Source organism: Pristis pectinata, chromosome 30 (genome assembly GCF_009764475.1).
Source record: "Pristis pectinata isolate sPriPec2 chromosome 30, sPriPec2.1.pri, whole genome shotgun sequence".
In the NCBI taxonomy this organism is placed as follows: Eukaryota; Metazoa; Chordata; class Chondrichthyes; order Rhinopristiformes; family Pristidae; genus Pristis; species Pristis pectinata.
In genome coordinates, this window is record NC_067434.1 from 11,525,021 (window position 1) to 12,479,380 (window position 954,360).

Below are 954,360 nucleotides of genomic sequence, written 5' to 3' on the forward strand. Positions count from 1 at the left end.
CCAATTTTGAGCCAACTCACTCAATCGGCTCCTGTGAAGCTGTTGAGGGTTTACACTGTTGAGGCGTAAAGAGGCCACCATTGTGCCTGGCCTTTTACTGGTCTAAATGCCCTGGTCTCCTTACAGACCTCTACCTTCCTCTGTGTTTAGACAAACAGCTGGTTTAAGACCTTGGTACGTGAACAGTAGGCAGCAGAAGCTCGTCATAAGCGTCACGACTTTGTATCTGCAGTGATCACAGATGGGAGGAAGATATATGATACCTCAATGAACGGTGAGGCTGTCACTTAGAGACACAGTTAGCCTGCAGCAGCTGTTTGTTTCAGCAAGCTAATCAGAGTAGGCTTGAGACCTGGATGTATGAGCATATCTTCTCATGCCCAACCTCCTGCTGCTGCCATCCGAAATCTCATGAGCTGTGTGTGTGATGGACATTTGACTTCAGTTCCATGAGGAGACTTATAAAATGCCTCTTCCATTCCGTCAAGTGTCTTGATATTTTAATACCCAAATTCAGAACTGCATACCAGGTTAGTGATATAGATTGTCTTTAGTTGAGGCTCCAGTGAGGATTACTGTGGCACCCCCATTAGATTCAGCATGCCAACCTGAAAATGATCCATTTATCCTGACTGTCTTCTTTTAGTTAGCCAATCCTCTATCCATGCAGACATTACTCCAATGAGTTCTTGCCTAATGCAATATCCAGTCATGTGGCACATTGTCAAATTCACTCTGTAAATCCAAATACATCACCTCTACTGATTCCCCTTTGTCTACCCTGACCATTTACACCTTCAAAGCACTCTAATAGATTTGTGAAACATGATATCCTTTTCATAAAACTATGACTTCCCTTGATTGATTTTCTAATTGTCCTGGTAATATTTCCTGAATAATAAATTTTCCCAATGCCAGATGTTAAGCTAACTGGCCTATAGTTTGCTGCTTTCTGTCTCCCCCCTCCCTTGAACAGTGGCATTACATTAACAGCTTTCCAATTTGCTGGGACTTTTTCCAAATCTAGGGAATCTCAGAAGATCTCAATCAATGCCTCCATTATCTCTGCAGACCGTCAGGCCCAGATGACTTGTTGGACTTTTATTCTCATGTTTGTCTAAAACTTCCTTCTAATGGTGATGATAATTCAAATTATTCAAGGTTCCTCACTCCCTTTACCACCCCCCCCCCCCCCCACCAACTTATTTTCTAACATTATGGGAATATTTTTGGTGTCTTCTACCATGAAGATGGATAGAAAATATTTGTTCATTGTCCCTGCTGTTCCCTTGTATCCCATTTACTAATTCATTATTTTCATCCTTTAAGGGACCAACATTCACTTTGTCTGCTCTCTTCCTTTGTAGAAGCACTTACTGTCTATTTTTATTTTGAGTGCTCGTTCACTCCCACAATCAATCTTCTCACTCAATGTTTATAGTCATCCTTTGCTGTCCTCAAAAGTTTTTCCAATTATCTGGCCCACTACTAATCTTCACAACAATAATAATTTGCTTTTTTCCTCCCTGCTATTTCAGTATGTTCTCAAGCAAAGGCCTTTACAAAAGAACTGAGATCAGAACAAAGGTTTTCCTAATGTTAGGTCTACAACTTGCATTTATGGGACTCTGTACTCTACAGCCAGTTTTCAGGGATGTATAATCAACAGCTGCTGGAAGATAATCAACTCTTGTCAAGTGTGATGAAGGCTTTTGGCACGCTGGCCTTCATTACTCAGGGTGTTGAGCATGGAAGTTGGGATGTAATATTGCAGTTGTGCAAGATGCCAGTGAGGCTGCACTTGGAGTATTGTGTTCAGTTTTGGTCACCCTGCTATAGGAAAGATGCCATTAAGCTGAAAAGAGTACAGAAAAGAGGATGTTGCCAGAACACAAGGGACTAAGTGATAAAGAGAGGTTGGGCAGGTTACGACTTTATTCCTTGGAGCATAGAAGATTGAGGGGTGATCTTATAGAAGTGTATAAACTCAAGAAGGGCATAGATAGGGTGAATGCACACAGTCTTTTTCCCAAGGTTGGGGAATCAAGAACTAGAGGGCATAGGTTTAAGGCGAGAGGGGAGAGATTTAACAGGAACTTTTTCACACAGAGGGTGGCATGTATATGGAACAAGCTGCCAGAGGAAATCATTGAAGCAGGTACAATAACATTTAAAAGACATTTGGACAGGTACCTGGCTAGGAATTTGTACAAGATGCTGGCAAGGTCACACTTGGAGCAGATTTAGAGGAACATGGGTCAAACATGGGCAGATGGGACTAGCTTAGATGGGCATCTTGGTTGGCATGGACGAGTTGGGCCAAAGGGCCTGTTTCTGTGCTATATGATTCTATGACTCAGGCAGACCAAAGTGTTCTTTCTTTGAAATTCCAGTGCAAGGAGACATACATAATGGAATGCTGCCAATTGGCCTACTCCAAGGTACCGGAGTACGTGTTGAAGGACAGGCTTGGTGCTTGGTGCAGCCATTGAAAAGGCTCTGTGGAGAAAGGTCACAGTATAAAGTATCGGTTTATTATTGTCACTTGCACCGAGGTACAGTGAAAAATTTGTCTTGCATACCGATCGTACAGGTCCCAGTGCAGTTACATTGAGTCAATACAGAATGCATTGATGTAGTACAGGTAAAAACAATAACAGTACAGAGTAAAGTATCACAGCTGCATAGAAAAATTCTACTGCAATTGGATATTGGGAGGCAGGACGTTGTGTAATACCTCTCAGATGTTTCCCTCATGGAATGTTTAGGAATGAATATTGAAGTCATATTGACATATTGTTGAATATTGTCAGTGAATGTTATATTATATTTTGTACTGTGAATTAAGACAATGCAATTTTATGTATTGTATAACTGTATATTTAAATAAAACTCAATATCTTTAATATAGCAAGATCCTCCAAGGCTTTTCATGGGAATTAAATTTGACAGTAAACCACGCAAGGAGATTTGAGGAGGTTGGTTTTTAAAAGATTAATGGGAGAGAGACGTTGTGAGGTAGAGAAATCGAGGAGTGGGACTCTCGACCAGAGGGCCAAGGCAGCAAAAGACATAGCCACAGTGGAGCAGACAGGATTGCACTGCAGGGATACTTTTGGAGATGTACAATAGATCATAACTGGAAGAGTGTGGCATTCTTAAAGAGATGCAGGGCCAGAGGAAGTTGTGGAGATGAGATGGGTGAAATCACAGAGGGAGTTCGAAAACAAGGCTGAGAATGTGAAAATTAAATCAATTTGACAACACTCTGGCAAGTGATACAGATATAGAGTGTTACTACATGGGGAAGGAAGAGATGTACATTTATCTCTCCAAGTTTCTAGGCTGAGCTGTGATCTTGGTCCTGCCACAAGATGACACAGTGTGCACCAATCTGAAATAAAAATAACAAATGCAATGCTGGTCAAGGAGGAGTCTATGGAGAAAGGAAAACAGGGTTAACAATTCAAGTCCACAACCTTGCATCAGGATGGAGTTATGTATGCCCCTAGAGTAAATATGAAGCTGTGACACTACCCTGGCATTGAGGAGCTGCTGTGATCTGACTCATGCCACTAGAGGAGCTGTTGAGCTGTGAACAGGGTCCTGCCAATGGGTGAGCAGCTGCACTGTGACCTCAGCTTGTGAGTTGTGATCTGATCTTGTCACAGGTAGAGTGATGTACTTACTGAATCAAACCTGGGGACATGAAAGTTAGGAGATCACCAAAGTATTATGGACAGAAAAATTGCTTGCAGAATTCAGAGCAATTTTTTGACAACCTATACTTTAACTGTTGCATTTCTACATTACAAATGCAAAACTAATGAATATAATTAGTGCCTAGTTGGATTATTATTGAAGCAGATTCAGATACCATTTAGAAACAATGCAATAATGTTCATGTATCATGATCGTGGGGCACTGCATACTGATAAGTGGTGCAGTGTTCATGCATGTGATCCATACAGCATGTATGTATGTGATGGATGACATATGCATGCTTTGCAGTGTCTAAAGAGATGCCTTGGCTGCATGTTTCCCCCCACTTTCTCTGAACTCTTCTCCCTACTCCAATGTCTTGGCCTCTCCCGTTTCCCAAAAGAAAAGTCATCCAGTTCAGATTCTGGTCATGATCAAGGCCAGGGGTTATTACTTATCCCTGATTACCTTTGAGAAGTTGGCAGCATCACCTTCTTGAACTGCTGCAGTCCTTTTGGTGAAGGTGCTCCCACAATTACACTGGGGAGAGGATTCCAGGATTGGATCCAGTGGGGAAGAAAGGATTGGCAATATATTTCCAAGTCAGGATGGTGGTGCTGGCTGTCCCTGTATTTTTTGATGGTAAAGGTTACTCACTTGGGAAGTGAGATCATAGTGGTATGGATGAGTATTTGTAGGTGGTACACACTACAGCTGCAGGGTGCCTGTGGGGGAGAGAACAAATGTTTCTGGTGGTGGATGTGAACCCAGTCAAGTGATCTGCTTTGTCAAGACTCTTGAATATTGTTGGATCTGTACTTCTCCAGGTAAGTAGAAAATATCCTATCTCATCCCTGGTGTGGCTTGTAGATGGTGGAAAGGCCTTGGAGTGTCAGGAGGTGAACCATTCACCTCAGGGGACTCAGTTCTTTTTTGTAGCCACTGTTTTTATGAGTCTGGTCCAGCTGTGTTCTGGGCCACTGGTGATCTCCCATCAACGATGAGTACCCAGCAATGGTAACTGCATTGAATCTTAAGGGCAAGTGGATGTGGACATTACCTGGCGCTTTTGTGACATGACTGTCACCTGCCACTTATCACCTTGTGCCCAAATGTTGTCTTGGTCTTGCAGCATGACGCTATGGACTGCTTCAATTGCTGAGGAATTGGGAATGGAATTGAACATTCTACAATAATCAGTGAACCTTTGGACCACTTCAGACCTTATGGTGGAAGAAGGTCATTGATGAAGCAGCTGAAAATGAATGGTTTTGCCTGCTGCACGGAGGATCTCCTGCAGTGATGTCCTGGAACTGAGATGAGAGGCTTCCACCAACCATAATCTTCTTTCTTTGTCCTGGGTTCTTTCCCCTTGATCTCCATTGACTCCAGTTTTGCTAGGGCCCTTGATACCACACTTGGCTACATTCTGCCTTGATGTCAAGGGCAGTCACTCTCACCTCACCTCTGAAACTCAGCTCTTTGGTCCACGTGAGTACCAAGACTGTGATGAGGTCTGGAGATGAAGTGCTCTTGGCAAAACCCAAACTGATCATCAGTGAGCACTTCAGTGGTGAGTAATTACCACCTGTTAGCACTGTCAATGACACATTCCATCACTTCTCTGATGATTGAGAGAAAACTGTTTAGGCAGTATTTAGCTAGATTGGATTTGTTCTGCTTTTTGTGAATGGGACCCATCTGGGCAATAGTCCACATTAAAGCAACCTGCACAACCCTAATCCTACCTCAGCAACAGAACACTACAGAACACCTCTTGGTCTTCCATGGATTGTGGGGTTTTTGCACCAATGTCTTGCTTTGCAGTCTTTCTTCTTCACTATCTGGTATAATTTATGTTCTGTGTGTTGTCTGAACCTCAGTGCCTGTGATGTTGCTGCAAGCAAGTTTTTCATTGTACCTGTTCCTCACTGTACTTGTACACATGACAATAAACTCGACTTGACTTGTTGGGTAGATGCCAGAGTTGTAATCGTACTGGAGCAGCCTGGCTGGAGGAGTGGTTAGCACTGGATCACAAATCTTCAGCACTGCAGCTGGGATCTTGTCTGATCGTTAAGCCTTTGCTGTATCTGGGGCTCTCAGCTGTTTCTTGAATCAAACTGGCTGAAAATGTGAGAATTTCAGCAGGAACTCTGAACATGGTTGAGAATGCCTTGCCTTTAGCCCTGCCATACTTTGTATGTTCTCTGTGTGACCATGTTGGCTTTCTCTGGATGCTCTGATTTCCTTCCACATCCCAAAGATGTGCAGGTTGTCAGGTTAATTGGCTGCTACAGCTTACCCCTAGTGTGTAGGTGAGTGTAGAATTGGGCAGTTTGATGGGAAAGTGGGGAGAATAAAATGGGATTAGTGCCAATGGGTGGTTGATGGTCAGTACAGAGTCAATGGGCTGAAGGTCCTGGGTCACTGCTGTATGATACCATGACTCTCTGCCCTCCTGCACTCACTGAACCAGGGTTGACACCCCCCCGCCCTGATGATAATGGCAGAGTGAAGGATAGTCCAGGCCATGAGGTTACAGGTTATGGACATGTACATTTCCTCAGTTGCTAATGGTCGACTTCTGAGCTGCCAGATATTCCACTCCCTTTAGCACAGTTGCAGAGATCTCTGATTCCTGATGTCTTCCAACTTACTGCTTCCTCCCACTGATCCTGAAAACCTCCCTTCTGATTTTCCTTTCCACCCTCCCCTGTACAGGCACAATATCACATGGGTGGGTCTGGAATGGGGGTGTTGAGAAGATGCTTGGACTCATTGACAGAAGGACATATGACGTTCACTCCGGATGCCAACATTTTGTCCACAGAGATGCTCAGCTTTCAATGATGTGTTTCCCAGACCAGGGAAACCGTAGTGATGTTGTTTGCCCAGGAACATAGTAACTTATCCATGAGCTGTCCATGGGAAACAGAGACACAGGATGCTGACCTGCATGAGTTCTTCAGCATTGCTAAGACCATTTGTGACGCAAACAGCTAAGGACATGCGCTGCTGAAAGCCACAAATGGAGGAGATCAAAACTCATTGGATGGAACAGCTAGAATAAGTGAGTGTCTGACTTGACATGAGTGGCCTTGACTCCATCCCACAGGACATTATCCAGACCAGTCATGCTGCTACTTCAGCCCAACAAGAGGCCAAGAAGGCAACCCAGCTGAACTACTAAAACCTGGCAGAGCAGATGTTCTGGCACGAATGTACAGCTTCATCACCTTCTCAGGATGGGGAGGGTACGGCAGACGAACTCAGATGCCGTAATTGTGTTCAAGAACCAGTTGCAATAATTGCCGAGGGGCTTGCTGGTGTTTGCCACAGGGAACACCATCTCCAGGGTCCTCCTCCATCGCCTCCTCCCAGTGGCAGAGTGGTTCCAACCATCAAGAGACACTATGATCTTCAGCACAGCTCAACCCAAAGCAAAAGTACAAGGAGCGTAGCATGCATCGTATGTGAAGTTTTCTGATTTTATTAAAAACCTTTGAGTCTGTCAATGAAGGAGGACTTTGGAGAGCTCTTCCCAAATTTGTCTGCCTCCAGAAATTTGTCTCCATGGTGCATCATGACTTGGGGTGCAAGTCCATAGATCCCTTGAAAGTGGCAATACAAGTAGACAGAGTGATGGTGAAGGTGTATGGCATGCTTGCCTTCATCGGTCAGGGCATTGAGTATAAAACACAGAAAGTTATGTTGCTGTTGTATAAAGCTTTGAACAGGCCTCAACGATTCAGAAACAGCTTCTTCCCCTCTTCCATCTGATCTCTGAATGATCCATGAACCCTTGAACATTGTCTCATTATTCCTTTTTGTTTTGGACGATTTGTTCTTGTAATTTATAGGTTTTTGTGTCTTGCACTGTACTGCTGCCACAAAACAACAAATTTCATATCACTTGTCAGTGATAATAAATCTGATTCTGATTTGGAGTATTGTGTGCAGTTCTGGTCACCCCATTACAGAAAGAATGTGGAGGCTTTGGAGAGTGCAAGAGGGGTTTACCAGGACGCTGCTTGCACTGCAGGGTATGAGCCAAGAAGAGAGGTTGGAAAAACTTGGATTTTTTTCTCTGGAACATCAGAGGCAGAGGGGTGACCTGATAAAAGTGCATAAAATTATGAGGGGGGTAGATAGGATCTTTTTCCTAGGGTCAACTACTAGAGGGCATAGCCTTAAGATGAGAGGGGAAAGTTTAAAGGAGATTTATAAGGCAAGATTTTTTACATGGAGCGTGGGAGCCAGGGGACGTGGCAGAAGCAGATACAATAGTAGCGTTTAAGACGCATTGAGGCAGCCACATGAAAAGGCACAGAATGGAGGGATAGTGACCACATGCAGGCAAGATGTGTCGTTTAAAGTGGTATCATGGTTGGCACAGACATGGTGGGCTGAAGGGCCTGTTCCTGTGTTCTATTGTTCCATGTTTTAATGACATGCAGGCTATGATTCTAACCAATGGGTCCAACGATGGCCCAATCCCAATTCAGACGCAGGTTAAGAAAAGTTGTGTCTCCATTCTTTTGAACATAGAACATAACAGCACAGTAAAGGCCCTTCGGCCCACAATGTTGTGCTGACATTTTATCCTGCTCTAAGATCTATCTAACCCTTCCCTCCCACATAGCCCTCCATTTTTCAATCATTCATGTGCCTATCTAAGTCTCTTAAATGCCCCCAATGTATCTGCCTCCACCACCTCTGCCAGCAGTGCGTTCCACACACCCACCACTCTCTGTGTAAAAAAATTTACCTCTGACATCCCCCTTATTTCTTCCTCCAATCACCTTAAAATTATGTCCCCTCGTGTTAGCCATTGTCACCCTGGGAAAAAGTCTCTGACTGCCCACTCGATCTATGCCTCTTATTATCTTGTACACCTCTATCAAGTCACCTCTCATTGTTCTTTGCTCAAAAGAGCAATGCCCTTGCTCACTCAACCTATCCTCATAAGATGTGCTCTCCAATCCAGGCAGAATCCTGGTAAATCTCCTCTGCACCTTCTCTAAAGCTTCCACATCCTTCCTATAATGAGGCAACCAGAACTGAACACAATACTCCAAGTGTGGTCCAACTAGAGTTCTATAGAGCTGCAACATCACCTCGCGGCTCTTGAACTTAATACCCCGACTAATGAAGGCCAACACACCATACGCCTTCTTAATAACCCTATCAACCTGCGTGGCAACCTTGAGGGATCTATGGACGTGGACACCAATATTCCTCTGTTCCTCCACACTGCTAAGAGTCCCGCCACTAACCTTGTATTCTGCCTTCAAATTCGATCTTCCAAAGTGAATCACTTCACACTTTTCCGGGTTGAACTCCATCTGCCACTTCTCAGCCCAGCTCTGCGTCCTATCAATGTCCTGTTGTAACCTACAGCAACCTTCTAAACTATCCACAACACACCAGCCTTCATGTCATCAGCAAACTTACTCACCCACCCTTCCACATCCTCATCCAAGTCATTTATAAAAATTACAAAGAGCAGGGTCCTAGAACAGATCCCTGCAGAACACCACTGGTCACCGACCTCCAGGCAGAATACAATCCATCTACAACCATTCTGTCTTCCATAGGCGAGCCAATTCTGAATCCACACAGCCAAGTTTCCCTGGATCCCATGCCTCCTGACTTTCTGAATGTGCCTTCCACGAGGAACCTTATCAAACACCTCACTAAAATCCATGTACACCACATCCACTGCTCTACCTTCATCAACGTGCTTTGTCATGTCCTCAAAGAATTCAATCAGACTTGTGAAGCACAACCTGCTCATCACAAAGCCATGCTGACTGTCCCTAATCAGCCTGTGCTTCTCCAAATGCTCATAAATCCTGTCTCTAAGAATATTCTCTGGTAATTTGCCCACCACCGAAGTAAGACTCACTGGCCTGTAATTCCCAGGGTTATCCCTACTCCCTTTCTTGAACAAAGGAACAATATTTGCCACCCTCCAATCATCTGGCACTACTCCTGTGGCCAGTGAGGACGCAAAGATCACTGTCAAAGGCACAACAATCTCTTCCTTCGCTTCCTGTAATAACCTTGGATATATCCCGTCTGGCCCCGGTGACTTATCTATCCTAATGTTTTTCAAAAGTTCCAGCATATCCTCTTCCCTCACTTTGACATGCCTTAGCGTATCAATTTGTTGTATGCCAACCTCACAGACGTAAAGGTCTCTCTCGCCGGTGAATACTGAAGCAAAGTACCTTTTCTGACTCTAGGCACATGTTTCCTCTTATCCCTGATTGGTCCTACCCTCACTCTAGTCACCCTCCTATTCCTCACATATGTGTAGAATGCCTTGGGGTTTTCCTTATTCCTACTCGCCAAGGCCTTCTCATGTCCCCTTCTAGCTTTCCTAAGTCCATTCTTAAGCTCCCTCCTGGCTACCTTGTAACTCTCCAGAGCCCTGTCTGATCCTTGCTTTCTAAACCTTAGGTAAGCTTCTTTCTTCCTCTTGACAAGATATTCTATGTCTCTATGCAACCATGGTTCATTCACTCTACCATCCTTACCTTGCCTCAATGGACAAACCTATCCAGAACCCCATGCAAGTACTCCCTAAACAACCTCCGCATTTCCGTTGTGCACTTCCCCAAGAACATCTGTTCCCATTTTAAGCTCCCAAGTTCCTGCCTAATAACATCATAATTCCTTCTCCCCCAATTAAATACTTTCCCAAATCATCTGCTCCTTTTCCTCTCCAAGGCTATGGTAAATGTCAAGGAGTTATGGTCACTATCTCCAAAATTCTCTCCCATCAAGAAATCTGAAACCTGATCAGGATCATTGCCTGGTACCAGGTCCAGTATGGCCTCTCCTCTAGTTGGCCTGTCTACATACTCTGTCAGGAATCCTTCCTGGACACTCCTAACAAACTCTGCCCCATCTATTCCATTTACACTAAGGAGGTGCCAATCAATAATAGGGAAGTTGAAATCACCCATGACAACAACCTTGCTATTTTTGCACCTTTCCAAAATCTGCCTCCTGATCTGCTCCTCAGTGTCTCTGCTGCTATTAGGGGGTCTGTAGGATACTCCCAGTAGAGTGATTGCTCCCTTCCTGCTTCCGACTTCCACCCACACTGACTCAGTAGACGATCCCTCCAGGACATCGTCCCTTTCTACAGCTGTGATACTGTCCCTGATCAGCAAAGCCACTCCCCCACCTCTTTTACCTCCCTCCCTGTCCCTTTTGAAACATCTAAGCCCCAGAATATCCAGCAGTCATTCCTGCCCTTGTGATAGCTAAGTCTCTGTAATGGCCACGTCGTAGTTCCATGTACTTAACCATGCTCTAATTTCATCAGCCTTGTTCCTGATACTTCTCACATTAAACTAGACACACTTCAGCCCATTCAACTAACTGCAACTTTGCCCTTTCAACTGCCTATCCCTCCTCACAGTCATTCTACACGCTGCATCTACTTGTACACTAAATGCACCAACCTCTGACCTATCACTCGGGTTCTCATCCCCCTCCCAAACTAGTTTAAACCCTCCCAAACAGCTCTAGCAAACCCGCCCGCAAGAATATTGGTCCCCTTCAGGTTCAGGTGTAACCTGTCCCTTTTGTACAGGTTGTACCTTCCCCAGAAGATATCCCAATGATCAACAAATCTGAAACCTTGCCCCCAGCACCAACTCCTCAGCCACACATTCATCTGCCAATCAACCTATTCTTACCCTCACTGGCGTGTGACACAGGCAGCAATCCAGAGATTACTACCCTTGAGGTCCTGCTTTTCAGCTTGCTACCTAGCTCCCTATATTCCCTCTTCAGGACCTCATCTCTTTTCCTACTTGTGTCATTGGTACCAATATGTACCACGACTTATGGCTGTTCACCCTCCCCCTTCAAAATACTGTGGACCTGATCGGAGACGTCCCTGACCCTGGTACTGGGGAGGCAACATACCATCCAAGAGTCTCTTTCACGTCCACAGAATCTCCTGTCTGCCCCCCTTACCATTGAATCCCCTATCACTACCGCTCTCCTCTTTTCCCCACTTCCCTTCTGCACCACACGACCAGTCTCAGTGCCAGAGACCTGGTCACTGTGGCTTTATCCTGGTAGGTCCCCCCACAACAGTATCCAAAGCGGTATACCTGTTATTGAGGGGAATGGCCACAGGGGTACTCTGCACTACCTGCTTATTCTCCATCTTTCTCCTGACAGTCACCCAGCTACCTGCCTCCTGCAGCTTAGGAGTGACTGCCTCCCTGTAGTTCTTGTCTAGGTACTCCTCGGTATCCCGTCGGAGCCAAAGGTCATCCAGCTGCATCTCCAGTTTTGGTCAATCTTCTTCATCACAATAATGCACCTCACGTCCAATATCCTTCCTGTTGGAGTGGATCTAACCTACAGGATGAATGGAAAAATGTTCAACCATTGCCCCTAATCCAGAGCCAAGATCACTACAACTTCATCCCGAGGGACTGCCTCATAAGGCTCGAGGAGCTCTGGTGAGCTGTGGTCTGATTCTGCCAGAGGAAGCAGCTGGGTGCTGATCTCAGTCCTGCCACTAGAGGAACTACTGAGCTATGATCTCGCTCTTGCCATTGGGGGAGCTGCTGAGTTGTGATTTGAGTCTTACCACTAGGGGAGGTGTTGAGCCCTGATCTCCGTCCCGTCATTGGGTTGGAGGTGTTTCGCAGGAGACCCAGCTCTTGCCCACAGGAGTGACAATTTAAGAGAGGAAAATAGTTAAGGCCATCATTCTGTCAGGAAGCTGAAAGAGGTGCTTTGAAAAGATGAAACAAGTTTCAAGAAAACAATACCGCCAAAGTGAAAGCTTCATTTAAAACGTTTTGGAGCCAAAATCAAACTGCTGGAGAAACTCAGCGGGTCGAGCAGCATCTGTGGAGGGAAAGGACTAGATGCAGTGTCCTGATGCAGGTTTCGACCCGAAGTGTTAACAGTCCTTTCCCTCCACAGATGCTGCTCGACCTGCTGAATTCCTTCAGTTTGTTTTTTGCTCCAGATTGCAGCATCTGCAGTCTCTTGTGTCTCTATTTAAAATGTTTTGTTGGTGTTTTAGGAAAATATTAAAAGTGTTAATGGTAGGGAAAGATTTTTAATTCTACCACCTTAGTTGGGCCTCAAGTCAAGACATTTCAGGGTTGGAGTCAGTGGTTACATACCTCTTCATGGTGCTGTTAGTCTCCCATCCATGATGGGATCATACAGAAAATGATCCCAAGAAGACTACAATCCAGAACAGACTGGACACTTGACACGAACAGTCTCATCGTGCTGTTGGTCATTGCAATGCCAAGGTAGAACCAGTTTTAATCAGTATCAGAAAGGGAACAATAATGATTCATCTCTTATCAGTTAAACACGTTTGGGTAACAGTTTTCAAACCAAGCTGAAACTGCTACTACATACACAGGTGACATAGAACCTTCTGTAAAGTGCTGTGATCCTGCCAACTCCCCCGCCCTGGTTTGCGAGGATTTGATGCTATCTGTGGAATTAGTTGAAAAGAATTGGTTCTTTCCTTGGCTGAATGTGACTGTTAGAATGGTTCTTGTGGGTCATCATCTTCCACTGATCAAGCCTGTTGTAGTAACCCCAAAGCAGCAAACCTCTTCTCTAATGTGTACACCATTCACAGGTGATGGGATCTATGCAGTGCCTTTTGTGAACTAGACTGTTAGTCTCTGTCATTTGGACAACAGGATCTGCCTCCTTTCTCCTTGCCTTCAAACTCATGTTAAGTAGGAGTCCCTGAGTTACCTGTTTATGGACTCAAAAAGAATTCCTGAATCGATAAATTCAATTTCCTCCACTAATGGATATTAGCAAACCTGATTGGCTTTTACTAGAATCTAGTTTCTTCACCACTGTTACTGATACTTATTCCAGATTAATTTATGCAATTGATTTAAAACTCCCCATATGCCACCTATGTTTATAGCTTATCTTATGAGATACATACATGAAATAAACTGAATGTATTGGTCAGTGATTCTCAGACCAAGGCTCCTGAGCTACACATGGCTCCTTGATGCACAGCTTGTGGCTCCAGCTCTATTAGTGTTCTATATTCAATGTGGTTTCCATGAAGGGTGTGGAAAAGTAGACATAAACTTTGCAGCAAGACAACTCCAAGTGAAATGCTAAGAACAAAACTACGGCTTGTTCACCACCTCTGTCGATCTCACTAAAGATCTTGACACTGTCGTGAGAGCCTATGGAAGATCATGGCAGAGTATGGTTTCCCCAAAAAGTTCATCACAATTGTCGACAATTCCATGAAGGTATGAAGGCCAGAGTGATGGGTGACAGAGAATTTTCAGACCAATGGCTGTGTGCATGCCCCCACACTGTTCAGTATGATGCTCTTTGTGATGTTGTCTGATGCCTACCCTGATAACGAAGATGGAATCAACCTCAGATACAGAACTGATAGGGATCTTTTTAACCCAAGGAGATTCTCAGCTAAAACCAAAGTACAGGAATCCAGCTTAAGGGATTTCCTCTTTGCTGATGGCTGTGCACTCAATGCAAGCTCAGATGCTGATATGCAGAAGAGCTTGGACAAAGTTGCCTGTGCCTGTGGCAACTTTGGCCTCACAATTAGCACAAAGAAAACAGAAGTTATGCCCCAACCTGCACCAAACACCCCATACATGAAACCAAATATTCTTGTGAGTGGCCAGAGGCTTTCAGTAGTGGACAAGTTCACATACTTTGGCAGCTCTCTCTCGTGATCAGTCAACATTGATGACAAAGACAACAATAGCATAGCAAACGGCAGCTCTGCTTTTGGAAGACTGAGAAGTAAAGTTTGGGAATGAAGAGGAATCAGCCTGCAGACCAAAGGTGTATCGTGCTGTTGTCATACCCACATTACTCTGTGCTTGTGAGACGTGGACAGTGTACATTAGGCATGCCAGACAGCTCAGCCACTTCCACATGATTTGCAGAATGCTCCACATCAAGTGGCAAGACAAGATTCCAGATGCACAGATACTGTCCCAAACAAACCTCCCCAGCATTTACACATTGTTGACAGTATCACAGATCAGGTGGGCAGGACGTGTCAGAAGAATGTCTGATGACTGAGTAACAAAGCAGCTACTTTATAGAGAGCTGACTGAGGGCAAATGATCGCATGGTGGACAGAAAAAGAGATTCAAAGACTCTCTTGGAACATCACTGAAGAGCTTCAACATTGACACATCCCACTGGGAACAACAAGCCTTGAATCATCCTATTTGGCCTGCCTGCATAAAAAGCAGTCTCGTTCATTGAGGAAACTAGAATGGAGGGAGCAGAGAGGAACAAAAGTCCACAACATCCCCACACCTCTGTCACCGGTGTGAGAGGAAATTTTGAGCCCACTTAGTCTAATCAGCCATCTCTGTACACATCGCAACACAATGGACTAGATGTCATGGTGTTACTCAAGAACAAGTGAGGAACAACAGAATTAGAAAGGTATTTTTAGAGTACAGTATTGGAACTATGATTCCTATTACACACTACTAACAGCAGGATACCAGAAAAAACACAAATAGAATTCTTTGAATAATTACGTGTATTGGTTTTGTGGATGTCTGTACCCTCTGCGGTGAGCACTAAACCAAATTTAGCAAAAGCAATTGTCTCTTCTCTCCACTCCCGTCAGGCAGAAGATACAAAAGCCCGAGAGCACCTACCACAAACTCAAGGACAGCTTCTATCCCGCTGTTATTAGGCTCTTTAATGGACCTTTCATATGCTAAAAGGTGAACTCTTGACCTCCCAATCTACCTCATCGTGGCCCTTGCACTTTATTTGTCTACCTGCACTGCACTTTCTCTGTAACTGCAACACTATATTCTGCATTCTGTTTTTCTCTTTACTATCTTCATGTACTTATGTATGGCACAATCTGTCTGGATGGTACACAAACAAAAGCTTCTCACTCTATCTCCATATACATGACAATAATAAACTAATAAAAATAGTAGTACAAAGACAAAGACCAATCTTTTATAGAGGGGCGGGAACATGATTTCTTTCTGCCCAGACATGGAGGTAAATGTACCTGTTTAATATCCAATAACTCAATTACCCAATCCAAAACAAAATCAAAGATTAAAAGCAATAGGTGAAATCAGTTTTCTCTCCAATACACAAAAGAATCCTTTGAATTGCCTTCTCAAGCACAAAAGCAAACTTCACAGAGTTTGTGTCTCAGAAGGATAACCATACATCAAACTGACAAGCAGCTAATTAAATACATGCAATAAATAAGTTAGCTAAATTTAGTTTTTATTGATGGAAAATTTTAGGTCGTTTAGTTATATCCATAGTTCCATATTTAAATATGTGTGTGTTTGGAGGTATGGTGTGCAGGGCATACAGTGGTCATGCAGTTCCTTTGGATAATAGTGAATGTGAATGTGGCTCCATAGTCACATGTATAACTGGTATACAGTCGGCCAATGTGTTTCATAAGAGATATCCGCATCTCACCCAGCAACAGATGGAATGGAGAAAGCGGGAGAATCTTCAACTTTCAGACGCCACGATGTTTCCTGAATTACATCCCGTTGGCTTTTGTAGTTCCTTTGAAAGATTGACAGGTAGCCCATTCATTTGGTTTATCTGCAGTCTCTGCTGATCTTTGACTGAAGATACAGTGTCTGATCAGTCAAGGCAGCTTCCTGCTTCCATGCATTCTGTGTGTAAGTTCAAATTTTGAAGTTCTTACTTAAAGATTAATGGATAACAAGATTTTCAATTTTTATTTATTTTTGAATATTTTTAATTCCAATTAAAAATCTACATAAATTGAGGTGTAAAACTTAGTTTTGATTGTGTGATTTACAACTGCCTCAAACCTGAGAGTCACCTCTGTGAAAAGTTTATTGAGAATCTGAAGGATTTGCAGAAGGTTTATCAGGACAGTCAGCCTTGGAAGTTGTAGGACATTTGTGAATGGAATTGGAATTGAACTAGGGTCATTTTGTGCACATCTTTTGTTAGCAGGGAATGGAGTTGTTTCCATTCATTTTCCGCTCTATAAAATACTTTGTATACTTCCCCATACTCTTCAAATAACCTTTACAAAGTGTTGGAAACAGAAATAGTAAGTTAAGGGTGTTGAACTGCTGCTTCACAGCTCCACCACTCTGGGTTGAATCCTGATCTCCTGTGCTCTCTGTGTGGAATTTTCATGTTCTCCCTGTGACTCCATGGGCTTCCCCCAGATGTTTGGGTTTCCTCCCACATCCCAAAGACTTGTGGGTTTACAGGCTAACTGACTGCTGTAAATTGCCCCTAATGTGTTGGTGAGTGATAGAATCTGTGGAAGCTGATGGGAATGTGGGGAGAATAAAATGGGATTAGTGTAAATGGATAATTAGTAGTCCGTGCGGACTTGGTGGGCCAAAGGGCCTGTTTTTATCCCATATGTCTCTCAGATCATCATTAAGAATGTGGCATCACTTAGTATCTTCACAATGCCCACTCAACCATTCAAACTGTAGTAGATCTTTATCAAGGTTTCAATTGGTTCAGTAAAGTTTAAGTTTGAGATGCAGAAGTCATTAGGTTACATGATGTAGAACCTATTATAAATAAATTCCAAGACATTACATGTTTGATGTTCAATAGAAACCTGATGTCCATTTGAAATCCCAGTTAACGTGTATTCTGACAGTCTGTAAAAGTTGTTTTAAAAGAAAATTGCCGTATTTGTATGTACTGTATATTGTAAAGAAAAATATTCTCCACAGAGTGTTAATAGTGATGGATCTTTTGAGTTAATAGGTAGGTTACTGGTGAGTCTCTCTCTAATAGACTGTCACTGCAGATAATAACTAGGATTGGCAACCTGGCAGATTTCTCTCCTTCCAATCTAGACATGTTACTCGATTACAGGAACATTTGCTAACTCAGCATTGGACAAGGCTCTAACTGTGGTGTTACAGAGCTCCCTCTCAATTCTGGGAAGCACCAGTGGCTACAAGCAGAAGATTTGGTTGCTAGTTTCTGTGTGCAACAATGCAGTGCTGTGATCTGCACCTTGGACATTTCTTTCTGCAAGCCCTCTGTCTCATTGGACTGCGGCTGCTTACCACCGCAGTGCAGACCTTGGCCTTGGCACAGTCAGATTTATATTGCTGTAATCACTAAAACTGGCAGCAGTAAAAGCCAGGTCCTCCTGGTAGCTAACTCCAGTAAGTCTGGTAAATTTACTGTTGCTTCTGGCTGGTCAAGATGTATCTGTCAAGAGTCAGTGGGACAATACTTTCAATATTGAACATTCAATTTGTGTTATTAAATAACTTAAAATAATTATGCTAACTTGATTGGTAGTTATGCATCACAGCAAACTGTGCTGCATACTCAGTCCACTGCAAAACAAGACTTGTTTTTATAAAGCACCTCATCAGAGCTCAGAACCTTCCAAAGGGCCTGCGTGCTCAGGTGCATTTCTGTCTGGGTGACTTCACACTGAGTTTGTGCCCCAGAGTTTGGCCGCAGGTTTATTATTTTGATTTACATCAATGCCTTTTATGCAGAAATGCAACACAAATAGGCAAAATTTGCAGCTGATCCCAAGCTAGAGGACTCAGAGAAAGATGATAAAAAGTGGCGTTCGGGCAAGTTAAAAAAATAGCAAATGCAATTTAATATTGGCATTGGACTTACAAGTAGAGGGATATGAACCAAATGCTGGAAATCTTGTATGGCTGAAGGACCTGTTTCTGTGCTGTATAACTCTATGACTAAGTAAACACAAGAACTTCATGAAATGGCTGTTAGGGAGCTGGGGTCTTAATAGACTCAATACTCAACAACAATTGACAGATAATAAAATGCTGAACATGAGGCCACAAGTGTAGAGTATAACTCAGAGGATAAGCTTCATCTCATCAATCACATCCTGAATGCTTGACTAGAAAGAACTGTGCTATGGTGAAGGTCTGTCAGAGGTGGCTATGGAGGTGTACAAGACGGTGAATGAGATGGTAAAGGTCAACTGGAAAATTACTTTAAACTAAATATTTAAAGTAGTGGAAGTGACAATAGGTTTGAATTTGTAAAAGGCAAATTTAAGATTTATATCACACGAATACTGATGAATGTATGGAATGATCTCTCATTGACAGAGTAGTAACTGAAACTCAGGAACGTATGAGAAGAAATGAGTCACTGCATTGGGAGGAGTCTGCACTTCCTGACGGGATGAACCAAGAGAGTTCCTCACCTGCAGTTGTCTTGAGGTTAGATATAAGAAAGGATCAATGTAAAAAAAATTCAAAAAAGCTACTTTCACAGTGCCTTTCATGAGCTAAGGATGTTCTAAAACCCTTTACAATGAAGTATATTATGAAGTACAGTCACTGTTGTAGTGCAGGCAATTTCTATGCAGCGAGCTCTCATATAACACAGCAATGGTATTAATGACCAGGTAATCTGTTTTAGAGTAATTGATAGGTAGTGGCCAAGACACTGGGGAGGGTAGTGGTTAAATTAATGGACTGGGAATTAACTTGAGATCAAAGTCTTGATAGGAACTGGAGATTTAAATTCAAGTAATTAAATAAATCTGAAATTAAAAGAAATACCTAACCCCAGTAACAATAACTATGAAACTACTGGATGTATTAAAAACTCAACTGGTGCACTAATGCCCTTCAGGTAAGGAAATCTGGTCTGGTCTACATGTGACTCCAGACCAACTTTACCATCGGCTAATTGCTATATTCACAGGTGGGGTAAAATGGGAATGGACAATAAAAATGCTGGCCTCTCCTTTGAAAGCTGATACTCCTAACAATGCAAACTCTCTCACTCACGTGAACAACTTTACACCCTCTTTACTGGGATTTGAACCCACAACCTACCAATTCAACGGCAAGAGGCTCCATGGGCATTCAATACAACAAGGAGTTACACAAGCAACAAATGTAGCAGGTATGCTATACTAGCTCGGAGTGATAAATATTTACACAGTGAAGAACACTGGATAATTAATAACAATTCATTTCAGTCAATCTCAGAAGCAGAGATATTAATCATATTGTACTGATGGCCTGCAGCTATTTATAATACTTGAAGTATTTTTCCAACTGGAAAAAAATCATTACTTGTGTAGTTTTTAATAATTACATGGTTTGTTTTTCTTATAGCATTCATCAGAAAAATCCACTATTATTGCCTAATAATGTACATCATCAAGTTATGTTTTCAGTGGTGATTCAGTGTTAGAATGTACAGCCCAGACTAGGCTTCATCAAGCATTACCTGTTATACACAACACATCATGTGCTTCGAATTAGTGACAACCCTTTGTTTAGATGATTGCACGGAACTATATTGAGCATATTATATAGAAACAGGCTGTTCAACCAGCTGGCATGCTCCACATGTGTTTTCTCCACCCGAAATGTGTCATGTGGAGGGATTAGTCAGACTGAGCCAAAACTCTCATGGGAGTTGAAATGTACAGAATTATTACAGGTTTTGATGAGATGTATGTAGAGCTCCTGCTTCCCCTGGCTGGGCTGCTCTGCTCAAAGTCTCAGAGGTGTGTTTGGCCATTCAGGACAGAGATGAGAAGAAGAAGAAATAACATTGGAAACACTCCACAGGTCAGACAGCATCTATGGAACTTGAGACAAAATTAACGTTTCACGTTGACGGACATACGATGCATATGCAAGAGAGGTTCATAACGTCTAACGACTGATCTTCAACCCGAAAGGTTAACTCTTTTTCTCTTTCCACAGATGCTGCCTGACCTGCTGAGTGTTTCCAGCATTTTATGTTTTTTTCCAGACTTCCAACATCTACAGTTTTCTGATTTTCAGAGATAGGAATAAATCTCTTCACCCAAGGGGAGAGAGCCTTTGGAATTTTCTACACAGAGGACGTCAGTCACTGAGTTTATTCAAGACAGAGATCAACAGAAATTTAGATGTTAAGGGAATGAAGGGATATGGGGTTAGTGGAGAAATGTGCCACTGAGGTAAAAGATCAACCATGATCTTACTGAGTGCTGGAGCAGGCATGAGAGTCTGACTGGTCTAGTCCCGCTTATACTTCATGTGTTCTGATCTTACAAACTATAATGTCAAAGATCGAGATGAAGTCAAAAGTCAAAACAGTTTATTGTCATTGTCAAGCTTCATTCCAGGAATTGAACCCTTAATCTAAGCTGACACACAATGCAGGACTGATGTTGATATATTGTCAGCATTCCTCTCCTTCCGATGAGTTAATAAATTGAAGTTCCATCTGCCTGTTCCTGTGGGTATCGATAATCCCACACACTATCAGGAAAATACCTAACCCCAGTAACAATAACTACGAAACTACTGGATGTATTAAAAATTCAACTGGTGCACTAACGCCCTTCAGGTAAGGAAATCTGGTCTGGTCTACATGCGACTCCAGACCAACTTTACCATTGGAATCAATCAGAAAACAACTTAACACACCAAGAAATTGAACACTATTTCCTTACGACATAGAATGAGGCAATTTGGCCCATTGAGTTTACGCCAGCTCTTAGATCATTCCCATCAACCCTATTCCCCACTTACTCCCCATAACCTATTCTATCCATGTGCCCATTAACCACTGTCCCCACTGATTCTCCTTGCACCTACTTACACAAGAGGTAATATACAATGGTCAATTAACCTACAACTTTGGGATGTGCAAGAAACTGCTATCAGTTGGATTTGACTATGGGCTACTTGTTCTATATGTCCCTTTGTTTGTTTTCTGTCTCACTAACCTCCCTCACTAATCTATTAACCTGATGTCTTCATCTACAGTTTATCACCATGGCAATCCTGGACCCACCCCAGCAGAGACACTGCCCAGAGAGTGGTAAACACAGTCCAGTCCATCACAGACTCGTCACTTCCTTCCATTCAGTCCACCTTCCGGTGCATTGGTTCAGGAAGGCTAACGGTCTCATTAAGGGTGCCTGCCACCCTGGCCATTCCCTTTTCTCTCTTCTACCTTCTGGGAAAAGATACAGGAGCTTGTAAGCTCGGATGACCAGACTCAAGAACAGCTTCTTACCTGCTGCTATCGGACTTCTGAACCGATCACCTCTTTTGCATCCCCTTCCTGGTGGTTCTGCTACTTCCTTGGGCTCCTAACTCGACCTCCCTTGGTTATTCCCCTATTGTCACTTTAGCATTTCTTTTTGCACTACTTCAGATTGCACTACAATCTTTGCACCGTTCTCTTGTTTTGCACTCATCATGTATTTATTATTACCATGTATACCTTTTACTCTGTGAGCTTCACGTGAGCAAGGAATTTCATTGCACCCTGGTGTATATAACTATAAACTAATCTGATCGGATGTGGCTGTTTACATTCCTTTTTTAGCACCACTCTGCCATTTCACAGTTTATGTTCATTTTCTCTCTTTCTCACTGCCCCCAATAACCCAATGATTTTGACAACTTATCCTCAAAGCAACCCTGGCCTCACCCTATCAGGACCACTCCCTTTGTGCTATCCATCCCGCACTACAACTTAAAAACTGCTATGCTTTCTTTCCAAAAACTGAATTAATGTCTCCAACCTGAAATATCAGCTGTTTCTCTCTCTACAGATGCTGCATGACTTGATAAGCATTTACGGCATTTTCTGTTTCCATTTCATGTTCTAACACAGTTGTTAAGGTGACTGCGCTAAGGCCAGTGATTTAAACAGCTGGCCCTTGTGTTGATTTTCCAGGTCTGCCACTTTGCAAATTATAGTTTCATGATAAGTAAGCAATTAAATCATTCAGGCATTGCATTTTGCTTTTGTTAATTAGAAGCATCCTTGCCACTGTAAATCTGTACTTTTATTGGTGACTTTCGGTTGCTGGAAAATGAACATAAACATCTCCAAGTGTCCAAGTTCAACATGCTTAGAATTCAATACAAAACAAATAATGAGCAGTTCTTCTTAGGATCTATCGGGAATGGGATTGGGTGATGTTGATCAGGACCACTCTGGTTACACTTTTGGATGTTTCGATGGGTTCAAGAACTTACTGTCATTCAAAGAAAGAGTCTTTACTGAACTGCCCCTAAGCTTGAAGCAATCCTTTGAGAAAATGTGTGATACTTCTCCACAAGGAAAAAAAACGTGCATCAATCAGTAATAAAATCAGAAGATGCTGTGGTTACTCAGCAGGTCAGGCAGCATCTGTGGATAGAGAAAGAAGAGTTAATGTTTCAGGCTGATAATTAAAGGTTAAATCTGCTCCTCTCTCACAGATTCTGCCCGACTTCATGAGTATCCAGAGCCCTTTCTGTTTTCAGATTGCCAGCATCCAAATTTTTTGCTTTCCAGACGATCAGTGGGCTGACAGAGTTTTGTGAGGGTTATGCTTGTTCAATCTATAGAGTTCAGCAATAAATACAGATTTGGTTTGTAAAAATTATAGTGTTAATAAGGAGAAACTGTTTGAGTCAGAAGACCAGTAACCAGAGGACCTGGATGTAAAGTAGTGGGTTATTGTGATTCAGAATCTACAGGCTGTAAGGGAGTGGAAGCACTTTCAAAGGGAATTGGGTAAAAATTTGAAAAGGATAAATCTGCATTGCTGTGGGGAATGAACCAGGGAATAAAAATAATTGGATAGTCTTTCTAGGAGCTGGCACAGGCCTTATTGGTTGAAAGACCACCTTCTGTGTTGTATAATTCAGTGGTCATACTGAATGTTGTGTTATATAATGCTGGCTGCATACTACAGCTGGCACACTGTGCATGGATGGACTTCAGATGGCATCGAGGGAACATCACAAAATCAGAGTTCTATATTTATTCTACCTTTCTCACAACATGCTCCAATGACATAAATAGGACCAGGATTAAGCCATCTGGCCCCTCAACCTTGTTACACCTTTCATCAAGATCCTGGCTGATCTTCTACCCAAGTGCCACTTCTTTACCGCTTTCCGCATATCCCTTGATCCCCTCAGTGGTCAGAATTCTATTGATCTCTGGCAGACCCCAAACACTTTCCTCCCCTTAACCAACCTCAGAACCCCTCCTCCACTACTCCCAACATTCAACTAATTACCAAGGCATAGTTCTGGTATTTTTATATCTTTCCTGTGAATGCCCAAAAATGGAGTTAGTATTTCAACTTCAACATTTATATTCTAGATTTGTTGGTTAGAAACCAAGGATTCTGTTTTCTTAATAATCTTCTTGACATGTTGCATGTTAACAACCTCTTTATTCACACTGTAAGGTTCACCTCCTCTGTTAATCATTTAACCTGCATTTCCTTTCACTATTCATTCAAGATTTTGTATGTTTCTACACCAAACTGCATCTGCTAATACTCTGCTTATTTTTAGATCTTATGGTTCTTGTCACAGTTTGGCACATCCTAAAATATCATGGTTGTTCCTTTAATTCCTTAACCAATTTGGTTGAATGTATAGTAAATAATGTCTCAACACAAACCCATTTTGATTCTCATTGACCACATTCAACCAGCTCTCCATGTATGTGGCTTCCTCCCGAGGTATATCATCTGTCCTTTATATCCCTTCAGTGTTTTATAAAATAACTTCTGAAAATCCAACCTTGATGCATCTCTTTAAATTGGCCAAGAGGCAACAGTCTGCACTGTGATCCTGATTAATCCAGATAAACCCACTTCAAGGGAAACTAACATAATATTCCATGTAACTTGTCATTTGCCATTCAGTTTATTTTTCTAATTTGTGGCTCATTAAAAAAATCACTCTTTATCTTTTTCCAATATTTTGTTAATGAAGGGTGTTTCCAAAATTGCATTTTATTCATGTGGACAATTTCCAAAATCCTTCTTCTTGTTCTCACTTTCAAATTCCTCCATGGGCTTGCCCCTCTGTACTGAAAGGTGATCTCCTATTGGATGTCCCTTCATGTCCATCAATCTGGTTTATTATTTGCACCTCCTGTATCATTTGTTTCTGGCCCATCTGGACATAACACTGCTTTCTCTTAAAATCTTTTTTTTAAACCACTGCAATTTTCCTTTTTCATCATTTCTCCAAAAGCCTGCTTAAAATATTTACAAACATTCTCGAGAGTTATCTTCTCCTTTATTATGAGGATTATAGCCAGGGAGCAAACAATACCAGCCCAACTCAATTTTGGTGACTTATGCATTCTGTAGTTGTTACCTGCAATGGATTTGGCTTCACCTGGCTTTACTGAACCAAAAAACCAAGAAGTGTTGGGAGAAAGAGGGGAGAATAAACCTACTGTGAGCTGTGGCTCATTGACATTTATGCAGGAATTTTAGAAGCTCTTTTTTGCTTTATTTTCAAACTTTTATCGAACGAATCTCACTCAAGATCGATCCATGAAAACAGCTTTGATGAGCCTTACTTTGCTACCTCTCAGCAGCTTCCGAATGTAAATCGTCAAGAGGTGGGAAACTGCTGCTGGTATCCTTGCAAGCAAGTTGTTACCATGGAGATGTGGACCATAGCTAAACTTATTTCTCTTCTTTAATGATTATACATTGACAGTTTTATTAGTTATTATAATAAACAGTAATAATGGCTAGATTTATACATTGCGTCAATGTTTTTCAAAGTGAATGGATTACATTCTGTACCGGCAATTTTCCCAGAATAGCAACGTGATGAATGACTAGATAATGTGGGATAAATGAATTGCAATGGGAAACATGTAGTGGAATTGTGATGTGCAATTAACCTGTGTTAGTTTGGTTTGGGGCAGGTCACCTACAAAATTTGTGCTTCTCGTTATTGTGATCGTAGAGTTAGTACCGACTGTACTACCAGATTAACGCATATTCGTGAGTGCAATCTTATGAGTGAACAGGAACGTTTCTAGCTGACTAACTCAGACTGAAGCAATGCCTGTTCCTCTGTTGGATCCAACCAATCCTGGAAAGCAATCTGAGGCTTGCAGAGAACCATGGCAGGACAGGGCACCCTGAATGACTGACACCTTTGTTGGGTGAGAAGGAGAAGATGAGAAAGACCATCAATGTCCAGAACTTCAGGAATTACTCAGGTCCATGTTGAATTGACAGTAGGACATTTAAAGTCAGGAGTGCTACAGTAACAATCTGACATAAGTGGTCAAGGTAGGGAAGACTGACAAACTCCACTTCTCAACAATTCTATCAATAGTTCCACATGTGCCTCCATGCTATTCAGCCTGCTCACTTACACAACAGTCTTGATGAATCATTCCTAACATTCACATGACCTTTCATACCTTCATTTGCTTGTCACCACTGTAAAATCACCCATACCTCAATGCTCCCACACACTGCCAGCTAATGTATCATGACAAGCACATTACCAGGATACAATTATCAAAATACCAACTACCCATCCAATGGACATACCCTGAATGTCTGTCTTACACATACTTTGCCTGCCCCACTTTCTCTACACAGTGGTTCACCCATTGACTGAGAAAGCTGGAGGAAGCTGGAGATGGCCACGGATAAAGACTTCAGACCATTCAGGACTGATAGCCCAGTTTCAGACTGCAGCTTCTCATTTAAAAAACCTGTAGTCCATGTCTCCATCTCATGAGACAGACTATCCACCGACATTTACTGCAAAAACCCATTAACTCCCACCTTGTCTTTTGTAAGGACACCATTCCTTTCTCTCAGTTTCTCTGTCTCCATCACATCTGTTCTTGAGATGAGGCCCACTCCAGGACATCTGAGATGTCCTCCTTTTTCAGAAAGCAGGGCTTCACCCCCCCCCCCCCCCCCGCACTGTGGTTGATGGAACCCTCACCCACATCTCTTCCATCTCCCGCATCCTCTCTCTGCACTGAAGTAGCTAGCTGGCAGACAATATTCAGGACAATGACACAGTGATGGATTACAATTGGGGTCCTCCTTAAAGAAAGCTGAGAGACAAAGATACTGTCCTTTGATAGAGCCTCAGTAATCCTTGTAACGTGGAATGGGTTGCTGGAATGCTGCGATACCCTGCACCACTAGTATCCAAGACAGCCTCAGCTAACATGTCTGCAAGCAGAGCTCATGCCCATTTCTGGTCATTCAAGCATTGGGTGGTTTCTGCTTTTTCTGTAAGTGAAGCTGACCAGATTTGTACCAAGATGTAACACAATCTGTAACACACTTCTCCCTCTATTGGAGAAAGTGGTGGAACATAATCATCACCAGCAGAGCAGCTTGGCAGGGTTAATTCTGTCAATTCCAGCCACCAACACATACTTGCAGACTGCAGCAAATATCTTGTCCAGGATCTGCACGTGATTGGCCACACAGCCTCGGAGGCCTACATCCGGGGTAGAGGGTAACATATCTTTCTCCAGAGGTCTCCAGAGAGGACTTTGATGAAGTAGCTTACTTATAAAAGCTGAACAACATGCGTAATGAGATACATGGGGCATTGGCAGGTATGACAGATAGCTTGTGTGAAACGTCAAGGAGAATGGAGGCATCCAGTTCCTAATTTAACACAGAGGACTGCATGGTGTCTGAGCTCATCCATTCCAGTATGGAAGAGTGGCCAACTGCATATTAACCTTCCTGGGCCTTACCTTTGTTCAGCGTCTGTTACAGCAAAAACAGAACCTCCCAATGTCTGAATGAGTGGAAGCAGAGCTGCTAATGAACTATGCTTGCTACCATGTGAGCTCAGACTATTGCTGTCATGGATACCAGAGTTGCAGGTTTCCGCAAGTTACGATGATTGCTGAGGCTCCATCAAAACAGAGCAGCTTTGCCTCTCAGTTCTCTCTCAAGATGACCCCATTCATAATCCCATCACTCTGTTAGTGTCCTGAATGCTGCCTGTGAGCCAGCTACCCACTGTGGTGCTTCTGGTGGAAAGCTGTGCACTGAAGCTGGGCTGTCAGTCTGGAACGGTTCCAGGTCTTTGTCCCTGGTCATCTCCAGCCTCTTCACCAGAAGTGAGCAGCCTTCAACCAGCTTGTCCTCAGCCACTGGGGAAACAGTAAGAGAGACAAAAGTAAATGTAAAACAAGTACTAAAAGGAAGGGTGAAGAGTGATTAGTTGATATTTTGGTTTTGAGTGGATATATGAGTTTGGAATGTTGATTCAGTTGACGCTTATATTCATGATTTTCCATCAGGATAGTGACAAAGGGAAGGTGCATGGGGCAATGATTCAGTGGGGAATTTTGTTTTACTTTCTGAATTTTTTGTCCACTCTTACAATATGTTTCTTCCACCTGAGGATTCAATAACAGTCCCCAATTTCCTGACAGGTTGGTGGTGAGCTGCCTTCTTGATCTTGGCTGTGTTGTGGTGTGCACTCCCATAGAGCTGTTGGTTTGGGAATTCCAGATTAAGATCCAAGGCCTTTGCGTGGCACCAGTAAGGTGTGATGTACCCCTGCAATTTTTGCCTTCTCCCTCTAGGTGGTGGAGGCTGTGGACCTTCCATGTGCTGTTGAAGTTTCTGCAGTGCATTTTGTAGCTAGGACACACTAAAGCCATAATGTAGTCGTGGCAATGGGACAGAACGTTCATGATGCTGGAAGATGGTGTCAATTAATAGTCTGTCCTGAATGATGTTGAACTCCTTTAGTTTTGTTCCTGGTGTTTTATTCTTTCAGGCACAAAGTGTTTGTGAGTGCTATTGGAGGTACACTTATCCAGGCAAGTGGAGAGAATTCCATTCCTTTCCAGACTTGTGCCTTGTAGACAGTGGAAAGGCTTTGGCACTCAGGAGTGAGCTCCCCAGCACAGAATACTCAGCCTCTGTTACACTGTAGCAGCCAGAGTAATTGTACGTCCAGTTCAGGCAATGTGACCCTCAGGACATTGACGGTGATGGTTTTGACATTGGTTGTGCCATGCAATGTTGAGAGGATGTGGCTGGAATTTTACTAAAGCTGGTAATTGTCTGGCATGTGGGTGGTGCTAGTGTTACTGACATCTTGTCAACCTATAGCTAACTGTTTTATCGTGGTCTTTCCAGATTGATTAATTCTTTAAGCTTTGTTGAAACTGATCAGGCTTCTTTCTAAAGTGAAGAGCGATTAACCAGCCTGTTATAACATGTACAGAAGGTGCCTCTTGATGTCTCCTCAGCTGAACCTCCTCCTCCTTCTCCTCATACTACTCCACCTCCCCTTGTTGAAATGAGAGGACCTTTCTACAATGTATTGGAGTGTATCTCCAGAACAGTCTATACATCAAAGCCTTTCCTCAGAGTGTTGCCTCCGCTGTAAATCGTCTGGCTTCATATTATCGTAAAACACTTCTTGTTCTGGAGCTCTCACTGGGGTCGGGAGCCAGAGGTTCAGAGGTGAGCCTTTGTTCTCCAGGCCAGTCTGTCAGCTTGGTGCTGTTGGGCAAAGCTGATGGCTTGTGTTTGAATGAGCAGTGCAAGATAATCACATGTAGAGCACTGACTGTCAATACTTTCTGTATATGGTCACAGAGTGCTTGAATATAAAGGGAGTGAAACAGTTGTGTAGGTCAGGGTCAGTCTTCTTATGTAGGTCAGGGTTCTGGCATGGAGTCTTTAATGGTGTGTGCATACAGTCTAACACTCCCTGCAACATGAAGGAGCATGCAAGGTTGACAAAGCTGCAAGTCTCAACTATCTGCTGTTGCCTGTTGAGTAAACAATGCCCGCCACTTCCCTTTTCCAGAGATGCACTGCCGATATATAAATATTCCTGAAGCCCATGCTTTTTTGCCTCAAAGGTGGAAAGAATTTATGAGCAGAATGCTGGACAGGGTGTCCAAGGATTTTCTCACAGTATAACGATCTCATGACCACCTTCTCTGAGGAACTGTTTCTGCACTTATTGCTCCTTGGTGATGTGTGGATGGGTTCAGTGCTCTTTGAACACAAACCCTGCTGGCTCAAGTTCTTCTCTCCTCCCCCTCCCCTCACATCTTGGCCTGGAGTTCAGGCCCTCTCCTCCTTCCAGTGGTGTTGGAAGCCCAGTGCTACTTCCACCAAAGTACTTTTAGAGCCATACAGCATGGAAACTGGCCCTTCGGCCCAACTGGTCCATGCCGACCAAGATGCCCATCTAACCTATTTGCCTGTGTTTGGACCATTTCCCTCTAAACATTTCCTATCCATGTATCTGTCACAATGCCTTTTCAATAGAAAAGAAGCCCTCTCACCCAAGAACGACATGTCAGAAACCTCAGGGTGCCTTCCACTGTCAGAAAATCTCAGCTGTCTACTCTAACTCAATCCCTGAGAAACTTGCACATCATTGAAGATTACTTTGACAGGTGCAGGGAGTAGAGCTTGTGGGTTCTCCTGCCATTAAATGGCAGGCTTATCCACTGTTGTTGACTTATGTTGTTCACTACATTTGTGTAGCCTAGTTTGGTAGAGCAGGCTCCAGAACAGCAGTGCGTGTGGTTTGACATCACCATTCCACACAGTTCCACCATGTGGAAGTGACACACACAGCCTCCTATTGTGGCCAATGTGCTTTTTATTGGCGTTGAATCCTGGGATGAAGCGGTTGTCTTATGAGGAAAGGTTTAGTAGATTGGGCCTATACTGCACTCAGTGGATTTTAGAGGAATGAGAGATGATGTTGAAACATGCAAGTTTCTGAGGGGGCTTAACAGGGTGGATGCTGAGAGGAAGTTTTCCCTCATGGGGTAATCTAGAATAGGGAATAAAGTTTCAGAATTAGGGGGTTGTCCATTTGAAATGATGAGGAGGAATCTCTTCTCTCAGTGTCTCTTCTGAATCTTTAGAATACTCTAGATAACAGAGCCACGGAGACTAAATCGTTGGATATCCCGGAGGCAGTGATAAACAGATTTTTGATCTCCCGCAGAGTCTCTCCTCATAAGAACCATTCCCCATAAACCAATCTCCAGGGTTATGGAAAACAGACAGGAAAGTGGAACTAAGATCCAAATAGCTATGATCTCTTTGAATGGTGGTGAAGGATTGAGAAGTCATATCCCTATTCCTGATCCTGTGTATTAGTTGAGGCAAAAATGTTGACAAGGATGCTGATAGAATTCCATGCTTGTTTTCAATCTTTAACTTTCAATATAGCAGTCAGAAGGAGTCCAACAATGCTTCACTCCTTGGTAAGGGAGTTAAGGGCTAGTGTCGGTCTTGAATTCATCATCTTCAGAATTGTGGGTGCTTCCGTCTGAGCTACTCTTATACTGAGCATGACATATCAAGAGGGGGCAGAGACCCGTCAAATTAGGTGCTTTAATGAAGGGGAGAGTGAATGGTTGCATGGATAATATGTGATCCAATTCCCTCCACAAGTGTGTCATGGGGACTCAGATTAAACTAAACACTCTGATAAGTGATTAACTTCGAGCAATCCTTTCAAAAATGGGAAAGTGTTTCCTGAATAAATAATAGTCACAAAATATCTTACTTAGCGGTGGTAAAATTGGTTCAGTTTTCCAACTGAGGAAACCCTTCAGCCAAACATTGTGCTTTTTGTTTGGAGATGGTCATTGACAAAAGTTCCCTCTTGTAGTCATAACAGCACATAAACCAGGCCTTTCAGCCCACCATTTACATGCTGACCATTTAATATCCAGCTATCTTAATCCCACTTACTAGCACTTGGTCCTTAGCCTTTTATGCCTTAGTGATTCAAGTGCTCTCCCCGATACTTCTTAAATGTGACAGTACTTGCCTCTGACACTTTCTCGGACAGTGCTGTAAGATCACAATAAAATCACCAACTGTGTGAAAAAAAACATTTCTCCGATCCCCTCTAATGCTCTTCCTCACCGTTGAATTATGCCCTCTGGTTTTAGACATAGCAGTCATGAGGAAGGTTTCTCACTCTTCACCTTATCTGTGCCCTTTCTACCTCATATCCCTCTGTCTTTTTCTCTCCTCAGCCTCCTCCGGTCCAAGGAAAACAAACGCATTCTCTCCAGACCTTCCTCATAGCTGAAATGTTCCATCCTTTGCAACATCCTGGTGAATCTCCTCTGCAGCTTCACCAGTGCATTCACACCCTTCCTCTTGGATGGTGACAGGGCTGCACACAATATTCCAGCTGTGGCTTAACCAAAATTTTATAAAGTTGTACCATGAGCAGTATGCCCTTGTCTTCTGTGCTCCAGCTAATGAAGGCCAGCCTCCCAAATGTCATCTTCGCCACCTGATCTGCCTATGCTGCTATCTTTAGTATATGTGTTATTGGTTGTAAAAGGGTAGTTGTTGCTTTAAGGCTGCTACCTCTGTACATACTGTGTCAGGTGGTTGACTGCTCCTTTGGATTGCGGCATTGCTTGTAGGAGGCTCCTGAACCAGCCTGAAGGAGCAATTTGAATAAGCAGTCTTATTTGTTGGACCCCTGAGTCTTGGTGAATTTGAGCACTTCACACTATGGTCAGCAGAAGCCAGATGCTCCAGCCCCTTAATAAAACTGAACAGTCTGTCCAAACCATTAATTTATGCTAACAGGTTTAACAGAGTATTTAATAATTTGGACCAGTAAACGGCACTCGATTTTGCAGAAGGCACAAGGTGAAGTGGTGGTAACATAGCCTGTACCAGCTGAGAGATGAGAAATTGTTTGTTGCAGATTGTAAGGTCTACACAGTAGATCCCAAATAAAATGCTGTTGATTCCATACTGTGAAATATGTTGGCTGTTGGGAAAGTCATGCACATAGTGTGTGTAGTCAGGGCTGAGTAATGGGTGTAATGTGTTAGGTTCATGTAGGTGGAGAATTCACTTGGATGCATGCAGGTCAAGGGGAAAATTCAGTTATTTCTGTTTTGAAGGGTTTGTATCTGTGATTATTTTTCACTGTTAAGAGATGATATTTGATAGGGAGAAGGTAGAATTAAATGGTCCATGGATTAACAGAAGGCAGAAAGTCAGTAAACATTTCTCATGGTTTGTTCAAGTGCAAATGGATTGAGTGGTTTCTAATTTGTACCATTTACAAAATAAAATTTCCATTTTCATTTGGATCAGTAAAACACTTTCAGAGGCACTGAATTTATCTCACTTCAGACTGACAGGAATAATGAAAGCGTGATCCCGATACCATGGAGATTTCAGCTAAACATAAAGGACGTGGCCCTTTGTTGCCTCCACCCATCACCTCCATGCCTCTGTCTCCATCTCCACCCTTCCCTCCCCCACCTGGATCCATCTGCCGATCTACCCCTCCTCACCCGGAGCCACCTATTGCTTGTCACCTCTTGCTCCATGCCTCCCCCTCACCTCTTTATACTGTTTATCCCTCCTCTACTCTTTCAGTCCAGATGAAGGGTCTTGACCCAAAACGTCGACTGTCCATTTCCCTCCGCAGATGCTGCCTGACCTGCTGAGTTCCTCCAGCAGTTTGTTTTTTACTTCAGATTCTGGCATCTGCAGTCTCTTGTGTCTCCATAAAGGAAGCAGGGAATGAACATCCTGTCCCTTCCGCCCCCTTCTCCGTTTATTGTCTGATTCCTAATCCTACTCTCACACTATTACTTTTATAAACACTGCTACTAAGTGGATCACAAAATCTTTCAGCACGGAAGATCATTTGGCCTCTAGTTCTGAATTTATCTCACTTCAGACTGACTGGAATAATGAAAGTGTGATCCCAATACCATGGAGATTTCAGCTAAACATAAAGGACGTGGCCCTTTGTTGCCTCCACCCATCACCTCCCATTTTTTGGGATCTGGACATGCCTGGCAAGAACAACTTTTATTATCCATCTCTAATCGTCCTTGAGAAAGTCGTGTTAAGCCACCTGCTTGAATTTCTGGTGAAACTACTTCCACACTGCTCTTGGGAAGGGAATTCCAGAACTTAGTCCCAGTGATGATGAAGAGCCAGCAATACATTTCCAAGTTCAACCTAGATAGGAACCTGGAGGAGCAGGTCCTCCTGTGTGCCTGTTGTCCTTGTTTATCTTGGAGACAGAGGTGCTGTTGGAAGAGCCTGTGCAAGGAACTACAAGTTAGTGGCTCTCACTGCAGCCTCTGTGCACTGGTGATGGCGGGAATGAATGTTTAGGGTGTAGAAGGGATACCAATCAAGCAGAATGGTTTGTCCTGGATAGTGTTGAGTTTCTTGAGAGTTGCTGGACTGTCAGGAGGTGAGTCCACTTGAGTTTATAGTCAATGGTAAGCCCAAAGATTTTCCTGTGTAGGATCTTGAAAAAGTTCCCCAATTAAGATATCTTTATTAGTCACATGTACATCGAAACACACAATGAAATGCATCTTTTGCGTAGAGTGTTCTGGGGGCAGCCTGCAAGTGTTGCCACGTTTCTGGTACCAACATAGCACGCCCACAACTTCCTAACCTGTACGTCTTTGGAATGTGGGAGGAAACTGGACCACCCAGAGGAAACCCACACAGACATGGGGAGAACGTACAAACTCCTTACAGACAGCGGGTGGAATTGAACTCGAGTTGCTTGCGCTGTAATAGCGTTACGCTAATCCCACTTCTCTCCTCTTTCTCAACAACCTTTATTTATTTTTTGAGTTTTGTATTCAATTCTCTTTTGGAAGCTGCTGTTGAATTTGTCCAATATCTTTTCAGGAAATACTTTGCAGATCAACATATTGTAAAAACAATGTCTACTCCTCTTATGATATAAAACCAAAGATTCATGTAATCACAAACAGAGGCCATTCAGCCTATCAATTTCCTGCAGGCTCTTTGAACAGCAATCAAAGTTCAGTTCAATTTCTCTGCTCTTCTGCTTTTGCTCTGTAAGTTATATTCCTTCAATTGCCAACTCAATTCCCCATTTGAAAGTACTTTTTATGATGTTTCCCCCAATCTTATAGGTAATAATTTTTATCACCAGTCCCTGTAAATGTTCCTCTTACTTCTACTACTACTTATCCTTTGCTTTAAGTCTGTGGCCCGGGTATAGGAAACCATCTCTCTTTATTAATCTCTTCTAAATCCATTCTGATCTTGTACACCTTTATCAAACACCATCCAATCTTTTAGTTCTTTTATCAATTATCTTTAATCTGCACTCAATTGATGCTTGACCCTTCAGTCAGAGAAAATGGTTTGTCCCTATGTTACTGAGGCCATTAATAAGCTTGAACAAATTGATTAGATTTTCCTTTACTCATTTCTGCTTTAATTAGAACAAACTCAATTTCTTAACTCACTCCATCTTACTGATGTCCATCACTCCTCATACGATTCTGGTAAACCTTTCGAAGACCTAGGCATCCTTCCAAAACCAAGGAGTCCATTTATTTTTGAAGGAGCTTTCCCAACTTGTCCTGTCACCTTCACAGACTGTGCATTAACCTCTAGAACTCTTTGTTCCTGCACTGTCTCAAAATTGTATGATTTATTATTTATTTTGCTCATATTCCCTTCCAAAATATATAACTTCATACTTCTCTACATTAAGTTTCATTTACCATGATTCTTTCTGTTACACTTTTTCATTTCACATACGTCTTGCGTCTTCCTTGTACCGTCCCCGGCGAACACCACGATATGTTTCTCTCCAGTCTGAAAAATATTCATTTTCCCACCAATGTCTGCTCTCTATTCCTAAGTTAATTTCAAATACTTGCTGCCTCTGCCCTTTAACCCCAAGTGCTTCAATTTTGCTAAGAAATCCATTACGTTGTGCTTTATCAAATAACATTTCAATATCTAGCTGTACATCAACTTACATTATTGCTTCATCAAAAACTTAATCAAATTCATTAGATTTTATTTTCCTTTAACAAATCCACACTGCTTCTCCTTTATTAACCCTGGTCTTGCCAAGTGACATTTCACTTTGTCCAAGAGTGTTGTCTTGAAAGGTCCTCCATGACCATTATAATGTTGGATGGTTTGCAATTGACAGGCTAACCCCTCTCACCCTTAATGTTCAGGTACACAATGCTTGCAGCCTGCAGGACACATCCCATCCAAGCCTAGCAGCTTTTCTATTGAGAGGATTACTACTCTTTTAAATGCTGCACTTATATTTAGTTTAAACCTGTACAATTTTTCTACAACCTCATTTACTATGACATTTGTAGCATGGTATTATTTAGAACCATAGAACAATACAGCACAATACAGGCCCTTCGGCCCACCATGTTGTGCCAACCTTCAAACCACACCTAAGACTATCTAACCCCTTCCTCCCACATATCCCTCTAACTTAAATTCCTCCATATGCTTATCTAACAATCTCTTGAACTTGTCCAATGTATCAGCCTCCACCACCACCCCAGGCAGCGCATTCCGTGCACCAACCACTCTCTGGGTGAAAAACCTCCCTCTGACATCTCCCTTGAACTTCCCACCCATTACCTTAAAGCCATGTCCTCTTGCTTTGAGCATTGGTGTCCTGGGAAAGAGGCGCTGGCTGTCCACTCTAACTATTCCTCTCAATATCTTGTATACCTCTATCATGTCTCCCCTCATCATCCTCCTCTCCAATGAGAACAGCCTGAGCTCCTTTAGTCTTTCCTCATAATCCATACTCTCTAATCCAGGCAGCATCCTGGTAAATCTCCTCTGCACCCTTTCCAATGCCTCCACATCCTTCCTATAATGAGGCAGCCAGAACTGGACACAGTACTCTAAGTGTGGCCTAACCAGAGTTTTGTAAAGCTGCATCATCACTTCGCGGCTCTTAAACTCGATCCCCCGACTTATGAAAGTTAACATCCCATAAGCTTTCTTAACTACCCTATCCACCTGCGAGGCAACTTTCAGTGATCTGTGGATATGAACCCCCAGATCCCTCTGCTCCTCCACACTGCCCAGAATCCTGCCATTTACCTTGTACTCCACCTTGGAGTTTGTCCTTCCGAAGTGTACCATCTCACACTTCTCCGGATTGAACTCCATCTGCCACTTGTCAGCCAAGCTCTGCATCCTATCAATATCCCTCTGCAAGCTTCGACAGTCCTCCAGACTATCCACAACACCACCGATCTTTGTGTCATCTGCAAACTTGCTAACCCAGCCTTCCACCCCCTCATCTAAGTCTTTAATAAATATCACAAAAAGTAGAGGTCCCAGAAGCGATCCCTGTGGGACACCACTAATCACAGCCCTCCAATCCATTTTCAAAATACTCCTTCAGCATTATCTACTGTTTGCAATTGGAAACCTCTCTCTTGATGCCTGATTAGTTGTACACTCCTCTGATTATTGTTCTGCTATTTATGTGTTTGTAAAGTGTCTTTGTGTTTCTTTTTACCTGTGGTAACCTTTCACCCACTTGCTCAGCAAGAATCTATTTACCCGACATTAAAAATATTCACCACTCTTCGAGGAAGAGAGTTCCAAAGGCTCCTAAGCCTCTGAGAGAACATTTTCACGTCACCCTGTGTCTTAAATGGGTGACCTCTTATTTTTAAATGGTAACCCCAAGTTTCCCATAGGAGGAAATGTCCTCTCCACATCAACTTGTCAAGGCCTTTCAGGATTTTAAACTATTTTTATGTTGTTCACTAACCTTTTAAGCCAGGATTTCCCAAACTATTTCTAAATACGATAACTTAATACTTGAAACTTCACATGATATCAGAGTCATCCAAAGCAAAGTAGCAAACAAGTAGTGTGATAACCAATAATGAACAATAGTTACATCTTTTTAAAGCTTGGGTTTTGTAGCAGTACATGTGGAACAGGGTATAAATATGTAAAACTATTTTAAAAGTAATTTGTAAAGGTATTAGGTTATACACTCCCTCGGCCCTCCAAACCTCTCTCACTTTCTCCTCACCTCATTCTTACTTTCTCTTTTCTTTCTCCTTTCTCTCTCTCCTCTCTTCCCCCTCCCCTCTCTCTGCCCCCTCTTTCCTGTCCTCTATTCCTCCCAGTCCCATCCACCTCCCTCCTACCCTCTCAAAGGCTCTTGGTACCCAGGACTGAATGCTGGCAGTCCAAGTCAAGCCAGTCCCATGCCTGGACATTAACAGGGACTGCTGAGGCACTGGTAGAGGGCAGTGTGTATCGGACAGTTGTCTGACAGCACTGCCATCCATTGACTTTTCGATCCGAACTGAGGTTGTAACCCACAATTCCAGGAAGGCTGTCTTAAGAACCCACTGATATTTTCTATTCCAATTCTCCTCTGTACTTTCTGTCTTATGCTTAAGTTTTCCACTTGAGTATAAACCTTACATTCGTCTTAGCTACTTTTTCTACTCAAATTAACCTCTACGGAGCAGAAGTTTGTCTTTGGTTATTCGTGCTAAATGAGAGGTTTGCTGCTGTCGTCTCCTCCCAGTGTTCCGTTTATGGAAGCCATGAATCTACGAATGCCTAAGGAGCAGGAAGCCAAATTTTGACTGGGCACATTACAAACTTCTGGAGAAAAGCTGGGGTGCAAATCGTTCAGATAGTGATTGTAGTATCCCTGTTTACACTTTCTCTGACCTACCTTTTCTCTGTTTACTTAACCCATTGCCACCTGCTTTAGATTTCACCATTATCCCTTTGGTTAGTTAATTTTTCCTGTGTTATAGTCTTCCACAGATCTCCCCTGTCCTCCTCCTTCCCTCCTCCACCTCCTTTTTACATATGAAAACATGAACTAGGAGCAGGAGTAGGTCACTCAACCCCTGAGCCTGCTCTGCCATTCAATAAGATTATGGCTGATCTGGTTTTAATCTTACCAGTAACCCAGAGGAACCTTTCAACCCTTGCTTATCAAGCATTTATGTAGCTCTGTCTTAAAAATATTCAAAGATTCTGTTTCCATTGCCCTTTGAAGGAGAGAAGTTCAAAGACCCACAACCATCTGGGGGAAAATATTTTGCCTCATCTCTTATTTTTAAGCAGTGACTTCTTGTTCTAGATTCTTCCACAAGAAGAAACATTATCTCCTTTTCTACCTTGTCAAGACATCTAATGATAGTAGAATTGGTTTATCTATAACATTTTCCAGTTCTGACGAAGTCAATAAAATTAAACATTAATTCTGAATACCTCTCTACTGATGCTCCCCTGACTTGCAAAGTATTTACAGTTTTTTTTTCCTTTCCTTGGTCCTGTGCACAAAGATAAGAGGAAACCGGGGACCTAAAAGAAGAGTTTAAAAGTCCAGAATTCATTTTATGTTTTCCTTTGTGCTGAAGTGTGGTATGTTGATAACTTGAGGGAACTAAACCCCAACTGCTTTCTTTCAGTTGGTGAATGAGCATGTATGCAACACTTTGTCGTAGTTAATGAAATACTGTGAGGTGCAATGACTTTTGTTTCATACTAGCTGGGTATTTGCAACATTCTCTTAGTGTAGCGGTTAGCGTAACGCTATTACAGCGCCAGTGACCCGGGTTCAATTCTGGCTGCTATCTGTAAGGAGTTTGTACGTTCTCCCCATGTCTGCGTGGGTTTCTTCCGGGTGCTCCGGTTTCCTCCCACATTCCAAAGATGTGCGGGTTAGGGGGCATGCTATGTTGGCACTGGAAGCGTGGCAACACTTGCGGGCTGCCTCCCAGAACACTCTACGCAAAAAATGCATTTCACTGTGTGTTTCGATGTACAAGTGACTAATAAAGAAATCTTATCTTATTTCAGGTTTCCATCCACTGCTGTGTTCTGCCTCTCACACTTCGAGTATATGCCTTTGTTTTCTATGCTCTCTCTAGCTGCCTCATTCGCCCACAGGTCCTCCCCCGGTTCCTGTGAACTGTTCGTAACCCCAAGAGTTTACAGGTCAGAAATGTGGCCACAAACCGAGGTCCTGAATGCCAGAAGATGCCTGAAGCCCCACAGCAGCTGGCAAATCCATCCTGCCAGTCTCCCAAATGCTTGTTTGTATGTATGGGCTGTACATACGTTAGGCATTTGTAAGTTGGGGAGGACCTGTACTAACTAGATGGCTTGGTGAAACCTGGAATAACTTGGTCTTAACCCTAACACAGACCCTCCACTCGTCTTCTCCCCCCATCTCCTCTGCAACTTAGACACACTTAGCAATTCACTTCCCCAGTTCTGATGAAACACATTTTATTCAGACCTCAACGTCTTTGGTCAAAAGCTCAGATTATTTTAGTCCTTTTTTTACAAGAGGTTTTACCTTTAATTAAACAATGATTGTAAAACTAAAGAATCCTGTGTGTGTAATTAGGTACTAACCATGTCACCACTGGGCAATATTGGTGTCTAACTCTTAGAATGATATACCAGATATGTTGAGAAGACAGGCTGAGATTTCACTGATAAATATTCTTATAAATACACTGCTGAATGGTTTCTCAGTGTACTTGAATTGTTTGAGATTGTAGTGTATCTGCGTAAACTCTCTGATCTCTCTCCAAAACTCCACTGAAACTGTTAATGAATGGGAGCCAGAACGTATGATTAAATAATAAATTAATAAACTTGTTATAGTATATATTACACTGCAACACTACATTAAATATGGGAGCTTGCTTCTTGAGAGAAATATTGCATACTAAAATTTATGTTCAACCTCCAATCTGTTGGTTTGGAACAAATGTGATTATTAGTCAAAAACTTTGTATGCGTTGACCTCTGTGCAATTAGTTATCATATCATTAATTGGTTTGTCACAGAGCAAGGGTCATAACTGTAATGGCATTCAGGTCCTTGAGCATGGCTAGGGTTTGTACTGCCGATCTCCACCTCTTACAGACTCTAATGATTCTTATGTCATCTGTCTCACACCATCAGAACCTTTGACAGAATCAGTTTTACACACTCATGTCTCACTGTGGTATGTCCATTAAAGGGTCCTTTCAAGTTATCAATTTCCTCTTGGATGCTTTTTGCTGTGCTCGAGTGGATGGCTCATCTTCCGACTCATTCTGTTCACTCAAGAGTTTCCCATTCTGTCTTTGCACGTTCTACTCCTCCTCCATATCAACGGCTTCCACTCACCATTGCTTCCAACATGTTACTGATGACTTCACTGCATGAATGCTTACAAAATCCAGCCTCCCCATTCTGTAACCGCTGAGGCACTTCATATGAATTCTATCACCTCACTGGCTCTGAGCTTCCCACATCACAACGTTCATTTCCATGGTCACAAACAGCAAATGGAGACAATGGACTCCGGCAAAATTCAGCGACTCACTAACTTTTGTAAGCAGGCATGAAAATTCACATCTCAACTTCTTGCAACAACTTGAAGACACAAAACATTTCGAGCTGAAAGCGAGGATCAATAAACGAGAGTAATTAGTGACACTTGATGGATTGGAACCTCAACTAGTCTTGATGTGTAAACGTATCCTTAATGATGCAAGGTACTCATCTAAACATTAGTGCTGCTTCCTCAGTGAAAGGTGTCAACATGAGTTTGAATATTCTGCTGAGGGTAATATTAAAGGATGTGGAGTAACAGGAAGCAGAACTTTGTAGATGTAACTTTATATGTTAAGGTCTCTCTCATTCTATATTTAATGCAAGTCATGCATATTGTTCCCTTCTCACTCCTTCCAGTTGGAATTATTTCTTAATTTGGGCATTAAACGATGTGACAATTCCCAAAGCCAGAGCCACATGTCTCTATCTATCTGCAAACTGCCACTGTGTCATGGGGAATAAAATATTTTGATAACTTGGCTGATTGTCATCTGTGGGATTAAAAATATCACAATTAGAATGTTTGAATAATACATACGTTCATAAACACACACACATTGCAATCTAATTGAGGCCTCTTAACATGGCCTATTTTTCCCTCTGCCAATGTTTAATTATTTCACAGTTTGCCAATTGTGGTTTGCTTCTGTTGTTAATTGCCAAAGAGAAGGGGCAGTTTTCAAACAATGGGGAGATGGTTTGGAAATTACAGACAGCTGATACCTTTTTCAATATCCTTTTTGATATTACAAGCTTTGAATAGCTGAATATTACTGAGAGGGAGGGAAAATCTTGAGCAAAATAGGAGTTCAACAGAAAAATCAACTAAGAGGAGATGAACGTCACAATTCATTCTGCAAGATAATGTTAATGCATAGCCATGATGGAAAGAATAACACAATAGCATCATTATAATGGTGTACTCATGATACAATAAAATAGTAATTATGCAAACAAAAGCATTACAAAACTCAAACAAATAATATACTAATGTAGGCATTGATTATCCCTGAGAAAGGAGCCTAATCATCTCCCCATGGCAAACAACATGTCACCATTGCTGAGTCCCAGAATATCAACTTCCAAGGGTTCACCATTAGTGAGAAACTTAACTGGACAAGCCACATAATTACTGTGGTGCAACAGCGCGTCAGAGAACAATATTTTCTGGTAGGTGACCCACTACAAAGTTCACCAGCCATTCCCCCATTTGTAAGATACAGGCCAGTAATGTGGCGGAATACTCTAAACTTGAAAATCAAAACAAAAACTGCAGATGCTGGAAATCTAAAATAAAAAACAGAAAATGCTGGAAATGCTCAGCTGGCCAGGCCGCATCTGTGGAAAGAGAAACAGAGCTAATGTTTTGGGCCGAAGACCCTTTATCTGACTCCTTTCCAGTTCTGACGAAGGGTCTTCGACCTGAAACGTTGACTCTGTTTCTCTTGCCACAGATGCAGCCTGATCTGCTGAGTATTTCCAGAATTCTTTGAATAGTCTCTACTTGCCTGGATGAGTGCTGTTTCAACAGTGGTCAAGATGCTCAGCACTTGATTGGTACCTGATCCATCACCCTAAACGTTCACTCCCCCCGCTGGCTGTAACGTGCCCTTTAGAAAATGCACTGCCAAAACTTGCCAAGATGTCTTCAATAGCATCTCCCAAACATTTAGCCTCTACCACCTAGAGGGAAATGGGTAGGAGGTTAATAGAAGCAGCTGCACCTCCAACTTCCCTTCTAGTTTATGGACCATCCTGACTTGGAAGAATGTATCTGTGTCCCCATAATTGCTGGTTCAAATCTTTAAATTGTCCACCCATCAGCACTGTTGGAAGACCAGTACAATGGAAGGGTTCAAGATGGCTCATCACCACTTGTCATGGGCAATGAGATGCAGGCAGTAAATGTTGGCATTGTCAGCAATGTCCTCATGAAATAATAGAAGCACAAATACAGCAAGAAAGCTGAAATAAATCATTGGATAGGTTAGTAACAGCCAAAGGTAAATACAAACAGTTAGTAATAATTTCGCAACAACATTGGAGTTAGATTGGTCGTAGAGCCATACAGCACAGAAACAAGGCCCACCATATCTGCACCGTGCATTAACTTTAATCCCAGTTACCACCATTTGGTCCATGGCCTTCTCAGTCTTGGTGATTCAAGTCTTGTCCAGACACTTTGTCTGGATTCTTAGGAAGGAATGAGGGAGGGCCATAGAAAGTCCAAGTAAATCTAATCTGGTCTCACACTGGCATCAGTGATTGGGACAGGTATACCAAATCATGGTGTAACACCAGGAAAAGTCACTGGCAGGAGCTGCGATTTACAATGCAGGCCAGAAATTGACTTCATACCTTGAGACAAAGTTAGTTTACACACCATGGACAACAGTCCTCAAGATCTCATCCCAGTGAAAGTGATGAAAAGCCAACACGTTCAGGTTTGTGAACCAGATGCAGTGGTTGAGGAGGAAGGTGGATGAGGACAGGGCATGAAATTCATTGAAGAAACAGCTGGGTGCTTCAATTGGAGTTATGCCAAGGTTAGTTTACTGAAAGAGTTCAAGTAGACTGAAAAGGCTTCCAGATCTGGCCTGGAGTACTATATACACCTTCCAGTCCTAATGAGAATGAATAACCTTAGGTAAATGTATTCAGAAAAACAATTAATGTCTTTAATATGATTCTCTGTCACAAAGTGAGTATGTCATCAGATGTGATTTATGCACCACTTTGAGCTGGATAATAATTCACTCACAATGAGAGGCACATGTGAACTATGCAGTCAGCACCATGAGCAGAATGTAAATCAGATTGTATAGCTGCCCTTAACATATCCTTTATTTATTTTTCCTGATTTCAGCAGATTTGATTACTTTCACCTAGTACTGCATGGAGATCAATTGTAAATCTTACTAACAGCTGATGTTTTTTAGTTTAATGGTGATTTTTTTGCTTTAAGATTTTTTTTAGATGCTGTACAATCGTGACATGTACCCTAATTAATCGTGAGCAGCAAAGTGAATGTACTGCATAACTTGGAAGGTCTTGAGTTATTCATGGCTGGGCTAAATATCACTGCTTTTCACATTCTTGTTATGGGCAGACATTAGCTGTGTCCCTTAGTGTGGAAGTATTCTCTCTCCAACCACTCAGTGCACTGAATTTAATTCCATGGCAGCAACTCTTCTGTCATTTTCACCATTGTTCTGCAGGGTGACATTAATCAAATACAGAAATGGATTTTCCCTTCGTACCAAATCTCAAGTTGATGGTCTGGTATTTGTGCATGGATTATGTTTGCTCTCTGTTAATACAATTAAATAAGGCCTGAAAATAAGAAAAAAAAACTGCAGAATGTGTGCAATTTTAGTTGCCCCTTGACAGGAAGGACATGGAGGCTTTGGAAAGGGTATAGAAGAGGTTTACCAGGATGCTGCCTGGATTAGAGGGTACGAGCTATAAGGAGAGGTTAGACAAACTTATATTGTTTTCTCTGGAGCATCGGAGGCTGAGGGGAGACCTGATAGAAGTTTATAAAATTACATGAGACATAGATAGGGTAGACAGGGTAGAAATGTTAAATATTAGAAGACATGTATTTAAGGTGAGAGGGGGAATGTTTAATGGAGATGTGCTGGGCAAGTTTTTTCCACAGAGAGTGGTAGGTGCCCGGAATGGGCTGTCAGGTGTATTGGTGGAAGCGGAAACGATAGTGGTGTTTAAGAGGCTTTTAGTTAGACACATAAATATGCAGGGAATGGAGGGATATGGATTATGTAGAAGAGCTTTAGTTTAATTTGGCATCGTGTTCAGCACAGACATCGTGGGCTGAAGGGCCTGTCCCTGTGCCGTACTGTCATATGTTCTATGTAGATGCTGGAAATCTGAAACAAAACAGAAATGCTGGCAACACTCAGCACTTTATGTAGCAGCTGTGAAAAAGAGAAATGTTCAATGTTTTGGGTCAGCCCCCCCTTTGTTGGAACTAGAGATTCTGTTTTAGTTAAATAAGGCCTGATATAGTTTTCAGTTACAACCACGCAGTTAATTTCTAGGAATGTGCAATCTGCTCCTTTTCTCTTGTGACAATGATTTAAAATGGAATAAAGCTCTCCCCTTTGATGATGTCTCAGATGGTTTGAATACAACAAAGGAAATAAAGCAACTAGGGACACAGCTCATTGCTGAAACATTCTATCTAATTCCCTCAATATTTTGCTGTGTTTTCTCGCCAAACTATCTTGTGTAAGCTCTAATGGCTGAAATAATTACCAAGCACAACCTGCATCTTCTGCAGGAATGCTGCAGCTCCATGTGGAACTGAGAACAGAATTCTGATACTCCCGCATGAATGTAGAAATCCCGAGCTTCTGCAGAATTGATCCCTGGGGCGTTGCTGATTCCAGTGAAGTGCTGCTCCAGCAGAAGGATACAAACTTTCACTGATTCCCATGTAATCTGTCCGCAGGGACAATGAACACTTCATTTGGCTATGCCAAAAATGGATAAATCTAAGGCAAGTTACTTTTTGTTGAGTTAAATTTACTTAATTATTCTCTTATTCATTTCAATTTCATTTTAAGTTTCTTACCCTACAGGTTTTAGTGGCATGTTTAATGCAGAGTGTTCTTGAATGTGAATATCAGAGACATTCACAAACATTCAAGCTCTTTGAGGGCTAAACATGTGACAAAATATTTCTGAGTGGAACTTGTTTAGAGGCTGCCTCCTGATGCTCGGAGAGGTAGCTCAGGGAGTAGCTCCCATTGGGTGTTTGGTACAGGCAACATCAAGTTTAGCAATGGGTGAAATGTCATGCAGTAATGGTTGAGACAGGTGGCTCATTGGACAAGGGAAAATAATGGGGAAGAATCAAAATTGGATCCAGTTATTAAGGATTAAAATCAAAGCATACTTTTTGCATACAAAGGCTAAATGAAACATTGAACTCTTCTTCCAGAAGGTAGTGGATGTTTGGGCACAAATGAATCGGATCTAGGTAGATTTTGGTTCAATAAAAGGATGTGAAGCAAGCACTGTAAATGGGACTGAGATACACATCAGCCTTGATCTAACTGAATAGCAGGACAGCCATGAGCAACTAAATGTCAATCTTTTTCCTGTCAACCTATTCACTCAGAATAGATTTTCTTTTCTATTTTTAGCCAAAATGCATCACAAAATAGCACCCACGTAGATCAAGATATCTTGGTTCTCAAGGAGTTGTAAAAACTGGGAAACTGTGATAAATGAAACAAACGAGTGACAGATTTCTCTTAATATATCATCGTTGTGAGCTGTCGATATTCCAAAGCATTTCTTTTTGAGAAGTCTAACTATGTACGGAAACACTGGTGCAGCATCTTAGAAGCAATAAGATGACTGGCCAGTTCGTTTACTTTGGTGAATGTAACCTGTGGGGCTTCGAAGGACAGAGACAATTGAAGCAAGAGTGAGCCAGCTGGCTCCCATGTACCTGCTCTACCATTCAATAAGGTCATGGTCAATTTTTTTTACCTCATCACCATTTTCCCATATGAATTCCATATCCCTTGATATCTCAAGATCTATTGATTTCTGTCCTGAATATACTCACTGACGGAACCCCAATAATTCTGATTCAGATTAGTTCATTGTCATGTACTCCAGAGAGAAATGAAATTCCTTGCTTGCATGAAGCTCACAGAGTAAACCCTCTTGGGTAGGAAAGTCCAAAGATTCACAACAGTCTTGGTGAAAAATTTTTTCCTCATCTCTCTCCTGAATGGCCAACCAATTATATGGAGTCTGTGACCCCTGGTTCTAGATACTCCAGCTAGGGAAAACACTATCCCTGCACCTACCTTGCTAAGACCTGCAAGATCATTATAAATCTTACACCTTGTATGTTGTTGATGCATCGAGGCCTCTGCTAAATCTGGTATACTTAACCAATTCTTGACATAATGTAGGGTGAACTGAATTGACCAGATGGCTTCTGTGATAGTGGGGCTCTCAGGGGGAGGTTGAGGTAACACGCACTCTGGCTGAAGATGGTCACAAATGCTTCAGCTTTGACTTTGGCAATGACATGCTGGGTTCTGTGATCATTTAGGATGAGGAAGTGCTTGGAGCCTATTCTTCTTATTAGTTGTTTAATTGTCCATGACTATTCATGACTGGATATTGCAGGGACAGCTGTGCTTTGACCTGATGCACTGCTTGTGGATTGACGTCGTTCTGTCTTTTTCTGTGGTGCACAACCCTACAGCCCATGGTGCAAATCCAACCTGGGGATGAGTGTCTTACCTACACACATCACCTTCTGGGCCTTCCTGACACTGGGCACCGGGTCTTCGTGCCTACCTTTGACTAAGGCCTGACTGGTACTGACGTCAGAGACCTGAACTCCATGACGCCCCCAGTCTGACCTTCCGGACCTGAGCTAACATCCACATACACACACAACTTTAAGACAGGTGTACAGTATCAGCGGGCTTGGTTCTGGCACTATCTTTCACTGTGGGATAGTACTGGTGAGGAAAGGTCTGTCACCGTAAAACACTGGGGTACAGTACTGGTGGGGACAGGTCTGTCACTGTAAAACACTGGGGTACAGTACTGGTGGGAACAAGTTTGTCACTGCATAACACAGGGGTACAGTACTGGTGGGGACAACAGGTCTGTCACTGTAAAACACTGGGGTACAGTACAGGTGGGGATGGGTCTGTCACAGTAAAGCACTGGGGTACAGTACTGCTGGGGATAGGTCTGTCACTGTAAGACACTTATGACCAGTACTGGTGGGGACAAGTCTGTCACTGTATAACACCGGGGTACAGTACTGGTGGGGAAGGGTCTGTCACTGTAAAACACTGCTGTACAGTACTGGTGGGGACAGGTCTGTCACTGTAAAGCACTGGGGTACAGTACTGGTGGGGACAGATCTGTCACTGTAAAACACTGGGGTACAGCACTGGTGGGGATGGGTCTGTCACTGTAAAACACTCGTGACCAGTACTGGTGGGGACAAGTCTGTCACTGTATAACACTGGGGTACAGTACTGGTGGGGACAAGTCTGTCACAGTAAAACACTGGGTACAGTACTGGTGGGGACAGGTCTGTCACTGTAAAACACTTGTGACCAGTACTGGTGGGGACAGGTCTGTCACTGTAAAACAATTGTGACCAGTACTGGTGGGGATAAGTCTGTCACTGTATAACACCGGGGTACAGTACTAGTGGGGACAGATCTGTCACTGTAAAACACTGGGGTACAGCACTGGTGGGGATGGGTCTGTCACTGTAAAACACTTGTGACCAGTACTGGTGGGGACAAGTCTGTCACTGTATAACACCGGGGTACAGTACAGGTGGGGACAGGTCTGTCACTGTAAAACACTGGGGTACAGTACAGGTGGGGACGGGTCTGTCACTGTATAACACTGGAGTACAGCATTGGTGGGGACAGGTCTGTCACTGTAAAACAATTGTGACCAGTACTGGTGGGGATAAGTCTGTCACTGTATAACACCGGGGTACAGTACTGGTGGGGACAGGTCTATCACTGTAAAGCACTGGGGTACAATACTGGTTGGTACATCTGTCACTGGGAGCAAATACTGGTGGGCACCAGTCTGTCATCTATAGCACTGAGATCGAGTACATGTTGGTACAGATCAGTCACTAAATAACACTGGGACATAATACTGGTAGGCACGGGTTTGGCGCAGGTGGAATGGAGCAGTGGAGGTGTGGCAAGTGGAGCAGTGAGGGGCATTAGCAGAGCAGTGACTGAGCAGTTATTGGTAGTGAGGGTGAGGCGAGGAATCATCATGGAGGGCAGCAGACTGGCATCAGACTGATTGGAACAATGAGGTGTCCATGAGGGAGCAGCGATCAGGGAGGAGAATGGAGCTTGTGTTTTTAAACATGACCAACGGTCTCTGTCTCTGTCTCTGTCTCTGTGATGTACAGTTAAATTTTTTTGGTGAGAGACTCTCAGAAATGGTTTGGATTGAAACCTGGATTTCTGTAAGATGGCTCTCACCCCTGGTCTTCTTCATGTAGATGCCAATGTTTTCCTGTAGCTTCACCAGGTTGGCACCTCATTTTTAGTTTTGCCTGATATGCTCTTCTACACATAGTTCTGCCACATGATGCTTCACGGATGCCCAAATTTTGGGCTGTTAGAGCTGTTCTGAATCTATCTCAACCAGAACAATGGTTATGCCACACAACATAATGGATAGGTTCTTGGTATGAAAACAGAACACTGTCTCTACAAGGCTTGCGCGGTGGTTACTCTTACAAATATCTTATTATTTGGTCACAAAAATAGATGAATAGTGTTACAAAAATAGATGAAAGGGCATGTTGTGATGAGGACATTGTGATCCTGCAAAGGGATTACAGATAGATTGAGTGATTGGGCAAAATCCCGGCAAATGGAGTTTAATATGGGGAAGTGTGAGGTCATGCACTTTGGTAAGAGGAATCAAAAGGCAAATTATATCTAAATGGAGAGAGACTGCAAATGAGTGAAATTCGGACGGATCTAGGTGTTCTAGTGCATGAATCAAAAAAGTTAGCAGGCAGGTCCAATAAGTATTTAAGAAGGCAAACCTTTATTATTAAGGGGCTGGAGTTTAAGAATAAGGAGGTTTTATTACAGTTGTGCAGGATGTTGCTGAGGTCAGACCTGGAGTACTGCACACGGTTTTGGTCCCCTTACTCAAAAAAGAATATAATAGCATTGGAGGTGGTCCAAATGAGATTCACTATGTTGATTCCTCAGATAAAAGGGTTGTTCTATCAAGAGAGGCAAGACAGCTGGGATCTGTATTTCTTAGAGTTTAGAAGAATGAGCGGTTACCTTATTCAAACATGTAAAATCCGAGGGGGACGACGGGGAAGATGTTGAGATAGTTTTCACTGGTAGGAGAGTCATGAACAAGGTGCTGTTCCTTTAAAACTGAAGTAAAATTTCTTCTCTGAGAGGGCAATGAATCTCTAGAATGCTCTGCCCCCCAAGAGCAGGGGAGGCCAAATCATTAGAGGTATTGAAAGTGGAGCTGGGTAAATATTTGAAAGATCAAGGAAGTGTGGGTTATGGGGAACTTGCACAGAAAAGGTGTTGAGACCAGTGTAGATCAGCCATGATCATAATGAGCAGTGGGCTAGGTTTGAGGTGTCTGGTGCCGACTCCTGCTCCTGGTGTTCTGGCGTTAGTTCTTACATCACCTTCTGCAGACCCAACATGGTGGCTCTGTCTTTCAGAACTTGTGTGGCTCAGGCTGTTAGTGTTGGGGCTAATTGAAGTAGCCCATTCAGGGTACATTCTGTGTCTTTCCTAGTACTTCTTTTGTGCTATTAAACACAGAGGAGCTCTGGTTCCTCGGATGAGGGTGGGTGATAGGTCGTAATCAGCAGAAGGTTTCCTCGTCTAAACTTGACATGGTGCCATGGGACCTCATGGGGCCTGCAGTCGATGCTGAGGACTCCCAGAGTCACTCCCTCCTGTTTCTATGCCATACCATCCTTGGTGGGTCTGTTCTATCGATGATTCAAGAAATACCCAGAGATTGTGATGGAGGTGAATGGGGCTGTGGCTGGAAGAGAATTGTTAATTAGTTTATTATTGTCACATGCACTGAGATCCAGACAGATCATTCCAAACATAAGTACATTGAGGTAGTACAGAAAGGAAAGCGATAACAGAAGGCAGAACATCGTGTTACAATTACAGAGAAAATGCAGTACATGTAGACAATATGGTGCAAGGGCCATGACAAGGTAGACTGAGAGACCAAGAGTTCATAAGAGGTCCATTCAGAAGTCTTATAACAGTGAATAGAAGCTGTGCTTGAGCCCGGTGGTACGTGTTTTTAAGCTTTTGTATCTTCTGCAGGATAAAAGGAGGAGAGGAGAGAGAGTGTCCAGGGCTGGAGGGGTCTTTGATTATGTTGGCTGGTTCCCCAAGGCAGTGGGAAGTGTAGACAAAGTCAATGGAGGGGAGGCTGGTTTTCGTGATAGACTGGGCTATGTTCACAACTCTCTGCTATTTCCTGTTGTCCTGGGCAGAGCAGTTGCCATACCAAGCTGTGATGCATCCAGATAGGATGCTTTCTATGGTGCATCTGTAAAAATTGGTGAGGGTCAATGGGAACATGCCAAATTTCCTTAGGCTCCTGAGGAAGTAGAGGCACTGGTGAGCTTTCTTGGCCATGGTTTCTACGTGGTTGGACCAGGACAACCACATAATTGAATATCATGTGCTCCAAGAAAGCAGCCAGTTAGTTTCTGTTTCTCATGTGGCTCCTTTGATCTTTGTACAAAGAAGATTATTGGCCACTTGGCCAGTGGGAACGTGACATAGGTAATTCATTAATGGGTTGTCTTTTGAAGAAGCTTCCCTTGAAGTTGGCTGGCTGGGTGGCAGAGCGCTGTGCTGAGGAATCACCTTAATTAATTAGCACGGGCATGAAGTGTCACTTAGGTAGACTGGACTTCCCAGAGGGAGTATCCTTACAGAGACTCAGTGATGAATGGATGATAAATGACTCTCAAAATAATGAAAGGAAGAAAGTTCATAATGTCCAGTCCTGATAATGTTGCACCAGTATTCAGCTCATTGGCAGTAATACAGATCATTCATTGACTTTAATTACATTAATATAGTATCTTCAGACTATAACTGAACTTCCTCAAAGTCAGAAAATGACTTCATTGTCATTAAATGTATAAACCCTGCCAAGCATTCATTATAGAATAATAAATGATTAAAGATCAGGTGAGGACATGGTACCAGTTTGGTTTTGATTCCCCCACACTTAATCTCAGGCACCGTCTGCAGTGAACAGCCTGGCTATTGAATCAGTCTGTGAAATAGATACCAACTGAGTTTATTGAGAGATTGTATATTGTACAGTGTTATGTGAATGCTGCTTCTTCCAGCAATCCCAGTTAATATGGAATTTAAGAAGAAATAACCAGGGGTGCACTGGTTTCACAATGTAGATCACACCAAATGCAGAAATCAAAATACAGTTATCCTCACTAAAAAATAGGTATTTTATCTTTAATGATCTGTGTAAATGGTTGTGAAATAAGGATCTTATATAAATGTTCAGTGAAAATAACCTGGCATGTAATCAGCTTTCAGTGACAGTGCAACCTTGACAGTAAATGAACCCAAATTAATTGAACTATTTCTTGCCTCTAAAGCATACGTTTAACACCTATTGCGTCTTCCCTTTACAGCTGGACCCCAGTTCCAAAAATGGGCAGGCACAATTCCATACTTACTATAGAAAATTAAGCATTCAGTAAACAAATTAATCGTTGGAAAGAGACAATAAGGGAGTCTGTTAATTATTCCAGTCAGTGGGCTATAGATGAAATGGTTTTATTTTCTCTCCTCATAGCGTTTAAAGTGAAGACTTGTGTCAAAAAGAACACCAGCCAGCTGGTCTATTGAAGTCAACAGTTAAATGAATATTCCCATTAACTTTCTGATACGAATGTGTTTTAATTAAACACTTATCCACCAATAATGCAACAACATTGAGAAGTGATCTTTGCAAAAATCTAGGTACATAAAAACCAGACGGGACCAACAGGTGATTGAGGACTGTAAAGATGACTGTAAAACAACCATACTTCAGGGAGAATTGAGCAGACAGCCTGCCATTTTACACCCTTTAATTTTTCTTTGGCTTGATCGAAGAATTATCATTTATAACACAAATAGGGTTCTTGTCTGGGCCACACTGAAGTGTTTGCCAGGATTTGTGAATAACAGACCATAGTTTAGAAGATATTCCTGGTTTACAGCCATTACTTCTTTCCTGGAATGACATTGCTGCTAATGGCAACTCACACACATTTTTTCTGTGCCCTTCTTGGCATTTTTATTTCACTCCCCAGGGCATCAATTTTAAATTCAAATTGAAATCTTTGCAGGGTCAAAGAAAGATGAGAAAGAGAAGGAAAGAAACGACTATGATGATGGTCATTCTGTGAACCGTTGATGCCAGTGCTTGGATTCAGAAACAGTTTTGTTTCCTCTTGCTGTTAATCCTCTGAGATGAGGATTCAGCCACCATTGCATTTTATAACTTTTCTCATCCAGTAATACTGTTATGCAGAGCAGCTGGGTCTGCTGACTGACTTAACAAGACCCATGGAAAGCCAACATCATTCCGGGACAGGAGTTTTTTTAATTTTTAATTTTATTTACAGCGTGGTAACAGGCCCTTCTGGCCCAACGAGTCTGCGCCGCCCATTTTAAACCCAATTAACCTACCCGTACGTCTTTGGAATGTGGGAGGAAACCGGAGCACCCGGAGGAAACCCACGCAGACACGGGGAGAACGTACAAACTCCTTACAGACAGCGACGGGAATCGAACCCAGATCGCTGGCGCTGTAATAGCGTCGAACTAACTGCTACGCTACCGTGCCGCTTGTTCTGCACAGCTAGGCTCGTACACTCAATTCTCTACCAATGCCAGTGGTGAATGGACAGTCATATCACAGATGTAGTATTCAGCTTTGGTGTAGACACACAAGACTGCAGATGCTGGAATCTGGAGCAACACACACGTGCTGGAGGAACTCAGCAGATCAGGCAGCATTGATGGAGGGAAATGGACACTCAAAGTTTCAGGTCGAGACCCTTCATTTGGACCTGATGCGTCGACTATCCATTTCCCTCCATAGATGCTACCTGACCCGCTGAGTTCCTCCAGTGTGTGTGTGTTGCTCACTTTAAGTGTGTATACTTCAGTATCAAGTGAAATAAAACTGTCCAAGACCTTTGACGCTAAGTGTTTAGATTAGTGCTTTGGTCTTTTATCTTGAGGGAACATCCTTATGTTGCATTAGCAAAGTTTTGCCATTTTTGTGGGAGCATCTTCAGAATGAGTGGGCTGGCTGTGATAATAGGGAGATCTGTCTGAGACAAGACTGTATTTAGAATGTGTTTTAAATAACCTACTGACTAATGTAATGCCTTAGTCTGGGAGTTCATCGCTTATTATCAGCTTTGCTGTGGTAAAATGTGATGTGGGTTGAATAGATCAGTCAGTGTTATGCCACAACAAAGTGAATCTGAATGCAATTTCCCATTAACTGTTTAACATGTGGATTCAATGCAGATAGGTGCAGTGTAAATTTGTGAAGAATACAAAAAGATTGTGGGGTTCAATGATCCCTTGGACAGTGCAATCTTCTCACCTCCTTCAAAGCCCAGTAACTCTAAGGAGTCAACAATACAGAGGGAAGCAAACCGAGAGCTAACTTCCTCTATCACTCTTTAAGGCACACTGGCACAGCTAGCAGAGCCATTTATTCGCAGCCCCAGAGACCTGGGTTCAATCCTGACCTCGGGTGCTGTCTGTGTGGAGTTTGCATGTTCTGCCTGTGTACGTGGATTCCTTCCGGGTGCTCCTGTTTCCTCCCACATCCCAAAGACGTGCAGTTTGGTAAGTTAATTGTCCACTGTAACTTGCCCTCAGTGTGTATTCGAGTGGTAGAATGGGTGTGTGTGTGTGTGTGTGTGTGTGTGTGTGTGCGTGCGTGTGTGCGTGCGTGCGTGTGTGCGTGCGTGCGTGCGTGCATGCGTGCGTGCGTGCGTGTGTGCGTGTGTGTGTGTGTGTGTGTGGAGGGGGGGGATTGAATAAAATGTGGGGAGAAAGAAAAATGAGAGTAAAGTAGGATTAGTGTAAAATGGTGGTTGATGGTCGGCGCAGACTCAGTGGGCCGAAGAGCCTGTTTTCCATTCTGTATCTCTCTCTGACTCTGAAGCCATACAAAAAGGTGTATAAAATCATGAGGGGCATAGATAGGGAGAATGCACACAGTCTTTCTTTCCCAGGGAAAGGGAATGAAATACTAGAGGACATAGGTTTAAGGTGAGGAAGGAAAGATTTAAAAGGAACCTGAGGGGCAAGTTTTTCACACAGAGGATGGTGGGTATATAGAACGAGCTGCCATAGGAAGTGGTTGAGGCAGGTACAATAACAACATTTAACACGCACTTGGACAGGTACGTGGATAGGAAAGGTTTAGAGGGATATGGGCCAAATGCAGGCCAATGGGACTAACTTAGATGGACATCTTGGTCAGCATGGATGAGTCAGGCCGAAGGGCCTGTTTCCGTGCTGTATTACTGTACTGTATGAAGATCTCAAAGAACTTCACCTTCCCAGAACAGTTGTCCAGAACCAACTTTCTTCAGAGTTCGGATCTCCAGGTTACCCTTTTTTCCACTTTTGCATTCCCTCCTGGTGCCCCACACCCCACCTAAAAAAATAGAATGCTGAGGGCTTCCCAATCTTCTGCACAACTGCATCATTTTGAACGAGTATGCTGGTTATTTGAGTGCCAGCAATGTGGGGGTAGCAGGCTCTATCATTAGGCACTTCCTTGTTGCAGTTACTGACGTGTATGGCACTACCCTTCGACTAGAGCGATTCAGATGATAGTGCTGCAAAGTTAAATGCCAAATGTGTTTCCTGTAATTGTTACGGCAACTTTATTCATGAATTAGATGAATCACTTGAAAGCTGTATTAATTACCGACTGTGTACAAGCGATTATTCATGGGCACTCCTATCTTTTTGACATGAAGGAACAGATAAGTGGGGGAATGTGGAAGCTCTCTGTGGAGAAGATGTTAGAACTACGGTACAGATATTCCAGCATCATTGGGATTCAGGCATAAGAAGAGTATGAAATTAAACAGCCGTATTCCACTGAAAGCCAACCCATTCAAATTGTGTGTTCAGACTGCGAGTCTGGGTGGCTTAATGCTTGTTATTGGAATGAAAGGCTCATTTAACATGTATACGGCATATTGCCAATCAAAGGCTTTACATATTTGACCTGCCAACCATTAATTCTGCTCATTTCGATCACATGTTATTTAGCTACATGGATAATTCAAAAGGAAAGGCTTTTTATATTATTTAACATTTACTCTTCCTGAATCAGACCATGAATGAAATGTTTATGTTAAGTAATAAGCAGCCTAATCATTATTCACAGAGCAACTGACAACATAGAATATCTTCACCGGAGTTCATTAAAATAGGAAGACCCTTAAAGAAGATGCTATCTCTCAAGTGGCTCCCACAACCACCAACTTTCATTCCAGCTCAAACTGCAATAGAATATTTCATTAGGAGCCCTGGGATTATAGATGGTGTTTGATATGATAAAGTCATCATTCAATTATTTAAAAATTAGAATCACAGTGTTATTAAAATTTTCAGCACAGAAAGAATGCATTTAGCCCATCAAGCTCACACTAGCCAATAATAGCAGCTTTTTAGGTTGCTCTTTTCCTAAGTTCTTACTTCATATCTTTGTAGGCTGTGGCTCTGCAAGTAATAGATGTTGCAGAGATATGTGCTGTATTTGTGCTTAACCTTGCAACTGTGTCTTTCAACCATCACGACTACCTGATCATTAGGACATAAAGCTGTGGAGAGTTATCATAAGCTTGAAGTCAATGTTCCCCAAAGTATTAACTCTAAACTGATCGAGTTCACTAATTGTACCATTATCTTTATTCGGATAATGATCACCTCCCACAGATTTTTTTTTATTTAGCTCCCCACTAGTCTGCAAATCACGAATTCATTTCTCTGAGAACTGATCCTTAATTTGATGAGACTTTTAGTCATTGTTCAAAATCACTAATAGAATGATTTTCTTCCTCAAGGTTTTGCCTGACAAAATTCTGCAGATGCTGGAATCTGGAGCAATACACCAAAAGTGCTGCAGGAACTCAGCAGGTCAGGCAGCATCCCTGGAGGGAAATAAACAGTCGATGTTTCGGGCCGAGACCCTTCATCAGGACTGGAAAGGAAGAGGGCAGCCAGAATAAGAAGGTGGGGGAGGAGGAGCACACGGAGGCAGGTGATAGATGAGTTCAGGTGATAGGCGAGTCCAGGTGAGAGGGGGAAGGTGGGGGAGGGGGAAAGATGTAATAAGCTGAGAGGCGAGAGGTAGAAGAGGTAAAAGGGTGAAGAAGAAGGAATCCAGTTGGAGAGGGAGTGGACCAAGGAATAAAGGATGGGAGAGGGGAGGAGAGGAGATGGGCGGATCGTCAAGGCGGGGGAAGGGAGCCATAGGAATAAGGGAAGACAAAAGACTGAGGGGGGGGGTTGGAGAAAAAGAAGGGGTGGGGTTATCAGAAGTTAGAGAAATTAATGTGGAGGCCATCAGGTTGGAGACACCCACGGCGGAATATGAAGTGGTATTCCTCCAACCTGTGCCTCAGGATAGCCTCAGGAGCCTGTTCAAATGGGTAACATTCATGTATGAGTCTAAGCAGTGAGTATTGGTATTCAGCTTTAGCTAGACCTTGGCCTAGTATTTTGTTCACACAGCTCCCAAAAAAAGTATGCCATTGCTAAATGTGGCTTTAACCAATCTTGTGGACATTTCTGGGTGCTCTAGCACAGAAATAGATCCTATGGACCTACCACTGAGTACCGGTAAATACTCATCCTATGTTCCAGTACTTCTGTAGATTTCTATGCTTTGGCAACTCTAGTGCGCATTTGAACAGGGCGGGGCGGCACAGTAGTGTAGTGGTTAGCACGACGCTATTACAGTGCCAGCGATCGGGATTCAATTCCCGTCGCTGTCTGTAAGGAGTTTGTACGTTCTCCCGTGTCTGCGTGGGTTTCCTCCGGGTGCTCTGGTTTCCTCCCACATTCCAAAGACGTACGGGTAGGTTAATATGGGTTTAAAATGGGCGGCGCGGACTCGTTGGGCTGGAAGGGCCTGTTACCACCCTGTAAGTAAAATAAAATTTAAAAAATAAAAATAAACATAGAACATAGAACATTACAGCACAGTACAGGCCCTTCAGCCCATGATGTTGTGGCACATTTTATCTAATATCTATCTAAGCCTTCCCTCCCACATAGCCGTCCATTTTCCTTTTTTGTGGATGCATCTTAGATCTTGTGAGAGTATGGAACTCCACCACCCCATTAGGCAGAGCATTTCAGATTCCACCCACCATCTGGTGAAAAGGAGTCTTCCTCGGATCTCCTTTAATTCTCTTACTCCTTACTTTAAACCTGTCCCTTCTGGTTTCTTATTATCTATCCTACTTATGCTTCTCATAATTTAGTTTACTTCAGTCAGGTTTCTCCTCAGCTTCCAGCCTACTCAGTCTCTCCTCGTAACTGAAACATTACATCCCAGGCAATGTCCTGGTGAATCTCTTCTGCACCCTCTCCAGCACAATCATGTCCTTCCTACAGTGTGGCAACCAGAACTTCCTGCTCTTATATTCCATGCCATGGATAATGAAGACAATTATCCTGCATGATGTCTTCGCCACATTATACACCTGTGCTGCTGTCGTCAGGGATGTTTGGGCTTGTATAGCAAGGTACCTCGGTTCCTCAATACTCTGTAGGGCCTTACCAGTCATTGTGTATGTCCTTCCCCATTAACTTGCATGTATCAGGATTAAATTCTATTTGTCCTTCATCTGCCAATTCAGTCCTGATGCAGGGTTTCAACCCAAAATGTCGACAATTCCTTTCCTCCCACAGATGCTGCTCAACCCATTGAGTTCCTCCAACAGATTGGTTATTCCTCCAGATTCCAGCATCTTCCAGCATTGATCCCTGTGCTGAGCATCGGCTTCCAATCACAAAAGCAACCTTCCACCAAATACCTTCTTCCATCTTACTTACCAAACCCATTTTTGATCCAATTTGCTAACTTGCCCTGGTTCCCACAGGCTCCAATTTTTGGGACCAGTTTTCCATGTGGGACCTTGTCATAGGCCCTACTGAAGTTCATGTAGACTTCATCAACTGCACTGCCCTCATCAATACACTTTGTTACCTCTTCAAAAAATACAATTAAGTTGGTCAGACAGGACGTCCCTTTAACAAACCGTGCAGACTATCTTTGATTAATTCTTGCCTTTCCAACTGTAGATTAATTCTGTCCCTCAGAACTTTTTCCAGCAACTTCCCTACCACTGACGTTTGACTCTCTGGATTATAATTACTCGGCTTAACCTCGCTGCATTTATTGAATAAAAGAACCACACTTGCTGTCCTCCATTCATCTGGCATCTCACCTCTAGCCAACAAAGAATTAAAATTATCTTACTGAGCGCTAGCAATCTCCTCCATTGCCTCCTATAGCAGCCTGGGATACATCTCACCAAGTCTGGGCATTTATCCACCTTTAAGCCCACTAATTCCTCTTCCTCTTTAATGGCAAGAGTTCGAGAATTTCAACATCCCCTCCCTGCATTCTCCGAATTTATGTTCCCATTTTTGGTGGGATTTTAGTTCTCCCTCCAGAACTTTTGTCAGTGTCAAGCTCCCCCAGAATATATATCAACTGTAGTGTAACATGCAAGATTCATCTGATCTGAAACATCAATAGCTTACTTCCATAACAACTGGATTTTAATGACCTATTTCCCCAAAACTACTAGTTAAAGTGCCAACACTCAAACTTCATCCTCACTGAGATCTGCGAATCTCAAGTACAACCTCACATCTCTTCCTGCATCATTTGCCACTGGAGGTCAAGATCAAGATGACACTCAGCTTTCAGTGTCTACATCATTCGGGGTTGCTGCCCCAATTCCTTCCACATCCCACTCCTGCATTAAAGAAGTCACCCAAACTCCATGCTCAAAGAGTACAGACTTTGGACAGACAGGACCTCCCCTTCATAAAACCTTGCAGGCAGGCTTTGATGAACCCCTGCCTTTCCAGGTGCAGATTAATTCTCTCAGAATTTTTTCCAACAACAAGCAGACAGAATGGACATGTGGCTGTATTGCAGGCTTCTCAAAGTGCAGGCACTGAGACACCATATATTTGTCCTCAAGGAGACATTCACCCAGCCCCCCATGTCCAGCAAGCTCCTACCAGAACAGCGTAGCTGTAGCCACACTTCTTGCAAAAAGAACACATCCCCCATAAGCACTGTCGAGGTCCTTCTCATCCACTGGGAGCACTCTCCCATTCCCCTTCTCAATCTTGCAACATCAAAAGATTCAGTAGCAGCACTCCCCAGCAGCTGGAAGAGTCTTGATTGTCTTGAAAATTATAAGAACTGATTGCATCTGTTGTATTACATGCTGAGAGAAGCAACAGCTAGCAACACATAGGTAGGGAACACTGAGCTGAAAGGGACGGTGCAATTTCAGCTCAACATTACACAGAGAGCAACAAACAATCTGCTGGAAGAACTCAGTGGGTCGAGCAGCATCTGTGGAAGGTATTGGTATTGGTTTATTATTGCCACTTGTACCAAGGTACAGTGAAAAGCTTGTCTTACAAACCAATCGTACACAGTGCAGTTACATTGAGTCAGTACAGAGTGCATTGATGTGGTACAGGTAAACAGTAACAGTACAGAGTAAAGTGTCACAGCTACAGAGAAAGTGCCGTGCAATAAGGTGTGAGGTCACAACAAGGTAGATCGTGAGGTTATAGTCCATCTCATTGTATAAGGAAACTGTTCAATAGTCTTATCACAGTGGGGTAGAAACTGTCCTTAAGTCTGGTGGTATGTGCCTTCAGGTTCCTGTATCTTCTACCTGATGGAAGAGGAGAGAAGAGAGAATGTCCCGGGTGGGTGGGGTCTTTGATTATGCTGGCTGCTACACCAAGACAATGAGAGGTAAAGACAGAGTCCAAGGAGGGGAGGCTGGTGTCTGTAATGCGCTGGGCTGTGTCCACAACTCTCTGCAGTTTCTTGCGGTCCTGGGCAGAGCAGTTTCCATACCAAGTCGTGATGCATCCGGATAGGATGCTTTCTATGGTGCATCTGTAAAAGTTGGTGAGAGTCAAAGGGAACAAACCAAATTTCTTTAGCGTCCTGAGGAAGTAGAGGCGCTGGTGAGCTTTCTTGGCCGTGGCTTCTACGTGATTTGACCAGGACAGGCTGTTGGTGATGTTCACTCCCAGGAACTTGAAGCTCTCAACCCTTTCGACCTCAGCACCATTGATGTAGACAGGTGCATGTACACCGCCCCCTTTCCTGAAGTCAATGACCAGCTCTTTTGTTTTGTTGACATTGAGGGAAAGGTTGTTGTCTGAAAGGAATTGTCGATGTTTTGGATAGAAATCCTGAATCAGGACCTCTCAATGTTGTTTCGTGACCCTCACAGTTGAAGCTCTTGCTCGTTATGTTACTTTCACAAATAACAGTAGGCTGACCAACCACACTAAAAGAAATACCCAGCATGGTGCAATTTCTCGACCCTTGCTCTACGTGCACCCTTGAGAAATTGGTGATGCACAATAGTCCAAAGCTTGCTGCTAGTTTCCATCCAATAATGTACATTCTCCCCAAATAATGACTGATCCTTCAGAAACTTCTTCCTTTCTATTTGAAGCTGAAATTCTTTGGAATAGCCCAGGAAGCAAAACAATATTCTTCCTCATTAAAGCCCAGTTTTTAAATCCGTTACACTTGGTTGTCATTTGACTGCTAGCTGTTCTTCATAAATTGGCTCCGCTGTTCAAGAATGGAAGTTAAATCTGGCAAGAATTCTGTCAGGACTTCCACAGATGGTTCAGTTCCTTGGATGGACAGATAGATTGTTCCGTGAGGGTTTTTTTTCTTCAGGACTATACTTGTACATCCAAAAATCTTAAAATTTAAAGACATGTAGAAACAGATTGAATTTAGTTAAATGGTGCCCAGACAAGCATTTTACAGAAACAAGATGTGGTATTCTAACAGAGTAGCATTATTTTTTAATATGTGTTAACTTAGAGAATTAAACAATTTACTTTGTGATTATTGTTGGTATTGTTGCCTTTTTTAATTATCTTCAAACAACAAATTTCACGACAACTGTCAGTGATAATAAACCTGATTTTGATTCTGATTCTGGCAACTACAATATATTTTATACATAGGTACAAAAGTGAAAGAAATGGGAGTAAGAGTAGCCATTTTGCCTCTCAAGTCTGCTTCACTTTCAATATCATGACTGATCATCTCCCTCAACACCATTTTCCAGCCTTATCCCCACATCCCTTGATTCCCCTAATATCCAGAAATTTACCCTTCTCAGTTTTGAATGAAGCCAATTCAATCTTAAATGGCTATCTCTTATTTTGAAACTGTGACTTTCAGCTCTGGATTCCTCCATCAGAAGAAACATCCTTCCTTATCTACCTTTGGAGACCTTAGCGAATTTTGTATTCTTCAAAGAGATCTTCTCTTATTCTTCTAAGCTCGAAAGAATGGACGTCAGGCCTAGTCAGTCACTTCTCATGTGGCAGAGTGCCCATCTTAGAAACCAGTCTGGTAAATTTTCCCTCTATAGCAAGTATATCCTTTATTAGGTAAGCAGGCTAAAATTGCACACTATAGTCTAGATGGGATCTCATCAAAGCCCCATATAATTATAGGAAGGCATCCTTACCCTTGTACTCAAATCCTCTGTCAACATACCATTCACCTTCCTAACTGTCTGCTCCATCAGTATGTTATCTTTCATTTCACAATACTCTGGTCTCTTTGAATCAACATTTCCCGATCTCTCACCACTTTACTCAAGTACTCACTATTTCTACATTTTTTACTGAAGTGGATAACCCCACATTTTTCCATGTTACATTCCATCTGCTCTCACTCAGCTTCTCTATATCCTCTTGAAGCCTCTGCATCCTCATCACCTCGCACTTCCACTTAGTAGGATTAGTACTTGAAGGTGAAACAAATATTTTATTTGATTTTCAGAAACAGCGTTGGGTGATCACAATGTCATTTTACCACCAAACTATGCTTATAACTTTTATTATCTCACATATATCTCACGTCTTACACCAATGACACATCAACGATCTTAGATATTGCAATGAGCCATTGTGCTTGATACGTCAGTGTGGTTCACTTGGTTCTTCTGTTGGCTCTGATTTACAATTAGTTGGCTTGAAATTTTGTCCCACTTCTGGAAACTACATGATCTAAGCCATAAGTACTGTGTGCTGTATTGAGATGAAGGAGGTGGCATCCTTCAAATGGGAAACCAAACTAAGTTCTTTCCAAGTGAATGGAATGATTCAATCACACAGTTTGAAAAAGAGCAAAGAGTTCTGAGGGAAGCCAACAACACCCCTTTAACCAAAGCTAAAACTGATTAATTGGTCCTATATCTCACTGTCATTTGTGGGATTTTGATGTGCACATTATATCTTAATGTTAGCCTTAAAATGAACTGAATTTCTATCTAGCTAACCAATCTACAAGACACTAAAAGGTAATATTACAAATGCAAATGTTATATTTGGCTGTTTTTAAACTGCTTTGGCCTGAATTCCTTGTGGCATTTCCTTCTTTGATTGAAAATAGATTTCACTCCTCAGACATACTGTACCAATTAGTTAAAAGATTTCTATACATGTGGGCAATTCTTTGTTTAATACAGTGGGAGAAATTCAGGCAGTGGCAGCACTTAGCGCAGTGCTGCCAGATTGATTGTGGAGTATATTTATTCTGAACAGGCAGGTCAACAACTACTTGGTAACTTCAGCTCTTGGCCCAGTATCAAATTAGGAAATCCTCATGTCATGTTCAGAAATATCCTATTGTTTTCTTTGCTTCTAGACTTGTTACAACACAGAAGAAGAACATTCAGCCCATTGGTCTATACTGGGTCCTTGTAGAACAATCCAGTCAGTTCCATATTCCCAGTTCTTTTGGGCTTAAATGTTTGTTTTACCTTCAAATATTTATCCTGTTCTAAGGTCCTATCTAATATGCACTAATGTAGGAAGTATAGATCCACAACATCAGACCCCCACTTCAATGGGCCAGATGGTCTGGGTGTCTCCTGATTCCAGGGGTGTCTAACTCCCCTGCTTCTGGGGTTTCTGACCCCCACCTTGGCCACTTTTGTTGCCCTTTCACCCAACCTCAGATCCCAGTCTCACCTGATTTTCCACCGGACCCTGTGAGCCAAACCAATTATACTATTGGTACTGGAGCAACAAAACGAGATTCCCCAAGGGATGTGCATTGGAAGAACAAATAGTTGCTCAGGCACACCACAGACATGATTTAATAACACAATTCAAATGTATTTGGGAAGTTATAAAAATTGCTGAGGTAGGTGAAACTGTTTTTTCCCCAGAAACCAATATGCCCACTGACTTCCGAAAATTACCGTAAATTAATAGAAGTAAATATTAGCTTTTTGGCAATTTTGTCTGTTTCATCTGCAGCAGCTCTATTTTTTTATGAAATTCATTCCATGATATAGCCAGTCGAATCCGTCCCCACCACACATTTAGGTAATACTTTCTAGATATAATGCTTCACTGTGTAGTTTATCCTCACTTCAGCCCTGGATCTTTTGCCAATCATTTTAAATCCATGAACTCTGGCCCTGGACCCCTCCATTAATGGGAACTGATTCCCACCATTTACCCTATCTAAACCATTCATGAGCTTTCATACCTCTATCAAATCTCCTTTCAACCTTGTCTGCTCCAAAAAAAACAACCCCATCTTTTCCAATCTATCCTTGAACTGAAATCATTCATTCCTGGAATCATTCCAGTCAACCTCTTTTGCACCCTCTCTAAAGCTTTCATATCTTCTATGAAGTACAGTGATCAGAATTGAACATGGTATTCTAGTTACCGAAGAATTCAGAGCAGAAGTAGGCTGTCCATTTTCCTGCACTATCTCCATATCCCTTAATTCCTTTAATGTCCAGAATGAAGACTTTAAATTAATTCAAAGACAACACTTTCCCTTCTGCTGCAGAGAATTCCAACAATTCACAAACATCTGAGTAAAGGAAGTTCTTCCCTTCTCAGCACTAAATGACCAACTAGGTTCCTCAGACAGGAGAAACATCCTTCCTGTATCCAGCCAATCAAGACCTTTAATAATTTCGTAAGTTTCAATGCAATCTCCTTTCATTCTTCTAAACTTTGAGTCAACCAATGATTTGTCAAGAAATATAAATATTTCATGCTGGAAATACTTACCAGGTCAGGCAGCACCTGTGGAGACAGAAGCCAGCTTAGTGCTTCAGGTCAATGATGTTTCATCAGAACAAGGAAAAGCTAGAAAGTGAACGTGTTTAACCTTGCAGAAAAGGGAGAGGGGCAGAGAAAAAAGGTAGTGATTTGGCAAGGTGGTTCCCAAGAAAGGATGAATGACACAAAAGGTGACACAAAAGTACAGGCTGAGAGAGTGTAGAGAAGGCTTGTTTAACTGCAGCTGATCAGTCTGAAGGAGATGTATGTAGAGGACATACATGGGAACAGAAAGGAGAGGATGGGAAAACCTGCTGGAATTGTGACATGTGAAGCACTGCAATAGCTGGAAATCTGGAACAAAAGAGAATGTTGGAAATACTCATCAGACCAGGCAGCATCTGTGGAGAGAGAAGAACTAGGATAACATTAAACCTTGATCAACTTCCATAGAACTGAAAATAAAAAAAACTGCAGATGCAGGAAATTGGAAGTAAAAGTAGAAAATGCTGGAAACACTCAGCAGGTCAGGCAGTATCTATGAAGGAAGAGTTAAGATTTTAGGTTGGATGAGGGTTTTATCTCTTTCCACAGATGTTGTCTAACCTGCTGAGTGTGGACTCTGGTGGGTGGAAGGTGAGGACAGGGATTCACAGAACTTAGAACATAGAACAGTACAGCACAGAAACAGGCCCTTCAGCCCACAAGGTTGTGCCAAACTTTTTAAATGCCTCACTAAACTAATCCCTGCTGCCTACACAATGTCCAGATCTCTCCATTCTCTGCACATTCATGTGCCTATCTAAGAGCCTCTTAAACGCCTGTATTGTATCTGCCTCCACCATCACCCCCGGCAGCACATTCCAGGTACCCACCACTCTCTGCGTAAAAAACTTGCCCTACACATCTCCTCTGAACTTTCCCCCTCACCTTAAATGTATGCCTTCTAGTATTTCGATCCTGGGAAAAAGATATTGGCTGTCTACTCTATCTATGCTTTGCATAATTTTATAAACTTTCTATCCTTGGTCTGGGTGGCGAGAGGGATGTGAGAGCAGAAGTGCGGGAAATGAAAGCAGATGCAGTTGAGAGCCTTGTCAACTGCGATGGAGGGAAAGCCACATTTAAGGAAAGAGGAAGATATCTTAGAAATATTGGTGTGGTAGGTGTCACCATCAGAACAGATAGGGTGGAGCCAGAGAAACTAGGAGAATGAATGTTTGATAAGGGTTCAACATAACCTCTACTTTTGTACTTTATTTATGGAAGCCAAGGTTCCATATACTTTATTAACTGCCTTCTCAAACTGCTACCTTCAACATATGTGAGTTGAAATGGCAACTGGACTTCAAATTCAGTTAATAATCAGTAATATTAAAAAAAAGCTAATCTCAATAATCAGTGACGCTAATAGGTAGTTATTAAAAAGTCCGGGACACAAGAGACTGCAGATGCTGGAGGAACTCAGCGGGTCAGGCAACATCTGTGGGAGGAAATGGACAGTTGATGTTTCGGGTCTCAATTAAAAAAAACTCATCTAGTCTAGTGCCCTTCAGGAGGGGAAAACTGCCATCCTGAACTGGTCTGTCCTATGTGACTCCAGATCCCCTGCAATGCAATTAACAAGCCACTCTGTTCAGAAGGATGGGGAATAAATGCTGGCCTTGCCACATCCTGAATCTAAATCTAAATTTCGTCTGCTGCCTACACACACACACACACACACACACACACACACACACACACACACACACACACACACACACACACACACACACACACACACACACACACACACACACACACACACACAGAGACCACTAGCCTAACTGAAGTTATTCTCTTCACAAGCTTTGAGCAGAATTTGAAGTTTTAGTCTGCATCCCTTGCCCATGTCACTAATATAATATCTATATACATATAAATAATAGTCCAATCACTTAGACCTGAAGAACACCATCATTTTCCCCCTTTTATTTTGAAACTGTTTAACATTGTTCTGCTTTTGCACCTGATCCAGTTTCTTATCCACACTCCACTGGTCCTCTTAGTCCATGGATTTCAATTTTGCTTAACCAGCCTTTTAAATAGGACTTTATCGAATGCCTTCTGAAAGATATACATCCATTTTATCACCATTATCAATCTTCTTTGTTACCTCATCAAAAAACCAATCAATTTATTCAAACAAGATTTGCCTATAATAGGTCTATGTTCCTTTAATAATTCAGCATTCTCTCATGGTGACGATTCATTTTCCTGCTGATTGTTTTTAAAAGCTGCCCCTCCCTGCCCTCGAATCCCATGCATTGATTGCCCTTTTGATCTCTTAGCCCCACTTCCTTCTCATTATTGTCTCATTATTTAAATGCTGATAGATGACTTTTATATTCCCTGATATCTTAACAGTCTTTTCCCATATTCTCTCTTTACCCTTGGAAGCTTTATTTTTCTCTCCACCCTCCCACCTTCCCCGAGCTTTCTCCCTGGTTCTCAACCTCCTTTCTCCACTCCACCCTATTCCCTATAATATTTCATCACTGGACTTTGTTGCACTACCTTCCCCCCTTTGAGAATGGTTGGATGATGTGAAGTGATCGCCCATTTTCAAAAGCTGCTCATTGTTCTGTTACAATTTGGCCAATTTTTCATGCAGCTTATCAGGGCCTTTCTCCATTTAAGAAGCTCTCCTCCAGGGGTTGCTCCTTGCCTGAAGAAGGCCTTGACTGATATCAGTCCAATCGATCCACAAGATTTACAGAGGGTAAGTGAATGATAAGGGAAAAAGAGCCGGTCTTGAGTGGATAATGCCTGATGTCATCATGTTACTCTCCTTGATGAGATCACCTGAGAGTTGGGGTGTACACTCTATGTAGCTCTTTGTATATGTTTTTTTTTGGCCGGGTGGAGTGGGGGGGCTTATCAGAATGAGATTATTATGGTGCTGGTTAATGTTAGACAAGGGAGTTAGATGGAGGGTAAAACTTTAATTACTTTGCTTCAACCTCAGGAGTACACCCATTGCACCAGTGTGCCAGCCCTTCCAATTTTCTCATACCTACCATCCTCGGGGCTGTCTGGGTGACTAATGTTGGCAATTAGTGGGAAACAGCTTGTGCTGTAGAAATACACTGACTAAAACCAGATGGAAACTCTCTAAACGTATTTCACATAGAACCCTTACATACAGGAGACTGGGGACCGTTTCAGGCCTTTTGGATGTAGAAATGCTACCACCTCAATATCTCCACCCCACCACCACTTCCTAAGCACTCAGTTACCTTTTGCCTATTTTGAAGTTATGTTATGATGTAATTATTAAGTTGCACATGTTTTAAACCACATTTTAGCTCCATCTTGTAGGTAGTAAGAACTGGAACTGGGATTCAGGACCAATCAGTTTTGATACTTTGAGGGTTTGTCTGAAATCCAAAGGAAGTATCTCTCTCAATAGTCTGGCTGGTATAATGATTTTAATTTTTCAGTGTATCGTTGAATGGAGCTCTGCTCAATGTTGGGGAATACTGTCCCTCTTCTGTGAACCTATGCACTGTGTGAGATAACTCTAAACGAGCTAGCTTGTGGCAGAAATCAAAGGCAGAGGGATTGGGGGAACAGGGATGGACAACACGGGGAGAGTGGCAGGGCGAGGGTGAATGTGGACTGAGGACGAGGGAAGCAATGTTTTTCTTTGCAAATGGATGTTCAGCTCTGGATGTTGACTGCTGAATTGCCACCAGATTACTGGAATGGAGGAGTTGGTTTTCCATAGAGATGTGAATGTTGGAATCCTCGTCACAAAACACAAGCTGTTTGGAAATATTTTTTGTAGAGAGCCTCACCCTTTTTGGATTCTGCTTTTTCCTCATTATTGGAATATTATTTTGACCCTTTTAGATGTTTTAATACATGGGTTCTCCTGCTAATAATCCTGAATCTGAATGTTTGAAGATCTGAGCATTGTTTAAATGGATGGCAGCAATGCAATCCTTGCTGTCGTCTCAAACTCTGAGCTACTTGTAACATTTGTAAGCCACTTAATTAACCAGAACTTGCAACACTGCTGGTTTTAATGAATCTATCATCCTGGTTATAATAAGACCAGTTAATGTCTTTGGAGAAGGTTCTGATGATCAATTATTCTGTCTCCACAGAGTGTAAATTAGATTGTTGAAAACATATCAACACTTAGAAATTCACCTTCAGTTTTGCTCTGAGTAAAAGCTTTGCTATCCGTTTTGATCCTGGCAAGTGCAATTTGAGAATGTTTGATGCAAAATATTAGCTGTAGGGCATGGTGAAATGAAGACTTCCTCAATCACAGTGAGTTTAACCAGACCGCAGATGTGCATATCCCAGGTTTATTCTCAAGTCTGCATTGAAGAACTAATCTCAACTAAGATAATATGGAGAGTATAGATAATATTTTATTATTCATTTTTAACTGATGTGCCAAGGCCAGCATTTATTGACCATCCCTAATGGCTTTTTGAGAAGAGGTTTGTTTTGGTTTATTATTATTATTGTCACATGTACTGAGGTACATGAAAAGCTTTTGTTCGTGTGCCATCCAGACAGATCATGCCATACATAAATACTTCGAGGTAGTAAAAAGGAAAAACAGAATGCAGAGTATAGCGTTACAATTACAGAAAAAGTGCAGTGCAGGCAGACAAATAATGAGCAAGGGCCAAGATGAGGTAGATTGGGAAATCAAGAGTTCATCTTTTAGCATTCCAGAGGTCCGTTCAAAAGTCGGATAACAGCTGTCCTTGATCCTGGTGGTACGTGCCCTCAGCCATCTTCTTGAGCTGCCAGACTCCTGGGTACAGTGCTGTTGATTAGTTCATTCCAAAACTAAGACTAAGGAAAATGAATGAAGATAGTGGGTGACTTCAAAGGGAACTTGGGGATCCCCAATACAGCTACTGTCCTTGGTGGTAGAGTTTATGGGTTTGGGAGGGTGCTGTGGTAGTAGTCTGGGCAGACAGTATGCTCTGCAACCAGTGTGCTGGTGGTGGGGAAATGGTTGGCATGGTGGATAATGCATTGCTTTATACTGGATGTGTCGAATTTCTGGAGAACTATTGGAGTCACACCATTACTACGTATTCCAATACACATATTCAGTCATAATTTTGATGTGTTTTGCAGAGTTGGAATGGCTTTGAGATAGCAAAAGGTAAACCATTCACCACAGGATACACAGCTTTGACCCAGGTATTTAGCCGTAATATTTGTGTGGCATTTAAATCCATTTAAGTCTCCAGTTAATAGTGGCCCCCAGGACGTTGATTGTGAGATACTCAGTGATGGTCGAGGTATGTGGTTAGACTTTTGGAGAAAGCCATTGCCTGGCAATTTTTGTGGTGTGAATGTCACTTGCTCATTATCAGCCCATGTCTGAATGTTGTCAACGATTTCATTTTCTGAGGAGTTGTTGATAATGTTGAACATTGGGAGGCTCAATGACACAGCTGGTAAAGCTGCTGCCTCAGAGTGCCAGAGCCCCAGGTTCAATCCTGTCCTCAGGTGCTGCCTGTTTGGAATTTGCATGTTCTCCAACCTGAGTGCTTGAGGTTCCTCTGGGCAGTCCGGTTTCCTCCCGTATCCCAATGACATGTGACTTGGTAGGTTAATTAGTCACTGTAAATTGCCCCTGGTGTGTAGGTGAGTGGTGGACTCTGGGGCCAGCTGATGGGAATGTGGGAAGCATCAAACAACAGATTAATGTAGGATTGGTGTAAGAAAGTGGTTGATGCTCAGCACAGATTTGGTGGGCTGAAGGGCCTATTTCCTTGCTGTATCTCTCTATGATTGACGTTATCAGCAGTGAACATCCCTATTCTGGACCTATGATGGAAGGAAGGTAATTGATGAAACACCTAAGATGGTTGGGTTTAAGTACACGTTTATGTCCTGGCACTGGGATGTTTGACCTCCAGCAACCCACCCATCTTGTGTGGTGTGACTCCAGAGAGTAAGATTATCAAGGAATTATTCCAGTGACCGCAGTTTTATTCGGACTTTGTGATTCCACACTCAGTTAAATTCTGCCAGTGCCGAGGGCAGTAGCTCTCACCTCTCCTCACACTTCAACCCTCTTGAGCATGTCTGAACCAAAGTTCTGATGAGATCTGGAGCTGAGCAGTCCTGGTAAAACCTAAACGGAGCATTGATGTACATTATTGGCCAGTAAGTTTCCCTGATGACACTCTCAATAACATCTTCCATCACTTTGCTGATGATTGAGGAAAGACTGATGGGGGCAGCAATTAGCAGGATTGGATTTGTCTGTGGACAGGACATGCCTGGGAAGTATCCTACATTGACAAGTACATACCAGTGTTGTAACTATACTGGAACAGCTTGGTTAGAGGCACACTGGTTCTGCCGAAAGATGTTGGTGCATGGTGTAGATGTTGCCTGCTCTCATATCAGAATCAGAATCAGGTTTATTATCACTGACATATGATGTGAAATTTGTTGTTTTGCGGCAGCAGTACAGTGCAAAGATATAAAAATCTATAAATTACAAGAATAAATAAATAGTGCAAATAAAAAGGAATAATGAGGTAGTGTTCATGGGTTCATGGATCGTTCAGAAATCTGATGGCGGATGGGAAGAAGCTGTTCCTGAATTGTTGAGTGTGGGTCTTCAGGCTCCTGTACTTCCTCCCCAATGGTAGTACCGAGAAGAGGGCAGGTCCTGGGTGGTGAGGGTCCTTAATGATGGATGCTGCCTTCTTGAGGCACCGCCTCTTGAAGATGTCCTCGATGGTGGGGAGGGTTGTGCCCGTGATGGACCTGGCTGAGTCGACAACCCTCTGCAGCCTCTTTCAATCCTGTGCATTGGAGGCTCCATACCAGGCTGTGATGCAACCAGTCAGGATGCTCTCCACTGTACATTGATAGATATTTGTAAGAATCTTTGGTGACATACCAAATCTCCTCAAACTCCTAATGAAGTATCATTCATTTACCAAAAGGTGAATTAATTGGCCTAAGATTGCCACTGTGATGGTGGGTTCTTCAGGAGGAGGAAGACTTGATGGATCAGCCACTCTGTATCTCCTCCTAAAGTGAGTTACCAATGTCTTTTGGCTTTTGTCTTCAGTACTCACACTCTGGGCTCTGTCACCAGCAAAGATGGGGATGTTCTTGGAGACCCCTTCCAACATTGGCTGTTGGGTATAGGACTGCAGTGAGAAAGTAGGATTATTTACTGTGAGATTATTTCATTCAGTCTATTGTGTGCTGCTTTTGCTGTTGGTCAAGCATGTGGTCCTGTGTTACATACAGCTTTGGAAATTAGCATCTCAGCTTCAGGCATTCCAGTCACTGCCCTGAGTATGTTATATCAGAGTTTATTGTCTGCCTTGGTAGACAGAGTGAGCATTACACCAGGTTGTAGTGGAATACAATTCTGCAGATGTTGTGACTCATCCAGTCTTCCTGGAATACCCATTCTTGAGATACCAAATCCGTCCATTTAGAACAAGGGTAGATCTGTACAAGTGTAACTCTTTTATTCAAAAAGCTAGAACTGCAGCAAATAGGAAACTACAGGCCAATTAGCTTAACGTCTGATATATGAAAATGTTAGAAGCTTTTACTAAAGAAGTTATATCAGAGCAATTAGAAAAGTTCAAAGTAATCAGGCAAAATCAACATGGTTTTGTGAAAGGAAAATTGTGTTTGATTTAAAAACAGGTATTAAAAATTATGAAGGGCATAAACATTAGATAGCTAGAAACTTTTCTCTGGAACAGAGGTGTCAAAAACTAGATGGCATAGGTTTAGGGAATGGGAAGACATTTAAAGGGGATCTGAGGAAGAATTTTTTTTCCACTTGGAGGGTGGTTGGAATCTAAGTGGATGGTAGAGGCAGTTACTCTCACAACATTTAAGAGGTATCTAGACGAGCACTTGAGTTACGAAGGTGCAGAGGGTGATGGACTGTGTGCTGGTTAATGGGATCGGTGTAGATGGATGATGGTTGACATGGACATAGTGGGACAAAAGGCCTGTTTCTGTGACACAAGAGATTCTGCAGATGCTGGAATCTGGAGCAATGCACACAAAATGCTGGAGGAACTCAGCAGGTCAGGCAGCATCTATGGAGGGAAATGAACAGTCGACGTTTTGAAACGTCACCTATTTATTTCTCTCCAATGATGCTGCCTGACTTGTTGAGTTCCTCCAGCATTTTGTGTGTGTTGAGGCCTGTTTCTGTGCTGTGTGACTTTTATTGGAGTTATTTGAAGAAGTAACATGTGCTATGGAACGGGTAGATGCAGTGTACTTAAATTTCCAGAAGGTATTTGATAAAATGCCAAATCAAAGGTTATTGCAGAAAATAAAAGCTCATGGTGTAGGAGGCAAACATATGGGTGTGGATGGAAGGACGTTAACAGGAGAGTGTAGGTATAGATGAGTCTTTTTCTGGTTGGCAATATGCATGAATTTATGTGCACAGAGATGGGTCCTGGGCCCTCAACTTTTTGCAATTGATATAAATGATTTGGGTAAAGGCTCTGAAGACACACTTGCTAAATTTGCTGATGACACAAAGGAGAGTGAGTTGTAAAGAGGATGTTACGAGGTTACAAAAGATATAAATGGTTTACAGGGGAATGCAAAGACTTGGCAAATGGAAAATAAGGTGAGAAAATATAAACATCCATTTTGGCAGGAAAAATAAAAAAGGTAAATTATGTAAATAGTGAGTTGCAGAGGGATCTGGATGTCCTAGTGCATGGGTTAGGGTTCAGGTACATCATGTAATGAGGAAAGCGAACAGTTTGTTAATGCAAAGGGAACTGAATACAGTTATACAGGTCACTGGGGAGACCCACCTGGAGAACTGTGTATAGTAGTGGTTTATTTAAAGAAGGATGTTAATTCACTGGAAGCAGCTCAGATAAATCTGGAATGGGCAGGTTGTTTTATGAGGAAAGGTTAGGCAGGCTTAGCTTGTATCAGCTGGAGTTAGAGCAAGAGGTGACCTGATTGGAACGTATAAGATCCTGAAGGGTGAATGCAGAGAGGCTGTTTCCTCGTGGCAGAATCCAGAACTATGAGTCAGGTTAAAAACAAAGGGTCACCCAATTAAGACAAAGTTGAGGCAATTGTTTTTCCTTCAGAGGACCGTTAGTCTTTGAATCTCTCTTCCCCACAGCCCAGTGGAAGCTGAGTCTTTGCATGTTTTATGGCAGAGGTAGTTACATATTTGATAAGCAAGGGGATGAAAGATTAACATGGGCAGATGGGAATGCGAAGTGGGTGTTGCAATTAGATCAGCTGTGAACTTACTGAATGGCAGAGCAGGCCAGAAGGACTGATTGCCTCCTCCTGCTCCTACTCTGTATGTTTGCATGTTTGTAACCCGATGGAAAGTTTATCAGTGTGAGGGAATCATGGGCTGATGCATCTGCAACAGATAGATCGCGATCTTACCAGTTCCCTCTATAGTTGGAAGAAGGTATCTCTATTCGTGTACTTAAATCCTCTTGTAACAAAGTCCAACCTTCCAAATTGCTCTCTCTACCGACACGTCCAGCTTCAGGGATTCAGTCCTTAGAACGGAACCCAGTGCCCTCCACTGGTCTGATATTCAGGAACCCAAAAAGGTCATGTGTAATCTACAGCTGCCAAAGTAAGTGGTCGACGTGGGTACAATTGCAATGTTTACAAGACATTTAGACAGTACATGGACGAGAAAGGTTTGGAGGGACATGGGCCAAACGTAGGCATATAGGACAAGCTCAGGTAGGCAACTTGGATAGCATAGATGAGTGGGGCCAAAGAGCCTGTTTCCATGCTGCATAACTCTGTGACCCTCTTGACGAGGATGTGCACAAGTATGTTTATTGCTTTCGGTGATTCACTCTTCAGCTTTCATTCTGGCAACTTTGTCCTTCAATGCTGAACCAAGTTAGTCAGTGGTATGCTGAGCCACTCATGGTGATGGATATTGAAGCTCCCCCTCCCCATCCAGAGTACATTCTGACCTTTGCTTCTCTCAATACTTCCTCCAAGTTGTTTTAGAGGATATTATACAATGGGAATTTACTGGGCATTCATATGAAAAGTCTAAGACACCCAACCAATGGATAGGCTACAAATTACTATTGAGCACAATTCTGCTGCATTTTTATGCTTAAATATACTGAAGCTTAAATCCTTTCTTCACCAACCTCTTCAACCAGCCAACCCCGCCTCTCACTCCTCCAACATTCACACACAACCCAAGGCCCAGTCTGTGTCAGTTGTGATGATGAGATAACCTACCAGAGATATGCAGGAGTTGATGGTGGTCATGAAGTGGGAATATTACCCGGAAACAGAGGGAAATGATATTTTGGCTCAAGAACAACTTTGTGACCCAAAAGGCCAAACACTTAGATTCTAAACACAAAAGACAATTAATATTTAATCTCAGATAGTGCAGTCCCAATGCCAATTGGAAAGTAAGTTTCACTTTCTAATGTGCGGGTAACTAAGATAAACCTAAATAAAATTCTGCAAGGATTCAAGTCTGCAGGTGAATTCTTCCAGAATTTGTAACAAAGACTTGATGCCGGGAGGAGAGGACTCTTTCTCTGTCCCGACAAACCTCAGGGCTGACTGGCCTGGTGGGAAATACCTCCCCCATTAAACTCAATGGGTGTGGTGAGGGACCTGATTTACTGGTGAACAGGTGGCTGGAAGGTCACCCACTTGAGGTTTGTCAAACAGCTTTGCCCACCCTGACATCTGTCAACCTGTAAAGAAAGTAAATGAGTCAAAGCTATAACATGGATGGTCTTTGGATTGGTAGTCCAGTAATTAATCACTGTCCATTATCCCTGAAGTAGTGCAGAACTTGTTGTTTGTTCTCTCAGTGTGGTGAATCTTACCCCCCCGCTTCCACTTCTGCCACCTTACCCCCACTTCCCCCGGCTCTTCCCTGGCTCCTCTCTGCCAAAGGAGATGAAAACAGACATTCAGCATCCATTATCTTCAGTTGTTACCTGGATGTTTAGTATAAAAAGGCAGATCTCTTTCTATTGAAGTGCTGTTTCTCACAAAGTTGTGAGAAAGTGCAAGCAGAAAAGGGGTAATACTTTACTTTAATTGAAGAAAAATCCTGAAAATCTGCTATGATGCTTATTTTATAAATACAACATGTCGCTGGCTGTCTAACAGCATCAGAAGAAACTCCAGCTTGAGCAGATAAATGTTTCTCACAGGGAAAGGCAAAAACACAAAACAGATCCTATTTCAAGATGAAATAATCTCATATCAAGCAGCTGGAGAGTGGATGGTATGGAAATTATTTTTACTTTTTATCTGACTCATCCTAAACCTGCCCTGAGCGTGTTTAACACAATAATACTGAGGAAGGTTTATTCATTAATAATAAAAAATAGAAAATGCTGGATATACTCAGTAGGTCAGGCTGTATCTGTGGGGAGAGAAACAAGGCTAGCATTTTGGTCGAAGGCCCTTCGTCAGAACTGGGAAGAAGACAAAAGAAGCTTGTTAACCCACAGGCAGAGTAGGAGAGGCGGATGTCTCTGATAGGGTAAAACCGGGGGTGATCATGGGGCTAAGCTGGAAACAAAGTTATTTGGTCAATCCGTGAATGGGAGCAGTTAGAGAATGAGAACATAGACAAAAGAATGCAGTTGTTGTGGAATTCAGAGCAGGGAGACATGCCTGGCAGGTCAAGGTTTATTCATTACCTGATACATCCTGTATCTGCCCTGAGACTGTTTGATGGAGCAGTGCAGACGGAAGTGTTCTCTTTTCGGGCTGTGTTTATCCCGAAATTGTTTGATGGAGCAATGCAGAGGGAGCCTTGCTGATCATTTTATCCATGCTGTACCTGACCTGGGAGTAATTGATTGGACTATGGAGAAAGAGTATTCTCTTTATGTAATCCTCATTTTACAAGCATACTAAATGATGGCATTGATTTCCCCCAGCGCTGATGCCCCTCGTTCTGGCTGGAAGAAAATTCACATTGAAGTTAAGGTAAATATTTCAAAAAGGGACAAAAGGGTTAAGTATGTAGATGGAATTAAATGAAATAATTAGGAATTTATCTCTATACCTTGCTTAGATAAGTGAATAATAAAAATCATGGGACAAAATCTGATTCAATGACAAAATGGCTCTGATACAGGTTTAATTGGTTTTCCAGAGCTGAGCTAAAGTACAGTAAAAAATTTGAATATGAATCCTCCCACATGTCCCTGGAATCCCACAATAAGCTTGGTACCTCTATGAATAAATATTGTTTCTGATAGCTGGCCCTGATGGATTCTGTATCTAACAGTTGAATTAAGTTTTTTAACTCACCAAAGAAATTCATTGTGTAATTGAAGAAAATTAATTGCTCCCTGTTGCCATGCCTCAAGAGAAGTGAAGGGTTTGTACTTACAGTATGTAGCCCTCTGCATCACATCTCAAAGCACTTCACACAAATGATTGTTGCAACCATTTTAAAAATGACATGATCAGGTACTTACTGTATATAGTGGGACCAAAGCTGGTGAATTCTGCTGAATTTGTTTAAAGAGGACAAAAATGGAACTTATACCTCTTTATTCAATGAGAGTCATAGGATCTATATCATACAAATGGATCATGGAAGAGGCATTTAGAGCCCTTAGTGTGAGGTCTTCTTCACTGCTGGAGTATTTACTGAAGTGCTCATCATTTGCTTGTCTACTGGAGTTGGGCTTGAACCTCAATGTTCAGTGAGGTGTTAACAAGTGACCATTTTAATTTTTACATGCTGGTGTTAGCTAACTGAAGTAACGGCTGCCTCTGTTGTCTCACTAGATCTCAATTGTTTATCCCACAAGAAGGAAGCTTGATGATATGGTCCATTAAAGAATGTTCGAGGATTTCCCTGCATGGGTAATGCAGTTGTAGCACTGTATATCCCCACTGAAACACCATTAATTACATCACTTGAAATTCCAGTGGAAATACACTCATAGCCCATAATCACAATACGATGTATCACACAAACATCTTCAACTAGTTTTATTTGGCAAATGCCTAAAAAGAATATTCATTGCAGTTAATTTAGTTTTCTAGTTGAACACGCTCTGCAAAAGAATCTCACTGCCTCACCATGCAATGAAAACAAAGGCATGATGCCTGAGGCAAGATACTGTTCTTCTTAAGCTCTCTAGGTTTGCCTGTGTCAGAAATGTATCTTTAGAGAGGTCAGGCTGGATCTGTGGGTATAAATGTCCTTAGGGATCAGTGCTTGAATCAACAGATTTATCTTTTTATTGTATTTTCTTTACAAATCTTTGAAAATATCTATCCAAAATCCAAGGAAGTCCATGAATATGTTCACATACATTTACACTGCAGCTGGAGGGTTTAAGACCAATGTATGTAGTTGATTTCCTGTTTACACTGTTTAACTGCTGACTGGGCTGTCTGTAACTGCCTTGTTTTCTGCAGAGACTTCCTATACAAGCATCAGCAGAGCTGTCACTGAGAGATCAGATATCTCAGAGAATGTGAACAGTAGGACCTATCCATCTGAGCATTGTCATTTATATTAAAAGTCCTAATCTGAAAAGTTAACAGCTTTTCTCTCCACAGATGCTACCTGAGCCGCTGAGTGTTTCTAGTATTTTCTGCTTTTATTTCACACTTCCAACACATGCAGTATTTTGAGTAACAAGCAATCTGCTGGAGGAACTCGGCAGGTCAAGCAGCATCTGTGGAAGGAAGGGAACTGTCAACATTTCAGATCGAAACCCTGCATCAGGATTTTCATCCTGATGCTCCCAGTTTTGACCTCAAATGTTGACAATTCCTTTCCCTCCCACAGATGCTGCTCAACCCGCTGAGTTCCTCCAGCAGATTGTTTGTTGCTCCAGGTTTCAGCGTCTGCAGTCTCTTGTGTCTCCATATGCAGTATTTCACTTTGTGGACTCACAAAGATATTAGAATCTGGAGGACTTCACTAAACAGCTTGTAAACCAGGTGCGGCATTACACTAGCTTAACATTCCATTCAGCATCAGATCTACATGAAGTCTCACTGGATTTCCCAGGAATTATATTCAACTCTTGATCACTGCTGTTTTAGTATAAAATGGAAGTTATTTTTCTCTTCACTAAACTGATTTAAATGAGGTGTGATACAGGGATACCAGAACAAAGGGTCCAAAGGTAGGAAAAAACTAAGAAGTGATTCAGAAATTAGAGAAATATATACATTCCCATGACTTCCCCTGTCCCTAGACCAATTGGTGAAGTGGTTGAAAGTCTGTGGGTGTTCTTTGATACTCTTCCAACAGTTGTCCCAATGATGTGATGATGATTTGAGGAAGTAGATAAGATAATCACAGTAGGGTCCAATTTTCTCCCCTTCCAGCAGAGATTGTTGGATACATTCAGGAGCTGATAGTCTGATTGATTTCCATTTGTCTGAAAAGGCCCAAGCAGCCTCCACAAGGACCCACACTGATCCAACCTCAGCGGGACAAGTGTCTGTGGTACAGCTTCACAAAGTCAGTCAAGTTTATTGCCATATGCACAAATACATGCGTGCACAGGTGCAATGAAAAGCTTACTTGCAGCAGCATCACAGGCACATAGCATCAGGAAAGCAGGAAGAAAAACAGAAATTAAACATAAAAATTTTTCACAAGAAAAACATAAATTAAACAAAATATACACCATTTTTTTTACAGGAAAGAACTCAATTAGAACAAAAGAAAACTCGTAGTGCGAAGTGATCAAAGTGGTCACACTGAGGTAGTGATGAGGGTTGTGCCCGTTTGGTTCAAGAACCGAATGGTTGAAGGGAAGTAGCTGTTCTCGAACCTGGTGGTGTGGGACTTCAGGCTTCTGTACCTCCTGCCCCATGGTAGCTGTGAGAAGAGGGCATGACCCAGATGGTGGGGATCTTTGGCTGAATTGGCCAAGTCCCTGGCACAGCCAAACCATTGCTTATGCATCTGTCCAGCAGCCAGTGTGAGAGACTGCAGATGATTGAATCTGGAACAAAAATCAAACTGCTGGAGGAACTCAGTGGGTCAGGTAGCATCTGAAGAGGCAGAGGGATGGCCAGTACTAGATCTCTCCTACCCTCTGACCCTTTAGCCCGACCATGAGTTGCTGCACCGTGCCATGAGTCCCTTTTAGAGGTATCTGCTTCACTCTGGTACAGAAGCAGGTTCCTGCAGCCAGTGAGGAACTGAGTGCCAACTCCGGATTCGGCCTTGCTCGGGTGTATTTCTTTCTGGATTGTTTGATTCCTAACTCCATTGACAGCTGAGTGGTTATGAACGAGCCACTCCGACGGTTCATAGCCTCAGTACTGTGCTCTTTCATTGTATAATATCCACCGACAGACAGCGATCTTCTGCCCTTGACCGCACTGAAACCTTTCCAATGTCCACCTGCCCTGCGCAACGCCTGGCTCCCAGTAGTTTGCGGGGATAACCTCTTCCCAGCTCGGATTGTCCACCGCATATATTTCCAGATTCCTGAATCCATCTCAGTTTACCTCCCTCTCTCTCTCCATTCTCACTTCTTTCTCACAGCACGTTCTTGACTTATTTCCAGCGTACTCCTCTGACCACGGTCCCACAGACCGTCTCACCCCCTACACACAGTGGCAGTCACTCTCCGGAGCCTCGGGACGCCGCTGTGACTCCCTGTCCCCGTTATTTTCCTGTGTTCACTCACTTCTCTTAATTTTGTCATTTGAAGTTTCTCCTTTATTTGAGCTTAAAAACAATCAGCCTTTGAGAGCGCCAGACTCATCTCCGGGGTAGGCTCTCCATTAACCCAGGAGCACCTTACCCTCTCGGTCCTCCCCTCAACACTACGAATTTGACATTATTAATGCTGAAGTTTTCATGACATTTCCCAATGCCCCAACGGCAGTGAATCTTTGGGTAGACAATGTCTGATTCACAACAGACTTTCAAACCCGCCATCAATCAGCTGCCGGGCGTCTGAACCTTTTATTTACAAACATTTACCAGCACCAAACAAATCCGACTGCAGGGCTTTTTGTACCAAGCCTGTGGCTCACACCTCGAGTTCCACCGGAGACCCTGATACCCGTGCGCGGTGAGACTCGGGTACCACACATCTTCCAGTGTTAGAAACAGATTTTAAAAATCTGCGATCTTGTTGATCTGTGGTATTGGCACCAATCTCTCTCTCTCTCGCTTTCTCTCTCTCTCTTTCTCTCTCTCTCACACACACACACACACCAGGGAATACACACTGTCTCCACCGACGCTCTATCTCTCTCCCTCCCCCCCTTCTCTCTCTCTCTCACACACACACACACCGACAACCACATAAGGACACACACATACACACACATTCTTTCACACATAGCCACACAACACACACACACACCTCAAGCTGTCTCGGCGCTTTATGGAGACAGAGGATTCGGTGTGAAACTAATCAATTTCAGCAGCGGACCGGTGGCGGCGGTTACACGGTCCCATCCGCCCTAGACATTTCCCCCCCTGTAAATCAAACTTACAGGGCCCGCCAGCAGCCGTTTCACGCTCCCTCGGGCCCGCCACAGGTTAAGCGGGGGGCCACGGGGCACAAGACAACCCCCTTCCCAGAGTTCCAGCTCCCGTTTGCCCCTGTCACCTTTAACACTTCAAGCCCCAAACATTCTCCTGCAAAGCCTTGGGGTTTTCTCCCGGAGAAACCTTGAATGGTCCTCGACTGGAAACCCCCTCCCCCATGGATAACGGGTGAACCCTCCCCAGCCTCTCCCTTCGCCCCCCCCCCGTCTCCTGATTGTCTCTCTCTCTCTCTGCTACACGGCGCGCTCCTCTTTAATCTGTCTCCATCTCTCCGCGCAGTTCCATGTAGACACACACACACACACACACACACACTGCAATCACGTGGCGCAGAGACACCTCCGCAATTTGGATGTTATGTCCGGGAGCTGGTGGCGAGAAGCGCTGGCTCCGCGCACTTTGCCTTTTCTCCTTGTCCGTCTCTCGTCCAGTTTGCGTTCCCCCCCCCGGTTATTAATGACCGCGGCCGTATATTGTGTGTATGTGTGTGTGCGCGCTTTCCAAGGGTGGGGGTTGTATTAGGATCTGCCCCAAGCCGACTGATGCGCAAAGGAAAAAATGGAAGTTCTACCCCTGTGCCTCTTAGCCGCCTTCTCTTGGATTTTTGGCAGCGATTTAGTGCGGGCAGATTCTATCATCCACATCGGTAAGCACTCGGCGACGGACAAGCAGAGCCTGTATTGTGAATGTGTTGGAGGCTGTCGAGGGTCAGGGGAGGTGGTGGTTGGTTAGGGGGAAGGGTGTTTGGGGAGGGGGTTGGGGAAGCAGTCGAGGTTGGGGAAGGCTGCCCTCTCCCCTTCCCTCTCCTGCCGGGCTCGGAGAGAGCGGGGGAAGACGTGGGACGCCGCCTGGACCGACCGGCATGCGACCGGGACCGGGGTGAGCAGCGAGCCGGCGCTCAGTGCTGGAATGTAGAACCGTGCTCTCCTGATCTCTCTTCCCCCCCCCCCCACAAACACCTCCAAATCCCACCGCCTCAATGCCCTCGCAACCCAAGATTCAAGACCCAACAAACTTTCTGCACCCCCATCCTCCTGAGCCCCGTCTCTGTGCCTTGAGATTCGTGTGTAACTGAACCGCCGGCTTGGCCAGCCACCACTTCTCCCTACAAACACCACATAAAAGTTTAAGGAGATCCACCCCCCCACCGCCCTCATTTTCACCCCGACCCGCTTCCTCTATTTTTCCTCCCTCCCAGCTTTCCTGTCCCAATCTTCTCTCCCCCATCCCAATCGCTCGAACTCCTCCAACTGCCCACCCCCTTCCCTCGCCCGTAATACCTCTGGTCCCCACCCACCCACCCATCCACGCACAGGACTAGCCCCGTCTCCCTGCCGCCCTGCGAGGGACTGCGGCCTCTCGCCTGGGCCCACAGCTGTTGAGCAATGAACCAAAGACGGGCCAGACCCGGAGCTCGGCTCAACGACCTGTAGCCCGCCACTTCGCAATTTCTTTTTTTTTTCTTTTGCTGATTTAAGGAACGCCCGATGTAATGGCAAGAGTGACGGGCCGGATAAACCAACGGCCAGCTATCCAGCAAAGAATGGGGGTGGTGTGGGGGGTTCAGGGTGCGCTCCCCTGAGACGGGCAGGGCTGAGGTTGCTTCCCAGGCTCTGCTGTGCATCAGGGTAGTCGGACACCTGTAAGGCAGCCTGGGCTTCGGACGCCAAGATCTGCCCAGAGTATCCGATTTTATGCAGCTGTAGATGGCCATCAATCGGCCTGAGCGGTTCACCCCCGAACAAAATAGCAATAAACCATCATTTTACATCGCAAGAGAGTTTCTTAACTATCTACAGCGACAACTCGCGCGCACACACACAGAGCCAGAGACAGGGAGGGTGTACAGTGCTGGCAACATAATTCACTTGTAAGGAAGTGTAGATTTGCCCAAACACACACTGCGGACTCAGGGACTTCCCGTATCGGGATCCAGACCGCCTTTCATTTACAGTCCACGGATGAAAATTGAAGAGAAACAAATAATATGCAAACACATAACCCCATCCTTAGCTTCCAACTAACTTCTGCTGTCGTATTGATTGCATCTTTCCAGTCAACAGTTACAAATAAGGCGTCTTTTTTTTAACATTTATTGTACAGACTTGGTCTGTACGGGACCCTGGTGTACTGGAGAGGTCTGCGCAGGAATTTGATATGCAGGCCTGGTGTTACAGAATTCCATTACACATGCCTGGACTATACTGGATTCCAATGCACAAGCCTAGACTTTACAGGGTATATGGTGGTGCATTTCGGCTTGTACTGTAACCGGCCACTGTGGACTGTAATTATTTTTATTTTTAATGGGAAGTTAAATCAGCCGGGCAACACGTTTATTCGTTTATTAATGACTTTATCACGCATTAGTGATTTATTTTTTCTAGATGACAATTATTCCTTGGATTAAACTGCTGCAAGAACCTCCTGGGAGCGGGCCTTTAATGTAACCTCATAGACCAGTGAATGATACTTTCTCAACAATAGTGTACCTCGGGGACCTGTGCATTCAGAGAGACTTGTTTGCGTGTTTGCCAAGCGACATCAGTCCTCACATTAACCAGTTGTTGCGTTATTGTTGGTCTTTAATTATTTTAATGCCTTTTGTTCAAATTTCCGAAGGAGTGAATGAGTGGGGACCGGCTGTTGGACTTCCATTGTCAGACCCGGGCGGACAGTTCCCTGGTGCTGAAATGATTCTTAGGCACTCTTTAAGGCCCGGGATTCCCAATGTCCCGCCCGCTCCTGCAAATTTCCCCCACTGAACTTGCTTCAGTTCCCCAGAACAATGACCTGTAGTCAGACACCCTCTTTAGCATTTCCCTTTCCTCTGACAGGTGCAATTTTTGAAGAGAGTGCGGCGAAGGACGACGAGGTTTTCCAGCTGGCCGTCTCCGACCTCAGTCTCAACGACGACATTTTACAAAGCGAGAAAATAACCTATTCCATCAAATTCGTCGAGGCGAACAATCCCTTTCAGACAGTGCAGGAAGGTAAGTGCATGAGAAAATAATACAATCAAACCCCTCCCAATAACTCGCTCTGCCCTCTGTACCGGAACCAAAACCGAACTCCAAGCTTTTTTAATGTTTACTCTTCTCTCGTTGTCATCATCCACGGAAACCAATCTGATAATATCCCCAAACAAACGGCTGTGGTGCGTGAGGGGATCTCTCCTCGGCGGCCCCAGCCGGTGGTGGGCGCTGTTTGATAAGGAATGAAGGAATATTGTTACTGGGCAGTGGTGGGACACATTTATCTCCTCAGCTATTTCCAGGAACGAAACAGTTTCCCGGTTTGACTCCAGAAGCTTCCTGCGGGAAAAGTCCCCAGCAGACAGCTCCTGACCAGCAAGCGCCGTGTGTGAGGGTTCACTCAGTAATCACGGGCTTCAAATGGATCTGACGCTTTCGGTTCTAAATCCGTTCACGGGCAGTTGGATTATTGCGCACTTCAGACCCTGGTCGTTTCCGCTGGTTTTGTCGGACAGAGATTGCTGCGTTGCATTCAAACTAATAATCCTGAAGAAAGGATTAAAAGCAAAACACATCTGCACGGGTTTAGTGTAACTGTGCAGTATCCAGTTTAACAGCCACCTACGCTGTGGCGGCTGAGAGCGCCTTCTGGGGCGAGCCGCTGGAAAACCCGAGAGAGTAGCAGAGGATTCACCATTTGGAATTCCCCCCACCCCCTTTCCTCTTGTTTGTGGGGAACAGAGTACAGCACAGGCTCAGTATTCCCGGGGGGTACTGAGCCACGAGCACTAAGAGGTTCTGCGTCCCAAACGTGGTAGATTTTAAGCAATGGATTATTGTTATGTAACTCAATACGGGTATTATTCACCGTGCAGTTGTGTGCTGCGAGGGCAGTTACCTTTGGCACGGGTAAGTATTGCAGTGTGAGGCAACACTGCAACGTCATTATGCCAAGCACATTTATTCATTGTGTTTTGCTCAACTACACCACAGGAGTTCAGGAAAACTAATCGTTTCAGAACCTGAGTTGGCAGAACCAACCGTGTGGACTACTGCTACACAATAAAAAAAATTGTGAAAATATATTAGGGGCGTTGGTGAGCTCACATTAGACGGGGACAAGTATTTTTCATGTGTTTTATGGTGACTACTCTTGGGGGTAGAGAGAGTTAACAGGCAAGAGTGGCCATATTGGAATTCCTCTGCACTTTGTGTTGGCAGAAGTAATCCATCCAAGTTTAAATTATATGGGATAGCCAATCTCTGAAAAGTTGTTCCACTTAATATTTTCTAGAAGGGGGCCATTCGGCCCATCTGCCTCTTCTTTCCAAAGAGCCTACAATTGCAGCATCTAAATGCATCTCTGGACTTTTTGCCTCCAAATAGTTTCCTAGAATCCACTGCAGCATCAAGCCTGTTCTGTTGGGAAGTGATCCTTGACATCAGTCCTGGACTTTGATCTTATTCTGCTACAGTCATGCTTTAACATTATATTCCAATTGCATCCTTCTCTTAACACTGCCGAGAATCAATTTTGAATGATTCAGCATGCATGTTGGATTGTCAGAAATGGCAATAGATCTCTGTGACAAGAAACTCTATCTCTGCAGTAGTCATTGGGAAGCCTGCGTTTCCTTATAGCACTTCCGTCTAAACATTTTTATTAAGCATTCTCCTACTGGTGAGCTGGAAAAAAATGCTTATTTACCTCTGCTGTGTACTTTGTTTCCAGGAATAAATTTGCTCTGATCTTTACCTTACGATTTTTACTCATGCAGAGTTTCAGTTGCACGTCTTAATGTTTACAAGATATTTTAATTCTTGAAAAAATTAGGATATCTTTTTGTGATAGATTTATAATGTCTCCCAAGTGTCAGATCAATAAATTGGAACAATGAAGAATGTTGATGGTGTTGATTTCAAGATAACTTTTATTTTACTTCTTAACTTAAACTATGATAATGCACCATTAGTGTTTGGTAGTCAAGTTCAGATCTAGAATCACTTAATTTAAGACTTAGAAACAAACTTACTCTCTTCACCTAGATCATTCTTTGCAAAGGTTTTGACTGCCTTCTTTTGCAGATATGAGAGAATAATATCTTGAAACTTTGCTTGGTTAGGGATAATCCACTTGCAGAAACGTAGAATTGTGCCTACAGACTGGAGAAATCTAAACAAATCAACACTAGTGCTAGGATTTCTCCAGAAGTTCTGAATTTCACTTGCACTCACCTAGTATTTATTAATGGTAAAGTTCAATAATGTGTTATTTGATACATCACCATTATAATTGTTATAAAAAATACTACTTATATTTTAATTTAAGAACTGGAATGAGTAAACTCTTCACCAGAATGAGTAAAGCACAGTGACAGAGAGGAAGGGAGGTGGAAGTTTTGCATGAAGGGGTGGGATTCTTGGGCAACTATTGATTGACAATCTCCCATGTTTGCAGTGTTTTGATATGACATCTGAAGGGTAATTGTTCTCAATTTTGATGGCCATTTCCTTGTAGCACATTTATCTAAATAAACTCATTCCATTCGTAAATAATTATTTTCCCACCAGTGAGCTGAACTCATTTGTCACTTGCTCCTGTTCTGTGCTTTGTTTCCAAGAACAAATTTGAACTGATCTTTATTTGGAATTTTGCTTGTATTAAAAAATATAGGTTGCATGTGATCATTCATGTTTCCAAGAAATTATAGTGCTTAGAAAATTTATTTTTTTTGTAGTAGATTTGTAGTGCCTTTCATGTGTAGTGCATCATTTGACTCTTGGTTTCTATGTGCTATATTAAGGAATGATTGGAGCCAATTTTTGCATCCAATTTGACAGCAGATCAGCTGAAGTGAAGATACTAATGAGCTTGAACAGTGTTTGTTCCTGTATCATGCGATGAGTGTGAAATGCAAATAGAGCACAGTGCTGCTTTTGTCTGCTGCATTTTAACATGGCAGCCCTGGTTAGTTGGAGGTTTATGCCTTTGATTCTCTGAGCTCTGAATGTTCATTTTATCACAAGTGGTGGATTGGGCTCATTTGCTCCTCCACAGGGAAGGATGGAAAATCAGTTAAGTCCTTCCAGATCTACTGCCAAACATGTACAGTGGCTGGTTTCATAGAAGGGTTGCTGTAGATTCTGTCCACATGCTTTGTTAGCCCCTGGGGCATGTGGACACATTTTTATAAGTGGAAATTTTTTAGCTAGTGGTGATCACAGAAAGTCTGGTATATCTCCAGATATCATTCATTCAGGCAGTTTGAGAAGGCTTAGGTCATTTAGGCAATGAGCTGGAGAGAATTCAAATGCAGGAAGTGCTGTGATAGTGTCCAGTTAGGATGGAAATAGATGAAAGCACTTACATAAAATATCTACTTGGAGTTATTTGGTAGGGGCACAAGCCAGGACATTTTACTATAAGTAGTTCAGCTGTGTGCTCAGAGACCACACAAGAGAAAGCAAATGGATCCTCGATGGGGGTCAATGTTGCAATGTCGTTGAAGCTCACAGCAATGTGCAAGTTCAGTCCAAGCTAAAAGGGCAAAAATCCTTGACCTGAGTTTAGAGCAATTTGCAGTTTTAATCTATATGTTCACAGCAAAAAAAACTGTCCAAAGTTGAATCAAAATTTACAATCTTCCTCAGAGCTTTCATTGTGATACACAGTGTGAGAGATGAAATGTTACATGGGTAAAGTTGATGTGTGAGTTTCCCATTCTTTCTCTGACACAGGAGGGACATTGTGCTGACAGTGGATGATGTTATTAGGAGAGCACCATGTTCTCCACATCGACACTGTTCAGATAAATGAAGAGTATCATTCAACCAAAGAAATAATTACCAGCTGAACAAAGCCAATCATGTTTATAAGTTTGCATGTTAAACTTGGAACCTTGGTGTGCTGTTCAAACCACGTAACTGATCCATTGCCAATATTGTTTGTTTCCATCCTAAGAGTATAATCTGTTTATACCCTTGTCTCACCCACACCACCAACAAAGTCTTTGTTCACCTCAAGGCCTCCCCATTAGCTTCACCACTTTATAGCACAATATGGTACACTACTCTGCTGCTGTACCTGACGGATACATGTCCCCTTCTATACTCCTTCACTGGCTCTTGATCTATTGTCAGAAATTATCCAGGACATTATTTTATCCTCATCTTCAGAATTTCATGAATTCCGGAGCAGTCCCAATGTTTTGGATGGTAGCAAATGCATTATCGCTATTGAAAAAAAGAGCGAGGAAGAAGATTGGAACTAGATCTTCTGGCATCAGCTCTTGTGTACATGTGTTATTCAGAATGTGGTGAAAGGGCATTTAGAAAATTATAATACTCTGCAACCTCAATATAGTGCAGCCCATAAAATTATGATTTTGGGTATTCTGTGGGCATTATTTTATCCCAGGATGAAATTAGGTGAACATTAGTTTCACTTATAAAGTGGGTAGCTAGTGTTACACAGGTGTCAAAATTGTGCCCTGATATTTGAGTTATATCGAGTTTGCACTGTATCATTAGGCAGAGCCATCATTGTTTAAAGAGGACGCAGACCTGATGCAGACAAATGGGACTAGTGTTAATGGGCAGAAAGGTCAGCGTGGATGTGGTGGGCCTGCTTCTGTGCTGTACAACTCTATGACTCCATAAAAAGAAATTATGTTTGTCAAATCTAGGGTTGTTTAAAATTGAAAACACTTGGGTAGATCAGGGGAAATCAGTAGATATCGTCACTCTTGCTTTTTAACAAGGTATCACCTGGAATTTGTTACCTTATAAGTATTTTGAAAATCTGTGTATGTTAAATCTACTCGTTCTCCTAACCTGCCCTGCTGGTTTCATCTTCAAAGGACCTCTTGTACCATAAGATGGACTCCTGAGCTCACAATCTACTTACACGTTATTGTCTGCCTGCACTGCACTTTCTTTGTAACTGTAGCACTTTATTCTGCATTCTGTTATTGCTTTTCCCTTGTACTACCTCAATGTACTGATGTGATGAAATGATCTGTATGGACGGCATACAAAACAAAGTTCTTCACTGTACCTCAGTACATGTGACAATAATAAACCAATTTACTTATTAAATTTGACAAACATAATTTCTATTTGAAGGTTTTTACATAAAATTGGATTGAGAATAATGAATTAGTGTTTGGGAGGATTCATTAAAGGACAGGGAACAGAGAGTAGTAATAATGGGTATTAGTAGTGGGTTACTACAGTTATCTGTACTGCTCCCTGAGTTACTCACAATTAACATAAAAGGCTCAGCAGAAAAGGTAGACCATAACCTATCCAAGTTTGCTGATAGTACAACTGCATATGAACATAAGATCAGAGGGAAAATAGGAGCATGAGTAGGACACCCGGTCCCTCAAGCCTTCCCAGTTCCCGCTTCAATTTCTCTTCCATGTTTGTCCCCCAACAGCCTTCAGTTCCCTGACCTTTCAAAGATTTATGAGGATGTGAGAAGAACGCCGTGATTCAGAAAAGGGATGTAGATAGGTCAGGCAAGAGGGCAAAGGTGCAGCAGATGGACTTCAAAGTGGAAACATGATGTTGCTTGTTAGGAAGAACAAGAATAAAGTATATTATTTGAAATGGTGAAATACAAATACATGTTGGTATGCAGAAGAATCTTGGTGTGCTTGCTTCTGAGACACTGCAAGCCAACAAACAGATGCAGCAAGCAATTCAAATGGCAAATGCTACGTTGGCCTTTATTACTGATGAGGTATAAGGAAGTTTTTCTATAACTGTGCAGGGTTTTATTCTGGTCTCTGTACTTAAAGGATGGATTACTTGCATTGGGTTGCTGCAGCATGGTTTCACCAGACTGGTTCATGGAATGACGTTGTCTTATGTGGAGAGAGTGAGTAAAGTTGCCCAATAATCTCTGGGATTTTGAAGACTGAGAAATAGTCTTAATATAATACATAAAATTCTGAACAGGATGCCGAGAGCTTATCTCCACTGGCTGAAGAATTTGGAAGCGGGAGGTATGGTCTCAGGAAGATCAGATGGATATGTAGGATCAAGATGAGCAGAAATTTCTTAAGAAGTCATTAATCTGTGGAATTCATTTTCCCAAAGAGCCTTGGATTTTCAGTGGTTGATTCTGTTCAACACTTGAGATCAATGGATTTTTAGACAGAAAGGCTCATGGGGATTGGGCAGAAAAGTGAACAAGGTAGAACATTGGACATGATCTGTTGAATGTTGGAGCAGGCTCATAAGTTCTACCTGTTACGTTCTTTTAAATATTTTTCTGCCCTGTCCCAATTCAGATTTTTGTTTTTTTATATATTCTGAAGTTCTGTCACTATTTCACTCACTCCTTCCTCCAGCATTGGTTACAAGGAGCGTAGTTGTCATATCTCCACTTTTCCAAATTCTTTCACTAGTCAGTCCCTTCCTGCTTTTTTTTATTCCGTTATCTTTAAATCTTATTATGTTTGTAGTCTTTTCTCTCGAAACATGAAACTGCCCACAGCCCCTCTACTGTCAACAAAGCCTTTCTGAGTAATGTCCAGAACTAAACTTAGCACCCAATTAGTTGTACAACTGCAGTTCTGATACTTTTCCCCATTCTGGTTAACCATTGGTGGTTAGACAGAGAGTTTCGTCTATAAACCTGGCTAAGATTATGTAGCTTCATATAGCCTGGGATAGAGCATAGAAATGTCAGATAGCAAATCTAACTTATCTACTAACTTTCCTCTACTTCCTGCTCAGTGCCTTCTACTCTTCCTGTAAACCACTGCAGGATGTTTTGTTTTGTGAAGTGAGGTGTATAAATGTAACGTGTTATTGTCAACTATGTTCCAACAATAGCTTCTTATTAAGTGCCTTGGATTTCACTGTACTTCTCATTGTTTGTTGAGTTGTGATGATTACAATATTATTTTCATTGCATAATATTGGTTTGTCATAATGGATTCTGTTGAAGTCAGACAATATTTCTGCAGGATTCTTATTGCATTGTGGATGCTGCATTATTTAATGTCACATAAAAGAAGCCATTAAGCAGCTGTTGAAAATCACTTGCGTTGGCTGCTTGGACATGCCTATACCAGGCAGGCAATCATTAAGCTTTTACATTCAGTGATATTTGTCTTTTGCAAGGAAAACTGTAGGCGATAACCTTAATATATCCAGCACAACACAAAGAGAGTGACATTGTCTTCCTACAGAGATAATAGAACTCTGAATAAATCTTTTTTTTAAATTCAAATGTAGTGTGTTTCTGGTATTGTGGAGATTGTTGCTGTCACATTAATGTGTAAAGTGAATAATCAGATAGTAAATTGATGTGTCAGAAAGGAATATTTCGCCCACATCATTAAGACTGCTTCTTTCCCCAATATACAAAGTTAAATGTACCTCACCCTGTCTTTGCTACATATCCCATGACACCTAAAACATCTGTCAGTCTCTATCCTGATATCCCTAATTGTGCCTGAACCATAGCCCTTTGGAGGTAAGGGCTCAAGTTTTCCACTACCCTTCATGCAGAAACTGCTTCCTCATGTCCCTGCAACGTGGCCTGCTTCTAGTTTTGATATTATATTCGATTGCTCTTGATTCCTAAATCTGAAGCAATAGTTTCCCTCTCTAAAACCCTTGTGTCAACTTAAATGCCTCAACTAGATAATTCCTCAATGTCTACACAAGCCAAGTTTGTCTAATGATTTATCCTCCTCAGCGTTGGTATCTTTCAGGTGAATCTGTCCTGCAACCCTTCCATATCCTTTCCGGTGAGCAAAGTTGTCAGAACCAAATATAGTTTCCCATTAAGATCTATGCTTGTATTCTGATATTTTCCCTTGTTCTAGCTAATGATTATTAGTCAGACATGGAGCTACAACCATGCCTGAGATCATTTAGTGATAGGTGGCCAGGATGGAGCATAGAGTCATCTTGACTGGCTTGGAGCTACATCAGATACTGCATTACCTTTAAGAAATAACCCACCAAGCCAATCAGACTTCCAAAGTAAACTAAATGAAAGAAAAAGATAGGGTTAAAAACCAACACAAACTCTGTAGTTTCTGGAAATCTGAAATTAAAGCAGAAGGTGCAAGAAATGTTCAGCAGGTCAGGTAGCATCTGTGGAGAAACAAATAGAAGAATCAACATTTTGGGTCCATGACCCTACGTCGGAACTGGAAAGTCAGGAATGTTAGTGATTTGTCGGGCAGTACCTCAGGAACTTTAATGCTGAAGAATTTCATGGTCAGCAGCTTTTTTTTATTTCAGAAATATACTTTATTCATAATATACACACAATAAATACAACCACGCTGAATGAAACTAGTTGACATATGATTTTATATAAAATTTCCTTTTCCACTGCCTTATGGCAGCACTAATGCATTGTGTAGTGCTGTGGCTTTGCTGCAACACAGGTAATCATAGAAGTGGTGTGGTTTTCTGTTTAGCATGAAAAGCAGATGTCTGACACACTCTGTATGTGGCTCAAGCCTTGGATCCCGTATCTTCCCTGTGATTCTAGATAACTAAACACTTCCCTTTGTAGTTCAGCAGTGCTCCCTCTCTTCAAGCTTCCTATTCACTACACTGTATCCTCTTCGATTCCCCAGCTGCCGGAGTTTGACAAATCAACAAGGAAGGAGTGAATGTACAAGATAGTGAGGGATCAGAGCCACAGCTGGTTCTCCATCTCCCACCATTTAAAAGGGCTCAGAGTGATCTTCCATTCCAGAGAGCAGAACTGCTTCATTTTAAGAGACAGTTCTGATCCAACATTTAACGCTAACAAAACTACAATATTAAAACTGTTAAAAATTTACAGTTCAATAACACTGTAATGGCACTTAAATAAATAATTGACTTTCTTAATAACCCTGAAAAGCTGGTGTAACCAATTATGATAATGAATTAATAATATTACAGCATTGCTGTAAATATAGAACTTTGACAAACATTTATATTCTGATTCTGAATGTTAAATACTGAATAGATCCAATCAAGGAATGTTTTATAATTGTATCATTCATGTTTTAAATATCTCCAATCCTTATTATGTCACCTTTTTCATAATAGTGCGAGCACTCAATGAGCTTGAAAATGCCCTAAGTAGGAGCCACTGGCACCCAGTTGGTGTGAGGGTCATTGGTGCTCAGTTGGTGTGAGTTACTGACTCTCAGTGGACTACCATGAAAATCACTAGCACCCAATGGGCATTAGAATCACAGGTATTCATGTTGACCAGAATATTGACTACTCACATTAATATTATGGCTACAAGAGCAGGTCATAGGTTGGGTATCTTGTGGTGTGTGTCTCAACTCCCAGCTTCCCAAATCCTGCTCTCCATTTGGCAAGTCAGGAATGTGACAATATATTCTCAAGTGCCTGCATAAGTGTAGGCTCAGCAGTACCCAAGAAACTCAGCACACTCAGAACAAAGCAGCCCACCTGTTGCCACCTCATCCACCATCACGTTCCTCACACTGAAACAGCGTGGCTGTTCTGTGTACCATCTACAAACTGCACTGCTGTATCTCACCAGGGCTTCTTCAACAGCATCCCCACCTCCAAGAAGGGCAGGGGTAGCAGACACGAGATGCCACACCCTCTGTGAGTTCTTCTCCAAGTCTTGGGAATACATCATCATTCCTTCGTTGTTGCTGGAACTCGCTACTCAACAACACGGTCCGAGTTTATGAAGGAGATTCAAGTGGGCTCGAAGGATATTGGCATCTCATGGATGTAGGGGTCCCTTCTTGTAAACAGTAGCAGAGTGTGCTAACCAGAGAGTCTGTCTGTTGCTTGCAGTCAGGAAACATCAGGAGCAGCTAAGACTTTATCTGTGGGCATGTCTATCTCTGCTGGTACCTATTACTGAGGCAAAGTAGCACATTACACTTTGGTTGTGTAGCTATTCAGGCATTACATAACCCCCCTACCCAACTTCCATAGTCACTCCAGTGAGGGCAGTGGTAGCACAAGCTACAGGCATAAAAAGAACTCACTTTACCAAAAGGTGTTTTCTTCAATTCTCTTGGAGGCCATGAAGGTGACACTTCAATCATCCATGGCATTGATTCATTTCAAATAGGGGTGGGAAATCTTCCTAAATCAGCTTGGCTGGAAGTTGACAGGCTTTTCTATATTAGTGATATCCACCACAGGAAATGCTGCCTATTCATCACCTCCCATTTCATGACATGGCAGCCAGTGGCAATGTCAATAGAAGAACCACATGGCAGATAAGAAATTGAAACAAATGTGTTAAAATGCCATCTTAATATCGTGCTTTAAATTGATGTGATCAAGATCTTTTTCAGGCTTCTTTTCTCGTAGACATTTCCCCTGTGGTAAACTTGTTTCTGTCAAGAGATCAGATAGGTTGGGTGCAGTTACACTGTGCATACAGACAGAATCAGGCTTCATCCCAAAAGTTATTTCCTCTTACCATTCGGAAGATCTTTCACATCCTTTCTCTCATGTTCTTATTTCCTTTTCAAAGCTGCTATGCTATTTGTTTCAACCACTTCCCATAATAGTGATTATTATCATGTGGTGAGTGGATCTCACACACAGCAGTTTATCTGTGACCTGACCTATGCAGGTTGACACAACTTCACTACTTTGGGACACTAACCGGTAGAAATAAATCACATTTGCATTTTTATTGCTTTGATAACCTTTGATGCTGCTTATAATAATTTGTGTACATGTATCCCTGCATCCCTGTACTCTTCTGTAAAATACACTTTCTTAATTCCTCAGTTGTTTCTATTTTCTTGTTTTTGTAACATCCCAGTGTACAAATTTTCTAATGACTCCTTGAAGTGCCTGGAGTGCAAACTTCACATATACAGGACTGGAAGATATCATTGTAGTTCATTTCTTGGCCACCTCAATCATTTAACTTTGGTCAAATGTGCTCAGCTTCCCACTGAATTTATTAATAGTTTTTACCCTTGCTGTCTCTTACACTCCCCCCTCTATCCCTAGTAATTATTTATGAAGGAAGCAGTTAAACTGTTGCAGTAGAGTTCTCTTGATGCTGCCTGTAACAATATTGTAAACCAATTCTTTCTAAATAGGTCTGTAAATTTCTTTTCTGCAACAAACAGTGGATTTTTTCATGTTTTATACATCATTATTTTGTTCTCTCTGTCTGATCTGGCAGTACTTACCGTGAAATCTTCAAACATCAGTCGTTGGCACCATGGATTGTTCAAATCGCTCATTAACAGAGAACCCATTGAAATTGTATTTCTACAGCACACCACCCCATAATAATAAGCTTTTTCATGGATAAACATTTATAGAGAGAGTCTGTTTCCCTTTGGTATGTCCTTGCGCTACAGTAGCCAGAGCTAGGAGAAAGTTTCCCCCAATACCTTCTTGCTCACAATGAGTTATTCAGACTTGGTATCTTGGTATTCCAGTCATTGCTTCTTTTCCCTTATGGGTGGGATGGGATATCTCAGAGGTTGGAAGTTGAGTGCTTTTGACATTGCTTCAGGTAATCGATGGTTTGAGGTCAATAGTTCTGCTGGTGCCAGAATTAGCCTCAGGCTGTGATGTACTCTTCTCAGTTATTCTGGGAGGGTTAAATTACAAACTAAAAATCATCAATGTGTGTATGTATAGAGTGTTCTTCACAGAAAATTCTGTTTGATCATAAGAAATTCTTCTAAATTCAGAAATATCTGTGGAACAAAGGAATACTGATATGGTTTGGCCAACTATGTCTTCTCTCAGAGGTAACAAACAACCCAAAATTTACATGGTATAAATAAATCTGTTTGAATCTGTGAGGACAGTGGCGTAGGTTTGCAAGGCTGCTGTCTATATTTTGAATTTTGCATTTGGAAAAGCACCAACTTAGACTCACTCCCCTTCAGAGGATCCACTGAGAAGTTTTTTTGAGAATTGAATGAACCACAGGCATCTGTTTTATTTTCTTTTTACTGTTGATCAATAGGAGGCTTTGTGTTCCATATTTCTCCCCTTCACTCCAGTAAACACTGACTGATCTGGCTCGTGAAGCTGTAGGGGTCAATGCTTTGATCATGAGAGGGCAGAGATGAGGTGCACTATTAAATTATTCAGCTCTAGACGGTAGGAAATGTCATCCTTGGGTTTATTTCTATTTTTGTATTTTTCAATACAATACATCGAGAGTTACAGGTAACCTCAATTCTGGTTGCATCATAGTGTCAGGGTAGGTTTTATTGTTTTAGATCAATTTCCTATGCAGTAGAAATTGTGCAGGTTAGTTTGTCCAGCAGAAGGTGAGAGATAGCCTTGTGCCCCTATCAACAACCCTCACCATCACCACCACCGATCACCAACCACCAAATATCACCTCCACCACCAGCACCCACCATCATCAGATATATCCAATGGACCTAGGTAAGTTTAAATGATTTGCAATTCAAGCTACAATGGCTTTTAAAGACTGACAGACTGGTTGAGTTTGGTGAACAGATGTACCTGTGATTTGGACCCTCAATTCTCTGACTGGATGAAGAGTAGAAAGACAAAAGATGCTTAATGGGTGAAATCATAATTTTTGCAGCACATGTTAATAAAAGTGGAAAAAAGCACTGAGATGACCAGAGCCTTATAATAAACCTGGACCTTCCACCATTATCAAAAAACTTAGCTTGGATAGATGTGGCTTTTCATTTCTCAAATCAGAATCTTCCAACATGTGTCAGTTATTTCTTGTCTCCTTGCGAAAGTTTGAAGACTTTTTTTTATAATACTGGAGTGAAAACTTCAGGCAGCATTTGTACCCCTGTGTACTCTGAAAGCATCATTATCCATGATATGGGCAGAGCAGGATTGGTCTGATCTCGGTGATGTCCATGTGAAATCAAAGTATGGCACATGACCTCAACCTGATGTGGCCTAGTGGGAGCTACACAGGGGAGATAAAACCTAAAGCCCACAACAAGAAGAAAGTCTTTGCTACATCAGTCTGGCCATCCAGATAACGTGTAAAATTCCATCATGTACTTTTCTTCTCCCACTTCACTATAGGTTGGAGCGGTACCTGAGTACTAACCTTGCACCAATACCTCTGCCCATAATCATGGGTACCATGGTATCTGTTAGCATCTTCCCTTTTCCTCAACAGACCTAATATCATGTGGGTCTCTGTTATTGGCAAATAATTTTCCTTGTGAATATGTTATACAAATAAATAGATCCCCCATTGGTGTCGCTTAATCTGTGATAGAGCAATGAGAAAATTATTGATAAATTGTGATGGAAAATGTGTTGGAATGGGGCGAAACAAGTATGTGTTATGGATAAGATTTTAATATTATCTTGAAACAACAGGAGATCATTTTATTGACCATGGTGGGCATAAGTCATGGTTGAGGACAGTCTCCTCCATGGACTTGGGTAGCAGGTAAGAGCTTCAGGTGGCTGAAAAGTTTATCCTCAAGCTACATATTCTTTGGTAGTCAGTGTGAATGGATGTGGATAGGAAGGTGAGTTAACAAGTGTCTGGGTCTTGTTTCCCTTCCTTCCTTTCCCACTGTTTTTCCACCTCCAGGATGAGATGGTTCTCTATAATGTGGGGTATGCTTTCTCTCCCAATATGAATCCATGTAGCTTTTTCTGTCTAAGCCACACTTCTTAATTTTTGATTGGGATGTTGTTGAAGTTTTTCTTCTGGGTTCTAGAGATCTTGCTCTCTCACGAAGTTGGGAGTATTGCAATTGTTTGGATAGGCACACAGCGTCTTCAGATTTGCATTAGATGAGCAATGTATCGATGTTGGTGGCGTTATCATCAGAAGGGACGCTGGCACATGCGTAGCAAGCCTACATTGTATGAGGATCTTCTGCAGGTAGCACTGGTGGAGATGTTCTGGCAGATTGGCTGGTTCTTGTGGGTGATTCAGGTTTTATAACCATCGAAAAGGGTAAGGACTAAGAACAAAATTTGAGTCTGGTATTGTGGACATTGAACACTTGACTGTGGGACTTCCAAAAGCAAAGCTAGCACATCCAGGGTCACCTGTGGGCTATGTTTATTAATGCATCGTTTTATGACAGGATCGTTCTTCACAGGAGAAGTTTTTCCGCACAGAGGATGGTGGTTATCAGGAAGCTGCCAGAGGAGGTGGTAGAAGCAGATACAATTACAATGTTTAAAAGGCATTTGGACAGGTACTTAGATAGGAAAGGCTTTGAGAGATAATGGCCTAATGCAGGCAAATGGGATTAGCATAGATATGCATCACAGTTGACATGAACAAGGTGGGCTGAAAGGGCCTATTTCTATGCTGTATAATTCTATGTTTCTTATGCCATTGAACTTCCCAAACAAGCAGAAAGCTGAATTAAACACTGGGCAAAGCTGAACAAAGTTCAATTGCAACTTGTTATGGGTTACAACCACAGCTTTTTTCATTTACATGATATATTTTAAGATGTGAATAGGTAATCTCCTTTAACTTTGAATAAAAAGTCATGAACAAATCTTCAAGCAAAGTAGGGCCAGAAAGTGAGGATAATTCAGACATTATTACCAAGTTATAAAGTATTTAAATTTAGCATCAAAACATAGCAATTTGTGAAACAAAAGGTAAGCTTTTTGAGGTGGTTTTCTCTGCAGTACAGACTTGGAGGATAGGAAACCAACATGTTACAGTAACATAGTGGATGCCATCATTACAAGATGGTTCTTAGATAGGCAATTCCCAGTATAAATGTGCTTGTCAGACTTAACATTGGGAAATTCTGGCACAACAGTGAACAAATCACAACAATTAGATGAAAGAATTTATGGATGGTGTTTGTGCATGAATACAATATTTATCCTCAAGTAGGTAAGCGAAAGAACATGGAATTTTGTCATGGGAAGAATATTATGTGGAATGTATTATTTTGATGTTAAAAAACAGCTGTGTTTAATATGTCCCTTCCCAAGGAAGAGACAAGCACTAAAACACAAGCCAGAATTCAAGGTGCAAGAAGATCACGTGTGTTTAATTGCTGTTTGGTGAGGGAAATTAGTAGTTGATGTAAATTCTCAGGTGTGGGTCAGAGTAGCCTGGAATAAGAGGCCATTTTCAATCTTACTTTGCTACTTCTGATGCTTTTTGGTTCGATTTCTCAAATGCAAATGAGGCTTTGACATTTTATGATGAAGAGACAGATATACATGGAATCAGAGAAAGAGATTGACATAGTGAGGGAGTCATACATTCAAATAAAAAAAAGGGAATCTGAAAGAAAGGCAGAAGCTGCTGTTAATAAATGAAAATGAAAAAACACACAGATGCTGGAAATCTGAAATAAAAGCACAAAATGCTTGAAGTGCTCAGCAGCATCAAGTTCTGAAGAAACGTCCAGACTTGAAATATTAATTGTTTCTCTTCCCACAGATGCTGCCTGACATGCTGTGTGTTCCCAGCGTTTTCTGTTTTCATTTTAAATGATGTTAACACATTTTGAAAAAGTCATGCTAATATTTGGGTGAAAAACACCTTTGTTAAATCAATACAGAAAATGTTAACATGACATGAAACAGGCAGGTTAATGTACAACCATTCACAATTAAAACTTACCCGTTGCCCGGGGTGCCTGTTTTTGATTTTGTCAATTAAAAGGTAATGGTTCTGTAGATAAAAAATTAAACACTTGTTGAAATACAAGGAATGTGATTGGATTTAACGTGTATCAAAACAATGTTAAGGTCACTCTGCCTGAGTCATTCACAGCTGAGGCCATGTGGAGGAGAAGAACATTAACAGCAATTTAATTGTAAAGCAGGAAAACCAGCCTATTCTGTAATTGTGTGTTACATTGCATTTCCCAACTAAATTAACTTGTGCTTTGATGAACTGAGTTTCTAAATGTAGCAATTTGTGAAGCAATCAATAGTCTTTTTATTGGAACAATGGAGACAAAAAGAAGAGACCGTGCATTTGTAAATGAGGGACATTACATGGAATGGTAATTATTTCGTGCCTAAATTGAAACCCAAAGCTTTCTCTGTCAAGTATGGAGTGCTGGTCAATAAAATGCTCCCATGCTTAAGCTGAATATCAATATAATTAATTGTACTGCTGTGCTGGGGGATATTGCTGTCATTGATATAATGGGGAATGGTCAATTTTGGCTTGGTGCTGGCATTCTCACCCCTCAATCAGGAGGCTGTGGGTCCAAGACTTCAAGCAGGGACCTGACAGTAGGCTAGGTGAGTTACTGAGGTGGATTGAGGTTTGCTCATTTGGTGAATGGTCTTTCTGATGGACCACTGTGGATGAGCAGGGTGGGGCGTGGGTGGGGTTGCTCACCCCATGATTTAGGCTGGCATTGCCTTTCAGATGGGGTGTTTAATGGAGACCCTGTCTACCCTCTTGGGTGGATGTAGAAGATCCCACGACAGAGCTTGAAGAAGTCCAGGGTAAGTCTGGTTGATATCTATCCCTCAAAAGAGTTCGAGGAAGTTCCTCCTGCTCATAGATAACCTACGTCATGATGTTTGTGTTGATACAAGAGACTGCAGATGCTTGAATCTGGAGCAAAAATAGAGCTGCTGTAGGAACTCAGTGGGTCAGGTAGTATCTGAGGAGGGAAATGGACAGTCAATGTTCTCGACCCGAAACGTTGACTGTCTGTTTCTCTCCACAGATGCTGATTGACCCGCTGAGTTTCTCCAACAGCTCGTATATTGCTCATGAACTTCATGTTGTGTGCACAGCTCAGGCCCAACATATACTTATCCCAGCAAGATTCAGATTGCTTCACATAAGCTCCCCTTTAGCCAGTGTCCCCTCGCACTTCCCTGTATCGCCACATATCCTCACTGTGCTACTCTTTGGGATGCTTTTCTACTGTAATTATAATTTAATTTCTATTACATAAGTGCAATTGTTGTGTGTACGTGACTAGTATCCTCAATATCCTCCACCACAACTATTATTTTGTGGGATCACATTTGTAACTGAATGAGTGCAAAGAATTTTATCCTGGAAAGGATTTCTTTTCTAGGGTTGAATCGAACAGAATTAGTAATGAAACCTTTGATGACATCATATGCTTAATTCAGGAAAATGGGACAAGCTCTTAATAATTTATTCTGCTTCAATCAACTGAATATTCCTACTATATTTAAAACAATTTGCCCAACTGACATTCACCCTCTTTCAATCATTCATCTTTGCACATTCTCTTTGATATGAAAATTTCTGGACAAAATCTAAATCTTAGAAAATATTTAGGGAGGAATGAGTGATGTGTTATTTCCACTGGTCTATGAAGCAGAATCAAGGGCTCATCAACTCAAGATTATTACTGAAAGCAGATAGCCAGGGTTAGATAAATTTGTTTTCACACAAAACATTATTAGAAAATGAAATCTATTTCCCTGAACATTTATTGAAGTCAAGTCAATCCCACCATTTAAAAGGGACTTAAATGCATGAAAACTATTGGAAGAACATTGCATAAGCCTTTAAGACAATAGGTCCACAGTAGACTCAATCTCAATGCAGAATCTGTACACCATTGGATTTATTTACCACTGTGTTATAACTCAATCAAACTGCTGGCTGCATTTCTCTTAATATCCTTAGTTATCAAAAACTATCAATCTCACAGTTATAAACTGAGTTTGCACCTCCTGCTTGCTGTGAGAGTTCATTCTTCTATCACTTTTTGCTTGATGAATAGTTTTCTACCCGCTTCTGTGAATGGCCTGATTTAAGGTTGTGTATTCTTACTCTAGATCAGTAGTTTTCAACCTTTTTCATGCTGCAGCCCCCCCAAGAACATGTCCTTGTTAGATGGCAGATCCCCCAAAGCCCAAAAAATCAAACAATCGATAATTCATGCATACAACACTTAAATTACTGCACATAGGCCCTATTGAAATAGTAACACTGAAAGACACCGCTGGTAATTATCGGTGATTGAAATAGTGACTATTTCAATCACCGATAATTACCAGCGGTGTCTTTCAGTGTTCAGCTCAATGTGAAGGTTGTGCCTGTTTTGCACTGCAGAGTTTGTCCAAACGTGGTGGTATGTGCCACAAACATACACCTATGTCATCCTCAATATTCACTCTTGATCTGTACTTGGTTTTCATGGCAGTGACTGCAGAAAATGCTATGTCGCACAAGTAAGTGGTTGCAAATGGTAAGAGAACATTGACGGCTTTGCCGGACAGCAGTGGATGCTCCTGGGAACATGCTATCCAGAATGACAACAGTGACATTCGGTTGAACTGCAAGTGCAAAGTCCTGTCAGATGACAGTTCAGCCAATTCTTCTTGTTCACATCCAGTTAAATCAGTAAGCATGCATTCAAACTGATTTCAAATCCAATCAAACATGCTTGTGTCATCGTTGTCAAAATACTCATGGAAATAATGTGACAGCTGTTGAATATGGTTCAAAACGGGGCTCGCAATGGCCTCTTAGTCTCGTTCACTGTCGGAAAGTCACCCAACAACGGAAACATATCATAGACGCCTTGCTCGCATCTTCCCTTCCAGCTACGGAGTTTTTTCTGGAAGGCATTGATTTTGTCATGCGTCTTCAGAACATTTGAGCCAGATCCTTGCAGTGATAGACTTAAGCTGTTCAAAATGATGAAAATATCTGCAAGATAAGCTAATCTGGCAACCCACATCTCATCTGTCAAGAACTGTGCCAATGATCCGTTATGCGTATTTAGGAAAATGAGCAGTTCATCTTGCAATTCATATACACGCTGCACAACGTGGCCTCGTGACAGCCATCTGACTTCTGTATGTAGAAGTAAATGCTTATGCTTGGCTTCCATTTCACGGCATATGTTTTCAAACAAACGATGATTGAGCGGCCTGGCTTTGATAAATTTAACGATTTTAATGCATGTAGAAAACACATCCGCAAGATTTTCATCCATATCCTTTGCAGCCAAAGCCTCACGGTGAATCATGCAGTGGGTTGCTGCTACATGTGGAGCTACTTCTTTCACTCATGCGACTGGACCAGACTTCCATCCCGTCACTGCGGCAGCATCATCCGTGCATACTCCAATACACTGTGTCCACTCCAATGCTGATTGTACAAAAAAGGTGTCAAGCACACGGAAAAGTTCTTCACCGGTTGTATGCCCTGGGAGCGCCTTGCAAAATAAAAAGTCTTCCAAAGCCTCTCCTTCCCAGCAATATCGAACATAAACCAACAACTGCGCAGCGCTGGCAACATCAGTACTTTCATCGAGCTGAATCGCAAATCTGACTTGCTGAAGACGTGCTATCAGCTGGCTCTGTATATCTTCCGCCATATCGCCTATTCTTCTGCTTACTGTGTTATCAGACAGTGGAATGGCTTTCAGTTTTTGACTGGATTCCTTTCCCAGTACAACTTCGCACTTATCTACTGCTGCAGGCAGTATAAGCTCTTCTCCAATTGTGTGAGGCTTTCTGGAACGTGCTATTTGTAATGCTACCAAATATGATGCGCGAAGAGCCTTCTAATTTACAGTGGCACAGGCTGTCATTTTGTCTTTCTGCTTGAGGTACAGCTCCTTTTGCCTCTCAAAATATTCCTTCGGCTTACTGGCAATATCTGGATGCACTGTTGTTAAATGACGCTTCAATTTCGCTGGTTTCATTGCATCATTGGACAGTGTTTGCAAACACACAACACAGAGAGGTTGGTCCGCATTTGTCCCCACTGCGATGAAGCCATATGAAATGTATTCTGGATCGTACTTGCGTCGTTTTCTCTTTCGGTCACCCTTATCCCCTTCGTCATCAGAATCTTCCGGTTTCTGGCCAGCTTTCCTCTTCAGATATTTCTCCATACTCAGCAATACACACTGAACAGTTCAATTACTACTACTGGTAAACAAAATTATCAAAACTAATCTAAAATTTACACGCTTGCGCACTTTTCGTTTAACAGTGACGTCACTGTGACGTAAATGCACAGTAAGTAAGCAATATTATTAAGGCACACCAACAACGTCACTCAGTCTCGCTAACACTACAGTGCACAACAGAATTGTAGTGAGTAGTGAACACTACTGACTACTCTGACTACACAGATCGAATATTAAGCGACAGCTTACCAGAAGGGAACACTGTCTAAGTCTCTAAGATTGTCGCCTATAACAGATAGAATAGATATGGCTGATTTTCTGAATAGTGGAAAACTGGAGCAAGCAAGCTAGCTACGTCTTTGTAACAGGTCGCTTTTCCATTTTTTTCTTGGCTTGCTTGTGGACCCCTTGGCAACCCGCCGCAGACCACAGGTTGAAAACCTCTGCTCTAGATGATTCATCCACTGATAAAGCTTCTCTCAAACTTGCCTATCAATTCCTTAGGTAAATCTTAAACCTTTCATCAAATCAGCCCTTAATTTTTTCAGTATTCCATGGAATACCTGTTTTGGGTAGCCTGTCCTCAATTTCTTCCTCTTAAGCTGTCTCCTAGGGATGAGGGTGACCTGCTTCCTCTTCAGCTGCGTAGGCTCATGAGGCCAGTGTGGGGCCCACAAACTCTGCCACAGCTGTAACAGGAGGTGATGGACAGGATGGGTGGATGGGTAGTTTGGGAGGTTGTACAGTGCTTCCACGATTTACCCTGAGCTTCTCTGTGCTCCCCATGAATGAATGAAGATGTTCTCAATATTATTCTGAATGCTTATCCATTTTGGAGGATCATTGGCTAGGGATTCCCACGAGTCCTTGGGGATGTTACACTTTGTCAGAGGCTTTGAGAACATCTTTCCATGGTCTGCCTGGTAATCCCTTCCCTTGACGGAGCTCGGAGTAGAGTTTCTGCTTCTGGAGTCTGGTGGTATAGAGTTGTAGAGTTATAGATTATTGCTGATAGCATATAGCCAGGGTTAGTTGAATTTGCCCTTCAGCCCAACTCATCCATGCCGACCAAGGTGCCTTCCTGAGCTAGTTCCATTTGCCCGCAGTTGGTCCATATCCCTCTAAACCTTTCCTCTCCATGAACCTGTCTAAAGGTCTTTGAAACATTGTACACTCCTCCTCCACTTCCTCTGGCAGCTCATTCCATGTACCCATTACCATCTGTGTGAAGAACCTGCCCCTCAGGCCCCCTTTAAATTTTTCCCCTCTCACCTTAAACCTATGCCCTCAGGTTTCAGGCTCCCCTATGCTGAGAAAAAAACTGTGACCATCCAACTTGCCTATGCCCCTCATGATTTTATAAACTTCCAGAAGGTCACCCCTCAGCTGCCTTCTCTGCATGGAAAACAGTCCCAGCCTATCCAGCCTCTCCTTATAACTCAAGCCCTCCAGTTCTGGCAACATCCTTGTAAACCATTTCTTCATCATCTCTAGCTTAATCACATCCTTCCTATGGTGTGGTGACCAGAACTACACACAATATTCCAGGCATGGTCTCACCAATATCTTGTACAGCTGTAACCTGACATCCCAACTCATGTACTCAATGATGAAGGCAAGCATGCCATACACCTTCTTCACCACCTTGTATACCTGTGTTGCCACTTTCAGGGAACTGTGTACTTGTACCCCATTGTTCCCTGAGGTCTCTCTGCTCAGCAACACTTCCCAGGGCCCTGTCACTTACTGTGTATGTCTGTTTTGCTTTAACTTCCCAAAATGCATCACCTGACACCTGCCATCCCTTTCCCATTTTCCCAGTTGACCTCAATCTTGTTGTAACCATAGACAACTTTCTATCCACCGCACCACCAATATTGATGTCGTCTTCAGACTTACTTATCAGACCAGCTAGGTGCTCATCCAGATCATTAATATATATAACAAAGAACAGAGGACACAGCATCAATCCCTACAGCATACCACTAGTCAAAGCTCCCAATCTGAAAAACAACCCTCTGCTACCACTCTCTGGCTCCTTACACCAAGCTAATTTTGTATCTAATTGTCTAGCTCTCCCTGGATCCCATCTGATCTCACCTTCTGGACCAGTCTACCATGTTTGACCTTGTCGAAAGCCTTCAGCAAGGACTTCAGCCATATATATAACGTCTACCACCCTGCCCTCATCAATCCTCTTTGCCACCTCTTCAAAAGACTCAAATTGAATTCATAAAACACAATTTCCCACTCACAAAGCCATGCTGACTATCCCTAGTCAGTCCTTCCCTTTCCAAATACTGGTAGATTGTGTCTCTCAGAATTCCCTCCAGTAACTTTCCCACCACTGATGTTTCTCACCAGTCTGCAGTTCATTGGCTTGTCCTTGCAGCCTTTCTTAAATAAAGGCACAACATTAGCCACCCTCAAGTCTTTTGGTACCTTACTCGTGGCTAAGGAAGTTACAAAAATCACTGCTGGGACTCCAGCAATTTCTTCCCTGGCTTCCCACAACATCCAAGGATACACTTGGTCAGGCCCTGGAGATTTATCCACCTTTATGCATCTCAAGACCATCAATACATCCTCCTTTGTAATATCACTATGTTTCACAACATCACTGTTTCTCTGTAGCAAACAATGTGGCCTTCCCTCGAAGCCAACTGAGTATAATTAGGGCATCAGTGTTGTGGATGTTTCCCTGGAAGAGGCTGCTGACATTGTTCCTGTTAGTGGATCTGGAGGATTTAGCAGAGACACTGTGGTACCTGTCCAGTGTTTTGATGTGCCTGCTATAGGTGGTCCATGACTTCAAAGTGTACCAGAGTGCAGGGATTCTTGCGGCCCAGTATACCATGGGCTTTGTGCTGGGTTTGAGGTGTTGATCTTCAAATGTTTTTTCCCTTTGATGGTCAAAGGTTATGCTGGCATCCTGAAGGGGCTACTTGCCTTTGTGGATATGTGACCCTGGAATTATGGGAAATGGCGCACTTCATCCAGGGTGTTGTTGTGAACCCTTACTGTCAGGAGGCAATGTTGTACAGTGGGGGCAGGTTGGTGGAGGACCTGTGGATTGTTAATGTGAAATGTAAGGCCCATTCTCTCGATGAATGAGTCAACAGTAACAATGAATTGGAGCTCAATCTCCATATGTGCATATCCACAAGCTTCATCTGCATCACACAACTCAGTGACTGAAGTTGGGGTGGCCATGGTTCTGGGGTATAATCACCATAAGTTGAACAGCTTCCCATTAGCTCTGAAATCTAGCTGCACTCTCACATGGAGGTGCGTTACAGCATGGCAGTGAGAAGGATTGGGAAAAGTACTGGGGCAATGGTACAGCCTTGCTTGATACCAGTCTACCTGAGAATGGGTCTTTTGGGAACCTATCGGTTAAGATCATGTCTTGCACGCCACCATGAAACAAGTATAAGATGGAAACAAATTTCTGACCACATCCAAATTTCAGACATCGATGCTACAATTTCTCTCCACTGACATAGTGAAAGACTAATGAGTTGAAAAGATGGCCATGTATAGTGATTGATACTGTTCTTTTTATTTCTTTTAAAGTTGATAGGAAGCATTGAGGAGGACACTGGTAATGACTTCCCTTGTCAGACAACTTTGTAGTTGGATTTGTCCCTCACTTGAGGACAGTCATGATTATGCCATCTCTGAGGTCCCCTGGTATATCCTTCTCTTTGCAGATCTGGGAGATGAAGTTGTAGCTTTGTGACTGAAATTCTCCTTTGCCACATTTTAGAACTTCAGCAGAGATAACGTCTCAGCCCAACACCTTGGTGTTTATCAGTTAGCACATAGCCTTTTGATTTCATGTCCGTCAACAGTGGCAGTGAGACTGGGCCGGATTGTTTTCTGTGGGGAGGTTAGGCCATATGTAGCCTTGACAGCATTTGTGTATTATTCTGGTGAATCTGTGGTGCAGTCTGTACTTTACTAGAATTTTCTATTAACTTTAGAATTGATTACTATTTATATTTGTGATCTGTGTACATGGGCCCTTAATTTTTTTGGGCCTCCACTGTTCTTAGTTTTTTTATTATTTAAATAATACGGCCCTATGTTGGTTCAGAGTAGAAGTCCTGACAGTCACCTAATGTGAAATCCATTTGCCACAGTTTTTCACATTCAGTCGATCTATTAATGTCTCTGTAATCTTATGTTCCTATCTGTACCGCATGTTATTCCACTAATCTTTGTGTCATTGGCAAGACATGAAATTCTGGATTTCTGTTGTGTTATGTAAATTATTAATATAGTAATTATTGACACTCCTTGTGGGACATCACTCTATTGAAATTCAAGGACATACACCTTGTAGCTGCTATATTTATTTGAGCTAACAGTATCTTATAGGGAACTTTATCAAATGACTTTTTTTTTAATTTTTTAAAAATTTTATTTACAGCGTGTTAACAGTCCCTTCCGGCCCGACGAGTCCGCGCTGCCCATTTTAAACCCAAATTAACCTACCCATATATCTTTGGAATGTGGGAGGAAACCGGATCACTCAGAGGAAACCCACGCAGACACGGGAGAATGACAGACATCGAAGGGAATCGAACCCCAATCGCTGGCGCTGTAATAGCGTCGCACTAACCGCTATGCTACCGTGCCGCCCAGTCCAAATTGGGTAGTAGAGAGGGAAATGTTTGTGAATCAATTAGGTTTGTCATATGTGACCTGCCCTTTATAAATGCTGGTCAGGTTCCCTAACCAGCATAAATGTCCCTCAGTCAGTCTATGTATCTCTAGTTACAGATTCAAATAACTTCCCCACAACTGATGCTCATGTCTAATTTCATTTTCTCACCTTCCCTACATAATGGAGTTACACATAATATAATGAAGGAACAATTCTTGGAAGATTATGACTGAAGCATCTGCAATTCCTCACCAAATTTTGTTAACACCCTAGTACAGAAGTCAAAACCTGAGGATCTTTCTGTGTTTGGTACTATTACTCATTATAATACTGTTTACATCCTTAGTTTAAATTTATTGAGTTCCAGTCCTTGATTCATTAATAATCACCCTGAAAATAAGATCCATTATTCTCTTTCTTCCCTGTGAAGAATGACAATAGGTATAGAGAAATTCAGTTCGAGAGTACAGAGTTACAAATGCCCAGAAACTGGCTGATGGCCATAAAAGCTTGTTAGTCAGTTGGTTTGCAGCAGGTCAATGAACGATTTATTTGTGGCCCTGCCGTTGGGGTTTCTAGGCCTAAGGCACTGTAAGTCATTGATTTGGTTTAGTGTGAGAAAAGCAACTCCTTTGCAGTTTGGGGCGTTGGCTAACTCCAGGGAGTTATGGGGGAGAGAGGCACAGGGGTGGGCAGTAAGGAAGGGGAGTTGGTGTTGGTCGGTGTTGATGGGTCAGGGTGAGAGCTGGACAAGGGTTAGCTGTGGGGTTGTGCAAGTGGAGTGGTGTGATTGATAATGTATGGGTGCAGGGGACCGCGTGAACCTGCTTCAGGAGGTTGGTGGCTGGGGAGGGTCATGGGTTTGAAGGATATGGCGACCAGTACAGGAGGTGCAGAGGAAGAGCCCGATAAATAAGCCACTCAGAGAGGATCTGCCTGAGTCAGATTCAGATTCCCAGCACCTGCTTAAGCAGGATCCATTGAGTATTAATGAAGCAAGCTCTGCAAGGGAAGCTTCTGCCTGAGTGCCCTGTGTATGGCATCAGTACAATGACAGCTGCATCTCTTGGCACCAGTGAGTGTATTCTAGATGCTCCATGTGTTCAAGTGTCAAATGCAGGGAGGATCGGGAAGGAAAATCCTGGATCTACACAGTGAGAACTTGATTTCCAAATATGATTGAATTACACAATGCCCAAATCATGGTATACCTGACCATAGTCTAATCATAGTCTAATATTTATAGTCTAGAAACCAGGCCCATGCTACTATGATGCACCATTACAGTCTCTTCCCACCTTATTTGGTCTATTCTGACCAACGATTATCTTTCTCCCTGTGATTCTCTCCTTCTTTGGCTCCTTGTGGTACTGAGTTCCACATAGTCATCACTCAATTGGTGAAGAAGTTTCTCCTGAATTCCGTATCAGATTTAACAGGGGCTGCCTTATACTTAGAGCCACCATTTCTGGTTTCACTTGCAAATGGATACACACCTCTCCACCTACCCCATGTAAGACTTCCTTCACGTTAGAGGCCTCCATTAGTTCATCTCTTACCTTCAATTCTCCAGAAAAAAAAAGTTTGTTCAATCATTTCTTATAATCTCTCAGTTCTGTTGCAATCCTTGTAATTCTTATTGCACTTTCTCCTACACATTTAATTCCTTTTATAATGTGATCAGAACCATTTGCAGAACCAAGATTTGATACCAGTTTAATATGACATCTATTTTTCAATTCTGTCCTTCTAGAAATAAACTCCAGTGGTCATTGATTATCATGATGGTTTTCTTTAATGTGTACCTACTTTTAGTTTATTATGAATCCATGTCTCCAAATATTGTTGGTCTCTTTATTCTTCCTCACAAAATATGCCATCTTGCATTTACCTACATGAAAGTTTACTTGCCAATTCCACACCCATCCCAAAAGACTATTAATATCAATCGATATTGTATCGCATTCTTCTCCAGCATTAACTACAATCCCCCATTTTGGTGTCAAAGGCAAAATTTGAATTTGTGTTTCAATTCATGAATCCAAAATGATTTGTGCCAATGGTGAACAGCAACGCTTCAGCAAAGATCCCCGTGGGATATCACTTCTCAAACTCTTTCCATCTTAGTAACTACATTTAACACCGACTCTTTTTTTTCTGTCTTGTAGGCAGCTTACAACCAATATTGCACCTTGCTGAATCCACAATTTCTGGTCATGAGTGGTAGATATCTGAGCTGAGCAGTGGGGGAGCTTGGGGTGAGGGTGGTGGGGGTAGAGGTTTGGGATGGTGAGGGTGGTGGGGTGCAGGGTTTGGTGTGGGTGAGAGTGGAGGTCATGGTAGGCACTGGGGTTGGTGGGGTTGGTGAGGGTGGTGGGGAATATGGGAGGTTGTGGTGGGGGCAGGGATATGTTCAGTGCAATTTGACTTGGCTTAATTATGTGCTTTACTGAGATGGTGTTCAATTGCTTGTCCCCTCGACAACTAGTGCATTCAATGCTTGGCACAATTCTGTGCCTCCGTGTTCCAATGATGTCTCTACCAAGAGTTGTATATCATTAAGCTGTTTGATTTTGGGGGCATGTCAGCTTCGTAATCCCACGGACACACTTGTGAGCAGATATAGCTGGCTGTTGAACAGAGCAGAACCCCAGCTGATGATTTTGGGACTTTGATAGCAGCAATGGAGCTACTCTTCTGACCCAGCCTAAAGAGGCAATCCTGTTTGGGACTTTCAGCTACTGACTGATACATAAAAACACAAGAACCCAAGAAAATCAGAGCAGGAGTGGACCACCAGGCCCTTCAATCCTGCCCTGACATTCAGTATGATCATGGCTGATTTATGCTGGATTCAACTCCACTTCTCTGCCAGTTCCTGTATCCCTCAATTCCCCAAAATCTATCTACCTCTGCCTTAAATACTTCTGATGATTTAGTCTCCAACACACTTGTGGGCAGAGAATTGCAGAGATTCACTCCCCTCTTTTGAAAAACCCATCGAGCCATTGGAGAACCAAATGAATACAGTCTCTACTCTTTCAGTTTTGACCCGATACATTGACTGCCCATTTCCCTCTGCAGATGATCCCTGGCCCGCTGAGTTCCTCCAGCAGCTTGTTTCTTTCTTTGATCCCAGCAACCCCAGTCTCTTGTGTCTTCAAAGATATTACACTAGTTGGTATAATCTGTTTCCCAGTGAGATCAGTGTTATTTCATGAAAAAGTATTCAATATGAATACAAATACAGAAATAAACATGTTGGTTTTGAAATGTTTTGAAATTTTGTGGAGTAGCTGCTCCTTATTTTTTTGGACTCACTGAGGAATTATCCTTGCAATTGGACTAATATCTACTGCCACACAGTCCCACATATTCTGTTTATATTCTGAGATATATTTAATTTCATTCTTTGTTGTCTTTGATTTGGCACTTGTTTTCCCAGTGTCAAAGACACCTTACAGTATCTTGCTTTTAATGTTTTCAATTGTGTGGTAAAGCACAGAATGATCACAACATCTTTTATTGGCCTGATTAATCTTTCTACCGGTTGCTAGGCTATGCATTCTGCCTGTTGCTGAGTTACTCATGTTGCTGGGTTGCTCTTGTTACCAGTTGCTTAGTTACTATTGTGCTGGGTTACTCCTGCTTCCTAAGGTGATGCTCTGAGTATTTTGAGAGTATTGAGTTTACAAAGTAGTGTTGATAGACTGCTAGAAAGACATCAATTAACAAAGATTTTTCTTTATATATTTTACCACATTGCATCAATTAGTTTGCCATTAAAATGTTCACTGAAGAATCGCATGAACAGATCTTCCAAGTATATTGACAGGGAGCTAGCCAGTTAGAATGTGAATGGTTCACTCCCGAGGATAATCTGTTATCCTGTTCCTTTAACTATCACCTATTTTTATTCATATCTGTTACATGGGTGCTGCTGACAAGACCGCTATATAGTTCAGCCCTGAATGCCCTTGAGAAGGTGTTGGTGAACAATCTTCTTCTAGTGAAGGTACTCTCTGTTTCCTGAATTTGCAGTAAGAAGATACAGTTTGGACACTACACATTTGACCCAGAACATGGAGACCAATTCAGTAAATTTGATTGACTCCAACTCCATGTTCCGACTTCACCATTCCTCTGGCCATGTGGTGAAAGCTGCAAGAAGGTTAGCAAGTTATCAATGGACTGATTAGCAAGCAGAAAAGTGGCAAAGATTTCAAAACAGAGAATGGAGTGCTCACGTAGTTGGGATGGACTAGTAAGGAAGGGAAGACACAATAAATGTCAGGGTATTGAGAAGTCCAGAGATACTGAGGGATTTTGGAGTACATGTCAAGACGTCCTGAAGGACAATCAAGGAGGGCAATTGAGTGGCTAAGAAGAACACAGGGTACTCACCATTAGTGGCCAAGGCATAGAATTCATGGGCAAAGAGACTGGCCATTTTGAAACTGTATAAAACATTAGCTAGGTCACAGTGAGGACTATTCTGGTTAACACATTAAGGGAAAGATGTTTTAGTATGAGGGGCTCAGGGGAGATTTACTAGAATGGAAGCTTAGCTATGAGGAAAGATTTACAGGGCTGACATTGTTTTCTTTGTAACAGAGGGGAGATTTAGTTCTGCATTACATTATGGGACTGCCAGATAAGGTGAACAGGAAGGACTCATTTCCCTTAGCAGAGAGGCCAATCCGTAGGAAGTGGATTTAAGGTACACACTGCATGATCGTGTGGTAAGGCAGAAAACCTCATTCCATTTAAAGAAATATATGGCTGAGCACTTGATGTGCTGCAAGCTACAGGGTCTGGGATAAAGATGTAAGGTGGGAATAGTCTCAGTAGCTGTCTTTCAGCTAAATGGCCTCCTCTGGGCTCGATAAACAGGCAAGCAGGAGACTTGCTGAATGCCTTATCCATAGGTTAGAATCCCAGACATTGCTGTGTCCTTACAGTGGAGCAACTGTGTATATTATGCTCTCAGGCTCTGTGATGGGGCTCCTTCACACAGACTTTACACCAACACTGATCCAAGCTGACTCAAAGTTAACTATTGCTCTGGAATAGCACAGGGTTCTGCCTGGACTCACCAACATGCCACTTTTGCAGAGGATGGGCTGTAGATCAGGATCGGTCTGTGGTGACCTGTGTTTCGATGTAAAATTCCAGATTGCTTTATGTTGTGTTCATGTATCATCCTATTTTTTTGAAAGTTTTCTATTTATTCATCTTAACTACTTATTTTTACTGGCAGTTTATTAATTATTGCCAATGACAAGCACTTGCTTTTGCATCTTGCGTGCGTGTGTGTGTGTGTGTGTGTGTGTGTGTGTGTGTGTGTGTGTGTGTGTGTGCGTGCGTGCGTGTGGGGGTGTGTGTGTGTGTTGGTGTGTGTGTGTGTGTGTGCGCGTGTGGGTGTGTGTGTGTGTGGGTGTGTGTGTGTGTGTGGGGGTGTGTGTGTGTGTGCACGCGCGCGTCCATGCAACTTTGTGTGCCTGTGTGTGTGTGTGTGTGTGTGAGAGAGACTGGAGGGAATGTGTGAAAATCTTTAAATGCATGAGAGAATCAGTGCAACTGTATGTCAGTCATAAAGTATGTGCAAGTGGACAGCAGTGTGTGTGAGCATGTACAACAGTTTCATTCTGTCCTCTGTACTTTTGGTTACAAGAAGTGTGTTTTGGAACCTTTGAAAATGCTGGTGATCTGGTAAAGTGCATCTACTATGCTGACTCTGAAGGAGACAATATGTGTGATAATTGGTTGCAAGTGGTGAACACATACAATATGCAGACTCTAAAAGGACACTTAAAATAAAATGGACATGATGCATTGGTGTTCTGGTGTGTACAGTGAGGGAAGTCTGCCAGAGGACCAAGAGAAAGAGGGTAAGAGCTGTTGATTGGAGACATCAGCTCAGATCATGCTAACAGTGATGTTATTGTATAAATGCTTAATGGGTACTAAAAACATTCCTCTCTCCATTCTTTTCAAAGAGATATTAACCTCAGTGGGCTGAAATCGGGTGCAAAGCCACCAACTTCTGGATTTAATCAAAGTGCATTTAGTAAACATGATTCAACATCCATTGTGTACACCCCTTGTGGAATGTGGCTGGAGATTGTCCTTAAAGCCCCTCCCTTAACCCTACCCCTCCATTAACCTTACCCCCTTCACCTGCCCACCCACCCACATTTGCTCCCAGCAGATGGATATGTAACTGGACCTGGGCTGTGGAAATGGGGGGACTCTCCAAGGTGAGGGTGATGTGAGAATTCATAAACAAAAGAACTCGGAGCAGGAGTACACCATGTGGCCATTGGTACCTGCTCTATCATTGAAGAAGATCGTGGCTACCCTACCTCAGCACCATTCTCCTGCTCCATCCCCACATCCCTTGATTCCCTCAATATCCAAAAACCTATCAAGCTCTGTTTTAAATGAACTCCGTGACTGAGCTTCAACAGCCCATCCCAACAACATCATCATTTCCATTAGCTTTAATTCCATTAGCTTCAAAATGGATTGTGAATGTGATTTAAGGGATAATTTACTGCAGTGAGTGACTGCTGTTCTAGGCACTGAGATTCTATAAACAGCCCCAGACTAAAGTAAGAATAATACTGTTACTATATTGATTGCTTACAGAGAGGGATCATTTTGGGTTTAATGGTTTTGCCTTTGGAAAACAAACTGGAGAAAAATACATTTAGTATGATTGTTTAATTGTTCAAAATTTTTTTGATTTGTAGATACAGAGAGGATTGTATCCAGTTCAGTGAGTGTCTTTTTTGGGGGGGGGGGAAATGGTGTAGGGAGGGGATGGATGGGGTGGCTTGTTGTGGCAACATTTTAGAAAGCAGACGGACTGGAAAAAATGTATTGATGAGAGCAACGGGAACATCAGACTTTGAAGGTACTTTTTAGTAATTTGTCTGTCAGTGGCCATTGGATTTCAGGTGATACCTGAGCCAGTAGAAAGTGTTACTGGCACTCAGATCCAAGTGTGTTTACACACTGATCTGAGTGTGTAAGCATCATCTGAATGATGTAGGAACCAGGCTGATTATGGACGCTACTTTCTGGCATGTCATTCACAGGCTATGCTAAAAGGTTCCCTGTCCATTTCCCTGTCCATCATACTGGTTGACCACTCTGCTATAAATGGCTGGGATTGATTCTTATGGTCCGGGATTTGTGCGTAATGTATCATCCACTCACTGCATTTGTCTAAAGAAGTTACCCCACTTTTATTGGAATGACTTGCATTGGATTCTACCATTTTCTGTACATTAAACAGACAGTTTTCTGAGTAAATTGACTTTGCTTTACAACAATTCTGTAAATTACACATTGCCTATTGGCTGATTAAAAACTCTGACATTAAAATGGGATGTCGCAGACTATGTACAATTTTATTCCAAATGAGAAGTATCTGTGTTTAACCAAAAGACACTTAAAATGTTATTCTTGCTACATCACAGCCATTGTCTAGCTATTTATAATAAGCACTGAAATTTTTAGTGAAGATACCTACTTGGAATTAGCAGTGATGTAAAATCTTTCCTCTTACAGCCGAGATGATGAGAGGTGTGTAGTAGGTATTTACTGCAGACCTGATATATAGCAGATCCAAGCGGGAGGTTTTCCTCAATACAAAGTGCAGAATAAATATCAGTGAAAGCAACTGCAAATTTCCATAAAATATCATTTAAAACAGTCCTAAATGATTGTTGTACATGGTCCCAGCATCTATAAGTTGATGCATGCGCATGGTGAATGCTAATAAGGAACGTGCTTGAATTAAAAATGACAGCCAATCACTGGATCCTCTGATGAGTGCCCCAGGGTCAGTTTTGATGAAGCAGATTAGAAATATATTAGCTCTTCTCTGAAACGCTGGCATTTTACTGATTCGTTCAGGCCCAAAAGAAGCTGTCTCAGGAATAAAATGTCATTCATCACTGAAATGTATATCCAGACAGGCCTGAAATGCAGTTTCTGGAAGATGTATGAGGATTTGCATCGACAGTGTGTCTCTAATGGGCTGTGTGTGTGTGTGTGTGTGTGTGTGTGTGTGTGTGTGTGTGTGTGTGTGTGTGTGTGTGTGTGTGTGTGTGTGTGTGTGTGTGTGTGTGTGACTCCTTTCCTCCTTGGATAGGTGTCTTGTCAACTGTCCCTCTTACAGTAGTTTTTTTATCTCTGCTGTGAGGAGGGTGTAGGCAGCTTTGATCATGTTGGTTATGTCACTTGATGAGTAAATCAAAGGCTTGGATTAACAGTGATATAGTTGCTGCAAAATTTAAATTCAATAAAAGATGTTTATTTCAAATGTATTTAATTAATTGAATTTAAATTGGCAACATTAAACATGAAATTATTGGATTGTTGCAAAAATCCAATTGTTTCTCCACTATGCTTTGGGAAGGAACTCTGCTGGCCAATGTATAACTCCAGAAATCTTATTGACCCTTAACTGCTCAGTGAAATGGCCGAGCAATCTATTATTCATAATCCACTTCAGTTTTTTATTTGTGAGTTTGACCCCAGGCTCCACTTCAGTTTTTTTGCTGGAGGTGCCAAAGGAATGCATACCGGTGCCTGTGAGGTCAATCTGGAGAATGGGACAGATGTATGGTCAGAGACGGGGTCTGGAGAACTTGTATTAAGCATTAAGTGTATGAAATCCTTTTGGCAAAACTCGCTAAGAACAAAACCTCATACACACTGTATTGTGGTTCAGCAAGATGCCCCTGCTTTTACAGATAGCACCTATTAATGATTCTGAGAAACAAAAGATTGCAGATGCTGGAATCTAGATGAAACACAACGATGCTGGAGGAACTCAGCAGGCCAGGCAGCATCCATACAGAAAAGCAGGCAGTCAACTTTTCGGGTCAGGACCCTGTTTCAGGACTGGAGAAGGGTCCTGACCCAAAAAGTTGACTGCCTGCTTTTCTCTATGGATGCTGCCTGGCCTGCTGAGTTCCTCCAGCATCGTCGTGTTTCATCTTCAACAATTATTCTGATTCTTGTTTTTATTTATTTGCCTTTTGGGATGTGGATACCACTGTTAAGTCTAGCATTATTGCCATCCTGAATTGTTTTAGAGAAGCGAGGCACCTTCTTGAACTACTGCAGTACTTCTGGTGAAGATGCTTCTCCAGTGCTTTTGGGTAGGGAGTTCTGTACGCCAGGCACTGGTCCTGGCCACACACCTGTCCCGTTCAGATACCTCCTAGAACCAGTTTTATTTCTTAACTTCCCCGCTTTGCACCCATCAGTCCTCTTATCAATTTATCTCACCTGTCTCCCAGTTTATCAGAGACGTTCCTTTTTGTTCCCTCCTTCAAACCACTGGCACCATTATTTGTTTATGTACTTCCTTAAAAACGTTCATCACCCTAGAACGTTAACTTTGTTTCTCTTATTACGGACTCCGCCAGGCCTCCAGAACATTTTGAGCATAGTTTAGTTCGAAGATTGACTGAGTTAGTTGGCGCACCATATTTGTGCTGGTTCTTGTCAATTAGCTGCACTCCATTTGCTCATTGCCCATAGCAATGTCAAATCTTCCTATTGAAGTATGATTAGTTCCCTTTTGTACACATCACCAGTGAAGCTGTCTCAACAAATAGCTTAGGCTGTGCAGTCCATAACCTTGCATCTGGCTGCATTAAAAAATAAATGGAATATCTGGCCAGTGGATTATCCTATCCATAGAGCAGTGAATTGTAGAAGCTAATGAAAAAGGTGAAACATTATACAAGAATATGGAGCAATCAAATAGAGGTGTTTAAAATTATGAAGGGATGAGATAGAAGGGAAACAGATCAATCCCGTGGGAAGTCTTGGAAAATGTCACATCAATGACGTATAAGAGGTTAGGTTTAACAGCAGGAGAAACCATTTTATACTGAGTTGTGAGATGGAGAAATTCATTACAATTAGTCTCCAAGGGAGAGATTGTATCAACTTCAGGATTAAGTGAAGCAAAAAAATAACCTGTTGAAAGGACTCAGCAGATCAAGCGTCATCTGTGGAGGACATGGGATGGTTGACATTTCAGGATTATCCCTTTGGCCCCACAGATGCTGCTTGACTCATTGAGTCCTTCCAGCAGTTTGTTTGTCGCTCCAGATTCCAGCATCTCCAGTCTCTTGTGTCTCAGGAATGAGTGAGACAGGTGATTGAAGGAAAAAGAAGCAGAGGAACATAGGAACAGGAAGGGAACATGGGATTCCCACCATCGTCTCATGGGTCCCCACCGTCTTCAAGAAGCGGTGCCTCAAGAAGGCGGCATCCATCACTAAGGACCCTCACCATCCAGGACGTGCCCTCTTCTAGTTACTACCATCAGGGAGGAGGTACAGGGGCCTGAAGACCCACACGCAATGTTTCAGGAACAGCTTCTCACTCTCCATAATCAGATTTCTGAACGGTCCAGGAACCCATGAACACTTATTCCTTTTTTATTGCACTATTTATTTATTTTTAAAAATTTATTGTAATTTTATGTCTTTGCACTATACTGCTGCCGCAAAACAACAAATCTCACATCATATAAGACAATGATAATAAACCTGACTCTGATTAAGATGACTGTGGATAAGTACAGATTGGGCTAGATGGAATGAGTATTCTGTTTGCTTTGTTATAATTTAGTGTAGATAAAATGTGATAAATGCTGGCTATCATTTTCCGCTCTCGGGAGTGGTTTGAGTACAATGGTAGTAGTTACATCACAATCATTAGCTGATATGCTTGGGTGTGGATAGAAGGCATGAACTCACCGTCACAATAACCAGACTCTAAACTCGAGTGGAGAAGCCTCCTGCTTGTAGTCACTCTCAAACATCCATTATTCTCTAGATAATTTAATGTTAATGTAATTGAGAGTTGAAGCTTATTTAAGATAATATTATATCACTGTCTGAAATGATTAGGTTGTAACTCTCTTATGATGCATCATACCTTCTGTAATGCAATGAAATAGGTTTTGAAGTCACTTGGAGACACAAGAGACTGCAGATGCTGGAATCTGTAGCAACACACAAGGTGTTGGAGGAACTCAGTGGGTCGAGCAGCATCCATGGAGGGAAATAGACAGGCGATGTTTCAGGTTGAGACCGTCCATTTAGACTGATGAATGACCAGTTCAGATGAAGGGTCTCCACCCAAAACGTTGACTGTCCATTTCCCTCCACAGATGCTGCCTGACCCATTGAGTTCCTCCAGCATCTTGTTTGAGGTCACATGCAAGAGTGTGACTGAACTGAACAGACATTATAAATTTAGCTGGTGTTTTAATATATGCCGTACTGATGGACAAAACCTTGCAGATACATTGAGACATGATGTGTGACATCTGTAGGTTGAGACTGCCTACCGTGCACAAGCCAGAGCATTATGGCTGTGCTTGGAGCGTTGTCGAGTTGAAGTTAGGGCCATGAAGTTTAAAAAGTGCAGAATCCTAATAACTGGGTTAAACTGCAGCTGAAATGGATCAAATAATAATGATGGAGTCTTCCTGCAGTGTGTCAGGGAATTGCAACAGCAGGCTCGTAGAAGACTGACCTGGGTCCTCATCCCTCAGCTCCACCTGCCTGTTCTTAATATCTGCGGATGTGCAGGCAATCTATTCTTGCTTCTACAAGAGTCTGTGCTGCACAGAGTCCCAGCCTCTAGTCTGAAGTGACTCAGAGCAATTAGAAGTGAGCCCCAACATCACTAAGGGAGAACTATTTAACTGCAGCAGACAGTGACGGGCAAATCCTCGAGCTTCGCCAGACTCATTAAAGCTGAAGCAACTGGGAATGAATGTGCACTGGCTAAAGCTGAATTTTCTCAAAAATTCAGGCAACTGGTTTGAACCATTTTACCAAATCTCTGTGGCAGATAGTCCTGGAGGAGCAGTTGAACTCATGATACCTGATACAGGCACCTGGTGTTATCAGTCCATTAAACTGATGCAGTCTGATGTTCAGACTTTTTCCCATCCTCCCCTCAGACCTTGGAGGTCTGATTGGTGTCAGGTTTTGCTTGTATGAGCCCTGTCAGTCTTCTTACACTTCACGGCAGACACTTGTCTACCATTTTCAGTTGAATTCCTTTCTGTTTTCGTCTAATATTCCCACTCATGCAGTTTCCATTGCTGCTTTCTCAGCAATCATCATGATGGCAGGCTGACACTCCTCCCAAAGTGAGCAGAGGACTTTTCTGGAACTGATTCATTTCCAAGCTCCTCCTAATCCTGTTGTGTTGTGGGACTTTCTCAGCCATTCCCATGCCGTCACCCATGACCTCCACTCCTAATAGGTTGGCGTCAGTGGTGAAGGGCATTTTGGGCATCCAATGTGACCATTCACTGATGAGGGGTAATGTGGGAATCAAATAAGATATTTATTTATTAGTCACATGTACATCGAAACACATGGTGAAATGCATTTTTTTGTGAAACTAAGAATGTGCTGGGGCAGCCCGCAAGTGTTGCCACTCTTCCGGCGCCAACATAGCATGCCCTCAACTCCTAACCTGTACGTCTTTGGAATGTGGGAGGAAACTGGAGCACCCGGAGGAAACCCATGCAGACACACAGGGAGAACGTACAAACTCCTTATGGACAGTGGTGGGAATTGAACCCTGGTCGCTGGCACTGTAATAGCGTTATGCTAACCACTACGCTACCGTGCCGCACTTAACAGACATGGAAAACCTCACGGTCTGGTACGGCAATTCAAATGTGCAGGATTGTAAGAAGTTGCAGAGAGTAGTGGACTCAGACCAATACATCACAGGCACATCCATCCCCACCATCAGTTGTATCTACAGGAGGTGCTGCCTCAAGAACATAACATCCATCATCAAAGATCCCCACCATCTGGGCCGTGCCATCTTCTTGCAGCTCCCATCAGGCAGGTGATACAGGAGGGCTGAAGTCCCACACTGCCAGGTTCAAGAACAGCTACTTCCCTTCAATCGTTTTGTTCTTGAACCAGTCGGCACAACCCTAATCACTAGAATTTAGCAACATGATGACCACATTGATCACTTTGCACTAAAATCGACTTTGTTTTTTTTGTTCTAATTGTGTTCTTTCTTGTAAAAATTGTGTATAATTTCTGTTTTTCTTGTGAATGCTGCTTATCTGATGCTGTGTGCCTGTGATGCTGCTGCAAGTAAGCTTTTCATTGCACCTGCGCATATTTGTACATGTACATATGACAATAAACTTGACTTTGACTTTGATCAAATATTAGGAAGTGATTTAATCTTTTCAACGTTCTCCATTTTCAGATGTTCTGAAACTCATAAATCACCACTTACACATCTCTTATTTACTACAACTGCCAGCCCTAATGCCACTTGTCACTACACCCTATAACAGAAAATTCTTTCCTTCTAACTGTTGACTGTTATGATGCCAACACCTCTCAAACTGAAAGGGCACCATCGCACTTCTAACCTCTCTTCTCCACTGTGAGCTTTCCTGACTGACCTAATAGGTCAGATCTTCTGCCTAAATGGCAGTAGGTCCACTTTGGTTGGTTAGCTTTTCAGCATCTAACTGGGAGGAAGCTTGAGACTCGTGCGCTAGCTGACCTGCAGCTTTCAGCTCTGGACGAGTGCCAGCCCCGGACTACCATCTCTGCCTATCACACTCCTCATGGGAAAACATAGACTTCCTCAGATTCTCCAGCTCTGAGGCTGCTGAATCTGCACCAGGTGAACCTGTGCAAATAGAGCAGCTCGCTCAAAACGAGTGGGAAGAAATGCATACTGGCAAAACGATGTTTTCCTTTTATTGCATTTAATTCAGTTAGTGTAAATTCTTTTAAACATGCGAGTGATTTTTTTAGCATTATAATTTGTTGTTAAAGTAATCATAGAGTCATTGAATCATACAGCATGGAAACAGACTCTGTGTCCACTGCATCTGCGCTGACTAACAAACACCCATCTAACCCTAACCCCACCACTAACCACTATGACTAACCACTAACCTACTTTCCCTCTCATATCCCCAGTTCCCCAGGGGCAATTTACAGCAGCCAATTAACCGATCAACCTGCATGTCTTTGGGACCTGGGAGGAAACAGGAGCACCCAGAGGAAATCCACCCGGCCACAGGGAGAACGTGTAAACTCCACACAGATAGTACTGGAGGTCAGGGTTGAACCTGGGTCACTGGAGCTATGAGGCAGAACTCTACCAGCCACCCTAATGATTTTGATTTTATAATATTTTTATTTTTAATAGTTTTTGAATTTTTGTGAATGTCAAGCACATTCAGCAATATTCAGTCTTTGACAGAAAGTGGCTGGAATCTCACTGGGTGTCGAAGCCATCTTGGAGGCACTGTAGATCACCTGTACTTGCCTCTGCTGGGCCTCTCTGCTCTGGGGAGAGCCAGCCTCCAATGGAAGACTGGCCTGGGACCACAGTGGTCTCAGGGCAGGAAATGGACAAAGTCGGGCAGTTCAACGATGGATGGACTGGCTGAATATTGTATGAACATCATCATCTTCTAGATTCATCTCCCCCTTCTGAAATAAAAAGCAGAATCTGCCTGCGATAAGCAAGAAGCTTATCAATGCCTGAGGGAGAATGTTAATATTTCAGATGTGGAGGCATAGTCAGCTCTGTTGCAGGGGCATTACGTATATAGCACAACAGCCTGACTTTCATTTCTTCAGCTACCGATGGCCAGAGCTGGTGGACTGATTCCAATCACTGACTTGTTTAAGAATTATTTGTTAATTCAAGTCTTTGGGATTAAATGCATCTTGCAATATGAATACAGGATTGGCTAAAAGATGGAAAGTTGAAATTGCTGATGAATGAAGTTTTTTCAGGCTGGAGGGAAGGATTGGTATTACAACCATTGCTATACTTATGGGATATCATTTTAAAATTTTCTACTGATGCAAAACTCAGAAATGTAATGAACAGTGAGCAGATATTAACAGACTGCAGGGGGGTAAGGGCAGACTGGTGAAGTGAAGAGGGAGTTGCTGGCTAAGATCTGCTTGGCTGTGAGATTAAAACCAGACCTGAACCCAACCTTACTGACTCCACTCTGATTCTGACCCTGTCCCATAATCTTTTTCACATCCAATCTGACTTAATCATTGCCATAAATAGAACGATCTCGAGCGTGCCAATGATTTGTTAGGGGATGAAATGACACATATTGATCAAAAACAGAAGATAATACTAACCAAGTCATCCTGACCCTGGATAAAGTACTGAGCTGGGCTGGCACATCATGACCCAAACCCAAAAGTATACCTGACCCGATCTGAAGCTGAGACATATAGTTGGGTCCTGTTGGAGCAGGTCAGCCTGCCAGGTTCTTCTTGACAGATGACAATTAATGTTGAGAATTATAAAATGATGCATTTTGATCAGAAGAATGAGTGGAGGACAATGGGGTTGAAATCCATCTTTGGTCCTTACCATTAAAGACTGCTGTAGTGTCAGCCACTTGTTGTAGGACACGGCTGCTAATTGGTTCTTTTGAAGTCAATTGTAAGGAGAGTAACATGAATGGAAAAAGCTATGGCTCTATTTTGTACTTGGATATATTTATTTATTACAGCATAGAAGAAGGCCATTCAGCCCATCGGTGGCCCAGAGGAGCAATCCCATCAGTCCTATTCCCCCCCAACCTCCCTTTGACTTTTTTGCCCATGTGCCTTCATTAGAAGATAACTTACAACGGGCAGTTAACCTACCAATGTATCTTTGAGATGTGGGAGGAAAGTAGAGCACTTGGAACGTGCAAATTGCACACAGACAGCATCCAAGGTCAGGATCAAACCTAGGTCTCTGGAGCATTGAGACAGCAGTTAATTTCTCCACCATTATGCTGTCCTAAATGTCAAGGAGCATGTTTAAAAACACCTGGGATCCTTGTTATAGAATACAGAAATATGGACATTATGCTAAATCTTTGTGCATCACTGGTTCGATCTCAGCTGGCATCCAGCTATGGAAGGTTGTCATCACCTTAAGAGGGGATGCAGGAGACACTTACTAGCATGGTGCCAAAGATGGAGAATTCATTTACATGCACAGATTGGAGAAACTGTTCTCCTTACAGTGGGGAAGGTGAAATGGAATGTTCAATAACATTAGCTTATTAATATAATTTAGAAAAATATTTCCAGTGGCAGGAACATTGATAACCAGAGTTCATTCAAACTAATTAGGAAAAGAAGGAAGATAAGCAGACTCTCTTCATCTGCTGAGTTGTTATGATCTGGAACGTACTGCCTTACAGGACATTGGAAGCAAATTACTTCAAAAGAAAATTAGATAAATACTGGAAGGGGTAAGGTTTTGTGGTCTGTAGGGACGGTGCAGCAGGGTACATGAGCATCAGAGATTTGTTAATAAACCAGCAATATACAGGTCCGGAGAAGTAAATTCAAGTCCTGCTACAGTAGCTGTGGAATTTAAATTCAGATAAATAAATCAAATAAAAAACTTGTGATAGTAATGGTGGCCATTTAGCAACTGGATTGTGGTTAAAATCCTTTCTGGTTTTCCTTAGGGAAGGAAATGTGCTGCCTTTTCCTGATCTGGTCCATAGGTTGACTACCTTGACTATTCTTTTGGATATTTTAAATCTCTCTCTCTTGGAAGTAAAGAACATAGAACAGTACAGCATAGGAACAGGCCTTCGGCCCACCGTGTCTGTGCCAACCATGATACCGATCTAAACTAATCCCATCTTCCTGTCCTTATTCCTTTATTCCCTGCCTGTTTATGTGTCTGTCTGAATGCCTCTTTAATGTTGCTATTGTATTTGCTTCTACCCCCTCCCTGCCAGTGTGATCCAGGCACCTACCACTTGCTGCTTGCCTTACGCATCTCCTTTAAACTCTCCCCCTCACCTTAAATGTAAGCCCTCTAGTATTTGACATTTCCACCCCGAGTAAAAGACTCTCACTATCTACTCCAGCTATGCCTCTCCTGATTTTCTGTACTCCTATCAGGTTGTTCTTCAGCCTCCGACACGCCAGTGAAAACGATCCAAGTTTGTCCAAACTCTCTTTATATCTAATACCGTCCAATCCAGACAATATCCTGGTAAACCTCTTCTGCACCCTCTCCAAAGCCTCCACACCCTTCCTATATTGTGGCAACCAGAACGCCACAAAGTATTCCAAATGTGGCCGAACCAGTATTTCATACAGCTGCAATATGACTTGCCGACTTTTATACTTAATGCCCCGACCGATGAAGGTGCCTTACATCTTCTTTATCGCCCATCCATTTGTGTTGTCACTCTCAGGGAACTATGGACTTGCACCTCAACATCCCTCTGTACATCAATGCTCCTGAGGACCTTTCCTCATGCATTTGACCTCCCAAAATGATACACATCACACTTGTCCAGATTAAACTCCATCTGCCATTTCTGTACCCAAATTTCTAACTTATCTATATCCTGCTGTATCCTTTGACAACCTTCCTCACTATACATAACTCCAATTTCCATGTTGTGTGCAAACTTATTCATTAGAGCACTTATACTTTCATCCAAATCATTAATATATATTACAAACACTGCTCCTTGTGGAACACCACTGATCACAGACCTCCAGTCAGAAAAACACCCCTCCACCACTATCCTCTCTTCTACGTCCACACCAATTTTGTATCCAACTTACCAACTCACTGTGGATCCCATGTGACTTAATCTTCTGGACCAGCCTACCATGAGGGACCTTGTCAAATGCTTTGCAAAAGTCCTCGTAGACAACAGGCATTGCCCTTCTTAAACAAGGGAACAACATTATCTATACTCCAGTTTTCTGGGACCTCGCCTGTGGCTAAAGGGGATTCAAAGATCTCTGTCAAGGCCCTGGCAATCTACTCCCTTGCCTCCCTCAGTATCCTGGGATAGATTCCATCAGGTCCTGGGGACTCATATACCTTAATGTATTTCAATAAACCCAAAACTTCCTCTTTAATATCGACCTGCCCTAGAATATCAACGTACACTTCGCTAATCTCAGCATTATACATGTCCTCCTCCTTGGCGAATACTAACGTGAAGTACTCACTTAGGACCTCACCCACTTCCCCTGGCTCCATGCATAAATTTCCTCCGTTGTCCTTGGAGTGGACCTCCCCTTTCCCCAGCTGCTCTCTTGCTCCTAATATACGTATAAAATGCCATGGGATTCTCGTTAATCCTAATTGCCAAGGTTATTTTGTGGCCCCTTTTAGCCCTCCTAATTCTTTGTTTAGGTTCCTTCCTGCTTCCTTTATATTCCTCAAGGGCCTTGTCAGATTTCAGCTTCCTAAACTTTACATATGCTTCCTTTTTCCTCCTAACCAAACTTACAATATCTCTTGTCATCCAAGATTCCCAAATCTTTTTTATCCTTATCTTTACTCCTCACAGGAACATACAGATCCTGAACTGGCCTTTAAAGGACTCCCACGTGTCATATGTAGATTCACCCTCAAAGAGCCTCTCCCAATCTACTTTCCTCAGTTCTTGCCTAATACTGTTGGGATTAGCCTTCCCACAATTTAGCATTTTCACCCAAGATCCAGTCTTATCCTTAACTATAAGTATCTTAAAACCTGTGGAATTGTGATAACTGTTTCCAAAATGTTCCCCCACTGAAACTTTGATCACCTAGCCAGGCTCATTCCCCTGTACAAGGTCTGGTACTACCCCTTCCTTGGATGGACTATCTACATATTGTTTCAAGAAACCCTCCTGGATGCACCTCACAAATTCTGTCCCATCTTAGCCCCTGGCACTAAGGGAGTCCCAGTTAATACTGGGATAATTAAAATAAGCCACTACAATAGCCCTGTTGTTTTTACATATTTCCATGATCTAACTACTTATCTGCTCCTCTATCTCCCGCTGGCTATTAGGAGGTCTAAAGTATAACCCCATCATAGTGATTGTACCTTCCGTGAGGGGCTGGGTAACCTAGTGCATGTATTTGTATGTCCTTTTGTCCAGTTCACACAGGAACATCATATCTTATTGTCCTAACTGCAATAACTTTGGGCACTTTGTCAGTGGTATCTAATCCATAGCATATATCACACAGAAAAACCTAAAGGAGATGAAAATGGAAGAGCTCACTTGGTTCATGGGAGAATGCTTTGATATTGAGATGAAGGCACAGTGTGCAACAATGTAGGAGTTCTAATCTATTAATTCATGTGGTGTAAGCGCAGAAGGCCTGAAGCACTTGGTGTTGATGTTGTATGGAAACATATTTAATTCTTTGTCTCTCATTTTGATGAACACACAGTGCTCTTTTGTTAGGGGGAGTTACAAGGAAATTAAGCAGCTGAAGACTTTGGGTCAATCTCTATCCTTGATTATATTTGTTCTTCTCACCCTCCTACAGATAAGTCATGCACTGTATTTTCATAGCTATAATTTTTCTGCTGATTAATGTTAATTAAAGTGTAATATTTATGGAAGCAGTAATTTGCTGTGGTATTTTGTAAACAGAGGTTGATGGCTGAATGCAGTTTGAGCTGTGCAGGAATTAGTTGAAGATGATTACTGGACAGAGTTGCTTGATCTGATATTTCTGGTTTACATTTTCACAATCTACAACCCAGCCACTGATTAACTGCTGGTTAGAAGCTATTTTGAATGTTGCTCAATTAGAAATTAATGTCCAGTTTTGGGATGTCCTGCACAAATCAGTCTAACCAATACATTCAAATCTCTTGGCTTTATAAGGTTGAAGATCAAATCAATCCTTTCTTTAAGGGTAAAGCATGTATAGCAAGAAATGATGAATGAATTTGCCTGCTTTTCAATATAGTTATTGTATCCTGGACTGATGTGAACAAAAGGATTGAGTGACCAAAGCTCACTGGGTCTATTCAGACCATATATTTGGTGACATGTGCTCCAGCCTTACATCTCTTGTTCTATTCAGGTATCAGCTGTGGTTCTGTGCTACCAGTTTCACCTTGAAAGTTAAAAGTTCGTTGAGAACAAAAGTTCATTTGAGAACAAAATCCAAACTGGCACTGAAAGTGTCCTGAGGTATCTTTTAGATGTTAAACCATGACACTGTTTGCCTTCTCAGAAAAACATAAAGGATCCCAAGACACTCCAAGAAGGAACAAGGGGATTCTCCAGCATGTTGTAGTCAGTGTTTAAGCCTTAATGAAACTGATTATCTGGTTATTATTTCCTTCCAGTTTCAGGAAGCTTGCTCTGCATGTTTTCTACAGTACAACATTAACTGCTCTTCAGAAGTACTTCATCTGTTGTGAAATGCTTTGGTGTCTCCTGAGGTTGTGAAATGTGCCACCAGTACTTGTTTTCCCGTGGCGTTGCATGTCCTGTACAGATTCAGCACCGACGGTAAATATTTTAACCTTTAGGCTCTCCTTCCTTACACTGCCACTCTTTCATTTTAAAAGTCTTCTCAAAAACACCGTCTTCTTCCATATTTTTGATACCTTCTCTTCTCCAGGTTTCCAAAATAGCATTACATTGCTTTTTTGAAGGGAAGTATCTGGTAAACATAAAGCATTTCATAATGCTGTTACTTTCTACCAGACAAACTCTAGATGTGTGTGAATATTTCAATGTGCCAGGTCAAGAACCGTTCATCAGAACTGGGCAAATGAGAGGGAAGTGTGTTTTAAGTTGCAGGAAGCAGGGGAGGTAGAGAGAGGAGAGGGAATGGAAGTGATTGGGTGTAGATCAAAGTTATTAATAAAACATCAAGTAAAATCAAACAAATTGAAGCAGAAATGTGCAGCCACATATACAGAGAAGGAGGAAAATCAACAGGGGTTCTTGAATTGTTGAATTCAGCATTGATTCCCAAGGGCTGCTGCAGATGGAAGATGAAGTGCTCTTCCTGGAACTTACGTTGAGGATTGTTGGAGTAATTCCAGCAGCCAAAAGCAGAGAGGTCAGAGTGGGGGTGGAACGTAGAATTAAATTGGCAGGAAGCCAGAATCAGGTTTACCCTGGTGAAGGGTAAGGGGGGGGGGTAGGAGTTCGTTCTCTCAGAGGGTGGTGAACCTTTGGAATTCTCTATGCTAGAGGGTTGTGGAGCCTAAATGACCAGAGGTATTTAAAGAGGAGGTGGATAAATTCTTGAAAAATTGGGGAGTTAAGGACAATGTGGAACTAATGAAGAGGAGGAGCTGACACCTGGGGCAGATCAGCCAAGATCATATTGAATGAGAAAGCAAGCTTCAGGGGCAAGGTGGCTGCTCCATCCTGCGCCTACTTACTTGTGTTCTTGTAGTTGAACGGAGGTTTACTGCAAAATGGTCAACTAATCTGTGTTTGTTTTCTCCATTTTGGAGCAGACCACCATTCTCCCTGTTCTGCAACTTAGAACATACTCATTTTCTCACTTTTCCAATGATGAAGGGTCATTGTGCTGAAACATTGACTCTGTTTCTCTCTGTCTGACCTGCTGAGTGTTTCCAACATTATCTGTTTATGTTTTGTATTTCCAGCATCAGCAGTTTTTTGCTTCAGTGAGAAAAATAATTGTTTGGTAAATATATATAATTAATGCAGTTTACTTGTGTGGAGTTAAATAGTCAACATAGATTAGGCAATGAGTCTGTAGTCATGTTATAATTTACATGTGTTTGAAATGCCAGTTTAGATCAGTAGTAATACTGTCATTACTGGGTCAGGACACCATAAGTTCAGTCCTGCCCCAGAATATATTCAGACTTATACACCTGAACTTCTCTCAGGACACATTTGCACTGTCCTTTTCATGGAACGTAAATCAGGACTTAGTTTGCCTGTTTCTATGACTCAGCTGGATGTTAAAGGTTCCCTGGAACTATTAAACAACGAGCAGCAGGTCGTCCCAGGATTCAGACAATCTTCCTTAAAGGATCAAAAGATCTCATAGCAGACAAGGAAGCGAGTCAGCCCATGATATCCGGGCCGGCACTTTGAAAGAGCCGTCTGGCTATTTTTATTAAGTCTCTTTAGATCAGCAATTTTTGTCCATTTCAAGTGCACAACTAATTTCCTTCTGAAAGTTAATATTGAATCTGCCTTCATGGGTCTGATCACTGCATATGCTGTTTGTGGGACCTTCAGTGCATAATTGGTTGCTGTGATGACTACATAGCAATAGCCACTGCACTTGTAAGTAATTCATCATTTGTCATGCATTTTGATATGTGGTGTAAAAATCTGGGCTTTAATGAATTGACAGTCATGACACCAGTATGTTTACCTGAGCTCCAGTATTTCCCTACTGTTAGCAACTTTCTGCTCATCTTGTAAATATCTCCTAATTAGTTCCTGATTTTCTTCTCTATCAGTAGAGTTCGTTTTTAATGATGAGTAAAACATTTTTATTAAACTGTATTTAATGACATTTTAATTCTTACGTCTACACTTGCAATTGGGTTATCCTTTTTGAATACACTATCCCACCCTGGGCATTAATTATCACTCCTTCATCATCTCTGCAACTCCTTCCAAACAGCACCATAGGAATACCCTCACCACATGCACTGCAGCAGCACAAGCAGGTAAGAAAATAGGAGCAGGAGTAGGCCACTCGGCCCCTCAAACCTGCCTCACCACTCAATATGATCATGGTTGATCTGCCCCAGGCCTCATCTCCTCTTCTCTGCCAGTTCTCCATCATCCTCAGTTTCTTGATCTTTCAAAAGGTGTTTCTACTTCCTCTTTAAATAACCCCAATGATCCAGCCTCCACAACCCTCTGGGGCAGAGGACTCCAGACATTCACCACCCTCTTTGAGAAGTTTCTATATAACTCCATTTTAAATGACCACCCCCTCCCCCCAATCTTGTAATTATGTTCCCGCGTTTGAAATTCTCTCACCAGTGGAACCATCTTGACATCTACCCTGTTATGCACTCCAAGGATCTTATATATCTTAATAAGCTTCCACACCCCCCCCCCCCCCATTCATCTAAACTCAAAAGATAGCTCCTCATTACCTTCTCAAGGGAGAATTAGTGCTGACAATAAATGCTGTTCTTGTTAACATCATGGGAGCTTGTGACTACCTATGGATCAGTTGGAGTCTAGAATACCTGGGCTTTGGGCTCGGTGTAGTGTTAAATGGGTTGAGTCATGTAAGCAGAATGGGATGAGGCATGGACTCAATGGACCTGTGACTTTCTCTACAAACTGTTTATGGTTCTCCCCTTTGACAAATTGTAATCTGTTTGCTGCTTCTGTTTAGCTCCACTCCCCCTTTATGACACTGCCCTCAGTCAGACTGACCAAGTTGGCATCATTACCAGCTTCTAAACCTCTCAAGGGGGAGCCCAGATTGCCAAAGCAGAAGCACAGGCAGCTGGTGCTGCGAGCCAGATCCTTGCACTGCCACATCTGTTTCACCCACTGTTGCGTTGTGGTGGTGATGAGACTGCACTCTCTCTAAGTGGGCCTTTCAGGGTAGAAGGTAATCAGAGCAGTGTTTGGGGACATTTGCCATGTTGTACCAACTGGGCTGTGAAACAGCAGTTGCCCAGTGAAACTTGATTGCGATAGAATGAGTGATATCAGGGTTAATCCTGTCTGAGTATGGGTTGTAGGTCAGCATCTGAAAATGGTTATGTTGAAAATAGAGTTTATTGGGGGTACAAGAGAAAGCTTAGAGAGTATATCATTTGTCAATCCAAAATCATTTTCACAGTAAACTGTGTTTCACACTGAAAAATGTTCCTCTTTCACACTGCCAGATCTCACCCATTCATTCACAGGATGTGGGGCACTGAGATCTTCAGCATTTAATGCCATTCCTAACTGCCCTTTTAACTGGGTAGCTTGCCATTTTAGAGTGCAGTTACACACACTGCTGGGTGTATCTCTGTAAAATCCTTCAAATTACTGATAAGTGAACAACATCATTGTCCTCTCCCAGCACCGAACTCCTAATTAGTGGGCAGGCCACGGCGTTTACAGCCCCAAGCCCAGCAACAGATTCTCAGGGCAGACTCTCTGTTCCAAGCTCTTTCGTGGGATGACGTTCCCGGGAAGACTGGGAAAAAGATTCAGGGATGTGTTTAAAGCCTCCTTGAAGAAATGTGGCATCCCCACTGACTCCTGGGAATTCATGGCCCATGACTGCTCAAGGTGGAGATGGAGCATTCGGGTTGGTATTGACAACTCGAGGCCATCCATTGGGAGCACACAAAAGCCCTGTAGAAGTAGTGTTGGAGAGGACCACCTCACCAACTATCCACCACTACCCTGTCAGCCACTACCCGTCCCACCTGTGGAAGAGTGTGTATTTTCCACATTGAGCCTCATTAGTCACATTAGAGGAAAGTAAGACAGCCTTGATCGCAAGGGACTGCATAATAAGGTGAAGATGGGTCTGGAGTCACATGGGCTAGACCTGACAGGGGCAGCAGACTTCTTTCCCAAGAGTGAAATTATTTCACAAGATCACAAGACAAAGGAGCAGAAGTAGGCCATTCGGCCCATTGAGTCTGCTCCATGAGCTACACTAAAACTATTCCTATCTAGCCCCAATTTCCGGCCTTGTCCCCATATCCCTTGATACCTTGACTAATTAGATACCTATCTATCTCCTCCTGAAATGCCCCCAGTGATTGGGCCTCCACAGCTCTATGTGGCAAAGAATTCCATAATTTCACTACTCTCTGGCTAAAGAAATTTCTCCTCATTTCTGTTTTAAACTGGTACCCTCTAATTCTAAGATTGTGCCCTCTAGTCCTGGACTCATCCACCAAGGGAAACAGCTTAGCCACATCTACTCTGTCCAGTCCTTTCAACTTTCTAAATGTTTCTATGTTTCGTGTCTATCTTACTGACATAAATACTTTATTACAGATGATATATAACTACAGAATTTAAATTCAGGTGGGATTTGGTTCTGGATAGCAGCTCAATCTTCCTATTTTGCACCTAGTGATGTAATCACAATTCTACCATAATTCTGGGGAAAATGGATGGAAAAGTATCAAAGATCTGAGGACAATTTCAGACTAATTCATATTTTTCCAGGAAGATGCTGAATTAAATTCATGAGTCACTGTTGTGTTGCTAAAACATGTAACAAGGCACACAAGAACTCTTGGTAAATAGACAGATGTAAATTTACAGCACAGATAAAGGCAAGTTCAATAATTGGGTCTGTTACAACTCTTCGTTAGAGGAATTTCAAACTAATCCTACTTTTCCCCAAAGCATTGTACCAGTCCCAGACTAATCCCACCGTCCCACTCTGTATCAGTTTCAAACTATTCCAGTGGCCCATTCTCTCCTCGAAACCCTTTGCCTTACTCTGTTTTCACTCTGCAGTACATCCCAGCTGAAGAAATAAGGAATTTGAATGAAAAATGAGGAAATTGGTGAACAGAAAACTAAGGAAGCAGTTTTGTTTCAGTGTTTTTCAAAATAATTTGATTACCTACTGAGAGCCTCAGTGATTTTCCCTGAACATGGAAGTAGAAGCAATTAATTTAGTAACAGCACTAGTCCCAATACTGTCACTTTCTATCCTCAGTACTGCTAAATATTAAATATCTACCTGCAATCAGCCAAGACATGCAAGTCATTTGCAATGAAATCTTGTCTTTGAAGCAGGCAAATGATACAAAATTAAGGTCTGGGGAACTTGTATTTTTAAAAATGTGTTCAGGCCATTTCAGAGACCATCCATTTCCACCTCCATGAATTCGCCCTGTTTCACCCCTTCATCTGCTACTGAAACTCTCAGTTGTACGTCTTGTCCAATTTCTCATTTTCAATCCTTCATAAACTTAAGCAAAAACAGAAAATACTGGGAAAACTCAGCCAGTCCGGCAGCATCTGTGGAGAGAGAAAATGTTACCCTTTTGAACAGCCCTTCATCATCTTCATAAACTGGAGGTCATTTAAGACTCTGTTCCGTTATTGTAACCAAGTTCTGTTCTTCCATTCATCCCAACTTTGAAGAGCTCACTGTGGTCATGATCCACCTATCTCCACAGTCTCCAGCTCTGTAACACTCGTACATCAATTCCTCTCCAATGTTGTCCCTTTGCTAGTTGATCCATTATCGAAAGCCCCATCCTCACCTGCCGACACCCTAGACACTATCGTCCAGCCATAGTGCATTCATTTGCTGTGCATGCAAAACACACAGGCATTTCCCATGTAAGAGGATGGTCAGGGCAGTATCTGTGTTGCAGTAATTACCCTGGAGCAATGAAACACTTGTACATACCACTGAGAACACACCTGTAACCTCAGCCTCATTTGAGCAGGTATCTGTTGTAAGTAAGAGATCCATCCTGTTGGTTTTTAATAAGACACAGCTGAAACATCGCAGGAGTGCTCATTAGTGTAATAGGCAATCTTTAAGAAAACTATTTACTGCTACACATGGTCAAACATTTCCAGACATCCATTGATCAGTGCCTCAAAATCCTCCCAGGGGTGCTCTCTCCTGTGGTAAGGCTCGAAGGAACCTGGTTTAAGTGATTAAAGGTGGAACTGGTTGTAGGAGCTTGTACAGATTCTGTTTAACCTTCTGAGGAGGGGATCTGCATCCCTGCACCCAAATGAAAGAAAACATCATAGGACAGCAATTAAAATAACAGTGCAAGTACTGAAACACAGAGAGAATACTGAGTAGATGAATTGCGATCACTAAGCGCAGGGTTAAAATTATGGTTGAAGCAAAAATGAGTATGTGGTCTAACTAAGCTGAGGCTTACAAAAATATTGGCCTTCGGGTGTGGTGACACAGGCAGGACTAGAATCAAGATCAGAGAAAGGTTGTAGCACAGAATGAGGCCGCTTGGCTCATTAAGTTCATGCCAGATCTATGTATGAGCATCCACCTGACCCCATCCCTCACTCTCTCCCCACAACCCTGTAAATGAATAACATACAGTTTTGTTTCTCCCTTCTTTTGAGCAATATTCCACCTTATGCTTCAGTTCTACTGGATCCTTCCCAACACCTTGATCATGAGGACAAACATGTGAGCTGAAATTTGGAGGACTCCTTTCTTCTTTATATGTAACATACTGAGCTCTAGTTCTTGTGACATTGTGGACCACGAATGGGTGGGAGATGCAAAATGATAACTGTTATGCTTGCTGCATGATTTTAATGGCTCAGGAAGGCAGTGCAAGGAAGTTCCCATTGGAAAATAGCAGATAGTTCACAAGAGGTCAATTTGGGCATGTGTAAAATGTATGTAATTTGAATTATGCTGGATTGATGATAGACCAAGAAACTGGTATTCCAAATCTTTAGTGACCATAGCACTCATTACAAGTAAGCACACTTCTGTTGTCAAACATCATATCACCTCCACTGACCTCTCTATGGTTGCCTTGAAATGGCAGGGTTTCTGCTTGAACTGCAGCAGGTTATGAGGTGTTTGGGCACCCATGGTGTACGAAAACGAATTTGAGAACATTGCCCAATGGTGCTGAAGGAACAGTGAGATATGTCTGACTCATAATAGCATGTAACTTGAAGAGGATCTTGGAGGTAATGGGCTAATCTTCAATAAACGTTCTGACTTGATTATTTGTGGATAAATGTAGAAGAACGAGGGAGAGTTAACAAGATATTCGATTGATGAATGGCATTCTGGGACAACTAATAGAGACATTGCCTCACAGTGTTAGAGACGCAGGTTCAGTCCTGATCCCGGATGCCGTCTGTGTTCACAAGTTCTCTCTGTGAATATGTGTGTTTCCCTCGGGTGCTCTGGTTTCCTCCCACATCCCAAAAGACGTGTGCGTTGGTAGGTTAATTGGCCACTGTAGATTGCCCCTAGTGTGTGAGTGACTGATAGATTCCAAGGGGAGTTGACGAGGATGTGAGGAGAATTTAAAAAATGGGATTAATGTAGGATTAGTGTACATGGGTGATCGATGGTCAGTGTGGACTCAATGGGCTGAAGGGCCTGTTTCCATATCTGTATCTCTCTATGACCGTATAATTCCAGTTGCTGATGCAAATTCTGTTCTCCCTATAACCATGTGCCTGTCTGAAATGAATCATCTGTTATTGACCCAATGTATCCCAGATATTTGGTTGTGTCCAACTAATAATATATTTCTACTAGTTACATGGCCCAAGTCACTAATTTAGATCTTTAAAGATGGACAAAATAGGGGAATGCTTTGAGTGAGTCACAACGCACTTAGAAATTATCAGTGTTTTGTGAGAGAGAGCTCTGCTTTTGTTCTATCGCAGATAAGATTTTTCTGATACGCATCTCCTGCTTTCATGGAGTAGAGGTGATGCAGAATGTGTTGAGATTTAGAAAGCATCAACTGATTTCACTGTGGATAATACAATAGATGAAGCAATCCTATTTCAGTAGATGGCACAAGCTGAGAATGATCCCTGAGAGACTGCTTGCAAATGTTATATCAACCAATAGCAAAATGTAATTCCGCTGATGCATATGGTAAAATCAAAACCTAGATTATGAAGGATGGTGGTCTAAAATGAGGCCTGGGGAAAGATCACACTACATATGAGCTATTTAGGCTGGGAGAGAACATAATCACATTAAATGGTATGTGGTAGATGTGAAACTAAACGAGCGATTTCTACCAAATGTGTAAAATACAAACTCCAACTCTAATGTCCAAAAATGCAACCAGATTTTGTCCAAGACTGCCGTATTCGTGTGTATCGTATTGCTATGGGGTGGAAAGTCCCTTAACTGGGGCTTGATTGATACAGCATTGATTCATTGCAGAGGGGTAATTTTAATTGGAGAGTGAGTGGCCTTATCCTGCACACAGGGTGTGGATGGAGCAACGCACACAAAATGCTGGAGGAACTCAGCAGGTCAGGCAGCATCTATGGAGGGAAATAAACAGTTGATGTTTCAGGTCAAGACCCTTCATTAAGGCTCAATGAAGGGTCCTGATGAAGGGTCACAACAGAAATGTCAATGGTTTATTTCCCTCCATAGATGCTGCCTGACCTGCTGAGTTCCTCCAGCATTTTGTGTGTGTTGCTCCAGATTCCAGCATCTGGAGAATCTCCGGGTGTGGATAGAGGCACAGTTTCCACTGTCTTGTCAGGACCCAGTGCGGCACAGTAGAGGTGCTGACCTTGGGTGCCATCTGTATGGAGCTTGTGCATTCCCCTCCTGATCATGTGTTTTTTCTTCCCACATCCTGAAGACGTGTGGGTCGGTAGGTTAATCGGTCACTGTAAGTTGGCCCTAGAGTGCAGGTAAGTGGTAGAATCTGAGGGGGAGTTGATTAGACTGTGGATGGAATAAAATGGGATAAGTGTAAATGGGTGCTTGATGGATGGCATGAACTCAGTGGGTCAGAGGTCCTGTTTCCAGGCTGCAGGACTCTATGACTCTGTGACAGCAATGCATCGGGAGGCTCAGGCAATCACGCCAGATGTCTCGGGTCTCCTTGACCTCCTGTTCGTTGGACTCTGTTGATGTTTGTCCAATAGACCACAACCCTCATCCTCTCCTTTTTAAGATCATGCCATAGAGGCTGTATGAGACCTTGTGTGTGAGTTATGTTGTACCCTTCTCTGTGGATGTGACCAGCCAGAATGAGGCGATGGTTGGGTTTGCTGCTCTGACTGGATTCCTGGGGGTATGGGGTATAATACAATGCATTTGTGACATTCAACAAGCCCCCAGGAAGAGTATTTGTAGTCAGATAGGATCATACTTTATTAATACACAGAGGGAGGCGTTTCTCTGCGTATGCAAAAGGTACCAAAACAGCCACCATGGTTGCTTTGTCCTATGGCAGTTCACCCTCATTAAAGTTGATTCAATTTTCTATGTCAACTTAGTGAACAAAGGTTACCTGCTGAAAATCTGCCTCAGCAGCTCACTTAGGATGCTTGTACTCCACCCGGGATGTCATGGAGCAAACAGTTTTAGTGCATTTTAGGTGTTCACATGCCAGGTTGTCAAGGACGGTAGTGTTCTGTGCCTGTTCCACAGCATGGTGCACTGACAAAGATTTGATGTAAAGGTGAGAATGAACACAGGGTTTTTGAATGAGGAGGAGCAGTGTGCATTACTGCATCAGGTGTTCTGATAGCTGTGAGGTTCAGGAAGCCTCCATCAGTAGCCACAATCCACATCCATGCCTCTTTTCTTTGCCCCCTTGCACCTGAACAAAGCCATTCCACAACAATTTATACATGGCTTGTTGATCTCTGTTGCCCAGAATGAGTCCATGATATCCCCCATGCCACAGAAGTTATGAAATCACACCAATCAAAAAAAAAGTGACGTACCGAAAGGTGGCCTCAAACAATTCAATTCATGTGAGTGCATACAAGTCAACACACTAACATTGTATAAAAGATCTAGGTGCATACCTGCATGCCACTACAATCCTTTACCTTCATTTTTCCTTTCTGCATGGTGCCACCTTTGTGGAAGAAGGTGGTTCTGTCCCCTTAGCTACTTCCTTCAGATTTAAGAGTCATAGAGTTGTACAGCACAGAAATGGGCCCTTTGCCTGCCACCTCCATGCCCATCTTTTGCCCATCTATACTCATTCCATTTGGCCAACAGGACCATATCGTCCCAGTGCCCAACTCCATATTCTATGGCCTGACCTATGGAGGCAAGCGTGTCGTATCTCTTCTTCACCATCCTATCAATCTGTGGTGCCACTTTCGGGGAACTTTTGACTTGGACCCCTGAGTCTCTCTGCTCAGCGACATTCCTTAGTGCTCTAACATTTACTGTTTATGTTATACCCATAAATGACTTTGCAAAGTGCATCTCCTTGCACCTGTTGGGATTAAATTCTATTTGACAATGATCTGCCTAACTTTCCATCTGATCTATATCCTGCTGTGACCTTAGACAACCTTCCTTACTATACACAACACCACCAATTTTTGTGTCATCCACAAGCTTACTAATCATACCTCCTACGTTCACATCCAAGTTGTTAATATATATCACAAACAACAAAGGTCCCAGCACTGATCACTATGGAACACCACTAATGACAGGCTTCCAGTCAGAAAAACATCCTTCTATCACTACTCTCTGCTTCCTATCACCAAGCCAATTTTGGATCCCATTAGCCAACTCACCTTGGATTCCATGTGCCTTAATGCTACGGATCAGCCCACCATGTGGGACCTTGTCAAATGCCTGACTAAAGTCCAAACAGACAAAATCTACTGCCCTGCTTTCATCAATCTCCTTTGCTACTTCCTCAAAAAACTCGAATTAGTGAAACAGAATTTCCCCTGCACAAAGCCATGCTGACTATCCCTAATCAGTCCCTGCCTTTCCAAATGTACATGAAATCCTATCCCTTGAATTATGCTTTGATGAGTTCTGGACAGTTGGGCAGTTACTTTTGCTTCTTACCGTGTGAGATCGAACATAATTGCCTGATTTAAAACACTCTGCTGTACAGTCGAGATAGCATTTGCTTCTCTGTAGTCAACGGTAGTAGGTGTGCATGTAAGGATGTACATTAGCAATGACCATTTGTAAGTGATAACATAGGAAGTATATGCTTCAGTTATATAGGATATTGGTAAGACCACAATGGGAGTACTGTGTACAGTATATGTCTCCAAACTTAGCAAGAATGTAAATGCACTGGTAGCAGTTTGGAGAAGGTTTACTAAACTGATACTTGGAATGGGTGGGTTGTCTTATGATTAAGGTTGGACAGACTCGGTGGTCTTTAGAAGAGTGAGAGGGGACGATTGAAATTTGATGGTGGATGTGAAGAGCATGTTTCGTCTTTTGGGAGAATCAAGAACCAGGGGTCACTGGTTCCAAATAAGGGTTTGACCATTCAAGGGAAACACTTTCTTTTTCTTTCTGAAGGTCATAAGTTTCCACAAGGGCTGAGAAAACTAAGTTTTAATATCATTAAGGCAGAGGTAAATGGACACTTATTAGACAAGGAGGTGAAACATTACCAAGGGGTGAGGAGAATGCCGAGTTGAGGTTACAATCAAATCAGCCATGATCTTATGTGGCAGAGCTGGCGAGAGGGGCCGAGTGGCCAACTCCTGCTCCCAATTCAGAAGTTCATATGTGCATAACCAAAGCAGGTTTTTTTTCTCTTCTGTTATTTGTGATTATAATTCCTGACTTTGCCTCTTCAAACCTACAAAGCAACTTCTCCCAGCAGGACAGCAGCAAGGATGGCTCAGGATGCATGTTAAATAGCGTGAGGTTTTCTGTGGCAGTCACCAGTTTAGCAGCATGTGAATGGAACAAAGGTGCACTTGATGTGCTGAACAATATTGTTGATTTAAATGAATATTTTCAACATTAGTTGACTTGCAGAGATTTGGTTTAATTAGATTAAGTATGATAATTTCCTGCCTTCCCAGCTGCTGTGGGAGTGGGTGAGGGGTTTGGAGGGGGTGGGTTGCAGATTAAATAGTACTTCGATTCAGTTACTGAATCAGCTGCAAGAAATCCTGCAGACCAAATCAAAAACCAACATCAGAAGCTCATTTTGGGTTTCATGTCCATACATGAAATGGTCAGACAGACAGAGACTGCGTTCCCAGGACTGCCCGTATAAACCGTGGCTAATGTCCCTTGTATCTGCCATTAATTATACAGCTTCACTATTGAATGCGATAAGCAATGACTTTATTGTCACATTCATTATATTGGGCATGCTCAAAAGTTTACATAGTCTTTTAAGGAAATACATACAACATTCTTGCTACTAATATGGCATTACAATAACATACAAAACTATTGCAAAAATCAAGTTGGAATTATTTGTTTACTTGGACTGTAAATGCTGAACTAGACTGGTCTGGTTAAAGGTTTTGTTTTCACATTATGACTACCATTAGCTAGAAATTAATTGTTGGTCAATAGTGCTAATCACACCAGCCTAAGTTATTTTCACACCTAAGCAACAGCCTCAGCACAGGTCCTACCCTGCTCACCAATGCACGGTAGTGTAGCGGTTAGTATAATGCTATTACAGCACCAGCGACCCGGGTTCAATTCCACCCACTGTCTGTAAGGAGTTTGTACATTCTCTCCGTGTCTGCGTGGGTTTTCTCCAGGCGCTCCGTTTTCCTCCCACGTTCCAAAGATGTACAGGTTAGGAGCTGTGGGCATGCTATGTTGGTGCCAGAAGAGTGGTGACACTTGTGGGCTGCCCCCAGAACATTCTCAGTAAAAGATGCATTTCACTGTGTGTTTCGATGTACATGTGATGAATAAAGAAATCTTATCTTATGTACAGCCTGTACGTATGAACAAGTGTTTGGGAGACGGATGGGATAGATTTGCCAGCTGCTGCAGGGCTGCAGGCAACTTCTGCCAGGTGTGAACTCAGTTCGCGGCCACATTCTGACTTGCAAACTGTCGAGGTTGCAAACAGTTCACAGGAATGGAACCCTGCTGTAACCTCGGGTGGACCTGTAGTGCTGGCTCCTGCCTTCAGAATTTATTACTCTTGAAATCAATCGAAATTCTTATTCACTTGTTTGAATCCATTAGTTTTAATTGTACTCAAATGGTATGTATCAACTGGAGAATCTCTTTGACAGCAGGCTTGGGAGGGAGGGGTGTGAGCTTTCCAAGAGGTATCCGGTATGGAAGCTGTGTTTCTGTAAATAAAGGTTGTATACCCACCTTATGTGAGTTACTACGGTGTCAGTTGCTGACAGGTGGAAGTTGGAAGTGATGCTTTTTATTAGGATGTGGAAACACATCCATTGTGGAAAATAGAAGAAACTATCTTCAAATCTTCAAGGCAGGGTGTTCATCTGAAGTTCAGAGTTTGAACCAGCGGAAGATTGAGGTTAATATGTCGTTGGAATTTGATAGATTTTGTAACTGGACAGTCCTTCAATAGAAGATAATATCATGAATTCTGTGCTTGATTCTAGTGTTTGAAAGACAAGACTGTGCTGAAGTGTCTCATTTGGACAGGAGACTGGCTATAACAGTTCATGAAAAAGAAACTCTTAACTTATGTAGTCATTGTTTGACAAAAACGGTCTTGGGTGAAGGTTACCTCCTTCAGCCTCCATGCAACAACTGAGTAGTCTGGTTGTGACAGAAAGGATGAAAGATTCGATGATTCACACTCTTCCAGAGATCAAATGCAGTTGTCAATGTAATGGAAGGATTAAAGACTGACAGAATGGGAATGGAAACCAGAAAGAGCAAAACTGCTTAAATAACAGAAAATAACTTGTGTCATTACTAACCAATAAACCTGCAGAAGGCAAAGAGTGGTTGTTGACGGGTCATATTCTGCATGGAGGTTGGTGACCAATGGTGTACCTCAGGGATCTGTTCTGAGACCCTTACTCTTTGTGATTTTTATAAATGACCTGGATGAGGAAGTGGAAGGATGGGTTAGTAAGTTTGCAGATGACACAAAGATCGGAGGTGTTGTGGATAGTATGGAGGGCTGTCAGAGGTTACAGCGGGACATAGATAGGATGCAAAACTGGGCTGAGAAGTGGCAGATGGAGTTCAACCCAGAAAAATGTGAAGTGGTTCATTTTGGTCGGTCAAATATGCTGGCAGAGTATAGTATTAATGGTAGGACTCTTGGCAGCATGGAGGATCACAGGGATCTTGGGGTCTGAGTCCATAGGATGCTCAAAGCAGCTGCACAGGTTGACTCTGTGGTTAAGAAGGCATATGGTGTATTGTCCTTCATCAGTCATGGAATTGAATTTAGGAGCCGATGGCAAGACCAGCACTTATTGTCTGTCTCTGTTTGCCCTTGAAGTGATATTGAGCTGCCTTCTTACACTGTTGCAGGTTCTGCGCACTCCCAGAGATGTATAGGGACAAAAGTTCCAGAATTCTGCCCAGAGATGAAGAAGGAACAGTGAAATATTTTCAAGGGAAATTAGTGTGTGACTTGGAGGCTAACCTTTAGATGGTGTCTCCCCATGCTCCAGCTGCCCCTGACCTACCTTGTCCTCGAAGTTGCGAGTTTGGAAGAAGTTGACAATGTGGCTTGAAGGATTATCTGCTGTGTATGTTGTAGGTGGTCCACGCTATAGCTGCAGAGTGCTGGTGATGGAGGAAGCGAATGCTTAGCTTTGTAGATGGTGGGGGAGGTGCAATCAAGCAGGCCACTTTGCCCTGGAGTTGCCAGAGTGTTGTTGGAATTGCTTTCATAGACTAAATAGAGACTATTCCATCATACGCCACAGAAAGTGGAAAGGATTGGGGAGTCACAATTGAGTCAGTTACCATGGGATACTCAGTCTTCAGCCTGCTGTCTAGCCACTGTTACTGTGATCCCACAGCCCTAGTAATGGTGATCCAACAATCCCAGTAATTGTGGCTGGTCCAGTTGAATACCTGGTAAGTGTTGATCGCCAAGGTGTTGCTGTTGGGGGACTCAGGGGTGGTGATACCATTGACTGCTAAGAGTGGATAGTTAGTCTCCCTTCTTGAAGATGATCATTGCCTGACACTTGTATAGCGTGAATGTCACTTACCACTTTTCCATCCATTACAGATTGTTTTTCTTGCCTTGCTGTGAGCAGGCATGGACAGTTTCATTATCTAAGGATTTGGAAATGGAACTGAAGACTGCAATCATCATTGAACATCCACAGTTTTGACCTTATGATGTGAGATCCAGTGATGATGCAGCTTAGATGGATGGGCCAAGAACACTGCCCTGAGGAATTCATCCCGTGATGTCCTGGTGTTGAAATGATTGATTTCCAACAACTACAACCACCTTCCTTTGTATGAGATGTGTCCCCAGCCATTGGAGGATTTCCCCTTTGGTTCTCATTGACTTCAATTTTCCCAAGCCTCTTGATGCTATACTTGGTCAAATGCTGCCTAGATATTGAGAGCAGTCATTCTCATCTGGAATTCTACTCTTTGGACCATGTTTGAATCAAGGCTCTGACGAGGTCTGGAGCTACATGGTCCTGGCAGAACTCAAACTATGGGTCAGTGAGGAGGTTAACAGGTGCCACTTGGCAGCATTGTTGATGACACCTTCCATCTGATGCTGATGTCTGAGAGTGGACTGGGCAGTAATTCACTGGATTGGACTTGTCTTGCATTTAATGGAAAGGACAAATGTGGGCAATTTTCCACATTATTAGGTGGATGCCAATGTTGTAACTGTACACTAGCATTTTTTTTGCTCAATTCCAGATTATTTAAATAATTGAATGTAAATTCTCGGCTGCCATGGTAGGATTTAAATTTGTGTCTCTTTGCATTAGTCAAGGCCTCTGGATTTCCAGTCCAGTGACCATCCCGTTGTGCCCTGAACCACTTCATCACTATTTCCTGGTAATGTAACCAATATGTAACTTGACCGCTGTACCACTGCTTCCTATGAGGAGTGGCTAAATTTTTATTTTAATTGATAAAATAATGATGACTTGCACAAGGCTGAGGAATAAGGCTAAGCTCTACAATAGCATTCACAACTGCTCAGTAAATGCAGAAAGACCAGAATAACATTGGGGTATGGGCTGATAAATGGCAAATGACATATGTTCCACAGAAGTTCCAGACAATAACCACCTCCAACCAAGAGTCTACCTACCCTTGACTTTCAATGGCAGTACCATCATAGAGTTCTCCACCATCAACATCCTGGGAGTCACCATGAACCAGAACATCCTGGACCAGCCACATAAGTGCCACTGCTGCAAAAACAGATCAGAGAGTTGGTATCCTGTGGTAAGGGATACCCCTCCTGACACACCAAAGCCTTCCCACCATCTACAAGTCAGAAGTGGGGTGGAGTACTCTGCACTTACCTGGATGAGTGTAGCTCCAACAAGTCTCAAGAAGCTTGACGAAATCTGGCCAAAGCAGCCTTTTGATAAGTACTCCATCTGCCACCCTCAGCATTCATTCTCTCCACGACTGGTGTACTGTGGCTGCAGTGTGTACCATCGACACAATTCACCAGTTACTCACACAGAGTACTCCAACAGCATCTCCTAAACCCACAACCTCTACCAGCAACTTGGACAAGGGCAGCAGGAACATGACTACCTTCTGGTTCCCTTCCATGGTGCACACTATCCTGTCTTGGAAATATTTCCTCTTTCCTTTATCATTGTTGGGAATAAATCCTGGAACTCTCTCCCAACAGCACAGTTTGCCCAACAAGACTTCAGGGAGGTAATTGTCTTGTTATAGAACTAAGAAAAGGAGATTTTTAGCTTACATTTTATCAACCCGGTCATGAGATCTAGTAGCTCTATACTAATATATAGTAAGGGTAAGGAGATTACTGTAGACACAGTTATGGAAAACTGGATGGAGGTTGGGCATGGTGTAACAGTAATGTGACCAATAATGGAAGTGAATTTGCTGATGAGAGGTTCAGAGTTATGTGTGAGGATATCAGTATCACTGCCATGAATTCAGCGGCTGAGAGCCCATTTTGTAATTGGCTTTGTGATAGGCATCATGCTGTGATTGATGACATGTTGTGTAAATTTTTGGCTGAATGTCTGAGTATATATTGCCAACTTCCGAAAAACGTTCTCCAGAAATAGTTGGAGGCAAAAGTCTTTACCATGTGATCTGTGGATGCAATCCCAGATTACTTTCTGTTCTTTATTATAGTCCTCCTGCTTTAAAATTAACGTTGATTCCAAATATCTAATACTTTCCATGCAAGTAGACAAAGCTGAAGTACCAGAAAACATGGAGAGTGTTGAAGCATCATAATAGACCATCTGAAACAGGGTCCAGTCCAGGAGATTCAGAATATTGAAAAAGAGAGCATTATAGGAAAGGGAAAGACCTGGGTAACAGATTGAGATGGTGAGGTAGTACTTGTTAACATTCAATATCAATGATTAATTGTAATTAATTGATGACTCTGAGAAGTTGGTAGAAGAAAACAAGTCCACTTGTGACTCAAATGTTCACAGTTTACCTGAGGAACAGAATGAGGTATTTCAAGGATTGGATATTGCTAAAATGAGAGATCAAGGAAAGCATATGAAAGGGTCATATCCAATAATTTATCTAGAGCAGGCATATGGTTGGCACATTATGAGGAAGGAGCAATGGATGGAGAGGTGTGACTATCTTGGGGTGTGCAGGAAACACAGCAGTAGGTTGAAATTATGGTTAAATGTTCCAGATGTTGGCCAAGGACAAGATCCATGGATAGGTAGAGGGGATAAAAGAGTAGAAAGTAAGAAAGCAAAGACACCCCATCATGGACCCCAACCCATTGCACCTTCTTCCTCATGGTGATTAGAAATCCATGAGTGGAGTATAGAGCTACTTGATCTGGTCAGGGTTAACTAGGTTGGTCACATGGATGCATTGGTAAGGACGAGTCCTTGTCATTATGACGTATAAGGCTGAAATGGGGTTGGTAGCTCGGGGTTTGGGAAGGGAAACTGGGTGATGAGGGTATGTGTGCAGTCTCTCTCACTGTTGGAAAATCAAAAATCTGTTTGACTCTTTTAGCAACATGATCATGGAAGTGTGAGTCAACTGATATCAAGGTTGTGTTTCATTAGGGCAATAGTTTTCAGAGGGAAGTGTTTCCAAAACACTTACAAAAGCAGCAGATGGGAGCATCTAGGACATTGAAATGTATTGTTCAGCAAAGTGAGTCTGATATAACATTAATTAGACCATCCTATTTGCAGTATCACTCCTAAATTGGTTAACTGTATTAAACCATCATGGGAAGGTGATGTGAAATGTGAAGAAATAGAGCAACTGCAGAGGTTGGTTAGTCAGTCGAATAGGATGTGCATTCAGACTAAACCAGATTTAAATTTCAACATTCTGGAATTAAGTACTTCAATGGAACAACCAAAAGTAGATAGTGTTTTAAGGGCAAGTAAAACATTTGCACAAATTAAATATAGATGAATTTGCACTTTAGTTCCCATCCTTTGCTCACCCGTAGAAAATGAAGCTCATTCTCTTTAGTGAAGCTTCACATTGCGATTCCTTCTGACGGGTATTCCAGTGCATTAAAACAGGGAAACCCATGAAAACACTCAGCAGGTCAGGCAGCATCTGAGGAAAAAGGAACAGAGCTAACATTTCAGGTTAATGACTTTGCTTCAGAACTGGGAACAATTAGAAAACAAGCTTGGTTTAAATTGGGCAGGGGGTTAGCAGTGTAGAGAACAAAGGAAATATCTGTGATGGATTGAGATCGAAATTGAATGAGATAGATGGCTTCGGTATTGGTTGAGAGAGGGTAGTAATTGGTAATTGGTTTATTGTTGTCACATGTACTGAGGTACAGTGGAAAAACTTTGTTTTCCATGCTATCCATACAGATCATCTCAAAACATCACTACAGAATCAGAATCAGATTTATTATCATTGACTTAGATGATGTGAAATTTGTTGTTTTGTGGCAGCAGTACAAAGACATAAAATGACCATGTTACAAAAATAAGTAAATAGTACAAAAAAAAGAACAATGAGGTAGTGTTCATGGGCTCATGGACCGTTAATAAATCTGATGGTGGAAGGGAAGAAGCTGTTTCTGAATCATTGAATGTGGGTCTTCAGGCTCCTGTACCTCTTCCCCGATGGTAGTAACAAGAAGAGGTAGTACATTGACGTAGTACAAGGGAAAAGCAGTAACAGAATGCAGAATATAGTGTTACAGTTACAGAGAAAGTGCAGTGCAGGTAGACAATAAGGTGTAAGGCCATGATGAGGTAGATTGTGAAGTCGAGAGTTCATCTTATCCTACAAGAAGTCCATTCAATAATCTGTCCTTGTGCCTGGTGGTACATGCCTTGAGGCTTTTGTATCTTCAGCCTGATAGGAGGGGGGAGAAGAGAGAATGCCCTCCTGACCTAGTATATCTCGTTTCAAAAATCTAGAAACTCTATCATATGCACAATGTTTAGGTGCATCATGTGATATGAATCCAGTTAAAGGAAAACTAGCAAACATGGAAACCATCAACTTACTGCTACTTCCACTAATGCATCTGATGTGCTAATGCACAGAAGAACCTGCACATGCTGGATGGGGTGGACTACTCGTGCAGAAGCCGGCCTGCACAACACTTGTGAGACCTACTTCATTGTTACTTCAGGGGGCTCAGTTGTCCAGCATTGGGAACCACTTTTTTTCAGTGAACACTTACTCTTCAGAACGGCAGTTCCTCAGGCACCCCTGCTCTACCTGAAATGAAAATCAAAGATCTGCACATGCTGGAGATCTGAAACAAAAACAGAAAATACCAAAAACACTCAGCAGGTCAGGCAGCACCTGCAGAAGGAGAAACAGTTAATGCTTCAGGTCAGGGACCTTTCATCAGAACTCTTTTGCCATCAATTCCCCCAGATACTAGCACTCACCTACATACTAAGGGCAATTTGCAGTGGTGAGTTAACTTACTAACTCACAGGTCTTTTTGAGATGCCGGACGAAACTGGAGCTCTTCAAGTGCACATCCAAGTATGGTGAGGGACTTCTGCCTCTTTCATCCTTTCAGGCAGTGGTTTCCAGACGCTCCCCCACCCCCCACAAGTCCCCTGAGTCAACTTTCTTTCTTCAACTTTACTCTGTCTACAATTTAAATCTACGTCCCATGGTTTTTGATCCCTCTGCCAAGGGAATATTTTTCATTTCTATTTAATCAAAGCTCTTGTAACTTTTGGATTAAGTTTCCTCACTGCCTCCCCTGTTCCAAAGAGGGCAAAGTTAGCTTATAGGCAAAATTTTTCACTTTCTGGCCACATTTTTTGTAAATCTCCTCAGTACAGTTACATCATTCCTATAACATGGTAACTGGAAGTTCACGTAGTCCTCGGACTGCGGCCTAACTAGTCTTACATATGGTTTGAGCACAACCTCTCTGCCCTTGTATTCTATGTCTCGGTTTATAAAGGAAGCCCTGTATGTCCTTTTAACTACATTATTAGCCTGCTCTGCTGTCATTAAGGATCTGTGGATGTAGCGCCTGAGACACAGGATGGAGACAGTGGAACAAGTATGGGCAGGGTAAATTGAACTGAAATGGGAGACAAAGGAGGTTTCTTCGTTTGTCCAAACTTAAGTTGAAGAAGACTGACACAGAACTGAAGAATCCCGTCTCCACTAAAGAAACTATTGAGCATGAGAGAGCGGAGGCAGCTGGTTTCTGCAATCACACTCTGTCCATGGTGGATTGAATCTTTCAGGATCTATTTTTAAAAAGAATTAAATCCCCGATGAACTGAATCACTGAAGAGGCAGAGTATTGGTTATGCAGCTGTTGGTTCTGAGACCTTTTGGATCAAGGCTGTGAGTTCTTCAGTAATGTAAAGGAAATTAATAAAAATTCAATTTGTGCACAAAAAAAAGGTCAACCTGTTCCTCCCCATCACCTTCCCTTAACAAATCCATTGTTAATCTCTGCTTTTATAAATGAAGGTTTATACTATCCAGTGGAATAGATTCCAATAGATTTCCCCAAATGCCCAGCCTTTACTTAAATCATCCTTCCCTTTTAAACCATGGTGCTGTGTTAACAGTCCTCCATTCCTCTGTTACCCCTGCAGCTTGAGAAGATTGAAAGTTTGCAGTCAGACCCTCTGCTTTTTTCTGTCTTCTTCCTTTTAACAGCCAAGAATTAATATTATTCAATCCTGGCCACGTCCTCGCAAATTTCCTCCATCACGTATGTCATATTGGTTAAAGGTTTAAGGTTTGTGTCATGTTCTCTCTAGGTTGTCACTGAGTTTATGGAGCATTCCAGGGAAGGAATCTGTGAGGAGGCCTTGAATAAAGAGGGCAAACCTTGTACTGTGCACTCTACAGATAGACTTTGTTGGCTATTTGGAATCCACAGGGAACACATTCTCCACATGTTATGCTGGCCGTTGTAGTGTTGAGTCTAGTAAAAAGTCACTGGGACAGGATCTGAGTGTAATTTTGTTTCGTTAGCCTGTTAGCCCTTTCATTTACTGTTTCCTCAATCACAATGAACCACTGGATGTTCTATTCCCAAAGGAACTGATCCTCTGTTTTTCTCTCGAATGTTACAGCTCAGTTCTTCCTAGAATCCCACTGATATTCTACAAGGCTTCATTTCACCTCAATCCAGAATTATGTTTGCCATCAGATAATTTTTCTTTTATTGTTGCCCTGTTCCCGTCAGATGCACTGTGAAGACAGCAAGAATTTTGAAATCAGAATGACAGCTTAGACAAATATCCAACTCATTGTATTTCTCCATCAATGAGTTGATAGTAAATGATACCTGGGAGGGTAATTTTATGCCCTAGTTGCATTTCAATGGTTCCACAAATGACCACAGCACAGTTTGTTGGCAAAGCTCATTATAAATTACTTTAGGGACTCTTTCAGAAATATTAAATGTCTATTCATTTGATGAAGCCATTTATTATCAGTAATCCTATACCTACTCCACTTTTTTTCTGCCAATCTATGTCATCATTTTATCCACCTCTCTGGAATATACCAAGCTGACCTGGTTTGAGTACATTGAGTCCCAGTACATTAGAGGGGTATAGGCCAAACACAGGCAAATGGGACTACCTCAGATAGACATCTTGGTCAGCATGAATGAGTTGGGCTGAAGAGCCTGATTCTGTGTTGTACAGCTCTATGACTCTATTTCAGTCGATGTTTGTCTTCATTAATGGGGAGATGGGGAGTAGACACAGGCCCTTACCATCTCTGTCCTTTCGAATGGAATTACAGATTCTAATATGATGGCAATTAATTGAGGTTGGTCATAAATATTGTAGAATTTCACAGTTCATTATCATGAACCACAATGTATCATTTTGTTTACCTGTTTTACAACGATCTAGTGCATCAAAGGAGAGGATTTGTCAGCACTGACGTCTGCACTAATGCTGCTGTCTCCAGAAGTAGAGTGGCTCTGGTCCATGCAAAGGCAGAAACCTACTGATAACTAAAACTACACCCATCACACAGGAGGAACCATGATCTGAACACAGGGTTTGCAAAGTGCTTACTCTAGGTTTGATTGTTGTGTGTGACTATTACTGATTTTTGCTGTGTGATTCTCATCAAGGTAAATGCCTTATGACTTTTTTTGAAAGGTGCGTCCACTAACAATACAGCACTCCCGCCATGCTGCATGCGATCAGCCACAGTGTCAAAGTCAATGTCAAGTTTATTGTCATATGCACAAGTACATGCATGCAATGAAAAACGTACTTGCAGCAGATCATAGGGACATAGCGTCAGATACAAAACATTCACAAGAAAAAACATAAATTAAACATAAATTATACAAAAATTATAGAAAAAAGAACACAATTAGAACAAACAAAGTCCATTAGAGCGCAAAGTGGTCATAGTATGAGGTAGTGATTAGGGTTGTGCAGGTTGGTTCAAGAACCGAATGGTTGAAGGGAAGTAGCTGTTCTTGAACCTGGTGGTGTGGGACTTCAGGCTTCTGTATCTCCTGCCCGGTGGTGGCTGTGAGAAGATGGCATGGCCTGGATGGTGGGGATCTTTGATAATAGATGTTGTCTTCTTAAGGCAGCGCCTCATGTAGATACCACCGATGGTGGGGAGGGATGTGCCCGTGATGTATTGGGCTGAGTGAAAGTATCTTTCTGATAGATATAAGGGTCTTGTGTGACTGAATTCCTTTAATATGAGTATGATGTGTGGCATGTCTTCACAGACACCAGCGTGCTAGCACTGAGCATTTGTCCATGATGAGATTGAAATGGGTAGATGGATCTGGTTGAAGAACAGGAATTGGACATAGCAATGTGAGACATGGTTTGCAATACCAGTGCGACAAGAAGCTATGACCACTCAGCAGATGCATCCCATTCTCTGAATGTGTTTCATCTATTTCTGTGTCGCTGGTGTAATTATATTGCAATGTGAAATGGAATTGCTCTACCAAATATTTGTACAGTTAACTAAAAGATTAAGTGAAAGCAAATAGCAAAAAGGAAACATATATGCAAATTTAGCCATCCCGATTACCTCAAGGACATGGAGATTGAATTTGAATCACTCTGCAGGGTGCTCCTACACCAGCGAGTCAATCAGAAAGCAAATGAAACTGAGGCAATAAGTATTAGATTATTAAATATGACAGGAACCGTGGCAGATGTTGTTTCCTTTAAGACTTGATTACTTTTGAAGAACAGTTTTGTTTGTGTCAGTCTGTGTACCTCCACCTCTCACACACACTGTTAGAATGCAAAACAACATGTTGGAAAACATCTGTTGCAGAGTAAATTGATCAAATTGATTTCAAAGTGTAAGTGTTGTACCATCTCCTTGTATTTCAATCCATGCAGTCATTTTATTGTTCCATTGACTTATAAATGTCAATAAAATTAACAACTGGTTAATTGCTGGATGTTTGTCAAGCTTTGAAAGGGGTGTTTTACTGGAATATGGATTTCAAGTTTGGGTCACACTCTTGCAATCTGTGTTTAAGAAGGGTGTGGTGATACCAGTTTTGACCATCAGTTTCGCTGTAGAGTCCTGTACCTTCCTCCGTCAGTCTCATCCGCAGGAGACTTTCTCTTCTTCTTCTTCCTCTACTGCTGTCCTCTCCCTCCCATCGTTCTCTCTTTTCCTTTCCCCCTCTTCTCCATTTCTCAGTCCCATTACCCTTTTCTTAATCCCTCTCCATCCTCCCTTCCTCCTCTCTCCTTCTCCTTTCTGTACTCCTGTCAGTGCTCATTGGGTGTGGAAGCTCAGCAAGTATATTATTGGACACCCAGAGATTTTGATCATTGATTCAGGGGCATGAGTTCAAATCCCACCATAGTAGCTGGGGAATTTATATTCAAGTAATCAATTAAATCTGGAATTTAAATAAAGCCAGTCTTGGTTTCAGCAGATATGAAAATACTAAATTGTCATTAAAGCCCATTGGTTTTGCAAATGTCCTTCAGGCAAGCATATCTGCCATCCTTACCCAGTCTGACACACATGTGACCCCAGACTCACCAATATGGTTAACTGACGGTACAGAGGCAATTAGGGATGGGGAATAAATGCTGGCATTGCCAGTGGTATCCTGTGAATGAATATAAACAAAATGTTCCTTGTTCCTTTGTATTGAAGATAAATGATATTTACTCAGAGAAAATTGATGCATTTATATGGGATTAATCAAAGATTCTTACGAATTACTGTTCTTGGGCTGGGGACTCTGCTGCTCATAAAAAAACAAATTAACAAATTGGAGGTGGATCTTTCCCAAACTTTTGAACCGGAATGCTGAACTCATAAACTGTAGAGTATTAGGGATTTTCTAAGAGAAATTATCTGAATGTTGAGAGAAGGGTTGATTAATTTTTACAACCTTTAGCCTATTTGAAAATACATTTGGGAAAGTTCCTGAAACCTTGTGTTTTAATCAAATCCCATTGTGTTTGAGGGGACCTCTTGCACCTTATTGGCTTTACAGTGACCTCAAGGGTGAAATGGAAAACAAAATGGGTGATGAACCAGGTTAGACAGAGACAAATTATCCAAGTTCAAACAAAAGAAGTTATTAAAAGTAATTCCTCACCCCTGATGAAAATGCCCAAGAAGGGATTAAGGGATTGTAAATTAACTACTGATCAGTCACCTAATACTAAAAGTGATAAATGTTCAGAAGCTATAACATGGGATAAAATAAACACATGGGTTAATGAGTGATTACTGGCATAATTTTGTAAGAGACAGTTCAACTCTACCAAATTTAACAGAACTGAAATGTTGGAAAAATTTCTGAAGAATGTGCAGTGAATGTGTATACAAATTTTCAAAGGTCTTGATTGGATGCACTATCGATAAAGTTAAGCTTATTAAGTAAAGGAATGTGACAGCATGTATAGGAAGAAGGCTAAAGACCAAGCAAAGTTCATGGTTGGAGGCATCTAAACATCAATGACCCCAGCAGTTATTGTTTGCACCAATGCTGAACTCAGTAACAATACCAACTACACTTCACTGAACTTTGTATTTGCCTCGGACAAAAAAACATAAAACATTAATTATGATAAGTTAGTGATGAATTAATGATGAGGTAGACAATGTAAATCCAAAATAACTTACCATAGTGGTTGGAAACTTGAAATAAAAACATACATTATTGGAAATGTTCAGTTTGTCAGGCAGTATCTACAGAGTTAACATTAAAACAGTCAATAGGATTAAAGTCAATGAAAATCAAAAAACTGCAGGTGCAGGAAATCCAAAATAAAAACATTTCAGGTCAAAGTTCATTAAATCTGAAGCATTGACTCTGCTTGTCTGTCCACAGATGCCGCTTGCTCTGTCGATTGTTTCCAGCATTTCATGTTTTTATAATTCCAGACAATGAGCCGAAAGAGCTGATGGCAACCATCAACCTCAAACACTTACACTGATTCTCTCCCCACAGACACTGCTTGACCTGCGAGTATTCCCAGCGTTTTCTGTTTTCATTTCATGCAACTTAAAGTGGGCGAATAAATTTACAGTGATCCTTAATGCAGGGAAATGCAAGATGACATTTTTTTTCTCAGTTATAACTCACGGTGATGAATTGCTGATTCATTTTAATTAGTAATGATGCCATGAGAGGTGAGAGGGTTTGGAGATGAGGCTGGGGATTCCATGAACACCTCCCTTCTGATTGCATGACACTGTGCTAGCACCTCTGGTGGATCTGACTTGACTACGCAGAGATCACATTCAGAGATTGTGATGGAGTCTGAGATATTTGGTCCTATGTTGTTTTGAAGCAGGGTACAGAAGATCACAGTGCACGATTCTGACATAAGCTTTGTTTATTGAAGAGTGGGGCATCTTGCACACAACTCCAAATTTCTCATGTATGCCAGAGAGCAAAGCCACTTTCTTGTCAGTGCCTAACCAGGGACATCTGGTTCAATTCACAGTCTCTGCTTGCAATCTGATCTCATTCAAGAGTGATTGGGCCTCGTTGCTCATGAGAGGAAAAGATAATCAGCCAGAGGCCTTGATCTTGATCACTGCCCAATAATTGCTTCTGTAAAATTGTGCATTTGTTAGAATCATGGCTTTGGAGATGATAGCAAAATCTTCTGGAAAGCTGTGATCAAATAACTGACTGTAGAGGCTCATAGAGGACAGTAGCTACTCAAGTGAGAGATCAGAAGGCAAGTGATACATGGAAGTGTTGTCAGCAAGGATCACCCCTCAGAGAAGAGGACAGAGGAATCCAAACCAAAATGCTCCTCATTGGGCATTCTATAATTACATTAAATCTCTCATACTTGAAATTAGAGGTGAAAGTACTCATAAAGTAGATAACCCATTATACATGAAAATTTAAAAAACACCTGCAGATGGTGGAAATCTGAAATAAAAACAGAAAATGCTGGAAATTCTCAGCAGGTCAGGCAGCATCTGTGCAAAGAGAAGCAGTCAATGTATTGGTACTGGTTTATTACTGTCACTTGTACTGAGGTATAGTGAAAAACTCATCTTGCATACCGTTCATACAGATCAATTCGATACACAGTTCATTGAGGTAGTACGGGGTAAAAACAATAACAGAATACAGAGTAAAGTGTCACAGCTACAGAGGAAGTGCAGTGCAGGTAGACAATAAGGTGCAAGTTCATAACAAGGTAGATTGTGAGGTCAAGACTCCATCTCATCGTATAAGGGAACCATTCAATAGTCTTATCACCGTGGGATAGAAGCTGTCCTTGAGCCTGGTGGTATGTGCCCTCAGGCTCCTGTATCTTCTGCCTGATGGGAAAGGGGGGAAGAGAGAACGTCTGGGGTGGCTGGGGTCTCTGCTTCACCAAGGCAGAGAGAGGTATAGACATAGTCCATGGAGGGGAGGCTGGTTTCCGTGATGTACTGGCTTGTGTCCACAACTCTCTGCAGTTTCTTGCAGTCCTGGGCAGAGCAGTTGTCATACCAAGCCGAGATGCATCCAGATAGGATGCTTTCTATGGTGCATCGATAAAAGTTGGTGAGTGTCAAAGGGACATGCCAAATTTCTTTAGCCTCCTGAGGAAGTAGAGGTGCTGGTGAGCTTTCTTGGCTGTTGCATCTTCCCGGTTGGACCAGTATAGGCTATTGGTGATGTTCACTCCTAGGAATTTGAAGCTCTCAACCCCCTCAACCTCAGCACCATTGATGTAGACAGGTGCATGTGCACTGCCCCTTTTCCTGAAGTTAATGACCAGCTCTTTTGTTTTGCTGACATTGATGGAAAGGTTGTTGTCATGACACCATGTCACTAAGCTCTCTATCTCCTTCCTGTACTCCGACTCATCATTATTTGTGATACTGCCCACTATGGTGGTATCATCTGGAAACTTGTACATGGAGTTAAAACAGAATCTGGCCACGCAGTCATGAGTATATAGGGAGTAGAGTAGAGGGCTGAGGATGCAGCCTTGTGGGGCACCAGTGTTGAGGATAATTGTGCTGGAGGTGTTGCTGCCTATCCTCACTGATGGTGGTCTGTTGGTCAGGAAGTCAAGGATCCAGTTGCAGAGGGAGCTGTTGAGTCCCAGGTTTCAGAGTTTGGTGATGAGTTTGCTTGGAATTATAATATTGGCGGCAGAGTTGCAGCAATAAACAATAGTCTAATGTAGGTGTCTTTACTGTCCAGATGCTCCCAAGATGAGTGTAGGGCCAGGGAGATGGTGTCAACTGTAGACCTGTTTCGGCGGTAGGCGAATTACAATGGGTTGAGGTTTTCCGGGAGGCTGGAGTTAATGTGTGCCGTGACCATCCTCTTGAAGCACTTCATGATGGTGGATGTCAGAGCCATCATTGAGGCACGTTACCTTGTTTTTCTTAGGTACCGGGATGATAGTGGTCTTCTTAAAACAGGTGGGAACCTCATATTGAAGCAGGGAGAGGTTAAATATGTCTGCAAATACCCCCGCCATCTGATCTGCACAATATCTGAAGACACAGCCAGGGACACCACCTGGGCCAGATGCTTTCTGCGGGTTCACTCTCTGGAAGACTGATCTTACGTCTTCAATGGTGACCATGGGTTCAGGTGCATTGGAGGCTGTCAGAGTCGGTGGTGGCAGACCAATCCCCTTCTGTTCAAAGTGTGCATAGAATGCGTTAAGCTCATCGGGAAGGGATGCGCTGTTGTTGACGATGCTGCTCAACTTTGATTTGTAGCCTGTTATAGCATGTAAACCCTGCCACAACTGACGACAGGTCTGGGACTCGATTTTGGATTGATATTGTCTCTTGACATCTCTGATAGCTTTACGGAGGTCATATCTTGATTTATTGTAACGGTCAGGGTCACCTGATTGGAATGCAGCAGTCCTCGACTTCAGTAGGGAGTGGATCTCCTTGTTCATCCATGGTCTCCGGTTTGGGAACACCCGTATTGTCTTCTTTGGTACATAGTCCTCAACACACTCTGCGTTGGTGGTGATATATTCATCTAGGCCGGCAGCTGTCTTTGAACATGGGTGGGTCTGTGACCATTCATTAGAACTGGCAAAGAGAGAGACACGAGTTAATTTTCAGTAGGAGAGAAAGTGGGGGAGGGATATGAAGAACAGAAGAAATGTTTGTGATAGGGAGTGTCAAAATGGCTTAATGACAACAGTTCTCTGCACATTAAGCTTCCTGGTTTGTGCAATGAGCTGTTAATGGTGAGGCCAGACTTAGGTTAAGAAAAACTGAGCCAAGTACGAGACAAGTTGAGTTTATTGTCATATGCCCAAGTACGGTGAGGTACAGGTGCAATGAAAAACTCACTTGCAGCAGCTTCACAAGAACGTAGATTCAGACAGAACGTAAATTATACATAAGTTATACAAAACAGTGAAGAAAAAACTGTGCAAAACAAGACATTCGTGCAAAAAATACAATCAGAGACAAGTCCACGGTAGTACAAGAGTAGTGTTCTGTTGCTGGGGTTGGATTAGGGTTGTGCAGATCAGTTCAAGAACCTGAAGGTAGTAGGAAAGTAGCTGTTCTTGAACCTGGTGGTGTGGGGACTTCAGGCTTCTGTACCTCTTGCCTGATGGTAGCAGTGAGAAGAGGGCATAGCCTGGGTGGTGGGGATCTTTGATGATAGATGCCGCCTTCTTGGGGCAGTGCCTCATGTAGATGCTTTCAATGGTGGGGAAGACTGTATCCCTGATGGACCGGGCTGTGTCCACTACTCTCTGCAGCCTTATGCATTCCAGTTCATTGGAATTCCCATACCAGGCCATGATGCAGTCAGGATACTTTCAACAGTACATCTGTAAAAGCTTATCAGAGGATTTGGTGATATGCTGAATCTCCATATACATGTTGCACTGGATGAGAGAATAAACCCGAGAATAACACCTTGCTTTAATGTTCAACACTCTTGGTGTCAAAGGGCAGAGCTGACCGACAAGAGGAGGTTCTGTATCAAGCCCAAATATTAAGGAAGCGAACTCTATCTGAGACAGTAAGACCAATGTTTTTAGTGCAACGTAAAAGCACAGTGATTATCTAATTTACAGAATGAATCTGTGATGGATGATCAGCTGGACCTGAAACATTCAGCTTTTTTAAAACTGACAGCTGTTTTAATTCTGATTATAGCAGCCAGTGCCCTTGAGGCTGGCTCACACCATCTGTGCAATTATGTACACTCCTTCACTCTGCCTGCAGAATTATAGATAAATGTATCGACAACAATAAACACTTGTATTTATACGGCATCTTTAATGCAGTGATATTTTCCAAGGCACCTCCCAAGAGCATTATCAGGTTCAATCTGTCACCAACCCACTTCAAGAGATCTTAGAAATGGTGACCAAAAGCTGGGTGAATGGTTTTGAAGGAAACCCTCAAGGAAGAGAGATCTCTGGTGAAGTTAGGAGAGAAGTCCAACTTTTGGGATCTGGAAAGCTGAATTTGAGGTAGTGCATGTCCACACAAGTACTCCTCTACGAATTCTGCAAACATTTTTGTTATTATTCATGACTACAATGTGTCCAGTACTGGTAATATGGGGCTGACTTTTCTGTCAGCACTTACTCTCATAAACTTCTAGCCTCTACAGGCTTTCCTTATCGGAAGATGCCCATTTCCAGGAAAAGTGCGATTATCCTGGAGACGGGGCAGAAGAAGTTTACGAGCATGTTGCTAGGACTAGAAAATTGTAACTATGAGGAAAAATTGAATAAGCTGGGGTTGCTTTCTTGCAAGCAGAGGAGGCTTTGGGGAGAATTGATTGAGGTGTATAAAATTATCCTGGGGCTAGAGAGAGTAAGCAGGAAAGAACTGTTTCCCTTACACAGAGGGGTCAAGAAGGGAGATAGATCTGAAGCGTTTAGAGAGGAATTGAGGAAAATCTTTTTGAACCAGAGGGTGGTGGGAGTCTGGATCTAACTGGAAGGGTGGTAGAGGCTGATTGCTCATCACATTACACAGTTCCTGGATGTGACTGGAGAAGCCATCAGCAGTGCAGTACAGACTAAGTGCCGAATGGTGGATTAGACTGGGTAGCTCTAATTTTAAGTAATAATTTTATCTCAAGCTTTATAAGAAGGGCCTAGATTAGGTTGGTTGTTCATTTAAGCAAGGCAAAGGCCATGGAATGGTCATTGAAACTTTTTAAAATAAAACAAAAGTGATAAGAGACCATTTAGGATTAATCACGGAATGTTTTCATGATACCTCACTTACTAAAAAATAAGGGGAATGTCTTTCAAGACCTAGTGAAAATAAGTTACAAGAACTTTAAGAACTTAGTTTGACATATATTGTAAAATCGATATACTGTAGTTAAAATATGTTCACAGTGTTCCATACTGCTGCTGGTCATTTGATGTACTGACATTCATGGGGGCAGGGTCTGACCAGCGTCAAGGACATTTGATGGAGGCAATGAATTCTGGTTGGAAAGGACCCCCACACTGCTTATCCAAGGGTCAGACACCTGCTGGCACACCTGGGAAATCATTGGAAGGAACAGCATGTTCCAAATGGTGTGTGACTGCTGAGCTCAGGTAGCTCACTGGTCATTGGAAGGTCCAGATATTGTACTTGGTGCCTGTCTCTATGGTAGCAGTGTTGGTGGGCTGGCTTCTTGAACTGCTGCAGGTGTTAGTGCAAACCAGAAGGGTTATTGCTAGTACAGACATTGATTAAGAATAGGAGTGGCAGTTCACCCCCTTGAGCCTGCACTGCCATTCCGTAAGATCGTGTGGCCCTTAACCTCAGTTTCAACTGTCCTCCTGACCATCACAGCCCGTGGTTCCCTTACTGCCCAACAACCTATCTGTCTTGGCCTTGAACACACTCGGCAATGCAGTATCCACACTCTTCCGGAGTAGAACATTTCAAAAAAGTACAAAATTCTCCTCGCCTTGAATCTCGCTGGCTAACCTCTTATCCCCAAACTATTTCTCCACGTTTAGACTCTCCAGCCTGAGTAAACAGCCTTTCAGCATCTACTCTATTAATCCCTGTCAGAACTTTAGACCTCATTTAACTCCCAACTTTCACTACATTACTTGTGCGCTATGTATTTTCTTCAACAATGCTTGAGTCATTTTGATTCTTAATTACTTTTCAAAGGACAAAAAGAATGAAAGTTACTCTGCAGGTGCATGCTGTGAATTTACAATTTCTTTTTGTTGTAGTTTCTGTTATGATTTCCTTAATGGCCAGGAAGGATTGTAGTCTGCTCATCCTTAATGTTGGAGGATCAGAAAGTTCAAGTATTATTTCGGATATCGAACTAGTTAAAATGAAGTTGCTGTTCCTTACTCTTAACAGATCTGGTTCTAAGAGTATAAAATATAAGAACGTAAGAAACTGGATTAGGAGTAGGCCGTACTTCCATTACACCTTGCCATTCAATAAGATCATGAATAAACCTCTTTTTCTACTTTCCCATCTAATCCCCATGCCCCTTGATTCACCTCATGTCAAAAATCTATTGGTCATAGTCTTGTAAACACTCAACACAAGAGGATTCCCAACTCTCCAGGTAGAAAATCCAAAAACATAAAAGAGCTTTAATCTAGGTTTATTTCATCTTTACTAGGAGGAAAGAGATCTATTCTGACCAGCCCTCTCAGAATCTTGTTTCAACATCAACTCTGGAATCACGAAGGTCCATCCTATCCTCTTTCCTTGTGGGAGAAATGTTTCATTCAGGAAATGATTAATCCAGTGAATCTATGTTGTCCCACCTCCAGGGCAAGGATATTCTTTCTCCTTTCTGTGTCCTGTTGTTGCAAACTTCAGGAATGTCCAAGGCCTTTGCTGAACCAGTTTACACTTCTTCCTGAAGGGTAGAAGCTGGGAGTGGAGTGAAAGTCAGGACATCAGAGGATAGGAGCCATTGTGCAATTGAGAGCTGGGCAACTGAAGCTGTTGGCACATAAGTGGGTTAAGGGGCATCAGAGCACTGGGGCTATTGTGTAATTCATGCTGTTCAGGGTTGAAAAGATGGAACATCGGGAATAAATCTACTTGGATCACCAAGCCTCAGGATGTTGGTGGGTAAAGTAGTTGGAGACTTTGAGCTCCTGAATGGATGACTGTTGGATATTCAGATAGTTGGTTTGGGGGTTGGAACCATTTAGGGGTCCGGTCAGATTTGGATCAGGTCCATCTGGAAGCTGAGGGTGAGATTGAATGGGGCATTGTGAGAAGGGGACTGGAAAGATAGGGGGTGAATGCAATGCACTCTCCTGGGATCCTACTTGGTGTCAAAGCGTGGTTGTCCTGGGAGTGAAAATTGCTCCCAGGACAAATTAGACTCATTTTCTAAGCAATGTTTCGAAAAAGACATTGCACGGGGAAATGCTAATTCTGAAATTACTTCAAACAAGCAAGGACGTCAGATGTACAGAGTGACACAAAATGTTGTAGAAGTGGTCATTTTTGTGTTTCACTCTGTCAATTAATTTTCAGTCATAAGGTGCCGAAATAAACAATGCTACATGATGGAATTTCTAAGCCTCTGTCTTTCTGTTCTTTCTACTTGATCCATTCATCAAGTTATTACTGTAGATCATTATTAGCTGCACCCGCAGTCCTGGTCCTTGTGGCATCTTACGATGGCATCCTGCCAGACTGTTAATGATCCATTCATTCATTCATACTCTCCATTTTCTGTACTTTATTTAATCGTCTACCCATGCCAATGCGTTACCACTCTGAGCTTTTATTGTAACAACATTTTTGCACTATATTATTGAATGCTTTTTGAAAATACAGATTTACTACATTCACTAATGCCCCATTGCTAACTTCAAGTTGTGATTTTCTAAATGTCTTGTAATCTCTTCCATAATAATAGATGCCATCAACTTCCTGACAACTGATATCAAACTGACTGGTCTGAAGTTCTTTGTGTGCTGACCCTTCAGTATTCAATAATGGTGTTAAACTTGCTGCCTTCCAATTTGTTGGAAGCAATCCTGATTCCAGGCAATTTTGGAAGATTGTGATGAATGAATTCACCATTTCTGCAGCCAACCTCTTTCAGAACCCCAGAGTGTTGGTCACAATATCCAGGGGATGTGCCAGAGTTTTCAGTCCAATAATTTTTCTGGTAATTAATTCCATTGAGCCTTTGAGTGCCGCTAATTCTGGTACGGTTGTTGTTCCTTCAACTGTGAGAACAGATAAAAAGTGTTTAGTTCCTGTTTCCATATTTTAAATCCTTCCATCTCTGCCTCTTTAAGCAAACATGTTTGTTTTTTTCTACACCTTTAACACACTTGTGGAGGCTCTTGAAATCTTTACTTACTTCTTGAAAGTTTCTGGAATTTATTTTCTTCCTGCTTAGCAGTTTTTCATAATTCTTTGCCAGTTGCTAAAACTGTCTCAATCCTCATTGGGTTACTGCTCCTCTTAGCAGGACTATAAACTTATTTTAATCTTGTACTATCTTAAAATTTTAAATAGTATGGCTGCACAACTTTTTACATTGAGATGTTATGTAATTTACATATGTTGAAAGTTATTCAATATTCGTAAAATGTTTGTCATTGATTATCTACTGCCTTCACTCAATCTAATTTTCCAATCTACCTCATACAAGATGTCCTTAATATCTAAGGTATTGATTTTATCTTTAATTGTGTGTCATTCTTGAATTCAATTTAAAATTCATCATAATAGATTAGCCTTTCCTAGAGGATTCTGAGGTATGACATTAATAGTCAATCCCATCTCATTATACAAGGAAAGATTTAAAATATTCTCTTCCTTCCATGATGTAGAACTTTAGGATTCCAAATGCATTCTACAAACTAGTCCCCCAAACAACATTTGCCATTATGAGTTGCCATGATCATTACATTTCTTTGTTATGAGAATTTCTTATTGTTGGATTAATACTCTGTTCCTATTATTGCCGCTGTTAGGGATCCTATAAACTAATCCCACTCGTGTTTTTTTTTGCCCCTTGTTACCTTTTATCTTCACTCGTTCTATTTCCTGGTGTTCTAAATCAAGATCACTCCCCGTAAAAGCCTTTGTGACATCCTCTATTATAAGGGCTACACCTTGCCACCATCAAGCACCATGCACCTCCAATTCTCCACTGTGTTTGCCCTAGAATAATTAGTTCCCAACCTTGGTCACCACTGAACCACAGATCTGTACTGCTAGTGGGTAGATCAAACAAAACGTTCAGACCACACACCTTTAATTTTAACTTTTTACCAGCTTTCCTTGACTTGACAATGTTCATGATACATAATTATTGTTTGTGTGACTGGTCTAAAAATTCATCAGAACCATTGTTAATCTATGGTTGCATGGTGCACTAAGGAAGATTTTGGTTGAACGTTGGCACCAGTAGTCCAAGGTAACCAATGCAGCCACATTGTCCTTGAACTTCTCTCAGGTGCAGAGCCAGTACTGTGTCTGTGCAGGATAAAGGGAAAGGGATGATCTGCCATCTTGATAGAGAGAGGCCTGGCCTTTGGTTAGAGGGAGGGAGATATGGTGGGAAGGGTAGGGAGAGGTGCGGAGGAGGTTGGTTTGAAACTCAGAAGGGGATGTTTGGTGAAGGTCAGCCGCTAGCGGTGGGGAAATTGTGGCCTATAATTGCTGATCAGGGATTCTGAGTTGGGGGTAAAAGTGGGTCCGCAGGGGTTGTTGTTGAGTTGGGGAGTGAGTGACATTTTGGGGAGAGTAGGATTTCACCTCACTTAGACATCAGTGCTATAGAAATGCGAGCAGTCTTTTCTTATTAATACCATATTCTCACCACATATGCCTAGTACTAACCACATCAAAGCACAGGAGAAGCTCTGTCTCCTAATCTCCTGGTAGTTATATTATCCAACAGTAAGAGAATTATTGGCTAATCATACCGACCAATCTCAATCTATAACAGGCCCAGAATGAGCTGAGGGAAACTTTATGATGGAGGGTTTCGGAAAACATGCTTAAAGTTCCCATTTCTTCTGAACACGCTGCAGTGAACACGTGTCATGTCTCAAGTGACTCCTACAGACTCCCAAGATACTAGTTTCTGAGAAAAATCTATATAATTTATATTTAAATGAATTAATACTTTCTCCTTCCACTCTCTCTCCAGGTAGCCTGCTGTATTGATTGATCGCACACTGAGATATTGTTTCTCTAGATTATTTTGAATTTTTTCCCCTTTCAAGCACGAACCTAGTCCTCTGGTTCGACTGTTCTCGACAAGATGAAATAGTTTCTCATGATTGATGTTGCCTAGTCTCCTGAGAATCATAAAAACAGCAGCCATTTCTTTTCTCAGCCTTCTGTTTGGTTTTGGTAAGTAACTGTCCACCGTAAATTGTACCTAATGTCTAGGTACGTGGTAGAATCTTGGGGGTGTTGATGGGAATGTTGGGAGAATAGGTGACAGGGAGAATTAGTGGGAATGGGATTGGTCTGTGAGCCAACATAGACTTGAGGGCCAAATGGCCTCCTTCTTTGTTGTAAGAAATTATGAAATAGGGAGATAAGAGCATTAGTTGCTTGCCAGAATCCAATTCCCCCAGCTCTCAATCACTCCAGTTGATTTCTTCCACATCCTTACAAAAACTCCAAAATCCCTCTGGTGCTGTGGAGACTCAGAATTGTGTAAGGCTGATCTATTTGTGACAATGATTTATAAAGCAAGTTGATTACCTCACTATTTTGGCTCAATGCTGACCTTCAACTGAATTCTAGCATCTGATTTACTTTGCTCAGTGCCATAGAGCATTGCTGTATGGCTTCAATTTACTGTCAATCAGGAGTCCTAGACCTCTCATTTTCCACTCACAATGGATCAAACCTGCTGGGAGATGTTGACAATTCCACACAGGACTCCGCATGGAAATCACTGGTAGACCCTGAACTTGCTGAAGTCCTCAGCATCAGAACAACAACAGGTTGGACTTGGAATTGTCTCCACACGCCCATTCATTTGATGGCTGCAGGGGAGAAGGGTGACAATAAGATGAATTTTATTAACAATCAATCTTTCATTTAATTGTGTCTGATAAAATGTGTTCACTTTTTTAAGGGGTTTTTAAAGCAATTTGATTATTTAAATAATTTTTTAAAGTATTTTAATCATTTAATTGATTTTTTACATAGTTTTGATTGCTGGAAAAGTCAGAAACATTCAGTGTTTGACAGCATTAACGGCTAACAAAGCTGAGCATGGCTTTGTGGGCAGTTGTTTTTCTCCATTTGTTAGCTGGGCTTGTTCTGCCTACTCACACAATAGCTTTAGATTTGGACTTAAACTTCAACAAGTTCAACCTGCTAATTCAATGAGCATGTGACTGCTAGTCATCTCAGCATGAAGGTGGGTAGCTGGTTGCACTCAGCAGTTTTGGGCATTATATCTTTCTGTTCTATAAATAGTCTTTCCCTCAGGTGAAACACTTTGCATTTCTCTACACTGAATTTCATCTGCTTCACTTTAGGTATATTGAAATCCTTCCGTAGTTTATCCTGTTCAACTTTGCAATGGAGCACTTTAATTAGATTTGCATCGTCGTTATATTTAACGACGGTTAACTTCAGTGAGGAGCCTGGTTCTTCACTTAAGAATCCGGTACATCAGCTGGCTGCTCAGTACTTGCCACTGTAGGTTTCACCTATAGAGGTTTACTGGATGTCCTGCTAATCAACATCATAGATCTCATATCATTTTCTCATATACTCTTACAACATGGAAGGAGGCCATTCAGCCCTGCTTCTCAGAGCATTCTCATCAATCTGATTCCCCCACTTATTTCCCTGTAACATTCTCTATCTCATGCCCAGCAACTTGCATCTGATTCTCCTACTTAGCCAGCTACATCAAGGATAATTTTCAGTGGACGACCAGCACATCTTTGGGATGTGGACGGAAATAGGAGCACCTGGGGGAAGCATGCAGTCACGAGGAGGATGTACAAACTCCACACAGACAGCACCTAAGGTCAGGATCGAACCCAGGTCCTTGGAGCTGTGAAGCAGCAGCTGTACCAGCCGTGCCACTGAACCACAAAATCTCGATAAAGTTGACAAAAATAACCAACAATTATGTTACAAATAGGCCAGATCTTCATTCTTTCTTTTTCTTTACTATAGTTAGAACATAGAACAGTACAGCACAGGAACAGGCCTTTTAGCCCATGATGTTGCGCCAGACTAATTAAACTAGTAATTAAACTAATCTTTTCTGCCTGCACAAGGTCCATATCCCTCCATTCGCTGCACATTCATGTGCCTATCTAAGAGCCTCTTAAGCACCTTGATCATAATTGACTCTACTACCAGTTACTTTTTTATCAATGCAATAGAATAAAAGAGTTAAAGTTACAGAACAATGCTCAAGATACAACCTTTGGGTTTGGTGTGGTATTGTCAATAGATCCTAAAACTGCAAATATTTTCAGTGACTTGCAAGTGTTAAATGGTCAGGTTTTTGGGACAACATGTCTGTGGAATGGTAATGCAGGTAATTCTCCTGCACTGTGCACATAACGAACTGTTTATAATCTATTTGTCATAGATGGTCTGCCTCAGTATTGAGGTATATAATAAGAAACAATCACAATGGGCATTGGTTGCCAATAAAGATCTGATTAGGATTATAACTGCCTTGTAAACTGGTGATTGTCTGCTGTCAGGATTGTTTGCAAATGTGTCACTCATTCGCCTGGCTCAAACTGCGGCTGATTTGACGACACCCAGTTAAATCATTACTGGCTGCCAACTAATGACCTGAGCAGCAATGTTCTCTCATTTCAGAGCAACTTCCCCTCCCGTGCTTCACCTGTAATTAAACATTAAATCAAACTTGGAAAAGTGTTTTTCATTGCTTATAACTGCAAGGATTCGGGACCATGTCAGTACTGAATGTTAATGTCCTACTGCAGGTAGAGGGCCTGGCCGTTTATTCTGCAGGCAGCCAGAATAAATGTTTTTCTGTTTAATTGCCAATCACTTATTGGCAAATCACTGGTCCAACCCCTTAAACCCCCGATCATGATCCTCACACAGAGTTGTGGAGCCAGTCATACAGTATGGAAACAGGCCCTTTGGCCCACTGAGTCATCACTGACCATCAACCATCTTTTTCCACTACTCCTACATTGCTTCAGTATTTTATTCTCCCCATATTCTCATCAACTCCACTCACCTACACACTAGGGAACCAATTAACCTACCAATCTGTCCATCTTTGGAATATGGGAGAAAACTGGAGCACCTGGGGGAATCTCACATGGTCACAGGGAGAATGTGCAAACTCCACACAGGTAGTGTCTGAGGTCAGTATTGAACCCAGGTCTCTGGCACTATGAGGGCAGCAGTTCTACTAAAGTATCTTTTTGTGCAGTATAATTCTAATCCCTGCCTAATCTGACATTTGGTCTTAGTTGTAGTATAAAGACATCAGCTTTTTTAAAAAAATTATTTGATCATGGGTTGTGGCTATGCTGAGACTTAGTTTAATCCACATCTGTAGGAATTGTTTGCAGGATCTGAGTGTGACCTTTCAAAGATTTCATGTTGAGTTGAAAGGACTAGCTTTGCAAATAAATGCCTAGGAAAATCAGGGATAGGATGCTTCCTAGCTGAGAGATTTTAGGTATGGCACACTAATTAGTGTTTATGAGAGCACAGTGATGCTTCATTTAACTGATAGATTCTCTTCGGATTGGATGGAATAGATCAGAAACAGAATAACTTGAACCTCTAATTGTAAACCTCCCAAAGTGTTGCCTCAATTTAAATCAGCAGTCTTAAAAATATTTGCTTTGACAAAATATGATGAATAGGTTTCCAAGTCAAGAGTGGCGTGATGGTATAATAGAATGCTTCAATATTATGGGTTCATGGCAGCAAAGCTCTGTGTGTGCTGAGGCACTAATGTAATACCTGCTATTTTAATAAAATTGCAAAGCTAAATCATTTATGCTGCCCTTATTACATAGAGCATTGAACATAGAACAGTACAGCACAGGAAGAGGCTCTTCGGCCCATGATGTCTATGCCAAAGATGATGCCGAATTAAACTAAATCTCTTCTGCCTGCACATGATCCATATCCTTCCATTCCCTGGATATCCGTGTGTCTTTTTAACAGCCTCTTAAACACCACTATCGTATCTGCTTCCACCACTCTCCCCGGCATTAGGGTGGAGTTCCAGGAACCCACCACTCTGTGTAAAAAACTTACCCCACACATCTCCTTGAAACTTTCCCCCTCTCACCTTAAATTCATGTCCTCCAGTACTTGACATCTCTACCCTGGGAAAAAGATTCTGACTGTCCACCCTATCTATGCCTCTCATAATCTTACAAACTTCTGTCAGGTCTTCCACTTAGCCTCCAACGGACGCTTCAGAGAAAACAACCCAAGCTCATACCCTCTAATCCGGGCAGCGTCCTGGTAAACCTCTCCTGCACCCTTTCCAAAGCCTCCACATCCTTCCTGTAATGGAGCGACCAGAATTGCATGCAAGTGTGGCCTACCCAAGGTTTGATTTGGCTGCAACATTATTCTCCAGAGCCATGCAGTTCCCCCCTTTTCTGGAATATATCTGATTCCTTTCTGAAAAGTTACTGTTGGCCCAGAATTTTCAGGCGGTGATGAGTCATCCACACTTGCCACTCACTGGAAAGAACAGGAACCATTCGATCCTCATAGTCAAGGTCCTGTTTAGTGCAGAGTCTTCTGCACATAAGGACTATCACATGGCTGATAGAAACTTACACCACCCACAGAAATGCTGAAAAACCTGATGTCTGGCTGAGCTACCGCACATTGGCTGCCTGTCAACCTGTCAAAAATTTAGGATGCTTCAAGTGGTTTGATTTAATGTTGAAAAAGATTAAAACATTAAAAAGGAAATTAAAATACTTAATTTTATGATTTCTGATGTTACGATTTCACGCAACACAATTGGGAGAAATCATAAGCATATAAGTACATTCAATTCTGGTGTGTAGGTGAGTGTTGGAACCTGGGGGAGTTGAGCGAAATGTGTAAAATTAAATATCTAATACTTACCTAGTTTGCTCATGCTGTTCCTCTCCATTGAAATGATTGGAGTCACTTTTACAGCACCAGATTAGAATCAGTGAAGGTGAAGCGTTCAGATGCCTCAGTGTAAGAGCTAGGGAATTGTCAAGTTTATTGTTGTCATAGACACCCGGGGTATAAATGCCATGAAAGTTCGCTTTTTGAGCAGCAGCGCAGCACATTACAAGACGAGGACAAACATAAGTTAACATAAACTTAAATTATACATAACCTACGTGTGTGCAGAATAAACAACAAAATAAACATAATGCCACTAGTGCAAGATTGAGGAAGAGAAATAAAGTGTGACCTCTTTCCATTGAAGAATCCAGAGGTGCAGTGTAATCAGGAAGTCCTGGAACCTATGTTTGTTTGGGAGTCCCAAACCTCCTAAAGACATTGGGGTGAAATGGCCATGTTTCCTTGTTCCCAACATCCCTCTGGAAAATCTGTGCACTTAATCTTCTTCCAACATAGAGTCATAAGGTTATTAGCATAGAAACAGGCCCTTCAGCCCATCAAGTCCATACCATCCATCAAACACCCATTTACAATAACCTATACTAACACATTTTATTCTCCCCACCTTCCCATTAATTCCCCCAGATTCTATCACTCACCTACACACTAAGAGCAATTTATAGTGGCCAGTTAACCTACTACCTTTGCAATGTGGGGAGAAACTGGAAACTCTTGAGGTCACAGAGAGGACACGCAAACTCCACACAGACAGCACCAGAGGTCAGGATCGAACCTATGTTGCTGTACCTGTGAGGTAGCAGCTTTACCTTCTGTGCAACTGTGCTGCCCTTTGTGGCAGGGGAATTTCTGTAGCGTTTTCCTCTGACCATTGAATCCCAGATCACAACTGCCCCTCACCTCCTGATCCTCTTGTCAGTAATCTTCAATATATGGCCCCTGATTGCTGGCCTTCCTTCCAGTACAAGAGGTTTCCCTTTCTCTCTCTTGCAAAACCCCTCATGACATTGTACGTTTCTGAGAATTCTCCCTTTTTCCATTTCTTCTCGAAGGAAAGCAATCCACTTTCTCGATGCAACAGAAGCTGTCATCCCAGTAATCCTTCCAAGGCCTCGACAGTTACCTCAATGTGTGCGGTGCAGAACCAGATTCAGCAGAGGCCTAAGCCCTGCTTCATAAAAGCTTTGCTTGCTTTTCTTTTCTGCTTCTGCTTTTACACTTTCCTGTGTTCCTTCTCAATGACTTTTCTGACTGTTCTAACTTCCTCCAGCTGCAGCTCCTTTACATTGCAGCATTTAGTTTATTCTCTGTGTTTCTACTTCCGAAATACAACAATCGTACTTCTCAGAAGTAATTTCCAGATAATGGACATTTTCTCATTTTATTTCTATATCTCACTGTTGATATAAAGAAGACATTTATGAATGCATCACAAAAAACAAAGGAAAATTTCCTTCTTATAGGCTGTAGAGAAATACTTGATGTTTCTCAATTCAATTTTGTTCTGATATTTTAGTTTATTGAGAGCTCTGAAGAAGATTGGTGGCACAGTGATTAGCACTGATGTCTCACCGAGCCAGGCATCTGGTGCTCTCTGTGTGGAGTTTGCATGCTCTTCCTGTGGCTCCATGGGTTTCCTTCGGTTTCCCCCCACACCCCAAAGATATGCTGGTTGGTAGGTTAATTGTCTACAGTAAACTGTCCCTGTTGTAGATGGGTGGCAGGAGACTGAGGGAGGAACTGAGGGGCATGTGAGAGAAAACAGGTTACTGGGAAGTAATTTGGTGGAATGGGATTGCTCTGAGAACCAGGGGTGAATAGCTTTCTTCTATGTTGCAAAAAGAATGAGCTTGTGGATTCTAACAATGGGGAATTAATACCCAATCACTGATTCATTATGAACTGTGCAAATTCCCCTTGGACTCATGGGGACAGATCAGAATACATTTTTCCATTTGGAACTTACAGTTAAATCAAAAGTTCAGAAGTACATAGAAAACGTGAACGGATGTGAAATTATATATCAATGAATTTGTTTAGCTATGGGAACTGAGTCATAAGAGGTCATTGATTGTTACCGAGGCTTAGGAGACAGGTCAGAACACTTTTTACACAAAGAGATGTTACGGAAGGAAAGCTTTTTCACGTCACTATTGTCCCCGTGATTTATTACATTCCAATTTTTATCTCACCTCAGACCACATCCAAGTCCAGATTAATGTACATTAGAAACACAGAGATCCAGTCCTGAATTCTGAGGACATATAGCCCCACATCCCTCCATTTTGATAAGCAACTGTTCCCTGCTTTTTGACCACCAGGTTATATTATACCACCCTGTTATTGAAGTTGTCTCGTCAAAAGAACATAATCAAGTTTGTCAGATCTGTTTGATTTGCCTTTAATACATCCCTGTTGTAATAGCTCCTTGTACATCTTTAATGTATTCTTTTGTAACCGAGGTGCTGTGTGTAAGAGGTGCCATTCTCTGGATGAGGTTTAGTCAAGAAAGTAAAAGGAGATATGAGAGGGAATGAATTACCACTGCTTTATATTTGATCTGGGAGATTGCAGTATGTTAAGCCTTGGCTAAATTTGGCTCCTTCATCCTAGTGGCAGAATGGTGAATTTATGGATCCATAGTTCCAATAACATTGGATTTAGCAGCATAAACCATCTCTCACACTTCTTTTAAAATTGGTGCTCGTAGCTCAAAGATAACCTCTTTGATTCTAAGTTGTATATCACTGTGGTAAAGGCAGCTGTGGGGAGTTCAGCTTCTCCTTATTTTTCAGCACTATTCTGTGGTGATCCAAACAAGCGCATCACGTGTCCATGAATCTCAATTGGACAAAGGAGCATAATTGAAAGAGAAAAAACTGAAAATATTGCAGTTTGTCAAGGAGGCTTTAAAAACATCCATGAATCTTTTCATCTGTCCCCTGCACCTGGTCCACTCATCCTTCCCTACCCACCCAATCCTCTCCCTTGGTACTATCCCCTGCAACCATAGGAGGTCTTCAAGCCTCTGTGGAGGCTCAAGCTAACCCAATCAGAGCTCTGCTGCCTGTTCTCTGAGAGGATGTGCCTGTCGTCTAAGAGCAGAGAGATGCCACCTCTGAACAGACGTAGACACAAGAGACTGCAGGTGCTGGAACCTGCAGCAACAAACAAACAATCTGCTGGAGGAACTCAGCGGGTCGAACAGCGTCTGTGGGGGGAGAGGAAAGAAGGTAATTCTTCCCCCCCCCCCCCCCCCCACGGATAGTGCTTGACCTGCTGAGTTATTGCTGTGAACAGATGTTCTCCAAGAATAGAGACATACCACCCAGAATCTAATTAGACTCCATCGGGTGCAGTTTGGCATCAAGCCAGAGCAGAAAGTTGATTTGTGGGAGAATATTGAAGAACTCAGGCACGTGTGACATGAGATGTTGTCGTTGTATCTGGCACAGGTCATGATGCTGGAAGTGCACTCTGGTTCTTGGCAGATCTGACCTTTGTCTCCCTGGCCCCTTGAGGGTTTCAGTAGCAATGGGAAGTATGAAAGAAAGTCACTATTTCTCCTCTCAAAGTGAACACTTGCTTTTCCTCTATAGTCTGTTAACCCAGACAGTGATAAAGGGGGATACACGGCAATCTGCCTCCACAAGGAAAGAGCTCTTGATGGATGTCCATCTTGGACATCAATGGCTCTCAAGTGAAAGGGAGCAGCTTATCCATAGCTTGGGTACAACCATGGAAGAGGGCACTTCATTGGAGCAGAAGGCCGATCATTTCATCAGAAAGAATAGTCCAACGTGACAGTGCTGAGACAATCATTTTAATTTACTATTTCAAGTTTCTGTTGGGGGTAGGAAACACTTTTGGTGGTGATCCTCCCATTATGTCCAGGTTTAAGGACAGCATGGGTTGTGTAGCTGGTACTCCCTCCCAAGTGTTGATGCAGTATGCAGATCTGCGGAGAAGTCTAATCATTGCTCATGATTAGATGGATCACGATGGATGGAGATGTCACTCAGTTTATGTATTCAGTATAGCCAATGCCATCTAATATGTCACTGTCGACAATTGCTCCCTCTCTGAATTGTGTCACTATTAGTTGTCTCCACAGTGAAAATCTCACCCAGTCAAAACCTTGGTAGGTTAAAATACCTTCGATCCAAAGGTGCAATGGAGCTCTGGTTATGGTTGAACTTAACTGCAGTCCCACTCACCAGATAGGCTCCTGCAAAAACTGCAGCCATCCTTAAAGCACAAGAAGAGCTATTTATTAGTGTCTCTTTAGCAGGGAGGCTGCTTACAGTAAATATGTCTTGATCAGCATTGTTTTGCCCTTTGTTCCACCTTGCTTCATCCAGTAGCTCTGAAGGGTGCCCCAAAGTCAGGCCAGTAATGAGAATGGCACACTTGAGGGGTGATCACATTCCCAGAGATCTTTGCATAACCTTGCACTGCATTTGATTGGTTTGAAAGATGTATTCTCTGATGAGATTTTCCTTTGCCCTGGATTATAATGCTTTCTACTGCTATAAAGTGGATCTGTTACTTCAAGATGAATCTCAGAACCAATCTTACAATGAAAAATCTGTGATGGTTGTTTGCTGCAAGATGGCATCTTTCTGTGGGTATACTTGCAGAGCTGAAGACCCATGGAATAGCCTTCAAATAATTAGCATAAGAATGCTTAGTGTGTGACTGAAGGTCAGAAGTGTATGACATACTGGTCCTTACAACAACGTAGCAAGGTTTCATTTACCTCCCACTACAGATCAGATGTATTTGAAGGGGATATTAGCCTTGTCATTTTTACGTTGACCCTTGCTGCGCTGTGTTACTGGACAAATAATTTCACAGCAGTGTATACTTCATGAAGTCTTGTGTGCTGGTGTGTTCAGATGATCCTGAGAGTTTTCAGGCTATTAAATTGTCCCTGAAAACATGTCCAAAGGTGGCTTCCCTCCTAATGGTCATTGCATTATCTTTAAAAAAAAACTTGAATTGTCTGATGTCATTCATGTCTCCCCCCTCCTCCTACTCTGACATTGCCTCTTATTGTGGTCTCTGAGGCAAAGGGGTGAGCTCAAGTTTTGCATGATGCAACAGTGACAAGGTATGTGGTGCTGCAGTGGGAATCTTTATTTGTTCATGTTTTTGGGTTGTAGATGTAAGGTTCCTGAAGGTGGCAGCACAAGTAGATAGGGAGGTGGAGAAGATCACCAAATTACCCTTCGGATACTTGCCTCCATTAGCTGGGGCACAGAATATAAGTGCAGGGAGATTATGGTGTAATGTTATAAAACTTTAGTTAGGCCACAGCTGGAGTACTGTGGGCAGTTCTGTTCACCACACTACAGGAAGAATATGATTGCACTGGAGAGGCCGCAGGGGAGATTCACCAGGATGTTGCCTGGACGGAGCTGGGTTTGTTTTCCTTGGAATGGGGACCTGATATACAAAATTGAGCGGCATGTATATAGGAAGAAACTTTTTCCCACAGTACAGGGAGCTAAAACTAGAGGGCATATGCTTAGGGTAAGAGCGAAGAGGTTTAGATGGGATCCGAGGAGAAACTTTTCAATGGGTGGTGGAATCGGGTATTCTCATAACATGTAAGAAGTAAAGCTTTTGATAAGGTGCCTCATGGAAGGCTCATTCAGAAAGTCAGGAGGCATGGGATCCAGGGTAACTTGGCTGTGTGGATTCAGAATTGGTTTGCCCATGGAAGACAGAGGGTGGTGGTAGGTGGAATGTATTCTGCCTGGAGGTCGGTGACCAGTGGTGTTCCCCAGGGATCTGTTCTGGGACCCCTGCTCTTTGTGATTTTTATAAATGACTTGGATGAGGATATGGAGGGTGGGTTAGTAAGTTTGCTGATGACACAAAGTGTTGCTGTAGATTACAGCAGGACATTGATAGGACGCAGAGCTGGATGAGAAGTGGCAGATGCAGTTCAACCCGGAAAAATGTGAAGTGATACATTTTAGAAGAAGAAATTTGAAGTCAGAATACAAGATTAATGGCAGGGGTCTTAGCAGTGTGGAGGGATCTTGGGGTCCACGTCCATAGATCCCTCAAGGTTGCCACGCAGGTCAATAGGGTTGTTAAGAAGGCGTATGGTGTGTTGGTCTACATTATTCAGCGTATTGAGTTCAAGACCCACAAGGTAATGTTGCATCTTTATAGAACTCTGCTTAGACCACACGTGGAGTATTGTGTTCAGTTCTGGTCGCCTCATTATAGGAAGGATGTGGAAGCTTTAGAGAGGAGATTTATCAGGATGCTGCCTGGATTGGAGAGCATGTCTTATGAGGATAGGTTGAGTGAACTAGGGCTTTTCTCTTTGGAGGGAAGGAGGATGAGTGGTGACTTGATAGAGGTGTACAAGATGATAAGAGGCATAGATCGAGTGGATAGTCAGAGACTTGTTCCCAGGATGAAAATGTCTAACACGAGGGGGCATAATTTTAAGGTGATTGGAGGAAGGTATAGGGGGGATGTCAGAGGTATGTTTTTACACAGAGTGGTGGGTGCACGGAACGCACTGCCGACAGAGGTTGTGGGGGCAGGTACGTTAGGGACATTTAAGAGACTCTTAGATAGGCATATGAATGATAGAGAAATGGAGGGCTATGTGGGAGGGAAGGGTTAGATAGATATTAGAGCAGGATAAAACGTTGGCACAACATTGTGGGCCGAAGGGCCTGTACAGTGCTGTAATTTGAGCACTTGAATCACCAACTCGTTTATGGCTATTGTTATCGCTGATTAACTGACAACTTGCACTCGTTTCTCAATCACACTTTATTTAACTTGTGTGCAAGAACAGTCCAGCCTCTGTCACCGAACTTTCTGAGGTTTCAACAAAGAACTGTCATTTTTATACAGATATCGACCAACTGAAATCTTGCATACCCTAGAATCCCTCATTTGCATACATAAAACATCAATCATGATACATTAATATAGGTGTTAATAACCATTAGGAACTGCAAGTTAATGGCTAATTATAAATTAGTGTTAGTAAAGTAATTGTGCCTTGCAATCCTTCATTTGCATCCTTATCTTTTCTTGGTGTGCCTGGTGACCTCCGCTCCCCTGCTGTACAAGGAGGAGCTCTGCTCTCAAGGACTTGCTCAGCAAGGGTGACTGCACACTGCAAACCATCTCTGCCTAAACACTATCTTAGCCCTCACCTTGCCGCAACTTCCACACTATGTACCAAGTGCTCGTAAATGGGGTTAGTGTAGATAGGCACTTGATGGTCAGCAGAGACATGGTGGGCTGAAGGGCTTGTTCCTCTGCTGTGTAATTGTATGACCCTAGGTATCAATGGCAATGCCTGCATTTAGTTCCCATCCATGACTGACCTTGAGATAGCTGTTGGCTATGCCCCAGTACTTGATTGTCATACTGCTCACATTGCCTGCAAGTTTAATGAGCTGAAGGAGAAGATTGATCGTTGATCTGGCAAGAAATTGGAAGATTGTCCCAAATATCTGAAGTCCGGAGATGCAGCTATTGTTGACGTGATTCCATCTAAGTCCTTGTGTGTCGAGAGCTTTTCTGAATATCCACCTCTTGGTTGTTCTGCTGTCCGTGATATGAGACAGACGGTGGCTGTTGGTGTGATCAAGTCAGTTGTTAAGAAAGAAACTTCTGGCAAAGCCATCAAGGCTGCCAGTAAACACTTAAACAAGAAGTGAATATCACCACTGGCTACCACGATTCAGCAAACCCTGAGACTGACGCCAAAATGTCTTTCTTAAATGGCTGGTGAAGGCACTCCACAACGTTCCAGGATTTAGACCCAGTGATGACGGAGGACCGGTGACGTGTTTCCAAATCCAGATGGTGTGCAATGTCAAGGGGAACCTGCAGGTGGTGCTGTTCAGTGCTGCCCTTGTCCTTCCTGGTGGCAGAGGTCGTGGCTTGGGCAGGTGCTGCTGCAGTAGCAGAGGTGAGTATCTGCAGTGTAGTTTGGACATGGGGCACACTGCAGCCACTGTGTGCTGGAAGTGGAGGGATTCAATGTTGAGGTAATGGATTGGTTTGTTCTGGATGGGCATGGGGCTTCTTGAGTTTTGTTGCAGCTGTATTCTTTCAAACAAGTGGAGGGCCATTCCATCCTTTGTGGCTTATAGATGGGAGATAGATTTTGGGGGTGACATGAGGCGATATGTTTCCAAACTGAGGTGAAGCGCAATCCTGGAGGGAACCTGCAGGTGGTGGCCTTGTCCTTCCTGGTGGCAGAGGTCACGGCTTTGGGCAGTGCTGTTGGAGTTGCCTGCGTGAGTGACTGCAAAGTGTTCTGTAGAGGGTACTCACTGCAGCCACTGTGGAGGTACCCAGCCTCTCAGCAGCTCTTGGAGTCACCGTAATTATGTGGCTGGTTCAGATGAATTTCAGAATAGTGATGACCCTCAGGATGTTGATGGTGGAGAACTTGGTTTTGGTAATGTTATTGAATGTCAAGGATAGATGGCTAGACTCTCCCTTGTTGGAAATTGTCTGGAACTTTTATGGCACAAAAATTACTTCCTATTTATCTCTGGAGTCTGGTATAATACCCAGTGATTATCTTAAACCTACAATGCAACTTTAAAGGAATTTCCGATAGCTGCATAAGTTATGCAGTGTGAAGTCCAAGGAGAAGAGGTCATTCATTGGTTTTCTGACCTTTTAACATCATGAGTGCTCAGAGGTTCAAACTCTGGAAGATCACAAGTAACATAATGAAGTCAATTGCCATCGTAAATCACTGCTCGATAAAAGTAGACCATAAGATGCTTAATCCTGGACGATTCACTCCTTGGTTCCTGCTTTTTGTTTCAGTGTATGTGTTTAGGAAACAGATATAGACAGAGAAACTGCAATATAGAGCCAATGACAGGATTTTACCAACAGTCCTGATCTCTAGTTCAGTCAATGTGGTTATGCTGACTGAGCTTGATAACTGCTTTGATGGTTTATTAATGCAGGGATATTTTTCTGGCCCTACGTGTTCTTATGGTTTTACTTTAATATTTATAGGTAACAGCAAGTTCTTACTTTTTTGATCTAGTTGAATTAATTCTATGAATATATAGAATATATAGACCAAAGTGATGTTAAATTGCAGGAGGATCTAATAGTGGGAACCAATAAGAGTTTCACAATTTCATGTGAGGCACTTTGCAGGAGATCCTATGGGGAGTTTCACCCAGGATTTATTTCCAGGGAACTGCAAACTAAAGGATATTCATTTGAAGGAAGCTTGGTTATTGGTAAGGTTCATACTGTGATCATTTTAGATTTTGTTCCATCAAAAGCCATTATAGAGTGTATCCTGAGAGAAACATGGGACTAGCATTTCTTATGTGCTAAAGACTGATATATAATACCAAAACATTCTCTGAAGACAAAAAACACCTACCTAACCCACAAGAGGAAACTGATTTGCCAGTTGCCATGCATGTGATACACTGGGGCATGCAGAGGTGGCGTCAGTTAGTGTACCAATGTTATTACAAATAGAAATACAAAAAAATGCATATCAAAAAACAAACAAATGAACCAACCATCTTGGACATAAGAGCAATCCTCTGAATTCAGAGAATTGGACACCCATGAGTTGTAGAGTATGGATTGCTCCACTGAGCATGTACATCGGTTCGACTCTCAGATCAGATACAGCTATGGCTTAGCACCAGTAAGAGGTGTATATCAGTGTAGACTGACTTGTTGTGATCATCAAATCTTTTTTGTTAATCTCCTTGTATAGTCAAGTTTAATCCACTGCAAAAATCATCAGCAGGCTTGAATATTTCTTTTTTTTAAAATTAGAGTTATTGTTTAGATTTAATGCTCATCAAAATTAAGTGGTACTCTTATGAACAACAGTTTACGTTCCCAATAAATTGGTTTATTCATGCTGGATGTCGGTTGCAATTCCCTCATGTTTGCCTCAGGAAGAAATCCAACGTGGAAATCTGTCTTCCTTGCCATCATTCAGAACCATCTATTAGCTAATTCCACCATCGCTTTTCAGACTTTTCATTTAACACCAACAGGAGTTGAATTATGAGTCACCTTGTGCTTTAAACAGGATTAACTATTCTAATATGGTTGGGTTATAAACACATTTTGCACCTGTCTAGGCGTGTGTATGATCATGGTTCACTACACAACAACCTGTGCCAATTAGTAGCTGCCAGGGTATTGGGATAGGATTGTAAGAAGCATAGCGGCTTACATGGGGAGCCTGCTGGAGCTCAAAGGGGCACAGGAAGAGACTTTAATTCACATTGCTTCCTTGGAAAATAAAATTCTCAAAAGTGAGTTGCTCCAGCCAGAATATGATTAACAGCCCATTCATCTAAAATGCTGCAAGACATGGCTCCATGAGGAAGCTGCAATCATTTGACCCGGGGAAGGGATGGTAGCCATAGCAACGTAATAAAGGTAGTTACTCTTCTTCCTTCATTTGTTTTCATGTGTCATGAAAGGAATTGCACATCATTCTATTTGTGCTTCAGCAGAAATAAATTCTCATCTTGTAGAAGTGCTTTCTGTCATCTGGATAATGGTCGTGACTTGCTGTGTCAGTCAATTACTGGAACAGTGTGGAACAAGCTGGTGAGGTGCTATTCTGCATTACATCTTTAATAGCACTGTCTGTAGAGCACACCCATTATTGTTCCCTCCATATTGATTGGCTGATATTCCACTTCAGACTATAATTCTCAGAACTGTGCAGGACAGAAAGGGCTTGCATTGTTCCTCCACATTGGGACATGTTTTGCTTTTCTGTTTATTGAAGACTGACTCAAATTTCCCAGTACTCCCCAGTCCTCTTCAAAATTAATGGACCATCTGTCAAACATTGAGAGGCTTTCAGAACAGCACAGATTTTGAAAACCTTTTATCCTTCTTAGGAAATTGATTGGTGTGAGATTTTGATAGAATTCTTTGCTATATCCAGCTTTAAAGACCTCTTTCCATGGTTAGAGAGTTGAGAGGAAGATCAGAAAAAGATCATGTCTGTCAGCTTTTCAGAGGGATTCTTGGCTAATTTGGGGCCAAGTTCTTGCTGTATTGAATCACAGCATCAGGACCAATGTTTCTCATTTAAAAAGAAAGCTAGAGGCAATAATACCGATTATGAATCTACCAGATTGTCCTGAAAGCTCACTTTGTTCACTAATGGTGTTCAGTGAAGGAGCTATCTGAGTAACCCCCATTCTGCCCTTACTTGGTCTGGTTAATATGTGACTTGGATCCAAAGTCTTAACTCTCCATTGAAGTGGCTTCGCAAGCCATTCAGTTATATCAAAATTTCGGAAAGTGGCTCACCCCCTTCTCAACAGCACTTGGGGATGGTCAACAAAATGTTCGCTTTGCAGCTGCCGCCCACATCTTGTAAAGTGAGTAACCCTAATGCATCTCATAAAAATTATTTTTCAAGTCAAGAATTTGTGAAAACCCTAGATCTGTGAATTCAGAAACACTGAGGAGGTTAGAATGGATGTAAAACCCCCTAATGGAACATCCACTCTGTGGTGAGAGGTAACTTGTCCTCTTAGCTCAGCAACTCCTGAAAAGCAGTAACTAGAGATTAAAAAAGGGAAGTGGAGGCTTATTATTGGTGTTTTAATTTGCTGAATCAATGGTGAAAGATTGGAGCAACCTCTCCTCTGCATATAGAAAGTAGTAGAAATCCAACATTTATTCAAAAGTAGTTAAAATTTAACTAAACACTGTGCTAAATGTTATGCAGACCAAAGTAAATGTTACAAGTTAATAGCATAAAATGTCAAAGCACACATGATTGGAGGGCTGTGATTAATTCGGAAAATTCTTTCTCAGATCAGTTAGAAGTGATGGGGAGAAAATTGTCCCTTTTATCTGTTGTGAATACAGCCATAAAAAATGTGTATTGATCCTTACTGATTGGATTCCCATAAATGATTACTCTTTGGCTGTTTATACACGATGATCCAACTGCTGCAACTGGAAACTCCTCAGAATCTAGACCAACACAACAGGATTGTAATTGATGATTTTGGCTTTGCACTTTTCCACTGTCACAATCTGAGGGGATGACTATGCTTGATTAGTTACTTGCTGGTGAAACAGAGGCTCTTGCTTCCATTGACTGAATTAACCGATTAGCTAATGCATTAATCAACTGCAGTTCTAACATAGCCCCAGCCCCAGGAAGGTCTGTTTCCCATTCCTGTGCATACATTTTTCCATGAATCAGTTTGCAACTCTGAGGAACTGTGTTGTGCAATATAAGCTCAGTGCTTCCTGGATAAGCTATGAGGTTAGTCTTTTAGAATTGTGGAATTTGGGGACTTCATTCAGACATTCCCAATCAGGTTGCAGTGCCACATGTCAGATAGTCATGGAGTGGCAGCGTTCCTCTTTAATTGAGCATTATCAGGAGAAATTTGGGTCACATTTTTCCATTTCCCACTGACTGATGGTCATTTACCAGGATCATGTTTTTTCTTGAATTCATTTCTCTTGGTCATTGCGATTTAAGGAGCCACTCAGACAATTGTCACTAACCTTCAGTTTGCTGTAGGACTCCCTGGGAGCTGACTGCCAATGTAGAGGGCTCCGGTTATTGACTACATTGTCTTTGCCCTGCCATTTCTCCACATAACTTTGTTACCACGGATACCCCTGTGTTGGTCCTGTTGGATGACCTGCTGGAGCTGAGGGTTCAGGACAGATGACACAGGCAGGGTGGACGTGTCTGGGAAGAGGGGGTTGCTGCTGGGGACAGTATGCTCAATGATGTTCAGGGAGTCATGTTCTTTTCTGAAAGGAATAGAAATGTCTTTCTTCCTGAACCGTGGCTTCCCTTCTACCAAAGTGGACAGAGCCCTTGACCGCATCTCATCTATTTCTTATCCCTCAGATCTTACCCCTTCTCCTCCTGGACAGAACAAGAACAGAATTTCCCTTGTCCTCACCTTCCATCCCACCAGCCTCTGCATTCAGTGGAGTCATGGAGTCATACCATGGAAACAGGCTCTTTGGCTAAGCTCATCCATGCCGACCAAGATGCCTGTACGACCTAGTACCATTTGCTTGCATTTGCCCCCCATCCCTCTAAACTTTTCATATCCATGTACCTGTCTAAAAGTCTTTTAAGCATTGTACTTGTACTCACGTCTACCAGTTGCTCTGCCAGCTCGTTCCATACACCCAACACCCTCTGTGTTTCCCCTCGGGATCATTTTAAATCTTACCCCTCTCACCTTAAATCTATGTCATCTAGTTTTAGACTCCCCCAGCATGGGAAAAAGACTGTGGCCATCCACCTTATCTACGCCTCTCATGATTTTATATACCTCTGTAAGGTCACCCCTCGGCCTCCTTCGCTCAATGGAAAACAGTCGCAGCCTGTCCAGTCCCTCCCTGTACCTCAAGCCCTCCGGTCCCAGTCACCCTTGTGAATCTTTTCTGCCCCATTTCTAGCTGAATGACGTCCTTCCTGTAGCTAGGTTCAAGTTTAAGTTTACTGTTGTCATAGGCAAAGGATATAAATGCCATGAAAGTGAGCTTTTTGCAGCAGCAGCACAGTGCATTACATGAAGATAAACATAATTTATGTTTTTCTTGTGAATGCTGCTTATCTGTTGCTATGTGCCTGTGATGCTGCTGTGATTTCATTGTGCCTGTGCACACATGTACTTGTGCATATGATAATAAACTCAACTTTAACATAAATTTAAATTAACATAAATTGTACATAACTTGCATTATACCTACTTGTTGACTGGAACTGCACACAGTACTTCTTGTGAGGTCTCACCAATGGATCATCTTTCACAATTTTGGCCAGCTCCAACAAAATTCCATCAAACACATATTCCCCTCCCTTTTCGCATTTTGAAGGGATCACTCCCTTAGTGACTCCCTGGTCCGCTCTTCCGTCCCCACCCACTACTTACTCCCCATCGTGTGGCACTTTCCCATGCAACCACAGGAGGTGCAATACCCATCCTTTCTCCTCTTCCCTTGCCATCATCCTACAACTTAGTCTTTCCTGGTGAAGGAACGATTCCCTTGCACCTCTTCCAATCCAGTGCACTGCATTTGTGTTCACAAAATGGCCTCGTCTACATCGGAGAAACCAAACGCAAATTGGGTGACACAAAAAATTCTGCAGACGCTGGAATCTGGAGCAATACACAAAAAAGTGCTGGAGGAACTCAGCAGGTCAGGCAACATCCATGGAGGGGAATAAACAGTCGATGTTTTGGGCCAAGACCCTCCATCAGTACTGGAAAGGAAGAGGGCAGAAGCCCGAAGGAAGGGAGGGAGGGAGAGGAGCACATGCAGGCAAGGGATAGGTGAGTTCATGTGTTAGGCGAGTCCAGGTGAGAGGGGGAAGGTAGGTGGGGGTGTAGGGGGTGAGATGTAATAAGTTGAGAGGCGATAGGTAGAAGAGGCAAAGGGCTGAAGAAGAAGGAATCCAGTAGGAGGGGACAGCGGACCATGGAATAGGGAGGAGAATTACTGATCCCTTTGCGGAGCAGCTGTGCTTCATCTGCAGGAGCGAGCCTGAGCTTCTTGTTGCTCGCCATTTTAACTCTGCATCCTATGCCCAATCTGGCCAGTGTCTGTGGCCTCTTGCGCTATCATAAGACCTGACATAAGCTCGAGAAACAACACCTAATTTCTCGTCTGGGCACGTGGCAGCTAGCAGAACTCAACACTGAATTCTCCAACTTTAGGCAACCTGCTCTTTCTTTCTGTTTGTATCAGGACTGACCTGGGGATTTTTCTTTCATTTGTATGTACAGGCCTGCTCAGCACATGCCAGTTGGTCAGACGATACAACGTCGCAGGCTAAAGAGCTCCACTGTCCATTGAATGGCTACATCATTTCACCCTGTTATGGACGTTCCCTTTCTTCTACCCGTTGCCCTCCCCCTCGTTTCCTGACACTTGACTAACTTGCTTCCTCTCTTAGTTCTGATAAAGGATCTTCAACCTGAAACATTAACTGTTTCTCTCTCCACAGATGGTGTCCAACCTGCTGAATTTTTCCATTGTTTTCTGTTTTTATTTCTTTTCTCGTGTTCTTTTCGAGGAGCAATGGTTCTGGTGGCTTATCTTTAAAAGTTATTGGGGACAGAAAGCTGCAGCTTTCCTTGGGCAGAGCTGTGGTCATACACCAGCCCCTGGACCACTTTGTGGTTTAGGAGCAGTCCAATTCCTCGGCTCACAGTTCAGACTCCAGCAGGACGTTACACTGTGGTAACACAACGGTGTTACACTGTGGTAACATAGCAGTGTTACCAGGCTGGAGAATTGCCCTGGAGATCAATCTGCTGCCATCAAACCTTGGAGACAGGTCCCAGGAGCATTTTGGAAGTGGTCCAAAATGGATCACTGTTACCCTGAACTTTCTAGTCTCTGGGAAGCCTCATTCCAGGTAGCAGGACTTGCTCTGTGCCTAATTTTATTAACAAAATTGATGCTTTTTACTTGAGGAAGAAGGACTTCAATTATTCTGCAGCAGAAGCCATCAGAAGCAGGTACTGTATATGCACTTCTAAGCTCTATAACTTCCTGTTTACACGTGTGGCAGTGCAGGCTCTCTTTCAGAACATGAAGCTCTTCACAAATTGCTCTCTGAACATGCATCTCATGGTCAGCCATGAGACGATAAGATAATATAGCTTTATTAGTCATATGTACATCGAAACACACAGTAAAATACATCTTTTGCTTAGAGTGTTCTGGGGGCAGCCCATAAGTGTCGCCACACTTCCAGCGCCAACATAGCATGCGCACAACTTCCCATATGTTTTTGGAATGTGGGAGGAAACTGGAGCACTCGGAGGAAACCCACGCAGACATGGGGAGAACGTGCAAACTCCTTACAGACAGTGGCCGGAATTGAACCCGGGTCGCTGGCGCTGTACAGCGTTATGCTAACCGCTACACTACCGTGCCTGCCATGGACACGAAATATCCATGGTCAATACCATGCCTCTGGGAAGCTGCCCATCATAATTCAACAGCTGCATAACCTGACGGCTGGATATATTGAACCATGAAGGGTGGTTCTGAAAGCAGCATTGGTGGATACAAGCCCTCACCTTGATATATCTTGTGAGGTTGTGGAACCTTCCTTTGTTTGAGAGACACAAGAGACTGCAGATACTGGAATGAGGAGCATCTAACAATCTGCTGAACAAGCAGCATCTGTGGGAGGAAGGGACTCAGGTCTTGATGCAGGGTTTCAACCTGAAACGTCAGCGATTCCTTTCCCACCACAGATGCTGCTCGACCTGCTGAGTTCCTCCAACAGTTCGTTTGTTCTTCCTTTATTACTCCTGGTGAATCGTTGTGGAAGAATTATTTATGCAACACCTCCTCATTTCTGCCCACCACGATCCAGTGACACATGGGACCTACCTCCTCCACTTCCCTGATCCACAAGGTTAGTAAGGTTGTGGTCTGTGAAATTGGGACATGCTCTGTCCCTACCACAACCTCTCAGTCTGCTGTTTCTGTAAATAAACACAGGCAAAGAGTGCCTTAGAGGCATGAATTGTCATCGTCATTGTCCGTCTCCTGTGCAGATTACTGCTGAAGGGAGCTTTGGGCAGTCCAACACATGTGTATGTTTTCACCGAGATCACAATCCCAAACTGTCATTGAGCTACACGAGTAAGAACCGACACGAGTTAACCACACTGTGCTGGATTAGTGTTTGTATTTAGGAGCAGTCCAATTCCTCGGCTCACAGTTCAGACTCCAGCAGGGTGTTACACTGTGGTAACACAGCGGTGTTACACTGTGGTAACACAGTAGTGTTACCAGGCTGGAGAATTGCCCTGGAGATCAATCTGCTGCCATCAAACCTTGGAGACAGGTCCCAGGAGCATTTTGGAAAAGTACATTATTTCTCATTTCCTGTGAATCTTTTGGTTTATTTAAAAAAACATTGGAAATAGGAAAACTGAATGCAGCATTTGTTTTAATGTAGTGATTCTGAAGTTTAAACGGGCCACATAGCAAGAAATCGTTGAGTCTGCAAATATTACTTTTCAATCTCATTCATTTCATAATCTGAAGCAATGATTTTATTTTTCCATATCACCTAAAAAATTAAAAAAAGAGTTTACAAAGGCTTGGAGCCAGAGGATGTGGGCGAGGTACTAAACGAGTACTTCGCATTAGTATTCACCAAGGATGTGGAGGACAGTGAGATCAATGAGGGGTATGCTAATTATCTAGGGCATGTTGAGATCAAAAGGGAGGTGGTGATGGGTCTATTGAAGAATATTAAAGTAGATAAGTCCCCAGGGCCTGATGGGATCTATCTCAGGCTATTGAGAGAGGCAAGAGAGGAGATTGATGGGCCTTAACAAAGATCATTCTATACTCTCTAACCACAGATGAGGTCCCAGAGGACTGGAGAATAGCCAATGTTGTCCCTTTCTTTAAGTAGGGCAACAGGGAGGATCCAGGAAATTATAGGCCAGTGAGCCTCCTATCAGCGGTAGGGAAGCTATTGGAGAGGATTCTTAAGGATAGGATTTACTCACATTTGGAAAAGCGTGGGCTTTTTAGGGACAGTCAGCCTGGTTTTGTGCAGGGCCGGTCATCTTACAAACTTAATTGAGTTTTTGAGGAAGTGACGAAGGTGATTGATGAGCGTAGAGCTGCGGATGTTGTCTACATAGTAAAGTATTTGACAAGGTCCCTATTGGTAGGCTGATCCAAAAGATTAAGATACATGGGATCCATGGTTCACTTGGTATTCTGGATTCAAAATGGGCTTGCCCAAAGAAGACAGAGGGTAGTGGTGGAGGGGTGTTATTCTGACTGGAGGTCTGTGACCAGTGGTGTGCAGGGATCATTGCTGGGACCTCTGTTGTTTGTGATATGTAGAAATGACTTGGACAAAAATGTAGATAAGCTGATTAGTAAGTTTGCAGATAAAGCAAAAATTGGTGGAGCTGTGGAGAGCGATGAACATTGTCAAAGGATAGAGCAGCATATAGGTCAACTGCAGATACAGGCAGAGAAATGACAGATGGAGTTTAATCCAGGTAAGTGCGAGGTGTTGCACTTTGATAGGTCAAATGTAAGGGGAAGTACATGGGAAATGGCAGACTCTTGGGAGCATTGATATGCAGAGGGATCTTGGGGTCTAAGTCCATAGCTCCCTGAAAGTGGTAACACAATTACTTAGGGTGGTAACGAAGGCGTATGGCACGTTTGCCTTCATCAGTCAGGGCACTGAGTACAAGAATCAGGAAGTCATGTGGCAGCTGTATATAACTTTGGTTCGGCTGCACTTGGGGTACTATGTGCAGTTCTGGTTGCCCCATTACAGGAAGAATGTGGAGGCTTTGGAGAAGGTGCAGAAGAGGTTCACCAGGATGTTGCCTGGATTAGAGGGTATTAGCTATAGGGAGAGGGTGGACAAACTTGAATTGTTTTCTCTGGAATGTCAGCGGCTGAGAGAAGACCTGATAGACGTGTATAAGATTATGAGAGGCATAGATAGGGTAGATAGAGTAGAAATGTCAAATACTAGGGGGCATAGTTTAAGGTGAGAAGGGGAACGTTTAAAGGAGATGTGCGGGATAGGTTTATACACGGAGAGTGGTGGGTGCCTGGAACGGGCTGCCAGGGATATTGGTGGAAGCAGACACAATAGTACCATTAAAGAGGCATTTAGACTGGCACAGTGAGCATGCAGGGAATGGAAGGATGTGGATCATGTGATGGCAGGTTTAGTTTTAATTTGACATCATGGTCAGAACAGACATTGGGGGCCGAATGGCCTGTCCCTGTGCTGTTCTATGTTTTATGTTTGATTTCTTCCCTATCTCTTCCAGTCCAGGGGTAATGTGCAGAGAGAAATGGCTTCATACCTGTAAACAGAGCCTGCATAACCATCATCTTCTTACTGTGCATTGATAGTTTTCGCGTTATCAATTCCTGTCACTTATTTATTTTTTCAGTGATTCATTCAGCTGACTGTTGGTTGTTAGCTGATGGTAACACTCTCCCTCTGTGTTTGAAAGAAAAACAATTCCAAAGACTGAAACACATAATCTTGCCTGAAATTTTAGTCCAGAATAATGGGAATTGTTCTAAGTGTTGTCTTTACAATAAAATGATAAGCCAAGACCTTATCTATTTTGTCAGGGCATCTTAAAGGAGTCTGAGTGTCCTCCTTCTTGAAACATGGAAATTAGCGCAAAAGTACAGCAAGTCATTCGGAAGGCAAATGAATGTTGGTCTTTATTCCAAGGAGGATGGAATCTAAAAGAAGGGACAGTCTTGCTAAAACTGCATAGTGTGTTGGTGAGACCATAACTAGAATAGTACATACAGTTTTGGTCTCCTTTTTAAGGAGGGACGTACTTGTCTGGAGGCTGTTCTGAGAAGGTTCACCAGGTTAATTCTTGGCGTGAAGGTGGTGTTGTATGAGGAATGATCGAGCAGATTAGACCTATACTCATTGGAACTAAGAACGAAAGGTGATCTTGTTGAAACACACAATTCTGAGGGGATTTGATAGGGTGGATGCTGTCAGAGTTCCCTTGTTGGGGGAATCTCGGGCCATAATAAAAGGGTCACTTATTTGAGATGGAGATGAAGAAGAAATTGTCTCTTACAAGGTTGTGAATTTTGGGTCTGCCCTACCCCAGGGATCTGTGGAGTCAGAGTTGTTAAATATGTTGAAGGTAGAGATAAAAAGACTTTTGTCCAAGAGGGGAACCCATGGTTATGAGCGTCAAGCAAGAAAGTGGAACTGAAGCCAAGATCAAAACAGCTGAGGTCTTATTGACCAATGGTATGGCCTGCCCTGGCTCTTATCTTTTACGTTCTTAGAGGGAGATGTAAAATAACTCGTGATGCTATTAGACAAAGAAGGGAAAGGGTTGCAGTGTCCGCTCAATCTAAAATAGATTATCTGGACAGTATCACATCGCTATGTGACAATTGGATCTTACGTTTCGTACATCACATCAGTGACTGCACTTCAAAAACGTTTCATTGGCTGCAGAAAGTTTTATGATATCCTAAGATTATGAAGGTTGGTTAGGCTGCACTTAGGGTACTATGTGCAGTTCTGGTTGCCCCATTGCAGGAAGGATGTGGACGCTTTGGTGTAGAAGAGGTTCACTATGTTGTTTGGATTAGAGAGTATTCGACGCCCCTTCATTTTATGATGTCCTCCAATTATGAAGGATTCTGTATATATGCAAGTTATTTCTGTTTAAAAAAAGATCCAGTTACAGATAAAATTCTCCCTTGATAATATGTGATCCTTTAAGCTATGTGAAACTGATTCTTCATTCAGGATGAAGAAGCAAGCAGGGACTTTTCCCTTAATCTGTCAGACAGCATGAATGTTGACTTTAGCTAGTTTCTATTCATGAGATTGCATTAGACGGTTAAAATGGCTGTTAGGACTGTGAATGTTGAAGCACAACAGCCTCATTGTAACTGCGTCATAGAATAAAACACTTGGCTCTCTGTTCATCGCTACTTCATTGAAACTGGTCAGCACTGGATAAAATTTGTCAATTATTGCCAAATTAAATGGTGGAGTGGATAAATTACTGCCACTATACATTGATCATTGCCTCCTTGATCTATCGTCCAATTGATCCCCTTGATCTCTCTGTTGCTAGAAACCTCACAGAAGAATTAGTGGGTGTGGCTCCACAAGCAAAGTTTCAAGGGAATATGGGGCAGATCAACAGTCCCTCTGTCTCCCTCCTTCTGTCCCTCTAGACTCTGTCAGCAGTTATGGACATTGGGCAGCTGGAGAACCCTTGGGCAATAACGTAACTATCACTTTCAACTGGTAGTGTAGTGGTTAGTGTAATGCTATTATAGCGCCAGCGACCCAGGTTCAATTCCGGCCACTGTCTGTACGGAGTTTGTACATTCTCCCCATGTCTGCATGGGTTTCCTCCGGGTGCTCTGGTTTCCTCCCACATTCCAAAGACGTACGGGTTAGGATGTTATGGGCATGCTAAGTTGGCACTGGAAGCGTGGTGACAATTGCGGGCTGCCTCCAGAACACTCTACGCAAAAGGTATATTTCACTGTATGTTTCGATATACATGTGACTAATAAAGATATCTTATAAAAAAAAATTCCAGCCCTCCTCAAACCTATAGGGGTCCTGGTACTTAACTATACACCTGCATCAACATCTGCTTAGACAGTCCCTCGAGATTGAGGGTGGCTTGATTCCACTCTGCGTCAGTGGGTTCTGAGGTGACTGATGAGGGCCAACGTGGAGACCCCACAGAGAGAGCTGACGGTCTGGGCAGATGGGATATTGTAGTGGTGCATTCCTTCTGCCATTAAGAGTGGGTTTCCACCATATGGACTCAAGGTTCCCAATACCATCCCGAGTGCTTTTCAGTTTTGAGCAGTCATAGGCCAGGGATTATCAAGGGTCAGTGTGAATGTTGCATTTTTTCAAGGAAGCCTTAAGCACGCACATGAATATTTTCCCTCATCCACCTGGTAATGTCATCCCGGCATAATGTGTCTGTTTCAGGAGTCTGGTGTTAGGTATATGGATGTGTCAGCACCACTGACCCCACAGAGATGTCCTTGGTGAGACCAGGTACACTAGGGCCAATGCAACACCAGGTTCCAAGTTAAGTTGCACAAGCTCCCAACATTGGGCTGTCACCTTAGGTTAATGGAGTGTCACCCCATAAGTCCTTCCAGAAATTTTGCCCAATGGCTGGGACTCAAGAACTTTGACTGCTGCACTCAAGCATTTCCAAGGCCTATTTGCCTTGTATATATTCTCAAGAATTGGATGTGAATTGTCTTTCACTCACTGGACACACCTCCTGCAAGTCCATTGGTTGAAAGTGTACCATGGGTAACTTGCAGTTGATTCTGTGGGGGCCTCTGCTCATTTGTACATGTGCTCTTCATAAGGTGATATGTTGGTAGGTCAACAAGAAGCTGAGTTGATTTGCAATGGGAAGGGATATTCAGTTACTTACCATCTTAAAGAGGATGAGGACTCACCTAAATCTCTTTATATTTTCTCCCAGAAATCCTCTTCCACTGGAAACATTCTCCAGGGAGGAGCAGTTTGCATCCATACATCCAGATGAGCTGAAAATCAAAAAAATCACAAAGCTGTAAATCTGCTAAAAGAACAGAAAATGCTGGGAATACTCAGCAGGTCAGCCAGCATCTGTGGAGAGAGAAGCAAAGTTAAGGTTTCAGGTCCTAGTTTACTCTGCTTCTCTGTCCTCAGATGCTGACTAACCTGATGAGTGTTTACAGAATTTTTATTTCATCCTTTGAATTATTCAGCCTGTTGTAATTTACCCAGAGTGAGGACCACTTTCCCTCTCGAAGGTGATTGCTATTCAGCAGAAAATAGATTAAAACTATAATAACATTAATTCCACATCTCTTACTTGGGTTCACAAAATAAAATTTCACTAGGATTTTCATGCCATAGCTTCTGGTAAAATGCATGAAAGAACCTCACATTCTTGTATTAGGGTTACTGGTGTTCTTGTGTGGGTTATGGTTGAAGGGTGCAAGCTAGTGGTGGATTTAACCCAGTGCCTCGTTGATAGATCTGTATCAAGATGATGTAGATTGAGATTAAAAGTAGAAGAATGAAGGGCAAAGAGAGAAGGCATTCTTCTTAGAGCATTATTGGAGCATAGGTGGACATGCTACAAGGATTTTAAAGCAGATTACAGCTGGCAATTATTACGCTAATTATAAGGGAAATAGCAAAGTATTTGAAAAGGAAGAATATAGGATACAGGGAATGGGAAGACGATTAAATGTGCCAAATTTAGGTTGCTGTAGGACTACAGTATACTTTAGTGTAGATCCTTAATTTTCTGGTTAAATTACAGTACAGCTCCTGGAGGCGATACCATGAACTGTTCCATCATATGTAATTTACAGAAAATTGAGGCTTTCTTCACACTACAGTTTTATTGTTTGATTTAAATGTTTTTCATCTCCTCCCCCTGTAAAGACCTTTCATGTCATAAGGTTATTAAGAAAAGCATAGAGAAAGAATTCAAGTGAGACCGAATGAGCACAGACTGAGTTGTCAGATGTCATTTTATCAATTGATTCACTTTAATCACCCAAAGTGCATTCCTTTCATTGCATACTGGAAGGAAATGAAATTACTATCGAGTTTATAGAAACTATCTTGTTCCACCTGTCTGATGGCTAGAGATGTGCATAATTAAAGGAGGAAGTTACACAACTGATTTGTGCTGAATAATAACAGCAAGGACTGACATTGACCTTGTGAACGAGTAACTTCTGAAGGAATTCAAGCTGCTGTAGAAAGGGTTGCAGGCCAGATACTGCCCGGTGCCATATTGGGAAGTTCTTCTAGTGGACATCTTTCTCCCAAAGCCAAGGACTATCCTTTTGAAAAGAGTGCCCTATCGATGTGCTCCCATCTCATTCCATTAAGCCACGTTGGTTTGCATCCTTACTTTCCAGGAAGGACCCAATACAACTTGGGCAAGGGTGCACTTTGCTCACAGTTTTCTGCCTGGGTCAATGATTATTGATACACCAGAGCTTGGAAAAACCTGACCTGGTAATGAACATTGTACCCAGCTGATAACTTCCTCATCCATAGTTACATATATATTTAGAGACTGTTGATATGGCCTCCATCAACAGGAGCTGTCTGAAGGCTATCAGGGTAATCTGGGTTGGGGGCTCAGGATCCGTCATTTGAGACCTACTTTCCCCTCAAAGACTGCTCCACCTTGCAAGATAGCTGGGGAAATGGGGCCTCGAGGACGTTGGGAGTGAACTAATCAGAAGAGGCAAGTGTGGCTGTAGGACCAGAGCCTTCAAAACTCTGTTCCCAGTTTATAATGGGGAACAAACTCCAAATTTGGACTTCTCCATGGAAACCAGTTTCCTGACATTTCCCCTAAACAGCTGAGCTCTACTGTTTGATGATATTTATACCTTTGTTCTTAATTACTCTTCCTGAGGAAATAGCTTCTTTTCATCTATCCAATTTATTACTCAAAACAGTTCAATTTGATTATTTCTTCACCATACAAAGAAACCAGGTTTCTTCAAATGGAGGCATGGGCATTCTTGAGCAGGTTTTGGGCCCTTTTACTAGAATGATGGTACAAGTCCAAGGTGGTGAATAGAACATAGGACAGTACAACACAGGCACAGGTCCTTTGGCACATGATGTCGGTGCCGAACATGGTGCCGAATTAAACAAAATCTCTCCTGCTTGTACGTGATCCATATCCCTCCATTCCCTGCATATACGTGTGCCTGTCTAACATCCTCTTTATCTGCTACTATTGTATCTGCTTTCACTACTACCCCGGCAGCCTGTTCCAGGCAACTACTACTCTTAAAGTCAAAGTCGAGTTTATGTCTGTCATACGCACAAGCACATGTATGCACAGGTGCAATGAAAAACTTATTTGCAGCAGCGTCACAGGAACATCGCATCAGATAAACAGCATTCACAAGAAAAACATAAATTAAACATAAGTTATACGCAATTTTTACAAGAAAGAACACAATTAGAACAAAAAAAAGTCCATTGTAGTGCAAAGTAATCAAAGTGGTCATAGTGTTCCTATACTGAGGTAGTGATTAGGGTTGTGCAGGTTGGTTCAAGAACCGAATGGTTGAAGGGAAGTAGCTATTCTTGAACCTGGTGGTGTACCTCCTGCCCGATGGTAGCTGTGAGAAGATGGTATGACCCTGATGGCGGGCATCTTTGATGATGGATGTAAAGAAAACCTACTCTCCTTTAAACATTCCCCATCTCACCTTAAATGCATGTCCTCTAGTACTTGACATTTCTACCCTGCGATTCTGACTGTTCATAATTTTATAAACTTCTGTCAGGTCTCCTCTCAGCCTCCGAAGCTCCAAAGAAAACAATCCAAGTTTGTTCAACCTCTCCTTATAGCTCATACCCATTAGTCCAGGCAGCATCGTGATGAACCTCTTCTGCACCCTTTCCAAAGCCTCCACATCCTTCCTGTAATGGGGAAGAATTGCACACAATAATGGTTTCACCTTATACCTGTGTCTCTAGGACGCTAATTGCAGATGTGACTCTTGTCCTGGAGTTGTTTTATTTATGGAACTCTGCCCGGGTCCAGAGTTATACCATTCTTTATTTCTGCATGTTAAATCACTTCAATAAAAGAGATTCACGAGGAGCTTACCATCGTTATTCCATTTTCTTTACCAAGCACAGATGAGAGAATCCAATTCCATTATTTTTATCACATCACTTAGCTGGGTTGATGGTAAATTAACCAGGCATTCACACTGAGCTTTACCACTGCTGTGGATTCTGATTAACAAATGCATGAAAAGTTTCTGTTTTAAATAATGTGATTTTCCATTAAAGCCCAGTGCAGTAAATATAGAACCTTGCCTTTCATGTTCATGGTTGGATGTTTCAACTCTTCTCTCCTTCCACCTTGAGGGAACTCCAGTATGTTTAGTAACACGACAATGAATTCTCAAAGCCCTGGAAATGTGCACCTTAGTCGATGAATCACTATACTCTAATTGACCTCCATGCTATGCACAGGTGGGCAGGCTTTGGTCTGCTTATTTGAATTTCTGGGAAAAAAAACATCAGGGTAAAGAAGGCGTCTGGCATGCTTGCCTTTATTAGTCGAGGCATTTAGTCCAAGAGTCAGGAAGTGATCTTGCAGCTTTATAAAGCTCTGCTTGGGCTGCATTTGGAGTATTGCATTCAATTCTGATTACCCCACTATAGGAAGGATGTGGAGGCTTTGGAGAGGGTGCAGAAGAGGTTTACCAGGATGCTGACTGGATTAGAGGGTATGTGCTATGAGAAGAGGCTGGACAAACTTGGGTTGTTTTCTCTGTAGCGGCAGAGGCTGAGGGGAGATCTGATAGAAGTTTGTAAAATTATGAAAGGCATAGATAGAGTAGGCAGCCAGTATCTTTTTTCTCAGGGTCAAAATGTCTAATACTAGAGGGCATGCATTTAAGGTGAGAGGGAAAAGTTCAAAGGAGATGTGTGGGGCAAGTTCTTTACACGGAGGGTGGTGGGTGCCCGGAATGCACTGCCAGGGATGCTGGTGGAGGCAGATATGATAGAGACATTTAAGAGGCTCTTAGATTGGCACATGAATGTGCAGGGAATGGATGGATCTGGACCATGTGCAGGCGGAAGGGATTAGGTGTCATTAGGTTAAGTGATTCAGCACAACCCCAAGGGCCAAAGGGCCTTTTCCTGTGCGGTATTGTTCTATGTTCTAATTACGGTTTTCCACATGCTAATTACTAAAACAAGACCTGACAAAAGGGCTAATCAACATCCATAATAGATAGTGACATCCTAGAGTACTTTTCAGCACTTTACTTTTTTCCCAGTGCTTCTTGTTGACATGAAGAGGAGGGTTGTAGACAACACTTGATTTGTAGTTAGATTGTAATAGGAGCTGTTTTATTTGTTGGTTTTATTAGAAAGGTCCTAAAGTTTCATCTAATGCATCCGCCACTCATTGGAAGCAATGAACAAGGCAAAGAGGAGTGAGCGATTAAATGCAATCTGGTGCCATGTTATTTAGTGTTACACATACAAATTGGATTAGTGTCATTGACAAAATAATTTATTTGGCACTCTGGTTTCATTATTATATTCACCTCTGCAAGGCCCCTTCTCCCACTGTGAATTTAGCCTCGATCTAGAGGACCTTTGTTCCTTCTATCAATGGCAAAAAAATGTCTTCAGCATACATAGCCAGCAGAAATTTTGTTAATATATTTTTCCTGCGTTTTTACTGTGCATAATAATGTTTCATAAATCCCTTTTTTGGAGGCAACTCCTGAAAATATAACAGAATCATGAAAGAGTTACACCATGGAAGGAAGCTATTTGGTTCACTGAGGCTATACCAGCTCTGTGCAAGTTTAATCTAGTTAGTCCTTCTCTCTGTAGCCTAGAAAATTCATTCCTTTTTATCCACACTCTTTTGAACAGTACAATTGAATCCACCTTCAATGTTATTCCTGGCAGTGTATTCCAGACACTAATGACTGTGCGTGTGTGTGTGTGTGTGTGTGTGTGTGTGTGTGTGTGCGCGCGCGCGTGTGCAAACAAAAGATTTTCCTCAAGTCCCTTTAGGTTTTTTTGCCAGTCACCTTTTGTGCTTTGTGTTCTGGTTCTTGATCCCTCCACCAAGGGAACCATCTCTCTCCATCCACTCTGTCTATTTCCTTCACAGTTTTAAATACCTTTTGACTGATGCCCTCACACCCTCCGGTACATGGAGAACAACGCTAGGTTGTTCTAACTCTACGTAACTAAAGTGAACCTAATAATCAAGCCATGGTAATACAGAAATACTTTTGCCAATAACACTAATCATTTTGTTGCATCTCTTCTGCACCCTCCTTAAAAGCCTTCCTTCCTTCCTGAAGGGTCCATCCAGAACTGGACACAAAAGTCCAACAGTGGCCAGAATTGTATTTTGTAAAGGTGCATCATAATTTATTTTCCCTAGTGTTGTCTTTACCTATAAAACACAAATTCCTGTATGGTTTTTAACCACTTCTTCCCTGCCTTGCCACTTTTAACGAATGGTGCACATATACCCCCAGATCTCTTTGTTCTTGATCACGATCAATTAAACCCTTTCCTCCTACACAGCCCATAACCCTCCATTTTTCTTACATCCATGTGCCTATCTAAGTGTCCTTTAAACATCCCAATTGTATCAGCCTCTACCACCATCCCTGGCAGTGCATTCCAAGCACCTACCACTCTCTGTGTTAAAAAAAACTACCTCTGACACCTCCCCTAAACTTTCCTCCACTCAGCTTAAATGGACGTCCTCTGGTATTGGCCATTGCCGCCCTGGGAAAAAGGTGCTGGCTGTCCATTCTATCTGTGCCTCTCATAATCTTATACACCTCTTATACATCTCTATTGTGCCAAGCCTATTATATGACATTTTATCAAACACCTTTTGGAAGCCCATATATGCTACATCAACTGCACCTCCCTTATTGGCCCTCTCTGTTACTCCAGGCATTTCCATCAAGGCATTATTTGCCTTTAACAAAGCCATACTGGCTTTCTCTAATAATCCACATTTGTACAAGTAACTGGTAATTCTGTCACTGATTATTGCTTCTAAAGCTTTCCCCACCAGGCCTCTCTTCCATTTGGAAGGCCATGTGACTTATTCTTGCTCCTTTATCTTATGTGTGGCCCTTGGTTTTAAAGCTTGCAGTGAAACTAGGGTATCTTGCAATTCAAGTCTCTCAGTTCATCCAGTAGTAATCTTGTAAAAGTTTTAAGATGAAGGGCTGAACTGTGCTGGCTATGATTTGCAATTCCGAAGGGAAATGGTGATATTTGACCACTCCCAATCAAATACACAATTCCTGGATCTATGTAGATTCTCCCGAAGTGTTGGACGTGCTGAGTGACAGAGTGATTCCTGTTCTCTTGGGATTTTCCAGTGCAATGCTGCAGAATCAGCCCATCTAACCCCATCCCAGTAAGACCTGGGGTCAGAGACTGTTCATTTGCATGGGGAGTTCCTGATCTGGAGATTAGGATGACAAAAATTAAGGTTCATCTTTTGGCTTTTTTTGCTTATTTTAATACTTCAATGTTTTTTAAATGAATTAATTTGTTTAAATTGACTTTTTTAAAATTAACTATTTTCAATTCTTTAATTATTTATAGCCATGCTTTTGAATATCAGAAGCATTTAAAATCTGTGAAAAGCATCAGAGGGTTTGAGAGAAGATGAAGCTCTGCTTCTAGCTTTGTCTGTCAAAGACTCTCAGGATATTCTGAGGGTGGGGTTTCAGCAGTACTCCATAAGAGGCCTATTTGCTGCTTAGACCTTGCTACATCCTGTTAGATCTCTCAGTGCGGGCAACGTGATTACTGATCAGACATGAATGGTGGGCAGCATCGGGAATCCAGAATGATTTGGCTCCACTTTTTGTACTGTTTTCACAGTGTGTTATTGGCAAACTGCTTTTTGCATTAACTTGCCTTCAGGTCACCAACTTTTCCTTCCCTGTTCCTCACGCACACAATATCTGCATGTACTTTGCACTGTCACACAATATATGACAAGGTCCCGCATGGCAGGCTAGTCTAATCAGTTAGATCACACAGGATCCAGGGAGAGATAGCTAATTGGCTCAATGGTAGGAAGCAAAGAGGTTGGAGGTTGTTTCTTGGATTGGAGGCCTGTGACTAGTCGTGTGCCTCAGGGTTTGGTGCTGGGACCTGTGTTGTTCATTATTTATGTAGACAATTTGAATGTGAATGCACAAAGCACGGTTAGTAAGTTTGTGAATGATACTAAAATAGGTGGTGTCGTAGACAGTGAAGAAGACTATCAAAAATTACAGGGGGATCTTGATCAGCTAGATAAATGGGCTGAGAATTGGCAAGTGGCTTTCAATTCAGATAAATGTGAAGTGTTGCATTTTGGGAAGTCAAACTAGGGTAGGACCTATACAGTGAATGATTGGGTCCTGGGAGTGATGTGGAACAGAGGGACTTAGGAGTACAAGTACATACTGTAGTTTGCTGAAAGCGGCATCACAGGTAGACAGGGTGCTGAAGAAGGCACTTGGCATGCTGGCCTTCATCGGTCAGGGCATTGAATCTCGGAGTTGGGACATTATGTTGCAGCTGTACAAGATGTTGGTGAGTCCACACTTGGAGTATTGTGGACAGTTTTTGTCACCCTATTGTAGGAAAGACATCATTAAACTGGAAGGAGTGTAGAGAAGATTTATGAGATATTGCCATGACTCAAGAGCGAGTTATAGGGAGAGATTGGGCAGACTGTGACTTTATTTCTTGGAATGTAGGAGATTGAGGGGTGACCTTATAAAGGTGTATAAATTCATGAGGGATATAGATAGGGTGAATGCACAGAACCTTTTTCCCAGGAAAGGGGAACTAAAAACTAGAGGGCATAGGTTTAAGGTGAGAGGTTTAAGATTTAAAAGGAACGTGAGGGGCAACTTCTTCATGCAGAGGATGGTGCGTATATGGAATGAGCTCTTAGAGAAAGTGGTACAATAACAGCATTTGAAAGACTTTTGAATAAGTACATGAGTAGGAAAGGTTTATGGGCCAAACATGGGCAAATTGGACTAATTTGGTGGGCACCATGGTCCACATGGATGAGTTGGGCTGAAGGGCCTTTTCCATTGCTATATTACTCTATAAACATGAAGGAACATGGAATCTGCTCCACACTCGAGCAAGGCAAGTTGAGATTGGTTTATTCAACAAGGAATTTCATTATTTCCAAAAAACACCTGTCAATTATTTCATTTGGAAGGTTTGAGCTTATAGATCTTTGAAGCACATATCTTAATTCAAAATAACTGAGTCCTCTCAAATGTTCAAATCATACATAAAGCCTGAGCCATGTGCCATGACAATTTCTGTGACTGAAATAAAATATTGATTTTTAGGGTCGGTAAAGAAAGAAATTTTTAAACAACATTTTATTCCATTCTCAAATATACAATGACGTATTTCTTGAAGAACAACCATTATTGTGATAGAGGCAAATGAGAGGGCTGGTTTATGTATAACAAGGTCCCACGATAACAAATGAATGTCCAGATAATCCATGTTTTCCAGCATTTGTTGGGATAGGGTAGAGAAACAAGGGACTGCAGACGCTGGAATCTAGATGAAAAACACTGTGATGCTGGAGGAACTCAGCAGGCCAGGCAGCATCCATGGAGAAAAGCAGGCAGTCAATGTTTTGGGTCAGGACCCTTCTTCAGGCCTGAAGATAGGAAAAGGGGAAGCCCAATATATAGAGGGGAAAAGCAGAGCAGTGATAGGTGGACAAAAGAGGGGAGGCGGGGCGGGCACAAGGTGGTGATAGGTAGATGCAGGTAAGAGATAGTGATAGGTAGGTGTGGAGGAGGAGAGGAGAGCAGATCCACTGGGGGATGGGTCAAGGGTAAGGAGAGAAAATAAAGGGGGATAGGAAAAAGAAAGAGAGGGTAGGAAAGGGAAGGAAAGAAGAAGCATGGTTGTAGGGGGGTGTGGGGAAAAGCTGTGGGGATTACTTACAGTGGGAGAATTCAGTGTTCATGCCGTTAGGCTGCAAGGTTCCAAGATGGAAAATGAGGTGCTGGGATAGGGTGCTGACAGGAGATCAGGACACCACTTTGAGATCTAACAATGGAGACGTAAGATCTTTTATCTGTACAGCAGGCTGTCTCTTGGTTTTAATGGGGATTTCTTGAATCCCTGAATGTTGGGGGTTGCAGAGTGAGGCTGGGAGCGGGCTGTGAATAAAGTTGGGTGGGTGTTAGATTTGCAACAAATAGTTGATGCCAACCTGACATGAACCCACAGAGTTGGATGGAACCAAGATTGGAACAACACTGTGGGGAAAGTGGATTGGATCTATTAATTTGTTAATCATTTAACAAATCCAACCTTATCTCCAGTTATGGGATTAAACACGTGGTATGTGGGTGTCCCAAACTCACCGAAACTGGCTGGTGAAACTCTGAGGACAGCAGAGTCTCGTTTCACAGGTGCTGATTAGCTGAGTCCACAGGGAAATCCTCTCCCTCCTAATGCATAGGGAAGTTAATAATTCCCCTCAGCATGGGCACATCCGATGGTTCCTCACTTCCTCGGCACTGTGAGTTGTCTAAAAGCTGACAAGCTCAAGGCTTAGTATAGGACCTAAACCCACATTCCTATGGTTCAGGCAAACCTCTCAGCAGTGAGCCACATTAGACACTCAGTGAGTTTATAGCACTACTCAATTTTAGTGCTTGCAGCTATTTTACTGTTGTTCAGTGTTACCTGTCTGTCTTACATCTTTGAATGGTGAATGTGTCACAATTCCTGCACAGTCCTTGGCATTTCTTAATACATCTAGATTGACATAAGATAATCATTGTACTTGATAATTAAATCAAGCAAAATCTATTTTGGATGTCAGACTGACAAATGCTGCAATAAGACTGTGGAATCTTGCCTAAGAAATATTTGAAAATGTTCTTTCCATACAATATTTCCAATACAGTGAATCCTTTGCAGTGGTTCTAACGGTGGATGACCAAAATAGCACCAGCTTATATTATTGGAACAGTACAGCACAGGAACAGGCCCTTCGGCCCATGATGTTGTGCTGAACTAATTAAAAGAGTAATTAAACATTTAACTAAACTTAGCCCTTATGACTATACAAAGTTCATATCCCTCAATTCTCTGCACATTCATGTGCCTAAGAGCCTCTTAAATGCTACCCCTGGCAGCACGTTCCAGGCACCCACCACTCTCTGTGTAAAACAAAACTTGCCCCACACAGTTCCTTTGAACTTGCCCTCCTGTCACTTCAATGCATGCACTGTAGTATTAGACATTTCGACCCTGGTATTCTGAGGGACCATTTGCTTTCCACATCTTCCATTTCCGCATCTACTTTGTTAGATATGTTCTCTTTCAGTATGAAGTGTTTGCTTTGCATTGGCATCATATTTGATTCCCATCCTTTGTAATCATAATTTGGGTGTTAATTTCAGGATCTGCATAAGTGAAATTACATTTGCTTCTAGATGATATAAAATTTAGAAGCATCCTCTCAAGGATCATTTACCTTTCTGTGGCCTGTTAAAATGGGACATGTTCATCTATTTATCAGAAGGGAAGTGACAAGTTTGAAAAGTGAGCACAGTCTGCATTACCTCAGTCTGTGCAAGCCCTCTCTGCAATTAAGCAGAAACAAATCTCTCTCGTGGTTCACACAAACCATCTTGTGCGGTCTGGACCCTGATCTTTTGTATTGGTGCTCTGGGGGGAACGTGAAATAACCCTAGGCTCTGTAACAATGTAGAACTATGTCGATGTATATCAAGTGGCACAGTTTGTGATGATTTAATGGGTGGGGTGAGTTTGAAATGGGCAGCACAGTTTTGGATGAGCTGGCATTTACAGAAGGTGGGGTGTGTGTGATAAACCACGAGAGTGTTCGCACAATCAGATCTGAATGCTGCAAAGACACGGCTATGGTTCTGAGCAACAGGCTGTCTACTTTGCACCTCCAACACCCCTACCAGCTCTGCAGATTGGCCCACATCTTCCACTGGGCAGAGCAATGACAGAGAGAATTAAATCCCGATAAAGGTTGGACATATACAATGAATGTTAGGACCCAAAGGACTACTGTGGAACAGAGGGACCTTGGTGTATGTCCAAGGATCTTTAAAGGTGCCAGCACAGGTAGATAGGGTCTTAAAGAAGGCATAAGGGATGTTTGCCTTCATTAACTGGGGCATGGAATAAAAGAGTAGGGAAGTTATGGTACAGCTTTATAAAACATAGGTGAGGCCACATCTGGAATATTGTGTGCAGTTTTGATTACCATAGTATAGAGAGGACATGATTACTCTGGAGAGGGTGCAGAGGAGATTCAGCAGGATGTTGCCTGGGATGGAGCATCTCAGTTACGAGGAGAGGCTGGGTTTGTTGTCCTTGCTGTGCAGAATGCTTAGGGGGGACCTGATAGAGCTGTACAAAATTATGAAGGACAGAGACAGTGTACACAGTAGTAAACCTTTTCCCCATAGCAGACGTATCTATAACCAGATGGCATTGGTTAAGGGTAAGGAGTAGAGGTTTAGAGGAGATGTAACCGATCAATTTTTCACCCAGAGGGTGGTTAGAGTTTGGAACACACTGCCTGAGAGGGAGGTGGAGGCAGAGACTCTCACAACATTTAAGAAGTATCTAAATGAACACTTCAATCACCAAGGCAGAGAAGTCTATGGACCAAGTGCTAGTCCATGGAATTAGTATAATGGGTACTTGATGGTCAACATGGACAGGGTGGGCTGAAGGGCCTGTTTCTGTGCTGGATGAATCTATGACTCTAGGATGTGATCTGCGAGTCTGAAAGTAGGATAAACAAACATAATCAGTTGCATAAATTGCAGGATCAAACTCATATCCGGGTGTGTACTGTTCTCTGGAATCATAATCGTGATGGGGTCAGTACAAAGAGACACTTGAGTCAGCAGCTGTACAAGGTTCCCTCACACAGATGTATGGCCACAAGTGACATCCATGTTAGACACGTCATCACCCTCTGAAATGTATTCCAGAGAGCACAATTCAATTAGATTGAAGTGTTTTTTTTATAATTAATTAGAAGATAATAGAAGGCTTGCTCCCATCGTGTGCAGCAGCATTTTAATTATGAGAATTGCAGTGAGAACTGTAACAACATTATGCACATTATTACATTCTTCCTCTTTATATTCGATCATGTCCTACCTTTAATTCTTCCAAGCTTTAGAAAATGGGAATGGAAACATTCTTCAGGCAGTGGGCTGGGATATCATGAAAATATGATTGTGTCTTCAAGCTGTATTTGATTCAGTCAAGGTCACAGTGTTCTGCCTTCTTTAGCCACAGATTACTCCAGGCTCCAGCTGCTGACGTCTCTCAGTTTTCCTTGCACTGCTCAGCTGGGGAGGTCACCCAAGATTTCTGCTGACGAGAAGCCGAGTTCAAATGCTTGCCCCTTTGAGGAGAGCCACAGGTTGTACATTCATTGGGCTTTGTTAGGATGGCAAGCATTCCAATTGTCTTCAGAATGCATTGGGACACAGCGTGCACATTTATACTAGAGGTGGAAGTTTACTTGCAAGACCTCATAGGCCAAGGGCAACTGGATGGGTCGTAAACACTGGCTTTGCCAGGCCGTGAAGTTGCGATGTTGGGAAGCAGACATATCACATGATTCTGCTGTGCAGTAGAATCATGATGCAAGACAACTCCCTTAATGCTGTATCAACAAATTACAGTCTAAAAACACAAGCTTGGTATTCAATGGTATTACTGTTGCTGAGCACCCCACCATTAATATCTAGGGGGTTACCATTGACCAGAAAACCAATGGACCAGCTACATTAACACTGTGGCTACAAGAGCAGGTCAGAGGCTGGGTGTCCTGCAGCAAGTGAATTATATCCTGGCTCCCTAAAGCCACAACAATCTGCAAGGCACAAGTCTGAACCACATTAAACAAGTTCACGTCACCCAGGACAAAGCAGCTGCTTGACTGACAGTTCTTCCACCATTTTAAACATTCCTTCCCTGCAGCACAATTACACCACATTGTGTGCAGTGCTTCTTTGCTTTGGATGGTGTGAACTTGTTAAATGTTGTTCAAACTTCAGTCATTCAGATGAGTGGAGAGTGTTCCCTCACACTCCTGACTCCAACAACACCTCCTAAATCTGTGCCACCATCAGATCACCATCTGTGATCTCACCGCTCAGGAAGCTGGCATCTGGGTAATCACTTCCACTCGCCAGGCTGCCAGTAATTGCAGGGTGTCCCTAGGAGTGTGTCAGTAATTGCAGAGGGTCCCTGGGAGTGTGTCAGTAATTGCAGAGGGTCCCTGGGAGTGTGTCAGTAGTTGCAGATGGTCCCTGAATGTGTCAGTAATTGTAGAGGGTCCCTGGGAGTGTGTCAGTAGTTGCCGAGGGTCCCTGAATGTGTCAGTAATTGTAGAAGGTCCCTGGGTTTATGTCAGTAATTACCAGGAGGCCATGTGTGTGTGTGTCAATAATTATAGGGGTCCCTGGAAGTGTGTCAATAGTTTCAGGGGGTCTCTGGGAGTGTGTCAGTAATAGGCAGAGGGTCCCTAGGAGTGTGTCAGTAGTTGCGAGGGGTCCCTGGGTGTGTCAGTAATTGTAGAGAATCCTTAGAGTGTATCAATAATTATAAAGGGTCCCTGGGTGCGTCGGTAATTGTGGAGGGTCCCTGGCCAACAGCCAGTGATGAGTAATCAAGTACCCTTACCCCAAGCCTGTTCTGTGCCTCTCTGATAATTATTGTACTTTGTGAGTCTGTCACAAAGTTTACAAATACTTTAATACCTGTAATCACAGCATTCACTGCAGAGCAATTTTCACATTCCCCGATCCGTTCTCACAGCTTTCCCACCTACACACATCGATTACATAATTGTTCCAGACATTGTTTAGTTATTTCAAAGTTGTGGCTTGAAGTAATTCATTGTGTTTTTATTTTGATGAAGAGTTAAAACTTTGTACAATTATAATAATGTAAAAATAAAATTATAACTGGCGATTGGACAAACAGTTTCCAATTCTGATTAGATTGGTTATTCAGAACACCCAGTTCACAGTGCTGGAACCAATGCTTCTTGCACTGAATGGTGCAATGGGAGTGAAGTTTTGATGGAGACCTGGTCGTCTGCCTGATATGATCACAGCTGACTCACACTGTCACTCGTTGCTGTAAATGCAGTTATGATGAAGGACTCCTATGAGGAGGTTGAACTATTCAATTTAATTGTAGAAATCAGCTGAAGCTCCAAGTTATTTATTTAGCAATTTTACTGAATAAGTTAATATTTTACAACATGGTGGAGGAGAGCAGAGAAGGAACAAGTTGACTGTATCTTGTTCATTGGGCTGGAATGTCAGCCCTCTGAGTTATGCACAGCCAGAAACAGTGGAACAAAGAGAAAACATGGCCTGTATTTCATCCTGTCACTGAACCCAAATAGTTTACTCATAATCCCATGCTTCAAAAAATAATCAATGCACATCATTCAAGAGAAAGTTTAGCAGCTTGTAAAGCTGAAGACAGAATCACAGAGCACAGCAACAGGCCCTTCAGCCCAACTGGTCTATTCTGACTAGGATGCCCATCTAAGCTAGTCCCTCTTGGGTCATATCCGTCCAAACCTTTCCCCTCCATGTACCTGTCCAAGTACCTTTTAAATGTTGTTAATGTACTGGCCTCAATCACTTCCTCTGGCGACTCGTTCCATATACAGACCACCCTCTGGGTGAAAAAGTTGCCCCTCGGGTTCCTATTAACTCTCTCCCCTCTCACCTTAAACCTGAAGTTCTTGTCCTCTAGTCCTTGATTCCCCAGCCCTGGGAAAAAGGCCATGCACATTGATCCTATCTATGCCCCTCCATGCTTTTCTACGCCTCTATAAGATCACCCCTCATTCTCCTACGCTTCAATGAATAAAGTCCCAGCCTGCTCAGCTTCTCCCTATAACTCAGTCCCTCAAGTCCTGGCAACATCCTTGTAACTCTCCTCTGCACTCTTTCCAGCTTATTTCCAGGTATTTCCATCTATCAGGTATCCTGCACATGACCCTGGAACACTGGATTCCATTATTCATTGTGGAGGAAGCTGGAGTAAGAGGCCAAGAGAATGTGTAACAATATAAACATAGGAGCCGGGTAGACCGTGGTTGATCTACTTCAACATTACTTTCCTGTCCCAGCTCCAAATCCATTAATTACTTTAATATCGGTAAAGCTATCAGGCTCTATTTTTGAATGCAATTAATAACAGTGCCCCCACAACCCTTTGGGCCAGAGAATTCCACAGATTCACCACTCTTGGAATGAAAAAACAATCTCTCTATTCAATCCTAAATGGCCTATCCTTTATTCTGATATAGTGATCCCTCATTTTAGATTTCTTAGCCTGGAGAAATATCCACTCTGTATCTACCCTCTAAGAATGTTATATGTTTCAGTGAAGTCACCTCTCATTCTTCTTAACTTTAAAGAATAGAAGCCTAGGCTACTCAATCTCCCCTTGGCTCAAGGGCAGCTTCTATCCCACTGTTATAAGACTATTGAACGGTTCCCTTGTACGATGAGATGGACTCTTGGCCTCACAATCTACCTTGTTATGAACTTGCACCTTATTGTCTACCTGCACTGCACTTCCTCTTCTAGCTGTGACACTTTACTCTGTATTCTGTTATTGTTTTTACCCTATACTACCTCAATTCACTGTGTAATGAATTGATCTGTATGAACGGTATGCAAGACAAGTTTTTCACTGTACCTCGGGACAAGTGACAATAATATACCAATACCAATCTACCGTCCCAGTTTGGTGACCTTTGCTGCGCTTCCTCTATTGCAACCATAATCTTTTTTAAATAGGGGCAAAAATTGTACACCGATTTCTTGGTGTGGTCTCACTGAGACCCTAACTAATTGTAGGAAGACATGTTTACTCTTGTACTCAATTATAGGGGGTCCCTGTCTTGTGTCAGTAAATGCAGGGGGGTCCCAGGAAGACACCTTTACTAAAGTAGAGACACAAGTGACTGCAGATGCTGGAATCTGGAGCAACACAAAAAGTGCTGGAGTCAGGCAGCATCTCTCGAGGGAAATGGACAGTCGACATTTTGGATCAAGACCCTTCATCTGGATGGAAAAAATAGAGGGGAGACAGCCAGTATAAAAAGTTGAAGAGAAGGGCGGAGCAAGAGCTAGAAAGTAATAGGTGGATCCATGTGAGGAGGGGCCATAGGTGGGTGAAGGAGGGGAGAGTGGATATAGTGACAGAGGCTGGGAGGTGACGAGTTGTGGTGACAAAGGGCTGAAGATAATGGAATCTGCAACAAATGCTCTTGCAATGAAAGCCAACATATCATTTGCCTTCTTAATTGCCTAAATCATTTTTGTGTTAGCTTTCAGTGACTTGTGTGTGATGACACCCAGGACGTCCCTTTGAATTTCACCCAATTTCGTTCAGTATTTCCATTTTTTCTACCTGCATGGATAACTTCACATTCATCCACGTTGTATGTGCACTTGTATTTGTGTAGCTCCTTCTTTTTGAGGTTGTCCCAAAGTGCTTCACAGCCAATGATGCACTTGTGGTGTTATCGTTGTAGTAAATCCTGTAGGAAATTTGCACACAGCAAGATCCCACAAACAGCAATATGCCAATGGGCAAGTAATCTCTTTTAATGTTGATTGAGGGATAAGTGTTAGCCAGGACACCAGGAGGTAGTGTTTTTCTGCTGTTCAGAATAATGTCTTCAGATCTTTTATCACAAAGACAGGGCTAAAATCAGAAGCTGTTGGAAACACCCACCAGGTCGGGCAGCATCTGTGGAGAGAGAAACAAGTCAATGTTTCAGGTTCTGACATAGGTCCCAGACTTGAAACATTGTTTCTCTTTCCACAGATGCTGCCTGGCCTGCTGAATGCACTTATTGTTTTATTTCAGATTTCCAGCATCTACAGATTTTTTGATTTCCATTCAGGGCAGAAGGACCTCGGGTCAGTGTCTCATCTAAGGCATCACTTCCAATAGCACCACACTCCTTGGTACAGCATTGGAGGGTTCAAGTCCATGCAGCAGAGCTTAGATCCACAACTGTGTAACTCAAGGGTACAAAGTGCTATCCACTGAGCTGTGTATTTTAATATTTTCCAAAAAGATTTGCAATATAGACCTAAATATAATAAAGGACATTTGGGATTTCTTCAGTTCCTTTTAAAGGAGAGTCCAAAATTACTGCCTTTCTCATTCCTGAACCCACTCGTCTACTTACCAGAAGATTTGTCATTAATCTCTTTTACAAAGTAGTCAGCCATACCCTGATCTTACAAAGCTGCCACCTTAGTCTCCCTGTGTAAGACATTTGTGGAGGGATGGGGTTTTCTTCCTTGTGTTTTACAAAATGCAGCAATAGTGCCGAGCAGGCATTTATTAATTGTAACCTAGTGGTGATGTGTTGCCTCTCCAGGACATAGTAGCCCAGCCTCAGTGTAACAGGGAAAGCTGAACCACAGCTGCCAGCAGTTTGCTTCAGATTGTTGCCAGTTTAGGATAGTCATTCCGTGAGCTCTTTAGAGCTGCACACTGCCAGCAAACCTTGCTGCACTTTTTGGGCCAAGTTGCAGCATCGTAATGTTCCTGTATGTATGGATACAAACCAAAATCTATCTTGTGCTCTGTTTTTAGTAACTGGTTACATCAGTCACACCGTTTCCACCATCATTAGAACTGGTTATAGAGATAGAGCTTTTAAATTAATTTTGGTTCCACAGATTTGGTCTGATAACAGTCCTGTACAGCACATTGGGAGTGATTTAATAGGGAAAAAGAGGGTCAACAATGCAGAAAATTATCTGACAATTCTTGAGCAACAAAATAAGCAACTTGCTTCCATAGTAAACCCAGGGAATAACACAAGAGTTATTCTCAAGCAGTCAGTTAAAGAGTGTATGCCATGTTCTGTTCAGTTCGTGTCCCTGGTCTTTCACATTTTGGGTAGAGTTTGGTTCTGTTAAAACACTTTATTGATATACTATCTGAATATATTGAATAAATGTTCAATATATATCTCTTTAATTCTATTGAATTCTATTGAATTTAAGAGAATAAAAAATCTAATCCTGCACCTGTGATTGATGTCTTCCTGAAGTTTATTTCCACAACTACATCATGTTGGATTTGGATTAACTACAATTAGGGGAGGACTGGCAGTAATGTTTGTCTGCATCTTCTGAAGCTGAAACAGTAGTTGCTGGTCTATATTCCCACAGTTGCTTCTGCCTGGCGGTTTGTTTGGCCCAGAACTGGAGAGAATTGTGTCAGATGTGATTCAGGAAGCAAGACATCCTGAATGTCTGCAACAGAAATGAAAATACAGCTCTTGTGGAGAAAAGGGACCTCGATATGTTAGGAGGGAACCTTCCCCTGAATTGACACAGATCATATATGGCAGTACAGTAGTGCAGCAGCTCATGCTGCTGCCTCACAGCTTGAGGGACTTGGGTCTCCTGACTGTGCATTTCCTCTGGGTGCTCCAGCTTCCTCCCACATCTCAAAGCCATGTTGGTTGGTTAATTAGCTGCTGCAACTTACCCCTTAGTGTAGGTTAATGGCAATAAGAATGAAAGAGGAGTTGATGGGGATGTGCGAGACTGAATACATTCTGGAGGTATAAGGAAGAAGAGTGGGATTGCTATCCTGGTAGCCGGCATGGACTCAATGAGTTGAATTGCCTCTTTTTACATTCTTGAAGTACAAGACATGAGCAGGATTTTCAACGGCTGGGAATGAGAAGTGGAAGAAATAGAATGACTTCTGTTAAAATTGAAAGCGGGTATAGGAACATATAAACAGGAGGAAGGTACTTCAGACTTCAAGCCCATTCAATGAGCCCATGATTGATCTGTGACCTAATTCCACATCTCCATATTCAAGGATTAACAAAAATCAACGAATCTTAGAGTTAGAAATAACAATTCAGTTGGCATTGGGAATGGAGTTTTTAAAATTCCATCACTTTCTGTGTTGTGAAGTAGCAGACGTGATATTAACAGGAGATAAATGAGGGAAATAGAAGGCATATATTTGCGACATAATTTTGTGGACAGTTGAAGCAGTGGGTTGGGACAAGGAGAAAAGAAATCTGTGGAACTAAAGGAAAGAGTGAAGCTGATCTGTCCAATTGGGCATAACACCACCAGCATCTTTTTCCATTGTGGGGTGCATGCTTGTGTGTGTGCATTCCCCACCCACACCAACCCATACTATAGGTGACCCCAGAACCAGCTGAATGTCATTGAATTGGAATGTTGATTTACATGGTGCAAGAAAGTATTGGCCTGGATTTCACTGGCTTGGCCCCGACACAGGGCTTGGCCACTCTACTTGATCAGAGGAGATCAATTTAACCCAAAGCTGAGTGACCAAGCCCTGTGCAGCAGCAAGGCTTAGAGCAATGCTGTGAAATGAAAGACCTCTGTGCAATTTCAGCAGCAAAGCCCGTCCCCCAGCTTTGCCAGCTGTCGGGGTTTTAAATGACGTTGAATGTCTCTGACCCCTTGGGGAACCCAAGGGTGGAGTACAACTGGGAAATTGTTGCTGGAGCTTGGCCAGTAAATTTGAAACTTCAATATCCTTCCAACATTTTTGTTATGAGATGCCGGCAGCTCTCTTCCCTCGGCAAAATCGGAGCCACGATATTTTAAACACAATGAAGTGGGGGATGAGTTTGCTAAGCATGAACAAAGCCCTAAACACAATTGCTACTTCTGATATCTTTGAGCTGTATACAATGCAAGCTCGCCTTGTCGAGAAGGCTCTTGATTCTGTAATTACAATTTCAATTCTTTAGCATCTGCTGTGCAAGAAATTTTAGACAAAGCAGTATCTACGGTCAGTGCCATTATGTTAGCTGTAGATTTCACTATGGTTACCTCTCTTTTTATGATCTATATATATTCTGACACTCGTTTGCGTTATTTTTTGGTCACTACTTAGCCTTTGCCCATAGGCATTCCTGCCTCGTATAAGTTTGTTGTTACTGACTATCAGATCTCCCATTGGTCTGTGAGATGGATGAAACGAGGGTAATGTAGACTCTGTATGATGGATGAAACAGGTCAGTAAGTCAGCAGACACTTTACTTCTGTCCCAATCTTTCCTTCCCATTGGCTGAACCCATGAACAAACTTGCTATGATCCATTTTATAAGATGGAACAAGGTTAACATCCACTCCAGTTTGTATAATGGCATCAAAGTCTGCTGCTAAGATGGAGTTTGGTGATCAGCTTTGTGCTTTATAGAGCAGCAAATACAGGATTCCCCCAGTTAGCAGGTCAGGCAACATCTGTGGAGGAAAATGAGCAGTTGACGAAACATCGACGGTTCATTTCCCTCCATAGATGCTGCCTGACCCACTGAGTTCCTCCAGCGCCTTTTGTGTTGCTTCAGATTCCAGCATCCTCAATCTCTCGTGTCTCCGTTTTACTTAATCAGGTTTTTTGCTTCACAAGGTTTTGCTCCCTGCACCAATGGGTGGGGAATGCATTTGACTCCTTGCAACATGACTGCACCTAAATAAACTCTGTGCACTGTACCAGCACCAGGCAACAAGAATGAGAATGGTGGACACAAGGGCAATGACATCAGGCAGTGAGCAGCCCAATGGGGAATTGGTGTTTGCGCAATAATGTCACGGCATAGAGCCATACAGCACGAAACAGGCCCTTTGGCCCAACCCGTCCATGCCGACCAACTTGCCTACATGAGCACGGGAAGCAACTCCAGCCAGCAGAGCAGCGAGTTCCCTCTCTGACGAATGCAGCAGAATGGGTGGGCGATCAGAGATCAGCGAAGTGGATCTGATCCGAAACTTCCCAGTCAGTGGGTCACTCGGTCTCCTTCCCGTCCTCCACCACCACCTTCTTTGTGTCAGGTACCAAACCAGATAATTTCTTTGGGAAATAATTGAAAGAAACCTCCCATTTAACAGATTTTCACATAACAAAGTGTTCTTTGAGTACATAAACCCTTTGTTAACTGGGGGAGACCTGTTGCTTGAGCCCATGTAAGGATTAGTTGCTGTTGATGATTTGCAAATCCATAGGTGCTTGAAGCTGGGTGAAACTAATATTCAGTGATTGGCTTTGCCTTTTTAAATCTTTCTGACATCTGGAGGTGTAACGAGCATGATGTAAAACATTTATATATTAGATCAATATGTAATATACATTGTCCTAAATCTTTCACAGTGGCTGGTGCTCCCCCACCCCCATTACTACCTTCCACCACCATCCCATTTAGAGTCAGAGAGTTATACAGCACAGAAGCAGGCCCTTCGGTCCAACCTGTCCATGCAGACCAAGTTGCCTAACTAAGCTAGTCACATTTGCCTGTGTTTGGCCCATATCCCTCTCAACCTTTCCTATCCGTGTAACTGTCCAAATGCCTTTTAAATGCCGTAATGGTATCTGCCTCTACCACTGCCTCTGGCAGATCATTCCATATACTCACCACCCTCTGTGTTGGAAAAGGTTGCCCCTCAGGTCCCTTTTAAATCTTTCCCCTCTTAGTTTGTCAGACTCACATTTAGCTCCATCTTACACCTCTCTCCTCCAGCTGCGGGTGCCTCATTGCAACACCTTTGGATTCACAGAGATTTTGCCCTCTCTGTTATTAGATTAGATTTCACCTGCCTTTAACTTTTCTATCCTAGATCCCACATTGCTGTTAACATGATCAAAGCTCATTTGATGTCAGGCTACATCCTTGATAAAAGTGGGCCCAGGTTATTATCACCATTGGGCTATGACAACTCCTACTCACTGGTGGTTTGCACCAAGCTCCACCCAACGCTGCTCGGTTTGATGAACCTTTTAAAGTGTCAGCCCTCTCTCAGATTCTCTTTTGCTTTTCAAGACACCAGCCTGAATCTAAAAGAAGAAAAGATCTTACATTCATTAGTGCTTTTCATGACCTCAGCTTCTCCCAGAATGCTCTACAGCCAAGTAAGAGCATTTTAAGTCTGGCCATCACTGTGAGGTAGGAAGTTACACACAGCAAGATCCCACATAGAGTCATAGAGGGATGCAGCAGGAAAACAGACCATTCAGCCCACAAGTCCATGCTGACCATCAACTGCCCACACTTAAAGCAATGGCATAAGAATAGAATCATCTGTGTGTTGGTTGGGAGACACATGTTTAAAATTTTAAAATGGAATCTTAAATCCATTTGAGAGGCCAATGATGCTCTTACTTTGATGTCTCAGAAGTCAACAAGTCTTGATTTTAAGGCTTGCTCGATCCTTTGTGAATTGGGAAAAAAACATAGCCAAGATGGTGACGATTGGGAATTTGCAACGAAGGAGCACAGGGATGAGAGAAAGGACTTGGAACCTGTAGGAGGGAATAGCCTGAGGAAGGTGGTAAGGTGTCTGGGAATGTAAGGAGGGAGTGAAGGATCAGTCGCCAAATAATTGGGGATAGATCGGAAGATTTGTAGTTTGAGAAAGGGAATCAGGAGGTAGGAGACTGATAGCAGGCAGAATGGTTATAGGATGCCACAGTGGCACAGCTAATGTAGATGCTGCCTCACAGCTGCGGCAGCCTGGGCTCCATCCTGACCTTGGATGCTGTCTGTGTGGAGTTTGCACCTTCTCCCCGTGATCATGTGACCTCCGGTTTCTTCCCACATTCCAAAGACAAGCGAGTTAGTTGGTTGAGTGGCTGCTGTAAAATGCCCCTTGTGTAGGTGAGTGGTCGAATTTGGGGGCAGTCAATAGGAATGTGGCGAGAAAAACAAAAGTAGGATTAGTGCAAATGGGTGCTTGATAGTCAGCACGGACTCAGTGGGCCAAAGAGCCTATCTCCATGTTTTTATATTGGTAAAATGTGAGAAATTAAGGAGCTTGAAAGAGCAAATTGGTTTATTATTGTCACTTGTACTGAGGTACAGTGAAAAACTTTGTTTCGCATGCCATCCATACAGATCATTTCACCACATCAGTACATCGAGGTAGTCCAAGGGATAAACAAAAACAGAATGCAGAATAAAGTGTTACAGTTGCAGAGAAAGTGCAGTGCAGGCAGACGATAAGGTGCAAGGTCATGATGAGGTAGATTGTAGGGTCAAGAGTGCATCTTATCGTACAAAGGATCGTTCAATAGTCTTATAACAGTGGAATAGAAGCTGTCCTTGAGCCTTTTCAGGCTTTTGTACCTTCTTCCCGATGGGAGGGGGGAGAAGAGAGAATGTCCAGGGTGGGTGGGGTCTTTGATTATGCTGGCTGCTTTACTGAGGCAGCGAGAAGTGTGGGCAGAATCCATGGAAGGGAGGTTGGTTTTTGTGATGTGCTGAGCTGTATCCACAACCCTCTGCAGTTTCTTGTGGTTCCGGGCAGAGCAGTTGCCATACCAAGCCGTGATGCATCCAGAGAGGGTACTTTCTATGGTGCACAGAAAGTGGAGGAGGGGAATGGAAAAGCCTTGCAAATGAGAGTGCAGCAAGAGAGTAGGAATTTGCATGAGGGCATCTGCCTGAAGTTGAATAATTGGAATTAATTTGAAACCTTCATTTGGTTGTTTGCAAGGAGCCAACTCCCCGATGACTGTATGAACAACCTGACATTATACAGAAAGAGCAACCTTGACAGACTGCCCACAGCACATGGAGCAAATCAAAAAAAGATAACAATGTTGTGTGTACTTAAGTCGCAGCTTCGGGCAAGAAAACAGCAAATATTCAAAGTTTGCGCCTATCCTCTGTTACCAAAGGGGATTTGTGATCTACTGAGGTTCTAATTAGGGTGCAGGAAATGAGTACCTCTTTCTGGCTGCTGTATAGCAAGACTTGCATTATGACAAATACCCCATTCACTGGAGATTTTAAAGAAACCAACACCCTGGGGATACCTTTCCATACCATTAGCCACCAACATTAACTGAGAACGCACATCTTGATAATATTTCTGGAGGAATAGCTCACATTTGAAACCAGGAGTGGGCAATAATAAGAGTAGAATTTAATAGAATTGCAGATTTTCCAATTACTTTGACACGTTTCAATAAGATGTAAGACTCTGCTTTCAGTCCCAGTGCAGGATCCGATTGTGATGTTGAGAGTTCTTCGTCAGAAATGACAGATTAAAAAGAAAATAGCCTGAGGCATTATTACTCCGAGCATCAGATTAATGAAGATTTGGTGGTTCTGTTTTAGGCCCTGAGCAATAATCAGTGAAGTCTTACATTGTACCCGTGGTCCATAATATTCTAGCTTTTAAGCTTTAGCCATGTTGGCTACTTACTATTCCTCACTTCATAAAGGTTCCTAAATCCAACTCTGATAAGCCAAAGAGAAATCCACATAACTGAGAAGCACTCTGTTTAAAAGAATCAGCAACTTCAATGACTTTGTAAGATGTACGGGTGGGCGGCACATAAGTGCTGTCAGCACAGAATCTGCCTCACAGCGGGGATCTGGGTTCAATTCTGACATGCGGTGCTGTCTGTGTGGAGTTTCCTTGTTCTGCCTGTGATTGCATGGCTTGTCCTCCAGGTGTTCTGGTTTCCCATAGACGTGTGGGTTAGTAGGCTAATTGACCGCTGTAAATCGACCCTTGTGTACATGAGTGGAAGGTTCTGGGGGAGTTGATGAGAATGAGAGGGAGAACAAAGCGAGTTAGGGTAGAATTAGTGTAAAAATGGATGCTTGATGTTTGGCATGGACTCAGTGGGTGGAAGGGCCTGTTTCTGCACTGTATATCTCCACGGCTCTGTATCACTGATTGCGTTCTACATAGTTCTTTGTTACTTGATCCCAATACAGATCAAAGTGAGGACCATCCTGCCTAAAACCTCCAATAGCTCGATGTCCATTTTTAGACTGTACCTTTGAGGACTTCTGCTGCCTTGAAGGTGCACCTATTGTTAATTAGAGTTAATTTGAACAAAGCAGTCCTGCCAATGATGAGCTAACACCTTTTACCTCAGGTGTAGTCCTGAGAGTCTGCTCCTGTTGTTTAACTTGTCCTTGTATCCTGTGTACATGGGAAATGGAACCAAAGTCCTTCAGTGTGCTTTTGATGTCATATTAATCATCGAGTGTAAATTTGAAATAAATTGGCAGTCACAACTATTTAAGTAATTATCCTCAAGGTATTTTGCATTAAGAACTGACTTAAAATCTTGGGTGTTATTAGGACCTAACCATAGTCCCTGAGAACACTATTTTACAAAGTGTAACACCTCACATGTGTTTACCAATTGCAACATAATGCTGTGTTGGTGCCCCTCCAGGACGTTGTATATCAGCCTCAATATAGCAGGAAAAACCCAGCAGTTGGCTTCTGGTACCCAGATCGTTGCCAGTGTAGGATGGTCATTCTGTGAGCTCTTTAGAGCTACGCACTGCCAGCAAACCTTGCTGCAGTCACTGGGCCAAGTTGTTTGGAAGGGAATCACAATTTACAAACAGCATACAGGGTTAAAGGCTAATAGCTAGCTGCTTGTCTGGGTCTGAATGTGTTTGCTGGAAAGAAGAGCCTTTACTGAGATGATGTTGGGATGTTGGGATGTTGGGATGTTGGGATGTTGTGTGTGTGTGTGTGTGTGTGTGTGTGTGTGTGTGTGTGTGTGTGTGTGTGTGTGTGTGTGTGTGTGTGTGTGTGTGTGAGTGAGAGAGAGTGAGATCTGTATAAATACTAAAGGGTAAATTTCTTTCTATTAAATCCTCATATTACAAGGGAGATTGCATTTCTTAGAACTTTGGGGTATCCTGAAGCAATGAAGGGCATTATGAGAATCTAAGTGTGGCTTTCTTTCATGTGTGGTCAGTTCTGAATCTCAATCCAATTCAAATTAATTTGGACAACGGAATTTAGCTGGGAATCCTCTTGATTTCCATCCCTATAATCTATCGTGGTTCCTTGGCTTCGCTCTTTACAACAGTTTTGGATCAGGACCGGAAGGTGTGGCTCCAATGTTGAGCTGTGATATTTGTAAATCCAGGAGAACAGTAGTTGCTACCAGTAATCCAGAGCCTTAGCTAATGATTCAAAGACGGGAGCTTTAATCCCACATCTCAGTTTGGGAATTTAAACCCTGTTGATCAAATAAACTGGGATAAGCTCACATCATTAAAGGTGACCACAAAAATATCAACCTGTTTCACTAATTTCCTTTGGGGGTTGGGGGGGGGTTGTGCTGCCTTTATCGCTGACTACCTAGGCGGGATTGAAGTACTCAGCTGTTATGATACAAGTTAGTGTCCAGGTTACCCTGGACCAGGTAAGGATAGCATGTGACTCCCTAGAGGTAATTAATGAAACAGATGGACCATTTGTGTAAGCAACAAAAGGTAATAGAGATTCTGTTCTCCACATAATAATATCTGAGTACTTCAATCCCACCCAAATAGTCAGTGATAAAGGCAGCACATCACCCCTTGCCTTAAAGGAAATTAGTGAAACAGATTGATATTTTTGTGGTCACCTTTCATGATGTGAGCTTATCCCAGTTTATTTAATCAACAGAGTTTAAATTCCCAAGCTGCCATGTGGGATTGAAGCTTCTGTCTTTGAATCATTAGCCAAGGCTCTGAATTACTAGTACAGTAGCAACTACTGTTCTCCTGTACTTTCAAATGCCGTAGCTCAGCATTGGAGCCACAAAGGTGAGACTGGTCTCTGATTTCCTATGTCCACAACTACTTTTACTTTGGCTACGTTGAAAATCTCAGTGGTTTAATTAAGTAACAAATATGAAAGTGAAAATGGAAAGTGAGCTCTTTTTGACTGTTTAACTAAGAACCAACATGGATATACCAGAGCTTCAAAAAGTAAAAGAGATTCCGTTTTTCACATCATAACATTTCACCCCATCCTCGACTACGCATACAAGAGCCCAAATAGTCAGTAATATAGGCTAGACCTTTGATCACTGCTCACCTGTCTGTTACTCAACACCACTTCCACATCATGTTTATCTCTCCCTATCCTCATCCCCTGTTCGACATCTTCATTGCTGTCAACTGTTGGGTTTAATTGCCAATACTTTTCCCTAAGAGTTCCTTCAAACATAATTGAGAGAGGTTGGTCTTGCAGTCAATGCCTGAATCTCAAAGATGAAGATAAAGGAATCGCAAATATTTCCTTCCTGGACCAGGGGGACCAGATGTGGTCTTTTTTCTTGTACCTAAATGCTCTTGTATTAAAAGCCACATCCCTTTTAGCTTTCATTTAACTTGTACATATTCTCTTCAAGCTTCTCTGCATCTTCATTGCAACCCACACAGTTGCATTATTCTAGGAGGTGGAAACGTGCTTGGAAATAGATCAATATGCTGGGAAGTGAACAAGAACAATGATTGCCCCTCTGGATTGGCTACTACTGTGAAAAAGTCTTGATATTTCATTAATAGTATCTTCTTCTTTATAGGCAATCCCTCAGGGTTGAGGATGACTTGCTTTCACTCTGGTTTTGTGGGTTCTGATGAGGTCAATGTGGGAACTATAGACTTTCATGTACTGGCAGGGTGGATGGGAGAGTGTCTGTGAGCTGATGCTCTCCTTCTGCCAACTACTTTGGGTCTTCAAGTAATCCCATTGCGTGACCTTGAGGTTCTAAAGACCATCCCGAATGCTTTGTCTTCATTTTGAGTAATCATAGGCTATAGATTCCTCGGAGACACTGGGGATGTTGCATTGTTTCGAGGCAGATTTGAGAAGATCCTTGAATCACTTCCTTTGTTCATCTGGTCATTTCTTCCATTCAGTGTAGCGTGTCTATCTCAGGAGTCTGGTATAATAGTGAGCCCTGTGATTAACAACTAACAAGCAAGGGTCATGGGTTCGCTTTGCTGCTTCTTAAGTGGACAATATCAACCTTTGAAGAAACTAGAAAATGGCTTTACCTCCAGGTTTAGAGAGAAGTAACGATGGTTGAGAGGCTCATGGTTGCCTTCCCTTGAAGTGACCATTGAAAACATAGCAGAGTGGAGACTCAAGATTTGACTGCAGATGCTAGGATCTGGAAAACATGAACTGCTGGTGGTCCGAGTTGAATTAATCCAGTGCACCTTCCAATATGAGTCATTTATTTACCGAAAGGCTTGGATAGAGTGGACGTGGAGAGGATGTTTCCATTAGTAGGAGAGCCTAGGATCCAAGGGCACAGCGTTGGAATAAAGAGACGTCCCTTTCAAACTGAGATGAGGAGGAATTTCTTCAGCCGGAAGGTGGTGAATCTGTGGAATTCGTTGCCATGGAGGTCTGTAGCAGTCAAGTCATTGGGTGTATTTAAGGCAGAGATTGATAGGTTCTTGATTGGTACGGGGGTTAAGGGTTATGGGGAGAAGGCAGGAGAATGGGGTTGAGAAAATATTCAGCCATGATTGAATGACAGAGCAGACTCGATGGGCCGAGTGGCCTAATTCTTCTATATATTTTGGTCTTATTGTGGGTTAGGACGGCCTTAGGATGCTGCTAGAGTAAAGATATCCCATTCCAAGAGGTTTGGAAGCTAATGGCCTTTGCTGCCTGACATCTCCTGTCAAATTTACCCCCGGAGGATGTCTGTTCTCCCACATCTCCCAATCGCCTGACATCCATTGGCAGTATATACATTCAGCAAATCTCATTGAATAACTCTCCATTCAATGGCCAGGAAAGGCTGTCTTCATTTATCAAACCTTCTCTCTCCCTTGGGAAGTTTTTCACAGGCAAACATTGCTTTAGGAATTCAATCACTGTGTCACTATGTAGGAAGGCCCTGTGCTGTGCTGCACAACCCTCCTCCAGTTGCCCACCTCTGGTGAATCCAAAACTCCACTGTCTGTGAGAGCAGTGAGGCATGGTAGGGTTTGTGCTGGAACCCTGGTATGAGTGGCAAAGCAGCGATTTACTGGGATTAACATTCTCCGTACAATAGATTAGCAGATATGGACAAGAACATGATTGAATCAGTCCACACATAGCTGGAAAAGCTGTATTTATGTATGAAGCCTTCTCTTTCCCTTCTCTTTTGGGACACCTCTCAAGTCCTCACAGTTAAGAAACATTGTAGAAATACAGTCACTATGTAGACAGCTCAGGAACCATTTTTTACAACAAATCACCAAAGCAGCAAATGTGAATAGTGATCAATTCACCTGTTTTTATTAAGAAGTATTATTCTGTTGATTAATGCTATTGATGCCTCAAACTGCTTCATAGTCTGAAGAGACTAAAGACGCAAGAAACAGTCCATATGGAGTGACAAGGAGGTTTCGCTGGGGTATTCTTTAATGCAGAGCAGTGTGAGCCTCCTCCAATGGATGGGAAGGATGACTGGATCAGCTCAGAACCTGAGAAATTACCCACTCCAAATCTGAATTTGTAAAACAAGCACAAATCGATTTGTTTCAAAGCATTCATTAAAATAGCAGTAGTGAAATTTTTGCATGAGCACCGTCAACATCCCCTCACTCTTACAGGCAGCATTAATTCCAGGCTCATGTCTCAAGGTGAGTAGTTATAGATTAGTATGGAGTACCAAGATTAGTTCTTTGCTACATCACTTTAACACAAGCATTTGCCTCCCAGGCCAGTTTAATTCAGTTAAAGGTAAGATGTACTTGAATCATTTATCAGAGGACAAGCTTGAGAGGGAAGAATTTAAGGACACAAAACATTCATAATTGTACATCTAATAGCTACTTAGGGATTTTATAATAAGATACGTCAGAGAAAGATATGGCAGAGGAGGCAGTCATTGAACCCAGTGTACCTATTGTGGCTCTTTTTAGCGCCAATTAGTCACAATCTATGTCCTTTCTCATAGCTTTCCAATTTTTTTTTCCTTTATAGATATATCTTCTTCCTTAAGGAAGTTATTAAATCTGTGTCTATTGTCCTTACAGGCAGTGTGTTCGAGATCATAGCAACACTCAGGTACAACAAATCCTTCTCTGGCATTTTTCCCAGTTATTTGAAATCTGCACCCCCTAGTTTCTGGTCTTTCTACCCTGAGGTGAAGACAGTTCCTCCTGATTCACACTCTCATAATTTTGAAGTGTTCTATCAAGTCTCCCCTTAGCTTTTTAGCTGTAAGGTGACAATAGCCCACACTCTCCAAATGACTGTAGTTCTTCAAACCTGGTAGTATTCTACTCAGTGTGCCAAAGAACTTAGCATCCTTTCTAAAGTGTATGAAGAGGAAAACCTACTCAAGAAAATAAAACTATATTGTCATAATTGTACATCTGACAGGTTAAAATTAGTATGTACTGTTATCAGTAGTGTATTGATAAGGGCATAGCATCACAATATCTTGGTACTGGGGGTGTGTGTCGGTTATGGGGGTGTGTGTCGGTTATGGGGGTCTGTGTCTGTAATGGGGGTGTGTGTCGGTTATGGGGGTGAATGTCGATAGTGGGGCATGTGTTGCTTGCTATTCATGGACTGTGTGTTCTCTCTGCTCTTCCAATAGTCTGATATCTGAATCACGAGATCCTCATGGCTGCCCAAGTTACCACAGAGTTTCCAGCAGCTCAAAGTTTGGGAAATGTCTTTTGACCCCTGGCAGTGAGATGATGATGGTCTTTAAATAGATGGTGGTCTTTAAATAACTCCCACTTTACAATATCCCTCTCCATGCTGCTTTTGGTGTGAATTCAAAAGCCACACTTCATTTTTACCAGTTACAGGGAGACCGTGTTTACCAACCAAATAAACAGGTGCCAATTGCAATAGTCAATTCAGCACCAAACAGGCAGGAGACAGCTCCATCAAGGGTTAAATGTCATTGTGTTGGTTCAACAGCACCTTGTGTGTCCTTCACGGCATCTTGTGTCGTGTACGGCACAGGTGATTAATGATGGAGGGAGAGCCAGAGTAATGTCACAAACACACCGTGTGCCGTCAATTTGAAACAAGATCTTTGTGGTCATTCTTTAACAATTCCCTGTGTTAAATGTTCAATGAAATACATCTAAAGAAATCCTGAGATTAAGATTGAAGAAACTGCCATTTAATTTTAACAATAAGGCAGCTTGGAAAGCTACGATGAGGCTTTTACATCTCTGCAGTAGGTTAATAAGTCAAAGACAGTGCAACGGTGTAATCGACAGTACAGGAGGTTTATCAACTTGCAGTCCAACTCAATAACTAGTATTCATTACTTAGTCCAGATGAAGGATCTCAACCCGAAATGTCAACTGTCCATTTCCCTCCACAGATGCCGCCTGACCCTTCGAGTTCCTCCAGCATTTCATGCGTTGCAATTAGTAATTTCACCATTTCCCAGGCCCTTCCTTCCCTTATTCTGACCCGTTGCTGTCTGATGCTCAAAGGATTGCCACGTATTGTTGCTTTGCCAAGTCGATTGCTCTTCCTCACTGAATTATTAACAACTTCCGGTGGTGCCGTGTAACAGCACCTACTTGGAAGCAGCATCCCAGTAATCTGCATCCTTGTGATTTTCTATGAAATAATCAGCTGGATGTCTTCTCCAAGGCTCAACACTTATGCCCTGGCCTATCTATCCTTCATTTTAAAATAGAAATGCAAATTTGGTGGGCAAAGGCTTAAAACTAAAATGAAAACATTACATGTGTGTAAAAACTGATTTAGTTAATGTTGAAATATGCAGCAGCCACTGGGTGAGAGTATAACACAGTCAAGCTTTCCTGTCATGTTCATTAAGTTCCTTGTCTTGTTTCTGCTTTAGGATTTATTAACAGAGAAGGAAAAAAATCTGGGAGGGCAAATTTAAATCATTTAAAACACTGCCTGCTGAAGGAATGGGGAAGAAATTTGTCTTTCATCACTTGTGCTATTGAGTGTTAGCCTCCAGTTGACATCAGCAGAATGGATTGGGTAAGGATGAGAACAAGTCGGCAACCAATTCTCCCACTTTCGTTCAACACTAACCACCACAGATGAATCTCTCCCGCTGGGTTTGTGCTGGCTGACTCTGCTGTTTCCAGGGAGAGGAGCTATTGCAAAGCTTGTGACCGTTACTACAAAGATTTTTGGAGACAATAAACATGCAATTCCATTTACTGTCACCTTATCTGATCTCATTTCTGGATATCTTTACTCCCAATCATGCTTTGGAGTTTTCTGCCAACTGAACTCATATTTATATTTCATATTTCTGTGCAAAAGAAATGGTCTAGAGCATGAACTGAAGGTTTATACTCATGCAGGGTGACTGCCTGAACCACATAATCTCATCAACAGCCACCTACATTTAAATAGCACCTTCAGCAGTCGAAGGCTTTTTGGCTGTATTATCAGGTAAAGGTTGACTGACCCACATACAGAGGTTTTAAAGTAGATAGCTAGAAGTTTGGTGAAAACAGAAAGCGCTGGAAATGCTCAAAGGTCAGGCAGCACCTGTGGAGAGAAAGAGACAGAGTTAACATTTCAGATCAAAGACCTTTCATCAGAAGTTCGGTAAGAGATGTAAGGTTTACGGAGTATTTTGGAAATAAAGAAGGAGGTGGAGCAGGAGTGGAAGTTTAGGTCTCAGGCAGCAGACGATGTGAGGCTGCCAATGTTGGAGCAAATTGCAGAAGATCAAGAGGCTATAACTGGAGAAGAGCAGATACCTCTGTGGGAGGGCAGCAACAGATTACAGGGATTGGGAGGGCCATGAAGGGGTTTAGACACAAGGTTAATAAGTTCAAGCTCAAGGTCCAATGGTGATTCAGTGTGCTCTGGGGTGAAGGGTGAACCGGACAGTGGGGCTTGCAATTAGGCAGCAGAGCATTAGACGTTATTGGAGGATTTGTGATTAGAAACTAGGCAGGACTGCAGTAGAGTGGTCACCAAAAAGGGACAAAGGTGTGAGTGAAAGTCTTAACAGTAGATGACCTGGCCAAGAATAAGTTACTGTCTCATTAGAGGATAAAACCCCAAAAGTCGAGTTTATTGTCACATGCACATGTATGCACAGGTGTAATGAAAATTGTACTTGCAGCAGCATCACAGGCACATTGCATCATATAAGCAGCATTCACAAGAAAAACATAAACATAAATTATACCCATTTTTACCAGAAAGAATGTAATTAGAACAAAAAAAATTAGTGCAAAGTGGTTATAGTGATTAGGGTTGTGTCGGTTGGTTCAAGAATTGAATGATTGACAGGAAGTAGCTGTTCTTGAACTCAGTCGGATGGGATATCAGGCTTCTGTACTTCCTGCCCGATGATAGCTCGAGAAGATGGCATGGCCCGGATGATAGATGTTGCCTTCTTGAGGCAGCGCTTCCTGCAGATACTACCAATGGTGGGGACGGATATACCCGTGATGCTATGGGCTGAGTCCACTACTCTCTGCAGCTTCTACATTCCTGCACACTTGAATTGCAGTACCAGACCATGATGCAATCAATCAGGATACTTTCAACAGTATAACATACATTACTGATTCTGCTTTCCATTTGTGATTTTCTGTACAAATATTTTAAAAAGTTCAAATAAGCATGCTCTGCAATTATAAATTCTCTTTCTTTCAGCTTGTTACTGAATGTGGAGTAGCACATGAAATCAGGAGGAGGTCACCCAGCTCTTTGGGTGGTGTCTATTACTGAGACTGACATACATGATGCGTATTGCTGATTAGAAGCCGTAAAAAAACCAGAGGGAGAAAGAAATGAGGGAGAAAAAAATCCTGTCATCTATTATTTAGCTGTTTAGGAACTGGTTGGATGGAGAGAACTTTATGGATTGAGAAAAAATGTGGCAATTAAGATGATGTTTGTGTTGGTTAATTAGCCTAGAAAGAAAATATGTATGTCTCTGGGTTGCTTGGCCCACATGAGGAAATATTACAGGGATCCCATGCAGTTATCAAACATTAGAGATTAGCATCCATACTTGCTGGCTTTTAAAGAAATCAGCAAGGTTTTATGTACATCTGCTTATGATGCTGGGGACATCTCCCTAACCCATTGCAGGAAAAGGCTGGACTTGTGAGTTGGATAGACAGGGCAGAGAAAATGGTGGTGTTATGAACATAAGAAAGAGGAGCCAAAGATCAAAGAGTCTCTGGCATTTGTTCTGCCATTCGATAAGATTATGGCTGATCTTCTCCTCCTCAATCGAAGATCATCTGATTATGAGGCTTGAGCAAGAGATTACTCAATCATCTCAGCCTATTGAAATGGCTATATCCTATTTATAAAATACCATAGGAAGATTGGTGCTGAGTTGTCCAAACTACTCATAGGACACACAGTTGGTTAAATACAGCTGGCAGGCAGCTAGGCAAGCCACTTAGTTACTAACTTTGGTCCTATTGGATTCCTGTACCAATCCAGGTGAACCGTGTGTCAGAGTAAATTGTGCATTGCTTCCATGCAGAATGTTTCTATTTTACAGGAATTCAGTTTCTATAACTTACACCATTGCTCCCTGGCTGTTGCTTTTGACATACAGATCAGCTTCTTCAGTCCCCGGTGACTAGTTTGGTGGTCAAGCATGAAATTGCATTCTGGGGCTGTTTATAATGCCATATAGATCCACAATCTGCCGCTTATAGTTGGGTCAGTTATACAGGTCACTTTGAGATTTTTTTTTCTGAATGATATCATCTTCTCTGTTGAACACATTGAATGCAACGGTTCCATAGCTAATTCCTCATCCAAGAAGCACCATACCCTGTTTGAGTCTATGTGATGAACATTCGCAGTTGTGACATCTTTATCTCACCTTGTGTCCAAATGCATCCACCTTGTAGAAGGAGTCATTGAATGGGAACGTCTTAACAGAATTTCTTGGATCCCAGATGTAGACTGTTGCTGAAAGACATCAGGAACCACTTGGGATGGAGATCCTGAGATGGACATAAAAGGATTGACACTTTGTCTTTTGCCTCTTAATGCTTTGTGTTGTAGTGTTAAAGGTACCCTCAGGTACTTGATGGAGTGCTCTATTACCCTAATGAAACATTTCTGTACTGATACCAGTAAGAGAATTCTAGTTAATGAAAGGAACTACTTAATTGCATTAATTGACCAATTAACTTACAAACTTGCATATTTTTGGGATGTTGAAGGAAACTGGAGCAACTGGAGGAAACCCACACAGAGAATAGGCAAAATCCACATGGACAGCACCAGAGGTCAGGATCGAACCCAGGTCACTGGAGCTGCGAGGCAGCAGCTGTATTAGCTGTGCCTCTGTAGAGCTCCCAGATGCAGAAAGAAAGTGAGAATATAGTTCTTAAAGTGGTAGCAACCAATATTACATGGAGCTTCCATCTCAGTTACCATACCAGCCTTCACTGCTGAACTCCATGACCGTTCTGAAGAGCACAACCTACAAATATTACATCTTTATCTACTAATTCTCTGGATAAGGAGTACTCTCATTGTTTTCAATTTACTATTTCAGTCTAGAAGTAATCACTTAAAGCAGCAAAACCTAGTTACTGGAAGTTTTAAGTTGAATAACCCCAAAGGAATTTGCAAGAATTAGACACTCTTATTAGAATTAAAGATCTGTATAATACGGATTTCGAAGAAAGAGATTAGCCCTATTGCCATTTTATGAATTTTATTATGAACCATATTTCCCAAGCCATTGAAGCATCCATTTAACTTCTGTATTTTATGATGATTTATTCATATTTAAACTGCAATAATTACCTTTTCTGCAGGTTGTTTTTCAGTGGGTTTAGTGATAAACAGTCTATGTGTGTGATGAAAATATTTTTTATTGGTTATAATTTACCTTTATACTTCGACAGATGTAACATTGATTTGTAAGCATGGATCAGTGCAGCCACTGTGTCCAAAATCTGCTTAAGGACTCCCTGGGAATATCACTGGTCGCCTGCCATAACTCCGGTGAGCAACTGATGGAAACCATAGTGGGAAATAACTACAAGCTGGTCTTGCTGAATTTCTGCTGATTCTGGTATCTCCTGTCTTCCCTGTAAGACTTTTGACTCTGTCCACCACCAAGCTCAAAGTGAGTGTTCCTGACACCATTAATTAGTGCTCCTCTGGAGCACCTATAGCTCAGCACAGCAGTGGAGACCAGTACAGTAATTGAGGTAGAACTGACAGGGGTTTGGTGGGGACAGGGATGTGGCCCCAGAGAGATTATCAATTAATGGACTTTGAAGAAAATTTCAAAGAATTGAAACTGATTCACACATTCAAATTGAAGAACCTTCTTAAAATCTTGGGGAAAAAATGCAACATCCCCACTGACTCCCTGGAATCCCTGTCCCATGATCACTCAAAGTGGAGAAGGAGGATTTGTGATGGCACTGGCAACCTTGTGTCCATGTGTCGGGAGCACACAGAAGCCCTGGCAGATAAGCGCACCCCCTCACAAACTACTTACCCACCCCTTCTGTCGGGGTGTGGAAGAGACTGTGATTCCCATTTTGGTCTCAGAACCAATAGAATCAAGTCATCCTCAATGCTGAGGAACAGTCGAAGAAAGAACGAGAAGGAAGATTATACATGAGTACAGAATGTTCGGTACATTCATTATAAATGATTGACTAGATAAACAATTTTGGGCTTTCTTGGTATAGATATTGATTCCTCATTTCCTTCATGTAAATGTAATGCTAGAAGTGTCTGTTGGAGATTTTATAAGTCCTGTGCGGTTCACTCAGCCTATTAGAGTGTCAGATTGCTGGGAATCTTTCTCCTATAGTGAATGCAGATTGGATAAAACATACTGTCATTATGGGTTTGTTTACCTGCACGCACCACTGGGCAACTGAGGCAACATTGAATTCTGTGACAAGTTCAGAATATCAACGCTGTGGCAGTATTTCGAACTACAGGAAAGAAACTTAAATGATAAATGTATTTAAATCAGATAAAATATAGCCTCCTACTGTGTTGTTCAGTCCATCTTGCCCAAGCCAACCAAAAGTAGAACTATTTTATTATTTTTCACTTCTGACGCATTGTGGATTCTGGCTCTTCAGGAGCATGAATGTGTTGAGGGATTTTGTCTCCTCCACCATCTCAAACCCCAAACAACCTTTGAGTGAAATTATTTTCCTCAGTTTCCCTCAAAACCTTCCACCAATTAACAAATCTCTATCCTCCTGGCATAGGTACTTCCTGTTCATGTAGGCATCACCCTCAACACGTCTCCCCTTAGTCTCCTTTGTTGCCTAGGTAACAAGGCCTGCCTAGTCAGTCTCACCTCCTAGCTGTAATTGTCCAGTCTTGGCAGCATTCTTCACAGCCTCTCTGGTGCCATCATCCACCTTCCTGTGGCGTGGTGAGCAGAGGGTACACTAAACTCTAGCTGCAGTTTAACTTGGATTTTATGACTGCCCTGATGCTATACTCTTTGCATTGGCTGATTCAAGCAAATCTCACTTATCTGTCTGTCCTGCCACCTTTAGGAGCTTTAGAGCTGCAGTTCAAGGTCCCTCCTATCTACACTTCTTCATGCTCTACCAATAATTGTGTAGTCCCTCACCTTGCCCTCGCCTGTACGATACCTCATTGTTCTCTGCACTTGCTTCCATTTGCCATTCTTTGCCCAGTTAATATTTGTACACACCTGGGGAACTCCTGTTAATATTTATATACACCCGAGCAAACTCTTGTTAATAGGTATACACAAATAAGGAATCCTGGGTAATAGTTATACACACCTGGGGAGCTGTATGTTAATATTTATACATAGTTGAGGAACCCCAGTTAATACTTAAACACATTTGAAGAGCTCCTAGTTAATATTTATACACATCTGGGGAATTCTTAGTTAATATTTATACCCATCTGGGGAACTGTGTGTTCATATTTATATACAACTGTCGAACCCTGGGTAGTATTTATATACTTTTGGGGAACCGGATTAAATATACACAGCTGAGGAACCCCAGTTGATGCACAATTGAAGAGCCCCTAGTTAATAATTATTCACATCTGGGGAATCCTCAGTTAATATTTACACACACTTGGGGGATCATTCCTGGGGAACCACAGGTTATATATACACATACCTCGGGAATCCTTGATTAAAACTTATGCAATTACTTACTGTGTGCAGTTTTGGTCACCCAGCTATAGGGAGGATGTCATGAAGCAGAAAAGATTCACGAGGATGTTACTGGAACTGGAGGACTTGAGTTACAAGGAGAGGCTGGATAGGCTGGGGCTTTTTTCTTTGGAGCGTAAGAGGCTGAAGGGTGGCCTTATAGAAGTACATAAAATCATGAGGGGAGTAGATAAGGTGGGTGGTCACAGTTTTTTCCCCAGGGTAGGGGAGTCTGAAACTGGAGGATATTGAGTTAGGGTGAGAGGGGAAAAATTTAAAAGGAACTTGAGGGGCAACTTTTTCACACAGAGGGTGGTGGGTATATGGAACGAGTTGCCAGAGGAAGCAGTTGAGGCGGGTACAATTACAATGTTTAAAAGACATTTGGACAGGTACAAAGATAGAAAAGGTTTAGAGGGATTTGGGCCAAACACAGGCAAATGGGACTAGCTCAGATAGACATCTTGGTCAGCATGGACCAGTTGGGCCAAAGGGCCCATTTCCATGTTATATAGCCCTATGACTCTTAAGCTGAGGTACCCCAATTAATACTGATTAATAGTTGGACTCATCTGTCAAGCCTCGGCCAACATTTATACATATCTGGAGAACCCCAATTATTATTTTGTACATCTGGGAAAGTTCTGTAGTTTGCATACCTGAGAAACCACGTAAACATTGCTTCATCCTTGAGGAATTCTTGTTTCCCAACATACCTGGGGACTCCCTCGTGTAAATGATTCCTGGCGCCTGGTGAATCCTGCAAATCCTTGTGGAACCTCTGCAGATGTGGACACACTCCTGGAGTAACTCCTGCAAATATGGACGGACTCCTGAAACACCCAGACAAATCCAAATACTTGCAGTTCCCAGTCAGGTCAGGGGCAACAGACCGACAGTTGCTGGGTTGCAGTGGTTCCCATGGAGATGCGAGCTACATCTGGAAATAAATGAATTAGTGTTTCTGGAAATACTTGGCAAAGAATGAATGAAGGCAGACAGCTCGTGATTTACACTGAGCCTGACAAGAGGATTATTTAAACAACAAACTAATTGAAAAACATAATAAAAAACTAATCAGCGAGTATTTATCTGGGAATAGATGGTTTAGGTTCCCAGTTCTTAGACAATAGTTCTCATTTAATGAAGCATATTTCATTATATGATAAATAAACTCAAATGAGTTCAGGGAGCAGTAATGTGGATTGACAGTTGCCCTCAGGAAAGTGTCTGATCTCTGGGATTTGCTGGAATTTTGGTTTCAGCTGCAGCATTACCGATGTCTGGTTAACAATCCCTGGCACAGAATCCAATTCCTGTCCTTTGCTTTCAGCTTCTTTGTCATCTTTGGCTGAATCTTTTGAGTTGCTTGGCAAGCGGAAGGCTTTTGGCTCAGATTTTAGTCACATGGCATTGCCCTTTCAGTGCTACGCGAATGAAAATCCTTGTTTTCTGGAGCAGGGGGTGATTGTGTTGTCTTCCAGGTCGAATGGCAAAAATTCCACCAGGCACCGCCAGTCACATATGATACGTGTGCACACGGCTGTCTTCTCCACCCAACGTGCACGCAGTGATGTCGTTCCTTGTGCAGTGCTTGTTTGGAGCAGGGGTCTTTAGTACACTACCAGATCTTAGCAGGTGGTTGTTCTTTTTGTGTTCCTCAGTTTAACCCATACTGGACTCATGTGTTCATCTTTCTGGAATTTGTCCATCCTTATCCAATATCACTACACCCTTCCTTTTTCACTCCTCCCTCCTGGAAACCCTTTAACCAAGGATGCTGAGTTCCCCTACTTTTCCAGCTTATTGCCATGGTCACCCAACCAACTTTTAAGACTTGTTCAGTTATGGCCATGATATCCACTCCCACATGTCTATCTGTACTCTCAGTTCCTTACCCTTATTTCCCAGACCCCTTTCTTGCCTAGAAATGTATCCCCATGGTATTGTTATGTATAATTCTTGGAAGCAGATAATAGTGCACTGACACAACTAACTAGCACACTTAGCAAGGGATCAGTTCCTACACGTTACAATTAGGCACTGCCAAAACTGGGTAAAAAAACAGTGAAGAACTTGAACTAATTCAGAGTTGCAGTAACCAATGGAACTAAGAATTTGATGGAGAGTCAGGGGGTTGTAGTGTCAGGAGGCACAGAAAGATGCCCTTTGGCCCACTGATTCTACCCCGACCATCAAGCATCCATTTACACAAAGCCTGCTATATTCTGTCCACATTCCCACCAACTCTCCCCTGATTCTGCCACTCAGGAAAATTAACAGTTACAGTAACTTACCAACCTGCATGACTTCAGAATGTGGGAGGAAACTGGAACACCCAGAAGAAACACACAGGATCACAGGGAGACCTTGCAAACTCCACACAGATGGCACTGGAGGTCTGGATTGAACCCGAGTCACTGGAGTGATGAAGCAATGTCTCCACCAGCTGCACTCCTGTGTCACCCAATCTCTTGGGAATAATAAACACAACTGTCTGCTGTTTGCAGACTAGTACCTGAACACTTAAGGGGACACGATAGTCCAAGGTAAACCAAGAAAGAAACGTGTAACCCTGGACCCTGACCCAGTCAGAGAGGACCTCCAGGGAGCTGGATACCTACCTGGAACCTTCCAACATAAACTTGGTCTGTGGTGGAGAGTGGCAAGTAAAGCTGGACAAAAGGTGATAATGAGTGTCAAGCAAATCAATGTGGCAATTACCAGTGAGTGTAAGAATCTCAGAAGATGAGAATAACAAGCATAAACCTTAACCCAAACGAGTGTAATCCCTCCCCAACAGGAGTAGTGAACTAACCCACTGTGAAGTAACAAGCAGATTCTCTGGAAGGTGATATATTGGCCTTTATTGCAAGAGGTTTGGAGTACAAGAGTGAGGGAGTCTTTCTACAATTGTAGAGAGGTGGGTTGGACCACAGTAGAAGTTTTCACCTCTGCCTTGGAATCAATGAGAGGAGGTGGTTGTGCTCAAGGGAAAGATTGGTTTAGATTGACCTGTACTGCAGTTCTTTGACTTATGGAAGGAATGTGTTGATGGAAAATGTTTAATTCATTGTAATGGCTGAGCAAAATGCATTGTTGGGTATTTTGGTACCGTGTATTCTGATGAGTGGAGAGTGGCATGCCATTTGTTATAGTGATAAATAAGTTTGCATCTTGAAGACAAGTACCCCAAAAAATGAATGGTGCTATAGTGAAAATTTGTGAATTGAGCATTCATAAATGGAGGATTACCTCTATTCAATGGAATTTGATTGAAAGGTAATCTCATTGAAACACCTAAAATTCTGAAAGATGCCGACAACTTGGATGCTGTGAGTTTACTTCCTGAGGCTAGAGAACAGAGAGGAAGGTGGCAGTCTCAGCCATTCCAGATCAATGAAGAGGAGCCGCTTCCCACAAAGTAATGTAAATCTTTGGAGTTCTCTGCTCCCGAGACTTTGGAAGTTCAGTCATTGTGTATTCAAGGCTGGGATCAATAGGCTGAAAATCAAAAAGACTGCTGATGCTGGAAATCTAAACTAAAGGCAGAAAATGCTGGAAATACTCAACAATCAGGCCACATCTGTGGGAAGAGAAACAGACCTTATGTTTCAGGCTGAAGACTCTTCACCAGAACTGGGAAAGAGACAAAAGAAGCTGGTTAAGCTGCAGGCTCCCTCAGTGCTACCCCTCGCTCCTCCCTGTCTCTGAAGTACCGCAGTACTCAAATCTCCTGTGTGTTTGCACTTTTATTCCCCGCTCATTACATTAATTGCAGTTGCACACTGCCTCACTTACTTTAATTCGACTTTACATGTCGACTGGACTGCTCTCGGGCTGAACTCGAGCAAAAGCAGCTGCCTCCCCCGAGCTCCCCCTGGCTCCCTCACTTCTGACCCTCGGCACCTTTGCAGCATGGATCGACACAGCCTGCAGTTAGGAAATCGAACTTTCACGGTCTATTTTCTGTTGTTTCTTACTGTAATCCTCACAGCCCCGAGCTTGTACTGTGCCTACAAGGTGAGAACTCTGTCCTTGAAAACACAATGGCAATGTTTTCTTTCTGATTTTTTTTATCCCAGTTGCCAATTGTAATTTATCCTAAACTGGAGCTTGCATACTGTTGGAGGAATAACTGCAGAACACAGGAGCTTTGTTTTTATTCCAAGGGCAAGAGGTTTTCTTTGCACATGGTACTTGCCTCATGTATACATGCAGTGATGTCACAGCCTCCTATGATTGCATGACTTATCCTCATAACTACATATGAATACACCATACCCTTCCAGCCCCCGATCCCTCACTTCCTCGTGACCTCTAATCCCCTGGACCTCCACTGATGCCCAGCCACCCCCACAACACAACACACAATATGCTGATCATCACTAATCCTTACCATCAGGTTTTTGAATCTACCTGCACGACCCTAACCCTACTTCAGCAATAGAACACTATGGACCACCTCTGATACTACCATGGACTTGTCTTCGATTGTATCGATTTTTTTGCAGTCTTGCTTTTGCAGTCTTTTTTTCACTGTATGGTATAATTTATGTATATTTTATATTCTGTGTGTTGTCTGTACCTAAGTACCTGTGACGCTGCTGCAAGCAAGATTTTCATTGTACTGTACCTCACCGTACTTGTGCACATGACAATAAATTCGACAGATTTAAACTCACCACTTCTCCTACCAATGGGAAAGGCTGATCTCTGCACCCAATCCCCCAATCCCTCCCACTGCATGCATGCACACGCGTGTGCACACACACACACACACGGTTTGAAAGGAACTGAAAGGTAATCGTGTCGGGTATTGCCTTGCAAACCTGGCACACTTTGGTGAGGTTTGCAAATGGTAAGTGGCAACAATAACCTCAATACATTGGCCATTTTCAGTAAAATTCATTCAAACAGTAACTGTGCCCATCCATAAAGGTTAATAATAGATATTAAACCTTGATTTTTGAAAAGAAATTGATAAGGCCCTCATGAGACTACACTGCTGTAAAGGTTGGTAGGATACATGTTGAGGTAATTAATTGTACTATTAATTAACAACATATTTGTAAACAAACACCATTGGGTGTTGTAATCTATTGAATCTCATGTTCATTTTCTCCACTGACTGTTCATGGAATACAAAACCCACTCACCTTCGACAGCTCCCTGTCATCTGTTACATACTTCAGGGAACCAACAGATGATGGCCAGTCAGATTCCATAACTTGTGAACATGACCATCTCCATAAAACAACAGCTGACGCGGCGTTGAAATGCACTGTCTATGAGAGAATTAGCTGCATACGTAACGTTGCATACATAAGGGCATCACTGTCATCCTCACAAGGAAATTGGCACAATAAGAAATTCCGGAATGCTCGTGTGGAATATATCTCAGGAGGCCAAGGACTTTTGGATAATTTATCACGGGTGCTAAGAACTTTGTCATGAACTGATGAATACCAAACGACAGAAAAAAAATTATATTATTATATTTATGATGATCAAATTCTGATCGTAATTTTTTATAACTCTCCTGCTTCATTATATTAAATCTATAAATCTTTGATGGCTTTATTACCAGGTTCTGGGCTCTGCTTGTGTACCTGTCAATCATGTTGAGGTGGAAACACAGAAACCCTGATGCAATGTGATGCAAGTCACAGTCAATCTCTTTTCCTTTCTCCTGCCCGTACACTTGTTGTCAGCATTCCCCCTCAATGGAAACCATCTCTGGGTTGTGGGTCCCATAAGGCTGGTTGACTCTGTGCCCACTCCACTGCCTGTTCTGCAAGCCTAGAGAGTGTTCAGCAGAGAAACTTTAGATGCACACATATCAATATGACGCCACCACCTAACATTCTCCCCCACAATCCACACTCATACCCAACACACTCCACATGCCTCGCACAAATTCACATTACACACAACATACTCGTGTACATTTGCAAAACATCACACAGCCAAACTGAATTTACATTAGCTGATTTAATTTCTATAGGTAAAACTTACCACTTGCCAAATTTTTAATCTTCTTTGTGACCCTATCCTGGACTCCCATCCATCTCAAGTTTCTCTCCTTAATCTCCTCATGACCTTGCAAACTTGTCCATCTCCAGTCCTCTGGGCCTATGTCCACTAAATGGCTGAGTATCCAACTTTCCTTCCTGGTGGATATCATTAATGGTTCCATAACCTCAGTACCCTCTCCCGCGCCCTTAACTCTGCTGCTGTTATTCCACATCTGAAAAAAAACAATCCTTGACTTGATCCTTGCAAACAACTGCCCCATCTCCAGCTTCCCCTTCCTCTCCTAATTCCTTGAAGGCACCGCAGCCTCCCAGTCCATGCAAGTCTTTGCTGGAAGTTCTTGTTTGAAAACTTCCAGTGGCTCACACCCATTGTGATTGTGGCAAAGATATTTTATCCTCCCTTGTCTTTCTCAACATGCCTGCAGTGGACACAGCTGGCCCACACCAAGGTCCTCAGCACCTTTCCAGCATTCATTTTCTGGGACTTCATTTGCCTGGTTCCTGTTTTAACTATACAGCCAAAGACAAAGAATTTCCAAAAGGTTTCCTTTCACACACCCACACTATTACCCCTGGTGTCCTTTCCTGAGTTATCCTTGATTCCCTGTTATACTGCACCTCCTCATGCCCTTCCTCCCCCCTGTATCTAAATTGTCTGACTGCTTCTCCAACATGGAGTACCAGATAGACATAAATTTCTTGCCACTTTCAAATTTCGACTGCTTTGTTGGACCTCGCCGTAAATATTCAGTTCTTTCACCGTTGGCACACAGTGGCTGCAGTACATATGCTGGGTGTTATTCACCCATGTTACTCTTATGACTGGGTCTGAATCTTGGAAGTCCCTGCCCAACTGTGTTGTGGGAGCACCTTCTTCAGAAGGGCTAAGTGCTTCACGAAGGCAGCTCATCACCATGTTCTCAAGAACCTCTGCCAAACTGGTGTCCTTCACCAGAAAGAAGTACAAGGACAGAAGACACATGGGAACACCACCACCCAAGCCATACAACATCCTGGCTTTGAAATATCTCACCATCCAGAAGGTACAACCTGAACCCTGGGCTGCTTCAAGACTCAAAACCGTTGGATAAACCTCAGTGTTGTAACTCGAAACCTGCAAGTTCTTTTCAATCTGATGAACTCCTTGAGGGAATAAAGATCAAATTCACACCTGAGTCCATGTTTTTCAAGAAGGCATTCTGCTTTGGAAGGGCATAGATAGGAACGGTTTAGAGGGATATGGGCCAAATGCAGGCAAATGGGACTAGCTCAGTAAAACACCTTGGTCGTCATGGACGAGTTGGGCCAAAGGGCCTGTTTCCATGCTGTATAACTCCATGACTCTGTAGGACTAGTTAGTGGCAGAATAATACAGTACATCATACAATAATACTTCCTTTTTAACAAAGCAATGCATCCTAGTTTGAGAAAGAGTAAAATTTCCAAGAGGTATCTGTGGCCTAGAAATTTGTAGGTGTGGTACTATTTTTTTTCAGAGCTATGCAACACAAAATCAGTTCATTCCAAAGTGGGACCAGTTGCCCTCCACTATTTACAGGAGGATTTTTTTGTGTCTTCTTGAATAATTCTATCTCCTTAATCATCTCTGAATATTATTGTTCCACTATTGATGCCATGTTTGCCCAGGACCTGATGGCTTTCATCCTGAAAGGCGTGGTTATGGAGATGGTGGATGCACTGGTTGTCATTTTCCAGAATTCAAAAGATTCTAGATAAGTTTGCACAGAGTGGAAAGTCACAAATGTAACCATAAAGTTTTAAAAGAGGGGAGGCAGGGAACTATAGACCAGTTAGCCTGGTATCAATAGATGGAAAATGCTGGAATCTATTATGAAGAAAATGGTATAAAGGCACTTCAAAAATAATAATGAGGTTATGCAGAATCTGCACGGATTTATAAAAGAAAAGTTATATTGACAAATCTGCTGAAATGTTTAACTATCAGAATAGATAAAGCTAAACCAGTTGATGTGACATATTTAGATTTTCAGAAGGGCTTTGATAAAATGCTGCATTAATTATTGAACAAAGTGTAAGCATCGAGTATTGTGGAGTAGTATACTGGCATGAATTGAGGATTGATTAACAGACAGGAGGAATAAATGAGTCATTTTCAGGTTGGGAGGCTGTAGCCAGTGGGGCATAGCAGGGACCAGTGCTGGGATCCCAGCTGTTCACAATCTACATCAGTGGGTTGGATGAGGGGATCAAGTACAATATATCTAATATACCTGCTGATGATACAAAACTGAGTGGTATTGTTTGCTGTGAGGAGGATGCAGAGAAACTTCAGGGGGAAATTGCCAGGTAAAGAGCATGAGCATTGATACAGCAGAAGGAACATAATGTGGAACAATGGAAGGTCATCCACTTTGATAGAAAATAATATAAAGACAGTATTGTTTATCTGATGAGGGATTGAAAGTGTTGGTGTTCAGAGGGACATGGGTGTCATTTTGGAGGAAAATAATCATACTGGCTTTAGTGGCAAGAGGAGAGATGTCTTGCTCCAATTATATAGATTCCTGGTGTGATCATGTCTGGAAAACTCAGAACAGGTCTGGTCTTCCTACGAAGAAAAGATGTACATGTGATAGAGAGGGTGAAGCAAAGATTCACCGGATTGATTGCTGGGACACCAGGTTTGTCGTAGGAGGAGAGATTAGGTTGACGAGGTCCGTGCTCTCTTGTGTTTTGAAGAACGAGAGGCGAACTCATTGAAGCAGACAGAATTATGAAGGAACTTGACGGGTGCATCTATAGTCGATCTTCCCCCTGCCTGTGTTGTCCAGTAGCAGAGATCAAAAACTCAAAATAACGGGTCAGCCATTCAGGACAGAGCAGAGGAAAAATTTATTCACCCAGACAATGATGAATCTTTGGAATTCTTTACTTCAGAGGGTTGTGCTCAATCACTGAGTATATTTGGATATTAAGAATAGCAAGGTGTATAGGGTTGGTGCAGGTAAGTGGTGCTGAGGTAAAAGGTAAGCCAAGATCTTACTGAAAGGTGGAACAGGCATGAGGGGCTGAAATAATTCTGACTCTTATGTTTTGGGTCGAGCTGTGCCACTCCAGGAGTTTGACCTGGTCGTGAGTCATGCTGTGTTGTTGAGGTGATGTCCAACTTAGGTAAATATGCAAGGAAATGCTGGTCACATTGTTCTCAGGTGTGCTTTCCATTGAGCACTCTCAGAAAAATCATACTTCAATTGCACAGCTCCCCGAGTGCGGACCAGTCTGGAGATTTTGCAGATGGGTTCCCTTACGTAACTCAGTGGTGTAGCGGTTAGCGTACTACTTTTACAGCGCCAGCGACCCGGGTTTGATTCCAGCCACTGTCTGTAAGGAGTTTGTATGTTCTCCCCGTGTCTGCGTGGGTTTCCTCTGGGTTCTCCGGTTTCCTCCCACATTCCAAAGACGTACGGGTTAGGAAGTTGTGGGCGTGCTATGTTGGCGCCGGAAGCGTGGCGACACTTGCGGGCTGCCCCCAGAACACTGCGCAAAAAGATGTGTTTCGATGTACATGTGACTAATAAAGATATCTTATCTTATCTTCCCAACCCCTCCCCAAATCCGTCCACCTGCTACTGTGCTGACCTGTCCACTGATGTCATCCCAACTCCCCTCATTGCCCCTGACTCTGGTTGTGAGACTCTGAGTGAGCCCTCCCACCAAAGACCAATGTCCTCCGATTGACCACTGACAATCCCAGCCTCATGACTCCTTAAAGTGAGGCCCTGAAATGACTCCTATTCCCAATGACTCAACCCACAATATCCAACCACCAGCTCCCTGAGCCCATGATTCCCCCCGATCCCCAACTTGGAACCGGTCCTGGACTGACCTGATATTTTCCTTGGTGTGATCTGCAGTAGCACCGTCCATGATGGGAAGTGTGTAAATGCTGTTCAATAGTATCAGGTATCTTGGTATCTGGGAACTGCTGACTTTTGTTGAATGGCTTGAAAAGTCATTGTTTTTTCTTTCGCAATGGCCATCTAACTCTCTGCTGAGACGCCAAAGGATTTCCAGGCCCATTCAAATTGGAATTCATTATCTGATGTGGCAAAGAAAATAGATTCACTTAAACCTTTAAAGAGGAACTTATAACAGGGAGGTTTGCAGAGATATGTAAACACCGCAGCAGTTGGAGGGGTTTTGTGTGGACTAACTGAATGGTACAACTCCTTTGGGCAGAATATCCTCCTCTGCTGTTCTGTATTATATTCCTGTGATGTGTTCAAAGCAAAGAAAACTTCCTGGCTGTGATTATACCACTAAAGCAGATCTGAAAGAGGTCAGCACTGTGCCTTGGCTGAGACATCAGACTTGTGCATTTTTTGAAGCAGTTATTTGATGTGTGCACAGCCATGGCACCTGATTTCCTCTCTGCTTATGTAAGACATCAAAGATTGTGTCTGGGAAGTAAAAGGGAAGAAATTGGGGCACGAGAGGTTAATTAGCTTCCAGTTTGATATGGTGAATTCTGGTCTAATTATTTTCCTTGGTGTTGTAGAGAGAAGCTATAATTAATCTTTTTTTTATTCACTCTACTGTCTCCATGTACTCCTGTTGGTCACCTTTTGCCCTGTAGTTGCAGACAGACAACATCCTCAAAGCAAGAAAGTACACACAAAGGAGCAGAATCCTGTTTCTGCTGTGAGTACACAGAAGCAACACACACAGATGATGTTTCGCTTTTGCTAATAGGTCTTTGATGTCCCTACTCTTGAATAAATTGTCACATTCTAATTAGGATCAATCATTAATATGAATGAGTCCTCTTGGCCAATTGGCAGCTTCTTTTGTTAAGCAACACGTTGCCTCTTGTCAAGTGAAATTTAAGTATGAATGCTTGACAATGCCTCTTAGACGAGGCTGATAAATCATTATGACAGGTAGTACATTCTCCCTAAACCATGTATCATCTGGAAAGAGTGCATGTTGAAAACCACACTGCAATGTAGTCTGACTTCGCAGTTCCAACAGCTACTAAGTTGTCCAAAGTTCTGAACCAGTTTTAGAGGGTTGGTTTAGTTGGCATTGCTCCCATCAATGGTTAAGACAGATGTGAGTTTACACTCCCTCTTGGATTTCAGTTGTGCTTAGTTGCATTGCATCAGTTTTGTCCATTCCCCTTAATATCAAATCATCCCTTAAAATTTCAAAATTCTGGCATCATTCTAGTACATCTGGGCTTCCAAGTCAATATATCCTTCCTGAAATGTGGTACCTAGACTGATCATGGTACTCCATACTCCTGACGTAATCTAACCAGGACTTCCTATACCTGCAGCATACCATTCACCACCACCCCCTCCCTGCCCCTAATACAGTCCTTTAGACGTATATACTTGTCTGTGATGCTTTAATGACAATAAAAACGAGGATCCCCAAGTCTCCCTGTGCATTTGAAATCAGAAGATGTATTAAACCACCTCAATTTGTATCCAACTTGAGACAGTTAACATTTTTTATCTGAATCACATAATTAAATGCACTTTTTTTCTTTTGATTTCAGGAACAGTTTCAATGGTTTGCACCCTTCCTAATTTCCCTGTGATGACTTGAATCTTGTTTTCCAGTTGATCACCAAGTTGGGTCTCCAAGTTAACACAGAAGAATATCTCAGAAGGTTAGGTTAGGGACAATAAGCAGGAGACAACAGAGATCTGGGACACCAAAGAGACAAGAAAAGAAATGGATTAAAAAAAACTGATTTTGAAGGCAGGGAGTGGTGATCAGTAGTTTCATAAAGTAGAGGCTGAAAAATTAGCATGGCACCATATTAACATTTTAACCCTGGCAGGTTTAACAGCCTGGTCAGATGTGCCAAATAAACGATTTGGACATTGTCTTTACCTGTCGCTGCCTTGGTGAAGCAGCCAGCATAATCAAAGACCCCACCCACCCAGGTCATTCTATTTTCTCTCCTCTCCCATCAGGTAGAAGATACAGAAGCCTGAGGGCACGTACCACCAGGCTCAAGGACAGCTTCTACCCCACTGTCTTAACACTATTGAACGGATCCCTTATATGATGAGACGGACTCTGACCTCACGATCTACCTTGTTGTGACCTTGCGCCTTATTGCACTGCACTTTTTCTGTAGCTGTGACACTTTACTCTGTACTGTTATTGTTTTTACTTTACTACCTCAATGCACTCTGTACCAACTCAGGGTAACTGCACTGTGTAATGATGAATTGACCTGTACGAATGGTGTGCAAGGCAAGTTTTTCACTGTACCTCGGCACAAGTGACAATAATAAACCAATACCAATACCTGTATACAAGACATTGGGTGGTATCCAAGGCCCTTCCATAGCTTCCACATGACTCTAGCATGTGCACCTTAAGCAACGTACTGCAACTCTTGCTAAAATAAACTGAGTATCTTTAAATTAAATAGGTGTAATGTGTAGGTGTCAGTGACATCATGAAACTTCCATGGAATCAATTGTTGATAATAAGTTTTAACTTCTTTTGACATATATTGTGCTTTACAATTCCTAAAACATATGCTTTACATATTTACTTGGATACTCCATGTTATTCTGATAGTATTGTGTATTATTCAGCAGGATACTCCTACTCTCACTATCAATGAGCCCGCATTAATTTTTAGGGTGAGGGTTGAAGGACTGTGCATGTATCCAATTACCTGAGGACCTGGTGGATTGGCAGTGAGGCATTTATTGATTAGCTGGTTTGGTGTGTGAATCTTATGCAGTTCATGTCTATCAGGGTAAGGACTTACAGGTGAAAACCAGTTGTGTGCAGTGTATTTAAAATGCCAAAACAGAAGAGACTGTGTTTCGAAGAGGAATTTACTAAGTCCAAATGAGTTTGCAGGTCATTCCTTGTCAAGTAGGATAAAATGTTTATTTGGAGAATGACGTTGGGCATTTAGTCCTTGTTTCCAGGCTGTACTGTTCCTCAGGACAGACATGATGGGTCGCTGGTATCACCTTGTGAATCAGGTTGTGCATGTGCTATAGTAGTTTTTGCCTAGAAATTGACTGTTGATTCAATGTGCACGTTAGATGGTCCACAGTAGTGGTGCCCCTGCCACTGGAAAATGGAATAGCTCCCAAGAGAATGGCTGGCATTCTCAAGGTCTTTCCTTCACTCACTTCTCCAAGACAGAGCACACAAAGGAAACTTGGAAAGTTTGGACTGTGGCCAAGGTTATGGTAGATACAAGTATGAGAGGCCCAGGGTAGAGGGCAGATTGTTGGATCAAGGACAATCATTTGGGAGAAGGGTTGGGGCCAGAAACAGCAGCTGGGGAACAGTGGAGGCAGGATTGATAGTCGGAGAGGGTAGATACCTTAAACTTTGGAGGTTTAGCTAGTAGACAATAATCGGTGAGGTTGTGGCAAGGCTGGTGGTGGGCAGTGGAGGTAGCCATGGTATTTAGGAGGTGCAGCATTGGAGTCAAGATAGGATTGTTAACAAGGTGGTACAGTAACAGTGTGGGGTGGGGGAAGTGGTTGGTTGGATTGGGGAGAGGTGTCAATAAGCAAAGACGCGGGTGTGGGGTAGGGTTTACAGATAGCGAGGGAAGGGTCATTTGTGCTGGAGGAGAGTTTAGGAGATTGGTGGGAGATCATATGGGCTGGAGGAGTAGTGCAGGGTAAAAGCCCCAAAGGAGAGCTGGTGAGGACTCCTTAAATGGGTATAAACAGTGCTGGCCTGGAAGTGCACACTACAAGCTGTCCACTGCTTCCTGTAGATCGTGCACGGAAAATTATAATTTCTGTGTGTCCAGTTCTCTGTGTGAACCACACTATGACTCACATCAAGTCCCTAATGTTCAATTTTTTTTCATTGTTGGTACTCAAAAACATGATGTTATATTATCCAAATTCTATCTGTTTGAGTTTACTTACTAGCATGTCAATTTGGATTTACTGCAACGTTCTGCCTGACATTTCAGCATGAATCAGATGGGAATGTCTAGATTTCTATATTGCATATATTTCCATTTTTCCTTATAACATAGGAGGCTATTTGGCCCCTCAGGCCTATGCCATCCCTCAGAGCAATCCAACTCCCCACTACTGTGGTAATGTCACATGGTAAATGCACCCACTGTAATGGAACCAATATAAAATATCTACAACTATTTGCTGGGTAAAGATGCTTTCTAAAAAAACAGAAAATTCTGGAAACACTCAGCAGATCCAACTGCATTAGTGGACAAAGAAAAAGATATCACTTTGAAAAGTCGGATTGGGTATATGTTGCTCTCTATTTGAATTAATGGCAGTGGTAGTGAACGGGTTAAGTCAGGATACAGTGCTAGATAAGTGTAATACGAATAGCTACCTTGTCTGTTACCTCTGCTGTCTGGACTTGAATCTAAAAAAAGCTAGTGGATGAAAGGTTTTGCTTAGTCAATGTATTCAAGTATTTTATGTCTGCATGTTTGGTCAATTTTTGCTCAGTTTATGACTGACATGTAGTTTGGAATCAAACAGGAGAATGGTGACAGGTTGGAAATTAGATCATCTATGTGGCCTGTTGATCTAAGACTGAAGTTGGTAAATTTTATTGGAGCAGTGTAGAGTGTTTTACCTGACATTTACATCAAACCTGTCAATGGTCTGTCTCAGTTAGCTGTCTGATTTCCCTCACATTATCTCTACTGAAGTTAAGTTTCCGTCAAACACCTCTTGAAGTAGGTGTATGTTTGCAAGTTACAACTGTAAGGTATACTGTGACATTCAGTAGGGTTTTGGGCTGCAGGCAAATTCTCTTCCAAAACATTAAAAAAAGGTGTAATAAGTGTGAAGAGAATTTTGACAAGGGCACAACAGTAGTGTATGGGACATATACAGAGTGGAATATTCACGTGTCATAGTTTAATGCACATGGCTTTGAATCTGCCTCAAAAATATAAAACACTTAGTACCCTTGAGGGAAAGTTGTTAGGAGTCTGTGAAAGGGACATGGGTCGTTCTGAACAAACAGTTTTAAACTGGACACACAACAGACAAAGAAATTTAAAGCTATGTCAGAAATGTGCTTCATTTATGATGCATTATCTGCTAATCAATGTCAAATTTGTGGAACAGCCACAAGCTCATTGTTCCATGCCCTGTAGATGCTGCACACTCTTTCTGTTTCCCCTGATTTACGCCACTCACTTTCTTCACAGTTTACTTCTTTTGAGGATTTTCCTGGAAGACATGAATCAGACTATGCCCCTTGTATTTACCCAACCTGAGGTATTACGATGCGACACCTACTGTTTGCCGTTCTCCAGAAAACCCACCTCTGCCCTTGACTTGCACTCAGTGAAGAACAGTTGCCTGAATGAAGGTCTGTTTTTCTTGCATTGCTGCCACGCTATTGCTTGCTGATGTCACGCACAGCCACAGCGTTCTCACTGTTAATTGTTTGACTTACTTTGTCCTGTTAGTATGTTTTCATGGCTCTGCAATTCCTTTTAGGATTAGTCCTTCTATTACAAGCATAAATTAGGAGCAGGTGTAGACCAATTGATCGCTCAGGCCCGCTCATTTGATTATAACCTCAAACCTGTATTCCCACCTACCATCACAGAACACAGAACAGTACAGCACAGGAACAGGCCCTCCGGCCAAGATGTTGCGCCAAACTAATTAATCTAATGACATCTAATCCCTTCTGCCTGCACATGGTCCATAACCCTCCATTCTCTGCATATTCATGTGCCTAAGAGCCTCTTAAACACCTCTATCATATCTGCCTCCACCACCACCCTGGCAGCGCATTCTTGGCACCCACCACTCTCTGTGTAAAAAAAACCTGCCCCACACATCTTTGAATTTTTCCCTCTCACCTTAGTTGCATGCCCTCTCATATTAAACATTTTGACCCTGGGAAAAAGATACCGCCTGTCTATTTATGTCTCTCATAATTTTATAAATTTCTCTCAAGTCTCCCCTCAGCCTCTGCTGCTCCAGAGAAAACAACCCTAGTGTGTCCAACCTCTCCTTATAGCACATGTCCTCTAATCCAGTCAGCATGCTGGTAAACCTCTTCTGCACCCTCTCCAAAGCCTCTACATCCTTCCTATAATGGGGCGACCAGAATTGAATGCAGTAATTCAGATGAAGCCGAATCAGAGTTTCGTAAAGCTGCAACATAACTTTCTGACTCTTGAACTCAATACCTTGACTAATAAAGGCGAGCATGCCAGATGTCTTCTTTACCACCCTATCAACTTGTGTGGCCTCAGCAACCTTTCATCCCTTGCTTATCAAGAACCTATCTATTTCTGCTTTAATAATATTCAAGGACCCAGCTTCCACCGGCCTCTGAGGAAGACAGTTCCAAAGGGAGAAAACATGTTGCCTCATCTCCAAAATGGTTAACCCTTTACCTTTAAACTTAATTCTATGGATTCTGCTCTTAATTCTAGATTCTCCTATAAGAGGAAGCATTTTCTCCACATTGGTAAATTGGTTTATTATTGTCACATGTACCGAGGTACATTGAAACATTTTGTTTTGCATGCCATCCATACAGATCATTTCACCACATCATTACATTGAGGTCGTACAAGGGAAAAGCAATAACAGAATGTAGAATATAGGGTTACAGTTATAGAGAAAGTTCAGTGCAGGCAGACATTAACGTGCAAGGCCATGACAAGATTGTGATGAGGTCAGGAGTCCACCTTATTGTACAAGAGGTCCGTTCGATAATCTTATAGCAGTGGGATAGAAGCTATTCTTGAGCCTGGTGGTACGTGCTTTCAGGATTTTGTATCTTCTGCCCGATAGGAGTGGGGAGAAGAGAGACTGTGCAGGATGGGAGGGGTCTTTGATTATGTTGGCTGCTTTACCGAGGCAGCAGAAAGTATAGACAGAGTCCATGGAGGGGAGGCTAGCTTTCGTGATGTGCTGAACTGTGTCGACAACTCTCTGCAGTTTCTTGCGGTCTTGCGCAGAGCAGTTGCCATACCAAGCTGTGATGTATCCGGATAGGATCCACATCAATTCTCTCAAGACCTCTTGGGACCTTATGTTTTAATCATGTCCCCTTTCCCTTTCCTAAACTCCACTTGTATAAGACAATGGGCTGACTTTGCCTGTGATTTTAGGGCGACGTGATTTTAGAGTACTTTTTTACTATTTAACATTTGGCAGCAAACCAGAAAAGAATGCAGGACATTGTCAGGCTTTTCAAAGACACAACCTGTTATTGTCAATGCACAAACACTTGCAAGTCAGAGGGATAGTTGGATATCCTACAGTTGAATACAGCATCCTTCTCAAAAGAAATTGAAATTTGAAATGAATGTTTCTTCACCTATAGTTATGAAAAGACAGTTTTAAATTGGAGCCTTTCCAGGCAGGGGAATTTAAAAGCTTCACTCAGCTCTTTGCCAGAACCTGCTTCATTTACGATGCAGACTCTGTTAATCAATTTTAAATTTGGGGAGCAGCCACAATCTCATTGTGCTGTCGACTAAAGATGCCGCACTGCTGCCTTTTCTGTTTCTCCTGATTACGCCTCTCATTCTCTTCACAGTTTACCTCCAGGATTTTCCTAGAGGACACGAATCAATCTGTGTCCCTCGGATTTAGCCAACACTGCCTCAGAATAATTCCAACATTAACCTTTTGATTGAAATGATGGATGGATACACCGTTAACACAGTGGTTGCACTACATTACCTCAGTGCCAAAGTTGAACGCTCACTGTTGTCAGGTGCCGTTTGTGTCAGTGGCTTTAGTTACAAGGTTGGCCATTATTAAGATTCAGGGTTTATTGCATCATGTGGGGTTTGTTACGAAGTTGAACAGAGAGTCTGGTAGAGCTTCAGAAGGCGTGAGGGTGAATTTCAGCTGAGAATATCCTGCTCTTCTGACATTACTTTGTTGGCAGACCCACAGTTTACGTTGCTTTCCAGCGGATCCACGATTGCACCATTGAGGTTACTGTAGAAGGGCAGAAGGATGGCAGAAAAGTGCTCCCATGATTTATGTTTGTCAGCCATTTCACTAAATGGCCCGCACTTGCCAAACATGGAAAGGTGTCCAGAGCAGAGGACGTGTGGGTTAGTAGGTTAAATATCCACTGTAAATTGTCCCTTGTGTGTAGGCGAGTGGTAGAAACTGGCGAGAATTGATGGGAATGTGCGGAGAATAAAATGGAATAAATGTAGGATTAGTGTAAAAGAATGCTTGATGGTTGGAGTGGATTTGGTGTGCTGGAGGGCCTGTTCCATTCTGTAAGAAGTTTTCTGCAAAATAATGCACAAAACATAAAGTAAAAGCCACATTACTATTGCATAATTACAGAGTCCAAATGTGACAATTTAGAACCAATAATTTTAAGCAGATAAGGCTGCCAGTTTTGGTCATCTCCATGACTCTGTGAAGAAACGCTGATGGAATTTCTTGTGTTCAGTGCAAACTTACACCAGTATTACTGTAACCCTCCTAGAATTCACACTATGTCAAGCTACATTTAAAAGCTAGTAACTTTGCAATGTCAGTGGTGATGCATCGGTCGAGCTCCTGGATCAGAGGGTTCTGCCTTTAGGTCCCACAGACTTAAACATAGAAATCCATGCTGATACCTGTGCAGAACTCACTGTTGGAGGGACCTGGTTTCGGGGGCACCATCTGGTGGCTAATAAAGATCCCATGGCATCACTGTGTTCTGCCCTATATCCTTGCTCAACGTTAGTAAAAGACCAATTGTCAGGTTATTATTATATTACCATAGGTGGGATCTTGCTGTGTAAGTTACAAATGAGACTACACTTTGGAAGTACTTCATTGGCTGTGAAGCATTTTGCACTAGCTAAAAAAAATGTGAAAATGCCACTTTAAACTATCTTTAAAAAACTTCCATGCTTCTGGTTAATTTACAAGAAGTCATATTCCATGCACTTCTGTTGTAACTCCTTACTTCCAGGGTGACCCAGGGTTGTTACTGAACTGTCTGCTTTTTCATTGTTTTCAGTTTTCACTCATTTCTTGGGCTGACTCTAATTGACCTCTTGCTCACTACCGAACACTTCAATGCCTCTGGCATGTTATGGCTCTTACTTGCCATTTCCGTTGTGTCTGCTTGCACCTTGTTAACTTCAGTTTACTTTTAGATGCTGTCGCATTTGTTCAGGAGAATTATTAGTAGCTATACCACCTAGTGCTGTCTTTTCATTTCCTTTTGCAATTGTGCCAATTTCCCAGGTCTTATTCTCCCCAGGAGGAGCCCCAAATGAAGACCTTGATAAAGTCATTTGAAAATTTTGAGTACGTTGCAATGTTCTAGCATCGAGTGTTACTTGCCTTGGTGTTTTGTGCAAGTTACACTTTGAATGTTGCATTTGCTGCAGCCAATGCACTTAATAATTAGTTTTTATTAAGAGGATGTCATGTTTAGATAAAGCTTATTGATTTCTTCCAGACACTTGAAATAACTCCAATAACATTTCATTAATGTTTGATCACCTGGCTTCTTTCCTGGGATAAGCAGCCTTTGTTTTAATGACCACTTTTCCTCTTTATCATAAACATAGAAGAGTACAGCATGGGAACAGGCCCTTTGGCCCACGATGTTGTGCTAAACTAATTGAATTAGTAATTAAATGCAAACTAAACTAATCCCTTCTGCCCATACAATGTCCATATCCCTCCATTCTCTGCCCATTCATGTGCCTATTTAAGAGCCTCTGAAACGCCTCTATCGTATATGCCTCCACTACCACCCCTGGCAATAACTTCCAGGCATCCACCACTCTCTGTATGAAAAAACTTTCCCTCTACATCTTCCTTGAACTTACCCCCCTCCCACCTTAAATGCATGCCCTCTAGTTTTAGACGTTTCGATCCTGGGAAAAAGAAACCGGCTGCCTTCTCTATCCATGCCCCTCATAATGTTATAAACCTCTATCAGGTCTCCCCTCAGTTTCTGCCGCTCCAGAGAAAACAACCCAAGTTTGTCCAACACATAAACGTGTATAAGTTTGAAAGTTACGGATGTAAGAAAATATCAGATACTTCAGTTAAAGAGTCTTTATTTCAGCAAATATCACGGGCAGACATTGTGGGTTTGCAGAATATTGGGTGGTGCCAGTAGTTTGAATTGTTGGCTCGTGTTTCCTGGTATCTTGGCACTGAAGGAAGTTTGGGTGTTTGAGCAGAACCCATTGTATGTCTACCAGGAGTCTATCAGAAAGGTCCAGAGTTGGATGAGGTCTTCTTGCATTGTACCAAGACCTTGGCTGTTTACCAAATGGACAGGAGCCACACAACTTCCCCTCCACCCCCTCCCTCCTACCATGCTAAGGGGTATAAAGTGGATCTGATACTCACTCAACTGGAATTTCATGTTGCTTGCCCACCAATAATCACTGGGTGTTACTTAGCTGGGTGGATCTACCTCAGGCTCAAGGTTAGTTTTCAGTCTGGACTCCAAAGATCAGAAAATTCGGGAGGTGGGTGCTTTCCTTGTGAAGTTCACAACTCACTCCAGAGGAGCCAGCAGTAAAACCCAAGCGTTCACTGCGATGCACTGCTGAGGGAGTGCTGCACTCTGGAAGAAACCATCTTGTTGGATGAGAAGTAAAGCTGAGGTCCTGCTTCAATGGGTGAAAGTTAAAGATTCCATGGCACTGTTTCAATCAGACGGGACAGTTTTCCCTGCTACCATCATCAAAATTTATCCCTCCGTCAACATTCCAAAAGCAGATCCTCGTTGCTATCACGTTTGTTGTTTGTGGGAGTTTGCTGTATGCAATTGGCTGCTGCATTTCCCACATCTCAACAGTGACTGCACTTCAACAGCAGTGGCAATAAAACTCTTGGGATGGACTCAGGATGTGAAAAGTGCTATGGAAATACAAATCTTCCTTTGTTCTTCCTTCCTTGATTAAAAAGCCAAGTCCAATTTGTTTGGTTTTTGGCCATCCGGTTCACGTCACCATTTCTTAGGTTCTTGGAGTCGAGTTCCTCAGATTCACCCCAAGGAGTGTGTGTGTGTGTGTGTGTGTGTGTGTGTATATGTCTGTGTGTGCGTATGTATGCATGTGCGTAGATATGCATGTGAGTAGATATTCATTACATTGTAGCGGCTGCTACTGCGATGTGAAAACAAGACACTAATCGAAGGGTTTCAGAACAAGAACTGGTTTATTTTCCCACCTTGCGTGGGCCTTTTAAGAGAGACTATTCCCGCCCACTTCAAACGGCAATGATGTATACGCTACATCATCAAACCTTCCCCGTGCGCGGGTTCTCCCTATTGCTTGGGGAAGACGAAGGCCCAACGCCATCTTGGGCCTCGCCGCTCCGATGACGCGCGACCCGACCACCGAGCCGGTTCGCTTGCTCGGACGGTGAGTCGCTACAACATGTGTTTTTACGCGCAAGCACACACATATGCAGAGACACAGACACACACTATACAGACTAATACAAAGAAACACTGGTAGCTGCTAGAACCTGTCTAACAACTTAGTTGGATTCTAGTTGCACTGTGCACTTGTGGAAGTGCCATCTTTGTACATCACGTATTTACATACATCATAGCCGAACTCCCTGAGCTTTACCACTGTCAGCATTGGAATCTCGGGGGGGGGGGGGGGGGCAGAATTCCATTCTGTGGAATGGCAAACCTGGAAGAAGTTCCCAGTTCTCCCCCAACTGCTCTGAATCTTAAAACTAACTTGTTTTCATACTTTTCCACTTCTGACTGAGGGTTGCTCTGTCTGTTTGTCTTACCATAGATTCTGCCTGACCTGCTGCGTGTTTTCAGCATTTTCTGTTTTTATTTTAAACTTCAGACCCTTATTTCTAACCTAGACTGAGCAGTTTTGAACTCATGACTTCCCAACGACATCAATAAAATGGCAGCTGACATCACACAACTTACACTGATTCCTGAAAGAGGATTAACTTACACTTTGTGTGGCTCCCTGTGGCGGCTTTGTGTGATCTCCCTCCTCTACTGATCTTGAATTCTACTGTGGGAATTATAATTTCAGGAGATGGGGGAGTGAAGAAGTGAAAGCAGTGGGCGGTTTGATATTGGGGCAGAGCTTGTATCCTGAGTGGCAAAGTTTCTGTATTTGTTGCATAATCCTATGAAAGAAATGACAGCACATTCCATAGAGTCATAGAGCCATCGAGCACAGAGACAGATCCTTCGGCCCACCGTTCATGATCTCCATTTTACACTAATCCTACACTAATACTAGTTTGCGCTCCCCTCAGCTCCCTCCAGATTTTACCACTCACCCACACACCAGAGGCAATTTACAGTGGCCAATTAACCTGCCAACCTGCACATCTTTGTTTTGTGGGAGCACCCAGGAACACCCATGCAGTCATAGGGAGAATGTGCAAACGCCACACAGACAGCACCAGAGGTCAGGATTGAACTCGGGTCTCTGAAGCTGTGAGGCAGAGGCTCTACCAGCTGTGCCACTGTGTCCCCCCAATTTATTCTGTTCCAGGTCTCATATTCCTGGTGCGTTGTTCTGGGAGTTTGAAGCAGCCAGGGAGCTTTCGTTTCTTGTGCAACTTTCCAGAATCTGATGGAATATAATCAGAACTGAAAGGTTGAAGAAGTGGGAAAGAACAACCTCATTGGCGCTTGTAAGAGACGGCTTGAAATGAGATTAAGTTGAATGGAACAGTAATACAGTAGAAAAAGTGGAATAATTACGGATATTCATTTTGTGCAGATGCAAGAGTTGAAGAGGCTACAGAAGCCAAGATCATGAAGCAAGAATAAGCAGTTAGGTTTTGTCAAAGGAGTCAATTGGATAGGATAGAGAAATGATTGATCATGGAGCTGAGGACAACTGAAATACTAGAGAGCCGAGAATTATTTGTCTATTAAAATAGTGTGAAGCTGGACTTGAGAGATAAGGAACCAGTTACTGCATGTGTCCCTTTACCAGTGAAGAGTGAGCAGGGGAGGCCATTACTGCAACCAGCCCCGAATAGGATTTCCTGGAAAAGTGAAATGGAAGACGGATGATCTGATGTAAATAAAATGGGGTTCTTAATATGCTTTGGGTGTGCTCAAAACAAACAGGAAGTTCGGTTCATTCAGCTTATATCCTTGAGACTTCAGGGTGTTGAAGTTCTTTGAAAGTATTATGTGCAAATTAACATAGACGGCCCACTCCTCAAGACAAAGTTAATTTATCTGTTAATTTATATTGAATTATTCAACAAAATCCCCCCAGGCTCTGTTCAATTCACTAGATAATTTGATTTTTTTTAAGGAAAATTGCCTTTTAATTTACAGGAGGAGAGTGTATTATCCGAACATGAGTATGAAGCTTGCATAGAAGCAGTAAGTTTAACATCACTTGGAGCAACTATCTTTGAAATGATCTTGAGTGATCCAGGGAATAAGCACTTGGAGAGGAATAATTTGTTAAGGGAGACAGAGATGTTTATTGGAAAAGTTAATGAGCTGGATTTCAGAAAGATTTTGATCTGAAGTAATGATGTGCAATAACAATGTTATAGGAACTTGTTGGATAATGGTAAAGTGATGCTAGACGTGAATAGGATCTTTTGTAGGCTCAGGGTGATGGATTTTGGTACTGCAATAGCTTTTCCAATATATTATTATCTAGGGCGAAGTTATCAGAAGCCGTATCTAATTTTGAGATGATTCCAAGTAGTCAGAGCAAATATTAAGGATCCAAGAAACAAGACTGAGGAAGATTAAGATCCTTCAGGTCATTGAACCAACAGGGGGCAGTTGTGGTTCAGTATGGTTAGTTGTGAGATTTGCAACAGAGCAGCAAAGAAGCAAAAGTGGAATATGTTTTCTGGTGAAATGTTGGCACTGCCATCAATAGCTTTTAATGGAGTAAACTTACCAAGGTTCATCACAGAGCTATGAAGGAAATAGTCATAGCCTTTGGACCAACTTGTCCATGCTGGACAAGATGCTCATCCAAGCTAGTCCCATTTGCCCACATTTGGCCCATAACCTTCTAAACTTTTCCTAACCATGTATCTGTCCAACTGTCTTTTAAAAGTTGTTATTGTACCTACCTTAAACACTTTCTCTGTTAGTTCATTCCATATATAAGAAAGGTTGCCACTCAGCTTCCTATTAAATCCTTCCCCTCTCACCCTAAACCTATGCCCTCTAGTTCTTGATTCCCCAACCCTGGGAAGAAGACTGAATGCATTCATCCTATCTATGTCCCTCATGATTTTATACACCTCTATAAGATCACCCCTCAGTCTCCTACACGCCAAGGAAAAAAGTCCTAGGCTGTCCAAGCTCTCCTATAACTCAGTCCCTCGAGTCCTGGCAGCATCCTTGCAAATATTTTGTGCAGTCTTTCCAGTTTAATAACATCTGAAGACACTGTTCCAAGTGTGGCCTCACCAAGATCTTGTACAACTTTAACATAACCTCCCAACTTCCATACTCAGTGCCTTGACAGATGAAGGCCAGCATGCCAAAATCCTTCTTCACTGTCCTGTGTACCTGTGACTCCACTTTCAGGGAACCATGCACCTGAATTCCAAGGTGCCTTTGTTCTGCAACACTCCTCAGGGCCCTACCATTCACTGTGTAAGTCCTACCTTGATTTGACTTTCCACACTTCTCACTTATCTGAATTAAACTCCATTTGCCATTCCTTGGACCACTTACCCAGTTGATCAAAATCTGGCTGTCATTCTCGATAACCTTCTTCACTATCTAGAATACTATGTATTTTAGTGTCATCTGCAAAAGAATGCCTTTTCTTTTCATGGAAATGTTAGTAAGTTTGAAGGGTGAAATAGTTTGCTGACTGATTCTGGGACATGATGCCTACATAACTGAAGACACAACAGCTGCCATGCACAGTGACTAGCCTGGATGAGCATCTTGTCCAGCATGGACAAGTTGGGCCAAGGGCCTGTTTCTATGCTGCTTTACCAGGAAGCCACAGTCAGAGGAGCAGAGAGTAATCTGGTTGGAAGAGGTCACAGAGAATGGAGATATGAGGCGATGAAAGGATTTAAATGCAAGGATCAGTACTTTAAGTTTGAGGTAACGGTAGTCTCAGACCCAATATGCATGAATATCGTCAACATCTCGGAGGATCTATCCTAGGCCCAACACGTTAAAGGCATGCCAACGGTTCTACTTCGTTAGGAGCTTGAAGAGATTTGGTACGTCAACAAAGTCTCCTGCAAATTTCTGTAGACATACGGAGGAGAGCATTCTGACTGGTTGCATCACAGCCTGGTATGGAGGCTCCAATGCACAGGTGCCTCATGAAGGTGGAATCCATCACAAAGGACCATCACCATCCAGGCCATGCTCTCTTCTCATTACTACAATCAGGGAGGAGGTACAGGAGCCTGACGACCCACACTCAATGATTCAGAATCAGTTTCTTTCCCTTTGCTGTCAAGTTTCTGAACGGTCCATGAATCCATAAACACTACCTCATTATTCCTTTTTTTTGCACTATTTATTTATTTTGTAATTTATAGTGATTTTATGGCTTTGCACCGTACTGCTGCTGCAAAACAATATATTTCGCAGTGATAATAAATCTGATTCTGATTCTGAAGTGTGATGGCAAAACTGAAAATTTCACGACGTACAAGTCAGTGATGATAGTTCTGATTCTGAACCTTGATACAAGGTGGATAGATATCGAATGTTTTACATAAGCAGAACTTTGCAGTAAGTGGAAGGTAAGAGGTTATAGAGTAGAATATTGGAATAGATGAGCCACTACTAACCGATAATCTTGAGGATTAGTCATGGTGGTTAGCACAGGTGTGTTACAGAGGTGGTTGTAGGCTGTGTTTGTGCTGGAGAGGGATTGGGATTCAGAATTTAGACCCTTAGAAGTTGAGATGGCTGGATTGTTCATGAGATAATTAAGTAAATGTGTGTGATTGCCTTCAAACTGCTAAGCAGCATACTGCTATTGACTACGAAAATGGCTGCACAGTTTGTTGAGGAGGTTATTATATCATTTAGCCTTTCTGTTTTGGTATCTGCCCATTCCCAGTTTTGGTTCTTTGTTCTTCTACTAATTATTTCACATTTAATCTCATTGATTCTGATATTTACTTGCCATGCAGTGTTAACACGGTGAAAGTGGAATATACAAGAAACTGTTGGGTTTGTGGCACCTGTCTTGAAGCAGCCATCTAACTTTGCCCTGTCGTCATTCAGGGAACCTTTTTACCACTGAAAGGTCACAGCCACTACAGGACTAAGTTCATGGTATGGCATTGCTCTAAGCAAATCTGGGGACGCAAGAGACTGCATATGCTGGAATGTAGAGTAACCAACAATCTGCTGGAGGAACTCAGCGATTCGAGCAGCATCTGTGGGCTGAAAGGAATTGTTGATGTTCCGGGTTAAAATCCTGCGTAAGCAAATCTGGGACTGGAACAGATCAGGTATCAATAATATTGAACAGGGTAGGGATAGTAGGGAAAGAAGCTGTATAAGTAAGTGTAAATGTAGAAGTTGCTTTTGTTATAAAATTATTTCTGGTAACAAAAATGAGAAAGCAGAGGCCCACCTGCCATATGGAATTAAACAAAAGTGAGTTATCATTTGTGACTTGGGGTGAGACATGTCTGTCAAAAGTCCGGGTTTAATCATGAGAAAGGATTGGATAGTTTGGGGTTGCTTTCTTGAGAGGAGATTTAATGTCTAGATTATGAAGCCCAGGTGGAGTGCATCGGAGAAACCTCTTTCCCTTAGCCGAGATCTCAATCACAAGATTAGATCCGAGGAAATGAGATTGTTTTTCATCTCAGGATTGGGATGAGCCAATAATGGTGTGGACCTCACTGCCAGAAACCTCCAAGCCATTGACCAAGTTCCTGAATAAGTATAATATACCACAGATTTCAACCAAGGGTCAGAAAATGAGATTAATCTATTTTGGTCTGGGATGGACATGGTGGGGCACAGATTCTGTGCCAGAAATGTGTATGATTCTTTTCATTTCTATGAGGTTTAGCTTCTAACCAATGAATGAGGAGCTTTGAGCCTGTTCACATAAAGCACATTGCTCAGTTATTCCATCTACTTCAGTTGCTGAAGGAACTGTGTCCCTTTCCTCTAACACAGATCGACTTCCTGAGCAGCCTGTAACAGATGATTGTAACTTCTCCCATGGCCGAAACCGGCACCCAGTGTTTATGAATTACCTGGATAGCTCTGGGCTTCAATGGGACTGTTGTTAATGAATGCATTTGCCTTTTGTAATCTGAGCAGCAATGGGCTGACCAGCAGTAATGTGTAAACCAAATACTTAATTCATTACACCAACCTGCAAAGATGTAGTACTGTTTCATGTCTGGTATCAGTGGCTGAGAAACTCTCAGCAAGTAGGATAAGTGGATGAAAAGTGAAAGGTATGTTAAGCAGAAGTAATGAGCCAGCGTGTTTGGGGCATGCCAGCAGATCCTTTATACTGACGCAACGGTCTCCCCTTGTTTTCTATTCAGTCTCTGAAGGCCTGCTTTGTTTACTAATGTGGACTGAGCATGATAGAACAGAGCCTTTTTTAAAAATTTATGGCAGAGTACAGTCGACTTCACTGATGTGTATCCCTAAAAGGACAAAGATACTAAGTGATGTTGTTGGACTGAGGAGTTCTGTTTCGTGAAATTAAAAATCTAAAGACTCCAGTGGATTTCCCATGTGTGCAAGATTGTACTCAGTTAGTGTGTGTCAGTGGGTAGTACCCTCACCTCTGGGTCAGAGCTTTAGTTTGAGCACCATGCCATGAGTTTGATAAATTAGACTGACAGTGCTGTGACTCAGTCCTCTGCTTTAGACGGCATCCAGCTTTGATTCATGCCAATTTTAACAACCTGCAAGAAGTCTCCTGAATCTTCCTGGTGTAATTTTATTATTTATGAAAATTCCAGTTAATTTTAGAGAGGTGATATAACAATGTAAAATGTGTGCTAGGGAGGAGGGATATTAATAATTCACACTGGCTATTAATATATGATTGGGGAGACTGTTGGATACTGAAGAAGTCCAAGCAGTGACCTCTGAGGGTCAGGAGATAAGTGGAGGAACAGATACAGTCATGGTGTTACAAAGCAAGGGAGAGGACTCTTTAGCCCACTGAGTCCACACCGACCGTAAAGCACCCATTTGCACTAATTCTGCACTAATCCCATTTTATTCTCCCCACATTCTCTTTAACTCCTCCCACATTCTACCACTCAACTACACACTGGGGGCAATTTACAGCGGCCAATTAACCAACCAACCTGCATGTCTTTGGGATGTGGGGGGAAGCCATAGGGCATGGTCACAGGGGATGCATCCAAACTCCACACAGACAGCATTGAGGGTCAGGATTGAACCAGGTTGCTGGATCAGTGAGGCAGCATCTCCACTAGCTGCACCCCTGTGCCACCCAGTAATGTTTTAGCTGGATGGCAAATATGGAAGCATTTGTACTTATCAAATTGTAAAGATTATTTTTGAAAGGGTTTGTCCTACATTATAACTCCTAACATCTTCATCCTTTTTTTTGCTAGAAAAAAAAGTCCTGTTGCATATTATGCCTTTGTTATCTATCCAATCCTTTCTCACATTTGTGGCAAACACTTGCTCCAAGCAACTAAAGTGATATATAACTTCAGAGTTGAAATCTGTCTGGCTCTGCAAAAATCTAAATTCATCCTTATTGTTCCTGAGGCAACAGTGCTCTCTGTGAATCTTCTGATAGCCATGGTTTGTCCCGTGGGGATAGGAGATGTGGAAGAGGAAAAGGCTGATCTGCTTCTGTTCTAGTTTGGGGTGTGATATGACACACAGTGAGGTTAGAGGTGGATAACACGAGATCCTGGCACCATAAGGCTCAAATGACCCATTTCACTGTCACTGGAAGAAACTAATGACTAGCAAACTGTAAAAGGTAAGTTTCCTCAAAATTATTGATCTACAAACAAAATACCAACACATTAACTGATCTCCCACAATGAAAAGTTAATCAAATACTCTGATCTTTATCCATTGTCTCAGCGCCACATAATCGATCATATTGTATAATCATCTTGGTCCACTGTGTCCATCTTCTGCCTTGTTCTGTTTGACTCCCTGAAAGGCATGATTCAGTGGGGATAAGCAGCCTTCTGTTATACTTGCAAGGACCTTCCACCATGTGTCACTTGCACGATGATTGTCAAGATTATCCTTACTCATAATAAGCCCATTGTCATTCTCCAGTAACATGCTGAAGTGATTTTCCATTGCTTCCCATGGTGTGCAGTGCACTGCAGATGTTTCTCATGGTTTGCAAAGGACTGCAGATGTTTCTCATGGTTTACAATGGGCAGCAAATGTTTTTCATGGTTTGCAAAGGATTGCAGATGTTTCTTCTGGTTAGTAGTGGGCAGCAGATGTTTCTCATGGTTTGCAAAGGATTGCAGATGTTTCTTCTGGTTAGTAGTGGGCAGCAAATGTTTCTCAGGGTTTGCAAAGGACTGCAGATGTTTCTCATAATTTACAGTGGGCAGCAGATGTTTCTCATGGTTTGCAAGATTGCAGAAGTTTCTCATGGTTTGCAGTGAGCAGATGTTTCTTGTTGTTTGTAGTGAGCAGCAAATGTTTGTCATGGTTTGCAGTGGGCAGCGGATGTTTCTTATCATTTACAATGAGCAGCAGATTTGGTTTCTAGTGAGCAGCAGATTTCTCTCAGGTCTTGCAGTGAGCAGCAGATGTTTCTCAGGGTTTGCAGTGAGCACCAGATGTTTCTCAGGGTTTGCAGTGATCACTAGATATTTCTCAGGGTTTGCAGTGAGCACCAGATGTTCTTCATGCCTTTTCAGTGATCCGCAGAAGAAAACCACTGTGAAAATTCTCCTCTAATAATATTGTCCATCATCATGTAGGTAACTTTTCCTGCATCATTTACTCTACTGGTTGAGTTTGTTTTGATAGCTCCTAGCTCCTGTATATAGCTACATTTCAAACCTCTCACTCAAGGAATCAACACCTGACTCTTGAAAACCAACCGTAACCTTTTTGTGATTCAGGAGAAAAATTGGAATTCTGAAATTGTTTTCCTTGTCTCAAACAGCAGTTATTGACTGCATCTCAGCTCTATAATGCTTTTCAATCTGTTCTCCCAGTTTTTTGCCTTTTGTGCTTCCCTCACTGTTGCTCCCCAATAGACAACCCTTTTAATTCCTAACCCATATACTGTATTTTACTGGCCTGCATGCACATTGGAAAGAGTGAAGTGCAATTTTATTGAAGTACTTTTGGAGTTGAAGAATATCGTCTTAATTTGGGAAAAATTGAAGCTGAGGAATATTCAAAAAAAGGAAGAGGAAGGGAGCCCTCGGTGACAGGAATATACTGCTCCACAATCAAACATAATCCTGTTCCCTTGACATGGAGAAACATTGAGCAGTTATTAAGGGAGTGCCGAGAAGTTATAATATAAAGGACGCGATCAGTAGAGGGCTTCTGTTCACCACCTGATGTCCCTGGTTGCTTGTGAACATATTTAGTTTCATTTCTTACTTGCCTTGGGCAGAGGAGATGGGAAACAAGAGGAATAGACATGGTGCTTTACTTGGGGGAACATATCTGAGTGCACTGGGGACTATGTGGCACTATCATTCCTCGACTGTCAGCCAGTGCTCCTCGTAATTTAAAATAATGTCAGCCCTTTCTTTAAGACTTCATTGGCTCTTTACCCACTGTCATTTCCTTCTTGGGCATCTATTATGACAAGGCCTAGGGCGAGATTTGTGCGTTAACACTGCACTACTTCCTCGTCTGATGTTTCCTGCACGGCCCACAAATTTTCCAAGTTTGTGCTGGAGTACCAAGCTGTGGTTGATAAGTAGTTACTGCAATTCATTAAGTCACCTCACTTTACAGGAACTAAGCTGGGTTTTTCCTTGAGTTCTGCCATTTTATTCCTTTATTTTGGGAAGGTGACAATCCATCTGTTATGTCCCACAGGACATGTCCTACCTGTTGCTTGTTTCTAATATGTTCTGAACCAGCTGGCAAGAAGCACCTAACATTGGCTTGTAACCAGGTTTCCCCACCATCTGCCCTCCAAACCCCTTCCCTGCAAGATCCCTGACCTCCAGTTAGCATCACAAGGCTGTCTGGGATTTAGTAGCGCTGGGGACGTAACTGCTATTCTCCATTGCTTTGCTGCAGCATGCTGCTAAAATCTACTGTAATCACAAGGACTGAGTCCAGAATATTTCTTCCATATCAATTCATCAGCACAGTCCCAAAGGAACAAAGTGAAGGGCTGTAGAATACTGATTTTGCAACTCAGTAGTTGTCAAAATCTGCAGCTTGAATGGAATGTTCAGTTCAGTAGTTTCTCATGGAATTTTATATGCAATTTTTTATATGCAGGCAAACCAGAGAATGCAGTGTGTGTTTGAGTGTAGTTCATCTCCTCCCTATACTAATGGGTGATGGCTGCCTCCTCTGATAGGTGTGCACATGAAATACATCTGAAGCCAACTCCCACCGTGAAATGCAGCGCATTCTGGCACTGAAGAAAGAGCGAGAAAAAAGTGGCTGGCCCCTTCCCCAATCGGTATTCAAGTCACAAAGAACATAACAAGCAACAGAATTACATCATTCCTCAGTTCTAGGCTCCATTTTTTTAGTCTGTCTGGAGAATTCCTTTGGTGGAATGTTACAAGTCCCTGCAGTCACAGGACCCTGGCGGTTTTAACGTCCATCCAATACAACGTGTGAGGGGCCTGGAGGATGGGAGAATCAGATCAATGGGATTGTTCATTTCCAAAAATTACAGAGCTCTGCAGTTGAACATAGGCTTAACATGGGGTGGAGCAAAATTGAAGTCATTTCCCAGCCTCAACCCCACCCCGTCCCCAGCAGGAAACTCAAACTGAGTTTTTACTAGTCTAGGAACTTTATCGTGACCTCCTACACCACACCTTCCTCAAATGACATTAACAATAGTACAATGTCCAAAATTTGTCTTCAGCATGCTTTTCATCTTCACTGGTCTAAAAGTCGGCATTTTCTCACAGAAGAGCCATCTTTCACTCCCCGTGTTTCCCCTGAAACAACTCTGCTTAATGAGCTGACATTAGCCTCACTGGCATTGGCCTCACTGAGATCTGAGACCTCCTATGACTTCAGATACATGCTCACATACACGCTTTGCCTGTGGAACTCAAGGTTAGTCACTCTTAACTCGGTAGTCTCAGGATCAGTCCAGATGGCTGCGGCAGTCTCTGCCGCATCTCATAGTTTGCTGCTCACCGCCACCTCCGTGCGTTCAGGCTTTATACTCAAACTTCATCCACTGAAGAACGGACAGGGAGGCACTGGGATTTGTCTGCATTGCGTGTTTCCCCAGGGTGCACCCACTCATACACTGCACTCAGTACAGGCACCCCCCACATTACAGGGGCAAGGAGGTGCTTTCCGAGAAAACGGTTCATGTCGCAATTTTCTGTAATGCAAAGCTGCATCATCTGGACACAAGATGCGAGTCAAAAAAAAGTTGTGTTTATTTATTTTCTTGTTTTCACATTAATTCTGTGAGAGTGAATTTTATTCCATATCTAAAATTTTTAGATAACAGTTTGTGAATTCTGGAAGGGTGAATTTCCATTTCTCGAGTGGCAGTAATACAGGGGTCGCCTGGAGTATTATCCTTTACAGAGATCCTTGCAGCCTACCTCCTGCCAAGAGTGACTGACAGTGCTCCTGGTCTCCATGGCCCCCTTTCACAAAGAAGATCCCTCCTGACGGTAGTCTTCTCTATCCTGTCCGGGTCCTGCTGATTCCCCTGGGAGCACCCTCTTACCTCTCTGATCATTGCAATGTGTTTTCTTGAAGCAGCAACACTCTCCAGTAGCTGGAAGAGTGCTGTTTTAATGCGCTTATGTCTCTTTAAGGGCTGCTGCTCAGGTTGTAGTGGTGAGACCAAGTGCCAGCAGCTGTGAGAGCTTGTGGAGGTGGGCAAGACAGTGACCTTGCAGATAACGCTGCCACCTCACAGTTCCAGCAACCCAGTTTCAATCCTACAGAAATCTCACTTCAACTTCCAAGTCACTTCAACTCCCCCTTCCACACTATCACTGATATGTCAGTTCTCGGCCTCCTCCACTGCCAGGAGAATTCCAAGCGCAAACTGGAGGAACAGCGCCTCATTTTCCGTCTTGGAACCTTGCAGCCTAACAGCATGAACATTGAATTCTCCCACTTTAAGTAATCCCCTCCACCCCCCCCCCCCCCGCTTCCCACAACCTCCCCCCCAACCATGCATCCTCTCTTCTTCCCTTTCCTAGCCTCTTTTTTTCCCTACCTTTTTTTTCCTTTCTCTCCTTACCTTTGACCCATCCCCCGGTGGATCTGCTCTCCCCTCCTCCCCAGCACCTGCCCATCACTATCTCTTACCTGCATCTACCTATCACCACCCTGTGCCCACCCCACCTCCCGTCTTTTGTCCACCTATCACTGCTCTGCTTTTCCCTCCTGTATACTGGGCTTCCCCTTTTCCTATCATCAGTCCTGAAGAAGGGTCCTGACCCGAAACGTTGATTGCCTGCTTTTCTCCACGGATGCTGCTGAGTTCCTCCAGCATCATCGTGTCTTTCATCCTGTTTCAATCCTGATCTCCAGAATTGTCTGTGTGGAATTTGCATGTTTTCCTCTGACTGTGTAGGTTCGCCTCCTGGGGGATCCAGTTTCCTCTCATACCCCAAAGATGTGCAGGTTGGCAGATTGTGTGGCCACTGTGAATTACCCACTGTGTAGGTGGGTGGGAAGAGCATCAGCCTGGAACTAATGGACATGTGAGAGAGAATAGATTTCAGAGAAATGTGTGGGAGAATGGGATTGGTGGGGTGACTCTGAGAGCAAGTATAAGTTCGATGGGCTGAATGGCCTATGACGTAAAAAAATGAGCAGAGTAGCAATGTGCTGAATGGCACAGTGCAGCATAATGCGGGGAAACTCGGCAATCTTGCTCTGTGAACCCCACCATGGAAGATCATAACCTTTATGGGACTGAACCTTAGCGTACCCTACAATGCTGTTAAAAGTAGTCAAGCAGTTTCTTCATCAAGAAGCCTTAACAACAGAACTATGATTATAAGCAAACACCATGAAACAGGGCCAAATCACCTTAGAACAAAATATTATTTTACAAATCATTTGTCAAGATTAACTATGTTTTGCCTCTTTTTGTTCAACTGTTATTCAATTATGCTGTTATAGGGGTAGTTGCTAATCTCAAGAATGGATATAATGACAGTGATCTAATTCAAAAGTAATTTATTGCTTCCAAGAGTGCTTTAGGGTCCTTCTCTTTGCCTCACCCTCTCTCCCCTACTGGCACCTTTGCTCCCATTCCCCCCTCCCATCCTTCCTTGTGGAGAACAAGCTGAGAAACTGAAGGTAATTAGTAATGGTATGGAGGCTCCAATGTACAGGATTGATAGAGGCTGCAGAGGGTTGTAGACTCAGCCAGCTCCATCATGGGCACAACCCTCTCCACCATCAAGGACATCTTCAAGAGGTGGTACCTCAAGAAGTTGGCATCTATCACTAAGGACCCTCACCACCCGGAACATGCCCTCTTCATGTTACCACCATTGGGGAAGAGGTACAGGAGCCTGAAGACCCACACTCAACATTTCAATCTGCCATTAGATTTCTGAATGGTCCATGAACCCATGAACACTACCTCGTTATTCCTCTTTTGCACTATTTATTTATTTTTGTAACTTATGGTAAGTGTTATGTCTTGCAATGTACTGTTGCCACAAAACAAAAAATTTCACAACATATGTCAGTGATAATAAGCCTGATTCTGATTCTAATACTTGTCGTCCCACATTGTTCTTTGGGATTAGGATTTCTGATGAAGACCCTGCCCAATGTGTTCTGGTGCTCTCAATGTGTAGCGCCTTTCTCAGCTTCTGCTCTCTATGTATTCCCTGGTTGTGATCAAACCACCACTGTGTTGCGACGGTGACTTGTTGTATTGACGTACCTGAAGTACCTAACTCAATGCATCTTCTCATGTAAAGGATTCCATCAAGTCATGTCAATTCCTATTGCATAGTCCCCAACTAGTAGTGTAATGTTTCTGAATGTGACGTAGAGCACATAGGGCAGATTTCGGGCAATGTCAACCATGAAGCCAAAGGCCCAAATGGCTGCAGACTGGTGGAAGAGCTGGGCAGCCAGACATCTGCACACTCATCTTTCTATTTTGTTTCAAAACCAAGGTGGTCAATAATGTTAATAATTGATGCAGAGACTTCACTGCTGAGAGTGAACCTTTCTGTGCAGACAAGCTTGGAAAACATCTCAAAGGATCTGTAACCATGACAACGGCACCTCCGTAATGGAGCTGCGTGTACTCTGTTGTAGATGGGAGCTACACAATAAGGTGTATACCCTGAAGATAAGGGGTGGATGTTTTTATCTTCACTGTCCAGGTAATGGACTGATGGGGTGGATTAACTGCATGTTAGGGAACACACCCAATATAAGAAGTTATAAAACCAAGAATATAGGCTTTGCTGGATAGTGACCCCTCCACAACATTATAAAACCTTCTCCATGAGGAACCTACCAATTTTAGAACCACTTTATATAGACACTGCCTGATAGGATGAGGACTTTATTCCTTGGAAACTCAGCGACTGAAGGGTGTCTTTATAGAGGTGTATAAAATGAGGGGCATAGATAAGGTGAATATACACAGTCTTTTTCCCAGGGAAAGTGAAGCAAAAACTAGAGGCCATCAGTTTATTGGAATTGGTTTATTATTGTCACTTGTACCGAGGTACAGTGAAAAACTTGTCTGGCATACCGATCGTACAGGTCAATTCATTACACAGTGCAGTTACATTGAGTTAGTACAGAGTGCATTGATGTAGTATAGGTAAAAACAATAACAGTACAGAGTAAAGTATCACAGCTACAGAGAAAGTGCAGTGCAATAAGGTGCAAGGTCGCAACAAGGTAGATCGTGAGGTCAGAGTCCATCTCATCATATAAGGGAACCATTCAATAGTCTTATCACAGTGGGGTAGAAGCTGTCCTTAAGTATGTTGGTACATGCCCTCAGGCTCCTGTATCTTCTACCCGATGGAAGAGGAGAGAAGAGAGAATGACCCGGGTGGGTGGGGTCTTTGATTATGCTGGCTGCTTCACCAAGACAGCAAGAGGTAAAGACAGAGTCTAAGGAGGGGAAGCTGGTGTCCGTGATGTGCTGGGCTGTGTCCACACTCTCTGCAGTTTCTTGCGGTCCTGGGCAGAGCCCAGTTTAAGATGAGAGGGTTAACGTTTAAAAGGGACCTGAGGGGCAACTTCTACATGCAGAGAATGGTGTGTATATGGAACGGGCTGCCAGAGAATGTAGTTGAGGTAGGTACAATAACAACATTTAAAGGACATTTGGAGAAGTATGTGGATGGGAAAGCTTTAGAGGGATATGGATCAAATGCAGGCAAATGGACTAGCTTTGCAGGGCACCTTGGTTAGCATGGATGAGTTGGGCTGAAGGGCCTGTTTCCATGCTGTATTACTCTATGGCTCCATATAGATTTTTAAAAAATGGTCAATGGTTGCCATGGATCGACCCTCCCAGAACTCAGGCCTATATATACCCTGCTCATTGTAAAGTGTGCCTGCATTAGACATTATTGACCCTACCCATTGACCCTACCCCTGTCAGTTTAGTCCTTGCCTGAAAGTGAACTTGCCCAATGTGACATGTACCTGATGTAAAACTTGCATGTTTTAGAACTCACCTGAAACAGATTATGCCCAACATTGACCCTATTTTTTATGGTATTGGGTTGATAGAGCCTTGCCTAATACAGATTTTAGACCCAGCCCCCTCTCTTCTCTCCACATATAGAACCACCTCACCCCCACATTATAAAATTTCTTTGATCTTCACTCCATTGATTTGAGGGAAGAATATAGCAGGTAGCTTCTGAAAAGACAGCTAATCTGCTCCACTGGATTACTGCATGCATTGTCTGAGAACTGGAAAGTAGAAAATAATCCTGGCATTTAAACAAAAGGAGTGTGGTGGAAACTGGGATGGCGCAGCTAAATCAGTCACGAGATTAGTAAACAGAATACTGTAATGTTCAGATAAAGAACACCGAGTCTATAAGCAGCTCTTGGATTTTAGAGAAGGAGAATGAGTCTCACATCTGATTGAATTCCATCAGGAACAAGATCAGCTGGTGGCTAAGGATTACCATGCATATAAATTACTTGGAAGTTCTATGGGTTTTCAAATGTGAGACCTTTTTAAGGAAGGTGAGGAATAACGATAAAAGGAAAAAACTGGGTGCAGTGGCTCAGGGGCAGGCTGAGGGGGAGGAGGGAAGGCAGTCTCTAGCTGAGTCCTCCAGAGTCCTGTTTTCCCTCTCTTACTGTGGGTGCCATTGATTATATATATTTGCTGATGTTGCCAAGGTGTGCTATTAGGTAATAGTGGAATGTAATTCCTGATTGTCTGAATGAATTGATATAAACAATGGCAAATGAATTCAAATATAAATAAAATGGTAAATATGCAGAATGTACCGACAACCAAAAAAACAAATAATAAACACATCGTCAGTAAAAATATTTAGAAAAGGTGGGGTGGAATAGAGTAGTTACCCTGATGATATTTCACCTGGAAGCTTGCTGGTTAGAGTGCCATGGATCCCAACATTTCAAAGAAATAGAGAGAGGCATCCTTTGTACATCCCACCAGTCACTTTGCCCAATTTCTTTTGGAATGGATCAAAGAAATAGTAATGAATATAAATGATTATCCTATTCTTCTGCTAAAATGTGTTGCCGTTATATAAATAATCTGCTGGAGGAACTCAGTGGGCCACAATTAGCACAGATGCTGCTCGACCCACTGAGTTTCTCCAGCAGATTGTTTGTTGCTCCAGATTCCAGCATCTGCAGTCTTTTGTGCTTCTGTTGTATAAGCTAAATAGAAGGAAATTCTTGTTTTAATATAAATCAAAAGAACCGTGCTGGAAATTGGAAACAAGAACAGAAAATATAATATTTCCAGTTCTGATGAAGGGTCTCAGACCCTAAATGTTGGTTCTGTTTCTCTTTCTGTAGGTGCTGCCTTGTCTGCTGAGTATTTCCAGTATTTTCTGTTTTGGTTTGTGCTAATATAACACGTTTCACACCTTCTGTGTCCTGAAGGGTTTCACACAGATAATGAATTATTGCAAACTATAGAGTGTTGTAACATTAGCCAATACAGTAGCCAGTTTGCATATAGCTAGATCCCAGACAGCTATGTGATAAATGATAAGCTCATTGTTTGGGGTGATGTTGGATTTTTGAATACATTGTCCTTAAAGTGCTTAAGGAGTCAGCCTGAACACTGTGGGCAGCACAGTGATGCAGCTGGTTGAGTCACTGTCTCACAGCTCCAAGGACCTAGGTTCAATCCTGACTTTGGCTACTCTCTGTGTGGAGCTTGCACATTCTCTCTGTGAAGTTTGCACATTCTCTCTGTGACTGCGTGGGTTTCCAGTTTCCTCCCACATCCCAAGATGTGCAGGTTGATAGGGTAATTGGCCACTGTATATTGCCCCTGGTGTGCAGGTGAGTGGTAGAATCTGGGGGAGTTGAGGGGAATGTGAGGGGAATAAAATGTTATCAGTATAAATGTGTGCTTGATGATTGGCATGGGTACATGGGCCAGGATCAGAAACAGGTTTATTATCATTGATACATGTCGTGAAATTTGTTGTTTTGCGGCAGCAGTACGGTGCAAGACATAAAAATTACTATAAGTTACAAAATAAATAAATGGCGCAAAAGAGGAATAATGAGGAAATATTCATGAGTTCATGGATCGTTCAGAAATCTGATGGCGGAGGGGAAGAAGCTGTTCCTGAAATGTTGAGTGTGGTTCTTCAGGCTCCTGTACCTCCTCCCCAATGGTAATAATGTGAAGAGGGCATGTCCCAGGTGGTGAGGGTCCTTAGTGATAGATGCCACCTTCTTGAGGCACAGCCTCTTGAAGATGTCCTTGATGGCGGGGAGGGTTGTGACGTGATGGAGCTGGCTGAGTCTACAACCCTCTGCAGCATCTTTCAATCCTGCGTATTGGAGCATCCATACCAGGCGGTGATGCGACCAGTCAGAAAGCTCTCCACTGTACATTGCAAGAGTCTTTGGTGACACACAAATCTCTTCAAGCTCCTCATGAAGTAGAGCCGCTGGCATGCCTTCTTCATGATTGTGAAGACAACAAGCCCAAAGGGCCTATTTCTGTGCTCCATGACTCACTTTGACCCTTTCTCTTTCTATCAAAACTGTGCTGTTTATTTCAGAGCAGCCCAGGCAGTTCCAATCTTGGGATCTTTCTCTTCACCCTGTAAAATGTCTGTCAAGACATGATCCAATTCCTTCTTGAAAGCCATGACTTAATCTGATTTTGCCACTCTTCAGCTGTGAATCCCAGCTCACGTAAAAAGATTCCTCCTTATTTCTTCTTTGGTTCTTTACCCTTCGGTTTATGACCTTTTCACCAATTCTTTATTTACTTTAAATGCTTTGTTTTGAACATCTATCAAATTATTATTAGCTGGAACCTGTGAGCCATGGAACCTTTGCTGTCCACCTGAACAGTGATGCAGAATGAGAGGTAATTGCCTTATCTGAAAAACTGCAGCTCCAAGAGTGGAGTTTTCACTCTGCATTGGTATTTAAGTCCCAGTCCCATGTAATGGACTTGTGTTCCATGCTGGGGCTCAAACCAATGAACATTCCAACTCAAAGGTAGGAGCATTGTCATCTGAACAAAGCTAAATCATATGGATCTAACTTGGATTAATTGAGCCAAGCTGGGTCAACTCAGCCAAGAGAATGGAATACTAACAGGGAAAAAAAATAACACAGCAAATATTAAAAATAAAAAAGTATATTTTCCCTAGAGAAGTTCGAGTTGGTATTGGTTTATTATTGTCACTTGTACCAAGGTACAGTGAAAAACTTGTCTTGCATACCGTTCGTACAGATCAATTCATTACATAGTGCATTGAGGTAGTACAGGGTAAGAGCAAAGTATCACAGCTACAGGGAAGTGCATTGCAGGTAGACAATATGGTGCAAGGTCAAACAAGGTAGATTGTGAGGTCAAGAGTCCATCTCATCGTATAAGGGAACCGTTCAATAGTCTTATCACCGTGGGATAGAAGCTGTCCTTGAGCCTGGTGGTATGTGCCCTCAGTCTCCTGTATCTTCTGCCTGATAGGAGAGGGGAGAAGAGAGAATGACTTGGGTGGGTGGGGTCTTTGATTGTGCTGACTTCTTCATCAAGGCAGCAAGAGGTATAGACAGAGTCCATGGAGGGGAGGCTGGTTTCCGTGATGCGCTGGGCCGTGTTCACAACTCTGTGCAGTTTCTTATGGTTAAAATATAACCTGAGGGCCCAACAATGTATATATTGGCAGTGGATCTGGATTACAGCAGTATATTTGGAATACAGGGTACCACATCCTCTGCTCAACTCACAGTTCTGAAACAGACACGTTGCTAAAGTGGGTGAAGGGTAGCAGAGTTATGACTTTGTATGTGGTTCTGAGGATAAGCAGTGATCTTATTCAAGCATATAAGATCCTCGGGAGGCTTGACGGTAGATGTTGAGATATTTCTATTTGTGGGAGAGTCAAAGACAAAGGGACAGAGCTACAAAATAAGTCATTTAAAACTTGGGTGCAGAGAAATTTCTTCTCTCAAGAGGGTAGAGAATCTCTGGAATTCTCTGCCCTCGAGAGTAGTGGAGGCCAAGTCATTAGGTATACTTGATGTAGAGACAGATAAATGTTTAAAAGATTGAGGAATTGAGAACTATGGGTTCTGGCACAGAAGAGGAGTTGAGTCCAGCGTAGATTAGCTGTGATCATGTTGAATGATGGGGCAGGCTTGAGGGGCCACTTTACCTACTCCTGCTCCCATTTTCTTGTGTTGTGGAATTCACAAAAAATCCAAGAATATTTAAACCTGCAATAATTTGTATTTCTGTGTGTAAATAGAATATTTCTACCTCTAAAGCTGGCTTGGGTTTTCTAAAGTGCCATATTTGCACTGTAGAGGCTAACAAAACATACAACATTTAAACAAAAATTCCGTAGGTATTTGAGGCATAATTTTGCAGACTTATTATACTAATGAGCATCAAGACCTTTAAATCAGTGAGCTTAATGTCAACTGTTCCTCTGTGGCGTGAACAGAATTAATCATAGGTCAGGGCTAACATTCTTCGTCAGTCTCTGCCACTCGAGAGGATTAACTCATTCACTGATATTCACCCAGTCCCTACAGTGTGGGCATTAAAGGACCATCTGTACAGAGAGGGACCAGTAGTGGACTGTGCAGTATGGATATCAAAACAGCACCTGTGCAGAGAATCAGGGAAGGAGTGAGCCAGCCTGTGGTAATTCAGCAGTGATGTCCGAGAGATGGAATGATTGACCTCCAACAACCACTGCATCTTTCTTTGTGCGAGATATGACCCCAATCATTGTTGTGTTTTCCCCTTCATGGCCGTTGACTTTTCGTTGATACCATTCTCAGTCAAGTGAGGGCACTCATTCTCACTCCATCTGACAAATGGAGCCCTTTGTTCCATTTGTGGACTGAGGTTGTGATGAGGTCTGGAGTCAAGTGGTCCTGACCAAACTCAAACTGAGTATCTGTGGGCAGATTATTGTCGAGCAATTGCTGCTTGATAGTGCTGTGGGTGACATAATCCACACTGAGGCAAATTAAAATTTAGCAGCTGGTTTCCCTTGTGGCCTCGGCCACTTTGGGAGCCCCTACTTGGGCTGCAGTTGATCTTGAAAATTTGGTTAGAACTGTGTCTAGTCTGGTCGGCTTTCTGGGACATGAGTATAGGGCAACTCAGTTCAACATTGAGTGAGGACTCTGGTAATTGGTTTATTATTGTCACATGTACTGAGATACAGTGAAAATTGTTTCGTATGCTATCAATACAGATCATTTCACACATCAGTACATTGAGGTAGTACAAGGGAAAAGCAATAACAGAATGCAGAATATAGTGTTACAGTTACAGAGAAAGTACAATGCCAAAGATACCTTAATAAAAGGTTCAAAACAGCTCTACAAATAGCGCATGGATGTGATGCTGCTGCAAGCAAGTTTTTCATTGCACCTGTACCTCACCGTACTTGTGCACATGACAATAAGCTCGACTTGACTTGAGTTACTCTGTTAAATATAACAGAGTAACTCAAGTCATGTCGAGCACAAATTTCACATTGGTGATATTTATGTAATGATCTTGAATTTGCATATTTACCATCCACTGGAATATCATAAGAAGGCTTAAATAGTCAACTGGACACCGATCTGTTTGAACACCTTACAATATGAGGGTTGGCATGAGAGATAGTCACAGTAACAAATGAACAATGTTGGCACAATCTGGCCCATGGCTGTTGTAACTCCTGAAATGTCCTCCTCTGCCACCTTCACTCCAGGATTGATAGCTTTTTCTATGAAGGAAATCAAGAGATGTGGAGTTCATGCAGGAGACTGATGTTGAGGTAGATGGTCTCATTGAATGGTAGAGCAGGCATGAGGGGCTGAAAGATCTCTATGTATATTAAGTAACATTAATAACCTCTTTTATGTTTTAAAATGTGTTTCTCTGGGCACTGTGTTAATTATTTAATGCTAATCTCAAAGCCAGTGGCTGCATTTGTGATGGAGAAATGAATGGAAGAACCAAGTATGCTTCAAGTACCAGGCAATATCCCACTGTGAAACTTAGTGATGCAGCTGATTTCCAGTTTGCACCTCTTTTTCTTATCTGCCTAGAAACAGAAGATGTGAAGTCATGGCCCAAGGTTCTTGCTGTTAATTTGCATCACTGTTCCACCAACATGAAGTTAACTCATGCGATTGACAGCAGTGGCTCTTATCACTGACGGTCAGGTTGCTGTGAGAAACAGTTGGTAAAGTGTGGCCATGGTTGTGTCAGATGGACACTGAGTGGGTTACCTCACTGGGCAGATGTAACTACATGTGCTATCCCAGTGATCGTAACCAGAGTAACATTATTCACAGTTTAAAAGAAACATTGCTGATCGCAGGTTTAGGTGCCAGAAAGAGAATCCACTAAAATTTTCACAAAAATTTAAAATTGAGTCAATGTAGACTATATTAGCAGAGTTTTTTTTACTTTCTGCTTGTTATGTATTTTGTGTGTGTGTTTGCGTGTGTGTGATCTATGCATTTAGAACGTGTGTTTTTGTCCCCGAATATATGTGAACATTCGCCTTTAGAAGTTACTTTATCCAGAGTGCAACACAGTTACAATGGTTTCTGGATCTGGTTGCACCGGTAAGAAAACTGGACAGTGTTCCCTGTCTTGAATCCCGCTTGTGCTAGTGATGCGTTTTCTGTGACCAATATACTCACAGTGACGCTGGGCAGTTCACAAAGGCTCATTTTGAATATTGACCAAACCAGCAAATTGCCGGAGGAACTCAGCGGGTCAGGCGGCATCTGTGGAGGGGAATGGACAGTCACCGTTTTGGGTCAAGACCCCTGTCTTCATTTTGAGTGTTCATGGGAGAAATTAGTCCATTTGATTCTGAGGTATGCCCGTTGCTGGGCACTCTCAGTCCGACACTGCTGCTTTCATTCCCTGCAAGAGAAGGGGGCCTCTCTGAGCAGGTCCCAGCCCTGTGCTGGGAACCCAAGACAGGTGGGCTTCTTCTAATGTACCTACTTACCTGTTCTCCCATTATTTCCCAGCTTCCTTCTCCACCTTGCTCACCAACCTCACCTAATCCTCCCTCTGATCCCACAACTTGACTGCCTATCATGGGTCCCAAACTCACAGGTATCCAACTGGTTCAACCCCCACACCCAATAGTACACCAATCACCATCAGGCTCAGTGCTCCCACTGACCAGCGCTGACTCAACGCCTTCCATCTGAATCAGCGACTTGCCCTCCCAACACACTAGGTGATCCCCAACTTTGCCCCCTTCCCCAAGCACAACAAACTCTGCTACCCCCCCACCAACAATTGCCTGACCCAACCACAGATGGCCCTTCCTTGTGACCTGACCCCTTGCCCCCCTCCCCACCCCCCCTGGCTCTGGCCTCTGCCCTCCGTTTCCTCCAGTGGCAGGGCAGGACAAAGATGGGCCCTTACCCCTTGTAAGGCTGATGCAGGAGCACCCTGGGGGAGCTGCTGAACTTCCAGTCAGCGAGCCCATGTCTGAAGTGGTCGCTGGCTCTCCGAGCAATGACAGACTCCTGCACCTCTGCCACCGTGGTTTGTTTCGAGTGCCGTGTAGGTTGCTGTTGTGTATTTACAGTGTGTTGCTGTGTCTGTTTACTACTTCATCAGCCATTGTTGGTATTCAGAGGGTGTGCGAGGCTGGGTGCAGCTGCCTAAATATTTATGGAAGACCGCGGTGGACAGACTGGAGAGGGCGGTAAATGAAATCAGTGATTTACGCAGCAAGGCTCCAGTTCTCAGCATGCAACCCACGCAGAGCTCAGCATTCAACTGGGAGACAGTCTTGCCTGGGCTTTGCTTCTTTCCCTTTGAATGTTCTCTGAAGGCTGCAGCCTTGTTATTTTAACCCTTCTTCCCCTTCCTTCTATTCCCTGATTCCCACCCAAAACCAACAGATACACCTTGGAGCTGAATTGTCTCCTTCATGTTGCTGAGTTCCTGTTGATGCTGACAGAGTTGATTCCTGTGGCTGGAATAACAGGCTTTGTCTTTCACTGCCTCTGGCTGTGTACTTGAAATACCTGTGTGTTATTCATGATGTTGGATAATTAGCCAGAACCACATTATCTAAACAAAATGTCAGTCCTCACTATCCCCCCCTGCTTATTCCTCAACCTCCCCCCACCCCCATTGCCTCACTCTTTAGTTACTGATGAGACCCATTCATAGCATGAATATTGTAGAGAATATTTAAACATGTGATGTTGCCATGGTAGTGTGTCTTACAAGGATGCGTGTTTACACTCAGGTGAGAGACAGACTGCAACATCAGTCCGGGTAATGGTTTTGTTTTGAATTCTTAAATATATATCGCCTTCACTTTTTCTCTTCTGCAAACTGCTTCATGCAGTGCAGTTGGGTCAGTGCAGAATATGCCTTATTGCATATCTCCTACTAGAGAAGATAAAGATACACACCATATTGTCTGGTAGAAATATCACATACAGGGTAAAAGTACCCACCAGACCGATCACCCTATTGTTGAGACAGCCTTTGATCATCATTCGCGTGATTGCAGTTGAGTGGCATTAGAGAAACGGCAAATATAAAAGCAATGATAATGTAAGGAGACTTGTTGCATACCTCCCATGACCCTCCTACACATGTTGTAACACAGCGAGGAGATAGGCTGCAGATCACAAGAAAGTTGCTCCTTTCTAAGGGTGTGCTTTGCTCTGATGATCGAGCAACAATAAAATGTCCAGATGAAGGGTCTTGACCCGAAATCCCAAAATGTCAACTGTCCAGTACCCTCCACAGATGCTGCCTGACTCATTGGGTTCCTCCAGCACCTTGTTTGTTGCTCCAGATTCCAGTATCTGCAGTCCCTTGTGTCTCAACAATAAGACTTGTAGGTTGGTAGGTTAATTGGCCACTGTAAATCACTCCTTGTGTGTAGGTGAATGTGGGGGGGAGGTTGTTGATGAAAATGTGGGGAAGACAAAAAAAAATAAGATTAACATAAGATTAGGGTAACTGGGCGGTTGATATTCAGCATGGACTTGTGCACCGTAAGGCCTGTTACTGTGCTGTATCACTCTGAGATTCTAACATCAAAGTTGAGTTTATTGTCACATGCACAAGTACACATATGCATAAGTGCAAGGAAAAGCTTACTTGCAGCAGCATCACAGGCACATAGCATCACATAAACAGTATTCACAACAAAAAAACATAAATTAATCATAAATTATACACATTTTTTTACAAGAAAGAACACAGAACAAAAAGAAACAAAGTCCATTTTTGTGCAAAGTGGTCATAGTGTTGCTAAACTCCAGTGATTAGGGTTGTGCCGGTTGGCTCAAGAACCGAATGGTTGAAGGGAAGTGGCTGTTCTTGAACCTGGTGGTGTGGGGACTTCAGGCTTCTGTACCTCCTGCCTGATGGTAGGTGTGAAAAGATGACATGGCCCGGATGGTGGATCTAATCCTTATGGCAGACCAGAGCTCAATATTTTGGGTTGGGATTTAATATTGTGATCCACAGTGGGATATGGACTTTGCTTTGTGTGACGTAGGTTGCCAAATTTAAAGAAACATTGGGGAAATTCCATTGTGTCAAAATCTCCAGTTATCTGACTTTGAGATGTGGCTATAAATGTATACAGTCTTTTCATATTCTTGAGTAATACAAGGCAAACTTCATCTAAAAGTAATGGAAGGAGCCTTTTCTTGTAGTCATGGTTCAGCTACCACTTGGCAGACACATGATTTCCCAGTGGTTCATGGGATCCCAGTGGAGTAGAGTTACAGGGATCTAATTGTGGCTATTTGTGGTGACCCTGGGGTCTTCCCTGCTCATAGCAGGCTGCTTCACTGCGCCACTGCATAAAAGAGGTATGCCCATTTTGTTAAAAGATGTTGTTCGGAAATCCATAGCACTGTGTCTTTGCTCTTCTGTCACCAAGAGCCAGCCCAGATTGACTGGATGAGATGTTCTCTTTGTTAGGATGCATTGTTAAATAACTTCATGCAGCCTCAATACAGCCAATATACATTTCCACATTCCTCTCAACACAGCATCAATCTAAAAGTGACTGAGTGATGGGATTCATTCAATAAAGCCATTCATGGCAGCTCCAATTTAAACGAGGGGTCTTAAGCAAAAGATTCACCGTGTAGGCTTAATCAGAGGATGATATTCCCACATTGGTTTGCAAGCACTGAAAAGCTTCTCGATACTTCAGCTGTCAGGTTTTTTTTTCCCTTTGCCAGTGATAGCAGGCCATTAATAAATGATGACTTACATCGTCTGTTGCTGTGAATGCTGATTCACAAATCAGCAGCAAAGGCAGGCACAGTGTTAGGATTGCAGGTGAAGTCTACTGTAATTGGCTAGATGTGACCCACTAGTCTTCAGCCCTAATCAATGGGCTTCATCTGCAGCAACTAAATAATCTATAATTATCTTTCACTAATTTGGTTTTCTTGATTCATGCTTTACATGCTAAGTAATCCATGAACAATATTGATGTAAATTCTAAACTGTTCTTTCAATCTCCTGAGCAGTCAGGTTATGAAAACCTACACAGTCTCAAATTGCCAACTTTTTTACAGCTCCTCTTTCTCCTTCATCTTTCACTTCTATACTGCTTGATCTGATCCATAATGTTTCTCCTGGACCCTCCAGTCTGATTCCCTATGGAACTGTGATCCAAATGCTACTCTTGCCTTCATCCTTAGCATTTGACTCTTTTAATTCAGAATCTTTAAAATAGATTCAACTTGCTTTCTTGTGACTTTGTCCACCTGAACACAAGATGACAATCCCAGCCTCAAGTGTTGCTCAATTGCTCTAAAGCTTTGAACTTGGTTCCAGCTATCAAATTATCATTACCTTGAAGATTCTGCACTGCTCGAGGGTGGCCTGTATGGCACTTCCACCGGTGATCTTGTGGTGCACCTCAGTTATGTCATTTCTAAAGCTTCTGACGGAGACTAGCAACTGGATTAGTTTCAGTCATCATTAATCCTTTCTTTTCAACAAACAAGATGCTGGAGGAACTCAGCAGGTCAGGCAGCACCTGTAGAGGGAAATGGACAGTCGACATTTTGGATTGAGACCCTTCATCTGGACTTTCTTTCAACTCCTTTCCATGTTTGACTTATTAAATTGTTCCAAGAAGTGGAAGTGGTGGCCATTCTGACCTGGTTCACCCCCTCTCACAGTTCTCTTTACACTATTCCAGGTTGTGTCCTCCCCTGACATAAAAACCCATTGATGGAGCTTCAAACTGACATTGATGATCGGGGTGAGGGAATGTGGTTAAACCAGAACAACAAACAATGCTGCAAAATATTTAATATCTGAATGGCTTATATTTCTCTGGTGTGTTGGCCTACTTCAGATTCAAAAGCTAGCGGAATAGATTCTTAATGAAGTGTGTGAACAACAGTAGTGGAGTCACAAACAATGAGGTGACGAGGTATGATTGAGGAGATTATAGAAGGGGACAGCAAACCATTCTAAGCCCTTGCATTTCTATAATATCTCAGGACATCTCAAAACACTTCACTGTTAATGCAGTGCCATTGCAGTCTAGACACTGTTGTATTGGTATTGGTTTATTATTGTCACCTGTACTGAGGTACAGTGAAAAACTTGTCTTGCATACTGATCATACAGGTCAATTCATTACACAGTGCAGTTACATTGAGTTAGTACAGAGTTCATTGAGGTAGTACAGGTAAAAACAATAACAGTACAGAGTAAAGTGTCACAGCTACAGAGGAAGTGTAGTGCAGGTAGACAGTAAGGTGCAAAGTCACAAGAAGGTAGATTGTGAGGTCAGAGTCCATCTCATCGTATAAGGGAACCGTTCAATATTCTTATCACAGTTCAATAGTCTTATCACAGCTGTCCTTGAGCCTGGTGGTACGTGCCCTCAACCTTCTGTATCTTCTGCCTGATGGGAGAGGAGAGGAGAGAGAATGACCACACAGCAGCCAGTTTGCACACAGGAATCTCCCACAATCAAGATGTTGCAAATAATGTTGAGAAAGGATAAGTATTGTCCAGGACAGCATTGCGAACTCCTTCACTTGAATCAATGTCACAGAATTCCTGACATCCACCTGAACAAAACCACATCTCATCATTTACAACATTGCTGTATTGCTGGGTCTGAAACCAGGTGTATGTCATTTGATACACTTTGCCAAGTTGGTCCACAATTAATCCCATTCCAATATGTGTTCCCAGACCAGTAGTTACAGCTCCGTCAGCCTGATCTTAAAAACTGCGATAGATTGCAGCTTACATCAAAAAGTTAAAGCAATGTAGTTGTATCCTTTTGACCATTGCTTGAAGTATTCCCTTGTGAAGCATTTACTAGATTGTTAATAATGAGCGTGTGTTTGTACCATGTTCTCATTAATTTCTGCCTTTGAACTCAGCTTGTTCTTGTGTTTCAAGACAGCCTTTGATTAATTCTGCTTATTCTCTTTTGCGCTTGCTACTTCTTGATAATTCTTAATCATCAGTATATTTCTCACGTCTTCACCACTGAGAGGTCAACTACGTTCTTAGGGAGGCAAAGAAGTAAAGTGCAAGACCTATTGAGTAAGGAAGCATTGAATTCTCAGAACAAAATTACTCAGGGGAAGAAATGAAGAATAAGCAAAATGAAAACCCCACTCTGATAACAAAATTACATTAGTGATATCTAGTCATTTTTATTGGGCTGCTCTGAAAATTTTGCAAAAAGCATCGTTTATTTTTTGTTCTTAAATTTGCTCTTTGGACACGGTGAATCGGTACTTATTTTTGGAAAAGCCAGTATTTACTATCCATCCTTCAGAAGATAGTGGTGGTGAACCAACTTCTTGAACCAATGCAGTCCATGTGGTGAACATACTCCTAACAGTGCTGTTGGGATGGACTTCTGGGATTTTGACCCAGTGATAATGAAGGGATGGTGATTAATTTCCCAATCAGGATGGTGGGTAGCTCAGAGGGAAAGTTGCAGGCGATGGTGCCCTCGGGTACCTGCTGCCCTCATGGGGTGCTCAGGGATGGGGGGTAGGAAGGTGCTGTTGGAAAAGGTTTGGAATTTGCTACGGATGAGACATGCTGCAGTCATAGTGTGCTGCTTGTGTTATCTGCTGCTTTCTTCTGCTTTGTGCCATATTCATAACCATTCTCATTTCAACTTGGGTGTTAAGGGTGCTCTGCAAGGGCAGATATGCAAAGGTCAGAGTTTCTAACGTTGTCAGGAAAGTATTCTGTTACACTCCTGACACACCACAGGACACCCCACTTCTGACCTTTACTTATAGCCATTATATTTACACGTCCACATACAGTTCTGGTCCATGATGACCCCCTAGGATGCTAAAGGTAGGGGGCTTTGATTGTTGTATTTCTACTAAATGTCAAAGGGAAGTGGTCTTGGATGGCACATGTGGCAAATAAAATTTGGCACCAAGCTTTCCAAGTCTTGCTGAATGGAAGCGTAGGTTGAAGCTGTCAATAGAAATTATTATTGTGTGATTATCAGTGAAGCTCCACACTTCTGACCTTATGACGGGGGAAATGCAATCAGGAAGCAGCTCAAAATGTTGGGGCCTGGAACATTGCTGTCCTGAGGAACTCCAAGCAGAGATATCCCAGAGTGATTACCTGTATCTAACCCATTCTGTAATTGCACTGAGTATACTTACTGGGACAGTGTAGAGGCTGCTTTACCCTGTATCTAAGCCACGCTGTGTACACTGAAGTGAACTCTGTTCATCAACAGTGACATGTTCTCATGCTGAAGAGCACAGTCTACCACATCAAATCAAAAGCAAAGCAGAAAATGCTGGAAATATTCAACGTCGGTGGAGAAAGAAACAGAGCTAACATTTTAGGTTGATAACCCTTCATGAGAAGTGGAAAAACTGTAGTTAACACTAATTTCAGCAGCACAGTGGCATGGCAGGTAGTGCTGCTGCCTCACTGCTCCAGGGACCTGGATCACTCCTGACCTTGGGTACTGTCTGTGTTGAGTTTGCATGTTCTCTCCAAGAGCACATGAGCTTTTAATGGGTGCTCTGGTTCCCTCCTGCATCCCAAAAATGTGATGGTGGGTGAATTATTTACTGCAAATTATCCCCTAGTGTGGGTGGGTGACAAAAGAATCAATGGATGTTTGAGAGGAAATAAGTTGCACAGGTAAAAGGAAATAAGAGGTGGCATGAGACTGATGGGATTGTTCTTCTGGAGCTGGCATGGATCCAATGGGTGGAATGCCTCCTTCTGCATCATAGTAAGCCTTGAGATGCAGAGACGATGATGAGGGGTGGAGAGATCAAAAGGAGATGTCTGCATTAGGGTGGAGCACAGGCAGGGTTGAGTGACCAAGCCGGAACAAAGTTGGTAAAGTCATTCCTGTCTTGTCTCTTTGTTTTCTCCTCTTGTGGAGTCTCTTCCCACCTACATCTGCAACCATTTCCACACCCTCCAACACTTTGACACTTTCTATTTACTTGGTCCCAGCTGCTTCATTTTTATGAGGGACATCCAATCCTTTACAGCCTCCCCGCTCCCCCTATCAGGGCAACCTGAGGGCCATTTCTTGAACAGAAACCTAACCATTTCTGCCTCAGCACCACTCTCTTTCTCCTGGCTGAACAAGTTCTCATGTTGAACAATTTCATCCAATTCCTCCAACTAAAACCTGCAACAACAGAAGCCCAGATGTGCCTGATCTATGTCCATTTCTTTGTGGGATGTGTGGAACATTCCTTGTTTTCACATTTCATGTTCCCCATGATATAGGAGGAAACCATTCAGACCATCATCTTTGCCAGTTCTCAGGATAATCCCATTGCCCTACTTATTTTCCTCTAACTGACTCTTACACTTGCCCATTCCCCCAATTACTCTTTGGAGTTATAACAGTGGTTATCACTCTAGCAGCCAGCATGACTTTAGGATGGGTTAGATAACTTCACACTCGTATTAACCTCATCCTGGTTATACCTCCCCTTTGGTGCAATTCACCAGACTTCACCTCCTTCTTTCAATCTTCTCCACCATCCCATTTTTCCCACTAAAGCTCTCCTGCTTTCCGCCCTATCACAGGTCTCCTTGCCCCCTTTCTCTGCATTGCAAAACACATTTTACCTGCGAGTTCTTCCAGTTCTGATGAAAGTTCATCAACCTGAAACACTCGCCCTGTTTCTCAGTCCGCAGATGCCACCTGACCACTGAGGGCTTCATTTGAGATATCCAGCATTTGCACTATTTGCTTTTGGATCATCACATTACAGCACTAATGGGTGGTTCCTAGTGAGTGAATGACAAGTAGTTTCAGAATGGATCTCAGTTGAGACTTGGAAGCTATAATATTAACTTTTTTTTCTTGAGCTGATGAGTGGAAATCCATCATACAGAGAAATATACAGAACCAGAGCAGTTTGTATGATAGGAAATGTGCATTTTTCCCTCTAGGGGCACCTCTCCCATTACAGTTGAAATGAAGGTTTCCAAAGGAACAAAATAAAACAATCTGTTCCATTTGCAGTGCTTGAGATTCTAATACCCCTCTAGGGTAGCAACTAAAGGAGAGAAGAGTGCAGAATCATTATTGCTTTTAAAAATCCAGACCCCAATTTACATTGCAGCTTTTTTCCAAATTGGGGCAAGCAGAGCAAAAGGCTTCTTGTTTAATGTTACAGAGGCCATTTGACCCCTTTTACCTGCTATATATATTCGGATCACGTCTGTTTTTGTGATGTTGATTGAAGGATGAATATATGCCTGAGATCAGGATAATTTTCTTGCTCTTTTTCAAAATACTTCTAACAAAAAACAGATGCAGCTGAAGATCATTTGGTCCCTCCTGCCTGGTTTGTCATTCAATAAGATCAAGGCTGATCTTTTGCCTCAGCACCTCGTTCCTGCACTAACCCTATGTCCTTCAATTTCCCTTAATATCTCAAAATCAGGACATGATGAAGGGTCTCGACCCAAAACATCAACTGTTTATTTCCCTCCATAGACGCTGCCCGACCTGCTGAGTTCCTCCAGCATTTTGTGTGTGTTGCTCCAGATTCCAACATCTGCAGAATCTCCTGTGTCTCCATCAAACTTTCCCTGTTATTTTCCATCCACCATCCAGGGCAGGGCTGAGTGGGTTGTATACAGAATAAAAATCTCTCAATACCACCTTGCAAATATGCAGGGCAAACAAAGCATGGGTTAGATAGCGAGTAAAGCTCTCTTTACATTGTCCTGTCAAACTCTCCCAGAGCAGGCAAAGCATCAGTTAAAGATGGTATCCAGCTTCCTCCCTCTGCATGGTTCTCTGCAAAGACTCACAGGGCTCTATCAGCATGGGTAGGACACAACACTTTCTGGGTTATGTCCCTTCACATACCCAGGCAGTCATGGAATGAGTAAAGATTCCTTTACACTGTCCTTTTGACCACCCAGGGGCAGGTACATCACAGTTAGGTGCCGTTAAAGCTTCCTCTATGATGCCCCATCGCACCCCAGGGCAGGCATAATGTATGTTTGATACAGAATACAGGTACGGATATAGCTCTTTCCCACTACATGGTTCCTCTCGAACATTCCCGGGAGGATTAGCATGGGGTGGATGCAGAATGTAGCTTCCTCTTCATTGAACCTTCAGATTCTCTTCCCGGGGTACTCTTCTGCAAATGGCTCACCTTTCCTTTCAACTGAGGCGTATAATGGAATTTGTCACACTTCTCCATTACTACACAAAGCTCAGCACTAGTTAGGGCACAGCAGCACATTTGATCAGTATTCCATCATTGCCTTAAGAATTTACTCCATTCGACTGGCGCACTGTGACTGTTGTGAAGGCTTCCTAGCTGAGGAAGTGCATCAACCACCAACTCTTCTTCAACTTCACATTCTGCATTCTGGAGGATCAGGTATATGAAAACGTCACCATGCTCACTGCCAATCCACATATCCTCTTGATTTGGAACTTAGCCATCATTCCTTCATCAGCACTGGGTCCAAATACCAGTAGCACTGTGGTACCTCCACCAAGTGAATTGCAGTCGTTCAAGACGGTTTTTCACCACCATCTTTTCAAGGGAAGTTAGGGAAGAGTGTTTAGGTTTATCCTTGCAGCCACATACGTAACCTGGAAATTAATTTTAAAATAAGGTGCCTCAATCCCAATCACTAAATCCTCCACACCCCGAATTCGGCGAACAGAATCAGACATTTTTCTGTTTTCTACATCAGCCATCGTATGATTTTCTTTTTTAGAATGAGGCTGCCAGTGTAGTTCCAATTATTGTGCAGCTTAAAGAAATTTAACCTTGTGCAAGAGATTTAAAAGCATTCCAATTCACATTCAAAGGACACTTTATGTCTGCATTTGAAGAATAGCACAGTGATAAAAGGAGAGCAATCACATCTGTCTGGGCTGAGTTTGAATCATATCCTTTGGGTGTCTAATGCATTAAGTCATCCAATCCCCATTCCCCTGAAATTAAAATTAAATTAATGAGCCATTTAAATATTATTGTGTGTTCTTTAATTGTAACTGTGATAATATTATGGAAACAGGTTGGAGCACAAAGGTCCAGATGTCACAAATGTTTTTTCCCCTTAAGTGCTAGCTATTTAAGTGTATAAATGGAAGGAAGTCTTATATTTGCCTGATCCCAATAGACTGTCATTGTTCAGTGACAAGGATTAAGGTAATAACGCCACTAGAATTCTCTCCTTTCCTTGTCCTCCACTATTCTGCTAGAGTTCAGCAATTCACATTCATGACTTCTTTTCATTCCATCTTGCATTTTCTGTGTGAATCTGGGCCTGCCCAGCTCAGCTGTGTATTCATTCATGGCATGTAGCCATTGATGGCGAGACAAATTTCTACCATCCATCCACAATGGCCTTTAACTGTGTAGGTTACTCAATGACTGCAGAGGATAGTTGAGAGTTAACCACATTGACAAAAGGTACAGGAAAGCTACGGGTGGTAGGAGTTTCTTCCCTTAAAGACATTGTCATAACAATCCAGTAGTTTCAAGGTCACCACCACTATTTTTTTATTCCAGATGTATTTAATTACTTAATTTAAGTTCCCCAGTTCCCAGGGTGGGATTTAAACATGTGTCTCAGGTCAGCAGTGCTGGCCTTCGGATTCTAGTCCAGTAATGAAACCACAATGCTGCCAATCTGTTGCTTGAGGAGTAAAATTTAATTAGTGAGCCAAGTAAACATTGTGTGTGTTCATTAATAGCAGCTATGATAACAATCTCTCTTTCATGCACAGATATGTGCCACGTGCACACACGCACATAAATGCACAGACAAACACATGACTTTCTCTCTCTCACACACACACGCACACATACACAATGTCTCTCTCATACGCACACACGCACATATAATGTCTCTCTCTTGCTCTCCTTTCTCTCTCTCTTCTCTCTCTCTCTTTCTTTCACACACACACACATGCACAGAATCTGAAATCTCTTTCACATCATTGGTCAATGTTAAGGAACACAGTTTGCCTCAGTTAATCTGTTTGCAGATTGCAAATTAGAGATTTGAATGTGGTGCAGGCATGTACTTTAAGGCAGCTGGAACGTGATATAAGCGTCTTTGTTTAATTGTGAAAATATATATTCTCCATATAAATAAAAGCTTCAAAGGGACATGCATAGAGCAATGGTAGGTACAAGGATTAGGGTGGCCGAGGCACAGAGTGAGGTGGCCGATGCACGGAGTGTGGTAGCCGATGCACGGAGTGAGGTGGCCGATGGACGGAGTGTGGTAGCCGATGCACAGAGTGAGGTGGCCGATGCACGGAGTGTGGTAGCCGATGCACGGAGTGAGGTGGCCGATGCACAGAGTGAGGTGGTTGATGCACAGGGTGAGGTGGCTCATACATGGAGTTGGGGGGGGGGAGGGTCAGTGTTGATGGGTGGTTTGGTGGCTGTTAGTCTCCCAGACTTGTCAACTGGAGGCCAGACTAACAATCCAGAGACCTGACACCTGTCACCATGGAAGCTGTGGGATTTAAACTCAGTTAATGACCTGAAATTTAAAAGAAGCAACCTAGTCATTACTAATGATGCCCATAAGACTACTACATTGTCAAAAGAAACATTTAGCCACTAATTCCCCTCAGGAAAAGAAATGTCCCATTCTTGCCTGGTCCCCCTATATGTGACTGCAGCTACAAATGTCATTGACTCTTACTGGCCTAACAAGCCACTCAGTTCTATAAATGCCAATTATAAAGAAATTAAAAAACATGGAGAGTTTTATTGATGCACATATTTAGCACCCGCTGCTATTTCTTGCCTTGATTCTTTTAAAATGTGTAAGTGAGATCAGCCTAAACCAAGGGTTTCATCCATGTTGCATTTGATTAGCTTATTCAATTCATCCCCTTTTCCTTTTTGAAATGCACTCCTTTCATTACTCATCTTACTAACTGTATCTCCCTGGTAAATATCACCAATCTCTATGTTGTAATAACATCATGGATGGACTCAGAGATTGGAAACAGGACCTTTGGCCCATTGTGTCTATGGCAGCCACTGAGTCTTTGTATATCTGTGGTATCGTCCTGTCCTCTTCCCATCCAATATTGATGTATATTTTACAGATGAAGAGTAAAAGTTTATTACTATTTTCATTTTGTGTTCTTAGTAATTAATTTTATAGTTTCTCTTTACTTTCCTAATTGTTTTTAGCGACTCTCCCAATTCTTCTGTATTCTCATGAATTGCGCAGTCCTCTGCTGTTTATGTGCTTATGGAATGCTTCCTTCTTTATCCTCAGTTGGTACTTTAAGTTAGGATAGGATACGATATCTTTATTAGTCATATGTACCTCAAAACACACAGTGAAATGCCTCTTTTGTGCGGAGTATTCTGGGGCAGCCCGCAAGTGTCGCCACACTTCTGGCGCAAATATAGCATGCCCACAACTTTTCTTAATCTGTACGTCTTTGGAATGTGGGGAGGAAACCAGAGCACCCGGAGGAAACCCACGCAGACACGGGGAGAAACGTACAAACTCCTTACAGACAGTGGCCGGAATTGAACCCGGGTCGCTGGTGCTATAATAGCGTTACGCTAAATGCTACACTACCATGAAGGCGTACTCTCTGATTTATTTGCCATCTTTTACCTCAGGAGTATGGGGAAGGGTGAGCTTGGCATCCCCACAACCCTGGGTACAGGGATGGGGATTAAACTCGCCATGCAGTGTGTATGTCCATCACAGACTCAATGCGCACAGTAATCTCCCACCACATTGTAACTTCAGTGTTTCCCTGAAGTTGACTCTAACTATGATTTAAGACATTAAAAGGCTTCCTTTCAACTTGTAGTCATCCTTATTCCTCTATGTCCTCTCAGGAATGTTTAAATTACTTTCTTCTTTTAGAATAATTATTTTTCTTGCATTCTCTTGGACAGAGTGGAACATAGAGTAAGGTGGCATTGAGGTTGAAGTAGTACGTTCATTACTGAGGTACATTGATTAAGGTGGTACATTCATTAAGTAAGACAATCAAGTACTTGAAGTGAGGTGGTAGACACATGGAGTGAAATGAGGTGGTTGGTCCATAGAGTGATGTCTTCGCTGCACTGAGCAGGATGGTCAGTAATTGGAGTGAGGTTGTTGATCTGTTGAGTGAGGTTGTTGATATATAAAGTGAGATGGTTAGCACAACCCGAGAGACGAAGTACACTCAGTGACATGGTTGGTGAATGGGGTGAGGTGGTTGTTACATCCAATGGGATGGTTGGTAATTTGAGTGAGGTGATTGATATATGGCATAAGATGGTTGGTACTTCCATTGAGATAGTAAGTACTTTGAATGAGGTGGTCACTACAGCAGTGAGATTGGAGGTAAAGCAAGTGAAGTGGGGGGGTACATGGATGTGGCGGGAGTACATCACATGAGGTGGTAGCTATATGGAATGTGGTGGTAGGTACATGGAGTAGATGCTTGGTACTTGGAATGATGTGATTGGTTTGTGGAATGAGGTGATAGGTAAATTGATGCAATCTACGAGATAGTAAATGCATCCAGTGAAATGGTAGGTACGTGGAGGAGCTGGTAGGTACATGATACCAAGAGGTTGATACATCCAGAGAGATGGTAGATACTTTGAGAAAGGTGGCTAGTACACTGAGTAATTTGGTGGGTATATCCGATAAGAAGGTAGGAGTGAGGAGATTAGTATATTGAGTGTGGTGGTTGGTACATGGAAAGATGTGGCTGGTATATGAAGTGGCAAGTATTATGGAGTGAGATGATTAGTATATCCAATGAAATAGCAGCGACATTGAAATAGTATGGATGAGGAATAAGATATACCTCATGAGATAGTGGTGGCAGTGTATATGAGGAGTCAGGTATATCCAGTACGATCATTGATAGCTGGAGTGAGGAGGCTGGTATGTGATGTGTGTTGAGGTGGTTGGTATTCCCAGTGAGTTGGTAGGTATATGGAGTGCGGTGGTAGTGTAGAGAATGTGGTGGTATGAATGTGGAGAAAGGTACATCCATTGAGAGTGGTGGGATTTGGGAGCATGGTGAGGCGATAAGTACATGGCATGAGGTGGTTGTTACATCCAGTGAGATGTTAGGTACATGGAGTGAAGAGGCTGATATGCAGAGTGGGTTGTCGGTGCATTCTTTGACTTAATTAGTAAATGCAGTGGGATGTAGTTACTGTGAGGTATTAGGTACATGAAATGAGATTTCCAGTACATGGATCAAGACGCCAGGCATATAGATTGAGTGGATAGTTACATGGAGAAGTGTGTTGTGGATTTCACTGGTGGGTACATGAAATGAGTTGACAGCTACTCAAAACAATTGTGTCAACTAAAAGTATGCATTGTGGCTGTGTGTTTAAGCTGTGGAAGAGAATACTAGTAACTGTATTGTTTTAGGGAAAATCTTTCATTGCTAATGTGATGGGGTAGGATGCATTGCCTGTTTAGCCTCTGTCCTATTCAGCATAGTCAATGTTATTGGTTATAGATTACCTCCCCTACCCCACCCTTATCTAACCTATCCTGAACTTGTTTTACATCTAATTGTCTCCAGTTCTGATACAAGGCCATTGACCTGAAATATTAACTCTGCTTCTCTCTCCACTGCTGCTGCCTGGCTTGCTGAGGATTTCTCTTTTATCTCAGAGTTTCACCATCGATGATATTTTGTACTGTGTATACCCAGAAGGAAGAGATTTTTTTGTCTGGTCACTCTATCACAGTTGCTTTGTTCATGAGTTTATGCTTCTGTTTGACGCAGATTAAGATTTTTTCGACGGAAAGTGTCCTAAATCATAACAATTGGAGTAGTGTCAGTGCAGCCACACAGTGCTGAGCCACTAATCCTGGCATCATAGACCTAAAGCACAATGCCAATACTCTTTGGATCTGTCCTCTCTGCTGTGTGGCATCACTTTATCTTCCAACAATTCTGTCAAAGTATTTGCACTTCCAGCAAATGTTTGAGATTGATGCAGACAGAACAAAATAAAAAGGAAGCAAATTGATTCCAATTAAAAGCTGGGTGTATTTCTCTAGTTGCACTACTTTTCCCCCAAGTAAATGCCAGAATATGATTAATTAGTTAGCCAACTGGAGAAACGTTACAATTTTAGCATCATAACTCAAGCAATTGTCAATCAAAGGATAATTTTTAAGTCATCATGTTAACCTTTCCAAGTGATTACTGTCATAATCCTATTATTATAAAGGCTATGGAGGAATGCAGTAGCACAGTAAAACTTCAAACCTAACATCCATCTGAAACCTTTTATAAGTGTATTAGAAGCAAGTGGGTAGCTAAGGAAGCAATGTGTCACCTCAGGGACCAAAGGGGTAGTCTATATGTAGAGTCAGGAGAGATGAGCGAGATCCTAAATGAATACTGCTCATTGGTATTGACTTGGGAGAAGGATGTGGAGGCTGGAGAGCTAAGGGAGGGATACACTGATATTCTGAAGCATGCCTGTATCAGGAAGGCGGAAATGCTTAAAGTACTGGAGCACATTAGGGTGGATAATCCCCAGGGCCTGATGGGTTCAACCCAGGATGCTACAGGAAGCAAGGGAAGTGATTGCTGGGGCTCTGATGGAGATTTGTGTATCTCTGTTAGCCTTGGGTGAGGTACCAGAAGACTGGAGAAGAGCTAATGTTGTCCCCTCATTCAAAAAAGGCAACAGGAATAAGCCTGAAAACTATGGGCCAGTGAGCTTTACATTGGTGGTGGGGAAATTAGTGGCGGTGGGAAGATTCTGAAGGACAGGATTTATGTTCACTTTGCAAAGGCTGGGACTGATTAGGAGAAATCAGCATGGTTTTATGCAGGGAAGATGAGGTTTCACAAATCTAATTGGATTTTTTAAGGAGGTAACAGAATAAATTGATGAAGGCAGGGTGATAGACATGGCTTAAATAGACTTTAGTAAGACTTTTGACAAGGTCCCACATGGTAGGCTGATCCAGAAGGTCAAGGCACAAGGGATCAGAGGTGTGTTGGCAAACTGGTTCCAAAACTGGCTTGGTGATAGGAGACAGAGGGTGGTGGTGGATGGGTGTTGTTCTGACTGGAAGTCTGTAACACGTGGTGTACCACCAGGATCAGTACTGGGACCTTTATTGTTTGTAATATGTATGAATGACTTGGATTTTGTACGTTCTCCCCGTGTCTGCGTGGGTTTCCTCTGGGTGCTCCGGTTTCCTCCCACATTCCAAAGATGTACGGGTTAGGAAGTTGTGGGCATGCTATGCTGGCGCCGGAAGCGTGGCAACACTTGCGGGCTGCCCCCAGAACACTCTACACAAAAAAGCTGCATTTCACTGTGTGTTTCGATATACATGTGACTAATAAAGTTATCTTATCTCTTATCTCTGGATGAAGGTGGTATGATTATAAAGTTATAGAAAAGTGATAGAGCAGTGGAGTTATGCAGCATGGAAACAGCCCAACTCGTCCATGCCAACTGAGTTATCTACCTGAGTTAATCCAATTTGCCTGTATTTGGCCCATATCCCGCTCAACCTTTCCTATCCATGTACCTGTCTAAATGTCATTAATCACATTATAACTGTAGCCATCTCTACAGCTTCTTTTCATTCTGTATACCCACCACCCTCTGCGTAAAGAAGTTGCCCGTCAGGTCCCTTTTAAATCTTTCCCCTCTCACCTTAATTCTACGACCTCTAGTTTTATACTCCCCGACCCTGGGGAAAAGACTGTGACCATTCACCTTATCCATGCCCCTCATGATTTTATAAACCTCCATAAGGTCACCCTTCAGCCCCCTATACTCTAGGGTAAAAAGTCCAAGCCTACCCAGTCTCTGCTTATAGCTCAAACCCTCCAGTCCCAGTAACACCCTTGTGAATCTCTTCTGCACCCTTTCTAGCTTAAATGACACCTATGCCCAGGCAACCAGAACTGTACACATTATTCCAAGTGTGGTCTCACCAACGTTTTGTACAGCTGTAACAATGTGCCCTGACTATTGTACTCGGTGCCCTGACTGATGAAGGCAAGCATGCCAAACATCTTCCTTGCCACTCTGTCTACCTCTGCCTCCACTTTCAGGGAACTATGCACCTGTATCCCTAGGTCTCCCTGTTCCACAACACTCTCCAGAGCCCATCCATTTACTGTGTAAATCCTGCCCTGGTTTAACTTACCAAAGTGCAACACCTTGCACTTATCTGAGCTAAATTCCACCTGCTATTCTCAGAGGGTTATCTCTGATTACAATGGGATGTAAATCTTCATCCCATTGTAACCTTTGATAGCCCTCTTCATTATCACTTTATCACCAATTTTGGTTTCATGTTTGCAGACGATATGAAAATTGGAGGAGTCATAGAGAGTGAAGAAGGTTGTCTAAGGGTACAACGGGACGTAGCTCAGCTGGAAAGTTAAGTGGAGCAGTGGCAGATGGAAGTTAATCCAGACAAGTGCGAGGTAATGCACTTTGGGAAGTTAAATTCTGCTGGGACATATAGATTAAATGGCATGGACCTAAGGAGCATTGATATCAGTCCATTAGCTCCCTGAAAGTTGCAACACAGGTGGATAGGATAGTGAAAAACACATTTGCTATGCAAGCCTTCATAGGATGAGGCATTGAGTGTAAGAGTTGGTACATCATGTTGCAGTTGAACAAAACATTGGTTACACAGCACTTAGAGTATTGTGTGTACAGTTCTGGTTGTCTTTCCGAGGAGAGGAGAGTCAAAACTAGGGGGCAAAGGTTTAAGGTAAGAGGGGAGAAATTTAAAGGAGATCTGAGGGGTAAGTGTTTCACACAGAGGATGGTGAATATCTGGAACGATCTGCCAGAGGAGATGGTGGAGGCAGATACAATGACAACATGTAAAAGGCATTTGGACAGGTACTTGGATAGGAAGGGCATGGAGAGATATGGGCTGAATGCAGCAAATGGGATTAGCACAGGTAGACATCATGGTCGGCATGGATGAGGTGGGATGAAAGGGCTCGTTTCTGTGCTGTATGATTCTCTGATTCTGACTGGACATAAATTTTCTCGTATATGATGTTAATTAGCCTATCCTATTCCTCGTATTTGTCATCCAACTCGAGCTAATTGTTACTTCACCCCTAGATTTCTACATCCTTTTGGCATCATGGATGATCAGTCTAATTATCGACCTCAAAATTAAGAGAAAATGCCATAGTTATAGAGTCATACAGCATGGAAACAGGCCCTTTGCCCCAACTGGTCCATGCCAACCAAGATTCCCAACTAACCTAGTCCCAATCATCATGTTTGGCCCATATCCCTCTAAACCTTTCCTATCCAAATATCTTTTAAATGTTAATATACCTGCTTCAACCACTTCCTCTGGCACCTCATTCCATACACTGACTACTCTTTGGGTGAAAGAATTGCCCCTCAGGTTCCTATTAAATAACGCCCCTCTCACCTTAAACCTATATCCTCTAGTTTTAGATTCCCCAACCCTGGGTAAAAGACTGCACGTTTTCACCCTATCTATGCCCCCAATTTTATACAGCTGTATAAGATCAGTCCTCATTCTCCTACGCTCCAATGGAAAAAGTCCCAATTTGCTCAACCTCTCTCAGTCCTTCGAGTCTCAGCAACATTCTTGTAAATCTCTTCTGCACTCTTTCCAGCTTAATGGCATCTTTCTTATAGCAGGGTTACCTGAACTGAAAACAATATTCCAAATGCATCTTCACCAATGTCTTGTACAACTGCAACATAACATCCCAACTTCTGTGTTTATTGCCCTGACTGATGAAGGCCAGCATGCCAAAAGCTTTCTTCACCACTTTGTCTACTTGCGGTGCCACTTTCAGGGAACCATGTACTTGTACTCCTGGGTCTCTCTGTTCTACAACAATCCCTAGGGCCCTACCATTCATTGCAAAAGTCCTACACTGATTTATCTTCCCAAATTGCAACACCTCGCACTTATCTGAATTAAACTCCATTTGCCATTCCTCGGCCCACTTACTCAGCTGATCAAGATCCCTCTGTAAATCCTGATAACCATCTTCACTGTCAAGGACACTGTCTATTTTAGTATCACCTGCAAACTTACTAACCATGCCTTGTACATTCTCATCCAAATCACTAAAATAACAATGAGCCGCGCACCGAGCCCTGGGGAATACCTCTCGTCATAGGCCTCCAGTCTATGGGTGACGATAAACAACCTTCCACCATCACCCCCTGCTTCCTACCACTAAGCCAATTCTATATCTAGATTCTGTATGTGCTGAAAATCAAAAAAACTGCTGATGTTGGAAATGTTAAGTAAGACCAGAAAATGCCGGAGGCACTCAGCAGGTTAGGAAAGAGAAACAGAATTAATGTTTATGGTGAAAATCCTTCGTCAGAACTGTGGAAAAGATAAAACAAGTTAGTTCCAAGCTGCAGAGAACATAGGGAGAAGGATGGATGGGACAAAGGGTGTATCAGTGACAGGGTGAGGTCAGGGTTGCCAAGGGGATGAGTTACACAGGACATCTGGTCAATTATTTAATGGAGGTAGTTATAAAAAGAGAAAATTTGAAAAGAAGTTATGGAATGAGAGAAGTTGAAGGGTGAGAATTCAAACAAATAATGTAAAAGTTGAGAAACGTAGGGCTGCAGGACATGTCCAGCAGGTCAGCCTGTGCCGTGGAGGGAGAAAACTGATTCGATATCAGTGGGATGGCTTCCGGCAGGAACGGCCAGTTCTGGTACAGGGAAAGTGAGTTAACCCAAAGTTTTGAAGTTCGTAGTGTGTTTGGAAGGCTGCAACTTCCCAGACAGAAGATGTGGTTTTGTTCCTCAAGCTTATGTTGGATCTCATTGCAACACTGCTGGAGGCCACAGATGGATAGATCCGAGTGAGAGAAGGATGGAGGATTAAAGTGGCAGGCAACAGGCTGCTCTGTGTCACCCTGCGGACTGACCATAGATGTTCTGTAAAGCAATCACCTAATCAAGGTTTGCTTTCTACAGCACAGAGATGCACACTGTGAACATTGAATGCAGCACATGAAATTGGAAGAGAAAAGTGCTGTTCTCTTTATTCAGTAATCATCTGGTGTTGATGCCAAACTGAACAAAGTAGACACATGAGATGATAAATGTTTGTGCTCCTAATCTATGAGGGTAGCTGGAAAAGAAATTGGCCCTTTTGAAGAGCACACTCAATACAAAAAATGCTTTCCAGGGTGACATTGTTCAACTGGGTATCAGAGGATGACAGGCTATTGAAAGGAGAACAGATGGGTTCTCTGCTGAGGAAGTAACTAAAATTCTTGTTCATTTGAGTTGAGTGGAAGGATTGTCAGAAGCAAAATAATTGTATGCTGTGTGGGAAATTAGAAATTCCTCTGCCACAGGATCAGTTGGGAATAATCAATACTGTGTGAATCAGATTTAGATCAACAAAAGCAGACAGAATCCACTTAATATTCCAGTTGGTTTGAGGAGAAGCTACTTATAAGGGCCAAGTAAGGAAAAAAGTCAACCATCTACTAATTGTGGGGCTGCAAAGGGCCATAACCTTAATGTTAAATCTAGATCTAGGAGGCATGATGTCAGGAAGTACTGCATCACTCAAAGGACTTCGGAAATCTGTAACACTCTGCCCCAAGAGCTGCTGAGGTTGGGAGGGATGGGGAGCTCGCTGCCAATTGAACATCTCAATACTGAGACAAGGGGGCACGTGGGCACTGCCATGGTGGTGAGAGAACAAATAGGAAATAGAGAAGCACCTAGGAGAGTTTTATGGCTGGAATGGAGGGACAGGAGGGGACTTGAAACCTCTTAGTTAGTGTAACACTTTACAGCGCCAGTGACTCGGGTTCAATTCCCGCACCTGTCTGTAAGGAGCTTGTGCATTCTCCCCATGACTGCGTGGGTTTCCTCCAGGTGCTCCGGCTTCCTCCCACATTCCAAAGACCTACATGTTAGGAAGTTGTGGGCATGCCATGTTGGTGCCGGAAGTGTGGTGACACTTGCGGGCTGCCACCAGGACATTCTACGCAAAGGTGCATTTCACTGTGTGTTTAGATGTACATGTGACTAATAAAGATCTTATCTTAATGTGAATTATCTTATAATGACAGGGAGGAGGCCATTTGGCCCTTTGGATCCATGCCAGCTCCCAGGGAAGGTATCCCATTAGTCCCATTCCCCCTCAGCTTATTTCGCTGTACTCCTGCAAGTTACCCATTATGTACCCATTAACCACCCCCCCCCTCCTGTTTTGATTATTCTGCCATTAAATAACTACCAGTAGGCCTTTGTGATCTGGGAGGAAACTAGAATACCTGAAGGAAACGTCACAGTCATGGGAAGAACACACAAACTCCACACAGACTGCACTAACTTCTGCACCAACATGCCATCCACAATTATCTGATAAAAGTAACGAAGGGGCAGAATTTATTAATTCAAATTAGAGAGGGTAGCAGCACAACAAATTAGTTTCAACAGACAATAATAATTTTTATTAATATTTCTGAAAAGAAGTGGCAAGTTGAATGCATTTGAGGCATTTTTCTGGAGCAATATGTTCTAGAAGTAACAAGAGGGCAGCTGAAACTGGATTTAGCAGTGATTAATGAACCAGTCAGTCAGTGGTAAAGATGCATTGATCTAATAATGAAGATAATATCAAATTCAATATTAATTTTGGAAGGGAGAAACATAACAAAGTTACCAAGGTTCTAGATTTAATTATGGGATCAGGCAGAGAACGACAAAAGCAAACTGGTCAGATTTTTATCACTTAAACCTACAGATGAATAGTGAGAGATATTCAAAAAGAATTTAGCTTAATACAGTTCAAGATACCCCCTAGGGTAGAGAGGTTTACTGATAAATAAAACAGCTATTTTCAATCCGAGAACTAAGATAATGTGAAACGGAAGAAAAAAGTATTAAGAAGTGCAAAGAATGTTATTATCTAGGGGGCTGTGACTAATAAACAATGGCAAAGGAAGACAAAATTGATCATTAAAGCTACAAAAAGGAAGATGAAAAGGATTTGCAAAGGATAGCAAGACTTTAAAACAAAAACTTCTAATTTTGTTCGAAGCGATATAGTAGGCTATTAATGGGCAAAACCTCCAAAACCAGGCTTCTATCACAAATGGAATAGGCAGGCTTGCATTAATAGATTGCCAGTTTTTATGGAAGTGCTAGAGGTGAATATTGCAGACATTGGGCAATTTAGTAAACAGAAAAAAATCCCCACCAAAGACTAATGTCTCTATGAGCTGATGGATGTTACTCTGATGATTGATTTTAAAGGAAGTGAGGAAATTGCAGATACTTTCATCATAATCTTCCAAAGCTCTCTCGATTCAATAATTTTCCCTGTAGGTTGGAAAGTTGCAAATGTAACTATTATTTAAGGTGAGGAAGAGATAAAGAAGAAAAGGAAATTATAGACCTGTTAGTTCAGCATCTGTTGTGGGGAAGGTTACTGGAATCTATAATTAAAAATTGAACACTGAGGGAAACTAAAACTGATTGGAGTGTGGATTTGTAAAGAGTAGCTCGTTTCTTTGAAGTCTAATTGAATTATTTTAGAAAGTAAGTAAAATTGTGGTCACAAGAATATATGTGGAAGTAATTTATATGGATTTCTAGAAGACATTCAGTCAGATAACACCTAAGAAGCTGTTAGCTAAAATTAAAACTCATGGAAATGAACTAGTCAGGAAATTGGTTAGGCAATAAAAGTCAGAATACAGATATACTGCGTTCATACTTGAACTGGAAGGAACTGTCTGATGGTGTCTTGAAAGAATCTGTGTTGGGGTCTGAGCTATTCACTTTATTTTGTAATCATATATAACACAATAGAGAGAGAGACACACAGATTCAAGATTACTAGTGCAGCATAGAATGATGGTATTGTAAATACTGTAGATAGGAGCATAACATTACTAAGAGACAATGATAAATTAAGTCAGAAGGCAAAATTATGATAGGTGCATTTTAATGTAGGTAAATGAGACTTTCCACATTGGAACAGAAGAAGATTGATCAGATTGTAATTTAGATGGTGAAGAACTCAGCATAGTGGAGGTCCAAAGAGATTTAGGGTCAATGAACACAGATCACTAAAATATTTATTTAGTCATAAAAATAATCAAAAGGGCTAGTAGAAAATTAGTTTTCAAAACTAGAAGGCTAGAACAAAAGGGGAAAGGAGATTTGCTTTACAAAGGAGACACAAGAGACTGCAGATACTGGAATCTGAACAAACACTCTGCTTGAGGAACTCCGCAGGTCGTGCACAATCTGTGTGAGGAAAAGAAGTGTCAACGTTTTGGGTCAAAACCCTGCATCAGGACTGTTATACAATTCCCTGGTTAAACCATAACTGGAATGCTGTGTATGTTTCTGGGCACCCTCTCTTGGAAAGGATAGATTCACTTCTCACCACGATATTTGCAGGATGTCAAGGTTTAGATTATGAAGAGGTATTACACCACCCAAGCTTGTAAACCCAAGAACGTGGAAGGCTGAGGGACAATGTTATCGTTTAGGGGTATTTTTAAAAAAAAACAAAAATTAAGGCAATTGGAGAGAAGTATTTTCGACTGGCTGGGAGTTTTGGACATGAAGAGATAAGAGAGATAGATATCTTTATTAATACATGTACATCGAAACACACAGTGAAAGGCATCTTCTGCGTAGTGTTCTGGGGGCAGCCCGCAAGTGTCGCCACACTTCCGGCGCCAACATAGCATGCCCACAACTTCCTAACCTGTACGTCTTTGGAATGTGGGAGGAAACCAGAGCACCCAGAGGAAACCCATGCAGATACGGGGAGAACGTACAAATTCCTTATAGACAGCGGCCGGAATTGAACCCAGGTCACTGGCGCTGTAAAGTGTTGTGCTAACCGCTACATAAAAACAGAACCAATCCATTCAGGAGAAAAGTTTGAAAATGCTTTCTTATACAGACCTGTAGATGAAAGCTTAGTTAATCATTTACAATCTGAAATTGGTGGATTTTTGCTAGTCCAGCATTTAAATCAACAGGGTGGCAAGGCATCCGTACAAAGAGATGGGTCATCGCTGATATTATTGAATGGTGAGATAGTCTTGTGGGACAGATTGGCATCTTTCTGTTAAGGTGTTCCTATGAGGGAAGGTGGAGTATAAGTAATTTAGAAGCAGATTTATAAGTAATCTGATGGGTTAGCAAGAAACTAATAAACAACCTACTGGGTTTACAGAGGAAATTTATAATCTGACCTCTGCTGTGCCCTCAACTCAGCACTGAGTCCAGAGGTAGTTCCATAACGTGGTGCACTGAGGGTCCTGAAGTATTTCTGATCTGATCCGAGGGCTGATCTGACCCTGGGGCTTTATACCTGCCATGGCTGGCACACTTAGCATGGCCCATTCAGTTGAATGGGGCCAGCAAACTGCATTGAAAAGGTAAATGATGATGTCTGGCTTAAGAACTTAAAAAGCAGGCTGAACTCACTCTCTCGAGCCTGCACCACCATTCAATAAGATCACGTTGATCCAATCTTGCCCTCGACTCCACTTTCCCACGCTCTCCCTGAACCCCGATTCCCTCCCCTTATATTTTAAATGCTTGTCAATCCACAAATTATTTTTAGTTATTTTTACTTTATTTAAAGTCACATTAATGTTTTCAAGTTAATTTCACAATTTTATTTTTTAAATTCTTTTACATTATTGAAATGTTCTTCAATTGTTCTCAGAGACATTTGGAAGCGATGGTAAAGGACATATGGTCATAGGTGCTTCGATGGTAAAGGACATATGGTCATAGGTGCTTCGAGGCAGTTTTGGGATGGGGCTTCAGGTTCTGCTGCCTGTGTCTGTCACCTTTTGTGACCTGCCCCTGATCCCAGGACAGAGGTGGCAAGTTCAGTGCAGAGACAGGCATCCTGCAGGAGGGAAATGTAACCAGCTCAGGTGCGATCCAGAAAGCAATCAGTGCATCTAATGCCAGCGTTATTGTTTAATGATGACAGGAGTCTCCACAAATCCCCAACCGCTGATGTTATATTTCAATACTTACCCAAAAAGTAAAATGAACTAGGGTATAAAAAAAACATTTGAATTGACGCAATGCTTATCCCATCTTGGAAATATATTTCCAAATACTCCATATAGCATGAATTACTTTGAAGTGCAGTCAAAGAGTCATACAGCAAAGAAACAGGCCCTTTGACCCAACTCATCCATGCTAACCAAGTTGCCTGAGTTGGATTGTGCTAGTCCATTTGCCCGTGTTTGGCCCATATCTCTCTAAACCTTTCCATCCATGTACCTCTCCAAGTACCTTTTAAACATTGTTATCGTACCCACCTCTACCATTTCCTCTGGCAGCTCGATCCATATACCCACCACCCTCTGTGTGAAAGCATTGCCCCTCAGATCCCCTTTAAATCTTTCCCCTCTCACCTTAAACCTATGCCTGCTAGCTTTAGGCTCCCCTACCCTGGGGAAAAAAAACCTATGATCATTCACCTTATCTATGCCCCTCATGATTTTATAAACCTCTATAAGGTCACCCTCAGCCTCCTTCACACCAGGGGGAAAAGTCCCAGCCTATCCAGCCTCTCCTAATAATTCAAACCCTCCAGTCCTGATAACAGTCCTATAAATCTTTTTTGCACCTTTTCCAGTTTAATGATATCCTTTCTATAGCAGGGCATCCAGAACTACATGCTGTACTCCAAGTGTGGCCTTACAAAGCACTTGCAATGCAGCAACGGAATATCTTCCCACCTGTCTTCCTCTTACCCCATCAACGCCTCTTCTGTTCTAAATGCAGATTTAACTTCCTCTAATACACATCAATGCACTTCACCTCAATTATTCCTTATGATAGTGACTTCCACAGTCTATTGATTTTCTTGGTTAAGCAGTGTCTCCTGAATTCCCTCTTGGATCCATCAGTGACTATTATATTTATTGCTCCTTGTTCTGACCTTCCACATTACCAATCTCTGTCATATTCTTAAAAGCCTCTATTGGATCACCCAACAATCTGCACTATTCTATAGAAGAGTGCTCCAGCCTCTTTATCTGAGTAACCTCTCACTTCTGTCATCATTCTAGTATATTTTTTATTATTTGAACCTTTCCTTGAACCTTTATATATTTCTTGTACCTTTTTAAAAAAATGTATGCATACTTCAGGATCTGCCATCACAGTTAAGGCCAGCACTTATTGCCCTTCTCCAATGCCCTTGAACTGAGGGTTAAACATGTTGGTGAGTCTGGAATCACTTCTAACAAGACCGGACATGGATGGAAGACTTCCTCTCCTTAAGGAAATAGTGAACCAAATGGGTTCTTACAACAGTCCAGTGGCTTTGTATTTGTCAGAATCAATAGCTGGGTTTGTTTTTTTTAAATTTCTATTTTAGATTCTAACTAACTGTTTAAGTTCCACAGTCGCTGTGGCGGGATTTGGACTTGAATTATTAGTCCCGTAATTTAACTGCTGTGTAACCATTGTAACATAATATGGGGATTACAGCTGTTCCCTCTTCTTCAAATGTAGGCTGAGCTGAGTTGCATGTACATTTACCATAACTTTTTTTGCTCTTATATTCTTTCCCCCTAGAAGTTGCTTGCATTTTTCAGTAGATTCATTAACCTGGGCCATTAGTTTAAGTGCTTTGTGTGTTTATATCACTAAATCCCTTTGCTCCTTTATGTCTTTTAATTATTATTTTCCAAGGACTATTTGGCCTCCTTATTCTTCCCTAGTTATAAAAACTAATTATACCACTAGATATAACAACTAACAAGAGAGTCTCTCATACTCAACAAGAATTGAGGAACAATAATGAGATAATTACCCAGTTAAGCTGTATTTGAGCTGTCGTTTAGGGGTGGAATGTGGTCCAGGAGCCCAGCAGAATTCACTTCACTTCTATAGTAGTGCCATGCATGCATTTATATAGGACGTTTATGGTCCCAGCCTCATATTTCACCTGGAGCATGGTACTTCTGATAATACAGCACTCCTCTCTGCTGGAGCACAGTTTCAACCGTGACTATAGACCCAAGATGAGGTCTAGAGCTGGAACTGGAACCAGGGCGAATACCAATTACTTTGTGCATATTCAATAATAATGCAAATAGACCAGAGCAGAAGATGAGAATTTTGGGTTCCTGGTTGCAATTGAAAACTTTACAGATTTGGACAACTGGCATTGCAGTTTCTTCCAGGGAGCAGGGTAGTGGAGTAATAAGCTAAATGCAGTGGAATACAGTGCAATTTTAGTCAATATCTCTATTGAGCAGAACTTTTTGTCGTATATATCCATTCAATCAGTAGAATGTCAAATGGTAAAGCAGTTACATAGAAGCAGTTCCCTAATCGACATCAGAAGGAAACTTCTCTTCGCTGAGGAGGAGGAGGATTGGGTCCAAAGTAGGGTACAGTTTGGTTGCCAAACACATTACAAAGATGCATCGGGTTAGGTTGGATTCCTACCCAAGTGAATGTAGTTGAATCTCTGGTGTGTAAAGTAGAATTGGGTGACATTTATAAGCATGATTCCATCTTTCGAGACAGCAGGAGGGTGCCAGGTGAGGAAGAGAAAGCCTTAAATAGATATACAACTCTAGCTGTATGCCCTTGCATCTTCCTGTCTTAGAGTTGCTGCTTCATTGGTACACACTTGCTCCAATAACTCATTACTGAGGCTATTCTTTGTGTTGCCAGCACTGTGAGGATAAGTGAGCTTCGCTGATCATGAGGGGCCCTCCCCGGCTGTGGAAACTGGAGCTATTTTATACCACAAAAGGCTTACATTTTTCAGCCAACTGTCAAACTTTGCCGAGATGTTGTGGGAGAACTGTATTGTCACCAGAGCTTCAGGTGAAATGTCTGCTCCCTGCGGCAGCCACTGCTTTGATTAAGCTGGGAATTTCTCCCCAGTGTACTGGCAAATATTTATCACTCAACAGTTTCAACATGAACACTCCTTAAAGAAAGAGCGGAGTTTAAATTCCCTGGGACCAGGGCCTGAAGGCAATTGTATAAATTGAAGTGACTGTAATTAATCTGTTTCTAATTGAGTTTCTGATCTTGTGTCTCATTAGAATGAGGGCTGGGCTGGTATTGATCAAGACTGATGAGATTGTAGGATCCTGTTTGGAATAAAAGGAGAAATACACAGTGTCAGTGTCCAACAGGTTATTGGCATGACATGGTATCTTGTTGATTAGTTTTCAGGGACTGAGACTTGAGTTAGTGAGGTTACCACTGAATGCTCAGACAGTGAATGTATTCACAAAATAGGTGTGACAGAGATTTTTGGACACTGAAAGAATCGAGCAACATGAGGATTGTAGGGGACAGGATCAACCAAGTAAGGGAACCTACCTGAGTGAGATGTTCAGGAAGCAGCACTCTTTAAGCACAGTTGTCCTGAAAGAGTGCAGTGATGCGTGGCCATGAGAAGTATGGAACCTAATTTCTCAGGCTGCTCTATGAAGGAGTGTAGCATAGGAAATGGTAAAATTCCATGCACGCTTGGTGCGGAAATTGCATCATTGGCGTGATCATCATTGGCAACTGAAGTGCCAGGTCGAATGTTTGGGAAATGATCACAATCACATTCTGCTCTTGAAGTAATGATTTCATACATGTAGCCCTACTGAAAACACCATGCATACGAATTTTTTGTAACATACCGAAATGGAATCAGAATTGGTTATCAGACAAGAAGCAAAGAATGGGAGTAAAGGATTGTTTTCAGATTGGCAGGCTGGAACAAGTTAGGTACTGCAGAGATGGGATTGGTGCTTGAACCCCAACTATTCATGATCTTTATCAACGAATTGATTGAGGGGACCAAATGTCACATTTCCAAGTTTACTGAAGATAGTAAAGCTGCTGGGATTGTGAGTACAGAGAAGGATGTAAAGAGGCTTAAAGGGGAAATAAGCAACCTGAGTGAGTGGATGAGAACTTGGGAGATGGAATCTAATGAGGAAAAATGTACGGTTATCCATTTTGGTGCAAATAACAGAAAATCAGCGTATCATTAAATAGTGAAAGGTTGGGTAATTTTGACGTTCAAATGGACCTAGGTGCACCTGTACAAAAGTCACTGAAGGACAATATTCAGGTGCAGCAAGCAATTAGGAGGGCAAATAGTATGCTAGTCATTATTGTGAGAGGATTTGAAAACAGGAGTTAAGAAGTAATTGCAAATTATGGTGCATTGGCGAGACTACACCTGGAGTACTACGTACAGCTTTAATCTTCATACCTAAAAGAAGGATTTATTTGTCATTGAGGGAGTACATTTAAGGTTCATTAGACTGGTTCCAGGGGTGTTGGGTTTGCTGCATGAGTAGTGATTGAGTAAAGTGGGATTGTATTCCCCTGAGTTTAGAAGAATAAAAGAATTAATGAGCTTCACAGGCCAGATGCAGGGATCACATTTTCTCTGGTTGAGGAGCCTAGAGCCAGTGGGTACAGTTTCAGAAATAAGGATTAGGCCATTTAGGACTGGGATGAGGAGAAATTTCTTCACTCAGAGAGTAAGGAGCCTCTGGAAATCTGGCAGGCTGTGGAGGTTCAAGTCATTCCAAATAGAAGTCAATAGATTCCTGGACATTAGGGGAAATCAAGGGTCTGGTGTTGGAAAATGATGCTGAGGTATATCAGTTGATATATGATGGAGCTAGCCAGGAGGGATGAATGGCTTCCTCCCGCTCCTGTTTCTTATGCTCTAATGTCCTCAGATCTGTGAGCTTGAATGTGACATATTTCAGAGAGCTTTGTGAAATGAACATATAGAATTTTTTTAGAAGAACTCAGATGATAAATGCATTTCAGTGCTGTTGTGACAAACCTAAGGTGATTTCATTTTGCTGCTTTAAAGTTATTTATACAACAGCTTTCTTGACCAACCATGCCATATTCCCTCAGCACGATGCCAGACGTACCTCCAAAAATATAGCAGTTCCCCAGTACTGCATTGTAGGTTCCTCTGACTATGCAACATCCCCTCATTACGGCACTGGAACTATCTCTGACAAAGCTGCGCTCAATCCACTCTGTGAGTACTGGATATAGAAAAGACAATGGGACCAGATAGCATCAAGTTGAAACTCTGAACCTGTGCTCCACAGCTAGCTGTGTCTCCAGCCAAGCCTTTAGTCAGGCTGTTTGATACAGTTACAATACTAGCATCTACCCGATGATGTGGAAAATTGCCAAGGTGTGTTCTGTTCACAAAAAGCAGAACAAATACAATTAGGCTAATCGCTTCCCAAATAGACCACTCTCAATCATCAGTAAAATGATTGAAGCTGTCGTGAATAGTGCTGCAATTAAACAGACCAAGAAGAGCTACTTCCCTTCAACCATTAGGTTCTTGAACCAACCTGCACAACCCTTATCACTACCTCAGTATTGCAACACCGTGACCACTTTGACAACTTTGCACTACAATGGACTTTTTTTTATGCTGCAATTGTGATCTTTCTTGTACAATTTTGTATAATTTATGTTTAAGGTATGATTTTCCTGTGAATGTTGTGTATCTGATGCTATGTGCTGTGATATTGCCGCAAGTAAGTTTTTCGTTGCACCTATGCACACATGTACTTGTGTGTATGGCAATAAACTCGACTTTGACTTTATCAAGTGACACTTTCTCACCAAATGACTAATCATTGATCCCCAGTTTGGGTTTTGCCAGGGCTGCTCATCTCTAGACCTTATTGCAGCCTTGGTTCAAACATGGACCAGAGAGCTGAATTTCAGAGGTGAGGTAGGTGTGGCTGCCCTTGACATCAAGACAGCAGTTGGCCAAGTAGCATCAAGGTACCTTAGTAGAGTGCAAATGGGCATCAAATGGAAAGATTCCAGTGGTTGAACTCATAACTCCCACAAAGGAAGCTCGTTGTGGTTGTCAAAGATTGAATATCCCAGCCCCAGGACATCACTGCAGTAGTTCTTCAGGGCAGTGTCCTAAGACTAACCATCATCAGCTATTTCAGGAATGATCTTCATTCCATCTTAAGGTCAGAAGTGGGAATGTTTGCTGATAATTGCACAGTGTTCAATTCCATTCACAACTCCTCAGCAAATCAAGCAGCCCGTGCCTGCATGCAGGAAGACTTAGATGGCACTCAGGCATAAACTGATAAATAGTAAGTCACATTTGCAGCACAGAGTGCCAAGCAATGACCATCTCCAAGAGGAGGGTCTAACGACCTATCCTTGATATCAATAACATTACCATCGTCAAGCTCCTTCAGTATCCTGGGCATCCCCATTGTCTAGAAACTCAACTGCACCAGCCACACAAATCCCATGGCTATAAGGTTAGGTTAGAGACGAGATGTTCCTGTGGTCACTGACTCGCCTCTTGACAAGTAGAACTTTCCACCATCTACAAGTCAGGTACAGGCAGCTGGGGTCAAGCGAACCCCTGCAGGAGTATAGGGGTTGCAGGAGTATGGTCAAGAAGGAAATCAAGAGGGCAAACAGGGGCCACGAGATTGTGTTGGCAAAGAAGATTAAGAAAAATCCAAAGAGATTTTATATATATTAAGGGGAAAAAGAGTAACTAGAGAGAGAATAGGGCCCCTCAAAGACCAAAGGGGCCATCTTTGTGTGGAGCTGCAGGGGATGGGCAAGGTCCTTAATGAATATTTCTCCTCTGTTTTTACCGTGGAGAAGGACATGAAGACTTCGGAACTAGGAAAAGTAAATGGGGAGGTCTTGGGGATTTTGTTATCTTGGGGATTCGTTCACATTACAGTGTCTTAAAAGGTATGAAGGTGAACGAATTTCCAGGACCTGACCAGGTATATCCAAGAACACTGTGGGAGGCTAGAGAAGAAATTACAGGGGGATCTTGATGGGAGCCCTGGCTGTGATATTTGCATCATTGTTAGCCATGGGTGAGGTGCCTGTGGGGTAGTGAATGTTGTGCCTTTATTTAAGAAAAGTGGCAAAGAAAAACCTGGGAACTATAGACCAGTAAGTCTAACAACTGTGGTAGGTAAGTTACTGGAGGGGATTTTGAGGGATTAGATAGATATATGTTTGGAAAGAGAGGGGTTGATTAGGGGTAGTCAGTATGACTTTGTGCACGGGAGATCATGTCTTATGAACTTGATTGAGTGTTTTGATGATGTAACCAAGCAGGTTGATGAGGGCAGGGCAGTAGACGTGGTTTATATGGACTTCAATGAGGCATTTGATAAGGTTCCACATGGTAGGCTGCTCTGCAAGGTTAGATTGCATGGAATCCAGGGAGAACTGGCTAATTGGATACACAATTGGCTTGATGAAGAAAGCAGAAGGGTGACGGTGGAGGGTTGTTTTTCAGACTGGAGGCCCATGACTAGTGGTGTGCCTCAGGGGTTGGAGCTGGACCCATTGTTGTATGTCATCTATATCAACAATCTGGATAAGAATGTCCAAGGCATGGTTATTAAGTTTGCAGATTACACTAAAATAGGTGGTATAGTGGACAATGAAGAAGGTTATCAAAAATTACAGGGGGATCGTGATCAGCTGAGTAAGTGGGCCAAGGAATGACAAATGGAGTTTAATACTGATAAGTGCGAGGTGTTGCATTTTGGAAAGTCAAATCCAGGTAGGACTTTCAGAGTGAACAGCAGGGCCCTGGGGAGTGTTGCAGAACAGAGGGACCTTGGAGTACAAGTACATAGTTCACTGAAGATGGAGTCATGGGTAGACAGGGTGGTGAAGAAGGCTTTTGGCACTCTGGCCTTCATTAATCAAGGCATTGAGTATAAAAGTTGGGAGGTCATGGTGCAGTTGTACAAGATGCTGGTGTGTCCGCATTTGGAGTATTGTATTCAGTTTTGGTTGCCCTGCTATAGGAAAGGTGTTATTAAACTGGAAGGAGTGCAGAAAAGATTTACAAGGATGCTGCCAGGACTTGAGGGACTGAGTTATAGGGAGAGGTTGGACAGGCTAGGATTTTATTCCTTGGAGTGTAGGAGACTGAGGGGTGATCTTATAGAGGTGTATGAAATCAGGAGGGACATAGATAGGATGAATGCACTCAGTCTTTTTTCCAGGGTTGGGGAATCAAGAAATAAATGACATCAGTTTAAGGTGAGAGGGGAAAGACTTAATAGCAACTTGAGGGGCAACCTTTTTACACAAAGTGTAATATGTATGTGGAATGAGTTGCCAGAGGAAGTGGTTGAGACAGGTAAAATAACAACTTTTAAAAGACGGTTGGACTGGAGTGGTTTAGAAGGTTATGGGCCAAATGCTGGCAAATGGGACTAGCTTGAATGGGACACATTGGTCGGCATGGGCCAGGTGGGCTGAAGGGCCTGTTTCCGTGCTGTATAACTCTATGACTCTATGAGTGTGATGGAATTCTCCCCGTTTGTCTGGATGAGTGTTGTGCCAGCAAGTCTCAAGAAGCTCAAAATAATCCAAGACAAAGCAACTCGCTTGTATGGCACCTCACTGTAAGCATTCGTACCCACCAGCATGCAGTGACCATCTGCAAAATGCATCATGCTGACTCACCCAGTCTACTCTGACACCGATGTGATGAAATGATCTGTTATGGACGGCATGCAAAACAAGGTTTTTCACTGTACCTCGGTGCATGTGACAATAATAAACCAATTTACCAATTCTACCTTCTCACAAACTCATAACATCCAATAGCAAGAGACACAAGGGCGACAGGTTTAAGATTCAGCTATGTAGGACAAGGGTCACAGAGTCTGATCAGCAGATGTACTAGACTCCAGATCAACCTTGAATGCTGGGATCTTTTACACAGTGGAAATCTGTAGTCAGAAGATGATCACCTGTAATGTAATCCAGCTCAGTAATGTAATCCAGTTCATCCATGAGATGCTCCTTCAGAGCATGTGAATCACCATCTTTCAGGAACCAAAATTGTCAATATCATACCCGCAAGTTCTTCTGTACCAATTGTGCATCCTGGCTTGGAAATATGCAGCCAGTCCTTCATCATCACTGGATCTAAATCCTAGAACTCCCTGCCCTACTGTGGGAGTACTTTCAACAGAAGTACTGCATAGGTTCCTGAAGGCAGCTCACCAGCATCTTCTTGAGGCAATAAATGCTGGCTTTGCCAACATTGCCTGGATCTTGAAAATTAATTTAAAGTATCTCCTACAAAGGTGCATTCACTCCAATCATTGCTTCGCTAGAATGCAGCTCTACCTCATTGTTATGTGTTGCTATCTCTAACAACAGAGTATGCCCTCAGTATCACAGTGGAGATGCCTCCAATAATGGGGTATTCCCATTATTGTAAGATTCAGTTATGTAGGACAAGGGTCACAGAGTCTGATCAGCAGATGTATTAGACTCCAGATGAACCTTGAATGCTGGGATCTTCTACATAGTGGAAATCTGTAGTCAGAGATGATTATAAAGTGGTTATAGGAGGACTCTGATTAGGTACCCCTTCCTGCATTGCACTTTATAGTAATGGCAAAATACAGGGATCTGTTAGGACTTCACTGGTTGTACAGGGCAGAGACACGTAAAACAAATGGAAATATCCTCAAAGGGGAGAGTGGGTCCTTCTCCGTCTCAGCAGAGTTGAAGGTGGTGACCTTCAATAATATTTTGGGGATGATTGGTGTGTAGATCTTTAGTGAAGTGCTTTTGAGAATTAATGGAGCAGGTGGCACAGATATCTCTGTGCTTTAGGCTTAATCTCAGAAGCAGATTTCTGATGTGTGATAAAAGCAGCCACTGTCAGGTTTGGATAAATAGCCAGAGGCCCTTGCATTGAAACTACTATGAAAGATGGGAATTTCCGAGTCTCTTTGTTGTGTGATGGGAACTCAATCCCTTCATACTGAGTGCCTTGGTGTTGAATACTGTACAGGCAGGATGAAAGTGTTGTTGCAAGTTGGGTGGAGGTAAAATTATGATACTTCTCCTTCTCAGAATAACCAGCCATGCCGACATTGCAGCCTCCAACTGAGACAGATGTCCAGTACTTACCCACCCTGTTAGAATGCTCTGCAGTAGTTCTTCAATCTGTATAAAGAAATGATTGTGAATTTGCCTCTCACAGCTTTTATACTGCAAGCATTGTCTGAACTGCAATATGTGGACACAAGAAGCACACCATGTTTGTTTCTGATGAAGGTCCAGAGACTTGAGACAGCAGTAGAAATATGTACAAAGGTGCACCTACAGAGACACACACACACACACAACACAACAAACATTGCTTGAAAATAGGAAGCAGCTCAGGAGCACTAGAAGTAACGCACATTGTGCAGAGACAGGAAGAATCAGCCTTAAATGCTAAAAAGATCAAGTCTGACTCAGGTTACGTTCATTGTATGGCCAGTGTTAAGGCAGACTGTTTCTTTCGATGGGGATTTAAACTTTGGCCAAGCCCTTGGTAACCATTTCCCTTGTGTGATTAAACAAAATCTTGTACAAAATATGTAACCCCTGACACCCATCTCACCCAAGATCAAATCACCACCAAGAGCAGAGGAGGATATCTGTAATTAAAACAGAAAACACTGGTAACAGCCAGATCAGGGAGTAACTATGGAAAGTGAAACAGAGTTAACAGGTTGGAGACCCTTCATCAGAACCAGCATCTGCAGCTTTTAAATTTTCATTTATTGAGGAAATCGTTAATCTGCCTGTACTTGGTTCAGGTAGCTTCCCAGGTTGTAAGATGTGCTTACTTGTATAAGATATGATTTTGGTGCTGGGCTGGAGTATATTGGTGCATGTGGTGGATGTGTATGTATTCTGTGTATAGGATATTTGAATGTATTATAACTGTATGCATGCATCTTTACATAGCCATGCTTTGTGTGTGTGTGTGTGTGTGTCTGTCTGTCTGCTCATTGTTTGTGATCTCACGTTCACCTGTCTGTATGTGAGTGGGTGTGCACCTGCTGTTAAGAGTTCATCTCACATGTTGGTGACAGCAGATCCTATGTTTTGCATTGAATTCAAATTCAGTTTGGTTAATAAGCTGGTCTCACTAAAAGTTACCATGAAGCTGAGATTGGTGTAACTAATGTCCTTGCGGGACATTCCTACTGTCTTTAGTCCATATGCGACTCCAGCCCAGCACCAATGTGCTTTGGCCTCTGTGAGCTCAGTTGGATATTGAGCAAAATGGTCATGACACTTCAAAGCTTTTACTCTGCTCATCGGGCAGACGTGAGAGAATATCTGAGGCTGGACCCTCAGTCTGTGATGATGGCCTGAGGTGCAGACCCCCTATCGATCAGAGTTTTGATCACCCTCCAAACTGACTTGCTCAAGCTTCCGATGTTGCCACTAAACCATCCTGAATGATCTGACATTTTCTTGAGATGGATACTGACGGACCATAAGACCATCTGACGTAGGAGCAGAATTAGGACAGCTGGTCCATCGGGTCTGCTCTGCCATTCAATCGTGGCTGAATTTTTTTCAACCCTATTCTTTCTCCTCCCCATAACCCTTAACCTCCTTACTAATCAAGAACCTATCAATCTCTGCCTTAAATACACCCAATGTCTTGCGCTACACAGCCCTCTGTGGCAACAGATTCCACAGATTCACCACTGAAGAAAATCTCAGTTCTAAAGGGACGTCCCTTTATTCTGAGGCTGTGCCCTCGGATTCTTGACTCTCCTACTAACGAAAGTACTCTCTCCACATCCACTCTATCCAGGCCTTTCAGTAGGTTTCAATGAGATTCCTCCCTTATCCTTCTGAGCTCCATCAAGTACAGGCCTGGTTGTATTCCTGGCATTGGTGCAACTCTGTCATGTTCTGCTCTGGGAGAGTTGGGCACGACTGGTCACCAACTTACCAGACGTTATTATCAGGAGAAGAGGAACTAGGCACTCGGTAACAGTTAAATATCCTACTATACCCAAAGTATGAGCTCTGAAAACTCATATCCCCACCCTCACCCACCCAAACCCCCTTCCTCTGCTCCCATTGGAGTTTCAGACTCTGGATATTAATTAAACATCTTCAATTTAATTATTTTCAAAAATTCAATATCACCAGCATCAGAATGAGATTTACCACAGCAAAGTCGAGGAAATGATGTACCATATGATTTAAGGGCATGTCAAGGTCTGAAATTACAGGGAGAAAGAAAATAGCATTTCATAAAATTGTTTTGAACTAACTTTTCTGCTGAATTCAAACGAAATTAAGAGCTGGTGAAAATGATGGAATCTTGCAGTGTTTGTTAACTGATACTGAAGAGAAAGCGAGAGGCCATAATTCACTCTGTCTTGGAGATAATTTCAATTTATACTCTGTCTGTGCACAGAATAACAGAAAGAATGAAAGACTTTACAGACAGTGAAGTGTTGGCATTGTGAAAAAATAAGAAATAGAGCAGGATCCCAAGAACAGCAATGGTGTAGTTATTAGATAATATGTTTTAATGTTGTTTGTTGAAGGTTAAGTATTTTGAGGTGTATAAGATTAATCTGTCGCTTAGGTAGAATGAAGATATAGGAGCTCATTCCCTTAGCATCACAAACCAGGGGGAGCATAATTGATGAAGGGTTATAGGGGAGATAGGGAAAAATTATTTCATTCAGAGAATGGGAGCCAGAAATTCAGCTCCTGAAAGGATGATAGAGGCAGAAACCCTTACCACATTTAAATTGTGCTTTAATAAGTACTTGTGAGTTGCAGAGCTACTGTATGGACCAGCCACTGGAAGGTGGCATTTGATTGGGTAGTGTTTTCTTCAACTGACATAGACATGATGGGCTGAATGGCCTCTCCTGCGCTGACCCCTACTTCCCTGCTCTTCCTTAAAACAGGGCCTGTGATTCTTTGCACCTGCTTGAAAGACCAGCTGGGGCATTCAAAAAATAGCACCTCTCACAGTCCAGCACTCCCTCTGTAGATATCAGTCCAGTAAATGGGATAAACCCAAAATTTCTTCTCAGAGGTGAGATGTTACCCACTGAGTTACGTTACATGTGTTGCTATGTTAAAAAGGCAGGATGAATGGAAGTTACAATTGTTGAAAATATTGGAATGGACTTCCTGAGTGACAAGTGCCCATCATAATTTTAGGACTCTTGTCTCTATTTTGCAGTAACATATTAGAGTTTATGTCGGAAACATGGCATCACTTTTCATCAAAATCATAAAATAGTCAGATCTTTGCCTCAGAGTCCACATATTGTAAAGCCGTTTATTCAATCCTGTTCTCCAGCTCTTTCTCTGCAGGCACACAAATAATTTTCCATTATGCATCCATCTAATTCCTTTTTAAAGTCAAAGGCAAGTTTATTGTCATGGGCACAAGTACATGTGTGCACAGGTGCAATGAAAAACTTGTAGCAGCATCACAGGCACATAGCATCATATAAGCAACATTCACAAGAAAAACATAAATTAAACATAAATTAGACACAATTTTTACAAGAAAGAACATAAATGGAACAAAAAAAAACAAAGTTCATTTTAGTGCAAAGTGATCAAAGTGGTCATGGTGTTGTTATACTGAGGTAGTAATTAAGGTTGTGCCGGGTGGTTCAAGAACCGAATGGTTGAAGGGAAGTAGCTGTTCTTGAACCTGTTGGTGTGGGACTTCAGGCTTCTGTATCTCCTGCCCTATGGTAGCTGCAAGAAAATGGCATGGCCTGGATGGTGAGGATCTTTGATGATGAATGTTGTCTTCCTGAGGCAGCGCCTCCTGTAGATACTGCCGATGGTGGGCAGTGATGTGCCTTTTATTGGGCTGAGTCCACTACTCCTTGCAGCTTCTTACGTTCCTGAGCATTCGAATTGCCATACCAGACCATGATACCCTCTTTGGCTCTGTGTTCCAGATCCTAACTGTACTTCTGCACAAAAATCCCTCCTATATCTTTTGATTATCCCTTTTGATCTGTGTCCCCTGATTCCCACATCTTTCTGTAATGGGAGCAGCTTCTCTCTTTACACCCTTTCTAACTGTACCATTATTTGTAAACCTCTAAAATTTGTCCTGATCCTCTTTACTCCAGACAACACAACCTCAACTTTTCCCATCTGCCGTAGTCGAAATCCTCCTCTGGAACCATTCTAGTGAACATCTTCTGCATCCTCTCTGTGACCATAGTCTCTTTCCCAAAAGGGTGGAGACCAGAATTAGATGCGAACTTCACTTGTGGCTCGACTGGTATTTTATGCAGGTTCAATATAACCGCTTGCTTTTGTAGTCTGTGACGCTATATATGAAGCCCAGGATCCCATCTTTTACGAACCTCTCCCTCAATATGCCCTACGACTTTCAAATACTTATGCACCCAGGTCACCCAATAGAATTTTGCTATTTAGCTTATTGAGTCTGCTTGTTCTTTCTGCTAGAGTGCTGTATTGTTTTATCTGATGCTTTCTGCCCAATCTTTCTAAGCCTTCTTGCAATCTGTGTTTACCTCATCAAGTTTGGTGTCATCTGTGCAGTCTGAAGTTTTACCCTGCCCACTGATGTCTTGCTCAGGAATCAACAGAAACAGCAGTGGTGCCAGCACTGATTCCTGGGCACCTTGCCACTCTCCGAGTGAAGGCATTTCTCCTCATCTCTGTCCTAAATGACTTACCCCCATATCCTGAGGCACTAACCCCGGGTTTCAGATATGCCTCCAACCAGGGGAATCATCCTCCCTGCATCCACTTTGTCAAGCCTGGAAAGAATTCCATATGTTTCAATGAAATTGCCTCTCATTCTACTTGCCAATCATTGGTTCCACTTTACCTTGGTCAGATTCCCTTTCATCCTATTGAAGTTATCCCTCCTCTAGTTAAAAAGTTCTACTTCAGAATCCTCCTTGTTTGTTCCCAAAAACTATCTAAATCTCATGAAATGATGATTGCAGTTCTCCTCCTTACCCTTGGACCTCTTCCTTCCCAAGAATAAGATCTAGCAATGTTCTCGTCCTCACTGAACCAAAGCCATCATGACCAAAGAAATTCTGGTGAACACATTTCAGATGTCTGACCCTTCTTGTAGATCAATGGGGAGGAGGGGTGGGGGTGGTACTTGAAAGGAAGGAGTTACGTTTTGGAAAGTTCAAGGAATTGATGACTATGGGGACAGTACAGAAGAGGAGTTGAGGCTTGGGACAGATCAGCCATCATCATATTGAGTGGTGGGGCAGGCTTGAGGGGCCGAGTGACCTACTCTTGCTCCTATTTTCGTGTGTTCTTACTTTGATGTGAGCTCAATAACAACTGGGGTAATTTAACTTAAAATCAATAAAGTAAATATTGTACAAATTAAAAAGATACTTGCTTCCTAATGATTCTGAAGCATTAGTACCAGTTGGTGCACTGTGCAGTGCAGGACAGTATTGTTAAGCATACAGCACAGCAGAGTCCATTACAGTTTGTGCTGCTGTATGAACATTTTATTTCAGAGGCAGAAAACTTCCATTGATCTCCCTCCTGCCTTCTCTGTGATGCTCTGCAGTAGAGAGTCTACTGGCTTCTAAAGACAAAAAAAAAATTCCTTTGAGGATGAGGATCGAACATTATCAAAGCAAGAATATTATTTTGATGTGAGGCAAAAGTGCAGGCTCTCTTAATATTACAGGCTGAAGTGGGCCTTTCTAAATATAATAGTGCTTTACACCTCTAAAACAGCATGGAGCTGTAGGTTGGAATCGAGTTAGTGGGTACTTGGCCAGACTTACAATCTTCATTTCTAGTTAAAGCGTATTGGAATAGATTAGTTTTTGACTAAAGGACTCCTGTTGGGGTCACAAGTGGGCCATTTCTGGAGTGATACCCTGGTCCTGTCAACATACACAGGCTTTCCACAACCTGGACCACGCCACCTCTTCCCTCCTGAATCCCAACTTACTCTGGTAGAAGCACATAGCTCTCACTGAACCATGGCAGAGAAAGGGTGATCTGATGTTCCAGGCAATGCTTAACTATCCTAGAGTTAAAATCAGAGTCATGTGCTCTTACTCATCTTAGTAACCTAGTCACTGTATTGATGATTCAAGCTTAGTCCCAGTATCTGTCTTGTAAACATAGCTGGCATAATAGCATTGGAAACACAAAGCATACCAATGAGTAGCCATGCCAACATGGTAAACCAGTTAATCCAACGTGGCCATTCCAAGTGAGGCTGTGGAGAGCTTGTGTACCTTGAAGGGATTGGGGTATCATTCCCACAATGGCCTGCTCTTGTGAGCCCATCGGAGTACTTTTCTCAAGAATTAATCCAGTCCAATGTGCTTCAACTAGAAATGAAGATTGTAAGGCTAGCCAAGTGTCCACTAACATCACTCCAAATGACAGGGAGGTGAAACTGCCTTAGCCAAGCCCACATCCACGGTGGTGAACCCAGCATCAATAGTACCATATGGTTGGTAACATGTCTGGGGGTGGATTTACTATCAGAGACCACACCAACCAAGTTTGTCATCAAAAACCTTTTGTGTTAGGGTATCTTTTATGAATGCTCATTTGTTGCTACATCTCTAATCACTACAGTTTAGCAATACTATGACCACTTTGATCACTTTGCACTGCAATGGACTTTTTTTTGTTCTAATTGTGTTCTTTCTTGTAAAAATTGTGTTTAATTTATGTTTTTCTTGTAAACGCTGCTTATATGATGCAATGTGCCTGTGATGCTGCTGTAAGTAAGATTTTCATTGCACCTGTGTAGGCATGTACTTGTGCATGTGACAATAAACTTGACTGTGACTTTGACTTACACTGCCAGTCCATGTTCTGCATAGGTCTTCTATTATTGGCAATTTATCTGAAATTTGCCCCCAAAACTGTATCAGAGCTGGGCTCCAATGTTACCTGAGCTAAAGGCACTCACTTTTTGTTAAGCAAATATATTCAAGTCAGTAATTTTGCAGGACAGGCCTCACTCTAAGTATCTTCCTAACCTCCTGTGCTGGCAATTGTGCCTAGAAATTGGTTTGCTTCTTTTTTTGAAGTACTAGAAATATTATATAGCAGACCTATTTCCATTCATGTGTCTCTTGTGCTCTAAGCTCCTAGTGACTGTGTAGCAGCGCACTTATGATCTTAGTGGCAATTATTTCCTTACAGTGTGGATCCCAACAGATGCACTTCAAATTTCATTCAGCTGCTGCTTTTGCCATTCATTGCTCACGGTGGAACTTCAGCTCCTAAAGGCACATTCCCCACGACAGCAACATACACAATGGCTGCTGTGCAGCACAGAGAAAGCACAGGGGAAATGGAGGTGGTCCATGTTTTTAGAGAGATCTTGGTGGAGGATATACATGCCAGGACAGATATCCACTGTGCCAGAGAAGCCAGGAGAAGAAGACAAGAGGTGGTTGATGGACTGTCCTCCAGGACTGACACACAAGCAAGCTGTTAATAACTGTGAAGAAGAGCTCTGGTCTCTGCTACTCAGCAGCAGGTTGATGTTCTTCAGGAGCAGTGTGATGCCAGTCTGCAGCTGACTGTTCAAGTTTACTTTTATTGTCATGGGCATACATTCCCAGGGTATAAATGCCATGAAAATTAGTTTTTTGCAGCAGTAGCACAGTGCATTACAAACATGACAATAAATTACATAAACTTAAATTAACATCAATAAATTAATGAGGACTGTGGTGAAATGCCACACTGAAGCGGATTCCTGTTCTAGCTGAACAGCTAGGTGAATACTACTCTGGGTGAACTGATGCCAACTGAGTTTCTCCAGGCGCAGCGAGACAGGACCCACGGAAACAGAGGTGTACTGCCCGTGATCTCACTCTTCCCATAGTACAAATCTGTTACGTGCACTTTCCCATTGTGGGCAGAGTCCAGACCAGATCAACCAGAGATCTGGTGCAGGAGAAGACTGAAGAAAGCAGGGACCAGTGAGTATGAGTTTATCAGCTGCCACTCCGATGGCTACTGGAAGTTGAACTGCCTGGGTCATGGCGGATTCTAACACCACGGCTTACCCAGATCACTGAGAGGTCCATTGAGATAGAAGAGCCTAACATTGTAGCCCCCTCCCGATGTCAGCATTCCCCTCCCACCACTGCTCCTGAGGTAACATGCCCATCTGTGCCCCACAGCTGCTCTGCAGCTTCCGTTGGCAGAGGCACCAGCCTAAAGCTGACCCAACCAAGGCAAGGGTTCCTCATGGACCTCTTTTGAGCTGGAGGTGATTTTTGGTAACTGATTTGATAACATTAGTCATGGTACTCCAATTAAGGAGCATTCCACCCAACAGAGTAAACCATAAGGACACTGTCCCTGGGATATTGGCACGAATTATTTACGAGCAGGTTTAGTCTTAAATGATTAGCTGCTTTAAAGTTATGAAGGACACGATGCCTTGCTGAGTCCATGCCAACATGTGTAATCATGACATGATTTGACGATATGCTCCCAGACTACAGAAAATGGATTCCCATACCAATATTGCCCTACCTCTGATGACAAATGAAGCCATTGACTTTCAAGACTGTCAATCACGTAAAGTGGTGGCATTGCTCAATACATTTTCATCCTTCAGTGACTAAGGCAGAGACTCGAATACATTTACATCCATATGCTGGCAGTTCAGGAAAGATTTAGGGTGACTGTTGAGAGGCCTTTTTAAAGATTAAGTGATCATCGCTCGACTACAGATAAACATGCTCGAGTTAACGCACTTTACACAGCTGATGTGCTGATGTACGAGTGAGTCCTCTGCTCTCCAGTTGCCTCCTCTCATAGAGTCATGGAGAGATATGGTTCAAGAACAAGCCCTTCAGTGCACTAGATCTGTGCCGACCATTAAGCATCCACTTACACTAATCCGACAGTCATTCCATTTTATTCTCCATATATTCCCATCAACTCCTCCCAGATTTTACCAATAAGGGCAATTTACTATGACCAATTAACCTACCAATCAGCATGTCTTTGGGATGTGGGACGAAATCAGAGGACCCCGAGGAAACCATGAGGTCACAGGGAGAATGTGCAAATTCTACACAGCGCCAGAGATTAGGATTGAATGCAGGTCACTTGCGCCAGGATGCAGCAATTCCCTAGCTGTGAATGAGTAGATTATTTGTCCAACTAGGTGTCAGTTTATCAATCTCTGAACACTTTGAGCTGACTCCAGTGAGGTTTGGAGCTGCCTTCTGAAATCTTCTGTTGTTTAGGTGAATGTCCCTTTAAATGATCTTGGAAAGATGACTTTGAACCCACCTTTCTCACAACTGCCACAAGGCAGACATTTCACGGACCTTGGAGCCTCAATTTATGTTGTTGGAAAATGGCAATATACACTAATTGATGTTATTAGATGCACAAGTGATGTCGGGAGACATCAGGCATGAGTTTGGGTTCCAACTGGAAGTGGCTGGTCAGATTTCACAGTTTAACCCAGAAATGGTTGCAACTTAATACAAATGACAGATTAAAGCAATTTTCAATCATAAAATACCGAAAAAAAATCAGAGCAATGCGATCCAACCTTGGCATCAATGTTTCCTGTCTGTTCATTCAGCAAAGGCCATCCCATCTTTACACATCCCCTTCCCAGACTCTGCAACACTGAACAAAGTCACATATCCTGGCAGTTTTAGAAATGATCAGATGGCATCCCAACTGTCACAATGTTGGTAAGGATTCAAGCCATCAGAATTCAGTAGAACAAGGGAGTACGGCCAGCAGAGTCCCTAGTTATAATGGTTCGCAGAAGCATTATGAATGTAATTGTACTCTAGGTTGGAAGAAGTACAAGTGACATGCTGTGTCATGTGAATGGACTGTTTTGTAATTTCCCTCACCTTCAGTAAGATCCCATCACCAGAGACCTCACCCCCTCCCCATCAGCACTCTAAAGGGACCCTTCTCTTCACGACTCTCTGGGTCCACTCCATCTCCACCAACCACTCCCCTTTTCATGACACATTCCCAAGCAACCACGGGAGGTGCAAAACCTATCCTTTTACCTTTCCTTTCCCACCGTCCAGGAACTTTAACTGTCCTTCCAGGTGAAGCATCGATTCACTCGCACTTCTTCCAGTCTAATGTACTGCATTTGATACAATGCCTCCCCAACAATGAAGAAACCAAACACACGTTGGGTGATTACTGTGTAGGGCCCCTGTGTTCAGTCCATAGGGGTGACCTTGAGCTTCCAGTTCCCCACCATGTTAATTCTCCATCCCGCACCTACTTACACCTATCTACCTGTGGCCTCCCACACTGTTATAACAAAGCCCAATGTAAGCTTGAGGAACACAATCACATCTTCCAGCTGGGGAAATTGCATCCTTCCATACTCAATATGATCTTGAACAACTTCAGATAATTCAGTTTCTCTGTTTGTATCAGGACTGGCCGATTCTACTGCAGATCATTGAACATAGAATATTACAGCATAGTACAGGCCCTTCGGCCCACAAAGTTGTGCCGACATTTTATCCTGGTCTAAGATCTATCTAACCCTTCCCTCCCACATAGCCCCCCATTTCTCTATCATTTATGTGTCATCTGTAATGTTGGTTCAGCTTTATTTTTCTCTCAGCATGGCCTGAGGTGCTGGATATCTCTTACAGCTCTGCACTTCACAGCTTTTACATTCCTTTGTTTGTGTCCTGTATCTCTAACTGTCGCCTACAAACCAGGTAACTTTAACAGCTTATCACCATCGCAACCCTGGCCTCACCCTATCGGATATATCCTCCTTTGCCCTATTTATCTTTCACTTTTCCTCTCTGCAGCTTTGAACTAACTCGTTTTCTCACATTCCCAGTTCTGATGCAGGATCTTCAAAACATTAATTCTGTTTCTCTTTTCACAGATGCTGCCTGATCTACTGTGTGTTTACAGCATTTTCTGTTTTAATTTCAGATTTCCAGCATTTGCACTTTTTTGATTTTCATTTTGGCTTGCATTCTATCCCTGAAGTTCATTCCATTGACTTTGTCGCATATTCTATGCCCTGGATAGGAAGTAAGCAGTAATTCTTTAGTTGTGATATGTAATCACTGGGAGTCCCTTTGGGATCACATTCATTTAATGAAGTCAAAAACACTTTAAATGCATCAAAATTGGGAGAACTAGAATGTGGATATGCTGTGAGATTCAGGCACATGTCAAATCCATTTATCTAGAAATTATCCCTGAACTCTCATCCTTTTTTTCCTGTCCGATCTAACTACACAGCCAGATGGAGAGCTTATCCTTTCTGGCAGTTCTGCAGGGCACAGCAGGAAGTCAAATCTACCTTCCAGTGGAGAACACTTAACCTCCATCTGCTTCCAGATCCTTGGGGCGGGAATGGTTATTAAATGGCTCCATTAGCAACCTGTCATTTTTCTTAAGTGCCACATTGACCTGTAACTTTAGCTTGCCTTGGGATACCATCACTATCCAAATGGAAGTAACGTGCTCCACATTTTCCCATGTACTCATCAGAGAGGTGAGTTAGCAACACGGGTTATATTTTACAGCCAAAAATATTTCACCTAAATGTGTCCTTCGATGTATTTGCCTTGGGTGTCCCTTGCAACCTGAGCACCTGAGCACAGTGGATTTGAACTCAACATCTTTGAATAATTCAATCAAAAAAAAAATTGAAGTACAGTGAGCATTTGTTTCTTTTATCCATACATTGTGCATAAAATTATTTTGGTGCATACTTTGAAACATCCATGCTTATTCCCTGTAGGAGTCTTGCCCAGAGGGAGATGGATTGGATGTGATTTACCCAGTTGCAACAACCTTCCTTCTTTCTTCACTGGTCTAAATCCCAACACTCTGCACCCATCTTGCTGCATTTATAATACTTCAGACATGCTGGGGTTATAGCAGATTTCAGACCATTTAGACCATGCATTGTTTTAGCAACAAAAAGGACACCAAACATACTAAAAGTCTCCTATGTAGATGGAAGATCATGAACCATTTGTAGCTGTAATTCCAGTAGGTGATTCTGGCATCCCATATCCAACAGCAATTGCAGGGATATAGAAATATGCCCTGTAACTATTTAGGTGCTGTTTCGTTGAAGAATTCATGCCTGAAGGGTTTTTTACAATGTCAGAGAATCAAAGACTCATATAGCCCAAAAGTAGGCCCTTGGCCCATCATGTCCATGCTGACTATCAAATTAGTGATCTTATTTTCCTACACTGTGGATGCCAGGGCCTTCTGTTCCTTGGTAATTCAAGTGCTCGTCTGGTACGACTTAAATGTTGTGAGGATCCCTGCCTCCACCGCCCACTCAGATGGTGCATTCCAGCTTCCAATCTTTGGGTGAAGAAGTTTTCCTCAGGTCCTCTCTGAACCCTCTACCCCTTACCTTAAACTTAAGCCTTCTGGTTACCACTGTGAGACCACTGCTGTGGGGAAAAATTTCTTGCTTTTTCCTCAATCTAATGCCCTCATAATCTCAGTCAGGACACCCTCAGTCTCTCCTGCTCCAAGGAAAACAAACCAAGTCTTTCCTCATAAATGAAATGTTCCATCCTAGCCAATATCCTGGTGAATTTCCAATGTACCCTCTCCAGTGCAATTATGTCCTTCTTTTCGTGTGGCAACCAGAACTGCACACACTACTCCAGCAATGGCCTAACTAATGATTAATATGGTTGTACCATTCTTCCTGTTCTCTTCTGTTCCCTGGCTAAAGGCTGGTATCCTGGATGTGTTCCTTACCACTTTATCTCACTGTGCTGCCACCTTTAGGGAACCTTGGACTTGTATACCAAAGTCCTTTAGTTTCTCAGTACTCCCTAGGGTCCTACCATTCATTTACTTCGAGCCTTATTAGTCCTCCCAAAATGCATCACCACATACTTATCAAGATTAAATTCCATCTGCTGTTGCCCTGTGCACCGTACTAACTCATCAAAAAGTGTTCTCTGCTCTAAGACCACACTCGTCACTATTAACAACACTACAAATTTCAAGTCATCTGTGAACTTAGTAATCAGATCTCCTGTATTTATATAGAAATCACCAATATACATAACAAATAATAAAGTTCCCAATACCCATCCCTGTGGTACACCATTGGTCACAGTCTCCCAATCACAAAAACAACCTTCTGTCATCACCCTATACCTTCCATTACCAATCCAATTTTGGATCTAGTTTGCCAATTTGCCCTGGATTGCAAAGTCTCTAATCTTATTGTCTAGTCTCCCAGGTGGAACCTTATCAAAACTCTTACAGAAGTCTATGTAGACTACATTAACCACTCAACAGTACACTGTCACCTCTGAAAAACACAGCCAATTTGGTCAGACAGGATCTCCCCCAACAAATCCATGCTGACTTTCTTTGATTAATCCCTACCTTTCCAAATGTAGATTAATCCTGTCTCTCAGACTTCTTCCAGTAACTGCCCTACCACTGGCATTACGCTCACCTGGCATATCCCTGCTGCTCTTCTTGAATAAAGGTACCATGTTTTCTGTCCTCCAGTCATCAGCCACCTCACCCATGGACAGAAAAGACTTAGAAATCTCTGTCAGGCTCTCAGCAATCTTCTCCCTCGCCTCCCATAAACGTAGGATGCATCTCATCAGGCCCTGGAGATATAGCCACCTTTCAGCCCACTGAAACATACAGTATCTTCTCCTTTTGGAATCATAGTGAACGTGTGGGAATGAAAATGGTTCTCGTGTATTATTGGAATCATTATCTTGGTGGGACCTTCACAGAATCCTGAAAATAAGACAAAGCGCCTTAAACATGCTATTGTATTTAGCTGAAATATTCTGTGTGCTCTATCGCTCTCACTTTAAATTGCACTGAGATGTTTTAACAGCCTTGAGTTGATAATGTATACTACTCCAAGCCTTCTGTTGAGTGGTAATAAAAAAAATAGCAAATATATAAAGAAACACTTCAAAACTAGTGGAGAAATAAAAATGGGAATAGAAAGTGTATTTTTTTATTTTATCGTGATTCAAGAGGCTGTGTTTGAGATGGGTTTCTTGCTTCAGGGGGTAATGTATGAAGCTAATAACAGCTGTTTAGTCTAGTCTCTGTAGGTCTTATTTGAAAGATCCAATCCAATCTACTTCAAACACCCACAAAATTTCATTAAGGATACTTTGCCCATGCTTCCATATATATTCTGTTCTACTTGTCAAATTCTAAATGAATTTGTTTTTAATTCCTGCAACGCATAAGGTGTTTGTCAATGAGAATTGGATTTTCTTTTGTTTCTGGTTTTCTTATTGTAATTTGATTGTTGTAATTACTACTTTCACTCAGTTTCTGTCCTTGTTCAAGGGACTTTTGTACCAATGCCATGAATTAAAGCAATTTCACTGCAATCTTCCTATAATTGCAAAAGGTTGTGGGTTCAATTCCTGGCAGGGTGCAATCATTTGTCTAAGATGGATTGCAGGAGATGAAAGAAGAACAAATTGTATTTATGTGGCACATTTTAAAGTCTTTCATGACACATCACATTCAATATATTACTTATTAGTTTGGTTTTGTGGGCAAATGAAACACATTAGATCCCTAAAATAGCAAGGAGACCAATTTTCAAAAAAGTATCTATTTTTAGTTAGAGAACACTGTGTATCAGCCTATCAGGAGAGCTCAATGTTCTTTGTTGGGGGGTGTTAAGGAAATTCCTTATGTCCACCTGAAAATGCACTCCATCCAAAGGATGATGCCTCTGACTGCACCATCCTCTCCGTAACGCGCTGATGTGTTGCTTACTTAAGGAGTTTAAGTTGGGGTATGATACCATAGGCAAGTTACTGAACTAGCAACAGGCTTCTGGACGTTTGATCTGAGGACATGACTTCATATCCCACAATGGGAGCTGGGGAAGTTAAATTGAAATAATTAGATAAAATTCGAATCAATTTTATAAGAGGTAATGGAGACACAAGAAACTGCAAATGCTAGAATCTGGAGCAGCAAACAAACTGCTGGAGGAACTCAGCGGACTGAGCAGCATCTGTGGGGGAAAAGGAATTGTCAATGTTTAAATCTGCATGGTGATGATAATCTACTTTGTGATAAGGTAAGAAACATAGGCCCAGAATTGTCTTGATGCAGGGTTTGGACCCAAAACGTTGACAATTCCTTTCCTCTCACAGATGCTGCTCAACCCACTGTGTTCCTCCAGCAGATTACTTGTTGTTATAAGAGCTAACCACTGAGATGGTGAGCATGAAACCACTGGATTGTTGTAAAAATCTATCTTCACTAATGTCCTTCAAGGAATGGAATCTGCTGTTCTTATCCAGTTTAGTCTCATGTAACTCTTGACCAATGTGGTTGACTCTCAGTTTAGGTGCAATTAGGAATGGAAAGTTGCCAATGTCATTCACATCCTGTGAACATGTCAATTTATACAAAGTTGTTGAGTGTGGCTTATCTGTACACATGCACAAATTGTGATCTTGCAGGTGGTAGCAGGTCAACTGACAGGTGACTGAAAAGAAGGGCAGGTGTGTAATTGTGGGGAATTATTCATATTCAATGCCTGTCATGTCAAAATGTAAGGCATGCTTGGATGGCTGATTGATGATAAGAACATAACAGTGGGTGCATGGGATAAGGATCATATGGAGAGAACCCCCTAACAGGGCTGGATGGCTTAAAACTGCATGGTATTGAAAGTCTATTTTGTGATAAGGTAACATAGTCCCAGAAATTCTCGTGCACCTAAGTGGATATGCTCAGTATGTGTTGCAGCAGGTTTGAACCATTGGCCCCAGACGCAACGTACTTTAGTAGCACCTGAGCTTCTAGTCACAAAATAAGGTAAGTTGTTGGGAAGGTCTTCACAAAGGAAAGGGCCCTGGGGTCAAAGGGAAGGAGATGGTCTTCACTGATTTTCATGGTAATCTACACGGATTTTAGCACGCTAGTATAGAGGGCAGGCACAGTAGCATAGCGGTTAGCGTAATGCTATTACAGCGCTAGCAACCCGGGTTCAGTTCTGGCCACTGTCTGTAAGGAGTTCGTACGTTCTCCCCATGTCTGCGTGGGTTCCTCCGGTTTCCTCTCACATTCCAAAGATATACAGGTTAGGAGTTGCGGGCATGCTATGTTGGTGCTGGAAGCGTGGCGACACTTGCGGGCTGCCCCCAGAACACTCTATGCAAATGATGCATTTCACTGTGTGTTTCGATATACCTGTGACTAATAAAGATATCTTATATTAACAAGATGTTTGACGAGACTCCCTATGGAAAGCAAGTAAAAAAAAAATAAAAACCAAGTGAGCAGAAAGCTAAGTGTTATGGTTGGCAGGTGTTTTTGTGACTGGGAGGCTGTTTCACAGGACTCAGTAGTCAATCCAAAGCTTCTTGCAGTATATATTAATGATTGAGTGGATGGGGTCTGAGAAAGAGATTTGCAGAAGGCATAAAAGTGACCCTGTGGCTGAGAGGGAGGAGAAAAGCTTTGGGCTGCAGGAGGATATAAATGTTCTGGTCAGTTGAGCAGGAGAATAGCAAATGTAGTTTAATCCAGAGAAATGTAAGATAATCCATTTGGGGAAGTGGAACAGGGCAAGGGGAGGATGCAATAAATAGGAAGATATCGACTGGTGGAGGATCAGAGGTATCTTGGAATGAAACAGTGTAAGGTGCAGAATCCCTCCTGACATTTATAAAGTCCTTGGATGTTTACTCAAAGGAGCAAGACCCAAGAAGCTTCAGACTTAATACTGGAAGGTGGCAATCAGCCAGGTAGAAACAATGGGCCAAATGTATTATAAATCTTCTTTGATTTGCTCTTGTGAGGAATGTTCCCAGTCTGTACCTGAAACCTCCCCTGCTTAAAGATCATCCACTGTCCTTTTGCAGCTTGCTTGTCAATCTTTGGTTTGTTTGCCCTGGGTGGATCCCTCTCATCCCATTGAACTTACCCCTCCTCCAGTTTAGGAGTTATATTTTGCATTGTTCCTTGCCCTTCTATTCTAAAACTTACAATGTGATTCTCACTCTTACCCACTCTAATATCTCCACTGATATTAGTCCACTTATCCCACCTCACTCCCCACCACCAGATCCAGCAATGCCTCCTTCCTAGTAGGTCTGAGAACATCTTACTCCCCACCCCCTTCCCCTTATGCTAACATTATCCCAATAGATATTTGGTTAGTTAAGGTTCCCCTGATTTCACCACTCTGTAATCTTTACACATCTCCATAATTTTCCTGCAGATTTGCTTGTCTAACTCGCTCTCACTGTTTGGAGGCCTACAGAATACACCCAGAAATGTGATTCTATCCTTTTTGCTTCTTATCTCTGAACAGACGTATTCCCTCCTTGCTCCCTCCAGGACATTGGCTCTTTCCAACACCCCAACATCTTCACTGATCAATACTGCCCCTAAATCTCCCTCTTTTACTTTCCAAATAATTTCTGAACACTTTATATCCAAGAACATTGAGTGTCCCATCTTCATTATTTTTATGCTCCACTTTCATTATTGCCACTACATTGTGTTTCCATGTGGCTATTTGTGTTTGCCACTCATCAACCGGATTCATCACATTTTGTGTGTTTACATCCTTACATTGTAAACCTGTCTTTGAATTCCTCCTTTCTCTTTTTAATCTACTGATGTCTAGTCTGTACTACTACCTTCTCATGCTCCACCCAACACTTTCACTTCCTCATACACTTCCTTTTATGTCCATATGCTGGTGTCCATCTCCCTGCCATTTTAATTTGGACTGTCCCCAACCACACAAGTAAACCTTCACGCAAGGACGTTAGTCCCAGTCTGGTTGAGATGTGCACTGTATCCTTTGTATCCTGAGGTGTAGACTATATCCTCTGCATGCTGTTGTGCAGAGGGACTTGCGAGTGCTTGTGCATGAATCACAAAAGGTTGGTTTGCAGGTGCAACAGGTTATCAAGAAGGCAAATGGAATGTTGGCCTCCATTGCTAGAGGGATTGAATTTAAGAGCAGGGAGGTTATGCTGCAACTGTACAGGGTACTGGTGAGGCCACACCTGGAGTACTGCGTGCAGTTCTGGTCTCCTTACTTGATGAAGGATATACTGGCTTTGGAGGTGGTGAAGAGGAGATTCATAGGGTTGATTCTGGAGATGAGGGGGTTAGCCTATGAGGAGAGATTGAGTCACCTGGGACAGTACTCGCTGGAATTCAGAAGAATGAGAGGGGATCTTGCAGAAACATATAAAATTATGAAAGGGATAGATGAGATTGAGGCAGGAAGGTTGTTTCCACTGGTACGTGAGACTAGAACTAAGGGACATAGCCTCAAGATTTGGGGGAATAGACTTAGGACGGAGATGAGGAGAAATTGCTTTTACCAGAGAATAGTGAATCTGTGGAATTCTCTGCCCAGGGAAGCAGTGGAGACCTCATTAAATTTATTTAAGACACAGTTAGATAGATTTTTGTATAGTAAGGGAAGTAAGGGTTATGAGGAAAAGGCAGTAGGTGGATCTGAGTCCACGGCCAGATCAGCCATGATCTTATTGAATGGCAAAGCAGGCTCAACAGGCCAGATGCCTACTCCTGCTCCTACTTCTTAAGTTCTTATGTCCTTTGAATAGATCCCTCCTGACCCAGATCTAGTCTTAATACTCCTAGAAGATGAATTCCTCCCTCTTGCACCATACCTCTCCACACATCAGTCCTCCTGTTAGCACTCTCACTGGCACATGACATTGGTTGTACTCCAGAGAGAACTTCCTTCAACTTCCCACTTTTACATTTCTTCCCCAGCTCATGAAACTTTGGCGATAGCACCTAAATACCCGCCACATTCGCATGTCAGTGCTGCAATGTTTGGTTCACTCCCCTCCCTGTGCAGGATTTCCTGGACTCTCTCCAACATGTCTTTTAGCCTGATAGTCCAATGAGGCAGGGAACTATCGAACAGATAGTGAGAAGTGTTGGGGAACAAAGGGGCCAGAGAATATGTTGAGACATCCTTAAAAGATCTGGTCAACAAGGTGGTTAAAAAGACGTATGGGATGTCCTCCTTTATCAGCTGAGGTACAGAATACAAGGGTTGGTGAATTTTGCTGGAACAGTGTACGACATATCGGCCACAGCTTGCATATCACAAACAGTTCTGGTCACCACATTACAGGAAAGGTCTGATTGCACTGGGGAAATTGTGGAGGAGATTTACAAGAACTAGAAACTGATAGCTAGGAAGAATTTTAGCAGAGGGGTCAAAGACCAGGATTTAAAGTAATTGGTTGAGGGATTAAGGGGGAAATGAGGCTTTTTTCAGCCAAAGTTTGGTAGGGGTCTGGAGATGGAGAAACCCTCATGATATATCTGGATGTGCACTTGCAGAGCTGTGACCTACAGGGTGATGGATCTAGAGCTGGAAAGAGGGATTAGGTTGAATAACAGTTTGGCAACTAGCAGGGACTCAATGGGCCAAATGGCCCAATTGTGTTTTGCAAATTTTCTGTACTTCTTTCGTTTGAAGAAGATCCAGGCCTGGGGTCATAGAGATGACAAGGGAGTCTTTAGGATGAGATAAAGCATGTAGTCAGGGGTGGCGATGAAGCAACTGGAGATCACACCATCCATGGTGTGTTGGGGACATCAGTCATTTGGATGGTTGGTGGAGGGAATGGTTGATGGAGAGGGACTGTGATCTTGCTGGAATCAGAGAGTTAGAGGTTCATGATCTTGGGGGACAAGCACTGAGGCACTGGAGGATTTAAGATTGTATGTTGGGAGGTTGTAGGATGAATGAGTCAAGTCCTGAGCTTTGTGGGATCTGGAGTAAGATTGGTGGGTCAGACAGGTGAGTTTGGTACCATGTGGAGGTTGATGAGTGATCGAAGGTATGGGACATACCAGGTGCCAATCCAGCACTGCATTTGTAAACATGGTTGTCCAAGGAGTAACCAATGAAGAAGACTCCCAGGACAACATGGTCCTAGTTCTCCCGCAATGTGGCAAGGTGAGCGACCCATGGAAATGACCAACGTGAAAATCACCACGTGCAAGGGTGACTCATGCCGGCAAGTGCTTGAACAGATTTCGGGAGCGATGTCATTGCATTTTACTTGTGGTAAAGTCAATCCTGAATCCCACAACACTGAAAATACGGTGTTATGCAATTGAATTTCAGTCCACTATGTTGCTTTGTAGACTGTAGTTTATCTCTGTGTTTGGATGATGTTCATTAACTGTCTGACCTTCCTTCTCCCAGGTTTGATATTATCTGAGTTCTTGATGTGTTCTGGCCATGAAGTGCCCTCCTAAATACTTGCTATCTTGTGAAATGTCTGGCTGTATCTTGAGGCAGTGTGCTGTTTACTTAAGTACATCAGTTGCATACCAATGCTCAGTGGGCTTTTTGATCTGATAGTGGCAAAGTCCTGCATTATTTACTGGCTACTGAGTGAGTGCATGCAGTGAAGGTAGTCCAGGCAGTCTGGTTGGCACAGTGGTGCAGCTAGCAGAGCTGCAGCCTCACAGTTCCACTGACCCACTTTCAATCCTGACCTCGGGTGCTATCTATGCAATTTATTTGCACGTTCTCCCTATAACTGCACAGGCTCCCCCGGGTGCTCCGCTTTCCTCCCACATCCCAAAGATATGCAGGTTGCTAGGTTAATTGGCCACTGTAAGTTGCCCCTACGTGAGGGTGAATGGTAGAATCTGGGGGGAGTTGATGGGAACATGGGGAGAATAAAAGGGGATTACTGAAAATGGCTGCTTGATGGTCGGCACAAACCCAATGGGCTGAAGGGCCTGTTTTAATGCTGAAGAATTCTTTGAACAGCAAGCTCTGTCCTTTGACAACACAACCTGCAGAGGCCAGAGTGAGATCACTTGCTGTTTACAGTGTAGATTGGTGAGTCCTGGTCTTTTGCCCTGAATTTGAAGATGCCAAACATCTACAAGGGATCAACATGATGCTGGCCTTCATAAATTAGGGGATTGAGTATAGGAGTTGGGCAGTTATGTTGCAGTTATATAAGACATTGGTATTGGTTTATTATTGTCACTTGTACCGAGGTACAGTGAAAAACTTGCATTACATACCGATCGTACAGGTCAATTCATTACAAAGTGCAGATACATTGAGTTAGTACAGAGTGCATTGAGGTAGTACAGGTAAAAACAATAACAGTACAGAGTAAAGTGTCATAGCAACAGAGGAAGTGCAGTGCAGGTAGTCAATAAGGTGCAAGTTCACAACAGGCTGCTCTTGGAGTATTGTGTACAATTTTGGTCGCCCTGTTATAGGAAAGATGTTATTAAACTAGAAAGAGTGCAGAAAAGATTTTCCAGGATGTTGCCTGGACTTGGGGGCCTGAGTTACAAGGAGAGGTTGTGTAGACTAGGACTTTATTCTCTGCAATGTAGGAGATTGAGGGGTGACCTGAAGGAGGTGTATAAGATCATGAGGGGCATAGACAGGGTGAAAGCACATAGTCTTTTTCCCAGGGAGGAGGTGCTAAAAACAAGAGGGCATAGGTTTAAGATCAGGGGCAAGAGATTTAAAAGGGACATCAGGGGCAGCTTCTTCATGCAAAGGGTGGTGCGTATTCAGAATGAGCTGCCAGAAATTGTGGTTGAGGTGGGCACATTCACAACATTTAAGAGCCATCTGGATAAGTACATGGATAGGAGTGGTTTAGAGGGCTGTGGGCCAAATGGGACTAGCTCACTGGGCACACAGTCAGCATGGACGAGTTGAGCTGAAGGACCTGTTCCCATGCTCTATGAGTTTATGAGAAACTCTTGTGGATTGTGGTCAAATCTATTAATTCCAATTTTATTAAGTTATTCACATACCCCAATAAGATGGACAAAAATACGAAATGGGCAACCAATTCACTCTGTTAGATTAATAAGAGTTTTGTTCCAATTTTACAGGATATTAAAAGATTACTGCACAACAATATTAATCAGCACTCTCAGGACTTAAACCCTCTTTGGCTCTTTTAAATTAATCTGGCTCCTCACTTTGGTGTTCAGGCTAGTACAAGTAAAACTGAGAGGATGAGAGGTCACATTTGCTATTGGAATAGGAGTATGCATATAACAGCCAAATAAATCAGATTGCCCACTTCTCTGTGCACTGGAGACCTGTGGATGAAATGTCTGACACTGGCTCTTGTGGTTACGGTATAAAATTCTGTTCTGTTTTTATTTGGATGAACAGAGGAGGGGCTGATAGACTTTCCATGGTTTTCTCAGTATCCAGGGGTCCACAAAAATCCTGCTACGACAATGTGGTCATTGGCCAGATGTGAGCATTGAACTGCCGGTGCTCCCTTCCCTTAGCACAGTCAATTCCCAGCTGATTGGCGAGTTCCAGCATAGTATGGAGCCTTTCCATGCATAATTGGCAGGCTTCACTTCCAATGCTTTCACCTGGCAGCTATGAGTTGGGAACACACAGGATTACATAAACTAAATAGCACAGAAACAGGCCATCTGGCCCAACCAGTCGATGCTGGCATTAATTCGGCACTCAAGCCTCCTTCTATCCAAATCTAACAGTACAGTTCTCTACTTCCTTCTCCCTCTTACACTTGCTTGGCTTCCCTTAAATTGCAAATGCCATTTTCTAACCATTCTTTCTGTAAAGAGCAACACACACAGAATGCTGGAGGAACTCAGCAGGTCAGGCAGCATTTATGGAGGGAAATAAACAATCGATGTTTCGGGTCGAGACCCTTCATCAGGTCTGGAAAGGAAGAGGGCAGAAACCAGAATAAGGAGGTCAGGGGAATGGGAGAAGCACAGGCTGGCAGGTGATAGGTGAGTCCAGGTGAGAGGGGGAAGGTAGGTGGGTGGGCGAGGGAGGATGAGAGGGAGTGATGTAAGAAGTTGAGAGGTGATAGGTAGAAGAGGGAAAGGGCTGAAGAAGGAGTCAAGTAGGAGAGAGCAGTCGACCATAGAGAAAAGGGATGGAGGTGTAGAATTGATGGGAAGGTCATGAGGGCGGTGGAGGGGAAAGAGAAGGGGTGAGGGGGGGGTCACAGGAATGAGGGAAGACAAGGGGGGGGGGGTAAAGAGTGGGAGGGAAGAGGGGAGGGGTTACCGGAATTAAGATAAAGAAATCGATGTTGAGGCCGTCAGGTTGGAGACTACCAAGGCTGGATATGAGGTGTTGTTCCTCTAATCTGCATCTGGCTTCAACATGGCAGTAGAGGAGGCCATGGATAGACATGTCAGTATGGGAGTGGGATGTGGAATTGAAGTAGCTGGCCACCAGGAGATCCTTGCTTTTGCGGTGGACAGAGCGAAGGTGATCAACGAAGGATTTCCCTCCATAGATGCTGCCTGACCTGCTGAGCTCCTCCCGATTCCAGCATCTACAGAATCTCTTGTGTCTCCGTTCCTGTAAAGAGATTTCTTTTGAGTTCCTCACAGGATTCCTAGCACCTCCGGTATAGAAGAATGTTGCAAACAATCACATCAGTTAGGCCCAAGTGTTCCACAACCTCACCACTTACTACACATTACACAAAGAAACTTAATGTGCTAGTAGCTGCTCCCATCAACCCATTTAGTCTTACCCCATCAGAGCTATTTCATTTGTTCTAGCCACCATCCCCCACCTTCTCTCCTGCTGGAAATTAACTTGCTTTTCTCTCTTTCCCAGTCCTGTAATGTTAACTGTTCCTCCTTTCACAGATACTGTCTGACCTGCTGAGTGTTTGCAACTTTTTCTGTTTTTATTTTGCATCAGCTAATGCCTTAGCTAATCCATAGCCAAAACAGAGAGCAAGCAATGGAATTTATGTGTGTGGAGGTGGAGGCAACAATGCTATGTGATTGATGTTTAATTTGATCATGCGGTCATACTTCAATGTCCTATGAGTGGGAGCAAACACAACTTATATTAATCTAACAGAATACATTGGTTACCCATCTGTTATCTACACTAATGACTTGAGGCTAAATGCAATATTTCCATATAAATATACAACTCCACAATGAGCTTCACCTTTAATTTGACACATTGCTAATGCCTTTCTGAAAGATGCTACAATTTTATGATTGTCTAGTGAAAAGGCTCTGATGAGTTTGAAGTATCCACATTTGTAAAGGTCCTTATCTGATTGATTGAACCAGGAAGATTAAAGTCACATGATCCTTGATTCAGGTCTGATTTCCAGTTCTTCATTCTCTCTAAATTCCTGCTGCAAAGATCTTGTATCCAGGGACATGTGGAGCCAAAGTACAGTCTTTTTCTCTATATACTGGTCCATATCGTGCCTTTCCACCAAACCCACTTCTCTCTCCCCATCCTGAAGACACTGCCCAGTTTATCCATTGGCAATTCCAAGTGACCCTGTGGTTTAGAGACCATGGTGTGAAGACCATCTTGGTCGTCTAATTGTATTCTCACCCAAACTTCTCACATGGACATGGATATGTCTCAGAACAGGGAGCTCTGGTCAATCTCCTTCCCTCCTCATGAGGCCAGGATGCTGACACCCATTGTAGACCCCATGTTGTAGCTGCAGACAGAATTGGTGAACTCAGCACCAACAGCACCCTGTGGCTGGTAACATGTCTGAGGATTTAGCCTACTATCAGAGAACTCGCTGATGCAGCTTATCATAAAAAATTCTTTTGGTTAGGACATCTGAGGTTCAGTTGATATTATCCATTCGGTTTATCGCTAGTGGCCCAGAAGTGTTGTTCTTGTGTCTGGGTACCCATTTAAAATAAGCCACCATAAGATCACTTCAGAGTAACTTTCCCTCTATTTCCTTCCTCCTCCTCATATACAATTCCTGTGGTTGGCTCTTGTTCTCCACAGCGAAGGAGAGAAATCAGAGTTTTGCAACCACACAGCCTTGTCTGCCCTCATGATCTCTGTTTCTCTTTTTGGAAAAAAAAAGTAACCTATCAATCCAGAGGAGACTGTGAAGTGCTCTTCCAATAGATTGTTTTGAATTCATTTTCAGTATGTGGTATCACTTGCCCATCCTTAACTGCCCTTGAGAAAGTGGTAGTGAACAGATTTCTTGAACTTTCTTCTGAAGGTGCTTCCACAGTGCTGTTGGGTCAGGAGTTCTAAAATTTAAATCCAGTGAAAAATGAAAGATTGGCAATATATTTCCAAGTCAGAAAAGAGGGTGACTTGGAGGGAAACTTGTACACAGTGACGTTCCTAGTCATCTACTGCCTTTGTGCTTCCATGGTGGCAGAGATTGAGAGATTGCAGGTTTAAGAGGTGCTATCACTGTCATCTGGATGAATAACTGCAGTGCACTTTGTCGATGGCGCATACTGTATGCCAGTGGAGTGTATGAATGATCCGCCAATCAAGCAGGAAGCTCAGTTTTGAATGATGTTGACCTTATTAACTTCTATTAAAAGAGTATACCCACAGGTTGAGGGTGTTTCGTTATAATTTTCATGAGCTTTGTAGATGGTTGAAGGGCTTTGGGGTGTAAGGAGGTAAATCACGTGTCACAGGATATTCTTGCAATATTTATGTGGTTGGTCCAGTTATGTTCTAGTCAGTGGTGAACCCCTGGAGATTATTGTGGGTGATTTTGTGGGATGATGCTATTGAGTGCCAAGGAAATGAGGTCAGGCTCTCCCTCTCCTGTTGAAGATTGTCACTGCCAAGCACGTGTGATGTGAATATTACTGGCATCTTGGCCCATGCCTGAATATTGTCTTGGTTTTGCATGGGTTGCTTTACCATCTGAGGAGTTACCACTTCTTGCCATATGAGGGATGGCCACTGACAAAACAGCTGATGGTGGTTGTAGCTAAGCTATCATCCTGAGGAACTCCTGCACCATTATATTGGGCTAAGATGGTTGATCACTATACCCATTTTCCTTCATGCTTGGTATGTCTCCCGCCATTGGAGAGTTTTCCTCTCGGTTCCCATTGACTTAGGTTTTACCAGGATTCCTTGATGCCAGTCAAGTGCTGTTGTGATGTCAAGCACACTCCAAGGCTGCAGCGAGGAGTGGAGCCCAGTGGTCCTGACCAAACCCAACATGAGCAATGGTAAGCAGCTTAATATGTGGCACTTAATGGTGCTATTGATGATTGAGGGCAGTAATTAGCTCAATTTGATTTGTGCAACTTTAATGGGATTTTAGCAGTGTAGGAAAGCGTTGTTACAGAAGTGACTACTTCTGGTCCACAAGTCTTCAGATGGCATGTTGTTTATTGCCACAGCTTTTTAAATCAACTGTATACTGATGTGACGACATTTTGGAGTGAAATCTAATTTGTTGAAGATCAGCTTTTATGTCAGTACAAGCCCTCAGAAGGAGACAACAATGGATCGTGCAGTTGGCACTTCTGATTGAAGTCAGTTACAATTACTTCAGCCTTGTCCTTGGCATACGTGCTTGGCTCCACTATTGCCGAGGATAGGGATGTGCTTGGAGCCTCCCTCCTCCTCCAAGTTTAATTATCCACCATCATTCATGATGAAATGTGTCAAGACTGCAGTTTTTATCTAATCCATTGGGAGAGGGATTGCTCAACTTTGCCTGTTGCATTTTGCTTTGTTCATTTAGGACCATGTAGTCATAGTTTCACCAGCTTGCACCTCATTTCGATGACTGGCACTGCTCGTGGCAAGCTCCTCTGTACTCCTCTTGAACCTGACTTGTCTCCTCACTTGTTGGTAATAGTAGAGAGAAGGCTATTCTGGTCTATGAGGTTACAGATTGTGGTGGAATACAATTCTTCTCACAGTTCTTCACATATACACTGCTTTGAGCTGGAGTATTGCAGAATTATTCAGGAATAACTCCTGGATGGAGACACAAATGGAACAATTTGCTATTACATTCACCCATGCAACAAGGGATTTGCGTATCATTCCCTCTCCATTGAATACCACCTCCAATGAAACAGGCTCTGCAGATGGACAGTGAGAGAGCATTCTGGTAGCTCACTCTGCCACACACTACATCACTTGGAGATCTCCTGCAATGATCAAGGCTGAACCTCCTCTCACTTCAGGACATTCCACTATTAAACCCAATCAGCCAATGGACACTCATAATTAACATTCTCTCTTCATTATTGCTTCTGAATTAAGAACATGTGCATCTCATAAGAGGGTAAGTAGATAATTGTCCCTACCAATGGGCATTCTGGGTTTTGCCACCTGTTTCCCATGATTTCTCTGCTCATTCTCTCTCTGATACTTAAAGTGACAATGAGGGACAGCATTGTGGATGCTTTAATCTAAGTAACGTGGACTGATTTACTCAAGATATGAAGAATTGTCAGCAGATTTGTGGCATTTACGTTTTTAAACAATGGCTTCAGTCCACACACAAATGATAATATTTGTTTAATTGAAGTGATTAAGTTTTCATATTTCAATTGATACACACCCTTAGTATTTCCTTACTGAGCTTGCTTTCCATGTGAGCTCATTAATTCTGCCACCATGTCACTGCGCATTTCCAAAGGCTGTTGCCGGGCTAGTGAAAGGCTGCCTCTTTTCCTAGTGTGGGCATCAGATGTCCATAATGGATGCTGAGATGGGCCTGTGCCCTGTTCTATTCCACTCTGAGTGACTGCAGTCTGCTCTGGGACACATATGAAGGTATTGCCAGAGAGCCAGTGATGTGTGCTGAATTGTGCTGAATACTGAAGGAAGACAATGGTTTTAAGCTCTACCATGCCAATGAGACTCTCGTGGCACTGCACAGATGAGGGGAAAGCAGTTCCACTCTGACCCACATTGTGTTACTGCTTTTGACATCTCCAAACCCATGCCAACTCTTGCAACCAGATCACACAAAAGAGCTGTCTGCTTCCTGAGGGTGATGGTGAACTCTTGGCAGTCACCTCTCTGTTTGTGGAGAAGCACAATCTGCTTCTGGTAGAGACAGACCTGTTTCTGGTGACACTTCCGTTCCTGAAGAAGGATTTCTCTGTTGTCTGTCAATCTTTTCCTGACCATTGGCTGAACTCTGATGGTACCTCCATATAGACACAAGACATTGAATGTCCTCTACCTGTGCTTCCATGGAAGCTAAAATCTAATCCATCAGTCACTGCAGTGCTGAAACAGTGTGGAAGTTGGTAACACTATTGGAGTAGAAGTGATGCTGCACTGACTCTGCACTGCATCTACCAGCAAGGTTGGAGATGGACTCCAGCATTTTCCAAGCCTTGTTCATTTTGCCTGAGTTTTTGGATAATGCACCATATATTTCACTGTGCGTCTGCCAGCCTTCCTCTGGAAGAACGTGAACCGTCCATCCAGCATAAGTTCTGCATGTGGTACCATCAATGCGGGCCTCGCTGCCTGAATAACCCATGAGGGGGGGAGGATCTCTACTTCAGCTGGCCCCTACCTGATCCTCTCTATGGCGCTGCACGGTTATTATGTGCTACCTCTTGTTGAATGATAAAGAGGAGTCCACTATACCAAGGATATTAGTGCCTCACTTGAGCTGTCTGGCTTGTTTATGGGTATGAGTGCTGCCTCTGTCTGGACTGCAGGCTCGTCAGTCTGGGTGTGAATAAACCCACGTCTTGGTGGGGTGATTGTCGTGTGAGGCATTTCCCTGTGTATGAATGTGTGCATGAATGAATGAATGCAGGCACGGTAGTGTGGCAGTTAGCATAAAGCTATTACAGCGCCAGCGACCCGGGTTCAATTCCTGACACTGTTCGTAACGAGCTTGTACGTTCTCCCCGTGCCTGTGTGTGTTTCCTCTGGGTGCTCTGGTTTCTTCCCACATTCCAAAGACGTAGGGGTTAGGAAGTTATGGGCATGCTATGTTGGCACCGGAAGCGTGGCGACATTTGCGGGCTGCCCCCAGAACACTCTAAGCAAAAGATGCATTTCACTGTGTGTTTCGATGTACATGTGACCAATAAAGATATCTTATCGTATCATATATTGCACGGGAGACTTTTTGTCGAGGTGTGGTGCAGGGAGGATGGGGGTGTCTAGTGATCTGAGTCGATTTAAGAGAGTGGAACAGTGAGTGAATGTATTAGCACTTTTTCCTTCACATATCTTGAGAGATAATGATACTTCCATTGTTGCTTCTCAGTTTGGCACACTTGGCAGAGGCCTTATCTACCTGATAAGGATCAGGTGACATCTACATGGTACTTCTGCTGTTGCCCTCAAAGGTTTCCTGCCCCACTTTGACATAAAGAACCTCTCTTTGAGAGAAAATTTCATCCACTGTATATTTAGATCCCAGCCAGCAATCCTGGGGCAATGATTCCAATCTTCTCCCAACGTTCTCTTTGCTATCTCCTCAGCCGTTGCTGTGCAATGTGGGGAGTGTCCCTTTAAGACCTGGAACCCAGTGTGGTTGGTTGCAGATGTAAATGGATTTGGATGGCAATGACGATGAGCATTGCTTCCCTTATTAGGAGGTGCTGCCTCATGAAAACACACATTTGGATTGTAATTGAAAGCCACAATCCTTTTGCATCATCATGAATCAGTACAGGTGAACCACAAAACAAGGTTTTGTTATTTCCATTAGCAAGGCAGACCAATTGAGGCTAATCTTATGGCAAACTCTTTCAGTCTACCCCACAACACGGTGAATTTTCCACCGATAGGACCATTGTTTCCTTCCTACATACAATACCAATCATCTCTCTGTGTATTTGATAACATCTTTTTGCCATTTAATCAAAGTTTCTGGTTGAAAGCCCTAACGTTGTGCCTTATTTTGAGGTAATATTTATGATTTACTTCATCAAAGCCTTTCTGGGTTTTATAAGCCAGTGAGGATCAAGCAATGGAGCCTTTGGAACCCTTCCTCATTCTTGCAATCATTCAATATTGAAACTCTTTGAAGATTGTGGAATGTACTATTGCATTGAAAATGGATGCCATCAATAAAGATTGATTTTTACATTCCTCTTTAGTGCATGTAGGTCAGGCAGCCATTCTGAAGGCAAAGTCAATTTATTTCATTGATGCTTCAAAGATCTAGTTTCAAATTGTACTGTCTTGTTGCAAATTGAATTAGTGGGATAGAGGATCAATTTCTCTATTTTTAATTGGGAAAAATGCCTGTGATCAGGTCAATTTAACAGAAGTTATTAAAGGAGTTTATTTAGGTGATGTGGGGAGAAGCCACCTCTGTGTTGACTCCGCTCACATCACCATGTGCAGAGCGACAATGCAATTTGCTTCCTCGAGCATTGTGATCAGATTCAAGTCATGCATTGCAGCCCTGTGTGTTCTTTGCTATTATGCAAACTGCCTTCATTACAAACATTCACCAACTGTTCAATGGAAAATTTTAAGCCATTTCTGCTTGATGGTACACCTTCAATTAATCTACCCCTGAGCGAGACAGGAATGAGAATCCAAGACAAGTTTCTGCAGGTATGTAAACCCCCAAGGTGCCAAACAATGAAATAAAAAGCCATAGGCTCCATAGACGATCAGAGTGCCGGGGTAATAACACGGTTCTGTGTGAGCATATCATTCCAGCCTGACACTGAGCCCACAAGACTTTAGTTGTCTAATGTGACTGGGAACCTGGAGCAAGGTTGGGTAAATGCAGCTAATGTTTAGAACTGCCTTGATCTACTCAAAAGATGGAATGGGCTGGGAGAGGCTGATGGGCTCCTCTTTTCCAATGTCCCATCCACCTTGGGCAAAACTGGTGATATACTGGGACTACCAAATAGGATTACTTCATTCAAAGGAAATGGGAGGAAGGGAAGCAATGCTGGAGCTTTAGTGTTTTTGTTCACAGTCTCACGGATGTTTAACTGTTTATTACTTCATGTGATATGTGCAAAGGCTCCATAGCCGACAGATTGTACGTCTGCCAACTGTATAAGCAGAATTGTGCGGACACCAAAGGAGAAGCATAAATCGATACACACTTGGTGCATGGCTTCACAGATTTGAAGATGGGTAGATGGGTTTGTTCTGTGCTGAATGGAGTTTACAAGTCAGGCACTCTTAGGGCCAGCAATCGATTATGTGTTTCATTTGGTCTTCTGTCCATGCCTGTTGTCTCTACCCTATACTCATTATCTGTTCATACTCTTTCTCATCTTACTTTGCTACATTTTTATTGGTTTTCCTGCACTGTTTTTATTTTTACCTGTTCAACTTTCTTCACAGCAAAGTCTTTTAAAATCACCTTTCAATATTAACTGTCTTAATAAGCATTTGGAATGAAGCCAGGCTCCTGAAATTAGGTTATACAAACGTACAACTCTGCACACTTCAAATTCTGATATTTGAAGTGTTAGACGAGTTTCCTTATATGAGCTGAAATGTTTAACATCATGAGCAGAGCATGGCTCGACAAATATTATTCGGAGTGTAGGCACTGCCAACGTGGCTGCACTTACTGCTCATGCATTGTTGCCCAAACAATGTGATGTTGGACCTCTGAATAGCAGTCTGATAAATTTCTTGTGATTAATAATGAAAAAAACTGCAGGTGCTAGAAATCTGAGATAAAAAACAGATCAGGTTTTGACCTTGAAACATTGGCTCTATTTCTCTTTCCACAAATGTCCTGCTAAATGTTTCCAGCATTTTCTGTTTTTATTTAATATTTCTTGTGAGCCCTCTTCAGAGATTCTTAAGATGTAACTGAACGGCACTAATTCCTACAGACTGTAATTTCATTTATTGTATCCCCATTTATTATATTTTCAGCTGAAAATTTAATCTGTGCTATTTAAGGATGGTATGAGAAGCTACTAGTTGAAAGAAAGCCTTCTGAGACTCTAATGCGTCTGTAAGAAATGGAAGTATTCAGTAAGATTAAGACTGATTGATCTTAGCCTGAACTTCACTTGTCTTCCTGTTCCCCATTATCCTTGACTCTCTTAGACTAATTTAGGATACAGTTTTGTGAGATGCTTTTGATTGATTCCAGTACGTTTGAGGAAGCATGGGTTTTCCTCAGTTGGGTGGAGATGTGATACTTGGGATGGTTTCATTTCTGCCAAGGTAGTTTACAGGTCTTCCATGACGGTATGTGGGTGGTGAAGGGAGATCACCTTCAGTGGATCAGCATAGCCTTTCTTCAATTGAGGGAAAGGGTGCTTGAAGATCAAGATCTCAGACCCGGCACAAAACTCACGATCAATTTTTGCAGCAGTGATCCCTGACCTTGTATAGACTTCTATGACCAGGCCAACCTACAGCAGGTATCTCAAAAGGCACTGAAAATACATCATCAACACTGTTGGCTCTGTTGGGAAGCCAGGCCATTTGCTTGCCTGACTCAAACTTCTGTAACAGATACTCTATTCCAAGTTCTGTCATAGGGAGAGATGACCAGGTCAACAGAGGAAAGAGTTCAAAGCTTTCTTGAAACAATGCAGTAACCCCACCAATTCTTGAGAGTCCCTAGCCAAGAACTGTTGAGAAGGAGCATTTGAGATGGAACTAGGAGCCCTGAGTCCACGTATGGGAAGCACACAAAGGCCCTTCATGAACAGCAGAAGGAGCAAGCCATCCTGCCAGGTGCCTCTTGCCTTTGGAAGAGTCTGCTGTCCCTATATTAGTTTCATCAGTCACCTCAGAACTTGACCAAACCGGAGTGGAAGCAAGTCACCCTCACTCTTGAGGGACTCCCTAAGAAGAAGATTATAAGCAAGTTCAAAATGTTGTTCTACTGATCCCCAACCACAGAGGGTAAAATGGAGTGGTTGTCTTTATTGTTCTCCTTTTGTGTTCTCTCCTTTCTCACCATTGTCTTGCTAATGTCTACAAAACCGAGATAAAGTGAGCAGAGATTGATGGAGGCTCTGATCCTGACGAAGGGTCTTGACCCGAAACGTCGACTGTTTCTTTCCCTCCATGGATGCTGCCTGAACCTGCTGAGTTCCTCCAGCATTTTGTGTGGGTTGCATTAGATCTTCTTCCTCATTTCTCAGAGAAACAAACAAATGCTAGCTAATAAGATATTGGCAGCTTCCTATCTAGTTATCCACAGAGCATTTTATGTAAACATGAGGAAAGAATATATTGAATTCCTCTATCTTCAGATTTGTTCAGGAGAATGTTAATCTGCTTTGATTTTTTACAGGATGAGACTTCACTAATCACTTCAATATTCGCGGTTATGTCTTCAGCTCTGGAAGTCCTTCCTTGAGGTTCTGTACTTCTCTTTCCTCCTTTTAGACCCTCCTTGCAACTTGCATCTTTAACTGAACTACTACCTCTGTAGATGGGCTTTGAGTTATGTTCTGTTAGCCAACACTTTTATCTGTGGCTTCCTGCACTGTTACATTGAGGTCCCATGCAAGCTTGAGGAACAATGTCTGGTCACGTTGCAGCCTTCTGAACTCAATATTGAACATTACAATTTTAGGGAACTTGCTCTGTATTGGAACTGGCCATTTCTGCCAGTCATCCATCTGTGATTTTGACTCAGTTTCTCCTCTCTCTATTAGTATAGTCTGGTCCGGTGGGCACGTCCCACAGCCCTTTTAGTAGCAGCACATAGCACAGGCAAAGAAGCAAAATACGCTTCCAACTGCAACATTAACCCATTCAGTCTCACCTTCCAACCGAAAACTAACTTGATTTCTCTCTTTCCCAATTCTGGCAAAGAGTTTGGGACTGAAACATTGATTGTTTTTCCCTCCATAGATGCTGCCTGACCTGCTGACTGTTTCGAGTGTCTTCTCTTTTCATTTTTGGATTTCCAGCATCTGCAATATTTTTGATTTTTGCCAATGCAGGGCTGGGCTGGAGTGGGTCCCTTATAAAGTAAATTCCATCCCTTTGATTGCTGACAGTTCTTTCCTACACAGCGCTGACTAGTCTCACTCCCATCCTCATAAGGCCTAGGTCTTGACACCCTGACTCTCCAACTCCTCAATCCTTTAAGGCCATGACACCACTCTACCAGTTGAGTTCAGCCCAGTTGATTAACCCACGGTCTCAGCCCAGCAATTCCCTCAAGGTCTCTTGATGGAGGTTCCATTCTTCATTCCACAACCCCAGCTCAGCCCTCCTGGATCACCCTTCTGCCCTCTAAACTCAAGCCAGAATCCTTTCTGCAGGTCACCCTATCCTCGCCCGCTAAACCACCTTCATTGAGGACCTGGGCCCGAGTTCCCAGCCCTCACCCTGAACCTGGATTCAGACACCCACTATGCACTTTCCATTATTGAAAAATGCAACACTCTTTCAATATTGCTCTAGAATTTCTGGACCAGTCTACTTTGCAAGGCTGAGGTACACTGTTGAAAATAGAACAATATTACAGATGAATCCTTGATGCATTTGTATAATCCCCTTCCTTTTAATTACCTCTGCTAATTTAGTCATGGGGCGAAACTTGTTTTGTTTGTAAAGTTTGGTGCAGAGGTCAGTAAAAGCTGCTCATTGATTGGTGGAGAATAATGCCATTGGTAGGCTTGGGAAGAGCAAAGGTAAAAGGTGGTCACAGGGTTTGGATTGTACCAAAGGTATTACCAGTAAATTATGACAATTCCAGTGGTTATGGTTAATGGGAATGAATTAAGAGTGAACTGTTAAAATGGCTAAACAGAGGCTGTAAGATTTTTCTGTATCTGATTGGTTCAGTTGACCAGGCAAACAATCATTCAAAATGGCTAAATTTGAATCTACTACAACAACAAACTAATCAGAAAGAACCAGTCTGTAGTCAGTAACTATTTAACTTTTTCAAACAGCAGATGCATTCCCAATGATTTATTTGCTTTCTGCTCAGTACTTTCAAGGACTCAGCTACTAGCTGTTGAAAGCTAAGAATTCTATTGGTTTAGATGTTTATTGATGCACAGATTTCTGCTACTGGAGTCACAGAGCACGGAAACAGGCCCTTTGGTCCAATGAGTCTGTGTCGACCATCAACCACCCATTTACACTAATCCTACATTAATCCCATATTTTCTTCTACCCCCCCCCCTTCCCATCAGCTCCCCCCAGATTTTACCATTCACCTACACAAGTAACCTACCAACTCACACATCTTTGGGATGTAGGAGGGAACTGGAGCACCCGGAGGAAACCCACACAATATTTTGACTTCAGCAAAATTTCTTGTGCTTCAGAAATTAGCTAGTCATAGAGCAATAACAGCATGGATACAGGACCTTCGGACCAATGAGTCCATGCTGACCACTGTGTCCACCCAGCTAGTCCCAATTTCCTGTGTTTGGCTTGTATCCCTCCAAGCCCCACCCCTCCACGTACCAATCCAAATGTTTCTTAAATGATACTATTACATCTACCTCAACAGTGTTTTGGAAAAGTGATGCATTAGTCTCTGGAATTCTCTGCCAAGGTCACTTCCCTTCCTCTGTTCAATCTGAAGATTTTTCAGCAGCCAATCCTTTTATCTTAACGGAAGTAGAAAATGTTGGAAACACTGAAAAGATCAGGCAGCATCAGTGGGGAGAGAAACAGAGATGATGTTTTGGGGTAAGGACCCTTCATCAGAAATGGAAAAGTGAGAAGACAGTGATGTTTTAAGTTGCAGAGAGGAGGGTGGAGAGAACAGAGGGACTGTCAGTGATAGGATATAGCCCTCATCTTTCATTGTCAGGTTTCCGTGCTTCACACACAGCCTGATTGCTCTTGGCATCAACAAAGCAAGGGCTCTGCCTAATATACCGACAAAACTAATCAGGGAAGAGACGGGTAAAATTAATGAGTGCCTAAGATACCAGTAAATCCATTCCATTCCTTCACCCATATGCTATGCTTCTGCTCAATCCTTCTTATAAAATGCTCTCAGATGCACCATTCTGTTAAATCAGCAGAAGCATTGTTTGGTGTATGTTGGGCCTCGGCTCCCACGAGAGTGAGCTGAAAGTGAAGGAGGATTTGTCTTGACTCCTCCGAGGACACTTGTGTATGTTGGAAAGGTAGCGGGGTTAATGTTCTTCAATGTAATATGTGGTTAACAGTCTTGAAACTTAACATCCCTGAGTTTTCTTTATTCATGGGCAGACGAGATGGGAGATTTAATATTACTAAAGCGTACAAATGTGTGACTGTGTGTATGTGTCTTTGCGAGTGTGTGTGTGTATGCAAGCAGGCTTAGCAATGTACACTTATGCCTGAAAAAATGAGTAAAAGACAAGAGTGCTCCCAGAGGAATGGTATTGCTAAATTTGAAACTGACAAGGTAACTCAGGAATCAAAGACAATACTTCGCTGAAAAGTTGAAAAGACACCAAAGCTAGTATGGTGAGCAGGGATTCTCCTTACTGCTTTGGGAATGGTTCTGGTTTCATGCAGTAATGAACATTGAACCCATGGATGTAAGATTAGAAACGGAAGCAGGAGTGAGCAATGTGCCCCTCGAGTCAGCTCCACCATTCATGGCCGATCTGATTGTTGGCCTTCATTTCATGCTATGTGATCCCCATGACCCATGATTTCATTACAGTCCAAAAATCCATATATCTTGGCCTTGAATAAACTGGGTAGGGAGTACCAACAATTCACAACCTGCCAAGAGGGGAAAAAAAGAGTGCTCAGTCCAGTCTCAAATGATATTTCTTTATTGTAAGACTGTGCTCCCTGCTTCCAGATTCTCCCACCAGGGGAATCATTTTCACATCATCTACCCTGTCAATCTTTTACATTTCAGTAAGATTACTTCTCATTCTTTCAAACCCCTGAGAAAGGAGGCTCATTTTACTTACTATTTCCAAATAAGACAGCACTTTCTTCCCAATTGAATCAATCTTTTCTGCACTGCCTCCAAGGGAAGTATATCCTTCCTGAACTGAGAAGAGAAAGCATGTACTCGGTACTCCAGCTGTGGTCTCTGCAAAGCCATGTGAAGTTGCAGTAAGAATTCCCTACCATCTGCCTTACGATAAAAAGCCAACATTCTGTTTGCCTTCCCAATCACTTCCTGCATCTGTCTGCTAACTTTTGGACTTTCTTGTACTAAGACAACTAGGTCTTTCTCGCTACCAGCATTCATTAGTTGAGCAATATTTTGCTTTTCTAGTCTTCCTACCAATGTGGGTGACCTCTAGTGGGTGATTAAGCTTTGCAATTTTTTGCCATTTTTAAGGAGACTCTTTTCAAGATGGCAGCACCAAAGAAGAAATATTTACATTTAAAGTTACTGTGGCAGGTTAAGAATAATGGGGATATGTGCAAACATATAAATTAGGAGCAGGTGTAGGCTGAGGAGCAGCTCCTCACAGCTGTTGGATTCGACTGTGTTAAGTAGTTTTTTAACATGTATAGTGTTTAATACACCTCAAGTGGCTGGACAAGGAATGGCCGCTTCCTAGCTTATTGGTTCGTCCATCAGGTGAATATGTGTTTTCTCATTGGTTGGTTTTGCCACAGGTATCTAATAGGTTTTCTGATTGGACTATTGTTAGCTAAGGAGTATCTCTTATCTCAGGTATAAAAGGTGTCGTTTTTTTGTTAATCTCTTTCTTGCTCTCTTCCCCGCTCCCCGGCCCGAGCTCATTTTTAGTTCCTTTTGTCTTGGCTCATCTCCTAGTAGTAAAGCTAGTGTCGTGTGCTCTGTGACTGTTTCTTTGTTTTAAACTTTTCCAATAAAACTTTGTGAAGCACCAAGTTGTTTTCAACTCATTCTTGGACTCCTGAAAGAACCTGCAGATTTGAAAATAACCAGATCTGACAGCTAATCTAATTGCAACATCCACTCTACATTCCCAACTACCTATGGTGATCTTCCACCCCGCCCCCTTTTCTTATCAACAATCAATCTACTTCTGCCTGAAAAATATTCAAAGGCTCTGCTTCCATTACCTTCCAGGAAGAGAGTTCCAAAGATTAACACGAAAAACACGATGATGCTGGAGGAACTCAGCAGGCCAGGCAGCATCCGTGGAGAAAAGCAGGCGGTCAATGTTTCAGGTCAGGGCCCTTCTTCAGGACAAAGATTAACAAAGCTCCAAAGATTAACAACCCTCTGAGAGAAAAAGCAATTGTCTCATCTCTGCCTTAAGTGTGTGACCCCCTAGTTCCAGAATATCCCACCAAAGGAAACATTCTCTCCACATCCACCCTGTCAAGACTCCCGACAATCTTGCATCTTTCAATCAAATCTTCTGTCACTCTTCAGCCAGTTCTAGGCTGACTCCTAGCATATTGGTGGCATCTCTCCTGATGTGTTGCCTGCTACCACATCTCCAGGCTCATTGGCTGTTCAAGCTTTCAATGAATTTAATGCTCATGAATGCCTTTGACTCCAGTTTGACAGCAAGCTGAGCTTTTGACCACATCTCTGTGCCATTACTAAGACTGTTTCTAACAGCATAACATCACCCATGTCAACTCATTTGCTGCTGGAACATGCATCCGTGCCTTTGCTACTTTTAGACTCAATGTGTTCCAGTGAACTCCCAGCTGGTCTCCTTCATTCTACCCACAACTAAAACAAGCATTCATCTCCCTTTCTTCGCCAGCCACCGTAAGCAACTACATCACCTGGACAATCTTTGGTCTCCACCCAATCAGACGTTCCTTCAGTTCCCTTTACCCCTCCCCCCACATTACTTAAAACAGACCAATTTTCTAGTTGATTGACTGAAACATTGTCTTTCTTCTCTCTCTACATTTGCTGCTTAATCTGCTGTTTATCTCCTGCATTTTCAGTTTTTACTTCAGATTTCCAGCATCTGCAGATTCTTTTGCTTTACAACCCTACAGCTCTGTTGCTTATCTCCAAACTTGAAGTTAAATAAAGGCTAATACATTGGTTTGAGGGCTAAAGTAGCTTAAAAGTGAACAAACAGTAGGGGACATAATAAATGCATATTCCACTGAAAGTTAAATCCCTACAGGAAAATTGATTGATCCACTTGTGGTTAGCTAAATAAGTTAGGATGGTATTTTGAACGAAAAAGCTTATAAAGGAGTTCCATATTTACATATGATATAGAAGGAGCCATTTGGCCCATCGGGTCTATGCTGTCTCACAGTACAATCCCATTCCCCACTTCTTTTTCCTGTGATTTATCCTCCCCACATTCTCTTCAATTCTACCGCTCACCTACACAAGAGGGGCAACTTACAGCGCCCAATTAACCTGCCAACCCACACGTCTTTTGGTTGTAGGAGGAAATTGGAGCACCTGGGGAGAGAGACACATGGTCACAGGGAGAACATGCACCGGAGGTCAGGATCAAACCCGTGTCACTGGAGCTGAAGCAGCAGCACTCCTTACAATGCCACTGTGTAAAGTTACCAAGAGTAGTGATGGACGTGATCAATTGGGAGGAGCGTGGGGGGAGAAAACTGACAAAGAAAAGGAAAGGAAAATAATGAGTGTTAATTATCAAGAAACCTAAAAACAGATTGTGAAGCTTCTGCAAGGACATTAAGAGGAAGAGAAGACCAGCTGGTGTCTTAGAGGCTGAGACAGGGTAATTAATAATAGGAAATAAGGAAAAGGCAGGGAAGTTAAACAAATATTTTGAAACTGTCTTTGCAGGATAAGACACTAAAAAGTCCACAAAAAGTACTGGTAACTGTGGAGCAAAAGAGAGGGAGGAAGTTAAGGCAATTCATATAACTAGGGAGAGAGAAAGTAAACTAATGGGCTGGATAGGTGACAAATCCCCTGGACCTGATTGGCTGCATCTTAGGAATCTAAAAGAAATGACTCCACTGAGGCAATGCATCAATTGTCATCATTTATCATTGCCTAGAGTTTGGAAACAGCAAATGTAACACCACTGAAATGAGGGAGTGAGCAAACAGAGAACTACAGCCTAATTAGCTGACATCAGTTGGCATGAAAAAGCTGGAATCCATTATTAAGGAAGTGATAACAGAGCACTTAGGCACACATAACACAATTAGGGAGAATCAACATGATTTTATGAAAGGAAAATCATGCTTAAAAATTGATGAGAGTTCTTTGAGTTGTAATTAGCATGAGAGATAAGGGATTGCCGGTTAACGTAGTGTATTTGGATTTCCCAAAGGTACTTGTAAAGGTAATACATACAAATTTACTGTACATAGTGAGGGCTCACTGAGTTAAAGGTAATACAGACTGTCCCCAGGTTATGAACACCTCTCTTATGGGAACTGATAGATATGAATGAGCCCCCATAATATTGTTAAATTCAAAAGTCTGGTGCCGTACGTATATTCATTTCTATGAATAGCAGAACTAGTTTCCTCTCTCTCTCCACTTTTCATAATTGTTCTTTCTTTTCAGTCTTATGTGCTTTTGATGCCATTCAATACTGCGGAGGTATGGTTGCTAAAACGAGTAATTTTTGTGTATTTTCCAACGTATGGACATAATCGACATTTGGACGTCTGTAAAAATGGAACCTGTTCGTTAACTGAGGATGGTCTGTATGTTGCCTTGGAAAGAATAATGGTGAACAGACAGAAAGGGAAGTGTAGGGGAAGATGGGTTGTTTCAAGCTGGCAATTCTCAGGGATTAATGCTGGGCTTCATCTATTCGTAATCTACGTTAGTGATTTAGATGAAGCAATCGTGTAATATATCCAAGTTTGCTGATGATATAAAGACATCTGGGAATGTAAATAGTGAGGGATTTAATTGATTTAGGTGAGTAAGCAGAAACAGCTGATGTGATGTAATGAGAGAAAATGTGAGGTCATTGACTTTGGTAGAAGAATTGAAGAAGAGAGCACCATTCAAAAGGTGTTAGACTATTAAGTGTTATGTTCAGAGAGGTCTGAGCACTTTTGTACAAGAACTATTGCAGGTCAGCATCCAGATACAGCAAGAAATTTAAGAAGGCAAAAGGGCTGGAGTACAAGTGTAGGGGTTTCAGACACGAGAGGGTACAGTTTTGTGAGAAATGGGAGATTTAAAGAGGATTTTAGGGGTAAGATTTTTACACAGACAGTGGTTGATATCTGGGACACACTGCCAGAGGAGGTGTGGAATCAGATACAATCACTATGTTTAAGATGTTGTTAAGCGGATACTTAAATAGGCAAGGCATCAAAGGAAATGATCCTAATGCCAGAGGACCAATGGGATTAGTGTAGATGGGCAAAAAGGTTGGCATGGACATGGTGGGCCATATGACCCATTTCTATGATGTATAACTCTATGTTTTGGTGTTGCAGTAACGACTTGGGTGAGACTACCAGGAGTATTGGTGTGATCTCCCCAAAGTACAGTGGTGGTCTCCATAGTTAAAGTAAGCGTGACTTTGCCTTAAAAATAGTGAAGTGAAGGTTCAACGGACCAACTCTTGATCATTTTATGATGGAAGGTTGAGCAGAATGGACCTGTACACTCCATAGTTTATAAGAAGTGATCTCCTCAAAACACACATACCCAGAAATTCATTGGCTCCATTTTGTTTGGTATTAAATAACCTTCGCACACCTCGTCTGCAACGTGTTGACCCCTTTGATCATCATTTTGATCTGAGGTTAAGATCAAGATTGTTGATCACAAGCATGTTTATTTTCAGATAATTTTCTATGCGTTTGAGAAGCATTGTGAGCCGGGGTACCCTCATTGTCAACGCAGGACAGGATGGCAGGAGTTCACAGAAGTGCTGATCTCTAGGAATGAAAGGGGAAGAGGGACATGAAGCAAGGTGTGTCAAACACTTAAATCTACCGCTCAAGGACACCACCTCGAGTTGCAGGTGGTTGGAGATGGTGTCCCTGAAGGGGATATTATTCAAGGCACGCTCTACCACACAGCCACTCATCCCCTCCCCTCCCATCCCACGAGCACACATAGCCATCCACATACACTCACTGTTACACATCATCACAGACCCACACATGGAAACAGTGATTCAGGACTGCCATTGATTGTGTGAGGCAGCGCTTTTGGAGGCTTGTTACTGACAGAATGCTACGCTGTCAAGAGGCATCATTGAAGTAGCTGTGCACTGCTGGTGGGGCCGAACAGGGGCTGTAATTTTGGAAGGTCAGTACTGAGGCACCACTACAGGACATCCCACCTTTGAATAAGATGTTAAACCAAAGTGCTGCCTGTCCTCGGCATCTGATGGGAAAGATCCTCTGGCACTAATCAAAGAAGGGTGGGGAAAGTCACCAGTGTCCCGGGATCCTGATTTGAAACTTCTTTTATCTGATGAAAGACGGACATTAACCCTCTTCACAGATACTACCCAAACTTCTGAGTATTTCCATCGTTTTCTGTTTTTAGTTCGGTGTCTTTAGCCATCAGTCAACCTCAGTGAAAATAGATTATCTGGTCATTTATCCTCCTCTGTTTGTGGGACATTTGCCACATCTGTCTGGCCATGGTGAATAATCGGAGATATTCTCAGGTTATAAAAGACATTGTTTAACTGTAACTTTTTTTTAACACCAGTTGACACTCTGCTGTGGTGCTGTGTAGGCAGCAGCCTGGTTGGGTTAAGTGGGTGAAAACTTGTGTGTGCTTTGACTCTTCTACCCAGAATGGCTACTGAGACATGTTTCATTTGTTTTCTACATTTGCCCATCCATAGACGGTCCTGGTGAGCCTTCCCCTTGAGCCTTTGTAGCATTGTGGTGATGGTGCTCTCATATGGACATTGGGTCAGAGTTCCAGCTTTGGTGAAGAACTACTGCTGAGGAAGTCTTGATGTATGCCCTTCATATGTAAACTTAATGTGACTGACCCTGCTGTTGTCTATCTCTGTGGCCAGCGGGTGGGGAGGTTTTGCTGCCAGAGCGATCTTGATGATTTCCTGTGGAGTGTTTGGTGGATCGTCCACTCAGCACTTAATGGGTTGCTGCCTCTGGAATTTTGAATTCTGTCATGGGAGATGTTTTCTTCAATCTGTCCTTTGTACTCCATTGGAAGTTATAAATAGAAATGGAGCAATCCAATTATGGGAATTTCATCAGTGAATGGAATATAGACACTGCCCGGATTACATAAGGGTTCTGTTCCTGAGAACAGTCTGTATGCCAATTTCTTGTAAGTCAGAAATGTTCATTTCTATAGCCACCCATATCACTTTGTGTCAAATCCCTGCATTAGTCCTAATGCAGGGTTTCAACTTGAAACATCGACAATTCCTTCCCCCCCCACAGATGCTTCTCGACCCGCTGAGTTCCTCCAGCAGATTGTTTATTGCTCCAGATTCCAGCATCTGCAGTCTCTTGTGTATCCATACCATATCGTTCTACATACACTCGCTATAATCCTTTCATTTCATTGAATAGTCACCCCAATGCAACCCAAAATTAAACTAATGGAATACATACTGTATCCAGTCATTAATGAATACCATGAAACATTTTATTATTAGTACAAGCTTGAAAAATGCTTTAAAAATGTATGGGAGAATTTGCATAAAGTTGGATTTTCATAGGTCAGGTGACTTGTAACCCGGGGAGTCCCTGTAATTCTGAAGGTATTACCTGTTGCAGCCTGATTCTAAACTGCACAGTTGGTTGTAAATACGACAACACCCAGCTCATAGTGGGTTGTTCCCATCTTTCTCCACGTTTCATTGAGAAGGGTTTATTGCAATTCAAGGACGTGCTCCTACAATTTTATGATTTCCCCCTGAAAAGGCTAAGACTCACTATAATTTATTATTGTAATTTAATGTGTAGCGTTATTTCGTTTTAAGCCTCAGTGGTGCTTTTCACTGCCTTGGTCACCTCATACATATCCAGCTCTGATAATGCAGAAGAAGTTAATTGTGTCAGTTGAGTCTGTCACTGTTAGATGATGTCAGGGGAGCACTGTTCCCAGTTTAAGTCAAAGACTGAAATTCTTCCATCTCGCAATGCACTTGAAAGCCAAGCACCCAAACGTTGATATTTTAATCTGTTAGTCTCTGCTGCACAGTGAACACCATTATTATGTACATAGTTATACCAAAGGTCAGGAAGAAAAAAATAGAGAATTGCAATATAAAATGTTTGTTCTTTATATTATCAATGATTAAAAAATGAATTAGTCATTCTGCATGAGTAGCATGGCAACCCAGAAAGCTTTATCACTAGAGAAAAGAACCCTGGTTGATTTGCCTTCTGTCCCACACAGAAGAGCTCAAATCGGCTATACTTCCATAGGTTAGCCTGGACAATGAGTGGAAAGGCCTGTTTCTGTGCTGTGTGACTCCGCGACTATGACTTGTGCAAATGGAGCAGTTGCTCCTATGGTAGAAGTGCAAGTAGCTGCGTGAGTGGAGATGTGAGACTGTGCGACTTGCTGTCTGATTCGGTGCTTGGTAACTCTGAGTACATGCCATGTTAACACAGTAAAAGAAGTCATGTCGCACAAAGTCCTTCATTTATCATTGGAGCTAGTTAAGCATTATTCTAATGTCAAACAGTTACTTGTTTCTCATTAATGCCTTAGTCAGAACAAGGCACCATAAAAGGGTCAAGGCATTTGATATTTAGCCCCTCAAATTTGCTCCAAGGTTCAGTGAGATCAAAGTTGATCGGTGAGCTCAGTCCACATGCTTGCCTTTACTCCATACCTTTTGGTTTACAAAACAAATACCAATGTCATTATTAAAATTTACATTGTACTGGCATCTATTACCATTTGGGTTGTAGTTTCTGCACACTTATCTCAATTTATATTTGGTGTGACTGTACCTTGGATTGTAGTTGTATAATTTCCACACATATGTTATTCACACTTGGAGTGACTGCACATTGGATTGTAGTTGGTGATCACTACACACTTGTCTCTGGTTCTGATTGTGATGAAATAACAGAGAGATTTCTGGTTGTGTAGGTGGTCGATGATGTAGTGCTCCTGAAATGGACTCTGTTGCTGTATTAGAGAATGATCTGATAGGCAGAGCACTCTCACCTCCCAGAGCCAGGCGGTGGACAACGTAGAGCTCAATTTTCTTTATTGTGATTTTCCCATGAGTTTTGAATGGATGCTCCAAGTGTGTCTCTGTTGTCACTTGATTGGATCCTTTGAAGCAACATCATGTGGCAAATATGGCAGCCAATAAGATGACTGACATTAAGCTATTTTTGAGGGGGCTAATTTCTGCCTTCAGATGGTGGAGTAGGGGAGGAGGTGACCTGGTGAAAACTAATAAACCAATCTGGTTTTTATATCACTGATTTCATTCAGTCAGTGGACCTGACTCATCACTGTCCAGGCAATCAGGATGAACAATTATCCCATCGTCTTTATTAAAGGAATAATGTTGACTCAGTTCTCCTTTGGATAGTCTTGGGACCCTAAGCATCAACCCAGGCTAGCAGAACAGGCAGGCATGGCTAGGTTTATCTAAGAGTCCAGATGAAGGGTCTCGACCCCAAACATCAACTGTCCACTTCCCTCCACAGATGCTGCCTGACCCAGTGAGTTCTTCCAGCATCTTGTTTGTTGCTCCAGATTTCAGCATGTGCAATCTCTTGTGTCTCCAGGTTTAATTGTCTCCTCTGACCAAACCAGTGCACTCTCTCCCACAGTAAGCCCTGGACCTGGCCCTAGTTCTAGACTCATGTTAAGGAAAGTATGCAGTGGTCAATCAGTAGGGCCCAAGGCTGAGGAAATTTATAGTAGCAGGACCACAAATAGAACACTGGCCTGCTGCCCTTTGATCTAAGGTCACATCACTTAGAACACACACCAACTTCTGGCTACTTTTGTTTCTGTTCCATCTTGATAACCATTGATGTAACAGAATTATTGGACTAAATACATGAATAATCAGTTGAAAATACTTAAACTCTCCATCTGAATGATCTTTCGTTGATGTTTCTGCTGGAATTTTACCCTAAAACATGTAGTAGCAATGAAAGACTAGAGATGATTAAAAAAAAATCAGCCCTCAGGAAATGGGAAATTGAACAAATGAAAACTGTTCTATAAGATGCTCTCACAAATAAATCTTGAAAGGATTCCCATTTAGATTAATAAAGTGAAGTGTTCTTGCCTCATCTATAATTAAAAAAAGAACAAATTCCCATCTTGTGGTTTGGACAGTGTCATTTCTAGGCTGCTTATACACAAACAGAGCTGACGTGAAATACCCTCCTTATGCTCAATTCAATTATAGGACCAATTTAAAAACTATTTGGGACTTCCTTATCCAGATCCCTGCTGAGAACAGATACTCGATGCCAAGTTAACATAACCCAAGAGTTTCTGACAATAAATTAGCAACATTACTCAAATAGGCTTGTGGATGATGGAGGAGACCAGACTGAGATTGAGGAACACCAGTCCTTCCAACTGAATTTCCCCTCTTATTTCCCTTCATCCTCATTTCTTCCCTTACACATTACGTCTTCAATCTGCCTCAGACACTTACTCTGGAAAGGGAATTCTACAGCCCTGCGGTTCTCTGTAAAACAAGCCTTTCCCACTCTGTTCTAAACCTCCTCCATTTCATCATGTATCTTTGACCTCATTCTTGTCCCCTCATCCACTGTAAGCAGTCTGCTCCAACATCCCCCATACTTTCACGGTTTAAGTTTTTTTTATATTTCATTATAAGATGGTCTTCATAACATCTTTGGCTAATTGTAATTTTTCATAAGAGGTCATTTGCCCCCAAATCCCACCCATTACCAAACCAGCTAATGCCATACTCCATTCCTGGAGTCTAGACTTATGGTCTTCAAGTGAACCAGGGTTAGAGGGTGGCAGATGTCTTGATGTAAACTCAGACCCCATTAAAGTCTTCCATTATATTCACATCATATTATTATTTATATTAAAGTAACCAAATGTAAAGGGATGTTGGAAGGAGCTGTTTGTGTTCTGAGTACCATCGCCCCATCACTGGTGGAAAGACACAATCTCTCTATGACATTCACAAAGGTAATTTCCAATATGGGCCTGGAATTTATAGTGGAGGTGAGCACAGAGGTAGGATCTGTGTCCACATACATACGTGTGTTATTATTAAGAAGAGGAATCATATAAATGCCTTTATTGTGGGGGCACGGAGAGTTTGTGGGATTGAGCTATAGGAGCGGGCCAGACATGGGCTTATTGCTGTGATTTCTTTTGTGTGGAAGGTGAGTGATCAGGTGATCCTGCAATGGAAGGGACAAACCAATTCAATTTAGTCTTGCTCACTTTATGGTACTGAGAGATATAACCAGATAAAAGCCATAGAAAATACACTATATGAATGTTTAAATTCTTATGATATTCACATGCAGGTCTTGTGCTTGCTGTTTTAACACACATTAATCTGTTAATTTAAAACCAGCTCCAACATTATAATAAAAGCAAGCAAGAAATTATGCCTGATGTAGTAAATATTACTAACTGCATAGCATAATTTCATGGCCTTGGTTTTTGATATAAAATGCCCATCTTTCACTCACAGCTTCCCCCCGAGGAGTAAGATCTTCTGAATCATCTTCTTTAACATACTGCTTGTTTTTATTTAATTACCAGGTCGCCAAAGAGTTTGAGAGTTTCAGAAATTATCTGCCAGATAATTTATTCCATATCCTTTCTGTCAATGAGACACTTTTGTTTCAGACTGTAGGTAGGTAGATTGAAGGCAGAGAGCACAAGAGATTAATTACTCTTTTAACAACAGTTAAATGTATTACTCCTATGGTAGAAAGAGCAGCTTGTGGACAACTTGACTCAAAACAAAATAGAGGGCCTTGTAAGATCAAGCAGACATAAAATATTTCCTCTGGCTAGTCAGTCAGTTAGAGTCATATAGTACCACAGCACAGAAACAGGCCCTTCAGCCCATCTTGTCCATGCTGACCTGTTCTTCTGCCTCATCCCATCTACCTGCACCCGGACCATATCCCTCCAAATCCCTCCCATCCATGTACCTATCCAAACTTCTCTTAAGTGTTACAGTTGAACCTGCGTCTATCACTTCCGCTGGCAGCTCATTCCACACTCACACCACCCTCTGAATAAAGAAGATTCCCCTCAGATTCCCCTTAAATATTTCACCTTTCACCCTAAACCTATTTCCTCTAGTTCCAGTCTCACTCAACCTGAGGGGAAAGAGCCTGAATGCATTCACCCTATCTATACCTCTCATAATTTTGTATACCTCTATAAGATCTCCCCTCATTCTCCCGTGCTTCAGGGAATAAAGTCCTAACCTATTCAACCTTTCCCTGTAACTCAGATCCTCAAGTCCCAGCAACATCCTTGTAAAGTTTCTCTGCATGCTTTCAAGCTTATTGATATCTTTCCTGTAGGTAGGTGACCAGAACACAATACTCTAAATTCAGCCTCACCAACATCTTGTACAACTTCAACATAACATCCCAACTCCTGTCTCAGTGCCCTGATTTACAAAGGCCAATGTACCAGAAGCTCTCTTTATGACCCTATCTACCTATGATGCCACTTTCAAGGAACAATGGATCTGTATTCCCTGTGTTCTTCTGCATACCCCAGTGCCCTACCATTCACTGTGTAAATCTTACCCTGGTTTGACCTCCCAAAGTGCAGCACCTCACACTTGTCTGCATTAAATCCCATCTGCCATTTTTCAGCCCATTTTCCTAGCTGGTCAAGATCACGTTGCAAGCTTTGATAACCTTCCTCGCTGTCCACTACACCCCCAATCTTGGTGTCATCGCAAACTTGCTGATCCAGTTTACTACATTATCATCGAAATCATTAATATAGATGATAAACAACAACAGACCCAGCACGATCCCTGCGGCACACCACTAGTCACAGGCCTCCAGTCAGAGAGACAACCGTCTACTACCACTCTCTGGCTTCTCCTGCTAAGCCAACATTGAATCTAGTTGGCTACTTCATCCTGAATGCCAAGTGACTTAACCTTCTGGACCAGCCTCCCATGTGGGACTCTGTCAAAGGCCTTGCTAAAGTCCATGTGGACAACGTCGACCACCTTTCCCTCATCGACCTTCCTGGTAACCTCCTCAAAAAACTCCATAAGATTGATTAGACATAACCTACCATGCACAAAGCCATGTTGACTATCCCTAATCAGGCCCTGTCTATCCAAATACTTATATATCCTGTCCCTTAGAATAGCTTCCTATAATTTACCCACGACTGATGTCAAGGTCACCTGCCTATAAATTTCCCAGCTTATTCTTAGAGCCTTTCTTGAACAATTGAACAACATTAGCTATCCTCCAGTCCTCTGGCAGCTCACCCATGGCAAAGGACGTTTTAAGTATCTCTGCCAGGGCCCCTTCAATTTCTGCACTAGCCTCCCACAAGGTCTGAGGGGACACCTTGTCAGGCCCTGGGGATTTATCCACCTTCATTTGCCTCAAAATAGCCAGCACCTACTCTTCCATAATCCAGATATGGTCCATGACCTCACTACACTTTTGTCTCAGTTCTATAGTATCTGTGTCTGTCTCTAGAGTAAAGATGAATGCAAAAAATTCATTTAAGATCTCCCCCATCTCTTTCGGCTCCATGCATAGATAACCACGCTGATCTTCAAGAGGACCAAATTTGTCCCTTGCTACCCTTTTGCTCTTAATATACCTATAGAAACCCTTGGGATTCTCTTTCACCTTGTCTGCCACAGCAACCTCATGTCCTCTTTTTGCCCTCCTGATTTCTCTTTTAAGTGTTCTCTTGCATTTCTTATACTCCTCAAGTGCCTCATTTGATCCTAACTGCCTATACCTGATATGCTCCTCCTTTTTCTTTACTAGGGCCTCAATATCCCTCGATAACCAAGGTTCCCTGAGCTTGTTAGCCTTGCCTTTTATTCCGACAGGAACATACAGATTCTGTACTCTCAATATTTCACTTTTAGCAGAGACCAGAGATTTAAAATAGTTACTAATGAACTGGGAGGAAAGAGAGGAGAGACTTCTTTACGAATTGGTGACTGTCTGGAAAGCTGATTATCTGAAGGGTGTTGAAATCAATCCCAGAGAATATTTGAAAGGCAATTGAACCTGTACTTGCAAATGAAAACAGATTTGAGACAAAAAAGATGAGTTCTAGTCCTAAATTAGAAAGTTCTTTCAAAAAATTAGTATAAACACCGCAGGTAAAAAATGGACTGTGATATTTTATGATTCAACTTATAATGATTAAGATGGGACATTGTTGAGATCAGAATAAAACAGTAGACAGTGTAGCAAAGGTAAATGTTGAACTCTTCTTCAAAACAATCTGTGATGAGACAATGAAATATAGTTTAAAATAGTGGAGAGGTTTGATGCTGATGCTAGCAAGTCCTCCCAGGCTGTGTTAATTCAGGGCAGGCATCAATTGTCCATGCCTAGTTGCTCCTGAACTGTGGCAATTAAGAATCGATGACATTGGTTGGTCTGGAGTCACATATGGACCAGACTGGGTAAAATTGGCAGATTAAAGTGAACTAGATGGGTTTTGTACGCCAATCAATAGTTTCACAGCCACCATTACTGATACTTACTTCTTTGTAAATTCCAGATTTACTTAATCAGTTGAACTTAAATTCCCTTAGTGTCCTGGTGGGATTTGAAATCAATGGTCCAGGCCTCCAGAAGTCATTCAGTAACTGAACTGTTGTGCAAGCAAAGCAGAAGAGCTGTTTCACATTGTCTTGGCCGATATTTATCCCTCGATCATCATCATACAACTTTGTTCAAGTTGCTGTATTGTACTTCCCTGCACTTCAAAACTACCTCAATGTCTCTAAAGAACTTTGAGCTCTTCTCATAATGTGAGCAGCTTCTTTCTACTTCCCTGCTACTACCCCTTTTTCCCCAACACTGTATTTTTTTTTTGCAAGTACATTTTCAATTTCCATCAAACACTGCTTGGTCAGGTTCAGTGCAGATTTGATATGAAGTAATGCACATGTCTCTTTTCCCCAGGGAAAGGGAACCGAAAAGTAGAGGCACAGGTTTAAGGTGAGAGGGGAAAGATTTAAAAGGCACCTGAAGAGCAACTTCTTCATGCAGAGGGTGGTGCGTACATGGAATGAGCTGGCAGAGATAGTTGAGGCGGGTACAATATTTAAAAGACTTTTGGATAAGTATATGGATAGGAAAGGTTTAGAAGGATACGGGCCAAACCAGGGTAAATAGAACTAGCTTGAGTTGGCCACCTTGGTTGGCATGGACAAGTTGGGCCGAAGGGCCTGTTTCTATGCTGTATGACTCTATGATTCTATGAACTTCCTTTTACATTGTCTCATAAAATGATCCCAGAGGAGGTACAGTTGTAGGAGAGAAAAGCTCTTTCTCTGTGTCCCATCAGATACTCCAAGGGAAGCTACTATACAGGTTACTTGCAGAGGAAATCTCCTTCTACACTATCTTTATCAAACATTCTCTTAACAGGTTCAGCATGGTAAGATACAAGATGAAACTTCCTCTGCAATGTCCTATCAAACTCATTTAAGGCAGGTACACCTTCGGGTTGGTTATGGAATAAAACTCCCTGTAGGTTAGATATGGAGCAATTTTCACTCTGCAGTAATGGTTTTAGCCCAGTCTTAAACTAGTCTACATCAGTGTGACATTTTTATTTCCCATTGCAGTCATCTCATGAGCTCCCTGAGTTTTGTGGAGTCATGTATTCTTCAGTCTACTTTTCACCAGGAACTTTTGCAGGCAGCAGAGTTCAGGGACTTTTAATTTGGGCTGGAATAAATTTCTGGTGAAGAGGAAGAGGGGAAATGCAATGAAGGAGTCTCCCTGCACCAATGCTGGTCACCTGATGCTGGAGAGCTGATGGTCATGTTTTTGATACTCCTCTGATGTTAATCCTTTTGCTTTCTTTCTGTCGACAGCATGCGACCTGATGACCCAAGGGATCCTTGCTCTGGTATCCTCCACTGGTTGTGCTTCAGCCAGTGCTCTCCAGTCACTCACGGATACCATGCATATTCCGCACCTCTTCGTGCAGCGTAGCAATGGGGGCTCCCCCCGCACTGCCTGCCAGCTCACTCGCAACCCCAACCTTGAGGAGTACACGCTGCCCGCCAGGCCTCTGATCCGAATCGGTGATGTCATGCTCAGACTGGTCAACGAGCTGCGATGGCAGAAATTCATAATTTTCTACGACAACAACTATGGTGAGTAACTCACAACATGACACGCACAGGACTTCCACACCTAGTGCAAGTAACTAATCTTTGCACCATTCTGCTGTTTTGCACTTGTTGTATTTATTGTTGCGTTCTTATTACCATGTATAATGTTTACTTTGTGAGCTTCATGCAAACAAGGAACTTCATTAGACCCTGGTATACATGCCAATAAACTAATTTGGATTACTTTCTCACCACTCCCCTCCTCTTTATCCCGGCCATCTCGCCTCTCTTCTCTCGATCCTGATGCAGGGTTTCGACCCAAAATGTCGATAATTCCTTTCCTTCAACAGATGATGCTCCCGCTGAGTACCTCCAGCAGATTGTTTGTTGCTCCAGATTCCAGCCTCTGCAGTCTATTGTATCTCTCGAAAGTATGAGTGGTCAGGCAGTTAGATAAGATATCTTTATTAGTCATATGTTCATTGAAACACACAGTGAAATGCATCTTTTGCGTCCAGTGTTCTGGGGGCAGCCCGCAAGTGTCGCCACACTTCCGGCGCCAACATAACATGCCCACAACTTCGTAACCCGTACGTCTTTGGAATGTGGGAGGAAACCGGAGCACCCGGAGGAAACCCACGCAGACACGGGGAGAATGTACAAACTCCTTACAGACAGCAGCTGGAATTGAACCCAGGTCGCTGGCGCTGTAATAGCATTACGCTAACTGCTACACTACCATGGAAGAGCACACCTTCAATGAAAAACCCTAATCCATTCATCAAATTCTATTCCAACAGTTCAATTTCAAAAGCTCGGTTTGCAGCTCTGGTCAGATGAATTCAGTATTAAAAGAATAATTTGTAAGGTTAGGGACTCTGATGCAAGATTGTTAATGTAAAAATTCTCAGCATGAAGTGTGAGCCAGTAATGGTAGCTTGCTCAGAACCCGAGTCTTAATGAGTGCCACTTTTTGGGTAGGTTGGGTATCAAAGTGGCATCTATGGCACATGCATATTTGGGTCTTGTGTTGCACAGGGTGGCACAGGTGAGGGTACTGGCATGTCTGTACTGAAATTTGGTGGAAGTAGGTGGTGGAACCAATCACCATGCAATGCCGAATTGATTCCAGCATTGTCTTATGGAGGTCAAAGCTCCAGTTAGAGCCTCTGGCTGCTGAGCATGCATTCAATCATCCTACCAGCACTACTTGAGGACCATCCACTGCTTATAGATTAGTTACTGTTTGCCTTCTTGTTGCAGCTGTGATTTTACAACACTTATGGGAATCTTTTGAGTTTGTTCAAGTTGCATAAACTGCAGCATGCCAAGTGTTTAAGCTTTAGCTGACTTCAAGGCTTTTGCACAGATTAGTTCCTTCCAGACATAGGCACATTGTTAGATATTTTCCTTGAAATATTGGGTAACCGGGACTATGAACAGAAGCTAAGCAGATCAGCATGAGCTACTGGAAGAGAAGGAGGAAGCTCCCAGCAGGAAGACCATATTTTCAAGAGATATTCAGGGAGCAACTGACCTATCATACAGTCTAAAAATGTGTGACACTTTTGTGCACATCTAAAGATATTCGATCTGAAGGATGCCCTTACAGTAGCCACAAATGTAACCCCTGAGCAGGGCAAGGATTGCATTGCCAGTACATTTAAAGGAAACGTAGCAAATAATTTTTCAGCATCTGGCTCCTTCAGATAGGAGCAGAGATACCTGCAACATCTTGCAGTTTGGATCTGGTGTTCTAGACCAGATTAAAAGCAAGGGTTATTGATGTACATTATTCAAGGAGAACTGATTATCTTTTAGTCGTTCTGAGCAGAGATCAACAGAGAAAAATCAGACAGCTTTGGTAGATTGCAGGCTTCTTTATGGCATGGGGTGTCATAGTCTGTACGTACATCACTCTCCCTATCCTGGATTAAAAATGGATTGCAATCCATATCTTTAAACTGGTGTGTAATCACAGGTAGTGAGTCATGCAGTTTAGGACTAGGTATCCTGGCTCCTGTCAAGACGTACTCATTCTGCAGCAGCTGCTGTACCAGCTGCATTGGAGCCACCACAGTAAACCAAAAGGAGCTTAGTCAGAAGATATTTGCTGACAACATAGGTGACAACTCTGGTGCACTACTTGTGGGGACCACATATGGATACAATGAAATCTATCCTGCCACTTGAAATCTGATAGAGCAAAGTAATGGTGTGCTGACACCAGGTTGACAACCAGGCTATCTCTGGCAGAATGGGTTGTCAACCTTACCATCTCGAAGGCGGGGTAAATTCCCCCTCGCCCCTTCATGTGGGGGGGAGGAGGAGGAGCAGGAGAAAGTGGGCAGAGAAAGCAATCTAGACAGGCCCACTTCCTGCTGGGCTATCCATGGAAAACTTGTCTGGCCTCATTCTCCAATGGTCTCTTATCTTCCCTTCCTTCTGACGTTGACCATCACATTATCCACTGGGCCATGCACAGAGACAAAATCCACCACAAAATAATGATTTAATCCAACATCAATTAAATTGTGCCATATTTCATTCAAGACACCCACAGTGCATTCTGTTGGTACCTGCTTTCCACGTGTGTTCTCCAGTCCCAGAGTTACTATGAGGCCTGTTCCAGCAGTCTGGGGAGGTTGGCTGGCAGCACAACAAGAGGGTAGATGAGTGGCAGTGGTGGAGGGTGAATGGTGTTGGCCAGGGAGGATTGCAGGCTCCAGCTCCATGGAGTTTCTATGAGATCTGTGTCATAATCCTTGAGGTTGACAAATGACATATTGCCCAGAATGTTTTGTGAAACAATATTGATTTTATCAAGACATCAATCAAAGTCCTGAATGCAAACATACCAATTAGGAGCAGGAGTAAACCTCGCTGCCCCTCAAACCTGCTCCATAATTTAATTAGATCGTGGCTAACCCAACTGTAAATTCTCCTGTGCATTCCCCCCACCCCCTTGGTCACCCACTTGGTAGCTACTAAACTAATGAGAAAACTAAAAGAGAAAGTGGCAGTCGGATCCAGAGTTGGGTTGGTGGCAAGAAGTAGCTGACAGGGTCTTAGTGGCTCTTAAGTCATACAATTTTTATCATCCCCTCCCCTTCTTTATACTGGCTATTTCCTGTCTCCTCCATCAGTCCTAATGTAGGGTTTCGAATTGAAGTGTCATCAGTTTGTCCCTCCCCTCCCCACAGATGCTGCTTGACCCACAGACCTCCTCCAGCAGATTGTTTGTTGCTCCAGATCCCAGCATCTGCTGTCTCTTGTGTCTCCATGTACATTTTTTTTTAGTTTCTTTCAATGAATTTGGCTTCAATACAAGGAAATTGGGAGGAAAAAGTGGAATTTTACAAAAATAAACTACATGGTTCAGAGTGAGGAAGAAAGCAGCAGATTACAAGAAGACAGCAGTGGACTGATTAGATGGGAAGGAAGGTGACAAAGGATTTGAGGACACACTTGGTGAAGGCAAACAAGGGAAAGGAATATACAACAGAAACAGAGAAAGCTAGGGAGGATGTCCTCTGATCCCTTCAGTAGCAGGGAACTAAAGTAGTTTAGAAGGCACACAGGTAACCTTCATTAATTGGCCAAGGTATTAGTGTATAAGAGCAGGATGGTCTGATGGAATAATTTGGGCAGATCTTGTTACTACGTTGCTGAAAGATATGGTGTCAGTGAATATAGGAGGATGTCAGCAGAATTGGGGAAGGTTCGGCTGAGGGAAAGCGGGCTAGGCTTAGACTGTTTTATTTAAATCAAAGGAGCTTGAGAGGAGGTTTAATAATGATTATAAAATGATGTTTAAACCAGTTAGTCTGGTGGAGATTCTTGATAAGCCGGCGGTGAATAGGAAGGCACCATTTTCCTCTACAGAGGCATGCAGTGATGTGGCAGGATGAGTGGAGAGCTGGCAACAACCTTTCTCGTTCACAGCATATTGGGGCTCAGGAACACACTGTCTGAAAGCTGGGGGAAGCCACAGGCTCTCTTACCAGGAAGTGGAGGTAGGCCATTCAGCCCCTTCATACTAGCTCTGCCATTTAATAAGATCAGGGATGATCTTTTACCTCAGTTTCTGTACTAGCCCTCGATTCCCTGAAAATCTATTAATTCCTCTGGATTCTACTGAGGGACTTTCCATGGTTTTAGTTTCATGAATTTCTACGAATGTTTCAGGAATCTTTAATCACTGAGGTGAGAGATCTGAAGGATTGTTTATGAAATAAAACCAACACTTGTATTCAAATTTCCCAAAGTCATTTGAACAAGGGATATGCAAGTGGATCGGGAGAGAGGTTCAGGACGCATTCGGTGATTGAGGACAACCAGCTGTGTCTGCACAAGGGTAAGAATGCAGAGGTCAGTCCTCCCAGTAAAGACCCCAATCATGATGCACCCACTGGAGTTCGCTTCTGATCTGTAATCTCGCTCTGTGCTCAGATTGTTAAATCCTAACATCAGGGTGAAGGGATTGGGGAGTTCATGAACCCTGTGTTGCATCAAGCAGCTTTTCCTCATCCCAGAATTTTATTCTTAGCCACGTTTCTTTTCACCAAATGTGGCATGGACTTTGATCCCCTCATAAAATACACCCTGCTGTTCAGAGTAAAATTAGCATGTGCTGCACACTTCCTGTTCCTGCATTTTAATATCTATAATCCTGTGCATGCAATTCCATCCAATTAAGCCACTGTTCATGAAGCGTCGAATAGGTTCTTGGTGAGTCTTGCCAGGCCCAGACCGCTGCTGCTGTGTTTGAAGCCTCACAAAGCAGAGAATTATCAGCGGCTAAGGATTGTGACAGCTGCACATTTGATTAAAGAGCTCCAGATCACTTGGCTGTGTACTTGAAGGGCTCTCTCTTGCCAACTAGTGTAGGAGGGCAGGATCAGGCTGGCTTGCTCTCTTAAGACTGGCATGGAAACAATGGGCCGAATGGCCTTGGCTTCCATCATAAATTTTCTATAAGGGATTGCCCTTGCAAGGCAGGCAATAAAATTCTGGGGATCGAACAGTACACAGCTGGTAGAGCTGCCACCTCACAACTCCGGAGCTTGGCTTCGATCCTGACCTCCTGTGCTATCTGTGTGGAGTTTGCACGTTCTCCTTGTGACCACGTGAGTTTCCTCTGGATGATCTGCTTTCCTCCCAGATTTCAAAAATGTGTTGGTTGCTAATCGGCTGCTGTAGATTCCTCCTGGTGTGTAGAATGTGGGGAGTGTTGATAGGAACGTGAAGGGAATTTTAAAAAGAAAGTGGGATTGGTGTAGGATTAGTTTAAATGGATGCTTGCTGGTCAGGGCGGACGCAGTTGGCCTAATGTCTGTGCTGCATGTCTCGACAACTCTTTGTCTGTGATTAAGAGTAAGAGGTCCCTGCTTAAATAACTTACAGATTGTAAAATTTGTGGATCATTCAAGTTTAACATTCAGTATGATGTCCAGAGAGAGTGACAACGGAAGGGCACAAGTTCAGTATGTCCGTTTTATACTTGTATATGTGTTTTATACAGCGAATACTCAGAGGCCTTTATTTCTATACAAAATATGACAGAAATTCTTGAACTGAGAACCATACATTCTTTTGAGTTCTGTTGACTAATATTTCTCCCTCGACCAAACTGGTTACAAAGAGAGCCTAGAGGGTCTGAATCTGAAAAGGTGTTTTTACCTCCATACGCAACTTCACTGGAATTATTAATGCACAGCATTAGCTAGTTATCCCTGATTTGGTTATTTACAGAAAGTTGCCGAAGTAACCCTTCTACCTAAAACTATTGTCTTGAGATTAGTGTTAATTGGCGAATTAAACCACTGGATTTCTGAAAATTCTTCAATTTAAGTAATTCAAGGAGATGCACATTTATAGATCTGGAAATAGAAAAGCAGGAAGAAAAGTAGCAAAATCTAAAGCAAAGAATCCAATGTTTAATGTGGCTGGTACTTGTAAAGGCATGTATAAATTTGATTTGTAATTATCTGCTTGTTTTTGATAGCATTACTTTTAACATTCAGAAAATTATTGCACCTTCATTGCAGGATTTGATCTTGAATGCTGTTATGTTCCATACTGGGGGAGGGCTGGATTTTTGAAGGCACTATCTTTTGGAAAAGATATTAAAATGTCCGCAACATCACCCCGAACAATCTCTATGGATTAAAATTGATATCTAACATTCGCATTTCATTGCATCTGCACACACTTACTGCTGTGTCACATCTCACAGATGGCACACACGACTAGCTGTTCAACCATAACGGGCTTAATACCTAGATATATTGCATGGCTTTCACTGGCATGCTTTCCTGCCTCTTGGACGACAAGTGGTGCACAAGCAGAGACAAGCAGGAGCTGACTGGAGTCACAGAGACATACCACACGCAAACATCTTCTGCCCACCATCAAGCACCCATTTTTACACTAATCCTACCCTAACACATTTTATTCTCTCCATATTCCCATCAACTCCCCCCTAATATTCTATGACTCACCCACATACCAGGGGCAATCTACAGAGGCCAAATAACCTACCGACCTGTCACCTTTGGGACGTGAGAGGAAAATGGAGCAGGTGGGGGAGGTTCACTCCGTCATAAGGAGGACGTGCAAACTCCATACACATAACCCGGGGTCAGGATTGAACCTGGGTCACTGGAGCTGTAAGGCAGCAGTTCCATCTGCACCTGAGGCAGGGATAGAGGGAAGCAATCATGGGCATGAGGCTGTGACTGGCAGAGGGACTATAAGCAATGAAGGCACTAGCTTGTTCACACATAGACCTCCTTCATCACACTGCCCCTTCATTGTTTCAGGATTTACAAGCTATACGCAGTGTTAGCATGTAGCACTCCCTTCCCCTCCACACCACAACTATAGGGCAGCATGGTCGCGTAACGATATTACAGCGCCAGCGATTGGGGTTCAATTCCCGCCACTGTCTGCACGGAGTTTGCACGTTCTCCCCGTGACTGCATGGGTTCCCTCTGGGTGCTCCAGTTTCCTCCCACATTCCAAAGGTGTATGGTTTAGTAGGTTAACATGGGTGTAACTGGGCGGTGTGGGCTCATTGGGCCGGAAGGGTCTGTCACTGTGCTGTATAAATGAAGTTTTATATTCTTGTGACTTTTTCAGTTCTGATACCAAGAACTGCAACCAAGCTGGGCAGTACAGGAGCAGCAACAAGCAGTGATGATGAAAACATCGTCACTTGGATTCCCACTCCCAGCCACCAGCTCAGATACTGAGGTACTCTTGTAATCTAGGGTAGAGCATAGAGGTGCGACCTGTTTGTTTTTCACCAGACATGCGGCCTGTAGCTAGGACAAGGAGACAGGAGAGTGTAGGTGTTAGTACCCAGAGAGCGAGGATGTGCATGACTCCTGTTGCTAAGGACTCAGAGGAATATTTTGATAGAACAGACTGCAGAGAAAGGCTGATGGATTTGCATGTGAAGAGCTTGGTGCATTGGGAAGGCTGCCAGAAAGTCCGTTCAATGTCAAGGAGCACAGAGGGATCCAGCTCCACCCCAGCATGGGGTTTTCACGGATGTGGAGCCCATTGTGTCCAGTTGCAGCTGATTACCGGGTTGATGTGACCCTTCCCGTGGTGTGTGCCTGGGGCTTCATGGAGTATCAACCTCCTGCCCTGTGTCAGAAGGACTGTGTTGACCAATTTCCTTCCATCTCAGTCCTACGTGGTCAACCTTGTACTGGCCAATTCTAGGCCATGGAGTAAACAGCCTCTCAACATCTATCCTGTCAATCTCTCACACAATCTTACATGTACAAATGTACAGTTTCTCATTCTTCTAACCCTCCTTGAGTAAAGATCTATCATGGTCTGAGCTAAACACCTCCAATCCAGTAGTCCACTGTACGACTGCCGTCTAGGTACACAGTACTTCAGCTATGGTGTAAACCCTGTACAACTGCAGCTAGCCCTGTAGTCCAGCTTTAGATCTGGACACCTGCCTTGTTGAGTACCGCAGGGCTTCACCAGAGCAGACCTGACAATGGAGTCATTACTTCCTTGTATTCTGCTCTATCAAAATCTGCGTGACATTGTTCCTTTCATTGTGGACTGATAACTGCCCTCTGGTGACTAATGTGCAGCTGACGCAGTGGACCCCTGCAGAATGAGGGCATTGTGGCTCAAGAGGAGATACCAGTTATTAACCTGTGGTTACAGGACAGCTGGGAGTTGAGGGAATGGAATCCCTGTCAGTTCAGGAGAGGGCAGAGCTGATGTGTGATGCCCACAGAGTGATGGGACCCTACACTACAAACCTGGCACAGCTCTGTCTTCTCTCCGCCGGCTGAGTGAATGACATCTGATCATGAGGTGACCTTCCTTCCACAGCAGTGGATGGCAAACTGCAGGAGGTTGCAGGTTTCTCCAGCACGATACTGCAGAGGGGAAAGGCAGCCACGTGGAATTTAGCTGCCGTGGTCATCTCCACAGCCATTGGAAATGCAATGCAGACAGTGAGGCTGCATTTGCAGCTATAGGTAAGGGCATATTTTCATGAGGGCATCCTAAATGAAGCAGCAATTTCTCACATAGTAGGGCAGATCTGCCTAGGCACTAGCGTTTCTGCCTGATGTTTCTTCGCTGAAGTCCCCAAAGTCCAGCGTGGGCCGAAGCTGGCAGTGACATCTTCCAGCAGGCCTCTGGTGTTCCCATTTCTTCCTGCTGGTAGATTCTCTAGTAGGGCAGTGTTGACGTCAACGGATGTCCCAGCTCCCAGGATGGTTAATCTACCCACTGAGCTTTGCCCGGTCCAGCACTCATTTAAAATCAACGCCAAGAAACAACAGCTAGGGTCTTAAAAGTGGAAGTATTATAAAAGTGGTGATCACAAAACAGTAAAACCTTATTGATTTAAATTCTTTTGGTTTAAAAACAGTTAATTTTTTTTAAAGTGTATGAACGCTGTTTAACTTTTAAAAATTTCTTTTAATGATTTTTAAGATTTTTTTTCTTTTTTGATGAAAGATATTTACAAATATTAAATTTCAGTGACAGCTTTGATAGCCGGTAAACCGGGAGTGGGCTTCACTGGCTGTCGAAGCCATTATGTGAGTGCAGCTGGCCCCATGTTTAGAGACATGTTATGTTACATCTCACCACATGGTTTGCCATGCCGGTTTGCCTCAGGTGGCCTCCCCAGCAGACTGGACCTGGGATCACGCTACAAGAAACAATGTGGTCCAAATTCACAGGTGGCCAGCGATCAGCAGATGATCTTCCCAAATGGTCTTCCTCGCTAAAGTTGGAATAGCAGTTTTCCCTGTATACTTTGTCCTCCTCCTTTTACCATCCACATCACCCCCAACCACCCACACCCTCTCCTCCTGTCCTCCCCACTCTGTGTGAACATTGTCAAGGTCATGGTTTCTCAAAGCTCTTCCACAGGTCGTTTGGGTCATGTTTGCCCTCTCCTAACTCTATCCACCTTGTTATCTTCTGTCACTCTTAATGCAGTACTGAAATAATGTACCCATACAAGTAAATGAATTAGGAGCAGGAGTAGACCTTGCCATCTCTCAAAACTGCTTCACCATTCCTGGGTGATCTAACTGAAACCTCAGCTCTGCATTCCTGCCCACCCACTTGCTTATTGAGAATCTATCAATTTTTGCCATAAAGACTGAAGAGAGTTCCAAAGAAGCATGACCCTCTGAGAGAAAATGATTCACCTCATCTCTGTATTAAGTGGGCAGTCATTTATTTTTGAACAATGGCCCCCAAGTTTCGATTCTCCCATAAAAGGAAACATCTTCTCCAGGTCTGTAGTGTCAAAGCCCCTCAGGATCTAGTCCCCTTTCACCCTTCTGAACTCCAACAGTACAAGCTGAGTCTGTCCAACTTTTCCTCATGAGACAACCCGCCCATTCCAGGTATTAGTCTGGGAAACTTTCTCTAAGCAGCTTCTAAAACATTATCATCTTCCCATGGGAGTAATTGGTTTGTGTAGAAGCCTGAAGCCCCTCAACTGTTGTTCAATCATTCTCCAAAAAATGTTACAACTTGAAACAAGTATAGAAAGCCTAAACTCTACTGGAGTCATCAACAAGAGCAAACAGCAAATGATCCCTTTAAAAAACATTGGCAGGGGTGTCTTCCCTGTTGATACATCCATGATCAACCATGCAGTGTTGAAGAGAGAGCATTAGCTACAGCACTTGAATTTTGACGTGGTACTACTTCTGTCAAAAAAAATGCCCGGAGCACTATTGGATATTATGAGCTGCTTGCTCGGCAGTGTCCCAGTGGGCGTTACACACCAGTGCCCTAACCGTATGATGTCTGACAGGACTCACGTTGCAAGAGTGTGCACACACCATAGACCATAGTATGGTACTCAAATGGCACCCGTCACATCCATCATTGCAATGACTGTTGCTGAAGTTTATAGCTGGTAGTGGTGCACATTTTGCATTGACATTACCTATGTTTCCTGAATGGACATACCTTCTCTGTCCTTGATACGAAGCCGGAATTCTGGCAACTGTTCAGCTAACTGCAGTTAATTCCCTGTTGAGGTCATTGATATTCACAGCATGCCAACTGAACCTCTTCAGCGCTGGAAACAGTCCAGAAAGATGTCCATGAAACCTGAGGTAGACTCAAGAGAGCTGAGATATTGTTCAGGGACATTTCAGTGTGTGGAGGTGCACAACGAGGAAATTAACCAGAGTAGGCCATTCACTCCTTTGTGCCTGTTACAACATTCAGTTAGATCATGGTAGCTTTTTATCTTCATTGTAACTACTTGCTTTAGTTCAGGAATACTTAATACCCTTTCCAATCAAATGTCAGTACTAAAATTCTAAATACTGCTTTCAGACATCAGCAGAGTGATGGAAGGTGTCATCGACAGTGTGATCCAGCAGAACTTTCTCACCTACAACCTGCTCGCAAATGCTTAATTTGGGTTTCATCAGGATATCTTGGGTCCAGACCTCATCATGCTTTTGGTTCATATATGGACCAAAGAGCTAAATTTCAGAGGTGGGGTGAGAGTGGTTGTCCTTGACATCAAGGCAGCATTAGGCAGAGTGATGTCAATAGGCATCAAGGGAAAACATTGTTAGCACCATACCTCGCACAAAGTAAGATGGTTGTGGTTGTTGGAGGTTATCCCAGCATAGCATGTCACAGTAGGAGCTCCTTAAGGCAGTGTCCTAGGCCAAGCCACCTTTAGCCCTTCTTCAATTTACATCCTTCTATTAATATTTCAGACGTGGATGTTCACTGATGACTTCTGCAATGTTTGTTATGAGAAAGGTTCTTTTGGTATCTTAAAGATAAAAGGTATCTAGACACACAGTCTTTGTGCTTTAAAAGGAGGATTTTATTCACAAAGACCGACGTGGGAACAGAATGTGAAGGATCAAATGCACCCTCGCACACTCGCACTAGGGTGATCGCGAAACGTGGGGAAGTCGCAACGGGTGAAGTGCACACACGCTCACACACACACAATGAACTAGTACAAACTATCAGGGAACAAACAAATACGTTGTCTGGACCCCCTGAATCGGGACAAACGATGGCTCTACGCTACTGGGAATTTACTCAGGATGGTCCTAGACCCCTGTGGAAGTGCACCCTCTCACCTGTGGTCTCGACTCCAGCAGCAATCGGAAAAGAGGACGAGAGCCCATGTGTGCCATCTTTTATAGGGCTGTAGCCGGGTGGAGCCGCTCAGGTGAAACAAGCCAATGATTCAGGGTCAAGAACAAAGGTGGGTTATGAGCCAATCCTCAGGTGTGCTCTTTAATGGGTGGGGTGGAGCCGGACCCTTGATTGACAGTGGTGTAGCTTCCGACCTGATAGGCAATGCTATCATCCGACCATGGGGGTCAGTAGTTTTGTCACTGTCATCTGACCCCTGGCCTTTCATACTACAATGTTTTAAGTCTATCTGCAGTTCTTCAGAGAAGAAAGCAGTCCATGTCTGCATTCAACAAGACCCAGACACATTCAGGGCTGATATGTGGAAATTAACACATACACCACAAGTTGGCCATCAATGAACATCTCCAAAAAGAGAGAGTCCAGTCACCATCCTCTGATATTTGATGACATTGCCATTGCTAGGTGTCCCACCACTAACCTCCTGGAGGTCACCATTGACCAGAGACTCAACTGTCAAGGTATTGAGTACAGAAGTTACGATGTTATTAAGCAGTTGGCCAAGATGTTGGTGAAGCCACATTTGGAATATCATGTTCAGTTTAGGTCACACTGCTATAGGAAATATGTCATTGAGCTGGAAAGAGTGCAGGAAAAATTTACTAGGATGTTACTGGGACTTGAGGGACTGAGTTAAAGAGAGAGGTTGAGCAGGCTAGGACTTTATTCATTGGAGAATGAGGGGTGATCTTACAGAGGTGTATAAAATATTAAGGGGTATAAAAAGGGTGAATGCGCACAGTCTTTTTTCCCAGAATTGGGGAATCAAGAACGAGAAGGCACAGGTTTCTGAGAGGGTAGAGATTTAATAGGAACCTGAAGGACAACTTTTTCACCCAGAGGGTGGGCCATATATGGAATGAGCTGTCAGAGGAAGTGGTTGAGGTAGGTACATTAATAACCCTTAAAGGACACTTAGACAGTTACATAGATAGGAAAGGTTTAGAGGGATATGGACCAAACATGGGCAAGTAGGACTAGCTTAGATAGGCATCTTGGTCAGCATTGACCAATTGGGCTGGAAGGCCTGTTTACATGCTGTATGACTTTGGGCCAAGCATATAAATAACTAACTACAGGAGCAGATGAGGTGCTGGGTATCCTGCAGTGAGTGACTCACCTACTGAAATTCAGGAGTGAGATGGCATATTCTCTGCTGCCTAGATGAGTGCAAATCTCAAGAAAGTTGACACCTTCCAGGAAAATGTGGGTGCATTTGATCGATATCACATTTACACCGTTAACATTCACTCCTTCCACTACCAGCTCACCATGGCTAAAGATACAAAGCATCACTTCAAACTGTATTGGGCACATTGAACCATCTTCTAAGTCTTGCATTGCCTACATGGAGGGTGTAATGTAATCTAGAACTTCTGATGGTTCAAAACGTCAATTAAGCATTCAAGGAAACAAAAAGAAAATTACCTCAGCATCTCCAGGAGCTCTGGACAATAGAGTTCAGGAGATCCAGACTGTTTCCATTCCTGGAAGGACTTATGTTGACAATGTACCTCAGAGAAGAGGCTGCAACAGCCTAAAGATCCAGTCTCTCGTTATTCTTTTATGTTTAGTATCCATTTTTAAGAAAGATTTTTAAGATTCTGTATTAATGGTACCACATTGTTTTACATTATTGTCTATGGGGCATAACCATGCCATTATGTGATGTTACCATGGCAATACCATCTCACTGGAGTTCCTTTTATTTAGCTGATTACTTACACAAACAACAAAGCAGTCTGTGTAATTTGTTCTGCATGTCTTGAACGTGAGATTTTATTGAACTCTTTCCTTATTCTAAACAGCTCCGTCACTGTTAACCTACACCACTGACACCTTCTCATTAGCAAGAGCCCTCACTCAATGCCACACCTTCAATTCCCAGAGAGCAGTTTCTAGGATGGATCCTGTAATTCTTGTACTGAATTCTTGTCAGTCGGTTCTGGAGGATTCTTCAATCAGTGGACATAAACTCAGTCTTCCAATGGCACACCATTTCTTTGCTTAAAGTTGCAAGTATTGGAGTATTGTGTACAGTTTTGTTTGCCTTGTTATAGGAAAGATGTTATTAAACTAGAAAGAGTGCAGAAGAGATTTACCAGAATGTTGCCGAGACTTGGGGGCCTGAGTTACAAGAAGAGGTTGTGTAGACTAGGACTTCATTCCCTGGAATGTAGGAGATTGAGGGGTGACTCAATAGAGGTATATAAGATCATGAGGGGCATAGACAAGGTGAAAGCACATAGATCTTTGTCCCAGGGAGGGGGTGCTAAAAACAGGAGGGCACAGGTTTAAGATCATGGGCAAGAGATTTAAAAGGGACATTAAGGGCAGCTTCTTCACGCAAAGGGTGGTGCGTATTTGGAATGAGCTGCCAGAAATAGTGGTTGAAGGGGGCACATTAGCAACATTTAAAAGCCATCTAGATAAGTACATGGATAGGAGAGGTTTGGAGGGCTATGGGCCAAACGTAGGCAGATGGGACTAGCTCAGTGGGCAACACGGTTGGCATGGACAAGTTGGGCTGAAGGGCCTGTTTCCATGCTGTATGGCTCTATGACTCTAAGTTACTGTGCAAGGTAAGGTATTTCTGATTGTAACTTTAAAGAGTGAGGCTCTCAGGAAAAATAATACAAGTCGCATGGAGGATCTGGCACTAGTAATGCTCTGTGACGAGAAGATTAATTTGTTCTCCTAATTCTCAACACATTGTTTTCAAATACATCTTACTTCTTCTTTGGCAGTCTCTGAAGATTGAGGATGACTTGCTTCCACTCTGGTCTATGGGTTCTTTTGGTTGAAGAGGCTAAAATGGGAACCACAGAGTTTTTCACAGATTGGGTATGAGGTGCCTGATTCTTCCGCCAAGGCCTCCATGTACTCCTGACACATGGACTTGTGGTTTTTGGTGCCATCCCAAATGCTCCTTCTCCATCTTGAGCAGTCAGGGGGGTCATGAATTCCCAGGAGTCAATGAGGATGTTTCACTATTTTCAAGGCACCTTTGAGAACATTCCTGAGTCATTCCTTCTGTCCACTGGGTAATCTTTCCCCATGACAGAGTGTCTGTTTCAGAAGTCTGTCGGGCAAGCAAGAGACCTGGCTGCCCAAACAGAGCCAACAGTGTTGGTGATGTATTTGCAGTGCCTTGATATGCTTGCTGTAGGTTGTCCTTGTCATAGAAATATATACAAGGTCAGGGATTACTGCTGCTCGATCAACCATTAGTTTTACGCCAGGTCTGAGATCTTGATCTTCAAACACCCTTTCCCTTAATTGAACAAAGGCTGTACTGGCACGTTGATGGTTTTCCTTCACCACCCAGACACTGTCACAAAAAAGTGAAACCATCCCAAATATCACATCATCACCTGACTGAGTCTGTGTTGGAAATACAATGCTGTATTCTGACCAGAAGAGCTGACGGAGTATAACTGGCGCCTCAATGCTGGTGCTGTTGGGCTGGGAGGGGATGTTAGTTCACTTGTCCTTCCTGTAGGGGCAGGCATGGTAGTGTAGCAGTTAGCGTAATGCTATTACAGCTCCAGTGACCCGGGTTCGATTCTGGTCACTGTCTGTAAGGAGTTTGTACATTTTCCCCGTGTCTGCGTGGGTTTCCTCTGGGTGCTCCGGTTTCCTCCCAAGTTCCAAAAAAAATATACAGGTTAGGAAGTTGTGGGCATGCTATGTTGGCGCCGGAAGCATGGCGACACTTGCGGGCTGCCCTCAGAACACACTAACTCAAAAGATGCGTTTCACTGTGTGTTTCGATGTACATGTGACTAATAAAGATCTCTCTCTAAATTATGAGAGGTAAAACCGAACCCACCTGAAGCAGATGCTGGGCTGGTTCCCTTTTCTAGAGGACAAAGTAGACCTGATGTGGATTGTTTTGGCCTGCTTCTGTACGAGTCCTGCTCTGTCACAGGCAAATAATTGGCACACGTCACACAAGTGTTTCCCGGAGTGTGTGTGGCATGCCTTTGTTTGGCAGTAAACATTTCTGGCCATCGCCACATGGATTATTTAATGACTGGAAAGGCACACATTGTTTTGCTTATTGACACAACGCTACAAAATTCTCCAGCCCAGGAGTGTAAGGTGTTTCACGTTGGAGAATGGGCCTTCCACTGTTAAAATGGAGAAAGGCCTTTCAAAGCAGAGCACATGGGAAGAAGTTCACATTTTTCTTGATTGATAAGCTTTTCATTGAAATGTTGCCCGTAGTGCATATAAACATGAATTCTGCAATAGAATTTTTAAGCCAAAGTTCTTTTATCATGATCTTTGAACATTAATACTAGTTCTAAAATTTCTGTTTGAAGAGAGGAGATAGGGACTGTTCAAGGTGAAATTTGTAGGAATAATCAAAACAGTAGAAATGTTTCTACGCTGAGGTTATGTGAGGTGATTCTGTTCTTCTCATTGCTGTTTCTGCTTATTGATGTGAGTCCAAGGACAAGTCATTGTACATTGCTGCCTCCAGTGGAATGCCCAGGAATAGCTGCGCCCTGGCAAGTGCTTGCCTTGGAGGTGCCCTGGCTCACTTTTCACACCACTCATCCGAGCGGAGCTGCCTTGAGATTGGCCAAGGTCCATGAACACAAAACAAAAGTCCCCTTGTGCTGTGCAGACAACTGGGCCTTTGCAGGCTCATTCAACAGGACTTTGCAGTTCATTCACATAACACCTGGGCTGATTCCATTGGAATTGGTAATTGGTTTATTATTGTCACATGTACCGAGGTACAGTGAAAAACTTTGTTTTGCATGCCATCCATACAGATCATTTTACAACATCAGTACATTGAGGTAGCCCAAGGGAAAAGTAATAACAGAATGCAGAATAAAATGTTGCAGTTACAGAGAAAGTGCAGTGCAGGCAGACAATAAGGTAAAGGCCATGGCGAGGTACATTGTAAGGTCAAGAGTCCATCTTATTGTACAAGGGGTCTGTTCAGTGGTCTTATAACAGCAGGATAGAAGCCATTCTTGATCTTGGTGGTACGTGCTTTCAGGCTTTTGTATCTGATGGGAGGGGGGAGATGAGGGAATACCCATGGTGTGAGGGGTCTTTGATTATGTTAGCTGATTTTACCGAGGTAGCAAGAAGTGTAGACAGAGTCCATGGAGGGGAGGCTGGTTTTCTCCCCATCCGTGAAAACCAGGAAACCTTAATGCATTCTATAGTTAAACCAGTTTGAGTGAGAAAGGGGTAAGTCTGTGCAGGTGTATGTGTATATATGTCTGATTGTGAGTGAGCATGAGTGTGCACACATTTGTCTTTGTATATCTGTGACTGTGGCTGTGTCTGTATGTTTGTGTTTGTGTGTGTGTGAGTACATGCCACATGTGTGTTTGTGTAAGTCTGTGTCCATGAGTGGTGTCTGTGAGTGTGCATCCACGAGTGCGTGTATGTATGTATGTGTCCATGACTATGTATCTGAATGTGTGTGTACATGTTTGAGTGCACAGTTGTTCATTTGTTACCAATGTGCCCTCTTCAACAACCAAACCAACACAGGAGCAATTCCCAGAATGACGTGTGTGGAATCCATTGAAGGTACACAACCCTACCCCTGTCTAATGTTCCCTTCAAGTGGGACTCTGTACTGTGTACACGGGAATGAAAACCACGGTGTGATTGCTGTAATTCTCTGCTGCTGTATTACATCTGACCTGTTCACCTCCTTTGTTCACATGGGCAGTGCCAGGGCTGGGGTCTGGCAGCCCCCATGCTGCGAAGTGGTGGGGGGGATACACACTGCCCAACAACTGCTGCCCTCCTGTGGATGGATGACGGTTTGGTCTTTCCACAGTAATGATGTGATGGCATTATACAGCTGCCCTGCTTCATAAAGTTCAAAGAAGCATAGAGACGTACACCATGGAAGCAGGTCCTTTAGCTCAATGCACCAACTATCAAGCACACACATATACACTAATCCTGTGCTCATCCCATTGTATTCTCCCCTCATTGCCATGAACCCCTTGAAATTCTGTCACTCACCTACGCACCAGGGTCAATTTACAGTGGCCAATTAACCTACCAATCCACATGTCTTAGGGATCCGGGAGGAAAGCGGAGCAGCCGGATGAAACAACTGCAGTCACAGTGAGAATGTGCAAACTCCACACAGACAGACTGGTCTGTGGACTGATGGAGCCATGAGGCAGTGGCCCTGTGTGGGCAAATCAATGCTTGGAAGGGAAATGCTCATGAACCAGAGGCACTTGGTTTACTCCACAGATCTGTTGATGATTTGTTTGTCTACATTGAACAATTAGATTTGGGGTGACAGTAGAAGCAGAAATGACAGAGGCTGACTCTCCATTGAGACTAAATAAATTGACAATCAAATTGCAAATGGTCTGTCTGAAGAAATGATTCACTGGGTTAAATAAGATTTTCTTTAGAATGTCACAAAATTACTTGGGTACCTTACTTAGTTTTTAACCTGTCTTTCATCTTGTTTTTTGAGTTTGCATTCTTCCATTCACCCCTCAGAATGCAGTCCCTCCTCTCGCTGAGATGGCGATGAGGCAGTCGGAAGTTCCCGAAGTGCCGAGCCTGGTGTAACACCAGCTTTAAGAAGGCACAGAACACCACTGGTTCCAGGATTCTCCTCTCCGAGGGTCCTGACGTGGAGAAGTCTCCAGATCATCATCTTGTGCCATTTTCCTGCATTTTTACCTTGATTTTCTTCCTCCCTGTGCCATCATAGGGCAGCCTGATAATGTCTGCGCCGAACAAACTAAATCTCTTCTACCTGCACATGATCCCTTTCCCTCCATTCCCTGCATATTTATGCATCTGTCTAACAGCCTCTTAAATGCCATGTATCTGCTTCCATCACTACGCCAGGCACCTACCACTCTCTGTGTAAAACAAAAACACTCTCCACACATCTTTAAACTTTCCCCCTCTCATCTTAACTACATGTCCTCTAGTACTTGTAAGGATTTGTAATCTCCATACACTCCTCTGCCCTCCTCCCAAACACCCTCCACAGCTCCTCCAGACCTCCAGACCATGGCTGAAATCTGTTTCGGAGGAGTTTTGAGGTTTCAGGTTATGGAATCATGGAGTCATTCAGCATGGAAACAAGCCCTTCACAGCAGGTCCATACTTATTATCAAGCACCCATTTACACCACGTCCGCACCAGCCCCATTTTATTCTTCCCTGCATTCCCATTAACTCTTCTCAGATTCGACCACTACCACTAGGGGCAATTAACAGTGGCCAATGAACCTAACAAGCTGCACGTCAGTATCAGGCAGAACATACATACTTAACACACAAACGGAACTGGAGGTCAGGATTGAACCAGGATCAGCGCAGCACTGAGGCAGAGGCCCCACCAGGCACACCACTGCGGTCCAAGGACTGGGACTCATCATCCAAAGGCTGAGGTTTGTGAACACGCTTAGTGTCCAGAGTCCTTGAGATGGTGTTTGGTGTCTGTGAGATGTACTGGAGTACATTAACTATTGGGAAATGAGTGAGCATAATTCCTGTATTGCAGGAGTGGTTTTCCCTGGGTTCTTTATGGCTGGATTCGAGTGCTAGCACATCCCACTACAACGACTGATTTGCAGTCCAGTGCTACCTCTGTGATTTTCAATAGTACTGCTGAACGCAGCGATGTCCATCATATTTCTTCACACTGCTGTACCTCCTCAGCATTTCTGTCCTGAGGAGCCAGGCCCTGCAATCCCATCTCTGTCTCCAGGGAGTGGATGGTTGTAGGAGGGAGTCATCCTTCATTGTTGGTCTCCTGTTGACGACAGGGTTGAGATTGGGTTCCCAGAGGTTGGGCCCATGCACGCGTCACAGTACCCTGGCAATACTTGTGGGTGTTCTAATACACTGGATTGTCACACAGCTGTACAATCAATCTCATCACCTCAGTCAGACTCGGGGAGCACACCTTGTTTGTGAGGGGAGAGGCCCAGTCATAAGGTGTGTGGGTTATCCCAGCCAAGTTTGTCTTCGATGTGAGGAGCTTTGCAGTTACTGGCTTTAATTAGTAATTGCTTTATTATTGTCACATGTACTGAGGTACAGTGAAAATCTTTGTTTTGCATGCCATCCATACAGACTATTTCACCACATCAGTGCATCGAGGTAGTACAAGGGAAAAGCAATAACAGAATGCAGAAGATAGAATTACAGCTGTAGAGAAAGTGCAGTGCAGGCAGAAAATAAGATGCAAGGGCCAGGACAAGATAGATGTGAGACCACGCATCCATCTTATTGTACGAGAGGTCCGTTCAATAGTCTTATCACAGCAGGATAGAAGCTGTTTACCTGCAGAGAAGTGGATGAGGTCCTTCACCCAGGCACTGGGTATCTAGGCTGGGACAGGCTTTCAGCTTTCTCATAGTTAAAATCCTTGCCTTGCCAAGCACAGAATTCACCTTGACAAAGGTGAAGGCCAACAGAACTACTGCGTAACTGGGTTCTGTATGAACACCATAATGGTATCTAGAGACCAAAACGGATGCAAAGCTATCGGATTTTAATTAAGACTTTCCATGGTCTGTCAATCACCCTGCCTGTCACCCAGATATCATCTCCTGCAATGTATACACAGCTGTAAGTGGTCCACTGTTGGGCTCCAGTTATAATCTGTTAATTATTCTCTAGAGAGGTCAGACCAGTTATAACAAGCTGTCAGTGGGAATTGCAGTTTCAGGGCAGGACCAGTGAGATGGTGCATACTCCAAAACTGGCTTAGGAAACTCTCCTTCCATGCCCGTCTTCTGTATGCCCTTTAATCCTTCTCACCTCCTCCTTTTTCTTGGGCAGTTCCTTTTATGTTCTATGTCTCTTGTCCATGTCTTTGTGTATTGCTATCAGTTTTGCATTCACTCCAGTTGCTTCCAGTGAAGTGAATGCTTCCACTCCAGTTCTGAGGAGCGGGAGATGCTTGTGGATGAACCATTTTAATGTGGGGTGGCTGGTAGTTGCACACCAGCTACCACGCAGTCTTTAGACAGTGAGGGGTTGATCAAATGGCAAGGAAGTCCAAGACAATGGAAGGCCAGGCTCTGCTGCACAAACTTAGCACACTCGCCTACACGGACGTACATGCACACACTCTCACTACATGCATGTTCATTGTCCTGTGTGCACTCTTTTCTTTGGCCTTCCCTCTCCCTTGCATCCCCCAACCCTGTGCCCCTCTCTCCTTCAATCCCCACTACCGATGTCCCCTTTCCACCCTACCTCAGTACCCCTCCCCCTTCATTCATCTCCCCTCTCATTTCCCCTTCTCCCCAACACTTCTTCCCCTCTTCCAGCTTCCAGCTGCTCCCCCTCAGACTGAGACTGCCCTCTTCAGTGCTGCTCCCAGATGGTCAAGGACCCTCCCAACCCCCATGACCACTGGCCCCCCCACCCCCCCCACCCCAACCAATCAGCTCCTCCAGACCCACTCAACGGCTGAGTCGCCTTGACGCCTCCAGCCTCACCCTGAATCCCTGGACTTTTCCTGGGAACCCTCGGGAAGGCCTTCAGCCACTCATCTGGAGGCAGACTGGGGTCTCCTGGTGCAGGTTGGTGAGTCCCAGGGCGTGGTTTCCTGGTCAAAGGAGGCAGACACATCCTGCAGGAACGGGACCGGCATTACTCGCACTGCTTATTCTCTTTACTGGTGAAAGAATCTACATTCATATATCCTCTTATCTCACCTTTCAAGCAGCTTCCTTTGTTTTGAGGAACAATGGTTTTTGTCATGTAGAATGAATTGGCAGATAAATTTTACACAGCAAGATGCCAAAAGCAATCAGATGGATATTTAAGATATTTATTTATTAGTCACACGTACATACAAACACACAGTCAAATGCGTCTTTCACTGAGAATGTGCTGGGGGCAGCCCGCAAGAGTTGCCACTCTTCCGGCGCCAACATAGCATGCCCACAGCTCCTAACCTGTACGCCTTTAGAATGTGGGAGGAAACCGGAGCACCCGGAGGAAAACCGCGCAGACGCGGGGAGAACGTACAGACTCCTTACAGACAGCGACGGGAATTGAACCCGGGTCGCTGGCGCTGTAATAGTGTTACGCTAACTGCTAATGGATTTTGAAGGAGGAGGCTACAAGGCCTAGAGAACTGTGGTCTCTTTTAACAGTGTGGTGGGTTATTTAATATTCGCCATTGTGGGCCGAAGGGCCTGTACTGTGCTGTAGTGTTCTATGTTCTATATTCAAAGGGATATCCAAATGGGGGAGCACAGAGGAGCAGTTGGTAGAGCCACTGCCTCCCAGCTCCAGCAACATGGGTTCAATCTTAACCTCCGGTGCTCTCTGTTTTCAAGTCCTCCCTGTGACCGTGTGGGTTTCCTCCAGGTGCCTCGGTTTCCCCCACATCCCAAAGACATGCGGATTGGTAAGTTCATTGGGCACTATGGCGTGTGGGTGAGTGATAGAATCTGGGGGGGATTGATGAGAATGTGGGGAGAATAAAATGGGATGACTGTAAATGGGTGCTCGATCATCGGCAAGGACTCGGGAGGCCAAAGGCCTTGCTTCGTGCTGTATCTGTGACTCCATGAAGCAAACGACAGCTCTTGTAACAGAGCAGCTGAAAGCCATGATTTCCTTGGAGAATGAGAGCGTGATTAGCTGTATCAGGTTGAGATTCTTCTTTACTTCTTCCTTTCCTTCTGAATTACAACTTATCCCAGTTATGTTTTTCAATTTGAAAACATCTTATTTCCCTGTTGAGAATGGTTCTTTTTATTTATTAGTAATCAGCAATGCCATCGTTTAATGTCTCTTCCTAATTGCCCCTCAACGAAGGAAGCAGCTGAGAATCAACCACATAAATTGGCAAATTGGTTTATTATAATTGTCACATGTACCGAGGTACAGTGAAAAACTTGTCTTGCATACCATTCATACAGATCATTTCATTACAGCAATGCGTTGAAGATAACAAGGTAAAACCGGCAAGTTAAAACAATAACAGGATGCAGAATAAAGTGTTACAGTTACAGAGAAAGTTCATTACAGGCAGACAATAAGGTGCAAAGCTATAACGAGGTAGGTTGTGCGGTCATGAGTCCATCATCGTATTAGGAGACTGTTTAATAGATAGCGGTGCAGAAGCTGTCCTTGAGCCCAGTGGTACATGCTTTCAGGCTTTTGTATCATCTGCCCGATGGGAGTGGGGAGAAGAGAGAATGTCCAGGGTGGGTGGGGCCTTTGATTATGTTGGCTGCTTTACTGAGGCAGCGAGAAGTGTAGACAGAGTTCATGGAGTCCATTGATGTGTCTCGAGTCACCTATAGACCAGAGTGGGTAAGGACGGCAGATTTTCTCCCCTGTCAGTGAACAGGATGGATGTTGAACATCAATCCAGTGGTTTTTTTGTCTTTGCCCACTGAGACCGGTATTATTTTAGATTCCAGATTTTATTTAATTACTTGAATTTAAATCCCCTAGCTGCTGTGGTGGGATTTGAACTCATGTCACCGGATCAATGATCCATAACTCCTGCTGCTCATCCAGTAACTTAACCACTATGCCATGGTGCCCTGTTTTCATACAGCTATTGATCCAAGTGCAGTGGGTGGCTGCAGAAGGAGCCCACATTGCTTTTACAGGTCTGAGTGCAGCCTCAGATTGATCTGCCTTCACTTGAGACAGACTTTGTATCTGCTCGCTGAGCAGAGACTGCTTGAAAATATCACCCTGTTCAGCAACAAATCTAAACAAATGCATAGACATGGATTTGTAACACACTAGCACTGGGTATTTTTATATCAAGTTTGTTAACTCATTAGCAACAAACAATGCGCTGGAGGAACTCAGCAGGTCGAGCAGCATCTCTGGGGGGAAAGGAATTGTTGACGTTTTGAAAGGAATTGTCCACGTTACAGAAGCTCTGTGTTAAACTGTGGTAATAAATTGCAAAAATATTCAAAGGTGGGGATTCAGGAGAGGTGGATGGAGATCAGAGTGGGGCAGTTGTGATGCAGGCTTTTGACCCGAAACATTGATAATTCCTTTCAGATGCTGCTCAACCCACTGAGTTCCAGCAGATTGTTTGTTGCTCCAGGTTCCAGCAGCTGCCGTCTCTTGTTAACTCATTACTTTGTTTGTTGTCTACATTCAAACTGAGGGCAGGGAGACTTCCTTGGAAAATGTAAAGTCATAGAGTGTCAGGGATGCATATAGCACAGAAGCAGGCCCTTCGGCCCACTGAGTCCATACTGACTTTCAGCTCCTGTGAGACATCTTATATTCAAGGCAGTAGGGGATTATTGAGTCATACAGCATAGAAACAGGCCCTTCAGCCCAACTGGTCCATGCTGACCAAGATGCCCTATCCAAGCTAGTCCCATTTGCCAGCGTTTGGCCCATAACCTTCTAAACCTTTCCAATCCATGTACTTGTCCAACTGTCTTTCAAAAGTTGTTATTGAACCTACCTCAACCACTTCCTCTGGCAGCTCATTCCACATACATACTGCCCCTTGTGTAAAAATGTTGCCCCTCAAGTTCCTATTAAATCTTTCCCTCGCACCTTAAACCTATGCTCTCTAGTTCTTGATTCCCCAGCCCTGGGAAAATAGGTGCATTCACCTTATCTATGCCCCTACTGATTTTATACACTTCTATAAGATCACCTCTCAGACTCCTACACTCCAAGGAATTAAGTCCTAGCCTGTCCAACCTCTCCCTTTAACTCAGTCCCTCAAGTCCTGGCAGCATCCTTGTAAATCTTTTCTGCACTCTTTCAGTTTAATGGCATCTTTCCTATAGCAAGGCAGGGTGGTGCAGTGATCACAGCACAGAGCTCACACAATAGTGCTTGCTGTACATGTACTTAAATAGAAAGGATTCACAGAAGATTAACATGACCCCTGGACAAGGATGAGATGAAAATTTGTGAAGCATTCCATTTTTAAAGAAGAAGCAGTCTTGGTGAAGTCTCTGGCCATCGCAGAGTGCCTGCCCCCCACTCTGATCTCCATCCACTTCTCCTGAATCCCCACCTTTGAATATTTTTGCAATTTATTACCACAGTTTATCGCAACATCTCTGTAACACATTGCAGAGTAATGTGTTGGAATTAGAATAAATTGGAGCTGTCAGTGGTCACCATCATGAGAATTTTAATGGTACCATTATCTCTGCTGCCCCCGTGATAGCCATGTGAAAGAGATACAACAAGACCAATCCTGAGACTCCACAGTAGATCCATGACCAGGGGACAACCTAATTAACTGAAAATAAGCAGAGGCATGGGGAACAGTATGGAAAGAAAATAGTTTGTTTAGTGTTAATCTGCCCGAGTTAATTGGGCAATTAAAGGGACTGGAAATGCAAATTGATGGTGTGAACCTCAGAAAGTATGATTGCCAGATTGAGAAGGAGCAAACAGATGGGGTTGTCTCTGCTTCCTGCAGAGGCTGCATTCAAATGAATAGAGCGGAGTAAATATTGGAACTCAGAAAACGATGGTGAGGGAGAAATATTCTGTAATTATTGTGGTGATAGCTGCCATTATCAGACATTCTCCTGTTGTGAAAATGGCTTGGCAGTTTCTGTAGGTGGATTTCATGTAGTTTAGAATAAGAAATAGCCAAGGTCTCTGATGTAATAAACATGATATTATATGCTATATTCTGGAACTTCCCAGTTCCTGGCTCTCCTATCAGGTAATATTTTTATATAAATTAACCATATTTATAGAATAATAATAGATTTACACTCAATGCCAAGTGATCACCATGTGCTTGGCATGTAAAGTAGCCTAAGAACAAAATACTGTGGTTACTGAAAATCTGAGAAAAAGCACAGAAAGTGCTGGTAATACTCAGCAGGACAGGCAGCATCTATGGAGAGAGAAACAGAGCTAATATTTCATGTTTAAAGCCTATCATTGGAACTATCAGGATGTTCTGATCCTGAGTCATCAACCTGAAACATTGACTCTTTTTCTGTCTCTCACAGATGTTTCCTGACCTGCTGAGTATTTCCAACATTTTCTGTTTGTGGAGTATCTGAAGACATTTTGAGAGATACAATCTAGTGTGGTGTACATACAAATTGCACCAGCTATGCTAGAAATTAGCAGTTATGATTGGAGTTGCCAAGCACAACTGTTAAACCAGGCCACTTAACTGGGCAGAGGATTGGGGCTCCTGAGTGCAGGTGGAATCCAGCTTCCTGTTCAGCTGTTCTGTGATCCCAGGCACATGCACTGTGCTGTTGCACTTCTCAGGGAGTCCAGTGTGGGAGCACACAATTCCTCAGCTACCCCCGTGCCTGGGCTGGGAAGTCTGCCTGCTGAGCATGGCACAGTTCCAAGGATTTCACTGGGAAAACAGTGAGAGAAAAGGTAAGTTCAAAATAATTTTCCTTCAGTTTGATTTAATTGAGTTGATCTCAATCTAAGCTTCACTGATTTTACTTGTGTTCCAGTGATCTGTTTAGAAAAGGTTTTGTGTTATTGATTTTAATTTTTTTTCCACAGAGACCTCGGTATAGATGTAAAAGTAGTGAAATGGAGGGCAAGGTGCCATACCCCACTAATAGAGAGAGACAAATGGAGCACTGTCTCAGATAGATAACCCATGGCAGTTCTGATACGGACAGATGCTGCCTGACATGCTGTGTATTTCTGGTATTTCCTGGTGTTGGATATTTGTTTCCTTGTCTATTGACAAAAGTGTACTGAGCAGATGTACTATGTGCCAGACACTGGGGCCAGTCTTAACCAAAGGCCTGCTTCGTCATTGGTTAAAGGTCCTAACTTCACATGGACTGTTGCTGGGAGGTCTGAGGCACCCATCCTCTTCAGACGTGGTCTCTTGTTTTAGATTATGATCGGTTCCATCACCATGTCTCTTGCTGTTAGTGTCTTCACGTTCACCCAGATTTCTTGCCTGGCACCCCCATCCCCACACATCCACACCCCAATTATCTCCTTGGTCGTCTTCCTGATTGACATCTCATCACCCGTTTGACACCATCATGACCACCCCCCTGCTCCCCTTCATCAACTTGATCTTCTCTATCACCAATGCTCTTTGATCGAATCCACCTACACCACTGCCTGTCTTGTCGGTATCATCCTCTCCTCCTCCCTCCCTGCATTCACTGCACCTCTCCCTGTGATTCTGCATCTCCACAATCCTCAGCCCCATCAATCCATTGCTCAACTGACATCCTCTGCAGGCTCTTTTCTCCACTGCAAGCTCATGGATGAAGTACCTGAGTGAGAGGTTTACTGTGCAAGACCTGTTTTTGGCCTACAGAATGAGAGAATATCACTGTTGGTGAACCTGGCATGGAGTTGCTGTAGACCTTCATTCAGTGCCCCACAACCCAGCTTGGATTAGATACTTCTGCAGTCCTCACCCATTGACCTCTCTGTTTTATTTTCTGCTCAGTTAAGTTGGGCTGGGTTTCTTTTTATCACTTTGACCTTTGACACTCCATGACCTTTTATAGTTCACGTTGAACCTATGGTTAGCATTTCCCTTCTGTAGTGTTGCTCCCTCTTCTGCCACTTATTCCACTTCACTTCCACAAAGTCAAGGATGTTTCTTGTGTACTAAAGATATACTGATCTCGGAACATTTCTAAGAATTCCCCACTTTGACTATGTTATTGATATCAGGACAGGCATGAAATTTTTTCTCTTTCCCACAGATGCTGCCTGACCTGCTGAATATTTCCACCATTTTGGCAGAGCAGGTGCACAGTGATGTGGCGGTAGGCTTGTTCACTGATATGCAAGTCCTTGAACCACCTGGGCATTAAAGGCTGCATGCCAAATGCTGGTAATTGAGATTAATACAGATGGGTGCCCACTGGTCGACATAAATATGGTGGGCTGAATGGCCTGTTCCCATGCTGTATGACTCCCTCTCTATGACAACAAGCACAATGTGTGAAAGCACTAGTGTTCATTGAAAACCAACATAGAGTCATAGGGTCATACAGCACGGAAACAGGCCCTTTGGCCCAACTGGTCCATCCCAACCAAGATTCCCATTTGCCCATGTTAAGCCCATATCTCTCTAAACCTTCCCTATCCATGTACCTGTCCAAGAACCTTTTAAATGTTGTTAATATAACTGCCTCAACCATTTCCTCCAGCAGCTCATTCCATATACTGACCACCCACTGGGTAAAAAGTTGCCCCTCAGGTTCCTATTAAATCTCTTCCTTCTCACCTTCAACCTTTGCCCTCTAGTTATATGTCCCTCATGATTTTATACACTTCTATAAGATCACCCCTCATTCTCCCACACTCTAATGAAAACAGTCCCAACCTGCTCAACCTCTCTCCGTAACTCAGTCCCTCAAGTCTCGGCAACATACTTGTAAATCTCCTCTGCACTCTTTCCAGCTTAATGGCATTTTTCCTATAGCAGGGTGACCAAAATTGAAAACAACATGTATTATAATAAATTCCATCTCGTTCAATAATCTTTGTTCATCTAAAACCCTTTGCTCAAACAACCAAGTGTCACAAATCCAATTGTGATTCTCATTGGAATGACTGTGCAGACCCCTTGCCTTTCCCTGATAAAAGGCTGAAACATCAGCTCTTGTTTCTCTCCCATAGATGCTGCCTGACCTGCTAAGTATTTCTGGCATTTTCTGCTTTTATTTATCACAACTGACTAGGGAATATTGGGGTTGGGATTTATTTTACATTTTATAAGGAATCAAAATTCACCCTGAAAATATTGGTTTAACTGAATTTAAAGAGTGACATGAAACAGAGGAACTGCAAAATGTGGAATGTTTCAGAGGTAATATTCAGCTGTAATTAATAATGCATGACTCATTACATCAAACATTTATAACCTTCCTACACTTCTACATTTACGGAGTTGTTGAAATATTGCTAATGAGTAGCAGCAATAGATTCTTATTAAATTCCTGTTAATTATTAACAGCCTTACTGTAAAATGCTCTGGTATTAGGTATAGTGGAATTTCAGGAAATATCAAGTGCTTTTTGGTGATGAGCACAATATGATCAAGAAGGTGGAAAGCCTCTTGTTGAGAAATGAGCCCTTCAGCCCATCAAGCCTATGCTGTTCATCAAGCACCCATTTACAGTAATCCCATTTTATTCACCTCACATTTCCATTAATTTTCCCCTGATTCCACTGTTCACCTACAGACTGGGAACAATTTACAGTGGCCAATTAACACACTAACCCAGTTGTCTTTGGGATGTGGAAACTGAGGGAAATCCATGCAGCAGAAAGTGCAAACTCCACACAGACAGCACCGGAGGTCAGGATTGAACCCGGCTCGCTGGAGCCGCAAGGCAGCAGCTCTACCAGCTGTGCCACTGCGTTGCTTTAGGCCTTGTTTGAAAACGATTATACTTCCAGGACAGTTGGGTTCCATAATGTTGAGCAGCTGGCATTATGGCCCAGATTTCCTGCTTAAATAAATGAATTATTGCAAATGTTTAATAAGGTGCAAAACCTCCTTAAAAATTGGGAGATAATTATAAGCAGTACAGCACAGAACAGGCCCTTCGGCCCACCATGTATTACACTAATCCAAACAAATCCCATCTGCCTGCACATGGTCTGTATCCCTCCATTCCCTGTCTGTTCATGTGTTTGTCTAAATGCCTCTTAAATGCCAAATATCCTAAAACCTTTGTAACTGGGTTGTTTGGGACTCTGGATGAAAGGTGGGAGTCCCAGACTTCCAAGAGCTGATTACCGTCCCTGCACCTCCTCAGATTTCCCAGCACTGGGAATACCTTGTTGCTGAACCATTCCAGGTTCACCTGGCATGAGTCCAACACACCAATTAATTTCACTTGTAAAAATCCTGCAGAGGGAAGTGTACGAACAAGGTGATTATCTTTTTTCTCATTTAATTAAGCTGCTTCAAATGTATTTAATTGTTTTTAATTATTTCCAAGTTTTTAATTGTTTTTTGTGCCCTATTAAAATTTTTCAAATTGTTTTTAATATTTATCTGTCAAAGACATTTGATGTCCTTGACAACTTTGACATCTAGGAAACCTGATGCTTTTTTGGGCATGAAGATTGCTTCTTGTGCTCAGCAATGACCCAAGACCACGTGAGGTTGGCCTCTTAGCTGCCACTGGATTCCTGGGGGCAGCTTGTGATTGGAGAACAAGGTGGCTGCCAATCAACAGAAGTTCCAGGCCTATGACCTTACAAGGGCGAGCTGCAGTGCTTTCATTTGCTCTTCAACTATCCTGCCATCAATTAATATGTACGGACTTCCCAGGCTATGCGCACACGCACACGCATGCACACACACCACTCACATTAATCAAAGTGGACATTATATATCGCATATCATAGACACAGGTGCACTATTATTCCTAAAAGCCCTTTGATACAATGACCTGAAAAGATACAAGTGTACCTATGTACCCAGCCGCTCCTGAGTCATTGAAAATAGAACAGTACAGCATAGGAACAGGCCCTTCTGTCCACAATGTTGTGCTGAACTAATTAAACTAGTAATTAAATGTGTAACTAAACTAATCCCTTCTGCCTACATAATCCCTCCATATCCCTCCCTTCTCTGCACATTCATGTGCTTATCTAAGAGCCTTTCAAACGCCTCTGTCGTATTTGCCTCCACCACCACCTCTGGCAGCACATTCCAGGGACCAACCACTCTCTGTGTAAAAAACTTGCCCCGTACATCCCCTTTGAACTTACCCTCTCTCACCTTAAATGCATGCCCTCTGATATTAGACATTTCACTGCTGGGAAAAAGATACTGGCTGTCTGCTCTATCTATGCCTCTCATAATCTTATAAACTTCTATCAGGTGTCTCTTCAGCTTCCGCCACTCCGGAGAAGTTTGTTTAACCTCCCCCTATAGCTAATACTCTCTAATCCAGGCAGCATCCTGGTGAACCTCTTCTGCATCCTCTCCAAACACACTCCTTCTTTACCGCCCTATCAACGTGCAACCTCTTTCAGAGAGAGTCAGAGTTGCTGATTTATCTTTGTTCAATCACTCGTGATTTATTGTTCACCCTCAATTTCCCCGGACCAAGGAGGCAGTTAAGAGATGGATCACACGTGGGTCAGACTGGGTAAGGATAGCAGATTCCCTTTGCTGAAGAATATCTGTGAACCAGTGAAGCGGTCACCCAATCTATCTTTGTTTCTCCAATATAGAGGAGACCACATTGGGAGCACTGAATGCAATATGCTAGATTGGAAGAAATGGAAGCAGTTTTGTTGCTTTACCTGGAAGGGGTGTTTGGGTTTCTGTTTGGTGGTAAGAAATGAGGTAAAAGGGTATTGTTGCAGCTTCCTCAGTTTGCATGGGAAAGTGCTGAGAAGAGAGGATGATAGGGCCAATGGTCCCTTTGCAACACTGAAAAGGGTTTGAAAATGGTTAGGAAAGTTTGAGAAGGTTATGGGCCAAGTGTGGGCAAATGGGACTAGCTTGAATGGGGATCTTGATCAGCATGTACCAGTTGGACCGCAGGGCCAGTTTCCATGCTGTGTTACTCTATGCCTCTAACCAGATGGGTTTTTTTTGAACCAACCATTTGATAGTTTCCTGGCTTGTGTTACTGACACTGTCCTCTTTTTAGTTAAATTCCAGACTTTGTTTATTTACTTGAATTTAAATTCCCCAGCTGCCATGGTGAGATTTGAATTCATTCCTCTGGATCAATGGGCCTGAACCCTGGCTGCCAGCCCAGTAACTCTCCTATCGTATCCCATTGTTATGCTACATGAGTTGCCCATTGACTGGGTGGTTTAAATAGATGAATGTCCTGATGTCAGTGAATGCTCAATCATCAAGACAGCAGGAGACGAATCAAACCACAAGTGGTTCTCTGAGGGAAGGTGTACATGACAGGGTGAACCACCGGCAATTGTTTCTGCCATGTCTTGGAGAAAAGATTTTATTGAGAGGGTATGAACTCCTGCATCCTTGGGTTGACTGTGTTATGTTTTCAAAAAGTCAAAAAAGTCGAGTTTATTGTCATATACACAAGTACATGTGTGCACAGGTGCAATGAAAAACTTACTTGCAGCAGCATCACAGGCACATAGCATTAGGTACACAATGTTCACAAGAAAAACATAAGTTAACCATAAATTATGCACAATTTTTACAAGAAAGGGCACAATTAGAACAAAAAAAACCAAAGCCCTTTGTAGTGCAAAGTGGTCAATGTAATCATAGTGTTGCTGTACTGAGGTAGTGATTAGAGTTGTGCTGGTTGGTTCAAAAACTGAATGGTTGAAGGGAAGTAGCTGTTCTTGAACATGGTGGTGTGGGACTTCAGGTTTCTGTACCTCCTGCCCGATGGTAGCTGCGAGAAGCTGGCATAGCCTGGATGATAACAAACCAACAGTAATTCATAAGATGATAGATGTTTTCTCCTACGATCTTCTGCTGTTAGCCTTGGAATCATATGAAATACCCTAACCAGAGTAGTTCATGTATCCCAGGATTGCCAGCTGCTACTGCAGCTCATTTATACAAGTACAAGGAAGACATCTCCTTCCCCTTTGCATGATACAGAGCGCCTGATCTCTCTGTGTCAGTGCCAAAAGTGCAAGCATCCCTAAAGCAGCTTTTGCGTCGAGGGGAAGATTTCAACCACTCCAGATTATGTTGATTCTGAATGATTTTGTTCACATGCAGTAAATCAATAAAGAAATTGACCAATTCAAAGGCAGACCACAATGTGAGTTCTGGCTCACAGAACTCGTGATGTATCTCAGTTTCAATTACTTATCTGGGATAGACATTGATCTAACTGCTGCTGCCTCCAACGTTCATGTAGTCACATAGCGTTTTTACATCCTTTATGTCACCTTATTGCAAGGGTCTGATTGCTCCCTGAAATTACTGTTGGTTTGTTGTAAGGTGCATAAGGAGAGCTGCAGTGCGTATAGGCTGTTATTTGGCATCATATATTTATTTGGAGAAAACATCTCAGGCAAAGAGTTCTGGATGTATCTACTTTTTTTTAGTAGGCAATGGGATTTATCCTTCCATAGGTGAAAAAGAATTGAGCTTCCATAAACACTGATTCCCTATTCCAGGAGGTTTATCTAAGGGACTGAACCGGTATTTCATTAGTTTCTCAAAATAAAAAAAATGCAGATGCTGGAAATCTGAAATAAAAATAGAAAATTCAGCTGTAAGGAGAGACTGGGTCTGTTTCCCCTGGAGTGGTAATTGGTTAGGTGTCACATGTACCGAGATACAGTGAAAAACTTTGTTTTGCATGCCATCCATACAGATTGTTCCAAACATTAGTGCGTCAAAGTAGTACAAAAGGAAAAGCAATTACAGAATGCAGAATATAGTGTTACAATTACAGAGGAAGTGCAGTGCAGCTAGAAAATAAGGTGCAAGGGCCATGATGAGGTAGATTATGAGATCAAGAGTCCATCTTTATCACACAAGAGGTCCGTTCAAGAGTCTTGTAACAGCAGGACAGAAGCTGTCCTTGAGCCTGGTGGTATGTGTTTTCAAGCTTTTGTCTCTTCTGCCGGATGGAAGGGGGGAGAACAGAGAATGACCAGGGTGGGAGGGGTCTTTGATTATGTTGGCTGCTTTCCTGGGGTAGTGGGAAGTGGAGGAGGTTAAGAAGGGGCATGATCGAGGTATATAAAATTATGAGGAGTATATATAGGGTAGGCTGCAGGAAACTTTTCCCCTTATCTGTGGTGAATAAAACGAGAGGACATAGGTTTAGGATAAGGGGTGATACACACAAAGTGCTGGAGGAACTCAGCAGGTCAGGCAGCATCAGTGGAGGAAAATAAACAGTCGACGTTTCGGGTCGACACCTTTCAACAAGACTGGAAAGGAAGAGGGCAGAAACCAGAATAAAAAAAGTGGGGTGAGGGGGAGGGGGAGGAGCACAAGTTGGCAGGCGATAGGTAAGTCCAGGTGAGGGGGGAAGGTAGGTGGGTGGGAGAGGGGGGATGAAAGGGAGTGACACGAGAAGCTGAGAGGTGATGGGTGGAAGAGGCAAAGGGCTGAAGAAGAAGGAATCTGGTAGGAGTGGATAGTAGACCATGGAATTAAAGGGAAGGAGGTGGGGAATAGGAGGGAGGCCATGAGGGTGGGGGAGAGGAAAGAGAAGGGGTGAGGGGGGCCACAGGAATAATCCCACCTTTTGTTTTCCCTCTTAAGGGAATCGAGTGATAGTGCAGGCAAGTGATACTTGAGGTTTAAAAGAAAATCACCCTCGATCTTGTTGAAAGGTAAGGCAGGTATGAGGGGCCATATTGTCTCCTCCTGCATCTATTTCTTATGTTTATAAATTAAGGTGATAGTTACTGACGTAGATATAAGGCCCATGATGAGAAAAGTGCGTGAGTGGTGCAGAAGCCATTCCTGATGGGAAGTCCAGTCTAATCCCCGGGTTGATCCAAAATGACCCTGAAACCTTTGCTATCACATTTAATCAATTTTTATTGGTGCAAAGCTAAAGCAAACAGCTGCACAAAATTGAATTTCCAGGCCTTTCTACTTGCTGCACCAGTGAGAATGACATTATAAAAATGTGGTCAAAACAATCTAATCGCTCTGAGGGTAAACATGTTAAAACTCTTAGACTAAAAATTAGTTTATTCCAAGGAGAAATTTTAGCGTAAGTTTATAGAAAAAATGCAGCTCTCCCTTTAAGATCACACAAATAAGTGGTGAGACCTGGCCAGAATCAGAGGGGGTATATTTGAAGCACTCAATCCTGATAAAAATTTCTACTGGAAATGGTCTCTGAGCAGCACTGGAGTGGGTGGTGTGTCTCCATATCTGTTACACATCTGCATCACTTTCCTGTACCAACCCTTCATTCGCTTATCCAGAAACCTATCAAGTTTCTGTCCTGAATGCAGTGTACTCACTGGCTGAGCCTCCACAGCCCTCTTGGGTAGGGAGTTCCTCTGATTTTTTGCCTGCAAGGAGAAGAAATCCTTGTTTCAGTCTTGAATGGTATTCTGAAACTGTGACTTCTGCTTCAACACACCCCAACCAAGGCAAACATTATCCCCGCATCTACCCTGTCAATCCCCATAAGAATCTGTATCTTTAAATAAGATTATTTGCCATTCTTCTAAACTCAAGAGAGCACAGACCCAGCACGCTCATTCTTTCCTCGTCGGATAATTCCCCCCTTCCCAGGGACCAATCTGGGGACCCTTCACTCCACTCTCTCCATCACAAGTGCACCCTTCCTTCAGTAGGGGGACCAGATCTGTACTCAATATTCCAGATGTGGTTTCACCAGGGCCTTGTATAATTACAATAAAGGCCAACATAACATTTGACTTCCTATTTGCTTGCCGTACTGCATACTAAGTTTCAGTGACTTGTGTGCATGGACATCCAAGCCCTCTGAGCACCAACATCTTTCATTCCCTCACCGTTTTCAAAATACTCTGCCTTTCTATTTCTCCATTCAAAGACGATGACTTCACATTTTACCACATTATATTCAATCTGCCCTGTTTCTGCTCATTCATTTAGACTGTCTGTATCTCACCAAAGTCTCTCTGCATCCTGCTCTCACCATCCATAGGCTTCTTGGGTGGAGAATTTCAAAGATTCTGAGCAAAGAAGTTTCTTCTCATCTCAGAGATTGTTTGTTGTGTTCCTCTAGCAGATTGTTTGTCCTTTGACCCACTGAGTTCCTCCAGCAGATTGTTTGTCCTTTGACCCACTGAGTTCCTCCAGCAGATTGCTTGTCCTTTGACCCACTGAGTTCCTCCAGCAGATTGCTTGTCCTTTGACCCACTGAGTTCCTCCAGCAGATTGCTTGTCCTTTGACCCACTGAGTTCCTCCAGCAGATTGCTTGTCCTTTGACCCACTGAGTTCCTCCAGCAGATTGCTTGTCCTTTGACCCACTGAGTTCCTCCAGCAGATTGCTTGTCCTTTGACCCACTGAGTTCCTCCAGCAGATTGCTTGTCCTTTGACCCACTGAGTTCCTCCAGCAGATTGCTTGTCCTTTGACCCACTGAGTTCCTCCAGCAGATTGCTTGTCCTTTGACCCACTGAGTTCCTCCAGCAGATTGCTTGTCCTTTGACCCACTGAGTTCCTCCAGCAGATTGCTTGTCCTTTGACCCACTGAGTTCCTCCAGCAGATTGCTTGTCCTTTGACCCACTGAGTTCCTCCAGCAGATTGCTTGTCCTTTGACCTACAGAGTTCCTCCAGCAGATTTTGTCCTTTGACCCACTGAGTTCCTCCAGCAGATTGCTTGCTGATTCCAGCGTCTGCCGTCTCCTCATCTCAGTCCTGAATAGCGAATGGAACCTCCATCCTTACATCTACCCCATCAAATCCCAGAAGAATTTTGTATTTTCAATGAGATTACTTCTTATCCTTCAAAAGGTAAGGGTGTATAAAGTTGCTTCATCTCTCCTCATAGGACAAACACAATTTATGTGGATAAATAAAATGAGCTGCTCTTAACCATGTTAGGGTCAGGTTGGATGATTGACTCCCACAATAAATCAGATCATGTGAAAATGCTCAGCAGATCGGGCACCGTCAGTGGAGAGAGAAACGATTAATGTTTCAGTTCAATGGCCCTTCTTCAGAACGGATCTGGTGCTCCCTGATTTGTTGAGAATTTCCACCAATTTTGTTTTTAATTTCGGATTCCAGAGCCTGTAGTGTCTTGCTCTTCATTCCTTGATCTGGTTAAGGGCAGTTAATGACAGGAGGAGGGGGGATGTGCAGGAGTGGGGTAGGAACAGTGCAGGGCTGAAGCAGGAAGAGTGCAGGAGAAGTGCAGGAACATGGCAAGAGTGGTGCAGGTACAGAGGAGAAAACGGGCAGGAACAGTGCAGGAACGTTGCAGGAGTGCCGGAGGAACAGCGCAGGAGTGCTGCAGGGAAAGTGCAGGAACAGTGCAGGAATAATGCAGAAGCCCTGTATGAGCACTGCAGGAACCCCACTGGAGCAATGCAGGAAAACCACAGGAACAGGATGAGAGCACCACAGTGCAAGAGCACTTCTGAGGAGCAGTGCAGCACTGGAGCGGGAAGAGGGTGGGACAAGTGTAGGGACGTGGCAATGGTAGTTCAGAGTAGAAAAGCGGCAGGAACATTGCAGGAACCCCGCAGGGGGAGTGCAGGACGGCTGCAGAAGCAATGCAGTCGTACCATGGTACAGGACAGGAGGCTGACCTCTTGGGTGGTGTGTAACCATGGACAGTATTCATCCAGTTCCTTGCTGTTTCAATACATTCAAACAAATTGGCCACGAGCAGTTCTGGACGTGCATGTGAGCAGATAGTCCGAGAGCTCTCTCCCAGAAATGGAAGATTTACAGCCAAACAATAAAATCAAGGTGCTGCAGTCTGCAGAGTGATGCAAGTCACAGCTTGGTTCTCAGCCTGAATATTGCCGATAGTACTTTGGATGCCATTGTAAGTTTGACATTCATTGGAAATGTTCAGTGCTTGTAAATCCTGATGGATTAAGTACATGCAAGATTTTACTGTGGCATTCTCACAATTGAGGCTCTGATCTGGGAGCATGTGTTGCGTTTGGGGAATGGAGAGTGGATTAATTATTCCTGCCCTTTACCTTTCTCTCAGCAGTTTTTCAAAGGCCTGAATCCTCCACTCACTGATGAGCCACTCAATTTCACTGGTCGCCTGCTTCCTGACCCAGGACTGGGTCCCCAGCCACCCTTCCCCTACACAGCTGGCTCCCATAGGGAAGACTCTTGAGCGGCATGGGGTCCCTGTGGTCCGAAGTAACAGGTTTTCACCATGCGGTTAAACAAACAAGATGCTGGAGGAACACAGCGGGTCGGGCAGCATCTGTGGAGGGAAATGGACAGTCGATGTTTTGAGTCGGGACCCTTCACCTGGACTGGTGGAGATGAAGTCCCGGTGAAGGGTCCCAGTGAAGAATGACCCGCTGAGTTCCTCCAGCAGATTGTTTGTTGCTCCAGATTCCAGGCCCCGCTGTCTCTATTGTCACTTTCTGAAATGAGAGAGAATTCCTTGGTCACACTTTAACCTCTGCCCCGACTGCGAGTCCAAACTGCCAGTAAACCCGGTCTGATTCTAGTTGCATTGTCTAATCCGTCGGGAAAAGGGGAGCTGAGTAGTTGAGGAGTGAGAGATGGGGAAGTGTTAGCTCTCTAGAAAGGCAGGCGAGGGCCACAACTGAAATGAGTGACTTCAAGAGTGCAGTTGGTAAGGAAACAAAGTCCGATGGGTGGGGGATCGTTGTGGTGTGTGGCGGTAACTGGTACAGTCAACTCCAGAGGAGGAGATACCAATCAAAGGGATTATAATCTGAGACGGTTTGCGTTTTAATTCCATCTCCGTACGTGGGCGTCTCTCGTAAAACCAGCGGTTATTGCTCTTCCGTAACAGCCCTTGAGGAGAGGTGCTGGGGGTTTTGCCTAGTGCTGGTTCTCGGTGTGAACGTGTTTTACTGACACTCAGTGCGGCCACAGTACAAGTCACCGCGTTCATTCCGCTCTGGTGCTGGTTGTGGTTGAACGGCAGAGGTTTAGCCCCCGGGCAGTGCTCATAGTCAAACACAGTAAGGGTCAGTGCTTCATCTGCAAACGTGGTCACAAACGTGAGACAGAACAAACGTCGCCTCCTTTTGGAGAATGTTCAGGTGGCCAGGGCTATGGGGGCGGGAGTCACGTAGAAATGGACGAAAACATCAGCCAAGCCCGAAGCCCGCCTCGGTGTGAGTGCTGTGAATGGAGGCTGTGACATACTTCGTGCATCTTTGCACAGTTTAGTTTAATAGCTGTGGGTTTCAGTGAAGTGTTGGCTTGTGGCTCCCGCCCCAAGTCCAGTATTTGGGGCCAGGGTTGTAAAAATGAAAACAGAAAATAGAGCCTTCCCAATGATTAAATATGATTGGACACACATGAACACAGACATACTCAAGTACACTCTCTCGCAAAAGCACACACACATGCACGATCTCACCCACACCCTTGCACTCTCACACATCCATTCACACAAACACACTCTCTCGCACACCCACATTCCCTCACACACACTCGCTTATTCACACACACACGCTTATTCACATACACACGTGCACAATCACTCAAACTCTCACACACAATCTCTCTCACACACGTTCACACATACAAATTCTTATACACTTACAAGTACACAACACACTCACCCCCACACATACATGCATGTACATGCACACACACACACACAAACTTTCTCTCATACATACACACTCAAACTCAAACCCTTTTGCACATACTGTCTCTCTCTCTCTCTCTCTCTCTCACACACACACACACACACACACACACACACACACACTCAAACTCTCTCCCACACACAGATGTACCATTCATGGCCAAGAGCCAGTGTGCTGATAGACACTCATGGCAGTCTCTATCAATCTAAACGTTTCTCACTAACAAATTTTGATCAGAACATCTAGTTCATTCATGCAGTAACCTCACCAAACATCATTTCAACTCATTAGTGCCAACTACTTCATTAGTTAATTGAACAAGTGGCGGTCAGAATCAGAACGAGGTGGTTTATTTTATAGGAAGAATAAGGAGGCTGCCTGCTGCTTGAATACTGAGTCTAAATTGGGTAGAGGAGCCAAGAAACCTGGGGATATAGATCCTTACACCATTAAAAATACCAGTGCAGGTTAATGAGGCCTTAAAAACACAAACTAAACTGTAAGGATCACTAATAGAAGGATAGCTTGAAAAGCAAAGAGGTTACGTCAACCCTGAACAACCCATGTTTAGACCACATTTGAAGTACTGTGAGCAGTTTTTGTGTGCATATTATAAAAATGGCATAGAGGCAATGGAGAACATGTAAAAATTACATTCACAAGAATGATACCGGAACTGAGAAGTTATATTCATCATAAAAACATACCTAGGCTGAGACTCTGTTCTCTGGGAAACCTGACTGACAATGTTTAGACATTCTAAGTGTTGATGTAGAGGAGGAGAAGATGTTTCCATTTGTGGGGGGATCAAAACCTGGAGATGGCAACAGAAATAGTCACTAATAAACCCAACAGGGAATATCGAACATAGAATGAATCAGTAGTGGGCTGATGTGCACACATATAGGAGACAGCTCTTTACCTAGAGAGTAATTAGATTAGGGAACTCACTGCCACAATGAGTAGTTACGCCAAATAACATTGAAGTGAGGGGGAAGCAGAGTCCTTGACTATTTTTAAAGCAGAGTTAGATAGTTTCTTAGGTAACAAGTGTTACCGTGGGTAGCTGGGAAAACAGAACTGATGTTGGCTCAGTCATCAGTTTAGGAAATGGCAGAGCAGGGAGAATGGGCAGAGTGGCCTACCCTGTTTGTGTGTACATTTGTAAGCTCTCAAGAGGAGGCTAGGTAAGTACATTAAAAGGAATGGATGGATATGTTTATGGGGTTTGATGAAGGAGTTGCTCAAAGGGAGCATTGACCAATTGCTTCTGTACACCCTCAGTATCTCCAGTTTCCTCCCCAGGTGAACCCCACCTCCAATCCCCCTGCTCTGTCCCAGCTCTAAGCCTTGCTCATGTCCAACAGACCTCATTCCCTGACCCTAACTCTGACCAACCACACAGTCCCCACTCCCCAACACTTCACCAACTCTGATCTCTGGCCAATCCACAGATTTCTGGTCCTAATATCCACTCTTGACTCTGATCCAATCCTCTTCCTAACCCCCACCAGTACTCCCCAGCCTGAATGCACTAACTCTGCAATGGTGCAGGGAAGGTCAGGGCTTGTTCTATCGGACACAATGCCTCAGAGCTTGGGAGGTGATGTAATTGTGTTGCTGAAATGTGTCACATAAAAGTGGCATTGTCCCTGTCGACCCAACTCTGTCTCTTTAGTCACTGTGTAATTTCTAGATCTCGCTACATGAATCTGACAAACACAAAAAACATGCCATGCTGTATACATGCTCACACACTCACATGTACATATACACTCACACACTCAATGTATCAATCACATACACCCAATTACCATCCAACTATGAATCAGAGACCTCATGCAAACGTGCATGTGGCACGCACGCACGCACACACACACACACACACACACAATTAATCACAGCCACTGTATATATCACAATTGCATTCACACACACACAATGCACACTCACGTTTTTGAATCAGTGATGTGCCACACATATACAAAATATAAATGATTCAATCACATTTCTTTAAATGTTCACAAGATACAGACCTCACTGTCAATGCCAACAGTTATTGTCTATCTTAACTGCCCAGAACAGTGAAGACAGTGAAGTTCGGCATCTGCAGTTTTTTTGATTTTTTGCTTTTATTTAAGAATCCATCACCTTGATGGGTCTACTTAGTGTAGGGCAGGCACAGTAGTATAATGGTTAGCGTAATGCTTTACAGCGCCAGCAACCCAGGTTCAAATCCGGCCACTGTCTGTAAAGAGTTCGTACGTTCTCCCTGTGTCTCCATGGGTTTCCTCCGGGTTCTCCGGTTTCCTCCCACATTCCAAAGACGTACAGGTTAGGAAGTTGTGGGCATGCAATGTTGGCACCAGAAGTGTGGGGACACTTGCAGGCTGCCTCCAGAACACTATGCAAAAAGATGTATTTCACTGTGTGTTTTGACGTACCTGTGACTAATAAAGATATCTTATGTTATCTTATCATACATGGGCCATACTGGATAAGGGTGGCTAGTCTTCTTCCCTGATGGACGTTAGTGACCAGATGGTTATATAACAGTCTGAAAGTTTCATGTCTTCCATAACTGAGATTAGTTTTCTTTTATGATGTACTTAATTACTTGAATAAAAATTCCCCAGCTGCAGTGGTGGGATTCAAATTCGTGTCTCCAGGTCAATGGTCCAAAACTCTGGCTGCTCGTCCAGTAGTTTAATCGCTGCTCCACAGGCACACATGATACATAAATAATCAAAGTGCATGCAATACACTAATCAGATAAGCCGTGATGTGCCGGTGCGACAATATATGAATAACACACAGAGACACACAATATATATGAATCGCACTATGTATCAGTCACACAAACACACAGCCTCAACCGCATACCAATACATCAAACAGACAGACTCACACACACTCTATTCTAATATCGCCTGAAGTACTTCTTCCTCGCTTTAAACCATCGTCAGTGAGATCAAATGTAGTTTGTGTAGATGTGCCTTGCATTGCCCTGAGGGTTAACTGACCAATCACACGCTGGGTAGTGAGTCCAAAAGTTATCCAAGCTTGTCTGCAGTGTTGCTGGCTCTGCATCTAACACCAGTTCCCACTGTTTGCTGAGATTAGCTCAGACCAGCAGTTGAAGTTGGGTCTCTGAGAGCTGGGAGCTGTCTTTCTGCATCAGCTTGTCAGCACTGAATGGTTAACTCTTACACCATCAATGTTACAGTGAAAGGGACCAAATAGATTGCACTGCCTGTGAGACCTCTCACTCAATTAACTTGCTGCTGAAGTTTACATTGACACTACCAGCCAAATTTAAAAATGAATCTCTTTGTGTTTGAAGAACTTTTCAGTCACATTTTGTTTCACGAAGAGAAGCTGTTAAAACCTCCAACTTTCTAACAATTGCAATGGGGATGTGGGTCACCAGTTTAGGGACAATCAGTCCTCCATCACGTGCCCTTGAATATAAAAGAACCGTTATTAACACATGAAGGTGAATATGAAACTTCTTAACCCAATCCCTAATGATCTCATCCATAACCATTAAGCTATTCTGTGACACCTCATTTTAAAAGAAAGTACAATATAACGGAGATACAAGAGACTGCAGATGCTTTAATCTGGAGCAACAAACAACCTGGGTGGAGGAACTCAGCGGGTCGAAGAGCATCTGTGTGGGGGAGAGGAATTGTTGACATTTCTGGATCAAGATATCATAAAAACCTTAAAAATCTCTACATTTTGCATAGGTTCGCTATGTTGATACCATTAGCCAAATTCAGAAATAATTCTCTTCATGTTAGAGGAAATTTCCAGTCCACTGGATGTTTTCCCATTCTCTGCGGTCAATGTCCAGAAGAGAACTGGCCCAAGATGCAGACCAAGTGATCGTGGCCACCTTGCTCTCATCTTTGCTTATTGTGGAGCATTTGATCATCTATCACTGAACCACAAATGTGGGACAAGTGGCTTCCAAACAGATGGCAGCCTATTCCAAACCTCCAGACCTTGTGAGGTGTGTGGGCAACAAATTATCTGAGTACACAAGTGAGGGAACTCGAGGGAGGCAGCACTGTGAAAGGCAGGATTACGTCTATCAACTTCCATGTGTCCGGCAGCAGCGTAGAGCACAGATTTGCCCCTCCTGTTCATTACCTCTCCTGCTTCATTGTTCAGGACAGCTGGGTCACACTCAGTGAGATCACACTAAATAGAATGAGTTGTTTTCTATTTCACAATATCACCGTGTTGGAAATCCTGTTTTTAACTTTGGACTATTCCTCAGAGTTGGGTTTTGCATCACCAGTCATCACTAGTCCCTAGTTGTTGTGTTGTTGATGTTAGATTACTGTGGTCTGAAAAATATTGATCTTCTTAGGCAGTCAGGCAGTCTGTACCCTTGCGAAACAAGACCTGAACGACATTTAAAAATTGGCAAGTAATTTTCACACCTTGCAGGGGATTGGCAATGAGATATTCAACAAGAGAAAAATGTTTATCTCTCCTTGATGCTCAAAGGCATTCCTGTTGTCCAGCCCCATACCAACAACATCCTGGGGGTCATCATTGACTGACCCAGTGATAGAAATACTGTGGGTGAAAAAACAGATTGAAGTGTGGATATTCTGCAGTGTTAACTTCCTAAAACCTACCCACACTTTCTAAGGTACGTCAGGAGTGTCATGGAATACCTTGCATTTGTCGGGGTGGGTTCAGCACCAAAAGGACTGCCAGGACACTATCCTTCGCCACTGTTTTAATGAGTAATGGTTCCTGATATGTCTCCGTTTGTTTCTCTCCCCTTTTGTTTTCCTTCTTTCTTTTTTCCCTCTGGTAGTGGAGGAGATGTCCATTCTCACCTGCCGGGCTTGTCCTCCTCCTCTGTATCTCACAACTCCCACATTCTTTTGTCTATGTCCTCACCCTCGAACTGCTCCCGTTCACCAGGTAACCTTGTTTACAACTTATCCCCATGGTCATCAGTTTCACCCTATCGGAGACATCCCCTTCCCCAACCCTCCCTGCAGCTTTCCAACCTTCTTTTGTCTCCTCTTCAGTTCTGACGAAGGGATATTTCTGACCAAACACGTTTCTCGACCCACAGATACAGCCTGACTGCTGAGTACTTTCAGCATTTTATGTTTTGTCCTGATATATTCTTATTGTGTACCGTTCTAGTTGCTACGTTACAGGAAGGATATGGTAACAATAGAGAGGATGCAGAAGAGATTTACCAGGATGTTGCCTGGAATGGAGGGGGAGTTGTAACAAGGAGAGGTGGGATAGGCTGGGTTTATTCTCACTGCAACGTCAGAGACTGAGGGGGTGACCTTCTGGAGGTTTATAAAATTATGAGGGGCACAGATATGATAGTCAGAGCCTTTTTCCCAGGACAGGTGAGTGCAGAACTAGAAGACATAGGTTTAAGGGAGGAGGTCAGAAATTTAAGGCAGAACTGAGGTGCAAGTTTTGCACACAAAGGGCGGTGGTTATCTGAAACAAGCTGCCAGAGGAAGTAGTAGAGACAGATACAATTTTAACAGGCATTTGGGCTGTTACCTGGATAGGAAAGGAATAGAGGGATACAGGCCTAATGTGGGCAAATAGAATTAACGTAGATAGGATTCACAGTTGGAATGGATGAGGTGGGCTGAAAGGGCCCATTTCTGTGCTGTACAATTCTATGATTCTTATTTTTTCATGATATAAAGAAGTTAGAGTGGGCAACTTGGCCCCTTATGTCTGCCATGTCATTCAGTAAGATCATGGCTGATCCTTTACCTGAATGCCACTTTCCTGCACAAATCCCATATCCCTTAATATCTAAAAAATGCATTGAATTTTATCTTGAATAAACTCAGTAACTCTGATCTTCTGGAGAAAGAATGTCAAAGATTCTCCACTATCAGGTGAAGAAATTACTTCTCATCTCAGTCCTGAATGGCTGACCCGTTATTTTAAGACTTTGGTCCTTGATTCTAAACAGGGAAAACATTATCCCTACACATGTTCTGAAAAACCTTGAAAAAATTTTGTCTATCACCATATCCGGGGTGAACTGAGATTGAGGAAATGATGGAAGTAAAAATACATCACAGTATAAAGTCTAGTGATGCTGTTGATATCCTCAGCAGAGCAGGGGAAGTATTAGGAGAAAAAGACAGAGCTTCCAACTTATTGGAGATGAAAATCCAAACTGGAAATACACATCCTGCACAGGAGCATTAGAAAAAGAAAATGTTTAGGGATTAGGAAGGTTGAGAATTCTAACAGGGGAAGCTTAAATTTAAGTGAGAAGTCTTAAACCAGGTCTGTGCTCAACTCTGGCACATCTATTGGTTTCAGTGAGAGAAAATGGCTGTGGAATGTGAGTGCATGTTAATTTTCTTTTTGTTTGATTTAGCTGAATTGATTAATATCTATTTATTTGTTTTTAATTGTGTTGTTGTGTTAATCAGTATTTTAATTTGGGTTATGAAATATTTAATATTTTCTGGAGTTTTTGAATATCTGCTTTTGTCCAAGAGGATCACAGGCATTAAATTTAAACTCCTCCTTTAAGGCAGTCCCTTGGGATTGAGGTTGATTTGTTTCTGAGGTGGCTGATGAGGCCAGTAAGAAGACAACAGAGTCTTCCATAATGGAGCAGGAGGTGCCTGATGGGGCGGGTTTGTGGATAGATATGAGGTGGTCTTCCCTTGCAGGGCTTTTGTGTGCCCCTGATGCATGGTCTCGAGGTCCTCAACACCATGTTGAATGCTCTCTCTCCATTCTGAGTGGTCATGGGCCAGAGATTCCCAGTCCTTCCCAATTGATGGAGTTGAAGGATTTAGAGAGGTCCCAAGTGTCCATTGTGCCTCGAGGTGAATGGAATCCACAGTGTGATTCAGAAAGGATCTGTCTGTTGCTGAGAGGAGGCACTTCAGAAGCACGCTGGCAGTAATGTTCCCTGTTCTACATCCAGAATTAGCAAATGGAGATTATGATAGTAATTGAATTAGGAACATATTAGTTAATGGATTAGTAAAGAGAGTGAAGTTCTGTACAATACGATCTTTGGAAGCCACATAGTGGTCAATAAAGTTGATGTGTATGAATTTCAGGTGAAGAAAGCTGTAAACAATGTCCATTCTGGGAAAGACAAACATGGTGAAAGAGATTCTTTGGTGAGGAATCTATGTGAGAGATTCCCTAACAAAGAGTTATATAGTGGGCCCTGTTACAAGGGGAGGGCTACTATTACCACATGCTGCTGTCTATTGTGTGTGTGATCCCACATGCAACACAGTCAGATTAAAATGTTCAGATTGATTGCTGAGTTTAGTGGAGGAGTTTTGTGGCTTCTTCTACTGACGTTTGATATTCACAGACCTATCAAAGTAGCAAATCTTCTCTCAATAGCTGAACGTTGCCAGAGATTTTGATTATTGCCTCAACGTATTTGAGGAAGAAAATTTAAATAAATATCATTAAATGAAAGGAACTGTGGTAAACCATGAACCAGCAAACTTTCAGAGATCAAACAAGGGCCACCAGGTTGTTTTGAGTGGAGAGGCCGTTCCTTCCAACATAGTTAAACATTCAATCTGTTGGCGACAAAGATTAACACAACGTGGGAAGAGTGTAGGATTAGTGTAAGTGGGTGCATGATGGTTGGTGCAAACTTGCTGGGCTGAAGGGCCCATTTCTATGATGTATTTCTTTGGCTCAGCAGAAACTTGGTACAACTAACTTCAGACTGGTTAGGTGTGAGGTAAAGATGAAAGCAATGCTGGACTGGGATTCATACTATGACACCACATACATTTGACTTCTGTGGATTACTGAAAACAGGACCATGTTTGTTGTCAAGAGTGGCTCGATTCCACTGAAAACAAAATAAATCCATCAATCTCCTGCTGAGAAACAGAAAGCTGAAATAAGTAAATGGCAGAGGCCAGAGAACGACGACTCAAAAACAGAGGAGAGAAAGCTACATTCTCAGGAGGAGGGTGTCGCTGACAGGGCTGCCAATTTTTGGCATGAGCGAACCTTATCCTTGGACTCCTGCAGTCTCTTTGGTGAAGAATGAAGTGATCTGTAAAATGTTCCAAAAGCCATTGAAATGTCAAGCAAAGCAAAGTGCAAAACTCGTGGGTATCACACAGGAGCTTCTACAGAAAAACATGCCAGCTACAAACCTGAGCAATAATGGACCAGGCAAATGCATTAGGATAACATTGTACATAATGAGATGAATTCAATATAATGATATTTATATATGTAAACAGACTGATTTACTACGCAGCTAATAAGGTAGAGAATATTCTCTCATTACTTAGCTGATCAAATATTGAAAGTAAAACCCTCAGCATCGTAAAACCCATCCGGGGACAATTGCTATATGTTAACTTGGCTTGGTGCATCTAGAGCAGGTGTAATCAAACTATGCCTGTGGGCCAAATTTAGCCTGCACTGACTCTTGGCTTGGCCCTCAACAAGGAAGTGCTCGTAAAAGGAAGGGGTTAGATAATTTACCAAGCATGAGGCCATTGTGTGTGTTGTATCAGCTCTTCCTCGCCAATATCCTGTGACTGTAGAGAGTGCAAATTGTGGAAAAGTCGAGGTTGAGTTTATTGCCATTTGCACAAATACATGTATGCACAAGTGCAATGAAAAACTTGCTTGCAGCAGCATCACAAGCACATAACTTTAGAGATACAACATTCACAAGAAAAACATAAATCGGGAGAAGGTCAGGCTCAGTGTGGTGGGAGATTGGCAAGAGGACCATGTGTCAAGAAGGTGAAAGAGAGGATCGCATGGGATGAATGGGTGAGGGGTGAATGATCACGAGTGGATTGGACAGAGTGTTGGGGTGGGTGACTGGATTTGGTGGGAGTGCCAGCAACATCAGAGTATGTTGGGGCGAAGAACTAACATTGGCCTGTTAAAGAAGACACCTACGTGGAAGAAGGTGGATGCTGCAGATTCCCCCATAGTGAACCAGACAGAGCTAAGGCCCTTTAACAAACTCTGAAATTAATTTCAAGCTTCCCATTAAAACCTGTTTCAGTTCCCATGTGGGGCTTGTATGCACAGTAGAGTTTTGTATGGGTGATGTCTAATGAATGTTTGTTCTCACCTACATGCCTAAGGGCATCTTTTGTCTTCTCAGTTGTTAAAGCCCCTCTTTGAGGATGAGTATTTGGATCCCATGATCTAAAGCAAACTTTCATATTCATGGATGACATGTAATCGTTTTTCCATCCAATCAAGAGTGGATGAAATGATTCTTGTGTATTTTGGTGTGACCGCCACTGTGTTGTTACATTTTAGTACAGAGATTGAGTAGTCACACTGACTGGAAGTACAACTAGGTTTGATGATTGAGTTCTCCCTGGCCAGATTGTTATTGTGGTACTGTTTCAAAATGCAAGGAGCGTTAAACTGAGTAATTACATTCCAGTTAATTTCGCTCTAGATGACGGGAACCCTCTTGGAATCAGTTTCAAGGGACAATGCAAACCATCATTTTGAAAAGCAAAGATTATTCAAGGACTTGTGTAAGAGCAATTGTATGAAATTTTTGAGGAGATAAGAAGGAGGATTGAAGAAGACATAGTATTTGATGTCGTCTGCATGGATTTTAACAAGGCCTTTGACAAAGTCCAATACAGCTTTATGGTCAAATTGTAAACAACCACGGGATCCAACAGAGAGGGCAAATTGGCACATTGGCAGGAAGCAAGAGAATTGATTGATGGGAGATTTAATGAGTGAAAGGCTGCTCACAGTGGGTTTCACGGGGTTCTGTAAGTGGTGCTTTGCTTTCTTTTAGTATGTATTAATGATTTAAACTTAAATAGGGGGCATAATAATGATGATGGATGAATTGACTAGCTGAAAGTGAAGCTTTAGACTTCAGGAGGATACAGGTGGTCTGGTCAGCTGGGTGGAAAAATGGCAAATGAAATTCAGTCCACAGAAGTAGGAGGTACCGCAACAAGTTTAAGGGAAGATACAATAAACAGACGTGTGGAGGAAAAAGGGATGGATGGAGCACATGTCCACAAATCATCAAAGGTAGCAGCACAGGCTGATAATGTGTTTAAAAAGAGAAACGAGAATGTTTTTCTTTCATAGTTGATGCATAGAATATAAGAGCAAGGAGGTTAGAACTGGATATACCACTAGATAGGTCACAGCTTGAGTACCGAAGACAAAAGAGACTATAGATGCTGTAATTTGGAACAAAAACAGAAGGCTGGAAGAAAATGAGTAAAGCAGCATCTGTGGAGGTAGGAGGCGTATGTCGGTGTCTCATGTCAAGACTCTGCATCAGGACTGAGAGGGAAAAGGGAAGATTGCCAGTGTGTAGCAGCACAAAGGAGGGATGGGACAGAATCTGGTCGGTGATAGGTGGAACTGGATGGGGAGAGGATGACAGGCAAGTGGGTGCAGGTGGGGTAGGGGTGAGACAGAGGCTGGCATATAGCTCTATCACCAAATTACAAGAAAGATGTGATTGTACTGGAACGGACACAAAGAGATTTACAAAAATGTTGTCTGGAGTGGTAACTATAGTTAATTGAACATAGAACATAGAACAGTACAGCACAGGAACAGGCCCTTCGGCCCAAAATGTTGTGCTGACCCAATTACATTAGTAATAAAATGCCCAACTAAACTAATCCCTTCTGCCTGCACAATGTCCATATCCTACCATTTCCATCACGTTCATGTGCCTACCTAAGAGCTTCTTGAACGCCCCTATCGTATTTGCCTCCACCTCCACCCCCACCCCAGGCAGCGCATTCCAGAGACCCCCCCCCCCACTCTGTGTAAAAAACTTGCCCCACACATCTCCTTTGAACTTGCCCCCTCTCACCTTAAATGCATGCCCTCTGGTATCAGACATTTCAACCCTGGGGAAAAGATACCAGCTGTCTGCTCTATCTATGCCTCTCATAATCTTATAAACCTGTATCAGGTCTCCCCTCAGACTCCTCCGCTCCAGAGAGAACAACCCAAGTTTGTCCAAACTCTCCTCATAGAACATGCCCCCTAATCCAAGCAGCATCTTGGTAAACCTCTTCTGCACCCTCTCCAAAGCCTCAACATCCTTCCTATACTGGGGTGACCAGAACTGAATGCAATATTCCAGATGCAGCCTAACTAAAGTTTTATAAAGCTGCAGCATAACTTCCTGACTCTTGAACTCAGTGCCTCAACTAATGAAGGCAAGCATGCCATATGCCTTCTTTATCACCCTATCAACATTGAAACCCTGGAACATTAAGCACCCATTCCTGTCCCTCTCTCAACCAAGTCTCTGTTATGGCCACAACATCATAGTCCCATGTACTGATCCGTGCTCTAAGTTCATCACCCTTACGCATAATACTCCTAGCACTCAAATATATACACTTCAAACTGTCTGTCCCAGCATAGTTGTTGGGAGAAATTGAAGAGATTGAAGGTATTTTCTTAGGAGCAGAAGCAGAAGAGCCTGAGGTGGATATAATGGTGGAGTATAAAGTTATGAGGGTCCCAGCTGGGGTAAATAGCAAGGGCAGAACAGTAGTGTGGTCCACAGATGCTGACCCATTGAGTTTTTCCAGAGGCTGCCTCGCAGCACCAGAGACCCAGGTTCAATCCTGACCTTGGGACGTTATCTGCGTGGAGTTTTCATGTTCTCCTTGTGATCACATGGGTTTCCTCTGGGTGTTCTGGTTTCATTCCACAACCTAAAGACATGCTAGTTGGTAGGTTAGTTAGCCACTGTAAATTGCCCCTAGTGTGTAAGTGAATGGTAGAATCTGGGGAGAGTTGATGAGAGTAAAAGTGGGATTAATGTAGGATTAGAGTAAATGGGTGGGTAGTTGATGTGGACAGTGGGCTGGTGCCACGCTGCATCTCTCTATAACTCTATCATCTATTTCCATTCACAGAAGAGTCAAAGGCCAGGAACATACAATTTAAAATAATTGATATGAGGAAAGGGAGGAAAACCTTTTCACCCAGAGAGTGATAGGGGGCCCAGAACTCACCAAGTCGTGAATGATAGAGGCAGAATCCCCATCGCAATGGGCCGAATGGCCCCTTTCTATGCTCATAGGCTTTCTGTGTATCTATGATACCAGCTCATTCAAATGTGGGTGAAGGGGAAAGCTGAAGTGTGGCTCACAGCCGGCTCGGGGGCAGGTAACTGGGTTCTGTACCCCATGCTGTTCACCATGGTTTACAGTTAAAAGCCCTGCTCTAGGTAAAGCCTTTGATGACTCAGTAGATACCAGCTGCCTGATGCCAGCTGCTTTCGAACCATCTTTAATGCTTTACTTTTGAAAATGCTCCCATGTATTTTCAAAACCTCCAGCTGTCTTCTTGCATTTTGGATCTCTACCTCAATGCCCTCTGGTTTTCCATCATTCTACTGTAATATTCCTTCAAGTGTCATCTTATCTCACTTTGATTGTTTACAGTTCATTCCAGAGCCACAAACACCTCAAGCTTTTTTTCTCAATTTTCGTTACAATTTACAAGTGTACAAATGCAACAACTTTTCTGTTCTCCCACTCACTACCCCCCATCTTCTTCCCTCACCTGAGCCAGGAATGTTTGTCAAGAACAAACTTAACTGTATTAATAACCATTGGGTCCATGTACCCACTGATTATAGAGATAAACAGGGATATCACCTGGTAACAGTAAAGATCCAACTGCATTCAGAGAGATTCAATGTCTTTGAGCATCTAGATCCAGCACCTGTTTAGGTTAAGCCCAGAGTACTGCACGCCCCTAGATTAGTGAGGAATGGAGACACAAACAATCTGCTGGAGGAACTCAGCAGGTCGAGCAGCATCTGTGGGAGGAAAGAAATTCTCGACGTTTTGGGTTGAAACCCTGTGTCAGGACTGAGAGTGGAGAGGGGAGATGGAAACCACAGAGGGGGAGCAGTGAGAGAGCTCCCCACAGAATTCCCATCGGGGAGAGGAGGAAAACTTCTTCAAAGTCGGGGAAGTGAGGAATGGAAGCTGAGAGACAATGTCTGTTGGAATTAACAATGAATATCAGTAAGCAGGTTAACAATACCCTGTGGTGTCCTGAGTTCATGAAAACTTTCAACACCATGACTAGATTCTTCACAGAAATGGAAACATAGGCAAGCCTCTCTGTCAATAATCTATCAGCTTCCCATAGCTATTAAACTGTGTAGTTTCAAGACAGGTCCTTATCCATATCTGACAGTGTTGCAGTTAAATGTTCTTCAATCCAAAATGCAGTCAATGAGCTCCTGCAAGATGCATTGTGGAAGCTGAAGCCAAACTACTTTATATAAAAAAAATTATAGACCTTAATAATGTAACCTTAGAGAGCAATAAGCTTAAAACTTTACAATTGTAAAGTGCCTCAGGGGAAGGGGTTCTCTATCTATTTGTGGTGTTTAACAGATATTTGATTTCACCAATATAATAGTGGAGACATGAAAGCACAAATACTGCAATTGTTCGCATTACAAAGCAATAGAGATGTGAGAGAGGCAAAGATTTGCTCAGACTGCACAGATCTATAAAGTATTCTCATGAAAGAAGAAAGAAGGTCTATTTAAGAGATATTTGAGAAAATATGAACATTACTCAGAAAAACTCAGAGCTCTGTGAAATTCAGCAGGAGAATAACATCTGATTTGGCCAATTGGATTTGCTTTGTCATTTGAAAGGGCTTGTTGACTTTATGGGACGGAGGCACAGTGGCACAGCTAATGGAGGTGCTGCATTTCAGTGTGAGAGACCCAGGTTCAATCCTGACCTCCGGTGCTGTTTGTGTTGAGTTGGCACGTTCTCCCTATGATCGCGTTTCTCTCACATTCCAAGGATGAGCTGTTTGGTCAGTTAATTGGCCACTGTAAATTGCTCCTAGCATGAAGGCGAGTGGCAGAAACTGGGGGGAGTTGAACGGTTGCAGAGATAGTAAAAAGTGGAATTAATATAAGATTGGTGTAAAATCATGGTTGATGGTTGGCCCAAACCCAGTCAATTGAAGGGTCTGTTTTCATGCTGTATTTTTCTATGATTCTATGACCATATGAAGGTAGGTGCAGAGGGGGTGAGGGAGGGTGTGGAGGTGTAGTGACTTGGAAGAGAAGGGTTGAATGGTATTGAGCTATGCACCAGGTATTTTGATCACATTTACAAATTGTTGGCTTCTCCATTATTGGTGGCTCAGGGTCCTGAAGCAGGATTTCGACCCCAAACGTCGACAATTCCTTTCCTCCCACAGATGCTGCTCGACCCGTTGAGTTCCTCTAGCAACTTGTTTGTTTGCTCATATTTCCAGTTGCCTTATAACATAGAAGGAGGCCATTCAGACCATTAAGTCTCTGCCAGGTCCCATTGATCCCATTCCCCCACTTATTTCCCTGAAACCTTTCCACCCATATGTGCTCATTAACACCTCCATGATTGTCCTATCACCAACTACACCAGAGATAATTTACAGTGACCAATTAATCTACCAAGCACCATGTCTTTGGGAAATGAGAGAAAACCAGAATACCGGGCGGAAACCCACCTGAGAGAATGTGCAAACTCCACACAAACAGCATCTGATATCAAATCACAGTCAATGGAGCTATGAGGCAGCAACACCACTGTTGCCTCACTTCGGCACCAACATTGTCACATTACTGCTTGCGGGATCTTACTGTCCACAAAAGCCAGCTGCCAAACTTTCTTCATCACTGCAAAAACATGTCATTGCCTATGAAGCATTTTGGGATGTTCTGACAAGGATGTGAAAGGCCTGAAATAAATGCAGATCTTCCTATTCAGAATGATCTCCATGCCAAAATCTTCATCCATCTTGACTTGACTATCCTTGTACAGCTGACCAACAAACTATTTAATACCCTCTGTATACCTGAGCTCATCCACAATTGCTCCCATGCCCTCACTCATACATCCCCTGTCCTTGCCGATTACAAAGGCCCCATTCACAAATATGTCTTAAACAAAGGAAGCTTGGAGATCAAAAAAAAACTGCAGATGCTGAAAATCTGAAATAAAAACAGGAAATACCAGAAACACTCAGCAGGTTAGACAGAACCTGTAGAAAGAGAAACAGTTAGTGTTTCAGAGCAGGGTGTTCAATGAAAGTCGAAGTCAAAGTTGAGTTTATTGTCATACGCACAAGTATATGTATGTACAGGTGTAATGATTAATTCACTTGCAGCAGCATCACAGGCACATAGCATCAGATACACTGCATTCACAAGAAAAACATAAAGTATACACAATTTTTACAAGAAAGCACAATTAGAACAAAAAAAAATCCATTACTGTGCAAAGTGATCATAATGTTGCTATCCTGAGGTGGCGATTAGTGTTGTGCAGGTTGGTTCAAGAACCGAATGGTGGAAGGGAAGTAACTGTTCTTGAACTTGCTGGTGTGGGGACTTCAGGCTTCTGTACCTCTTTCCCGATGGTAGCTGTGAGAAGTTGGCGTGGCCCGGACGGTGGGGATCTTTGATGATAGATGACCTGACGAAGAGTTTTTAACTCTGTTTCCCTTTTCATGGATACTTGTTGATCTGTGTTCTAGTCCTTCTTGATCAATTGAAACTTAACTGAAATAAAAACTGAAAATGCTGGAAATACTCAGCAAGTCAGGGCAGCATCTGTGGAGGTAGAAACAGTGTTAATGTTTCAGGTCAATGACCTTCCATCAGAACACGAGGGATAGGTTTTCCACCGTAAATATTAATTCTGAACAGAGAGGGCTATCAGAACACTGGTGAAAGATGGTTCACCTGATTCTTTCTCAGATGTCACCTGACCTGCTGGATATTTCCACCAATCTCTGTTTTTTGTTCCAGATATCCAGCAGCTTCAGCTCTTTGCTTTTAGGTTGGAGCTTAACTGAGCCCATGAACATTTGCTGGCCACCGCTCCTTTGGTAGGTGTTCAGTAAGTGTGCTCTTGGGTTCTGTAACATCTTGGCTACATGTCCAAGGAAAGGAAAGAAAGTCTTGTAATTCTATCTTGTCTTTCACAAGCTCAGAATTTTGAATACCAGCCAATAAAGTGGAGCATAGTTACATTTGTAATGTGTAAAAATACACAGGAAAAAATCCATATTCCTGAGAAATCATCTTCTCACTGACTAATGTATCAAGCAGCCCCTTTTATTGGAAAGTCAGCCAAGCCTTGGCAATCCTAGTGATTTGACACAGTGGAAAACGGTGGCAAATTATTTTCCCTGGATGGGAAATTTCTTTGAGCAGAGCTGGGCTCGGTTGTTTGCTGTTCAAGGTACACTCTCCCGTGGTATACCAAGGTACACTCTCCCGTGGTATACCAAGGTACACTGTCCCGTGGTATACCAAGGTACACTGTCCCGTGGTATACCAAGGTACACTCTCCCGTGGTATACCAAGGTACACTGTCCCGTGGTATACCAAGGTACACTGTCCCGTGGTATACCAAGGTACACTGTCCCGTGGTATACCAAGGTACACTGTCCCGTGGTATACCAAGGTACACTCTCCCGTGGTATACCAAGGTACACTGTCCCGTGGTATACCAAGGTACACTGTCCCGTGGTATACCAAGGTACACTGTCCCGTGGTATACCAAGGTACACTGTCCCGTGGTATACCAAGGTACACTGTCCCGTGGTATACCAAGGTACACTGTCCCGTGGTATACCAAGGTACACTGTCCCGTGGTATACCAAGCTACACTGTCCCGTGGTATACCAAGCTACACTGTCCCGTGGCACCATAATGTGCAGGAGGTAAATGGATCGATAGGTGAGCCTTGCAGATGTCGGTTCCTGTTGCCGCGCAGGGCAAGAGAAGCAGAACTGGATTGAACTTGGTGAAGCGAGGAAGGAGACACTGATGGTGGATGGGGTACAGCGCAGATTCTCCAGGGGCTAAAAGATAACATCATGAGGATAGTTTGAGAAGGCAGGGCTTGTACTCTTTTGAGTTTACAAGGTGGAAGTGATAAAATTGAGGACCTTAATAGTGTTTACTGAGGTAGATAAGGAGAAATGACAGGAACGTCTATTACACAGTTCCGAAACAAATGGTGCGGTGTAGCTGACCGGACAAACAGCAAATTTGCCCCCAATTCTGGGTGTGTTGGGAGATTCAGTTCCTGACCTGGGACAGGGTTGGGTGGTGGGGGGGGGGGGGTTATCATTTTCCCTAGTACTTTATTTCCTGCAAACATCTCCCCAATATGATGTAAGCAGTAGTGCAATGTAAAAGAAAATTGTCCCCAATAAAATTTTCAGCCTCACTGGTCTAAAAACTGGTGGCTGATATTTACTCACAGAATAACCAGGTGTTACGTTTCCTGTTTCCCTGAAGCCATGCTACTTAAAGCACCAGCACTCAGTCTACATCCTTTGTTCTCACTGATGTCTGTGGCCTCACCTCATGTGAGCCTGGATTGCTCCTCCTGTGGATTTAAGGTCAGAGACATTTCTGTCTCCCTACCTCAGGACTGTTGCAGCTGGTCTTTGCCATATCTCACAGTTTGTTGCAATATTGAAGACTCCCAAACTCTAGAGTAGAGACAATCTACTTTTCTTCAACCCACAGAATCAGTTAGAGTAGATAAAGGGATGTCAAAGCATGGCAGATCTCTCCAAAGCACACGCATTCACAAATATTACATTACAGAGGCTTCCCTGGTGATCTATTGCCTCCTTTCAATAGAACATGCCTCCTGTAGGGACTCTTTTTCACCCACCTGCCCATCATTGGAGTATCCATGCATTAAATAGCAATACTCACCAGTAGCTGGAAGAGTGCGGCCCATGTTGTGATACGTCCTTAGGAGCTGAGTGCAGGGATCGCACCTGTGAGATGAACTACCGGCAGCTGTGACAACCTTCCAATAAATTAGTTGAGAACATTGCGCTGAACCTGACATGATGTGACTTTACACAGGGGGAACCAATATGTTGTTCTGTGAATCCGCATTTGAATATTCTTTGGAACTTTCACAAACAACGTTAGGGATATGCACAATGAAGTTTTAATGCCATTAAAAATAATAATGTGTAGCGGTTGCTACCACGAAATAAAACAAGACACTAGTCGGAGGATTGTCGAACAGAAGTGGTTTATTTTCCCGCCTTGCGCGGGCCCTTTAAGGGAGACTGTTCCCGCCCAAAACAACCGGCAATGACATAAGTCCTACGTCATCAAGACTTTCCTGCGTGCGGGTTCTCCCCGTCGCTCGGAAAGACGAGGCCCGCCGCCATCTTGGGCCTCGTCGCTCCGACGCCGCGCGACCCGACTGCCGAGCCAGTTCGCCCGACTAAACGGTGAGTCGCCACACAACCCTCCCCAGAACCGGCGATACAGTCCCCAAGGTCCATGGGCTGTGCCAGCTGCCGCTTAGGGGGCCGGCCTCTGCGTCGCGGCGTTGCAACCTCGACAGGTTGTTGCAGATCCAAATGGGCCGGTTTGAGGCGGTCCGCCATGAAAACCTGTTCCCTGCCTCCAATGTCCAAAATAAAGGTGGATCCGTTATTCCGTATGACTCGGAACGGTCCCTCATATGGTCATTGCAATGGCGCCCGAGGTGTGCCCCTGCGAACGAAAACAAACTTACAGTCCCGTAGTTCCTTGGGCTGGCAGGATGGGGCTTGACCGTGCCATGAGGTGGGAATCGGGGCCAAGTTGCCAAGCTTCTCGCGCAGTCTTTGTAGGACTGCTGGGGGTTGTTCCCCTTGGTCCCGAAGGGCAGGTATGAAATCCCCGGGGACAACTAGGGGCGCCCCGTACACATGCTCAGCTGACGAAGTGCGGAGGTCTTCTTTGGGGGCAGTGCGTATGCCGAGCAGGACCCAAGGCAGCTCGTTAACCCAGTTAGGACCCTTCAGGCAGGCCATCAAGGCTGATTTCAGATGGCGGTGAAAACGTTCCACCAACCCGTTTGATTGAGGATGGTAGGCCGTGGTGGTGTGCAGCTGCGTCCCTAGCAGGTTCGCTAATGCGGCCCAGAGACTGGAAGTGAATTGGGTGCCTCTGTCTGAAGTGATGTGGGCCTGAACACCAAAACGTGAGACCCAAGTTGTGAGCAGCGCCCGGGCGCAGGAATCAGTTGTGATGTCAGTCAGGGGGGTTGCCTCAGGCCACCTCGTGAACCGGTCCACGATGGTAAGGAGGTACCGGGCTCCTCTTGAAACCGGCAGAGGGCCCACGAGGTCGACGTGTATGTGATCGAACCTCCTACGGGTAGGCTCGAACTGCTGTGGTGGGACCTTGGTGTGTCGCTGGATTTTTGACGTCTGGCAGTGCGGACAAGTCCTGGCCCACTCACTGACCTGTTTGCGCAGGCCATGCCAGACAAACTTGCTGGCGACCAGTCGGACAGTAGATCTGATGGACGGGTGCGCCAACCCATGTACCGAGTCAAAAACGCGTCTCCGCCAGGCTGCAGGGACTATAGGGCGGGGCTGACCAGTCGCAACGTCGCAAAGTAGGGTCCGCTGACCTGGACCAACCAAGAAATCTCGGAGCTGCAGACCCGAGACTGTGGTTCTGTAGCTGGGCAGTTCGTCGTCGGCTTGCTGTGCGTCAGCCAGGGCCGTGTAGTCGACACCCAAGGATAGGTTGTGGATAGTTGGTCTGGAAAGTGCATCAGCAACGACATTATCCTTTCTGGAGACATGTTGGATGTCAGTTGTGAATTCGGAAATGTAGGATAAATGTCTCTGCTGACGAGCTGACCAGGGATCGGAGACTTTGGAGAAGGCAAAGGACAGAGGCTTATGATCGGTGAAAGCGGTGAAAGGCCTGCCTTCTAGAAAGTATCGGAAATGCCGGACCGCCAGATACAGCGCTAGAAGTTCCCGATCAAAAGCGCTGTACTTCAGTTCGGGTGGTCTAAGGTGCTTGCTGAAAAATGCCAAGGGTTGCCAGCGGCCTTCGGGTAGCTGTTCCAGTACCCCACCCACCGCGGTGTTGGATGCGTCTACCGTGAGGGCAGTCGGGACGTCAGTCCTGGGGTGTACAAGCATCGTGGCGTCTGCCAGGGCGTCTTTGGCCTTAACGAAAGCAGCCGCAGCCTCATCAGTCCAGGTGATGTCCTTGCCCTTACCAGCCAGCAGCGAGAACAGAGGGCGCATGATACGGGCTGCTGCAGGGATGAACCGACGGTAAAAGTTGACCATCCCAGGGAATTCCTGTAGGCCTTTGACTGTGTCGGGGCGGGCAAAATGGCGGATAGCGTCCACCTTGGCGGGTAGGGGTGTTGCCCCGTCTCTGGTGATTTTGTGGCGGAGGAAATCGATAGAGTCAAGTCCGAATTGGCACTTGGACGGGTTGATGGTGAGGCCGAAATCGCGGAGGCGGGAATACAGCTGGCGGAGGTGGGAAAGGTGTTCCTGGCGGTTACGGCTGGCGATCAGTATGTCGTCTAAGTAAATGAACACGAAGTCCAGGTCTCGGCCTACCGCGTCCATCAGCCGCTGGAAGGTCTGCGCGGCGTTCTTAAGGCCAAGCGGCATCCGAAGGAATTCGAACAGGCCGAATGAGGTGATAATCACAGTCTTGGGGACATCATCCGGATGGACCGGGATTTGGTGGTATCCCCGAACGAGGTCCACTTTGGAAAAGATGCGGGCCCCGTGTAAGTTCGCTGTGAAGTCCTGGATGTGAGGGATGGGATAGCGGTCCGGGGTGGTAGCGTCATTCAGCCTGGGGTAGTCGCCGCAGGGCCTCCACCCTCCGATGGCTTTGGGGACCATGTGCAGGGGGGAGGCCCAGGGGCTGTCTGACCTGCGAACAATCCCCAGCTCCTCCACGTGACGGAACTCTTCCTTTGCCAGGCGGAGCTTGTCTGGAGGTAATCGTCGTGCTCGGGCATGAAGGGGTGGCCCTGTGGTAATGATGTGGTGTCGTACCCCGTGTTTGGGCCTAGAATTCGTAAACGAAGGTGCCAAAATTGATGGCAATTCAGCTAGGAGCTTGGCGAAATCATCGCCAGGAAGGGAAATGGAGTCCAGGCGCGGGGCTGGTGTGCTGATTTCTCCCAGGGGATAGGTCTGGAAGGTGCTAGAGTGGACTAACCGCTTCCCTCGCAGGTCGACTAACAGGTTGTGGGCCCGAAGGAAATCGGCTCCTAGGAGTGGTCGGGCGACCGTGGCAAGGGTAAAGGTCCAGGTAAAACGGCTGCCGCCGAATTGTAATTGAAGTGTACGGGTGCCGAAAGATCGTATCGTTGTACCGTTGGCGGCATCGAGTAGAGGACCGGGTGGCCTGTTACGAGTGTCGCGGCCGGTCGGGGGCAAAATACTGACCTCCGCTCCAGTATCAACGAGGAAACGCCGTCCAGATTTCTTGTCCTGAACGAATAGGAGGCTCTGTCGGCGGCCAGCCGCCATAGCCATCAGCGGCGGCTGGCCCTGGCGTTTCCCTGAAACTTGCAGGGTGGGTGGCATCGACGGGCCTCCGCACCCCACCTCTGATGGTAGAAGCACAGCTGGTCACCCGTGTCGTCGTCTGCGTTCCTGGGGTGTGGTTGCTCGGTTGCTGGGGCCGGGCGAGGCGGGCGTTGGGCTCGCGGCCTGGTGATTTGACTGACGCACGAGCCGCTTTCGCGCTTGGCCCTCCACAGAACATCTGCCCGGGCAGCCACCTCACGGGGGTTGCTGAAGTCGGCGTCAGCTAACAACAGGTGGATGTCATCGGGGAGCTGTTCAAGGAAGGCCTGTTTGAACATCAGGCATGGCTTGTGTCCCTCGGCCAATGCCAGCATCTCATTCATTAGGGCGGATGGGGATCTGTCCCCCAGGCCGTCCAGATGAAGCAGGCGGGCAGCGCGCTCACGACGGGAGAGGCCAAAGGTCTGAATCAAAAGGTCTTTGAAAGCCGGGTACTTATCTTCCTCCGGAGGCGACTGGATGAAGTCTCCAACCTGGGCAGCTGTCTCTTGGTCCAGAGAGCTAACCACATGGTAGTACTTCGTGGAGTCGGAGGTGATCTGCCAAAGGTGGAATTGTGCTTCGGCCTGGTCAAACCAGACGCCGGGCCGAAGTGACCAAAAGGTGGGCAGCTTGAGGGCCACTGCGTTGGCTGCTGTGCTGTCGGCCATTGCGTGGGTCCAAAATCCGTTTGGACCGTCGGGGTCACCAATGTAGCGGTTGCTACCGTGAAATAAAACAAGACGCTAGTCGGAGGATTGTCAAACAGAAGTGGTTTATTTTCCCGCCTTGCGCGGGCCCTTTAAGGGAGAATGTTCCCGCCCAAAACAACCGGCAATGACGTAAGTCCTACGTCATCAAGACTTTCCCGCGCGCGGGTTCTCCCCGTCGCTCGGAAAGACGAGGCCCGCCGCCACCTTGGGCCTCGTCGCTCCGACGCCGCGCGACCCGACTGCCGAGCCGGTTCGCCCGACTAAACGGTGAGTCGCCACAAATGCAACTTTGAAGCTAGTATTGCTCAGGAGGTAGATTTCAGAATGTGAATCAATAAGCTTAAAATTCTGATGAAGTGTTCCAGATCTGAAAAATTAACTGTTTCATGTTCCACAGATGCTGCCTGACCTGCCGAGGGTTTCCAGATTTTCTGTTTTTATTTAAGCTTAAAATTAAAACCAGCCTGTTTATGGGTGATGTCAGCAAACACATTCCTCATGGGGCAGTGAAACTCTGGAACACCCCCACAAAAAAGTCTGATAGTTTCAAAAGTAAGATCAATAGATTGAGGTGATGCAAGGATATTAAAGGTTACAGAACCAAGGCAAGAAAGTGTTGAAATATAGACTAATCATAATCTCATCGATTGGCAGCAAAAATTCAAAGAGCAGAATAATCTCCTCCTCTTCCTATATTGCCGTGCTTGAGATCACCACACTATTAGGAGTGGTTGGACAAACTTGGGTTGTTTTCTCTGGAGCATCGGAGGCTGATGGGCAATCTGATAGGAGTTTACAAAATTATGCGAGGCATAGATAGGGTAGACAGCCAGAACCTTTTACCCAGGGTAGAAATGTTGAATATAGAGGGTATAACTTTAAGATGAGAGGGGGAAAGTTTAAGGGGGATGTGCAGGGCAAGTTTTTTTACACAGAGTGGTGGGTGCCTGGAATGGGCTGCCAAGGGTAGTGGTAGAACCAGAAATGATAGGGGTTTTTAAGAGGTGTTTAGATATGCATAAATATGCAGGGAATGGAGGGATATGGATCATATGCAGGCAAAGGGATTTGGTTTTATTTGGCATCATGCTCAGCACAAACATCATGAGCCAAAGAGCCTGTTCTTGTGCTGTACTGTTCTATGTCCTATGTTCTATAATGGGGTGAGCTCTGTATTAATTGGATGGGGTTACAGCATTTGTTAGTATATTGACTTCATATGTTTTAGTAAGATGCTTTATTGGACATCATTGAACTGAGTCCACTGGTTGGACTATGCATTGCCTGAATAGACTATTCTAGCCTACATATCTTTTTGTAAGACTATAAATTTCTGAAAATAACATGAAGGGGAACATTTTGCAAAGCACTCAGCATGGTTTAACCTCTGCCCTCGATTCAATGTGTCTATTTACACTCCCTGATGAAGACGTGAACTTTTATATGCCTTCAAGGAGCGGTCTACCATCCTCACTTTAATTAAGAATTAGTCTACCGGATGGAGTGTTAACATCTGTGCTTCACCTCTGTCAAAGTTCAGCCTTGTTTTGATAGAGCCACACACAGAGGTCAAATGGACCACCCCTGCTTCTGTTCTTATATCTAAGTGAGAAGCTCTTTATAAAGCTGTGGCATCTAATTCAATGAAGTAATGATAAGAATATTACAGTCAGGGCACATCCACCAGACCTGAAGCCTGGAGAAGAGAGTGAATATTCCGCTGGTTGGTGAGGGTGTGGAAGGCATCATGCATAGTTTAGTTAAGCCCTAAAGTTGGGCCGGTTGACGAGCCAGGGACATGATTGGGGAATTTGGCACCATCACTGGGGGGCCTTAAAAGGAAATAAGTATTAGAATTTAACCATTGGGTCCTAGTCTGGAACAACATTTTTAAAACCTGATGCTTAGTGATGCACATTTCTCTGAATAACATTCATTAACTTCTACACAGGAGTGACATCAGTTGTGCATCTGAAGTACAAATTGTATCAGATACCCATGTGTGATTCACAAACAGAAGTGGACCAGAGTGATGCAATTTGATCCAGAAATAGTCACAATTGCATTCCCCTCCCAGATAGGTTGACCATGAGACACAGAATGCTGAAAGGAAACACTATGCACCCACAATTCTCAGGCCTAATCTTTTATATCCGTCGAGAAATCCTAATCAAATTCACCAGGCACGCTCATATTGAGGGAAGTATTGTGTAAATTCTTTGTGCTTTGTATGTGTGAGATTAGTCAAGGGTGCAGTACAAATATAGTGCAAGTTGCAGAGCAGAGGCATGCAAGCACATCTGTTGTAATTTCCATTTCAGAAGTGCATTAAAGCTCATCGTTATTTGTGCAAGTGCTATGTAGAAATTAGTTCATCTTATTCGGAAGAGTACCAAGTTTGAAACCCTTGCTCTGGGGTGGGTCCTCACTCAGTTCAATCCCATTACTCAGTTCTTCTATTATGGGCCCTTCACTAGAGTGCTAATTAACCCAAGCAATTATTTACACCTGTGCATCCTGCTGATTGGCACAGATTGTGACTCCCTGCTGATTCTGTAATTCCCCTGAGCTGTACTTAAAGAGAGGCAAGTTGGTTGAAAGTCAATGATCAACTCATATCAGTGAAGTCTGAACTTTACTGTAGGTTCCTGTGTGTCTGTTACAGCTGTTCATTTATGCTCTGAAGCTGTTTGTACCCCATGGTTTGTGTCCTTTTGTTCTTCAATCTTTGATTGGATTGTTTTTAATTTAGTCCTATTTGCTTTATTATTGGGCCCTAGACATTGTAAATCTGTTTTTGGTGTTTTGCTGTTGAAAGAACTCATGATAAATTTATCTCAATAAATGAAGCTAATCCCAAGATCTCAGAATCAGGGACCAATGTTCTGTCAAAGACTATTGAAAATTGAATGAATCAGATACCAGGATTGTTGGAATGTGTAGTGGGAGGCACCTTCAACATCATCTATTACTTCTGCTGTCTGACCAGCTGAGTATTTCCAGCATCTTCTGTACTTATTTCAGTATTTTGTGTGAATAATAAGATCTCTTTTCCAATGTCTTGGCATTGTTTGAGGGATGAATGTCGTCAAGGACAAGGGAGGAGTTCCTTTGCTCACCTCTGAATTGTGTTATGGGATCCTTTTGAATTTCTCAGCCAAAGATGGCTCTGATAGTGTAGTGCTCTATTAGTACCCCACTTATGAATAGGGGATTTAGAAGAAGTGTCCTTTACCCAAGGAGTGGTGAGAATGGGGAACTTGATACCAGATAGAGTGGCTGGTGCATTGTATAGATATGTTTGAGGAGAGTAGCGAGTATATGAGGGGGAAGTGAGCTGATGGTTGTGCTAATAGATTTAGATGAGGAAATACAGAAGGAGGATTGAACGGAAATTAATGTCAGTGTGGACTGGTTAGACTGAGTGGCCTGTTTCTGTGCCGTACATCCTACATGCTTAAACCTTGGAAACAACAATATTCATCAAAGGTGAGAATTCTGCGAATTGAACCAACTGACATCTTCTCCAGATCTAATTATTTTTCCACCTATTGAAATTCTCCCAGTTCTACCTGATCTATTAGTGTCTCCGTTAATTGGTGACTGTAATTGACTACCAGTTGGTGTGCTTGAGTAGATAGGATGGAACTTGACTAACCTCTACTCGTGTCTTAAGAAATACCTTCAAGTGTTCACACATAGCAAATCACTTGGCAGTTGTTATTATAGACAAACACAAAGTGCCATATATGAGGTAACTGTCTTATTAATTTGTTGATTTCAGGTGGAATTAATTGAATGAACAATGTTAGGCAGAACATTGGAAAGAAGAAACCTCAGAAGTGGGAAATCATTGAAACAGTTGGTGGAATTGGACCGTATGAAGCCCATTCCAGTGAGAAAATACATTTTCCCATGGGTCACATGTAGTAAGCTCAGTGCATAATCAATGATACACACAGGTGAACGAGAAGCAGCAGTCAGCCACTTGATCTCTTCAACCTTCAATAAGATCTGTGTGCAATCTCAACTTTGCATTTCCTTCTCTCCGTGGTAACAAGAATCTATCTACCTCTGCCTTAACAATGTTCAAAGACTGCTCCCAAGGAATCCATTATGGAGGAAGGATATCCTTGAAGGCCATATGGGTAGAGGAACAAAAAGGGTGTGATCACTTTGCCGAGGGTATGCTACAGGCAGATAGGGGAGCTGACATGTAGCCAAATCACAGCGAGATATAGTAGTGAAAGGTTATAGATTATATCACCTTCCCTGATATTAATATGGGATGTCATGTTACAGCTGTACAAAACATTGGTTAGGCCACACTTGAAGTATTGTGTACAATTCTGGTCACCGCACTATAGGTGGGATGTGATTAAGCTCGAGAGGGTGCAGAAGAGATTCACGAGGATGTTGCCTGGATTGCAAGGCTTAAGTTGTAAGAAGAGATTGGATGGGCTGGGTCTGTTTTTTTTTCTGGAGAGAAGGAGGCTGAGAGGTGACATGATAGAGGTGTATAAAATGATGAGGGCATAGATAGGGCAGATAGCCATTATCTGTTTCCCATGGTAAGGCTGCCTAAAATTAGAGGGCAAAGGTTTAAAGTGAGAGGGAGGTGTTTTAGTGGGATCTGAAGGGTAATTATTTCACCCAAAGAGTAGTTGGTATCTGGAATAAACTGCCAAAGGAGTTGCTGGAGGCAGGAACAGTAACAAAATTGAAGGGGCATCTGGACAGGTACTTGAATGAGCAAGGCATGGAAGGATGTAGAATTAATGCAGGTTAGGTTATTATGGATAGGTTGGCATAGATGTGGTGAGCCAAAGGGCCTGTTTCTATGCTGTACAACTTCATGACCTATGACTCTTAACTGGGATCACTTTAAGGGGTGGAATCTTTAAAATATCCCCAGGAGAACATTTTGAGCAGGCACGTAGATGTTCTTACTGGAGAAGGTGCAGTCTTGGACCTAACCTCTGAGAATGTATCCAGTTAAGTAGTTGAAGTGTCAGCGAGAGAGCATTTTGGAGATGGTGACCATAACTCTATAAATTTCAAGGTAGTTATGCAAAGGGTTAAGAATAGTCTGGAAATTAAGGTGATGAATTAGGGGAAAGGCCAATTTCAGTGGCAAGATAGGACCTAACAAAAATGGACTTGGAAAGAGATAAAATAAGTTAGTTTAGGTGGTGGGGGAGGGGGATGGGTGCAAAAAGGGGTATATCTCTGATAGGCTGAGACCAGATGACCTAATGTGGCAATTAGGAGCAGTTAAGGTCATACTTACAGATGTAGTGCTAATGGTGAGGCTGTGAGACATGCCCAGAAGCCAGACTGTATATAAAAAAAGAAAAGGAAAATGTAAAAAAAAACTGAGCCAAAATGACGTTCTGCTCCAGTCTTCAGGTTTCAAGGTTGAATTCTCAAACTTTAAATAACTCACTCCTTTCTTTCTTTCTGTTTGTAACAGAAGTTGCCATTTCTGCCTGAAGGTGATAGACCCAGTGCTGATAAATGGGATCTTCAAACTTTGTTTTAAAACAGTGATCCCTGGTTCTAGGTTCTCTTATAAGAAAAATCATCCTCTCCACATCCACTTTGCCAAGACACCTCACAGTCTTTTATGTTTCAATAAAGTCACCTCTCACTCTTCTAAGCTCAAGTGGAAGGTAGCTGGCAGTACAGACCTGATCTGCCTTGCTGGTGGGTGGATTTTGTGGGGTTGGTGGTGGGCAGTGGTTAGCTCTGTCAATCCATTGCATACAGAAAATGTAAATGTCGGTGCAAGAGGCAGGGACCATGGATGGTGAGATAGGGGGATTTGGCCATCCCAGGATGCCTCCCCTTCATACAGCCCAGCTTGGTATGGATGGTGAGTGTGTGGTGCTGATTGTGGTAACAGAGGACTTGAAAACAGGAGTAAAGATGCCTTACTACACTTGTATTGGGCTTTGATGGACTACTGTGTACAATTTTGGTCTCCTTACCTATAGAAGCATATACTTTCCATTGAGGGAGTGTAGCAAGGATTCACCAGACTTGTTCCTTGATGGCAGGTTTGCTGTACGAGAAGAGGTTGAACAGACCACAGATGAGGAAAACGAGAGGTGATCTCATTGAAACTTGTAGAATTCTTACAGGTGGATGCAGGCAGGGAGGATGTTTGCACTTGCTGGGGAGTCTAGAATTGGGTTTATGGTCTCAGAATAAAGGATTGTCTATTTACAATTGAGATGAAGAGAAATTTCTTCACTTAGAGGGTGTGAATCTTTGGAATCATTTACCTCAGAGGCTGTGGAGGTTCAATCATTGATTGCATTTTAAACAGAAATGGATAGGTTTCTGGACATTAAGGGAATCAAGGGATATAGGAATCGTGCAGGAGAAGAGCACTGTGGTGTATGGTCAGTCAATGGGCCTACACCTGATCCTAATTCATAGTTATACAGCACGGAAGCAGGTCCTTCAGCCTAACTCATCCACGCTGTCTCCTTTGGTGAGTCCCATTTACCTGCATTTGGCCCATGTCCCTCTAAACCTTTCCTGTCCATGAACCTGTCCAGATGTCTTTTAAGCATTGTAATTGTACCTTACTCTACCACCTCCTCTGACAGCTCGTTCCATATACCCACCATCTTTTGTGTGGGAAAACTTGCCTCTCAGGTCCCCTTTAAATCTTTCTCCTCTCATCTTGCATTCACATGAACAAAGAAGTTACAAAGCCTTCAAGATTGGGATGAGTTAGAACAAACTGGCCATCAATTATTCCCAAAGTGACAACAAGCGGGCACAAAGTTATGACAGTCACTAAATGAGTTAATGAGGAGATTATAAAATAATTGAGATTGTTTGAGTGTGAAATTCCCTTTACAGACATTGTTAAAACAGAGCTCATTAGATCATTTGAAAGGGAATTAAATAGTCGCTTGTCAAAACGTAATAATAAAGGTTTGAGGTTCTTAGCCTGGGAGTCAGATTAGATTTGGAGGTCCAAGTGGAGGAAAGCCCTAGCATAGGACCTTTAGAATCATAGAGTTATGCAGCTCAAAACAGGCCCTTCAGTTCACCAAGTCTGCACTGACCATCGACCACCCTTTTACATTAATCCCATGTTCTAATCTTCTGATGTTAATTTGTCCTGGTGTTGTGATATTAGCCTAGAAAATGGTTAATGCTGTGGATTATCCTAACACTGTTTTTGAAAGACTGAGATCTTCTGTGTTAAACTTCACAGAACACATTTCCCAGTGTAACATTGTGCTGGGTAGGTTCAGTACAACCTTTCTCTATTGACTCATAGCAAGTTCTTGCAGGTGCGAGCATTCAGCACAACAACCGCGATCTCAGAACAAAGCTCTTAAAGGAAGATACCTCGGTATAAGTTGCACTCTTCTAGCTCCGGGGGAGGGTTGCTACTTAATAAATGGATCATGTAGTAATGCTGGGGCGGGGTGGGTAGAGAAACGTGCTCCCATGGATTCAGAGGGACCTAGGCAGGTGAGGATAAGTGTCCAGAGGAGCTATGTTCTTTATGTGAGGAGGCCATGACCTGACAGGGTGATCTCTGTGAGAAGGTTCTAAATTCCTGTACCCCGAGGCAGTTTGCAATGCAGGAAACCCCTGTGCTGGCTCTGCCTTCTCCGACTGGTTGGAGTATGGGGACTTCCAGAGCACAGTAGCAAAGAATAAACTGTGAGATGTGGTAGAAATCAGAAGCAGTTTGGAATAAGTCTGAAGCTGGGAAGCCGAGAGTGACCCTGATTTAGAAATCCATGAGTGAAGTGGCAGGCTCTACTTGGGATACAGGAAGTCACAGATTTCAGTGAAGAGAAAACATGCAGTTTGCTCTTTAAAGTAGCACCACTTCAGGGAAGTGAGGTTAGTGAAGCCTGGTTGTTCTATGAGTAAGGAAGCAATGCTGATTCTCAGACCAGTGAAGTTGAAAATTATGTTGAAGAGAAATGGTGCAAGTTGCATCACTGTAGACAAACTAAAATCCCCCAAGTCAGGAATGGAATTTCCTGACAGACACAAAGATACACAGAATATTGCTTTGATCCAAGTGAAGATGATTTTTAACTAAAAGGTGCTATTTTTGTGGAGTTGTACAAAGGAATTTCAAAGTGATGAATTACCTTCTGTTTGAGATGGTGTGGTGGGATCCCCAGGATTCACCTGGAAAGACAGAAAAAGCCTCGATTTAATATCTCTCATCTGAAGGACAGCACGTCCAGCAGTAGTGCTGTGATGTTACTGAAATGAAACATCAGCCTACATTATAACTTTACTTCTTTTACTTCAAGTCTGAGCTGAGAGTTTTATTCATTCATTTCTCAGGATGTGGTATTCAGTAGAAAGTCCAGTATCCTGAATTGCCCTGTAGAAGGTGATGGTGAGCTGCCTTCTTCTCATGTTGTCTTAGGAAGCCATTCTACCCTCCAATTCTATGCTTGTTCTCAGAGCAATGCCATCAATCCAATTCACCCACTTACTGTATTTCTTGGTGACCTGTTCTTCCTCACTTGTCCACCAACTCTATCCTGATTCTACCACCACTCATTTACACACCAGGAGTAACCTACAGTTAACCAAGTAACCTACAGTTAACCAAGTAACCAAGGTAACCTACAGCCAAGTTAACCTACCCAACACCAAAGCAGAGCTTTGGACTATGGAAGGAAATGAAAGCACCTGGGGGGGAAAACCCATGCAGTCAAAGGAAGAACGTGTGAACTCCACACAGTCAACACCCAAGGTTAGTGTTGAACCCTGGTCACTGGAACTGTGAGGCAGCCTTACTGCCTGCAACACCACTGCACTGCCCCAAATTGTTGAAGGACTCAGGTCCCTCTGGTGGTGGTACTCCCACAATGGTGTTAGGTAGTGAGTTCGGGATTTAGACCCAGCAACAATGAACAAACAATAATACATTTCCAATTCAGGGTGATGTGTGACTTGGAGAGAAGCCTGCAGATGACGGTGTTCTCAAGTGTCGTCAGAGTAGCCACCAAACAAGCAAGCATAATGAGGAGCATCTGTCTTTCAGTTGTTCTCACAGCGGGGTGCATCATCACTATACAGTTTTGGTTGCAAACACACCAGCCATTTGATTGTACCCAGATCTTCATACTGTTGGGCAAGGTTAATTAGTTTAGATGCCTTATGACCCTCAGAGTATTTCCAGCACCTTTTGTCTTTAATTTCACATTTCCAGCATCTATTGAATTTTGCTTTTATTTTTCTTACATAATGTTATTGATTCCTGATTTGACATTGTATTAATTTATTGTAACTATCCTCAAAGCAATGGCACAGATCAATGATCACTTGGAGAATAATGCAAAGCACAGAATTAGCAAGAGCAATTTTATTTTGCTTCAGATCTTTCTTGGAACAGGAGTCATGATGAAAAGCAGAAGTCACGATGCTGAATGCAATGAATGCTAAATGACATTTGTTCGGAAAGATTAATTATAACATGAAAAAGACAGGTTTCCATTTAAAAAAAATCTGTCTCTTTTTTTCTGTGGTGAACAGAATGGGGAATGTGTGAGTAACTAGGGAAAAAAAGAGATTAAAGTGCATCAAAGAATTCAACCTGTGGCGAGTTGAACAAAGAGAAACTATTCTTCTCATGCACTTCTGAAACCACATGATGAACAACTTTAAAAGGTTCCCTGAAGGGAATGGCAATGATGAAGATTTTCTGTCTAGTGGATGTATAGTCAAGATTCCTCCACATTCCACTGTAGTCAATTGGCCAGGGTCTGTCTGTCTCCTATATCACCTATAGATGTTTATCCATTCCCTCTATTTTTTTAATGCCTCTGTTAAAGTCGGCAGTTGTTCCTCTTTCATTCTCATCAACAGCCTTGATAAACAAGTTGGCCACAGCAAGTGACTGCAAGGCTAAATGATGCAGAAATACCCAGGGTTGGGGAATCGAGAACTTGAGGGCATAAGCTGAAGGTGAGAGGGGAAAGATATAATAGGAACCTGAGGGGCAACTTTTTCACACAGACAGTGGTACGCATGTGGAACGAGCTGCCAGCAGAAGTGGTTGAGGCAGGTGCAATAACAATATTTAAAAGACATTTGGACAGGTACATGGATAGGAAAGGTTTAGATGAATGTGGATCAAATGTGCGCAAATGGGACTAGCTTGGTTGGCATGGACAAGGTGGGCCAAAGGGCCTGTTTCCATGCTGAATACTCTCTGACTGACTCTATGGAAGAAAGCAATTGGGTAGAGACAAAGAAGATACCAGAAACTGGTGAAAGAGGTAAATGTTGGGAGAGAGGGGAAGAATAAAAACAGGAGACAATTTTAAACTAATTCAGCATCAGTTCATCTGTGGGCCTGAGTGCAGTACCACTTTATATCCTGCATTATTCTAAACTTGATATTTCTCTACACTGATTTCACTGGAGATTAATAATGAGTGAGGTAAGCTTCCAGCATTGGACCCAATCCTGCCAGCTTGTTGATGGATGAGTGAAGTTAGAATTGCCCCCAGATAGACACAGTTAGAGGTAAAGAGATAGAGAGAGAGAGAGCTGGGACTGATGGTAACAAAGAGTTTGGAGATCAAGAAATGACAGTCATGGAATAGTTGACTTGGCAACAGGGAAATATCTGCCGTACTTTCTGTTGCATGCCTGGAGAAATCCTGCAATGATTTGAGAATTGTAATCATATGAGATTTTAACCAGTGCCATGAGCAATTTACGTGTTTTATTTTCTATATTTTTATTCCCTTTATAAGCTGCTTCACTGATTCCATATTATTTTCTATCGTTATTTCCCTTCGAGCTGTTATTGTTCCAATCTCTGACCTACTTTAACATACACAAAAAGGTGAATTGCATTCCGCACTAATGCACCCGAACCTCGGAGCAGATCTTAAGGTCCCTGAAATATCAATTTGTGACCAGACAGTGAGGTCTGGTCATAGAGTCAAAAGCATGGAAATGGGCCCTTCGGCCCAACTGATCTGTGGCAACTAAGATTCCCATCTAAGCTTGTCCCATTTGGCCCAGATCTCCCTAAACCTTTCCTATCCATGTATCTGTCCAGGTATCTTTTAAATGTTGTTAATGTCCCTCCTCAACTACTTCTGGCAACTCATTCCATATACTGACCACCCTCTGGGTGAAAATGTTGCCACTCAAGTTCCTATTAAATCTCTCCTCTCTCACCTTCAACCTACGCCCTCTAGTTCTTGATTCCCCAACCCTGGGAAAAAGACTGTGTGCACTGACCCTATCTATGCCACTCATGATTTTGTACACCTCTGTAAGATCACCCCTCATTCTCCTACGCTCCATTGAAAACAGTCCCAACCTGCTCAACCTCTCAAGTCCTGGCCACGTCCTTGTAAATCTCCTCTGCATTCTTTCCACCATAGAAAGCATCCTATCTGGATGCATCACAGCTTGGTATGGCATCTGCTCTGCCCAGGACTGCAAGAAACTGCAGAGAGTTGTGGACGCAGCCCAGCACATCACAGACACCAGCCTCCCCTCCTTGAACTCTGTCTTTACCTCTCGCAGTCTTGGTGAAGCAGCCAGCATAATCAAAGACTGCACTCACCCGGGTCATTCTCTCTTTTCTCCTCTTCCATCAGGTAGAAGATACAGGAGCCTGAGGGCACGTACCGCCAGACTTAAGGACAGCTTCTACCCCACTGTGATAAGACTATTGAACAGTTCCCTTGTATGATGAGATGGACTCTGACCTCACGATCTACCTTGTTGTGACCTTGCACCTTATTGCACTGCACTTTCTCTGTAGCTGTGATACTTTACTCTGTACTGCTATTGTTTTTACCTGTACTACATCAATGCACACTGTACTCACCAAATGTAACTGCACTGTAATGAATTGACCTATATGATCAGTATGCAAGACAAGTTCTTCACCGTACCTCGGTACAATAATAAACCAATACCAGTACCAAGAGTGGTGATGACCAGTATCACCAACATCTGGTGATGGTGGCTAAATGATCATTCTTAACTGGATCACTAGGTAAGTTTCCCTGCTCTTAAACTTATGTCCTTGGATCTTAAACAGGCATCCAGGGTCTGAGTTTAGGATGTCACCTGAAAGGCAGTACATATGACAGTCCGGAACCCTTTTAATTCTGTCCCACTGACAGTGCAGCACCTGTCAGTCAGTTTCAGAATGCCATTCAGGACTGAGAAGAGAATTTTTCACCCAGAAGGTGATGAATCTTTGGAATTCTCTGTACAGGAAACTTATGAAGGCACAGTTACTGAGTGTATGCAAGAGAGTGATTGTTAGATTTTTGGATATTAAAGGAATGAAGGGAGAAGATAAGATATTTACTTATTAGTCACATGTACATTGAAACACACAGTGAAATGTTTTCTTGTGTTACTGAGAATGTGCTGGGGACAGCCCGCAAGTGTCACCACACTTCCGGCGCCAACATAGCACGCCCGCAGCTCCTAACCCGTACGTCTTTGGAATGTGGGAGGAAACCGGAGCAGCCGGAGGAAACCCATGCAGACACACGGAGAACAAACAAACTCCTTACAGACAGTGGCGGGAATTGAACTCGGGTCGCTGACGCTGTAATAGCATTACACTAACCACTACACTACCGTGCAGGAAAGAGGGAAATATGAGGGCCCAAATGGCCTACTCCTGCTTTTGTTCTTGTGCTCTTTGGTACTGGGGAGGGTGGGGGTGGGGGTCCAGGGGATTGGAAAATGGCAAATGCTGTGGCTTTCAATGGTGGAAAAGTGGGTTGAAAGCAGGCACGGTGGTGTAGCGGTTAGCGTAACGCTTTACAGCGCCAGTGACTTGGGTTCAATTCTGGCCACTGTCCGTAAGGAGTTTGTACGTTCTCCCTGTGTCTGTATGGGTTTTCTCCGGGTGCTCCGGTTTCCTCCCACATTCCAAAGACGTACGGGTTAGGAAGTTGTGTGCATGCTATGTTGGCACTGGAAGTGTGGTGACACTTGCGGGCTGCCCCCAGAACACTCTACGCAAAAGATGTATTTCACAATGTGTTTCAATGTACATGTGACTAATAAAGATATCTTATTTGAGATCTTGGGCTTGACAAATATAGGCTTGGGTACAAAAGCTTAATTATATCATTTTTTAAGAAAACTCTGGTCTAGGCTACAAATAAAGTCTTCATCCAGTTCAGGTACTGCGCTACTGAAAGTTGTGTGGAGGTCCCAGAGAAAGGATGGCTTGGTGCTGCTATCTCAGTCCAGTGGCTGGGGCTCGATCCCTGTCTTCGGGTGCTGTCTGTACGGAGTTTGCCCATTCTCCCGTCACATTGTGCATTTCCCCCACATGGCCCAGTCTCCTCCCACATCCCAGGGAGGTGTATAAAATCACGAAAGGCATAGATAGGATGAACACATATCATCCTTTCCTTAGAGAAGGGGAACTAAAAACTAGAGGGCATAGGTTTAAGGTGAGAGGTGAAAGATTCAAAAGGGGCCTGAGGGGCAACTTCTTCATGCAGAGGGTGGTGCGTGAAGAAGTTGCCCCCTCAGGCCAGTATGAAACGAGCTTCCAGAGGAAGTGGTGGAGGCAGGTACAATAATCACATTTAAATGACATTTGGATGAGTTTATGGATAGGAGGGGTTTAGAGGGACATGGGCCAATCCCAGGCAAATGGTGGGCAGCATTGTTGAAATGGATGAGTTGGGCCGAAGGGCCTGTTTCTATGTTGTATTACTCTGACTCTATGGAAGTTAGGAGGTGGGAGTAGTACTGATGGGGTTGCTCTGCTGGGAGCCAGCATGCATCCAATGGTCTGAATTGACTCTATCGGTGTTGTGCTAAGTTAATGCCCTACTGAAGTGGTTCCAGGGATGAGAGCTTTTAGCTCCTAAGTAGACTGGAGATCAGGGTTGTTTTTTTTGAAGATGGAGAGAAGATTTGACTGAAGTATACAGAACTATGATAGGTTGAGGTGGAGTAAGTGATGGTGGGATGAAGGAGCAGAGGACACAGATATAAAGAGACTGATGGCGATGTGAAGAAAAGTAGTGAAGGTTATGATCTTCATTGTGGTAGATGCAGCTTTAACTGCTAATTTTGAACAGACCTTCAATAAATATTTGAAGGTAAAAAGAATTTTCAGGGCTATGAGGGGAATGAAATCCCCTGAAACCCAGTTTCAGTGGGTTGAATGTCTTCCTTCTGTGCCGTAACGTTCTGATGGTTTGCTTTGCAGGTGAGTCGATCAGCTTGACAACCAGTAAATGTAGTCACTTGGATCTCAGTGAGGCCTTTGACTAAATCCTCAAGAAAAAGCTTTACCAAAAAAAAAAGGAAAATTGGAATTGGGGGAAGTATTTTGCAATTGGCCCAAAATTAGGTGGCTGAATGACAGAATCCAGAGGGCATGGGAACAGGGATTCTCGTCATCCTGAAGAATGTTACCAGAGAGGATCCACAGGGGTCTCTATTTCTGGTCTTAATATCTGGAGTCAAGGGTCACCAGTACAGTAGTTAAGTTCGCAAGTGACTTGAACCTAATGGATGTGATTAGGTTTAGTATAGTGTAGGGAACAAAAGAATTTGAATATACTTGGAACTGGTCAAAGAGGAGTCGGGTGAAATTCAATGCCGAGAAGTGCAAGGTGTTTCACAAGGGAACAGGAGACCCCAGGAAATTATTACAATTGAACTGGAGGAAATTATGTTCTTGGAAAGTGAGAGACATCTTGGAGTCCTGATGGTTGTAATGGCTTCAGTTTATTGTCAATGCTCAGTGGGATTGAGTAAAACAAATCAGAGGTTGGTGTGTGTTTAAAGATCAATGCTGAGCTAAAATAGTGAGGTTGCAACATTATAAATTGCTTTCACAAAGATACTTAAGAGTATATAGTTGTGGTGATCATAGTACCAGAAGGATATTGCAACTATGGATGGAATGGGGGAATTGGACTCAGACGATCACATAACTCAGGCACACTTTAACTGGAAAAGATAGAGGTGGTATAGTTACGTTCTGTTTCTAGGTTCTTAAAGTCATGAGGTAACATTGAGTGTTGTCAAAAACAACAAAAACCAGAGAACATACCTGGGCTTGAAGGAGGGGAAATTCTAATCTTCAGGAACAATAGTGAGCAAATAATCAATCATAATACCCAGGACTTCTGGAGAGGACTACCGAGGCTGCATCAACTCAGCTTCCTTCTGTTGGCCTGGGAGACTGTTAAGGGATCTTGGAATTATCTAAAGCAGCTCACAAAACCGGAAGAGCAAGCTGCAGATCAGTTAACATAAACCAGTGACCGACTTTGTTGCCACAGTCTGTGTAGCATGAAGGAAGATATCAAAATCACACACACCCTGCACATGACATAAACTTTTCACTTGAATATAACATAATAAGAGGGCTTCCCCTCTTAGCTGTAGTAGGGACTGACATCTCAAGAGGTTGTTATTTTAAAAGACTTGCGGAAGCTGGACCAAAGCAAGACACAGACAAGGTAGTACAGCGGTTAGCGTAACGCTTTACAGCACTAGTGACCCGGGTTCAATTCTGGCCACTGCCTGTAAGGAGTTTGTACGTTTTTCCCTTGTCTGTTTGGGTTTCCTCCAGGTGCTTCGGCTTCCTCCCACTTTCCAAAGACGTACGGGTTAGGAAGTTGAGGGCATGCTATGTTGGTGCTGGAAGCGTGGCGACACTTGCGGGCTTCCCCCAGAACACTTTACGCAACAGATGCATTTCACTGTGTGTTTCAATGTACATGTGACCAGTAAAGATATCTAACCTCTAACGTATGGAAATGTTGGTTTACAAGGAGGTCATGTTGTTGTGCTTAGGCTGATGGTGTTTCCATACATCAGCTGACTTATCCTGATTTCTAACCTCCCAGTGTTCTTTTTATTGGATAGGTGGTAATACTTTCTCCTGAAGTGCTGTGAGCTTATTCCACTGAGAATGTGATTGTGCATCATAAACTGATACACAGGCCCCGATTTTAACTCTGCAACAGTCTCTTGTGGGTTATTTGGCACTCTGTGTCACAAATTCACCTCCAGACATCAGGGTTATTGAAATTCACAACCTTTCTTAAATCCTAGTGACCAAATACTCCAATCACTGATGTCAGAAAAGTCGCACAGTGCCCAGAGAATGCACTTAGTAGAAAAGTCTGTGGTGGCATTCCAAGGAAACTCCAGTCCTTTTATATCCATAACAACAGTAATTAAAAATATACACATCTATTTGGATATGATTCTGGCCCCTTTTTTTGCTGGGTTTGGCTGATGGGATACCTATCAAGCTTGCTCAAGCCTCTGAGTTAAAATTATAGACAACCCCTGTGGCTGTCATCAGGATTTCAGATTATGTGTTAGAATGGATTCTGCTGACTTTGGTTGGGAATTGTACTTGCATTCTGAGGAGAACAATTGGTCATCAGAACTTGTTAGCTCCCAGAGGCAGACACAATAGTAATGCACACTATCTAATTTCCACTGGGCAGGTAGGATTGTATACCCACAACTTCCCCTTTCCCTAGTGCAGTTAGGTAGGGCTGCTGTGTTGTGAAGAGCTGTATCAAAGTCAGGATTTGTCTCATGGGTGAAAAGATCCCAGGATCTTCTACAAAGGAATCTGACGTCCCTGTCCTGGCCAATGTCCCTCCCTCCAACACCACATTATCTGCTCATTAAATTTTATCCCAAATGGAGGGTGACCTCTTAATCTTTACTCTCACTAACAAAAAACTATTTGTTGCACGTGGATTTGTGTTGTGGTCTGGGAACAGTGTCTTTTAAATCCACAAACTGTTCTACAACTCCAGATAATAAGATGTTATGCTGCAGGGATTTCAAGATCAAACACTGGAAACCCAATCCAGATGAAAGGTTTGACCCAAAACTTCAACTATCCATTTCCCTCCACAGATGCTGCCTGACCCAGTGAGTTTCTCCAGCAGCAAGTTTTTGCTCTAGATTCCAGCATCTGCAGCTCCTTATGTCTCCACTGGAAACCCAGAGTTGGTTGAAGTTCCATGTCCAATGGCAGAGACCTGTAGCTGGGAAGCAAGATTAGAGGAGGTTACAGAGAAAGTTCAGTCATGGCATGATTGTAAAACAGAGACAAAATCAATGCTTTGAGATAATTGGGAGTTAGCAAAGATTTGGAATGACACAGTGAGTAAATAGTTGGAGAAGCACAGGATGAATTGGAATTTGTATCAGGTCAGACTTGGGATTGGCTGGAAAAGTAAAGGCAACAATGATATTAATGACAGTTTCTGGACTTAGGAGGGTGTATGACGGGAGGGAGGGAAAGGGCATGGAATTTTTACTGTTGGAAATAGAGCAACATGTTTCCATGGTTTCTATTTGCCTCTTACTCATGTGTTGCAAATTGCACATGAATTACTTTCCAGGAATCCAATTCAGAGGCTAATTTACATCTAATAATGACAGAATTCTTATCCTGGTGATAAAGCCTGATTCAGATATGTTTCCATCCAATATCAGCAAATGCCAAATTCATCTGCAACCTAAAACATTGCTCACCATCATTATCACAGCAGCAGACCTTGACAAGAAATTATCCTCTCTGACATAGTGCAGTTTGAATTATTTTCCCACCCATTAATGTTAAAAAATGTAAATTTTTGCCCTCTAACTAATCCCATTCTTATTCCAAGCTGAGTTCATGTTCTCTAAGTACAGTGAAATAATACTCATGAAAGGTGTTATCTCCTGAAATGTTTCTCGAGCTCTCCTCCTGCCCTGAATGTGTGTAACTGCTTCACACTATTGGGTCACTGTTAGGTTTGATGAATGATGATGCTCTAACCACAGGTGTACAGAGATACAGTTGTACTTTCCCTGACTGCATGGCAACACAGCATAGTCCCACACAAACCAAAATAATTCCTATTAGGAAAGGCAAATTGGCAATCAAGTCTTTCTAACTGCTTTCAAGTCTCCTGCAGTGACAGAAGCAGAATTTCACGCAAACCTGGTGAGAGCCTTTCTGACCACTGCCTTGCTAGAGGGAATAGGAAATAGGTCTGAACTGAATGCAGGTCTGTTCTGTTTCTGAGACCAGTTCATTGAGTTTAAGAAAGGTGCATTTTTAAGAGGAGAATTTCCAGCAAGTTTGAACATATCAAGAGTGATATGTTTAAGTGGTCTTGCATCTTTTTAATATGCAGAGGGAGTTGGAATCTCAATCTTCTTTTAATTTTGCCCTCTCTTTTTTTCTCCTCTTTCCTCTCCTTTGTCAGAAGGTCATTGCTTGTACATCAGTGAAGACTGATAACATTCCTTGACTGGGTGCCCCCTCTTCATACTTAAGTCCAGAGTATCAGCACCAAAGCTTCCACAAAGCAAGCTGTGACACTTTACTCTGTACTGTTATTGTTTTTACCTGTACTACATCAATGCACTCTGTACTAACTCAATGTAACTGCACTGTGTAATGAATTGACCTGTATGATCAGTGTGCAAGACAAGTTTTTCATTGTACCTCGGTACAAGTGACAATAATAAACCAATACCAATTGAACCTAGTCCTTGTAGAATCATGCAGCACAGAAAAAGGCCCTCTTAGCCCATCTAGTCCATTACCAACCATGCTGCCTATCTACACTCACCGGACCTCCCTCTATATCCATGGGGCACATCTGCAGGAGGAGTCACACTGGATGATGATGCAGAATGGGAATCCTGGGCAAATCTCCACTTCCAATGTGGACAACTGCCAGCAATCAGCAGCTAGTTGCTGGGAGGTCAGGCCTAGAATGGATTGCTCTGCCATTTGCTGTCTCTGTCAACTAAGCCTTTGGAGAATGGCTTCTCTTTTGCTGTCTATTACTTATCTTGGATTTGGTACATTACTATTACTTGAAGGATGAATGGGTGAACCTCTCTGCTGATTGGCACAAAATTCCATTTGATACCCTTTACTTCCTCTCAACATCTCCTCTCCATGGTTGTGACTAGGAACTCAACAAGAAGTTGTGGAAATGTATTTGCACATCCTCGCTATTCAGTGTGTGGGTCTCTGTCATACACCATTGTTATATTTTGTCCATATTATGTTATCTGTTTTACAACATCTGTGGCATAACCAGGATTAAAGGGCTATGTAATTGTAGAAATTTATGGCACAGCAGGAGGCAAATAGCCCATGTTGTACACCACGGGTAAAAAGAGCTACATCAGCTAATTCCACATCCCAGCCCTCTGTCCACACCTCTACAGGGTACCCTACTTCCAGTGGTCAATCAAGTATTTTTTAATTGTGATGAAAGGTTTGCCCTATTATTTCCTTTCAGGTGGTGTGTCTCTTTGGATAGGGAAAAACCCTCAAGTTTCCTCTATAAATTATCATAAAATATGTGCCTCTTAGTTACTGATTTCTCTGATAATGGCAATAGGGACTTTCTCTTTACCCTTGCCAGTCGAATTATGGGATGAAGAGTGGGTGGTATACATCAGACCCATAAAAATAAGGTACTGATAGTCCTCCCCTTTCTCAGTTCAACCACCTGAAAAATTCAGAGACTCATGCCATTGTCAAGGACTTGTACATGGCATGGTCCCTCACCAAGCTGCTGTAAAGACTTTACTTTGTTTGTTTCTTCTGATGCATAAGAGGATTTTTCCATTAGTAGGAGAGTCTAGGATCCGAGGGCACAGTGTCAGAATAAAAGGATGTCCCTGTAAAACTGGGGTGAGGAGGTATATCTTAAGCTAGTGGGTGGTAAATCTGTGGCATTTGTTGCCACAGATGGCTGTGGAGGCCAAGTCATTGGGTGAATTCAAGGCAGAGATTGACAGTTTCTTGATTGGCAAGGGGATTAAGGGTTATGGGGAGAAAGTGGGAGAATGGGATCGAGAAAATGTCGGCCATGATTGAATGGTGGAGCAGCCTCGATGGGCTGAATGGCCTAATTCTGCTCCCATATCTTACATAGTGCTCCAGTAATGCATGCATCAGGAAATGGTCTAGGAATCACTGTTTGCAACCCTGGTAAACTTGTTCTAGAGTAAATCTTGCCCAGCTTATTTAATGCTTAGGGGGCAGGTGCTAACTGTCTCACCAGTTATGGCAGATCATTAAAGTCAGGACGACAGCTAGACCAGCTGATCTCTTCCTATCCATCGTTACTCCTCTTTATTTGTTATTCTCACACCTGACTGTCGCGCAGTCTTGATCTCTCTCCTTGTTCCTTACCTCTAGCTGTGATCCATCTTACCATGAACTTTGAATGTCATTGAATTCTTCTTTTCATGGATAACTGCATTTTCCTTGTAAAACTGGAAATGATAACTTGAAGAAAAATGAGCACTAATGCTGGGAAAATTCATCTGGTTGGGTCCATCATAATTTTCCACATACAGTACGTGCACTTCCCAGGGATGTGCCATGCAAAGCAAAGTGCCCTTACCTAGTTTGTGTTTCTATAAGCTCTCAGCGTAAGTCCTGCAGAGCTTCTATGTGGTGTCAGCAACATTTAAAACACCTGATCAGTCTTACCCTGGTGGTTGGCTCGGTCTGAGGAGGAGGGGGAGAAAGGGAATAAGGAAATAGACAAATGTAATAATAAGAGTGAAATTCAGGGAGACTTCGCTTGAAACCGTGGGATTCGAGTTGAACCTCGTAACTGGTGGAGTCACCTTCTCCCTTAACAGCCAATGGGTACTTCCAGCATTCCTAATTCATTTACATTTTCTTCTTCGTGTTGGAGATTGCTGAGTTCCTCCAACATGACCTGCTATATAATAAGATCATGGCTGATCTAACTGTAACCTCAACTCAATGTTCCTGTCTACCCACAGAAACTTTTCCCCTCTCCCTTGCTGAACATCTGTCTTAAAAGTATACCAAGACTGTCTCCACTGCCCTTTGAGGAAGAGAGTTCCAAGGCCTCAGTACCCTCAGAGAGGAAATTTTATGTCATCTCTGGGTGACCCCTTATTTTTGGACATTGACCCATAGTTCTTGATTCTCCCACACCCTCTCCACCTCACCCTGTCGAGATTCCCCAGGATCTTCTTCCATGTTTCAATCAACTCCAAGGAAGTCAGTTTTGGTCACCCTGCTACAGGAAAAAAATGTTATTGAACTGGAAAGAGTGCAGAAAAGATTTACAAGGATGTTGCCAGGACTTGAGGGACTGAATTATAAGAAGTTGGACAGGCTAGGACTTTTTTCCTTAGAGTGTAGGAGACTGAGAGGTGATCTTATAGAGGTGCATAAAATCAGGAGGGACATAATTAGGGTGAATGCACTCTGTCTTTTTCCCAGGGTTGGGGAATCAAGAACAAGAGAGCATAGGTTTAAGGTTAGAAGGGAAAGATTTAATAGGAGCTTGAGGGGCAACATTTTTACACAAAGGTGATATCTATGTGGAATGAGCTGCTGCAGGAAATGGTTGAGGCATGTTCAATAACAACATTTAGAAGGCATTTGGGCAGGTACATGGATAGGAAAAGTTTAGAAGATTATGGGACTAGCTTGGATGGGCATCTTGGTCGGTATGGACCAGTTGGGCCAAAGGTCCTGTTTCTGTGCTGTATGACTCTATGACTCTAAGTCACCTCTCACTCTTCTAAGCTCCAGTAGACACAGGCCTGGCCTAACCAACCTTTCCTCACAACACAACCTGCCCATTCCAGGTATTAGCCTAGTAAGCCTTCTCTGAACTGCTTCAAACACTTACTGTTGGCAGTAAGTGTGTTCAGCTGAAACTCTACAACTGTGGCAGATTAAAGGATGATCTTGTGTCTCTGAAGAGATTTGAACAGTATTGAAAAACATCAGTTGGTTGCAAATGTCAAATTCTTAAAGGTCATTGCCCATTGATATAAAGCAGGCCAAGCTGAGCTGCAGGCTTTGCAGCAGATGTCCTCCAAGTATTTGAGTAAATTTTCAGGTGATCGGGATGAATGGCCAGAGTGTTGGGATATTTTTCTTTCAGAGATTGTCTGAAGCAATTTAAGCCCCTTGACGTCAAGGAGAGCGTGGGCAGATTTAGCATAAATCTCCAGATCTGAGCCTACAGTCAAGTCAGGGCAGGAAGCCTTTCATGTGTACTCTTTGTGTGTGCTCAGATCTACCATCTTTGAATACCAGGGTTAGTCAGCCAGCTCATGACAGAATGGATATGTTGAACTGTATTGTAAACTTGAGGTTAGTTAGGGGTAAAAGTAACTTCAATTTCTTACTAGAACAGTCATTCTGGTAAACATAGCCCTTTTCACTCATTTGCATTGAATGTTTCATTAATAATAAAAACAGGAAGTGCTGGACACACTCAGCAGGTCAGCCAGCCTATTAGAATCATAGAGTTGTAAAGCATGTATGTAGGCCCTTTGGCCCGCCGAGTCTATGCTGACCGTCAAGCATCCATTTGCACTAATCCCATTTTATTCTCCGCACATTCATCTTTGGAAAGAGAAACAGAGTTAACTTTTCAGCTGAAAGTCCTTCACCCACTTTCTCACCGGTACACTGTCTGGCTCATGCCAATGTACTGCCACTTCTGGTTATAATTGACAGGGGACTTTTAAACGGAAGCAGTTCTGCTTGCTGGCTGTGATCTCTCATACTGGCCAGTGTCATTAAAACTAACAGACAGATTGCTTCTTCCTACAGCATGTTTTAAAAATAAAAATTACAGTTTTGAGAAGATGCGAGTGCATTCATTTTCTTTCTGAAACAATTTATTTTCTTTTAAAAAAAGTAAATGTAAATGAATAGGAAATAGACTGGGTAGACTTTGCTGGGATTAATTACAGATAGTTCCCGTATATTTTGTAATGCTGAACAAAGTGATTATATACTGAAACTGGACTAAGAAAGGAACAGTGGTTTGATGAGCTGATTACTGTGCAGAAGCGCACATAATAAAGTCTGAACACTTAGATCATCTCAAGCTAAACCGCTCTCCAATCAACTTTGTGTAGCCCAGTTGGTGTCGAGTGGTGTGACTCAAGACCCTGAATATGTGTGAATGAACTCCTTCCAGTGCATTCAGAAACAAGCATTTAAAAAGCATCACTGAATAGTACTAATGGAGCTCGATGTTCATGCGAAGGAGAGGCACTCACAAAGGAACTTCCCATTAGTAGAGTTCACATATGATGCACTCTCACTACTTTCCTGCCTATGTTGTTAGGCCTTAAGCCATTTCAAGTAAATTTAAAAATAAAACTGGGTCACAATGTGGCAAGGCAAAATCCTCTGAGAGAGATAAATGAAGGTGTTAAAATGTTCAGATGTCAATGCCAAACAGCTGACAGAATGATAACATGCTTTCTGATTCAGTAGCACAGCAGCCAATGTAAGAAACCAGTCAAACCACCACAGGAAAGCTGGAAATGATATCAATCCATGCTAGCTGTTGGGAAGAAAGAATATTTGGGAATGTGCCCGATCCTTTCTTTAGCTCATGAAGATTGTTAAAACCTAATCAGTCTTTGAGTCAGTATTCACTATGGTCCTCGTGTCCTCATCAGTTCTTGTTTGTGTTGTGTTGAGTTTAGGCTTTATCCTTCCTCAACAAGCTGCTTGCTTTAATTGACTTGATTATAGAGGGAGCCCAATTTAAAACCAGCTCGCCTGTCCTTTATAAATTTGTAATGAATGTTTCAGACACTCACTGCTGGCAAGTCACAGGGGAGCTAAGTATGCAGTGATGGGAGGGTTTCAGTCTAATAATGATGCCACATCATTCAAGGACCCATTTGGAATGAATCATTTTGCAGGAAGGCTGTGTTTGAAACATGCTGGTCCCTTTTAATAGAAGCTACTCACTGGTCAAGAGCTGTTGCCTGAGATGGTATTTTGTGATCAGCGGGAAGCAGTGATGAAAGGACACAGGAAAAAATATAAAAGAAGAAGAGTTCAACAATATTGGGGAAGGATTGATATGTCTGGCATATAGATGCTTATCAGCTAAATAAAGAAACACAGCAATCTTAATAATCAGCACTAGTTATACAGCTGCTGAACAATTCAATTCCATGAAGAAGTCCATCTCTAACTGTCCATAAACATAAACCCGTCTTTTTCTCCCTCCTGTATGTTCATATCTTGGATGTCTCTGTTGTTGCCTCATCCTCTACCTCTGAATCCCCCATGGTTTTTTTTTGCCGGTGCCATCTTTTCTGTCTTTCAATCATTCTCTCACTTTTATTTCATAGTTTTCTGACTTTCGTCATGTCTCTCTCTTTCTCTCAATCTTTCTCTTACACATACACACACGTGTGTACACACAATGCCCATGTTTTATTACTCTCTTATTTTCTGCCTTTCTCTCTTGCTCTCTCTTTCTTTGTTCTATTCTCAATGATTCTGCTCCATCCTCAATGACAGTGAATCCAAACCATTCACAGTGGCAAGTAACTCAGAAAAAATAAACTGGTAACTTGGTTTATTATTGTCACATGTACCGAGGTACAGTGAAAAACTTTGCTTTGCATGCCATCCATACAGATCATTTCATCACATCAGTACATTGAGGTAGTACAAGGAAAAAACAATAACAGAATGCAGAGTAAAGTGTTACAGAGAAGGTGCAGTGCCGGCAGACAATAAGGTGCAAGGCCAGAATGAGGTAGATTGTGAGGTCAAGAGTCCATTTTATCGTACTAGGGGACAGTTCAATAGACTAATAACAGTGGGATAGGAGCTATCCTTGAGCTTGGTGGTGCGTGCTTTCAGGCTTTTGTATCTTCTGCCCGATGGGAGGGGGGAGAAGGGAGAATGTCTGGGGTGGCTGGGGTCTTTGATTACGTTAGCTGCTTTACTGAGGCAGCGAGATACTCTCCTTACATTGTGCAAAGGATATCTAAAGAGGAGGTGCTGCAAGCCATGTAAATGGAAGGAGGTTGAAATAAGATTGATAGCTTCCAAGTTTCAAAGTCAAAGGGCATGATGAGGATTACATGATACAATCACATGTTGAGGTACCAGACGTTGCTGGCCTCGCCTCTGCCTATTTCTTTTTAATGATGACACTTGTGGTCCTCACAGATTCTCTTTTGATTGTGTTGCCAGATATTCGAGGGCTGCAAGGGTTCCTGGATCAAGCTTCTCGCCAAGGGTTAGATGTATCTCTGCAGAGGATTGACCAGAACATCAGTCGGATCTTTGCTAGTCTCTTCACCACGATGAAAACTGAGGAGCTGAACCGTTACCGAGACACTCTGCGTCGGGCCATCCTTCTGCTGAGCCCACGAGGAGCTCAGACATTCATAAATGAGGTTAGTAACTAACGCAGCTCACATATGGGGCCATGAAGGTGTTGAAGGCCATACATCTGTACAAGTTCTAACTCAGAATTACGTGATTCATGGTTTTAAATGGGGTTTTCCACTTTGAATTCCAAATCTCTCCTATTTCTGTGATTTAAGAAGTTGTCAAATTTGCAATTCTAATAGCAAGTAAACCAGCCATCCTACTCGTAGTCCCCACTTCCAGGAGTTCAGTTCCTACCCTTCTGGAGATCAAGCCTGTGTCACGTATTTGGATTTCAAAACGTGTCAGTACCTAGAGTACTTATGTCCAGTGGCATTGTATTTCTCACCGGATGTAGAATGTTTGCATTTTTTTTCTGTCTTTCATTTTAATGACACATGAAAATGGTAAAGGGTGTTATGAAAGCTGGCTCTGACTGGCGTATATGAGAAGCTGTGTTTCCAGATCGTGCCACTGAAGGGAAGAATGTAGATGAGAAACACAATAGCCCGACAGTAGATCCTTGAGGGTCACCAAGGCCCAAGGAGCAGGAATGGGAAAAGAAGTCATTGCAGTTGGCAATGACTGGAGAGACGAAAATGGAAGCAGTGAGATGCCAGCCAGCAGGGCACTGATAGAGAAGTGTTGGAGGGCAGTGGTATCTGTGTCAGCTGAAATGAGTAGAGAAAGACAAGGAGGAATGGTTTAGCATGGTCACTGCCCATAAAAGGCCACTTGTCTCAGTGGATGCAGCTGTTTAAGTACTGCAGCAGGGGCAACCATCTGGAGGGAGAGGTCTGAACGTGTTGTGGGAAAGGTAAGTCACCATTGTGGAAGCAGTCACACACTGGAGAAGTTTGAAAAAGTAAAGGGACATTATTTTTAGACAGTAATTGAGTATCATTGGAAAAGTGAGCATCATTGCGTACCCCTCATTACCTTCGTGTCTGTGGTGAGCTGCTGTTGGTATGATGAAGCCACTCCCCACAATGCAGTTAAGGAGGGAATGCCGGGATTTTGACCTGGGCAGTGAAGGATTTCCAAATCAGGATGTCTGTGATCGAGGGGAAATTAGAACTATGGAGTTGCAGAGTTATACAGCATGGAAACAGGCCTTTCGGCCCAACTTGTCCATGCAGACCAAGGTGCCTTCCTGAGCTGGTCCCATTTGCCTGCATTTGGCCCATATCCCTCCAAACCTTTCCTATCCAGGTACCTGTATAAATGTCTTTTAAACATAATTGTACCTGTGTCCTCTGGCAGCTCATTCCATACACCCACTACCCTCTTGTGTGAAAAACTTGCCCGTTGGGTCCCCTTTCAATCTTTTCCCTCTCACAAATCTAGTGCTCTCTAGTGTTGGACTCCCCTACCCTGGGAAAAGACTGTGCCAATCCACCTTAGCCATGCCCCTATTGATCTGTGGCCTTCTGCACTGTCACAGTGAGGTCAAATACAAGCTTGAGGAACAGCACCCCTTCTCTGTCCGAGCACATTGCTGTCTTCCTGACTCAGTATAGAATTCTCCGTCAGTATCTGTCATCCATGTGTGATTTTTAACAGCTTGTTTTTACCCCTTTTTTTATGTATCTGCTCGCCTTGACCTTCTAAGAGTTAGTGGTCACAGGTTTGGGAGGTGCAGTTGAAGAAGTTTTGGTTAGTTGCTGGAGTGCATCTCATAAACGATGTATGATTCTAGGGATGGTAGATATGTTGTGTGAAGCCAGATTAAGTACAAGGGGCCTCGTCTCTCGAATTTATGTGATCTCATTTGTACAGGACCAGATGGTAGACGTGTAGTTGCAGTTTCCTCTGGGTGGAGTATCCAGAACCAGGGATTTCTAACTAAGAGATCATCCATTCAGGACAGATATAAGGAGAAATCTCTTCACCCAGAAGAATCTTTGGAATTCTCTACCCGAGAGAGCTGTGGGCAGGGGCGAGTTACAGAGTATATTCAAGTCAGAAATCAAGAGAGTTTAGATTTTAAGGGATTATAGGGTTAGTGCAGGCAAGTGACATGGAGGGTAAGGAACCCATGATCTCATTGGATGGTACAGCACCCAGGAGAGGGCAAATGGCTGACTCCTGCCTCCATCTTCTGTGGTCTTATGGTACATGTAGCATGAGGAGCATTAATTTTTTGAATGTTTATGGAGCTTGTTTCTTCTAGGATAATGTTTCTTTACAGCAAGAAGCAAATATTTCTTCATACTCCTGATGTACCTTGAATGTGAGGGGAAGGCTTTGGGGTAGTCACAAGGTGAGACACTCAATAAAACATCTGGCCCATGACGTTCTCCACAGATGCAGTATTTGTGTCGCTGGACCAGTTAGATTCCAATGGCAAACTCCAAGCTATTGACTGTGGGAAGTCTGACAATTTTACTGAAAATTGAGGGAAGGAGTTGGAATTGTTGTTGTTGGAAGTGGTCACTTATCAACAAAGCCAGAACGGAGTCCAAATACCACTTCATTTTTGAAAACTGAGTTGAGTGCTGTGACGTTATCAATGGATATTCACACATCTGGTCTTATGATGAAGCAGCTGAAGAGGTTGGGTCTAGCACACTGCCTTAAGGAACTCCTGGGCCAATGTCACAGGGTAAAATTCTTGTCCCCTAGCAATTCTTTGTGTTAGTTAGGGCTCCAGATAGTTGAGAGCTTTCCCCTGATCCCTAATACTCAGTTTTAACAGGACACCTTGACGCCACATTGGACAAATAATGTTTCAATGTCAAGGGCAGCCACTCTCACCTCTCCTCTGAAATTTAGCAATTTGGTCAGTGTTTGAACCAAGGCTGCAGTGAGGTCTGGAGACAACTGGTCCTGATGAAATCTGAACCAAGCATCACAAAGAAAAATGAAGACACAAGGGATTCTGCAGATGCTGGAATCTGGAGCAACACATGCAAAGTGCTGGAGGAACTCAGCAGGCCAGGCAGCATCTATGGAGGGATATGGACAGTCTACATTTCAGGTCAAGACCCTTCATCAGGACTGGAAAGGAAGAGGGCAGAAGCCAGAATAAAAAGGTGGGGTGAGGGGGAGGAGCACACGCAGGCAGGTGATAGGTGTGTCCAGGTGAGAGGGGGAAGGTAGGTGTGTGGGAGAGGGGGGATGAAAGGGAGTGATGTGATAGGTGGAAGAGGCAAAGGGCTAAAGAAGAGGGAGTCCAATAGGAGAGGACAGTGGACCATGGAATAAAAGGAAGGAGGTGGGGAACCAGGGGGAGGTGATGGGTAGGTTGTGAGGGTGGGGAAGGGGAAGGAGAAGGGGTGAGGGGGCCATGGGATTGAGGGAAAATAAAGAGGGGAGGGGGAGAAAAAGGGGGAAAAACAGGGGAGGGTTTACCAGAAGCTGGAGAAATTGATGTTGATGCCGTCAGGTTAGAGACTACCAAGACGGAATATGATGTGTTGCTCCTCCAACTTGCGTCTGGCATCAAAGTGGCAGTAGAGGAGGCCGTGGATAGACATGTCAGTATGGGAGTGGGAAATGGAACTGAAGTGGCCTAGCTTTACCACAGCACATTTCACAACTCTCTCAGAACATCCCAAAGCACTTCAAAGCTAATCAAGTACTTTTGAAGTGTAGGTACTGTTGTAATGCAGGAAGTGTGGCAGACAACTTTCACGCAGCAAACTCACACATAATGATCAGGTAAACTGATTTAGTGAGGTAATTTAAAAAAATTTTTTTTTAATTTTATTTACAGCATGGTAACAGGCCCTTCTGGCCCAACGAGTCCGCGCCGCCCATTTTAAACCCAAATTAACCTACCCGTACGTCTTTGCAATGTGGGAGGAAACCAGAGCACCCGGAGGAAACCCACGCAGACACGGAAGAACATACAAACTTCTTACAGTGACGGGAATCAAACCCCGATTGCTGGCACTGCATGTCGCCCGTTAAGGGGTTAATGGGCACTGTGTGTAAAATAATAAAATGAATTCTTTTCCACCCATCTGACAGAAGGTCTTGGTTTAGTAGCTTATCTAAAAGACAATGCAGTGCTGGAGTGCCAGTCTAGTTTTGTGCCCAATTCACACTCCAGAGTGCTCCAACTCTGAGGAAAGTGTGCTACAAACTGAGGCACAGCTGACACTTCAGTGGTAAGTGCTGCTTGATGGCACTGTCACTGACACCTTCTATCACTCTGCTGATGACTGAGAGTAGGCTGATGAGGAGGTAATTGGAAGGGCTGGATCTTGCCTCAGCCCGAAGATTGCTTCACTCAGGTAGGTGTCCCCTGTCTCTCAGACTGTCAACAGATTGCTTTCTTCAGTATTTTGTGTTTCCAGACAGTCAGATGAACGGATTCTCTCTGGAAAATCATATTGATTCCCATGCCTTTCACCACAGTCAGCTAACTTTGTTTGTACAATCAGATTGATTCCTGCATCTGTCAGTGTGAATTGGACCGATTGTCATATCCCAGTACAGTCAGAGATATTGCTATGCCAGTAAAATTAAAGACTGTGCTGTCTATCAATTCAGTCTGATTGTCTCTTGAAAGAGTTATTATTGATAGCTGTGTGTCTCAGCTCAGTTGCGTTGATGTTGTCCATTCAAGCTGAATAGTTTGTCACTGTAATAGAACCATAGAGTCACACAGCACAAAGGTGGCCCTTTAGCCAACCATATCCACACTGACCACCAAGCAGCCATCTATACTAATTCCATTTACCAGCACTTAGTCCATAGCTTTCTACACCTTGGTGATTTAAGTGCTTGTCTAGATACTTCTTAAATGTTTTGAGAGTCCTTGCCTCTAAGACCTACTCAGAGTAGTGAATCCCTGGGATTGTCTACCCCTGGGGTTGTGGATGCTGGATCATCGGGGGGTATGTAAAGAGGAAATAGATACATTTTTGAAAGAATGGGGAATTGAGGACTTATGGGGAATTGGGAATTGGGGAATTGGGAATTATGCAGCCAGCATAATCAAAGACCCCACCCACCTGGGTCATTCTCTCTTCTCTCTTCCATTGGGTAAAAGATACAGGAGCCTGAGGGCATGTACCACCATAGTTAAGGACAGCTTCTACCCCACTGAGATAAGACTATTGAACAGTTCCCTTATACAATGAGATGGACTATGACCTCACGATCTACCTTGTTGTGACCTTGCACCTTATTGCACTGCACTTTCTCTATAGCTGTGACACTTTACTCTGTACTGTTATTGTTTTTACCTGTACTACATCAATGCACTCCGTACTGACTCAGTGTAACTGCACTGTGTAATGAATTGACCTGTACGATCGGTATGCAAAACAAGTTTTTCACCGTACCTCCGTACAAGTGACAATAATAAACCAATACCAATACCAATACTACAAGGAACTGGCACTGAAGTGGGGAAGAGGCCATGATCATGTTGAATGGTGGGGCAGGTTTGAGGGGCTGAATGGTCCACTCGTGCTCCTATTTTCTTATGTTTGTATGATCTCTGGGTGAAAAGAACAATTCCTCAGATCCGCTCTAAACCTCTTTCCTCTCACTCCAAGCTTATGCCCTCTGGTTTTGGACACCTCACTGTATTCAGGTTGGTTAGTGTGTAGTTCCGTTGGACAACTTTACTGCGATTGTTCAGTGTTGATTATGGTGAGTGGCGTGCAATGGTTTATTTTGTCTTGTTCCCCGGACACAAACACACACTCCATTTCCACCCACCATCTGTCTCTGGAAAAGATTACTCGGTGGGGGTAGAGGAGTGGGATATGGACAACAGACAGAGCAGGCATCACAAGCTAGGGAAGGAATGGACAGGGGAGAAGGTTAGCTAAGATACCACAGGATCTAGATGAACTGGGAAAGGAGGCAAAGGAACGGCAGATGGAATTTAACTCAACAAGTGCAAGGTTTTGCATTTTGGTAAGTTAAACCAGGGCAGGACGTGCAGTAAATGGCGGGGTGCTGCAGAATGCTGTAGAACAGAGAGACCTAGGGGTACAGGTACATAGTTCCCTGAAAGTGGAGACACAGGTAGACAGGGTGGTGAAGAAAGCATATGGCACACTTTTCTTCATCGGTCAGGGCAATGAGTACAAGAGTTGGGACATCACGTTGCAACTGTACAAGTCGCTTGTGAGACCACATGGAGTATTGTGTGCAGTTCTGGTCGCCCAGCTATAGGAAGGATGTCATTAAGCTGGAAATGGTGCAGAAAAGATTCACGAGGATGTTACAGGGACTGGAGGGCTTGAGTTATAAGGAGAGGCTGGATAGGCTGGGACTGTTTTCCATGCAATGTAGGAGGCTGAGGGATGACCTTACGGAGGTTTATAAAATCATGAGGGGTGTAAATAAGATGGATTGTTACAGTCTTTTTTCCAGGTGAGGGGAGTCTAAAACTAGAGGGTGTAGATTTAAGGTGAGGGGAAAGATTTAAAGGGGACCTGAGGGGCAAGTTTGGCAAGTTTTTCACACAGAGGGTGATGGATATATGGAATGAGCTGCCAGAAGAAGTGGTAGAGGTGAGTACAACTACAATTTTAAAAGACAACTGGACGGATACAAGAATAAAAATGGTTTAGAGGGATATGGGTCAAACACAACTGACTGGGACGAACTCAGATAGATATCTTGGTCAGTATGGATGAGTTGGGCTGAAGGGCCTGTTTCCATGCTGTATAACTCCAAAGATTGAAAATGAACCTTGGCGTGCTCAGAAGTAGACCCTCATGGACACTGGAAATATCTCACGGGGAGGTCAGACTGGGATGGGAATGAGAGGAGCTCAAGTAGAAGATGTCAGTGGGAGGAGCTTGTGGTGAACAGCCTGCTTGACGTATAACGATATAACCAGAAAAATTCTTGTTCCTTTGTGTTCCATGATAAGGTGAACAGTGAGTGTAAACAGAAGTGCTTCTGTGAATTCCTCACCTCTGATGGAGTAACATGTGGAGAGTACAGAGTAACACATAGGAAGCACGGCCAGATTCAACAAGTCTGTCTGCTTTATCCAAAGTTCTTCTCAATGACCACACACGTGATCCAGTACATCATGTCATGACATCACATTTATTTTTTATACTATACCACTTCAATTTTTAGAAGGAAAGAGTACAACTAATTTAGCAACATTGGAAAATTTGGAAATTTAAACAAGTGGTTTCAAATTCTTGAAACCATTCATTGTCACAATCTCTCTGATATTTTCTCATCAATTTACCCTATTCATGTAATGCAAACATTCTCATTAGAGAATATTTCGTGATGTTTCCTTTGGTTCAGCTGCCTCTCTTCCAGCTTTCCTCCCAGATTCAGCTGAATCTGAATCCTCTGTGCACCAGCATTTCTGCAGGAGTTTGTAATGGATTGCAGTGTTGGTCTTAGAAAAATAATTAGTGAGTCGATGCTTTACAGTAAGATCTGATTTTCCTTGCATGACTAAACTTTACTGGTTCCTTCACTGTACCTACTGATCTGTCAGTTTCTCATTTTGGAGATGGATAGTAAGATTATGTGAAGTTACATTTGATCCCATTTTCTATAACAAGTTGTTCAGATTGAAATGACCAGAACTATGGACAGTTATCCAACACAATCTCCTTGTGAAGACCATGATTCATGAAAATGGTGTGAGTTCTTCTACAGTATATCCAGTGGTGGTGTATGACCCTCCATGCTTTACCTCAATCCATTTTGTAAGGCTATCCACCCACACTAGGAAGTTGTCCACGCCTTCCTTGCAGTAGTTATGTGGACATGGGAGAATAGTCTCATGGAAACTTTCACATTTCGAGTGGTGCTCTCAGCAGCTGTGATCTGTGCATTTGCTGGCCAGCTTTTCCAAGCCCTTGCTTATCCCATGCCAATAGACTGAAGCCTTCAACAAAGCTCAGATGCTCCCAGTGATAACACTCTGCTATTCTGCTTTGTAATTCTTTGGTATAATTAACTTGATGCACTGATGATTTCTGGACAGCTTGTAACATCAGTGATGGAAAGGCTCTATATTCACATCCAAACGTCAAAATCAATCCAGCCATTCACACACTTGCTTGTAAGACTTTCTTTAACAGTGGATTCTACTGTGTCATTTTCACTGTCTACCCAGATATTACAGGATGATCATCCTCTACAGGTGAATATTGCATTCTCTAATTTGTATCAGTGACTTCGTACAGTAACTTAGGTGTATCCACTGTGGCATTCTATTTGGATGCTCAGTTTTGAATCTCATACTCATATTGGCACAGGAGAATGGGCCACCTCTACATTCTCAAGCTGCCATTGTGAGTCAAAGAATGTCCAAGGGTTTGTGGTCATTGACCAATGTGAATGACCTTCCTAACAAGAAAAGGTAGAACCTTGTGATCCTAGATATTGTAGAGTTCCCAATGTCTCCTTTTCTGTCTGAACACAGTTCCTGTTATTGTCCATTAGTGTCCAAAGCCAATGGAATCCTTCCTGTATGGCCATTTTCTATAAAATGGATTATAACTGCCCCAAATCCATAACTGGTGGCACCATAAATGATTTTTAGCATGTGTGGGGTGTTGTAGTGGGCTTAGAGTGTTTCTCTCAGGCCCTTTTGCAGAGATTGTATACTTTCTGTTGTTCCTTTCCTGATCACAATCATTCATTCTTCTTCAGCGGTTGTTGTGGGGTTGCTACTGTTACAAGGTCGAGCAGGAGCCTGGCATAATATTGGACCTTACCTGGGAAGGATTGGCCTTTCATGACATCATCAGGTTTCTAACCTTGAAAATGGTGTCAAACTATTGCCCTCAATTGGTTAGAGACTACTGATGTCCACCCTCAGGCCCAAGTAAACCACTTCTCTCTGCACAATATATTTTCTCTTCTGGAACTTAACATTACCTCATGAATCCCCCGAAACTTCTTTCGGTCATAAGAGATATTCCTTCTCTTTTGCAGTTGTTATTATAAAAATCCTGTTGCATAGAATGTTTTGAATCCATTTGACATCTTGTCCATGGTGGCTTGAAATATTGTGGATGATGACTTCACACTAAAATGCAGCTGGGTATAAAAGAGAAGTCAGCAGCTGTATTGATGTTCATATTGATACTGGTCAGTAAATTCCACTTTCATTTTAAAGTAGTTATATTTTCTATTATTGCTGCTGATGGTCTATGTGCTGCTTAACCTTTGTTCCACATTGCATATCAGTTTCAGTATTGTCCATGCTTCAGCTGTGTGCATTTAGTTGTGTTGTTTACATTGAGATCTCCTTGCTGAAATTGTCCTGACTTGCAATCCTCTTACACTAAGACTTTATGCCCTTTTTTCTGCAGTTGAAATATTTCACTGCTCCAACCTGGCAGACTCATGTTAGATGGTCTTCATTACCTTTATAGCAGCTTTTTCCACTTATCCCACCTTTCATATCAAATTCATTCACATAACTTGGGCTTATTATCAGAGCTCCTACCCTTGCCTGTATATGGTGTTGACACTGATACTACATACTGGCCAAAGTTCTTCAGTATTTTTCAAAAGTCTCTATTGTGGATGAAAGGTCTAATCAAAGGTTTCATCATGTATATTTAATAATTTAGATTGAATTTACTCATTGTTAAACAGCACATAAATTTGTCGAATGATGCTCAGTTTAGCAAGACACCAAAATGACAGATAGTAAAATTCCAGTAATCCGGCATCCGATTGTTTGGAAATCCTGATGGTCTGATGTCTGGCTCGCTCATTAACCCAGAATGAGAACCAGGGATTCAGAGTGCAGCCTAGTGCGAGGTCCTGACTGTGAGCCAGGAGCGTGGGTTGGGGTAGGTTGATTGCCAGCCAGAGCTAGGTTCTGGACTGTGACTGGAGCCGGAGGTGGGATTCGGAACACCAGGGGTCAGGAACGTGGATTGGTTTGCAACCGACTCCCTTTAAACTCACTGGGTTCACTAGAAAAATTATTATAGAGTAACATGTGAAAGAATGAAATAAGGGTGTGTTTGAATATTAGTAACATCGAATAGTTCAGGAAATTTGCTCGACCAGTACTACCAATGTTCCAAGGTGCTGGATTACTGGAGATTTAGTGTCAACATTTATGGTCTCAACTGACCTTTGATTTCTGATCTTAAATGTGTAGGTTTCTACGATCTAGTTTGGTGCTCTGGTCATTGAAGAAGATTTTCCATCCTTACTTGATCTGGCCTTTATGTGACCAGATCAAACAATAAACTTGGCTCTCATTGACCTCCTCATACCAGGAGCCAGTAGGGATGGCCAATAAATGCCGATGTTGCCAATGATATCCACAACCTATGATTCAATAAATAAGACTTTTGACTTGCATGGAACCAGGAGGCACACAGATCTGAGTCACTCTCTTTTGGTAAGATTGCTTTCTTATGCTCTCCTATGACTTCATTTTGCGTGGGAACAAGTTCGCCCACACCCTCAATTTTAACAGTGTTTTTTGCCCTGAATAACATTTCCATCCATTCTACATAAGAACTGAAGTAAAAGAAGTAAAAACATAAAAGAACTTCATAAAAGGTTCCATCATAAAAGGCAAGGTTCCATACAGTCAGATTGGGCCAGATCTGCATCTTGCAGTGTGCTTCCTTTAACAGTTACAGGGCCTTTGTTTTTCAAAACTAAACTTTATTCATTAAAAATATATGCAAATACAAAATCACAGTGTATAGCTCTTTACATCTGTGGTGTCATTCAGTCTATTCATTCACAGTGTTATTGGTTCCCTGCATTGGTAGTATTAGCATATTTTGTGCAGATAGCACCATTACCACTCATGTAGCCTCCTGGATGATTCACACTTCAAGTGTTTGAGAGGCTTCTACATTGGACTTAGCCCCTCTATATTGAGCGGCAGAAGGACCCTAGACTCCAGTCCTTCCCCACAAAGCCTCTGTGCTGGCTGCACTGAGCTTCAATGCATTCTTTAGCACGTACTCCTGCAGCCTGGAATGTGCCATTTGGCAGCATTCCCTAATGGTCATCTCGTTTATTGGAAGACTAACAAGTTTTGGGCGGATTATAAAGTGTCTTTCACCTTGTTGATGATCTTCCAGCAGCTCTTGATGTCTATCTTGATATGTATCTCTGGGATCAGCCTATAGATCAGAGAGTCCTCTGTTATACAGCTGCCTCTGATGAACCACAATAAGGAGCCTTTCATCCTTCTCCAGACCTTCTTTGCAAATATGCGGTCCGTAAAGAGGTGGGTGACTGTCTCATCCTCATCACAGATGTCCTGAGGGCAGTGTGTGTTGGGAGTGAGATTCCGACAGTACAGGATGAATTTGATGGGGAGGGCCACTCTCACTGCCAGCCAAGCAAGGTCTTAGTGCTTGTTGGTGAATTCTGGTGATGAAGCATTCTTCCAGATGATTTGGACATGAGTTCTCCTCAGGGAATCACCCTTCAGGATACCTTGTGTCTTTGTCTAGCAGTCCCTACAGGATGTTCTGTGCTGACCACTGTCTGAGGCACTGGTGGTCCACAGTGTTTGTCTGAAAGAATGTTTCCATGAAGGATAAGTAATGAGGCAATGTCCAATGGACAGGGATATTGTGCAGCATCAGGATCAGGCCTACCCTTTGCAACACCGGGGATGGGTGGAACCTCAGCGTGTAGCAACACTTGATGCCCATGTACTTTAGTTCCAAGCACAGCCTGATGCAGCCACACAGGATGAGGGTTAATCCAATCCACATACACTATCCCTTACTTCTCCTGTGCTCGTCCAAATGCTTCAAGTCTTAATGTTGAAGTTATGGTCACCAATCACATGTTTTCACGCTCACCCGACCACAACTATACAGTTAACATGTTTGACAACATTGTTACTTCTTGCAACTTCAATTCTTTTCTATTCCATCCTTGTCATCAGTGTAACATGTATGCCCTTGTGAGTTTCTAGTTTACCATGAAGTTACATGCAGAGTAACATGTAGGAAGCACAAAGAGGTGTGTCTGGCTTATTTTAAGTTTCCTTTAGAGTGCACCGTGCTACACACACGATCAATAACATCATGCAGTGATGTCCCACTTATGTACATGTCACTGACGTTGTTGGTGGCCTATGGCAATCCCTTTCAAAACTGCAGGTTAGATGATTGTAGAGCTGGAATAATTAGTAGGAACTTCTGTAGCACTTAGGCTGCTATCTCTTTACCAGTTTTAAATGGGTTTCATAAATGGGCATTCAGATGTTGGCATAAAACAGCCAATGGAGTTGTGTAGGTACCTCTGAAACAATGGAGTGTGGGGTGTATTCTAGGGTCTCCCGAGTCATTGGATTTAATCTCAAGAAATCAAATGTCCCGGGTTCTTTTTCTGCCTCAGAAGTAGGCAAACAGCAGATCTAATCTTAGGCCTGTATTTAGAACAGTAAAATAATTTTTCACTTTTGCAGCAGCACAGTGGTGCAGCCAGTAGACCCGGGTTCAATCCTGACCTCGGGTGCTGTCTGTGTGGAGTTTGTATGTTTTCCCTGTGACCACGTGGGTTTACTCCAGGTGCTCCAGCTCCCTCCCGCATCCCAAAGGCATACAGGTAGGATAATTGGCCACTGTAATTTGCCGCTAGTGTGCAGGTAAGTGGTAGAATCTGGGGGTAGTTGATGGGAATGTTGTGGGATCACTGTAAATGGGTGGTTGATGGTTGGCGCAGACTTGGTGGGCCAAAGGGCCTGTTTCTGTGCTGCGCATTTCTATGACTACAACCCAATGATTTTATCTTATTCTTGAAGACCCAGTGAGATGAGAAACAATGTGAGGGGCTAAGGACTGTCTGGTTAGTAGCAACAATTAGAGCATTAACACATTTATTATTGTAACCATTTAGAAATTGTGTAAAGCAGGATATATTTTTTCCAGAGAATGTGCATTCTTGTATCAGTGTACAGGGAAGGGGAATCAGTTTTTGACAGAAATGTGACCATATAATTACAATTAAAACAAAGCCAATGCTCACTTTAACACTGTGTCCTCCTGATGCCATCTCTTCCTCTTCCCCAAGTAAATGTTAAAGGGACTCTAGAACTAAGCAGCAAAAATGGAAGCTCAATCTAAGTGCTTCATTTAGACGATGCTCGATCACAGCCATCTGTTTCAATTGCCTGGGCTTTCAGTTGCAGTTCTTTGTTCCCCGTTCACTTTCAGTTGGCTCTGTCTTTTATCAATGGGGTTTAATTTCCATTATCAACATTATAAGAGCCAATGATTCATCTTGAGCATAAAAGGAAGTCCAGTGACAAAGTGTTTAGCATGTTGGTGTTGAGGTGCCATGTTATCTGGAGTGCACACCGAGTGGGAAATTCAATTCACCAACTAGCAGTGGGGGGAGGGGGGTGGAGGGAAGGGGTCTAGGAGGAGAAATGACTCTGTACTGAGTCCCAAACGCTACCTGTTATCCTTGAGGCTTGTCACAGGCGCCTTCGCTGGGCTTCTGGTGTCCAGGGTCTTCTGCTCTTCATGAAGGTCGGCCTCCTGCCTCGGGTGGTGCCGGTGCCATCTATGCTCCCTTAGTTGGAGGCCTCAGAGTTGGCCTTCGTTGGTTGTGGTCCTCAGTGGCTTCACTGGCTGTTGTCAAGTCCTTCACTGCAGACCACCAGGGCAGAGTTATCATTGCTCTGGCTTTGCTGATTGGAGGGGGTAATTATACCCCTGCTATGAACTTCCAGAAACTTCTCTCAGCTTGACCAATTGGATGGTGAGGTGGGAGGGCCTCTACAAGTAACAATAATGAGTTTGGGGGAAGCCTTGAATGCAACCCCTCCAAATGAGGTGGGGTGGGAAACCTAGGCTCCATCAATCTGCCTCTCTATTGTCTGTCTTTCCCTGGACCAACATCTCTGATAACTTTTTTGGTATGCTTTACTAAACTTATGAAAATGAACTTAAACCATATCTCTGCTCTCTGAAATTGTGGCAAAGCTAAAGCAAACATATTAAAGCATATAACATCCTTGTAAGTGGATAACTCAACAGCTCTGCATAAAATGTATCCCAGGCTCTTAAAGTATGGAAGGGAGGAAGTGTACTCAGAGACAGATACAGCATGGAAACAGGCCCTTCAGCCATTGAGTCTGCACCAACCATCAAACACCTATTTTTACACTAATTCTCCTCTAACCCATTTTATTCTCCCCATATTCCCAATGGCCCCCTTCATCCCAGATTCAATGACACGTTTACACACTAGAGACTATTATAGTGGCCAACCCACACTTCTTTGGGATGTGGGAGGAAAATGGAGCACCCAAAGGAAACCCATCCCGTCACAGTGAGGACGTGCAGACTCCACGCAGATGGCACCAATGGCACCAGAGCTGAGGTGGCAGGTCTACTAACTGTGTCACTGTGCCGCACCTAAATGTTACAATCCCTGTCGTTTCCCAGTCCTCTTGGAAGACTTGAAGTGAGCTAATATTAGTCATAAAAAGAAGCAGGAATGGAGTGAGTAATTACAGGTCAGTCAGTCAGTCGGTCAGTCTGACATTGTGTAGGGCAAGTTATTGGATAGAATAAACTAAAATATGGAATGGCACATATTATTCAAGGGCAGTCAGTACGGATTTGTTGAGGGGATGTTATGTCTGATTAAACTGAATTTTTTTGGGGAATGTAATAAGGAGGGTTGATGAGGATAATGCATTCGATGTTGTTAATATAGATTTTAGCAGGGCATTACATAGTCCCATTGCTTGTTTAATAGGAAAGGTAAAGCTCTAGGGGCAGAAGTGAGTTGGTTTAAGAATTGGCTCCATGGGGGAAAGCAAAGGAAATGATCAGCAATAGCTTTGGGATGCAGCGCCCAGTCCCTTGCTTTTTGTGATGTAATGACTTAGACCTAAATGTAAATGCCATAATTAAGAATTTTCCTGATGATACCAAAATTAGCAGTGTTGCTGGTGGTTAGGGAGAAAGTTGTAAGCTCGAAGCAGATGCCAATGAATTGGTTAACTGGGCACAAAAGTGGCAAAGGGCAAGTGGAGTTCAATCCACAGAAGTATGAGGTCATGTCTTTTCGGTGGCAAATGGTTGGATGTTAATAAATCCTGAGAACAGAGAGATTGTGGAGTACATGTCCACAGATCTCTGAAGGTAGTGGGACAAATAGGTCAGGCCATTTAAGGTGTCTGCAATAATTGTCTTCACTGCTTGAGGCATAGAATAAAAAAAGACTGAACTGTGAAGTGGGAGCAACCTAACTAGCTTTGGTTTTGACTGGCATGAAGGCGGTGGGCCAGATCTCCTCCTCCTTCTGTTCTTCTGTGCTGTAATTTCCTTTTGCTATAAAAATGTGATTGAAATTGAGCAGAAATCATTGGCTAATAACATATACACTCTGGTGGTATAATAGAACATAATTACTTTGTGTTTGTTTACCATTAATAAATATTCCTAATGTTGTTAAATGTTAAGGCACAGTTTCATTTCTACAGGATTTATCATAAAATAATTTGTGTCCTGACATCCATCTGTGTCTAACCTGATTCTAAATCACAGAAGCTAAGTTAGTAAATTAGCTCAATTCAAAAGGTCTTCTTAAACTAACTGTGGAATTTGGGGAGCCCAATATCTAATCTAACTAATCTGATGTAGCAACTGTTTTCTGTGCCCAGTTTTGCAACCACAACCAATATCCTAAGCTTATCTGTCAGTGTAAGCATATATCTGTGAGTATTTGTTACTGTGAGTGAGTGAGTGTCTGAGTGTGTGTGTCTGGGTCTGAGTAATCGTGTCTCTGAATGTCTGCCTGAATGTGTGGATATATGTATATGTTTATAAAGGTATGCACATATGTGTGTGTGTGTGTGTGTGTGTGTGTGTGTGTGCGCGCGCGCGTGCAAAAGATAAAGAGAGAGATTATGTGTAGAGATATTTGAAATGCTTAAGAGTCCAATTAAGGCCAGGATGTTACTGAGTAATGATCAAAGGCAGAAGAAGCATTTGATATATGGTCCAGAGAAAACCCTTTGTGTGTGTGTGTGAGAGAGAGAGAGAGATTGTGGCTCAGAGTGAGTGTGAGTGTCCATAGATACATTTGGATGCATCGTGCTTTCAGGATATTGACAATTGGAGACAATGGTACCATCATAGTATTATAGTTGCCATAACATGACAGCTAATTCTATTATTACATCTGCAAACTGAGAGAGAAAGAGAGTTAGCTTTGTATAATCAGCTCCCCTGACTGCTCCCATACTCACCACAGCTTTCCTTTATGTTAACAGAATTCTTGTATTTCATTCCAAGCAGCCTTATTAAAGCTTTTCTCTGGATCAGAAAGTAAATGTTTCGCTTGTCCACTGATTATAACTCAATATCATCATCACTAGTCAGACTGAGTTGGATCTTAAAGCATTGAACGTGCCTATTGAAGGTTTGAGATCAACACTCGGCTGGAGTTGTAATGTTAATTCCTTATGATATGGCAGCAGAGGAAGTGAAGCTGCCAAAATTACAGCTGCAAAACTCTTGCCCTTTAAGATTGAAAAGGAAAGATCCAGTGAGTTGTCGAGTCCTTTCATTAAACACCCTTCAGCTTCAGGACTTCATTTGTTTAGCAGTAGAATAGACTGGAAGAGATATGATAGGTCACCGACTGACTACTAATTAGTGGTGAACATTGATGGCTTGGGGAAGATATAAGTTTGCATTGAGATGAAAATTGTGCACTGACATTGATTCCAGTACGATTTATCTGAACCCATTTGATGCCAGGATTGTTGCAGTTAAACTGACATCTGTTTCCTGAATGACACATTCTCCATTATCAGTTTTAAGTAGAGTATTATCTCCCTTTAGTTGATGACTTCTTTTTTGCCTGTTGGAACTAAAGTTAACTTCAGAATTGCAAAGTATGGTAGACCGAGCACATGGAAAAGTAACTGACTGAACCAGTTCTCATCCAATGAATGGGCAGGGCAGGTGAGTTGATGCCTTGATTCCTGAGCACCAGAATTTCAGCAGGGTTGCAATAATCTTGTTGCCATTTTACAGTGCCCTTCAACAACTACCAGTGATTGCCTTGAACAATTGCTATGGACCAAGAAGTGGGGTGGAATTAACCCTCAATAGTCTATCTTTGGCCGCCACGGATGTAGTTGGCTGAATAACTGCTCTCTGTGCTGCAACTTTCTGTGATCCCCTGACTTCAAGTCATCAAGTTGAGTTTATTGTCATATGTACAAGTTCAGTGAGGTGCAGGTCCAATGAAAAACTTGCTTGCAGCAGCATCACAGGTACATAGGTTCAGACAACACACAGAACATAAACTATACAAGATAGTGAAAAAAACTGTGAAAAACAAGACACTAGTGCAAAAAAACATAATCAGAGACAATTCCATGGTAGTGCAAGAGGTTCATTAGCGTTCCATTGCTAAGGTAGGATTAGGGGTGTACAGGACCGTTCAAGAACCTGATGGTTGTAGGAAAGTAGCTGTTCCTGAACCTGATGGTGTGGGACTTCAGGTTTCTGTACTTCCTGCCCAATGGTAGGAGAGAGAAGAGGGCGTGACTCAGATGGTAGGGATCTTTGATGATAGATGCTGCCATTCTTGAGGCAGCACCTCATGTAGAGCCTTTAAATGGTGGAGAGGCCAGTGCCCATGATGGACTGGGCTGTGTCCACTACTCTCTGCAGCCTCTTGTGTTCCTGAGTATTAGAATGGTCGTACCATGATGCAACTAGTCAGGATACTTTCAACAGTGACTGGTTGCATCATGGCCTCGTACAGCAATTTCAACAACGTCCATATAAATCTGGCCTCATTGATTCTCATTGGTTGTTTGGAATTTTCTGAAAATCATGGCATATTTGAGCTTTCAACTCATTTATTAAAATAATAGGATTAGCCTCATATCCATCACTCTACCTATCATCAGCGTGTCTACGAGTGAGATGTCTTCCAAGTATTTTTACAACCAGCCACCAGCTTAACCAGCATAAAGTATCTCCATCTGCAGTTGTTTTTCATGGTTTCATAATTCTATAAAAGACATTGATTAGTTCTGCATGAGTTGTTCAGTTGCAGATGACACTTAATCCTCGAAGAGAGATAGTGGTCACTGCTGGCTCATGAGTTTGGACGTGTTTTTTTTAATCAGAGAATGAACTGAAGCCAAAGTAGGATTTTTAGACAAGCAAAGGGATTAAAGTTGGCATATTGGAGTCAGTGTTGGGATTCATGAAACACAGTCTCAGTTATATTTTCTGGAGTTGAGATGCATCTTTAAAACCATTCATAAATTGAGTTTTATGGTCTCTAGGTTGTGCTGGCATCTGGTTTTGCTGACTGTGTAATCATCCATGTGCTGTGCTGCCTCCCCTCAGCCTACATGCTTATAAATCCTGCAAAATGAGAGGCTAAATTATACAACAAGAATCATCGGCCTGAGCCCCAATTGCATTTGGATCTTAAACCTCACTGGCTGAGCCTGGAGACTGTGGACGTTAATTGGGTTCCTAATGGAGCTAGCAGGAGAGCTGACAATTAGATTGTGCAGAGATAGTTTACTTTCTGCAGAAATAAATCCTGGGGTTAACTCTTCGTTTCACAGGAGAACTTCATTGTTGGACTATAATGGTGCTTAGCATTGTGATGTATCAGGCTGAGTTTTCTCACTAATGTATATATGAGGGCAAATGTACCTTTAAGACCTGGGCATAGCATGGGCGAGCCACAAGTATTAGTTATGAATGAGAAACAAAGGACTGCAGATGCTGGAATCTGGATGAAAAACACGATGATGCTGGAGGAACTCAGCAGGCCAGGCAGCATCCGTGGAGAAAAGCAGGCGGTCAACGTTTCGGGTCAGGACCCTTCTTCAGGACTGAAAATAGGAAAAGGGGAAGCCCAATATATAGGGGAGAAAAGTAGAGCAGTGACAGATGGACAAAAGAGGGGAGGTGGGGTGGTCACAAGGTGGTGATAGGTAGCTGCAGGTAAGAGATAGTGATAGGCAGGTGTGGGGGAGGGGAGAGCAGATCCACCGGGGGATGGGTCAAAGGTAAGGGGAGAAAAAAATGGGAGGGGATAGAAAAAAGAGAGAGGCTAGGAAAGGGAAGAAAAGAAGAGGTGTATGTGGGGGTGGGGGGTTGGTGTGGGGATTACTTAAAGTGGGAGAATTCAATGTTCATGCCGTTAGGCTGCCAGGTTCCAAGATGCAAAATGAGGTGCTGTTCCTCCAGTTTGCGCTTGGAATTCTCCTGGCAGTGGAGGAGGCCAAGGACTGACATATCAGTGATAGTGTGGGAGGGGGAGTTGAAGTGACTGGCAACAGGGAGATGCAGATGGCAGATGCCGATTGGCTATGAATGACCTGCCTTCCCATAGAGAGCATAGAGCAGTACAGCACAGGAACAGGCCCTTCGGCCCACAATGTCTGCGCCGAACATGATGCCGAATTAAACTAAACCTCTCATGTCTGCACATGATCCACATCCCTTCATTCCCTGCATATTCATGCATCTATCTAACAGCCTCTTAAACACCACTATCGTATCTGCTGCCACCACCATCCCTGTCAGCGTGTTCCAGGCACCTACCACCGTGAAAATAGCTTGCCCGCACATCTCCTTTAAACTTCCCCCCTCACCTTAAGTGCATATTTTATGTTTCAGATCTTTTCATATTTACTTATAAGACAGAAGGAAGCCGTTTGGCCCATTGAATCGATGCTAGCTCTCAGAAAAATCCCATCATTCCCATTCCCCCACTTATTTCCCTCAACCTATTTTCTCTCAAATGCCCAATCATCTCCACCCTGATTTTCTGACCATCCACCTACGCAAGGGTTAATTTGCAATAACTAATTAACATACCAGTTTGCATGCTTTTGGGATGTGGGAGGAAACTAGAGCACCCATGAGAAACCCATACGATCACAGGAAGAACATGGAAACTTCAGAGGTTAGGATTGAACCCAAGTCACTAGAGGTTTGAGGCAGTGACTCTACAATAAAGGATGTTTTGTTGGTAGCTCTACCTCTGTTATTTACCTTAACCAACACCAGTACTGAGGAGCTTGCAGACGTTGCATTGACTGTGTTTGAGATGGTGCAACTTGAGGAGAAGCAGGACAGTGAACAAGTGTGAGGTTAGTAAAGAATGGAACCCTCTTGGTGGAGCAGTCAGTGGACATGGTGAATGTGTCAGTGAGCTCCATAAACACAGTCTCAGCCATTTGGAGAACAAATGAAAAAGTTTCTGATGGTGAACAACATCGTTGAGGTCCCGGGGAGGACAGAGAACAAAGCAACACAGCCACAAACCAAAAAGCGAAGATGATCTTATTGCTGGAGACATTTGCAATGTTAGTGACTCTGTTACTGCCACGACCCACTGTGCCTTTGAAGATTTTTGAGAATCAGCTGCCAATATGGAGATGGTGCCTAAACACATGAAATGCTTTTGCTCAGGGTACAGTGTAAGCAGTAAACAAGTCCATAGAAATAGCGATAAATGCATGGGCTTCTTCTTGTGGTCACAAGTAGGTTTGGTAGGGAATCAGTAGGTCACGTAAGTGCAGAAGGCAGGAGGACTTAGCAAGAACATTATGGGAAGTCTTTGAATACCTACTGAGGATGGTCTGGTAATATTATGGCTGTAACAGGGTGGGATATATTGTACAGGGGTACAAGTCTCTGGCACACACAATAGTTTCCATTTGCCTCAAAATTTAAGGAGTAATCAAAGGTAAGAAACAGTCCTGGAGTCATAGAGAGATTCAGCATGGAAACAGGCCCTTCAGCCCATCAAGTCCATGCTGACCATCAACCACCCACTTTCACTAATCCAACATTAATATCATTTCTTTTACTCTCACATTCTCATCAATTCCCTCCAGAGTCTACCACTCACCTGCACAATAGGGGCAATTTGCTGTGGCTGATTAACCTCCCAAGCCACACATCTTTGGGATGTGGGAAGAAACAGGAACACCTGGAGGAAACCTACATGGTCACAGGGAGAACATGCAAACTCCACTCAGACAACACCCGAGGTCAGGATTGAACCTGGGTCTCTGGTGCCACTGGGCTGCCCAGCAGTCCTGTACACACGGTAGGATTGGGTAATGTGGAAGTGGAAATGGGGATGTTGAAGGACATTCATTGAACACTCAGAATAACATGGGCAGTACATTTAAGGCCACCTCATTGATTGACAAAGGAACAACGTGCATGCCCATTGATGCTGTACCATTGCCTGTCATAGACGTACAGTATCTTCACAAAGCCTTAACTCTTCCCGTGGAGTCAGAACACAATGGTTTGAACAGGGACTCTCTGGGTTATGGGGAATGTGGCAAACTGTTGTGATTCAATTGGAGATGGATGGGTCCAGTTGTCCACTGCAGTTATGGGTCAGGAGCACACACCAGTGATCATGGGCATAGATTGGATTGGGTCACTCAGGTTGAAGGAGTGTGTGTTTGAGACAAGTATGGCAACAGGCAATGAAGAAATTGACCCGAACAGAGCACTGATCACGTAGACTTCAGAGGCACCCTCAACTCATGAGCACTCGGAAAGTAGGGTCACAGGCTGTAGCTCCAGTGAAATAATCATGGAAAATAAGTAATTGATGGCCACCAGACATGGAACAGTGAGAGGTGGTGTAAGAACAGTTAGCCCTCCCTACTGGGCAGTGAGACAGGTGTAGGGGATGCACTGGCACCAGTGCAGGTAGAATTTGATAATAAATAATACAAAATGGAATGTGAATCCTGGTGCGAAAGGCCCATTAAATAGCTGAATGTGAGGGCGTCAGACAGAAGTTGGGTCAGTCAATGCAACGGGCTAAGGAGATTGGGGAAAGATTGAGTGATGCGGAGTCAAGGGTTGTGGTGAAATCACATAGTAAAGAGAGTGAATGTGATACTCCCAGAAATTAGTTGACAGTATCAACAAGGATTATACCAACTATGACATAAAAAGAATATTGAGAGCATTCTTTGAAAACCAGGAAGTTGCAGTGCTGACTGCCAGCAAGGACTGGGCAACAATATGGATAAATGTTGCCCCTTGATAGCAGCAAGATTCGAGGTGGTAGCGGTGGTTGAATCAGCTGTGGAGGCTACCATAAGGTTGTGAAACAAGCCTGGAGAGAAAGGTAACAAGAAGTAGACTTAGGGTGAGATGTCCCAGAGTACAGGCAGTCCATTCTGAGCAGTGTGTCCGGAGTACCATTTGGACAATAATTTATGATTTTTCGGAGCAATGGGAATATTCAGAGTTCCCGATAGTAAGCAGTTCGGGGAAGAACCTGTTTGGAAAAGTCAAATCAGCAAGTGTAAGATGGTTGGGCCATGGCAGAAATTCACAGGTAAGATGGGATGGCAGAAGACTCAGCACAGGAGCTGTAGCATGATCATTTCAATGGCATTCAGCATGGATGATGCAGTATCAGAAGGCGAGACTATGAGTGTAATGGGGAAGATTTCATAGTAGACAGGGCCTCCTTTGTTTCCAGAGTTAGTGAATGACCTGAATAAAGCATTTATTGTGCTGGATGTATTAAGAAAGTTCAAAGTATAAAGATCCTTTGAGAGATATTTCGGAGGTTATGGACTTACTGAAGTCAGTCCACACCATGTAGCCAGTGCAACTATAGAGGTTGATAGTCCATGGCAGATTGTGGGCATTGAAGACAATTCAAAGAGGGAAGGTCAGGTTAGGAGACTTTATGACTTCAAACATAATATCGGAACAGAGAAAAAGTCTGGTGTCTACAGGGAATCAGAGTGCAAGTCAGCGAAGTGAGACGAGAGTTAATGGAAAGACATTGAGGCAGAGACCCTCGGAGATATAAAGATGAAGAACCTTCAGAAACAACCAAAGTAGAATTTGTCTCAGCTAAATTCATTGTACCTAATGAAGAATCTATATACAGTACAATATGTTAACACACAATGCATTACATAATGTATTGTGGTTGCAAATCCAAAAAACTGCAGGTGCTAAAAATCTGAAATTAAAACAGAAAATGCTGGAAACTGTCAACAGGACAGGCAGCATCTGTGGAAAGAGAAACAGTTAATGTTTCAGGTTGGAGACCCTTCGTCAGAACTGTAGTAGTTACTGTAATAACTGGCAAGTGTTTTTCAGCTGTATGGATTTATTACCTCTTAAGAGGAAGAGAACCTCTTTTAAAGAGAAAGGAATATGAGGGTTTGTGTACCTTTAAGCAGCAAGAATGCCATTTAATATGACTTTCAATATAAGTGATTGCTGTTAGTTGGGAGTTGAGTATCATCAATAAAGAATGTTTGTTGGAACACTTACTTCTGTTATTTGCCTTCGTAAACAGCAGCATCACGATGCTACTCTTACCTTGTCTGAATAGCCTAGAAATTAGATTGTGCAGCTCTGTTTATTTCAGTTCCACACAGCTGAAAATGTACTTAGTTGCTCTGGAAACTGGATCAAGCACTCCCCAGTGTGGGTTGCCCTTGTGCATCTGAATCGGTCTAGCATCGGATTGGATTTCACCTGTTTTTGCTGCACTAAACTAGTGCTGCATGTTGCCGAATTCATGTCACCAAAAACAAATCACCAAATTGGGACATCTTTACCTTACCATAGTTCTGTTTCATTCAGGACCAATTCGAGCGTTGATTTACAGATGGCAGCATCTTGCTGAGCTCATGAACGACACGCCACCTGCTGGAAAGGAAGTCATCCCAAGTAAAGGGCTACACATGGTGCCATGGAGACAAGGGAAGGTGGGGTGCGGGGGGTGAAGATGACGAGGAGGAGGGTACTCTGGCTTTTCTTGTGGAAATCCCTGACATGTGATGGAACAGGGCAATCAAGCAAGTGGCCCCAAGTTGACCCAGACAATAGGGTCATTATGGCCGCAGATCGGCAGCACCTTGCAGTGAGGTGCAGGGTGCAGTAACAATGCGATCTGATTTGGTGCAGCCTGTCAGCAAATAAAAATGAACGTGAGCGAGTCAGTAGGTATAAAACTAAAGTCCCAGCAGGAACCTTGTAATTCACATCTGGTTCCTGACTTACTGTGTGGTTTGCTTCTTGTTTTATAGTGTGTGAAAACCCAAGATCATAGGTCCAAGGTCATGACTCTATCAGAATGGAAGCAATGAGTACAATATAAGTAGACAATATCATGACACGTGCAAACAAATGATGGGGAAATGGCACCCTTGCTAGTTGACCCACACCAAGAACTGCTTGGCTCAATTTCTTGATTAAAGGGACTTCAGCAGAAGATGGATTCAACCACTTCAAAATATGCACCATGCAATCTTTAATGCATAATTTATGCATCAACAACAGGCACAAGTGGGTCCAGTATCTAAGCTGTTACTCCCAACAGATGACTTGTGGGTGAAGATAGATCATGTTGTCCCAGGAATAACTATAATTAAGATCTCTGGAACAACTAAGTCCTTGTAATGCCACACTGGAGCCTCACTAAAATAACCACTGAACTTATCTTCCATCCTTGAGGTCCATCCCGTCCCCCAACTGTACAAAAACAATCTGCTGGAGGAACTCAGCAGGTCGAGCAGTATCGGTGGGGGGGAGAGAAATTGTTGACATAAAGTTGAAACCCTGCATCAGGACTGAAATAGTGTTTGTGTTTCAATTCACTGAATCAGGTAGGAAAATGGATATCACCGGCAACCACTTGGGAGAGATCAGGCACAAGAGTTAGCAACAGTATGTAATGTCCACCCGACAATTGTCCCAATTGCATTTACGAGTCTGCTGCAGCTGTGATTGATATTGTACTGAGCTTCCATTCAGCAGTACAATATGCAGACGTGGGAAATTGGTGAAGCGTATTATGTATCATGTTTAGATATCTTGTGATGTGCTTGACAACATTAGTAGATAAACAGTTTCATCTGTGAACATGGCCCTAATCCTTATCTGTAACCAGTGAAGGACTTATCTTCCAGTGTTTGTTGAGAGCAATTCATCATACTTAATTCTCTGCATTTTTGTCTGCTAAAGTGTTTTTGCAGAAGTATTTTCCTGTCTGCAGTCAATTCCCCACAGTAAAACACTGACAGGTCCCAGTGAAAGAACAATCAAGGAACATCCTGTTTCTAAGCTTATGTCTCTCTTTTGATAACCATTTCTCTTGACACTTTCTCCCAAGTAATGAGCATCGATTCTGGATTTCTGACATGCCATGTATTTTCCCTTCCTGTGACTCTCCATTGTAGTTGATCAGTCTTTGGTGGTGTTTGTTGTGCAAGCATTGCAAGTCTGGATTCTTGCTCCTACTAATTTCTAAGTTGTAAGTTCTGATGTTTCGGTAAAATTGTGAATACTACTAATCCTTATGTGTACTCCATATTTCCTTACGGGAGGCTACTCAGCCCATTGAGTATGTGCCAGTCTCATAATGGTGCCATTTCCCAACTAATTTTCCCTGTGACATATTCTGTCCACATTCCCATCAACTCCCCTCAGATTTTACCAGTCTCCTGCACACTAGGGGCAATTTGTAGTAGCATATTAACCCACCAACCTGCACGTCTTTGGCATGTGGAAGGAAACTGGAGCACTTGGGGGAAACCCACGCAGTCACGGGGAGAATGTGCGAACTTCACACAGACAGCATTGGAGGTCAGGACTGAACCTAGGTCAGGCTGCAGGTCTACCAGCTACACCACTGTGTCTTCAGTGGAACCCATTTCCAATCCAGCCAAGCCAATTGTTTGTGTGAGGGAGGTAGCTTGGGTGGCTGGAAGCGGTGAGTGAAAGGTTTGGGAGACAGCTGACAAATTAATTAAGGGCAACAGATATCTTCAAACTGTTAGGCAACGTACGATTGCACTGGTATCTTCCTCAATAAGGCAACTAGTGGCAGAGAGTTGGAGTGAGGTCAGAGGCACAGTCCTTGGGTAGAACGTGGGTCAAGGATCGTAAAGAGGAGATGTGATCAACCTCCATGGGATATGATGGCTAGTGCAACCAGAATAGAAATTGGGATCAAACAAAACCAAGACAGAACACCATCAAAGTCCCTTCTTGCCTTCCATTCCCCCTTGACTACCTCATTAATTACCTTTCCATTCATCATTCCCCCCACCCAAAACCATTATAATCTCACGTATTGATATTGACATAAGGAACATGAATCCAGTTTCTTTTTAAAGATTAATTCACTCAGAGTTATCTATTTTCTGTCTGAGGAATACACAACTGTCAACTGTTGAGGGTTATGAGCTTTGGAATGTTCACTCTGCTCCATCATGTATTCTGCTAACGATGAGGCCATCCAACTCATTCACTTGAATCACTTTTGTAAGTACACTGCAGACTATTTCCATAATTGCGAGCACTTCTGTTGATGATGCTCTGCTTTCTCTCGGTGTCTTTAGAGTACATGTATTAGCCTAGATTTGCCTGTCCTTAGCTCCCAGTGAGCACAGATGAGAAAGAGTCCAACTGTAAAAGCGGTTTCTCTGGCCCATGCTCCCTTCCAGGCAGGATCCTGCCCTCTGCTCAATTTTCCTTATGGGCATTTCAATAGGAATATGGTGTGCGATTGTTTAAGCTGCGGAACTAGTACCCAGTGCCTGGACTATTGACGTGGGGCCAGAACTTGAATCCGATCATGACAGATGGGAAAGGTAAAATTCAAGTAATTAAGTAGGTTTGGAATCTTAAAAAAAGACTGGAGTCAGGAATGATGAGCATTGAGCCAGGATGGTAGTGAAAGCCCGTACAATTACTACTGTTCTCCAAGGGTGTAATCAGTGTCCTTACCCATACTGGCCGTGTCTGATACCCAACCATAACAGCATACTTGACTCAACTACCTTCTGAAATGGCTGAGGAAGCCACTCAGTTCCAAGGCAATTAGAGAGTGGACTACAAATGTGTCCTTGTCAGTGAAGTCCATGTCCTCTGAACAAATTAGAAAAAAAGCACACAATGGTGATGTCACCAAGTGTAATAACCTCATGTGCACTGAACTGTGTCTTATTCTGCAGCTACTCTCTGATGACTGTAAATTATTTATATGATGATTTCAAAAGTCTTGTCATTTTAATTGTAGTTTGAGTTTTAATCAGGTCATTGATGTGGGTGAGTGGTGGTATGTCAGCAGAATATACCGCATTGATTGCTTCCTCAATCGTCATCTCACCCCACTAAAAACCACTGTAATCCTTTGCAGGTGAAACTTAATATCAATGGTGATATGGGAAGCATCAATTCAATTTCTTTTTAAAGATTAATTGATTTCAAATGATCTTTTATCAGTTTTGCTGCTTTGCTCTAACTAACATCCACTACAGTGTCTCGGGAAGGTCAATGGTGTAGCTCAATGTCATGACAGAGAGTTGAATTTGTTCTTCACTCAGGTGAGTTGAATCCATGTATCCCAGCGGTTTGCTCAGGTACATAATTAAAATGGCTCAGTCAGAACCCAGCACAAGCCAGGTACATGCAACTTTCTTACTGTTGTAACTTGATCTGCATCCTGACACTAGCATTGAGTCAGATTGATATCCACTCTCAAGAAAGGTCCTCCAAGCCCGGATGAAGTTCTTGATGTCAACTCCTGGCTGTGGCATCAGGACCACCCTGAAAGCTATCCCCAGTCCTGAGCAACATTCCCCATTCGATTCCTAACTGGATAACTCAACCTGGCAATGACACTGTATCAGTTGAAACCAAGACCCAAAAATCACCCTCCAATCCTGATTCAAGCCCCTCTTCCACTCTCTGATTAAATGTCTCTCTAAAACAGCCACCACCTGTTGTCACCGTCAGACTGAGCCAGGCCAATACGGCCCTGCCCAACTTAACCCCTGGCAAAGTGTTTTTAGCAGAACATAAATCAGTCCTGAAATATAGTCAGGTCCCAACAGGCTCAGGTAAAGTGGCCAGGATCAGAGATGTCCTACACCTGCTGACTGACTCCCTGAATTGCTCTTTGAGAAGGAGGACCTGGTGGATTTGAAGTGATGGATGAAGATTGGTTATTTATTTATTTAAAGAAATGATTACATTCTTTTATCCAGATCTATGAAGAGGAAGAGTGGTGCAGCTAGTCGAGGTGCTGCCTCACAGCTCTAGTGACCCAGATTCAATCCTGTCTGTGTGGAGTTTGCACACTCTCCCTGTGACTGGGTGGGTTTCCTCTGGGTGCTCTGGTTTCCTAAGATGTGTGGGTTGGTAGGTTAATTTGGCCACTGTAAATTGCCCATAGTGTGTAGATGAGTGATACAACCTGGGGAATGTGAGGAGAATAAAATAAGTTAGGGTAGGATTAGGGTAAAAATGATGCTTGATGTTGGTGTGAACTAGGTTGGTTGAAGGGCCTTTTTCTGTGCTGTATCTCTCTGACTCTGACTGAGGTATATCAGGAGATGGATAGTGCAAAGAACTGGAACCTTTTTTAGTTTGTGCTGTGCAGTCAGTCTGGCCCAGGTGGTCACAGATTCCTTAGTAGCTGTAAAGATGTTAACTTGGCTCAGTGCAGCTTTATCGTCATTCTCATTGGGCAGCAGTTCCTGTGGCATAAGTTGGAAGCCCCACATGGAGAAGGTACAGGAAAACTCTGTGGAAGATGGAGAAACTCGCCGTGGTGATGCGTAGGATGGTGCCTGTAGCACAATACTCGGGGGTGCAGTGAAAATTTAGTTGCATTCCTGAATGTGGAGGGCTTGTGGCTGGTTCCAAAAGGGGAGAAGTGGACTGACCCCCCCCCCCCCCAACTCTTGCAAAGTGAAAAATATATTTTAGATCAAAGAAAGGCATGTGCCTGACTGGCCTGTTTGAGTAAGAGCATGAATCCACCTTCTCCTCCCATGTATGGGTGGAAGATTAAAAAAAATTCTGGGGAGAATTTGGCATATCCATTTCTACATTAAATACAGGACTGAATGTTAAATATTGATCCTTGAGCCCCACTATTAGAAGGGTTACAGTTAATACTGACTCCTGTGTCCTTGTATTAACAGGACTGCAGTTGATACTTACCTCTTGAGTCCCCCAGTATTAGAACGGTTACAGTTAATATTGATAACCTGAGCCCCACATTAGAAAGATTACAGTTAATACTGAGCTCTTGAGGCCTGGTATTAGATGGGTTATAGTTAATATTGCCCCCTTGAGCCCCAGTATTAGAAGGGTAACAGTTGATACTGACTCTGTTGATAGAACTTTTAATAAAATCCATCTTAATTGGCAGTGTAAATAGTTTGTCATCAGTGATTTGCATCAGCAATTTGATTTAACATTAAAATTTGAAGCTATAACAAATTTCTTAATATCATTTAAAAATAGCAAACCAAATCTATGCAATTAAAGCTTCATGCTTTAATTAATTGCAATACCTAATAAACCCAAGCACTTCCAGGTATTTTAACATCTGCCGGATATGCTGAATAAAATGTAACGTTCCCAGAGAACAACAGACAGTGGAAAATACATCCATAACCTTGCCAAGTGGATCAAGTAGTTTGATAAAACAGACATGCAAGTTGTGTATTTTGCTGATGACAAGTGTGAGTCCAAGTGTGACTGTTGTTGAGTTTTAATGACAGCTCTGGAGCTCCAGGGTTCTATCTGTCTGATTATCCCACTGTCTTCCTCAACAAGAACAGGACATGCTGGAAACACAAATGCTCAGGCAGCACCTGTGGAGAGAGTAACCAAGTCGATGTTTCAGGATGAAGACCCTCCAGCTCAACTGGGAAAGGGAGAAAAATAAGTTGGTTTTATGTTGCAGAAGGTGGGTGGAGGGATGGATAGGACAAAGGGAGTATCTGTGATAGGGTGAGGCCAGGTCCAAAGGGTTAATGGGGCAGTTAGGTGGTGACTACATTCCTTTGTCTCTGATGTTTTTATGTGCCATCTCTCTTTTCTTTTCTCACTTATGCTGAGAAGAGAAGTGTTACCCACAGAAAAGTGTTCTGTATGCAGCATGTTTCAATGTGCAGGTATGGACAGCCACTGCAAAGTGTCCCATCGAAGTTTCATGAGCAGCACAGTGCCAATATGTGTATGGCTCTCCTGCGTTTAACTGATCTGGCGCTCTTCGGGTCACAGGTATCAGTTACACAACAGTAACATCCATTTATACAATGCTTCAAAGAATAGAGCAAATCTGAATGGCTCCTAAGCCTGCTTGCTTTCAGCAACACCTAATGAACAGAACCCAACAAAACTCGCAAATACTGTGAATACTAATGCCTAGAAATTGGACCCATTGTCACATATTAGATCAGGCTAATGATTACTTCTGGGCCAATTGGTGGCTTTAGTGAAATTAGCCAGGGTGCAAGTCAACTTAGCACAGCTGACGTTTCAGTCACACAGTGAGGTCATCCTAGTGTCAGTTATTCACACCCCCCCCCCCCCCTTTCTGCTCTAATGCCATATACTGTAACCTTTTTCCACACTAAAACCATTCAGTGTTACCTCAATCATGTTAATATCCCGTAATTTCACCCCTTTATACACTGATACCATCGCATACCAGCAAAGGAAAAGGAGACAACCACCAGTGGAGTGGCCATTGTTGAGAGTGGCTGTGTTTGAGTCCTAAGTGCTGCGTTTGAGGGTAATTGCTGAGGCTTTGGCTCAAGGAGCATTGGCGAGGACTCAAGAGTGGAGGTACAGGTAAGAACAGGTAAACTCTTTTCATCCTTAACCTTTGGACTTGGTGTAGTCAGGACGCCAGTCGGGGCAGTGGCATGCCACTCCTGCAGGATGTGGGAGATCTAGGAAACTTCCAGTGTCCCGAATGACTATGTGAAGTGCACCCAGCTGCAACTCCTGGCTGACCACATCAAGGAACTGGAGTTGGAGCTGGACGCACTCAAGATCATTCGGAATGCTGAGAGCTTCATAAACAAGAGGTGGACACACCTAAGTTGCAGGCTGTAGGTAGTTGGGTGACACCAGAAAAGGTAAGGGGAGTTGGCAGTTAGTGCAGGGTTTCCCTGTGGTCATTCACCTCAGCAACTGTTGGGAGGGAAAGACCATTCAGAAAGTAGCCGCACCAGCCAGATCAGTGGCACCGTGACCGGCTCTGAGGCTCCGTAGGGAAGGGTGAAGTCAGGCAGAGCGATACTGACTGGAGACTCGATAGCTAGGGGCACAGATAGGCACTTCTGTGGCTACAAGCGAGATTCCAGGACTCCCCACCTACATCCCCCACCTCCAAGAGTTTGTCACATTTCTAGAACAGTCCAATGAAGAACTTAAGTACATTTTTGCTTTGTACCTTTCATTCATCATCAAATGTAAAAGTTTAATTGTTGGCAGTGGGTGCATTTATAAATTAGAAGGGAAACTGATATTAATTCTGGCTTTCCATTCCATGTACAAACTCACCAATATTAATTGCAGGTGTGGTTTAGGTGGCTGGTTTATTGAAGCAACATCATTTGGCTCACCAGCATCTTCTCAAGGGTGAGTAGAGATGGTCAATGAATGCCAGCTTTGGCAGTAACACACAGGCCCCAGAAAATGAATGAATAAATAATTTTTAGAGGCTGAAAAGCAGTTGGGACCCAAAGAGGTGGGACCATTAAAATCATTAAAGCAACACTGACAGGATTAGAAAATAAGGTTTACACAGCCTTTATATTGAGGGATGGAGGAAACAAAAGGGGTTAGAAATTATGCTATATCTATACAAAGCTCTGATTAGATCACAACTAAAGCACTGTGAGTAGTTCTGGCACAACATTTCATGATTTAAATATTGACCTTACTAACAAGGTGTTGGAGGAACTCGGCAGGACAGGCAGCATCAATAGAGGGAAACAGACAGTCGCTGTTTTGGGTTGAGACCCTTCATCTGGACTGATGAAGTCCAGAATGGAGTCCAGACACAGAGCCTCGACCTGAAACGTGGATGGTCCATTTTCATCCACAGATGCCGCCTGACCCACTGAGTTCCTCCAGCACCTTGTTTGTCATTCCAGATTCCAGCATCTGCAGTCTCTTGTGTCTCTAAATATTGGCCTTGGAAAGAGAAACTCTTAGATTTCTCAGAATCATCCTTATCTCCAAACTAAGGTGTATTCCTTGGAAATTAGAAAAGTAAAAGCTATTCCCCCAGGATATTTATGGGAACTTCAAGGGTAAGGGAAGAGAAACTATTTCAATTATTTGAGATGTCTAGGACTAGAAAACAGTCTAAAAGTTAGAGCCACGTTCCTTATGACATTCCCTTTCTGGTGCCTTAATGACTTGTTTACACATGTGAATTGCTCAACCTAAGTACTGTGTGGCAATTGAAGCTTATGTTTAGAAAGTGTGGGAGGTGTAAATATGGGAATGTCAGACCCAAAACAATATTGTCAGCAGTTGGGTAACAATAAAGATGGATTGACTTAGAGGAGACAGTATAATTACTATTCTAAGGACAACATTAATCCTCGGTATTGTAGGCAAAGGGAGTCGGCAGAGGAGTTCTACAGCCCAGGAAGGTGAGACCATTCAATCAATGCTACATCCTTTTTCAGCCATTGCTCCCAAGCTTTTTTTCCCTCATGATACCTAAACTTATTAAATGTAAAATACCTCTAAGATAAAATGATCAACTGCTTCTGAAACATTCAAAGACATTAGTGCCAATTTGTTGTGGGTTCCTCATCACAATGTCTCTTATCGTACTGTCTGCTTGTTCTGGTAAATTGAATCCTTTCTCTTTCAACCAGATGTGATTCCCTGTCACATTTATAACAGTGACATCTATCTGATACTGGTGGCTGCCATAGGGCTCCACAGTGTCTGTATTGATAACCTAGATTCCTGTCAAACCTGTTATCTTGTGGTCTCGATAGAATACTTTGAGGAGGAAAGTGTTTACATAATCTGTGAAGCATTCTATGTTGATGGAGGGGAGGGGTTGCTTTAATTATTATTGTAGAGTCCATTTACAGCAAGACTAGTATCCAGATGTCAACTTGTTTCATCTTCCTATTAAAAGCAGAATTAATTATTTTAAAATACAATAGCCATTGTTACATTGGTTAATTGTACAACATCTTCCACAATGCATTTCAGTATTTCATACCAGGGACCTTGCTTCCATAAGCAGCAAATGAGGCCAAGTGACACACCAAAGACAAGTCAGGTAAACACTTGCAGCAAGGTATACAGGGATATTTCAATGGAGACCTGATAAAGGTGCACAAAAGTATAACAATAATAATATTTTGTTATTAGTCACATGTACATTGAAACACAGTGAAATGCGTCTTTGCATAGAGTGTTCTGGGGGCAGCCCGCAAGTGTCGCCACGCTTACGACGCCAACATAGCATGCCCACAACTTCCTAACCCGTACGTCTTTGGAATGTGGGACGAAACCGGAGGACCTGGAGGAAACCCACGCAGACACGAGGAGAACATACAAACTCCTTACAGACACTGGCCAGAATTGAACCCGGGTCGCCGACGCTGTAATAGTGTTACGCTAACCGCTACGTTACTGTGCCTGCCCCAAAATTGTGAGGGACATGTATAGGGTAGACAGTGGCAAACTTTGACCTGTAGCAGAGGTGTCTGTAACCAGAGGGCATGGGTTTAAGATAAGGAGTAAAAAGTTTAACGAGGATATAAGGTAGAATGTTTTTCAACTAGAGAGGGTGGCTGGAATTTGAAATGCACTGGCTGAGACGATGGTGGAGGCAGAGACTCTCACGTTTAAGAAGTATCTAAATAGATGATACATAGGAGGAGCACAGTATAAATTGGCATCGAGGTCAGCACAACATAATGGGCCGAATGGCCTGTCCAGTGCTGTACTGTTCTATATTAAATGAGCACTTGAATTGGCAAGGCATAGAAGGCTACGGACCAAGTGCTGGTTAATGGGATTAGTGTAGATGGAGACGCTGGTCAGCAGGAACATGGTGGGCTGGAGAGGCTGATAAGGGAATACTTGACTCTGTGACTCTAAGGATAGTTGTGCAGAGGCTTGCAGCAGGCAGAAGCAGAAGCAGAAGCATGGATCTCTGTGCCTGCTTTAATGCTGTAAATACGTTTAATAACCTGTGACATGGAGCAACTATGCCAAGACACCCAACAGACAGTGTGTGCTTTTTTGAAATTCAGAATCACAAGGCATGGGATCTTTGTGTTATACCGTACTCCAGATGTCTGAGAGTACCTTAGTTCTGAGCTGCAATAAAGAACTGGTAGTTACACACAGTAAAGTCACTGAGACAGTGATATCCACCTGAATTAAGTTACTAGACATGTATCCAGAGGCATGAAATTTGATCTGTAGATGTATGTTCAGTTCGTATCATGGCACCTGAGCATTTAAATTTGAAAAATTAAATGTCCAGAATAAAATGCGAGTGTCAGTCATGGTGATTTTGAAGCCACCTGACTGTCATTAAAATCCATTTGGTTGATTAATAGCCTTCAGGAAAGAATAAAAATCTGCCCTCCTCACGTGGTCAGGTCTATTTGTGACTGCAGAGCCAAAGCAACATGCTTGATGCTTCAGTGCCCTCTGAAAGGGCCCAGCTTAGTTGCAGGGCAATTAGGAATGGTCAATAAATGCTGGCCTGATCAGGGATATCACAAATACAGATATGACAAACTTTGCTTTACTGGTTAATCTAAAGGTGAGACTTCAGCTGGTGCAGCAATCAGTCATAGTCAAGTGATTTTTTTTACTGTGGACAAAACCACTTTCTCAAGATCTGTGCCAATCAACTTGTGGTTTCCTTTTGTTATTTTTGAAAGCCATTGAATTTTCACTAAATATAATCATTATATGCTTATATTAGAATGGAGGATTTTGTTCCTAGTATCTGGGCTCTCAGCAAAGATAAATGAGCATAAGATGTGGCCAATGGCTAAATCATTGCTGCTATGAGCTGTGACTTGGTATGTAATCTGAATTCTTCACCCAGAAGGTGGTGAATCTATGGAATTCGTTGCTACAGAGGGCAGTGGAGGCCAAGTCATTGGGTGTATTTAAAGCAGAGATTGATAGGTTCTTGATTAGTGAAGGGGTTAATGGTTACGAGGAGAAGGCGGGAGAATGGGGTTGAAAATAAAATCAGCAGTGATTGAATGGCGGAGCAGATCCGATGGACCGAGTGGCCTAATTCTGCTCCTATACCTCATGGTCTTATGGTCTAATGTAATTCCACATTGCAAAAGTCTGCTGTTCTTTTTTTTTTACTCCAGGGTAGACCTTACCAGGCCAGCATTTATTGCTCATTCCATGGCTTCAAGACCACCATGACAGGAACACAAGCAGGAGTAATCTACCTGGTACCTCAAACCTGTCCTGCCACACAATATGACATGGCTGATCTGCCCCAGGCCTCAACATTTCTGTGTCAGTTCCACATAGACCCCAAGTTCCCAAGCTTTCAAAAATGTATCTCCCTTCTCCTCGAATGTCTCCACTGATCTAACCTCTACAACCCTCCAGACAGAGAATTCCAGAGACTCATTATTCAGATTGTGGCTGAGATTTCACACAGTGACCATACCGTCACTGAGCAGAATGTGCTTTCACAATAACAATGCAGTCTTTAGCTTTCCCTGAAAAAAATATCAACATTATTAGAAGTAGTAAAATGTCTAAAATTGGACAGACAACCCCGCTTCAATGAAAACCTGATGATCAAAAATCAGAGCTAATGGAAGGCAAAACATGTCCAATTCTTGAATCAGAATGGCTTCCTCAGCACCAATTTAACACTGGGTAACAAGGCTGAGGGTTTGAGGCCCACACCACGATGAGGGAATGCCGTACTGTTGGCAGTACTGAGGAAGTGCTACCCTGCTGGTGGAGCAGTGCTAGTGGAATGGTCCATTAGAATAAAACCTGGCAACCTTCCACTGCCCTGGGATACCAACAACAATCTTGTGTTTTGTTTGATTGTGAGGTCTTGCTGTGTGCAAATTAAGTGCTGCCTTTACCTACATAACAACAATGGCAATAATTGAAAATTACTCAAGGACACTCCTGAGAACTCTGAGAGGAATTATAAATGTAAACTCTTTCTTCCTTAGTACAAAACGGCCAACTATTTCTATTCCTGAATGATTTCCTGATTGTGATCTGATCAAAGAGATGGGGAGGTCTTTTAAAGTTGTTTTGGTGATGTGCCTTATCAGCTGGCCTCATTGTGGGACCTCAAACAGCCAATAATAATCTGCAGAGTTTTTTTGCCGCTCTTTTGTTTGTGGTACAATAGTATCACTGGCAAGGCCACACCTTTGTCCAAACTGAACCGCTGGACAATTTCAGAGGGTTGTTACCCACACTGATGGACCTGGACTTATGTTTAGACTAGAAAATGGGTAAATTTGCGTTATTATACAACATAGAAGGAGGCCATTTGATCTATCGAGTCTATGCTGGCTTTCAGAACAAGCCAATCAATTACTTTCCTCCTCACTTATTTTCCTTTAGCCCATCCTGTCTCACATAGCCATCAGCTCCCTGTCAGTTCATATATGGGGCTCAATATTCAATACTTTTTAACCCAATTGCCAGAGTATGAATAAATAAAGCTTTCAAAGCTTCAGGCCAATCCTTCACTCAGATTATGTTTTTTTTTGTTTGAAACCATGGTTATCTGTTCAAAAGCAACAGCATATATCATTCAACCATTTCATTGTTGATCAGTACATGGGTACAATTGTGTGGAGCTTTGTAATGCATTATGAAACCATTAAGCTGAGTTTATATATGCAAGCTAATATACCTTTAAGACCAGAGTGTACCACACACTATGCTCTCAGTATACTGTTGTACCAGTCACTGGTATTTGATATTGATATTGGTGTTGGTTTATTATTGTCACATATATTGAGATACAGTGAAATGCTTTTGTTTTGTGTGCCATCCTTACAGATCAGGTCATACATAATTACATTGAGGTAGTAAAAAGAATACAGAATGCAAAATATAGTGTTGCAGTTACAGAGGAAGGTAGACAAATAAGGTTCAAGGGCCATGATGAGGTACGTTGAAATCAAGAGTTTCAAGAGTTCATCTTACAGCGTATGAAAGGTACGTTCAAGAGTCTGATAACGTTGGACAGAAGCTGTCCTTGAGTCTGGTGATACATGTTCTCAAGCTTTTGTATCTTCTGCCTTACGGGAAAGAGGAGAAGAGAGAATGATCGGGGTGGGAGGGGTCCTTGATTATATTGGCTGCTTTCCTGAGGTGGTGGGAAGAGTAGACAGAGTCAATGGAGGGGAAGTTGGTTCATACTTCCTTATGACAGAGAATAAGACCACTTGGCCCATCAAGTCAATGTCAGCTCTCAGAGCAATCCCATTCCCCCACTGTAACCTATTCTCTCACATGCCCACCAACACCTTCCTACAATAGGGGCAATTTACGGTGGCCAGTTAACCTACCAACCAGCTGATCTTTTGGATATGGGAGGAAACTGGAACATACGGTCACAAGGGGAAGATGTAAACTCCACTCAGGCTCAAACCTAGGTCCCTGGAGCTGTGAGGCAGTAGCACTACCTGCTGTGGCAAACTCCACCAGAAGATTCCCTTCCTTGAAGAATGTGGAGCATTGAATTTCTGACAGTTTTATGTCATGGACTCCGATGATCCATTTCAGAAGTCCTGATGTTTCAGCATCTGGCTCACTCATTAGTCTGGAATGTGAGCCAAGGGCCCGGAGTACAAGTGGAGTGTGTGCCCAGAGCCAGGATCCGGACCGTAGGCTGGATGTGTGACTGGGGCTGTGGTCCTGAACGCCAGAGACCAGGAACATGGGCAGGTTTGCAGCCACAGTCGGGGTCCAGAGAGCTTGAAATTCTCCCACCCCCTTTAAACACTGGCTTCACTGGCAAATATGTATTACTGATGGGGCCAGGTGTGGGGAGGGGATCAAACCTGGTTGACGGGTGGGGAGGGGGTGGTGGGTAGAGGGAACAGAAGGAGAGAGAAAGGAAGATGGAGTGTGGGTTACCTGAAAATGGAAAATTCATTGTTCAGACTGTTGGGTTGTAGACGATCTATCATCTCCTCCTCACCTGTTCCTCCTATCGCCTGCCAGCCCCTGCCTCACCCCTCCCTCTCATCTCTTTATGCAAGCCTCCCCTCTACACTCTCAGTCCTGATCCAGGGTCTTGACTATCCCTTTGCCTCCACAGATGCTGCCTGACTTGCTGAGTTCCTCCAGTGATATACAGTGAACTGCTCACGAGCCATTAATTTAATTGACTGAATCAATTAATTTACATCATCACCCTATTTCCAACAGATGAAACACAAGTTGACAAATTCAACTGTACTTCAATGTGTAGTGTAGCAATAGAAGTCTGCCAGTTCCCTCCACAGATATTAAAGTGAGACAATTTTTCAGAGTCAATGGAAGAACAGGGGTACAGATCAGAGACTAGCAATAATGTTTCCCATCAAGTAATCCTGGAGGATGAATTAGACATTATTAACCTTGCTTTTTATGCTGAGTTCTTGTCTTTTATCTGACATACAGTGAGTTATTCTATTTATGTTTTCTTCTGACACTGATATTTGGCTTACAATCAGCTAGATAATTGAATACCTGAAAGTGTAATATACATACTGAATAATTTTGAGTATTCATAACATTTAGAAACATAGGAAATTTATGATATGAATGAAGGCCACCCTGTGATGGACAAAGACAAGCTCCCCATCCTAATCCCATCTTCTAGCACTGGGTCCATGGCCATGCAGGGTAAGACTCTTCAAGTACTGTTTAAATGTGATGAGGGTTCTGCCTCTACCATCCTTTCAAGCAGTGAGTTCTAGATCCCCACTACCCACTTCCTTCAAATTCTACCAATTAATGTAAATCTTTGTCTTCTGGTAGTGACTCCTCTACTGAGGGAAATTGGTGTTCCCTATTTACTCCATCTAAGCCCTCATAACTTTATACACTTCAAATAAGCATCCCCTCAGTCTAATTTGTTCCAAAGGAACCCTGCCCAGCTTATCTAATCTTCCTCACAGCTAAAATTTCCCAATCCTGGAAGTGTTCTCAGAAATCTCCTGTGCAACCTGTCCAGAGCAAATGCATCCTTCCTGTAATATGCCAGAGCCGTGTGCAGTATTCAAACTATGGTCTAACTACTTGGACAGGTACGTGGATAAGAAAGGTTTAGAGGGATATGGGCCAAACACGGGAAAATGGGACTAATTTAGTTGGGAATCTTGGTCGGCATGGACTAGTTGGGTGACTCTATGATTCTATTGTTACATATAGTTCCTGCATAATCTTATTCTGTGTCTTGGCTAACGAAGGATAGCATCCTTGTGTGTGTTTTTTAGCTATCTTATTGGCCAGTCCTGCTGTGACTTCAAGGATCCACAGGGAACTTAGGATGAACTTTTTCACCCAGAGGGTTGTTGGAATCTGGAATCACACTGCATGCATAGGTGGTGGAAGCAAGTATTCCCAGAACATTTAAAAAGTGTCCAGACAAGTACTTGATAATCACCAACGTATAAGAGGCTTCAAACTAAGTGTTGGTAAATAGGATCAGTTTAGATAGGTTCTTAATGATTGACATGTACCAGAGGAACCAGAGGACCTGTTTCTATGCTGTGTGACTCTATGACACTCTCATATCTGTCACTTCTGACTTCTGAACACACATTAGCAGCATCAATAAGGTCAAACAACAAAATGCTGGAGGAACTCAGCAGGTCAGGCAGCACCTGTGGAGGGAAGTGGATAGTCGATGTTTCGAGTCGAGACCCTCCATCTGGACAGAGATAGAGGGGAGATAACCAGTATAAAGAGGTGAGGAGAAGGGTGGAACAAGAACTGGCAAGCGATAGGTGGTGCCCAGGTGAGGAGGGGTGATAGGCAGATGGAGGAGGGAAGAGTAGAAATAGCGACGGGGTTGGGAGGTGATAGGTGCAGGCAGCAAAGGGCTGCAGATGACGGAACCTGATTGGAGAGGAAGGTGAACCAAATAAGAGAGGTAGGGTGGGCAGATGGGAATCAAATAAGGAGGTGGGGTGTGCCGCCCCAGTACCACTGATACCTCCTTGTCTAGTGTCACCTGCTGTGGAAGAGGTTGTGGGCAGCTTTTCTATCTCTAGATATACAACTGCAATACTCTCCCGCCCAGACCTCTCCATTCTTATCTCCATTAGCGTAACCATCCTACACTCTGCAACTATCAAACCATTTGAAATCAAAATGGAAAAAAATGGAAATTAAACGTGTGTTTTTCTCCCATTTCATATCTGTAAAAACGGTGGTGATTTACTTTTGATTCCAGTGTGAATGGTGGAGGTGGACGGAATGAGTCATCCCATGAATCTGTCACTTGTCCCATCATTGACGTTATTTATAGTATGAGACTGTGCCCATAAAATCATTTCAGAATGTTAGCTTGTACACCATGACAAATTGCAAAGACCAAAAGTGCTGTGAGGTTTGACTTGCTGTGTTACTGGGAAGATTTGAGTGGCTGAGGTATCTTGCATTCTCTGAGGGGGCATTGGGGATGGGGTGGGGGAGTGCCCTGGTTTGGAATACATCAGAAACTGGCCACAAAGTCAAGCCTGAGATAAAGTGATTGTTTTATTTTAAGAGGTACAAATGAAAGGAGGGAAATATCAGGGGTTGAATTTCTGTGGACATTTCTGTTCCCTTGCAGTAACTTTAATTAATGGATAAAATTGTTTAATATACTGGAGGCGTGGCATAAATAGTTAATCCACCAGTTAGGAGATTGCCTGTGATTTCTGAATAACGTGTATCTAAAGAAAGGGACCACGTCAGTTTAAAATCTCCCCCAACAGATGATTACATAGCACTCCCTCAGTACATATTTACAGATGTTAGATCTTAATGGGTCTTGACAGACTGGATGTGGAGAGGACACATCCTCTTGTGGAAGAAATTAAAACTAGAGGTCATTGTTTAAAAATAAGGGTCACCTTTTAAGACCATAAACTATAAGGTATAGGAGCAGAATTTAGGCCTTTTGGCCCATTGAGTCTGCTCTGCCATTCAATCATGGCTGATTTTTTCCAACTTCATTCTCCTGCCTTCTCCCTGTAACCTGTAACCCCCTTACCAATCAAGAACCTATTAATCTCTGCCTTAAATACACACAGAGACGTGGCCTCCACAGCCCTCTGTGGCTACAAATTCCACAGATTCACCACCCTCTGGCTGAAGAAATTCCTCTCAGTTTTAAAGGGACATCCCTTTATTCTGAGGTTGGGCCCTTAGATCCTCTCCACATCCACTCTATCCAGGCCTTTCAGTATCTGGTAGGTTTCAATGAGATATCCCCTTAAGATCGAGATAGACTGAGTGGAGCTCTCTTCCTCAAGGGTTGTGGAAGCAGAGTCTTTAATATATTTAAGGCAGAGGTAGATAGATTTTTCATAAGCAAAAGAGTGAAAGGTTACCTGTTGTAGGTAGGAATGTGGAGTTGGGGTTACAATCCAGTCAGCAAAGATCTTATTGAATGGTGAAACAGCTTGAGGCGCTGAGTGGTTGTGTCCTGCTAATTTGTATGTATGAACAAATTCAAGAATAAGATTCAAAATCCAATACTTTTTAACCCAAGGGGCAGAGATTTAGTGGATAAATCATGCCAATAGTCATTTAGGCCAACTTGTTAACACTGTAGTTTTGTTTTGAGACTGTGGCCTATAAATTTAAAAGCAACTGATAGTGTAAAAGGCTGCATTTAGGACAAGTCCCAAATGACTTCCAGAAACGACAAATGTATTTAATCCAGTCTTCCACGATATACAAATCTTGATAAATCCATGGGTGTCTGCTGTTGTAATGGAGGTCATTTGTCCACTAATCCCTTGAACAATAACTTTTACCCTATTGAGAGATTAGAGATGCCCTGAGAGTGATTGTAAGCAAGAGTTCAGCTAATGCCGTGGACTTTGACAGCAGCTGAAGCTATTTCACAAAATCTGCTGATGTGTGTTGACATTTCCTCTGAATGATTACGAGTTCTGATGTTCCAATGAAAGTTAATCCAAACATAACATACAGCTGGTTTCTGGGGAATTCCAATTCCAGCATTTATAACAATGTAAGGATGAGCTATTAACCTGCATGCAGTCTGCCTGTTTAGATGGTAACTTGCATCCCTTGGCACTGTTTGATGAGGAGTATGTCCTGCCTGATACAGCTGCCTAAATCCATATCGCCAAATTAAAACCAGAACAGCTTGTCACGAATCTCCAGATGGAGAAATATACAATTTCAGTTTGAACTGGAAAGTTTCAGAGATGAGCAACCCCTTCAGTAAACACATAGGCTGGGAATCAGGAGTTCAACAAAGGAAAATAAAGTGCAGAAGCAGAAAATGCTGAAAACACTCAGCAGGGCCAGGCAGCATCTGTGGAGGGAGAAACAGAGTTAATGTGTGGAAAGAAAGAAAATGTTTCCAGCATTTTCTGCTTTTGTTTCAGATTTCCAACATTTGATATTCAGGAACAATGAGGAAGAGCTCTGATGGGGTGGGGTTGAAGTATTAAATGACAAAAGTAACGATGGTGCAATGCAAGAGGATGTGTCTCATGTCAAAACTAAAGAGAGCCCGGACAGTGCTGTAAAGAAGTACAATGGAACAGAGGAATGGGACAGAAGCTGGAATATCTGCCAAGAAACAAATCGACCGATCATTTATCACTTAAAGTATATTCAGTTTGACTGGGCAGGTATATTCTTGCTGAGGTGGGCTGCCTGAAAATGTATGCAATTACCCAAATGAAATGCAAGCAAGCTTTTAAGAACCTGAAGCCATGAATCTTTCTACTTAAGTGTTCCCTATTTTGCTTGTCTTGTCATTTTAACTGTTTAAAGTCCTTTGTGCTGTCTCATCGCAATACACTATAATTCCTTGTTTAAAAGGTTCTTCATATTGTCTCTGGAATCTGAAATGCCAGAGCTGAAGTCTGGAGCCCAGTGTATTTTTTCCCCTAGTGAACCCCGCCCCTCACTCTCCACCAAACTGAGGATACACCCAGTATCCAACAGTGACACTCTGCCTTATTCCACCTCTCCCCACACTCCCTGATGGACAAAACACTGACACTTGTTCATCCAGACTAACCCTACCTTACAAGCATACAGGCTAGCGTGACAGAGAACCAAGAGCATACAGGAGGGGAGTCCATGATTCTGGCTGGCCTGAGTGAGAGGATCCTCCTTTCATGGCACTGGGACAGTCCTCAGGTCAGGAGACCAGGAATGGTATCTACTTGGTGTATATTTATTTTATGCTAATTTATTGTCACCTATCGAAGTGGCCTTTCAGTTTGAAATATGTCCTGGGGCTTCCACAAAGGTTCCAATGCACACATCATTGCCATTGCAATGACATCTGCTTCTTCCTACTCCAGCACTGGGCAGTCTTCCAGAAGCCAGCGAGCAGAGACGGGTGAAACCCTGAACACAGCAGATGGGTTTTGAAAGCCACATGGAAAGCTAGCACAATGAGAGAGCAATAGGGTTTGTTGCATAGGTTATAAATTATTTTGGAAATTTAATTTAAACATGTTTGCACTACATCTTTAATGAAAGAACTTTCAGTTCAATGATTAATAATTTTCATTGAACATTCCATGCAGAATAGAGAACTTTTCTTTAATCTTTGCATTCATTGTAGAAAGGAAATGTTTGGCTGAAAATTGAGCAGAGATACTGAGATGAGATAACTAATACATTTGTGCAGCTCAGACACACTTTAATCTAAAGTATTAGATTAAGTTTCAAAACATTGATCTTGGCAAATACTCATTGCTTTCATCAAAATAATAGTCAAGGTACCTTGAGGGAAGCACTGAGGCCGGTATCTGCACAAAGACCATTGTCTCAAAGGAAATGCAAACTTGTACCTGCACAACCTTGACTCTTGGCATCTGTATCTAATGGTCCCAGACACTTCCAACAAGAATGGCTTCTTACAGCTAAAGCAGTTACCATTAGATGTATGAATGTAAATAAGATGAGACATGCATCTTATTAAAGAAACAAGTTAGATTTTGGCTTAATGTTCATGAGATAAAAGCAATGCCATTCCATCTCATATTCCATTTATTTAGCCCTTTTGATTGGGACAATATGGTTATAGAAGATGTAAAGGTCAGAACTAATGGTCCGTGAGTCACCAAAATACTTCAGTCTCAATGCAGTGCCATTATTATGGTTTCTCTTTGGAGAAAGGTCAGGTACTCAGACGTCACTGTTGACAGGGCTTTTCAGAGATTACATTTAAATGCATCTTTGATGGGTATAAAATCATTTCAGTTTTACCCCAGCTATCATACACCATAACTATCACAAGTCTCTGTGTCTGTGGGATAAGCGTTCAATCAAAATGCTGAAAAGAAAGGCCAGAATTTTATTAATTCTGAGGATCCGACCTCTATCTTTGAACTAGCCATTAAAGTTAAGTAAACCATCAGCATTTTTCCCATAACACCTCAGCATGGCATTTAATTTAAGTGAATGCAGAAAGTAGCATCTCATCACATCTTATGGCTGCCATTTCACTTGTGGATTTGACCATGGACAACCTATCATTTAAAAAAAGTTAACGGCGAGGCTCTTTGCATATCCCATTGGATCAATATCTGCAAGGCTGACTGATGAAGGAGCTATTTGCCAAGTAGCAGTTGACACTGTCTGGAGATTAATTATATAAACAGGTAGCAAGTAAGAACCAGGTTACTGTGAATGTAGCCTCATAATGTAACTGGTCATCACCGAGGTGGTCATTGTTGGTTAAGACCACAAATAGGCAAATAATGCATTCAGGATATTTGGCTCATGGTGGCCCAGATCCCCTTCACCATCCTCTTCTTCACTGTTCTCTTCTTCATTCTCTTCTTCTTTGCCATTCTTGTCTTCACCCTTCTCCTCTTCTTTGCAATCCTCTTCTTCTTCCCCATTCCCTTCTTCTTTGCCATTGCCCTACTGAGGGCCCGGGAGCAAGTTTCTGCAGCCTCTTTGCCATGATGTGCAGAAAGCTGCAGGTGACTACAAAGGAGGACATCTTGTTGAGTCTGGTGCTCCTGGGGTTGGACAGGCAGCAAGATTTCATTTTACGAGTGGTCTCAACAAGTTCCTCATGCTGCAGCTCAGTTATAGTGGTTGGAGAACACACAGGATTGAGAAACTGGCTAAAGAGGGGGACAAGGCCTTAACTATCCAACCATCAAGGGTTGCGCACCCACTGAAATCGATTGAGGATATGACTTCTTAGTAGTGCAAATCCTGGAATACTTTCCATTGAACACGAGGAAGTCTTGTGATTCAGGAAGAGGTCTGGATAAAGCAGAATTGGAACTATACTTGAATGCAGCCCGAACCTTGAGGGAACACACAAAACGCTGGAGGAACTCAACGGGTCAGGCAGCATCTATGGAGGGAAAGGACAGTCAACATTTTGGGTCAAGAGTCTTCTTTAGTCCTGAAGTGTGAGAGAGGTGGTGGGTTAATCTGCTGTAATCACAATCTTTTATTTTTGTCTGGTTTTGCTTTCCACAGCTCCCTTCCTCTTCATGTTTGACTGGCACCTTGGGCCCTTATCCCTGTGATTCTTTAAATTATTAAATCATTCAGTGTGGTGCAGTCACAAGTCACCAGGGCATACAACAGTGACCTGTCCAGGAGCCTTGAACAGCTTCCTGCTCTGATTCCTGGTCTTTCCCTCCCAAATTCCCAGAGAGAGCTGGATGTAGATCGATAAGAAATTGTCAGAACAACCAAGAGTCAGGAATAGCAACAGCTTCTGATTTTCAGGTTTATGTTCATCATGCCACAGAAACCCTGGAGGACAAGAGTTTTTTTATGTAAAGGAAAGCATAATGGATTTTTCTGTGGGTTGCTGTCATGTAAATACTTCTGAGTCATTTCTGTCAAGCTTTTTTTTCCTAAAGAACATTTCAGCTGTCTTGACCTTGTCAGAAAGTTCCAGCAAAGCTTAATGTTATGGAGATGTGAACAAGCCCATTTTAAAATCAATCTTCGATTACGGGCAAGGTTAAAAATAAATTATTGGAAAGGTATTGTTGCAAAAACAGGCCATGTTTCCCTCAGCCTTTGCTCTGTTATTTCTCTGTGCCAAAGCTGTGCTGAACTGAGAGTGAAGATAATAATCAGAGAGAGCTATTTGTGCAAACATCTTAACTTTTTAAAATTGTGAAAATGCCTAATAAATGCTGGTTGGTTTTCATAGTTGTGTGGAATACAGCTACTGTTGAAATCCTGAAGGTCAACCAATCATATATCAGGATATAAGGAGGCTGTGATGGGACAATTCCTCACCAGAGCTCCTGTCCTAACACCACTTCCCAATACCAATCACCCCATAATCCTTCAAATAGAAAGCATCCTATCCGGATGCATCACAGCTTGGTATGGCAACTGCTCTGCCCAAGATCCTGCTTATAAAGGCAGTGAAGAATTTAGTGGTGGTGCAGAGACAATCAGAAATGTGTGCTCTATTGCTTACTCAGGGTTAAGCTGATCTTTACTGCACAGTGCCCTGCATTTCTTGGAGTGGTACAAAGAAATGTGAAACTGAGATGTATTCTGTTGGACCATTTGAAATTATTAGTGTTCTGTTACTGTTCAACAATGCAATTCAAAACCATGATTCATTTCTTTACTCACTGGATACCCCTAATGGCAATCAATGTACACCCACTGCTCGGGTGCCAGATGATGGTCTTATCCAACAAGAGAAAGTCCAGTCATCTCCTTGACATTGGATGGCATTACCATAGCTAAGTTCCCCACAACAACATCCTGGGGGTCACCACTGACAAGAAGTTGACCAACTACATAAATGCTCCAAGAGCAGATCAGAGGCTGGTATTCTTCCTTGAATGACTCATCCTTGACTCCCCAAAGCCTTTACGCCATCTGTATGGCAGAAGTCAGGAGCGCAATAGAACACACTCCCCTTCCCTGGATAAGTGCAGCTCCAACAGCACTCATGAACTATCTAAACCAAAGAAGCCCATTTGATTGGAACTCAATCCACCATCCTTAACATTAACCCCCTCCATCAGTGATGCACTAACTTGCAATGTTAGTGTCCCTATGTTATTGTACCCTGCTTTTGGAATTTTGTTCCATTGCAAAAATTGAGCTAAATTTTGGAAGTGGAGTACAGCCATTACTCTATCATGAATCTGGTGTAGGCCATCAAAAAATATTACACCAAAAGGAAACAGAAGTACCCGCTAATTACAAGGAAAGCTCACCCTGCAGATGCAGGGTGAAATAAATGTCCCACTTTGTGGCTGATGATTCCAAAGAGACCATCCAGCATTCAGAACTGACCAAGTAATTGAGTCCCAGACTCCCGCAGACCGCACCCTCTCCTAATAACTCTGAGTGACAGGTGTTGGCACATCCGTCGGTGGACTCCATAATGGAGCCTGCTTACACGGGAGAATTCACCTGTCCAGTCAGACCTGGGTGGGAGCAGAGTTCTTGTTCAGGTAGCTGAGGATTCCTGGTCATGTAGAATAGATGGGAAAGGTCAGGTAAATTTAGTTATTTATTTTTACTATAATTTACTGCTTTAATGTAATTTGTCAATTTTATATATTGTTTTGCTTTTGTAAAATATTTTGACTTTTATTTGTTTAATTATTTAAAGCGATTTTAATAATTTTAAATACTCTGAATATCAGAGGTTTAAAAACTGTTGCAAATTCATGGCAGGTTTTGTCAGAAGACTAGGCTCACTTATCCCATCCAACCACCACCAGCCCTCAACCTTGTCTCCCGTCAATGGCGGTCAGAGTAGTCCAGCACACAGCACTGAGAACAATGTATCATCAGTATGTTTCCAGAAGCCTACATAAAGGCCACAATGATGTATTCAGAATGCCAGGGGCAGGGAGGAAGGCTGCAGGTGGGGAACTCATCCATTTGTTGTGTTGAAACCTGCTTGGATTTGCCCAGTGACTGTGGATTCATCATACCTCAAGTGAAACTAAACCAGAACATTGCTCCTGTTCACACAGTGCCAACATCCTCATTTTGTTTTGTTAACCACAATCTCTCAATTTCTGCTAATTCCTCCAGCTTTCTAGACCTGTTTGCTTACAACTTATCCATTTTAAGACTGATAAATCCCTGGAGAACACCAATATTGTCATCAGTGCCCCAAAATTTATCTTCTGTGTGATTTTAAACCACTCTAGTTCTGGAAAGCAACAGTTCTTATTTACTCACAGAACAGCTTTTACTGACAAAAGCAGAAAATGTTGAATTCACTCATCAGGTCAGGCAGCATCAGAGGAAAGAAAAACAGAGTTAATGTTTCACATCGAGGGCTCAACACCAGAACTGAAACATTAACTCTGTTTCTCATTCCACAGTTGCAGCCTGACCTGCTGAGTGTTTCCAACATTTTCTGTTTTTATTTTGGATTTCCAGCATTTGGAGTTTTTTTTGATTTTCTTTCACAGCTTGTTCTCACCCTCCAACTGTGTAGTTAAGATCCAATACTAGACTGTATTCTTTGCCTTCAGATTCATGACCTCTGTACTTAAATCCAATCTTTTGTGTGTCTGGACTGCTTACGCTGTGGAGGTCAGAGTCACAGTCACTCTGAGCTTTATAGCCTCACAATCATTCCAAGCTGTGGCCGCTGATCTTTGCCACATTTCACAGTTTGCTGTTTTCCGCTTCATTAGGGAGGTAACCAAGCTCCATACTCCTAACTCATGAAAGAAAGACCTCAACTACTTATCCCTCGACTCACAGGAGTAGGCAGAGCAGGCACAGGGGTCTGTTATTATTGCAGCTTTCTTCAGTATTCAGGCATTGATAGCCTACCCTTGTGTAGCATTACTCCCTGCAGAAACCTCTCTGGCTGTGGCTCGAGAGGATCACTGTGGCCCCCTTGCACCAAGAGCATGCCTGCTGCAGGCACTGTTATTCACCAGACTGTCCAGGTTTCTCTGACTCCCTGAGACCACTCTCCCATTCCCACTCATGCCATTATAGCATCCATTCATTAAGTGCCCATACTCTCCTGTAACTAGGGGAGTGGCGCCTATATTGTGGTATGACTGGCTGCCGAGGCCACAGCTGTGACTTACAATAGATCAATGGGGAGAGTTGCATGAGAGCGACATGGTGCAGCGTTCCACAGAGACAACCTGTTTGCCACCTTTATGGGACACCTACAAACAGCATGAGAGTAACACCCAGTGCTTTTTTAACACCATTTAAATGCAATAAAACAGTTTCTTGCCCTAAATCTGGTGTTTTCCAGTAACCTTTCCAGAGACATTTTAAGAAATCTTTTTTGTTTAAATCCAAACTTGAATGCACGGTGATTGCATTATACATCCTATTTTAGTGGCTGCTAACTTTGGCGTGTAGATTCACCCTGGGCAATTTCATTTTGGTCGCTCCTTTCACAATGCTGTTGATGGAAACAAAAACCAAACAGGATGTAAAAACACAGCTAGTGGACTAATCCCCAAGGTGAATTATACCCCTTTGTTATACAACTGTGTGGATTCAATCTATCTGCTGCTTTCTGATTTGCTGTGACAGGCCGTACTCATTATTTGTGCTTGCAACGGTTAGAAATGTGCAGTCACTATGACAACAGCACTATACGTACTTCAGGGTTGTTTGACTCCACTTTGCCACTTGTTTTAGTGTCTCAATCATCCTTATAAAGTAATGATGGCAGGGCTATGGAGAGGGCAAGATATTTGCTAAGATGATAACAGAAATGAGAGACTTTATATGAAGAAAGACTAGAAATTGTACCTCTTTCCAATGGTTTTTTGAAACTGAAAGATGTGATGCATTAAACTGCATAAAAAAGCATTTCTATTAGGTGTTAAATTGGAAAGAAAAATACATAAATTGAAGATCATCAACAAAGAAGATTTTGTTCTGAACATTTTTCCCCATTCAAAAACAGTACCCTATGAAGAGAAATGGATAAATAATTCAAAAAGTAAAATTTAAGATTGTAATGGAAGTGAAGTAGGATGACTGAATGCTTCCCTGTTTGAGGACAGCTCTATAGACTGAGGTGTTATTTTAAATAGAAGATAGAACAAAGAACAGTACAGCACAGGAACAGGCCATTTGGCCCACGAAGTTGTGCCGAACTAATTAAGCTCATGATGCCTAATTAAATTAATTTGTTCTGTCTGCACATGGTCCATTTCCCTCTGTTCTCTGTATGTGCCTCTCAAACTCTTAAATGTCTCTATTGTATCAGCCTCCACCACCACCCCTGGCAGCACATTCCAGGCACCCACCACTCTCTGTGTAAAACAACCTGTCCCGCACATCTCCTTTGAACTCCCCCCCCACCCCCACCTTAAATGCATGCCCTCTGGTATTAGACATTTCGACCCTGGGAAAAAGATATTAGCTGTCTGTTCTTTCAATACTTCTCATAAACGTCTATCAGGTCTCCCCTCAGCTTCTACCGCTACAGAGAAAACAACCCTAGTTTGGCCAACATTTTTGTTTTATAACAACTTTGATATGATTGGCAAGTCCAGTTAAATTGCTGACACCAAGTTTTGTTGCAATAATTTTACCGAGTAGGAATGCTTTGAATGGGCTCCGCCAGATAAGGTGATGGGGCAGAGTTTATTCCTGTGAGCCTAGTGTACTTATAAGTCTAATAACACAATTCAGAAAGAAGGGATTTTCATGTCCTAGCCAACATTGTTTCCTCAACATCAAATGTAACAGATTAACTTGGCATTCATCAAATTGTGGGATCTTATGTATGCAGTTTAACTCTCATGTTTTCTCAGGAAAAAAAAAGGTATTTTTCTTCAAAATAATTCATTGTATATGACAGGGTTATGAGATGTTTCTCATGCTGATAGAAAATTTAGCATTGTGCTTCCCATCTTTTATACACCCATTTATAATTCCTTTTCCAGAACATCAATGGAGGTTAAAATAGTCTGGAAGTGCATTTGTATTGGGAAAAAAATGTATTTTTAAGGCACCTTTTGTGACTTCAGGATTTTCAAATATGCTTTACTGTAATTTAGGATTTTTTTTCCTCACAGGGGTTTCTGAGTATTTGTTCTCCTCTGTCCATTGTTTCTTCGCATTTCATCTTCTCTTGTCATCTCCTTTGCCTCCTTCTCTTTTGGTGTCATTGACCAGGTTGCTTCTATTTTGCCATGCGCCTGTCAGTTCTATTAGTTACTCAACATAACCAAAGACATGAGGGAATAATAATCCAGAATGAACTAGTTTACAGAGAGGTAGAGAAAGCACCAGGATTATAGTCACACCTCATACACTATTCACTTTTCTTATGTTCAAGAAAGATAGTAAACCACGGTAGTGTAGCGGTTAGCATAACGCTATTACAGTGCCAGCGACCCGGGTTCAATTCCGACACTGTCTGTAAGGAGTTTGTACGTTCTCCCTGTGTCTGCGTGGGTTTCCTATAGGTGCTCCGGTTTCCTCCCACATTCCGAAGACGCACGGGTTAGGAATTTGTGGGCATGCTATGCTGGTGCCGGAAGCGTGGCGACACTTGCGGGCTGTCCCCCAGAACACTCTATGCAAAGATACATTGCACTGTGTTTCGATGTACATGTGACTAATAAAGAAATCTTATAAAAACCAATGTTATGTATAATTTTTCATTACTTTTGTATTCTTTACTCATATTTATAAATTTAAAATGCTGTTGGCTTTCTGTTTATGGACTTATCAACCTGTACTTCCATTCTCTGAGAATATTGACATTGCTATCTCTGGCATGACAGGATCAGATGCAAGCACTTACCTAATCCCCTGTAGGAACATCTGAATCCCAGTGTCACTTACCAGTTTTCTTATCATCTTTTTTCTCTGGCCATGCTGTTTTCTGGCAGGTACTGCTGCTGTCATGTCACTGATGTCCTTGCCAGCTTGCAAATCATCCAGATGTCAGGACTGGCCAAACTAGATTCAGCGCTGTGTTTCTAGCTGAGCACGGAACCTGTAAATAACCTTGATTCAGTATATTGACAAGCTGAATGAATAGAAGGGTGATCATTGCCAGCTTTAATTATGGCCCTTCTTGTCTTGGTCACTGTCTCACATCTCCTCTCCCTGGACAGGCTTGTTCCTTTAGAAGCTAGCCAGTGTTCTCCAGGCTAGCAGTGGTGAACAGTGGCTGGATGAGCCCAAGAATCAGATTACCCATTGTATTCTTCACCTCTCTATCTGTGGCAATGTTTCTGCTCCACCGAGAGTATGGCTGGGATCAGCTATTCTAAATATGAGAGAAGGGGAGGGGGTAGGTCATGATATTCCCCCCCACCCCACACTTCTCTGATGTCGCCTGTCCTAGCCGCTGGACGTTAATATTTCTTTCCTGCTTGCTTTCCCCTTTTCAGAGATTGTTTAATTGCTTCACTGCAGGAAATTTCTACCTTCACTGAAGGGCAAAACTAATCAGCCACTGACTGTGGAACCAGGCTGACTTGAAATTCATCAGGTAGGCAGAGGAGTGTTCAGTGGACGGGTAATTGGTTTATTATTGACACATGTGACAAGATACAGTGAAAAACTTTTGTTTTGCATGCCATCCAGTCAGATCATTCCATATATCAGTACATCAAGGTACTACAAAAGGAAAAACAATAACAAAATGCGGAAAGTAGCGTTACAGAGAAAGTGCAGTGCAGGTAGACAAATAAAGTGCAAGGGCCATGATGAGGTAGACTGAGAGATCAAGAGTTCATTGTTATTGCACAAGAGGTCCATTCAAGAATCTTATAACAGCAGGATAGAAGTCTCCTTGAGGAAAGGTGTGTGCTTTCAAGCTCCCGTATCTTCTCCAGATGGAAGAAGAGGACCAGAAAGAATGACCAGGGTGGGAGGAGTCTTTGATCGTGTTGGCCGCTTTCCTGAGGCAGTGGGAAGTACAGACAGAGTCAGTGGAGGGGAGGCTGGTTTTCGTGATTGACTGGGCTTTGTTCACAACTGTGGTCTTGGGCAGAGCAGTTGATACTGGGTGTGTGCTCAGTAGCTGCAGGTGTGTTTGTAGTAGGTAGATACCGAGTATATTCTCAGTGAATGCGTACCCAGCTTGTACTGGGCGCAACACAAAAAGCGCTGGAGGAACAGAAATGGACTGTCGACATTTTGGGTCAAGATCCTTCATCTGGACTGGAAAGAAAGGGGGAGATAGCCAACATAAAAGGTGGAGGGAAGGGTTGAACAAGAGCTGGCAGGTGATAGGTGGATCCAGGTGAGGGAGGTGATAGGCAGATGAGGGCAGGAATGATGCAGAAACTGGGAGGTGATAGGTGGAAGTGACAGAGGGCTGAAGATGCTGGAATATTATCGGAGAGGATGGCGGAGCATGGAATAAAGGGAGGGAGGTGGGGAGGAGAACAAGTGAGAGGAGTGTGTGGGTGATGGGCAGTTGAAGAGGGTGGGGGAAGAGATAGGGTAATGGGGGGAAGGGAGAATGGGTACAGTGTGTGCCCTCAGTGGATGAGTACTAGGCATGTTCTCAATAAATACACACTGGATGTGTTCTCAGTGGATGGGCACTAGGTGTGTTCTCGTTGAGTTGTTCCTGGTCAGAAGGTGAAGATGTAGGTGACCGCCCCCCCCCACCATCACCTTGTGGCCATGCACAGTGTCCGTCCTAAACTGACTTGCACAGGATCACAGAAGGAGACATCATTCTTAGTTCAGGTGGAGGCAGATGGGTTTAGACATCACAACAGGCGGCACAGTAGTGTAGCTATTGGAACTGCCCCAGAGCCCTAGGTTCAATCCTGACCTTGGGTGCTGTCCATGTGGAGTTTTCACACTCTCCCTGTCACTGCGCGGCTCTCCTCCGGGTGCTCTGGTTTCCTCCAATGTCGCAAAGACGTGGGTTGACCACTGTAAATTGTCCCTTGTGAGTAGGTAGAATCTGGGGTGGAATTAATGAGAATGTGGGCATGATAAAAAAAATGGGATTAATGTACGATTAGTGTAAATGGGTGGTTGATGGTCACCATGTTCTTGGTGGGCTGAATGTTTCCATGTTGTGTGTCTGTGATACGAACGTCACCTGTCTTTATCATCACGCCTTGCATGGTTAGTGAGTTCAACAATATGTTTTGCCATGGATTATGTAATATTATATTTTATTAATGGTCACCTGGATGAGGGACTGGAGAAGGTGCAATGCCTTTAGAGCAGTTCTTGGCAGAAATGTGGTCTCAAACAGAAAAAAAACAAGCAAACTATTCTTAATAAAAGCACATTCTGATGTAATACGTTTCTTCCTTCTCAGGTGCTGCCTGACCTCTGACTATTTCCTGTATTTTCTGTTTTAATTTCAGAGTTTGAGTATCAGCAAGGCTTTGCCCTTGCATTGTACTTTTAGTTGTGTTCAGAGCAAGTGCCTGTGATAACATGGCTCATTCCTTTTATTCTTCCTACATTGTTGTGGAGAATTTGAATACTAAAACCATTTCCTAGTAGGTTCATAAAGAATCAATCATTTAAAAAGGACAACTAGAAAAAACTTTGAATACCATGTGGAATCCATTAATTTAAAGTTTGTTCATCTAAAAAGGAAATGCAGTTCAAATATACGTTTGAACAAATTCCACAATGTATTTATTTCTAAATTAAATAGCTTGGTAATTTTGTTTTCAGACCTGTCTTCAAACGAGACTGCTTAGTTGTAGGAAATGCATTATAAAATGGTTGCATGTTTTCTGTAAGTGGTCTGCTTTTGATCTCTTATACACCCTAACAGGATTAAGGAGGTCAATGCCATTCCCAACTCTCAGACAAATATGCGTTCTTTTTCTTAGAGTTCTATTTGCATGTTCCAACATTTCATATCTACATTAAAGAATGAGTGTTTTTTAGGGATGGCAGGCTGACTTTTTTTTGCTCTCTGAAACTAACACCAGTTGAAGATTAAGTGGTCATTTGCAATTAATGGGAATAGTAGCTGCATTTTGCACATTACGTTGTGTATGTAAGGAAATTCACTCTGTGTGAAGTATTTTGATTATGTGACAATGATAGATTGATGCTTTTTATATCTAAAAAACTTTCAACAGAGAAAAGGCCAAAAGGTCTAAGGTTTGAGACTTGTGGGAGCTTGGAGTGCAGTTTGTGGTGCGAGTAATTATTAAAGAACAAAGTGTTTGTGCATTTCTTAACATAGCCTCAGGCTTGTAATACTCTAATGAGTCCGAGTGCCAATAATTAACACAATCTCAACTCTATTGGGAATCCTTGAATCCTCACACCCCATGAATTCTAATTATAGGTATGGAAATCTCTATAAAATGACAAGAGCAAGGCTGAATTATTAAACATTCAGTGTTTGTGAAGACTGTAGTTCCCGTAATTTACTCGAGGATATTTACTGATGCAATGTTTGCCTCTGTGACAAGATATCATTATCAATGATACCGTTCAGCAGTTGATGAGTTACCACACCTATCTTCACCCTTGCTCCAAGAAGGAAAGTGTGACACTACAAACAATGGGAATGTGGGTGCAATGAAAGACCATCCTGACATTTGGGATGTGGATCAGAGAGCGACATTCCTAACACTAGTTTTTATGTCTTTATGTCTTGCACTGCACTGCTGCCGCAAAACAACAAATTTCACGACATATGTCAGTGATCATAAACCTGATTCTGATTCTGAGAAAGAGTCATGGAAAACTTACAATGCAGAAGGGGTTCTTTCGGCCCAGTGTATCTGTCCTGATCAAAAAAAAAGCTCTCCAGCCTAATCCTACCTGCTGGCATTGGTTCTCAGCCCTGGTGGTCAGAGCTCCTCAAGTACACGACCATGAGAGGATCAAGCGTGATGAGGGGTTCTGCCTTTATCGTTCTTACGTGCTTCTACATATTACCGTCCTTTGGAAGAAACAAACAATTCTTCATCTCCCCTTATACCAATTATTTTAGGGGTTTTTGTCACCCAAGTTAAGGGAGAGAAGCTCTTGTATATTCTATATAGATCCCTCAAAATCTTATACACCTCAATTAAGTCTCTCTCAGTTCCTTGTATTCCAAAGAAAACAGCCCCATACTATCCATTCCTTCCTCAAAGCTGCAGTTTTCCATTCATGGCAACATCTTCATAATTACCCTCTGCACCCTTTCCAGGGCAATCACATCATGCTTGTAATTTGGTGACCAGAACCTACGTGCAGCACTCAAACTGTTGCTAACTAGTCAATGTGGTTGGGGATAATGACCAGCTCTGGGAATCAGATGAAGCTCAGAGAGATATGTTCTGAGAAAGATAATACCAACAGTGTAAGTTTTCTCTTGCTGACTGTACCTTCCCCTTTCCTCTTTGCTTGGGTGTCTCTGCCTGTCTTGTCTGTCTGTCTGTCTCTCTCTCTCTCTCACACACACACACAAACACACACACACACACACACACACACACACACACACACACACACACACACACACACACACAATGTCGTATATCATATTGGAATTTTCATCTGATTGGTACAATGCATTCAATAAGTTTGCCATCAGCAGCCTTAGTTCTGCATTTTGCTTGGACCTCAGAATTATGCTGATAATGTGCATTTTATATTAGTATTTCTTGCTCTGTTTTATGGTATAATTACCAACATTAACACACCAAACGACTGCTTAGAAATTGTATCAAATAACACTATTTTCTTCAATGTAATGCAATCGAGATTAATTTAACCCTGATCAAACTGTATTTGTGACCATTTCCAGATCAAATTGATCCTATGTGTGAGATTTGTTCAGGCAATTCCAGTCACGATCCATGCTAATCTCCAGTGTCAGGTAAACACCTAATGACGTTAAATGTTACACAATGTCATTTTTGAATGTTGCCAACATAAATTGTGTTGTCCACTACTTTTGTGCTGGAGACACAAGAGACTGCAGATACTGCAGTCTGGAGCAACACAAGGTGCTGGAGGAATTCAGCAGGTCAGGCAGCATCTATGGAGGGAAATGGACAGTCAATGCTTCAGGTTGAGACCCTTCATCTGGACCCATTTAGAACACAGCAGCTGAACATCACTACACTGAGAGCTATGATGCTGGCAGAAGAGCAGAGAGCACGATTAACCTTCTCAAGCTGAGATTCCACCAATCCAAACAGCACAGAACGCATCAAACAGGTGTAGAGACTTTGCAGTGTTCCACAACCTTGCCATAAGAAGAACAGAATCCACGCTGAAGGGATTCAGCCAGGAGATGAGCTTCCAGTGGAGAAGAAGCCACAAACTGAAGACCAGCGGTAGCAGGAGGAGGACCATGGATGAGTCCAAAGGGGAGGCACTGGATTGTGTAACTCGGTACACGAGGAGAGGCTACGTGTGCCTTTAATAATCAGAATGTTCTCATGAAAATCCAGCACAGTCATTGTTTTTTTTTCCCTTCACAATACTCAGTACATTCCACATCCGCATAACAAGGTGATACTGAACAAAACATCTGGGTCTTGCCAGATAAGGAAACGAATAGTTCTGTTGCACCCTTGCTGGGAATGAGTGGCTCTTCACAGGACCTGAGTCATTATGGGCCTGTCACACAACAGTGTTTTACTGCTCCAAAAATAGAATCAACCAAATTCTGGACAAATTGAGCAAGGAAATAGAACAACCTACGGATACACAGACAACAGAGAGAACATTGATGCGTGAGGTGCTGCCTGTCACATGACCTCTTTAAAGTACAACCAGCTCAACATCCTGGTGTGTGTATGTGTGAGCGTGCATGTTTGTGCACATGTATGTGAATTTTCTTTGAAGTATTTTGTTTATTCTTCCTTTAAATAGGAAGAATAAACATTTATCTCCATTGTGTGACCAAGGTCAGCTGACTGTTTTCCTAAATATCAGTGTCATGGCATTCACCTCTCACTGTCAGTTCATGACACTGAATCAGTGTGAAGATTGTACATGTTGTTGAACTGCCCAACAACAGGTGGATATTTTGTGTGTGTTTTTCTGTGAGTGATAACCTTTCAAAAGAAAACACTTCCCATGAGGGCTAAGGGGAGAGTGGTGCATTTGATCAGTTTTGATTGATTTCCTCCCTCATTTTTACAGGTTTATTGTTAGTTGAATAGTTAGCAGAGGGAATAGATCACAATTTTAAGCCTTCACGTTCACTGAGAACAAAAGGAGATGCGAGTTAAAATCAGGACAGCTTCCCTATCTTCACAGGAGACCAGTTTACCACAATATTAACACTGGATTTCAGAAGTAATTGAAAATTTAAAAAAAACTGCTGATGTTGAAAATCTGAAATATAAACAGAAAGTGCTAAAAACACTCAGCAGGGCAGTCAGCATCTGTGGAGAGAGAAAAACAGAGTTAACCTTTCAGACTGAAAACCCTCCATCAGAACAGGTGAAGTGATAACCAGTAATGTTAACTCTTTTGTTTCCACAGATACTGCCTGACCTGTTGAATGTTTCCAGCACTTTCTGTTTTTACTACTGGATTTCAGGTGATTTTGAAACCAGGTGTGAGGCTTAATAAATTAAGTGTTGGTCCCCAGAGATATTAGTCAGACTCCACAGCAGTCTTAACTACTAGTCACAGTAGAGACTTCCAGTGCTGGAGTTAGGCCAGAAGAAAGGCCTTTCCCAGCTCTGAAAGCAATTCTTTTACTTGGCCAAGGTTAACTGTCCCATCCTCCAGATTCAGATTGACTCTGGATCCACCTCCACATACATAACCCACACCTGAGACTGCTCGCTTTCTTCAGCCACACCCCCACTTGAAGCTGTTGTATTCTGTAGGATCACTTAGTTGGTGAACATGTGTCAGCATGATTCAAAGGGAGCCATCTCACCTCAGGATCTGAAGGTGTAGGTTCAGAGTTCCAGGCTGATACTCTAGTGCAGCACTGAAGGAGTGCTTTATTGCAGGATGAAACATTGAACTGAGGTCCCACCTGCCCTCTCAGATGGACATAAAAAAACTCTCATGGCATTAACCAGCGCCGTCTGCCAGAGTCATCCTGAAGTTTGATTTAAAACCTATTGGGTCTCACACTGTGAATGGACCAAACAGTCTTCTGGATATATCAGTCTTCATCCATCATAGGTATGATCATTAAATCAGGCCTTGCTTTTCTGCAGAATCTTTCATGACCACAGGAGCCTGCAATCGATTCAGAGTTATTTAGACATTTCTGAAGCACAGTCGTGTTGTAATGTATGAAATGCAGCAACAAATTTGTACACAGACAGATGATCAAGTGATCTGCTTTTCTTTAGTTGTGTTAACTGAGGGATTAATACTGGCTATGATACCAGGAGTAATTCTCTGACTCTGAAATAGTGACATGTGATTTTATTATTCTCACTAGAGAGAGCAGATGGGCTCAATGTTTCATCTGATAGACAGCACCTCCCTTCCTTTATAGCCACAGTATTTATATGGCTGGTCCAGTTAAAGTCAAACTTACAGCAGCAGAATCTAACCACATACTCTTCACATCTCTTGACCCCCTAAAATGGTGGTGGGGAATTCAACAATGGTACTGCCTTTGGATGTGGTTGTATGTGGTTAGATTCTGCTGCTGTAAGTTTGTGAAATGTTAGCCACTCTCTTGTCAACAATAAATGAGGTATGATGGGTGAACTACGTGTATCTTGTCTCACCTCTATCTCTGGCCTGACATGTAACATCTCAATATCCAGATCAAGCTGCAACTTTGCGACAGAAACAAATCATTTCACATGTGCCTGCCAACTGGTTTAGAGTCTTATTTTGACATCCTATTTGTGACAGTAAGATCCCCTTTTAGAAAAATATGAAAGATTAGGGTCACAAAGCTTGCAGTTACCTGAAGGTGATATATGGTTCGCAACATGCAGTGAGTGGCCCAGGATGTGAAAGGGCCAAATGATTGACAGCTGTCAGCATTTTCTTTGACAGCCTACTCCATTACACCCCCAGCATCAATAACCCCTCCAGTGCAATACGTCTTGGGTATCAGCAGCTGTGAGTGGGCACAAAACTATCCAAGAAACCTGCAGAACACACTAAGATCCACAATGAATGTGTTTCCTAAAATGATTTGATGTTTGATATAGAGGGACTTCCACACAAACATCACCCGAAACAACAGTTCTCAGAGCCTTTACACGTGGGTATTGATTTTAATGGCATTTTTTAATTAATAGCCTCAACCACCCCAATCAATCAGCTGCATAACATTCAACAGTAATCACTCCATGCGGAATTTCATGAGCTCATTTAATTATACCCAGGAAAAGTCAGGACATTTTTGGCAAGGACAGGCTAAGTCATGCAAAGTCTGTGCAAATGTTTTATGCGGATGTGATTTCTATTACATTGGACACCGGTCTGAATGGCAAGCAAATAGTAAATGAAATAAAACTGGTTGGACTGCCATCAAAGTAACAAGGATGCCCTTGTGCATTGGAATCTGGTGTTATCTTTATCAACATTGACTTAAAGGAACAAACTGTAGTTCATCAGATGACAAATGGCATCAACAAATAGGCATGTAATTACTGTTGGTCCGCTTGCCTGTGACCAATGGATACTTGGCTAGGTGTTGCAGTAACTTGGATTCTGCACCTTACAGGAACTCCCAACAACCCTGACAGTTCTACTTTCTTTTGTGATGGGTGGATCTTCAAGTTATTGAATAGTAGAAGATCAGGAGGGACTGAAGTAAAAGCTAACCTGAAAGGTTAAGTTATTGACAAGTCCTGTGGACAAATTTAGCTCCAGAGAATAAATGTTAACCCAAGTAAGCCCACATTTTCAGTCTTACAGTGGCAAAGGCTTGCAATAGATAAAAAGGATGTTTTTTTTCCCCCTTCAATCAGCAAAACTCTGGGATTATTCTCTCTCTAGTTGTTGCAGTGTGTCCTTGCTGCTCCTGACCACCCTGTACTACCTGTACTCCATTCAACATTGTGGATTATTTAAATCATTATTGGTTATTAGAATATAAGAATGAGTGGAATGGGAAAAGATCACTGAATTTGCTCAATTCCATGGCCTTCACAGCTGTGTACAATTTGATCCATAATCCCAGCCAATCAAGTTGCTTATCCTGCTAAAGGAATATTCACCATCCACAAATACACTGTATCATATGAAAGAGCTGGACCATTCCACCAGCTACTTTCTATCACCCTGCTTTGAAGAGTTCAGAAGAAACTCTTCAATGTGGAGACAATGAGCCACAATGGGAAACATAGCTGAGTCTCAGATCTGTGATAAAAATGTTTCTAATGTAGTGTAAAAATCTTCAAAACATGAACCTTGATGTAATTTCTTTTTGACTGGTTGATGTTTGTGATAGATTCATTCTTTAGAAGTGACAAGTTCTTGTCAATATGCAGGACTTGAATAGGTTTTTCCATTAGAATGGATCAGAGTAGATAGAGCTCAGAGCACACAGCTGACAGGGCAGGTCACCCATGCTTAGAAAAGGTTGCAAATGCAGAGTTCTGAGCTCCATTTCTACAATATCAGGAGCTGCCAACAGCTCAGACAAGAAGGACAAACAATCATAAAGAGAAACCTGAACTTTTCACAGGAGTCTGAAGACCTGGTTTATGGAACAAGAAGCAATATATAGAATCCTCTAGGCACTGAAGGCTACAGGCTAACTGCTGGAAGATAGGGTTTAATATGGATGGGTGCCCACGAGTCGGTGTGGATGTGGTGAGGCAAATGGCCTGTTTCTATGCTGTACGACTCTATGACTAATTCATGATGGGCAGTCTGAAAAATGCAGTAGTTGGAACTTGTGAGTACTGCAATGAGAGTTTGACAACTTCTTCTCCCTTACATATGCTTCCACCTTTGCTGCAACCCCGATTGCTTATTTTCCCATCACTGGAGGTACCTAATAGCCTTTTTTGACCACTTCAGCTAGAGTCTGCCTTTCTCCTGGGCAGTTGAAGACATTAACTGAACATGTTGTCCAAGCAGAAGTGTCATGAATATGAGTCCAATTCATCATGTCATGGGAGGGTCAATGGCGGATCACTGGATTTTTCTGCTCATTGAGCTCATTTCCAAGGGGTGTTATCCAGTTGATACTATCACGAACTCTATCATAATTTACTTCAGCACTTCAGATCCTGAGGAAAGGTATTCTGATTGTCCAACAGTTTCACCCCTGACCAGTTCTATTATATAAATGGACCATGTCAGCCCAAGACTTGTAAAATAACAGTGTACAATGGCAGAGATTGTTAAACACAGAGAGAAATCCCTAAACATCTGGGGTGAAGAGGGTGGCAGGCTTAAAGTATTATCTGCCCAGAGTGTAAGAGTGGAATGTAAAATTGGTTAAACTTCCTGGTGTTTGTCACAATGTGGAAGAGGTTACGCCCTTGTGTGATCTTCCATTCTCAGGCTGAATGAATAGTTCTGAGTGGGTTGTGCATGGGATATTCAATAATGCAGGCTTGAATCAGTGAGATCCGGCATGTTGATAGCCTGAAGCAAAATGGTCACAACGATCGGGACTCGCTGGGTTACAGACTGTGGAGAGAAAGCCGCAATTTGTGTAATCAGTAAAGGTTGCTTTTGATTGGTGACACCCAAGGAGAGAAACACTTTCAGTACAACATGGAGTTTGGTCAATGTAGAGATAACAGCCATTCAAAATCATAAGTACAACCCTCATCACTACCTCAGTATAACAACACTATGAACACCTTGACCACTTTGCAATGGACTTTGTTTATTTTTTGTTCTAATTGTGTTCCTTCTTGTACAATTTTGTATAATTTATGTTGTTAATTTATGTTTTACTTGTGAATGTTGTGTATCTGATGCTATGTGCCTGTGATGCTGCTGCAGGTAAGTTTTTCATTGCACCTGTGCACACATGGACTTGTGTGTATGACAATAAACTCGAGTTTGACTTTGATTTTGGTAAGTACAGTGCAAATTCACTGTAACCCTGAGGAGTTCACACAGTGTTTTGAATCAAAAGGACAGTGGTATTTAACTGCTACCGTGAGGCCCCAAGGTTGTTCTGAATTGTCTATGGGGTGTTGTTTAGTGATAGTTGAAGAGGGAGTCCTATGGGTGTGATGGATTCAGCGAAAGAAGAGGGTGGAGTGGATGTGGCGTAGGTTGGGATTTGGGATGGGATGGGTTCGTGACCAGGATGGAGATGAAGGGTGCAGGATGGGGATGGGAAGATGAATGATTTACTGGTGAGATGGGAAGGTGTATGATTTGATGGTGAGATGGCTCTGGGGCCAGGGTAGGGTTCAGTGGATCAAGTGGAAGGTGAATTGAATGAAGTAGAACGGATGGAATGGCACTAGGGGTGTGTGGTATGGGAGGAATGGGCTGGGGGTGGGGTTGTGGGTGAGAATGTAATGGATGGGCTGAAGGGGTAGGATTGAGGGTGGCTGGTGGTATATAACGTGCACCAGATGACATATCTCATGCCTCACTTCATCAAAATATCCTGGTTCCTGTAATTCAGCAGGCTTTTAATTTGTGAATTTTCATGTAGACCCTAATCCCAGTTACACTCTTGTCCTTTTCTGAATCCACGCTGTGATCGGGCTCGAACTAGAACTTCTGGCTAGGACTAGAACTCCTGTTAAAGGACAAGAACTGTTGCTAAGGGGTCAGGCACTGAAAGGCCATCCCTCCACCCCTAACTTCATATTTAGCAGAAATTCTCCATAACTTCCATTAAGAGGGCAGGGAGAGGAACTCCATATGAGCACTGGTGAGATGAGCATTAACACCAACACTCATTGTTGTTGGTTCACAAATTTGTCCCAAAAATTAATGATCGTGATACTCTTGATTCAGGTTCCATGGAAAATAATTTATGGACTGAAAGTATCACAATCTGTTGGAAATACACATTTCCTGTGTCTTTGAAGAGGGAAACAAGTTAACAGTTCATTGTGAGGATTCAGCCAAGGGGTTTAACCTAGCAGCACAGTGGCACTGCAGGTATTGTAGCTGTCTCACTGCTCCAGTGTCCTGGGTTCGATTCTGACCTCTGGTGTTGGCTGTATGGAAATTGCACTTTTTCCCTGTGAAGGAGTGGGTTTGCCCTGGGTGCTCTGGATTCCTCCCACATTCCAAAGATGTGCTGGTTGGTTTGTTAATTGTGGTGGGGGGTGTAAATGGCATGTGTAAGAGAACAGGTTACAGGGAAATAAATGGGGAGATGGGATTGATCTGAGAGCTGGCATAACCTCAATGGGCCAAATGGCCTCTTTCACTGTCATAAGGAATGTGAACATATGAACATCAACCTACCCTTTCTGACTGAGAAGCTCCTTCAGTTTTGCTTTCATTTCAGGCTTCCAGCAGTTTTATTTTTTTCATAATTTCACATGACTAATATTAATTGTAAGGCTGGAATGCATTTTACAAAACATTTATATTTTTCCTAATTTAGGATCAATGCTGTAAAACAGTAAGATGTAGTATTGTGTTGTACATTGTGTTCTTTCGTTCAGCACTGGGAGCCTTTTGGTGTAAACAAACACTGTCACACCCCCACAGGGATTTAATCTTTGGAATCTTTGAAGGAGACTAAATTTGAAAGTTGGTTCAATAAATGTCATCCTGGCATTGACTTATATAAACGCCATGTTAACAAAACCCACAGCCTTTCTGACGAAGATATGAGATCATATAGATAGGAGGCTTGAAAGCTGCTCATTGCTACAAAAATAATGCCTCAGGCTACAGATGCAGCAGCTGTTTCCCCCCAGTAAATGGAAAACAAGTGCAAATTGATGTCTCTATTTTTCTTTATCCTTCTGCATGAAAACCTCCAATGGGGAAACTGAACATAGAGTCCAAAACAGCATGCTTTCCCCCTCACTGTTAGAGAAGGGTTAGACAGCATGGTGCACTGCATCCAGAGTAGATGTTGGGCAGCTGTGCAGTTTGGAACTGTGCTGGGCCACTTTAGTGCAGATGAGAAGTTGAGACCTGGTAATGTGCAGTGTTTTTACTCATTGGACAACGCCATGTATTTGTCCTTGCGATGGACTGCAGAGGTATGATGCCATAAAGAGCTATCTAAACTATAGAATGTTGTAAAAATGTAGTGATGGATTGAAAATAAATAAAAGACTTGCATTTGTATGAGAAAAGTCAGGTCAGGTAGCATCTATGAAAATAAAAACAGTTAATGATTCAAGTTGTCTTTTCATTTTGCATTTATATACCTTTCACCAGCTCGTGTCTGCCATAGCTAGTTGTGTCTAAGTCAGGACAGCCATGGTTTAAGTCCTGCTCTGGAGCCTAGAACATAGAATATGCATTGACCCTCCAGATCTATGCAGATTTATGACTGGCCAAGCTGGCATCTTTCAGTTAAACCAAAACCCTGCCTGCTCTCTCAACTGGGTGTTGAAGATTGGACAACATTGATCTCTCACTCAACATCGCTAAAGCACAGATTATCTGTCCGTGTAATGTTCAATTTTGCTGCCATGTGTCCTGCAATTCAACTGTGAATGCTTTGGGATATCATCAACAAGTCGTGAAGGGCATAATAGAAGTAAAGTCCATTTTCAATTTATCCAAATGTTTTCAACGCCAGTAGGGAACTTTTTGAAATGTAGTTGCCTTAGTTATGTGAGGAAGCATTACATGGACATTGATGTAAAATAATAGTTAAGCAAAATGGCTTCCTTATAACAGGCCCCTTTTAATGGAAGGCGACTATTTCGGCCCATCTAGTTTCTGCCAGCTCACTGAGCAATCCCATTCCCCACTAATTTTCCCTGTAACCTTTTGCTCTTCACATTCCTGACAACTCCCATCAGATTCTACCAGTCACACATTAGAGACAATTTACAGCAGCCAATTAATGTACTAACTTACACATCTTTGGGATGTGGAAGGAAAACAGAGCAACTAGAGAAAACCCACATGGATACAGGGAGTTCTTGCAAACTCCACACAGACAGCACCCAAGGCTAGGATTGAACCCGGATCACTGGAGCTGTGAGGCAGTGGCTCTACTAATGTGTCATCCCCAGCTGAGCCACTTGTTTCCTGCAACAAGTTCCCCTCTGAAGTTTTGTAACTGATTGCACTGGTCTTTGATCTTAGCAATTTCCCTTCTGATTAATTCCCTTTTGTTAAATTAGTCCACCTTGAGTATGAGCTTTGACTGCAGTTGTTCAATGCTCATTGTGGGTTAAATGTGTTAATTTGGTTGATTTGCTGTCAGTGAATGAATCAAATGATTAAGTAGGTGAGGAGATTAACTGTCTGGCTTTTCATGTGATGACTGGGCTATTGTGAAAATTAAGAGAGATTAAATTTGAGCTCACCAGTGAGACATAAGGTTCCAAGAGATATCAGGCTTGTGTTATGCTTGGCAAAAGTTATATGAATTTTAGCGATCAAATTAATAATATATTAGATTTGATTATCCAAAGTTTTGAAAGAAAAGAGTTTGGCTTGGATTGGATATGAGCTAAAGATTGCGATTACTACATCTTTATGGTATTGGAGATGTTCCCAAGTGTGGACCATGTTTAAGAAAAGTTTGGTTGCGGACAAGCTAAGAGTTTCTATGTGCAAGGAACAGCTGGAAAGATTCTGCAATGAAGAGTCCTCAGACAGCACGTTCCAGAGGCGATGGGTGAAAGAAGTGACACAAACCTTCTGAGAGCGTTGAATTGACAGGGCTGTTGGTGCTTGACTTTGGCATGGCAAGACTAAACTGGGGCTTAGCAAAGGGAATGACTGCAGAACAGAAACTGATAGAAATGATTCCACAACTGATGGAGTGACAGATGGTTCTGCAGCTCTAAATGAGAGTTTCTAATGCCAGAGTAAGATTTAAAGGTAGTTTGAAGGGGAAGGCCAGAAGTCATGGTTTACTTTGGGAGTCAGTGACATATGAGGGAATCTGATTCCCTACACTTGGAGTTTCCCCATTTTGGAAAGCGATGAAAGAGTGGTAGCACCAGGGGACGAATCTTAGTGTGCTCTATTCTTATTAATTTTAGGGACGTGACAACATTAGCAATGCTGTCCAAAGCTGCCAAGTGGTGAGTCACCTCACTGAGGCAACATTGTCCATGCCATAAAAGTAGTCATAGAATTAAGTCACATATTGCAAGTTGAAGCCATTTGGCTCAGCCTACCTATTCTTGCTCTTTGATAAAGCAATGCAATTTCTTTTACTTTTCTGTTCCATTCTATCATGACTGCACTTTTCTCCCTTCCTGTATATACAGCTATCTTTTGAAACATTATTAAATCTGCTTCCACCATATGTCCATAAAGTGCATTCCCAATTGTAACAGCTCAACATATTTAAAACAAATCCTCCTCACCTCCGCTCTAGTTTTTCAAACCCATCTTCCGTAGTTACTAGCTCTTAGGCCAGTGGAATCAATTTCACTCTATTGATCAGTCAAAGCCCCTTGTGATTTTGAACACCCGAATGAAATTTCCATTAACCTTGTCTGTAAGAGAACAAACCCATTTTCTTCAATCTCTCTGGAGTTAGGTGACAGACAGCAATAATCTCATTGAACAGTAGAACAGATTAAAGAAGAAAAATAAGCTTTTCCTGCTCTAATGTTCCAATAAAGATAACTGGACCTGCTCATCCCTGGGACTGCTCTGGTGAACCTCCTTTGGGAAACCTTTGTAAAGATCTGAGGGACAGGATTAGTGTTCACTTGGAAAGGTAAAGACTAATCTGAGATAGCCAACATGGCTTTGTCAAGGACAGATCCTATTCTGACAACTAGGATTGAACTTTTTGTGGAGGTAACAAAATGTATTGATGAGGGCAGTGCAGTAGGTATGATTTTACATGGACTTGCTGAAAGCCTTTGACAAGGTCCCACATGGGAGACTGATCCAAAATATTCAGGCCCATGGGATCCAGGAGATGCAGGTGAGGGCTCCATCAACCATAGTAGGGGAGAGGAGGACTTCTCAATGTCCTGGAGAGGAACACGTCATCTCAAGAATAGATGCGGTGGAGTAGGAGAAACCTAGAGAAAGAGGAGGTATCCTTCCATGAGACAGGGTGGGAAGGGGTGTGGTCTGGGTAGCTGTGGGAGTCAGTGTATCTTTAGTAAATGTCAGTGGATAGTTGTCTCCTGAGATGGAGACAGAGAGATCAAGAAAAGGGAGAGAGGTGTCAGAAATAGTCCAAGTGAAGTTAGGGCAGGGAGGAAGTTAATAGCAAAGTTGATGAAATTAACTTCAGTTTGTCTTTACCTCTCACTGTCTTGGTAGCAGCCAGCATAATCAAAGACCCCACCCACCCGGGTCATTCTCTCTTCTCTCCTCTTCCATCGGGTAGAAGATATAGGAGCCTGAGAGCACGTACCACCAGAGTTAAGGACAGCTTCTACCCCACTGTGATAAGACAATTGAATGGTTCCCTTATAAGATAAGATGGACTCTGACCTCACGATCTACCTTGTTGTGACCTTGCACCTTATTGCACTGCACTTTCTCTGTAGCTGTGACACTTTACTCTGTACTATTATTGTTTTTACCTGTACTACCTCAATGCACTCTGTACTAACTCAATGTAACTGCACTGTGTAATGAATTGACCTGTACGATCGGTATGCAAGACAAGTTTTTCACTGTACCTCGTTACAAGTGACAATAATAAACCAATACCAAAGTTTGCACCACTATATTTTGCACCATTCCATTGATTTGCGCTCGTCGCTGTATTTATTGTTGTATTTATTATTACCATGTATGCTGTTTACTCTGTGAGCTTCATGTAAGCAAGGAATTTAATTGCACTCTGGTGTATATGACAATAAATGAATCTGAATCTGAATTGATAAGTTCTGCACAGGTGCAGGAGGCAGCACCAATGCAGTTGTTGGTATAGCCGAAAAAGAGTTGGGGAGTGGTGCCAGAGTAGGTTTGGAACAAATACTGTTCCAAGTAGCCAACGAAAAGTTAAGCACACCAAGGGCACATGCAAGTTCCCATGGCTGCACATTTTGATTTGTAGAAAGTGAGAGGAATCGAAAGAGAAGCTGTTCAGGAAAAGCACAATGATGGAGGTGAATGTGAAATTTGCTGCAATATGTTTCCTCCATGCTGCCTGCTCACCACAGAACCTAAACAACTGGTTGTGCATTCTCATTAGAACCAAATGCCCTCAGCAGCGCTGTGTTCTGCTGGTTGTGACATTATCTCCCTCTGTGAGTTGCTGGTGAATGCTTTATTCATTTTCATCAACTTCTTACCTCTTCTGTTGACAAAATGTTGCAACATTGTGAAATATGTTCAACTCAAAACCTGCATGTACCTGGTGTTGCCTCTGCAACCAGCTGAATCCAAATGAAGATTTGTGGAACCAGGAGAAATTTGTAAGGATTGCACAGTGTACAGTGTGTATAATCCTTTGTTCAATCCTTTGAGCAGTTAATGTCAAAGCAGATAAGATATCTTTATTAGTCACATGTACATCGAAACACACAGTGAAATACATCTTTCATGTAGAGTGTTCTGGGGGCAGCCCGCAAGTGTCGCCACGCTTCTGGTGCCAACATAGCATGCCCACAACTTCCTAACCTGTACACCTTTGGAATGTGGGAGGGAACTGGAGCACCCGGAGGAAACCCACACAGTCATGGGGAGAACGTACAAACTCCTTACAGACAGTGGCCGGAATTGAAGCCGGATCACTGGCGCTGCAATAGTGTTACGCTAACCGCTACACTACCGTGGCTTACTACCTTTCCTGAACATAAGAAAGGTGAAAAGTGGATTCACCTTTCAAAAATGCCAGATTTTGGAAAGGTACAAAAATAACAGGGTTGTTATCATGGGTGACTTCAACTTCCCTAATCTTGATTGGCATCTCCTGAGTGCAAAAGGTTCAGTTTGGGCAAAATTTGTAAGATGTGTCCAGGAAGGATTCCTGACACAGTATGTGGACAGGTCGCCTGGAGGAGAGGCCATACTGGATCTTGTTCTAGGCAATGAACCTGATCAGGTGACAGACCTCTTGGTGGGCGAACATTTCAGAGATAGTGACCACAACTCCCTGACCTTTAGCACAGCCATGGACAAGGATAGGAGCAGACGATATGGGAAATTATTTAATTGGAGGAGGGCTAATTATGAGGGTATTAGGCAGGAATTTGGGAGCATAAGTTGGGAACAGATGCTCTCAGGGAAATGCATATCAGAAATGTGGAGGCAAGGGAACACTTGTATGAGGTTCTGGATAGGTTTGTCCCACTGAGACAGGGAAAGGTTGGGAGGATACGGGAACCATGGTTGACAAGAGAGGTGAAACATTTAGCCAAGAGGAGAAGAAAGCATACTTAAGATTTCAGAAGCAAAAATCAGGCAGGGCTGTGGAGAAGGTTGCCAGGAAGGAACTTCAGAAGGGACTTGGCGGAACTAGAAGAGACATGAGAAGGCCTTGGTGAGTAGAATTAAGGAAAACCCCAAGGCATTCTACAAATACATGAAGAGCAGGAGGATGACTGGAATGAGGGCAGGACCTCTCAGGGATGAAGGGGGAAACATGTGCCTGGAGGCGGAGGAGGCAGGGGAGGTCCTTAATGAATACTTTGCTTAAGTGTTCGCTAGGGAGAGGGACTTTGATGAATGTGAGGTCAGTGTAGAACAAGCTAATGTGCTGGAGCATGTTGAGGTTAAGAAAGGGGTAACGTTGGAGCTTCTGAAAAATATTTGTATAGATAAATCCCTGGGCCGGACAGGATAAACCCCAGGTTACTAAGGGAAGCAAAGGAGGAGATTTCTGGAGCATTGACGATGATATTTGCATCCTCCCTGGCCACAAGAATGGTACCAGGGGATTGGAGAAAGGCAAATGTTGTTCCCTTGTCAAGAAAGGTAAAAGGGATAATCCTGGGAATTATAGACCGGTGAGTCTTACGTCAGTGGTGGGCAAGATATTGGAGAGGATTCTTAGGGACAGGATGTATGAGCATTTGGAGAAGCATAGTCTTAATAGGGATAGTCAGCATGGCTTTGTGAGGGGCAGGTCGTGCCTCACGAGCCTAATTGAGTTTTTCGAGGAGGTGACAAAACAAATTGATGAAGGTGCAGTGGTGGATGTGGTGTATACGGACTTTAGTAAGGCATTTGACAAGGTTCCCCATGGTAGGCTCATCTAGAAAGACATGAGGCATGGGATCCATGGAGATTTGGCTGCATGGATTCAGAATTGGCTTGCCCACGGAAGGCAGAGGGTGGTAGTAGATGGAGACTATTCTGCCTGGAGGATGGTGACCAGTGGTGTTCCGCAGGGATCTGTTCTAGGACCCCTGCTCTTTGTGATTTTTATAAATGACTTGGATAAGGTAGTGGAGAGGTGAGTTAGTAAGTTTGCAGATGAAATGAAGGTTGGAGGTGTTGTGGATAATGTAGAAGGTTGTCCAGGGTTACAATGAGGTATAGACAGGATGCAGAGTTGGGCAGAGAAGTGGCAGATGGAGTTCAATGTGGAAAAGTGTGAAGTGATACACTTTGGAAGAACGAACTCGAAGGCAGAGTACAAGGTTAGTGGCAGGATTCTTCGCGGTGTGGAGGAACAGAGAGACCTTGGGGTCTAAGTCCATAGATCCCTCAAATTTGCCGCACAAGTTGATAGGTTAGTTAAGAAGGCATATGGTGTGCTGGCCTTCATTAGTCAGGAGGTTGAGTTCAAGAGCCGCGAGGTAATGTTGCAGCTCTATAAAACTCTGGTTAGACCACACTTGGAATATTGTGTTCATTTCTGATCACTTCATTATAGGAAGGATGTGGAAGCTTTAGAGAGGGTGCAGAGGAGATTTACCAGGATGCTGCCTGGATTAGAGAACATGCTTTATGAAGAAAGGATGAGCAAGTTAGTGCTTTTCTCTTTGGAGCGACGCAGGATGAGAGGCGACTTAATAGAGGTGTATAAGATTATGAGGGGCATAGATAGAGTGGACAGCCAGCACCTTTTCCCCAGTGCAGCAATGGTCAATACTAGAGGACATCAGTTTAAGGTCAGAGGAGGAAAATTTAGGGGAGATGTCAGAGGTAGATTTTTACACAGAGAGTGGTGCTTGCCTGGAACACACTGCCTGGGGTCGTGGTAGAGGCTGATACAATAGGGGAATTTAAAAGACTCTGAGATAGGCACATGGATGTAAGAAAAATGGAGGGTTATGGTCTGTGTAGGAGTGAAGGGTTAAATGGACCATGGAGTAGGTTTATAAAGATCGGCACAACATCATGGGCCGAAGGGCCCGTACTGTGCTGTACTGTTCTATGTCCTATGTTCAAATATCTTGCACTATTTTTCATCTGTTAAAAGGATTTCCATTTGATTCAGATGGTATTAAATAATCGTGAGTTTTGTGATGGAATCGTATTCTGGAGCCTTGGGACACACCGATCAGCGATATTTGAAAGTTTGCCATTATTAACCTCTGACTAGAAAACACATACATATGGAATTCCATTTTGATTTAATAAAGGATAACCAATACTGGTAAAACATTCATGGAACATAGAACATTACAGCAAAATAATAAATTTCAATGTTTGCTTTAAGCTTTTTCCAAAATAAACCAGTTCATTGTCATGAATTCCAGTGTTCAAGTAATGTATTTGGGAACCTCAGCTGGTGACTGCCTGTGCTGTCGAATGAGTATCCTCTGTCTCAACAAAAGACCTACAAGGAGCAGTCTCTAGATTACAGCCTCAGACACATTGGGAAGTACCCATGAAATCTTCATACAGAAATAAACATTTCAGTAGAAAATCTGTCTTTAACCAATATTTTGACCTGTGAGAAAACCTCATTAGTGATTTATTCTGTTTACCAAGACCTTGGCAATGCATCATGGGAAAGGAGCCAAACGCACACAGTCTGTAAAATTGGCAACTGTTATCAACAGTGACTGATGTCACTAATTTTCTGTAATGGACTAGAACAAATTTACACAGTGATTTCCCAAATCAAAGAGGGGAATGTGTTTTTCAACTAACACTCTGTTAGGTCAAGATATGTTCCTTTGAATATCAATTTATTTACTTTAAACAATAATTTCCTCTATTCAATTATTACAAAAACTTTAAAGATCAACATTCATTGCAGGATTGGTTCAATTAATATTGGTCTCCTTACTTTATACAGTGGCAGTAAGTCGAACATTTGTCCTCTGGCTACAGCATTCCATGTGATTTAATGCAGGCTCCTGTGTTAATATATTAAAGAGGAAGTTCCCTGGAGTCCTGGTAACAACACTGGGTCTCTACGTTCAAGGAATCCCAATCTGCCATTTTCAATTCATTTCTGGGATACTTTTAGCTCTGTATGTTTTATTAAAGTCTTAGCAAAAGAGAACTACAGTCCATCTGTAAACCTGGTGGTCCCAGCAATACTATCATCTCCCGTCTTCCCTTGCTCTGGTCACGTTTGTGGTTCCTGGCTTTCCACTGGCTTTGACCAGACTCAATTTCCAACACTTCTCTCCTGTTCATCAGCACTATATCTCTCCCTCTCATGGAACACAGAACAGTACAGCACAGGAACAGGCTCTTCAGCCCATGAGGTCTGCACCCAACATGATACCAAGTAAAACTAAATCCCTTCTGCCTGTACATGATCCATATCCCTACATTCTCTGCATATTCACATGTCTATCGAAAAGTCTCTTAAATGCCACTATCGTATCCACTCCCACCACTACCCCTGTCAGCACCTTCTAGGTACCTACCACTCTCTGTGTAAAAAAAAACTGGCCCCACAATCTCCTGTAAACTTTCTCCTTCTCAGTTTAAATGCAAGTCCTCTAATATTTGACATTTCTACCCTGGGAAAAAAGACTCTGATTGTCTTCCCTATCAAAGCCTCTCATAATTTTGTAACTTCTATCAGGTTCTGATGCTCCAGAGAAAACAACCCAAGTTTGTCCAACCTCTCATAGCTCCTACTCTCTAATCCAGGCAGCATCCTGGTAAACTTCTTCTGCACCCATTCCATAGCCTCTGCATCCTTCCTGTCATGAGGTGACCAGAACTGTGCACAATTCATCATCTTTGATCTTCCTATTCCCCTTCCCCTTTATTGTGCCATTTGGGAGCTGCTTTTCCTACATAATCTTCTGGTTTTGTCCGAGCATGCCTATACCATGGCCACCTGCTCGTTAGTCTTCTTGGATGCCTCCACTCCTCACATCACTCCCCTGATGTAAATATTCCTCACTCTGTCCATCATTATCACCTGCAGGTAGACAATAAGATGCAAGGTCATAACAAGGTAGATTGTGAGGTTAAGAGTCCATCTCACCGTATAAGGGAACTGTTCAGTAGTCTTATCACAGTGGGATAGAAGCTGTCCTTGAGTCTGCAATGCACTTTACTCTATGTTCTGCTATTGTTTTTACCCTGTACTACCTCAGTGCACTGTGTAATGAATTGATCTGTACGAACGGTATGCAAAACAAGTTTTTCACTGTACCTCGGTACAAGTGACAATAATAAACCAATACCAATAATCACTGCCAGATGTGATCTCCTGGAGTTTTCTTCACAGGACATGCCTTTGTTTTGTACAATAACGTTGATTGCACACACCTGGTAATCAATGGCTGTTGTCAAGATTTACAATATCAAAAACCAATTTCTGCCTGACTTACTTTTCTGCCCATTGGTAGGTCTTTTTCATTCAACCACTGAAGGCTGTAGACTGCAATTCACGTGGCTTCACGTAGCCGATGGTATCACATGGCGTAGAAAATGCATGCTATGATGATGTACGATATGCTGTAGTGGTGGAAGACATTCCGGATGCTGTGGCAGCTTGCTAGCACAACACAGGCATGAGAGGGCATCTCACATCTTTGGCGCAGGCCTTGATCAATGAGAAAGAGTAAGGCCAGGATATCCTCTGGGAAGATCATAACGGAAGGAGAAAAGATACAGCAGTGGAGATGAATTTGGGGCATATGATCCAAGAAGATGGGTGCTCTGCTTCAGATGACCTTATTAAACAGTCGAAGCAACACACCTTGATCCTGTTCCAATGATCTTTTTCTCACATACGCCATTCCCAACTTTACTGAAAGGTGGACATGTCTGCTGAATTGCACCTTAACAAAAATGACCTGGGAGATGTCTTACTCCCAGTTTATATTTCAAATTGTCAACTAATTCCTTAAAGCTGATTATTTCAAATCAAACTTCTTATTCTGATCCTTTTAATTGAGTGTTGTGTGGAATGATCGACTGGTAGATAGCAAAATGAATTAGCGACCTTGTCATTTACAAAGGAACACATGTATTTATATTCTGCTTTTCATAGCTGCAGGATGTCCTGATGCTTTTTATGGCTAACAATTTTGAAGTCTAATCACTTTGGAAATATAGAAAGCATGAGAAGCTTTCACAGCAAGTACCCATGAAGAGCAATGCTCAAAATGACCAGATAATTTGCTGTAAATAATAATGCTGATTGAAGGATAAATATTTACTTGGACACCAGGAATAACTTCTCTGAAATAATGCTTGATATTTGACTTCCACCTGAAAAGTCAGATAAGGCAATGGTTTATGATCAAGTTCATTGTCAAAGGCAGACATACGCAGGTTATAAATGCCATGAAAATTAGCCTTTTGCAGCAGCAGCACAGTACATTGTAAGCATGACAACTTAATTTAACATAAATTACACATAACTTACATGACAAAAAAAATTTAATGACATTAGTGAGAGAAAGCCCATTCCAGCCCGGCCGCCTGTCACTTCTGTGGCCGGGAGGAGACGGTGTACCACGCGTATGCAGAATGCGAGAGGCTGCAGCCGCTCCTTGCGTATCTGAGAGGGCTGCTGCTTAAGTTCTGGCTGCACTTCAGCCCGACGATGTTGGTATACGGCCACCTGGTGCGGCGCGGGGCTGAGCATGTGGGAGATCTCCTGGTGGGTCTTCTGCTGGGCCTGGCCAAGCTAGCCATCCACGGGATGCGGCGGCGGGCAGCTGAGGGTACTGGCCGGTCTGCCTGCCTGCCCATCTTCCATGCTTACGTGCGCGCGCAGGTGTCTTTGGAGAGGGAGCACGCGGTCTCCACAGGCACCCTGGCTGAGTTCCGCGCTCGGTGGGCTCCTCAAGAGATTGTGTGCGTCGTGGACGATACCAATACGATTTTGATTTGAAATATTGAGTGTTGCGGTACCGGGCGTAGTGAAGTATGTGTGCTTTCGTGGGTTTTAGTTTACAATAATCTCTGAAGTTATGTAGTTGATTAGATGATCCTTTCTGTATTAGATGTATACATTTGTTATTTGTAGCCTTTTGTAGTGCTTTTAACTAATAAATGTTTTATACAAAAAAAAACCCATTCCGGGCACCTACCAGTTGAAGAAACAAGCTTTGAGGAAAATAATATAGTCAAAAGTAGTGTTAAGGTTTTTCAGATCGGTTCAAGAACCTGATGGCAGTGGGGAAGAAGCTGTTGTTGAACCTTGAGGTGTGGATCTTCAGGCTCCTGTACCTCCTGCCTAATGGCCATATTAGGAAGAGGGCATGGATACCTTTGCTTTACCAAACATGCCTTTGCTCATTGTGACCAAAAAGTTCTATTTTAACTTCATCAGTCCACAGGACTTGTTTCCAAAATGCATCAGGCTTGCTTAGATGTCCCTTTGCAAACTTCTGACGCTGAATTTTGTGGTGAGGACGCAGGAAAGTTTGGAGAAAAAAGGGTGCAGAATTTCATGAAAAGAACACTTCTCCAACTGTTAAGCATGGGGGTGGATTGATCATGCGTTGGGCTTGTGTTGCAGCCAACGGCACGGGGAACATTTCACTGGTAGAGGGAAGAATGAATTCAATTAAATACCAGCAAATTGTGGAAGCAAGTCCCCTGACCTAAACATCATCGAAAGTCTGTGGATAGACCTCAAAAGAGCTCTGCATGCAAGACGGCCCAAGAATCTCATAGTACTAATAGCCTTTTGCAAGGAAGAATGGGCAAAAATCCCCCAAATAAGAATTGAAAGACTCTTAGCTGGCTACAGAAAGCGTTTACAAACTGTGATACTTGCCAAAAGGGGTGTTACTAAGTACTGACCATGCAGGGTGCCCAAACTTTTGCTTCGGGCCCTTTTCTTTTTTTGTTAATTTGAAACTGTAAAAGATGGAAATAAAAAAGTAATCTTGCTTAAAATATTAAAGAAATGTGTCATCTTTAACTTTATGCCTTTTGGAAATCAGGTCATCTTTTACTCGTTTAGCTATTCACAGTAACAGAAATTTTGACCAGGGGTGCCCAAACTTTTGCATACCACTGTATGTATCCCAACGGCACACTCATGCACATAACACTGCGTGTCTTCCCACATATGTGGCATTACTTTCGGAATGATGCTTTACCTTCCAAACCATGCATAGAGTCACAGATTAACACAGCATGGAAATGGGCCCTTTGGCCCAACTCGTCAATGCAGCCATGGTCCCCACGTGTACACATGACATTGATTCCCTTGACACAAACACAGATTGGTATTAATGTGTTCAGTAGGCTATATCCATCAGCACTTTCATGGCTTATTTCCCTCTGCTCCTCATACATATTACACCATGGAGTGACATATTTTGAGCATAATATATGAAATTCCAGTTACGATCACAGAGAATTCTTAGACTTCCTTCTCTCTCTGAGAATCCACCATGCCCTGTGTCTATGCTGGTTACTTTTAGGTTTTAATATCTTTAACTAATTGGCCTTTGAGACTAAAATCTGTGCAAGATTTCACTCTTTTTAAATTTTCACCCACAATAAATGGAAGCACATTGGACCACAGTTATTTTTCATTTTTAAGTTAGTTTGGATAATTTCCAAAGTTTGCAAACATCTTCATTTGAAAAAACTAAAGGAAGGAGATCTCAGAGCAACAGTGTCATAACATAAAACAAACAAATACTGTCGCATTGTGTGTTGAACAGAGGTTGTCAAAATGGATAGCAAGATAAGGATTAATCGCTCCTGAAAGTCTTTAAATAAATTCAGGTTTTCTTGAGCTCATTCTGCAAGAGTGAGTGATATCTAAGCATCTTTTGGTTACAAACACCACACCTTCTTGCAACTAATAGATGACAGATGTCTTTTGCAGAAACTTTAAAAGCTGTATTGGTGCACTCTTGAGATGCTTGATACAACCCTGTAATCCACAAAGCTCCCTGAGTAAATCTGTTACACCTCATTAATTGGATTGTTGGTTCTCACATCTACAGGAAAATATTAAAGATACCATAGAAACTCAAAGCTAATTGGAGCCACCATTTTTTAAAAATAAGTTTCTTGCTATGAGGTGTCATGAGAGATTTGTCTGAACTGATGTTATTTCTGCTGTAAACCAGGATGGTTGCTGTTCATTTAATGTTGTTACAATTGACAGTTTGTAAAACTATAAATGAAACTCAATTGTCTTTGTTCATTAAGGTGCTTTGCATTGATTCCATAGACTGAGTTATGATGCAAGGCTGAACAAAAGTTAGTTTTTTCTCCATTGGTATATGAAAGGCAAAACCAAATATTCTAAGGTTTAAGATAAACTGATAGAGTCTACAAAGCAAGGGAAAGTATGGGACTGTTGTTAGGAAGTTCCACTTCACACAGAGGAGAAAAGACACCAGATTTTTACTTTTGCTGGAGAATAGTGGGTTTACTTGAGCAGAGATTGGGACCAGACTGTTGAGTACCTATCAATGATTTGCTATTCTCTGCTCCTCTACACACTGTGCCGTGGAAAACCTTCTCCAGTGTAATATCCGGAAACCCGTGAATTGACAGAACTTTATTTTTATGAACTCCCCATAAAAGATATACTGAATATTTTGTTGTGAGATGTGTTTTTAATGGTCTACTAGGTGATAATTGCTGCTTAGCAACTTTGTCCTTGAAAAATATTGTATGATTGTCTGAGATAATTATTTCAAAATGGAATGGATTTAACAAGATTTTTTTAATGATTTTTTTCAGACTTAAGATTTTATTTTAAAGATTTTGTTTCAGTTCTACATTAATCATGGACGTATGTTCTAATTTTTATCCCATGCTCTGTAACATGTTTAAAACATTGGTTAAAAACTGTGCATTTTATCTTTTTCTTTGCTCTCTGTGAGAATTCTTCAGTCTAATTGGCTGCTGACGCAATGTGGTGGCATCCCTGTTGTTGGATTTGAACCGGGCCTGACAGCAGCAGGCATCGAGAATGGGGAAGACCACATCATAAAGGCCGCTGGACCTTTGCGAACAGCTTTCCTTGAGATCATCAACAACTGCCATTGCGTTGGCTTTGACCGCAAGATCCAACCACTAAGTTTACCAGTTGAACTGTATTATGATGCAGCAACTAAATTATTGATTGTTTTGTTGATTTTGTGGGGAGGGGTAGTGTTGAGGAGTTACAAATTGGGATCGGGGTGAACAGTCCGAGGAAATATTGGCATCTTCCTTCAGGATTATTTCTGAGAGGTTAAGGTAAATCTGCCATTTTGTGCATTCATTTTCTTCCATCCTTTCTGCTGTGTATAGAAAGTCCCACAGGTGGAGAAATTAATATTTCTCTTATCACTGTGGACACCGCAGATCTTTGGTCATTCACCATTACAGTAGCAGGGTGCACTGCTGTTTTCACCACTCATGGGAACATAGAAAGCTTCTCTATATTAGGACACCTATTGCATCAACATATTCCAGATAATCACAACACTTAGTTCATGTTTTAGTCTGCTTCTGTGTTGTTTATTTAACGTTATCACTGCAGAGATGGATTTGCATTTATTTAGCACGATATCACTCTTCAGAAAAGTTTCAAATCACCTCACCAACGGATTATATTGTTGTTAAGTAAGCAGGAAAAACAGCCCCACGACTAGTCAGGTGTTGAATGAGCAGCTAATTAACTATTTTCATGAAATTGGTTAGGGAGGAATAGTGGCCTGAGCACTAGGAGAAGTCCATGTTGTTTGGACTGTGCCATGGGATTTAAATATATTTACCTTGACAAACTCTGATTTAACATTACAAGCACCTCCGTCATTACAGCTGTCTTTCCATATAGCACTGGAGTGTCAGCCAAGTTCACATCTCCACCTTGGAGTGGGGCTTAATCCAACAATGCTCAGAGGCGAGAGTGCTACTCATCTTACAAATGTGTCGGATTGGCTATGAGCATGATGAGGTTAACGAACCTCGATTTCAGCCCAGCCCAGCCAGTGTGTAAGACCATTCCTGTAACATCCACTCTTCCCTACCTTCCCCTACAACACCATTCACACTTACAGCAAATACTTAAATTAAAGTCACGGATGATTTTTTTTCCCAAGGGTGATGTTAACATGAATGTTGAAGGTTCCTGTCCAAAGATAAACTAAAACCACTCATTGACGCAGTAGTTATGTTATGCAGAACCTGGAGAGGCACGTGTATGATTCATTCCACTGCAGAACGTACCCCTCACACTGCCAGTCCTCAGACTGAAGCAACATGGTACCAGCTGCCAGAAATTGAGGTGCTTGCAAAGACATTTTAATATTTTTTCATGGGAAGTGAATATTGCGAGCAAGACCAGAACTTATTGCCTAGCTTTAGTTACTCGGAAACGAAGCAGTGGCTGGTGGGCTGACTTCTTGCATCACTGTGGTGAATGTTCTCCCAGTGTACTGTTAAGTATGGAGTTCCCAGATCTAGACTCAGTATGGTGTAGTAACGGTGCTGTGTTTGCAAGCCAAGATGTTATGTGACTTGGAGGGGAACCTGGAGGTGGTGATGCAACTGATGCTCTTCTGCTTCTTGATGGTAGAGGTTCTATATTTGGAAGGTGCTATCAAAGAAACCTTAGCAAGTTGCTGCAGCGCATTTTATAGCTGGTACAAACTGCAGTCACAGTTCACTGTGGTGGAGGAAGCGAATGTTTAGGTGGTGGATGTGGTGCCAATCAAGTGAGCTGCTTTGTCCAGGATGGTCATGGTTTTGAGGCTCCATTCATCAGGGAGCTAAAGGGTATCCATCAGCCTCCTGCCTTGTGTCTTATAAATGATGGAAAGGCTTTGGGGAATCAGGAGATGAGTCAATCACCACAGCATATCCAGTACTGACAATCTGTTGTTGTCACAGTATGGCTATGGTTCATCCAGAAAAATTTCTGTCACTGGAAACCGTGAAGATATTGATGATAAGGATTCAATACTATAAAATAGCTGGAGTCAATTTCTCGACTCTCTCTTCCTCAGAATAACCAGGGCACAAATGTCATTTGCCACATATCCTATACCTTTATTTTGTCCAGATCTTGCAGCATATAAGCTAGAACACATTCACTATTTGATGAGTTATGAATGGGACTAAATAATTTGCAAACATTCCTCCTTCTGATCTTGTGAAGGAAAGGCCATTGATGAAGCAGCAGAAGACGGTTGGGGCTAATCATCATCCTGTGTGTCAGGTAGATGCCAGGCTTGTAGTGTCTGTACTGGGGCAGATTGGTTCTGGGTGTGGCCAGACAGGATGTTGCCTGGTCCAATGACTTTTGCAGTATCAAGCACTCTCAGTCATTCCTTGATAACAAGTACAGTGAATCAAAGTGGCTGAAGGTTGGTTCTAAGATGGTGGGGCTGCCTGCAGGAGGTTGCAGTGGATCATTCACTTCTGGCTGAAGGTGGTTCTAATTGCTTCAGCCTTGACTTTGACACTAACCTCCAGGTCGGTACCATCAATACAGATGGAGATGTTATTGGGTTCTCTTCCTTTTGTTACCTGTTTAATTGTCCACTGCCATTCATGAGTGCTTGTGGCAGGACTGCAAACTTTCAGTCTAATCCATTGGGCATTGATCCTTTAGTCTAATGCATGCTCTTTAGTTTGAGCCACCTTCTTGTACTGTGTGGTGAAGATTTTCCCACAATACTGTTCAGGAGTTTGACAGTGTTGGCCTTGCGACAAAGGGATAACTGATTTCCGAGTCAAAGTAGCTGGTGCTTGAGAGGGGAACCTGCACAAGGGGGTGATGGTATCGTAATAGGCCCACTTCCCAGTATCTAGGTTAAGGAGGTCATAGGCCTCAGATGGAGAATCAAAAAAGTCTAGGCTTGTTGCTGGAAAGCTAGTTTTGAAGCCAGAAACATATCAAAGCATCGGAGATTAGAAAATGTGGTTAGAAAGAAGGTGGAGGATCAGCAGAACCTTGGAACTGCCAGGCTGAAGGAAGAATTTTAATGTTGGGTTGTCCACTGGATATAGTTGGGGTATGTTGGACGGGAGGTCTGAAGATTGAGATTATGAGATTCCTGCTGAGATGGTACAAAGCAGAGGCAGATATTGTCCAGGAAATTTATACTGTGTAAGAGAAAAATCAGGATGTGATTGAGAGTAGTTAGAAAACTGGATCAATGAGGGAGTTCAAATGATAATGGAAGGAGGATAACTGTCAAGAGGTGTTAGGTAGTGAAATGACAATTGAACTAAGTGTGAGAAAATTGGCCATAACAACAGATCAGAGAAATGGAACGATCAATAAATAAAATGGAGAATGGGTGGAAAGCCTAATAAAATGTAATGGGATATAATCCAGGAAGTCATGTTTCAGCAGAATAATTGCAGAATGGTTCACTGCTGTTTCTCAGTGATGAGTTTTGTTACAAAAACACTGACCGGCGGACACAGAATGAAATAGGGGCAATTAACACCTCACTGGGCGCCGTTCCTTCTGACTGAAACATTGAGGGAAGGTCAAAGATAGGGTCAGTGTCATCATGCTACAGGTCACATTACTGGTGAGCATGTCTGTTCACCAGCTCCTTAGCTCAAGAGACTGTTGGTAAAGGGTCACCAGCACACCCACTCACTTGTGAAATGGTGCATGTCAGAAAGGGAAAAGTGACTTTTGCTTTCTTAACGATTCACAAAGCTTCCATGTAAGTGGTAGAAAACAGGACCTAATGGTTGTTATAACTCTGAGGTACTCCCTGAGTCTGTCCCCAAGGTACCTATGATTTGCCTAACACATATGCACAAAAGTTAGTAGCCAACAAAGCTCTAAAGTGCACTGTTGAAATGCCTGAGAGTTTCTGACTGGCATTCAACAATTTGAGCAAGCCATTTGGTTGTCTTAGGGGAGAGGAGACTTCATACAGGGTAATGCAAGGCTTCTATTTTGAAAAATACCAAGTAGTTTCATGGTAAATTTAGAAAGCTACAATCTAGTAGACTTGCAGGCAGACCAGTCATGAAAGCCATGAAAGTGGCATTGCTTGTCCCAGGTGAGAGTATGTAATTTGTCTGTGCGCATTTATATTACATGAGATCTCATTCATATCTTGTTTGTTATAAATTACTCCTTCAAATTGATAAATGGGTGGAAAGGTACAATTTAGCAGATGCAATCAGAGTTAACAGACATTTTACCATGTAAATAATTTGTTGTGCAGCTTTTGTCTTAATACAGATTAAGACCAAAACATAACTGCTGGCGAGTTCTTAAAGCAAAATTAGCCATGAATCATAGAATATTAAGGCACAGTACAGGCCCTTCAGCCCACGATGTTGTGCCGACCTTTTAACCTACTCTAAGATCAATCTAACCCTTCCCTCCCACATACCCCTCCATTTTTCTATCATCCATGTGCCTATCTAAGAGTCTCTTAAATGTCCCAATGTATCTGCCTCTACCAGCACCCCTGGCAGCTTGCTCCATGCACCCACCACTCTGTGTGTAAAAAAACTTATCTCTGACGTCCCCTGTACTTTTCTCCAATCACCTTAAAATTATGTCCCCTTGTGTTAGCCATTTTCACCCTGGGAAAAAGTCTCTGGCTGTCCGCTCGATCTATGTCTCTTATCATCTTGTACACCTCTATCAGGTCACCTCTCATCCTCCTTCTCTCCAAAGAGAAAAGCCCTAGCTCGCTCAATCTATCCTCATAAGACATGCTCTCCAATCCAGGTAGCATCCTGGTAAATCTTCTCTGCACCATTTCTAAAGCTTCCACATCCTTACTGTAGTGAGGCAACCAGAACTGAACACAATATTCTAAGTGTCGTCTAACCAGGGTTTTATCCTGTCACGTTTCCTTTGTTGTACAGATACAAATCTTTCAGACAAAAGGTAATAACTGTTCCCACGGCTATGGTTCACTTTGGTCAGCAGAAGTTTTGATCAATATTAGGTGTTGTCTTGTGTAGCTTATTTTACGCAAGAACAATTTTCCAGGATTTGGGGAACCAGCTCGTTGGATAGCTTCTTCACAAAGACACAGTGGGCTGAATGGTCTGCCACTGTACAATCTGCTTCTATAATATTCAATCTGGAACCTGTATTAGTTATAAAGATTATCTTTGTTTAATGGCACAGAGATAATAAATGCCAGTTTATCTGAACATAGAGCATAGAACATTACAGCACAGTACAGGCCCTTTGGCCCACGATATTGTGCCAACATTTTATCCTGCTCTAATAACTATCTAACCCTTCTCTCCCACATAGCCCCCCATTTCTTTATCATTCAAGTGTCTATCTAAGAGTCTCTTAAATGTCCCTAATGTATCTGCCTCCACAACCTCTGCCGGCAGTGCGTTCCATGCAACCACCACTCTCTGTGTAAAAAATTTATCCCTGACATCCCCCTTATACCTTCCTCCAATCACCTTAAAATTATGCACCCTCATGTTAGCCACTGTCGCCTTGGGAAAAAGTCTCTGACTGTCCACTCAATCTATGCCTCTTATCATCTTGTACACCTCTATCAAATCACCTCTCATCCTCCTTCTCTCCAAAGAGAAAAGCCCTAACTCACTCAACCTCTCCTCATAAGACATAGTCTCCAATCCAGGCAGCATCCTGATAAATCTCCTGTGTGTGTGTGTGTGTGTGTGTGCGTGCGTGCGTGCATGTGTGTGTGTGTGTGTGTGTAGAATGTGCTTAAGTCCATACCTGATGCCTCAGACTGAGTAAAAGTCAGGTAGTTCAGACCAACAGTGGGAGCTGGGCTCAGGCTGTCAGTGGGAGTCACGTTAATAAAAGGACTGTGATTAATCCAATCCAAGTGTGCTACTCAGGACCTGGATCAGAAAATATGCTCAATACTGCAACATTTTGTCTGCATCAAATAACTTTCCAAGTATCCTCCCAATCTTTTATAAATATGGTTGCAATTCAGCATAAGCAATTGTACCTCAATGAATGTGGGACAAATGCATTAGGTATTTCCTCTTTATGAAGAAATAAGTATAACATTTTCACTTTCCACATTCAGCCACCGTCCACACACATCACGCTCAGCAGGTCAAGCAACCTGCATTTGGCAAAGCTTTTCAATTTTTAATGTGAATTTCAGTGATGCCATAAAAGTCTATTCAAAGAACAGAGAACTCAGATCCCGTCTCAGTGAGAATAAATAATTAAAAAGCAAAATCAGAAAAATTCAGTTAAACACCAGACAGCCTCTTGGTTTAGCCAGAGCATCTGACCATAGTTTGTAGAAGCCCTTCTTTTCATTGATAATTGAAAAACGTTCATACGTGAGAGTGAGATTAAGCCTGATTTTAATTTGGGGGGGGGTGTGGGGGGCAGAGGTTAATTCAAGTGAAGACTCTCGAGAATAAAGGAAGATGGATCCACAATTCCGGCATGGAATGAGGACAGGTTAATGGACAAAAAAAGAGTAGAAACAAATCGGGTCATTTTCAGATTAAGGGGCTGATCGGAGGTCGATGCTGGAACCCCAGCTCTTCATAATCAATCAATGATTTGGATCTGGGGATCAAGCATAATAATATATCCAGGTTTGCTTATCATACTTAGTTAAGTGACAGGCTGCATTGTGAAGAAGATGTAGAGAAGTTTCAAAGGTCCTAGGCAGGTTAAATGAATGGGTGAGGAATATTGGTCTGGGAGCCCGATAACATTTATAAAAACACGAAAAGAAAGGAGACAAAATCAGAGGCAGCAGGTCCTGGAAATCTGAAAACAAACAGAAAATGCTGCTCAGGGCAGGCAGCATCTGTGTAGAGAGAGCCAAATGATCATTCTTTCATCAGAACATTCATTAACTTGAGGGATGTAAGGGGAGAAGGTGGAGTAATGGTGATAAAGGGACAAAGAAAACTCGACTAGCTGTCAGATGTTCACTGGGAACATTAGATGATAAATAACAAAATAATTCAGCACAAAAAGGAGGTGGATGTTTGGGAGCTGTGGCAAATATATGCAGCTAAAACTATCCCTACAGTGAAATTCATGCATTTAACTACTATGGATTCCCTGATGCCCAATCTTTGCTGTTAATTTGATTGCTAGCTGTGAGTTAGAGTCATTTTTTCGCATTTTGCTTTGTGTTGGAAATAATTAAAACAACCATAGTCTACTGTGCATGAGCAATTATACACACAGGGCCTAATTGTAATATGGGTCATACTCCTTTTGTGGAGGAATTTGCATGCAAGCAATTGGGAATTGAAGCCTGTAATCAGAGAACAAAACATTTTAATCACTCTTAAATTAAAGCTTAAATGTGAAAACTGTCAAATTATGAAAATGTTGTGACAACCTATTAAGCAAAACAATATCAGATCTTTTTGTATAACAAAAGCTATGAAAAATAGACCAGTAACCCTTTTCAGACACTGCAATTTGCTTCAAATCACATGAACTCTTGGATAAAGCAATTATCAGCTTCAACAACAGTTTGTGGGACTGTGCTAGTGGGCTCAGGAGCTAATCCTTTACACCAGCAAGATCCAATGCTCAACTCCTGATATCTACTGATTCAACACTTGCTTACAGCATACTGGGGTTGGAAAATGGTCCCCAGGGGTATGTCACTATTTGCTGGGAGCGTGCCAGTATTTGCAAGGGGCTCCCTGAAAAATATCAATGTTTGCAGGGTATCTTTAGGGACTGTGTCATGGTTCACAGGAAATGCAAAGGAACATGTCATTAATTGCAGGGACTCTTGAGGAGTGAGTCAATGTTCCTGGTCATGTGTTTCTGGTCGTGTTTTAGCACTTGTCAGGATTTTTATATGAGATTGTTCAGAATCATCTTATCAGTTGCATTCCCTCCTGACTAGCTCCAGTTAATGGAGATGTATGGAAGACTTTCTTTGCAGTGGGTTTGGGGTCAGATGTTGCCATCTATGTTCTGTAGATGTCTCATAGTCCAAACAACAGAATGAGCTTTGCTTTATATACCATGCATTCTAGAAGGAAATTATATTAATTTTTTTGCTTTAATTATTATATGATTCAATACTTCAGTTGAGTGTCTTTCCCAATCGCTTGGTACTGGGCTCTCATTTGATGGAAGATTGATGCAGATCAAGGGCACAAGCTGATTGTATGAGTTCAATGCACTTGTTCCTGTTAAAAAAGGAAAATGCAAGTGTGCCATTCCCTGATTTGAGTGACTTTATCAAATATTAATGCATCTTGATGCCTCCAAGATAGTCAGCCTCATGCACCGTTAACCTCTTGCACTGACAGCTCTATAGAAAGAGGATTGCTAATACATAAGTTATAAAGGAATAATCTGTTTCCCAATCTATATTCTGCTACATCTCACAGTTTGTTGCACACTGCTGCATGAGAGAAGTCGTCCACAATCCATATACAAGCAGAGAAACCTTCAGCTGCTTTTCCTTCGACTCAGAGGAGCAGGGAGAATGGATTGAATGATTTGCTTGCATAGCAGGCTTCACCAAAGTGCAGGCATTCATAAAAGTTACTCATGTCCTTATAGAGACTGCAGTGGTAAGCTCATACCTGGAGTTCCTGGTTGTAGTCCTGGTGTATCTTCATGGCTCCCTTGCACAAAGGACATGCGTCCTGCAAGCTTTTCTTCAGCAGCCTGTCCAGGTTTCTCTGAGCTAGCCTTGGACATCCCAGCCATCTCCCATCATGGAGTATCCATTCATTTAGTAGCAACACCTCCCTGTAGCTGAGAGGTATAGAGAGTAGTGCAGAAAAATATGGAAAACAGTGACAGGATCAGACAAAGTCAGCAGGGATCTACAAAAGGGAAATCATGAATAAATTTGTGTGTGTTTTTTGAGGGCATAACTCATAAAGTGGATGGGGGAGAACTAGTGGGTGTGGTGTATTCAAACTTTCGGGAGACTTTCGATGAGATTCCATATAAGAGATTAGTGTGCAGAATTAGAGCACATGTTATTGGGGGTAATGCACTGATGTGGAGAGAGAAATGTTTGGAAGACAGGAAACAGAGAGGAGGAATAAATGGGTCCTTCTCTAAGTGGCCAACAGTGACCAGTGGTGTACTACAGGGTTCAGTGCTTGGACCACAACTATGCACAATATACATTAATCATTTAGATAAGGATATTAAGTGTAATATCTCCAAGTTTGTGGAGGACGCAAAGCTGGGTGGAAGTATGAGCTGTGAGGCGGATGTCGAGAGGCTCCAGTATAAGTTGCATTCATTGGGTGAGTGCAGATGCAGTATAATGTGGATAAATATTGATTTACTCATTATGGTGGCAAAAAAGAGGAAGGTAAGTTATTAATGAATGGCAATTGAGTAGGAAAAGGGGAGGTAGAGTGAGACCTGGGTGTTCTTGTGCAACTGTTGATGGAAGTAAGCATGCAGGTACAGTAGGTAATGAAGAAGGTAAGTGGTATGTTGGGTTTAATAACGAGAAGAATTGAGTGCAGGGATCAGGATGTCATATTGCAATTGTAGAAGGCATTGTCAAGACCACTACCTGAGTATCATGTGCAGTTTTTGTCTCTTTATCTGAGGAAGGATGCTCTTGCTATGGAGGAAGCACAGCAAAGGATCACCAGATTGATTCCTGGGAAGGCAGACTGAAGATTGGGTTTTTGTTTACTTGAGTTTTGAAGAATGAGAAGGGACGTCATTGAAACATAAAATCCTGATCGGACAGACTGGAAGCTGGAAGAATGTTCCCATTGCTGGGGAAATCCAGACCCAAGAGTCACAGTGTAAGTCTACAGAGGAGCCATTTAGGACCGAGATAAGGAGAAGTTGAAGAAACTTCTCTTCGCCCATGGAGTGGTGAACCTGTCAACTTCTCTACTGCAGAAGGCAATGGCCAAAGCATTAAATACATTCAAGGATGAGTTGATATTGTTCTTACAGCTAAAGGGATCAAAAGATAAGATGAGAAAGCAGTAACTGAATTGACTAAATCTAGGTTGAATTTGGATGATCAGCCATGATCTTATTGAATGGTGGAGCAGATTCGAAGGGCTGAGTGGTCTGTTCCTTCTACTATCTATGTTTCTGGAAGAGTGTTGCTTCCCTCCTTAAGTGGTGTCTGCAGAGATTACCCCTGCTCTGTCATCTGCTGAGAGCTGTGAAAACTTGCTGCACATCTATAGGGAACGGCACGCTGAAGTACAACGAAACACTTCGAAACCTGACAACAGTGCTATGTGAACCTCGCAAATGATGTTTTCAGCATTTATGTGATTTTCACAAAGAACTTTTGGGTGACCTACCATGCTGTTCTAATGCAAAATTGAAAGTCAGCAAACAATTTGTGGGCCATCGTCTTTATGTCTCAGTGGGAGAGTCTGTTTTGTATTTGACTCTGTTTTTTTGTTGATATGACTCCTCCTCGAACCCAGTTGTGAATTATTCATGCCCAACATTGTATCAGATGTGCAGCAGATCTTTATGCTTTTAAACAAATGAATAGGCTGCTGATGACATCAGAACATTTCCCACTTTCCTACTCTGTACTAACAAATGAAGTAAATCAGATGTGCCTTTGGAATATGAGAACGTACGAAATAGAAGCAGAAGGACACCAAATGGCTGATTGAAACAAATGGTTGATTTCAATAAGTTGAAGTTGGTCCACCCTCCACCCACTTCTACTTCTCTGACCTTGATTTGTTTGGGGCAGAGAATTCCAAAGATTTGCCACTATCTGCATAAAAAAAATTTCTGCACCTCATTCCTAAATGGCTGACCACTTGTTCTGAGACTGTACTACCCAGTTACAGATTTTCTAGCCTAAGAAAACAGCTTCTCAGGACCTACCCTATCAGTCCCTCAGAATCTTAGCAATCAATGAGGTCACCTCTTTTTTCTAAACTGTTTTGCTACTGGGCAATCTGAGTTTCTGATCAAGAAACAAGCACTTGAACTAGTGAATCCTCACCAAATCAAACATATCTTTCCATTCTTATGGCTGGAGACCAAGTAATCACACACTGCGCCAGATATGGCTTCTTCAGAGCATAAAGACTTCCTAAGCTCTGAAATGCTGTCTCTGAGCCTCTCCAATTTCACACCTCTTTGATTAAGCATTGGTCGCTAACCTTAATTAGTCCTAATTTATGTTAGCATTTGCTGAGTTTTACTCCTGTGCAGTGCCTTATGATATTTTACTATGTTAGGGGCACTGTAGAAATTAAAGCCACTAACACAGCTTTTTATACCAGTCCTGTAAAATAAGCATGATGTAATAGTCATTACTCCTTATCTTTCTTATCTTTCAACTTTATTTATTCATCTATGTATGTATGTATTTATTTATTTATTTATTTATTCATTCATTCATTTATTGGGGAGATGGAAATTGCTAGTGAGGCCAGCATTTATTGCTCTTCACTAATTGCTCTTGAGAAAATGGTGGTGAGCTACCTTCTTGAACTGCCGCAGTCCTTCGAGTAAAAATGCTCCCTCAGTGCTGACAGGTTGGGGAGCTGGTTGGTGGGGAGGGGGGGTTGCAGTGGGGGTTAGTTTCAAGATATAAAACCAGTGTCATTAAAGGGATGGATATGTATTTCCAAACCAGGATAGTGTGAGATTTAGAGGGAAGCCTGCAACCGATGGAGATGCCATGCACATACCGCCATTGTGCATGCCGCTGGTGGAAGCTGTGGGTTTGAGAGGCAGTTTTATCACCTATTTACCACGACCTATGATAATGATTTGCAATTAGTAATGCTCAAAGTAAGTTATTATTTGAATTGATTTGTGGTATTTCTAGAGATGTGATAAGTTATTGTAGAGCAGCATTTATTATCTTTGAAAATTGCTCTCGAACAATTTATGGAAGGAATGTGATGGAGTTTGTCACTTACTGTGAACGTAGATTTATATATCAACTGCAGTCCTTTGTTTCATCGATGCTAAACTGGTCACTAAAATATATTCACAAGTGTTCAGACCATGGTTCAGTCATTAAAAGTGGTGCTATCACCTATATTCGTTTAACAGTTCCATCTTTCTCCTTCAGAAACCATTTCAGATGTTGGTGTGAAATAAATTCAGGAGGTGTGTAATTATACGTTACTGCTCAAAAGGTCAACCTGAATCTAAATGCCACTTTAAAACAATTACCTCCATCTACACTTTAATTATTGAATTTCATGACCTGCTTCTCATTGCATCTGCAGTTTTGGCTGAAGGATACTGACATGAAAAACCAGTTGGAGTTGAGGGATGAACAGAATACAAGACTTTTTTCATGAAGGCGTCAATTTTTTCACTGCCTTATCTACTTGTACTGCCACCTTCAGGGATCCAAGGAGTTGTACAGCAAGATCCCTCTGCTTTTCAATACTTTCTAGGGCCTAGCATTCACTGTGTATGTCCTACCTCTATTAGTCTTTCAAAAATGCATTACCTCACACCTATCATAGAACATAGAACAGTACAGAACAATGCAGGCCTTTCGGCCCACAATGTTGTGCCGACCTTTAAACCTCACTTAAGACTAGCTAACCCCTTCCTCCCACATATCCCTCTATTTTAAATTCCTCCATATGCCTATCTAGTAATCTCTACCAATGTACCTGCCTCCAACACCGCCCCAGGCAGTGCATTCCATGCCCCAACCACTTCTGGACAAAAAAACCTTCCTCTGATATCTCCCTTGAACTTCCCACCCATTACTTTAAAGCCATGCCCTCTTGTATTGAGCATTGGTGCCCTGGGAAAGAGGCGCTGGCTGTCCACTCTATCTATTTATTCCTCTTAATATTTTGTACACCTCTATCATGTCTCCTCTCATCCTCCTTCTATCCAAAGAGTAAAGCCCTAGCTCCCTTAGGATTAAATTCCATTTTATCAACTGATCAATATCATCTGTACTCTTAAGATTATTCTCATCACTATCAACAATGTTCATGATTGAGGGTAATATTCCAGCATGGATTGAAGATTGGCTAATGGACAAAGAGTAGGGATAAAAGCAACACACAAGATGCTGGAGGAACTAAGTGGGTCAGGCAGCATCTAGGGAGCGAGATGGACAGTTGACATTAAGGTCATTTTCTGGTTGGGGAGATGCAGAGATTAGTGCTGGACCCTCAGCTGTTTGTAATATGCATCAATGATTGAAATGAAAGGATCACGTATAAAGTATCCAAATGTACAGACAGTAGAGAGCTAGATGGAAATGTGGGCTACGAGGAGGATACAGAGAGGTTCAGGCGGCTCTGGAAAGGTTAAATGAATGAACAAGGACGTGGAAAATGGAATTTAATGTGGAAACGTGTGATGTCAACTACTGTCAGGAAACATCACAACGGTGAAGTGTTTCTTAAATGATGAGAGATTGAAAAGTTTTGATATTCAGAGAGACTTGGGCGTAGACACATCACTAAAAGTTAACATGTAGGTGTAGCAAGCAAGAAGGGAAATGGCACATTGGCCTTTGATGAAAGAGGGCATGAGTACAAGATGCGTTGCTTCAGTACAGAGCCCCGGTGAGACTAAACTCTGCACCAGATCCAGTCATTCTACTAAATGAATAAGAACTGTAATTTTTCCAGACCAGTGAGATTGAAAATTGCATCGGAGACAAATTTTGTGCACTGAACCACTTGTCGATACTGTTTGGGGAGTCTTATACTGGCAAGAGATACTAGCATAAAAGAAAATCCCACTGAAAAGTCAGAAGTAAAATTTCTGACAGGTGCTAAGAGGTCCCAAAGTAGGTTCAATTTTGACCGATGATAGTGCAAGCTGATTTTTATCTGCATGATACCATTTATTTTCATAGGTGTGTGGAGGAATTTCTAGGTCTTACTCTCTTGCTATAATATTGAGCCCAGAGTGAGCTGACTCCAACATTTGATCATGGACTTTCAGCATAGGTGATGAAGTAACCTGTAATTTAGAGATTGGTTCAGGCCCAATCAAGCATTTGGAAGAGATTATCTGGTTTACAGTGATTGGGACACAGACTCTGTTAAGTGTCAGCTAGTGTCTTGCACACACTATGAGTTCTCAGGCCAGTGGACAGTGAAGTGTTATGTCAGCACAAGTGACAGGAGATATTTGTTTTCTACAGGAACGAAGGGATCACCAAGCAGATGGAACCCCATCATCGAGTTCCCGAGAGGAAATAATGCACCCTCCATCCACAGACTCACTGACTATAGGTTAATGGATCTGCCATTGGGTTTAGACCAGTCCTTCGAGTAGCTGTGATACATCAGGCTTTGTGCTGTATGAACAGAGGACAGTGCAATTACAGAGGCAATGAGCAAACTGTAGAAGGGAGTCATGTTAGGAGTGGGTTGGGAATAGGCAACTAAGCAGCTTAACCCTCACGGTGGCAAGAAGGGGAAAAGAAAGTAAAACAGATCCTTCCCTTTATTCCTGACCTTCTCGAAGTATTGGATTGCCTTTCTTCATAGCAATTCAAGCTGATCCCTCCAATCAGATCCCCAGCAGGCACAAATTAATTGCAGTCCCAATTATTGTTGCTGAAATTCCTTGAGCTTGTCTTGGGACATAAAAGCACCCTTGAGGCAAGGCCAGGCTAATGTGACACAAGGGAAACACACCACTCACTTGGATTGCTTTGTAGTTCTCCCTCAGTAACAATGCATGTTTACTTCAATATCAACCCAAGGGCAACAAATTAAAATGTGTGCATCAAATGTAACAGCCACTGTGGTTTATTCCTCCTGTGATTTCAGAGTCTTTAAATTATTATTATGAATTAGCTGAGTTTCAAAAATGCATCAATAGGCTACATTTTCTCGTGGACCTCCTCAGTTATCTAACCAGTCATTACCTTTGAGATGGATGCCTCACCACAGTGTGGGCCTTGAAGTATCCATTGTACATGTGCCCAGCTGCCTGGACATGACACCTATGGTGCCCACCTGCCCAGACTCAGCATCCAAGAGTGCCCACCTGCCTGGAAGAACCTTCCCCAGACTTGGCCTTTGTACCCTTGCTGTCAAAGGCTTCTTAACTGTATTTAATGAATACTTAGAGTCATACAGCATGGGAACACGCCCTTCAACCCACTAAATTATGCACTGATCATCAACTACTCGTTCACAATAATCCTACACTAATCCCATTTTATTCTCCCCACATTCGCATCAACCACCCACTTAGATTCTACCACTCACTTTCACACTCGGGGCAATTTACAGTGGCCAATTAACCCAGCATTCTGCATGCTCTTGGGATCTGGGAGGAAACTGGAGTGCCTGGGGGAAACCCACATAATCACAGGGAGAACGTGCAAACGCCACGCAGACAGCACCCGAGGTTAGGATTGAACCCAGGTCACTGGAGCTGTGAGTCAGCAGCTCTAATGGCTGTGACACTGCTGCTACATAAGAAACCCAAACAATTTTATTTAAAAACTGTTCAAATAAATCTAATTAATTGAAAAAATAACAATTAAAAACAACTTAAAATATAAACATCTAATTAAAAGCATTAATAGCAAGTAATTAGGAAACCTAACAAGAGGTTTTTGTTTATTACTGAGGAGTTGAATATAAAAGTGGGTAGATTATTCTTTAACTACATAGGACATTGGTAAAACTGCATGTGGAAAATCCTGTACAGTATTAGTCTCCTTTGTGAAAGATGTATGTAAATGTACTGGAAGGAGTTCAGAGAAGATTTATTGGACTAATACCTGGAATGGGTAGGTTGTCTTATGAGGAAAGGTTGGTTAAGGCTAAGCCTGTATCTGCTGGAGAAGGGTGAGAAGGAACTTGATTGAAACATTTAAGATGGGCATGGAGTGGATGTTTTTTCTTGTGGGAGAATCTAGAATCTTCTTAGACAGCACCTTCCAAACCTATGACCTCTAGTATCTAGAAGGACAAGGGCAGCAAAAGCATTAGAACACCTCCAAGCCACACACCATAATGACTTGGAAATATATCGCCATTTCTTCACTGTCACTGGGTCAGAATCCTGGAATTCTCTTCCTAATAGCATTGTGGGGACTGCAGTGGTTCAGAAAGGCAGCTCACCATCACCTTCTCAAGGGCAACTAGGGATGGACAATTAAATTTTGACTCAGCCTGCAAAGCCCATATCCCATGAATTAATATAAAAACAAATCTAGAATAAAACAATAGAACAGAATAAAATAGTCACCTGGGTTCTGTAGATGAGGTATTGCTCACTGCTGGGTATGTATAGCTCTGTGCAAACAGTATATTTCACTCAACGCATCCAACAGATGCTGAAATGTCTGGAGTTGTTGGATTTATCAAGTATTTTGATTCATTAAGGCATTGCAATTTAATTGCTTGGATTTGCTTTGCTATTGTTAAATGACATTAAGATGCATAATATTGCTTCATATTTAATATTAAATGAAATCACTCCTGCAAGTTACTAATGACAACCTATTTACACTGTCAGTTAATGGAGACTTTATTAGAAACTTCTTGATAGGACAAGGATAATTCCTCTTGTGAAGATTCTAGTATTCAGGGTCACTGTCTTAAAATAAGGGGTCTTTCTCTTAAGAAGGATGAGCCAAACTCTCTTCCTCAAGAGGTGGCGGAAACAGGGACTTTGACTATTTTTAAGATGGAGGTAGATAAACTCTTGATAAATGCTTGTCTTATGAGGAAAAGTTATCTGTCTGTCTGTATCTGCTGGAGTTTAGAAGATGAAAGGTCACTGAGGGGAGGTGGGAGCGTGGATTTGAGATTGCAGTCAAATCAGCCATGATTTCATTGAATGGCAGAACAGGTTTGAGGGGCTGAGTGGCCTACTTCTAATTTGTATGTCTATATGTAACATAATTAAATGACTTACCTGCACTACCCTTTGGAGGACTGGTGACACTACTCAAGTGGACAGGGTCACCAGAGGAGCCAGAGGCACATTGCATCAAGTGCATCTCCCCAGCATGTTAGTGCTCCACACTGGACACAATGGTGAGCTCACTGGCACAGCGGGAGGTCAGATGTACCGGCAGCAGGGCGTCCGGCTCACTTCAGATTTCCTCGATTGGCCAAGCGTGTGTGAAAATTGGGAACAAGATGGGCTGAGAGTACCTGTCAGCCGACAGCTCCCCACGGAATGGGTGCCTGTCACTCAGCTGAATTCAGCATATGGTGTTGCTGATGGTGAGGAGTGTCACTGGTTAGCACTTCGAGCCTGTGTTACCTCCAATTATAGCACTGGACATCTTTGGAAATTAGTGCACACTGGAGTGTAATGCATTTGTGTGGCACAGATGAACTGCACAGGTTCCAGCCCAGCACCAGGAAAACCACTAAGGTTGGTCTCCCTTGGGCCCCCACTCCCGCACCCCCCAGGACCAATGGTCACCCACCCCAGGTTCATATCCTTGCACAATACTCCCAAAATCCACCAGTTTTCCAACCCTTTGATCTCCCAACTCAATCCATCCACCAAACTATTTCTTGCAGCCCCCAAATCACCAGCCCTCCCACCCCAAATGGCAACCACAGACCCTACTGCCAATCTTCCACAGTCAGCCCTAAATCCAACCCCCACTTCCTATCTGCAGCCCTCTCCATCCCGCCTACCCCAACACCTCCTCTTCACTCATGTGACCCATCTGTTCCAGGCACTTGAATTCCTGTGCAGTGTCCACTTTAGTGCAGCACATGAAGGGAAGACTTTCTCCAATGTGATGCCAATTTAATGATATCTGACACCCTGTGCCTCAGTTAATGACCCATGGTCAAAATAATCTTTGCCCCATTATGTAGGGACTGAAAAAGGACCTCTGTAAGTTACCTGGAGATTTTTGGCACAGGTGTAGAGCACAAGCTTTGCTTTGCCGCTTCCTAAGGGGAATCCAGTAGGAATTCCATTGTCTTTCTGCCCACAACTCCTGAATCAGACATGCTCACAAAAGAAGTCAATGGAGCTCAGACAGAGCAAGTTCCCACACACCTTTACCTTCATACTTGATCAAACATTTCGGACATGAGATGAACATGTTAAGAACCTGAGGAACAACTTTTTTCCACAGCGGGTGGTAGATATATGGAACCAGCTGCCAGAGGAAGTGGCTGAGGCAGGTACATTAGATACATTTAAGAAGTATGTGGGAAGGTATATGGATGACAAGAGTTTAGAGCGATATGGGCCAAGTGCAGGGAAATGGGATTAGCTAGAATATATATCTTTGTCGGCATGGACAAGTAAGGCCCAAAGGTCCTTTTTCTGTGCTGTACAACTTATGACTCTAAAATGTGTATGATTTGGTTGAATGTTCCACCCTTATCCTGTATGTGTGTGAAGACTGCTTTTGCAGGCTGTTTGACAGGCTGCTAATTTGAATGTAATGACTGAAGGCAGTTTGCCACCCGTCAAGTGTAGAGTACTGTTGAAACTGGCAGGCGTGTTATAGGAAAACCTCAAGCATTCTACTACCACCAGACAATGAAACAAGAAGAGATTAACATGGCTGTTCTTCTGTGAATTCTCTCTCTCCTTCATCAGAACAGACCTGTGTTTGTCAGAGAGGGAATTAACATTACATTTCTGGAAATGGCTCCTGCTTTTCATGAGTGGGAAACTCAATGAATTTAAATGTTTGGCAAATTTATGTCTCTTTCTCTGTATTTCAGTGCCAGAATAATTAAGAGTTGATATAGCTCAGCAAGATGATTCACTGTGGTAAAAATACATTGTATGTAACTTAAAATGGTAGATTTCTAATAATCTGGTAAATGATTGCAATACTTACCTGTTTTGGTGAACTACCCCTTAAGACCTGTACTTGAACACACAACATTGAAATCCAAGTGCTTTAATTGTTAGTGCGTGTAAATTGGTGGGGTTATTTGGAGATCAGTGTGTTGCTTTCACTGATGTGGTAGAGCTCAGGATTTCTTCCTGATGTTTTCATATTCTGTACCTGGAATGTGATAAATGTTACATTAGCATATAAAGAAACAAGTAAACATGTCTTAGAGACACAGAGTCTTGGAGAAACACAGGAGGGTAACTGGCCTCTGACTCCACACCAACAATCACTCACCATTTTACATTTATTCTACCCTAACCCATTTTATTCTCCCCACATTCCAATCATCTCAGTCCACATTCTACCACTCACCCACAGTGGCCAATTAACCTACCAACCCACACGTCTTTTTGGGATGTGGGAGGAAACCGGAGCAGCCAGTGGAAACCTATTCAGTCATTGGGAGAATATTCAAACTCCACACAGACAACATCGGAAGTCAGGATTGAACCTGGGTCACTGGAGCTGTGAGGCAGCGGCTTTACTAGCTGCGCCACTGTGCCGCTGTGTCTTCTGTGGCATTGCTCCTTTGTCAGGTGGTACAATGTTGATAGAAGAGGTCATGAAGCAGGAAGTCATGAAAAATGTGTGGTGGTGTTGCTAAGTGATGCTGTGTTGCTTTAAGGACGGAAGATGTGGAAGGGGATACTATGCATGTGGCAGAAATTTGATGAGCCAAGAAAATAGGTGCTATTGATTGGTGGTCTGTAATATACAGTGCATTTTATTCAGTTTCACTTCAGTTAGTGGAGCTAAGTATAACAGGTGGCTTACCTAACACCCCCCGTTTTGAGCTGCCACCCAAGGCATGCTTCTACCCCAACATACTTCAAGTTTTGGAGACACAAGAGATGACAGATGCTGGAAGCTAGAGCAACAAGCAATCTGCTGGAGGAACTCAGCGGTTCAAGCACCATCAGTGGGAGGAAAGGAATTGTCGCCGTTTGGGTCAAAACCCTGCATCAGGATTGGTCCTGCTGAGTTCCTCCAGCAGGTTGTTTGATACTTAAAGTTAGGTTAGAAACCAGCAAGGGATAGATCCATAGTATATAGGAGGGGAGCGCAAGAAACACTTGAAGGAGATTTATGAAACTGAATGGCTTCTATAAGTAATTGCAAAGAATCTTGCTGGGTAATTGGATGGGACTATGTTTACAGTTCAGGGTGATTATGATCTTCTCTACACAAGAAAATACCATTGCTTTAAAAAATAGTGTAAATCCTGGAAGTATAAAAATAAAGCTATGGAACTCAGAGGGAAATAAAACAGCTACACGTGCCATACATAATGATAAGAATTTCCTTCACAACTTCCAGAATAAACGAGCGGATCATTATAGAAAGGCATCACACAGTGCATAGAAGCACTCTGGTTAATATTCTGAATGATTGCTTCCTCCCAGCATTCACAAGAGAATATGTGAACAACCTGTTGTGCCCACACACATACTCATAGCTCAAGTAAAATTAATGATTTTCATATAAATGAGATGCAGGCCCTCTGATAGGGTTTAAGCAAATATATTTCCAGGGAGAGCTAACACTTATCCCGAAGTATGAAAGACTAGTAGGAAGATTTGTGAAGCTGTGACAATTATTATGATGGAATCACCAGTCATTGGAAGAAATCAGTAGATAATAAACTGCTTATAATGATGATCATTATCAAATAAGGCAACAAACCAAGCACCGGCAACTATAGACACATTAGTCTTATTTCAATCCCATTTAATTTTCAGGGCAATTATCGGGAATAAGCAATAAAGCTAATCTGACAATTATGACCTAATGCTTGACAGTCAACAAGGAAAGTCAATAACGGGAAGAAAAAGTCCAATATCCAAACCTGAATTTCCAGAAGACATTTGATGAACTTTTATATGAAAGGGTATTTGTTAAACTCAAAGCTGCAGGATTCAAGTTAGACACATGAAAGACTAGTTGGGTACAAAAGAGAGACACAGGAAAGACTGCAGATGCTCGAAATCTGGAGCAATACTCACAAGATGCTGGAGGAACTTAGCAGGTCAGGCAGCATCTATGGAGGGAAATGAACAGTTGACATTTCAGGCTGAGACCCTTCATCAGGACAAAAGGGTACAAATGAATTGGGTTTTAGAGGAGTTATATCGATATGGAAGTAGCTTTAAGCAATAGATCAAAAAAAATGGTGTGACATTCATGCACTGAAATGGGAACTTAAAGACTATAGTGAGTAAATTGATGCATTCACTGTCATTCTTGGTGATGTCACCATTTGCAGCAATGTAAAATTGAGATTTGGTCAACCTACCCCAGTGGTTGGCTCCATAGGACCATGGTGTCCTCCCCCCACTTCACCTTCCCCTGTTGATCTCACTGAAGAACTCATTTACTTCATTACTATTTGTTGGATCTTGCTGTTCTATCTGTATCACAGTAGCACTGGTAGCTAAAGTAATTCATGGTATGAAATGCTTTAAAAGATATTGATTTTTTAATATTTATTTTTGGGATGTGAGCATTGCCAGAAAAGTTGTCCATTTGTTGTCCATCTCTGATTCTGTTGAGAAGCTGGTGGTGGACCTCCCTCTTGAACCACTGCAGTCCTTCTGGTAAAGACACTCCCACAGTGGCGCTGGGTTAGGAGCACCAGGATTTAGATCCAGTGACAATGAAGAGCCGATAACATATTTCCCTGTCAGACTGGTATGTACCTTGGAAGGATAGCTGGTGTGTTGCCTACTGCCCTTGCCCTTTTTGGCAGTAGAAGTGACGGATTTGGGAGATGCAGTCCGAGTAGCCATGGTGACCTGGCTATGATGGAATGATTGTTAGAGAGATGGATTGGATGAAGTTGAGTTTCTTTGCAGTTGTTGGAGCTGCAGGTGAATTCCACGCATGTGCATTGTCGATGGTAGATAGGCGTTGGAGTGTCCGGAGGTGAGTCAGTCACCAGAGGATACTTAGCCTCTGACCTGCTCTTGTAGCCACACTATTTATATAGCTGGTCCAGCTGAGTTTCTGATCAGTTGTAACCCCAGGATGTTGGCATGCTTGGCAATAGTAATTCACGGAATGTCAAGGACAGTTGATTCGGCTCTCCCTTGTTATAGATGATCATTGTCTAGTACTAGCATGATGGTAATGTTACTTGCCACTAATCAGTCCATGTCTGAATGTTGTCCCCATGCTGCTGCATGCAGGCATGGACTGCTTCATTTGCAGAGGAGCCCAGAATGAAATTAAACTTTGTACAATTATCAGTGAACATCCCCAATTCAACCTTGTAATGCAACTGCTTCAGGAATGTCCTGGGGCTGGGCTGATTGACCTCCAACAGCCGCAACCATCTTCCTTTGTGTGAGGTTCGATCAGCCTTTGGAGTGATTTCCCCTTGATGCCCATTGACTTCCATTTCACCAGGCCCCTTGTTGCTTTGCTCAGTCGCTGGCTGCCTTGATGTCAAGGCAGGCACTCCCTCCCCACTTCTTGACTTCAGCTCTTTAATCTGCAGTTGGTCTAAGGTTAGGATGAGGTCTGAAACCAAGTTGATACTAATTTAAGGCTATTTTCTTTCTAAACCATTTTTCAAAGCAACATCATTCAGGAAAGTATGGACTAAAGTTGAGGATGTACAGTATAGTGCTCGTATCCTGAGATAGTAATTTAATTTCAATTCAAGACAACTCTTTGTTTAATCTCCTTGCACTTCAACTTGACATAATATTTCAACTATTTGCATTTAAAATGCCACTACTTTGTTAATCTAAATGGGTTGTAAAGAGGATGTATAACTTATAGCACAAAATGAGACTGTTTTTACAAAGGAAAGAACACCACAGGAAAATAAGTTTTCCACAGGAAAAACCAACAAAGAACACCAGAAAAAGTTTGATAGCTTAATTCATTCTGTGATCACAGCTATCGGTGTGGGATGTTCAATAGTCAGAAAGACTGGAGAATAAACCTAATAATCCAAGAACATAATACATTAAAGAATTTGTGACTTTATCCTTACTTTCTGTTTCATTTTAATTGTCAATCTCATGTTCTTTCCATGACACTTTTTCTCTTTAGTTCTGGATGAGGTTGTGCATGCTGTCACTTCCTCTCTCTGTTTTATTGTGCCTCAGGGATCACAGTCTATTTCCTTCCCTCATTGCCATACCCTGCTGGCTATTTGCCCTCCATGGATTTCTTCCGAGGAGAACACCGACCCTCCAGCCCATTTCATTCCTCTCCCTACATCATAATACTGCCATATCCTCAGAATCTATAGTCCAGCAACCTGTGCCTCACATCTTGCGACCTTGGCATTAAGTACACAAGAAAATAGGAGCCGGAGTAGGCCACTCGGCCCATCAAGCCTGCCCCACTGTTCAATGTGATTGTAGCTGATTGGACCCAGCTCTCAACTTGTGTACTATTCTCCATAGCCCTCCATTGCCCAATCTTTCAAACCTCCTCTTTAAATACCCCCAGTGATTCAGCCTCCAAACTCTCCAGGGGTAAGGAGTCCTCCAGTCTCTGTGAGAAGGTGTGGAGACAGGCAGTGGGGCTAGGACTGTGAGCAATGAGTTCAAATGGACTGAAAGAATCTCCTCATTTACATACATCATGCGGTTCCCTCACAATTGCAACTTCAAATGTGTGCAGGGAACACATTGAAGTATCAGGTTCAGTGCAGTGAGATGATGGCTAACATTGGCATTATTCTTTCTCTGTCTCCACTCCTCTCTGAACAGACATTTTCACAATCCTCTCCTTATGAACACATTACTTGGATTTGGCATTCAGACATTGATTTCAGAGTCAGATCTGAATTAATCAAAGTTCCCATTCATAGTCTCATGACATGAACTATTTGGTTAACTCAATCATGAAAATATTTATCATATCCAATTCATTATCCTGTGTGGTTGATTAATGTGCTGATAGATTACACTCTGACAGTAATAACAAATGTGTATTTGCTTCTCCCTCTGAATCACTCGATAAAAGGTGCCCTCACTCTCTTGGGTTTGCTGAAGGTTTGGACTTTTTCAACTGAAGCATTTAATTTCCATTCAAGTAAAGCTAGAAGCATAAACAAGACAGAGAGATTGTCCTGTAGGGAATGTATTGCAAAATAATTCCCATAATCTCATAATACATAAATATGCTCATAGTGGTATTGGTTTATTATTGTCACTTGTAACGAGGTACAGTGAAAAACTTGTCTTGCATACCGATCGAACAGGTCAATTCATTACACAGTGCAGTTACATTGAGTTAGTTCAGGGTGCATTGAAGTAGTACAGGTAAAAACAATAACAGTACAGAGTAAAGTGTCACAGCTACAGGGAAAGTGCAGTGCAATAAGGTGCAAGGTCACAACAAGGTAGATCGTGAGGTCAGAGTCCATTTCATCGTATAAGGGAACCGTTCAATAGTCTTATCACAGTGGGATAGAAGCTGTCCTTAAGCCTGGTGGTACATGCCCTCAGGGTCCTGTATCTTCTACCTGATGGAAGAGGAGAAAAGAGAGAATGACCCGGATGGGTGGGGTCTTTCAAACCTCCTGTGCAAATGTGCAGGATACTGATCAATCACAAAGTTACATGGCTTATTACAGGAGGTGTGTTGGATACTGAGCAACCTACCACAGCACTTGTTCTATCATGTGTTAACTGGTTTTAACAGGGTTCTTGTTATTACTGATATGAGCCTGAGCAGGACTTTACCTCCTCATAAGGAGATGTGGGAAAAGACCAGGAACAGGGACATGAAGCAGAGAATCAACCATAATCATACTGAATGATGGAGCAAGCTGGATGGCTTATCCTACTCCCGAATTCTATACCAGCAAATTCCTGAGTCTCTTCTTCCTCAAGGAGATACCCAGAGGCCAAATATTAGCACTGGCACATCATTCTCTGACCTGTAAATGTCACTCTCTGACTAGTGCCATCACTCTCGGACCGGTGATCAATGCTCACTGAAAGATGACAGCCCCTCTTTGACCGATGACCATTATCCTCTGACCAGCAGCGGTCATTCTGACCATTGATCAATGCTCACTGATCAGTGACAGACAACCTCTGATCAGTACCCATCACTCTGACTGGTGATCAATGCTCTGCTGTCAGCATATCTTAGGTGAAGTAAGCTATTTACGGATGAGGCATGGTTTTGAAGTGCCTATATTTATGAACAGGTTACTGAAATATCCCATGAATTCCACTTTATCCGCTGACAGTAGCCTGGAAATCCTTTCACAGCACTAACATCTTAACCAAGTACTTTTAAAATATTGATGATCATTTTGCAAAGTAAAATGTTTGAAAATCATAATACATTTATGCCATTTCCCCAACTATCTTCCATTCTGATTTGTTGACAGAGACATCTTTGACAATATTTCAATGATTGTTCTTTATTGATGGAAATTAAATTTTAAATGGTGCCAAATAATTTATGCTTCAGTTTACTGCACTCCCAGGACACTGAGTCAGAAAGTGATAAATTTATTATCTATGCACTTTGATCACCATTGTACTATGCAAGGAGGGTTAACATCACATGTCAATGCCAGGCCAAGTGATGTGAGAGTGTGGGCAACTGTTATCTTGGGTCAAATGTGCAATTTGTTCTCATTTTAAAATAATGCACTCTTTAATTTTCAGAGTTTGGCAATGGTTTCCTAAATTCTCTTTGTCTCTATATTCAGTTCCTCAGGACTGAGGAAGATCTGCTTCCACACTGGTTCTGTGGGCTCTGAGATAACTGATGAAGCCCATGTGGGAACCATAGAGTCTTCCAGAGGTGAGGCAGACAGTGGCTGATAGGATGGGAGGGTAGGACGTTTGAGAGGTGGTGAATTCTTTCTGCCACTTATGCAGGACTTCTGTGTATTCCTGATGCATATCCTCGAACTTCTCAATGCTATCCCAAATGTTCTTTCTCTGCTTTGAGTGATCATTGGCTAGAAATTCATAGGAGTCACAGGGAATTCTACATTTCTTCAAGGAGGCTTTGAGCACATCTTTGAATCTCTTTTATCCACTTGGGAATTTATTCCCATATTAGAATTCGGAATAAAGTGTCCATTTCAGGAGTCTGGTGTCAGGCGTGTAAGCTTCCTCAACATAACCAACTGTAACTGTGGTCACAGAGTTGGGAGTATCGACCTGGGAGAGGACAATCACATCATTTCACTTATCCTTCCAGTGAAATTGGAAAATTTTAGAGAGGCAGAATTGGTGGAAACTTGCAGTGCTCCCAGACGCTGTAGATAGTACAGGTCATAATTCTAAAAATGAATGGGCTGTGCATCTTAATCAAAGCGACAGGATAATCTGAAAGTTCTGTTTTAATCTGAACTGTGTACTTCAGTTAAGTTTTCTAACCAAAAGGAAAATAATTACAGATGCTGAAAATCAGAAATAAAGAAAGAAGGTGCAGGAAATGCTCAGTAGATTGGGCAACATCTGTGGTAAGAGAAACCATAATAACACCATCAGACAGAGGAGGAAAATTAGGCCATTTGGCCCTTCAAGTCAGCTCTGCCATTCAATCATGGCCGACTTATTTTTCCGTCTCAACCCCATTCTCCTGCCTTCTCCCCATAACCTTTGACACCCTTACCAGTCAAGAACCTATCAACATCCACTTTAAATATACCCAATGACTTGGCCTCCACAGCCGTCTGTGGCAATGACTTCTACAGATTTACCACCCTCTGGCTAAAGAAATTCCTCCTTATCTCTGTTCTAAAGGAATGTCCTTCTATTCTGAGGCTGTGCCCTCTGGTCCTGGACTCTCCCATTACTGGAATCATCCTCTCCACGTCCACTCTATCCAGGCCTTTCAATATTCAGTAGGTTTCAATGAGATCCCCCGTTATCCTTCTAAACTCCAGCGAGTACAGGCCCAGAGCCATCAAATGGTCCTCAGATGTTAACCTTTTCATTCCCGGGATCATTCTCATAAACCTCCTCTGGACCCCCTCCAACACCAGCACATCCTTCCTTAGATATGGGACCCAAAACTGCTCACAATACTCCAAACGTGGTCTGACCAACACCTTATAAAGCCTCAGCATTACATTCTTGCTTTTATATTCTAATCCTCTCGAAATGAATGCTAACATTGCATTTGCCTTCCTTACTACTGACTCAACCTGCAAGTTAACCTTTAGGGAATCCTGCACTAGGACTCCCAAGTCCTTTTGCGCCTCCGATTTCTGAATTCTTTCCCCGCTTACTCCTTCTACCAAAGTGCGTGACTGTGCACTTCCCTGCACTGTATTCCATCTGCCACTTCTTTGCCCATTCTCCCAAACTGTCTAAGTCCTTCTGCAGATTCCCTGCTTCCTCAACACTATCTGCCCTTCAATCCATCTTTGAATCATCTACAAACTTGGCCACAAAGCCCTCAATTCCGTCATCCAGACCATTAACATATAATGTGAAAAGTAGCGGACCCAACACTGAACCCTACGAACACCACTAGTCACCGGCAGCCAACCAGAAAAGGTCCCCTTTATTCCCACTCTTTGCCTTCTGCCAGTCAGCCAATCTTCTATCCATGCTTGTACCTTTCCTGTGATACTAGGGGCTCCTATCTTGTTTAGCAGCCTCATGTGAGGCACCTTGTCAAAGGCCTTCTGAAAATCCAAGTAAATAATATCCATGGACTCACCTTTGTCTATCCTGCCTGTTATTACCTCAAACAATTCCAACAGATTTGTCAAGCAAGATTTCCCCTTAAGGAAACCATGCTAACTTTGGCCTATTTTACCATGTGCTTCCAAACATCCCGAAACCTTATCCTTAATAATGGACTCTAACATCTTACCAACCACTGAAGTCAGGTGAACTGGCCTATAATTTCCTGGCTTTTGCCTCCCTCCCTTCTTAAAGAGTGGAGTGACATTTGTGATTTTCCAGTCCTCTGGAACCATTCCTGACTCCAGTGATTCTTGAAAGATCACTGCTAATGCCTCCACAATCTCTTCAGCTACCTCTCTCAGAACCCTGGGGTGTAGTCCACCTGGTCTAGGTGACTTATCTACCTTCAGACCTTTCAGTTTCCCAAGCACCTTCTCCTTAGTAATAGCAACTACACTTACTTCTGCCCCCTGACTCTCTCGAATTTCTGGCATGTTGCGAGTGTCTTCCACAGTGAAGACTGACGCAAAATACTTATTCAATTCATTTGCCATTTCTTTATTCCCCATTACTATCTCTCCAGCATCATTTTACAGTGGCCTGATGTCCACTCTTGCCTCTCTTTTACTCTTTATATATCTGAAAAAACTTTTGGTATCCTCTTTTATATTATTGGCCAGCTTACCTTCATATTTTCCCCTTATTGCTTTTTTAGTTGCCTTCTGTTGGTTTTTAAAGGCTTCCCAATCCACTAATTTTTGCAATATTGTATTCCCTCTCGTTTGCTTTTATGCTGTCTTTGACTTCCCTTGTCAGCCTTGGTTACCTCATCCTCCCTTTAGAATGCTGCTTCTTCTTTGGAATGAACTGATCCTGAAACTTCCAGATTAGTTCCAGAGACTCCTGCCTTTGCTGCTCTACCATCATCCCTCCAAGGGTCCCCTTCCAATCAACTTTGGCCAGCTCCTCCCTCATGCCTCTGTAGTTACCTTTACTCAACTGTAATACCGATACATCCAATCTTAACTTCTCTCTCTCAAACTGCAGGGTGAATTCTATCGTATTATGATCACTTCCTCCTCAGGGTTCCTTTACCTTTAGCTCCCTAATCAAATCTGGTTCATTATACAATGCCAAATCCAGAATTGCCTTTTCCCTGGTGGGCTCAACCACAAGCTGCTCTAAAAAGCCATCTTGTAGGTATTCTACAAAGTCCTTCTCTTGGGATCCAGTGCCAACCTGATTTTCCCAATCTCCCCGCATATTGAAATCTCTTATGACCACCGTAACATTGTCCCTTTTACATGCCTTTTCTATCTCCTGTTGTAATTTGTACCCCACATCCTGTCTACTATTCAGAGGCCTGTATATAATTCCCATCATGGTCTTACGCTTGCAGTTTCTTAACTCTACCCACAAGGATTCTACATCTTCTGATCCTATGTCACAGCTTGCTAAGGATTTGATTTCATTTTTTACCAACAGAGCCACCGCACCCCCTCTGTCAACCTGTCTGTCTTTTCGATAGGATGTGTGTCCTTGGATGTTTAGCTTCCAGCTGTGATCTTCTTTCAACCACGAATCTGTGATGCCCACAAAATCATACCTGCCAATTTCTAATTGCGCTATGAGCTCATCTACCTTATTTTGTATACTGCGTGCATTCAAATATAACACCTTCAGTCCTTTATTCACCACCCTTCTTCTCAAATTTGTCTCCTGAAGTTAAATTCTTATCCCTTTCTAAACTTTCTGTTTTATTCTTTATTCTGGAAACTTCAGTAACCTCTCCTGCACTCTTCTTCCCTTTTACTTTATCCATACTTTTCCAATCTGTTGAACCCACTACTATTGAGTTTGGGTTCCCTGAATGGCTTGAATGGCTCCCTGAACCATGGTTCCACAGTTTGGTTGCTCATTCTTCTTACAGCCTCCACTCTCATCCACACAGGGAGCAAGAATCTCAGGCCTGTTGGACAAGCTCAAGAGGCTCTTCTAGCACTACCTCTTGGATCCCCCTATCTGCCTCACTCACAGTCACGCCCTCTTGTCCCTCACCACAGACCGAACTTGTAGTTAATCTAATGGATGTGACTGCCTCCTGAAGCACAGCACCCAGGTAATTCTCCCCCTCCCTGATGCGTCACAGTGGTTGAAGCTCAGATTCCAGGTCATGAACTCTGAGCCTGAGTTCCTCAAGCAACCAACACTTGCTGCAGATGTGGTCACCGGGAACCTACAACCCACCAGCTCCCACATCATTTAGCTATAACACATCGCCTGATCCTGATTCCCTACTTTATTTAATTAGTTGTAATTTGGAGTCTTTTTGTTTAACTACTATAAAAATCTTACCTGCTACTCACCTGTGCCTCCTCGCCAAATCCTCTTGAGCCAAAGCCTTAGATTCCCACTCCTACACTGGTCCACACACACAATGGCTGTTCCAAAACGGCCTCGCCGTTTTACTCTACCTTCCTTTTATTGGCTGAGTTGCCACACACTTATCCAATAAACACAACTTTAAAAAAAGACTGCTAGCTCCTCCCCTCTGCTGTTCTGGCTGCTGGAGCTAAACAAGCTTCCAGAGTTAACTTTTTAAAACAGAGTTAACATTTCACCAATAAACTTTGATAAAGTGGATCAAGTGCTGGTAAATAGGATTAGTATAGATAGGTGCTTGATGATCGGCAAGGATGTAATGGTCCGAAGGGCCTGTTTCTGTAAGGATGGTGACCTTGAGAAATTCTGGGTTCCTGAAAGGTGTTGTGGATGTGCCAGTTCAATCATTTTAATTGTAAACTTATCTGATACAAGCTTATGGAACAGCCTTCAAACGTCCATGCTACAACATATGCCGGTGATGTGCCATGTACCTGTAACAACATGTACCCGTGATATACCATCCACGTTTCTGCTTGTACCAATGGTGATCCACCTGCATGTTACTGCATGCAGACCTGTGGAGCTTTTGCTGCCCATTGTTTCACATCAAAGATCACAGTTTGGTCAATTATTATGCAATTACTACAATGTCTGTAATGAAGAAATTCCACAGAATGTTTATAGATTAACCGTTAGAGGTAGTCAAACAATATAGAGAAAATTAAATTAATGGATGAAATATTTGGAGCATGTGAGTTTTTCAGAAGGTGCTTGATGAGATTTCCTTTTGAGGTTCCAAAAGAAAATGAAGGGAGCTCTCTGTGGTGCATTGGACACTGACTGTGGGCCAGGAAGCTATGTGGGACAGTATGTGAGGTGTCCTGTCTGGAGGGTGGGACAATAACTGGGGTATCCTGTGGGGGTTTGGAACAGTGAGGGGGTGTCCTGTAGGAGTGTGGGACAGTAATTGGGGTGCCCTGTGTGTAGGGTGGGACAATAACTGGGGTATCCTTTGGGGGTGTGGAACAGTGACGGGGTATTCTGTGTGGAGGTTGGGACAATGACAGGGGTGTCCTGTGTGAAAGGTGGTTGTCCCATGGGAAGGGGGACAGCGATTGGGATTTTCTGCATGGGGAATACAACAGTGACTTTGCCAACCTGCCAGCTTCACTGCCTCTATCCTGTTTATATTGTGCCTTGGGGATCCTGTCCCACTTCCTCCCTTCATTACATTCCATGTTAATGTGATGACACAGAGCTTCCCAGAAAGGCATTGGATCCGTCGACTGAGCACTGGTGCATGATGTGAGGCTGAGTTGCTGTGGATTTTTTGGTGATACACCCCTCTGATAGCCGCTGGGGAGGCTCTCAGCCCCACATGGAACCATGAGAGGGAAAGTTAATCTGAAGACAACACCCATGATTTTGCTGGGTGGGCAGATCCATTTGGTAAATTTGACTTCAGAGACATCACCATCCTTCATGGTGAAGAGCAGAGGGGTAAGGGGTGTTGGTGGTGTGCTGTATGAATTTGAAAACTTTTTATAAGACTCAGTAACTATTTGCTAATTTTATTTTTTGAATAAAACGCAGTAATGTGGATTAAAATTACAATTGCCTGGAACAGGGCAAGTGTATTTTAACGGCTTCCCCTGCCCACAGCTGAAAGAAACTACATTAATTATAAAGGCTAATTTTATTGATTAATTAATTGAATTGAAATATTGTAATAGCACAACTTGTCCTAAACCAATCATGTAGAAATGCCTTGAGCATGCAAAATGGGATCCAAGATGTGGATTCAGTGCTAACATTGGTATTGGTATTGGTTTATCATTGTCACTTGTATCGAGGTACAGTGAAAATCTTGTCTTGCATACCGTTCATACAGATCAATTCATTACATTGTGCATTAAGTCGTACAGAGTAAAAACAATAACAGAATACAGAGTAAAATGTCCCAGCTACCTGGAAGTGCATTGCAGGTAGACAATAAGGTGCAAGGTCATAACGAGGTAGACTGTGAGGTCGAGTCCATCTCATCTTATAAGGGAAGCATTCAATAGTCTTACCACCATGGGATAGAAGCTGACCTTGAGTCTGGTGGTATGTGACCTCAGGCTCCTGTATCTTCTGCCTGATGGGAGAAGGGAGAAGAGAGAATGACCCGGGTGGGTAGGGTCTTTAATTATGCTGGCTGCTTCACCAAGGCAGCGAGAGGTACAGACAGAGTCCATGGAGGGGAGGCTGGTTTCCGTGATGTGCTGGGCTGTGTCCACAACTCTCTGCAGTTTCTTGCGGTCCCGGGCAGAGCAGTTGCCATACCAAGCCGTGATGCATCCAGATAGGATGCTTTCTATGGTGCATCAATAAAAGTTGGTGACTGTCAAAGGGACATGCCAAATTTCTTTAACACTGTGTGACCATGTGCTTCTAGCTGGGAAATTGGCAAATATACCACTGGGATAGGTAGGTGAGACACTGAAATTGACCAAAGGAACTTTGGTAGATAAGGATGTCAGGGATTATAACTTTGAACCTTCCCAGATCCATGAATGCACCAACACCCTTAGTAAAAATATATTTTCAGTCAATTGAGGAAGAGATTTGATTTGTTTATTACATTTTCAGAACATCCCAAAATGCTTTACTGAAAGTGATCAATTTTGTTATCAATATTGAATTCTCCAACTTGAGGTAACTCATTATTTTATTTTTGTACAGGCTGTTTTGTACAACACCTTAAGCAGACAAAGAAGCTCAATCTGATCTGAACTGTCCTTTGACTGCCACATTAAGTTATCTGGTCTCACCCGAACAGAGATATTTCCTTTGTTCCACCGCTCCCTCTCCCGCACCTTTCTACTACCTAAAATTAACCTGTTTTCTCTCCTGTCGAGTTCTGACAGAAGGTCCCACATCTGAAACATCAACTGTTTCCCTTTCCATAGATGTTGCCTAACGTCTTGAGAGTTTCCAACACCTTTTGTTCTTATTTCCGATTTCCAGAATCTGCAGATTTTTTATTTTAAACGTTTGACTGTGTTCTAGATATCTTGTGCACAGTCAACAAATGAGTTGAACAACCTATTGACCCTTTATTTGTTGGTCCTGTTGAGACCAGGGTATTGGCCAGGATACAGTGAGAACTCTTTGAATTTTGCTGTAGAATCCTTTACGTCCACATTAGCAAGGAGACAAGGGCTTGATTTAAGCTCTCATCAAACCAGGTCTTCTCAGTTCCTCACTCACAGTGTCAGCCAAGATGGCATGTTTAATATTCTGTCTTGGACTTGGATCTGTGACCAATTGGGAATGGACAGGAGTGGTGCCAATCAAACCAAGCTGAACGACAGAACAGAGATCAAGTTCACAACATCACACTTGAACCAACTTTCTCTGATTCAGAATGATCTATGATACTGGACTGTGAGATGATGAATCCAAATTTGTCCCGAAGGGATAATTGATGAGATATGAAATGTTTCACTATAGAGATGATTTGAGGTTATTTAAACCTAACCACTCGTTAAGAGTTCTGTAATCCATGCCTCCTGGAGCTTTCATTGAGTTAAATTAATCACGTAGTGCTCTCCAGTCACAATGGAGGTTATTTGGTAAATGTTGAAGGATGTACTTCAAGTGACTCTTAGCATTTGAAGTGGTCACAGCAAACACATTCGAGGGCCAGGTCATAAAGCAGCATATTAGATTTGTTAATGGAATAATGGAGAAAGGAACGGTCGGAAGGAACAGCAGCCAACAGCACTTTACTGAATCAACCCCCAACCCATCAAAACCCCAACCCCATCCTGCCAGCTCACATTGTCTGCAGGGTCAATCCATAAGAGTTTGCATGCTGCTGGCAAGCTCGTGTGTGAGGGAGCAGGTGGTTGCGTGTTTGGTGATGCAGTTAATTCTGGCACTTCATGGAGTTAAAGAGCTGACGTTGCCTGGATTGCTGGGGTCATTGAGTGGTGCTGAGCTAAAGGTTTTCTTGGCATTGTCATGGTTTTAATGTTGGGCAGGATCCAGTCCAGCATTTAACCTGACTTTCTTATAATATTTACCACTGTCTCCTCATGATTGACAGGCATTGGCCTTTCTAGTTTGGGAGGCCCTGTGTTGGGGTGGGGGAAGCAGGGGGAGAGACCTAATTGAGGCATGCAAAGATATCACAGGGTAGATGCAGGGAGAATGTTTCCTCTGGCTGAGGGATCAAGAACAAGGGTCAGGGTCTCAGAATAAGTGGTCGGCCAATTCGGACTGAAACGAGGAGAAATTTCTTCACTCAGTGGGTGGTGAGTCTTTGGACTTCTTGAACCTCTAGGCCTGCAAAAGCTCACTTATTGACATTGAGTTTGGTTAAAGCAAAGATGGATTTCTGCACATTGAAGGACAGAGCATTATCTTGATGAATGGCGGAGCAGGTTCCAAGGGCCAAATTTGTTATCTTCTATTGTTCTGCTGTTCTCATTAACCAGGCTTACAAAGTCATGAGATGAAGAGAGAGAGAGGTGCACAGCAAGATTTGAAACCTCTGATGTGTGTTGACTTGTCACTGTGTTTAGTTGTTGTCTACAGTTAGACTGCCGTCAATGCATCTGTGCCCTTGTGCCTTACTGGAGATTACACTGTCCTCGCTGTTAACACACAGGTCCTCATGTATTGACTTTTCCCCGTCTGTGTCCTAACCCCTTTGGAATATTTTACTTTGCTCAAGTAACCCCTGTGTTGTTTCCCTTTGTAAGGGCTGCTCAGTGCCGACTCGGTGGGCTGAAGTGCTTGTTTCCATGCTCTGTGACTCTGTGAATCCATGGCTCAGAGTTTCTGAAAGTGGAACTGAGCAAAGGCTGAGGAAGTTGTGACTGCTTGAAGAAGGGATGTTGAGGCAATTTGGAAGTTGGTAATTAGTTTATTATCGTCACATGTGAAAATTTTGCATGACATCCAGGCAGATCGTTCCAAACATGCGTAAGTACATTAAGGTAGTACAAAGGGAAAAGCAATAACAGAGTTAAGAATGCAGAGTGCAAAATATAGTGCATAATGATTGAAGTTTTTATGGTTATGAGTGAAACCTTGTTAACTTCTCCTTGTGGCAAAAGGTTCCAGCCCCTGGGAACACAGATTAACAACACTGGGAGGAGACAGGATGTCAAAGGGAACAATTTTACCAATAGTGTGTTGAAGTTACGAGGCGAGAAGCAGGAGACTGCCATAAATGTGTCCGGTGTATATTCGCCAGGATGGCACAGGGGATGGGAAATGTTCTGAATTGAAATACTAGATATATTAGTTAGAGTATAAGGAATGAACTGACATTTAATGAAGTATTTTAAAGGGTCTTAATAAATAAAACAGGATTGTTTCCTCTGGGTATGAACGTAGTGATGGACAGCAATCAACTCCAAAGTGATACCAGGAGTGAAGAAAGGTTAAGAGGAATTTCCATTCCCAGGGGGTTGCTGAAGTGAGGAATGTATTGCCACGGGGCATAGTTTAAGCAGAGACAATTGCATAGTTGAAGGAAAATTTAATCATTATCTAACTGATGCCAAGGGAGCCTTTAGCTCAGCGCTCTTCAGGGCTACAAGCCAGCTTCCTCCGAGAGTCAGACAGCGAGTCAGCTAGTTGTTCTTTCTAACACAACCTGATAGAGAGTCAAAGTTAGCAACATAGCGGAGGACATGAGGTGGAGCAGGTAAATATTTTTGAACACCTTTTCCCTTTATCAAAAAACATCAGCCATGATTGAATGACGGAGCAGACTCAATGGGCTGAATGGCCTAATTCTGCTCCTATATCTTATGGTCTTTATCCTGCCCATCTCACTCTGGCCTTCCTGTGATTTCTTTGATTTCATCATCTTCCTTCCTCTGGGCAGCAGGGAAGTGCTGGAATATGGATTCCAAGAAAACCTGTTCGTCATATTTAGTTTACAAACAAAATAAATCTCATTGGGGCCACTCCCTCCAACAACCTTTTCCTGAAATAAGGCAAGTATCAACATAAAGGAAGGGCAGTTGAGATTGTATTTGGATGGAATCCACTGTGCAAAATTGGTGTTTTATTTCCCTGATTGGAATTGCAATAAGTGGGTTCGAATTATCAACAAATTCTCTACTTAACATGTCTAATTTATAGAAAATCTCCCAGCAGTATATCATTCGTTACTGTGAGAGACAAGTTTTAAAACAGAAAAAAAATAATTAATTCCCAAATGGCTAATAAAAATTTTCAATAAAATTGAGCAAAGATGCCTTCCATTTTATATTAAAAACTGCCTGGGTCTTGTTCATTGGAATATTAGAAAATGCACCAAATTACATGTCAAGAATCAGAACTCCCTGTGGAGTCTTGAAAATAAATCTTTTTCCTTCATAATTTGTACGTCTTCTTACTTTCATCAATTATACAAGGACATAAAATTATAAGCGGCTTCCCCCTGTTGTTTTGTTCAGTTTATAGCTTTTGTTTTGAAGCTGTTGGTCATCCCTTGCTAGTTTTCAGCTTTAGGCAACTAGAAGCTAATTCTCATGCCCCTACTGAGTTGAACATCAACCATCTCTGCAGAGCCAAAGGATAGATCCAGGGACTGAAAGCAAAAAAAACCCTGCAGGTCCTGAAAATTGTGATAAAAGTACAGAAAATGCTGCACTTGCTCAGCAGGTCAGGCAGTATCTGTGGGGCAAGATCTGTTTTTCCTTGCCTGACCAGCTGGAAAGTTATCCTGGTCCATGGCTGTCCCTAAATGTAATGAGCAGCACAGTCAGGCAAAACATATCAGGAGGTAAATAATCTGTTGGTGCTTTATTTGATGTTTGTTCTTCATTCATATTTTTGTAACAAATGGCTAGAATTGAATTATTTATACCCCAGACAGCCTTTGAGATTTTCCTTGTTTCTCAACTGTTGGGGTTCAAAGTATCTCTTTGCCTGGATTCTGAAGCAGGATTATGGAAGGTTACAGGGACATCTTAACGATCTGAACACTTCTAAATTATCAGGGAGAGTAACTGTTGGAGGATTATTTCCAGTTGGTAGATCGGCCGTATATTACGAGTTTGCATCAGACACACGAAGGAGAAGGTCAAAAGCACTTTCTTGTGCAGAAGCTTTTTAGAATATGGAACTCATTACCAAGGGGACACATTAAAGTCATCAACCACAGCACAGTTTAATGCGAAGTAGATAAACATTTGATGGAATATATTGAAGGGTAAAGGAAGAGGGCAGAGAAACATAATTAGAGGAAAGAGGTCCAGTGGGAGGAACCAGTGCAAGCAATGTAGGCCTAGAAGGCATCCTTTTATGTGCTCCTTTAACTATGTGATCTAATTACCATTGTAAAAGCAGTTGGGGACAATTGTAGTTCATCCTGCTGCCACTTTAAGTTTTTGGAGTTGTTTAAATCTGTAACCTTTTGTTTAACAGAAATAAGTAGAACTAGGTGCAATGCTGGAATGATAGGGCTATACAGTGCTGGTACACTGGTGCTGCTACTGCTTCCTTAGAGCTCCAGCACCTGGGTTCAATCCTGACCCCAAGAGCCCCTGAGTTTGTATTTGCTCCTCGTGACCGTGTGGGTTTCCTCCAGATGCTCTGGTTTCCTCCCACATCTGAACGATGTGCTGGTTGGTGGGTTAATTAGGCACTATAGATTACCTCCAGTGAAAATGGACAGTGGTAGCATCAGAATTGGGGTTAATGGGCATGTAACAGAGAATAAGTTACTGGGACACAAGTGAAGGAATATGATTAATAGAATTGCTCTGAGAGCCAGCATAGACAAGGGGCCAAATGGTGACCTCCTAATTCAAATGGAAATATGAAATAATATCAACTCAATAATGTTAAATTCTCCTTCTGTTCAACAAACAGAGGTCTCACTCATCATCTCTGTATAGATTGATTTACACCAACGTGCTGGTGAAAACATAATGTTGAAACTCAACACGTCACCAAGAGCTCAAAGATAACACGGTAGAGCCATAGATAGGGTAGGAAGGAAGAAACCTTTCCACATAACAGAGGTATCTGAAACTGAATGGTATAGTCTAAGGTAAGGAGTAAGAGGTTTAGAGGAGATCCGAGGAAGAATGTTGTCACCCAAGGGGTGGTTGGAATCTGGAATGTGCTGCCTGAACTGGTGGTGGAGGCAGGTACTCTTGCAACATTTAAAAAGTAGCTAGACAAGCACTTAAATCATCAAGGCAATGGACTAAGTTCTGATAAATGGGATTCATACAGATGGATACTTGATGGTTGTCATGGTCATCGTGGCCTAACAGACCTGTTTCTGTGCTGAATGATTCTATGATAATTGGAACACAGAAAGAAGCAGGGCTTTCTGTACCAAAGATAGAGATCCCACTCATACTCATATACAAAATGAAGCGTGATCAGAGGAAGACCTCACTGGTCTGGATCTAGAGGAGATGCATTGCACCTGCCCAGTCCCAGATCTGGAGAAAGGAAGAATGGTTCACATCTAGCTGTAGCTCGGACTACCAGCAGGGAACACGGAGAGCTCTAACTTGTACCCACGGTAGAATAGGTTTATCCCATGTCGCCAGAGGGCAGCACCGAAAGGACATTAAAAATCTCCTATTTGTATAGTTACCCTACCATGAAAAGTCCACTTGGTCATGCCTCCTGGGTAAATGGTTTGCATAAATGAAGTACTTTACTGAAAATCTGGTGTAGTAAATTAATCTGAGTTGATTAAGAAGATAGATCACAGTGAGGTCAGATAATAGCGATCAAAGCAATGATAGCAAATTGAATTGGTGGGTTATTGGGCCATTTCCTAATTATCGGTGGGCCGAAGCAGCTCGTTATCCAACATTCTGTATACAGTTTCAAATGCGTGCAATGAATATTCAAAGCCTTGCAGTAATTGCTGGGTTGTATCTTGATTATCAGCTGCTGAGAGGAGCTTTATAATTACAGTGGATGAAAGAGGTCCAATAAAACACTTTGAAGGCTATGTTACCCACACCTTCTACAATAACCATGCCATTGTTTAATAAAAGAATGCAATGCAAGATTGACTATTGTTAAAGATGTGACTTGCACCAATGAGAAGAACGGCAGTGCCATTTTGTTCAGCTTGGAAATAAAGGCTTAAATGTGGCAAAAATATTATCCCAGAAGGACTCACTATAAAGGTATGAAGTAACTGTGAAATCTATCATCCAGACATTGCAGTTGGTAATATCCAGTGGAAGGATCCTCAGCAAGTTTATTTCACTTTACTCCTTGCCAGTGGGTTTTGCCAGTAGCAAACAGGCTTCAGGAACCGTTTCTCCACCATCACCCCCCTGGAGTGTGCCATGAGTCCTAAGGGGAGGGCAGGGTCTGAACCCATTTGGGTTTATTTTCCTGACCAGATGATCAACGCCACTGGCAAATCATCTGGCTGCTGGGATGCTCCAAGGGGCTGAGGATAAAGCCTGGGCAGTGATGAGAAAGAATCCATGTGTGGTCCTTCCAACATGTTCAGATCCTCAGCCTCATCACAAACTGCCGATGAGGCTGTAGCAGGGAAGGGATCGACACTACCTCCTGCTGGAATGCCCATTCGCACAGGTGTGGAGAAGGTCGCGCTGCTGTCCGCCCCTGGTTTATCCTCAATAAGAATAACACTGTGCTGTACCTGTGGTTGTTGGAATATTATTAGCTCAGTGAGCGAGGTCCTGAGGTCCACCTGAAACCCACTCATTCAACCACAGGAACTATCCACAGCCCAGTTTTGCTGTCCCCCACCCAAAGTTCCAAGAGCATGTGCTGTGGCACATGAGGCGTGACCTGCACAGTGGAACAACGGGAAAGGCTGCTGTGTAGTGCCAACCCTGCAAACAATGTGCAAGAGATCACAGCCGACTGCCCGGATATTGGTTGTTCCATTTCTGCAGCACTGAAATGTGTGAGTGGCTTGTCTGTGCTGAGTAGGTCCCCTTTGTGGAGACCTCACTCTCAGCTACCAATGACTGTGTAGCAGAGCCCCCATGTTACTTCCTTATGCAGCAACCAACATGGTTCCCAGTGGATGCACTCTGAGTGTAACTCAGCTGCCACATTTTGCCATACAGCAAGTATAGCAGAGCCAAAGGCACACTCCCCATGGCAATAACATGTGTAACAGCTGTCATGGAGAGGGGATGGGAGGGGCAGGAGAGGGGGAGAGAGACAGGGACAAACACATAGAAAGAGAGAGAAACAGAGACACAGACAGACACAGGGACAGACACAGAGTCACAGAGAGAGACAGAGATCGAGAGACAGGGGCAGAGAGAGAAAAACAGAGAGACAGGGACAGACACAGAGTGAAAGAGAGAGACAGACAAACACAGGGACAGACACAGAGTCACAGAGAGAGACAGAGAGACAGGGACAGAGACAGAGAGAGACACAGACAGACACAAAGTCAGATACTGTGTCAGAGAGAGAGACGGAGACAGAGACAGGGACAGAGAGAGAAACAGAGAGACAGGGACAGACACAGTCAAAGAGACAGACAGACAGACACAGGGACAGACACAGAGGCAGAGGGAGACAGATAGACACAGGGACAGACACAGTCAAAGAGACAGACAGACAGACACAGGGACAGACACAGAGGCAGAGGGAGACAGACAGACACAGGGACAGACACAGTCAAAGAGACAGACAGACAGACACAGGGACAGACACAGAGTCAGAGAGAGACAGACAGACACAGGGACAGACACAGAGGCAGAGGGAGACAGAGACCTACATCCAGAAATGCTTGCTGTTGCAGTAACTTTCAGGAGGGAATTACCATGTGCTGGGTGGTCAGGAGATCCATGAGGTGACCATCAAAAACAAGGCAGGCGATGGCTGAAGTCCCATTTCTAGGAGTGGCACAACCCCAGATAGGAGGAAATGTCAGGACCTCACAAGATACTTCAGTAGGATCATCTTCATGGTAATATAGTGGTTACGTTATTGGACTATCGCTGATCTAGAGATATAAGTTCAAATCCCACCATGGCAACTGGGAAATTTACAATCAAGTAATTAAATAAATCTGGAGTTAAACATAAAGACATTCTCAGCAACAGTAACAATGAAGCTACCTGATTGTCTAAAAAACCTATTTGCTTCCCTAATGTCCTTCAGTGAAGGAAATCTGGCATCCTTCCCCAGTCCGGCACAAATCTAACTCCTGACCCACTCCTGTGTTCGGGGCAATCAGGTGAGACAATAAGTTCTGACATTGCCAGTGATCTCCACATTTTATGAATAAATTTGAAAATAATTGCTTTTTAGTAGAAGTTTATTCTGAGAGAAATGGCTGCTTCAAACGTGTGCAGGAGAGGATATTGTGATAATCATTGACCAGGAATGCAGGGGTAGGTTTATAAATATACGATTTGACCATGTCCATACAAACTCCCTTTAGTTTATGATGTCCGGAGAACAATGAAGGCATTGTTGGGTACATTGTCATCCCTCATTTGTGAGGGTGCAGCTAGAATGCGTTTGTCTGGATGGCAATAGACGAGGAAGGATTAGGCTGGCTGATGCTTCTATAGAATGAGGGATTTTGCTTCTACCTCTCACCTTCTTTGCCTACTTTGAAAACTTGTTTTACTTCCAACTTGTCCCAGGTCTGATGAAAACTGATCAGCCTGAAATGCCAATGTCCTCCTCGCTGACCTTCCACCACCTACTCTTTGTCCAAATCCCTGCTGCACTTATGTGAACTCTCACCATCCAGTTCACCCAGCATTTCAGTGTTTGATGACCAGCTCCATCTCTGGTGTCACCTTTTCCTCCGTCTGGTAACCGCCGTCTCTAACACCTGCACCCCTCTAATTCTGGTCTTGTGGTCCTCCTGAACTTAATCTCTCTGAAACTAGCAGTTGTGCCTTCAGCTCCCATGGTCCTCAGTTCTAGAATTCCCTTCCTAAGCCTCTCCACCTCTCTAATTCCCTTTCTTTAAAACTCTCCTCAATCCTATCTTTTTAACTAAGTTTTTGCTCAGCTACTGTAATATCTTAGTATCATAAAGTCATACAGTACAGAAAACAGGTTCTTCAGCCCAGCAAGTCTACACTGACCATCAAGCACCCATTTACACTAATCCTAAACTAATCCCATTTTATTCTCCTCACATTCCCCTCAGCTCCCCCCCCCCCCCCCCCCAGATTCTACCACTGATCTGTACATTATGAGCAATTTATAGCGGCCGATTAATCTACCAATTTGCCTGCTTTTGGAATGTGGGAGGAAACTAGAGTATCCAGGGGGAAACCCACACAGTCACAGGGAGAATGTGCAAACTCCACACAGACAGCACCGGAGGTCTGGATTGAACCTGGAGCTGTGAGACTGCAGCTCTTCTGGTCTCACCACTGTGTCACCTTCTAAGTCGCTCATCATTCGATGATGTTCCCATGGGACCTGTGTTTTAAATAGAACTTGTTGTTGTTATGTTACTAGTGATTGACATTGTGTTTCTCCTGTTCAAAGGAATCACTGTGTTGTGAGACAGTTCCATGCGCTAATGCTCAACTGATCTGTTTGTGTCAGTTTAACAAGACTGGCTTCTCTCTTCATAATAAAATTCAGTAAAACACTGATGGCTCAAAACCTTTTTACTGCAGTCAGGGCATGGTGTTCCTGATGCTGATGGGTTGAGTGCAGCCTGTACACTTCATCATCTCTTGCGCTTCCACTGAGACACCCATTGGATATCTGTTGTATTGCAGGTGAAAGTCACATTGGATTGCAAATAGATGCCCTGCAGATTTATTATCTGGCATTTTTATATCACTGTTTCCTTCATATCTGGTTCTTTATAATATTCTAATAGCCAAGGACTACTGAATGCTATGATACTAAGAATTATCCTGTATCTCTGGAACTTTACCAATGAACTTTTATCAGTCTGATGACTGTGACATCTAGCGTTGATTTTTCACACAATTCCGGCTTAACCCCTGGATATGATCAAAGGTAATTTTAACTTTAAGAAAATTTCTCTTCAAATGTCTCTTGTATTAGCACTGGGGCTGCTTTGGCTTCAAAACACTTTCAGGATAAGTTTTAATTTATTCTCTGCTGAACTGGAGATGTATTGTAAAAAAATTCCCTTGCAATGAATACAAGTCTTTAGTGAATTTCTTAGCAAAGCTGTAGCTTTGACTTTTCACACAGATGTTAACATCTGGACAGAACTGGTGATCAAATCCATTGATTTTAAAATATGTCAGCTAACAACATATTGTGATATTTATAAAGATAATGCTTGAATAGCTCTTCGCTCCTCAATTTACAATGGCAATAGGATTTGATAATTTGATATTTGGGATTTACCTGAGAATGCAATGTTGAAAGGATAAGAAGAATACTCTATCCATCCAATTTCTCCTTAATAGTGTCTGTAGAGTTCAAGCTGGTAATTATTCTCAACAGGGTGGTAGTTTAGTGCTGTTTTAACCTTTTAGAGAAATAAGATGATTTTCAAATATTGGAAAATATATTGTGCTGGTGGATACTGCTCTTGGTAAAAGAATTGTCAGCCTTCGTCTTGTAGAATTTTCATCTGTCAAATAGTGGTAGGTTCTACTGATCCAGTCTGGAGATTTAATGATACAGTCCTGGCTGACATTATGGTGCTTTACTGAGGGAATAGTGCTCTGTTGGGGGTGGGGCATTTTGTTTAGTTGAGACATTAAAGCAAGGGTCCATCTGCTCTCCCACATGAATTGGAAAGACCCCATGCCGCATTGCATTGAAAAGCAGTGATAGTAGGGGTAATAGGGGTAGTAGGATTCTGCCCCAATAGTAAATGAGACAGTACTGTGTATAAAGTATAAGAGAGCCCAGAATTCTTTATAATGCATGTTACAAGCCCAGCAGAAGAATAGGTCAATATGGATGGGGTTGGAGAATGAACCAGAGCAGGTGTAAAGGGTGCCAATGAAAGAGCGTTGTGGCAAGAATGACCTCATTTCAATTAAACTTAGATATTATTGAAAAGGCTGATGGCCAGGAGTCAAAGTCTTCCATAAGGTAATGTCAAATTTACCGGGCTAAGGCACAATTTGGAAAAAAGTGTACTGGAAATGGCTACTTAAAGGTAAATTGAACATAGAACATAGAACATAGAACAGTACAGCACAATACAGGCCCTTTGGCCCACAATGTTGTGCCGACCTTTAAACCTCACCTAAGACTATCTAACACCTTCCTCCCACATATCCCTCTATTTTAAATTCCTCCATATGCCTATCTAGTAATCTCTTGAATTTGACCAATGTACCTGCCTCCGCCAGCACACCAGGCAGCGCATTCCATGCCCCAACCACTCTCTGGGTAAAAAACCTTCCTCTGATATCTCCCTTGAACTTCCCACCCATTACTTGAAAGTCATGCCCTCTTGTATTGAGCATTGGTGCCCTGGGAAAGAGGCGCTGGCTGTCCACTCTATCTATTCCTCTTAATATTTTGTACACCTCTATCATGTCTCCTCTCATCCTCCTTCTCTCCAAAGAGTAAAGCCCTAGCTCCCTTAGTCTCTCTTCATACTGCATACTCATAATTGATGTCTGAAAAACAGACATTCAAGGAAGAGATGGTGAAGAGCCAATATGTCCCTTCTCGAAAATAGTGGAGTCCCAAATCCAGACACCCTCCTCCCCCACCACAGAGGGTCCTACAATCAAAAACATTGCAAAGCTGCTGCAAGCTCAGTGCTGCAGGGACCATAGAGGAGGATAACAAGAGAAAAGCCATGTTTTCAACAAAAGTAGGAAGATAAACATAGATGGAATGTAAAGATAAGGTATCTTTATTAGTCACATGTACATCGAAGCACACAATGAAAGGCATCTTTTGTGTAGAGTGTTCTGGGGGCAGCCCTCAAGTGTCGCCACACTTCTGGCGCCAACATAGCATGCCCACAGCTTCCTAACCCGTACGTCTTTGGAATGTGGGAGGAAACCGGAGCACCTATAGGAAACCCAGGCAGACACGGGAGAATGTACAAGCTCCTTACAGACAGCGGCCAGAATTGAACCAGGGTCGCTGGTGCTGTAAAGCGTTACGATAACCACTACACTACCGTCAAGGAAAGCATCTTTAAAAGTGGATAAATTGTCAGGCCCAGATAAAATAAATCTCAGTTTCTCAAGTGAAGCAGGGGAGGGAAAATCAGAAGTTTATCACTATTTTTCAATCCTTTTTGCCACAGGCATGTGGGTGGAGGATGGGTGAGTTTTTAATTTGGTGCATTTGTTTAAGAAATGGAGAAAAGAATAAGCTGATTAAAGGCCAGTCAATCCAACATGCGTAACCTTTTAGAAATAATTCTGATGGAGAGTATAAGTGAACGTTAGAAAAGTACAGATTAATCAATAATGGCATGGATTTGTTAAAATATATTTGTTTTCTGAGGAGAAAGCATAGGGATTATGGGTTGTGCCTTTGATGTGGTTTTTATGGATTTTAACAAGGTACCTGACAAGATTTCACGTGGTAGATTAATCAGAAAAGTCCATGGCATCCAAGGAAAAATGTTGCATTGAATCCAAAATTGGTTTAGTGGCTGCAAACTAAGCATTGTGGTCGATAGATATTTTGTCGTCTGGAAGGTCACGTGCAGTAAGTCATCACAGAGCTCAGTGATTGGTCCCTTATATTACCAAATTGGATTTGAATGTAGGAGCTTAAGATGTTTGAGAATGATGCCCATCTTGGTTATGTAGGTGAAAGTGAGGAAGGAAGTTTAGAGTGCAGGAAGGTATCAATGCGCCAGTTAGATGGGCAACAAGGAGAATTCAGTCCACTGAAATGTGAGCTAATGTATTTGTGAGTGAAGACAAGGCAAGGAAAGACTGAAAAATATAGAGGATCAAGGAGGAACTCTGGCGTGGATGTCCACTGATTGCTGACAGTAGCAGGACAGGTAGATGAGGAGTGTATGAAAGCACACTGGATACTTCATCATGTGAGACTTGAACCAAAAGTGCAAGGAAATCACATTGCTAGTTAGCCCACAGTTAAAGTTCTGGTTACAACTCAATAAGGATGTGATAGCATTAGAGAGGGCATTTAAGGGGGTGTTATCTGGCCTAGAGATTCTTATTTATAACAAGAGATTGACTAGGCTGCATTGTTTCTCATGGAACAAAGGGGGCTGAGATAAGTGTCAGGTAGCTGCAGTGTAAATTGCTTCCAAGATTACGGACTGTGGTACAGACACACAGCTGGCACATCTGACTACCCACTACTTCCCTGGACTAAGCAATAACTCCATGGTGATTCCAATTCTCTCTGAACTGAGAGACTGGGCACACTGACACCTCAGCTTTACGTCAGCCATTGCTGATGTAAACCTGAGGGACCAGTGTATCAGAAAGCTGTCAGGGCTTCCTGGAGCAGGCTTGAATGCTCAGTGACGTTCAAAGCAGTGAATGTACTTTTAAATAATTAAAATAATAAATGTTATTTAAAAATAAAGCATTAAATGATAAATTTACTTTAAAACATGCAACATGATTACAATAAGTATAAAAAAGACAAGGTACGCAGCTTCCCTTATCTTTTTAACAAAGGGAAACTCATTTGTTTCAGTTGGATCACTGACCATCATTCAAAAGGTAAGTGAGCCATTAGCTCACCATCATTGTGATCTGCATCTGTAAGACTGCACAAACCTCAGAAAGCCCCAAAGACTATGGCGAAAGCAAAATTCTCTACGTTCACTGGAAAAACATGTCCTGATTATATTTACTATTTTGTGAATGATGTATATTTTTGAAAAAAAAGAGCAAAATACTGCAATGCTGGAAGCTGAAAATAAAAAGAGAAAATGCTGGAAATGTCCTTTTCTAATGTAAGGTGATCGACCTGAAATGTCAGTCCTTTAAGTCTCCATAGATACTGCTGATCATTTCTCATTTTAACTTTACATTTATTGGACACTGGTCACAAACTCAGGTGGTCCTAAACACTTTATAATGAGGTACTTTTGAAGTACATTGGGAAATAGGAAGCAAAAACAGACCCTGCCCCTGGGCAGCCTCAACTGTTTGCGATGTCCAAGGTTGTCTCTGGATGTCTCTGTTTGCACTTCCTGTTAGTATCGTGTCTTGTCACCACTCGCAGACAGCTGCATCTTACAGAATGGTCAGTCAGAAAGATCTCAAGGACACTGAGAGCTGTGTGACTGGCAAGGGTATTTGCAACCAGAAGGATCCTGCAAGACATGGTGCAGATCAAGGAAGGCCCTGTCCATTAATTTGGAAGCATTTGAACATCCGAAAACATGAATTAGGAACACGAGTAGACCTCTAGGCCAGAGGTTTTCAACCTGTGGCCAGGGGTCCGTGGCGGGTTGCCAGGGGGTCCGCGAGCAAGCCAAGAAAAAAATGGAAAAGCGACCTGTTACAAAGATGTAGCTTACTTGCTTGCTCCAGCTTTCCACTATTCAGAAAATCGGCCCTATCTATTCTATCTGTTATAGGCGACAGTCTTGGAGACTTAGACAGTGTTCCCTTCTGGTAAGCTGCTGCTTAATTTAAGATTTGTGTAGTCAGAGTAGTCAGTAGTGTTCACTACTCACTACTATTCTGTCGTGCACTGTAGTGTTAGTGAGACTGAGTGCCATTGTTGGTGTGCCTTAATAATATTGCTTACTTACCGTGCATTTACGCCACAGTGACGTCACTGTTAAACGAAAAGTGCGCAAGCGTGTAAATTTTAGATTAGTTTTGATAATTTTGTTTATCAGTAATAGTAATTGAACTGTCCAGCATGTATTGCTGAGTATGGAGAAATTTCTGAAGAGAAAAGCTGACCAGAAACCGGAAGATTCTGATGACGAAGGGGATAAGGGTGACCAAAAGAGAAAACGACGCAAGTACGATCCAGAATACATTTCATATGGCTTCATCGCAGTGGGGACAAATGCGGACCAACCTCTCTGTGTTGTGTGTTTGCAAACACTGTCCAACGATGCAATGAAACCAGCAAAATTGAAGTGCCATTTGACAACAGTGCATCCAGATATTGCCAGTAAGCCGAAGGAATATTTTGAGAGGCAAAAGGAGCTATACCTCAAGCAGAAAGGCAAAATGACAGCCTGTGCCACTGTAAATGAGAAGGCCCTTCGCGCATCATATTTGGTAGCATTACGAATAGCACGTTCCAGAAAGCCTCACACAATTGGAGAAGAGCTTATATTGCCTGCAGCAGTAGATATGTGCAAAGTTGTACTGGGAGAAGAATCCAGTCAAAAACTGAAAGCCATTCCACTGTCTGATAACACAGTAAGCAGAAGAATTGGTGATATGGCGGAAGATATACAGAGCCAGCTGATAGCACGTCTTCAGCAAGTCAGATTTGCGATTCAGCTCGATGAAAGTACTGATGTTGCCAGTGCTGCGCAGTTGTTGGTTTATGTTCAATATTGCTGGGAAGGAGAGGCTTTGGAAGACTTTTTGTTTTACAAGGCGCTCCCAGGGCGTACAACCGGTGAAGAACTTTTCCGTGTGCTTGACACTTTTTTTGTACAATCGGTATTGGAGTGGACACAGTGTATTGGAGTATGCACGGATGGTGCTGCCGCAATGATGGGCCGGAAGTCGGGTCTAGTCGCACAAATGAAAGAAGTAGCTCCACGTGTAGCAGCAACCCACTGCATGATTCACTGTGATGCTTTGGCTGCAAAGGATATGGATGAAAATCTCACAGATATGTTTTCCACGTGCATTAAAATCGTTAACTTTATCAAAGCCAGGCCGCTCAACCATCATTTGTTTGAAAACATATGCCGTGAAATGGAAGCCGAGCATAAGCATTTGTTGCTACATACAGAAGTCAGATGACTGTCATGAGGCCGCATTGTGCAGCGTGTATATGAATTGCGAGATGAACTGCTCAGTCTTCTAAATGAGCATAACGGATCATTGGCACAGTTCTTGACAGATGAGACGTGGGTTGCCAGATTAGCTTATCTTGCAGATATTTTCAACATTTTGAACAGCTTAAATCTATCATTGCAAGGACCTGGTTCAAATGTTCTGAAAACGCATGACAAAATCAATGCCTTCCAGAAAAAACTCCGTATCTGGAAGGGAAGATGCGAGCAAAGCATCTATGATATGTTTCCGTTGCTGGCTGACTTTCTGACGGTGAACGAGACTAAGACAGAGGCCATTGCGAGCACCGTTTTGAACCATATTCAACAGCTGTCACATTATTTCCATGAGTATTTTGGCAACGATAACATAAGCATGTTTGATTGGATTCAAAATCAGTTTGAATGCATGCTTACTGATTTAACTGGACGTGAACAAGAAGAATTGGCTGAACTGTCACCTGACAGGACTTTGCGCTTGCAGTTCAACCGAATGTCACTGTTGTCATTCTGGATAGCATGTTCCCAGGAGCATCCACTGCTGTCCAGCAAAGCCATCAATGTTCTGTTACCATTTGTAACCACTTACTTGTGCGAAATAGCATTTTCTGCAGTCACTGCCATGAAAACCAAATACAGATGAAGACTGAATATTGAGGATGGCATACGCGTGTGTTTGTCGCACACACCACCACGTTTGGACAAACTCTGCAGTGCAAAACAGGCACAACCTTCACATTGAGCTGAACACTGAAAGACATGGCTGGTAATTATCGGTAATTGTAATAGTCACTATTTCAATAGGGCCTATGTGCAGTAATTTAAGTGTTGTATGCATGAATTATCGATTGTTTGATTTTGTGGGCTTTGGGGGTCCGCCATCTAACAAGGACATGTTCTGGGGGTCCGCAGCATGAAAAAGGTTGAAAACCACTGCTCTAGGCCCCTCAAACCTGATCTGCCATTCAGTAAGATTGTGGCTGTCTGAATGCAGCCTCAATGCTGCATTCCTACCTCCCATGGTAGCCTTTCACCCCTTGCTGACCAAGTATTTAACACCCTTTAAAGGTGTTCAAAGATTCTGCTTCCACCACCCTTTGAGGAGGAGGGCTCCAAAAATTTATGAACTTCTGACAAAGATATCTCACTTCATTTCTGTCTTAAATAGGCAACCACTTGTGCTTAAATAGCCAATTTTCTTCTGGATTCTCCTACAAGAGAAAAAAATTCTCTCCATCGAACCTGTCAAGACCCTCAGAATCTTAAATGTCACCTCTCATTCTTCTAAAGCACAGAGGAGTCTGTTCAGCCCAATTTCCTGTTCAGATCTTTGAATGAACTGTACAAATAATCCCATTCTGCTGCTCTGTCCCCATCCATTCAAAGTTTTTCAGCTTCCAAGTACTTATTTGAAAAGTACTTTAAATCTGCTTCCACCAGCCTTTCAGGCAGTATATTTTAGATTAAAATGACTCACTACATAAAATAATTCCTCCTCATCTTGTCCTTGGGTCTTGTTAGATTTATCAGGAAAGGTTTCTACACTTCAGCATCATTTGCTGCACGTAAAATGGTTTGAGTTCAGGCCAAGTACAAAAATTGCACTGAGAGCTTGGCTTGGTGCAGTGATGCAAGGCAACCTTTATGGGCATATTCATGATGCTGCTGAAGGAAGTAGGCTGAGCATGCCCTTCCATCTGAGTCATCAATTATGAGCAATGGTTTCCTGTGGATGCCCATGGTGCTCAAACCGCAGTGTGTATAAAGGTGGGGAAAGATTAAGCTGTATCCTTTCATGGCACTGCATCTCTTTGTTGCTTGAGTTTATTTCTGTGTTCCTTTAATTCCAGACTGTGGCTTGATGCACCAGCTCTCTGAAACTGGCCATTGAGCCACTCCCACTTGTCGCTCGATTTTTAGCTCTCTCTGAAGGTGACAGGTGTCACTTGGACTTCTAAGTTTACCGTGGGGCAGAGATTCACTGGAGGCAGGGTTGGAGCAGGCTGCAACGTCATTGCATGTGGCAAAGGAACTAACAGATTGGCCCTGCAGACATCAGCCACTGTAGGGACAGGCCATTCAGAAGCAAACTGTGCGAGCACTTTCCCATTCATGGCTTCTGTAATGGTGCCAACATCAGTAACTGAATTAAGATATTGTTGCAGATACCACGGGGTATTTTACTTATATTTGCACAGGGGTGCATGAGTGTGCCAACAGAGGAATGCTGCCCCTTATGTTCATTAAACATGTTAATGACGTGCACATGTAACCTATTGTATGTAATGCATGTGCCAGCTAAAAGGATCAAGTTTAAATTCCTGCACAGACATCTATGCTGGTTAAAATCAAGTGTTTTAAATAATAATTATTATTAGCCTAGTAGTGGTTTGGTTGTTACACTTATGGCAAAGTACTTACTTTGTAGCTGTAGCATATGTCAACCATTTAAACAAAGATAAAAATAAATTTTAAGGGGAAAGTGCAGTGTAATGGAACAAACATTATGGCCACAGGCCCAGATAGAGAGGATGTTTTCATTAGAAGGAGAATCTAGGACCAGAGGGCACAGCCTGAGAATAAAGGGACGTCCCTTTAAAACTGAGATGAGGAGGAATTTCTTCAGCCAGAGGGGGGTGAATCTGTGGAATCCATTGCCACAGAGGGCTGTGGAGGCCAAGTCATTGGGTATATTTAAGGCTGAGATTGATGGGTTCTTGATTGGTAAGGGGGTTAAGGGTTATGGGGAGAAGGCGGGAGACTGAGGTTGAAATAAAAAATCAGCCATGATTGAATGGTGAAGCAGACTCGATGGGCTGAATGACCTAATTCTTCTCCTATATCTTATGGTCTCTTTTAGGAAGATTGCACAGTCTTAGTGGGATAAATGGGAAGAAACAAGAGAATAACAAGGATTCCCATTTGTAAAGAGTCTTTAACAAAAATAAAATTTCCCAAAGGGCTTCATACGAGTGCTGTCAAGCGCAATTTGACATCTTGGGCAGGATGCAAAACACTAGTAAAAGGAATACCTTGAAGGAAGTAGAGATCAGAGAGGCATCTTCCCATTCAGCCTGTGCAGACTTACTAAAAGAGCTACTATGCTGGGTCTGTTTCTGTGCTCAAAATTCTTTTAATCTGTTCAAAACAGAGGTAGCACAATGGCACAGCAGTTAGCACTGCTGCCTCACAGTTCCAGGTACCTGAGTTCGATCCTGATCACCAGTGCATGGAGTCTGCGCATTTTCTCCCACATCCCCAACACGTGCTGGTAGGTTAATTGGCAACTATAAATTACCCCTTAGGTTAGTGGCAAAAAGAGTCATGCGAATGTGGGAGAGAATAATTTAGAAATTTAGAAATAATTTAGAATTTAGGAAAGCTTTAGAAGGTTATGGGCCAAACGCTGGCAAGTGGGACTTGCTTGGAGGGCCATTTTGGTCGGCATGGACCAGTTGGGCTGAAGGGCCTGTTTCCATGCTGTATGACTCTATGATTCTATGACTCTATAACCACCCATTTACACTAATCCTACATTAATCCCGTTGTATTCTCCATATCTTCTCAGTAGCCCTTGCTCCCCTCTAGATTCTACCACTCACATCCACATTAGGGGCGATTTACACTGGTCAATTAACCTACTAACCCTCACATCTGTGTGACGTGAGAGGAAGCCAGAGCACCCAGAGGAAACCCATGCAGTCAGAGGGAGAATGTGCAAACTCCAGACAGACAGCACCAGAGGTTAGGATTGAACCCGGGCCTCTGGTGCTGTGGGGCAGTGGCTCTACCAGCTGCGTCACTCATTGTTTCTGTCTGGGATTTGATAAATGCCTTCTTTGTCCATTGAAAAATATGATCCTCGAATCTAAATGTCTCCCTAATAATCAGTTGAATGACGACGCTCAGCTTTGCTGGCTGTGCCTGTATTTATGTCTCTTGATACTAAAAACTGGGCTTTTCCTAATGAATGTGGAGTTGCATATTTGAACTCATTGCTCTCAGATTAGCATCAAACACAAACAAGACTGGAGCATCTGACAGAGATGTAAAACTGGTTCTTCTGGTTCAAATATGAAATAAAAACAGAAATTGCTGGAAACACTCAGCAGATCAGGCAGCATCTGTGGAAAGAGAAAGAGATAATGCTTTGGGTTAGAAGGTCTTCAATGTGAAACGTTAACTTTGTTTCTCTTTCCACTGATGCTTCCTGACCTGCTGAGTGTTTCCATAAATTTCTGTTTTTATTTAGAATTCCAGCATTTTTATATCTTTTTTTGATTTTCAAATCAGACATGTCGTTTTGGTGGAGGTGAAGCAAAGTCTGGGAGGAACTCTTCCAAAGTACTGCCAATTCACAATTGGAAATATCATTCGGAGAAGAATGTCTATTTGAGATTCTTCAAACGTTGCCAGGTTTTCTTGGCAACTTAGGAAAATGGCTCAGTTTTAGATATTTCTTGTCAGGCAACTTCCTTCTCCTTTTCTTCCTCTCAGTAAATTCTTCTCACTCTGTAGCCAGATTTCTTGACATTACTTCAATCCCTGCCCTTTACAAAATGTACATTGAATGGACAATGGAGCTGAACTGTGTAGGGAAATTAAGCATTCCTCCTCTATGAACTTGCATTTGAAGGAATGCACCCTCATGGAAGATGAATGCTTTATTGCAGTTTCTCTAGACACAAGTAGCAGTGAGACAAAGAGCGATAGGACAAGAACATAAGAAATAGGAGCAGGAGTAGGTCAACTGGTCTGTTGAACCTGCTCCGCCATTCATTAAGATCATGGCTGATCTGGCCGTGGACTCAGATCCACCTCCCTGCTTTTTCCCCATAGCCCTTAATTCCCCTACTATGCAAAGATCTATTTATCTGTGTCTTAAATATATTTAATGAGGGAGCCTCCACTGCTTCCCTGGGCAGAGAATTCCACAGATTCACCACTCTCTGGAAAAAGCAGTTTCTTTTCATCTCTGTCCTAAATCTATTCCCCCAAATCTTGAGGCTATGTCCCCTAGTTCTAGTCTCACCTACCAGTGGAAACAACCTTCCTGCCTGTATCTTATCTATCCTTTTCATAATCTTATATGTTTTTTATAAGATCCCCTCTCATTCTTCTGAATTCCAGCGAGTATAGTCCCAGGCAACTCAATCTCTCCCATAGTCTAAACACTTCATCTCCGGAATCAACCTGGTGAACCTCCTCTGCACTGCTTCCAAAACCAGTATATCTTACCTCCGGTAAGTAGACCAGAAATGCACGCAGTACTCCAGATGAGGCCTCACCAGTACCCTGTACAGTTGTGGCATAACCTCCCTGCTCTTAAATTCAAACCCTCTGGCAATGAAGGCCAACATTCCATTTGCCTTCTTGATAACCTGTTGCACCTGCAAACCAACCTTTTTCGACTCATGAACAAGCACTCCCAAGTCCCTCTGCACAACAGCATGCTGCAATCTTTCACTATTTAAATAATAATCTGATCTTTTATTTTCCTTCCAAAGTGGATGACCTCACATTTATCAACATTGTACTCCATCTGCCGGACCCTTGCCTATTCACTTAACCTATCTATATCTCTCTGCAGACTCTCTGCATTCTCTGCATAATTTGCTTTTCCACTCAATTTAGCATCATCAGCAAACTTAGATATGCTACACTCAGCCCCCTCTTCCAAATTATTTATGTATATCGTGAACAGTTGTGGGCCCAGAACCGATCCCTGCAGCATCCCGCTCACCACTGATTGCCAACCAGACAAATGTCCATTTATCCCAACTCTCTGCCTTCTATTGGTTAACCAATCCTCTATCCATGCTAATATATTACTCCCAACTCCATGCATCCTTACCTTATGGATGAGTCTTTTACGCAGCACCTTAACGAATGCCTTCTGGAAGTCCAAATATACAACATCCACCTGTTCCTCTCTATCTATTGTGCTCAGTATATCCTTAAAGAACTCCAGTAAGTTTGTCAAACAGGACCTGCCCTTCCTGAATCCATGCTGTGTGTGCCTGATGGAACTACTTCTAACCAGATGTCTTGCTATTTCTTCCTTAGTGATAGCTTCAAATAGAGAGATAGAGAGAGATGAGAAGAGATAGATATATAGATAGATAGAAGAGATAGAAATAAAGAAGTTGTCTTTTGTCGATGTTTTCCACTCCTGTGAGTCTCTCTATGTGAGTCAAGATTTCCATTCAGTTCTATGATTGTTCTCAGGATGTGGGTGAAATGAACAAGCCTGCTTTAATAACCCATCCCAAGTCGTCTATGCTGCAATTACTTTTACAGCCTCTTCAAAAGGCATTAAGATTCAATCAGGTACTGTGGAGTAGAACTCACATAGATTCTCTCTGTCTTTATTGTCCAACCCATTAATTACCAGATTTATCAAACTGGCTTTCACAATTTGCCTCAGAAGTCCTGCGTCATTGAACGATTGAGAAGTCAGGAGTCCCTGCGCAGCCTGGAGTGGTGTAATTGAGCCTGAACGCTTCAATCAAAGGGCATGGGGCTCTTACAGATAAAAAAATAGCACTGATAATGCAGAGCTATGGAACCATTCACAGGATATTCAGTTATTCTCCCAGTCTCCCTCTATCCATTCAAGGAAAGGTATGAACATTGGTATAAGAGGCACGATCGTGTCTAAAGATGTAGTTGATGAAAGGAATGCATTTGCAGATGCTGTAGAATTGAAATAAGGAAAGAGGAAGATGCGATCGTGCATCCAGCCCCCAGTGGTTGCACTTCAGTGCTTCTCTGTGTCTGGTTGTTTTTGATATCTAGATATAAATAGTAAAGCGTTTTTTGTTTAACCTAGAGGTACTGAAATACAGTGAGAATGAAAGTCTGGGAAAGAATTTCAAACCCCATTAATTTTCAATGAGGCTCAGCTACCATTGCTTAGGTTCTCATCTACTAATGTGACTTGGCAAAGTTCAGTGTTATTACTGGCTTGTTTCCGCAGTTCAGGTAGAGCTGACAGACGTTCTGTTAATATCTGTTGTTAAACATGCTGAGAACCCATGGGCATTCTCTTTTCATCAAAGGCCCAAATATATTACTTTATAAAATGGACAGTTAGATTACACTTAACATTCCATTAAAGAAAATAAGGAACTAATCTGAAGAGCACCATGTTCTTTGATGTGCTTTGCTTTAATGTTTTCCCATTTTTTGAAGTCTGAACTAAAGTAGCTTTTGATTAGATGTGGTCCCTGTTCGGTATGTGGATTTGTTCTGGTTTGATTTCCATTTCTTCACTTTTGTCAGTGGAGATGTCATGTAACCCTTTGAGAAATTGAATGTAGTTTGTTTTCAAAATGATTTTTTGCCTGAAATTATCTAAGAAAGATGTATCAATGCTCATTTCCATCAGATGATAGATGTTGGTGAGTTACAGATAAACAACCAGTTGCATTTGGAAAGGACAGCTGTCTGATGTTTTGACCAGAATGACAAATGTCCTTTCCAAATGTCCTTTCCTTCCGTGTCACTATATGACAGGCCTTGCACTGGGGAAGGTCTTTACTCACATGAAGTCTGTTTACATGGGGAGTAGTATGGGTGTTGATCGTGAAGGACTTCAGGAAAGAGAGACCCACAGCAGAGCTGGTAGGTCAGGCATGGGAGGCAGGATGATCAGTAAGTGGAGGAAGAAGGGTTAATAGGATCAGGAGGTTGACTGCGTGAGTGGGCTGTAGACAGGGAGATAAATGTTGGGTAGCACAATGCATGTCTGTGTTTTCCACGTACCAGCACATAGGGTGCTCCTAGAATAAAAATGACAAACCATGCAACTCACAGGAAGCCCACTGATTTCCATTATGTTTTACTTGTCTTTGAAATCGAATTATGCAGTGACCAAAAATGTGGTGCTGCACATTGTAATTTCAAGACAAGTCCACTATAGTGTCATACAGCACAGAAACAGGCCCTTCAGACCAACTTGTCCACGTCGACCATCAATTACCCATCTACACCAATCCCATTATCAGCACTAGGTCTGTCACCCACTCTGCCTCGGCAACTCAAGTGTTCATCCAGATACTTGTCGAATGCTGTGAGAGTACTCACTTCCACCATTCAGGTAGTGCATTCAGATTTGAACTACTCTCTGGATGAAAAAAAATTCTTCCCCCGATTCCCTCCAGACTTCTTCCCACTTAACTTAAACATGAGCCGTCTAATATTTGACACCTCTGTTGAGTGGAAAAATTTCCAACTATCTGCCTGGTCTGTGTCCCTCATAATATTGTGTATGTCAATCAGCTCTCCCATTCGGCTTCCTCCGCTCCAGGGAAAACAAACCCAGCCTTTCTATTCTCTCCTCATAACTGAAATGCTTCATCACATACAACGTCCTGGTGAAGATAAGTACATTGGGCTTTGTCAAAATAGTGGACAGCATCCAACCTCCTGGTGAATCTCCTCTGGACCCTCTCCAGTGCAATCACATCCTTCCTGCAGTGTGGCAACCAGAAATGCACATGGTCCTCTGCCTGTGGCCTAAGCAGTGTCTTATGAGGCTTACCATAACCTCCCTGCTCTTATATTCTGCACCCCAGATAATGAGGGCTGGTATCCCACATGCCGTCTTCACTTTCTTATCTACCTGTGCTCCCACCTGTGGACTTGGACATCAAGTTTGCCCTGTATTCCCTTGGGCCCTACCATTCATTGTGTATGCCCAACCCTTGTGAGTCCTCCCAGCATCTGCCATTGCTCTCCCCATTTTACCAACTGTGACCTAAGATCATCCCTCCTATCAACAACACCACCAATTTTCATGTCATCTGCAAACTTACTGATCATACCTCCAACATTCATATCCAACTCATTAATGTATATAACAAACAGTAAGTCCCAGCACTGATCCCTGTGGTACACCACTGGTCACAGTCCTGAGTGGGTTGCATTAAGTGAATTTCAAAGACAGCTTCCTGGAACTGTCAGACCCATGGATCCATACCAGCTACAGTGTAAACTATTGCAATGATTTTGTTGTTTAATAAAAATGCTGTAAATTGGCTGGTCAGCTGTGATATGTGAAATGGTGATATAAATGCTTTATCCATGATGTGACTCAATTTGCTCCTTTTAAAGCTCGCAGAAGATGCTTTGTGGGCTGTTGATGGTCCTGCCAGTACAGAAACCATGATTCATAAGCTAAGCCGTTTGATTTGGTGGAAAGCATAAGTGACCTAAATATACTGGAGCAGATCCTAGAATTAAAATGGACAGCTGGGTGCAGCAGGAGGTAAATGAGCAAAAGGTTGAGGCTGATGGCAAAAGGGACTGTAACTCAGGTTCACAAATGGTGGTAGAAGGGGGAAATAATAGAACTGGTCCAAATCTGGGGAAAAGAGCCAAAAATTCATGGCCATCATATAGACAGTGAATGGTCAGAGACAGAAGCAAGAACTGATCCCAAAGTTTATCACAGACTGAAAATAAAGATATTATCTGCGCAATATATTGCATTAAAAATATAATCGGTTACTTAGAGGTTTGGGAACACATTTTTTTCTTTTATATTAACCCTTTCCTGCTTTCAGCTTGAGGGAATTCAATGTAATTTGGTTTACCATTGAGTGACTGATAAATGTACTGCAGTGATTATTGTGCTGACACTTTAGAACTTTTATCACCACATTTGTAAATGTTAAATTTTAAAATCTATACAAATGCAATGTTTGAAAAATGTCTCCTCTTGTTTATTGTCTTTTATTTTGCACATCCTCCCCTCTTCTCACCATCCCCATTCCTATCTTCTGATTCACTCAGGTCAGTATGAGAATGCAGGTATGTAACATAACAAATAGAAGCAGGAGTAGGCAATGCTGATCTTTTGCCAAAATACTACTTTCTACAATACTTCTCTCACACTTGATACCATTAATATCTAAAAATCTATCAAACTTTGATTTAAATATACTCAGCAAATGAGGCTCCACAACCTATTTGGTTGAGAATTTTGAAGCTTCACCATCTTCTGGCTGAATAAATTTCTTTTCATCCTTGTTCTGAATGGCCAAATGTTAATTTTGAGACTACAATCCTTGGTTCTAAACACCACAGGCAGAATAAACACTAATTCCACATCTATCCTGTCAGAATTTTGTATGTTTCTCAATTTCACTCTTCTAAACCAAAAACATACAGACCCAATCTGCTTAACCTTTCCTCATACAGCATACCCACCATCCTAGTAGTCAATCTGTTGAACCTTCAAAACACTGCTACTCTTGCAAGTATATCTGTCCTTAGTTGCAAGATCAGACCAGTTCACAATATTGCAGATGCATTCTCATAGGTTCTGAAATAATTGGAGAAAGAACTCTCCACTCTTGTACACAAATTGCTTTGCAATATAGGCCAACATACCATCTGGTTTTTTAATTACTTACAGATCCTGCTTGTTAAATTTCAGCAATTTATGCACTGGGACATCCAAATTCCTCTGAGCACAAACATCATTCAAACTCTGCATTTAAAAATATTCTGCCTTCTATACTCTTTCTACCAAAGTGATTGACCTCATCATATTTTCATACAATGTTCCATCTGCCATGTCCTTGCCATTCACTTAACATGTCTATATCATCCTGAAGCCTCTGTGTATCCTCCTCACAATTCATTCTGCCACCTCACTTTGTACCATCAGAAATCTTGTATATATTACATCTGATCTCCTCATCCAGCTCATTGATATGGATTGAACAGTATGGGTCCCAGCACCAGTTCCTGTCACATGCCACTGGTCACATCCTCATAACCCGAAAATGACCAGTTATTCCAATGTCTCTGTCCATTATCAATCCTCAATCCACACCAGTATATTACCTTGAGTACCATGCGCTCCAATTCTGCCAATTAAAACCTTAAAGAATTTCAACAGATTTGTCAATCCCTCACAGGTCTTCTTCCATGAAGACAAACACAAAATATTTATTTAATTTCCCTATCATTTCCTAGATCGTGAATATACATTCTGCTGTCTTAGCCTGTTAAGGGACCCACATTAAGATATTCTAATCATTTTTCTTCCTTCCCTGAGGTGAGCAACAGGCTAAATACAACCTCTGAACCTGTAGTATCTGAGTTGCATGCACCACTGAATGCTTCCTCAATCCCTCAGAAATCTACCTGTTAATGAATGAGTTGTCAGGGTCCACTATAGTGAACAACTGCTCCCAGCTGTGACTGTGATTCAGTGATTAACGAAACATTTAGTTAAAAAGGGACTTGGACTATCAGAAAACAGCAAAAGAATGTTTGATTTATTTTGTAGATATACAGTGTTGGCACTTTGAGAGATTTTGGAATTCCATATCAGAATGTGCCTACTTTTAAATGCATTTTTCCAGAGATAGTACATTATTGCATACAGAATATTAATCATCTCATTTGCGATTTCATCTCTGAATCAGAAAATCAGGGATTCTCATATTTTCTTATGACATAGAAAGAGGCCATTTGGCCCACAGAATCTATGCTGGCTCTTAGAATAATGTCATTGCCCCACTTATTTCCCTGTAACCTATTCTCTCTCGCATGCCCAAGTAGATTCAACACCCATTCTAGAGACTTGCAAAACTGAAGAATTTCCAGCCCACTCCAAATGCTGCACCGTAAGCAGCAGAACTGAGGGAGCCCCATACTGTTGGAGGCGCAGCGTCGAGGGATGTATCAGAGGGCCAATACTGAAGGGAGGCTGCACTGTTGGAGGTACAGTGTTCAGCAATCTACATTATTGGAGGGGTAGTACTGAGGGAGAGCTGCCCCATTAAAGGTGCCACTTTCTTATGAGGCAAACTGAGGGCCATTTATTTAATTGTGTGGATACAAAATATTTCAAAGGAACATCAAATAAATGTAGCAAAAAAGTGAGCTGCTGGAGGAACTCAGCGGGTCAGGAAGCATCTGGAGGGAAATGGACAGTTGTTGTTTCAGGTCAAGACCCTTCATTTGCTAGTCCAGAGTCATAGAGTAACGCAGCATGGAGATAGGCCCTTCAGCCCAACTTGTCCATGCCGACCAAGGTACCCACCTGAGCTAGTCCCTTTTGCCTGCATTTTGCCGGTATCCCTCTGAACCTTTCTTATCAATATACTTATCCAAATGTCTTTTAAATGCCGTTATTGTACCTGCCTCAACTACTTTCTCTGGCAGTGCATTCCATCTACGCACCACCCTCTGCATAAAGAAGTTGCCTCTCAGGTCTCTTTTAAATCTTTCCCCTCTCACCATAAACCTATGTCGTCCAGTTTTTGGTTCCCTTTCCCTGGGAAAGAAAAGCTGTGTACGTAGTCCATAGGTTTTGACCCGAAACATCGACTCTCCATTTTCCTATACTGATGTTGCCTGACCTGATGAGTTCCTTGAGCAGCTGGTTTGTTGCTCCAGGTTTCAGCATCTGAAGTCTCTTGTGTCATCAAAGCAGTGTAAAGTGTTCCCAAATCCTTGTCCATCATTCTTAACTCTGCAAACCCACAAAAAGACAAATCAGCCCAATAGGTCTTCAAAGTGGGCTTCATCTAGATATAACGTACAAAAGAGATGAGTTCACTATTGTTGATGGACGGTACTCGGAAGCCAGAACTCGTGACGTTTGTTAACTCAAAGCATCATGAAAGTTGAGAGAAGGAAACCAGCTCCCCTACTAAATCTGGTCAGCTCATGAGTTTGGCTGTTATGTGGTTATGTGGTAGACTCTTAATATCTGTGAGCAATAAATGATTTCATGCTAACATCACCCAGAACAGAAGGAAGAAAGAAGTAGAAAATAACTCTTTTAAAAAATAAACAATTACACAATAAATTATGGTTTTCAGCAGGACAATCAATAATATGGAGTAATTCTCGAGATATTTGGTTATTTTAGAAATACTTTGGATATCTGTGCCGTGATTGGAGATTTCCAACTTTTGGGCAAACCTGTAACTACCTGCTTTATTTATAACGATCTACCTCTTGTGTTTTATTTCAGGCAGTGGAAACAAACTTGGCCTCAAAGGACAGCCACTGGGTCTTTGTAAATGAGGTAAGGTCAATGCTACAGTTTTAAGCAGGCACAGTAAATGGCAGGCACGGTAGTGTAGTGGTTAGCGTAATGCTTTACAGCGCCAGCGACCCAGGTTCAAATCTGGCCGCTGTCTGTAAGGAGTTTGTACGTTCTCCCCATGTCTGCGTGGGTTTCTTCTGGGTGCTCCGGTTTCCTCCCATGTTCCAAAGACGTACGGGTTAGGAAGTTGTGGGTATGCTATGTTGGCGCCAGAAGTGTGGCGACACTTTGCGGGCTGCCCCCAGAACACTCTACACAAAGGATGTATTTCACTGTGTGCTTTGATGTATATGTGACTAATAAAGATATCTTATCTAAGTTCTAGCAACATAAGGGCTTGAAAGTCTGGGAGTTCACACACAGCTGATATGCATGTTATGGCATGTGGCAGTCTCCTCTTCAACAGAAAGAGCAGGAATTGAAATCAGTGTTTTCCCTGAGGACTTCCAATGCATTTACTGAAATTGTCTAGTGGTTAGCGACATTGGTGTTTCAAACTCATGGGTGATAGCTTACTGCACTAGGAACATGGACATTTTCACCTAATCTTTAAGTTATTTGGGACAGGGCATCGGTTGAAAAATGAATGTACACAGGAATTGGTTGCCAGTTTAGGGATACTTCATCATTTATCTAAAGCTAATAGGAACCAGAAACAAAAACAAAATTCTGTGGAAAGAATGTTTAAGGTCAAAGACCCTTGGTTGAAACATCATCTTCGTCTTAACTCTATTTTTCTTTCCACAGATGCTGCCTGATCTGCTGAGTGCTTGCAGCATTTTCAGATTTTGTTTCAGATTTCTAGCATGTGCAGTTTTTTTTCATTCCTATTCACTGAAACTTTCAAATTCCTTTGCGTCTTCACTCAGTTTGACAAAATTTGAACTATGTGGTCTGATGCCAAACACAATTAGTTATTTTTATTTATTATCAATTTAACATCTTATAAGATAGAATTTTGCAAACTGCAATCCTGAAACTCAGTCCAATGTTCTCCCCAGTATTGGAGCTGGGTCTGTGAAACGAATATTGAGGAATCCAGTATTGTTATAAGCTGCAAGCAATGCTAGTCGTGAATGTGTTCATGCATTTGGATGAAGTGCTCTTTCTGCTATTTTAATGACATTGTTATCCTATTGTTAACAAATGGACTAAAACATTCATTAAAACAGCAAACTCAGGATTTTTTTGCTGAGTTCATTAAATATTCATCACTAAAAATTCACAATGCTGTTTAAATTGTAGAGATGATGCGGTAACTGTGTTCTGTGCCTGGACCTTGTTCAATACTTCAAACTGTGCTTTGGTATTTATCACATATGCTAGTGACATCTAGTGTCATCCTATTGGTGGTGTGCCAACCTTTACATGGATGATATTACAAGACTAATTACCGGACTAATTGCAGGGTTGAGGGACTGAGAAATGCTAAGATAAGTACAAAGCAAATAATAAATAGACCAAATGGAATAATTCAATTGAAGCATTATTCTTTTTTTCAGTGGCAAAAATAATGATTCGCAATGCAATTTTATTACTCCTTTTAAGTGGTTTGATTGCAAAGAGCAGCAAATGTGCAAATGTTAAGCTATATTAACGAACACTGTCTGATTGCAGTATCTACTCATAGAAGCACATTATTTACCTCCCCCTGAATTATAAACAGTTCTACAGAAAATCACAGCTTCCAATCAGGACTGACTGTAATAATAATTTGAGGAATCAAGGACTAATACATAAGAAGAACTTTATTTTCAAACATTGATTTTTGCATTGAATATATAATTCCTTTTCTTTTTGTGTTAGTTGTGTTAGTTCACTGGTTTTATGATGGGGAGAAATGATTTAATTATCCTGACCTCTAAACAACATTGCACGGAGACTGGACGAGTCCATTGCTATGTCTAACTGCAGCGCTGTGGTGCAGCAGTTAATGCTGCTGCTACGTAGCTCCAGTGATCCGGGTTTGATCCTAACCTAGAGTGCTGTCTCTGTGGAGCTTACATATTCTTCTTGTGACCATGAGGTTTTCCTGGGTGCCTCAGTTTCCTCTCACATCCCTGAGGTATGCTGGTAGATTAATTGGCCACTATAAATTTCCCAAGTAGAGGTAGTTTGTAGGACAATTGGGTAGAGGAAAATTGGTTTATTATTGTCACATGTACCAAGGTACAGTGAAAAACTTTGTTTTGCATGCCATCCAAACAGATCATTTCATTACAGCAGTGCATTGAGGTAGTACAAGGGAAAACAATAACAGAATGCAGAATGAAGTGTTACAGTTACAGAGAAAGTGCAGTGCAGGCAGACAATAAGGTCATAACAGGTAGATTGTGTGGTTAACAGTCCATCTTATTTATCATGCATGATGTTGTTCATATTATCAATAGTCTTATAACAGCAGGATGGAAGCTGTCCTTGAGCCTGGTGATATATGCTTTCAGGCTTTTGTATCTTCTGCCCGATGGGAGGGGGGAGAAGACAGAATAACCAGGGTGAGAGGGGTCTTTAATTATTTTGGCTGCTTTACTGAGGCACCAAGAAGTATAGACAGAGTCCATGGAGGGGAGTCTGTGATGTGCTGAGCTGTGTCCACAACTCTCTGCAGTTTCTTGCTGTTGTGGACAAAGCAGTTGCCATACCAAGCTGTGATGCATCCAGATAGGATGCTTTCTATGGTGCATTGATAAAAATTGGTGAGAGTCAAAGGGGACATGCTGAATTTCTTAAGCCTCCTGAGGAAATACAGGTGCTGGTGAGCTTTCTTGGTCATGGCATCTACATGGTTGGACCAGGACACGCTATTGGTAATGTTCACTCCAAGGAACTTGAAGCTTTCAACCCTCTCGACCTTAGCACTGTTGATGTAAACAGGAGCATATGCATCACCCACTTCCTGAAGTCAATGACCAGCTCTTTTGTTTTGCTGACATCAAAGGAAAGTTTGTTGTCATGCCACCATACCACCAGGCTCTCTATCTCCTTCCCGTACTCCAACTCATCGTTATTTGAGATACGGCCCACTACGGTGGTATCATCTGCAAACTTGTAGATGGAGTTAGAGCACAATCTGGCCACACAGTCGTGAATGTATAGAGAGTAGAGTAGGGAGCTGAGGATGCAGCCTTGTGAGGCACCAGTGTTGAGAATAATCGTGGCGGAGGTGTTGCTGCCTATCCTCAGTGATTGCAGTCTGTCGGTCAGGAAGTCAAGGATCCAGTTGAAAGGGGACGTCAGGGAATGGGAGTGAGCACAATGCACTATAGGAAGGACATAATTGCACTGAAGAGGGTGCAGAGGAGATTCACCAGGATGTTAACTGAGGTGGAACATTTCAGTTATGAGGAGCAGAAGAGACTGAGGGGGTGGGGTCCTGATACAAATACACGGCATTATAAGGGGCAAAGATAGGATGGATAATAAACATTTCCCCATAATGAAGTTGTCTAAAATGAGAAGGCATAGGTTTAAGATAGAGAATAAGAAGGTTAGATAGGATCTGAGGAAAAATTGTTCCAGAGCATGGTTGCAATGCACTGCCTAAGAAGGTAGTGGAGGCAGGTATTCTTACATTTAAGTAGTATCTGGATAAGTACTTGAATCACCAAAACATAGAAGGCCAAGAACCAAGTGCTTGTAAATGGGGTTAGTGTAGACGTGTGCTTGATGGTTGGCATGAACATGGTGGATTGAAGAGTCTGCTCCTCTGTTTTGTGACTCTGTGAAGGGATTGCCTGGACAGCTGGCATAGACTCAATGGGCTGAATGGCCTCTGTCATGCGAAATTATGAAATGTGAAGTAAATTCAGGTCACCCTCCCAAAGAGGCTTGTGTCACATGCAGATTGCTTTCTCCATCTCTGCCCAATTCTTTATTCCTTCTGGTGTCTAGACCCATAATGTGCAATAACAGTGAAGATATCAGAGGCACCATTATAGCAGAAGAAATTTGTCAGCAGTTTCTGAAGTGCAAACATGCCCAGTTAAACAAAGAAATTCAGAAGTTGCTGTCACTGCTCCTGGTTCCTTTATGAGGAGTACTGTCCTGCACCCTTCTCCAGTTTAATCACCAGAAATATGTGAATTGGAGTATTTGCAAACACACACAAGGGGACATAATTTTAAGGTGATTGGATGAAGGTATAAGGGGAATTCAGGGGTAAGTTTTTTACACAGAGAGTGGTGAGTGCTTGGAATGCACTGCCTGCAGAGGTTGTGGGGGCAGATACATTAGGGACACTTAAGAGACTCTTGGATAGCCACATGAATGATAGGGAAATGGGGGGCTATATGGGAGGGAAGGGTTAGATAGATATTAGAGCAGGATAAAATGTCGGCACAACATTTTGGGCTGAAGGGCCTGTACTGTGCTGTAATGTTCTGTGTTCTATTCCAGTTGTTGAAACCCTGATAATGTGACCTAATGGGAAATGAGAAATAAGTGAGCTTTTAATGGTGTACTAAGCTGCAATTACTGATCATGAAAACTCAATTTTATATGTATGGAAAGTTATTTGGTTGGAATAATAATTTAAAAATTCAATTGGGTTTATTTTTTAAAAGCCATAACATTTTTAATTGTTTGCTTATTCAGCTTCTACAAATCCAAGTTTTAAGTTCATTCCCATTAAATCTTTAAAAAGTAAATTAGTAATTACAGCTGAGTGTCTCCTGTTTGCTACCAATGGAAATTCTTCTGTGTGACTGAGAAGTCACCAGCTTGTGACATTGCTGTAGCCTGGCACCAGAAACCCCTTTAAACTGTTGCCTGACAGCAATCACTGTCAGTCAAAGGAAGACCACCCCACAGAGATCATTAGATCTTTATGGCAGTTCTTTTAAAGGTCGGAACCAAGCTCTATCATTTGGTTGACTGTAAATTCTCGACCATTGTATCCAATTCTGGACATACTGTTCAAAAAAGTTATGAAGGATAGAGAGCAAGAATTCAGGAATAAAGGAAATCTGTTAAATGGAAAGTTGCGAGTGTAGTCCCACAGAACAGAGATGCTTTAGGAGAGGTGAAGTAGAAGTTTTAAAAAGTTTGTGGGGTTTTGATGGAATAAATAGGGAGAATCTGTCTGTACTGCCAGAAATTACCAGAGGACCCAGTTTGATGGAAAGTCAAAAGGAAAATAGAGGACTTCTTTTTATTTTGTGTGTTGTCATTATCTGAAATACACTGCCTGAAATCGTGATGGAAGCAGGTTCAATAACAGGGAGTTTCATAAAGTGCTTGAAAAGTGGAAAAGAGAGAGAGTGATGATGCCTCATTCCAACACAGGTCCAGATATGTTGGACCAAATGGTTGATTGGCCATGATTCTGTGACAGAACTAAGTTCCCACTCAGCTCAGCATCCTTTTCTGTGACCAGTCTCTTGATGTTGTCTATTCAGCATCACCTTGGTCTTCTTCAGTTTCCAGTTCTGCATGCAACATCATGAAAGATGTTCTCATTCTGCTTTGGAACTTTTGTATAAGTTTAGCTCTGAGTCATGTTCTTTCCATATTAATCATGATTCTTTCTATCTCAATGCTTCCATTGTGCCTCCCGGCCAATTATTTTTCATCAACTTTTGCCATGTTCAAGTGCTCAGATCCATCTAATAATAGGAGGACATCCCCCAGTCGGAGTCATTCTGGTATTCTCTCCTGCACCATACCTCAAGCCTCACATCAATCATCCTTATCTGGATGCCTCACAGCTGGGGATGGCAACTGCCCTGCCCAATGCCACAAGAAATTGCAGAGAGTTGCAAACATAACCCAGTCTATCATGGAAACCAGCCTCCCCTTCATTGACTCTGTCTGGACTTCCTGCTGCCTTGGCAAAGCAGTCAATATAATCAAAGACCCCACCCACCTTGGTCATTCGCTCTGCTCCCCCCCTTCCATTGGGTAGAAGTTGCAAAAGCTTGAGAACACGTACCACCAGGCTCAAGGACAGCTTCTATCCCACTGTTATAAGACTCTTGAACAGATCTCTTGTATGCTAAAGATGAACTCTGGAACTCTCAATTTACCTCATTATAACTCTTGCACTTTATTTGTCTACCTGCACTACATTTTCTTTGTAACTTTAACACTTTATTCTGCATTCTGTGTTTTTGCCCTTTAGTACTACTTTGATGTATGGAATGATCTGTTTGAGTGGCATGCCAACAAAGCTTTTCACTGTATCTCGGTACATCTGACAATATTAAACCGATTGACAATTACCAATTGTCTATTAGCACTCTCACTGGTGCATAATATTAGGAGACACCACTAATCTAGAGACCACTACCTTTGAGTTCCCACTTTTTAACTTCCTTCACAGTTCCTGAGACTCTGACTGTAGAACCGAATTCCTATCATGTTCCGATGACATTTCTGCTGATGTGCACTGCAATTTTTATCTTCATTCGTTGTTCAGGACCTGGGTGTCACTGGCAAGACCAGCACTTATTGCCTCTTCCTAATGACTTAAGATGCTTTTTAGAATCAATCAGATTGGTGGGTCTAGACTGGTAAGGATGGCAGATTTCTTCCTCTGAATGACATTAATGAACCAGACAGGTTTTGATGACAATCTGGTAGTTTTGTGGTCATTGCCAGTGCCTAGTTTAAACAAAAAATCCAGGCATTTGTATTTCTTTGCTGAGATGGTGATTTCTGATCAGAGATCTGTTAATCCAGATCTCTGCAGTACTAGTCCCGTAGTTTAACCCACACACCACCATTCTGTACATGCTCTGGGATGTGCTTTACCCTATCACCAGGAAGGCAACACTCCATATCAGGCTCGCAGGATCCCATCTGAACCCCAAACTTTGTAATCTCCTATAACAACAGCATTTCTCTGCTTTGCTGTTCTACTTTTGTGCAATCACTTGTCCATTGAAGGATAGTCTGGATTAATTACTTCAAAGTGTTGTCATTCCAAGAGTCTGCAGAGCTGGGGACAGGCTTTAAAGTGACAGGCATCCCAAAGATTTTTGTATATTCTGCATCTTCCAACTCTGGATGGTCATCCATTTACTATCCTGAATTCCCTCTGTCAGTGAGGTGGGCAACTCCTTGAATTTACAGTCAAGGATACTCTCAGCCTCCCTGATGTTCCTCAAGCTCAGAAACCCGGACCTTGATCTGAAGCAGCTGGAGACACTTCCTACATATGTGGTTCCCCTGGGACACTTTAGTTGACCTGATGTTCCTACATGGCTGAAGTATTGCAAGCAATGGGTCTCAGCTGTCCATCCACAACCTAAAATAAAATTATCTTGCCTCTTTTAGAATCTGGTTAGTTTCCTGGTTAAACCATTATATTTAATTAGTGCCTCTAGATCTTTACAGTAATTTAGCTCTCTCAAAGGAAAAACTCCAATATTCACCAGCTAATCACCCCTTATTGATCTGTTTTCCACTCTCCAATCTTGTATACTCCTTTCATCTCTTGATGCTCTGAGTTATATCCCTTGTATAACTTTTATTTTATTCATTTAATTAATTTATTTTTTGAATTGTTCGATTGTCTAATAATGGTCTAGGATCTAGTTGATAGCCTTCAGGTTCTTCACATTGTGTTTTCATTTCTACTTTCTTTTCATTGATATATTTTCAGTCTTCAATATCCAGTTTAATCTTTCAAAAATTTAAAGCCACATCTGGTTCCTTGCAAATCCCATTCCCTTTCCCTAACCCGCCTGGTTATTCACAACCTGTCAATGATGTAAAAATTGGCTATTTTATAGTGAGGAAGAAAGATTTTGATATCAGGTGGTTGTAAGTGTCTGGTCAGTTGGGTGAGAAAGTAGCAAACCGAACTTAATGTAGCCCCTTAAGTTTGCTACCTAATTAAGTAGAAAATGGAACTTAATTCAGAGTAGTATGAGGTCAAGCAATTGGGCAATTCAACAACACAAAGGAATATACAGTAAATGCAAGGACACCAAGAATGGTGGAGGGGTAAGGATCTTGGAGTCAAAGTCAAAAATCAAAGTTGAGTTTACTGTGCAATGAAAAACTTACTTGCAGCAGCATCATAGGCACATAGCATCATAAAAGCAGCATTCACAAGAAAACATAAATTAAACACAATTTTTAAAAGAAAGAACACAATTAGAACAAAAGAAGTCAATCTTAGTTCAAAATGATCAAAGTGGTCAGTCCTTAAAGTAGGAGCGTAGTTATAAAGGAGCGCAGAATGCTTTTCTTTATTGGCTGAGATACAGAATACAAGAGCAGGGAGACTATGCTAAAATTGGATCTGGTGCTTGTTAGGCTGCAGCTTATGTACTGTGTCCAGTCACAACATTATAGGAAAGATGTGATTGCACTAGAGATGGTGGACAGGAGACATATGAGGCTGTTACCATCACTGGAAAATTTTGGCAATGAGGATAGATCAGATGGGCCAGGATTGTTTTCTTTGGATCAGAAGAGACTAAGGAAGACTTAACTGAGATGTATAAAATTATGAGGCACCTCAGTATAGTAAATAGGAAGTAACTGTTTCCCAAAGCTGAGGTATCAAGAGGGGAGATGAGGAAAATGTTTTCACCCAGAAATTGTAGGGTCCTGTAACTCACTGCCTGAAAGGGAAGTGGAAGCAGAAACTCTTTAAAAAGTACCTGAATGTGTACTTGAACAACCACAATCTGCACTGTTACAGATAAAGAGCTGGAAGGTGGGTTTAGGCTGGGTAGCTCTTTCATATACTAGCAAGGACATGATGGGCTGAATGGCTGTGTTCCTGTGTTGTAAATTGTCTTTGATTCTACGATATTCATCCATGTTCCCTCCAGCTACAGGGTCAACATCTTTCCCTCGATGCCCAAATAAGTTAATCTTCTTTCTGTTAGTACATGATCTTCACCTGAATTTTTACTTAATTTCTTCTAGGTCTGTTTTAGATATTGCACTGACATTGTTATCATCAAAGTTCATAATGTTTAAACTCTCGCTATGTAAGGAGACTCCACCAAAATCAATTTGTGATGCCACATTTGTTCCTGCTTCCAGAAGTGGATAAAATTGCAATTGCTGATTTACTTCATTCTCTTAGTTCCCTAACCACTCTAACAGTTCTCAGGAACTTGTTATAATTGATTTCTATCAGACTGACAAGTTTCTCAGCAGTATTATACATCCTCAAGACATGGTCCGGACATTCTCTTGGATATGGTGTTCAATAGATTTCTCCAAAATGTGTGCTATCACACAAAGGATCTATTACATTTCAGCCTAGTCTAGTTCTACCTAACTAGGTCTTACTAAAGATTTAGTAAATACTTTTCTGGATATACTCAGCCAGCTGATGTTCCTGTAATTGCTACAATTACTCTTGTCTCCTTTTCAGAAAACAGTGCTATCGTTTTACCCAGCCTTCAGGCACTTGCTGCTCTTTGTGAGTTTTGTTAAGCTGTCATTGGATCATTTTCACTGTATATTCCTTCCCCACTTGCAAAATTCTGAGTTATGTTATTAAAACTTGGACCTTTAATCTTTCCCAAGTTAACATTTAAATTCTCTAAGGAAAGATAAAGTTTTAGAAATACTCAGCAGATCAGGCAGCAGCTGTAGTGAGGGAAGGGGAACCGAATTCCTTACCTGGAGACACACGAGACTGCAGATGCTGGAATCTGGAGTAACAAGCAATCTGCTAGTAGAACTCAGCTGTCAAACAGCATCTGTTGGGGGGGGGGGGGGGGGGAAGAAACTGTTGGCATTTCAAATCAAAAGCCTGCATCAGCCCTACAGTTTTGATTCTACCAAATCAAGTCTCCCATTGTTTGCAGGGTGTCAAAAAGGACAAAACTGCAGAGACGTTGGAGATCTGACATATAAACTGAAAATAGAGCATAGAACAGTACAGCACAGGAACAGGCCCTATGGCCCACAATGTCTATGCCAACCGTGATGCCATATTGAACTACTCCCAGCTGCCTGCACTTGATCCATATCCCTCCATTCCCTTCATGTTCATGTGTCTGAATGCTTCTGAAACGTAGCTATCATGTCTGCTTCCACCACCACCCCTGGCAGCATGTTCCAGGCACCTACCACTCCTTGTGTAAAACATTTGCCCTGCACATCTCCCTTAAACTTTCCCCCTCTCACCTTAAAGTTATGGCTTCTAGTATTTGACATTTCCACCCTGGGAAAGGAACTCTATCTACCATATCTATGCCTCCTATAATTTTATAAACTTCTAGCAGGTTTCCCCTCAGCCTCTGGTGCTCCAAAGTAAACAATCCAAGTCTGTCCAGCCTCTTGTTATAGCTAATACTCTCTAATCCAGGCAGCATCATGGTGAACCAACTCTGCATCCTCCCCAAAGCTTCCACATACTTCCTATAATGGGCCAACAGCACACAATACTCCAATTTATACAACTGCAATGTGACTTCCTGATTTGTGTACTGATCGATGAAGGCAAGCATACCATATGTCATCCTTACCACCCTATCTACTTGTCTTGCCACTGTCAGGGGGCTGTGGACTCAGACCCCAAGATCCCTCAATACTCTTAAGGCATGCCATTTGCTGTGTATGTTCCCCTTACATTTGACCTCCCGAAGTGCAACATCTCACACTTGTTCAGATTAAACTCCATCTACCAGTTACTCCACTCATATCTACAACTGACCTCCATCCTGCTATATCCTTTGACAACCTTCTTCCCTACCCACAACTCAACCATTTTTGTGTCATCTGCAAACTTATTAATCAGCCCATTTACATTTTCATCCAAGTCATTTATAAAGGCCCCAGCACTGATCCCTACAGAACACCACTGGTCACAGACCTCCACTCAGAGTAACACCCTTCCACCACTACCCTCTATCTTCTCTGGCCAACCCAATGTTCAGCAAGTCAAACAGCATCTGAGGAGAAAGAAAATGGAGTGTAGACTCTTTAAATAAACACAAATGCAACAAAGTAGCACTAATTGTTTTTGGTTGTATTGTGAGTAGTCAATGAAGGTCACAGATTGCACCAAAAATCTCCCATCTCTTCCATCAAAGTAGCCATTGTGTGACTTGTGACATGATTAGCACCCAAGCCACACCATACCAAGGTAGATTGTGCATGGATGTGTCAAGGTCACTTACCTGCTGTGTACTATTTCACTCAGAAATATTCACTTTTATTTATCTACCCCAGGTAAAACTGCATTTATGTGTGATTTGCATGTGAAAGTCGGGTTCTAACAGATCCAGTATCCGAGCTAATATGTTTATTCATCTCTACCATTTATCAACAACTTAGAGGAAACAGAAAAGAGACAGACTTGCATTTATCAGCTTTTTATCACATCTCTCCAAAAGGTTTAGAAGTGCTTCACACACAGTGAATTACTTTTAAGTGTCACAAGGGAAATGATTTATTTTTATTCATCCTGTGTTCGAGGCCTGCTTCTTCTTTCATTTTCACACCAACCTTCTTTCCAATTTCATTTGCAGTGTTTTTTTAGATTTCCATTCTATTTCATTTCATTGCTTAAATTAATTTTTGTGGAATGCAGTTGTCACTGGTGAGGCCAGCATTTATTGCCTATCACTAAGATGTTGAGTAGATGGTGGTCTTGGTTATGCAGCTGTGTTAGTGCAGAGGCTGATTCTGATATCAAGTATCTCATACTTGGATTTTCTATGGAAATAATGCAGCTTATGTAGTTCATCAGAACATAACACACATACTAGTCTTGTCAGTATAACACCTTTACTAGATGAGATAGTGTATTATGGACCAATGAAGTGCAAACATATATTGAATATTGTGAAGTCTACCTGTAAACATTACTTTGTCTGTTGGAGCCTTTGCTCTGCTTCATACATGGCTCTTGATGTATTGGAATAGAGGGGAAATAATATTGGGACAATGAATAGAGCTACCAGCAATAATTGAGTTAATTGGTGTTTTTATCCATCAGAGCTATGTATTACTGCTGGGGTAATCAATTGCACAGACAAAGTCTTGGCATTAATACCACCAAATGAACATAAAATCTACTGATTCCCTATTAATCCCAAATTGTACAGGAGGCCACAAAATCAATTCTAATTGTTCAGTTTCTTCAACAGTTTAATATCTTATGTTCTAATTAATTTCCTGATTATAAGTGTAATCAATAATGTATTTGATCTGTTTCGTGATGAACAGCACCTGAAACACCCAACCACCCCCAATAAGATTGCTATAGTAAGCCAGCAGCTGGTCCTTTGATGAGTACTTTTATTTAAAAAAAAAGCAAGACAAGCATGTAATTGACTGAACAGAACAGCAAGCGAAGTAGAAAGATGTATCTTGCGAGTCTGTCAATTCATTTATGCAATATATAGGAAAGTTTTGCATATTAAAGAGCTGTGTTATTATTGGATTCATTCAGGAACCAGTATTAGACCTGCACATTAGAGTGCTTGGACCATTCACTGTTGAATATGTTTCTGCCAGCCTAAGCTTATTAAATTTTAATAAAATAACTTTGAAGATTCCCTTTCATCCTTGGGGCCTCTTTCATCATAGGGATGTTCCTGATGGTACTGTTAACATTCGGTCTTCAACCAAAACCAGCTGGTCTTACCCCACATCTCAATCTCCTTAACAATTTTCATTTGGACCCATGTTCTATTAATTATCCAGTTACCAATTAAATTATCAAATCTGTCTCAGTAACTACATGATAGACCATTGCTGTTTGGATAACCTTCCCTATAAAGTAATTATGTTCCTATTTTATAGTAATATTTAGCTGTGGTTTCAGAAGTGTAGAGGTTATGTTACTGACCTACTAATTCAGTGGCATTGATTAATGCAGAGAATGTAAGTTTAAACTGCACTATTGGAATTTCAATAAAAAATCAGGAAAATCTGGTATCAGTGAAAGTATCCATGATGTTGGATTATGATAGAAAACCCACTGGCTCAGATTTAGGGAAAGAAACAAATTATCCTTGTCTGGTCTAGCCCAGTATGTTATTCCAGACTCTCACCAACTTCCTTAGAAGTAGCAGAGCAAATAGCTTCATTAGATTAAACTACAACTACAGTGCTTTATGAAGAAGGCCCACAAGCACTCTCTCACAGTAACTAAGCAGGAGCAACAAGTGGTGGCTTTGAAGTGATGCTCACATCTCAGGCTGCTGGTGGGAAGACCAATGAAGAGAGCTTTGGAGTAATTAAGTCAAAATGGTAACGTCATTGAATTTACACAGGGTACTTAAGAAACGGCTGACCCTTGACTGAAGCTTCAACACTCTGGTTGCCGAACACAGAAGAAAACCAACTGCTTTCCCTCGCACTGAGTCACTTTGAAGTTTTAACTCCTGCTGCTTCCATTGAAGCTGCTCTGGGACTTCTGCTGCAACTGAAGTCCCTTGAATTCCCAGGCAAGGAGCAAACCTTACTCTCGTGTCTCCTTGCTGGTAAGCAAATAGTTGCCTTGAATGTATTTTCTCATTTTATTAATAAGAGAATTCACAACATTTGTAGAGGAGGATATTTCAGGCTATCTTTTATTAAATATTGGAAAAACACACAGCATTTTGGCATGATCCAGCAATCAGATAAATAACATGCATGTCTTCAAAACATCCATCAATAATTTGATCATTGAAAGAAGCCCCTTTGAACTTTGGATCAAAGGATGGCATCTGCTTCTTTAATAACAAGTGTGAGTATTGGTATTTAAAATTCACAACAGGTTCCTGCACGGATGGCTTTAGCTTTCAGTTCTTAAAGGCTGTAGGGTGCCTGAAACACTGTTCTCAGCTATTGACTGGAGTGCAAGCAAAAACTAGGAATTAAGATGCTTCAAGATACTTCCACTCTTCCAGTGAGCTAACTCTGAGACAGTTTAGACTGGGGGCTCTGATAGACACATGCGACCCTGAGCTCAGGAGCACGGACCCAGGCCTGAGATGTAGTGCCACAATCCCCAGGATCCTGCAATTTCCTTAAATTACCAGAGACAATGGATCCAAGCCAAATAGTCGCCAGGTATGGACACATCACTCTGTAAGGTTGCTCCTCTCTCAGAAATAACTGTGTATTCAGGCATGCAGACAGAGTTCCCATTCCCAAGGACCAGCTGCCATGGGTCAATCAATTCAAGTTTATTGTTATGTGCGCAATACAGTGAGGTACAGTACAATGAAATGCAGCATCACAGGCACATAGGAACAGACAGCATACATAAAAAATTTATACATAAATTATTACATATGACGGACTCTTTTGGTGGCGCTGGAGGGAGTAGGTCATATCTTGGCTCTGCTCCACTCACCTTTTACTTTCTTGTACACTACCCTTTAATAAGACTTTTATAACACTTTTACAAGACTGAATTTGATTTTTAATTGCCGGAAATGAACACCAGAGCTAAAGCTGCAGCTAATGGTAACAGTAATGGAGACCCTCAACTTACTTTGGAAGCTATTTCTAAACTGGATAAAAAACTTGACCAGAGATTTGCTACTTTGGAAACGTTGTTAAAGGACATTTAAGACAGACAAACTACACTCATACAGGAGAATGCTCAACAACAGCAGTTAATTGCTCAACTGGATGAAGCTGACAAAGAGAGGGATTGCAGACTGAGCTTACTGGAAAAAGATTTAACTGCAACCATCCAGAGGCTGGAACAGTAAAGACAGAGGATTACTGATTTAGAAAACCGCAGTCGGAGAAATAATTTGAGGGTCATTGGCTTTCCCGAAGACGCTGAAGCTGGTAATCCTACTGAATTCTTTTCTAAACTTCTGATGGATGTGTTTGGCTCTGAAGTTTTTTCTGTACGTCCCATACTTGATCGTGTTCATTGAGCGTTAAGACCAAAATCCCTGGCAGAGCAAAAACTATGGCCAGTAATACTGAGATTTCACTATGTGAGTACCAAAGAGCATTTGATTCGAATCGCTCATCATCGAGGGATGATCCAATATAAAGATTGGAAGTTTCGTCAGGTTGAAATTATAGTTATAATTACATCATACAAATTATACATAAAATTATACCATACAGTGAAAAAAAACTGTCCAAAAGCAAGATCTTAGTGCAAAAAAAGACAAGCACACAGTCGATGCCATGTTCATGGCAGTGCAAGAGATGATCCATAGTGTTCTGTTGCTGAGGTAGGGTTAGGGTTGTGCAGGTTGGTTCAAGAACTTGATGGTTGCAGGAAAGTAGCTGTTCCTGAAGCTGGTGGTGTGGAACTTCAGTCTGCTATACCTCCTGCCTGACAGAAGCCTTGAGAAGAGGGCATGTCCCGGATGGTAGATGCTGCCTTCTTGAGGCAATGCCTCCTGTGTCTGCTGTCAATGGTGGGGAGGGGTGTGCCCCTGATGGACTGGGTTGTGTCTGCAACTCTCTGCAGCCTCTTGCATTCCTGTGCATTGCAATTGCCGTACCAGGCCGTGATGCAACCGGCAAGGATACTTTCAACAGTGCATCTCTAGAAGTTAGTTAGAGCATCTGGTGACATGCCAAATCTACTTAAGCTTTTAAGAAAGTAGAGGCGCTGGAGATCTTACAATGTGTAACTATTGTTACCAAAACTTTGTACTTAAGTAATAATATCAGAAGACCAGCAAGTGATGTAGACAAAATTTTTTATTCACAGGTCAACAGATAGAGAAGCACTTACAATGTGTGTCTCAATATTACCCATTATTGGCATCAATTGATCAGGATGAGCTCGCGCTGAATTCCAAACTCAGAGTTCTCCCTCTTGCACGTTTGTGCTAGCACACCAGCTCGAGTCCCCTGTTTATATGGAGACCCAAGAGACTGCAGATGCTGGAATCAAAACACAAACTGCTGCAAGAACTCAGCGTGTCAGGCAACATCTGAAAGAGGGAAATGGACAGTTGATGTTTCAGGTTGAAACCCTTCAACCGGATCAGAGAAACAGGGTTAATATTTAGTATAGGCCATCAACCTGAAACTTTAATCTGTTTCACTGCCCAGCAGCTGACTGGTTGTTTTCCACTTTTATCTCAGGTTTTCAGATTCCACAGGATGTTGCGTTTGAGCCGTTCTTTGAAGCTTGTATTCCAGTCTGTGTAAATTGTACATCGACTGTCCATTTCCCTCTACAGATGTTGCCTGACTTGCTGAATTCTTCCAGCAGTTTGTTTTTTTTCCCCGTGTTTACATATTCGTTTTTGTTCTTTGTTTAATCATGTCTCCGGGCACTCATGCTTCCATGTTGCTCAGAATCATAACCATCATTATCAATCTTTTTTTCTTTGCAATTTACTCAGCCATCACTCTAAAGTCTGAATTGTGGACAAATACCACCTTCCTAATCCATAGCCTTCATACCGTGTTTACTCATTTATAATTAATCGCCTGACTAACCAAAGCCTGGGTTTCTGCTGTTACTGACATCCCAAGCTGTCTCTCCTCTATCATCTTTGGTTTTGAGATTAACCTCCCTTCTACATTTCTTTTATTTTCTTGTACTCCATCACTGGTCTGTGTGTGTCAGTCCGGCCTTTGCATTCTGTTCTGCATCTTTTATTACTGTACCTAATTGGTAATAACAAGTTTTCTATAAATTCAAGTTCAAGTTACTTTATTGTCATTCATACATATACTATAAAAGCACACGGCAGAACGAAATGTCGTTTCCCCCAGACTCACACAACAGAGGACATACATAAAACAGAAGACATACAATAAACACAGACAATAAAAAATTGTGCAAGTACAATTAGTGCAAAAAACGGTATATACAGAATACAAATAACATTCATTCCAGGCCTACTTGGCTGACAAACTTCAAAATAAGTTGAATTCCTAAACTAAAACCACTTTACTACACCACCCCGACTAAACCACTTCAAATGTGGGAGTGTTGCTGGTCACTGTGCATTTCTGAATCCTTTCAGAAACAGTTGCTAGGATAGTGGCAGATCTTCGTCTAAAAAAGAACACTCTATGTATTTGATGGGCAAATCAGCCCCATTTAGAGAGAGAGAGTAATAGAAAGATACAACACGGAAACAGGCTCTTTGACCCAGCAAGTCCACACCAGCCATCAATCACCCATTTACTCTCATTTTACATTAATCTCATTATTTTATTCTCTCCACATTCCTGTCAACTCCCCTTAGATTTGACCCAGGTCCAATTCCAGCCACTGTCTGTAAAGAGTTTATACATTCTCCCCGTGTCTGCGTGGGATTCCTCTGGGTGCTCTGGTTTTTCTCCCACATTCCAAAGATGTACGGATTAGGAAGTTGTGGGCATGCTATGTTGGCGCTGGAAGCGTGGCGACACTTGCGGGCTGCCCCCAGAACACTCTATGCAAAAGATGCATTTCACTGTGTGTTTCAATGTACATGTGACTAATAACGAGATCATCATCATCATCATCAAAAAATACCGTCATCATCATCAAAAGATAGCGTCATCATCATTCATCCCCACACTTGGGGCAATTTACAACAGCCAATTATCCTACCAATCTGCACATCTTTCTGATGTGGGAGCAAACCAGAGCACTGGAGGAAACCCGCACAGACACAGGGAGAACGTGAAAACTCCACACAGACAGCACCCAATGCCAGGATTGAACCTGGGTCTCTGGAGGTGTGAGGCAGCAGTTCTACGAGCTATGTCGCTGTGCTGCCCACATTATGCTCCTAGTGTTACTGCTCAAGATAAAAACAGAAAAGTGTTGGAAATGCTCAGAAATCAGGAACAGAGAACAGAGAAAGAGGGTTAATACTTCAGATGGGCTGATGAAATACCATTAGTCCAAAACGTTAACTCTGTTTCACTGCCCAGAAGCTGACTGGGTGGTTTCCACCTAGGTTTTCACCATCTGCAGGAGGTTGTATTTGACCTTGTATTCAATTTGTGTATGTAGCATGTAGCATACCTCTAGTTCCCACAGGCATGTGACTACTTGAAGGAGAGAGTCTAAGAACATTAGGCTGTGGGATAAATGGATGAATAATGAACTATATCTCATGTCTCAAAGAATCTCTTTGCCTTAACGGGAGTGGAATGTATTCACCAAACTGTGGTAGGGTTTCCTTGGAAAGAAAGAGTGGACTAGGCTTGGATTCTCTAGATTTTAGGAGAATGAGAACCGATTTTGTTGAATCTTGCAAAGTTCTTGTAGGATTCCCCAGGGAAGATGTTTCCCGTGGTTGAGGAGTCTAGAGACAAGGTCACAGTCTCAGAGAGGGGTGGAGGCCCAGTTATTGAAAAACAAAAGCAAACTGTGCACATTTGTAAATGAAAAACAGAAACTGCTGGAGATACTCAGCAGGCCAGAGAGCAGCTGTAAGGAGAAAAATGGTGTTCATGTTTTAAGTCAATCACCCTTCAGCACAAGCAGAGAAGTGAGAACCTAATGTGTTTTAAGCTGCTGAAATGGGGAGGGGGACAGAACAAAGGGATTTTCTGTGATAGGGTGAAGACCAAGGTTGTCCAGTCATAGTCATAAAGCTCTTGGAAGACCAAGTCTGCATCAACAGTAAGGCACCCCGATGTACTCTCCCCCACTAACATTTTATTCCGCTCATATTCCCATTAAATCCTCCCAGATTCTACAACTCACCTATACACTAGGGGCAATTCATCGTGGCTAATTAATTTACCAATCTGCACATCCTTGGGATATGGGAAGAAACTAGAGCACCCAGGAGACTCCCTCCTGTTCTCAGGGGGGAGAACATGCAAACTCCACACAGACAGCACTGGAACTTGGGATCGAACCGGGATCTCTGGAGCTTTGAGGCAGCAGATCAACTAACTGCACTATTCTGCCTGTACACGATTGCATTCAGTGCAATCCAAGACATCATTATGTTCTTTGAAAAACAGAGAAACAGAGTTCAATATATTTCAAGATATGAATGGAAATATGTTGGAAATATGGAAATATGGGGGTAGTTCAGGAAAATGGCATTAATGTGGAAGATCAGCCATGGCTTTGATGAATGGCGGAGCAGGCTCAAAGGAACAAATGGTCTACTGTTCCTGATACTTATGCTCTAATTTATTGTATTGTACAAATTTGTAATTAACAGGAAATCAGTGACTCAGAGATTTTGGAGCTTGTTCACAGTGCATTGGGCCGTATGACAGTGGTGAGGCAAATCTTCCCCACCTCGAAGGACCCAAACCGCAGGTGTATGAGAAACAACCATCGGATCTCCTCTCTGCTGTGTGATCCACAGGAGGGCTACTTGCAAACACTACAGGTCTGTAAGTGACAGAAGTGAATAACCCTGTCTGTGAACCTTGTGCCGTTGTCTACTTTGAATGTTTCAAAATATCTCTTCATTCAAACAGTTGCAGGAATGCAGTGAAGCTCCACAGTCCCTGAGGTCTATTGGACTGAGATGTCTGTGAAGAATAATATCAGTTGCTATGTCACCATGTGCAATCTGGAAACACATTGAAAGCAATTTGATAGAGGTGCTAGTGACTCTTCTGTGAGGAGGTGGATGACAGAGACTGTTACATGGAGAGGTGACAGGGTCTGTCACATGGGAAAGTGAGAGCATCTATCAGGTGAAATGGTGACAGTGCCTGTCATAAGAGGAGGTGACAACATCTGTCATAGATTGGTGACTGATATCTTTCAATGAAGATATTACCAATCTGGGCAGAAGTATTATCAAGAATGAGATTAAAAGAAACTTTTTAAATGTTAAATCATAAATTCTTCATCTGTTCCATTATTCAACAGGAATTTTGTTAATACCTTTCTAAACTATGGCTTCAGGAACTGCCAGGTTGAATTTTTTTTACATCTTGTAATGGTGGAAGTGTTGTGGTCTCACCCAAGCTCTCCATCAGATTGTGAAGCAGAGGCCTGTTCTCAGGGAACCTGATTCTCCTTCTGTTTGACCTGGAATACAGCAGCTTTGTACAGCTGCAATGAAGGTTACTGGAAAGTAAAAAGGATTTGGCTTTTTTAAGGGAGCAGACATTCCTCATGGATATAAAATTGAACAATTGCAATGGCATTTTGCACACATTATTACACTCACACTTGCACACGCCTACACTCACACAAATCTTTTCACCAGTGCCCTGGTGCGCACACACACATGTGCATGCGTGCTCAGACACACGCACATGTTCACACACACACACACACACACACACTCACTCACTTCTACATGCATACACTCACACTAGTGTGCATACACATTCTCACAAATCCATACTATCTGTCTAACAGGCATTCACACAGCCACACACACACACACCCACACACACACCCACACACACCCACACACCCACATACACACACACTCTCAAATAGTCACTTTCACATACATTCACACAGTATCCAACACACTTGCACTCCCGCTCATATGTGCAGACTTGCTTGCACACACACCTTCTGTTCCTGAGAACTGGTTGGTTACTATGTTGTATAATCAAATTTTGAGAACTTCATCTGCTGTGTACAGCTATTGGACCCAGACTGTGAGAACTTGCAGCAAGAGTAATTTCTTGCCTTGAATTCCCTTAGCCCCTCTAATGGTGGGCTACAAAAATCATTGTGTGATGTGCTGACAAACCTTTTAACAGATCGTTTAGATGCACTTGATGCCCATGGTATGTGGATTGAACTTGGTGACCAAATGTTTTGGTGTGTTAGTTGGGGTTGGTGGTTTGGGGTGTCCATGATCAGTGAGTGAGAGGGATGGCTGATTGGTGAGTGGCAGTGGTTTGGTCGTCAATGCATGGGGAAGGTTTCAGTGGATGAAGGGTGTAGCTTATTGATCAATGGGTGGGGTAGGGAGTCCTGGCTATCAATGAGTTTGGGAGTGTCAGTGATTGATGGATGAGGGGGGTGGATGGTCACTGAGTGGGAGGATCTGGTGAGCACCATGAGCATTGGTGTAGCAGGTCTATGCTGTTGGGGGCAAGGGACTGAAGTAGATAAATAATAAAGAGACTTCTCTGGGATGAGGTTCCAGCACCAGGCTTGGACTGGCCTAAGCAGTCTTGCTGTAAATTGGGCTGCCGCAGAACAAGCCAGTGGGTTGTGAGTGACTGGCGACAGATGTGTTTTGGATCACCATGACATTATTTCTTCTGGCAGCAGTTCAAACAAACGTTACACCAGGAATGGCATCATTGCAATCATCGCATGCACATCCAAGGCAGAAATTGGCAGGAACAATTTGTGATGTGAAATGCCTGGTTGATTTTCCAGAAAGGCATGATTTGGTAATTGGTTTATTACTGTCACATGTACTGAGATACAGTTAAAAGCTATTGTCTGCATGGCATTGAGACAGATCATTCCACACTTAAGTACGTGGATGTCATACAAAAGGGGAAAAAACACAGAATGCAGAATATAGTGTTACAGTTACAGAGAAAGTGCAGTGCAGGCAGACAAGTAGAGTGCAAGGGGCAGTAGGGGGTAGATTGAAAGATCAAGAGTTCATCTTTATTGTACAAGAGGTCCGTTCAAGAGTCTTATAACAGTGGGACAGAAGCTTGAGCCCGGTGGTATGTGTTCTCAAGCTTGAAGAGCTGTGTATCTGCACAGTAGCTTGGGACGCATTGATTTTCCTCTGTGTAGCACTGAAAAAGTCAGGACTCACAACTCAATTTCTCAGCAGCTCTCTTTAAAAAAAGTACTCTAATAGTGTGATTTGCTCATCCTTAATAAGTGCTTGGTGCACCCAATCCAGTTAACGTTTAAATACAGATAACACTTGTCGTTGCACCCTCTTTCATTTAAAGAATAGGAAGCTGCGTCCTTTGATAAGAGACAAGCACATCCTTGAACTGGATCATTTCAATGAATTAGTTGACAGGTTGTTGATAGGCATCTCGTTTCTTTGTCACCTGATGTCAGTCAACAATGCTGGTTCATTTATTGATGTATATGGATGAGGTTAATGGAAGCTTCTCTGAGACTCATTCCTCTCCACTTCTCCTCATTGTCAGAAACTTTTTTTTTATTTTGGTGCAAGTAACTCTTTCTCTGAACCTTGCAGAAAGGTGATCCACTTGGATCTGGTCAGACAATCCACTCTGATCGGATTCATTCAGATCTAACCTCTCTCAAGTCCTTGGAACAGCCTGGATGTGTGGAATAACTGGCTTCCTGTCTGGTGTCATTGTTTTAGAACAGTTTTCTAGGTTTTATGTTAAGATCCAAATTGGTGACAGTGTGTGCCAGTAATACCATGATTGCAACTGCATTCACTTATTTCTGGGGAGCAGAATAGAATTAGTTACCAGCAAACATGCCTGTAAGTTTCTCATTGCACCTGTGCATACATGTACTTGTGCATATAACAATAAACTCAACTTTGACTTTTGACTTTACAAGGTTAGACCCACTTCACTCACCGACCACACCACATGGAACCCACCTCCTCCAGGGTCCCAGGAATCTTTGCCTATTCTCAGTAATCCCTGACTATCAGTGTGGCCCCAGGTGATTGATGTATTGGGGACAATTGTCAGTCATGTTTCAATTGAAGATGATTTCAGTATTTGTAAGAGCCTGCAGGCTCAGAACCTAGCCCCCACTCCTTGGGGGAAGTCCGAGATAACACAACTTCAACTCAGAAAATATAAACGGTCACAAGGTTAAAGAGAGTCAAAAGGGAAGTTATGTTGATCCACTACTGTAAATTGCATGTGGCTGTATTGACTCATAATCACAGTTTTCTCATTTATTATCAATATCTAATTGTATGATTGATGAGGAAGTGGGAAGAATTTATGCTGTTGCCTCAAGTGAGAGGCAGGATTCATTGAGCACTCTCCTCTCAGCAGTCAGCCAACGGATTAAACATGGCCTGTAGTCTGTCACCTGACTGCAAGACAATATTGACTCAGGACGATAAGAAGATGAATGCAGGGGATGTAAAACTGAATCAATTGTTTGAGTGCAATGCGCAAAACGTTCCATTCCTCTTGTAGCTGCCTCTGATCAACAAACATCAAAACTGGGTGCATTTAGGATTAGGAATTGTTGAAAGCAGATGCTGCTGAGTAATTGCAGCTGTATTCCCTTTGTGCTACAGATATCCAACCTTTACCTGTATGATAGTGTCCTGTTATTGGCTGGAGCCTTCCACAGAAAACTAGAGGATCGGAAGTGGCACAGCATGGCAAGTCTGAACTGCATGAGGAAGTCCACCAAGTCTTGGAATGGAGGAAGATCCATGCTGGACACTATTCGAAATGTAAGTGAAGCTGAAAATGTGAGGGTGTTGGAAATGCACAGCAGTTAGGAGGGAGCTGGCTATCAGGAACTCCCAGGACATCCCAAGTGACCCATGAATAGTTCCATCATGTGAAGTATCAGAGTTCCTCTCCTTCAATTTCCTTTCCCTGTATTAATCACCAGAAAGTGAGTAAATGACATGATGCTCTTTCTATCCAGGATCCTCTATTCATTCTATTTATTTCCACTTCACCCTCATTTGTCCCTCCCCATTACATCAGCATCTTCCTTTGGTTTGTACTAATTCCACACTCCTGCTCTGAAACTTCCCTGGAGTATTAATGCAATGAAGAGGTACAGCCTCCGGCTAAGTCCAAACGTCACCATTTGCCCCATGTTAATGATGAAAGGCAGTTTGCTTTTTGTGCTCAGAAACCTTGGTGAAGAGGAAATGAAACCATAGGATCTCATCATTATTTTGAGAACTAGACTGGTGAAGCCACATCTGACAGAGAATGGATCATTTCACCTATTATTAGTTCCGTGATGATCTGGTTAAAGTCTCAATAATAATCTGAGTCACTCTGCTGTGAGGGCGACTTGTCTGTTCTGAAGGTGTTGATGTTCATCTGATGCCAGCTTTATGAGGATGTTACTTTGCTGCACTGCAGTTGTTAGAATGGTATTGGAGTTGAGTCTTTCGGTACTTTACCACCAGTGATGCAAAGTGTGGGTTTCTGTCACTAACTCGGAATGGTACTTTCATTGGGAGGCAGCAGTGTAGTTTCTGAGGCAAAACCTGGGGCTTGCAAATTCACAGAGAGATGCTGCACCATGTAATTTCCTTTAGTGGGAAGTTACATACAATGTAGTTCTTGGTAAACTGGTCAACTGCTAAATGGTCACTCACATTGAAATGTGCGAGGTGTCATGAAATCTTCAAAATAGTTCTTTGCAACTAAGTTTAGATTTTGTGCAAGTAACACCAAGGAAGCATTCTCATCATGTTATTCTCCAGCCAATATCACCTCCAATCACCTCTCATCATCTCCCTCAATCACCTCTAACACCTTGCCCCCTCAATCCCATCTCTCCAATTCCCTCAATACCTCTCTACCTCCTTCAGTTTCTTCAGGCCAACTCCTTCAATCCCTTCCTCACCGTTAGTCAGATCCTTCTCCCATTTCACTTAGTCCTTTATCATATTGTGCGATATTTTCTCCCCAATTCACAAGATTTCTCATCTTTTCTCACTTTGTCCTTCAAACCATTCTTACCAAATGTTTTAGTCCCTTCCAATGTCACTCTCAATCCTCAACAATCCATGTTGTTTTCTGTATTAATCCTGCAAAAGCAGAATTATGTCTATGCTGCATTAATGTGCCCACCCCTCAGTTGTTATCCACACTCTATTACCATTTGGGTGGGAACTTTCCTTTCACGTCCCTCTCATTTTTCATTTCCTCCATTTTACCTTGTTCCCCGCCCCTTCCCAATTGTCCTGTGACAAGTACATAATGAGCCTCCTTTGAAATTTCCCTTCATAACCACAGAAATGTCAATTAGTTCACCTTAAGCTGTTTTCTTATCAAGGAGAAATAACCATTCTTCTCCTTCATATTTCTTGATTTTATAAAATCAAGTTTAATAGAGAGAATTTCATGCTTCTTCATGGAATTAGGGGCTGATTTCTTGCATTGGTCAAATGCAAGTATCACCCAATTGGTCCATTAAAATACAGTCTCCTGGAAGAAGTTCTTTCTTTCCCTGCTTTGTGTGAGCTCCGTGTTTACATTTCCTTATTATTGGGTCTGTGAAATAAAGTAGTTTCACAATCTCCTTTCCCATTTTCCTTTATCTTAACTATTATACTTCACCCACTCCTCTTCTGCCCTCATTACTGAACTTATTTATTAAACCTGATTCTAAAGTACATTTATGATCACTTTCTAAGGAATAAATGTAATCAGCCTGTGGGATTCTCTGATAAGTTTCACCTCTTTGCCAGCTTCATATAATTCCAATGAGAATCTAAGATGGTCAAGTAGGGAATACTTTGCTGATCTTTATCTAATTTTGTGTGTTGACAAAGCAATAGTGAAGATGGTTGGGAATTCTGGAGGTTGATAAATGAAATGTATTTAAAAATCAACCCACAAGGAGAACTTGGAGTGTAGAGCAGTTTTGATCTGCTCCACCAAATTATTCATCTCAGTAATGCAATAAAGGACTGAGGTCACACACTTACTGTGGGAGTGGAATAAGAGGCAGGAACTTCTGAGAGTGTTTTTGAGTGGAAAATTAGATTAGCAAACTCCAGTGATTGGCACCTGATGTCCAGGGTTATGGCAACAAATGAAAAAAAGGCTTTTAGCCTTTAAAGTCTTGTGATGTGTGTGATTTGTTAGTTACTCTCTTTCACAAATACAACAGCTTTTGGAAGACAACTCAGACTGTAAATGACAGAATTTATGTGTGATCACAGATGGTTGGATAACAGGCCATACAGGCACATTGGTGCACTTATTACTAATGTGTCCTCATAATTATGCAATTAGTTTACCAACCAATACCAAGTATTGTTTCAGCAATGAATGAATCAGAATTTATTGTTTGCTCGTGAGGACCAACTTGTAGAAATTCTAATATTTTAGTGCACCTCTCATTCTGTGACATAAATGACATGGATACAAACCAGTATCCCATCCACAAGTAGCAAAAACATCATAGAACATAGAACATAGAAAACCTACAGCATAATTCAGGCCATTCAGCCCACAAAGCCACGCCGAACATGTCCCTACCTTAGAAATTACTAGGCTTACCCATAGCCCTCTATCTTTCTCAGCTCCATGTACCTATCCAAAAGTCTCTCAAAAGACCCTATCGTATCCACCTCCACCACCGTTGCTGACAACCCATTCCACACACTGACCACTCTCTGAGTAAAAAAAACTTACCCCTGACATCTCCTCTATACCTACTCCCCAGCACCTTAAACCTACGTCCTCTTGTGGCAACCATTTCAGCCCTGGGAAAAAGCCTCTGACTATCTACCCGATCAATGCCTCTCATCATCTTATATACCTCTATCAGGTCCACCCTCATCCTCCATCACTCCAAGGAGAAAAGGCCGAGTTCCCTCAACCTGCTTTCATAAGGCATGCTCCGCAATCCAGGCAGCATCCTTGTAAATCTCCTCATCACGTCATCTCATTCACTTTTGGAAAACGGAATCCTAATGCACAAAAACAGTTCCAATTTATTTCAGTTAGACAGGATCTAATATTAAAATAGCCACCTATGTTCATTGCATTGATGATTAGTTGTACTCAGCCTGCAATTAATATAATTCAAGGAAAGGATATCCCTGAATTCTCAAAATTGCAAGAGGTTGCTTGATTTCAAGAGAAATTTCGAGGCACAGTACTGTTCAATTACCTAAAAATTTGTGTTTGATCCACATACCCAAGCATTATTCCAGCTTGACTGACCATTCATTGGAAACACATAGAAAGCAAGTCACACTAATGACACCAAAGCAAAATACTGAAGACACTTGAAATCTGATATAAAAACAAAAAGTCCTTGAAATACTCAGCAAGTCAGTCAGCATCTATGAAAAAGGGGAAATAGAGTTAATGTTACAAGTCAATGGGCTTACATTTGATCTGGATCATTTAGGATTTGCTATGATGGGAGTGAAAGAGAGCTGGTAAAATGCTTGCATTTATAGGCCACTTTTCATGGCCTCTGGATGTCTTGAAGCAACTTACAGCCAATGTAACCTAGAGATACATCACTGCAAATGTATGCACAATAAGGCCCCTGAAGTGATAATTAGATAAATCACCAGATAATCTGTTTCAATGTTACAGGTTAAGAGAAAAATGCTGGCTAAGATGCATTGTATTGTTTAGAAAGGGGGCTTATAGGAACTGGTTTTGCTCATTATAGTTCATGTAATATGAAGTGAGTGGATCTATTTGAATTCATTTTAATCTGTTAAAAATCAGACTAAAGGCTTACTGTGCAGAAAAGGAATTTTTGACTAGTCTGTGCTAGCTCTTTAATAGAACAATCCTGTATTAATCCCCTCTCATTGCTCTCTCTCCATGGACGCAAATGGATGGATTTGATTCAATCAATTGGATTATATATTGTAATATAGAAAAATGATTTTGTTGAGATTCTGCACGCAAGGAGTTATAATAAAATAATTTTGATTGAGTGTAGTAACACGACTCATAACAGCCTGTGTTAAAGTTGTCATTTTCATCAGCCTCCCAAGGAAAATGACTCAGAATTATTCAATTGTTTTAAGTTGTATGAAGTGTTGGGGATCAGTGCACTGAATGAAGGTCTTCTTTTGGGTGGAGATGGAACTGTAAGAAGCTGGACATATTCAATCAATGAATATATGATTGTCCTGATTGTCATAATTATATGATTGTCATTCTATGATGTCCTGATGCAGGGTCTCGACCTGAAACATTGACCATCCTTCTATTTACACAGATGCTGCCCGACCCACTGAGTTCCTCCAGTAGTTTGTTTTTTGCTCCAGATCACAGCATCTGCAATCTCTTGTGTCTTCATTCATGACCTATTGTATCCTCCACTTCCCTTTAGGGCCAAATTACAGGTCTGACTGGAACCATGGCTTTTGCAGATGGAGTGTCTAACACCAATATTAATTTTGAGATCCTTGGCACCAGTTACAGTGAAACATTTGGAAAAGACGTTCGAAGGGTGAGTACATATTTCTGTTTCTCCTCTTCTTTCTGCACACTATTGGCTAGAATGGTGTATAAGCAAATAAAGTATAAACTTCACAAACTAGATTCTAGAAGGATAGGTGTCAGCCAATGCTATTTCTTCTCCATATGAAGTGTTCTCTCTCTCTGCTGGCTTTAATGAGTCAGTGTTATTTTCAAGATCTGCTTGTAATAATCTCCACTAATACTTGTTATGATTTGGGTCTTTTTTTACATGTTACCATCTGGAAGCTCCATTACACCACCCATCTGTGGAATAAATGCTATTCTAAGCAAAACAACTTACTGGCCCACAGAACATGTGGACCAAAGGATTGATTCACAGTGAAACTTCCAGAAGAAGTTGCAACCTGAGAGATTAAAAGAAGAAAGCACAAACTTGTAATTATGCAGCATCTTTATGACCCCTCCTGGTGTACCCAAATTGCTTCACTATCTCTGTAGTGTAGTCAGTTGTGATATAGGGAGCTGCAGCAAGCAACCTGAATGTAGCAAACTCCCTGAAAATGTAATGAAATAGATAAGCACTTAGTCTGTTCTTAAGTGTTTTGGTTGAAGAATAAGCATTGGCAAGGATACCAGGCTGGTAAGTTAATATCAATTCTTGTACTAAATATGGTCACTGTTTATAGACTCATGGCCACATGATGTTATGGTGTGTTGGCCTGAGCACTTTAACCCTGAATTAGTTTCCCTGCAAAGTCCAAGTTCTTGGTATTACCTGACCAATTTTCACTGCATCAATTGAAGCTGAGAATGGCAAATCTCAGTCAGACTTTAGGGGACAGAATTATGGCATGGAGAAGGACTGTTTTTTAGTTTTAGATGCTCATTTAGTGTCAGGCAGATTTTTAGAGACTGGAAGGATCTGTGAAATCTCGTTGCAATAACTGGGATTAAAAAGTAATTTTGTCAGGTTCAAAGTCACAGGTTTGAGCTGATCCTGCAGCAAAGTGAGGTCGCCCTGGCTTTAGCTGACAGCAGGTCCATCACTGAAAGCTCTTCACTGATCAAATGCAACCAGTTATGCAGCTTGACTGTTTCTTTGAATCTGTCAACCCTAGAGGTACAATAAATACAGGTGAGACCATTCACCTCGCATTCACCTGCTGACTCATAAAATCTTCTTGCCTACCATCGAGTGATTTCAGAAATGACAAACGGTTGGCCTCTAAGACTTGATTCATTCCCACCCACTGACCTCTGTTGGAAAAATGTTCCTGTCAGTCATAAGTGATTCTTTTTCCAGTGTGAAGCTGTGACCCTTTGCTCGTCTGCTTCACCTGAAGCTACATTCAACTTTTACCTTCTCTAAACCATGCACTCACCCGAGGCTCATTCTCTGTTGTTTCTTCCAAGGTTGAAAAGCCCGACTTTCTCCAGTTTGCTTTTTATCCACAACTTTTATCCTCGGCTGCTGGTCGTCAGGAATTGGGTGTCTCTCTCTGTTTTCAGTGGCTAAAGCCATGTGTAATCAAACCCCAAGCTGAACGTAGCACACTCCTCTGACTTAGCAATACAGTTCAGGAAGATATTTGCTTCGTAAATTGCTGCTTCGCAGGTCCCAAGGTTTCTAAATGGAGAGTCTTTTTAAATGTCTTTCAGCATCAACCTTCTACATTTCAACAACATCTATAGAGTGTCTGTATCACTTTTTACAATAAGCTTCTGACTCAATTACTTCAGTTCTCTTCTTTCTGAACTCTTAAACACTGTGCAAAGACAGATACAAAGGTCCATTTAGGCAATGTCCCCTTACTCTATGGATCTCCCAACTGCTTGCAAATGCTTGCTATATGTTATTGAACAGTAACAGCTGTGATGTTCATCCCTTGAGTTTTTATTAGTATTTCCCTGAACTTCCCATCACTCCCAGCCAAGGCAACAGCTTCCTGCTCCGCAGATCATTTCTGATCTAGTTATGAATCCGGTGTTTGGTTCCTAGTAGCTTAGGTAGCAGTAATACATGTGGAACGCTCAAATGGTCTCATCAAGTGACGGCATCCCAAGTCATAAGGCAAGAGCTATGCTCAAGATATTATTTGTTTGAAAACGGCCCTGTCATCCTCTGTTTCCAAACTGCTTGTTGTTTATCTTCTCACACAGATTAACACTCACGTAATCAGCAGGTTTTTTTCTGTATAATGCTTTCCCTGTAACTTCTGCCCAGTACTGTGGGTAACATTAAGCTGTAATAGAAACATACATGCTGGAAAGATTTTGATGAATAGTCATTGACCTGAAATATTACCTTTGTTATTTTTCTCCCATAGATACTGCCAAACTGTTTTTATTATTTCAGATTTCCAGGATTTGCAGCATTTTGCTTTTGGATTAACAGTCTGTGTCTGTTTCATTATTCTTTGGTTATAGCATCAACTTCATTCCAAACTATGGAATCTCTCAGCAGTCTTTGACTCTGTCAAAGTGGTGCAAGCACCTTTCAAATACTTATACGGGAGCCAAATATCCATCACTAAGGGTTTGTTCATTTGGAGCCTTTTTAGTCACAGTTGGTCTCCACTTCATTGGTGTCATGATTATGCTTGTGTTGGAACATTTATCAGTACATTGTGCTTTTGTTTGTGTTCTACATGTATATGGCTGTTCCCATTCACTTCTATCAGAACCTTACACCAGGAGAGAGAAAGCCTTCATTCTACAGGTGTGTCCTGGATTCAGACTCGTACAGTATCTGTACAAGAATGATTCCAGCAAACTGCACATCTTAGTGTGCTGTTGTTATTCCTTACTTTTTCCATAAGCTGAACAGAAGGATGGTTAGAATTCCAAAGGAAAAAGTTTGAAGTGCCCAAGTGAATGGTCCAATATGAAATTACTGACTGATGCATCTCAAGACTTCTATAACAATGCAATACAATATCCAGTAAGCTAATAAACAGTTCTAAGTTTGATCTTTTGAATACCCCTTGACTTGCAGAGATGATTGTTGTGCTAAGAATCACTTATGTTGCTGGAGAAATCAAAACTAGGTTTAAGAGCATTTGTTATTTTATCTGTTAGATTCTTAATTGCCATTGTTAGCATTTTGTTTTAATCGCCTTTTACTGCTGGTGATAGTCATGGTCTGGAGGGCTTTGAGCAGCAATGTGAACAAATGGTCAATAGACACAGACTAAGCAAAATGATTAATGGGACGTTGTTGATGGCTGGTTGAAGCATGGTGAAGAATTGCTTTTATTACTGGTAGGAGAAAGCATCATCAAAACATCAATATATTGAATGGTGTTACTCCTAAATGCAATTGTCACGACACCTAGTGCCTTCAGCCTGTTGTTCTCTCTGTGGTCTTCCTCGCTATAGTCAATGTCACATTAGAATAAACATAAAAGAAAGGAAGTAGTCAGGCTAAGCCTGCTGCTGTCACTAATGAAGAAAAGTCTGTTAAAGTCAATGATCTTTCTGCAAAAAATTGTGCAAGGAAATAATTGGTAGTGGGATAAGGATGGGCAACTATAAAAGATTGAATGCTGTCATTCATTTCAAAAGATGCCACATGAAATACATCATTAAACACATTTAAAAGGCAATTATTTAAAATTGCCTTGCAATTATGAGTTGTAAAGGTTTTTTAACCTTTAAATTGGCAGTTCTGGGAGGAAGACAAATGAAATGAAAATAATTTAGTTCTGAAATATTCCCCATAATAAAATTAAAATAAAATTACTTCTGGAACTTATTCCTGCAATAACCACAAGTTTCTAGGTGGGAGGTCTAGCTGTATGCCCATGAGTGAAATGGCTGCTTGGAATCTCGGTTAGATACCATGGGAAGCTCTTGGAGCCGGGTAATGTGTCATAGGAATAAAGGAGTGGTCACAGAGGTTAATATGGCAAAGTTCAGGAATAATCTAGTTTGTGAAGCATACTTAGTGTCAACTAGTAATCATGAGGATTTTCTTTGTTATGGTACCTTGAATCATATTATAGCCTCAAAATTAATTTTAGGCGTTAAACTCGACACATGAGATTCAGACATGCTTACAATATGAATAGAGGCTTAATGGGTTCATATGATGATTCTCTGTTTTAATGTCAGAGTTAATCTATCTATTTTTAAGTGAGATAATGCCTTTGCTTAAATTGCAGAAAGAAAAGATCATGTAAACGCATTAAACATTTCTCCATTAAAGTCTGCTGTTCTGACTGTTGGCAGGACTTCTGACCCTATCATTTCAAATCCACCTTCTAACATTGTTCATTCAATGTTGCCCACAAAGCAGCATTTGCTTCTTTATCCACTATTAAGGGTTGCACAGACTCCACCTCACAAACCCACGTGGGTTAAAGCATCTGTGCTTTCTGCTGTTAGATGTCTCCATTGTAATTCCTATGTACGTAACCACACTTCAGAAAGGATGACAAGGTCTTGTAGACAAGAATGGCCCCAGGGATGATGGATCATTGTGGAGGGATTGCAGAAAATGGGTTTGCTCTCCTTATAGCAGAGAAGTTTAAGGCAAGATAGAGTTATACAGCGTGGAAACAGGCCCTTCGGCCCAACTTATCCATGCCAACCAAGATGCCCATCTCAGCAAGTCCCATTTGCCCACTTTTGGCCCATATCCCTCTAAACCTTTCCCATCCATGTACCTGTCCAAGTGTCTTTTAAATATTGTTGTTATTGTACCTGCAAGATTTAATGGAGGTGTTCAAATTTATTTTGATAAAATATATTAGAAGAAATAGCTGCTGTTGGTTAGTAACATGAGGAGAAGTGATGAGAATTTTATTTACAACCTGAGGAGTTATGATTTGAAAGGGGGGAGGGCAGGGGTGGAAGCAGGTTTGTGAGTAACTTTCGAAAGTCAGTTGAGTATATTCTGGAAAAGGAAACCTTTGCAGGGGTACGGAGAAAGAAGAGGAGACAGGGGCGAACTTGAGAGCTCATTTGACGGGTCAGCACAGGCATGATGGGGTGAAAAGCTTCTTGTTGTGCTGCATCATTTTGGGCTTGCAGCTGCATGCTGATTTTGCCGATGGCTGTTCCCCTTTCCATCAAATATCTTTGTCTGCTAAGTAACCCTACTCTGTGCACCATTGTTATAAAGCAGTAAGAAGAATATCCTTTCAACTCTGGAGCCTGATGTTGGATCCAAATGGATCAACTGCACTCCATTACCACACCCTGTCATGCATCCCACCCATCATGTAGCCTGCCCACCAAACACCCCGTCAGTTGTGTACCCTGCTTACTTTACATCCCCTCCATTATACACTCTGCCCAGTTTATATCCAACCTATCATACACCTTGGCCACCATGCACCCGCCCCATTACACCACCCACCATATATCCCACCTGTTACGCACCCTGCCTTCCACACACATTGCCTGTTACGTGCACCTCCATTCTTCACCTTCGCCCTCAAAATGTCCTGCCTATTACTCCTCATTATTTACATATCTGTTATTCACACACCCAGCACACACCTGCCTATTGTACATTCACCATTACATAACCTGTCGATTTTACACACACAGGTTAGACAGGCGCCATCTTACTTTTGCTCATTATGTGCCCATTTGCTTTACACACTGCTACTTTTCTTTCTTGTTGAGTTCATTAATAGGCATCCTAAGTAATATTGCCCATTTTTCGCCCTGATGAATTGAAGGGCTTGATCTTTGGATCATGAACCGACATCACAAAACTGCCAATAAGTTGGCCCAGACTGGGAACCAAATACTGCCTTATTTAGAGAACAGTTAATACATAAAATAGGATGTGTCATTTTGGCAGTGACAGATGCTTTTATGAGTTTGGGGGATAATACAACTGGTGCAGTGTGAGAAACCTTTACTGTACATTCTCTAACCTTTTTATCTATCTCTTCCTAGCATTCTCAGGGGTGGGATTACACATAATTCCACAATTCTGGATTTTGAAAGTGCACAGAATAATTACATTTGAAAATTCATTAGGTGTTTCAGTCACTAGTTATTAACGAGTTAATAGGCCTGAGCCACAAAGCTCCCTCATATAATGGTTGCCATTAAAAGATTGACTGTTCTATTTCAGTGCTAAATCTGGAATCCTTCGTTCTCAGTGAGTGCACCAAACTAATTCCCCTCAGCCCCAAAATTAGGCACCACCAACCTATGTGAATTCATATTAAGCCCCTAAGGCTGCTTGAGGTACCTCATTGCTGGGAGCATTACCGACATGAGTGTATGATACACTCAGGGCTGCCCTTTGACTTCAACAAATACAGGAGAAGGTTAAAAAGTTGCTGTCACGCTTTATTGATTTTTTTTCCCACTTAAAGCACAATTTCAAATCCATTTATTGATGCAGTTCAGATACTAACATTTTTACGATGCATTCCTGATAGAGACTAGTCTACATTTTAATTGTTCCAGCTTATTTGTACTTGGGCTGAAATTGAAAGAGATGAGTCATACTTTAATGGATAAGGAAATAGAGGAGCTACATTATTAGATAGGAGAACGTTTTAATTTACTCTGACTGTTATGAATAATAAAACTTCAAAATGTTTATCCCTTTTGACTCCCAGACTCGTTTTTATTATGTTTAGCTTTAATTCTGTTTACTAGTTTGCTGTGTCCTCTAGTACTGGAGCAGTCTATTGGAAGATGTGTGGTGAGTGAGTTGAGGGGGACATACCTGGGCTAGCAGGTGCACAGCGGTGAGGCTGAGCCCTATTTTCTTGAGAAGGATGCTACATAACTGAGTCTTAACCTGTCAGAAAGAACTGCAGAATATCCACATGTCATTGGTGTGACCATTACTCTGCTATTGGTCTTTCTTAATTCCTCAAGCAACACACAAGACGCTGGAGGAATGCAGCAGGTCAGGCTGTGTCTATGGAGGGAAATGGACCGTTGACGTTTCTGGTCGAGACCCTTCATCTGGACTCAAAAGTCGACTGTTCATTTCCCTCCATAGCTGCTGCCTGACCCGCTGAGTTCCTCCAGTGTTTTGCGTGTTGCTCCAGATTCCAACATCTGTAGTCTCTTGTATCTCCATCTTAATTCCTCCTTGGATTTCAGGTTATGTACCATGCACGCTTTAGAATGCTGTTGGGTTACTGCTCAGTGCCACATAGCTCTCTGGGCTAATGTCTCAGCAGCTAATGTGATTCTAGTAAATGTTGTGTAGGATAGTGACCTGAGCTGAATCCAACTAGCCTGATTTATTCCAGTAGAATACTTACCTTGGTTCTTACAAACCACGTTCTCTGTACTTGAACAAGATGGGGCTCCTGGCCTGGAATGAATACTGGAATCACATGAACTGTTTGATTTGGAGATATTTAAACAGGATATTGTTTCCTTACTGCATGCTGAAAGGAAATAGGTCCAGATTGATGCATGTGCTCAACATTTATGCATTTCCTCTGACTGCACCTCCCACCACTTGTGGCTCTGCAGTACCGGTCGACCTGGCAGCCATATCCGCCTGGAGTGGGGGGCAAGAGGAAGCGGCCTCAGGATGCACAACCTGAGGTCCCAGCCCTGACACATACTAATGGCCTTGTGACATCTCTCTGCTACCTTCCAATGATAAGCAATTCCAAATAGATTTAGACCATTAGCAATGTAAAATTAATTAAGTTAATTTAAACCACTCTAAAATTCTATGCCTAGATTTCTCCTTCTTTTGCTGTGCTAAGAATATGCTGCTTATGGTGTTAATGCCCACTTGGATTTCCCACTAAAATTTCTGAAATTGGAAAACGTAGGTTAAAGCAGCACTCTGGTACGTTGTGCACGGACTCAGGCACTGAAACACCATGGTGTGATTGGTGTTGGGAGCTGTCTGAGGGGCTCACAGCTGTTGTGCTGGTCTCTAGGAAGTGGGTTGGATCTTACAGGGAGTTTGCCTGCGGCAGCCGAGGACAGCCGCAGAAGGTCGCCTTTGAAGTGAGGGAACGCATGGGGAAGAGGGGGCATCATGCTCTCCTTTTTGTCTCAACACTCACCCCTCAACAAGCTGGCCCAATCGACTCCCATGCTGAAAGTAGCCTCTGGCCACAGTGAGGTGCAGACTGATCATGGGACCAGCAATCGCGGAATATAATTCAAGTATCACTTGTACAGAAAAGCTGCAAACGATGAAGACTTCCGCTGAAGTAGCTTGCATTATCCTGACTATTAAGAACTGAGGCTGGCGGATGCAGTGTGAGAAGGATCAATGTCATAGGGTGGATCTTTTAACTGCTGCCTCAATCTCGCCGTGATATGCTCTCAGTTTTCTTGTGAGTATTTAACGAAGGTGGTAGGTTGCACCCAAAAGCTCCAGTGCACACCAGCAGTGGAGGAAAGCCGACCTGTGGAGTCATTAGATCTGTGGCTGATGCTGGGAAAGCATCAGTTCTGATGAATCACTCTTGGAAGGCCCAGACCAATCTCCACATCAGTGCAATTCCACCCATCTGGCCCAGGTAATATTTGTACATGAAGACCATCTGCAAATAATTCCAATTTCTAGGCTCCAGAAATTAAATAAAAACAATAAGATTAAAAAAAAGAGAACCATCAACGAAACATTTGCCTGCGCTTAACTTTTAATTCAGGGCAGATAACCCCATTAAATGAGGAGTCGCACTACTGGATGCAAAATGCTAAGTGCAGTAGCAATGTTGGAGGTCCAAATGTACCAGTACCTGACCTCCAGTTCTTCTCTGGCTTCTGTGTTATAATATGCGGGTGCTGAGGTCGAACTTATTCTCCCATGGACTGGATGTCGCTGGCAGAACCACTGGCCACAGATACACATGACTCAGCCCAATAGTCTGGATCTTCCACTGACTGGCAAGTTTCCCGAGCAGAGCCGTTGGCTCTTAAGAGAAAGATCAGAGACTTTGAGTTGACTATCTCCTTTTTTGTTTAGGTTTCTGTCATACCTAGAAATCTGTGTTCATTTCCAGAAACCATTTGTGTAATGGGAGTAAAAGAAAGTTCTAGTGTGAGCTGAATAAATGAAACTCCTCACAGAGTCGGCATCTTATTAGCTCAGAAACCTACACGAGCCTTTGTGCTCTCTGGTCAGTCCCATGGAGCAATTATTACAGCAACCAGCAGTGTAAAGCAACATTGCAGAGTGCTGCCAGGCATCAGTTAATGACTTGCCTGACTCGCGGTGAACTCAAACGGCAATGAATGAGATTAAGCTCGTGTTTCTACTCCACAACAAATCTGCAAAAGGAATATATATTTTCTATGAAGTGAAAGCACTTTGGAAACAAACTCTCCCCAAGTATTTGCACAACTTAGACTTGTGTGTACTGCTGATTAGTTCTGCCAGTGAAACAGATTTTGAGATGCTACCAAAGGAAGATCTAGACTTTATTGCTGGGTGAATTCAAAATAATGAAGGGCTTTGGAAAAGACAGATGATGAGATATTACATACAGTGAATTGAGATGGTAACGTGGATTATTAGTGTTAAAGGGAAGTGTGCGAATGTTGTCTTGTGCAAAGGGCGAGTATAATTTAAAATCTATTACCAAGAAGGTTGGTGGCGTCAAATCAAGTGTGATAATGGAGGAAATTCTGTGGTTTTCCTCGCTGTGGTTTCAACCTCAGAAATCCAGGGTTCCTTAATTCTTCATGTAAGTTGCACAGAGCCAGCAGGGGAACATAGAACATAATGTAGAACATGGAACAATAGAACGTACAGCACAGGAACAGGCACTTTGGGCACGATGCCAAATTAAACGAAATTTCTTCTGCCTGCACAAGATTCATATCCCTCCATTCCCTGCATATCCATGTGTCTATCTAAATGCCACTCTCGTATTGGCTTCCAGTGCTACCCCTAGCAGCCCATTCCAGGCACGTACTGCTCTCTGTGCAAAAACCATGCCCTGCACATCTCCCTTAAACCTTCCCTCTCTCACCTAAAATGAATTTCCTTTCATATTTGACATTTCTACCCTGGGAAAAAGATTCTGACTGTCTACCCAATCTATGCCTCTTATCATTTTATAAACTTCTATCAGGTCTCCCCTCAGCCTCCGACGCTACAGAGAAAACAACCCAAGTTTGTCCAACCTCTCCTTATAGCTTGTACCCACTAATCCCGGCAGCATCCTGGTAAACATCTTCTGTAGCCTTTCCAAAGATTCACATCCTGAAGTAGTCCCAAAAGTAATAAAAGCACAAAGGGAAGTGCATCATAAAATTTGTTATGTGCTGAAGCATCCGAGATTGTACTTTGCAAAGGTATGCAGGATGGATGCATTTCCTTTCTAGCCTGTTGACACTTTGAGCAGCAACTCCCATCAGTAGGTCCATGACACAGAGAAGATCATCGTGTTTTTGCTCATGTGCAGAGCTCCAGCATGGTTTTAAAGGAAGTGAGTGAGCCTATTGCAGGTGTCCTGGATCTTAACTTCCCAAACCTCTCTGGATTTGGACACTGTTCCCTTCGATTCTAAATTTACACTACTCTGCTGTTTAAGGAACCCAAGAAGGGGAAACCAGAGAATTATGGACCATTTGGTCTAATATCTGTTGTCAAGCAATTACTAGAGCCTATGATTAAGTATAGAGTAACTGAACCCTTTGAAAGCTTTCAGTCGACCAGAGAGATCAATATGGATTTATGAGGGCTATGTCACATCAGGAAAACGTGATTGAAATTTTTGAAGAGGCAGAAGTCATAGGCAAGGGAATGGTTCTGGACATTATTTATAAGGGCTTCAAAAGACATTTGTTAAAGTCCTTCAGAAGAGAATGCTAACTAAGGTTATAGCCATGAAATGCAAGGCAATTTATTGGCCTGGTTGAAAAACTGACTGAACGGCAGCAACAGAGAATTGGGAACATCAGCAGGTATTCAAATTGGTCCATGGATTTTTCTGGGCGCCCCATAACTATTCACTTCACTTATAACCTGATTATAGCTTAGAAAAATCACATGGTATGATAAAGTATGCAAGGAGGCCAGTCAGCCCATTGAGTCCATGCTGACTCTGTGAGGTAAATCTAGTCAGGCCCATTCTCCTACACTTGTCCTGTATCTCTGCAATGTTTTTCTCTTTCCTGTCGAATTCTGTTTTGACCAGGCTTCCAGGCATGAATTCTAACTCATGACTGCTGACTGCATGAGAAGACTTTTCCTCTTGTCACCTCTGTTGTTTTATCAGTCACTTTAACTCTAATTTCTCTGATTGCTCTGACAATTGAAACAGTTTCTCTTTCCTCACATTGTCTAGACTCTTCATGCTTTGAATGCATCTATCAACCTTCTCTAAGGAGAACAATCTAATCTACCCATGCGACTGAATGCTTCACCCCCAGGACCAATCTAATAAATCTACGTTGCACCTTTCCTTCAGTTTTGATTAAGCAGTGACCAGAATTGAATGCAAAATGGTCATTACTGTTTGATATTGGTTGAAAGTAGCTGCAAGACTGAAATAAGGAGGAACCTTTTCACCAGGCAGTTTTTGATTTCTGAAGTTCTCTGTCCAGAGACCTATGGGCACTGGATCCTTGAGTATATTCCAGGCTGAGAGATTTCCAGACTATTGGGGAATCAAGGGTTCATAGGGATCATGCTGGAAAATAGAGGTGCATAAAATTCAGGCCATCTGTAGTCATAGTGAGTTGTGGAGAAGGCTTAGTGGGCTCCCTTTGCCTGTGATTATGTATAATCTTCATTTTGTACTCAAAGATTTAGGAATAATTTGCCTTTAGCAAATCCAGATGTACTCCCCTTTATTATTCCATATCATTTCAGTTTGCTCATGACATAAAGTATGTCGAATGAATAGGCAAAACTGGCAAATGGATTTCAGCCAATGAAAATCTGAGGTTGTCTACTTGGAATATAAAAAGTTTGGAACTGTCCTTACTTTCCTGCATTGCTACTTAGCAGCAATACAGAGAAGAAGCTCTGGACACTGAAGCTCTGGAGGGAGCCTCAACTCATCAGAAAGAAATCCAGACTCCAAGGGAAAACCAAGAAGGGAGGTTCCAGAATCAAGGATTGTATTCCCTGAAATTTAGAAGGGAAAGAGTTCATTTCTTTGATACTTTCAAGTAATTCAGAGGAATTGATAAATTTGAGAGAAACAATCTCTACTGATTGGAGAGATTAGAATTAGAGACTGTCCTCCACATTGAGAGGGTGGTAAGAATTTGGAACTCTCTTCCAGAAATGATGTTGCGATAAGTCAATCACTAACTTTAAACGTGAGATTCATAGATTTCCGTTAGCCGAAGATACTGAAGGATATGGAGGTGAGTCACTGATCAGCCATATTTTTATTTAATGACATGTCATGCTTGGGGAGTAGGGAACGGCTTGTTCCCTGTGTCCTTATGTACAATGGCCAATTGATTCTTTCCTCTAACAAAAAGGAACCAGTCGTTACCATGGTAGCCATGATCATAAGGAGTACCATCCATTACACAAGAGGATGGCAGTGGAATTTCCTTTATGCACAAGCACGTTTCACCTTGTTGGAGGCAAAAAGGCAGATCTCATGTGTGTGAAAGTTTAAAGAAATCTTTCCAGTATTTTTAATGTATCTTAAAGTTCAGTCTCTCCAGTGGTAGATGGACCATATGAAACACCAGAAACAATGCTTTATTAGGAATGCACTTAGAAAGTTTACAGGAGATTAAGTATAATTATTCCATGGTTGAGGAATTGTAGTGACATGAAGAGAATAGAGAAACAGCTTGTTTTCCTTGGAGCAGAGAAGGCTTGGAAGAGATTTAATACTTGTTTAGATCCAGTAAATGAAGTAGTTTCTTGTGGCTGAAGAGCCAGTAACCAGGTGACATTTGGACACTGAGCCAAGGTCATCATGAGGCCAAGACTGTTTTGCACAGTTAGTATTTGGGATCTGGAAACCACATCCTGATAGAGGGTGGGTACAAATTCACCAGCTACCTTCAAATGGAAGTTAGATAAGTTAGATAAGAAGAGAAGAAGTTACAGGGGTAGAAGGAATGAGCAGGGGATGTGTGTGATGGAAGGAAATGGCAGATTGTGATCTAACTATTGCAGACTGAGGTCTCCACTGTGGACTTCTTTGTTTCTATGCTTCACATGGTGAACATTGCAACCAGACCCACAGAATCTAAAATGAGCAGCTGACTGTGTCACCCTACCATCATTTTCACTATTTTAGTGTTGAGATCTGTTTATCTTCAATGGGTTGGCTCCAATAAAATGACAGAGGTACACCATGCAAACACTTCATTTGTTCATTACCAAGCCACACCAGTGATCCAAAAGTTATTTCATTTCAGGTTGTTAAATAACGTCCAAGTATCTGTCAACTTACCAATGTTCTATTTATGACTTTTGGCCATAACACAGTTGACTATTTAGGCTTTGGTTTGCTCCAACGAACAGTGCTTAATGTCAGCAATGAAAGACAACTGAAATGCTAAGAAAGATCATAATCACCTCAACATTACTGCCTAAGAGAGGGAGCATGGGGGTGGGAAAATGGTGGTATGGGGGACGAGGAGGAACGGAGAGTGGCAGTCGAGGGGTGGAGAGTGATAGGTGAGGAGTAGAGAGTGGTGACGGGAGAGGAGAATGATGGGAAGGAGGAGAAAGGGAGTGGTTGGGAAATTGGGAGAGGGCAAGGCATGTAAAGTGGGACAGGAGAGTGGTGGAGAGAGGTGAGATGGAGGAAGAGGTGGGGGAGGAGTGAGAGTGGTGGAGGAAGGGAGAGAGTGGTGGTCGAAAGAAAGAGTGGTGGAGAAGGAGTAGTGGGGTAAAGAGGGAGAGGTAGTTGGAAGCAGTCAGTGTGGTGGCGAAGCAGGGAGGTTGGTGGGTGGAAGGGGAGGATGGGAGGGAAGGGGATAGTTGTGGGACGGAGTGTGGCGGGGATGTGTGGGGGTGAATTGGGAAGTTGGGGTAAAGAGAGTAGGGGGAGGGAGTGGAGGAGAGAGAGGCTGGCCATAGGGCTCACAGCAAGATTGGAAGGTAATGGGGATGGCAAGAAGTGGGAAAGCACGACATGGCTGTTAAGAGCAGGAGGAGAGAGAGAGAGAGAGAGAGAGAGAGAGAGAGAGAGAGAGAGATCTTGACTACATTATGGTCAGTACCCTGAAAGGGGACATTATGAATGTTTTTAATATCTTATTTTATGATCTTATTATTAGTAAGCAATATTTTATTAATGTATTTTTAGGTGTTTTTGACCTAAATTCTTGAACTCTGGAACTCAACCAGAGTTTTTACAATGAAACTAATGGGAAGCACATTTACAGTTTACGTGTTTTCTTATTACACAACCTTTTTCTCTGAATGTAATCCCTTCATAAATCGAGGAACACCTGTAATGGCTTGTAATTGCAGCATATGTTGCTTGCCATTTCATTTTAAGCTCCGACCCAACAGCTGGACATGGGAATGGAAAAAATCCAGATTCTGTCTCTAACAGAGGGTGATGCTTCAATATTTGTAACACTTATTATGCTGCAGTGTACTTAAATTTAGTATTGATGTGTATCTAGAAGCTGTTTAAGCTTGGGTAATGGCCAATGTTCAAGGGAAGCATGGCAGCAGGAGTTGGAAGGTTTATGTCAGAGCGCTATAAGATAACTGGTATAGAAAAGCAAATCAAAAGCTCCAGTTATTTTGTGAATTTGCTGAGTCCCTAGCATTTACAGATGATGCTCTACCATCCATTTCAAATTGGTTATTAATTCAGAGTCACTTGAAATTACCCTTTACTGTGCTACATGAGATTTTTGTAAACAGTTTGCTGTGCGCTCTCAATTCTCTTAGGTACATTTGACAGGGAAATTACCTTCTGCAGAAGGAATGTGTTTGTGAGGTCCCAATGGTATGGGATAATAATGAAATCCCTGTATTGGAAGTGAACAGAACATCTTGATTTATTGCCAGAGACTGCAAGTGAGTGGAGACAGAGATGGAGAAAGTTATAGGAGTAAATGTGGAAAAGCAGATCACTACAGAGAGAAAGCAAGTGTTTAACAGCCTGTGTCTCCAAGTACAGAAATCTGCCATCTTACTGATAGTCAAGATGACTCGAGGTAGCTGTTATTCTTTACAGCCATGTCATTGCCTGTCTGCACCAACTGAAATTGCAGCACTGCCACTGGAAAGTTGTGTCAGGAATTCAAATTTATCTTGGTAATGTACTGAAGAGATTGAGAGATGACTGGAAGGAATAGATAAGAAACTGACTTTCCTATTTATTGGGAAAATAAATCCAGAGAAACAGATTTTTTCTCTTCACTTAAAGGATAATTCCCCATTCCAATAACAGAATTCGATAATTAGCTTGTCTTAAGACCCCTGGCGCATCATTCCAAGGCAAATTCAAGATGTGAATACTATTGCTAAGGGACGGTACAGGAGTGCAGCTAATAGAGTCGCTGCCTCACAGCTCCAGCAACCCGGGTTCAATCCTGACCTTGGGTACAGTCTGTGTGGAGTTTGTACATTCCCCCTGTAATCGCATGGGCTTCCTCTGGTTTCTCCCCACATCCCAAAGGTGGGCAGGTTGATAGGTTAATTGGCCACTGTAAATTGCCCCTAGTGTGTCGGTGAGTGGTAGAATCTGAGGGCAGCTGATGAGAATACGGAGAGAACAAAATGGATTCATATGGTTGACATGAGGTGTGGACTCGATAAGCTGAAGAACCTGATTCTGTGCTGTATCTCTCTATGGCTCCATCCTATGATGCTGATGTTTTTTCCAACACAATAAATACTGAGAAATGGCTTGAATTGTTGCTTTTTCAAATGCAGAAGAAGGCTGTTTGGCCCATTGAATCTATGCCAGCTCCAAGTTCCCTCTCACATGCACATCAATTCCCACCATTTCGTTTTGTTGCATTCAGTTGTTTTGCAAATGTTGAACTTATTTTAGGTTCCAGCTTTTAATGTTCTGAGTACTCTTTCAAGCAACAGAGGTCAACACTGAGAGTCAGCCACCTTTTCTAAACGCATCCCCTTCTCAAAGCCAGCTGATCTTGTTGGGCTTTACAGCACTCTGCACCTAAATCACTGAGACATGATCTGCCTGGCGAGTACTATGGATGGGGGAGGAGCGGTGTATTGCATCTTATATCTCAAACAATGAACTAGGATGCAGGGAGATGCGAATCACCCTCATCCCTGGATATTGAGGGAGTGACTGGATAATACATTAAGAACGACTGTCCCCATTGACAGAGAGTCAAGAAACACAGGAATAGATTGAAGGTATGATGGAAAATGATGATACACTCAGTAGGTCAAACGGCATCTGTGAAAGAGAAACATTTATGTTTCTGGTTCAGGACACTTCATTTTTATTTCAGATTTCCGGCACCTGCAGTGTTTTGGATTTTTCAGAAGATTGAGGGTGATTGGCAAAGCAACCAAAAGTGATATGAGAAAATGTCCTTTTTATACACTAAGTGGTCTGGAATGTACTGCTGGGAGAGTAGAGAAAGCAGATTCGATTGTGCCATTCAGAGGGAGGTGGATAAGTATTAGAAAGGTAAGAAACCACGTGACTATCAGGAAAAGGCAGGGGAGCAAGATGAGCCGGATTGAGTACAGACTCAATGGGCCAAATGGCCTCTTTCCATCCTGTACCTTTTCTTTGATTCTGGGAAGCTCATAAAATCTTGATGAACTGTTGGCATGGCAACAAATCGGCAGTGCCCTACAGTATTGTGGAATTATTACCAGGAAAATTGAATGACTTGATTAAAACAATTTAAATCAACAGAAAGCAATAGAACAATAGCTTGAGTGCAAGTTGGTGAAGGATATTGGATTTTCATCGTGGGTGTGCTAAGAAGGGGAATCACAGCCCTCGTATTCATTTCAAATGCTTTACAAAGAGAGAAACAGTAAAGGGATCAAAATACCATTCTGTCCTATTCTCATATTTTGTTTGTGAATTTCAGTCCTTTCCCACAGTGTTGCACAGATAATGGGACTCCTGGGGTAAAAGAGGAAGAAAATAGCACAGTAGAGTGGGAGAGGTGGAGGTGTTGGGGGACGAAGAGTTTAGGGGGTTGGAGGATGGAGAGAAGGCTGGGGGTATAAATATCACAGGCAAGACCTTTTGAGAGTGACTGCGAGAGAGTGTTTAGGGCCATGGAGTGTCAACAGGTAGGTAAAGAGAGTGGGACAATCAGTAAACCAGAGGCGGGAGAAAGGATGGTGCAAATTGAATTGTAAGGCTGGAGAAATCACTCAGGTTATAAAACATACATTCACAAAGAGAGTCAATAACCTCACTTTTAGAAAATAGCATCTTAAATCTATTTATGGTGCAGTATGGAACAGTCATAGATGGTGGCTCACAGACTTAAATGACTGAGCTTGATAGCAGGGAGTTTGTGGAATATACAAGCAGTCCAACTTAATGCAGAGACGAGTCAGAATGCATTCATAACCGTGGTCCTCTCATGTGAGCCTCTCATTAATAGTTTGAAAGAAATGACCTGAAGCTAATGATATTGTGAATCTTTCCCACATTCAGTGAAACCACAGTTGCTGTTGGTGAAGCATATCCAACTTCTCTTTGGATATCCTAGGGGGTAGAGCACTCTGTTCCATTATTGTGTACTTCCAATAAACAAGTACCAACTTCATAGAGAAATGTTTTGGATTTGTTTGGAGTGGAGTCAGGAAGCTCTAAGATTCCTTCTGATCTATAGCTCCTTTCATTCATTCCTTCTACACACATTGTAACGGTTCCACACAAAAGAAAGTCAAAAGAACAGCAAAAAATCTGAAATAAAAACAGAAAATACTGGAAAAAGTCAACTGCATCTGTGGAGAGAGAACTAGTTAATGTTTCGGATCTGGGACCCTTCCTCAGAACTGGGGATGAACCTTCAGACCACCAATCCCCCTATCCACAGAATTTCATCAGTAATTCCATTTATTGACAAGACCCCACTTAATTCCATCTTGATAATATCTTGAGGCTAGTAATTATTCTTCGACCAATGTCTGTTTTGATTTTATGGTCATTATCACAGAGCTGCTTATGGGATCATGCTGTTTACAGATTAGCAACCGTATTTCTTATGTTAGATTGGTGCCTCAGACAGATTTTCTAAGATATAAAGTGTTTTGGAACACCTTGCGACTGTAGAAAGTGTTTATAATTTCTTATCCAAAACCCACTGAGGTTTCCTGTTTCTTTCTACTACTTCCAGTACCCTGGGTCAGTAATTTCTTCCATGCACTAGGTATTCTTCCAGTAAAACATTCCTCCTGCAATTCCGTTCTTTTGGTTGTTGTCGTTACTTTATGGAAATATTCCCTCATGTTTAGATTCTGTACACAGAATATAGAATCTGTTCAAAGCTTTCAAGAACACTTCAGTGCAGATTTTTAGCTTGTCAGCAGGAGTGTGAACCATTGATTCGGATGGACTGTGGCATTTAGTTAGATTGTAAAGGGAAAAGGAGCTTCAATGAACAGACTTTCTAATTCAGGGAAGCAGAGTGGTGCAGTTGGTAAAGCCGCCACCTCACAGCTGCAAAGACCTGGGTTCAATCCTGACCTTGGGTGGCTGTGTGGATTTTGCACATTCTCGTTGTGAGTTTCCTCTGGATGCTCTGATTTCCTCCTACATCCCAAAGAAGTGTGGGTTGGTAGGTTAATTGACCACTGCAAGTTGTTCTTAGTGTGTGGGTGAGTGGTAGAATTGGAGAGAAATTAATGAGAATAAAAAAATGGGATTAATGATGGATCAGTGGGTGTTGGTGGTGTAGACTCAGTGGGCCAAAGGATCTGTTTCTGTGCTGGATATCTCTATGACACTGTGAGTCTATTTTCAGTGGGTGATTACACAGGAGTGGGTGTTGTGAGTGATGCATCCATGGTGCTAATCACTGCTTGGGAACCCAGTTAGATCAGACCACACCACATTTGACAAAGAAAATCAAAAAAAAACTGCAGATGCTGGAAATAGGAAAGAAAAACAGAAAATGCTGGCAACACTCAGCAGGTCAGGCAGCATTTGTGGAGAGAAAAACAGAGTTAACTATTCGGGTCGGAGGACAATCTTATCCAGCCCTTTTACACACTCTTTCTTCAAACTGGGTATTACTTGTTTTCTCTCCTTCCCAGTTCTGATGAAGGACCTGAAGCTATAATCCTCTTTCTCTTTCCACAGATGTTGCCTGACCTGCTAGGTGTTTCCAGCATGTTGTGTCTTTATAACCTTTCTGTCAATGACCCACCTTCCTCTCCCATTCCCCAAACTTCTGTCGAAGTTGGCAGAGAGTTTGTGAACAGTTGCAGCCTGCAGTGGGTGAGGCAGGTGAAAATGGAGGCTGGGAAGTCAGGTAATTAAGGGCAAGGTCCAGTGAAGCAGGAAATGTTGATGCCAACAGAGAAACCTTCTCTCTCACACCCACCAAAAACTGCACTGCATCCATCTCACATTTGGATGCAGCGGAAATTGTAGATGGATTGAGCCTGTGATCAGAGCTCCTACCTAATGAGACCATCCTGAAGGCTCACAAAACACTAACACCCCCCTGCACCCCTAACCTGAGGACCTTCAACTCATTTCCGTCGCACAAGATGAAGTTAACAAAGAGCCTGGAATCATCTGCTCAGTGGTTCAGCTGTAGGAAACCTAATTCCACCTCCAGCCACAAGCTGAAGTGATTGCTGAAGCACTCACCAAGCCCGTCACATTAATAGATGTCAAATTCTTGCTGCCAAAGTCTTGTAGGAGATTGCTTGAAGACTCTTGACTTTGAAGTTTTTCTATTCAGAAGCTCTCTGTGTCTCTGGAGATGGAGTAACTTTACAATTGGGTAATTAGAAGTGAAAAAAGCAAAGGCGAAGCAATTAATGTACGGTAATTAAAGTAAAGGAAAACACTTCTGAGATATGGCCCAGAGTCTCTTGAGTTAGTCTCAACAAAAAATGGATGCTCAGGGATCAGAGAGGAATTCAACAACTGTGTATTAAGCTCAACAAATTTATCACTCTATCCCTCACTGCTTAAATTAATTGCTTAAGTTTAAAGTTTGCATTGTCAGTACTGCTCTTGCTCATTTATTTTCAATATTTACAAAGGGTTTATTCACATGAATATATTTGCAAGTTGGCCAATTAATTCTGTTGTGCAGTCCCTTCATGCCTCAGTTAAAGATTCTGCTCCCAAACTGACGTGTCTATTAGGAAGTTTTATACCTAATTTACACAAGAAAGTATGAGCAGGAATAAGTCACCTGGTCTCTCAGACCTGCCCCGCCATTCAATATGATTATGGCCGATGTGTCTCAGCCCTCAGCTCCTCTTCTGTGCCAGTTCCCTATTCAAGGCAATAACCCACCCTCTGCCCTATTTATATGGGCAAGCAATTCAGCAAAGTCCATTTTTCAAGAATCAATTTCGGATTCAAGCTCTTTGTGAACAGGAAGGGATCGAGAATTCTCTGCAGGTTTTATTCTTTTCTGGAATGTAGATTTGCTGACAAGACCAGCATTTATTGCCCACTTCTAATTTGCCTTGAGAAGGCATTGGTAAGCCCACTTTCTTGACCTGCTGCATTTTTTTGTGATGAAAGTGGTCCCATAGTTCTGTAACGTAGAAAGTTTGACCCAAAAAAAATGACATGTTATGAAGGCAGGATGGTGTATGATTTGGAAGGAAGATTGCATGTGTTGCCCTTGTCCTTATTCTGTTGTTTCTTGATATTCAGAGGCAAAAGACTTCAAATATGAGAATCAGAAGAGTGTGTATTCCTCATTTTAAATTTGTAAATTTTATTTACAGCGTGGTAACAGGCCCTTCCGGCCCAACGAGTCCACGCCGCCCATTTTAAACCCAAATTAACCTACCCATACGCCTTTGGAATGTGGGAGGAAACCGGAGCACCCGGAAGAAACCCACGCAGACATGGGGAGAACGTACAAACTCCTTACAGACAACGACGGGAATCGAATCCCGATCGCTGGCGCTGTAATAGCGTCACGCTAACCGCTACGCTATCGTGCCGCCCCAGTTTGAATTCTGTGCCTCTGGATATCACCAAACCACAGAAGAAGGACAGGAGCAGTATTTAAAACCTACTTTACATCACCTGGTTTTATTGGACCTATCGGTGATATTGAGGAACTAATGTGCTCAAAATAACATCCTGTTTTACCTTCCTGTTCAGGCCTTTGCTCAGGCCACTTTCACCCTAAAGGGGTCTATCACGTTATAGTCATTGTTCCTACTTGCTTTAGCTGTAACTCCTCCTAATGTGTACCTAGGAGTTCTTTGAGTGACATTGAACCCCAGTTAGTCCTTTGGGCTCCCTGCACCCTGGATGGTCCTGTTGGCTCTACAGGTAGTGCAGACAGTGACAACTTCTCCTAAGTAACAGAACAACATAAGAAATAGAAGCAGGCCATTCAGCCCATCATGCGAGCTCCACTATCCAGTCAGACCATTATTGATCCTTCACCTCAACACCATCTTCCCGCACCAACCCTCTATCCTTTGATTCCCTTAATTTCTAAAATTCTATTGATCAGCAAGAATATTTTGGGCTGCTACCATGCACCAGTAATGAAGACTGGCTGTATTGCACAGTGAGCCTAACCCTGTTCTTGCCAGACTTCAGTGGACATTCACAGTCCAACAGGTGACTAGTCAGAAAAGTGAACTTTGATCCATTGTTCTCATCTCAAGCCCACGACTAACTTGGATGGGCATCTTAGCATGGACCAGTTGGGCCGAAGGGCCTGTTTCTGTGCTGTATGACACTATGACTCTATGATTTGTTGAGGTCTACCTCTGAGGCCAACCTCTACTAATGCCCTCTCTCAACAGAGACTAAAGATCAAATCTGTGGGCTTGTGAGTTATGTTCCACATTACCACATTGAGTATCACTCTGCATACTCTCAGTAACGTAACCACAGGTTTGGACTAATTTTGAGCTGTTGAGTTCTGTTTATGTTAGATAATACTGCCAATTCCACAGTGAATCAAGACAAACACACAGCAGATAACAGTAAATTAATACATTCAACAGGAGTAAATAACTCAACACTGACATAAATGATTTATTCCTATACAAACTGACCAGCAGCTCACAAACACCTATAGCAGTGACTGACAAACACCCTGGATTGTAATCAGTTGAAAACACATGGTATTTACTGTCTTTGTGCAGGGCTAAAAACCCACTAAAAGCTGTTAACAATTGAGAGAAACTCTGCTCCAATTTGACAAAAAGATCACTACATTTCAGATGTGAAATTACTTTTTTCTGATGGAGTGATTCTCAGTTAAGCGTCAAAACTTTATTTTTAGCATTCCAAGAAACTGCTTGCTGCTTAAATAATAAACCTTTAAAAATGATTCATTCTCTTTAGATGCAGGAGTTTTTTAATAATATTTTTCAGGGTGTGGGCGTTGTTGGCAAGGTCTGCATTTATTGCCCATCCATTAATCGCCCTTGAGAAGGTGGTGGTGAGCTATCTTATCTACTGCTGCAGACCCTCTGGTTAAGATACTCCCACAGTGGCATTGGGAATGGGAGTTATAAGATCTGGACCCAGTGACTGTGAAGGTACAGTGACATATTTCCAAGTTAGGAAATACTATGTGGAGCAAGATTGCCATATTTAAATTTGAGGCTGTATCATTCTGTTCTCATCGTGTTCATGGTGCTATTGTTCGGGCAGTGTGTTAAGCCATTCCAGAGGACACATTTCTATGGGTTTGGAGTTACATATATTCCAGACCATGCAGAATGATGGATCTCCTTCCTGGTCTGGGCACTATTACCAAGACTAGTTTTTATTTTAAGTTTGAGATTATTTAACTGAATTTATAATTCCAAAGCGGCCATGGTGGAATTTGAGAGCAGAGCTCTGTATTTTTAGTCCGGGCATTGGTTGCCTGGATAGGTTACTAATCAGCTAAGTGACTGACTGTGCACTACAGAGCCAGCTACAGCACACTGCTCTGCATAAATGATTAAAAGCTTTATTGTGAATTGTGGCCCCAAGCCACATTCCTGGAGTTTATTCTATGGTCAAGCCTGGCACTCAAGTGCAGTACCAAGAGACCACAAACTGTAGAAGGAGGGAGTGTTCAACTGTGGAAGGGATGGTACTGACGGATCTTGACACCTTTGGAGGGGTAGTATCAAAGAGTATTGCAGTGTCTTGAGGAAAAATACTGAGGCAGTGATGTTCTGTCAGAGGGGCAGTACTGAGGGAGTGCCGCACAGTGGGAGGGGCAGTACTGAGGGAGTGCTGCACCATCAGAGGGGCAGTACTGAGGGAGTGCCGCACTGTAGGAGGGGCAGTACTGAAGAAGTGCTGCACTGTGGGAGGGGCAGTACTGAGGGAGTGCCGCACTGTCAGAGGGACAGTACTGAGGGAATGCTGTACTGTGGGAGGGGCAGTACTGGAGGAGTGCTGCACTGCTGGAGGGGTGGTACTGAGGGCATACTGTATTGTAGAAGGAACAGTATTGAGAGAGTGTTGTACTATGGGAAGGTCAGTTCTGAGAGAGTGCTGCACTGTAGAAGGGGCAGTACCAGGGGAGTGCTACACTGTCTGAAGGATAACACTGAAGAAGTACTGTCATAGGAGCAATACCGAAAGATTGATGCAGTATTGGAGGGGAAATGTCCAGAAAACTCGCCTCTGGATTGTCCTTTCTTGTTCCTCACAACAGATACCATACATTCTATTAGTACTGAAGTTTTGAACAGATGCATAGTTTTGGATTTGATAATTGGAACTTCTTACATCAGTCTTCATCCTGCAATCTGCAGATCTCGAAATAAAGTGCTGCCTTCATCTAATCACTATCACTTTTTTTTCCGTGCCCAGGAATTTCCTCAGAGCTGCTCCCATTGTAGTTTGAGGTTGTGTTAAGGTTGCTTGGAATTGGAGCTGTTTTGGGGGTTTGGAAGAGGTATGGGGCAGGGGCTGGTGGGATGTGTTTGGGGTTTTGTGGTGGTGATTTGTGGAACTGGGCTGAGTGACAGGTGGGGCTGGGGTAGATAAGTGGTGGGCATTCAAGCTGTGAAGGATCTGGAATGGGCTTCCGATCCACAACTGCCTCTCTCTCACCAGTAACGAGCCCTGTGGACCTTGTTCGGGAAAGGACTGTCTCATTCTACATCAGATCATGAGACTAATCCCCTTGCACTCATTCTCGTTATTGCCATTCCTGATTGAAACTAATGTTTAACCATTCAATATCCAATTCTAAATGGTGACACATTTAATCAATTGGCTAAATCTCAGCTGAGTAATTAGCAGTTTAATCACTTTTTGCAAAGAGTTTGTTTCTCAACCAGAACCTGACTTCCTATGTAGTAGCTTCATTCGCTACTGTCTGTTTTTTTATATCAGTCTTCCCTTCAGGCTCCACAACATGGGGCTGCATGCTCAGTGTAGCTTACAGATCCTGGCTCTGCTGAGTTTGTTAGAGTGGAAATGAAGTTAAAGTGAATCTGTCCTGTGTTGAGCCTGTAGCAGATGTTGAGAGTGATCAATCCCCCACCTTTCTGAGATCTGCTGTTCTCCCTCTCACATACTGAAGGAGAAATGTAGAGTTGACCATGGATCCATCTCTTGTGCCTTTACAGGGTATGTCTGGAAGTTTTCACACATGGACAGGAGAAAATTAGTGAGAGAAAGGCTTACTAAAGAACTAGAGGGTGTTACCATACTGCAAAGGTATACATCCATTCAAACTAAGAGCAAAGTTTGCTGGTGGATGTTGTACACTTGGATTTCCAGAAGGCATTCAATAAGGTGCCACATAAAAGACATCCATAAAATAAGGATGCATGGAGTTGGGGGTAATGTATTAGCATGGATAGAGGATTGGTTAACCAATAGAAGACAGAGAGTTGGGGTAAATGGGTGTTTGTCTGGTTGGCAATCAGTGGTGAGCTGGGTGCTGCAGGGGTCGGTGCTGGGCCCACAACTGTTCACGACATACATTAACGATTTGGAAGGGGGGGGGACTGAGTGTAGCGTATCTAAGTTTGCTGATGACAATAAATTGAGTGGAAAAACAAATTGTGCAGATGATGCGGAGAGTCTGCAGAGAGATATAGATAGGTTAAGTGAATGGGCAAGGGTCTGGCAGATGGAGTACAAATTTGGTAAATGTGAGGTCATCCACTTTAGAAGGAAAAATAGAAGATCAGATTATTATTTAAATGGTGAAAGATTACAGCATGCTGTTGTGCAGAGGGACTTGGGAGTGCTTGTGCATGAGTTGCAAAAGGTTGGTTTGCAGGTACAAATGGTTATCAAGAAGGCAAATGGAATGTTGGCCTCCATTGCTAGAGGGATTGAATTTAAAAGCAGGGAGGTTATGCTGCAACTGTACAGGGTACTGATGAGGCCACATCTGGAGTACTGCGTGCATTTCTGGTCTCCTTACTTTAAGAAAGATATACTGGCTTTGGAGGCATTGTAGAGGAGGTTCACCGGGTTGACTCCGGAGATGAGGGGGTTAGCCTATGAGGCGAGATTGAGTCACCTGGGACTATACTTGCTGGAATTCATAAGAATGAGAGGGGATCTTATAAAAACATATAAAATTATGAAAGAGATAGATAATGAAAGGGATAGATAAGATAGAGGCAGGAATGTTGTTTCCACTGGTAGGTGAGACTAGAACTAGGGGACATAGCCTCAAGATTTGGGGGAATAGATTTAGGATGGAGATGAGAAGAAATTTCTTTACCCAGTGAGTAGTGAATCTGTGGAATTCTCTGCCCAGGGAAGCAGTAGAGGCTACCTCATTAAATATATGTAAGACACAGTTAGATAGATTTTTGCAGAGTAGGGGAATTAAGGGCTATGGGGAAAAGGCAGGTATGTGGATCTGAGTCCACAGCCAGATCAGCCATGATCTTATTGAATAGCGGAGCAGGCTCAATGGGCCAGATGACCTACTCCTGCTCCTGTTTCTTATGTTCTTATGTAAAGTACCAAGTCACATGGATGTCAAAATCTCAGCACATTTTGAACTCCACCAAACAGAGAAGTGGTTAATTATTATCCAAAATATATATATTTAAAATGATCATCTGCTCTCCAGGTGGTTAGTTCACTTCAAAAGATTTACCCTGAGAACAATGGCTAATTCCATCCCTGCCCATCTCTGAAAGAGCTCTTGGCAAACTGGGAGTGACAATCAGTCTCATTGACTTCCACTATGGAAGAATACAACCAGACTTGCTTCCTGCTCTCAGCAGATGCCCAATGATCTATGCTGGATGCTTGGGATCGTCATATTCTATTTCAGCTCTCATTTTGAGGATTACTTGTAAGGGTAGGTCTATGGGACAGTGGGGAAGAACCTATAAAATGTATGGTGCCCTTCAGAACATAAGGGAATAATGCATGGACAAGAAACTGTTCATTGTCATTATCTCCTAATTATACCTTGATCTTTTTATTGAGATAGTTCTCTCTTGGGGTTCTCCACAAATTCTTTTCCAAATGGAGGAAACATATCATGCCTACAGCCTTGTAAATCTAGTGAAAAACAGCAATAAAACAGAGACACTGTACCTTTAAGGTACCAAAACTATCAGAATCATGAATGGAGCCCTGATTTCCTCAGCTAAAGTTGACATGTATAAGGTCAATGTGCCCAATTGTTGACTTTTCAACCATATAGCTAAATGGTACCGCTTACAGAGAAGTTAGTGGTTGTGTACACAGAAACACAGAACTACAAAAAGACATTGATTGATTCATTGAGTAAGTGAGTGAGAAAGGCTGCAGCAAATGGATTTAATGTGAGTATGTTTGAGATCATTCATTCTGGAACAAAATAGAGTTGACCTGTGTATTACTTAATGAAAAGCAGGGAAAGAGATTTGGGGGTTTTTGAACACAAATGAAATATAGTGGTTGGATGCAAGAAGTAATTAAAAAGGTTAGTGGATTGTTAGCCTATATAAAACTATGTTGGATTTCATCTGAAGTGCAGTGCAGATTCACCCGAATGTTTCTGGACTTTTAGGATGAAGTTATGAGAGAATACGTAAACCAGGCTTGTATTCTCAGGAATATTAAAGATTAACAGCTGATTTCATTGAGGTTTTAGAATTTTGGAAAGAATTTATAGGTAGAGAAAGAGAAACTTTTTCTGCGGGTGTGTGGGAGTCAGGGGCAGGACCAGATGATCCTGTGATCTGACTGAGCCGTTGGAGAGCAATACATGTAGAGAAAAAATAGAATATATTTCATTTCAAAGAAATAGCTTCAATTGCAAAGGTTCTGTAAACCCTATATAGTGTATTAGGAAATCATATTATACCACTGCATTCTTACCAATCTCTTCTTCCCTCAAGCCAAGGGATTTTCATGAATTCTTTTCTCCATCTGTTCTTTATCCTTCTGTTGGTGACTCTATTTTTTCCTCTTTTACTCTATCCTTCCTTCACTCTCTACCTCTCTTTCCATTCTTTCAACATTTATTCATTCATATCTCCATCCCTCTTTCCATCCCTGTCCCCGTTTCTCCTTCCCTTTATTCCTTCTGTTGTCCTCCCTCTCTCACTGCTCTACTGTCTATCTCTCTGCCCCTTCTCTCTTTTGTTCTTTTTTCTGTCCCTCTCCCCACTTTGCTCTCCTTTCGGTAATTGCCTCTATCGAGCTGCTAGACCAGAGCACAATGACCTGCTGATTATGGATGTGACAGTGAGCTTACTTGGTGCTTCCTGGTTAAATAGGACTTAGATCTATGGGTCCTGTGTTATTGCTTTGGAGGTCAGATCATTTTTGTTCAGAAGCGGAGACTGAATCCTTTATTGCTTGCACTCTCCAGTAAAAGCTCTGATATAAGAACCTAAGAAGTGGGAGCAGCAGTAGGTCACCCAGCCCTTTGAGTCTGTTCTACAGTCATTAATATCATGACTGATCTCCTTCAGCACCAATTTGCAGCACCATCACCATATCCCTCCATCCCTTTAACATCCAGAAATCTATCTTTCTCTGCTTTGAATAAAGTTAAGAACTGAGCCTCCAGAACCTTCTGGAAAGGAAAATTCAAAAGGTTTACTACCTTACGAGTGAAGAAATTTTTCACCGTCTCAGTCCCAAATGGTCTACCCCTTATTCTCAAACTGTCCTCCCAGTCCTGGACTCCTCAGTCAGGGGAAACATCCTCCTAACATACAGCCTTCAAGAATTTTAAATTTAAGTATATTTCAATGATGCAAGGACCAGTCAGGAGGAACTTTGAATCAGAGTTGCTCATGGTTTCTCTGTTCTATTTGGATAATAGTTGTAACCCAGAGATGCAATGAATGTTTGTATGAGAATAACAGACATCTTTATACTAATATTATGCTTAATAATTTAGAGTGAAGATTATGTAAATCTCATTCCCCTGTCTCAGAGCAATAAGCATGAGCTAGGCTACAGATAGGAGTGAATTTTGCTCTGTCACCTGCTTCTGATTTGTTGGTTTTGTTTCTGGGATGATTGACAACCTTCGAAGAAAGATGAAGGATTTGCCGAGAGGTATCATTAACAATTCTGTCTGAAAACCAACTCCCGCTTCACCAATATTTGGTCAGGGTTTGAATCCCACGAACCTCTCTGTAAACAAGAAAACTCTTGAAGACAATCATGATGGGTGGATTTTCACACTCTTCAGTGAAGCAAGAATGGAAAATCGTAAAAAAAACCCTGAAATTCTTGGACAATGTGATTTACGTGAATGTGCCCATCAATTGGCCTTTCCCAATGGATAAGATTTTAGTTTTACAGTTAAAGGCACATTTGAGACTTGTTTTCATCTGCCTTCTTTGCTTGTGTTTTATCTGTACACCCAACAGGGCATGTGGTCTTATCAGGATTTCTCTTCAAAACAGACAGCACTTCTCTGAAGTCTTCAATCAATATCCTTCAGCGTCCCATATTTCCCCTCATTCTCCAGAAGGATTTATAGCAAGGCAACCAGCTTGGATCCTTTGATTCTTTCACCACTTCCAGACCAACCCTCATTATAGCTTCCGAATGTGGTCTCAGGCATCTTCATGTCTAACCACCATCATCATTAAAGCATTATCTCGTACTTATCACTAAAATGTATGTGGGAGCTTGTGTCCAAATTAGATGCTGTGTTTCCTGCACCACATTTTAATACTTATGCTATCGATCACATAGCACTTCAGGATGTTTTGGGGTCATGAAAGAAATTTCTTAAGTTCATGTTTTTTTATTGCAATTTGCCAAGAGCTCACTAACAAGTAACTGATGCATTTATTCAAGTATTTGCCACCTTATCCAGCCAATTAGTGATGGTTGCATGGCTCACATTGGTTTTCTGATGGAGTGGACAATAATCTTTCATTATTAAACTGTTCAGATATTACCAGAGGTATATCATAGAGATTTATCATAAAGCTTTTTCCAATAATGTTTATCGCTGACTGCTGTGTATGCAATTACTGTTTGAGTGACACTATATTATGAGAGAAATGGGTCTGTGTCAGTGAGAGAAAGATCCTGATAAATAAGCCTTTGCCGGATAAACTATAAAAGGCGACAGAAAAGATAGCAGATGCTGGAATCTGGAGCAACAAACTATCTGCTGGAGAAATTCTACAGGTGAGGAGCATCTGTGGGAGGAAAAGAATCGTCGACGTTTCGTGTCGAAACCCTGCATCAGGACTGGTGTAGAGTTGTAAAAGGTTTACTTTGATAATGATTATTGCTCTAACACAGGGATATGAGATACACTTAAAATTCAATCTAAATTATTTAGTATAAAATTAGTACAAAGGTGACAACGTCTGCCGTTCTCATATAAAACTATGAAAGTTTTTTTAGCTCTGAAGGTCATCATTTGCACTGCCTCAGAAATAACAAAGTGGCTTTTCCTGCTTCTCTGAAGTATTAGGTAACTGATCAGAATGTATTATTTCTGTAGGTGTATGCAATGAAAGCAACAGAGAAAGTTACACATGGCATGACTGGAACTTTTCACTAACAAAATGGTGTTGATGCAATGGGCTCAGGGACCATCTAAAGATGTCTCAGGATGCACTTCAGAAAGCAACGTGGGAGCATCTGTCTAAAAGGCTGGAATCTAGAACTCCTACATCTTTTCAGCGAGATGTTTTGATTTCAAACTTCAGTCAGTTCTGAATTTCAAGTTTGCCAAGGGTGGAAACCAAGGACTGGCCTAACTTTCCCTTCCACTGAAGTTATCGCTCACTCCACCAAGTCTAAATGTCACTTTCATTCTTACAGCAAGAAAGAGGAAGTGAATGTCCCAGAGCTCCACCACACATCTCCTTACACGGACTGGATGCCACTTATTCTTACTTCGGCCTACAACGCCTCCTTCATCTCAGCAAATTCAAACTAAAATCTTTCTCATCTTTAAGTATCCCTCCACAGATTTGTCCATCCTGGCTTGCTCTCTGTCTACAAAAGAAATATTGTTTATTGTTCACAACACCTCAGGTCTCCTTGAGGTCTCTTTCCCAACAGCTACTCTGAGAATGAAGGTGAACTTAAGTGCATTATTGCATCTTCACTGGGCACCTGGGAACACAGTGGCAGCCTTTGACCCTGAGACATTTTACCTTCAGCTACAGTCAATGATAGAACCTTGTCCACCCAGAACTTGTTGGTCATTCTCTCGGTACTGGCCCTGGTCTATGGTCACTGATGTTGGTCGTGACCATTGGCCACTGGCTGTAGTCACTCTCCGCTGGTGGTTGTCCAGCTTCTCGTCACTGATCCTGATCATGACAACTGGTTACAGGCTCAGAACGATGATCCCGATCACAGTCACTGGACTCTGCCGCTGGTCATTGGTCCTGAACGGTACCTAGTCAGTTGTAGTAATCCTTGCCAGCTTTTTCAATACTCCCATTCAATCCTGGGTCCAGTGATGTGGAACATGTTCTAATATTTGTAAAACATATGCAACTTTTTTTATATTCATTCAAGGGATGTGGGCTTTGCAGGCTGAGCCAGCATTTAATTGCCCATCCCTAGTTGCCCTTGAGAAGGTGGTGGTGAGCTGCCTTCTTGAATTGTTGCAGTCCTTGAAGTGTGGCTATACCTACAATGCTGTTAGGGAGGGTGTTCTAGGATTTTGACCTAATGTTGGTGAAGGAATGGAAATAATTTTCCAAGTCAGGATGGTGTGTGGTTTGGAGGGCAACTTCTAGATGGTGGAGAATAGCATTTAAACTTTCCACATGAATATAAGAATTTGAAAACTGTTCCTCAATGCAGGACTTTAGACGGTGAGAATTGGCAACACAGTTTATTTTCCTTGAGTCTAAAACCTCTTAAAGTTCAAGAGAACTAAATTGCTTTTACGAATGAAATATGTCCATGCTGAGTGATTTGTAACCCAATGCCGCCATGCTGTGATCTTGATACTTGAAGGAGTTGCGATTTCACCACTTTACAAAGCTTGACATGGTGGAATTCAAAGTCAAAGTCGAGTCAAGTCGAGTTTATAGTCATGTGCACAAGTACATGAATGCACAGGTGCAATGAAAAACTTACCTGCAGCAGCATCATATAATCAGCATTCACAAGAAAAACATAAATTAAACACAATTTTTATAAGAAAAAAACCACAATCAGAACAAAAAAAAGGTCCATTTTAGTGCAAAGCGATCAGAGTGGTCACAGTGTTGCAAAACTGTAGTGGTAATTAACGTTTTGCCGGTTGGTTCAAGAACTGAATGACTGAAGGAAAGTAGCTGTTCTTGAACCTGGTGGTGTGGGACCTCAGGCTTCTGTACCTCCTGCCCGATGGTAGCTGCCAAAAGATGGCATGGCCCAGGCGGTGGGAATCTTTGATGATGGATGTTGCTTTCTTGAGGCAGCACCTCCTGTAGATACTACTGATGGTGGGGAGGGATGTGCCCGTGATGTATTGGGCAGAGTCCATTACTCTCTGCAGCTTCTTACATTCTTGTACATTTGAATTGCTATACCAGACCATGTTGCAACCAGTCAGGATACTTGCAACGGTATATCTGTAGAGGTTTGTTAGGGTGTTCGGTAGCAAGCCGAACCTCATTAACCTCCTAAGAAAGTAAAGACGCTGGCGCACTTTCCTTATGATTGCATTTATGTGCTGGCCCAGGACAGGTCATCTGATATGTTAGCTCCCAGGAATCTAAAGCTGTTGACTCTCTCCATCGCGATCTCCCAGTGTAGACTGGTGTATGTTCACTCTCCTTCCCCTTCCTGAAGCTAATCCACAAGAATGTATTCCCAGTCCTCTCCAGTCCACACCCCTCTGTAAACTCAATTGTCTTGGAGAACCTGCTTTATGATCTCACCTTAAGTCTCTTGCGTGCTGACAATCTGCCAGTTCCTTATAAATTCACCTTCTATGTGAATTCTTCTCAGATGCTTTGCTCCATCTTAGAGAATGTTTAACTTGAGGTTCTAATTGCTTCTCAGTATGCACTGCTCCTGTTCTTCACGCTAATTCCATTGTCATTAGCCAGAGCCTCGATAAAAACAAACATTTCTGTCATAAGGTTCATTGGGTTTCCTAAATGCCTGTGAAAAAAGATTGTTTAAAACCTCCTCTCCCAGTTTCACAGATTTTTTCCTTTATACCTCCGGAGGTGAGTGATGCTCTGCTCTTAGATATTGATCTAAAGACTATTTTTAGACCACCCAGAATTGATGAGTGAACGGCAGTCAAGCAGCACAATAGCTGAGGGATTGTCAAGAGCTGAAGTCTGATGTAATTATCATAACTATAAAGCTTAATGTCATGGAACCAGATGCCATTGCTGAGATGCAACATCTGGATGAGAAAAAGGATGGGCATAGCTTTTGAGCAAGGCTTTCTGGGTTTCCCAGTGGTAGAACTGAGTGGGGTACAATGTGCCATACAAGCCCATTGAACAATGCAGCATCAGCTCACTGAAGGGCATCCAATCACTTTCACTTGGATCACTTTCCATCTGTGAGAGTCCAGGGGGAAATAATTTCAGGAATAACATAATTCTAAACTTGCCTTAAATTACTAATTTAGTTTCTTTCTATCAGTAATCAGTTTAAATCAGCCAGTCAACAGATTGTTTCTGTGACTATGGCTTTAGTGGAGCCCAGAGAGACTGATGCACCAGTTAATGTGCATGCAGTCTACCCAAAATTGTCTCTTTCAGATTTTAGTCAAAAATGCTGCACCAGCATTGCTGGTGAGATTTCTGCATGATTGCTGGGCTGTGACTTAAACACAGTTTATACAACAAAAATCTTCTTTCACGGTGACTCAAGATAATCAAAGTCATTGTCTATATTCTTCAAAAGTCAAAGTCGAGCTTATTGCCATATGCGCAAGTATATGTGTGCACAGGTGCAATGAAAAGCTTTCTTACAGCAGCATCACAGGCTCATAGCATCAGATACACAACATTCACAAAAAAAGTATAAATTATATAAAATTATACAAGAAAGAACACAATTAGAACAAAAAAAAGTCCATTGTAATGCACAGTGGTCAAAGTGGCCATAGTGTTGCTATACTGAGGTAGTGATTAGGGTTGTGCAGGTTGGTTCAAGAACTGAATGGTTAAAGGGAAGTAGCTGTTCTTGAACCAACCCTAATCACCCTGGTGGTGTGGGACTTCAGACTTCTGTACCTCCTGCTTGATGGTAGCTGCAAGAAGATGGTATGGCCCAGATGCTGTGGATTTTTGATGATAGATATTGCCTACTTGAGACAGCACCTCATGTAAATAGTTTCGATAGTGGGGAGGGATGTGCCTGTGATGGACCGAGCTGTACCCACTACTCGCTGCAGCTTCTTGCCATGGTTCCCGAGTGTCTCACCCCTTCCATTCCAGCACCCTATCTGCCCACTGTCTGAGGAGGAATTGGTCACATCCTATTACACCTCAAACTAAGTGGTGGCTTACAAGGCAAGATTTACATTTATGTAGTACAATGAAACTCCAATAATCTGCCACTCCTGATAACCTGGCATCTGATATATTCATTAATCCAGAATGGGAGTAACGGGTCCAGAGTGCAGACAGGATGCACGGCCACAGTCGGTGATCTGGAGTTCAGCCGGGGCCGGGATCCTGACTGTGGGCCAAGTGTGCAACCAAAATCTCTTGTTGGTTTTTATAAATGACTTGGATGAGGATGTGGAAGGCTGGGTTAGTAAGTTTGCAGATGACACGAAGGTTGATGGTGTTGTGGATAGTGTAGAAGGTTGCTGTAGGTTACAACAGGACATTGATAGAATGCAGAGCTGGGCTGAGAAGTAGCAGATGGAGTTCAACCCGGAAAAGTGTGAGGTGATACACTTTGAAAGATCGAATTTGAAGGCAGAATGCAAGGTTAATGGCAGGACTCTTAGCAGTGTGGAGGAACAGAGGGATATTGGGGTCCATGTCCAAAGATCCCTCAAGGTTGCCGTGCAGGTCGACAGGATTGTTAAGAAGGTGCATGGTGTGTTGGCCTTCATTAGTCGGGGTATTGAGTTCCAGAGCTGCCAAGTAATGTTGTAGCTCCATAAAACTCTGGTTAGACCACACTTGGAGTATTGTGTTCAGTTCTGGTCATCTCATTATAGGAAGGATGTGGAAGCTTTAGAGAGGGTGCAGAGGAGATTTACCAGGATGCTGCCTGGATTGCAAAGCATGTCTTGTGAGGATAGGTTGAGCGAGCTAGGGCTTTTCTCTTTGGAGCAAAGGAGGATGAGAGGTGACTTGATAGAGGAGTACAAGATGACGAGATGCATAGATCGAGTGGACAGTCTGAGACTTTTTCCCAGTGTGAAAATGGCTCACACAAGGGCGCATAATTTTAAGGTGATTGGAGGAAGGTATGGGAGGATGTCAGTGGTAGGTTTTTTTACACAGAGAGTGGTGGGTGCGTGGAACACACTGCCGGCAGAGGTGGTGGAGGCAGATACATTAGGGACATTTAAGAGACTCTTAGATAGACACATGAATGATAGAAAAGTGGAGGCCTATGTGGGAGGAAAAAGATTAGATAGATCTTAGAGCAGGATAAAATGTTGGCACAGATCCATGAGCCAAAGGGCCTGTACTGTGCTGTGATGTTCTATGTAGAACATTTCAACAGAACCCCAGGATCAGGAAACCTTGGTCCGAAACACCAGGATCAGGAACATGGGCTGGTTTGCAGCTGGAGACAGGGTCTGAAGTACTTGTATATTTCCTGCATACTGGGTACATGGATAGGTGGGGTTGAGAGGAATATGGAGCAAATGCAGGCAACATGGTTGGCATGCACGAGTTGGGCCGAAGGGCCTGCTTCCATGCTCTATTACCCTATAACTCTATAGCTCTATAGTATTACCTCTATAGCTATATTAAGAACAAAGGGGAGCAATGGACAAAATCGGTCCTCTTGAAGATCATGAAGCCGAAAGAGATGGGGCAGATCTTAAATGAATTTTTTGCTCCATATTTACTCTGGAGACAGACACTGATACTATAGAACTGAAGCAAAAGAGTAGTGAGGTCATGGACCCTATCCAGATTATGGAAGAGGAGGTGCTGGCTGTCTTGAGGCAAATTAAGGTTGATAAGTCCCCAGGGCCTGACAAGGTGTCCCCTCGGACCTCGTGGGAGGCTAGTGCAGAAATTGCAATGACCATGGCAGAGATATTTAAAACATCCGTAGCCACAGGTGAGCTGCTGGGGGACTGGAGGATAGCTAATGTTGTTCTGCTGTTCAAGAAAGGCTCTAAGATTAAGCTGGGAAATCATAGGCCAGTGAGCCTGACATCATTATTGGAAGCTATTCTAAGGGACAGGGTATATAAGTATTTGGATAGACAGGGCCCGATTAAGGATAGTCAATATGGCTTTGTGCGTGGTAGGTCATGTCTAATCAATCTTATAGAGTTTTTTGAGGAGGTTACCAAGAAGGTTGATGAGAGAAAGGCAGTGGACGTTGTCTACATGGACTTTAGCTAGGCCTTTCACAAAGTCCCACATGGGAGGCTGCTCCAGAAGGTTTAGTCGCTTGGCATTTAGGATGAAGTAGTCAATTGGATTCAATATTAGCTTAGTGGGATAAGCGAGAGAATGGTCGTAGATGGCTGTCTCTCTCACTAAAGGCCTGTGTCTAGTGGTGTGCCGCAGGGATCGGTGCTGGGTCCATTGTTGTTTGTCATCTATATTAATGATTTAGATGATGGTCTGGTAAACTGGATCAGCAAATTTGCGATAACACCAAGATTAGGGACGTAGTGGACATCAAGGAAGGTTATCAAAGCTTGCAGCGTGATCTTGACCAGATAGTATAATGGGATGAAAAATGGCAGATGGAATTTAATGCAGACAAGTGTGAGGTGCTGCACTTTGGGAGGACAAACCAAGGTAAGACTTACACAGTGAACGGTAGGGCACTGAGGTATGCGGTAGACAAAAGGGACCTGGGAATACAAATCCAGAGTTCCTTAAAGGTGGCATCACAGGTAGATAGGGTCATACAGAGAGCTTTTGGCACTTTAGCCTTCATAAATCAGGACATTGAGTACAGGAGTTGAAGCTGTACAAGATGTTGGTGAAGTCATATGTAGAGTATTGTGTGCAGTTCTGGTCACCTACCTACAGAAACAATATCAGTAAGCTTGAAAGAGCGCAGAGAGAATTTACAAGGATGTTGCTGGGACTTGAGGACCTGAGTTATAAGGAAAGATTGAATAGGTTAGGAATTTATTCCCTGGAGCACAGGAGAATGAAGGGAGATCTTATCGATGTATACAAAATTATGAGGGTGAATGCATGCAGACTTTTTCCCCTGTTTGGGTGAGACTAGAACTAGAGGACATAGGTTTAGGGTGAAAGGTGAAATACTTAAGGGGAATCTGAGGGGAAACTTCTTCACTCATAGGGCGGTGCGAGTGTGGAACGAGCTGCAAGTGGAAGTGGTAGATGCAGGTTCAATTGTGCCATTTAAGAGAAGTTTGGATAGGTGCATAGATAGGAGGGTTTGGAGGGATATGGTCCAGATGCAGGTAGATGGGACTAGACAGAAGATCAAGTTGCCATGGACTAGATGGGCCAAAGGGCCTGTTACTATGCTGTAGTACTCTATGACTCTAACTCTATGGCTCTATTGGAACTGGAATTGGTTTATTATTGTCACTCGTACCGAGGTACAGTGAAAAACACCGTTCGTACAGGCCAATTCATTACACAGTGCATTGGGGTAGTACAAGGTAAAACAATAACAAAGTGCAGAATAAAGTGTCACAGCTACAGAGAAAGTACAGTGCAGATAGACAATAAGGTGCAAAGTCATAATGAGGTAGATTGTGAGTCAGGAGTCCATCTTATTTTACTAGGGAACCATTTAATAGTCTTATAACAGCGGGGTTGAAGCTGTCCTTGAGCATGGTGGTACGTGCTCTCAGGCTTTTGTATCTCCTGCCCGATGGGAGAGGGGAGAAGAGAGAATGTCCGGGGTGGGTGAGTCTTTGATTATGTTGGCTGCTTTACTGAGGCAGTGAGAAGTATAGACAGAGTCCATGGAGGGGAAGCTGGTTTCCATGATGTACTGAACTGTGTCCACAACTCCCTGCAGTTGGGGTCCCGGGCAGAGCAGTTGCCCGGGACCACAAGTGTGTGTAAATTGTTTAAAAAAAGTGAAATAAATGCGTATTTGGATATGAATAGGAGTAATATCCAATAGTCTGGAAGGTCTGCTATTCCAGCACCACCAGTCCTGAGGGTTCTGGATTACTGGAATGTTACTCTACTTTGAATATCCTGATGTGTTTCAGTGAAGAAGAATCAGGGGTGGTGGAGTTCAACGAGGAAACATTAGGATTGACTAATAGAGAAAGAGATGGGTTTAAAGCAGAAAAAAATAGAGGAGTTAAAGTATTTGTGGACAGCACTAGGAGGGCTGCAAGTGCTACAGGAATACTCTGGAAGATGGAAGATTCAAGACATGGTTGTGTACTTTATTATAGACTGACAGCCACCATCAAATTCACAGGACTTACATCATGCTGACATCATTATATTATATAGTCACATGACCTTTACATAATTTCAAAGAGAGAAGTACAGAGGCAAAGAATTTCGGGAGTGAATTTCCAAGAGTGGGGCTTAGATGGCTGAGGCACTGTGGACAAAAGCAGGAAGAAACAAGATGGGGTAAACAAGATGACAGGACTAAGGGAAAGGAAAGCATGGAGATTGTAAGCCTGGAGAATGGTATGGAGACAGCGAGACATCTAAATTGGAGATGTGCTCCAGGAACCAGTGTAGGTCAATGAGCATTGACATGGTGGGTATGTTGTGGGTTAGGGAAGAATCAGCAGGGTTTACCATAAGCTGCGTCACAGAGCATAGACTCCATGCATAGAAGCAATGGAACAGTGCAGTCTGGAAGTGCCAAAGACATGGCTGAAGTATTTCCAGTAGTTAATCTTATGAAGGAGTGGGGAGGAATGATCTCAATGAGCCAGGTGGAAGTTGGTGATCTTTGTGACACAGGAGATTTGAGTCTCAATTCAAGATCAAATATATTAATGAGTATTTGCACTATCCGGTTAAACCCAATGCAGTGGCCACACAGGGGGAGGAAGTGGGTGTCAAGAATGCAAGGGTTATATGGGGTTACTATAGGAATATACTGTACCCCAGGTTACTATGGGAAGCAAGGGAAGAGATTGCTGGAGCGTTAACAATGATCTTTGAGTCCTCCCTGGCCACAGGAGTGGTACCGGAGGATTGGAGGATGGCAAATGTTGTTCCATTGTTCAAGAAAGGTAAAAGGGATAATCCTGCGAATTATAGACCAGTGAGTCTTACATCAGTGGGGGGGAACTATTGGAGAGGATTCTTAGGGACAGGATTTATGAGCATTTGGAGAAGCATAGTTTTATTAGGGATAGTCAACATGGCTTTGTGAAGGGCAGGTCGTGCCTCACCAGCCTAATAGAATTTTTTGAGGAGGTTTCAAGACAAATTGATGAAGGTAGTGTGGTGGATGTGGTGTATATGGATTTTAGCAAGGCGTTTGACCAGGTTCCCCATGGTAGGATCATCCAAAAAGTCATGAGGTATGGGATCCATGGAAAATTGGCTGTGTGGATTCGAAATTGGCTTGCCCACAGAGGCAGAGGGTGGTTGTAGAAGGAGACTATTTGACCTGGAGGTCGGTGACTAGTGGTGTTCTGCAGGGATCTGTTCAGCAGGGACTCCTGCGCTTTGTGATTTTTATAAATGATTTGGATGAGGAAGTGGAAGGATGCATTAGTAAGTTTGCAGGTGACATGAAGGTTGGTGGTGTAGTAGATAGTGCAGAAGGTTGTCATAGGTTGCAACGGGATTTAGACAGGATGCAGAGCTGGGCGGAGAAGTGGCAGATGGAGTTCAATCTGGAGAAGTGTGAAGTGATACACTTTGGAAGAACAAACTTGAAGGCAGAGTACATGGTTAATGGCAGGATTCTTAGCAGTGTGGAGGAACAGAGAGATCTTGGGGTTCTAGTACATAAATCCCTCAAAGTTGCCACCTAAGTTGAGAGGGTGGTTAAAAAGGCATATGGTGTGCTGGCCTTCATTAGCCGTGGGATTGAGTTCAAGAGCCGCGAGGAAATGTTGTAGCTCTATTAGACTCTGGTTGTACCACACTTGGAAAATTGTGTTCAGTTCTGGTCACCACATAATAAGAAGGATGTGGAAGCTTTGGAGAGGGTGCAGAGGAGATTTACCAGGATGCTTCCTGGATTGGAGAGCATGTCTTATGAGGAGAGGTAGAGACAGTTAGGGATTTTCTCTTTGGAGAGAAGGAGGATGAGAGGAGACTTGATAGAGGTATATAAGATTATGAGAGGCATAGACAGAGTGGACAGCCAGCATCTTTTCCCCAGGGTGGTAATGTCTAATACTACCCATTTAAGGTGCGTGAAGGAAAGTTCAGGGGGGATGTCAGAGGTAGGTTTTTTACACAGAGAGTGGTGGGTGCCTGGAACGCACTGCCGGGGTTGGTGGTAGGGGCCGATACGATAGGGTCATTTGGGACTATTAGATAGGCACATGGACAAAAGAAAAATAGAGGGTTATGGGAGATGAAGTAGAGAGTGGGGTAGATTGAATGGGGATAAGGTTTATATAGGTCAGCACAACGTCGTGGGCCAAAGGGCCTGTCCTGTGCTGTACTGTTCTATATACAGAAATGATGAGTATGTTATAGGATAGGATCTGATCAGGGTTTAACATGAGCTAGTGGTTCTACCTGTCTAGTGGACCTGGTCATGTGATCAGTGAGGGAGCAAGTATGCATGCTACTAAGGTTAAACCTGCTCACAAGGATCTGGCTACCTGAATGACATAAACTTGCCTCCTTCCATGAGGCCTCAATTCCAGCACATCCAGCAATTTAAATGGTATTAAGCTGGCAATCACATAGAAGAATTCTCATAAATTGTAAACCAGAAGAATAAAAATCATAATTTTTGAACTAATATTCTAAACTTTTAGATTGTATCCTTCATTAAGTAGAAGCTGAAATACCATAATTAAAAATAAATGCTTTTTATCATAAAATTTTTATTTGAGGGAATTAGAGTCCACACACACATTCAGTTTGAGGTATTTTGGAGTAATTAAAGGTCCTACAGAGAGTCAAGTCTTTTCCTTAATACTAGTGCTTCATATAACTATTTCTATTCAGCTGGCTGATCACAACTTAAGAACAAATAAGGTCTATGGATGACGGAAATGTATTGGTTCATGTGTCAATCAAATTATGAAACATCTCCCTCTGTGTGGTTCTTTGCTTTGAGCTTAGATTGAGAATCAATGGAGTTGATGGGTTTGAGCCTGACACAGCTTAGATTCACAATCTTTGTTGAGGATCTGTGTCAATCATTCATTTGTCTTCCAGAAGCAAATCTGGGACAAGAAGATATAATAAAGAATTTGACATTTCTTCACTGTCTTGCTCTCAGAAAACTGGCACTGATTCATATATTGATCTCCCCCACAGTTGGCTGTTTGGGATCCAGTGATGGGTCTAAACGGGAGTCTCCAGGAGCGACGCTTGGAAAGTGACATGCAAGGAGTCATCCTGAAAGTAGTCACCATTCTGGTAAACAGACACTTCCATGAATTTCTGAGAGAATTCTGAGCCAGGTCCACCACCCCATAGAATCTGTCACCACCATCAATCCTACCCCAGCACTGGGGCACAACATTCCATCACTCCCATTATCCCAATCACTCCCTTTGCTCCATTCCATCATCGCCATTGCTTGTGTTCTTGTCAAGCTCCAGTGACTTGATAAACCTTCTCTGTAAGTCCTTTCCAAGACTTTACTTCATCTCAGTTCTTTGCAATGTCAACACACAAAGCACTAGAGGAACTCAGCGAGTCAGGCAGCATTAGCGGAGGGAAATGGACAGTCAACGTTTTGGGTCAAGACAAATCAAGATTAGCGAAGTTAATAAGCTCTGCATGGGTGCAGGAAGCAGCACCAATGCAGTCATCAATATAACAGAGAAAGAGTTGGGGAGCCACGCCAGGGTAGGTTTGGAACATGGATTGCTCCACATAGCCAACAAAAAGGGGCTTGCTCGGAAATGACAACTGTCCATTCCCCTCCATAGATGTTGACTGAACAACAGAGTGCCTTCTGAGCTTTGTGTGTTGCTCCAGATTCCAGCACCTGCAATCTCTTGTGTCTCCTCTTTACAATGTAATTTTGCCTCATTTCCTTTTGCTTCATGTTGATCCATTGATTATGCCCTCCTGCCCCCAGAACTCCACCATACCCACCTCCACTTCCAATTTGCAGCTTTGAAAAGACTGTTAAATACCTTCTTTGTTTCCTTTGCTATTTTTAATTTGCTGTTTTTCCATGAGGAGATTAATAGAAATGCCAGTTGTTCACTAGTACCAGTTTGTGTTAATAAGCTTTCCTTTAGGTCCAGCATATTTGGACCTAAAAAAGAGGATAGACATTCTTGGTTTGTCTTTATTCGTTCCTTCCTCTAGTAATTCTTTAAAACCATTTCAGGAATTGAGTAAAGTCAATGAAGGGGGAAAACTGAGATATTAATACTCATGAAAATTTTTTAAAAATGCAGATGCTGGAAATCTAAAATAAAAACGGAAAACACTGGAAATACTCAGCAGGACAGGCTGCATCTGTGGGAAAAGACGAAGAGTCTTCACCCTGAAACATTGACCATCTCTTCCCACAGATGCAACCTGCCCTGTTGAGTATTTCCAGCACTTTTTATTTTAGATTACATTAATATTCAGCTCACCGATAGGGATTCTCTTCATACCCCAAGGGTTGTTAACTCGTTGACACAACACAAATTTTCCAGAAACAATCCAATTAAAATACTGAGACAGAAACAAGATGCGAATAAAGAATATTGATATTGGCCTGACTCATATTGTGAAGATGATAACACCTCTCTGCTTCTTTTTTGGAAGGATGTTTCTAATGAAGCATCATCAATTGGTAGGTCATGACCTTGATGTAGCTCTTCCCTAGTTTGAAAGTGTTGATATTTAGTGTCGCCGGTATGCTCCTCAACTGTGTGTGTGTGTGTGTGTGTGTGTGTGTGTGTTTGCGTGTGTGTGTGTGTTTGCGTGTGTATATCCACAGGAGGAACCCTTTGTCATGGTTGCTGAAAACATCTTGGGACAACCAAAGCGCTACAAAGGGTTTTCCATTGATGTCCTGGATGCACTCGCAAAGAACCTTGGATTTAAGTATGAGATCTATCAAGCCATGGACCATAAATATGGTAGTCAACTTCCTAATGGGTCCTGGAATGGAATGATTGGAGAACTCATTAACAAGGTGAGCACTCAACTTGAATTTCATAATTGAATTATGCTGTTCATTATCATTTTGGTCTATGAATTTGATGGAGTCATAATGCTTGGACAACCATAGGTTTTCCTTGCTGATTTGAGCAAATGATCTAGACTGGGACTACTTCACTGTAGCACTGATGGAGTGCTGCATGGTTGGATGAGGAATGCTGAAGGAACACTGCATAGGGACAATGCAGATGGAATGCTGCAATGTTGAAAAGCAATGTAAGGGAGAGTGCTTTATTGTTAGGAAGCCATACTGAGAATGCTTTGTGCTGCCAGAGGAGCAGTACTCAGAAAAAAAATAACTACACTGTTAGAGGGGCATTACTGAGGGAGTTCTGCACAGGAAGGCCAGTGACAGGGAAGTGCTGCTGTCTGAAGTACTGACTCTCAGGTAAGATATTAACAATCTTTCAGATCTTCTGTCATATGTTATTAGAAGAGCAGAGAGAATCACAACCATAAATTCCTACCCAATTACCATAACCAAAAATAAATGTTTTTATTTTTTTGTTTGTCAGCGACCTTCCCATGCACCAGGTGATGGTCATATTTGCCCACGTGACAGGATAGAGTTACCTTCACAGTGATTTCAATGTAGGAGAAGGCAATTCTGTCCTTCATCCTTGTGTAGAATTGGCTGAGACACTAAACAAAAGACCAAAATCAGGTGTTCATCAAGCTCAGGAGAATTAGATATTTTCCTGACAAGTAATTAACCAGCAGACACCTTGCAGCAAAGACCTTCTCAAGATGGAGTGATGTATGTTCAGTAGAAAAGATAAATCGTTCATGGAAGAACACTAATCCCTGTCTCTGTGATTCAGAGTCATTTAGTGATGGGAAGGAGTGCAAGTTATGTTTAACTGCATGGAATCATGGAAGAAGATTCTGGGAGGACTTGTGTCATTAGGATCAGGTGCTGGGATTAGTTCTAGAACATAGAACAGTACAGCACAGGAACAGGCCCTTCAGCCCACAATATCGAAGCTTTCTCAATATCTTCCCACTTCTTAAGAGTTAGCAGGGACAAGAGCGATGGATTCGTTGCTGTTATAATTTATCAATATAAAGGTCAATATCAAAGTCACCAGGCAACATTTTCAATTAAGGAAAATACTGGCCTTTTGCATTATTCTCAAATTTTCATTTATTTTTCCTTTTCCTTTCTTTGAGTGTTTACATCCCCCTTTGTTCCTCTCCCCTATATATTTACATTATTGATGACTTTGGACAGATCACCTGCTCATAGATCTTGGTAACTCATCAACTGACATGGTCTAAGAATGGTCTGTCTTCCATTCTAATGGAGTATTTGGGACTCTTACCTCATGCAGTTGATATGCAAGAGACTTATTGCCCAAAAGCTTCCCTGTTATCAGGGAAATTGGTCCAGCCCCATCAGGATGCACATTGCCCAAATCTTGGACATGAGAAATTGGAATCACCATGACAACTGTCATACGTCACTCAAAAATTCGTGTGTTGATAATCATCAAATAATTTCTCTTAATGGAGTGGGAAGAAGAATATCATGTTAACACGTTAAGCATTCATACACTAATGTCCCACGGCTTAAATCAAAGGCTACAGTCCATTCTATCAAGATTTTCTTCATCAAATTACTTGAAACCAAGTTGTTTAAATTCATGGCCAGCCTCTTATCACCAGCTCTCTGGAGTTTCTGATGTCATATGGTTAATGAACCAACCAAATGAGATTTTCACAAAGGAGAATATTCAGGCAACTGAGAATGTGATTGTGAAGTATGAACATGGTGATCACTAATAGGTATGGGATGCATCTAAGGCGAATCCTTCTCATGATGGAGTCATGGGGTAAAAGTATGTACAATAGCCTGCATTTATGAGCAACTTAATGCAGTAAAATGCCCTATGGCATTTTGTAAGAGCATTATCAGATACAACTTGACATTAAACCACGTAAGGAAACAACAGGATCAACAACTGAAACCTTGGTCAAAGAGGTGATATTATGAATAGTGTTTCAAAAAGAAAGAGAGGTAAAGAGGTTGAAGGAGAGAATTACTCATCTTAGCACCTTGGCAACTGAAGACATGGCTGCCAATGATGTTGTAATTACTGTCAGGGATAATCCAGACAGCATCTTTAGTCCAGATCAAGGGTTTCGACCCAAAACGTCGACTGTACATTTCCCTCCATAGATGCTGCCTGACCTGCTGAATTCCTCCAGTGTCTTGAGTGTTGTTCCAGATACCATCGTCTGCAGTCTCCCTTGTGTCTCCACAATCCAGAACCTGGTCATTCAGTAAATGTGGGACTGAAGAAAGAGGGAAAGAATGAGGCCATAGAGGGAACTGAAAACAAGGGGGAGAATCTCAGGCCAACACAATGGGCAACTTTTCACAATTTCCAGTTTTAAGGTGGCAGAAGTATAATTTCAAAGAGGATTTATGGTTTCATTATGTGACTGCAAAGCCTTAATGTCATTAATAGTTTCAGGTGGTGTTTAATTCACAGCCACAAAGCTGGAATGCTTTCTAATCACTTTATTAAAATGACTGGGTTTATACTTCTTCCTTGCATCTGTTGATTTAATCTAATTCTCTTAATTACATGCTTTTTATATGACAGATAGTGTTATTGAAATTTTATTTGCTTCTTTCACAGGCACTATCATTAGTATCTATTCCAGTCTTTCCTTTATTCTCAGAATCCTGTTGGCAGGTCCATCCTTGATATAAAAAGCTCTAGGCTTACAGACCAGTTTCACAGACTCAGAGTAATTAGATCAATGAATGTACCAGGCTATTAATGGCGACCAGACCAAGGAAGTAATCCAGGAATAGGGTCAGCACATTCTTCAGGACAGAGTAATATTGCTTCATGTGTCTCAGTCACCTGAAGGTAAATATCACCTGAAACCATTAATGAGATTAATGCAATCACCCAAAATCAAATTGTAAATCAGGTTTGAAATTATGCTTGCATTAACTTGGAAGGAAAATAGTGAAGTGTGGTGGCTACTCATTCAGTCATTATTGTAAGGTGAAACGTCAACCATCCAGGATTTGCTACAATATTGTCACCGTAGATTATGTGCTCAAATCCTCAAGTGGAGCGGTTCAAACTCCACTCTTGAGGTGAGTGAAATATGTGAGTTGTATAACATAAAGAGTAAGAAATAAGGGGCTGAGTAGATTGACGAGATTACTGAGGAAAGGTCCTTCCCTGTAATATGAAATTCGGTACATCAATGAACTTGAACAAACCTGCTCATTCCTGGAAATACTCTGATGTAGAGGATTGTGATAATGTAGAGGGTAGGTAAATCACCCAGAGGGCAATAGATAGTTAATCAGTGGATGTTTAAAAGGGAAATAAATGCTTTGGAAGGAAGAAAATGTCAGGATATAGAAGAAGAAAGGACAATTAGAGTCAAGGAACCAAGCTACAATGGCCAATTGAATGTCAGTGCAGGTCATCAGGTTTAATTGGGAGAAATGGGCCTTTGCTGCTAAATCCTGACATTAAGATGCTAATTTTTGCCTGTCCTTTTGTTCACAGAAAGCAGACATTGCAGTGTCAGCAATAACCATCACTCCTGAGAGAGAGAGTGTTGTGGACTTCAGCAAGCGCTACATGGATTATTCAATTGGAATCCTCCTGAAGAAGCCGGAAGAAAAGATTAACATCTTCTCAGTTTTTGCTCCCTTTGACCTTGCAGTGTGGGCCTGCATTGCCGCTGCCATCCCATTGGTGGGGGTCCTGATCTTTGTGCTCAATCGGGTGCAGTTGGTCCGAACACAGACTCCAACACACCCGCAGAATCCTCCCTCCACCTCCAGCACTCTGCACACCGCCATCTGGCTCGTCTATGGAGCATTTGTTCAGCAAGGTAACTAACAAACCTCTGGTCACATTTTGACTAAGCAATGGTGCATGAATGGCAAGTTTGTATGCATAATGAAGAAGTAAGAATCGCGGTGTATGTATAAGAGGGAGGGCAAGTGGGAAGACGGCTATGAATGTATGCAATTCCTCTACCTTTGAAGGCTGTGGACGCTGAGTTTTTAGGCACACACAACACATATGATAAATTTTGCAGGAATGGGTTGAGAAGCAGTCCTGATCTTATTAAATGGTCAAACAGGTTTGAGGGGCCAAATTGCTTTCATCCTGCTTATGTTCTAACCCATGGGAACATGGAGAGGAAAACCTTTGTAAAGAAACTTGATTTTGATTGCCTGTGATGGAGCAACATGGCTTTATTAATTCAACATAAATAGTACAGATAACCCAAGGCCGACTTGGAGAACACACTACTGAAGATTCATGTATAGACCTTGAAATTAATCAAAGACCTTCAGACCACAGGAATATTAGATGAGGCAGAAGGGTATTTTGAACAAAGAAGTTTGCATGATTTCTTGGGCCGAGAGCTGTGCTTCTGTCTGTACTCCAAGTATTCCCCAATTCCCAGTGACATCAGCAGTAAGTGGCAAGCACCAATGTTGGCACGAGGCCATTGCAGAGCACAAAGTTCACATCAGGCCGGTTACCAAGCAATACAGTGGTTTCCCAAAGCATCAGATACTCTGCAGCCTGCTCTCTCAACTCTTGATTAATTTATGGAGAATGCAAGGTATGAATTTAGAAGCTGCTACTTTCGAATGTTGCTCACACAAAACAGATCTTTTATTTAAGATTTTTAGAACAATAAGAAACACTTCTTTTATTCAGGTTTGAATGCTGTGCCCCAAAAATTTGAATCCAGGCCTTACCCACTGAGCTTCCCCCCAGCAGAGGGAGAGAAGTCAGAGAGCCAAGTACAAAGGCACCAAGTGTCACTGTGCTGTTTGCAGCAACATTAAGGAGCTCTGTTCCACAGCAAACCCAGCTCACACCCTTTAACATTGGCCTTTACACTTTATTGGAATTCACACAGATAGAAATGATGCAGTGGAATGCTAATTACCTGGAGTCCACTTAAGGTCTTCTGTTGTGGTGCCTGTTTGTACACCAGGCTAGTTAGGTTGACTCTTAAAGCCTCTATTGATGAATGTTTTGATGGGATTTTGATCTCAAATAGAGGAAAGCTGTTCCCTCTGGCAAGTGGATCAATAACCCGAGGTCAGAGATTTAAAATCATTGACAAAAGAGCTAGAAAGGAGGTCAAGAAAACTTCTTCCACTGAGAAAGTTGCAGAGATTTAAAATGCTCTCCCTGAGAAGGTGAGTCTATCAGCAGTTGGGCAGGCACTAGAGGATAAGAAACTCACAGGGTGATGGGTGGGGGTGGGGAATTGTGGAAATAAACACAACTTGTCTCTCCAATAAGCACATCTTAACACGGCAGGCTGAATGGCCTCCTTTCTTGTCTTCTGAAGTGAAGTGAATGGTTGTGGTCATTCTCGTTTCTTGTTATATAAGGTGGCATACCCCTGGGGTGAGGACATCAAAAACAAAGGTCCAAGGTGACTTCGGATTTGCCAAGACTGATGAATACTATCACACTGAAGTAGTCAGCAATTGTAACCTGTGTCACAATGCATTCAGGAGACAGATTTTTATCAGGCTTCTCTCAGACACAGTGATGGAACACCTAATGTAGGTCACCAAAAACATTTCCATGGGTAAAAGGGCCCTTTCCATCAAATCCTTGTGCTATAAGTGTATTTTCCTAAGTTTTTTTCTTTGCAGGCTAAATTTAATTGTAGGCACAAAATTAATCTGCGATGGAATGAATTCTAGGTTTTTCAATTACTCTTCGTTGAAGGTCTCATTGATCAGAGTGAATGGAGAATTGAGAACTGTTCAAATTCACAATCCCAGGGCAGTGACAGAGAGAATCCAACACTAATTTACATTCATGCATCTTATTAACATAATAGAAGTCATTTTTGCAGAAACGATCTGCCAGATTTTAAGTTGTAAAGATAAGTCTATTTTGTAATTATCTTAATTGGTAGATGTAAATTAGTGATAATGTTACTAATGTATCTAATTTGTGTTTTGTGAATGTAGCTACCGTTTTCACAGAGGCAACGAATTATATATTTAAGTTATTCAGATAACTTGAACCTGCATCTAATTTTCATTGCATAATCTGTCAGTTCTCCTAGTTCTACAAAATGGAATTGCTTTTAAATTAATTAATGTGTAGTAGAATAACTACAGGTGCACAGCACGGCAGCAAACTGCTGACACATTATACTGTGTCACATTATAAGAGCGTGATACTTGTATCTGCTATCAGTACATTATACTGGTACACACTACTGGAGCAGGATTTGGTATCCACTGCTGGTAGATGATACTGGTACATGCTACTATATTTGTACACTGTATTAGTGCACAATACTGAAACACCCTGATACTAGTACACACCACTGGTACACTACTGCTTCACCCTGCTGGTGCACATTATTGGATCAATATTCTGGTTGATGCTGTAGGAACACGATACTGATTCACACTGTTGGTGTACACGATACCAGTGCACGGTACTGGTGCATGATGCTGCTGCTCAATACCAACATTAACATTATCACTACACATTGCTGGTTCAAGCTGCTACACAAGTTCTAAAACAGGTGGCTCTAGAAATGGTGGTTATAATTAGTAATAATCTTCCAAAATTGTCATACAGCATGGAAACATTATACTACTGCAGGGTAAATGCTGTTAGTGCATAATTCTGGAGCACGATGCTGGTTTCCACTGCTGGTCATTATACTGGTGCATGCTGTTGGAGTACAAGGTACTGGTAAACACTGCTGGGATACAGTACTGTTTCCTACTGCTGGAGCCCACTGCTGGAACATAATACAGGTGCAAGCTGCGAGTGCCCAATACTGGAACACGATACTGGTGTACTGCTGGTGCAGTATGATACACTGCTGCAGTATGATACTGCTGAATAACAGTGCACACAGCAATTGTGTACTGGTAGAGCACATGACTATTGCACGCTGCTAGAGTGCACAACCCTTGCACAGTGTGAGCACACAGCTGGAGCACGTGACTTGCAAGCTGCTGGCACAGCACAGTACTGGCACATGTCAATTGTGCATGTTGATACTCTAAAGGCCCACAAAGGATGAATTTTGATTATTTTCCTACTTAACAGTAGCATATCATAGATAATTTTATTGAAATATTTCTAACCAATGTAGCTCCTTTTCTATAGCAACCCTGCAAAGAAAGGTCACATTTCAATAGTTATAGAACATGCTAATAAGAGGGAGGTAGTGATTGAGACATTTAAAGGAATCAGAAATTTTGTAGAGGTAAAATGAATATACAAATCCTTCTTTAAATCCCTATTCCCTGTTATTCAGCTGACTAAAGCATATCCAGTCCTTAACATGGCAGAAATAATGATGAACTGAAGGTCAAATGACCACATGAAACCTTAAGGTAAATGAAATTTATAAAGAAAATAAAACATTGTTAAAATTAATAGATTGAAAGCTGATAAAACCTATAGACCAAGATAAACCTGTATCCCAGGTTCTAAAACAGGTGGCACTTGAAGTCATGGATATACTAGTGATAATCCTCCAAAATTGTCTCTGTTTTGGGATGTTCTCATCCCACTGGAGAGCAGCAATTGTAAAATTAATATTTGAGAAAGGAGGGGACAATGGACCAGCTTGCCTGACAATGGCTGGTACCAAAATGCTGCAATTCAGAATAAAGGATGTGGTAACAGGGGAGTTATCAAATCATAGTAGGGTTATTCAGAGTCAACATGGTTTTATGAATGAAATCAAGTTTGCCAAATATAATAGAGGTATATGAGGATGTAGCTGTTGTGACTGACTAAACTGAGCCACAGGGAAGCTATAACTGGGAAGTTTTTATTCAAAACAGCCAATCTTCGGGAGAAAAACTAGTTCTTCTCTTCTCACACAATGTTTTAAACTTTTTAAACACAAAGACAACAATAAACAATGAAGCGCAGTTTCAATGGCTATAATCACCAACTTAACTTTATCATTTTGAATGTGGACGGTAACTTTGCAGAATTACATATTTGCAATGGGAGCACATCCCAACCAGCAGAACCTCTTTGAATATTCAATACTGCTGGCTGGTCCAAAAGCTTTATCTTTATCTTTATTTCTTTATTTGTCATTGTACTGTTGCAACAACAACACAACGAGATTACGATGGCACTCCCTTGCCTAATAAAAACCAAAACAATAAATTGATAAGAGCAATTATAACTATAAAATAAAACAAACACACTTACACAAATATAAAGTATAAAAAAATATAAAAACGCAGTGTGCAAATGAACCATGATAATAATAATAATGATAATCAGCAGCATATCAATATATTAAATAACACCATGATGAGTCCAGCCGGTAAAGGGGGGAAGACATAGTATGTGTATGTATGTATGTATAGGAGGTGTCAGTCCATGTTCAACAATTTAACAGCTTTGGGAAAAAAGCTGTGTTTCAGTCTTGTAGTGTGTGCATGTATTGTCCTGTATCGCCTACCAGAGGGGAGTAGTTTAAAAAGGTAGTGAGCAGGGTGAGCTGGTTCTCGAATGATGTTTAAAACCCTGCTCCGATATCGAGCCTGATAGATGTCCTCCATCGCTGGTAACTGAGTCCCAATGATGTTTTGGGCCGTATTGATGACCCTCTGCAGAGCCTTCTGCTCCTTCCTAGTGCAGCTGGCATACCAAGCAGTAATGCTGTATGTCAGGATGCTCTCCACCACACACCGGTAGAAGTTCACCAGAATGTTCTGAGACAGTCTGGCTCTCCTCAATTTCCTCAAAAAATAGAGGTGTTGCTGTGCCTTCCTAATGACAGCTGAGGCGTGTATTGCCCAGGAAAAGTCCTCGGTGATGTATGCCCCCAGGAATTTAAAACTGGAGACTCTCTCCACAGCCTCGCCACCAATGAACACTGGACCAAGATCTATCTTCCTTGACTTCCTGAAATCCACCTTCTGAGCACAACTCCAGACACACGAGATACACCTGATGAAGGGTCTCGTCCTGAAACATCGACTATTTATTTCCCTCCATAGATGCTGCCTGACCTGCTGAGTTCCTCCAGCATTTTGTGTGTGTTATACCTCTATTGTTACAGTTGAGGGATGGCTCCCTGAATATACAATTAGCCAGAATATTAAGTGACAAAACAGACCTGTCCTGAACTGTGCGTTAAGTGGCAGGTATATGCCTTTAACAATGTGCTAATACAGGAGGTGGCCACTTAATGCCTTCCCTGATCTCATTCTGGTTTTCAATGACCATTAATTAACATTGTCTTCCCCTGTATAGTTCCATTGGAACACAATCAGAATGTCCCACACCCAATGATTGGTCTCAATAGCTATAAAGTATTACTACAAGCTAAATTGTGAACAGGTTTTATTTCCTGAAGACTGGTTCTCATTTTAATTAATATCCACTATCCATAATTTCATAACTCCAGAATAATCCAGAACACAGCTAACAGGGTAAATAAGGGGAAGCAGAAGATGTAGATTTACAAAAGGCATTTTTGAATATACTTCATGAAAGTTTGTTACATAAAATAAAGGCTCATGGAGTTGGGGGAAATACAAGGCATAAGTAAAGGATTAGTTAAAAGGCAAACCCGAAAGGTGGGAGTAAACAGGTTTTTGTCAGCGATGCATTCTGTGACTACAGAAGTGCCACAGAGACTGGTACCAGGTCCTCAGTTAAATTAATGGATCAGAATCAGAATGAGGTTTATTATCACTGACATATGTCATGAAATTTGTTATTTTGCGGCAGCAGTACAATGCAAGATATAACAATTACTATAAGTTACAAAAATAAATAAATAGTGCAAAAGAGGAATAACGAGGTAGTTCTCATGGGTTCATGAACCGTTCAGAAATCTGATGGAGGAGGGGAAGAAGCTGTTTCTGAAATGTTGAGAGCGGATCTTCAGGCAACTGCATGAGAAGGGTGTGATGCGTCCCCCAGAGATGATAGGAGCCAGGTAGGAAAGTGAACTGTGACATTCAGATCAGATAGTGACCTCCAAGGACAATAGAGGATGTAAAGTGTGGGATCGGCAGTTGGAATATACTATGAAAAGAATAGGAAAGCAGTAAGGGTCAAGATGAGGAGAAATTTCCTAACTCAGTGGTTTTACATCTTTGGTATTTTCTACCTCAGGTTGGGGATGTTACATCAGTGTCAGTATTTGAGGCTGGGATTGACAGGTGCTTAGATACTGAGGGAATCAAGGAATGAAAAGATTAAACAGTAAATTACAGGATCAACCATAATCTTATTGAATGATGGGGCAGGCTTGAGGGACCATGCATACCACTCGCTCCTATTTGACATGTTCTTATGATCTCAGGCTTTAATTAATGTTTTGGTTGCAGGTGGAGATTCACCCATGAACTCGTTTGCTATGCGGATCGTGATGGGCAGCTGGTGGCTCTTCACTCTCATTGTGTGTTCTTCATACACTGCCAATCTGGCTGCATTCCTGACTATATCCAGAATGGATAACTCCATCCAGTAAGTGATGTCAGCGGAAGCTTTGAGACAGAAAGGGACAAAGCATTGTGTTGTTTTCATTTGAAGAAATGTCTTGCTAATCTGGCACAGTAAAAGCTGTGCTCTCATTTTGTAGTGTTTAATGCATGTTGATTAACCTGACCTATCAGTAAAGGAAGATTGTTGTAGTCTCAAGTTTAACATCTGCAGTCTCAAGTTTAACATCTACACATCATCGATCGCCATCTTCAGTCCATGATTGCAGTTCAGGACTTAGCTTTCAACTGCATGCCTCTCTTTGTAATTGACTCTAATCAAAACCACTTTCTCATTCAAATATGTTAACAACTTTGCCCTGAGAAAGACCTTGAAAAAAATTTGTGGCACGTGTAAGGTTTGAAAATGTTAAACTAACGTCTTTTCCCTTCTCAGATTGGTAGAGGAGGAGACTGTTAGAAACCTAGCCTCTCAGGGACACTAAGACATCAATTAAAAACAGTTGAGTCAGTTAGAGTCATAGAGCAATACAGCATAGTTACAGGCCCTTCATCCCAACCAGTCCATTCCAACCAGGTTGTCCACCCAGCTAGAACCAATTTCCTGCCCTGCCCCTGTATGTACCTGTCCAAGTGATTCTTCCATGATACTATTGTACCTGCCTCAACCACTTTCTCTGGCAGCTCGTTCCATATACTCACCACTGTCTGCGTCAAAAAGTTTCCCCTCAGGTCCCTTTTAAATCTTTCCCCTCTCACCCTAAACCTGTGCCCTGTAGTTTTGGACTCCCATACCCTGGGGAAAAGACTGTTACCATCCACTTTATCTATGCCTCTTATAATTTTAAATAATTCTATAATGTTGCCTCCCATTCTCCTACAATCCAAGGAATAAAGACCTAGGCTGGCCAACCTCCTCCTGTAACTCAGGAATTGGAACTGGTTTATTACTGTCACATGCACCTAGTTACAGTGAAAAACTTGTCTTGTATACAGTTCATACAGATCAATTCATTACACAGTGCATTAAGGTAGTACAAGGTAAAACAATAAGAGAATGTAGAATAAAGTGTAACAGCTACAGAGAAAGTGCAGTGCAGGTGGATAATAAGGTACAAAGTCATAACGAGATAGATTGTGAGCTCAAGGGTCCATCTTATCATACTAGGGAGCCGTTCAATAGTCTTATAACAGCGGTATAGAAGCCATCCTTGAGCCTGGTGGTACGTGCTTTCAGGCTTTTGTATCTTCTGCCCAATGGGGGGGGGGGGGGAGAAGAGAGAATGTCCAGGGTGGGTGGGGTCCTTGATTATGTTGGCTGCTTTCCGAGAGGCATAGACAGAGTCCATGGAGGGGAGGCTGGTTTCCATGATGCGCTGGGCTGTGTCCACAACTCTCCGCAGTTTCTTGCGGTCCTGGGCAGGGCAATTGCCAAACTAAGCCATGATGCATCCAGATAGGATGCATCGATAAAGACTGATGAGGATTGATGGGATAGACCAAATTATTTTAGCCTCCTGAGGAACTAGAGGTGCTGGTGAACTTCCATGGCCATGGCATCTATGGTCTATGTGGTTGGACCAGGACAGGCTATTGGTGATGTTCACTCCTAGGAACTTGAAGCTCTCAACCCTCTCGACCTCAGCACCATTGATGTAGACAGGAGCATGTGCACTGCCCCCCTTCCTGAAGTCAATGACTAGCTCTTTTGTTTTGCTGACATTGAGGGAAAGGTTGTTGTCATGACACCATGTCACTAAGCTCTCTATCTCCTTCCTGTGCTCTGACTCATCTAGTCCTGGCAAAATTCTTTTTCAATATAACACGATGATGGAGGCAACATCTCACAGAACCTTTTCAGTGAATTCAAATGTGGTTCCAGATTACATGAATCATGGATAAACTTACCTATGTCAGAATTGAATGCACAATGTTCACCTGATTTACTGGCATGTCAGGGAGATGTCTGTTCTGGTAGGCTGTTGGAATGTGATATATTGTGCCTTAAGGAATGCTCGAGGCAAAGTCTAGCTCACTCAAATAATCCTTCAAAATTCTAGACACTGTGACATTCAAAGTATGGGGACAGCACTTTAATGCAAAGAGATAACCTCTAGTTTTGTGATAAACTATCCGTCTATGGAATATTACATACTGGGTCTTTAGTAACGGATAAATAATTCATACATTTCTACCTTCCCGTGGAAATGGTTGAGTAGCATTTTACTGTAACTCAACTTGTCACTGAGTCATAAAAAGTTAAGAAGTAAAAATAGGAGTAGATTATCAGGTTTCTGGAGCCTGGTCATTCAATAAGAACATAGAACAGTACAGCACAATACAGGCCCTTCGGCCCCGGATGTTGTGCCGACCTTTAAACCTCGCCTAAGACTACCTAACCCCTGCCTCCCACATATCCCTCTATTTTAAATTCTTCCATATGCTTATCTAGTAATCTCTTGAATTTGACCAATGTACCTGCCTCCACCACCACCCCAGGCAGCGCATTCCAAGCCCCAACCACTCTCTGGGTAAAAAACCTTCCTCTGATATCTCCCTTGAACTTCCCACCCATTACTTTAAAGCCATGCCCTCTTGTATTGAGCAGTGGTGCATTGGGAAAGAGGCACTGGCTGTCCACTTTATCTATTCCTCTTAATATTTTGTACACCTCTATCGTGTCTCCTCTCATTCTCCTTCTCTTCAAAGAGTAAAGCCCTAGCTCCTTTAGTCTCTCCTCATAATGCATACTCTCTAAACCAGGCAGTATCATGGTAAATCTCCTCGGCACCCTCTCCAACGCTTCCACATCCTTCCTATAATAAGGTCATGGCTGAGCTGAAAGCTGGCCTCAGATACACTTTTCTACCTCACTCCCCACGCGCCCCCCCCAAGACCCTTAATTTCCCTGCATTCTAAAAGCCTTTTTACCTCAACCTTGAAGACACTGGTTTCCTGTTCAAGCTGCATCACCAGGAACGAGAGCTCAAATGGAATCAGTGCTAAAAGGGGTGATTATAGCATTATATGTTATATATTTATAGACAGCGATGCATTACTGACAGAACGTGCATCATGCAAACATGAGACTGGACAGTTTACTTCCATGTGATAGTGAAAGCAATCCATGTCTTTGCCTACGATATTCACCATCAGGAAGAGGGTTACCAGAAAAAGAGAAGAGGCCATGGTACAGGAGAAAAATGAATTCAAAACTTTTAAGCCTCTCCTTTTAAAATGTTATACAGTATTTACATAAACAAGAAGGGAGACATTCTGAAACTTGTTCAATTTTGGTTGTCGTTGGATACGGTCACTTCTCAACACCTGGCACCACGATGGCGGTGGGTGCTCCAGCTTCCTCCCACATCCCAGAGATGCACAGGTTGGTAGGTGAATTGGCTGTTGTAAATTGCCCCTGGTGTGTAGGTGGGTGGTAGAATCTGGGGGAAGTTGATAAGAATGTGGGGAAAATTTAAAAACTAGAAGTAATGTAGGATTAGTGTAAATGTTTGCTTAAGGATCAGTGTGGACTTGATGGGGCCAAAGGGCCTGTTTCTCTTCTGTATGTCTCTATGACTTTATGCCAGTACTCCTGGCACAAGTCCCTGGCCTCCTCGCTGTTGTGCCAGGAACCTGGTAGAGGGCTCAACCCTCCTCTCGCACTCTTGCAGCAAAGAAATGGTTAAACTGATCTTTTCACCATGTGGCTTGTTGTGGAGTGAGTCACTGGGGCAATGAGCAGAGATTGCCTGTGAGGTCTGTTGTTGAGCAGGCTGGTGTGCTTGGTGCTGACATGCAGGGCTCAGGGCTGCACCCTGGCGAGCACTCTGAGTGCGGGGTATCGATGGGAACCTGCAGCACCTGCTTCACGCATTGGCAGTCTGTCTGAAGCCTCTGGTCTCTTGCATCAATTCCTGCTGGATGTGATGGAAGCTGATGTCTCCTCCTCTATGTGATACAGGGCTCTCCCTAGCCTGAAGACCTCTCCGTGGTAACATACCAAACGTCCAGTGACCATCATTTAGTATGTGAGAGACAATAAGTTGTGGGTCTGGAGGGAAATAAGAGTTGAACTGATGGGTTGCTTTCTGGGAACCTGCATGGACCCATTGAGCCAAATGACCTCCTCCTGCTTACGGTAATAAGTAAGATTAGATATCTTTATTCATCACATGTACATTGAAATACACAGTTAAATGCATCTTTTGTGTAGAGTGTTCTGGGGGCAACCCGCAAGTGTCGCAATGCTTCCGGTGCCAACACAGCATGCCCACAACTTCCTAACCTGTACTAGAGAAACAAAGGACTGCAGGTGCTGGAATCTAGATGAAAAACACGATGATGCTGAAGGAACTCAGCAGGCCAGGCAGCATCCGTGGAGAAAAGCAGGCGGTCAATGTTTCGGTCAGGACCCTTCCTCAGGACATCCTGACCCGAAACATTGACCGCCTGCTTTTCTCCACAGATGCTGCCTGGCCTGCTGAGTTCCTCCAGCATCATAATGTTTTTCCTAACCTGTATGTCTTAGGAATGTGGGAGGAAACTGGAACACCGGGAAGAAATCCACGCAGACATGGGGAGAATGTACAAACTCCTTACAGACAGTGGCCGGAATTGAACCTGGGTCGCTGGCTCTGTAACAACGTTACGCTAACCGCTACACTACCCTGTACCAGTGGTGGTTTCACCAATGCTCTCTAAAGTTGTGACAAAACACCCTTAATGTTGCACCTATCGCTCTGGCAATAAAAAGCACCATTCGATTTACTTTCCTTATTACTTACTACACCTGCCTAGTAACCTCTGTATTTCTTGCATGAGACATCAAGACTTCTTTGAGTACCAGCATTCAATAATCCACACTATCATATTCTTCCTATCAAGGTGGATAATCTCACATTTTCTGCTTTATTTTCTGTTTGCGGTCTTCTAGCCCACTCATTTAACCTCCCCATATCTCTTTGAAGGCTTCTAGTGTTCTGCATACAACTTATTTTCCCACCTTGAAACATCTGAGTAGTATTTTAACATAACTCAGCCTTTCCTTCTGTTGACATCTTCTCCAGACAGATCAGCTGTGAGTGATGACCTTCCATCAACCCCTCTCAGCCAGCACCACCACTTTTTGTCTCATTCAGTCATTCTCGGTGTCCGTCCCATCCGAGACATTCCCTTAGTTGTCTGTATTTCTGCCACTGCTCAGCAACTATGAAGAGCCTCAACCCAAAACATGGACTGTTTATTTCCCTTCATTGATGCTGCCTGACCTGCTGAGTTCCTGAGTTTTGTGTGTATTGCTCCAGATCCCAGCATCTGCAGAATCTCGTGTCTTTGATTTTTAACTTCTCCTAGTTTTGATGAAATATCATCCACCTGAAATATTAACTCTATTTTCCAATCCACGAGCCTTCTCAGAATCTGAGGAATTTTGGAAAATCACGACCGATGAACCCACTCACAGCCATTTCTTTATGAGCCCAAGCATGCAGCCGATCAGATCCAAGGGATTTTCAGTCTTTAGTTCTACTAGTTTACCTAGCACTTTTCCCTCTTGAAAATGATTGTATTAAGTTCCACTCTCCCTTTTGCCCTCTATTTTCAACTACTTTCAGCATCTTTTTAATGTTTTCACTGTGAAAGCAGGTGCAATATGTTTGCTTAACATCTCTGACATTTCCTTCCCCCACAGTTACTAATTCCCATATCAGCTTCCAAAGAACCAGTGTTTACTTTTGCTACTTTCTTCAGTTTACTTCCTTGTAGAAGCTCTTGCTATTTTTATATTTCTTGCTAGTTGATTCTCATGTTCTATTTTCTCCCCTGTATCATTTTCTTTTGGTTCGACTTTGCTGGTGTGAAAAATTCTCTCAATTTTCAAGTGTGATGCAGGGTTTCGATATTGACAATTCCCTTCCTCCCACAAATGCTGCTCAACCTGCTGAGTTCCTCCAGCAGATTATTTGTTGCACAATCCTTAAAGCTTCTATATTCTTTGTGAACATTATAAACTGTGTCTTTCGGTCTAATGTCATCTTTAACTTCTTTCAACTCACATTTTTGAGTCTGTATCATACTATGATGACTTTTGCCCAGTGGGCTATTTACTGGAAGATCATTAAATTGGTTTGTTATTGTCACATGCACTGAGGTACAGTGAAAAGCTTTGTTTTGCATGCCATCCATACAGATCATTTCATTACAACAGTGCATTGGGGTAGTACAAGGAAAACAATAACAGAATGCAGAATAAAGTGTAGATTTAAAGAGTAGGATGAATTATAATAGAAGTAATAAGTAGATCTGCAGAGAACAGCTTGCAACGTGTCGCCATAATCCATGCCATCTACATGACTGGATCAAAAATAGGCTGATCCTTGACTGGGTCTACGTGTACTGTTCTGTGAAACTAGATTGAATGTATTCCATTAACTCATTCCCAAGGTTGTTCTTAACCAACTTGATTTGCACGATCTATGTGAAGATTAAAGTTACCCATGTTTAGTGATCACCTTTGTTACAAGCCCCAAGTTTTTGATTGATACCTTGCCCAAAGGTATAACCATTTATAGGGACCTGCAAACTACTCCTTCTATTGATTCCTTTGTTGTTTCTTATCTCCACCCAAACTGACTCTATTTTCAGATTTTCTCATATCTCACCAGAGTCCTTTACTCACAGAGGTAGTCTACCTGTTTATCCTTACTCTCAATCCTCCTGAAATGTCTGGTACCCTGAAATATTCCTTTCACAGCCTTGGTCACCTTGCCATCATGACTTTGTAATGTCTGTTATATTACAACCATTTATCTCTATTTGTGCTATTAATTCATTTACAATGTTGGAATGCCTCATGCATTCAGATAAAGAGCCTTAAATTTTGATTTTTAACCATTTTCCCTACATTGACCCTATTTACTACCACATAATTTCTCCTTTGCTGTGTCTATTGTACTTCCATTCATTAAACTTTAAACTTTATTTATATAGCACGGTAGCAGTCCCTTCCGGCCCAACGAGCCCACGCCGCCCAATTACACCCATGTTAACCTACTAACCCATACATCTTCCGAATGTGGAAGGAAACCGGAGCAGCTGGAGGAAACCCACGCAGTCATGGGTAGAAGTACAATCTCCTTACAGACCTGATTGCTGGCACTGTAATAGCGTTACGCTAACTGCTACCATCCTGCCCCTAACCCTAACCAGTGCTACTCTGTTCTGTAATCTTATCTTTTCTCTTTATCATCCTAAATTTCTCTTTACTTGAACCCTCCCAACCACTATTTAGTTTAAAACCCTGTCTACATTCCAGTTATTCGATTCACCAGAACACTGGTCCCAGCCCATTGCAAGTAAAGCCTGTCTGAATGGCTCTGATGTCAAAGTGTCACGTGTCATTGATTTATTTGGGTTAGTGTTGGCATTTTGCCTGAGTTAGAATATTGAACTAAGGGAAGCATAATTGGCCCAGGGCCAGATTTTAATTTAAATGCTGCTTAGGTCCAACATATTGCCTCAATAACAACCTTCAACTTGAAATACAGGTTGTCGCTGGAATGTTAGTATTCAAAGAGATCTTAGTGTTCTTGTACATGAACTACTGATAGTTCGCCTGCAGCCACAGGAACCAATGAGGAAACCAAATGGTGTCTTTCCTTTTATGGAAAGAGGGTTGGTAATTAAATTAAGGAAGTCTTGCTGTAATTTAAGGGAGCCCTTTGTCACTGAACCTTCAGTTGATGCTATGTATAAAACTTTGGTTGGGCCACACTTGGAGTATTGTGTGCAGTCCTGGTTGCCCCATTACAGGAAGGACGTGGAGGCTTTTGAGAGGGTGCAGAAGAGGTTTACCAGGATGCTGCCTAGATATAAGGAAAGGTTACTCAAGCTTGTACATAAAATTATGAGAGGCATTGACAGGGTAGACAGAATCTTTTTCCTAGGGCAGAAATGCCAAATACCAGAGGACATAGCTTTAAGATGAGAGGGGGAAAGTTTAAATGAGATGTGCAGGGAAAGTTTTTTACACTGAGAATAGTAGGTGCCTGGAATATGCTGCCAGGGGTGGTGGTGGAAGCAGATACGATAGTGGCATTTAAGAGGCTTTTAGGGAGGCACATGAATGTGCAGGGAATGGAGGGATATGGATTGTGTACAGACAAAAAGAATTAGTTTAATTTGGCACTATGATTGGCACAGGCATTGTGGGCCGAAGGGCCTGTTCCTGTTTAGTGTTCAATGTTCTACGTAGGGCTTTTGCCTCCTTGTCCAAGGAAAATATGTTTTTCTTAGAGGGAATGCAGCAAAGGCTTTATTGGGTGGATTCCGAGGTTGACAGGGCTCCCCGTGAGGAGAATTGAGTGGAGTGGGCTTGCATTTGCTGGAATTTAGAAGTATGAGAGGCAGTCTTATTGAGCTATAGAAAATACTTAGAGGACATTGTAATGCATCTTCAAGTGAAGCTTAGAGACTGTTGGAGTTCTGCTAACTTCTACCTAAGTAACTTGGGCAGGATACAGAAGGCTTGACCACAGATGTATATTCTAACTTGAACAGCAAGAAACTCACAGCACATCATGCTTGTATCACATACATTCACGGTGACATCTTAACATATGAGGAGCATTTGATGGCTCTGGGCCTGTACTCAGTGCAGTTCAGAAGGATGAGGGGGGATCTCATTGAAACCTACTGAATACTGAAAGGCCTAGATAGAGTGGATGTGGAGAGTCCAGGATCCGAGGGCACAGCCTCAGAATAAAGGGACGTCCCTTAGAATTGAGATGAGGAGGAATTTCTTCAGCCAGAGGGTGGTGAATCTGTGGAATTTGTTGCCACAGATGGCTGTGGAGGCTGAGTCATTGGGTGTTTTTAAGGCAAAAATTGTTAGGTTCTTGATTGGTAAAAGGGTTAAGGGTTACAGGGAGAAAGTGGGAGAATCGGATTGATAAAAAATCAGCCATGATTGAATGGCAGAGCAGATTTGATGGGCTGATTAGCTTAATTCTGCTCCTATATCTCATGCTCTTGTGGACATCACTCTTTCCTCTAATGAGACGGCTTACATACATAACTTTTCCCCTGTTTATTCAGTCTGTACAGGTTCAAACAGTTGAATGGATTCCATAGTCAGTTTGACCTACTTAGGTGTGTGCTTGTTCCTATTCTTGGAAATGAGAGATGTCCAACCCCAGGGTTTGACTCACTCCTGTTCTGTGACTCTTTAACTGTAGTTAACTGTATATTGATGTCAGGAATAGGTCATCATCATACTTTGCTTCAATGTCTTCAGGTATGTTTTTGCTGTCACTACTTGACCTGCACAGACATTTCTGACATAATTTCTGATACGAACGAAGTACCTTCTTAGACCACTGATTTGGACGACTTCACCAAATCCCATTGCTGAATCTCTTTCATGCTCACTGATCTGATGACCCAACTCATCTCTTCCTCGAAACATTGACTTTTGCTGCCTTCTTGCTCTCCCTTCTGAGGTTGACCGTACCAAGCTCAGTCAGGTGTGAAGACAATGAGGCATTAACAGCTCTGCTGGAGTAAACCCACTTGCGGAGTTTTACCTAACTTAAATAAGCTGGTCAATAATTCAGTGCTGGAACACTTGCTTCTTTCAGGATTCCTTTAAAACTCTGTACAGATCTCCCTGCTGGCCGATTGGAAGGAAATCCAATGTATGAAACTCTCAAATAAGTGCAAAGTAACGTGGTCAGACACCAAATCAACCAGTATTCCATGCATAACAAAGATTCGTCTCAACTCTTCAGTGGTATTTTCTGTTTCATATGAGTAGCTCCATGTCTGACTTTAATTCATTTTAGATGTGTGTCAATGAGCACAGGGAAAAGATTGTCCTCCTTTTGACAGAAGTTGACATAGATTCAATGGAATAGTCAAGTCAGCTATTTCCATGGTTGTAATGATATTTTACATAGTGTTGTCTTGCACTGCGGGCAAACAGTAAATGTTGACCCAACTTTCTCCAAATCTTTTTTGCCCGAAATATCAGACAAGATTATTAACTGAAGTCAGAAGATAGCCTTATTTTTTTAAAGTATTTTTATTTTTTATATATATAATTCCACTTCCTCTCAGATGATTGACATGGAATCTCTGGTGACATTGGTCAGCTGTGTCCTTTCTCTGGGTGGAAATTGAGCCTGAAGACACACCCCACCATGTGGCTGAGATTGTTACCAATGGTTTCCATGTCAGTCACCCACAAAACAAAGGAAGTGATGACATGAGACTGTGTGAGGGCTGGTCACATAACCTCCATGCATATGGATGGTTGACGAATGGCGCAAAGTGCGTTGCAGGTTTGGTCTGTTGAATTTATTCGAGAGTTCAGCAAGATAGCCAGTAGTGGGGAACCACTGAATATTAAGCCTTGAACTACAAGGAGAGCAGTGGGTGGATGTCAGGCTGGTGACCAAACCCATCATCTTCTCTTCTCATTCCTACCTCCTGCCCTGAAACAGCTCAATGCAATCAGAACCAGGTTTATTATCACTGACATATGACGTGAAATTTGTTGTTTTGTGGCAGCAGTACAGTGCAAAGACATAAAAATCTATAAATTACAAAAATAAATAAATAGTGCAAATAAAAGAATAATCAGGTAGTGTTCGTGATTCATGGATCGTTCTGTATCATGGATCGATCTGCTGTAGGTGGTGAAGAAGCTGTTCCTGAATCATTGAGTTTAGGTCTTCAGGCTCCTGTACCTCCTCCCCGATGGCAGTAATGAGAAGAGGACATGTCCCAGATGGTGAGGGTCCTTAATGATAGACACTGCCTTCTTGAGGCACCACCTCTTGAAGATGTCCTTGTTGGTAGGGGGGGTTGTGCCCGTGATGGAACTGGCTGAGTCTACAACCCTCTGCAGCTTCTTGCAATCCTGTCCATTGGAGACTCCATACCAGGCTGTGATGCAATCAGTCAGAATGCTCTCCACTGTACACCTATAGAAATTTGTAAGAGTCTTTGATGACATACCAAATTTCCTCAAACTCCTAATGAAGTAGAGCCACTGGCATGCCTTCTTCATGATTGCATCAGTGTGTTGGGCCCAGGATAGATCCTCTGAGATGTTGATGCCCAGGAACTTGAAGCTGCTCAACCTTTCCACTGCTGACCCCTCAATGAGGACTTAAAGCTTGGTTATTTGTACTGAGGAAAAGTTGGTGTTGAACACCAATCTGTAATCGATAAACAGTGGCCCGACATATGTCTTGCGGTTGTCTAGGTGCTCCAAAGCCGAGTGGAGAGCCAGTGAGATTGTGTCTGCTGTAGACCTGTTGTGACCATAGGCAAATTGCAGCGGGTCCAGGTCCTTGCTCAGGCAGGCGTTAATTCTAGCCACAACCAACCTCTCGAAGCACTTCATCACAGTAGCTGTGAGTACTACCAGGCAATAGCCGTTAAGGCAGCTCACCCTGCTCTTCTTGGGCACTGGAATGATTCCTGCCATTTTAAAGCGGGTGAGAACCTCAGACTGCAGCAGTGAGAGGATGAAGGTGTCCTCGAACACTCCAGCCAGTTGGTCAGCACAGATTTTCAGTACCCGGCCAGGTACACCGTCAGGCCCTAGTGCTTTGTGAGGGTTCACCCGCTTGAAGGATGTTCGGACATCGGCCTCCAAGACAGAGATCACAGGGTCATTGGATGCTGTGGGGATTCACGCAGATGTAGTGTTATTCTCCCCTTCAAAGCGTGCATAAAAGGCGTTGAGCTCATCAGGGAGCGAAGCATCACTGCCATTTATGTTGCTCCAGATTCCGACATCTGCAGAATCTCTTGTGCTGGCATTCATGCTGTTAAGCTTTGCCTTGCAAACAATTGACTGTGATGCAGGTCCCTCTATAACCCTTGTATTTGATCCCATGCAACACACATGGACTTGAGAATATTTTTTATTCCAAAAATAAACTTCATTCATAATATATACACAGTAAATGCGATAGGTACATGCCTCTCGCTACATTCATTGCACCATCCATTCAATACATTTTCTTATAATTATCAATGACGTTCATGTGACTGCAGCAAGCTTCAGTGTGTCCCTCAGCACATACTCCTGAACTTTGGAATGTGTCAGTCAGTAGCATTTTCTTTCAGACATCTCCTTACAGTGGAGTAAAATGGATGAGCTGAGGAACAAGTGTTAATTTACTGCAGATCATCTCTCGCAGGGCGAAGACAGTTGGACCACTCTGTCACCCAGTACTGTGGTCTCAATCAGCTCGTGATCAGGCACCAGATCAAGCCCACTGATTTTCATGGCTTCGGAATGTATTGGGTCCTCAGTTCCATTCTATTACAAAGTGAATGGAACTGAGGACAAAAGTGGAACCTTGAGATTAATCTTTGCTAAGGATAGTGCTAATACTTGAAGAATCCCACTCTCCCTTGGTGGAGTGATTAAAATCAAGGTGGTAAAAAGCCAGAATCCGAAGTGTGCAAAGATCTCAGGGACTGTAGAAATGCGAATCATTATAAAGATAGGGAGGTGCAACAATAAAGGTTGGGGGGGTGGGGGTTTGAAACTAATTGCCTTAGATTTCCCTCAGGTTTCTCTCCGTCAATTTCTGTTGGAGCTCATTCTCCCCATCTTTTCAGCTAACAGCAATTGAGGAGTTATTGTTGGCAATGGTAAGGTCCATTGAGATTTCTCTGCCAAAGCCTTAAACCATTTAAAACAAGAATAAAGATAGTCTTTGAAATTACAGCTCCAAACTCATTGAGTGTTTGCTTGTATCATCAGCAGTCATTTCTTGGCATTCCCTCATCTCATCTCCTTCTCAGCCTCTCATGAGCCGTGAGCCTGCTGTGAATTAGTGTTTAAGGACACGCAGCCCTTGCTTTTTGTGAAAGGCAAGTCACTTGGGGATTTTAGTTTTGCAAACATCGCTTGTTGACAGGGTCTTTATTACTATGGCATTATCTTTTATTCTTTTTCCTTCTGTTGCACATACCTAATGCGCATCTCAGCTTTAGCACACACCACTGCTTCTAGTCTAATGATGTTTCCTCCATGCTGATACAATGTTAGTTATTCCACTCTCCAGAACTGGAATCTCAATTATGTCCTCGTCTGTTGCCTTGTGCAGTCATTGCCGAATCTGCCCTGTGCTCTGAATTTCTAACTGCCAGAGGGATTTAATTTGCTTTCAGAATGAAATGTACATACTTCTGACCTCCCCAGGACACTGAGAGAATTGATCCATGAGATTATAAACACTAAGAGTGAAGCCGAGCCCTGCAGCACTGGATGGAACAACATCAGAACTTGTCAAAACTCACTGGGCTGAGACAATAAGAGCAAACATAATTGCTTGGATACTTGAAAACGTTTTTTTTAATTTTCCAGGTCATTAAGATTCCGATTGCTCCTTTTCTTTTTAATTTCCTCACATTGTTGTGCCCCCATACCAGAATAAGATAGTTCCAGTGGGGTCTGTAAACTTACCAAAATCCTGGACTTCCCTGTCCTGTTTTATGTGTGTTTTAGGGGACAGGGACTTCTTAGTTACCTGTCCAACCGGAGAATTTAATTTCTCTGGGAAATCACAGACAATAGTGTGTTTAACATAGCAAAATAATCTTAAGAAGCTTCACAGGAGCGATTGTCAGATGACTAACGAAACGCTTGGTCAGAGGTAGGTTTTAAGGAGTGTCTTAAAGGAAGAGAGAGAGGGTAGAGCAGCAAAAGGGCTTGGAGAAGGAATTCCAGAGCTCAGGGCCTCAGGAGCTGCTCTGGGGCAGAAATCAAAGGACAGATCTGGGGACTTGTGGGAAGACAGAGATCTCAGAAGGTTGCACGGTTGGAGGATACAACAGAGATGGACAAGGGTAGGTTGAAAGAGGGGTTTGAAAAGAAGGATGAGAATTTTAAAATTGAGATGCTCCCAAATCAAAAAAGCTTACTGAATAAATAATCTGGAGGCATTAGATGAGGTTACATGAGTTATGAGTAATGTAAACAATTCCCTTTGCCGAATGAGTTTGAGGTTTTACATTAAGGCTTCTGTCTCAGCAGGATACTGACTGGATTGGTCAATAGTCTTGTTTTACTGTCATCCAATTTCACTCACTGTTGATTTGCAGAATAAATCCACCCATCCTTCTATTCAGCTTGAACATTGAAGTGTGTTCAGATCAAGGTATCTCCAGGCTATTGTTTAATATAAATCTCCTGAGCTGAGGTATATGGCTGAAGACATCAGCCGTTTACCCAAGGGCAGGAGAAGCCCAGGCCATTAGCATTCATTCCAGACACTGTCAGTTTCATTCTGAGAAACAGTCTTTTAGAAATAAAATATTAGTTATTATTTTAGGTTATTTTGGTTTGAACCGCTAACCACAATTTAAAAAATGGAATAGCCCACCTGCATGCTGTTTGTGCCAACATTGGCCTCTTCAGTGTCATACAGAATATGGCCAACAACCACCCCAGTTCACCTAAGACCATTGCTCCTCACCCTGTTAGTTCCACTGATCATAATGCGAGCAGTAGATAGGCACTGCAATTGCACAGTAATGAGGGTTTTGTGCAAAGATCCATCGCTCCACATCTTAGCAACCACTAAACAAGCACTGCACTCTTCCAGAGTGCAAACAGAGCCCCTCAGCACCAAGGCTGAGCTGTGGGATTTGGGATGAAGGGCTGCGAAGGAGGGCTGACGGCCATGGCCAAGCACTGGAGAATGGGTGCTGCTTGTGTGACAGAGGAGGGTCCGGGAGGGATCCAGGTGGACTAGGAAGTAGTTCTGACATAAGTGTCAGAGCCAGGAATTGGAAGCTTGCATGTCAGGGGGGTCTGGGCCTCAGTATTCGTCGGGGGTTCAAGACTATCAGAGAATTCAAACCATGGGAGGGTTGCCCAGCGGTGGGGAAGATTGTTAAAGGGCCAGGAAATGTCACTTTTGGGAGATCAATATTAGAGCATCAGAAGGTTAGGTGAGTCAGTATCATAGTATTTGGGCTGGCTCTCGTGAGGTTGGAAGCAGCGGTTGGGAGCAGGTTGGGAGTGGGATGGGTCAATGCTGTGTGAGGGGTGCTGATTAAAGATCAAAGGTAAGCATAGGACTCACCTCACAATGTTCCACTTCAGTTACAAATATAGTTGTCCCTCAAGTTCCCCATGCTAATCACACTCAGAATAACTTGGGTCTAATTTAGAATATAGGAAATAGGAGAAAGAGGAGCCAATCAACCCTTGAGCCTGCTGTACAGTTCTCCTCCAGTGCTTCCCCCACAGTGCTTCAAAAGTGGTGTTGCGTGGTAAATTACATCACCCCGACGTAATTGAGGCAGAAACTGGAGCAACAAAGGACTGCAGATGCTGGAGCCTAGATGAAAAACACAATGATGCTAGAGGAACTCAGCAGGCCAGGCAGCATCCGTGGAGAAAAACAGGCAGTCAATGTTTCAGGTCAGGACCTACTTCAGGACTTAAGATATGAAAAGGGGAAGCCCAATATATAGGAGGGAAAAGCAGAGCAGTGAAAGATGGACAAAAGAGGGGAGGTGGGGTGGGCACAGGGTGGTGATAGGTAGATGCAGGTAAGAGATAGTGATAGGCAGGTGTGGGGGCAGAGGTGCAAGGGTGATTCCTGCTTGGGGGTGCCCAGGTGAATTTCCAGAATGATACAAAATAGCCCAGAATTGGTACTTATCACTCTGGGTAGTCAATTATTTACTGTATAATGCTGGAAAACCATGGGTATGCCATTGTCCTTCTGTTCCTTTCTGTCTAAGACTGACAGTCCATAATCTTTGACCTACAGGGCTACTGCAGAGTTGGGCATGTCTCTGAAAGACATGTTGCAGAAAGTTAGAACAGCAGTGAAAGTCACATATTTTTACTCAAGGCTTAAAAATCATTCTTTCAATCAAATGCAGCAAAAAGATGAGACTTGGTTTATTTATGGAGGCACAAGTGACTTCATATGCTGGAATCTGGAGCAAAAAACAAACAGCTGGAGGTACTCAGCGGGTCAGGCTGCAGCTGTAGAGTGAAATGGACAGTCAATATATTGGGTTGACCTGAATCATTGACAGTCGACTCCTCTCTACAGCTGCTGCCTGACCCACTGAGTTCCTCCAGCATTTTGTGTTTGGCTTGGTTTATTTCTGTCGCAGTAAAGGGTTCTGCGCTGCCCTTTAATTTTCCACAGTATGTTCATTTGTTAATGATGTGGGAGTGAAATCTTTTTGTGTCTCATTTTAGAGGAATATCTCCAGACTGCAAGATCAAAGCTGGAGGTGCTTTGTTTTTAGTTTTTTGCCAGTATTCACTCAGTTTGCTGGGATTGTCAGTCCATCCCTTTCTTTACACACTGACCCGCAAGCCTATACAAATCCTGGATCAATAAATAGGTCAGGATGTGACCTTGGATATGACAGGATGATTGGAACTGGAATAAGGTGGCTGTGATCACACAATCCCCAAATAAAGCATAGACTGCCCAGAAAACATTGTCAGTCAACCATTAGGCTTCAGGCAGAAACTGTGTCTGCATTCAAAATTAGATTGGAGGGAGGTGAAGACAAATGGGAAGAAGGGCTATAGCAACAGGGTTTGCATATGTGAAGTGAGCTTTTTACTCATGTGAAGATTAAACACCAACGTTCTATATTTTTGTATATCTTTTATTTTAGTGCTCTATCTGTTGTGTGCGCTAGAAGCTGAGAAGTCATTGTGTGGCTTCGTGAAATGCATTGCTGCATTTGGTTATCGAAACCCCACTGGTTCAAATGAAAATGATTCTGCAGCATAATGGCTGATCTTGTTATGCTCATTGCAATTAACAGAGGTAGAGCTTGGCTGGATCGATAACCCACCACATGAGATAAACAAGATGGTCGACATTCACCTTGGCAGATCTAACCCATTGGCATCATTCTCTCCAAACCTGGATATTTAAAATATACCAAAAAAATTAGTTTGCTTATATATTCAGAGTGTTTGACTCCTCCGCTAAGATCATTGCTGAGCATTCAACAAATCTAGTACGTTAATTGTGCATTTTCAAACAATTATGCATCCACACGTCACCCACCCCCATCCATGTTACCCCATTGGCTGCATCCTAAATCCCAATATCCAAACTCCTCAGTACCAGCACCTCTGCAAAATGCAAATTGCTGAGAGTATTGATGGAGATTCTGTGCCAGGTCCTTCTCCTTCATGGCACAAGTCCACTCGTCTCGCAGGAACCAGAAGCTTCCAGGGGCTCGGAAACTTCTGTCAAATTGCCCTAGATTTTACTTTTGCAATGAAGCCCAGCTACCAGAAGGTGATTGAAATCAATGCAAGTCCAATTCTCACAGAGGGAGGTCTAGAATGAAGAACAAGCTCAAACATAAATGAACTGTACACTTGCTCAATTAAGTGCCAGAGTATGGAATAGGGTCAAAGATAAAATTCTTCTTCTTGAATACAGAAAAAAGATAGCATTTATATTTTGCTGTGGAAAAAAAGACTGTAGATATCCACTCTTCAGTTTAAATTACAAGACAAGAACATTGATGTGCCATTGTGTTAAAGCCACCCATCTCATCTATTTCCCAGCTTCCATCAAGGGAAGGTAAAAGACAACAAGCACTGCGATGGCACTGACACTCGAGCCTGTGGCAACAAGAACAAGTCATCCCTCGAGAGGATGGATTGAGTGTAACAATGATTGGTGGCATTAGCACAGTCCCTGACAAACAGCAGTGTTAAAATATGTTGTAACCACAGGTGGCCCCAATTCACGTTCCATTTTTCCAGTGAGATGATTGTTCCAAGAGCCAAGCAAATGGTTATTTGTAAACCATTGTCTCCTTTGACCTGGACCTGCTATCAGAAGCTGGACTTTTCATTCAGTTGCAGGATCTTGTTACCGAGGCAGAGAATGTAGTACCGAGGTAGTCAATAGGTCAGACAGCATCTGTGGAGAGAGAAACAGAGTTAATGTTTCAGGTTATCAGAATGCAGGGTCTTGAGCTCAACTGGCCTGACTTCAGTTTAGAAGAATGATAGTGATAGAGAGTCATACAGTTGTACAGCACAGAAACAGGCTCTTTGGCCCAACTCGTTCATGCTAACCAAGATGCCCATCTACACCAATCCCGTTTCCCTGCATTTGGCCCCTGTCCCTCTCTTCCTTTCCTATCCTTGTACCTGTCCAAATACTTTGTAAATGCTGTGATTGTACCTGCTTCAACCACCTTCTCCAGCAGCTTGTTCCAAATACCCAACACCCTCTGTGTGAAAAACTTGAGTCACAGATCTCCTTTAAATACTTCCCCTCTCACTTTAAACCTATCCCTTCTTGTTTTAGACTCTCCTTCCCTTGGAAAAGGATTATGACTATCTACCCTATCTATGCCCCTTGTAATTTTATAAATCTCTAGAAGGTCACTCCTCAACCTCCTGCACTCCAGTGAGAACATCCCAGCCTATCCTATTAGAGAATATCCCAGCCTATCCTATCACTCCTTGTTACTAAAACCCTCCAATCGAGGCAACGTCCTGGTGAATCTCTTCTGTACTCTTTCCAGCACTACCACATTCTTTTTGTAGTGACCAGAACTGCACACAATACTCCAAGGGTGGCCTAACCAATGACCTTGGCCAATAGTCCATGAAACAACCTGAGCAATGTAATTCCAAAGCTTTCTCTCAATCTGGAATCTCCACAATCCCAGATGAAGCTGAAGAGGTAAACTTTAATCCTGCATTGTTTCTTCTAAACCTCAAATCTACAGCAGCAGCTGCGCATTGACCTTGTATAGAACTGAATTTTAGAAGCTGTCTACAATGATCAACCTCCACTACACAAGTGCAGAGAGAGTCAGAGACAGAAGAACCACTCAGCCAATCAATGCTACTCAATCAGAAACCAATTGCAATTATTCTGTCCTGGATTACCCCTGCACTACACACATGCATACACACTCACATGTGTGCACAGATACAAACACACATGCACACACATGCGTGTACACGCGCGCGCGCACACACACACACACACACACACACACACACACACACACACACACACACACACACACACACACACACACACACACACACAATACACACACCCTGTTGATCCTGCTTTAAAGATTCTGTGTATTTATGAAACCCTTCATCCCTTTCAGTATGATGACTGGTCTTGTTTTCATAGGAACATTCTGCAGCCAAGTGTTTGGCCAGTGAGGCAGAGAGGCTGTAAGGGGCTGCTTTTATTTATTTTCTCTCATCCTGTTATTTCTTTTTATGAATCGATCAGTCTCAAGGGCAAGAGTGTTAAAAGCAATGGTTTGTGAGTCATGTTCTCAATGCAATGTTTCCCATGAGAGAGCCTCCAGTTAATGGAACAGGTTCAGAAGGAAGAGTGTTGGGGAATCTTTCATGTCCCCTGGGAGGACAGACGGGTCTTCAGTTTAAAGCGTTGTTCAAAAGGCAGCATTCTAACAGTGGAGCATTTCTTCAGTCCTGTACTGGATTTGCAGCCTGGATTTTCTTAATCTATGCTTTTAACAGACTTTCGTAAGCTAACCATGTTATAAGGTGACCATTGGTGTAGTCTGTAGTTTTTGAATGAGATGATTATGTCAAAGGAAGATGGTCTTCCAGACTCTGGTCCCAGTTCCTCAGTCTCTGTCTTCTTGGGCAAGACAATATGAGCAGCAGCCAACAGTTGTGTAAGATGTCATGTTTATTCAGAACACAACTCTATACGACATCAGGCCACAGTTGACAAGTAGCTTGCTATATTTTGTCTCTAGAATCCCTGGGACTGAGGTGATCTAGGCCCTTCTCTTTCCTATCTTCCCAACAGCCTTTGAAATTCACCATCACCCTCAAAGGATCAGTTCATCATTTGGGCAACTGAAGAAAAGGGTGTCTGTAAATCTAAATCCCAAACCCAGTAAAAACTCATGGTCCAGTGGGTAGCAGTGATCTCTGCCCTCCTAAATGTTTTTGAACTTGGATTGCCTACAGCAGGCACTTCAAGGCACTGGAAAGATACCTCCAATCTATCTCCACAAAATCCTCTAAACTGATGTCAGGATCCTCTCCCAGGCAAATACCCCAGTATTGAGGACCTAGTTACAGTCAGTAAACACTGATGGACAGCCCATGTCATTTGCATGCCCAACACCAGACCTCCAAAACAGACACTCTAATCCAAACTCTATTGTGGGTAAAGAATCAAGAATGTGCTCAAAGTATCTTTGAAAAAATGCAACATCCCCTCTGACTCCTAGGAATCTCTGGCCGTGACCACCTAAAATGAAGAGGAAGCATTCAGGATGATATTAAGGAGCTCAAAACCATGCATCATGAGCATGTAAAAACCCTAGTAAATGGCAAAAGGGCTGCCCCACCTCAGAAACTACCCACCCACCTGTCCTATCAGCCATCTATTGCCCCAGCTGTGGAAGAGTCTGTGGTTCCAACCCATGAAGCTAGAGTGGAAGCAAATCATCCTTGATTCCTGGGGACTGCCAAATAAGAATAAGTCTGCATTAATCTTACATCCAGATGTTGAGCTTCATCCCTCGATCCCAAGACAAAGGCCACTCAATCAAAGTTCAAAATGTCACAACATAAAGACCGCAGGTGACCTTCTCACTCTGCCTAGATTCTGCAGACGTCCAGTTGCTCATTTCCCCTTGTCTTTGCAATTTTAATGACCACACTGGCTTGGGCTGGCTTGCCTTTCTACACAGTCACTCTAAATAACATGCAACTTACTGCACTAGCAGTTACTGCACAGAAAAAGCTCCTTCAATGAAGAAGTATTTACACATTGTATCAGTTCTACAGCATCTCCCCAGGTAATTACAAAACCAAAGATTCTTATCACAGTCAACAAAAGCACCAGTGCGTGAATGTTTTCTGTATTAGCTACAAAATACTTTAACTCTTGACTTAGCTAAACTACCCAATATGCTTCATTTTTTAATTCATTCAAGGGATATGGGCTTTGCAGGCTGAGACAGCATTTAGTTTCCCATCATGGTAGTGTAGCAGTTAGCGTAATGCTATTACAGCACCAGCGACCCGGATTCAATTCCGGCCGCTGTCTGTAAGGAACTTGTGCGTTCTCCCCATGTCTGTGTGGGTTTCCTCTGGGTGCTCCAGTTTCCTCCCACGTTCCAAAGATGTTCAGGTTAGGAAGTTGTGGGCATGCTATGTTGGCACCAAAAGCATGGCGACACTTGCGGGCTGCCCCCAGAGCACTTCATGCAAAGTTGCATTTCACCATGTGTTTCCATGTACATGTGACTAATAAAGATATCTTTTCTTATCTAATTGCCCTTGAGAAGGTGGTGGTGAGCTACCTTCTTGAACCACTGCAGTTCTTGAGCTGTGGGTATATCTACAACACCCTTAGGGAGGGAGTTCCAGGATCTTGACCCAGCGGCGGTGTAGTAACGGCCATTTATTTCCAAATCAGGATGGTGTGTGCCTTTGAGGGTAACTTCCAGGCGATGGTGTTCAGCTTTTGCTGCCCCTGTCCTTCTAGCTGGTAGAAGTTATGGGTTTGGAAGCTGCTGTCTGAGGGCTCCTAGTGAGTTGCTGCAGTGCATCCTGTAGATGGTACAAACTGCTGTCACTGTGCATTGGTGGTGGAGTGAGTGGCCTATCAAGTGGGTTGCTGTGTCCAGTATGATGCCAAGCTTCTTGAGTGTTGTTGAAGCTGCACTCATCAGGCAAGTGGAGAGTGTTCCGTCACACTCCTGACTTGTGCCTTGTAGATGGTGGACAGGCTTTGGGAAGTTAGGAGATGAGTTACTTGCTCCGGGATTCCTAATCTCTGACCTGCTCTTGTAGCCACGTTGTGCATATGGTTCAGTTTCTGGTCAATGATATCCCCCAGGATATTGATAGTTGAGGATTTAGTGATGGTAATTCCATTGAATGTCAGAGGGTGATAGCTGGATATTCCTTAGTGGATATCGTTATTGTCTGACACTTGTGTGGTGCATATGTTACTTACCACTAGCAGCTTAGGCCTGGACATTGTTCAGGTCTTGCTGCATTTGGTCGTGGATTGTTTCATTAGCTGAGGAGTCATGAATGGTGCTGAACAATGTGCAATCATCAGCCAACATCCCTACTTCTGACCTTACGGTTGATGAAGCAGCTGAAAATGGTTTGGCCTAGGACGCTACTCTGAGGAACTCCTGCAGAGATGTCCTTTGGCCGAGATGATTGACCTCCATCCAGCACAACCATCTTCCCTTGTACAAGGTATGATTCCAACCAGCGGCTTCTTGATGCCATACTTGATCAAATGCTGCCTCGATATCAGAGGCAGTTACTCTCACTTCACCTCTGGAGTTCAGCTCTTTTGCCTATGTTTGGATCAAGGCTGTAATGAGGTCAGGAGCTGAGTGACTTTGGTGGAACACAAACCGAGCTTCTGTGAGCAGGTCGCTGCTATGCAAGAGCCACTTGATAGCACTATCCATTATCCCTTCCATCACATTGCTGGTGATCAACAGTAGACTAATGGTGCAGTAACTGGCTGGGTTGGATTTGTCCTGCTTCTTATAATTATAGTTTTACAACTATTCACAAAAAAAATTAAAGTGAGGTTTGTCTGACCTTGTCCCAGACCCTTGTCTTTCGACCCAGGATCACTATTCACATTCCAAACCCGTGCCAACACCCAGTCCCTTGTCCACAGATGGAAACCTATTATCAGATTCAGACTGCTGTCCAGACTCAGACCCCTGTCTGCAGAAGCAGACGCAAAACCCTAGACCCAGACCCTTGTCGTCAGATCCAGACCCATTCCCAGACCACTATAACTTGTCCCAGACCTCGCCAAAGACCCTACACCCCCAGACCCTGACTTCTGTGCCATGACCCAGACCCTTGTCCTCACAACCAGAGCCTTGTTCTCAGGCCTGGACCTAATCCCCGACTCCTGTCCCCAAACCCAGACCCTACACCACCCGTGTCCTATGATGAAGATCCCTGTGCCAGAACAAATCCCTGTGTCCAAACATCAGTCCCAACATAGACACGCCCTCTGACCCCAGGCCTAATCACCTGACCCAAGATCCCTTTCTCCACATCCAGTCCTATCACCAGGTCCCTACCTCTCTCAGGCACAGAACCCTTTCTCAATAGATAAATTGCAGAAAGAAAGGCATTCTGCTGAAGGAAGATAAGCAAGTAGGTCCAAATTAAAAGGAAAATAGAAAGAAAATAGTCCAGATTACTACCTGAATCACATACACTTTGATCTGGGATCATCAAAGCTAGAGAGCTGGATCAAAGATTAGTGTGGGAGAAATGGATTTCAGTTCATGGAACACTGGCACCAGTACTTGGGAAAGAGAGAATTGTTCTGTTGGGCTTCACTTGAATCATCTGGAACTAATGTCCTATATTAGGAGTGCGGATAAGACCAAATAGGTAGGGGTTGTGGGGAGAAGGGATGAAAAACATTTCTGGTGAGTGGAGATTTGGAAAGTCAAGGAGGATGGACAAGGAGATAATGTTGGGGTGCAAAATGGGTATTGTAGGCCTTCAATTAAAGTCAGAGCAGGGAAAGTGATAAAAAGACAAAATGAATGGCTCTTAATATAATCGCATACAGCATTCGTGACAAAATAGATGAATTAATGACTCAAATGGAAGTTAATAGATATGATCTAATAACCATTAAAGAGACATGGTTGCAAGCTGATGGAGGTTGGGAATTCAGGATACTTAACTTTTAGAAAAGATGGCAAATGAAAAAGGAGGAGAAGTGGCCCTGATAACAAGGAATGGGATAAAGGCAGCAGAGAGAACTGACCATTGCTTGGAAAACAGGGGTGGGATTTGTACATGGGCCTCTGAGCAGTCGCAGTAATGTAATATAAATCAGGAAATAAGAAGTGCATGCAACAATGGTAATACAATGATCATAGGGGACCTTAACCTACGTATAGACTGGGAAAATCAAATTAGCCGTAATAGTGAGTAGGACAAATTGATGGAATGTGTAAGAGATGGTTTACTGGATTAATATTTTGAGTAAACAATAAGGAAACAGATTATTTTAATATTGTTCAAATAATGGCGTTAACCAATAATTTTCTTGTTAGGAGCCCATTAGGAATAAGTGATCAAAATACAATAAATTTCTTTATAAAGATTGAAAGTGATATTGTTGAATGAGAAACTAGGGTCTCAGAGGTATGAGACATGAATTGGCTACGGTAGACTGGGAAACTACATTAAAAGATATGACCACTAAGGGAATAATACAGTGAACTTTTAATGAATTGATATATGGCTTACAAGTTATACAATGGAAGGTTACAAAGAATTAATGCATAGTTTACAAATCATATTAGTAGGTAGCAAATATAATCCTCCTGCTTAAGAAAGGAGATAGAGAGAGGTAAAATCGGGGAATAGGGTCCAACCAACCTGACATCAGTAGTAAGGAAAATGTTTGAATCTATTATTAAAGAAGTGGTAGCAGGCACTTAGAAAATAATGATAGAATTGGGCAGTGTCAGCATGGGTTTACGAAAGAAAATTTACGTTTAACAAATCTGTTGAAGTTTTTTACAGTGGTAACTAGCAATAATGATAATGGATGTGATGTACTTGGACTTTTAAAAAGCCATCGATAAGGTGCTTTTCTGGATCATAGGTACTCTATTTTCATTAACTGAAATCAGAGCACGTACAATCAGGAGTAATGTACTGGTTTGGAGTGAGTATTGACTAATTGATAGACAAAAAGTCTGAATAAACAGGTTATTTTTGCCTTGAGATACTGTAATTTAGTGATGCCACAGGGATCGGTGCTGGGGTCCCAGCTGTTTACAATTTTGATTAATTATAAGCATGAGGGGGCCATGTGTAACATATTCAAGTCTGCTGACGGTATAAAGTAGGTAGCAGTGTTGATTGTGAGGAAGTTGCAGAGAGGCTAAGTGAATGGATCAGGGCATAGCAAGTGGAATATAAAATGAAAAGCTGTGGGGTCATCCACTTTGGTGGATAGCTGTATATTTTTTTTAAATGATAAGAGATTGAAAAATGTTGACCTGGGTGATCTTATGCATGAGTCACAAAAATTCAACATACAGGAATAGGAAACCATTAGGAAACCAAATTATTTATTAGTTATTATTGCAAGAGAAATTGAGTTCAAAATTCAATTATATAGGATCCAGATAAGACCACATTTGGAATACTGTATATGATCCTGATCTCCCTAACCAGGAAAGAATATACTTGTGATCAAAGTCACACAATGAAGTTTCACCAAATTGACTCCCGGTATGGAGCAGGTTAGTCATACAAGGAGAGATTAAGCAGACAAGGCCTATACTTTCTCTATAATTAACTTTTTTATGGATTTGGTCATTACTGGCAAGGAGATCATTCAACGCCCTTGAGAAGGTAGTAGTAAGCTGCCTTCTTGAATAGCTGTAGTCCTTCTGGTAAAGGTAAGCCAGCACTTCGGTTGTGCAGGAAGTTACAGGATTCAGACCCAGTAATGATGAAGCAACTGCATTATGTTTCCAAATTAGGATGGTGTACAAATTATGGAGAACATCCTGGTCGCAGTGTTCTCATGTCCTTTAAACTCTTGTCCTTTGTGATGCTAGCGGTTGTGGGGTTTGGGAAGTATTGTCGGAATAGCCAAGGTGAATAGCCACAGGGCATCATGTAGATGGTATACACTTCAGTTACTGTACCCCAATAGTGGAGGGAATGAATGTTTTGGATGATATTGGTGTTCCAAACAAGTGAGCTACTTCTCCTAGATGGTATTGAGGCTCTTGTGTGTTGCTAGAGCTGCACACATCCAAACAAGAGGAAAATATTCGATCACATGTGACTTAGAGATGGTAGAAGGGCCTTGAGGCATCAGAAGCTGACCCACAGGCTGCAGGATACCTACTCTTGTAGTCACACTATTTATGTATCTGCTTCAGATGAGTTTCCGGTCAGTGGTGACCCAAGGCTGCTGATGGTGGAGAACTCAACAATGATAATGCCATTGAATGTCCAGAGTTCCCTCTTATCGAAGGTAGTGGAGGTACTTTCCAGAGAATCTTCATAATTCTCAGCCCAAGAGGGCTGTGGAGACTCAGCAGCTGAGTATATTCAAGATAGATATCAATTAGATTTTAAAATATAAAGGAAATCAAAGAACGCAGGGAAGGACTGCTGGGGAAATAGATCGGCCGTGATCCCAGTGAACAGCGAAACAGCTTCAATGGGCTGAAGAACGTGCTTCTGCTTCTTGTATTCTTGCATCCAGACTAAAGCTGCTGTCTACATACCCAGACAAACAGCCCGAAATCCAGACCCCAGCCCGTAGACCCAGTCTCCTGCCTCAGTCACATACCCTGTCTCCACATCCAGAGCTATATCCCCAGACCCAGCCCCTATAACCAGAATACAGCTGACCCCGCGTTACAGCCATTCCGGTTATGGAAATTCACTCTTACAGAATTCACAAATCACTACACAAAAGATTGGGATATGGAATAAAATTCACTCTCACAAAATCTATGTGAAAGAAACGTAAATAAAGCAACTCAGTCTTTTTTTTCAACGCACATTTTTTGACAAATGCACAGATGATGCAGCTTCATATTACGGAAAATCATGTGATGTGGACCATTTTCTGGGAATGCAACCCCTATTCCATAACACAGAGGTGGCCTGTACAGGTACCTCTTTATAAACCAGACATCTGTTCTCACATCTCGACCCCTGTCTCCAGACAGAGACCTCCGTCCCCAGGTCACCCATTCCCAGATTCAGCCCCAGTCCCAAAAGCTCATCCACTGACCCAGACATCTATGTTGCTCAACCCAGACACAGGCCACGATTCCCAGACCCTTTTCCCCAAACCAAGGAACCTGTCTTCAGATGCAGATCCAGACCCCTCTCCCTCGAGCAAGACCTCTTTTAAGATATCTTTTATTAGTCACATGTACATTGAAACACACAGTGAAATGTATCTTTTTGTGTAGATTGTTCTGGGGGCAGCCCGCAAGTGTTGCCATGCTTCCAGTGCCAACATAACATGCCCACAACTTCCTAACCTGTACGTTTTTGGAATGTGGGAGGAAACCGGAGCACCCAGAAGAACCCCACACAGACACGGGGAGAACGTACAAACTCCTTACAGACAGCGGCTGGAATTGAACCCGGGTCACTGGCGCTGTAATAGCGTTACACTAACTGCTACACTACCGTGCCTGCCAAGTCCAATCATCTACTTCAGATTAGGACAAATATTCCCAGACTCTGACAGCTGTCCACCAGACTCCTGACCCCTGACACAACACCAATCCTAAGATCTAAACCCCTCTCCCCATACTCAGATCCCTCTCCCCAGACCAAACACTTCCCGAGATCTATAATCTCGTTTGCAGACACTGACGTCTTTCTTCAGACCCCTGTCCCCAGCTGCAAGTCAGTCTACTCCCCTGACCCTGACGTCTTCTTCCCCTTGTTCCTTGTCACCAGACCAAGAGTCAAAAGCCGGACCATTAGATGATCCCAAAAATACACATATGGTTATTTGCTAAAAACCCTGAGAACTGATTGGTTGAAAGATAAGAGATGTGATTATCTGAATTGCGCCTGAATCTGCTGATTGATGAGTTGATTCTGTTGCTGGAATTTAAACTAAAATCCACTGTTCCCCTGTGTGCTTACCGCCTCTTTAACTGTTTAGGTTAAATCAATCTATTGTTTCTTTTGCAAACAGAACAAATTAAAATAAAAAAACAATTTGCAGAAAATACATTAAAATAGCAAGACGGGAAGGTTAGCTTTTTCCACCTTAAGCACTTATAAAAACCACAATAGATTTATAAATATTTCTCTCTGTCTGCCAGAACTTGCTTTGCATTTTTGTGAGACGGCAGCAATATGTGTGGGTCCATTTTTCTCAGCAGCTGTTTGCACTCTCACTCTTACATGTCTAATTGTCTCATTCTGTCTGAATCTTTCTCCATCAACTTCTCTTTCACTTCATCCACTGCCCTATTCCCACCCCACAAACACCCTCCCCCTATCCTCCCTGCAATGCAGCTGACTCCTGTTCAGCATCTCCATCGCTCACAGGTCTCTGTGAGATCTGGCTTGTACATTTACACGTTGTGCTGATAGAACGTTTCCCTCTGCATTTGTTGAAAACAAAATAATTAGTGAGACAACAATGAATAGAAGAGACCCTGCCCACTGTGTGGAGGTGAAGCAAACATGCCGGCAATAAATTCCCACTGACATTTCTTCCTCTATCGATCACAGCAACAGATGTTCACAATTCGATACGTAAGACCTGTGATTATGAGGCACACATTATTAAAGCCCAGTTCTCAGACAGGAAGAAAGATGTTTACTGTAGATAGACAGCACCCGGAGTGGTGGGGAGTGAGGCAGTAGATTTTTGGGGGAAATTGGGACCAAATGACAAATTAAGGGGCAAAGGGGGATTAGCCTGCAGCATGTGGGACAATGGGGAGTTGCTGAATGGACCAATTGTGGGGCAATGAGGAGAGAAGCGAGAGAGTATAGGGTAATGGGAAGTGAACTGATTAATTGTAGGGCAGTAGGGAGTTATTGAATGTCCTATTGTGCTGGAATAGTGAAGCAGCAGAGTGAAGGGCAATGGGGAGTGATCGTCAGAGTGAGGGGCAGTGGGGAATGATCGTCAGAGTGAGGGGCAATCAGGAGTGAAGGTCAAAATGAGGGGCAGTGGGGAGTGATCGTCAGAGTGAGGGGCAGTGGGGAATGATCGTCAGAGTGAGGGGCAATCAGGAGTGAAGGTCAAAATGAGGGGCAGTGGGGAGTGATTGTCAGAGTGAGGGGCAGTGGGGAGTGATCGTCAGAGTGAGGGGCAGTGGGGAGTAATGGGGACTTAAGCAGCACAGTGAGGGGCAATGGGGACTGAACATCAGAGTGAAGAATAATGAGTGAATGCTAGTCTGTGTGGTAATGGGGAATTAGCCAGTAGATTGTAGGATATTGGGAGTGGAGGAGCATGATGTGAATCAACGGGGGATTAATGAAGGAAATCGGAAACAGAAACAGAAAATGCTGGAGCAACAAACAATCTGCCGGAGGAATTCAGCAGATCGAGCAGCATCTGTGGAGGGACAGGAATTGTCGACATTTCAGCACACATCGGGGCGCTGCATCTGCAGCCTCTTGTGTCTCTAGAAAATGCTGGAAACGTGTGACAGGTCAGGCAGCATCTGTGGAAGGAGAAGCAGTTAATGTTTCTGGTCTGGGGCCCCTCGTCAGAACCGGTGAAGAGGAATACAAGTTGGTTTTCAGTAGGAGAGAATGTGGGGACGGATGTGTAGAATAAAGGGAATATTTCTGATGGGGTGAATCCAGATGGCTTAGTGGGGCAGTTTCCAGCACATTACATTTCTTTGTCTTATGCATAGTCAATGGTGAGGCTGTGGGACATGCCCAACAGGCCCAGACTGAACAAACATGATGACAGACAGAAACAGTTGTTTCTGATACAGACAAAAAGGAAGAGTTGTCTAAGGCTGGAGAATTTGATACTGAGCCCAGGAGGCTGCAACATGCCCAGGTCGCAAGTGAGGTGTTGGTCCTCAAGCTTGCAATGGGCCTCATCGTGACAGTGCAGGAGGCTACAGCAGAAAAGTCAGAGTGGGAATGGAGTAGAACATAGAACACAGAACATTACAGCACAGTACAGGCCCTTCGGCCCACGATATTGTGCTAACATTTTATCCTGCTCTAACATCTATCTAACCCTTCCCTCCCACGTAGCCCTCCATTTCTCTATCATTCATGTGCCTATCTAAGAGTCTCTTAAATGTCCCCAATGTATCTGCCTCCACCACCTCTGTCGGCAGTGTGTTCCACGCACCCACCACTCTGTGTAATAAAATCATCTCTGACATCCCCCCCATACCTTAAAATTATGCCCCCTCGTGTGAGCCATTTTCACCCTGGGAAAAAGCCTCAGACTGCCCACTTGTGCACTTCTATTTAGTTACCTCTCATCCACCTTCTCTCCGAAGAGAAAATCCCTAGCCTGCTCAACCTATTCTCATAAGACATGCTCTCCAATCCAGGCAGCATCCTGGTAAATCTCCTCTGCACCCTCTCTAAAGCTTCCACATTCTTCCTATAATGAGATAACCAGAACTGAACACAATACTCCAAGTGTGGTCCAACTAGAGTTCTATAGAGCTGCAACATTACCGTGCGGCTCTTGAACTCAGTACTCCAACTAATGAAGGCCAACACACCATACGCCTTCTTAACAACCCTATCAACCTGCGTGGCAACCTTGAGGGATCTATAGACGTGGACCGCAAGATCCCTCTGTTCCTCCACACTGCTAAGAGTCCTGCCATTAACCTTATATTCTGCCTTCAAATTTGATCTTCCAAAGTGTATCACTTCACACTTTTCCGGGTTGAACTCCATCTGCCACTTCTCAGCCCAGCTTTGCATCCTATTAATGTATCCTGTTGTAACCTACAGCAACCTTCTACACTATCCACAACACCACCAACCTTCATGTTATCTGCAAACTTACTAACCCACCCTGCCACATCCTCATCCAAGTCATTTATAAAAATCACAAAGAGCAAGGGTCCCAGAACAGATCCCTGCAGAACACCACTGGTCATGGACCTCCAGGCAGAATATGCTCCATCTACAACCACTTTCTATCTTCTCTGGGCAGGCCAGTTCCGAATCCACACAGCTAAGTTTCCCTGGAACCCGTGCCTCCTGACTTTCTGAATGAGCCTTCCATGAGGAACCATATCAAATGCCTTACCAAAATCAATGTACACCACATCCACTGCTCTACCTTCATCAATGTGCTTTGTCACATCCTCAAAGAATTCATTCGGGCTCGTGAGGCATGACCTGCCCCCACAAAGCCATGCTGATTGTCCCTAATCAGCCTATGCTTCTCCAAATGCCCATAAATCCTGTCTCTAAGAATCTTCTCCAGTAATTTGCCCACCTCTGAAGTAAGACTCACTGGCCTGTAATTCCCAGGGTTATCCCTACTCCCTTTCTTAAACAAAGGAACAACATTTGCCACCCTCCAATCATCTGGCACTACCCCTGGCACTACCAGGCAACCAGAGGCTTGGATTCAGTGCTGCGGCCTGAACATGTGTGGATTCTCTGAATGTGTGGGAGAACACAATGTGAGCGATTTGCCGAGCACCTGCCGTCTGTCCGCAATGGCCATCTTGAGCTCCTGGTTGCAAGCCATTTCACCCCTCCCTAATATCACATTGTCCTCAGCCTCCTCCACTGCCAGGGAAAGGCCAAACCCAAACTAAAGGGTCAGCACCTCATATTGCACCTGAGTAGTCTACAACCGAATGGCATGAACATTGAATTCTCCAGTTTCAGCAAACCCGAACCCCCTCTGTTCCTTTCTCTCTCCTTCCAAACCACCCAGGTCCTCTTGCGCACCCCCCCTTCTTTCCAAACCACCACCCCAAACCCCCTGTTACCCAGCTTCTCTCCCCTCCCTCCACCTGGTTCCATCTGCTTAACAGCCACACACTCTACCCTCTTGGTCCCCTATCCAATCCCGTCCTTTCCCTCCACTGTTCCCATTTGCCCAGCAGCTCCTGCCTAATCTGGTTTCACTCATCACCTTTTCTTATTAGATTCCACAAACTGTTGTCTCCACTAGTCACCTCCCAGCCTCTGTCACAATCTCTATTCTTTCCTTCCTCACCTGGCTCCTTCTTCCCATCAACCCCTCCTCATATAGATTGATCTATCAGCTGTCAACCCCTGCCTCCCCGGCGCCCATTCCCCTCTTTATATTGGCTATCTCCCCTTTACGATCTCAGTCCTGATGCAGGGTCTCGGCCCGAAATATTGAACCCTTTGAGTTCCTCCAGCTTTTTGTGTGTTGCTCCAGATCCCAGCATCTGCAGTCTCTTGTGTCTCCATTGTGAATGCCAAATGCAGTATACTGGATTGGTAGAGAGCAAGTGAATGGCTGCTTCACCTGGAAGCAATGTTTGGGTTCATGGATGGTGGGAAGGGAAGAAGTGAAACGACAGGGAATTATTGAAGGACAGTGAGTGGGGCAACGAGGAATGAAACTATGGAGGTGTCGGCAAATTAGGGATGGATTGTGGATCAATGGGAGTCAGGGTCAGGATTCATTTGGGATTTGTGTGGGTTTCCAGATCTGAGTATTAAGTGAGAAGAGATCCAGGCTGTAGTGTTGGAGTGGGCATCAGGGCTGGAGTATAGGTGAGTGAGGGATCTTCTTGATTGGAATATTTAGGGTTCTGGTTCAGAGAATCAGGGGTGATGGCAAGCCTGGAGAAATGTTGGGGATCAGGGGAATGTGTTTAGGTCACTTCCAAGAACTCCTGCTTCTGTAATCAGGTAGTATTCCTGGCTGCTAGGTGATCCCTCCGCCTGGTTTCTAAGTGTGGTCATCATGATGTTGGCTGCCTCATCACAACCCGGTGGAGTCTTCAAACTGCTGTCAAGCTCATTCACACATGGAAGGCCCCAGCACTGGGTGAAGGATACCCCTTGTTTGTCTTTCCCCACATTCAAGGCTGGGACTCCTCCTGTTCCCTATTTTAGGTGCCATAGTTAGCTGTCGGGTGCCTGAAAAAATGTAGTTAAACTTCCATGAGTGTATTTCAAGCTGTGTGTCCTATTAAGCTGCTATTCCAGTCAGTCCAGAACCATGGTGTATTAATCATTGTGCTTCATTCTCCACAATGTCCTTGCCGCCCCTGTGTCTCTCTGTCTCACAGATATGAGAAGTAATGGATTTCATTACAATGGCAGTATTACAATTCAAACAGCGCTTTCTGCGCAAGCTACAACTTCAAGTGCAGTTTGTGTAATATTCTTTCAGATGTTGGCCACAAAGGAACTGGAAGATTAGTGTGTGTTGCTGACTAGCTCAGTTTATCTTTCATAATTCCTTGACAAGTACACACACAATGAATATATACAAACATAAAAATAAGAAAAGGAATTACCAATTCAAATTGACCAGATGAAGCTGGGGAACAGAACTTTTTGACAGTTAAATATTCATTGATGTCAGCTGGAATCAAGATAATCTTCTGAAGTGTGTGTACAGAGCATTGGTCTACCATTCCAGCTGATCTCACCCAATGTCAGGTCTTTGACTTCATTCTTATACAATGGAAATCCATTTTAAAAACAGGACAATTGCTTTCGCTGTTACAAGAAACAGTAATCAGCTGATACCAAGCATCAGGGAGGTGAAAGAATGGTGGGGTTGATTGAAAATGTCAGGAATAGCAAACGTGTGGCGTGTTGTGCTTTGATTGGCATACAGTTAGGATTCAGGGGATAACAAAGAGGAAGTTTATTAAACATTATTCAAATCCATATTTACTGTGGGACAGAATAGCATTTAAAGCAATTATAGGGGTCTCAGGGAAAAGAAGATTTAGCCAAGGTTAAGAGGCCTTTTCCTTTGATAAATAGCTGGAAGTATCAACATATTTCACACATGGACAATATTCCACTGTTAAGGATGGGGGTGTGAGGTGAAGGAAGAACTTGAGTCTGTTTGTCTCAGTAAATTTAATTTCTCCTCAATCACATGCTCTGGTGTCAAACAGAGGGCATTATCAGGTTACTAACCTGCTCTAAGTGGCGGACAAACTCGATTATTTCACATCCCTTCAGACCAAGGTCTCAGCCTCCTTTCTTTCACCAACAGCTCCTTCCAAGACCTGGCGAAGCAGTCTGATTTAACATATGGCACAGTGAAGGACTCCTCAGTCTACGAGTACTTTCAGGCAAAGGGCACCAATCCATTGGAGCAGGACAGTACTTATGCTGAACTCTGGAGAACCATCAGTAAAAACAACGGAGCAGAAAACTGTGTGTCAGCTGCACACGAGGGCATTGGAAAGGTAAACTTTGGACAGGTATTCTGAGACACAACAGGGTGTTTGTCTATACACCTTATCTGGCAAAACTCCCTTCCTGCCAGCATAGATTCATCTTGACACATGACAGCTCCTCAGGGGAAGATCATTTATTCAGCTTCTCCAGCAGTTGCCTTGATAAGCTAATCAGAATTGTACCAGGGTCTCAGGGACGTGTTACACAGCGAGGCTGAATGTAGGGTTGTAGCCCTTCAAGCAAAGAACATTATGATAGAGCTCCTCATAATCATGAAGGATTTTAATGGAGTAGACAAGGAAAGATGCATTCCAGTGGCAGGAAGGTTCACAAGATCAAAAGACCACAAGACAAGGGAGCAGAAGTAGGCCATTCAGCCCATTGAGTCTGCTCCAAAGAAAAGGAAAAAAGAAAAAGAAATGAGAAATTGTGGGGGGGGGGGGGTGTGGCCAAAAAAAACCTAACCCCAGTTTTCGGCCTTATCCCCATATCCTTTGATACCGCGACTATTTAGATATCTATCTCTTCCTTAAACGCCTCCAATGATCTGGCCTCCACTGCTGTACGTGGCAAGGAATTCCACAAATTCACCACCCTCTGGCTAAAGAAATTTCTCCTCATCTCTGTTTTAAACCTGTACCCTCTAATTCTAAGATTGTGCCCTCTGGTCCTGGACTCACCCACCAAGGGAAACAGCTTGACCACATCTACTCTGTCCAGTCCTTTCAACATTTTGAATGTCTCTATGAGGTCCCCTCTCATTCTTCTGTACTCCAGTGAGTACAGTCCAAGAGCCGACAAACACTCATCATATGTAAGCCCTTTGATTCCGGGAATCACCCTCGTAAATCTCCTCTGAACCCTCTCCAACATCAGTACATCTTTCCTAAGATATGGGGCCCAAAACTGTGCACAGTATTCCAAATGAGGCCTCACTAGTACCCCGTAAAGCCTCATCAACACTTACTTACTTTTATACACTATACCTCTAGAAATGAATGCCAACATAGCATTTGCTTTCTTTACCACTGATCCAACTTGGCGGTTAACCTTTAAGGTATCCTGCATGAGTACCCCAAAGTCCCTTTGTACTTCTGTACTTTGAATTTTCTCTCCTTCTAGATAATAATCTGCCCATTTATTTCTGTTTCCAAAGTGTCCAACTGCACATTTCTCAATATTGAATCTCATCTGCCATTTCCTTGCCCATTCTCCTAAACTATCTAGGTCTCTCTGCAACCTTCCGGTCTCCTCAATACTCTCTACTTCTCCACCTATCTTGGCGTCATCCGCAAACTTAGCCACAAAACCATTTACTCCATCATCCAAATCGTTAATGTACAAGGTAAAAAGAAGCGGCCCCAACACCGACCCCTGCGGAACACCACTAGTAACCAGTAGCCAACCAGAACAAGATCCTTTTATTCCCACCCTTTGCTTCCTGCCAACCAGCCAATGCTCCACCCATTCTGTTATCCTACCTGTAATTCCATGACCTCTCATCTTACTAATCAGTCTCTTATGCAGCACCTTGTCGAAGGCCTTTTGAAAGTCTAAATACACAACATCTACCACCTCTCCCTTATCCACCCTACCTGTGATTTCTTCAAAAAACTCCAATAGGTTGTTCAGGCAGGATCTTCCCTTCACAAAACCATGTTGGCTAGGACCTATCTTGCCTTGCACCTCTAGGTATTCCATAACCCCATCCTTGAGGATCGATTCCAATAACTTTCCCACCACTGACGTCAGACTAATAGGTCTGTAATTTCCTTTATGCTGCCTCCCACCATGCCGGAGTCTATCGATTCCTGGAAAATTATCACCAATGCCTCCGCTATCTCTAAAGCCACCTCCTTCAGAACCCGGGGATGCACCTCATCCGGTTTGGGAGACTTATCAGTCTTTAGCCCATTCAGTTTTCCTAGCACCTTCTCTCTAGTAATCTTAACTGAACTCAGTTCCATTCCGTGGACCCCTGACTAACCGGTATATTGCTGATGTCCTCCACAGTGAAGACCGATGCAAAATACTCATTTAGTTCTTCTGCCATCTCTTTATCATCCATTATAATCTCTCCTGCACCGTTATCAGTTGGTCCTGTATCAACCTGTGTCTGCCTTTTACTCCTTATATATTTAAAAAAAACTCTTAGTATCTTTTCGAATGTTATCTGCCAACTTCCTTTCATAATTCATCTTTTCTTTCCGAACGACCTTCTTAGTTTCTTTCTGCAGGTTTTTAAAAGTTTCCCAGTCTTCTGTTTTCCTACTAATGTTTGCTTCCTTGTATGCCCTCCCTTTTGCTTTTATTTTAGCCTTCACCTCTCTTGTTATCCACATTTGTGCCTTTGTTCCATTCAAAACCTTTTTTCTTGGAATATATCTATCCTGCATTTTCCTTATTACTTGTAGAATTTCCTTCCATTTCTGCTCCGCCGTCCCTCTAGCTAGCTTACTCTTCCAATCAATTTGGGCAACTCCTCTCTCATACCACTGTAATTTCCTTTGTTCCACTGGATAACCACAGGACTAATTAAAGATAATTGACAAAAGATCAAGAGGAGAGATGAGGAAAGTTTCTTTCCAAAGTGTTGGTGTGGTCTTGGATTACTCTGTTTTCAAGAGAAGTGGGAGCAGATTCACTGGGAACTTCTGTAGGGAATTGTTGGGAAAAAATGGTAGTCCAATGAGAGAAAGAGTGGGGAGGTGGGATAATTGAGTAGTTAAGTCAAGGAGTGACACAGAGACAATGGACTGATTAGTCACTTTTTGTCCCTGTTACTTATGATGATTCCACAAAGTAGAGGCAATGTTCAATTTTTTAGACTGATGGTACATATTTTAGTTATGTCCTCCAGTGTGATTCTGGCAGAGGGAGACCATACTCACCTCAAACTATATTAACAAATCCTCCTCCTTTCCAGTTGTATAGAGAGGTCTGGACACATCATTTGCTAAAAGCATTCCTTCCAGTAGCACCAGTGGAAGTCATGAAGGTGTTAAAGTGAACCAGTTCATTGATCCAGCTGAGAAGAGAGACATTTTGCTGACTGCAGCATTAACTTTAGCAGATAGTGCTGTGAATTAATGGAGATAATCAATTGTGAATTTGCTGCAAAGTTCATGGCCTCTGTTGGTGTCCACTGCTGATATATCCAATGTCAAAAAGCACAAAATACTGGTGTGTCTGGGGGAGGGTAGCTCTGAGCATCACTTGAACCCCTGGATGGTAGACCTAGAATATCCCATTAATATTTCACATTGAGTGTGGAGACAGCTTAATAATAATAAGTAATGATTATTATTTCAATAGTAATTAACAATCAATTCTTAACTCCTCTTATTTGTGCTCAGGTTTGGTTTATTAAAGTTTTAATAATTTGCCTAATGAACTTGCCTTCATAATGTACAATATGAGATATAAAAGAGAATTAAGAGTGACATGAGGCAAAACCTTTTTACATGATGTGTGGTTGGAATCTGGAATGCACTGCCGGAGACGTAGTGTAGCAGGCTGCATTGCAACCTCAAGAGGGAAATGGATATATATGGATATAATGGTGGAGAAAAATTTGCAAGTCAATGGAGAAAGGGGTGGTGGATAGAACTAGAGAATTGCTCTGGTAGAGAGGAGGCACAGATATGATGGGCTGAACAGCCTCCTTCTGTGCTGTAACCATTCTATGAATTAGTTGGAAGATTAATTTTAAAATGGCACCCACCTGTCACTTGCTCCATGGCCTTTCAGTTCTTGAACAATCGTATTTATTGTACATAAGTCACTGGTTAAGGATCAATCTCGTCCTGAAGATTACCTCAGTAAATAAGGACAATGAGAGCAAACCAAAGGTTTGGATAAGCATAATTCACAGCCCCACAAACAAGAACAAGAGTGGAAAAGATTCTACTTCTCCACAGTGAAGTGGATTCTCAAAGACTGGTTCTTGTCTTGTGACTGAATGAGAATTGGCTGGTACAGGTGGATTGTTAAAGATGCAGCGTCTGATTTGTTTCCAGGCAATCCCAAAATTAGTGTGGGTTTGAATGCCAATAAGAGGGAAATTATCAGAATGGCTTGGGGTTAATTGTAAGGCACAGCAAAGTTCTTTGTCATGGGCTTTTAGGAAATACCAGGATTAGGTAGTTAAGTTATTCTGATTCACATGGGTACAGAAAACATCTGTGATGATTTTACTTGCTTTCCTTTCCCAAAGGTCTAAAGCACCCGGACCTGGCAGTGGATGGACAGCAGACCTATTGCCCAGTCCTTTCCTTTCCCTACTCTGTGGGTGGGGAGGACCACGCAGGCTGTCCCCGTCATCAAGCTGCCACTGTCTTCTCCCCAAAGCTGAATCCCAGTGACTCCAATGCAGCCTGCTCATTGCTTGCTAATGTCAATTGTTCTCTGAAACTGAAGCAAAGTTTAGGAACATAAAAATAGAGGGAATTTCCCCTTTAGCAATCCTGTGCGGGTATTAATTCTTTAATACTTAAATAATAGACTTCAGGACTGCAGTATGATCCAATTAAATGCAACAAATCTCTGCTGAGGCTCTTCATGTTTGAATGAATTGCATTAGTTCCTCTGAATGACAGAAATTTATAAATAACAACCCCTTGGATCAGAAGCCTCCTATAGCCCAGGAAAAAAACAGGTTCATTCGAGGATAAAATAATCCTTTTGTACTTTGTGTTTAATGTCTCCTTGTAGGTTGTCTTTAATCCCTACCTTTTGCTTTCAGGTATAGCTGTAATAATGCTACAGGATATAGACATCCTGTCCCAGAATGATCCAGTAATTATTATTATTAAATGTTTTCTCTGCCAACAGATAAAGTCGGGAACATATGCATTCCTGTGGGATATGGCTGTGGTGGAGTACACAGCACTGACTGATGATGACTGTTCTCTGACTGTGGTTGGGAACAGTGTCAGCAGCAAAGGATATGGGATTGCACTGCAACATGGAAGTCCCTATAGGGACCTCTTCTCCCAGAGGTAAGGAAACCGTATCTATCTGTATTATCAAGAACTGGGGTCAGTCATTGTTTATATGATCCTAAACATCCTCACAGTCTGATCTGTCTCCAAAGGATAAACTAAAATAGGCCTTTCTCATCCTACGTATTTTGGCAAGTGCACCTACCCACTCTGCAGTTGAAATAGTCCAGGTTATTTAAGACTAGAATACTTAAGATTGGAATCCAGAACACCCAACATGTTCCTTTAATTGATCCAATTCCCCTGCACGCCCTGTCCCATTATCTCTTCATGTGTACACACAGGATTGGGGTTGGCAAGCACCTCCAATAATCATTCAGCATGTTAAGAATGCTTCTGTGTGTAATATGCATGTGATGTGTGTGTTTAATAAGCTCCAACAAACATTGTCAAGTTTCAATATGACAACTCTCCGCTGGAACTCAGCAAGAGAGTAAATTTGGGTACAAACATTTTAAAAGTAAATGCCAGTTTGATTTGTGAAAGAATATAAATAGGAAGGATTGTATCACTGTAATGCTTATTTAAGCAATAAATTTGTCTCATGAGGAAATAATGTCTGGCCGTGAATGATAAATCACCCATTCGTACATTTTCAGGGTTTTATTCTGCCAGATCCACAGTCTTCACTGTCTAGTGCCTGGAATCAATTGCCATTTGTATTACACCTTTCATAAAATATGTTCACAGACAGCTATCTATTGATAGAGAAGATATAATATATTCAATGGTCTTGATTTAGGATTTGCTGTAATCCATAATTAAATGAAGAAACAATATCATTTTAAGCTAAGCAGTTCAGCCTCTGCATGAACCTTCCACACACAGATATCTTGCCCTTGTACTGATTACTGGTTAAAAAGCTAAAGAGATTCAGGGTGGGGCCTCCAATAATTAAATTATCCACAGACAGGTTCAGAAAATGATAAATTATCGACCCAACTCCCCCAAATCATGCCCAACCCTCACATCATCAGCTCAAACCCCTCAAATCATCAGATCAACTCCCAAATCATCCAACCCGTCCCCAAATCATCAGCCCACTGCCAAATGAGTACAAAGGTCAAGGAGAGACATCCAAATAATGATTTGGAAGGGGTTTTCCCTGGTAATTTAGAGGAACAACTTTGGGGGGTAAGGCAGGGTTGGAAGGGTGATTTGGGAGGTTTCAGCTGAAGATTTTGAGGTGGGTGTTGTCGATTTGTGCAATTTAGGAAGAGGATCTGTGGATTTGGGTGAGAGATTTTAGGGGGGAGGTGGGCAGATGATTTGTGGCTTTGTGTTGATGAGTGGGAGGCTGGTTCAATGATATGGGATGATAATTTAGGGAGTCCGGTTGATGATTTGAGGGTGGACTAATGATTTGGGAGCTGGTCAAATGAGTTGGGGGACTGAACAGATGATTTGAGGGGCTTGAGATGATGATTGGGGGAGTTGGGCTGATGATTTGGGTGTTGGCTGATGATTGGGGGAGTTGGGCTGATGATTTGGGTGTTAGCTGATGGTGTGAGGCTTTTGAGCTGATGATTTGGGATATTGGTCTGATAATTTAAAGGAGTTTGGGTGAATGGGAAGATAACATGAGGAGATCAAACTTCTGAGTGGCGTGGAGTCAAGCAAATAATTAAGGGAAACATTGGGCAGAAACCTGGCGACATCATGAAGATGATTACAGAGAGGTTCAGGCAGGTGATTGGGAGGAGTCAGGCAGAGTCTAGCAGATGATGGGCAAGCAAAGAGTACATGCACCATTTGACATCTCTCTGTTGTTTAGCAATGTCCTCATGCTAGCACAATCCACAGACACACACACACACACACACACACACACACACACACACATATATACGTACTGTGGGCTGTAGGGCCTGTACTGTGCTGTAGTGTTCTATGTTCACACACACACTCATATGTTGGGAACAGTTTTGGTTTTGATCAGAAAACCTCTCAAGCACAAACATTTGGGGTACCCAGGATGGAAGGTATGCAACAGATATACAAAACCTGGTCAGATCATGTCCAGGTGTCTGGGAGCAGTCCCAGCACCTAATCTTCAGAAGAGCATGTTGGCCTTGGAGGAAGTGTGATTTAGATTTATCAGTGGAACCCAGACTCCAAGGGTTAAATTATGGGTAAGTATTACAGAATGGTGACCTGAATTCCCTAAAAACTAGTTGGGGCAATTTGATTGAAGTTTTCAAGGTATGAAGGGCAGCTAACATTGTAGATAGAGCCTAGGCCAACAGCACAGTCTAAAGATTAGGGCAGATCTTCACAAATGAAGTTCAAAAGCATTTCTATGTGTGAGGGTGGTGGAAATTTGGAACTCTCTTCTGAAAATGGCAATTCCTTCCAGCCCAACTGTGAATTTTAAAGTTGAAATTAGTAAGAGTTTTTTTTAGACAAAAGTGGTAAGGAATATGGGGGAAAAGGTAGACACATAGAATTAGATCAGAGATCAGCTGTGAATGACAAAACAAAGGGGATTTAGTGGCTTACTCCTGTTCCATGTTGTTGTACCTTTATGCCTCTTGGCTAATTGTATTTATGGGGAGAAATCTGTAAACCTGTAGGATGAGGACTGGCTGTAGTGAAAACAAAAAGCTAGAGTGAACAGTGAAAATACTAGAGTAAAGATTGTTACTTAGGAGGAGCTGACTTAATTCCATTTGGACTTGCACCAAGCAGGGTTTTTCCTGATTCACCACTATAAAGTCATTGGGAGTTTAGCAGAAACCTAGTTAATGTGTGAAATGTCCTGAGGAAATTCACGCCCTGGTGTTCTCCAGTAAGGGTGCATTTCTATATCACTGTTCACAACCCCAGAGTTTCACAAGTACTTCCCAGCCGCTGATGTGCTCATTGGAAGACAGTCACTGTTGTAGTGTAGCAAACCTGGCAGCCAAATTGCACAAAGTAAGTTTCTACAGGCAGCAAAGTGATAATGAGCAGATAATCTGTTCTTAATCAAAATCAAAGTCAAAATCGAGTTTATTGTAATATGCACAAGTACATGTATGCACAGGTGTAAAGAAAAAACTTACTTGCAGCAGCATCACAGGCACATAGCATCAGATAAGCAGCATTCACAAGAAAAACATAAATTAAACATAAATTATACACAAGTTTTACAAGAAATAACACAATTAGAACAAAAAGTAAGTCAATTTAAATGCAAAGTGGTCAATAGTGTTGCTAAGCTGTAGTGATTAGAGTTTTGCCGGTTGGTTCAAGAACTGAATGGTTGAAGGGAAGTAGCTGTTCTTGAACCTGGTGGTGTGGGACTTCAGGCTTCTGTACCTCCTGCCCGATGGTAGCTGTGAGAAGATGGCATGGCCTGGATGGTGGGGATCTTTGATGATGGATGTTGCCTTCTTGAGGCAGTACCTCCTGTAGGTACCACCAATGGTGGGGAGGGATGTGCCCATGATGTATTGGGCAGCATCCACTACTCTCTGCAGCTTCTTACGTTCCTGACCATGATACAACCAGTCAGGATACTTTCAACAGTACATCTGCAGAAGTTTGTAAGAGTCTTTGGCGACAAGCCAAACCTCCTTAACCTCCCAAGAAAGTGAAGAGGCTGACCTGCTTTCCTTGCGTCTATGTACTGGGCCTAGAACTGGTCATCTGATATGTTAATGTCCAGTTAATGAAACCCATTGAATGATAAACATTGAAGAGAATACCATGGTATCTTGCATGTTCACCTTGGACAGCTGATCCCAAATGGGCATCAATTCATCCAAGAGATGATACCTCTGACATTGCAAACTCTCTTTGCATCGCACTACAGGGTTGCCCTAGATTTTTGGGTTCAAGTCCTTGGAGTGGGATAAACCCAGAACCTTCTGATTCCAATGTAAACATGTTGTCAGTGAACAATGGTTGCCAAGCTCACAGGGGTTTGGTAGGTATGATTGGTGGGGTCTAGGCAGTGAGTTTTTTTTAACAAGACACATTGAGATGAAATAATGTTTTGAAGAAACTGTTTTGGGCAAGTTGTTTTCTGTGTGACAGATTTCAGTCACAAAAAGACTGATATTTTAGGAATAATATGGGAAATCAGAAGAGATCTTATTTTTTTGAGCAATACAGTAAGGTCCTGTGCATAACAGCGTGTGATTATGAATGCTTCAAGTTACTCTTGGGTCCTTTGTAATTGAGAAGAAGAATTGATGGTAAAAGTTGCAGTGTTCTTTTGCAGTTTGTGAGTAATGGGATTCTTGCTGTCCTTCTAACCAATCGTGCTTCTATTGTGTCCAGGATTCTGGAACTGCAGGACAGTGGGGATCTGGATGTGTTCAAGCAGAAATGGTGGCCAAAGATGGGTCGGTGTAATCTGAAGAGTCTCTCCGGTGGCCAGCCAGATGGACAGGCACTAAAACTGCAGAGTTTTGCTGGTGTTTTCTGTATCTTGGCGGCAGGACTTCTCCTGGCCTGCCTTGTGGCGGCTTTAGAAATCTGGTGGAACAGCAATCGATGCCATCAGCAAACTCCCAAGGAGGTAAGTCTCACTGGCCAGGTTTGCAGAGAGCAGTGAGTCATGACATGTTTTTGAAGACATAAGAATATAAGAAACAGGAGTACGAGTGGGTCAGTGCCCTGCCATTCAATAAGACTATGGCTGATCCACTCTTGGCCTCATCACTGCTTTCCTGATCTCTCCCATACTTCCTGACTCCCTTGCAGCTTAAATGTCCGTCAATCTCTGTTTTGACTCCATCTCTGCAGCCAAAACTTCACGACCTTCTGAGAGAAGATATCCTTCCTAATCTATCTGAAATAGGCAATCCTTATTCTAAAACTGTGCTCCATAGTTTTAGGTAGCCCCACTAGAGGAAATGTTCTCTAAACCCACACTGTCAATCCCCTCAGAGTCATACATGTTATAAGTCCACGTTCCATTCTTCCATACTCCAATGATTACAGGCTCAACCTGTTCAACCTTTGTTCACACATCAACCCTTTACATTCTCAGGAATTAACCAAGAATCTTCTCTGTACTGCCTGCAATGCCAGTATCTCCTTCCTTAAATATGAAGATCAAATCAGTACACATTCTCCAAGTCCAGCCTCACAGTGTCCTGTAAAATTGCTTCAAGCTTCCTTACTTTTATACTCCATACCCCTTACAATTAAGGTTGATGTTCCATTAGTCTTCCTAATTATTTGCATGTCAGCTTTTTCTGTTTCATTTCCCAGATTCCTTCACATGCAGCATTTTGTAGTCTCATTTGATTCAAATAATAATTAGCCTTTTCATTCTTCCTTCCATAGTGGATAATCTCACATTTTCCCACATTATACTCCATCTGCCAACTTCTTGCTCTCACTAACTTATCTATGCAGGCTCCTGGATCCTCTTCTCAACTTTCTAACCCACATATCTTGGTGTATTGTAGCCAAATTTGCTGATGACACAAAGTCCCTTCATCCAAGTCGTCAATATAGATTGTAAATAGTTGACCCCAGCACTTATCCCTGCAGCACCCGACAAGTTACTGATTCCAGTACGAAAATGTCCCATATATCCCGCCTCACTTGTTTCTATTAGTCGGCCACTCCCCTATCCATGTCAATATTTTACCCCTGATCTGTGCACTCTTATCTTGTGCAGTCATCTTTGATATGGCGCATTATTGAATGGCTTCTAGAAATCTAAATATATTACATCTACTGGTTCCCCTTTATTCTCCTGTTTGTTATACCCTTGAAGAACTCCAGAAAATTTGTCAAACATTATTTCCCCTTCCTAAAACCACATTGACTCTGTTTGATTCTCTTTTGATTTTCTAAATGCCCTGCCGTTACTTCCTTATTAATGGATGCCAGTAATTTCCCAAGAACTGATGTTCAGCTAACAATCCTATGAAGTTCTGCTGTCTGTCTCCCTCCTTTCTTGAATAGTCATATTTATGGTTTTCCAGTCCTCTGGGACCTTTTCAGAATCCAGGGATTGCAATCAACATTTCCAATATTATTCCCAGCCACTTCTTTTAAGAACCTAAGGTGCAGGCCATCAATCCCAGATTTTTGCCCCATTACCTTGCCCAGTACTTTTCTTCCAGTGATATAAATTGTTTTAACTTCCTCACTCCCTGTAGCCCCTTGATTAACTGTTATTATTGGAATGATTTTAGTGTCTTACACTGTGAAGACTTATCAGATATAATTACCTAGAATCTCTGCCATTTCTCAGTTTCTCATTATCAACTCCCCAGTCTCATCTTCCAAGGCAACAATGTTTATTTTTGTTGCTCTCTCTTTATATACATGTAGAAGCTCTTACTGTCTGTTTTTTATATTGTTAGCTAGTTTGCTGGATAGCAGCATTGTTGGGTAACCAAAGGGATTGAGGTCACAGTGTAACAGAGCCTGATGGAACTCATGGATTTGTGATGCTCAGATACATTGAATCCAAAACCCTGAGTTTCGAGGGCAAACCAGTCACTGCTTCAAAGGAACCATCTATCCCTTGGTCACAAAGGAAGCCAACAACTGCCCCCCCCCCCCCCCCCCCATATCTGAGCACTTTATATGCTGTTGGGATTTCTAGGTCCTATCCTCCAGGATAATGCAGGCCTCACACCTGGGAATGTTCCTTTTTCTGTGCTTGCAGCCTGGGAATGTCCTCAAAGCACACAGGCTAGACCCCAGCAACCGGGTGAAGGGCAAAGGATTCTTCAGTCTTCCTGCCAAACTCTTATTCTTCCTCACCCTTCTCTCTCTCTTTCCCTTTTGTGTCCTATCTTTTACCTTTCACTCTCCCACCCACTGTTCCCCCCTCTCTCTCTCACTCATACTATTTGTCTCACTCTTCACTTGATTTTCTTCCTTTCTCTTCCCTTCTGTCTCCCTCTCCATCCCCTCCGTCTCTCTATCTCCTCCCACTTGTTCCCCTCTCCTCCCTCACTTCCCTTTTTGTATCCATCTCCCTCCCCCCATCCCCTTCTCACCCTCCTCTCACAGTCTAATGATGTGTTTCTCGTTCAGGATAAAGAAGTGAACCTGGAGCAGGTGCACCACCGCATGGACAGTCTAATGGATGATGACATGGCCCACAAGCAGATCTCAGCTGCCTCCATCGAGATCTCGGCGCTGGAAATTGGCAGCATGCAGACCGGCCAAGGCTTGGAGCCCGTGCGAGATTACCAGAACACCCAAATCTCAGTCAGCACTTTTTTACCAGAACAGTCTCATGGTACAAGTAGGAAGCTTTCCTCCCTTGCCAGCACCAACCTGTCTCTGCCTCTCAGCAGTTCAGCCACACTGCCGTCCATACAGTGCAAGCATCGATCACCCAACGGAGGACTCTTCCGCCAAAGTCCAGTCAAAGCACCAATCCCCATGTCATTCCAGTCTGTGTCAGGCCCTGGGGGGCTCCCAGAAGCTATGGAGCCTTCCCACGGGACCTCCATATAACTTTAAAAACGCCGCATGGCAACATTTTTAATATAAAAAATTTACAAAAAAATCTAGCATTTTCATGTAAATAATTGTAAATAATTCAAGAATGAAGTGGGGTAAAGTGTATTTTGAATATTCTCAATTTTTGAAGTCAGTAGATCATGTATGAATGGCTTTGTAAATTTTGTTCTATACAAATAAAAAGCAGATTACTTGTGATGGTTATTGGGGGTGTGCAAGGGCTTTTCTTGCTCAGTGGGGATCGCCTTTCCTGTTTAGTGATGTTGTTCAGCACTTTTCTGATTCCCGCTTGTTTCGAAATTGGATTGCAGAGTGCTGCTTGTTTCCCAGCGCCAAGCAATGGGAAATCTGTTTCCACCACTGAAGAATTTCACGGGACATATCTGGCTAGGATCCACATCAGTGTGTCTCACGTCAGGAGCACAGCTAATGGCATCAGTCCTTTTTCCCAACATAAATTATAGTTCCCATGCTAAGAAAATGACTGTTGTTTAATACTCAGAAAATAGATCTCCAATCTAAGAAAGGCACTCCCACATCTATGAAAAACATCAGTAGGCAGATTCGTGCCTCTTTAGGGCTATTTCCACAGCTTCATAAGATTTCATAGTCAACATAAACAATCCTATTCAGTTTTATTTAAATATTGAGAATTGCTAACTGCTCACCAGGGAGGGGTTTCACAGTGATACAGATGGCAGCGCATTTTGAGTGGGATGTCATAAGTGCCCATGGGGCCATGGGGAGGAGGCACAGATGCACTCACACTTAAAGACCCCATCATATAGAGAATACAAGGACACACACTCTTATCCCAAAGAACAATGCCAGCAGTGGGATAGGTGTCCCTTTGTCAGTGGATTGACAGCACACAAGTGTGCCTGTGTTGGTTTGTCTGTGGATGTCAACGTCACTGTCCTCCTCACCATTCTAGAAGCGGGACCAATCCAACCAGCCGATCAATGCCATGCCTCTGTTTGATGCAGACTACAGCATCAAAGGAATCACTGATGTGCTTCGGTCCTGGTTAAGGGACTTCCTGTACTTTTCCATCAGCGAGGAAGATATGGTTTTGTGAGCACGCAGATTTGCCAACACCATCAGCTTTCTGTGAAAGCCGAGGCTAATTGCACTCACGTGGTAATCCTCAGTCCCCTGAAGAACTTATAGTCATGGAATCACACAGCCCCTTTGGCTCACCAAGTCTGCGCTGACCATCCATTTACTCTAACCTTACACTAATCCCATTTTATATTCTCCCCATGTTCCCATCAACTCCCCTGAGATTCTACCTCCTACCTACACACCAGTGGCTGATTAACCTCCCAACCCACATCTTGTTAAGACGTGGAACAAAACCAGAGCACCCGGAGAAAGCCCATGCACTCGCAGGGAGAGCATGCAAACTCCACACAGACAGCATCTGAGGTCAGGATTGAACCTGGGTGGTTTGAGCTGAGAGGCATCAGCTCTACTAGCTTAGCCACTGTGCCACTGTGCTGCCCCATTCCACAGCCTGTTGCCTAATACTCATCCACAAAGCTTCTCAAATGCAGCCCATTTCATTTTCCCCAGGATTTATGAGTACCGGGGAGCATCATTGGTTAAATTTCTTGGTTGAGGGGTTTACCATGAAGGGCATACAATAGTTGACCCACAACAGTTCTGAGCAATGGACACGTAAATCCATGAAAGGCTCCTGCTTCACATACAAGTGATCACTGATTATGAGAGAACCTTTCTGATGATCAATACCATGCATTCTGGAAGCTTGTATGACTCCTTCATTCTAAGGGAGTCCACTTGACCAGGCACTTTTAGCAGTAACACTGCCCCAAGTGGGTGATCTTGACAATGAGGGCTACTCATTATTTCCCTGGCCTCTAATACTTTTACGTGTTCCACTCCTGCTAAGTATCACTACAATGAAAGCTGCAGCACAACCAAGACTCTAATGGAAAATACCATCAAGATTCTGCAGCCTCCACCACTCTGGGGATGTACTGCAACACACACATCCCAAGGTTTCAGCTCATGCCTGAGGTAATACAGCCAGGAGAGGAGGCACACCATGAGGTGGAGTAGGAGAAGGACAGGGATGGCCTAGAGGGCCACCAATGATGCTCATCAGTGCCCACAAATCTTCATGCTGACTAAATGGACTGCCTTTAAGAAGGCTTGTGGGCACGAGGCATGTGTAGAGTGCATGAGTGGCATACTGGCCACAGGCAAGTGATGCACTTTGTGTCATCAGGATCCCCTGTGTGTGTCTCATCTCCCTCCTCATATGAGGAGTAACTTCTCTGTGTAGGCTCGCCGATATTTGATATAGGGACATTGATAAGTATACACTGGAATGTGCAAGGACTTTTTTAAGAAGAGATGGTTCATTGTTGAGTGCAGTGTTCAGATGAACCTTTGCTGAACACGTTGCCGAACAAAATCCAGGAAGGGCACACAATAGTTGACCCACAACAGTAATCAATGGACACTTAAATCCATGGATAAGCTTCACTTCAAAGGGAAAAGGAATTACTATCAGGTGGTCCTAACCACTTCGATCAATACACCTGCCCCCTCCCAAAAGCACCTACTCAGAGATCTAACATTGTATTTGAAATCTTCATCACTGTTTTCACAGAAGTCATGAGATCCCCTCAAAGCAATTGCTGTCAGCTGACAGCATCATAGTCACCCATTGATTTACATTCAGTCTCAACAATTAATACATTATTTCCACCAGTCCAGTGGATCTCTGGGTTGAACATGCACCTCTGGGGAAACAATTCCCTCTTGATTCTTCCCTTCATTTTGGTACAATCAGCTCTGAATAGCAATGTGTCTGGACCACAACCTTGTGTTACAGCCACAGCAGGAAAGGAACAAGTAATGCTCCTGAAGCATCTTTTACTGCCAATAGCCTCTGATGGGGGTGTTCTCATGATAACCTTGTTCCCAGGGTAAGCTAGCTAGAGAGAAAGCCAGTAGAAAGCCACAAGCAGCAGCATTCTATCATCAAATGTTGCTTCTCAGATGTGTTAACAATGACAATGTCACCTACCATCTCTAGAGAACTACATCTCCAGAAAGACTAAGCCTTACCAGCGCAAGGCAAGAGTTCTGCTTTGAAGATCATTGAAGTCTGTAAAACTCCAGATCCTACAAGACAATAGTCAATGTCAACAAGAACGAGACTCATTCAGTGATGAATGTTACAGCCATGTTTATCCCAAGAGGAGGCAAAAGTTATCACAAGAAGTTGGTTATAACCTAAAGGAAATTCTTGTTTCCAAATTGGAGCTTTTTCTGAGCTTCATAAAATATTGGATGTACTCAAAAGCTCACCCTTCTAAAGATTTGCCTGTCATTTAATCCTTTTACTATTTTCTTTTTGGTACTGAGCCAGTGCTTCTTCAGGGATGAGGCACTAGTCCCCATTCTTGGAGCTTCTTATTCCTTGGGTATTTTTGGGAAGTTGCCATGTGATCCTGTGAACACATTGTCATGCCAGCATTTTAATTATCATCTTATCAGGTTCTAACTTCTCTAGAAATTGGGAAATATTTCCTTCAAACAGGCATGAAACTGAAAGTCTCAGAACAAAATCATTTGATTTCACCCATCTAAGCCTTTAGCCCATGTCAGATCTTAAAGAAGCCTATTGTTCTCTTTCTCTTGTGTTCCTTCTCCGTCTCTCACACTCTCTCCCTCTTATTTGTTCTGTCGCTCCCAGTTGTGTGCTTTCTCATTGTCTTCCTCTCTCTTTCATGCATTGTCACACTCTCTTCCATGCCCTTTATTAAAAATGTTAATTCAGCACCTTCAAAAAGTTGCATTTTCTAATCCAACTTCACCCTAATGCTTTTAACTTAATTTACAGCTCCAACCCTTTCTCTTCCCATCCTCAGAGACCTCTTATTTAAATTATCCATGTTTAATTATTAATGGATCATTTGTAAAAATGGTTGACTTGCATTCAACCAGAAAATGTTTGTCAGCTGGCCAGGCAGCATCAGTAGAAAGAGAAATAGTTAATTCTATGGGTCGAAGACCTTTCAACAGAATTAGGAGAGGGTCTTAGACCTGAAACATGGTCTCTCTTTCCAAAGATGCTGCCTGACCTGCTGAGAGATTCCAGCATTTTCTGTTGTTTTTTTCAGATTTCCTGCATCTGCAATTTTTTTTGATTTTCATATAATTTGCATTCTCTCCATTACTACCATGGAAAAAACATCCCATCTTTATTGGGTTCCCCAAGTTCGCACACTGTTAGTGATTTGGAATTAGTTTTCCCTGACATCTAGTGAATTGATTTTGCTTCTCACATCTCCATAACGTGAAATCCCAATAAGACTGTCAGCAGTCTTTTCAGGGGTTACTGCTGAATATTGCTTCCAAACCAAGATTGCAATAGTGACGTAGGCATCCTTTGAAACACCCTGTGGAGGTGACAGGTGAAGTACAAACACAAGTCTTCCCTGCTATTGGAATGTGTATGGAACCATTTCAGAATCCCCTCCATAAGAGTTATCATACAGCACAGAAAAAGGGCCTTCAGCCCAACTCATCCATGCTGACCAAGATTCCCATCTAAGCTAGTCACATTTGTCTCTCACCTCAGATTTTTTACCTAGTGTATTAAAGATTTTTCAAGATTTGCATTTTATTTACTCACTAGTATAATTCTATCAAATGAGATAGATTCTATCAATCTCTGTTTCCACAACAGTGGATACTAATTGCACCCAACCCTGCTTTTGCAGACCCAGGAGAACGATAGGGAGGGTCGCCGAGAAATAACACCCAGCTGGGAACTCATCCTTCATCTTAGTCATTCTCTAACATAGAAAAAAATATTCGCATACTACAGTAGGGTAGTAAGTCCTCAGAAACTGGACCAATGTGATTGCAGTGATGTTATAATAGTGAACAACAGAACTGAAAAAAGGAACAAGTTTAGATCTCAGATTGGATCCTGATAAAACAATATTTCACAGTCATCCCTTTCGAGGAATCTTAGGTAAAAACCAACACAACTCACTGCACCTGCGATAGGTGTTAATGAATAATTGGCAAATGTGACTCCGAACGTTCTACATCTCCTCACTGTGTGACTGCCCAGATACTTCAAGTCTCACTTGAGCTGTAATAATTCCTTGGACAAAATTTCCTAGATTTATTCAACTAGTCCCTGCCAACATTAAGAGTATTCCACGACAGTGACGTCCCTATTAAAGGCTGAAACTGGAGTGATGGGCCCATTTATTATTGGGATTTAATGAATCCTTCCTGTCCCTCAAAAGAAAACTTTATTTATGAACCAGGGGCTGGGTGCATGTTTCAGTAGCTCAGTTTCCCTTCAGTTCTCTGAGCCAGCATTACCATGGAAGCTCCTATCTAAATGTGTGGGGTAATCATGGCCAGACAGACATCACACTATTTCACAGTTGGAGCAAAAAATTCCCAATGCAGGTTTTGCAACACAAAGTGTAACGAAAATCAGGAAACCTCTGCCTCCAAAAGCTGCTGGCGGCTGGAGGTCTATTAGAAAATTCAAAACCTTTTCAAAATGTTTTAATCTTTAAAACATTTTTGTAAGGTAGGGGTCCAAGATGTAGATAACCAAGGTATGTAAATAGAATTAGCTCACTGATCAGCTGTGATCTCACTCCAGCTGCTGAATTGTCTGTTCCAATGTTCCTGCCACTGACATCTGGTGAGTGGCAAAAATGAAGTGAGATTCTATGATGTCTAATTAAGTGCCACAGAAAAGGAAAATAGGAAGACTTAAACAGAAGATGAGGCTTCAGAATCGCTGAGGATTAAATTACTCTTTGAAATTCCTTCCCAGGCAAGATAACTTCAAGCTCCCAGACCTCTCAGTACTGCACTGTCATCCATCTCATATCTAACACTGATGGGTTACTGCAATTGGTTTTGAAAGATCAAGATTAATCAATAATCAAGTTAAATTACTGCAGCATGAAGTGTGATTAAAATAAATTACTCAGCTTCTAAACTGCAGCACTTGAAGTTCCTGTCACAGACATACAGCAGAGCTGTGCAAACTTAGCTGATTGGAATATTCCCAGGAACCTACTCTAATCACTGACTTACACCTGAGAAAGTACTGTTAGTCCTGATGCAGGGTCTTGACCCAAAACATCGACCATCCTTCTGCCTCCACAGATGCTGTCTGACTTGCTGAGTTCCTCCAGCAGTTTATTTTATGCTCCAAGCTACTATAAGTACTGACTCCCAGGAATGAACTCTTAAGTACTGACTTCCAAGAACCTACTGTAAATACTCCAAAGGAATCGATGTAATGACTGACACATTCCTGGGGACCTCTGCAAATACTGACACAATCCCAGTGACTTCCTGTAAGTATTAAGTCTCCCAGAGAATCCCTATAATGCACTCCCTGAACCCTTGTGAACCCCAATTTAGTTCCAGGGATACCATTAAATACTGACACAGTCCTGTGAGCACCTGTAAATTCTGAGGCCCACCCAGAGGTCTCCTGCAAATCTGACATCCTCCTGATGACCCTCTGCAATACACTCCGAGAGAACATTCAGGAGTAATGATACACACCTCAAGACCCACTGTAAACATCAACATAGGACCAGCAATCTCCTGTACATACTGATGCTCTCCCAGAGATTCCCTATATATGCCAATACACTGTGCTGAGTTCCCTTGCCAATGCTAACAAACTTCTTAAGATCTGCTAAAGAAACTGATACAATTCCATTGAGCCACTAATCCTGGATAGTGTCAGCTATACACCAGATAAAAATCTCATAAATACTCATGCAGCAAAGAAGCAATACAAAGAAGAAAAGTTTCGGGTCCGGACCCTTTATAAATGTCAACTGTCCATTTCCCTCCATTGCCTGACCTGCTGAGTTCCTCCAGCATCTTTTGTGTTGCTCCAGATTCCAGCATCTGCAGTCTCGTGTGTCTCCATGCAGTACAGAAACAGGTCTTTTGGCCCATCAAGGACTCATTTGAACTCATCCCATTTAATTCTTCCCTTCGTTTCCAGCAACTCCCCCCAAATTCTACCTCTGATCTGCACACCAGGGGCAATTTACCATGGCCAATTAACCTACCGAACTGCATGTCTTTGGGACGTGAGAGGAAATCAGAGCACCTGGAGGAAACTGATGTGGTCACAGGGTGAACATGCAGACTCCACACAGACAGCACCCAAGCTCAGAGTTGAACACAGGCTACTGGAGCTATTATTGCAAATGACATTTACTGGTGAACATATATGTTAAGTATGATAAGAAGTCAACAAATGTGAAGAAAAGTAAAGGATTGTTAAGTTGTTGCAGCAAACAGGATTAATTTTGACATCTAATTCATATTGGTCCAGACTGGGAACGTGTTCAGACTGGTTGAGAACTCAAAATTATAGATTGACAAGTCATTAGTTTATGACGTTCTTACAAAGTTCCAGCTTTGACCCTCAAGAACTTTTCTATAGATCCTTTCATTTTTCAATAGAAAAAGTAAATTATGTTGACATTTAATATTTTCTTTAATAAAATTTGATCAATAAATCACAAGTAGGATGCAAAATGCAGGCAGACCAGGATGAAGGCTGAATAACATATAAGCTGCTGCTCTTTCCACTGAGCACATTGTTGCCAAAGGTTTGCAATCAAACAATAGCCAGGGAGTAAATGTGAAAATGTTCTGCACGGGTGGGTGTTCCCAGATACCAGTCCTTCCCCTTGGTGTTATTTTCAAATAAACTCTTCTATTAGCATGGAGGCAATCATCCACTTTTAATTCCATTTGGTATTTATGATCCAGAGATCTCTGTGGTATGTGGATACTGGTAACTCCAGCAAAGTCTCCTTGTATTTCTTTCATTATTCATTGACTGAACATTCTAATGAATAATAAAAGCAATGCAAAAGAGATCTTGAAACGTAATTGATAGAATTGACAATATGTAGGCATCATGAAAATTACTAGAATCCTATTCTACATAGTGATTTCTAAATGGTGTGAGACAAGATTCCTAACGGGGTTTGGGGGAAAATACTTCAAGCATCAAACAAGTTCCATGGTGATCCCACCCACAGTTAGACTAGGGCTTCACGTACTGTTATTCTGTCACTTCTGGAATCTTGTTACGGCAACATAATTCTCCACCTGGAAGGGTCCTTGTACCATGCTGATCTGGAGACCATTCCTGCTGCCAGACAGTTCAGGACAGCTCAGGCTGAAGAATAAAGAGATCATTCACAGCAGATGAGCAATATCTTCTTATGATGCAAAGACACTCAAAATGACAAGAGTCCATCTTGTCCACAGATACTGATTAGCCAATAGTGCGCTAAAATCTTCTATCCATTTTATTCTAAATTTCTAACACCTGAAATATTCTGTTTTATGTTATCATGTGCAGGTTGTGCTTCAGAGATAGCACTCTGGCTTTTGATTCAAGAAATTATGGGTTCAAATCCCACTGCAGGGTCTGAGCACATAATCTTAGCTGATATTTCATTGCACTGTTGTTAGAATGCTGAACTGGCAGAAGTGCCATGTGTAATAAAGACTATATTTATTCTCTTGGGTGGATGAAAAATAGCTCAATCCTTCATTAATCTCACTGTTGTTTGTGAGACTTGCTATGTATTGTGTTTCACCATGCAGCGCTAAGGGTTCTGAATCTTCGGACATTTTACGAAAATGAAAGGCAAAAGAGAAATACTAATGGATTCTTTGGCTTGCTGTCTGGTTGTGAATCAGCTGTAGTGTTAGGATAGTGTATGGTTCCAAAGATCACAGTAGCTAAAGGGAAAAGAATACAATTCTGATATTGTGTTTTAGCCTGCACAATCAGACAAACTAAATAAGCACAAAAAATGTAATTGGTACTCTACCTTACAGGGCTGAGAAACTTTGCAATGCTCAGTTACATCTTTGACTGTCAGATGACTATCAATAATTTAAACAAACTGAAATCTTGAATAAAAAACACGAGGTGGAACAGAGCCAATTCTTCCCACCCCCACCTCAATTAACATTGTTTAATATTTCACTGTTTTCCAAGTCTTCCTCTAAATACCCATTGTCTGGATTATTTTGTTAATTCATCAACAATCAGGTCCACATCAAATCCAAGTTAGCCACTGCACTTGATGCTAAGTATAAAAGGTTCCATCTTTTCAGCGTTTCCTCAGCTGTAAGTCTTGTCTTTACTGAGGCGAGCAACCTGAAGTTTGCTCCATACTGAACACTTGTTTTCTTTTCCATGTTCTTCAGAGTTCCCGAAGCTAATGGGATTCAATGCAGGCTGGTAGTGGTGTTTGAACAGTAGCTCAGTTATGTCAGGTTCAGCAAAGTTTATTGATGATCTTTCCTTTTGGGATTTAATTTCTCTCACTGAGACACAGGGACAGTTGAAATTGATGAATGAGAATATGTCTCTGACAACTAATTATTTCCCTCCATTTGACTGTTTACAAAAACTAGATGCTATTGAAATTCATAACCCTGAATTTCAGCAATCTATTCAATTGTATTTGAATATCCTCCCACACAATCAGTAAGAATAACACAGCCAACATTCACTCAACATGCTCACTAAGCTTCCTGGAGTCAGTACTAAATATATTTTGTTATCCCCAGGCAATTCCTGCAATCCTGGCATCTTTTCCAAAGAGAGTCCTTGTGATCCTCATATTGTCCACAAAGTTTGCCTATGTTTCCAGTATTATTTCCCAGTCAGCATTCACGTAATCCTGGCGCTATTCCCTGATCCTGATAATATTCTCAAGCTGTTATTCCCAGCAGGATCCCTGTGACCCTGACATAATTCCCAGGCAATATTCCCATCCATGATTCTGACATTCTTGGGTATTGTCTCTGTAAATTCAGCAGAATGCACAATACCTTGTAACATGTTAATTCATAAAAAGCTTTGGAGAACTTCAGACGTCTAGCACTATTCCTACTTACTTGAACAGAAAGTGCTGATTAGAGGGGACGACTTCGCTGACCTACTGGGGATCAGAACACTGGACTGGTCTTGGTGTGAGGGTTCCCAGCGTTTTGAACTGGTGCTGGGCCTTCTCAGGAGGTCTAGCGTGGTGTTGGGAAGGGAAGAAGGACTCAGGAAGTCTGCGCTGGCAATGGGGGTAAAGGCTGGAAGACATTGTGCTGGTGCTGGAAATGGGGACCTCAGGGGCCTGGGATGATGCTGAGGTGAGAGATGCTGGCAGGTTGGTTCTGGAGAAGGAATAGGGACCCTGGGACATCTGATTGGGGGCCCCCCAAGTCTTCTCCCTTGTGTTCCTGGCGAGCTTCCCAAGCTGCAAACTGTAGTTGGCTTGTATATTCAGCCCTACCCTCCCCACCAATACTGCACCACTTGAACACACACCACCACATCCCATTCAGTCTGAGCCTTACCTACCTCTCATTTCTGCTCTAGTTGGCTTTAATAATTCCACAAACTCCATCCTGCCAATGTCAAAACAATTCTTCTCTTTACCAAATTACTCCAGAGTCTCTACCTGTCTCCCTTCAGTCTCAACTAGTGCCTTCTCTGCCCCTTTCTACTCCTCAGCCAGAGCCTTCAGTCACTGGCTCTGGCATCATCGTCTAACATCCCCCATTCTTCCCTCATGACATACATTCCCAACTTCACAAACTACTATGATGATGATATATCTTTATTGGTCACATGTACATCGAAACACACAGTGAAATACATCTTTTGCATAGAGTGTTCTGGGGGCAGCCTGCAAGTGTCGCCATGCTTCCGGCGCCAACATAGCATGCCCACAACTTCCTAACCAGTACATCTTTGGAATGTGGGAGGAAACTGGAGCACCCGTAGGAAACCCACACAGACACAGGGAGAACATACAAGCTCCTTACAAACAGCGGCCGGAATTGAACCCGGGTTGCTGATGCTGTAATAGCGTTACGCTAATCCCTACACTACTGTGCCTGGCCTACACATTCCACTACACATTCTATCACTCTGTTATCAGTTCCTGGTTGTTATTTTCCATCACACCATCCTCACAAGGCTTTTTGGGATGTGATTACACCCACAGTGGGCTCTGCTGTTAGGTCTAGAAGCCTATTCCACTTTAGACTTTGACAATGTTCCTGCCTGTCTCTCCCCGTTAGCAAGAGTGTGATTTGCATTCACACTGTGCAAGAGGGTTTACCATAAGCGGCATTTCACAGTGAATATAGTTTGAGCTGTTTAGTAACCTATTCAGAAAACTTGCATATTGAAAGTGAGCCATTACAATTAATTGGCATGTGTTTTGTTTTCTCTCCCAGGTTTGTAGAATCTTTCAGTGGGATGGTAGTCATCAAAACACATTGATGCACTTGATGACTATCACTTTAAAGAAAATTCTTAAAGCTGCACAAAACTATTGTGTCTAGTTTATGGATTTAATCTCTCTGAGGTCTCACTCTAAATCCTCTCATTCCATGAAATGTGAGGTCATGTCATGGTGTGAAAAGGAGCAGAAAAATATATCAACCTAAAAGTTTTTTTCTGAGCAGTGAATCAATTCGTGCAGATATAAATGCCATGTCACTCCTAGGAACTGCATTCTGCTTCAATCTCTGTAATGAGTGGATACAGGCAGGTGCTGCAGACTTTCAGAGGATAGTTATTAACAAATGTGTTTCTTTGTTAATTGGGTGCTTGCTCTGATTGGCTGTATTCCTGTATATTTCATCACATGACTCTTCCGCCTCCACAGCCCTACCAATATTTTGTCAACTGAGACACTGTTATAATCAATAATTTTTTTAAATTGCTCCTGTATCTTTTCCCTTAGTAGTTTAGTGTTAGATTAATCTTTTTGATTAAGCATATCACAACCCATGTCTATTTATATCTTCTCTATCCCTTTTGTTAATTAATCCCTCCTGCCTTCCACCAAATCAAAGACCTTCTCTTTTGTGCTTTCCTTCCCTCCTTTGCTTCTTAAAGCTTGTTTTACTTCTAACATTTTTCCAAACCTATTGAAGGTTCATTAACTCAAAACTGTCACTGAGAAAATATTCCCTACATAGGGAACTCTAGAACTAGCGTAAATAATTTCAGAATGAGGGTGGAGGTGAGGAGGGACTCCTTCTCACAGAGGGTTATGAATCATTGAATGTGTGTAAGGGTGAGATAAATTTTCACTCTATAAGTGAGTCCGAGGTAATGGGGAACAGGCAGGACAGTGGAACTGAAGCCAAGAGCAGGTCATCCTTAAACTATTGAATGGCAGAACAGGATCAAGGCAAGTTCATTATCTCACCCTGCCTCATGACATACACTGGAGACACAAGAGACTGCAGATGCTGGAACTTGTAGCAAGAAACAATCTGCTGGAGGATCTCAGCAGATCAAGCAGCATGTGAGGAGGAAAGGAAATGTCAATGTTTCAGGTTGAAACCCTGCATCAGGACTGAGAGTGGAGGGACAACATTCAGCGTCAGTCAAGCTCACAGCCCTAATCTACACCATCCAATCCCAATCAGCCTAGCACCCTCACGTCGCTGTCTACCCTCCATCCTCTCGATGCCATTGTGTTTGCCTTCTTCCCCTAGCACCAGCCCTCCGCTCTATTCTCACCTCTTGCGCCACATGCTGAATTTGGAAGCAGCTCTCTGTGAGCAAGGTAGGTCCACCGTCAATTTGTTCAAAATTATCACACGTATAAAAAGAAATCATTCTAACTCAACATCTTGCAGGAGCAATGACAGACTCATGGGGTATGTGAACAAAATTAATAGTAAAGCTTTGTTCTTTGGTTTCCAACAAATTATTGACTTCTCACTTCACAGTGGAATAGAATGAACGTGAAGTATATATCAGGAAGCACAGTGGTGCGGCTTGTGGAGCTGCTGCCTTATAGCTCCAGTGACCTGGATTCAATTGTGACCTCTGGTGCTATCAGTGTGGAGTTTGTATGTTCTTCTTGTGACTGTGTGGGTTTCCGCTGGGCACTCTGGTTTTCTCCCACATGCAGGTTGGTAGGTTAATTGGCCACAGTAAGTTGGTCCTCATTTTCAGGTGAGGTGTGGAATCTGGGGGCATTAATGAGATCAGTCAGATTGGAACATAGAACAGTACAGCACAGTACGGGCCCTTCATATAGGTTGTGCCAACCTATATGAACCTGATCCACAGTCCATCTATCCCCCACCTCCCATAACCCTCTATTTTTCTTTCGTCCATTTGCCTATCTAATAGTCTCTTAAATGACCCTATCGTATCAGCCCCTACCACCACCCCCTCCTACCACCACCCCCTGGCAGTGCATTCCAGGCACCCACCACTCTCTGTGTAAAAAAACTACCTCTGACATCTCCCCTGAACTTGCCTCCACACACCTTAAACAGGTGACCTCTAGTATTGGCCACTACCGCCCTGGGGAAAAGATGCTGGCTATCCACTCTGTCTATGCCTCTCATAATCTTATATACCCTATCAAGTCTCCTCTCATACTCCATCACTCCAAGGAGAAAAGCCCTAACTTGCTCAGCCTCTCCTCATAAGAGATGTTCTGTTCTCCAATTCTTGTAAATCTCCTCTGCACCCTCTCCAAAGCTTCCACATCCTTCCTATAAATGTGGTGATCAGAACTGAACACAATATTCTAACCTGTGGTCTAACTAGGGTCTCATAGAGCTGCAACATTACCTCTCTGCTCTTGGAATCAAACCCCCAGCTAATGAAGGCCAGCACACCATACGCCTTTTTAACCGCTCTATCAATTAGCGCGGCAACTTTGAGGGATCTATGTACTAGAACCCCAAGATCTCTCTGTTCCTCCACACTGCGAAGAATCCTATCATTAACCATGTACTCTGCCTTCACATTAGATCTTCCAAAGTGTATCACTTCACACTTCTCCAGATTGAACTCCATCTGTCACTTCTCTGCCCAGCTCTGCATCCTGTCAATATCCCGTTGCAACCTACGACAACCTTTTGTACTATCTACTACACCACCAACCTTCGTGTCATCTGCAAACTTACCAACCCACCCTTCCATCTCTTCATCCAAGTCATTTATAAAAATCACAAAGAGCAGAGGTCCCAGGACAGATCCCTGCGAAACACCACTAGTCACCGACCTCCAGGTTGAATATTCCACTTCTACAACCACCTTCTGTCTTCTGTGAGCAAACCAATTCTGAATCCACACAGCCAATTTTCCATGGATCCCATACCTCATGACCTTCTGGATGATCCTACCATGGGGAACATTGTCAAACGCCCTGCTAAAATCCATATACACTACATCCACCGCTCTACCTTCATCAATCTGTCTTGTCACTTCCTTGAAAAACTTTATTAGGCTCAAGAGGCACGATCTGCCCTTCACAAAACCACATTAACTATCCCTTATAAGACTAAGTGTCTCCAAATACTCATAAATCTTGTCCCTAAGAATCCTCTCCAATAGCTTACCCACCACTGGCATAAGACTAACTGGTCTATAATTTCCAGGATTATCCCTTTTACCTTTCTTGAACAAGTCAACAACATTTGCCATCCTCCAATCCTCCGGTACCACTCCTGTGGCCAGGGAGGACTCAAAGATCATTGTTAATGCTCCAGCAATCTCTTCCCTTGCTTCCCATAGTACCTGGGGGTACATCCTATCTGACCCCGGGGACTTACCTATCCTAATGTTTTTTAGTAGCTCCAACACTGCTAGTATCGATGAATTTTTGATTGTTGGCACAAACTCAATGGGCCAAAGCACCCGGTTCCTTGCTGTACAGCTGTGAAAACATAGCTTACAAAATCAGAAATCAGTTTGCATAGCAAATTACTCTGTTAATTGCCAGAGGTATTAAACTTTAAAATAAAAGATTAATACTTTCAACAAAATGGGGGAAGGGTTTTCATATCAGACTCAATAGTTGACCAGTTCCTATCCTCTCCACGTATTCTTATCTGGTTATATTCTAGTGTTTGCTACATTCAGCCACTGAGAACAATATCCCTGTCTAAATCTTTTTAATAAATCTCCTCTTGTTACAGTGGATAAACAGCTCACAATGCTGGGTAATATAACACTGACATTGGACATACACTGAGAAATGGGAGACCTATGGAAATATATTTATTACATTGACTGAAGTTTGGATGTGACTCCAAACAGAAATAGCATCATTAAGTCTGCTGGCTGGAAGCAAGCAAATACCTCTGTTGATCCAAACATCTGGCTGTCATTTCCAACATCTGGCTATCCACCCATCTAGATGACAAAAAGATCACTGCATGGCTTTCATCCGAGTTCCAGTAATTTACTGGTGTGTTGTTTTTGTTGCCACTGCTCAGGAAGTCATCTTCAGACTCAATGACTGAGTTTCAAATTGTTGCCAGGTGCATTGAAGTGTATTTAGAAAATAAAATGAAAGTTTTCTGGGGGATTTTCATAATGAAAACCCAGCCTGGGAGCTGGCAGCAATCATGGTATTCAGACAAGAAGTAGGCTGACCATGAATTAGCAAAGAAATACATTTTTCAGCCAAAGGAATACTTTTGAAGTTCAGTCACTGATATAATTTGGGGGATATGCATAGAATGACCCCACTGATAGCAAAGAGGAAAATTAATCTGCTTTTTCATGGCAATGATTGAAAGTTAATTGCTCCTCAGGATGGACTACTTTATCTTTGAATGGTGCATAACCAGCCTTTATGTCCACCCGAGAGGACTCTTCTTGATCTTCTTCCAACAGGAACTTGCTCTATCTCTTCATGTAGAGGACAGTTCCGCAGTGGTTCCTCAACACTGACCTTCAGAGAGAAGAGCACTCCTCAGAACTGTGCTGAATGGTAAGACAGATCATGTGACCACCAGTCCTGGGTTCCGCTTGAACCCTGACCTCTATGCTCGAAGCAAGGGCTCACTAAAGCCTGGACATCAAAGGCAAGATTCGAACTCTGGCAGAACAGGAATCCAGTCACTGTAGTTCAATTTTCAAGCAGAATAATTGTTTTATCCGATCACTTCAGTTGAATCGCATCAAGGTGCAAAATCCCACTCCTTTTGGTTTCAAGGCACAGCAGCTGAGGTAGGAAATTTGGAAAATCATCCTGAGAGGCCACTCTTCAGCCAATCTAAACCTTAAATTTGGTGAATTGCCTGATGACAGTGGATCGGAATTTTTCATATTTTTAAATCAACTCCATCTGCATCATCCCTCCCTCTTCACTAAATCTATGCATCTCACCCCTACCAGTGCACCACTGTCACCATCCTTTCATGAAATTAGCCCCACATCTTCTCTCCTTCCAGACACATCTTTCTTAATCTCTTCACCAATGATGCTCGTCTCCCGCTTCCATCCAACCCTGCCCATCTCCTTAATGAACTGTCCATCTCACAACCCTCTCCAGATCTGCCCACCTCACATCCCTCCCTGTCCATCTCACAATCCTCTGCAATGCTGTTTAGTTCATGGTCCTCTAAACTCCTTCCTTCTCACACCTCTTTCCAAATCCGCTTCGCTCATTCCCTCCACCAACACTACTCCCGTCCCTCCCTGCACACAGCAGTGTCTGCTCCTTTCCCTTATCTCCACCCTTCTCTCCTCCAGTTCTGATCATATCTCCTCTCTGAGCCTGCCCATCTCACACCCATTACCAATACAGCCCCCTTCCTCTCCCAACTCAGTCTACCTCCTCACACTCTGCTTTTCATGTCCTTTTTACCTCTCACCTGCTCACCTCTCTTCTCCAACTCCACACATCTGCCCCTCTCCAGCTTTGCTCATCTCTCCCTACCGACTTGGCTCATCTCCCACTTTCCAATTCGACCTATCTACCCCCGTCCAATTCTCCCATTCACTCCCTTCCCCAACACAGGCCAAGTCTCTCCTCTAACTATGGCACTCCCCAACTCCTTCTCCAACTTTGCTTACCACAGCCCAGTAGTAAGCCCAGTGATGCAGTTGGTAGAGCTGCTCCCTCCTGTAATCCAGGTTCAATCCTGACCTCTGGTGCTGTTTGTGCAGGGTGTTCCTTGTGTGGGTTTTTCCTCCAGGTGCTCGGGTTTCCTTCCTCACCCCAAAGATATTTGAGTTGGCAAGTTAATGGCCACTGTAAATTGCCCCTAGTGTGTAGATGAGTGGTAGAATCTGGGAAGGATTTGATGGGAATGTGGAAAGAATAAAATGGGATAAATGTGACTCAATGTAACAGGGTGCGTGATGGTCAACACATACCTGGCAAGCCAAAGGACCAGTTCCTGTGCTGCATAAATCCATGATTCCAGTAAGGATACCAGAAATGACAATCTCTGAATATAAATCAGATGTAGAATGGTATTTCCCAGCACTGTGTGAAGCATTTTTATGAAGCATATATCTAATCATTTGATGTTTACCTCAGTTCAAGTTAATGTTAAGGTCACGGGACTCTGAGGACGTGTGTACACACAGACAGTGAGGACCCTGGTCCCTGCAGATGCCTATGAACCAACTGTACAATATGGGTTGAAGGTTCTCTGAAAGGCTGACTACCTGCTTCCTACTTAGAGTTTGATTCTCAGTGGTATTTGGAATGAGTAATAATTGATTGGAGGCCCAGACTCATCACTCAGACTTCACTGGACAAGGAACACGTGAGAGGGAGTGACAGTTTTGAGAAGTTTCCCAATTAAAGTAAACCTGATATTTATTCTCATAGGTCTGGATCAATTTTTGGTTCAATACTTTGATAACCAAGTAGATGAAGTCTCTCTGGTGCCACCATCTGTCCAGTGATACCAGGGTCTGTTCAGAATGTCCTGAAGAAGAGGTTAGACAGATGGAATGAATGCCCACCCAGGGTCAGAACACTAAAAGATTAATCATTTTGCACAGCTTGAAAAGCTTTTAATGAAATTGATACTGCTCTTGGGCTGTGTTTCAAGCCTAGTTTCATCAGAATCATGCACAGTAATGACAACTGTTGCTTTCAAAACAGGACTGGTGTTCGGAGACTGAAGGGGGTCCTTCCATGATCTTACAGACAGTTGCAGCCTTGGCCTTGGAAGGAAAGCCCAAACAAATTACAACTTGATTTCACTGTCTCAGGATGTCCCATTTACTGCCAATGAAGGAATATTTTGCCACATATGAAACACAGCAGCCAACTTGTGTGCAGCAAGTTCCAACAAACAGCAATGCAATGATGTGCAAATAATCTGCTTCTGTGACAGAAGGATTGATATTGGCCATTGTACCCTAGGAAATTCTCCTGCTGTCAAAAATGATGCCTTGGCCTACTGTCAAGGAATCCTGCCAGAGGGACAGAAGTGAGGGAGTGTTCCACTAGTGGAGGGTCGGTACTGAGGGATCACTGCACTGTCGGACGGTAGCTCTGAGGAAGCACTGCACTATTGGAGAAATCACACAGAGATAATATTGCATTGCCAGACGGGTAATATTGAGTGAGCCTGGCTGAGGCAGAGGCACATATGAGGGAGTCCTACACAATCAGAGGGATCCAACTGAGGGATCAGACTGTCAGAGGAGCAGTGCAGAGTGAGCACCGTGTGCTATATTTATATGTAAATATGTAAATAACTGATAGAATTCACCCTGCAGTTTAAGAGGGAGAAGTTAAAATCAGATGTATCGGTATTACAGTTGAGTAAAGGTAACTACAGAGGCATGAGAGAGGAACTGGTCAAAGCTGGGGACCCCAGCAGGGATGATGGTAGAACAGCAATGGCAGGGGTTTCTGGGAGTAATTCTGAAGACGCAGGATCAGTTCATCCCAAAGAAGAAGACGCATTCTAAAGGGAGGATGAGGCAACCGTGGCTGACAAGGGAAATCAAAGACAGCATAAAAGCAAAAGAGAGGGCATACAACATTGCAAAAATTAGTGGGAAGCTAGAGGATTGGGAAGTTTTTAAAAAACAACAGAAGGCAACTATGAAAGCAATAAGAGGAAAAAAATGAAATATGAAGGTAAGCTAGCCAATAATTTAAAAGAGGATACCAAAAGTTTTTTCAGATATATCAAGAGTAAAAGAGAGGCAAGAGTGGACATTGGACCGCTGGAAAATAACGCTGGAGAGGTAGTAATGGAGAACAAAGAAATGGTAGATGAACTAAATAAGTATTTTGCGTCAGTCTTCATTGTGGAAGACACCACCAATATGCCAGAAATTTGAGAGAGTCAGGGGGCAGAAGTGAGTGTAGTTGCTATTACTAAGGAGAAGGTGCTTGGGAAACTGAAAGATCTGAAGGTAGATAAGTCACCTTGACCAGATGGAATACACCCCAGGATTCTGAAAGAGGTAGCTGAAGAGATTGTGGAGGCACTCACAGTGATCTTTCAAGAATCACTAGATTCAGGAATGGTTCCAGAGGACTGGAAAATCACAAATGTCACTCCACTCTTTAAGAAAGGAGGGAGGCAAAAGACAGGAAATTATAAATCAGTTAGCCTGACTTCAGTGGTTGGTAAGATGTTAGAGCCCATTATTAAGGATGAGGTTTCAGGGTTCTTGGAAGCTCATGATAAAATAGGCCAATTCAGCATGGTTTCCATCGTGCCTGACAAATCTGTTGGAATTCTTTGAGGAAGTAACAGGCAGGATAGACAAAGGAGAGTCAGTGGATGTTGTTTACTTGGATTTTCAGAAGGCCTTTGACAAGGTGCCACACATGAAGCTGCTGAACAAGTTAGGAGCCCATGGTATCACAGGAAAGGTACAAGTGTGGATAGAAGATTGGCTGACTGGCAGAAAGCAAAGAGTGGGAATAAAGGGGGCCATTTCTAGTTGGCTGCCGGTGAATAGTGGTGTTCCTCGGGGATCAGTGTTGGGACCGCTACTTTTCGCGTTATATGTTAATGATCTGGATGATGGAATTGAGGGCTTTGTTGCCAAGTTTGCAGATGATACAAAGATAGGTGGAGGGGCAGATAGTGTTGAAGAAGCAGGGAGTCTGCAGAGGACTTGGACAGGTTGGGAGAATGGGCAAAGAAGTGGCAGATGGAATACAGCATAAGGAAGTTTATGGTCAAGGAATAAAGGCATAGACTATTTTCTAAATGGGGAGCAAATTCAGAAATCGGAAACGCAAAGGGACTTGGGAGTCCTAGTGCAGGATTCCCTAAAGGTTAATTTGTAGGTTGAGTCAATAGTAAGGAAGGCAAATGCAATGTTAGCATTCATTTAGAGAGGATTAGAATATAAAAGCTAGAATGTAATGCTGAGGCTTTATAAGATGTTGGTCAGACCACATGTGGAGTATTGTGAGCAGTTTTGGGTCCCATATCTAAGGAAGGATGTGCTGGTGTTAGAGAGGGTCCAGAGGAAGTTTATGAGAATGATCCCAGGAATGAAAAGGTTAATGTACGAGGAACATTTGATGGCTCTGAACTCACTGGTGTTTAGAAGGATGAAGGACGATCTCATTGAAACCTACCGAATATTGAAAGGCTTGGGGAGAGTGGATGTGGAGAGGATGTTTCCAGTAGTGGGAGAGTCCAGGACCAGAGGGCACAGCCCCAGAATAGAAGGACGGCCCTTTAGAACAGAGATGAGGAGGAATTTCTTTAGCCAGAAGGTGATGAATCTGTGGAATTCATTGCCACAGACGGCTGTGGAGACCAAGTCATTGGGTATATTTAAAGCAGAGGTTGATAGGTTCTTGATTAGTAAGGGTGTCAAAGGTTATGGGGAGAAGGCAGGAGAATGGGGTTGAGAGGGAATGATAAATCAGCCATGATTGAATGGCAGAGCAAACTTGATGGGCCGAACGGCCTCATTCTGCTCCTATGTCTTATGGTCTGTGGTCTAAATCATGCATGCCTGTGAGATAATGGCATCATCATGTGTGTGATGTAAACACGTTAGTTATTGGTAGTTTGCAATAAACTGTGCACTCAATTTGCAATAAATTGTGCACTCAAGTTCTGCAGCTCCTGCAGCCTCCCAGAGATTATATTAGATAATAATTACCAGCTCTACACAAAGCACGCAAACTACCCCACTGGCAGTGAGGCGAGTCACGACAACTGACGCACATCAGCTTCAGAAGGAAAACAGTGGTTTGAAGTAACGTACTGAAACACCTACTGGATACTGTTGATCAAATGCACTGACCACTGGAGAGAAAATAACTCAGTCATCAAATTTTGCTTGGGTGCACTGTGGGTCAGTAAACTTCTGCAGGCAGCAGCAATCAAGAGGGCGAAAACAGAGAATTGGAATCTGCAGTCAGAAACACTGAGGGCAGGACAATTAAACCCACAGGTGTGAGCTTAGTGTAGAGAAGACATTGAGTGCAACAGCAGCTGGGATACCAGACAAGATATCTGCTCAAGTGCATATTGGCTATGTAGGCAACTTGGGTGTCTTTAGTCCAAGTCTGTGAGTCTTTCACTGCATACATGGAAGGGATGGAAATTTTCTTCATGGTTAATTTTTTTCATGGGGAATCACATAGTAAATGAGCAGGCTCTGAATACTGATTTACGACCACAAAGAGGATATTGATGGAGGTTGACTCTGAGACTAATCTGGCAGTCCTACAGAAAGTCAAAGATGTTCTATTCATGGAAGGAATTGGAAGATTATTCCAATCCAGAGCTGTCTGAAATAGAGAGTTATAAGTTTGCCATGAATAATCAATGAGCAGAAGTTACAGTCAGCAACTATATTGTTGCATTAAAGGATTTGTCCAGACTTTGCAAATTTGGTGAACACTTAAACCAAGTGCTGAACGGTAGATTTGTGCTGGCTTAAATGATGACTGGATTTAGTCCAAACTGTTAATCACATAGAGTCTGACATTGTCTTTAGAGAGGGTGCAGAGGAGATTTACCAGGATGTTGCCTGAATTGCAGGGCATGTCTTATGAGGATCGGTTGAGTGAACTAGGGCTTTTCTCTTTGGAGAGAAGGAGGATGAGAGGTGACTTGATAGAGGTGTACAAGATGATACGAGGCATAGAACAAGTGGAGTCAGAATCTTTTTCCCAGGGCGACAGTGGCTAACACGAGGGGACATAATTTTAAAGGTGATTTGAGGAAGATATAAGGGGGAAGTCAGGGGGAAGTTTTTTACACAGATCGTGGTGGGTCCGTGGAACGCACTGCTAGCAGAGGTTGTGGGGGCAGATACATTAGGGATATTTAAGAGACTCTTAGGTAGACGCATGAATGATAGAGAAATGGGGGTGCTATGTGGGAGGGAAGGGTTAGATAGATCTTAGAGCAGGATAAAATGTCAGCACAACATTGTGGGCCGAAGGGTCTGTACTATGCTGTAATGTTCTATGTTCTATCTGGGTTGCAAAATTGCAGTCTCAATGTAAATGGTCACAAAAAAATGTCAAGGAATTCATCCATGACCAGGCACAAACATATAATTAGAAGGCAACAGTGAAAGCTCAATGTCTGAAACAATGTCAACTACACGTGAGTGCAAGTAGCACAAATTCTTGCTACAGATACAATGGCAGCCAATCACTACACATCTTTTTCAGGTGGCAATGTTTATGAGTCACAAGAAGAGGAATATAATGACAGTATGTAGGTCTAACCCAGAACAATTAACCAGAACATTGATCCCTGTAAATTTGTCCAACAGAAGTGAATCTGTGTAATATTGAAGTTGATTTATCTAGAGTAGGACTAGACATGCAGCAACTCATGGAAGTGGCAGGGAGCAGCAACATTTCAAGATGAATGTGTAAGAAATGAACAGACTCAAACACTGAATACGGTTGAGGTTTACCGTTACAGATAAAGATACCTACAACAGGAGGGAGAGTTGGTCTCTGTTGAAGTATAGATAATGTAGGAATTAATCCTAAAATTCCATTAGCTGTGTTCTGTAAATACAGTAAAACTCTGATAATCCAGTATTCAATTATTTGGAAATCCTGATGGTTTAACATCTGGCTCACCAGGTGTCGTTTCCTGTGCTCCTTGGTTCTAGCACTCTCCTTAAACACACCAGGGCCCCACTTCCCATGCACCCTCTGAACACACTTAAGTCCCCTTTCCTGACCTCTCTTTCAACACACTGGCACTCTGTTTTCTATGCTTCCTTTAAACCCAGGGGTTTGCTGGAAGATGTATTATACTTCTGTATAGCATCTAAAAAAAGTGAATTAAAAGTGTGTTGATGAGACTAAAATCCAATAGTTCAGAAAATCTGCCAGCACCACCAATCCTGAAGGTGTGGCTGATATGTGAGGTGGTGTACAGGAGCAAGGAGGTGGATGTCAGATGTTATGAAGACACTGCTGGGGTGAGTGAGACAGATAATGGCTCATAATTTTTCAGAATGGTGATACTACTACTTTTACCATTGTAAAATTCACTTGGATACTCAATCTGAAACATTGTTGTCCAGCCAATGTCAGAAACACGCAGATCACCAGAAGTTACCAGTTCTAACCTCAAACCTTCATCCGAATGGGGGCTCAATAATCGTTGCGCTGATGTTTGCAAGCAGAGGTAAAGTCATGTGGTAATGATCAAGGAAACCTGTGGCATGGACTTCCCTTTCTCTGGTGCTTGCTCTGGTCAGGTGTCAGTTCAATGGGATCCCTGGCACCTGATAGTTGTGATGTTATCAAGTCACAGAAATTTCAGGAATGTTGCATTAAGTGATGTTCATGTTGAAATTGCGAAGTTGCAATCATTTTCACAGAATTATGATGAACACCAATATTTTTGGCCTCTTTACTGTTGTAATGTCTAATTTATGTGAGATATATATAGTTAGTAGTTGTTTTCCTCCAAGCCAGCAGGGATCTTAGTGCTTTTGGGGTCTTACCTTGTGTCACTGTTTGATCTATGGCAGATACAATTTTGGTTGATCTCTGGAAGGGTCATGCTTGCAGACATGTACACTCAGCAGGCTTAAAGAAAATAAATAAAACTCCTAAAAATAAGTCCCCATCAGCACTATGCCCCCTGGAGGAGAACCAGTAACCACTCTATATCTCACATAAATTATACATTACAACTGTAAAAAGGCCAAACTTCCTGAAGAGCAAAACTCAACCTCCAACTTCTTTTGGCGATGAGGAAAATTATTCCCAAAATCAGATAGATCAAAGAGAAACCCTTTTTCAAAACAAAAATCTCTAGGGAAAGAAGGAAAGTCTAACAATCATCTGCTTAAAAAAAAACTAGTGAATGAAAAATGCACACAATAAGCTCAATTGCAGCATTTGGTTCTGTCCCAGATAGGAGAGGAACATTGCAAAATATTGCTGCATTGTTTTGCTACAAATGATATTGATGATGAACATAAGCAGAGGTTAGTGTAGTGGGAAACCCTATGTAGAGTTTAATGAAAAATCTCTGAGCCCAGAGAAATGCAATAATAAAATGTTAAAGGAATTGATAGATTCATTGAATAATCACTCAAATTCAAGTGAGATAACAGAAAGGTTTATGTCTGTATGATAGTTAGGAAAACATAGCAGTAGCTGAACTGAGGAAGTTATCGCAAGACTCTAATTATAGCAATGCACGCAGATGCTAAAGGACAGGTTAGTGGGCAGAATCAATGATGACCAGATTCAGAGGCGATTGTTATCAGAATCTGACCTTCAAGAATTCACAAAAAGTTGCCCAAGCAGTGGAATCGACAGGTAAAAAAACACAAGTGAGATCGGCTGGTCTATGTAACAGCAGGCATAGTGAGAAAATGGCAAAACTCACTGTGCTGAAGCAAACCGAATATCATTTTAAAAAGGTAAACAAAGGCTGTTGCCACTGCAGAGGGAAACATATGCCATTTGAATGCTGGTTCAGGAAAGAAAAGTGTCACATATGTGGTTTGAAAGGCTGATTCACCAGAGTTTATCGAAATACACATCAAGTGAAGTTGAGCAGATAAAACAGAAGTAAACAAAAAGGCCCTTAAAATTTCCACCATTCTCCCCACATAAAGGAAGCAGGAGAAGTGCCGAGGAAATGTTCATAATGTTTTCTGAAAAAGGGGCTGACTTTATTGTTGAGACAAACCATTGATTGTTGCCATGAAAGTGAATGACATTGACATTGCATTTGAGCTTAAGTTCAGTGTTACACTGACATACCAGACTGAAGATGTAACTGAGTGGTCCACAAACACTACATCTGTACTTAAAATGGGAAAACTTATTCAGGTGACAGAATTGAATCAGTGGGAGTTGCTGAAGTGACAGTGGGATACCTCAGACAGGTTAAAACCTCACAACTGTTGCAGGCTCCAGACCAAACCTACTGGGCAGATTGAGAGGGTGGGGGAGGGGAAGGAGAAGGGGTGAAGGGAACACAAAGTGGGGGACAGAGGAGACTGGTTGCCAGAAGTTAGAGAAATTGATGTTCATGCCTGCAGGTTGGAGACTACCAAGTGGAACATGAGGTGTTGTTCCACCTCATATTCCTCATGTACTTTCTCGATCTGCCCATCACCTACACATTCCTCCCTCTGGTTCCCCTCCTCACCTCCTTCCCTGTCCATTCCTTGTCCACTCTCCCCTCCTATCAGATTCCATCTTCTTCAGCCCTTTGTCACTTCCGCCTATCACCTCCCAGCTTCTTGCATCATTCCCACTCTCCCCCTCCCCCACCTGCCTATCTCCCTCCCCCCCTCACCTGGATCCACCAATCACTCGCCAGCTCTTGCTCCACCCCTTTCCCCCACCTTTTTATACTGGATGTCTCCCCTCTTTATTTCCAGTCCTGACCCGAAACGTCGACTGTCCATTTCCCTCCGTAGGTGCTGCCTGGCCTGCTGAGTTCCTTCAGCATTTTGTGTGTTGAACTTTATAATTATCCTGAATGGATAGCATCCATCACACCAGGCTTTGTGATGATTGTGAGCTGACTGTTAATTAAGTCTCTTTGCTGGAAAAGTATCCCATTCCTGGACAAGATGACATTTGCAATTGTGTCTGGAGGAGAGCAGTTCATTAAGTTTGATGTATATCAGCAGATAGTGTTAGAGGATCAATCTCAGGTACTTTAGACTGTCGATACACACAAGGGATTTTGTCATATATAACTGACTACTTTCGGAGTTTCGTATGCACTGCTTTCTTTCAGAGACTCATGGGGTTGCAGCAGGGCCTTCCCAGGATTGCTCTATGCTTGGGTGATCTCCTGGTTACAGGAGACAAACACCTGCCAAATCTGAGAGAAAGATAGAACCGACTGGAAAAGGTAGGGCTGCATTTAAAGAGGAGTAAGTAAAGTACTGTACTTGGAACACTGTGGACACTAAAGATCTACTCCCAGCTCAAGAGAAGGTCAAATCCATTACCGATACTCCAGCACAACCAACCTAATTGAATTGAAGACGTACTGGATTGTTGAAATGTTATAATAAATTCTTTCCAAATTCAGTGCATTTAGCTCCATTGTACCGATTGTTGTGAAAGGACGTGGTGGATGTGGAATGAGGCTCAGGAAGAGTTTATTTTGTGCATTGCTACGGTCTGCTGATGTGCTAGTCCACTGATCAACAGACAGTCAACTCTTATCTTGTGATACACCACCATACAGTGTTGGTGTTATCCCATGGGATGGAGGATGGTTCTGAAAAGCCAATGGGGTTTACATCCAGAACACTGAATGCTGCAGAGAGAACGTATCCTCAATGGGACAAATTTTAACAATCATGTTTGGAGTTCAGCGGTTCCATAAGTATGTTTGTGAACATTACTTCATTTACCTAGAACACATACCCCAGATTTCCCTGTTCCACGAAGCCAGTACCTCGACTAGTTTCCCCATGAGTTCAGAGACCTTGACCATATGAATATGCTGTTGTTTCAAGGCAGGGAACTATTATGGAAACATCTCAGTTATCTTTGGGTGCTGATGAAGGAATACATTGCCAAGTACTGATGATAATCATCTGGACACTTTGCCTGTGAAAAGTGTACAAATCAGACAGTGGACAATAAAAGATCCTGTATTGCCTTAAGTGGAGGTCAGATGCTTTACCATAGAGAGGACATCTCAAGGGTGTTTGAAAGATTTATTTAAATAACATTGGCGTGGGGTGATGTAATATAGTTGTTGTTTTCCTCCAAGCTAGAGGGATCACGGTGCTTCAGGGACTTACTGTTTGATTTTTGGCAGGCACTATTTTGATTTATGTCCATGAGGGCTGTGTTTACACACAGGCACACTCACCAGGCTTGAAGATACCTTCTGAAGGTTGGAACTCAGCCACCTTCTTTTTTGTATTTGAGGTGTAATATTTACCACCACGAAATCCAAGCCAATCTGAAATGAAAACAGAAAATGCTGGAACCACCCAGAAGGTCAGGCAGCATCCGTGGAGAGAGAAACAGTTAATATTAAAGGTCCAGAACCCTTCACCAGAGCTGAGAAAAAAAGAAAACAGGTTAGTCTAAGTTGCAGAAGTGGGAGAGGGCAATGGGTTGGACAAAGGGAATACTTCTGATAGGGGGAATAATGTAGCTGTTAAGCTCCTTTGTCTGTGTAATATGTTGCTAATGTTGTAAAGTCTACGTAATGTACAGCAGGTCAGAATAACCAATGAAAGAAAAAATATTGTATATTCTGTCACCATTCCAGTTTTTTTTTAATTTCTAGACCAATCTGATCTTTTTACTAAAATGTATATGTATCTGAGGAACATCCAGGTGTAAGATTTTAAATTAAATTACAAGTTCTTTCAAAGTTTCACTAAATATGTGAAATGGTTTGTTAATCTCACAGACCAGAAATAATGAAGCTCTCTGAATGAAATCCATTCCTTTTGTATCTACATTTGTTTTATCCTCAAGAAGTCTGGTTGTTTCAGTAGCTTTGTAGAACCTCTTCCTCCTGGTCAACAATAAACAGATTAATGCTGGAAATTATTGATAAATGTCCAGCATTTACAATACCAGAGAGATCTGGCCATAACTCACAACCCCTAGTATTTTCATTAAAAAACAGAATCACAGTAATCAGTCAGGAAATTTCTTTCTTAAATACAAACTGACTTTATTTCAATCAAATGACACAAGTAATCTGGGTTGGCTCTGCATCATTTGAAATATACCAGCCTCAAGCCACATTTTAAATTCATTTGTTTCATCATAATGCAGAATAAAACAATGACCAGTTCACTGAAGCAAAGAAATGCCTTTGTCAGTCCTGGCTAATGCTATTGGTGCCAAACTGCTCATGGATCCTTTAAATCACCAATTTAGGCATCTGTCAAGTTTTATTATTGCCGTTGGATTCACAAGCACCAAAAGTTTTAATGTGGTGGAGTTGTGTTTACTGTTGGTTCAGTCTGCAAAAAGAATGAGATCCACAGGGATTGATATTCCAGACATATGAATTGCAGATAAAATGTTGAGGTGGGATTAGAAATTTCAGTCTGCTCTTACCCACTCATGTTGAATGAGAGGCAGAGTCCAAGACCAAGAAAGATGGGGGTCAGGAGAAAGAACAGGGTGGGTGAAGCTGGATCAATTGTTACAGGCTGGGTGTTATGCTGATGCTGGATGATGGGTGTAGTGAGAGGTTTGATGGAAGCATAGAACATAGAACATTACAGCACAGTACAGGCCATTCGGCCCACAATGTTGTGCCGAAATTTTATTCTGCTCTAAGATCTATCTAACCCTTCCCTCCCACATAGCCCCTCCATTTCTCTATCATTCATGTGTCTATCTAAGAGTCTCTTAAATGTCCCTAATGTATCTTCAGGGTGGGTAATGGGCTCCATGTGACAGGTAAAACCGAATGGCGAAAGTGAGTAGAAGCTCAGATTTTAAGGCTGCATTTCTTTAGCACGAACCAATGGCTAAATGTGAGAGAAAAATACAACTCAGCAGCAAGAGAGATTACAGTGGGGAGCAGTTTAATTGAAGTTAGCAGCTTTCCCCACATCAATTAAGACTTCTTCCTTACTAAAGCTCCTAGACTGTGGAGGATGTGTTTTCCACTGCATTGCTGCAAATCTGCATCAGTTCATTTTTTCTGTGAGAGGTTACCAATCCAGCCTGGCACATCAGTCTCAATGTTTTTGGTCCATTCAGTCCACCTGATAGTGACACAGAATTAACGCCTTCTCTCCCACCTTGGAATTTTTTTCCATTAAGAATGAGTAAAATGGTCATTCTGGGAAACATGGGGAAGAGTTTTGCACATTCATTCAAACTGGCTATTGAATGATATACTAATCAATTTGTTCACAACCCAATGGCAATGATTTCATCCATTACAAGGACCTTATATTCATCAGATGAAAGATCCATGTGTGTTCCAGAGATATTAGGTTATTCTTAACATCATTGGGGAGTGCACATATGATGCACAAGAAATAGCCACAAGAAGAGGCTATTCAGTCTCTCGAGTCTGTTCTACCATTCACTAAGATCATTGCTGATCTTCTACCTCAGCACTATTTTCCTGTCCCATCCCCACATCTGTTGATTCTTCTAATAACCAGAAATCTATTGATCTCAGTTTTGTCTGAAATCAATTGTTTAACTTAAACAATCCTTCAGGGTAGAGAAATCTGAAGATTCACCATCCTTTGAGTGGATAACTACCTCCTCATTTCAATCTTAAATGGCCTGCCATTTATTTTGAGACTCTGATCCATAATTCTCGACTCCTCAGCCAAGGAAGTATCCTCCCCATTGGCATTCCATGTTTGGCCACACATCTGCGGGAAGAGAAACAGCATTAGGTCGATGACCTTCATCAGTCTGCAGATAGCCAGTGGATTTCTGCCAAACTGCAGGCGGAAGGTGAGCTGGACCCAGGTTATTGTTTACTTCTCTGGTCCAGTTAAATTTCTGTTCAACGATGGCTCCAAGATGTTGACGGTGGAGGACCCAGCAAAGCTGATACCATTCAAGGTCCAGGGCCAATAGAGCCAGACTTTCTTGTTTGAGATGGTCATCATGTGGAACTCAGCTGAAGCAAGTAGTACTTACTAAATCATTCATGGTTAAATATTGTCCAGGTCTTTGGGTATCTCATTACCTGGCAGGTTCTGAAAGGTCCAGTCATCAGTGAACCTCTTTGATAGAATGAAGGTCATTGATGAAACAACTGAGCCCACAAGAGTTACAGCCTAGACGAGTCACTGCAGCAATGTCCTGACACTGAGATGACTGAGGTTCAGTAACCACAACCATGTTCCTTTGTGCAAAATATGACTCAGGGCAGTGGAGAGTTTCCTTAAATAAAAATTCGGAAATGCAGGATAGGTTAGGATGCACCTATGGAAAGAGAAACAGAGTTAGGACTGTCAGTCAATGACCCTTCATCAGAGCTGTCATGACAAAGGGTCATTGCTTGAAATATTGACTCTGCTTCTCTCTCCTCATCATGCTGCCTGACCTGTTAAGTATCTCCAACACTTTCTAAGTTTTATTTCAGGTTTCCATTATTTGCTGTTTGTGGATTTTCTGTGAAGAATTTTCTCTTAATTGTCATTAATCAATTTTACTAAAGTTCCTAATAGAATCATTGAATCATACACTCTTGGCAAAGATGGAGATTATTTTGCATGAGAATTATGTGTTGACTACCACTAGAGCTCTCCCAACAATCCCATTTACCTGCTCTACAAATTATTCTCTATCTCAAACATAACCAATTCCCTTTTCAAGGCTCTGAGTATTTCTATTTGTATCACCTGAGTTCCACACTGTAACAACCCCCTGAGCAAAAACATCTTTCCTCACATTTCCCTCCCACTCTGCTAAAAGTTTAATTCTGTTCCCCTTGGTCCTTGAGCCATCATTAGTGGAAACAGCTTCCCACTGTTTACTCGAGCAAAACCTATCTGTAACCTTTATCAAGCATCCTCTTATCCTGTTTTGCTCCAAGGGAAATAACTCCAGATTTCCCAGGTTAACCTTACAGCTGAAATCCCTCTTCCCAGAAACCTTCGTAAATTTACACCCACTCTGGGATCATAAATCCTTCCTGAAATTGGACAGAATGCCCCAGTTGTGGTCTAACCAGTGTTTAGTACAGTCTCAACATAATCCCTGCTCCTGTACTCTGTATGTCTTTTTCTGAATCCCAGGATCCAATATGTTTACTAATCACTTTCTCAGAGTCCCTTACCAAGGATGCATGCACATATATGCCCAGGTGCTGCATGCACTTTAGAACTGCAATCTATCTTTTCTTTCCCTCATGTGCAAGTGTATCTCTTCACCTTGGTCTGCACTGACTTTCATCTGTCACTGACTTGTCAATGCTGCATATCTTCCTGCAGTCTACTCCTCATTGCTTGCATACTTCTAACTTGGACCATCTGAAAATTTGGAAAAGTTACCCTACACACCTAGGTCAAAGTCCTTAATATGTATCAAAGTGGTCTCAACACTGACCCTTGAGAAACACTACTGTCTCCCATCCTCCATCTGAAAAACAACCATTTTGCACTAATCTGTAGTTTTGACTTTCTGTCTATGTATTATTGTCTCTTTAATTCTGTGGATGCCAATTTTGAAAACCAGCATTTGGAGCAGAATTTTATCTGTAGCTGCCTTCTGAAAGCTGTGCAGACAACATCAATATCATCCATAATGTCGTCTCAAAATGAGGGCAAGTATTGCCTTAGCATTGAGAGAAGTCACCTTAAAGACCAACTAGCAACAAACAAGATCTTGTGCTCCAGCATCTCGTTTGTTGCTCCAGATTCCAGCATCTACAGTTTCTTGTGTCTCCATTTTTGCTAAGTCAAACTAACAGCTAAATGTCACAAATGTCGCAAACCCCAGGTCAAAGCCACACAAGATCAAACAGTAGGATAAAACACCTTATATACTACACTCTTACAACTCAATGAAAAATGGACACACTTGCAGTGAGTATTACCTATGAACAAATCAGAAAGTTCTTTGCCATGGCTCCCAACCATGTACAAATCCATTAGGAAGCTGGACAATAGCATCCAACCCCTTGTCAGGAGAGAGGAGATGAGCACTGTGGAGTTACAGGCACATTCCACTTGCATGTCTCCTCCTATCCACCATCCCCTGCAGTGCCTTTGTCCATACATTCTGTAGCTCATTTACATCTAGGTTATCACATACAGCTTCATTTTTATATGTAAACTTCAAAGACACTAAATTCTATTAGGATTTTTCACCCACTCTGAGTGTGTTTATCTTGTTCGCATAATTTAGGGCACTTAAACTCTCAAGTGCAGGCTTATTGAGAGCAACTGAATACTTTGAATTTTAAAGCATTTCACATTATGCAACACTTCAATAAAACACATTGTAGAGTTGCAAATTCCCAAAGGTAAGTATTGTGAAGATTTAATGCTGAAGAATTAACTGAAAATCAACCAGAACCTTGTTATGTATTCTGGCTCCTTAAACTTTTCATGAGAGACATGGCAGCCAATCAGCAGATGGCAAAAGACAACAAAGAGCAATGCATTAAATGAGTCCATGACTATACTTTTAGGGGTGTTAATATCAGCTGGCACCCTGGGGATAACCTCCCTTCTTTTCCCCAAGATGGTGCCATGGAACCCTTAACATCCATCGGACTTTGTAGACAGAACCGTAGTTTAACATCTGAACAGCACGGCGCCCTCCATTTTGCTCTGATTGTATTGCAATTCATCTGGATTGTATGGTTAATTATGTAGCGGAACAGTGGTGTAGCTCATAGAGCTGCTGCCTCACAGCTCCAGTGACATTGGTTCGATCCTGACCTCTGGTGTTGTCTGTGTGGAGTTTGCATGTTCTCTCCATGTGGGTTTTCACTGGGTGTCTCTGGTTTCCTCCCAGATCTTGAAGATGTGAAAGTTGGTAGGTTAATTGGCGGTGGTAAGTTGCTGTTAGTGTCGGTGAGTGGTAAAATAGAGTCATAGAGCACTACAGCACAGAAACAGGCCCTTCGGCCCATCTAGTCCTTGCCATCCTGATCTTCTGCCTAGTCCCATCTACCTGCACCTGGACTATATCCCTCCAAATGCATCCCATCTATGTATCTATTCAAACCTCTCTTAAATGTTGCAGTTGAACTTGAATCTACCACTTCCACTGGCAGCTCATTCCAGACGCACACCACCTGAGTGAAGAAGTTTCCCCTCAGATTCCCCCTCTATATTTAACCTTTCACCCTAAACCTATGTCTTCTAGTTAGATAAGATAAGATTTCTTTATTAGTCACATGTACATTGAAACACACACTGAAATGCATCTTTTGCGTAGAGTGTTCAGGGTGCAGCCCACAAGTGTCGCCACTCTTCCGGCCCCAACATAGCATGCCCACAACTTCCTAACCCATATGTCTTTGGAATGTGGGAGGAAACCGGAGCACCCGGAGGAAACCCACGCAGGCACAGGGAGAACATACAAACTCCTTACAGACAGTGGCCGGAATTGAACCCGGGTCGCTGGCGCTGTAATAGTGTTATGCTAACCGCGGCACTACTGTGCCTGCCCACTACTGTGCCTGTCACATCCAACCTTAGGGGAAAATTCCTGTATGCATTCACCCAATCGATATCCCTCATAATTTTGTATACCTCTATAAGATCTCCCCTCATTCTGCTGTGCTCCAGAGAATAAAGTCCTAACCTATTCATCCTTTCCCTATATCTCAGGTCCTCAAGTCCTGGCAACATCCTTGTAAATTTTCTCTGCACTCTTTCAAGCTTATTGCTATCCTTCCTGTAGGTAGGTGACCAGAACTGTACACAATACTCTAAATTCGGCCTCACCAATGTCTTGTACAGCTTCAACATAACATCCCAACTCCTGTGCTCAACACCCTGATTTATGAAGGCCAAAGTGCCAAAAGCTCTCTGTGCAACCCTATCTACCTATGACACCACTTTCAAGGAACTATGGATCTGTATTCCCAGGTCCCTTTGTTCTACTGCACACCTCAGAGCCCTACCATTCACTGTGTAAGTCTTACCTTGGTTTGTCCTCCCAAAGTGCAGCACCTCACACTTGTCTGCATTAAATCCCATCTGCCATTTTTCAGCCCATTTTCCTAGCTGGTCAAGATCACGCCGTAAGCTCTGCTAACCTTCCTCACTGTCCACTAAGCCCCTAATCTTGGTGTCATCACAAATTTGCTGATCCAGTTTACCAGACTATCATCTAAATCATTAATACAGATGATAAACAACAATGGACCCAGCACCGATCCCTGCGGCACGCCACTAGTCACAGGCCTCCAGTGAGAGATACAACCATCTACTACCTCTCTCTGGCTAAACCAATGTTCAATCCAATTGACTACTTCATCCTGACTGCCAAGTGACTTAACCTTCTGGAGCAGCCTCCCATGCAGGACTTTGTCAAAGGCCTTGCTAAAGTCCATGCAGACAACGTCCACTGCCTTTCTCTCATCGACCTTCTTGGTAACCTCCTCAAAAAACTCTATAAGATTGATTAGACATGACCTACCACGCACAAAGCCATGTTGACTATCCCTAATCAGGCCCTGTCTATCCAAATACTTACAGTATATATCCTGTCCCTTAGAATAGCTTCCAATGATTTACTCACGACTAACATCAGGCTCACCGGCCTATAATTTCCCAGCTTAATCTTAGAGCTTTTCTTAAACAACAGAACAACATTAGCTATCCTCCAGCACCTCACCCATGGCTACGTATGTTTTAAATATCTCTGCCAGGGTCCCTGAAATTTCTGCACTATTCTCCCAAAAGGTCTGAGGGGACACCTTGTCAGGCCCTGGGGATTTATCCACCTTAATTCGCCTCAAAACAGCCAGCATCTCCTCTTCCGTAATCTGGATAGGGTCCATGCCCTCATTACTCATTTGCTTCAGTTCTATAGTCTCTGTGTCTGTCTCCAGAGTAAATATGGATGCAAAAAATTCATTTAAGATCTCCCCCATCTCTTTTGGCTTCATGCATAGATAAGCATGCTGATCTTCAAGAGGACCAATTTTGTCCCTTGCTACCCTTTTGCTCTTAATATAGTGATAGAAAGCCTTGAGATTCTCTTTCACCCTGTCTTTCTCCTCTTTTTGCCCTCCTGATTTCTCTCTTAAGTGTTCTCTTGCATTTCTTAAACTCCTCCAGTGCCTCATTTGATCTTTACTGCCTATATCTGATATGCACCATCTTCTTTTTCTTTATTAGGGCCTCAATATCCCTTGATAACCAAGGTTCCCTAAATCTGTTAGCTTTGCCTTTTATTCTAACAGGAACATACAGATTCTATACTCTCAATATTTCACTTTTGAAAGAATCTGGGGGGATTTGATGGGAATGTGGGTAGAATAAAAAAATGGGATCAGTGCAGTATTAGATAAAAAGGGTGCTTGATAGTTTGCATGGACTCACACCCTTCAGCCCACTGAGTCCATGCAGACTATCAAGCACCCTTTTTACCTAATACTGCACTGATCCCATTTTTGTAAAACTCCAGAGCTGAACCTGGACTCAGATATGAGAGTCTTACCGATGGATCAAAACTATGCAGCTTATCATACTTGACAACTGTTGTAGAGCTGTTGTTGAGTGAGCTCTATCCTCACTCACATCTATATTCTCATTCATTGGATTGGGATTAATCCTGAGACCAGTAATTATTATAATTGTCTTGAACAGCTAGAAATGTTCACTTGGCGAGCTGCGGACTTGGAAACAGTGCTCAGTTTGTGTTGTACTCCAGCACAGAGCTCTGCTCCCAACCTATTAAACTTTAAACATGTAAATTATGCCCAGGAATTTCAAGACCACCCACACCCAACCCCGTACAACTTTTAAAACTGTTTTGCCATGGTACTGGAGATACGGGGGGGGGGGGGGGGGGGGGGCAGAGTGACACAGTTAGTACAACGGCTGCCTCACCGCTCCAGTGAACATGGGTTTAATCCTGACCTCTGGCGCTGTCTGGGTGGAGATTGCATGTTCTTCTTGTGATTGCTTGTGCGCCCTCTGGTTTCTTCCCAAAATCATGCGGGCTGGTAGGCTAATTGGCCATTGTGAATTACCCCGAGAGCACAGATGAATTCTAGAATCTGGAGGGCATTGAAAGGGATCTAGAGAGAATAAAGTGTGATCAGTGTAGGATTAGTGTAAATGGTACAGCCTAGGTGGGCCAGACAGCCTGTTTCTGTGCTGTTAAACTCTGTGACTCTATGACATTTCGTATTGTGTCAAATTGAGACTGTAAGCAACCATATCATGACTGAGTCTACACAGTTAGAGCAGTAATAGAGCAGAGTATGTTTTACATTCATCATTGAAATTGGTGTATTGAAGAGGATTAAAACCAATAATCTCAGAGTGGATAAAACTCTATCTGCCTAAACTAAACATCTGATACAGGGGAATATTGTCAGTCTCAACTTGCAACTACCTGATTGAAATATAAAGTCAGTTCCTTGCAAGGCCAACCATGAAGTGCAGTCACTTCAGAACTAAGAAGTAAATCAGCAAAAATAAACAAAATTATTCATGATATCAGATGTTCTGACAGATAATTGATGAAATTAATTCACTGCTTATGAACTTAAAAGTTTGTGTTCTCATTTTCGAGTATCATGGCAACATCACACATACATTATGACATTTCATTTTTACCGTAGTATAATCACATTCCAATTACAGCATCATCACACTGCCATTATGACAGCTTCATAATTGCACTACATCATCATGTTTGTACTGTGACATCATCCCACCTGCCTTAATACTAAGACAACCAATCTTAGCAAAGACAGCAGTCGGTCTTACTTAGGTAGGTCTAAGAGAGATGTCTAAAATACCCTTGATGGCTGGGGCATGTATAACTCTGCTATTTAGTTAGCTTTGCACTTCTGTCCTGCATTTTGAATTATTTTTCTTTCAATCAAAGGCTTTATGATGAATTTACTGCTACCTTACTTCTGCAGAGTGGATATTGAAGATGTCAACTGAGTGCTGATTGGCCAGCCTGGTTGAGGACTGTATAACAGAACCATTACTCAGGATCACCTGGTGGAAGAGAGTTCAGGGTACGTCCTTACCTTCTCCCAATATGCTGACCTCTTATGCCAAGTCAAAGACCATGGTGGATGGGGGAAATTTTAGTCATGAACATGCACACCCCAATAGAGCAGGAAAATTGGAGAGAATGTTAGCTATTGGCTGCTCACTTAGTTGCATACTGTTGAGACAATATGTTTCAACAAAATCTGTTGAAAGGACAAACATATCCCTCATTTACCCCACTGCTGCACCATGAAATGATTTGATGTTATGTTTTAAACAGTGGGATGTTTGGAAAGGCAGCAGCCTTTCGTGTGCACAGCAAGGTCTTACAAAGCACAGAATGATGAGTTAATCTGTGACTTTGCTGGTCTCAAGTAGCCAGGAGATCAGGAGAACCTGTTGCTCTTGGAATGGTGCCCAAGTGGGAATGTAATGCCCATGCAAACAGGCAGAGGAGGATTTACATCCTCACTCATTATTTCTCAGGTCATTTCCAATATCTCCCTCAAACAATTTGCCCATGAGCCTCCTTGATACAAGAGCATAAATAAATATAATTATTAGAATTTGTAAATCAGTGGGCAGTTACATGAAATAATTTGATGCTTTAAGCAACCAAGTGATAATGGAGGAATTTTTTTTCCACTGGGGTACAGATAAAGGAAGCGAGCATGTGGTAAAAATGCTGCTAGTGGTAGCAGCTCAGATAAACAGCATGGAGGTGGTGCTGGAGCTGTGAACAGCTGACATTCCTGCAGAGTTTCTGACCCGCTGCTTTACCCAGGCCCGTTTGCTCAGCATGTACCTAGTTCATCCATCTGTGCCTCTGAAAGAGGAAGGAGCATTAACTCTCTTGCCACCATATCAGGTGCAAGGCACTTGTCTAATCCACGTTACACAATGGCCGGCTACGAAGTCTCGCACTCTTCTGCCTGTGCTGGTGCTGAACAGGAGGAGTCGTCCTGTGTGTGATGAGGCCATGGAATGGGGTAAGAGTCCCCAGGGAGTCTAGCACAACATAGGCCAGCACAGCCTAGTACAGCAGGACATGGCCCAGTCGAGCACAATACAGTTGAGCACAGCACAGCCCAGCACAGCCAGGAACAACCCAGCGTTACAGCACATCATAGTCCAGCATAGTACAGCCCAGCTCAACACTGCAGATCACAACACAGCACTGTCCTGCATATACAGCTCAGCACAGCACACCATCGCACAACACAATACAGTCTAGCCTAGCAGAGAACAGCACAGCACAGCCCCCAGTACAGCAGAGCACAGCTCAGCCCAGTACAGTACAATCCAAAGTGGCGTGGCCCAGATTGCAAAGGACAATGCAGTACAGCCCAGCACTACCCAGCACAATCCAACCCAGCACAAGCTGGTCCAGCGTAGCATGATTGCAGAGATATTAGTTCAGGAACCTAGACTGTCTGCACCAATTACACAAAATGCAGGGATTTGCCTTCCAAAGCTTCCCATCTCAATGTAAATGTATCCCCTACTTGTGTGAGGTGTCTGCCTGTGGCATCACCACTTTGCAGTCAACAGGCAGCCACAGTGTATGGCCTCTCAGCAGGACTCTGTCCCCAGTTCCACAAATTCTCAAACTAAGCTCTGGAAGCCCAACTCTCTCTCCTCTTATTACAGGATGTGTGAGTGAATAGGTAGGCTTCTTGTCACTTCTCCTAGAAGCACCAAGGCACAGTCCAGTAGCAGCATATCTGTGATGGCACATATAACTACTCACACGGTGACTACAGGTCTGGGCTCCCAGCAGGCCCCAAATCAATGGGCACAGGTTGAGTCAGGTCCAAGAGGTGGTCATAAAGATCCTTGAGGGAGCTACATGGCACTGAAGTTCAGCCCATCATTGGATTGGTCCATCATTGGATCAGCCCTTCATGGGATCAAGTATCCTGATGCATGCTGCCAGCCCAGTTTCTGCAACGTTGGACCTTGTTGTGTCATCAACAAAGAAGTTTGTTCCCATTTTACATTGCTATGGACCAAGTTCATTGATTAAGCTATGGGATTGGACACTTCAGGGGCAGAATGCTCCATTTTATTAAAGGTCTTGTCCGTGTTCACTCTGTTGGCAGGAATAAAATCTGCTGAAACCACTCTGATGTAGCTGTCATCACTGCAACTATACAAGGCCTTGATGAGACCAGACTTTGAATACCGTGTACACTTTTGGTCACCTTGCCTGAGAAAAGATGTACTGTCCACAGAGGGATTACTAAAGAGGTTCAACAGACTGACTCCTAGGATGATAGCATTGTCAGGGATTTGTCAACTAGGCTTGTGCGCACTAGAATTCAGAAGAATGAGAGGAAATGTCATTGTAATATACAAAATTCTCACAGACTGGACATACTGGATGCAGGGAAGATGTTTCCCCTGGTTGGGGTATCTAGAACCAGAAGTCACAATCTTATGATACAGAGTAAGACATTTAGGACACAGTTGAGGACAAATGTCTTCACTCAGAGCATGGTGAACCTGTAGAATTCTCTACCACCGAAAGCTGTGGAGGTCAGGTCACTGAAGGTATTTAAAAGGGAGATAGATAGAATGCTAGGTACAAAGGGCATCAAAGGGTATGGGGAGACGGTAGGAATATTGTATCGAGATAGGGGATCAGCCATGATGCACTGAATAACAACGCAGGCTCGAAAGGCTGAATGAGCTAGTCCTGCTCCTTTTCTTTATGTTCTATATGAAGTGTGAAGCTGCAGCAATGTGCTAAAGGAGAAAATCAGCTCTCTGACAGGTTAAAGAAATATCTGCTCTCTTTAAAATGGAGAATGGAGACCTTCAGGAAGCCGAAACAGCCATAGTGAAAGGCCAGGAGGCAATAAAGTGGGAAAAAGAGCGAGAAAGGGAAAGAAAGAGAGGTGAAAAAGAAAACTCTAGAACATGCTTCACATTAAATTAAATGTATTTAAGATGTGTCTGTTGTTGCTTTAGTTTGCATAGCACTTCGATGCTACAGATGCCAAAAGAAATAACTACCTGAATTATTGCACACTAATTTTTAATGAATTGAACGGTTCACCAGGAGCATAGACTATCTGTACCACCCCACTGCAAGTAGGGAATCTATAAATCAACACAAACAAACATCAAGGAGAAGAGTTAAAAGAGAATCCAGAGAAACAATCAGTTACCAGAGGATATCTTCAAATATAGGGGAAGGAGTGTTGAAGTAAGGTTCCTTCAATAGGACAAACAGCCAAAGGTCTTGGAATCATAGAATGATTTTCCACAGAGGAGCCATCCATAGAGCCTGTGCTTGAAATCAGATCAACCTGGACCAGCAGCAGTGGGGAGGCACCAATGAGATTCACAGGCAGGCTCAGCAAAATCCATAATCATCTGTCATGTCACACTTGTTTTTTTCCTTCAGCGCAACATCATTAACAATCATTAAATCCAGGACCATCAAAATAATGAGCATGGTGCAGCATGCAGATTAGTTTCTGGCACGTGGCACACCAGAGCACAGTAACAACATCAAATCATGGTCATTCTCACATTGGTCCAATGTCAACTCTCCAATGCAAAGGTGGCCTTAAAAGGTAGAGGCCTGATTCAATGTTAAAGGGTCTCCACTATCTGCAGCACTACCAGGGTATCTGAGGTATTCATTTTCCCACAGGAATGTCCTTGTTAGCAATTATACCCCTCCCCAGCTACTGAAGACCTCAGTACCCCATTCCCCTTCATTTCTCCAATTTACATTTCCACCAATCATCTTCCTGACTCCCACCTGTTAAGATGTTCCTTAACTCCAACCATTGACCTTCCCTAACTCTCCACCAATGATATGCCCCTCTACTGGGATTCCCCCATATCCACCCTACCCACCCACTCCCCTCATTTTCCCCTTATAACCCCAAACCAATATCTCAGCCATCTCTTCGACCCTCCCCAGTCCTTTCCTCAAAAACCCCCATCTGGTGTTCCCCCCCCCACCTACACCATGCCTCCAAACTGCCCTCAAACACACTTCTACACTCTGGTGGCAGATTCAGGAGGATAGCCTTTGGCTGCAGGGTAGTGTAAACATTTGGACCTTGAGTGCAAGAAGAACATTGAAGGCAGAGGGCCTGACACCAAACTGCCATAGACTCCCCATGCTGCTCTACTTAACTGTGCCTTTATAAAGCCGTTACAATTTCCATCCCCATTGAGCTACATGAGATACAGAGCTTCATCACAAGGCCATCAGCACATGAAATGTTGTGGTTAATGATTTTCTGCTGGGGGACCATCTAAAGCCCAAAGGTTTCTCCTGAATTAGAATGTTATGAAGGTGTGCTAATGCCAGGTATTTAACCTGGATCATTAACTCTGTTTGCCTGCCCACAGCATTGCCAGACCTGCTGATATTTCCAACATTCTCTTTCTTTTAACCTCAGATTTCAGTGCTCTTCCTTTGCTGTTTAAGATGCCAAAATCTGCGGCTCCCCGCAGCCAAGTGATGCTCTCATTCAGGAATTTGGCATTTTCGCTACTTCTGGCACCTGGTTCTGTCAAGAAAGCACAGCACGAGTTGCAAGTGCATAGAATCGGGGAGTTGGGTCCAAAATACTTTCCTGCCAATACACTTGCCTTTGCACTAGCTAAGGTGCGGAGTGAGATGCCACACAATATTGTGGAATGCATTAATTTTGCTGATGCGTCTCTCTCTGCAGGTGCTCTCCTGCTTCAGTCTAATCTGTCAACAACACTCCCTCCATATAAAAACAACCATTAACCCTCTACCCTCTAGCCTTTCTTCTCGCAGTTCTTGAACAACTTGTAACTTCCCAAATCCATGCCCACCTTGCCCAGCAATCCATGTCTGAATCCTTCCAACGATGCTTTTCCTCCCCCGCCATTGTACTGAAAAGACGTGTGATGAATGTCACTGATAACATCCTAAGTGACTGTCATAATCCTCCCTCATCCTTCTCAACATGTCTATACCTTTGACACAGTTGACCTCAGCCATCTTTACCAGCACCAGTATCTTGGCGCCATACTCACCTGCTTCCATTCTTAACTGTCATTTGCAGCCAACTAATCACCAGCAATGGCTTTATATTTCCTTCACTGGAACGGAACATGCACAATATCCTGGATGTGCCACAGAGAAAGCAACTGCATTACGGATGAGTTCAGTGTGATTTACCAAAAATATAAGGGCTAAAACTATTGGAGATTGCAACTTTCTCCCTGTTCTTGGGTGCAGTTCTGATTGCCCCATTACAGGAAGGATGTGGAGGCTTTGGAGAGGGTGCAGAAGGGGTTCAGCAGAATGCTGTCTGGATTAGAGAGAATTGGCTCTAAGGAGAAGTTGGACAAACTTGCGATTGTTTTCTCTGGAGCATCGGAGGCTGACGGGAGACCTGATAGAAGTTTATAAAATCATGAGAGGCATAGATAGGGTAGATAGTCTTTTTCCCATGGTATGCATGTCAAACACTAGAGGACATAGCTTTAAGGTGAGAGGGGGAAAGTTTAAAGGGGATGTGCAGGATAAGTTTTTTTACACAAAGAGTGGTGGGTGCCTGGAACGGGCTGCCAGGGTTGGTGGTGGAAAAAGACACAATAGTTTCATTTAAGAGGCATTCAGACAGGCACATGAACATGCAGGGAGTGGGGAGATATGGATCATGTACAGGCTTAGTTTAATTTGGCTTGTGTTCAGCACAGACATTGTGGACTGAAGGGCCTGTTCCTGTGTTGTACTGTTCTCTGTTCTATATTCTTGAAGATGTTCCCTAAAACCAACCATTGACCTTCCTTAACACCGATCGCTGTCATGTTTTATTTGATGAGTTGAGTGATGATGGCACCAGAGTGAGATGTCCCTGCTCCCATTGGTTGGGGAATTGTATGCTGGGATCCACCAACCCACGGGCAGAGCACTGAGAGGTCTACTGATGTTGGGGGGAGGGGGTCTGGTGGGGGCGATGACTGATGGCTCTCCCAAAGATTCCTCTGACTAGTCCCAGAGAGAGAGCTGGAAGAGGTCATAGGATTCGAGTAGTGTGGCTGCTGGGATCAGGGGAATGCATTCAGGGAGTGACCCTGAATCAGTCGACTGGAGGGCGTGGGGGAGGCAGAGTGCAGATTTCCTCTGGGAGAGACAGGACACCAACAGCTGGTGGGTGGGACTTGAGGGTGGGACAGAGTCTGTAGTTGACAGGGTTGGGGCAGAGAGAAGGAATCAAGGGGGGGTTGAGAGGAGAGGGAGAGTGAAGGGAAAGGGGAATGGGGGAGACTGAAGGAAGCAGGAGAGGGGGCAACAGAGGTAAGCGGACACAGAATGATGGAACAAAAATCAGGATAGGAGACAAGTGAGGAGATATAAAGGTTGTGAGCAAGCTCAGATGTGTGTGTCCATGTGTATGTGGTGTGTGTGTGTGTGTGTGTGTGTGTGTGTGTGTGTGTGTGTGTGTGTGTACGTGTGCCATGCACGTGCACTAAGTCTGTGCAGACACTGGACTCCAGTCATCTTGTATTTCCTGCCATTGAGGCAAGACCTTGCTCTGTTAAGTCTGTGTGGTCACTGGTGTGCAACAGTCACCCATCCCATGTTAAAAGAGTTCACACATAATGCATCTCCCACTCCTCAGAATCAGAGTGGAAGCAAGTCACTCCTGACTCCAAGGGCTTCCTGAAAAGAATGAGATAATCCAAATTGGAATTTTCTTTGCATAAAAGGGATCTAATAAACATGTTGTTGGTGGTGTTGACTGGTTCTTCAAGCTGGAAATACTCAGCAAGTCAGACGCCAGCTGTGAAGAAAAACAGAATTAACATTTCAGGTTGATGATCTTTCATCAGAGCTGCCAGTATCCGCAGACTTTTTCTTCTGGAGTCTTTCATTCTGGTTTCCCTTGTGTAATTTGGCAGTACAACACTGTCGCATTTAGCATGTTTACCACCAGTCACATTTTCCTCTTTGCTGCCAGAACACTCTTCAATGTGCATCTACTCATTTTTCAGCTACAATGTACCTGCTTCACCTTCAGCGAACTTGGGCAGCGGCCACACACGCAAAACAAGCCACGTCAAACCACATCAAATATCAGAAGAAAATCCTTATTGTTGATTTCTGATCAATGGCTAAAATTATAATTACTGTATTTCTGCCTTGGTAATGAGTGTAATTTGGGGATCCTAGTTGGCATCTTGGACAATCCTATTGGTAATTTCAGTCAGATAATATTCTACAACAGGAATTTCCTAGCATTGGATTGAAAGGTTTACACCCCATGCCAAAGTGTTTCAGGTCCGAGAGGAGAGAGTAGCTCTAGCAGATATCGGAGGTACTGTTGACCTTAACATGTCAAATATTGCTTCAAGTGAAGTGAGATTTCTTCTATTGTCAGGAGATCTTTTCCTCCACAATTACCACCTACTGTAGGTTCTTCTAATAACAGCCTCCTGCCCCACCCCATCCCAACCTAACCCCTGGTGAACAGGATATCATTTTTGGCCAGACTCATTATCTTGTATTTCATGTTGTGGGGCTTTCTCCTTCTACCCTACGATCTCCCTCTGCCCTTCATGGCTGACAAAGAGTCAGTTGCTGATGTCTGGGTTGCTGGGGAGTGTGTCTCTAAGGACTGCAGCCTGTTAAAAATCTGCTCTTCCATGCTGACTCTTCCATGCACATGTGCACGCACACACACACACACACACACACGCACACGCACACACGCACACGCACACACACACACACACACGCACACGCACACACACACACACTCATGTACACGCAGACATACACACGCACACTCGTACACAGAGGTGCACATCCACTCATGTAAACAGACACACATATACACATATGCACATACACACACATGTATACGCACACTTTTGTACACATATACATGTACATACACATGTGCACACACACACAAACACACACACACATACACAAAGTTATTTCATCCACACCCACCTATATCCCACCCTCTCCTAACCCCCTCACCTCACCATTAACTTGCACACCCTCCACCAACCACACAAAGTTCAAGCCTCCAAACTGATAATGAAAAGATTATCCTTCATCATCCTTCATCACTGAGGGAGCCACAACGAAGAATAGGAGGGAGACCACTCGTACAGGAGGAGTGCATTGTTGAGCACAGTACGATACCTAATAACCAATGGGCAGAAGGACACCAAGCCCCAAAACAATTTTGCAGCAAGAGGGATCCACACCAACAAAGCTTCACTGTAACCATTACATCCCCTTTCAATTCACCAGTCGACACCCTCATTGTCAAATGTGCAGCTGCGTTACCATACAATTATCCTCTGTTTTGCTTCTTCAGGTAGTTGTGATAGGCTATCTGTTTTGCTCTCCTCAGAAGAGGACAACAAATCAGGAGGAGCTGGTGGGAACACTGGAAGGAAAGGGAGATGAAGAACGTACTGCCTCCCCACAACACCACCTTGGAGACTGATACCCCAGGGCAAGATCAGAATAATTTGCCGGGATGAATATTGCAGGGAGATGCATCCGGTATTGGGCACTGCAGCAAGGGACTCCTGAGCCAGGACTCGTCAAAGGGAGGGTCCATGTATCTGTCCCAGAGGACACAGATGAGGACCACGACTGGAAGGTTGTCATGACCAGGCTCATGCTGATGTGCAGATGGTCAGCAAGCCGTCTGGCCTGCCCTTGAGTGTCGGAGGGGACAAAGAGTGTGGAACTCTCACAGGAGGTTGTGTGGAGCCAGGAAACCACGACCTCCATTCTGGTGAACACGAACTCTCCTTTGTTGGGGGTTGGAACTATCCTGTCACACGGTGCCCACTGCTTTAACTGCTGTGGTAGCATGGACAGAAGTCACACACAGTGTGCCTCGTTCCCTTCAGTCTCACTCTAATCCAGCCAAAGATCCGGACTTTCTCACACCAGAGCAGCTTGAAGCTCTAAAGAAGCAGCGATAAGGCACTAGAAGGGAACATCTTGTCATTGAGCTGATAATTCTCAATGAAGCCCAGGGATACAGTCCAAGAGCAGCTCATGGTGCTGCAGGAGTGAAGGACTGCTACCCCTGAGAAGCTGGCTGTCTGGCATGGACAGAGACACCCAAGGGCAAGGAGATTGTTCTCCTGTAGGAGCAGAGACACGGAACACAGGAACTCATCTCCCTTCTGTGGGAGCAGCAATATCACCAGCTCATCACACACCCACCGCCACCCCAACCCCTTCTCACAGGATCCTGCTCGTGTTGTGCTGCCTGCCAGGGGAAGAGTGAGGACATCAGGGACCAGGCTCCTGTGACTCAGGTAAAAAAAGCAGAGAGTGCTGGAAACACTCAGCAGGTCAGTCAGCATCTGTGGAAGAAGAAACAGAGTTAATGTATCAGGTCCAAGACCCTTCATCAGAACAAGGAAAGAGAGAAAATGAGTTGAAAGCTAACTTGTTCTCTGTCTATCCCACTTCTAATGAAGGGTCTCAGAACTGAGACATTAACTTTTGTGTCTTTCTCCACCAATGCTGCCTGACCTGCTGAGTGTTTCCAGCATTTTCTGTTTCTGTTTCAGATTTGCAGCATCAACCATTATTTTGAAACAATGGCAGAGCAGTCAAGTACCAGCAGGATTTTGGTGTCATTGTTTACCCAGACCCCCTGGTAGAGATCCAGGCCAGTGATGTCCCTCATGACTGCACCATCACCTCCCAGCACAGCGGAATGCCTACCTTTGCCCCTTGTCCTGCCTGACCATTCCTTCAGTTAGACCTGAAGCGGGCCACGAGGGCTTCTCATGGGACACCAGTGTGGATTCAGAATGAAAAGGAGCAGCCTTCCGACAATCAGGCTGCAGCCACTGCAAAGTAGTGGAGGCACATGCAGACTTACATAAAAGGTGATTGTTCAAAATCGATCCAATTCCAGACTTTTAATTCTGTTTCTGGAACATATTCAAATGTAAATGGTTTCAATCAGAATGTTAGCAAGGTTAAGATAAGTGAGATCGTAGTTAATTGAATTTACTCCACATTTCAGTATAACTGATTAAATAATCTGTGTCTACCTAATTACTCCTGTGTCTATAGATTACTATTGCAGAAGGAGAAGATACAACTTAAAAATTCTTGCTCCAGATCATGAAGTGCAAATTGTTAGGTTAATTGGCCATTTCATATTGCTTCATGTGTGCAGGTGAGTGGTAGAATCTGGAGAGAGTTGAAGGGAATTCGGGGAGAATAAAATGGGACTAGTGTAAATGGTTGCTTGGACATGATGGGCAGAAGGGTCTGTTTCCATGCTGTATGACTCCATGACTCTATACATCTCTACGACATGAAGAGTGCCACTCAAAACACCCTGCTCCCTCTTCAGATGAGGTGATTTGCTCCCGTTCAGACCAGTGAAGTAATGGAAATAGCAGGGTGATTTAAGCTGCACCTCCCTTTGCATCCATCTGTCTGTTACCTCTAAAGTCCTTAATTTCTAACCAATACTCTCATGGAATCTGGAATTAGAATTGGTTTATTATTGTCACCTGTACAGTGAAAATATCATGTAGGAATATTAGACATGAGAGAGGAGCTTACACTGACCCCCTAGCGAAAGAGGTAAGTGTTTCCATCACTGAGCCTGACACACTATCTGCACCCTCATAAAGACATCCTCACTGGTATTTCCAGCAAGGCTCACCCAGATTGTATGCAAACCATGTTTACAATTCCAATGTAATAAATCTTCAGGGAGGGATCTCTGGTTTTCCTATACATCACCCAGGTGGTGAAAATGAGGGGGGTGAGAGACAACTCACAGCACGAATGTATTTGACAAGTGAATCAGCTTCTCTATATTATCTGTTTTGCCAGAGTGATGCTCAAAGAGAAAGAGGAAGGGAGAAATAATGATTCATTTCAGACATTTAAACAGAGTAAAACAGGCATACAAACTACACTTTCAAACTGTCTTCCTAGCCTCTAGCATTGATTCACAAAGGTAAATACTCTATAATTTAATCTACCAGATACTGTACGTACGTCCAATAAGCAGATTGCAATATACATTCTAATTGCCTCCAATTAGTTTCAAATTGAATTCTATCAAAGAATGGAAAAGGAAGAAAACAATTTGGTTTAAATTGTGTTTGCAATTAAAATCACTTTTAATATATTGGGTATACTGTCATACATCATTTGAATAGTGCAGTAGCAAGCTCATGCTGCAATCTGCAGCCTACATTAACTATTAATAAAAGCAGTAAATAGATGGTAATAGATGGCTGAAAATGAATTACAAGCTAGTAATGTAAGCAAAGAGTTGTGATGGCATGTATCATGAATAATGGGTACCTGTGACTGATTACAAGGTTAGAATCTGATTCCGTGCAGGAGGTATGAAACATAGAATAATCTATGGTTGTGAGTGAATATAAGGGCTCGCTGAGTTTGATGTGATGTGTGCACTATCGGCAAACATCAGCAGAACAGAAACCCTGACAGGATTCATTGCCTGGTGCCTATTTCCCTTGAAATAATTCTCCTCAGTTTAGGTTGGAAGGTGATTCAGTGATTCAGATCGCCATGGGTGGCTCCAGGGGATGGATAAACCTAGGGTTACACTCACAATCCACCGTTTGTTGGGCTGTGGTCATGGGAAAGTGTTGAGCTGCAACCTGGTCCACAGGGTAGAGGGAGAAACCATTTCCAGCTTCTTCCAGTGGCCCTGGATGAAGGACATGTGAGATTGGTTTGGTAAGGAGCTCTTGGTGAAGGAAAGGAACCTGTTTAAAATGAACAAAAGGGATTAATGGCACAAAATCTGTGGTTCTTTTAATCTTGTTTCCAGAAGTTGAAAATCCCAAAACTGCAGAAAAATCTGCAATAAAAATAGAAAATGCTTGAACCATGCAGCAGGACAGGCAGCATCTGTGGAAAGAATCAGAATCAGAATCAGGATCAGGTTTATTATCACTGACTTATATGACATGAAATTTGTTATTTTACAGAAGCAGTACAGTGCAAAGACATAAAAATCACTATAAACTACTGAATAAATAAACAGTGCAAAAAACAAGAAACAACGTAGTGTTCATGGGTTCATGGATCATTCAGAAATCTGATGGTGGAGGGGAAGAAGCTGTTTCTGAATTGTTGAGTGTGGGTCTTCAGGCTCCTGTACCTCCCCCCCGATGGTAGAAAAGAGAAGAGGGCATGTCCCAGATGGTGAGAGTCCTTAGTGATGGATGCCCCCTTGAGGCACCACCTCCTGAAGATCTCCTCGATGGTGGGGAGGGCTGTGCCTGTGATGGAGCTGGCTGAGTCTACAACCCTCTGCAGCCTCTTGCGATTCTGTGCATTGGAGCCACCATACCAGGCGATGATGCAACCAGTCAGAATGCTCTCCATCGTACATCAATAGAAATTTGCAAGAGTCTGTGGTGAGATACCAAATCTCCTCAAACTCCTAATGAAGTAGAGCCACTGGCATGCCTTCTTCATGATTGCATCAATGTGTTGGGTCCAGGATAGATCTTCCGAAATATTCACACCCAGGAACTTGAAGCTGCTCACCCTTCCCATCTCTGACCCCTCAATGAGAAACAATGAGGAATGACAAAGAGAAAATGAGTTAACTTTTCAGGTTGAAGACCATTCTTCAGGGATGAGAAAAAGAGAAAACAAGTTAGTTTTAAGTTGTACAGAAAATAGGTTAGGGCTGGATAGGACAAAGGGTGTATCTCTGAAGGGTGAGGCCAGGATTGTCATGGGGATAAGCTGTTGATTAAACCATCCGGTTGATAGGTTAATGAGGACAGCTCGAGAGAGAAAAAAGAACAAAGGAAGATGTAAAAGCTGTGAAATGTTGGTCAGAGCTGCAGGAAATGGCCAGCGTCAGTCAAGAGGGAAAAACTGAGTAAACATTATGAATGGATAACTGGCCAGTACTGATAGAAACAAAGAGAGTGGATTGCCTGAAATTGTTAAATTTGACATTGAGACCCGTAAGCTGCAACATGCCCGGATGTAAGATAAGGTACTGTTCCTCAAGCTTTTGTCTGGCCCTGATGGAACAGATAGCCACAGTTAGGTCAGAGTGGGAGTGAGGGTGGGGATTAAATTGACAGGCAACTGAAAACCAGTCCCTTCAAGTGAGACAGAGATTTACCTGCACCTCCCGCATTCAGTGCTCCAAGTGTGGCCTCCTCTACACTGGTGAGACCAAACGCAGGCCAGGTGACCATTTCATAGAACGCCTATGCTCTGTCCATAACCACGATCTGCATCTCCCCGTCGCCAGTCAATTCAACTCCCCCTCCCACTCCATCACTGATATGTCATTCCTCGGCCTCCTCCACTGCCGGGAGAAGTCCAAACGCAAACTGGAGGAACAACACCTCATTTTCCATCTTGGGACACTACAGACTAACAGGATGAACATCGAATTCTTCCACTGTAAGTAACCCCACCCCCACCACCTTGCCTGTTTTCTTCTTCACTTTCCTAGCCAATCTCTCTCTTTCCTCCTCCCAATTTTTTCTCTTTCCTTTTCCTCTCCCCCCCTCCCCTCATGGCACCTGCCTCCATACCTTTGACCCATCTCCTGATGGATCTGTTCTCCCCTACTCCCCCACACCTGCTTGTCATTATCTCTTACCTGCATCTACCTATCACCACTTTGTACCCACCCCTCCTCCTCTCTTTTGTCCACCTATCACTGCTTTGCTTTTCCCCCCTATATATTGGGCTTCCCCTTTTCCTATCTTCAGCCCTGAAGAAGGGTCCTGACCTGAAACATTGACCATCTGTTTTTCTCCACGGATGCTGCCTGGCTTGCTGAGTTCCTCCAGCATCTTGTTTTTTCAACTGAAAACCCAGTTCCCTGCTACAGATAGATCTAAAGTGCTCTGCAAAGCCATCACCCACTGTGCATTTGGTTTCTCCAATGTTGTGGAGACTACATCCTTTTGTGGGATTTGTGGAGACGTCCTTGATTCAGGACTCCTCAGACCCCCTCCCTCAACTCATTTTCCAGTACATTGCTGACTATATTGGGGCTGCTTGCTGTATTCGTACTAAACTCAAAATTCTCGTTACTTTGGTTCAAATCTCACCTTCACATTCTCTATCTCTGATTCTCACTTCCCTTTTTGGATTTCTCTGTCTCTCTCTCAGGGGATTGGTTAGCAATAAATATCCATTACAAGCCCCACGCTCCCACAACGTTCCAGACTATACTTGTAACGTACTGTGCTGCTGCTGCATAAAGCTAATTTTCATAGTATTTATATCCTGTGCATGTATGTCTATGACAACAATAAACTTGAACTTCCTCCCACCTGCCCCATCCTATTTTCACAATTCCTCCTTCTTCGTCATATCTGCTCAAATCACATCTTTCCACACGGATGCCTCTAAGATAGCTTCTTTCTTCCTATACCATGGCTTCACTTCTTACATATTTGACAGGGATCACACCCACACCTCTGCTCTCAATCCCTCACATCCTTAAACGAGCAAGGAAAGAGTTCTTCTGGTCCTCACTTTCCACCACATCGTCCTTCACATTCAACAGATCATCCATCTGCAACAAGATTCCAACACCAGATGAATTCACCCATTTCAGAATTCTGAAGGGACTATTCCCTTCATGACTCCCTGGCCCACTCTTCCAACTCCACCAAACACTTCCCACTTCATTGCACTTGCTCATGAGCCTGCAGGAGATGCAACATCTGTTCTTTTACTGCATCCCTTTCCACTACCCAGGAATGCAAGCTGTTGATGAAGCCAAACTGGTTGATTGATTAAGGAGAGTGAAGCATCAATTCACTTGCACTTCTTCCAATCTAGTCTATTGCATTTGATTCTCAGGAAGTGGTCTCCTCTGCAGTGAAGACACCAAATGTAGATTGGATGAAGTTTTGTGGACTACCTTTGTTGGTCTCTATGGACAACCCTGAGCTTCCAGTTGCCTGACCCTTCAATTTTCCAACCCACTCCCACTCTGACCCATCTGTGGCTGCCTGCACTGCTCCAGCAAGACCCAATGTAACCTTGCTGAACTGCACCTCATCTTCTGCCTGGGCATGTTGAAACCTCTGGGACTCAATATCAAATCTTACAGTTTCAGGTGACTTGCTTTCTCTGTTTCTATCAGAACCGGATATTTCTGCAGTAGGTTACCCAGTTGGAATATGTACCCAATTTTTCTCTCTCTAGTGACACCACCTATTCTGCTTAATATTTCCAGCAGGTCGAACCTGCATTTCACTGCGTTAAAAGTTTCTCTCTCCCCATCCGCTCTCAATAATCTATCAACAACATAGCTTCATCAACAGCTTATCACCACAGCAATCCTGGTCCCATCTTGTCAGAGATAATCTCTCTGCCCTATCTATTCTTGCCCCCACTCTCTCTGCAACTTAAAACTAACTAGATTTCTCTTTTATCCCAGATTTGATGAAGGGTCTTTGACCTGAAACATTAACTCTTTTGATCGTTCCATAAGTTTCGGTAGTTTCCTGACTGAGACATACAACATTCAGCCCACATGTCTATGTTGACTCTTTACTTGAATTATCCTATGTAGATTCGGTGTCCTGGTTCTGAGTGCTCTGATCCAGCATGACACCAAGGATTGGAAATAAAAGTTAAAGGAAACATTTGGATGGGGCAGTTAGAGGAGGGTTTCCACAGCCCTGTACCCCTTTCTATTTCACAGGTTTATCCAATTTCTCTTCAACAAATCCCCAGATAAAGAACTTTCTCTGTGCTCTTTTCCTCATTCCCATATGTGATTTTACATTGATGAATCCTTGTCACTGACCTCCTCAATTATAGGAAATAATCTTTCATCTTTATCAACATCAGAGGTTGTCAACATTCATGAGGTATAGCAAATATTGTGCACAGCAAGGTCCCAGAAAGATCAATAAGATAAATGCCCAAGCAATCTTCATTTTGATGCTGGTTGATGGGAAAATCCTGACCAGAATACTGGGGAGGTCTCCCCTATGATTTGTCAAAATTATTAATTGTGGAGCCAGTGTGACCTTCCTACTACAATTGTTCTGAAAGACGCCACATCTGACAATGCAGCACTCCCTCAGTACTCCACCATACTTTCAACCATGATTTCAGGCTCAAGTCTCTTGAATTGGTCTTAAATCCACAGCATCCTGCCTCAGAAGTGAGAGTAATGCCAAATAAAGCCTTCCTAACACAACATAATTTTAAATAAAACCCTCGTTGAATCTCATCTTAGCCTGCACTGCTGCAGTGAAAATAGTTTCTGTGTCTCAGTTCTCTCCTCTTATAGTTTCCAGTTCTGGTATCATCAAGAATGTACTCTGACTCTTCTCAATAGTGTCAACATCCTATTTCCAACAGTGAACCTAACACTTCCCACAATCCTGACCTGTAGCTTAAATCAATGATTTGCCCAATTCCATCATAAAACTTCAATATGCCACTTGCTTTTTTTAATGCTTTATCTAACCACATGGAGGTTTATGATATTGGCAAAGTCTTTTCTAGCTGACTGCTGATTAGCAGGATTCACGAGCACCCATGTGGCGAATGTGGTATTAAGGTATCAAGTTGCATTGCCGCTGTTCATCCTATGCCTTTGAAATGATACTATCACATCAACTTAAGATGCTGTTTGACTGTCCATTGGCAATGTAACCAAAAAAAAATAATCAGAGCATGAGACTGAGAACTTTTAGCAGCCGATATGTTCATCTAAACTGGAGCATGAGCAGATCGATGAAGTGAATGGTGGGGGATTATGGGATTTATGCGCAAGACTTGACATAAATCTAGACTAATTGGTCATGACTGAGATGATGAGAGTAACAGGTTTAAAGGCTTACTGTGTTTGAATCTCTCCCTGTGATCATTAGGTCCGCCACCAAGGCTGGAACATGAGTTAAGGGTTCCCGGTGAGGCTGTTATTTCTGCTCATGTCATAACCAAGATCTCCCGTCATTAATCCAGACCCATTGATTAAAATGTTCTGCCCAGCCACTGCTATCACCACTCCTAGCATTTTACTTTATTCGCAGAATCCTGTTATTAAAATGTCATTTTTTTGCTGCAATAGCTCTCCTCTGATAAATTTGTATCTCTGTAACTCAGTCCTTGTGTCAACCAACCATCATACAACCACTGCTCACTAATTTTCACCATTGGTCACCACTCATGTGATGAGGAAAGAGAGGATGAAGCCTGAGCAGAATGTATATGTGGGCACTGACTTATTTGGTCAAGTAACCTCTTTTGTGACATGTATCCTATGTAAGCATATCTAAATAAACTAAACCTAACTGCTATACCCTGTTTAGTTCGGTCTGTTTGGAAGTGATGCTGGGTACCCAACATATTCTGTCTACCTGTCTTCATAATTAATTATTAAATGGGTGTGCATTAACCCACTCATGGGCTAAATAAAGATAAAGGCTTCTGCTCACAGAGCTGAGACTTCATATAGAAATGTCAGTCTTGTTGTGAAGTCATCAAGTGTGGGTAAAGTCCTCAAACTATAATGATTAATGACCATCTCTCCTTTGCACTCTGCTGCTGGTTCACTGCGGTTTGACCTTAAACCACTTCACCCTTTAAATTCTTCCAATTGATTCCATTAGGTGGATTCCAAATACAATGACTGAAAATGGAAGGTTCTATCCTGTTGTTATGGCAAGAAATCTCCTCTGATTAAAAGAAAATTCCTTCTGCTTTAACCCAAATGGTGGACAAAAGTATTGAAAGCTACCATCCTTAAGCTCACTGGTGGCCCAGAACAAAATTCAGGAATTATTAAGGATCAGTCTGGATTTTCTGTTAGACTGAAATTCAATGCCAGTTGCATTTAACACCACATCGATCTGCTTTCTAGTTTTCTGGGCTAATCCCAAAGACAATGCCAAGGAAATGATGCACTCTTGAGAGAGAGATGACCAGAGAATTTTCCTTACGTTGTACTCATTTTATTTCAAAGGTGAAGCAATCTTGAGGTTGATTCAAAATTTTCAAACATTGCTATCTCTGCTCAAAATAAGGTTGTGTTCAATAGAGCCTCAAAAGCTCGATCAGGAGTCCCTCAAGCTCAGTATTGTTTGAAGAACAAAGAGTAGAATTAAATGGCCTTTCTGGGAGTGGAAGGTGATGGTAGCCTGGTTTCCTCCCACATCCCAAAGACTTGTGAATTGGTAGGTTAATTGGCCACTGTAAATTGCCCCGAGAGTGCAGTGAGTATAAAATCTGGAGGGAGTTGTTGAGAATGTGTGGAGAATAAAACTATGGGATTAGTGTAAATGGGTGCTTTATGGCCAGCACAGATTTAATAGACCAAAGAGCCTATTTCTGTGCTTTAGAGTGGCCCACTAATCTCTGCTAGGGAAAATCTTAACAACTGGTGGTTATGATGGAGCACACACAGATTGGAAGAAATGTAGAAAAGATCAACAATAACATATGCTGGTGAATGTTTCCAGAATTTTCTGTTTTGTTTTCAGATGATACAGAGTCTTGAACTTAGAAAATGTCCCACGGAACTTCAGAGAGTGAGAACAGAGCACAAGGAGCACCGAGAGTGTGACCAAGAGCAGGTCTGCACATCGGTCCAAGAGGATCATTAATTGATGTGAGGGAGATGGCAAGAGGTTGGGGAGAGAGTATCAGAGACTGGGGCTGAGATGGCTGAATCAAAAGGTAGGGAGAGGATCAAAGGACGGCAGAGACAAGTGACACAGCTAGAATATCTGGCTGCAGGGGTCAGAATGTTCGGTTAGAAAAAGTAATTTTCTTTGCAAAATTGAACTTCATAAAATTTCTTTTGTTTTCCCAACAGTGATGACATTTCAGAAGTGATGGATTGGATGTGAGAAGACCAGGAATATGATAAGTTGCCAAAGAAATGCAACATCTTCCATTGTGTTAATATTTCCCAATTTGTAGTGTTAACACTCAGTGAGGTGGAACATAGTTTTTGAGATGAAGCAGCTGGAATGTACTGTTTTATTGAAAGCTGTAATTCACAGCTATCTCAATAACAGCGAGTGCCAAATCAAAAGATGAATTTGCTGCTGTTAATGTCTCCAAGGGTCCAATTTTCCAAGTAATGGCCAGCAACAGTGTTACCATTACTGTCAACTCTATTTACTTCCAGTAGCAGGAAATATGGAAGACCTTGTGGCATCAAATTGCCCAGTTACCTCGAGAGCAGGGGAGAGAGGACCACCAGATAGGGGGATGGACAGGGCAGGTATCACAGGAAGAACAAGGCTATAAAATAGAAGTCCTGCTGTATGCAGGCATAGATGTGGTTATAAGTGTCACTGGATGCAGACTCGGAGATATTGGATCTTGCAGTGATATAGGTACAATTGTAGCTGACTGTTCTTGAGATATAGGTTCCACAGGCACCCTTAGCCACTGGATGGGGGTTTCATGACACAGTGTCTTATCGGATGGGGTTTCAGAGACACTGACATAGAGAACATTTCCCCATCACCAATCACTTCTACTCCCTCTCCCACTCCATCACAGATATGTCAGTCCTCAGCTTCCTCCACTGCCAGGAGAATTCCAAGCGCAAACTGGAGGAACAGCACCTCATTTTCCGTCTTGGAACCTTGCAACTGAATGGCTTGATGATTGAATTCTCCCACTTTAATTAATCCCCACACCACACCCCCACCCCCACCCCCACCCCCACCTATGCCTCTTCTTCCCTTTCCTATGTCTCTTTTTCTACACACACCCCCCTTTTTCCTCCTTACCTTTGACCCATCCCCCGGTGGATCTGCTCTCCCCACCTCCCCCGCACCTGCCTATCACTATCTCTTACCTGCATCTACCTACCACCACCTTGTGCCCACCCCGCCTCCCCTCTTTTGTCCACCTATCACTGCTCTGCTTTTCCCCCCCAATATATTGGGTTTCCCCTTTTCCTATCTTCGGTCATGAAGAAGGGCCCTGACCCGAAACATTGACCACCTGCTTTTCTCCACGGATGCTGCCTGGCCTGCTGAGCTCCTCCAGCATCATAGTGTTTTTCTTTCAGAGACACTGACTCTTATTGGATGGGATTTCAAGACACAGACTCTCATTGAATGGGGTTTCACAGACGCTGACTCTTATTGGATGGAGCTTCAAGACACAAACTGTTATTGGGTGGGATATCATTGACAATGACTCACTGGCTGGGGGTTTCATAGACACAGACTCTCATTGGATGGGTTTTCACAGACACAGACTATCAATGGATAAGGTTTCAAGACACAGACTCTCATTGGATGGGGTTTCACAGACACAAACTCTCATTGGATGGGATGCGGGGAAGGTGTGAGGAAGATACATGGGCATAGACTCTCTACTCTCACTGGGTCGGGGTGTGTGGGGGCTTTCACAGACATACTGGATTGATGGTTGGGAGAGGGCTGATAGAGGGTTCCACAGACTGATTAGATAGATGTTTCATAGATATCAACTCTCACTAATGAAGGAATTTTGGAGGCACCTGCTTCTCACTGGGGAAGGGATCGAATGAACATTGACCTTCACTGGACTGTGGGTTCCACAGTCACACTGGGGAATGGGTTTGAAAGTATTGTGGTCAGACGTGGTTTGAGCTGGAGAAAGGGACAGATTGGAACCAGCTCTGGCTTGATGGACTGACCTCCTCCCCTGCCATGGTGGTTTACGTTCCTGCCAACACATCACACCTTCAGCATTTTATGGTTTGATTCTCCATCTTTATCTTGTCGTCTATAACAATCAGGTTTTCTCATAAACCCCATTGCTGAGGTAACGATGGATCTGGTTCAGCTTGGTGGTGTAGCTAATTCCCAACATCCCACCCTTTGCTGGTTCAGCTAGTTTTAATATTTTTTGCATTTATCCATTTTTCAGGATTTGGGTGTTACTTATTTATTGTCCATCATTTTTTGTCCATCTCTAACTGCCCTTGAGAAGGTGGTGGTGAGCTGCAGTCCTTCCAGTGAAGGTACTCCAACATTAGTGTTGGGAAGGAGGTTCCAGGATTTAGACCTATTGAGGATGAAGGAGCAGCGACATGGTTCCAAATCAGGATGAATTGCAACTCAGGGAGGAACCTACATGTTGTGGTGGGTCTCCCTTGTACCCACTGCCCTTGTCCTTCATGGTGGTCAGAGGTGTTGGAGGTGGTGGTCAGAGTAACCCAGGCAGGTTGCTGCCTTGCATTTTGTAGACTGCACACACCGCAGTCACTGTACAGCAGAGAGTCAGGGAATGATTGAAATAATGTCACATCAGTTAGTGTCACACTTCCATAGATCCAAGATCCATCCTGACCTCCAGTGGTGTCTGTGCAGAATTTGCCTGTTCTCCCTGTGACTCTGTGGTATGCTTCAGTTTCCTTCCATATCTCAAAGATCTGCAGGTTCATGTGACATAACTGCTACATGTTACCTCTGGTATTGATTAGTGTCAAAAGTACAAAAGGGAGTTGATGGGCACAGGAGAGAGACTGAGTTGCAGGATTACAGTGAGATAAGATGGGAAATGGGACAATTGGGATTGCTGGGATCTGGCATGGAACGCAATGAACCAAATAGCCTCCTTCTGCATCATAATAAGAATCCTTAAGTGGTTGATGGGACACCAATCAGGCAGGATGCTTGATCCTGGATGGTGCGGAATTTTTTGAGAGTCGTTGGAGCTACACTCATCCAGGCAAGTGGAAAGTATTCTGTCGCATTCCTGAATTGTGCCTTACAGGTGGTGGAAACTCTTTGGGATGTCTTGGGGTGAATACCCAGCCTGTGACCTGCTCTTGTAGCCACAATATTTCTGTGGCTGATCCAGTTCAGTTTCTGTCATTGGTGACCCTCAGGATGTTACCGGCGGTACTCTTGGCCGTCGAATGTCAAGACGGTTAGAATGCTTCCTGTTGGCAATGCTCATTTCCTGGAATTTTTGTGGCACCGATGTTACCAAGTACTTTTCAGCCCATACCTTTATGTTGCCTAAACCTTGCTGCATGCCTTCACGTTTTAAACACGTTCATCCAATATATTCCTGTGGTGTGGCCTTGGGAGGAGACAGGGTCCGATGTTCCACCATAGTTAAATCAGGAACACAACATCACAGATACAATCCGAGTTAAGTACAACGCTGGCATAATTCACAGACATGTGTAAAAGGATGAATATGAAGAAGATACTCTAAAATATGAACCTGTCTCACCTTTCCTTTAGCAGACACTCCTAATCTGTGCAGAAAGCACCTTGATGTGAACTCTCCCTGATTATTCTTCCACACTCTCAACAGCTCACCCAGCAGTTAACTGGAGACATAAAAGACTGCAGATGCTGGAATCTGGAGCAAAAGACAAGATACTGGAGGAACTCACTTGGTCAGGCAGCATCTGTGGAGGGAAGGGTTCAGTCGATGTTAAGGGTCAAATAATAACTATTTGCTGTGCCCATAATGTTTTCTGCGTGTGTCTAATTGGTTTGATTTAAAATGATTCAGTCTTTGCAAACATCCGTCGAGGATCTAGTTGAAGGTATCAAGAGGATCTGTCCACCTTTACAAAAATGCAACTGGGTACTCAACTCTTACAAGGCATCAATAAATATTGGAAAAGTTTATCTATCCAGTCGCTATCTCTCCCAAAGGAAAAAGTTTGCAAGATGACAAAGATGGGATCCAAAGTGTGGAAACTGAGTGACCTTCTAATCTTGGAATAATTTCAGAGAGTTAGTTATGGAGAAGATTAACAAGATAGATTTTACGCTGGCAGTGGTAGGAATGGACTCTGATGTGAATGGGTTATTCTTAGTCAATGAATTATGTTCTTAATTGAAATGAGTACAGTCCTGCAGCAACAGTATGGATGATTGAAGACTGCAATGTGTCAACAGATACACAGTCAGCCAAGTACGTCTCATGATGTCATAAATTGGGAAAGTAAAGCTCGAGTGGTTTATGAATCTCAAGAGGTCTGTGGATTCAATTACCATCGCAAATTCCACCCAGAATAAATACTGAATCACTTACTTTCATCTTTTGACTTTTCTTTTACTTACACAAAAATCACATGTGAGTAGTTTAGCAGAAAGTAGAGGAAAGCTGCTGGTGACATTGATGACACACTGCAGTGTATAAGATGTGTGACAGCACTGGGAAATATTCTCCTAAATCACTCGGTTCTAAGCTATTCAATGCAGAGGAATCTAAGTGTTTCTCTCTGAATTAGTAAAGGGACATCATTACCACCCAGCTTTTATAGTCCATTCCTCAAGAATTGAATCAAAGTACCTGCAACCTTTATTGCCTTATCAACTTATGCTGCTGCTTTTACTGATTTATTCATCTGCAGTCCCACATCTGTTGTTCATCTCCTCCATTTAGCCTCTCACTTACCAAAGAGGAAGTGCTTCTTTAATGAGTCACTCACACTTTGCTGCATTGCATTTCATTTCTCATTTATCCATTTACCCTCTGAGTCTGCTTCTGTTTTCTTGTATCTTGGTGCAGTGTCATTATTAGCTCAAACCTGCAGTGGTAGCGATCAGCTGAATTTTAATACTCTCCCCTTCTATTTCTCTTAGAACAATAGAATCATACAAGTCCTTGGCCCACTGAGTCTGCACCAACCATCAAGTACCTATTTACCACATCCCACACTAATCCAAATTTATTTTTATTTTTTACACTAATGCTACCCTAATCCATTTTATTCTCATCACATTCCCATCAACTTCCCCCAGCTTCTACTACTCACCTACCTACACATGAGGGGCAATTTACAGGGGCCATTTAAACTACCTACCTGCACGTCTTTGGGATGTGGGAAGAAACTGGAGCACCAAGGGAAACCCTCGTGTCCCAGGGACAATGTCCAAACTCCACAGAGGCAGCACCAGAGATCCGGATTGAAACCAGGTCTCTGGTGCAGTGTGGCAGCGGTTCTACTAGCTGCACCACCCCTCTTTTGTTCTTAATCTTTTTTCCCTCTCCCTGTTCATGGTTTGACTCTAATTTCTTCTTAGTTGTTTCTCTGATTCTCCTTTAATCTCCTTGTTAAGGGAGCACACTATTGGTTCCATTGATCACTGAATCTTGGGTACACCTTCACCGACACCAAACAGTCATCCATCTACACTCCAAACAATTTACAGCATAGTTGGAGATCAGCAGAGGCACACAGAAGGCAGCAAAGTATTGGTCACCCAGCCCAATCAGGCCAACATTTCCTCTTCTCAGCTTATGGAATTTCTGGTTTGGAATTCCAATGGAAATAAAAATTCCATTTACTTGACATGAGATGGCAAGTTTCTTGGGCCGAGAGCAAAATGTAGGAACAGATTGAAATGAAGGCACCTGAGGTTCAATAGATCCCCAAGGCCTCTACAGCTAATCACCCAATAGGAAGCCAGTCAATTTTGTTTCCTAAGTCAATGTTCTGTGCATCAGTATCCCTACTACTTCGACACATAAGCACATAAGGAACAAATGGTACTAGGCTTCTTACACCACTCAGCCATTCAATGCTCCTGGTTGATCCTTGACTTCATATCCATTTTCCCATCTAATTCCAATACCTTCTTATTTGTTTTGTGTCAAATTCCTATTGACTTCAGTACTGCAACAGTTGAGCACACACAGCCCTCTATAATATTCATTGCGGCATACGTGATATTGGTTGGTGCCATGTTTAGAACTGTAGCAAATGACCAAGTGTTGTCTGTATATTGCCTCAACATTTGAGTGTAGAAGCTGGCAGAAACTGTGTGTAGAGAAACCCAATGTAAATTCCTTAATAAACAAAATCCTGTTGATTGTTTGAATCACCAAATACTATCTGGTTTATAAGAGTGCATAGGAGATAAAGGTTCTGGGACAGATGTGTCAGAAGTACTGGTTAGTGAAACAATCAACTCTGGATGCTGTACTTGAATTGGAATAACAAGCACCAGGAATGACCCCTCCTGGTCGAGTATGGTTACCTGCTGATAGACAGTGGTGCTCCCACTCTGCAGGGTACTTCCTTAGTGATCTCCAACTTGGTTTACACGAAGAAAACATCCTCAGTGACCTTCCTGAGATGGTGCCTGTTCCATATTCACAACTTCCTGGAATTTCTCCTCATTTCAATCCTACTTAGCTGGGCTCTGATCCCATGTTTGTGCTCTCTGGTTCTATACTCTCCAACCAGAGGAAAGAGCCTCTCGGCAACAAGCATGCTCATCCCTCAGAATAGGTTTTGAATATAGGCTTTCATTCTTCAAAACCTGAGAACATTGGACAACTGTACTTGGTGCCTCTGTATTTCAGCTCTGCTCCTTCATGATAATGTGCTTCCAGTCATAGAATCCTGCAAATTGCAAATTGGGAGAGCAGAAATGGAGCCAGGAAGAACTTGTAAAATAAAGTAGGAACTATTGGGACTGGACACCACTTATTAACAAGAAGACTGAATCAATAGAGGGATTAGGAATTTTTAAGAGAGACAGGTTGAGGAATTTGATCCTGAAATAAGAAAAGAAAATGCTGGGCGGGAATCAGGGAAAGAAACAAAATCAGAAAGATATTTCGAACCATGATTTTCAAAAGTGCAATTTGGTGGCACAGTTTCACTGAGAAGCTTGTTCAGTTTACTTAACTGTTTGAGAGTCACAAGAGTGACAGAGATTTATCCCCTCTGAGATACAACACTCAGCCCATAAATTCTCCTCTCATCATGATGAAACATTACCCTGAGGACAATAGAGGGAAGGATGGAGGGAACTGCATTTATACATTGTGAAAAATTGGGTTCAATGTGGTTTTAAGAATGAAGAAATCCCACCTTGTGTAAAATAATCAATGAGTTTTGGGTGCTTCTGAAAAGTGATGGTGTTCTGTACCATCTAAACCCAACTCTCTTCCAACTTTGAAGTGTGTGCATGTCACAGTTCTCTTTAAATCCCTGCATTCACATTAACTCCACTAAGCAGCACAATTTGTACACTTTAAATATTAACCTGCTGAATGGAATTGCAATTGACTTCAGCACTGTAATTTCTATTGATGTCTTTGGGTGCAAGGAGTCTCTTGGGTGTGAAGGAACATGGGTGATGCAGACAAATGAAGGAACTTGTAATGTTCTGCTAAGAAGCAAAAATCGACTGGTGTTCTTTTTAATCTCATCGTGAAAAGGGAGTAATGCTCAGAAATAATTAACTCTCCTTTGCCGAGCTAATTGCTTTGTTTCTGATCTGTAACGCAATCCATGAAATGTTCTCCTCGTTGAAATGAGGTGGGACTGCGTAACGTCTAGACCCATTGCTCAGATTATCGTACAATGCTGAGTTCAAGAAACATGTTACACAGCCCATGAATATCAGCTGTATATAGGCATATGGCCCAAGCTTCTCACATCACCTCTCCCCTTGCTGTTTGGAACCAGGAAGAAAATATTTCCACTCACATCAACAGAGGGATCTTTGTGATATCACAATGTTTTTTAAACTGGTACACCATTAGTTTCAAGACACCACTTGTCCAGAGTTCTGGGCTCAGTGGATAGCTCCCTTCTTCATGAGTCAACAGATAATGAGTTCAAACTCCAACTCACAGTCTCCTGAGTTAACTTTTTTTTTGTGGAATATCATGGGTGTCTCTAGCAAAACCTGCATTTATTGCCCATCCTTAATTACCCTTCAGATAGTGGTGGCGAGCTACCATTTTGAACCACTGCAGTTCTTCTAATTGAACGTGTTGGGTAGGGAATTCCAAGATTTAGACCCAGTGACAATGAAGCAATGATGACATGTTTCCAAGTCGGAATGACGTGCAGCTGGAGGGGAGCTGCAGATGATGGTGTTCCCAGGTGCCTGCTGCTCTTGTCCTCCTTGATGGGAGAGGTTGTAGGTTTGGGAGGTACTGTTGGAGTATCCCAGGTGAATAACTGCAATGCAATTTATAGGGGGGACTAACTACAGCCACTCTAGACCAGTGTGGAGGGAATGAATGCTTAGGCTGGTGGATGGGATACTAATCAAGGGAGCTGCTATGTCCTGGAGTTTCCTGAGTGTTGTTGGAATTGCATGCCATCACAGAAAAGTGGAGAGTGTTCCATCGCAGTCCTGATTTGTGCCTTGTAGTTGGTGGAAAGGTATTGGAGAATCATGAGGCGAGCCACTCGTTGCAAGATATCCGACCTCCAAACCATTTTTGTTGCCACAAGATTTATGCGCCTGCACAGATTAAGTTTACATTCAATGGTGATGATAGTGGTGGACTTGGCCAAAACTGGATGGTTATTCTCCCTTTTGTTAGAGGTGCTTATTGGCTGGGAATTGTGTACAGGAATGTTGCTTGCCATTTACCAGCCAATAGTTCTGCTGCATGCATGAATGGGTTGTTTCATTGTCTAAGAAGCTGTGGCTAGAAGTGAACCTAGTGTAATCACCAGCAAACGTAAACAGAATTCCTGCCTGCTTTCTCAAGTGCTTGTAAAAAATCCCATGGCACTACTTTGAAGAATATGATAGAATATTATAGGCTAATGGAAACTGGATTTTATAACTTGAGGACCATTACATAATAAGGCTAAGCAAAACCCTGATTAGACCGCACCTGGAACACCATAAAGGCAGCACACCTTGGATATTATTGATTGGTCTTAGAGTAGGAAATATTGGGCGGAATGATACCTGGACTCTGTTAAATTATGAGGAAGGATTATAGAAACAGGGGTTAATTTCCTTGAAATTTTCAAGAGCGAGGTGTGATTAAAGAGCCAGCCTTTCAGGAGCAGTTAGGAAACAGTCCTGTATGGAGACGGTGGTGGGAATTTGGAATTCTCTTCTGCAAATAGCAACTGATATTCATCCAATTTTTAATTTTAAATCTAAGGAAGACAAGTATTTTTTAATAAAGGGCATTAAGGAACATAGGCAAAGGTGAGTGTATGGAGTTAAATCTGTCATTGAATAGGGATACAGGTTCAGGGGGATGAATGTTCCACTCATATTCCTATGTTCCTTTATATATAGCCTTTTCTTTCCCTGCAGTGCCCCATTGTTGACTGCTCTGCCCCATCGTTTTGAGGAATGATATCACTCACCATTTCTCAGAAGCTCTCTATCAAACTTTGCCTGCAGGAAACTTCATTCACAATGACCAATTTCCTCCTGAACCAACTGTTCAGTAGTTCCAGATGTTTAACAATATATATCCATAAAGAGTTTATTTGTAGCAGCCTATTACTTCCCTTCACTGAATGCCAACCTTGATCATCAACATTCTCATCACAGTAGCTGAAGATGAGCTCCCTTAAAGTCACTTCTAGATCTTACGAGTTTCCCCTTCCAATGTTCTTGATAGTTTCAAGAATGTGATTGACAGATATTTGAATTATAAGGGAGTCAAGCGGTAATAATACACTGGGAAAGTGACGACTTCTGGGAACTTCTGGCCCATGATCGCGTAAAATGGAGAAGAAGCATTTGGGATGGTTTTGAGAACCTCCAGGCCATGTATCAGGAGCACACGGAGACCTGTGCAGGCAGAGGAAGGAGCACACCTCATCTCAACTACCCTCTCACCCACCTCATCAGCCACCTCCCAGCCCATCTGTGGAAGAGTGTACAGTTCTCACATTGGCCTCATTAGCCACAGTACAACAATGGAAGCAAATCATCCTCGATCCCAATGGACTGTCTAAGATGTTGAGATTATGATTGGATCAACCATGGTCGTTTTGAATTGACCTGTTCCTCCTCCTGTTTCTTCTGTTCTTATGTAATCAGTAATCAGAAAGACAGGAAACAGCCAGGGATAGATTTAGACCCTGAATAGATAACATTAAACTGTGGTGTAGGATGGAAGAGGAATTGACTATCAAAAGGCAGATTTTTATATCAGGAAATCCTTGCCACAATGAGTGTTTGACACAAGGGATGGACTCAGGTTTGGTTAATTTAGATATGTGTATGAATCAGTCAGCTGCTGGGATGGTGGTTGGGGTGTGGAGCTGAGGGGGACTCTATATTTAGCAAACTAGTGTCAGCTGAAAAGTGTTTGTCCTCCAGGTGTTTTTTCCGAGCTTCTGATCAAGAACCAATGAAGATCATTCGGAGGACTCTCGCACCAATCTCCTGACCTCCTCACTGCCTCAGAAATTTGAACTTGTTTTCGGAGCATTCAAAAGCAAGCTTCTAGCCATTTCTGTAAGAAGCAACATCCTTTTCCCATTAGCTCATGTCCATCTGAGTCCCTGGATGTTGATGTCCACTCATTCCTCAGCGAGAAGTTGTGTTTAGAATTGTGCTTAAAACCTGCTTCTTTAATGCATCACTTAAGAAAATCTTTATTTTCCCAGTTAGTGAAGGTACTATTAATAAAGTGAACTAATGGGCAAATTAATGGACTACCTAGGGAATTTGCACTGATTTTTCCACCTCACATTGTCTTTGTTGTCTGTAAGGGCCCTGAGTGAAATGAGTTCTGAGTGACAATACTTCAGGTTCCACTTGGCAAAATGGTGCTGCGTATCGGAGATATCCCAGTGTGTGAGAGCCCGAGACAATGCACTGGGACAGCTTGACTTACTCAGTCACAGTCTGAGATGAAGAGCTATGATTACGGTAATACAGCATAAGGTGAGGGTATTAGTGGTGGATGGATGTTTCATGTTAGAGAGATAATGCCAACTAAACTTGACTCAAGGAACAGCATGGTGGCACCTCACAGTTCCAAGGACCCAGGTTTGATCCTGACTTCAGGTCCTCTCTGTGTGGAGTTTGTTTGTGACCACATAAGTTTCCCCCAGGTGCTCCAGTTTCCTCCCACATCCCAAAGATGTGCTGGTAGGTTAATTAGTACTACAAATTGCTCCTTAATATAGGTTCATTGCAAAAAGAATAAAAGAAGTTGATGGATGAAATATTAATTCTGTTTCTCTTCCCACAGATGCAGCCTGACCTGCTGAATATTTCCAGCATTTTCAGTTTTTATTTATTTTATTGCTGTTTGAGTAACTTTCCCCCATAAATGGGAGGGATTTTCAAATAATCTACCGTGTGAAGGTTTTTGTATAGTTTCTGCGCAATGCTATAGGTGCGATGTAAAGATATTTAGTTTAATTCATGATCAATAAATCCTCAATGTGTAACAACAGCCCTACAACAGTTAACCTGTGTTTAATGGCTTTGGTTGAGAAATGGTGATCAGGGAAGGAGCTCCAAGGCAACATCCAAGGCATTCTGTTCAGATGTTGCCTAGGATTTATTTAATACCCATCTGCCCATCTGTACAGGCATTGGGCCTTGGTTAAATTTATCCTCTTAGCCACCTATTAAGCCTTCAACACTTATTAGAGCTGACCGTTAAGAAAAGTCAAACAGGCAAGTCATTACCCCAAACTCTTGACCATAACTCATTATCCAGAACACATGAACCAGAATTGGCAGGCTCACAAACATCCTTCTGGATGAACTCAACAGGTCAAGCAGCATCTGTTGGGGGGAAGGAATTGTTGACGTTTCAGGTCAAAACCCTGCACCAGACAGTCCTGATGCAGGGTTTCAATCCAAAACATTGACAATACCTTTCCCCTCACAGATGCTGGCTGACCCACTGAGTTCCTCCAGCAGATTGTTTGTTGCTCCAGATTCCAGCACCTGCAGTCTCTTCCATCTCCATTAGCAGGCACACATTACGTGTCAGCCTGGCAGGGAGACTTGAGCCGACAACCTTCTAAACCTTCCAGGGCTCAGTGAGCAACCACTTCCATCTCTAAACCAGGATTAAATCAGATTCCAGAGAGGTGAGCATTCCTCTGCAGTACAGAGTGAGCACTAATCTATTGAATGTGCCTTCATTTAGATGCAAGGGAAAACTGAGGCCTTTCTTGGTCTTGGGTGCTTATAAAAATGGTATTATTTTAAAGATAAACAAAAGTATTTTCCAAATCACCTAGCGAGTATTTATCTCTCAACAAAGAGATGATCACATCCCTGTAGATGGCAGCTTGCAGTGCTCAGATTATCCACTATTTCAATATACTGAAACACTTGCTTAGTTGTGAGGCACTTTGGAAAGTTGAAGGCCTTGAAAGAGTTTATATCAATGGGATTTCTTTCTGTCACAGAGCGGTGACATTTAGAAATGATCAAGAGATTTACAGCTGCTTTTGGATAAATTGTGGGGCTAAGTAAATACTGAAGGGGCTGGCTGAGTAAGGTAGTTTAGAAAGATTAATGACAAGTTAGTCTGCAGCCGACACTGAGTGCGGTCAGAAAGACTGCTGCGCCCTGCTGGCTGCTAATAAAATCACAAGGACTGTTCTAGACAGGAACTACTTTTGTGGAACAATTTTCATGTGACTGCAATTCATGTGTCACAGAATCTGAGCAGGGGCAGGGATCAATCCAGTTCCTGGAACCCTATTGCTGGTCTCTGGATCTCATTTTTCTTGTTGTTGGCAGATCCTGTTCTTAACAACAGACTTTAGCTGTCGGGAATGAATATTGCGTTGCCTAGGTTACTATCAGCTTCAGAATTTCATGTCTTCCGCGCCTTAAAGAGGCCTTTAATTAATTTCTTATTAAGTATTAATGGTTCATGTGTAAAATATTAATAATTAAGTAATAACTAACACAAGAAGAAGTTGTGTTTACTGAGTGTTGAATATTAAGAACTGCTTGGGTAAAACAGATGAGTAATTCTTCAGCTATAAATGTCAGGCTAATGTATAATCAGAATAAAGGTGACCAAGTTAGGGTGATCTGACAGTGTGTGAGGTCAGATTTGGATATCTGATTATAAAGTGGAATGCCAATGTGACCCCATTCAGACAGAGTAACCACTGAAAGAGCACGCTTGCATTTATTCAGAGGGAAATTATTCATCCATTTCTCTTTTAAAATTTATGGGTTCATTTTCCAGCACTGCACTAAGGCCTGAATAAATGTCAAGGTCACAGGAATTGAACCTTAAGGAGATCCAGCATAGCACGATGGACTGAATAACTCTCCTTTGATGTAAGATTTGATGATTTTCCAGCTGTAGCTTTCATTGAAGGTGAACAGTGGTTAAAATATCATACTTTGCAACATGGAGCTTAAAAAATAAAGGGCTATGGATAAGCCTAGTAATTTCTAAGGTAGGGACTTGTTCGGCACAGCTTTGTGGGCTGAAGGGTCTGAATTGTGCTGTAGGTTTTCTATGTTCTATGTTCTAGAGTGTCAGGGTAAACCCTGAGCCAGATCAACTTTATTCAGTGTTATTCCTTGTTACTTTAATAAGGAAGGAACCAAATTACTCCCCATGTAATTAGCCACTATTTATCTTACAAATACTGCCCTTAGCCTTTAAACTATTTTTCTCAAATTCTCTCTTTGCTTTGAAGTTCATCCAAGCATCACCCTCGCCTTTCCTCACACTAACCCCTCCATCTCTTCTTACCCCTATCTCACCTCACCTGCCCCCATATCGCCCATTGTAGTATATTTCCTTACAACAGAGGAGGTCATTTGGCCCACCCAATCTATTTGTCTCACAGAACAATCCCATCCACCCACTGATTTTCCCTTTAGTCTATCGCACCCCCCCCCAACTTGCCATATTCCCATCAACACGTCCCCACAGGTTCTACCACTCACCCACAAACTAGGAACCATGTACAGTGGCCAATTAACCTACCAATCCACATGTTGTTGGGTGGAAACCAGAACACCCGGAGGAAACCCACACAGTCACAGGGAGAATGTGCAAACTCTGCACAGACAGCACCTGAGGTCAGGATTGAACCAGGGTTGCTGAAGCTGTGAGACAGCTTCTCTGTTAGCTGTACCACTGTGCCATCGTCTCGTCACTTGCCCTGTCTCCCCTCATCCCCCAGTCTCCTCACACTCCTCTCTCTCCTCCCAGCCGTTGACTCTGCTCATTCCTCCTGACTCTTTACATCCCCCTGTATGTCTATCTTCACCATCTTCCCAGCGTCTCCTCCTCACCTTCCCTCATTCCCTCGTCCCCTTATCACCAACCCTACCCTCTCCCCTCCCCAGTCCCCTCACCCTCCCCCGCCCTGCTATCTCTTCCTATCACTGGCATCTTTCCTAAGGGACCTGTGAGTGAATTTGTTGGACACATTCTCAAAACTAAACTGCCCCAAGAAAACAGCAGCCCGTTTCAGCTGATTGAACTGGGAATCTACAATCCAATCCATAAAACCTGCAATTCTAGTGAGTTTTGTTTTAACTTTATCAAACTGACCTCTGGCAGTTACAGGTTTTGAACCACTGTTCCCTTCTCTGTGGCTTCTTTGAGGGTAAATATCCCCCTTGTTATGTTTGTTCTTCATCAAGAGACAAACCGCGTGGGTTTAACATCTGAACATTTTATTAATCAACACCAGACTGGTTTGCTTTCCCTCTCTTTTTACAGCCACTTCCTGTCCCCCCATGTGACCCCTTGTATTGCCTACTGGGAACCGTAGTTCTTTATTATAACTACATAATAACACATAATAACACACTCCTGAAATTTACATCCTCATATTTCTCCGAATGCAATTCATTCAAGGTCACCGCGTTCATTCTATTGGCTTACCTTTGAGATCCTGAAGTCTTCCAGCAGCTGCTCATTATTTTAATCGTGAAGCTGTCTCGATAAATTGGTGCTACCTGCAGTTAGCTATGGCTCGGTGGACAGCACTCACACTTCTAGGTCAGGTGCTTGTCAGTTCAAGCTCCAATACTGACTGTGAAATCTACTTCAGTGTAACACCCAGGACATTCTACACGGATGGAGATGATGGTGAAACACTGACTGTCCCCACATTTGGATGTTAAGTGTCCTGAAAAAGAGCCATGTACTGGGCCCAATATTTACCCTTCAATTAATACCACTAAAAATGATTATGTGGACATTGTCACATTTCTGTTTGTGGAAGCTTTCTGTACAAACACATGCTGCTGCATTTGCTACATTTCAATACTGACACTACTTCACTGGCTGTAAAGCATTTTGGGATGGTTCCAAGGCTGTGAAGAAAGGTGTATACATGCAAATATTTTTTTCTTCAATAGTAGTAGAGATGATCACCAACAATGGATTAAATGATCATCCACTTCATTGCTGATTCTGGGATCTGTTAAAAAAACCAACAGTAATAACAGCAACAGTAACAGTAACAGAGGGTCACCAAATCTCAAAGCCCCTGGGGAATTTATGAATACAACTCTACACATTTTAGCAGAACTTTTAACAGAACATCCCAACATAAACATTTCCCAGGCAACCTGAAATAGTGCCACAGCATAGAATCTGTAATTAATGAAACATGAATTATCTAACCGAATAATAACTGGGAAAGTCTACAATATCAAAGTTAAATTAGCACCTGATGAAACCAAGAGAGGTCAGCTATGGAGGAGAGCAACTTGAGCTAAGTGTCCTGGAGCACTAAAGGGAAATGGAAGCATTCAAAAAATTTAAATCAAGTCTCTCAAATGCATCAGTTTATTTCACTGAACTCTTCTGCTCAGACTATTTTTACATTCCTTGATATGTAAGTGAGATTGAAATGCATCACAGGTGCTGCATGAAGGAACTCAACACTTCAGGTAATACAACAGAAAATAATCTCTTCAATTGAACCTGATGTAGAATATAATATTGAATCATATGAGATCATATAACAAATGGGGATACAACAAGGTGTGCTGCCACAACAGTGGTAGGAATAATAGTGTGAGGATAAACAGTACACAGATATTACAATGTGCTAAAATAATCTCAATTAAAATATGGCGCTGCCACAACATTTGAAGAAATATTACAGTGTGCTGATCAACAATGACGGGGGTATTACAGTGTGCTAAAGTTGGTAAATTGGTTTATTATTGTCACATGTACTGAGGTACAGTGAGAACCTTGTTTTGCATGCCATCCATACAGATCATTTCATTACAACAGTGCATTGAGGTTGTACAAAGGAAAAGCAATAACAGAATGCAGAATAAAGTGTTACAGTTACAGAGAAAGTGCAGTGCAGGCAGACAATAAAGTGCAAGGCCATAACGAGGTAGAATGTGAGGTCAAGAGTCCATCTTATCGTACTAGGGAACTGTTCAATAGTCTTATATGAGTGAGATAGAAGCTGTCCCTGAGCCTGATAAATAATAGTGATGAAAATCTTACAGTGTGCTGATGCACAGTGATGGAGATATTACGGTGAAATCCCAATCATTAATGAACAGTCGATGTTTCGGATCAAGACCCTTCATCCGGACTGGAAGATAGAGGAGCGAGAGCTAGTATGAAAAGGTGAAGGGTAGGGGTGGAGCAAGGGCTAGAAGGAGACAGGTGGATCCAGGTGGGGAGTGGGGGTTTGGTGTGATAGGCAGATGGGGGAGGAGGGAGTGGGAATTGTGCTGGAAGTTGGGAGGTGAGAGGTGGAAGTGACAGAGGGCTGAAGATGATGGAATGTGATAGGAGAGGAAGGTGGCGCATGGGATAAAGGGAGGGAGGTGGGGAGGACAGATGGAAGTAGTGTGGGAAGAGAACCATTGGGAGGAGTGTGTGGGTGAGGAAGAGAATGAGACAGAGTGCTGGGGGCTGGGTAGTTCAGGAGGAAAGAGAAAAGGGACAAACATGGAGCATTTTACCGGAAGCTGGAGATTTCAATTCAACCTGGATCCACCTATCGCCTGCCAGTTCTTGTTCCACCACTTCCCTTCACCTTTTTACATTGGCTATTTCCCCTCTATCTGCCAGTCCAGATGAAGGGTCTCCACCCAAAATGTGGACTGTCCATTTCCCTCCACAGATGCTGCCTGACCTGCTGAGTTCCTCTAGCCTTGTGTATGTTGCTCCAGATTCCAGCATCTGCAGTCTCTTGTGTCTCTATTAATGAACAGTGTCTGGGCATATTACAACGTGCTGACACCAACAGTAATGAAGGTATTAAAGTATGCTGAAACAACAGTGATGGAAATATCACAGTGTCCCTGCCACATTAGTGATGGGGACATTGCAGTCTGCTGACACACCGTAACGGTGATTTTATTGTGTACTGCAACAATATTAATCGGGATGGTGAAATCAACTTTTCGACTCATTCGCTGAAGCATATGAGAGTATGGGTCTCACACTCAACACAGCAATGGGAAAATTAATGTGTTCTCACATGCAGTGTTGGAGATTATTACAGAGTAATAACACATAGTGATGATATTACTGTGAAAACAAGAAGATATTACAATAAGTTACCACAATAATAATGGAGATATAACATTGTGTTGAAAGTTGTATTGGAGATATTATAGCAATCAAAATATTACAGTGTGTTGCTCAGCTGTGATGAGGATAATGCAAACAGCAAGAACGATGATAGAGATATCAGTGAACTGCCACCACACTGCAATAGATTTGGGGATGTTTCAGAGTTCTGAAGCAATAGTAATGGAGATATTACAGTTTGCTGAAAAAGTAATGATGGAGATATTACCAAACTCTGACACAACAGTGATGGGGATAGCCGTGTACAGGAACAACAGTCAGAAAGATATGACAGCTATGACAAGCGTTATGGACATCAGTATGCTGGCACAGCTGTAATAGGGATATTATAGTGTGCTGTTACAAAATTAATGGAGATATTGCAGTGTGCTGAAACAATGGTGGTGGATATATTACAGTGAACCACAACATGTATGGAGATATAACAACATGCTGAAACAATGCTAATGAGAATATTACAATATGATGCCACAAAAATAATGGAGATGTTGAAGTGTAGTGAAATAATGCAATGGATATATCGATGTGAGCTGCCAAAAAGAGTGATGGAGATATAAGAAACATAGAAAATGGGAGCAACAAGAGGCCGTTCACACCTGGGGCCTGATCTATTGTTCAATATGATTATGGCTGATCATTCACTTCACTTCCCTCTCCCCATTACCCTTTTGGAATTAAGAAATATATCTATCTCCTTCTTGAATATGTTTAATGGTTTGGTCTCCATTGCCTTCTGTGGGAGAATTGCATGGGTTCACCACTTTCTGGGTGAACAGATTTCTCCTGATCTTGGTTCTAAATGTCACACCCCATATCCTGAGGCTGTGACCACCACTCATCACTCTTTAGCCACTGGCAGAATCGTCCCCATATCTCATTTATTTAATCCTGTTAGGAGTTTATTGATTTCTGTGAGATATCCTCTCATTTTTTTGTACTTCAGTGAATGTAAGCCTGACTGAATCAATCTCTCCACATATGTCAGTTCCATTCCAAGAATCAGAAAAATATCTGGAGATCCACAGAGTTATACAGCACAGAAACAGGCCCTTTGGTCCAACTCATCCGTACCGACCAAGATGCCTACCTAAACAATCATTTCCCTGCATTTGGCCGATATCCCTTTAAACCTTTCCTATCCATGTACCTGTCCAAATGTCTTTTGAACATTTTAATTGTACCTACATCTGCCACCTCCTCTGGCAGCTCGTTCCATATACCCACCATCCTATGTGTGGAAAACTTGCCCATCAGATCCCCTTTAGATCTTTGTCCTCTTAACTTAAATCTATGCCCTTTAGTTTTAGACTCCCCTACCTTGGGAAAAAGAATGTGATTATGTATCTATGCCTCTCATAATTTTATAAACCTCTAAAAGGTCATCCCTCAGCCTCCTTCACTCCAGGGAAAGCAGTTTCAGCTGATCCAATCTCCCCTTATAACTCAAACCCTCCTGTTCTTATTTCTGCACCCTCTATAGCTTAATTAAATCCTTCTTATCGTGTGGTGATCAGAACTGCGCACACAATACTCCAAGTGTGGTCTAACCAACACTTTGTACAAATGTAACATGATGTCCCAATTCGTGTATTCAGTGCCGTGGCTGAAGAAGGCAAGCGTGCCATACACCTTCTTCACCACCCAGTCTACCTGTATTGGCACTTTCAGGGAACTATGTACTTGTACCCTTCGGTCTCTGTTCAACAACACTCCCCAGGACCCTGCCATTCATGGTGTATGTCCTGGCCTGGTTTAACTTCCCAGAATGCATCACTTTGTACTTGTCTGAGTTAAATTCCACATGCCATTCCTTTGCCACTTTCCCAGCTGATAAATATCCTGTTGTAATCTTAAACAACCTTCTTCACTGTCCACTATACCACTAATTTTGGTGTCATTTGCAAATGAATGTGAATACCCCAAGATTCCACATAAAACTGCATCTGCCCTGCATTTTCCCACTCACCCAACTTGTCTAAATCACACTGGGTCCTCTCTGCACCCTCCGCACAGCTCAGTTTATGTCCCTACCCCTGCCCACCAGCCCCTTCCACCTTTTTAGTGTTGTCTGCATAATCAGAGATATCAGTGTGCTGATGGAGATATTGTGCACCAGTAAGGGAGATATTACAGTGTGCTGAAACACAGTGATGGATAGATTACAGTGAGTTTCAGCAACAATGATATGGATATTACAGCACGCTGACACAATGAGACGGCGATATTACAATGTGCCAGTACAAAAGTAATGGAGATATTAAAGATTGATGGAACACAGTAATGGAGGGATCACTTTGAGATACCAAAACACTGATGGAGATATCAGTGTGGGGTGGATAGATTTAAGAGGATATAATAATGTGCTGAAACAACAGTAATGGGGATATTACTGTGTGATGGTCTAACAATGGTGCAGAGTTACATTGAGCTTCAAAAACAGTGATGAAGATATGACAAAGTTCTGATACAACAGTGGTGCAGCTGTTACAGTGTGCTGACACACAGTGTTGAGGATATTACTTCACACTGAAACAACAATGATAAAGATGTTACAGTGAACTTCCACAAGATTTATGTTGATATCACAGTGTGCAGAAGGAAGATGATGGAGATATTACAGCATGATTCTACAACAGTGACAGAGATATAATAGTATGTATGCTGAAATAACAGTGATAAAGATATTACACTGAGCTTTCACAGCAGGGATGGAGATATAACAGTGTGCAGAAAACAGTATTGGGGATATTGTGGTGTGCTACCACAAGTGTTGGAGATCATGCAGTTCTCTGGCACGCAATGATGGGGCATTACAATGTGCTGACACACAGTGATTGAATTGTTACAGTATGCTGCCACAACAGTGCGGGTGTTATTACAGTATTCTGGCACACAGCAATCGAGATACTTCGGTGTGCAGACACACAGCAATAGGAATATTACAGTAAGCTGCCACAACATTAATGAGGATACTACAGTTTGCTGACACAATGGTGATGATATTATATTGTACTGAAACAACAATGTTATGATATTACTATGTGCTGACACAGTAACAGTGTGATGCCACAATAGTGACGGGAATGTTACAGCTTGCTGCCATAAGAGTCATGGATACACTTTTGTGCTGAAACTAATGGGGAAAACTACAGTGTGTAATTACAGTGTGCTGACACAGGTAACAGAGGTATTACAGTGTGCTGAAACAATAATGATGAGGATATTGCAAGGTTTTTCCCCACTGCAGAGGATATTACAATGGGCTGATACACAATCATGGGGATATTACAATGTTGTATAATGACAGTGTGTTGATACAAATGTGTTATGATTATTGCTGTGTGCAGAGATAACATTATAGGTATTTCAATTTGCTGATGCAACAGTGATGTGGATATCACAGTGTGCTGAGCACTGCTGTGGTGGTGATAATATAGAGTGCAGCGTGACAGTGATGGTTAATTTACAAAGTGCTGACAATGCAATGCAGTGGATTTTTCCACCATCTTTATCCTGTTGAGGTTTGAACCTTCTGTTCTCCACATACTCCATCCCCACTGAGCATTGCTCACTCCCTTTACTCTGCAGGTCCAGAAATCTGCCACTGACAGAGGTGGATGGTCCAAAGTGGTTCACTCTGTTGCATGTCATTGGTCCCTTCTGTTCCTGACCAAACTGTTGGGTTTCATTTAATATGAAAAAGTCATTGGTCCAGAAGAGGTTCACCCCTTCAGGTTGAGTACTGATTTGAATGAATTATTTACTCCCAAACTCCTCAAGTTATCTGCCACCTGACGACTAGTCAATTGCCTTCTCATGTGATGACTGACCTGCTGCGAATTTTCAGCCATCGGTTTGGTTTATAATTATAGGTAAAAGGAATATTTGTGGTTGTAAACTGCCACTGGAGATATTCACAGGAATTTATTGACAGATTACTAAAATACTAAACAGACGTTTGTTTGGAAAGGCACCCACTTTATTGACCCCCAGTGCTTTGATCCATGAGGCTACTTAGGAAAATATTCCGATGAAGTCGTCTGAGTTGAATTGGTGTGTGAATAGCAAAAAGCCAGTGTGCTTTCATTCCATTCTAACACCATTCTTAAACTCAAGTGTCTCCTTCACTGACCTGCTCTGTTGAACAAGAGATGGAAGATGAAGTCACCAGCTCTCACATTCTTTCACTGCTGACACTGTTGGTGCATCTGTGCTTCACTCAGCCCTGTCCTCAGTGAATGAACATTTCTTTAACTGTAAACACCATCAAAACGTTCAGCCACACACGTATTTTAGGCTTTGAATAAATGTCAAGCAGCATTTGCTTAATCTAAGGCGTGCTTGTGAAGATGACGAAGGATTGTACTGACTGGGAGTAATTAAATCTATTTCACCTTGTATTATTATTCCCAGACCTCAAGTAAAAGTGACTGATCTGCAGCTTATGGAGAGATCTAGCTCATGGGATCAACAACATAATCTTGTTTTATATGTAAAACCTCCAAATCATAACAGTGTGTTATGCTGAAATCGCAAAGCACTGAATTTATTTCCAAACTTTAAAATGATGGAACATTTTATTCTGCCAGACATTTTCTGTGTTTACAATGTCCTGGATTTTTCTGGGGAGGTCTCATCCATCACACTCCCTGTTAGTCTATATTCACATTGCACTCCTCCACCACTTCCAGTAAGGTAACACTGGCAACTAAGATTCTCCCAGAGCCAACTGTGCCAGTCCTAGATGATGGCAGGGTCTTTCACATACTCTTAGCAGTGTGGAGGAACAGACAGATCTTGGGGTCCAAGTCCGTAGATCCCTCAAGGTTGCCGCGCAGATTGATAGGGTTATTAAGAAAGCATATGGTGTATTGGCCTTCGTTAGTCAGGGTATTGAATTCAAGAACCATGAGGTAATGTTGCAGCTCTATAAAACTCTGGTTAGACCACACTTGGAATATTGTGTTCAGCTCTGGTCGTCTCATTATAGGAAGGATGTGGAAGCTTTAGAGAGGGTGCAGAGGAGATTCACCAGGATGCTGCCTGGATTAGAGAGCATGTCTTATGAGGATAGGTTGTGCTAGCTGAGGCTTTTCTCTTTGGAAAGAAGGAGGATGAGAGGTGACCTGACAGAGGTGTACAAGATGATAAGAGACATAGATCGAGTGGACAGTCAGAGACTTTTTCCCAGGGCGAAAATGTCTAACACGAGGGGGCATAATTTTAAGGTGATTGGAGGAAGGTATAGGGAGGATGTCAGAGGTAAGTTTTTTACACAGAGAGTGGTAAGTGCATGTACGCACTGCTGGCAGAGGTTGTGGGGGCAGATACATTATGGACATTTAAGAGACTCTTGGATAGACACATGAACGATAGAGAAATGGGGGGCTATGTGGGAGGGAAGGGTTAGATAGATCTTAGAGCAGGATAAAATGTCAGCATAACATTGTGGGCCAAAGGGCTTATATTGTGCTGTAATGTTCGATGTTCTACGTAATCATGGAGAGACAGATCACAGAAACAGGCCCTTTGGCTCACCAAGCTTATGCTGACCACCACCAATTTACACTAATCCTACATTAATTCCACATTTTTTTATATTCCCCTCACTCTCATCATGTGTGCCAAGGTTCTACAAACTAGGGACAATTCACAATGGCCAATTAACCTACCAATCTGCACATCTTTGAAATGTGGGAGGAAACCAGAGCACCCGGAGGAATCCACACGGTCACAGGGAGAACATGCAAACTCCACGAGCATCCAGGGTCAGGACTGAACCTGGGTCTCTGGTGCTGTGAGGTAGCTGCTCTATTAGCTGTGACATGGAAAGTAACCAAGGCATGTGTGTGGGAGAATAAACCCCACCCATAAATCCTCAGAAAACTTCTAAAACTTCTAACTGATGGAAAAGCATTGCCCCTCCCCGTCCACCTTATCGTCTATCAAAGCTGTCAAGATTTTCAATGCTTCTGAAAGAAAATTAAAAACAAAATTGCAAACACAAATTATTAGAAAAGGTACTTGTGTTATTTTTACCTCTCATCCTTGCAGCTGAAAATCCCAGTTTAAATGAATGGGCTGTAACCTGACACATGATACAGAGCAGATTCCCCAGTGTACCTGCTGGAACTGATGAGGATAAGTGTGGGGAACTGGTGGCAAAACCGGCAAACTCCAGGCTAAAGTCTATCTAAGTAAACGGAGCATGTGGTCAAACCAAAACATTGTTGTCCATGTTGCACATTCTAATTAATGTCTACCTTTCTGTCACAGTGAGTGTGGTTAACAGTGTAGGCCACCCTGAAAAAATAGCCCAGGCTGTTTTGATGCAGAATAGTGGTAACTTAATGGTCAGTATTCACAGTGATAAAGGCTACTTGATTCATTTATAAATATGTTGCAGATTCTGTCTTTATTTCTATTTGTTTAGAAGCCTGAGGTGTAGGGGCACTGATCTTTGGTCTGGTTACATTTTGAAAAGATGGGCTTGGGATCTCACACCCTCACATCAGGTGCTGGGGTGGAGAAGTGCAAAGCCTGTATAAAACTGATGGGAAGTTCCTGAGGAAACCTCTCCACTTCTTGGAGACGGTCTTGTGCTTGTGGGTTGCATCTCTCCACTGATCCTCTCTCTCTCCCACGGAAGGAACATGCTGCTGGTGCTGCATTAATACAGCTCTTGTTCCTGCTGGTACATTTCCTTTTGCTGGTGCAATTCCTGCTGGTGCTGTTCCTGCTCTGGAAGGTAGAGCTTCTGTTCCTGCCGGTGCAACTCGTGCTGTTGCTCCTCCTGCTCCTGCTGGTGTTTCTCCTGCTGGTGCTCCTCCTCATCCTGCTGGTGCTGCCCCCACTGCCAGTGCTGTTCCCGTGCAGCTGGTGTGATTCCTATTCCTACTGGTGCTGCTCCTCTCAGCCCAACTCCTGCTGGTTCAGTTCCTGTTGGGTTGCTCCTTTCCTGCTGGTGCTCCTCCTAATCCTGCTGATATGGTTTTGCTCCTTCTGGTCCTGCCCTGGACCCAGTTATTCCCTATCCTCAGTGGGAATGGTCTTCCTTTCATTCTCTTTACCTTGCTCCTCCTGTCAGTTCTAGGGTGTTAAGGAGCTAATGTGTAAAAGTTCCTTTTTATTGTCCTCCATTGATCTCCAGGGCAGAGTGTAGCAGGCAAATCCAGCGAGACCACAGTGGTTCAGCTAGCAGAGCTACTACTTCACAGCTCCAGTGATCCATATCAATCCTGACCTCTGGTGCTGCCTGTGTGGAGTTTACACGTTCTCTCTGTGACTGTGTGGATATCCTCTGGTTTCTCCCCACATCAAGTTGGTAGGTTAATTGGCTATTGTAAATTGCCCCTCTTGTGTAGCTGGGCGGTAGAATCTGGGCTGAATTGATAGGAATGTGGGGGGGATAAATGGGATTAGTGTAGGATTCATGTAAATGGATGTTTGATGATTGTCGTGGGCTAGGTGGGCCGAAGGGCCTGTGTCCATGCAGTAACCCTCTATGGCTCTATGACTATGACAGTTCCTATGACCCACACTGCTGCTGCTTGGACAGGGTTGTTGATGTCACTGAGCAGAGTTCATGAAGCCCTTTGAGATGCTTTCCTATTGATGTGTTGGATGTTCACAAATTTGTCACCATTTAACTCAACAGGTGCAGCTTCCGAGCAGCCCTGAGTGAGATGGGGCTGGGTTAACTCCCACACACATGCATTGATGACAAGCTGCCTTCATTGCCTGTAGATCTTACATTCAAATCAATAGCCTAGATATTGCTCCACACCATTGTTTTACGATACAGCAAGGACACAGGGTGACTTGAGTTCACGCCAACATTCACTAACACTAATCTTATTTTTAATTCTCCCCACATTCTCATCAACTCCACCCAGATTCCAGCACTCATCTAGAGTCCAGGGACAATTTACAGTGGTCAATAACCTACCAACTCACATATCTTTGGGATGTGGAAGGAAACCAGAGCACCCAGGGGGAACAGTCACATGGTCACAGGGAAAACTCCACACAGGCAGCACTGGAGGTCAGGATTGAACCCAGGTCTCTGGCGCTGTGAGGCTGCACCTCTCCTAACTGTGCTGCTTGTGCTGTCCTTGTGTGTCACTCAGGTGTGGTTTGGGAAAGCTGCATAAAGGGAAAGAACAGCGTACTAACTGTGGCACCATGCAGTGAAGTAAAGTCCCTTCATAACCAGCTCACTGTTTGATATTGACGTGTTGCATGTTCACAGGTTTGTCATTTAACTCAGCTGGTGTAGCCAGCTCCTAAAGGGACGGCTCTTAAAGGGACATAATACAGTTCATGCAACACTCTTGCAGATGCAGGGGAGTGTTGCTACTGAATGAATGAATGCCACAATGGTGGTTATGAGGGTTGAACCCATGAGATGCTACCAGGGCATCCTTTCGAAGCCTGTTCGGAGCACAAAGGAGCCACAGAAACCCTCCACAGTTACAGCCAAACTTCACTGGCACATCACTGGAATTTGACATTTTAAAATTCCCTTTACAATGACCACAAGGACGTGAGCGAAGCTATGAATGACACTACAAGCCAATGCCTGCGCTCACCCTGCTTGCTCCAAAGGGCTGAAGGAAAAGTAGGTGAAGTGTCCTTCCTGAGGGGAAAGCCTGAATGACCTGCTCATTGCAACTGTGAGCAGCAAACGGTGGGATGTGCTGAGGTTATCAGAAGCAGCCTGGAATGGTCCTGAGGCTAGAGGGCTGAGAGTGACGCAGATCCTGACCTGCATGGCAAAGGTGTGAAAGTATATGTGAGGTCACAGGAGGTCACAGAGCTCAGCAAGGACAACAAACACAGTTTGAGTGCCAGAGCATGGGAAATGGATTGAGTAAAGCTTGATTCTTCTTCTAAGCAATAAAGAGCTGTCATTCTTCAGACCAAAGAGGTTGTTCATCTCCCACCCCACCATCCTTTTTCCCTCTCGTAGACTACCTCTCTTTTTCCTACCTCTTTTTTCCTTTCTCTCCTTACCTTTGACCCATTCCCCTGGTGGATCTGCTCTCCCCACCTCCCCCGCACCTGCCTATCACTCTCTCTTACCTGCATCTACCTATCATCACCCTGTGCCCACCCCGCCTCCCCTCTTTTGTCCACCTATCACTGCTCTGCTTTTCCCTCCCAAATACTGGGCTTCCCCTTTTCCTATCTTCAGCCCTGAAGAAGAGTCTTGACCCAAAACATTGACCACCTGTTTTTCTCCACGGACGCTGCCTGGCCTGCTGAGTTCCTCCAGCATCAGAGTGTTTTTCATCTAGATTCCAATGTCTGCAGTCCTTTGTTTCTCTAGGTTGTTGATCTTACTGCAGCTAAACTTTTCATGTTACATGACAGTTGACATAATTCGTAAGAGTTTTACTCTGAAAAAAGTGCTAGGGAGAATGAAATTACCACAGAAAAATGAGACAACTTTCCTGATAGGCATTAGGGCACCTGGAAATGTTCACAACTGATCAATTCCAGGCTAAGCCAATTTTCAACAGCACAGTGCATTTTATATTCGGAGTTATGTGAACACATTTCTAGCCCAAATGTTCAGAGTAAAGCAAGGCTGTGAAAGTCATCAGAATCACAATCTGGGTCGTTATGAAGGGACTTTACTTCACTGCACGGTGCCACAGTTAGTACAGCTGCTGCCTTATAGGTCCAGTGGCCCAGGTTTGATCCTTACCTCCAGTTTGCAGACACAAGAGACTGAAGATGCTGGAATCCGGAGCAACAAACAATATGCTGGAGGAACTCAGTGGGTCGAGCAACATCTGTGGAGAGAGGAATCGTCAATGTTTTGGGTCGAGACCTTCCATTGGTCCTTGTAACTACGTGGTGTTCCTCCAGGTGCTCTAGTTTCCTCCTACATCCCAAAGACATGCTGATTAGTAGGTTAATCATCCACTGCAATTTGCCTCTTGAGCGGTAGAATCTAGAGGAAGTTGATGGGAATGTAGGAAGATTTAAATGAGATTAGTGAAAGACTGAAATAAATATGTGCTTGATGGTCATTGCAGACTCAACAGTCTGCATGGCTTGTTTCTGTGTTGTATTACTTCCTGCAAAGTAAGTAAGGCAGGAGATTGGTTGTACACTCAGAGATGGAGAATATCAGTGCACACATTGTTGGAAAAGCAAAGCAACAACTCAAAATTAGTCCTACTGCTTCCGAACCCAAGCTGAGGTGGAGTTGAATACTGTGATTATCTTGTCTACTTACAGCAGGCTGTTTGCTGACTGACTGGTTCCCTAAATCCAGCTTTGATGCTGCACATTAATCAAGGATGGACTATTTACTCTGTAATCTGCCTGAAGAACTGTGTGCCAGATGGAATCGAGGCTGCGTCAGGAGAGGGCAGCCCATTACTAATGATCTCTCTCCTATCTCTGCTAAATATGTCAACAATATTAACTAATAATCTTCACAGCCTCACTCTGACTCTCAATCTTCAGACGTGGGTGAAATTATCACATACTCGTTCTATATTTGCAACATTTGAGAGACCTGGCCAGATTTTGGCACTGATCATGTATGAGATACTGGTATCAGGTAATGGTTCATCATACTCTGAGAGATTTATTGCAAACATTCAGCAGCCCAAAAATCTAACCTGTAATCCAGGAAGGTGATCTTAAATACCACTCTGGCAGTTTAATAGCTGGAATTCAACTTAAGAAACCAGGAAATTAAGAGGCTTGCTAAAAGTGTCACTTCAGGATTGTCATAAAGTCTATTTCACTAATGCTAGTTAGGAAATGAAATCTATCATTCTTACCCAGCCAGTTGCTGTTCTCCAAACCCATGGAAATGGGCAATTCTCAGCAGTGCTTGAAGTGGGCCACCAGGTCACTTAATTCCAGACAATAAATTACATCTCAAATGTCCACATCCCTTGACTGAATAAAAATCACATGCAATTAATTCTTCTTTGTTCATTTATGTCAGCATCAGTGACAGGTCCATTACTTGCTGCCCAAACATAATTGTCTTTGAGAAGTGGTGGTGAGTTGCCTTCTGGAACCACTGCAGTCCTCCTGGTGAAGGTATTCCCCCAGTTCTAGGACTTGGACCCAGCGACAACGACGTAACCGTGATAAGTTTCCAGGTCAGGATGACGTGCGACTTGGAGGAGAACTGCTGCCTTTGATGCTCGGTAGTAGTGATCACAGGTTTAGGAGACACTGAGGTGAGAAACTACAATGCATTTTATAGATAGCAAACTGTAGCCATGGCACATCATTGGTGAAGGGAATGAATGTTTAGTGCAGTACTCTCCTGGATAGCACTAAGTTTCTTAAATGCTGTTGGAGTGACTCATCCAACCGAGTAGATAGTATTTCTTATTCTTGCTTGTAGATGTGAAAAGATATTGGGGTGTTAGGTGGTGAGTCACTTGTCAAAGTGTAATCCAACCCATGCATCCTTCCTGTCCTAACTCTGCATTGGATTCCCTCAGTTTTTCATTCAATTAACTATTTTTTTTAGTTTCAAAAATAAACTTTACTCCTAAAAATATATATATAAGAAATACAAAAAACAGTGTGTGTCTTTCTTTTCATTCATAGTGTCATTTAGTTTGTACATTCATAGTGCTATCAGTTCTATATGTTTGTAGTGTGAATATGTTCTGTACACAGAGCACCATTGCCACACATGTGGCCCCCTTTGGGTGGTACAAACTTCTAGTGCTTGAGAGGCTTTTACACAGGGCTTAGCATCTCAATGTCTAGTGGAGGACAGACCTTGGACTAAGTCCTTCACCACAAAACCTTTGTGTTGGCTATAGCAAGCTTCAATGCATCCCTTAGCACGTACTCCTGCAGCCTGGAATGTGCAGTCAGCAGCATTCCTTTATGGACCTCTTGTTGTACTGGAAGACCAACAAATTTTAAGCAGATCAAAGAGCAGCTTTCTCCAAGTTGATGCTCTTCCAGCAGCACTTGATGTCTGTCTCAGTATCGGAGATTGGAGAAACCTCTGTTACACAACTGTTCTGGATGAACCTTAACAAGACCCCTTGCATCCTTCTCCAGAGCTTCTTTGTGAATGCACAGTCCACAAAGAGGTGGGTGATCATTTCATCCTCAATGCAGCCATCCCAAGGGCAGCGTGTGTTGTGAGTGAGAATCCAACCATGCAGGAAGGATCTGACAGGTAGGTCCCCTCTCGCTGCCAGCCAAGCAAGGTCTTGGTGCTTGTTGGTGAGTTCTGGCGATGATGCATTCTGCTGGATGGTTTTGAAAGTCTACTCAGGGAACCATCCCACATCACTTAATGAACCATGACCAGCCACAACATTGATCTTACACTTCAATTGGTTTCTTGAGATCAGCTCTGGCCAATCCCAAACCCTTCTCCAACACATCACCCTGACTATACTTTTAGCAAAGGTAGCATTAATTAAATCTATCTTCATACCACTTGGTTTGGTTTTACCTCCAAGTGTTACTCAGATTGACTAAAATCTGCCTTTTTCATTGTCTCCAGAGACAATATTGTCTGTCAATGGCTTGGGAAAAATAGAGTGCATAGGTTTTCTGGGATTACAGGATATGGATTTCATTTAGAAGGCTGGAACACCCTCTTTAAGACCACACACTACCTCCACAGTGAGAGGTAAATGTGCAAATCGGAAACCCCATTTGTTCCCTTCCTAATGATTAACATGTACAGTTTTTAACCATGCCTTGGGGAAAAAACACTGCCTGTTGAATTATTTTTAATTTTTCATTCATTTGCCATGGCATGAACTTCAGTAAATCAAATGAATTACAAACAAAGCCTTGCATTTATTGAGTTATATATTTACACAGTCCCTCATCACAGTTCTCAGAAACTCACAGACATCTCAGGTGTATCAAGTTACTTTGAAATGCACTGATTGTAGTTACAAGGACATCATCCCAGCAAGCATTCACAAACAGGAGTGAGATAAATTAATGGACAATTCACTTTAGCTGCTGGTTGAGCGATGAATAGTCAGGACAAAAGGGATTCTTCCCTACGCTTTGTCAAATGGTGTGTGAGGAGCATTTACACCCAACTGAGAGAGTAAAACAATTTTTAATTGGTTGGTTTATTTTTATTGTCACATGTACCAAGGCACAGTGAAAAACTTTGTTTTGCATGCCATCCATACAGATCATTTCATTATAACAGTGCATTGAGGTAGTACAGGGGAAAACAATAACAGAATGCAGAATAAAGTGTTACAGTGAAAGTGCAGTTCAGGTCAACTATAAGGTGTAAGGCCATAACAAGGTAAATTTTGAGGTCAAGAGTCCATCTTATAGTACTAGGGGACCATTCAATAGTCTTATAAACTGTCCTTGAGCCTGATGGTACATGCTTTCAGCCTTTTGTATCTTCTGCCTCCCTTTTAGGATCTTATTTGAAAGATAGTGCAATCTCGGTACTACACCTCTGATGGTCCAACACCACCCCTCATACATTATGGTCCTGCCCCTTTGATGGTGTGGATGTCCCTCAGTGCTGATAATCAAAGGCTCCTTCATTTCTGCTGCTCTAAGAGTGCACCATGCCTGTATTGTCTCTCTGATTCTGTAGTTGACCCTAAAAAATAAATCAGTCTTCCCTCAGTGTGGTCTCTCTGCTTGTGTGGCACTCCTTCATTGCTGCCTACCTGAGGTACTGCTCAGTATGCTCCTTCAACTATGAATCACTCCTGCAGTATTCCCACAGAATTGTCCTGAAGATCTCCCAATACCACTATTCTGATTGTGCCCCATTAACTCCATGATACCTCTCCAACAGTGTAGGTTTCTCTCAGTACTACCACTTAGTATGTACAGTACTTTCTCTGTCCTCACAGTGCAATGTCCCTTCAGAGCTTCCCCTCTGACAGAGCAGTGCTCCCCCAGATGTACCCAGCACAGCACAACCTCAGCACTGCCCCTCCAACTGTGCAACACCCTCTCAGAAATCTCCTCTGAAAATGCAGCACCTCCTCAGTGCCGGTTCTTCTGCAATGTAGCACGAGCTTGGAGCAGTCCTTCCAGCAATGTAGTGGTGCAGTAGCATGCAGTGCTGCAGTGGAGCGCAGCTTAGATGTTGCACATCTGTGAAACCGGGTTTGAATTGACAGCCAGGAAGCCCAATGAGCTGAACTCTGCAAGAAATCCTCCCAGCTCCCCTTTTAGTGTTACTTAGCGGTGAAGATTGAGTGAGGATATGGATGCAGTGCAGTGAGGTGTTTAGATTCATTGCTCTCTCATTGTAAATGAATGTAGAAAGCTGTTTTATCACTTGTTATGTTCCAGAGTTTATGATGGATCATTCTAATCAGCATGCAAATTTTTGAGCAGCAGATTTAAAAATAGGCACATATCGATGTACCAGCTAATCAGCTGAATATATTACCCTCATCAGTGACACCACTCCTAAGAACAATTCCAAATTATTTCTGCATTTCATTAGGCAACAATACCATGTCATACAGATCAGTATGCTCACTGTAGATCGGAATATGGGAATAATAGTTGGGAAAACAGGCAATTGTCTCCATCTTCCTCAAGTTTAACACATTGATGTTAGTGTGCAGTTAATTAGCTCTGATTATTATGCAAATCATCTCATTAATATGCATGCATATGCTAAAGATGTTCAATATATTTAGATTCCATCCTCTCATATTCTCTGCAAGCCTCTGGATAATTATTGATACAGTTTAGCAGATATTATTTCCAGATGATTAAATAAAGCTAATCATAATGTAGATTTACACTTAATTAACTTTTAAGATGATGATTATATTTCACCGTGCAATTTGCAGCACTTTACAAAGAGGAAGCTGACAGTTGTGGCTTCCTAACCAGACAGGATTTCTGACGGAGGCAAGGCTGTGAGATCTCAAAGCTGCTCCTCCATTAAAGGGTTTTACTGTTCTCCAAATGAAAAACATTGAGGGGTTCACCTCAGCATTCCAAACCATGATTATCAGGGGAATCTTCCATGAGAAATGGATCTTCCTCAACCCACTCATTGTATCTTGTCTGAGATGAACATAAAGTTGTAAAGCATAGAAATGGGCCCTTCAACCAATTACATTCATGCCAGCCTTTTTGCCCACATGCACTAATCCGATTTGCCGTTATTAGGTCTACATCCTTCTATGCCTATTCAAGTGCCTGTCTAAATGTCTTTGAAATGTAGTAATTGTATCTGATTTCAGCACATTCCAGATGTCAACCATTCTCTGTGTAAAAAACTTACCCCTCAGATCCCCTTTAAATCTCAATCCTCTCACTTTAAACTTATGCTCTCTTGTTTTTGATACCTCTACCATGGGGAAACGATTCTGACGATCTACTCTATGCCTCATAATTTTATATACCTCTTTCAGATCACCCATCAGCCTCATTCACTCCAGGGAAAACAAGCCCAGCCTATCCAATCTCTCTCCATAACTAAAATCCTGCAATCCAGGCAACATCCTTGTGAACCTCCTCTGCACTCTCACCATCGCAACCACACCCTTCCTATATTGTGGCAACCAGAACTGCACACAGTACTCCAAGTGTGGTCTAACTATTGTTTTGTAAGGTTTTGTAACATAACGTCCCAACTTTTATGTTCTGTGCTCTGACCTATGAAGGCAAGCATTCCATATGCCTTCTTCACCAACCTATCTACCTGTGTTGCTACTTTCAGCAAATTATGAACCCCAAGGTCCCTCTGTTCATCAGCGTTCTTTAGCACCCGACCATTTACTGTATGTGTCCTATCCCTATTTGACCTTCCAAAGTGCATCACCTCGGACTTCAGGATTAAATTCCATCTGCCAATGCTCCATTCAATCTTCCATCTGATCTATATCCTGCTCTTGTAGTGTGGGTCTGCATGGAAGCTTAGGCTGTATGAATCATTGACTTCAGCTGTCAATAGAACTTATTTATTATTTATTCTTAGGATGTGGAATATGACTGAAAATAAAATTCTGACCACCTTGAGAAGGTGATGCTGGGCCTTCATGTCAAACCAGGAAAGGAAATTGATGCAACTGAATGCCTGGCTAAACCAGTTCAGAGTCAACTACACTGGTTTGAAACTGGACGGACATATAGGTCTAGATCAGGTAGACTGCGTTCCATAAAGGACATTAATAAACTAGTTAAGATCCTATCATAATCCAGCAGCTTTGAGGTCACCTTTGCGGTTTTATTGATTTTAACATCTTTTGTAAAATGGAATTCAAACAGATGTGATGGGAATTGAGCATACATTTTCTGATTTTGTGGGCAGACTTAAGGATAATTAGTGCCACTACATTACTGTACTTCCAAATTGGAGCAGTTTCTCTGGATGCACAGGGGTAGAGGTGATAGCAGTTCCACCGAGGGTGTCAGGGGATGTCTCTAATTCAATACTTTTACCTGAATGCTGGCACAGACCCAGCAGGCTAGAGTTATGCTATGGTGTATATGGGCTCCTGTCTCTACCCTCAATCAGTCTTCACAGTCACTAAGAAGTAGTGACGGAAGATTTTCATACAGCGGGCACAGGTGGAAACCTGTTGAGTAAGCAATTATATCTCTAAACGAAAGCACATCATGAATGGGTATGGAAAGGTTATGATCACTGTTTCAGAATGTAGGTTAAGCACTGGGAATACCTCCAAGTGCCGTTGTTATAACTGCATAACATTAAAATTGCAATTCAAAAATAGATTGCTATTAAATATCATAGTAACCACCAAATAATGCCACAAAATGAAATGCTAAGTAACAGATCATAGGTAATAAAGGTGGCAACTCTAGTGGAGTACTGAAGGGGTGCCGAACTATCAAAGGTAATAGAATTTAATGTGAAATTAAACCAAGACTTTGTCTACCTTTCTCCGTGAATTGTACTAATCAAAGAGCTGGAAGTTCTGCAAATGTTCAAAACAACATTTTTCTGCCAGCAGAAAAGATTACCTATACGTTTTCTCATTGTTGTCAGTAGTATCTTGCTGTCACATATTCATCTACAAAACACCAGTAACAACTCTGTCCAAAAACCTGTGTACCACTTCTTTGAAAGCCTTCTGAAAGTCCAAATACATCATGTTCACTAGTTCCCTTGTACCTATTCTACTTGTTATCACCTCAAACAACTCTTAAGATTTTTCAATCACAATTTTCCTTTCACATATCCATGATGACTCTGCCTCATCATACTATTATTTTCCTAAGGGCACTGCCACCACTTCCTTAATAATATGTTTCAATATTTCTCTCTTTATTGATATCAGATCAATGATCTATTTTTTCCTGCTTTCTCAGCCCTTTCCTTCTTAAACAGTGGTATGCATTTGCTACTGTCCATTATGTAGGAACTGTTCAATAGAATTTTGAAAGATGACAACCTGATATCCACTACCTTCACAGTTACGCCTTTTAAACCCAGGAAGACAGGTCAATGGATCCAGGGGATTTATGAGCTTTCAGTCTCATTAACAATTGCGATACTTTTTAATTAATGCAAATTTCTTTCAACACTTTATTCACTTTAGACTTGTCCTTCACTATTTTGGGGAGATTCCCTGTGGTCTTCTATGAAGACAGATGCAAATTTAATTTCCCTACCTTTATTCCTCAGCATAATTCCTCTTGCTTCAGTTTGTAAGGGACCCACCCACAGTAACTTCAGCTGACCTTTGCCTTTATCGAAAGAATCTTTTACAGTTTGTTTTATTCTTACTGTCATATTCTACTTCCCTTTCCTCTTTCCTTATCAATTTTTTGTTGTCATCCTTTAAAGAAATCTTAAATGTTCCCATTCCTCAGTCTTACTTCTCTTCTTGCCAATATTATTAGCCGTATACAATCTTTAATTTTTCTTGTTGGATCATTTATTCTGTGGAGTTTTGTGCCATAAAGGGGGAGATATCTGCTGGAAACAATATGTTAGTTCTTCAAATGTTAGTCATTGCTCATTACTCTCACACAATTTAATGTACTTGTCCAGTCTACCAGAGCCTTATAACCTTCAAAGTTTGCTTTGTTTACATTTCAGAACTTGATTGCAGATTGAACTAAATCAATCTTTATATGAAATTTTATCATAATGTGATCACTATTCCCTTAAGGTTCCTTAACTTCCAGATTACTAATTAGTTGTGGTGATGCAGAAGTTATTGCTGCTGCCTCACGACTCCGGAAACTGGGGTTCGATTCTGACCTCCAGTGCTGTCAGTGTGAAGTTTACACATTCAGCCTGCAACCATGTGGGTTTCCTCTGGTGCTCCAGAGGTTAACTTCTTAGTGTAGGTAATAATCAAAAAGGGAAGTTTGCGTACACGTGAGAGGGAGTAAGTTGCAGGGCTCCAGGGAAATAAGGAGAGGGAATGGCACTAATGGGATTGCTCTGCTGGGAACCGGCATGCACTTGATGGGCTAAATGGCCTCCTTCTGTGTTGTAATAAGTATGTTAACCCTTACTCATTTTATAATTGTAAAGCTAAAATAACCTGTACCCTCATTGGCTTCCCCAACCCAACTGGTCCAGAAGACCTCTTCTTATATATTCCACGAATTTGCCTCTACACTTTTAAGGCTAATTTATTTTGTCAAGGCTACATGCAGTTTAAAGATCCCATGATTATTGTAATACCCTGGTAAATAGGTCTCTAATTTCCAGACTCCTCACGTCACTAGGGACCTATTAAAAAGCTTTTATCTACTTCAGCTCTAGTTGAAAAGCTCACGAGAACTACCCCCTAACTAGAACTCCAGTCCCAAGCCAATCCCAAATAAACAGCTCTTTCTTTTACCAGTTTTGATACCAATATTCTATAAACTGAAAGCCATTTTTCCCACACCACTCTCTGAGCCAAGCATTCATCTCTTTTGATTTATTGCTCTTAGACCTCATGTCAACTTGTTTGTGGCTCAGGCAGTAGTTGAGAATTTATTACCTTTGTGGTTTTGCTACCTGATTTGGACCCAACTGTTCACACTCCTTCAGCAGAACCTTTTTGATCTGTCACTGCTGATGGTTCTAAATGGTTGCTTCCCTCACACATCAAGTTCCTCTTCTTCCTTGTTGAAGTGCCCCTAACTCTGGCATCTGGCAAGAAACACAACTTTCAGGACTCACACTCACAGCTGTGGAGAACAGCATTTACCCTCTCAACTATACTGCTCCCTATCACTAATACATTTCTTTTTACTGGTTCCCCCCCCCCCCCCTCAGCTTGAATGGCCCCCTGAATCATGGTGCAATGGTCAGTTGGCTCATTGACTGTGCAGTGTCTGCTTTCATCCACACAGGTTGCAAGAATTGCTTACCTGTTGGACAAGTGCAAGGGCTGAGGGTCCTCCAACACCAGCTTTTGGATCTACCCCATACCTGCCTCACTTGCGGTCAGAAAAAGAAAAGTGATTGCCTCAATGTAGTATGAAAGGCCAGGGGTCAGGTGACAGTGACAACACAACTGACCTCCATGATCGGATGAGAGCATTGCCTATTAGGTTGGAAGCTACACCGCTGTCAGTCAAGGTTTGGCTCCACCCCATTAGGTAAACACCTTTGTCTTGCTGGACCACTCGGATTGGTCTGTGCGAGCACCTTTGTTCCTGGACACATCTACTATTGGCCCATTTAAAACACCTTTGTCCTTGCTGGGCTACCCAGCCCCCCAGCAGCATAATAGTGCTGTATGTTTGGTTTTCTGTCTCTTTTTCTGTCTCCGAGGATGTTGAGGTGAGCTGTGCACTACTTCAGGGCAGTTAGTTAAGGACTCCGGAGACCAAAGAGCCAATGTTTGTCCAGAATCAGGGTGTCCAAACATTGTACTGTTTATTCCTAGATCATTTGTATCCAGTTATTGTGTGTGTGTGTGTGTGTGTGTGTGTGTGTGTGTGTGTGTGTGTGTGTGTGTGTGTGTGTGTGTGTGTGTGTGTGTGTGTGTGTGTGTACGCGCACCTCACCCTGTCGTGATTTCCCTCCACATTCGTGATTTCCTGCTTGAGAGTGTGTGCATGTGCATCTGTTCCCATTCATTCTGTCCCCACGTTTGTTTTTGTTAATAAACCATTTTTAAATTACAAAGACTGCGTCCAGACCTTTATCTTTAAGATACCAAAAGAACTTTTCTCACAGCACTCCTGGACCAAAATATCCAAGTAATTCTATCCCTCCATGATGCCTCGCAGCCTCTGAATCTCAGACTCCAGCTCATTAACTCTAATCCAAACTTCCCTGCATTACAGGCACTCACTGTGGATGGAGAACACTGGCTTCCATCGGCTCCCAAATATCACAGCTGCAACACATTACCTGTCATTCCTGTCTTAGTTCAATCTGTTTATTTTATTAATTAATTTACTTTTTAAAATATAAAATAGCACCATTGATCTTACTTTACCGAAGTCCCTTACTCACGAAGTTTACGATATTTAGGCACTGCACTCTATATGCTCTGCTAAAACACACAGTGCCTTACTTGAACCCACAGACTTGTATTTCCATACATATGTCAGCAGAGCTGCTCTCATCGACTGGTGGCTACAGAATGGGACACAGTCAGGCAGACTTCATTAAAACTACCTTTCGCATCTGTTTCTAATTTAAATTCTGTTGGAAGAGAGTGATTTTGTTGCATCTTGAATGTCACCTGTCAATCTCTTGCAAATGGACCCATTCCCTCAATTGAATAAGAACCCAATGAAGGTGATCTCTCCTCTCTAGTGTGTGACTATCTTCTCCAGTGTATCGCCTCCTCTCCACCTTTCCACTGGATGACCTGTCTGATGTGTGATCTTCTCCTCCAATGTAGGACCCTCTCCTCCAGAGTATGATCCTCACCTCCACTGTATGATCCTGCCCTTCAGTGGATGACCTTGTCCTCCAGTGTATGATTCTCCCCTCCAGTGTAAGCCCCTCCCCTTCAGTGTGCATCTTCCCCTCCAGTAGTCACCCACCTCCAAATTAGCATAACCCCTATCCTCCAGCAAGTCTGATCTCACTTTAACTCTATTTAATAGGGTATTTATAATTATCTCCTGTATAAAATTACTGAAGTCATGCTTCAAAAGAATTCATCTCTTGTCTAACAAAACATTAGAGTCCTGTTTAACAGATGCATTTCTCTCCTCTAGCAGAGTTTTGCTCAAAAAAAACCAGTATCGGCTTGCATTAACAACACGTAATTCTCAGGATGTTGCACGGGAGTTATCAGAGAGATGAAACCTGCCTCAGCTCTAAACCAGTGTCAGCTTTAATACCATCAAACACTGAATACCCAAGAGTCATACTGAAATTCTGTTTGCGAAGCTTTATTCAAATAGTTAGAGGTAATCTTTACCCAAATGTAGCAACTTGTTGAGTCAGCTATGAAGTTCTTGTCCACTGTATCCAATGAATTTGCAGGGATGGGAATGGGTGAAGATAATCACGAGCAGGAGCACTTTGATCTCTAATGTTGGCTGTGGATGAAGACAGAAGAATCATGGCAAACTCAGCATTTTTCATGAGTAAATAGGCAGTACCAACAAACCACATGTAACATCAGAAAACTTCCCAAGGTAATTCTGGAGGGTGATTTTGGAATAAACTGAAGCCAGGTTTGAAGACAGGAGAACAGAAGCTCTGTTAAATGGGGCAGGTTTTAATGAGGATTTTAAAGGAGGAAAGAAAGGTGAAGAGGTGTAAAGGTTAATAAAGAGAATTCCAGAGCTTTGGGTCCAGATGTTGGCTGCCAATAGTGGAGCAATTAAGTCAAGAGATGTGGAAGAAGGTGTAGTTAAATGAGGTCATGAACTCCAGGGTGCAGAGGACATTGGCACTGCTCAAATTTCTCTCATCTATGTCAATTTCAAAGAACAAATATAAAAGATTTCAATCTTGAGAACATCCCAAAAGGTCTGATGGTCATAAATTGTTCAGATGATCACAAACTCCAGCTGAGGCACAGGTCTGAGCCAGGCAGAACAAACAGTTCAAATTTGTCTTTATACAAGAGCAAACTGCTGTGGAATTTTGGAATCAGCCGAATCAGAAATAAAAGTATAAACTGCTGGAAACAGGTCAGGCGATGTCTAGAGAGAAACAAAGTTAATGTTTCAGTTCCATGACCTTCCATCGGAGATGGGAATAGTTAGGAATAAATGTTTTACAATGCAGAGAAAGGGGGAAGGGGAAGATCTGGGATTGGATAGAAGCAGAAGGATTAAGACAGTATTGGGTGCAAGGTGAAAGAAGGTGGTCGTAGGGAACAAGATTCTGCTACCATCACCCCTCTCTTCTCTTCCCCAAGAATCTTCCCTTGTATACATAGGAGATACAACTCCTGCCCTTTAAACTCCTCCTTTCCACTGTCGAAGGCATCTAGTTCTCCTCCTGCATGAAGCAGCAGCAATTTGCTGTACTGCTGCTCACATTGTGAGCTCCTCTGTGTGGAAGAGAGACAAAAAGCAGATTGGCTTGTACTTTGTGGAACACTCCTGTTCACTCTGCCAGCATGGCCCTGAGCTTCCAGCCGCCTGGCACTTTAACCTGCCCATCCACTCCGTTCTCTGGTCTTCAGCCTCCTGAACAATTCCAACAAAACTCAAGGAACTGTTGCCCTGTTTCAGGGTTTTGACTCAAAACATCAACAATTCCTTTCCTTCCCACCACCCCCCACAGAAGCTGCCCTCCCTACCTGCTGAGTTCCTCCAGCAGATTGTTTGTTGTTCCAGATTCCAGCATCTGCAGTCTCCTGTGTCTTCAAGGAACTGCACATCATCTTCCCACCGGGCATGTTCACACTGAGTTCAACACTGGCAGATGATCAGTATTTCCAGTATTTTTGGTTCAGATTTCCAGCATTCATTCCACATTTGCTTGGTAATTCCAGACAATTAGTCTGAATTTATATCTCCTCTAGAATAATCTTTTGTGCTTTAAAACCTTTTTTTTACCTTAATGCATCATCCTTTTTGTCATTTAATCTCTCTTCCTTTCATCCAATCATGAAACTCCCTTTTGTTCCTTTTCTCTCCCTTCCTTTTCCCTGCATTTAAAATATCTTCTTTCTCAATCCTGCTTCCCTCTCCACAGGTGCTGTCTGACCTGAAGGTTGTTTCCAGCATTTTCTCGTTTTAATTCAACATAACTATTTCCTGCAGAGATTGAGGACTAAATGAAGTCGTGGAACAGTCCCAGGCTATGCAGAGGGCATGAAGATTGAATATTCCCTGTCTAATTAATAATCTACTGATGGTTATGAATGATTGAGAATCATTGTGTGCAGCAGTTTTGGAAATGCATGATCGCAAGTGTCAACTGTGATTAATTTATATGCAAATATTCTTGTGCTCTGAAGTAATTAAAAAACTTCACTTAACCTCTGGCACATCTGCACTGGATGAACGTGGCTCACTGGTGGACACAGTTAGCTTTCCGGGGTAGTAAATCCAGAAACCTGGGTTCGAATCATAGTAGCTATGGAATTTAAATTCAGTTAATGAACTAGAATTTACAAAACAAAGCCAGTCATTATTAACAATGACCACAAAACTACCAGAGTATTGTCAAAAACCCATCTGGTTCATTAATGTCCTTCAGAGGAGGAAACTGCTCTGACTCCAGACTCACTAGTGTGGTAGTCCCTGAAATTGCCTACAAGCCATTTAGTTGCACCATAATCGATATGTTGAAACAAAGAACAAGTAAAACTGGGCAGATCTCCTGGTGTTGAACTGGACACTGCAGACACAACAAAGTCACTGTAAGCCCAAGTGAGACTTCAGCTCTAGGGCACTGGTGTCTAATATGGGTTTCCATATCAGACTTGTTTCACAGATCAATCAAACAATAGCCTGAGATAGTAGTCCGCACAGAATCGTACCTTATAGACACCATGCCAGAATACTCAATTAGCATCTCTGGGTACATCCTGTACCAAAGTGGAACTGGACACCAAACAGTGTGGGAGCAAGTAGCCTTGGGATTCATCAAAATCGACTCCAGATCCCTGTGGGGTTCTATGATATCAAAATAAACATGGGCAAGTAAAACCACCTTCTGATTACAAATGACTGTTCTCCTTCAGCTGATGAATCAGTGCTTCTCCATACTGAACACTGCCAGATCAGGTCTAGAGAAAGTTAAGAGTGAACCAACATGAGGGATAAACTAACACAATGTCATCCTCACCAATATATCTATGGCAGACACATCTGTCCATGAAAGCATTGGTGGAAAGGACCACTGCACATTCCTTGTGGAGGCATCACATCAAGGACACCTTCCACTGTGTTGTAATAATGTTAATTTGGATGGTTAGTTCAAACTGGCATCCATGAAGGATCTTCAGTTGAAAAGTTAATTTTATTCGTCTTTCAACAGATGCTGCCTGACCTGTTGGATGTTTCCACTATTTTCTATTTTTGTTTCAAATACTAAAACCAGCCCCAGGCCGATAACTGACGTTCAAAACCAAGGACTTTGCATTCTTTTTCATTCAGTAATGACTCCAAGACTATCAAAGGGTCAGTATAATTTCATCTGAAGCAAACCTGTCGGTAGAGTCATTGACAGCGCAGGATAAGGTCCTTCAGCCCACTATGCCAGCCATCTAGTACCTATCTCCTGCTTGAGTTGAGATATTGAGGCATGGAGAGCAGTATAGCTCCTGGTTGTTGGGGATTGGAGGTTGAATGGGGTGTCATATGTCTTCCTGGACACTCCTTATCAGATGTCTCTCCAGTCCTGGTTACACCTGAAGCACCCGTTTCTTCTGCCACTGAGCTCACACACCTCATTTGTCTTCCAAGGTTCAGGCTCTGATTCCTCAGGAGGGGATGATCCCTGTATCCTTGTGGCTTAAGACATGGAGAAAGCAGGAAGAGTGAAGGATTGCCCCAAGCTGCAGCTTCTAACTGTTCTTGCATCTAGTTTCCATTAACACTGACCCTTGCTTACTGGACGAGGATCTCTCAGGCAGTTCTGGATAGAATTGCAAGTGGCCTAAAATAGCAGTAGGTACAAACAGCCACAGATCCACTGTCAAACACAGAATGCCCAGGATATCTGACAGCTGATAAAGAATTCCAGGGTGTTTTGGGTGGAGCTTTGTCGGTGCACCATGAGAGGCCATCTAGACTATAGTGTTGGAGACTGGGATGCTTCAAGCCAGCCTTTGCATCTGGCCTAGCTAAGTAAGGGCACAGAGAGATCATGGGCAGAAAACCAGGATGTGAGGGGATGGGGTGGTGAGAGCCAATCTGGCGCAATAGAACTGATAGTAAACAGTTGTAACTTTAGCCTTGCTTGTTGATCTGAATTCTGATACCTGTTCCTTTTGTATTTTAGAGAGACATAGAGTGATACAGCAGGGAAACAGGCCCTTCGGCCCAACTGGTCCGTGCTGACCAAGGTGTCTTCCTGAGCTAGTCCCAGTTGCCTGCCTTTGGCCCATATCCCTCTAAACTTTTTTTTATCCAGGTACCTCTCCAAATGTCTTTGAAACATTGTAATTGTACCTGCCTCTACAGCTTCCTCTGGCAGCTCGTTCCACGTACACCACCCATGTGTGAAAAAGCTGTCCCTCAGGTCCCTCTTAAATCTTTCCCCTCACCTCTACCCTGGCAAAAAGTCTTCCTTATCTACACCCCTCATGATTTTATCTACTTCTATAAGGTCACCCCTCAGCCTCCTACACTCCATGGGGCTAATTGTACAGTGAGGTAGTGACCCAGGACTTGGCAAAAGTGGCTGGCAATTCTCTCACTCTTTGCTATCCCCAGCAAAGGGGTTCCTGCATCACCAGCTTGTGATAAAAACAGAAAATGCTGGGAATAGTCAGCAGATCAGGTCACATCTGTGAGAAGAGAAACAGAGATAAATTTCAAGTTGAAGTTCTGATGAAAGGACTGGAAATGTTAACTTCATTTCTCTTTCCACAGGCTGACCAGCTGAGTGCTGCTGGCATTTTCTCTTCTTATTTCAGATTTCCAGGATCTGCAGTTCTGTTTGATTTTCACCAGTTTGTGATCTTGGTGCAGCCTCACTGCCTCACAGCACAGGGAAAGGAGAGCCAAGTGATGTTTGCAGAAGTGAAGGAGCATCTGGACACCTGCCTGAGGAATAACAACTAGCGCCAGGCAGAAGCATTGGAACTGCTGACTGAGTCCTCACCAGCTGGCAAAGTGAACTGCAAAACCTGCCCTCCTAAATTCACCGAGTCTGACAGCCTTGGTGAGTGGTGTGCGTGGTCTCTACACCTTCCTGTGTAGTCTCACAGTTTACCATCGGCACCAAAACAATTGTCCTTTAAGTGTGCTCAGTGACTTCCATTGACCCCTGCAATACTTCATAAAAACAATTGGGTAATGACAATAATTAATTTCAAAGGATTTTTTGTACAGCCATAGCTATTTAAGTTTCCTTCCATCAGTGGAGATCTCCTTTAAACCTGTTAATTAAATTGTATATTTGTTATTAAATCCCAGCTCTCTCACCTCACTCTCTGTTTCATTTGATTTGTAAAGCTCTCCTGTTATGGATCATGTAAGGTACAGATCTCGCCTGACTTAATCTAATGTCAGAAGAGGCACTTGCTGATAATCCCACAAGTGTATCTGAAAAGGCTCCCAAACTGTGAGGCTGTCTTCATCTCTTAATCTTCCATTGACCGCCATTGATTTATAGCATTAGAAGACTGCGTGCCTTAGCCAACATTGCTCCTTCAACACTTTTCAACCCTTGCTTCCTGAGAACTGTCAAATATTCCCACCTTGTTACTCACTATCAATTTCTAGCACACACTGGTCATAAATTGAATGAATTCAATTAAAGTTAAACTTACTGTGATTCAAGTTATACGGAAGCACTCCCCATTTCACTTGTGTGGAAGTTCTATTTCTCAGTCGAGTGAGCTCTGTAAAACATCTGTCAATGTCAATGTCATGCACATTCCTTCAACATGAACGTACTTTCATCATCTTTGCCTCTCTCTTCTCCTCTCTCACCTTCTCCCCATGCTTTTTTCCTCTTTACTTCCTTCCCTCTCTTCCCCACTCTTTCTCATTCTTCCCATCCCCATCCCTCTCCTCCAGTTTTCTGTCTCCTTCAGTTTCTCCCTTCAATCTCTTTCCCTCTTATCTTACTCTGCTTCATTCTCTGTCCCTTTCACCTTCACCTGCCTCTATCTTCTCTATCCTTCTATTGCCACCTCCCTTCTCTGTCACCCCCTCCCATTCACTCCCGGGGATCATCCTTGCTCTCCAACATTGGATATCAATACAAGAAAAATATAATAATTTAAGCCATTTTAACTTAATTAAGGTGTTATTTACTCAGATTTCATAAGGTACAGGTTCATAGATGGGGAAAGTCAGGAGTAATAATAAGTGGTGAAGCAACAGCACTGACACTGACCTCGAAGGAACCCATCCATAACCATCTCGGAGACTCGACAGCAAGACTTTCTCCTCTTCTGCACTCACTGTCACTTCAAATAGAACACTGGTGTCCAGCAACTGTGATGTCATTGATTCTATTAATCCTGTTGTCACATTGAAGAATTTCCACACACAGCAAAGCAGAAATCATAATTTTAATTGAAATTAAAGTATTTTACAGAACATGAAATAAAGCTTGGAACATTGACATTGAATGGGCTACAAGCAAACAGATCTTAAAAGCCTAACATTAAAAAAATTCCTTGTATTTTGAAATATTCCAAACATCACGTGCAGAACTAGGTTGTTAGAGACAAAGAATTTTCTAAGCAATAATTGTGGGTTGGAACTCCACATAAAGCTCACTTAAAAATGGAACAGGGAATGAAATGTTATGGGCATTTTACAAGAACAAGTTCATAAATACCCTAAGTTCATGTCAATTCATGGTCTTTAATCTGGTTGGAGAAGATTGAGAAAGATGGAGCCCACAGAGAGCTAATGAAACATTCTCAGCAATGTTGGTGTGTGTGGAAAATCCCTAAATTGTTGTCTGAAGTTAGTGAATGGCAATATCTGCGCAACATTAGTGACCTGAAGTGAATTTCTGCTCCTGAAATGCTCCCCAAACTGATTGCAACAGTTCCCATCTTAACCCCCACCAAGGGCTGTGGACCCTCAGTCACTGAGCATGCTCAAGTTCAATTGATCAAAGGGAATCAGGAAGATAGGGAATGTAAAATAAATGTTCAATGTCGGGATCATCAATGATTTCATTGCATGGGCGTGCAGGTTTGAGGGGCTGAATGTCTTCCACCTAACTGAGGTTTGCACCTTGCCGAGATGTACCCTGATGCAATACATTAATGTCTTTAACATTAAACAGATGAAACTGAAAGTAATTCAAGAACCCTGTGAGACTGCCCAAATAAAAAAAATGACAATAATTGGGACTGGAGGCATTTAAAGAGAAGCTCCATGAATTGAAGGTTATGTAGAATTGACACAGAAGAAAAATCGAGGCCTGGGGCAGATCAGCCATGATCATATGGAATGGCGGAGCAGACTCAAGGGTCCGAGTGGCCTACTCCTAGTGTTCTCGTGTGCACGCCAGTTAAAGCAGTATTTTCAGCTGCTCAAGGCCACTATGTTACATGGTGAGTTGTTTGGGTCTGGGATTCCCTGCCAGGGGTTCTAATGGAGATGGATTCAGTTTCAGAAGAAAAGGAGAATAATAAACATCTGAAAGGGAAGAACTTTCAGGGCTGTGAGGAGATGGCAGAGAATTGGGCATTGCTCTGATATTGAGATAGTATGGACGATGGGCCAAATGGCCTCCTTCCCTGCTGTAACCATCATATGATCCTGTGATCCTGTCATCTTTGTACAGTCGACCTTTATGTAACAGCTTTTGGCAGGATAACTCAAGTTAATTTACTTGATTCAAATGAAGGCTGTTAACTATTACATCTTGGAAAATAAGTTGGACTACACTGACAAGTAAAACTTTGTGATTTATACCCTATCCTAGAGCAACCCTCATGATATCACCGTCCTTGCTGGTCCTCACTGCCATGCCATCTCTTAGTACATTAGTTTTAAATAGTTAGCCCTTTCCAAATCTCTTGCGACCAACAATCACAGCCCTCTCACGCAGTGTCCTTGTGTGCAGCTATTCTACTCCCACCATGCTCCATGGTGTCAGTCTCCCTCAGTGGGTGCTACTGAAGTCCTGGGATCCATTCCAGAGACTGGAGTGCAGATGACCGTTCATGGGCTATCATAGTGACCTCCTGGGCAACATGGTGGCACAGCTAATAGAGCCACTGCCTCACAGCAGCAGAGACGCAGGTTCAATCCTGACCTGGGATGCTGCCTGTATGGAGCTTGCATGTTCTCCCTGTGACTGTATGGTTTCCTCTAGGAGCTCCAGTTTATTTTAAGGCAACTGAAGCTGATATTAATTAAATAAAAAAACATAGATATACATTAAATAAAGAAAAATAAACTGAAATCTACCTAAGCTTACCTTGTAAACGAAGAGCAACAGCCCCTTTTGAATGAGAGACACCACACTAGATGTACCAGCTATGGGATGCATAACGTTGAGGGGCCAGGTACAAAGTATATTCATCCCCTCAACCCTGGTGCACTCCAGATGTGTGCTGCCATCCACACTACTGCTAGCTAGCATTTCCCTACGGAATCTCCCTACAGATTTCTGTCAGTTTGTTCTGGCCCATTACCAACTGAGCCACTGTGCGGACAAACGTTTGAACAACTCACTGCAGTGCGTTACAATTATTAAAATACTTTCTCTGGCCTTTGAGTGGCCCTGGATATCACACTGAGATTTAGGACAGGAACCTTCACTCTTCAATCAGAGGTATTTGTTTTGTGATGTTTGCAATTACACAAGTGCCGGTAAGGTTAATGTTGATGATTTAATTTTCTAAATGTAGCCTCCAGGACCATGATGCCTCTATGGATACAGCCTGCCAGGGAAACTAATAAAACCTCTGCAAAATCAGCTGGCTAATTCCGAATCATGTAACTGACTCCTTTCCTCTTTAAACCAGGATTGTTCTCTGGTATTATCAGTATCAAACTGACGGACCTGAAGTTAAGTTCAGATGTACATTGTGGGCTGTGAGTAGCACTGGTGGAGACTGTGAACCCAAAACCCACTGCAGAGTCTTGCAGCCATAATCTATATTACCTGAAAGACTGCTATTGTTATCCAAGGTACACTTTGCAGTTGAGCTGAGAAACAAAGACCTTCTCACTCAAGTTACCGTAAAAATTCCCGAGGAGCATCCAAAGAAGAGCTAAAGTGTTCTCCCCTGTGTATTGGATTATATCTATCATTCAGTTAATGTAACAGAAACAAGTTACCTGGTCATTATCATGTTGCTATTAGTGGAATCTTGCTGAACACAAAATAGTTTTAGTGTTTCCTACACTGCTGAATTGGCTACCCATCAAAAACATCTCACTTTGTAACATTCAAAGGTCACAGACCGTGCTCCAGAAATGCAAGTCTTCCTTTCTGAGAAGATTGTTGACTACCTACTTCCCAGACTAGCGACAGGAAGCTTAAGCGTCAGTGGGCCGTGGGTGCAGAGGTTTGGGAACGAGTGGTGTGTAGGTGCTGGGAGCGTGTTTGGAACAGTTGCTGGGTTTGGGTTTGGTTGGATGGCTTTCACTAGCCCCACTGTCAAGCTAGCTCCAGCGCCTCTGCCAGTGACCTTATTCCAATGCAACCAATGAGATTCAAGCCAAACTGGCGGTGCCAAGCTGACATGGGGAGGATATCAGGTGAGTCCGGCACAAAACGACAGGTAGCTGAAGACGGGGAAAGTGATGGGACAAACATAAAGACCAGAACTTTATTGTGGGACCATTCCTGTTCCTCCTGACTCTTGTCAGATCAAAACTGAACATGCCATTGTTTTGCTATACATCATACAGGCCCTTCAGCCCATCAGGTCTATGTCATCCATTAAGTATCCATAGTAACCTAAGGACCTATGGGCCATAAGTTACCATGCCTTCATGATTCAGGTGTTCATACAGATGCTTCTTAAATGTTATGAGAGCACCTGCCTCCACTGCCCCCTCAGGCAGTGCATTCCAGGTTACAACCACCCTCTGGGTTTTTCCTCAGATCCCCTCTCAATGGTGAACGCTATTACAGTGCCAGCGACCCGGGTTCAATTCCCACTGCTGTCTGTAAGAAGTTTGTACGTTCTCCCCATGTCTGCGTGGGTTTCCTCTGGGTGCTCTGGTTTCCTCCCACAGTCCAAAGACGTACGGGTTAGGAAGTTGTGGGCATGCTATTTTGGCACCGGAAGCGTGGCGACATTTGCAGGCTGCCCCCAGAACACGACGCAAAAGATGCATTTCACTGTGTGTTTCGACATACATGTGACTAATAGAGACATCTTATCTTATCTTATCTTATCTTATCTTATCTTATCTTATCTTATCTTATCGTATCTTATCTTATCTTATCTTACTCCTCATTTTAAACCTCTGCAATGGGGAAAGGTTTCTTACTATCCATGCTTCTAATAATTTTGTATACCTCTATCAGCCCCCCCACCCCCCACAGCATCCTCTACTCCAAGGAAAACAATCCCAGCCTATCCAGTCTCTCTTCATGTCTGAAACATTCCATCCCAGGCGACATTCCAGTGAATCTCCTCTCCAGTGCAATCACTTCATGTCTTTGGCCCTTTAATTCAGTGACCTCCCACGGCCCTTCTAAAGCCAAAGGTTCAGGGCTGTTGGATCTCTGGATAAATGGGTGAAGCATCGATGACACTTGCTCCTCCCAGTTATACCTCAAAACCTGCAGCACCCCAACAACATCAGAATCTGGGAAGTAGAAGCATCGAGTCAGCTGTCCAGCTCCTCCAGTCAGCCGTCCAGCTCCTCCAGTCAGCTGTCCAGCTCCTCCAGTCTAGCTCCTCCAGTATGACTAACCCCATCATTCAATAAAATCATGGCTGGTCAGATCATGGTCAGATCATGGTCAGATCATGGCCTCAATTCTGAGTTCCTATCTGTTCTCCATAAAACTTAACTTCCCATAAAGATCTGTTCATCTCAGGCTTGAATATGATTAGCCTCCACAGCCATCTAGGTGGAGAATTCCACAGATTTGAGACCCCCTCATAGTAGGAAGTCCTCTTCATCTCTGCCTAAAATGCACGATCCCTTGTTCTGAAACTATACTCCCTACTTCTCGGGACTGAATTTTCATGTCACTGGCAACCAGCCTGAAACAGGACCCAAACCATGATGGAAATAGGCACCAGTAATGATTTGGCTTAAGTAGCCTAATACAATATTAGGGCAACAGGCAGTGGGAGATAGTCGCTCCTACAGAGTGTGTGGCCCATTCCTCCACCATCCTGAGAAGATCAAGAGCTCAGAATTGAAGGAGTGAATATCTCAATGACAGAGTTGCAGGAGATTCCAGAGAAAGAAAGGGCAAGACGTTGAGGAAATTTGAAAACGAAGATGAGAATTTTAAAATTGAGTTGTAGATTAACTACGGACCAGTGTAAATCAGGGAGCACAGAGTCAATGGTGAACCAGACTTGGAGCAAGTTAGGATACAGGCAGCAGACCTTTGGGCAGGTTCAAGTTCACAGAGGTAGAATGAGGGACACTGACAAGGGATAGAGTGGAATAGTCAGGTCCAGACATGGTAATGGCATATAGAAGAACATCAACTGCAGAAGGACAGAGGCAAGACTACAGTTGGGTATGGTGACAGAGTTGGAAATATGCAATCAAGTGAAGGTGCAGATATGATCTCAAACTCATCCCAAGGTCAAATATTAAAGCAGTAAGCAAATTAAGCTGCCAGTCTTGCACACGATCATTGCAAGGCTTCTTTCCTGTCAGAATAAATATTCTGTGACATTAACTGTTCAATCTGCAGAAATCAGATATTTCCTCTTTCCGAAGCTGGTCAAAACTCTATCGATGGCTCCCTCCACCCCCAACCTGGAACCAAGCTTACAAAAACACAATTCGATCAGCCATCTATCAACAAACTCTGCAGCAAAAGACTGAAGCACTTATACATCTGAGGACTGCGTCTCTCAGCCCTGAATAATATTTAACTCCTATTACAGTGGGTGGTGTCATTATTAAAGACAGCCTGCGTTTTCCTGCTGACACTGTAAGTGAATCATATCAGTCAACACCACACTTTTCTCCTCCACAAATCTCACTCCAGACTGGTTTAATGATTCATAATCACGGACATTATGTTAAAAAAAATCACGGACAAAATTAATGATGCCTTTTGGGATTTTTGCCATCTATATGACCGAGTGACATTGAGCACAGAGATTAATCCAGAACCATCCTATTACCCAGAGTGAGAAAATTAACCAGCTTTTGTTTTCTGTGCCCGTAAGCGATTTAGCAGCAAGGAGTGTGACAAGATCAGGGCAGGGCTTGAGATATCGTCACATAAAGCCAACTGCAGCTTATTATATGCAACACATTCATCACAGAGAGTTCCTCTTACTCAGCAAGTGATTTATTCCCTTCAGTAAATGGTTCACAAGTTGCTATTTTTCCATCCCAGTTGTTACATCAGTTTCTGTGAATTTTTGGCTCTGAAAATAATAGGGAGAGCAGCAGAGAAATGAAGTGGCAAACCTCACGAGCTCTTGACCTCTGCTATCAAGAAGGACAAGGGCATCAAGCGGATGACATCGCCATCATCTGCACATTCCCATCCAGGTCACTCCTGAGTTGGGAATATATCACTGGTTCCTCATCGCCACTGGGTCCAAATCTTGGAACTTCACACTCTGGACCTGCACCATGTACACTGCAAACGTAGAATAAAGTAGCTCAGCACGTTTGGCAGTAGATAGGGCTCTTACCAGTGACACCCACATCCCTCAATTAAAAGAATCAAAATATATACACAATATCAAAATATCTCACATGGTGGAAATCCGAAAGAAAAAGAAAATTTGCTGGAAATACCCAGTGATTTCCTCCCACATCTCAAAGACGTGCAGGTTGGCAGGTTAATTGGCCACTTTAAATTACGCCTGGCGACTGGTAGAATCTGAGGGGAGTTGTTGGGGATGTAGTGAGAACAAAAATGGGATTAGTATACAATTAATTTAGAGCTTTGGAAGCTGTTGAGGGGGATGACCTGCAGGGGCTTAGTAGCAGTAGCCTGGTCTCTGGCACTGGGACTGGTCCTGCTACTCGGAAGGGAAGGGAGGAGAAGAGGAAGGCAGTAGTGATAGGCGACTCGATAGTCAGGGAAACAGATAGGAGGTTCTGTGGCAGTGAGCATGAATCCTGGATGGTAAGTTGCCTCCCAGGTGCCAGGGTCCAGGATGTCTCTGATTGGGTCCACAGGATTCTTGAGTGGGAGGGAGAACAGCCAGAAGTTGTGGTTCATGTTGGTACCAACGACATAGGTAGGAAGAGGGATGAGGTCCTGAAAAATGAGTTTAGGAAGCTAGGCAGAAGGCTGAAGAACAGGACCTCAAGGCTAGCAATCTCAGGATTGCTGCCAGTGCCAAGCGATAGTGAAGGTAGGAATAGGAAGAGATGGCAAATAAATGCGTGGCTGAGAAGTTGGTGCAGGAGGGAAGGTTTTAGATTTTTGGATCATTGGGATCTCTTCTGGGGAAGGTGGGACCCGTACAGAGAGGATGGGTTACACCCAAACCTGAGGGAGGCCAATATCCTTGCAGCCAGGTTTGCCAGGGTGGTTCGGGAGGGTTTAAACTAGTTTGCGAGGGGGATGGGAACCGGAAGAGTAGGTCAGAGGAAGAAGGGGATGGGGAAAAGCCAGATCTAACAGGTAGAGAGGCTTTGAGGAAGGAGAAGCAGAGTGCAGGCTATGAAAGTAGTAAGGTGGATGGGCTAAAGTGCATTTACTTAAATGCAAGAAGCATCAGGAATAAGGAAGATGAACTGAGAGTTTGGATAAGTACATGGGACTACGATACTGTGGCTATCACAGAGACATGGCCGACATCAGGGCAGGAATAGATATTGAATATTCCTGGTTTTCAGTGTTTTAAAAGGGATGGGGGGGGGGGAAGAAGAGGAGGAGGGGTGGCGATACTGGCCAGGGACACTATTACAGCTGCAGAAAGGGTAGATAATGTAGAAGGATCCTCTCTAGAGTCAATATGGGTGGAAGTTAGGAACAAGAAAGGAGCAGTTACTCTACTGTGAGTATTCTATAAGCCCCCCTGGTAGCAGTAGGGATACTGAGGAGCAGATTGGGAGGCAGATTTTGGAAAGATGCGAAAATAACAGGGTTATCATAGTGGGAGACTTCAACTTCCCAAATATTGATTGGCACCTGCTTAGTGCCAAAGGTTTAGACGGGGCCGAGTTTGTTAAGTGTGTCCAGGACGGATTCCTGTCACAGTATGTTGACAGGCCGGCTAGAGGAAATGCCATATTAGATCTAGTTTTAGGTAATGAACCAGGTCAGGTGACAGATCTATCGGTGGGTGAGTATTTGGGGGACAGTGACCACTGCTCCATAACCTTTAGAGTTGTCATGGACAGGGATAGGAGCAAAGAGGACAGGAAGATATTTAATTGGGGAAAGGTGAATTATGAGGCTATAAGGCGAGAAGTTGAGAGTGTAAATTGGGATGACATTTTTGAAGGGAAGTGTACTATGGAGATGTGGTCGATGTTCAGGGATCTCTTGCAGGATGTTAGGGATAAATTTGTCCTGGTGAGGCAGAGAAGGAATGGCAGGGTGAAGGAACCATGGGTGATGAGAGAGGTGGAACAACTAGTTAGGAAGAAGAAGGCAGCATACATAAGGTGTAAGCAGCAAGGATCAGACAGGGCTCGTGAGGAATATAGAGTGGCAAGGAGGGAACTTAAGAAGGGGCTGAGGAGAGCGAGAAGGGGACATGAAAAGGCTTTGGCGAGTAGGGTTAAGGAGAATACCAAGGCTTTTTATTCGTACGTGAAGAGCAGAAGGATGACAGGAGTAAAGGTAGGTCCGATTAAAGACAAAGGTGGGAAGATGTGCCTGGAAGCTGTGGAAATGGGAGAGATTCTCAATGAATACTTCTCTTCAGTATTCACTAAGGAGAGGGGTCTTGATGACGCTGAGGACAGTGTTGGTGAGGGTAATGTTCTAGAGTATGTAGATATCAAGAGAGAGGATGTGTTGGAGCTGTTAGAAAATATTAGGACAGATAAGTCCCCGGGGCCTGACGGAATATTCCCCAGGCTGCTTCGTGAGGCGAGGGAGGAGATCGCTGAACCGTTGGCTCGGATCTTTGAGTCCTCGTTGTCCATGGGGATGGTACCGGAGGATTGAAGAGTGGCGAATGTTGTCCCCTTATTCAAGAAAGGTAGTAGGGATAGTCCAGGGAATTACAGACCAGTGAGCCTTACGTCTGTGGTGGGTAAGCTGCTAGAAAGGATTCTAAAAGATAAGATCGATGATCATTTAGAGAATCATGGACTGCTAAGGGACAGCCAGCATTGATTTGTGAAAGGAAGATCTTGCCTCACAAGCCTGATAGGGTTCTTTGAGGAGGTGACCAGGAAGATTGATGAGGGTAGTGCAGTAGATGTGGTCTACATGGATTTTAGTAAGGCATTTGACAGGGTTCCGCATGATAGGCTTCTTCAGAAGGTCAGAGGGCAAGGGATCCAGGGAGGCTTGGCCATGTGGATTCAGAATTGGCTTGCATGTAGAAAGCAGAGGGTTGTTGTGGAGGGAGTGCATTCGGATCAGAGGGCTGTGACTAGTGGTGTCCCACAGGGATCGGTTCTGGGACCTCTACTTTTTGTGATATTTATTAATGACTTAGATGAGGGGGTGGAAGGGTGGGTTAGCAAGTTTGCAGATGACCCAAAGATCGGTGGTGTTGTGGATAGTGTGGAGGGCTGTCGAAGCTTACAGAGGGATATTGATAGGATGCAGAACTAGGCTGACAAGTGGCAGATGGAGTTCAATCCGGAGAAGTGTGAGGTGGTACACTTTGGAAGGACAAACTCCAAGGTGGAATACAAGGTAAATTGCAAGATTCTGGGCAGTGTGGAGGAACAGGGGGATCTGGGGGTTCATATCCACAGATCACTGAAAGTTGCCACACGGGTGGATAGGGTAGTTAAGAAAGCTTATGGGATGTTAGCTTTCATAAGTTGTGGGATCGAGTTTAAGAGCCGCAAAGTAATGATGCAGCTTTACAAAACTCTGGTTAGACCACACTTAGAGTACTGTGTCCAGTTCTGGCTGCCTCATTATAGGAAGGATGTGGAGGCGTTGGAGAGGGTGCAGAGGAGATTTATCAGGATTCTAGAGACAAAAATGAGTCTGAGTTTGGACTTAACACCATGCTAAGTATGAGGCTGGAAATGAATCTCCTGACAAATTTAACATCTAAATTCTTTTCTGGCAAATAATCTAATAGTACTGGCCAGATTAAGCATCTTCTATTAAAGATTGTGAAGATTAAAATTGGAAGGTTTATTCACATCGGCTCAGCTGTTATTTAAGAGATAATAATGCACTTAGATATCAATAAAAGCTCCTTCCAGGAAAAAGCTAAGTGATATAAGGTATAATGGTATTAACATGATTGTGGAGTTAGAATGTGAATCTCATTGTAAATCTTTTAATTAATTGGGAGAGATTACCAAATACTTCCATTGGATTCCTTAAATATCTTTTGTCTAAAATATAAATGTCAAATCATAATTGGTCCAAGATTGTAGCTAAGTCTTTTGTAAAAGAAAAATGTTAAAGGATAGATAAATGGATCTGGCACTGAATAGATACCTCCAGGATTTGTAATGACCCACAAGATTGAGAGAAAACGAAGGTTTTCATTTAAATACTACCTTTTCACATCTCAAAAACCCACCAGTTTCATGTTCAAGGAATTAATTTGGAGCTCGGGATCTGTCGTTGTCGTCAACGATGGCAGCAATTCTGTGCAGGGTAAGATCTCACTAACAGCAATAACCTCACTTGTTTCCATGAGAAACTTTGATCAGTACAGTGAAGGGACTCATCAATGTGTCACTGGTGCATTCCCCACAGGTCCAAAGGGCATCATGGAGCACTGCCAACAACAGTACTCCTTCACATATTACAATATTTCCACCTACTACAGACAGTGCAACATTCCCTCAGTCTGATACTAGAGTCCTTCAACACTGCCCTGTGTTTATATCACCCTCCAACATTGTCCCTCTTGTACTGGAGAGCTCCCACAGTACAGCCCTTCTGGCAGTGTGCACACACTCATGACTGACCTTCTTATAGCTGAGTTGTCTTTTAGAATTGCTCCTCTAATGATGTAGATTGTGTGAGTGATGCCCCTCCAACAGAACAGCACTCCTTCAGTACTGTCCCTCCAACAGTGCAGCACTCCCTCAACACTGATCTTTTGACAGTATGGCAGTCCCTCCTTTCCACCTCTTATTTCTCCCTCAGTACCATTCCTCCAACAATGCAGCAATCCCTCACTACTACCCCTCTGAATATAAGGACTAGGACTGTCTCTGGAAAGAGAGATATAGAGAGAAAAAGAGAGAGAATTAGAAAGAAAGAGAAATGTAGAGAGAGGAATGGAGAGAGAGTGTTTAGGATGGTTGGCAGGATGCCAGTCTAGCAGGTTGCTATGTTCTAAGTGGCATCCAGCTTCTTGAGGGTTGTTGGAACGGCACTCGTTCAAACAAGTGGATGGTATTCCATCACATACTTGACTTGCACCTTGTACATGGTAGAAAGTTGTCAGGAGGTGAGTCACTCGCCATTGGATACCCAGCTTCTCACCGGATCTTGTAGCAGGATATTTATATCATTGGTCCAGTTGAGTTTCTAGTTAATGGTGACCTCCCAGGTTATTAATGGTGGGGAACTTAGCATTCAAACTGTTAATTTCAATGCATCAAGTACAGAATGGCTTCTGCAGTTGAACTTCATTAATGATAGTGCCACATTAAGGGGATCTCCCTAATGAAAGGCTGTTGCCCACATTGTAGGATTTACCCCTGATCTGAATGTTGGCAGCATTGTGTCCTTTCTGCTGTGGTTGGTTGGATGTCAGATGGGGACAAAAATAATGACATTGGGAAAAACCTAATTCCCAGTGCCAGGACCCATGCAAAGAAAGTCATGTGATAGACTAGCAGATATGTGGTCAAAGGAGCCACTGGCATGCTGAAGGTGTGCTTCAGGAGTGTGTCCAGAGCAGGTGCCCTTCTTCAGCTGGGGTCTATAGATTGATGCTGGTGTCCTGTCCTCTGCACAGCACCAAATGGCACTGATATATGTTTGTTTCACATATCTTTTGCTCAATGAATTAAGTAATCCTGCATTTATTTGATAAACAAAATAACTTCCAGTTTCGCAAGGGGAGGAATAAACTTCTATTGATGTTAACTTTCCCATTTTAATTACAGTAGAAATTGATTCCAAGATGGTTTGCTGAAGATTGTGCTTGTCCTTTTAGAACATCTGATTAAAACTACAAATGAACCTGATCAAACTCCCACCTGAGGTGTTGGTTTGACTGAGATTCAGAGAGATCAAACCTCCAGCTGGTTATCAGTAAGAACTGAACTCCATCTAACATCCAACACTGTCAAGCTCCAAACTTCACCAGATGCCTTTGCTGTTAATGGGGAAGTCACATTTGCTGGCAGTAGAATCCTTTCCACCATTTATCATTTGTTGTTTGATATCTTCCACAGCTTTCTGCCTTTCCGTCTTTGCTTCCAAAAGGAGTGCTTCTCACCACCTGTGTCAACAGTGTCACAAACTCAATGGGGCATATAACAGCACTAATCAATACAGTGCCATTAGCAATGTGACACAAACACCTCTCTCATTCATCTGCCCTCTACCTAGACTGTTAAAGAAATCAACTTCACCACTCTGGAAAGACAAATCCATTTTATTTGACAGTGTCTCCGTTTTACCTGATATCATGATCATCTCATTAACACTTTCATTCTCAGTTAGTCTTTGACAGTTCCTGGTAGAAATTGGAAAAATGGAACCTTATTTTCAGTAATAAGTTTTTTAAAAAAATACTTTAAATCCCATAAGCTCTGATTCCACTCCAGATCCTGATATGGTTCAGTACTTTAGATCTCTATTCTCCCTGGTATCAAACTCCGTTTCCTGTCTCAATGCCTCAGTACAACATTATCTATTGTATAAATCCCCCATGCCAATCACCTGATGAGACCTCAGGAGGATCTTATTTAAGAGTCTCACATACACTTGTCCGAAGGTCTCACTCAATCTCAATGGCATGGGTTTCACTCAATCCTTGCTTTAGGTTCTCATTCACTTTCTTTCAGGAGGGTTCACCTAGTCCTCCTGCAGAGTCTCAATTTCTCACATGAGGATTTCACTTAGTTGTTGTATATAAGTCTCAACCACACATATTCATGTAGGAACCTCACTCACATCTTCATATCCAAGGGATTCAGTGACTTCATGAGGGCTTCACTCAGGACCTCCAGTCAGAGTCTCACTCAGTCTTTGAGCGAAGTTCTCCCTCATGACTCATGCCAGAAGCTCACCCATTTCTTTTACGTCTCACACAGTCTTCAGACCTTATAGAATAGTACAGCACAATACAGGCCCTTCGGCCCACCAGTTTGTGCCGACCTTTAAACCTCGCCTAAGACTATCTAACACCTGCCTCCACCACCATGCCAGGCAGCGCATTCCATGCCCCAACCACTCTCTGGGTAAAAAATCTCCCTCTGATATCTCCCTTGAACTTCCCACCCATTACTTTAAAGCCATGCCCCCTTGTATTGAGCATTGGTGCCCTGGGAAAGAGGCGCTGGCTGTCCACTCTATCTATTCCTCTTAATATTTTGTATACCTCTATCATGTCTCCCGTCATCCTCCTTCTCTCCAAAGAGTAAAGCCTTAGCTCCCTTAGTCTCTCCTCATAATCCATACTCTCCAAACCAGGCAGCATCCTGGTAAATCTCCTCTGCACTCTTTCCAACGCTTCCACATCCTTCCTATAATTAGGTGGCCAGAACTGGACACAGTACTCCAAATGTGGTCTAACCAGAGTTTTGTAGAGCTGCATCATTACCTCGCGGCTCTTAAACTCGATCCCACGACTTATGAAAGCTAACATCCTATAAGCTTTCTTAACTACCCTATCCATCTGTTAGGCAACTTTCAGTGATCTGTGGATATGAACCCCCAGATCCCTCTGCTCCTCCACACTACCCAGAATCCTGCCATTAACTTTGTACTCCACCTTGGAGTTTGTCCTTCCAAAGTGTACCACCTCACACTTCTCCGGATTGAACTCCACCTGCCACTTGTCAGCCCAGCTCTGCATCCTATCAATATCCCTCTGTAAACTTCGACAGCCCTCCACACTATCCACAACACCACTGACCTTTGGGTCATCTGCAAACTTGACAACCCACCCTTCTACCCCCTCATCCAGGTCATTAATAAAAATCACAAAAAGCAGAGGTCCCAGAACCGATCCTTGTAGGACACTGCTAGTCACAGCCCTCCAATCTGAATGCACTCCCTCCACCATAACCCTCTGCTTTCTACATGCAAGCCAATTTTGAATCCACATGGCCAAGCCCCTCTGGATCCCTTGCCCTCTGACCTTCAGAAGAAGCCTACCATGTGGAAACTTGTCAAATGCCTTACTAAGATCCATGTAGACCACATCTACTGCACTACCCTCATCAATATGCCTGGTCACCTCCTCAAAGAAACCTATCAGGCTTGTGAGACATGATCCAGCCTTCACAAAGCCATGCTGGCTGTCCCTAATCAGACCATGATTCTCTAAATGCTCATAGATCCTATCTCTAAGAATTCTTTCCAACAGCTTGCCCACCACAGACGTAAGGCTCACTGGTCTGCAATTCCCTGGACTATCCCTACTACCTTTTGTGAATAAGAGGACAACATTTGCCACTCTCCAATCCTCTGGTACCATTCCCGTGGACAACGAGGACTCAAAGATCCGAGCCAACGGTTCAGCGATCTCCTCCCTCACCTCGCAGAGCAGCCTGGAGAATATTCCATCAGGCCCTGGGGACTTATCTGTCCTAATATTTTCTAACAGCTCCAACACATCCTCTCTCTTGATATCCACATGCTCTAGAACATTAAACTTACCAACACTGTCCTCTGCATTATCAAGACCCCTCTCCTTGGTGAATACTGAAGAGAAGTATTCATTGAGAATCTCACCCATTTCCACAGCTTCCAGGCACATCTTCCCACCTTATGAATAGGCCTCAACACTGAGTCCCAGCGGACCACTTGTTCCCGGTGAATCACAGGCAAATCAAATTTGACCCATTCATCCACCAGCCACTCTCATGCAGTTCCAGCAATCAGGAATTAGAACAAATTGTTTCCATACACAAGGAATGAGACCAACCTACCAGAAAACAACTTAGGTCAGCCAATTCTGCAATGAGATCAAAGTAGTACCTGGAACACTGTGGTCTTCTCACATTACCTGAACTTGGGAATATAACAACATTAATGTTTCATGTCAATGACATCGTGTCAGAACTGACCTGAAATATTAACCCCGTTTGAGATTAGGCATTCTATGTCCTTATCACCACCTTGCCTGATTAGTTGACCTTCTGGTCAATAATATTTCTCGAGTTTGTTTCTGTTATTTAACAAACATTGAACCTTTAACCTGCACACTGTGATTCATCTCTTTTATTCCTTGTTGTTGCTTTCTTTCTTTCGCCAGAAGTTATCTGTTCCCTTAAAGAAAGAGAAGATCTAGGCACAAAGTCCCTGAAGGGGCCAGGACACAACAACATTGCATTCAGTTCTGGTCGTCCCATTACAGTAAGGGTGTGGAGGCTTTGGAGAAGGTGCACAAGAGGTTCACCAGGATGCTGCTGGATTAGAGGGCATGGCCTATAAGGAGAGGTTGGACAAACTTGGGTTGTTTTCTCTGGAGCAGCAGAGGCTGAGGGGAGACCTGATAGAAGTTTATAAGATTATGAGAGGCACAGATAGAGTAGACAGCCAGTATCTTTTTCCCAGCGTAGAAATCTTTCTAAAACTAGAGGGCATGCATGTAAAGTGAGAGGGGACAAGTTCAAAGAAGATGTGTGAGGCAAGTTTTTTACCCAGAGAGTGGTTGGTGCTTGGAATGAGCTGCCAGGGGTGGCAGTGGAGGCATATACGATAGAGGCATTGAAGAGACTCTTAGATAGGCACATGAATGTGCAGAGAATGGAGGCATATGGACATAGTGAAGGCAGAAGGGATTAGTTTAGTTAAGCATTTAATTATTAGTTTAATTAGTTCGGCACAACATTGTGGGCCAAAAGGTCTGTTCCTGTGCAGTACTGTTCTATGTTCTAACATCCATTAACCAATGAGATCCAAGGCTGCAGTATGGTCAGTTGCACAAAGTGACCAAACCACCTTCAGCAAGGTAGAAAGGAAAAGGGAGAAATCAGGTTCGCTCAGAGCAGAGTTGAGTCAGCTCTGGAGCACCTAGACAACAGCAAAACATATGTCAGGCTGCTATTTATTGATTACAGCTCGGCGTTCAACACCATCATCCCCATAGTGCTAATCAACAAGCTTCAAAACCTGGGCCTCTGTACCTCGCTCTGCAACTGGATCCTCAACTTCCTTATCAGGAGAACACAGGAGAACACACCTCCTCCTCGCTGACAGTTAACAGAGGTGCACCTCAAGGATGAGTGCTTAGCCCACTGCTCTGTTCTCTTTACATTCATGACTGTGTGGCTGGGCACAGCTCAAACGCCATCTATAAATTCGCCAATGACACCACTGTTGTTGCAGAATCTCAGATGGCAATGAGGAGGTGTACAGGAGTAAGATAGATCTGCTGGCTGAGTTGTGTGGCAACAACAATCTCATACTCAACATCAGCAAGACCAAGGAATTGATTGTGGACTTCAGGAAGGGCAAGTCAGGAGAACACACACCAGTCGTCACTGAGGGGTCAGCAGTGGAAAGGGTGAGCAGCTTCAAGTTCCTGGGCATCAACATCTCAGAGGATCTAGCTTGGGCCCAACACACTGATGCAATCACAAAGAAGGCATACCAGTGGCTTCATTAGGAGTTTGAGGAGATTTGGTATGTCACCAAAGACTCTTGAAAATTTCTACAGATGTACAGTGGAGAATATTCTGACTGGTTGCATCACTGCCTGGTATGGAGGCTCCAATGCACAGGATCAAAAGAGGCTGCAGAAGGTTGTAGACTCAGCCAGCTCCATCACGGGCACAACCCTCTCTGCCATCAAGGACGTTTTCAAGAGTCAGTGCCTCAAGAAGGTGACATCCATCATTAAGGACCCTCACCACCCAGGACATGCCCTCTTCACATTACTACCATCAAGGAGGAGGTACAGGAGCCTGAAGACCCACACTCAACATTTCAGGACAGCTTCTTTCCCCTCCACCATCAAATTTCTGAATGGTCCATGAACCCATGAACACTAGCACGTTAGTCCTCTTTTGCAACTTATAGTAATTTTTATGTCTTTATGTCTTGCACCGTACTGCTGCCGCAAAACAACAAATTTCACAACATATGTCAATGATAATAAATCTGATTCTGATTCTGATTCTGATTCTGAGATTCCTGGACTAAATTGTTCTAGGCTAAAAGGATTAACAATGTGAAGAAATCCAAAAGTAAAGAACTGCAGCTGCTGGAGATCTGAATTAAAAAGCTGCAAATACTCAGCAGATCAGGCAGCATCTGCAGAGAGATAAACAGGGTTAATAAACAGGGTCAGTTCTGACACAATGTCATTGACATGAAACATTAAGCATGTTTGTTTCTTTCAGAATAGATGCTGCCTGACCTGCTGAATATTTCCAGCAACATGCAGAAATTGGACAAATGCTTCCAGACATGTCTTGTACATGAATGATTCATTCCTCAGTCAAAACCCTCTGTCTTTACAGCCTTCGTAGGAACATCAAACCAAATGTGTAGTTCTTGACAAATGTTCCAAAGGTTGTCCAAAAGTTCTTACCTGATATTATTCAGTAGTCTCGTATCTTTTGGTGTCTGTCTTCTTGTAACTTTAAGACCTTTGGAACATATATTATTCATCACCTCTGAAACAGAAGCCTTTCTCTTCCCCCCCAACAATGCTCAGAATGCCCCTGGAACATTTAAATCAGCCATTTTTGCTTCTTTCACCACACCTACATTGTGATCCAACTCCAGCAATTCAAGTGCTCATTAAAGATCCCAAAATTCAATACAAAAAAGAATAGTGTTGTTATGTTGACTCAACCAATGCTCCTCCCTCACTCCAACAACAGTTAAACTGATGTTAAGAGAAGACCAACTTTTACAAAACAGCTCAAACCAACCCAAAGAGCTTTACAGCCTGTAGAGTATGCTCTTGAGTGCAAAGCAGTCAATTTGCCAGCAGCAAGTTCACAGCGATAACAGCCAGATAATCAGTTTTAATTATGTATTCTGAAAGATAAATATTGCCCTGGATTCCAGGGATATTTACCCTCACCTTCTTCAAAATGATGGCATGGGAGAGCATGTAGGGAATTAAATCTCTCCTTTAAAAATGGCATCTCTGACAGTTGCGCATTCCCTCAGTAATGTTCCTGTTCCAGAGCCAACTTTGATTTTTGCATTCATCCCTGGGGTCAGGTGTGAACTCAAAATCTTCTGATGTGGCAGCAAGAGTTTGAGACACTGAGCCATATCTGATATACACAACAGCCATTTCATATGATGTCATATTCAATAAACAGCCAGCGAGCACACCAACAGCCTCTGGTGCTGGTTTGTGGGCTGAATGAGTTTTTATCTGCTCTTTGTAGTGAATGTTCAATGTTTATATGGCTAGGTAGTGAGACTTTCTTTAATACTGCATGAATTAATTCTGCGATTTCAGCTTGCTTTTGCTTAAACAACATGAATTGTCCTCTAATATAAATTGAATGCTAGCATTACATTTCAATGAATATTTATGAGGAGCAGATTTTTTTTCCAATAGATTTCTACTCACAGCCTATGTGAGTTCTGACAGAGAGGAACTTCAAACATGTTCTTCAGCAGGTGGAGATTGAGAATTTTCAAGGACTTTAAAGAAGTATTTGGAATTTTGCAGGCAATGAAATGGATTCTGATGTTCACCACTTCATGGAGACAAACAGCCTGGGATTTGCCTATTCTTTTATCCTGCCATTGACCTTTACTTACTCTGCATAAAAAGTATTTCTAAAGGTAACCACATCATTTGGTGAAGGTTCAACGTTTATCCTTTTATTCCATGGTTACTGAAGATCCAGACCATAATATCAGATGTCGCTACATCACAGTTCGCAGTACTCCCGTTGTTGGGCCGAGATGTGGTGGTTTTGAACTTGACACTAGTGTGCCACACCTTGATCAGAGGTACTCAAAGTTTGATCTGCGAAGTCTTCTTCAGGTCCCAGAGGACATCTGTAGACAAAAATACTGCTGGCACATCTGGATATGGAGCACAGGGAGGTCATGTGCAGTGATGTCAAAAACATACAATACTCATCTAGAGTAACAATGTCCTCATTATTTTTGAGGGATAAGGGCACAGACTTCCCATGGATAACAGAAACCACAGATAACGCTAGGGCTACAAAGGCATACAGTGGTCAGTCCCTCCATGGATACTTACACAAAGTTTCAGTTTCAGCTTCCATGTAACCTACCCACGTTCCTAGCTGCTGGTGTTCCTGATCCTGACCCCGACCTCAGCTCCATCTCCAACTGCACACCAAGGTCCATACACTGACCCCAGCTCTGGACACACACTTACCCACTCTCCCGCCCCACAACATTCCCAATCCTGACCCTGACCTCATGAATACCTGGGTCACTGTTGTAAAAGTGTAAGGTGTCTATCTTCCTCCAGGCAAGGGCTTTCATTAACTCTTCATCATTACTGATTAGTCTCCCCATTTTCCCCACCCAACTCATTCCAACAATAAGCCCAGTCCCCCCAGTGTGTGTGTGTGTGTGTGTGTGTGTGTGTGTGTGTGTGTGTGTGTGTGTGTGTGTGTGTGTGTGTGTGTGTGTGGGTGTGTGTGTGTGTGGGTGTGTGTGTGGGTGTGGGTGTGTGTGTGCTGCTACCCTTTACTGATCCAATGGCATTTATTGCTGAGAAGCAGAGACTGCCCCAAACTTGTTCATCTCAGAACTTTAAGAGCACTGTATAACTCCAGGGATGCAAGGAGCCTCTGAGAATTTCAGAAACACTGAAAGTGCAAATTTTCCATAGCTGTGGGGAAACACCAATGTATGGGACTAATTAGAGAGCTCCTTCAAAGAGCCAGTACAGATGCAAAGGGAAGAGTGGTCTCTTCATATGTTGTAAGATTCTATGATGCCTCTAAGGCATCTTTACATTGGTTTATATTACAGCAAAAATACAATCCCAACGTTCTTTTTACTTTCTTATGGTAAGCTACAGAACAAAAGCAGGTAAATAGGACAAGTATGGATGTGCAATGGTCAGTACAGACATGGTGGACTGAAGGGCCTGCCTCTGTGCTGTATGCCTCTATGACTCAATGACTCTATTATATGAGTTGTCTTCATTACTTTATCTGCTCCCTATCTAGTGAATAGAGTCAGCAGAGGATGTAGACTGCAGTTTCATCCACTCTATACCGGTAGCAAGAAGCCTGGTACATGGAGAGGAACACCGTGTAGAATGGGTCAAGCTGCATGTGGCTAACTGGAATTTGGAACAGAGGTTTCATAGTCATTGGACAAAATGCACCCAAATTCCCCACTCTTAGAGTAAAAGGAATTGCTCAGACTGACCACCTAATAGAGGGTATCATCTATGCTCCCAGACCTCTGATTAAGGAGACTATCCCAAACGCGACTGCCTCTGTTCTGCATTCACTTCAATCAAACCTTCCATCTAGGAACACAGATAAAGCCACAGGAAGAATGTGCAGAAAGGTGAAACAATCAATACATTCCATTTATACAGGACCTTTAACACAGCAAAACACCAGGTGTTTCACTGGGGCATCAGTGAACAAAATATTGTTACCAAGCCATATAAGGAGATACTAGAGCAGGTAACCAAAGGTTTGGTTAAAAAGATTTTAAAGAACATTAAATCAGGAAAGAAAGGTGAAGAGGAGGAGAGGTTCAGGGATAGAATTCCAGAATTTAAAGTTTGTAGCTCAATGCATGTTGTCATTAATAGAGGGATTATAATTGGGGATGATGTCAGAATTGGAGGAGTATAGTGATTTTAGAAGTTTACAGGGCAGGAGGAAGTTTTATAAGCAAAGCCAGCATTTATTGCCCGTCAGTTGCCCTCAAGGAGGTATCGTTTTACCAACTACATCTGAGTATCCTGTTTGGCTATTTCAGAAGGCATTTAAGAGTGAACTACAAAGACAAGGTCATTGAGCATAGAGGAATTGGGAGCCAATCAAGGACTGTGAGTCCAGGAGTGAGGACTGAGTTGGGGGTCTCAGCAACAGGCAATCTGGGACAGGAACAGAGTCACGTTACTGAGGTGGAAATGGTGGGTCTAAGTAATGGCATGGACAAGATATCTGAAGCTCAGCTCAACAGAGTTGTGAATAGCATGGTTCAATTTCAAACATTTACCAGGGAGTGAGAGAAATAGAGACAGAGGCTGGAGAAATGAGTTTGCGACAGTAACAACTAACAGATTGAACAGATCCTCCCAAAATTTAGAAAGTCAGAGTCAGCCTACTCTACAGAAAACTTCCTCACCAAAAATATTGATCTGTAGGTGAAATTACTGTAAATCAGTAAAATAAGCTGCTTTGTATTAGAGCAACACCAGTGAGTTATTTGAAATCTACAGAAACTCTTTAGCATAGCAGCTCTGGAAATCTTAAAGCTTAATCACAGTACAAGAGCAATTACTAACTGGAACTCTGTGAACCCCTGAGCAGAGCAGGTCAGCCTGGAGCTGTACATTTAATGCCACCAACACTACACTGGACCAAGTGGTTCCAGGACCAAATTCCCCACATACTCAAAGGGCAATTAAATAATTTTGAGGGACAATTTGAAATTTAGCATTGTAGTTTTCAAGCTTTTAGTTTTCCAGCTCCTTCCCAGAACTGCTAATTGATATCAGTTCTCATAATAAACGATAAACCACAGTTGTGTGTGTGTGTGTGTGTGTGTGTGTGTGTGTGTGTGTGTGTGTGTGTGTGTGTGTGTGTGTGTGTGCGCGCACGCGCGCGCGTTTGCATGTGTGCTGGTACATGTATGCTCACCTTGGCTACTCTGACAGCATCTCCCCAACAATGCTGACGGTTGAGGGGTTACATAGAGTCCTGACCAGGAAAGGATGGCAGATTTCCTTAACAAGATTTGTGAACCTCATGGGCTTTTATGACAATCCAGTAGTTTCACGGTTGCTGTTACTGAGAATAACTTTACTAAAATTTCCAGATATAGTTAATGAATCACTCAGCTGTTGTGGTGGGATTTGAACTCCCATCCCTGAATTAATGATGCAGAATTCTGGCTACTAGACTTCTGGCCTCAAGAAGGATGAGGTGAATGGGAAAACCAGGATGCCCTCCAAGTCACACATCTTCCTTCCTGATGGATATCACTGTTCCTTCACTGTCACTGGGTAGAAATCCTGGAACCTACTTCCCCATAGCACTGTGGGCGTACCTTCCTCATCCAGAAGGCTGAAATCCTCAAGAAAGTGGCTGACCTCCACCTTTTCAAAATGTAGTCAGAGATGAGTGATAAATGCCCAGATCTAGAAAAACAGATAAATAAATAAAAGACAGCTACATGAAGTCATCAGTACACACAGGAGTGTGTTTGTGGATGTTTGTAGATGTGTGTTATACACACATGTAGGTACATGTGTGATTGCACATCCCAGTGGATGCATGCAGTTGAGAGTGCATGGGTTCCTGTGTGTGGGTGCATGTCTGTATGTGTTTTGACCTAGCCCATGATTGAACTGAAGATCACGATGGAGTAATAAAAGTACAGAGCCACAAAGTGCAACCTAGCCTGCATAACACCATCCACTATGTGGGTATGGTAGTCTAGTGGTTAAGTTGTTTGACTAGTAGCCAGAATTCTGCATCATTAATTCAGGGATGGGAGTTCAAATCCCACCACAACAGCTCAGTGATTCATTAAATAAATCTGGACATTTTAGTAAAGTTATTCTCAGTAACAATAACCATGAAACTACTGGATTGTCATAAAAGCCCACGAGGTTCACAAATCTCACTAAGGAAATCTGCCATCCTGTCCTGGTCAGGACTCTACGTAACCCCCAAAACCATCAGTATGGTTGACTCTTAACTACCTGAGCAATGAGGAATGGAAGATAATTGTCTGAGCTGACAGTAACACCCGCATTCTCGAATAAACAGATTAAAAAAAGAACCATGACAACAGGCTTTGATGGGTAATAAAAGTTACCACCTGATACAAATGGAAGAGCTGATTGAAGATGATACAGAACTACATAAAACGAAATAAGAAATCTTTAAAGAGTACTTGGCTGAACGTGTTAGCTCAGTGGGAAACATGTCACGGCGACAGATCTGTGTGAGTTAATTACTGCTCAGCAGAGATAAAAAGATCTGAAAAGTGTGACAGCATTCTGAAGATCCAGGATTTCAGTGTTTGGAAAGAAAAAAGGGGATGTCAAAGGTTTGGGACCCTGTTCAGAATTGGACACAGAAATGTGACCACTTCTATAAGGAGGAAGATATTTCCAAATCTTGTTCATTCTTCTCCCTTGTTGTTAACATCAGCACTTAGATCATAGTTTTCCTTTGAGTTTTCAGTATTTTACACGTGATGTTCATGCCCTGATTCACATCATGTGGCAGATGCTGGATGAGCTTGTCATTTTGTGCAGTTATTAAGACCTCCTTTTATTTATTCCTGTGCAAAGCCAACTGTGAAATTTTAGCCTGTTCTCTTACTTGTGCAAATCTGTCCGTTAATTCTCTTCTGTAACTCTTGGCTCTTTCACCATTACAGCAAGATGATAAAACAGGCTGTGCTCTGTGTTGTGCCAGGTAATTAGGGTAATCCCATGGCGCCATTTGAGAAATGACTGCTTGCATATAGCTCTGGTTAATATTCATCCTTCAAGTAAGGCGCTGAGGGGTAAGCTGGAGAGGGTGTGGAAAATGTTGCGAGGATGATGTCTGAAATGGACCGCTTGAGTTAAAAGGAGAGATTGGATAGGCTGGGTCTGTTTTCCCTGGAGTGAAGGAGGCTGAGGGATGACATTATAGGGGTTTATAAAATTATGAGGGGTTTAGATTATGAGGGTGAATGGTCAGTCTTTTTCACAGGGTAGGGGAGTCTAAAACTAGAGGGAATAGGTTTGAGGGGAGAAATAGTTAAAGGGGATCTGACGTTTTTCACACAGAGGGTGGTGGGTATATGGAACAAGTTGTCAGTAGAGGCAGGTACAATTACAATGTCTAAAAGATATTTGGATAGGAGAGGTTAGAAGGATATGTGCTAAATGCAGGCAAATGGGATTAGCGTTGATAGGGACCTTGGTTGGCACGGACAAGTTGGGCCAAAGGGCCTGTTTCCATGCTTTATAACTCAATGAATTTATGAATCTAACAACTTACACAGGTGGAGTACATGGGGAGCATGCGATGGGACACTGCCCTCTCTAGTAATGATCCAAAAAAGTTGTACACAATGTGAGATGTGGAAACGTATTCACACATTCACCCAATAATATGGGTGCCCTTACAAAAACTAACAAATTTAAATTCCTGCACACACTCCTGTGTGCGACCAGTACCCACAAGCACATTCATGAGTCAATCATCTCACAGCTCTTGGGAATTCACAGCAGAGCAGTTTGAGAATTTAAGTTGTTTAAAAGAATCTGGAAATAGAAACAAATCAGTAAAGCTGATCTGATTGCTATTTAAACCCAACCAGGTCAGCAAGGCACTTAGAGGAGAAAATCTTCTATGATTATCCAACCTGAGCCTATATGTGACTCCACTCCCATCTTATGTAACCAAGCCGTAAGTGCCCTCTGAAATGGCCGAACAAACATTCTCAGGACATCTCGGGTTGGGTACTAAATGAATCATTGAATCCGAGGCACAGAGGGAAGCCATTTGTCCCATTATGTCCATGACAACCAAAAAAGAGTTACTCAGACTAATGTCCTCACATATGTACACCACAGGCTACAGCACATTCAAGTATTTCTTTAATACGATGAGAGTTCCCTCCACCACCCTTTCCGGCAGTGAGTTCCAGAACTCCATCACCACGTTATCTTTCTAGCTTAACTTCATGTCCTTCATGTCCTCTAGTTACCGAAATTTCTGCTAAGGAGTTAGTCTCTATATCCACCATTTTGTACAACTCAGTTAAATATCCCTTCAATGTCCTCTATGGCAAAGAAAATAACATCACATGCTAAAAATTCCTCATAACCAAACTTCTCCAGCTGTGGAACAGTTGCAACTCTCCACTGCATTTTTCATGTGCTATCACGTCCTAACTGCAGTGTAAGAACCAGAGAGGATCGAACTATTATGGTCAGAGCCTTCACAATTTTCTGAGGTATGTTTTATCCAGGTCTAGTGATTTATCCACTTTTAAAAACATTAACTCCTGTGATATTTTCTGTCTCCATATCTTAATCATATCCAATATTTTATATTCTTCCTCAATTACATCAACTTTATCATCTTCTTGTAAAGATAATGCAAAGCATCCTTAAAGATCCATACCCATATCTTTCATCTCCACATTAACATTACCTCTTTGCTCCTTCTTTCCATATCCTGGAGTTTCCTTGATTTTACATGCCTTTTTTTTCATGTTCTCTTGTGCCTTCTTATCCAGAGGGATCTAGATTTGGCAATTTCACCATTTCCCTTAGAGGAAACATATTTGTTCTGAACCCTCACCAGTCTGAGAATGTCTCCCCACCCCACCTCCCCACCCTACCCCCTCACCTACCCCCCACCCCCCCCATCTCCTACTCCAACGCTGAATTCCTTTTCTGTAGCCATTCCCTGAATGTTTTTGCTAAATCACATCTTGGACTAATAAAATACACCTTACTGAAATTAAAAATATTTGCTCCTGATCTCTCTTAAGGCTTTTCCATTACATTGTTAAACCTACCTAAATGACGATACCACTGCCAAAATTATCATCCAGTAATCTTATAATGACACAGGGGCCCATTTGGCACAGCAGGTTCATGGGACCAATCCCATTAGTCCCTTTCTCCCTCTCCTTACTACCCGCTAGACTTCAGGAGGGTACCAGCAGATTGGAAAATAGCCGATGTGACTCCCTTGTTCCAAAAAGGAGAAAGGTAAAAGGTAGAGAATGACAAGCTGGTTAGTTTATCAGCCATTATTGGCAAGATGCTGGAGTCAATGGTTGAAGAGGAAATAGCTAACCATTTAGGACAGTTGAATATAATTAAATATAGTCAACACGGTTGTATGAAAGGTAAATCATGTTTGACAAATTTGCTTGAATTCTTTGAGGATGTAACAGGGAGAATAGATAGAGGTGAACCTGTAGATGTCATGCAGACATTTGACAAGATGCCACATAGGAGGCTGGTGCATAAATTAAAAACCCCTGGTATTGGAGAAAGTGTGTTAGAATGGATTGAAAATTGACTGTCCCATAGGGAGTTGGAATAAATGGGCCCATTTTAGACGGGAAGGAGGTAACTATTGGATTACCACAGGGATCATTTCTTGACCTGCAATTGTTTGCTATTTACATTGATGACCTGGAGCAAGTATGTCAGCTTTCCAAATTTACTAATGATATGAAAACAGGTGGAAGAGCATGTTGTGACAATGATACAGTCACTCTGCAATGGGATATAGATAGATTGAGTGAGTGGGCAAAAGACTGAAAAATGGAATTTAATGTGGGGATGTGTGAGGTCATGCACTTCAGTAAGAGAAATCAAAAGGCCATGAACATTTTAAATGGTGGGATAGGCTTAAAGGGCCTGATGGCCTTCACCTGCCCCAATTTTCTTGTGTTCTTATTTTCTCGTGTTCTACGCCTTATTCTTTCTCACACATTTCCATCACTTCCTCTTTATTTGTTTCACCATTAACCTGCTCAAAGGGCTAACTTACAATAGCCAATTAAGTTACCAGCTCATTGTTGGGTTATGAAAAGAAACCAGAGCTCTCGGAGGAAATGGAGACACAAGAGACTGTAGATGCTGGAATCTGGAACAAGAAACAATCTGCCGGAGGTATTCAATGGGTCAAGCAATGTCTGTGGGGGGAAGTCCCAATACAGAGTTTCGACCCAAAATGTCAACACTTTCATTCCCCCCACAGATGCCACCCGGCCCGCTGAGTTCCTCTGGCAGATTGTTTCTTGCACCCAGAGGAACTCCATGGAGAGAATGTGCAAACACTGCACAGACACCACCCAAGGTCAGAACCAAATAGCTGCAACATTGTGCCACCTTTTCTTCAACCCAATTTCATTCCCAAGAATAGCATACGATTGCCCTCTCACAGCTTTGTTTCATAATAATTTTAAAAGCTTGTTTGAATTCTTCCGTGCCTCTCACATTGTTTTATTGTCCTGGTCTTGGTTAATGTCCTGGTCGTGGAAATTCATGATTATTCCTGCCCTAGTATTTCTGCACTTCTCAGAAACGTGCCTACAGAGTTACTCCTTGATCTCAGAGATCACAAGATCACAAGATCACAAGATAAGGGAGCAGAAGCAGGCCATTCGGCCCATCGAGTCTGCTCCAAGGAAAAGGGAAAAAGAAATGGGGTGGGAAAAAAAAACTATTCTAATCCCATTTTCCAGCCTTATCCCCATATCCCTTGATACCCTGACTATTTAGATATCTGTCTATCTCCTCCTTGAACACCCCCACTGATCTGGCCTCCACTGCTGTGCGTGGCAAGGAGTTCCACAATTTCACCACCCTCTGGGTAAAGAAATTTCTCCTCATCTCTGTCTTGAAACTGTACCCTCTAATTCTAAGATTGTGCCCTCTGGTCCTGGACTCGCCCACCAAGGGAAACAGCCTAGCCACATCTACTCTATCCTTTCCTGTCAACATTTTAAATGTCGCTACAAGGTCCCCTCTCATCCTTCTGTACTCCAGTGAGTACAGTCCAAGAGCCGACAAACACTCATCATACGTAAGCCCTTTCATTCCCGGAATCATTCTCGTAAATCTCGTCTGAACCCTCTCCAACATCAGCACATCCTTCCTAAGATGTGGGGCCCAAAACTGCGCACAGTATTCCAAATGAGGCCTCACTAGTGCCCCGTAGAGCCTCATCAACACTTCCTTACTTTTATACACGATACCTCTTGAGATGAATGCCAACATAGCATTCGCTTTCTTAACCACCGATCCAACCTGGTAGTTAACTTTTAAGGTATCTTGTACGAGTACCCCCAAGTCCCTTTGTACTACCGTACTTTCAATCTTCTCTCCTTCTAGATAATAATCTACCCGCTTATTTCTGCTTCCAAAGTGTACAACTGCACATTTCTCAACATTGAATCTCATCTGCCATTTCCTTGCCCATTCTCCTAAACTGTCTAGGTCCCTCTGCATCCTTTCTATTTCCTCTATGCTCCCTACTCCTCCACTTATCTTGGTGTCATCCGCAAACTTAGCCACACAACCATTTATTCCATCATCCAAATCATTGATGTACAAGGTAAAAAGGAGCGGCCCCAACACCGACCCCTGCGACACACCACTAGTAACCGGTAACCAACCAGAACGAGATCCTTTTATTCCCACCCTTTGCTTCCTGCCAACCAGCCAATGCTCCACCCATTCTGCTATCCTACCCATAATTCCATGACCTTTCATCTTATTAATCAGTCTCTTGTGACGCACCTTATCGAAGGCCTTTTGAAAGTCTAAATACACAATGTCTACCGCCTCTCCCTTATCCACCCTACCTGTGATTTCTTCAAAAAACTCCAATAGGTTGGTCAGACAGGACCTCCCCTTCACAAAACCATGTTGACTAGGTCCAATCTTGCCTTGCGCCTCTAGGTATTCGGTAACCTCCTCCTTGAGGATAGATTCCAATAATTTTCCCACCACTGATGTCAGACTAATAGGTCTGTAATTGCCTTTGTGCTGCCTCCCACCTTTCTTATACAACGGAACTACATTCGCTACCCTCCAGTCCTCCGGAACCATGCCAGAGTCTATCGATTCCTGGAAAATAATCGCCAATGCCTCCGCTATCTCTACAGCCACCTCCTTCAGAACCCGGGGATGCACCTCATCCGGTCCGGGAGACTTATCAGTCTTAAGCCCCTTTAGTTTTCCTAGCACCTTCTCCCTATTAATCTCAACTGAACTCAGCTCCAATTCGTGAGACTCCTGACTAACGGGTACATTGCTTATGTCCTCCACGGTGAAGACCGATGCAAAATATTCATTCAATTCCCTTGCCATCTCACTATCGTCCATTATAATACCTCCTGCACCGTTATCAATTGGTCCTATGTCAACCCGTGTCTCTCTTTTATTCCTTATGTATTTAAAAAAGCTCTTAGAATCCTTCCGAATGTTGTCCGCCAGCTTCCTTTCATAACTCATCTTTGCTTTCCTAATGACCTTCTTAGTTTCTCTCTGCAGATTTTTAAAAACTTTCCAATCTTCTGTTTTCCCACTAATTTTTGCTACTTTGTACGCCGCCCCTTTTGCTTTTATTTTATCCTTCACCTCCCTCGTTATCCACACCTGTGCCTTTTTTCCATTCAAAACCTTCTTTTTTCTTGGAATATATCTGTCCTGCATTGTCCTTATTTCCTGTAGAAATTCCTTCCATTTCTCCTCCGCCGTCCCTCCAGCTAACTTACTCCTCCAATCAATTTGGGCCAACTCTTCTCTCATACCTTTGTAATTTCCCTTATTCCACTGAAATATCGATACACCAGTTATCAGCTTCTCCTTCTCAAACTTGAAACTAAACTCAATCATATTGTGATCACTTGTTCCCAGTGGTTCCTTTACCTTTAGTTCCCTAATCACCTCGGGTTCACTACATAGCACCCAATCCAAAACAGCCGATCCCCTGGTGGGCTCCTCAATAAGTTGCTCCAGAAAAACATCCCTTAGACATTCCACAAACTCACTCTCCTGAGTACTACTGCCTTGCTGGATTTCCCAGTCCACCTTCATGTTAAAATCCCCCATAATTATCTTCACATTGTCACTCTGGCACGCTTTTTTTATCTCAATCTGCAATTTATGGTCCACTTCCTGACTGCTGTTAGGGGGCCTATATATAACTGCTACTATTGTCCTTTTACCCTTGCTATTTCTTAGCTCCACCCATAAGGATTCCACCTCCTCTGACCCAATGTCCTTCCTTTCTATTGATTTTATATCACTACTAACCATCATGGCCACACCTCCCCCTCTGCCTACCCGCCTATCCTTCCTATACACTGTATACCCCTTGACATTCAGTTCCCAATCACATCCATCATGAAGCCACGACTCAGTGATTGCAACGATGTCATATTTATTAACCTGTAGTTGTTCCCCTAGGTCATCTACTTTATTCCTGATGCTACGTGCATTTAAATATAGTGCGTTTAGACTGGTATCTGCTATTGATTTTATTGTACTTCTATTGTTCAGCAGATTATCCTGACTTTCTACCTGTCCATCCTTCTTACTATCTTCGCTACCTACTATCTTAGACATGTTCCTGTAGACCTCATCCCCTATCCTAACATTTGGTATCCTAACATCCTCATCCCCGATCCTAACATTCTGTATCCTAACATCCTGATTTGTTGTACTTCTATTATTCAGTAAATTATCCTGACTTATCACCTGCCTGTTATTCTTGCCATCCTCAATGGATCCGTTTCTATACACTTCCTCCCTCACCTTAACATCTTGTAACCTAGCATCCTGGTTACCATCCCCCTGCCAGATCAGTTTAAACCCTCCCCTACAACTAAATTAAACATTCCCGCCAGGATATTGGACCCTTTGGAGTTATACAGCACAAAGACAGGTCCTTCAGGCCAACTGATCCATTCTGACCAAGATTCCCATCTAAGCTCATCCCATTTGCCCACATTTAGCCCATGTCCCTCTAAACCTTTCCTATCCGTGTATCTGTCCAACACAGTCCTGATGAAGGGTCTCAACCCAAAATGTCAACTGTTTATTTGCCTCCATAGATGCTGCCTGCCCTGTTGAGTTCCTCCAACATTTTGTGTGTGTTGCTCCAGATTCCAGCATCTGCAGAATCCCTTGAATCTCCACGTATCTGTCCAAGTACCTTTTCAAATGTTGTTAATGTACCTGCCTCTACCACTTCTCCTGGCAGCTCATTCCATACACTGACTACCCTCTGGGTGAATAAGTTGCCTCTTAGGGTCATATTAAACCTCTCCCCTCTCATCTTAAACCTGTGCCCTCTCGTTCATGTTTCCCCAACCCTGGGAAAAAGGCTGTGCGCATTCACCCTATCTATGCCCCTCATAATTTTATAAAACTCTTTAAGATCACCCCTCATTCTCCTACGCTCTATCTTCCTCTGACTGCTTGAGGCTCCGTGGTACACTCCCAGCAATGCTATCATCCTCCTTTTATTTCTCATCCTCAAGCCATATGAACATAGAACATAGAACACTACAGCACAGCACAGGCCCTTCAGCCCACAATGTTGTGCTGACATTTTATCCTGCTCTAAGATCTATCTAACCCTTCCGTCCCACATAGCCCCCTATTTTTTGCTCCTTATTTTTATGGTTTCAGTTGCTGATGTTTCCAGCATAAAATCTTCACAATTTCAATTGTTTCTTTAATATTGACATTTCTCTCTCCCCGCCTAACCCCCACATCCCAGCTCCCCAGGCTCTGCTACCCTATCAGCCCTTATCCATGCTCCAGCCTCTGTTATCTATCTCATCACCAAAATCCGGATCCTTAGAATGACTAAAAAAAATACAAGATGCTGGAAGTATTCCTCCAGTCAGGCACTATCTGTGATAGAGTTAATGGTTCAGCTGTGACCCATCATCAGAATGTAAAGTTCTTATATAGAAAGGATGCAAGTAGCCTGCTGTGCTTGTCTAGTCTACTTCAGTACATGGATTTCTCAATTTACAAATGTTGGATTTATGATTTTTTTTGCCATAACTCCAGTGATTCTTTGGGCTACATTCCTTCAATTTACAAATCTATTCTTCACTATAATAAATAGTGAGCTGATCTTCACTCACAGGAATACATTGCACCAAAGCTCACAAACAGCATTTCACACCATATTTTCAGTTTACAAAATCTCACTCCTGGAATGCAATCCTTCTGTAAATCAAGGAATGGCTGCAGTTCATTGTATGTGAATCAAATTCCAAACAGGTGCACAAGCAGTATCGAGGGAGTGAATATTCACAAACCTTTGAAGATAGCATAAGTTGAGAAGGCATTTTGAAAAAGGGCATTTGATTTATTACTGGAGGAATAAAGTACAAAAGCAAAGAAGAACACTAAAACCTCATGAAAAATAAAATTGAGCTGGAGTATTGTGTCCAAATCTGGGCCCCGCGATTTGGCAAGATACAGAGGGTTTGGAGAAAATTCAGAGGAGATTTTGCAGAACGGTGCCAGGGTTGAGGACATCAGTTCTGTGGAGAGACTGGAGCTGGGATTATTTCCTCGGAACTGGCAAAGGAAGTAGGGAGGAGAAAGGTTTATATACAATGAGTTGCTGCGATCTAGAATTCAGTGCCTGAGAGGAGCTTCCCAAAGGGAAATTGGATAAATATGTAAAGGGGAAAAAAAATCAGAGCTACAGGGAAAGAGCAAGGAATAGTCCTATCAAAGAGCAGGCAGAGGTGCAAAGGGCTGAATGGCCTCTCATTGTTTTCTTATCCTTAACATTCAGAGGTTTACAAGAGGTGATGAAGTGTTATATAAATGCAATCTTTCCTTTTGGTTCTTTAACCTCATTCTGTACAGCGTAACGAAGCATATCAGTCATTTTTGCTGCATATTTCAGCAGTTTCGTCAGATCCATTGTTCAATTTTGTCCTGTTAGTTATCAATTAGTTCCATTGTAATATCACTCCTGTTGGAGCTTTCAATATTTCACTCAGGATGAATGCTCCACTCTTGTAATTTACTTCTGCTTTATGTGGCTTGATTTGCAATGCACTGAAGTTGATTGTTACTGTATGGCAATACGATGATTGTGTTAAAAAATAATGGCATTGACCAGTCTCCATTTCCCTAGCCTGTGAGTGTTTTGTTTATTTCAGAGGGAGCTTTTGTGCTGCTTTAATTCTCAGCCACTGCTGCATTTGAGCCGTTAAGTAGATGAATGACATCACTATCTGTGTCTGTGATTGGCTCCTTCCCACACAGTGTTGGGATTCAACACCATGAAAAATCTCTTTACAGATCATTCAGTCCCATGTTACTGCATTTCCATTGTTAGTTTCTACAGGGTATACAGAACATACATTTCAGGAAGTCACCCAGATTACATGGTGATTGTATCCAAGCATGGTTTGAATTATAAATTCACCCTGTTCTTGCTAAACTTTAGGATTTTCCACATTATTCTGTTGCAGTTGCACAAGACTTAGTGAGGCTGCACATGGAGTATTGTGGACAGTTTTGGTTGCCTTGTTATAGGAAAGAAGTCATTAAGCCAGAAAGAATGCAGAGAAGATTTACGAGGATGCTGCCAGGACTCAAGGTCCTGAGTTATAGAGAGAGGTTGGGCAGGCTCGGGGCTTATTCCTTGAAACATAGGAATCTGAGGGGTGACCTTACAGAGGTGTATAAAATCATGAAGGGCATAAAATACATGCTGTCTTTTTCCCAGGGAAAGGGAATCAAACACTAGAGGGCATAGGTTTAAGGGGAGAAGGAAAAATTTAAAAGGGACATGAGGGGCAAGTACTTCATGCAGAGGGTGGTGTGTGTATAGAATGAGCTGTCAGAGAAAGTGGTTGAGGCAGATGCAATAACAACACTTAAAAGACACTTGGACAGATACATGGACAGGAAAGGTTTATGGACCAAATGCTGGTAAATGAGAGTAGCTTAGATGGGCAACTTGGATGACATGGATGAGCTGGGAAGAAGGTCCTGTTTCTGTGCTGTATTAGTCCACGACTCAATGACACTGCTCTCCTTCCCATTTTAAATATCTCCATAATTTTACTCCTGATCTTCCCCAGTTGTAAGTGAAAAGAGAGAAAGTAGATGAGGAAGAGGGAGGAGAAGAGGATTGATGCTTGAGGTTTCTTGAGGGCACAGCCTGGGCTCAGGATGAGAAGCTTTTGTTCAAGATGCTCTGACTATGAAAGGATAGCCATTGGTGTCACCAGCTCACTGAAATGAATGCCAGAGGACAAGCTTCCTATGGTGGTAATCTCAATATTGTACAGCAGTCACAAAGAAATGCATTACATTCATAGTTAGGTTCATTTCACGACTTTGGCCTTTGGAGGAGCTTTAAATACATGAGTTGAGTGAGAGGTGGAGCCTATGTAAAATCATTTTGGGGGCAGTGGATGAGGGGAGAGCATGAAATCCGGAGTCTGAAGTTTGTGCAGTACCTAACTGGACCAACGGGATCAAAGTTGCATCTGTTTAAGGATGGGATGATGGCCATAGTTTTCAAAGAGAGGAGGATAATATCTAGAGAAGATACTATTGACAATCTTGTCTGAAATAGGGGTTAAAAAGGAAAGGTCAATGATCAAGTTTAGAAGGAGTACAATCAAAGAAAGAGAGGAATGGATCTCATTGATGAGAAGAACAGGTCAAGGAATGGGTGCAGGAGTATGGGGTGGGGTGATCCAGGGATAGAATCTTTCACTCTCCCTGGGCTTTTATCAGACCAGTCTGCTGACCCTGTTTTCACTCTTTACAGTGAACTTAATTAGATTAGAATCATCGTTTCCTCCACATCTTCTCCATCCTCAAGACCTCGTTCACCAGAATCGATGCAGAACTCACCTCCTTCTTTCAACTGGGATCATTTGTTTCTGAAAAACGCAGGTTGGATATTTGGGCAGATAAACCATTGAAGGTCAGGAAATAAAAGGCTATTTGACGTTCCAGAAAACCTGTTGAGCACGAATGAAGCCTGCTGGGAGGGATTGGGAAGAAGATATTTCCCCTCCGAGATTCATTGACAACTTGCTTTCCAGTTCTGTCTTTTTTGCCTGCATTTAGGGTAGATTTAAATAAAATATCAAATCCAGCAAAGCGAAATTGTATGCAGATCACTTCACTGTACCGTTTATCCAATCTACTAATGCACTGATTATTCATGAGAGAAAAGGCTCCTTTCACAAAAGCTGTTACTCTCGAATGCACAGTGATTTTATAATTTGATTATCCTGGTTGTAGAACATATGAGGAACTGAATACAGTCTCACATCACTGCTAATGCAGCATCTGTGTGGCTCTCAAAATAACCACATTGTCTATAAATAAAGTCATGTGTAATCGTGAGACTGTAAAATGATCCAGCACAAAATCAAGACATTCGTCCTTGATAATCAGTGCTGGTGTAATGATTCACATGAGGTACTTTCTCAAGTCCCACTAACCCTCTAAAGCCTCCAGAAGCAAGTATGCAATTCCATTGTGCATGTGTATATGTCTCTCTCTCTCTCTCTCTCTCTCTCTCTTTCTCCCTCTCTCTCTCTCTCTCTCTCACACACACACACACACACACACACATGCGCACACCTGTGCAGACCATAAGACCATAAGACATAGGAGCAGAATTAGACCATTCAGCCCATCGAGTCAGCTCCACCATTTGATCATGGCTGATTTATTTTTCCCCCTCAATCCCATTGAGGGGTTACAGGGCCTTCTCCCTGTAACCTTTGACGCCCTGACTAATCAAGAACCTATCAACCTCCACTTTAAGTATACCCAGTGACTTGACCTCCACAGCCGTCTGTGGCAACGAATTCCACAGATTCACCACCCTCTGGCTCAAGAAATTCCTCCCCATCTCTGTTCTAAAGTTACATCCTTCTATTCTGAGGCTGTGCTCTCTGATCCTAGACTCTCCCACCACTGGAAACATCCTCTCCACGTCCACTTTATCCTTTCAATATTCAGTAGTTTTCAATAAGATCCCCCTTTGTCCTTCTAACCTTTAGCAAGTATAGTCTCAGAGCCATCAAATGCTCCTCATGCGTTAACCCTTTCATCCCCGCGGTCATTCTGGTAAACTTCCTCTGAACCCTCTCCAATGCTAGCACATTCTTCCTTAGATATTGGGCCCAAAACTGCTCACAATACTCCAAATGTGATCTGACCAAAACCTTATAAAGCCTCAGCATTACATCCTTGCTGTTATATTCTCGCCCTTTTGAAATGAATGCTAACATTGCATTTGCCTTCCTTACTACCTACTCAACCTGAAAGTTAAGCTTCAGGGAATCCTACACTAGGACTCCCAAGTCCCTTTGCACCTCCAATTTCTGAATTTGCTCCCTGCTTATAAAATAGTCTACACCTTTATTCCTTCTATCAAAGTGCATGACCATACACTTCCCTACCCTGTATTCCATCTGCCACTTCTTTGCCCATTCTCCTAACCTGTCCAAGTCCTTCTGCAGGCTCCCTGCTTCCTCAAAACTACCTGCACCTCCACCTATCTTTGTATTATCTGCAAACTTGGCCACAAAGCCATCAATTCTGTCATCCAATCATTAACATATAATGTGAAAAGTAGCGGACTCAACACTGATCCCCGAGGAACACCACTATTCACCGGCAGCCAACCAGAAAAGGCCCACTTAATTCCCACTCTTTGCCTTCTGCCAGTCAGCCAATCTTCTATCCATGCTAGTACCTTTCCTGTGATACCATGGGCTCCTATCTTGTTTAGCAGCCTGATGTGCGGCACCTTGTCAAAGGCCTTCTGAAAATCCAAGTAAACAACATCCATTGACCCTCCTTTGTCTATCCTGCCTGTTACTTCCTCAAAGAATTCCAACAGATTTGTCAGGCAAGATGGAAGCCATGTTGAATCAGCCTATTTTATCATGAGCTTCCAAGAACCCCAAAACCTCATCCTTAATAATGGGCTCTAACATCTTACCAACCACTGAAGTCAGGCTAACTGGCCTATAATTTCCTGTCTTTTGCCTCCCTCCCTTCTTAAAGAGTGGAGTGACATTTGTGATTTTCCAGTCCTCTGGAACCATTCCTGAATCTAGTGATTCTTGAAAGATTACTTCTAATTCCTCCACAATCTCTTCAGCTACCTCTTTCAGAACCCTGGGTGTATTCCATCTGGTCCAGGTGACTTATCTACCTTCAGCCCTTTCAGTTTCATCTTCTCCTTAGTAATAGTGACTACATTCACTTCTGCCCCTTGACTCTCTCAAATTTCTGGCACATTGCTGGTGTCTTCCACAGTGAAGACTGACGCAAAATACTTATTCAGTTTGTCCGCCATTTCTTTGTTCCCCATTACCACCTCTCCAGCATCATTTTCCAGTGGTCCGGTGTCCACTCTTGCCTCTCTTTTACTCTTTATATATCTGAAAGAACTTTTGGTGTCCTCTTTTATATTATTGGCTAGCTTACCTTCATATTTCATCTTTTCTCCCCTCATTGTTTTTTTAGTTGTCTTCTGTTGTTTTTTAAAGCTTCCCAATCCTCTAGCTTCCTACTAATTTTTGCAATATTGTATGCCTTCACATTTGCTTTTATGCTGTCTTTGACTTCCCTTGTCAGCCATGGTGGCCTCATCCTCCCTTTAGGATTCTTCTTCTTCTTTGGGATGAACTGATCCTGCGTCTTCCGAATTACTCCCAGAAACTCCTGCCATTGCTGCTCTACCGTCATCCTTGCTAGGCTCCCCTTCCAATCAACTTTGGCCAGCTCCTCTCCCATGCTTCTATAGTTACCTTTACACAACTGTAATACCGATACATCTGCTCTTAGCTTCTCCCTCTCAAACTGCAGGGTGAATTCTATCATCTTATGATCACAGCCTCCTAAGGGTTCCTTTACCTTAAGCTCCCTAATCAAATCTGGTTCATTGCACAACACCAAATCCAGAATGGCCTTTTCCCTAGTGGGCTCGACCACAAGCTGCTCTGAAAAGCCATCTCGTAGGCAGTCCACAAATTCCTTCTCTTGGAATCCAGAACCAACCTGATTTTTCCAGTCTACCCGCATATTGAAATCCCCCATGACCACCGTAACATTGCCCTTTTTACATGCCTTTTCTACCTCCTGTTGTAATTTGTACCCCACATCCTGGCTACTATTTGGAGGCCTGTATATAATTCCCATCGGGGTCTTTTTACCCTTGCAGTTTCTTAACTCTACCCACAAGGATTCTATATCTTCTGATCCTATGTTACTTCTTGCTCAGGATTTGACTTCACTTTTTACCAACAGAGTAACACCACCCCCTCTGCCCACCTGTCTGTCTTTTCGATAGGATGTGTATCCTTAGATGTTTAGTTTCCAGCTGTGACCTTTCAACCACGACTCTGTGATGCCCACAACATCATATCTGAACATTTCTAACTGTGCTATGAGCTCATCTACCTTATTTCATATGCTGCATGCATTCAAATATAATACTTCCAGTCCTGTATTCACCAAACTTCTTCTCAAATTTGTCTCTATGTTGCATGAACTTAAATTCTTATCCCTTTCTAAATTTCTGTCTTATTCTTTATTCTGGAGACTTCAGCTCCTTCCCTTTTACTTTATCCACACTGTTCCAATCTGTTGAACCTACCCTCCACTATTTAGTTTAAGTCCCTATCTACAGCCCTAGTTATGCGATTCGCCAAGACACTCATCCCAGCATGGTTCAGGTGGAGCCCGTCCCATTGGAACAGCTCCCTCCTTCCCCAATACTGGTGCCAATGTCCGACTAATTCAAACCCACTTCTCCCACACCAATCTTTGAGCCATGCATTTAACTCTCTGATTTTATTGACCCTGTGGATCCACTGACATCTTCAACAAACCCACTGACCCCCACAGCTACCTCAATTACAGCTCTTCCCAGCCTGTCTCTTGCAAGGACGCTATCCTTCTTTCTCAATTTCTCCACCTCTGCAACATTGTTCCTATGATGAGGCTTTCTACTGCAGAACATCCGAGATGTCCAACTTCTTTACTAACCACGGCAACTACCCACTGTGGTCAAGAGAGCTCGCGTCTGCATCTCTGTCACTTCCCGCACCTCTGCTCTCACTCCCACCACTCCTAGACCAATAGGGATAGGGTCCCCCCTTGTCCTCACATTTCAACCTACCGGCTGACATATCCAACACATCATTCTCCGCCACTTCCGCCATCTCCAACGGGACCCCCACCGTCAAGCATATCTTCCCCTCCCCACCCATTTCTGCCTTTCACAGGGACCGCTCCCTCTACGACTCCCTTGTTCGCTCCTATACCCCCTCCCATCCCGCTCCCACCCCAGGAACTTTCCACTGCCTCTGCCATAGGTGCAACACCTACCCCTACACCACTTCCATCCAGGAACCCAAACAGTCCTTTCAGGTGAGACAGAGATTTACCTGCACCTTCCCTAATATCATCTCCTGCATTTGGTGCTCCAACTGTGGCCTCCTCTACATTGGTGAGACCAAACGCAGACTAGGTGACCATTTCGCAGAACACCTGCACTCCATCCATAACCGCAATTTGCATCTCCCCCTCCCACACTATCACAGATATGTCCATCCTCGGCCTCCTCCACTGCAAGGAGAATTCCAAGTGCAAACTGGAGGAACAGCACCTCACTTACTGTTTTGGAACCTTGCAGCCTCACGGCATGGATATTGAATTCTCCTACTTTAAGTAATCCCCACAACCCCAAACCAACCCCCCCCCACACCCAACTCCAACCATGCCTCTTATTTCCTTCCCTTTCCTAGCATCTCTCTCTTACTTCTACCTCCTTTTTTTCCTCCTTACCTTTGACCCATCCTCCGGTGGATCTGCTCTCCCCACCTCCCCTGCACCTGCCTATCACTATCCCTTACCTGCATCTACCCTTTCACCACCTTGTGCCCACCCCACCTCCCCTCTTTTGTCCACCTATCACTGCTCTGCTTTTCCCTCCTATATACTGGGCTTCCCCTTTTCCGATCTTCAGTCCTAAAGAAGGGTCCTGACCTGAAATGTTGACCACCTGCTTTTCTCCACAGATGTTGCCTGGCCTGCTGAGTTCCTCCAGCATTATCGTGTTTTTCATCTAGATTCCAGCATCTGTAGTCCTTTATTGCTCTTGCAAAATGCTTCAGTTGCTCTGAAAAGAATGATTAGAAAATCAGGAAGAGATTTGGCATAAAAATTCAAAATTCTCAGTTACTTTAAACCTCTGGGTATTCCAATGGAAACTTTTATGAACCCCTTTTGCATCAAGGTGGAGCTTTGAAAATGAGTATCTGATATTTAGCCAGAAATGGCAGAATGTTGTGTGTGTGTGTGTGTGTATATGTGTGTGTGTGTGTGTGTGTGTGTGTGTGTGTGTGTGTGTGTGTGTGTGTGTGTGTGTGTCTCTCTCTCTCTGTGTCTGTCTAGGTATTCACATATTCTTATGACCTTATCCACTTGCAATATTTCCCTTTAATGGCCATCGCATCAGCACACCAATCTTTTCCTTCTCCTCTATGAAACCCTCAATACATTCATTTTCTCTCAATGGGATGATGTGATTTGTTTCACTTCCATTTCCTAATTAAAGATTTCCTTTCTGATCATTTGACCTAGTCTATTCCCTTTCAACCTCAGGAATACTTGCTATTTTTTGGATTGAAAATCTTTACCCCCTAATTTTTCCCTTACCTCTTTTAAAACTCTATGAGACTCTGTGTCTCACATTAACTTGCCTAACTTGTTCTGTTGTCACATGGGACAGCTTACCTCAAGTGTAGCAATGTGTTTATTTCCTGCTTCCAATGAGACTTCAGGAACTTGTTTGCACATTAGCAGATCATAAATAGTGGGTGTTTAGAAATATACATTCTGAGTTTGCGTTGTGTGTGGTGTGTGTGGTGTGTGTGTGTTGTGTGTGTGGTGTGTGTGTGGTGTGTGGTGTGTGTGTGTGTGTGGTGTGTGTGGTGTGTGTGTTGTGTGTGGTGTGTGTGGTGTGTGTGTGGTGTGTGTGGTGTGTGTGTTGTGTGTGGTGTGTGTGGTGTGTGTGTGTGTGGTGTGTGTGGTGTGTGTGTTGTGTGGTGTGTGTGGTGTGTGTGGTGTGTGTGTTGTGTGTGGTGTGTGTGTGTGTGGTGTGTGTGGTGTGTGGTGTGTGGTGTGTGTGGTGTGTGTGGTGTGTGTGGATGAGACAGTGAATTGTAGGGCAGCATGACACTGAGGGGTGAAAGAACCCATTGTACTTCCATTCTCTGCTATTTCCCCATCCACAATCTCACCAGTGAATCTCCTCCTCAAGCCTCCACTGAAATCTTGCCTCACGCTAGTTTGGTTTAGTCGGCTGGTTTAAAATGTTGACATAATCCCTCTAAATCCTGTGCTCAATTCATTCAAAGCCACGGAGAATAGTTTGCAATAGGGCCCTGAGGTCACTTCTCCCTAATCCCCAAAATACTCCCACCCCACCCCTTCTCTCTCTCAACATTCGTCCATACCTTTGAATGGCTGTATGTGTGACTCACACTTGAAGGTTTGTGTGTGCTTTGCCAGCACTCTTTATAATTATAATGTTATATTTGATTGCCAGACATCTTTTAATTGCATTTCTAAGGATAAAGACAGTAATTATACTAAAATGATTTCTGTCCACTAATACTGGGTAAGCTTTCAGTCAGAATTTCTCAAACATAGTTTTTAATATTCTTGTCATTCTAGGCAGCAGAAATTTAATGTAAGTAGAACAGGTTGCATATCATTTTGGGTCCTTTTATTTTATAATACAATAGCTTGCTTATGAATTCTGAATTACAAAACAGATTTTTTATTCCTGTTTAGTGTTGGAGAAGAAATGCAGATCATTATAGGACAAGATGCCTTGTTTGCCCTTTGCTTGCTTGCTATATTTCCAGTGCAGCTGTTCTCTCTGAAAGTGTTGCAAGTAACAACCTACAATGACGTTCTTTCATTTTAAGTTCTTTCCAACACCATCAGCCCCTACCCCACGTAGCGTTAAATTTACTTGTAATATGGGGAGATGACTGGGACACATGAATTGCTGACACTGAGTGACTGTGATAAAGAAACAAAATGTTCAGTGTTTTCTAAATGTGACTATGTCAGTGGGGTGGAGCGGCAGGAGGAGGTGAAATTTGAAGCCAAACAGAACAGCAGGAGCCCCAAGAAACAACCAGACTCAGAAGCTGCAGTGAATGGCCTGAAATTAAACTCACAATCACAGTGTAATTGAGATAATCGGGTTAACTATCATCAGTGTGATTGAGAAACATCTTTGTTATTCGTAGGTATCAGGAATGATTTGCTTTCACTTTGATGAGAGGTGGATGATGAGAACAATGTGGGATCTTTAGATTCTGCCACAGATGGGGAAGGAGGGCAGGTGGGTAGTTTGGGAGGTGGTTCACTCCTTCCACCATTTCCACTGGGCTTCTATGTGCTCCAGACAAATGGACTCAAGCTTCTCAGTGCTATTCTAAACACTCCTTCTCCATTTCGAGTGGTCATAGGACAAGGATTGCCAAGGTCAGTGGAGATGTTATACTTTTTCAAAGAGCTTTTGAGAGCATCCTTGAATCACTTCTTCTATCCACCTGAAGATCTCTTGACATTATGGAACTCAGAACAGAGTGCCTGTTTCTGGAGTCTGGTGTTGTTTATGCAGACAGCATGGGCTGAACTGAGATTTGCTTTCAGAGTGTAATTAGAGTTTCAGTACTGTGGATGTAGACCTGGTGGAGTACATTGATGATGATTCATTTATCCTGCCAATGGATTTGGAGGATTTTGAGAAGGCTGCATTAATGATCTCTCTTTGACATGCCTGCTGTCCATAGCTCAGAAGTGCAAGGATCACTGCTTTCTGAGTTTTGTGCTGGATTTGAACTCTTGATGCTCCTTTTGTTCAGGCAGCCCAAGGCAGTTCTGGTGTACTGAAAGCAGTGGTGTATTTCATCATCCATGCCAACCTTCACTAAGAAGTGGTTCCCAAAGTATGGGAAGCGGTCCATATTTTCCCGAGTCTGGTCACAGACTTTTAGCTTCAATGTGCCTTGTTGTGCAACAGGGACAGGTTGGTGGAGGAGCTTTGTTTTGGGGATCTTAAGTTGTGAGGCTCACTCCTTCATTGTCTTCAATGACTTGGGACTTCTGAAAATGCATTCTGTAGCTGGATAATTGAAGTTGGGCAACAGTGGTTCCAGAGTGGATGTGACGTACTTTGAGCAGTTTTCCATGCACCCTTGGATCAATTCCACTCCAGTGGGAAACATTGGAAGAGGGGTGTAATATTACAATCAGAAAGATGGAGGAAAGTACTGGATGATGATGCAGCCTTGCTTGGCACCAGTCTGCACTGAGATTAAGTCCATTGTGATTCCATTGGTTAAGATCAAGACTTGCATACCAGTAGGTAGCAGATGTAGGATGTAGAGAAATTCCTGTGGGAAAACAAATTTGAGAAGGTTGCTCCACAACCCCTCTTAATTGACAGTCAAAATCTTTTGAGAGGTCCAAAGAAGGCCATGTATAATGATTAATGCTGTTTCCTTCATTTCTCTCATGGTGAAGACCGTGTCCATTGTGCCACCAGGTGAATGGATCCACATTGCGATTCAGGGAGCAGCTCCTTGGCCACTGAGTGGTTGAGGAGGGCCCGGGCAATGATTTTCCTTGTGGCAAACAGCAAGGAGACCTTCCTCTAGTTCCACAACTGGATGCGTCCTTCCCTTGAAGATGATTATGGTGCCACTGAGGTCCCCTGGTACATTCGTCTCTTCACAGATGTGGGAAATGAGGTTTTAAATATGACTGAATTTCCTCTCTGAAAAGTCTTAAAACTTCAGCAGGGATACCATTTGTTCCTGAAACCGTTGTTTTTCAGCTGGCATATGGTCTTTCTGTTCTTCTGTCGGTCCAGGTCAGCAGTGAGGATGGACCAGAGAGCTTACTGTAGGATGGAGTCAAAGGTACTTGTATCAAGCACATTGCCACAGTTGAGAAATTCTTGAACATATTCCTTTCATGGGATGCTGACTAACTCTCTATCCTTGATGTTCACCTCCATTTGTGGTTTTCAATGAGATGGGCCCCTGGGTGTTTGAGCTGTATGTGGCCTTGACAGCACTGAAGAATCCATACATGCCGAGGTTATCAGTGAGTTGGTGGACCTCCTGAACCCTTTCCACCAACTAACTCTTCCTTAGTCATGAGTTTCTGTTGGAATTTGGCCTTCAGGTACCTATAGACCTGTTACTTTTCCTTTGAGGCATGCTAGAGTTTCCAATCCAAGAATACCTTAGGTCTATGGCTAATGAGCTCCTGAATGCCCTGGTCATTCTCATCAAAACAATCATGGAATTTTTTGGGTAGAGGAGCCAAGAGTCTCTTCACAGGTGCTAATAATGAAGAACTCAGAGATGTCCAGACCCTGTAGATACTCTGCTGTTTCTGTTGATTGGATGTTGTCATGTTTTTGTGAGGCACTTTCTGAGAAGAGTTATCATTACAAGCTCCTTGAGATCTTCAACACTGAATTCCTTGTGGCTACATTTTCATTGCTGCTCTTGTTTTGGGGCCAGGATCTTTTTAAACCTTATTGGTCAAGATGGCCCTGACAGTCTTGGAAGATCAGGATAAAATACTGGGCTGACTTTACGACTTGGCAGTGTCTTTTGCAGGGGAACTGCAGATGAGCTGGTAACACATACAGAACAGAAAACTGTCTGATCATTTTTCTCTGAGTTTGTGATGAGAAGATTATACATGCCAAACACATCACAGGCATCAGGGGTCTCAAGGAAATAGGGTTATACTGAGACCATTCTTGATGGATTGTATTTTGGTCTTGTACTCAACTCCCACATAAAACTCAGAATACCCCAAACAAATCAGCATTCCTCCCCACCTCATTTTTAATTAGAAGTTCAAGAAGAGGGCAGTCTCCTTGGAAATGATTCCTCTGCTCTCTACAAAAGGTGTCACTGGAAATATAAACGCAGAATGCAAGAAACGCACAGCAGAGGATAGGAGGTCAAGTTTAAACCTTCAGGTCAATAACCTATGGTCAGAAAATTCATTTGTCTCTCTTTTCTATTAAGTCAGAGTTAAACGGATTGGAATAAGAACCAAAGGGGACAACAGGAAAGGTGTTGCCATGCAGAAAGTGGTTCAGATCAGGAAATTACCTCCCTTTAGAGCACTGGATACATTCCACAGAAGCTGTCAAAAAAGGGAATTGGATAAATTCATGAAAAAGGGGAACTTGCTTGCATATGATGAAAGAGTGGGATTAACTGGGTGGCTCAGTTCAGAAGAGCTGGTGCAGGCCTGACAGACTGAATGGCCACTATCTACGTAGGATTGTTCTCCCATGAAATGAGAGGAAAATAAGCTCCACGATTTCCTGACCTAAAATAACCCTCCACCTCCTGCTGAAACCAGTCCTCGAGCAGTTAAAGCATCTATCACAGTGAGAAATCCTCAGGCACACTCTGACAGACGCTTAGGTACCATTTCAAAATTCCCTAAATTAGACATGCGTGCAACAAATTGGGCTGGCTGAGGTCACATCATGATAATTGGATCGTGTCTGCTCAGAGAGCTGTTGAATTCTTCAATCCTTGTAAGAGTAGATTGCTTGAAGCTAGAAAAGATGAAACAAAGTCACAATAAAAGGTTATCATAATGCAACCCTTTCCTCTTCTTGTTAAGCAGCAATACAGCAGAGAATGAACTGTGGCTGTTGTGTTCTAGCTCAGTCCTAATGCTTACTATAAGCCGACTTTTTATAATAAACTTTTTGTCAAGTGCCCATTCCCACTGGCTGATATCCCACACGTAATCACGGCTGCACAATTGTGTGTCGTCAGAAACTTCAAGGGTCTCTTAAGCTTTGTTCAGGGTATGTTAAAATTCTCTGTACTGGAGTTGACTTAACAATTCCAAGGATAAGAACCTCTCATGTGTAGACCTTCATCGAGCACCAGACCCAGCACAGTTGACTCATGATCTGCAATTTCTTATTCATAAGCACTTCAACTTCACAATGCACAAAGCCATGCACACAACTGATGCATATGACTTGAACTTCCATCATCAAGTTCCAGTTCTCATGGTTTACTGGCTATTAGGGCTTCAGACTAGAAATGAAATGCAAAGCAAGGTTCTATGACCATACATCCAGATTTACATGCCTTAAACTTAGTGCTCAGGTAACTTGAGTTTATTTTATGCCACATATTGCTGACCAACAATTTCACAGGCAACATCACAAGTCCTAATCATACCTTTGATTTTGAACACCAGAACAGGAGGAAGACATTCAACTCCAGGAGTTCTGCATCTTCAAGTGGATCATGGCCAATGTGCCCTTGCAATTCCATGATATGTCCACATTAAAAACATGCTTCAACTTCAGTCATACAAATTTCAGTTGTCTCCCCAGCCTTGTGAATTGAGTTCCAGGACTTAATGATTCTTTGTTTTTTTTTCATTTATCCATTCTTGTGGTGTGAATGTTGCTGGAAAGGCAACACTTATTATCCAGCCCAGGTAGCCCCTAAACAAAGGAGAGAGTTAAGAGTTTACCATATCACCAGGCACAGTAGTGTAGCATTTAGCGTAATGCTATTACAGCGCCAGCAACCAGGGTTCAATTCCAGCCACTGTCAGTAAGGAGTATGTATGTTCTCCCTGTGTCTGTGTGGGTTTCTTCTGGGTGCTCCAATTTCCTCCTACATTCCAAAAAAAGACGTATGGGTTAGGAAGTTGTGGGCACGCTATGTTGGCGCCGGAAGTGTGGCAACACTTGCGAGCTGCCCCCAGAACACTACACATAAGATGCATTTCACTGTGTGTTTTGATGTACATGTGACTAATAAAGATACCTTATCTTATCTTATCTTAATTTACCTTATCTTATCTGCAAATCTGGAAGCACATTTAACCCAGGATAAAGCTGCCCACATGATTGATTGACGCTCATCTGCCACACTAAATATTCATTGCCTCTACCACCAGCACACAGTGGCTGTAATATTTACCATCCACAAATCACACTGCAGTTATTCACCTAGGCTATTACAACAGCATGTCCCAAACCTGTGACCTCTAACCCCAAGAAGGACAAGAGCTATAGACACACGGGAACACCATCAGTGTACGGTCTCCTCCAAGCTGTACACTATTCTGCCTTGGTAATGTATCACTGTGCCTTCATCACTTTTGGGTCTAAATCCTGGAACTCCCTGCCCAGAAGCACTACCTGAGCACCTTCACCAGAAGGACAGCAGCTGTTCAAGAAGATGGGCCACCACCTTCTCATGGGAGACTAGAAATGGACATTAAATGCCTGCTCACATCCCAACAAAAGAATAAATAAAAATCGTAACTACTGTGCTCCCACATAAAAAATTCTTTGTGATTTCAGTCTTCAATGGCCTAGCTCTAATCTTTAATATTGTGTAAGCATTCCCTAGCAGCAGAGGTAGTTTTTCTATATCTGCCCTACTGAGGCACAAGAGACTGCAGGTGCTGGAATCTGGAGCACTAAACAAAATGCTGGAGGAACTCAGCAGCAGCTGTGGAGGGAATGGACAGTCAATGTTTCAGGCCAGATGAAGGGTCTCAACCCGAAACGTCGACTGTCCATTTTCCTCTACGGTTGCTGCCTGACCCGCTGAGTTCCTCCAGCATTTTGTTTGTTGCTCTGCTCTTTGGAAATCCATCAAACATCACCATTGTTGCACTACAGGCTTCACACACCAGCTAAGGCATTCATAGCCCTGGCATGAGTGTTCCAGTTGTTAACAAGGGGAAACCAACCTGGCTCTGCCTATCGGTTACTTTGGGTGAGGCAGCGGAGAGAGAACAAGCTGCTGATTGTGCTTCCACAACCTGGTGAAATGCATTCTGACACCAAGCTCGGCCAATTGCCTGAGGAGGCTCCAGCGTCACCCTGCACAATGGTCTCAATGGGACAGGTGAGCCCTGTTGTCGCTTTCAATGCCACTGTGGAAGCAAAGTTTCAGACAGTCTGACACTGTGAATCCATTTTTAGCTCCTTGGTCCCGTCAAAGAATGTTTTTTTTTCAGAAGTAGAGAAATAATAAAACTAAAGGCATCTTGACTGCCCCTAAAATAATTCCTATTTATGTTTCATAAATGCTGGGGGAAATATATTGCAGTTACCCATACCTCACAGTGAGTTTGTCATCAGCTGCCTCAAAGTAAGCATTGTTATCAGGCTGACTTTCTGATGTTATGTGTGCCTGGGGGAGCCTGACTCTCACACCCATGACTTCACTTGTATCCTCAACAGAAACAAATTTCACAGCTTAAAATCCAGCAGTAAAACTAATTGCGGTATGAATCAGATCCTGAAGTGGTTCATAGAACATAGAACATAGAACATAGAACAGTACAGTACAGGAACAGGCCCTTCAGCCCACGATGTCTGTGCCGAACATGATGCCAAAGTAAACTAATCTCTTCTGCCTGCACGTGATCCATATCCCTCCATTCCCTGCATATTCATGTGCCTATCTAAAAGCCTCTTGAACACCACTATCGTATCTGCTTCCACCACCACCCCGGCAATGGCTCCAGGTATCTACCACTCTCTGTGTAACAAACTTACATCCCCTTTAAACTCTCCCCCTCTCACCTTAAAGCTATGCCCTCTGGTATTTGACATTTCTGCCCTGGGAAAAATATTTTGACTGTCTACCGTATCAATACCTCTCATAATTTTATAAACATCTATCAGGTGTCCCCTCAGCCTTCAACGCTCCAGAGAAAACAATCCAATTTTGTCCAACTTCTCCTCATAGCTAATACTCTCCAATCCAGGCAACATCCTGGTTAATCTCTCCTGAACCCTCGCAAAAGCCTCCACAGCCTTCCTGTAATGGGATGACCAGAACTGCATGCAACACCAAGTGCAACCTAACCAAAGTTATACCAGTTCATGTAACACTTTTCACCTTTCAGCTAAACCATTAGACTGATGCCTTCACTGCTGATTCCAAGAATCCCAAGGCGCAATTTACGAAGAGGCCAGGGGAGTCTCCCCCGTGATTGGAGCCAATCTTTATCCCACAATCAACATTTCTATAATATATTGCCTGGTCATTATCATACTGTTGTTTATGGGATCTTGCTGTTCACAACTTGACTACTGTGCTTCCTGCATGACAATGGAGACAACATTGCAAGATTACTTGAAGATCTTTTGATGTTCTGAAGGGAACGTGAACGATGCTACGGAAATGCCTGTCTTTAAACCAGAGAGCTGGCAAGCTCATTTTCCTCACTACTTTTTTAACTAAAAAAAAATTCTTTATTCATAAGATTAGCAAACACATGATGAGACTATTCATGGTTTGACATATCATTCTATTTTCCAACAAGATCAACATTATATCAGTTTGATATCAATTTTTCTTTCAAGCCCAAAGGTTTTTACACCGGTTCAATTCCCTGAGTATGCAGTTAAGGTCATAAGCCGTGTCCTTTGCCCATGTAACCTCTGTGGCTGCTACACTGAGTTTCAGTGTGTCCCTCGGCACATAGTCCTGCACCTTAATATGCCCCAGTCTGCAACATTTGAGTGGGGGCAGCTCCTTGCACTGGAGCTGTAGGACTGACCAGATGTTAATAATCTGCCAGCTGCAACTGATGTGACTCAGTCTGTCCCTAGGAGCAGTCAGTAGAGCGCAGAGTCCTGTGTAATACAGATGTTTGGGAAGAACCTTGACAAAGCCAACTGCATCACTTGACAGACCTTCCTGGCACCTCAATAATTATTCTTTTTGATATTTTGACATCCAACCCACCTCTTCATAACTTCACCGACATCTTCCTCTCTCACCAACAAACAGTCTGCTGGAGGAACTCAGCCTGTCGAGCAGAATCCGTTTGGGGGGAAAGGAATTGTCAGCATTTTGGGCCAGAACCCTGCATCAGGACTGAGAGTGGAGAGGGGAGATGGCCGGTATAAAGAGGAGAGGGGGAGTGGTGAGACAGGGGCCAAAGGAGGGGTCAAGGATGATGGGCAGATCGAGCCAGGTAGGGAGGGCTGGAGTTGGGAGACGAAGGCAGGTCAATGATAGATGGAGGCAGACAAAAAGAAAGCTGATGGAGTCAGGTGGGGGAAAGAGATAGTGATGGTGGAGGCAAGCTGGGAGGTTGATAAGCAGGAACACAAAGGCTACCTGTGCTGGAAGCTGATAAACAAGGAAGGCGATAATGAGAACCATAAGGAGACAGGTGAAAGGCAGATGGAAGCAGAGCCAGATGGGGGAAGGGAGGGGTTGGGGGGGCATGGGGTCCAGTGGGTGAACTGAGTGTGTAGTGGGTAGATAAAACCAGAAGGTGATGAAAATGGGTGATGGGGAGGAGGGGAGGTGAGAAAAAGGGAGAGAGGCAGAGAGGAAGAGAGGGAGAGAGAGAGAGAGAGGGAGGGAGAGAGAGAGAGAAAATGTGCAGCATTCCAATATCTGCAGTCTCTTGTATCTCGATCTTCCTCTCGCTCCACCTCTTTATTATGCCTCTGCAGGTCAGATGTTTAACTAAGAGGTTTAGCATTAGAAGAAAGTTTTGATTTACTATATGGGTGAGAATTCATCTGCTGAAGGCATTAAAATTCAGCGTGGAACTGGAAGGTGTCATGCGCAGGTTAGACTGGGTGAAAGAGGCAGGATGGCACTTCCTGAAGAGATTGAGAACAACCAGTTGGGTCTTTAAAATAATTCAGTGGATCCAATGCAAATGAACAGATTTATTTCCAGAATCTGTCATTTTCTTTTCAATTGCTTTTTGCTTTTAAGTTGTTTTTGTAACAGATTTATTCAGCTGTCTTGCTGGGATTTCAACGTGTTGCATAGTACTATTAATTTTCATGGGGATATACACTGATTTTAGTTCAATATCCTTTTTAACCCTTGGCCATCAATCTCGGATTTAAAATGATTAACTCAGTTTGCATCTAGTGCTTTTTGTATCAGAGAGTTTCACATTTCTACCATTTTTTAAGTGAAGGGTTTCTTAACTTATCTCCTGAATGAACTGGCTCTGAATGTTTTATCTTCTTGTCTTACACTTCCCAGAGAAAGAGAGAGAGAGAGAGAGTGGGAGAGAGAGAATGAGAGAGAACCACAAAGAAAAAAAGAGAAGGAAAGAGAGAGTGTGATCAATTTAAAGGGGCCAGTAAAAGCTGTTAAATGCGGATCAGAACAGATGCACGGAATTTAAACCAAAAGGAGATTTTTGGAAATGGCCGGCAGATCAGACTGTGTCTATAAAGAGAGGACACACAAAATATATATTAAGTTAAAATTTTAAAAATCAATGGTTCCTTTTATCATTCCCAAATAATTTCTTTCCAAACCCTAAAACCTTAATTGAAACACTCCTCGCATTCGAGATAGTACAGTTGTTCTCAATATACATAATCTCTCCTCAGAATCACTCTTGGACCCTGCAAACATTCTGGTGAATCCAATCAGCACCCTCTTCAGGGTGGGGTTTCCAGAAATGCATTTAGTCTTCCAGTCATGATCTAACCGGGGATTCATATGGCTGTGACAAAACTTCCTCCCCCTTTATATTTCCATCTTCTGACTACAATTCCACTAGATTTTTCAATTATGTTTTAAGTGACTCCCATATTTTAATACAAAAGTAAGAAACTGTGAACGTAATTAAAGTAAAAACAGAAAATGTTGAAAATATCAGGAGATGAGATACCATCTGAGAGAACCAATATTAAAGCTTCAGAACTGAGAAAAAGTGGAGATAAAGCAAGTTTTAAGATGCAGAAAAGGGAGGCATGGAGGGAGAAAGACAGACGAATGGCAGGGACTTTCAATGGCAAAAGGGGTGATAGAATGCAGAGACAGAAGATTTTAAGAGATATATGTTATCTGGAGGAGATGTAAGCACAAAATCAGCACAAGAAATCTGAAATAAAATTGCCAGGATGATGATTATCTGAAATTGTTGAACTCGCTATTGAATCTTGAAGACTAATATGCAAGTCAGATGATGAGGTGCAGTTCATCAAGAAGGAGGCTGAGGTCAAAGAGATCAGAGAGGGAGTGGGATGCAGAATTAAAGTGACAGATAACTGGCAGTTTGGGTGTCAGCCTTTTGGACTGTATAGAGTTGCTCTGCAAAAGTGGTCACCCCATCTGACCATGTACAGCAGTGAACACAGGAACTAAGTTGAAAAGCTGTACAAATAAATCACTTCTTTCCAGGAAGTGTTTGGGGTGCTGGCTAGTGGATTAAAAAGACAGAGCATCTATACTATTTTGAATTCATGGCCAGAAATATCTTTCCAGATGAAGGGTCTTGACCCAAAATGTCAACTGTCCATTTCCCTTCATAGATGCTGCCGGACGCACTGAGTTCCTCCAGCATTTTATGTGTTGCTCCAGATTCCAGCATCTGCAGTCTCTTCTGTCTCTGAAATACCTTCAGACCACCAAAAGCTTCTCTTTATTTAAATAATATTCCAATTGATCCATTTTTTTGCTGCAAAGTGCATGGCCTTACACATAATAGGATTAAAATCCATCTACCACAACTCTTCCCACCCACTTAACCTATCAATGTCTCTTTGTAATTTTAAGCTCTCATCCACACTAGTTACTATGCTACTAATCTTTATGGCATCAGTTAGTTTGGATCAAACAGTATCATGAATAAATACATTGAAGTGATGGTCCTAATGAAAATTCTTTTTAGCCACCTTAAGCACTTATGTCTATTTCAAGCACCTGGGCATTATCTGAGCTCAGCTGTCTATCCAATCTCCTAATCTTCAATCCCATAACCTTTAATTTTATTTGACAGCCTCTTCTGAGGAACTCCATCAAATGCCTTCTACATGTTTGAAAAGACCACTTCTATCACCACCCCCCTTTTTCTCTATGTTGGCAACTTTCTAAAGAAAATTTAATCACGTTTATTACACATGACCTACCCTAACAAATGCATGCTGGCTCTCTCTAATCAGCTCAAATTTCTCTAGGTGCACAGTCACTTTGTCCTTAATTATAGATTCCAATAACTTCCCACAACAGCTGTTAGACTAACAGGTCTATAATTTCTTGGTTCCTCTCTCTTGCCTTTCATGAACAGCAACAGATGGAAGAGGATACAGTAGCAATGGCAAATCGCAAGGGCAGCAGAGATCTGACATCCCCATCAGTTACACTTTATCCAGCAGTCAAGAGATTTCTGTTGCCTGACTTGAAGGATTCATTAAATTGCAACATTCCCATAGAGGCCCAGAGCTCTTCAGACATCAGATGTAAACCAGGATAATAAAACGACTGCAAGCACTCCACAAAAAATCAGACACACTGCAGGCTTCTTCAGAAGTCACAAAGTGTTTACGTTCAACAAATTAACCTCCATTTCTTTTCATCTGAGCTGCAATCAAAATCACCTTTTGTTTGTAGGATTATGCTGTGCACATATTGCCTGATATCTTCCTTACATAACAAATTCAGGGGTATCTCATTGGCTACAAGACTATTTGAATGTTCTAAGATTGTACAAGGTACTATATGCAAAGTACAAGACTCTACAACCCAGAACGTGATGTGGGCCAACACTGTATGAGAAAAGTTATCACTTTCCTTGTGTGGTTCCGCCAGTTACCTTTTGCACAAAAAATCCATCTCCGTCCATTACAGAGAGGTCCTGAGAGGATAAGGATTAGGATAAGGATAAGATCTTTATTAGTCACATGTACATAAAAACACACAGTGAAATGCATCTTTTGCATAGAGTGTTCTGGGGGCAGCCCACAAGTGTCGCCATGCTTCCGGCGCCAACATAGCATGCCCACAACTTCCTAACGCATATGTCTTTAGAATGTGGGAGGAAACCTGACACCCAGAGGAAACCCATGCAGACATGGGGAGAATGTACAAACTCCTTGCAGACAGTGGCGGGAATCAAACCCAGGTCACCAGTGCTGCAAAGCGTTATGCTAACCGCTACACTACCATGTCTGCCCGGAACTGAGTTAGTGGGGTGGGGGCAAGGATGGTGGGCAGAGCACTCTCTGCTCTCAAAGTAGGGGGAAGGTATTTAGTCACCTGGCGAGCTGGCTACTTCAGTCAGCTGTCAAGGTTGTCAAAGGCACTAAATGTTTCTGACTTTCAAGAACATTTGGATAATTTGAATAATTTTAAATCTTTGAAAGTGACTGCATTCAGAAACATTGAACATCATTAAAACTTTTATTTAAATAATTTATTTTAAATATTTTATATTAATTTTAAAAATAATGGAAATAAAATAAATGCTTAAGAACACATATACATACCTTGGAAAACTAAAGGATTTTAAAATAATCTACTAATCCTAAAATTTACCTTAATCCCTCACTGACATTCTCCGTTGCGATCAACAGAGAAGCTGCCCCACACTAGGTCCAAGCTGGACCAGGTTGCTAGTCACAAAACATTTCTGCAGTTTCAAATTGTGGACAGTTACCGCAGGGAAATGTCAACATAACCATTGGGAACTGCATGCATTTCCCACAAAATCCAGGTGATGACTCACCCAGTTGAAGTGCCCCGCAGTTTCTTTTTCTGTTTGGTGCATTGAAGTCAAGTTTAGTGCAAAGTTTCATCGTGTTACATTTGTGAACAGATTTGGTCACTGTGTATTGCAAAGGTAATGTTGCAAATGCGTTGTAATAATCTATACTCCTCCCTAATTTACCTGTGCAAATGGTCATCAGAAATCATTGCAAAAAGCCATTTGGTCAAGGAGAGGGAATTGGTAATTGGTAATTATTGGTAATAGGTTTACTATTGTCACATGTACCAAGATAGTGAAAAACCTTCTTTGAATGCCATCCATACAGATCATTTCAAAACATGGTACATCGAGATAGCACAAGGGAGAAGCTAATACATAATGCAGAATATAGTGTTACAGTTACAGTTACAGAGAAAGTGCAATGCAGGTAGACAATAAGGTGCAAGGGCCATGACGAGGTATGTCATAAAAATCTCAAATAGAGATAAAATAACAAAATCCTGGCAAGAGGGGAGACACTGACAAAGGGAAACATATACATTATAAATGAACATGCTAAAAGTGATGTTCATAATGACCTATATATTATGAACTATACATTATAAGACTATCCGTTCAATAGTCTAATAACGGCAGGATAGAATCTGTTCTTCAGCCTGATGATGCGTATTTTCAAGCTTTTGCATCTTCTGCCAGATGGAAGAGGGGAGAAGAGAGAATGTCTGATGTGGGAGGGGTCTTTGATTATGTTGGCTGCTTTTCCATGGTTTTCGTGATAGACTGAGCTATGTCCACAATTCTCTGAAGTTTCTTGTGGATTTGGACAGAGCAGTTCCCTACCAAGCTCTGATGCATCCAAATAGGATGCTTTCTATGGTGCATCTATAAAAATTGGTGAGGATCAATGGAGTCATGCTGAATTTCCTTAGCCTTCTGAGGAAGTAGAGGTACTGGTGTGCTTTCTTGGCCATAACGTCTATGTGGTTGGACCAGGACAAGCTATTGGTAATGTTTATACCTAGGAACTTGTAGCTCTCAACAATTCCCACCTCAGCGCCATTGATACATACAGGGCTGTGTGCTCTGCCTAGCTTCCTGAAGTCACTGACCAGCTCTTTTGTTTTGCTGACCTTGAGGGAAAGGTTGTCATAAAACCTTGCCACTAGGCTCTCTGTTTCCTTCCTGAAGTCCGCCTCATCCTTATTTGAGATCCAGCCCATTACGGTGGTGTCATCTACGAACTTTTAGATGGAGTTAGAGCAGAAACTAGCCACACAGTTGTGAGTGTATAGGTCATTATGAACATCACTTTTAGCATGTTCATTTACAATGTATATGTTTCCCTTTGTCAGGGTCTCCCCTCTTGCCAGGATTTTGTTATTTCATCTTAGATTAAAAAGATGTGAATTTAAGAATGGTGCAGTTATTGCTACTGAAATGTCTCTCCTCTCTCTCTCTCTCTCTCACAGACACACACACACACACACACACACACACACACACACACACACACACACACACACACACACACACACAGAGTAAGTACCGTTTCATTCATTTATGGAATATGAGCTTCACTGGCAACCCCAGCATTTACTACCCATTCCTAATTACTTGATGGGGTGGTAAGAACCACCTTCTTGAACTTCTGTGGTCTGCTTTGTAAAGAGCTGCTCCAGTTACAACCTCCAAGGCACATGTTTTCTCTCTCTCTCTGTCTGAGTGGAATAGAACAGTCTTCATACCTGGGACCTCTGTTTAGACCCAGCCTAAATCTTCACATTTATCATAACTTTTCATGTGGTTTCCTTCAGTGCCCAGACCTTTGTTCTCTAATAGTTAATGGGTGCAAAAAATGAGGCTATATTTTTTCAAAGTGGGCTGCTCCTGCACCAATGTTAACCTGAGCACAAAGCCCCCTGCCACAAACATGACTGCATTAGTAAATCTCAGATGCTCGTCAATCTGAGATTCACACACAGGGATGACATAAATTACCTGCTCCTTGATCATTCATTAAATACCATATCAACTACACAACAGGTTCTAAATCAATGGCACTTTCCTCCGGTGTTTGCCTGGTGCAAACTGTTCCACTATCAGGCTGTTAGCTTCCAATCCCATTCTATTTATAGATTCACATTATATAAAAAAGAAGCACAAGTGCCAGGAAAACCTTTACCCCAAGCTGAGGCATTAATTCCAAACCGGCCTTTTACCTGAATTGAATATTGATTTGCACAGTAACTTTACTTAAAGAAAGGAAACTTCACCATGAATCAATTGAAAGCTTAAGTAAACCAATCATCAGTGGTGCAACTGTACTGATTCACAATGCAGGATGGCAACTCATCAATATTTGTTGTTTGACCTCAGCCACTGCAGGGTGCAGAATTACATCACCACGATTAGTTTCAAGTCCTTTGAGCTGGGGTTTTGGGGGCTTGGAGGGAGGAGCAGGTTAGTGGTGGTGAGAAGGCAAATACAGAGGAAATTGGTCAAGGTTGCTATCCTAAACACTGGCATTTAACAGCAAGGATATGGATCAAAACACAAATATACTGAGCTGTGGGATCCCAATAGCTGCCAACTGCATACAGGAGAAAGCAGTGACATTTTTCACTGCTTCCTTTGTCTTCTGTATCAGTGGCTCTAGTCCATACTCCTCCCAAAAGTGACTGGGTTAAGCACCTGGTGAGTGCACCCCAACATTTAACCCCACCAGTGAATGGCAACAGTGAGTCGTCTCACTGTATCCTGTTAAATCCAACACTTACCTCACACTGAAACCTAAAATTAAATCCCAACACACAGATCATAAAATGGTGCCCAATGATGATGACAAAAATATACTCCTAAACCAAACCTTACCACTGAACCCTAACAATGTATCCAAGACTGTATCCCAACATTGTACCCTGAATCTATATCACAATATTGTAATGCATCATTGTTTCCTCAGAGACAAACCCTATCACAGTACAATCCAATAACACCAACATTTTACTGCAAAATTGGTTAATATTATACCTTAATACTGATCCTCATTACTGTATCCCAAGAATAAACCCCAGTTCTGCAGTTCTAGCCCTTACCTCAAAATTGAATTCTATCATTGTGTCCTAACACAGATCACCAACACCAAACATTAACCTGCACCCCAAAAAGATAATCCAATTGAACCCCAGAAATGCTCCCCATCACTGAACCTCAAAACTGAAATTTGCTGAGTACTCCTAATTCTAAATTCCAGCACTATAAGGCAACATTGAAGTTTAATACTTAACACCAACAAAGGATTCAATGAAAATTAAAATAACCCAAATACGTGAAGAGCACTGAATCTCAACATTGAACAAAATACTTTAAAACAGCACTGAAAACTAAAATTGTACCCCAACATTGAAACCAAATGCAAAGGGCAACACTGAGCCCTAAAACTGAATCATAAAACTGAACACCAAAGTTCAAAACTTATACCTGAAATCCAATATTGACACAGAGAACTGTATCTTTGAACTGAAAAACAACACTAAACTAAAACTGTAGCCTAACACTGAAACCTAATATTGAATCCCAACACAGATCATAAAATGGTGCCCAAGGTTGATCCCAATGCTGATGACAAAAATATACTCCTAAACTGAAAAATAGCATGGTACCTAAACACAGAACCACATTAACCCCAATAACAGAGAATCCTGACACCAAAACCAAAAGTAAATACTGACACTATACTGTACCCAGTCACTGTACCCGGAAGCTGGACCCCAATACTACGTCCCAACACTGGGGCTAGACTGTAACTCACCAGACTTCCGCCTTTATCCAAACAATGGACCCCCAGCACTGCACCCAGGAACACTCAGTGCCAGAATGGTGCACTACAACATTGAACACTAATGCTGAAGTCTTGCACCAAATTGCAAAAAAACCTTAACCGTGTACTCCAACAGCGAAAAACAGCAATGAAACACAACACAGTACCCCATACCAATTCCTAATGCCAAACTCCAAAGCTATGCCTCAACAGTGAACTCCAACTCTCTGGTGGAATGCAGACTCCATCACTGAACCTCAACACTGAAACACACCACCAAATTATAATGTTGAACATGAATGCCAAACGGAAAATATATCCCAATACCAGAGCTGGACTGAAGAAGGGTCCTGACCCAAAACGTTGACCGACTGCTTTTCTCCACAGATGCTGCCTGGCCTGCGGAGTTCCTCTTGCATCATCGTGTTTTTCATCCAGGTTGCAGCATCTGCAGTATTTTGTTTCACTAGAGCTGGACTTGGTATCACAACAAAGATCCCTGTACTGAAACACAACAGTATACTCCAACACTGAGCTTCAACACTACTCTCCAACACTGTTTTCCAATACTGTAGTTAACACAATACCTCATTACTATCTCCCAGTATTCCCCAGGCTTCACCTCTTTGCCTGCTGAAGCGCTGCCTTGCTACCCTTTCACTTGCCTTCACGACCTTCCTAAGAATCTAGTCCATGGAAAGATCAACATAATGTGTTTTGAATGTGATTGACATTCTGTCCATGATCCTAAACACTATATCTGTCCAGAAGCAACGCACTGTTCCTGCACTGCATATCACTACTAGATTCACAGCTGAACTCACCACCCTCTTCAAACCAGCAACTTAAAAAGACAAGGTCAGCAGGCAGGAGGGGAAACCACATCTCTGATTCCCCTTCATGTCACACACCATTCTGACAGAAGTAGATTTCCACAACTTCATTGTCAGTGGGTCTAAGTCCTGAATCTCCTCGCCTAGTAGCTCTGTGGAGTACCCTCACGATCTGGTCTGCAGTGGTTCAATCAGGTGGTCACCACCACCTTCACAAAAGCAGCTAGGTGCAGGCATTAACCCTGGCTTTGCCAGTGACTGTCCCATCACAAGAAAAAAATAGAGAACAAAATATACAGTGAAGAATATCAGTAATGGTAACAACTTGGATAAATTAAACATTGTATTCACAAAGCAACCTTATCCCAAGAAGCTGAAAGCAGGCTGATGCCATTGGATACTGCAATGATTCAGTGCACCATCCAAGCCCTGTCCTGACCAGTGGCTGTGCTGTCTCGTCTCTGTAAAGTGAGTTCAGTCTAACCTAAAGTCAGCTTCTCAGGCAACAGAGAGAACAAACGGGAGTTTACTCTGAGAGACCAGAGGTACTGAGATAAGTAGCAATGTCCCACTGGGACACAACAGGGCACTCCTTCTGAGTCAAAACAAGTCAGAGACTCTACATCACCATCCCTGACAGGGTCAGAAGGCCACAGTGCTTCCCTGAAAGCAGAAATTAGCCTCCCTGCCTACATCTTCCTTTGTCAAGGATGAACATTCACCAGAACTAAATGTTCTTTCAGTTAAATCCAGGTTGAAATTGTCTAGGGTGAACCATCATTAGCCTCAGAGAACATCAGCTTGATTAGAGGAGTTTACATCTTGAGTGGAAATATGGATCTGGCATCCCAGTAGAGTGTTTTGTCAGTTCCCTAGTAACAATCACCTTGGTGACCAAATAGATTGTAGAACAATTCCCATGAGGGAAGAAATTTACCCAGGCCAAAAACCGTGGATTAATAAACATGTCTTGTCATAACCTCTTTAACATGTTCAGTGGTGTGAACCCATTAAACCTGCCCAGGTTAAAGATACGGCTCTGTATTAATTAAATGTGGCTTTTCACACTCTGTTGCATAAAGAATCCATCACAACATTGCTCTGCTAGAGCTGTGGTCCTGTGTCATTTCTTCCACACCACTGAGCTAATGAAACTTAAACAGCAGAGATCGGAACCCTCCATCCATGATGGAAAGGAGAAAGATGCCAGCCCAGAATTTTGCAGAGATTCAGGTACTGCATAACTATATGGAAGGATCCTTCTTACAACATTATGGGCCTGGGAAATCATGGGAATGGCAACTTAAGCTGACTCACACTCTGCATCAGAACTTCCCAGGTCTTTTGTTCTGTTTTCCATGAAGTCACAGTCACACAGCACAGAAACAAGCCCTTTGGCCTAATGGTCACACCGAGCATCAAGTCCTATCCGTACTAGTCTACTTTGTCTGTAGCCCTCCATGTCTTGGCAATACAAATGTTTGTCTAGGTAATTCTTAAATGTTGTGAGAGTACCTGGCCCCATCATCAACTCAGGCAGTGTGTTCCAGATTCCAACTACCTTCTGCATGAAAAAGTTCTTCTTCAGATCCCCTCCCCAGGAGTTTCTCTAACTGATATATTTAAACGGACAATTAACAAAACATTGACTGAATTAAAATTAGTGGCCATTGCAAACTTGCTGAATTAATGTTGTTTCAGTTGCTGTGCAATGTTGAACTAATGTTAGTTTGTTCAATATAAACAAGTGTACAAACATTGTTGAGATGTGTTTGAAGAATGAAGCACGATCATGGGGAAGGGAAACTCTTTGAGCCTCAGGTGGCAGCCCAAGGGAGAGAGCCAGTGTGTCTTGGGGAAGAAACTAATGACCTGGGGATGGAAGCCTGTCCCTCAGAGAGAGGAGCCTGTGTCCTTGGGAGAGGAACCAATGTCCCAGGGAGTAGAGCTCAGAGTGAGAAGTCAGTGACCCAGGGAGTAGAACCAGTGTCCTTGGGAGTAGAACTAGTGCCCCAGGGAGAGGAATCCATGTCCCAGGGAAAGGAGCCCGTGCCAAGGGACTGGAGCTTTTGGGCCAGGGAATAGAACAAGTGTGTTGTGGAGAGGATCCATTGTTCCAGGAAGGGAAGCCTGTGCCCTTGGAAAGAGGATCCAGTGTCCCAGGAGAGGAGGTAGAGTCCTGGGGGAGAGAAGGCAATGTGTGAGGCAGTGAAGCAAGTGTTCCAGGGAGAGGAGGCAGTGTCCCAAGGAGTGGTGCCAGCATCCTGGGGACAGAAGCCAGTGTCCTCTTGATTTCTTTAATATCCAGAAATATGTTGATCTCACTTACGAATGAATTCACTGACTAATCCTCCATAGTCCTCCAAATTAGAGAATTCTACAAGTCCACCAGCCTCTGTGTGAAATTCTGGAACAAACTCTGTAAAAAATTCTCCACACCTCAGGCCCCATAGGCCTAACCCTTATTTCAGACTGTAACCCCTTGTTCCAGACTCCTCAGCCAGGGAAAACTCTCACCCTACATCCATCCTGTTGGTCCCTGTAAGAATTTTGTACATTTCAATGAGACTTTCCCTCATTCTTGTAAACTCTGGAGAATACAAGCCTGGTAAACTAAGTCTCTCCTCATACACAAACCTACATCCCGGCTTTGTGAATCTTCATTGTACTCCCTCTACTTTTTAAGTAAGGAGATTAATATTGCACACCAAGGCCCTGAGAAAATGGCCCAGACTGTTTTACATTAAAACATTGGTTAGATACTGAAATAAAAACAAAATGCTGGAAGTACTCAGATGGTCAGGCTGCATCTGTCCACCACAGATGCTACCTGGACTGCCGAGCTTTTCTAGCATTTTCTGTTTTTATTTCAGATTTCCAGCATCTGCAATTTTTGTGCTTGATTATCAGTTAGACAATTGTCCTGCAGGTGTTGCTGTTGTGGTGATAAAGTCACATATGGCTATTCATACACACTTCACAGGTTGGCAGTAAAATCTATCATTGAAGGAGGCAGAAAAATCAGTTTTTAATTGTTACGTTACATACAATGAGTAGACAGCATTATCAAACTGGTAAATTAGCCAAATCTGGCTGGCATATTTTTTTAATTTTCTTAATGATGTGATTTATTATTGAGACATTTAGGCAAATGCACATTAGATGCACAGATTAATGGCATTATTGCTTTATGGCACTTAATAGGGACTAAAGAGGTGCCACCAGTAATGATTTGTGGAGATTGGGATTTGAATGCAGTGAGCAGAGATGTTCAGGATCACCTCTAGGCTAAAATTATCAAGAGACTTTCCATTCTCATTATTCATTGGATATATAATGAAGTGTTTCCAATTCCCAGCTCTGCTCACACATTACAATTGTGGAATATTCAGGTTGTTCAGATTGTTGAAAATGGATTCAGCTTTAATCCATGGGGAAATAAAAGAGAGTCCGAGATCAGAACAGGACTGTGTTGTTGTTGAAGCCACCCAGAGCCGGGAGCCTGAGATGTAATAGGCCTTTATTCAGTACAAGCATACATGCAGGGGAGATCAGGAAGAAGAACATCCCCAAAGATCAATTACATTGAGTTTTATACTTTCTAGATATAATGATAGCATGTGGCAGATGATTGACGGCCCATTAAACGTGACAATAACCATTAGTGTGGATGCTTGTGAGAAGTAGGGAGGAGTGCTGCACTGTCAGAGATGCCGTCTTCCACTTGAGACCCTAAGCCAAGGTTCGGATTGCTCCTTCAGGTAACTATGACAGATATTGTGGTAAAAGGTATTTACTACCATCTTCTCAAGGGCAACTAGGAATGGGCAATAAGTGCTCAAAAATGGTGTCTAGGTAGCTATCTGGGGCCTCCCATCAACTTTAAAAAGAAACTTTGAAAACAAGAACTGCTAAAGCCATTTCCCTTTTGGTATTGGCATTGGTATTGGTTTATTATTGTCACTTGTACCGAGGTACAGTGAAAAACTTGTCTTGCATACCGACTGTACAGGTCAATTCATTACACAGTGTAGTTACATTGAGTTAGTTCAGTGTACATTGATGTAGTACAGGTAAAAACAATAACAGTACAAAGTGTCACAGCTACAGAGAAAGTGCAGCGCAACAAGGTGCAAGGTCACAACAAGGTAGATCGTGAGGTCAGAGTCCATCTTATCGTATAAGGGAACCATTCAATAGTCTTATCACAGTGGGGTAGAAGCTGTCCTTAAGTCTGGTGGTACGTGTATCTTGTATCTTCTCCTGTATCTTCTACCTGATGGGAGAGGAGAGAAGAGAAGAGAGAATGACCTGGGTGGGTGGGGTCTTTGATTATGCTGGCTGCTTCGCCAAGGCAGTGAGAGGTAAAGACCTCACCCACCCAGAGTCCAAGGAAGGAAGGCTGGCTTCCGTGACACGCTGGGCTGTGTCCACAATTCTCTGCAGTTTCTTGCGGTCCTGGCCAGCCCTCTGTTGCTACATATAAGTTAAAGACAGAGGACATTTGTGCTTCAATGGCTCCAAAGAATTTAACTTTTAGTGTCCAGTGGCTCTAACACTGGCACCATTTATCTATTGTCTCCCTGCATCAATGGCTGTTCCTATCCACCTGGTACATCCTCATGACGTCTGAGCATCTAGACAAGTACTTGAGTCTCCAAAGCATAGAAGGCTACAGACCTAATGTGGGTAAATGGGAATAGTGTGGACAGGTACAATGGGCAGTACGGATATGGGGGGGCCAAAGGGCCCTTTTCTGAGTTTTGTGACTCAATAACTCTACTCACACCTTTCCGTATTACACTGATCTCATCAGTATGTCGTGGCTTGGTGTTTCAATGTGTCAATCAAGGAGTTTGTTGAATCTAATTAACATAGCCCTTGTCTCAGCTATCTCAATAACCTGTATTCAAAATTAATTCTTTTTCTCTCTGTACTGTTGTTGCCTGACCTGCTGAGTGCTTCCAGCAATTTCTGTTTTATATTTCAAAAATCTATTTATTATTAAAGGTCCTTGCCTGATCCTTGAACAACTCGGTGGCAGAAGAAGTTCCTGCTGCAGTGAAACTGGGCAGTTCAGACTGCCAGTACGTTGGATGGGCTGTGAACTGGGTCAGGACAGACCAGGCTATTCAGTAGCAGGGCTAGTTACTGATGGTCAGAAAGTACAGGGTCTCACCGATCCATTGGAACAACCCTCCTATTGGGGAGTTTTAGGATTGGGGTACAGATGGGGCAGGCACAGTAATTGTCATGTTAGGGGCAGGCACGGTAGTGTAGCGGTTAGCATAACACTTTACGGCGCCAGCGGCCGGGGTTCGATTCTGGCCACTGTCTGTAAGGAGTTTGTACGTTCTCCCCGTGTCTGCGTGGGTTTCCTCCAGGTGCTCCGGTTTCCTCCCACATTCCAAAAAGCATACAGGTTAGGAAGTTGTGGACATGCTATGTCGGCGCTGGAAGCATGGCGACACTTGCGGGCTGCCCCCAGAACACTCTATGCAAAAGATGCATTTCACTGTGTGTTTCAATGTACATGTGACTAATAAAGGGATCTTATCTTATTTCTTTGAAGAGTGGGTGACCATTGAGCGCAGACAGGTGGTGTGACACAATGAAGTCCACCCGTTGTTGTAATGTAGGAAACAGTACCAACAATTTGCCTAGATTAAGCTCCTGGGAACCAGCAATATGTTAATGATCATATTTTAGTTGGGTTTATTGAGGGATAAATATTGACCAGGATACCAGCAGGACACTGGCCTTAAAAGCTTTTTCTTTTTTATTCAATTTTTGGAGACCTGGCCATTGTTAGCAAGACTGGCATTTATTGCCCATCCCTAATTGTCCTTGGGAAGGTAGAGGTAAATGCCTTTGAGTGCCGTGGTATCTGTTATATCCACCTAAAGGAGCAATCTGAATATCAGTTCAAGGTCTCAAGTGGAAGACAGCACCTATGAACAGCGTAGTCCCCCATATTTCTCATAGACATCCACTCAATTGGAGGATAAAATAATCTGCTTATTTCTGAGAAAATAAAACATGGAAAACAAAATCCTGCTGGAGATCTCCCTGTCCACTTCCAAAACTTTATCGCCTGCCTTCTATGATCTCCACAATCAATCCATCACTTCCTACTCCAGTCTCAAATATTTTGCAAGATGCCTTCAGTTGCCATGATACATAAAATTGTTCTACAAAGGTATACTATTATTGTTATTAGTGCATCATTAATAAGTTATTTTGGTAATTCACTACTGTAATGATGCAAGATAACATGGAAAATTAATTTGTAACCACCTTCAGTGATCCTCCACTTGTGTATCAGCTCTCTGCAGTATGTAACCTATGGCATTGCTCATGGTTAGAGGCTGTGTTATTGTATAAAGCCAGGAGAAGTCTCCAACGTTTAACTTACAATGTATTATTCTGTAGCTGTGATCTCATTATAAGGCCACCATGTATTAATTACTTCAAGTAAACAGGACCCTGAGGTCACATAGAGGCTAATTGTGATTGTCAAGGTTTAAAGAGGCAAAGGATTGAGAACCCTTAGTGTTTCTCAATGGGCAGCATCTAGATTGTAATGAATGAAAGGGAAATGCCTTTAGTCATCTTTCTTTTCAAAGGATCTTTTTTATGTTGTTGGTGGCTCGCAGTCAGCTCAACTTGTGTTTCATAAAAAAGGAAATTTGGCTTGAGCAGAGCAAAAGCACCACAATAAATAGTTTGGATCAAATAGCCTGGTTCTTTGATAAGTAATTCTTTTTTCGAGACAATCAGCTGCAGGTAGAATATCTCCAGGTGTTTGCACACACATTCCAGGTGTGACACAGATTTTCCATGTGTGTTTAAAAGCGTGACTGATGGCTTTTGCATTTTATTTGAATTATGATGTATTAGTGGTCTAATAGCTGGGACATTGACGAACATACTGAACAGGTAAATGTTGGTGTATGACAGTAGCTCCCAGGAGCTACATTTTCACAAGGTCCCAAATCTTTATTCAGCTCTACTTGGTATTGCATATTGTTCCCAGATCCAAATCCCACAGCACGTAGTCTTACCCATAAAACCAACGTCAGAAATTACACGTACAACCAGAAAATGCTCCGGATCAGGTAGCAGAAGGAAATACTTAATGTTTCAGGCTGATGACCTTCTATCAGAACTAAAGAAAAGCTATGAGACCTGAAACACTAATTCTGTTCCTATCACCACAGTCACTGCTCAACTGGCTGAGTATTCCCAGCCTTCTCTGTTTTTATTTCAGATTTCTGGCATCTACAGTATTTTGCTTTTGTGGCAAGAACCTCTGTTATGAGGAATGAGGGGCCTCTGCCTTAAGATAATTGTTCAGCTCTCACTTGTAAATGATGTCTGCATGGGATGGATTCAGGAAGCCCATGCACAGCACTGTGAAAATTAATCACAACATTCCCAAACATTGGTGCCATGGAAATTTACCAAAGGTTAACAGAGGCTTCATGTTGAACACCAGTGCAGGAGCCAAGGATATTTGGAAGATCCAGCTAATGGTGTGAAGTCTGCCACCCAGTTTCTGAGGCTCAGGATTGGAGTTCTGCCAGAATGCTCATATTATCTTCCTTTTAACATGCTGCAATATTGAATAGGAAGTGGATGCCATTTCCTAATATTTCAAATTGTTGTATTATACCAGTGGAGTGTGTTAACAAATAACTACCTTAGTAATTGTAATATTAACCTGAGGTCAGCACCAATTATAGATCCCTGGCCAAAAATCATCTTGAAGCTCACACAAATCACGTAAATGTCAGGAAACCATTATTTCTATAATATTAATCACAATGGACCAAAATAAGCACCACTTTAATATTAAAACATTGCAACATTTCACCTCTGCTCTCTGCCTCTTTCATCAGTTCACCCTGTTCCTCTCCTGCATACCCTGAGTTATTCATTCTCACAGTTTCTCTGAAGCTGATACCCTCCTGAACTGAATCTCGATTTGCTAGTAACTATGGTGACAGGTTTTGGAGAAATAGTGCAATGTTAATCTCTCTTTGGTCCGCCATTTCTCCTTTCCAGTGGAAACTGACCTAACTCCATTCAGTGATGTGAACTGACCATCAAGTCAGGTCACTTCTTAACCGGCTCTTAGTGTGAAACAAAATGCAAGCATCTTCCCAGACTCAGCTCATGGCCTCTGGGTTTTACACCTGTCATCCTTTGTACTTTGACCAAGCAGCTTATTTATATCAACTTTATCCATTCCTTGTGGAGGTAAAAAGAGTACTTGGTTTCTTGATCATTTCCCCTTAACTTGGAGGCTGACTGAAGGCACATCCAGCACCACAGAAACCATTGAGTCCACAATCCACAAGGTCCTTGGATGACAGTATATTCCACGTGACAGCCCATTCTAACTCATAAACTGTTCTTAGAATTTGGTCAACTGTCTCAATGTTTGTTTGGGGAGTTTGAAGGAGACTGTTTCAAGAGATGCTCTGAATTCCCAGAGAACCACGGCAAAATTAGCATTCGTTCGACTTCATTCGAAACTATAACAAGATTCTGCAATTCACCAACCAGCAGCCAAGTGCTAACATTGATGAGTACCTTGTTGTGTTTCTTAGTGCAGACACTTCAGATGTAAAGGTAATTCTCAGAGCCCACGGGACAGCAGGAGAGCAGAGCAGTCTGAATTACATTACATTAGCTGGCAGCACAGGAAATGCTGACACCAGTAATGCTACACTGACTAATCCATCAAACACCGCACTGCTTAAGCTAGTACCCAATCCATCAACAACCTCATCAGATCATAACATCATGGAAAATTGTGAAACTGTCCATTTTGGTAAGAAAAATGAAAAGGAAGCATATTACCTAAATGGTGAGTGATTGCAGAGCTCCTGTGATACAGGGGGATCTGAGTGTCATGGTACATGACTCACAAAAGGCTAACATGCAGGTACAACAAGTAATTAGGAAAGCCAACAGAAAGTTATTGTTTTTTTTGCTAAGAGAATTGAATAGAAAAGTAAGGTTGGTTATATAAGGTTTTTGTTATGTAAGTCATTGATGAGATCATATCTGGAGCACTATGTACAGCATTGGTCTCCTTAATTTAAGGAATGATGTCAATGCACTGCAAGCAATTCAAGGGAGGGTTATTAGGCTATTATCTGAAATGGGCAGGTTGTTTTATGAGGAAAGTTTGGACAGGCTAGGCTTCTAGCTGCAGGAGTTTAGAAGAGTGAGAGGTGACTTGATTGAAGCATACAAGATTCTGAGGGGTTTTCACGGGGTGAATGTGGAGAGGTTGTGGGTGAATCTAGAACTAGGAGTCACTGTTTGAAGATAAGGGGTCACCTACTTAAGAGAGAGATCAAGCAATATTGTTTCTTGGAACTCCCTTCCTCAAAGGGTGGTGGAAGAAGCGCCTTTGAATATTTTTTAAGTCATAGATAGATAGATCCTTGATAAGTAAGGGGTGAAAGGCCATCACACATTGACAAGAAGGTAGAATTGAGGCTACAATGTGATTTTAGACTGTTTAACCCATCAATGGAACTGTACCTAGACCATCAAGAGCAACATTGCCTCATCCAGTCCTGACTATGCCAACCAATCCTTAAATAACCAGATTGCCCAATCCATCAATAATCAAACTGCTCAATGACCAGTAAATATATTGTATAGTTCATAGACAACCAAACACATAGCTCATTGATAACCATACTATCAATAACCACACAATGGTAACCACACTACCTAATCCTCCAATAAGCACTCTACCTAAACCATTGGTAAACATTGCCAAATTTATTGATAACCATACTGCCTAACCCATTGACCACCATTCTGCCCAAACCATTAAGGATCACACTGCCCAGTTCATGGATAACTAAACTACCTACCCAGAGATAACACTTCCCAGTGTTTTGCTAATCACATGCACAACTCATCATACTGTCCTTCCAGCTCAAAACTGTTTGACCTTGAATGAATATTGACCAGTAGTTATCAACTTCTGTGTAATAATAATGAAAGAAAATGAAATATAATTCAACACTGTGAACATGAAAAGTTCAGTAAACAAGAATTACAGAGCCTGTAACCATAAACATTATGAGACTTTCCATTTAGTCACCTCTGGTGAGCTGCACTAATTATTGGGTTATTCATTCCGGGTAAGGTGCAGATTAAATTCCATGTTTACCCATATGACAGCAATAACAATGTAAAATAATATTACACTGACTGCAAACATTTGCCAATTAACGATGCAAAATAGTAAAAAGTTGGCACTATCACATTGCCTATAATGACTGGCCTATTTTCCACTGATTTGTCCCTTTTATATAGGTGGCAGAATTTGTCCCTCTTCTATAGGGTCTGTTTGTTTGAGGAGTGATGAAGATAGTTGCCTCCGAGGGAATAAAGAATGATCATTATCATGACCAGAGCTGACTTTAGCATTGAACAGCTGGGTGACATTGGTAAGTGAGGTCAGAGCAATGGAAAGTGGAAGATCAGCTAGAATTGAGATCTGGGAGCTGATTGGGAAGAGATGTGTGGTGCATATTGAACTAAAGTGTGAGACTTCGAGTGGAATGTCAGTGCAATGGAATGGAGAAACAGCAAAGTGTTGTGTTGTGTTGTGTTGTGTTGTGTTGTGTTGTGTTGTGTTGTGTTGTGTTGTGTTGTGTTGTGTTGTGTTGTGTTGTGTTGTGTTGTGTTGTGTTGTGTTGTGTTGTGTTGTGTTGTGTTGTGTTGTGTTGTGTTGTGTTGTGTTGTGTTGTGTTGTGTTGTGTTGTGTTGTGTTGTGTTGTGTTGTGTTGTGTTGTGTTGTTGCGTTGCGTTGCGTTGCGTTGTTTTACAGAACTCTTTCAAGATACAGCCCCACCACATACTGGATCAGTGCAATGCTAAGTCGCTAAGTCAAGACCTGGACAGCAAACAACTGTCCAATAGGCCTGCAGTGGCAGCAGATGCCAAACACTCTTTGTAGTGGTTGGCCATGTCCCCAACAACAGGATTAGGAGCTTTAGAGAGCCAACAATTGAATGCTCTTCAAGTGTTCCTGAATGAGTCATTCAACCTGAAATTTCAACTAAAAGGCAATAATTCACATCACCCTGGGTCATGTCCGGATTAAACAGCAAATGAGAATCTGTTATCCAGTTCCGCTCTTTGTTAACATTTAAAAGCTATCAGTGAAATGGAGTGAGTGCACTCTTGACATGAGTGGGCAATTAAAATGCCAGATGTTTGAAAACATTGCATTGTGTTCAGATAAACTGATGTACACAAGACTTTCTTTAATCACAAATTTTATCATAGATAGAGCTTTATCGTTGTTCCCTTAGTTTCATATGGTCCAGCATTTCTTCAAGGTATCTTTTAGAGCCTTCTTTGTCTTGAAGTATAAATCTAATGTTTATGTCTTGATCTCTCTCCAGCACCATCCCTGGTTCTCCCTGCAATATCAGGTTCCGACAGAGAGAACTGGTTCACAAGTGCAGTTTAGATCACATCTGATAACAGGTTGGAACCTAAGCTCTAGAATTCCTTCCGAAAACTTGCCCACCTTCCTTTTGGCAGCACAGTTTCACACAGAAAGTAAAGCCACTGCCTCATGGTGCCAAAGACCCAAGTTCAATCCTGATCTCAAGTCCTGCCTGCGTGGAGTTTGCACATTCTCCCTGTACTACATGAGTTTCCTCTGAATGCTCCAATTTCTTCCCAAATCCCAAAGTATGTGGGTTGATGGCTAAATTGGCCACTATAAATTGCATGTAGTGTGGAGGTGAGTGGTAGAATCTGTGGAGAATTGATGAGAATGTGGTGAGAATAAAAAAAATGGGATTAGTTTACATGGCTGGTTGATGGTCAGCATGGACTCAGTGGGCCAAAGAACCTTTTGCTATGCTGTGTCTCCTTATGACTCTATGACTCTCTATCTCTCCCTCATTTTGGATGCTACATAAAATCTGTAATGGGGGAGATTATCCTAAAAACAGAGATTAAACAGATTGGACCTATACTGTATAGAGTTTAAAAGATTGAGAGATGATCTCATTGAAACATGAGAAGAATTCTCACAAGGGTTGACAGGGCAGATGCAGGGATGATGGTTTCCCTCATTAGGAAACAGGGTCACAGTCTCAAAATAAAGAGTCAACCATTAAGGAAAGAAAGGAGAGGAAATGTCTTTGCACAAAGGATAATGAATCTTCGGAATTCTCCACCCAGAAGGCCAGTGGAGGTGCAGCCACTGAACATATCCAAGAGAGAGGTTGGTAGGTTTTTAAATATTAAGGGAATCAAGGGATAAGGGGTTGGTGCAGGAAGGTGGTGCTGAGGTAAAAGATTAGCCGTGAACTTATTCACTGATGGAGAAGGTAAGAGGGGTTGAATGTTTCAAATGGAGATATTCAGTGAGTTTCCATTAGCACGTGATATACTTCACAGACCCAAAATCTCTACAGGCTGTCTTATCATTTTCTGTTCAAGAATCAAAAAATCCAAATTAAGTCATCTCCTGATTTTAGATCATTTATTTTAATCTTGCCTATAAATAATATGACAGCCTGATCACTGAAACTCAAAGCTCAATTTTATTAACATTCACATTATCAAGGCAATTAAGTAAATTACTAAATCAAAAGCTGTTGAAAATTTTCAACAAGTCAAGAGGCACCTAATGAGGAAGAAACATTATTCATGTTTCTTTTTGGAATAGAGAACCTGTCCAATGACGAAAGAGTGAGCAAAATTGTCCTATATATTCTATAGGGTTTAGCAAAATGTGAGATGATCTTACTAGGTGGCTGTTGGAAGAATAGATGCTGAGAGCTTGCTTTACCTCCTGGGCTGATCTAGAACTAGGGCCATAGTCTCAGGTTAAGTCCTCTTAAGACTGAGGTGAGAAGGAAATTTATCTCTCAGAGGTTATGACTCTTTGGAACTCTCTTCCACGTGGAGCTGTTAATGTTGATTAATTAAGTACCTTCAAGGATCAGATTTCTGAACAAAATGGAATCAAGGTTTATGGGGACTGGGCAGGAAAATCAAGTTGAGCCAAAGATCAGAACACTGATGATTCAATTGATAAGATAAGATCTTTATTAGTCACATGTACAGCGAAACACACAGTGAAATACATCTTTTGCATAGAGTGTTCTGGGGGCAGCCCGCAAGTGTCGCCACGCTTCCGGCACATGCCCACAACTTCCTAACCTGTACGTCTTTGGAATGTGGGAGGAAACCGGAGCACCCAGAGGAAACCCACGCAGACATGGGGAGAACGTACAAACTCCTTACAGACAGTGGCCGGAATTGAACCCAGGTAGCTGGCACTGTAAAGCATTAAGACCAAGCTCAAGATGCTGCTCTGTTTGTACCTTCTCATATTTGCAATGGTTTAATGTTTATATAAATTGCTACACTTGGTATTGCTTGGCATTTATTCATGTGATTTACCACCCTCCAGGCAACTTCATTGAACCAAACTTTTACACTGAGCCAAATAAGGAAATATTAACCAAGTAACTAAAAATGGTCAAAGATGTACCTATATTACAGAGGAAAAGTAGAGAGGCAGAAAGATTTAGGGAATTTTGGAGCTTCAGAACTTGGCAGCTGATGGCATATCTGTCAATAGTGGAATGATTAAGTTCAGGGACAAACGAGAGTCCAGAGGTGGAGTGCAGACATCTTGAAGGATTACAGGACTGCAAGAGATTACAGAGATAGGAAGATATTACATCTTTAATGTCCCTGGACACTTCACGTCCATAGGTAATTGATATTAATCAGGAACATGACTGCATGACCAAGTTTTAATCCCGAGACACAAGAGATTGTAGATGCTAGAATCTGGAGTAGAAACAAGATGCTGGAGGTCAGGCAACATCTGTGGAGGGAAATGGACAGTCAATGTTTTGGGTCGAGACCCTTCATCTGTTTTAATCCTCCCTGACCCACAATTAAAGGAATTAACATAATTCCTTTAACTGCTCCAATTAGGATCCACTTACAGCTCAAGTAGAACCTGGGTCCTTCTCAGTCTTGTGTGGTTCAGTAGAACTATGCAAAATGTAACTTGCCACTGAGCTAGTCAGCCAGTCCCAACACAGCTTTCAGATCTAAAGATCAAAATATTTTCTTCCTACTGATATCTAACAAAATATCCAAAGGCTTCTTTTGTATCAATGCAACTGGCAGAAATGTAACTTGTACAATCACATCATTGCTGTGGCTAGCAGAGGCAGTCAGAAGCTGGGTGTCTTGGGCAAGTCATTTGCTTCCTTCAAGGCACAGATCACGAGTATGATGGGATACTCTCTAGATGCCTGAATGAGTGCAGCTCCTACAGCACTTAAGAAACTCAACACCATCCAGGACAAACCAGCCTTTATGACTGGCTCTCTATCAACCACCTTAAACATTCATTCCCTCCACCACTGGCAAGCAATGGGACTGCATCTACAAAATACACTGTGGTTATCCTGATTGGAAGTGGATCATCATTCCTCCATGTTCACTGAGTGTAGATGCTCGAACACCCTAACCAAACAAACTTAGGGCTTCCTTCACTGGAAGGACTGCAGACGATTTAAATGGCGGTCTCTAATCAAAGATGATGATAGATATGCAATAAAATTAGCCTTGCCACATCATATGACAGGATATACATAGAATAATCTCATGTTTACCTCTGATATTTTTCAATAATGGCCCTAGGTTTGATTGATACGACTTGGTCTTAGTATGCTAATATTCATTTTCCATACTAACTCAGAGACCCATCCTGGAAAAAGACCGTTTAGACTATCATCTGCCTGATCTTTGAAGGCTCTATCCAGTTGTTTCCTACCCTTTGTGTTTTGCCCCACAGCACTACAAATGTTACCTTTTCAAGTATTTATCTTATTCCCTTGTTGAAAGTTACAATTCAATCTGATTCCACTGCCTTGAAGGCCGTGTATTCCAGACTGTAATAGTATCTGATCATTATTTTGTTACTTGATTAGAGACTCTATCCTTCACTTGGCAGAGAGACTAGAATTGGAGAGGAAAGAAAGAAACCTGAGCTCCCACTTCCGATTATGACTGCAAAGTGCAAGTTTGGCCATCAAGTGGGACCAGACGTGATGCTACCCACAGAGGATTAGTGCTTCCAAATCACACATGTAGTGAAGGGCCACTACCCTGAGGTACCAGGCCAAGCCTGTGATCCTTGGATCTGTCCCCGAGTCAGAGCCTCTGGAGAAAAGGAGAAGACAAAACACAAACAAAATAAACCATCAAAACTGCATTGAAAGCAGAAACCCATTGAGAGAGATTCAGACAGACACAGTCACTGAGCCTCACAGTCTCCATGGAAACGAGCAACTCTCCACTGTTGTGAAGGATATGACAAATATCATCTTTTCCGTGCTGCTCACAGGACAAATGACATTTTCTTTGAACAATGTTCACTAATCAATTTTTTCCAAGTGTTGGTGATGTCATGTCACTCTACTGGTTTAATGAAACATAATGGTAATAATCTTGTAGGTGTGTGTATGTTTGCATGCAAGCACATCTTGATATGTGCTTTTGAATGCTTGAATTACATATGTGTCATTATGTGCTTCTGTGTGCATATATTTACATTTTGTCTGAATACATGTTTTATGTCTCTGCATGTAGAGTTTGTGTTCTTCTCTATACATATGCACCTGTGTATGTTTTAAGTCTGTGTGTGTGTGTGTGTGTGTGTGTGTGTGTGTGTGTGTGTGTGCCTGTATTGTGTCTGTGATGTTTTGGATAGCAACCTGGGGAAGAAATAAAGAAATAAGCAGACATGAAATGACAGCAGATTAATCCTGGTCATGGGGAGAGGGCAACAGCTAAACACTGCTCTGGGATTGACTGCGGAAAGCTCAGGAAATACAAACACGTGTATTTCCCTGTCACTTCCATTTAATTATACATCAGGTAGTGCACCACAAGATATTGCTGGAACGTTTAATTATGTTATTTTTTGATTATGTTTTAACTGTACGTACCAGAGTTTCACTTTGTAAGCACTCCTAACTGTCAATCACCTCAACAAATGCCTGGAGAATTGGCTGGATAAATCTTTAAATAGTGCATGTGGCCTCTTGTAATACTACAACAGGACAGTATGGAGGGTAATTGTTGACTGTCTGTTACCACCTATTCGGGATCTTCCTTCTCCCTCACCCCCAGATTTCCATAGAGACAGGGGTCAGAATTTTATTTGCCATGAAGTGTTTTAACTGCTCGAACATCTAAAAAACCCAAACTTCTGTTGCAGTCTATGACAGTTTACAAAGAGTACGAGCTTCATTTAAATGGCCTTTAATGTCCCAGGCCACTTCACAGCAGGAGAAGGTGGCAAGTCAAAGGAAGAGCTATTAGGACAGGTAAGGAAAAGCATTGCCAAAGGGAAGAGGTTGGTGGAGAGATTGGGGAATGAGTTCCAGAGCTCAGGAGTAAACAACCAACAGCAATGAGAGAGAAAAGGGGTGGAGGAGAGAGAGGGAAGGTTGTGTGCATGCTACTTCAGATTAGGCTAGTCTGAATCTCTTACTCTTAGGCTGTGTTTTGTTACAACCACACAAGCTGAATTAGGTTCTCAAAATGTAGACAGGGTACCAGTCACTGGCCAATAGTCAGTGTGACTGTGCTGTGAGTCCTAGAGTTGACTAGATTGTATGCCGTGGTAGACATAGCTTTTCAATCTTTACACGTTCGCCACAGTGAACAGTTTAGAATTGGATCTGACGTAATTCATTTGTTCTGTGAGCCTTTGGTTTGGAGAACATTTTCTATTTTTGGGTTCTGTGTTTTAATTGATCCCTTGCTGATGGTCGAGGTTTAAATTCTCATGATCACAAATCTGAAGATGAGAATCAGAGTGGGCATGTAGGAGGTACTAATCTCTTGGGATAAGGGAGAGTGTTAATGCAAGTTTCCACACACACATTTTCTTCTCCTTCTTAGGCAATCCCTTGGGATCAAGGGTGACCTACTTCTACTGTGGTTCTGTGGGGTTGGGTGTGGCTGATGAGGCCAGTGTTGTATCAGCAGCCTCTGTTGCATGTGGGCTAGGAGGTACTTGGCAAGGTGGATAATAAAAACGGAAATTGCTGGAAACAGCAGGTCAGGTGACATCTGTGGACGGACAAACTGCACTAACATTTCAGTTCAAAGGACCTTTGTCAGAACTGAGAAAGAGAGAAAACAAGTCAGTTATAAGTTGCAGAGAGTATATGGGAGAGAGGGATAGGACAGCAGGTGAGGCCATGGTTGCTGTGGTGATAAGCTATTAATGAAGCCATCTGGTTGATAAGTTAATGAGGAGAGTTTGAGAAAGAAAATGAAACAAACAAAAGAACATGTAAAAGCTGTGAAATTCAGGTCAAAGCTACAGGAAATACCCACAGATCAGACAGTGAAAACCTGAGTTATGGTTACAGATGGGTAAACTTCAGCAGAACTGGACAGGTCTGACAACAACAGAGAAAAAGAGTTACCTGAGTCTTATGCTGGGTTTGGCATCTTGATTTTCAAACAATCCTTTGTTCAGATGACTAAAGACTGTTCTGGTGCATTGAAGGTAATTGGAAACTTCATTCATTCAGGTGGGAAATGGTTCTCATTTTCCAAGTCTTGTGGATCTTAATAATCAGGGGGTAGCTTTGTGACGCGATCTTGATCCTTTTGAAAAGAAAAAAAAAATCTGAAGATACAGTAAACCTTTAAAAAATACAGAAAATGCTGGGAATGTTCAGCAGGTCGCTGTATGTTATGTTGGAGACTGTTGGTTTTGTGGAAGTTACATATAAGGCCCATTCACTCATATGATTCAGTGAGTGAGTTGCCGGTGACTTGGTGCTCAGCCTCTAAATGTTACACATGCATACATCACCTGCTCATTGCAGCTGCTAGACTTGAAGCTGAAGTGACCTTGGTCGTGGAAGGAATGTGATGGAAGTAAACAGTTTCCCTGTAAATTTGCAGGAAGCTCATTGGAGGTGATGTGCAGTACTACAATGTGGAAGTAGGAAACATTTAGGGGCAATAGCACAATCTTGCTTGACATCAGTTTGCACTTACTTACCATGGCACATGAGAAGGCTATTCAACCCATCAGGTCCATACCAGCTCCCAGCAGAACTATCCCATCAGTTATATTCCCCTTCCTTTTTCCACTGTAGCCCTGCAACTCATTCTCTCTCACATGCCCCAAATGCAAGGGCAAAACAAAAACTCACATATAGTGGTTGATCCCACACCCTGCATTTCCCTTGACATACAGTGAAGATCATGCCCACATTGTCTCTAGATGGATAGAACCTACCTTCAACTCAGGGAACAACTCCCTAGGCACTGGGATTGTTGAGGACTATTTGTTGTGGCAAACAACTGGGAGACTCTCTGCATTAAAATTTGTCACCTTTCTTGGATATTGATTTTGATTAATTGGTAGAAGGATTAGAGGGGAGGTGAGGAAATTTTCTTTTCACCCTAAGAATAGTAGTAATAGTTTGGAATCCTCTGCCTAAATGGGTGGTAGAGGCAAAAATCTCCATCACATTTAAAAAAGTACATAGATCTGTACTTGAAGAGCTGTTCCCTGCAAGGTCCTACTGTTGTACAGTTGGATTAAGCTGGTGGTTCTTAATCAAGCAGCATAGAGACAATGGGCCAAATGGCCTCTTCATGTACCATAAATTTTCTTTGATTATACAGTTTTAACATGTGAATGTCCATTTTCTAGCTCAGGCAGGTTCTTAGGTGATTGTCCTGGAAAGGCAGAAACAGCTTACGAAGATTAACATCATCCAGTCCCTTTACAACATTAATACATATAAATATGCTTCAACAACTCTTGTTTGCAAGAAATCAGAATTCATTTTCAAGGCAATTTCCAATTCTAGTTGTGTTTTAGTCATTGGGTTTGATCAAATTTCTTATCTGGTGAAACTATGGGTATCAAGTAAACAAATAGGGGATTGTGAAGGGGACCTTAAACAGCGTTAACAAAGATTAAAAATATTTTAACAACATTGTAAGAAAGGAAAAGAGAAATGAGAACTGATATAAAAATGGACTGTGAGTGAAAGCTATTTTATTTACCCGTAATGAATTCCTATTCTGACTCCCAAGGCACAAAGCAGTCTACAGCTTGAAACAAGAAAAGATTATTTCATCAGATGGAAGGTAGCAGAAAGAAATAGTAATTCACTCATACCTGGGACTGTAAAGCCCATGTGATACTCACTGCTAACTCCTGCACATGTATTGTATATTCCTGGTTAACATCAATTTTCTATGTGTGTTGTTTTCCTTATGTAGAGTTCTGGTACTATACAACTCCCTTCTCTCTCTCAGACATTTCCTGCATTGACCAGTACATCCTTGGTGCTGATTGAACTCACTTCTAGTTCCTGCGCACTCTACCAGCTTGTCCTCTAAACTGTATCATTTCAGTCACAACCTCTGTTTATGTAAAATAACCAACCTCCTATCTAAAAACTCTGAGAATCACATGTCCTTTGGCCACGGATCTTATCAAGGCTTTGTGGTTTGATTAGCTCTCTGCCAAGACCATGATCGGAAGCACACGTCATTGAACCCACACAGTAAAGAATTCATCCAATGTTCAATCATTCTCTGATGGGTTCTTGTTTATTGTAAGGGAGGTTATTGATGGCCTCTATTCAAAGACAACTTGCTGCATTTCATTCACTCCTGTGAGGTATCAATAGGTTTGGAGAATACAAACTTTTGCAGGTATCACAGACTTCTCCATCGGGGGATACCATTGTCGGCACAAACATCATTTTGTTGCCTCCTCTCTCCATCCAAAATAAAAAGGATTCCATTCCTACACCCTCTAACTGCTGCATGTCCATAGGTAGTGAATCAGAATCACAGAACAGTTACAGCACAGAAAGAGACCATTTGGCCTATCAAGTCTGTACCAACTCCATATTAGAGTAATCCATGTCGTCCCACAATCCCGTCATCTCCCCATAGAACCACAGTTCTTTAATTTCAGATACTTTACCAGTTCTTTTTTGAACGTAATATTGAAGCTACTTCTAATACAACTCTGGGGGTAGATTTCAGGCCCTAGCCATTCACTGCATAAAGAAGAAGTTTCCCCGTGTTACTTTCTGTTCTTTGGCAGATCACCTTCTCTCTCATGAAGGGTCTTCAACCTGAACTATTCACTTTGTCTCTCTTTCCACAGATGCTGCCTGACCTGCTGACTGTTTGCTGACTTTCTGGTTTTATTTCAGATTTCCGGTATCCGTTTTTATTTAACCTGTGTCCCCTAGCTTTTGACCCCTCTGTCAATGGGGAATGGTTTCTCTTTACTTATTCTGTTTATACCCATCGTTAATTTAAATACTTCCATTACATCCACACACAACCCTCTGTTCCAAGGAGAACAACCCCAGCTTCTCCATTCTATTCACAAACCTAAAGTACCTCATCTCAGGAGTCACTATAGTAAATGTGTCCTGCATCCTTTCTGAAGCCTTCATCTTTTTTTCAGACAAGAACTGAATCTTTGAATTTTGCCATCCTGGAGGTTTGTAGAGACTCAGCCATTGAGTTCATGCAAAACAGAGATTGGTAGATTTCTGGATATTGAAGGAATAGATGGATATAGTGCAAGAAAATGGTTCTGTGGTAGAAAATCAGCTACATTTTGATGAATGGCAAAGCAGGTTTGAAGGACCAGTTACCGTATTCCTGCTCCTATTTCTTATGTACAAATGGAGACACAGATGCTGGGATCCGGAGCAACAAACAACCTGCTAGAGGAACTCAGCAGGTCGAGCAGCATCTGTGAGGGGAAAGGAATTGTTGACATTTTGGGTGATGCAAGGTTTTGACCCAAAATGTCAACAATTCCTTTCCCCCTACAGAAGCTGCTCGACCCACTGAGTTCCTCCAGCAGATTGTTTGTTGCTCTTATGTACTTATGTTATTAAGACACCAGCTGTGGCCAAAGTAGTATTTATAAAGCTAAGTTGTGACTTCCTTGTTTTTGATAAGATCTCTTTATTAGTCAAATGTACATCAAAACACACAGTGAAATACATCTTTTGTGTAGTGATTTGGAGGGCAGCCCGCAAGTGTCGCCACCCTTCCGGCGCCAACATAGCATGCCCATAACTTCTTAACCTGTACATCTTTGGAATGTGGGAGGAAACCGGAGCACCCGGAGGAAACCTACACAGACACGGAGAGAACATACAAACTCCTTACAGACAGTGGCCGGATTTGAACCCGGGTTGCTGGCACTGTAAAGCATTATGCTAACCACTATGCTACCGTGCCTACCCTGTGCCTCCATTCAGGGTCTTGTTATGTTCTTCTAACCACTTTCTCAATCACCATGGTCTCATGCTCCAACAGTCTCTCATCTTCTTTCCTCTGCCATCAATCATTACAATATTCACCAGGTCACACGCAGAAGTAAAACCCACCACAAAATAATGATTGCAGTCTAAATGTACAAAAGACATTGTCCCACTTTCAATCAAAATTCAACTAATCACCCAAATGCATCCGCTTAGAACATGTTTTTCCACCTGTGTTTTCCTGTGCCAGAGTTTCTAACAATGCTGCCCCAACAGCTGCAGCAGGACTGATGGAAACCTGCTGACTCTCAATGGAAGAATCAATCCTAAAAGGCAACCGAGCAGTTGCAGGGTTGTGTAATCCTCAGCTGATCTTGAAGGCACAGCTGAGGAGTGCACTCTGGAAGATCAGCAGTAGTGGTCTGGACAGGTTGGCTAATCGAGAACAGGTGCTATAATGAAGATGGAGTATGAATGGTGTCCCTCAGAGAGGTCAGGAAGTCCCTGGCCCATGGATCCTCGCCCACTTGGCATGGAACAATGTCTACGTGTCTGTTTGAGGACCTGTAGCCCCTTCCACTCCAGCTCCAGGATGTTGATGCTTCTCAGTAGAAGACTGAAACATTGCATCTTGATTGGGATCAATGATGTGATGAGCAGAGTTGGCTACTGCCTCTGTGCTGGACAGAATGATCTCTGTGTGTGCACAAAGCCCTGCCCCATATTGGAGGTGAACTTTTCCATGCTTCTTGACATTGCTTTTTGGCAGCTTTCCCAATGCACCAAGCATTTCATGCAGAAATCTACCAGTCTTGTTCTGTAGCCTCATCAATCAAAGGAACTTATGTGCATCATTGCCCTGTGGCACCTGCACTTTCTCCTTGCCCTGACTACAGGCCACATTCCTGGTGTCTCACCACAAACAGGTCCCACACTGTGCTGTTCCCTTGGTTACACAGAGCATCTCAGTATCTCAGCTGTGAATGGGAAATCGAGTGACTGTGTTTTCACCATCACTGTCTGTTGCCGTTTCTGTTCTGTCTGGCTTGTTCGCAGTTCTTGGGTATCAGAAATGAGGATATAGTCGTGGTGCAGAGGGAGTGGAGGAAAGGAATTGCTGCACATTATCATTTTCTGTAGCTCGTAAATCTTCAGATGACAAGTAGCTGGTGAAGGAACTGTCGACTTCAAAGTTTAATTGAAAGGTAGCACAACAAGCATCCCACAACAAGCATCCCCATGTTTGATCCCCTTTAGTTAGCTCCTGTTACCTTTCCCTGTGCACCACCTTGTCCCGCCAGGGGGAAGGAGGTATTCCAGTGAGTGTTGTGAAACGTGTTTGAGCATTATGTCCGTCATGGTTGTGTGTACACTGTGAGATGTGGACCTGAGGTTTGTAGCAGTGCTAAGGGTGTGAGGATGGAGTGAAGCATCTGATAAAACCCATCCAGTAAAGATTGTTGGTCAGTGAGTGATGGGCTGTGGTACATAGAACAGTATCTCAAGCTAGTGGCACATTTGGTGAGATATGGCATTTGACCTTGACCTATCATGTGGGGTCATTGTGCTCCTTACGATAATGTATCCTGGATGCCACACGTTTAGCATTGACTTTCATGACTATTTGCTCCAACTGCTTTTGAAATGTGACCAGGCACCTCAGGGATACAGAACATTTCTCCTCCTCTCCAGATCCTTTGCTGCCCCCAGTGCAAAATCAGGAATCCTTGGAGCCAATTCTGCCCTGTGTTGTGCTCTTCTTCACAGTTTCCCAAGTCACTCTTCTGTTCAAGCACCTCTCCAGCCACAGTGCATTCCCTTCCTTAGGAGGTGTGGTGCTGGTTACTCCTGGTATCTGACTCCTACCGAGGGTTCCAACTTGGGCAGCATAAAATTGCCGTTTGCCTGTATTCCACTCAATGGGCACAAGATAATTGTCCATCATAATCCTTGTGAGTGTTTTGCCGCCATCCAATTTGGCCTCCCCTTATTTTTTATCATTTACATGAAAAATTGTCATCATGTGCAGCTTCAAAATAAATCAAGTCTTAGAATCTAAATCAGAGGTGAAACAATTTTAAACCCTCATAAAGATTGTGATTGCTAAGATTGGATTGCAATGTTATGAACCACCTTGAGTATGCTTTCAAACTACTTATAATAAATCTGGTCATGGTTGCTTTTTCAATTTAAATCTTACATTAATAAGCACATTATAACATGTTGGAGAAAGTGGGTGCATTTCAAAGTTATACTTCAGCATAGCACACTTACAAAGAGAAATCTAGGGATGGACATTAACCAGGAGAAAATTCGATTTAACAGATGATGCACCATTTGTCCCCCACCCAATGTAAATCACCACCATCCCCTCCTCATGCTCCAAATTCTCCAACCAACCTCACATCTCCAAACTTCCTTTCCTCCCATCTGTTCTATAATTAACTGCTTGAATCTCTCCAAATCCCTTTCAGTCTCATTGATCTCTAAACATTAGTCAATGAAACTGTAACATCAAATCCCTCCATGATTTCCAGTGCCCCAGTTTTGTTCAAAGTTTATTGGAAACATGATATACATGACAATAACATTTTTCAGAAAGAAGTTAATTGGGTAAAGGTCCCTATAGGGGAGCTAGAGTTTTCAGAGGTCCTGTTATGGTTTTAAGACAGAATCCATATGAATAGAGACAAGGAAAAGGAGGAGAATTGTAACCTTCTCAGAAGCACTATAGGAGGTTATTGATAGTTTTCAGAGAGATGCAGAAACAGATCAATAACTGTGAGTGATTTCAACCCTCAAGAAACAAACACAAACAGAAATAATGCATGTGGTCACATTGGCCAACATCCTTCTGAATATTTCCTAAGTCCAATGAGGAGAGGAGAAATGTTTGAGTGTGTTTTGGGAAACAAAGTGGCAAGAAGCAAGCCACAAAAGTGATAAACAGGAGAAATTAGCCCACCTTTGGTTTCCCCTTAACCTATCTTCATGTTTGGTCACATTTATTTCTGTCCAACCCCCAAAATCTCTGTACAATATTTTATAAAGAGTCAATGTTTAAAACCCAACCAACATCATTCAAACATATTATCTGGTCATGTACCACGTTATTCTTTCTGGAAGCTTGCTGTGCAAAAATTGGGTGCTGCACTTCCTTTGTTACACTTGAAAAGAACTTCATTGGTCGTAAACCACTTTGGGGGTCCTGGGGTCACAAAAGGTGATATAGGAATGTAATTCTTTGTTTCTTTGGGCTAATTTCAACGTTTCACTATGAGTTGGAGAGTGTGGAGCCACGAGGAGGGCACGGTGGCGGCTTACATTGGATGAGGGACGAGCTGTGCATCCTCTGTTAAACCATATTATCTCCTGGTTAAAGTGATCGCTGTTGTCAACCAGAACCATACAGGGTTGGGGAGTAGCAATCTATTAGTGTAGAGCAAGTAACACAAATACTGCATGCTTTTCAACCGGACTTGAAGCTTGAAATTAAAACTGATTGCTTTTCTGAGTTGGCACTACATCAATAACCTGCTTTGACACAGGTTTTCAGTGGCTGTGATGATGGAAGATCAGAGATCCTGTTCATTAAGTGTCTAAGGAGCATTCAGGATGTAATAACAGCTGAATAGACTGATCCATGTGTTTCACAGCCAAATAATCAAATGATTATCCTGCAATCTCAAAGCAAGGTTATGTGGGCGTTCTCGGTCTATTTATCTTAAGGCTACCTAAAGAAATCCAGAAATCTGAATGACCAAGTACACATGAGCTCCTGATGGTGTGGGCTTGGAGACTAAGTAGGCTTCCCTCGGTCCAGAGTTTATAGCAAATTTATAAGGGGTAGCACAGTGTCACAGCTAGTAGAGCTCCAGTGAACTGGGTTCACTCCTGACCTCTGGTGCCATCTGTATGGAAATTGCACTTTCTCACTATGACAACGTGGGTTTCCTTTGGATGTTCTGGCTTCTTCTCATGTCTTAAAGATGTTCAGGTTGGTGGGTGAATTGGCTGCTGTAAATTGCCCCAAGTGTTTAGGCAAGTGATAGAATATGAGGGAGCTGATGGGAATGTGGGGAAAATAAAATGGAATTAGAGTAAGTGGGTGCTCGGTGGTCAACGTGGACTCAGTGTGGACCAAAGGGCCTGATTCTGTGCTCTACCACTCCATGACTCTGAGAGGACTTGCATATTTATTTAGCACTTTTAGCTTGGTAAAACCATCCCAAAGCATTAGCCAGAAGAAGTTTAAGGAGATGAAAGAACATATGATGAAAAGCTTGGTCAAAGAGGCTCAGTTTGAGGAGCAGTTTTAAAAGAAAAAGAAATGAAGCGGGTTCGGCGGGGTGGGGGGTGGGGGGGATGTCCCAGATGTTGGGGCGTTAGACGTGGGTGCCAATAGATCAGCAAGAGGCCAAGATTGGAGAAGCCCTGAGGTCTTGGAGGGCTGAAGAAGATTGGAGAGATAGGAAAGAGCACAGCTATGGAGAGTTCAGAAAAAGATAAGATTTGTTAAAATGAGGCATGGCAGGACCAGGAATAGTGTATGCCAGCAAACAAAAGGGTGAAGAGTCAACAGGACTTGGGCTGAGTTAGAATAAGGGCAGCAGAATTTGAGATGATCTCAAATTTACAAAGGGTAGAAGTAGGGAGGGTGACCAGGAGTGCATTAGTCAAGTCCAGAGATAAACATGAAATGGCAGCAGAAGAGCTGAAGCAGAGACAAAGTCAGCCAATGTTACTTTATTCATACCCTGTCTGTGTCACCAGAATAATAATAGACTTTGTGGACTTAGTCCTGAATGATAATGGAGTTTTTAACCAGATGCTGAGCACACCAATATGCAATTGTGTCTAGAAAGGTTCTGTACAACATTCAACTCCTCAACACAAAATAGACGGGAATAAATAGATTTTCAATATCAGTCAATGACTATTGTTCCATAGCAACTTGAGTCTTTCTCTGAGCTGCTAATTGGATGACTAATCTTAATGCTGCTCCATCAAGATGATTCAGTAAAAGAAGCATCAAATCAAGCAACCCAGAGATCATTCAACCTACTGAGTCTGTGCTGGCTCTCTCACTATTGAATCTAATTCCACCACCCTTTCAGACAGTTGATACAAGATAAAACAACCCACTACATTTAAAATATCTTCATTTATTTGCTGGAATTTTTCTCAGTGATCTTTTTTTTTCCTTCTTCCCTGGCTCCTGACTGCCCTACCATTGGAAACAGGTTTTACTCCACCAGCACCCCTTATGATGTTGAATGCATCTATCAAATCTCCTTTTTAACCTGCTATAGCCTAAAGAGAATATCTTTAGCTTCACCAGTGCTTCCATGTAACCATAATCCATCACTCCCAGTTACATTCTGGTAAAGAGCATTATCCATTGCTGCTTTCAAGGTGGAAATGATATGGATATTAATTACTCCCAGCCTGCAGTATAACTACACCATCAGAGGTGTCGTCCTTAGGATGAGAATTCAACCTCAGCTTATGTTTACTCTTTCTGTCAGATGCAAAGGATCCCATTATACTATTTGGGAAAACTAATTTCATTTCCACTTGCTCTTAATATCAGTCTTATTAACAAATAGGATCCGTAAAATTGGTAAATTGGTTTATTATTGTCACATGTACCAAGGTACAGGGAAAAACTGTTTTGCGTGCCATCCAAACAGATCATTTCATTACAACAGTGCATTGAGGTAGTATAAGGGAAAAGCAATAACTGAATGCAGAATAAAGTGTTACAGTTACAGAGAAAGTGCAGTGCAGGCAGACAATAAGGTGCAAGGCCATAACGAGGTAGATTGTGAGGTCAAGAGTCCAGCTTGACACCACAATCTTGACCTCACTATCTTGACCTCACATATCCTTATGGGAAGGTTTGCTAGTGCTGCTCGGGGTTGGGGGGGGTGTGCTTAAACTAGAGTTGCAGGGGGTGGGAACCAGAGTGGCAGGGCATTTTTCTCAGTGATCCTTTTTTTTCCTTTTTCCCTGGCTCCTGACTGCCCTACCATTGGAAACAGGTTTTACTCCACCAGCACCCCTTATGATGTTGAAGTGGAGTGGCTGTGGAGAAAGTAAATGTTAAGCTAACAAGCAAAGACAGAAATCAACAGGATGATGAGCATGGTGGGACTAATGTTCTGAGGTGCATCTATTCAATGCAAGGAGCATTGAAGGTAAGGCAGATGAACTTACAGCATGGATCAGCATGTGGAATTCTGATGTTATAGCCATTAGTGAGATGTGGTTGCAGGAGGGGCAGGACTGGCAGCTCAATCTTCCGGGGTTCCGATGTTTTAGACATGATAGAGAGGGAGGTATTAAAGGGGGAGGGGTGGCATTACTCATCAGGGAAAATGTCACAGCAGTGCTCAGAGAGGACATACTGGAGGGCTCATCTACTGAGGCAATGTGGGTGGAACTGAGGAATAAAGGAGGGATGACCACGTTAATAGGACTATATTATAGACCTCCCAATAGTCAGCACGGTTTGGAGAAACAAATTTGTAGAGAGATTGCTGACAGTTGCAAGAAATATAATGTTGTGAGAGTAGGTGATTTTAACTTTCCACATATTGACTGGGACTCCCATACTGTAAAGGGATTGGATGGGATAGAGTTTGTCAAGGATGTTCAAGAAAATTTCCTTAATCAATATGTAGAGGTCCCAACTAGAGAGAGCACGATACTGGATCTCGTCTTATGGAAAAAGCCAGGGCAGGTGACAGAAGTGTGCGTAGGGGAACACTTTGGATCTAGTGATCATAATTCCATTCGTTTCAAGATAATTATGGAGAAGGAAAGGACTGGTCCTCGGGTTGAGATTCTAAGCTGGAGTAAGGCCAATTTTGATGGTATCAGAAGAGATCTGGCAGGTGTGGATAGGGATAGGCTGTTTTCTGGCAAAGAGATGTCTGGTAAATGCAGGCTGTGTCCACAACTCTCTGCAGTTTCTTGCGGTCACGGGCAGAGCAGTTGCCATACCAAACCATGATGCATCTGGATAGGATGCTTTCTATGGTGCATCAATAAAAAAATGATTGTCTCAAGACAGTTCTGTCCCCCAAATTCACGCCATCCAGACGGCGTGAAGTCCAGATCCTGCACTGGCCCACTGTGGTCATCCCAATCCACACAATAAGCATATAGGACAGGGTGGAATATAAGCCTTTTACACTTTAAACTGCTAGATTTTTCTTTGATGAATACCCACACGCTTGATAAGTAACAATGAAGTAATGAAAGTCAGAAAAAATGTAAGTTAGAAAACTGTAGATGCTGGAAAACTGAAATAAAACTAAAAACTGCCAGAAGTACTCAGGCAATATCTGTGAAAAGAGGAACAGAGTGAACATTTCAGGTCAAAAAGCATTCATCAGAACTGGGAAAGGGAGAAAACAAGTTAGTTTTATGTCACAAAGATGGTGACAGAGGGATGGATAGCAGATATATTGCTTGTGGTCCTTTCACATCGCTCCAACCTGACAAATAGACTCTGTTTCTCTTGCCATAGACACTGTCTGACCTGTTGAGTGTTTCCAGCAATTTCTATGGTTATTACCCCAAGAATTGATATCACTTTGGTCCAATATCTCAGTAGCCCCGATTGCTTCTCCATTGAATACATCTGAAAGTTGAGTTTAATGGTCCCCTTCGTATTGCTTGAACATAGAACATAGAACACTACAGCACAGTACAGGCCCTTCAGCTCACAATGTTGTGTTGACATTTTATCCTGTACTAAGAGCTATCTAACCCTTCCCTCCCACATAGCCCTCCATTTCTCTATCATTCATGTGTCTATCTAAGAGTTTCTTAAATGCCCCTAATGTATCTGCCCCCACAACCTCTGCCAGCAGTGCGTTCTACACACCCACCACTCTCTGTGTAAAAAGTTCACCTCTGACATCCCCCTTATACCTTCCTCCAATCACCTTAAAATAATGCCCCCTCATTTTAGTCATTTTCACCCTGGGAAAAAGTCTCTGACTGTCCACTCGATCTATGCCTCTCATCATCTTGTACACCTCTATCAAGTCACTTCTCATCTTCCTTCTCTCCAAAGAGAAAAGCCCTAGCTCACTCAACCTTTCTTCATAAGACATGCTCTGCTCTGTAGCACAGACAGACAGAGGCATCAGTACCTAGTAACTGTCAGGTAAGAGAGAAAGGGAAATGCCCATGACACACCTGGTTTCTGAAACCACTTTTTATTGCATTCCTTTGGCATCTCCTCTTTCCTATTATCTCTTTGTGAGGATTAAACTTGAACGTCTGCCCAATTTCAATAATGCAAGTTTTATTGCAATGAAATATGGGCATCACCAGGTCTCAAAATAATTGATAACACTGTGTGTACTTTTCCTCAGATCTGAGGTTATTAAAGCGTTATATAAATACAAGACAAGAATATACTGATTGCTTCCACTACAAGTAAGACAGGCCATTTGATTAATAAATTTGATTTAATTTATGCTGACCTATTGCATGAAGTCACTTTCACCACCCGGAGGAAGAATTTGTCATCTTGCAGCTCCCATTAGGGGCATATAAATTAAAAGCAATCTGCTTTTCTACAGTCCAATAGCCACATTCTTAAATAACTCTTTATTCCACCTCACTGACATCCTTTAGGGAAAGAAAAACCCTGTCCTGATGCAGGATCTCGACCTAAAATGTCAACCATCCCTTTACCTCCACAGCTGCTGCCTTACCCACTGAGTTCCTCCAGCAGTTTGATTTTTGCGGCAGATTCCAGTATCTGCAGTCTCTTGTGTCTCCTTTAGGGAAAGAACTCAGTTGCTCTTAGCATCCTCTTTATATTGGCTCCATCTGCCGTTTTTTACCTGCCTCCATCTATCATCCACCTGCCTCTGTCTCCCAACTCCACCCCTCCCCCTCCCCTACCTGGCTCGATCTGCCCGTCATCCTTCACCCTCCTTGGTCCACCAATCATGTCTGGCTCCTGCCTCTCTACTACCTCTCTCATATCAGCTATCTTTTCCCTCCATTCTTAGTCCTGATGCAGGGTTTTGACCCAAAACATTAATAATTCCTTACCCCCCCCCCCCACCCGCCCAGATGCTGCTCAACCCTACTGAGTTCCTCCAGCAGATTGTTTGTTGCTGCAGATTCCGTATCTCATGTCTCTTATGTCGCCCTATGCAGCTGGTTTAAATGTGACTCCAGACCCACAGCAATGTCACGGAGTCATACAGCTCAGAAGAAGGCTCCTTAGCCCACCGAGTCCATTCCAACCATATTACACTAATCCCATTTTATTCTCCCCACATTCCCATTAACACTCCAGATTCAACCACTCACTTACACACTAGGGGTAACCTACATTGGCCGATCAACCTACCAACCTGCACATTTTGGGATGTGGGAGGAAACTGGAGCACCCAGAGGAAACCCATGTGGTCACAGGAAGAAAATGCAAACTCCACACGGACAGCACCAGAAGTCAGGATTGAACCAAGGTCACTGACACCGTGAGACAGCTACTCTATTAGCTGTGATACTGTGCCATCCGCTGTTTAACTTTTTCAGAGCAACCGGTGGCTGGATAATAAAGCTGACCTGTCTGAGTCTCCCACATTCCATGATTAAATCATAAAATGTCAGAATTTATAACAGCGTGTTAAATATTTGCAAAAAAGATAAATAAATATAAATCTGCAAATGTGCAAGTTCTCACTAAAAACATCAGCAGAGATCACGCACAGCTGAGGTATCTTCCCAATCTGTCTGATTTCACTTTGACTTGTGGTTACTGAGTCAATTAGTCGTAGAGCTACCATCAAGTGTCATCCCAAATGTGATTAGAACCAGCATTAACTGAATGGATTCTGGGGATTAGATGTAATGGAAACTGGCTCCCTAGTACTGAGCATGTATAAGCTGGAAAATGAACAGCAGAGAACCATTCACAATTCTAGACACTAACCATACAGAACAGGTCACAAGTCATTCCCAATCAGAGAGTCATGGAGTTATACAGCAGGGAAACAGGCCCTTTGGCCCAACACATCCGTGCTGACCAAGGTGCCTTCCTGAGCTAATCCCATTTGCCCATATCCTTCTAAGCCTTTCCTATCCATGTACCTGTCTATATGTCTTTGTGTACAGTTTTGGTCTCCAGGGTTAAGGAAGGATATCCTGGCGATAGAGGGCGTGCAGCATAGGTTTACGAGGTTAATTCCGGGGATGTCGGGACTGTCTTATGCTGAGGGGTTGGAGAGACTGGGATTGTACACGCTGGAATTGAGAAGATTGAGAGGGGATCTGATTGAAACATACAGGATTATTAAGGGATTGGACAAGATAGAGACAGGAAATATGTTCCAGTTGTTGGGGAAGTCCAGGACCAGGGGGCATGATTTAAGAATAAGGGCTAGGCCATTTAGGACAGAGGGGAGGAAAAACTTCTTCTCCCAGAGTGTTGTGAATTTGTGGAATGCACTGCCTCAGAGGGCAGTGGAGGCCAATTCTCTGGGCACTTTCAAGAAGGAGCTAGATAGGTTTCTTATAGATAGGGGAATCAAGGGATATGGGGACAAGGCAGGAACAGGATATTGATTGTTGAGGATCAGCCATGATCTCAAAATGGCGGTGCAGACGCGAAGGGCCGAATGGTCTACTTCTGCTCCTATTGTCTATTGTCTATTGTCTATAAATGTAATTGTAGCCATCTCTACCACTTCCTCTGGCAGCTCATTCCATATACCCACCACCTTCTGTGTGAAAAACTTGACCCTCAGGTCCCCTTTAAATCTTTCCCCTCTCACCTTACAACCTACGCCCTCTAGTTTTAGACCGCCCTACCCTTTGAGAAAGACCATGACCATCCAACTTGTCTATGCCCCTCATGATTTTATAAACCTCTATAAGGTCACCCCTCAGCCTCCTTCGCTCCAGGGAAGACAGTCCCAGCCTGTCCAGTCTCTCCTTATAACTCAAGTCCTCTACGTTCAGAAGAATCCTTGTGAGTCTTTTCTGCACCTGATCTAGCTTAATCACATCCTTCCTATGGTATGGTGCACACAATACACCAAGTGCAGTCTCACCAACCTCTGTTGTACTGAACTCTTGTACTGAATGCCCTGACTGATGAAGCCTGCCATATATCTTCTTCACCACCCAAGCTGTGTTGCCACTTTTAGGGAACTATATATTTGTACCTCTTGGTCTCTCTGTTCTACAACACTCCCCCAGGGCTCTGCTATTCACTGCTTATGGCCTACCCTGGTTTAGCATCCCAAAGTATATTATCTTGCACTTGTCTGAGTTAAATTTCATCTGCCATTCCTTTGTCCACTTTCTCAGATGATCTAGATCCTGTTGTATCCTTAAACAGCCATCTGCATCATTCTACATCCAATGGCAGGGTTTTATTATTAAATTGAGGTTGTGGTAACTCTGTAATATTCAGGTGAAGAACCACAAAGTGAACAAGTCACAACTTAAATCTCTGCTGCAAACTCTAGCAATTGGCTCTATCAGTCCCATCAAGAAAGAGATGCACTGTGGATACTCAACTGTGATCACACCAAATGAGTAATTGTGCCTGTGATCAGAATGAGCATGCATGCAGCGTGTGTGAGATCAGACTGCATGTGATCAGAGCGAAAGTGAGTGAGGCTGTGATCAGAGCAAGTGTGCAAGTGTTCGCTCCCATTGTGTGTGACCAGAATGAGTCCATGAGATTAGTGAGTGGGCATGTGATCAAAGCCACTGTGTGTGTGATCAGACTGAGTGTGATATGTGTTGTGTGATTAATGTATTTGTGATCAGCAAGTGTGACTGTGGCCATAGCAAGAGGGAGTGTGTTTTGTGTGCGTGTGTGCACGAGTGCGTGCCTGTGTGCATGTAATCATACCCAATGTTTGTTCAGAGTGTCTGTGGTTAGTGAGTGAGGATACGATCCATGTGAATCTGCCAATGATAACACCATGATCAAGTGAGCAAGTGGTCAGAACCGGTGCATGAAAATGTTCATAACTCCCGAGTTAAATCTGCCTGTTGATGACCTGGAACAGCAGCTTCTTGAGTCCTATCTGCCATTTGTACCTCAGCAGCCTGATGGTCACAATGGTCCTCTGTCTAATGCCATTGCTCCAGACTGTATTTTCTAAGCCATTTACTTTCTCATTCCCAATCATCATTAACACCAGCTTGCAGCCTGAGAGCTTGTTTTTCCCAAGTTCAGTCTTGAGGAATTGGATAGCTGGCTCTCCTCTTCCCCTAGTTGCAGGACTTTAATACACCTTGTGGACACTCTAGCGCAAACCTGATGTTTCTCATTCTGTTGCCACAGGGACTGGTTGATTTGGATGGTGAGGTGCACTTAAGGGGAAGGTCGATAAACACAGGAGAAAGAAAGCAACATTTCAGTGAGCTGAGTTGTTGAGAGATGAGAGGGAGCAGGCACGTGGAACAGATGTGTTACTACACCATAAGTTTCATGTAACTTTCAGTACGGTAAATTCCTGATCCCTGTGGCATTTCTTGGCACCTGGACTATTCTGGTATTTTGTGACTTCCAGCATCAAGGATAAGAGGAGCAGCTGCATGTCAACACCACCATCTGCATGTTCACCCCCAAGTCACACAATACCCTGACATGGAAATATTTGGCTGTTCCTGATTTAAGTCTTGGCATTCCCTCCCTCACAACACTATGGGAACATTCTTACCAGGTGGACTGCAGTGGTTCAAGATGTCTCGCCACCGCCCTCTAAAGGGCAACTAGTAAATGGCAGTAAATGCAGAGCATGCCAGCAACACCCATATCCCACAACTAAAGATAGAAACAGACCATTAAAGAGGACCTTATTTTATAGTGTCATATTCAAGAAACAGCACCCAATGATTCAGAGCATGAACCAACTAGGAAGGGTTTTGCCAAGAAAAATAGTGGGAGCCTTGTCAGAGTGAACTGGTAAAAATTGAGTAAATTTTTAAAGCTGTAAAGATTTACATAAGACGTTGAATTCAGAAGCTATTGAACATAAGATGGACTCATTACTTTCCTCTTATTTTTGCAAAATGCTAACCTGATAATTCTTTAGCAAAATGAGTCATGTGCATCTCATTTTTATTGAGAAACAGAGGCCATCCAAGATAAATGCCAAGCTTTTGATTTAAGCCATCATAATAACCCCACAACTGCACAACACTACTTCCCCCACATAATGTTCTTCCATCGCATCATATTACTGGTTTATTATTGCAACCAAGGCATCTGTTCTTTGTTTATTGAAAATCAGCTAAAATGCAATGTGCCCCCTCCAATAAAAATAAAATAAAAGTTGTGGAGATCTGACCTACAGCCTGAAGCAATAGAAGGATTTATAATGGTGAAAAACTCATCACTTGAAATGGAGAGGTGGGAATGAATAGGCAGAGAGCTGTCCAAGGGCACTCTCCAAGAGGAAAAGGATCAGCCAACATTAGCTTCTCCGCAGCAACAGCCACAAGCAAAGACCTAAATGACAGTCTCATTCACTCTGTGAATTGGATTAGTTATGAGGTTGCATGGAGTGACGTGAGATATCAAACACCAAACATCACAATCTTTCAATGTGGCAGAGTTCCTAGGCTGTACTTCAGGCTAAAACTGAACTGAGAATCATTCCACAGAGAGGAAGAAAATTAAGACTCCCACCTCCTTCCCTCTTCACGATAGTAGCAGCCCTTAAACAAAAGCAAAACGCAGAGGATGCAGGAAATCTGAAATGAGAAAATGCTGGAAATGTTCAGGCGTTGTCTGGAGAGAGAAGTAGAGTAAATTTTTCAGGTGAATGATCTAACATTGGAAATGGAAAAAGTCTGAGGCAAATGAAAACAGACCTGTCCAGATCAGTCACTGTTGGGGTTGTCCTTGAGGGTTGTAGAGTCATACAGTACAGAAACAGACTCTTCAGCCCAAATGGTCCATGTTGACCAAGATATCAATCCGAGTTAGTCCCATTTGCCTGTGTTTGGCCCATGTCCCACTAAACCCTTTCTATCCACGTTCCTGTCTAAATGTCTTTTAAACATTGTAATTGTACCCGCCTTTACAGCTTCCTTTGGCAGCTCGTTCCATATACTGAACTAAGAGGGTTGCCCCTCAGGTCCCTTTTAAATTATTCCCCCTCACCTTAAACCTATGGCCTCTAGTTTTAGACTCCCATACGCTGGGAAGAAGGCTGTGACCATCCGCTTTATCTATGCCCCTCATGATTTTACAAACCTCCATAAGGTCACCCCTGAACCTCCTACGCTCCAGGATAAAAAAAGCCCCAGCCTATCCAGTCTCTCCTCATAACTCAAGCCCTCCAGTCTCAGCAATATCCTTGTGAATCTTTTCTGCAACCATTCCAGCTTAATGACATCCTTCCTATAGCTGGGCAACCAGAACCGCACAAAATACTCCACGTGAGTCCTGATGTTCCACATCCCAAACTTCATATCAAGGAGTAGAAGTTGGCTGCACGTGAATTCTTTTAACGTTGCAGTGGCTGTTGCACCCCAGTGAGATCTTGGTCCAGTGACTAAGCAGCTTGAGGTGATGAGAGAACAGATTCAGAGGCACAGACATTTTGATTTGGTTGCTCTTTGACTTCTGTAGTGGCTGAGGAATCTCTCTCCAGCCCTGAGACCATGTTGTCCTTCCAGGACCTCTGCTCTCAGCACAGGAGATGGCCAGCTCCAAGAACAAGGCCAGTTTCAGGAGGGCAAGAAGAACACAATCTTCACAGAGCCCGGTTTGCTGCCAAGGCCCACCAACTGATGACCCACCAACTCACTCTAATGTGCAAGAACTGCTCCATAGTTACACTGCACACATCCCAACCCTGGATGCTACAGATTATGGGAAGGAGGACTGCTAACTCTCACCCTGAAAACACCCTGACCCACGTCAGATTAATTGGTCCTCTGGGTGACTTCAGGGTCAGAAAAGACATAATCCTTTGGAAAGCATTGACTAGCAAGAAGAGCATAGGAAAGCTAACTCCGATGAATTCCTCCTCCTGATAAAATGCTTGGAACAGGACCTTTCCATAATCAACATGCTGTTTCATCAGAGACGTAAGGTCTCATGGCAATAGTCCTAATTCATCGCATCTGTTGGGTTATGTCATTGCCTGACTGAGAGACCACAAGGATGTCCATGACAGATACCAATGACCTTTGCACTAACCATTGCCTAATCTGCTTTGATATCTCAATGAACCTGGCCCCAAAACATTGGAAACAATAGAAAAGTTGAAATCAATATAAAGGTCTCAAGAAACCTGCAATGGTAGCTCGTCTTAGACAATACCGTACCAACAACCCAACAACTTCCAATATACTCCCAAGATACTCTTGGCTTCTCGACTGGAAAAGGCCAAGACCAGTTTGATGAGAATAACCAGAAGATCTAGAAGCTATATAACCACACACCTAGAAATAGCTCTACAGGAACATGAAGCCCAAGGTACAACAGAAAAAGGGAGGAAAGAGTTCAGGAGATCCAGCAGATTGTTGATACCCACAGCATTATGCCGATTCTTCAAAAGTGTTCAGGCCACATTTGGCCCAAACACCCAACAGAGCTAAACACAAAAATGCAAATTTATCAAGGACTGAAGAGCAACTGCTTTGAAAATCACCTCAACTGTGACTGTGGCCTTGACACGTGTCCTTGACTCCATCCCACTGCAAACTGTCCAGTCCTGTCTCACCACCACCCCAGACCAATAAGAGCTCAAAATGTCCATATGGAGTGGACAGTGTTGCTGCTGAAGTTTTAAAGCTCGGTGGAGTGTTCCAACCTCAAATTCACAACCTCATCTCCCACATCCAGGAAGAGTAATTCATGCCAGTGGACCTTGGAGATGTGCTAGTCTTCAAGAAAGGAGATACATCCTAATGTGGTAAGTGCAGAGAGTTCTCCTTGCACAGGGAATGATATCACCAGCGTTCTCCTCCACCTCCTCCTTCCTGAGGCTAAGGAGCTGCTCTGAAAATTGCAGTGTGGATTCTGCCTATCTAGAGACACAGTGAACATGATCTCACTGCTCAGAACTCCAAGAGCTATGCAGAGAACCAACACCCACTATCTCCCTGAGACTTCTCTCAATCTTGCTGCACCTGATTTCCAATAACTTTCCCATTGGACTTAATCTATTGGACATATAAGAAACTGTTCAAACTTCACCACTTCTGCTGTAGAAAGGAAGTCATGGCAACTTCAGTTATCGAGCTACAGTACACAGATAACGCTTGCCAATGTGCACATTCAGTGGCCAAACTCAAGTCATTGTTGATTTGTTGGACTGAAGCAAACAAGAGAATGGGCCTTACACTTAACATTCACAAATCAATAGCCTCTTCCCCACCCCCTTCAAAAAGGTCCATAACTCAACCCTGGAAAACATAAACCACTCCCCATTTCTTGGGAGCCATCCCTCAATGAACACAGGCAAAGTGTTTGAAGATCATGACCTTTACGCCAACACAAAGCTTATGGTCATCTGGGCACCAGTGATCTCCACCCTCCTGTATACTGTACACTCCATAACCATTAAAAATGGAGAAGGAATGTGCAGGGTGACATTTAACCTCAAGCCCATGATTTGGAAGCACACAGAAGCCCAGCATAAACCGCAGAAAGAATGTGTCATCTCCCAAAATACTCAGCTATCCATTTTATCAAAGTACCTGTTGCCCTACCAATGGAAGAATCTGCAAGTCCCACGTTGGGATCATCAACCACCTCAGACCCCAGGGAACTGGAGTGGAAGCATGTCATCCTTAATCTCCAGTAATCACCCAGAAAGAGAGATAACCAAGTTTTAATTTGCTGAGAAAGGAGGATGAGGGGAAAGAGAGAACAAAATAAAAGTTTCCCAATAGAGTGGGAGGCAAAAATGGCTAACTGAGCAAAGGGGTGATGATACAAGACAAATGGGGCTGGTAATTGAACAAGTAAAGAAAATGTCTGAAGGAGGTGTAGATGGGAATAGCAGAGTCATTATCTGAAATGGTCACACTCATGATTCAGTCCATAAAGTCATAATTTTCCTAGCTGAAAGATGCTGTTCCTCAAGTTTACATGAAGACAGAGTGATCAAAGTGGGAGAGGGAGTTAAGGTGGTGAATTAAAGTGACAGTGGATCAGAAACTTTATCTCACACTTACCAACTCAAAGCAAGATAAGATCCAAAACTCTGATCTGCAGTTACATTTAATTTAATTGAAGTAAAAAGTGAAAACGTGGCAGGGGAAGGAATAGCTGTGTTCTGTCATTTTCTAAATTACGAGGCAATGGTCCTTGGGAGATACCATGGTTCCAGTGTGTGAGAAGCATGTTCTCTAATAGCACACTTGTTATTTGCAGTAGTGTGCAAGATTCCACCACTAGTTTGACAACATTTGTTGCAGCTTATACCATTCTGATGTTTCTCAATGCAAGGTTTCCAGGTGTGAACCAAATCTTCATATTAGGATGTTAAATTGAGTCCATTCCAGTTAATAACAAGCGCTAACTCAATTTAAAACATCCTGGAATATCCTTAATCCATGCTGCATTGATATTCCAAGGAATCTATACTGAGAAATTTAATCGTAACAAAAACAAAGAATATTTAACTTCCAGTCTCCTGATTTGGAATTTGGGATTTCAACCCCAAAGTATCTTCTGGTACTGAAAACATTAAGGTAAAAAATAACAATACAAGAAATAGGAGCAGGAGTGGGGTCTAAAGGTCCTTGAGCCAGTTCCATAATTGAACAAGATCATACTTGGTCTGATATTGGCCGTGGCTCCACTTTCCTATCTGTTCCTCATAACGCTTGATACACCTATGGAGCAAAAATATGCTCCGTACTGAATACATACTGAAAACCTCAGTACTGAATACATTGGTGATTCTGCCTTCAAAATTTTCTGTGGTAAAGCACTCCAAATTTCATAACCCTCCTAGAGATTCAAGTCCATCTTAAATGAGTGATCTCTTATTCTGAACATATGTCCCCCAAGAGAAAAAACATTGCTTCAGCATCTACCCAGTCAAGCTTCCGTGAATCTTATATAATTTAATATCAATAATGTTGTCAAATAAATAACAGGGAATGAACAAGCAAAATTAACCCAGGGTTCAGGTGATGCTTGGGTTAGGGAAACATCTGAGTCTAAATTAGAAATTAAGTTTAACAGAAGCTTGATCCCAAGCTGCTCCCAAAATTTCCAAAAGTTGAAGGGATCCAAATTTTCTGAGTGGATTAGATTCAACCAATGTGTAGACTAAAGCTTAGGGCCACAAATGAGAAAATAGGGAAGGTGAAAGTTCCAAACATCTCAGTTGAGATGATCGTAAATGCAATGTCTGTTACCTGTATAATTATATAAATTGCCTTCATAATTAGTATATTAATCCTTGTAATTATGTCGAATCATCCGGGATCAAAAGAAGTAAATTGTCCCATTGTGCCTGAAAAGAGATATCCAATTAGTTTTAATCCCCCTGCCTTTCCTCTGTTGGCTAATAGTATTTCCTCAACAAGTATTTATCTCTTTTGAAATTATTATTGAATCATCTTCACATTCTCCCACAGAGAAATGTGGATCAACAGTAAACCTTGGAATTATGGAACTATAATGGCACAGAATGAGGCTATTCAGCCCATTTAAATACCAATCTCATTCACCTCCTTTCTCCTGAAGATTATTCTCTCAAGTGCCGATCCAAATCCCTTTTGAAGGCACTGGTTGATTCTATTTTACCAACCCCACATCATAACCTCAGTGAGCTAATGTGAATCAGAATTCCTACTCAAGTTCCCCCTATTGTATTGTTACAGCAACAATGGTTGATTATATTAAAAATAATTAAGAATGTTTCATTCAGCGAGTAGCTTTGAGGTGCAGTGATTGCTCTACAGGGTAGCCAGTCAGTCCCACAACAGCTAATGGTTCCTTTGATACTGTTGGTTAACGTGAAAACATCGACAAAGATAATGATGAAACTTTGTCTCTTTGGACAGTTTCATGTGACCATCAATGTCCAGCAGAGTCACAAGACATACAGACGGAGCTTTGTTTTAACACCTCATTGGACGATTTAGGTGTTGGCTGTAGTTCAGTGAGCAGAACACTCCCTACTAAGTCATGCATCTGCAACTTGAAACTTGAGCCCAAAGATCAGGCTGACAATCCAGTATCGAGCTAAAGGACTGTCACACTGTCAGGGCTCTCACCATTGGTTGAAACATTTATCCAAGGTTCTGACCGCCTTCTCAGGTAGATGTAAAACATTCTGTAAATTTAATTCTTCCCAGTGTCTTGGACTAGGCATATGAATAGATCAGAACTGGATATCATACAGCAAGTGACTCACTGCCTTTCCACAAGCCACAAGTCACAAGTCAGGAATGTGATGGAATACTCTCCACCTGCCTGGATGAGTACAGTGCCAACAACTTTCAAGAAGCTTGACACTACCCAGGAGAGAGTAGCCCACTTGATTCGCACCCTTTCCCCCACCTTAAGCTATCATTCCCTTCGCCACCAGTGCACAGTGACTACAATGGGTAACATCTACAAAATTAACTGCAGTTACTCACAAAGGGCTACTCCAAAAGCACCTCCCAAACCCACAACCTCTAACACCAAGTGGGACAAGGCAGCGGATGCATGGGAACACCACCTATGGGTTCCCCTCCAAGTCGTATGACATGGAAATATATCTGTTTCTTCATTGTAACTGGGTCTAAATCCTGGAACTCCCTCCCCATCAGCACTGTGAGAATACTTTCACCAGAAGGATTGCAGCAGTTCATGATAGCAACTCACCTCTAACTTCTCAGGGGTCATTAGGGGTGGTCAATAAATGCTGGCTTTGCTAGCAACACCCAAACTCCAAAAATTAATTGAATAGAAGTATATGCCTGGAGAGTCAGAAGACCTCTGTGCTCAGATCTCTGGAGACGGATTTGAACCCACAAGTATCTGACACAGAGGTGACAGCACTACCCATTGATATGTCCACAGCCATCACATTAGTCATGGTAGTGTAGCAGTTAGTGTAACACTATTACAGCACCAGTGACCTGGGTTCAATTCTGGCCACTGTCTGTAAGGAGTTTGTACGTTCTCCCCGTGTCTGTGTGGGTTTCCTCCAGGTGCTACGGCTTCTGCCCACATTCCTAATAAGACATACAGGTTAGAAGGTTGTGGGCATGCTATGTTGGCACCTGAAGCATGGTGACACTTGTGGACTGCCCCCAGAACACTCCACGCAAAAGATGTATTTCACTGTGTGTTTCGATGTACATGGGACTAATAAAGATATCTTTAAAAAAAATCTTAAAATGAACAAAACGTCAGCAAGCACAGGAAGAGTGATATTTCAATGCATAAGGACCCAGTAGTGCCGCACTTGTAGCAGAAGGCTGAGAGAGGAGACAATTAGTTCCTTGTTTGTTGTACCTGCCTCATAAACAGCAGCTACCATAGTGAAGCCCTGATCAGCAAGTAGTAACAGAGGTTTGCTTCCAGTGGTGACTTTAGCCCCTATGAAGGAAAGTTCCTTTAACACATCATTCTACATTACCATAGGCTGCACTGTGACCCTTCAATACTGCTTAACTACTGGTGTATGTAATCTCTTGTGACAGACAGGGTGCAGGTCAGCTGGCACATCCTTGGGCTCACCACAGATCAAACCAAAATCCTGAGGAGTGAGAGTAATATTCACAGCAATTTAAAGTGGAGTGTCGATAACAGTGTGAAATATAGAGATAACTTGCAAAATACCTCAGTGTGAATTAAATTAAATTAAATCCCTCTGTTATCAGTTGGTCTCCATTTAAATTATTACTTCCTAACAGAAGAAAGGCAAGATTACATTGCTGTGGAAAGTAGGATAAATTGATATATATATGTACCTCATTTTTAATACATACATTAACATAATTTATGTATTATTGAGCAAATAACAACAGGGTGTCTTTCCCAATGCAGTGGTGAGGGAATGTTTCATTGCCAGTCAGAAAATGGGAAGGGCAGTACTGAGGGAATGCGGCACTGTCAGTGGAGCGGCACTAAGGGTGTGCTGAGGAGTCTGAAGTTCAGCCATTTTGATGAGATTTTAACCTGAGACCTGTCTGTCCCTTGAACTGGATCTAAGAAGTTACACGGCATTTTCGGAGGAGAGCAAAGGAGATCTTCCCAATGCCCTGGTCAAAATCTGCCCCTCCTGCCACAACAGTGATGCAGAGTATTTGCTGTGCACACATGGAGTGCTACCATTCCTAAATAACAACTTTGAAAACACTTCAAAGGTGCTGCAATGGGACATCCTGAGATCACGTAAAGTGCAAGAGAAATTCATGTGCTCTTTATAATCATTTACCTGAGATATTTGTCAAACACATTGATGGTGAACTGACATTGGAAGTACTGAATCCTGTTGTTAAAAGCTTTAAAAAATTGCTCTGCACAGACAGATTGCTTATCTGTTTAATGCCATATTTGAAGAATGTCATTTCTGACAGTACAGTAATCCCTCATTACTGCCCCTCTGGCAGCATCGCACTCCCTCACTACTGCCTCCCCAGCAACGTGGCACTCCCTCATTACTGCCTAACAATGCCTTGCTCCCTCATTACTACTTCTTCAGCAGTTCAGTGCTCCCCCATTACTGCCTCTCTTGCAATGTGGCACTCCCTCATCACTGCTGCTAAGCAGTACAGTGCTCCCCCATTACTGCCTCTCTTGCAATGTGGCACTCCCTCATCACTGCTGCTAAGCAGTGCAGTGTTCCCTCATTACTATGAAGACAAAAGAGACTGCAGATGCTGGAATCTGGAACACGAACAGAACGCTGGAAAATCTCAGTGGGTCAGGCAGCATCTGTGGAGGCAAAAGGTGTATGTCCACCTTTTGGGTTGAGACACTGCATCAGGAACCAAAATAGGCCCTGATGCAGGGTCTTGACTCAAAACCTCGACAGACGCCTTCTGCCTCCACGGATGCTGTTTGAGCTGCTGAGTTCTTCCAGCGTTCTGTTTTTTGTTCCTTTCTTACTGCTTCTCCAACAGTGTAGTTCTCCCACAGTACTACCCCTCTAGCTGAGCAGCACTCCTTCATTATGGCCTCTTCAGAAGTACAGTGCTCCCTTAACACCACCCTCTAAGCTTACAGAACTCACTGACCACTGCCTCTCAAAAATATAGAGCTCCCTCACTACTGGCAGTGCAGAACTCAGTGCAATGTTCATTCAATACTGCCTCTCTGGCAGTGATTCAACAAATCAAATTATGCTCTTTCAAATAAAAAGACATACCAAAGCTGATATCAGTTTGGCAGCTGATTAGATGAGAATGTTCTGTTCCCTCAAACATCCAAAAAACAATCTCAGGACAAAAAAGTTTACTAAGTTGAAATACTAACTGCAAAAGTTTGTGTGAACAGGAGGAGATGGATGTGTTTGTACCTTCTGACTTTTATCATCGAATTGTTTATATTGGCACACACAGTAGCCCATATTGATATAACCAATCATCTGATGGGTAATTGTGGGAAAATTAATTTATTATTAAATGTGTTGACATGCCTTAATTAAGTTGGGTGCAAAGTTTCTTTAGAGGATAATTAGTTGGCAAGAAACAGAAATTAATGATGTGTGGAGTCATGAAAACTTGTCTTACTAATGTGACAACAACCAGCCAATGGATCACTTTATAATCTGACTTCAGGATCTGATTATAAACCAAAACATGAAAATCGGATTTCTGAACAGTCCAGGAACCCATGAACACTACCTCATTATTTCTCGTTTGCACTATTTATTTATTTTTGTAACTTACAGTAATTTTATGTCTTTATGTCTTGCACTGTACTGCTGCTGCAAAACAACAAACTTCACAACATATGTCAGTGTTAATAAACCTGATTCTGATTCTGATTCTGAAATCACTGAATGTAAATGTTGGAAGATCTGAAAAGAGATCATCATTAAATTCATATTGTCAAGAGCAGAACAAAGTTGAACAATGTCAATCTATTCAAGGATAATGGAAAAGAGTAAGTGCCTTCACTTTTCTGCATCTCCAGCATCAGGTCAGGCTTTTGATTGAACACCATCAAATGAGAGAGGTCTCAAGACAGCGGCTGGGGAAAGGGGAAAGATTAAGTGGAGCTGCAGACCTGGATAGATTTGAGATCGGTGTTGTTGCAGAGAGATTCCTTTAATTCTCCATCCCATTCCCACTCGATCTGACTATAGTCTACTGTTCCAACAAGGCCAAATGTAAGCTTGAGAAGTAGCATATCGTCCTCCACTTAGGCACGTTGCAGCCTTTGCCACTTAATAATTAAACAATTTCAGACAACTTGCTTTCCCTGCTGTAAGAGTATCCAACTGTAATATTAACTCAGGTTTTCTCTCTCTGGAGGCACTACCTGATCTGCTGGGCATTTCTAGAATTCTCTTTTTGGTTTCAGCAACAGCTCTGACCTCCATTAACATGTCCTTTTGTTTGTTTTCTCCTTCTCTAACTTCCCTTAATTTATTAACCAAATAATTCCATAAACATTGAGATCACCTGGGCAACCCTGACCTCACCCTATCAGAGATATTCCTCTTGCTCTGTCCATTCCTCCTCCAACCTCTCTGCGACTTAAAACTAACCTGTTTTCTCACTTTCCCAACACAGATAAAGGGTTTTTGACCTGAAGTGTCAGCTCTGTTTCTCTCTCCACAGATGCTGCCTGACCTGCTGAGTGTTCCCAGCGTTTTCTGCTTTGTTTTATTTCAGGGCCACAGCTGTTGTAGAGTCATAGAGTCATCGACATGTACAGCACACAATTAGATCCATGCCAACCTTTTAGCCCATCTAGACTCATCCCATTTGTCCACATTAGGACCACATCCTTAATCAAGAAAAGAAAATCAGGCCATTCTGCTGTTCAATCGACAAAACCCACACCTGTGACTTCTTTAAGTTCACCTGCTGATTAGCCAAATGGAGTTATTCTGCCACTGCAGAACTTGAGACAGCCATAAGGGTTTAGGGAGAGTGATGTGAAGTACAGACTCATAGTGAATGAAGGCTCTGATACTGAAGGTGCAGCAGAGTTAGGATACCCCTTGGGGGGGGGGGGGGGGGAGATGGGAACGTGCCCTGAAGGCACTGGAGAGATGTACTGAAGAACAAAGTCAGAAGAAAATTCCAATATTCTACTTTTCATATTCTGGGCCATTCTAAAATCTGAGCTTCCTTTGGACAAAACCCAATATCTAAATAGTGCTAACCACCCTATCTGTGGAGAGATACAGACAGCACTGTATATTGTTGAGGACTGTCCTCTTATCCAAACTCGAAGTCCACTGAACAACTCTGGACTGCAAATGATATGTGGTCACATGGCTTTATCGTCACACAAATACTAAATAGACTCCTAATCTCATCCAAATATTTCATAGGCATAATTTGTATTTCATTCAGCTTTTTACCACTGCTCAGATTTCAATCCTGCAAATTACACTGGAATTAGGTACATATAAAATGGAAATCAATGCTCCAAACATTGAACATAGAAACAGAAGAAGGAGGGGGCCAGTCAGCCTTCTAGCCTGCTGGGCCATTCAAGAGGGCCACGGTTGACTTTTATTTAACCATGTACCACTTGTTATGCCATGCCCAACATCACAGGCAGCCTCTCCACCCTGAAGCGGGGCTCTTTCATTGTTGCAAGAGCATGACGAAGGGCAGGGATTCACGCCAGCACGGCAGCAGGTGGCAACAGGGACGGTGAGGTCCATGTCAGGTCCCCAGCTCAACAGGAATGTCAGTAAAAAAATGATTTTGTAATAACACATAAGACATAGGAGCACAATTAGGCCATTTGGCCCATCGAGTCTGCTCCGCCATTCAGTCATGACTGATTTTTTTTCTCAACCCCATTCTCCCACCTCCTCCCTGTAACCCTTAACCCCCTTACCAATCAAGAACCTGTCAATCTGTGCCTTAAAGACACCCAATGACTTGGTCTCCACAGCCCTCCATGACAACGAATTTCACAGATCCACCACCCTCTGGCTAAAGAAAGTCCTCCTCATCTCAGTTCTAAAGGGATGTCCCTTTATTCTGAGGCTGTGCCTTCAGGTTCTAGACTCTCCTACTAATGGAAACATCCTCTCCATGTCCACTTAGTGCCTTGAAATACTGACTCCATTACTGCTCTCCTTCCTGGGAAAACAACCTGAACACTAAGCAAGATACCAGTATAGCCTTCCAGTTAGATCCAACAAGCCCCAGCCTTTCATAGTTTGCTTTATATGGATTTAAGACCCTGGTTTAGGTTATACTAATTCACTTTCAGTCTTTATATAAAATTCTATCATTATGATCACTCTTCTCTGAGGCTTCTTCACCTCAACATTTTTAATTAACCCGTTCTCTTTGCACAATTCTAGATCTAAAATATGCTACTCCCTCACTGTCTCCTCAACATGCTGATCTAGAAAAACAACCTCTGATGCAATCTGTGAATTCATCCTCCATACTATCATGCTAATTTGGTGTTCCAAGTGTACATGTTAATTAATTTCCCCCATGGTTATCGATGTTACATGAGCTGCTGATGTAAAGCCCTTCATTTACTCTACCATTTGGGGGATTCGAGACCAATCCCTCTAATATCTTTTGCGTTGTAGCTCCAGCCAGACTGATTGTAATGCCTGATTTTCTGAGAGAGCTGTTCTCTCCGCTATCCCATTCTTCGATACAAAGGCTTTCATAGTTTCCATTTTGTCTATCTCTTCTAAAAGAATATAATTGGTGGTATACTCTTATGTTTGTATCCTGACAGACAACATTTATTATCACTTTATCCTTTCTCTTTAACTTCCTTAATTTTGCCTCACTAGAACCCTACCCCTCTGCCACTATGTAATTTAAAGTCTTATCGGCAGTCCTGGCTATTCAATTCACCAGTTTATTGGTCCATGTCTAAGTCAAGTGAAGCTCATCCTAATGAAACATTTCCTTTTTTTCCCAGCACTGGTGTCAGTGTTCCATGAATTAAAATATGGATATAGTCAGGCAATATCAGTGAAAAGAGAAACAGAATTAATGTTTCAGGTTGAAGTTGTTCATCAGTCCAATCTGAAACATTAGCTCTATTTCTCTCTCCACAGATGCTGCCTGACCTGCTGAGTGTTTCCAGCATTTTCTGTGTTTATTCCAATAAATTGAAGCCCATTTCCCTTTGCCAGTTTTTGAATCATGCATTCAACTTGTTGATCTTGTTTGCCAATTGGCACATGGTTCACATGGTAATCCAGAGATTATTACCTTAGTAGTTCTGCTTTTGAACTATGACTGCTTACTCTTCTTCAGCAGAACTTCCTTCTTTGTCCTATCTATGTTTTTGGTTCCAACGTGGACCATGAAAGTGGATCTTTCCCACTCCTCTTACCTGCCAGGAGACATCCTTAAACCTGACACCAACCAGAGCACACAGCCTCCAGGACTCATGCTCGTGGCTGCAGAGAACATTATATATCCCCCCTAATTACACCTCCCCTCCTCACCACAACATTCATTTTCACTTCCCAGCTTAGATGCTCATTCCTACACTGTACTGAGGTCAGTTTATTCATCCTCCTTGCAATCTCTGTTCTCGTCCACACAGGCTGCAAGCATTGCACACCTGTTGGACCAATTCAAAGGCTAAGGATACTCCAGTGCTAATTTCAGGATCCCTATACCTATCTCACTTGTAATCACACCCTCCTCTCCCTTTTGACTGACCAGTTCTGCAGTACTTTATCTAAGTCTGCAGAAAATAAGATAAGTCCTCTGCCACCACTACATCCATTTTCAATCCCCAGTTTAGATATCCACTCTACCATTGAACCTCCAATGGTGACTGCCTCCTGGAACAAAGTGTCCAGGTAACACTTCCCTTCCCTGATGCATCACAGTGTCTGAATCTCAGACTCCAGCTCATCAACTCAAACCCAAAGTTTCTTGAGCCACAGTCACTCACTGCAGATATGATTGCTGCAACACATCACCTGCCCTGCCATGTCCTTCTTAACTTATGTAATTTATTTTTTAAAATGTAAACTTGTACCATTGACCTTGCTCACCAAATTACATGCTCACTGGATACAGCATTTGACAGGCATTGCAAATTTACAGCTACTAAGACACACTGGCTGAGCAGAATCCACAGATTTACATTCCCACATGTTCCAAATCAGTTGTCTTCTGTTAACAAACTCTAACTAGTTATCCAATGACCCAGCAGACAACCTGCTTACTACTTTATGCAAGTTAAAATGAAATCAGTCCACTGCTTACCAAGATTCACATTCCATTGACGCTGCACACATTGGGACTGCATTGAATGCTTGTAATCTAAAATTAAAGAGGAGATAGGCGTAATAGATGGGGGGTCTTGTATGCCCTGCAGGGCAACTAACTTTGCTTGTATCTAATCATCAATGAATATAGATAATGGATAATAATGAATAATGCTAAACATTGTGTTTGGCACAGACATCATGGCTGAAGGGCCTGTCCTGTGCTGTACTGTTTATGCTCTTTGGATAACAAATCCCCATGAAGATGTTTACCATCTGCACTCACTGATACACTTCAACATGAACTACAGCAAGGAATTCAAATCTCACATGATCAGTGAGGCTCTGATGAATGTGGCGCCTCACTGATAGTAAATCCCACTGAATTTATTGACACCAGTGAAGTCATAGCCAATTTGACTGTCAAAGCTGTCAAACAATTCAAAATATTTCTGAACGTCTTTGATAGAAATTCAAAAAAAATTCAATGATTATTAAAAATTAAACATGCTATTAAAAATGTAAAAGAATATTAACCTATTTTTTGAAAAAATTAGAACAAAAATACTGGAAAATACTTAAAGCATTCAAATACTTCTAAATTAACTTAAATTAATTAAAAAACTATAAATTACCTGTCTCCCTCATATAAAATGAGTGGGCAGATTCCCAGTATAATAGCTGGGAAATTTATGCTCCAACACTTACTTCATGCAAGTCCAAAGTCAGAGCAATTCCACTTGGAACTGCTGGCTTTGTAGTGGAGATTTCAGACCATTGTCATTCATTCCTTGGGTGGTTTGTAAGACATGACTCTGCTGATGCGAGCCTGACATTTGTGCGTTATCAGTCCAGAATACTTACAAGCATCGCCTAAAGGTTGTGCACCTGTATTGCAAAATACTTCATTCCACTCCACATGTCTATTCTTACATTAAAAAAGATTTGGCTAACTGGGTATAATGCATGTCACTGCAACAAATGAGATTTGTTATATTTGCAAATATTTGGATTTATAGTTTATAAGCTAATAACTTACTCAGAATGAGAGATGATGCATAGAGCTAACTGTGTTGTTACATCATAGGCTACTTCATCAATCTATTAGATTTCTAAAGAAGTGCATTCACTAACCAGCAATGGATGTGACTCCTGCTTCATGGTAATTTACAACTAGATCTCTGAAAGTTCAATTTCAATATCCATTGTAGAAGTGATATACCAAGGGATTGCCAAATGTCATGGTCGATGTTTTATGGAGAATAAGGACTTTTCAGTAATGGCACCTGTGGGACTCCTATTCAGCCTTTCTCCCTCTGAAGACACTGATCATATTAAGCAACAGAAATACAGGACAAGATTTTACAGTCAATGGATAAGTGCTCAAGTCCTTAATTTATCATACGTGCTTTGTAAGATAAACATGCAAAAGTTCATCTGCAAGTGAACTAATTGTATATGATCATTAAGGTAAAATTGCCAGCTCCTCTTATTTATTTATCTATCTATCTTTTTCTTTCTCTCTGACACACATACTCAGTGTGTGTGTCACGCACAGTGTATATACAGTATACACACACACACAGACACACACAGACACAGGGTATACACACAAACAGACACACACACAGTGTACACACACACAGTGTATACACACACACACACACACAAACATACACACACACACAAATACACAAAATCATTCCTCATTTGATGAAATACTCCTGTTTCATTCCAATTCATCTTATTCTCTGATTCCTGCTAATATAAGAATATCAGATGATCAGATCCATCACAGTGGGGAAATAATGAGCAGTTCTCCCTCTGGAACAAGGACAATCACTTACAATAAACTTAAGAACTCTTTACATTCATCAGTGGATAAAAGCAATAGTGCTGCACTCCAGCCACACATGCCCGGTATAATTGATTATTTTTACTGAGTATTAATCTATAAGTACTTAAGGCCTATGTGGAAAATGCTTTTAACACTGTACCAAGAAAGCACTGTACTGTCAGAGGGACAGTCCCGAGGCAGTGAAGACCACTGTCAGAGTTATATCTACCATTGTCAGAGGAGCCAAACTGAGGGAGTGCAGCACCGTCAGAGGGGCATTTCAGGGGCTGATGCACTGACAAAGGTTCTACCTATCAGATGCGACATTAAAATCTAGTCCAGTCTCTTTATTCAGCTGTAACTTAAAGATTCCACCGCATTACTCAAAAAAGAATAGAGGAGGTCCCTCATTCAGTGCCAATAAAAGCAAATTAACCACACACTTGCCTCATCAATGTCTTGCTGAGCATATAAACCTTTCTAAGCAACAATTTGTCCAGATTTTATAATTGTAACTGAAACACAGAACGTGGATCTTCTCCTCTCCCTGACCTTTAGGCCACGTTCCCAGTCCAATGAATATTGGAATAATATTAGGCCAATAACAGTCGCTCGATGTTACTGTAGCTGAACCATCAAAAATAAATACCAATTTATACAACACATAACATGGAAAGATGTCCCTATGCGATTCATACAGCTCCCTTCCGGAAAAGGGCACAGTTAATCCTGAGTTTTCCCGTGGGATGTTATTGGGTTTACAGGCAACCATCATGTTCACTAAAAATCTCTAACTGTTCGCAATGGGTCAATACAGAGATAAATCAGAGTTACACTGCTGGCTTCAGCTCATTCTAGGTGCTCTTGGAGACACCTGGGGGGCATTGTTCATGGAAACTGCTGAGAATAGCAATCCTCTTGAGCACTGGGTTTAATACGTAGAAGCACTGCACCCACAAAGAGCTCAAAGCAAAACGTGACTGGATCCTGAAGTGGCCTTCACATTGACTGCAGCAAATCAAGATTCACTTCCACTCTAACTCAGGAGTTGCACTGAGACCTAATCACACATGCCCTTGTCAACCAGCTTCCATTAACTCTAAAGGACTGCAGCCTGAGTGAACATTCAGAATCTCTCCCCACCCCCCCCCCCCCACTCCCCACGGTTCAGCATCATTACACAACATTATAACTGACAATGAACGGATGAAAAAACTGATGACAGTTTAGAGTTTATGTCAAATGTGGACAAGAGACAGAAACTGGTTGTCACTCTGTTAATTTACCAAGCAGGACACAGGGTGAAGATGATCTGTAGTTTAAATCTATACATGCATTTTTTAACATTGTCCCTCATACCTTTGATTAACATAAATATATTTCAGATCTGACATCAAAATATGACCTGGCATCAATAGCCATTTACAGAAGAAGTTTCTAAGTTTCTGCGTGTAGAAGTGTTTCCTAATTTCATTCCTGAAAGACATCATCTTTAATTTTTAGGCTGTGCCCTCCAGTTCTAGACTCCCCATACAGGAGAAATAGTTTCTCTCCATTTACTGCATACTACCTCCAAGCCAAAAGTCATTCCTAAGTTGCAGTACCAATAAATGCTCACAGTACTGGAAATGTGTAGGTTGTACAGTTGTAGTCTAATTCTAGTACTGTCCTGTAAAAGCCAAATGATCCAGTATGTCACTGATCAGCATGCTCAGTAACTGACATTTCAAAGTCGGCATCAAGACAACACAGTGAGATCCTCTGAACAAGTGTCAGGACAATGCTGAGGAAGTTCCCAATCCAGATAAGTTCATTGCTGAGAGATTCCCCAGAGCAGCATCATTAACTGACATAATCGGTCAAATTTGGCATGTGTTGGATGACCATACTTATACGGCATTTTTTAAAGACCCTTTTTACGTGGACCCCAACATCTCTTTGGAACTCTACTGCCTCAAGCTTTTCAATACTTAGGAAGTGTTCTGTTCTATCCTTTTTAATGGATGGGCTCTCCTTTGCCTTTATTGAAGTCCACTTGTCACAATTTTGCCTTTTTGCTCAATCCTTTAACATCTCTTTGTAAGATAATATTTCCATCTACACTGTTTATGGTGGTATCCATCTTTGTGCCATTAGCAAACTTGGATACTTAGCTTTCTATCCCATCGTCTAAGTCACCTGTAAATTGTTATGCCTGAACTACTCCAGTGTATTTATTATATAATACAGTAGCTGCAGCTGCAACAGGGATCCTACTGATCACATCCTGCCAAATTTACGACCTGCCCAATGTTGTTACTCTGTCTCTTGCCACTTGACCAGTGTCCTAGCCAGGATTATAGCTTGCCTTCAGTTCCATGAGCCTCCATTTTAGCTAGCACTCCTGTAGGAGAAACTTTATCCAGTACTTTCTGGAGATCCATATAAACATCATGCATAGATGTTTATTTATCTTCTACTTAGTCACCTGTTCAAAAAATCCAGCCAGGTTTATCAGACTGGTTCTATCTGATAATGAAAAGCTTCATGAACTTCTAGTATCGATAATTATAGATGCTGGAAGTTCTTCAATGCCCAGTGCTGGAAGATGTTTTTCTTTAATTCCCTGGTTTCCCTTTCTCAAGCTTTCTTAAATAGCAGAGAGACCTGCACAATTTTCCACTGAGAGGAATGGTCCTGAATTGAAAGAACATTGGAAAATTATACTCAGGCTACTTTAACACCCTCACCCATTTCCTTTAAACCTCTGGGAATTGTCTAATCCTGGGGATTGAATTTACGTTTATCACTGTTGTTTAGTTTCTGTTAATACTGACGAGTCCCTGTCCAACATGTCATCTTCTTCCTCTACTGTAAATACTAATGGAGATAATCCTCAACAGGTCTGTCATTTCCTAACTTTCCTTCAAAATAGCAACATTACCCACTTTAAGGGGCCCAAATTGCTTCTCACAGAATCGGATAATAGTTGCAACATGGAAGAAGTCCGTCCGGGTTCTATATAAAAACAATCCAGTTCACCCCATTCCCCTGCTCTGTGCCAAAAGCCCAGCAAATTCTTTCCTTTCACCAGCCCACTATAGGACTATACAATTGAATCTGCCTCCACTACTACTCCTGATTTCTGGAGACCCTTGTTGCTCAAGCCCTAGGCAGGGAACTGCATCAATCACCATTTGAGTCACAGCTGGAGAATGATCTGCAGTTCTGGTCATCACACAATGGAAGGATATGATAACACTGAAGATGGTGCTGAGATTTTGGATGTTGCCATGGCTATGTGGAGTGATGGGCTTTCACCAGAACAGAGGAAGCTGAGGGAACATTTCAGGGAGGCCTATAACACCGGGAGAGGCCCAGGACGAGTGAACAGGAACGACTTATTCCTCTGATTAGAGAAGGCAAAAACTAGGGGCATAGTCAAAATAATTGGGAGGAGAATTAGAGGGGAGATGAGGAATTTTTTTTCACTGAATTAAGAGTGGGATTTCAGAATTAATAACCCAAAGGGTGATGGAGGCAGAAACTCTCACTACATTTTAAAAATACCTGGATGATAACCTGAAAAGCCTTAAACCTACACATCTAAGGATAGAGAGCTAGGAAGTGAAATTAGCTTAAAGTATATTTTCTGCTAACACGGACGTGATGAATTGATATGGTCTCCTTGACAGATGTCAATTTTATGATTTTTTTTTGTCTGTTACATAGAACATAGAACATTACAACACAGTACAGGCCCTTCAGCCCATGATGTTGTGCCGACATTTTATCCTGCTCTAAGATCTATCTCACCCTTCCCTCCCACATAGTCCCTCCATTTTCCTATCATTCATGTGGCTATCTAAGAGTCTCTTAAACGTCCCTAATGCATCTGCCTCCACCACCTCTACCGGCAGTGCGTTCCACACACCCACCACCCTCTGTGTAAAAATCTTGCCTCTGACATCCCCCTTATACCTTCCTCCAATCACCTTAAAATAATATCCCCTCATGTTAGCCATTTTCGCCCTGGGAAAAAGTATCTGACTGTCCACTTGATCTATGCCTCTTATTATCTTGTACACCTCTATCACATCACCTCTCATCCTCCTTTGCTCCAGAGAGGAAAGCCCTAGCTTGCTCAACCTAATTGATTTGATATTTCTTGTAAGTTTCTTTATGTAGTTTTTTTTGCAGTTTTACCATCCTCTTTGACACCATTCATTGCTCCTTGCATCTTTTCCAATTGCCTTTACCTCCTTGGTTTTCCAAGTTAAGCAGAGCTCCTAATCCTCCATGTCACAGTAAGATCCATTTTGGAATGTCCCACCACTCTTCGGTGACTTTGCCAATTGGCAGATTTGCTCAGTTTGCAGTGTTCAGTCTCTGACTCAACATTTGTCTCTCAGTCCATCAGTGAGGCCCGCCCTTATTTCATTTTGTTGAAAGCCTAAAGCACGAGTGATACTAATAACAAAAAGTTGGAGGGGTGAATTTGATTTAATTTTAGCAGAGCATCTGACGTGTTACGACCTCGTATTGCTGACAGGAAATGAAAGCTCTCAAAGTTCTTCCCCAGTTGCCTTTGCTTGCTGAATGATAATTATATCCAAGTTCACTGATATCTTTTCCACAAGACTGCATGAACATTTCAGATGTTCTGCATAACTCAGCTGTAGCAGAAGCTCAACGGAACCATTGTTCACATACCTTCAAAATGCAGAAAGACGCCAAGAAACATGCATTTAACAAAACTACATTTATCAAACAATTTCACACTCACACTCAGGAAAAGTTTACGTGCAAGGCAAGTTTTTTTTCCCAGAGAGAGTGGGAGGTGCCTGGAACACACTGCCAAGGGAAGTGGTGAAAGCAGATACAAAAGCAATGATTAAGAGGCATTTAGAAACAGACCCCTAAACAAGCAGGGAATGGAAGGATATGGACCACGTACAGGCAGATGGGATTAGTTTAGTTTGACACCGACATCATGAGCTGAAGGGCCTGTTCCTGTGCTGTACTGTTCTGTTCTACATTCTATGCTTTACTTAGGCACGTATGTCAAATAAGAACCAATAACATGTGTTTAGTTAACATGAGTCTTCAGATAAAGTAGTTGTGAGGATTGGTGAGGCGAAGAAGAACATTGGAGATGGGAGCCAGAATAGATAGTATGTCCTACTGAGTCTGGTCTGAGCTTTGGTCTCTGCTCTACTTCCCTGCACAATTCCTGTAATACTTAATGCCCCATCTATCCAGCTCAGCCTTGGAAAAACTCGATGAATCTGCATCCACATCTCTGGGCTAGGAAATTCTAAAAGATTCTGTATGTTTCAGTAAGATCACCAATCATTCTTCTAAACTCCAAACAATGTCGGCCCAAGCTGCTCAAATGTTCCACAAAATATAACCCCTTCACCTCCAGAGTCAGCCGAGTGAACTTTCACTATACTTTCAATGAAGTATAACCCTCTCTAAATACGGAGATTAATACACCAGTGCCATCTCACCGATACCCTACACAGTTGTAGCAAGATATATCTATTTTTATTCACAATCCTCTTTGCAATTAGATTCAACATTCTATTTGCCTTGTTAATTATTTGTTGTATCTTATGTAACGCAGGTCTCTATGCACAGGAGCAATCTGTAGACTCCCTCCATTAAACTCCACGTGTCGCTACTCTCACTTACGTGACCTTGGCTGGGACCACTGTTTCTCTTGATGTTGATTTGTAATTTGGGCCACAACGTAAAGGACACCATATCAAAATTTGCAGATGAATCCTGTTAAATTGTACATTTCTAATGCTCCTTTTCTATTCTTCCTACCTTACATATGTCCTTCAAATTTTTGCCCACATACTTAACCCATTTCCCTTTGCAAACTCATTCCTTGTCATCATCACTACTGCTTCCTCACCCATCACTGGATAGTCAGACAGTTTGGCTGCAACACAAACAGCTCAGTCCACAAACTGATTCTTCTTCTCGACTGCTGTGTCTTCGCTGCTGAGAGCCCATCCCATTAAGGTCAAATTCTGACTTGTAACCAATCTGTCTCTGCCGGCCGTTATCAGTTATCTCATGGTTTCCCTTTGTTCTCCGCTCTCACTTATGTGACCTTGGCAGGCAAAATTTGCATGGTCTCCCTTATCTCTAAACTGCAAATCTTGCTTGCTGGGTCTCAAGTCTCAGGACTACCTGGCCTTGAGGAACATGAATTCCAGTTAAACTATGTTATCTTGTCTATCTGTCAGACTCGCATTTATCTTGTTACAATTCAATGGACCATTCAGTCACTGACCTACAATTTTAAGTTACATTTCATACACTCTGCATGTCTTTCTGCACACGTTGCTTTGCTTCTCTCTGTCCCCTTCATCCCCACCCTCCCTACCATCCTTTTGATGTATGATCTTTATCCTGTTTGTTGTTGCAAATCCATGAATTGGACTGAAGAGGTAGGAACACGAGTAGGCCCTATGGCCATTCAAAAAGGCCTTCGATCCATCTTCCTGCACTACCCCGTAAACACGATGCTACTGTACTACAAAAGTTTCTCCATCTCAACCTTGAAAGGGCAGTGGGGAGGTGGGAGTGGGGGGGTGCAGCAGTTAGTGCTGCTACAACACAGCTCCAGGGAGCCAGGTTTGATTGTGATCTCATGTGCTGTCTATGCAGAGTTTGCAGTTCCCTCTGTGACCACATGTGTTTCCACTGGGTGCTCTAGTTTCTTCTCACTTCCCAAATGATGTCTTGGTAGGTTAATTGGGACTGTAAGTTACCCCTTTGTGTGAATTAACGGCAAAAAGAATCAAAGGGGAGTCAATGGGCATGTGTGAGAGAGAATAAGTTACAGGGAAATAAGGGTCAGTGGCAGCTTGAATATAAAAGTGACAAAGAGACAGTGGCTCCAAAGCTGGGGCAAGGCATCCAGTGGTGTTTCCCGAGAATCGTTGCTAGGACCATTGCTTCCGTTGATGTAGATTAGTAACTAGGGCCACAAGGTGAAGGACACCACATCAAAATTTGCAGATGAATCCTGTTAAATTGTACATTTCTAATGCCTGGTGCAATTCTAAAGGGGTTGAGGAACAGAGAGATTTGAGTGTATGTGTGCTCAAATCTTCAAAGGCAGCAGAAGACTAAAAAAGTGGTTATAAAACCAGAGGGGATTTTGAACTTTATAAATAGAGTCAAGATGTACTAAAACAAGATAGCTGTGTTGAATCACTAGGTTGCATCCACCTTAGTGCTGGAACTAGATTCAGTCTTGCCTTCCAGAGGGAATTGAACAAGAACATGAAAAAGGAAACTTAGGACCATGGGGAAACACCAGGGAATGGATCAGCTAGATCTCAATTATAAATCACTGACACAGGCTGATAGTCCGAAGGCTGAATCGCCACCAACTCTACTGTAAGAACACTGTGCTTCTACTCCATGTGATTCTGTGCTCAAAGAACAGCAGCAAGTTCCAGGTTAGAAGTAAAACTCAGATAATCTGGCACCCTTGGGACTTCATGGTGTCGGACCAGCAGATTTTCCAGACTACTGGATATTATTCCCTATTAATAAACCAATACACATTTTTTTAAATGTTACACAATATGATAATAACTTTACCAATGAACTTGGTCAGTTTGAAGAGAGTATGGGAAACAGGATGCCTCTGTATCAAAGGGAGCACAGGAACAAGGCCCCCTGTGAGATGAACGGGTACACAAGAAATGGGGCCTCAGTGAGTTGAATTGGTGCACAGGAACTGGGATCCTGGCAAGTTGGAAGGGACATTACCTGGTGAGCCAGGTGCCAAAATATCGGATTTCTGAACAGTCACACAGCGAATTATTGGAGTTTTACTGTAGTTTGTGCACTGGAGCGGCAAAGTCACTATTGCACTTACTACTTTAACCACACAGGAGGCTACCTGGCCGGTCATGGGTTTACTCTGCTTGGATTTATCATTACTCATCTGGTAAATCAAAGGATGCTTGAGAAATCTTCAGATAAAATTATGGATCACAGCTAAGAGCAAAACCTGCTGTTGGATATCAAATTTGAGAGAGAATAGTTCAGCACAAAGCGAAGTAGCTTTTCATTCCCATCTGAAAGTGTCTGAGATCTCGCAGACAATCAGGGATGGAGCAGTACTGCTGTGAAGAATACGTAAATTCAGGGTCTTGAAGGTTCAGTTCAGGACTGATTTCCATTTTCCACTGTGTTTCCTGTGGAGTTACATCATTAAATCAGGATTAAAACTCAAGGACAACGTGTGCAGCAAAATCCTGGGATCATTTACCCAATATAGGACTTGAACCAACAGTTGAATCAAATGCAGAAGAAACAATTCACTTGGAAACTCTTTATTTTGAGGCCAATTTTATCAGCCGCTCACTAATCATCTCAAAAGGTTTCAATAAATTTATGCGTTTCACAAAAGTAAACAGTTGCCTGGAAATAAAATCACTCAGCATGACCTGGACAAGTAAACCAGGAATAGATTTGCAACAGAGTATGTGGATTATGTCAAGTCTACAAACTAGAGAGAGGCCATTCAGCCCAACTGGTCCATACTCATCTTTCTTTTCCACTTGAGTCTCCTGCCATTTATTTCATCCAACCCCTTCACTGTTTTCTATTCTTTTCTCCCTTGTGTGTTTATCCAGCTTCCCCTTAAATTAATCCTTTTCACCTCAACTACTCTGTGTGTGAGCTCTTCAATCCCAGCACAGTTCACAATTCTCCTAAATTCTCACTCAGATTTATTACTGACTGCTTGATATATATGCCTCCCGGTTCAGGTTTCTCCCACACTGGCCTAGAAATTCTGTGTGATTGAGTTCTTATTAAAAATCCAGTTGTTAAGTCTGGTCAGGTACTTTGTCTCCAGCAGTGCCTGTCCAGAAATGTGATAGGCATACAGGACAGCACTGTGCTGTAGCTCGTCAAAGCACTGCCTCACAGTTCCAGTGACCTGGTCCAATTCTGACCTCCGGTGATACTTGTGTGAAGTTTTCACATTCTCCTTGTAACTGGGTTTCCCCCAGGTGCTCCAGCTTCATCCCACAGCCCGAAAAAGTGTGGGTTGGTAGATTTATTGGCCACTGTAATTTGCCCCTAGTGTGTTAGGTGAGAGGTAGAATCTGGAGAGTTGATGGGAATAGGTAACAGGGAAAAGTAGTGGGAGGAATGGGATTGCTCTGTGAGCCAGCATAGATATGATGGGTTGAATGGCCTCCTTCTATGTTGCAAGGAAATACAGAAATTTAAGTAAAAGCCAAACAGGCTTGGAAGGCATCACCAGATAGCAAGTGACACAGGCACTTGTCCAAGATTCTTCTGTGGGAACAAGGTGTGTGAATGTTATGAGCCCCGGTTGGAATGATCACCACAGTCCCTGCAGAGACAAAGAGTCACCTTCACACCAGAACTTCCTCCTTTGTGTCGTGTGGCACTACTCTTGTGCTACATGGGATAGAATAGAAACAGAAACTCAAAGCTGGGCATGCATGAGCCCAAACTGGGCCATTAGCAGCTGCACAAATATACCCCGTAACCATCTGCAACTTCATGGCTCAACATAGCCCTCACTCTTATCAAGCCAGGTTGTCACGACTGATTTCATGAGGTGTGCAGAAGATTGTGCCAGAAGCAGTAGCAGATCGACCTAAAAATGAAGTGACAGAGTGGTGAGCTGCAACACAGGATTATAGATTAATCAGTGAATCAGCCATGCAGCAGGGAAAATTGTGATCCAACTACCTGTGGATCATTTAATGGCTCTGTAATCCTGACACAAGTAATTACAATGGCAGTGGTTAATTAAACAACTAAGAAGAGAAGGAGGGTCCACGAATATCTTATCTTCTGTAACGATGGAGTCAGCCGCATGTATCAAGAACAAGGCTGTAAAGCAGGGGAGTTGCTTTAAACGTGCACTGAACATTAGTTAAACAATGCTTGGTTACAGACCAGGACTGTTCACAGTAAACAATGTCATGAAAGGCAATTCCAGCAGTTTTCAGCCAGAAGCAACAGGTAAATGATTTGGCCCTGTCTTCTCCTAGAGTCCCAATCAGATTTCAGTATGGGCACCATACACAAGTACCCAGCTTAATGTTACTCTGCAAAGCATTCATTCATTTCAGCATGCTAGGTCCTGGAATCCAAACACTGGTACTTTAAACAAAAACCATCTTGGATTGCGTGCTGCTGTGCCAGAAACCTGGTGTCCCACAGCAACTGGTATTGGTATTGGTTTATTATTGTCACTTGTAGTAAGCTACTGTGAAAAACTTGTCTTGCATACCGTTCGTACAGATCAATTGTTACACAGTGCATTGAGGTTGTACAGCGTAAAAACAATAATAGAATATGGAGTAAAGTGTCAGAGCTACAAGGAAGTGCATTGCAGGTAGACAATAAGGTGCAAGGTCAAACAAGGTAGATTGTGAGGTCAAGAGTCCATCTCATCGTATAAGGGAACTGTTCAATAGTCTTATCACCATAGGATAGAAGCTGTCCTTAAGTCTGGTGGTATGTGCCCTCAGGCTCCTGTATCTTCTGTTTGATGGAGAGGAGAGAAGAGAGAATGACCCAGATGGGTGGGGTCTTTGATTATGCTGGCTGCTTCACCAAGGCAGCGAGAGGTATAAACAGAGTCCATGGAGTGGAGGCTGGTTTCTGTGATGCACTGGGCTGTGTCCACAACTCTCTGCAGTTTCTTGCGGTCCTGGGCAGAGCAGTTGCCGTACCAAGCCATGATGCATCCAGATAGGATGCTTTCTATGGTGCATCAATAAAAATTGGTGAGTGTCAAAGGGGACATGCCAAATTTCTTTAGCCTCCTGAGGAAGTAGAGCTGCTGGTGAGTTTTCTTGGCTGTGGCATCTATGTGGTTTGACCAGGACAGGCTGTTGGTGATGTTCACTCCTAAGGAACTTGAAGCTCTCAACCCTCGTGACCTCAGCACCATTGATGTAGACAGGTGCATGTACCCTGCCCCCTTTGCTGAAGTCAATCACCAGCTCTTTTGTTTTGTTGACATTGGGGGAAAGGTTGTTGTCATGACACCATGTCACTAAGCTCTCTGCCTCCTTCAACGCATCCTTATTTGAGATATGGCCCACTACGATGGTATCATCTACAAACTTGTAGATGGAGTTAGAGCAGAATCTGACCATGCAGTCATGAGTATATAGGGAGTAGAGTAGGGGGCTGAGGACGCAGCCTTGTGGAGCACCAGTGTTGAGAATAATTGCACTGGAGGTATTGCTGCCTATCCTCACTGATTGCGGTCTGTTGGTCAGAAAGTCAAGGATCCAGTTGCAGAGGGAGGTGTTGAGTCCCAGGTCTCGGAGTTTGGTGATGAGTTTGCTTGGAATTACAGTATTGAAGGTGGAGCTGTAGTCAATAAACAATAGTCTAACATTGGTGTCTTTACTGTCCAGATGCTCCAGAGCTGAGTGTAGGGTCAGGGAGATGCATCTACTGTAGACCTGTTACGGTGGTAGGCGAACTGCAGTGGGTTGAGGTTGTCTGGGAGGCTGGAGTTGATGCGTGCCATGACCAGCCTCTCAAAGCACTTCATGGTGGTTGATGTCAGAGCCACTGGTCAGTAGTCATTGAGGCACATTACCTTGTTACCTAAGTGGAGATCTCACTGCTGCCCTGCTTGGTGTAGAGTGAATATGCAGAGGCTGCCGAGAGGGCAGGAGTTGGGTGGGATGGGCTGAGTGGTGTGGCTCAGGCGCTGAGATTTGGGGCTCAGGGCCTGCAGCCTGGCTGGCACGGTTTGTATGGGCACTGCTGGGGACCGGCAGCACCAGCTCATGGGTGGACTAGCCATCTGCATCCTACAAGCTCAATGGTGGGGATTAGGGAGACTGAGGCAGATCAGAGCTAACTGCCAACACGTGCAGCAGGTACTGCCAATCCCCAGCAATGGTCCACACTCCTTACACCAGCTATCCACACTCAGTATGGCAGCCCTTGAGTCTCACAACCCAGCTGTGAGCCCTTGTAGTGTTTGCCTCAGCCGGCTCTCCAAAGCAGCCCCTGGTCAAGCACCTCCAGCTAGGGGCAATGAGTTTACTTTAACCATTTCATTGCTACAGAGCATCGGGGGAGGACTGAGCCCTCAACCAGAACAAAGAATGGTACAGCACAGGAACAGGCTCTTCGGCCCACGATGTCAGTTCACGACCAAGTTCCTGGCACAGTGGTGGGGACGGCGCGAGTTCGTGCTAGGTCCCAAGAAGTGGTCTCCGTAACACAGCTCTCTCAATATAATGCTATAAAGATACCTTCTAGCACCAATTCGATTTGTACTCTCATTCCTGGGAACATCAGGTGAGCAAGATACCAAGGCTGCAGAACTACAAATAAAGCCAATGTATATACCCTGTCTACAAAAAGCAGGAACAGTCAAATGCAGTTATTCACAGCACATTGGTCTACACGTTATCCTCAGCAGACTGCTTTCAATCGGCGCTTGGCTACCATTAAGTAACTCATTGATTTTCATTTGGATGTCCCCAGGATCGCTTGGTTCCAGGCTTCAGGACATTCTTGACCTAACCCAGCTGAATTCTAGGCACAAGGTGAGGCTGACTGCTGATGGTGTCAAGGCAGTTTTTGTCATGCCTGCAGTAAAACTGTACAACATGGAAATCAAGGAGGAAGTGCTCAACTAGCTGGTGTCACAAAGGTCATTGGAGGTCAATTATCTCAGCTCTATGGCAGCAATGCAGGATTTCCTGAGGCCAGTCTGATGACCAACCAGTTCCTTCCTTCCTTTAAGAAGTGGTGGTCTTTCCTGATAATTGCACAATGTTCAGACAATGGTTGCATGCAGCAGACCTAAGTAATAATCAGGCCTGGGCTGAAAGTTGGTTAGTAATATTCACATCATACAAGTGTCATCCCACGGCCATCCACAACACAGTATCTCTTCATAGCCAACAGCACTTCCATTGTTGAGACCCATCATCTATTTTCTAGCCATTACCATTGACCAGAACTTGACTGACGCAGCCATAGAAACACTGGCTACCAGAACAGGTCTAAGGCTGGCTGCCTATGACAAGTGTCTCACCTGACACCCTAAAGCCTTTCCATCTTCTACACGTCAGGAAGTTGATGGAATACTCACCACTTGCCTGGGTGAGTTCAGCTTCAACAAAACTCATAAGGTGCAGTTCCATCAAGGGCAAAGCAGTCCTCTTGTTCAGCAGTCCATCCATCACCCCTAATATTCACTCCCTCCACAACTGGTACACCGTGACTGCAAGCTGTACTAACCTAGAAAATGCACTGCAGAATCTCACTAACAGGACCTGTCAAACGCACAGTCTGTACTGTCTAGAAGGACAACGCAGCAGGCACCTTCACTGAAGTAAACCACACATGAGAGCAAATTTACTGGGCAGGTACCTGATGAGTGCAGGTCACCATGGAGGTGTGTGGGCTACTGTAGAAGATTTGGGCCCATGACTTACTGACTGCTAGTGTAAATGAGATTAGGAAAATAGGGGGTTGAACATTTTCAGTTCATATCTGCCTTGTCAAGTATAGAGTCAGATTAGCAACGAAAATGATTCATGATCTGCTGCATTTGGCAAATGACCCAGATTGAATTCAGGAATTAGAAATTCTAAAACCCCTTGTGATATTAACAACAACTTGAAAACGTTCAATACAGTCAATGAATCTACACAACTAATGACCAGGTTTGTAGTTTTTTTTACATGCTGAAGAGAATATAGCAATAGCTGAAGTACATTGATACGTCAGGAAAATAATTAAAGAACCAGTCATTGAGTTTTGATGGAGTACCTTTCAAGGCATAATGATGATCATGCAGGCTTAGATCAACGTGACACAAAATGGATCAGCAAAGTAAGCTGCATGGTTACGAAATACATGAGGGGGAACACTTTGGAAGGAAGAAAACTAGAGGAGTTTGCAAAAAAGTGTTTACATATTACACACCATAGCAGTAAATCTTCCCAGCACACAAACAAGAAACTGAGAGTAAAGATGAGGATACTCAAGGGGCTGAAATTTCATCAGCACACAACAGAAAGGTTATTCTGGGACAACTAGTTGAACTGGGGTGTGACATTAGATTAAGGAGGAGGAATAGCACCAGGACTACTAGTCCTGATCGCAAGGTAGTGATCTCTGCCGGAGAATGCAAGGGCTTCACAAACCCATTGCAAGTGGTAAATATGGCAGAAGGACAGACACAGTGGGTGTGGGCTGCATGGTCAGGAAACAGATTCCAGACTTGGAATCTGCGGAGGGATACTGTGATAAGATGCAAAAATGGACAAAAAATGTGGCCAATGGAACTCACCTCCAGTGAATGTTTACTTTAGTAACAAAGTTTTGCAGCAGATCATGAATCATTTTCGTTGCTAAACCAACTCTATAATTGACAAGGCAAATATGAACTGAGAATGTTCAACACTCTATTTCCCTAATTTATACCAGCAATCAGTGAGTTATCAGCTCAAATCTTAGGAGTGGCCCACTCTCCTCCACAGTGACCCACACTCATCGGGTACCTGTCCACTCAGTTTGGTCTTACCTAGAGCAGATTCCCCCAGCTCAGATTTCCTCAGTAAACTGGCTCTGACCTGGTTGGTAATCCAGCACAGGGCAATGCAGGGTCTTTCCAATTGGAAGTGGCAAGCTACACCCACAGAGTTGCATAGACAGCCAGTGAAGGCACACCCCAGGCCTGGCAGCTGTCAAAGCTGTCAAGGAGCTTGAAACATTCAGAAAAAATTAAAAATTCTTTCAAAAATGTAAAATAATTAAAACCATTAATAAGTACCTTTTGACACTTAAATTAAACACATTAACAAGTAAAAATAGATAAAATCACCTGACACTTACCGTGTAGTCACTTCTCCCCATTCAGGTGAATGTGTTCACTCTTTCTGCACCAACCAGTTGGCAGATATCTCAGCCAATCTGACTAATAGTCTGTGCAGGTTCACCTTCACATTCCACCAGTGGGCTAGTTCAACGTTGGAGAACACGAGAGGAATTCCTGGCAAGCAGCCCCGTGGAAGTTCAGGAAGTTCGTATTTCCCTCTGAAACAGAAGGAGGCTATTCAGCCCACAAAGCCTGTCAGTTCTGAGAACAATCCCTCAGTCCCATTCCCCAACTGATTTTCCTTGTAACCTATTTCTCACTCACATCCATTAACACTCCCACCCCTATTTCTCCTCACATCCTTCTATGTTCTAGAGCCAACTTACAGTGGCCAATTAACCTGTCAACCAGCACATCTTTGGGCTTTGGAGGCTCAGTCACTAGTTACGTTCATGACATTGATAGGTTTTTAGATATAAAGGGAATCAAGGATTTGGGGAAGTGACACTGAGGTAAAAAAGCAGGCCTAATCTTATTTTATGGCAGAATAAGCATAAAGGGTCAATCGCCAAATCCTGCCTCCATTTCTGATGTACTTATGAATGGACAATAAGTGGTAGCTCAATCTGTGAGTCTAGGACCCCATGAAAAAGAACAATGCACGAGTTGCTACACTGGAGACCTTCGTTAAAAGAATTGTGTTAGAGCAGAAAGGCACAGCAAGAGCCCTGAACCAAGAGATGAAGCATCCTCATTACAATATACAATCTAAAGTAGGAAATTTAAAGTAGTTTTAAACAATGCATAGGAAGTGAAATAAAAGCTGGAAATCATTATTTTGACGTTTGAAAGGCATTTGGACAGCTACATGGATAGGAAAGGTTTAGAGGGATATGGGCCAAAAGTGAGCAAATGGAACTCGCTCAGGTAGGCAACTTGGACCAGTTAGACCAAAGGGCCTGTTTCCGTGCTGTGTTGATCTATGACTCTATGATTCTATGTTTGAATTAAGGGTGGGAAATAAGAAAGAGAAAGACCATAAAAAAAAGGTATATTCTTTTCTTTTTAAGTATTAAAGTTCTTGGCAATGGAACTTCACATTTGTAAAATTAAATTTTCAGAGCCAAAGATGTTGTGCAACACTTATTGTTACTAATCACAAAGTTAAAAATGTTTTTACCACTATTGTATGTTCAGTTGCTTTTAGTGGTTTTTAAGTTGGTAAGTTCCCAGGTTTATCATTAAAGTGTTTTATTGCTGTGTCCATCAGAAAAGATAAGTGCTGCACACCAGTAAGGAGCATAGCTTCCAGATTTCTGAGTTTAACTGTTCAATGCATCCCAAGTTGATTATTCCCACTGTAATAGCAAGTGTACAACTATCATCCACGCAATCTGGTCAAAAATTTCCTTGCCCTCGAGACTGAATTTCATCAGAACTTCAAAAATGTCAATGCTGCCAGAATCATTACAGATGGGGATACAACATGGGTTAAAATTATAAAGCTTTAGAATTATTGAGAGAAATAGGCGAAGAGATCGGGGTAGGGGTGGCAGGCCCTTAAACACGCAGTTTCTTTCCATTAGCTTTGTTGAGCTTAAAGTGGCCCCGATATGACCCACTCAACTTAAAAAGGTTCCCAAATTCCCCACCTAGTCCCATTCTCTTTTTTTCACAGTTACAGAATAAGAACATTTATTTTGTTCTAGTATTTTTTTTGCTTTTAAAGGAGACTCTAAAGTGAGCCAGGCAAGAACAGAGTGGTGTGCAAGTCAAGAGAAAATACAGCGCAGGTTCTCTGGTGGAATCCAGCCGCATTCTAAAGCTATTCATCAAAAGAGACTAATTGCCTCTTACATTCCTTCAAATCCCCCAAAGGAAACAAAGTACTGGTCCTTGTTAACCCTCAGTTTATTCTTTATGCTCTCACTAATTGCACCTTTATACTATGGTTATGAGGAGCTTCTGATTTATTTCCCAGGTTAGTGCTGCCTACAACTCTTTTCCATTACTCCAGTTTATTTGCGGTACATCGACCATCCCTCTGTAATGAAGCAGCAGGGTTCTTCAGCTGAGAATATGATTGTCACTTACTCGCTGCACCCGTGTGTCTCATAGCAAAATAATTTGCTCACGGTTCTATAGGTCCCTTAACTAAAAATAAATCTATTTGTCACTCTAAGTGTAGAACAATATCTATGTATTAATGTAACTCTCAGTAAACTGAAGTCCCAAACTCCTCTATAAATTACAGAAAGGTAAGAGAGACATTGTGCAAGTACAGTGATCATTGGCACATTTCAGTTTGATTTTCTTTCCTTAGTTGTTTTCCATTTGGAATCTCCCTGTGATCCTTAAATAATTAGACCGAGCAGGGTTAGTGTGCCAGACAAAGTGAAGTGTTTATCATGCGAGGCAGGTTCTTGGTGCAACCTCCCCACACAGAGCTGGGCTGCCAGATTCAGCAGGGGAGCTGAGTGGGCAATTGGTGATTGTGAGCTGTGTGTAGGGACTTGCAGTCAGCCCATCCCACATCCAGTCCAAGGCAAGCCTGAACTTGAAACTGAGACATGTTCACACAGCTGATAAGGAAAGTCATTAAGGAATAACAGGAGGAGGTTATAATGTTATTAATTAAGGCATGCAGCAATGTTCTTTCTGATGAGAGCAAGGCACTAGGTCTAACCCACGTTAGAGAATTGCAAAATACCAAGTGCTATTATCTCAGAGAATCTCTACATCTCCTAATGGCAGGTTAGGTAAGAGAACATCAGAGGTGGAACAGATTGAGAGCCCGTGATTCATAGGAACAGGAGGGGGCAACTCAGACCCTCAAATCTTATCTGCCATTCAACTATGAACGAGCTCTCGCTTTGATTCCCTGTCTCTTATAACCGATTCCCTGGCTTTGATCTTGTGATTGCTGTATAAAGCAATAACAAAATAACTAGTCAGACCAGGGATGACTGGGTATTCTACAACCCGATGGCATGAACATTGAATTCTACAATTTCAGGAAAACTGCCCTCCTTCTGTCCCTTTTCTCTCTCCTCCTGATCTGCCCAGTTCTTCCTGCACCCAGTCCAGCCCCATCACCCTGTTTCTTTTCCCTCTTCCGCCCACTCCTTCTGCCCATCGCCCCCCCACTCTGCCCACTGATTCTGCTCCCCCACTGTTCCCATCTGCCCTCCCCACCTCCCTCCCTCGGTCCCGTGCTCCCCTCCCCACCTCCCTCCCTCGGTCCCGTGCTCCCCTCCCCACCTCCCTCCCTCGATCCCGTGCTCCACCTTCCTCTCCTATCAGATTCCATCACCTGTAGCTCTTTGTTGCCTCCACCTATCACCTCCCAGCCTCTGTCACTATTTCCACTGCCTATCACACCCACCCACCCCCACCCCCCGCCTCACCTGGATCCACCTATCGCTTGCAAGCTCTTGCTCCACCCCTGCCCTTCACCATTTTATACAGGCTACCTCCCCTCTATCTTTTTGTCCAGATGAAGGGTCTTGACCCGAAACGCCGACTATCCATTTCCCTTCACAGATGCTGCCTGACCTGCTGAGTTCCTCCAGCATCTTGTTTTTTGCTCCGGACTCCAGCATCTGCAGCCTCTTATGTCTCTCGAGATGACTGTGTATTCCTGTTGACCAAGCTTGGTGACCATACTGAGATTAATTCTATGCACATTATTTGTGTACAACTATCACACAGTCACTGCATTTTTCTGGAGAAATTCTCTTGCTTTTATTGGATGAATTTGCTGCAGTTTCCATTTCCAACACTCTTTAAATAAACTGCTTTCTGAGTAAACTGACCTTACAGTAAACTCTTGGTATTTATGTACCTGGAATTCCCATACAACTAGAATTCATTTTGTTTATTTTTGGTGTATTTTACTTTAATACTGTTTAGTCTTGCAGTGTAAAGCATTGTTATTTAAAAGGGTAAGGAGACAACATATCATTCAGCAATTTATTTAAAGGTTTATGCATAGTATAATAATGTGCGATGTACAGTAATTCTTTGAGTAATTCTCGTGCAACCAGCATCCTCCATTCCCTATGAATGCCATGGCTGAGAGTAAACTGTATCCTTTTTACTCAGAATCAGTTGTCCTGCCCCATTGTCAAATTATTGGATGCCGATAAATGTGCTGTACAAAAATGTGTATAAAATCATTCGGTCACTTGCAGCAGAAAGGTCACAGGGATTGATTGACAGGAGAGTTACCGAATCATCTTCATTCTGGTTGAAGATTATTCTGATTTTTTGAGAGTTACTTTGATGCACCAGACCCTGTTCCTATGTGAATTTTTCACTGTAAATCCCACAATTATTTCTATGCATTTCCATGAGTGTTTAGTGATTTCAGTGCACAGCCCCCCAAGTCCATGAGCTCATTCACAGTTCCCATCCTCTGACCACCTAGAAAATACCGGTAGTTACTTTGATATCCACCAGGAAAGTGGCTAGGTTGGCAGAGTTATTTGTCTGTTGCCTGACTACTGACTCCCTGACTGCCCATGCCCACCTGCTGGCAGCAAGGATCCTCCCTGTCCTTGCGTCAGTGGGTGGTCCGTGCCAGCAGCAATCCAGCCTGCACCGAGATTTTTCAGCCTAGCTCCAGTGCTGAGTGACGGGGACCTCCAGAGAGTGAGAACCCGGAAAGGGAATGGGGCTCTCTGACAAAGTCTGGGATTCTGAGAGAGGGATGAGGGTGGTGCTGTAAAACTGTCCCTCAACTTGCTCTTATTAACACACTGACAATGGCTGAAATGTACACAAAGTAACTGCAGTGTTGTAGAGTCATAAATTCATAGAGTTATATAGCATGGAAACAGGCCCTTCGGCCCAATTCTGACCACATTGCCCATTTGAGCTGGTCCCATTGGCTCACATTTGGCCCATTTCTCTCTAAACCTTTCCTATCCATGGACCTGTCCAAATGTCTTTTAAATGTTGTTATTGTTCCTGACTCTTTATTTTCCATAATTCCATACGATATAGGAGGCCACTTCAACCCATTGAGTCTGTGTCGGCTCCTTCCACCACTAATTTTCCCTATAACCTATTGTCTCCACATTCCCATTTATGTCCTGCCAGTTTCTACCACTGACCTACATACTAGGGGCAATTTGCAGTGGCGAGTTAACCTACCAACCTCCCTGTCCTTGGGATGTAACAGGAAACCAAAACACACAGAGGAAACCCACATGGTCACAGAGAGAGCATGCAGAGTCCACACAGACAGAAGCCAAGGTCAGGGTTGAACCCAGGGCACTGGAGCTGTGAGGAACAGCTTTAGCAGCTGCACCACAGTGCTGCTCTAAACATGAGATGTGAGAATTTAATCACTAGAACTGCTCAGGTGGTGGTATTCAAACTTACAGCAGCTGATCATTGGCCCAGAACCTTGGCTACTAGTTCAACAATTTAAACTACCACACCACCATTAAATTCACCATAGAGTGGTGTGAGGCAGGTTTTGGTTCTTCAGTCAGTATCAGACAATCTTGATAGATTCTCCAAGTTTAATCCTTCCAGTTCAGCCCATCTGTCAAATGTCCAGTTTGAATTCTGTCCACACTACACAGCAAGCTCCCACCAGCCTGGGTGATCAGTGCAGCAGCTCTTAGGGCCCATATTCTCTGTTTCTCCCCCAACAGATGCCTCCTGAGCTGGTAATTACGTCTGTTTATTTTGTTTCAGCTTTCCGGCATCTGCAGTTTTTTAGCTCTGGTCATATTTGATGCTTGCAGAGAAAAAGAAGGAAAATGCAAAGCTCCAACCATGGAAACAGATATCCTTTCCCTGCGTCAGACAGACTTTTCTGTACTGTTTGAATACAATGGTCCCCTCTCACCAGGTATCTGTTTCCTTGGGGCTGATGCATCAGATTCTGCAAGCAATATTTGTGGCCCTCTCTCTGGCTGCTGTTTGTGTGAAGCTGAGTACACAGGGGCTGCTGTAGTGCAGAGTAAACTTCAGGTGTTTCTGTGGACCTCAGTCTCCTGAGCCACTGCTGCCCCCAAAGAACATGTTGAACATCAAATTTACAAGTCCCAAAAGGCAGGTGGACTATTTTCAACAGATCTTCCCAGGCACCAGGTCTGAATCTGCCACTGCTTGCATGTGCCCCATCTGTCAGGGACCAGAGGCACTGACACAACACAAAGACAGCTGAAGATAGGGTAGAGGTAAGCTTCTGAAACAAAAGTAAGGCTCATTAATGATAGTAATAACTGGAAATGCCTCATTTACCAAGCCTTTGAGGATGCATAAAACTAATACCCCTCTGCTCAGTTAGAATATTACCCATGCACTTCCATTACTGTGATTACTTCACTATAAAAGCCACATGAAATAAATAGGTTGTGTGGGAGACTACACACTTATTATCTACTTGAAGCCAGGACAGGAGCTCTGGGATCACTGTCCAAGGATGAGCTGTGAGAAAAGGCAGGGACCACAGACTGGTGACATAGCTGGCACCAAAGGTTGATGTGGATGAGCAACTGGTAAGTAGAGGAACATCAGACAGGGAGGATCCTGAGCCAAGGTAGGTGGTTTACCTGGATTTCTCTCTGTTTACGTAGAAATGGATGGGGTTGAATACATGCGTCCACACAGAAAATCTAAAATTAAAAGCATGGGAGCTGACAAAAGCCTTTTTGGGGAAGTATTTGTGGATAAAGCCAGTGTCATCTGTCTGCATGAGGGCCACTGTGAAACGATGTGTGGCACAGGATTGCTGGTGGGAGATACAGCAGAGTGGGTACGGTTCAGAATTACAGCCACTTCTCTCAAGGAAGAAGCTGGCAAACAGCGGGTCAGGTGTTCCAGCCCAGTTAAAAATCATGCTGGCTCATGTTTACTGAGACTGTCACCTGACTACATCCTAAAAGAGGCAGAAGTAGAGAAGTTGAAGACTCAGTCCAGATCAGGAGTCCCTCTGGTCCTGTGTGATGTTCACTGTGGGAATCAACACTGTAGAGTTTACCAACACTATGACAACTTTGCACTAAAATGGACTTTGTTTTTTTTGTTCTAATTGTGTTTTCTTGTAAAAATTGTGAAAAATTTATGTTTAATTTATATTTTTCCTGTGAATCCTACTTATATGACACTATTTGTCTGTGACGCTGCTGCAAGTAAGTTTTTCATTGTACCTGTGCACACATGTACTTGTGCATGTGACAATAAACTCAACTTTGACTGTACACAGTCCCTCATGGAACCAAACCAAATTAAGGAAGCTTGGGGAGATTGGTCAAAGCAAGGGTCTGGTGAGATGTCAACAGAGCAGCCAGCTATAACATCAAGAAGAACCAGCAGGGTACAGTAACATAGTTTTAAGTATTTAACATGAATGTGGGTGCCAATATATTGAAGGCTTTCAATCACTTTATCAAAGGTATTCCTGCATTTATAACCTGAACATAATGTGGTTCCACTCAACTAATTTTGGATAATTCCAAATGTTCACTGAGATTCAATTATAGAAGTGCAGCACAAAGTGGGAACTCTTTACATTTTGGCTCAAATGGGCACAAAATTAAATGTAAGTATTGTTTGGAATCACACGTGACCTAATTAATGAGCCCTGGCAGGAATAAGCAGCAACAACAGTTTCTGAAACAAGGAAAAAGACATCTGGTGAGTGGGGAGTAAACATGGCAGAAAAGCCTGTCTGAAGCTGGGGAAAGGGTGTCTGTTCCTGTGGCTGGAGGTTTGCAGTCTTTCTTCTTTTGCCATATGGTATCAAACATGACTGTGGCATTTGGAGCAAAGACCTGCAGATACCAGAATGTTAAATCAAAAACATAAGATGCTGGAAGCACTCAGCAGGTCAGGCAGTATCTGTGAGGAGACAAACAGTCAGCTTTTCAGGTTAAGGACCCTTCATCAGAATTGGAATTGTAAGAAAACAAGGATGTTTTAAGTTGCTGAGAGAGGAAGGGGTGGAGAGAACTGATAGAATGTCTGTAATAAGGAGTAAACCAAAGGTGTTAAAGTAATGATTGCTTTAAAAGCTGGTAGTTGGAGACAGAAGAGAGAAAAAAATAAATCGAAACAAGAAGGTATCGTCACGTCTGTGGAGAGAGTGAATGAAGGATAGTTGCCTGAAATTGATGAATTCAATATTTAGTCCAGAGGACTGCAACTTGACTTAATTAAAGATGAAGTACTGTTACTCAAGCTTATGTTGAGTGCCTTCAGAGTAGTGCAAGAGTCCATAAATAGAGAGGTCAGAGTGAGAGCAAGAAGGATATTTATAAAGATAGGAAACTGGAAGTTCAGGGTCACTGTCACGGATTGATCAGAGGTGTTCTGATCAATCGGTGTTGGGTTTCTCCAGTGTAAGATCCACTGCATCAGGAGTACCAAATGCAATACACTAAACTGGAAAAAATGCAAGTGAATTGTTGCTTCTGTAGGCAGCACAGTGGCACAGCTAATAGAGCTGCTGCCTCACAGCTCCAGTGACCCAGGTTCAATCCTGACCTCAGGTGCTGTCTGTATGGAGTTTGTATGTTCTTCTTGTGACCACATGGGTTTCCTCTCACATCCCATGGGTTAATGGGCCACAGTAAATTTTCCCTAGTGTGTTGGTGAGTGGTAGCATCTGGGGGGAGTTGATGGGGATGTGGGGAAAATAATAATTTAAAAAAATTAGTGAAGATGGATATTTGATGTTCGGCATGGATTCAATGGGCCGAAAAGCCGGTGTCTGTGTTATGTGGCTCCAGGTCTGTCTGAGTCACTGGATGGTGGGGAGAGATGAGGTAAGAGGGCAGCTATTGAAAATCCTTCAGTGGAGGTGGAAAACCAGATCAGGGAATTGCAGAGGAAGCAGCCCCTACGGAATACTGAAAGGGGAGGGGAGGATGTATTTGAGGTAGGTTCCTTTTGAAAGTGACAGAAATTATGGAGGATGATCCATTGCACGTGGAAATTGGTGAGGTGGAAGGAAGCCCTATCCTTGCTCCGACTACAAGTGGGAGACAGAACAGAAGTGTGGGAAATAGAGGAGACACGACTGGGGTTCCTATCAACAATGGTAGAGGAGAAGCAACGGTTCGCCATAGGGAAAAGTAAGACATCGTAAAGTGATCATCTGACAAAATATAACGGAGATGTTGAAATTGGGAGATTGGAGTGGAAGCAGCGTGGGAGGAGGTGCAGTTGCTGCAGCTATGGAAGTCTGTGAGCTTGTAGTGAATATCGTTAGCTAATCTACCTCATGAGATGAAGACAGAGTTGACAAGAAAGGGAAGAGTCCGATATGGTTCATGTGAAAGTGAGAGGAGGGTGGGAAATTGGCAGCAACAATAATGACATTTTAGAGTTCTTTTGAGTACGGGAAGCAGCACCAATATAGTCGTCAATGTAATGAGAAGAGAATTGGGGGAGGGGTCCTGAATAAGACTGAACTAGGACTGTTCCATTAAGCTAAAGATAGGCAGAGATTAGACCATGAGTGTTCCCATAGCTACACATTTGACAGAGAAAGTAAGTGGAATGGAAGGAAAAATTGTTCCGTGTGAGAGTGAGTTCAGCTAGGTGAAGGAGAGGTGGTGGAAGGGAACTATTTGGGCCTCTATTCATCGAAGAAGTGAAGGACCCTCAGACAATCCTGGTGTGGGATGAAGTTCCAGAGGGATTGGATGTCCAGGTGGAGATAAACCTGTTGGGGCTAGGAAAATGTCAAAGTGGTGGAGGATATCAGAGGTGCACAGAAATAAGTGGAAAGAAATTAGAAAAGGAAGAAAGAATAGAATTAAGGCAGGAAGCAATGAGTTCCGCAGAGTGAAAACAGGCTGAAGCAGTCCACCAGGACAGCCCTACTTGTGGATCTTGGGGAGGAGGTAGAAGCAGTTTCTGTGGGGTTGGAAGCTGTGGAAGGATGATCTCCTGAGGAAGTGAGGTCACTGACTGTCTGGGAGATAATGCCTGATGCTCAATTGTGGGGTCACAGTCCTGTGGAAGCCACAAGGAGATGTTAGAGAGTTGACTTTCAGCTTCTGTGAGGCAGGAGTCAATTCACTGTAGCACAATAGCACTGCCCTTATTAGGTCTGATCATGATGTCAGAGGTAGTCTTTACGAGTGAATGCTACAAGTTTGGAGGAGGATAGGTTAGGGTGAGTATGGGCAATGGAAAAGTTGGGACAGTCAGTGTTGTGCTGGTGGTTAGTAATGTATAGATCAGAAGAAGGTAAGAGGTCAAAAGGTAGGGTCTAGTTAGATTGGCATTTTTGGAGACAGTAGAAAGACTCCACAAAGTGCTGACTTGTTTTGTCACTATTGCTGGAAATGATTGCCATGATTGTGGATACAAGTCACATGTAGGGTTTAGAGACAATGTTAGTCTTTGGCAAAGAATGACAGCAGCACAGCACAAACACCAAAATGCCCCTTAACAACGTGGAGCCGATTTATTATTTTTCACCGTGACACTTTGCAATCAAGGTCATGAAACATCAGTTACATTGGTGTTGTTAAAGCCCATTTTTGTATGAATACTATTAGTCATAGAGCAATACAGCACAGATACAGGCCCTTCAGCCCAACGAGTCCACGCCGAACACATTGTCCATCCAGCTAGTCCCAATTTCCTCCGTTCGGCCCATATCCCTCCAAGCCCCGCCACTCCATGTACTTATCCAAGTGCTTCTTAAATGATTCTATTGTACCTGCCTCAACCATTTCCTCTGGCAGCTCACTCCATGTACTCACCACCCTCTGCATGAAAAAGTTGCCCCTCAGGTCTCTTAAATCTTTCCCCTCTCATCCTAAATCTGTGCCTCCTAGTTTTGGACTCTCCTACCCTGAAGAAAAGACTTGTCACCATCCACCTTATCTCTTCCTCCCATAATTTTAAACATTAATGATCAAGTTAGTCAAAAATTATGAAATCATTTTAGTTATCAAATTTACTGCACTAGTACTTTATTTTTTTCTAAAATGTACAGTTGTTGGGTGGCTGGAAAGAAAATAAAGAGGAGAAAGATTGGTCAGTGACATCAGCACTAAATAACATTCAGAGGAATTGGCAACTCATTGTGCACCACTTCTGATTTTGTTCTTCAGTCTTCAGCCAACATTAGGTCTCCCAGTTGAGAGACATACTGCAGTCACACCACTCTCTCTGTGCTGGTAGCTATTCCCAGAGTTTGGATTGAATCAATGAACTTTTTTCCATTAATATATGTATGAGCATGGCTGAAGTCAACTGTAAACTGTGAACATCACTACTCTTTTCTCCATTTCGTCGCTAGTACTAAGGTTGTAATTAGTCAAAATGAGCGCTGTTCCACATACATTTTGTTTCTCCACTCCTCAATACCAAACTAAAATTAAAGGAACCTAATAAAGTTCTCTGTATAAATCAAATATTTCCCACATTTCAAAGCTGGATCTTTTTCTGTCTCCCTTAGTCATATTCCTTTCTTCAGTTTACAGGGCTTTTTTAAAGTCTAGCTCAATGTCACCAAGGCAAACCAACTTATTTCCCATCTGGTATTTTCAGCTTTGATTGTGGGTGGTATAATGAGCCTTGGTGTTTTATCCAAACTGTTCGATGAAAACTATTTCCTAGGCCCTAAATGTATTTATCTTTTGGCAGTAGATGCAGAGGGAACTGCCAGAAATGTCCTCCTTACAGGTCAGCTTATCTCTGACCTTTGTATCTGTATGTGGGAACATAGAAGTCAGAGGTAAGTTTTGTCAGATAGACAGATCATGGAGTAGAGGAGGTAGGTGCACTTCATATCTGGCCCCTCAGTTTTATGCCAGGAATGTCGAGCTTCACCTGCCAGATACGATCATTGAGAATTTGAATATTTAGATTAGTGATAAATTTCAGACAAGGGTTCCAATGACTAAAGCTCTGTGCTCTATCAAACTCCATCAAAAATTGCATGCAAATGGAAAATAGAGCTGAATGCATAGACTTCTGTATATCAGAAGGATTTAGTCTGTTAATTCATGTGTCTGTTAATTCATGGCAAGATGTTACAAGTGGCGTAGACCAGGGATCACTGCTAGAACCTTAACTTTTACAATTTATATGAATGATTTGGATGAAAGCACTGAAGATACGGTTGATAAATTTGTTAATGACACAAGATAGGCAGGAAAGTACGTTGTGAAGAAGACACAAGGAGTCTACCAATGGATAGAAATGCACAGGAAAAGATCTGGCAAACAGAGTATAATGTAGGAAAATGTCAAATTGTCCAATTTGGCAGGAAAATTAAAAACGCAGCATATTATCTAAATGATGAGAGATTGCAGAGCGCTGAATGGTCTGTGTGTCTTAGTGCTTGATCAGCAAAAGGCTAATATGCAGGTATAGCAAGAATTTAGGAAAGTCAGTAGAATTGACTATTAAAATCGAGAGATCATGCTTCAGTTATTTCGGGCCATGGTTAAGACCACCTCGGTAGTACCACGTTGTGTTGATTTCCTTGTTTAAGGAAGGATGTTTAATGCATTGGAAACAGTTCAGAGAAGGTTAACTGGACTATTCCCTCGGGTGGATGGATTGTCTTATGAAGGTGGGTTAGACAGGCGTGGGTTGTATCCACTGAAGTTTAGAACTCCTATATTCCCAGTACCACATCCTTCCCACGGAACCACAGAGTCAGAATTATTATCACTGTTATACGTTGTGAGATTTGTTGTTTTGCAGCAGCAGTAAAGTGCAAAGGCATAAAGTTACTATAAATTACAAAATAAATCAATAGTGCAAAAGGAAAGGAATAATGAGGTTGTGTTCATGGACTGTTCAGAAGTCTGAAGACAGAGGGGAAGAAGTTGTTTCTGAATCGTTGAGTGTGGATCTTCAGGCTCCTGTACCTCCTCCCCAATGGTGGTAACGAGAGG

At 42.7% G+C, this 954,360-nt stretch overlaps 1 protein-coding gene and 1 pseudogene across 1 annotated transcript; both read left to right on the forward strand.

The window, feature by feature from the left end:
- Positions 1 to 81,688: 81,688 nt before the first annotated feature.
- Positions 81,689 to 716,535, forward strand: LOC127584632 (glutamate receptor ionotropic, delta-1-like). The gene is made up of 16 exons (XM_052041451.1): positions 81,689 to 81,974; positions 84,166 to 84,321; positions 361,293 to 361,577; positions 447,639 to 447,844; positions 588,689 to 588,742; positions 607,795 to 607,968; positions 611,782 to 611,943; positions 616,557 to 616,676; positions 657,654 to 657,755; positions 659,287 to 659,484; positions 663,053 to 663,383; positions 669,883 to 670,021; positions 703,773 to 703,968; positions 708,794 to 708,960; positions 713,230 to 713,470; positions 715,960 to 716,535. Exons 1-16 carry the CDS (start codon positions 81,887 to 81,889, stop codon positions 716,386 to 716,388), a joined length of 3,048 nt encoding a protein of 1,015 aa, XP_051897411.1. The 5' UTR covers positions 81,689 to 81,886; the 3' UTR covers positions 716,389 to 716,535.
- On the forward strand, positions 386,074 to 386,174 carry LOC127584792 (uncharacterized; annotated as a pseudogene).
- Positions 716,536 to 954,360: the final 237,825 nt, after the last annotated feature.

Coding starts and splice junctions, on each gene's coding strand:
- LOC127584632 (XM_052041451.1), top strand. CDS start 81,887: ATGGAAGTTCTACCCCTGTGCCTCTTAGCCGCCTTCTCTTGGATTTTT. Junction 361,578..447,638: donor TTTCTACGACAACAACTATG/GTGAGTAACTCA, acceptor TTGTGTTGCCAG/ATATTCGAGGGCTGCAAGGG. Junction 611,944..616,556: donor TGCTGGACACTATTCGAAAT/GTAAGTGAAGCT, acceptor ACTTCCCTTTAG/GGCCAAATTACAGGTCTGAC.